This window comes from Crocodylus siamensis, chromosome 5 (assembly GCF_052110815.1).
Source record: "Crocodylus siamensis isolate JL-2025a chromosome 5, ASM5211081v1, whole genome shotgun sequence".
NCBI lineage: Eukaryota > Metazoa > Chordata > Crocodylia > Crocodylidae > Crocodylus > Crocodylus siamensis.
In genome coordinates, this window is record NC_143399.1 from 183732325 (window position 1) to 184876050 (window position 1143726).

Genomic DNA, 1143726 nt, shown 5'->3' on the forward strand with positions numbered 1-1143726 from the left:
GCTGGGTAAAATATGGCCCACGGGCCAAATCCGCCCTGCCAAGGGATTTTATCTAGCCTGTAGTGGAACCGTTGGCTCTGCCCAGGCCAGGCATGGGAGGCAGGCCAGGCCATAGCACATGCAGCTGGCCCCACTGCCCCTAGGTGCACAGTGGGGCTGGGGCAGTGATGGCCAGACTTGCTTCCCTGCAGTCCTGGGGGTAGAAGCTCCTTCTGGCTGCTGCGACCAGTGTTGCTGTTCCTGCCAGACCCAGCCCTGCTGCCTGGGCACCCTGGCCCATCTGCCCCACACATACCACCAGGGTCCCTACAGACAGAGTGGGCAGGCAGGGTCTTCATGGCAACCAGCCTGGGACCTGTGTGGGCAGGGCATGCTCAGCTTAGCAGATGGGATGGGGCTGCAGGCAGGTGGGGGCCAGTGTCCAGGAGCAGGAAGGGTGGGCAGGGGTTGGGAACATGGGGTGGTGACAGCGCGGGGCCCAGAGCCAGGCCCGGGACAGAGCCAGGATCTGCCCGCACATCCCTGCAATGGGTGCTGGTTTTGTGGGAAGGGATTTGCAAGCAGCAGATTATGGCTCTGACCCAGGCCCTGGCCCTGAGCTGTCATCACCCCAGGATCCTGGCCTTAGCCCCACTTGCCGTCTCATTCCCAGATGCTGCTTCTCTCCAACCTTATTCTGTCAGCCCAGCTGAGCATGTCTTGTCTACACAGGTCCTGGGGCAGTCTCCATGGAGCAAGTCCCCGGGGTAGAACCCTTAGGGAGTTTTCATGAGCTACTGTGGGCTGGTGGGGGTGTGCTGACCCAGCTGAAGACAACTCACCAAAACTCTCTTAAGTGGCCCTCCAGCCCAGATAATTGCCCTGATTTTGATGAATGTTTATTGGAGAGGCAAAGGTACTGGCCTGATTTGATAACTCTTTGGTTTATAGAAATGGAGTAGGCCAAGGTTGGCAGCCTGTGGCCAGCAGACCAGATCTTGCTTGTGGAGAGGTCTGATCTAGCCCTTGGAGGTCCAATCTGGCACAGTGGATCAGCAGCACAGAGCTGTGGTGTACTGCCTATTCCCTCCACTGTGGAGCCCTCTGCTCTGCAGCAGCTGGGCTTAGCTTTAGGGCAGAGCAGCCAGCAGTTGGCTGCTTGGGCCTGGGGAGGTGCAAAGATTTGTGGCCAGCAGAGATGACTGGCTTACAAGATTTGGCCCATTTCTGGCTGGGAAAAGGTTGCTGGCCTTTGGAGTAGGCACACTGCCTTCCCTTGTGCAGTTTTGTAGATGTAGCATTTGGAAGTGTTTTAATCTTTAGCTTATGTTAAACTACATAGAAAACAGAAAGGTGTAGTCAGGTAGCTCTGATGTATTACTGATGTTTTGGATGTCTACTGCAATGTCTTGGCACTTGGCTGTGTGAAAGTAGATTGAGGCAGCATATTGAAGCTTTTAACATCTGTGAGGAAAGTTAACACCACTCAGATCTTGCTTGCCCAGTGGGATGACAATACTTTACACAGGCTATGATCACTTTGCTTATAAATCAATGACACCTGGTTGCCTTTTCTTTGGAGGAGGCATTACAAGACCTCTTAGTATGTAACATGTTAGTAGATAGTAAACAATCTTCAAAAGATTGGCTGACTTAAAATGTCATAACTGATTATTGTTAGGTTGGAACTGGTGCCTTGGCTGTTGTGTAACCTCAAGAGGATTTGAATCAGTCTTTGAGGATTTTTTTCTCTGAAATCATATGAGAGGAGAGGGGTGAACAGGTCTGCAAGAAGACTAAATTCATAGGAAAGTTTAGTGGCACTAACCTGTAACCTCTTGGGTGTATATTATTAAGAAGTAGTTTCAGGGATGGAAAAGTTGCATGTAAATGAAGCAGGTATTCTATGTCATGGAAGTGTTTTCACTTAGAATCATAGAATTACAGAAAATTGGGGTTGGAAAGGACCTCAGGAGGTCGCATCTAGTCCAAACCCCTGCTCAAAGCAGGAGCATCCCCAACTAGATCACCCCAGCCAAGGCTTTGTCTAGCCAGGTCTTAAAAACCTCCAAAGATGGAGATTCCACAACCTCTGTGGGTAACCTGTTCCAGTGCTTTACTATCTTCATAAGAAAGTGTTTCCTAATATCTAACCTCAACTTACCATGCTGCAACTTGAGACCATTGCTCCTTGTTCTGCAGGTACCATCACTGAGAACAGTCTAGTTCAGGGGCAGGCAATTATTTCAGGCAGAGGGCCTCTTACTGAGTTTTGTCAAGCTGTTAAGGGCTGCATGGGTAGCCCTGCCCTTGACAGATACCTCGCCCCCTGGTTGCCATCTTGTGACCTGAAGTCCCATCCCCTAACCCCTGACTTTTGCCTCCCCTTCCCCCTGAAAGTACACCTTTCATTAAGGGGTTTTGCCATCTCAGAACCAGGAAAATACCAAATAATATTCTAAAAAGCGTGAACATCTACAGCATTCATTAATTTCAAAAAATTATTGTTGTCCTGATTTACATGTGTTTGTGTAGTATACATAGAGGTGACAGCACAACAGCTTAAAATGAAGTCTGACTCTGGTATATTGTGTGGGGTGGATATAGGTTTGTGGGCGGCTGTGGGTATGTGGGGTGAGGGAGCATGTGACTGGATGTGTGGGGTGTGTGAGGAGATGCGGATGTGGGGATCTGCATGTATGGCAGTGTGAAGGGGGTGTGGGTGCATGTATATGGTGGGGTGTGCATGTGGAACTCTCACCCTACACACATACACGTGCACACAGAGCAATATAGCCAGTAGCTACGTGGTACTGGAACAGTGTGGGGGTAGGAAGGCAGAGAAGTGGCTGGGGCAGGGCTGGGCTGGGCTGGGCTGCTTGGTCCTGCCAACTCCTACTACCCCCATCTCCTGTCATCTTTGACAGGCAGCCAGGGGCAAATAAATATTTTTTAGGGTCTCTGCAGGCCAGAGAGAATGGCCTGGAGGGCAGCCTGTGGGCCATATTTTGCCCACGCCTCGTCTAGCTTCATGCTTTTCAGTACAACCCTTCAGGTAGTTGAAGGCTGCTACTAAATCCTCCTTCTCCAGACTAAATAAGCCCAGTTCCCTCAGCCTCTCCTCATAAGTCATGTGCACCAGCCCCCTCACCATTGTAGTTGCCCTCTGCTGGACTCTCTCCAGTTTTTCCACATCCTTTCTGTAGTGGGGGGCCCAAATTTTAGCACAGTACTCCAGATGTAGCCTCACCAATGATGAATAGAAGGGAATAATCACTTCTCTTGAACTGCTGGCAACACACCTACCAATGCAGCCCAGTATGCCATTAGCCTTCTTTGCAATGAGGGCACACTCTTGGCTTATATTCAGTTTATTGTCTACTTTAACTCCCAGGTCCTTTTCTGCCGAGCTGCTGCCCAGCCAGTCAGCCCCCAGCCTCTGCTGGTACATGGGATTGTTCTGTCCTAAGGGCAGGACTTTGCACTTGTCCTTATTGAACCTCATGCGATTTCTTTTGGCCCAATCCTCCAATTTGTCTAAATTCTCTCTGAATCCTAGCCCTACCCTCCAGCATATCTACTACTCCTCCCCCCCACCCCCCCCAGCTTGGTGTCATCCGTAAACTTGCTGAGGGTGTCATCCACAAACTTCCTATGTCATCTTCCAGGTTGTTGATGAAGATATTGAACAAAGCCAGTCCCAGGACTAACCCCTGTGGCACTCCATTTGATACCAGCTGCCAACATCGAGCCATTAATTACTACCCTCTGAACCCGATACTCCAGCCAGTTTTCTATCCACCTTATAGTGCATTCATCCAGCCCATACTTCCTTAGCTTGCCTGTGAGAACATTGTGGGAGACCGTATCAAATGCCTTGCTAAAATCAAGGTATACCACATCTACTGGTCTCCCCACATCCACCGAGCCAGTCATCTATCATAAAAGGCAATCAGGTTGGTCAGGTATGACTTACCCTTGGTGAATCCATGCTGACTGTTCCTAATCACCTTCTTCTCCTTCAACTGCTTCGAGATGGATTCCTTGAGGAGCTACTCTGTGATTTTTCCATGGGCTGAGGTGAGGCTGACTGGTCTGTAGTTCCCTCCATCCTCCTTTTTCCCTTTCTTAAATATGGGCGCTATGTTTGCCCTTTTCCAATCGTCTGGGACCTCTCCTGATTGCCATGGTTTTTCAAAGATGATGACCAGTGGCTCTGCAGTCTCATCAGCCAACTCCCTCAGCACCCTCGGGTGCATCCCATCTGGCCCCATGGACTTGTGTATGTTCAGTTTTTCTAAATAGTCCCTAACCTGTTCTTTTGCCACTGCTGGCTGTTCACCTCCTCCCCAAACTGTGCTTACAGGCGCAGTAATCTGGGAGATGGCCTTGCCTGTGAAGACTGAGGTGACAGGGCACTGAATACTTCAGCCTTTTCCACACCACCTGTCATAAGGTTGCCTCCCCCATTCAGTAAGGGACCCACAATTCCCTGATCTTCCTCTTCCATTTGCCTCATCAAATGCAGATTGCAGGGAAAAAAAATCAAGCCTATTCCTAACTCTGCATGCACTGGTGATGCGTAGGGGGTGCACGCAGGTGCACCCCCAGAGATTGGCCACTGCCACCATTGCTGGTAGTGCCTGTGCCTGCCACCACTCACCACAGCATTAAATCTGTCCCCAATTTGCAAATCTTCCTAACACGTAGAAAGTGCAGTTGTATGACAAATGCTATTGTAATGCTTTGTATGATGCAATGTCAGTTCTGACAGGAGTGTGAGAACATTTTGTTTAAAATTTAAGCAAAATTAATGCAGTCAAACTGACTCCTAGATGAGAAAACTAGCATTGCAAAGTGAGGCCTAAAGATTTCAGTGTTGCCATTTTAACTTCTCTACAGTTATCAAGCAACACAATCTCAAGGCTAAACATCTAGTCCCTTTCATGAGAAACACGTGCAGGCTCTTTGCAGAGATTAATCGTATTCTAGTGAACCTTACTCCTGAATACAAGTAATAGATTTTATTCTCTACTGTGACCCGGGGAAAACCACTGGCCTCTACTTCCCTGTCCTTATTGAACATTTGGGGAAGTTTTTCTCAAAGGTGCTGCCATTCTTGCTTGTTCATGAAAAACACCCTGGGATCTTTTAGTTAGCCACACTTAAGTAATTTAACTTTTCCCCACATCAGTCACAAAGCAGAAGTCCGGGGCAGATCTCTGACAATTGGTAGTTGGATGACTTGTTTTCTGCCTGTTGTGCTTGAGCTCAGACAAACAGCTGATCACTGATACTAAAGCATTGAGCCCTGCTCAGCTGAAGTGGGAGTCACTGAGCAAGTAAGCCCAGAGCCACATGGAAATACATTAATGGAAAAGCAATGCTGGAGACCCCATCATGTCTCTAGCAGATGGCATTTTAAAATTGTTTAAATGTTTTTTCCAACTAAGTAAATCAGATATTTAAAATTGTTCTACTTTGTTTTTTTTTAATTAAATGTTTTGCCATTCGCTTCTTGCTGCTTCTGTCTTGTCTCAGGCCTCCACACTGAAGTATTCCATAAATCTGGGTATCTAGCTGCAGAATTTAGCCCTGTCGGCACTATGCAGTTGAAACCATATGGGAATGGTTGTTATTAATGTGTTAGCAACCACATGCAAGTAATTAACACTAGTGCAGTTTTCCTTATGCTTAATGGAAAGTTCTAAGTCTCACTTTAATTCAATAAAAAGAGTACCAGTCTGGAAACATTTTAGGGGTACTCGGCCTTGCAAGCATGTCTTGGGGGTGCACAATGGCTGAGGAAGGGAAAGAAAGAAATTATGTAGCATCCAGGTTATAATCTGGTTTATGGAAGGAAACTACATTTGCTTATTTTAGGGAACACCGTGGTAGTCCCTAATTACCTGCGAGCAGTCAGTGTCAACATTTTGAATGGGATTACTTCAGTGCCTTTTGAAACACAGTTGTTGCTCTCATGGTGCCCCTGTCTATTATGCTCAGGATTATTTTCTTTTTGAATACTGTAGTGTCCAAGCCTTGCTGTAGAGATTATCCCTGACCTCAGTCAGCTCTCACTACTGTGGTTCCTGGGGAAGAAGAAAATAATCCATATTCCCATTACTCAGATAAATCATAATGGTACAGCCATCCTTAAAGACAGATACTCTTAGAATAGATTCAAGTTTAATTTAGACATAGGCATATATGTGCATCTGTCCTTTAAAATAGCATGCTCCCTTCTCTCCTTGGCAACTTTGTATAGTTCTGTTACAGTGTAGTAATTTTTAGGTGAAAAGTCTCAAGCCTAGGATTTTGCCAGGCTGAATGAGTTCTTCAGAATGCCTTTCTGCTGAAACTGCTAGCAAAACAGACTAGCATAAAGGTCCCTGTTGAGGATTATGCTATTGCTCAAATGGATGTGTAGATTGCAGAAAGAATGGCTAGACACTCAAGTTGGGAATAGCTTTAAGTGATTGTGTTGTGCACATGCACGTTTTTTCTAATCCCACCTCCTACAGATTTTCTTGCTAGCCGCTTAGCTAGGGTTGCAAGAGTCTGCCACTGAACATAGACTTTTTTCCTGCACTTTTCTTTTATCTTTCAAATGAGCTATTGAAAAACTAGCCCTCTGCCCGCGCAGAACTGGGTTTTATGAAGTCCTGTCAAATCTCCTAATCCCATTTTGGTCCTTTGGAGCAATTTACTTTTATCCCAAAACCCTGCTTTGCAAATCTGCCAAAGAAAACACTGGGTCCTTTACAAGCCAATACCAAAATGGAGCAGTTCAGGGAAGTCTGTTAGGAAAGAAGAAGTTAAAAGGACAAAGTCAATGTGTTTTTCATATCTTTTTAAAAATCATTTTCATGCTCTGATTACAAAGACTAAGTGGACCCTTGAAACCACAGTCTCTTTCCTAACTGAAACTTTATACTACCCTGTTAATACAGGGTCATGCAACTGCTGGAATTTCTATTTGAAAAACAACACCCAAGCTGAATACTGTCATAAAACATTTGCACAAAGAAGAGGGAGAACTTCAGTAAAAAGAGATTTTTACAAATTGATACGAGGGGAAGCAGATAATAGTGCTGTCTTAAGTACCCAGTCTTGATCTGAAAACGTCAAGAGACAGAGAATCCACCACTTCCTTTGGTAGGTTGTTCCTCTCCTCCATTGTTAAAATGTGTACCTTATTTCTGATTTGATTTTATCAAGCTTCAGCTTCCAAACATTCATTCTTGTTATGCCTTGCTCTGCAAGAGTAAAGAGCATTTATAACCCATTACTTTATTTTTGGAAAGGTACTTGTACTCTGTAATCAGGTCACCTTTCAATCTAAGCAAAAAGGGTGGAATGTTGAAGTCTCTTGTTGTAAGACTCGGGGTCAGGCTGATTATCATATCTGGGGTCTGGAAGGAATTTTATCCCATGGTCAGATTGATATGGACTGAGGGGTTTTTATTTTTGCCTTCCGCTGTAGTGGGGGGCATGGCCCTCTGTCTGGGATCTCTTGAGCACATATTGATAATGTTTCACAGAAGCAGGAGATTGGCTGCTGTAGTTCCCCCACTTTACCTGTGGTAGGTTAGGATGTTAGGTCTGTGTTGTATCAGGGTTGACAGTAGGCTTATGTAGAGTTTAGATTATGGTTTGTATGGGATGGTTTGGATAGGGATGATCCTGGCTCAGGCAGAGGGTTGGACTAGATGACCTCTGAAAGTTCCTTCTAGCACTACTTTTCTATAGGCACTTACATATGTGTGGGGAGTGGGAAGGGGGATACTTTAATTAGAGCAGCTCCAAGAGTGCATGTGCACCCCCTGACAGCGCTAGTGCACCCCCTCACACCCAGTGTTCCCTGCTTAGGTGATGGGCAGGGGGGTCAGGCATGAGCACCAGTGCCCCCCTGCAAGCACCGGCTGGGAAGTGGGGATGCCAAGTAAAGCAACCCTATCCCCTCCCCCAGTTGACAAGATCAGTCACAGGGAAAAACCCCTCCCTCCCAGTTGCTGAGTGGCCGCTGGGGGGACATGTGCCCCACCTGACACAGGAGGCACCAGTTGCCCATAGTGGCAGGGGTGCTTTAACTAAAACTTGTTGAATAAGCTTTAGTTAAAGAGCCCTCACCACCATTTTTCAGTGCAGGGATGCTGATACACGTGACTCTGGAGTCTGCTGTGGCACAGTAACCTCTACACTCCAGCAGGCTCAATTAATCAAGTGTAATTACAGCACATTGAAGCAGCCTCCCTGCATGTGTATAGGCACAAGTCTATGATTCCATGAAAACATTGTATGTATAGGGTGACCATCATAGAGGACATTGCAGTTTTCTGGTACTCTGTCCTCCGTCCTCTCTTGATACGAAACTGGATGCCTTTATGCCCTCTATTTTTTTTCTTGAAGAGAGAGGACAAGTGGACTGTCCTCTATGATGAGTACCCTATGTATGTAACCCTTGAATCTTTGCTGCAGCTCTTTTGTAAACCTTCGATGTCTTAACAGCCTTTTGAAAGTGTCTATATCAGATCAGGGTGCAGTAGGCATCAGTCTGCTCCTTGCTGTACACAGAAAGAAAAATCCCTTCTCTGTTCCTATTTGTTGGACTCGTCTACATATTGCCCTATGGTGATGTTGTTATTGCACAATGCTTTAATATTTCCTTTTGGATGTACTAAAGCACAGCACAGTAACCACCTGTATTGCACCATACACATGGGATATGGTTATTTTTAGCAGCTACTTCGCCATAGTGGCGTGCTATAACACAGGAGTGTCACTATGGCAAAGTTGCTGCTGGTCTTGTGTAGACACCCATGGATGTTACATCATCATAGCGCATTGCTTTGGTGACATAGCATCATGTGTAGATGCTCCCACTGTTCCTTTAAAAAATCAAAGGCTGTATTAACCCTTTATACCACAACCTTACTCCAGGAGCTTATGTTGAGTTGCTTGCCATTGCTTTTACAAGACGCAGTTCTCTGCTGTAGCTAGGGCCCTTATTCCTCACTTCCAGAGGAATAATTGCTCTGGCTGTATTGAAATAGATTTTGTTTGATTAGGCCCTGCTCACAAATGATCCAGATAGTTCTTACTGTCCTCCTTGTAATTTACCTTCCCGATGAAGTTTGTATCCTCTGAGGATGGCAGCAGCAGTGATTCATATTTACTTCCAGATTACGAATGAAAATGTTGACAACGATTATAACTAGTCCCGATCAGTGCTAGAAGCACCAGCATCCAATGATGATGCCTGATTATTGTTTTTTGAAACTTGCCAATTTACTATATTCCTTCAAATTTTAAGTCTTGAATGTGAGATGTGTTTAATCTTCTGACACTCAATTCAAGGGAAAAAATAAAATACCAAATAACCAACTCAAAAAGTTACAAACTCTATGGTGCATCTATGACCTTTTTACCTTGAGACAGGCCATTTTTAGTATAAATATTTTATTTTTAAAAATTCCCTTATATTTGCTACATTTACTAAGTTATTTTTGTATAACTTGCAACTTTTGTCAAAGAATGAAATCAGGTATATTTAAAAAATTCTCTTTTCCATAAAACCATGTTGACTGGCATTAAAGTCCATAGCTGACCTTCCATTCTTTATCCGATGAATCCTGCATCAGCTTTTCCATTATTTTGCCCAGGATTAATGTCAGACTTAATGTTCCATAATCACAAACCAGCCCACTTACCCATTTTGACTACTGACATCATATTAACATTCTCTCTTCCAGAATTTCTGGAAAAATGCATATCAAGTAATCAGAAGTCTCCTTTGCCAGCTCTTTTAGGAGTCTTGTCAAATACTATAATCCTTCCAGCATTTAAAATAATATTTATCTCAAGTAAGAATGTGATTTAACATCCTTCTTCAATCCTGATGGACTGGAAAATAATTCCTCATCTTCTTATGATACTAGTGTACTGACCTGATATTTTCGAAAGACAGAACAGAAGTATTTGTTGATTGCTCCTGCCTTTCTGCATCATTGTTTACAGGGTTGTCATCTCCATGTAGAAATGGACCAAAACATTTGTTAGGGTATTTTCCCCCTCTAATATAGTTTTAAAAGCTCTGTATTATCCTTATCTTGGATGAACATGGATTTTTACTCCTATTGTCTCCAGCTTTTCTTTTTGCTTGGTATCCTGGGGCATTTGTAGACAACACTTTAAAGGGGTTTAAAGCGGGTTAAATGCCTTTTGCATGACTTTAATGGCATTGCTGTTTGCACATTCGGTGGCGTATTGTATGTTAATTCCAGCTGCTGTAGCACATTTGGCAGCGTAATGCACCTTAAATGACTTTGGGGTGCTGCAAAGTAAAACACTAGGGCTGTGTGAAGCTTCAGTCACCGATTCATTTCAGAAAAAATTCGGCCTGATTCAGCAGCCGAATCTCTGAATCCAAATTGAATTGGGAGACCAATAAAAAGGTCTGAATCAATTCAAAGCCTCTAATCAATTCAGAAAAACTTTGGAGGAGATTCAGCGATTTGGGCAGTCCCCACTTGCCACCGCAGGGAGCTGGACCCGGACTCCATACCAGTAAGTGGGGGGCAGGGGTTGGGGCTGGAGGAGGAGGGGCAAGGGAACATGGGGGGACCCCTGCCAGGCTCTATCCCCTGCCTGCTCCCCCAGCCCTGTCAATGGCTGCCCTGCCCTGCCCAGCCCCAGTGTCCCGGCACTTTAAAAAAAAAAAAAAAAAAGCCCCATGTGGCAGGGCACTGTTTGTGCCTGCCACTTTAAGGGCCTGAAGACAGCAGCTGCCAGGTGCCTGATTAGGGCAGCTATTTTGGATTCAGAGCTGCCCATATAAACAGGGCATTTTGCTGCTGGAAGGCCAGGCAACAACATTGCCCAGCTGCAGGTATCATCTGGAGGTAAGGGAGGAGCTGTAGGGGATGGCTTAGAGGCTCTGGTCCTGGGCATGACCTAAGACTGCACCCTGCCAGGAGTAGGTGTCCTGGCGGGAGCCTCCAGGAAATGCCAGGCCAGTTACCACCCTGGTGAAAGGTGGGTTGGGGCGCCCAGCTCCCACAACCGGGTGGGTAACTCCTTTGTAGGGTCTGGAAGGTGGATCCCAGCAAGAGAGCAGGGCCATAGACTCAAACCTGTCTTGACATCCCTTGACTGGTCCATCCTGGGGCCAGGACCAAAAGGGTCGAAGGGCTGGGGCCCAACGTGACGGATGCCCAGAGCGAGGGCCTGGTGTTCCAGGGCCAATAGAGCCAAAGGTCCCAGGGGGACCACACCCATAAGGGGGAGCAGCTCAGGGAGCTATGCAGCCGGGAATGAAGGCAAAATAGGCCACCTGAATGGAAGGATCCAGGTAGGGTTCAAAGAGCAGGATTCTGGGGCCCAGCGTGGGGCTGGTGATATTGACAACAGCTGGATGCCATCTGCGAGGCTTGGGCTGAGGTGTAGGGGAGGAACAGAGCTGCAGATAGCGCCCCCTGGCATCGGGGCGAGAAATGGGCAGCCTCCCACTTAATTAAAATCAATTAATTAACAACAAGGCATGGTGGGCAAGAAGGTGGGTGATTAGCTCAGAAACAGGTGGGTGGGCCACAGGAAAATTGGCCCCAAGGAGGCCCCCCTGTTACACCCTGTACTCACTGGCTACTGCAGTGGCTGTCAGGGCCTCGGGGGGAGCTCATGGCAGAGCTTCACCACGCAGCATGGGGAAATGGACAGTGGAGATCACACCCCAACATGGCAGGAGCCAGTGAGTGCAGGGCTTTTCTTTTTTTTAAAGTACCAGGATGCTGGGGATGGGCAGGGCAGCCATTGACGGGGCCAGGAGAGCGGGTGAGCGATGGGGCCTATTTGATTCAGCCAATTCAGCAGCAGCCAAATCTCTGAATCAGATTTGGCCAAATCATTTTGAGACAGTGATTTGAATCACTATTCTCCAAATTGGCTGAATCCAAAGCAAATATTAGCCGCTTTACACGGTACAAAACACCTCTGAGGGGTTTTAATTTCCTACCCTACAGCTGCGGAGAGAAGCACCAGGCTCCATGCAGCTCAGAGGCTGTGCAGGCAGATCGTGCAAGCAGCCCAGGAAGGCAGGCTCCACAGAAGATGAAAAAAAAAATAAGCAAGTCTGATCTTCACCCCCTCCCCCACCTCCCCCCGGGCCGGCCAGCCTGCCTGCTTGCTTGAGCTGCATGAGGGGCCGAGTGCTTCCCTCTGCAGCTGCAGTGCTCCCCAGGACTGCCTGAGCTGGGTGGGTGCTGCCTGGTGGGGGGCTGCTGCTGCCTGGCCCACCCAGCTCAGGGACCGCTTTGCCTGCCTGGAGCTCGCTTTCCCCTCCCTGCTGCTGGAGAGGCAGGTAAGGATTGGGCTCTGACATAACACGGGCATTTACTTTGCTGTAAATTGAAGTGGTGTTTTTAAAAACCACCGCTTCAATTTAGGGAGACTTAAAGCCCTGTGTCGCGTACAAATGCCCTTCTCTGCTTGGTCACAGTCTAGCCTTTAAGTGCCTCAAACCACATAATTGTCTCAAGAATCCCTTTAGAAACTAGTTACTTCCCATTGAGCACTGTTAGCTGGGAGCTAGATAATGTCCAGGGTGTAAGGTATGACCACTTAGTGCTGCTGGGAGCTACAGCTCATGTGTTCACCACAAACCAGTAGCAGGGGTTGGCCAGAATGTGGTAAAATGCAAAAAGAGGATTCAGTGAGCTAATGCTGCTCTTAGGTAGCCACAGTGAGTGAGGATGCCAGGATATACTGGCAGAAGCATCTGATGATCCTTGAAGCTTGGTGGAAGGTGTATTTTTTTTGAAGGCAAATCACTGTGGGAATGACAAATGAATATAGTATTTAAATTAAGAGGAATATTTTTGCATTTTTCAAATTCTAAATGGTGAAGAGTATTCTGCAAAGCAAACTTGCCAGGACCCTTAAATGTGTCTCATTTGTACCACTCTACAAGCAGGCTAATTGCAACTGCAGTACTGCATGGCTGTGGCTACACTATTTCCCATTTGGAAGCAGGCTCCTGGACCTGTAAGGTTTCCGGGTAGATATGCCTTCATGCTATCACGCTGCTTCATGGAAAACTCTGAAATATTCTATTTGAAAGATGTTCTGATTTGCCCTCAAAAGGAAAAAAAACACACCAATTTTCTCATGCTGGGTACGGAAAGCATCTTTGGTTTTACTGGTCAAAAAATCTGACCTTGGGTGTTTGAGAACCAGCTCTTACTAAAGTCAGTGGGAATCTTCCACCCACACAGATGACTGGGTTCAGTCTTCATCTTTTCTCTCCTGCTTGATCGCGTCTCTCTTGGAATCGCACATCTCTCATGTGGCGATATTTAGCAGTTCTATAAGGATTTAAGTTTTCAGATCATTAATTCCCTTAGTAGGTCTTGGAGGTCACTAAATATAACGCACATGCAGGAAATAAGGCTTTGCTTACATGTGAAAGTTGCACTAGTATTACTTAAATCCATTCACCTTAGGTTGAGTACCTTATTTTGATCTAATTTACACTAATTTCTAGTTCATTTAAGCTAAACCAAAATCAGGCTAGCTTAAATCAAACTATGAAAGAATGAGTTTAAAATCAAATCTCTCATGGAGAAGTTTGAGTCTGTGGCAAAATCAGAATTAGAAGTCAGACTCACTGGGCATGTCTACATGTGCAATTAATGCTCAGAAAGCTTACTGGGCAGTAAGTTAAATGAGAAATAAGTCATAGTAAGCCCCCAAAGTAACACATCCTTTTTTCAGATCGTGAAAATTATTCAAGGAAGAAAGTATGTAAGAAGAAACCAGCAAAGGTGGAAGAGTAGACTAGCTTTTAAACTGAATGTTTTTCAAAGTCTCTTCCATAAGATGGCAGTAGCTTCTTTAGTGAACAGGCCTGGTGGGCTGATGTGAATTAGTGTGTGAAGACCTGCTGGTAAGCTTAAAAAATCAGACATCTAGTTTTTCTGGGTTTCATTTCCCAGTGCCTGGTACAGGTCCCGTATGACTTCAGTGGTGTGGACTAGTCAGGTATCTTATTTTTATTTGATAAAATACTCTTGCTTTTTCCCCCCTTAGAACCTGCAGACACAGATGTCAAGAGGTGTACTTCCCGAGGGAGATGTTAGTGTCAAGTTACATTTCTGACATTCATAGCGGTTGACTGTGCAGAATGCAAAAGAGAAGAACAAACTTATTCAGACTTTTTTTGGATCTTTTGAAAAAGTTTCGTTTTGCCTTTAAAGTTACTTCTTTAAAGGGGGAGACTTGGTTTGTGGGATCAGAGGAGACAGGAAAACAATAGTGATTTCCCCCCCCTCCTCCCCACTCCCCCTCAAATAAGAAAGGGATTTATTCCATGTCATGGCCAAGCTAGATTCCCCCGTTTGTTGTCTGTCTATCTGTGTCTGTCTTTCTGTCTTTTTTACAAAACAGGCATGTTTTTAGGAGGTTTTGGGGTTTTGTCTGAGGGAAAACAGTAATAGGAAAATCTGTTTGAGAAGAGACCTATTTTCTGAAAGTATTTAATGTAAAGGATTTTAAATCTCAGGTATTTTAATTTTCTTCTCCTAATATTTTAAGTTTATGCCATATCATCTACAGTTGAATACACTTATGCATTTTTATGGGGTGTGATTATATGTATTATTCCTGAGCTGTATTTTCACAATTCAGATAAGCAATGGATATTTTTTTCTGGGTATGGTACAGTGTAGTTAATAGCCATAAAGTACTTTTAGACACTGAGGTCAAAGTTGCTATTTAAGTGTAAAATATTTGTAATTATTTATTTAGCTCTAATGGCTGGGTGACAGTGCAGGGGTTGGGAGGGACCAGAAATTACCTCTATAGAATTTCCCTGGGGCTTGCATTTACTGGCTAGTGTTAGTCATCTGTTTTAGTTTCCTCTGGACCATTAGAATCAAATCCATCAAATGCACAGGAATCATAGTTAAAAAGTTGGAGGGTTTAGTTTCAAAGTGGAGAAAATTGGGTGGAGGCAGGAATAAAATACTGTGAATATCTATTTTTCACTCAAATCTTCTCTCTCTCTCTCTCTTTCTCCCCCCTCAACAAAACTTCCCAACTTTTTTGATTTTGATTGCTATGTATTTGATTTTAATGATCTTGTTGCTCCAAATGAATTTTGTTAGAGGAAAATTCGTACAATGTTCTCCTGTCCTCTCTTAATATTAAAAATTGCAGTCTGATGTTAACCCCATTCCTGAGTCTTGATGTTGAAGTAAATGAGTCAGACCCAGAAAGCGTGAATGGTTTCCATATATGTTCTAGGAAAGAGCTGAACTCCAGTGTCTGGCTTCCAGTCATCATTGTAATCCCAACAGAGAACTTAAGTGCTGGAGGCCAAGCACAGTGTGCTGATATGGCAGCTGAGGTGGGTTGCTTTGTCTCTTATTTTTTCCCCCTTCAGTATGAATCTTTCCCCACTTCAGAATGAGGAAGGAGAATTTTCAGTTCTTGAGCTTTGATCTGTGTTGAAGTGTCGAGCCTTTGTGGAGATTTGTGTTTGGCAAACAACCTTGCATTTTGAGGGGCCATTTCAACATTACTAGTCCATAATATGCTTGTTGCGTAAATGACAATGAAAAGGCTTTCTACACTCTTTTTGAGTGGCTGCTTTCTTTCCATATTTTTAAATGAGATGAAAGCAAGTTATAGGATTCAAATTTTGAACATTTGATTTTTGTGCACTAGCGAGTTCTTAATTTTTAAAAAGACTTTTTAAAAAACACTTTCCTCTGTGCAGAGGGCAGTGCTTCATCCCAGACAGGAATTACTTACATTGTGGTGGCATTTAGAGGTCCTATTGTGAATGCTCTAGGGCCTCTGGGAAGCAATTTAAATGAAATGAAGTGAACTGTAACTTAGCATAGTCCGGGGTGGCCCTAAGCATGTGGAGATTGTAAAACCTGGCTCTTGAAGCCCTCTCCTCTCCTACACTGAGCAAAAGGAGTGAGAGACTGACAGATCAGGGTGTCACAAGGACACAGGGTCGGACCAGGGGGAAGCGTCAGGCAGAGGCAGACCCCTGATCAAAGAAAAGGGGGAAAAAAACATACCTGCTGCAGGGAACCGGAGGGGAGGGGGGTGAAGAGGCGTGCCATGGAAAACCACCCAAGCAGTCTATCAGCCACACCCATCTCCAGCTGGGGCCGGGTAACACAATGAGGAGGCGTCACTTGGTGAAGATAAAAATCAGCCGTGAAAGTGTGGGAAAGGGGGCGTTGAGGGCCGCAGGACTGGTGGGGACCACTGCAGGAGCTGTAGAGGATCCCTGAGCCTGGGAAGTACGGCGGGGATTGAAGACGCTGGCAGGAAAGCTGGCAGCAGTGGCAGTGGTGGAGGCAGCAGGAGCTGCAAAGGATCCCCGTGCCAGAGAAGACCGGTGGGGATCAAAGATGCTGGCAGGGAAGCTGGCAGCAGCAGCAGCAGTAGGAGGAGCTGCAGGGACTCTCCGTACCAGAGAAGACCGGTGGGAATCAAAAGAGCTGACAGGGAGAGCCGGTGTGGGAGTGCTAATAAGAAGCAACAGGGGCCATGGCCACAGGGCAGAGGCGGGTCCCAGAGGGGAAGAAGGAGACCCCAGCTGGGGTGGAGGCGTGGACCCCGACCCTGAGGGCATGCTTGCTTAGGGATGGTAGGGGACTGAGGGAGTACAGGATGCTTCCCATGATTCCCCCTTGTCTGTTTTACCTTTCCGTGTCTCATTGTTCTTGTAGTTGGGGTATCAGTTTTGTTTTTTATGTCTGGTTGTTTCTGAGGCCCAGGGATTTACGTTGGTGAAGGTATTTTGATTGTTTCCCTTTTTTGGGTTGTTCTATCTTAGTTCCCTGTCTAGTGCAGGTTAGCATAGCCCTCCTTCCCAGGCTGGGGTAGCAGTGACCTCGGCCAAAGGCGGGAAAGAGACCACGAGAGAGCGCAAAGAGGAACAGCGACATCTCCCATAGATAGCGCTGGGTGTCAGAAGGGACATCTCTGAAGGCAGCAAGTCACCAGACGCTCTGGGTCCAGTCAGAGCCCTAGGCACCCATCGGCAAGGAAGGACATGGAGACCAGGAAGATATCAACGGGGAATAGCCGCTAAAGATCTGGAGGCTTGTCTAGAAGGTTGGCATACGGCCGGCGTGTAGGGGAGGTTGGAGCCCCAGAGACATCTGCCGGGATGCATGTCCACTCTGGAGGCACCCTCAAAGGGGACCCCCTTCACAGAGACCATCCAAAGTCGTGGCAGGTGAGTTTGGGGGACACCCTCAATTACCTTCAGGTACGCTGGCGAACAAAGTCAGCTGCTCGGGCAAAGGCAGCTCGAGAGAGAGCCTTTGAGCGAAGACAGCCACACAGGGCTAGAGTGCAAAGGGTTGCAATCAAAGTGCCCAAAGCTTTCACCTCATAGATGGAACAGCACTGGGTAGAATGGTTCAACTGTATATGGTGTGTACAAGGCCTTGGCCAGGGCTTTTATACAATAACAGTGTTTTAGTTTCTTCCCTTCCTGTATGCCAGTGATCCTCAACCAGGGTGCCAGGGGTGTTGCCAGATTCTTTGAAGGGTGCCTTGAGGTATAAGAAGATAAGCACAGACTCCGGCTTCTCCCTGCCTGGATGAATCCCCGCCTCCACCCCACCTTCCTAGCCCATCTGCAAGGATGTAAGCATTATAATATAGAGATCAGTTTTGGAATTGGGTGCAACTCAATTTATAGACATTATAGAGGGGTGCCTCGAGTCCAAAAAGGTTGAGAACCACTGTTCTATGCAAGCTTCTGCTATGGAAAAAAACACCTAATGATAATATATTTGGTTGTAGGTAGGTCTTTAGAATAAATGGCCTTGAGTAAACTCACACATTGCTAACCATTATTGTGTATTTGTCTTTGGTGTTTAGCCACAAATAACTTGGGACAATGGTTTTTTGTATTATAACGCACCATGATTTACTTCCAGTGAATGGTTAATTCCTGAGAGACAGAGTTGTGTTCAGCCGAAAGTTCTTTGGTATATTTTATGTTTAATCCAATGAAATGGGTCCAGTAGAAAGACTTAATATTTTCTTGCCATTTTCCAGTTTATCTAATAAAAGGTATCATTTTGGAACCAAGAGTTCTAGCTTTTTGTATATCATACTGAAAGAATTTACTCAGACTACTGAAAAAAGAAAACAGGTCATGGAAATAATTTGTAACTGAATGTGTTCATAAATTCACAGCTTCAATATGTGCAGTAGCAGTGTGACACTTTTTTCTGTTGAAGTTTTGTACAGACCTAGAACCTTAATATCCTTTTACTTGATCCTATTGGGTGAATTCCTTTTAAGTAATAGAGTTCCTATTTAAAAACCAAACCAAATAAAAAAGATCCCATGACAGTAGGGGTTCAAGGAAACAGGGGCGGAGAGGAAAGACTGGTGCTATATGCTGGACTAAGCATGGTTTATTCTGTTTACTGGCATATTGGTTTGAAATGAATTTAGAAGTCAAAGTAGTACACTGCAATATTAATCACAGGTGACCTTTGGCAGTTTCTGATTCCTCTCTGTATGGGAAAGGAAGTGGGAAGGACTTGCTAACCCACAGAGTATACAGAGAAAAAATTAATTAGGACCATGGTGTATGTCCATCTTCAACTGGCCTTTGATCTAGCCTTAGAAAGTTGATAACATGAAACTTAGCACATGATCCAATCCTGCCTAGTCCATAGAAACTGATGTTTTTCAGCTCCTTTGCTGGATCAGATCCATAGTAAACCACACAGTATAGTCAAAGACTATATGATGCTTTGTTTCAGAAGAGCGGAGTGATGGCTTAAAAGGGGTAACTCATGACTTATGACAAAGACAGAATTAAATTAGGCCCTTCTATCTTTTAGCTTATCCAACAGATGTGGCACCATTTTTACAAACCAGTTTTTAACTTCATCCCATTATTGTAGAAACTAATTCCTTTTGTGTTCCTTGCTAATTCTAACCTATATTTTTCTTTTTTTTTTAGACACCCATTGAAAATTGGTTAAAATTTTAATGCCAGAAATATTCTACATACATATTTTATTCTTTTTATTCTATTTCTAGCCTGTTTTATTTATTCTTATTCTATTTAAACATGCGCTAGAATGCTTTCCTGAACTGGGGCCTAAATAAAGTCTTTTTATTATAAGAACAACTCAACTCCAACAGATTCTCAGAAAAATGTTTACATTAAATATCACGAAGTAGGTGTAATGGGCTATATGACTTTATATGCTACTCCTGTAATAATACCGATGGCAACTCTAAATCAGTTAAGTCCTTTTTACAGAATTAGTCCCCAGTGCTGTAATATGATCTGCTACCACAAAACCTTATGACCCCCAGAATCTTACTGAAGTCAATGGGACTTTGTGTGGGCTTAAGGGTCTGCAGTTGTGAATCCTGTTGCTAGATTGGGACTTTAAAGTTGAAACTAGCAGCAAAACAGAATTCAGAATAATACAACCTTCTTGCGGTACGTACTGTAAGGAGCATGACATCTTTATAGCTCTGGGGGTTTAAACATCTTACTATTTACTACCCTTCCAGTGTTTTATGGCAGTAAAAAGTAGATTAAAAAGTCAAAACACAAATAGAAGTTTCCTTCACCCAAAGCTCTAGTACGGACCAACAGTATTTATATTAAAGGTGCCAGTTCTTTAAGGAATCTGTACATACCAATAAAAATCCAATTTATGTACCAGAAATGGCTACATATGTTACATAATTAGAATACCTGCACTGACTTCTGAAATGTATCTCTGTGGGGCCTGCTTTTAATCTAGTGTCGTCTCTTCAGATTATGAAATGAAATGTAGTTTTAGGGCATGTTATGAGAACCATATGGAAAGCCTGGCTTGCTGGTTGACTTGAATTTAGCATAGTACCTTGGGCTGCTTGGAGCATAGAGTACCGTATACCTTTGAATGATGCCTTAATCCACAATAAAGATGGACAGCTTGCTTTTCTGAAATCAAAACCGTATTAATCAATGGCAACTTCTTTCCAAAACAAAGTAAAACCCAAGCATAGATTACTGCTCAAATATATGCACCTTGGAACAGTCAATATAAATGCAGCAGATGATAACGTGGATAAGATAAAAACATTCAACTACCTAATAAATGAATGTGAAAGATCCTCCAAGATGATACAAAATCAAATTCTCACTTGATTTATTGTCCCCATCTGAAATTTGCTTCACCCCTCAGTCATCTGACCTTGATTTATAGTGTGTATTTCTAAACATTTTTAAAAGGGAAAACATTTAAAACATAGCAAATTGACCTAGCTGTCTCTATCCAGCCTCATGCTGCTTAAATTAATAGAACTTGTTCAAAAATATTGTTGAATGGATGGGATTTTAAGTCAGTAAGGATCCAGTTTTGGTAACTAAATGTTATTCCTACACGGTAGAATACCAGAAGAAGTAAAGTCAATAAACGCCAAACGCAAATATATTAAAGAATTCTTATGCATCATGATTTTCCTCTTGCCATCGAGGGAAAAGATTGTATTTTATACAGGAACTGAGATGTTTCCCTTTCTGTAGTCTTGTGTGGATTTAACTAAAGCAGCAACTAAGAGAAACAAGAAGTTTAATAAAGAAAGCCTTGTTGATAATTACAGAGTGGTTGTAAGCCTATGTTCATAGCCTTTATTTTTCTTGTTCAGAACTTTATTATGAATCTTTAGGTTTCAAATGACTCTTGATACTTTGCATGTGTGAGACAGATTTTTTAGGTAAATAAACATGACTTATTATTTTGGGACAATACTTCAAGTATATATTTTAAAGGGTGAATTCTTTGCTTGACCACACATGATTTTTATAAATCTATATTCTAACTATTCTAAAATAAATTATCAGATTGTAAATAGCATAGGGTAAATAGAGAGAGAGGCATAATTACTGTTTCTAATTAACACTGAAGTAAATTGCTCTTAATATAAGATGATGTGATTTACTCCTACTTTCCAGCATTGTCCGAATCAGAAAATTAACCATAAAAATGTAGCAATGCTGCATTTGGCCATCAAATTATAAATTGTATGCTATGCTACTTTAAAATAAGAGTTCCAGGAGGTCTTCATTTCAGCTGATTCACACACAAGATGCAAAGAACAGCATCAGAGTGAAAATCAGGCATTAGTCAAGAAAAATTTGAAACTCAAGATAACATTTTAACTGCCTCTTTCCTTTGCAAAGACAAAAATGTCTTTGGATTCTCCTGTATCTAATTCTCTCTTCCTTCTTGCCTCTAAGTATTGCAGCATCATTTTATAATGCAGCACTATAGTTGTGAACAATTTAGAAAAAATATAGTTAACTTCAAACATTTGGGTGCTCATTGATCTGGAAGAAAAACTGATCTATGGAACAACCCCCTCCCCACCCCCCCACCCCTTTCAGGTAGCTGCTTTTCTGAGCAAATACAGCTGTATATACACCCAAACATTTGAAGTTACCCATATTTTTTCTAAATTGTTCACAACTGTAGTGCTGCATTATAAAATGATGCTGCAGTACTTAGAGGCAAGAAGGAAGAGAGAATTAGATACAGGAGAATGGATGGAGATATATATATTCATCAGACCCACACTCTCGCTGATGACTACTGCAGACCCATCTGTTGCATTATATATTACTGTATTTTTGATGCGTTTGTGCAGGGGGAATTATTTTCACCAACTGTTGATTCAAAAGGCTGTGGCCAGCATGGCCCAAACCTTTTAAAGAGTTAAAACAGGCTCTCAGCCCACAGTAAGGTCTTGATGTGAGGTTCTCGGATTCCAGGGTTGCTGTGCGAAGCATCAGCATGTTTCGTGTATGTCCTGGTACAGACTCCAAGGTGTTTTATTTGCTGCTCCAAGTCTTCTCTCCAGATTGGTCATTAGTTTATAGTCAAATGCAATAGTCTCTTTTGGGTTTAAGTGCCCCGTATATAGGATTAAAACTGTAGAGGTCCAAGCTTAAAACTCTTTTCCTGGGATTTAAACCAGTTATTTTCTCCATTCCTGTGTGATACCTTGAATCTGTCTTGTTTACCATTTTAGTTTGTCAAGGAGAAAAATCGGAAGTGTTATTTAAAAGTTCTAAGAAGCAGTTTTGGTGATCTGTTAAGCTGAACAGGCAGACAGCCTGTCTTCTAGCCAGTTTAGTAATTAATTCACAATTGGCAGTATTATGACTATACTTTCAGGTCTTTAGTTTGTTCTTTTGTAATGCTTTATTTGACACTGTCACTGTTATTCAGATACTGGGCCACTAATATGTAGTGTGCATGATTTTTTAAGTGGTTAGTCTTGTCTTTAAAATTATGTAATAATATTTTATGCCACCTAAAGTTTGCCCCCAGATGCAAAGAAGCAGGCATAGACTTGATCAGAAACCTCTAAAAATGTAAATGGTACCTGATACAGCAAGTGAAAGAGTGAAATCAGTACGATTCAGCTCAGTGGGTGCGTCTATATGGACGTTTACTGCAGACTTGCCTTATTAGCTTTGCAGTAAAGTTTCAGTGGCCACGTCTACAAGAGATGCTGACTATGTCATCGTTACTGCGCAGACATTCTGCGCAGTAGCATTGCCGAACAGCTTTTTCATGACGCTGATTGCATAGTAGCTCATTACTACTGTGCAGTAGCACTGCACATTAGAGATGTGTAGGGGGTGCACCTGGATACATTTACACCCTTGAGATTGGCAGTGTACCCCATGAAAGAAGCTCTGCTGATGTTGTGGTGGCACCTGCGAGCAGTTGCCACTCGCCACCTGCCCCGCCCCCTGTTGCTGGCACCACTGCAGCTGCCTGTGGGAGCTTCCCACTCACCACGCTGCCACTGCCTGCAGGCAGTCGCTGTCCCTCCCCAGCCTGTGGCATGCATCGTTCATGGCATTGCATCACACTTTCTGCCATGTGTCGCTACTCCACAGTAGTAATGAGCTACTGTGCAGTTAACTTCTCATGTAGATGTGGCCAGTCTCTATGTGTGTGGACCTATTAGGCTACAGTGAACAAATGCACCCTGCCATAGGTTAGTACTTGTCAACACAAGTATTACGCTACGGCGGCATTGTTTAGTGCACCACAATGTGCTCCTGTAGATGTTGACAGGGTTGGCTGGGGCACAAGGTGCTTTGGTGTGGGGGCTGCCTGCTGGAACACCTTCAGGCCCCAGTCAGCCCCTCCACAGAATGCTGAGCTGGGTTGGAGGAGCCCTGGGCTGGCAGGCTGAACCCCCAGGCCTCCTGCCAGCTGGGGTTGCACCACCTGGGCTCAGCATGCTGCAGTCCTGGATGCATGTGTAAACATAGATTCATAGAAGTAGGGTCGGAAGGGACCCTGTAGATGTTCACGTCTGACCCCCTGCCCTAGGCAGGAGAGAGAACTGGGCTCAAATGACCCCAGCCAGGTAGACGTCTAGCCTCCCCTTAAAGACCCCCAGGTAGGAGCCATCACCACTTCCCTTGGAAGTTGGTTCCAGATCTTAGCTGCCCTGACTGTGAAGTAGTGCCTTCGGATGTCTAGTCTAAACCTACTTTCTAGCAACTTGTGGCCGTTATTCCTTGTTACCCCGGGGGGGGGGGTGTTAGGGAGAACAAAGTCTCTCCCAAACCCTGCTGGTCCCCCCTAGTGAGTTTATAGACGGCCACCAAGTCCCCCTTCAGCCTTTTCCTGTGAAGGCTGAGAAGGTTAAGGTCCTGTAGCCTCTCTTTGTAGGGTCTGCCCTGCTGTCCCTGGATCATCCGGATGGCCCTCCTTTTGGACCCTCTCAATGCTGTCCACATTCCTCCTGCAGTGCGGCACCCAGAACTGAACACAGTACTCCAACTGCGGCCTGACCAGTGTTGCATAGAGGTGGAGGATCACCTCCTTGGCCCTGTTTGAGATGCATCTGTAGATGCACGACAAGGTATGGTTAGCCCTATGGCCATGACCTCACATTTTCCGCCCATGTTCATCTTGGAGTCAGTAATGACTCCAAGATCTCTTTCTGCCACCATGCTCTTGAGAAGGGAGTTTCCCAACTTGTAAGTGTGCTGCTGGTTCCTACTGCCCAAGTGCAGCACCCTGTGCTTGTCAGTATTGAAACCCATCCTATTTTCATTAGCCCACCCCTGTAACCTGTCCAGGTCCTGCTGTAATCTGTCCTTCCCTACTACTGTGCACACCTCACCCCAAATGTTGGTATCATCAGCAAATTTAAACAGGCTGCTTTTCACCCCGTCGTCCAAGTCACTAATAAAGAAATTGAACAGTGCAGGCCCAAGGACTGAGCCCTGGGGGACTCCACTGCCCACTTCCCTCCAGGTCAAAAAAGACTCGTCTACCACTACCCTCTGAGTACGACCCTTCAGCCAATTTGCAATCCATCTGACTGTGTAGGTATCAATGCCACCGTCACTTAGTTTTTTAATGTGAATGGGGTGGGAGACAGTGTCAAAGGCCTTCCTGAAGTCCAGAAAGACTACATCCACTGTGACACCTGCATCCAATGCTTTTGTGACCTGATCATAGAAGGCGATCAGGTTGGTCTGACAGGACCTGCCCCTAATGAAACCATGCTGGTTGCCCTTGAGCATCATCCCTGCTGCTGGCCCATCACAGATGTGCTTCTTGATAATCTTCTCAAAGAGTTTCCTCAGGATTGAAGTAAGTCTAATGGGTCTATAGTTGCCCGGGTCCTCCCTCTTCCCTTTTTTAAAGATAGGGACCACGTCGGCTTTCTTCCAGTCACCTGGCACCTGTCCAGAGCACCATGAGCACTCGTAAAGCCGTGCCAGGGGCCCCGCAATAACCCCTGCCAAGTCCCTCAACACCCCGGGGTGGAGAGCATTTGGACCTGCTGATATGAACATGTCCAGCCCCTCCAGAAGCTCTCTAACCTGGTCCTCCCTGACCTTAGGTCTGGCGGCATTTCTCCCAAGTCCATCTGGAATCTTGGTCAGGGAGTCCTGGTCTCTGCACAAGAAAATGGAGGCAAAGAATTTGTTAAAGAGGTCTGCTTTCTCCTCTAGTGCAACCACCAGATTGCGAAGCAGGGGCCCCACATTACCCAGTGCCTTCTTCATTCTCCCTATATATTTAAAAAAAGGACTATTTATTATTATCTTTGATCCTTGATGCTAGCCCTAGCTCTGTATCTGCCTTAGCTTTTCTAACAGCCCCCCTACAGACTTGAGTGGTGGAGTTCTACTCCTCTTTGATGATAGCCTCTCCCTTCCACTGGGTGTACTCCTCCTTTTTGGAAATCAGGCATTCATGAATGCCCTTGGTGAGCCAGGGGGGCTTTTGGGCACTCTTGCCCCCCTTGCTTCTTGTTGGGATTGTCACTCTTTGGGCTCTGAGTATTGTCTCCTTAACATGATGCCTAGGAGCAATAAGCTCTGGCATTAATTTTGCCAGTTTATTGCTTCCCATTAGTAGTGTGTGTAGATGTGCCCAGAAAAGCAGGACTTCAGGAAAGGTTGAAGTGAGAGAGTAAAGGCCATGCCCTTCACATGGGAGGCCCTTCTTGAGATGTTTTACAAGTCATATATGAATGATTATGGAAAATGTTGATGGGAGTCAGGGTTTATGCAGTAAGATCTGAGTCTTGAGAAAAGCAAAAGGTAGTTAATCATGTTAGTCTGAAATCAGGCTAAAGGCAGGGGACCTTAGAGCACCTTTGAGCTAACATTTAACCAGCTAGTCTCTGCCCTGCCTTCTGTCTGAGAAAAGGGAGAGAGTGATTTCTAAAAGTCCCCCAAATTAAAGCTGATTAAGTATAAAAGATGGACCCTTGAAGAAAATTAAAAGGGGAGATTAACAAGCTTTGCTTGATGCACCAGACCTTGGCAGATGTATTTTGCATGACTTGAGGGGACACTGCAGGTGCTGGGAAAGATAGGGAGCAGGAGGCTGTGTTCATTAAAAACAAGACACTGGGGGCCTGGGTGAGTTAACATCCTCTGCGTTCTACTTGTGCTTTTTGTACAATATATTCTGTGCAGGGAGCCTAGCTAGAGGGAAATCTTTCACTAGGGAGAAAGCTGAGCAGCTCACCATTTAATCAAGGTCCTTGAAGATGTGCCAATGCCTGCTGAGCAAGAGTGCAACCTTCATGTTATATTCCATGTCATTCCTCATCCCAAGCTCTCCCTCCTGTTTTGTCCATCCCTCCTTGTTATCTTATTTAAAGTTGGACTGTTAGCTCTTTGATGAAGGGTCCATATGTTTCCATTTGTTCTCTACAGCTCCAAACATGCACTGGGTGCCATACAGGCAATCACCTGTGAGCTATACAAAATGACATTTTTAGGAAAATAAGAGTGCTTCAGGGTATGTGCCAGGATTCTGGATGCTGACCAGAAGGCTATTATTTACAATAAACAGTAGAATCATTGCTCACCACTGCAGCTAACTACCATATTGGATGTAAATTAGTTTGTGCACTTGTATCCCATGCAGACATACACAAAGTCTAGATTTCTCCTGAAAAAGTTTGATGTTTTGGTAACTAACCAAATGAATAAACATAATCTTCCAGGAGCTGGCAGAGCAGCATCTAGTTCTCGTTACCCTCTCTGTCTCTCTCCACCCTTTGGCTCGCACCATAATTGAAGACAACTGCTCTGGCCACTCATCTCAGCATGTGCAAGATGAAGTTACACAATGCAAGAATGAATGTTTCCACCCATGACACCCAGTTGCCAGTGAATTCTCTCTCTGCCCCCTTCTGGCCTCTTGTTTGATCTTATTGCTGGGTACCTGCTTGTGAGGTAACAGGCGATATTGTTTCCGTGATGGTGGATGACAATGTTTTCTCACATTATGCAAAGCAAAAGAAACGGCGAATGTGAGAGGCATTTTTATGATACTAAAACAAAGGTCACAACAAAGTTGTACACATATCCAAAGCATTTGGTTTTTTCCCAGAACTTATTCCCTGGCATGTCTATGAAATAGCTGGGAGCTGGAAGAACATTCTCTGCCATCATGCCTTTGGTTCAAAATCCCGTGTTCGTCCATGATGACATCGGATGATTATATTTTTTTTTAAATAAAGGAGGATTATAATGGATGTTGACATTTATGTATGGAAGGATGATTTTCTCAAATGGCTTCATGCTGTTAAGAAGGAATTCAACTCCCCAGTACAACAGTCATTTAGCCAGGGGAAAGGGTTGTTTGGTTGTTTTTTAGTTCTCTCCCCTAATACTTATCATTGTGCTGGAACCAAGCTTTTATCTCAGACTATTCTCATAGTTAAAAGTGCACATATCCAAATGAGAGTTGCAGCATGAATGTACCTACGCAAAGCATGGATCCTGTGTTGCACCTTAACTGGGATTTATACAAATACAAAAGTGCCCCTTTAAAAGTTTGGCAAATCTTTTAAGGCAAACAGCCAAAATAAATTATTTTTAGCGCGGCAATATTAATTTAAATTTTTTATGTTTTTGCTAATTGTCAGATACTGAGCAGGGACAGCTGTTCAAAATGGAGCAGAAAGAATATAAGGCACTTGTGCTTTGTTTCCTAGCTTTCGCGTAAGCATAGAAAATATGCACTTCTTGAGCTGTGGTCTGTAAATGTACTAGTACTGTATGCGTAATGTCATATTACATACTGAACATCTGCAGATTGCTTGTATTGGGACTAAAATGTTTTATTTTTTCACCCGGTTTTTATCTTTCTTGAATTTTCGCTAATTAGTTTAATTGAAAAGTTTTGTTTTCATTGAAATCCATTCATTTCCTGCTGAAAAGCTTGTGTAGACATTGAAAGGCTAACCTCAGAATGCCTGAATGTTCCTGTCAATGCCAGACACATTATTGTTATGTTATCTAATGTTCAAAGTGAGTGTATTTGTGAAACAATTGTATTTGTGAATCCACACGTAAATAGCAAAATGTATTAATAAACATATACTTTTTACTGTACCTTAAGGTCTAAATTAAGACTGGAGCCCTATTGTTCTATATAAATGGATCAAGTGACAACCCTGTTTCCAGGACCCTTACAATCTAACAAACTCAAGAACAAAGGGTTATACCCTAGAGCTGATCAAATCCATCTTATATACCATATTTTTATGTTTTCTTTGTATCATGTAAGAGCCATGTTGCTATTTACTAATTCATGCATGTGCTCACGAGCACTTCCCAGCTAACTCTCTGATAATGTTAAATAATCATATTTTAAAGAAGTGGGTTTTAAAGATGCTTTTTTTTAGGCAAGAAAGAGAATCCTGGGGTGGCGTTTCCAATAACATCTTGAACTTGTAATTCTGCAATGTTGTCTTTTGAGCCATTAATGAAATCCATATTGCAGAAATGGCCTTGAAGTAGAGGGAGGAAGGAAAAAAGCAGCTGTATATGCTATCCTCTGGCTCTGCACTCTTCACTGTGTTTGCACTTATTTTTGTTCTTGAGGAAAACTTGTGGAGTAAGCAGCCTTCATGTGGCTCATCTATAGAAGATTAGCTAGCCTGGTTTAGGTTCTCTGAACTGTTATGCAAAAAGCAAAATCACCTCTGAAAGGACCATGATTTTCCTGTGAATAAAGCAGTGCGTGTGGATAAAAATCCTGCCACAAGTATTTGACTTAAAATACGTCAAGGAATGATTCTGAATATATTACAAAAAAGAAAAAGCCACTGCTTGACATATCCTAATGAAACCAAGCACCTTACATGACTCATGACCAATTAAATAAGACAGCTTGATTCTCTTCAGATTACACAATGGAATAATGTTACTCCAATAACAGAAGTCTACTGGGAGAGGTGTAGCTTGTTTTGGACACAAGTATAATTTTTATTGTCATCTCTCTTTTATGGCATGATATTGTCATCTTGTTAATCCTATGGTAGTTCCAAAGTGCTGAATATGAAATTTGCTTTGTATGCTTTCCGAAGATCATTGAAACAGTTTGACCTTGAAGTTACTTCAGACTGGAGGGGGGTGTTCAACCAATAGTGGGCCAAAAAGTTCAGATTTAACATATGTACAATCCGGGTTATTTGCCTTTTAGCTTCTTTCTGGAATCTAGGGCACTGTGCGTGTGTGGTTGGTGGAGGGGGGCGGGGGGACCTGGTGTTCTGCCACTACCATAGCAGGGAAGTTTGGTGCCCAGGGCAAGCCTGCAGCAGCAGCCTGCCCTTGCCCTGCGCACAGATCTAGGGGACACAGGTTCCCTCATGCTTGCCCAGGAGTGCACGCAGCGGCAGGAGCTGCCTTCCCCCCTGTCCCAGCTTCCTGCCAAACCAGCCAATCATGCATCAGTCCTGCGCCCTGCCCCAGCTGGGCAGCACCTCTTGGCACCCCTTTGCTTCAGCACCCGGGGTGATCATCCCGCTTGCTTCCTATGGTACTCTGTGCTGCTATATTCATAGCTCTTCTGTAACAAAGGATCAGCTCAGATAAACAAAGGTCAATGTTTTCTTTAGTTTGGGTTGCTAAATTCATGCCTTCCCTCCTATCAAGCTTCTACTCTTCTTTTGGTCACCTGATTACCTGAGCCTGGATCAGAAAATGTGCAGTGGGGTGGGATTCAAGTAGAACAGCAAATCCACCAGGGGCAGTTATATAATATGCAGGTATAGTCAGCTGCCTACACTTGTTGAGTGAGTTTTCGCTAGGAGCAATGGCTGCAGCAGTGTGAGGGAAGGTTGGCAGAGAATTATCTAAATAAGGTAGATGCATTTTTCTGAGATTTTTATTTTTTGACTGCTTTAATAACTAATATATACTGAACTGAAGGTGCAGGTTTTTAACTTAGACTCTTTTACCTCACATTAAAGGAAGAGTGCTTATTTAAGCAGCTTCATTTCCAATAAAAGCTAACCTTTACTCTGTATTACACAGGATGACATGGACATACTATGTTACAAGGTCATGCTACAGATCACACTTGCCCTGCCAGCCAGTTGCCCAGTAAGGAATTTAGAAGTAAGAGGGCAAGAGCAAAAGAGTCAGGAACAATACAAGTTAGAAAAATATTTATTTTATTTTAGTGAAAAAGAAAGAGCTTGAGTTATTGGAGACATTTTTCCTTACTGTATTATTCCTGGGTCTATGCTTTGGACATAATGAATGGGATGGGACTTCTCAGAGTTGACTCATCTCTGTCTACCAGAGCTTTACGCATCTTTCTTCAAAAAGTGGGATACAGGGCATGTTTAAGGAGCTACTAGCAGTCCCTGTTTTAAACTATTGCTTTGCCAGATTTCTATTTCCACCAATATATGCGTGATATAACACACACACTCTTCGGGCATATTCACACGAGTGCACATGTGCCTCTTGACTGCCTCAAACACCTTTGAGGTGGGGCAACAGGCACGTGCGGGGAAAAAAAATGCTCCCCGTGCTGCAAGTTTGCAGCATAGGGAGGAAATTAGACCCCTGGATATCTAGGGGTCTAAAAAATGCGAAGTATAAAAAAGCAGGGCAGGACTGTGCCCTGAGGCAACCAGAGGTTGAGTCCTCCATAGAGACACTCTGGCTGGCCACGTGTTTCAGCACCAGGGCTCCAGTGCTGGTGAGTAAGGGGTTGGGGGCCATTGCCTTGTAGGAGGGCAGCAAAATATGTATTCATAAATTCATGAAACCTGAATTTAGAGTTCACTTTATTATTGTGATAAGAGACTTGTTTTAACCCTGTAGATATATCAATAAAACATTGTCCAACTGATTGCTGTCTCTGTCTCACTTTCTCTCTCTTTATAGTGGTCTTTTGTTTTACTTGTGAAGGAACATGGATTTGGGGGTATTTTAGAGAGTGATTTTGGGATTTTTTTTTTATCAGGGATTTTTCAGTTTTCCAATAGGGAACACCTGAATTCCTGCTAGGGAGGCCAGTGGCAGGACCTTACCCGCTCAGAGTTGGCACCTTGGACCCATCCGACTGTGGCTGACCTCCTGGCCAAATGGTGCCAGGAGGACATGCTTTGACAGTTCAAAGCAGGCCACCACTCTGCTCCGGGAACATCTTCCAGGTGATACCTGCCCAGATGGCTGGGCAGGGGCACAAATGGCAGTAGTGCCTCACAAAGGCCAACCCTGCAGCCACAGCACACTGGCAGCTGGCCCAGAGGGGCAGATGCCTCTACTGGCTGTGCAGTCCCCATCTGAGTCTGGCAAGTGCACAGCAGGTCACAGCCAGGCAGCAGCCCCCACTGCCAGACTGCTGCAGTGGGTAGAGGATGCAGGGAACTCTCCGGGCTGCTTCAGCAGTCCAGCTGCCACAAGGGGTAGTGTCACCGGGTACCAGTTGGCTGGGCCCCAGAAACTCCTGAGAGCTAGTATCCCTGAGCTACTTGCCAGGGTGGCTTTTTATACTGCTGGGGCCAGAACAGGGCAGCTTTTTATACTGCCACAGGTGCTGGCCCGCCCCAGGCTCTAGCTCCTCCTGGCTGAAGATCCAGGAGGAGCCAGGCAGGGTTATTTTGCCCCTAGTGGCACAATTTGCTCCACACCAAAGTGCATGTCCGAGCACGTGCGCTGAGGCAAAAATCCCCAGCTCAAGTTTTCACTGCTTCTGCTTGAGGTACTGCAAGTGCACATGCTTGCATGTGTTGATGTACCCTTTGAGTTTCTGAAAAGAGAACCCTAACTTCAGCTGTATTTCACCATCTTCTTTCAGTTCATGGCTGTCTGCAATTTCCGCAGGTGCAGTGTTCTGGCTTGTCAGGCAATGTGTTATTTCTGGGCATGAGTTTGCATCTTCCCAGGGACTGGGGATCTTTAGGGCATTGACCAGTTTGGTGAGCATCCCTGTCAACAAGACCTACAGAGAGATCTGGTTGAATTCTTTGCATGGAATCTAGGTAGCCTGGATACTCTTCTTGCTCCAGAATACTAGCAAGTCCTGAATTGTATGTCAGAGCAGGAATACACACATGGCCATGGACGCTAGGGTGCTTGCTATGACTGACAGTATGTACTACTGTTGCTTGTGCAGAGTATCTGGATGACGTTTACACTTACAATACAAGGGTCCATATGTTCTGTTTTGATCTACAAGAGAAACCACTGTTAAGAATGGTACACTCATTTATAATTCAGAGGATTAAGTCATTCTTGCTGTGTTTAAAATATGTGGATTATATACAAAAAATAAAGCTGGGATTTAACCCATTGGCAAGGCTCCCACCTGACCAGCCATTGCAGTTCTGTTTGTTTATCAACATGTTATGTGTAGGTACAAAAATCATGTTCGGGTCCAGCTGTATCACAGTCTGTTTCCAAGCACAGTTCAAAGTTGTAGTGACGATGCTGGAGGCACTAATTTAGGCTGAAAACAACTTTTCGTTGGAATCTTGTGTGTTCTAGTACAAAATGTTAAGCAAAGCAGTAAACATCCCTACCCAGGAGAGAAGTGTGTGTGTGCCACTCAGAACAGCGTGATGTAACTGTGGCTTTTGCTGGAGGCCATTATAGTCCAGTATAGCGAAGGACTTTTCCCTGGATAGCTTCATGTTTGTGTCACGGTGGTTAATGCTGGTATTTGACAAACCCCTTTGTACTGGAATAGGTGCAAAGCCAGCAGCTATAACCAGATCAGAACAGAACATGTTTGTGGCATTTTTCTTGAACTAATGTCTTTTGGGTTTCATGCTGTTTTGGTGTGCTACCTTTAGATGTTTCACACTGAATGACAGAAGAAAAAAAGAGGAAATGTTTATTTAATCCATACTATGGAATATAATGACAAGAGATTGTTTCCATACATACTGTTTTTATTGACCTTTTAACATTTCAAAATGTCAGGAAATACCATTACTGTAGGCTTACCCAGTTTTAATGCTAGAATAACTTTGTAGCTGTTCACAAGGGAAATTATTATATATTATGAATTGCCTAGAACACTGAAGGTGTGTGCGTGCTTGCATGCATATGCACAGATTTCTCACTAGCTCTCTCTCCATGCTATGCATCTCTATTTAAGTTGCAGCCCATCTTCATTTATAAAATGATACTTTAGTAGCCCCATAATTTTGACTAAAAGAATTGGTTTGGCCTCCAAATTGCCAGGTATACTGAGAAAGCAAAGGAGATAGTTGTTGAAGAGTTTGAAGAAACTTCAAACAATTTTTTGAAGTACAAAATCACTAGAAAATTACTTTGGTTTGAACTCCTCCTGGCTTTTGTCTGAAGTTTCTAAAAGCATTATTATTAGCCTCTTTTTTCAATTGGGGCAATTAAGATTCAGAGAACTTCAGGAAGTTGAAGGGGGGGATGCTTTGCCCTGAATGTTAGAAAACATGTGTTTTAAAACAAAGCAATGTAGGTTTGGTCTTGACTCTGACTTGTAACTTGTGAAAGAATTTTTTGAGTTTTGCTGTGTGTATAATACAATGTGTAGCTAAGTAGCAAGTGCATAAATTGACATCAGGTGAGTGTTGAAGGAGCCAGGGCACCACAGGGACCACTGTTACCTTGGACAGCACCCCTCAATCTTTTGTCAGTATAACCTGGAGACATATTCCTTTCTTTTATTTAGATGTGTTAATGCTTTGTTGAAATCCTGGCCTAAATAAAGTAAAAAATCCCACTGACTTCACTGGGATCAGGATTTCTGTCTCTCACTAAGTAAAGCATGAAAGGTGGCAGGAAAAAAAAAATCAAACTGGAGGAATTCCAGGTAGAAAAAGCTTCATAAAAAATTAAGGGTCACCCTTAAAGACAAAGGAAACTTTAACTTTAGACTGCCCACATCATAAAAAAATAGGACCAGACCTTCAGCTGATGGAAACCAGCTTAGTTCTACTGGCTTCAATAGAGCTACAATGATTTACAATGACTGAAAATACTTTATCAAGCATGAAGTAATGTATATTTGGTTAAATGCAATAACCTTAACTTTGACCAAAATGAACTTTGCACATGTACCAATTATCTCTCTTAAAAACAACAACAAAAAATAAAACCCTGAAAAACCCTTTCAGAAAGAGACATAAACACACACACGTATATATATTCAAACAAATGACAGTGTATGTTATCACTTAGCAACCTCAATAAGATTTGAAACAAAATGCTTTTCATTTTGGAATAAAGCAGGCCAGTCTTAATTGTCATATGTAATTTATTACTTTGCAGAAATTTGGAAATGAAAGCTGTGAAAACTGGCTACACACGAGTATCAAAAATGTTCTACTGGCTGAGATGTAGCTTACAGCTGAATTTTCTATGGGTTATTCCAAAAAATATATAAAAAAGATTTAGATTATGACACATTTTATTTAGGTTTATATATATTGTCTACCTTTTAATATATGTGTGTGTGTATATTCATATTATTTATACATATGTATGACAATTTGACTGCCCTAATAAAGTTCTCAATTTGTATTAGTTTGTACAATACAATAGTGTTCCTAAATTTCAACTTCCAGATGTGCAAAACAATAGATTACCTTTGTAAAGTGAATGTAACTGTAATCTGCAGAATGGTTTAATGCCAATGACCCATGCATTTGAAAAATGTTAACACAACTGATTCTGGCTGATCATTTTCTTTTTCATTACATCTTTTAGGGGTTTTTTAAAAATATAAATTAATAAAAGAACGTGTCATCATCCATTTCTCAGAGATTCCATAGGTTAATTTACATGGAATTCAGCTCTAAGCATGAACACAACCAGTAGAAAAGATTTTTGATACTCCTGGGTAGCCATTTTTCACAGTCTTCATTTTCAAAATACGGCAAAGTAATAAATTACACCTGACAATTAGAACTGGCACACTCATGCTGTCTTCAGGTTTGTGGTTTGCATGTGCTTTATTACTTTGACTTCATTGCACAAAGATTTATGACTGTTCATTATAAACTCGGACACTGGCATATAAAGTGAATGCTAATAGACTCCGTTTATTTGAAAGTGTGATGTGCTTCTTCATTTTTACATGTGATTATCAGCATGTGCGGATTGTCTTTCAGTAATACCTTTACCACCAGTATATTTAAAGGAACTTTCCTCTTTTTTTTAAACTGCCATATTTTCATTGAATGTGACGGAGTGAAAGTGGTCCTGAACATTTCAAAGTAGAGTCGATTTGTCAGTTACCTACTTTGTCAGTTATCTAGTTCTTAGCCTAAAGTGCCTGACTGGATTAAACCTCTAAATGATAAAAGATCACTAGTCTATGTAGTAATTGTTAGTGTTTATAGCAGAAACATGGCTTCAATCATGTTAGCTAGCCAGAATCCCTGCAGTCCTAGAGCTGGAGTGATGCCTGGCCACAAGAAGGAGAGAGAGACAGCTACAGGATGATCTATGGGCCAGCTGTACACAATACTTGCATGGTGTATGTTTCTGGAATCTCTTGTATGAGAGGTTGAAGGCTGTGGATGCTGCTTGTTTGCAGAGTGGAGAACTACTTTGCCCTCGCTACTGATCAGCATTTGGTTGAATAAAGTGAAAGGCCAATAGGAAATCTAGAATCAGTCATCAGCCAAGGAGATGTCTTTCAGCTATGCTGTCCCTTCGTTCACCCGGAGAAGAAAACATTGTGGACAAAAGAGGATCACTGAGTCCACGGGCATGGCTGGCACTGCTCCTAGGTAGCCCTGCCTCAGATTATAACCAAAGTAGAGAGAAGCCTTCGTACTCATAGGCCTTTGGGCTCGCAGCTTCAGAGCTTGGGACTGTGTTTTGAAAAAAAAACCTTAAGAGAAAGATTCCAAAAAAGCATTTAACATTGGGGTTTAATGACTTCAATGGGAGCAAGGTTTAGGCCAATGCTGATTACATTTGAGAACACTTTTTTTCAGTTAATTGCTTATTTGCTGAAAATTGAAGTTTCAGAGTGGCCATTTGTGAATTTGGATCAAATTTAGCAACCCATTTTGTCTGGGGGGAAAAAGGTAGAAATGTCAAAAAGGTTCAGTTGGAAATTTCTGAAATGAAGCATCTTGATTACATGCCACAAGGGAGGTGGCAGCAACCTTACACCATCAATCCCCATAGTTAAGGCACCCGCTGGGGCTCCAGGGCACCTATATGTGGATTGTTCCTCTTCCAGTTTGGAATCGTGCCTTGGAACTTTGAGGTGTCTACTTCTAGGGGCCAGGGGAGTCCCCTAACCAGCAGACCCTGGCCCACTAAATATGTAATTATTTATACAAGGCATAGCAGCTTCAACAGGAGAGAACTGAGAGACCCTCTCAGAATATTGTTCAGTCTGTGGTAAAAGTGCTTCCCTGAGAGGTGGGAAACTCAAGTTCAAATCTGTGTTTGGGAAAAGGAATTTAAACCCTAGACTTTCTGTATCCCAAGTGAGTACCCTAACCCCTGGGCTATTAGCTATGATGGAGCATGTCCTTATTAATTTCATAGATTTCATAGACATCAGGGCTGGAAGGGACCTTGGGAGATCATCAAGTCCAGCCCCCTGCCCAAAGGGCAGGAAGTCAGCTGGGGTCATAGGATCCCAAAATATTGTGGATGGTGCCAAATTCCCCTTGTGAGCCCTTGTTTTCTCCCAAGTTTCCCTGTTATTAAAATGAGCAAAATCAAGAGAAAATGTTTAGTGGCTGGTTGAACAAAATTATTTCAATACCAAACATTTTTTTATATGTCAAAAACTACATGTTTTGTTTCAGGTTGAGCACATTTTTAAAAAATCAGATTAAATCTTTTTCAGAACAGGCAGTGGATAGGAAAATATCAGTTATTTACAGTGGACTAATACTTTAAAAATATTTAGTATTTGCCCAATATGAATCATTAAAAAACTGCATGCTGACCAGAATGTAAAAGGATGTAATATATTTGAAATGGGCTTTTGTAATGTGGTTTCTATTAAAAAAAGGATAAGCCATTAAAGCCAACAGTTTGCATTGTCTCAATTTTGAGGACCTGCTTTGCAATGCCTCAGTCCTGGTTTTCCAAAATGTGAGACTCATTTGACCTTAGCTAGATTTGTAGGCGCTCAACACTTTAAAGAAGGAGGTGGAAAAGTCTCAATGCTAACAGACTTGGAATATATAAATAACCCACTTTTCAAAATGTGGCACCTAGTAGGTTACTGACCTATAAGGTTCTAAATGGCCTGGGTCATTGCCTACGTAGGGGACTGCCTTCTCCTTTATGACCCTGTGCAATTGCTAAGGTTCAGCAGAGCGCAACCTCGGGTGGCAAAATAGGCACAGTTGTCCTTATTACTCTGAATTAATATGAGTTTGTAAAGTGGAGAGAAGTCCTCAGGTGGCATGCAACTCTTAGTACCCAGGCACAGAGACAGCTGTTGATAGACACTAACAAGGAAAGATGTATTAGTATATATATGGATTAGCGATGAGCAAGTTGTTGAAACCAACATAAATTTAATTCAGTTAGCACTTAAACCTGGGATTATTTTTTATCTTAACCAAATTACTTTGGTCTGGAACTCTGGTGATAATTGACATCTGTTCCTTCTGCTTTTAGTCCAAACTAGGTAGCACAGAGGAGCGACTTAACTGAATGCAAACAATTAAACATTCCCAAATCTGTCAAAAGAATGAGTTTAAAAACATGGCTTAAGTTTGATTCTTTCTTGATCTGGGCTAGTTTAGGTATTCTTCACCTTTTAATATGAGAACCAGAAGTTCCTGAACTGCGTTCTGTGTAGCCAGTCACATAGCTCACAGTGGCTCACTGGAGAATGATGTAAGAAAGCAAGATAGATGGGAGGTCATCAAAGACAACTGGAGGATCAAATGCAGAGAAGTTGGGTGGTTTCATATTGTGAATCTCTTGTGGTAAATAACTGGAAGGCTCAAAGTCCAGCTGTGGTGCAGTCCAGTTTTATTGCTTTCCACAATTACTCTGGCTTGTTCAGAAATGCAGTAAAATGATCTTGTCTCAGCCTATTCAACTGAAAAAATGAAAAGCAAAATCCTCTTAATCCTTCCTTGGAATGACCTAAGCCCTGGAGTAGCCAAACTGGTAGTCAAAGTCTTGCTATGGTGTTCAGGCTTTTAGGATACCTATACCTTCTTTCCTCTTGGACCACTGATGGTTTAAGTCACTCTCTATTAGCTCAGAAAAGCACAGAAAATAATAACAATAAAAAGGCTAAATGTGCTGTGGAATTTCATTCCACGTCTATAATGAGCTTAGCAAACCCCAAAAGCAGAGAAAGCATAATTTTAAACAGTTTTTTTGTCAGCTTTCTTGGAAGAGGAGCAAGGCAGGCTGACAACCTTTAAAGCTCCTGCTGTTGCTGCCTCTGCTGCTGCTGCCATCACTTCTAAAAGGATCTGGTCGAGCAAGATGCTGATCACCCCCAGGTCTTGCTGTGGTCAGTGGCAGTTGAGCATGCTGGACCTTTGAGAGTAAATCACAAATAAGTTATTAGCTGTCAGATCAGGTATAATAGTTCGGATACAGGTGGCAAGGCATGCAACTCTTAATAATCAGGCATGGAGGCAGCCAGCTGGCTTTGAAATAGAACCAACTCCTTTTTATTGGAGTACAATATTGCACTGCAGAGCAGTAACAGCTATTTCAATAATTTCTCTACCTTCTTAAGCTTCCTTTGACTCCTTAATGAAAGCTCCTTGATTCTCACCATGGCAGGTGGAGGACAACTTAAACCCTGTGCCTGAAGAATGCTGTGGTGCCTCTGCTATCTTACAGATCTCCAGAGTATCTCGCCATTCTTATTCCTTTTTTACTTTTGAGGGAGTAAGCAGAGTAAAAAGAAAAACATTAATGCACCCTATGAAGCCAGCACAAATTCCTAAATAAATGGTCATTCCAATTGGGCCATTATGGGTGGCGAAAAGGAAGCCTCCTTTGTTCTTAATCATTCCTTACTCCATTTATTTGATTTATCTTATTGCAGTGAACAATGTGAAGCAGAAATCAGGAAAGCTTTTTGTTTCAGTTCTGTCTTGAAATAAAAACAGACAGAATTAAAACGAGCTGCTGCTCATTGATTAAAAAGATTGGCTGCAAACAAAACAGATGAAACCATTAGTTTATTTCATGTGAAATCCTCTGCTCTGGGCAGAGCTATTCCATACCGTGCAGTACAGGGACGCCAGATTAATTGCCTTTTCCCTCTTTCACCTTTTCTAGTGATGCTGTGCAAATGGTATCATGCTGAAGGAAAAAATTATAAATATACTGTGGCTGAAATTTAGCAGCATTAATCACACAAATTTAGTAGCTTTAGATGGCAGTAGGTCATCTGTTAGCTGAGAAGCTGACAGTTGTAGCATGGAAGCCTGAGTTCAGGCCTCATCTTCCCCTTTCAGCTCATCTATTTCTTTCTTGGTAAAAACATCTGGCCATTTCAGAACTGCAGTTTTCATACGTTTTAGCTAACAGTGGAATGTTGAAAAGCTGGTCTGAAAAACATAGTTCTTTTTGGTGCCAAACCAGTTGGCTTAGCGTTAGCAAATGTTGTTATAAATCTTCCCCTTGCTTTTTCAACAGCTCTAAAAACTACAAAATAAAATGCTTCATAAGGACTAGCCAGTGGGTACAGGTTAGTTTAGTGAAGACAGCCACCACATATCAGCCACGATACTACTTTAAGGCTACCACAGGCAGTGTCAGGGTTGGCACGCTGCATTCCACAGCTGCTCTCCGTAATCGCTGACTCGGGATACTGGCATCTTAGTTTCACATAGGAGCGCATCTACCTCATGTTTGAGATCAGCGATAGAATGGAGATTCGGCTGGTGTACCAGTCGTCCTGCCACGTATCGCATTCCCTGACTAAGCTGAGCTGGTCTCAGAGGCAATTTTCAGGACACTCAGCTGACTTCAACATTCATGCCGTGGCTGGCTCTTTAGGGCTACAGTGGGACTTAGTCACTTTCACGACAACCATGGGGCTAATGGGGTAATAAGTGGGACAATGCATGAAGTGGGGCATACGTTGGACCTAATGTTTTCACCTTCCTGGATCCAGGGGCCCCATTTATTGTGGCTGGCTCTTAAGATACCTCTGTCATGTACCTTCTAAAGGTACAGATCCTTGTCCATGGATGCCCCTGTTAGGATGATGGACCCCCTGGAGACTTATGAAGCCAATAGGATTCCAGAGCTCTCTAGGGGATTCTTTCCTCAATGACCTTGACAGATGTGCTACCAATGTCCTGGACTTGTGGCCTTGGTCAGTTATCTTTGTCTGGAGACTGACAGGAGATATTGTGCTCTGCTGATTTTGCTAGATCTTTCAGTGGCATTTGAAATGCTGAGTTGGCCAGGAAATGCTGATAAACTGTTTACATGACCTGTGGGTATTCGTGGGACTGCCTCAGTTGGTTCTGCTCTTAGTGATGAGTGAAAACTCATTGTCTTCTTGGGACCTTCTTTATGGAAGAGACCCCCAGGTCTCCATCCTGTCACCCCTCCTGTTCAATGTGTATGTGAGGCTGCTGGGTGAAACTGTGCAGGGATTTGGAGTGAAGTTTGGATTGACACTGAATCCAAACAACAAAGAGGTGATACTTCCAGGCAATCTATAGACCTGGGGCAGGGGGAGGTTGGGACACCCATCATTCATGAGGTTCACTCTCCACTTGTCACTCAGATTCACAGCCTGAATGTACTTCTGGATCCTCTGCCACACTTACAGGTGATGGGAGTGGCTAGGAGTGTCATTCACCAGCTCCATCCAACAAGAAGGCTGTAATCTTTTTTCAGATTCTGATCTGGCCAACATCATCTATGCCTTTGTAACCTTGAAGCTAGACTACTGCTATGGACTCTACAGGGGGCTGCCCTTAATGACTGTCTGGAAGCTGCAGCTGGAGCAGAAGGAGGCAATCTGCCTTCTGGCAGGGATGGTCACCAGGACCACATAATTCCAGTGCTCCAGAGTCTACACTGGCTCCCAATAGCTTTCTGAACACAATTCAAGGTGCTGGTTTTGACCTATAAGGTCCTAAATAACCTGGGACCTACATGCCTAGGTAGGGGACCTTCTCCTTTATGCTCCAATTACAATGACTAAGGTCCAGCAGAAAGCAACCTCGTGCAAGTACCATTAATGCACCAAGCTTGCTTGGTGACAGTGTGTGGGAGGTCCTTTTCAGTAGTTGCTCCTCAGCTCTGGAACTCCCTTCCCTTGAGGTGCATCAGAGCCCAAGCCTTGCTATCTTCTGGAAATGCTATAAGACCTTCCTATTTGACCAGCTCTTTAGCAGGCAAGGCTAATCTGGGATGCTGTTTAGGGGTTCTAGATTACCTATAGGTGCAGCTGAGCTGATTCCTTAGACCAAGGAGTGGCCACTCAATAGCATACCTGACAGAATGCTCTAGCACTGGGAAAAAGGGCTTCTGCTTCCTAATCCTGGTTCTGGTCATGAATAGATGTTTGTTTCTAGCGGTGTACATTTCTGAGTAATTTTCCATTTGGTGGCATTTCACACTTACTTGGCATGTCTACATAAGATCCTGCATCACCATAGCAATGTGCTACGGCGACATAGCTTATCACCATGGCAATGTAGTATAGGTGGGCACAAACCACAATGCTGTGGCAGAAAGCCACCTCTGTTTCTCCCCAAAAACTCTGCTCTGTGACAACTTGGTTAGGATGGGACTAGCAGAGGATACACACCTTACCCTATCTCTTTAGGTAACCTGAGCTGGATACATTCCTGAGGGAGATGGGAAACCTGCTTTCTCTGCCTACGTGACTGGCATCACATACCTGGGTGAGGGGCTTGGGCTCCCTGGGGAGCTAGGAACTGCCAGTCTGCCCAGCAACTAGTGATGCATTTCAAATTGGTTGGCTGAGAGCCAACAGGTGCTGGCCTCCATTGGATCAGGCAAATGAGGTCACAAGGGCTATATAAGTTAAGGGCTGCCCAGGAGGTGGGGGCAGCAGCCATGAGGAAGGCTCAGAGAGAGAGAAGAGCTGAACCATCTGAAACTTGCTCTCTCTCTCAAAACTCATGATCAAGGAACTGCCTGCCTCCAGAGGGAATCTCCACCTGCCTCTGGATGTTACTTGTGAGTAAGCTACCTGAGATCTAACTAGATATATAGCTTGCAGTAACTCAGATGCATGATCAAAGGCTACCCAACTATGGGAGTTTGCTCTATGGGATTTCTCTGATATTGCTCTACCCTGTATCCTATTCCAACCCTACCCCTTGTAACCAATAAAGTTCTCCTTTGTACCTAGTGTGGAAGACTTATTGGGAGTGGGTCCAGATTATGCCTTGGGGTTCCCTTGGTTCAGCTGACTAAGGGAGACCACTACTTGTGCTTCTGATTGAGGTAAGCATCCCAAGTTCTTGAAGTGAATCAAGTACCCTCACAAGCTACTAGGCCTGTGTTTCCCAGGGTGCACAGAGCCAGAATCAAGCCCAGCCCCGGGTGGTGGCAGTGGAACAACCAGGCTAGTGGGTGTGCTCCAGGAAGGGGGTCGGCCAGACATGAGGTGCCCCCAGGGAGGCACTCAGAGCCTGGAAGGTAGTTGGGTGCAGTGAGGTGGGTGGCTCAATGCAGGAGTGCCCCCTACTGGCCTGTCACAGATGCCAACACTACATTGCTATAGCGATGAGTTACCTTATTATAGCGCGTTGCTATGGAAACATAACTGCTAAAAATAACCGTGCACTGCCAGGACAGTGCAGTAATGGTTGTTACTGTGCTGGCATCTAGATTAATAGATTCATAGATTTTAAAGGGATGAAAGGGACCTTGCAAGATCATCGGGTCCAGCCCCGCTGTACTAGGCAGAAAAGACAAGTGGGGTCAGATAACCCCAGCAAGGTGACTGTCCAGTCTTCTCTTGAAGATTTCCAGGGTAGGTGATTGCACCACCTCTGGAGGGAGTTTATTCCAGTCTGGATACCCTGACTGTGAAGTTTTTCCTAGTGTTAAGCCTGAAATGGTCTTCCACAAGTTTGGAGCCATTACTCCTGGTTTTCTCCAAGAGTGCCCTGGTGAACAGTTGTTCACTGAGCTCTTGATGGACTCCCCTGATGTAGTGGTAAGCTACTACCAAGTTCCCCCTCAGGCTTCTCTTTTTTAGGCTGACAAACCCCAAGTCCCTCAGCCTTTCATCATATGGCTTGCCTTGCAAGTCTCTGATCATATGGGTGGCTCTCCTCTGGACTCTTTCAAGCTTGTCCATATCCTTGTTAAAGTGCGGTGCCCACAACTGGATGTGGTACTCCATCTGTAGACCCACAAATGCTGAGTACAGTGGAAGAATCACTTCCTTGGTTTTGCTTGAGATGCATCGGTTGATGCATGCCAAACTATTGTTTGCCCTGCTGGCTACAGCATCGCACTGATGGCTCATATTCATAATATGGTCTATTATTACCCCAGGGTCCCTTTCAGTCCTGGTGCTAGTCAGTTTGGTGCCACTGAGCCTATATAAGTATGTTGGGGACTGTTTATTCTGAGATGGAGCACTTTACACTTTTCAATGATGAAGTTCATCTGGTTCCAATCTTCCCAACTTGCTAGCCTGTCTATGTCTGCCTGTATCTGAAGCCTATTTTCAAGCATGACCATGGTCCCCCAGAACTTGGTGTTGTCTGTGAACTTGACCAGTGAGTTCTTCACCCTCACATCCAAATCGTTAATAAAACTGTTGAAAAGCACTGGATCAAACATGAACCGCTGAGGGACACCACTGGCCACTTCTCAACAGGACGATACCAACCTGTTCATTAGAACTCTCTGGGTCCTATCCTGCAGCCAGTTTCCTACCTACCTGACTGTCAAACAGTTAAGACCACAATCCTCCAATTTTCCCATGAAAACATCATGGGATACGAGATTAAAGGCCTGTTGGAAGTCTAGGTATAAAATGTCAACCTCCCCTCTCTCACTCAGGTGGTGAGTTACCTGGTCATAAGAAGAGATGAGATAGGTAAGACAAGACCTGCCCATGACAAAGCCACACTGGCTGTCATTCAAAATCTTACCTTTTGCAAGCATATCACACATAGACTTCTTGATAATTTTTTCCAGGATTTTTCCTGGGATAGAAGTTAGGCTAATTGGCTTATAGTTGCCTGGATCCTCTCTCCTCCCCTCTTGAAGAAGGATACAACATTGGCTCTCTTTCAGTCTTCAGGGACCCTCCCCCAAGTGCCATGAGTTTTGGAAGAGTTTTGCCAGAGGTCCCACAGTGATTTCAGTCAGCTTCTTCAGCACTCTCGGCTGAAGTTCATAAATTCCTGCTGACTTATAAATGTCTAACTTTTCTAACTTATCATGCACCAGCTCATCATCAACAGTAGGAAGGCAGTCATTCCCACCATGCCCATTCTGAACCTTATCTAGTATGATTTTCCCCTTAGTCCGATGAAATGCCAAAGCAAAGAAGTCATTCAGGAGTTCAGTTTTCTCCTGAGTGCCAGTAATCAGCTGTCCTGAGTTGTTAACCAATGGCTCAATGCTTCCATTTGTTTTCCTTCTGTTCTCTGCACACCTAAAGAAGGACTTCTTATTGTCTTTGATTTCTGTTGCCCATTTAAATTCAGTTGCCACCTTAACCTTTCTTATCTGCTCCCTGCAAGTGTGGGCCATTGTTGTGTAGTCCTCCTTGGGGACTGTCCCAAGCTTCCATTGTTTGTATGCCTCTTTCTTTTTTTTCAAGAGAACCATGATTAAGCCAGGAGGGCTCACCAGCCCTTCTGCTACCTTTCCTCTGCATGGGTATGGACTTCTTTTGTGCTTCCAAAAGAAGTACTAAATGATGGTACACTAACACCTGTGCTGTGGGGGGCATGTGTTAGATGTGCCCACTTTGTGGTCACTGTGTAGGTATAAGTAACTTCACAAGCTCCAAAGCAGTGCAGAAACAGGCTTCACACATCTAAGTGACATGAGCTGAACAAAATGGAAAGGACCTAGCAGATTACTACTTGCTTTATCCATCTGTCTGTCGGGGTATATACACTGTGCTGCAGTCTCCCAGATCCTCTGGAAGCCTCATCCTTTCTAGTTTGTGACTACGTCCTTACCATAATAGTAACAGGCTTTCAATCCTCCAAGCAAATCTGGGTTTGCTTCTAATTTGTACTGCAGGTTCAGAGCAGTCCCTCTTTTACAGGCTGGTTGTCTTGTTCCTTCCCACCAGTCTTGTTTACTTAAAGTGTGTTTACATAATGGCTGATAATTATTTGGTAGGAAAATTTTTCCTTAGCTCTTCCATCTCATTTCTACCCTTGCCAGCTCTGCCCACTGAGTCGTCCCTTCCTCTTCCAAACATCAGTGATGCCCAGAAGTCTCCTCTTATAATTAAAGTTTCTGTGTGTTTTATAACCAAAGGCAACATATTGAATTTAAGAAGCCGAGCTTAGGAAATGTGTTTTCTTTTTTTGACGGCTGTAACCAATGGCCCAGTTATAGCTATGTCCCTGCACTGTGCTAGCCTCTTTTGACTGGGAGTCAGAGTTCCTGGCCTGTGTATAAGGGCTGACAATTGGAAAAGTTATAACTGTGAAATCCAAGAAGTAAAAATGCAAAAGGCTACTTACAAATAAAACTTTCAGTGCTGGTTGACCTGAGAAATGAACAATTACTTTTCTGACCTGCTTAAAAGGGTGGATACTTTATTTCAATATCAGAAAAGATATTCTGGCTCTCTCCCCAGTTACTGGCAGGGCAGTTTTCCATTAGTCAGGGGTGCACAGACGCTTGTGTCATCCTGGGGGCAAATCTTAGCTGTTTCACCTTTCTGCATATGTCCTCGTGTATTGTCATTTTCAATAACTTGCTGAGTGAAAAGCACCAGCTGATTATTGCAACCAAACTGATTGTGAAATACAGGCATTTCTGCTTACACCTGAATATTTGTCAAGAACTGAGACTATCCCAGAGAAGCACTTCTATATTTCGAAATCAAATATATTCTATTTTTCCCAGCTTTTTACTCAGATCTTGTTATTGTTTTCCCTTAAGCACTGACAATGGCTTTGGTTCCCTGCAAGAACCAGAAGGAAGAAAATCCTTGGCTAGAAGAGTGTGGAATCCAACAGGCAGAATCAGAGAAGAGGAGATAAACCTGGAAACCTGGGAGAAGGAATGAACATTTCCTTTTTGTATAAGTCACTCCAAGGGAACATTAAAGAAGAATTAGGCCTTGAGTAGGAAGCTCAGTGCTGCTGTGGGGTAGTGGGCAGAGAGCTGATCTTGGCCTAGGATGTTATGGCTGCTAGTCTAAGTTCAATTATGATGTTGTTGCATGACCTTGGACCATTCATTTCACTCACATGTATTTTGGTTGCCATTTCTTCTACCCTCTCTTGTCTATTTAGACTGTAAGCACTTTGGGGCAGAGACTGTGGTGTACTGCATTTCTGAAAAGCATCTGACCTAATGGAGCCATGAGCTTTGTTGAAATCTTTAGGTAATATAAATAATGATGGGGAAAAGGGGGCGTGGTGCTTACCTGGCAAACAAAATGAGGGGGTATTTTCCATGCAGAGGTAAGTTTGTAAGAAAGCCTGGAGATACAAGGCAGAGAGAGGCAAGCAGGGCATTGCTTTGGGAAAGCGTTAGTGCCTCTGAAACGAGTTAATTTTGCTTACGTAGCAGCTGTAAACAATGTTTGCACAGAATGCCCACATTTAAATGATGGCGTCATCAGCCATTGTTAAAGTTTGCTGCAGTAGAAGTATTTTATGTCTGTCAGAATTCATATTCTGCTCCAATACTCCTGAAAATATTTCAGAAATAAAATCAAAGCTAGCTTTTGCTTTTTCCTTTCTTTTTCCTGGAAATGTAATAAATATCTGACATGCTGTCCTGCAAATAGCTTCAGTTTCTGAAATGAGCTTTCATTGATGAAATAATATCCTTGAGCTGTCTCAGATCTGTGTGGTATGTAGTATCACCACACTTTGTGTAAGGATCTGAAGCTTATAAAAACATTATCTCAGAGTTAATTATTACTTGCATGCTGATGATAGCTCATGGAGGGCAACCATACTCACATTAAAAAAAATTACATTATCCTAGATAGCTAAATAAGAATACTCAGTATTTGCAATATTTCCCATCTAGCTGCTTTTCAATACAGAGGAAATAGTGAAGTAAAATTATCCAAGGCAAAAACTGGAAAAGTTTCAAGAACTGTCTGCACCGGGATAACTTCAACAACAGAAATCCTCCACTTCCTCCTCTGCAACTTTATCTAGTCTCACTGAACTTAATTAGCTGAAAAATGGAACTTCTTGATCTTGGTTTCTTCAAACTAATCAGCTGCTGAAGGACTGATTCAGCTAGGCTTTAGAAGTGGCAAAACATGAGCCTAGATTTAAAATTCATCCTTGTCATGTACAAACTGCTGAAGTCCCACTTAAGTCTTGTTTTGAAGCAATTTAGTGCTATTATAAGCACTTAACATAGTTTGCAGGCCTTCTGTTGGCCCTGTCAGTCAGTCATGATCCATGTGAGCCTAGAAGGCCCATCAGGCCAGCATGGTTAAGGCACATTAGCTCCCCTAGCCAACAGCTCACAAAGGAGAGATGTGTCTAGCATTCACACCGAGCCCCCAGCCAGAACAACTAGACACCCATTAACAGCTAGGGTCACCTGGGGGCTGGGGGGCAGTCTTTGGCAGAAATCCAGCGCAAGGCTCACATTTGTGCCTCTGGTGCCACTGCAAGAGGACTTACCTGCTGTGCTGCTGCACCCTCATTTTGCGCTTGCAAGCTTATTTAGGTGTGAACTATACACACTGCGAGCTGTTTGAGGCAGGGGGGATTTGGATCTCATCTCACATCAGTTTTACATAGGCATAATTCCAGTGATTTACTTGGAATTGCTCCTCATTTCTACCAGAACAAGGGTAAGAATTGGACCCATATTCTTCCCTTTTGTATGTAAAGTACAGACTTGTTAGCACCACATATATATAGGAACTAACAACACCTTACAGTTAAATATAACATTGCTTTTATATTCTGTCAGGCTTTGTCAGCTTTACTGGTAACAACGGCTGATTTCCAATCTTACCCTGGGCATCCAAAACGTATTAAACAGAGAACAGGACTTGGAGCAGTCCTTGAAAATCAACGTTTGTAATTAGCTTCAGCAGCCACTGGATGTCAGTAATTGCTGGAGTTTTAAGAGCATTTGTAGGTGAAATATGAAGGACTAAATTTTCAAATAGCAGTGCATGCCCCACATAATGGGAATTGGAGAGTGTAAATGCAAACAGCAGGTTAGACAGATAAGGCCAGGACCAGATGTGCCAATGTGTTTCGTGTTGGCTGCAAATTTACATACACATACACTTGCATGCAGGAATTTCCACCCCCAAAAAAGGTGGGGGGGGCAAGGTACATGTTGGCTGAAATGTACAAATCTAGTATAAAAATTGCTTAACTACATTTGGGTTCAATTTGTTCAACTTGTGGCTCAACAAGGCAGTGCAAAGCTCATGGCTCTTTAAATGATGGAAGTGGCTACATGCAAAGAACAGATCTGAGAAAGAAGAGTGGTATTTTCTTTCAGAGTGGAGCTGAATCTTAAATGAAAAGCAGAGAGAAAAACAGAGCAGGGCAGAAAGTAGAGCTAGTTTTTCCCACCCTTAACTTCTCCTGTGCTCCTAGGGTTTACACGAGCACCATGTTTACACTGCAGACTGCCAAGAAACAACACTTCTGGGACCTGTTCAAACCTTGTTAAAGCTAGAAGATGTATCTCTACCCTTCACAAGTCTACCAAGTCCTGTTCAGAACTGGACACAGTACTCCAATTGCAGCCTGACCAGTGCCACATAGGGGGGAAGTATCACCTCCCTGGACCTGTTCATCATGCACCTGTTAATGCATGATAAAGTGTGGTTGGCTTTACTGATTGCTTCACTACATTGATGACTCATATTCATCTTGGTGTCAACAATGACTCTGAGATCCCTTTCCGCTGCTGTGCTGCTGAGAAGGTCCTCCCCCAGCCTATAAGTGTGCTGGTGATTCCTTCTCCCTAGGTGCAGCACTTTGCACTTGTTTTTGTTGAACTGCATCCTATTTTGTTCTGCTCACTTTTCCAACCTGTCCAGAGCCACCTGGATTCATTCCCTATCCTCTAGTGTGTTAACTTTACCCCATAATTTGGTATCATCTGCAGATTTGGACAGAGTGCTTTCCGTACCCTCATCCAATTCACTGATGAAGACATTGAACAGCACAGGTCCAAGGACTGAACCTTGTGGGACTTCACTGCCCACATCCTTCCAGGTTGATACCGACCCATCTACCACCACTCTCTGGGTGCAACCCCAAGCCAATTTCACAGCTACTCTGTTTATTTATGAGAATAGGATGAGATACTGTATTGAAGGCCTGCTTAAAATCCAAGTAAATGACATCTACCTCGATTCCTGTGTCTAAGCATTTTGTGACCTGGCCATAAAAAGAAACAAGGTTACTCAGGCAGGATCTACCTGCTATGAATCCATGCTGGTTGCCCTTCAGCACTGTTTTTCCTGCTGCACTCCCACAAATGTGATCCATAATAATTTTTTCAAAGGTTTTCCCAAGAATAGAGGTGGGACTAACCAGTCTGTAGTTACCCAGATCCTCCTTCCTCCCCTTCTTGAAAATAGGGACCTCATTGGCTCTTTTCCAGTCCTCTGGGACCTGACCTGAACACCATGAGCACCCAAACAGCCATGCCAGTGGCTCTGCTATGACACTAGCCAATTCCTTCAGTACCCTTGGATGAAAACCATCCAGGCCTGCTGACTTAAACACATCCAGTCCTTCCAAGTGCCTCTTCACCAAGTTGGCGCTAACACTTGGTGGGCTGGTGTCCCTTTTGTGCCTGTTTGTGATGCAATTGGGATATTTTTCCTGATCTGTGTTCAAGAATACTTTGCCTTATGTAATGGCCTGAATTGCACAAACACAGCTAAATGCTGTATGTGACTACCATTCTGCCCTAGGTATAACTATCTATGTTTGTCCTTACTGAGCATTTTTGGAAGCAAGTCTGTGCTGCCTGGGAGGTGCCGAAGTCCAGTTATGCTCAGTCGTAGTTTTGTTTTGCCATGGGTGGGTCTAGGATCACAGCGATAGGGGTACAGCCCCAGCCCCGTTGGCTGGGTGGTGAATGCACCAACAAGAGGGCACACTGTGTTTGTGCCACAGCTGAAGGGGGGGTGTCTACAGTCCCTCACTGTGATCTTGGATGCCAATGAGTTGTTAGAGCTCACTGCTATTTCAGCACAGCTCCTGCCAGAGCTTCCCATATGCTATGAGCTCACCAGCATGGGGTTTGCCCAAAGTTTCTGCTTTCAGCTCCAAGCTTGCTGGTCTCCCTTTCCCACCTCTCCCTCTCCCTGAATTCAGCAGCAGGAGAAAGGAGGGGACCAGTGGTAGCATGCAGCCCCTGAGATCTGTAAAAGCAGGGGCTGAGTGTCACTGCTGCTACTTGTCCCCTCCTCTCCTATACTGCTGAATTCAGGGTTGAGGGGAGGCAGAAAGGGAAGAACAAACAGCAGCAGGCTCTGGAGCTGCTTGAAAACAGGGACTCTGGACAGACCAGCTGGTGAGCTCATAGAGCTCCATGCATATGTGGAGCTCCCAGCAGGAGCTGCTCTGATGTGTTGGTGACTACTGAGAGCTCACTGCACATGCAGTGCGCAGCCAAAAGGGGGTGCCATCATGCTGCCACATCCTGTTGGAGCCACCCTTTGTTCTTCTGTGGTTATACAAAAGTGCAGTCAACCCCCCCCCGGAATAGTAATTGACCAAAAACCACAGTAGGCAACAACGGGAGTGTTCATCCCAGTTCTAGTCCAGCCTCCAGGTGCTTAGAGCACCAAGCTAGGACAGGGGGAATTCACATACTAGGGCCTTGGATCCCCTGTGGGGATTTGTACCCTGATCTGCCACATTTACAGGACAACAACCTAAGGACCAGGCTGGACTGAAAGCACCTTTCTGTAGAAACTGAGCTACAGGCAGTCGGAGGAGAACAAGGAGGCGGGAGCCCATCTCTGTGACCCTGGTAGTATGGAGGAAGTGAGGGAGAGGGCAGGGAGGTTAAGCGTGTACTTGCAATGTTGGTGCATTTTGCATTATGCAATCAGTGGGAAAACTGCTTAAACAGCACTGAAGCAGAGATAAGACTGCCTCACGAAGTGCCCCAGCTACTGGAAACTCTTCACTGTGGACCTGGCATAGAAGCTCAGGCGACACTCTTTATTGGGAAAGCCTGTGATGACAGTCCTCCTTGCAATGCTTCTTTATGCGTGGGAGGCCTGTTGGATGACATGACCCAGAATTCCTGACAGGAAAGAGTGTGTGCCTGTGTTTGGAGACAGGAAAAGAAAGCCTGGTAGGCAGTGGTGGTAGCAGCAAATCTCAGTGGCTCTTTTCTTTCTGAAAGAGAAAGCTCACATGCATACAACACTCTCCAACCCTCTGTCCCTTGCCCACCTTGGCTTACAGGACACGGGCTGAAACTCCATTGTCAGATCTCTCCTGGAATTACACTAGTCCTACGATACCTCTCACAATGCATGTAACCTACACAGAAGGGTGAAACAGGGATCCTAAAGACCAGGGATGCTTTTGTTTTCAGATCATCTTGGGCTCTGCAGGTCAAAGTCCCCTTCCACGTGCAGAAGTACCTTCCTCTGGGCCAGATTTTGCTTATGTTACTAAATGAAATCTGGAAGAGTTCCATGACATACAGTGATGTGACTCCAGATACACCAGGGCTTGTGATGCTTGGGGCATTAAGTGTTGATGGATGAAATGCACAAATAGATTTGAGAAAAGGGGCTAACTCCTAGCATATCTATTCATCCAGCATAGGTTCCACTTCTCCTACCTTCCTGGGGCACAGGGTATGGTTCCCCCTTGCTTGTCCTCGTCCTGGCCTGATGAGTCTTTCCCTCTTAGTTTCTCAGTAGACTAGCTTCAAGAGCAGGCTGAAGTCATTAACAGCTATGTCTGTCCCGTAGCTTTGTAGTCAGAGCACTCTGCTGATGTATTAGAGATGTGAGTTCAAATCTGCTGAGGCAGGGGCAAGAAAGGTCCTGGGTAAGTGCTCCAACCACTCAACTGTTTGTGGAGGATGAGAATTGCTATGCCATTGTCCATGCATATGCATTATGCAGTCAGGGAGCAGCAGGATTTCCAGCAGACACTCTCCTGCGTAAGTGAGGATGTGAGAATACTATCTTCTACCTGATTCTGGTTACTTATTTTAGGAATCTGCCAGCATCTACCCATTTGTTATCTAGTGGGTGAAACAGGATTTAGCTTTTCATGGTTGCCTGGTTGTTTCGCTGTGGTACAAAAATACCACTGATCTCAAACTATCCCTATGACTACCTGGTGGGTTTATAGCCTATACTAAAGGGGAGTGTATGCAGTTGTAGGATTCTGCAGTTTAATTAAGTATGTTTAAGTGGGATGAAACATTATAATAAACTGAGTAGAAAATGTCTGACATGATCCTGTACTAGACACAATCTGAATCACTCAGCTACACCACAAGTGTTAACTGTAAATGGAAGAAGCTGAGCTCCATCCCTGCTGCCTCACTGAAGTTCAAAGTGACTGTGATATGTAGCACAACATCTGTGATGCCTTTAGCCAGTCAGTAATGTTATGTTTGAACCAGGACCTTCATAAATAAGTGACTCCAGCCAGAGGTATGTAAAAGAGTGCTGTCACACTGGCAGGCCAGAATATATTGTCAACTTAAAGTAAACTATACCTGCATTGGTATTGCTAGATTCAACAGAAAGTAATAACAAGTAACAGATTCAAACTTGTAGATTCAACACAATCACATATCTCACAAGTAGGTTTGCTTTTTATTACACTGCTCGCAGAATACCATCTCACTCTGGTGCATTGGAGCTCTCTGTGGAGTCACCGTCAACCAGTGCTTTGCTAACAAACTATGCAATCATGACATATAAGTAGCAGAAAAAGGGTATGTCAGTTTAGTCATGAAAGTTTATACACATAGAATTATGGAATCATAGAAAATTAGGGTTAGAAGGGACCTCAGGAGGTTATCTAGTCCAATCCCCTGCTTAAAGCAGGACCATCCCCAACTAGCTCTTCCCAGCCAAGACTTTGTCTACACGGGTCTTAAAAACCTTTGAGGACAGAGATTTCACAACCTCTCTGGGCAGCCTGTTTCAGTGCTTTACTATCCTCCTTGTGAGAAAGTTTTTCCTAATATCTACCATAACCTAAGATTTCTTTGGTGCAATTTGAGACCATTGCTCCTTGTTTGGCCATCTGTCACTACTGAAAATAGTCCAGCTCCATCCTCTTTGAAATCACCCTTCAGGTAGTTGAAGGCTGCTATTAAATCCTAGGGCTGTGTGAGTCTTTGGACCCCACTTTGGATCCGGACCTGCTTCGGATGCTTCGGCATCTGAAGCGGCACTTCCGGATTAAAGCAGGATCCTAGTAATGGTGTCCGGAGTGGGTTGGGGGCATCCAAAGTGCTTCAGATCTGCTTCAGATGCTTTGGACCTACTCCAGCCATTTTGAGGCAATTAGAAGAGGGAGAGGGAGTGGGGGAGGGATGAAGAGTGTGGTGGGGAGGGAAGGGGAGCATGGTGTGGGAGACTGATGTCTGTAGGTAGCCAGTGAGAAGGATTTCTCCCTGCTGCTTTTTCATGTTATAAAGGAGTGGTTAGGATTTAGCTTATCTCAGCTTAGTTTAGCTTAGCTATTCTATTCAATTATTAGTAGTATTACAATTCAATTTATTTATTCTGAATTATTTTTTGGGGAACTTGTTTTGGAAACTTTGCAAAAAGACAGTTGTGTTTTCCCAGCCAGTGTTATCTATCACTGTGCAGGGAGGCACAGACTGCTTGCATGCACACATGCATGCACACACGCATGCACATACACAGAGACCCAGACTATAGAAAAAAATCACAGCGGAAGAAGTGAGACAGATATTTATAGAAGAGCAAGACACAGATAATATATTGAGACACAGGAAGACACATACATAATTTCATTCACAGCACAAGATAGACAATACCCTGAGAGCCACAAAAAAATTATTGTACCTGTTATCAAGTGGAGGACCGGACGTGAGGCGGTAGGGGAGGAGGAGGCCTGAGCGGGGCACACTGCCGTGTTGTGCAGAGGCCACAGTGCCGGGAAGGGCGCACCTTAACACACACACAGTGTCATCCACCCATGTCACGAGTTTTGCCTGTCAGCAGCGTGGGCTGCAGGGCCCCAGATGACAGACTCCCCCAGCAAGACACAGCTGGAAGGCTTCGCGGCCTGGCAGGGCCCAGCACTCACTCAGGCCTGCTCTAGGATACACACACAGGTGGCAGGCTTTGTGGCCTTGGTAAGACCTACCACCCTGCAGTTTTGACCCCCTTGTGTTGTAACACATAGACATGACATGAGTTTTGCCTGTCAGCAGCTTGGGGTACAGTTCCCCCCAAACCCCTGCACTGATCTTCTTGAAACTTGGTGAATTTTGTGGCCTCAGTAAGAGCTACCACCCCTGCAGTTTTCAGCCCCCTGTTGTGTAAGACACAGCCTTGACATGCGTTTGGCTTTCAAGGATTTGGGGTACAGTTTCTCCCACACCCCTGCACCAATCTTTTTGAAAATTAGCAGGCTTTATGGTCTTGGAAGAGGCTACCACTCCTGCAAGTTTAATCTAAATCATACAAAAAACAACAAAGTTATAGATCTTTCATTGATTCCCCATGGCCAGATCTCTGAGGCAGCTCCGAAGCTTTGGCTGGATCAAGGCAGAAACACGGTTCGGATCTCCGGATCGGATTGTGGCCATCCGAAGCAGCTGGATCCAAAGCTGGACTGGATCGCTGCCGACTTTCACAGCCCTGTTAAATCCCTTCTCAGTCTTCTCTTCTCCAAACTAAATAAGCCCAGTTTCCTCAGCCTCTCAAAAGTCAGGTGCCCCAACCCCCAATCCATTTTCGTTGCCCTCTGTTGGATTCCCTCCGATTTGTACACATCCTTTTTGTATTGGGGGTAGGGGGCTAACACTGGACACAGTACTCCAGATATAGCCTCACCAGTGCCAAATAGAGGGGAATAATTACTTCCCTCAATCTTCTGGCAACACACCTACTAATATAGCCTAGTATGCTGTTAGCCTTCTTTGCACAAGGGCACACTGCTAGCTCATATTCAGCTTCTTCACTGGAATCCCCAGGTCACAGAATCATAGAAGTCGGGTCGGAAGGGACCTTGTAGATCTTCAAGTCCAACCCCCCGCCTGGACGGGAGAAAAAACTGGGCTCAAATGATCCCAGCTAGGTAGGTATCAAGCCTCTTCTTAAAGACCCCCAGGGCAGGAGCCAGCACCACTTCCCTTGGAAGTTGGTTCCAGCTCCTAGCTGCCCTGACTGTGAAGTAGTGCCTTCAGATGTCTAGTCTAAACCTACTTTCTAGCAACTTGTGGCCATTATTCCTTGTTACCCCAGGGGGTGTTAGGGAGAACAAAGTCTCTCCCAAACCCTGCTGGTCCCCCCTAGTGAGTTTATAGACGGCCACCAAGTCCCCCTTCAGCCTTCTCCTGGGAAGGCTGAGCAGGTTAAGGTCCCATAGCCTCTCTTCGTAGGGTCTGCCCTGCTGTCCCTGGATCATCCAGGTGGCCCTCCTTTTGGACCCTCTCAATGCTGTCCACATCCCTTCTGCAGTGTGGCACCCAGAACTGAACACAGTACTCCAACTGCAGCCTGACTAGTGTTGCATAGAGGTGGAGGATCACCTCCTTGGCCCTGTTTGAGATGCATCTGTAGATGCACGACAAGGTATGGTTAGCCCTATGGCCACGACCTCACACTGTCGGCCCATGTTCGTCTTGGAATGACTCCAAGACCCCTTTCTGCTTCTGTGCTCTCAAGAAGGATGTTCCCCATCTTATAAGTGTGCTGCAAGTTCCTACTGCCCAAGTGCAGCGCGCTGCACTTGTCAGTATTGAAGCGCATCCTGTTTTTGCTAGCCCACTCCTGTAACCTATCCAAATCTTGCTGCTGTCTTTCCCTCCCTACTAACGTGCTCACCTCACACCAAATTTTGGTAGCATCAGCGAATTTAAACAGGTTGGTTTTCACCCCGTCGTCCAAATCACTGATGAAGAGATTGAACAGCCCAGGCCCAAGGACTGAGCCGTGGGGGACTCTGCTGCCCACTTCTCCCCAGGTCGAATATGACGCATCCACCACCACCCTCTGAGTGCGACCCTTCAACCAATCTGCAATCCATCTGACTGTGTAGGCATCAATGCCACAGTCGCCCAATTTTTTAATGAGGATGGGGTAGGAGAAGGTGTCAAAGGCCTTGCTGAAGTCCAGACTACATCCATGGCAACACCTGCATCCAAGGCTTTTGTGACCTGATCATAAAAGGCAATCAGGTTGGTCTGACATGGCCTACCCCTAATGAAACCGTGCTGGTTGCCCTTGAGCATCATCTCTGAAGTTGGCCCATCACAGATGTGCTCCATGATGATCTTCTCAAAGAGTTTCTCTAGGATTGAGGTAAGACTGATGGGCCTACAGCTGCCCTGGTACTCCCTCCTCCCTTTTTTAAAGATGGGGACCACGTTGGCTATCTTCCAATCATCTGGCACCTGGCCCGAGCACCACGAGTGCTCATAAAGCTGTGCCAAGGGCTTTGCAATAACCTGTGCTAGCTCCCTCAACACCCTGGGATAGAGAGCATCTGGACCTGCTGATTTGAACATGTCCAGTCCCTCCAGAAGCTCTCTAACCCGGTCCTCCCCAACCTGAGGTCTGGAGGCATTCCCCTCAAGTCCATCTTGCATCACAGTGGGGAAGTCCCAGTCCCTGCCCAGGAAAACAGAGGTGAAGAATTGGTTAAAGAGGTCTGCTTTCTCCTCTGGTGCAACCACCAGATTGCCCAGAGTACTTGTAGGGGCCCCACATTTCCTGGTGCTTGGAACTTAGCACAGCTTGTAATAGTCACCTGGAAAGTTGAGTAAATACTCAGGCTATTGGCTCAGATACAAAGCTCTGTGCCACTATGGTTACACTGCTAGTAGCACCTGACCTGGATAGTAGAAAGGCAGCACACAGACACATATACATAAATTGCTTTGTAGCTATCCTCAAAATCAGATTGCAAGGAATACAGTGAGTTACTCTGCACATCTACTGTAAGGGTGCATCTATCTACACATTCTCCCACCTGCACAGTTGTTACTGCACAGTCATTTAGTACTTGTAAGTACTAAATGACTGTGCAGTAACCACCGTTACTGCACAGTCCAGGCGGAGCATAAGTCCAACCCTACTGCGCAGTAGCATCAATGTTACAGTTCATGCCTCCCGATGCTACCCGCTGCAGTGACATAGCATCTCATGTAGATGCATCCTAAGTGTAGGCAATTGATTCACTTGAGGGTGCATCTACATGTGTCCCTGACTGCATAGTTGTTACTGTGCAGTCATTAGTACTTGCTTTAGCACAACTAGTACTTGCTTTAGCACTACATACTTGCTTTAGTACTTACTTTAGCGCAAGTACTAGTGACTGCTCAAGTAACTGCTGTTACTGCACAGTCCTGGTGGTGCACAGGTAATTTCCAAACCTACTGTGCAGTAGTGTTGGCATCATGGTTCATGTCCACCAATGCTGTGTCGCCATAGCAACAAGCTATGTTGCTGTAGCTTGTCACTATGACTATGTTGCGTCCCATGTAGATGCGCTCTTGCAGTTTTAGAAGACTTTAAGTGCCTAATAAAAGGTATAGACAAGTACATTAAGAAAGGAACTGTTAAGGGATCTGTGGAGCACCATAATCACACTGATTAAAATAAGTAGTCATTGCAAGTGCTGCATGAACTATTGGGAGTATGAGTGGATAACAAAACCTGCCATTTAAAATGAAGGCATTATTCTTTTTATCGATAATGCATGCAGTTTAAGGCAGAAGACAACCTGTAGGGAAGCAACTCAGGTCACTGAACCCCACAAAGTTCACCATCATGTTTTATCTCCTCTCTGATAGTCTTTGACACAATTATTTGCATGCATGTTACAAGATTAAAGCTTTCTGTGAATCATTTGTGACAATCATGTGTCTATAATTGGCTGTTTTACTAGTAATAAAGGCCTCTTGTTTTTGCTGTCATCATCTCATTTGTGGATTAGATTCAATCTGACTGTCACGGGATAGTAACAACTATTCTGGCTTTGCTTCAATAGTGGCTACAAATAATTCCATAACTATGAAAAATATCTTTTTGCATGTATCATGGATATGAAAAGTATAGAGAATCAGTTAGAGTTTGTAGAAAACTATTAACTTCACTGTGAGTTGAAGGAACTCAGCTCTTCACAGCATTTTCTTTCTATTCCCTCATGAGATATTATAGGAAGAGTGCTAATTACCCTGGACTTGGGAATGTTTTTTGCTTTGATATTTACAAAAAAGATATATGTATTCTTTTATGTTTATGTATACATGTCTAGAGGCAAATTCTAATGAACCCCTACTATAAAAACACATATTATCTATTAAATTCAGGAATTTCACGTTGTAGGGTTTTTGGTTGTAGCCGTGTTGGTCTAAGAACATAGGCAGGTAAGGGTCTTTGGTTAAATGTGATATCTAATCTTTTATTAGTCCAACTATTTTTATTAGAGCAACTCTTCAAGATAGATAGATCATACTTTTGAAAGAACCACCTGGATACCATACAAAGATTTGCTGCAGTACAAAAAGAAAATCCACGCAAATCGCGCACCGTTAGTTATTACATACCATCCTTCCCTGGAACCTACATGGAAAAATCCTCAAACAATTGCAACACATACAAGAAGATGACCCAAATCTTAAAGAGATTTTTCCAGAACCACCCATTTTAGCCTTTAAACAAGCACCAAACCTCGCAAATCTCATCACCAGAAGCAAAATCCCTATGACCCATACCACACCTAATGGATCTAGAACATGTCAGGACAAGAAATACAAACCCTGCCAACACACCTTCACCACTCCCACAATAACCACACTTCACAACAGAACCATCACCATTCCCAGATCTTACACTTGCACCTCCAGAAAAGTCATATATCTTATCCAGTGCACCAAATGCCCTGATGGAAAATATGTAGGAGAAACAAAGCAACAACTATGTACCTGAATGAACGCACACCAAAAACTTAAAGACAAAAATATCCAATTCCCTGTGCGTGCTCACTTCTCACAAGACAATCAGTCCCTTTCTGACTTCTCAGGTCTAATCCTCAAAGGGAACATACAAAATACCTTTTGTAGATGAGCCTACAAACTGTACTTCATAAATCTACTGGAAAGAAAAAATCATGGACTCAGTATAAACATTGGATTTATGACACATTACAACCTGCTTGACACCTGCTTCACCAGGTAGCTGCCTGAATTTACCGTTTACATTTCCCTCCCCACATTTCTGCTCCTCCCCTTCCTTTTTACCTTTTGTTTTCGTAATTTCGAGCTATTTACTTTGAGTCTCCCTTGCTTACCTTTAGCATTCCTTCATGCATTCCCTCTCCACGTTTCCCCACTCCCCTTCTCTACCCATTTTTTCTGTTTTACTAATTTCCACCTATTTACATTCTCACTGACCTCCTGTCACACTCTTAGCTTCTTTCATTCCTTGGAGATCTCAGAACAAACGTCTCCCTATGCCTAAAGAAGGGTACTTCTGCCCGAAAGCTTGAAAAGAACTTTGTTCAAATTACTCATTTGGTCTAAAAAAAAGATATCGTATCTACCCAAAGAACCTTGCCTGCCTAAGAATTTCATGTCAGACCTCAGAGAAGCTTCCATGGGTTATAAGAACCATATTTTTCTGGGAGCATTTACTAGTTTTATGAATGTTCTAATGAAGTAAAGGAAAAGGTGAGGAAAACTGACAGGTGTAGGAATGAGACGAACAAGTTTTAGTGGGTCCTTTTCCACCAGCAAAAAAACCCCAAACCCAAACTATATAAATCCCATTCTTTAGTAAAAAATTCAACAAGATAAATTGTTCTCTCCCCTTATTTTAAGGGGCCTTTATGGTAATTATTGCCTCTGACCTTATCATCCAAGAACTTTGACAAAGGCCAGCAGATTTATTTTAGAGCAAACTACTCAGTTATATTCAGCAGCTCATAAAAAATAGTTTCCTTTGAAATTTCTCCTGCATGTCAGCTTCCAGGTGATTCTGAGAGGCAGTATATGTACTGGATGAAAAGTGCCAGTAGTGTTTCAGCAGTGATGGAAGCAGGTTTCAGGATAACTTGTTTAACTAACAATAAGAAATACATTTTGAAGTCATTATCATCAGCAATCCCTTGCAGTCAAGGATGATTGTCATCCATGATTGTCTTATCTGTGGGTCTGAAGATGGCTGATGAGTCCTATTCAGGATCAACAGAATATGCTGCAGCTCAAGCATGTGGGGTGGGTGGCTTTTGGTTCTTGGTTCAGGCCGCAACATACTGTTTCTGCCACTCCTGTGTTTCTGTTTCCTGTTGTCATCATAAGGTTTCACAGTGCTGAGATCCTTGCAGAATACATTTTCTTCACTTGGGGGTGGTCCTGGACAATAATCTTCCATGAGTTGATATTGATGTCGCATTTTTTTCAAATTGGTCTTCTGGACATCCTTGAAGCACTTTCTCTGCCTTCCTCTTGAGCATAAGCCTTGACTGAGCTTGGAGAACTCAGCTGAAGCTGAGCTGTCTACATTTTACTACCTATATTCTATCACTGGTTCAGCATTCCTCCTTCCCCCTTCCCCACCTACCTGTCTCACACCTATTGTCTCCCATTCCCTCTGAACCTCACTGACATGCTTTTGCATTTTCACAGACCTGCATTTTGCATATTGCTGGGTTTTTGTTTGCAGCCATGTTAGTCTAAGGACATAGGCAGACAAGGTTCTTTGGGCAGATGTGATACGTTTTATTAGACCAACTGAGTAGTTGGGGAAAAGTTTTTTGCAAGCTTTTGGGTACATTCACCCTTCTTCAGGCATAGGAAGTCTTCAGTTCTGAGACTCCAAGGAATGAAAGAAGTTAAAAGTGTGACAGGCTGTCAGTGAGAATGTAAAAGTGGAAATTAGGAAGATAAAAGGTAGAGAAGGGACGAGTGGGGGAAGCCAAGGGGAAAAAACAGCCAAAGGGAAACTCTATTGTAATAGTTTTCCAAGGTAGAAAGAGGCTGTCTGTGAAAAAGTAAATAGTTGGAAATTAGGAAGACAAAGGCTAGAAAAGGAGGAGAGGAGAGGAAGGGGGTGGGGGAAGAAAAGTGTAAAAGGTCAGGTGTGGCAGGTACCTGGTGAATCAGATGTCAGGCAGGTTGTAATGTGTCATAAATCCAATGTCTATACTGAGTCCATGATTTTTTGTACCCAGTAGATTTATGAAGTGGAGTTTGTAGGTTCATCTACAAAAGGTGTTTTGTAAATTCCCTTTGAGATTAGAACTGAGAGATTAGAGAGGGAGTGATTGTCTTGTGAGAAATGTGGCCCCAAAGGTAATTGGGTTTTCTTGTCTTTGAGATATATATATATAACATTTCTAGAGATTCAGGTGTAAGATCCAAGAGTGGTGATGGTTCTGTTGTGGGATGTAGTTATTGTGGGAGTGGTGGAGATGTTTTGGCAGGTTTTGCATTTCTTGTCTTGGCATGGTCTGGATCCATTAGGTGTGGTTTGAGTCACAGGGAGTTTGCTTCTAGTGTTGAGGTTAGTGAGGTTCAGTGCTTGTTTAAAGGCTAGGATGAGTGGTTCTGGAAAGATCTCTTTAAGAATTGGGTCTTCTTCTAGTATGGGTCACAACTGTTTGAGGATTTTCTGTGTAGGTTCCAGGGCAGGGTGGTACATCATAATTAATAAGGGTGTGTGATGCTGCAGTTGCCCATTTGATTTGGAGAAGATTCGGCCTGATTTGGAAGCTGAATCACCGAATCCAAATTGAATCGGGAGAAAAAGAAAAAATCTCCTAATTAATTTTAAAAAGATTTGGAAGGCAGGCTTTCAGGGGAACAGAAACTGAGAAAAGAGAAGGGGAGTAGGGTGGGGGGGAAGACTGACATCTGTAGCTGGCCAATAATTGTGATCTTTTCCTGAGTCCCCTTCCAATCACAGTACTCGAGGGGAGTGGGGGGGAATGACATAGAAACAGCATATAAGCCAAACAACAGCATCTGAAAGGTACTGCACTGGCTTGGCTTCCTAGTCAGTCTCCTGTTAGCTTCTGTTCTTGGAAAGGATTGGATACAGCTTACTAACTAGAATCCCTCTACTTATCCCTATCCAATTCATTTCTTTCAACTTCTTCTTCCCCCCAAAACCTCTCATTTGTTTTTGTGTTTTTCCCCCCGCCCCACACTTTTTAAAAAGAAAGCTGTGTTTTCCCTGGCAGTGTGATCCTTTGCTGTGAAGGAAAGCACATACATTACACACACTCACACACATACACAGAGAAGAAGAGATATTAATATTATTAAGTACACACACATACAGTAAACACAACAGAGAAGAAGTCAGACACATACATACAGTAATCAGAGAAGAAGAAGAAGAGATATTATTAGTTAGGTACACAGAGAGAAGAAGACAAGATATTACAGTGGCACACACACAGACATATTTTTCAGCACAGGAAAGATTAATATGAAGCATGCTGGAATGGCAGGTGCCAGGTCTTCTGGCAGGGGAGGGAGAGGGGCTAGAGGGGGTAAGGGGAGAGCTAGAGCTGCAAGGGTCCCTGCTCCACCCCCCACCCCCCCAGATAGACGTATCCTCTTTCCTGGCAGCCATAAGTCTTCTGCTGCCAGTGGGAGCAAGGAGGTGGGAGCAGAACCTGTCCCTGCACCTGCACCATTTCCCCTAACACCAGAAATAGCCATCAGCAGCAGAATGACAGTTTTCTCCACCCCAATTTCATCTCCCAGCATAAGCCTCTCAGTGCCGGAGGAGGAGCTGGATTTGGAACCAAGGGACCTGAGTGCCCTAGTAAAAGAAATTCTTATCTTTGATAGATCCTGGTGCGCAGTTTGTGGGAGTACTGGAGATATGTTGGCAAGTTTTGCATGTCTTGTCATGGCATGGTCTGTCATTGCATGGTCTGGATTCATTTGGTGTATTTTGGGTTGTAGGAAGTTGTGTTCTGGTGATGAGGTTAACAAGGTTCAGTGCTTGTTTTAATTTATAAACCACTTTTCACAGACAGGCCTATAAACTTCACTTCATCAACCTCCTAGATACAGAAACTCAGGGGCTCAATATAGACATTAGATTTATGACACACTACAGCCTGCCAGACATTTGACTCCCCAGGTAGCACTTTTATCTGCTACATCCCCCCTTCCCCTCCACCCGCATCCTGTCCCTCACCACCTGACACCTCCATTTCCATTTTCATTGACTGGCTTCCTTACCTGCATGTCATGCCAGCCTCTGGCTTCTTTACTATTCCTTCCATCCAGGAAGAGCACACACATACCAAGTAGATGCTTCCTCAGCCTGATGAAGGGCTTTTAAACCTGAAAGCTTGCACAGAAGAATTTCTCCAACTATTGCACTGGTTTAATAAAAGATATCAGATCGACCCTAAGAACCGTGTCTGGGCTGTGTCCTAAGACCAACATGGCTACAACCAACACCCCTTAACACACACAAGTGACACGAGTTTTGCTTTCAGCAGTTTGAGGTGCAGTTTCATAGAAACCCCTGCACCACTGTGCCTGAAACCTGGCAGGCCTCCATCATGCCCACACGAGGGGCAATGTATGTGGTGGACGGGGTGACCATTTAATGCCTCGCTCTCAGAGCTGGAGGTGGCAGTTTAGTTTCTCACGAGCCACCAGGGAAAGAACAAACATCTCCCTGCTGAGCTCCTATGCCAGGAAGAACTTGGAAGTATAAGGACTGGGGCTATATGGGGAGGAGGAGGACACGCATCACCCTGGGCATGACCTAAAACTGCACCCTGCCAGGGTTGGGAGTCCTGGGTGGGACTGCTGGTGGCGTGGTAGCCCTGGGAAATGCTGGGACCACAAATCTCCCTAGTGAAATGTGGGTAGGAGCAGGAGGCATCTGATAACCTCCAGCCACAGCACAGTCCTGGCTGAGGAAAGTCTAGACCTGTAACATCTTTGAGAGGGCTGAGGCTTACTGGTTGCTATGGAGTTGTGAGGGTGAGAACAGGGGCTACCATCCCTGCAGTTTTCATCCCACTACACCTTAGCACACACACAGTCACACATGTCATGAGTTCTGCTTGTCAGCAGCCTGAGGTGCAGTTTCCCAGAAACCCCTGCACCTATCTCCTTGAAACTTGGCAGGCCTCATATCCTCAGAAGAAGGGGCTACCATCCCTGCTGTTTTCATTCAAATCTGCCAAAAAATGATAGTTATAGGTATTTCAGTGATTTCCCATTATAGTCAATGGCTGAATCTCTCCAAATCATTGCTGAATTTTCTGAAGCTGATTCAGCCGAATTGATTCAGGACTGTGATCCAAATCTCCTAATCAAATCACTGTCCTCCAAATTGGCCGAATCCGAATCGAATACTTCCCTATTCACACAGGCCTAATAATTAATGATGGGTGATTCATGGGAATTTTCTTTTTGTACTGCAGTGAATCTTCATGTGGTATCTGGGTGGTTCTTTCAAAAGTGTGATCTCTGTCTCTGGAGGAGTGTCCCTGTTGGGTGAAGACCCTTTTGAGATTTGTGAGGTAGTGATCATGGGTATTCTCCTCAGTGCAAATTCAGTGGTATCAGAGAGCTAATGTTGGTGCATTGTCTACCCACTAGATTTGAAGGATTTTCCTCAGGCACAATTGATGGTACATAGTCCCAATACCATTGTAATCTAGTCTGGCTGTGCTCTTCATGTTTCAACCTTCACAGCTCAGTCCTGGCTCTCAGTACGAATTTGAGTCCAAAGTTGTATGACTATAAAGTGTATGCAGAATAGGTAGCAGCTCTTCCAGGCTAACCTGTTCTAACAGTGCCAGACCAAATGTGGAGTGCTCCTGCCTAGATTAGTCACACGCTTACTGATTTATTACCCTCTAGGTGCATGTGCATAGCTTCCATTACCACTAACACACAAAATGTGGGGAGGATGTACTCCTAAGCCACTGCTGCTGACATCCACTTACCTCCTGATCATTATCTCCCTGGTGACTCCATTGCTCTGCATCACCTACTCCTTAAGTGTTTTACTGTCATTATTGGCTTGCTTCTCACCTTGAGTAGTCATTTGCACCTGTGTAAAGTGAGTGCAAAGTGAACTTACACCTATGTTTCACAGGTGCAAATGATTACACAAGGCAGTGGAAGCCCAGACCCTGCACTGAAGCCACCCTGGCTAGAAGTTGTATGTTTGTTGAAGCACAGAGCTTCTGTAGCAGGCAGGTGATGGAATTCCCCAATGTGAAAGCCTAATGGATGTGCCATGGAGGTAAGCTGAGGGGAGAAAAGAGAATGAGGAAAGGAGAGACAGAATTCTTTTGCTTTAGCAAAGATTTGGGTTTAGGTTTGCTATGTACAATGGGAAGGAGTTAATGTTATATTTGGTATTTTGCTGCAATGAAGGGAAGTAAAGTTGCAAATGAAATATAGTCTAAAGGAGAATGCAAACTTGAAAAGGTGCATAAAAAGCATAGCTGCTCCTAACAGCTAAATACATAGTAGTTTGTTGCTGAAGGGAACAAATGGATCTCTCCTTCCTCATCAGTGTTATACTACTGAGGAAAAAATAAACTATTGAAAGTCCATCCAGTGGGAAAGAGGTGACAGGCACTTTTTTTATGCAGAGCAAGCTAATTTAGAATATATGGCTGCCGTTTTTTAATTTGACGAAATAAATACATGGATAAGAGGTTAGTCAAAGTCAAATAAGTCTCTTAATAGTAATGGGTACATAAAGAATAAGACTTGGTCATTCTTACATGGAAAATTTGCATATGTTCATAATAATTTTAAACAAAAAAATAAGGAAAATGAAAATAAAAGGGTTATGCCTCCACCTGAGTAGTAAAACTTTTGGCTCTGCTGTTTTTTTCAGTTAGAAGCAGAATAATCATTTATTTAAGGGAAATGCAGTGGGCTTTTTCCTCAAACACTGGGATAATCAAATAACAGGAGACCACTCCTTTGTTTATTGTTCCAATCAATTTTCAGCCACTGTTCTCCTTTAAGTTTTTTGAAGGCCCATTGCTTGTTCATGTCGTGCCCTTGGCTTTCTGTTCTGCCTCTTTCAGACAACAAATTTTAACAGAGAGCTATCAGTGAGATCTCTCCTTCTGCATGTGCCTCTTTTGGGCAGAGTTTGCTATTGTTTCAGCCATCTGGTTCTATAATAGACCTTTGCTGTTTCTTATATTTATCCCAAATAAAAGACAGATGCTACATCCACAAGTTTCAGTGAGGTTTCACCCAGCCCAAAACACCTCCATCTCAACTTCAGCCATTATTCTGAAAGAACCTAAATTGGTGCTGAAACAACTCATGCAAGATAAAAAGGAAAAATAAACAACAAAATGCTCAATCTTAAATAGTTACATATTTATATTTACATATTTGTATAGTGTCTCTTTATAAAGAGACATTCTTTATAATGTCTCTTTAAGATTTAAAGACAATCTTATGTGACCAACCCACACCATTCTATTCCCAACCAAATGCTGGTGAAAAAGTACTATAATATAAAGATACTGATCTTTAAACTAGTGTGCTTTAAACTAGCTTTTCTGGGGGATGGGGCCACAGGGGAACACGAGAACACTTCCCAGCCAAGACAGGTGATAAGCACAAGAAGTACCCAGGTAAGTGACAGGGGTCCAGACAGTCCTGGGATCGGGGGGAGGTGCATGCACCCATAGGAGGCCTTAAATGTCTCTACACTAATGCTCATAGTATGGGGAACAAGCAGGAGGAACTTGCCCTCCTGATAGCTAACACAAACTCAGACATAGTGGGGCTCACTGAAACCTGATGGGATTCAACCCATGATTGGGCAGTAAACATCAAGGGCTACAGACTGTTCAGGTGAGATAAAAAGGGGAGGAAAGGTGGCGGTGTGGCGCCCTACATCAAAAAGCAATACATGTCCTTACCAAACAGCACTGGGTCAGAAGAGGGGAAGACTGAAGTGCTCTGGGTTAGAATACAAGGGGGCCGGGGGGAAAGGGACTTAATGGTGGGTGTCTACTATCGACCACCCAACCAGGGGGAAGAGTTGACTGGGAATTCTCAGATCAGCTTCCGGAGGCAGTTAAGTCAAGGGATGTGGTCATCATGGGTGACCTAAACTACCTGGACATCTGCTGGGAGGAGCAGTCAGCCAGGTATGACCGCTCAAGTAGGTTCCTAGTTGAGATACAGGACCTCCACCTAACTCAGGAGGTGCACAATCCCATCAGGGGAAATGCCTTGCTGGACCTGGTCCTGGCCACAGGCAATGACCTGGTGAGGGGACTGTGAGTTCTCAACCACCTGGGCGATAATGATCATCGCCTACTGGAATTCACCATCCAGCGCAGGGTGTCAAAGGCCTGCAGCAAGGCAGCAGCCCTTGACTTCAGGAGGGCTGATGTCAATGAGTTAAGGAGATTAGTCAGGGAGGCACTGAGGTCCTGGAGGGTAGGGGAGTTGAGAATCTAAGATGAGTGGTCGTTCCTTAAGAAGACGATACTCCGAGCCCAAAGGGTGACAGTCCAAATGCAAATCAAGGGGGAAAGAGTGCTCAAAAGTTCCCATGGCTCACCAAAGGCATTCAGGAACATCTGAAAGCCAAAAATGAGTCATACATATGATGGAAGGTAGGGGCCATCACCAAGGAGGATTATACCTCTATTGCTTGGGACTGTAGGTGGGCTGTTAAGAAGGCTAAGGCAGAGACAGAACTAGGACTAGTGACCAGGATCAAAGATAGCAAGAAGTCCTTTTTTAAATACATAAGGATTAAAAAGAAGGCACTGGGTAATGTGGGGCTCCTGCAGGACATGCTTGGCAATCTGGTGGTTGCACCAGATGATAAAGCTTACCTCTTTAACAAATTCTTTGCCTCCATTTTTCTGAGCGGGGACTGGGACGTCCCTCCCCACCGGGATTCTGGATGGACTCAGGAGAGGCACTGCCAGGCCTAGGGTCAGAGAGGACCTTGTCAGGGAATGTCTGGTGGGGCTGGATGTGTTCAAATCAGCAGGTCCAGATGATCTCCACCCCAGGGTGCTGAAAGAATTGGCAGAGGTCATTGTGGGACCCTTGGCATGGCTTTACAAGCACTTGTGGTGCTCTGGTCAGGTGCTAGAGGACTGGAAAAGGGCCAATGTTGTTCCCATTTTCAGAAAAGGGAGGAAGGAGGACCCAGGAACCTATAGGCCTATTAGTCTTACCTTGGTCCTGGGGAAGCTTTTTGAGAAAATTATCAAGGAGCACATCTGCGAGGGACCAGCAGGGGAGATTATGCTTAGGGGCAAGCAACATGGGTTCATTAGGGGCAGGTCCTGTCAGACCAACCTGGTTGCCTTCGACAACCAGGTCACAAAATCCTTAGACACAGGTGTTGCAGTGGACGTAGTCTTTCTGGACTTCAGGAAGGCTTTCGACACAGTTTCACCCCATTCTCATTAAAAAATTAGGTGACTGTGGTGTCAATGCCTACACAGTCAGAAGGGTTGCAAATTGGCTGGAGGGCCGCACCCAGAGAGTGGTGATGGATGGGTCATTTTTGACTTGCAGGGATGTGGGCAGTGGGGTCCCCCAGGGCTCGGTTCTTGGACTCGCATTGTTCAACATCTTCATCAGCAGTTTGGACGAGGGGGTGAAAACCACCTTGTTCAAATTTGCAGATGACACTAAGATGTGGGAAGAGGCGGGCATGCTAGAAGGGAGGGACAGGTTATAACTAGATCTGGACAGGTTACAGGGGTGGATGGATGAGAATAGGATGGGTTTCAATACTGACAAGTGCATGGTGATGCACCTGGGGAGGAAGAACCAGCACCATACCTACAGGCTGGGGAACTCCCTTCTCATCAGCACAGAGGCAGAAAAGGATCTTGGAGTCATTATTGATGCCAAAATGAACATGGGCTGCCAATATGGGGCTAACTGCACCTTGTCATGCATCCACAGATGCATCTCAAGCAGGTCCCTTTATGCGACACTGGTCAGGCTGCAGTTGGAGTACTGCGTCCAGTTCTGGGCGCTGCACTTCAGGAGGGATGTGGACAGCATTGAGAGGATCAAGAGAAGGGCCACTTGCATAATCAGTGGGCAGCAGGGTAGGCCCTACGAGGAGAGACTATGGGACCTGAACCTGTTCAGTCTCCACAAGAGAAGGCTGAGAGGGGATCTGGTGGCCATCTGTAAACTTGCCAAGGCAGACCAGCAGGCAATGGAAGAGTCCCTGTTCCCCCGAGCACTACTGGGAGTAACAAGGAATAATGGCCATTAAGTTGACTGAGAATAGATTCAGGCTAGATATCAGGAGGCGCTACTTCACTGTCAGGGCGGCTAGGATCTGGAACCAGCTTCCAAGGGAAGTGGTGCTCACTTCCACCCTGGGGGTCTTCAAAAGGAGGCTAGATAATTACCTAGCTGGGGTCATTTGACCCCAGCATCCTTTCCTGCCCATGGCAGGGGGTCGTACTTGATTATCTGCTCAGGTCTCTTCCGATCCTACCAACTATGAAGCTATTACCACTGCTTCCTTCAGGATGGGGCACTAATTTCTCTCTGGGGAACTTAAATTTCTGCTATAATAAATATCACCTTATTAAGAACTTTGTGTTTTTTTGCCAGTATTGCTGTGCAACATAATGCTAGTGTCTTTGCCCAATGTGAAAGGACATACAATAGGCACAGGTAGGCTAAAACAGAAAATTCAAACAAGCATTTTTAACTGTGAAAAAAAGTATTTCACATTCTGCTTATTAGTGAAATGGTTTCCATTTCTCACTGACTTGTGCAGTAGTTTTGCAGTAATAAAAACTGCGTCCTACAAAACAACATAACTGGGACACAGGTGTGTGGATACCTTTATGAGTGTTACGTATAAGTTGTTACATTTGCCTGGGGATTGAGGAGGGAACAGTGGAACTGCTGGCAGGTACTGCTTTCTGAAGAAACAAGCGCTATTGTTCTATAAGCTTAACTCCTTAATCTTTTCAGAACAACACATGATACCAGAAGTAGGGTGTGAATCAAGACAAAAAATGGAACATCTAAGAATTCCACAGGATTAAAAGCTGTTCAGCAATGCAACACAAAACTGGAAAAAATTTAAACTGAGCCATATATATATATGACAGCCAGTGGAGCTACAGAGAAGAAAGATTCAGTCAAGGTAGCTATTTTTTTTAAATATAGCAGGCCCAGAACCTACGTCTCTTTATAATAGCCTACAACTGTCAGAAGCGGAACAGAAAAGCTATGGCACAGTAATAAAAAGTTTGAGGAACTGTATACCCAAACAAAACCAAACCTTTGAATGGTATAATTTCCACATGAGACAGCAGAAAGAGTGTGAGACAATAGAGGAGTTTGTCAAAGTCCTCAGATTGCTGAGCCAGACGTGCAACTTTGGTGACCTAAAAGAGTCCATGATCAGAGATCAAATAGTATTGGGTATAAGGGATACAAGCCTCAGGAAGAGACTGCTAGAGGATCCTGAGCTTAATTTAAAAAGGCAGTTAGAATGTGCCAAACAACCGAGATAACAAATGTCAGGCTGCAGAAACTGGAGGAAAAAACAGAACAAACTGAACTAGATAGCATTACAAAATAGGATTTAAAAATTATGTATTAGTGCTGGATTATTATTTTCACTATCCTGAAATTGCGTTGCTTAAAAGCAAACCATGTCATAACTCACATCAAATCAATTTTTGCTAGACATGGGATTTCACAAATTGTGAGAACAGACAACGGACCTCAATTCAACTGTCTTGAGTCTAAAGAGTTTTCAAACAGATATGAATTCCATCACACTTCAAGTCCTAAATACCCACAATCCAACAGTCTGGTGGAAAATGGAGTACAAATAGTGAAGAAATTGTTGAAAAATGCTATAGATTCACACACTGATGTTTGCCTGTCACTCTTAAATTATAGGGCAACACCTATGAGATGTGGATTGTCCCCAGCAGAAATGCTATTTAACAGGAGATGCAAAACCAGGCTGCCAAATCTTGTGGATAACGCTCATCAGAATGAAAAGCAAGATGTGAAAACATTAAAAAAATTTATGAACTCAAAAATGGTACTATAACAGAGGTTCCAGGGAGTTACCACAACTGCACAACAAAGATGTGCTTATTTCAGATGGATGAACATGGAAACAAAATGTTAGTTTCCTATCAAGTAGCTCCCAGATCCTATAAGGTAGTCACACCAAAAGAACAGGTGCTAAGATGGAACAGGTGACACTTTCAGCTCAAAAAAGGGAAGCAAAGAAGCAGCATCACAAGATTCACCAAAGGAAACAGAGCTAACATCAAAGCAACAAGAAATGACAGTGGAGATTGAAAATGACACAGAAAAAGAGAGACATCTGAACAAGGAAACCAAACAAGACCTGAACCAATAAGGATTGAGAATACAGAGAAGCTAAGAAGATCACTTAGAGTTAAAAAGATAACACGAAGACTAATACAGACCTGTTAAAATGTGCTTTAACTACAGGTTGAACTAAACTGCCAATGTTAGTATTATATGGGGATATGTTGCATGTAAAGGGGTTAGATGTGTGGGTACTTTTAAGCGTGTTATGTGTAAGTTGTTATATTTGCCTGGGGATTGAGGAGGGAACAGCAGAACTGCCGGCAGGTACTGCTGCTAAGTAAACAAGCTTTGTCCTTCTACAAGCTTATCTCCTTAATCTTTGCAGAACAACACAACAGGCAGTTTAGCCGAAAATCAGGTGTCATGCAGATTTGGCTTGCTGGGTACACTGTGGAGCAGGGGTTGGCAACCTATGGTCTGCAGACTGAATGTAGCCCACAGATCCATTTTATCTGGCACATGAAGCTGGGGGTTTTCTGAGGTGCTGGTTGTAGCCATCTTGGCCTAAGGATGTAGGCAGACGGGCAAGGCTTCACTTATGCAGCGGAGAGGGGGAATTAGTGACTGTGGTTTCAGTGGTGGTGACCAGGTTGGAAGTGCCCTATACTTGGAGCTAAGCTTCATTAAAGCCTCCCCCTGCTGCAAAACATTGCTAACCTACTCTAAATGGCCAAGATAGGACAGACTGTTGGGATTCCTGACATGTAAAGCTTCACATTTCTGTTGGTCAATGAAAAGTCCCTCCTCCCTGATTGTGTGTACCCAGTAAATTACCATTTTGAAACAACTCAGCCCAGGAGAAGCCATACTGGGTCATACTAGCCCAGGTCCATCTAGCCCAGTATCCTGTATCACATTGTGACAGAGAGTAAATACAAAGGAGGTGAGTACTTATGCAGGATCTAGCCAGGCTGATCTGTTCCCTCTCCCTCTTCCTTTATAGCTTCCAGCTTGTAGAGGCTTAGGAAGTCTTAATTTGGAGGTTGTGGCTCTGTTATGTGTAATATTCACTAATGGACCTAACCGGCATTAATTTGTCCAACTCATCGCCTCTGCAACATCTTGTAGCAATGAGTTTCACAAGTTAATTGCATGCTGTGAAAAAAAAAGTTCCTTTTATTTGTTTTAAGTTCAATTTTCTTCCATTGGTTCATGTTCCATAAGTGCATTGCAACCACACTAAGCGTGTCAGAGATTATTAGCACAGGTATCAGTTCCTGTTAAAAGCTTTTGGCTTACCTCCACCTATAACACATGGGAGAGAGAGGCATACCCTGCAATACCAGCTCCATTAGCTTTTCAAATGTGGCTGGTACATTGCAGAAGCTGAAGACCATAAGACTGTCCTGCTGTGACAGCAGTTTTTACCCTCAGTTCTTTGGATCCACTTCCACTTGCCAACACCCCCATTTTAGATCCTTTGTGGAAAACTAGACTAAACCTATCACAACATCCAAAGCATCATCTGTTTATATTAAAGGCTAAAAAGTCCCCTAAATGGACATTCTCTACAGCTCATATGGAGTCTGGTGATACCACAATTTTTTTCTGAACCACTACTTGGATTAAACCCAAGGGCTGACTGGAGTCTGTTATATCTTCCTGATGGATATCATTTTCTGGAAAGCTACCACAGAATTTAGCTATTAGTGGTATGGTTGCTGCCCTCAGAGGCCTGACAACTTGTGCACTCTAAAACAATTACCAGCGAATCATTTCTTTCACCTGGACTAAATCTTTAAAGAGACTTTCCAAAGGCTGAATGTGCAAGGCACAGGTTCCTGGCTATTACTCCACTGCTAGCCAAAACAAAATCCAAACTGATTATTAGCTCATCCATGGCCGCAGCTATCCAAATTTTTCTTGCTTAAATTCCGGGTGTCCAGTTTGCAAACCCAATTTCCCCACTTTCTGGATAGGTCCTCATTTCCCAGTTCTAGTCTCTATTTGAGACAATTAGGTGGTTCAGTTTTGGATCTCCTATCTGTTAACTTTTGTAGCATGTCTTGCCTAATAACAGTTATGTTTGACCAAATGTCCATTATTCATGTGCACTTCACGGATCCTGTTACACCTTCAAACCATTCTTCAGGTTTAATTGCATAGCCCATAACCAATACTATGGGGTCAATTTTTGCACCTCTGAGCTTTACTCTTTCAGCCTAGTATTCCCCCATTTTCCAAACTAGAAGAGGAGCTCTTGCTAAGTGCTTGTGATGCTCCATCCTAGCCAAGCTTGTATTTATAGTATGTTGTATTTTTACAGCCACCTTTTTCACAGTACCAGCACTTAACTGAAATCCTCATAGTTATTTCCTACTTCCCTTGTTCGACAGACCATGTTTATCATTTTTTGTAACTGTTCAAAAATGTCACAAGTAAAATCTCTTTTTCCCTGTTATACATTAGTCACGGTGTTGTATTGGTCCCAGGGCACTTGGCTTCCATCTTCCTCAACAGTAGTATAAAAGTGATGTTGTAGCCGTGACGGGGGCAGAAATTATGTGAGGGGCAAAGATTTCTTAGGGTGATATTTTATATTAGACTCAATAGTAGCTGCTGCCCTTTCTTTCTGGCCAACTGTAAAGAAGGACTTGAGTTTTGTGGTAAAGTTCTTAGTCCCTGGGGGTGTCTTTCACAGGGTTGCCAACTGTCTGCAAATTTACGGACACTCTGTAAATAACCAGGATGAAAATGCCCGTCCATAAATTCCATAAAAAATTAGCACCAGCCATAAATCATGAAACTAAAATGGGCTCTGTAAAACCAGTTTCATAAAAGCAGAGTGCAGAAGCTCCATGGTTAGACAACAAGCCGGTGGCATTTTTAAGGCACAGATGGAGCACAGAAATGCTACCTGGTGTCTGAGCAGGAGCATAGCACCCCGAAGGTCGCTCATCTCAGGTCATTGAGGTGTTGGTGCTGCTCCTGGTGCTGTCTCCTGTTTGGCTGGCAAATAGTCATTTTTCTTTGGGGTCTGTGCTGGGATTGGAAGAGTGGGGCTGTTAGGGGTAAAGCTGAGGGGTGGCTCCATGGTGCGGGTATCAGATGTGGGTGTGAAGGCAGCATGGCATGGGAGTGAACAGGGGAACCCTGGGGAGGCAGCATGGTGTAAAGCCACTCCTGCAGTCAAGTAGGATTACCAACCCAAGACATTTTTTTACCTATCATCTTCCAGTTTTTTTTAGTATAGTGTGAACTGTGCCCTTGTCCAGGGTAGGCAGAAGGGTTACAGTTAAAGTATGTAAAACATATGTCAATAACAAAGTTTGATTGTCAGTAAAAAACTTTGCAGATTGTCAGTAAAAATAAAATAACTTGAGTTGTCAACCCTGCTCTTTTGCCTCCTTTGGCTGAGCTGGATGTTCAAGTCCATATATAGGTCAACATCTATAAACTATTCCATTGCCAATGTACTTGATCCCAGATGTGCCAGGAACACAAGTCTCCACAAGCTATCTGCCAAGCTTACTGCATTTCTGTCTCATTCTAGCTTTTAGCTGGGCAATAGATAGTTCAGGTTGACTGATCATGGTCCAAGCATGTTTGTGGGGTCATGCAGGCCTGGATAACTTAGGTTTTTCTTTGGGAGTATGTTTGCAGTGCCACCAGAGCTAGGCTGCCAGAACCACCCTGCCCACAACTTCCTATCCATCTGGCCAGCTATCCGTCTGGGTGCTAATGCTGGACTTGGTCAAATAAGTATCCCAGAGAATTTTTCCTCTGGTTTTGCATTATTTGTGCTATTAGAATCCATCTTCTCTCCAGGTTTATGTGGGGTAGGATAGAGGACTATTATAAATAGCCAGTCCTAAGACCTCTGGCTGTCCCAATTCCATATTGAAATGGCTGGCTGTCTTTTCCTGTGGCTTGCTGCCCTTTGCTTTCTCAGCTCCTTAATTTCTTCTTCCAATTCATCTCCCTCAGTAAATTCCAAGAGCCTTCCTGATCTCCCCTGTTTTATAGAAAACCTTCTGGTCTATGGCAGCCTAATTGCTGGTTAGCTCATTGATTGGTTTTGCTTTGAAACTGGGAATGTTGTAAAGGGACTGTCTGGTCACTTTGTAACTGCTGCTCCAAAAGAGATTTCATCTTTGTCTGCAAGTCATCTCTCTCAGCCCTTTCTAAGTAACTTTCTGGGGCTTTATTTCCTTTTCCTTTTTGAGTTCCGCCAGCACTTCCATTATTGAGTCCAGCTTGGTTCAGCACAAATATCAGCTCATAATTTCTCTCCTTGGAAGCTGAATCCTGCTCCTGACAGCAGTGTTACCATTTTATGACCTGGGTGGTTTGCCAAAATTCAGAGTACTGCAGGTTGTTTGGGTTAGGAAGAAAAATTGATAATGGAACCCTGTGACGCTGATACACTCCTGTTTCTTTTCAGGAAAAGAACAACGATCCTGTTCCCTGACCAGAGGAGCAATCAAACAGGAGGAGAGAGTTTCAACCCTTTTCCAGCCAACTGCCAAGCAAGGTGGTGTCCTCTCACTTTCTCACTCTCTTGACTTCTCTCAGGACCACTCTCCTAGTTCCATACCCTTGGCATTATGCATCTCTCCCCTTCTCTTTGCTTCTTTGTTCTGTTCTGTCCCTCTTCCAGAGATATATGAAACAATTTTCCACAAACTCTTCCTTTTACATAATCCTTGCGTGAAACTTCATTGTGGGTAATGAGTCATGTTGGCATCTTGAGAAGCTGCTACAGTTTCAATTATCTGATTCCATAAAGAGTTAGATATTTATCCTAATGGCAGGGCAGCTACTATATTCCCTACTGTCTTGATTCAACTCATCGTCATAATGCCTGGATGTCTGTAGAAGACTTGCTGTTTTGTCTGATTTCTAATATTCCTTTAAGGAACAGGACTGCTTAATTTTTATGTTATGAACATCCATGGAGCCTTTTATATCAGCACAGACCAGTAAGAACTGACATTTCTTCCACTTCATGGGCCTTCATAATGAACTCAGTCTAGAGCAGGGGGTGGCCACCCTGTGGCACAGGTGCCACAAGTGGCATGGGTAGCCTCTGTATGACACATAGCAGACAGTGGGAGATAGGGCAGGAAACAGAAAGCAGAGCACCGGATCAGACAGGATGCTCAGAGCATGAAGAACTAGAAGAACTAGAGAAGGTCCAGAGAAGGGCAGCAAGGATGATTAGTGGTACTGAGGGGCTTCCACATGAGGAGAGAGTAAGAAACCTAGGCCTATTCAGTTTAGAAAAGGCATGCTTGAGGGGCGACATGATAAAGGTCTACAGAATATTAAATGGTGAAGAGAAAGTAAATAGGGATTTATTGTTTACTCTCTCACAATACAAGAACTAGGGGTCATAAAATGAAAAGAACAAAAGGAAGTTCTTTTTTCACACAGCGTGTAATTGAAGTGTGGAACTCATTGCTACCCAGTGTTGCGGAAGCTGATAGTTTAGATAGCTTCCCGACAAGGGATTGGACAAATTCTTGGAGGAAAGGGGCTTCAGTAGCGATAGAGCATGAGAGTTACAACTTCCTAGACCTTAAAAGCTGGAGGGCACAAATGAAAGGGTGGAAGAAACCCCTGGTCATCCTCAGTTTACTTTCCTTTCGGCATTCACTTCCTACCAGTGTGTGACACAAGATACTGGGCAAGATGGACCTATGGTCTGACACAGTAAATGGCAATACTTATGTTCTTATAAAGCAAATAGCAGAGCAGCAGATCAAGCAGGGGAAAGGGATCAGGGTGGCACTCTGGGAGGGTACAGGGCTAATCTGCAGTAGGCCTGCCAAAAATGATTGGTCCCCACTGGTCTAGAGCATGCAGTTAGAGGTACGTCCACAGAAACAAATTGCTGCCACCAATCAAGAACTGTTGATAACTTCAGTAGATGGTAAAAGTAATGAATGGGCCTGGAGCCTAGACCAGCTGCCCCATTCAGAGGGGAGGACACTAAAATAGATTTCGCAAAGCAGTGTATGGAAGGCTGTATTGCAGTTGCCTGTGCAGTACCTGTTCAGTGGACAATAAATAGAGTGCTTTGATGCTCTGATAATGAGGTTAGTCACTCAGGCATTCTCACCAGCACTAGAGGATAATATAAAGGACCAGAGGTGATACAGGGAGGGGTAGACCTGGAGAAGGTCTGGACCAAAGCTTTCTGCTTTGTAATTCCAATGGAATGAGCTCAAAACCTTTTCAGATTATCCATTTAAAACACTTCTGTTAACCTTTTTTCCATCAATTTGCTTATAGATTAATTTTATAAGCTTTCCATAGGGGAAAAATTGATAATGAGACCCAAATTATTTCTCTTGCAAAAATGACCAAGTTACAGTGGAAAAACCTGGTTCAGCCACATAAAGATGTGATAGCTATAAAAACAAATGTAGGGACTTCCACAGCTTCCCACCTGCAGCAGCTAATTGAAAAGGTTTCTTAAGCCAGACCCAGTCCTTTAAGCCCTTGGAGTGGGAGGCTTCATGTCCCTAGTAAGATGGGATTCAGGGTCCAGGTCTAGGATCATCTACTGTTGCCTCCAAGTGGCAACAGTGCTAGGGAGAGAAGAAGCTGAAAGCACCGTCCCCTTTTGCAGTTGTGTGAAAAGTAAAAGGTGTCCCATGTATAAAACCAGCAGCATTATAAAAAAAGATCTGGTGATATGGTCAAGTGAAATAAGAGTCACTGAGATCTCAGAAGTCTTTTAAAAAGTGTGGTTGTGGTGGGACATCTACCCTCAGGGCTATGGGAGATACAGCATTCCTAGCCTTCATCTGAAGTTTCAGTGCAGTCTCACATATCCCACCCACTAAACCCTCAGTATCTCTGAATTCAGACAGCTCTTCCCAGTTGCTCCTTTAGCTTTTACCACAGCTTGGTGGTGTATTTCGGGATCCACCCCCCTTAGAGCATGGAATCATATTCCTGGCCATGCAATGCTACAGCAGATGCCTACTATGCTCCAGGGAAGCTCTGCCGCTAAGCTTTGATTTAACACAAGAATTGTATGTTAGCCCCTCTCAATTACCGTAGCATCATAGGAAAGAAGGGCTGGAAGGGACCTTGCAAGGTCATCTAGTCCAGCTGCCTGCTCAAGGCAGTATCATTCCTGACTAAACCATCCTGGCCAAGTGCTTATTTAACCTGCTTTTGGAAATTGCCAAATATGGAGAGTCCACAAGTGATTCCACAAGGTAGCTTGGTCCAATGCCTGACCACCCTCATAGTCAGAAAGTTCCTCCTAATCTCCAACCTAAATTTCCTCTGAGAAAGTTTGAGTCTACTGCTCCTAGTCCTGTCCACTAACACCAAAGGGAAAAACCTTTCTTCACCCACTCTACAACCCTCTTCAGGTATTTGAAGACAGTTAACAAATCTGCCCACCTCAGTCTCCTCTTCTCCAGACTAAATAACTAACTGGTCAGAGGAAGAGGTGTGTCCTTGTATCCCATACCATGATAACCCGTGGCTGATGTGGGGAGCTGGACAGAAAATGGTCTTATTCCAAATCAATGCTATTCTCTATGTTGATACCAAACTAATCAGAAATGTTCAGGTGCCCTGAGATAGCAGGTAGTGTCAAAGACCAAAGTCCCACAAACTTTGATTCCTCAGTGGGACTGAGAGTCAGATGCTGACTCCATCTGTTTACAGGAAAACTCTCAGTAGAAACTTAAGTAGAATTTTCTGCTAAACTGCAGTGCTGTAGCTGCACCCCTTTACAATTCTTGCTCCACTCAAACTTCAAAACCAGCTGCCTGGGAGAAAAAGCAGCATTTCTATTTAAGCAGAATTCAGGAAGTTAGTTTACTTCATGGATCATTATAATTTACCAATTTCCTGCTAATCTCTGTTCACTCCACAGGTGTTAATGACCCTCTCTCCTTTTTAATAGTTTTGATGTTCCACTATAACCTTTCTTCTGTAATTTTGCTGTCTGTTAGCCATTCCTGGTAACATCTCTCATCTGTTTCATAGCTCTGCAGATGGTTGCTAGTTCTACCTAAACCTTAAACTCAGGTGAGCATTAACTTAGGTGTGGACATAACTGACAGTGAAGTATTGGATAGATGCTGAAGTCAAGATGCTTAAGGAGGCTAGATCTTGTTTTACTAAGCTGAATAAGAGAAGTATATTTAACTATGATGACAATAATACTATGATGCCAATAAAACCAATGAAGCAATATCATTTTACTATTTGTTGTGGGTTTTTTTAAGTTAAAATATGATCTATCTTCAAATTAGTGCACATTCCATAAAGTTACATTTGTTTTTGCTTTAATCTTAAACTGAATAATATAGTGCTAGGCCCCAACATATTAGTAAAGCTTCTAGTTTCTCTTTAATTGGAGAAAAATGTGTGTTGATGCACCACACCACCTTCACCCTCCCCCACTTTCAAAATCCTGGATCCACCTATGGGGGCTGCACCCAGAAACCTACCTCTGGATTAATGGAAATAGGCTGTAATAGTTTTAAAAGGCCCAGTGTAGCCTCCAATTTTGTGCCTGCCAACAATTGTACTTATTTATAAGTGTGGGTTTATTGCATAGGACTTAGATAGCAGTTGTTGTACAATTGTTTCTGGTAATTCTCCCAATGAATTTGATGCTGCAGGAACTCAGACAGAGGTATGATCTCAGCTCTGAAAATGCAGTTGACAGCAAGATGTCTAAATGCTCTAAAATCAGCTGCCATTATTCACACCCTTAACATTGTAAGAGCTAATTGCAAGGCAACATTTTCAAGCTCGAGCCCATTACATGCCTGCAAGTACCTAATTCAAACATCATAAATCTAAACTCTTATGTAGCGTGGTCAATAATGCATGTGTGTGCTATGTGTGCATAGCATCAGACAAACCTGTATTTAACTTGTCAGAATAGAATCAGCTTCCATTAATCATTTCAGTATGAAAGCTATGGTACCAATGGCTCTTCATTTAATAACTCAAAAAGCTTTTATTGGGGAGCTAAACAGCTCAATACCACTAATTAATTGTGTATCTTGGACAACTGAGATGGAAAGGTGGTTTTGGTACATTTCCCACTACCTTGATTTTCACATTTCTGGAACATGTTTCATCCTAATACTCATTAGTGCACAGAGAGAAGAGCTGGAAAGGTACAGTAGAAGCACCACATTCCTGAAATATGATTTGAGATTTGTATTGGATCTGTGCTGCTTGCCAGAAATTCAAACTCTGGCAAATAACTTAGCCTTTCTAGGCTTGTTGCCCAATAGGCTGAGTGAAAAAACCAGCAAATCTCAAAATCTGCCAGTATTTATGTACCAGTGTGTGAATCAATTGTTTTATTGCAGAGTGAAAGTGACATCAGAGTGAAGGAAAAGGATGGAAAATTCATGAATCCAGGGAATAAATATGAAGCATTTCAATGTTAACATTAAAAAACCTTGCAGTATTTTAATTAAAACATCCCCAAGTCTTACCAGCTTGAAGACATTGCGAATGAGAGGACCTATTACACTTTAGGGGATTTCAAAGCTCTAATTTCTACACATATTTCTTACATTCCATGCAGAGGAACAAAGAATGAGGTTTTCCCCACCTGAGCAGTGCTGTTTGGTGATTCATGAAGCTCTCTCCCTTTTCCAAAGTGGACATTTCTCAGTTACATACCCTAGGGCTGCACAGCTCCAAAGCGGAAAATAAGCTGGCTAAAAGGAGTATTTCTAGTTTGAAGGGTTTGTGGGGCCTTTAGAACAGCAGGGTATTGCTCACAATGTAAGGAACAAAATAGTCTTGTGAGTAAATGGATTGTTACATTCTATGACAGGGAAAAGTAAATAAAAAATTGGTCTTGGCTTGAATCTTTACTGCTGGTCATGGGTTTGGGGGTCTTGTTTCAAGGCTCCATTCCAGGTCCGCCTCTGTTTTTTCAAGCCCTCAGCCTCCCCCTCTCTCTTCCCTTATTAAGTTACGTATGTTGCATACACAAAGAGTAATTAAACCTGCGCTTAAAAAACACACAATCTGTTTCCCTGGTTCTGTCTCATTCCTCCTCTCCCGCACCATTCTCTCCATGGTAACCCCTTTCCGCTATTCTCAGCTGACATGTTTGTGATCCCAGCCCTCACGCTGGCACCACGCCACAGGCATGGAAAAGAGATACGTTGGCACAATGCCACAGGCATGGAAAAGAGATACGTGTCATACCGTGTAAATTGCTTGTGATCCAGTTTAACTCTCAAATGATTAAACAACACAAGAGCTGCAGGTCGGCAGCAAAACATATTCCTTCTTTGTTCTTTTCTGTCAGAAAGCTGTCCCATTGGGCTTCATTGCCATAAACAGATTTATACTAATTTACTCGAGCAGACATGCTGGCCCACAGTTTTTACATCAGGCTGTTAATATCAGCTATTCACGGTAGACAACACTACACAGAACAGCTTTCTGTACTATAGTCCTCTCACCACCTGGAATGCTGTAATATTGTGGTAATTATTAGGAAGAAATACAGGAAGACTGTCACGAATACTGACTGACCTAAGCCAGAGATTATTGTGCCATCAGATAGAGAGGAACTGGAATTTTAATTGCGGTGTGGTGAATCCACAGCACATGTTCTTTTGTTCTTTTGCCATATGATTCATCCTGAACGATTTCAGTAAGCCGAAGCAAATATATAAATACCCGATGACTATGAGTATTAGGGACTTCATTGTAATGGTGTGAGCTGATATGTTCATGAGGCAATAAAAAATTAGTTGAGACATTTATGGACAAATTTTGTTCTTCTCAAGAAACATCATACGATTGTTCCATTGGCTGAATAAATCGTGTTTTCCCTAAACGCTGGGAACAGGACAACAGGGTGCTGATTTCCATCCCTTAAACCGCAAAGAAGTTTTGAAGTCATGAGCTAGAATTCCTGTGTCACTTACCAGCTGCCCGGAGACTCGAGTGGCTGCACATTCCATGCATCTCTTAGCGGTCTGGTCACTAGATGTGGAGGCCATCACACATTTCTCTGACCACATTGAATAAGCATCAGTGGCAACCAAAACACATGTCTTTCAGCAACCTAGCAGGAGTCCACCCAGATGTCCTGCCATGAACTCTTCGACCATAATCATATAAGAAGAGATACCAGCTCCAGCATTGCTTTCATGGTCTAATGCACAAGGAAGGTTTTTGCACCCCACTTTAATGGCATGACCAAACCTGGGCATCAAAAATTATGGGAGCCATTTTCTTTTAGATGCAGCCCTTCACTATGCTCATTTAAAACCGCCCCAAAACATTTTCTGTTCTAAATGTCTGCACATACCTGTGCTAAATAGGTATAGGAGATTAATTATTTGCAGTAACTGGGTTTAACTTCAGCTCATCTTCCAGAGGTTTTCCATTATAAAAGCAGATCTAAACTTGGAGTACTGACTCCACTGGTAAATGTTTTTTTTCCTGTGACCATTTCTTTCATGTCCACACCACCATGGCAGCTGGATGCCAGCAGAACAGCAAATCAGAATAGTTTATAAAGACTAACCACACTTGTCAGAGTGGTGCTTTCTCAGCTTTCCTAAATTAGACTATGTGCTTTGAGTGCCTGATTGACCGAGGCAAGCTCAGGATTACTACATCTGCATTACTGCGCAGGGTGGCATCTTCCTGCTTGATGTAACAATAGGTAGGGCCATTTTTATTCTACTTGGCAGCAAGAGATGCAATAGTTTTTATGTAGCCCAAAGATCTACAAAAAGGCAGCAACAATCACTGAGGTACAGCTGTTTTTCACACAAATACTAATGGCTCTCTACACTCCAGATACAAGTTCCAAATAGTTCTATCCAATTCGTGCCTCCTTTGTGTCCTTCGAGTTCTCCCGTGTAGACTTATAATAGTTCTGGTTCCACTCTGTATGAGGACTATATTACCCAGCAGCTGTATTGGCAAATCAGGATCAAAGTGTGTAAAATCCTAAGCTAGAAACTTACTAATTAGCATTTATATTACAATATCACACAAAGACGCAAGTCAGAATAATGTTGAGATGAGCTCCTGAAGTGCAAACAGGGAGAGTCTATATCCCACACAGCTTACAATAAAAAGTATCAACTTACATGGAAAATAGGGTGACAAGCTCAGGATACATCTACAAACTGTCCTTTAATATAGAGGTTCATTCTGTAACCGCTGCAAAAAATAAATATATTAATAATTTTCAGGAGATGGAGCATCCACTATGGTCTTGACCTTTCCTGTTAGCTTCAAATACTAACCTAGTCTACGAATTCTGGAAAACATGGCCTTTGCAAACTGTAATCCTCTGTAACACTGTATGTTCATCCCTAGCATGTTAACTTTTATTTGTTTATCAGCCAGAGATATTCCTGGTGAACTTCTCTAAAGCCCTTTGCTACAAGGCTGGTGCCTGCAGATGAACAGTTTCTCTTCACTTGGGGCTGCCTCCTGAGTCTCCTCTGTAGCCTGGGCTTATGCCTCTCGCAGGGGGGTCCATCCCAGAGGCTTCCACAGCCAGGCTGCCTTCTGGCCCAAGGCATGGGCTAATACAAGGCTCTGGGTTACAGGACTCCTCTAATTCCCCTGCCTAGGTCCTCAGGCTTTGCCTGTACCTGGGTCCAGAAGCCATCTTGTTGCCAGTTCCCTGGCCTGGGTCCTCTGGCTCTGCTTTCACCTGGACCCAGTGGCCACCTTGTTGCAAGTTGCCTCTGCCAGTGGGTTAAGCTCTGTGTTCATCACCAGGGCACAGGCAGAGAAGCAGAGAGGTGGAGAACCAAGATGAAGTGGAAAGTGGTGAGGGACAAAGGAGGAGGAAGGTACCTCCACAAGGGGAAAGACACCAGCAAGCACACAGCAAGGTAGGCGAGTGCAAGAAGGGAAAGGGGGTCGAAGGAGGGGGGATGGGCTGGGGTGCCGGGCCCCCTCCCCCTTAGTAATGGAGTGGGGGCCCCATTATAGTATTGTTGTTGCTGGTCCCCTTGGGATTATTCCTCTGTTTGCATGCGTAAATTTTACAAGTCAAATTTGCTCAGCTTTTGACTTACTGCTAAAGAAATCAGGATCTTCTTTATGAAGAAGAGGATGTTTGTCAACACAAACTAATGGTGTTACAATCAGTTTGAGATAGCCACAAATTCTAATCTTGCTGTCCTTTTTAACTACTGGCATTAGGAGACTACCCGTTTTCTAGCAGTAATAGCCAACAACCAAGTCATGCCTTGGACAGCTATTAAAGATCTGTTGCAACTTTTGGTCTGATGATGTATGAGTCTATCCCAATCCTATTGATTGTCTGGCTTCATACTTGGTTCTGTAGAGAGATCTTTCATATTCCCCATTTCTCTTTTGAAATCAGAAGACTATTTCTGAGACACTGCAGCTGGATCTGTTTCATCATTCATCATTCTCATGTAAAATTCCAGCCAATTCTTTGGGACCTTGGGAGGGTAGATTAGCCTTCACTACAAAGAAAGGCAATCCAATTGTTTGTGTAATATCATATTGCTTTACAGTTTTAATTGACAGCAGAGGAAGGTGACTCTGTTTGTTATAATCATGGCATCTGATACAAGGGCAATAAAGATTTTGTTTGTGCTTCAATCAAAAGCCATCATTCTTTCATTAATGGAATTCTTCAGGTCCAAGAAAAATGTCCTGAAATACTGCATGCATTCAAGTTTTTTTTCTTTTGAGTTACTCTCTCTAGCCCCTTTCCTTGCTTTAATTAAACTATTTTTAATCTCCTACTCCTGCCTCTCCAAGCTCCAATATCCTACAGCCATTTACTGACATCTAGAGATACATTGCCAGTAAAGTAGGTCTTTATATCATACTAAGGCCTTGCTTTTGAATGATCCATCTGGTCATAGCTGTGACATCCCCAACTATCTGACACTTGCCTTGAACATGGGGCTCCCTTGCATACTTTTTAGGTAGAATCAGCTCCTGGGTTCCACTGCAACCCTTTCCTTGTCCTTCTATTATTTGGTGTGACACCAACTTCAGATAAAACTTATTTGTTTCTCTTGCTTACTAACACGGTGGACCGACCAGCTTGTTGCAATGGAAGTTAGTTTTTAAGACTACAACAAAATGTTAACTGATTCCTTTCTTCTTTTGGCTTTTCTCATGAAATTGGACTCTCTCAGAAATCACCAGTAGCTCTGGAGCATGCTTTATTTGATGAGCATATAGACTGTATGCATAAGTGTTTCTTCTTGTTCTGTCTGGTTCAGACTCCATAGCAGAGTAAATGTTATCTCCCCTGATGTTCAGTAGACTGAATACAGTCTGATCATCAGGATTGTAGTTGTAGCTACAAGATATGTTATACAGCTCAGTGCAGGAACTTCGTCTTACCATCAAACCATGCATTCCATTAGGGTGACTTGTGTCCAAACCCAAATCTTCTCCAGGCACATGTCCAGTGCCCCAGATCCCTCTGTTCTTTTAGACGCTGTTCAGTAGCACCTAAATGGAGATTTCCTTAGATCCTGTTTCTGGTAATTTTGCTTTTGTTTTCAGTATGCATCATTCTCTGTCTTGCTCCTCATTTTTCAAGATGTTTGTCTTCGTCAAGGAGCAACTCATCTCTTACTTGAAAGTCTGGAAGGCTGAGGAAATAGAGCAATAAAGAGTGGTTTGGTGTCCTTGCTTCTCATGTACCTGGATTTTCCCAGTAGGATGTGGTCTCACAAGTGGCTGTCCTGTTCTCCACTAGCAAGGCAGGAAAATAAACATACTTGCTCAGCAGGTTACCATTGCATTCCTGAGCACTTATGCAGTGGTGGACTTTAGAGGGTTTCTGCCTGTGCATGGTCTGAAAGTAGAGTATGCGTGCTCTAAACTAAATTAGGCCTGTTCCTTGTGCACAATGACACTTTAACTAGAAGTTGGACCTTGGGTATCTGGCTCAAGAGAACAGCTGTGTGTGTGTGTAATCTACTGATGAGTGCATGAAACGTGTCACCTTTTGTGCCTGATTTAGAGTTGATGTGAATATTATAGCCTTCCCCTCCCACCCCCCGGAGTCAGTGCTCTGGTGTTTATCTTCAGGCTTTAGATCTGGAGGGATCTAGTGCCATTTTTGGCCTCTTGGTCAAATAGGTTAGAGCACAGGGAAAGGGACATGGCTACGTCATAAAGCATTTTGTCCTATGCTAGTGGTGCTCAACATCTAGACCTCTGGAAGCCATGCCACCACTCCACTCTGAGGTTGCCAAATTTCTGGACACATAGGGAGCCCTGCAGGCTGGATGATATGGTCTTGTATGCTGAATTGTGCTGGCACAAAAGGTTGCGCCAGAGCTTGTGGGGGGTTGAACCCCATGATTGTCCCCACATACAGATTGCTCTCAAGGGATCTGGCCCCTGAACTGCCCCTGCAGCCCACTTCTGGCCCAGGGCCCAGAAGATTGAGCCCCACTGCTTTATGCTTATTCACTGCCAATTGTGTGGTATTCTGAAAGGCTAAGCTTCTTTGTCCCAAAGACCACCATGAAGTTTGTGCATTGCTTAAAGACTACTCATCCATTCTTAATGTACCATTTTTCTTGTCTCTAAACTGCAGCTACCTTGAGGTAGACCTCCTGCTTGAGCAACAGGAGAATCAAGGATTGTTAGTAAGATATAAAAAGATATATTGTTGGTGACTCTTTTTATTCATATGGAAGTGGAATCCAGCACAATGCTTGTTCCATTTAAGGCTTCACAGCAGAAATAGGTAACTAATAGTCTGCAGTCTACACAAGACTAGTTTTGTTTTCAGTTTTGTAAATCATGTTTTAAAAATTACACAGCATTTAGTTACTGTGCTCCAATTTTTCATGTTGGGGAAGTGCAGCAAAAATGTAGTTAAGTATTAGTTTACATAATAATGTTTCCACATGCTCATATTTAATTTCTAGTTATAAATCCGTGTTCCACCAAGGCCCACTCATGCTGGTATATGGCCTTGTGAATTAGATACAGAGTATATTTCATGTTAGAAATTGGGTATAGAATTCCCACAAAGAAACGGCAAAAAGATTGCAGCTTTTTTATATTTTTGTTTCTGAAGTGGGTTTGAAGCAAAGTGTCTTAGACTAGGTTAAATGTAGAGGTTTCTTTGTAGTTATTTGTACAGTAACCACTTTTATTATTATTTGTCTTGGTTAAGATAGTGTTTATGGAAATGAGTTCTTTTAAGATCTGGAGCATTGTATGTATTTATTTATGAATGTATGTATATATATATTTATTCAATTTATATGCCACCCTTCCCGACAAAAGCTCAGGGTGGATTACGATAAGGATTTGGAATAATTTAAAAACAAAAGAGCAACAAGGGAACAAAAAAGGGAACTAGAATATTGGGATAAAACACAGACTCTTTAGACACCTCCCCCTAGCTTTGCTTGGTAAGTGCCTGACCAAGTGGGAAGGTCTTACAGGCAGTTAAAAAGGTGGTAGAGCCCAACATGTACATGTATGTGACTGTGCAACACTTTACACCCTTCAGAATGAGATGCATTTAAAACTGTTTATCAGGACAGCAGAAATCTCAGAATTCATCATATGGACCAACCTATGGTATTGAACCAGTCTTGTGCAGTTTGTTCTGAATAATGTCCTCCTACTACACAAGCACAGGCATCCTCCTAAGCAGATGTCAGCTCTAAGAATATAGTCAGCAAGTTATGCAACTTGACATTTGCAAGTTTTCCTTTACAACATATTTTAAAAAGTTGTGGGTACTTTACCATGTTTTTTGAATTGAGAGTGCATGTGGATTCACTACCAATAAAATATTACAATTCTATGGCCACTTAGAGCGCTATGATTACCATCATGCTGCTCACAGTGACTGCTGATTTCAAGAGCAAGCAATACATAGTTTTCCAGACTGTGGCTTTGTCCTTTCTCCTGCTTCTTCTTTTGCTCAAAATGGCCCTGGACACGTTACATTTATTATGTGATTAACAGGTTAATTTTGTCTTGAATACTAACCCAGCCACATGTTCAAGTCATTTTAAGGCATGATAATACAGTGAATGAGCCACAAAGTTATTCCACGTAATGTGTAAAAACTTTATGACTCATTTGTATCATCCCTGAAATTGAACATGTGTCTTGTTGGGGCTGGGCTCTGACAGATCCTGATGCTCAGCTGTGGATCAGGATCCAACATGGGAAAGCCTCATGGTTTGGGGGAAAGCTGTTCCCTGCCCAATTGGGCTGGGGGCAGAACCAGTCCCTGGACCCCAGATCTATGCCTGGCCCCTGGAGGTAGGGGGTGTTGTGAGCACAGCAGTGGGGAGTGCCCCCCTGATGTTGGGCTCACTGCATTCCACACCTTAACAAAAGTTTGCAGCTGGGCTGCACATGTCGTTTTCTAACATCCCAGGGACCTCAGGATCCAGGAGCCTTTTCCTGATCCTGATATCCCTGTGCACTGGAGATGCCAGCAAAACACAAGTGCAGCCCAGCTGCACACACACAGTGTTTAAAGGTCCCTGGGATTGGGGAGATCCCAGAATAGCTGATACAGCAGTCAATTCTGGGGTCCCCATGTGCTGGCATGCGTAAAAACTGCATGTGCTACCCAGCTGAAGTTTTGACAGTCAGCTAATTGTCTCCTGGGGCCAGGGACAGGATTGGGGCTGGTCCAGACCCCAGTTCCATCCTTGACTCCAGTTGACAGTCAGTTGATTGTGGGCCCCAAGCTTTCAACTTGCTAGTGCAGGAGGAGCCTCTGATCATGATCCTTGGCTCCTCGTTGCACTGATAAGTAAGGTGCGACTGGGATCTAAACCCTGATCCCAAAGATTGCACATCATGCCATGCATGTGTGGCATGGCAGAAGGCATGATTGCTGAGATCACAGGTCAGATCCCATCACACTTTTAAGCGAATGTCTGTCAGGAGTTAATTAAGCAGCCACACATTAACTTGTGGCTGAGCAGTATTAGAAACAGTGGGGTTTACCATCTTTGCTTACAGACCAAACATGCCTTCTCTTCATCAGCTCAGTTGAGCAGGTAGAGGCTTGAGCATCCTCTGAAACTCTATCTTTGATGACAGCCTGACAATGTCAGAAAGTTGTTCTTTGCTTATAGCCATGTTGTGCTTGGTGACTCTACTAAATGCAAAGAGCAGCGTTATAAGTGCTTAGATGTAAGCATAGCTTGTCATCTAAACCAGTGGTTTCATTTTCAAAAATGCTGACCACTTGGGAGCTCCCACTTAGTCATGTGGAAAATAGTTTTTACTATACTGTAGACTGTTCTGAGATAGCAAAAGAATTTTGTGTCCAAAATTGAGGTAAAAAGTTCAAATATCAGTGTAAACATCACAATGAAACATTTTTAAACATTTTAAAACAAAAAATGGAGTAATTCTATTGAAATGCCCCATTTTTACTGGCATTCATATAAATGGAGGCAGGGGATAGTCTTCAGTTGAAGAATTCCTGGTCAACTCTAGTTTCGCAGACCAACGAGAGCTGCCTGTTATTTGCAAGTTTTGATTATCAAGCGATTAATTTTGGTGTGAAGATATGCACTTACAAGCTTAACTTCAAGCACTTATTTTTCAAGTATTGGCAAATAATCTACATTCATAGTCAGAGATTGTTCAGATGTTACCCTCAATGCACCCCATAGCTGCAGCCACATGAGAAAGGGCGTGCATTTGCCGCAACACAATTAGTAGTGGCACAAATTTGTGCTGCTACTTTGTGCCACAGTGCACACCTTTGCCCATGCACTTTGCAGTGAGATACATTGTCTTGCTACTCCATGTGCTGCACGGGGAGCTGGGTATGATTCTCCCCCTTCTCCTGCTCCCCCTTTTCCATATGCTGCCGAGTCCCTGTGCTGAGCCAACCTGCACCTCAGCCAGTTGCTCCCCCCAGGCTGGACCGCAGCTAGCTGGGGTGCAGTGTGCCTCAGTGCAGGGACCCCGCAGCACTCCCTGTGATGAGGCATGCAGAGACAGGGGAGCAGCCAACCTAGGGCTGCCTGGTCCCCTGTCTCGAGGCACCCTGCACCCCAGCCAGCAGCTGAATGGGACACAGTGTCTCTCAGGACAGGGGCTCCTCAGTGCATGGGGAAGCGTTTGTCCCAGTGCATGCCATTTTGGCGTGCTTTGCACTGCCTTTTTCTTCAGGTGATTTTTGCTACTGGGAAATCACTCGAATGGCTAGACAATGACAAAGTTCAGGACTGGCTAGACTCCATGGCTAAAACTGAAGAAACAAAGTGATCTGGTGGCTCTTAGGTTGCCTGCCTACCACTGGGACTTTCCAGAGGATTTCTGGGTACACTGTGGCACCTGCCTATCTACTGCCTCACACAGGCTAGAGACTTGACTTCCGTAATGCCAAGGGAAGGAGAGTTGACATGTCAGCAACCACAAAGCAGGGACCTACAAGAAAGACATCCTGCTTTCATCACTGCTAAACCTAAAGAATATCACATATGTACCTCTGAAGAGTCTTAGGGCAGACCACACTATAGATTTCATAGACATTAGGGCTGGAAGGGACCTCGGAAGATCATCGAGTCCAGCCCCCTGCCTGAGGGGCAGGAAGTCAGCTGGGGTCATAGGATCCCAGCAAGATAAGCATCCAATTTGCTCTTGAAGGTGTTCAGTGTAGGTGCTTGAACCACCTCCGATGGCAGGCTGTTCCCGACCTTGGGGGGGCTCGGACAGTAAAGAAATTCTTCCTTATGTCCAGCCTGAATTGGTCTTGCAGTAGTTTATGACCGTTCGACCTTGTCCTCCCTTGGAGCACTCTGGTGAAAAATCGTTCCCCCAGATACTGGTGGTCACCCCTGATAAACTTATAGGTGGCCATCAGATCACCCCTGAGCCTGTGCTTTTCCAGGCTAAAGAGTCCCATGGCTCTCAGCCTGTCATTGTAAGGTCTGTTTTCCTGACCTCTGATCATGCGCGTGGCTCTCCTCTGCACTCTCTCAAGCTTCTCCACATCCTTTTTGAATTGTGGGGACAAAAACTGGACGCAGTACTCCAGCTGCGGCCTCACCAAGGCCGAGTACAAGGGGAGAATGATGTCCCACGATTTGTTTGAGAAGCAGCTATGGATGCAAGCCAGTGTTTTGGTCACTTTACTAGCTGCAGTATCACATTGCAGGCTCATGTTCATCTTGTGGTCAATGATGACCCCCAAGTCTCTTTCTTCCGTAGTGCTAGCCAGCATAGTACTGCCGAGTCTATAAGGGTGCTGCAGGGTTTTTTTCCCAAGGTGGAGAACCTTGCATTTTTCAGTGTTAAACATCATCAGGTTTTTGTCTGCCCATTTGCTGAGCCTGTCCAGGTCAGCCTGGATGACCCTCGTGTCCTCAGGTGTGCATGCTTTGCCCTAGAGTTTGGTGTCATTGGTGAACTTGGCCAGTCTGCTTCTGACACCAATGTCCACATCATTGATGAAGATGTTGAATAATATGGGTCCAAGGACAGAGTCTTGGGGGACCCCACTGGTCACAGGACACCATGACGATTGACTTCCAGCAATAACCACCCTCTGGGTCCGACCACGGAGCCAATTCCCTGGCCAGCAGATCATGGTGGATTCAAGGCCACAATTGGCTGGTTTCGCCAAGAGGTGATCATGGGATACCAGATCAAAGGCTTTTTTAAAGTCAAGATATATGACATCAATCTCTTCTTCCTTTTCCAGGTGATAGGTCACCTGGTCATAAAAGGAAATGAGATGGGTTAAGCAAGACCTACCCGCAACAAACCCATTCTGGCTATCCCTCAGGATGTTCTACTTTTGTCTACAGAAGTAGAAAGCATGCAATCTATCAGCAAACTTTGTGTCTGCAAGAAATCATTAACTGTAGTTTACAGTGGCTGGGGCTACAATTCTCGAGTTTATATTATGATGCCCATGTATTAAGCAAATCACAGCTCATCCCGGTCAGCAAAAAAAGCAACTTCTAAGTATACCAACCTGCCTTCTGCAAAAAAACTCCTATGGGTGACAATCACTCTACTTGACACTTTATATCCTGGCTTGCCTGAATAGAAACTGTAGTCTTTGGGGATGTGGCACCTGAGCATAGTGAATTTTAAAAAGCAATTTTAGTCTTCTCAGGTGCACCAAGTTTGTTAAAGGGTAGCTTGGTTTTGCCCAAAGCATAGCACGGCGTGTACTACAGAATAGTAGCACATTACAATAAACACTTGAAAGTGTAAACAGGAGTTTGTAAATATGTTTCATGCTACATGTATCATGACCATGAGGTGGAAAACCGGATGACCCCGGCTGTATGAGCATTTGTGGTCATCTGGCCAGGTGCCGGGGGATTGGAAACCAGCTAATGTGGTCCCCGTTTTTAAGAAACGGAGGAAAGAGGACTTGAATAACTATAGGCCTGTAGGCCTCACCTTGGTGCTCGGGAAGATCTTGGAGAGAATCATCAAGGACCGCATCTATGGGGGGCCGTCAGGGGAGATCGTGCTCAGGGGCAATCATCATGGGTTCATCAAAGCCAGGGCCCATCTGACCAACCTGACTGCCTTTTATGACCAAGTACCTAAATCCTTGGATGATGATGTTGCCATAGACATAGTCTTTCTAAACTTTAAGGCCTTTGACACTGTCTCTCACCCCATTCTCATCAATAAATTAGGCAGCTGTGGCATTGATGCCTACACAGTTGGATGGGTAAACAAATTGGCTGATGGGGCGCACCCAGAGAGTAGTGGTGGACGGGTCGTACTCAACCTGGCGAGATGTGAGCAGTGGGGTCCCCCAGGGCTCGGTCCTCGGTCCCACACTCTTTAACATCTTCATCAGCGACTTGGATGGGGAGGTTGAAAGCACATTGCCCAAGTTTGCTGATGACACTAGAATGTGGGGTGAGGTGGGCACACTTGAAGGGAGAGAGAGGCTGCAACTAGATTTAGACAGGCTACAAAAGTGGGCAGATGAGAATAGGATGGGGTTCAATGTAGACAAATGCAGGGTGCTGCACCTTGGGAGAAGGAATCCGCAGCATACATACAGGCTGGGGAGATCCCCTCTTGAAAGCACAGAGGTGGAAAGGGATCGTGGAGTCATTACCGACTCCAAGATGAACACGAGCCGCCAATGCCAGACCGCAGCCAGCAAGGCCAGCCATACCTTGTCATGCATCCAAAGATGCATCTCAAGCTGGTCCAGAGAGGTGATACTTCCCCTCTGTGCAACATTGGTTAGGCCGCTATTAGAGTACTGCGTCCAGTACTGGGCGCTGCACTTTAAAAAGGAAAAATGGCACATATATCAGGTTGCTCTCTGATGAGAGCTCAGAGGAGGGCCACCCGCTTGGTGAGAGGGCAGCAGGACAGGCCCTATGAGGAGAGACTGAGGGACCTGAACCTATTCAGCCTTGGCAAGAGGAGGCTGAGGGGGGACCTGGTGGCTGCCTATAAACTCATTGGGGAGATCATCAGCAAATAGGAAGAGCCCTATTCTCCCCAGCACCACCTGGGGTAATGAGGAATAATGGTAATAACCTGGAGAATAGGTTTAGGTTAGAGATCAGAAGGCAGTATTTTACAGTTAGGGTGGCCAGAATCTGGAACCAACTTCCCAGGGAAGTGGTCCTCACCCCTACCTTGGGCAAATTCAAGAAGAGGTTGGATGATCACCTGTCTGGGGTCTTGTGAACCCAGCATTCATTCCTGCCTGTGGCAGGGGGGTCAGGCTAGATGATCTGTTCAGGTCCCTCCTGACCCTAGCTACTATGAAACTCTGGAACACCCTCACTTTAGGGAGCCCATCAGAGAATTAACGAACACTGCTGACAGAGAAAAAAATGAACAGGGGACACTAGGAGAGAATCTGCAACTTAGCACAACTCTTCTACATCTTAGTTTAATAATTACCAAGCAAGACTTGCTTGGAGTAGTGGTACAAGATACTGCTGTCAAGTGAGGCTCCATGCTGGGGATCTTGCACTTTTCTTTGAAATGTATCAATTTTGCAGGAGCATATGGAAGAGCTAAGCCTTAACCTGATATATGTGCCATTTTTCCAGCTGGCATTCTGGGCAGCCATATTACTGAAGTGAATTTTCCATACACACATGACCATTATATGCATTCCTGATGTCTTGTGTCTTCTGAGGTCTGCATGTGTTCTTCCCATTACCCAGTGCTCACCAGAGAGACCTTGCCTGGCTTCCAGCTGATTACTGGGGTTCCCGAATAGGCCAGGAATACTATTACATTTCAGAGCTGGTGGGTCAAGGATTAGAGACAACACTTTACTGCACAGCCCATTGTGAGTGGTCATTTACAAATCCTCAATGCTCAATTCAGAGCCACCAGGCAGTAGGAACAGCCAGAGTGAGGTCCACATTGTAAACACTTCTGGATCATCCATTGACAACTATATAATCGCCCTGTTTTTAAAAACATCCATAATAGAGCCCTCCAATCTTCTCCCTGTGGAATTCACACTGCGTATGACTCACTCAAATGAACACAGGAAGATTGTGGTAAAATTGGGAAGAGAAGTTAAGTCCTCACCAGAAAACCATCTTTTTTCTGCTCAAGATAAAGTCTCTTTACCATAAAGGAAAGAATTGTCCCTAATTTGTGGTTATTTACAGCACTGTAAATCAAGCACATGCCATGAAATACCAATAAAAATTGTTTAAAATCACCCTTAAATAGCTAAACTCTCAGCAGCAGCTCATAAAACGAGACTTGGCAGTTCTTAGGTAGTTATGGTTAAATTGACAGTCCTTTAGGGAGTTAAGATAGCCAAAAGCAGTAGTAGTTAAGAATGAAGTGATAGATGGTAGACTTTGTCGACTGAAGAAACTTTCTAGCAGGCTCTTGAGCCTTGTGCATGTTGATTAGTCCTGGGAAGGGAGAAGGCACACAGCAGCTCATGGCAGATTTTTCCACTGAATACTAACCTACTGTATCATATATTCATCATCCATATGGACCTTGACACCAAAAAGCTAAACAGGAGAATGATCTTGGGCATAAAGAATTATGTTGCCATCTGCATGTAATAGGAGACTTTTCAGGCAGGAAAAAAGATAGAAGGGGGAGCAAGTCCAAAAGAGACCAAAAGGGAAAATTCAGAAACATTAAGAAGGGACCAACAGCATAAATGAAAAAAAAGGAACATCCATTAAGAAGCTACATCTCAGCTCCTTTTTAAAAAGTCAGGTGTGTGAGTTATATTAGCCCTGAGCCAGGTTGAACTTCCGTTGCCAATAACCACATCCACTGCCAATAACCTAAGCTGACATAACAGAAGCATTAGGGAGGGCTGGGATTTTCCCCCCTGTAGCATTAGGCATTCACATCTCTTTTCCACTTATTTTTCAAAATGTATTGGGTATTGTAGCCAACCTCCTCTCTCATTGTTAAGCAAGATAAGTTACAAGATGGAGCTCAATCCAGAGCCCTAGGCTTTAAGGAGCTTCAGACTTCGTCTCCAGGCCTGGATCTGAATTTTGCAATAGTCTTCTATTCTGTTGCCAAACACTTCTAAACTCTGCCAAATCTGGGCCCACATTTTTACAGCATGATCTTGACTTTAGTTTCTGTGCAGTATATCACGGCAATGCAGCAGGGTAACTAACACCTTGCTTCCACTCTCTCATCTACGTATAGTGCCCTGGTGCTATATGGCCAGAGCACCTCAGTCTTTAGGGCATGTATCTTTGCAATGGGCCACTGAGGTAGGGAAGTAGTATTATTCCTCTTTTACCTCTGAAGATCTAGACCTATGTCACAAAGCATGCTTTCCAGCACAGTGGGAACAGAATCTGTATCTTCAATAACCCAGATTAGAGCTCTACCCACCAAACTATCCTTTCTCCGCTGCAAACTCTCTGGCTATGCTTCCAAAATGCAGAATGTCAGAAAGCACTGGGAGCAATCAGGGTCTTCCAGTTGACTGAATGATTACATTGATTTTTGTGATTTTAACTCCAGCCTGAGCATTAGGCTGTTCAGGAAAACCTCCAGTGTTTAACTCACAGGATTTTTTTTCATTTGTTGTACAAGGGGAATGGAGAGTACGGTGACAGCTGAACCCTAATTCATGTACATCATCTCTTTTACACAAGTATTTCATTGAACAACAGAAGTATGTAAGTCCTCGATCATTCCAGCTGCAGAGCATAACTTAGCACCTAGGAATATAACTCAGCCCATCCCTACCTAAATCCATTACAGGATAAAGACCTGAGTTCTCCAGTGCCAGCAGATAGGTGTATTATATGTGGCCTCTTTGAGTGATCTTCTAGACAAGAAGTCCTGTATGTAGAGGCAATGTCTTTCCAAGCACTTGGACCTGCTTCCTCAGCAGGAACCAGTCTTGTTCCCCATGTTGTTCAGTGCAGTGGCAGAGCCATAGCACAGCTCAATCAGTAACTCAAACCTAGCAAAGAGCCCATTTTCACTTGGGATTCCCCAAGCAACTCCATACAGCCATTGACTATACATGACACTAAGTGATAGGCACCTGTTTCCTAACTTTCTCTGCTAATCAGAGACTGTTTCCCATTCTACAAATGTGGCATGAAAATAGAGAGGTTATGACATTCATACGATGTCTAAAGGCAGAGAAATAAACATTTATTTCAAAACCAGCAAGATGTGTTTGCATTTATTTATTTTATTAAAATGGTTACATATGTCAAAACAAAGAAGAGCAATAGTAATAATGTTTGTTTTTCCTACATCATAAATAATTGTCTCCGTTAGCTGTTGGCTCAGCATTGATCATGATTCTTGTTATTTAAAAACACTCAGTATTAGCATTTGTGTTTTCAGAAAACATTAAAGCAGCAATGGAGAAAATAAATTAAAGAGAATTGTAACAAAATGATGCCAAGTATTTGTTAAATGTAAAACCAACTTGATGTGTTTTACAGGTTATTTTTTGTGCTTTGATCATTTAAAAAAGAGACATGAACAAGTATTTCTACAATGGTTTGCTTCTCCAGTTTTATCCCAGAGAAATCACTGATAATCTTTTTTTTTTTAACATGAAAAATATTGTTGTCATTTATTCAAATAAAAACACTGAGGACATATCTAACGGAAAAGTTTGACAAGACAATTTATTGTCACAAAATATTTAATACCAGAATAACTTATAATAGTATGAACAAGAGTGAAGTAGTTACTCTCCATTCTTAGGTACAAACTCACATTATTATGACAAAATCCAGTAAACTCAGTTATCAAAAATTGTTGTCATGGAATTCTAGACACATAATGATGCAAGTCAATAAAAAAGTATACTTCAACTGTTCATACAGTCATGACATACATTTCCAGCTTGGCACTTTATGTCAATGCAAATCAGCAATTTAGAAAACAAAGTAAAAATATATATGTACAAAATATTTTCATATCAAATAATTTTCATTGTACACTAAATAAAACCCAAAATATGTTATGTTACATCAAGGAGTATCCTAAGAAGTCACATCAAGGTTGATGTTTGCTATGTATCTTGACTAATGCAACTGGAATAGACTATACTTACAAATTATTTCTACCACTGGCCCAATTCTGCGACCACTGAAGCGTAAGGGAGTTTTATCACTGACTTCAAGTGAAGCAGGATCAAAGTCATATCTGGGTTCATTATTGGCTCACCAAAAGAGGCTAGCAGTAAAAAATGAATAGGTTACCCACAGGCAAAAAAAATTATCTGAACCTTCATAACAATTAGCTCTTTTCCAGTTTTCTGTAACTGATTCAGTATAAATTATATTTGGCTTTACCATTGTTTATTCAAGCACTGTAAACCTCATTAGAATATTGTTATATGATTCAAGAAAAACTTGTACACCAAAAAATAAATCTGGTTTTACATTAGTTATTTCACTCAGTATCAGTCAAGTTTAGAAACTCTGAATGTTATTTTTAACGCATGGTTTAGTATCCACTTAAAAACTCTCATAAGTGAAATGCCCAGATTTTTCAGAGTGTCGTGTTCCATATGGTTCTAATTTGAGTTTTAACTTTGAGTATATACAGTTTTCATTATGTCTTTTTTCTCATTGCAATGTGAATTGTCAATCAACTCTCTTCATTTGATACAATATGTACAAAATAAAAGGATTTTGGACATAGTCAAGCTATAACAATTTCTATCATAGAATCTTATTGAGCTCCAATACAAATAAAAATTGATAGATTTAGATTGGTACAAAGAGAAATCAGTATACAAAGAGAAATGAGTTTTCATTACTCCTATAATAAATTCAGTAAGTCAACACAAAAAATTTAGAAGTATGAAATCCAATTTAAATTTTCAGAGGGTCTTGCTACAGCCTTTCAACTATAGATTTTTTAAATGAATGCAATGGTGAGTTGTAGGTGTACTTTCAAATTGATGCAAATGATCAATATATTTCCCAAATCTATGTGGGTTCTAGAGTATTGCACTATTCAAATTCATGATTTTGGTATTCAAACATTGCATATTCAGGTAAGAAACATGCATAACAACCTTATTGTCACTTTGAAAAAACTTACTGTACAACTTTTATAATACTGTGATTTTTTTCAAAGATGTAACATTTTCATTAAGACTTACCAGTCACCAATTTGTATAAGTCAAATATGCAGCAATTCTCAAGGGCTTCCAGCAATAATGTGTTTAGCCCTAGACTGCCAAGCCCACTTGGAATAATATACAAAGATTAAGTACTATGGCAATGTCATTTTGAGGCATAATTGTGTTGTACTATGCCCACGTTATAGCTTATTTTTTAAAGCAAGGCACTTATTATTATAGCAATGCAGTGATGCACACTTGATTAACATAAAATAAGTTAATATTTTGATAAAAACTGATTTTTTATAATTTACATGCCTTTGATAGAAGCAGTTGAACATTTTATTTAATACAATGAAAAAGTCTGAGTCTGAGGGAGATTTTTTTTTTCTACTGACCATAAAAGGAATCTATTTTCAGTATTTGCTTTGCATCTGTGGGTCTGATTTTACTGAAAACCAATGCTGTTAGGAATGTCCATTTGGCCAAAAAAGGTACCCCCATTCTCTCAGAATTGTTGAACTAATGGCACTTTAACAGTCTTTACTTCTGATATATGTGATGACTTTTGAATGATGCAGCTGGTAGTTCCCTGTAGTTTATCCTTTCCTTGTGCGAGGTTTGTAAGAGCCATAGCCGCGTTGATTTCCTTCCAGTATGTTTCATCTTTGTTTGTTCCTTTTCTGTTAGCTGCGCTAGATTCAAACAACAACGAATATTTACATGGCTTACATATATACAATAGGGAAAACCATACTGAAGAATTCAAGTGGCAAATGTAGCCCCTTACTCACCTTTCACACTTGCTAGGTCCATTGTCCAAAGTTTCTGAAAACAGAAAAAAAACCATTACTGTTTTTGTTCATTTTGTTCATAATATTTCTTAAAATGTCCCCCAACCTAACATGAAATTGGTTTGTGGAGAGATAAGCTGGCTTCTGAAATCAAGATAAGGTTTTTATGAAAATAGCTGGACATATGACCATAAGAAACATGAAAGCTGAGTCACAGTCTTATAGACTAGGGACAGACATTCAAAAAGCCTGAACTAATTCAATCTTCGCAGGTTAGTCTAACCTGGCTAGGCTGAATCAGTTTGTAAACATTCATACATTCCCTCTGGACTGAAGAAGTGTAGTCACATGCCTCCAGTAGCTCAGGCTAGAAGCCGGGGGATGCTAGAGCAGCCCACCCTTCCCTTCCAGAGTGCTGAGCTGAGAGGGGACATGGCCAGGCCCTAGCAGGATGCTCTGATTAGAGAAGGATCTCCCGCCCTTCCCAATCTGTCCTCCTGACCAGTGATGGAGCCAGCAGGGAATTACACAGCAGGGAGTTACAGTGTTTATCAGCCCATCAAGGAAACAAAAGCCTCTCTCATTAGTTGAAGCTCTTCTTTTAGCTCCGAAAAGTCCCACAGACTTAAAAAGTCCCACAAAGCCTTACACAGACACCTCTCAGCATTAGCTAGCATACCACATGCTGGCTACAGTCTGTGTTGTGGCAGAGGAGATTGGGGGAGGAGGGGCAGGAGGAAGCCAAGAAGACACTGCTTTGCCTGCCATCTCTGCTGGAGCTCCAGCTAGGGAGTAGAGGGGCAAAGCTGGCCCTGCTGTGGAGCAGAGAGCCCTGCCCTGGGCTGCAAAGCATTTGGGATGCTGGGGGACTCTAGTTTACGTTAAACCAGGAAGAGGTCTGGGACAGACATTGCATAAACCACTTTGACCCAAATCAGTTAAGTCTGACACTATATTCAACCAGGTTTATCTCAAACCAGTTTCTGCCATTTTCAAACTGGTTTATGTGCACTGAACATGTGCTCTGTTACAGGTTTAAAACAGTTTCTGATCACTTAAACCAGTTTATTTGTAATGTCTGTCCCTAGCCATAGTGAATTTACTCTTGAATTCATTACAAACAAGATTTCTATTGAAAAGATATCCACCAATGCATGTGGCTTCCCTTTTTCAGTCTGCAACTTAAACAGTGATTTAGGAAAGGTGCTTAATTACTATATAACAAGCACACACAATCAATAATATTTTATGTTTCCATGCACAACAGGAATGTTCTTTTCTGCACCATCAAGAATTACTGCTGCCTAATCACATGTATTCTATGTAGTAACAGACCAGGCAGACATATTTCAGATTGTTTGCATGAGAGTGTTTAACCTTTATGCTTCTACAAATATGAATCCACTATGCTTCTACAAGTATAACATGGAAACTCATTAAAGAGGAACTACAAGAAGCTGCAATAATGACCGTATCAATTAATAATGACTGAAACAAAAGAAAGAGCAGAATGAAATACACCCTAATGAGCCAGCCTTAAAAAACAACGTAAGCTAGCAATGGCTTCTCTCTAGGCTTTCAGAACTACGTTTGACAGAGCTGAAAGCAGTCTGATAACTGATGATTTCATAAATTCCAAAGATGAAGTTTTCTTTAAGAGCTTCCATGCCAATGGATCCTAAAACGCTCTACAAAACTTACTAATTCACTGAACAAAGAGAGGTAGTTAGTTGTGTTAATCTGAAGTCAGGCAGGGCACTTTATATAGAGACTAACCCAGAGAGGATAAGCTTTCATAAGTAACAGCTTCCTTCATCATTTGACAAAACTTACTTCACAGTATGAAGGAAGCTGTTGCTCTCAAAAGCTTCTCTCTCTGAATTAGTCTATGAGGTGCCATCCTGACCTGCCTTCCAACTGAACAAGTTATATATAAAAATGAATTAACCTACCACTAGGGCTAGGGACAGACATTCATAGAATCACAGAATCATAGAAGTTGGGTTGGAAGGGACCTTGTAGATCTTCAAGTCTGACCCCCTGCCTGTTAGCCTTCTTTGCACAAGGGCACACTGCTAGCTCATATTCAGCTTCTTCACTGGAATCCCCAGGTCATAGAATCATAGAAGTCAGGTTGGAAGGGACCTTGTAGATCTTCAAGTCCGACCCCCAGCCTGGGCAGGAGAAAAAACTGGGCTCAAATGATCCCAGCTAGGTAGGCATTAAGCCTCCTCTTAAAGACCCCCAAGGTAGGAGCCAGCACCACTTCCCTTGGAAGTTGGTTCCAGCTCCTAGCCGCCCTGACTGTGAAGTAGTTCTTGCGGATGTCTAATCTAAACCTCCTCTCCAACAACTTGTGGCCGTTATTCCTTGTTATGCCAGGGGGCGCTAGGGGAAACAAGGTCTCTCCCAAACCCTTCTGGTCCCCTCTGGTGAGTTTATAGACGGTCACCAGGTCCCCCCTCAGCCTTCTCTTATGAAGGCTGAACAGGTTCAGGTCCCGTAGTCTCTCATTGTTGTCCACATCCCTCTTGAAGTGGGGCACACAAAACTGGACACAGTACTCCAGCTGTGGCCTGACCAGTGTTGCATAGAAGGGGAGGATCACCTCCTTGGCCCTGCTTGAGATGCACCTGTGGATGCACGACAAGGTCCGGTTAGCCCTGCCAACCGTGACCTCGCATTGTCGGCCCATGTTCATCTTGGAGTCAACAATGACTCCAAGATCCCTTTCTGCCTCCGTGCTCTCAAGAAGGGAGTTTCCCATAAGTGTGCTTCTGGTCACTACTGCCCAAGTGCAGCACCCTGCACTTGTCAGTACTGAGCGCATCCTGTTCATATTAGCCCACCCCTGTAACCTATCCAGGTCTTGCTGCAGTCTTTCCCTCCCTACTAGCATGCTCACCTCACACCAAATTTTGATATCATCAGCGAATTTAAACAAGTTGCTTTTCACCCCATCGTCCAAATCGCTAATAAAAAATTGAACCACGTGGGCCCAAGGACCAAGCTCTGGAGGACTCCGCTGCCCACTTCTCCCCACTAGATGACCTTCTAAGGTCCCTTCCAACCCTAATTTTCTATGATTCTATACTCAGTTGAAATTGCACCAGTGTTTCAATATGTGATACTTAAAAGTTTGTTATAAGTGTTATGACAACTGTCTGTCATTAGATCGAATATGACAGATCGAATATGACCCGTCCACCACCACCCTCTGAATGCGACCCTTCAGCCAATCTGCAATCCATCTGACTGTGTAGGCATCAATGCCACAGTCACCCAAGTTTTTAATGAGGATGGGGCGGGAGACGGTGTCAAAGGCCTTGCTAAAGTCCAGAAAGACTACATCCACGGCAACACCTGCATCCAATGCTTTTGTGACCTGATCATAAAAGACAATCAGGTTGGTCTAACATGACCTGCCCCCAATGAAACCGTGCTGGTTGCCCTTGAGCATCATCTCTGAAGTTGGCCCATCACAGACGTGCTCCATGATGATCTTCTCAAAGAGTTTCTCTAGGATTGAGGTAAGACTGATGGGCCTACAGCTGCCCGGGTCCTCCCTCCTCCCTTTTTTAAAGATGGGGACCACGTTGGCTATCTTCCAATCATCTGGCACCTGGTCCGAACACCATGAGTGCTCGTAAAGCTGTGCCAAGGGCTTTGCAATAACCTGTGCTAGCTCCCTCAACACCACTGATTTGAAGATGTTCAGCCCCTCCAGAAGCTCTCTAACCCAGTCCTCCCCAACCTGAGGTCTGGAGGCGTTCCCCTCAAATCCATCTTGCATCACAGTGGGGAAGTCCCAGTCCCTGTCCAAAAAAACGGAGGTGAAGAATTGGTTTCTCCTCTGGTGCAACCACCAGATTGCCCAGAGGATCTTGCAGGGGCCCCACATTTCCCAGTGCTTTCTTCATCCTCCCTATATATTTGAAAAAGGACTTTTTGTTATCTTTGATTTTGGACATTGGCCTAGCTCTATGTCTGTCTTAGCTTTCCTGACAGCCCCTCTACAGGCCCAAGCAGAGGAGGTATACTCCTCCTTGGAGATAGCACCACCCTTCCACCAGTTGTATACCGCCTTTTTGGCAATCAGGCATTCCTGTACACCCTTGGTGAGCCAGGGGGGCTTTCAGGCAATCCTGCCCCCCCTTGCTTTTTGTTGGGATGGTCACCCCTTTGGCCCTGAGTATCATCTCCTTAAGAAACGACCACTCATCTTGGGCACTGAGTTGCCCTGCTCTTGAGAACCCCAGCGCCTCTCCCACTAATGTCCTCAACTCACTGAAGTTGGCCCTCTTGAAGTGTAGGGCTACCACCTTATAGCAGGCCCTTGACACCCTATGCTGGATGGTGAATTCCAGCAAGCGATGATCGCTATCACCCAGGTGATCAAGGACCTCGAGGCCCATTACCAGGTTGTCACCTGTGGCCAGGACCATGTCAAACAGGGCATTTCCTCTGGTGGGACTGTGCACCTCCTCAATTAAGTGGAGGTCCTGTATCTCAGCCAGGAACCTCCTGGAATGCTCTGACCTGGCTGACTGTTCCTCCCAGGAGATGTCCAGGTAATTTAAATCACCCATGACAACTACATCCCTTGCCTTAAGTGCCTCTGCAGGCTGGCCCGAAAATTCCCAGTCCAGCTCCTCCCCTTGGTTGGGTGGTCTGTAGTGGACTCCCACTGTTAGATCCCTCTCCCCACGACCCCCTTGTATCTTGACCCAGAGCACTTCCGCTTGCCCCTCTGACTCCATTTTGCTGGCAGAGGATGTGTATTGCTCCTTGACATAGAGTGCCACACCCCCGCCTTTCCTTTCTTTTCTATCGGCCTGTAAAACCTATAGCCCCTAATGCTAACTGCTCAGTCGTGGGGTGAATCCCACCAGGTTTCAAAAATCCTAGGCCTGAATTGAGTCAATCTTTGCAGTTTAGTCTAATATGGCTAGGCTAAACCAGTTTGCAACCGTTCACACATCCCCTCTGGACTGAAAAAAATGCAGGCCCATGCCTGTAGTGGCTCAGGGTAGAAGCTGGGCAGGGTGCTAGAGCAGCCGTCCCTTCACTTCCAAAGTGCTGGCCTGGGGGTGTGTGACCAGGCCCTGGCAGGATGCTCTTATTAGGGAGGGGTTCCCCCACCCTTGACCAGCCCAGCAGGGAATTGGTAAGACCACGTTTATCACCTTTAACTCAGTGTTTATCACCCCATTAAAAAAACAACAGAAGGACATTACCTGTTGATTCTGTCTTTGTCCCATCTGCCACAGCATGGACCATAGTCAGCATGTGGTCTGCTAACTAATGCTGAGAGGTATCTATGTAAGGCTGAGGAGATGGCAGAATCCCTGCTTCGAGAGGAACGGTAGGGAGCAGAAGCCAGGCAGATGCCTGCCGTCTCTGCCAGAGCTGCAGCCAGGGAGCAGAGGGGAGGGCCCAGCCCAGCCCAGCCCAGAAAGCATGATGGGATGCTGGAGGAGTCTGATTTAACTTAAACAAGCAAGGGATCTGGGACAGACATTGCATAAACTGGTTTGAGCCATATCAGTTAAGTCTGATATTTAATCAGGTTGAAGTCTGAGGTTCAACCTGGTTGAAGTCTACATTCAACCAGTTTTATCCCAGATCAGTTTCAGCCATTTTCAAACTGGTTTATGTGCACTGAAGATCTGTTCTGTTACATGTTTAAACCAGTTTCTGATCTCTTAAACTCGTTTATGTATAATATCTGTCACTAGCCTAAAAGGCAGCCACTTCCATCATGACAATCAATACATTTAACAATTCATATTAGCAACACTGCACTTCACTTCAAGAAGGAAAATGAATAATGCAGTATCCAAGCAGACACTAAAAAATGGCGATGGGCAGAAAACTTGATATGATGAGATGTACTGAATGACCCATGTAATTCAGGTTGTCACCTTTAACTTTTACCTGCCTGTATATTTTTTCTTTTGTTTAATTCCACTCAAGGAAGGAAGCTGTTGCTCACAAAAGGTTCTGTCTCTGAATTTCACTCAATGGTCACAGATTTCACTCAACAGTCACAGATTTTAAAAGGGACAGAGAGCACTATCTGTGAAAAAAATAACTATGTTGGTAGGTGCTAGAGTGGAAATGGAGAAAAATAAAACAATGCCACTTCCAGAGATGCATACATAGTCACTAGAATATCTGTAAACTTTTTTTCTTTTGGAAAACATTCCTGTGAACAAAAAAAATGCTTGTATGCATGTTTGAGGAAGGCAGGCTTCAGCAGTAATTCATATTTGAATTCCAATGTTTATTTAAATGAGTATCTGCAAATATTTTTCAGCAGTATTTAGGCAGATCTAAATGTAAGTAATTTTCCCGAAGTCATATAGGCCAAGTACTTTTACCAGTATAATCGATCGGAAACTGGTTTATACTCATAACAGAAGTTTGGTACATAAAACTGATCTATGCCTATAACAGAACAGAAGTTTGGTGCGTACAGACTGGTTTAAAAAGGGTGGAACCTGGTCTAAGGGTCCTCACCACAGGGCAAACGTATGTTCTGTTTGCTACTGATCTAAACTATGCTGCTTACACAAAAGCACATTACTTAGACTGATTCCATATCAGGCTTTTTGAATGTCTGTACCTAGCCACAGAATAAATGGCAAAAAAGAATTCAAAAGACTTTGTTATTCTATACTTACCTTTACAAAATACCCATCTTTTTTTTTCTGTACCAGAAACAGCTCTTTAATTCAGTCAGCTTTTGTTTGTAAAAACAAAACAAATTAATTTTTTAAAATACTATCCTCTAAAAACTGAACTATAACAGAACTACCACTGATTATATTGCAAAGCTTTTGCTAGTAATTGCTAGAAGAGCATGTTTGTTTAATGAATTTTGAAAACCGTTAATATCAAGTTTAAAGGCTCTTTTTGGTGCCAAAATTCTTTATTGCTACCCTAAACTTAAACTGAACCTTTTTTTTGGTCTTCTAGGATTTTCAGTGTTTTACAACAGTAGGAACTGAGCCCCACAAGTCGGTGAGGAAGGCAAGTATTTTTATTCAGTGTACAGCAGGAGATAATCTGGCACAGATAGGTACAAGACCCTGTTCCATAGAGTGATGAGTGCTTCTTGAGCTAATGAGCTAATAATGACCATTGTTACCCCTTGGTTTCATGGGAGGTTAAGGTGCTCAATTCCTATAAGCACTGCTCAGCACCTTGCATGAGTAAGCCCTAAAATGATTTGATCAAATTAAAAAAGAAATGCTACTTTTTGCTTATTTTTCACCTCTCAAGCTTTGCCCTCCTCTTTCCTTCTGACCACTGAAAATAAAACCTTTCAATGCTCCACGGGAGTGTCTACACTTTCATTAAGGTGCTGTAATTACGGGTACTAAACTTAATACGCTGTAATTGGTGTTACTGCACATTAGCACAGATAAACACTTATTAAGTGGTGTTACTCCTCATTAGATTAAATCTACTGAGCATTAGCATGGTTTCTGCACATTGAGCACCTCATGTGTCCCAGTATCAGCCCCACAGCATATTTTAACTATGAATGCAACATATTGGTGAGAGCCACTTGTGAATGTAAATAAATCAAGGAATGCTGAATAAGGAGAGGAGCATCTCAAATGCAGAAAGCCAGAAGATGCAATGTAATAATCCAGACCAGACACTGGTGGCCTTTTTGGAAAGCCAGTGTCCTTCTTATTTAAGAGGAAGGAATAGCCACAGGGCAGTTCTCAGTATTATCATTGCAAATTGTATTTGCAAGAAACGATACAGTAAGGCAGAATACTGAACCCCAATGACTCTAGCCCAAGAAATCCAGAATAATGGCTCAGCTGGAGGAGGGGGAAGAGAGAAGCAGTAGCAATTAACTCCACCACCACTTCGCCATGGACAAACTTCCATGGCCTGTGGGCCAGATGACATTGCCCTGCACATAGGATCCTGCCAGTGCATGGGGAACTGAGGCCGAGATGGCAGGGCTCAATCTGGCCCAAGCAGGGCCTAGGGCTGGGCCTGGAGCCAGGGCAGTGAGTCATGTCCAGAGTAAGCCTCGGGCCATGGCCATGGCCATGATATCATGCAGGGCCAGTGCCCAATCCAGTGTGTGTGTCAGCTCAGCCCATGGACTTGGTCTAGCCTATGGACCCAGACCACACCACTCACCCGGCCCATGGGGACAAACAGTGGGACATCACTGCTCTAGCCTACATAATAGTTGATCATATGAACAGGTAGCAAACTCAGCATTTTCATTTGAGCACATAACTGCTATAAAACAGGGTGAAGTGCTGCACATAATTCAAGCTAGTAGGAATGCTGCAGTCTCACCCTTGTTAGTGGCCTGTAAGCTGTGTTTAATTTGCTTGAGGTGGATTTGGTTGCAGCCACCTTTATCTTTATTGAAAGGCTTCCATTCAGATGAATTACGGACTGGGAGTTCTAGTTACAATAAACCATACTACTTTATTAAAAATGAGTGTTGCCATAGGGCTCTCATGCCACTTGGAGAGTACAGTTTATGCAGATTAGTACTCCTGTACAATGTGACAACAGAAGCAGCTGCAGCCCATATATTAGTGAGTTATACACTACATCGGGGTGGCCAACTCGTGGCTCCGGAGTCCAAATTTCCGAGTCCAAACTGAGTAACACACTCGCTGCGACCAGTCATGTCATGTGACGTGACGTAACGGCTATGTAAGCTGGTCACTGTGTGCTTGTGCAAAGATTCAAGGAGACACACATTAACTTCTGAAGAGCCGCACGTGGTTCTGGAGCTATGGCTTGGCCATCCCTGCTAGACATAGTACTCGTAGATGGTAGAACTTGCATTGCATTTTCCATAGTTAAGGCAATATAAAACATCTATGGAAAGATGAAGATACAGCAATAAATATCTTATGACAGACACTTGTCATAACACTTATAACAAACTTTTAAATATCACATATTGAAACACTGGTGCAATTTCAACTGAGTATAGAATCATAGAAAATTAGGGTTGGAAGGGACCTTAGGAGGTCATCTAGTCCAACCCTCTGCTCAAAGCATGACTACCCCCAACTAGCGCATCCTAGCCAAGGCTTTATCTAGCTGGGTCTTAAAAACCTCCAAGAATGGAGATTTCACCACCAATCTGGGTAGCCTGTTCCAGTGTTTTACTACCATCCTAGTGAGAAAGTTTTTCCTAATATCTAACCTAAACTTCTCTTGTTGCAATTTGAGACCATTCTTCCCTTTTCTGTCATCTGCCATGACTAAGAACAGTCTAGCTCCACCCCTTCTGGAACCACCATTCAGGTAGCTAAAGGCTGTTATCAAACACCTGCTCCGTCTTCTCTTCTGCAGATTAAATACGCCCAGTTCCCTCAGGCCGTTCCTCAGAACTCATGTGCCTCAGTCTCCTAGTCATTTTTGTTACTCTCCAACTTGTCCACATCCTTTCTATAGTGGCAACTGAAAACTGGACACAGTACTCTAGATGTGGCCTCACCAGTGCAGAATAGAGTGGAATAATTACTTCCCTCAACCTGTTGGCAATGCTCCTACTAATGCAGTCCAATATGCTGCTAGCTTTATTAGCAACAAGGGCACACTGTTGACTCATATCCACTGTAAACCCAAAGTCCTTTCTGCAGAGCTGCTTAGCCAGTTGATCCCAAGCTTGTAGCCATGCATGGGATTGTTCTGTCCTAAGCGCAGGACTTTGCTCTTGTCCTTGATGAACCTCAACATATTTCTTTTGACCCAATTCTCCAATTTGTCTAGGTCACTCTGAAACCTAGCCCTACCCTCCAGCATATCTACTACTCCCTCCAGGTTGGTGTCATCCATGAACTTGCTTAGGGTATAATCCACCTCATCTAAATAAGCCCAATTCCCTCAGCTTTTCCTTATAAGCCATGTGCCCCAGCTCCCTAACCATGTTTGTTGCCCTCCACTGGACTCTCTCCAATTTGTCCACAGAGTCCATCGATTCAAGCCTTCAACTGTTCTGCACTGGTTCTATTAAAATAGTACTGAATTAAATTTCAGAGAGAGGGACTCTTCAGTAGCTGGGAAATGATTTCTTAGCACACTGAATAATACTTCAGGATTTTTGGAGACAAAAGACTGTAATACAGCAAAAGTCAGAAATAGTTGTATTACCCATAAAGTGCCTTGCAAGGTGGAAACCTGTTTACAACTTGGGATTCCAAACCCTACAAACTGCAAATAATAAACAATATATTTTTATTAGTGTTGCTACTGTAGTTTCCTTTCTGCTGCTGTTTTTTGCTCCCAAAAGAAAAGGTAGCCAAGAGAATCAGAATCTGATTACCGGAAACACCTCAGTCTGTTTCCACTGTCCACCCAAAGAGAACAAACAGGCATCAGATTTGTCCTTAGCTGTTTATAATAGGAAGTATATATCCATTTCTTACCAATGCAATCCAGTAAACCTTTTCGTTAATGGAAATTTTCAGGGTACAGTAAACATTAAAATTGTAGTGTTCAATGCTAAGACTGCAGTAACCACACAGTACCAGCTTTTTGATACAGTATGGAATTTTTCAGGAGTCACATCATTATTAATATCTGGCATATGTGGGTTTTTTCATTTTAAAAGTTCTATACAAACATTAACTTGCTAATCCTCACAACTGCCCATTTTAACTGATGACAGACATAAGAGACAGAGCAATGAAGATGGCACTGTCCATCTGAAGTATCATTAGTTTGCAAAGATATTTTAAAGCAGTTATATTTATTATACCTGCTGTCCTATGAACTTAATTTTCTTAAGTTTAGTATTTTTTCTCCCCTATTACATTATGAAACATCTGTACAAACTGAATAACTGATCGACTACACAAGAGAAACAGGAGACTGATTTCACACAAAGGATTGCCACCTGCACAAAATGTCTTTTTCCCTAGTATATTTCCAGTACATGTATCTGTTACTTGTAATAATAATAATAATAGCTAAACATTTTCAGAAAGACATGTGCTTTCTAAGCTGACAGTGTCCATTCAAAATGAGTTGTCCAAAGAAAACAGAAGAAATCAGTGTCAAAACGAGAATAAGAATACAGGAATAATCCATGCAGTTAGTATAGACTTCAATGAACCAAGGCCTGATGGTTTTGGCATGTTTGCAGCAGTTTCAGCTATTTTAGATATATTATGGGGCTTTTATGATTATTACAGTCAAGACCCACATCTTCTATATATTTACATTCTGGAAAAAGGCTAGATTTAGAAATACAAGAACAGTGGTTTAAATAATATAAATTACAGATACATTTTAGTCTTCATTTTGATCTAGACAAATTATACTTACAGGTACACATTTGTAAATTATGAACAGCATTCTCAAAGTTCCCGCCCCCCCAGTGAACAGCTAAGGAAAGAATGACCAATTTTGCTCCCCACAACACTGCCTAAAAAAACTCATCCACCCACACTCCACCTACTGCAACCTATATAATGGCCAAACAGAACTGGTGTTGAAGTCCTTGAAGTCCTGTTTTTGTATTATCATTTAGAATAGGCACAAGAAAGGTAGCCTGCAACAAAAAAGGGAAAAGATGTGTGTGTGAGGTGAGAGGATACAGATTATTTAGTGAAAGCAAATCAATATGGAAATTAAGACATAGCACATCAGCTTCATGTGACTGAAACATATTTAGAAGCCACTTAAAATGTACAGATTCCTTAGGAATTACACATTTACATTCTAGGAATAAAGGCATCTATAAAATATGTGTTGGTTCAGCAAAAGGTCTGTATAATTTATCATCATTTAAAAATTGGCAACAGTGTTCGGCTGTTCCTCTTTCTTCCTCATGAACTTTCTTGTATTGGTTTTGGAGACCCTGCTTTAACATGTGTTGACCAGCATTTTCAAAACAAGCAGGGAGAGGAAAGAGAAGGAGGACGAGGAAATAATCAGAGGTGGTTGAGTGACAAATGAAGTTTACATGTGTGAGTATATTAGTGGTGAGCTGATGTCATTCTCCAGGTTACACACACATCTTAGCTGTCTAATGTTTTCCAAACCACAATTTAAGAGGATGTATGACTTACACAGTGGTGTAAATCACCGCTTTCTTAAACAGTGAAGTTGGGTTAACTGGAATTAATATTAATATACTCTTGTACATTAATCTAACTCCTAACCTCCCAAAAGACTCCACAAGTAAACCATGAAACAGGCAACATCCCTAAAACCCAGTCACCTGTAGGGTTGGAAAGTAGCAAGTAATCAGGATATCAGCCTGCAGGAAGGGAAATTGTAACTACCCTCCTTCTCCTTACAAAAATACTATTTAATATCCATGTAAAAGACACAGAACTTTTGGGAGCACCACACACAGTAAACTGCAGTTGTGGTCTAACTAGGATGGAGGAAGCACGAGTTGGCCCTTCTGTGCTGAGTTGATCACCCTTAATCAGTAGACAAACTTTTTCTGAGGACTAATACTGTGGTGTCAGGGGACACTATCCACAGTTTTCTGGAACATTTATAATCTTTGATCCTAGCAACTGGAATGGATGCTCTTGTCAGCTTTTTTTGCACCATCTTCACAAGTATACATACAAGATCTGAGAGGTGATTTATGGAGGGCGGAGGACAGACAGGAAAGCTCATTCTGGATCTGATTCCAACATACAGAATTCTTTACAGCAAAGAAAGATTCTCTCTTTTTCCTCCCCCAGCAAACTTGTTTCTGAAAGTTTCCAGCAGAATTCTTCCAGGTGGTTGACAGCCTACAGCTGTGGATCTCAAACTTTTTTTTTTCGCGGACCACTTGAAAATTGCTGAAGGTCTCGACAGACCGCTGAATAAACATTTTTTTGTTCTACAAATCAAAGAACACAACTCATATTTTCATATCAGTAGTCTCAGCTTACAATATTCTCGATTGTTCCACAACCTTTCTGCAGACGACCTGAATGGAGCTTGTGGACCACTGGTGGTCTGCGGACCACAGTTTGAGAACCTCTGGCCCAGAGAATCCAGCCTCCCTACCCTTGGAATTACTTACATGCTTCTTCCTCTGTGAAAATGTCTACTTGTTGGAGAGGGCTGACTGGATTTTGCTGCTGCAAGAGCATATGTGTCAGCTAGGAGCAAAGGATCTGCTTGAATCTGAGCTAGTCTGGAGGTGCTGGAAGAACATCAGGGTGTGACCTATGGACCAGACCCTCATGCATCACAGCAGGTATAATCTCATGAGTGCACAAGATACTGGGTTCAGTTTGGCAGGCATTTCCCAAAACTTCATTTTGTGGAGTTGAAAGAGAAAAGATGCAAGAAATTCTCTAATGAATGACTTGGGCTCATGCTCCAGAAAACAGTTCTTTACATTGATGATCTCCTTTATTATTACCTTATTTCCAGCCTGGGGAAGGTTGTGGTGAAGTAGTTCCAGCTACTTTTTGCCCTCATTCTTTCCAACCTGATTTTCCATCTGTGTTTGGTTCAGAGACCACCCTTGGTATCATGAGCCACAAGATCTTGTTGACTTGACTTTGGCAGGGGGTAGAGAGCATGTTTAAGTGGTCCCAATTCCAGAGGTTATAGAGGACAATTTTACAATAGTTTTGATTTATAATTACTCTTTTACTGTGAGGGGTTGCTCATCTGATGGTACTCTTATATAGGTCATCACCATGTCTGATCTGTTTCTCTCTCTCCGGAGTCAAATGTGTAAAACCTCTATAGGAAGCTTGAGACACCATGGACTGAACTGCCATGAGTAGGCTGATGGCTGTTTTTCTTACTGTCTATTCTAAAACGGGATTTGGGTGAAACCTAGTAAACTAAAGTTCAATCCAGAGAAAATGGGGATGACCCTGGCCTGTTGAAGAGATGAGAGAGGTGATGGTGAGAGTTATAGGCAAAGTCCATCCTGTGCCAGAGCAATCTGCAGAACAGAAGTGGGGGAGTGAGTTTCAGAGAGCCGTTTCTAACCTTGGGGCAAGTTAGCACAGCTGTGGTGCACCATCATCTGAATGTCTTTAATGGACCTCCACCAGTGGGAGGACTCACTGAGCAGAGTTCCATGGTATACCCTCTTACCTAGGGGCGGGCAAGGACCAGCCTATGGGCTGGATTGGGCCTGCAGCAACTCCATTTCCCACAAGCCCCTGCCCGTGTTGCTGCAGCCGGTTTCCATGGAGACCCCAGTAGCAGGGGGGCCATGATAGTGCAGGGCCAGGGCTTCCATGGAGACCAGCCCCAGCAGTGCTGGCAGGGCATGCAGCATGGTAGGGAACTGCTTTGGAGCCAGGACCTTGTGGCAGTGACAGCATGGTCCAGAGCTGAGGCAGAGCTGCCATCTGCTGTCAGCATGCCCCAAATAGGGGCATACAGCCAGCAGATCATGGCTCTTCCCTGACTCCAGACCACACTGTCACCACTGCAAGATCCCAGCCCCAGAGCAACTCTTCACCCAGCTGTGTACCCTGCCAGTGCTGCTGGGGCTGGTCTCTGTGTTGCTGCTCCTTGGGTTTCCATGGAAACTAGCTGCAGTGACTCTGGCAGGGGCTGCTGGGAAATGGAGTCCAGCCTCAGGCCAGATCCAGATCCTGCTCTTTCTTACCTCTCGACTAGGGGGCATGGCATGCAGCACAGTAATAGCCCAAGCAGAGTTCTGCCTAGACCAAAGGCCAGAAACATTTTACAAGCCACAGGCCAGAACAACCTGGCTCTAGTCCAATACAAGCTGGGTGGCTTGGATGTGTGTCAGTGGTGGGGGCTTTTCCCATTGCCATTTGCTTCTCCCAACCCCCACCTCTCTGCTCCCTGGTTGCAGATCAGGCACAGCTTCCAGCCCATGGGAAGCTACACTGGGATCAGGTATCTGCAAAATGTACCTGTGCTACTATTGCTTCTCCCCGCTCTCCCTGCTACAACTGCAGTACGAGCACATCTGGAAGCTGTGCAGCAGTGGGGTGGGGAGAAGTGGCAGTAGCATGGACACAGTTTGCAGCTGCTTGGCCCCATTGCAGCTCCCCATGGGCTGGAATCTGCAACTGCACCACTGGTGAGGTGTAGAAGGTGGGAAAAGTGCCAGTGATGTGGGCACAGCTCCCAACTTCCTGGCCCTGGTATGGATACAGGGAAAGACCCTGCCACTGATGTGCCACTAAAACCACCTGACCCATGTCAGACTGGAGCTGAGAGGTCAAGGAGGAGCAGCAGTGGTGTGATTATACCTGGAAGCTGCTAAGGCCCAGCATAGCTCCTTGCTGTTTAGCCCCAGACCTGACATGAGTACAGGTATACTCCAGTTCCAGGGGCCAGATTCAGCAGCTCTGTAGGCTGGATCCTGCCTATAGGCCATATATTGGCTGGATCCTGCCTAGAGGCTAACATCTTCCCTAGAACATGGAGATGTTCTGCTAGTCTAGGGGCGGGCAATTATTTGGGGCAGAGTGCCGCTTGCACAGTTTTGGCAAGCTGTCAAGGGCCACATGGGTAGCCCCACTCCCTGAGAGGTGCTCCACCCCCTGGTCACCATCTTGGGACTGGAAGTCCCACCTCATAGCTCTTGACCTTTGCTGCCCGAAGTCCCTCCCCTTGCCCCCGGAGTACTCCTTTCAGAAAGGGGTTTTGATATCTCAGAACCAGAAAAATACCAAATTATATTCTAAAAATTGAATATCTACAACATTAATGAATTTGATTTCAAAAAATATTTTTATCCTGATTTACATGTGTTTGTGTATAGTGCACATGGAGGTGATTGCACAATAGCTTAAAATAAAGTCTTACTCTTGTGTATTGTGGGGAGGTGAGGGGAATGGGGGTGGGTACACTTTTGTGGGGAGCTGTGGGTGTGTGGATATGTGGGGTGTGGGGAGAGTGTGTGTGGGGGGTTTGTGGGGGATAGGTGTGTGGGGTATGGGAGCATGTGGGTGTGTGTAGATATGTGGGGTGGGTGTGAGTGGGTATGGGGTTTGTGGGGGGGCCGTGTGTAGCGGTGTGGGTGTGGAAGTCTGCATGTATGGCGGGGTGTGCTTGTGGGACTTGCCCACATGAACACATACACACATTCTCTCTCTCTCCCTCACTCCATGCACACACACACACACACACACACGCATGCGCACACACACACCCCTCCCCTCCTGCTCCCGGCCCTGTGCTCCCCTAGTACGTCGATGAAGCCTGTGGACACGTGGTGCTGGAGAGGCATACAGGGAAGCAGTGAAATCTGGGGCAGGCAGAGGCTCCTGGCTGGGAGGTGCAGGTGGGAGGGGGCTAAGGGTGAGGTGGGGCTTGGCCAGCCTTGTTGCCAGTTCCTGCTGGCTTTCCCTGGGTCCTACTGCCCCCGGCTCCTGTCATCTTGACAGGCAGCCATGAGCAGATAAATATTAATTTTCTAAATTTTTAGGGGCCCTGCAGGCCAGATAGAATGGCCTGGCAGGCCAAATCCAGCCCACAGGCTGTATTTTACCCACCCCTGTGCTAGCCATTTCTGGCCAGAGTACAGCCCCTTCATGCCCACTTTACTGATTTAAAGAGGCTCTGTTGAGTTTACAGCATTTGGCCTTGTATCTACTTCTGGATATCACCAGGTATGGCCCACCTTTCAACAAGGTTCTCAAGGGGCAGTGGTCCTGCGGGATCCACAGTCTCTCCAGAGTCTTAGCATTCAGCAACAGCTAAACAAGCCTTTATCATTTTAACTGGGTCATGAAGTTGACAGACACATAACTTGCCAGTTGTTCACACTTTCCTCACCTCCAGACAGAAAAACAGCCCTGTGGTCTGGATGGAAATGCCTTTGAAAATGACTAAAACTTCAGTTCATGCATAAGGGGGCTGTCAGTCATTTTTCATTTTGATTGTATTATACCTATTCTTCTCAGACTGTCCTGGCTACCAGGTTGTAACTGGATTCAATTCCAGGTGTTGGCATTGGCTTACTATATACAGCCCTATATACCGTGGGTCTTGCCTGTTTTAGAAACAGCCTCCCTGGGTGCCAAACTGAAAATTGAGAGCAGCTTATAGACTCATAATTCCTACTCCTAGATGGAAATACCTGCGAGAAGGCAGTCCCTGGAAGGCCTCCTCTTCTAGAATTCACCTTCTGCACAGCAGCATCAGACTCAAGTGTGTTTACCTTCAGGCTCACTATTCACTCAAAATTTTCCCTGACTACCTGAGAACCTGAGATTTTTTTCCCTTGTGATTTGAGAACTATTAAATTGGGACTAAGTTTTAGTTATATTTTAATACATGAAACTTACAAAATTTCTGTTCACACAAATGGAGTCTGACAGGTATGTTTTATTACCTGTAGAGTAGATGACGTGTGTGACTATTAACATTTGTATCAGTAAGTGAATAGATAAGCTAATCGTACATATAATGCAAATGGATTCAAATCTTGGTTCAGATGTGCTGATCTGGAATGCACTGCTTAGCACATCAGGCACAAATTGTGTGTAAATCATTGAATTGTTCTGGTTGTCAGGGCTGGTTTTAAAATTCCCATGGCTGATGATAGAGTGTTCCCTGTGAGTTTCAAGGTACAATGCAAGATAAATCTGTCTGATGAGGTTTTAACAGAGTTTATTGAAGACAATGAGGAATGACATGTTGCAAATGAATTACAAACAAATTGAGGATTACACTGTGTTCTTTTAGAACTCAATCCAAAGCTCACTGAGATCGATGGTAGTTTTTTCTCAATGATTTCACTAAGGTTTGACTGAGGCCAGTTGTTTATAATTAATAATGTAAGGGGTTCACATGTCATGCCAATGATCACCAGTCAAAAAAAATCAAAATAAACAGCACAACCTAAACTCACTGAGAGTATGGACAAGATGATCAAGTAGGGAGAGATGGAAAAGCCTTACAAGTTACTAAGCAAAGCAGGGGAGAGGGGAGTGGATGGATTAAAGAAAGGAAAGAAAAAAGAGAAGGGAAAAGATATAGGGGATACTAAATGAGGACAGAGGAAGTGAAAGTACAAGAGGAAAAGGAAAATCAGAAGAAAGAGAATAGAATTATTTATGTATTTAATTTATATTCAATATTAAAATATTTCCTTCCCATCAAAGAAACTTGGGGTTTAAAGACAGCCATGTTCTATTTTTTCACTTCTTCTGGGAAGTTTAAATGGGACTACTTTCAGCCTAAAATAAGGCTTTAAAATAAAAAGTTAAAGACAGGCAGGGTAAGCATGATCACTCCAGCCCCAATTGTTTTTCATTAAAAATAAGGGGTGAGGAAAAGGGTTTCAAAGTCATATCTCAACCCTATGCTGACACTACAACAGTAAAGCCTGATTTTGTTATGCTAGTTGGCTGTGGGTTTGGGAGCAGACCCTACATATGCGCTTTGATATTCTGATCTAAATGCATGCACACAGGATGTTTTTAGAGTCTTGCCACAGAACACAGCACAGACTTCCAAAGGCCCTGGTAAAAATATTCCCATGATCCATTCAGCTCTCCCTCACTCCTCAAACCACCTCTAAAACACTAAAACATGCATCAACATTCTGTGTAGTGTAAAGAGGTGATTTAAATTATAAGGTGCCATACTGTCAGGCAAGCAGTGGAACTTTTATCCTAATGCCAGAACTGATGCCAAAGAATATTCATCCCACCCAGCAGAGTGAAACATGGCATAAAAGGGAAGGAAGTGATTGTTTCTCTCTTACATATACCCAATTTAAGAAAAGGTGAGAAAAGCACTTGACAAACTGAACATGATATTTCTATGCTTAAATGCATAAAAGGTCTAATTAAAGTAACACTGGGGTGTCAGTAATAATATTTATGGTTCAGTGTTCAAAAAAAAGATTCCTAAGTTGTGCCCAAAGTTTCACGCTACTTAGGCAATCATGTTGGAAAGGCTCAAAGGATGAGGTGAAGATGCATTAGCTATGTACAAGACCTTATGAATAGCGTGAATTTAATGTGAATAAAGAGGACCTGCACAAACACATGACAAAACACCAGCCACAGATCTGGGAAACCAGGTAGGTTGTTAAAGAGTTTAATGGGGACCCAGAAAACTTGTAGCACTGCAAATGCTAAGATCCTCTCTGGAATTTGTTCCTATATATTATATAGGAACAATATTAGAATATATACAATTTATTACAAAATATATAATTTACTATTATATATAACTATACATATATATTACACACAAAAACTATGCTAAGACAATATTATTGAGATCAGAAAGCCAGTACTCAAAATGTCAGAACTATGGCTGTCAGTGCAATACCAATTAATCTCTCTTTGCATCTATGCATGTAGTATATGATCATACAATTAAAGACCATTACATTCCATAGCTAACCTGCATCAATCAGTGTATTCTATGTCCACTGGGGACAGGACAAAAACTAATGGGCTGAAAATGCAAAAAGGCAGATTTAGGTCGGACTTTTTAACTAGGAGGTGGTTAAACACTAGAACAGACTGCCTAGAGAGGCAAATCAGAAAAGTGCTCCAATGCTTCAGCTCCCTACCTACAAAATGTACCTTAAAGTCAGATGAGTGTTGTGAAAATAAGTTAATGAATGTTTGTGAAGGCCTCAGATACTAGGGTTATGAATGCCGTGGGAAAGCATATCAGAAATAACTCCATCTGTAGAGCAGAGGTTAAATAAGTAAATAAGGCATGTGACCATGCATTGAACAGTGAAGAGATAAAATGCTGGAGTTGCTCATTCCAGGAGCACCATTCATCCTGGGCACGCACTAATATAAGGGAACTAGGAGGACACAGCTCCATCTCCAAGTCCTAGTTTCCTGTCCAAGCTCCTTGCTCTGATCAGGTTCTCCCCACAGTTCCCCAAGGCATTGCTTCCATCTTCAGCATAAAAAATTTCACTCTTCATGCTGCCTCAGTCAAAGGAGGGTGAAACCACCACGAGCCCAGGAGCACAGTCCTTCTGTTCTCTGTTCAAGTGCCTAGATACAGATGTATTACAGCTCTCACAAGCCCAGAGCTGCATTTTGTAGGGAAAGTCTAGATTAGGTCCAAACTGTTGCATACCAAGTATAGCCAGAATCTTCAGGAAGCTTAACTGATAATATATATATATGACCTTCATTGAGTAAGCACAAACTGATTTTTCACAGGTGGCCAAGAATTTGTGCAAAATTTCACAGGGATGGCAAAATCCCTGACACTAGGGCCATCTTCCTCAAAATTTAAGTCCCTGCTCCAAAGCATCGTGGTACTGTTTAGTCTCAAAGGCAAAATTGTCACAAGTTTTTAACATGGGCAAAAGGATATATTTTTCCCTAGTCTCATTCTTGAAAACAGCTGGGCCATTTGGCTGAAAGTTTTCAGAATTACTCAATGTGATGCAAACACATAGCTTGGAAAATCTCAGCACAAATAATTACAGTTTGCCAAAGCTGTAAGCAATTGAAAGCAAGTTCTTATAATGGAAAGTGTTAGGCAACTGTAATAATAGGTGGGGGCGGGAGTCTACCTAAATCACGGGGAGACTTACCAACTTTCACAGGTTGATTGCGGACAAAAGTTCTAATTCCACAGTTGTTTTGCAGCGGCCCCACCCCTTGGCACTGACTGGTGGAGAGGCCCAGGGGATGAGGAGGGATTCATAGATGTAGGGTTGGGGGTGGGGCCTGAGCAGATCATCAAGTCCGACCCCCTGCCCTGGGCAGGAATGAATACTGGTCTTATATGACCCCGGTAAGTTTAAGCGGATATGACCCCAGCTAGGTAATTATCCAGCCTCCCTTTAAAAACACCTAAGGTCGGAGCCAGCACCACTTCCCTTGGAAGCTGGTTCCAGATCCTGGCCTCCCTGACTGTGAAGTAGCGCCTCCTGATGTCTAGCCTGAACCTACTCTCAGTCAACTAGTGGCCGTTATTCCTTGTTAATCTGGGAGGCGCTTGGGGGAACAGGGTCTCACCCATTCCCTGCTGGTCCCCCTGGTAACTTTATAGACAGCCACTAGATCCCCCCTCAGCCTTCTCTTGTGGAGGCTGAACAGGTTCAGGTGCCGTAGCCTCTCCTCGTAGGGCCTGCCCTGCTGCCCCCTGATCATGCGGGTGGCCCTCCTCTGGACCCTCTCCATGTTGTCCACATCCCTCCTGCAGTGTGGTGCCCAGAACTGGACGCAGTACTCCAACTGCGGCCTGACCAGTGCCACACAGAGGGGGAGGATCACCTCCTTGGACCTGCTTGAAATGCATCTGTGGATGCATGACAAGGTGCGGCCAGCCTTCCTGAGGAAGCAGCCACCATCTTGATTGCTGACTGCCCTTCGTGTGGCCCCATCCCTTTGGGCTGATTGGTGGAGAGGCCCTGGCAGGGGGGAGAGCGGGAGGGACAAGGTGGCAGTCACTATCTTGCCTGCTGACCTTTGTGCTGCCCGGCCAGTCAGCGGACTTCCCCTCCCAGAAGTGAGGACAGCTGGCTCCTACTGGGGAGCCAGCATTTTATTAAGTTTTTTGTTGTTGTTGACTTTGCAGACAATCCTGGATTTCATAGTTTCTGCAAAATCCATGAAACCATGAATTAAGTAGGTCCCTAATATGGGTAGTATCAGTCACCCTGGTTAGCTTTTGTTTCCCGCACTTTTGCACTTTCTGGGATGGGATACTATCTCAAAGATAATGAAAGATCATAGAAAAGGTTAGGGTTTTCCAGAGGATACAAGATATTGTCAGGCAGAATGATTTGCAGTGGTTAGGGCTACTTGCATTGCCCCTGTATATACTCTCTGGAAATTAGATTGTGGGGTAGAAAGGTATTTACAGTTGGATTTCAATAATAAATGGCGATCCTCTTTGACTAGACTCAGGACCAAACATGCCCACAGCTGTTCTGGCTGGATGTAGATTTTTCATTCCAAGGGCTAAAAGATGTTGTCCCGTCTGCCTAGGAGTTTTGGAAGATAATATCCACTATGTATTAAACTGTTCTTTATATAATGACATAAGGAGAACCTATTTATTACTGTACTTGCAGAAATTGATACATTTCTCAAGCAGAGAGAACTTAATCTGGCTTTTACAGCAAACAGATCCGAATGTAGTAAAGCATCTCGCAATTTTCACTTACAAGGCTGAGGTGATTGGAGTTAATTACTGATATGAGTGAAACATTTTAACATTAGACTTGATTTTATTGACTCAATTGTGGAACTATGTACAACAATATTATAGATTCATGTCTCGATTTACTACTGTATTAGTAATGTTTTTGTGTTGATGGGCTCTATTTTTAGTATAATATTTGTAATTCGGTTACCTTGTTCAAACTTATTTATATTATGGGTGTATGTGTGTTATGTCATCTTCGGGAGCCTGGCATTTAGCCAGAATCCTTAATAATAAATTATTTAAATTGGGTAATACTATTAACCCCACCCTTATCTATATGGCTGAAGCCTCCTTGAGCCTATTTCATTGATAAAGAAGTTATATTTTAAAGCAAATGAACCAGACCAGGGGTTAGATACCTATAGTCACAGGACCAGGTCCAACCCATAAAAAGACTGGATCTGGCCCATGGTAGTTCAGGAACTCAGCAGCATGTTTCAGTTGGGACAGACAGAGGCCTGGTTACAGCCCCATTCCATATTTCCTCTGCAACATCTGCTGAACTCTGTTGGGTGCAGATATTTTTGGTCTATGGCAGGAGCTGAGTTGCAAGCAGCAGCCTATGGCAGCAAAAGGTTGCCAACCACTGAACCAGACTTATTTTAAACATCCCTTAACATTTAATACTTAAAACCTGGTCACATTTTAGGTTAGGAGGAAGCCTAAGGTACACTGCAATCAGCTACCACAATTTAGAAGGTGTTATACCATGGACTCTATCTATTTTACAGACCTATGCTGACATGGCTATAAATCAAAAGGTATGAAGAAGAAAGATCCCTGATACCATACAGCTGTGCCAGCAGAAGCGCCTGTGATATAAGCACAAATGCATCATTAAAACTGAACTTTTACCAGGGTCACTTGCTTTGCTTATGGCCGCTTGTTTGACTACACTGACTGGTACATAGTTTTTACGGTAAAGTGTTCCCAAAGCGGTAGGCATAGACTGGGTTATAAGGCTTATTTAAAAATCATGTTACCTCACATGATCTAGAAAATAAGTTTTCCTAATCTAGACAGAGACATTACTGGCTATATCCACAGCAATTTTAATACTCTAGATGCAAATCTCTAATGTCCCCTTGCTGACATACTATACAGAGCAAATGGCAGGATGTAATTCTGTTAACTGAGACATGGAGGGAATACTTATCTGATCGACAATACACAATGGACACTTCAATTCACAATGAAAAATAACTTATTTTAGTCATATTTAGCTAAATTTTAATGGTTGGTTCCCTTCTCTTTGTCTCCTCTTGCAGGCCTTACTCTCCCGGTCACCACATTTCACATTATTATTTCTATTATGATATTTTTTCCGAAATCCAGACAGTATCCAAACAACAGGAAACAGATTCCAAAAACTGGAAGGCATATAATAAAGATACTACATTATCAGTGATAACTGTTCCCATTCAGTGAGTGACAAAATACCATGGCAAATCAGAAACAGGTGGCAAAGATTTGTAGCAAAAAGATTACAGGCCCTAATAAATAGTTCAGGTTTTGCACAAACCTGTCTAGTATAGTGGTTCTCAACCTTGTCAGAGTCAACTCACCCCTTGGAAAATGCCAGCTCTTAGCTTTCACTTGTTTTTTTTATTAGGGCAATTCTTCTGGATTTTAAATCTCTGGGCTTATCTTGTGACTCATGTAGGTGTTTGCACACTTAATGATGCTGCAATACCCTGGCTGAGAATCACTGGTCTAGAGTGCAGAAGCAGCCGCAATACATCCTCTCTTTAAAGTCTCCAGTGAATACCTGGTATGCACAGGAGGTCTGGGTCTCCTTCTATATTGATGAATTATCCCTCTTCTTTAGACACAAACAAGCTGTAGTCCCATCTGTGATGCTAGAGCAAGTGGTACAATTTCACTGGGTTGTCCAGAGAATGGTCTTCAGAAGGGCTCTCAAATGCAACCCCATGGATCATCTTAAATATTATGGTGGCAGATATAGTACAGTACATTATGTAGAGTGAGCTAGTGGTCTCAAAGCGTGGCAGGCTTTATACGCTGCAAATACTAAGTGAGAGTTGTATGTTTCTTTTGCATTAGGATCTTTTTATAGGACAGCTGAGGTCCTCTACTCCAAAACAGTTTCTGTAATGTGTGGGAGGTCTTGAAACAGTAGTAGATCAGTATTTAATGTTGTGAAGGCTTTGGATGTGAAGAGCTCTGAGGAGGAAGGTTGAATTGCTCTTTTGGCAAAACATGTGAAGCTGTCTGTGATAACGTAAATGAGAGTAAGGATGACTGAACAAATATTTGTACTGAATGCTTTGTCAGAACTGGGGAATTGCTACTGATATGATCTTTGCTTTTCATGTTACTGTTTCTGACAGGCTTACAGACTTTGCAGATGTGTGTTGGCTACTAAATCATTCCTTAAGAATGTTGGCGCTATTCCTGAATCTAAGGAGTTGAAATGTGAAGGACTTTGTTATTCAGCTTATACTGCTCCTTTTGGGGAAAGTCGTTTTAGAGAAATAAGCCTTTACATGCTGGGGAGTGTGGTTTAGTGTTAAAAATACTGGACTGGAAGTGAGGACTCCTGAGGTCAGATTCTAATTATGACACTGACTTACTGGGTAACCTGCCTCAAGCCATCTACCTGTAAAATGGGTATTGTAACTGACGACCGAGTTCCATGGAATTTCAGAGCATTATGCTGCCCACAGGCAAAAATCAGCTAATGTTATTTCAATATATTACCTACAACAAAAAAACCCAATAATTTGGAAAATTTCTAGACAAAAGACACTTTAAAATCCTTACCAGTTAAAATCAAACCAATTACCATAAATCACAGTGCATCTTTGAAAAAAGATCTGCGCTCATACAACAGAATTCCTTAAATTGTTACTGTCAGATTGCTTTGGTGTTTTCAATCCTGGAGTATCTGGAGAAATCTGAAGGAATCTTAAGTAATTTCACCACTGACAAAGTTATACTGTGGTCATGTCTGCATAATTGTGTCTATGTTGCAAATGACCAGGGATCCTGGTTTTCTGTTTGCCATGTAAAAACACGGTAAAACGTGGATTTTCTCATGTTAAAGAAAAAAAATGCAGCTATTCTTTTTTAAATGAGAAAAACACAGGAAACCAAGCAGCATGGAGAGCAGCTCTTACAGCTCCTGGCAGGTAAAGCTTGCAGGGGAGGGGGAAAGAGTTGAGGCCCCCACAGCAAGGGAGGGTGGGACAGAGTTGGGCAGGGCCAGCCAGGCTGGTGCGTGGGGCCTGGGTCTAGGGTGGGAATGTACAGTCACAGGGCCTGGGTTGGCAGCAGGACAGAGCCCTGAGTGGCTTGTCTGGGGTGGGGGGGGAACAGAGGGGGGGCTGCCTCTGCACCACTGCACACGCTCCTGGGGGATCATGTGCCCCCCAGATCTGTGTGCAGGTTGGGGGTGGATGTGGGCTACCCACTGTGGGCTTGGGGCTCTCTGCCCTGCTGCCCTCCTGCTGGGGCCTCCACGGCTCAACAGGCAGGACCTAGTGTGGAAGTGCAGAGGGGAGTGGCTTGGTGCCAGGAGCTCCACACTGCCATGGTGAGGCGCCTCCTGCCCACCTGGCAGCAAGGGGCAAAACTGTGCGCCACCACCCCCAATACTGCTGGGCAGGAAGGGGGAACATCATCATGATGGCACAGGGCTCCTGGGAGCAGCACTGTGCCTCCCCACCTCGCTCTGCCCCTCCACACTGGGTCCCATCTACTGGGCTGCAGAGGCCCTGGGGAGAGAGCAACAGGGTGGGGAGCCGCAAGTCTGGAGCAGGGAGCTCGCATCTGCCCCACTGCCACAGGTTCCACTCTTCCGCAGCAGCTGCTGTTTCCCACGGGCAGCAGCCGGGGCTTCGACAGTGCTCGGGGGGTGGGGCAAGGAGCTGCAGATCTGGGTCCCTGGCACCATAGCCCTGGCCACTGAGGCCAGCAGGGATGGGCGATGAGGAGTGAGGGGCACCAGCATGGCCAGGGGGGATGTGGGTTGGGAGTGAAGGGCAGCGGCATGGGCAGGGCACCAACATAATCGGGGCTGCTCAGCACTACGAAGTAGTGGGGGCTGGAATAGCCGCAGCTGGACCTGCATCCTGGTGAACGAAGGGGGAAAGGGGAACTCTGATTATCCACGATAAAAAATCCAAAATCAAATGCCAATATTTATAGGTATTTAGAACATATTTCATTATAGTGATTGAGGCACTGGTAGGCTTCCAAACTGCTTTAAAATGGTATATATACCAATAAAACATTGTGTTCAGATGATATATATATTAGCAGCGTTTCATTTTAATAATGGAAAAACGTGGATTTGGGGTTTTTTAAATCAGAGAGTGTGTGTTTGTTTTTTGCGGGGGTTTTTTGGGTAGATCAGAGAATTTGTGATTTTTAAACAGAGAAAACCAGGACCCCTGCAAAGTACTGTGATTGTTCCCCAGGTGCCTCTGTTTTCATCCTCCAGAAGCCAACACACCAAACAAACATACCTGGCATATTTTTGTTGCCCCATGACAGGCCTCCTCATCATGGGCACATCTCCATAAGCAGCTGGCAATGCTACAGACCCATCTGTGGTGCTACAGACTGCATGCACCGCACATGCAGGTGTATGCTGTGCTGCTAATTTGTAGCACAGGAGGTTTTTTGATGCCAGGAGTTCCTGGGAAACTGGAGCCTTGCAGGCTAGAGCCATGCTCCAGCTGCTGGTCAGGCTCCATACACCCAGATCACCCCTGCTGGAGCCCCAAAAGGCCCCCAGGTAAGGCCCCAGCCTCCTTTGCCCCAGGCAGGGTAATTTGCCATGAACCAGAGCATGCGTGCAGGGGCATTCCCCAGAGACAACTAGCAGCGGCACAAATATATACCACTGCAAGTCGTTCCCAGGGTACACATGCTCCTGGTTTGTGGGGATACACCTTATGAGTCCACCTGGACTTGTGCTCAGATCATGGATCTCCTTGCCCTCTAGGGAGAAGTGAAGATACAGGGTGTCCAGCCACAGAAGCATTGGCATTTTTGAGGTAACTGCCACAGCAACAGCTCAGCAGGGTCAGAGTTGGGATGCCAAGCAGTGCCACATTAAAACCACCAATATGAGGACTATTTGCAAGACGGCAAAGGACAAAAACTGGACTTCCAGTTGCACTCCAGCCTCTAATCCATTTTATGAAGAGCTGGATAGGATTTTGGCATGGGACAACAGCCTCAACCTCAACTTTGTCTCAGGCATTACTGAAAAAGAAAGAGGGTACCAAAATTTTTGCAGCTGCTCTAATTAAAATGCCCCCCACCAACTCGGAGCATGTGTACATTTTTATTCCTAGGGCTGGTACCCTATTTTGGGCAGATATGAACTGGCATCATTCCAAATCATTCTGCTCCCCTCCCCTTCAAAGGAAAACTTTCTTTCCTAGTTTCCTATCTCATCTGCCCGCCCAAGATACCCTCCTCATTGACCACATCTACATGAGATGCTAACGTGCAGTCATTACTGCACGTTTGTTTAGTACTTGCATAAACAAGTATTAAATAAATGTGCAGTAACCCAAGTTATTGCATAGTAGCGCCGGCTAACTCCTTTGTTGTGGCGCTACTGTGCAGTAGCCTAATATTACTGTACAGCAGGGCTGTGCGAAATTTTGCCGGCTGTTTCAATTCAGCACTGTTTTAACTCATTTTGAGCTTGAAACAGCAAAATTGAATTGAAACGAAGGGGTTTGAAACAGCCTTGAAACAAAACAAGACTAGCTGAAATGTTTCAATTTCAAAGCAGTCAGCAGCCAGGTGGTGGAAGACGGGGAAGAACAAAGGCTGTGCTCTCCCTGCCTCCAAGGGCCGGGCTGTGGGAAGCCTATCACAATGCAGGGGAGTGCTGTGATTGGGCTGGGGAAGGGAACTGAGCCCCATGCAGCGTGGGGCAGTGGGGATTGCACCCCCACCTGGTGAGTGGGGGCTTTTTTTTAAAGCACCAGGAGCTGGGGTGGGCATGGCAACTATGAGGGGGGGCAGGCAGGACATGGGGGGGGCAGGGGTCCTCCCATGGTCCCCTTTCCCCTCCTTCAGCCCCCTTCTCCCCTGCCCCTACTTATCAGCTCCTAGTCCGGCTGCAGCTCTCTGCTGCAGCCACCAGGGACTGTTTGAATCATCAGGTTCTCCAAATCTTTTCTGAAGATTCAGAGAGCTCCGAATTGATTCAGACCTTTTAATTGGTCCCCTGATTCGATTTGGATTCAGAGATTCGGCCACCAAATCAGGCCAAATCTCCTCCGAATTGAATCACCACCTGAATTCAGCCCTAGTGTCAGGTCTGTCAGGCCTACTCACTCACCCCACTCGTAAGGCTGCATGTTCAGCTACTGACTGCAATAGATTGAAAAAAACATAGTATCATCATAACAATGCATTCATTGAGAGTTGAGCATTCTCACATTCCATTATAAAGCACATAGTGCTCTTCAATTACATAAGAAATTAATTCAGTTCATCAACCCTTGCTTATTATCAGCACAAATCCAATTAAGATAGTTTCTTTCCTGGTTGGTCATATGGATTGTGGGCACCTCTGCCACCATTAGGACTGCCTGAAGAAGTGCAAGCACAATTATAAGTCTGGCTTCCTCCTCCTTTTCCCACCCCCACAATGCCTCATATAGGTGAATTGGAATTCTGGCCTCATGCTGTGCAATAATACACAGTGGTAAACCAGAATGCCCTGTTCAGCAGCCAGTCAATCAATCACTGCTAGCAATCTTGGGGAGCTAGGAAAGCTTTCTAACATCATAGTTGCAAAGCACAAAGGACAAAAGTTAAAAAACAAAATAAAAAACTTATCTGCAGAGCCTCCCAAGTCTGGGAAGAGTCTCCCAAGTCCTGGGAACACAGCACTCCAAAACTGTGGGGTAAAAATAAATACCTACGCTCTTACTGAAACTGATCAATGCATAATGATTGATTGCTACTTTTCTTGTCTTTCAGGGTGGCCCTTCCAACATCTGGACCTTCAAGGATACCATCATTAGCCACTACCCAAAGTCTGGCAAACTTGAGAGTGAAGGAAAGAAAAAAAAATGTTCAGTGACCTTGTGGAAGTCTCTGAGAAGCAAGGGAAGGTAGCTCAGAATGGAGGCATTTCTAAGGAATGAGAAGCAAAGAGACACAGAAGCCAAGAACAAGGACCTCCTGGTTACCAAGGAACTGGTGGAGAAGGGGTTTACCTGCGACCCAAGAGACACCAGAAATGGGAATCATGTTAACAGAGTGGAACCAGTATGTTAACTGAACAAATGCAGAAATGGACAGTGGGTGCATCTACACATGCACAGTTACTGCACAGTAACTTAGATTACTGTACAGTAACCAAAAATTACTACACAGTACAAGCGCATATCTACACATGAATGCCCATATTGTGCAGTAATTATGGTGATTTATGCTGCCTTGGGTGTAAATTTGCTACCTGCACCATGACCTGCACATGGCACCCCCTACATAGGCCTACAGCTTGGGTAGAGAAGCTGGGAACTGCATGTCAGCCCTGGGGAGCCCTGCACAATGAAGCCAGGTGGACCCTGCACCCCTTCTCCATGTTCCTGCCACCCTACCCAAGGCTCCCTCCAGCCCCAGCCCTGGGGCACCCACACTCCCGCTTAGCTGCTGCTTTGCTCCCACCTACCCACTTACTGTCACTTCCCCTGTCTGCCTGCTGCCACTCCTTCTACCCCCACCCATTGCCACCTTTCCCCCACTGCTTCCCTACCTGTGGGGCTGGGGTCAGGGCTGTCCTGCAGGCAAGGGTGGGAGCGGACTGCATGCTGTCCCCACAGGAGTAAGCAGGGCTCAGCCCCATGCAAGTCCAGCAAGGCCAGCCCAGGGCTGGGCTGGATACAGTGAATTGGTAGGCACTAGCCCACAGGCTGGATGAAAATCACCTGGCAGGCCAGATCTGGCCAATGAGCCTTATTTTGCCTGCCCCTGTCCTAGGCCTATGGGCCTACACATGCTAATTGGCCAGGCCCAGAAAGCAAATGTGCACACTGGCTGCTTGCAGACATGGGAGGAGGGGGGGGAAACAAAACAAAACTGGTGCTTTACTTTAAACTTGGTGCACTCCCATGCCAAGCCCTGCACATGCCCAGAAGAGGTATTGCGTTAGCTGGACCCGGCTTTCCCAACATCTATATAGATTGGGCACTTTAGTGGGGCTTTTTTTGGTGCTTTAATCTAATAGCTGATTGAATCAGCTGTTAGATAGAAGTGCCAAAAAACCCCACTGAAGTGCCTGATTTATACAGATGCTGCAGAACTGAAGCGAACTACTGCATAGCTGCTTCCGGTAAAGTGTGTTTTTTCCACATCTGTCAGTGCCCACTATTATAAACTGTCACGATCAGGGAAGGATCAGAAGGTGCACAGTGGCATGGACACACCCCACTTTCAGACTTCACCATTGGATCAGTAGCCAGGGACTTCCTTTAAGTTCTCAAAACAGGTAATAATCCTATCCTCCCCACCCCCTTCTTCCCTTCCATCCTCAGGAGCACATCCCCATGCCCCGCCCTGCTGTCCCTACTGTTGCTGGTGTGTGTGTGTGGGTGGGTGTGTGTCTGTGTCAGGGGTGGTGGGGAGAAGGAGTGCTCCAGACCTGCTTCTGCCCTGCTCCAGCTGGGAACAGCAGCAACAATGGGCAGGTTCCTCCTCTCTGCCCAGTCCCCCAGGTGTTTCCTGCCAGCCTGAGAAGAGGAGAACTGCCTTCCCCCACCACGCCTTCCTTCCCTACTGCTGCTGTCCCCTGCTAAGCCCCACAACCAGCCCAAATCATTTCACATGGAGGAGAGACTCCAGAGCTGTTGCAGCCAGGCTCAGTAGGTGGGTTTCCCTGCCCGTGCTTGCTTCTAGGGTGGAGGTGATAGGGCAGAGAGGAAAAACTCATTCTCTGACATCATTGTTCTCACCTAGTGGGGCAGGACAGGCTCCAGAACAGGGATGGCCCACAGGCCAGTTCTGGCCTGCCAACTGATTGGATCTAGCTCGCAGGGAGTGTCTGCCAATTGGTTAGATTCAGCCTGTGGCTGCCCCTGCAGCACACTGCATGGGGCCGTCTTGTCTGAAGCAGCCTGCACTGTGCTGCAGCCTGTGCCTGCTGGTCTAGCCCCAGGCAGCGTGCAAAGCTTCTGGGGGAGCTGCTCCCGATGCAGCTGCAGCCACCTGGGTGCTGCTTATCTCTCTTTGCCTCCAGTGGTGGCTCCTCCTTCTGCTCCAGCTGTGCTGCTATGGTCTGGGAGGAAGCTTAAGCCAGGTGGCTCTTGCCCCAGCTTTAGCATCAGCTCCCATCCACCTCGCACCTACTTAGCTGCCTGCACCAGGCAGGTGGTGTGGATGGAAGGCAGCTGGCAGCTGGGGCTGGAGTTGGAGCTGGAGCACAGAGGCAGGAAGAGGGGCTGTTGCTGGAGGCAACAGGAGCTGAGCAGCAGCCACACTGGGAACAGCCTCCCTGGTAAGCTTCTCATGCTGGCTGGGGCCAGGCTGGTGGGTAAGAGTTGGAACATGACATGGGCTGTCCTGGATGGGGCTGGACCCCATGTGGAGTGCCACAGGGGCAGCCACGGGCCACACAGTCTGGGTGGGCTCTCCTGCATGCACTCCCTGCCTCCTCCTCTCTCCCCTTGCCCCTGGCCCACTCCTGGGACCTAGTGCCTAGGCAGTGCCCCCCACACCCTCCCACAGGGCAGGGGTCACCCCGAGTCCCCATCCCGTGATACTAGCCTCACCTGCCCATCTTGCTCCCCCCACCCACCTGCAGCCCCATACCACATAGGGAATTTTGCTGAGCTATTGTGGGGGGGGAGTGGGAAGGGGGGCTGCTGACCTGACCCGCAACAACTCAAATGTGGCCCCTGGGTCCAAATAATTGCCCACCCCTGCTCCCCCTCTGTGCCCAGATTAACTCAGGACAGCAACAGTCCCTGAATGGGAGGGGAGGGGACATGCTGCTGAGGATGGGGAAGAAGGAAGACAAGGGAGTGGGAGAAATGGGATTCTTACCAGATTTGGGAACCTAAAAAAGTTCCTCACTTTTGCCTCATGGTGGTTGAGGGGAGAGCTGGGAGAAGGGGTTTGGCCACCTCTGTAGTGCCAGTCACTGCTCCTGCACCCTGCCTTCACAAAATCCTGGAGCCACACATAGTCACGACAGAGCACAAAGCATGCACAACACCCTGGAAAGCAATACTGCACAACACCCCAGCTGACTGACAGCCACCATCCTATTTAAAGTTAATGCATATAGGGACAGCAGGATGGGGGAGGGGATGTGCTCCTGAGGATAGAAGGGAAGGAAGGGGCTGAGAGAGGGTGGGCAGAGTCACAAGAAGCTGTCACATGTCCAGAACATGATGTCCTTTTCTCAAAGGTCACAAGACATTCCTGATAACATCTGCCTGGCAACTGTTATTTAGGTGCTGCTCTGGAAGGCTCAAGGCAGGTATTACTTGGATGCCTCAAGCTTTCTGGTTAGCAATCAATGTCTATCTTTCAGTCTCCTGAAGGTGCACAGTATTCAGCTTACAGCTGTTTAGACAACAGTTCTTTTTAATGATCCAAATGTCTAGAAAATGGCTTAATTTGAGTGTCAGCGGGGTCTCACAATAAAAGGAGGAACACTGATGTCATTAATGTCCAAAGCAGCTGCAGTAGAAAATCACCACTTGTTTTTCAGAGAAAGTGAGTAAGAGCTGAAAAGTCTAGCACCAAACTTCTCCAGACCAACCTGCACTAATGTCGGTTAACCTACAGCAATGGTTGACCAAGCCCTAGAGCACAATGGAGACCCTTTCCATGAACACTGAGCCCTTGCACGGGGGCAAACAACAGGAATATGGGTTCCATCCATCAGACCAGAGCAGCTGAGGAATGCCACATGTCCAAAGCCATTAGTAACTTCCTGACAGCTGGCAATCCTTACAACACATGGTGATAGTACCTTCTTAAAAATCAGTGTGCATCTCCATGACAACAGCCCCAATACCACACCAAATTAGTTAGCATCCGACTGGCAGCAACCAGTGTTTGCAAACTTCCAGATGGTGAAGACCACATGTTTTTGAACTCTACAGAACTCCAGGAACTTGCTTTCTTGCATCCTCAAGATTTCTAGCCAGTGCTGCAGCACTGCAGCACACTCCACTGTCACCAGCTGATGCTTGTTCCTCAAGCCCAGATATAGCACTCCACAGAGTGAATCTATTCCTCTTTCGAAGTTTTAGGTTTTTCAAGCTTTGAGAAGCTTCCTGAAAGATCAGGTGCTAAGTCTCCTTCTCTTTGTTCTCTGGATGCAGCTGCAGAGAGGGAGGGGGAATACATGCTGTTACTGCCAAAACTGCCTAACAGTGCAGCCTTCATCTTACAGAGCTCCAGCCATCAGATAGTGACACATCAAATACACCTGCTGCATCAGCCCAGCTACTGGCATTATAGTGCTGAGACTAGTTTAGTCTCCAGGGCTCTGTTAGATGTCTGAAAATGGTTCTTGCTGCCCAAAAAGGGGTTTATCATGGAATGGTGAAAGAAGAATCATAGGATATCTACAGAATGACCACATAAGGAAAACAGTGACTTTTGGCTAGCTTCTGCTATATATACCACCAGGCACTGCAGGTCAATCCCACAATGCGACGAGCCCAGCAGCAGCACAGAAGATTGGAGGATACCTGCTCACAGTGCTAGGTGCCTGCCTTAGAGGAAATCTTCAGAGGAGTCATAGAAACAATTACTTTTACCAAAGTAAAAGCCAGCTGTTTGTTTGGATGGGCCACCACATGCTGGTTTATACAAAGCAATTGCATCAAGCAGCTTCACTTTGGAATAATTTGCCTGGAAATGCCTCAGGTAATCAGATACTAGGTTTTAGCAATGGATTATGATAATTTACAGTGGTTATTGGAAGACCTGGGCTTTTTTAGGCTAAACTTTTAATACTTTACTTTTACTGAAGAACTTTTGAGATTATAAAAAATGAAATCTTTAAAACCAACATGAACCAGTAATTCTCTGAAAATGCTTGATAATATAAAACCAACAAATATGAGAGTATGCTAAAATACATCTGTGTCATTGTTTCATAGAGGGAAAAAAGAAAACCAAATTGTGCTTTCTTTCCATTCCTAGAACTAAAATAATTTATGAAAAACTTAGCAAAAAAGCAGTCATAGAAAAATAGACAAAATTTACAATAAATTTTCTTCAAGGCTGTTATTTTAAAAATGACGAATAAAATACCTATATTACATATAATAGAATTCATTTGTGTTTTACAGAAACAGTAGAAAGTTCTCTTTCATATACACTAACGCTCAAAATTAATGCATAGTTTTTCTTTAGCTACACTACTACTGTTCTTGTTTCAGCAGAGATGTACAAAATGCATTCCTCTGTGACACCATTTTATTTCATAAAACATGGAAAGGATGCCCTCCATTGGTTACATGAATATTGTTCATTTATGTTGGAAACAAAACAAAAAAAAAGAACAAATTTCCAATCAACACTTGTTAATTTGAAACAAAAAAATTCTCCCTCATTGAAACCAGATTGCAGTGAAGAAGGCATTAGTCTTCAAGGTCATGTGGTGTTGGCAAGACTCAAAAAAACTTGTAGTCCAACTTGCTTGTATTCAGCTGTGTTTACTTAGTCTTAACTTGACAAAGTCTGCCTCTGATTATACATAGCAGTCATCTGCCCACAGATAAATAGATATTACACAAACGTTTGGAGGAATGACATTTGGCTACCATACCTTTTGGAATAATTTACTCTGCATCCTGAACTTAAAGCACCAAAATGATTCATAATGTTTTTATGATCCAAACATAAATATTTCCACTTAAAAAATAGACTGACCTCAATGACCTTTATGGATTTTACACAATATGTTACTCACAACTCTTTGTTATGTATTCTGTATATTTGTAAAAAGTAGTTGTAGACTGAGTAAATGTCCAATCCTACCTGACTGAAGTCAATGGCAAAACTCTCTTTCTTTGATGGGACAGAGCCCAGAATTTGCAATGCAAACGGAACATAATGTCGCAAGAGAAATTACTTTAACTCTGTTTTAAAAGAAGTCTTTGTAACATAACATGCATGTAACTGTATATTACTCAGCTCTCTCCAGGGAAGAACTCTTTGATTACAGCTTATGTTAATGGAAAAAGACCAAACTTCATTGCAGTTCCGATGTGTACTCTAATTTAAACATACCTTATTTATTTGGCTGTCTACTATTTATACAATGAAAAATTAGCATATTTCTCATTCTTTTGGGTACTAAAATCCAAACTACATTTTCTCTTCACATCAAGCAAATGTTGGCCTGATAACATTTACACTTAATGCTTTTCTTTTAAAGCAGGCCTGGCACTTGAAATCAACATAATTTTTTCTCAATTAAAAACAATACTGGGTCCATGTATATGGTTTTAAAATTACTCTGGCATAAGATCAAATGTTATAAATAAATTATAATTCTTAGCACTCACTTCCCAACTGATACCTTCCTCCTAACACTTCTATTCCCACATCAATACCAACCACAAAAATCCTCCTACTTAAAACTGCTTAAAAAGGGGGCCGAACCAGAGACACTTGAAGTCCACCAGGGACCTCCTTATTGCAATTGATTTAATGTGGACGAATGCTCAGACACTGAAATGATGGTTAGCAGCATAAAACCTTAAAATAGTTTCCACAGATTGGTTATTGGATTTGGCAAAATTAACAAGCCTTCAAAAAATTATCTTTTTGATCAGAATGTTAAAATAAAGAGCCAGAAACTGATGCAATAGAAAGCATATGGTACTCACTTAACCAGTTTTCCTATCTTTGATAAAATATTCTTCTTAAAGAAAATGAAGACATTTGTTTACAAAGATCTAACTTACATGTTTATAGGACAAATATGAACGTTTCTAGATGGAACAACTATACCTCAGTTATTTCTTCTCATTACGCCTTGATTTGAGTAAGAAAATTATTATAAAAATGGAATGTGTTTTGGATGTGAGCAGCTGTAAGGAGAGAAAACAGATTTCTATCATGTGGAACAGCACAATGAATTCTTTCTTTTGGGGCTGTTTTCTTACAGAGACTACATATGAAGGCTTCATTAGGTCGTGATGCAAAACTGCATGCTTTTGAAAGTGTTCTGATTACACACAGCTAAAAGGAGTAAAAGGCAAATTGAATCCAGGAAAATGAAGCAGTACTGAAACCTCATCAGCAGCCCAACCACATGACAAAACCAGAGGCATCTCCAAAGCCACTGGTACAATTCCCTGCCAAAAAAAGAAAGGCTGCTGCAAGAAAAATAACTTTCACAGCTTGATATCTAGATTCTATCCAAACAAGGAGTAGAAATAGTACTATATAGTGGCTGGGGTAACCAGAACCACCCACTCACCACCATCAATTGTGTTTTTAAACCAGATAACTTTTGTTTCTTTAAAAAGCGATGGGGGACAGGGAAAGAAACAAAGCCTTTTGTTGAAGTTTTGCCGAGGCTGAAAATTATAAGTATAAGCTGCTGTGGCAGACATATCTATGCATATATTTAATCAAGTATATAGGAATGTAGGATTTGCTTTGCCAGATCAGACTACTAATCCATCTGTGTGATGGCCTTCTGTACAAGTAACCAATATCTATTTCAGAAGAAAGTAAAGACCATATAATGCTTAGTCCACTCTGCAATGGGGCAAATTTTTTCTTTGTAAGTCTTCTGGATGATGATAAGAAACGTTTTAAGACTACAGATCTGATTAGCAGAGGTGACAGAAAAAAGTATTTTAGGATCAAGTTTCAAATGTTTGGAATGGATTAGAGAGGGGCATCCAAACCATTTTACAGTAGCCTGAAAGTCAGGCTAGAAATTTCAAAATAGGCCATGGTGGGAGATGTTCAATCTCTTCAACATTTGGGCTTGGTTAGGTGTTTCTCATGATATTTCAGTATTTGTACTTCCAGCCAGATCAGGAAGTGCAAATGTACTGGGAAACTGGGAAATTAAGAAAAAAAGTTAACTGAGCATTTTTCCAAATTCTGCATAGGTTCAGGTTTTCCTTGAGTTCTGAGCAAAGTTTTGGACTGATTTGTATTGTATTTTAACTTGGTCACACCCATCTCCAGGGAAGGAATGTGCTTGCTTTGATCCTGAATTACATGTAAAAACTGCTGACCTGCAGTGAATAGACCCAGAGGTGGATTCCAGTAGCAGGATAGTGTAATATATTTCTGGAAGGGTAAGCACTTTGTAGAGGGAAAATGTTGCATCTTGCCCCATAGGAATTCTATGCTTGTCAAGTTTTCTACAGGGCTCTTACACCCCATTCAACACATCCATCCACTCTCTACCCCTTTCAGCATTTTCTCACCTTGTCTCCTCCTACTAACATTTCCCTTCTCTCTTCCTCTTTTTCCCCTTATCGCCACTGCTTATATCCTCTTCCCCTTGTCCTCTTCCCAGCCTTCTTCCTTGTTTATCTTGCCCACAGCTTTTCACTGTTGAGTATGTTACTTCCCTTAATTGCTGCCTGTTTGCCTTTTGTTTTTGCACCTTCTCTGTGCTTTTTTCTCTCTTTTTGCTTCATCCCTGCTTTCTTGCCAGAGTAGAGCTGAAGTGACACATCAATGACACCATACCTGAAGAGAGTGGGTAAATCCTTTAAGTCCATAGTCGATGCTAAAAGTAGGAAATTGTTTGAAAAAAGAACTAAATGACTATACCATTCACTGCCCCAGATCAACAAGTGCAGCTTTAACTGACAGCAAAGGGAATTCAGCACATGAATCGGCTCAATACATATGCTCAATCCCAGTCACTCACTGTAGGGAAGCTCCAAATGTGATTATAACAAAAATCTTTCCTCCTCTGATACTCCTGATGGTCATCGAAGCTAGATTCACTCTTGGACTGGACACTATATTAGAGATGGGGTGGGAGAGCGGGGGTGGCTCTCAGAACATATAACAACCTGTGCTGAGGTTTAAGAGTGAGGTAAAGGCCTATAACAATACTCAGCACTCCCCCAACTTGATTTCTGCTCTGTCATAAGGCAGAAATGCCAAAATACCATAACAGAAGATACTTGAACGGGGTATATAAAGAGGGTTTATAAATATCATAAATAGTGAAAATCTTGTGAAGCAGCTTTTTTGTCTTAGACTTTCAAACAAAGGAAATCAAAATCACTCCTAGCATCAACTTCACTGCAATCAGCAGAATGCCTCCAAGCATGAATTTGTTGCTCAGAAGGGTACATCAAGCACAGCTCTTCTGAGCCTTCTGAGCTTTGCCCATTTCTACAATAAATATTTAATTTCCACTGGAAGCAGACTGAACAGAAGTAGTGTGCTAGGAATCATGTTTATGCCCCATACCCAGGAGAAACTACTCTGGAACATTTTTTCATGGTGAAAATATTACCCCTGTAACACTGCCAAGACATAAGTTCTATTCCGCCTCCAGCCAGTGCTGGTTGGGCAAGTTAAATCAGCCTAAAGATTAGTCCAACTTGCACACCCAATTTTTCAAAATTTTCTCTTGTTTTCTTTGTCTCGCCCCTTTTATTTCACTCAGTGCTTTTTTGCTGCTGCTCTCTTTCCATCTTCCCTGCTAGGCAACTGCTTGCAAGGGCAGGCATACCAATTCCATGTAAGGAACACAGGAGAGAAGCATTCCATGATTTCTTTATCCACAGTAACTTGCATGACATTTGATCATATATAGAGATTAAGTCATTCATGAATAGGGCCCAAAGGGAGGAACAACTTCAGAAAAACAACCCTCCTTGCTGGTAGTACAGCATCCAGAAATTCAGTCATTACTGCCACACTTACAGTTTGTAGTCTGTCTGGCAAAGTGAGGAATCTAACTAAAGGCTCTGTGGTTTAAATAAAATGTATCTACAGCAGCTTGGATCAATGTTTAAAAATGTTCCATGTTATTTTAGTCCAAGGACAAGCTTTTAAAATTAAAAGAAAACTTTGGCTTTAATTACAGATTAAAAGTGAAAGTTGTTTAAAAAAGAATGCGTTTTCTGAGCGGAACAGTTACAGAAACTATTTAAAATTTAAAATTCATTCTTTTCTCCCACAGCATGTAACAACTCTCCCTATAAATATTTAAGGCAAATGTGTGAAAGTGATTAATTTATGAACAATTTTGAAGGTGCTTGTGCCATTGTTGTCATGGATCTTTGGCATAAATTTACTTTTTCCACAATTTAAGTCTTCATGCATTAATAAATGTAGGATTTTTGAGGTACCTTATTACAGACAAAAAAGGAAGCCACAGCAGGAAAGTTTACCTCATTTTCATAATTCAAAATATTTGCTGTTAGGTATGTGCAATGTAGCACATCACCACTGTTCACAAAAATGTCAAGAGCTTATTCCAGACATAGCTATTAGCAACTTGATCTCAAAATGGTTAGGTGCTACAATGGAGAAGCTGCTGCTCTTGGGATGATTTTCAACAACAATGGCCCATCTGAAAATCATTAGTGCATAGCAGTGGATTTTCCACATGTTCATATGCTGGACAAGCAGGTTGCCCTTGAAGTATTGTTCCCTGGGGGAAGAAGGAAAACCCAGAGAAAAGTATTCTATTGTCAGAAAGCTGTTTAGCTAGAGCCAGACAAAAATATGGTCAAGTATTCACTTGGCTGTGCTTCTGGCAAAACTAAAGGGTACCAGAATGGAAACAGCTAATGAAGACAACAAATAACCAGGTTCAGAATGAAGAAGGACATAGGGAAACAAGAGGTGATTTCTATTTTTTAAAATTTGGAAATGGGATTAAATATGTAAATCTCTTCTGCACAAATCCCAGCACTGACCTTCACAACTTTAAGGCCAAAAGTTTTGAAAAGGCTTTTGCTCTGTGGAATATTGCTATTACATTTTCAGTCAGTTATAGCTGAAGTACCAGCTAGAAATTATTGAAGTAACCTAAGGAAAAAGGGTAAGAAAATAAGCATGCAGTATTTGATATTTAATGCCCCATTAATCGATAATTTGGCATGAAGGGAAAAAAAGTTGGCAAAAAGGAATGGAATTCTTAGGTCCTTGTTTTACTTTAAAAAAATCCCAACAGGCTTCACTTAAACAATGAACTTTAGTTTTCCACTGGAAAGACAAAAAGAAAATCTTGGTCTAGCATGTCCTGCCACATGCCTAACTACACAGTAAAATAGTATGTACTTGGATTCCAGTCACATTTCAGAAGTGTAGTATTTATTAGCTACTCTGTTGCCAAGTTCCACTATTATCATTTTATTATAACTAAGATATATTTTTACTAAGTAAATTATATTTAGCCCCATAGTTTAAGCAGTCCCTGTTTTGAAGGTATTAGAGTGTCACGTACAGATGACATACAATATATCAGGAATTTGTCGTTTTCTTTTTGCTTGCACTCCGTAAACAGTTACTCTATATTTGCGATCTTGAGATATTTGATTTTCTTAAAATCCAAATACAGCTGGAAAGACATATAGGGGGTCTGGGAGCAAAGCTGACCCAACCTAAGATGAAGTGGTTGCCATTACAGAATAACCTGCTGCAGAGACACTCCTGCTGTGGCAGATGTGCAACCAGAGGGCTCTCGCAAACAAACTCTCTACAAAGGAAAGCACTGCTGTTTGTTTCAGAAACCTTATATTACCTCATCTTTATTTCTGCTTGCTTAAGCCATGCTGGTACTGCAGCCCTAACTTTATTGTAAGCCCTTTCTATTTTGTGTAGCCCCAGCAGGGGGCAGGGAAATGAGTCTCAAAGGTACAAAATGTTATTTGGTGGTAGGTGGAAGTACACTCTTCTCCCAGATCGCCACAGAATTGAAAGAGTAAAGGAGGTGACAGCAGTAACATTTCTTATAAACTCTATTCACATCTTGTTGGTGTCTAATGGTTTCATTTAGCTTCTACACAAGAGCCAGCAGCCCAATGCCCAACAGATCTGTTATCGTCTTCCAGAATAAATTTGCCAACTGGCCCAAGCAGGAAAACATACAAAATGTCTATCTGGAATTTCTTATAGGAGGAACTTTCCGTCTTCTCCCCACCCTGACCGCTGCTATATATAGAAGGGGCACATCCTCTGCCTCCTCTTCCCAAAAGATTCCTATTAAGCAGCATATGACAATAATTCTAAAGGCTGATGGGCCACCCTGGTATCCTCCTGCTTAGGATCCCTTGCTCCACATGAAGCTGTTTGCTGGGATATAAAATTGAGGAGTAACATGGTTTCTTTACAACTTTTCTGCAGGTGCTATCAATCAGTGGGTGGAACTACTTGTTGGGATATCAGGGAAGTACTGAGCAAGCTTATTGCTTCCCTGACATCATTGTCAATAACAAGTCACCGACAATGACCCAGGGGAATTGGAAGGCTTAGGTAACCACATGAGGAGTGTTGCTGATGCAGCTGCTTCTGAGAGGGAAGGAGCACTTTTAAACAGTGAGCAGCTTCTGCAGCTGCATAAGGAAGACAAAGCTTTTCAGAATAGGACTCAGCAGGTATAGAAACAATACAGGGCTGAATAAAAGTCTGTATTCACTGCTTTCTTTTAGTAAAAGAGAAACAGGCAGCTTCTAAATATGATTCATTACATTTACTGAGGGTCAGAGCCTCTGATCCATAAGCAAACTTCTCATCGAGAACAGCAGGAGTTCAGCAAATGAATCCAGAGAAGTACATACAGTTTGAAATGCATACAAATGCTGCACAGTATAATAATGTTGTGTTCCCAGAGGCCTAAAATGTCAAAAGAAACAAGCAATTTTAGGTGGCTTCAATATTTGGTTTGTCCAGCTTAAGACACCTAAAAGAGGTCTGGTATGCAAAAATGCAGAGAACCTTTCTCTGAAAATGTAAAAGATGTTCCTTTAAAGGTATCTCACATTGAGCACCTCAGTCATTTACTGTCTTTTGAAAACTGAGGACGGAGCCAGGGGTGGTGCTACAAAAGCTCAATAAAGGAAACAGAAGAAAGCTGACATATTACAGAATCTCTGACGTACAAAACAGATCATTATGAAAATATGTACATTCTATGCCGTTTCAGCCATAAGAAAATTATTAATAGAGGTAGCATTAGATATAAACTAGAAGTCAGCAACAAGAACCCTGATAGATAGCACCGGATGCAGGACAATGAGGATTTATTTTATTTTTTCCTTACTCTAAATTTAAAAAGCGAGCACTTCTTTACTACATTTTAGCTACATTTTTTGATTTCTGCAACCTTCCACCTTTGCACCATATAAAGCCAACCACAGAATCTCATTTCCATTTGAGTCTTTACTCTTGGCTCACCCCTATTTCCACTGACATGAAAAGTAGAACTCAGCCCGTGATAAAATCATTTCAAGGTAATGGGTGAGGCATAATAATTCATGGAGAGAAATAAAACACTGGGCAACATTTCTTTAACTACTGCAGTGGTTCTCAATATTGTTAGACTCAAGACACCCTTGGAAAATGCCAAATCTTAGCTTTCACTTCTTTGACCATAGAAAAATAATAAAGCAATTCTTCTGTTGCAAAGAACTCAGAAATACCACAACAGGTCAGGATGTTTTTGGCAGCATGGATTCCCATTTGAAATCTCTATATTTAACTTGTGAATTGCATGTAGGTGGCTGTACACCTCTGTGCTAAAATTGTGGCACCCTTAAAAAGATATCATGGCACCCTGGCTGAAAAATCACTTATCTACTGAACAGTCACTGCCAGGGATAGCAAATTACTCATACCTGAAACAGTTACTGTAACTGAAGGACAAAGCATCAGACTTCAATACATTATTATATTTGACTGCTAAAGAAAAAAACATAGTTGAGCATAATAACTATATGTAACAACTACCTTCTCTGCAAATATCTGCAATTCTGTAGCATTTATTATATACTTCCAATTTGAGAGGTATTACTATATATTCAACATGGTTGAGAGTCAATGTCTAACTGGTGGCCTGTGGGCTCCATGCAGCCTTTGAGAGATTAATGTGCAGCCCTAGGGCTGCCATCTGGCTGCCATTCCCTTATTCACTCTGTATGCTATTGCAGCCAGATTCTCTAGTGTCCCCCTTCCTACTCTGACTTTTGCTTCCTACTACCACCCTAGGATAGGGGTGCACTGATAGAGATTTTTGGGACTGATACCGATACCCGATTTTTAAAGACACATATCGGCTGATACCAATCCAATTTCTGATATGCAGCCCAGCAGCTTGAAGAGCACTGTCCAGCTGGTAAGTCTGTTGTTGTGGAAGGGGAGAGGGAAGGGAAGGGATGTGTGTGTGGGGGTGCAGATTGAGGATCCTGCGGTAAAGGAGTGGGGCTGGGGCAGGCACTCTTCAGTTGGGGCAGGGGACAGAGCCATGGCTCGTCTGAGGGGTGTAGGAAAGGGGGGTGGCTCCCACCACTGCACATGCCTCAGAAAGGCTTGGGGGGAGCATGTGCCCCCTGATCTGTGCAGGGCAGAGCAGGCTGCCACTGTGGGCTGGACCTGATACTATGCCTGGCTTCTCCTGGTGGGGGCTGCGCCAGGCTGTGCTCAGGGCAGGGGGCAGTGGCACTGGGAGGGGAGCTGCAGCCACCCCAAAATTTGCCATAGCCCCTCAACCCCCTGCTCCCAGCACCACCGCCCGTGGCTGTGACAGCCCAGCTCTATGACAGTTATACCAATCAATACCATTAAAGGGTGAGACTTCTAGGTTATATGACAAATCCATGCTGTACTGTGCTGTGTTATTCTCATAAAAAGAAACTGTGAGCTGAATTGTGCTCTAAGTTTCATTTCAAATGAAAACAGGGTTTTACTGCAGTCAGGAACACAGTTGCAATTTTACCTACAAAAATAAGAAGAGGACTCCTGTAGAATAGTCTTATCTGAAGACAACTCAAGGAAGTTAGTTTTTTATTAATAGCATACTGCAATCAATGGAAATACCTTCTAATTAGAAAGCAGTAAAAGCGCAGACAGAAGAGCAGCTCCCCACTGTGACTTACGGTGCTTCCCAGGAAGCGCCATGAGTTACAATGATCTCCCAGACCCACAAGTTTGCTGCCAGGTCCTGGATTTTAGGGAATTCAGCTGCTGACTGGGAGCCTCCAGCTGATCTCCCCTAGCAACATCCTGCCTCCCTCCCAGCCCCAGCACTGTTTTCAGAGTGGGAGGAAGGAAAAAGAGTGGAGGGAGCTTGTTTTGGGGGTTCGGAGGGTGGGGTGGATGGATTGGAGCTCCCCACCTTGTGGGGGAGCAAGGGAGGTTGAAGGACTCCAATCCACCGTCCAGCACTGGCTGAAAAATACACCAGACCAAACTCCCTCCACTCCCTTTCCCTCCATCCCATTCTGAAAACAGCACCAGAGCTGGGAGGCGCACAGACCCAAATTAGTGAAGGTGCTCCATTTTGGAGTATGTTCATCTGAACCCTCAAGCAATGAGGGTTCAGATTTTCATGGATTGGGCTCTTTTGAAGTGCTCTGCAGCTGTGCACTTCTGTTTGGTCATGGCTGCAGAGTATTTTCAGGGGTCAGACCAGGTGAAAATTATCATGTCTGTTCTGCTCCTTAAGAAAGCAGTGAATTTTAGTGCTTCAGTATAACATACATCACACTACCAACCTATATTCAGTGACACATAAAGCTTTTTAGAACCATACGTATCAATACCTTGGCTCAGTTGAACCAGCCAGGTATATGGAATGGGCTCAATATAACCAGACACATAAGTCTGTAACAGAAGTAGTATATTTGAGATGCTAACGTAATATGCAAAGCGAGTCTTTACAAGTAAAGTCACTGAGAGAGAGAGGAAATGTCACAATGACCATTTATGCTTGCTTTTTGCTATCCATGCACCTCACTGCAGCAACTCCTATTTGCAGAACAGGGATCTTGGCCTCTATTCTCACTTGGATTACAGCAGCTTTTTCATGCTCCACCACTGTGATACTGCAGTCGGTGTGAGGAGACCACAGAAGTTTCACCAGAGCAGAGCAGGGTTCTTGGTTGGGCAGAGCTGGCATAACAGCATCTACACTAGACCTTTTCCCCTTTAGCTGGTGAATGGGCATGGCTGGGGGAGAGGAAACAGGCCAATGGCTTCCTAAACCTAATCTTCAGATATTGTTGGCTCCTTGAGATGGCCAGCAGACAACCCATGTGAAAATATACCTCAAATGGTCTAATTTGCATTGGTGGCAGGGGAAGAGTTATCCTGGATGTGCTCTAAACTGGGCTAGGGAGAGAGCAAAGACAACTTAAAGGCTCCACTGCAATTATGATCTTTTCCTTCTCCCTCATTCTGAGTTTCACCAAGTATATCCTGAGACTTTGATCTTTATCCTATTTCTGCAGCATTCAGGTTCCTGTTATTGTTGCAAGGGCCTTAGATGGCTTCAATCACTTTAATAGCAAAACTCGCATTCTTCAGTGGGGCTAAGATTTCATTCCTTGTCTTTATATCAGTCTAAAAAGTGTCTAGCACATTGCTATCATCAGGAAAACAACAAGAAGAGTGTGTTGTAATACATTAAAAAAAAATCTGCCAACAAAAAGAATTTGAGGCAACTCACTTCTCCAGAGCCAGTTCGTGAAGAGCCCTCATTTTTCCAACTAGCTGGACTTAAGTTGACAAATAGTAACTGAGAGGGGAAAAAAAAGCAGACAAAATAAAGAGCAATGGAGAAACCAACAACATTTAACTTGAGCTGCAATGGTGTAAATCTGTCAATGCTCACATATGACCACAAGGCCACATTCCAGTTTTAAGCAAGTCTGAGATACTGTAGCTGAGACACTTGGCTAGTACTACCCACTGGAAAGAAAGTTTTTACATTTAGAAATGTAAAACATTGTAACATTCAAGGAATTTTGGCGTCAGTAAGACAGCCAGACTTACTCTCAGTTTCATCTGACAGATGATTTTGAATGTTGCTTTGCCTTCTGCGCATCTGTTGTCTAAATCAATGAGGGTAGGAGGGAGGGAATGAAAACTGGGCCTTGGAATAACGGGACGTTTTTGTATCATAGCTGAGAATTTTGGCAAAGCAGCCCATTCTAATTTGAAATATCAGTACCATACCACAAAATGTGGTCATCATAACATTAGCCTCTGGTCATCAGTGAAAGACTAAACAAAGTCTTAAATATTAAGGTCCAAGGCCACTATGAAGACGTAAAAAGGAAAACACATTTCATGGCTCATTTTGTTTTACCTATTTATGTATATTTGTATTTCTTTTCAGCTGTCACAACTCAATAGCCTTTTCTTTCTCTTACTTTTTGATTTAAATTATCCTTACTTCTTCAAAATTGTCAACAATGCAACTTACTTTTTAAACTTAGTTTTCTGCTTTAAACATTTGTCTGTCTCTTACAAACCTTTTTATTACATATGTTCTGCACATGAATTGAGTGTATATTCCCACCGCCAACATTATGCGAAACAGTAAGCAATTTTAACTGCTACATGTACCAGAAGTCATAAAAGGTATCAAATGATCTTTACCATTGGCTGTTTACTGATATCCAGAAACCTAATCTTTCTTTAATGGCCTAAGTATCTATGTTGGTAACTAGAGAGAAGCCAAAACAGAAACTCTAAATACAAACCCTTCTGAATTTGGAATGAGATGGGTGGATAAGCTTGACTCCAAAACTGCCTTCCTGTTTTGATTACAATTTTTGGTCCAAGCACATGGGGACAAAGAGTACTCCCCCATCAAAATAAGAGAAATACAATACATTGATTTCACAAGTTTTCCATTATGTTGAAGATGTAACTAATGAGAGTTCAGAGCGGAAAAATACAAACCCAATCCCCATCTAAACCTAGTTCGTATACAGATCCAAGCATTGCTTCTTCAATCTATCTCAGCTTGTAACTCCCATCAGTTTAAATTCTCTCCTGGAAGGGACTGTGTGTATATAATACCAGAAACATAATGATTGAAACAGTTTATCGAGACCAGACTTCTGCTGTTACACACGTGTGTGTGTATAGTGTGTACAGCACATGCACATGTGTGCACGCAAGTGTGTGTGTAACAGCAGAAGTCTGGTCTCGATAAACTGTTTCAATCATTATGTTTCTGGTATTCACATTATCAACAAATGGCCTAAAAAATTCAGTTAAACACATAAAAGAGTTTAAAATTATGGTATGGCTTTTAAAAACCACAGACCTACAAAGGGAAATAGGATTTGCTACATCAGATAAGATTACTGCTCCATCTAGTCTGGCAGTGTCTAACACCTGACATTTCAAAGTACAAAGGGAAAAAATAGAGTGAATAAAGCTAATTTGAATTGATTCCTTGGAAGTTTTTAAGATTATAAATTCATTTCTGCCTTGCTATTCTAACTTAAATTTTCAAAAATCCATTAAAAAACTTAACTCCCCAGAAAATAAATGGAAGGTATCCACTTTTATTTTCATATGTATTTGTAGGTCTGTGCAAAGAAGAAAATCCACTGTTTTAAGTGATCACAAGCTTTCACAATAAAGACTGCTTAAAATAATAACATACTGCCACAAATCTATTTGACATGAAAGTTAAAATATTTAATAGTGTAAAGGTGTAATAATCATAGAAAACTTCATGAAAAAATGTTTTGTTAAACTATTTAAAATAGTTTTTAAAAGTTTTACATGGGGTGCATTTTTCCAGGCATCTCTCCTCCTAACTTGATGCCCTGCTTCCATTACCATGTTGAGGGTGTAAAAAGCGAATACAGATGGATATTTTTGGGATATATCTGCTGAAATCAACTAGTCAGAGATGAGAGAAAAAAATGCCTTTTTTTGCCAAATTTCAGACCAGACTGGATTTTTACCAGATCAGTTTTATGCACTTGTTGGGTGAACAGGGTTTATGGAAAACACACCCTTTAATATAGTAGTGTGAACAGCACCACTATACTATTGCATAAAGACATAGGCCAGTCCAAAAGACCATGGTACAAAGAGACTTTACAAAAATGTTACCAGTGATTGTTTTTTTATATAAACATCAAGCAGTGGAAAGAGACTGAACACATAGGAACATGGTTCCAGGTATGAAGCTTTGATTGAGACATTTTCCAGATATAAATGAATTTTTATGGGCTCACCATTCGTTTAAATTTACTGCCAAGAAGTCTAAAAATACTATCCTCATTCATTCTCCTCTGGCTACTGTAGAATCCCTAACCTGGACCTGATCTTCATCCTTCAGTTTTACCACTTGTGTCTGTTCACTTTGATACACTTGTATGCCTGCACATGCATTTTGGTGTGTGCTGATGTGTGTGCACATGGTGACTGGCACCTGTGAAGATGTAAAAACTCACTGGGTATCAAGGGTTTTGCTCACAAAAAGTTCTGTTACCTCTGTATGCAGTCTTAGCATACCCAAGTGCATGCACAAATGTATGTGCACATAGGTCAAGCTGGACCATTTGAAAATCCAGGGAACCAAATGGGAACATTTTCATCAGGTACAGCAAGCGTCTCACCTGCTTAAGCACAGTAAAGCAGCAGTTATTTGAAGCCAGCTATAGGTTTGTCCTGGGTAGCAGAATCTCTCTCTTCAAAGATATAGATTAAGTTAAGTGTGTGATTTCAAAGCCAGTCTCGAAAGGGAGAAATCACACTTCTCCATGGTCCTACTTGAGGTTTCACACTAGCTGTGTTTTATTTTTTTCCCTCACATTTTTTATTTAATTTTTTAAAATCATTTCATATTTCTCAGGTTTTTGGACTCAAATCCTCCCTCTGATGCACACCTGATAGGCAGGTAAGCACTAGAATTTTCTCAGAAATGGGGAAACAGAATCCTGCCTCCCAAGCAGCAGAGTGCCAGTATCTAGGATGACCACTCCGCCCTCAAGCTCCCAGTGTTTGCGGAACTAGATATAAGGCCTTGTTTACAAGTGAAAATAGCAGTGATTTCACTTAAAATTTTGATCTAGTTAAATCAGTGTAGCCACCTGGGTGAACCTTCTGGTCCCAGTTTACTTATCTAGTTATGTGATTTTTTTATGTGATATATATGGCACCCTTCCTAAGAAAGGCTCAGGGCAGCTTCCATAAGACAGCAATACAACTTACAATATAAGCATAGCTTATATTGATTTAGTGTTTCAGGGAGATTTCCATAAAAATAAAGACGAGTTAAACACTCAGGCCTTTGTGCCTTTGAGATCCTATCCTAAACTGGTAGGTAAAACTTACCTATGTTTGATGCACTATGAGGCTTTCTTGATACTGTAAGAATATCCACAACAGGCACTGCACCTCGGTGCTCTGCTCCTATAAAGAGGGGAGGTGTGTAGCAGGGCACTGAGGCGCCTGCTACCTATGGAGCAGCAAGTAAGGAGTCCAGCTGCAGGTTGCCAGGGCAGCCTGTAGAAGTCAGCTGACAGGAAGGGGCAGAGCCTGACCCCTATATAATTCGCAGGCTAAGGCCAGGCAGGTGGTTCTCTGCCAGCAGCCCTAGAGGAAGGAGCTCTTCCAGACTGAACAAAGAGGAGAGGCTAGACTGCAGGTATAGCTTTGAGACCGGAGGAAGGATAGAGCACCCTGGATGCAGCGGGACTAAAGTTATAGCCAAGCAGCTCGAATTTATGTTGTAGCCAAGAGGCTTGAGTTTCTGTTTACTGTTTACCACCGGTAGTTTGGGTAAGGCTATTAGGGGTTGGAGGAGGCCTCATAGGGGCTCCGCAGTAGTGTGGGGACCCTGGTGCCAGAGAGGGCGCAGTATTTGGGGGGTGCACTGACCTCAGCCCTGAGAAGGGGAGCAGAGAATTGGAGGCCAGGTAAGGCTGAGGCTGCCTGAGCCCTGCAGGAGGTTCAAGACCCCGAGGAGGTGACTTGGGGCCAGGCATGGCTACAGCCACCTGAGCCCCAAGGCTGTGGAAGCCCCAGAGCAAAGGGGCAATGGGAGGCTCTAGAGCAAAGGCAGAGGAAAGCCAGAGCACTAGTGGGGCACATGGTTGTGAGACAACAAGCCAGAGCGCTGGTGGGGCGCATGGTTGCGAGACAGACCAAATAATGTCTGGCACATCAGTGAGGCTTGGGGCATGGTACAGGGGTGGCTGGAGCTACGCCTTGCCCATAAGGCCGGGGTGCACGGAAACCCCATTGTAAGAACAAGACGAGTGCCAGCAGGAGAAAACCGTGTCCAAGAGGACGAAAGGCAGCCTCCCTTTAATATTTAAGATCAAGACGTGGCAGGTGAGATTGAGGGTGCTTGAAGTAAACTTGGCACGGTAGGGGGCACTAGGGGAGATCACAGCTGCTCCTAGGACCCCGCTCCATGACATACCTAATTAACAACAGCAACAGCACAGTTTTCTCAGTTTTTCAGCTTCCTTTTTTAAATGTTAAGTTCTTACTTGTTTCTTTATTACATTCATTATTGGTCCTGTTATGGTAACTAAAGCTGCAAAGCAATAGCCATTAGACCCATCTGTTTTCACACATTTACATCTTCCTGAAATGTATACATTTTGTGCCGGTCTCCTTTCTTGCTTTTATGTAAAATTCCTATGGCCATTTTGGGTATTCAGAGAATAGAAAAAAAGCCTTTTACTGTTGTCCAAACATAATTATTTTTTCCACTACATTTGGATGAATAGTCTGAAACTTTGCAGGGGCATAGTCCTCACTGAGGACTGGAGAATTTGCTTAGTCTGAATGAAGGTATTAACGATAAAAATGTGTTAACAATTGCCAGACTGTTTTGAGGAGTGAGTCCTATTCTGCCCTCCCCTAACATTTTAGCAGAACCTACCTATTGTACATCTGCCCTAGGCTCACAATGCTATACATATTTCTCATCCAGTCTGAAAAAGGTTCTGGCCAAGTACAGGGACTGCTGCTTTTAGATGGCTGCTAAGAACATGTGGAATAGAGAAATGGTAATGGACTCAATGAAGCACACAGATCATCAAGGGCATGAAAACACTGCTGAACCCATGCTTTTTAGGTCCCTCTGAATATTATGTCATATGTTGCAATCTTTTCAATTTCAAAGCTTTTGTTTAAAAAACATAAAAATACTCTGCTGTAATTATAAAGCCATTGCAAATCAAAGCTAGTGTACCACTGCCCTGAAGCAAACTCTTTTGCAGAAAATTATCCACAACCAGAAAATTGCCTTGATTTTGCTTTTATTGAAGTGCCTGGGAATACTGTCGTGACATCAACAGAAGTAACAGCAGCAGCAGTGAGCTTCACACCCCTACCCTCTTCCATCCTTGGGGTCTGAACAACCCTAATGGGAACCCTGAAATTGGGCTACTTTGGGCCAACAATTCCTTTACCAGTCTCAAAAATGTCATATCAAGCTTGCAAATAAATGAAAGCTAAGGTAAATGGTTTAAATTCTAAAAATAAATAAATAAAGACAGTGGTTTTGTTAGACAAATAAACATTTTCCTGAAGTGTTTGCAGTCAGAGCTGGTGAGAAAACAAAAATTGTATTTCATGAAAATGAAAGAGAAAAAAAGACAAAGAAAAGAAAGGTGTGTGCTTGGGGAACAGGGGTAGGGGAGAGACTGAGAGACAGACCCATTACAGAATAGCCAACAAACTGGTGGTAGGTCACTCATCTGAAGTGAGGGAGACCTAGATTGAAATCCCTGTTCCAGACTCCTTAACTACCAGGCTACAAGGCCAGTCTCTCTTTCCTTTCTTCTGTTGCATAGCATTTACTTTATGCTAATGAATATTTGATTTGTTATACAAATCTAGAGGCAGAATCAACAGAAGTGGTCAAACATTCACTTGACATTTGGAGGATGCTTTCATTTAAGTTGCTCCTCCAAACCAGGAAAAGCAGGAACATGAACCTGTGCGTCCAAGAGCCCCCAAAGATACCCTGACCACCAGGCTATCGGGAATCCTGAATGGTGTTCTCACTCTTGTTTACTAGAAATTCTTGAACCAAAGAGAGTTGCACCAAAAATTGATGTGCTTCCAGGAAAAAAAAGTTTGGTAAATCAGCATTTCCCAACCAACAACAACAACAAAAAAAGCGTTGAAAAATTCCTGATCAACTCTATTTGCAACCCAAACACTGCAGAACTGAGAAAATAGATGGAAACTAAACATGAGAAAAAGTGAAAGTGACTCAATGATTTTCATTGTTCAAACCAAAGGAAACGAAACAAGTGAAACAGTCTAAGTAGTTAAAAGCAAAACTGGACTTAAAAATTACTACCTTTTACTTATAACAACACATGCGATAGATTTGGATTGATGCTGTCCCTTTTTAGTATAATTTCTTTCTTTTTAAAATAATGACGAGAAATTAAACACAAAACTCCCTAAATATAAGGGAGATAAAAGATTGCCTAATCAGGCAATATACAAGCAACCTGATTTTAATTGTGTAACTTTCAAATTGCAGTAGTGTTGTTTCATGCACGTACTCCTCTACTTGATGTTCAGCTTCTCAATTTCAGTGCTTGACTATACTGAGGTCTGCAGCAGGGACCTCTTTCTGCTGTCTTAAATGATCATTTATTTTAAAACATCCCCAAGGATTCCAGTATGGGTTTTTTTGGTCCACACTTACAGAAATCATTAATTCTGGAAGTTTTGGTGCTCTTTAGAGTGGTTTCTGAAGATGTTTCATTGTATTCAGGTTATGCTTTTAAATTGTATTGCTCATTTTTAATTACATGTTAATTTCTGAAAAAAGTTAAATGGAAAAGAGAAGTTGGTAAAGACCACACAAAACTACAGAGCTGTTCTGTATGGCGACTCTAAGCTTGTGTGTGCATATACATATATATGATGTGTACATACTCTTATGCACAAATACAGGTATAAAGAGGTATCTACAACCAAAGGTCTGGACCTACAATGTGCTGAATCTTCTCTTTTTCTGTGAGGTCGGGATGCTGAAAACCTTCAGGGTGAATTTGGCAAACTCAGCCTCTTGTGACAGAGGACACAGAATCAGGCCATATGAAATTGTAAATCCCCTGGAATTAGAATGACGAAAAGAGGAAAAAAATAAAAACAAACCAGCAGCAGAGATGAAGACATCAGAAACTAAACACACTCCTGCCCAGAAATGACTGAAAATAAAGATCAAACGTCTTCACACTCAACCAGTCTCTCAAGGTTTTTTTTTTAAGGTACCTCCCCTCCAGATTTGAGTCCTAGTTTCCTTGTTCTTTTTTTATTTGTTCTGGTTCTTCTACTAGACTAAGTCGCACATTAAGTTTGACTAATGAAAATCCATCTGTACAAAGTTTGCAAACTCTCCATTCTGACATTTCTTCCTTTCTCTCTCTCTCGATCATACTTTCAGAGAGAGTGGGGGTGTGCGTGTGCGTGTTTTGGGTTTTTTGTTTTTGTTTTTTTTAAGTTTTGCCTTAGTTTATCATCCTGGCTCACAAAACAGTGACATTCCAGGAAGCTGGTATTTTTAAATTCCTTGAGCTGTAACAAGGCAGAACATTCTGTTTCAAAAGGTGACCAAGAGTTGGAGTGTTTTTGGAGGATCACAAGATAATTTCAATGTTAAAATTTTCATGAACCCACCGGTCTAGAATTAACGTAAATTTTTGATTTACATCCAGTTCTCACTATAAATATTTTTAGATTGTTTTGTTACATATTTGTACATAGCTTAGCACAAAGGGTCCGTGACCTCTGCAGTACAGTTGCAATACAAATAATAATGGTAGATTAATTAAGTTTCCAGTTCTTCATATGTCCAGGGGAAACAGTAGAACACTATACAATGGGATTTATCCCAAGTGACTGCAATCCCAGGAACAAGCAAGAAATGGCTCCCTATTAAAAAGGTTTTTAACTAAAGCTTAAACTAAACCAAACTGGAAACTTTGAGACACATTAGAAAGGTCAATTTAAGGTAGAAAAATTTAATTGATTCTATATAAATGATAGCTGAATTAAAGACTCCTCTGGTTAGATAATCTGCTGTTTTAAATGACTACAGTATAAATAACAGAAAATATAAGTGCATCCACTTAACACAAACACTTACATATGTGATATGTATGAATGTATTTGCTCTCTCCATTTTTCACTGAGCTATTATTACATGATCTGGCAGTGTTGCATATAATTTTAGTTTGTTCTTATTTAGCAAATGTCGGCAATCTATGAGGAAGATATGGAATGATTAAAGAAAGATCCAATCCAAATACAAAAAGTATAAAAGCTTTCAGTTTTGCAACATATACTATATAACATCTGAAGACTGTGGTAGGCTTTATATTAAAATTCTGAATTCTGGTTCTTAAGGATCTCACAATGGCTTTCAGAAGCATAACACAAAACTATTTTCCTAACAACAGGTTATACACTTTATCTGTTATTTATACTTTATCTTTTATCTTTATGCATGTAAACCTAATTCCACGCATGGATTTGAGGGAGCACACACCCGTGTTTATAAGCAAGCTAATGACTGGAATGGGAAATGGTACAACTCATCTTCTTTTATCAACTTTAAAATGCATTTTTTTTCTGTCTCAGAATGCTAAACTTGTATCCTGTCAATTTGATCAGAACCATTCGGACATACATGGTCACATTCTAATCTTAGTTACACTGGACTCTACTAACACGAGTCACTGCAGATATACTGATGCAAGTGAAATAAAAATCTAACCAATAAAACGGACCAGCTGCTGAAAGAAAACTTTCTGATCACAATTAGCAAAAAAAGACATTAATTTTATGTGAGAGAACAATAAATATCTTGTTTCAAAATAACATTTTTCCTGGCTTGATTTCTTACGCTCAAACATATACATTTTTCTAAATATTTTCCAAAACTAAAATGTGAATCCATTTTCTCTCATGGGTAATTTAAATGCCAAACAAGCTGTTCTCATAAACTGGAATGCCGATCAGATCATTTGAAACTCTAATTCAACTCCTGTCTACTAAAACTTTCTTATTTCTTTTAACTAATAGGAACTACACAGAAGGAGTCAATAAACATAAAGTCATCCATAGTGTTATCCATTATCAGAAAGTTATAAATGACATCAGAAAACTATAGTCCACCAGTCTAGCATTAAAAGGATGCAACACAGATATTTTTGAAGACATGCATACATGTCTTTTATGTGACTATTCTGGGAAGAGTAGTCAAAATACTATCTAAACTGAGTAAGAAACTTATGAAAAGTTAAAACTCCTTTATTTTAACTGTCTAGCAGCTGTTTTAATAATTTCAAGTATTTCTAAAATAGTTCTCGTAAATGGATTTTAACTTGAAAATACACACATTAAATTTAATTATGGAGTCTGTTCTTGTAACTTAAAACATCACCAAAATCCATTTAATAAAATGAAATCTGTAGTTTAAAGTAGCAAACCAGTATCCATTATTTCACAAGTGGCTCTCCAAGGGGAAACATATATTATATGTTCACATGGCCTTTTTATTTCCACAGATAAGCAGAAGGTTGAGAAGAATAAAAATGTAGCCAAAAGTTGTTACTCTGCACTCACCAAAAGACTACTGCACGCACAAGTTAATAAAGAGATTTCGAAAGTAATTTAATAAGCACTCCCAAGGAGTTCCAAATATGCCACACTAACAAACTTTTAGAGGAAAAAATGCTATTTGTTCCTTCTAGTTTATCCCATTAGCTCTGCTGCAGTTACAATGGGCCAGTCTCAGGCTTCCCATTAAAAGGACCCTATTTTGACTTGGCAGACAAAACTTAATCCGGTAGCAAATTTATTACAATTCAGAAAAAAAAAGTTTATGTCCATTTTTAAGTTACAGCATGAAAGCACAGAAAAAAAAACAGGAGTTTACATGTCTGAGCTGCCGTATCTGGTCTTGAATAACTTTTGATTTAAAAATAAAACTTGGCAGACAATAAGCCCATAATGTGGACCAAATGCATTTGGTATGTTGAAAAATAATGCTAAATGAGCAAAAGACTTAATTTTGAAATGTATTCACTCTGCATTCTTTATTCCCACTCTACAGACATTTCATTTTACCACATAACCTAAATCCTGGGCTCAGTCAAACCCTAAGAAGTGGATATATAAGGTGCCTGCTTCCTCCACAGCCCTGCATTTTGTCCCTTAGATCAGTGGAGGACCCTCCACAAGGACAGAGATCCTGGGAAATGGGCCAGGGATGAGGTATAGAAGGTTGCAGACAAGGTCAAGAGCAGTGTGCACCATTACTTCCCAAGCAACTCAGCCAAGAAACTGCAGGGAAGTGAACACTATCTAGAGCCCCGCCATACTATAGTAAAATAGTCACTGCTAAAAGCTGCTCAAGAGTCTCTGGTAGAGCCACTCCAGCAAAGGAATCCCAGAACTAGTGCGGAGGCCTAGGCTGATGCTGTGCTAGCCTCTAACATTCTTAAGGAGACTCACAGGGCCCAGGTTCAAAGACTGTTTTCTAGCAATGGAAGGAGAACACTGGACCTTACCCCAAAGAGTTTGGAGTGAGCTCTGCAAAAAGGACCTTGCAGGGTGTTTCCCCTTCTGGCCTGTGAGAAGCCACTCTCTCCAGCAGCACCCCCTTGAGTCCTTTACTTGCTCTGACTGACACTTGTCCAAGCAGTGCAAGTCAGGCAGGGTTTTGTCCATGATGCCTTTTTCTGACAGAACTTGATGAGTGATATCAATCATACTTTCTTTTGCTTTTTATTGCTAAGATTAAAATAAACAAATAAAGAAAAACCTAACCATTAAATCAAGATGTTTAAAAGCTAGGGCTAGGATTTCATCCGCTCCCGCAGGGCTCTTTGCCTATAGAGTACAACAAATCTGGGCCCGGCCACGCATGGATTTACACAGCAGTAAGAGGTGCATAAGCTCCAACACATCATGTTGTGCAAGCTGCAAATGGTTACATACTGGGCATGTCTACACGTGCACTTACACCATCTTAAATTTACTTCAATAAGCTACTGTACAGTAAGCAGGAATAGGCTGGGGTCTACACATGCAGATGACCTGGGACTAAATTTAGTCCCAGGTCAAAGCAGCCTGCCATGTGCCCCTGTGGCCACCGCAGGGAGCTCCAGCCTCCAGCCACATAGCTGCCAGCACTTGGGACTAACTTCAGTCCCAAGTCGAAGCTAAGAGAAGTGGCCAGCCAGGAGCTCTGGGACTGGGCTCAGGCTGGCCCACTAGTGGCTGGGCAGACCCAGCAGGCAGGCCCCCTGGGTTACTGTGCAGTAACCCAACTACACACGTTACTGCACGGTAACTAATCAGGCATAAATTTGATACTTGCATAATTCAGGTATCAAATTTATGCTCAAGTCAGTGTAAGTCACTATATTTACTGTGCAGTACAGGTGTGCAAGGGTAGACGTGTATCCATACTGCATGGTAATTTTGGTTACTGAGTAGTAAATGTGCACATGTAGATGCTCCCACTGAAGCTGATTTATCTTGAATACTGAATCCCCTGCATCAGACAGAAGGCAAAGTAGAGGCAAACCTTACAGACTAACTGAATCAAAGATGAATAAGTTTTTGTGAGCCATAGCTCACTTCATCAGGTGTGAACTAAGACTCACGAAAGCTTATGTATTTTTTATTCAGTTAAACTAGAAGGTGAAACTTTACCTTGCCTTCCAACTGGCTTCAGACAACATGGCTAACTACCCCTCTACTGTGTGGCCTTGTTACACACATTAATTTTATGCAGCTCCTGGAGCTCTTAATTCCTGGATTGTCCACACATGAACACCTGAAACTAGTTTTAAGCACACTTTAAGCGGCTTAAATTTAAGCCACTCCAGGACAGGTTTTTGTTGATCCATGTTACTCAGCTCATGTTCCGTTAGTGTGTGGCCCCTCCCTACACATAAGTGATCCAAGTTACAGTTCTCCAGCATCCTACAATGCAGTGTCGCATCCCCCACTCTCTTGTTTTATGTAGACAAACTTTCTACCACCTGAAATCTACTGCCCAGGGCTTATGATTCTAACACCAAGCCAACTCCCCCTCCCACCTCTGAGGAGTGCAACCCTGTTCAAACAGCCTGCAGAGTGCAAGCCACCTAGTCAAGTTGCAGGACACAGTCAGGTCCAGGAATGGGGTCCATGAGGGGGAAAACAAGGCAGGGGGCTGGACTGGGTCCCCATGGAGGTGGGATTTTCTTCCTTCCTGGTGCAGTAGCTCCCCCGGAAGCACTTTCCCCTCACTGCTCCTATCTCCCAGTCACCCACTCCCCATGAAGCATAACTAGCACCCCCTACTCCAATCCCAATTTATTAAACAAGAAACCTTTAAATTATTTCCTTTCTTTTTAAATTGTTTATTTTTTTACTTATTTTTCCTTCAGTGATTGACTTCATTTCACCACCCTTCCCCCATCCCCATTTCCTTTCCACTTCCCAATTCATTGCCCACACCCATCCCATTACTCTGCTTCCCAGCTTCATGTCCCTTTCCCCCCCTGCAACCCACCTCTCATCCCCTCCCCCACAGACAGAACAGGTATAGAAGCCTATCTTGACTCACAAGCTCCATGGTCACAACCCACAGCTGTAGCTCCTAGTCAGGCCCCTGTTGGCTCGCCCTGTAGTGGCAAATCACAGCTGTGCAGATGGGGGTCAGAAAAGGTTTTTAGCTTTAAGGTCTGACTGCTCCAACCTCAAGCTAGCACTATCACTGATCAACATTTGAGCAGCTCGAAGGGCAACATGTAACAAGGCCCTATAGGAGGTAAGGAAGTGAGGTAAAGGAACCATATGGACTGGTTGGGGAATATGTAACACGCTAAGAACTCCAGGTGTTTTTCTATTGCCATTCTAGAGCCATGGGAGGTACTTTCACCACTGGTTACATGACTCCAGCTGGAGACAGAGAAAGGCTCTTGAACACTGTATGTTTTTCATACTACATAATTACTGAATTGGGCACCCATTACAAAAATCCTGGCTTCATACATGCCTTTTTGTGTCTTAGGTATATTGCAAGAGTTCTCTCTGAGGTTGAGATGCAATAGTTCCCACTCTCAGCTCTCTACAATAGCCTCTGATCCCACTATCCATTCGGCATACATTATTTCCAGCAGGAACGCTTAATTTAGTGGACTACTATAATAGCTTGTAACTATGCTATTGCAAATGTAACACTAATGGGAGTTATCCAGTCTCATTAAAGTCAGAATGGAGCGCATTGCTTACTTTCAGGAGACAGTAAGCTTTTATAAACAACCATGTTTTAAAATGTTACATGAAGAATTCCCTTACCTGTCCGGTAGACAAAATTGCCTTCAGTTTCTGATGATGATGGGGACACCAATTCCTCTTCAAATTCATTGGAACTAAATGAACCAGAATGATTCCTTTGCCTTGTTTTTTCCATCATAGCTGCATTAGTGGCCATGACGTGCCTCAATGAGTCATTTAGGTAACGATTCAATAAGCTGCTTTTGTATTTGGGGGGTGACACATAATCCTCACTGGCACTTGTCTCTGGTCTCACTCCTGTTTTTATTACAGAACTCTCAGTTTTAATCACAGTGTGATGAACTGGTTTGTTATATCCCCCTTCATTCATATGGTTTCTTGGAGGATTTTCTCCATCTGAAGAAGAAATGTATAATTATTATAAAGTATCTTTAGAGCATCTGAAACTATGTACTTTAAATATACATAATCATGACAGAAAGTGAACAAATAATTTACAATTTTTACCCAAACGTTTTTTGCTATTCTAAACCATTTGCTAGCTAAATTTCAGAAAATAATTGTCAGTCTGTAATTTTAACACGAGCACTACAGTGTGTATGTTCAATATTCAAAAGCTGATCTGCATGAATAGCCACAAAAATCACGTGTTCCTTTTAAATAGCCTCATGGGATCAACTTTATTTATTCTTTGCACCCTGCTTCCAAGACAAATACATGAAATGAGTCTGAAACAGCATTCTTATGAATACCCTAAAATATCTGCTCTTTTAACTTCCCTGTAACCAACATGTTATGGGAAGTAACACAAAAGAAACATGAGCACACCTGAAACAAATTAATTAAAAATGTAAACAAATATATTCAACAATATTTTGTAGCATTTAGTCATTCCAAATATGACTAAAAGAGATAAACCTGTGCACACATTATTGAAAAACTAATGAAGATGTTTCTGTGTTTGATCAATATAATCTCTCAGAAAACAAAAGCAGTGTGCTATTTACAATTTTTCTGAGACTTTAATTTTGCAAGAAAGGGACATATCATGTATCAAGAACATTTTCAAGGAATGTCTTTCCTGGTTCCAATATGCAAGAACACTACAAGCCAAATCCTTCTTATATTACAACATGAAGAGTTTCACTCACGTTAAACAGATCAGTCTTGCTCACAAAAGCTTATGCATCTCTGATTCAGTTAGTCTACAAGGTTAGTTCTGCCTTCTTTGTTAATAAAGTGACAGCCATTTGGCCTTATCAGAATTTAATATCACATGAGTCTAGGAATTTTAAGGCCCTTTGACATCAGTAAGATTCCTTATGTTTTTGAAGTTATGAGCATTTTTTAGCATTTTGTTGTATTTCAACTTAAATGATTAGGCCTGAAGTACCTGAAACATTAAAGCTTTTGTTATCTAATAACAGTATTGCACAGCAAAGACAAATATACCTCACATACAGCTAGATTCTCCCTTAGATTAAAGATGTATAACTCCTTTAACTATTTGTGGGATTACATGGTTATAGCTGGAAGCAGACACTTACAATGCATTCATGACAAAATAAAATCTGTGACTTATGCAGGATTTATGAAAAATCATCAGATATTTTGAACAGTCTAATTGTTTTTAGTTTCATTTGGAAATGTGGAACAAAACTAATATAAAAACATAAACCAACCTTCAGAACATGAATCATCACTGCTGACACTAAGTCTTTCAGCATTTCCTTGAACATATTTGTTGTACAATTTTATTCGTAAAGCCCAGCTGAGATCTGGCTGCCGGACAGTATTCTTAAGGCGACGTCTTGCATTAGCAAACCAGTTTGATACCTATATAAAAACAAATGCATTGATTTTATGGACAAAAAAAGCAAGTAAACAAAAACAACAACAACAACTACAGGTTGAGTAACAAAAATACTGTACACAAATTTCACGTAACTCTGATTGAAAGACATTCATATAAACCAGGGCTCAATCCTGCCCTGGTAAAACTCATTATTCAGTGTGGAGATTTTTCTGAGACAGGATGGCAGAATCAGGCCCTCCATCCTTAAGGGTTATCAAGAACTTGCCTTATTAACAATAGTCATATTAATTCATAATGATTCTCCATAATACTAATTTATATTCACATCTCTATTAAAAGATAGTATCCTAAAATTTTATTCAGAATTTTAAAGGATTTTATCAGCTCTTCAGTTAAAGTTAATGGGTACTGTTAGATCTATCAGCTGACAATGTGAGATCTACATAAGCATAAATACAAACCCCTTTTGAATGTTGTAATATTAAGATACAAATCCTGCTCTGTGCCACGTTGGTAAATTACAGCTAGGGACTACAGGGAGTATCATGTACAGAACATACGCCTGCTGTGATCCACTGCAGAAATCTACACGTGGCTCTAGACAGTTTTACCTCAAACATTATTTTCCAAGGACAAGGGCATGTAAATACTCCTGTGCTGTGCCTTCTGATGCACACTTTCACCAAAACTAGGTTCTGCGACAGAAATGTGGTGTACCAATATTTCATAGTACTTCATACTTTTACTGTTAAAGTATGTCACACATGCTGTAGGCTCTGACATTATGACACGGACGTTATGCAAACATTCCAAGCATGACCCCAGGGGCTTGCACCAACTTTGAACGGTAGCATTTGCAGTCCTTAAGCAAATCCTGGCTGGATTCCACTTATGCTCAAGTTGGGATAAAACTAGAAAAACTCTAGTGACATCAGTGGAACAAGGCAAAAGAGAACAAGCTACCCATACTGAGAGAGATGTACATTTTTAGAGAGCAAAAACATCAGAAAGGACTTTTAAGTGCTCCTTCCAGAGTAAACTGTATTTTGATGTGATCTCCCCAAAAAGGATAAAGCATAGCACTATGTGAAAACAAAAATGTGGAGCATCTCTGAATTCTTCACATGAAGCCCCCATTTTTGTGCTGTGACACAGCCGACATACAGAGCTACAGATAAGCCATTTGCACTGATTCCAGCAAGACAGTGTATCTTAATTGATATTATCTTACAAAGCCAGCTAACCCATGTTTTACCATCAGATATCACCCTACTACCACAAAGTCAAAAAACAGATCTCAGTCTACATTTGGCTCTGCTGCTTAATCCAATTATTGTGGAAAAGTGTGTAAACAACTCAGAAGAAGTTAGCTAATTACTTTGGATAGATTATCTCTTTAAGTATGATTAAAAAGAAAATAAACACTACCTGCTTAATGACAAGTAAAATTCCAATTCAGGTCTTTACCTCAAACTTCATAGAGAATCCTTAAGCTTGTCACTTTTATTTTACTTAAAACTTGTTTTACATAAAACAGAGCTCTACAGCTAGGCAAGTGAGCTCTGGATCAGCACTCTAATGCCAAACACATTACTTTATAAACCCTCTAGTTTACTGTGACAGGTTAGGAGACCAAATCTGCAGCTGGCAGAGAAGACCAAGTAATTTTCATTCTACTCCAGGGCTGCTTGTTTACATTCATCATATTGACACAGCAATCATTATAGTAAACCAGAAGGGCTGCATTGGAATCCATCCACTTTTTAATGCAGTTAACAAACTCATTCCAGACTGTTCAGCTAAAATATTGGTCATCTGACTTCTACATGATTCAGAATAAGTTTGAAGCCCTACGTGCAGTAATAGAGACTGTTCAATTTGGGGTTCAGCTGAATATTTTAACAGCTTTCCAAGCACCTCATGAGAAACATTCTGCTCTCCTGCTATCAGAATGCCATGTACAGAGACAGAAGGCAGGGGAGCAGAAAAGCAGTTAGACTTAAGTACTTAGAGTGGTTTATGAGTATACTATCAGTTAATTGTGGATTCAGCTTTTCCATGCCAACTTCAAATGTTTTTCACATCAATAAAAATGAACAATTCATAATTTCAGCCTCCTGGCTGGAGAGGATGAATATTAATATTCAATCACTAAGAAATAATCTTAACTCAGCACACAAGCGTCTTTTTTCCAAGTGAATGATAATGCAGGCCCTCTTCAGAAATAGACTCCAGCAACTGACTCCTCCTTAGATAACTTCATACACAGATTCTGAAGGTCTACTGCTGAGTGGAGGTCAGGGTTATCTGCCAAAGAGCTCCTAAGATACTATGGGTTAAATCCACATCCTACAGAAGTCAGTGGGGTTTTGTCATTATTTTAAGCTAGTCAAGCTTTCATTAAAAATATGCATGTCTGCAAGTATGCCTTTTCTCTTACCACTGTTACTTAGGATTTACTATAAACAAAAGCACCCTATGCAAAAGTCCATTAAGATGCACAGGAACTGTATTACCATGCTACACTGGGAAATCACAGAAAATATAAAACCAATGAGACGCATACAAGCTGCTGCGAGAAAATTCTAGTCTTGCAAACCCACCAGTGTTTAAGTGTCTTATGAAAACTACAAGATTAAAATTGTTGCAACCATGTCTCTGTTCATGCAAAATAAGAAAAGCATCAACAAGATGTTTCTCTTGTTTCTAGAATGGTCTTTGTTTAACATGGGGTAAGTTACCACAAGTATGCTTCTTGGTGTTGAGACTTTACAGCAACTTCAGTCATCTGCCCAAAACAGAAAGAACATATTTATTTGGGCATCAGGAAATATTGACCTTTTGGCTTTGATTCTGAAAAGATTCTTTTAATTTGTTATGTTTGACTACTTAAGAAGAGCCAAGGATTTGGAAGAGGGATAATAGCCAAATGATCCTCTTCCCCAGTAAACTGTTAAGAGATACTCCTGTGCAAACGTGAATATTACGAAATCCCCAGCAGCACACAACCAGTATATTAATCATGCTATGGCAAATAACTTCTTATTCAACAATAAAACCATTCATATTTCCTTTTGGAAAGAATATATGGCCATTTTTCTTTTTTTATTTCACAAGAATGTCTAAACCAAAATTTAAAATAAAATACATCGAAAGTTGTGGTAATAATGCAAAATCAAAAAACATATTCATGGCAAATTAGTAGGACAAATTGCTGGATTATGAACTGGAATTTAACTGATGACCTAAAATGTAGGAAGCCTTTTAGAAGTGCTTTCTGGTCTTCACCTTTTGCGACTGGGAGCATAATGTTTTGACCTGTCAGACATATTGCTACAGTAACATGCATTGCACGCACACTTCTAGAGTCCCACTCCAATACTCAGCCCAGAATTTGGCCCAAATTATGCTACCAGTTACTATGATTTCAGGTAAACCCTCTAAAAATCTGCCTTTTCTCCTAGGTTTCTAAGGATCAGGAGATAAAACAACTTCCTATCACTTTCAAAGCACCAAGAGATAGATCATTACATAAAGATTTATTAAAATGGTATAGTTAAACAACCTGAGACAGAGGAAGAAACGAAAGCGGGAGGAAATACTCTAACATGACCCCAAAACTGGTCAGAGTGAGATAGTGGCCTCAAAAACATTTTCCTCTGCTTCAGCTGATCCTGGAAAAGTCCTCATAAGCCCCTCTCAGTGCTGTACATTTGACGAAAATGGACGAGATGGAGAAGAGGCACAATCTGGGGCCACAGCCAACTTCTGAGGAAATACATACTGGACTGCATACTGATCCCCGGAAAGTTTACCAGTAAATTCTTGCCTGTTCCTCCTCCAGGCTGTTCAATTCCCTGTACTAGAAGTGGGCAGGCAAAGGAGGAAAGCACCAGCCACACAATTCCAGTGACAGCAATGTTTTTTGGAACCCAGGACATTGCATGGAGCAGCTAGACTTCAATGCTAATGCTCTTACATACATGGGAGTTACCTGTCATTCATAGACAATCTACAAAGTTAGTGCAAGTTCACCATTTCAATCAACATAACCAGTTACCCAAGCAGATGGTTCTCTAGAAACACAAGTTTCCAAAATAGCTTGGTATTCCATGGGAGTTTCAGTGGAAAGGTCTAATCAGACCCTGTAAGCAAGTGTAGGTGCAATATTTTCAGTAGACTCAAAGTTTAAAGAACTAGTGAAAACATGATGAGAGCTATGGAAACATGTTGCTACTCTGAGAATGAAGGAGGCTGGAAAGCACTGGCAAGCCAAATTGCATCCGGAGCTGGGAGAACGTCTGTTCACCAGAGCACCTCAAGAATAAGGAAAAACTTCTTAACTGTCCGAGTCCCCAGGGCCTGGAGTAGTGTGCAAGCACCTACTCTGGATACTTTCAAGACACACTTGGATGCCTATCTTGCTGGGATCATTTGACCCCATGTGACTTCCTGCCTCTTGGGCAGGGGCCTGGACCCAATGATCTTGCAAGGTTCCTTTCAGCCCTAATTGTCTATGAAATCTGTGATGAAGTGGGGAAAAAAAAGCTAAGATCAAGAATTGAAAGACTAGTTAGAAAATGTGGTGTGCAATCAGAAGGAAACATTATATCCCAGTTCTCCAACAATGCATTGTAGCACTTAGTATAACTAGATTAGAAGCCCAATCATGCAACACCCTGCCTGACACTTCTGGAATGTGCAACCCCTACATAAAAAAATAACATTTTTAAACAGATACAAAAATATGGCCCAGAAGCTGCTCCTTTTTACCAGCTGCAGTTCAAAGTAACACCACAGATTTTAGTAAAGTTATTTTAGATTTACCTAGCATAACTAAGATCATAAAAATTCTTTAACCTTGAGAATTAAACATAATACTGGTTTATCTGGATAATGTCTTGTTCTTCCTCCGCATTTGAAAACTGCATTTGGGGTATGTGTTGTTTTATTCTTCCAGGCTCAGGAATTACTACTGATGCCAAACATATCTATTTATCTGTCTTACAGATGCTACAATGTTTCTGGAGTAAAAGAATGGTGCACCCAAATGGTATCTGTACATTGAGATAGATCTACTTGCTCACACAATTCTTCAATGTTATTTTTCACCTGAAGGGCAACATTCGTCACTAGGGTTAACATCAGCAGAGTCAATGGCGTCAAATCAGGGATTCATTTAGCCCTATATTTTTTTTCGTGTGCACCTTTCTTAGATCATAAATTCTGTGGAGCAGGGGCCATGTCTAGCTCTATGTTTGCACAGCAATTAGCACAAGGCAGACCCTGATTGGGGCCTGAGTGCTACCATCATGTAAATGTTATAGAATAACAATCACGCTGTTTCCTTTACATATTTATTCTGTGGCACGTCTAAAGAATAAAGGAAAAATTCCCTAATATATCAGCTATGTGAAATTATATTTTCTCCACACATGTACTCTGAAAATACTTTAAAGTCGCATGTAAAAAAAACCCAACAAAACAGAAATCTTCTAAAAAAAGGTGTAGACCAACAATAACAGTCATATTAAACTGCTGTAAATTATGGATAGTGCTATGTAATCGTGTTGAAAAACTCTGAGTGATCCTTTCATGTCTATTTTTAAAAACTGAGACAAGTTATTTTAACTATATCTTCCAGTTATAACTGGCATTTTCTGAGACATTAATATTATTTTTGTCAAACCTCTGCATTTTTTGCTAGTGCCGGAGCTTCATGTTCTAATGTTCCAAAGTGTAAAAGTTCCACATTTTGCCAGCCCTGTAAGAATCAAAGTTTGTAGGATAATATTTTAAGGGCATCCACAAAGTAATAAGGCTGGATTCCCATTTCTTTCCTATTTCTCTAATACTCAGTGTTATTTTGCTGCACAGACATCATCTGCTAAGTGACATACAATGTATCCGACAGTCCTGAGGCCCCAATCCTGCAAGGGCTCACGTGCTTCACTTAATGTGCCGTGAGGCGTCCCAGAGAAGTCAATACGACTATTCACAGTGCATAAATCTTAACGGGATCCAGGCCTGACACAGCACCACCCAGCAGCTGAAACCGTGCAACCACATCATCTATCAGACAGTGTCAGGTGGAAAAGCAAGCAAAGATTCACAAACCCATGGGGTCCCATCTTATGCTACTTACCCCTAACACAAAACTTCCACTAACAAGAGAGACAGTTTTGTCGGCAGAAGCAAAGCAGGTGAAGGTAGGTCTCTGATTACAGAGATCCTTTGTGTGTGGATTTGCAAGAACTGGAAATACAGACCCCCTACATACAGACCCCGTTTGCATGTTACGGGTGCAACAGCCATGTTATGGGAAAGCTGCTTCTATCCCTCCTGCTTTTAGATGGAAAATCATCAGTTCCTCCTAACTTCTGGAAATCCCACTTGGTGCTAAAATTTCTGGTGCTTAGTTACGGCCCCCAGATTTTACTTTGAGGACAGAAATAAAAAAGAAGCTATTTTAGAGAATGAGAAGAGACAACGGCCCTTGTTCTTCTCACCCTGGTAGACACAAGATCTTCTGGTGAATTGTCCTAACACTTCTACAGCCACCGTGGGTGGAATAAGGACGCTGCGGGTGACAGAGGAGCCGTCCTGTGGCGGCAGGCCCTCAGGATCTGGGTTGGGAGCCTGAGCAGCTGCTGTACTTGTGCTCCCAGCTCGGAGGGTGAGCAGGGCCCTGATCCATTGCTGCTGGCCTGGGCTGCCTGGCTAGCCCGCGGGATCCCCCAGCCCAGAAGCCAGAGGCCGAGGGGAGGCGCGGGGGCTGTGGCATGGCAGCGGGGACGGTGCCTGTGTGCGGGGCCTCACCTGCACCAGGGTCATCTGGGAGCCGAGCGCCAGCAGGATCTTCTCGGTCTTGGTGGGGTAGGGATTGTCGCGGTGCTTGTAGAGCCACTGCTTGAGCGGCCGCGCCATGTCCTGCAGCGCCTGCCGCTTGTGCCGCACCTTGCCGCCGCTCTGCCGGGTCCTGCGCGGGGGAGAGGCCCGGCCGAGCCGGCCCGTTAGTGCGCGCCCGCCGCCGGCTCCGCGCTGCCGCCCGCCCCCGCCCGGGGCCGAGGGGGACGGGGACGGGGACGGCGCCGGGCTGCGCGTGTCCCAGCGGCACCGGGCGGGGACGCAAGGTGCCCGCCGAGGGTGCGGGCGCGCACGGGAACACGCGTGTGCGCACGTGTGGAGCCCGCCAGCGCCGGCTCAGGGCGCGCGGGACGCGGCTCCGCGCCGGGCGCCGCCGGGCAGCACAGTGCAGCCCGCGGCCGCGGCGCCAGGTGTCGCTGTGGGGCCGCTGAGGCGCAAGGCTCGGCTCCCGGCGCAGCCCGGCCAGCGCTGCCGCCCGCGCAGGGGAGCGAGGGGCCCCGGGTTCGCGCCCCGCTCCCTGCCGGCGCGAAGCGGCTCCCGGTCACCGCCACCCGGCCCCGCGGAGCAGGTGGGCGCGGCGCAGCAGGGGCCGCTCCCACCCGCGGTGCCCGCCGCGCGCCCTACCCCGTGCGCCGGTTCCGCAGGCTGAGGCTGTCCTTGACGGCCGGGCTGTCGGGCAGCAGCACCTCGGCGTGGCGCGGGCTGTCCAGGGCGGCCGCGTAGGGCCGGCTGCCGCGCTCCCGTTCCCGCTCGCGGGCGCCGCCGTCGAAGAGCACGGGGCCGCCCAGCTTGTTGAAGACGATGGCGTTCATGGCGGGGGGCGGCGGCTCGGCGCGGGCTGCGGGGAAGCGGCGGCGGTGACTGGGGCGCGCGGGCTGCCCCGCGGGGAGGACCGAGCGAGCCCCGCGGCGAAGCGGGCGGCGCCGTGTGTCTGCGCGTCCCTGCGGCTCCGCGCTGCGCCGGGCAGAGCCTGCCCGTGTGTCCGCGGGGTGCGGGCCGCGTCTGCCCCTCCCCGCGCCCCCCCGCCGCCCCCGCCCGTGTCGTAAGAGCGGCGGCTCCGGCCGCGCTTCTTCCCCTGGAGGAGCCGCCCCCTCCCGCCCCCACCCCCACCCCCGCTCCGGGCCGCCGGGCCGGGCTCGCACTTCAAAACGTGCGGGAGCCGGCGGGGAGCGACCTCCCGGGCAGGGCCGGGCCGCCCCGGGGCTCAGGTGGCGGCAGTCCCGTCGCGGGGAAGGGGCGACCTTTCCCGTCCGTCCCTTCCCGGGGCCCACGCGGCCGCTGTCAGTATTTGCGCGGGGACCGCCCGGCCCCGCGGGTGCCTCCAGCGCGGGCTACACGCCCCGGCGCCCCCGCAGGGGGGTTCCCCGCGCACCCCCGAAGCGGGGCTCGGCCCAAGCCGCCCTCCCGCTGCCCCGCGCAGCCACGAGCCCGCCCCCGCCGGGATCCGCAGGGCAGGTACCTGTGGCTGCGGCGCGCGGCGGGTCGCTCCCCACGCCCATGCCTGCCGCCGCCGCCCCGCTTTATGGCCCGCGCGGGCCCGGCCCGGCCCCGGAACGAGGATGCCGGAGCGGGTCGTGTCTCGCCGCGGCGCGGCGCAGCCCGCGACCCCCCCTCCGCGCTACCCACCTCCCGGGCGGCCCCGCGCCTCGACCCCTCCTGCCGGGGCTCGCTGCCCGGGCGCCGCCCCCGGGGCTGCGGGGAGCCGGGGCTGGGCAGGGGCAGGGCCTGAGCGGGAGGCTCCCTCCGCCGGTGGAAGCGGGCCCCGGGCCGCGGGGGGCGCCCACGGGCGCCGGGCGATGCTGCCGCAGCCTCCGCACTTCGGGGGACACGCGCTGCTCTCGGGAAAGAACGCGGCGAGTGTCCCGGCTCCCATTGGACGCCCGCCTGGTGACATCACACTGGGCTCCTGTGATGTCACAAGCAGCGTGCGCGGCCGGAGGCAGCCCTGGCCCCGAGGGCTGCGACCTCCCGCCGCGGGGGTGCCGCAGGGCAGCGCGGGCGCGGGCGGGCCGGCGGAGACCCGGGGGCGGCCTGAGGACACCGCCGGTCCGGAACCCGCTCTGCTCCTTCCCTCCGCGCGGGCCCGGCCCCGGGAGCCGGCTGCGGTTGGGAGGTGAAGCCCAGCGCGGGCCGGGAGATGAAGCGGGCGGCGGGCGCCCGGCCTGGGGACACCGCTGCGCCGGGGGCGAGGGCGGAGCGGGGAGAAGCCCCCGCCCGGGCTCAGGCGCGGGGCCCGAGTGCGGCTCCGGGCGCCCCAGGTGCGCGCTGCCCGCTCCTCCCTCCGGGCCCCCGAGGCAGCCGCGGGCCGAGGAGAAGGCGCTGTGCTCGGGGTGGACTCACCCGGCTACACTTCATAAGGTGAATGAGAGGATGCTCTGGGACAGCTCATGGATGGGGTTTGAGGTGACCTGAGAGTCCAAGCCACAGACCCTCACTCAAAAAGCTGCAGGGGAGAGTAGTCTACTGGCCTACCCCGGGGCTCCTCTCCTTTCCCTTCCTCCCTTCTCTCCTCTGCTTCCGGCGAGGTGCTTGGCCTCCCAGCCACCTGCCTCTGTGTTGAGGTCATGGCACCATTGGAGCCAGCAGGCAGCCAGCACCTCCCAGCTCATGGCACGGGCATCTTGGAAGTCCACCTTCGCTGACGGCCTGTGCAATTTAAGATAGACTGTATATTCATTTCCATTCGACTGCAGAGGTCTGCACAGGTGACAGACAGGTTTAAGATCCAAGGTTTTCACTGTCTTTTCCCTACATGCACGCTGTGTCCCACAGGGCTCATGGGGCTGGAAACAGACCGTTGATTTATCACAGGATAGGAACTTTTATCCTGGGATCCTGGAGCAGTACAACCTTACCATCCCACCCTGTGTCCCGGCACAGTACCTGAATTAACATTTTGTCCCAGGATAATGGAGACTAATTCAAGTTAGTTGCTATTCAAGCCCCATGTCTGCTGGTGTGAATGACAACTCAGGACAATCAGCCCCTTAGTACACTAGTCTGCTGTCTTTAGCCTGGGTAGTTAATAACTATCTACACATATTTAAAGGAACTACAGTATCCAGGTAGGTGGGGGAATGTTTAGATTTATGCAAAACAAAGCCATATCTACACTGCAAGACAGAATGATGTTTGACAACTGTTGTTATCAATAGGGTATTTTGGTAGTAACTTTTCCTGGACTGATTGAATTGTTGGGAGAGATGCTAGCCAAGCTTTCTAGCATAAAGTTAAATTTAAAGTTAAATTTTCTGCCAACACCAGGCAGGACCAGATAATATTAGTCAAATGCAGGGACAAGAAATGTTGAGATCAGAGAAACAAAAAAGATAAAAAGATTGTCAGAGATGTGGCATTGTGAAGGCTGGTGGAATTAAATGTAAAACACAATCCTGCCCTCTGTTCAGTTCCAGTGAGACTCAGTTCACAGAGAAAGAAAAATTATGCACTTCAGCCAGTCCCAGAGGAGCCTAACTCTCAGAATAACTCACATGTTTCCTGTTATTTGCTACCAGGAAAGACAAAAGGACCAAAGAAGATGGCCAAAAGTCTGAAAACAACTGAACATAGGATACTTTAAACTGAAATGTGGAAGAAATAGACCATGTCAGAAAACAAAGCTGAAAGCCAGAGCTGTACCAGGTTTCTTTCTTTTTTTTTAAAGTTTTTAATTGCAGGAGAACACTTTTTGTTGAAGGATTATAAACTGGAAACATTGTGTGAGTGGTTTCAGATGCTACATTTGAAGGAAAAGAAACCTGGAAGACCCTACTTCCTTGTGATTTAGCTATAGCTGTCAACCTAAGAAAAGACGTGTAAACTCTATGGAATACTTTAAAAACAATAATCTAAGATGGTTAACTTGGAATGTTGTCATCTCAGCAGTATGATGCCCCAAAGAATAGTCCTTTCTGTCACTCATAGCATTGGCTTCCAAAACGTTCAAGTATTGGCTTTCCCCTTGATTTATTCAGTCTTGTATTCCCTGGTCGCCATCACTTCGTCAGACAGAATAATGAACAGGAAACAAAGATTACAGTTGCCACATACATAGTTGTTATTGTCCACACATCTCAGAAGTTAGTAGGCATTATTTCCCCTGAGAGATGAGCAGACTAAGGCAAAAAGGAGGACTAGATCCAAAGTGCAGATTACATTTATTTATCACTCCTCTCTGCAATTTATCACCCCAATATTTCTCTCTCACACCCTCTTTTGTGTGTATCAGAAGTTTGAACAAAAGCCCTTCAGAATTTGAAGCAAACTGTTAAATTTATGATTGTTCAAAATGCTGAATTGGCATCTGTATTTATAATATTGATGAAGTAATGTCATTGAAACTGGTTACCCTTAAAAGGATCTGACTTTATGCCTTTCAGTAATGCTCAACTGAAAACCAGCACAAATATTAGTGAACTTAATAAAATGATGTGTGATGTTTATTTTTGTGCAGATGGCTGAAATGAAGCAAATGGGTTTCTATTATTACAAACTATTAATCGTTCACCCTTAAGTTTTCAAAGTAGGTAATTTTAGTGTTGTGACTCCTAGCCATTAAAATTTAACCCCAGTAAATCTTCATTCACTTTGCAAATTTATGGCAGAACCCCATTCACCAGTTGAGAGACTGAATTAGATAAAACTGAATTAGTCTGTAACACTAAAATGAGTAAATAATTGTATGATGGATTCCAGTATAAGAATATTAAATGGATAGTTCAGGTAAAATAAACTTTCTTGTGAGAACAATCAAAATTGTATCATGACATTACAAAAGTTCTGCGTGCTAACTCCATAAAAGGTTGTATAAAAATAAAGGCTTCAGATGTTTTACACAGGAATTTGGGTCACGACTGTAGCTATGTGATGAGAAAAGGACTACTGCAAGCACTTGCAGTCAGATTCTCAGGGTCCGCTGCAGTGCCTTTATAGGTCTTAGGGGATATAGGTATGGACAGGTAGGGGCTGAAAGGCATGAGGTGAAACAAGACGCAATTTAGGCTCCCAGTTGGGCAGAGAACTGGGAAAGTGAAACAGTTTTCTGCCTTTAGCTCACTCATACTATGTCTAGCATGAGGAGCTGGGCACAGCTCCTAATTGAGTCCTCATAGTATAAAATGGAGAATAGCATCCATTTCATTAAGGCATAATAAATACCTGGTAACTGAGGGCCCAGACATTGACTATTGAAGTCAGTGGGATTTTTGCCCAAGTCCTGACTGCATGGAATCATTTGACAGTGATATTTTTTCCATGATTAGACATTTATTATAGCACTGCCACTGTCTGATATTATTTCAAGCAAAAATACTAGCAAACATCCAATAAATGTCTGGATTCCATTTGCCTGTATGGCTGTCCTGAGAACAAAATACATCACAGCACAATGTGTGCACATTAACAAAGGACTGAACAGATGTTGGTTGAGAGTGGATCCTGTGACCAATGTGTCCTGAGTCCACTGTCCTGCTGCCAGTGACCACCACTGCCAATGGAGTAGGATCAAGTCCACAGAGGATTTGCTTTAGTTTAACAATTGGGAAATCTGAGGAATGCAAAGAAAGAAAGGAAGAAAGGAAGGAGGGTGGAAAGGGGAGCGAGAGATGTGACCCAGTATGTATTGTAAATTAATACAATTTAGTAATCCCCGCTCCAAGGATTGTTTATGCATTTTTCATGAACTGGACATTCGATACAACAGATAAACAAGACTTGGAACCCAGGGGGCTGCCCTGGCCTCGTGGTTTGAGACTCATGCTCCCTCTTAGGGCCTTGTTACATGTTGCACTTTCAGCTGCTCAAATGTTGATCAGTGTTAACGTTGCTCAAATTTGGAGCAGTCGCACCTCATGGCTTAAATCTTCCTCTGATAGCCCCCCATCTGAACAGCTGTGACTTGCCACTAGACTAGAGGCTAGGTAAGCAGGGACCTAACTAGGAGCTACAGCTCGGAGTTGCTACTGTAGGGCTGGTGAGCCAGGACAGGCTTCTATGCCTGCTCTAGGTGGGGGTGAGAGATGGGTTGGGAGGGGGTTGAAAACATGATGCTGGGAGGTGGAGAGTTAATGGGATGGGGGTGGGTAATGAAATGGGAGGTGGAAAGGAAATGGTGAAGGAAGGGTGATGAAATGAACCAGCCACTGAAGGATAAAATAAAAAGAAAGTAAGAAAAAACAGAGATAAAGAAGGTCTCATGTTTTAATAAATTGAGATTTGGGATTGGAGTGTGGTGGGGTGCTGGTTGTTGCTTCCCAGGGTGGCTCAGAGATGGGAGAGGTGAGGAAAAGTGCTTTTGAGGAAGCTACTGCCCCTGCCCTGGGAAGGAAGCCCTAGATCATGGGGAACTGATTTAGCCCCCTACCTTGTTCCCTGCCCCACCCCTCTCAGACCCTGCTCCTGGACCTGTCTGTGCCCTGTGACTTAGCTAGGTGGCATGTGCTCTGCAGGCTGCTTGCACAGGTTTGTACAGGAAAGTCACATCCCCAGGGGTGGGAGAGGGAGTTGGCTTGGTGCCAGAACTGCACCCTGGACAGCAGAGTTCAGGGGGTGGAAAGTTTGTCCACATTGAACAAGAGGGTGGGGGAGAGGACACCGCATCCTGGGATGCTGGAGGATTGCAGTTTGGGTGGCTCATCTGTGGGAAGTGGCCACACAATAATGGAACATGAGTTGGGTAATAATAGATCAAGAAAAACCACTTAAAGACTTTGTTACACGTTAATTTTACTCCTTTTCTCTTTTCCCAGGAATTTTCAACAGTAAGGGTAGAGAGCACCCGGATCTCAGGAGAGCTCATAGCTGTTGGAAAAAGAAAGCAAACATCACTTGCTGCTGTGTTGTAAAAGAGAAGAGTGACCTCTGCTTCATTTTTGATAAAGAGTGTGGACATATCTACCTTAAAATGAGGGTTTCAGGCTGTGGATCCTGAGTGGATGGAGGCACAGCCTTTTCCTCAGCATTTCCTTATTGGCTCACTCTGGGCAGCTCCTCAGCACAATAGTTTTTGCAGAGCTCTCTAGTCTCTTCTCTGTGGGGAGTCCTGGTTCCTCATGCATGGGTCTAGATTTCTCTCTGGGGCCAAGTTCTTAAAAGTTAGGTGACACACCTGCTCCTTTGCCTCTCCCCAGTAACCCATCTCCTTGGGGCTTGGCCTGCCATTCCACACTCTTGAGCATCTTCACATACTTGCCAGACTTAGGACAAACATAGAATCATAGAAGTCGGGTCCGAAGGGACCTTGTAGATCTTCAAGCCCGACCCCCCGCCTGGGCGGGAGAAAAAGACTAGACTCAAATGAGTCCAGCCAGGTAGTCATCAAGCCTCTTCTTAAAGATCCCCAGAGTAGGAACCAGCACCACTTCCCTAGGAAGTTGGTTCCAGCTCCTAGCCGCCCTAACAGAAGCTAGTCTGATGGTTTCAGAGGGGACTAACAGACTCATGGCTAAGGTGCTAGTGGGGAATCCTGGAGATTCTGGTTAAATTCCCTCCTCTACCACAGTGCTTTGTGTAACCTCAAGTAAATCACAAATCCCTGTTCCTCCCTCCTTTTTCAGCTTCTTACTTCACATCTGACAATGTCTGACACAACCAGGCCTGATTTTAACTGGAACATTCAGGGGCTGCTGTAATGTTAGTAATACTTAACACAAAAATGTTTCCTCCTCCTTTGTACTGATAATAGCCTGCTCCTGAAATCTGTCCACAATATCTCTGATGTATGCACTACTCAGCCAAGACTTTGGGCTCTTATTGGGATACAAAATAAACCAAAACAAGGGCTAGATCCAATAAAAGATGTAGGCCTCTACACTTTAGATACTGCAATGACTATCTTTTAGGTGCCTAAAGCTAAGAATAGAATTCAAAACTCAGGGTGTCATATTTACTGGATAGTTCACTTTATCAGGCAGCGAGAGTGAAGTGGACACAAATCCTAATATGTAGTAAATTGTTCAAATTCAGGGTGAAGTTGCCCCTTGAAAAATGTAACTTTACCAAATGGGAAAGTTACTATATAGACTATGTATATGTCCCCTACTCAATTTAATTCCTTGCTTAAAGCCAGGTAGAGTGGCTTAGTGCTTAAATAGCAGCTACTATGGGCAGCTGGCTTGTAGCTGCTCCATACTGTGGAAAAAAATTATGCAGATTAAAATCTGGTAAAATTACTCCATAGTAATCATGTCATGTGCCAGCATTCTTAAGGCCAGGTTCTAGTTCACCTATTAGGCACATCAGTGGATGCAGGTATCTAAGTGTCGTTCTATCCACCCTGCCTGAGTCTCTGAAAAACTGTTAATACAAATGGCTGGTGGATTCTCTTTCTCCTCACTGTTTTTGGTGACTCAGTCTTAAAAGTAAGATTGTGATTGTTACAAAAGTAGATGTATTAATGGATTTTCAGGGACTGGACCAGGACGGAATAAAAATCACACTTGGGCATCTCAGTCCATTTATGTGCCTAATAGGTGAGGTGGTGGGGATGTGTGGACTGGGAGAAGTTTCTTGCGTCTGCTGTGAGTGGTGGTTGTGAGGAGTGGTTGGAGAGTTTACTTGTGTGGGTGTTTGGGCAGGGAGCTGGTGGTTGGGACGAGGGTGTTCTTGGGTTTGGGGCTGTCGTCTGGGGAACACTGTGTGTGGGTTATTTGTTTATTATAAACTGCCCTGAGTCTTTTGGATAAGACAGAATATAAGGGCGCTTGTACTCATGACAGAGGTTTAGTCCTTAGGGTTGCGTTCTGTGCCCCCTAAATTGAAACAATGGGTTTTTAATTGAAACCCACCATTTCAATTTAGGGATTTTATTTTTCCGCAACTGTTATGGTGAGGGGCCTGATTCTTTTTTTTTTTTTTTTTTTTTTGACAAAGCCTGCCTGCAGCAGGCTGAGCAGCCCCAGAGATGTGGGGGGCTGCAGTCCTTCCCTCTACAGTGGCACTCCCCTTTGGGGCCACCCAGGTGGGCTGCTAGTGGGCCAAGTGCTACCTCAGCTCAGAGGCAGCACCCAGCCTGATCCAACTCTTCCCCAACCCTGAGCTGGGGCACCACTGGGCCTCCTAGCAGCCCTCCTGGGGAGCCCTGGGGAGTCCAGGGTCCCCCCCCCCACAGCTCAGGGGCTGCTGCCAGAGGGCTGAGCTTGCCCCCAAGCTGCCCAGAGAGGTAGGCAGGCTCCATCAGAAATAAAAAAGGATTAGGCCCCTTGCCACTTCTGCCTTCAGCAGGCACCTGCTGAGGGCAGAAGCAGTGAGAGGCCCGATCCTTTTTCTCTGTGGAGCCTTCCCACCTCTCCTGTGGCTGGGAGGCAAGCTGACTAAGAACTGCAATGCATTGCTGCAAATTAAACTACATCAGGATGTAGTTGCAATGATGCAAATTCATTTAAAAACTCCCAGACTCTTGCATGTGTACAATGTAATATCATTAAGGCACACAAAGTCACATTTTCGTCACATGTACATGGTAACGGTGTCACGTGTGCAAGCACCCTAAGTCTAAATAACACCACCACCACCACTAACAACAATACTACTACTACTACTGTCTGCTTGCTGTAAAATGCTAAACAGCAATGGGAGCAGGGTCTGCAACCCAGGACTCCACCCTCCTGAGTAAGCATCCTTATGGACATTAGGAGCCTGTTCTCCTTGGTTCCTTCTTGTAGCCAGGCAGTGTAGAGTTGATTGCACAGAATCCTGATAGCTTTATGAAATGAACAGTCTCTCTGACAATGAAAACCCTTCGGCTTTAGGAGTGAAAAGCCAAAGATTCCATATGGTCCGGAATCCAGTAAAACATCTCCTAGGTAGCTGCAGCTTCTGGGCTGTATATGAACATGATAATTTAAAATCTCTAATGAAGCAGATGGTTTCCTGGAGCTTGCGAGTAATTTTTAATAGAAATGTTTATTCAAATAAATGGAAAGCTGGGCCTAGCTAATTAATTTGTTAAATCAGTACTGATGGATGTACCATCTCATTTTTAATAGAACTGAGTTAAAACTCTATTAAGACAGTTAACAAGACACATAAAACATTTTCATATAAAAATAAATCCAGCAATACAATATGTAGTTTGTTTTTTGAAAGCTATTGCCAGTGTCAGAGGCATATGCTTTTTGGAATTATATCCAATAAGCTGTAATGATCACATACTGTAGTGCATATCCATTTGTTCACATGTAAGCGTATATTTAAGTATGATACCTAGATTGCAAAATGCTAGAAAGTGCAGCTGTAGAAAGTGCTATGCTGGTAAAAATGATAACTACATGCAAATATAGGACCATGAAATAGCTCATAAATTCTTTTCTGTGAGCTCACAGAAGTTCCTTAAGATATTTATAAAAATGATTACACAAACTGGAGTTCCACATCTAAGGAATTCTAGCCCCAGTCCATTTATCAATTTCCCTCAAACAGTTCAAGTATAATTCCAGCATGCATCCACTTTATGAAAGGACTTTGGGAATCCATCACATATTTTAGGTCACAAGGCCAGAAGAAGGAACCACCCATTTTTCCAAACTGAATTTTCACACACATTTCCATCTTCTATAACAAAAATACTGATGAGCCTAAAGAACAAACAGATTGCCAGGAAAACAATAGGAAATTAACCTATGGCTAGGAGACTCAAGCATCAAATTGTCAGGCACTTCACTATGGAGGCAAATAGATAGAAGGGAAACAAAGGGAAAGATCTGTTACTTGAAATCACCCAGATCTATTTGCCACATCTGCAGTTGAATATGCAGATCTCAGATTAGCCTCCTCTGTCCTCTGTGGACTGTAATCCTCAGACTGAGGGACTGCTGATGATAAGCGATCATTTCATTTGGCTTTTTCTACCAAGAAGTTCAAGCAGTTGCTCCAAAGGAAAACTAATTCCAATTACTATCTAATGAAACAAAAAAGAAAAGAAAAACATGCTTCATTATGCTTCTTTTTTTAAATGGAGATAGTTTTGATCTATACTATTATTTTTAAGTTGTGAATATGTGACTTACAGCTAAAGAGTTTCTTTTCTTTTTCTGATGTGATTTAGCCTTTATTTTATAGAAATATACAGACATTTAGATATTCATTCCGACTTCTTCAGTCTGAAAAATGGACTGAAAATCTTGAAAATCAGTCTCTCTCATGAGATGTCCTGATTTCACACATTACTGAGAGGCCAAAAATAATATGAACAGTTTTCTCACAATATTCCAGTAGTTCTTTTCTGTCCACGGCCAAAAACAGAAAGTGAAGACATGCATGAATATTAAAGTAAATTCTTTAAAGAATAGTTTTGAGCTATATCAAGAGTTTCGGTCAGTTTTCATTTTACTCAAACTGTTTTGCCCATATTTGTTCTACAGAGTCTCTTCTTTGTATTTTCCCAAGAAAATATTTTTTTGCTGGGGTGAAAGATGAGGTCTATGTTTCTTGCAGTTTTGCATGTGAAAAGAATATACTCAAAATAGAAAATGGTCCTTAAAGCCTACATCTTGCAAACACTTAATCACAGGCTCAGTTTAGGTACTTATATGATTGATCCTATTAATACTTGATTTCAGTGGGGTTTCACACTTGTACAAAATTCAACACATGCCTAACTGTAGGCTGGATTGGGCACTCTGATCTATGGGTGAAACTCCTATTGACTTCAACCAGAAAAACATTTGGGTACATAAGGACAGAATCCATCCTATCATTTGCATGCCAGCATTTTAGTTTCCCCAGCAGTTCTGAATGAAACAAGATTGTATCAAGCTACTACTCACCTCCCACCGTTTCAACAAAGTAACAAAATTGTATCAGGTTACTCACTGCAGCTGCCAGCCTAAGTGTATGGAATACAGCAAGCCTAGAGAGTGATACCTTCACCTGGCTTGACGGCAGTCATTCATAGGTTTGGTTGCCAGGTGTTTTACTTCTGATAGGTCTGCGCACCATGTACAAGACATGGGGATGTTCTGAGGGGCAGTACCCACTGAGGCTATATCTGCATTCAGACCCTGTGGTATATGTAGCCACAACTGCTCTTTTTTCCTTTGCCAACAAAAAGTACTATTAGGAAAGTCTCCATATTTAGAGGGAAGGATAATGACCGACAGCTGTAATATATGTCCTAGAGGAGGGTACTTGGAGTCTATTAGTGTAATGACTGCAGAATAGCTCTGGCTTGCCTGCCTTTGATTCTTTCCCATTCTTCTAAGTTAAGGGCCACTAAAAATGTGGTCTTTATAAACAGATGGTAGAGAGAGCAAATAGTCAGTGGTTCAAAGGAAGGACCTGTTCAATCTGTACCACTAGCAGTTCCAGTAGCCCTTGCACCAGACAGCTCCAAGTGGAGAGTCACCAGGTGCAGAGGAATGGAGTTAGAGTGCCCTGAGTGTTTTCAAGTGAGCAGGTAGCTGATGTTGGCAGCAATTGGGTCTCCCAAAGGATGTAGCTGACAGTCCACAACCTGAATAGAGATCCTCTTTCATATGGTCACGTAGGAATCTGTGGAGTCCTTCCTGCTCCAAGACAGGATGTTTTTAAGGCCAGTGAGCAAGATGTCTCAATGGATGTTAGCCAACTGGTAACCAGGCAGGGAGAGGGAGATGCAACATTTCTTTCTAACCCAGTGGTTCTTAACCTTTTTAGACTAATTCTTTTTTAAATTTAGAAGCATCCCATTTAAAAAACTAATATAATTATATTATGAATATTATAATATGGTCCTGACAAGTATATTATTAATGATTGCTAATTGATTATATTAGACCCACTGCCACTGCTGCCACAGCCAGGTAGAACTGTGCCACGAGCTTCTTGCAGAACCAGATGGGGAAATGGCCATGGCAGGAGTGTGTCCTCTTTTGCAGCCCTTTCCAGTCCAACCTTGCATGGGTCCCTTGGAAACAAAGGCAAGTGGGGCAGGTGAAAACTGTCCTACATGCTGTTGCTCTCAAGAGGCACATGCGGCTGCAGCAGAAAGTAGCATCTGTCTGTATCAAATCATGCAGATGGGTGTGCCATTTCTGCCTCAGTTCTTCCTTGTTTAGCTCCAACATGCTTCCTGAAAACAGGGGCACATGGGGTAGTTTCATCCCAGGGCAATGGCATCCTGGAGATAAATGCTTCTGCCACCAGGTAGAACTGACTCAGGTGCTTCTGTGTCCAGGAGATACACTAGAGCTAAACCAGGGAGACCTGCAGAAGAAACAGTGTGCCTTTCTGCTATAGCTGCTCCTCAGTTCATGCCACCTGAATTGTACAGGGCAATGTCATCATGAGTGCAGCAGCAGCAGCAGTGTCATTGTTGTGACACCCCAGGGGGTTCTTGTGGGATCCCCATAAAAGTGCTGCAGGACTCCAGTTGAGAACCGCTGGTCTTATAGTATGAAGAGAGGCCACCTTACCAGGTTCAGGAAGTCAAATTCCAAAACTTCATGAGTCATAAAGGACTTCCTTATAGCTAGAGAAAAATCATGTCTGGTCTTCCTGAGGGCTCGCAATATCAGGGGAATGGGAGAGTGGCCATATATGAGCTCTGGTATTACAGGGTAAGCTGTGCATGCCGGTCAAATAGTTCCTAGTTCTGGCACACTAACGTGAACCTTTGTCTCCTGACCAGACCAGAGGCCCTGGGGGCAAACACAGCCCATATGAGTTCCTTACCCTAACTTGGCTGCCTACATTACATATTTCATGTTGAAAGAGGGGAGGACACTTCACTGCAGACATGCTGAAGTTCCTTCCACCAGTGTAACAGGAAGAAAACTGTTGGAGAAATCATTTTGTCTGTGATGTCTGCCAAGGATAATAAGCTCAAATACTTTTGCATGGAGTGCAGGTACAGGCTGACAAATTAGAAGGCACAGTTACTGACAAGGAGACCTGCAGTGGTTGTTTGAAGCTGTAGATCAAAATACTGGTGGATGGAAACCCCTTATCTCCCTAGGAAGCTGCTGCCAACACTATCACCTGTTGCTTCATCAGGAATGCAGTGAGGCGAAGCTGAGCACTCTGAATATGAGATCCTTTCACAAGACATCACGCCAAGGGACAGAAATTACACATACATCTATATAAGTAATCAGAAATTGGTTCAAATCTATAACACAACAGAAGTTCAGTGCTCATAAAGTTCAGTGCTTTCACAGCAGATTTTCAGTGCTTTTAAAATGACTGAAACCAGTTTAAGATAAACCTGGATAAATATAGTATCAGACAACTGATTTTGGTTAAAGCAGTTTATTGAAATTCTGTCCTAGATCTCCTCTAGATTTAAGTTAATTCACAATCCCCCAGCATCCCAGGATGCTTTGCACCTCCCCCACAACTGCCCCTCCACTTCTTGCAGGGTGGGTGGGTTAGCCTTGGCCCAAGCTGTCTGTTCCAGTCAAGCAGGAAGGTCTACCCTCATGCCCCTGGCTTCTGGCTTGAGCCACTGCAGGCATATGGCTGCATTTCTGGAATCAAAAGAGAATGTCTGTTCACTTGCTTATCAGTTCAATCTACACATCTTAGACTAACTTGTAAAGATTGAATCAATTCAGCAAAAACTCAGGCTTTTTGACTGCCTATACTTAGCCAAGGTATTTCTTCCAGGGCAAGGGGATCACAATAAAAATTAAAATAACCTATACTACAAGTAAAGAAGCACCAATCAATCTGTAGGATCCAGAATAGGGTTTATGAATGCTAGTGTTACTGTCCTGAACTTGAACTGATGGATGAAACTGTTGAATTGTTGGCTGTCTATGAAGGCATCCTGTACTCCTTTCTTCTATGGGACCAGGAAACAATGAGTAGAAGCATAACTACTAACTAGATGCTTCACACCCTAGTTGGCAATTGTGGACAGGGCAGCATCAGTGGTCATGCTGTCTGTAGCATGATGGTGACCAGGTTGGATGCACAGCTACTGCTATTTTTGTGCTCCCCACCCCACAACTCCCCACCAGGGTCAGTGCCCAGGGTTGGTGCCCTGGTGCCCCCCTCTTTTGTTACACTACTGATACTGAGATAGAACATCCTGCCCTGGAATTCTACACACACTCCTTCCACAGCTCTAAAGTTGCAAGAGGAAGGCAGCTTCTATCCTAGGCAGTATTTTGTGAAAGTGTCCCTGAAGGTTGGGCAATGGCATGGAAGGACAGGAACTGAAGAGTGTAGCACTTTCCCAGCATCTCCAAGATCCATTAGTCCAAGGTGATCTATTCCTAAACATCCTAAAGTAAAAATAAATTGCTCCCAAAAGAGGTGGGAAAGATACTGCTCCTCAGGATATGAGGCTGTGGCCTTGTACGCAGGGCCTTGGTCTACCCGGCACAGCTACTCATCCCATGCTGTCTGCCACCTCCTCAACAGAACCCCGTGGCAGACACATGTGGCCAGAACCCAGCACCATACCTAGACTCCTAGTGGCTCCAGGCAAACTTTTAGTATCAGGCCCCCCTTCACCAGAGATGATGATAATAACAACAATTAAAATGACCATTTTTGGGCCCCCTTTCTGTCCAAGCCCCAGGGAGCTGCCTGTTTTGTCCAAGCCCGTGTCCGGCCCTGCCAGAAGCCTCTATCTAAGCCCAGCACTGGAGTGGCCCGCCTAGGTCAGCTGTCCCTTTACCCCATGATGAACTCCTGACTGGAAGGGGAAGTGTCCAGGCAACAAGTTTCAACCCTGTATCTAGGCTGCTGCACCCTTGGCCCATGTTGCTACCAATTTTCTGACAGATTCTCTGGATACCCAACCTGGTTTGATCATGGACCCCGAATCTGGCCTTACCCTTTGGAAGCCTGAGCCAATTCTGGTTTGATTTCAGACCTTCTGACCTCACATTCTGCCTGACCCTCTGGATCTCTGACTCAGGTCCCCAGATGGATCTTCTGGATTCTCTACACTTGGACTCAACATACTCCCTTCAGCCCTCTGCTGTTCCTCCTGACCTTGAGGTGACTCCTGGCCCAGATAGTTTCAGCTTTCCACAAAAACCAGGAAGACTGTTGTACCTGCCTGTGTATGACAGAGGTTTATATTGCCACTTCCTGGGAGTCAGTCTATACACCCAGGAAGGGGTGGGGAGATTGTCAGTGGTTGCTTGGACCATCTTCTGTTTTCCAGTGGATTCAATCAGGAGGCCTTATGCAGTATTATCATAGCCACAGTACTGTGAGATGTTGTGTCCAAGGCATCAAAGGGAGCTTGCAATGAGGGTGATAGGACCAGCTGTCCTTCCTGGACCAGGTGTTCTTCCCTGTGTTCATGTGGGAGCCTCTCCACAAATTGAGACATATGGTCCCAATTAAGGTAATTGTATTTGGCAGGCATGTTAGACAGCTTGCAATGAGCATTTTCAAATTGGCCAATTAATAAGGTTTCCTACCAAAAGGGTCCAGCTTTTTAGTGTCCTTATGTCTTGGTGTTGCTTTATGTGGCTCTTGCAGCTCCATCCTCTCTTGGACAGCAGCCACAGCTATAGAACCAGGTGTCAGATGATTATAAAAATACTCAGAGCCTTGGAGGGGATTTAATAACTCTTGTCTGCTTTCTTGGAGGGCAGGACCACAGACACAGGAGTTTGCCAAAGTCTTTGGCCTGATCCAACAAGCCTTCATTTATTCACACTGCCAGTCTGCCAGGGACTGAGGAGTGCAAGATGGCAAGCATGTTATGAGGCATTGCTTTCTACTGGAATCATCAGCGTGTCAACCAACCTCTTAAGTAGATTTTGGAAGACCCAGTAGTCATTAGTCATTTGAGCTGGAACCAAGAAGTCACAACTTTGTTTGTTGACAGTGACAAAATGACAGTATGGTCATGGAGGTGGGATGGACAGTCAGTTCCTGCAGTTCTCTTCCTTAGTTCCTGGCTCTGCTACAGGTGGTACTAGATGTCTACCAAGGGAAGGAAATTACGGTTTGGATGACTAAAAGGATGGTAGAATCCATTGGTCAAAATGGACTTGAGAGGACAGTGTAGATCACAATGGGTACTAGGCAGGCTTTAGCCCATGGATGCCTCCAAGTGACGATGGCTGTGACTTGTCTTGGAGTAGTTATAGTCACAGAGGTCCAGTGAATGCAGTAGGTACCTTGGCCACACTGTCCCTGGATCTTCTGAACCCATGGAGGAGCAGTAGTGCATTTTTCCCATCAGTGAAGCAAATCTCTTGGAGTCTGGGAGGTACTAAGATTAATGTTGGGGCTGACATTTTATTGGCAGAAATGAGTAGAGGAGAAGCAGCTGGGTTGGATGCCAGCCTGTCTCCTGGTACTGTGAATGAGGCAGGTTCCTCCAATGGAGCCGTGGGAGATGAAGTCACCAACAGACGTGTGACAGAGAACACTGAGCGTCTGTACAATGAACAGGGGCCTCCATGCCACAGATGCCACTCTCTACCCATGACCCTTCAGCACCAGTATTCTCAGCATCAGAACTGGAACCATTTGCTTAGGCACATCAGGAACTTCAGTGCTAAGGTATTTGGGGCTAGCTATTTGGTGCTGGTTGTGGCAATAGTATGTGGACTCAGTGGATGGTTGCTGGTACCAATGACATCTGTGGCATCTGAGGCTGAATGGGGCTCTTTTGTTGTCTTCTGAATGTTTGAATGGGTTCTGGGGCCTGTGGTGTGTCATCAGCTTATTAGAGCACTTCAAGATGTGGCCTGGGCTTGTCAAGTAGATCCTGGACCTGGAGCATTTTGAGCAAGTTTCCAGGGATTTTTTTTAGTCCTTTTTGGAACAAACCTCCTCAAATAACCAAAACCCAGCAGGCACAGTGCTTCCATAGCCTGTGTGCTTTTCCTAGACAGAAAAGACACTTGCAGTGTCCTGTGCTGACAGCAAGTGAGGTCTTGGGTTTGCCACATCCAGGTAAACACCCCTATACTGATCATGGGCCCAAAAGGGTATTTGTCTGTCAAGCTAATGCCACATTCTTCTTTCTTCAGAGGAGTTAAAATATAATAAAACAGTCCATAGGGCAAGGGTGTTAAACATACGGCCATGGGCTGGATCTGGCCTGTGGAGCTCTATGATCTAGCTTGTGGGTCTCAGAGTGAATCTGTGCACCATGTCCAGTATGTGGAGATAGTCTGGCATGCGGGGTGCACCCAGTGTCACAGGCAATGCACAGGGGATCAGTCTGGGGTGTGCATTTTATGGGGGGCGGGAGGCATGTGAGACTGGCCTTGTGTGCTGGCTTCTATAAACTGGTCTGAATTGGGCCACAGCAAAGCCAGTATGTAGGGCTTGGTGAGTAGGGTGCTAAGTGCAGCACATACTATGTATTGCCCCCTTGTGCTACTATGTATTGCCCCAAGTGCAGCACATGCCAGCCCTATTCAGGGGCTGGCTCTGCACATGGTGCATGAAGCCAGCATGGAGAGCATGCTGCATGGGGTGTCCTACTGGACAGGCCTTGCCTGCTGGCTCCAGCATGCATGGACAGCCTGGGACCTGAGCTGGACCAATCCTAGAGCCAGAGCACAGGGCCAGTTCAGCAGGGTGCCCCATGCAGTATGCGCTCTGTGCCAGCCCCATGCCCCACATGCATTCTGGAGCTAGGCTAGCTGTGCATGCTGCATGAGGCACAGGGGCCAGCACAGGGTGCATGCTGCAGGTGGCATCCCACTAGGCCAGTCCTGTGTGCTGGCTCTGGTGTGGCCTGATCTAGCCCACAGACTGGCTCAGAAACCCTCATTTAGCTGGGGGCTGGGGGAGTTTGACACCCCTGCCCTTGGAAATACTTGGCTATAAAGTCACACTGATATAGGTTCTGCAGATGTGCCAGAATCATAGGGGTACAGGATATCTGAAGGGTCATCGAACCCAGCTTTCTGTACAGATGCAGGCTTCCCTATTCCTACACCATCCCAGACAGATGCATGCCCAGCCTCTTCTCTAAAACCTCCAGTGAAAGAGATTCCACAACTCCCTGAGGCAGTTCATTCCATTCTCCTACTGTTTCTTACAGTTACAGTATTTTTCCTGGGATTTAATAAGCTGTTTTGTCACGGTTTAAACCCATTGCCTCATGTCCTGCGTTCAGTGTCAAGGGAGAATGCTTGTTCTCCCTCTTCTTTATGGCATCCTTTCAAATATTTGAAAATTGCTGTGATATACCCGCTTAATCTGCTCTCCTCCAGACTAAACATGCTACCTAACTTTCTCAACCTTTCTTCATATAGTTGGCATTGCAGCCCCTTTATCATCTTTGTTGCTTGCCTTGGAATCCTCTCCAGTTTGTCTACATTCTTCTTAAAATGTGGTGCCTAGACCTACAAATCCTCCAACAAAGTCTAATCAGCATTGAGTAAGGTGGTACTATCCCCTTCCAAGTCTTGTATACATTTACTTCTCTTCAGACATTCAAAAACTGCATTTTGTTTATGTTGCAGCAGCATTATGTTGCTGACTTATGCTGAGTTTGTGATCATCTGCAACGTCCAGATGCTTCTCTATGCTGCTATTTGCTAGCCTAAGGCTACCCAATGTCCCTGCAGTCAGGGGCCATGCACTGTGCCAGCCATACACTGCAAAGACAGGCCTCCAGGATCCTCTTTTATCACATGAGCCATGTGTGGCCTCCTGAGAGTCTCCCTTTTGCCATGTGGGCAGCACTGGCAGTGCATGGTACCTCTGGGGCACTTCTTTGCCATGTAACTGTAGGAGATGCAGCTGCAGGGACCTACAGACTACATGCTGGCCTCCTGTGGGCTGAATGTAGCCCACAGGACACCAGTTAGACAGCTCTGGCTTACCAAATTACCACTGGGCATGTCTATACCTACATTTTAACGTGCCTAAATTGAATGTGTATTAGCTTAATGCACATTAAGTGGGTTTCGGCAGGCATCTACATGTGCAGCCATTAAAGTGCATTAATGCTGTATATGGACTAACTTGGGACTAAGGTTAGTTAATGTGCTTTAATGCATCTACATGTTCGTTAATGCACTCTAAATATTCACACTTTTTGCAGGTATTAAATTTAGGTGCTAAGAGCATTTTTACACATCGTTGTGCCAGTGCTGGGTGCTTTTAAAAGGGCCCAGCACTGTGGCACGTACATTTGTATAAATGGTGAAATACAGAGAAAATGGCGCTGGTGTGCTTTTGAACTAAGCACATCAAAGGTGTTTTCATTCAGAAGTGCACTGCTTCCATTTTCTGTGTGCTGATGTGCATTTTGCCACTTATACAACTAGATGCGATGCAGCTCATTGAGCGTTAGCTCGCATGTGGAACAGACTTGATTAATCGAGTCTGCTCTGATGCACTGGATTTCTGGTGCAGGAGCAGACAAAGGTATGTGTATAAGTGCTCAAATAGCTTAAATTTGCCATTTTTAAAGCACATTAAGGGTTCACATATAGATGCACACACTAATGCACCTTAAATCTAGGCCAACATGCCTTAAAGCATCTTGTGTAGACAAGCCCTCTGATTCTTTATTTGTGGGAAATGGCTTTTCTTCCTGAGGTGCAGCACCTTCCATTTGTCTTTGTTGAATTTAATTTTTTCAGTGATAGTCCAATTCTTTCATTTATCAATATGTGTTTGAATTCTAATCCTATCCTCCAAAGTGTTTTTAGACCCTTCCCATTTGGTGTTACCTGCAGGCTTGATCAATGAGCTCTCTATTCTTGTAGCTGAGTAATTAATACAAATTCTTAAAGAGCAGTCCAGCCCTCTGTGGAACGCTGCTTGAAACCTCCTGCCATTCTGATATCAATCCATTTGCTTTGCTTGTGGTTATTCAACTAATCATGTGTCCACTTAACAGTAATTCTATCTAGCCTATATTTCTCCAAGTCACATGAGACTGACAAAATCCTTGTTAAAAATTAGATACATTATGCCTACTGCATTCTCATCATTTCCCAAACTAGCTAATTTAGTCATGGGTAGTAAGAAGGAATTGGATCATAGAATCATAGAAAATTAGGGTTGGAAGGGACCTCACAGGATCATCTAGTCTAGCTGCCTGCTCAATGCAGGATCATCCCTGACTAAACCATCCCAGACAAGTGTCTGTCTAATCTGTTCTTGAAAACTTCCAGAGATTTGCCATTCCACAACTTCTCTAAGCATCCTGTTCCAATGCTTGACCACCCTCATAGTCACAAAGCTCTTCCTAATCTCCAACCGAAATTTCCTTTGTTGCAGTTTGAGGCATTGCTCCTAGTCCTTTACAGCCACAGAGAAATGGGAGAGTGAGTGCAGTCATTGTCCTCTTTGTCTATGGCTATGGGGTGTTAGAAAGAAAGAAGGACCCAGATGTGGCCCCACAGGACACTTCTACTTAAAACTTTCCAATCTTGTGCAGGATGCACATATGCATCCAAAGCAGAAGCCAGGTGGACAGCAGTCAAAGAATAATAGCTTATTTTCTCTTATATTTTCCCAAACTGCAAAAAAAAATATTTTTCCTGGGAGGAATAGATAATAAGTATTGTTGCATCATAATCCAGTAGCAATCAGAGAGAACTACTAAGCAATTTATATCTGTGAATGTGCAATACAAAGATCAAATCCTCCACTGCAAAATGTTTTCCATTAGTTACAGATGAAGCAGCGGCAGCCTGTGGGTCCATTCATTTCTCACTCAATTTTGCAGTCAAATCGTTTGCATTTACACAGACAAACATCTTAGAGATATTTGTTCAAATTGCACTTGCTAATATGCAGCATAAAAATGATAATAGCTCCATCAACAGTTTGATGAGACTTTAACTTTTTAATGTTTTTACACAAAACAACTCTGATTAAAACCTTGGAATGGCATTTGCAAATGGCAGTTACATCGAGTAACCAGATACTGTGCACATTTTGTTACTTTGTAAAAATGCTACCAGTTGATTTGATTGATACAATTTTGGTACTTTGTGGGACTGTTATATTTTAAATATTTTAAACCTCATGGACTTCTGACAATTACCAACTTTCAGTTATTTTTTTCTCTGGCTTATGTTCCTTAGACAACTTTATTAATTCATGCTGTGGGGTTTTCTAGGGTTTTCTTTGGCTAGCTGAGCAACTTGGATTTGATGTAAAAATATATGCCTCAAATAAACTGAGTGTACTCACAACCAAATACACACCCTCTGCAGGCAGACTGCAATGTGGACACTTGAGTCAGGCATGACATGCAAGAGAAAACAATTTCTCTCATTTCCCTGATCCCAAATCATTTGTTGTTAGAACTGGCTAACTGCAAGTATCTTCCATTCAAAATCTGAGTGACTTTGATAGGAGACGTGTGTCCTTTGTATGCCATATGCTAATAGTGATTCTTTTCTATTCTGAATCTAAAGTATGAGTGTTTTCAGTAGCAGGGCTGATTGAAATGAAGAAGTGTCTTTTAAATTGAGAGATCCAGGCCAGCTTTGGATATAATGGAGAAGGCCAATAATTTGAACTGGAACAGGCAGTAAAACATATTGCATCCTGTCAGAACCACCTCTTTCCTTGAAACTAAAGAAACATCAAACTTCCTTCTTACATATTGCACTGGAACATCTACAGTTCTTGCAGCAAGGTAGTCAGGCTTTCTCCAAAAGGAAAAGGGGAAAGTTCATTTTATTAGGTTATGTAAGGAAGACATTTAAAGTCGGGTGATCCATGGAGAGTTGGAGAAAGAAAGGCAAACCTCACAGCTTTTAGCCTTTTCTCAGATCCCCCAGAACACTCTGGGCTTACAGTACAGTCTGCAGTGAAAGAGAAAGTGATTCACTCTTTAGAACAGCTTGGTGCTGGGGTATTGATGGCATCTTCCTGTCTCAGATAAAAGATCTCTCAAGCTTCCACAAGTGGTGACTTCTGATTATATCTGAACAGGTCCCAGAGGAGTGGTGGCACTTCCCCTGTCTTCCTTCTCCACAGCACTGTGGAAATGCTGAGATCCACAAAAAGACTTCAGCATCACAATGCAGAGCACTGTGGTTACTGATTTTAAGGTGCCTTGTCCCTAAATGGGATCTACAGCCCCAGAGATGGTTCCTATACAGTGCAGACAAAGTTAGGTGCCTCAGCATGAAAGCCACAAAAGCCAGTATGTTGAGCAGAGACCCCCTTCAGCAACAGTAAGAAGGATGTCTTCCACCTTACCCTTCTCAGGGTCAGAACTGCTTACTTTAAGCTGCAGTGGTCACAGTCCACCTCTGCCTGCCTTTTTCAAAGCACCTTGTGTTGAGGTGATGTCCTTTGCCATCAAAGACATCTGTGTGTTTAGGACACTCAGCAGGATGCAGGAGATCTGTTCCCAGGTCCTGAAAGGATTGCTCTACTTGGAGAAGCAGGTTTAAATGCATCCAACCTCCCAGGTGAATGCTCTAGTGGGGTTTGGATAGGCTGGGGTAGCAGCTTTCTTAACCCCGCCTGTTTATACTCTTCCATTTTGCATGAAATAATTAAGCATTTCCTGAGCCAGAGCCAGAGCTAGTGCACAAGCATCCTCTATATAGCCTTGTGGCCAGGGAACCGGCCTGGCAGATGGGAGACAGGATTCCAGTCCCTCCTCTAGTGACTGTTTAAGTATTACATGCTAAGTGTCTCCACCAAACACTGAATGGATTTAAGTGTGCGTTGTTCTCAGCATTTCCAAGGAAGCTATGAACATGCCATGGACCGAAACAAAAACAACATTTTAGAAATGTTAGTATCAAGGGGGGAGCCCAACTTTACTGTCTATTTTTGCACTGGCCTGGCCCCATACCATACTGGCAGCACCTCATCATCTCACTCCACTGTCCTCAATTCTGGAACAAGCTTGGCTCTTCTAGCAGAATTTCTATGCGGCTCGTGATCCCATTTGAAAGTGCTGCGATTCCTGGTTTGGGTGAGAGAGTTCTGACATAGTTAAGCCTGTAGCTGGATGTAAAGGATCATTTTTGCAAAGGAGTATGCACACAGGCCCAGCTATAAGGGTATTTTAGAGGAGGGGTCTAGCTGTTGTGCAGAGGAAGCAAGCACATGCTCACTTGAGTAGGTGAGTGTGTCTCTCTTTCTTTCTTTCTTCGAGGAACGCTGGGCCGTTGATGGGGCGCTGGGCCGAGTCGAGGCAGGGTGCCTGCGCCTTGCCCTGTGACACCACCAGCTCCTCAAGGTGTAGAGGCGCACCCAGTGAGCTGAGGCCTTGGGCTTTGTCCGGACGGGCCGGCCCCTGGTGTCCTGAGGCCCCTCTGGGTGTCCCCACTGGCAAGAACTATACATAGTTTCATAGTTTCATAGTTTCTAGGGTCGGAAGGGACCTGAGCAGATCATCTAGTCCGACCCCCTGCCATGGCAGGAAAGAGTACTGGGGTCAAATGACCCCAGCAAGGTGTACATCCAGCCTCCTCTTAAACACCCCCAGGGTAGGAGCCAGCACCACTTCTCTTGGAAGCTGGTTCCAGACCCTAGCCGCCCTGACTGTGAAGTAGCGCCTCCTGATATCTAACCTACACGTACCCTCTGCCAGCTTGTGACCGTTATTCCTGGTCACTTCTGGCAGTGCTTGGGGGAACAGTGACTCCCCCAATGCCTGCTGATCCCCCCTGACTAGTTTATAACAGGCCACAAGATCCCCCCTCAGCCTTCTCTTTTGGAGGCTGAACAGGTTCAGGTCCCGCAGCCTGTCCACATAGGGCCTGCCCTGTTGTCCCCTGACCATACGAGTGACCCTCCTCTGGACCCTCTCCATGCTGTTGACATCACTCTTGAAGTGCGGGGCCCAGAACTGGACGCAATACTCCAGCTGCGGCCTGACCAGTGCTGCATAGAGGGGGAGGATCACCCCTTTGGACCTGCTCGAGATGCATCTGTGGATGCATGACAAGGTGCGGTTGGCCTTCCTGACTGCCTCTCCACACTGCCGGCCCATGTTCATCCTGGAGTCAATGATGACCCCCAGATCCCTTTCCACTTCCATGCTGACAAGAGGGGAGTTCCCCAACCTGTAAGTATGGTGCCGGTTGTTCCTCCTGAGGTGCATCACCTTGCACTTGTCTGTGTTGAAGCCCATCCTATTCTCATCCGCCCACCGTTGTAACCTGTCTAGGTCTGATTGTAGCCTGTTGCATCCTTCCAATGTGCCCACATCCCCCCACATCTTAGTGTCATCAGCAAATTTGAACATGGTGCTTTTTACCCCTTCGTCCAAATCGCTGATGAAGATGTTGAACAGTGCAGGCCTGAGGCCCGAGCCCTGGGGGACCCCACTGCCCACGTCCTTCCAGGTTGAGAAGGACCCATCCACTACCACCCTCTGGGTGCGGCCCTCCAGCCAGTTGGCGACCCATTTGACTGTGTGGGTGTCTACACCACAGCCCCCCAGTTTCTTAATGAGAACAGGGTGAGAGACAGTGTCAAAAGCCTTCTGGAAGTCCAGGAAGATTATATCCACTGCTACCCCTGCATCTAATGATCTGGTGATCTGATCGTAAAAGGCCACCAGGTTGGTCTGACAGGACCTGCCACTGATGAACCCGTATTGGTTGCCCCTAAGCATGCAATCCCCTGCTGGCCCCTCCTGGATGTGTGCCAGCATAATTTTCTCAAACAGCTTGCCTAGGATCGAGGTAAGACTAACCGGCCTATAGTTTCCTAGGTCCTCCTTCCTGCCTTTTTTGAAGATGGGAACCACGTTGGCCCTCTTCCAGTCCCCCGGTACCTCACCAGAGTACCACGAGTGCTCGTACAGCCGTGCCAGGGGGCTTGCAAGGACCTCGGCCAGTTCCTTTAGTACTCTAGGGTGGAGATCGTCCGGACCGGCTGACTTGAATACATCCAACCCCTCCAGAAGCTCCCTAACTAAATCCTCGCTAACCCGTGGCCCAGGTGTGCCTCCCCGTATATATATGTAAATACTTCTTTTGTTCTTTGTATTTTTTTGTTTTTCTTTGTCTAAAGTGTGCGGGCAGGCCTTGCAGGCCATGAGCCCAGGCCTTGTCCTCGAGGCCCAGGTCCTCAGACCGAAACTGTACATAATTTCTACTGCCCACCATTTGTCACCCTTCCCAGAATAAACATCTCTTAAAAAGTCAAAGGCTTTCTTTCTTTCTTTCTTGCTGCGGACAGGAGTGTTTGCTCAGAGCTCTGAGGGCTTGCCCCTGTTCTGTGAAACTTTCTACTTCTCTTGCTTTGTTTCTCCCTCCTCCAAACAGTCTGACCCCTTTCTCACCATTGCTGTGGAGGCGCTCATAGGCTTCAAACATGTCCTCTGTGCTGCCCAGATGAATTCAAGCCCCATCATCTTCCTCATCTCCCCTACTTTAGTACATGAGATCATGGTAGCAGGTGTATCTGTGGGGGGGTGTTTTTTGCTTTGCAATTCCTCTAAACACACCAGCCATTCATGTGATAGCCTTAAACGTGCCTCCATTTCTCTCAGACAATGACCTTACTAACCACCTGTGCTCTCATGGCATGGTTACGGGGCTGGTCTGTAGAATGCTGCTTGGCAGCAAGGTCCCTGAGCTCTGGCATGTCCTATCCTTTAAACAGCAGCTGTTTAACAGGGAGGGTTAGGGTTTGCCCCAATCCATGTCCTTCCTGACTGACGGGCAGCATTACAAGGTCTACCTCACCACTGGGGACACCACATGCTTTTGTTGTGGCAGCAAGTCCCACCTGGCTACCCAGTGCCCAAAGAAGAGGCCAGCTGCAGTGGAGTCGCCTGGTGGCTTGTCCACTTCTGGTGCAGCAGCCCCATTGGGTGGTGGGGACAGGCCTTCCTCCCAGCCGCTCCCCACTTTGTCAGCCAGGTCTCTGGCAGTGGACCTGCCCCCCCTTTACTCCCCTCTCAGGGGAGGTTTTGCCCCCTCCTATTGAGAAGGGCAAATCCCAGAAACAAAAGGGGTCTTCCCAAAAGGCCTCATTATCCCCTCAGGACCTCCTCACCACTTCAAGTGGAGCTGGGGTTAGTGAGCAGGACTCTCCCCTGGCTTTCTACTCACCTCCTCGCCATCCCCCCCAGGCCCTCGGCATCCCCCCCAGACCCCGGTTAGGGGTAACCTAGGAGTAGGGGAGGTGGTGGGGGAGTCCAATAGCCCTCCCCCCCACCTCTCAGCTCCTTGAGGCTGATGAGGCTGATATGGAGGTTGGGCCCCCTGGGAGCTGCAAGTGGCTCTGGGAGCAAGAGTGCCCAGCCCAGGAGAACACCCCCCACTAGAGAACAGGGACTGATATCTTCCCCCCCTCCCCAGCCCCCGTAGAGGACACTGTTCTCACAGGGTCTGATGCTGAGAATCCTGGTGTGGGGGTGAATGCCCCCCCAGCCCCCTCCAAGGCTCAGCGGCTCTCAGTGCCTGACATGTACAGCTCTCCTCCTCAGGGTCAGATTTTGATTCTGCTTCTGAGGATGAGTTGACAGAAGTCCTGCCTCAGGAGGTGGTGCCCCATGTTTCAGCCGAGGTACCCCATCAATAGGGAGGGTCCCCACCCTTTTTCTGAGGAACTTCACTGTGCCAGTTACCCTGTTGAATGCCTTATTGCAGGAGTTGTCAACTGGGGGTATGTGCACCCCTGGAGGGACTTGGAAAGGGCCTAGGGGGTAAACACGGGCCAGTGGGGATGGTGTGCTGCCACCCACCACTCCATGCCACTGCCTCCCAGGAGCAGGACTGGGGTGGCGGGAGGGCAGTGGCTCCCCTCTGCGGGCTGCACAGGTGTGACCTGACCAGCTAGAAGCATGGGGTGGGAAGCTTGCACAGGGTGGCTGCTGCCACCATCCACCAGCCTGTGCTACAGTAGTGTCCCCTGCTCCACTTCTGGATGCCACCACCCTCTACCTGCTCCACATCCAGCTGCTGCCACCACCCCCTCCCCCCAACTCCACCAGAAGTGTACCCAAAAGGAGTACACTCCTTAAAAAAGGTTGAAAACACATGCCTTATTGAGTTTCTTGATCAGACCAAGCAGCAGCGGAAGGTAGCACAGCATATTCATAAGTGGTTCCTAGAACCTGAGACGTTCATGCTTTCCACCAACACTGCAGCAGTGGTGCTGCATTTGACTCTGGGGATGCAGCGTTATAGTTTTCACCTCAGCAAGCTTGCAGGTGATGTTGGGTGCTTGTTGGGTGGCCATCACTCTTTGATTTCCTGTGCCAGAAAAAGCTGGATGTCACCTTTCTGCAGGAAACACACTGACGCAGCTAATCAAGCTGATTGGCATGCTGCATGCCACCGGTTCTTGAGTCACGGCACCTCCCTTAGAAGTCACAATCCCTTTGTTGCTGCAGCTGATGCCTGACTTGGTGGTAGCTCAAGAAGTCATCTCTGTCCCCTGCTCACTATTCACATCCTGTTCATGCAACATTGCGTCCTCCTAATTAACATATACGCACCCACTGAGAATGGACTGCCTTCTTTGAGACCATGCCTGACTTCTTGCAAAGTGCAGCTGATGGTGATGACCTTCTCCTCCTGGGAGGGGACTTTAATTGCACAGTTGATGCATGGCTTGACTGGAACAGGCCAGAGTCCCATTCATCCTTGGCCTGGAAGTTGTGGACTGCTTCAGAGGCAGTGGACCTTGTTGATGTCTGGTACCATCTCCATGCTGATTTGAGGCAGTATACCTGGCTGAAGGTGACCACCAGTGGGCTCTCCATGGCACATCTTGACTGCCTGTACATCTCCAGGCAACACCTACCACTCCTGCACAGAAGCCACATTACCCTGGCAGGACTATCAGATCACAGCCTGGTCTCTTATGCATTGACCCTAACTGGCAGGACACTTTCCTAGGTGCCCTACTGGTGTCTCAACACTAGTCTCTTGCAGGATGCTTACTGTCATGACTGTTTGCTTGCTCACATTTGGCAGACATGGGAGATTGCAAGAGCTACCTTCCCCTCCTGGAAGCAATGGTGGGATGTGGGAAAGGTGCAGATCAGAGTTTTCTGTCAATACTACACACAGTTGGCAACCAGAGAGCTCTGCTGCCGTGTTCAGGAGTTGGAGGAGGATGTGGTGCAACTTGAGGTGGCCCTGCATGAGGCTGATGGTGATATGGGGTTGCTCGAGAGTCTTAAGCTCTGCAAGCAACATCTGTGGGAGCTGGCAGAGAGTACCAGGGCAGCCCAGGGCATGAGGGCCTGTGCCCACTGCCAAGAATTGGGAGAGATTGATGCTCCCAACTCACTTTTTCAGTCTTGAGAAACAAGAAGCCATGTGGAAGGTCATTGACCATCTTAAGACTTCAGATGACTAAACGCTCACAGATCCTATTGAGATTCAATGCCACACCATCACCTTCTATCAGGAACTGTTTGCCTAGAGTCTGCTAAACACTTACATGACAGCTTCCCTAGGCTTTGCTCATTGGAGGCTGACCATTTTGAATGAGAACTGTCTTTGGAGGAACTTACAGCTGCCGTTGGGGACCTCACCTCAGGCAAAGCTCTAGGCATTGATTAACCGTGACTACTCGTTTTGGACCCTAGAGGCCTTTGGCTTGGGACCCATCTTCATCTCTACCCTCTGAGTCTTGTATTGGGACATTTCAAACCTCCTGATGGTGAACAGCATGCTCTGTGCCCCATTCCTGACCTGCAGGGGGATCCACCAGGGTTGCCAACTGTTGGGAATGATGTAAGCCTTGTCCATTCAGCCCCTACTCCATGCACTGTGGCGATGCCTGACTAAATAAACTCTTCCATCTGCCTCCAGTTCAGCCGTCTGCCTGTCAGTCAGGCTGATGGCATATGTGGATGACATGAGTGTTCTCATTAGTACCCAGGGTGATGCTCAGTCCTTGGTCAAATGTCAACAAGCCTATTAGTGTACCTCTTCAGCTTGCATAAACTGGACCAAGAGAAACACCCTCCTTCTCAGTCCTTGGGTCAGCCCCCTCCCTCAGACTTGCCCAGGGGTCTTATCTGGTGTTGGGAGGGCCTCAAGGCCCTGGGGGTGTTCCTTGGGCCATCAGTCTTCTCGGCATGGAACTGGAAGAACCTTGGTGTCAAGGTGGAGGCATGCCTGCAACAATGGCACTGGCATCTGCCCAGCCTCTCCTACCATGGGCAGTAACCTGGCAGCTGTGTCTTCATTGTCAATAACCTGGCAGCTGTGATGCTGTGGCACTGGTGCACTGTGCTGGACCCCCTGCTGGACCTGCTTGAGAAGTTTCAGCAACTTTTTGTGGTGTTCTTCTGGGACAGGCATCATTGGTTCTTCTCGGCCAGAATGGCTGACCTTTTTGACAGGGCTTTAAACTGAGACCACTGGGGGACAGGGGGTTTACTAACCATTCTAGCCCAGGTCATGTCTGCCGCACTACCAATAACTTGGGCAGCATAAGGGATCCTGCTTTGGTGACTGCCCAAGGAAAGGTCCCTCTTAACCCCTCAGGGAAGCATTGGGTTTCACATGGCAGACTTAGCTGCCTGTACACAAACACCAGAGCTTGGGAAACAAGCATGAGGAACTGGCCCTTCTCCTATGTGATCATGACTATGACCTTGTAGGAATTACGGAGACCTGGTGGGACTCCACCTATGATTGGTCAGTGGCAATAGAGGGTTACACGTTGTATAGGAGAGACCATGTGGGGAAGTTACTGGAGTTCGAGTTACTGTTACTGGAGTTCGAGCATGCGGTCCTCCAGCAGATGGTGCCCACCTTCCAGGCACATTGGGCATTCAGGGAGTGCTCTGCAGCATTGAAGGTGGCTGTCTGGTCTTTGCACTGTGACATTGTCCCCCCCAAACCCCTCCTCCACACACACACTCTTCCTGGGGCACCAGCAAGGTCCCTAGAGGATTGCTGTGGTAATGGTTGTTTTTGTTTTTGTTGCAGACTGTGAGGGAAGACTTTGAGGCTAGTCCCAGCCTCTGTCTTCTGCACCTGAGCCCCTGTGTTGGCCATTCCTTTGTTGTCTTGTTATCCCCTTTCCCCCTAATAAATGTCTATCAAAAGTAAAATTCTTTCTTTCTTCCCTGCCTGAGAAGGCCTCAGTGAGAAGGTTGAGGTGCACCTGTAGCATTGGCATTGATGCTGCTCAGCCCTTCCTGTCATGGCTGGATTCTGGTCATCAACAATTTGGCATCTGCTAATTTGTGGCACGATTGTTCCATCCTGGACCCACCACTGATGCTGCCCAAGAGGCTCCAGAAGCTTCTCATTAACTTCTTCTGTAATGGGCATCAGTGGCTTCAGCAGTCTATCCTTTACCTGTTCCTCAATGGGGGAGGTCAGGGCCTGTATCACTTGGCTTGCAGGGTAGTTGCCTTCCATTTGCAAGCCCTTCAGCATCTGCTCTTTGCTGGTTAACACTTCCTCTGTCAATGGCTGGCAGTTGCTTTCTTGTGTGGGGTGGGGACCTCAACGTCAACTGAGAACATTTCCTTTTGGATCCTGATTACCTCAGCTGGAATGTCCTCCCATCAAGGCATATGTGATTTTCACAGCTGCTGCAGGAGCCCCCAGTCCATAACCTGCAGCAGGGAGCACTGAGCTGAGTTTGTCTGGCTCTCAGCAAAAGCTTTGGTCTAGGAGCTGGGCCTACACTCTGTTCGCTTTGCTTCACACCTCTCAGCTGAAGGGAAAGTTACCCTCCCCATGGATGTGCTTGCTGCTCTGAAGGACCAGCACTGCATACCATGAACTCTTCCCAGTGGAACCAAGCTAGGCAGGCCATCCCTATCTCTATTTCTCCAGCTGTGCACAGCAATGAGAGCAGCAGGCCCAGTACCCTGTTGTCCCTGACGATACCCTCCAACTCTTCTGTTTCCTGGTCCAAGCACACATCTTATTTGAGTTTGAACACTTCAGCTAGCAACAAAATGTGAATCAGTTTGTGTCACCACCAAGGGGACATTCTGCAAGGCGGAAGGTGGTGGGCTATTCCTAAATGTATAACCTCATGAAGGGCATTAGGGGTCTCAATCTCTGGTGATGTGCATATTTTGTTGCTGACAAGTGTTTCATGGTCACTCTTGGGGGGCACACATTTTTGCACTTTCACCTTTTGTTTTTAACATTTTTTGTAATAAATATTTAAAAAGTCACAGCCTTTCTTCCTGCCTGCTTCTCTGCCACCACCTTTATTTCTTCAAATCTTATTCTCCAAATTTGTGTCCCTCAGTCCCCATTAACTGGAAACTTTCATAATGAATGAAAAACCCTGGATACTCTTTGTACATATTCTGGAAAGTCTCCTTACAGTAAAGCTGCAGTGGAGCCTAAGAAAATATGCAGTCCTCATCACGTTAAAGGAAGCAGACCAGAATGCAGACCTATTGCCTCATTCCATGGCATCCAAACTAGCAGTGGTGTTTCATTTAAGCTCCAAACTGATCTTTGTGCCTTTCATCACAGGGACCAGGAGGCCCAAAAAGCCTGCTGATTGGAGAACACAAGCCAGTGACTTGACAGATAACTAGCTAACCTTACTAGTTTTAAATTACACATTTTACTAGTTCGTGGTAGGGGGAACAGCCATTTTGATTTCTCTTCAGGCTTTAAAGAAATGACCTATAGAACACATAGCCAAATACATAAAAATATTTGCTTATTCAAGACAAGGTATTTCAAAATTTAGTTAACACTGAATCAATTAACTTTTTCATCGCTAAGTCATTTCAGTTCCATAACATGTGTTTTTCATTTTGTCAGCATTTACAACTTCTAATTACTGTTTTTATTAAAGACTTCTTGTCCAAAGCAGTGTGCAAATCCCGCTCCATCTAATCTGGGTTTCAGAACTTGCAGTACATGACAGAATGATTAGCTTATTGGAGCAGAATCCTGTCAAGGCTGCTTTCTTGACATTCTCGGAGTTTCTTTGAGAAATTCTTTGCATGTCACAGTAACAACAGAAGCAAAATTCTAATATAATAAAAGCCTTTGTCTGTCTGAACACTTTATTCGCACTCTGGTTGTTGTGGCAGTGCACTTGCAGTGCCTGCCACTTTAAGGCCTGAATCAAGCAGCCAGCAGGTGCTTGATTGCAGCAGCCATTTTAAAACACTGGCTACCTATATAAACACAGCAGTTTGCTGCTGGCAGCTAGGCAGGAACATCATCTGGTTGAGCTGCATGAGAAATCTAGCAAGTAGGAGCAGGAGGCTTTTGGTCCTGGGCATGACCTAAAACTGCACCCAGCTGTGGAAGGGTGGCCTGGTGGGGCTCCCAGTGGTGTGGGAGCCACCAGGAAATGCCAAGCCAGTTACCTCCCCAGTTAAAGGTGAGGAGGGTTGCCTTAACCCCAGCCCCCATCTTTGGATGGGCTTTGGAGGCAGTGTGGTGGGCCAGGTATGGCAAGTGGAGTGCCATGTGAACTTTTGGGGATGGTTGACCCCGAGCCCCTGAGAGAGGGTGGTACAGTGAGGCCCTAAGGAAGAAGGTGGAGTTGTGAAGGCCCTGAGGGGGCAGGGGTGTCAGTGGCCCTGCACAGAGTTGGGCTAAATGGGAGTAGGCCTGCAGGACTGTGCATGAGTGGGGTTGAGTAGAGCTGAACTGGAAGTAAGCCTGAAGAGCAGCACAAGGGCCAGACCCATGAACAGTTGATCATGAACATGAGAAGACCCCAGAGTGGGGTATGGTGCAGAGGTCCTAAAGTGGGTGCAGTAGGAACCCCAGGAGTGGGGAGTAGGCCAAGATGTCTTCAGATGCCTGAGGCCATAGTTGGACCAGAGCCCAAGTAGGGGGCTCAGCCAGTGTGTAAGCACTGAGTCCTAACGCTAGTAAGTCCTCCACTGCTAGGAGGTCAAGGGTGGGTTGAAAGTAAGACCTGTAGTTTGAGCACAATGACCTGCTGCTTCAGGGGTGGAGTGAGAGTCCCTGTGAGACCCTGAAGCACCAGTCGTGGTGTGGGGTGTGAGCATCTTGTGGATGCCATCTATGAGGTGTAGGCTGCAGTGCAGGGGAGGATTGGAGCCTGAGAGAGCACCCCTGGCACTGGGTCATGCAATGGGCAGTCTCCTGCATTTTTCCACCAGCTTATGAGAACAGTAAAGCCAAGTCAGGTGAGACTGAGCAGACTGCCCCAGAGACAGGTGAGCAGGCCAGCATGAGACCTGGTCCTGAGTGTGCCCGCCGTCACAGTTGTCTTATCAGCCAAACACAATGCTGACTGAAACAACCAATCAGAGTGCTCCAAGAGCATTCTGGACAGGAGGTGGTGGTGGCAACGTGTTAGAGTGCTGCCATGATGGTGGGGATGGAGTGGGGGGGGGGGGGCGAGGTCAGCAGCGCTGCCTCCCTGGAGGCAGCAGCAGCATGGGGTGTTGGCCGAGGGAATGGAGGGGCAACGGAGTATTCTCCCCCCCGCCTCCACACTCCTGGGAGGTGGCAGCAATGCGGAGTGGTGGGTGGAGGTGCTTCATCTCTGCCCCTGTCTCCATCCATCCCTCATTCCTGCCAGGCAATTGGCTAGTCCAGTTTAAATGTCTTGGGACTTCAAACCTATATAGTTAGATCCTCATCTCTAGGGAAGGGGAAAAAGACTCGTTGTACAACTTAGAGCTACCTGAAGACTGTTCTGGAACCCACTTAAGAGACCCTTCACTACGCTGGAATTACCAAGCCTCTACTCTTCTGGCTACCTCTGATCTATGCTTAATGGGAAGTCAAAAGAAGGTCACATAAGTCTAGCTCCAAGAACTCCTCAGCCCTCAGGGATTCCCATGTAATACAGATCCATCCTAATTATGAAGAGGTTTGTGAGACTCGAGAAAAGCAAATCATCTTTGCTGGGTAACAGGATCAGGCATATACTATGTTATTTGATATCCAATGCAGAGCTTCCATATGTAGGTTTTATGAAGCCTTAGAGGGGAAGCAGATTTGTAACCATAATACAATTGACTCCAGTGATCATAAGAAAAGATCAAACCAATGAATCACACTGTACGCCATATAAATTTGATAAAACATGTAACTTGCCAATAAAAACAGCAGGAACAGAAGAGGAACTTGCCAGCCAAAAGGTGTCTGGCACAGACCTCAGAAACAAGATGAGAAAACTAACACAACTCAAGGCAATCTTGTCCATAAAAACCCTTACAATGGAACAGAGAACACCACTCAACTGGTGGCCAGGAGATAAGGTTTTAATATAATCAGTGTAATACAAAACAGCACATTGGGTCTCACCTAATAAAAAGGAACAGATTCATAAAAATGAAGTGGTACTTTGCTAGTTTCAGCATCCTGTAAGGGACAGCAAAGCACTGAACTGTGTGGTACATTGCCTTATCCTATTCAAACTGCAATGTAACTAGAAGCTGTGTCTTGTTCTTTGTTAGACACTGCATATAATATAATACAGCAGTCACTAAACATAATGGCTTCTTCTACTCTGTGGACGTCTGGGGCAAATCCTTTGCAAACTTAAGTCCGCCGACTTGCATAGATTTACACCAACAGCAAAGCTGGTCCTTTAGAGGTAAATGTTGGGTCACTGAAACTCATAAGAATAGTTAGTTTTAAGTGAGGCTGAATCTCAAAATAGTGGTTCTCCCAGTATTAAGGATTAAGAGGCTGTGAAGAAGCAAACCACAGTTACAGCTGGGGAACAGTTCACTTATGAACTGGGAAATAAAGTCTGCAAGCAGACAGCCTGCATGGAAAATTGAATACCATCTCATTTGGAAAACTCATACCATGTTTTCATGTATTATCCTGCTGTCATTCACAAGGCAAAGATAATTTTAGTAGTATGTATTGTGCAAGGAGCAGCAGCCTAATTTATTACGAGATGAAATTCTTAGAATAACATTTTATAGTTCAACCTACTGGGAAGACTCATTGCTTTGACACCCAATGTCAGCAGCTCCTCTGACTCATCTTAGGAGGCATGAAACAAAAGAGGCATTTCGCTTTCATAAGTGATCAGTTGGCCTATAGCAAGTTAACTATTTACATTTCAAGGTAGAGATTTGTAATCCTCAACCCCCAGCTTTCATTACATCAAATGACAGCAATTCTGGTGACAAATTAAAATACAAAAGCTTTTAATACAGTAGTTGAACCCATGTTCAGTTGAACCCAAATGAGCTGAACCCGTGGCAAACATTTGATATGTCTTTATGAACTTGGTAGACAAAACTGTGTCACAACACTTGAACATCATAGACACAAAGAAGAAATGAACATAAATCCTGCATCCAAATGTACAGATTGAATGTCCTGAGACAAATATATAATGAATAATGATTGTTCTTCACCAAACAATAAATCACAGAGTCATGAAGTGATCTGCACCAGTGGAGGAGCTGGCCACACATTCTTAATGCATTTGTGCTTAATGGATTTGCAATTGCCTCAGTACTCAGAGCATTCTGAATATAAATAAACTGAAGGCTGGGAAAAGAGCTCAGAAGTTGCTGTTTAAGGACAGGCTTTGAAGACAGTAAAAAGCAAATCTGGGATGCAGAGACAGTGATGCAGACAACAGAGTGTGATGGTCCTCTTAACTTATCGTCCTATTTTTGAAATTAAAATAACTCTCTTGTGCCTAATTGTTCCAGACTGAACCTCTGCTGGTCAATGTGCTAAACTTCAAAAGTCTGGATTCTTAAGTGGGTGAGTAGTTGAGAAGAAGAGTTCAGGGAGCTTCTTTGATAATTGAGGATCAGTTCTCTCTTTCTCTAGAGCCCATTCAAAAGCCAAAGATTCACAGAACAGGGCCAGGAGCAGATGCACATGGCAGGACATACAATGTTTGGGATGGGGCATAAAATTCCTCAGATCCCGATTGTACCACTCTTGGGTTTGGGCTGGAGGCAACTCAACAATCAGACTGGAGGTAACTCTGTCTCAGACCCCAGGGCTGCCCTGTGCCCAATATTCAGCTGAATGAATCACATCATAACTGTAATGTCTGTCAGGGGCTTCAGATACCATCAGGATCAGAGAAAATGAAAGAAATACAGAATCATCTCAGGGTACGAACACATGTCTCGTTTGACCCAGGACTAGTTGTTCTGGAGTTTGACTCAGATCAAAACAGGAATGGCAGAGTCATTAATACACACTGCCCTTCCAATCTCCATCAATGCTGACCTCGTGAAGGAACACCTTGAGAAGCTGGATACCTTCAAGTCAGCTGGCCCTGACAACCTGCACCCCAGGGTAGTCAAGGAGCTGGCGAGCGTCATAGCCCAGCCCCTGGCACGGATCTTTGAAAACTCCTGGCGCTCTGGTGTAGTGCCCAAAGACTGGAAGAAGGCCAATGTGGTGCCGATCTTCAAGAAAGGGAGGAGAGTGGATCCGGCTAACTACAGGCCCATTAGCCTGACTTCTATCCTGGGGAAGATCTTAGAAAAGTTTATTAAGGAGGCCATCCTTGAGGGACTGGCCCAGGCTAACATTCTAAGGGACAGCCAGCACGGGTTTGTTGCGGGTAGGTCTTGTTTGACCAATCTCATTTCCTTCTATGACCAGGTGACCTATCACCTGGACAAGGGAGAAGAGATTGATGTCATATATCTTGACTTCAAAAAAGCTTTTGATCTGGTATCCCATGATCACCTCTTGGCCAAACTGGCCAGTTGTGGCCTTGGCTCCACCATGATCCGCTGGCTGGGAAATTGGCTTCGTGGTCGGACCCAGAGGGTTGTGATTGATGGCAGTCACTCATCATGGTGCCCTGTAACCAGTGGGGTCCCTCAAGGCTCTGTCCTGGGACCCATACTGTTCAACATCTTCATTAATGATGTGGACATTGGAGTTAGGAGTGGACTGGCCAAGTTCGCCGATGACACCAAACTTTGGGGCAAAGCATCCATGCCAGAAGATAGGCGGGTGATCCAGGCTGACCTGGACAAGCTCAGCAAATGGGCAGACGAGAACCTGATGGTGTTTAACACCGAAAAATGCAAGGTTCTCCACCTTGGGAGGAAAAACCTGCAGCACCCTTATAGGCTCGGCAGTGCTACGTTGGTTAGCACTACAGAAGAAAAAGACTTGGGGGTCATCATTGACCACAAGATGAACATGAGCCTGCAATGCGATGCTGTGGCTAGTAAAGCGACCAAAATGCTGGCTTGCATCCATAGATGCTTCTCAAGCAAATCCCGGGACGTCATTCTCCCCTTGTACTCAGCCTTGGTGAGGCCACAGCTGGAGTACTGCGTCCAGTTTTGGGCTCCACAATTCAAAAAGGATGTGGAGAAACTTGAGAGAGTCCAGAGGAGAGCCACGTGCATGATCAGAGGTCAGGAAAACAGATCTTACGATGACAGGCTGAGAGCCATGGGACTCTTTAGCCTGGAAAAGCGCAGGCTCAGGGGTGATCTGATGGCCACCTATAAGTTTATCAGGGGTGACCACCAGGATCTGGGGGAACGTCTGTTCACCAGAGCGCCCCAAGGGATGACGAGGTCGAACGGTCACAAACTCCTGCAAGACCGTTTCAGGCTGGACATAAGGAAGAATTTCTTTACTGTCCGAGCCCCCAAGGTCTGGAACAGTCTGCCAGCGGAGGTGGTTCAAGCACCTACATTGAACACCTTCAAGAGTAAACTGGATGCTTATCTTGCTGGGATCCTATGACCCCAGCTGACTTCCTGCCCTTTGGGCAAGGGGCTGGACTCGATGATCTCCCGAGGTCCCTTCCAGCCCTAATGTCTATGAAAATCTATGAAATCTATGAAATCTGCATTGCTGTTCCTTCACCAATAGGTGGTCAGAGCACAAAAGTTAACTGGCTTATCCCTGAAATGAACTGCAATAACTCTATAGACATGCGATAGGATGTCCTGTGAAAATGTGTTAGTATATTTAATCCGGCACACATCAAACAGACTTGAAGTGGGATGGTGAATGTGCATGTCTGTATGATCCTGAAACAAAAGGCTTTTACCCAAGATGAATTCAACATCTGTTTACAACCTAAGTGAAAGTTCCTTTTCAACAAACTGTTCTGTCCTGGTGCCTCTTCAGCTTGGTGAAGGAAGTACAAACCTTTGGAGTATATTTTCCTGTCCCACAGAGTACATCAGAATAGCCAGAAGTTGGGTTCTATTTATAGTTAAACCTGTTTAAAATAATGATATAGAACCCAGAAGTTTTATACAAATGAAAGCTGTGTTTTTAGTGCAGTTATTTGACTGCATGGCAGATCTTCACCAGTTTCAAAAGACTTTTTCTCCTTGTACAGAACTGAACAGCTGCAGGAATAGTAAACGCAAAGGAAACACCTCAAATAATAAAGCTCTTCCTGAGATTAAACAACTGGGATTTATAACAATGACTTCATGTTTGTAAGAGTTCCTGGTTCAGTAATTATTGCAGGATTACATTTATTATCACAAAACTGTATGATGAAATTAAGTTCATTTTAGGTTTTAGTAAGACCTGTATTGATAAATCGTATCAAGGACAATTTCAGGCAGAGAGAGTTCCCCCCCCCTTATACAGAAAGCATCCTTTGAAGTTATATACATTTCATAAACCCAAAAGCGATTCACAGACAAAACTATTCACATGAACAATCTCTTCCTCACCAAAATCTTCATGAATAAAACATACTTGCATTTATCAAATATGTTTTCTTAGGAGCATGACATGAATGGTAAAGATTTCATTGTGATACCAGAACCAAGATATAGATACATTTAATTAAAAGTGCTCAGTGAGACCCTTGGTACAGAGATGGAAAATGTACTAGAATAGTATTCACATGGTCACTGGTCTCAATAACATTTGTGTTGCCGTACAAATGCTTGCCTTACTAACAGCCAAAGACTGTCCCCTACTCAGAAGGCAATTAAGGCCCTGAATGATGCTAGGAAGGCAGAACATGGATGTGATGTGCAATGGACTCCACATCCCATATATGCCATTGACTACTATGTTTCCTCTAGAGAACATGGTATATTCTTCATTATACAAATTCATAAATGAAAACCATCTACACAGAAGATGCATCTAGATCCCAATGGGTGCATTTATACAAGATGTTCACTCCACAGTTGACTAATTAACTGTGCAGTAAATGTCTCAGCATTGACGTGTGTACAGGCAGCCCTTGACTTACAACGTTTCGAGTTACAATGAACAGCACTTACGTTTATAAATCAACTTTTGACTGTTTCAATTTTCTGACATCAATTTCGACTTTACAGCACTTGATCTGATGCAATGCCACACCAGTGAACAAGTTTGCTGTGCCGCCCGTTTCCCTCCGCCCTTCAACAAGTCCAGGAAAGTCACCTCAAAGAAGTCCTTCCAAATCAATATGATTGCTATTTACAATATAAATACATTAATGTAGCTGTATTACTCATCTATAATTGATCGAGTACAAAATTCTGGGTTATTTTTGGTAAAAATAGGGTATTGGGCCTTGGTTCAGGAACCAAACCCTCATTTATAACGTTGTTCCTATGGGAAAATTGGTTCTGAGTTACAACATTTCAACTTAAGATGCAGTATTTAGGAACCAATTGTGTCATAAGTCCAAGGACTGCCTGTATTCCTATCAGAGCGCACAAAAGTCAAACTCTGCAACAGTGTAGTACCTGTACAAGTACTACCCCACTGCAGGAGTGCTTTTGTACTTGCTGACCTGGCTGGCTGGGGGATGAGGACGATTCAGGGCAGGGGCTTCCTGCCAGATACCTTGACACTGAAGCACCCTCATGACCCAGCTAGTCTCTTCGCAGCACACTGAGCCCAGTCAGAGCAGCCTCTGGCTGGCAGGCTGACCCCCAGGACCACCTGCCAGCTGAGGCTGCTCTGACCTGGCTCGTTGTCCTGCAGTCCAGGTACACATGTAAAACAGTGTAATTGGGAGCAATAAATTGCACAGCAATGAAGTCTACAGTTTACAGCAGCAAGAATAGAGCAGCTGCACAGACAGTTGACACTACATTGTCAGGTAAAAGGATGAAAATGTTTGCTTTCACAAGAATCCCCACTGGGTTCAATATACTATCAACATTTAGGGCCTTTCTAGTTCTTGATTGTGTGGACAACAAGTTTGGTATTGCTTGCATTAGATATTATTAAGTGGAACATTGTTAAAGGTCTCCCAGGATACAGCTCAGGAAAAGACTTAACCATATGCTTAAAGATGGGCACTTGCTTAAGCACTTCTTGGAAGAGACATGGGCTAAGGGTATGCCTAAGTACTTTCCTGAAACAGAGCTCTGTTTACTAAACTCAAAGAGGCTTTCAAATCCTATAAGAAGCTAAAAATGCAAAAAATTATTTAAAATACAGTTATTTCTTTTGAATAATAAATGGATCACAACAACATTTTCCTAGTTAAATAAAGGTAATGATCTTGTAGGTCTGTTTCTAATTTTATATATATATTTACATACAGCTCTCTTAGAAGCCAACTCTGTTAGTAGCTATAATTTTACCCTGCAATTCACAGGGGAAAATAATCAAATATTATAGAAACTGCTGCTTCTAAACAAGAAATTATGTACACTTTAAATAAAAAACAAAGTAATAACATATTTAAAATTTAAAAGTGAATGGTTGACAATAAACTGCCATTATTTAATCATTTATTTTCTCAGTTGGGACAGAATTAACTTAACTTGTGAAACTTGTATGCTATTATTTGCAAAGTAATGTCTTTGTCAATGTTTGATAAGCACTGTACATACTTCAATATAGAAAAAACCCAAGGGTTAATTTAATGTCTGAGGTAGATTTCTACAGTTCTGTCATCTATAGTAATAACATTTCACATTAAAAGAAGATGTTGATTTTTGAAAGTAAATTCAATAATTCTGAATTCAGTTTTCTATACTGAATTACTACATAACTTAAAATAACTATATAACACAATTACATCAACACAATGTTGTTCCGAGTTGTAAACATTAGAGAATCCCAACAAGATTATATTTATAATGTGTAAAAATAAAAATTAACTATGCACATCTGTATTGTTCTTAATCTACATCTGGCGAATTTTAATCAAAGTTTTTATGCATCTCTAGTAAAGTATATACTATCTTGTCTGATGTTGGTGATAGGGGAAATTTGAATAATTTTTGAATGATGTCTACAACTGCAGCTGTTTGCAGTACTTATATAATACCAGATGTGAAAGTGATGCATCTGCATTCAGCCCTCTCCTGTGGATTGAAAGTGATCAAAAGACAAAACCCATAATGACAGGATGATTAGGCAAAGGTTTAGCAGAAAGGGAATTGTTCAAGACATTCATGAATTACTGCACAGCCACACACAGTGAGGAAGAAATGTATTTATTATAATTCTATCAAAAGCAGAAAACATATTTGTCTTAAATGAAATTTGAGTTATATTATTAACCATGAATAATAATTTTCATACGTTTTAGATGGTAGTTTTAAAGTGATAAATGACTGAAGACTCTGAAAAACATACAGTGCAATGAATACAATATCAAGGTAAAAAACCACCCTATTTGAATAGGTATTTTAAATAAATGTAGATTTCTTTAAAAATATCCTAAATTAAATGTTTCCCAAACTTGAATGTTAGATACTTGTCCAGAGAGTCACATATTGAAATGTAGTGTAGTGTAAAGCATGGGAGTCAGAAAAAGCTGTTGAGACTAACCATATTTTGCTTTTTCAGTTGCCAAAGCCAATCTGCGGATGTTGGCTATGCAACCAGCTGCAGCTTCCTGTAGGATTTCATCTGTAGAGCCCACCATACCTAGTAGGAGCTAGAAAAGGGAAGTCCAAAGGTGAAAGAAAAAGAAAAAAAATCAGAACATTATTAAATAATTTAAAAACCATAAGCACACACACAAGCACTTGCATTAACACATTCTTATACACATAAAATAAGGCAGAAATCTTCAGAAGTTTATATGCCAATTTTAAGAAACAATACAAGTCGTGGTATCTTGCTTTACATATGAGGAGACTTGAACTTTTTTTGTTACACTGATTTTTTTTGTATTTCATTTTATGTTGTTTTTCATTTTATTTCAGCCTGTTGGATTCTCTCTTGGTTATTTTTTTTATCTGTAAAAACATCAATGCTGCTGATTAAAACGGCTACATTCTCCTTGCTAATATACAGCAAAATCCTTGAACATATTCATAATTTTTGATTAATATAGCTAGGTGCTCTTTTTTGGCACCAATTGTGAAACTGGATCCATGCAAACAAATTGGTGCCCAACACAAACTCCACTAACATCAGTGGGGTTTAATATTGTACTCACATAATGAGAATCAGGGATTTATAACTCTTGAAACACAATAAATATTTTAGGGGCAGATTCTGGCCTTTACCCAAGTAGAGGAGAACCTCACCCTGCGAAGAGGCCAGTTTTTCCAAGCGGTAATGGTCTTGGAGTAAGGCACTACCTAACATATAAGGGTGACAACATGGAACCGTTAAAGAGAAAGCATTGTCACACAGCAGACGATTGATTGTGTTGTTGATCATTGATGCAACTGCATGTGTCACAAACTGGAAAACAGGCGGCTCTTGCTTCACTCACAGCAGCTCTGTGCAGTCTTCAGATTTCTGAACATCTGCCAAGCTTAATGTGAGTTCAGGTATTTTGAAGCTCAGACAGCTCTAATTAAAACCCATATTTTCAGCCTGCAATACTTAGGATTCTGTATTCACCCAAACAATGTCGAGTGAAACCACAAAGAAATCTGTTATCACTCAACCCTAGTGCATATTTTTCATACAACTAAAATATTACATAAAATTATGAACTGCTAAATATAAAAGCATAAATTGAATGCAGACATGAAATTCATATGCTACCTTTCTCTAACCTTCCAACAGTTGTGAGGCATGGGTCACAGCTGCACACATATGGCATTTGCTTATAGACATCAAAGCATTTTATACTTGAGGAAGTATTTGTGTTAGCCTAATGTACAAAATAAGCATCTTGCCAGTCACCTTTCACTCCTTGACCCTATATGCAACTTGTAAAAAATAGCCCATAGCGTGTCTGAATTATGTCAAAAGAAGACTTATCTAAATGAAGCAGCACTGGCAACAGATTCTTCTAGTGATATTTTCATGCAACTGCTATCAACTGTAATGGGATCAGAGTTCCTAAAATGCGAACATTTCAGAAAGGAAGTTTATTTGTTTTGCAGTTATAAATAGAGAGGACAATAGTACGAAAAAGATTTACATCTGTGGCCCACATAGTTATTTTTATTTGAGTCCATATTTTGGGCCTGATGCTGCTGCAAATAAGATTAATTGCAGTTTTGACACAGATTTAACAGTAAGCAAGATCAGACTCTGTACTGGGATGTGGTGTTTAAACTGTATTCCACAGTACAACAACCAGAAAGCATACCACAGAAGACTATTTACTGCCATAGTTTCATGAAAATGGTGCTTGTAAACAACTTCCCTAATAATTTCAATTGGTCACCTGCTAAGTGTTTCTGTGGTAAGTCATAATTTGGATTAATTTTAATTGTCAAAAAAACCCCCACTGGATGTGTCACACATTTTTTGTGAACCTTAGAGAGAGAAAAGAGGGTATACGCATCTCATGTGCCTGATTAAAAACCAAAAATATGCATGTACATACCGTACACGGTGGTTTTGGTAAACCCGTAAGTTTCAAATTTTGGAACAAGGAAACCATATGCCTTATGCAATTACTATATGCATGTTTACAGACCTAATGCAAGGCCTTTTTCAATTAATGTATGATAGAGCCCAACTTTACATAATAATTCCAGCATGCAAAAGGGGTTTGGTTCATGTGACTATGCTGGAGCCTTATGCTAGAACCTGTTTTTTTGGAGCTATATTATTTAGAAACACAGCAAAAAAGTGCCTCTGCCTTGTCTACATACAGTTCTTTTTCCTGTAAATAACTTATTTGTTTTTGAGTATATGAGTCTTTCGAGAAGGTGTACCTTTTGTTGTACGTATATACCAACTTAAGAATAAACCATAACAATGTGAACAAGTTTTATAAATCTATTCAATACATCCAAAAATATCGGCCTTCTGTTGAAAACAATGGATTTTGTTTTATTTTACTTCAGTAAAGCAAAGATCATTTACTCCCCAGTTTCCAAATGATCAACTAATGGTGACATATTGGAGAACCTATACACAACCTCTATATAGGCTACACTCTTGGTAGCTTCATAGTGTGACTAGATAGAAATAATCCTACAAACACACGTCACTATAATAATGATCTCTGGATGCAGGACATGAACTAGTAGAACCTCAGGCCCTATGCATTGCTCACTAGGGCTGTGCAAAGCTTCGGGTGGGGATTTGATTCAGAGGACATTCAGCCCAATTCAGTGGCCGAATCTCTGAATCCAGATTGAATCAGGGGACCAATTTAAAGGTCTGAATCGATTCAAAGCTCTCCAATACTTTGGCAAAGATTCAGAGCGCTTTGATGATTCTGGCAGTCCCCAGTGGCTGCAGCAGGGAGCTACAGCCACTCCGAGCTGGTAAGTACTAGGAGTGGGGAAGGAAGGGTTGGGGGAGGGGACCATGGAGGGACCCCTGCTAGCCTCCCAACCCCCACCCGCTCCCCCAGCCCCTCCATGGCAGCCCCCACCTGCCCCAGCTCCATACTTTAAAAAGAAGCCTCGGTGCTCATCGGGTGCTGCCGGGTGCGGGGGTGATCCCTGCTGCCCCCCACTACCCCCTGCTGCATGGGGGACTCTGCAAGAGCCCCTTGACCCCCCACTCCCCCGGTCCCCCCATGGGTGCCCTGCCTGCTGGGGGTCTGGCCCTTTAAGAAGAAAAAAAAACTAGAAAAGCCCTGGAACTCTCTGCTCCTGGTGCAGCCTCCAAGCTTTGGGGGCTCCTGCAGAGCCCCCCACATGGCGGGGGCAGTGGGGATTGCCCCCTGCTGGCAGGAGCGGTGAGTCCCAGGTTTTCTTCAGGTTTTTTTTTTCTTAAAGGGCCAGAGCTGGCCTGTGTAGGGCACCCATGAAGGGGCCAGGGGAGCGGGGGTGGGGAGTTGGGGGGCTAGTACAGTGTGAGGCAGTGGGGATCACTCCCCACGTGGCAGCACCTGCTGAGCTGGGGATTTTTTTTCCTCAAGTGCTGGGAGCTGGAGCAGACGGGGCAGACATTTCTGGCCTGAGAGAGGGGCGGGGGATGGGCCTGGCCTGGCTGATTCGGAGATTCGGTTGAATTGAACCAGTGATTCAAATTACTGTCCCCTGAGTCGGCTGAATCTGAAGTGAATACTAGTCGCTTTGCACAGTCCTATTGTTCACCTGCCCTCCTTATTTGCATACAAGGAGCCAGCTGGTGACTGGAGTCCCAAGCAATCCAGAATGGTCCAATTTAGGTATTTACTTCCATATTTAGGCACCTATGTGCAGAGATTTCAGTCTAGTGTTGTTGCTATCTTTGGCCCATGTGAAAAACAAGTATTTTTACTGTATAACAACAAGGTTCTAGTTTTTTTATTTCCTGTCCAATATTCCTCAGTGAAAGAGTAAATTGTCTTGTGGGTTCAGTGCAATTTGCTTGTGATATGGATTGTCCCCATCAGCTATGGAACTACTTTCATACATAGTACATATTAACAATACTCACATTAACACACATTTGACAAATCCAAGAAGGAACTCTTTGGAGTTCCTAAGAACCAATGTAATATAACTTGTCTTTTTTTTCAGATGTAGCGCCCTTGAACTTCATGTGTCCTTTCCCTTTACTGTTCAGGTATTGTTTTCTGACATGTAAATGTTAACAGATGGGAGAAGTAGTAAAGAACCACGTGGTATAAATGCTTCTCTCTTGCAAATAGGAAGCACTTTCCATAAAAAAAAGAAGAGGGCATGCGGAGTATTACCCAGGCCTCATTTTTATTTGGCTGATGTCTATATTCTAAGGCAGTGGTTCTCAACATTCTTAGGCTCAAGGCAGACAAGGTTCTTTGAGTAGATGTGAAATTTTTTATTAGACCAAGTGAGTAGTTGGAAAAAAGTTCTTAGCAAGCTTTCAGTGCTATCACCTTTCTTCAGGCATAAGGAGTCTCTACTATTCTGAGACTCAAGGAACAAGAGAAACTAAAAACATAGGCAATGGGTAGGTGGGGCACAAGGGGGCACGTGGCCCCCCCCAAGACTGGCCACCACTAAAGCCGTCTCTGGCTTCTGTGCACGGTCACTGCCCACCCCCCTGCCAACACGGCCACTGGCAGCGAGTGGGCAGCCCCACTTGCCACCTTCAACAGCAAGGACGGCAGCTGTGGGTGGGCCCTTGCTCACCGCCTGCCACGTCCCCACTTGACCCGCCCTCACTGCTGACATCACCACGGCCGCCTGTGGCTGATCCCCACTTGTTGCCGCCACACTGCCGCTGCTGCCTGCAGACAGTCACCATGCCCGCCCCCCCTAGCCTCTGGGGGCATGTGTCATTCATGGCTAAAAGTATGGCAGGATATCAATGAGAATGTAAATAGGTAGAAATTAGAAAAAAAAAAGGTAACGCAGTGGAGGGAGGGGGGAAAAAGCAGGGGGAAGAGATGAGTAAGGGAGAGTAGTAGTAGTAATAAAAGGTAGAAAGAGGCTGTCTGTCTGTGAAAAAGGAAACACCTGGAAATTAGGAAGACAAAGGGCAAAAAGTATGGGAGGGACAGGGAGAAGAGATGGGGGAAAAGAAAAATGTAAGAGGTGAATCAGATGTCCAGCAGGTGGTAATGTGTCATAAATCCAATGTCTATATTGATTTTTTGTATCCAGTGGATTTATGAAGTGAAGTTTGTATGCTTGTCTATGAAAGGTGTTTTGTAAGTTCCCTTTGAGGATTAGAACTGAGAGACTGGAGGAGTGATTATCCTGTGAGAAGTGTGCCCCACAGGTAGTTGGGTATTCTTTTCTTTGACAGATTTTCAGCATGTGTTCATTCTGGTGCACAGTCGTTTGGTTCCCTCTACATGTTTTCCATCAGGGCATTTGGTGCACTGGATGAGATTAATGTATAACATTTCTGGAGGTTTGGGTGTAAAATCTAGGAATGCTGGTGGTTCTGTTGTGGGGTGTAGTTATTGTGGGGGTGGTGCAGATGTGTTGGCAGGTGTTGCAATTGTTTGAGGATGTTCTTTGTAGGTTCCAGGGAAGGATGGTATGTCATAACAAACGGTATGCGATTTGAGGAGATTTTCTTTTTGTACTGCAGCAAATCTTCATGTAGTATCTGGGTGGCTCTTTCAAAAGTGTGATCTCTCTCTCTGGAACAGTGTCCTTTTTGGCTGAAGGCCCTTTTAGAATTTGTGAGGTGGTGATCACGATTAGTCTCCTCAGTGCAAATTCAGTGGTATTGGAGAGCTTGACTGTAAACTACAGCTTTCTTGATGTGTTTAGGGTGATTGCTAGTTCTGTATAGATATATATATATGTTGGTCCATGGGTTTCTTATATATGGTGGTTTGAATTTTACCATTTTGGATATTGATCATGGTGTCTAAAAAGGAAATGTTGGTGTTAGAGTATTCAAGCAATAGTCTGATGGAGGGGTGATGATTGATGAATTTTTGGTGGAAATCAGTCAGAGACTGCAGGGGTTTCAGTCCAAATGATGATGATGTCATCTATGTATCTCAGGTATAGTAAGGGTTTGAGTGTGCAGTTCTTGAGGAATTCTCCCTCTAGGTGGGCCAAGGCTCCCTTAGATAGATACCCCTCATTATGCTTAAGACATCCCTCAAAACTGTCATGTCTTAGTTTTCAATCATTTTTTGAGTACAGAAAAGTAATAAAGCAATTTTCTATTGCAAAGAACTCAGACCAGAACAGGTCAGAATGTTATTAACAATATGGATACCTATATGAAATCTCTGGGTTTATCTTGTGGATCACATTTGCACACCTAATAAGGCTAATATTGCACAGCACCCTGCTATACCCTTGCAAAGATCTCAAGGTACCCCAGGGTGCTGTGGCACCCTGGTTGAAAATAACTGTTTTGAGGCAAGGATCCACACAAATTTTTAGTTAGCATATCATACCAGGAAAAAAGTATCAACATAAGCTGTTTGAAAGCCATATAAAGTACATAAATTATTTATGGACTCAAAAAGCCAGAATCAGCCATAGTCTAAATTATATACATGATTATAGCAACTACAAAAAGATTTTTCTATTACCAGCCAAGCTTTAAAACAACACAAGACTTCACAGGTGCATAATGTGGAAGTGCTACTCTAAAGATATTCTTAAAGGATTCTCATTGTTCTGTTGTATGTGCTGTAGCATAAGATAGGCATATTTCCCTAAGCTCTCGGAGCCTTGTTGCACGGGACACTTAGACCATATTAATGTTAGAATGTCTTCTGAAGAGTAAGGTAATGCTTACTATAATCTCTTAACTTGCATAGCTTGCATCTGGCACAAGCTGTGCATGTTTTGTTTAAATTACTTGATTCTGCCAGTGCCCTGCACTAGAGCCAGCTGGAGCCTTTGGTGCAGTCCTAGGCTGCAACTGAAAAAACTACTGATTGTTAGTCTCAGCCCAGAGACTGCACTGGAGCTGGTCAGACTTCACTGCCATCCTGGGTATTGGGAACAATAATCATCTGATTTTCAGTCTTAGGCAGGGGACTGCATAGGAGCCAGCTGGAGACTCTGGTGCAGTCCCAGGCTTGGGCCTACAATCAGCTGATTTTTTATCTCAGACCCAAGACCATATCAGATCTAGTACGAGACTCCTGTGAGGTCCTGGGTTTGGAACATAACAATCAGCAGATGGTGGGACCCACCCCCAGGATGACAATTCTTTTTGTTACCTCTGTGGAGCAGTCCAACGTTAGCTCAACACGTTACATAACACCATCTGGAAAAGGTACAATTTTTCTACAATATGATACGAGTATACTTAGCACATCTTACCCTGCTTGAATGCAAGGACACTTAAGTTTTATGTGCATTTAATACATCCTAAGTATACCTTGGGGCCTGTAGCAAGACACTAAGGTGCCTGCTACTGTCAGAGCGGAGGTAGGAACCCAGGTGTTGGTTGCCAGGACAACCGGTTAAGGAATGAATTGGCCGCACCTGCACCTGGTCAGCTGACCAGAAGGGGCAGGGCCTGGCTCCCATATAAATCCCAGGCTTGAGGCCAGGAGGGCAGTTCCCTGCTGGCAGCCAAGGGGGAGGGGAGCTCTGCCGGAGGAAGCAAAGAGGAGAGGCCTGACTGCACAAGCAGCTCCTCATGCTGTTATGGGATGGAGTATTCCTTGGTAGGGATTGAATGATGTTTTAGCTGGGTGGCTTGGATTTTTGTTATAGCCCAGGGGCTTGTGTTTTGTGTTTGCTATTTTGACCGGCAGTTTGGGTGAAGCTATTAGGGGATGGAGGAGGCCTCATAGGGGACCCGCAGCAGCATGGGAACCCCAGCCCCAGAGAGAGGGGTCAGTGAGAAGCACTAGAGAGAGGGGGCAGTGAGCGCCAGTGAAGGTGCAGTGCCAGACAGGGCTGTGGAGAGCCCGAGCGCCAAGGAAGGTGCAGAGCAAGACAGAGCGAGATAGGGCTGTGGAAAACCCAGGGAGGACAAGGGGAGGGCCAAATGACAACAAGGCCCAGATCAAACCACATCAGTATCATCTGCGAGGCTTGGGCTGCGGTGTAGGGGAGGAAAAGGAGCTGCAGATAGCACCCCCTGGCATCAGGGCGATATATGGGCAGTTTCCCACTAATTAGCATCTACAAAATAATTTAAGAACAAGGCAGGGCAGGTGAGAATGCGGACAGTTTGCCTAGGAACAGGTAGGCAGGCCGCAGGGAAAGTGGCCCCAAGCAGGCCCCCTGTCACAGGGCCATAACTGAAGGCTGCTATGTGCTCTCAGTAGGAATACTGGATTAGGGTGCGAGTCACAACATCTTAACTGATGGTTAAACATCACCCCAGACTCCTACTGTCTCCAAGTGACAGGCAAAGGCTTCTTAAAGAAAATCTTAGAAAATTATAGAAAAAACTGATTGAAAACTGATTTCTTCAAATAGAAGAATGCAAATTTGAACACAAACACCACATCAAAAGTTTAGTGTTCAAACTCTGAAGAGATATTTATTAGTGAGTGAGATTCCTACAGAAATGATTTCTTCTGAAAAGCAGAGTTGTGAGATACTTATTTCCCCTTTCTCTGGAAATAGCGTCTAGGCAAGATTCTCACCTCTGGAGAATGAGTAGCTTACACAATTTCAGGACAGAAAAAATACAGCCCTACAAAACTGATACACATATATCCTGCATGAAAACAATCCTGGTGCCCTACCTCACATTTCTTGAGCACAGCAGTACACACACACTGCTCTGGCCTAGGCATGCCAACTTCTGAACTCTGGCAGTTGTAGACATAGGAGGCAGCCTTTTCCAGAGATTATACACTATCATGTGGGCACCTTACAGAAAGGTGCAACTGTGTAAAGTGTATGCCACATGTTCTCCACCAGCTGGTGTATTATAAGGACACATGCATGATAGTATTACTAGGTAGGAATTTCATGGTCCTGGTAAAACAGGTATTTAGAGAACACCATTTCCAGAAGTCCTGAGAACAGGGAAGATACACAAATCGTTTAACAATGAGTGGAGAGTTTCCACAAAAAGAATACTAAACACCATTTCTTTCTCGCTTCTTCACTTTTTACAGGTTGTCTGAAATTACAGGGAGCTAGACTGGATTTCCCAGGTGATCCTTTCCATACCCAATGTTCCTATGCTCTCCCCTGTTTGAACAAACTTATTCAACTTGTTCTAATAAGAAGTAAATGCGAGAAACATTTTAAAAAAATAATCCCTACCTGGAGAGAAAAAGGCAGGGCAGCTGGGGGGAAATCATGGAGACCAAAAAGTACTTTCCAATATGACTGTTGCTTCTCTCTATCATGATGGTGCTTGTGGCAGGACAGTAGGGGGCACTACTATGTTGAGCCACCCACCTCCCTGTGCCTGATCATAACCCTGCTTTGAGTGTCTCCCCTGGGGCGTCTACGTCCGGCTGACCCCCTTCCTGGAACACACCTGCAAGCCTGGGACAACTGCCGCCACCACCCAGTCTCTGGTCTCTGTTAGGGCTCTGTGCTGCCTGGGGTACACAGACCCTGTAGACCTTGGGGCTGCTTCTTATAGCCTGAAGCATTAACAGTAGCCTCCCTTAGTCATCTGGGCAAGGGAGCTAAAAGCCTTTCCTAATCCCTCTCAAGCAGGTAGAGTAAGGCTTGCTATAACGGATAGCTTTATTGATTGGAAAGGGTAGTCATGGGGAGGGGTACAGGTCAGAGAAGTATCAAAAGAAAAACCTTGAGCAAACAGAAGTGGCTTAATAGCCGTGTGATACACTTCTAGATCACTTGATCCTAAGTTACTAGCTAAAATTCAAGTAAGTTACTCACATTTACATCCAGAGTCTGACCAAGCTCTTTCTCTGGAGGCTGTATGGCTTATTTGCTAAGTTCCAAAACATGTCTGCCCCCTTCCTCATGAAGGGACCCTTTATACACCTGTCGTGACCTGATCACTAAGTTCCAACCAGAAGCAGACCCACTGGCTGTTGACCGGTGCTTCCAAAAGACATCAGCCTGACCAGATGAGATGACTAGTCACATGACCTGCAGTGGCAGGAACCTGAGACAATGGAGGAGCAGGTTCCCTCTCCCATTGGACTTTTTACAGCTTAGCCAGTCAGGTAGGCAGGTAACAAAGGGAGGGAGTTGGGCTGTCTGCTTACAGCAGTGAGGCAGATTGGAGTGTGGGGGGGGTGATTTCTTCACAGTGCTGACATATTATTGGTTGACACAGCATTCCTAACTGATGGTAGGACTTAAAAATCTTTCTTTTTCTTTTGTTCAGATTTAGTGTTTCATTTCTTTTATGTGTTACAGTTCCTAAAAGATGCTAGGACTGTGATCTTCTAATTGTATAATGCTTGTTTTCCAAAAAAAGACATTTTAAATGCTTTTTATAAACCTAAACTAAGAGAAAAATACTTTAAATAAAAAGCATATGGTAGAAGCTTATCCAAGAAAGTATCACTGGATTCAGCCAACATTTTGTTAAATTTCAACACCATATTGCACACTGGAAAATTTTAAAGCACCTAGCTTTGAGTGTTATGTTACACATATAATTTATTCCTATGAAAATATTTCCCATACAATTAAATTATAAATAATAAAACATAATGTACAATCAAAACATAACAAGGGTTAAGCTAAGTCACTGTTTCAGTTTTGCTAGAATTGAAATTGATTTCTACCTTCAGTTGAGCAAAAGGATAAGATAATGTTTGCTATACACATCCTGCTAAAGTGTTATATGCCAAGATTCTTTAGTACTCAGCTCAGCAGCCAACCCCTGCCACAACTGCCCAGAGAGCCCAGCATGAGAGAGCAGAGCAGCCTAGGTAAAGGACACAGTTGTAGCAGTATGACCCAGCACCAGCCTCCAGAATCTATACTGGTCTAACTGTCCCTAGATAATAAGGGAGACTGTGGAGAAGCCTCCATCAATTCTGCCAAATCCCCCGAGAGAGTCTTTTCACTTTTTTCTGTGTTGTCTTTAACCCTGAGGTAGAAACAGTCATCCTGTGCCCTGCACTCAGCATACCCTTGTCACCTGTTAATTCTGCAGAGGGGCTCAAAGATGATTCACATCAAGGGAGGTGGGGACCAGGCTGAGCAGAACAAGGGGCACTGCACCAGGCAAGGATGCCATCAGGTACAGTCTGCTGAAGTGGGACCCAGGCATTTTCATTCTGTCCCTGCTTTGCAACTGGTGCAAAGAGTTCTACTGCATGCCCAGTTCCTGGAAAAAAAAGCTCTGTGTTCAACTACAAGCAAGGTGTGCCTGATGACCTAAGCAATTGGAGCCCCATTGCCCCTTCTACCACCATCTACAAGCTCTATGCCAGCTGTATCACAGCCTAGATCATGGACTGGGCAGTAATGGGGAGGCCCATCAGCCTAACCCAGAAGGGTTTCCTGTGCAATAAGGGCTGCTATAAACTCAAATTTGTACTGCAGATAGTCCAGCACAATATCTGGAAAATGAGAGCACCTTCAACACCATCCAAGAGGTTGGTATGCTAAACCAATTCATCCAACTAGTTCAAGAACTCCATGACAGCTAGACCACCACCATGTGGTCAGAGAATGAAACCCAGGACATTTTAATCCAGACTGGGGTGCAGCAAGGCTATCCACTCAACCCAGTCATCTTTTACCTCTTCTCAGAGCAGTCATGAAGGGCCCAGGAGGGTTTCAACTGCAATCGATTGATTTATCTTTGTGAAGGAGTCCAACATTAGTGCAACGCATGTTACTTAATACAGTTTGGACATACCCCTCACTGGGAAAGTGAGGAGCTTATGCCTACATACCTAAGCTGACCATTCTGGCCTACAAAGATCCAGTCCTCTTCACTAGTGAGCCCAGCAAACTCCAGAGGATGCTGGACATCAGCCCTGAGGCAGCTTTGTGGATGGGGCTCTGCTTATATGCCTCCTATATGCCTTCCTGTGTACTGACTACAGGAAAAGAAATGCAATCCTGGCCACCACCATCAAGATCCAGGGTGAGCCCATGACGCACCAGAAAGAAAGTGAGAGCTCCCTCCATACTTGGGCACACTTACTGGCTACTTGGTGAGATGGACACTGGAAGAGACCATCAATTCCTCCCTGCTGACCCCATGGCAGAAGATCAACACCCTAAGCACTTTCCTCATCCCTTGTATCTCATTTGTCCTGAGAGGCTTAGCAACCCCCAAGATTCCTCTCGAGGAGGTGGGTGGCGGAATCAAACAGCTCCTAAAGAAGTGGGTGCACTTGCTGCTCTGGGCCAGCAATGCCCCGTACAGGCAGGGAGTGCCAGTGTCCCTCCTGCGGGAGACCTCTGTGACATTTCAGTAATTACCCATGCCATCTGCGTCCTGGCATGCCCTGATGACTTGGTAAGTGGCATTGCTGCTATTATCCTGAAGGATTATCAGGCTTTTATCCAACAAATAGCTGGCCACTTTCCTGAGCATGTCTCTGGAGGGTGAGTTTGGGCAGGATGGCAAGGACTTTGTCTTGCTGTGGAGCTGAGCCTGCAGTGTCATGTCTTGCCTTGTGAAGCATGCTGACTGCTGTTGGACCTGGTGTGAGGAGTAGCAGGAGCTAGAGGTCTTATTACTCCCAGTTCTAACCATCAACTGCATTACTGTCACTCCCTGAATCAGGACTTGCCTAGAGAGATTCCTGAAGGATGTTGTGTTGCCCAAGTATATGCATGACCTGAAGGTAAAACCCAACCAGGGCAAAGTCTTCAAAGTCACTTTGAAGTGGGATGCCAGCAAACATTTCATACCTTGTGGGAACTTCACATGCTTCACAGACAGGAGTTTCAGCTGTCAGGCACAACTCAACTGTCTCTGGCTCAACAGTGCCATCTGTTATAATCACAGAGACAAGAGATGCCAGAGGTGTAGCTATGAGAGTTAAGACCCTGCCCTATGTCCTGTGCAGTTGAAAGCCCCAGCAAAAGTGCGGCAACTACTTCACAACACCATACAGGACTGGCTGGTGAAGGCCATCTCAGCATCAGTTCAGATGGTAGCTGTGAACCATACCAGCTGCAACAGCCAGCTGTGCCTGGACATTGTGATAACAGACAAGGACAACAACGAAATCCTGATGTGACCATTGCATTTGAGAACTGGTGGCAGGCCTTCACTGACGCCTGGGAGTAAAAGCTATCCAAGTACAGGCCACTGGCTGATACCCTGAGGTAGAAGGGGCACAATGTGATGGCACAGGCACAGATCATTGGAGTACTTGGAGCATGGGACTCAAACAGTGAGTGTCCTGCAAGTCTACAGAGTACCCCACCTCTACTCAAAATTGATGAGGCACCTTATGGTATCTGATACCATTAATAAGCATCTGCATCAAACACATCATGGAGCACTGCCAGTACAAAGACAGCATCTGAGACCACCTGCAAAAAGAGGGTCCCTTAGACTCACAAAGACCGTTAATGCTCTTGAATATTGCCCACCCCAACAACTGCACACTGCATGCTAAGGCCATTGTCTGAGCATGTCTTACAGCCTGACAACTCTGTACCAATATGGTTACCATGCCTGGGGTCTTATTTCTCTTCTCTCCATAGCATCATGTCGCAACTTCTTAACACGTGTACCCCAAGCTAACAGGCTGCTTAATGAACTGCATGTCTTAGATTACGCTAACATACACCAACTATGTATTCATGTAATTACCATGTATGGGGTCCTATATTGTGTTCCAGCTCTACAAAACCATGCAGAAAGCTATAATTTTTATTAAGACTAATAAAGTTTTAAATCTGCTAACTTTGCTCTACTCAGGCAGCACACCATGGACAGATTTCAGCTGTAAATAGCAACAGAGAATTCCTTTCAGGAAGGGAACTCCCTACTGCTGTAAAACTGGCAGATGCAATGAAGCTGTTCTTAAGCCAGCTATACTCCTATCATAGCCCAGTGGGCATGCCAGGAGAGGAAAGCTTGGCAGCATATGGGCACTATACTACTTCTCCAATAGCATAAAGTCCATTTTTCTTTGGATCTTTTGCTAGTGATTTAAGTGACAGCAGCTCCTGGGGTGTTCTAATCATGTGAAGGCTAGACCAGGCTGAATCAAGTAGCTGTAATACAAGATCCTAAATGACTAGCCAAAACCAAGAAGAAAAGGATGAGGAAAAGTCCAAGAAAGAAATGTCCGATGACAATGAAGTGTGAAAATGGAACAGAGGAAGGGAGTATGAGAGAAAGACTGCAGGACAGAGGGAATGAATAGAAGTAAGAGAGATAAGAATATTTCATGAGGGAGACAATACTGTCAGTAAATTAATTCATCCAAGCAAGCTGAGCATCTGCTTGTGTTCTTTCGGAAAGTATAATCTAGGAAATTAAAAACATATATACTTTTGCTGCATTTCGACTGATTCTCTGTTACAACAGACGATGTAGTTAGTAACTTTTTGTTCTGTGAAATTTGATTATTATTTTCCTAATTCCATTCTCTGCCTTGATTGTTTTTCATCTATGTACAGCAGCCTAGAAAATAAAAACTCTGCACATGGACTGTATTCTCTGTTACTTGTCTGTATTGAGCCTAATACAATGGGAGCCTGGCTCTAGACTGGAATTCCTCTGGACTAATCTGGAATCAAATAAACATATTCGGAATAATAAAGCTACCGCAACCAGAAAGCCTAACCAGGATCAAGGTTCCATTGTTCTCAATCAGTAGAAGCCAGGCATGCCATAGGTTAAGCCCTGCACCCACCTAGAGTCCTATTTCAATGCCTTTCCCCTGACTTCACTCTGCCTTCTTCCCCCTGCCCTGTTCTCCCTGCTCCTCTGCCTTCTGTACTCTGCCCTGTGCCCCCTGCCAGAGCCATTGCTCTCGTTTTCTGCCCTGACTGCCTCCTTCTTGCTCTGCTGTGTGCCATACACAGAAGCTGCCCGTACCACTTGTGGCACCCACTGCAGCTTGGTCTCTCCTATTCTAGATGCTGTACAAATGGATAAAAACACCTGGTCCTGAACTGGAAAGCTTCCAGTCCAAGAAGAAAGGTGATCTATAAAAATCAATCAAATTTATACATTGCTTTTGAGTGTTTATATATGGATACACTTCTTTGCATGCCTTTTTGTTAAAAAAAAGGAAACTTTAGAGTAAACTCTCCTCCATTCTTTGCCCAATTTGCCTGCACAGTTTGCCTGATTTCTTATGAACTTGTGGATCACTTCAGAAAGAGGACAGGTGAGAGAAAGCACTGAGCTTCTGGTCTCAAAAGGTGATAAATGGAAGATGAAGCTAAAGTGTCATTGACAAAATACAGGAAGGGGAACAAATATTATGATGAATTGTAAAATGCTAAAACAAATAGTAAACATCTAGATATTTTTTAAAGTTTTCCTCATTGCATGATGTATACTCTCAGAATTTATAAGGGACTTTCTGATAACCATAAGATAGGGATATAACAGGATATTCACATACAGCATATAAGTAGTATATGTAAATATTACTAGTACTAAAAACAGATTTCCATTTTTTACCGTATATAATTACATGTAAATGGTCTAAATACTTAGAAGTTAGATTGTTTGGTCTATATTCATCCGTAAGAAGTCTGGTGCAGTGTTTAGAAAGTATTCAGCAACCAAGAACATTCCAATGTACAAAGAGTCTTAGGGGATATGAAATTCATCCCATGGAAAGCAATAAGAAGATCTGATAATCCAGAAATGATGAGGCCAAAGGTCTTACAGAGTGTTTTTGTTTGAACCACTTTCTCAATTTTATTTTTATATCACTGAAGTTTTCAAGAGAAGATTAACATATAAAGAAGGCAGTTGGAGAGACAGAGGAAACAGAAGTCTTTCATAATATCAGAAGAACAACCTAAAAAAAGCTTTTTCCAATTCATTGGGAGCTCACCACATTAAGACTGAAAGAGGGAGCCCTGAAATGGCTGTTTAGAACATGAAATGGGTATTTAGGACGGATAGCTCTCTCCCAGGCTTGTTGCTTTTCTTTTTGTAATTTCATTTTGGTCCAGGAACATTCTGGGGACTACCTTTCCCTTTTATTGCCTCCACTCTTACCCATATTTCCATTCTTTCCTCTGTCCACAGTTACTTCCTGTTTTGTATCTTGCTTCTCCTTTCTATTCCCCCCCCAAATTCTATCTAATTCTTTTTATTTTTGTAAGCATGAATTTTACCTGCCTTCCCTTCACACTTTTTACTGTGTGGATAGTACAGGGCAGTGATTCTCAGCAAGGGTGCCCAGCCAAGATCTGAGGAGGTGAGCAGATAAACTGAGCAGATAAGTGCAAGCTCAGGCTTGTCACTGCCTGGCTGATTCTCCACTCTGCTGCTTAGCCCCTCTGCAAGGAGGTAAGCCATGTTAAATGTGGAAAAAAATGGTCTTGCATTCAAATAAATATGATCATTTTGAATTAATATGAATTTTTTATCTGGCATTAGATCTGTGTTGATCATCTAAAAATTTCAAAGTATAAAAAGTAGTCAACTGTGACTAAACAATAACTAGGGAGTTGAATGGGCCTGGTTCTCGTGGGATCAAATGAACAATAGAGGTCCTACCATAGACAGCTCATATATGGTAAGACCTCTGTCTGTCCTCATATAGAAGTTTTAAGCCTGACTTAAATAAGATCTTTATGTGGGGATATTTCTGGATCTCCAGGTGTTCCTGGATTCTTGCAATAAACACAGTACTATGCTCGAGGACTACTTTGATCTACAGCTAGCAGAAACTTATGCATGGATTAGAGTCAAATTCTGCCAGCCTTACATTTGGTAGGACCTCACTTTGCAACTAGTTCCATTGTTTTAAGTAGCAGATTCTGACTTTTACTTTGTAGAGCTAGCTTTAATCAGTAACATTTTCTCACCCACCACACCCCACCCCAAATAAGACACACACCTTGTTTTAGCAAAGCAGAATGAAGATTTTTCTACCATCTTAAATGACACAGCACAGATGCACCATTTTAGCAGCAGTTGTACCAGGGTTAAACCTGAAGCTGTGGAGCTCTTGTGACACTGATTAGTGGACTCCATCTCTCCTGCATGAACTGGCACCTGAACAGTCATTTCAGCATCCTCTTGGGTCCACTCCAGCAAGGAACGTGCACCCCAATTTGGATGGCTAATTTGCACAGGAAAGTTACGCATGGTACGCAAGTGAGTACAGCATATACTGTCTGTAGTAAGTGAACTGGTTCCAAATTATCTCTGGGTTTCATTCAAAACATTGATTTTGAGCTCTAAAACATCAATAGATTTGAATCCAGGCTTTCACAAGACACAAAACTAGTGCAATGTTTTTGCTAGTGGTCTAAAGATCTCAAGTCAGGGGACTTGAAGCAGATGTTCCAACTGGAAAACCTCAAACTAAAATCTACCTCTTATATTGGGCAAAAAATGTATGCATCTTTGTGGCACAAAATAAGACTTTAAAAAATCAACAGATGAGCTTCAGAATCTTCTGAAGCTGGAGGTTAGCAGGCTGAAGGGGATCAGAGAAGTGGAGGATGAAATTGATAGTTATTTCCTTTCCCTGCAAGGCCAGGCACCAAAGGGAGAAGCACCCCGGGAGGTGCCCTCCTCAATGACCTGGCAGAAGGTTCTCTCCAAAGCCAGGGCAGCTCGCTGTGGTGCCCTACCAGTTCCCCCAGTCCAGCTGGAGAACAGCTATGAGGCTCTGGCGTCATTGGAGGAGGAAGGAGAAGAGGATAACCATGGAGAGGAGGCTGCTCCACGCATGGAGCAGTCTGAAGGAGGCAAGTTGACCTGGAAGAAGAGACGCTGAATGCTCATCATCGGTGACTCCATTCTGAGAGGTACAGAGGTCCCATCTGTTGCCAGGATCCCTTGACACACAAGGTGTCCTGCCTACCCAGAGTGAGGATTCAGGATGTGACAGAGAGGATCCCGGCTATTATTCGGCCCATGGATTACTACCCCACGGTATTTACATTCACGAGTGATGTGGCCAGGAGAAGCCCGGATCACCTGATGAAGGACTACCAAGCTGAAGGAGACAGGGGCACAGGTGGTCTTCTCCTCTATCCTTCCAGTGAGAGGACGGGGACGATGCCATGAGGACTGCATCAGAGAGGTCAACTTGCAGCTTCGGAAATAGTGTCTCGAGGTGGGCTTTGGCTTCCTTGATCACAACCCATGCTTCCAGATGAGAGACATGCTCGGGTGGGATGGGCTTCATCTCTCCCCCAAAGGTAAGCGTGTGTTCTCTTTCAGGTTGGCTGATCTCCTCCAGCGGGCTTTAAACTAGGCTCGTCAGGGGAAGGGGAAGATGAGGTCGGAGGGAGCATCGGAACACTAAACCATGAGTCACCCACAGTTTATAGATGGCCACCAAATCCCCTCTCAGCCTCCTTTTTAGCCTTGAGATGTTCCTGGATGCTTTTTGTTAGCGAAGGGGGCTTTTGAGCACTTTTGCTCCCTTTAACCCTCATTGGGATTGCCACTCTTTGAGCTTGGAGGCTGAGAGGGGATTTGGTGGCCATCTATAAACTGGCCAAGGGAGACCAGCAGGCAATGGGAGAGTTCCTGTTGCCCCGAGCACTACCAGGAGGAACAAGGAACAAAGGCCATAAGCTGACAGAGAGCAGATTCAGGCTGGATATCAGGAGGTGCTGCTTCACAGTCATGGGGGGCTAGGATCTGGACCACAGGGTGGTCCTCGCTCCTACCCTGGGGGTCTTTAAGAGAAGCCTAGATGTACACCTTGCCGGGGTCACCTGACCCCAGCATTCTTTCCTGCCTGTGGCAGGGGGTCGGACTTGATGATCAGGTCCCTTCCAACTCTACTAACTATTAAACTATGAAACTAATGAAGAAGCAGATGCCAAAACAATAATCTATCCATGAAACAGTACCTCTCTAGAGAGGCTTCACATACAGGTCTCCCTATCAAGTAAGCCAGAGCCAACTTCTTAAACCAAATAAACAGTTAATAGAAAATCAGGCTGCACAGTTTCACATCTGTGAACACATGTGGGCTCACTATCCCCCTGGATATATTTAACACCACTGCTAATCTAGGAAACCACTAATATGATAAGCCCTAAATGTGATAAACTATTACTTTAAATAAACCTACTTGTTCTTTTTCCCGAATTAATAATCTCCTTCATTTCATATACTACCAGACACCTGGTAGACAGCAATTACATCAAAAAAGAAAAGGAAAGAAAAAATATATAGTACACTACCTTTCACACCTTCACAAAGGTAGTGATGAATAATAATATAAACACAAAATATAAAATAAAAAAGCCCAGGTACACACATTCTTATTCCATATGTCTGTACTTATCATATTGACACTGACTCCATACCTGTAAAGCTCCAATACATTTATCTGAGCTGCTGCTAATTTACACCAGTATAAAAAGAGCTGGTCAAAATGTTTTAGTCAAGATAGTTTTCCATCTAAAACAGCATTTCAATTAAACTATATTTTTGCTTTGCACAGACTACCACCAACACGTTTGTAATCAGTTAACATTTCTATGGCAACCACCACGGTTGCTTTCCAAGCAAAAGCAACTGCTAAAGCTTATAATATATTTTGAGTATCTTCTAATGCTGCTTTGAAGGTGGAACCCAGAATAAGTAGTCATCACCGTGCAACTAGACAGTTCTTCAAGAACCAACAACCAATAAACAAAGGATTGAAGTTATAGCTTTTTTGTTGTGTATGAGCAGTTGTGTAATAAATAATGGTCTCCTCTTCACAGGCAAATAATGAGATAAAAATAAATGAAAAGGAAAAGTCCTGAGAGCAAATTCGTCCCTAGTGAACTCTCCTGAAGTTATCAAAGGTAGACTAGAAAGGATTCTGGTCCTAGATATCTATTTTTATTCAGCATAATATTTTATTTGTTTTAAGTGGTTAAAAATAAACAATTTGGGGTACAGAAAGCTATTAAAAAACAGACAATTATTTATTACACCTGTTTTAAAAATAGAGTCCTACTTTATGTCCCAGAATTTATTCTTTACTTGCTGAATCAAGCAAAATCTGCTTATTCACAATGGCTGCATCTGCACAAGACGCTACTGCACAGTCATTATTGTGCATTCATTTAGTACGTGTATAAATAAGTACTAAATGAACGCGCAGTAAGTCAAATTACTGCATAGTAGTGATAAATGCTTTGGTTACTGCACAGTAGTGCCAATGAATGCCTTTTTTGCAACGCTACTGCGCAGTAGTTTAATACTACTGCACAGTAGCATGGTGTCACAATTATTGCCACATGATGCTACTGTGCAGTAGTATTGGGCTACTGTCCTGTCAGCATCTTGTGTAGACACAGCCAATGTGTACTTTACCTGAAGATTTTTTTAGTGGTATTATTTTGCTTTGATCTTTATGGATAGATAAAAACTACCACTTATGGTTCATATGAAAAATCTATGTTTTAGAGCAGTGATTTTCAACCTGTGGTCTTTTGGCCCCTGGGGGAGTCCTTCGACTATGTCTAAGGAATCTGTGAAAGATGACTACGATCAATCAAAAGTATGTGAATATACTACACTTACAATTCAAAGGAGTCTGTATCTCCATTTGAAGCTTTTTAGGGGTCCACAAATGAAAAAAAACGTTGAAAATCACTGGTTTAGAGCATATTCTAGTCTTATAATACAAAAAAATCAATGTTCCAATAACTATTTCACCCCCAAAGAAAGTTAAATATACAATTATCTTGACATTTTTGAAGGTCAGACTGAATGAAAGTGCATTTTTTCCTTCAAAGGATGCTCCAAAGGAAAAAATAATGGTCCTTTTTTCCTTCTTCTTCTTCATAATGTATAAAATAATAAATGAAATATTCTTTATAATGTATAAAATAATAAATGAAAGATGGGATTTGGTTTTCTTTACTTACCTTAATATAATTTTTCTGCTTGTTCTACGTATCAAAAATTCAGGTTCTGCCTACTCTGGAAAATGTCATGAATGGCTGAAGAACTAAATTTATGATAACCAAAAAAACACTGAATAAAAGAAAATCCTGGACTGAGAAGGGAATTCACTGATTTCATAGTCTGAAGCTTGGTTGGTTTTGCTGACCCTATTTATGTTAAATACTAGAAGTACAACTGAGTGCCAATTATCCCAGCTGACTAGGATCAAAATCTGTTTGTAAAATCAAATTGATTAAATGAGTATTGAATTAACATACTCCAAATCCTACTTCCTTCTTCCAAAGAAAGTTTGGTAAGGATTTAGATTTTAAAGTTGTTGTTTATTTCAGTGTTTTTTTTCTCAGTTGTAAAAACAGCTCTCTCTCTTAGTCACTGTTTCTCTCACCTGTATCATACACTGTGCAAGTTGCTGCCATTTTCTGTATTCAGTACTCTTTGGATGTGTAGTGTCTGGATAACTGAAAATTCTTTCCTTGTTGAAAGTTCAGTGCCCCTATCTTCTCAATGCAAACCTTTGAGTCATTCAAGCAGTATACACTAATACTGATTTAATGTGTATATAATAATACAGTATTCAGACTTTTGTGAGTTAGTGAATATAAAATATACTGTGGTATGCTGGAAATTTTTGCACTTTTATAAAGGTTATTTTATGAAAATCATGACAATACAGACTTTTTTATGAGAGAGAAATCTTTTCATTGTGACTAAACCACAAGGGATGGATTGAATAAAACTCTACTCAGCTCCCATACATGATGGCTAAGTACAGACAGTCAAAAAGCCTGAGGCTGAATTGATTCAGTTTTTGCAGGTTAGTTTAAGATGCAGAGATTAAACTGAAAAGCAAGTGAACAGACATTCACCTTTAATTCTAGAAATGCAGCCACATGCCTGCAGTGGCCCCAGCCAGAAGCTGCGGGTGGGGGGCGGGGTGCTAAAGCACATCTCCCAGCCTGCCACCAGTTGCCAAAGGGAAGGGACTGAAGCTCCAAGGCTTTTCCCCCTCCCTGCTTGAACAGAGGAGGTATGGCCAGGCCCCATCCTGGGGCTTGCACACTGGAGGTTTGTGGTTTAAATCTCCTCTGGCCCACACAGGACCCCAGCCTGGGCTTGCCCCCCACCCCCTTTCCGCTCTTCACTTGGTGAGGGTGGGGGTGAGGGGAGGGGGGAGAGTAGCCCCTGCCAGGCTGAGGAGGGGATAGGTGGGGGAAAAGGTAGTCGCATTAAATTGATAAAAGCTTGAACAAGAATGGTCCCTTCTCTGAAGTGAGCATATATTGAACACAGCAATTTGCAACCTCAAGCACAGAGCAAAGAGCACCTGAAAATCTTTGCCTAAGCTAAGATACAGCTCAGTAAAACACAGTGAGACCGTGCACAACTTAGTCTAACATAAAATGGAATGTAATAAACCAAAAAGACAAGAGAAAACCTTGCATAAGACATATTCCTGAGGGCAGTGTCTTCTACAGCTAGGTATTCAGAAAGTCTTTCTTGGGGAATCAACAGGTGATATTAGGTGTTGGAGTGGAGATCCCACAGGCCTCACCCATAGGCGACGCATAGATGGGGCACAGGGGGGGCATGTGCCCTCCCTGAGATTGGCCCTCTCCGGATGGGAAGTGGGGGGCAATGGCTGGTGCCCCCCAAGAATGTGGGGGCACCGAGAGAAGTGCCAACGGCACTTCCGGTTTGTTGTTGGAAGTGGACACCTCTTCCCTCCAGTCAGTGATCAGTGATGTCCCTCTAGGATCAGGAGGCACCAGTTGCCCATGGCCTCATCTCTGCCTGGGTTTTTACAGGTGCGATTCACCCCCTTCACCCCCTTGACAATAGTAGTTGTTGGTTGTGCAAACACTCTGAAGAAGGGTGTTTGTACCTGGAAGCTTGCAAAGAACAATTTTTCCACCTGTTTAATTGGTCTAATAAAAGATATCACATTTACCCAGAGAACTTTGACATTAGCAGTCTTGTCACCTATAGCACCTTTGGCGGAAGTCTCATGCATTCAGTGTCTTTTGTCTCTGCTTAAGTATTCCAGTCTCCCACGTTTTACAGGTTCTGCTTTATAATGCAAATATAGTTCTTTGCTTTGTTTGCTCACACCAGCCCAAGCAGTCTGAGTCCCTCTCCTGTTCCCTTAGCTCCATCTCCAGCATATACATGTGTTGATTGTGCCAGGTCTTTGCCAACACCTCCCACGTCAGGGTTTGTCCCTTTGCTCACAGGTGGTAGAGGACCAGTCCCTCCAGCCCCAGTTCCCCAGCCTTTTCCCCCTCCCCTATGACCTGGGAGAGTTGAGGGAAATTACAGCCCTCCCTTTCCCCTTATCAACTGCTTGCCTTAGTCTCTGTCAGAGATATGAGGGTGTGGAGTCTGCTGGTCTCCTGCCAGCATCCTACCAGACTGGGGTCCCATGCCAGTGGGAGAAGGGGCTTAAGCCCCACACCCTCCCCTTCACCTGTGCCTGCCTGCTCATGCCCCTGCCCCCTCCGCTCCAGCCAGGAAAAGTCTGGCAGGAGCTGTCTCCTGCTCCAGCAGACCTGGCTGTAGTCCTTGGCTGTGTTTCCCACCCCCACCATCTTGTTAGCCAGCCCTCAATGCTCTGGCTCGGGAACAGAGAGACAGGGTCAACCCTGCTGTCTGGAACAGACAGTACAGCCCAGCCCAGGGCTGCAAAGCATCCTGGGATGTTGGGAGATTGTATTTAACTTGAAGAAGGAAGGGGTCTGGGATAGAAGTTTCATAACTGATTTGGCCTAAATCAGTTAAGTCTGATACTACATTCCACCAGGTTTATCTTAAACCAGTTTCCACCATTTTGAAACTAGTTTATCTGCACTGAGCTTCTGTTCTGTTACAGGTTCAAACCAGTTTCTGATAATTTAAACCAATGTATGTGTAACTTCTGTCCCTAGCCATAAAGGGCTGGATTGAATAAAACTCTACTCAGCTCCCACACATGATAAGTACTTGAGATTTACATGCACTTCTCTAAAGTGGAGCTGGACAGACATTTTTTAAAAACCGTTCCCAAGGTTCCTATCCAGGACTTTGGAAGTTTTGTGAGACCAAAGATTTTTAAAGGCACCATGTGGCCTGAAATATCACCTTCCTTACTGTTCTGTGGCTGCAAAACAGGAAGTATCAAAAAGCCCAACCTGCTTCATCCTTTCCTTTCTACAGACATGTCTATCAAAGAATGAACAAATAACTTGCTGAGAAAGGAAAGGCCTGCAATTCTCCTTATAATAAAACAAGAGTCTCTCCTCCAAGCTTTCTAGCTAGTGGCCATGCAGGTTTTAATTCCCACATTCTACTTGTGGTTTTTTTTGTGGAAAGAGACTATCCTGTGGTAACTGAAAATGTCTTAACTGAATTTCTGTTTTATTATTTATACCGCCACCAAACTACGTATGTGAGAAGTAATGAATTGTAAAACAATAAGATGTGGAGCAACAGGAAGTATTAGATCTTGCTTATACATACACAACTTTTGCAAGCCTCTCTCTATAAAGGTTAGGAAACCATTGTAGTACAAATAGTATGAGCCCCGAGTGTACAGAAAATTATGCTTGGGGTTGAACCCAATGATCTGCAAGGTTTCTTCCAGCCCCTAACAATATATAAATCTATGACAGTGTTCCTGTTGGTATGAAGCTTGTTTCTATAAACATATGGAAATAAACTACTCTGATATAAACACTTTTTGCTGGTATAGCTGCGTCATATATGGAGTTTGTACAAAAATTAAAAAAAGCAGTAAAAAAATTACAAATGCAGTATTTTGGCAATATGGAGGTAAGTGAGTATTCCCAAACATATGTAACCTTATTTTTAAGTTATGGAGAGAACAAAGCATGTGGATTGCCAGCTAAAGGATGCATATGGAGAGGATAACATTTCAAGAGCAACTTTCTGGCCTCATTGTGACAGGGAGCAAGCTCGGGGCCAAGTGTCGAGTCGGCCGGCCCACCTGTCTATGGGACAGTCCACCCAGTCTCACCTGCCATGACTTTCCTGTTCTCATAACTGGTGGTAAATGCAGGAGACTACCCATTACATGCCCCGATGCCAGGGGGCACTATCCATCACTCTAAATCTTCCCTACACAGTGACCCACGCCTTGTAGATGGCATCCAAGTTCTTAATGTCCCCGGCCCCGGACTGGGCCCCATAACACTCTAGTTTGGACCCCAACTAGATCCCTTTTCATCACGTGACCTATTCCACCCGCATTCTGGGCTGTCAAGCTCCCTGCAACCTTCCGCCTCTCAGGCATGGCCCCCCTGGGACCTTTGGCCACACAGGCCCTGGTCTCACCTCCAAGGCCAGTCAGAATCCCAGGTCCCTGGCTCTGACCCTTTTGACCCTTCTGGTCCTGGCCCCAGCATTGACCATTCAAGGGTGCCTGAAGTCAGGCTTCTGAGCAGCTAGCTTTCTTACATGGGTCTGCCTTCTCAGTCCCTACTACAGGGTTACCCACCTGGTTATGGGGACTGGGATTATTAAGGTGCCCCGACCACCTTTCACTGGAGTGGTAAGTGACCTTGGGGACTGTTTATGCTTAGGGGCAACCAACATGGGTTCATTAGAGGCAGGTTCTGTCAGACCAACCTGATAGCCTTCTATGACCTGGTCACCAAATCCTTAGATGCAGAGGTAGCAGTGGACATGGTCTTCCTGGACTTTCGGAAGGCCTTCGACACCGTCTCTCACCCCATTCTCATTAAAAAAATGGGGGACTGTGGTGTCGACACCTACACAACCAAATGGGTCACCAACTGGCTGGAGGGCCGCACACAGAGAGTGGTGGTGGATAGGTCATTTTTGACCTGGAGGGATGTGGGCAGTGGGGTTCCACAGGTCTTGGTCCTCGGGTCCGCACTGTCCAACATCTTCATCAGGACTTGGACGAAGGAGTAAAAAGCACCCTGTTCAAATGTGCTGATGACACTAAGATGTGGGGGGATGTGGGCATGCTGGAAGGGAGGAATAGGCTATAATCAGACCTAGACAGGTTACAGGGGTGGGTGGATGAGAATAGGATGGGATTCAACACTGACAAGTGCAAGGTGCTGCACCTGGGGAGGAAGAACCAGCACCATACCTACAGGCTGGGGAACTCCCTTCTTGTCAGTGCAGAGGTAGAAAAGGATCTTGGAGTCATCATTGATGCCAAGATGAACATGGGCTGGCAGTGTGGGGATGCAGTCAAGAAGGCCAACCGTACCTTGTCATGCATCCACAGATGCATCTCAAGCAGGTCCAGGGAGGTGATACTCCCCCTCTATGCGGCACTGGTCAGGCCTCAGCTAGAGTACTGTGTCCAGTTCTGGGCGCCACAGTTCAAGAGGGATGTGGACAACATGGAGAGGGTCCAGAGGAGGGCCACTCACACAATCGGGGGCAGCAGGGCAGGCCCTACGAGGAGAGGCTATGGGACCTGAACCTGTACAGCCTTCACAAGTGAAGGCTGAGGGGGGATCTAGTGGCCTGTTACAAACTAGTCAGAGGTGACCAGCAGGCACTGGGGGAGTCCCTGTTCCCCCGAGCACTACCAGGACTGACTAGGAATAACGGTCACAAGCTGGCAGAAGGTAAATTCAGATTAGACATCAGGAGGCCCTACTTCACTGTCAGATCAGCTAAGATCTGGAACCAACTTCCAAGCAAAGTGGTGCTGGCTTCTACCCTGGGGGTCTTTAAGGCTAGACAATCACCTTGCTGGGGTCATTTGACCCCAATACTCTTTCCTGCCATGGCAGTGAGTCAGACTTGATGATCTGCTCAGGTCCCTTCTGACCCTACTAACTATGAAACTATGAAACTGTTCCACCATGAACAGCCCTACCAAGTCACCCATCCTCAGCAGGGTACAGTTTTAGGTCATACCCAGGACCAAGAGCCCCCTGCTCTTACCTACCAGATGTTTCATACAGCGGTTCAGCCAAGCAATGTCTCTGCCTGGCTGCCAGCAGCAAACTGCTATGTTTATATAGCTGGCCTTTGTTTTAAAATGGCCACCGCAATCAGGCACCTGCAAGTGCACTGTCACACTCAGCTTTTTCTACTTGGAATAACTCTGGTAGTACATACAGCTGGAAACATAGGCCACGTGTAAGGGGTGCACAGGGGTGCACATGCATCCCCCCTGAGAGCAAGCACTCTCAGCTTCGGCGATGGGCAGGGAAGGTAGGTGCAGCACTGGTGCCCCCTGAGAAGTGCCACTGGCACTTCCAGGTTCAGCATCCGGCTGTGGGAGAACCCCCCTGCTCGGGGTCAACACTGCCGTGGCCACCTGCAGACAGTCCCCACTTGGACCACCCTCATTGCCACCGCTTGCGTTGCTGCCTGCGGGCAGTCGCCGTTCCCTCCCAGCCTCAAGAGGCATGCGTTGCCTATGGCTTGAAAGCTTACTTAACTGGCTACTTAAAAATGTTTTTGCATAACAAGGATCCCCAGCTTGTCTACAGGCATTTGTGGGTGAAATGGTGTACGCTTAGAGCATCTCTGAAGTCTAGCTATCACAACAAGAGAAGCCAGGCATAAAATGGAGCAATGCTTCTATATGTAAATGTGCTCTCCTCTTCATCCGTCTGGCCTCAACTCAAGAAGGGATCTATTTTTCTGGAAAACATACATGTTTAAACTTCAGTGAAATGAGTAGGGTTTAAACTTTTGCTTAACTGCTTTTCTGAACTGAAGCCCTTGTATGGAGGACAATCAGAGTTAAGGAGTGATTTCTCTCGAGTAGGCTTCTATCTTACTCTCCTATGATGCTGAAGAACTGGATTGACTCCCAGATTCTTCCCCTACAAAAGTTAAACCCCTTTGGATGATAAAAGCCTACTGACACCTTGTGTATTCTAACTGTTAAAATGTGTGAGAACATAACGCAAAGGAAGATTAGATTTTTTTAGATAAGTAACAGGTGTGTTTAACTGAAGTTAACAGAAACAGACTAATTTGGTCATGGGCAAAGCTGATTACAAGTCAAGACTGTTCAAGACTTCCATGCCTATACTCATTCCAATATATCATGATTAGGCCATCATAGAGGACATTCCAGTTTTCTGCTACTCTGTCCTCTATTGTACTCAAGAGAAAAATAGAGGACATAAAGGTGTCCAGTTTTGTATCAATAGAGGACAGAGGACAACCAGACTGTCCTCTATGATGGCCACCCTAATCAGGATCCAGCAAGGTTCTCCAGTGGCGGGTAGGAACAAAAGGGAAGCGGGGGCTGGAGCGACCCAGCTCAGAGTGGAGGCAAGCAGGCATTAAGATACAATCACCACCACTGCTTTTCCCTGCTCATCAGCTGTGGTGCAGCACACTGAAAGCCCCCTGCACTGGAGCCCTTGTCTCCTGACTGTAGCAGTGCAGGGAGAGCTCACTTCTGCCAGAGCCCCAGGTATCTGACTGCAGCCCAGTACATGGAGAGTCCCTGAGGCTGAATGTCACTGAAGGCATATCCCAGTGAGCCAGATTCAAATGCTCTGTGGGCCATAGTTTGCTAACCACTGCAATAGTTTCTGTTGTCTCTTGGATCCAGGACCAATACTGTCTTTTACATTGGGGTTCATGAAGATGTAAGCCCAAACATGAGTGACTGGTGCCTCCTGAATCTGGGGGGCACCAACCCTGCAGACAGCATCGGTGTAAGTTGTAAAGGGGATCACCAGCCCCATCAGGGATGGCATGTGTACCCCTGTGCACCCCCTACCAGTTGCCCATGAGCCCAAACCAAGCGCTGTTGGATCTCATTCAGGCTACATGGTTGCACTGCACAGAGGATCCAGCTCATGGAGGTGTAATACTTGTGAGGCAGCATATGAGCTGTTTTCTCTAATTCAGTTATAACTACAGCAATGGTTCTCAGCCTTTTTAGATGCAAGGCATGCACTGGTAAACCCAAAACATGCAACAGAAAATGCCAGCTCCTAGTTTTAACTTGTTGACTACAGAAAAATAGTATGTCTTATTCTTCTGTTGCAAAGAACTCAGAAAGACCACAAGTCAAAATGTTTTTGGCACTATGGATTCCTATCTGAAATCTTGGGGTTTATTTTGTGAATCATGTAGGTATTTGCACACCTGAAAGTGCCAATATTAAGCAGCTCCCTTAAAAGAATCTCGAAGTACCCCAGGGTGCTCTGGCACCCTAGTTAAGAATCACTGCCCTACAGATTTTTTTGGCTTCATTTTTCCCATGCATACAATGGCTATCCTGTAATGTCAGCTTTCATGTGGCTATCTGGATTTTTATAGTTCAAAAGACAGTGACTATTTTTTACCATATTAAGCCCTGCATTTACAAATTATCTAGGAGAACACATCATTGACCAATATTCAATTCCTTTAGTTTAATTTTTTCCCCCCTTAAAACACCCTCACAAATTAGAAACTGACCTGAACCCTAGCAGGAATTATTATAGTGATTACCTGTTGGTGAACATAACCAAATGGTTATCCTTGGAGAGAACAGGAAAATTAAACTAAATTAAATGTGCCACAATTTCAAGAATCAAATCAACATGCATTTGAGGGTATTTATACTTTTCTGCTGTTATATAAAATATTTTAAACATTTATCATTACACGATCACCACTCCAACTATGATTCAGAGCCTGATCTAGTTCTTGCTGAAATCAAATGACAAAATTCACAAGAACTTCATTGGGAGTACTTCTGATTGGTACTTTTGTTTAACACCTGCACCTTAAATCTGCACTAGTAAAATGTATAAAACACCACTGTAGGGTGTCTCAGCTGGCCAAATTCATAGACTGTGGTAACTAATAGGCAATAAGTAGGGTTTCACTAAACATGGGTTGATCCTGAAGACAGAAAGGAGGAGTTTGTGAAGTTGATATTAATGAATGAATATTTTTGAATGCATATTTTTGTACATTAAAGATTACAAAGTGCTAATTCAAGTACCATGTCCATATATACATATATATATATATAGAGAGAGAGAGAGAGAGAGAGAGATGTTTAGGGGGAAAAATCATATTTTTACTGTATGTCAAAAAAGACTTATTCATCAGGTCTGAAATACCATTATTATTATTTCTTATGTTCAGCTTCTGTGACTAGCTTCTTATACAAGGAAACTATTTTTGGTCAGCTGAATACCAAAAATAATTATCTGGCATTGTGCCCTTCTGCATAAAACCCAAGTTCTGCCAATTAATAAAACTAATTTTATTCAGTTTAAAAATTAATGTTATATTACTGAATAAAAATAAATAGTGTTCTAAGAGGGTTTTTTCCCCTTTTTATTAGTGTTAAATTAAAAAAAAGCTTTTCACACAGTCACAAAGATCAGACTTTGTGCAAAGAGCTAAACAATTGCAAGAAGCTGCTCTGTGTATTTCTGTGGTTTAGATATAGTGCCAAGTCGGAAGGAAAAGACATTCCCTGAATTTTCTAAAGCAAGATAAATACAGAAAAGAAATACAGATGAAAGATGGAACTGCTATCTGTGGACTCTGCCAGATTCCTCCACTTTTTGGCACACCTATTGAAGCTGGCAGACTTAGCCAGTAGTAATCTTTTCCATTAAAAAAAACCAGCATATATTTTGGTTTAACATACTTTGTTTGTGCATTTTTAACCTTCAAAAATGTCTATTTAAATTTTTTTTAATGATTCCTTCTGCACAGTTGGCTGCAACTCCACTTATTTGAAACGGCTCATTTATCACTAAAAGAGCTGCAGGGCACAGCTACTGTTGAACAGCTCCAACAAACCTACAGCTTAGTGGGACAAGCTTCTTTTTATAAAACTAAAAGATGTTTCAAACGTGCCAAGAGGAGCTTTATGCCAGCCTCTAGGTTTGTTATCCAAACAGTACTAAATTAGAGGTCTCCTGAAGCGCACAGTTTGGACCAAGATAAGCTGATCTCCTTGGGCTTTCCCATCTGGGTTCAGGCAGACTATACAGAGCACTTGCAGGATATTATGCATACTAGTAATGTGATAATTTTGAAAAACTGACTCCAGTCAGAGATCTACTTTACACTGAGTCAAAACCTTCATGACCTTTGGCAGTGGTGCAATAGCAAGTCATTTGCACAAGTAAGTACCCCTACTTAAAAAATGGTGTAGCAGTGTTTGTTACATGAGGCAGAGGCTGCCATTTCCTGCTTAATGGAGCTTGTACTTAAGGAAAATGTTTGCACCTGGCAGCTGTTAAAGACAATACAGGTTGCACTGATTTAACTTGCAGTAGTCCTTCCTCAACAAAACAAAATATGCAGGTACGGGGCTTAGTTTATGGAATTTCTTGTCTGAAATTTTGGAGTGCAATATGATTGATATATTTGTTGGTTTGTAAACACCAAAGGAATTGTGGATGCGGCTGGCAGACATGCAGCAATTTTGCCATCTAATGCTCTTTTTCTTGATGTCCAAGTACCGTAACAACTAATTTATAGCGAGTAACAGGCATTAACATAGTGTATATGCCAACCATACGCTACATATCCAGCCTTAACTGTGGAACCGAGAGCCAATGATGACAATGAAAGGAGGGTCTTCCATGTGTTAGGTTGAAAATAAAAATCTTAAAAGTATAAACAATTGACAGGAATATGCTATGTACTTGTGTATTTCAATGGTAATATTTTGTGGCAATTTAAAATATATATCCTTTCTTGAGCTCTAGTTGATAGTATACTACAGTATATCCTAGCCACTCATGTTCTCATCAAAAAACTCCACATACAAAAATAAATAAGAGTAAAATGTTTTAGATTTTCAGCTTCAAAAGTCCAAATCCATACCAGTAACTGGCAATAGTTGTTTCTGGAATCCTTTCAGTAGAAATTACAAATAATTATCTTCCGTATTTTGTAATTTACATCAATTTACTTCACAAAGCTTGTCTTATGAAAGGAGTTCTTTAATATACAAACCTAGCCAAAACTGTCCAAAAGGATTTATGACTTCAACAAACAATTGCCAGTACTTTGGAAACAGTGTATAATAAAATATGCAGAAGGTATTTTTATAAGTAGTCCCAATAAGAAACTGTATCACAACATGTCCAACTTGTGTGTCAAAATAACTTCTATAAATTATAATTAAATCTGCTCTTTTATACCTTAGCTTATTATAAAAGAATGGCAGAAATCTAGGTTTAACCTTTCTACTAGGGCTGTGTGAAGATTCAGTCCCTGATTCGATTTGGTATAGATTCACCCTGATTCAGTGGCCAAATCTCCAAATCAAAATCAAATCAGGAGACCCTTTAATCTCTCAGAAACAAATCGGAACCCACCAAATCGATTCAGAGAGATTCAGAAAGTTTCAGAGATTTGGACATAGAGACAGCTTTAAAAGTTTTTTCTACATATCTCTAAGTAGCAGGGGGTCACAAATGCTGTGATGCTGGGGCACATGGAGTGTCCCACAGACGCATGGGGGGGGAAGAATTCCCCAGAATGCTTGGCAGCAGACCTGGAAGTGGACCAGAAGCACTTCCAGTCCATTTCCAGGTCTACCGGGGAGTGTGTGGGGCAGGGAAGCCCTGCGCCCACCCCTGGGTTGGTGACCCCTCCTGGGTCTGGGGGGGGACACCCGGGGTGCCCCTGAGGGTGATCGTTGAGCCAGGGAGGCACGGGGGGACGGGCAGCTTGTTCCCTGTTGGACCTGGAAGTGGACTGGAAGTGCTTCTGGTCCACTTCTGGGTTCACCACTGAGCAGATGGAAGGTCCCCTCCACACTCCTGTGCACCTCAGCATCACAGCAATCACGATTCGCACCTGCTACCTCAAGGTATGTAGAAAAAACATTTAAAAGCTGTGTCTATGTCTGAATTGCTGATTCTTCGAATCAGTATCAACTCTTCAGATTCTTTTTGGCTGAATCTAATCAGGGACAGTGATCCGAATCAACTAATCGAATCACTATTCCTGATTCGGGCCAAATCCGAATTGAATAGGGCCGCTTTGCACACCCCTACTTTCTACCTTCAGATCAAGATTTTTTTGGTGATATCGTTTATTGGAACAACTGTACAGTTGGGAGAGATGTTAGACATGTGTTCAGGCACAAAAATGCCTCAGGTCTAAGAAAAAGGCAGATCAGCCTAGGCTAAATAGCAGTTAGAACAACTACTTTGTTTAATCCTATTATGTAAATGAAAGTGGTCACTTAAAAAGGAAAGTGGGCAGTAAACTTGTGGAGAAAACAGAAGTTAGGAGAAGTAGTTACAGACCAAGTTAAATAGATAGAAGTAATTATGTAAAAGAATAAGAGCAATCTGAAAAGAAGAGGGCTGTTACCACCTGTGGAGTATAGAGGGGCTAGTAGAGACAGCAGGAAAGTTATAATGAGACATAAAAACATTGTCTGTGCTAAATCCCTGTTTTTTGGTGTCCAGTAAATTTGCAAATTTTGTTTCTACGCCTGTCTTCTGAAGGTATGGTGTAGGTTTCCCTTGAGGACAGGGACTGTGAGATCATAAATGGAGTGGTTGTCCATCTCCACTGGTGAATTAGCACATTTGTCTTTTTGCATGTGGCTAAGACCCACTGACAGAGAGAGAAAGCCTGACTGTGAAATGCAGTGGTTACAACACTCATCTGGGATGCAAAAAGAAAGCTAGAATATAGACTTTAACCATGGTCTTCCATACCCAAAGTGAGTCCCCTAAGCACTGAAATATACTGTCCCTCTTTCTGGCCCAAAGAATATTTAATTATCTATACAAAGTGGAAGAACTGCAGCAGGAGAATAATACAATAGTTCCTAGCAAAGTTTGCCCCGATCCTTGATTGATGCCTTTTAGAGCTATCCAAATACAATAAATACATGAATAAATGATACATTATTATGTAAATATTACCATTTGATACAGTAGTTAATCCAAGCACAAAGACAGTTCAAATTCAAATGCTGTTCCCTTAAAACATCAAGATGTAGTTCATACTCTACGGAAGATACTGAAAATAGCTATAAAATGATCTGACTAACGTGTTTTAGGATATTATTATGTGCCATCAGCTCTTTACAAGTATGAGAGAGATTTATGGGAAAAGAACATTCTCATGTTTGCAACTTTACAGTTTACTTAGCCAAACTTTGCCTTCTTATCAGAAAGGGAAATCCATGCACCATATAATTCACAGATGATTATAATTTTTTCAGCCAAAGATATTACTCAATTTTCTAACAGAACATACTGCAATCAAAACAGACATCCTTATTGTCATAATGAAATAATATTTCATCTTGAACAACAGTACAAGAAGTGAGAATATTTTGATCTTATAATAAATATTTTATTTTCTATAAAAAAAGAACATCTCTCATTCTGTTTATGCTCTTGGATCATGATAATGCTTACCTGAAAGCTATTTCATTTGAGGTTTACAGGGTATGTCCACAACCATCCAATGTAATCTCAAATTCTTTTGGTAAGATCTTTTTACTAAGGATGATTGACATCAATTATATTACCATCCTTTAATTTTTTATTAATTGAATTATGTATATACAGGCCCTGCTTACAGCTTGGAGAACTCTACCCTGGGAAAGAAGGACTGTGAAAAGTCTTGGGATCATGATGGGTAATCAGTTGAACATGAAAACCCACTATGACAAATGTGACTGAAAGCATTAATGAAGTCTCTGGATATTTCAACTACTAATATCAAGTAAGAGTAGAGTTTATATTACTTTTGTACTCTATACTCATGTGATCTCTAGTGAAATATTGTGTGCAGTTCTGGTGGCCACATTCAGCAAGGATATTGTAAAACTGTATAAAGTACAGAGAACATGCTTATATAGTTTCAAGAACTGCAGCCCCACAAGCATGCACATGCACCCATGCACAGTGCTGCTAATTTGGGTGATATCAGTGTAAAAAAAAAAAAAAAGGCCACTAAAAAAAGCAGTGCAGCGCATGTGGCCAGTGTGCATGACAGCAACATGGGCTGCCAGAAACCAGAGCCTGGGTGGCCAAAGCCAAGCTCTGGCTGATGGCCAGGCTCCAACCAGCTGGTTCAGCACCTCTGTTGCCCCGGTGCAGGCTCTAACCTCCCTTATCCCACCTGGGTCCCTTTGCTGCATGCTAGTGTGTGTGTGCAGGGGCGTGCCCTGGGACAAGAAGCAGTGGCACAAATATATACTGCTATCTGTGCCACAGGAAACACACACCCTTACATGTGGGCACTCGTGGGGACTTGCCCAAGGAACCCTATTTCTTTTTCTGACAGAGGATAAGCTTAAGGGGGTATCTGAGTCTATAAGTAGCTAGAGGGGGAACAGAAATTTGATAACATTTTGTTTCAATTATAGGTCAACTCAGCATGTAAGCCTGTAGCACATTTTTGGGTAAAATCTTAGGAAATTTTTTTTTACTCATATCTAATTGTATACTTACAGATAAAGTCCTTGAACTGCTACTACCTTATACAATAACCAAGGAAAGGACCCAGAAGGTTAAATTCAACTAAAAATACTAAAAAATGCTCTATACCAAAAATAATTTGCCCAAGGTTCACCATATTGTCTTCAGCCTAAAATTTCACATTAGTACAAATCAAGACATATTTTTAATTAAATGGAAACTGTTTTAAACAAAAATGTTCCCTTATTAAAAGTTTGGAAAGATTGGTAATGGAGTTCAAGATTCAAATTTTGTATGACATGCAAAGTCAAAACTCTGGATCCAGACAACCCTAGTTTCAGGGGTTGGAAGTGAAAATTGTCTTAATTTTTTGAAGCGCAAGGGGAAAGAGAAAGCATGTGATTGTTTTAAAGTTATGTGATTTTTTTTTGTATTGTTAGAAAATGCTCCTTTTGTGGCATCTAAAAGGACTGACTACTGGTTTTGACCCACTTAGTCTTCCAATGAATCACAGGAAGGATTCCAACAGAACTCTGCATGGTTCCTGCCAGCTCACCTTGTGGGTTGTTTTCTGGCTCAGGCTCCCCTGGTGACCAGTCACATGGATTACTTCAGAACTGAGGACGAAAGGATTTCCAGCTCCTTGCAGGGGAGCTAAAATTCTGGCAGTCCCAACTTTACACAGAATTACTGGGGCTTCTAAGTGTGTAGCCTGCCTGAGGGAAGATTAATGCTTGCTTCCCATTCCAATGGATTACACCAAAGAGCTCCCCAGGAACTTTGGAGTGGTGATTTCCATCACCCATTCATTGTAGTGCTCCTCCATCTGAGCTGAGCCCATCACCATGCTGAACCTGATGAACCTACATGACCAGTGTAGTCCTTGAGGGTGTCATGGCAGCTCATGACAGCCAGGGGGCGGGGCACCTGACAAGGGTCAGGGCTACCCTTGTGGCACTTGACAGCTTGCCAAAACTCAGTAAGCAGCCCTCCACCCAAAATAATTGCCTGCCCCTGGCATAGTTTCATAATAGAGAGGTAGGGCTGGAAGGGACCTCCAGAGGTCATCTAGTCCAATCCTCTGCCTAAGGGAAGATTATCCCTATCCAAATCACCTCATAAAACCATAATTTAAATTCTACATAAGAGTACCATCAACCTTGACACAAAATAGACCTAACACCTTAAACTGCCACAGGTAAAGCAGGGGAACAACGGCAGCCAATGTCCTGCTTCTATAAAATATTGTCAATATACACTCACAAGGTCCCGAGTAAAGGGCCATGCCCCCACTGCAGAGAAAGGCAAACACCCCCACAGTCCCTACCAATCTATAGGGTAAAATTTCTTCCTGAATCCAAATAAAGCAATTAGTCTGACCATTAGAAGAGGGGCAAAACCCCTTAACCAGGAACCTCTAGCTTTGTTCCCAGCAGGAGCATTGTTACACCCCAGTTGAAGTCCCCAGCCTTAGCTACAGCCAACACCCAATGCCTCAGGGATGGCTTAAAAACACACTGATACATAGCAGAAAAGGGCTGGGGGACAGGGGCAACCAGCAAAGCCCAGAAGCTTGAGAAATACACATGGCAGAATACAGACATAGCTATGGCTAGATCATCCCTGACCAGTGGCCGTCCAGCCTCTTCTTGAAGAGCTCCAGTGATGGAAAGTCCACAGCTTCCCTGGGCAGTCTATTCCAGTACCTCATTGTGGTATCTCTAGTGGGTGTGGTGAGTATCACACCGTCCCTCTTTACCGGAGCGCCCCCCTCAACTCTCCTGCCATGACTTGTTGTTACTGGGTGAAAGGAAGTGGTTTTACAGTGGTGTTTTTCTATTCTCAGGTGACCTGGTGACTGAGATATTCACGTTCGTGCCGCAATGTTCCTGAGGGCTCCGCCTCCCCTACACCCTGTCCACTTGCCTGTACACTACTAATTTCTAGGTTAGAAATTAGGGAAAACTCTCACTAGGAAGGTAGTAAAGACCTGTTCCAGGTTATGCGTGGAGTTGTAGCATCTCCATTCTTAGAGGTTTTTAAGACCTGGGGAGACAAAACCTTGACTGGCATGATATAGTTGGAGATGGTCCTGCTTTGAGCTGGGGACTGGACTAGATGACCTCTTGAAGTCCCTTCCCTAATTTTCTATGACTATATGATTTAAACATTGAAACAAGCTAAGTTTACTTTAGACATAAAAGATTTGCTGAATATTACCTCGTTTTGCAGTCTTGCATGTCAAATAACTACTTTCCATTTTTCTTCAATATATTATAGAGCCTTGAATATAACCAACTATGCTGTGCAGAACAGCAGTTCAGTATACCACAGTTTCTTTAAACACAGGTTTGGCTATTAGTTTGAAACCACAGGCCTTTTCATCGTGTAAATATGACAATTAATATTATTTTTCTCCAAACAGAAATTTACTGTCAAAATGTTTTTTTCTAACGGGAAGCCTGTACTATGCATTAGAGACCAAAGATCACCCTCTTCAAATATATAACACAGAATTATAGTTAGAGGTGGTTGTAGTGTATATTATTAAGACTATTTTGTTCTTATAAGACCTGGGAGTTGCAGGGGGATGACAAGAAGCCAGTGGCTGATGAAAGGAATTGAGATCAGGCAAAAAAATAGAAAGTAGTGGTAGAGAGACTAGAACTGCCCAGATAAGACTAGAGACCACTGAACCAAAGGTAAAAAGATTTTGATAGGGAAGAGACAGATCTGGTGAGAAGCCAGGTGCAGAGAAAGAACTGGGACTGGCTGGACAAAAAGACTGGAAAGGGGAGCCATAGTGTGAGAATGGGGAAAGGAGAAAGGATGGGGCTGAGGTTACAGTGGAATTGGACATGGAGCCTGGGACACAGAGTGAGTTGAGGTATGGAATGTGAATGAGGTATGACTGCACACCAGTCAGGGAGGACAGAGACAAACTGAAAGAAATAAGGCTGACACTAGCTTGGTAAGAAGCAAAATAAAAGAAAGAAAGGATTAGGGAAGCAGCAACACAGGGAAGTGGGGACTAGAACTGTGTGGGAAAACAGATTCAGATTGGGATGAGAAGCCTTAAAAATGAACACTGAGACTGGGTACATAAGGAGAGGGCAACTAGGAAGAGTAACTGCATAGGGAGAACAGATAGGACAAGATTAAAGATAGCCTGGAGGAGAAAGGGAAGAAGGGGAGGCACTTGGAGCCCAGGGGGTAGCTAGTATGGGGGTCCAGGAAAGGTGGTCCTTCCTCAAGGAGGCTATCCTTGGGGTGCAGCAGGACACAATTCCTGGGCGCAGGAAGGCGGGAAAAGGGTCCAAGAAACCTCCATGGCTGAGCGCAGATATCCAGGCTGGCCTGAGGGCAAAGAAAAAAGCATACTGGTGGTGGAAGCAGGGGGCAGGAACAAAGGAGGACTACACCTCCCTGACCCGAGCTTGTAGGGATTTGGTGAGGAAGGCTAAAGCAGCACTGGAGCTTAGATTAGCTTCTGGGATTAAGGATAACAAAAAGTCCTTTTTCAAGTATATAGGTAGCAAGAAGAAGTCTCGGGGTAACATTGGACCCCTACGAGGCAGGGCAGGGCAGTTGGTGACGGACACGCGAGAGAAGGCAGAACTCTTCAACAAGTTCTTTGCCTCTGTGTTCCTGTCTGCTGACAATGGGGTGCTCTCAGGTGACAGCGTAGAGAGGCCCAGGAAGGATGCGAGTGCCGCGACTGTTAGTTCAGACCTAGTTAAGGACTACCTGGAGGGCTTAGACGTGTCCAAGTCAGCAGGCCTGGATGACCTTCATCCGCAGGTGCTGAGGGAATTGGCTGGTGTCATTGCGGAGCCTTTGGCACAGCTGTTCGAGGACTACTGTAGTAGATGGTGGGGGTCTACTACAGACCCCCCAACCAAGGGGAGGAGCTGGACCAGGAATTTTTGGGCCAGCTTGCAGTGGCGGTTAAGGCAAAGGATGTAGTGTCATGGGTGATTTTAATTACCCGGACATCTGCTGGGAGGAACAGTCAGCCAGGACGGACCGTTCCAGGAGGTTCCTAGCTGAGATACAGGACATCCACTTAATCCAGGAGGTGCATGGTCCCACCAGAGGAAACGCCCTGTTGGACCTGGTCCTGGCCACAGGCGATGACCTGGTAAGGGGCCTCCAGGTTCCTGACCACCTGGGTGATAGCGATCATTGTTTGCTGGAATTCACGATCCAGCGCAGGATGTCAAGGGCCTGCAGCAAGAAGGTAGCCCTAGACTTTAGGAGGGCCAACTTCAACAAGTTGAGGAGACTAGTGGGTGAGGTGCTGGGGTCCTTGAGGGCAGGGGAACTCAGTGTTCAGGACAAGTGGTTGTTCCTTAAGGAAACGATACTCAGGGCCCAAGGGGAGTCCATCCCAACAAGAAGCAAGGGAGGCAAGAGTGCCCGAAAGCCCCCCTGGCTTACCAAGGTCATCCGGGAATGCCTGCTTACCAAAAAGGTGGCATACACCCAGTGGAAGGGGGGTGCTATCTCCAAAGAGGAGTATAACTCCTGTGCTCGGGCCTTTAGGGGGGCTGTCAGGAAAGCTAAGGCGGACATAGAGCTAGGACTACCGTCCAAGATCAAGGATAATAAAATGTCCTTTTTCAAATATATAGGGAGGATGAAGAATGCACCAGGAAATGTGGGCCCCTTCAAAGTACGCTAGGCAATCTGGTGGTTGCGCCAGAGGAGAAAGCGGAACTCTTTAACCAATTCTTCACCTCCGTTTTCTTGTGCAGGGACCAAGGACTTCCCTGCTGTGATGCAAGATGGACTCGAAGGGAACGCCTCCAGACCTCAGGCTGGGGAGGACCGGGTTAGAGAGCTTCTGGAGGGGCTGGACGTGTTCAAGTCAGCGGGTCCAGATGATCTCCACCCCAGGGTGTTGAGGGAGCTAACAGGGGTTATCGCAGGGCCCTTGGCATGGCTTTACGAGTGCTTGTGGTGCTCGGGCCAGGTGCCATATGATTGGAAGATAGCTAACGTTGTCCCCATCTTCAAAAAAGGGAGAAGGGAGGACCCGGGCAACTATAGGCCCATCAGTCTTACCTCTATCCTTGGGAAACTCTTTGAGAACATCCTCAAGGAGCACATCTGTGATGGGCCAGCTTCAAGGATGATGCTCAAGGGCAACCAGCACAGTTTCATTAGGGGCAGGTCATGTCAGACCAACCTGATTGCCTTTTATGATCAGGTCACAAAGGCAATGGATGCAGGTGTCGCCATGGACGTAGTCTTTCTAGACTTCAGTAAGTCCTTTGACACCGTCTCCCACCCCATCCTCATTAAAAAACTAGGCAACTGTGGCATTGATGACTACACAGTCAGATGGATTGCAGATTGGCTCAAGGGTCATACTCAGAGGGTGGTGGTGGACGGGTCATATTCAGCCTGGAGGGAAGCGGGCAGCGGAGTCCCCCAGGGCTCGGTCCTGGGGCCTGCGCTGTTCAATTTCTTCATCAGCAATTTGGATGATGGGGTGAATTGCAAGCTGTTTAAATTCACGGATGATACCAAAATTTGGGGTGAGGTGAGCACGCTAGTAGGGAAGGAAAGATTGCAGCAGGATCTGGATAGGTTACAGGAGTGGGCTGACATAAACAGGATGCATTTCAATACTGACAAGCACAGGGTGCTGCACTTAGGCAGTAGAAACCAGCAGCACACTTATAGAATGGGAAACTCCCTTCTTGAGAGCACGGAGGCAGAAAGGGATATTGGAGTCATTATTGACTCCGAGATGAACATGGGCCGATAATGTGAGGTCACGGTTGGCAGGGTTAACCGGACCTTGTTGTGCATCCACAGGTGCATCTCAAGTAGAGCCAGGGAGGTGATCCTCCTCCTCTATGCGAGGCTGGTCAGGCCAGAGCTGGAGTACCGTGTCCAGTTCTGTGCGCCCCATTTCAGGAGGGATGTGGACAACATTGAAAGGGTCCAGAGGAGGGCCACCCGCATAATCCGGGGACTACAGGGCAGACCTTACATTGAAAGACTGCAGGACCTAAACCTGTTCAGCCTTCACAAGAGAAGGCTGAGGGGGGACCAGAAGTGTTTAGGGGAGACACTGTTTCCCCTAGCCCCCCCTGGCATGACAAGGAACAATGGACACAAATTATTAGAGAGTAGGTTTAGATTAGACATCCGCAAGAACTACTTCACAGTTAGGGCAGCTAGGTGCTGGAACCAACTTCCTAGGGAAGTGGTGCTGGCTCCTACCCTGGGGATCTTTAAGAAGAGGCTTAATGACTACCTGGCTGGACTCATTTGAGTCCAGTCTTTTCTCCCGCCCAGGTGGGGGGTTGGACTTGAAGATCTACAAGGTCCCTTCCGACCCGACTTCTATGATTCTATGACTCCTGGTGCTTGGGCCAAGTCCTTGAGGACTGGAAAAGGGCCAATGTGGTCCCTGTTTTCAAGAAGGGGAAGAAGGAAGAGCCTGGCAACTACAGACCAGTCAGCCTCACTTCTATCCTGGGGAAGGTCTTTGATAAAATTATCAAGGGCCACATTTGTGAGAGCCCTGCAGGGGAAGTGATGTTGAGGGGTAACCAGCATGGGTTCATGCAAGGCTGATCCTGCCTGACTAACCTGGTCTCTTTCTATGATCAGGTAACAAAGAGCTTAGATGTGAAGGAGGAAGTCGATGTCATCTTGTTGGACTTCCAGAAGGCCTTCAACACAGTGTTCTACCCAATTCTGGTGGGCAAGCTGAGGGACTGTGGCATCGACGAATGCACAGTCACGTGGGTGGCAAACTGGCTCCAGGGGCGAACCCAGAGGGTGCTGGTGGACAGGTCGATGTTGTCCTGGGAGGGTGTGGGCAGCGGAGTCCCCCAGGGCTTGGTGCTTGGGCGGTGCTGTTCAAAATCTTCATTAGCAACCTGGACGAGGGTGTGGAAAGCACCCTGTTCAAGTTCACTGATGACATCAAACTCTGGGGTAAAGTGAATACACTGGCAGGCAGGGAACGCATCCAGGCAGACCTGGATAGGTTAGAGAAGTGGGCGGATCTGAACAGGATGCGGTTCAACAAGGACAAGTACAGGGTGCTGCACTTGAGGAGAGGGAACCAGCATTATGGTTATAGGTTAGGGGCTGACCCTCTCAACAGCACAGAGGCAGAGAGGGATCTTGGAGTCAGGATTGACTCCAGGATGAATATGAGTCGCCAATGCAGCAAAGCAATAGGCAGAGCCAGCTGCACCCTGTCATACATCAACAGGGGCATCACGAACAGGTCCAGAGAGGTTTTGCTCCCCCTCTATGCGGTGCTGGTCAGGCCGTAGCTGGAGTATTGTGTTCAGTTCTGGGTGTCGCACTTCAAGAAGGACGTGGAGAACCTGGAGAGGGTCCAGAAGAAGGCCTCTCATATGGTTGAGGGCCTCCGTGGCCAGCCCAATGAGGAGAGGCTGAGGGACCTGAATCGCTTCAGTCTCTGCAAGAGGAGACTGAGGGGGGATCTTGTGCCTGCCTACAACTTTAACAAGGGCCAGCAGCAGGGACTCAGGGAAAGTCTGTTCACCAGGGCCCCCCTTGGAGTCACCAGGAACAATGGCCACAAGCTGAGGGAGGATAGGTTTAGGTTAGATATTAGGAAGAACTACTTCACGGTAAGGGTGACCAGAGCCTGGAATAGGATCCCCAGAGAGGTGGTGCTCTCACCTTCCCTGGAGATCTTCAAGAGGAGAATGGATAGGCACCTGGCTGGGGTCTTATGACCCCTGCCACTCCCAGTGCTCCTTCCTGCCCATGGCAGGGGGTCTGACTAGATGATCTGTCTAGGTCCCTTCCGACTCACTGATTCTATGATTCTATGATTCTAAGGGGTAAAACTTTGTGAAAAATGGGCAGGAGGGCAGAACTGGTGCTTCTTAGACCACTTTCCTCTCCAGCACATTAAATAGAATCCAGGATTCCAGAGTCTTGTCATTCCTCTGCTATCAGCAAATAGTTGTGAAAGTCCCAAACTCTTTTATTTCTGGCCTGCCTAGATGACAGTCTTCTACTGCTACCAATTATTTCATTAGATCAAGGGGCAAAGGACTCTGTGGTGGGTCTGAAAACCCATCTGAATACACACACACACACACACACACACAGATGCAATCATTAAGTTACACAATCACAGAATATTTGTTTCGTAGGCCCCTCACCTCTAGTGCACAATATTGATGGTGCTAAGTTAATGAGCAGCTGTGGAATATTTTGCTTTATCCTCATTGTTTAATGTGCAGACTTAGGCCCTATTTACTGCACACTATTTAAATGCACCCTGAACAGAGTGTTCACTTCATTATAATAGCATCTGATTGCCTTACAAAAAAAAATATAACATTTTTTTCCATTGATGTGTTGGAGAGGAATGTGCTCTAAGAAGCACCAGATCGCCCCTCCTGCCCAACTGAGATGAGGGGATGTTATGGACATTTTTACAAATATGGATCTGAGGCACCAAAAATGGATCTGCTAATTTGGGGTGTGCACGTTCGCTGCATCACTCATCATACTGGAGAACATCTGTCCAAACTTCCTTGGATATTTTCTTTAAGAAAGCAGACAAGACTCCAGAAAAACCTGCAGTGAAGACTCCTGAGAAGACTCCAGCCAAGAACCCTATAAAAAGTCCAACCAAGAGCTGTTCAAAAAGTCCAGCAAAGTCACTTCAAAGAAGTCCTTCCAAATCAATATGATTGCTTTTTACAGTATAAATATATTAATGTAGTTATATTACTCATCTACAATTGATCAAGTACAAAATTCTGGCGTATTTTTGGTGAAAATAGGGTATTGGGCCTTGGTTCAGGAACCAATCCCCTATTTATAACATTGTTTTTTATGAGAAAATTGGTTCCGAGTTACAATGTTTTGACTTAAGATGCAGTTTTCAGGAACCAATTGTCTCGTAAATCTGAGGACTTCCTGTACAGAATTAGCGAGTTTCACACCCCTGAAAACTCTGGTGCAAGCGATTTTCCTGAGAACTTTTTTATGTAGAACTTTTTAGCAGACAGAAAGAGAGAATTCAATTCTTCAGGTCAGCATTCAACAGCTTTAACCATCAAACCACCCTTTCTCTTCCCAAAACTCCCTGCCTCAATCACTGCATGCATGCCAACTTCTGCAACAAACGTAGTAGCAGCACTACAAAACAGTGCACAGTTCTGATTTATTCCCTGATCTGGTCCATGCTGTGCAGCAAATGAAGCAGTGATCAGTGCACAAAACATTCTGCAATATGTAATTATAACACATATGCACAAACGGGCTCAATTAATTTTAAAATTTAACTGTTGGATGCTTGCCTTTGCAACCTGAATTATATTCTTGTAGTGTCAGTTGTGTGTATAATAAACAATATATATAATATATGTAATCATTTTTATTTTACTGAATGATGAATAGTAAAGTAAGGTCTATAAACCGTGAAAAACTTGTGTAAACCACCACCTTCTCTTTTAGGAAACACAGTAACAAAGCCTATCAGTTATTGATAAATAGGTGCTGTTTATTTAAAATGCATAATTAAAAATGAACATAGATCCAAGTGAAATATTTATAAATGAAACAATTTTATCTTCCTCCTCTTCCTCTGTCATATTGTATCTACAATGTATGCTAGCTTTACAACCCCTCCCCCATTTCCCCAATTTTCTTGCACTTCACATACTTCCAAATAAGACCAGCATCTTATTTTGGGGAAAGCAGAATGAAGGAAAAAATTATTTTTCCGGAGTTATGGCTGCATACAGCTGGGACAGAGTCTCATTTTCAGCTCACTTACACTCTTTTTCCTGCTTAGGCAAAAACTATAGTTTAACTTTTTCACAGCTGAACTGTCAGTAACCCTTGGCTGCTCTGCCAGAAGCTTAAACTGTGGCTGCTGCTGACTCAATGGACAGATCGAGGATTTTGAAAAGAGTTAAAAACAGCCTGCAGGACTGTGAAATAGGAGAAGAGAAACAAGGAGTGGTTAAATTACAAATGTTTCAGCAAACTTGATTAGTGGAAAATTAAGACCATTAAAAAGGAGAATGGGTTGTTAACACATGTTGAGTGAAGAGCAATTAGTAGGAATCAAGTAGCTTCCAACAAGCCATGTAGCTAATCAACTCCCTCAGTACTGCCTAAATAGAAATGCCACTGCTTGTACTCTGAGAAGAAAAGTAGCTTCCCCACTGAAGATACGCAACCCAATTTTGGAAAGCTAATTTTAGGGAGAAAAGGGTATGTAATATTCAAATAAATATTTCATAGATTTCGTAGACATTTGGGCTGGAAGGGATCCCGGAAGATCATTGAGTCCTGCCCTCCACCCCAGGGGCAGAAAGCCAGCAGGGATAATAGGGTTCCCAGCAAGATAAGCATCCAAATGTGTTTTGAAGGCGTACAAAGTGGGTGCTTGAACCGCCTCAGGTGGTAGTCTGTTCCAAACCTTGAGGGCTCGGACAGTGAAGAAGTTCTTTCTTATGTCCAGCCCGAATCGGTCACAGTGGAGTTTGTGACCATTCGATCTTGTCATCCCTTGGGGCAGTCTGGTGAACAAACGTTCCCCCAGATCCTGATGAGCACCCCTGATAAACTTATAGGTGCCCACCAGAGTACCCCTGAACCTGCACTTTTCCAGGTTGAACAGTTCCATTGCTTTCAGCCTCTCATCATAAGGTCTGTTTTCCTGACCTCTGATCATGTGCGTGGCTCACCTTTGCACCCTCTCAAGCTTCTCCACATTCTTTTTGAATTGTGGAGCCCAAACCTGGACACAGAACTCCAGCTGCGGCCTATATACTGTCTATAGACAGTTGTAAGATCAACTGTAATGACAGTATAAAATTTCTCTCACCAAATATTCAGCATGTATCCTTCCTGACCTGAATGAACTAGCTTCCAGAGGTGAAAGAACAGTTCATATTTGAGTCTGTTCAGGTCTTGGCTTGTCAGCTGAGATTTGTACTGGTTATAATGGCAAGTGTAGTAGTTACTGTAGTTATGTGGATGTGCTATGGAGATGAGCTAAGCTTTCTCAAAAGCAAGACCATTCTCTACAGAACTCTTTATACATGTGAAAAAATACATTAATACAAGTATAACTTTCACTTGCATAACTTTGATGTGACTTTAAGGTTCCCCCCTACCCATGTAGGTAAAGGCATAATTGGTTTTAATGCGCAATCCCTATAAATTGTGCCTCCTGCCATGCCACATGTGCATGAAGAAGGTAGAATTGTGAGAGTGATCATTAGATCTCATCTCACCTTATTGTTGGTGCAGGGGGAGCCCGATTGCAGGCTCACCTGCACTGGCAGGAAGCCTCAAAGACACCTCACACACCCCAGTGGCTGGGAGATGCAGCTGCTGCAATCTTCTAGTTCTAGGGGTACATGAAACCCCAAGGCTGGGATCTCCCAGTTTTGGGGGTGCATGAAAACCTCAGGTCTGGAAGATCACTGTAGACCCAGTGTCTGCATTTGCACAATACCTGCTGGGGCTGAGAGTCTCCTTAGCTGTGGGACTCCTAGGCCCAGCTTGGCATTCTGCACCTCTGCAGCTGGGAGCCCCATCAGCCGACTGAGTTTCCAGCCACAGGGAACACTCTACTACACGTGCAAATTAAAACTCAATAATAACCAGCTATAAAGATAGTACACATTTTTGAAGTCCAATTTTATAGGTGGCTGGAGATTTTTATGGCATGATAGGTACTTTGCACATGTAGCTGGTCTTAAGGTAACTGCACCATTAATTGCATGATACCTGTAACATGTAGAGGGGTCCTTAAACTCTCACTAATACTGCACTTTAAAAATCAAACCTTTTAATTCCAAAACACTTAATTTGTATGATAAAATAAGAGAAGGAATCTGCCAACCAAACAATAAACCTTTTTGGAAACCCTTGTCTGTTCAATCCCAAGAGAAGACCTACACTGGATTCAACTTCTGAGACAAAAAACTTCGCCAGAAAAATCTTCTGCTCGGAAGAAAAATTCATATCAGAGAAAAATTCTTAAGGAACGTGTTTCTTTTGAACTTCCAAAAGGAGCCTTCTAGTAAGTTAATGCAGAATGCACCGAAACAGGTCCATGTGCACTGAAACAGGTACTTGTTCCTTTGGTTTAACGAGATCATAGATGCACAAGTGGATCCATCTGCTCTCAATCCCTTTAACTACTCAGGGGCTCTCTGCCACAGCAGACAATCATCCACTAACATAATCCACTAGCTCACCTTGCAAACCAGTTTACAATGATAAGATAATGAAGACTGCAGCTCTGTCATTCTGGGTACAGAGTACAACCTAGACTGGGCTGCAGTGGGCTGGCTGCCAGTCTGCAGCATGGTTGGCTGCTGGACTGGAAGTGGCCGCAGATTGGCAAACCACAGTCCCCCAGAGCCCAGCACAGAGACCACAGTTCCTTCTGCAGGGTCTGTGGCAGTGCAGGGTTTGCCCCCCCTGGTTGGGGGGTGGGGGTATCCTTACCTGTCTTCTAGCTGGATATTATGACTGCAGTCAGCTGTGACTGCTGGGCCACAGTTTGCCAGGCCACAGCATAAAATCCTTGAGAACCCCCGACTTACAAGTTACAGCAGGAGTCAATAACCTAGAGGTGAATGCTCCATGTTATACTACCATTCTTGTCAGCCATTCACTTGACATGTTTCAAGTATCAATATTGTTCTCTAATTCACTGTTCTCTGTAATAAAAATAAGATCTGAAACAGGCAGGAATACAGAAATGATGGACCTCTTTTTCTAATCATATCAATGCATTTAACAGTGTAAGTCTTCAGTTACACATATTTTTCATCTTACCTTCACCACTCCATTTTCATGCATTGTGATGCAGTTATTGGGATCCTCTGAAAGTTGGTACAAGGCCTGAGCAGTAGCTCGATGAACTGCTGTGTCATCTGATTTCAAGTAATGTACTAAAGGGGCCACAGCTTTGGTCTCTCCAAAGGCAATTCTGTTGCTTCCCCACATACAACAGTGAGAAATAGCTTCTGCTAAATGACGTCTTAATTTGTCATTGTTCTGAGCAAAGAAAAAAAATGTTAAATTATTTTCTTAAAGATATAGATTCCATATTTTTGGGCATTTGAAGGGCAGTCATACTGTCATTGTAATGGAATCACAAAGCTGGAGGAAACTGAAAATACAATACTTAATTTGAAGATGCATTTCTGTAAATGTGATAATCAATATAACAACTTTTTTTCACTTTGCCCTCATATACACACTGTGACAGGACTGGGCCACAGGGGTGGCCGCAACAACCCCTGGTGGCCGTGTGGCTCCTGGCTGGCTCAGACTCTAATGTAGCCCTTCCTTGATTGCTCACTCTGCTCACCATGCGTAATTGTTAATTAAGACTCTGTAAGGGAAGCTACCTATGAGCTTTAGAGTGAGCCTGAATCTGTGTAAATCACCACCAGAACCACTCCCTGGATCTCCCCTACTCCCAGTTTAGCCCTCAAGCTTAATAGGCCCTCTCAGCCTGTAGCCTTAAGGGCTCATTGCATGGCTCCATTCTCCCCTACATCATGCCCCACACCTTGTGGGTGTTACTGTACTGTCATTAACTCTGTAGAGGTCTTGGCTTTATTGGCCTCTTCCTCCTATGCTCTCACTGGGCCCTTTAGCCCAGGCCCACAGTAAAGGATTTGGCCTCTAGTCTCCAGCCTCCCTCCCTGTGATTCCCTATCCGTCTCTGGCTGTGGCCCCTCCTGGGCCCCGACCTGCTCCCAGGCCAGTAGAATCTCCAGGCTGCCCAGCTCTGGCAGTCCCAGTCTACAGTCTCCCTTAGACCTTTAGCCCCTCCTGGGCTCTGGCCCCACTCTCAGACCAGTTGGGAACTCCAGACTCCCTGGCCAAGCTTGCCCTCCTTGGACTCAGTCTTTGCCAGTGACCTACTCCCCCACCAGACCTTTGGTCCCTCTTGGGCTCTGGCTCCACTCCTGGGCCAGTTGGGATCTCCAAGCTCCCTGGTCCTGGCACTCTCTATCTAAAGCCCCTTGTGACAGGGGGCACACTCAGGCCCCCATCTCATGCAGGCCCGCCCACCTGTCTCCATGAGGCAGTCTGCCCAGTCTCTCCTGCCACAACTTTGCTGTTCCATAAACTGTTGGTATATTGCAGGAGACTGCCCATTACTGCCCTGAATTAGGGGGTGCTATCTGCAGCTCCAAACCTCCCCTACACCATAACCCATATCTTGCAGATGGCATCCAGATTAGTATTGCTCCTCAGTCTGAGTCTGGAGCAAACCCAGTCCAAAGATGGGCTCTACTCACCCATATATTCATACCACCTCCCCTCTCACAGGAAGCCTCTTACACTCTGCCCCACTCTCAGCTGGGGCCTCTGGCATACCGCCCATTACTGGGCCACACTCCACTACACTTGCTTCTCCTTGAATGGCCCCTCTTGGGTCATCAGGCTTTGCTACTCACATACTGGCCTTGCCACACAGTCCTTTGGCTCCCACGAGTTCCCCTACTCTACATAGTCCAGCGTTGTGCCAAACCCTGGGCTAATTCTGCTCCAAGCTCCCCACTGGGCAACTCTACACTACGCCCCACCCTGGGGTCTCCGTCTCAAGCTTGCAACCAACTTCTCACGGGGCTGGCCCTTGCACTGGCCTTCAGGCTTACTCCCACTTGGCCCTATTCAGTGCGCTCCTGGGACCTGGGACTGCCCTTCAGACCTACTTGCACTTCAGCCCTACTCAGCCCCCTCATACACACAGCCCTTCAGACCTACTCCAAATTCAGCCCTACTCTGTGTGGGGCCTCTCAACGTTCTACACACTACCTCCTCTGGGGTCTCTGGGATCTGCATCCCTGCTGGGCATCTACATGTGGTCACACCTGGCCCCTCACTACTCCCCCAGCTCTCAGAATTATCAACAGATGGTGGGGGCTGGGGTTAAGGTGCCCCTACCTGCCTTTCACCTCGGAGGTAACTGGGATGGCATTTCCTGGGGGCTCCCATGCCACTAGGAGCCCCAGCAGGCCACCCTTCCCTGGCAGGGTGCAGTTTTAGGTCATGCTCAGGACCAAGAGCCTCCTGCTCTCACTGCTAGATATCCCATGCGGCTCAGCCAGGCAATATTTCTGCCTAGGCTGGCAGCAGCAAACCGCAGCCTTTATATACTTAGTGTTCCCAAAATGGCTGCCCTCATCAGGCACCTGGTAGCTGCCTGCCTCTGCCCTTAAAGTGGTAGGCACCTAAAGGTGCACTACCACACCCCTCCTGGGATACTGGCTGAGTAGGCTGTGAGCCTGCCCCAGCAGGGATAAAGGCTAAACTGAAGATTTGACTTCTAAACAAAACACCTCTGCCCTCTGGCAGACACCCAAACTCTCTCTGGGTTTAACATACCAGCACAAACAAGCCTTCCTCTCTGTCCCAGGCATCTATCTCCTGTTTCCAGGCCTGCAGAGTCACTTACCCAGTTTCACTGTCACTTCAGGAGCCCTGCTGCCTTGTTGCTCTGCTGCCAGGAGCCTTTTCATAGCTCTCAGAGCTAGGCTGCCTGGACAGCAGAGGCCTTGGGCTTATATAGCTCCAGCCCCGCCCTCTGCTGGTCTGGTGACTCTCCAGTCAACCCACTTGCAAGCTGCTTCTTAAGCTGCTTGCTCTTGTAAAGGGAAGGGGAACCAGCCGCCCTGTCACACATACCTTTACTCTTGTGTTAATGACAAGGAAAGAAAGTACTACAACCCAATTTACCAAAAGTCTTACAGGCATCCAGTGAAGTTGGTAGCTACTTAGTATTCTGTGCTTAAAAGATACTGTGTATTTTTAAAGATTCAGGTGTTCATCTATGCTGTCTGGAAATTTGGCGATATTAGTATTAAAATCATCAGGTGCTGGCATAATGTGTTGTGTGGTGTCACAAGTGAGATCCTGAAAAGAACTTCTATACGCCATTAAAATGTATGGATCGCTCTTTACCCGACATTCCTCCCACAGGGCAGCTACAACTCAAAAAAGCAGCATTATCTTCTCTTTTTAATACTTTGCAAGATTATACTAAAATGGAGCCCAGTCTCCAAAGCTACAGCACTCCCATCCATAGAACAGTTTAACACCAAATTCTATACTGCCTATTACTTGTCTAGAAGGCATTTACATAGCTTTCAGTCATTTTGTTGATGCACTGTCAGCAGTGGGTCCTGAGAAGCATGGGCTTGAGCATGTCTTGCCCACCCGAGTCCACTGAGGTACTCCTGAGCTATACACTCACTTGTGAGGATGTTCCAGACTCAACCCCTGTGCCTTCCCTAGAGACCACAGAGAACCTGGGGCTGGGTACTGGGGACAAATCAGGAGTCGCCAGAATGAACAATACAAAAAGATGTGACTTACCGTGTTTGCTAATCTGGACAACAGAGGGACGACACCATGATCTGTTATAACAGCTAAATTCTCTTCATCTTTGGCTATGTTGGTAATAGCAGCACACACGCTTGCTAAAACTTCTTTATGTTCTGATTTTAATAAATTGACTATCAGTTCCAAGCCACCAACAAAGGACCGAACCATTTCCCCAGCATCCTATGTACAAATCGAAAGAACTGATTTTTAAAATGAGTAAACTTCATTTGACTCACAAATAAAAATATAAACATGAATATTATGTCAGAAATTCTGTCTGAGGAGGATGATTTTAGTAAGAGACGTGGTGAGAGAAAGAGCTAATTTAAAACCCATATTGGTTGCCATATTGAGCATAAACTATTTACAGGTAGCCAAGAACTCCTTTTGCCTTTCACATTAGATTTGATAGCTCCTGACAAAGGGCCTTCTTATCTGCTCAGACCAGTATAAATGAGCATTGAGAAATATTAGTGACATCATCTTAAAGAAGGTTACACCAATCATATCACTGAGTATCACGCACAGTAATATTGCTCTTTGGAGCAACATATTGGATGCCCTACACAGGATCTGGGTGATGAGCAAACAAGCTGTAACATAAATAAAATAAGCTGAAGGATATACCAACAAGATTTTGTAAAAATATAATGGGAAAATACTATTTTGTTTATTGATCAATGCAACTTTCCAGACAAATGTTATATATTAATGTGTAAAACAGAGGGGGAAAAAGAAGTTTTGGCACAGATAAATGGAACTAACGGATATGAAATTCAGTCTGTTGCCTTAGGCAAAAAGGAACGGCTCATTATGCGATATAGTGCCTTGCAGCATGTAGTACTTTATGTCCTCTTAAAAGCAGATATAATGTAAATCTAACAACCTTGCTTGAAAGCAAGCTCTTAAATGGCAGAATTATATAATCATTGACCGATGTTATACACCAGAGCTGCATTGCACTTCTCAGTAAATATAAAATAAATATATCCATAATTTATCTGGTATGATGTTCCCCATATAATGTGTGTCCATTTCAAACAACCTATTTTTTAGCTTAGCTAATAATTTATGGTTAGAAACAATATCAGGAAAAGAGAGTATCTGCTTGCTTGTTATTCAAAGCTGTGAAAAGATTTGTAACTTGAGTTTATGAAACTGTTTCAGTGGGATAAAGGATAGGTAGACAGAGGATAAGAAGATAAGAATGCTCAGAACAGATGGGATCCTAAAATATAAAGCAACCTTTTTGGCATGAAAATTCTTCCTCTTCTTAAAATTACTGATCAAAGACAGCAGAAAGCTTACAGAGTAATATTTTTATCTGAAAAATCCCTGACTACAAATATTATGCTGCCCTTGGCAAAGCCGAGTGATCAGATGTAAGCTAGAGAAAGGAAGTAGGGGAAGGTTGAAACAGTTTTATAAAATGTTTCCTCTCAGTAGGTACCATGTAGGATGAGGTCTTCAAGATTTGGAAGGGGCTTCAGGCAGTCAGAGGGACAGAAAGGTGGAGAATGGCTCCCTGTACCTATTGAGAACATTGTTAAAAAAGATGACGCTGAACTTATTTGTATTACCTTTTACCTGGCTTTCCAACTGCCAACTCTGGTTCTATCCCTTTGAAGTGATGAATTCAACCTCCATGGAAATGTTTTTGGCTATATGGATAGCTCTTGTATCTCTAGGATTTTCCTTCATGGTTTTGAAAGCTGTTTCATGAAGAGGTGGAATAACTTGTCTCCAGCCCCACCAAATAATGAAATAATGTGTAGATTTCAGATTTCTACAGCTCATTTAGGCTTTTCCCCAGGTAACTATGCTCTACACATCAAATATATACTGTGGCAAGAGTATATATTCTGCCTTTTGCGAAGCAGTATTGTAAAACTAGACTGATGAATACTGTATAAACAATTTAGTAACAAATAAGTGATCTCAGACTCAGAAATCCATTGTGAAGTCAGCTAAATATAGGGACAGAACCTTCAACCGGTGATGAAAAGCAGAGGGGAAACTGCAAAACCACATGTAGGAAAGTTTCCCAAATGTGATTGTGGGTGTAGTCTGGTGGTCTGTGCAAGAAAACAAGGAAAGTAAAGAAGCAGGAAATCAGGAGAACAATGAGCAGAAAGATGGGAAGAATTGAGTGTTTGGAAGTCTGTTATGGCAAACTGTTCTTTACAAGACATTTTGAAAAGGTTCTTTTTCAAAGAGATTTAAACAAAAAACTTAATTTTTCTGTATCATATAAACAAAACCACTTACTTGCTTAGTATATTAAGGCTGAATTTGTTTATTGAATCCTATACTACTATATGCATATGCCATATTTACTTTTGGAAGTTTTCCTGTATTTGTATTAACAATGAGATAGAGGTTTTTACTACAGTATTAAGTATTTATTTTTACCAAAGTCTGAAACTATTTGTTTGTGATCTCTCTCCCCCTCAATTTTCAAGTAGCCTGGAGCAGTTATGTCTGCACATTACTCATATAGCACAACAAAATACAATTATATATAGTGCATCTTCAGAGACTTCCTTTGCACTCAGTTTTCTGCTTGGATTAGAAATAAAATATACAAACTTTTAAATTAATCAACAGGAGAGCTTTTTTAAAAGACAAACCCTTTGGGCTTGTCATCATCAAATGCTGGTGTATTAAGATTTAATATGTACTTCTATGCTAAAATCTTGCTGCAAAAAATGACATTTTCTAAACCTTGGTTCTGCAGTTAGTTTGCTAGTGGGGAATAATATGATTCTGACATTAAACATGGAGAGGAGAGTGTCAAATTTCAAGCCTAAGGCTAAACTACTAAACTTTATAAGATGTAATACACATTTATATACTATAAAATTCTAATGCATTAAGCAAACATAAATTCACTATGTTGACTTACTATTTTCTTTTTGATAACTTAATACAAATATAAACTTTTAGTATTCTGAAAAGCTTTGAAAGCATTTTAATATACAATTGTACTAAATACTTATTCCATCTTCTAGATACAAGAGAAAATGCATCAAGTGAGTTTACTACATTTAATTCAGAACTGACTCCACTACCTTTACTCATCTTGATAATATCTTATTGCGTGTATAGTTCTAAAGACACTATACTTTTAAACTAACTTGCTGCTCAATAGGTGTGTTTACATGAGATGTTTACTGCAGTAGACTAATTAGCTCCACAGTAAATGTCTCAATGTCCACATGTACAAGGCAATTTGACTGGAGTAAACTAATTAACTCCATGGTTTTTTACTCTGCAGCAGTTCATGGGTAGACTCTGATGGGGCTGGTTGGGACATGAGGGTGCTTCAGTGCGGGGACTGCCTACTGGCTAGCCCTGTACTGGACCACCCTTGTGTCCCAGCCAGTCCCTCTGTAGCATGTTGAGCTAGGGGGGAGCAGCTCCGGGCTAGCAGGTTGATCCCCAGAACCCCCTGCCACCTGGAGCTGCTCCAACATAACTCAACATGCAAAGATCCCATGTGCACAATCAAACTATCCACCTGGGAGCAATAAACTCTGGAGTTTACCACTTTGCATTAATTGCACATGTAGACATTCTCAGTGGGTGCATCTACATGTGCAATTAATGTGAAGTAATAAACCTCAGAGCAGTTTCAACTGGAGTAAACTAGTCCAGGGTGCAGCATCTATATGTGCACCCAGGACAGCAATTTGAGTTGGGGCAGGGGCAGAGCCAGGCTGGGCTGGCAGGGGGAATGCAGGGCGAAAGGAGGTCAGCCCTGGGCTCTGGGTGGCAGCACTGGGCAGTGGAGGGGATGACTGGGGCACAGGGTGCTGAAAGTGCGGAGCTGTATGGCTAGGTAGCAGACGAATGTCTGGCCCCCAGCTGGCTGGGTACAATTTATGCCCACAGTCAGCATCTACACATATTTAAATCACAGTAAATTGCCCCAGTATAAGGCAGTACTAACCCTGACTTGTGGGAGAGCAAAGCTGTCAGAATAGCAATACATTTATATTGTATTCTAAAACTGAACTGGAAGGGAGAGGCTTGCAATTATAAGCAAAAAATAAAAACAAATATCTGGACTCAAGAGCTGTCATATTTATAAAACACAGTACCTGTTGCCTTTTAACCAAACATTTGAGTTTTTCATCTTATTGACCCCCAGGAATGCCACATTATTCAAGTTTAAAAAATAATGCAAAATATGCTAACTAATTAACATATTTTCACACTTCCGGCTCACTGACAGAAACCAAAATGCAGAAATCCTTGGAAAAAGACTCAGACGGGGAAATTTTTTTTTAACTAAAACAGAAAATACCAAAAGTCTTGCATGCAAGATTATCTGGGTAGTTGCGATATCTTTTATTAGACCGAGTAGCTGGAAAAAGGTTATTTGCGAGCTTTTGGGCACAATCACCTTTCTTCAGGCATAGGGAGTCTCTGCTGTTCTGAGACTCCAAGGAATGAAGTCTCAGAACAGCAGAGATTTCCTATGCCTGAAGAAGGGCAATTGCACCCAAAAGCTTGCAAAGAACTTTCTTCCAACTACGCAGCTGGTCTAATAAAAAATATCACATCTACCCAAAGAACTTTCCTGCCTATGTCTTTAGACCAACACAGCTACAACCAAAAACTCAGCAAAAGTCTTGCAATATTTCTTAACTGATCTGCAGAAAAGATTTGAAAAATCATCTAACCTTGGGGTGCTTACCCCAAATGGACCTCTGGACCCTTTGAGTTTGGCCGTCACCATATTACATTCCTACTTTTTCGTGATTATTATCACTGAGGAAAAAAAGGTTCATCAGCCCTAAATTGAAACAAAGTACTTGCCCAGGCACTATTGCAAAAAGTTCTTCTGAAATCAAATTCCTCTTTTCTTCCTTCCAAAGACAAAACTGTTCTCCTTATTTGAAAGATTCAAAACTAAATGCAATACTGAAAAAACACATTGTGTTTATCTTTAGAATTTCTCCATTTTTCAGATAAAAGTTTCTCCACTAAAACTAAGTAGGATTTAATATTCAGAACATCTTAGAAAGCTTTAGATGTCAAAGCTAATTTATCAACTCTGATTGCTTTTGCCCAAAAATGTGATGGTATGGTTGTACAAATAAACGTTAATTATCAAGAGTCATCTTTAGACTACCTTTTCTTTAATGATGGAAACTATCCATTTTTACTCTCTACTGCCAATTTCATGATTTATCATTTTAAAACACAATCCAATGTATAAAATTCAAAATTCTGACTTTAATTTATACAAAAATACCACAGGTACAGTACTATACTTCAGCTGTTTAGTAAGACAGGCAGCACACTATTTATATAAGGAAATATCCATTCATTTTTCATATTAAATAACCCACCACTACTACTATTCACTCAAATAGTTCTGCAGCTAGGGGCAAATTCTGCCCCTGCCCCTAAAGTCCTCAAAGAAGCAGAACCAGTGAAGTACCACTCTGCAAGACAGTACAGAATTCCAGGTCATGTGCACCTCTGCCAATCTAAGGTGGGTATAGGGCTGAGTAGTGGCAGAGACCAACTTGGCATCAACTCACTGAGGTAGCGACAAAAGTAGTGCTCCCATATAGCAATGAAGTAGTTCTACTCTTGCTCTGTACCATGGAAAGGCAGGATTCTTCTCCTCTTGACTCTTCAGGGAGTTGATCACACAGCTAATAACTTGTGATGAGTGTTGCTGCCCATAATTTAGGCATCAAGACAAACACCTTAATGAACTGAACAGCTTAAGTAAGCACACTGTGCCCTACAGTGTCATATGAAGACTGGTGGGATTGAGGACAATAATTTCCTTCTCAGACAACTTCAAAGTTGCTAAATAAAGACCCCAGTTGCCTTTGTAGCTGTTGCTTTTCTTCTTCCCTTTGCCCTCCCTTTCCCGTCTCCTAAGACACCATCTGTACTCAAATGTATGGTCCTCCAGGAATCACACTCCTGGGTGAGCTCCTTAATGCTGCAGCAGAAACACTGAGGTCAGGTCCTTTGTGGATGTTCAGGAAGGGTCATGTTTTGCCTTAGGGCTTCTTGGAAAGCACCAAGATATTTGAAGTATAAGAAAAGAAAAACAATGAATATAAATGGAGTGATTGTACAATGACCCATGTGCCTTAGCAAGCTCCTGTTTCATCAATAAAATTATTAGCTAACATATTTTACTCATGTTTATCTTATGAGATAGCTATCACTAAAGTGTAGTTTAATACTCAGTGTCAATAGTTGGGGGAACTACATGAATGTAACACCAAAAAGATGTAGATGTCAACCTAAATAAAGTACCAGGTATAACTATATATTATAAAAAATATTTTTTTACTATTCATGTTCATCTCCTTGCCCTCTCAAATATAACTTCTAAAGTATGGATGGTTATCAGAATTCCTCTCAGTTACACCCTGATTCATGGAATGCTGTCAGAACTGTAGTCACATCACACTCAACTCACTATGGTGGCAGCCAAAAGAAAACATAAAAAATAGCATGAACTACAAAATATGCTCTATTCCAACCATAAATTCTGAGGTTAGATTCAGTAATGACTGGATGGAATGCTGTAGCCCACAAGGAGGCCAGATTAGACGATGTAAAATTTAATTCCCAACTTTGAAATCTATGGTAGCGCTACAGAGAAGATAAGGAAGAAAAGAAAAGAGGAAGAGGAAAAGAAGGGAGAGGGGATAGAATTAAAGAGGAAAAAAGGGAGAAAGTTGAGATCTAGTCTTGGTAGTCTGCCTAAAAAAAAGATGTAAAAAAATGTAATAAAAAAGGTATGGCAGTACCCTGAGAAGCTGCCAATTAGTGTGAGTAGCTACTATAAATTAGGTTTTGAGTAGAGTTAGTAAACCATAGAATCATGGAATCCATGAGTGGGAAGAGACCTAGACAGATCATCTAGTCCGACCCCCTGCCATGGGCAGGAAGGAGCACTGGGAGTGGCAGGAGTCATAAGACCCCAGCCAGGTGCCTATCTAGTCTCCTCTTGAAGATTTCCAGGGAAGGTGAGAGCACCACCTCTCTGGGGAGCCTATTCCAGGCTCTGGCCACCCTTACAGTGAAGTAGTTCTTCCTAATATCTAACCTAAACCTGTCCTCCCTCAGCCTGTGGCCACTGTTCCTGGTGACTCCAAGCGGGGCCTGGTGAACAGACTTTCCCCGAGTCCCTGCTGCTGGCCCCTGATAAGGTTGTAGGCAGGCACAAGATCCCCCCTCAGTCTCCTCTTGCAGAAACTGAAGAGATTCAGGTCCCTCAGCCTCTCCTCATAGGGCTCGCCACGAGGCCCTCAGCCATACAAGTGGCCTCCTCTGGACCCTCTCCAGGTTCTCCACGTCCTTCTTGAAGTGCGGCGCCCAGAATTGGACACAGTACTCCAGCTGCAGCCTGTCCCGCGCCGCATAGAGGGGGAGAAAGACCTCTCTGGACCTGTTAGTGATGCCCCTGTTGATGTATGACAGGGTGCGGTTGGCTCTGTCTATTGCTTTGTTGCATTGGCTACTCATATTCATCCTGGAGTCAATCCTGACTCCAAGATCCCTCTCTGTCTCTGTGCTGCTGAGAGGGTCAGCCCCTAATGACTTTGGATGGAAGAGTATTCCCTCAGAAAATGTTGCTTCATTGGAATCAAAACCTTCCACAAGAACATGATGATCCCTTCAAAAGTTTCTGTAGAAGCCAAGCAGGTACAAAGGTTGAATGGTCAGATACCTTCCTGCTGACTTGCCAGCCATCCAGATAACTGGTAAGTAGGCTACCAGGCTTCCTGAACTATCTGGTTCTAGTCCTCCCAAAATCACTGGCTTCCTACCTAATCAGCTGCTAGGCTGCTTAGAGCTCATGGCTGCGTCCATACAACCACAGGGATGCATTTGCAGCACCACAAATAGTAGTGGCACAAATTTGTGCAGCTACTTTGCTGCAGTGCACATGCCTGCCTATGTGCTTTGCAGCAGGACACATTATCCCACCGGTCCATGTGCCGCACAGGGGGCTGGCTGGGGCACAGGGTGCCTCAGTATGGGGCTAGCCTGCAGGGAGCCCCCATGTGGAGGTACCCTGTGCCCCAGCCAGCAAAGGAATGGCATGTGGAAATGGAGGAGCAGGCTGCCCTAGGCTGGCTGCTTCCCTGTCTTGAGGAACACTGTGCCCCAGTCAGCTGTTCCACGGCTGGCTGGGGTGCAGTGTGCCTCAGTATGGGGGGTTCCACATACCTCAGGAGAGGGGTTCTTCAGTGGAGACCCCACACTGAGGCACATGGAGACAGGGGAGCAGGCAACCCAGGACAGCCTGCTCCCTTGTCTTGAGGCTCACTGCGCCCCAGCCAGCCAGGGAGCAGTGAACTAGGAAACAGTGTGCCTCAGTGTGGAAGCTCAGCAACATGCATGGATGGGGGAGCAGGCAGCCCAGGGCCGCCTGCTCCTCCATTTCTGCATTTGTCCCTGCACATGCCACTTCGGTGTGCTTTGCATTGCTTTTTCAGGGTTTTTTTGCTAGTGGGAAATCCTGGTCGCAAATTTTGCCCCAGCCCTACAAATCTGCAGCGCTATGCACAGTTTAACATGGAATATATGTGGTTTGTGCCACTACAGAGATTTGTGGCACCACAAACTGCATGTCTGCATGTCCAGATCTGACCCATGGATCCAGGAACTCCCAAAACTCCAACCATTGGCAACACATAGGTGGTCCACACTGGCATTTCCACCAGCAGCAGTGATTGGCTGCTGCCCCCTCCCCCCCCCAAGTTGGCAATTGGCTGCTGGGGGACCCCTATTGGTGATTGGCCTCTAGTGCCCCTCCAGTATTAGGAGGCACCAGTTGCCCATGGCTCCAACAATTCCTAGGCTCCTCTAGGTTCCCAGGTGTGTAGAGAGGTTCATTAGGCTGGGAGGTATCATAAGTGGCGGGGCAAAATATTATTTGGGGGACTGAGCTTCGCTTGCCCCGCCCTCCTGCAGGGCTGTTCTGGGGCCAGTGCATGCTGGTGCTCTATGCGGCAGTGGAGGAGTGGCTGCATGCCAAGCAGTGCCAAGTGCTGCAGGATGGTGGCACTGTGGTGCTGCTGCTGTCATTGGTTGCCGCAGAAAGTTTTTTGGTGGCTAAGCCCCGTTATTCTTGACCTTCCTCTGCCTATGCTGGGTTCCCAGATTCCCAGAGCTGTCCATCCACTCCAGCTATGTACCTGGCGGGAACTGGGCTTCCCTTCTGAAGGTCTACTGGGGAATGGACCTTGTACCTGATGATGTCATGATGTAAATGTTATGAAAAATTCCCTTTGTGTGGCTTAATGGCATCATACATTACACATATATGAGTTTCAGGGGTTTAAAATCAGCTTGCTTAATTGCAAACTAAATGTAGCTTAGTTTGCAATGCTGGAACTTGGAACACTGCAATCATTAGTCAGCTCACACTCCAGCTGTGGGAAAGGTAGATAGGTTCCTCAAAAAAAAAAAAAAGGATTGGGCCCATTACCACTTCTGCCTTCAGTAGGCTCCTGTAGTCAGCAGAATGCCTGGGGCCAACCGAGAATGGGCTGGCTTGCCTGTGGGGCAGCGTGGGGAGGTGGCAGGAAGGCGGCTGGACGTGTTGGTGGCTACAGAAGGTGGAAGTACACAGAGTACAGGGATGCCTGGGCGGGCTGCTAGCTTCCCAGAGCCTTCCCTTTTCCAGCACTACATGCACCATCCCTGTTGCCTTCTCTGGCTGCCAGCACACCCACCTGCCCTTCTGCCACATCTCTGCACTGGCTCAGAGGCAAGCTAGTCCATTCCTGGGTGGTCTCAGGGATCCTGCCAACCACAGAATCCTGCTAAAGGCAGAAGGGGTGAGGAACCCAATCTTTTTTTACTGCAGAGCCTGTTTGCCTCTCCCACAGCCAGGAGGTGAGCTGATGGATTAATGGCACAGATGAATCTCCCTGGCTCTGGGAGAGATGGGCAGGCTCCATCAAAAAAAAAAAGGGATCGTGCGCCTTGCTGCTTCTACCTTCAGCATGTGCCTGTGACAGCCAGGACAATAACATGTATACAGTGATGGAAAAATAAAACCCCGTTTCAATTAAAAACTCACCATTTCAATTTATGGGGGATAGAATGCAACCCTAGGACTAAAATCCTGTCATGGATATAAGCACCCTCCTAGACTTCTTTGCTTCCCACACTTTCAGTTTCCTCAGGCAGCTCAGTTCCCCAGACTCCCCACTTTGGGGTCTCTGAGGCTTTTTCATATATTTCATGGACATTAGGGCTGGAAGGGATCTTTCATGATCACTGGATCCAGCCCCCTGCCCAAGGGGCAGGAAGTCAGCTGAGGTCAAATGATCCCAGCAAGACAGGTATCTGAGTGTTTGTTGAAAGTATCCAGAGTAGAGGGTGAGGGGGTGCTAGAGCAGCCCTTCCTTTCCTTGGACAGTGCTGAGCTGAGGGAGGGGTGTGGCCAGACCCTGGCAGGATGCTCTGATTAGGGAGGGATCCCCCCTTCTCACCAGCCCAGTGGGGAATTGATAACACAGTGTTTATCGCCCCATTAAGAAAACAACAGAGGGACATTACCAGCTACCTGTTGATTCTGCCTTTGTCCCATCTGCCCTAGCATGGACCATAGCCAGCATGTGGTCTGCTAGTTAGTGCTGAGAGGTGTCTATGTACGGCAGAGGAGATGGGGCAATTCCTGCTTAGCAGGGAGTGGGGAGGGGAGGGAGGGAGCAGGGGGAAGCCAGGCAGATGCCTACAGTCTCTGCCAAGCTCCAGCCAGGGAGCAGAGGGGAGGAGCATTTGTGATGCATAGAGATTGCCCAGGCACTCCCTGGAAGCGCCAGCAGTGAAACCAGAAGTGCCGGTGGAACTGCACTTCTGGTTTCACCACTGGTGGTTCTGCGCTTGGTCATTGCGGATCCCCCCAGTCAGTGATCAGCCAGACTTGGGAGGCACCAATCACCCATGGGGAGGTGCCAGGTCTGCGCTGCCTAGAGAGCATGCCAGGATGCTGGGGGAGTCTGGTTTAACTTAAACCAGCAAGGGGTCTGGGACAGACATTGTATGAACTGGTTTGAGCCAAATCAGTTAAGTTTGATACTACATTCAACCAGGTTTATCTCAAACCAGTTTCGTTCATTTTCAAATGGGTTTATATGCACTGAACATCTGTTCCGTTATAGGCTTAAACCAGTTTTTGTGTAATGTCTGTCCCTAGGCTGGCTGCACAGCCTCCCCTCATGACAAGCAGCCATGAAACCAAACAGCCAGCTCCATGAATTCCTAGGTCCCTCAGCTTTCTAAGCCGCAGACAACAAGCCAAAAATTCTTTCTTGGTTCTCCCCTGATGGATTCGAAGAATATAAGTGCCACAAAAAGTCTGAAACTTTTATTTTTTTGTCTTTGTTTGGGACAATTATTTAAATATTTTGAATTTTTTTCAGGAGTTAATTCTAACCAGCTCTAGCGATCAGTTTTGACTTAACAGCATGTACAATTGTCTATGAGGAAAGAAAGAAGCAGTCCTACCACAAGCAGGAGAGCTAACTAGAGAAGAAGGAATGTAGATGAAAGCTGCAGTTATTTCTTGTCTTTGACACTGTGCACTTGAAGAAAAGTTGTAATGTATTAAATAAACTGGGAATCTGACAGAAAAGTGTTGTTTCTATAACATAACTTTCAGACATTTTCAAGTGAAAGCCAGTATAGAATAGGAGCCTTGCCCTTTCGTGTCTTTGCAGAGAACCCATCATATTGTGGACACTCTTTGGAAGAGTAATAAATAAACAATAAACTAATAGCTCCTTTATGATATTGGTCTTTCACCAAGAAACTATTTTTTTGGTGAAATTTGTATATCCATTTGGTATTAGGCAAATCCAGTTTTTAGTGGCAATGGTATTAAATTAAACAAAATAAGATCAGTTTTCTTGAAGTTATTTAAAGTGTAAAGACGTAGGCTAGGGACAGACATTCAAAAAGCCAAAGCATGAGTTGAATCAACTTTGCAAGTTAGTTTAACCTGCCTAGGTTGAACTGGTTTGTAACAGTACAGACATGGGGGCACATGCCTGCAGTTGCTCAGGCCAGGGGCCGGGTGCTTTCCTTCCTTTGGCTGCAGGAAAGCTGTGCTGGGGGGGGCGGAAAGAGGGGAATGGGGAATGGCCATTCCGGGCTGAACCGGCTAGAGAGGAGTTCAATTCCCACCTACCAGTCCCACTAAGGGAGACCTGAGCCAGGTTTGCCAGGTGCTCCCTCCTCACTGCTGCAGCAGCAGGCCAGCAAGGCTGACAGGGCAGGGACAGGGGTTAGTCTTCCCTGTACCCCCACTGGCCCAGGGGACCCCAGCCAGGTCTGCCTGCCCTGATTGCTGCCATGGCTGACTGGCAGAATAAGCCCCCTCTTCAGTTCAGGGCTTACAGCTGGAGCTCCACATGTGGGGCAGAAGCCACTGGGCTGAAGACCTCCCCTTCCCCCCACTACCTCCTGGAGCAGCTCAGCAGTGGCAGGAATGGGAGGGGGGAGTAACCCCTTTGGCAAGAGGAAGCTGGCTTGACCCAGCAGGGCTTTTTCTCCCCTCACTTCCAGCTGCGGCTCCTGCAGGGGTGTTTCCTTCACCCCAGCCCCAACTCTGAGTGGCGCTGTACAGTGTAGCAGGAGCTGCAGCTGGAGGTGAGGGGAGAAAAAGCCCTGCTGGGCCAAACCAGCTTCCCTTTGCCTTTAGTGGTTACTCTCCCTCCCAATCCTGCTGCTCCTGAGCCACTCTGGGAGGCGGTGGGGTGTGGAGAGGAAGCTTCAGCTCAGTGGCTTCTGCCCCATGCATGGAGCTCTGGCTGCAGCCCCTGGACTGAAGGTTTCCATTCATGCGCCATCTGCCTTCCAAGGCATCCAGGAGCTAGAGCTCCACATGTGGGGCAGAAACTTCCCACTCAAGAGTGCCACAGCTGTGGCAGTGGCAGCTGTAGGTAAGGTGGGCAGAACAGTCCCCTGCCCCCTTGTGCAGCTGCAGTTCTGGGGACTGTACAGGGCAGGGGGCATAGCAATGATGGCTGCTGGGCTCGGGGCCTGCCAGCACCTCTGAGCTGGCCAGGGAAGACCATTCCCCAGCCAGCCCTCATCTGGCGTGGCCAGACGATGGCCAGCAGGACCCTTTGGGAGGGGCAGAGATGGGGGTTATCTCCCCTCTCTCTGGCATCCAGCAGAGGGGACAGGAGGGGAGTTATTCCCCCACTCAGTGGTGGTGGTCAGGATGGGCAGCCCTGGATGCAGTCCCCTGGGGCAGTGGGGGTAGAAGAGAGAATAATCCCCCTCCCTGCCCCCTGTGCCTTGCTGGTCCACCGTTGCAGCAGTGATGGAGGGATGCCCAGCAGACCCAGCTCAGGTCCCTGCTGATGAGACAGGGAGGGAGATATTAAAACCCTCTCTGGCCAGATCCCTGTCCCTGCCCATTCCTGCCTGTCCCTGCTCTGGCTAGGAAGCAGAGGGGAGGGGCCAGCCTTGCTGGGCTGGAGCAGAAAGCCCAGCCCAGAGAGCATGCCAGGATGCTGGGGGACTCTAGTTTAAGTTAAACAAGGAAGGGGTCTGGGATAGACATTGTTGCATAAACCGGTTTAAGCCAAATCTGTTAATTCTGATACGTTCAACCAGGTTTTGGCCATTTTGAAAATGGTTTATGTGCACTGAATGTCTGTTCTGTTACAGGTTTAAACCAGTTTCTGATCACGTAAACTGGTTTATGTGTAATGCCTGTCCCTAGCCGTAGGGTTCACAGGATATTGAAAAGGTACAAGAGGCAAGGATTTTTTGTGATATCTTTTACTTGAGCCAACTGTACAGTTGGGAAAACTGTTGGACCAGCTTTCAGCTCCTGGGGCTCCTAATATTTACTTCTCCTTCTCTCTCAGATCTGAGAAAGAACACTTGATACCTAAAATCTTATCCAAGAGCTTTCCCAACTATACAGCTGGTCCAATGAAAGATACCACAAGAAAATCTTACGTCTCAGACATTCTCTGGACCACAACATATAACATCTGCATTAGGAAGTTATAACGTTAGAGAAAATAAATAGAAAAATGGACAGAGAATAAAAAGATCATTTACTTAAAATTGCCACTATTTCTGTTTACAAATGAAAAGAAGCACTTGGAAAAAAAATCGTAGGAAACTTTAACTGTAGATGCTCAGAGAAGAAATTTCAACACCATGGGTTTAGGCAAAACATGATTCAGAAGCAAGAAATTATGAAGGGCTATCAACTTTATGTATATAGAAAAGTTTGGAAATTACTGCTGTTGATATTCTAACATTTTTATTACTGAAAAGTGGAAACTCATCATCTTCTGTCACTTAAAACAGTAACTAGCAATAATTTTATTGTTTTCTAGATTTCAGAAGGTCTATAAGCTCAACAAACTTTCTTTTACTTTTAATATACAAAGGTTCATTAAGGATTTACACATATGGTTCCAGTAAAATTATTCTGTGACAGGTGCAACCTATTTTTCCTGCATAAAACCTGGGACATCATATGCTGCAGAGAAGAATATAGCATATTCTCTACTCTTTCCTAGACTTGCGGCTGCAGCAGAAATTATATATATACCATGTTACTTGTGTACGTGCTGGACTACTCAATCTACATAAATACATAACTGATTGCCCCTCTCTCCCATCCCGTTTCATACTCTGGCCTTCTCTGCCAGTTTATGTGGGAACAAGAATCACTTTCACACAGACAGAAGATACCTTTACATATGTGCTGCCTTTGCAGCTCCCACATGAAACCTCACTGCAGAGCTTACCCAGATGCAATTCAAACTATGAAACTATGAAACTTGAAAAAAATCACACTTCTGTATGGTAGTTTTGAACTACCTTGTTATAAGTAGCCTTTACAAGATTAAAGATATCTTTCCCTGTTTTTTTTCAGCTTTCTTTATCTTGATTTGACAGAATTGTAAGTATTGTTGATTTTAGAGTTTTGTTGATGTTAAGTCCTTTAAGAAGGTGTTTACTAGCTTGAGCAGAGCTAGAAATAAAACTGAAAGTGAGTAACTGGCAAGTACCAAGTATATGTGCACAGAAAATGGAGACAGGTAAGGATGTGTGAGCTTGTCTTACTCACAAATCTGCCCCCAAAATCTCCTAAACATAAAGAAGGGAACAAAATCATCAGTGACTTGGACAAGGGGGTAAAAAGCACCCTGTTCAAATTTGCTGATGACACTAAGATGTGGGGGGACGTGGGCACACTGGAAGGATGCAACAGGCTGCAATCAGACGTAGACAGGTTACAAGGGTGGGCGGACGAGAATAGGATGGGTTTCAACACAGGCAAGTGCAAGGTGATGCACCTCGGGAGGAACAACCGGCACCATACCTACAGGTTAGGGAACTCCCCTCTTGTCAGCACAGAGGCGGAAAAGGATCTGGGGGTCATCACTGATGCCAAGATGAACATGGGCCAGCAGTGTGGGGATGCAGTCAGGAAGGCCAACCGCACCTTGGCATGCATCCACAGATGCATCTCAAGCAGGTCCAAAGAGGTGATCCTCCCCCTCTATGCGGCACTGGTCAGGCAGCAGCTGGAGTACTGCGTCCAGTTCTGGGCGCCACACTTCAAGAGCAATGTGGACAGCATGGAGAGGGTCCAGAGGAGGGCCACTCGTATGATCAGGGGACAGCAGGGCAGGCCCTATGAGGAGAGGCTACAGGACCTGAACCTGTTCAGCCTGCAAAAGAGAAGGCTGAGGGGGGATCTTGTGGCCTGTTACAAACTAGTCAGGGGGGATCAGCAGGCACTGGGGGAGTCACTGTTCCCCCGAGCACTGCCAGGAGTGACCAGGAATAACGGTCACAAGCTGGCAGAGGGTAGGTGTAGGTTAGATATCAGGAGGCGCTACTTCACAGTCAGGGCGGCTAGGATCTGGAACCAACTTCCAAGAGAAGTGGTGCAGGCTCCTACCCTGGCGGTGTTTAAGAGGAGGTTAGATGAACATCTTGCTGGGGTCGTTTGACCCCAGTATTCTTTCCTGCCATGGCAGGGGGTCGGACTAGTTGATCGGCTCAGGTCCCTTCCGACCCTAGAAACTATGAAACTATGAAAAAAAAACCCTATAACTTTTTCTTCTCATCTCAAGTCACACTAGTTAAAGTTTGCCAGGGTATCTCTTTAAATGTAATTGATTAAAAAAAATCAAATTGATGGTGTTCCTTTAATTATCACGAAGGACTCTGATCTCTTTCACCAGAGTGAATTTAATAATAGAATAAAATATTTTCAGCATTTCTCTGCATATTCCTGTTTGGATTGCTCTATACTGGGAGAAGAGCATCAATATTTTAGAAGTAACATCATTACCAAAATGTTGATGTTCCAATTTCAACAGAACAGAATGGACTTTTCTTAGCAATTTTTCATGATTATTTGTGTTTCTTGGACAGTAACCTTATACTTTCAAAGAATCATAGAAAATTAGGGTTGGAAGAGACCTCAGGAGGTCATCTAGTTCAACCTCCTGCTCAAAGCAGGACCATCCCTAACTAGTTTATTACAGCCAGCGCTTTGTCAAGCTGGGCCTTAAAAACTGCCAAGGATGGAGATTCCACCACCTCTCTAGGTAACTTGTTCCAGTGCTTCACCACCCTCCTAGTGAAAAAGTATTTTCTAATATCCAAGCTAAACGTCCAGTGCTGAAACTTGAGACCACTGCTCCTTGTTCTGTCATCCGTCGCCACTGAAAACAGTTCAGCTTCATCCTCTTTGGAATCCCCCTTCAGGTAGTTAAAGGCATCTATATTTTCAATCTTCTCTTCTCCAAACTAAATAAACACAGTTCACTCAGCCTCTCCTCGGATGTCATGTGCCCCAGCCCTCTAACCATTTTGGCTGCCCTCTGCTGAACTCTCTCCAACTTGTCCACATCCTTTCTATAGTGGGGGGACAGGGGGGAGGGGGACAAAACTGGATACAGTACTCCAGATGTGGCCTCACCTTGCAGAATAAAGTGGAATAATTAATTCCCTCAGTCTGCTGGCAACGCTTCAAATAATGCAGCCCACTATACTGTTAGCCTTCTTGGCTAGGGACAGACATTACATATAAACTGGTTTAAGTGATCAGAAACTGGTTTAAACCTGTAACAGAACAGATGTTCAGTGCACATAAACCAATTTGAAAATGGCTGAAAACATTTTGAGATGAATCTGGTTGAATGTAGTATCAGATTTAACTGACTTGGGTCACACCAGTTTATGCAATGTCTGTCCCAGACCCCTGTGACAGCTTGGCTCAGGGGTTTTGAAAAGTTCAAAAATGATTGGTGGGGGGTATTTCCTTTTCCCCACCCATCAGGCACTGGAAAAGGAGAAAGCTTGCCCCATCTCAACCACGGGCAAGGTAGAGAAACCAGACCTGAGAGTAGACTCACCGCTCATATTGCCTGATTTGTCCTGCCAGCCACCTGGGGAGGATAAAAGGGGCAACACACCTGGCCCCGGGACAGAATAGGACAATGAGAGATGAAAAAGGGGAGTCCCAAAGAGCTGGTGAAAGCTAGTCAGAGGGACGGAGCGGCATGCAGGCAGTGGGTCAGGCATCCGACCCCTGGCAGGGAGGCCAGGAGCTCAGCGTGCAGGGGTTCTATCACTTCAAACTTTTTGAACCTGCGCCTCCAATTTTGTGAAATCCTGCATCTGAAGCTTTGTTGTTGATTTACCTCTGCTAGATGTATATGTGTACATAACTTTACTGAATCCCCTCTTGCTCTCCTGCACCCATTGCCACCCCACATGTGTGTCATATCCTAACCCAGTTCTTTTCCTATTAAAACCATACGTGGTTAAATTGCAACTGGTCTCAGCTCTACTCTATAGGGGATAGGAGGGGAGTGGCTACCCCTCCCCACAGTGCACTGGCACTCGCTAAATCCCTTCAACTGGAGAGGGAGTACCTTATCTGAGTACCACCTGAGTTACACCCCTTCCTGGTTTAACTTAAACCAGGGTCCCCCAGGACCCTGGCGTGATCTCTCTGTTCCAGTCCAGCAGGGCTGGTCCCTCCCCTCTGTTCCCCAGCTGGAGCAGGGACAGGCACGAACAGGCAGGGGTGGGGGTCTGCCCAGGAGGGGCTTTAATTCCCCCCTCCCTGTCCCACTGGCAGGGACCCAAGCCAGGTCTAAGTTTAAGTTAAGATTCCCCCAGCATTCAGGCATGCTGTCTGGGCTGGGTGGGGCTCTGTTACACAGCAGGGCTGGCCCCTCCCCTCTGCTCCCTGGCTGGAGCTCCAGCAGTGACTTGCAGGCACAGCAGGGTCTGCTGGCTTCCCCACACCCCCATTCCCCACCCCTCACCACTCACGGCATAAGCAGGGATTCCTTCCTCCTCTCTCCCCCAGCATGGACCATAGCCACCATGTGTTATGCTAGCTAATGCTGAGAGGTGTCTATGTAAGGGAGATAGGACAGTATCCACTTAGGGCTTTTTGTAGCTAATCAACAGGTCAGCTGGTAATGTTCCTACATGCCCTCCTTTGGAAAAAGCTGTTTAAGAAGAGCTTGAACTAATGAGTGAGGCTTTGTTTTCTGATGGGGTGCTAAATGCTGATAACAGAGCTGATAAATGCACTGTTGTCAAGAGCATCCTGCTGAGACCTGGCCACGCCCTCCTCAGCTCAGCACTATGGCACAAATAGAGGGCCGCTCTAGCACTCCCCAGCTTCTAACCTGAGCCACTGCAGGCATGTGCCTGCATTCTTTCAGTCCAGAGGGGATGTCTGCACAGTTACAAACTGATTTAGCCTAGCCAGGTTAGACCAACCTGCAAAAATTGAATTAATTCAGGCTCAGGCTTTTTGAATGTCTGTCCCTAGCCCTTGGCAACAAAGGCACACTCCTGACTCATGCCCATCTGATTGTCCACTGTAACCGCCAGGTCCTTTTCTGCAGAGCTGCTGCTTACCCAGTCAGTCCCCAGGCTGTAGCAGTGCATGGGATTCTTCCATCCTAAGTGCAGGACTGTGCACTAGTCCTTGTGGAAACTTTGACATGTTGAACCTTCATCATTACCAATATGCTTACAAATAGTGGTTTTTACTTTTTGAAAACGAAACATATATATTTCGAATAGGTCTTTTGAATAAAGAAATATATATATATTAAGAAATATATTTTATAAAGAAATATATATATGTATTTCTCTACTTCTGATAAATATGTGTGCATGTGTGTATATATACATATAACTATATGTAAATCCACACGCGCTCGCACACATACACATTACACGTCAGCATTACAGATTAACTTAATGCTCACTTTTAAAATAGCAGGTGATCTGCAAATGTTCTCACACGGTTCTGCCAGCTGAATCAGGTCAATGACTCTTACAACAGCTTTGCTCTCTATCTGGTCCTTAAGTCTGTCTGGAATCATTCAGGACTAGTAGTTTAGTGATATGCAAGGACTAGTAGTTTAGTGATATGGAAATGTAGTGATTAACACCATGTGATTAAACTATTTTAGCTTTCAGATATGAGAGGCCTAATCAATGCTACCTATTTTCTCTATTTAAAATGTCTCAAGTTTTTCACAAAATAACATTCACTGAAAACATTATATTGGTATTAAGACTCAGGTTAAGTACAGACATTTGGGGGCATTAGGAGGACATTAAAACAGTTCAAAACAGCTGCCCAATATCAGTTAAATCAGGATGGGGGCGTTAATTGGGGAGGTGGGGAGACAAGCAGGCTGTGAGGTTTGGGGCTCTGTCAAGGGATGAGAGGACAGATGCAACCTGCAGGTGGGGTAAAAGGGCAGGTGTGACCTGTGGGTAGGTTGCGGGGGACAGGCACGACCCATGAGGGGTGAGGTGGGGGAAGGACCAATTCATGGGTGGAGTGAGGGGAAGATACAACCCATGGGAGAGATCAGGGGGCTGGAAGATAAGTGCCATCTGCAGAGTGTTACTGGCATCCAGGAGGCTCTGGTGCAATCAGGGGTGCTTGCAGGGTCTGTGGGAGAGGCTTGAGGGAACCAGGGATATGTTTAGCCAATTTGATACCTTGTCTATTCTCCTCTCCCTGCTTGACCAGTGCATCCCAGCTCCACAGAGCCCCTGGCAGCCCGCTACCTGTGTTCCTGCCACTCCACTCTGGGCTCTGCCGGTGCTCACCCCAGTGCACTGGCATGGGCCCTGTTCTCCCAATCAGCTGTTGCTGCACTCAGTGTGCCCATTCCTCCCACCTGCTGGAGCCATTTTGCTGCGCCCCTCCCCACCACCAGCTGTCTGGCCAGCCAAACCAGTACCATGTGGTTCCCAGCTGCAGTGTCAGGACCACAGGAGCCAGTCTGGCCGACTCTGAGGACTGGGGTGGTTGCCCATAGTCCTCTCCTGCCTCCCTCCCCACCTCCTTCTTATCTATATTTCCCTCGGCGCAGGGAGGCAGGAACTAGGCAGAGGCTTCTGGCTGGGGCTTGGGGTAGAGGGGGCGGGATGGTGAGGAGGGGCAGGCAGGGCCAGGCCAGACTTGCTGTTGTGGCTGCTTAGTTCTGCCACCAGCTTCCCCATGGTCCTACTGCCCCTGTCTCCTGTCAGCTTTGACAGGCAGCCAGGGCAGATAAATATTAATTTTCTAAATTTTTTAGGGGCCCCGTGGGCTGGATAGAATGGCCTGGCAGGCTGTATCCAGCCCATGGGCCATATTTTGCCTGCCCCTACTTTAGAGTAAACCCACCCCAGAGGATCTGCATGTGTAGACATGCCCAATAATTATTTCATGGCCCCTAAGAAAAACATCTAAGAAGGAATTCCAGGGATGCTCTGGCAGTCTAGCTCAAGGTACCAGATGGTCTAATAAGTCTTGGCTATCTAAAACAGAAAGATGTACAAGTGGCAACTGTTCAAGACAAAGACATATGCCTCAGTTTCTCAAAAGAAAATAAATATTTAAGGCCTATTATTAATTAATATAAAACTGCTGAGGAAAACGTGTTCATTAAAAAAGTGAGGGGTGCAACTCAAAATAATTTGGCTACTTTTTAAAAAAGGTATGTGTTCTACAGAAATCAGGGTGGAAAAATATTAGATCATGTAACAAGATTAAGGGAAAACTTTCACTCAGTTGTTTCATGCTGCATACATACAAAAATTAAAAACCAGAAAATTCACAGAAATTGTTGCTCTTCTAAAATGCTGATTTTCTTAAAGGAAATTTTGGCTTTGGTGAGAGATGAGGGAATTAGTACCTGTCAGAGAATTTTATCCCTTCATAAGGTAAGATTCTGAAACACTAGGCAAAGGATTTATATCAGCAATAACGTAGAAAGGAGAAACAAAGCTTGCATTAATAGAGGCAGTAATTAGAAATGGAAGAAATTATTAAAGCATTCTTACAAACATCAGCGACACAAGATTGCTGGATATTTTAGAGAACTTGTAATAAAAACATAAATTTTCACATTCACTTTATGGTAGGTTGTTCATTCTAATCTACCCTCGATCAGGAACAGAAAATATTTTCCATTTTATCTCTGCTTGGCAGCCAACATAAAATGAATTAATAATCTTGTACTTCATGCACAGCTGACTACCGCACAAGAACCACCATTCCCAACTGGCATTTTTGTTGGCAATCTGTGCAAAGTCTAAGGATTTCATTGGCATCAAATCTGAAATATGCTCTCAACTCAAACGGTGATCCCTTGAGAACATGTTGAGGTACATATGGTAGAGTGCCACTATCTGTTCTGTTCACAGTCTGCTAATAGAAGGCTTCTGTTTCCAGTATTGTCAGACTGGCACCATTCAGGGTGCTTTTGGGAAACAGTGTGCTGAGTTCTGGTTACATTATTAAAACACAACATTTAACAAATGGAGAAAGTGCAGTAGAGAGCAACCAGAACGCTAGAATAAACATGAAATGAATACTTATAGTTGTGCTTTAAAAATAAATAAATAAATAAAATTATTTGCAGGGATGAAAAGAATACTGCAAAGAAGAAAATTATTAACAAGTTATAAACTATTATTGAAAATCATACAAAATTTTTAAAAATGTGATTACTTATGATATATGATTTATTGCATTATATTAAATAAGTTCTCACCTTAGCATTTTCAATGCAAGGACAAATAGCCCAGGCTGCACTTGCTTGAACATCTGGATGAGGATTTTTCAACAAGGACCATAACAAACGGACTCCATCTAAACGGTCAATTATCCTATTACAAAAACAAACATAAAAATCAAAATTAATTACAAAATAGACCATGCAATTTTATATTGTATAACTGTTTGGAAGGCCATGTCAAGAAATACTGGTACAAACTCATTTAATATACAGTGTTGTTTTACTTAAGTGCTACTGACTTAGTGTTTTCAACATTTTAAGTAAATATCACTCACTATCACTAGATGGTTATACACAAATTGTTTAGAATGAAATCTGTTTCTAACTAAAGCTTATGAGTGCAGGTTACTGTCTTCTCAGCACTTCGACTTGAAATGTTTTACTTAAGAAACATAAAGCAAATGGCATTACATCCAGGATTCATGTAAACTTAAAAACAAGCCATGTGACTTTTTAATGAGCTTCATGCAAAGCGAAACCCAAATTCAAACATACTGGTTTCTTTCATATAGTAACAAATACTTTCAAAAACAAATATTTATGCCAAAAACTATGTACTTAACTTTTATTCAGTCTATGTTTAATGTATTTACCTTACTGTATGACATATTTTAAACTCCTATGTTTCCAATCTAGCATTAGGAATTAAAATGGTCACACCACAGTGCATCCTTTGTTGGGCATGAATAACGTGTAACTTGTTTTCCATGTGTTCCCCACCAACAAGACTAACATTGAATACTGTGTTATAATTACTTAAACATACTGTAATCAAAGTATCTTCATGACTAGCTGAAAAATGAATTATCATCAGAGTCATCTCTACACCATCTGTCTTATGTTTATATATCAATCAGCCTACGGGATCATAATTTCACATTAGGGTCCACTGAGTACTTTAAATGGAGAGGAAGGCCAAACAAAACTTAATATCCTTTACAAACATGGCTTTGTTCAGAAAGATATGTTAAACTCAAAGCAGATGAGATGAAGATAAAGAAAATCAGGCAACTTTGATTTCTAACCTCAAAAGTAAGAGTTTAATTATATGCAGTTAGTCCACATCTTTAATTGTGAATACAATATTACAGAAATAAAATAAAGTACAGGCTTACTCTTGTAAAATCAAATAACAACATATAATTTGTGTTTATTACATAAAATGTGCCAGGATATTTTTTTTAACTAAGTATGAAATCCGTTCTGTATATAATCATATGATTATCTGAAGCAGAAAAAATGACTTAGGACATAAACTCTGCCTAAAGAAATGAAGGGCCTTACAAGAAATTGATGCAACCTAGTCATATAATTTGTTTTCAAAATCCCAACTTTTCCATAGAACAGAGGACAACCAAACACATTAAATGAGTTGTTGTTTATGAGATCTACTGGGTATAAGGTAGTCTGAAGTGCACACTCATTGTCAAATATATCAGCTGCCAAAAGTTATCAGTCAACAGAGAAAAAAAGAAAGAAAGAAGTCAGAGTTCACATCAGGAGCAGCACAATAAGCCATAACAGAACAATAATACACCATGCAGCTATATATATGCATCTAAATTACTGGTCCAGATAGTAACAAAGACTGTAAAGGCAGTTTGTAAAATCTAAAAAAAAAATCTTTTTAATATTCCAATATTATTTTCCTGTAATTTCCAAAAAGACCATGAGAAAATACCCTGTTACTAGAATGAATAAAGGGCCTGTGAATCTTTCTGTCTCTCATCTTAATCACCCAGAACAGTTGTTATTGAGCAACGCCTCCCCCGAGCGGCTAAATATGAAGGATCTAATCCTTACTACCCATACAATCATGAGACAGGGTATGCACTGAGCTCATTTCCTGCACTGCAGAGAACAATCTTGAGGCTGATTCAGCTTTTTGGATGACACCCCCCTGGGAAGCACTGCCTCAACACAAACCCAAACAAGGGTTCCTAAACATTTATAAAGGAAGCAAAAAAAAAAAAAAAATCTTAATTTAATTGAGTACATTGGGGTACACAGCTATTAAGTGATTTGCCCAATCCACTGTGGTGGAGCACATGCATCTCAGCACAAGCGTTAAAAAGAGATACCAGCTGAGGAGGCCAAGGGCTAAGTCCAATTTCATCTTTATGCATCTAAGTGGCACTTACATAGCTGGGTAATAGCAATTACTTACATACAGTTCGTAATATATGTAGCTACAATTACCCTGAGCTTCTTTTTCGACTGTGCTCAGAAATCTGGGCAACCACCTAAGCAAACTAGATTTGCCTGGGCATGCGCATAACACTGGGTAAATTTCAAAACTTTTGTTAAAGAAAAACTACAGTTTTAAATGTTCAACACTGAAGAAGGGGGCCAGGGTGTCCTTCCTCCTTTTAGCTCATTTCCCTAGTGCAGTGGTTCTCAACATTATTAGTTTCAATCAAGGCACTCCAACCAGCACCCTGGTTGAAAATCACTATCCTAATGGCTCGAACACTTGCCCAAAGAGCAGGTGATACAGGTTCTAGGCTCCACTCACCCAGATGATACTTGAATGTGTGTTTCCTAGCAAAGTACTGTAATCACTGCTCTGGGCACACCCTCACCTACTCACTAGCTAAAATGCAGCAGTAACTACGACTACATACCATCACAGGTTTTACTTGTGGCAGGTATGCATACAGGGCACTTGCATGGAAATGGGTATGCATATACGACAGTCCTGTTCTGTTGCAAGTGGAAATACAATCCAAACTGTGCATACAAGTGCGGTTACATAATGCTACTTAAATGCAAGAATATGAAATAGAATTTAGCAGGAAGCAGCTTTGACTTGCTAGAGATGTGAGCCATGTCAAGCTTGGAGAATGACTTTACAAGAGGGGTGCCAGCACTTCAGCAGGGAGCATCCTTGAGAGGAGACAAACTTTTGGTTCTCAGCTCCCTGATGGACTCCCCATTTAAGGCAGAGCCTGCTCTTATGCCATAAACTTTTTGAGTTCCCTATGAAAAAAGCAGACCAGAGTACTAACTATTGCTTTAAGGCATAGTCTGGTGATTGTTTTCCTTTTCACACTTATTCACTCCTCTTACCTATTTTCTCAGAACCGTGGAAGGGGTAAAACTGCTGAGGAATTCTGCTGGAGGGCTGAGCTTCCACTATATCTGTTGAGCATTACTGTTCTGACATGGACAACGTAAATTGAAGTACCGGCACATCTAAAAGAGAGGCTATAGAGAGTCAAGGCTTGTAACAATCACTAACAAAGTTTTTAGAAAAGCCAAGACCAGGTCTTCTGAATGTCAGTCTGATGGTTTAACTACAAAATCATCCCTCCTTGAAGCACCTGCTACTTCTCAATGCCAGCATGGCTTTTCTGGAATCAGGATTTCATGCCTGTAAGTAAAGTTGAGGCCCTGTTTCCAGTGAGAAAGGGTTTTTTTTCCATCTTCTGCTGTCTCCATCTCTCTCATTTATACATTTCTCTTCTTTTATACTATATACCAATTTTATTTATGGTATCTCACTTCCTCACCTACTCTTCCTTGCCCACCAGACGTTGCACTGCAATCTCCAACTTGTATATTATTTTCCTTTCTTAGCCTCTCAGGCTCCAGTCACCTTGACTTGCTCTCTTCTATCAACAGTTTTTCTCCTTGTATTTAGTGCCTTTCAGCTATAGAGGCATTCCACAGATAGGTGGAATGCTGCAAGTATATCTGCATACTCTGAGAGAAGTTTGGCATACCACATACCATTTTAAAATAATGCATGACTTGTATAACATTAAAAAAATGGAACAAATTATATTTGTTGTATTTCCTGATCGAGGACATGTTTGCTATATTGTCTGTCTTTACTCTTCTGTGTACAAATGGCTTATTTTTGTGCGGCTGCTTTAACAAATATAAGGCCAACTCCTGTTCGCAAATAAAACTTCCACTGAAGTCACTGTTAAAATTGTGTAACTGAGGATAGAGTCCACCCCACAGTTACCAAAAGGATCTGCCATGGAATAACCAAAACAAGAACCAGATGGAACAAAGCCTGAGAACTGTTGAGTCATGGCAACAGAAATGCTTAGCACACATGGGCGAATTTAGGATTTTGAAATGGGGGGTGCAGATGGGGTGGTGCATCATCAACACATTTTTCCCCAGTTTAAAAGAACCTAGAAGCTTTACTAATTTGCTACAGGCTTAGGGCTATATTATACAGTTTAAGATCTAAGTAAAAGTAAATACAACTTTATGGAATGTACATTAATTTGCTAATTATATATTATATATATAAAAAATAAGGCAAAAAAGTAACCAAAGGATGTTCTGTCATTAGTCCTGCAGGCATTGGAATTAAATGTACAACTCGTTTTCAGAGCCATAAAATAAAATCTACCCTTTGTGAGTGTCTTGGCAATGCATCCAATGTTTTACTCAAAGTTTTTCCACACCTGAGGTAATGTTTCCACACCTGAGGTAATGTTTTTAGCTGAAGTCAAAAACAGTGTGCAGGGCTGTGAAACAGGAGCTACGCTACTGGGAGCATCTAACAGAAAGCAGAATTGCAGAAGAAAGAATAGCTTGGGTAGCGAAACATTAAGGCCATTACCAAGGAGGCAGGGTCATTAACACCTGTGGAATGGAGAGTTTAGAAATAACATGATTCTAATATAATAAATGGGTTAGTTTGTCTGCCTGTGTGTCTGTCTGTCTGTAACGCTTTTGGTCAACTGAGCATGTGCCACTGAGAGGGGCAGGTGGTGATTGGCTGCGGGGGCCCAAGTTTGAGCCACTGCTGGGGAAGTTTGTGGTGGTGGCGAACACACCCCCGGCCACCTGAGCATGGCAGCTTCACCATGCCTCCCTGCCTGAGGGTGAAGAGGAGAGAGTTACAGTGGTGGCGCCTCCCTCCCCACCCTTCCCTGCAGCCCTCCAGAACAGCTAGCAGTGAGGGGGACGCAGTGAGCAGGGAGGGAGGGGAGCAGGGCAGGGGGAGACAAAGGGGGGGTCATTGTGGCAGCTGTTGTTGGGGCTGGGCAGTGGGAAAGGAAGGAGAGAAGGAGGGGAGCGAGAAGGAGTCCCTGACAACAGCTGGCAGAGAGGGGGAGGCAGCAGGGAGGGAGGTTGTGTGGGTCCAGGTGGACACAGGCGGGTCATGGTGGCAGCTGTTGTCAGGGCCAGGCAACAGGGAAGGAAGGGAGGGAAGCGGGGGAGGGAGGTCATGGTGGTGGCGCTCTCCTGCCACCCTGCCCCAACAATAGCCAGCAGGGAGGAGGAGGCTGCAGGCAGCAGGCAGGGTGGGAGTGGAGAGGGTAGGAGAGGTGCGGCTATGGCTACCTGAGCCCACCTGTGGAGGGATGTCCCGAGACGCCGAGTAAAGGGGGCGTTACAAGCAGTGTGGAGCCCCCAGTGTGAGGGGGGGCAGTGCGTGGAGCCCTATGAAGGGAGAGGGGGCTCAGCCAGTGAGAGAGAGAGCTGAGTCCTGACCCCAGTAAGTCCTCCAATGCGGGAGGCAGAGTTTGGGTCAAATATAACACCAGTGGTAGTACCAAGAACTGCTGCCCGGGGGGGGAGTGAGAGTCCCCTGTGAGATCCTAAGGCCCCAGTCGTAGTGTAAGGTTAACTCCAGCTCCCCATGTCCGTGGAGGAGGACCCAGAGAGGGGGGCCCTGGGATAAGATTATGGGTCATACATCAGGGCCTGCCAGAGCTTCCCCTGACTGGCCCATGAGGGAGCCAGGACCAGGAGGGTCAGAAGGGCAAGTTGGCCCACCAAGAGTGACGCCCAAGAGCCGGGGGCCTGGGGTCCCAACTGGCCTGGTGGTAGGCTGGGGCTAGTGTGAGCCGAAGGTCCCAGTGAGGGGACCACACCTGAAGGGGAACCAGTGGCAGGGAGATATTTATGATGGTGGCAGAGTCCACCTGAAGGGAGGAACTCAGGTGGGGGTCCTACAGCAGGATTCTGGGGGACTGGCACATATGAGAACATCATGATGTCATCTATGAGGCTTGGGCTGCAGTGTAGGGGAGGAATGGAGCTTCAAATAGCGCCCCCTAGCAGCAGGGCAGAAAATGGGCAGCCTCCCACCTAATTACATCTATTAATTAATCAATTAAGACCAAGGCGTGGCAGGTAAGAAAGTGGGTGGTTGACCCAAGAACAGGTGGGTGGGCCACATAGTTGGATTGGCCCCAAGCAGGCCCCCTGTTACAGGTGGGTGGTTTGCCCAAAGGCAAGTGGGGAACCTAGCACTGTCTCCAGGCAGGGAGTCCCACTTCGCCACAGTAAACACTGCCAGAAATATGTCATTTTTGACAGGTAATTAGCTAGTAGATTATAAAGAGCCATGAAATCAAGCGACTCCTTCACTGCTGCCTGAATAGAAATGATGCTGCTACTGCCAGGCATTTGGTTTTAAACTTTTGCTGGACCAGAAATCAAACAAAGGGATGTGACTGGATTACTGCACACCTCCGGATCTGTCCCAGGGGACACGTTTAAGGCTCTGATCCACAGTAAGATTAAAATTCATGAAAACAAATTGAGATTGGAGAAGAGATGAATGGATGAAACAAAATATGCTTTCCCTATGCTCATCAGTCCTAAGTTCTCTCCCAAGCTTACACTGGATCTATCAAGGAAAAAAAAGTACTAATAGAGTCAACAATGCCCTCATATTTTCACAGTGGGAAATTTCTAGTTAGTCATAATACATATGATACATTATATATGGAGCAAAAGCCTTTAACATTTTCTCTTGTTGAGAGTTTATTCTGAGACATTCACCAATTATTAAACATACATGTATTAAACGTCATTCTCATCCTGTTTTCATTTTTCTGTGGTTTCATTGGATAATCAAACTAAGAGCATCTGAGAGCACTTCTATTCAAACTCATGTATCTTATTAACAGCAAAGGGCGTACTTAAAATTAACTGACTAGGACACTGATTTAACTGTATTTTCAATTTCTAGTTTTTTTCCAGTACAGAAATATACCTATTTTATTTTCTTTACAAAAAATAAAAAAACAAACAAAAGGCAGGCTAGATTTGTTAAGCACAAAAACTTCAACTCTAATTGGATCATTTTTAGATTATGTTATGACTGGCTGGTACAAGTGTTTTGTATATAAATTTCTTTTCATCCTTAACTATAACATCACTAGCAGGATGCTGTAATAAAGCTACTTACCGCAATCAATACAAGCATGCATACTTGAATATTTACTTTGGTTGGCAATCCAACTCTGTATTCACTCATAGCAAGAATATTAGTCACCCATGTGGTTACAGTCACTTAAATAATGCATTTTACAATAATTTGTTGACATTATGAAGACAAAATTAAACTATAGTGAAACCTCTACTAAGCAACCACTCAAGGGGCTTATAAATGACAAGGGTCCTTTAATAAAAATAGCCTAACATTTTACTTGGAAGCTGAAAGGAATCTCATAAAAGTTCAAATACAGTATTTAGCTGATACCAAAAGTCTTATTGTTTAAGATTTGTAAAATTAAAATATTTAAGTACTTCCTTGAAATACAAACATTTACAAGATTACAATACAGGATCTAATGTAAAAAAGGCCAGTCATAGACCTAAACAAAATTAAAATGTACATCTCATTGCATTTCACTGGTGTCTGGTGTTTCAGTCTAAAAACTTTAGAATATAAAAGTCTACAGAGTCCACAATCCATGGCCCAAATTCTGAGTTTGGACTGAACTGCCTTAAGTGGAGCTAAGACATGCAATGCTGTAAAAATGGCTGCATACTACCTTTTTGTTGCCCAGAGTTCTGGGTCTGGCCAGGAGTAGTAGTTTGTGGCCAGAGGACAAGTGGCTTTTAGGCCTCTGTGAAGCAGCTAATATTCACTTCAGATTAGGATTCGGCTGATTCAGGGGACAGTGACTCGATTCAGTAATTCGAATCACTGTCCCAAATCAATTCAGCTGACTCTAATTCAGAAATTCAGCTGCTGCCGAATCTCTAAATCATGCAGGCCCATCCCCCGCCCGCTCTCCCAGCCCTAGCAATGGCTGCCCTGCCTGCCCCAGTTCCCAGCTTTCTGAAAAAAAAAGCCCCGACTTACTGGGTGCTGCTGGGCAGGGGGTGATCCCTGCTTCCCCCCACTGCCCTATGCTGCATGGGGGGGCTCTGCCATGAGCCCCCCTGACCCCCACCCACTGTACCAGGCCCCCCCCCCATGGCTGCCCCTCCTGCCCCAGCTCTGGCCCTTTAAGGAAAAAAAACCCCAACAACCCCAGGGCACCCTGGTTCCTGCCCAGCGGAGGCCAATCCCCACTTCCCCCTGCTGCCCCGCGCCATGTGGGGGGGCTCTGCACACGTCCCCCGAAGCCCAAGGCCACTGTAGCAGTTGGTGAGGGTGGGGTTTTTGGGGTTCTTTTTTTTTCTTAAAGGGCTGGAGCTGAGGCAGGTGGGGGGGGGCCTGGGAGAGGGAGGGGGGGAGGGGTCGTGGCAGAGCCCCCCATGCAGCGTGGGGCAGTGAGGATTGCCCTCCCACCTGGCAGCACCTGGTGAGTGGGTTTTTTTTTTAAAGCCCTGGGAGCTGGGGCAGGTGGGTAGCCATGGGGGGGGGGCGTTCGGGGAGGGTCCAGGGATCAAGGGAGGCTGGGGGAGCAGGAAGGGAATGGGACCTGGCAGGGGTCCCCCCATGGTCCCCTCCCCTGTCCTCCAGTCCCCCGCCCCCTACTTACCAGCTCCGAGTCGAGGTCCAGCTCCGTGCTGCAGTGGGCAATGACTGAATTGTTGAAGCTCTCTGAATCTTTTCCGAAGATTTGGAGATCTTTGAATCGATTCGGACCTTTTTATTGGTCCCCTGATTCGATTCAGGTTTGGAGATTAGGCCACCGAAGCAGGCCAGATCTCCTCTGAATCGAATCAGCACCCAAAGCTTCGCACAGCCCTAGTGGTTATACCCCTACACCAATGGCCAGGAGTGGGGTGGCATAAAGATATTGTGCCAGTTTTACACTATCTATGGATTCTGCCTATTCTGCCTGTGAAATGGCAACTCCTAGGTGCCTGAGGAAACTAAGTTTCTGGAGGCCACACAAAACAGCTGACACGTTGCATGCACCTAGAATATATTCTTTATAGGCACTCAGAGGGTGCTGTTGTATCTAAGATCAATTCTGGTCAATCTCTGGTCACACTGGGGATGTGGCTTCTTTCTACTGTTATAACTGGTTGTTTAGAGCCACTGGTTGCTTTATAAAGTTATCATGATTTAGTCCACCTGATGGCCATGATAACAGTTCTAGGAATATGAACTCATTTTTTTGTTACTATAATAGAATGTAGTAAACCGGCTGTAATACAAGATGTAGTAATTTTACTACAGTGAGAAAATCTATAGCAAATCAATTTTGAATTCAACTTTAATTGCCACAAGATGTTATGGAAGTTGACAGTTTAGCTAGATTCAAAAAGGGGATTGAGCAAACATTCTTGGAGGAAAAGTTCATCAGTAGCTATTGAGCATTAGGGATACAAGCTGCTGCATCAGAACTTTCTAGACCCTTAATGCTGGAGGCTGCAAGTGGGAGAAGAACAGGGAAAAAACCCCAAGTCATATCCATATCACTCTCCCTTTCAGCATCCGCTCTCTGCCACAGTGTGCCACAGGATACCGGGCAAGATGGACCTACAGTCTGACCCAGTAAATGGCAGTTATGTTCTTAATATTGAATATTTCCAGAATAAACTTTAATATGGATTGCTGAAACACACACGCAATACACTCTGGACATCTGTTTGTTATATCTAGCATCCTCTTTGTTACACCATATTTGCCAGCACTTTTGAGAAGTCTGGCTTTATCGCCTGCCAACTCTGACCACATATAAAAATGTAAATAAACAGTGCTATACTGACTCCATACTGTGTTCACTGGTAAGATTACAGGGTTTTATTCTGGCAGAGTGTCATTTCGTCTTCTTTGAAACCACAGTTAACATGTTTTTAAAAACTTTCACTGTTTGTTGCAAACTGCTTTGATAAAGAGTATTATATGACTCAAACTCCATCTGGTTGGCTAAAATAATTTTACATTTTAGTTACAGGACTCTAAAACCTCAGTAAACAAAACTAGATACGAATTCTGTATGTTTGCAAACCAAAAGGGCAAAAGAAAATCTAATAAAAGTTAAGGAATAAACACAAGACATGTAGGCTGAGTAACAGAAGAATGACTGGAAAATCATAAGAAAGTATGTTACAGTTGTTTAGTTTGCATCTGTACCTAAAATTGTGCAGGAGATCAAGTTTAGAAAAGAACTTCAGACATTTTAGACCCTGCTGCTGAAGTTCTGTCAGGTAAATGTGCTTTGATGTAAGGAAAAACCTTTTTTTTTTGCTATACAAGTATGTAATATATATTACTGAAGAAGTATGCGTGCTCTGTAAACATGAAGTGTTTTTCTAGCATGTGCTAAATTTGTCTCAACACAGCGATGATCAAGTGGACTAACCTGGAGAAATATCTAATTCCTGAATCAAGTGAATCAGAGGTACATGATCCATCCCTTCCTGTCTCATGTCCACATGCTCGCTTATAACAATTTCACTTTGAGATGTGGCCTTAGAATATCACAAGGGCTTGGTGCAGTATGACAAAGGCACCTGCCTTCTGGCAGTCTATATGTATAGCAAATTAAGGCATCATTTCTTAATACTTCATGTTGCAATAAAGAATGAATTTAATACTAATATTATAACACCAATATCTAAAAGGAATCACAGTGAAAACAGAGAAAATTGAAGCACTACAGTAACAACAGCTGTGGAATGAGGGGAAAAGTTAGGTGTTTCTAAGAGTTAGTTAATTTGCTGCATCATAATGATGAAAAAATTACTTCTACTGTTGGGATTGTTAGAAGCTGGGGTTTGTTATAATTAGGTTATGCTACATATTCATATAAGATGGGACAAGACTTGCCTATGGTTAGCTGTTCCTATGGTCTTGACAATGTGGGTTTGCACTATACAGTACCATTTCAAATGCTCTAGGTAGCCCAGCATATAACCTGATCATGTGATGGGAATGTCAGCATTTCCCTTTGGAGATCACCACATTAAGAGATGTCACTTTTAGAAAATGTGTTATATTCCATTATTCTTTTCTGTTTTTTAAAATTTCAATCCATGATCTAGTTACAACCCTTCAAATCATTCTAAGTGATTCTTCTTCATCATTGTGATTTAGATTCTTTACTATAGGGACTTAATTATCCCTTTTTTTAAATTAAGGATGCAAAATATTAAGTGAGTTTCCTTCTGGCTTGTCTCTGAATGAAACTTTATTGAACAGATGTAGTTAGTACAACAACAAAATTAAAGACCCCCTTGAAAATGTTGGGGGGCAGAGGGCAAAGCAACTACTTGAGTCCCCAGATTTATTTTCCCTGCTGTAGCAGTAGTAAGTTGACAAATTCAAGACAAACCTCCAATAATTAGATTACATACCTGGAAAATTATAACAAATTTATAAACCTTCTATATATAGATTCTAGTTATTGGAGGGTTGTCTTATTTCATAGATTTCATAGACATTCGGGGTGGAAGGGACCTCGGAAGATCGAGTCCAGCCCCCCACCTAAAGGGCAGGAAGTCAGCTGGGGTCATAGGATCCCAGCAAGATAAGCATCCAATTTGCTCTTGAAGGTGTTCAATGTAGGTGCTTGAACCACCTCCGATGGCAGGCTGTTCCCAACCTTGGGGGCTCGGACAGTAAAGAAATTCTTCCTTATGTCCAGCCTGAAACGGTCTTGCAGGAGTTTGTGACCATTCATCCTCGTCATCCCTTGGGACGCTCTGGTGAACATACGTTCCCCCAGATCCTGGTAGTCACCCTTGATAAACTTATAGGTGGCCACCAGATCACCCCTGAGCCTGTGCTTTTCCAGGCTAAAGAGTCCCATGGCTCTCAGCCTGTCATTGTAAGGTCTGTTTTCCTGACCTCTGATCATGTGCGTGGCTCTTCTCTGGACTCTCTCAAGCTTCTCCACATCCTTTTTGAATTGTGGAGCCCAAAACTGGACGCAGTACTCCAGCTGCGGCCTCACCAAGGCCAAGTACAAGGGGAGAATGACGTCCCGGGATTTGCTTGAGAAGCATCTATGGATGCAAGCCAGTGTTTTGGTCGCTTTAGTAGCCGCAGCATCGCATTGCAGGCTCATGTTCATCTTGTGATCAATGATGACCCCCAAGTCTCTTTCTTCCATAGTGCTAGCTAGTGTACCACTGCCAAGCCTATAAGAATGCTGCAGGATTTTCTTCCCAAGGTGGAGAACCTTGCATTTTTCAGTGTTAAATACCATGAGGTTCTCGTCCGCCCATTTGCTGAGCCTGTCCAGGTCAGCCTGGATCACCCGCCTGTCTTCTGGCGTGGATGCTTTGCCTAAAAGTTTGGTGTCATTGGCGAACTTGGCCAGTCTGCTCCTGACTCCAATGTCCACATCATTAATGAAGATGTTGAACAATATGGGTCCAAGGACAGAGCCTTGGGGGACCCCACTGGTCATAGGACACCATGGTGAGTGACTTCCATCTATTACTACCCTCTGGGTCTGACCACAGAGCCAATTTTCCAGCCAGTGGATCGTGGTGGACCCAAGGCCACAACTGGCTAGTTTCGCCAAAGGGTGATCATGGGATACCAGATCGAAGGCTGTTTTGAAGTCAAGATATATGATATCAATCTCTTTTCCCTTGTCCAGGTGATAGGTCACCTGGTTATAGAAGGAAATGAGATTGGTCAAGCAAGACCTACCCACAAGAAACCCATGCTGGCTATCCCTTAGGATGTTGGCATCAGCCAGTCCACTAAGGATGGCCTCTTTAATAAACTTTTCTAAGATCTCCCCCGGGATAGAAGTCAGGCTGATGGGCCTATAGTTGGCCAGATCCACTTTCCTCCCTTTCTTGAAGATCGGCACCACATTGGCCTTCTTCCAGTCTTCGGGCACTACACCAGAGCGCCAGGAGTTTTCAAAGATCTGTGCCAGGGGCTGGGCTATGATGCTCACCAACTCCTTGAGTACCTTGGGGTGCAGATTGTCAGGGCCAGCTGACTTGAAGGTATCCAGCTTCTCAAGGTGCTCCTTCATGAGGTCAGCATTAATGGAGGGCAGGGGATCTCCCTCACCCAGACCTCCCTGTCCTGTAGTGGGCATGGGCATCCCATGGGACTGATGAAAGTCTGATGCAAATTACCTATTTAATAGGTTGGCTTTTTCCTGGGCGTCAGTTGCCCCATCTGGTTCAGCAGGGGTCCAATGTTGCCCTTGTTTTTCCTCCGGCTCCCCACATATCTGAAAAAGGACTTTTTATTGTCTTTGATGCTTGAAGCTAGTTGGAGTTCAGTTGCAGCCTTGGCTTTCCTGGTTTGCTCCCTGCAGGACTGGATCAATGCAGGATAATCCTCCTTGGAGGTGAATCCCATCCTTCATCCTTTGTAGGCCTTTCTTTTTAGCCTCAGGAGGTCTGCTAAGTCCCTAGAGAGCTGGGGGGCTGCTGTGTCCGTGTGCTGCCTTTCCTCCAAGATGGAACAGACTTAGCTTGTGCATTGAGGATCACCCCCTTGAGGAGCAACCACTCTTCTTGAACTCCCAATCAGGGTTGTCTTATATTTCAATAAATATGGTATTTTGTTCTGTGCTGCCAATGCACATTGGGATCTTGAATTCTTTAGAGCAGAAAGAGGTTTCCAATAATGGAATTGCAACATTGCTTCCTTAAAAAAAGTGGGGTAGTAGATGATTCAATGTTCCTTACCTTATTAAAAGAAAAAGTACAGAAGTTCAATGGCATTCATTAAAATAGTAGCCCAAGATTAAACATGGAGCAGAATGTAAAGCTGACAAAATACTCATAATAAGGACTACCTTCACACACACCATATGACAGAAAAGTGAGTGCCTTTAATCCTTGTCCAGCACTTAAATACCAAGGCTGAAATCTTGGCGGCACAAAAGTCACTCTATGATGACAAGATCTTTCTAAGTTTAGATAAACAGGGAGATAAACCGAGTTGTTGTTTAGCCAAGGGATACAAAGCTATTACACTCTTTCCACACAAATCTATCCCTCATGCCCTACTTTTGGTGCCCTACTCTGTCTATGAATCTCATTCTGGTATAGAGATGTCCAAACGTAAACATATTGGGCATTTATAGATGTGCTCTGGGAAGTGGGGAAGGGGAGCACTTTAATTAGCACAACTCCAAAAGTTGCGCTAATTAAAAAGTGCCCAGTGTGTCACATGCATCAGCATCCCCACATTGAAAAATGGCAGCAGGGTACTTTGAACTAAAGCTCATTGAATGAGCAATCATTCAATTCAATTCAATTTCAATTGATTGAAAAATGCAATCATTTTTCAGCATGGGGATGCTGATGCATGTGACACTGGAGTCTGCTGGAACACAGTCATTGGTGATGCATAGGGGGTACACGTGCACCCCCTGAAAGAAGCGCTGCTGACAATGCCAGTGGTGCCTGCAGGCGGTCACCACTCACCACCCCAGGCTCACCACTGACACTGTTGGTGGGGTCTGTGAGTGGACGGTCGCTGTCCGCTGGTCGGCACTCGCCACCCCCTCCCCACCACCTCTGACTCTGCTGTGGCTGCCTGCAGGAGCTCCCTGTTCACCACTGCTGATGTTGCCACCACCTGCAGGCAGTTGCCATGCCCTCCCCCCCAGCCTCTGGGGGCATGCATCGTTCATGAGATCGGTAATTACCACACACCAGCAGAATCAGTTAATCGAGCCTGCTCTGACACGCCATAATTGCAGCACATCGAAGCAGCCTCCCTGCATGTGTAGAGGAGCCCTGTATTACCAGTGGGGTCTCTTGCTGCATTTGTATTAATGCCAGAAATTTCAGTTTTAACAGTAGTATCAGTGAGTAATTGCTGAAGGGAACTCACTCATCAATTATGAGAAAATTTAAAGCTGCTAGTGTTACCCATAATCTTTGTGATGAATTTTACCATGAGACTGCCTAACTTAATTTTTAATATTTCAGTTTCATTACTGATAAAGTTGATTATCTTTCCTTATTACAGTACAGGACTACTGAAACTATAGAAGATGAAAAATGGTACCTATATAAATCTTTTGAATCGGTCATGATTTCAACAAATATACTGCTCTGAGGCAAAGCTTTCCACCCTTTTTTCAAGTTTGCTGTTAAAGAAAAAAGATTTTTTATGTGTTTCACAAAATTTGTTGTAGTCTTTTTTGAGACAGTAAAATATTTTAAAAGTCCAAATGTTCCACTTCTGCAAATTTGGACTGGAGAGGTATGGGAGTGCTGCAAACTTCCTTCCTGCAAAATTCCTGAGCCCCTGAAATCCCTCCTCCTGGTATACTGTGGGGTTCAGGCTCTGCTGAACTGACTAGGCAGGCCAGAGGCAGTGTTATGGGGTCAATGAACATCTCCACAGCACTGTTCTCTCCTCTGAACCCAGGCATTAACATAGCACAAGCTAACATGGACCAAACATATTTAATTGGCCTACATTCCCTCTTCTTGATATGTACACCCTGGAAAAGAGGATTTCCAGAGGAACAATCTGGCAGTGGAATTTCTGGAAGTAGAGCTCTACTAGCAACAGTATGGGGTCACTATGCTTCCAAGTGAAATGTCTTTGCTTTCATTGGCCTGCAGGAAGGAGATCCACAAGTTTGGTGCCCAATTCCTGCTGTTTCTATGGAGGAGAGCAAGTGAAAATGCCTGCTTCCCTACCAAGAAAAGTATTTCCCAGCTTCTATGCAGCAGGAACCTGCAAAAGGGAAAGATCAGGTCCTAATTTCAATGTAAGGTGGATTTTGCACCTTTTTCAAAACCAACTTTACTTGGAAACCTCACATCAGGCAGGACACTGAGTAAATATTTACTTCTGCCATTTTTATTTCCATCCTCAGTCATTTGTTGTGCTTTTGAATAATACTAATCTAAGGCAAGTCCTTTATTGAAAACTAGGGAACACATGCTTCCTGCTTGGTGACTTGAAGGGAAGAAATGCTCACAGAAGATTTAAAATTCCATCATGTGCATCAACCTAAACGGTACAGAATGTCTATACCCTGGAATATTTAAAAGTTAACTGAAAAATGGAAAAATGATTACATCTTTTAGTTATGCAATCAGCAATGGCATTTCTTGCTGTTTTATTCATTTCCAGTCCTCCAGGTATATCTAAGGTTTAAATTAAACCTTTGAGCTACCACTTTAATTGACTTCTAATATAGATCCATTGCCAACATTATGTATTTTCCTTCTTCGCTTCTGATAAGACTAAGCTAAGTCACTGACTACCATGGTACTTAGTTATCTTATGTAAAAGTGGGGTTTATTAAATATTGATGCTAAGTAGCTATATTATATATTACACCACTTATAATTAAGGTTACTTCATGCTTCCCAGTATAAAACCACTATATAAAAGTTTATTTGCTTAGCATTTTGAAGACCATAGGTGTTCTGGCTGAAATTTGCATGCTAGCTGCCTGCTTGAAGCTGATATTTTTGGAAATTGTCAGCCATATTAGTTCAGAGGCTTGGGGGAAAATATATTGTTTTATCAATAGTTTAAAAATTCTGGCAGCCACACCTTTTGGAAAATCAACATGCCCAGTGATTTAGATTATGCATCTGAAATTTGGCAGGGATTAGCCATTGCATCAGGATGTTCCTTCAATATCCTATGGAAAACTACTCAAATCTGGCCAAGTTGTAAGCCTTTGTAAAACTGCAATTTACATATGCTCAGTACAAACTTGCTCAGTACAAATTTGCTTCTAGAACTTGGAAGATTTTTGACTTCACCAATTATACTCAAACTTTTCACCATTCTTAATGCTGACCAGACTGCACAGGCATCATCACCACCACACCCCGCATGAAGCAAATAAGCCCCCTGCATCCACTCACAGCTGCACACACACATGTAGCTCTCAGTTACACCCCTCTCTTCCTCCTGCTATAGGAGATGCTGTATAATTCAGATGCAAAGGGGACAAGGCTGCCACAGGAGAGAGAGGGAGTAAGAGGGCAAAGAGGTGAGGCTGGGAGTAAATGAGCAAGAGGAAGGAAGATCTGACTAGAGGGGTAACAAGGCAGCAGAGTGGCTGTGGTGGCAGCTATTGTTTTTTCCAAACCCTGTCTAAGGTCAGTGACTGTGGAGCTGCTGTCCTGGTCACCCTGCCTTAGTTATACTACCCAATCTGACAAGGATCCAGGCCATAGAAGGAAAACTGAGAATATCTTGGCAAAGAAATTGAGACAAGCAGCAAGGAAAAGCAAGGATACTGTGTTCACCAGAGTATACCCACTCCAGAGAATGGAATCCAGGCTACCTAAGGCTCATCATTACTTGAATTTGGCACATACCTGTATACCCAGACAAGTGCCTCATTTCCCTGTAAGGCTAGTCCACACAGAAAAAAATAATATACAATGGCTGTCAGAACAGCTGCTTGAACTATTGGAGTGGATCTCTAATTTCTAACTCTGCTGATGATCCAAGTGTCAACATGATGCTACATGATTTTGTTTTCAATTTGCTTATTTAAAAGTCTAGGAAAAACACAAAATACCACCTGCTATAAAAGAACATTATCAAGATTAAAAGAGAAACATTCAAAAGTTAGAAAAAGAATTAAGATTGCCTGTTCAACCTGGCTTTTGACCCTCTTGCACCTTTTGACCCTCTTGCACAATTGAGTTACGATACTTGCCTTTAATGACTTGGTCATATATAGGATTGCACCTCATTTCCTGCCTGGAGTGAACATGCTCTGGAAATAAATCGAGGTGTTCTTTGTACTCTTCACTGTAGAAATGTGCTATGTTTGTTGCGGAAGTTGGAAGGTATATAGTGAACAGGGCTGCCAGCTGTCCATAGAAAAAGGCCAAAAATGGTTGTCCGTAAAGTCCTTAAATAAACTGAGTTATCCATTAAAAAAAAGTGCGAAACAGTGAGCTTGAGTGAACATCTGTTGTCAGAATGAGGCTGGATGCAATTGTTGATGGATAGAAAGAGCAGAGCAGTGCCATATTGCATCTGTGTAGGAGTACAGCTTGGTGCCCTGGAGGGAGCCATCTTTCAGAGCTCTGGGATTACAGAAGTCTCCATAACCCATTCCACACACCCCAGCCACATGCTTTCACTGCATCCCAATGGCCATTGCCTGACTAATGGTTTGCTCACCTTGAAGGTAGGCAGGGTTGCATGGCCCTGAGCAGTCTGAGAGACTCAGCAAGATGGAGGGAGGAAAATAAAATTTATTTCCCCAGGCTTCCGGGTGGGGGTTCAAACCAGATTTAGAAAGTTGGCATTGCTTTCTTCTCTTTGCCCTAACTTCCCTGCTCCCATTCTGATCTGCCATGTACTGCACACAGAGGCAGACTCACCCATGCCTCAGATTGGTCACCCTTGATGCAAAACATATGTTAGTAAAAACCTATGTCAGCAATAAAAAGTTTACAGATTGTTAGTAAAATGAATATTATTGGGTTGGCGACTCTAATAGTGAATGAAGCAGGGAACTGCAGGAAGAAAGGATGGCTGTCTTCTGGTTAAAACATTGAAGACTTCCATGGAGAAGTAGATTTTACACCTCCCTCTGTCACAGAATTCCTGTGACATGCTAAAAGAAGCAGTTAAATCAATTTTTCATGGATGGTGTTTCTCTTTTTTGAGGCACCTGACTTGAGAAGCTAAGGCATGATTTGCATAAATGCTAAGCATTCACTGCTGCAACAAACTCATTGGAAGCCATGTTCTAAATATATGCAGTACTATAAAATATACTTGTAAGTACTATGACAAATGTGTCACCCACAATTAATCTCTCCGTACTTGAGTATCCTATCTGTTAAATGGTGACTAAAACATTCATCTCACAGGAGTGTCATGAAAATGATTTCATTAATGTTTATGAGGCACTCAGATATTATAGAGATGCGAAAATCCAGTATGAAAATGACAAGGTTCTTTGGGTAAATCCAAAAATGAATAATTTTGTCTACTAAATGGGGTTGGAATAGGATGACATAATGTACAATGAAGATAAAAGAAAATATGAAAGAGCTGCTCATTAACTGGTTCACCCTATACACTGAGAATGATAGTGGTTTTGTAGAAACATTGTATGCTATTATGTAATTAAAGACTGCCACAGTGCATATACACTGTGGGGTCATATTAAGGCGCAAAAGCAACATGTATTTGACGTTTCTAACCTTTAAATGTCTCACTTTGCAACTTTAATAATATTCTTTTAACATGAAGAGGTTTTTTGTACATAACAGTAAAAAATGTCAAAATAAAAAGCAGGTTGTAGCCGGTCTTTCCCTGACGCGGCCAACTCACTTTCAAGTAGACACCTGGATTCTGTCTCACTTGGCCCCTCTGTCCTCTCAGGGTCCCAGTCTCTTGTCTCATCTGCCACGCCTTGTTGTTATAATTGGACCGGCCTAATTACTGCCTTTACAGGTCAGCAAGGTTTTGTTTCAGGTCTTAGATCTTTGCTTAGGCTGAGGTGCCCTGGCCTTTGCCTGTTTTACTCTGACTGAGCCCCTCTACCTGAGGTCCACTGTCCCAGGACACTAGGCTCTTGGACCCCAGCTTCAGCCTTACCTTGTGGGCGCCTGGCATCTCAGCCCCAGACTTACCCTTCTCAAGCTCTGTGCCTTTAGCCTTAGTCTTGTACCTCACCGGCTCTAGGCTCCTTGGCGCCCCATCTTGCCCTCATGGGCCCGAGTCTTGCCCTCATGGGCTCTGGGCCCTTCAGCCCTGGTCTTGCTCTCATGGGCTCTGGGCCCCTTGGCTCAGCTCTCACTCTCATGAGCACTGGGTTTCTCGATCCCAGTCTCACTCTTGAAGAGGACTTAAGGTTTCAGTCTTTTCTGCCACATGCTACAGTCCTTCAGCTGACAGCAGTGCTCCCCCCAGATTCTGTTTGTGGGCTCCAAACTCCCAAACAAAAGATTTCACCCCGAATTTGGGTCAATGTTACACCGTGGTAATGAGCTAAAACATAAGGCCGAAATACTTAGCTTTGCTGCTGGGTAGCGCAGGGACTTCCTTGTAGCCCCCGGTAGTCTATAGCCCTTCCTCCTTGGCTGGTCAGGCTCCCATCTTGGTTTTATAAGGTCTCTAACCTCTCTCTGGGTCTCTTAACCCACTGCTTCCACCTCAAGGCTGTCAATCACTGGCTGCACTGTGCTGGCTGAACCTGGGACAGGTGGCCATTTTATTAAAAGGCCCTATGCTGTTATTAGTTCCTTGAAGTGCCTGGAGCCTACCAGCTGCTCCCTGGCTCACTCTCTCCTTCAGTGATGGGGTAGGAGCCACATTACATAGGTGCACTGGTATATATTAGGGCTGTGCAAAACAGCACCATTTCATTTTGACTTCCATTTTGCCACTTTGGAGGGACAGCATTTCATTTCATTTCATTCTGAAGCACTGTTCTATTTCGTCAAAACTGTTTCACTGTTTTGATGTGTTTCAATGTTTCACCTGTAGGCTATAATGGGGAATCATGAAAATACCTATAACTTTGTCATTTATTGCCTGATTTGGATGACAATTGCAAGGGTGGTAGCCCCTTCTGAGTGCATGAGGCCTGCCAAGTTTGAAGGAGATAGGTGCAGGGGTTTCTGGAAAACTGCACCTCAAACTGTTCAAAGCAAAACTCATATCACTTCTTGGCAGCAGCAACCTGCTGCCATTCCATGTGCAGACCCGGGGGCCTGTACCACCCCCAGGAGGATCCTGGCACAGCCCTGCAGCCCTCCCAGGGAATGTGGGCCCCTGGATCTGCACGCAGGATGACAGCATGCTGCTGCTGTTGGCTGGAGCCAGCACCAGTCTTCCTGGCACTTGGCATGGGCTGTGCCCAGCGCCGGTTCCAGCCAGTAGTACCAGCCTGCCGTCGTCTTGCATCATCTGGGGGCTTGCAGCCAGAATCAATCAGAGAGCTGGAGGAAAGATTAGGGAGCTGGGAAATCCAACCAGGAACAGGGGGAATGTTCAGGGATCTGAATATTCTCCCAGCTCATGGTTCGATTCCCCCAGCTCTCTGATCATTTCCCCAGCTCTTCCTGGGGACTGTGGGCCCCTGGATCTGCACACTGGGTTTCGGCAGGTTGCTGCAGTTTCAGCAGCCTGCTAAAATCCTGTGTGCAGATTGGGTGCCTGTGTCCCCCCAGGAAGAGCTGGGGAAATGATCAGAGAGCTGGAGGAAGTGATCAGAGAGCTGGGGAATTGAACAGGGAGCTAGATATCAGTATCAGAGAGCAGTCCTTCCTCCTTTTTCCCCATCCCTCTCCTTAGTTTCTGTTTAGTTGCAGCAAGCTCAGCTTCAAAACTCAAAATGTTTCGAAACTTTCAAAACATTTTGAGTGCCCTCGTTTCATTTCAAAGCTGTTTTGAAGCCTTTTGTTTCATTTCGATTTTGCTGTTTCAAGCATGAAACACATCAAAACGGCTTCAAAAGGAAACACCCGTCAAAATTTTGCACAGCCCTAGTATATATCATGAAAGAAGAAACTGATGCAGTCCAGGATTAAGAGATATTTTACAAATTCCAAAGCATCTGAAACTATAAAAATTGCCAGTGATATTTACTAATTACAGCGTATCTAGCTTTATTAATTTATTAAGATCCTCAGTTCAGAACTGCAATTCTCTTCTAATCACCTACTTCTTGATCAATAATACACATTTACATCTGTTAGTTTCACGATGTTTTGGGTTTAGAAAGAGGCAGATGTTGCTTGTTTAGGCAGTGATACATGGCAGACATTTTGCCAGGACTAGACACATCAAGGTTGTTGTACAGGCAAAGTAAAGTGTACATAAAACTAGACACCCACGCAAATTAAGTGTTTCCCAACGTTTTTTGCTGAAAACTACAGAAAATAACTTGCAGTAAAAAATGAATTCCAAAATGTTTTGCTTCATGCAGAAATAATCTAAGAATAACAACAGACATTAAATTATTAACGTTAATCAAAATTAATTAATAATGAATATATGCATGAGCAGCAAATAATAAATAATCCCCTGTTTTGGCACTTGAGTGGTAAAGAAAAGACTGCCTGACCACATCTCTGTTAGTGACCAAACTGCCCCAAATGGGGCAGGGTGGAGCAGCAGGGGGCTAAGTTTCCAATTCTCACTGCATTGGACCTTGAAACAGGTTGCTAGACCAAGGTGAAAAATATCCAGAGACAGAGAGAACAGTTCCTGTGTATGCTGGGGAACTTTAGCATCTCAATCTGACCAGAGGCTGAACACTTATTCCAGCAATGCACTGAAGCATGTGAATTGTTTGACTGAAGTCGGTACTTAAGTTAAGCATGTGTTTCAGCTTCTTGTTTGTTCAGGATCAGAATTATCAGTACCTTACAGAATCAAGCCATAGAGAAAATAAGAACACAATCTCTCTTGAAGTCATCTTAACATGCTGCAGCCTTAGAGTACTATTTGTCTAGGACCCCATGTAACTAACAGTCTAGCTAATAATAAGCATTTAACTCTAATTACTTTTTGGTAATAATGAAAAGTGCATTACAGCCCCAAACTAAAACCTTATTTCCTTTTTATATATAATGTTAGGAACTTTCATTGGAGATTTTTTTTTTCATATGAACCTGAGATCCAATTCCTTCCTCCATACTTGGCAATCTTTTTAAAATTTCCTCCCAAACAACCTGTACTCTCTCCTTCTCAAAAACAAGATAGACTTTGTTTGACCACAATTTTAGCTATAACTGGTGTTATTTTTGGTGCTTGGGCTGACCACATTTCAGTCTGAAGCTATCCATACTGCATATTTGAAGTGATAGCTCTGAGTATGGGTATAGATCTGAGGTTTTATGAAAGCCAGTTTATATTTATTGGTTTCTGAATTTCTCAGTTGATTAATTCCGTTGAGTTAATATATTAGTATATAAAGCTGATGCTTACTAGTCTTAATTAGAAATAAGCTGCAGAGATAATTTCACTTTTACTTTCATACTTCGTGTCTAACACTGTTCATATAAGCCATGTTTACAGTTGTGTGCGTACTATCTAGCCTTTTGCCACTGGGTGACAGCCAAAGCATGAAAACAAAAGCCTTATTCAGAAAAAAGGAATCCTTGCACTGCTATATGAATATCAAGTGAATTATCCAAATCAGAACAGGAGCAGCTTAGCTAACTCTCTGTCTGACCTCACTCCTATCTAATGAGGGAATCATGCCCAAAACCCTGAGGTATATGTTTCTGTCCTAGACACAGCACACACAGTAAATGCTGACTTGCGTTTTGGAACATGTGAAGTTTGTTTGTTTGTTTTGTAAGCTATATGATTCTGACTTTACAAAACCAGTCAGAGAGCAGTAACTCTGAACAGAGCATCAGTCTTTCTCTTTAGCTGGGGAAAGAGAAGGGGAAAGAAGAGATAAGTACCTGCTTATAGACAGATTAATGAAACTGGAATTTTTGTTTTCAAGACAAAATACTAACAACATTCCTATTAAGGAGAGCTTCAAATATGTCTTTTAAACACTTAGAATCATAGAAAGTTAGGCCTGGAAGGGACCTCAGGAGGTCACCTAGTCCAACCCCCTGCTCAAAGCAGGACCATCTCCAACCAAATCATTACAACCAACTCTTTGTCTAGCTGGGACTTGAAAAACTTCAAGGATAGAGATTCCACTACCTCTCTAGATAACCTGGTCCAGCGTTTTACTACCCTCCTAGTAAGAAAATTCTTCCTAATATCTAACGCAAATTTCCCTTGCTGCAACTTGAGACTTTTGCTCCTTCTTCTGCCATCTGCCACCACTGAGAACAGTCCAGTTCCATCCTCTTTCAAACCCCCCTTCACATAGTTGAAAGTTGCTATTGAATCCCCTCTTAGTCTCCTCTTCTGTAGACTAAATAAACCCAGCTCCCTCAGTCTTTCCTCATAAGTCATGTGCTCCAGCTCCCTCATTCTTTTAGCTGTCCTCTGCTGGACCCTCTCCAATTTGTCCACATCATTTCTGAAGTGGGGGCCTCAAAACTGAACATGCTACTCCAGATGTGGCCACACCAGTGCTGAACAGAGGAGAATAATCACTTCCCTTGACCTGCTGGCAACGCTCCTACCAATGCATCCCAGTATGCCATTAGCCTCCTTGGCAACAAGGGCATAGTGTTGGCTCATATTCAACTTATTGTCCACTGTAACCCCCACGTCCTTTTCTAAAGAGCTGCTGCCCAGCCAGGCAGCCCCCAGCCCATACTGGTGCATGGGTTTGTTCCGTCCTAAGTGCAAGACTTTGCACTTGTCTTTGTTGAACCTCATGAAAATAAGGCCCAGTCCTCCAATTTGTCAAGGTCACTCTGTATCCTAGCCCTACCCTCCAGTGTAGCTACTACTTCCCGCAGCTTGATGTCATCTGCAAACTTCCCAAGGATGCAATCTGCACTTCTTCCAGGTCGCTGATGAAGACATTGAACAAAACCAGCCCCAGGAACAACCCATGGAGCACTCCACTTCTTATCTGCTACCAACTAGACATCGAGTCATTGATTACTACCCTCTGAGCCTGATCCGCCAGCCAGTTTTCTATCCACCTTACAGTCTATTCATCCAGCCTGCACTTCCTTAGCTTGCCTGCAAAAATGTTGTGGGAAACCATTTCAAAAGCCCTGCAAAAATCAAGGTATAACACATCCACTGGTCCCCCTGCCAGTCACCTCATCATAGAAAGTAATCAGGTTGGTCAGGCATGACTTGCTTTTGATGAATCCATGCTGACTGTTCCTAATCACCATCTTCTCCTCCAAGTGCTTAGAAATGGATTCCTTGAGGATCTGCTTCATGGGTTAGAGTCAGATAAAACCAATAACTTTAAAGATTTATCCAAGTCTTTCAAGAATACACACCTTTTTCTTCCTATTAATTTTCCTTTTGAAATATTTATGTTTAAATATAGAATAATCTACCATAAAACATACTGTTTTACTGTAAATATAATCTATGGGAAGTAAAAAACAAAACAAAACAAAAAAAACTACCACTGAATAAAGCTCACAATAACTTAAATTTGAAACCTAGAAATGTGCTTTCACTGTGAAACAACTGAGAAAGTAATAGCTACTAGGGCTGTGCGAGGCTTCAGACCATGCTTCGGATCTGGAGAAGCTTGTCCAGATCGAAACGCTGGCTTCGTTAGGCTTTCTGAAGTGGTTTGGAGCTTCTGAACCACTTTGGAAAAGCTTCGGAGCCGCCTCGGAGATCCGGCCATAGGGTATAATGGGGAATCAATGAAATATCTATAACTTCGTTGTTTTTTGTCTGATTTGGATGACACTTGCAGGGGTGGTAGCCCCTCCTGAAAGCATGAAGCCTGCCAAGTTGCAAGAAGATTGGGGTAGGGGTTCAGGGGAACTGCACCCCAAATTCTTGAAAGCAAAACTCATGTCACATGTATGTGTTACACCACAGGGCCTCAGCAGGGGCCACCACTCCTGAAGTTTTCACCCCCATGTGGTGCACTCTATGTGATACAGTTCCCCCTGAACCCCTGCACCGATCTTATTGAAACTTGGTGGGCTTCAAGCTCTTAGCAGGGGCTACGACCCCTACAAGTTTCATCCAAATCAGACAAAAAACAACAAAGTTATAAATGTTTCATTGATTCCCCATGATACCCTATGGCCGGATCTCTGAGGTGGCTCCGAAACCTCAGAGCTGCTTCAGTCGGATCAAAGCAGGAACCCTGTCCAGAGGTCCGGATCGGATCACTGACATCCAAAGCAGCTGGATCCGAAGCCGGATTGAATAGCTGCCTACTCACACAGACCTAATAGCTACCATGATGCAATGGATGTCATACTAGTGCATCAGGTAGTGACTCAATATTCTGCACTGTTTGATATGAAAACGTCATTACACACTACAAATCCCTTTACATATTCCCCATTTATGTCAAACAACTATTCTGTAACCTACATGAGCTATCTGATGAACACTATACTTTATGTGTGTTTTTATTTTGTATAAGAATCTTTACATTCATGTTAAACATCCAGGCTTAGCCCAAACATTTTATTTGCATTCTTGCCAGGATTTTTCATACAAACAAATACATTAAGTAATTAAAATACTATGAAGTTAAACAACTTACATCATATTTTCAGGTTCAGCTGCACAAGATCCCACTGCTTTGGTGACATTCACTAGAAGTGCCTGATTGGTTCCAGTAAGTAAATTAACCAGAGGTGGTATGCCAGAACATTTACGGATAATAGCTCGATTTATCGGCTCTTGGCAACATTCCCCTAGTGCTCCAACAACATTCACAAGTACTTCTTCAGGCTGATCAGTTAGCAGTGCTACCAAAGTTTCTATGACTTTGAATTCCTGAAATCTAAGTAAAAGAAAGAAAAAAAAACATTATTTCCATTATATTAATGTTACAAGATAATGCTTTCATTTTTATAATGTAGTTATAGTGTTAAAGCAATGCCTTCAGTATTAATTGATCAAACATAGTTAATGAAAATATAGAGTGCAGTTATTTATTTTGATTTTTAAGCTATTAATTAAGAGAAAAATAGAAAATAAAGAATATAAAATAATCATTTATTTCTGAATTAATCACTCACCATCAAAAAGACTCACCATGAGCACTGGTGTATTTTCCTAATTTTAAATCTCAGTGAATAGACGTAAAATTTAATTAAGAGTTAAAAACCTACTTTTGCAAAGCCTAGATACAGGCCGTAGGACATGGTATTTCATATAGCTGACTGGCTCAGAACATTAAAGTAATCTACTTAAATTAAGGCTGTAATTTTAAAATGTAATTAGTCTTATTTTAGGCAGAGATAAAAGCTATTACATCTGTTGGATTTTATGTCTATGGATTACATATGATGACTGGTTTGTGTGGTTGTCACAGTATGCTTTCAGGTTGAATTAGAACTAGATTGTATTTACACATTGCTTGTTTGCTTATTTCATACTTACGAATCTAATTTCTAGTTAAAATTAAATTTTCTGGGCCAAATCCTAACTAAATTACAATAAGCACAAGTTAGGTCACTTAAAATTCACCTTTATATACTCCTGATCTTGCTGTCTGCAGATGGGTGCCTTTAAGGCATCCTAGGCCCCTGGCAGATGTTACACTTAAGACAGGATGGACCAGTTAATAACATCTTGAGTGTGTTTACATGAGCCGTTTTACTGAGCAGTAAGTTTACTGTGCAGTAAGCATGCACATCTAATCATGCACATGCTTACTGCACAGCATACTTTGCTAATCCCAAGTAAATTTGCTACATGCAAATGCAAGGAGCAAATTTACTTGCAATTAGTTACTGCTCAGTAGTGCTTGTGTAGATGTCTGACTGGGAGCAAATCTGCTCCTGGTCAGCTGACTAGCAGGGGACAAGAGATTTCTCTCTGCCCCCGGTAGCCACCAGCTGCTGGGGTAGGGTCTATGTTTCCCTGCCCCAGCAGTAGGGAGCTCCAAGCCCCGCTGATCTGAGATTGTGATCGGGGAGTGGGGGCTGGGAGATCTTTATCTCCCAGACCCTGCTTCATTATCACGATTGGAGAGTGGGGGACTGGGAGATCCTTATCTTCCAGCCAGAGCCCCAATACTACAGAGCTCAGACTGGGAGCTAAGGATCTCCCAGTGCTGCCACTGTGGTTGTAGAGCTGGTGCTGGGAGTTCCCTGCTGGTGGGGGCTGAGGAGCCTGTTCCCTGCCCATCTTCATGATCACTGAGCTGAACAGGGAACAGGATCCCTAGCCTGTTCTCCACTCAGCTCAGCAACCATGTAGCTGAGTGGGGAACAGGCTCTCCAGCCCCTGCCCTAAGATTGCATAGTGGGGACTGGGACCTGTCTCTGTCACAGGCAAGTCCCAGACCCATGCCCCAATTGGATGATCAAGGTGTGGGGCTTGGAAAGAGCTGCATGGGAGGGGTAGATCCTAGTCCCCTGCCCTGATCTGCTGGTGGGAAAGCTAGCAACAAGCCCCCAGCTGAATGGGGAATCCCACCAGTGGAGCAGGGCAGAGAGCTGGGACCTGCTGTTCCCCTGCAGCTCTTTCCAAGTCCCCTGCCCCCAGTCGGGGAGCTGGGGCCAGGAGGTCCCTGCCACTGGGGCAGGCGAACATTATTTCTGCCCTGGCAGCAGGCAGTCGCTCGAGGGCAGGAAGCAATGTCCCAGATCTGGCCAGAAGACAATGGTCTCCTGGCCCAATGCTCCCTGCTAGCACCCAAGGAGAGTCCAGCGCCTCCCCCTGATTGGAGCGCAAGCCCACTGCAGGGCCTCAAGAAGTGGGAGTAGTTTGCAAATCTGTTCCCACTTCCCTGGATGTGTGGATGCCTGCCCAGGAGCATTTACTTGCAAGTTCTAATGCATGGGTAGACACACGCCTTAAGTAGTAACCTGGCTACATGTCCATAAAATTAATAATGTGATAAAACAGGAAATAAACCACAAAATGATTATACAAAATTTGTAATAATTTTATGGCTGGTGCCCATTGCACCTTAAGCTGTGCTCCCAAGGTTTGAAAGGCTCCAGTGTACTCCAAGCTTTGGGAGCGCTAGTTCATTGATCAGCACTTCCAGCCCTCAGAGCACACTGCAGGCTTGAAGGAATGTGCTTCCATGGCTTGTGCGCCAGTCTGCTGATCTTTGCTGCCATGGCTGAGAGTGACAGGCAGCTGATCAGTGCTCCCACCCTCAGAAGTGCACCGAAGCCCCAAAGGGCTCGATACTTCCTGGTGCAGGGGAACCTGAGATCATGATCCTGAGCTCCCCCTGCACCAGCAATAGGGTGCAATTTGGATCTGATCCCCAATTCCACAACTGCATTTTCTGTCATGCACATGTAGCATGACAGAAGGTATGACTGCTGGGACTGGAGATCAGACCTCATTACACTTTTGAACAAACATCTATCAACAGCCTTAAGTGCAGTTTTGGTGCAGTTCCAACTTAAATTGAGCTGCAACAGCCATAAAGGGCCAAAGATGCACCCAAACATTGGCAGATTATAAATTTGTTTCCTTTTTCCTGCGGAACCAACAGTAAGGAAAGCAGAGTCCTTATGTTTCAGCTCTACACAGATTTCATAGATTTCATAGACATTAGGGCTGGAAGGGACCTCGGGAGATCATCGAGTCCAACCCCCTGCCCAAAGGGCAGGAAGTCAGCTGGGCTCATAGGATCCTAGCAAGATAAGCATCCAATTTACTCTTGAAGGTGTTCAATGTAGGTGCTTGAACCACCTCCGATGGCAGGCTGTTCCAGACCTTGGGGGCTCGGACAATAAAGAAATTCTTCCTTATGTCCAGCCTAAAACGGTCTTGCAGGAGTTTGTGACCATTCATCCTCGTCATCCCTTGGGATGCTCTGGTGAACATACGTTCCCCCAGATCCTGGTGGTCACCCTTGATAAACTTATAGGTGGCCATCAGATCACCCCTGAGCCTACGCTTTTCCAGGCTAAAGAGTCCCATGGCTCTCAGCCTGTCATCGTAAGATCTGTTTTCCTGACCTCTGATCATGCGCGTGGCTCTCCTCTGGACTCTCTCAAGCTTCTCCACATCCTTTTTGAATTGTGGAGTCCAAAACTGGATGCAGTACTCCAGCTGCGGCCTCACCAAGGCCGAGTACAAGAGGAAATGACGTCCTGGGATTTGCTCGAGAAGCATCTATGGATGCAAGCCAGCGTTTTGGTCACTTTACTAGCTGCGGCATCGCATTGCAGGCTCATGTTCATCTTGTGGTCAATGATGACCTCCAAGTCTCTTTCTTCTGTAGTGCTAACCAACGTAGCACTGCCAAGCCTATAAGGGTGCTGCAGGTTTTTCCTCCCAAGGTGGAGAACCTTGCATTTTTCGGTGTTAAACACCATGAGGTTCTCATCTGCCCATTTGCTGAGCTTGTCCAGGTCAGCCTGGATCACCCGCCTCTCTTCTGGCGTGGATGCTTTGCCCCAAAGTTTGGTGTCATCGGCGAACTTGGCCAGTCCACTCCTGACTTCAATGTCCACATCGTTAATGACGATGTTGAACAGTATGGGTCCCAGGACAGAGCCTTGAGGGACCCCACTGGTCACAGGGCACCACGATGAGTGACTGCCATCAATCACAACCCTCTGGGTCTGACCACGGAGCCAATTTCCCAGCCAGCGGATCATGGTGGAGCCAAGGCCACAAGTGGGCAGTTTGGCCAAGAGGTGATCATGGGATACCAGATCAAAAGCTTTTTTGAAGTCAAGATATATGACATCAATCTCTTCTCCCTTGTCCAGATGATAGGTCACCTGGTCATAGAAGGAAATGAGATTGGTCAAACAAGACCTACCCGCAACAAACCTGTGCTGGCTGTCCCTTAGAATGTTAGCCTGGGCCAGTCCCTCAAGGATGGCCTCCTTAATAAACTTTTCTAAGATCTTCCCCAGGATAGAAGTCAGGCTAATGGGCCTGTAGTTAGCTGGATCCACTCTCCTCCCTTTCTTGAAGATCGGCACCACATTGGCCTTCTTCCAGTCTTCGGGCACTACACCAGAGCGCCAGGAGTTTTCAAAGATCCGTGCCAGGGGCTGGGCTATGATGCTCGCCAGCTCCTTGAGTACCCTGGGGTGCAGGTTGTCAGGGCCAGCTGACTTGAAGGTATCCAGCTTCTCAAGGTGTTCCTTCACGAGGTCAGCATTGATGGAGGGTAGGGGATCCCCCTCACCCTGATTTCCCTGTCCCATAGCAGGCATGGGCATCCTGTGTGACTGATGAAAGACTGACGCAAAGTACCTATTTAATAGGTTGGCTTTTTCCTGGGCGTCAGTTGTCAGTTGCCCCATCTGGTTTAGCAGGGGTCCAACATTGCCCTTGCTTTTCCTCCGGCTCCCCACATATCTGAAAAAGGACTTTTTGTTGTCCTTGATGCCTGAAGCTAGTTGGAGTTCAGTTGCAGCCTTGGCTTTCCTGGTTTGCTCCCTGCAGTACCAGACCTGATGAGCTGTTGCCCTTCAGCTTATGTAAATGTTGTTATTATTGTGCATTAGGGCTGCGCAAAGCTTCAGTTGCCGATTCGATTTGGAGATTTGGCCCGATTCAGTGGCCGTATCTCTGAATCTGAATCGAATCAGAAGATCCGTTAATCTCTTCGAATCCAATCAGAAGTCTCAATTCAGAGATTTGGCCATAGACCAGGGGTGGGCAAAATGCAGCCTACAGGCCAGATGCAGCCCACCAGAACATTCTATCCAGCCCGCAGGGCCCCTAAAAACTTTTAGAAAATTAATATTAATCTGCCCCTGGCTGCCTGTCATGTGGCCCTCAATGGCTTGCCAACTCAGTAAGCAACCCTCTGCCCAAAATAATTGCCTGCCCGTGCCATAGACTGTACAGGCAGGCACTAGGCAGTGCCAGCGGGAGCAGCTGGGGGAGCCATGGTTCATCCAGCTGCTCCCCCGGCTGTCCCCCTGCTGGGGCGAGGCAGGCAGTGCTGGCAGCCCTGGGAGAAGCTACGGGGGCTGAGGAGAATGATTGAGGAGCTGAGGGAATGACTGGGAGCTTGGGGAAATGATCAGGGGGCTGAGGGAATGATTGGGAAGCTGGGGGAATGACTGGGGGCTGGGAAATCAAACCAGGAACTGGGGGATCGAACTGGGAGCTGGAGGGAATGATCAGGGGCTGGGAGAAGGGCCAGGGGCATCCCCCCAGCTCCCAATCATTCCCTCCAGCTCCTCAACCATTCCACCAAGAACCTGCGACTTCTCCCATGGTTGCTAGCACTGCATGATCACCCCGGCAGGGGAGCAGCTGGAAGAGCCATGGCTTGAGCCAGCAGCCCCAAGAGAAGCCGTGGGGGCTGGGGGGAATGATTGGGGAGCTGAGGTAATGATTCAGAGCTGAGGCATTGAACCAGGACCTAGGGGGAAGCCCCTGTTCATTCCCCCAGCCCCTGATCATTCCCCCAAGCTTCCGGTTTGATTCCCCAGCTGCCAATTTGACCCCCCAGCTCCCTGATCATTCCCCCCAGCTCCCATGGCTTCTCCCAGGGCTGCCAGCACTGCCTGCCTCACCCAGCAGGGGGGCAGCCAGATGAGCAGCGGCTTCTCCTGGGGCTGCCAGCTCAAGCTAAGGCTGACTGCTCCCCCAGCTGCTCCTGCCGGCACTGCCTGCCCATATAGTCTATGGCTGAATAAGATTTGGTGGTGAATATCTTCGGATTTGGATCCAGCTGAATCGAATCACTGTCCCTCTGAATCACTGAATACAAATCTGAAGTGAATACTTTCCGCTTCACACAGGCCTATTGTGCTTCTGTCCTGGAACTGTTTGTATCTAGCTTATGTCTAATGAATAATATTTTGTTCCATAAAGGTTTGCCTATATTTACCTGTGTAAAGTTCTACAGTTGTAGTAAAGTTCCAGAGTAGCATATTCCTTCTTCTTCTGATTGACATGACGAAAAGCTGGCTCTGTGCCTCATGCACCTCCCTGACCCCCATAGTAACCTCATAGCAACGGTTACCTCAGAGAGGCACTTGCCTCAGTGAGTGTGTCTGTGCCAAATAAGGTAATGACATGAGGGCTGAACAGCCGAACATGATTGGCTATACCGCGTCACTCCCTGTATAAAGGCCTCCTCCCATCGAGGCTCAGGGAAAAGCTTGGAGAACTGACACGGACAACTGACTAACTGTTCAGTTATATGCACCGGCCTGATCAACCGTTGCTCTTTCCGCTCACCGCTGTTTCCCACCACCGCTCCCCCTTGGCGTAAAATCCCACCCCGCTATCAACCGTTTCAGCTTGCAAGCCATTGTAACCGTTACGCTGCATTGTCAAGTTCAAATACAACCTGCGTCTCAGTCAACCAAGGGACGTAAGTCAATAAATTCGTTCCCTGTTCAAACCGTTACACGTATGTGCCTCCTTCACCTCATAAGTCCAGATCCAAACGAACCTGAGGTAGCTCAGCTCCTCAAAGACTCAACACTGATTTTAAGGAACCAGTTGACAGAAAGCTTTCATAGTGCCAGTCTTATAGATAATATCAGATTTGTGTATTTTTTACTATACTTACTTGGCTGTTTTTTAATGTCATGTTCTATATGAGGTATGGTCTACCCATGGCAAGTGTGCCACAACTGACACGAGTAGCCATTATGTTTGGCGTGTAGCAGATCATGGAGAAGGCAAGGGAAGAAGTGAGGCACACTTGGATTTAACTTCTGGCATGCTAATGGAAAAGACTGGCCAGCACTGTTTTGTTTAAAAATTGAAAGGGCTTATTTGTCTTTTTTGTTGAAAGCCACTATCTGCAAATAGATTCAGGCAGATGGGTACCTGCACTCATGCAGACCTCCAGTCTAGCTAATGAAGTTCTATGTAGTCCCAACCCTCCATTTGTACGAATTACGTAGGAGGGTTGGGCCTTAGCTTGTAAACTCTTCAAGACAGGGAACTTGTCAGCTTCATATTCTTCAAATTAGTTAATAAATTTTCAGTGCCCAACAAGTAATCTCTAGTAATAATTTTTCTGTAATGCATTCTCAGGATAGGAATGCCAACTAGAACTAGATGCACTATACCCAAATGGTATTTTATCTGGTAATTATGCTGCAGCACACTTCTTGATTCAAACCGTAGTATATGTATCTGTTAACATATTTTTACTCCAGTCTCCTTCTTTGGAGATGTGTATTTGTTTTCTCCACTTCCCTCAGCCCCTGAACTTCCACTGAAGTCTACATGAGTTGAGTCCTCAGCAACTTGGGAAGTAATCCCAACACAGATCAAAGGGGGCAGGAGGGCGCAAAAGCCCCCATGGCTTTTGTGGGCAAAACCATCTGGGAATGTCTCCTAGCTAAAAGGGAGGCGCACACCCAATGGAACGGGGGGGCCATCACCAGGGAGGATTATACTGCGGTTGCTCGGGGATGCAGGGGGGCGGTCAGGAAGGCCAAGGCAGAGATGGAACTGGGACTAGCTTCCCAGATCAAGGACAACAAGAAGTCCTTTTTTAAATACATAGGGGGCAAAAAGAAGGTTCCGGGTAATGTGGGGCCCCTGCAAGACACGCTGGGAAATTTGGTCATCACACCAGATGACAAAGCTAACCTATTTAACGATTTCTTTGCCTCCATTTTCCTAAGCAGGGACCGGAACAGCCACCCCCCCTCTGGGCTCCCCTCAAACCCCAGGGGAGGCACACCTAGTTCAAGAGTTAGTGAGGAACTAGTTAGGGAGCTTCTGGAGGGACTGGATGTATTCAAATCAGCTGGTCTGGACAATCTCCACCCCAGAGTGCTGACGGAATTAGCAGAGGTCATTGCAGGACCCCTGGCACGGCTTTATGGGCACTCATGGTGCTCTGGTGTGGTGCCAGAGGACTGGAAGAGAGCCAATGTGGTTCCTATCTTCAAAAAGGGGAGGAAGGAGGACCCAGGAAACTATAGGCCAGTTAGTCTTACCTCGATCCTGGGTAAGCTTTTTGACAGAATTATTCTGGTGCATGTCCACAAGGGGTCAGCAGGGGAGATTATGCTTAGAGGCAACCAACATGGGTTCATTAGAGGCAGGTCCTGTCAGACCAACCTGGTGGCCTTCTATGACCAGACCACCAAATCCTTAGATGCAGGGGTAGCAGTGGACATAGTCTTCCTGGACATTCAGAAGGCCTTTGACACTGTCTTTCACCCCGTTCTCATTAAGAAACTGGGGGACTGTGGTGTCAACACCTACACAGTCAAATGGGTCGCCAACTGGCTGGAGGGCTGCACCCAGAGAGTGGTGGTGGATGGGTCATTTTCGACTTGGAGGGATGTGGGCAGTGGGGTCCCCCAGGGCTCGGTCCTCAGGCCTGCACTGTTCAACACCTTCATCAGTGACTTGGACGAAGGGGTAAAAAGCACCCTGTTCAAATTTGCTGATGACACTAAGATGGGGGGTGGTGTGGGCATGCTAGAAGGAAGGAATAGGCTACAATCAGACCTAGACAGGTTACAAGGGTGGGCAGATGAGAATAGGATGGGATTCAACACCGACAAATGCAAGGTGATGCACCAGGGGAGGAACAACCGGCACCATACCTTCAAGCTGGGGAACTCCCTTCTCGACAGTACAGAGGCAGAAAAGGGTCTTGGAGTCATCACTGATGCAAAGATGAACATGGGCCAGGAGTGTGGGGATGCAGTCAGGAAGACCAACCGCACCTTGTCATGCATCCACAGATGCATCTCAAGCAGATCCAAGGAGGTGATACTCCTCCTCTATGCGGCACTGGTCAGGCTGCAGCTGGAATACTGCGTCCAGTTCTGGGCACCGCACTTCAGGAGGGATGTGGACAACATGGAGAGGGTCCAGAGGAGGGCCACTCACATGATTGGGGGCAGCAGGGCAGGCCCTATGAGGAGAGGCTACGGGACCTGAACCTGTTCAGCCTCCACAAGAGAAGGCTGAGGGGGGATCTAGTGGCCTGTTACAAACTAGTCAGAGGGGACCAGCAGGCATTGGGGGAGTCCCTGTTCCCCCGAGCACTACCAGGAGTGACTAGCAATAATGGTCACAAGCTGGCAGAGGGTAGATTCAGACTAGATATCAGGAGGCGCTACTTCATGGTCAGGGCAGCTGGGATCTGGAACCAGCTTCCAAGAGAAGTGGTGCTGGCTCCTACCCTGGGGGTCTTTAGGAGGAGGCTAGATGTACACCTTGCTGGGGTCATTTGACCCCAGTACTCTTTCCTGCCATGGCAGGGTGTGAGACTAGATGATCTGCTCAGGTCCCTTCCAACCCTACTAACTATGAAACTTTCAGGGATGAGATCCAAAGAGGGTTCTAGTTTATTTAAGAAAATAATATCACTTTTGAAGTTCAGATAGCAGAATTAAGAATTATTCAGTGTAAGTTGATCCTTACATATTTGTGTGTATTAGGAAAATATGCTATCTATATGGTTGAGAAATGAGAGTACCAACACCTAAAAGACTCAAACAATTTAAAGCTCTCAATAAAGAAACAAAAAATAAATGAGGCCTAATAGCAAAGTTTGGGGAACTTGAGGAATCACCAAAAAACACTTGGACAAGCCAACTGCACAAACTCTTTATAAAGGTAGCTGCTGATGGGAGGTTTACAGGAAAGTATATAAGGAGTTCAGCTATGGGCCTATGCATTTCTTTGTAAACCTGGCAAATCTGACAACAGCAAACATTTATCCCTCAGCTGGGCAGATCATTTATGTTATAAAATTAAATCATTTGCCCAAATGGTTGTAAAGATCCTTTTGTAGCATTAACGTGCCTCACATTTTAAAACCAAATTATCCCGTAACATTGAGAAATACTAAAAAACAAAATATTTGATACAATTAAGTTGTTACCCATACTTTGTTACATTTTCTCTGCTGATAGCACATTTCCAGATTGCTCCTGTCACTGCTGCTAACAGTTCTTTGTTTTCAGAATTACTAAGCAGAGTAGCCAGTGGTTGTAGCCCTCCATGCTGCCTTACTAGGTCACGTGTTTCTTCATCTTCTGCACACTATACAACAAATTAAATATATAGAAGGTTTAAAATGTAACGGGTTTTCCAGGAAATCTGGTGTATTCCCAAAATAAGCAACATTAACAGAATAAGAACTTTACGTAAATATTTTGATTATTGATATATATACTTTAAACTTTGATTCACATTACAAATTAAAAGAGGGTAAATGATTATGTAGCAAGAGTGTATACTTTGCATACATTGTCAGAAAATATAGGCCTGTTCCCTTGTAAAATGAAAAACCTGTTCATTAAATGCATATGCATTTAAACACATGGGCACTTACTGTTCATTTATTGTGTACACAATATTCAGTTGTGTACACAGTAAACACAATATATACATACAACATTTAGTAGGCAATTCAAGTATAATATGATCCTGCCTTGAGCAGCGGGCTGGACTTAAATGACCTTATGAAGTCCCTTCCAGTCCTAGTTTCCTATGAACTATAATAATCATGTAAGTACAATAGACAAAAACTCACAGAAAATTTAAGCAATGAAATCACGAATGTTTTTTCAAGTACCACTGAAAGATCTGATTTTTTAAATTATGCAGATACCTTAAAGATAGCACTAGCACAGTGCATCTGAAGCTCCTGATTTTCACTACTCAGGTTCTTCACAAGGTTCTCAATCATCCTCCTCTCTGTCTTTATTGCAAGTCTATAGCTTGGCTGTGAAAACAAGTTAAAAATTCTGGTTTATATAGCAATTAATATTGTCCTCCTAAAAACTAGAGCACTATTAATTTTGGCTCTGACCTGGCAAAAACCTGAACATCAGCTTAACTTTAAGAACACAATTAGTTCCAGTGCCCTGAATGATACTAGCAATGAGCTCAAAGTCAATCATAGCATTACAGGCCATAGCTCCTCTTACATAGCAGCTCTCAGCCAGGAAGTGGGAGACCCAAGTTCAATTCCTTCTTCAGACTGACAGCATGTAAATGCATATTGCCATTCCCAAGGGATAACCCTACCAGGCTTTTTGGAGGTGGGGGCTTTCTCTAGCCCTTTTGTTATTGTAAAAAAAATTATTCAAGAATCACTGAGCTAAAGGGAAAGCATAAACAGGGGCCTGATTCTCTAGCCTAATGAATACAACACTAAGCTGCTAGCAAAAAAGCTTGGATTCTTGTCTCTGATCCTAGGGATATTTCTGTATTTTCCCCAATGTCTGTTCTAAGGGAAGATGTATCATGTATGTACGGAGCCTAATTTTATTAGTGTGCATTAGGAGCTTGGCTATGTGGCTGCCATACAGATCAGACTGGGAGCTAGTGTGGAAAGAGAAATGAATGACATATTGAACAAAGTCCCAGAAAGGGGGGCAGGAAATCACTGGACTTGAAGGATTGGATTGAATGTTCAGAGAGTAGAAACTGGTAAGTGAGTGAAGATAAGGACTTGACCAGAGAACTTGGCAGGAAAGACTAGGAGAAGGGAGAAAAGAGGAATGGGCCAGGACAGGAATAAGCTGGAACATGGCAGGTTGGCATGGATGAAACAAAAAGCTATTAATTATATTTAGCTATTCATTAAACTCTGATCAATAATTTGTGGATGACAGGCCAACAGGGTTAGGAGTTTAGCTCCAAGAAGCTTTAAGAACTCACTCCACAAACAAGCCACAATTAGTGACCCCTAGCACTTGGAAGACATGTTCCAGAAACAAACTGGCTATTTTTCAGCCAGAGGGAAGTGATCAAAACAGAATCAAAGGAGCCATTCTGGTCAATAGGTCAACTTGTGACTAATATTTCTGAGCGCCAATGACATTAGATCAATGATTAAATTTAGGGACAGGATGGACCACGGTTAATATGGATACACATCTGGCAGATGTCCCTCATAGTCACGGCTTTGTGGCTGTTCTTGGCTTCCTTGGATAAATTGTATCTGTTACTGTCAGTGAGACCTGGGACAAGGCCATACACAAGAGATTACTGTGAATCATTACAACAGACCAAAGCATTTGGATACTAGGATGATGGGCACCAAAAGAAAACAGCTTGAGGAAACAAATAATTCGGTATTCAGAGCATGGTTTAAAGAGTATGGAGTAGATGCAAGAGCAACACCCCTTTTGAAGGGAAGGGGAAAGCTTTTCCTCTAGACGCCGGAAAAAGCAGCCATATTTGGTCTCCTTCTCCTGAGAGGACCCCCAGAAGCAAGCCCTGTCATGGCTTCACAAAAAGCAAGCCCCTGGCTTTGAGACATCAGCTCCTCTCAATCCCTGGCTTCCCTGGTGATCCACAGCACCCACAACTGAGAATTCGTGCTTGCTGGTCAGCTCCCAGGAAGGAGAGGGCGTTTTCTTTAAATGGAATAGGTTAGCGTGCTGATATCCCAAACAGCAAACCCTGCTCCAAAACTAACAGTCTTTATTGTGCCACTCCAGTTCCCTCTCTCCTTCCTTGTACCCCACTCTGTCCACCCTGGAACTCATCCTTTCTCTCTGTCCTTCTTGGGACCTTCTCCACCTCCAGGTCTCTCAATGCTTCTCTCAGTCTCCTTAAGCCAGGTCTGCCCCACTTGCAGTTATTCTCCTCAGGCCACGTCCACCACAAAACAATTACAAAACTATAGTATTCACCTGTGCACAACACTCACCCAATACAATTAAACATTATGTCATGGGGAACCAAACAGAGAGCAGTCTCTGTGACTTGCTGTCAGGCTCAGACTACCTCTGCCCTGGGGTGAAAAGGGCACAAAGGTGTCCTGCTTGTAGAACTATTTCCAGCAATTATTTACATCAATGTATACTAACACTGACCCCCCCACCCACCCACGTGTTGCCCACAAGAACTACAGGCAAGAACTCAGTCATCCAATCTTTTTCATCACACCATGCAACTAAAGACTGTATTATAATATATTCAGACAGGCAAATCTCATACTGGCATTTTCAAAATTTTGAGTGCTTGGCTTTGCAATCTTAATAATACTTTTTCACTCAACTTGCTTATATATATTTAATAGTACTCTTCCAGGAATTCTGTGTTTATAATCATTAAAATTTTCTATGCAGAGCTATCTGTATGGAGCTAAACTTCTTTTTTCATTGACTGTAATACTTCACTTTAAAATGATGTTTATGGTTTTAAAACTGACAAAAGTTGGGAATTTCAAAGTTAGGAAGTATAGCTTGAGTTAACAGGATACCACCATCTTCACACAGAATTTCCTGTCTTTTCTCAATTTAAATCAGATATTTATTCTCCTTCAATGCTGAATCAAATTAAATTCTTAGTTTCAGTGCTGAAGTCCTGTGAAGTACACCAAGTGATGATGCACTAATGTATCAGATAATTTGTCCCAGAAATCAGTCTTTCTATTCATTTTTTCTCTGTTTTCCTAAATGTTAACAGGAAAGTTATTTCTAAAGTTGTGAAGTATATATTACTAAATATAGCAAACTTCAGACTATAGCTGGTTTTACTGATAATGTTTTATTTAGACATTTTTAAATCTACACCAAAACAGCTCAAAGTTTGGCAGTTTTTAAAACTTGGATATATACTCCGGTTGTAAAATTTGTAATGGAAATTTGGAGAGAAATCATACATATGTCTTTTCACTTGCTGATACTGATCAGACACTGCTTTTTACAAAGCACATTTATAAAGTAAACTGTCCTGACTTGTGTTATGTGGGGAATCAGCCTTCTGTCCATATTTTTAATTCTCACATTCTCCTCTCCAATATCTTTGTCTTCAAATCAACTTTTTCCCAGTACACTTTACCAACATAAGGCTCTGCAAATTCACAATTTTTTTGCAAATTTCTTGCAACAAAAGCAGTGATTTTTATGAAATGTAATAAAAGAATTGACAGAAAGTGAAATTACATTAGTTTTATACAGATTTCTTCTCACAAACCACTCAGGGTTCTCAGCTTAAAAAGTATATTAAGACGGAGTCTTATATGCTCATGAACCACAATCTTCATCAAAAAGCCTTCTATAAAGTACTACCCACAATATTCACTCTTCAGTGGCCAATGAAGCTCTTGGCAGGAACCAAATTTCCTGGTGGAAATACAAGTGTTCAGGTACATTCTTCCAAAAAACAGCTAGCTATGATGAGGGTTTTTAAAATTATAGTCAGAAATTATATTTAGGAATCAACAGTGTACATGGTTAGAGGTAGCTTGTTAACCTAACTGCTTACCTCTGATGCACACTCTTGTAACGTCCCCACCACTGGTGTTAACATGCTTACATGTGGAGACTTCAGCAACTGAGCTAATAATGGAATACCTCCAGCCTTACGGATTGCTTCTTTATTTTTGATGCTTTTGCTGCAGCTCCAAAGTGCCAAAGCCCCACAGCGGGCTATTTCAATATCTTTTGCCTGAGATGGTGTTGGATTGGCTAATCCCATTGACACACAGTCCAGCAGCCCAACCTGATGAAAAACAAAAATGTCTTAGTGGATTTAATAGAAATGACAAATAACATAATTATACTGTATGCTAATTATGAGAGCAAGCACCACACCAGAAAAAAAATTACTTATTTAGTAAAAAGAGTCTATGCATAAAAAGAATATTGATTACCAGTCTTGTGATTCCTCCATGCTGTCTTACTGTCCTTCGTGCTCGTTTAAATTTGGCAACGTTGGCAATTGTTTCAGCTGCCAAGCATTTCAGATCCTTATCTGGAGAGTCCAGAATATTCACCATAATTTGTAAGCCCCCAAGATCAGCAATCGTACGTCTGATCTGTGAGTTCTGACTAATTTCCTTCAGGATTTTCAATGAACCAATCTAAAGAGAGGAAAATATCAAATGTTGCATACTATCTGAGAATGTATAAATGGTAGTTCACAATCTTTTAACACACTGGGTTGTATAAATGTCCTTAGGGGCAGGGTGGCACAGCCTGCAGTGCTGGAGGAGCTCACACCACAGCGCAGCACGAAAGTCTGTGGCCCCTGAGCTACTGGGGAGAGGAGTCACCCATACACACATGTGCGGTACAGTGGTGGGGTGGGTTGGGGGGGACTATCCAAGTATGTGGTGGACTGGGGAGAGCATCTGCAAGGAGGTGGCCCAGGGGGTCTTTGGCATACACTACTGCTGCCTCCACAGGAAACCCTGCCTTAAACAATGCTTTTGTACTGCATACTCCTTTGCAAAAGAAAGCATTCAAATGCTAGAAAGCATGTGCCCAGCTCAATGTATTTCAACAGCTACTTACCTTACATTTAACGTCTTCTGTATCAAGTAAATTTATTAAGACTTCAAGACCTCCAACATCTCTGATGGCCAGTTGACAGGTTTCTTGAGCCAAGTTGAAATCTCTCATTGAACACAAGGCAATTACTGTAGCTGTCTGATTGCCTCCCTAAAATAATACAATGATTAATATATGTTAAATATGCATAATACGATCTCATTGCTACAGGAACTTACTAATAAAGATGGGCTCTGATAGACCCATACTTTTATCAATGATGTGTTAGAAAACAAAACCACTGTTGATTCAATTTAAAGTTTGACTCCAAAACTGGAGAAACAGTAAATAACAAAAAGGAAGGTCACTGTTATGGAATGAACTAGATCACTTGGCAAGCTGAGCACCATCAAAGATTTGTTTTAGTTTGACTAAAAGGCTGTTGTTGTTTATATGACCAAAATATGTAGGTCATTGTGACAAGAAGGCATAGTCTATCCTGGGAAACAGCAACTGTGCAAAGACTTCGATATGCAGATCCAGGATTTTTAAAAGGAGATTGTGGGAGCTGTAATCAGTGCTTCAGGGGTCTGGCTACATTCCCCACTTCTAACTTCTCCCCCCACCAGGGCAGGCAGTAACACTATGGGAGTAGCAGCCCCATGTGGGATTTTTTAAAGTCTCTTACTCAGGAAAGAAACCCCCCCCCAACTCTCAGCACCCCTCTTCCCTTCCCCTTCATGCTCAATGGCACCTCCTTGCTCCTCCCAGTCCCCGCTTGTCCTCTCTACTTACATTTCTATGCAGGGAGCCTCACCTGTTTCTGCTGGTCCAAGCTACTCCTGCTCCAGTCCTGCTAGGACTGCAGGGAGCAGCTGCATTGGGAGCCAGGATGAGCTGGGGACAGTGGTAATGGTGGGTGGGTTCCCCCTCCCCGAGTCTGCTCCTGGGCTGGCAGGGAACACCCAGGGGATTGGGTATGAAGGAAGAACCCACCTGCCACTGCCACTGTCCTGGCTAAATCTGGCCAACCACACAGCCTCTGGGGCAGCCAGGGACAGTGGAGACACCAGGAGTGGTAGGCAGGGGTGGGGGGGAATGGGAAGGGAAATGCCACTGAGCATGGGGGAAGGAAGGAGGTGCACAGAGAGGTTGTTTCTTACCTGCTTCAGGGACTTTAAAGTCTCCAGCAGCTGCTCCTGCAACATAGTCTGAAAAAAGGGTACGGCAATGCCACTGAACACCCCTGGATCTGCTCTTGAAAATGAGGGAGCCACGGTGCATGATTAACTAATGATTATTGTAAATCTACAGAGGATACAGCTTTCTGAGGTCTTGTAAAGGCTAACCGCTGTACTTTTAGAAAATATGTAACCTTTATAGAACAGCTCAAACTATTAAATATATTATAAACTTGCTTTGTTTTATAAAGGTGTTTACAGAGAAAACATGTAATTCAATTTTAATGCATCTCTCCCACTCCAAATTATGTCCTTTCCATTAAGGAACACTGTTTTTAAACTGTAAGCACACTTTGATCCATCGTGCAATAATTCAGTCTTTACATATCTATTACAAGTGTAATGATCAAGGATCCTGGTTTTCTGTTTCAAAACTGCAAACTCTCTGATTTTAATTTCTTTTTAAACTGTAACCCACCAAAACCCCTCAAATTATCTGATTAAAATCCCCCAAATCTGTGTTTTTCCTAGATTAAAATGAAATGCCACTCTATATATAGGTATCAGTTGAACACAAAGTTTTATTGATATATTTATAATTTTATACCAATTTGGAAGCCTTCCAGTGCCTCAATCACTATAATAAAATAAATTCTAAATACCTATATATTTTGGCATGTGATTTGGGTTTTTTTATCATGGAAAATCAGAGCTCTCCCTGCCCCCTTTACTCACCAGGATGCAGTTCCAACTGCTTTGTGGCTCTGAGCAGCCCTGATATGCCAGTGCCCTGCCCATGCCATTGCCCTTCACTCCCCACCCACAGCCCCCTGAGCCATGCCATTGCCCTTCACTCCCCACCCTCCAGCCCTGCTGTAGGGAGCCCCAGCTGCCAGGGCTATGGGCCAGGGACCCGGATCCACAGCCCCCTGTCTGCCACAGCAGTACCCGAGCCCTGGCTGCTGCTCACAGGAGGTGGTGGCTGCTGCAGCAGAGCAAAGCACAGAGCCTGGCTCCCCCTCCTCTATGGGCAGCACGGCCGGAGCAGAGCCTGTGGAGGTGTGGGCTCGGGCTGCCCACTCTGCTGCCCATCCCCATCTCCACTGCTGCTGGGCAGGCCAGGGGTGCCTTGTCATGCCAGCACGGGGCTTACAGTGGCAGCACTGAGCTTCCCCACCCAGCTCTGTTCTGTCCTGCAACACCAGATCCCGCCCGCTGAGCCACAGAGGCCCCAGGGGGAGGGCAGTTGGGTGGGGAGCTCGAAGCCCACAATGGGCAGCCCCTCCCCTCCATATACACACATCTGGGGAGTACATACCCACCATGCCCCGTCCAGAGTGCGGGCAACAGTGGAGAGCCAGCCCCTCCCACCCCACAGATGAGCAGCTCGTGGCCCTGTCCCACACCTTGCCCGGGCCCTACGGCTGTGCCCTGGACCCCTAGCCCCACACACTGCCCCAGCTGGGCAACAGCCCCAGCCCCAGCCCCAGCCCTGCCCAACTCCCTCCCTCCCTCACTATGGGGACCTCAATTTCCACCACCACCCCCCCAAACTTATCTGCGGGGCACTGTTCTCCAGGTTGCTTGGTGTTCATGTGCACATGTGCATGGTGCCCCCTGCTGATCGCCCTCCTCTCTTCTCCCTGCAGCCCCTTGCAGGCTGGAACTCTGCCAGTCTGCAAGGGGAAACCCACCATTTCCCACATTTTTCTCCTTTAAAGGAGAACATCTGGGTTTTTCTCCTTAAAATGAGAAAATCCGGGTTTTACCATGTTTTTCCATCCCAGATGGAAAACCTAGATCCCTGGTAATGATTCACATGTGATATTCAAAATGTTCTAAATATTTTTTTAAAAACAAATAACTTCTTATTCTCCTATATTAAATAAAAATAGAACAGTATATGAAAAATATAAATGCATTTTTTCCTCTCCTAAATTGCTTACAAAGCTTAATATATGTTTTAAAAGCAAAACCACAACAAAATATTTTTCATATGTTCTGAAATATCAGTTCTTTAGCACTGTCATACTACTGGTGGCCACAACAATTATTTCTCTTTCTTGTAGTTATCATCACATCAGGTCTTAAAGTATTTATTTTAACAAGCATGGAAACAGTTAGCTCTCCATTAAATTGATACTAAATCTGCATGATGTTTGAAATCTGATCAGTTGAATGTAAAATAAACTCTATTGGCACTTCAACAATCAATTTTAAGACTTTAAATTAAACACAGATTTAGTTAAAATGGGTACCTCTTCTTATACAAATGAGGCAGTACAAATATTCACAATGAAATGAAAATAAATTATGAGTATGAAAATGTAGTAATCCTAATTGGTAAAGAATTTTCTACACCATGTCAGTATAGTAATAAGAATTTTTAAGTTCTTAAGATGTGAGAACTACAAAACTTTAAAAATGGCTATATATATATAAAATGGAATATATATATATATAATATTTATTTTTTTATATATCTATATATATATATAATTATTTAAAATGATATCTCCTACACAGCTTGCCTTTTTTGTTTTTACTCTTGAAAGGGTTTAACAGATCTCTTTTTAAAAGTTCTATGATGTATAACATGCTCTTGTTAAAATTAAACTATATATGAAACCAGGTAATCTTTTCTTCCATAAGAAAAAATGGGAGGAAGATAATGGAAGGACATATCTTTGGGGTTTTCTTATAGAAGTACTCCTTAATTTTTATACTGAGTAAGATAGTGGGGCCTTTCCACAGACCACAGTGATTTCTCAGGACCAAAAGGTATCCACACAGAGGCTCCATTAATAACAATGCAGCTCTGCTGCTCCCCTACCAATCCTCCAATTTTTGGAACTGTGACTCAATTTCAAGTCACAGTTGGGCTTCTTCAATTACTAGTGCCCCTGGTACCTTGCATCTTCATCTTAAAAGGGAAGCCCAGATGCAGAGTGAGAGCTACAGACATTTAATACAGACCACAACTGAATTACATTTGTACTGTCAGCTTTAGATTCATGGAGTTTAAGGACAGAAGCAAACATTAGATTTTCCAGTCTGACCTTGTCATCCACACATGGAGAGTTCCCCAGTACCCTTTGTAATGAATGCCAATGCTTAATCACCCTCAACTGTTAAAATGTTGTGCCCAATTTCTATTTTTGTGTGGCTGATTTTGAATCCAGTTACTAGTTCTTTGCTAAATTAAAGAGCTATTTAGGATTTGGAGTCTTCTCCCCATGAGAGTACTTCTTTCTTGCAATTAAGTCACCACTCAATCTTCTTTTTGATAAATTAGACAGATTAATCTTTTAAATCAGTGGTCTTCAACCTTTTTAAGTTGGCATTTAAAAGCAACCCAAGATCTACCATGCACCGCCATCCCACACTCACTTGGCCCAGCAGGTAAGTCTGTGGGAGGGAAGGGGGGGACAGATTGAGGAAGAGGGAGAAAAAAATATTTGGGGGTGCGCATCCCCAGAAGGTAAGGCACACCTGGCCGGGGCCCTACTCAACTTACCCCTGCTCCCACTTCTGCGACCCTGTCCCTCATCATGGGGGCCTCGTTCTAGCCCTCATCCCTTCCCTCCCCCAAAGACTGACCTCAGCACTGGCACTCAGCACACCGTCCCCCCAGCTTGTGATTGACTGTAAGAGGCCCTGAGATCTACCGCAAGAGGCTCTAAGATCCACTGGTTGGTGACCACTGTCCTAAATGTTTTATTGCAGGGCATTTTTTCCAGCCCATACATCACTTTTTCTCTCTGCACATTGTCCATTTTGTCAACTTAATTTAAGACGGAAAGAGCAGAACTGGACTCAATATTCCATTATCAATCTCACCAGTACTATGCACAAAAGTAAAATTACCTATGTCTTCTCATTGGGCACATCTACACAAGATGCTGACTGCACAGTAGCCAAAACATACTGCACAACAGCACAGCACAGACCATGCTAATACACTACCATGCAGTATTACTAGGCTACTGCGCTGTAGCAGCACTTAAAAGATGTTAATTCCTGTTACTGTATATTTATTTAGTACTTGCTAATGTAACCCGGGTGGCAGCCCAATAGTTGCTACCCCTGCCCAATATCAGGGATGGTGTGGTGAGAGTGGGGCAGGGCTTCCGGCCAGCACCAATTTACTTTCCAGATAGCCCCTGCTCCCCACAGAGCAGCCTGTGGTCCCAAGAAGATATAACACTTAACTGATTTAACTATTTACACTTTATTTACAAAACAAGAATAACAGGAAAGGTTATTTACAAGTGAACTTAAATGGCATAACCAGAACCACAAAACAAACCAGAATGCATTAGTCAACCCTTGACTCAAGAACCACAGGTAGGGTAACTGGCAGCTTTCAGCCACTGTTGAGGAGCTACCACAAGGAAGCAAGGTGGTCACTCCCAGCAGCTCCAACAGATTTCCCAATAAGCGACAGACTGCAACAGGTTAAGCTCTTCTGGTCTGCAGCCATCAAAGTGTATCAAACCCCAACCCCACAAAGAGGCTGAAGGGTGACCCTCCCTGGCAACCAAAAAGACAACCAACAAGCAACTGAGTAGGCGCCTGCAGCAATCAGCATGACCCAAACACAAAGCTCAGGGACTCCATCCGATGACAATCAGCTGCAGAATAAGGGACAGGACTGAGTCCCCTCTGGAGCAATCAGTGGCAGAGGGTCAGCAGCACAGGCAGCTCCCAGGGGTCATTGCTCTAAACCCCTACTTCAGATGACTGGCTGGGCACCCCACACTCCTCGCAGCTCGCCAGTCCTGCTCTGAGCACCAGCCTGCGCCCCGAGCCCCCAAGGACCCTTGTCCTGGTGGTCTGCTGCTCCTCAGGATCTGAATGCCTTGCCTGTTGCTGTCCCACTTTCCCAGGGAAAGTAAGGGGTTTCCTCAACTCACCGGCCCAGTCCGCATAAGGATGCCACCTGTACTCTGGGCCACTGCCCCTTCTCCGCACTGGAGTGGGGGACCGACTGCCACCCCTAGCCTCCAGGACATCTGGGTCCAGCACACTGCGACGGGGCCTTGGGGCACCAGCTCTCTGCCCCAAGCCCTGGCCACTGCTCCCACTCTGCTGCATGGCTGAAGGCACAGCCGACTGCCGCTGCCTTCTCCTCCCAGGGCCTTTAGGGCTCTTCAGACGGGCTCTCTGCTCTCTCTGCTGGGTCAGCTCACCCCAGCTCTTCTTAGGCCTCCTGCATCGTTCCCCGGAGTCACTGTCAGCAGCCTCCACGCCAGGTCGGCTGCTGCTTTTATCCCCTCCAGCAGTCCCACCCTGGCTTGCAAACTGGCCAATCAGGGCTCAGGGTGGCTGGCCCCCAAGTCCGGCCATCCCCCTTCCATGCGAATAAGGGGATTGAAAACCCCTTCTTTCGATTGGCTTCTCCTTTTCCACAGGGCAGGGCTCCCCTGCTCCACCCTCGGGGTCGCTCAGAGTTCACCAGCACTGTTTCTAGCCCAGGGTAAGTATCTCAAGCTGATCTGGTGAGCCCACATTGGCAGTCTGTTACACTAATACAAGTACTAAATAAATGTATAGTAATGTAGACACATCTATTACTTCCTTGTTTATAAATCCAAGGTCACATTCATCCTTTTCCCCATTGAACTCTTGTTCAATTGTTTTTCCACCATAACTCTTAAATTCTTTTCAGAGTAACTATTTTTTAAGATACAGATTCCTGTTCTACAAGTATGGCCGCTTTCACTATTCCTACCTATAAAACTGCATTTGGCTGTAATTAAGTCCATTTTGCTTGACTATACACACCTTACCAAGCAATTCAGATTGTGCTGGCTACAGACAGACAAGCCAATTATGTTTCTTTTAAAGGGATTGATGGACTTACTGACAATAAGCATGCACAAGACTGATTCACTGTAACTGTTTTGTGTGTCTGGTTGGATTGAGCAGCAAGTGAAACTAAACCACAGCAATTTACATTGGAATGAAACAGCTGCTAAATTACTGTACTTTGGCTTCAACTACTGCAGGGTGGAACGAACACACAAAACAATTACACAAGATTAGCTTGATACATGGAAGGAAGTCCTCCTTTTCCCTGCCCTCCTTTTCAACTGATGTCATTGTTTCATCTGTCCATATGCGCCATATGACTGCCTGTTGTTATCATTACCATTCCACCAACCTTCGGTTCATCCACAAATTTGATCAGCAGTCATTTTATATTAATTTCCAGCTCACTGATGAAAATGTTGAACAGTGGCAGGCCTAGCAACAATCCTTCTGGGACACCACTAGAAATACCCTGTTGATGATTTTACCCCATTTATGACTCATTTTTAAGATCCATGAGTACCTACGTGAAACCCAGAATAAAGTAAATAGAAAAGTGAAGCTGAAAGCATTTTCTCAGTTTAATAAGCGTGGGGAAGATAAAATTTTCTTAAAGTCACGTCTGTAAAGAGTACAGAACATTAAAAGCTTCTGCAGATGCTCTGCTAGCAAACAGAACAGTTAGCTTTTTGACTTGCAGTTCTAGAGGACGTCTGCTAGCAGAAGCTGCTTCACAGAGCTATGGATTTCCCAGTCCTGACCAAGTCTCATTTTCAGCTAGAATGATCTACACCTCAGATGTCCAATGCATGCAGCCCCAAAGGGTTAACTTGTGGCTCTTGGTCCACTTGCTGCTCCCTCTACTGTTCCAGCTGCTTCTGCTGCCAGAGTCCCTCGGCTTCTCCTCCCTCCTCTGATTTCCACTGTCTGTCCCAGTCCCTGGGCAGCTCATAGGAGCTCAGGAAATCTGTGCAGTGTGGCATGGGGGTGCAATCAAGTTACAGCCAGGGAGATGTTGGGTGGAAGGGCAGCTGTCATCAGGTGCAGGGCGAGGAGCATGCACAGTGTGGCGTGTTGTGGGGCCAGTGCTTGCACACAGCCTTGGGGGCATGGGTCTCACATAGTGGGGTCAGCAGGCATGCATCTCCTGGCCACCCAGAAGTTGGACAGCCCTGACCTACTTTATGGTAGGTATTATTCTGTCCCTTACCTGCCTCCATTAATACTGTAAACAGAGTAGTTACTTTGAGATAATACATCATGTTTCCATAGTGGAGGATTCTCTAGCAGGGTTCTTCATCACAGTTTAACATTGTCACAAGCCACATGAGAAGAAGAATGGACTTAAGGGCAATGCACTTGAAAGGCACTCGGTAGATCTGCTTTCATTTTCCAGTCTTGCTGTAGAATTCCCATACAATCCTGGGCAAACTGCTTCCCTCTGAAACTCAGTTCTTCCTATCTAACAAAGGCATTATTCTTTTTGTTTTTCATACTCCTATTCTTTTGTCTATCTTGTTTATGTATTTTTGAAATTCTCTGTGGCAGGGACTATTTCTTAATATGTCTTATTACAATGTGACTTCAATTTCAGTTGAAGTCTCAGTAGTAAAATTAGTTTAATAACAATAATAAATGCCATAATAAGAATATAGTGAAACTGGCTCCAACTATCTTTGCCAATTTATACCTTCATTTACATACTTACACAGAAAAGTATAGAAATTAGACTGAATTAATAGGAGAGGCAAGGATTCATGGTGCATTTGGATTCACTGAGAGAAAATTAGATAGAATAAAACAAGAACTGTCCGATTTTTGGCTTGGATACATCTCTATAAATATGGTGCATATTACATTTTTTAATGGGAAGTTCGAAGGAGTAGGACTGTACACAACCACAAAATGAAATATTGTTTCATATTTCAGGGCAATGCCAAGGATTCCATATAGAGCTGCAGCTAAAGTTTAATTCCTTATAGTTAAAGTTCATTTGTATGCTCTTTTGAGATTTGAAAGTATATTTATGACTGAATACTGGGAACAAAAGAAGTTGATTCTTTTTCTTTTGTGTCACACTGCTCATTTACATTTTTACTGACTATATATCCATATAGTAACTGAAGCATAATTTTACTTTTTTTGAAGTAAACAGTACTGTTCAAATACATTGTTAAAAAACAATACAAGACCTAATCATGTTTGCTATTTGATAATTGGACAAATACATCTCCATTGTTATTCCAGAAATCATTTTATAAGATACATTTTTAATTCTTTTTATTACAAAATAATTTAACACAAAATATTGTTTACATATTTTCAGTTTCTAAAAAGCAATAAAAAATAAATAAGCAGCTAGAAGTGAGGAATGAAACAGAATCCCCCATTTAGTCCATTGTGACTTCTTGGGTTTGTATTGAACTTGACACTTTTAAATCACAGTGCTGATCTATATTACTGAATTTTAAATTTTGATATAATGAAAGACTAAGTCACACAATATGTAGAATATGCTTTAGCAGAGTAATTTTTCTACACTAGCTAGCCTCTAAACAGTAAGTTTTTGTTTTGATATAAATTCTAGTTCCAACTTTTTATTTTAGTTTATAAAACATAGGTCAAACTGAAACTTGTTAGAGATAAGTTATAGACAAGCATAGCTGAGTTATGGAATAATTCCCTGCCACATTTCCTGAAACTTCTGGAGTTCTTGAGCTACAGCCTGGCAATGCACAAACTGTACAGATTAATATAACTAAGGCCAGCAGAAAATCACGAGTGATAAAAATCACAGATATCATAATGTTTCCTTTGCTCTACAAATCTCTTTCATACAGAAATCACTATTGTTCAATTGCAAATTAATCAGTTAGCACTGACAGTCATTTTATGCCTCAAAGCCAGCACTGATCAGTGGAAATCCAGGGACCAGTGGATTAGCTGTCAGAATAAGGGTGCAGTTTACAAGGATTGTAACATAGTACTCTACACTAAAGACAGTGTCTATGTGGCATTTTCCGGCGACATGATTATTGATTATGACTTGTAGGCATTATTTATCCTTTGCTTAAAGAAACCAGAGTCAAATGTTTAGAGTCAAGGCACAATGGAAGAGCTATATTCTATACTTTATCTGAGAAACTGATTAAGTGAAAATGGTGGACTTAGTTTTGGTATGCAGATAATCATTACTATGACATAATAATAATACACTGTTATCCTGCATAGAATATTGACACTGTTAATATCCTTATGTATGCCATAAAAACTCAGCCTACAAAGTGGGCATCTAGCTAGTCCATATACACATATGTTGTTGTCACTGGTCTAGTCTAGTCTATATAAATTTTTTCCACCAGAGCTAGTAGACGGAGCTATACAGACAGAAAAGAATTGTTTAGCTAATGTCATTTGGGGAGGTAAACTACTTATGCCAACTGAAAAGACCCTTGTGCCAGCATATGCCAAGTCTCCACTAAGGCAATGACATTACTATGCTCACATAGTTATAATGACAGCAACTTTGTAAGGTAGATAAGCTGACTATAGGTGAATTAACAGGGGACTGATTAGTGGACTAGGGATAGAAGTTACACATGAACTGGTTTAAGTAATCAGAAACTATTTGAAACCTGTAACAGAACAGAAATTCAGCGCAAATAAACTAGTTTCAAAATGGCTGAAACTGGTTTAAGATAAACCTGGCTGAAAGTAGTATCAGACTTAACTGATTTGGATCAAACTGGTTTATGAAATTTCTGTCCCAGACCCTTTCCTGATTCAAGTTAAAGCATAGTCCCCCAGCATCCCAGAATACTTTCCAGCCCTGGGATGGGCTGTGCTGTCTGCTCCAACAGAGAAGGTTTTGAGGGGGTGGGGGAAGGGAAGGGATTGCCCTCCCTAGGCAAACCCCAGCTATGGGCTGGGGCTGGGGCTGGGGCTAGGTGGGGGGTAAACTCCCTTTCCCTTGAGTACAGAGCTTCCCTGCCTTGCTACACTTACTGCTGCCTGCCACAGTGGATTACAAATCCCAGAGGCCCTGGAAGCAAGAAGAGGAAGTGATAAGCAACCCTACAGAGTCCTGCCGTGATTCTGGACTGCAAATCTGGGGGCAGCAGGAAGAGGAAGTGAACACACAACCCAAGCTGGCTATGTGCCAGAGAGCTCTAGTGCCCCCTGACTTCTGGCCTGAGCCACTGCAGGTATGTAGCTGCATTTCCTGAATCAAAAGTAAATGTCTGTCCAGTTGATATGTGAGTTTAATATTTGCAGCTTAGACTAGCCTCCAAAGACTGAATTGATTCAGCCTCAGGCGTTTTGACTGCCTGTACTTAGCTGAGGAGAACTGTATGAGTACTAATATAAAGTAAGGTAAAATAATAAGTTTTAAAATATTTATTTAAGATACAAAAGAATCTTTTTTAATTGGGTTAAGACTCATAACTGTTCCTCTCCATGGAAATCTTTAGTAAAAGGCAAAAGATTTATGCAATTTGAAGAGAAAGAAGAAGCCTGCTGGGGATTTTATTACCCATTCATCTGCCTGCAGCCTTGTCCTTTCATTTGATGCCGAACCTGTATTTTAAATACAATTTATACACTTACAGGAGCTCCTTGGGAGCTCTGTGCTTGCTGCCACCAGGCTCCCACCACCAGGCTCCCACCGTCACCGCCAGAGCCCCTCCCCTCCGCAGATTGCGTTCATGAACGCAGTGCCTTATTTGTGGATTTTGCCATTCACGGGGATACGAGAACATATCTCCCATGAATTATGAGGGTCGCCTGTATACTTTAAATATTAATAAGCAAGTGAGAGAAATTGAGAAATGAGAAGTGGAGAAGAAAGATCAGAAGGGTTAGGATGAAACTGGCTTTAAAAACTCACAATCAGAACAAGGAAGTGCTGCTTTTCTATTCTGTACTGGATCTTGTAAATCTTGACTCCAGGCTTGAGGATTTCATAGATTTCATAGATTTCATAGACATCAGGGCTGGAAGGGACCTCGGGAGATCATCGAGTCCAGCCCCCTGCCCAAAGGGCAGGAAGTCAGCTGGGGTCATAGGATCCCAGCAAGAGAAGCATCCAGTTTACTCTTGAAGGTGTTCAATGTAGGTGCTTGAACCACCTCCGCTGGCAGACTGTTCCAGACCTTGGGGGCTCGGACAGTAAAGAAATTCTTCCTTATGTCCAGCCTGAAACGGTCTTGCAGGAGTTTGTGACCGTTCGACCTCGTCATCCCTTGGGGCGCTCTGGTGAACAAACATTCCCCCAGATCCTGGTGGTCACCCTTGATAAACTTATAGGTGGCCATCAGATCACCCCTGAGCCTACGCTTTTCCAGGCTAAAGAGTCCCATGTCTCTCAGCCTATATATGATATGTGCTGTCTAGAATACTGGATTTCTGGGATAAAATATCAGTTCAGCCAAGCATTTGTGATTTTGCCCATAACAGGGATAAAAGACTGAATATTATAGCTAGCTTCCTTGTGACAATTATGCTTATGGATCCAAGTGAGTTGGGGCACATGTAAATGTGAATCTATGAGGGAAATGTCACAGGGCTGACCTGGGCAGACTTGAGCCTCTATCAGCCACTGGGGAGCTGGCAGCTGATAAGCACTAGGCAGTGAAAAAAGACAATGACAATATGATTTAAAATAATACGATAAAGGATTTTCCAAAAACCCAAAACAAAACAAACTCCCTCCCTCCCCCCAAAATCTGCAACACTAATAGCGTATGAAAATATAAGAGAAATGCTCTCTGGGGAAATAAAACTGACTAGATTTACAATAGAACTCAGTAAGCACATGGGAAAAACGGAAACACAGATGAGGACATGGCTGAAGCATCTCCTCCAGGCATGCTTTTCAAACAATGGCATTTAGACTAAGATGTGACTTGTGATTAAGGTGCACCTGGATCTATATTCCATGTTACTTGACATCTTTAAGACTGGAAAACTAAAAATGAGCTTTAGAATGGGAAAGTGACATAAAAAGAGGGGAAACAATGAGGCAACTTATTTCTGATACAAAAACCAGAAAACTGTTACTGTTCACAAAAACATATTGCTATGTTGCAAATTACCTTTTACCTCCACAGTATAGTATTAAAATAGTAGCGGATCCTAAAGAACAAAATACAAAGTAACAATAAAAAACTCAACCTGTATTGCTTAATTGTTAAATGAAACTATATTCACTTACCATATATTATTACACCTACTGTATTAACATAAAAACACCAAACTGGAGCCAACTAGAGACCGTGCACTTCCTGACCTGCTGCTCACAAACAGGGAAGAATTGGTGGGCAATTTACTAACTTGAGCAGCAGTGACCATGAGATGATTAAGTTCAGGATCCTGAGGAAAGGACGGATGAAGAGCAGCACAATAAGGAACGTGGACTTCAGAAAAGCAGACTTCAACTCACTCAGGGAACTCCTGAGCAGGATCCCCTGGGAATCCAGTCTGAGGGAGAGAAGAGTCCAGGACTTTAAAGAAGACTTACTGAGAGTACAGGAACAAACCATCCTGAAGCCCAGGAAGACTAGCAATTATGGCAGAAGACCAGCTTGGCTTAGCAGGGAACTCTTCACTAGACTAATTCACAAAAATGAAACTTATAAAAAGTGGAAACTTGGAAAAATAACTAGGGGGGAGTATAACAGCACTGTTCAGGCATTCAGAGATGAAGTCAGGAAGACAAAAGCACAATTGGAGTTGTGGCTAGCAAGGGACACAAAGGGTAACAAGAAGGATTTCTACAAGTATGTTGGGAGCAAGAGGAGGATCAGAGAAAGTATGAGTCCCTTACTGAATGGGGAGGCACCCTTGTGACAGAGGATACAGAAAAGGCTGAAGTGCTCAATGCTTTCTTTGCCTCAGTCTTCACAGGCAAGGTTAGCTCCCAGACTACTACACTGGGCAGCACAGTTTGGGGAGGTGAGAAGCCAACAGTGGTGAAATAACTGGTTAGGGACTATTTAGAAAAGCTGGGCATACACAAGTCCATGGGGCTGGATGGGATGCACCTGAGTTTGCTGAGGGATTGCAGAGCCATTGGCCATTATGTTTGAACACTCATGGCAAATTGGCAAATCAGAAGAGGTCCCAGATGATTGGAAAAGGGCAAACATGGTGCCCATAATAAGAAAGGGAAAAAGGAGAATCCAGGGAACTACAAACCAGTCATCCTCACCTGGAAAAATCATGAAGCAGATCATCAAGGAATCAATCTTGAGGCACTTGGAAAAGAAAGTAAGAAGAACAGTCAGCATAGATTTACCAAGGGCAAGTCATGCCTGACTAACCTGACCACCTTCTGTGACGAGGTGACTGGCTCTGGGGATGTGGGGAGACTAGTAAATGTGATATACCTTTATTTCAGCAAGGCTTTTGATATGGTCTCCCACATCATTCTTGCAGGTAAGCTAAGGAAGTATGGGCTGGATGTATGAATTGTAAGGTAGATAGAAAACTGGCTGGAGCATCGGGCTCAGAGGCTAGTAATCAATGGCTGTCTAGTTGGCAGCCTGTATCAAGTGGAGTGCCCCAGGAGTTGTTCCTGGGGCTGGTTTCGTTCAATGTGTTCATCAACGACCTGAAAGATAGCATACAGTGCATGCTCAGCAAGTTTGTAGATGACACCAAGCTGGAGAGAGTAGTAGATGCACTGGGGGGTAGGGCTAGGATTCAGAGTTACCTCGACAAAGTGGAGGACTGGGCCAAAAGAAATCTCATGAGGTTCAACAAGGACAAGTGCAAAGTCCTGCACTTACGATGGAACAAACCCATGCACCAGTACAGGCTGGCGGCTGACTGGCTGGGAACCTGGGAAGCATCTCTTTAGAAAAGGACCTGGGGGTTACAGTGGAAAATAAGCTGAATATGAGCCAACACTGTGCCCTAATGGCATACTGGGATGCATTGGTAGGAGCGTTGCCAGCAGGTCAAAGGAAGTGATTATTTTCCTCTATTCAGCACTGGTGAGGCCACATCTGGAGTACTGTGTTCAGTTTTGGGCCCCACTATAGAAAGAATCATAGAATCATAGAAGTAGGGTTGGAAGGGACCTTGTAGATCTTCAAGTCTGACCCCTGCCTGGGCAGGAGAAAAACTGGGCTCAAATGACTCCAGCCAGGTAGGCATCAAGCCTCTTTTTAAAGACCCCCAGGGTAGCAGCCAGCACCACTTCCTTTGGAAGTTGGTTCCAGATCCTAGCCACTGTAACTGTGAAGTAGTTCTTACAGATGTCTAATCTAAACCTCCTCTCCAACAACTTGTGGCTGTTATTCCTTGTTATGCCAGGGGGCGCTAGGGGAAACAAGGTCTCTCCCAAACCCTTCTGGTCCCCCCTAGTGAGTTTATACATGGTCACCAAGTCCCCCCTCAGCCTTCTTTTGTGAAGGCTGAATAGGTTCAGGTCCCGCAGTCTCTCATTGTAGGGTCTGCCCTGTTGTCCCCGGATCATGCGAGTGGCCCTCCTCTGGACCCTCTCGATGTTGTCCACGTCCCTCCTTAAGTGGGGCACACAGAACTGGACACAGTACTCCAGCTGTGGCCTGACCAGTGTCACGTAGAGGGGGAGGATCACCTCCTTGGCCCTACTTGAAAAGCACCTGTGGATGCATGACAAGGTCCAGTTAGCCCTGCCAACCGTTGACCTCGCATCGTCAGCCCATGTTCATCTTGGAGTCAATTACGACTCCAAGATCCCTTTCTGCCTCTGTGCTCTCAAGAAGGGAGTTTCCCATCTTATAAGTGTGCTGCTGGTTACTACTGCCCAAGTGCAGCACCCTGCACTTGTCAGTATTGATGTGGACAAATTGGAGAAGGTCCATCAGAGGGCAACAAAAATAGTGAGGGAGCTGGGGAACATGACTTATGAGGAAAGACTGAGGAAACTGGTCTTATTTACAGTAGAGAAGAGGAGGCATACGGGATTTAATAGCAGCCTTCAACTACATGAAGCGGGGTTTGAAAGAGGATGGAGCTGGACTGTTCTCAGTGGTGGTAGATGACAGAACAAGGAGCAATGGTCTCAAGTTGCAGCAAGAGAAATTTGGGTTAGATATTAGGAAGAATTTTCTTACTAGGAGGGTAGTAAAACACTAGAATAGGTTATCTAGAGAGGTGGTAGAATCTCTATCCTTGGAGGTTTTTAAGTCCTGGCTAGACAAAGAGTTGGTTGTGATGATCTAGTTGGGGATGGTCTTTCTTTGAGCAGGAGGTTGAACTATATGACCTCCTGAAGTCCCTTCTAACCCTAATTTTCTATCATTCTATACTCCAGAACTAAGTTTTCAGTTGCTATCTGTGGAGCTAATCTGATCCAGTGAAATAGAATATGTTGTTCAAAAACCTTTTCAACAGAGAGCCATGGACATAAATTAAAAGTACCTTTATTTTCTCTGAAATGACATGGTAGGTTCCAAGGACAACAAAGTTTTGAATTGTTAAATAAAGTCAACAAGTCAGATATCTACTCATAATTATAAAGGTCAACATCCAACTGGGTCAGTGATGGCAACATCAAATAAACACTTAAACTGCCTAATTTACAAGCCATATCACAATAGTTGCCTTTTTTAATTACTAGCATGAGAGCAGTCTGACTATAATACAATATAACTGTTATCATCATTTCTTTTCATGTGTGGGAGACTATTTTCTTTATTCACTAAAAGGGAAAGGGCGAGAACACATTTTCTCTCCAATTCCAACTCTATTCCTCTGTCATTTCTGCTAATTTTTTTCTTTTCTACTTTTCTTCTTTATTTTTATGTTGTCCTTTTCTCCATCTTAATGCTGCAAAACAGCTGAAAATGGGTGACCCTCAAAAGAATCAGAAAAGACGCCCCCTCCTTCAAAACACAGAAATGGATCTGAATTGGATTTTAGTAGCCAAAAAATCAACAGACTGTTGTGAATCGGGGTAAATATTGTTTTGATAGCATTTTGAGGATAAGGTGCTATACTGCTTCCCTAATGGTTGTTCTTTCTAATAATAATTCTGATATAAAAGTCAACATTTGCTTAGAGTTCCCAGTAGTGATACTTACTGTAAATTGGCAAAACTTGTAGTTTTTCCTTTGTCACTTCTCACATCTACTGAACAAAAAACAAAACTCAAATCAAGTAAGTATTGGAGGGTGGGAGCCTCCAATAGAGAAGAATGTGGTACAAAAAGATTGGATATTTAGTGGCCAAAACTAAAAAGTTAGCCAAGTACCCTTGGCAAAGAATGTTTTATGTTAGTGCTACTTCCTGCCAAGATACTGTCCTCAACAAGAGTTGAAATGCAGCAATATTTACTCTTTATCTTGATCTCTCATTATATTACCTCCCTTCCCATTCCATTACCTACCAAAGAGTGAGAAGATTCATTGTCATGCACACCAGAGATAATGTGAGCTAAACTACCTGTTTAGCTGCTAAATCCTAAAAAAGGAACAGCACTCTGACACTGTACTCTGGAGGAGCTGAGTGAATAAGCTGAGAACAGGAGAGAAATGTTTTAAGCATATATTAACACTGTTATACATGGTTGGATCCACGATTTTGTAAAGGGGGTGCAGGAGCAATGGCCAGCACTGCAGGGGTGGCTGCACCCACATTCCCACCCTTTCCCCAGAACTCGGGTAAGTAGACTGAGTTGTGGGAACAGCAATCAGGGAATTTAAGTGCCTGAAGCAGGTAAGAATCCCTGCTCTTAGCACCCTCTCCCATGGGCAACTGGTGTGGCCAGTCAGCACCTGGGGGGGGCGGTCCCCCGCAGCCGATCATGCTGACCAAGAAGCATAAGTGGCACTCTGGGAAGTGCCAGTGGCACTTCACCTAGTGCCTGCACTCCCCGGCCGCTGCTCGCACAAGGGGCACTGGTGCTCTCGCCAACCCCCCCATCACCTAAGCAGGGAGCACAGTCTGTTAGGGGGGTGCACCAGCACTCTCAGAGGGTGCACACGCACCCTCTACTCATTGCCACTGCCCTCTCCTTTTCTGTCCACGTTCAGTGGCTCATCTTCTCCCTTCAGATTCCCCCCTCTCCCACCCACTTCTATGGCTATCCCAAGCTCCTCCTGCTTTACTCCAGTCAGGCTGTGTAGGCAGTTGGGCTTGGAAGTTTTGTACATATACAGCCAAATTTCTAAACAATGTTTTCATTTTTATAAGAACAAACAAGTTGCTTTCCTAATTCCACACCCACAATTATTTGTGCTGTAGCTGGTAGATTAGCTATCCAAGTCCAAGTCCAAAAATGGTTGGTATAGTAATGGGTGTTAAAGTTCCATCTGACATTATTAAGTTTTGGAAGTATGGAGGCCCAGTTAAGGTCTACAGAATTTACTCCTTCAAATTTATATTTTAAGATCTACAATCACTTTTTAGCCAGAAATATCCTGGGACACTGGAAGCTTTAAACTTTTTCACCACAATTACCACAAGACTGTTAAACAGCAGTAAAAATGAAAAAGATCTATATTTTAGAGGCTTGTTACTTCAGAAATCATATTTTCCCTTGCCCGTTAAAATAAAAAAATTACAGTTTTTAAAGAACCAGTCTGTTCCTTATGCTAGCATGTTCTGGTATCTCAAGGAGAGCTTTAAAATTTACTAGAATTACCTTTCAGCTAACCCCCAAATATGAACTATTTCTTAATCCATGCATGGTTTATGAAACCTACTTAAAAAGTTATATTGAATATTAATATGCTCTTAATACTTTGGAAAGTTTCCTGTTTTCACTTCTCGGCCTCTTGAAGGCTCAGATCAAGTGTACAAGTTAAGAATGCTATATTTTTTTCCATGCTGCAGTTAAAACATACTCATTCTGTCTTCTCTATTTGTTTCACACAAGGCTTCGAAAAAAAATCTGTAAGCCATATCAATGTCACTATCCTGCGCCACAAATTTAAATATGGTTTCTATAAAAGAGTTCCTGTATACACCACCGTAACACTGTAGGGGGCTGAGGCTGCTGCATACTGCCCTAGCTAACCTTTCATTCACAGCAGAATATAAACATTTATCTTGAGGGGATGATATTTCTAACAAGGATATTTTTAAAAGCAAGTTTCCTACATCAAACAATTTTAGTCCTCCATTATGATGGATCTCTGGGGTTTCTGAGGGCCAGATTTTGAGTGGCCTTAACCCTAACACAGAAGATAGTGCAAAAGGAGCCTTCCGCACCCCTTCGTACATATGATACAAAGAACCCCGTACACAGGGTGCATTAGAACTTCACACTCAGTGCTCCTCTACTGTATCACAGGGCACATCTACACGTGCATTAATGCACTCTAATTATGGCACATTCAGTTTAGTACCTGTAATAATAGGTACTAACCTAATCTGTTGTAATCAGCACTACTGCACAGTAGTGCTGGCACATGTCTTTTAGGTGACAATAACATGTTTTCGTTGTGATGTGCTAATGAGCAGTCTCATATAGATGCACCCACATTATCTCAGATGCTCTAATTTACAATTGTCTCACACCAATTGGTTAAACAGGCCCAACACAGAGGAGAAGCCCCAGAAATGGAGCAGGAGGCAGGATCCCCCTGTGTCAGGGAGCTCAAGAAGGAAGTCTCTCCCTGACAGAAGCAGCTAGATTTAAGTCTAGAACTCTCTTCAAGGCAGGACAGCTCTGTAATAACTGCCAAACAGAGATCCTAAAGCAAAAGGTTGTGTGGCCCACAGGCCTGAGTGGTAGGACTGGACTCTAGAAACCTGAATTCTATTCCAGGCTCAAGCACTGGCCTGGTGGGCGATTACAGGCACCTCACCATCTCTCTGTCCCCCAAGTTCCCCATTTTTAAAATTGATAATACAGGCAGCCCTTGACAGTGTTCCCCTGTGTTGTCCTAGCCCAGCTGGTGCCTGGCCACACCTGCTCCGCTTCAGCAGGGAGGGGTGAAAGCCTTGGAGGGTGTCTCTCTTCTCTTCCCTTTGGCAGGGGCTGGCAGGCATGCTCTAGTGCCCCCAGCTTCTGGCTTGAGCCACTGCAGGCCTATGCCTGCATTTCCTGGTTTAACAGAACATGTCTGTCCAGCTAGTAATCAGTTTAAGCTGCACAGCTTAGCCTAAACTGCAAAGAGTAAATCAATTCAGGCTCAGGCTTTTTGAATGTCTGTCCCTAGTCAAAATGTAATTTACACCCATTTTAGGGCATCTGATACTTCCAGAGTGGTGTGTGTGGTGTGTGTGTTGCGGGGGGGGGTGCTTAATTATAAATGGGAATCAAGCTCTTGTTTTCAATTCTACATTACAGTACTATCAGTCAGATTCAAATTATTATGGTACAGTATTGCCAGCACTCGTGATTTTATCAAGAGTCTCACGATAATTAATTGTATTTGAAAACTCCAGCTCCTCATTTAAAATTAGACTTAGACTTCTAAATGTATAAGATGACAGATGACACATTTACAAAGGATGACAAGGGATGACAAACCCTTACATCAGGGTAACTGCACCTAGTCTGATGTACAGTTATCCCTGAAATGATCAGGGGTAATAAAAATACACTGGTATAACCTACACTGATTATCTATGTTGTCTGTCTGTACCTCATACATAAGGTTACAATATTTCTAGGTCCAAAAAAGAGGACACCTGTCATAGGAATGATATGATTGGTGGGGGAGAGGGGAGTAGCATGCCGGTGTCCTGCCCCTGCCCATTCTGTTGCCCTTCACTGACAAGCCATCGCCCCACCCAGCTCTACTGCTGCCTCACACTCTGGACCCACTGACCCAGCCCTGCCAGTGCCCCTCACTCCCAACCCGTAGTCCCCTGCCCCCCACCCCCAGCCCTGCTGCCCAAACAGCTCCTGTATTGCGCGTGCATGTACTCTCTCTTAAACACACACACTCTCTCTTTCTCTCGCTCTCCCTTGCCAGAGCCCATGTGGGGAGCATGTGACCCCTGACAGCCAATCAACTTCCATGCTGCTCCTAGCCCCAAGCAGCTAGTCCGGGAAAGCAGAAAACCCAGAGAGTTGCTTTTATTTTAAAAAAACCACCCAGATGCAACACAGGGGTCCAAAAAAGAGGACGTGTCCAGGAAAACCTGTACATATGGTAAACTTACTCATATGGGAGTAGCCATTTGGTCTGAGAAACCCTGCTCCCAGCTACCTATGCCAGCACTTAGTACTAGGAGCATATTGTATGCAGGTACCTCAGGATGTGTGCATGTCTGTCTGCTCTGAATCCTGATGTGACTTATAGCAGTGTATAAAATCAATGTGTGGTCCACCTGTGTAATATAATCTATCCAGGCCTGAAGTTACTTATGAACATAATATTTAAGGTACTAAATCATTAAGGAGCTTCTGAAATTTTTGTCCTTAGTTTTCTTTGAATTTCAAACTGCTACAAGTAGTAATAGAATTGATGGGAAAGGCACATAAGATTTCTGTTCCAGTCAGTGACTGAATCTCTGTCCATCATAGATTTGGAGCAAAACTAAGGAGATTTTTGCATTGCTGATTGAAGCCCTCCTCTTGACAAAACTATACCAATTTTATTTTTAAAAGACCTTTAAAAATAAATGAAGAAAGGCAGCCATACAGACGAAAATATCCTTATAGGCTAGAGATTTTCTTCAGAATTCTCTTTATAATCTATAGGGAAAATCTACAGACTAGAGGGAAAACCAATAGAACTGACAAGTCTGCTATATATTTAGGCTTGATAGGATTCATTTTTAGCTATAAACATTGATAAATGTTGATTTCACCTGATATTCACAGACCAACAGAAAAATATTTCCATCAGTAAACATCAAAATGTATAGAAACTTTAAAAATGTAAAGACATTAAATTTAATGTCTTTAATTTTTAAGACTAAAAAAAAATTACAGGTAAGGAAATCTGGGGCAAGGGGTGCCCCCCCCACACACACACGGTGGCTGCTGCAGGCAGGATGGAAGTAGTCCTGGCTGTACTGCCTATGCACTGCTCCTTTGGCAGTGGTTTGGGCAGCAACTACAGGAGCTGGGGGCTGTGCTGGTAGAGGGGTTGGAGAAGTAGGGCTGCCAGGAGCCTGATGCCACCAGCCACTTGCTCTGCCCAAGTCCCACCTGAGGATCAGGCACCAAACGCTCATTGAGCCATCCTGTCCCAGGTCTGCGTGATCACGGAAGGGGCCATACTTCCAATGAGCCCAGCCCAGTCCCTGAATGATCACGTATTGATTTATGGATATTTATTTTTTTATATTTTAACAGGTGATTTTATAAAGCTTTTAACAGTATACTGTCATTACTAAATTGTCTGACCCCTAAACCCCTAATTTTGCACAGTCCTGAAAATTTGAATGAATAAAAATCTATAGAAATCAAAAATGCTGAGGGACTTGGCTGATGTGATTGCAGAGCTGCTGGCCATTACTTTTGAAAACTCATGACAAAGTGGGGAGGTTCTGGATGATAGGAAAAGGGCAAATATAGTGCCTATCTTTAAGAAAGGGAATAAGGAGGATCCATGGAATTAGAGACCAGTCAGTGTCACTTCAATCCCTGGAAAAAACAAGGAGCAGGTCTCCAAAGAATATACTTCTAAGCACTGGGAGGAGAAGAAAGTAATCAGGGACAGTCAGCATGGATTCACCAATGACAAGTCATGCCTAACCAACCTGATTGCCTTCTATGAGATAACTGACTCTGTGGATGTAGGGAAAGCAGTGAACGTAATATACCATGACTGACTTTATCAAGGCTTTTGATACCATCTCCCACAGCATTCTTGCAAGCAAGCTGAGGAAGAATGGGTTGGATGAGCGGATGGTAAGATGGATAGAAAGCTGGCTGGATTGTCAGGCTCAACAGATGATCAATAGTTCAATGTCTAGTTGGCAGCTGGTATCAAGTGAAGTGCCCCAAGGGTTGGTCCTGGGGCTGGTTTTGTTCAACTTCTTCATTAATGATCAGGAAGACGAGATGGATTGCATCCTCAGCAAGTTCATGCACGACACCACATTGGGGGGCATAGTAGGTACACTGGAGGATAGGGCTAGGGTTCAGAGTGACCTAGATAAATTGGAGGATTGAGCCAAAAGAAATTTCACGAGGTTCAACAAGGACAAGTGCAAAGCCCTGCACTTAGGATGGAAGAATCCCATGCACCACTACGGCCTGTGGACTGCTGGCTAAGCAGCAGCTCTGCAGAAAAGGACCTGGGGGTTACAGTGGACAATAAGATGGATATGGATATGAATCAGCAGTGTGTCCTTGTTGCCAAGAAGGCTAGCAGCATACTGGGCTGCATTAGTAGAAGTATTGCTAGCAGATCAAGAGAAGTAATTATACCAGTCTATTCTGCACTGGTGAGACCATATCTGGTATACTGTGTTCAGTTTTGGGCCTCCAACTATAGAAAGGATATGGGTAAGTTTGAGAGAGTCCAGCGGAGAGCAACAGAAATGGTTCAGGGGCTGGGGCACGTGACTTATGAGGAGAGGCCAAGGGAATTGGGTTTATTTAGTCTGTAGAAGAGAAGACAGAGAGGATTTGACAGCAGCCTTTAATTACCTGAAGGGTGGTTCCAAAGAGGATCAAGTTAGATTGTTCTTAGTGGTGACAGATGGCAGAACAAGGAGCAATGGTCTCAAGTTGCAGCAAGGGAGGTTTACCCTGGACATTAGGAGAAACTCTCTCACTAGAAGGGTGGTGAAGCACTAGAACGGGTTATCTAGAGAGTTGGTGGAATCTCCCTCCTTGGAGGTTTTTAAGGCCAGGCTTGACAAAGCCCTGGCTGGAATGATCTAGGTGGGGATGGTCCTGCTTTGAGCAGGGGGCTGGACGAGATGACCTCCTGAGGTCCCTTCCAACCCTAATTTTCTATGATTCTATGAATGCTTCAAAATAAACATTGATTTTAGCTATCAAAATTATCAAAAAATAAAAATCAAATTCTGCCAGTCAAAGTGCTTGTCGCCTTAATACAGGGTTTTGGTGAGTCAATCCAAGAGTCATATGAAGTAAATGTCCAAAGAAAAAAATGTTTAGATCAATTCAATTTATCATAGTTTCTAAAATTACATCTCAAACAGTTTTATAATTCAAAAGGTATTTTAGTTCACCTGTAAAGTGTGCAATATATAGCATTAACTTTCCAAGAATGCACACAAACACATAAACATGTACGTCCATGCCATGCACACATATATCCTGAAAATAAAGTCTATCTATGTAAATCTATGCAAATATTTGTCAATTATTTTAAATATGCTGAAATATTAAAAGTTTGTACATGAGCATTCTCTTACGCCAGATATGTCATGAACACTTGCCCACATGAACAACAAGAATGCCAAAAATTCTACTTAGTCTGACCAGAAGTGCAGTATTTGCACTTGAAATATAAATTAATTCCATGTGCAAGTTAGAGTAGCACTTCATTAATAAAGTGCTTCTGCTATTGTCTGTGGTATAACACTGTAACATCTCCTTTCAGCTTTATTAGACACTTTGGAGACTAGTTTTATGCATCTAAGAATCTCTAAGGACTTAGTTTAATTATATCTCATTTAAAAACTTGTATCAAGTTTTCATGTACTCATACATGAATTTTGATAACAGAACTATCTGTTTTCAAGTATTCATAATGTTATCAAAAATGTTCGCTGGGGAATGAAATTCCCTATATTTGCTTTAAGCCTCCAAGTAAATCTGTTTTTGTTGAAAAGTTGAACAAAATCTGTTCAGGCCATTTCTAAAACAAAAAGCAAAATATTTTTCCACTTTCAAACATTTTTGCACTATGTTCATTCATAATGGAGTCATACACAATGGCATATGTTTGAACATTTGACCAGGTCACATACAGTCATTTGAGGATTATGTAGAGAAAAGAAGAGTTGTGAGTTATATCAAGGTGGGAGAGAATATCAATTCTGTCAGTGTGGGGGTAGTAAATGCTGGGAGGTCAACATCAGGAACAAATTCCAAAGCTAAGAATTTAATATTGAAAACACCCACTCCATTACTGAAATCTCAGTTAAAATAGCAAAATTGACAGCAGCAGCCTGATTATCTCAACTACTGGGAAACCACATTGTGAAAAAGATTGTCTTTAAGGAATACAGGACCCAGACCATGAATGTGACTTATAAATCATATTTTGTAAATCTCATGAAAACTTGTAATGACAGTCTTCCTGAGGGAAAGGATAATTAGTTTAGAAGTTCTATTGAATAGTGTTGTTTTTATTATGTAAGACAAAGTTTTTGAAGTATCATTATTTATACGCTACAATATATTTTCAACAACAGACAATATAATAAACATTTAATTGTTCTAGAAGACCCCTATTTCTCATCCATTTTCTTGATGGCTAAAAATATCTGACCAGTTACAAGACAATATTACGATTGAGCCCGTCATAATTAATCATAGCTGATGAAAGATTTTAGGCAAATATTTCAATTGTAATGAGAGCTCTTGAAAGCAGTTATCCACCTAAAGAAATACTTTAGAATACTACAACTCAAAATCAAAACCAAAATCCAGGTAGCTAATAAAGGAATTGTATCATTTTATATTTTATCATATTAAACAGAGAGATTAATTTGGAGGTTGTCTACCAAAAAAGAAAATAAAGTTTAAAAGAAGAGCAAGTGATGGGATGCCCAGAGTTCCAGAATCATAATATATGAGTTAAAAGCCTTATTTTTAAAATACTTGGGGAATTTTTTAGTTTCTTTCTTACCTTCAAATATTTTACAAGTTTCTGAATTTGCCAATATTCAGATGGCAAATCAGTATTTCCTTCCTGGTGACGTTCCGGCTGTTCTTCATCTTCCTCACTCTCTGAAGAACTTTTACTAGCTTCTTCAGACTTTTCTGACACTTTACTACAATAAACAGAGAAAAATGCTTGCTTTAGTAGCTGTAGACTATTATAAACAGATACATCTATAACAGATTCAGCAAGATTTTTCATCATTAGAAAAAGCATTCAGGGTTAAATTTATCAGTTGCTGAGTAGGATTATTGTATGTGCTGAAAAAAAAATGAACTGAGTAAAGTGAGAAAAATAAATAAATAAGCATACCGTTTTGCAGCTGATTGTGCTTTAACAGATCCAGAGGAAATTATACTTGCTTTCTTCTTCAGTTCGTGACTAATAGGTCTAACTTCTTTTTCTTCTTTGATGTCTTTTTTTGCAGCACTGTCACAAAAAACATTTTTGGTTAAATATCTTATTCTGTGGTTTGTACATGTGGTGTCAGTCTACGAGAATGTGTGTACATTAGCGCAATGACTTTCATTAAGAAGTTATGCTTAATCAACTAACACTGCTACATTAGCATAGTTACGTTCTTAAAACATGATACAGTAGATGGTTATCTGCAGCAATACCTTTTAAGAACAATAGTCTTAAAGCAACATTTCCACTGGAAACACTGTCAACCGTGGAAACATTTTCTCTCTGTGCATTTTCTATACAGTAGCAGCAACATAGCTGCTATGTAAAAAAAAACATTAGTGATGGGCAGATGTAAAGTTGTGATGTACAGTACAGTCATGTTCCTCCCAATTCCTCGTGTCAGGTCACACAGCAGCTTGTTGGAGTTAATTTTTCTTTTGTTTCTCCCCAAGAAAGAAAATGTCCATGTCTAACACTTGAAGAAAAACTCAAGATGATCAGAGACTGTGAAGTTCTAAGAATTAATCAAAGCTAAGCTACTGTCAGCTGGGAGTTGCACAGGTCAGTTGCATGCAAAATCTGGAAGCAAAGATTGCAGCTGACCATAAGGCCCACACTACACATGCAGGTAAAGGCATGATAGGATCTAATGTGCGATTCATACAATCACACCTCCTGCCATGCCACATGTGCACAGCAGGAGGTGTGATTGTGGAATTGCATATTAGATCCCATTATGCCTTACTGCTGGTGCAGGGGGTGCCCAATCCTGGGGTCCTCCTGTCCCAGCAAAAAGCAAGAAGCAAGCTTCTGTGGCTGGGAGCCCCATGCACCCCAGTTGAGGGGCTCCCAATTGAGATTGCTGATGCAGCATTATTGCCGCCTCAGGGGGTGTGGGAAACCTTGGTGCTGGAGGATCACTGTAGGGTGATTCTCCCCCGAGGGGTGCATGAAACTCCTCGGGCAGGAGGATCACTGCTGTAGCAAACTCCCCACCCTGCCAGGGCTCCCAGCTGACAGGGCTCACAGCCACAGGGTGCAACATGCCCAGCATAAACCCCTGGGGCCTGGCGATCATGGCTGCCATGATCCCCAGGGCTTGGGAGTATGGGAAACCCCTGAGGCCTGAGGATCACAGCAGGAGCAATCCCCCCTGCCTTAGGGATGTGGGAAACCCGCAGAGCCAGAGAATCACCCACCCTGGGTGTTTCCCACACCCCCAGGGCAGGGGGATCACTCGTCTTGCAATCCTCCAGCTCTGGAGGTTTTCCTCATTCCCAAACCCTAGGGATCATGGCAACCATGACCCCCATGGCCCAGGGGTTTTACACTGGGGATGGTGCACCCTGCAGCTGGGAGCCCTGTCAGCTGCAAGGGAGACCCTGCTACACATGCAAATTAAAACTCGATAACAAACAGCTGTAAATTTAGCACACATTTTTGAGGTCTAACTTTATAGCTGGTTGGAGCTTTTTACTGTGTGATAGCTACTTTGCATGTGTAGCTGGTTTCCAGGTAATTTCACAATTAACCAGTTAGTTGCACAAAACCTGTAACATGTAGAGGGGGACCTAAATAACAGATTGGAGAAGAGCTGCTGTAAACGTGTACTTGAAGGAGAAAAAAACAGTCAATAAGCCTCCCTTTATAAGGTTCAAGAAGAAAAGGACACATAGAACAGTGCTTTTGGGACTCACAACCAAGGAAAAGACTCTTCAATTTGTTGAAACAGTTGGCAGATTACCCAAGAGCTGAGCAACAGCAGAGTTAAAGACTTCCTCATATTATTGAAAAGGTTTCCCTGACTGACATCTGTAGTGCTGATGAAGCAAAACTTTATCTGAAACAGATCTGTGACAGATAATATTTAGGGAAAAAAAAATGGAAGAGCCAGACCACGGGCAAGTTTCAAAGAAAGGGTAATTATAATTGTATGTACTAACAAGGAAGTGATGGAGAAACACTCAGTGTACATTGATCACAAAGTCAAAATGACTAATTTTTTTCTGAAAGGTATTTCTACATTTCGCTCTGAATTATGACAGGTCAGAAAATGAAAAAGCGAGATCATTAATGTCAGATCTAGAGCCATCAGATAAGCCTTTTATTTGGATAACTGTTCTACACACACTGAAGAAATGTTTCTCTCTAACATTCAGCTCAGATTCCCACCCACCAACAGTAAAATATTAAGGCAAAATGGAGCAGGAAGTCATTAAGAACATGAAGGGACATAACTGAACAGAGGTTGCAAAGTAGAATTTTATTGCTCTTTTTATGGACCCTAACACTGATATTCAGACTGATCTGAAATGTACAGATTTGTTAGATTGTGTTAATCTTGTTGAGGCATGGAAAGTCAGAGAGCCAATTACAATGTTCAACTGTGTCAAAAAAGTAAATTGTTGTGCAAAGAGAAAAAAGCAAAGCAGGATGTGCCACTTCCCCTCCGTGCTGCAGGTGCAGCAGGCAGCCTGCAGCAGCAGCCGCTTCACAGGTGGAGGGGACATGGGCCCCCAGGGCCCCTACCGGGCTGCCCCCAATGGCAGAAGCACCACCCCCAAGGGCCCCTGGGTGGCACAGAGTCCTAGACCCATCCAGGCCAGGGTCCGATGCCACGAGTCCCTGCTGCTGTGCCAAGCCATGTGTGGCCAGCTGGAGCTGGGCTCTAGACACAGCAGCAGCCACCTCTGCTGCCTCTGTCCCCGCAGAGATAGGGAGGGAGCCCCCTGTGCACCTGGAGGAGCCCCCTTGGGGTTCCAATCATCCCACCACCCAATGGGGCTGGGGCCCTGCTTACCTTCCCCTGCTCCTGGCTGAGCTGTAGTTCAACTCCTCACCATGGGGGCCTCGATATGGCTCCCACCCCTTCCTTCCCCCACAGATTGACCTGCTGAGGCTGGGGGTGTTGGGTGCATGCATGCGTGTGTTCCCAGTTGTCTTCCCAACCCAGGATCAACCTATAGAGGCTTGGGGATCAACCAGTTGATCATGACCCCTGGGTTGGTGACCACTGCTTTAAAACATTAAATCCCATCTCCAAAACAAAAATGTTATTGAGAAGAAGAGCAAATTAACAAAGTTTTTCACTCAAAATAAGAGCGTTCACCCTTTTTAAAATGATTTGCATGTTGATGCCAACAGTAGAAAAAAAGCACTTTATGATGAAAATGGAATTAATACTGTTCATTTGCTAATGGTATAAATAACACTCTCCTTCTCCTCCCCACAAAATACTTTTCAATTCATAGGAAACTTCTGGGGTTTTTTGAAAAAAAAAGCACAACAGAGGTCATGTGTACATCAGGGCCCAGGAGAGTATCTGTTCACCAAGGCACCCCAGGGGAAGACAAGAAACAGTGAGCAAAACATGATTGAAGATCACTTCAGATTGGACATAAGGAAAAACATCCTTACAATTTGAGTGCTGAGGGTTTAGAACAGACTCCCTGCTAGGGGTGGTACAGTCACCCACCCTAGCAATCTTCAAAAAGCCTCTTGATGCCCACCTTGCTGAAGTCACCTGACCCCAGCAGTCTTTCCTGCCCAAGTTCAGCGGGGCTGGACCTGCTGATCTTGTAAGGTCCCTTCCAGCCCCTAATATCTATGAATCTATGAAATGTAATAATACTGTACAGTGTAATAATGATGCTGTAACATCAATAATGATAAACATACACTTCATTATTAAAACTGCAATTATTTAGTCTGAATAGTAAGAAAAGTACATGAACTAAACTTGAAAAAAACAAGAATAGCTCATAAATTGTAGGGTTTTTCTGTTTAAAAAAAAACAGGGTGCTGTTGGGCAGAAGATACTCTCTATAGCCGCAAGAGCCACTTAGAGGCAACATAGCATCAGAACGCTGATACATTACTACCAACAAACATTTGTGTTATGCTACATTATTAGGGTACATTACATTATGCTTGGAATATGTGGGCACATCTACATGTGCTATTAATTCAAAGAAGGCTTACTGCGCAGTTCCCAGCTAGCTCCAGGATGCACAGGGAAGCAGGGAGCTCCCAAGTCCCAGTGATGCTTGGCTCCCAGCTCCTGTGGAAGCAGAAAGTTGCCCTGTCCTGGTACTGCTCAGCTCCCAGCTGCTGGAGGGAGCTGGAAGCCAAACACTGCCAGGATTAAGGGAGTTCCCTGTCGCCTGTGGCCCCTTAGTGTAGGGATTGACCAGGAGCAAATTTGTTCCCGGCCAACACCTACACATGTGCTACTGCACAGTATCTATTGCACAGTTACTTTACTACCTGTATTTACAGGTGCTAACTAACTGGTCAGTAGACTAATTTCCTGTGCAGTAAATGTCCACATGTGTAGATGGTGACGCTTTACTGCACATAGATTACTGTACTGCACAGTAACACATAAAATACACACATATATTTTCAATACATACTTTTACTAGGATTAAATAGAGAGGGAATAGTATAAAAACTAGCTGCAGAAGCTGTTGGTTTTAAAATGTGAAGATAAAAATAAAATGTTTTACTAGATTTTTTTCAGATTTGTACAATGTTAAGAATTGGCTAGACAATATACAATAGAACTTCATTAATTGTTTTAATTAGTTCTTGCTGTTTTCCAAAAATTGAGACGGCACAGTCTCTGCTCCAAAGAGTTTATAAAATAAAAAATAGAAAGGAGACAATCAGTAAGGAAGATGACCTGGGTCAAAATCCCAATAATCTAAATTTAGGCTTTAAAATCCAGATTAAGGTACCTATATAGAGTGATCTGATTTTCAGAAGTGTGAGTACACGTTATTTTCATAAATTCAAACAAAATTTGTGGGTGCTTGCATCTTCAGAAAATCTGGCCACTTTTGTTTAAGAAAACAAGTCAAGATTTTGGTGCCTAAATTTAGGCAACCGTATCTGAAGATTTTGGCCGCAAAACAGAACTGAAGTGGTTGATAATTTAAGTGTCCGTGTTAAGCAATAACAAATATGTTAAAGCACAATGATTTTGTCCAGATTTTGTTAAGATATAGAAACCAGCTAAGAAAACCAGCGTGTAAGCTTTATAATAAAAGTGGGTCTTTAGAAAGATCTGAATGAGAAACGGTTAGTCATCTTTTCAGTTTGCTAGTCTGCAGCACAAAAAACATACTACAGTAGAAAAATAAACACACACAGAAACAGCACATTCCTCTTCTCAGCCAAGCTGTAAATTACTCATCTACACATTATTTAAAACTACCTAGCTGCAAGTCCACAACAACTATGGGTAGTTTGGGTTTAATTTCTCCCTCAGTGTGTGTGTCCCCATGAGTGCACACATGTGGTTTGTGGTGCCACCAACCCATCTGTGCTCGTAATTAGCAGCATGCGCCACCCAAAACCAGAGCCTAGATGGCCAGCTGCTAGTAAAGCTCTGCGCACCCAGATCACTGCTGCTGCAGTCCTGGGAAGTCCCCAGTACCCCAGGTAAGGTTGCAGGGGCCAGTCCAGGTGCTGGCCTCAGCCTCCCCTTCCCCACCTGGGGCAATATGCCACACGCCACAGCACATGTGCATGGTCATTCCCAGGGACAACTAGCAGCATCACAAGTGTGTGCTGATGATAGTTGCTCCTGGGGAAATGCACTTTCCTGCTCATGGGATGTGCCCAGTGGGTGCATCCAGACAAGCACACATGAGCTTTGTGGTACCTCAAAGGCTTTTGAGGCACTGCAAAATACATGCAGTGCATGTGAATAGATTCTCTACACTGTATATTTGTAGCACAAAAAAAAATTAGATACTGGGAACTCCTGGTATCAAAAAAAGGGGGGCAGGGCACATGTGGCTGCAGCATACGCACCCTAAAACGAGCCTGGCCAGCTGGAGCCACACTCTAGCTGTCTATGGCTGCCAGCCAGCCTCTGTGTGCCCAGCTCATCGCTGCTGGAGCCCCAGGAGGTACTCAGGACCTCAGGTAAGGCTTCTCAGGCCAGCCCAGGTACTGGCCCCAGTCTCCCCTACCCCACTCAGGGCAATTTGCCACACATCAGAGCATGCATGCAGGGACATTTCCCATGGACAAGTAGCAATGGCATAACAATGTGCTGCTGCTATTTTTCCCCAGGGAAATGCATGCGCGTGCTTGTTCGGACATGCTCAGTCTGTCTTTCTTATGGGGTTTCAGCACACTTATAGCTCTGCCGAGGGCCAGATCTAATGGGATCTGGTTCTGGTCTCTGTCATCTAGAATCCTCTACTTCTGCTACCACAGGGCTACAGAAGGTCTCAGAGCTCGATTTGGGCATTATTTTTGGTTTTGCTCTGGTCATGATTATACAAGTCTTAGGAAGTAAAGTGTCCTGAAGAGCCTTGAGTGATCACACATTCAAACTGTTGTGGATGTATGATTTATACATGGAAAAGCAACTAGATCCTTTCCAACTAAAATGTCCTACACCTGGGTTCTGACCAGAATACAACCATGGGGGAGGTCCTTTACACAACTGTAGCCTAATACTGTCAGTTATGACTAGGGATCTGGGTTTTCTGTTTCCCATAGAAAAGCAGAGTAAAACACATATTTCCCATTTTAGCAGAGAAACCCATGGATTTTGCAGTTTTGTAATGAGCCCTTTGCAGGCTGGCAGAGTTCCAGCCTGCAAGGAGCTGGGAGGGAACAGGAAGAGGGTGGTCAGACATGGGGTACCATGTTCATGTGCATGTACGTGTAAATGGCTGCCAGGCAGCTTGGAGAGCAGCTCCTACAGGTAAGTGGTGGAGGAGTTGAGGCCCCCATAGGAAGGGAGGGAGGTAGTTGGGCAGGGCTGGGGCTGGGTCTGCTGCCCAGCAGGGCAGAGCATGGGGCTTGGGGCCTGGGGCTGCAATACACAGTTGCAGGGCCCTAGTGGGGACTGAGACGGGGCTTGTTTGGGGGGTAAGGGGTGGGGCCAGCTCCCTGCAACTGTGTGCACTCCTGGGAGGGCAGGGGGACCCGTGCCCACCAGATATGTGCATGGGGTGGGGGTGGGAACGGGTTTCCCACTGTGGACTCAGGCTCCTGGCCTGCTGTCCTCCCCCGGGGCCTCCGCAGCCTAGCAGGTGTGACCCAGCACTGCAGAGAACAGTGGAGCCATGCAGGAAAGCTGCTTGCCTCTGCAAGCTCTGCAGTGCCTTGGCAAGGTGTCTCCTGCATGCGGGGCTGCAGAAAGGGGCTAAATCCCCTGCTGCTGCCTTTACTGCTCCCGCGTGCACAGGGGACACCTCACCAGGGCAGCGCAGAGCTCACAGTAACAACGAGCTGTCCAGTGTGTTATTCCTTGCACCAGGTCCCCCCCACCCCCCCAATGTGCACAGGGATGGGGAGCCAATCCCACCCTGGTTTGAGCCTGCAGCAGGCAACGGGGGGGATGCAGACTGGGGGCAGGGGCTACAGACCTGGCTCTCTGGCCCCATAGCCCTGGCATCTAGAGGCCCCTCTGGCAGGGCAGGGGGAGCAGGGACTGTGGATAGGGGGCAAGGAACACCAGCAAGGGTAGGGGGGGGAGTGAGGGGCACCAGTAGTGTTGGGGGGGGCATTGAGGGGAGTGAAGGGCACAAGTAGAGCCAGAGAGCTGTGGGGGGCGGGGAGTGAGGGGCATCAGCAGGGCTGGGGAGGCTCTTGGGGGAGTGAGGGGCACTAGCAGGGCCAGGGGGGCTGTGGGGAACCTTTCATTTTAATAATGGTTTTTGGGGGGTTTATCAGAGAGTATCCCTGGTTATGACCATGCCCATAGGATTTATCCAAAAACTATCAAATGCAGCACATCAGAATCCCAGATCTGCAGAACATCACTTTCCTCTTTCCATAAGGCAGCCTCCTACTGCTCCCTTCAAATATTCACCCCCACTATCACTTAGACCTAACATCTATACCAGATTCTGATTTCAAGAAAAAAAGTCTATCAGTCTCCACTGCCAATAAACTCTCCCCTTACATTTCTAAAGACCAATATATCCACTGTTAGCCATGGTTGTTGCAGGATAAAGTAGGAGGTGTGCATTATATGACGGGTAAAATAACAACTGGTAATCTTATTGATTGTAATCTTTTTCTAACATGCGTACTTTCTGCTTCCACTCAAAAAACACTTCTTGGATTAGATTGCCTATTCTTTTATGCTCCAAAAGACACTTTAAATAAGGAAAACAGTCTGAACTGAAGATTAAGTAGTGCAGAGAACTGCAAGGAATTGCCACCTCCTTCCCCAGTACTGGAGACATAATGATAATAGCCAAGGCTGAATGGAATGGGAGAGGAGGACTATGAAAAACTGGTTTACAGATAAGAAATCTTCCTGTAAAGTATTATGTGGTGCAGGGCTGTGAATGCTATTTTTCATGTGCATTTTCAACTTTTTTTCTTCAGCTTCAAAAATGTTGTGGTCCTACAATGTTTTTCCCAGCCATTAGTATACATTAACAAGGTCTACAATAAAATGCAGCTATTCAGATAATTACATACTCCTGGGAACCAGAAAGACCAATGTCCTTCCACTTCAGAGATGGTTCTAATTTCTTGTCGATGGGCTTGCCTTTTACAGGAGGACTCTTCATTTTCTCAAACACATTCTTTTCTGAACAATCATAAAACTTCTGGGATTGGCCAGAGTCCTCAGTATCAACTATTTCCAGATGCTGCTGTTTTTCATGCACTGGTTCTTCAAAAAAAGTATATTCCTAGTAAAAGATCAGGAAAACGTTTGTCAATCAAATTGCCACATGAATACATTTTTAAAATAATGTTGTAAAAAGTCCACAGTATAGTACTCTAAAATGACATATAGTAGCATATACAAAACTTTCCATTCATTCTATTGTGTAAAATTAAATTGTATTAAAAGAATACAACATCCATATCAATGTGAAATTTTCAATGGTGAAAAGCAAATGTTACCAGGTAAAAAATTAAAAAACATATCAAACAAAGCAGTTATTAACAAAATTTGGAAATTCTTGAACTTACTATAATACTAGATATTGTCCTGTACCTAAGAAGTGACACAATTTCTGACAAGCAGCATTACAGAGTATAACTTCAGATCGGATATAAAGCCCAATTTTGCAAACTCTTTCAGTGAACTAACTGAACAAAAATTGTTTCCATGAATGAAAGTTTGCAAGATCAGGCCTTATTTTTTGTATTTAGAAATAAAATAATAAATACAATGTACTATATTAACATATTTGCTACTTGAATACTGAAAGATGACGCTGTAGCTCAAACTTCCAGCAAAGTTAAAAGATACATAGTCACATTTAGAATGGAATCCTGAATGCCTGTTACAAGTATAATATATAATGCCACTCCAAAACTTTAAAAAATATTCCAAATAATTCTTAATAAATGTACTGACCAGTTTCAAGTTTTTAAGCTATTTTTTATAAAATTCATGTAACTATTTATATATACTTTTCCTTAGGCCTCTAAAGAAGGCATGTTTGTATAACAGTCCTATGTAGGAAAAGAACTGAATGGCCTCTATAAACCTATAGCTGGCTCTGTCTAGTACCACAGCTGATCAGAAGCAGCCAGAAAAGAAAAGCCTCTTGTCAACTCTTATTTTCTATTGGACCACACTCACCTTCTACAGGAAAAACAGTTTATGGGCTTTATTTTTCATTATTATTGAAGCTGTCACCAACAGATAGCTAAAGTCATTCCTTTATGTACCTGGCCCAATACATTTTTAAAAGACTGTCACAGTGTGGCTTGCATTCTGTTATTTAGTTATGTGAATTGGCCATCCTGGGCTTTCTGACCCAAATACCGAATCTGCCCATATTCACTAAATTATTTTTAAAATATAGTCTATAGATGACACATTTTTAATACATGCTAAACTGGTCAAGTTAGATCCTTCAGCTTCACTTTTTTTTCCATGTTAAAGACACAGGGCCGGCCTGTCCTATCCTGAGAAAACTGCAGCCTCAGGGGGCACCACAGCAAAGGGGCACCCCTCAGTGCTGGCTTCTCGTCCAGCTGCTCACCACCTCCCATCACTCCCCCGGTCCTGCCGCTGCTGCCACTGACTTCTTCGGCCACTTGCCACACCCTGTCCCCTGCCACTGCTGGCTTCTTTGTGTCAGGGGGCCCCCAAAAATTGTGGGCTGGCCCTGTATAGACACTGAAATGCTTTTTACAGCTCCCATATATTGACCGCACTAACACACTACTAACAAGTACAACCTTCCCAGTTCCAGTGCTAATCTATACAAGACTAGTAATTAGGGCTGATGAACGATTAAAAAAATTAATCACAACGAACTGCAAGATTAATAAAAATAGTCACAACTCATTGCAATTTTAATTGCACAGCTAAACAGTAGTCAGCACACCCCCACTCAACAGCCTGGAGCTCATATGCTGTGACTCCTCACCGCCACCAGCAATAGCTCCAGCTCCAATCCCAGCCCACCCCGCACCCATTCCAGACTCTCTGCCGCTGAAGCAGACCAGTTGGAACCCATGGGAACAGCCCCGATCCCAGCCCACCCTGCACCTGCTCCAGACTCACCTGAGCAGTGGCAGCAGTGGGGCAAAAGCTGCTGCTCAACATGAAGGAAAAGCGGCCCCTCCGTATCACCACTGCTGGGTCCTTCTTGCTGCAGCTTCCCGCAGCCCATGCCTGGGCTACCCTATGGATCCTCTGCACTGCCACCACTGCCCCACTGGGCAGCCCGGAAACAGCAGTGATGGAAGTGCAAAGGAGCTGCAGGGCAGCCCTGGTGTCGGCTCTGGGTGGGTGTAGTAAGAAGGGCCTGGCAGCAATAAAGGGAAGTGGTTGCTTTTCCCCCGTGCCGAGTAGCAGCTTCTGCCTGTCCATTGCTGCTGCTGCTGCTGCTATACTCAGTGTGGGTGGGTGAGTCTGGAGCAGGCACAGGGTGGGCTGGGATCAGGGCTCTGCGCATGGGTTCTGGCTGGTCTGGAGCTGGTCCACTCCACTGGTCAAAACAATGTGTGCAGTTAACACGATTAAAAAAAATAACACGTTAATTTGTTTTTGCTTTAATTGTGTAAGTTAACTGCAATTTACTGACAGCCCTACTAGTAACTCAATATGCAAGCTGACTGTATCTACAGTAAGTGTGCATGCATGTATGAAAATGGCAATTAATTTCCTACCTTATTGTTCATCATAGAAATGCATGAAAACCATTTACAACTACAAGAATAAGAAATAAGAATAGGAAACGCAATGGCACATCTACACGAGAGGCTGACTGTGCAGTAGTCCAATACTACTACACAGTAGCATCGCATGGCAAAAAAAGTGATGTGACACTATGCCATAGTAGTAATAGACTACTGCACAGCAGTCACAGAAAAGGTGTTCACCAGCACTACTGTGCAGTAACTCAGATTACTGCACATTTATTTAGTACTTTATACAAAAATTAAATAAACGCGCAGTAACGACTATGCAGTAACGTCTCGTGTAGATACAGCCAATGGATATTTAAAAAGGCACCAAAACATTTATAGCTTTTTAACTGGAAATTGCTACCTATCATTTTGTGGAAAGAGAATACGATTTATTTCAGATAGGGAGTAGTGTTAAAATAATACCATACACCCTCATTTTATTACAAATTTAAATACCACGTTTTCAAAACTTTAGAGCTCTGTGGAATTCTGTCCTTTCTAACAAAAATGCTCACTGGATTCTCATATTTTTGTCATTTCTACCCCTTGAGAGTTCTAAACAGAGGCTACTAGTAGGCTGACTTGCCATTAAAACCAACAGCATTATACCTCTACAATACCAACTTTTATTAAATTCCATGTTTTGTATGTTGAATCCACAAATCGAGCTTTCCCACGGGGTAATACAATACACTACTACTAGGCTGCTAAAATGGTATAATTTATACTCTTAAATATAACCTACTCTACAACGGTAGGGAATAAAATTAGAAGTGATTTATCTGACAAAACTGAAGGAAATGGAAAATATACTTGTTGAATAAATATATTTGTTGCTACTGGGACGGGAAAAAAGATCAAACTAAGAAAGGTATGTATTTTACCTGATAATGGAGAACAATTTGTCATTTTATATTGGAGACAAAATTGATAAAATACTATCTTTTTTATCTTTAATAATCATCAAATGAGCTCAAACCTTTTGTGGTTATTTATTTAATTTTTTTTACAATATCATACGAGAGGAAATTTATATTTGGATACAATTTTAAAGAATTATTTTGTCTAAGTGGGGATATAGAATACATTTCAAACTTTACATACTCCATGTTTTTTATACACAGAACAAATTTCTAAAGGTTAATTCCACCACTTTTAATACTAGCCACTGCTTTTACTTGAAACATATTAGATGTGACTCTCAGAACTGCCAAGCACCTACAACACCAGGAAAGTAAGTACTAACATAACACCTCTGGAAATCAGGCCAAGATATTTCAGGTTGGTCATACAAAACCTTGGAAACTCAAAATTACTTGTTACACTTGAAAGTTTGACTCCTAATTATTTACTTTTGTAATTAAATAAACTGAAGCTCCATATAATGCATGGAGTCAATCAAAGACTAATTTTCATCCAGCTAACTACATTTTAAGATAAATAATTTGGCTATTTTAGGTAGGGGACATGTAAATTATGTTATAGCCAAGGCTTAGTCACTATTCTGGGTTTTGTGTGTTGCCTCAATTAGGGGAGACATTTCCGGCAGTCAGGTTATTTCTCTGGTGTAGTCTTAGGGTATGGACATATGAAAATTTAGCACAAATTTAGCGTATGAAAAAAAATGGGGCAGGACTTTACCACCTGTGAGCTGCTCTGTGGAAATAACTTGGGTGCTTGCTGTTCGTGAAGTAAGTGAAAGCTAAGCTGTGGTAGCTTAATCTTTAATGAAAGAGTGATAAGTTGCCACAGTATCACTGCCATGTGTTGGGTAAAAGTGCACATATGGGCAAATGTCACAGAGCAGCTGACATGGAGTAAATCCTCACCCCCTTTCAACCCAGGCAATTTATCTATAAAGAATTAGGTTCTAATGTGGTCACTTTCCTGAACAGAGTAGAACAGGGGTTTTCAACCTTTTAAAATAAGTGTATCCCTGGGGGGCGGGGGAGCCAGTGCCCGGACATGGAGCGTGGGGTGGGGGGCGACAAGCAGCCAGACGCAGAGCGGAGGGGTGGATGGGGGTGGTGAATGGCTAGATGCAGAGTGGGGAGGAGGGGGTGGTAAGCTGCCAGACACAGAGGGTGGCAAGTGGTGGCAGCGCAGAGTCTGTGCAGCCCTGTTCTTTCCCCACCCCAGCACTGCTCCTGTGAGGCAGCAGTGTGGGGTGGTGGTGCTCGGTCCCTGCCCACCCCATATACTCCTTGGAACCTTTCAAAGTATCCCTGGGGGTACACATACCCCGGTTGACAACCCCTGGAGTAGAACAAAGATGTAACTGGGCAGTTCTATGTCCACGGCTGCAGCAGTGCAAGGAACAGCAGCCATAGTCGGGCAACTGGCCATGGGACAGCAGCAGCCACAGCTGCTATTTTGCACCCTCCCCAAGTTGGCATCTGGGGCTAGTGCCCCACTCACTCTTGTTAGTTATGCTAATGGAACAGGAATTAAACAGAAGACAGCTTTTTTGTGCAATATTCCAAGTCTTTTTTTTTCCAAACAGCACTCTTTTCAGCTCTCTTTCCTAATTTTCTCTCAGGGTCATGTTACAAGTGCTTGTTTAACTATTCTTAGATGTCTGTTCTTTTTCTGTCCACTTTTGTGGTATTTCTGGCTGCTTCTGCTTCCACATACATAGGATTCCACCAAAAAAGAAAAAATACCTAGCTCTCTGCTTTTGCATTCAACCTCCATAAAACCTCTTCCATCCACATAACTTCATTGTTAACAGGCTCAGCATATGGTCTGTGTTTTGGGTTTGCATTGTTCTAAGGCTACTTTAATTCCTCTTAACTTTATCCTGAATGACGAGTAAAACTGTGCTTATCACCTTCAATAAGGTTTCATCTCTCCAGCGTCAAAATATTATTAAAGTGCCAATGACAAACAGTTTGGGAGTTCCTCTCATTGCTTGATAATGTTTTTTGCCCTCCAAGTGTCCAGTGTTGAACCCTTAGAAAGATGTCAGTTTTGATCCACAGCCTTGGGAAGGATATAGCAATCTCCATCTGAACTTTAGATGTCAAGATTTAGCTTTTTGACACTCATTCTCACTGTGAGAGGGTGGCTTTGTCTCCCCAAACTCACTCAGAACTCTCCTGCCACAACTTGAAATGGGAGAAATGATAAAAGTTATTCCCTAAGTGAGGTGTGACACCATTGACCACCAAGTTGACTGTTAACAATGTATTCTGTTTATAGAACGCTTGCTACAAAGTCTTAAAAAGCTGCGTTCACAGCTCATTAACTGGACCGCAGTTTCCCCACTGCCTCACCAAGTTACTGGTGACTCCCTCACCCGGTGCCCTCCTAATTCCCCTTTTCCAACTCTCCTCGCAGGTTCCCTGGACCTGTTTTTGGTAGCCCTTGCTGCCTGCGACCCCTCAAGTAAGTACCCTTGCTGCTCACTGGTCAGCCATCGATTCATGGTTTCCCAGGCTTATGTCTTCCTGTCCTGCCTTAGTGTCCATTCAGGACTCCTTCCTTTCTTCTAGTGCCCTGAGGGCAAGGTTTTCCTCCTAAGTGCCTGCCTTTAAGCATGGCAGCCACTTTCATCTTCTTTATTTCCCCCCGGTGTGTGGATCTTTGTCAGCTCAGTCCAGCTATCATCCTTGCCTTTTCTGTGACCTCTTTTCCTCCTTTCAGCAACCAGAGTCCCAGGGTCTTCCCTTTAGACCCCAAGTAATACCCTGTTACACTCACCATGGAGTATCAGCAATAGAAGAGGGTAAGGAACAGATCATAGGAAATTCTCTCTTATAGATTCATAATTTCATAGATGTTAGGGTTGGAAGGGACCTCAGTAGATCATCGAGTCCAACCCCCTGCATAGGCAGGAAAGAGTGCTGGGTTCAGATGACCCCAGCCAGATGCCTATCTAACCTCCTCCTGAAGACCCCCAGGGTAGGGGAGAGCACCACCTCCCTTGAGAGCCCATTCCAGATTTTGGCCACTCTAACTGTGAAGAAGTTCTGCCTAATGTCCAGTCTAAATCTGCTCTCTGCTAGCTTATGGCTATTATTTCTTGTAACTTCCAGGGACACCTTGGTGAGTAGAACCTCACCAACTCCCTTCTGTGACCCCATGAATTTATAGGCAGCCACAAGGTTGCCTCTCAACCTTCTCTTGCAGAGGCTGAAGAGGTCCAGGTAGGTACCCTAGTCTCTCCTCGTAGGGCTTGGCCTGCAAGCCCTTAACCATACGAGTGGCCCTTCTATGGACCCTCTCCAGGTTATCCACATCCCTCTTAAAGTGTGGCGCCCAAAACTGGACGCAGTATTCCAACTGCGGTCTGACCACTGCCCAATAGAGGGGAAGTATCACCTCCTTGGTTCTGTTTGTCATGCATCTGCTGATGCATGATAAAGTGGCGTTAGCTTTGCTGATGACCCCGTCATACTGACAACTCATGTTCATCTTGGAGTCCACTAGAAGAAAGGAAGGAGATCCCTTCCTCTTCCGTGCTGCTGAGCAGATCATTTCCTAGGCAGCAGGTGTGTTGGACATTTTTCCTCCCTAGGTGCAGCACTTTGCATTTCTCCTTGTTAAATCACATTCTAGTGTTTTCTGCCCATTTGTCCAACCTGTCCAGGTCTGCCTGTAGTTGTTCCCTGCCCTTCGGTGTGTCTGCGTCTCCCCACAGTTTTGTATCATCTGCAAACTTGGACAGAGTACACTTCACTCCCTCGTCCAAGTCACTGATGAAGACATTGAAGAGTATCGGTCCAAGGACTGAGCCCTGCAGGACCCCACTGCCCATGTCCTTCTAGGTTGATACTGACCCATCCACCACTCTCTGGATACAGCCCTCCAGGCAATTTGCCACCCACCAGACTGTGTAATCATTCAAGTCACAGCCTCTTAATTTGTTCACCAGTATGGGGTGGGATACCATATCGAAGGCCTTCCTGAAATCTAAGTAAACTATATCTACCATTACTCCTGCATCCAGGTGCTTTGTAACCTGGTCATAAAAAAGACTAAATTAGTCAGGCATGATCTACCTGCTACAAACCTGTGCTGGTTTCCCCTCAGCATAATTTTTCCTGCTGGGCTTTCACATATGTGAGCCTTAATAATCTTTTCAAAGACTTTACCAAGGATGGAGGTGAGACTGACTGGCCTGTAGTTGCCTGGATCCTCCTTCCTCCCCTTCCTGAAAATAGGGACCACACTGGCCCTTTTTCAGTCCTCCAGGACCTGGTCCATGCACCATGAGTGCTCAAATATTCTTGCCAGTGTCTGTGCAATGACATCAGCAATGACATCTTCTTCCTGTTTCTACTGAAGAACATTATCATTCTACTGAAGAACATTATCATGTACAGACTATTTGGAAGTCTCTCTCTCACAGAATGTCCTGAAGCAAACCTGTTTTAGACCTAACAAGCTGTGGATACTGTTTCTATTCTGATTAATGCCACCTAATTGTTTTAACATTCAAAAATTTACAGTTATAAAAAAGAACAGTTACTTAAATCATCAAAATCTTTTCCTTTCTCACAACTCTCCCCTATACCTTTTAAGGTGAATGTAGTACTTATGAAAGGTGCCAGATTAACTGCAGAAGAAACTGACCATTAGCCAAAACACTGACAGAGCAAAGGCAGCAAAAGTGCAAGATTCTCTATACCAGTGAGAGCCAACTTTTTAGCAGGCATGCCAATAATTATCTTCCTCACCCTCCCAAAGTGCCACTCTGATCTCTTTCTCCTGTCCTGATTGATCTGCTTTCTGCTTCCTTCCCTGTGTCCCTTGCCCCACCTGCTATTGTGCTATTTGTTCCCTCCCTGATTAACCATGTGCCACAAACAGAGGTTACCTGTGCCATTTGTGGTATGCCTGACACAGGTTAGCTACCCGTGATCAATACCACTTAAATATTAACCCTGACACAGATATATTACTAGCAGAAATGCTGATCATCTTTTTATCAGTTCAAAGTCTCTTGGTTGAAGAAAGCTGGAAGAGAATGACATTTTGGGCAGAGGGTTGTATGATACAGTTACATCTCTTAAGCTAAATATTGATGCTTTTTTCACTTGAACAACATAAACAAACAATGTACTCATGTATATATAAAGGAAGTGCTGTTCCTTTCCTCAAGAAGCAGTTAGACATTGGCTGCTATTTGAATAGCAAGTGAAAGTACTTTTGCACATCATATACCTGGACTTCAAAAAAGTCTTTGATCTGGTTTCCCACAACCTCCTCTTGGAAAAATTGGACAACTGCCAATTACATCACAGCCCGATGGCTGGAGAATTGGCTCCGAGGCTGGACTCAGAGAGTGGTGGTCGACGGAAGTGAATCATCATGGCGCTTCATGACCAGTGGCATTCCCTAAGGCTCTGTCCTTGGACCTGTTCTCTTTACCATCTTTATGAACGATGTGGATACAGGTGTCAGAAGTGGACTGGTTAAGTTTGCCGATGACACCAAACTTTGGGGTAGATTGTCCACACCAGAGGATAGGCTGGTGATCCAGGCTGGCTTGGATAGGCTGAAAAAGCAGGCAGATACAAACCTGATGACTTTCAATACTGACAAATGTAAGGTACTCCACCTTGGGAAAAAAACCCCACAGCATGCTTATAGGCTTGGCAGCGCTATGCTCGCTAGCACCAAGGCTGAAAGAGACTTTGGGGTCATGATTGACCACAAGATGAACATGAGCCACCAATGTGATGTCACAGCTGGTAAAGCAAACCAAACTCTGGCTTACATCCATAGATGCTTCTTTAGTAAATCCCAGAATGTCATCCTCCTGCTGTACTCGGCTTTGGTGAGGCCGCAGCTGGATTACTGCATCCAATTCTGGGCTCCACAATTCAGGAAGGATGTGGAGAAGCTTGAGAGATTCCAGAGGAGAGCCACGCACATACTCAGAGAGCAGGATAATAGGCCTTATGAAGAGAGGTTAAGAGCCATGGGACTCTTCAGCCTGGAAAAGCACAGGATCAGGTATGACCTAGTGGCAGCCTGTAAGTACATCAGGGTGTGCATCTGGATCCGGGGTGCTCACCAGAGCACCCCAAGGGATGACACGGACCAATGGTCATAAACTCCTCCAAAACCGTTTTAGACTGGACATAAGGAAAAACTTCTTTCCTGTCTGAGCCCCCAAGGACTGGAATAGGTTCCCTCCAGAGGTGGTGCAAGCACCTACTCTGGACTCCTTAAAGAAGCATTTGGACACTTATCTCGCTGGGATCCTTTGACCCTAGCTTACTTCCTGCCCTTGGGGCAGAGGGCTGGACTCAATGATCTCCCAAGGTCCCTTCCAGCCCTAATGTCTATGCTTTAGGAAATTATTCAGATGATTGTGATGGCCAGAACAAAAGGGGTTAATGAGCAAATTATAACAAATAATGTCTGCTTCTTGGAAGCATCTGACAATTGGTATGACAGTTAATATTAGCTAAGGCAAAACTTGCAAGATTGTAACCCACAAAATGTACCCTGTCTGTCACAAGTATAACCGCAATGTTAAAATTAACTGTCTGTACCGATCATAAAACTAGACTGGGCCCCAAGAGGTAGAACCAGAAAACAGAACTGCAAACTTTAGCTAACCTAACAGTTTTTGCTTAAAGGTCAGTAAAAATGACAAACCTGACCACAAGGTATAATTAACACACTCCAAAAATTTCCAAAGAGGAAGTAACCAAGTGGGTTGAGCTTAGGTGGAGAAAATGCTAATCTCAGACCCCAAAGTGATATGGTGAGATTTGCTTATTGGGTAAACCCAAGTTTAGGCAGTAACCTATTATGATAATTTCTAACGCATTTTAATCCCATAGGGTAACAGCTGTAGAGTAAGATTGTGAGTGGCTCTGAAGCCAACAGATTAGCATATTGCAAGATATAAAAGAACACGCACATCACGTGACCAGTAGGAAGGACGGAACAGAATGGTCATTGCTGTTGCAAGCCCGGACTCCAGTCTCCCAGTGTGAGCAAGGACCAGATCTTGACTAAGGGACCTTCCCCGGTGCTCCCTCCGACAGCATCAATCAGGGATGCCTAACTTCGCTGGATCAACTTAGCATATACCTGGCACTGAGGGACTATCAATAAGTTGCCAACCAAGTGGGAACACTTTGTCAATTTGTCTGTCTGTTATTATTATCACTGCCAACTTTTAACTCTTATTGTTGTATTATCTGCTTATTAGATTAACCTTTCTGTTAACTGTTATACGTGTAAACCATATTTTGCTGCTAAAACATATTTTTGCTGCTGTTTTGCTATAAGTAAAATTTATCTTTACTGTTATAAGTAAAACTTGTCTTTGCTTCACTCCCAACTCTGCCTCCTTGATCCCAAACCCAAGCAGCCCAGTGGCTGATACATTTGCAGCACCCAGTCGGCCTGCAACCAAATTGATACACTCACAGTGCTCAGCTGGCCTGTGACAGATGATTCAATAAATGTCATTCTTTGAGTCAGCATGATGTTAAGGGGTCATCGTTTTGTTAAGGGTCAGCATGATGTTAAGGGGTCATCTTCCAGACAAAAAGGAAGACAGGTCCTAACCACTTATGGATTTAAAGACTTATGGCACTTTTTGCACAGAAAAGCCTGTTAAGGTGGGTGTCTTGGCCAAATTCCAATTTAAATAGCAACATTCAGCCTACCCAATTCTTGTACAGATTCTTTTCTATTTCCTGCCCTAAATTTTTGGGAAAAATACTTTCAGATTTTTTTGGATGAAGGGTGCTACATAAAAGTCTTGGGCCTTCTGACAAGTTTCAGCCTCCCATGAATTTTACTGCCAAGCAATAAACCACTGAAACTCTAAAAAGAAGGTCTTGTAATGGGAACAATGAAACAAGTTTAACTATAGTGACACTACTGGATGCAATTGTAATAGATAAAATATGGTATTTCTTATTCTAGCTAATATCGAAATCCAAACAGAAGCCAAAGATTCTTAAATTATAGAACTTATGTTGCATGGTGGCTAGACATGCTGTGCAAACTGGTAAGATACCTCTCACCTCTGATACTTAAGTAAAAAAACATTTTTATATATCATATTTTCCTGCTTTAAAAACTCTAGTGCTCCATAGGAAAGAACACCAGATGATGAACAAATCTTTTTATGTAAAATTAGGAATTGACCTCACATACTGGGTGGATATCATATTATAACAAAATGACTTCTTCAAATACTGGGTTTTAACTTCAGACACAAAAACACGTAGAAAAATGAATTGTGGATGAAGCCAAAATATGAGCAATTATTAATTACACCAAAACTCTTATGTACTATAAAGACTGTATTTTTACATTAGATAATAAGAGTCTGAGACATGTACAATATGAATAATTCCAACTTTGCTTGTTTTATGATTTCTATTTCTCTAGAAAATCATTTTATAAATCTGAGCATTGTTAGTCCTTTTTCATGTTCATCTTTCTTTTTCTCCTAATTTTACTCACAAGTTGTTGGATTCAGTGGGCCAAGTCCTCGGCATAAAGCGTAGGCTACATCACCTTATCAGTGAGCCCTACTTTGTGGTGGTGAACACTACTTTGAAAAGAGTCTTGGAGACAGATACATCCACTTAGAATCCATTGGAGCCAGGCTACCACTAAGCAGGTCACACCTTGTTAGGATACTGAACTGAATATCTTCTACAGATCCTCTGGGGACCTTTAATTGATTTGTGGATCCAGGTCTTACACTTGGGAGTTCTAAAACCCACCTTCCATGATTGGACCCAGTTTTTAATCCCTTTAAACAGATCTTGGTGTTTTTCTCATTGAAAGAGAACCAGGTCAATATTTTCAAAGAAAGAAGCATCTCTTTAAAGCTCTATGACACTGAAATGAATGACATTAACAAAACCTGCAGTTGTATACATTATTATGAGATTTAAATGGTTATATGCTTAGTAAGACTTGGTCCTACACAAGTTACTTTAGGTGCTGACACATATACAGCTCCCTGCTGTAACTCATGGTGCTTCACAGAAAGTACCATGAGTTACAGTGACCCTCCTCACCCTGCCTTCCCAACAGAAATTCGTTATTTGGCTGGAGTGGGGGGGGCAGAAATCAAGCTCCAATCCATCCCTTCTATCCCCACAGCCCCCAACAGGCTGGGCAAACCCCAGCCTGCAGTTCCCTCCCTCTCCCTTCCCCTTCTCCCATCCTGCAGACAGCACTAGGGGCATGGGTTAGGCCACATCAGCCCAGCCCTGCTCCTGGGCAAGGATTGACAGAAGATAATGAAGCACTCTGCTTTGGAGAGCCTTCATCTGAAACCTCATGTAATGAGGGTTAATTTGTCATGTGATCAGGCATTTTTAAAATGCTCTGCAGCCATGTACTTCTGTCAGGGGACTGATCACATAAACAACACATATGCTTATACCTATGCATAAAACCACAACTATTCCTTAAGAAAGCAAATAGAAGCAAATGATGAAAATTGGTGTATGGATCCATAAAGGCATAACATTTTTTTGCTGAATAGTGAGTCTAAAGAGTGCTTTCTCTGAATAGATTACCATTATGTGATCTTTAAATGGTTAAAGAAAACAAACCAAACACATAAAAACCTGAAACATTTCAATGTTTTATAATATTTTCATATAGTTAAAAATATTAAACAGCTGTCATTGAAAAACAAAGTAGTATAAATATTGTAAGTAAAAAGGTATTTTTACACTTGATTACTCATAGACTAAAGAGGGTTAAAATAGTCTCCCACTGCTTTAATTTTATGATATAAGAAAGGAATATACTTAGCATAAGCAATGCTCTTAGAAATTCTGCATCTTATTATGGATATATATATATAAATACATTAGACGTCATTTAAAATTTTCAGTAGATTTCTACCAGCTATTTTTTAAATGAAATTGCAGGGTTCTAGCAGCTCTACAAATAGCTTATTTTGAACTTTTTATATTTTGAACAAAGTTAATTAAAAAGACCTGAGGAAAAGTACAGCAGTACAAAAGCTTGTTTATGTCTCTCCCAATTATATAGTTTGTCCAATGCAAGGTATGACCTCAAAAAATCCATGCCTCTAATATTAGTTAAATATGCCATTTTACCAATGCACAATTATTTACAATAGTGACACAGAGTACTGTGTGCAAAATAATACCAGTACATACATACCTGTTTAGCCATATTTTCCAGAAATTTAGGTGATCTTTCCCTTAAAAATGTGACAAGGTCTTTATATATGTCACTTTTCCTCTCATATTTGATATCATCTTTCTCCTTTTCCCTACCCTTAAAAAAAAAGAAAATTGGAATCATTACTAATATTCTCTCATATAAGCTTTTTCAACTATGGCATCAATAACGTATTTACCTTATAGACTAGAAGTAAGCACGCATTTTTATGGTAAAGACAATTCTCCATCACTTGAAGTCTTACACTATATACTGGAGATCTTGCTAAAAGGCTGTCATTCAACCAACATCTATGAACTCGATATAGGAATTATGAGGTGAAATTTTATTGCTCAAATTATGCATGTTAGACTAGACTATCATAATGGTCCCTCTCGCCCTAAAATCTGTGAATTTATTTATCAGTGGGATTGAATGGGACTACTCAGAATAGCAAGCACTTCATCCAATAGAAACCATTTAGAAGATCATGGACCTAGCTCTAAGCAAAGGCAAAGATGTACAGGACTTGTTTTCTTTAAAATGTATGAATTATTAAGTGCATTTTATTTTTCTTCTACTTGGCTTACACACTCACATTTTTATACAATGGATCATCATAAGAGAGAAAAACAGTCTTGGGACTGCAATTCAGGAAATCTGGATTCCACTCTCTGCTCTTTTCCAGACTTCCTTAGTGAATCAGGACAAGTTATTTAATTAGCAGCAGAGGTTCTTGCGTCATAAAATTGCTACTGACTTTCCACTATCAGGTTTTTTTTTGTCTGTCCCCTCTAAAATCAACAAAGGACTTTCATTCTCGAAGTGCTATGTTTGATTGTAGCTGATTAACCAAATGCAAAAAATATAAATAACACAAGTAAATTATTCCCTGGGTTATTACTGCTTAAGAGCACACTGTTCATTAGAATCCAAAGAGGTGATGAATATTTTTGCCACCTTATAAAAACACCCCCAGACTCACTTCAGTGGAACTACTCACATGGTTAAATATATATACAAATGAAGCGTTTGCTGAAGTGGGTAGAAAGACTAATTTAACAAAATGAGGTGGTCTAACTATCATTTAAAGTTATCACAATTTTTAAACAGTACCACTGAGATATACTATCTTAGCAGTCATCTCCTAGATAGTATACTGCTTGCAGAAATGAGTGCAATACTTCCCTATTACAAGTGCCTAGCCATCCAGTTGGTCTTATAAAAGATGACCAAAAATATCCTTGCCTCTTCATAAACAGTAGAAGCTGATTCTTAACATGGTTAGATTTCACAGTCCCCTGTGGAGATTAGTGTTTACAAACCAGCGAGGGGTATAGGCAGCCACCTGCAAACTTCTGTGTGAGACCAGTGAAGAGCTCCAGCTGTTTGTTGTGGGTTTTATTTCAAAGGTCCTGCTTCTCTGATCAGCTGAGCAGGACTGGTGACGAAATTCAGCTGAGTGGTGGAGAAGCTGTGCTTTTTAAAATAAAAGCCGCGTGGTTCATCCTTCATTCAGCAACCCATTGCAAATTAAGCGGGTTCTGAACCACATGAATATTTTAAAAATCTATATTCAATCATGCTACCACTTCATGCTTAATCAGGATGGATAAAAATCAACTATTAAAAAAAATTAATGGATTTTTTATTTAAATCAGATTTTTTTAATTGTTTTTGTTAAGATGCTTTTTAAAAAAACAACCCTATATAAAGATAGTTTTAATTTAAGATATGTTAAAGCTCAAATATAATCATGGAACAGGGATTATAACTTCTAATTATATACTACTTGAGACAATATATTCATGTAACCTTTTTAGAAAAGTTTTATATATACAGATCACAACGGGCCATGGACTATATTAGGGGCCCAGTTTTATGTGGTTCACAGAGGCTCCTCTATAGATTAGTAAAAATTAAAGAAAAAACCACTCTACCCAATGGGACTCAGTGCTCAGTCTAGAAGATCCCATGAAGCATTTCTGTCATTAGTTTCAGTTCTCAAACTCTGGATTTGTGTCTCCAGAGATAATATCCTTTGTACACAGAGTCAAGCCCTTACCTGTCTCTAAAAGTGCAAAGTTTCAAGAAGTTAAATGAATAAAGGATATTAAACTACAAGAATGTGCTTTTGTAGGAAACAATGATTGAATCAAGTCTTCCTGACCAGTGATATAAACTATGATATTTCTGCATTACTATGAGAGGGGAAGAGAAAGCTAACAGGGGTTTTCCTCATTTCCCCCTTCTCACACGGCAGACCGAGTGACGCTGGAGTGACGCAGCCTGAGCCTGTGGATTGGCAAAGGAAGGGGGTGGAGTCTGGGAGGGGAGCAACACGGCATGCATTGGGAGGAGGAGGAATGAGAAGCATCAAGAAAACGCCACAAGGAGTGGAGAGCCAGGGGAGAAAAGGCTCCGAGCGGCTCGCCAAAGGAGCGGAGCTGCTGAGATGCCTCGGCAAAGGGCAGCAAGCTGGTGCACAGGTGGGACAAATTTCTGCCAGCCATGGAAGGGTGGAGCTGGGAAGATGTGCACAGTTCGCCCAGAGAGCAGAGTCAGCTGTGTGCCCCAGTGAAGAGTAGCTGGGATGATAGAAGGGAGAAGCCCAGAGGAGAGCTGAAGAGGAGCCCAGAGCACCACCAGAGCAAACTGCACTGGGACCCAGAGGTACCTCTTGGAGAACAGCAGGGACAGGAGCCAGGAGGCAACATGAAGTTGGACAGGGAGGCCCTATATGGCCCTGCAGCTGATCAGAGCCAGGTGGTGAGCCAGTTAATAGGGAGCAGTCCCTCTGAATGGCCAAGGCCCTAGAGTCAAGGCTGGAATGAAACCCTAGACAGCATCGAGGCTAGGGTTCAGCGGCCAAAGGGACAGGGACCCAAGAGAGGGCCCTACTGAAATTGAGGGTCACAGTGGGAAGCTGACGAACCCCAGCATTCAGCTCATGGCAAGAAACCCATTAATCATGACTGCATCCCAGTGGAGGCTGGTCAGTTGAGCTTTAAGTTACTTTTCCTAAGTTACTGTTTAAAGAACTCTATTAATGCAAAGCTGTGACAAGCTTAGTCACGGGGACATTAGTCCGAGCCAAAGAATGGGTAAAGAAGAGCTGACAGTTGGGCACCATCTCTCTCTCTCTCTCTCTCTCTCTCCCTCTAATGGTGGGAGGCACAGGTGAGAAGATATCATCTGGGGAAAGAGAGGTCCAAGACAATGATGCCTGTTCCAGCCCTGGATGTGGTAAGGGTAGGGTAATTTCATAGATTTCATAGACATTAGGGCTGAAAGGGACCTCGGAAGATCACCGAGTCCAGCCCCCTGCCCAAAGGGCAGGAAGTCAGCTGGGGTCATAGGATCCCAGCAAGAGAAGCATCCAATTTACTCTTGAAGGTGTTCAATGTAGGTGCTTGAACCACCTCCAATGGTAGGCTGTTCCAGACCTCGGGGACTTGGACAGTAAAGAAATTCTTCCTTATGTCCAGCCTGAAATCGTCTTGCAGTAGTTTATAACTGTTTGAACTCGTCATCCCTTGGGGCGCTCTGATGAACAAGCGTTCCCCCAGATCCTGGAGGTCACCCCTGATAAACTTATAGGTGGCCATCAGATCACCTCTGAGCCTGCGCTTTTCCAGGCTAAAGAGCCCCATAGCTCTTAGCCTGTAGTCGTAAGGTCTGTTTTCCTGACCTCTGATCATGCGTGTGGCTCTTCTCTGGACTCTCTCAAGCTTCTCCACATCCTTTTGAATTGTGGAGCCCAAAACTAGATGCAGTACTCCAGCTGCAGCCTCACCAAGGCCAAGTAAAGGGGAGGCTGGAGCCCCACAAAGAAACCAAAGGCGTGAGATCTCACGAGACACCTGCAGGTACTGTCTCCCAGGAAGAACATCAAGACGTGGCAGATGAGTGGGAACAACTAACAGGACATGCAAGTAATGCTATCTTTAAGAACTCACTCTGATGTTGAAAGGAGATAGGATGCTAGGTAGGAGAGGACTCAAGCCCTATAATACTTACCAGCAACAATTACAACAGGGTTGTCAAAGATACAGTCTACAGGTTGGATATGGCAAGCAGAACCCCATCACCTGGCCTGCAGTGATGCCTCTGGGTGTTGGAGTTGACCCACATGCTGCATGTGGCGCATGCTGGATTGCCCCAACATGCTGCACACAGTGCAGAGGGCCAGGTCAGTCTATGAAATGTGCTGGATCTGGCATGCAGGGCCAGTCTGCGGGCCCAATCTGTGCCATGGACAATCCCTGAGCCATTCATCTGGTTAATACGGCCCGATGAGTTTGATTTACGTATGACAGGAGTATCAGTCTGGGAACCTTTAAGGGAAGCTACTGAAGCTGCATGGACTCAGACTGATTGTGCATTAATATCATCACATTAGTGATGTTGTAACAAAGTTGGATATATCCAGAGATTCACGTCAAGTCTTTAAACAGAAATAGCACCATTTCATTCTCTCAATTAGATAGCAAACAATTTAGGACACTGTCTTAAGTGTTTAGTTCTTAAGACAGTTAGAGCAAATAAAACTCTAAAATCCTTCAAATATCTAAGAAATTAAATGTCATCTCTTCCCAGGTAGAATGTGGTTTGGGGTGACAGGTAAAGGTGCTATTGAATCTGATCTATGATCCCAAAAATCACAGTTCCTGCTATGGCACACATGCATGGCAGGAGGTGTGATCGTGGGGATCAAGTATCAGACTCCATTGCACGATGTGCTCCCCCATCAGGAAACCCCAGTCAGCTGATCAGAGCTCCTAGCCGCAAGAGTACAGCATATGTTCCCCTGGCTCAAAACCCCAACAGCTGATTGGACCTCCCAGCTGCAGAAGCACAACATGCACTCTCCCAGCTGGGAGACACATCAGCTGACAAGCACTCAACCTCTGGAGCACAAGGCAGTCTTCAAGGGTTCCAGTGTGCTCTGGGTCTTCATTTCAATAATGAAGATGGTCCTTAGGGCTGCATCCAGATGAGCAGGAATGTGTGCTTCCCTGAGGCACCTAGCAGTCGCTCACCTATGGAGCTGCAAGGAAATGCCCATGCCATGTGCACTCTGGTACATGGCAGGTTACCCTGGGTGGGGTAGTGGGGGCTGGGGCCTGTGCTGGCCCCAGCAGCCTTACCAGGAGTCCTGGCAGCCTCCAGGAGCTGCAGCAGGGAGCCTGGACAGTAGCCAAAGCATGGCTCTGGCTGACCAAGCTCTGGTATTAGCTAGCATGTGCTGCCACCATGTGCATCACCCTGCTTTTTTTTGGTGTGAGTTTTTTTTTACCCTGGGATCTCCTGGGGTCAAGAAAATGCCCCACACTGCAAAGTAGCAGTCGGGGGAATGCCTGCATGTGTGGTGTGTGGTGCTGCAGATGGGTCTGTGGCACCACACACCACACTTCTGAGCTCCTTTTGACACAGCCTACAAGTTCTTTATGGAATCCTGCTATAAGTGCGTATGAAAATATAATGGAATCATGAACTGAGGAATTGGAAGCACACATGTTAACCAGACTCTCATAAAGTTTGAGAAAACACCTGCATAATCCAGAGCATCTGGTCGTGTTGACTACAGAGGAGAAATGCAGTGTTGACTGTACCAAGTGTGGAATCTTTTCTTCTAGTTTGATATGTACATCGTTCTTGTAGCTTTCTTCATGCTGCTAAATAAAATGGACTGAACTTGCAAGGAGCATGAGTTTTTCTAAATCTGACATCCATTCAAATACCATTCTACTGGATGAAGCAAAAGACAATTGGGATGATATACTGAATCTTTGTCTTGAGTCAGAAGCATCACCAGTTTAAGAAGCAGGTGGGAAAAGATGCATTGTGGGAAAGCTGATTAAGTTGTGGAAACCAGAAATCCCTTCGTTATCTGGAAATTATTATAATGATTATTACTGTCCTGATTTTTCTCAGAATTCTCTGGCACAGATGAAAATGTCTACATTAATTGACCTGACCATTGAACCAGGAAGGCATCACTGAGATTAATCATATCTGAAAGCAAACACTATGACATTTCTTGTTCCAGCAAGTTGCACGTAGATGTACAGATACATAACTGGCACTGGAATATCAACTGCAGTATAAACTGTAATAAGTCATGAAACCCACATGTGAGATCCTTGTATTAAAATGGGTCAAAAAACATGTCTGCTTAGACCATCAGTGAAAACATTTTGAAACCTGGCATGTGAACTGCTGTTACAATAATCAGATGGTGCATATGCCAATTTCATATTCTTATTGCTTTTGTACATAGTTGAGAAGACAGAGCTGTACCTACTTTGGTTCTGTCCTAAGCTGTTGCTTTACTAGCCAACATAATCCAAAACAATTGGTTCTGAGTAAGTGCAAGGAAATTACTATTTGCCCATGATGTGAATGTAACTATTCTCCTCCTCCAGGTGGAATAAACTATTATTTTATGTGCTTTTTTAAAGTAGAGTCTGCCACACAGTATTAAGCAAGTTTGAGAAGCTTTTTGTCTACAGGAAGGATGAGCTTGCTTGGCACAAAAGCATGGGAAATATTTATTTATTTGCGTGGTGTTTTGTGAATCTTCTGCAGAGGAAACTGCAGAGACTATAAATATTTTAATCAGCTCCAGCAATGGTCTGAAATCATCAGGAACTGAAGATGAGTCAGTGCCACATCTACTTCTAGTCAGAATGATGAAAGATGGCAAACAGAGAAACACCCTCCTGTTCTTGGAGCTCTTCTTCATCTGGCTGCTGCTTCTAAATTAGATGTATGACTGTTAGCATATTGAGTTTGGCAACCTCTAGTTAGAACCCATAGTTACCATGAATTGCAGTAAGGCCATTACCCAGTATAAGTGAATGAAGGCAGACCCCAAATGGAAGCATACCACAACATAAAGGACTGGTAAGCAGTCCCTAAAGGCATTCTGTATGCCTAGAATGGTATGACACTGTAGGTCTCATCTCTGGACTTAGCTGAGGAGAGCATGTTAGAAAAGGGAGATTAGTCTGCCACTAACTGGTGAGGCAAATAGTAAGTAAAACACCTGATTATAACAGAGGAGCCATAGATACAGGATTAGATAAAATTCTTCTCTGGTCATAGACAGTCCTGGAGATAAATATGGAGGTGCAAGTTTCATAGTTTCATAGTAGCTAGAGTCGGAAGGGACCTAGGTAGATCATCTAGTCCGACCCCCTGCCTTAGCAGGAAAGAGCACCGGGGTCAGATGACCCCGGCAAGGTGCTCATCTAACTTCCTTTTAAAAATCCCCAGGCTAGGAGCCTGCACCACTTCCCCTGGAAGCTGGTTCCAGGCCCTAGCCACCCTGACTGTGAAGTAGCGCCTCCTAATATCTAATCTAAACTTACCCTCCGCCAGTTTGTGACCGTTATTCCTGGTCACTCCTGGCAGCGCACGGGGGAACAGGGACTCCCCCAATACCTGCTGATCCCCCCTGACCAGTTTGTAGCCGGCCACAAGGTCCCCCCTTAGCCTTCTCTTGTGGAGGCTAAACAGGTTCAGGTCCCGTAGCCTATCCTCATAAGGCCTGCCCTGCTGACCCCTGATCATACGAGTGGCCCTCCTCTGAACTCTTTCCATATTGTCCACGTCCCTCTTGAAGTGTGGCGCCCAGAACTGGACGCAGTACTCCAGCTGCGGCCTGACCAGTGCCGCATAGAGGGGGAGGATCACCTCCCTGGACCTGCTCGAGATGCATCTGTGGATGCATGATAGGGTACGATTGGCCTTCTTGACTGCCTCCCCACACTGCCGGCCCATGTTCATCGTGGAGTCAATGACGACTCCAAGATCCTTTTCCGTCTCCGTGCTGGCAAGAGGAGAGTTCCCCAACCTGTAAGTGTGGTGCCGGTTCTTCCTCCCCATGTGCAACACCTTGCACTTATCAGTGTTAAACCCCATCCTATTCTCATCCGCCCACCGTTGCAACCTGTCAAGGTCAGCTTGTAGCCTATTGCACCCTTCTAGTGCACCCACATCCCCCCACATCTTAGTGTCATCAGGAAACTTGAACAGGGTGCTTTCTACCCCCTCATCCAAGTCACTGATGAAGATGTTGAACAGTGCAGGCCCGAGGACCGAGCCCTGCGGAACCCCACTGCCCACATCCTTCCAGGTCGAGAAGAACCCATCCACTACCACCCTCTGGGTGCGGCCCTCCAACCAGTTGGCGACCCATTTGACCGTGTGGGCATCGACACCACAGTCTCCCAGCTTTTTGATGAGGACAGGGTGAGAGACAGTGTCGAAAGCCTTCCGGAAGTCCAAAAAGACTACATCCACAGCAACCCCTGCGTCTAATGATTTGGTGACCTGATCGTAAAAGGCCACCAGGTTGGTCTGACAAGACCTGCCACTGATAAACCCATGTTGGTTGCCCCTGAGCATGCATTCCCCCGCAAGGCCCTCCTGGATGTGTGCCAGGATAATTTTTTCAAAGAGCTTACCCGGGATTGAGGTCAGACTAACTGGCCTGTAATTTCCCGGGTCCTCTTTTTTTCCCTTTTTGAAGATAGGGACCACATTGGCCCTCTTCCAGTCCTCCGGCACCTCGCCAGAGCACCACGAGTGCTCATAGAGCCGCGCCAGGGGTCCCGCAATGACCTCGGCCAGTTCCTGTAGAACCCTAGGGTGAAGATCGTCCGGACCAGCGGACTTGAACACGTCCAGCCTCTCCAGAAGTACCCTAACTAACTCCTCGCTAACCCTTGGCCCAGGCGTGTCTCTCTCAGGGCCCGAGGGGGGCCCAGCAGGGAGGTGGCTGAACTGGTCCCTACTTAGGAAGACAGAGGCAAAGAAATCGTTAAATATGTTAGCTTTGTCATCTGGCGTGATGACTAAGTTGCCCATCGTGTCCTGCAGGGGCCCCACATTACCCGGGACCCTCTTTTTACCCCCTATGTATTTGAAGAAGGACTTCTTATTGTCCTTAATCCGGGAAGCTAGTCCTATCTCCAACTCTGCCTTGGCCCTCCTGACTGCCCCCCTACATCCTCGGGCGACTATAACATAGTCCTTCTTGGCGATGACCCCATCTCTCCATTGGGTATATGCCTCCCTTTTAGCAAGGAGACATTCCCGGATGCTCTTAGTGAGCCATGGGGGTTTATGTGCCCTCCTGCTCCCTTTGACCCTTGTTGGGATTACCTCCCTTTGGGCATGGAGGATCGTCTCCTTAAGGAGCAACCACTCACCTTCGACATCTGATTCCCTTCCCCTCTGGGTCCTCAGCGCTTCCCCAACTATCCTCCTTAGCTTGTTGAAGTCAGCCCTCCTAAAGTCTAGGGCTGTTGCCTTGCTGCAGCCCTTTGCCACCTTACGCTGGATGGTGAATTCCAGCAAGCGATGATCACTGTCTCCCAGGTGGCCCATCACCCGCAGCCCCCTCACCAGGTCATCACCCGTGGCCAGCACTAGGTCCAGCAAGGCGTCTCCCCTGGTGGGACTGTGCACCTCCTGGGTTAGATGGAGGTCCTGCAGTCTGGCTAAGAACCGACGTGAGCGATCAGACTTGGCTGACTGCTCCTCCCAGCAGATGTCTGGGAAGTTCAGGTCCCCCATGATGACCACATCCTTAGCCCTCACTGCCTCTGTAAGCTGACCTAAGAATTCCAGGTCGAGCTCTTCTCCCTGGTTGGGAGGTCTATAGTAGACTCCCACCGTTAAGTCTCTCTCCCCTGGACTGCCTTTTACTCTAACCCAGAGCACCTCAGAGTGCCCCCCCTCTACCCCCATGCTAATTAACGAGGAAGTATATTCCTCCTTGATGTAGAGTGCTACTCCTCCACCTTTCCTTCCTATCCTGTCCTTCCTGTATAGCCTATAGCCCTTGACACTCACCGCCCAGTCATGCGATGAGTCCCACCACGTTTCTGTGATCCCTACTATGTCAGGGCTGGTGACAGCTAGGAGGAGGGCGAGTTCCTCCTGCTTCTTCCCCATACTTCGAGCATTCGTGTAGAGGCATTTGAGGCCTTCAGCGGTCTTTCATCTCAGTACCAGATGAATACCTCCAGAGAGGAAAGAGGATTCTGTTCAGTTGGCAACTGTTAAATCACCTGTTACTATGAACTGAACTGGTAAAACAGAGAGAAGTATAGAGGCAGTCCTCTTTGTACCCAGACCAATGACACCATATTAGTTCACACCAAAGGTCCTAAATCAGCGACCTGTTTCCCAGGTATCTGTACTGAGGCTTAGATCAGCACAGGGAAATAGACCATCTTTTTTTAAGAAGTTTGGCAAAGCAAATTACCCTTCTTTACCTTCCCAGACAAATAGGCATATCTCTTACTCTCTCACCTGTGAGAGCGGAGTTTCTTTGACAGTGGCTTGAGGGAACATTCACTGGCACCTAACAAAGCCAAAGATTCCTAGTTTCCTATTTGAATTTTCTTCAATTTTTTTTTAAACCCTTGTGTAAAGTAACTTGAGGATGTTGCACTTTAGGGGATTACAAGCCTCCCCAAAACTGGTGTCAAGGTCACCGTTTAAAAGAAAGGAGCACTAATAGATTTAAATGCTTTTATTTAGGTATAAAAAATCCCATTTTTAAAGAAGGAAGCAACAAAAAGAGAACAGAAAGGTGGGGAAATGTCCTTATTTCCCCCCACAAGCTATCACAGACCCTCTAAACCTATATTAAAAACTAAATATAACATGTAGAAAAAACTGTTTACAAGTTATAAAGAGAATATATCAAGTGAAGGCAGTTGTGGACAGTGGTACTAAGACAGTTATTGATACTTTATCTCAGTCAGGACCCAGAAGAGAATTGGAGTGGTTTCACATTGCATTTTATACTACTTTTTATACCACTAGAATACACTTGGAGGTTTAGGGCACACACACAGGAATCAAAGCAGACAACAGCTAACAAAAATCTCAAATCTTGGGTGTCTGGAACATATGCACATACCACAAAATAATACATGCATTCAAATAAAAAAGAGAGAATACAATGACTTGAATGCTTTGTCTTTCTCTGCACTGTCACTAGCATAACTCTGCAGGTCTTAAAGGGTAAATACTGCTACTTTAAATCTTCCATTTCATCACATGCACAATTGTCTATAATTCCAGGTAAAAGCTTTTATTATTGCTTACCCCATTTAGAAACACTCCTGCTGTGCTGCAAGTGATGAACAAAGGATTGGTGTCATGCGGTTTAACAATCAAATAACAAATTTCTCCGTGTACTTGTCTCCAAGGTGGGGCTCGGCACCCATTGGAAAATTCATAATCTGAAACCAATTACAGACAGTGTTTTCATCTGCTTTTAAAAAGATGCAGTGATTTCTAATAGTTAGGCTTGAACAGATTTTAAATGATAACTTTCATACACATGAAGGTCCCAAACCCACACCCTTCCTCATGTGAATAATTCATATTCATTTATGATTTGATTTTGTAAGATACTGAATGGTCTGGCCTGATCAAACAATGCACTTAAGCACAGGTTCAATGCCTTAAGGATCAGGTCTTTAATTACTTCCATTAATTTCAGTGGGACTATTTATAAATAAAGATTACATATTTAAGTAAAAGTTGAAGACTCACACTTTATATCGGTACGTATATCTTGTTCTCCTTATTTTTTAAATATACTTTAAATCAGAGCTACTAAACTTAGTTTAACATATTCATAGTAAAATCCATTTTTTCATGTTTAAAGGGTAAAACATCAATAGTAGAATCTGAACCTGATGTATATTCAAGAGATTCCAGTACTGTATCTTCTTGTTTCCCAGAGAAATGCTTGAGTAGTTCCACCTCATTTTTTACAGAAGTTGGAGTTAATCTCACCTCTCTGTAAGTAACAAAAAATGTTCTAAAAACTAACAAACAGAAAGAATATTTAAAATATTTAGAAGGTGATATAATGGGATTTTGTCTCTTTCCTTGTAAAATAAGTTTCTGAGTTGTAGGAATAAAAATCTAAAAATGGGCCTGCTTCCCATTTTAGTTTAGTGAACTTTTAGTTTTACAGTTAATATGTAATTCATACTACTAATTGGCAAATTAAATGCAATCTTATGGTTTTCCACTATTAAATAAACAACTCTATGAAAATGTTTTAATTACAATTATTTATACAAGGTATTTTGAGTTTCTTTCAAAATATAAAACATGTGAAGTACTTGCAAAGATATGCAAACACATATACATACATAGTGAAATCTCTAGAAAATATCTTTCATTTCTGTAACTTTTCCTGGTTTTAATAAAGATTATTTTCATACCTTTGTTTTTACTTCAGTGATTTCTTTATATCACACAGAAAGCATATGTTTTGGGTTAAAATGAATTTAATTTAAAAACAAAACAAAAATCTACTGGCTAAAAATGCGCAAAGCTCCATTTGAAATTCACTTACCGTGAAATATGTTTTAAAGAACTGTTAAGCAATTGCATATCCAGCTGTTGAAGAAGAAGAGAGATTTTCATTTTAATCTCTGTTTCAGGATCATCATCTTTCTTCACTTTTTCCAGCAAGCGCAGCATAGACATATCTTCTCCCTCAACAGTTCCATATCCAGGACCAAGAATTTTCACTATAGGATCTCTGTTGGCTATAAACAAGAAATGCGATACTTGGAAATTGATTGTAGAAGGTTTTAAATAATGTAATTACATAAGGATTTGAACACTGTTCTAATACTGTAAATTTATAGCATGAACAAATATATGGTATTGAAAAGATAGTATGCACCTCTGTACAGTGGGCAGACAAGGTTCTTTGGGTAAATCTGATATCTTTTATTAGACCAACTTAAATAGTTGGAAAAAATGTTCTTAGCAAGCTTTTGGGTTTAAAAACCCTTCACCAGGCTGAGGAAACATCTGCAGTTTCCTCAGCCTAACAAAGGGTTTTTACTCCAAAAGCTTGCTAAGAAATTTTTTTCCAACTATTTAAGTTGGTCTAATGAAAGATACCAGATTCACCCAAAGAATTTTGTCTGCCTATGTCCTTAGACCAACACAGATACAATCTACACCTCTGTACAGTAGGTATTTTCATACGTTTCTGTTTCATCCTGCTGGATTAAATGATTTCATATCCCTTGTCTGATGTGAAATGTACTTATACAGCAGTTTTTAAAAATATGAAAACAAAATTCAGGTAAACAACCCCTTAAATAACAAACAGGAATTGCCTTCTTCAATAAACACAAAGATTTAAAATAGGAAGAGTTACTGAACCAAGAGGTAAATAATAAAGTCTTTCTTTGATAAATATTTACCTTTAGGGATCATATATCTGGATGATCATTAAAATATGAAATCAGTAGGCTTAATCATTGGGAAGTGATTGTGATGGTACTGTTATCATTGGAACTATGGTTTATACAATATTTTAAAAGAAAGCTGGCAACTTTCCCAGTGGCCTCATAAAAGGCCCAGTTATCACTTCCTCAAGAGTCCCAGCTGTCCTTTTTGGTGACTAGTGATACAATGATATATCAGCTGCTTTTATGAACTCCTATTGTCCTTTCTACAAATCAGGCCCCATCTATCTGTGAATGCTTCTGCAAGTCTTTAATTTCTTCCAATATTATCACTAAACAGTATTCAAAATTGACATCCCCACAGGTGTCTAATTTCATTCATGATGATGCTGTTTAGTCACAGTTTGAAAACCAGGAACTAAATATAATACAACAGTGGTACTGCTACAGAAATTCTAAAAGCCTTTGTTGAAAAGATCTGGAAAATGTCTCATAAAATTAACAGACTGACTTCAATAAATTAATTAAACTTAAGTTAACATGAGAAGGAAGAAAAAAATTAAATGGCCTCTGAAGAGGCACTCTGTGCAGACTTGATCATGCTCTCTGCTGCTCTCTGTATCAATAGATCAAGATGTAAAAATTAGATCTCTGTACTACTGAATTCTCTGAAAATGTTTTCAAAATAGAAACTTACTGATGCAATGAATCAGAACTAACTAATTCTGATTCATTCCCTAACTAATTCCCCAGAACCACAGATCTCCTCATATAATTGAAATTAGTATATCTGTTCTTCCCTGCCTTTCATTTTTGGAAATTTACACTTAAAAAAGAATATAATAAAATTGTAAAACCTTCAAGGCATGCTTGAGCTTCCTTTAATTTTTTTTCTGTAGCTACAGATAGCAAACGAGACAGCTCGCCAAAACTGCGGACTCTAATGGTTGATGCAGTGAGGAGAAGCAGTGGTTGACCATCCTTGTCTTTGTCTTCAGACTGAACAGTTCTTTCACTAGAAGAATAAAATAATATCTTTGTTAAGGGAGGGCACTTATTAATGGCAAATTTTAAGAGAACAAGCTAGTCCCTTCCTCTTTGGAACCGCCCTTTAGATAGTTGAAGGCTGCTATCAGTCTTCTCTTCTGCAGATTATATAAACCCAGTTCCCTCAGCCTCTTCTCATAAATCATGTGCCCCAGCCATGACCCTAACCATTTTTATTGCCCTCTGCTGGACACTTTCCAACTTGTACACATCCTTTCTGTAATGGAGGGTCCAGAACTGGACACAGTACTCTAGATGCGGTCTCACCAGAGCAGAATAGAGGAGAAAAATTACTTCCCTCTATCTGCTGGCAACGCTCCCACTAATGCAACCCAGTCTGCTGTTAGCTTTCTTAGCAGAAAAGGCACACTGTTAATAAAAATCCAGCTGATTGTCCACTGTAACCCCCAGTCCTGTAGTTTGTTCCAGGTAGGAGAAAAAATTGTGCCAGAGTTTAAGGTTTCTTTGATGTGCTCTTTTTATTTACAAAGTATACTGTATATAAAATCCTGCCTTCCTGAACGCAAGAGAAAGCATACATGCCTGCTCTGTAATAATGTCTGTTCAACCCTATGGCAATTTTTCTAGATCCAGCTGCCAAGCTACTTTCCCAGTTTTGGCGTGGAAGGCAGCCATGCTTAAATCCTGTCACCCAATACAGCTTTAGTTCATCCTTACAGATAATACTGTGTTTACAACTGAGACCCAACTATATCCTCTGTTTCTTGCATTGCATCAGTACCATGCAAGGACCCTTCCCAAGACCTACCTAGTTTAGCACTCCAGTCTGCAGCCCATCTTCTGCCTATAATTAAGGAACTACACGATACTTTTAAATCATGACTTTATATCATATACCTTTGAGCTATCTTCAAGTTCTCTCTGACAAAGTTGTAAGCTTCCACTTGTCAATTATAAAGTTTCTATGCAAGCAAAATGGTTTAGATCCTTTTGTTCTTCTTCCCATGCCAATTTTTCCACAGCACTAGAATTTAATTTAGCTGTTTCACTCAGTTCTTGTATTATTGTCAATTCCTCTCATTCTACAAACTGAATGTATCTGTTATACTTGTTCAATTACATAATACATTAATTAGAACCCCCCCTTTTCCTTTATAAGCATGAGACACTGTGGTCTATGACTTTTTGAATTACCCTCAAAGTCCTTGTTAGAGTTTATCTTTGTTAGAAAGTTCCAAACTCATTTGCTCTCCACTATTTCAAGGAGAAACTCTCTATGGCATTCAGATTGTTGGCAATCTCCAGTCATTGCAGACTGAAACTCTTGTAGCTGACCTTCACAGTTGCTCCAGATATTTTGTATTTGTTTCTTCAACAGAGATTTCACCACTGCCTGCAAGCTATTTCTCAGCCCTTGCTTGGAAATCTCCAGATGCTGCTTTAATTCCTTTTGTGAAGACTCCAGCTCCTGTTTTAGTTCTTGTTTTAATCTTGTTATGAAGTCTTCAACTGTTCCTTTAGATCTTGTTAAAATTCCTTTTGCAAACCCTCCAGCTCCTGTTTTACATCTTGCTTCAATTCCTTTTGACCATCCTTAATTTTTGCAAGCAGTGCCATCATTTGTTCCATCTTAGCTTCACAGAAATACCAGCTCATGATTTCTGTTCTTGGAAACTGGATTCCACCCCTGACAGCAGCATTACCCCTTCTGACACAAGCAGCTAGCCAAAATCAGAATCCTGCAAGTTGTTTCAGTTAAGAGAAGAAATTGCTGATGAAATCATATATTTCATATAAATCACAGAAAATAGGGCTGGAAAGGACCTTGAGAGATCACCACAAGAAAGGATCGACTACATTGATCCAGATGGGTAGCTGTTTTGCCTATTCTTAAAAACCTTCAGCCATGGAGATTCCATAATTTCTCTTAAGTAATCTATTCTAGTGCTTACAGATATCCTTACAGACAGAAAATAATTTCCAAAGGCTAACTTAAAACTCCTTTGCAATTGAAGCACATTCTTTTAGTCTTATTCTCACGGACATGAAAAAGAATCTATGCCTTTCTTTGCAGTAACCTTTTACATATTAAAAGACTGTTATAAGATCTCCCCTAATTCTTTTGTTCACTGGACTAGACTAAGTCAGCTCTCCACTCTTTCCTGATAGGTCATGTTTGTTGCTCTCTTCTGGACTTGCTCTAGTTGGTAAACATCTTTCATGAAGTATGGTTTCCAAAACTGTACACAGTATTCCAGTTGAGGCCTCACTGAATAGAGTGCAAGGATGTTATCACATTTAACATATGACAATATTTATACACTTCAGCATGGTGTTTGCTTTTTTCACCAGAATATGGCATTGTTGGTTTGTGTTCAGTTTATAATCCAGTATACACTCCATATCCATTCCTACAGAACTGCTAGTGTTTAGGGTTCAATTTCTTGGCAAGTGATCTAGCCATAATTGTTTGAATGATAGACACTACCATCACTGTTGCATTTGCGAGTGATTACAGATGCCAACAGTACCAACGTTGTTGGTATTAATGAGATGTTAGCCATGACACATCTCATGCACACATAATATATAGGAGACTTAGGCACAGTTTAGGCTCTTCCAGGCTCTAACATAGATTGCAATGAAACTTGATGGAAATTAGGTTTCTAACTACTTGATCTGGATCACTTCTGAATGTAGCACTAATCTCAGTTTAGATCCCCGAGGAATTTTTTGGGTCCAAATGGAAGCACTTAATGATCCTAGGTGCCTGTGTATTTCTGCAGGTGTTGAAGTAGGGTTGACCCATTCCCAATCAAAAATCACAGAAAATGGTAAGGATGACATAAGAAATCATGCAAGTAACTCCCAAGTTTCACAGTCAGATATCTAAAGCAGATTATTGGCACAGGGAAAAAAGGATTCTCAAAGAAGAAAGCTAGTGTTAGGACTTCTACAGAGAGGACTGAAAAGGTCTGGCCTGAGAAAGCTCTAGGAGAAGAGTTCTCCAGTGAATAGAGAGCTAGAAAAAAAACCCTTTATACTTCTGTTGCAGTTCACAACCAAGTTGCTCAAAGATACTTTAAAAAGTTAGTTTGAAACTCTGAAACACAGAAGTTTTGCACAACATTACAAGCCAGATGGTGGAAGAAACAAAAATAAAATGTATTTCTCCTGACTTGACTCTCTTTTCTAAATACTAATAAACTATGCTGGCTTGTAGTGAATGTTATCCTAAAGGAAATGTTTAGTTGATGTCCCTTATCAAACAAATTTAGCAAATATATATATAAATATGTTAAAGCTGACAACTGAAATACACAATTATTAGGAAATTCAGAACTATAGTTCCCAGGGACACCAGCATTCAAGAACATGCACATGAATCACTGTGGCAGTGATTCTCAACCGGGGTGCCACAACAGGTATCAAGATCAGATTGACTGGTTGTAATTCCCTTTCTTAAAGATGGGCACTGTATTTGCCATTTTCCAGTCACCTGGGACCTCACCTAACCTCTACAAGTTCTCAAAGATAACAGCTAATGGCTCTGAAATTCCCTCAGCCAATTCCTTGAGTACTCTAGGGCACATCCCACTTGGTCCTTCAGACCTGAAAACATCTCATTCCTCTATCTGAGAACTGAAGTCACCCTTGTCATGGCAGAACATTTTTTAATGCAGGACATAGTGCAAGCATACAGGTGTCCTTGCTGCTTGTCATGGGACAAATCCCCCAAAATGTTTGTGCAACAAGACCTACTAACAGCTTGTCCTCTGTTATCATGGTAGATGTCTCCATGGTTATCCTGTGATATTCTCATAGGGTTTACAGACCAATCAGTCCTCTAGGCATACCATAATGCACTGCTTCAGCCCCAACCCTGCCCCCTCTTGACATGGGCAGATCTAGAATTTTGAAAAGAGGGATGCAGATGGTGAGGTGCATCATCACATATGAAACAACATGGTTTTCTTCAGTTAGAAATAAAGCGGTAACTTTACTAGTATGCTTGGGGTCTAGGGCTGTATTGAAGCAAAAACAAATATAACTTAATAGGAATGTGTTAAAAGCAATCTGCAGGGCTGTAAAATAGGAGCTTCATAAATGTGGAACAAAGGATAGCTTAATTGGTAGAATATCAGGACCCTTAAAAAAAAGAGAGAGTTATTAACACCTGTGGAATTAAGAGTTTAGAAGGGATTAGGAAGAATATAATAAGCCATAAAGTCAATTGACTCTCTCAGGACTGCCCAACTAGAAATCCTGCTACCACTGCCAAGGAGTTGCTTTTAAACTTTGGATGGACCATGAATCAAAGGGAGGGTTCATATGTACCAGTGCACCCCCGCAAGATCTGCCCTTGCCTTTTGAACTCTGGCCTTGACTGCAGAACTCTACTGCCCAGAGGTATCAGGCCCCAGTTGACCACCTCCTATCTATTAATTGTGTTGCAGTGCAACATGCTAGGCATTTTGTGCTTGCCACCCAAACAGGACAAGCATTGGACTCTGCATCCTCTGAACATCACCAACCACTGAGAACCTCCAGGACCCGTCAGACCTAGCCATAATTTCTGTTCCTTTACATACCTATCTAGGAACCTCCAAAATCCTTTTGACCCATCCACGACCTCTGTACCCCTACACACCCATCAATTCTTTCTCCACCACAGGCCCTCCATCCTCCGGAGCAGCGAGAGACGTAAAGGTGAAAGCACACCGCGCCCCTGCTCTCCTGAAGCCCCACAGACACCCCCCAACAGCCATGGAGCCCCCCCGCCAACCCCCCGCACAGCCAGAGGCAAGCGGGGCCCATGGTATGAGGGGGTTAACCCCTCACTGAGTGGGAGGAGGCGGCTGCATGGAGCCGGGCTGGGTCAAGCCCCGCCCAGGCCCCTACTTCACCCAGCCCCCCAGGGAGCCACGCAACCGAAGCCATGCGAACAGGCTGTACAAATAGGTGCTCTCGCCTGCCAGCGCGTGAGTTAGCATGGAGTTTGCGCAGGAGGGCGTGTGGGAGGGCCCGAGACCCTGCCTGCGAACCCCCCAGGGTAGACAGTCGCAGTCATAGCCAGCCTACCAGAGGCATGACATGGATGGGCACGTGTCGCACCCCAAGGGTCCCCTCAGGCTCTGCGCCCCCCCCCCCCCCTTGGGCACCTCAGAGACGGCCACCCAGACGGAGCCCATGGGTTCAGGGCTCCACACAGACGGAGCCCCTGGCTGGCGGCTGTGCGGGCTGCCTCTCCCTTTTTCAGGCTCTGGGGCCCAGAAGCATGGCCACCTCCCCATGTAGGGGTCTGCTCCCTTTTGGGGTCTCTGGCACACCAGCTGGAGGAGCTCCAGGCCACAGTCCAGAGACTGCGTGCCATCAGGACTGTGAGCAGGAGATCAACTCCTACTGCCAGGCCCTTCCCCCCCAGAAGCTGGAGGGTAGACCACCATCTCCCTCCAGGACAAAGGAGGACTCCGGGACCTCCCGGAGTCAAAGGAATGGACCAAAGTGGTCAAGGGCCCCAAGGCCCGCCGCACCAAGGGCCCTGCCCCGCCGGAGCTTAGCAACAGGTACACACCTCTTCCTGCTCCAGCAGAGCCTACTGAGTTGCCAGCTCCCACAGGCAACACAGGCTCAACTGCAGCTACCGCCCCCGCTCTCCCCAAGACAAAAAGTAAGGTGTTTGTTGTAGGAGACTCCATCCTGAGGGAGACTGAGGGGGCAATCTGCCGCCCTGACTTAGCCCAGGAAGTCTGCTGCTTCCCGGGGGCCCGCATCCAGGACATTGCGGAGAAGATCCCAAAGCTCCTCCAGCCCACAAACCACTATCCTATGCTCCTTATTCATGTGGGCACCAATGACATGGCTCGGAGCACTCCCAGCCAGGTCATGAGGTGCTATAGGGATTTGGGAGCAGGGCTAAAGGGCCTGGGGGCACAGGTGATGTTTTCTTCGATCTTCCCAGTCTTGGACTATGGGCTGAGGAAGATGAGGAGGATCCATGTAGTCAACCAAAGACTGCGGCTCTGGTGTCATCAGGAAGGCTTTGGCTTCCATGACCACAGCTCGCTCTTTGGTGAGAGAGGCAGTGAGCTGCTGGGAAGAGATGGCCTCCACCTCTCTCCCCTGGGGAGGAGGCTCTTCTCAGCCAGATGGGTTGACCTGCTCCACCGGGCTTTAAACTAAGCCCATTGGGGGATAGGGAGACTACTGCTACTGCTGGCCTGCTGAGCAACCCTTGCAAAGCCAGCGGGCCAAGGCACTTAAGGGAGCCCACCCCTGCCCCAGCCCTGGTACAATCTGTGGGCAAGGCAAGAGCCCCCAAGAGGACACTTGCCTGCCTGTACACAAATGCCAGGAGCTTGGGGAATAAGCAGGAGGAGTTCATTCTCCTGCTCAATGCAAATAATTATGATGTCATAGCGATAACGGACACCTGGTGGGACTCCACCCATGACTGGACCTCGGGTATAGATGGCTATACCCTGTACAGGGAAATCGTGTATATAAAAGGGGCGGGGGTGTAGCTCTCTATGTTAGGAAAGCTACACATCCCTGCAAGCTGATATTGGCGATCAGGGTGGATGACTGGAGACCCTCTGGGTTAAAATCCATGGGGAACATGGCACAGGGGACACAACGGTGGGAGTATACTACAGACCTCACACCCAAAGTCCTGAGCTTGACAACGAGTTCGCCCAGGAACTGGCTGAGGCCACATGCTCCAGGACCATGGTTGTCATGGGTGACTTCAATTACCCGGACATCTTGTGGGAGGATCACTCAGCAAAATCCAAGCGGTCGCAAAGCTTCCTCTTGTGTGTGGATGACCACTACCTGACTCAAGAAGTCTATGGGCGAACAAGAGGCAAAGCACTGCTTGACCTGGTACTGGCTACTGGTGATGACCTAATCGGTGACCTAGTGATCCATGGGAAGCTGGGTGACAGCGACCATGAGCTGATCATCTTCACCATCCGCCGTAAAGCTGGCAGGTCAGTCAGCAACACAGAAGTCCTAGACTTCAGAAAAGCCGACTTTGACAAGCCCAGGAGGCTTGTCAGTCAGGCCCTAAGGGACCATGACTACAGGGAGAGGGGAGTTCAAGAAGAGCGGCTGCTCCTCAAGGGAGCAATCCTCAATGTACAAGCTAAGCCTATTCCATCTCAGAGGAAAGGCAGCAAGAGGGCACAGCAGCCCCCCTGGCTCTCCAGGGACCTAGCGGACCTACTGTGGCTAAAAAGAAACACCTACAAAGGATGGAGGATGGGATTCACCTCCAAGGAGGATTATTCTGCACTGGTCTGGTCCTGCAGGGAGCAAACCAGGAAAGCCAAGGCTGCAACTGAACTCCAACTAGCTTCGAACATCAAGAACAATAAAAAGTTCTTTTTCTGATATGTGGAAAGCCGGAGGAAAGGCAAGGGCAACATTGGACCCCTGCTGAACCAGATGGGGCAACTGACAATTGATGCCCAGGAAAAAGACAACCTATTAAATGGGTACTTTGCGTTGGTCTTTCATCAGTCCCATGGGACGCCCATGCCCACTACAGGACAGGGAGGTGCAGGTGAGGGAGACCCCCTACCCTCCATTAATGCTGACCTCGTGAAGGAACATCTTGAGAAGCTGGATACCTTCAAGTCAGCCGGCCCTGACAATCTACACCCCAGGGTACTCAAGGAGCTGGCGAGTGTCATAGCCCAGCCTCTGGCATGGATCTTTGAAAACTCCTGGTGCTCTGATATAGCGCCCGAAGACTGGAAGAAGGCGAATGTGGCGCCTATCTTCAAGAAAGGGAGGAAGGTGGATCTGGCAAACTACAGGCCCATCAGCCTGACCTCTATCCTGGGGAAGATCTTAGAACAGTTTATTAAAGAGGCCTTAATGGATGGCCTCTTTAATAAACATCCTAAGGGATAGCCAGCATGGGTTTCTTGCAGGTAGGTCTTGCTTGACCAATCTCATTTCCTTCTACAACCAGGTGACCTATCACCTGGACAAGGGAGAAGAGATTGATGTCATATATCTTGACTTCAAAAAAGCCTTTGATCTGGTATCCCATTATCACCTCTTGGCGAAACTGGCTAGTTGTGGCCTTGGGTCCATCACGATCTGCTGGCTGGGAAATTGGCTCCGTGGTCAGACCAAGAGGGTAGTAACTGATGGAAGTCAATTGTCATGGTGTCCTGTGACCAGTGGGGTCCCCCAAGGCTCTGTCCTTGGACCCATATTGTTTATCATCTTCATTAATGATGTGGACATTGGAGTCAAAAGCGGACTGGCCAAGTTTGCCGATGACACCAAACTTTGGGGCAAAGCATCCACACCAGAAGACAGGTGGGTGATCCAGGCTGACCTGGACAGGCTCAACAAATGGGCGGACAAGGACCTGATGGTGTTTAACACCAAAAAATGCAAGGTTCTTCACCTTGGGGGAAAAAAACCCTGCAGCATCTTTATAGGCTTGGCAGTGCTACGCTGGCTAGCACTATGGAAGAAAGAGACTTGGGAGTCACGATTGACCACAAGATGAATATGAGCCTGCAATGTGATGCTGCAGCTAGTAAAGCGACCAAAACGCTGGCTTGCATCCATAGAATCTTCTCAAGCAAATCCCAGGATGTCCTTCTCCCCCTGTACATGGCCTTTGTGAGGCTGCAGCTGGAGTATTGCATCCAGTTTTGGGCTCCACAATTCAAAAAGGATGTGGAGAAGCTTGAGAGAGTCCAGAGAAAAGCAACACGCATGATCAGAGGTCAGGAAAACAGACCTTATGATGAGAGGCTGAGAGCCATGGGGCTCTTTAGCCTGGAAAAGCGCAGGCTCAGGGGTAATCTGATGGCCACCTATAAGTTTATCAGAGACGACCTCCAGGATCTGGGGGAACGTTTGTTCACCAGAGCGCCCCAAGGGATGATGAGCTCAAACTGTCTTAAACTACTGCAAGACCATTTCAGGCTGGACATAAGAAAGAATTTCATTACTGTCCGAGCCCCCGAGGTCTGGAACAGCCTGCCATCAGAGGTGGTTCAAGCACCTACACTGAACACCTTCAAGAGCAAATTGGATCCTTATCTTGCTGGGATCCTATGACCCCAGTTGACTTCCTGCCCTTTGGGCAGGGGGTTGGACTCGATGATCTTCCGAGGTCATGTCTATGAAATCTATGAAACAAGTCCAGTACCCTAAACAAGCACAGCAGCAACTGGACCAAGGAGGAGGTAGCTGATCTAATTGTCAACTGGGGCAAGATTGAGAATCAGAGAGCACTTCATTCAAGCCACAATAATAAGATGGCCTGTCAGCAAATCACCAAGAAAATGGCAACTTGGGTTTATGACCTTGACTAGACTCAATGCAAGTCCAAGTGCAAGGTACAAAGGCATAAGTTTGTGAAGGCATGAGACAGCAACCACATGTCAAGCATATGCAGGGTCCTGTGGACCCACTATGAGGAGCTCTCCCCCATCTTCACATTCATCAATATGGTCAGGACAGATCCCAGGGATGGTAAGTGTGAGGCCACTGTGGAGGCTTCTGACCTCCTCTACAGCTGTGCCCATGCCTCCAGGTTTTACTCAATACCCTTCTGTCTCTTTGGGCCATTCTGGCCCTTGTGTCTCTTGCTGTGGTCTCCTGACCCCAGAATTCATCTTTCTGGGCAGCTGGGTCCCTGGCCCCTGCCCTTCTGGGCTGATATCTCCCCTCCTTGGACTATGGCCCCCTGACCCTCCTGGGCTAGGAGTTTATCCATCTTGGGCTACAGGTTCCTGACCCTGGTTCTTGCACTCCCGGGCTATATGTTCACCCCTCTTGGGTGCTCACCTACAGTCAGCCTGTTCTATGGAGTAGTCCCTTGAATGTAGTAGTCCCTTGATTGCTTGCAGGTATTCCACTTTTCTCATTATGTAGATCCCTGCCTAGGCAGCAGTGATTCCTGGCTGCCTGCCCCTCACAGCTGGCTTCCATTTAGCTGTCCTGGGTCCTAACTACAGAGTTTTTTCCTCTTAGAGTGACAGGAACTTTCTGTCACAGAGGGGTGTCTTTAATGATCACTATGTGATCTTTAACTGTCATCGTGTTGTAAGTCCAGTTTCAGGTATGTGGTAATTGATGCCATTTAAGTTAATCACCTCTGCCAACTCCTGCCAAAAACACAATGCATTTAGTGCACAGAAATAGTGACAGTCCTCCCTTCAAGCCCTATGCTCAGACCTGGAGTTCAATATAAGGTACCAGTTTTGGCTTCATGTCCAGATGCTAAGTTCCCTACCTTGCATTCACAGTCATTCAGTTTTACTGGCTTAACTTAGCCTCCTGCCTGAGAAAGTAGCAGGAATGACCATCAGCCCCTTCGTAAACAACGCATTAGGGATAGATACTGTATAGGCGAAGCATTTTGAGTGAGTAAACAAATTAGAAATAAAGTAGCTTTTAGATCTCTGACTATAGGCGGCAGAGGACCAGGGCTAATGTGGGGCAGCAGGTAGCGCCACAAGGCAGCGCAGCCATGGGTTACGGGCAGCAGGGGTGGGGAGGGGTACGCATGCAGCCAGGACAACAGCCCGGCTTTTGGATGACTGCCTGCCCAACACGGCAGGCAAATAATCTATTTTGTGAAGGGGAAGGGGAAGGGGAAGGGGAAGGGACTGGGGCAGATTGTGGCCCCCACGGTGAGGGAAGGAATGGGGCACAGGCAGGAGCAGGGGCTGGGGTGAGTGGGGCCCCGGCTGGGCCGGGTGGTGGGACAATTGGAGCCTGGGCCCAACTCGTCCAGGGGAGTTGGGGGCTCCCGCTTCTGTGCACACCCTGGCAGAGTCCTGGGGGGCATGTGCCCCCCGATCTGTGCATAGGGCGGAGGTAGCTGCCGCTGCACACTGGGCTTTGCTCCCTGCTGCAGGTGCCCTAAGAGTCACGCAATGTCACGTGCCTGCCGCCGCAATTTGATCAATCAGTGGGCTGGCAGAGTTGGGAGATATACAGACACTTGACTACCACCAGATAAACTGGTATGTGTGCTCACTCAGGTCACCTGCTGATGACAGAGCAATGGTCCATTCAGCTATTCTTTAAACCTGCTTTGATAGCTGATGTGTGAACATACCAGTTCTACAACTTCTCCATTGTGGGAAAAGTTGCAGCACCACCAGACCCACACCAAATGCAATATCTGTTTATAGCCTACTTTGATACGTGCTCTGGAGGTGGGAGGGGCAGTGCTTTAATTAGAGTGGCTCTGAGATTCACTCTAATTAAAGTGCCACTGTGTCTCATGTATCAGCATCCTGCACTTAAAAATGGCAGCGGGGAAACCTGATCTAAAGCGATTCGATGAGCTTTAGGTAAAGTGACCACACTGCCATTTTTAAGCATGGGGACACTGATACATGAGACTCAGGAGGCTGCTGAAGCATGGCAATTGCCACGCTACAGCAGACTCAATTAATCCAGTATGCCAGAGAGGAATTCCAGCGCACTGGAGCAGTCTCTGTGCTCATGTGTAGGCACCCTTGAACTCTAACAATACTGGGTGCACCCACAAAATTATATACTGACATAATTTGAGACTCAGTTGGTACAACTATAGCAGGACTTGCAATGTTTGTTTAACATCAAGGTTAGATCATACAACTGGAAAACATTTGTGTTGGTTTATATTAGCACTTCCATTACTGCTGGCACTGGCAGGGCTGCACCAGTACTACACATGTGGCATGAGAATTCCTGTAGCAGGCAAGTATGCCTTCTCACTTTAGGAAAATATCAGAGATTATATATAGCTGTGATGTAATGTCCCATAGAAAATACTAATACAAATACAGGCAGTCCTCGGACTTACAATACAATTAGTTCCTGAAAACTGCATCTTAAGTCAAAACATCGTAACTCAGAACCAATTTTCTCATAAGAAACAACGTTATAAATGGGGGATTGGGTCCTGAACCAAGGCCCGATACCCTATTTTTGCCAAAAATACCCTGGAATTTTGTACTTGATCAATTATAGATGAGTAACATTAATATAAACATTAATGTGTTTATATTGTAAATAGCAATCATATTGATTTGGAAGGACTTCTTTGAGGTGACTTTGCTGGACTTTTTGAAAAGCTCTTGGTTGAACTTTTTGAAGGGTTCTTGGCTACAGTCTTCTCTGCTTTCTTAAAGAAAGCGTCCAAGGAAGTTTGGACAGATGTTCTCCAGGGAAATTAGTGATGCAGTGAACTTGTTTGCTGGCCGGCGTGGCGTTGCATCGGATGAAGCATTGTAAGTCGAAACTGACATCATAAAACAGGATGTCAATATATAAACATTGTAAGTGTGAAACATTGTAACTTGAAACGTAAGTCGAGGACTGCCTGTACTTCCAGAGTGCTCAAAGATAAGGGTTACTATCTAAACCTACAGTTTTCACTGTGAAAATGTGTTCAGAAAAAATAAAATACAAAAACAGGACATTCTTTATGGGAACTGAGCACTTTTTTCCTTTTACTTTGTAGCTCATGTTTAATATATGCTCCAAAAAGCACTGTCATTCAGACTTACCTGATTTCATAACCTGACTCAAATACTGAATAATCCAAGTGTGTTTTCCATTCAAGTGGCTCTCTGAAGACAAATGCTGCTTCTTGAGGATGTCTAGAGCAGAAGCCCTCCGTAAACTTAATAATTTCATTTAGGAGAGATTCATTCAAAGGGGTGATTTCCAATGTACCCGGTCCAGAACCAGCAGAGGTCCACTGCGCTGCTCTGGTCAGTGTCACTCCCATGGCACCAACTAATATCAAGGCTGTCTCCTTAAGCAAATAAACACATTTAAAGGATAAATTATGTGAGATCTGAAATTCAATCTATAGATTTAACAGTGGGAAATAAGCATATTTTAAATTATTTATTTCAAGGGAGTTACATCAGCCATGGTGGAGGTTGGGGCTGCAAATGTATGTAAAGGAATAAGGAAGACTAGGGATTCTTAATGAACAAAATGAGTTTTATGATGTTTGCAGTGGAATTAGCAGTTGCTTCTCAGTCTATTACAACTTATGTTAGGAAACTTGGCAAAAGAAGTGGAAAGCAGAGCGTACACATGCACACACACAAATGAAAAGCAGAGCATGCACACCCACATGTACACAGTGGGAAGCATGCCGTACACACGTGCATGTGCAAACACACACACAGTGGAAAGAAGAGCGTGCCCATGTGCACCCACACAGTAGGAAGTAGACCGCGCACACACGCACAATGAAAATAGAGCGTGCACACCCACGTGGACACAGTGGGAAGCAGAACATACACACACGTGCACATACACACGCAGATAGTGGAAAGCAGAGCATATATACACTCCACAAACAAAACAGAGTACACACGCGCGCGCACGTGTGCACACGGACACACATGCACGCGCACGGGGACAGCAGAGCGCGCGCCCCCCCCCAATCTAACAACACAAGGGTGGGGGAGAGGGACGGGGCCACGCGGGGCAAGGGCAAGGGAGAAGGAGCCGGGCCCCCGCCCGCCCGCCCGAGGTACCTGCCCGAGCGGCGCCCCACGCTCCCTGCGCCTCAGGGCGGCGCGTTGCCCCGGCAACGGCCGCGTTGCCAGGCGATCCGGCAAACACAGGCGGCCGGGGGGAGGGGTGGTGCGGCGCGCAGCAGGAGGCCGGAGCGGAGAGCGCCGCCGCGGGAAGGCCGGCCCCGCGCAGCATGGGGTCACCCACGTGTCACGGGGGAAGTGCCCAAGGAGGCCACGTCGTTTTGTCGTTTTGGCATCTCCTGATCCGGTCCGGGGGGGCCCGGGGCCACCCGCACTTGAAAGCCGCCTGGTGCGGGGCGGGGCGGGGCGGGGCGGTTCTCACAGGCAGCACCGGGCAGCCCGCTTCGCAGTGGGGTGGGCGCGACCTGGGGACAGCTCGAGTCCGACCCTCGCCACCTCCATCATCCCAGCCAGGGCTTCGTCCAGCCAGGCTTTCAAAGCCTCCAAGTCCACAACCTGCCTGGAAGTCCGCTCGGGTGCTTTACTGCCCTCCTTGTAAGAAAGGGTTTTCCTAATATCTGAACTAAACTCCCCTTGCTGCAGCTTGAGACCATTGCTCCTTGTTCTGTCATCTGCCAAAACTCAGAACAGTCCTGCTCCATCCTCTCTGTAACCCCCTTTCACCGGTTAAAGGCAGCTATGAAATCCCCCTCCATTTTCTCTTTCAGACTGAATGAGCCCAGTCCCCCCAGCCTCTCCTCAGGAGTCATGTGTCCAGCCCCCTAAACATTTTCGGTGCCCTCCATTGGACTCTCTCCTTGGTTCCCATTAATCTCTCTTCACTTCCTCGGCCTCTCTCCTTGTCAATGGACTTGATGTTCCACCAGTCAAGCCGTCCTCTCTCCTGCAGCGCTGCTGTCTTGTAGCCCTCCTGGTCAGGCCTCTTCTATTCCACTGCCCTGCAGACTGCTTTTAGCTCTGAGTGGAAACCTTAACTGAAGTGTGGTCATGTGAACTCAGATGAAGAAGTGACTGACGTATGGTCAAGATGCGCGGTAAGGCTAGATTTTGTTTTGGAAGCTGTATGAGACACACATTTAACTATAATGACTACAGGATTAACTATGAAATCTCTGTGGACTATTTTTCCATAGTTTGCTATAGTTTTTTTTTTTAACTTAAATATATTCTCAAGCAAATACCTGCACCTTCTAATAGTTACTTTTTTTTTAATTTGATTGTAAACTGAATAATATATTGTTGAATAAACTGGCATGTTAGTAGGGGTCTACTGAACTCGAGGCAGCAGCTGGGCGATTTTGTAGGCAGACACCAGGGCCAGCAGCCATGTTTAGGGAGTGCTTGTGGTAGACCCGCCACAGTGGCCTTCTACCCAAGGCCACAGTGGCCCTGCCTTTTAGTGCTGATTGGCTACAAGGGCTGTCATATGGCCCCCACCACCAATTTCATAGATTTAATAGACATTAGGGGCTTGAAGGGACCTCGAGATCATCAGGTCCAGCCCCCTGCCGTAGGCAGGAAGTCAGCTGGGATCAAGTGACCCCAGCAAGAAATAAATCCAGCTGTTTTTTGAAGGAATCCAGAGTAGGTGCTTGCACCACCCATGGGGGAGTTTGTTCCAGACCCTGGACCCACATACCGTAAATAACTTTTTTCTAATACCCGGTCTAAACTGGCCTTCCTGGAGTTTATGGCCATTAGATCTTGTTATCCCTTGGGGAGCTCTGGTGAACAAATGCTTTCCCAGGTCCTGATGTACCCTTCTTACAAAGTTGTAGGCTGCCACTAAGTCCCCCCGAGTCTTCTTTTCTCCAGACTGAAGAGTCCCATTTCCCTCAGCCTCTCCTCGTACAGCCTTTCCTTCAGGCCTTGGATCATACGAGTGGCTCTCCTCTGGACTCTCTCAAGCTTCTCCACATCTTTCCTGAAGTGGGGGGCCCAATACTAGATGCGGTACTCCGCTGCAGTCTCGCCAGGGCTGAGTAAAGCGGGAAGATGACTTCCTTGGTTTGCTTGAGATGCATTGGTGGATGCACGCCAGAGTTTAGTTAGGTTTGCCCACCACCACATCATATAGGTAGCTTATATTCATCTTGTGGTCAGTCAAGACCCCCAAGTCCCTTTCGGTCATGGTGCTAGCAAGTGTAGCACTGCTGAGCCTGAATGCTGAAGGTTCTTCCTACCGAGGTGCAGCACCTTGCACCTCTCTGTATTAAAGGCCATCCAGTTTTGGCCGGCCCACATTGAGTGTGCGTCCAAGCCGGCCTGTATCCCCAGCCTGTCTTGTGGTGTGAAGGCCCTCCCCCATAATTTGGTATCATCCACAAACTTGGCCAGTTCACATCTGACTCAGGAATCTAGATTGTTTATGAAAACATTAAAGAGTACCGAGCCCTGAGGGACTCCATTGGTAACACTGTGCTACGTTGATTTGCTCTCTTCATCTAGTACTCTTTGGGTCCGACCCCATAGCCAGTTGCCTAACCATCAGACCATTTGATGATCTAGGCAGCAGATCCCCAGCTTAACCATAAGGACATCATGGGGAAGTAGATCAAAGGCCTTCCTGAAATCCAGATAAATGGCATCCACATCATGTCCAGGGCATATGTTACCTGGTTATAGAAGGAGATGAGGTTGGTCAGGCAAGACCTGCCAGTCACAAAGCCATGTTGACTGGCATTCAGAAGCTTGCCTTCTGTTAGTCTGGTGTTAATGGATCCCGTGACAATTTTCTCCAGAATTTTTTCAGGGACAGACATTAGAGTGATAGGTCTACAGTTCCCTGGCTCATCCCTCCTCCCTTTCTTGCAGATAGGGACCATGTTGGCTCTTTTCCAGTCATCCAGGATCTCGTCTGATGGCCATGATTTTTCAATATCCCTGCCAAGAAGGATGCAATGCTGTCTGCTAGTTCTTTCAAGACCCTCAGGTGCATTACGTCTGGGCCCGCGGACTTGTGAATGTCCAGTTTTTCAGGGTGTTCCCTCACCTGATCCACATCAATTTCAGGCCTGTCACCCACTCCCAAACTGGTTTGTGCCATTCCTGGTAGTATGATCCTTGTGGGAGGGTGAAAAACCAATGTGAAAAAGTCACTATGAGATTGGCCCTTCCTTGCGCCCCGTTGGATATCTCAGGGGCCCAATACTGTCTTTGTTCTTTTTCCTACTTCCCACATATCTAAAGAAGGACTTTTTGTTGTCCTTGATCCCTGTAGCAAGCCTAAGTTTGGTTTGTGCTTTGGCTTTTCTCGCTGCTCTCTGGAGGTGTGGGCGAATGCAGAGTAATCCTCTTCGGTAATGCTTCCTGTGTTCCAGCTGGTGTAGGCTACTCTTTTGAGCTTAATGAGGTCTAACAGTTCCTTATTCAGCTATAGGGGCTTCCTTGCTCGTTGACTGCATTTCTTGCGAGAAGGGATGGCTTTGCCCTGTGCTTCAAGGATTATGCTTTTGAGCAATGACCATTCCTCATGTACTCCCTTTTCTGGTGGGGTATGGCTTCTGTTTGCATGACTGACCAGTTCTCTCAGTTTGCAAAAGTTGGCCTTCCCAAATTAAGGACTTCTGTTTTACTGAGGGGTTTGTCTGCTCTTAAGTGAACTAAGAAGATGACCAATTCATGATTGATGTCACCAAGCTTCCCCTCGATCTGCAGATCGCTCACCAGGTCCTCCCCTTTGGCCAGGACCAGATCCAGCAATCCCTCTCCCCTAGTTGGCCCATAGACCTCCTGGGTCCTGCATATGAGAAAACTATACGACCTGTCAGATTTGGCTGTGCAATCATCCCAAGAGATGTCAGGGAAGTTGAAGTCTCCCATGACAATCAAGCATTGGGAGCATGAGGCTTCGACCAATTCCCTAATCAATTCCCAATCGAGGTCTTCCTCTTGTGGGGGGGAGGGGAATGGTCTATAGTAGACTCCTACAAGTAAGTTACCTTCCCTATGCTCGCCTCGTATCTCGACCCAGAGGGTCTCAAGACGCCCTTCCTGGTTTGGAAACTCAATCTGCAGGGAGGTGAGCTGATCCTTGACATAGAGAGCAACACCCCCACCCTCTTCCCCACACAGTTTCTCCTGTACACAGTGTAACCCTCTACTGCCACTGCCCGATCATAGGTGGAGTCCCAACAGCTCGCCATAATTCCTACAAGTTCATAGTCATTATCACATAGGAGAAGGGCCAGTTCCTCATGCTTGTTTCCCAAGCTCTTGGCATTTGTATACAGGCAGTTAAGTCTACCATGTGAAGCCCAATGCTTCCCTGAGGGGTTCAGAGGGGCCCTTCCTTGGGCTGTTGCCAGAGTAGGATCCCTTAGGCACCCCAAGGTATTGGTAGTGCAGCTGACATGGCCTGGGCTAAAACTGTTAGTAGACTGCCTATCCCCCAGCGGTTTCAGTTTAAAGCCCTGTCAAGGTCAGCCATTTGGCTGAGAAGAGCTTCTTCCCTTCCCAGGTGAGGTGGAAGCCATCCCTTCCCAAGAGTCCACTCTCACTGAAGTGAGGACTGTGGTCGAGGAAGTCAAACTCCTCGCAATGGCACCATCACCAGAATCTTCTATTCACCTTGCCAATGCACATGTCCCTCCAGAGCCCCTGCCCTGCGACAGGGAGAACTAAAGAGAAAACTGTCTGAGCCCCCAGGCCCTTGAGCCCAGCTCCCAGAGCCCTGTAGTCATGCATGACCTGGGCCGGACTTCTCTGTGCTGTGTCATTGGTGCCCACATGGATGAGGAGCATGGGATAATAGAGGGCCAGATGAGTTTGGGGATCCTCTCTGTCACATCCCGGACATGAGCTCCAGGCAGGCAGCAGACCTCACAGGCTAGGGGGTCAGGGCAACAGATCACTCCCTCAGTCCCCCTAAGGAGGGAGTCACCCACCACGATAACTCTGCACCTTCTTCTAGGCACAGGTGCTGGTGGCCCTGTGTCCTCCTCACACACTGGAGCTGGTGGAATGGCTGGCTCCGTTGAGGCGAGAGGTGCAAAGCAGTTGTGCAGCTCCAGTGGAGTGGTACCTCTAGTGCTGCGCCCCTTTGGGCTGGAGACAACAGTCGTCCAGGCAATTCCAGGCTGGACTTCATGGCAGTTCTTAGGTTCCACCACCTGTCATGACCCATCGGGTGGAGACCCTGAAAGTAAGGGTCCAGCTCCTGCCTTGCACCACTAATGGAGCGCAGCCGCTAGACCATTGCCTGGAATTCCTTAATCTGGTACTCCATGGCCTCCACCATTGAGCATACCCCACAGGGGGTATCAGTGCCCTCAAATCCAGCTGCTTGCAGTCTTGCTAGGTAGTCTCCACAAGGAGCCAGGGGCTCCATCTGAGTGGAGGTAGAGGCCGAGGGTCCCTCCTGGGAGGGGCCAGGGACTGCAGGCTCCATCAGGGTACAGGCCAGAACCATGGGCTCTGCTTCAGTAGAGACCCCAGGAGTGTCAGAGCAGGGGAGTCCAGGTACAGGGGGAATTGGTGAAGAAGGGCAGGGCCATATGGTGGACAGCCCTTGCAGCCAATCAGCAATGATTCCCCCTGCCCCCACATGCTGCATAGCTGGGCCACAGTAGCCACAAGGACTACTGGTTCCCCAGAGGGAGCCAGCATTTTATTTTCGGTAATTTTTTTTTTTCAGAGAGCCTGCTGAAATAGAGGTTTCTGTGAAAATTGTGCAATTGTGATTTTCATGGGTCCCTACATATTAGTCAAGCTGCTAGTTTCTCTTTACCTGGAGAAAAATGTGTGTTGTGTGATGGGATGGTGTGCCACACCTTCTGCACCCACCCCCACTTTTCAAAATCCTAGATCCACCCATGTATCTACCCTGCCTTCTGGTTGAGTGATTGCCAGCAGGGCTTTGGGGTAAACCGAGTGTGAAGGTGATATGGTAGCAGTGGGGAAGGGAGTGAGGAATCACTGGTGGGTGACTTTCTGTGCTTTTGGACTTGAAAGGGAATGGGCCAGGCCCTCCCCACGTGTAAGGTTTGTAGGGTAGTATTAAATATAGTGGTTTAGTTATTTGAATTGTTACCCACTAGAGGCAAAAATGAAGATTACCAATTTTATTGCAATTTAGGCCTTAACACATTATAATTTAAGTCTTGCACTAGCTTCTAGTCATTAAAAATAATAATAGTAGTAGTATTTTTTCTTAATAAAGCTCACTTGGTATTTTTCAAGTTTTTTAAATGATTAGAAAGTGTTTAATTTTAAATACTTTTCCTTTAAATTTTTTTATCTATATTTAGTGCTCATAAAAGGGAATGAGAATAGACTATGCTGGTGATTAAAACCCTCCATTTAATACAGAGATGAGATGCATAAAAGCTCTAAACATATAAGTAAAACACCACAACCACACAGCTCTCTCAGCAATATGCCTTATCCCTTACCTGAAAGAATCATCTTGAGTATAGAAAATTACAGTAATGTAGTTTTGATATGTGTTTTCACATCACTGCTTATCTTAACAAAAAGTTACAGTTTGTGGCAACTGCAAAGGTATTTTTTGATGGAGACACCTGGTCTACTTGGAACTAGACTGAAACCATTCATACGGGTCCATGAAATAGCTGTCGAATAGCTAGATAGAGTCTGAAAACTACAGAATGTTTACTTACCCTACAGTAACTCTGATTCTTTGAGATGTTCTGTTTCCATATGCATATGTTCAAGTGGCATGGGGAACCTCTGTGTGTGGCACACAGGCAGACTGGGGAGAGAGCAGGGGACACAGTGACAGCAACTGATCAAACAGGGGAAGGGGATTGGAAAGGCACTTTGGGAGGCTGGGGACTTTCTCTGTGGCAGTTCTACCAAAAAGGTTGGCCCCCACTGTTTTTGAACACAAGTCTCTTTTTAGGCCCACACCTCTGCTCTGCACACCTGCCAGCCCCACATCTAAGGGTATTAAAGAGTAGGGTGGCCAAAACCACTCTCCAGGTCCTTTTCCAATACAGATGTCAGACTGGCCGGGACTCTGTAATGGTAGGTAAGGAGTGTCATTCACAGAATGCATGTGAAAAACTTCTTAAAAGATTCCAAGTCCTGCATGGTAAATGAATGTTCTTTCCACATGATTGTCTACATGTATTTCACTTGTGGTGATTGGTCCCTGGGCTTCTGACTGTAGGTGCTTGGGGACTACCAGAATAATAACCATAGAAATGTTTTGGATCAAAAAGCAATGCTGAATGAAGATGCAAATTAAACTCTGTGTAGCAACTTTACAAATCTCTGAAACTGACAAACATCACGGGCTGCCTACACTCTGGTCCAAATGGGCATGTTTCAGTACATTTCTGAGGCCTATTTTGACAGTCTTTGCATGGAGGTTTCCCCTTCATAGGAAAGAATTCCTTAGCAACTTTATCCTATCTAGATCAATGCTTTCCAACCTGGGGGTCCACAGACTACGTCTATGGGATCTACAAAAGATGACTATGATCAATCAGAAGTATGTGAATACCTACACTTACAATTCAGAGGGGTCTGCACCTCTATTTGAATTTTTTTAGGGGTCTGCAAATGAAAAAAGGTTGAAAACCACTGGTTTAGATAGCCTGAAAGGCATCTGACATTATCCAAGATATGAAGTTTGACTTCTCTCAAAGTACATTTAAGCTTGGGTAATACTTCAAATAGGGAGTCAGTACGCAGAATCCATGTTTGCCATGCAAAACTGGACAGAGTACCACTTCTGCACAATCTCTGGGACCCATTGATTTGTTGTCATTCATTCCCAGCTATTCTGAAATGAAAGCAAATGGTTCTCAGGTCTCAGAGAAGGGGAAGGAAACTGGATCCCATGGCTCTTCAAGTATTCAACTACACCATCAAATCTACTGACATGAGTTAGGTATAGGATATCTGTAAATGCCAGGAGGAAGGAGCAAACATTCTCTTACAAGAAATTTCTGCTCCTTTTCAGAGACTTGACTGATCTTTGGTGTCGATAGAACTGGCTCAAATGCTGGATTTGCTGAGGCCTGGGGATGGATATCTTTGCTTCTGGTCACTATAGTATCAACTCTCCTTGAATATAATATTGGAGAGGAACCTCAGTGATTGTAAAATTCAGTCCCCATGCCATCATAGGCAATGGCATCATTTAAATCCATTTATTCCCTGTTTTAAAGCTAGTTAGTTAGTTGCCCTGCTGTTCCTGTTGGAGGACTGTTCTAGTATATCTGATGAAAACCTTCTAGTTTTCAGCCCAAAATCATGGTCAGTTTGTACCCATTTATTTTTGGTCCAATTTTACCTTTAATTTAAATAGTTCTTTTCCTCTTTCTATTAATTTATAGGGGCAGTCATATCCGTAAGTGTTTGTTTTACTACACAGCTCTGAGAGGCACCACTCAGCTTTTTTAGTCCCAGCTTTTTTAGTCTCCTCTTGCAGCAGATGGTCTCAGTTGCCTTTTGATGACATTTAAACCTGCATCGCTCATCTTTCATAGATTCATAGATTGTAAGGGTCCAGAAGGGACCTCAGAAGATCATTGGGTCCAGACCCTGTGCATTAGGCAGGAAAGACAGCTGGGGTCAGGTGAGCTCCTTTCAGGAGGATGTCCTAACCACCAGGCTGTAAAGTACAGGCAGTCCTCGACTTACAACTTTTTGAGTTACAACGTTTTGCACTTACAACATGTATAAATTGTCACCCTGTTTCAAATTGATGACATCAGTTTTGACTTTATAGCACTTGATCTGATGCAACACCACGCCAGTGAACAAGCTTGCTGTGTTGCTCATCTCCCTGGAGAACATCTGTCCAAACTTCTTTGGACACTTTCTTTAAGAAAGCAGATAGGACTCCAGAAAAACCTGCAGCCAAGACTCCCAAGAAGACTCTAGCCAAGAACCCTTCAAAAAGTCCAGCCAAAAGCTTTTCAAAAAGTCTAGCAAAGTCACCTCAAAGAAGTCCTTCCAAATCAATATGATTGCTATTTACAATATAAATACATTAATGTAGCTTTATTACTCATCTATAAGTGATCGAATACAAAATTCTGGGGTATTTTTGGTGAAAACAGGGTATCGAGCCTTGGTTCATAAAACCAATCCCCCATTTATAACATTGTTTTTTATGAGAAAATTGGTTCTGAGTTACAGCGTTTCGACTTAAGACACTGTTTTCAGGAACCAATTGTGTTTTACAGGACTGCCTGTATTTTAGGATTTTCTCAATCCTGTCTTTTCAATTATTCCACAAAAGTGGAACTGCTTCAATATAAAATTGGGCCAGAGAAAAAAAATGAGAGATTGCCATAAGAGTCCAATCATTAGGGCATTCACCTTAGGTTCAGATGAGTCAAGTTTCAGTCCCTGCTCCAATGAATAGTGTCAGGTTGAACAGCTTCTAAAGAAGAGATTGATGGATCTCCTTGAAGTATTCTATAGTTGGGACCTGCCTCATTTGTGGCCAGACAAAGGAATTTTTGTGGCTGTCATGGCACAAAGAGACAATTTCATGGGCATTTCATGGCAGCCCCAACTCTTGCTGCTGATTGGCAGGGAGGCCCCAGGGGGACAAGGGACGAGGGGGTGGCCACCATCTTGGTTACTTGCTGCCCTTTGTGCAGCTCTGCCACTCACCACTGATTGGTGGAGGCCCCAAGGGGGAGAGGCGGGACATAGGGACAGCTGTCTTCCCCTCTTGGGAATGCTGCAAAGCAGTGAGAACTGCTGGCTCCTACTGGGGAGCCAGCATTTTATTTTTAAGCATTTTTTTTTAAGTTAATTTCATGGACAATTGTGGATTTCATGGTTTCTGCAAAATCCATGAAATCACAAATTAAGTAGATCTCTGTCTACTGTCCAGGGAATAGGGCACTCTCCTGGTGGAAAGATGTGTTTGAACTTGGTTCATCTGCACTGTAGGCAAGTCCTCTAGCCACAGAGCTATAGATTACAATAGGGGAGGACAGTAGCATTTTTTGGCAAGAAAACAGTGACCTTTTTTAGCTACCTAGCTACAGAAGAGTTCATGCCTGTGAAACTCCAGCTGTGAAAAGGTACTTCTCTGCACATTCATAAGGAAGGCAACATGATGCTGAGACACATTGTGTTAGCTCTGTGCGTGCTAGCTGCTGAACCAGAAGCAATATAAGTACATTGCAGCATGCAGGGCAGCGAGTGGTGCCTCTCAGAGCTGTGCTGTGGTTATATTGGATTTCAGTTCAAGACCCAGCATGTGCAGAACTTCTGTGATGTGCCTCAGTATTGCACACTACCCGGAGCCACATGCTAGCTCTCTTTGAAGGACTGGATTTAGCCATATGCCTTTGAGCATGTCTAACTGATTAGCTTGTGTAGAATCCTGCCCAGCATGCTGGATCTTGTGAAGCCCATACTTAGGCAGCGAACTCTCCTCATCCATTATAAAAGAAGCTTAACCACCTAATTTGTAAGAGCCTCCAGGCAGCAAGGCACTTAAAATTTAGGCACTGAAGTGCTGTGCCAAAGCCCCCTTACAAATATAACCACACACACATGCATGCACGCACTCCTGTGACACCTCCCAGGCTACGCAGCTGAAGCCTGGGTTTACTTTACCAAATTCTGCTGCCCTAGCTATGTTGGCAAGGAGTGGAAAGAGAAAATACCCCATGGCTACATCAGCAAAACCCTGAGTGGAAATAGCTCTGCTGTAGAAGAAAGCTTCTTCTGGCAGAGATTTTACTGTTCATGGTTGGGGGCTTCTGGCAGAACTGCATCCACACCAGACCTGGCTGCAGTACCGCTGCTCCTAGCAGTGACAGGAACCCTGTAATGTGGGCTAAACTTTAATTTCTCGTCAGGGCTCCCCCTGATAGCTCATGCTTGCAGTGGTTCCCACAATTGTTTAACCTATCCCCCCAAAAAAGAGAAAAAAAAAACATTTAAGTGCTCCCTCATTTTGTCAGAACAAAAAATGCTTAGTATTAGGCTCAGGTTTTACCTTGTTTGTGGTTGATGGCTGTCATGAGTACCTATCAATATAACTACAGAGTTTTGCCTGCTAGAAACATGTTAGGTTAACAGTTGGGAGGTTAACTAAACATTTTCTTGGTGAAACACTTTCTCTGTTTGTTAATTAGGAAAACTGTGTTTGGAACCGGAGCTTATGCATTTGTTTGGAGGCATCCAGGGAATGAAACTCAGCAAAGGTGTAATGTATTTTAAAAGCAACTTACACAGAGCCTGTTAAGAAGCTGCAGTTGTATTACATTTGGCTAGACCCTTATGATTAGTAATAGGCACAGTTATGTACTAGTGGCTAGACTTTTCAAAAACTAATTGCAATTTCTATCTGAAGTTAAAAGATGAAATCATTAATTGCTGGAACAAAGAATGGGAAGTATAAAGAATTAATTTGCATGGAGAGACAGAGAGTTGGCATATGTAGTGGAAGAAACATTTTGGAAAGTATTTTTTAAATATCAGGAAAAGTAGCAGACAAAATGTGTAAACAGTTCCTTTGTGTATTTTTCCTTTAAATCTCCCACAGTTATATTAGGTTAGAATATAGTATATTAGTTTTTACAGGAGAAGTATAGATACGTTAAGTTGTAAAAGAAGGTTAGAAAGACATGTATTAAATAAAAATACAGTGTATTAGCTATTGCATATATTAAGTATGAAATGATAGTTTAGACTAGCCTTTTCTGGCTGTGGGCTGGAGTGACCCACCATCAGTCAGAAGCAGGCAGGCATCAGGACCGGCAACTGCTTGTCCCCGCGCCTGCAAGGAGAATGTGGGCAGAGGAAGCCCCTCATTGCAGAATGCTGCTGAAGCCCCACAACCATGGGTTGGATTCAGCCTGCAGGCTGTAGGTTGTCAACTCATGGTCTAGACCACGAATTTAATGGTACGTTTCTCAGAAAGACTGAAAATCAAGAGAAAAAGACTATCCTCTAATGATGAAAATACCTGTACTTTATTTACTTGCATTGTTCATTAGCTTGCTATGGAAATCTTTCTGTTTTCTTTTTGGTGAAAAACAATGGCATATCAAAAGTTGTTTAATGATAAAATAAAGATATAGCTTCTCACTTTAATATGCACATAAAAATTAAAGACTTTGTTAATTGCTTAGGATGGCAAAGGATGACTACAAAAGGCCCAGAAAAGCAATTGTCCAGTAAGTAGTATAATTTCAGTAGATATATGAATTGTCCACAAATAGGCAAAATAAAAATCTGTATATATCTCATGCATTTGTGAACTTTTAAAAATTTTTCTAAGTGCCAGGTTCTCATTAATAACCTAAGGAGACTTTCATCTATCTCGTCACTACAAATCCATTGCAAATAAGTAATGATCAAAAAACAGCTACCATTTTTATAACCTATATGAAGTTAATAATTTTGTGCTTTCTATTGATATTTATCCACAAAAACTGCCACATTTGGCACTGACTGACATCCTTGCTGGCATTCTCAGACCAAAACATAAGTCTTACTGCATATGTGTAATGGGCTTTGGTGGAACAGTGAGGAAAACCTTGTAATCCTGCTACACTGCTTCCCTCTTATGTGCATAAATATAAGATACAATTGTTTAAAGCTGTTAGTGTTTTTCATCCATCCTAAACTCATGTAATCCTTTCTTTTTAAGCTGAGGAGATTGTTTTTTTATGGGGAAGGGGGAAATTGAAGGGTTTTGAGTTGAAATTTGGATCACCGTGGGTGATATTAGGAAGGAGAGGACATGCTTCAGCTCACTTTTTAAAGTGATCCTATTTTTGTATTTCTTGAGCTATTCCATGCTTTCCAGTTCTGAAGATATTTATTTAGAAAAACAATAAGGATTTTTTCCAAAACCAGAATCTTTAAAAAGCAAAGGACTAAGCATTCCTCACTAAGTGTGTCACTGACTTTTGTGCCATCTTTGAGATCTGAACTTACCTCTTGTTCACTAGATGATCACACGCTAGAAAAATAATTCCAGATGATCTGCAGAGGAAGCAAGGTTTATTAAAGATTGGGCAACGTGCAACATACCATCTTGGTTCTGGACAAAGAAGGAATCTGAACTTTTGGAACAAGATGCAGTGTGATGGAAGAAAAGGTATGTGATTTAGAGCTTGCTGTGTCTGGCCAAGGGATGATTACTTAAAAAATCTCAAGGAAAATAAAGGATTTAAAGCTAGGCTTGAAAATTTCAGATAATAAATTGACGATTAACAATATCCCTGGGTGGTTACCCTTCCTGTCAAGGACAAAAAAAGGAGATTTTGCAGTCCTTTATGGAAATGGCTTCCAGATGGGAAGCATGGTCTACTATCCAAGATTGGATGTGATTTAGTAAGGTTTTATCAATAAAGAAAGATACAAAAATATTTGAAAATAATCAGAGCTATGACATTGGATTACACTACTACAGCTATTTTTAGGTGGTTATTCATGCTTTTCTTATGCAGACTACTGCCCAAGTCTTCTGAAGAGTGAGAGTCTTTGGAGAAAAAAGTGATGTCATGCAGTAACCACATGACTGTGGTCAGGGCGTGTTAATATTTACAATACCAAATAGGATTAAACTGATTTTTAAAAGTCATATTCAATTCTTCCATTATGGCATCATCACAATACATTAAGGTTATCATTGTCATCAAATTTTCTTGTAAACAAACCACATAATTTTCCCCCCAAAATCAGCCCCCTCTAAATTGAAGTGTATATAGTAAGTGGGGATACTGGTTTTCTGCCTAGGATGAAGCATGCTGCTTTGATTCCTGCTCCACAGTGCAGCAGCTGTGTCATTACTATTCAGGCAGCTGAGGGAGTCAGGTAGCTTAATGGTTTATTGTTCTTCACTCCACAGGTATTAACAACCATCTCTCTTTTTAGTAATCTTGAAATTACACTAACCTTTCTTAGGACAATGTTGAGGTCTTCCAGCTGCTCCTGGCCTCTCCTCTTATATCACAGCCTTTGAGACTTTTTAGCTTTTTTCATATCATACATCCACCCATAGAGATCGATCTTCAGAAGGAGCTAGGGTTTAAACTTTAGTTAAGCAGGAAAAGGAGGGTGATTCAGCTGAAGTTTAGGCTCTGTCCCTACTCTATGCAGCCATAACTCTGGAAAAATCTTTTTTCTTCACTCTGCCTTTCAAAAATAAGGAATGTGTTATATTCAGGGTCATGTTGCATGTGAGAAAAATGGTATTATTAATATTATTACAATGTATGTCCTCTGCCATCCAGAAGGCTAGAGTGTCTTCAAAAATAAGTTTTTCTGGTGGTGTTACTCATCTTTCTTGCCTTAACATGTTGGGATTTCTTTTCATATTTCTGTAACTCCTACCTGGGTTTACAGTGCTTAATTTGGGAATAATCTTAACATTCCTTTACTATTTTTTTTGCCCTTAAGTTACCAAGATGTAGTTTTACTCTATGGATTTACCTCTATCTTAATGTAGAGGGAATTTGTTTTTTACAACAAAAAATCATATATACAAAAATTTAGCAAGAAATCTAGAGAGAATGATACAAAGAAGTAGTTATAAATGCATGTGGTGTCAATCCTAAAGTAATTTTGTAAAATGTTAGAATTTAAGATTCAAAGTACTACAAAGCAGCCAGAGCACACTAGACAGCCATCCAAGATTTACAACCTTCTTGAAAATGTAAAATATGACTGCTAATTTGTCTTGAAAGAATAAATTGCATTTTAGAGATAATTTTCTCTAAATGTGAGAACAGCTGTACCTATCAATATCAAAAGAATATTAAAATATCCTTCTGAAACTTTACCATAAAATGGACCATCTTTGCAAACTGAGACACATAGACCTTATTGCAGTTTCTTTTCTATAACTACCTGAGACAACAGTTAAATAATGCTTCAAAGACTCATATAGTTCCTCTAGGATTGTAAGAGTTTACTGGAATAAGAGCAACAGGAGCCATTTATTAGGGGTGTGCAAAGTGGGCCCTATTCAATTTGGATTCAGATTTGACCCAAATCGGGGACAGTCATTTGATTCATTGATTTGGATCACTGTCCTTCATTTGATTTGGCCAAATCCAAATCTGAAGATTCAGTGCTGATTTGGAGAATCAGCAATTCGAATGTAGACACAGCTTTAAATGTTTTTTCTACATACCTCGAGATACCATCACAGCTTGTGAATGTTGCAATGCTGGGGAGGATGGAGCGTCCCACAGGAGCATGGGGGTTGTGTGTGTGTGTGGGGGGGGGTTTCCACATGCTTGGCAGCAAACCCAGAAGTGGACCGGAAGTATTTCCGTAAGCCTCGTGCTTTTGTGGGACACTCTATCCTCCCCATCATTGCAGCATTGATGAGCCACCTGGTACCTTGAGGTATGTAGAAAAAACATTTAAATCTGTGTCTATGTCCGAATTGCTGAATCTTTCTGAATTTCTCCAAATTGATTCAGAGGGTTCTGATTTGATTCAGAGATTAAAGGGTTTCCTGATTTGATTTGGATTCAGAGATTCGGCCACTGAATCATGCCAAATCTCCACCGAATTGAATCAGGGACCAAAGCTTCACACAGCCGTACCATTTATTACCTTTAGAATTTAAAAAAAGCCTTGTTAGAAACATTCTCTTCAGTTGCACATGAAAAGAGGAACATGTTTTGGAAAAGAAAGTTTGTTAGGTAACATTTTATCAACTAACAACTTAGATAAGAATATACTGGTACTGTACAAAGCTAAAGTTGCATGCATAGTCACTCTGTTTTGGAAGACCCTAAGCGTATTGTTGGGGGTGCACTCAGAGCCACCCAGTCTCTTGACTAGCAACCTGCTCCTCCTAATCTGAATGCTTTGTGCTGAGCTCTGTGCAATAATAAAGGGACTCCATGTGGACTGCAGCAACTTGAATCTTTATTTAAGTGTGCCATAGTCATTGCTACTGCTTGAAGCCATGGGGTACACTGTGTGATCAGAGTTGTTGCACAATTTACCAAGCACATGGAGCTTCCTGGATCCTTACTAGTATTACCCTCCAAGTCATCCTTCCGACAACTTCTGTTCTAATCTGCAGGTTTCCCACAGCTTGTTACACTGAAGGCCTGGGCAGTGGGCACACATGGATTGGATGCAAGTGAACAGAGTTTGGCAGCATATCCAGGCTCATTTAGAGGGTAATTTAGACATATACTTACAGATCCCCCTAGCGTGCACTTTATTATTCTTTGTGATTTACAAAGGTTGTCTGAAAGGTTGGGGGATTTAAAAAGGCGTTTTTAGTCTTTCGTTTTAAGTTTAGGAAGAGCCAGATTTCAACTGAGTGCAAGGGAGTCTGTCCTGGGTCTGGCATTGTTCAACATCTTCATTAATGATTTGGAAAATGGGATCCAGTGCATGCTTAGCAAATTTGCGGAGGACACCAAGTTGGGTGGAATTGCAGACACTCTGTAAGGTAGGACTAGGATCCAGAATTACCTGAATAAATTGGAGACATTTCCACAGTCAATGAGATGAGATTCAACAAGGACAAATGCAAAGTCCTGCACTTGGGACAGAATAACTGCATGCACAAATATAGACTGAGGCATGTAGGTTCTGGGGGTTACAGTGGACCACAAGCTGAGCCAACAGTGTTCTCTCATTGCAAAAAAGCCAACAGTATCCTGGGTTGTATTAACAGGAATGTCACTTGCAAACCAAAAGCAGTGATTCTTCCTGTTTGGCACTGGTAATGCCTCAACCTGGAGGCCCGCATGCTGTTTTGTGCCCCACACTTCAAGAAGGGTATGGACAGTTTGGAAAGAGTTTACCACAGGGTAACAAAATTATTAGGGCCCTTGAAGGCAAGACTTAGGAGAAAAGCCTGAAAGCGTTAGGGTTATTTAGTCTGGAGAAGAGAAGGCTAAGGGGGATTTGATAACAGTCTTCAAATACCTGAAGGATGATTATAGAGAGAAGGGATATGGGCTTTCTCCATAGCTACGGGGACAGGACTAGGAACAATAGCCTCAAGCTGCAGCAGGGGAAATTTAAGCTGAAAATTAGGAGGAACTATTGGAGTGGTTAGACATAGGAACAGGCCAACAGAGAAGTCGTAGAATCTCCATGCTTGGAAGCTTTCAAGAGCAGGTTAGCTAGCTCCTTGGCTTGGATGGTTTAGTCAGGGATGATTCTGGCTTGAGTATGGGGGCTAAACTAGATGAAGTGGTGAGGTCCCTTCCAGCACTACTTTTCTGTGATTTTAAGTCTAACCATTCCTGGATTTTCTTAGAAGATGTTTGGGAACTCTCAGTGAAAAGTAATATGAGCTTCACCTTAACTATAATGAAATCTGGCTTATTAGTCACTGGAATAACAACTCATATTATGGTCTAAGTGCATGGAATCACTGCCAGCATCCCAGTTGTTATACACAAAATACATTTTCTAATTTATCACCTGTTGAAGCAAAGACATTTTCAAATGTACACACAAAGTAAATCACAATGAATTTTGCTCCTGGTAATTAGCTGGCTTAAAAAGATAATGTGCTATGTCCTCTATAGTACCTGTCAAACCAGCTAATATTCACAAATGATTGGATATTCTGCAGCTTTTCTTGACTCTCAACAAGATGATCAACCTTTCCATTTTACAGAATTATCTTCTATTGTGGATTAACAAATTAACCAGATTTACTGCATGAGCAGAATGAGTAAGAGTCTTGAATGTTTAATGAATACTTAGTTTTCTTAAACTGTTAAGTATTAAAAAGATGTTAAGAAAAACAAAAAACTAAACACCTTTAAACACCTTTAAAAATTAAGTTAAATTTTTCCTTTCTTTCAAAAACTCAGTTTTCTATCCTCTTGGGATATCCCAGTTTCACTGGTTAACCAGTCACCAGAATATCTTCCAGTTTAGACTGGCCCTGGATTTTTAGTGCAAAAAGAAAGGGGGAATTTTAAAAACTGTTCCAAGACTTCCTTTCCATATATATGATAAAAGGGGGGGAAAGAAAAGAAAGAAAAAAAAGAAAGAAAGACATAGGCCTGCTTTTTTTCCTTTCCTTCTAGGCAGCTTGTCCTTAAAGCAGAGACTTGCAAGTCTTGGAGCAAATGTGAATGTGGAAGAGACTGTTTGTATCCTTTATGGTGGTACTGTAACATAATACAGAAGAATGTGGAATTAATGTTAGGGTAGAAAACAATACACATAAAAAGCAACAGGATTCAAACTACAGCAATATGCTATAAAATTAGTATGAGGCAAAAGCTGGATATATCTAGGTTGAATGTTAATCCATCACCTAGTAGAAAAATAATTACAGTTATCTTAGGAATCTGCTCTATAGCAATCATATTATGTCAGCGGTTAAGAGGAACAAAACAAAAAGTAGTGTTTTTTCAAGGCCAAAGAATATATTTCATGCTACTGAAATCTTAACTCAACTTGGATGAGAAATATATACTGTCAGAGAAATATTGTTGAAAATGGGGATTATAGCCGATTCCATATTCATCTAAATTAGGAAATCAGTTAGGGAAAGAAAATGCCTTTTAATCAAAATTATTTTTGTTGTTTCAGAAAAGAAGAACTGTGTGTTACATATACGTGTCCTCCTGCATAGTGTACATTCTGATACAGTAAATTCAGCCAATTTTCTGGTATTATTCTCAAGGTCTGTGCCATGGATATTAGAGACTTCCATATGGGTACATTTATTCCTCTAATTTTTTCCATTTCCTTTTCTGGTAATAACTTTTTAAATTAAGCATTTTAGTTGAAATTTAGTACCCCTCTACTTGTGCTAAAGAATCTGAGGCTATCCGAGATTTGGTGTTTATTTATTTTTTGAAAGTGCTAAATCTAACAGTTCCCTTTTTCTTTATTTAGAGTTTTTAGCAGAACTGAAGATTGACACCCTAACATCTATTGCTGGATGTCCAGTAAGCCACTTATTTTATTCTAAGTTATGATGCCAAAAGACTGCTTGCTGTAGTTTGACATAAGTTATCCAGGGTGAGCGAGGATGCTGTTTCTACAGGCAATCACACATAAGCTATGCTGTCTCCAAGAAGGCCTTGTTCCTGCTCCCATTTTGTATCAGTAGAAGTGTGTTGTTGATTTCAGTGGTGGAAGACACTGATCCATTGAGATGAGGTGAGAGGCAGAAAATTGAGAGTGCCTTCATTTTACTAATCTGTTCCAACTATTCCAAAAAATTCCTGTGAAACAACAAACTACAGTTGTGCTTAATGCTCAAGACTCAGTAATAAAAGAGAATGGTTTATTTCTAGATTACTGTTTAACATTTCAGCTTTCTTGTGATCTTGGTGAACCCTGTTAGCTTAGCTGGAAAATATATATCGTTTCAGTGTTACACTGGACCTGAACCAGTTTATTATTGGTTGGAATTGCATTTGCCTAACTTAACTTTCATATTTCAGTATATGCCTGCCCTGCAGTCATTTCTAAACAGAAGTTTGTTGATATAATATAAAAATATGAGCTATTTTAAGCAGTTAATTTTTATGATGTCAGATGTTTTATTTTGATCCCACCGTCTTCTGCTTTATTAAGTGCTGTGTGGCTAGATTGTTTCTAATACCCTGGATACCTTGGGTACTTCTACATTGCGCTTTATTGTGTTGTGTAGAAATACCCTGGGTCGAACTGAAATATGTATAGAGGTTATTTGTATAAGTAAGGGCTGGTGAATTTTGCCTTTCTTTTTCCCCTCAAAAATTTTGAGAGAGGTGTATGTGCAAAATGAATGGAACTGGACATAGGCCTTCAAATGAGTATCAGACAACTGTAATTGTGTGTAACTTCAGAAATTTAATTGACAACCTGAGCAAAAATACAAAACTGAGGTACTACAACCAGCTATAATTAAACATTTTACTATAATCACATCTATGCATAGATCTGTGGTATAAATAAGATGCGTCATACTGACAGTTAAATTAGGTGTTCAACTTACATGTGACAAAGTCCACATAAATCAAATCTCTCCCTTTCCAGAAAAACCTCATAATTTACCACTACCCATAAAGTATCCTCTTTATAATCGATAGTGATTCCTGTATGGAATTACTTTGTGCAAAGAAACTTTCTTCCATCAGTGTCCTCAGCACAGTTACTGTATGGTTTGGCAGTGTGACAGAAAAATATCCAATCAGCTCAGTAGTCGTCTTTGTGAAAGGATTTAGCTGTCCAGATTCTAAACAAATGTTAATTCAATTCAAAGTAAAATAAATCATGAAATTTAACGAGTTAATGATGAAAAGGTTAAACAGCATCTTGAGGAAAAAGAATAATTTTATCATCTGACTGTTAAGCAACTGTTTGTAGTAGGGCTATGAAAAGCTTCGGCCCTCAATTCCATTCGGTGGAAATTCGGTTCGATTTGGTGGCCAAATCTCTGAATCTGAATCAAATCGGGAGACCCTTTAATCTCTCTGAATCGATTCAGAGAGAGTAAAAAAGATTTGGTGATTCAGACATACACACAGCTTTAAATGTTTGGTCTACATACCTCAAGGTACCAGGCGGCTTGTGAATTATGTGATGCTGGGGCAGATGGAGCATCCCACAGAAGTGCAGGGGGCTTCCCAGCACGCTCAGCAGCAGACCCGGAAGTAGACCAGAAGTACTTCTGGGCCACTTCCAGGTCCACTGGGGAGTGCGTGGGGGGGCCCCCCGTGCCTCTCTGGCTCAGCGACTGGTGCCTCCTAGGTCTGGGGGGGAGGGGCACCCGGAGTCTTCCCATGGCCGATTGCTGAGCCAGGGGTCCCCCAGCACGCTCCCCAGTGACCCAGAAGTACTTCTGGTCCACTTCCAGGTTTACTGCACTGCGGTCCTGTGGGATGCTCTATCCGCTCCACCATCACAGTGGTCATGAGCCATACCTGGTACCTCAAGGCATGTAGAAAAAACATTTAAAGCTGTGTTGTGGGGGATGGGGTGGACCACCTGGGGTTGGTCCCCCGTATCCCCTAGATGGCCCCTGGAGAAGAGGGGGAATCTGTCGTCCGTACCGCGCTTCCGCCGATCTCGCCTGCCACGACTTGATGGAAATTTGGGGGGGTTCACCCGTCTGGGGAAGCGGGCAGTCCGGACGCGATCCCTCAGCTCTAAAGTCCAGGGGTCCTGAGGGCTCCTCCTCCCCTACACCCTCACCCGGTCCTCCGGGTTAGCCGCCCTCTCGGTGGCTTCCTACAGGGGCTAGCCCCTGGTAGGTAACAGTGTCAAAAGGAACAAAGTAATGTAATGTCAGCCCAAACGTAGGCTTCTCTGGGGCGGAGGTTATCTCACTCTCACAATGGCCTTCGGCCCCAGTCGGGTGAGGACCTTTGGCCCCTTAGTCTGTCCACCAGTCCCGCAGTGGGGTTCCATCCTCCCCCTGCAGGACCCTATAAGAGTCGTTACGGTACCCGGCTTGGGCCGGGTGCTGCTGCCTCCTGCGGCCCTGGGGTCGGTGTACCCCTACCGCCTGACACTCGCGTCCCGTGGGCATGTTGAGGCTTACTTCCACCCCCGCGGGTCCTGTTGAGTGGCCAAACAGCTTGCAGCTGCCTGAGGAGAGTCTTTCCATCGGTGCTTCTCTTACCAGGACCCTCCGGATCCGCTGCCGCTGGCTTGGCTGCCGCCGGCTCTGCTGCCACTGGCTCTGCTGCCGCTGGCTCTGCTGCCGCCGGCTCTGCCGCCACCGGTGCCACTGCTGTCGGCGCCGGCCTCGCTGCCGTCAGCCCCGCTGCCGCCGGCCCTGCCGCCGCCGGCTCCGCCGCCGCCGGCGTTGGCTCCCGCCGGAGCCTCTCCCTTCTCCTGTTTGGGGTTGGGGGGCTCCTTTTATCCCTCCGGGCCGGTCCCGACCCGGATCTGTCTGGGTTCCGGGAAGGGGAAGGCTCCCGAACCCACTTCCGGGTTCGCACCCGGAAGTTAGGCTGGACTCTGCCGCTTTCCGCCTAGCCCCGGCCCCCCGGGTCCTTGACCCCTTCACATGTGTCCATGGCTGAATCGCTGATTCTCTGAATCAGCATTGAATCTTTAGATTCAGATTTGGCCAAATCAAATCGGGGACAGTGATCCAAATCAACAAATTGAATCACTGGCCCCAATTTGGGCCGAATCCAAATTGAATATGGCCCATTTCATACACCCCTAGTTTGTAGTTCAAACTATTTTGACTTTCTGTTCTTTCTTTAAGAAGCTTCACATAAACATATAAAGTAATAGTAATAAAAATAACACTTATTTTAAAAAGGGATAGTGTGATGGGGTGCTTCAAGTTGTAATGACATGGTACTTGGAACCAAGAATAGAAACATACTAAACAATACTAATCTTTTATTGTTTTCTAATTTTTATAGGCATGTTCATGGAACATGTGTGCTGTGCTTTGGCTCCTGAAGCTTTGGAAAAGGTGACACAGGAATTCATTGTAAGCATCTTGTGATTCATTCCAAAGTAATAAAAATGACATCTCAAATCAACAAATAAAATGATTGGGGTTTCACCCTATTTTGCTATGTAATTGCATTTAGTAAGGGCAAAAAATATCTAGAACATTTTGTAAACTTTTTCTAGACACCTATGTAGCTATATCCACTAGTGGAACTAAACAGCTCTCTTCCTTTCACATAACACAAACTCTTGCAAATATTTAATGTTTTATGAACTTATGATTAACTGCTGAAGAACTGAGTTTTCTAATAAAATATGGAAAACATACTAGGTAAATACTGTTTTCATCACAAATCATCCCTTTCTTTGGCATTTGATTACAGTATTTAAGATCATGGAATGCCAGATGTTACGTATTTAAGCTGATGAAGCTACCTATTTTCTAGAAAACTATAAACATTTTGTTACTTTCTTCATCCTACTAGCCTGTAATTCAGAAGGAAGAGCTTGATTTTATTTATTTTTCCTAACTTGGTATATACATGTATTGGGGTTCCTTATTTGGAAAATGTTTATATTACCCATGAATTATAGATGTTACATAACATTCTTTAAAATCACTTTGTCGCACCTGAGAATAAAGCAGTTCAAGTTTTCACTTGAAGAAGTATCTGCTAACAAAATATCTTGTGTATTTTTTCTTTACTTTTATGGACGGAATGGTGGGATATTTGGAAGTGTTTGTGTTTGCACAAAATTAAGAATATGAGGAAAGTGCACGGACACAGTTTGGTTCCTCTGTTTTACCATATCGAAGAGTAAAAGATCTCTCTCTCTCTCTCTCCCTCTCTTTCCCTGCAGACACAACCATATGCTCTGTTTTAGCATCTGGTGGGTTCAACAGTAGAATACAGAAAGACTGATAAGTGACTTTCCAAACTATTTGGAGGGATACTAAACAATCCACATACATTATGGAAACATAGGCATTACACTTACTAATTATCCGGATTTCTCAAATCTCATCTGGCCTTTTCCTCTGAAAACACAAGTTTGCCTTAGTGTGCCTTATTTTTTAATATTTTTCTCCAAAGACAAGTATTAAAAATCATGAGTGTAATGTCCCACCCCTAACACAATTGGCTTAAAAACATGAGATGAGAAAAATCATGCTACTTATTTTTTTCTACTTTTTGATTCTTTAAAGGTGCACTTAGATCATTATTTCAAACTTCTCCCTTCAAGTGCGAAGACTGGAGACTTAAAATCTACAAAACAACATCAACATGACATGCTCACATAAGCACATGCATTTGGATCTGAAGCTTTAGGAAAACCACCAAATAATACCAGAGGTAGGAATGTAGAAGTGGAAGGGACGCTTGGGTCATCATATCTCAGTCCCTGACATAAAAGTCAACAATATAATACTCTCATTCATTAACTGATAAATCTTCAGCTTAAAAACAGTTAGGTTTCTTCCCCAGTATGGCCTAGAGGAAGGCAGTTCCCAAGTTTCATTGCTTCCATGGTCAGGAATTTTCCTTTAACTTCCAGCCTGAATTTATTTATAACTAATTTATACCAATTTGTTATTGAACTGACATTATTTTTCCCTCCTTGGTGTTCACCTCCATGACGTGTTTATAGACAGAAATCATATTCCCTCTATGTGCTCATTCTGCTAGACTAAACAAGCCAAGCTTTTCCAGTCCATGCTCATACGCTCTCCATTTCACTGAGCATACTAGTAACCCTTTTCTGCACCTGTTCCAGAATGAATTAATCTTTCTTGAACATGGATGTTCAGAATTGTATGCAGTATTCCAGGTCAGGTCATACTAGTGTCTAGTACAATATTAACATGTTCATTATAACCACTGGGGCTACCTGACCTGATGCATCCTAGGATCTCATTTGATTTTTCTCATGGCTTATAGTCCTTTGTAATCAGCTAGTACACCAAGGTTCCTCTCTTCTGTTGTATCCAATGAATGAGATTCAATTTTACAGCAGAAATCTGTTTTAGCAGTTTCTAAATTCATGATCTTGAATTTTATCCCAGTTCTATTGCTCCAGTGTTCTAGGTTACACATTTCTTGAGTGAAACGTATTGATGAAACAATTAAGCAAGAGATTGATCCCAAAACAGGGCTTTGAGAAATGCTGCCATTCTCTTTTCAGCACAGCCCAAGAGCCACTTACCTACCTTATGATTGCACTTCCCATTTAGCAGTGCATCAAATACTTTACTGAAGTCCAGATAGACTAGATCTAACACATTATCTCTGTCTAGAAAATTAATCATTCCGTCCAAGCATATTGGATTAAACTGGCAGAATCTGATTTTAGGAAATGCACATTGCATTTTATCCCCTTTCAATTAATCTCTGGCTCTTTATTTTTTTTCCCTTCAAAATTTGTTTAAAGCCTAACTTTCTACTGAGGTTAGATTAATGTGCCCAGATGCCTTTTTCACCCCCTTCTTAAATACATGCACTAGAGTTGCCATTCTTCAATCCATTTGATATTTCTTCCTCCAGCTTGTTTAATTTATCAAAAATACTTGCTCAGGAGCTTTCAACTTTGTATTCCAACTGTTTCTGTTGCAACTTTATATTCCAACTCTTTCTGTTTTTGTGATTTTTCTGGTCCCCTCACCTTGAGTTCTGTATCCTCCTCAGTTGTAATTTCTGCTTCTGTGCCCTCATTAGCCATCTGATCTTTGCTCCTATGTTCATGAACACGGATTTCATTGAAAACAGGTAAAATAAAATAGTAATTTAGTTTAATTTAGGGGCTGGGTCAGGGCACATGCTGGCTCCAGCGTGTGGGTGGGACCAATCTGTGGGCCTGCTCTGGCTTGTGGACCAGCCCCATGACCCTCATCCATGTGCCTGGATGAATTTGATGCTCTAAAAATATGAACATTTTAATAAATGACCTGTGGTATAAAGTCAGCTGTTTCACAGGGATTGCCTATGTACACACACTAACTCTGCAGAAAGTGGAAATTCAGTCCTAATGATTTTACCCTTTCTCACAGAGGGCTAAGGTACTATGGTTTAGTTTCCACATAAGGCAGAGTATAATCATGCGCATAGGCAGTTACCACAGAGCAGCTGATGAATGGTCTTACCCCACTGTTCTTATCCTGCAGTAAGTTATTCCTATCCATTGTCACAGAGTGCTATCCAGGGGTTGCTTGGGATTACTGAGGCATTGTCAGGTCTCTGAGACAGTTCGCCAAAGCCAGTGCAGTCTTGGCTTCTAGAGTAGGGGGGACCCCAGGCTCCTTCCTATGTGGTTACCATAGCTTTTTGGGTTTCTCACCTTCCCTGGTTCTCTATGGCCTTGTTTCAAGGAGCTAGCACCTCGTTCTACTCCTACAAGAGGAAACTTTACCTTTTGTTGAGGAAATCCAGTGCAACCTGAAGTTTCAAGCAGCAAATTAGTATCTTCAGTAAAGGCATTCCTTTGGGTCAAAGTTTTCCTGCCCCCAACCTCCAAAAGGTTAAGCAGTTCCTTGGCCCCAAATCCAGCCCACACAGCCCAGAGCACCCCACCAAAGATTGCTGTGTTGGTCTCCAGGTCCTGAGTCCCAAAGGTTCTCTCCTGGTCTCTGACCAGACTCTCTCCAAACTCTCTTTGCCAGGAGCTGACACGCTGCTTGTTCTTACCCACCTCTCCATTGGCAGGGTTAGTTAGATACTAACTGAATCAATGGCCTCAAGCTGCAGCAGAGAAAATTGAGGTTGGAGATTATGAGGAACTTTTGACTAGGAAAGTGATCACGCATTGGAACAGGCTACCTAGAGAAGTTGTGGAATCTCCATCCCTGGAAATCCCAGCCAGGTTAGACCCTTAGCTGGGATGGTTTAGTCACAGATGACCCTACCTTGAGCAAGGGGTTGGACTAGATGACTTCACAGGGTCCCTTCCAGTCCTACTTTCCTATGATCCTGTGAACATTTAACCATGTGAACATAGTTAACGCAAGAGTATGATAATAAATGTAATGTAGGCTACTTTGCTGCTCAGTTCCTTTTTTTTTTCATTCTTTTGAGTTGACAACACTTTTCCAGCAGCTGGAAAGCCTTGCGTTGGCTCCTGTTTTCTCCACTCCACTGACATTGCTCTTGCTTAGATCTCCAGTGGTTGTCTTGTCAAAACTCTTGATCTGTATGGATTCCATCCTCAGACACTTGACTCATCCGCTGATTTTGAAATTGCAGATTACATGCCCTTCCTTGGAATTTTGTGTTCTCTGATACAAATGTTCCCTCTTGGAATTCCTCCCTCTTCCCTCATAATTCCTTCAGCATTTCATGTAATTTATCATCTTAATCTCTCTAACTAAAATGATTTTTAATTGTTATCTTTATGCTTAGGATATTCAAACTTGCCATTCTATACCTGACCATTCAGTCCTGCATCTTGACATCACTTGATGAACTGTAAAATATGTTAATTCATCCTCATTATTCAATGTTTGGCCTCAGACACTGTTTATCTTTCCACTATAGACTGTTTATCCTTCCTTCTATTCAAACTTTGCTCTGCATAAAAAGAGCTTGAGGTAGACACCAGGCATGGAAAATCTCACTGCAAACAGTTGCATCTGACAAAATCGTAAGTAACTGAAAACAGGGTGTTAGAATGGGAGGCATCAAACAACCTTAATGATGGAAACCATTGCTAGCTCTGCATACAATAGAAGATCTATATACTTGTATAATTCTTTCTCTATACTTTGTGTGTCATTTTATCATTTTAGATTATAAACTCTTAGTGGAAGGTAAATGCAACTTTGTTAGTACAAACTTTATCACATGGAACCCTAAAACTAATTGGGTCCTATGAATAGTATTGCAATAAAATATTTAACAGAAGGAAATCACAATACTAAATAATTACTAGATGGCCCAATCCTGCAGTTATTTTCCTGAGGATGTACGCTGTCTCCAGAAGGAATGGTGTTGACATCAATGGAGGACTATCTGCGAGGACTCCATCATAGAATCGTGGCCATGTTTTTATGGCGAGGGATTTGTTATCTTTCCTGAGACATGAATCTCGTTTCATTGCTTCCACACCATGAGGGACAACCAGGCTCCACAAAGTCATTATTTTCTCCACATATAAGAGAACAACATTAGTGGTGGTTTTATCTAAGTTTCTGTCTAATAATTGTTTATTTGTACATATCTTCTGTGTACTATGTAGAAAACAAAAAACCCCAAATTTCTATTTTTGTTCACACTAGTGTAACTCTGTTGGCTAAAGTAGATTTACTTCAGGTATACTGTAGTGAGAGAGAAGAATTTTGTTCACCCTTGTTCATCTTTTTTCATTGATTTCTCATGTTCATACTTTTTTTTTAAGTACAAATCATCCATATTGAGTATAATGCAGCTGATATTTGGACATTCATATACTATACTAATGGGAGCAATATACAAATCTAAATGGAAGATAAAAGCCAGTAACAACTAGCAAATACATTTTCAAAAATGCTTTAAAAGGAATAATAGACTTGAATTACTTAGAACTGACTACTTTCAGCATCAAAATTGATTATGCATAAAATGTGTTTGAAGCATTAAGTAAACTGTAAAAGATTTTTTAACTAATACCTTTCACTTATGAACATTATTGTAATTGCTTCTAACTGTAATGGAAACAAGGTTATCTTACAAACTAAAGTTTTCCAGTTAGTGTCCCTTGAAATTAAAAATGTGTTTCAAAGGAACATAATTATGACTGAGTAAAGAGTTATGAGGTATACTTACATTAATTATATTAAAAATTAAAAATATTAAAAATTTAATCTTCAACTCTAAAAACAAAAAAAAATCTCTCAAAAGGAAATTAAAGTTGAAACATCAAAAGACATGCAAGATAAATAACAAAACACTTCCCAACTTCTCTCATCTCTGGAGTATATAGTAAGACGAGCAAAGTCTATGGCTTAAGCTTCACACATTGAATCCAAGCACTTTTTTTTACCTTCATTTCAGTCAGTTTATTTGCAGTAAGGGCATATTACTGATCATTACAGTCATTATTACACTAGCAGTAGTACAACCAGATAAGTCCAGTTTTAGACCAAGAGCTCTTGCTACACCATAGCTAAAAAAAAATCCATGAATCAGTTATAGTAATGACTTTCCACAAATGCTGTCATATAGTCAAGTGGGCCTGAAGCACAAAAGCTGGGGAGGAAAGGGTACGTGGAAAGAGATATTGCTGTATTTGCAAACTGATGGCAATAAGAAAAACATTCCTGCCTTTTTTTTGGAAAACTGTCATGTAAATGAGCGTGGCATGAGCAAGGGAAAAGTCAGGAGGTGAAAGAGCTAGGTTTTCAGCTTGAAAATATAAATTGCAGCAAATCTGAAAAAAACTGAAAACAGATCAAAACACACATTTCAGTAGAAATAAACTTTAATAAAATAAATGGTACTGGTCATTTATTAATGTAATCTTAAAGAACTGTAACTTCTGGATTCTTTTCAAATTACGTTTGGCAGCACGTTGTGTATCATCCACAAAATATCTGTTAGAGCTCCCTGCACCCTGGCTGCAGACATGGCTTCAGAGAACCATCTAAATCTTACTAAATTCTGTTGATTCTGATGTCATTTTTCTAAGCTCAATATGTTCTTTCAAATTACATCAATCATGACTCAATCTGGCCTATAATACCACATATGACAAAGTCTCCTATTTTTAAAACTTCAGACAAATACAACCTCTGGTATAAGTTTTTGCCAAAATTATGTCAGTTCAAATCTCAGTATTCCAAGTGTATTATGTTCTTTTGGGATACTTGTCAGCTGGCCTACTTATATCAGATTTGTGAGAGAGATGTTTTTCTAGAAGGAAAATAATGGAGCTAGAGAGCAGAGCTTCCACCTTGCCTTATGCACAGAGTTCATGATAATCTGTGGTTATATTTTCAAGGAGCACACAGTCCTTTAATTGCACAGACAACCGATTGCTTTTGTGCTGCTTAACAGGGAAAAATGTTTGTGTTTGTGCTTATAGTTTCTTGTAAAAGTCAAATAGTTTCATGACATTATAAAGCCTGGGCTGAAGAGTGGTGGGGGAAGAGCACCATTTTGTGTTAATTTAAAAATGTACAGACCCAAGTAGCCTTCTGTAGACACACATTATTTTTCTTGAAAACATTTTTTGAAAACAGAATTAATTTAAAAGGCAGATTACCTAGATATTTATATTGAATACCAGAAGTAACTTATCCACTTGAGGAGCGCTATACATATTAATGTTCTTTATTGTCACTGCGTGCCAGTATTTCCTATCTAACAATATTTTGTAAAAGACTATACAAGCCACAATTACATCCATGCATCTCAATCACTTAGTTATGTTTTGTTCTTTTACTTCTAATGATACACTCTCAACCACATACTGGTGCTGAAGAACACCTGGAGGTGTTTTCATCTGTTGCTCTTTGAAGCTGTCACAAAACACACAAGTATTAGAGATTGATAGTACCCCACATTTGTATACTTAATGTACATCTGTTAGACTGGTTTTTCCAGTATAACAGAATGATGTACAGATGTAATCACAGTGACAAAAGTGTTAATATTTTCTAAAACAGATCACTACCATTTAGTACAACTGACATTTTACTCATTGTTCTTCTTAATACCCACATTCATTCCAAAAGAATTGTGAAATGAAATCATGAAAAAGCTACCAGCTGCACAAGTCTTTTGAAACTCTGTCATATGAATCTGTCTTATACATTATAAAAACATGCAAAAAGGCTTAGGGATAGTTTAGAAAAAAGAATAGAAAAGGAATATCCAGGTGGCTTTTTAACTGTGGAGTACAATAAAATAGAGAGTTTGGAAAGAACTATTTAAAAATATAACTAAAAAACAAGATCTTGGGTTTACAAGTTGAAATACTGTACAGTACATTTGCTCGGTTTGAAATAAGCAAAGCAGGGAGAATAGAAGATCATTTACAAGGATTAACTTAGTAAGTAACACCTTAGAAGTTATGAATGTGATATAGGCTGCACTCTTTTGGATGCACTATAAGGGCTTTAAAAGATGTTAATTATTCTGCAGCATAGTATAAAAGAACAGTTTGTTCAAGTACAGTTCAATTGCTGCCTCAGTTCCAAGAACATTTGGAAAATTACCTATAAGTGGACGAAAAGATCAGTTGACAACGGGCCTCAGATGTGTGAAAGATGAAACATTGGGTGCAATGCTAAACCAAAAAAAAATTACAATTATACAGTAGGCAAAGAGTTCATAGATGCATCTATGATATATCTAGTAACTACAAGTTGCAGTTACTAGAGCGTGTGATTTAATTTGCTTGTCAATACTTCAAGAAATAAATCATTGTACTTCAATTCATTCTACATTCATATTGCATGTCATATTAGTGCCAAGCTCTGAGCCCAGTGCAGTGAGTGCCCTACTATAGTCAAAGGGACTGAGCACTAATAGCTGGTCATAAATGTTAGCAAGGTGGGGGTCTTATCTTTCTCTGTGGAGCAAGGTAAGACAATGGGTAAAAACGCAGTCCCACTGAAGTTAATTGATTTCCCATTAATTTTAATACAGGTAGGGTTTTTACCTGTTGTTGGTTTTTACTCATCTGTGCTGGCACTTTTATGGCATTATTTAAACAATTTTTTTTCACTGACAACACTTGCTACAATTAAGAGTCATTTGATAACTAGTGTAGGACAAGTTCCTAGTATTGGATCATTTAAAGTTGAAATGATGTCAGAGGTCTGCTGATATTTCATACTCGTCTCATACACATATTATAGGAAGCAGCATAAGGCATTAGATATGAAGAGTTCAGCAATCCAAAACTAAGTGCTTTTCAATAGCATGAAATGTGGCAAGAGATCAGGAAGAAAAGGAGCTATTTTAGTAGGGAAACAACTACAGAGCTATTCACAAGACACAGAAGAATAGGAAGGCACTATCACTCCTAAAGACTGAAATAATTGGGATCCATATGAATTGTGCATTGCCGTAGGTATTTCAAGCCAGGTAACCTAATGCTAGGGCTGGTGTTTGAGCTGCATGAAATTTTCAAGGACTTGGGCTGCCTCCTTTTCCTGGGCTTATGGATCTAACCTCTAGAGAGAATCGGGCTCCTGTTGTATTTGTTTCACCAAGATTTCATGATAGGCAAGTTCCTGCAGTTGGAATGAGGGTACTTGGGGACAGATCCTGAAGATAATCTGATTTGGAGTCTCAGCTGAACTACTTAGGTTATTACAACGCTTATAGCATATGTTAAATACATAAATGCACTTCAATATTTGACAGTAACACAGACATTGATATTAGTTACCCCTATACCCCTGTCCATTTATGCAGATATGGAGGATTAAAAGTCTATCAATGTCATTGCTATACAGAAGCTTTACAACAGGACTAGTAAATCAAAACTAAAAGGTGCTGCTGGACTTCCAACAAGCCATGAGGAGAGCAGGGGTTTAAGTCATTTTTCAAAAATCTGCTTCTGAAGTAGACTGCAAAGCCAAGAACACTGTGCAGATCACAGAATGGCATTTGAGAAGGTCGAAACAGTAATATGGAGTACAGCACTATATAGGTGAATGCTGGACAGTGCCTAACTCAGCACGGATTCATAGATTGTGAGGCTGGAAGGACCCTTGCAAGATTATCTCAGGTCCATCCTCCTGCATCAAGCAGAAAAGTTAACTGGGGGTCAGGTGACCCCAGTGAGATGACGGTCTAGTCTCCTTTTGAAGACTTCCAGGGTAGGTGATTGCACCACCTCGGGGGAGCTTATTCCACAGTCTGGTCATCCTGACTGTGAAGAAGTTTTTCCTAATGTTGAGCTTGAATTGGTCTTACAGGAGTTTGTGACCATTACTTCTAGTTTTCCCCTTGGGTGCCCTGGTGAACAGTTGCTCACTGAGCCCTTGATGTACTCCCCTAGTTAGATTGTACTCTAACTTTGATGTACCCTAGATGTACTCCCCGATGTTTGAGATGACTATCAGCCCACACTCCCAGAAATGGGTAAAAGTCCAGGGAGGAGGAGAAGTATATGTACAGAAATGATAAAACTTAGCCCCCTTTCCCCCCAAACCTCTGAAACAACTATGAATTTACCTGGTGGAGGGCAGGGGGGGGGAGGGATTTCCCTGACTGGCACTGGCCAGCAGGGGGAGAAATTAAACAAGTCACTTTGATGCCTTCCTCGGTCTCCAGTTGAAGGCTGCCACAAGCTTTGAGAGCCAGCTTGTCTGCTGCTTAACTGCCCTACCTTCCATTTATGTGGCTGTGACATATTGAGCCCACCCACTCCAGGGCACTGTGGGTTTAACCAATGACTTTTCTGGGCAGTCGGGAAGGAAAGAGTTGCCTATCCATCTCTGCCCCTTGCCCCCACTGAGTAATCCAAAGAGGGCAGAAGACTTTTTGGTTTTAAAAAACAAACCAAGAACAGCAGCCAAGAGTCACAGTTACGTGAACCAGGCCTAGAATGGGAAGCATAACATCAGGATACAAAAAGCATTTACAGGTGAAATCCAGTGCAGACAGAAACTTACAGGCTGACCTTCCAGGTATAAATGAGATTCAGGATTGTGCTGGTAGATCTCACGCAGGTAGGAGGGGGGGCTCCAGTCCAGTTTGGGAACATCTCTTCCTATTGCAGAGGAGAGGATTCAGAAGGCAGCTGAAACAGAGAAATGCTAAAGCAAATTTCTTCAGCCAGTGCAAGTCTTGTGAGCCCTGCACCTGACATAGTTAAATGCCTGTTAAGTGAGTAGTGAGTTTATGGTGCCCCTTCCCAAATGGCAAGTTAGTAAGTTGTTACTTGTGGTTTAAATCCATCCCTGTGCATCTTTTATTTACCTCTGGGTCATGATTAAGCATCTACCAGCTGTTGGCTTTGAAGCTTGCAACCTGGGAGCCAAAACTGCAAGCAAAGGACATGGTTGCCTAGGACACTGCACTTTGCATGCTGCTGTGTGCAGCAGCCCCAGAAAGCACCTCCCTGCACCTTTGTCATTGTAACAAATACTGCAAATGCCAGGAACCTTTCTTAGCTTCACTTCCAAACCCTTTGTAGGAGCCCTACAGGGCATCAAAAAGCAGCTGATGCAGGTGATAGACATGGAATGAACAAAGGCATCAAACAAGCAATTGATCCAGTCAAGAAGAAAACAGCTCTGCTGAAAGACTTAAACAGAAATGTCAACACTGATAAACAAACACTTGAGCGTTGGACTGAACACTATGGAATACTATAAATCAAACATGAAGAGCTTGAAGGATTACCACGTTTTGAAGTTATGATGGATTTGGACAACAAACCTACATTAGAAGATTTGCAGAAAGCCATTAAATTGATTCCTGGGAGTAAGACATCTGGCAATGACCGTTTGCCTGCTGAAATCTACACATGTGCCAACGATGAATTACTTCAAAAGCTCTGTGAAGTTATATTGCTCTGTTGGAAAGAGGAAACAGTACCACAAGATTTCAAAGGTGCTCAGTTTGTACAATTATACAAAAACAAAGGGGACAGAAGGGACTGACTACTATAGAGGTATCTTCCTGTTGAACATTGTTGGAGACGTTGTCATTCACATTATGCTCCCTAGGCTGCAATCTGTAGGTGAAATAATCTATTCTGAAAGTCAACACATTTTTCATTCATGATGCTCCACCACTGATATGCTATTTTTGGTCTAGCAACTGCAAGAGAAGTGTAGAGAAAATGGGTACCACTTCATGGATCTGAAGAAGGCCAACAGTCAACAGACAGGGCCTTTTTATTTTTCTGAAGGAACTAGGTTGTCCTCCTAAACTGCTGAAAATTGTTCATTCACTGCATCAAGATATGAAGGCAACTGTAAGAAAACGTGTTTCATAAAAACAAAGAATCAAATGCCTTTAATGTCAACAGCAGGGCGAAACAGGTGCAGCTGAGCTCCAATGCTCTTCAACATCCACTTTTTATTCTTGCCTCTGCATGCATTCAAGTACGGCAATGAAGACACTGATCTTTGAACCAGACTAGAGGGAGGTTCAAAGTACAGGCATACCTCGGAGATATTGCGGGTTTGGTTCCAGACCACCGCAATAAAGCGAGTCGCATGAATTTTTTGGTTTCTCAGTGCATATAAAAGTTATGTTTACACTATACTGTAGTCTATTAAGTGTGCAATAGCATTATGTCTAAAAAAAATGTACATACCTTAATTAAAACATACTTTATTGCTAAAAAATGCTAACCAATGGAAAAATGGCGCCGATAGACTTGCTCGACGCAGGGTTGCCACAGACCTTCAATTTGTAAAAAACGCAATATCTGCGAAGCGCAATGAAGTGAAGCGCAATAAAACGAGGTATGCCTGTATATATGTTGAATAACTGGAGCTATTCAACAGCGCAATTTAAAATGAAAACCAAGGTAAAAAAGCTGATTCTAAGAGATTTCCTGTTTGTGGATGCAACGGCCCTGGTTGCTCACAGTGAATCTTCCTGCAAAATCTCTTGGGCAGATTTTAGGTTGACAATTAATCTTAAGAAGACTGTGATTATGTACCATCAAGAACTAGTGCCTGACATCACCTCTGGAGGGTGGCATCACAAACAGCTTTTACTACTTGACCTTCAGACTGAACTAACAGAATTAGAAAAGCAGCTAAGAATTTCAGGCCATTACAGAAATGTTCATGGAATAACAACATACCATCAACAACAAATAACAACAAACTACAGGTTTCCCTCAATTTATGTGGGTCCTCTATATGCAGATTAGCTCTTATGTGATGAGCATGTTTAGACCCATAATTCGTTACATGCAAGATAAATTCGCTCTTATGCGATCAGCTTAGATGCTCCTCCTGCCCAAGCAGGTAAGTCTGGGGTGGGGGGGTGGGAAAGGACCGTGGTCCCACTCACCCCAGCCCCTGCTGCAGCAGTCTCGAGAGCAGCTGGTGTTAGCTGCCTGCAGCCACTAGGCTGCACTGTGCTCTGCCTGTCCCCCCACCCCTGGGCTCACCCAAGCTCCTGGGTTGCACCGAGTCATGGTGCAGGCAGCTGGTGTCGACTTCTCCCGGGGCCACCCCAGCACAGGCTGGGGTGAGTGCGGACAAGCAGAGCCCTGGGCAGCTTGGGTGCAGTACTCACCCCAGCCCCAGCTGCAGCAGCCCTGGGAGCAGCCGACATCAGCTACCTGCACCAGGGCACGGCGCAGTCCAGAAGCAGAGGTGAGCGGGGACAGGCGGAGCATGGTGCAGCATAGTGGCTGCAGGCACCTGGCGCTGGCTGCTCCCAGGGCTGTTGCAGCCAGAGCTGGGGTAAGTGCTGCTTTGTTCCCTCTGATTTGCTGCCTTGTGCAGCCCCGGGAGCAGCACCCCTCCCCACACCCCTTCCCTAGTCCCAGCCTCACTCCTTCCCTCCCTCACCGCCATGGGAACCTATCCCTATTTGTTACATTGTAAAGTAGGTTCACTTTATGTGAATTCGATTTATGTGCCGTTCTCTGGGAATGCATGTATAGCATAAAGCGAGGGAAACCTGTATCAACTAAGATGAACATGCAAATCTATGAGACTTGCGTGCTGTTATCCCTGCTTCATGGCTCAGAAATGTGAACTACATATGCTAGGCACATCAGGAGACTGAACAGCTTCCACATATAATACCTGTGCAAAATCCTGAAAATTAAGTGGGAAGACAAAATGCCAAACACAGAGGTGCTAAAGTATGCAAGACTGACACACTTAGAAATCACTATGAAGCAAAGGAGGTTGTGATGACTTGGCTGTGTTAGGTGGATGGGAAGAGACGCAAGAATATTTTGTGCAAGATGCGCTTTTGTGCAATATTTTGTTCAGTGTTTCAAGATGGCATAGAAAGTGGGGTTGCCTTCTATGGTGGGTACCACAACATGTGCAAAAATTATATGAAGTCACTCAACACCAATGTAGAAAGCTGGGAGGAGTGCACACATTTGGACTCCAATTCAGACAATGCATAGATCTATGAAACTTGCACCAAGCTGTGTCACTCCTGAATTGGGCTCGTCAGCCACAAGCAAATTCATCAGGCAACTCTTGGCTAGGTACAGACAGTCAAAAAGTCTGAGGCTGAATCAATTCAGTCTTTGCAGGTTAGTTTAAGGTACACAGATTCAATTTAAACATAAGTGAACAGACATTTACCTTTGATACAGGAAATGCAGCCACATGCCTGCCGTGGCTCAGGTCAGAAGCCGGGGGTGGGGTGGGGTGCTAGAGCACAGCTGTGTTTACTTCCTCTTCCTGCTGCCCCCAAGTTCTCTGGGATTTACCGTCTAGAATTAAAGCAGCAGGACTGTATAGGGTTGCTCATCACTTCCTCCTCCTGTTTCCAGGTGCCTCTGGGATTTGTAGTCCAGTTGCAGCCAGCAGTAACTTTGAGTAGGGGAAGGAGTGACTAACCCCCCCTCCCTGGCCCTAGACCCCAATCAGGTTTTGTCTGGGGGGGAGGAGGCAGTCTCCCCCTCATATATTGGGTTGCATCCCCAGCTGAGCTCGCCCCCCCTTCCCCCATTTGCCAGCCAGCCCTCACTGCTCCAGCTAGGGAGCTGAGAGGCAGGGCCAGCCCTGCTCTCTGGAGCAGAAAGCATAGCCCAGCCCAGAGCTGGAAAGCATGCTGGGATGCTGGGGGACTATGATTTAACTTGAACCAGGACGGGGACTGAGACAGAAGTTTCATAAACTGGTTTGACCCAAATCAGTTGAGTCTGGCCATGTATAAATGAAACAAGAGTCATGTTTGCACAACACTTTAAAGCAGGCTTAATGCTTTTGCACTGCTTTAATGGTGTCGGTGTTTGCACACTTTGGCGGCATATTGCGCATTAATCCCAGCCACTGTAGGAAATTCAGTGGCATAATGTGCCTTAAATGACTTGGGGCACAGCAAACTAGAACTCCTTTGTGGAGTTTTAGTTTGCTGCCCCTACAGCTGCTGAGTGAAGCACTGAGTTCTGTGCAGCTCCACGACTGTGCACGAAGCCCTGTAGACAGCCTGACAGCAGCCCAGGAAAGCAGCTTTGCCTAAGAAAAGCAGTGAGCCTGATCTTTTATTTTTTCCCCCACCCAGAGCCTGCCTGCCTGGGGACCTGGTGCTTCCCTCTGTGGTTGTGGTGCCCCCCGGGACCACCTGAGCTGGGTGCCTGTGGGTGGGTGCTGCCGGGGGGGGGAGGAGCGCGCAGCTGGTGCAGAGGGAAGCACTGGCCTCCCCTGCAGCCCACACACTGCTCCGTCAGCCAAAAGCTCACCCTCCCCTCCCCACCGAAGAGGCAGGTAAGTCAGCGGGGGTGTATGCATGACACAGAGGTTTAATCAGCCCTAAATTGAAGCAGTGTTTTTTAAAACCCACTGCTTTAATTTAGGGTCCCTGTTTTGTCTACACACCCCCTTTGATACTACATTCAACCAGGCTTATCTTAAATCAGTTTAAGCCATTTTGAAATTGGTTTATGTGAACTGAACTTCTGTTCTGTTACAGGTTTAAACCAGTTTCTGATCACTTAAACCAGTTTATGCAACTTCTGTCCCTAGCCCTTAAATGTACATACACCATGGTCCAGAGGATGGATAGTTGCCTTAACAGGCTGCTAACTCCACAGTCCAAAAACCTCTGACCAGCACACACCCTTTTACTCCCCTATGTGCACTCATTAAATTGTTTGCCCATGACAAGCAATAGCTTTTCAAGAGCTTAGGGATGAAAGGAACTGAGATGAAACAGAATAAATCACTTGAAATTAGTCATTAAGGAAAATCCTTTTCTTTAATTATTAAGCCCTTTAGACCACAGGGGGTGAACCTTTTTGGCAGGCAAACCACACATTAAGTCCCACACCTTCCCCAGGTGCCACTCTGATCCCCCTTCCCCTGCCCAATCTACTGCTCTGTGTCCCTTGCTTAATCTGATGTTTTGCTTTCTACTGCCTGCCTGCTATAGTGCGTCTTCCCACTTAGTAATTTGCTATGTGCCACACAGAAGCTGCCATAAGAACTTTTAAACATTAAGCAAACAATATTTTCCAGTCTCATTTGCTCTTCCATCACCTGCATAGCAAGTAACACTGATCTCTAAGCAAGGCTGCACTGCTAAAAGAGACTTGGCCATGACAAAAGGTAGTGACTTTAGATCTGACAATCGTCCCCATACTATCTCCTCTGCACCACAGCATCCCCTCTGCCTGGGTGACAACAGTGAATAGCAGTTTCAGATACAAGGTACATTTTAGTTCAAATGAAATTCAGTCCCTATTTTGCAGGCAAAACAGAACTTATCGGTCCACATGGGATACTGGCATAATGAAACCATCAGACTGGTGTTTTACACTAAAGCATTATAAAAAAGGGCAAAACATTTTTGGTCCAGTGATTTCCTATGCAGAAAAATTCCTATGTCTCTTGACAGGTTCACATTTCTCTCTATCTGGCAATCATAAAATAATAGTCTATGTACAAAATAGCCTTTTTATTTAGAGAACAATTAAGTTAATGCTTGCAAAATTCCATGTTTAACTAGGCCTGCAGTGAACAACCTTGCAGTATGCTTTCAATCACTCTCTTGACTTCCATGACATAAGAAAAAATACTGTCATTTGAAAAGTAAATCCTAACCTTCCTGAGATGTGTGAAAGTCCTGCTTGTGTAGAATTACATTTATCTTTGCAAGCCTGTAACTTCACTGCTTTTCTAGGTACAAGAATGCAATTATCTTTCAATTAAAGAATAGGGAAACTTTTGTAAGCATGGTCTGTTTGAGGAAATAAATTAAGAAATTGTTGAAAACTGCAGCTTTTAATAAGTTTTTATTTTTGCATATGCAGTAAAATGAGGCTGGCTGTACTTCTGGTTGTAGTGCTGGAGTAATGTCAACATGAGATGGATTAATAATGACAGGGTACAAAATCTTGTTTTTCAAAATGACAGGTACTTATATTCTGAAGAGCAATGCATGATAAATTATGTCAATAAGGGCATTTTTGTAAAACCCAATAAATTAGGTTAATTTTGCAAAATATCCAGCTGGCTAGTACCATTATTACATATAAAGAAAAACCTTTAGTCATCTACAAAGCATGCCTTTCTGCATCCCAGCACCTCCAATGGTGTCTAGAACCTTCCACCTTATTACTGTGGTTGTTACAGTTCCCATGACTAGGGACCAGCCAAAATCATGGCAGAAGTGAGGTGTGCTGCAGAGCCTGTATTCTTACAGGTTTTTGTGTGCTCCCCCACTGCTGATTGGTGGAGGGGCCCTGCTTGCAGCTTGCTCCTGAATGGCAAGGCGGCGAAAACTGTGGCTTTAAATATGGCACTGCTTTTGCCTCTCACCACGGATCGGCTGAAAGGCTCCAGTGGCCCAAGTGCTTGCCGCTGACCAGTGGGGAGGCAAAAATGGTGCCATGTTTAAAACTGTGATTTTCATTTCCCTGCCACTCAGGAGGGAGCAGTTGGGTCTCTCCACCAATCAATGGGGGAGAAGGGAGGGGTGCACAGGGGAATGTGCAAGATTAAACGACCTGCTGCACACCCCACTTCTGCTGTGAATTCTGTAGATCCCTACTCCCTACCCATCACGTATTTCACAAGAGTAGGACCAGCAGCAGAGGATATGTAGGGTCCCTAGCTCAGTAGATTGTTTTCCACTATACATTTGTATTTTTATAGCAGAATAACAGCCTTGTACCACCTCAGATGTGAACACTATAGCAGACCACCATGATTCTTGGGTCCATAATACCTAGTCAGGTGTCTCTTCAGGTTCTCCCATTCAAGCCATAGCTAAATCCTCCTGATGTTTTGTGCATGGTATCTAAGAGCGTGGTCATTGAAACTGCTTTTCTTCGGCCCTGACAATGGTAACTTCACTCCCTAAAACTATCCAGAATGCTGCTGCAAAGGGCATTTTCCTAGTCTGTCATTTTGACCATGTCATCCCTCATGTTGCATTGCTCCAATGACTTCCCCTTCTCTTTCAAACCAAATTTAAGATACTTGTCTTCAAGGCACTCTATTTGCACCTAGCTATCTCTCATTTTCTACAGAAGGGTTGGCTCCCTCTTATGAATGGTGTATTATGTTATCACCTCTGTTGCCCACCTGTTAAACCTTTAAATAATTAACTTAACTAACAATGAACTTTCTTCGACCGTGCTTCTCATGCTTAGGTGGAGGCCTTAGAAGTATCCATAAAAGTAATCTTCTATCCTGCTTCAGAACCTTCCTTAAAACTTCTTTTTGATGATGCCTACAAATAGCTTGACAACGGTAAGGCTTCCTGCCATCCCAGTCAGTGCTGTGTTGTTACTCCCTTGTCCTCTCAATCCTGTCTGTTGTCTTTGTTTGGACAGGGACAATGTACAATGCCCAACAGTGGATACTTGTCCAGAAGCAAAACTTGTAAGCATAACAATAATGCAAATTCACAACAAGGCAGGGTGACTTATGTATGTGGGTAAAAGGATCTATATATATACACCATGAAGTATCATATAAAGTGATTCAGAGTCATTGTTTTTCATGTGCCCTACAAATAGGGTCTGGGCAGCATTGTCTTTCCCCAACTTTCTCTGGACGTGTCTGCATTGCAAACTTAGTGTGGCAGACAGTGGCACCTTTAAACATTATGCACTGGCTTCACATATGCTACCTCACATAGAGAATTCAATCATATTTGTGGAACAATGGATGGTCCAATTAGCACAGCCTCTCAGCAAGTACTGCTCCACTGCTTCTGCTTAGCAAGGGAGTGCACATGTGCACACACACAGCCAGCTTGAGCATGGCACTACCTGGCACAGTAAGCTTGTGGCACAGATCTGCCTTTGAAGCTGGGAGTAATTTCTAGGTGCTCATCATCACTTATGAGCAGGCTTTTGATATATGTGTTGGGGAAAATGACAATGATACCAACAACTGTGAGATATCCAAGCCATGCAAGGGCAACAGTGGGAGAGGTGTGCAAACAAAAACAACTAATCTTCTGAATTAGAAGACAAAAGAAAACAAGCCACACAGATTTAGCATGTGCCACTCCGAGGGACTACATAAATTAAATGTGTTTTTTTTCCCCATGAGAAAATGCAACCATATAAAATTACTCTTCCACCTGGCTCCCATTTCAGCTTTGCCTATTTGTTTCTTAAATAACTGTAGCACCCTCTGCCAGAAAAACTGTCTTTTCTGTTTCAGTTTCCCAAGATAACCATGGGTTTCTATAGACATTACACTTAAAAGTTTGGGACGTTAGATGTGGTAAAAAAAAAAAGGTTGCCTGATCTAATTCAGTGATTCCTTACTTGAGTCCTGCTCTTTGCAATTGAAGAACATTACAGACATTCTTTGGATTTGATCTATAAACATGTGGCTTACTTTAAGCCATGTGATTGTAGACTCCACGTTGGTTTTACAGATGTTTGGCTGGTGCTGGGAACTGATCTAAGGTAAGTCAGGATGGGGGGGAGACGCAAGTGATATTGGGGGTCTAGCAGGTCTGTGGGAGGAGTTGGTTGGCCCACAGGGAGAGTTGATTGGGGCAGGTCCCCCACCTCAACTGACTTAGATTGGGCTCCCAGGACTGGCAAACTTCTGTAAAACCGGCACCAGGAGTGATCTGGCAAATCACTTCTTGTGCTGGTTTTACAGACATTCACCTATGCCAGAAACCTGATCTAAGTAATTTGGGGTGAGGGGAGGAGCAGGCATGACTGAGGAGGCTAGTGAGTCCAGGGTGAAGGGGCTGCCAGGTCCATGGGGAGGTTATCCATCTGGGGTTGAGGTGGGGATCAGGAGGCATGCGGGGAGGACAGGGAAGGAAAAGCACAGCCCTGGGACAAGCAGTTGGGATTTTCCAGCCTTGGGGCTACACTCCAACATGTACAGATGTTCAGTAGATCGGTCTAACCCATGCCCATTCTAACTTAGCACATCTCCCTGGTGGACTAAGTTAGATTAGGCTGGCCATTTTTGCCCAATCTAACCTTCAGGGAATGTCTGTACAATGTGGCACTTTGACAATTAGGGCCTTGTTGCACCTTATGCTGTGAGCCACACAAATGTTGATCAGTGTTAGTGTGAGCTTGGAGTTTGAAGCAGTCACACCTCTAGCCTAGAAACCTTTTCTGACTGTCCCCCACCTACACAGTTGTGACTTGCCACTAGAGGCCTGGTGAGGAGGGGCAGGACTTAGCTGCAACTTGTCACTACAGGGCTGGTGAGCTAGGACAGGCTTCTATTCCTGCTCTAAGGGCAGATGTGTGAAAGACCCTGGGATACTGGAGGACTTCAATAGGGAGTGGCTACACCTTAATGGAACAGGAGCTGTAGTGTGGATCAGAGATAATCCTGGCCAGGACTGGCATAACTGAATCTCATAGCGAGGTCTTAAAACCACTTTATGGTGTTAATGTGCAGACAATCCAGGGATTAAGAGCTGTAGGAACTGCCCAGAATTACTGTGCAACAAGGCTCTAACTAAGGATGAACCTAACAAGGGATCCAAGTGTAAGGTCCACATATGGCTGAACTAATATCCAGTGGTGATTTGTTGCCTGTTCTAGCCGCCTGCATTTTTAAGTGTAACATCTGTACATAACCAGAAAGTACATTTTTATTTTTTGTCAAAGAACAAATCTTTTACTCCAGTAGCACCAGAGTGCTGAGCAGGAGGAGGGGAGAAGCTCAAACTAATTAAGCATATTTTGTTATGTCGAAAATTCAGATCGTGGCCCTCCCAAAAGACTTTAGCTACATTAGAAACAGCAGTCTTCAGGCAGAAATAGATGCCTTTGGGAGAGTCATTTGGGTGCTAGCTCTGTGAAAACAACTGCATAGCTGCAGCTTCATCCTCTCAGAAGTAAAGGCCTTTGGTAACAAAGCAGCTTAGAAAATGTTCAATGCTGCCCATTTATGTTTCTCAAGGAAGAAATCAGTGATGAAGGAATGACCATCCTATATCTCAAGTTTTTATTCAAAGAGAAATGCAAGCTAGATCCAAGTGTTCTTTAGATGTCCTTGAAACCAACTGCTGGGCAGCAGATTCACATGACATGCCCCTGAACTCAAAAAGGCAGAACAAATGTTTTCAGGGGCTCCCCAAAGGATGGTGGTCCTTAACATCTGCCATTCAATTATTCTATAAGTATTGCTATTGCTGGCCAGAACCTAAGCCTTAAATGCTTAAATGCAACCATGACCCACTTTTCTTCTTTGGTTTTCAATGATCGACATGAAAACAGAAGGGAAGAAAGATATATGCATAAAGGTAATAGCCCCTATTTCTCAATTAATTCATTTCTTATCAAAAAGTTTTCAAGTCCTAACTCAGCTTCAGGATTCTCAAGACTTTTTTTTGGTTGTTATGGCACGAAATTGTACATTTAGCAACCTCTGAGTCATCCTAACTTAATTTCTTAAAACAGTAAAGCTTTTCTTATTTTTAATTAAAGAACAGAAAAAAATATTATTACTAGGACCAGTGATTGATATTCAAATGCTATAGAAAAGCAAGCATGTCTTCTCAGAAGACTGTATGGAGTGACTGTGGTTGGTACTTTTCCAATCGTCAGCCAGTATGGCCGTTCTTTTAGAAAGATAATTTTAAAAGGAAGTCCTCAGCTGCTCTGACCTCTAAATTCTCATTAGTGTTGTGCCATTTTATACAGCAAGACAAAAAAATTCTCAAAATTTTAAGTTATTTCCAAATGTTATTTTCTTCACATTTTTGCATAAATTCTTAAACACAAGCCTCTGTAAACAGTTCATAAAAAAACAGCTTAATTCTTCATTCCATTTCCGTCCATTTTTCAGTCAGGTTTCCTACTGTGATGCCATTAATAATGAACTTAGAAGCCAAAGAAGAATTCTGTCAAACTGCAGATACAAAAGGTTTTCAGCATTTCAACAGACAAAAAATATCCTGCTGCACATAGGAAACCACTGTAGGAGCTGTGGCTGCCAAAACCTTATTTAAGATTGTATTTAAACTGAAGCAGCTTTCTGTTACTGAAAAAGCAGCCTTCCGAATGACCAATCACATAGGCTTTTTGATTCAACTATCTACACAGTATTAATTTGAATCAGCTGTATATAGAATTAGCTTGAATCAAAATGTGAGAGGTGTGGCAGAACAATACTAAAGCAGAACAAAAGCACTTGAAATGCATTAATGTGTATTACATTTGAATGCTTATAATGCTATTATCAGCTGAGTTTAAAAAACAGTAATTTCCAAACATTAATACCCTCCCTATGAGCTTGATCTTGCAAAGAGAGAGGGGCAAGAATTCACAATCTCGGATGGTTAACTTAGGGATCTAACTATATTTAGGTACTTAACTGACCTTATTTATAGAGGTTCTGAACACTCCTCATTTTTATTAATGGCCAAATGAGCTGGGAATAGATTTGGAGCAAAGAATGCTTCAAGGAAATATTAGAAATGCAATGAAGGCACTTTTACTTTTCCATGGCTGAAACCTGAGATAGTAAAGCCTTTTCCACAGCTGAATTTAGCTCATACCTTCCTGTTAGTTGCTTCTCCTGACGCAACCTTTTCTTTACACAAAGCTGTAACAGAGCTCTGACTCAGCCAGCCCTGGACTCTGTTACACTTAGCAGGGATGCGCAGCTTACCCACACCACCCATCTGCAGATCACCTCTCAATTATCTTTATTCTCTGCTTCCTTTGCAACTTCACTCTAAGGAGAAAAGAGTGTATTCAAGGGAGGAGGCAAGGAAAATGGAAAAGCAACCAAAGTAGTACATCGAAATGTTAAGTCTGTTGTCATGAATGCAGTGGTAGAGTTGCTAAGATCCTTTGCTATGGTATGGCTCCAGAGGCCTGAGTTTAAGCCATGCTTTGGACTTGTGACAAAGACTGCCCCTGATTCACTGAGCTGTAATTGAGAACTGGGTCACTGAGGCACCCTGGGGAATAGAAGGTGGTCAGATGTGATGCCAACTTCATCACTGCCTTGTGTGCCTTTGGCTAAGAAATCAGGGTGTCTTAACTACACTAGCTCAATGGGATGTTAGAGGCTTGAATGGACCACCCTTGACCATCCTTTCCTTTCTTTTTTCATGTCCTTGTGACAAGGTATTTAGCAGAATTTGCATATTTACTGGAATCTGACAGGCCGCACCACAAATGGTTCTGATATACCCTTGCCCATAGCATTCATTTACGAGTAACTGTTAACAGGTGCAATTAAGATGGAGACCTGTGAAACATATAGATTTTACCATTTGAAGTCATTCTGGTGAGCGACACCATAAAATACCTTGCACAGGTTGAACAAAAAGCAAAATGTCTTCGATTAATATATTATCTCAATAATTTATTGTTCTGCATAAGAAGGTAAAACCAGATTTCAGGTATGACATCAACCAATGAATTCAAGTATAGATCTGGATACAATAATATAAAATGTCAACATTTGTTTTACTATGCCAAAACAGCTAAAATACAATAAAAATATCTGTGCTTAAATGTAAAAACAATTATCTAAAAACCACACAGCACAACTTGAATATACACATTACGTAAGACACATATTGTCACCTCCTAAGGCTCCATAAAGCCTTGAAAGTCAGAAACACGCACACAATTTTTATCTTAGCAGGGCAATTTTAACAAGTGGGTTTTGTATTTCCCTACCTCATGCATGAGGCCTGTCCTAGTAACAAAACTGTTGGACTAGAACCTTTTCTGTCTTGACCCAGTACCGTATCTGACAGCCTCACAGAGACTGATGGATTCTGTTTTTATTGATGAGGACACACTGCAATAATGTTAGTTTTAAAAGGGTATTTACTTGAGTGGGCTGTACCTTTCTTTTTTCTAAAAACTCATTCAAAATTTTATTTCTAGCTGCTCAAAGACGGCTCACACCTTTTATCCCTTTTTGGTTTGTTCTGCATTTGCTTTTATGGTCTCCCCTTTCCTTCTCCTTCTTTCACAGGTGTTACAATTAGACAGGAGCAGGTGGCCAGCTGTCTAGGAAATTATTGCCAGTGTTTACACAGAGCATCAGAAAGTAAGTGTCTCTATAAAAAGAACAAAGCATCAGGCAGCTTATGGCCTCCCACCCTGGTCTGTTGTAGAAGGTCTTCATAGGCCCCACTGACCTGAAAAATTAGATTTAAAACAGGTTCAAAATTGTTTTCCCCTTGCAAAAAGCCTGCAGGGCAGCAAAGGACAGCCTGCTTCTAGGGTTTTCAAACATTAATAGCATCTGTTTCTTATATAGCAAAACAGGTCCTTTATTTGAAGGATATTTTACACTAGTGATCTTGGCACTACAGCTTAGAAGCAGTTTCAGCACACTCTTTTAATAAGGATTGCAGCTCCTCTGACATACCAGGGTCAGGTCAGAAAGAGGTGTGGAGCACCCTCACCTTTTCTTGTCTACAATGAAAATTGAGGGTACTCAATACACTGAGGACTGTATTTCTCAGGGGAAAGTTAGACTGAGTAATTTAAAAGAGAGAATGTTTCTTCAACCCACACTCGATTTATAACTTCATTTGAATTAAATGCAATCAATGAGCTGGTACTTGTGTTACAAATAAGCTTAGGTCCACCAAAAAATGGAGAAGTATTGCAGAAGTTAACATTACAGCTATTCAAGTACAGCATATCCTAGTGAGATACAGTAGGTCAGTATCTGCAATATAAACATTTCCAGACTCCTAGGGTTTTTCTTGTTGTTGCTGCTGCTTGCATTTCACTTGCTTTACATCATTTTAAATCAAAACGCAATGACCAAAACAGCAAATGTGCATTTAGAAGACAACTGCAAAGAATTTATGGCTTTATCAGGATACAAGCTAACCTAAAATATTTACATGGAATGTTGAACTCAATTTACAAAGACAGTGTCTCAAATTAGAACAGCATAGAAACTTATTTTATAAATGATCACACTGACAAGAAATTCAAAAATGTAATATACCTTTACAGCCCTTTCATAAATATATAGGTTTCACTAAATTCTTTTTTCTTTAAACAAGACAGATACATTCTCTCTACATGGTAACATAAAATAACTATGCTTCCTGTCTGAATGGCACAGATGTGATGATCTGAAGTAAGCAAATTAATCTATACACTGTACCTGTAAGACAAGTTCACTACTCAGTTAACACACGTGCTTTACTCCTTCTTCACACATATTCTCATTTCCTGCCTCAGTAGTAAAAATCAAGAAAAATGGAAGACACCAATATTAAAAATACACGATCAACTGTATATTTGGTTGCTCCATCACACAGGATTCAAATTGAGGTTTCAATTGTATCTAGCCAGTGTTAAAAGGAGAATAATTTTCTTTGTAGCATAGCTTCCAAGCTTCAACAAAAATAAAAGCATTTGAATTTAAAACAAAATATCCTCTGAATGCTGTTCAGATGTGTCTTGATAAATTTCATATTTTTAAAACAAGTATTTTATGTATAACTAATACAAACAATTCATGTATTGCAACTGCTTCCCAGATCCCAAAACAGTTCCCCCACTAATTGTCTGAAAGTCTCCAAAAGGCTAGAACTATTTTAAAAGGATGCCAGAAGTATTTGGAGTTGATTTAAAGGGGAAAAAAACAAACAAAACCAACAAAACAAAAGCAACTCACTACATTACTTTTTATGCCAATATATCACTGATCTTATAGAAGATCTAATAGAAGACTTGCCCACAAAGGAAGACTGTTAAAGTTACAAGTATTTAAAGTAATTCATACTTTCCCTTATTCAGATAAATATTCCCAACAGTTGTCTTTGTTGTGCCACAAAGCAAGCATGAAGAATTTCACTGCATGCATATGCACGGTAGAGCAGCAAAAGACTGTTACTCTTCCAGAGAATATTTTACAGTTAAGTCACTAAAGTTCTTTTCTCATTTGGTAAAAAAATTCAATAAAAGCGAACACTAACATCACTCTGTGCACATGAGACAAAGGAAAGAAGACCTCATCCTGATTCTTAATCCAATTAAAACTGATGTCCTGTCCATAGAAATGGTGGTCACTGTCACCTGCTTCAGTTGTCTCAAGTTCTATTAAAGTACAGGTAATAACTTCCAAGTGCTAATGTGCAACCTTTCATGGAAGCAATTATGGCTGAGACCACCAATGCACTGATATCTAGTGTTAATTAATATCTTCTGTTAACCCTTGTTTAAAAAAACCCCTTCAACTTGGACACTGATATATAAAATAACTTGCTGGCAGTTTTTGACATAGTATTAGCTCACTGTACTGACCTTGGTAAGGCTTGGATTACATGGGAAACTTCTTGTCCCAAAATTCAAACAGGATGGATTAGGATACAGAAAAACAAGATGAACAGTTCAATTGCACCAAGTCTGAAGCTGCATGTCACAGTTTGCCCAAGCTTGAAAAACCCTCCCACCAAGAAAATGGTGACAAAATTGGGTCCAACCATGCACCTTATTAGCAAATTCCCAGCTACTATCATATATTTTCCTTATTCCTAGCGTTATGAATGCAACCAGCTGACTGGAACCCAAAAGGTCTCTGTCTCCAGTGTGTCAAAAGTTGTTTTCAGCTCATTGTAAGCTGTGGTGAGGTCATCATTAACTATAACTTTATCAAAGAGATGGCCATACTGACTTTCCATCATCTGAGCAGACTTAATCATTTCTTGAAAATCTTCTTCCTAATAAAACAAGTAGAAGTTGTCAATCCAAAGTACAAGTATATCAAACACATCAGTGTTCAATGCACATCCACTGAATGGCTCTATAAATGTCTTATTCAGCTTATTTTCTGTTGCATCAGGAGTTTTTCCAAATTCATCATTTCAAATTACTTCTTTGAAACATTCTCCTGACTAGAATTTGCCTGACAAGGCAATTCTTTCCTCTTCTCTCTTAGAGCAGTAGAATTAGCCACCAACTGATAATTACAGAGACATTCCTGTGCTAGGAATACCAGTGGAAAACTGTTTTTAGCTGTTTACATTAATGATGCACTGACAACTGCATTACCTAAGTCTCAGCTTGCTATTAGCAAGGGATTTATCAGAACACAGGCTTTATTTTTTAAGAACTTGGTCCACATCCAAAGGATAGTTCCTGTCGGCTTCCTGTGTCTCGCTAGAATTGCTTTACTGAGTTTATGTTCATGTTTTTAGGGGGAAAAAATGTAAAAAACTAAGTATTTAATTTATTTCATAACTCAGATTGAAGCTTAAATGAGCAAAGTCCTAAAGACACATCATGTCCTTTCCCCTACTAAGAGCTCCCTTTTGCATTGCACATACTCTGCAGTAAATCAAAAACTGGTTCAAAAGGGTGTTGCAGTCAGCCTGTGGACAGATGTAGAATGCAACTACTTGAGAAGGGCTGGGGGAGGTATAACAAAGGCGCAGTCTGTTACAAAGCAACTGGTACATTTGCATGCGCCTATAACAATAAAAGTGAGCTAAATCGCTGTACTGCTAAACTGTAATGGAAGCTTGTTAAAGATAAAACGCACGTGTTACAATGAACATACAGAAGGAACAGTGATACTGAACTGCCATATAATGGTATCATTCAATACCAGTACTATTACTTATCTGTCTATACCCACGGGTGCTAAATTTTATTTCAGCTATGTGGCACAAAACCTAGAATTTAAATATATATTTATAGAATATTTGAATTGAGGGAAATAGGAAGCCTAAAATATGTGCAGATATCAAAGTCAGTCTGTGATTAACTTTAGGACGTTTATTAGTAAATACTGTAAATTGCATGCATTACTTAGAATGATTAACAAGAAGTTTTACTTTTCAGCTTTTTACCTAAAAATGATGCTACTTACTTATGACTTTTTTCCCCTTTTTCTTTATTTGCTTTAAAAATTTTATCTACCTTACAAAGGTATCTGAAATATTTGTTCTGTGACTGTAGTTGTGAATTTAAGAAATTTTTACTTTTCATTTTGAGTTTGGTTAGTTATGTCTAATTTAGTTCAGGGAAAATTCAATAACGTTGATAAGATAAGAGAATGTCACTGAACAATTGATGGTACCTCTGATTTTTCTAACCTAAAGTTATTCTGAAAACAACACATCATTTCCTATTTTAAAAAAAAAAACATTTTCCTGCTTGGGAGCTCCAATAGTGTGAAATAAAAGGAGCTTAGAAAATACACTTTCAATTATGCTGAAGTGCATCAAAAGAAATTAAAACACTTCTGAAAAAGTTATGGCACAGGAGAGAGAGTTTGAGACATATAAAAACAAAGAATATATTATGTATAAATACACATGCATCAAAGTTGTAGGGCAAAGATCCATTTCATTCCAACAGCTTTATTTTCCTTTTAAACCTTTATTAAAAAGATCTCTTGATTGCTTTTCACATCTGAGTCTAAAAAAACTTACCGTAAAGGGTTTTGCAGTCCCCTTCTCATCTTTGCTTGAAATAATCTTGGCATTTTTTCTGGTCTCCCTCAAACGCTCAAGTGATGGAGGCTTTATAAATATCACAAATGGTTTAAATTCGTATGTCCTCAAGTGCTTCACAGTCTGGGAAGAGAAAGTGATCATAATTAATTAATAACCGGCGTTGCAGTCTTCTGTGCCCTGGAGTCTGCAATAATAAAAGAAATCCTCCGCTACCCAGAATAAATGTATAATACATTTCTGGAAGTGCACCTTTCAGTCAGTATCACCCTCCATGCCCAAACAGCATTTTTCTGTGCACCGTGTTACTCGAATAGTAAAAAATCCCCACACAAGCTGTCGGTAAGGCCAAGACTGATCTGTCTGCCAGACAGAAACCTGGGGCACCTGCCTGGAGGGCTGGTACTTCCCTAGCTAGAAGAATTGAATGCTCACAAAGATTCGTTACACCCTGAGGAAGAAGCAGCTCATTTCAAGAGCTGGTTCTAGGAGCTGAGCTTTCTATGGCCAAACTTCAAAAGATGGAGGGTGGAGGGAGGCATCCTGCAGCCCACCTGCAAGAGTTCATAGAGATAAAGACAACCATTTGTTCTCAATCCTTCTCAAAAGACTCACCAAGTGACATCTCTCCTGCTGCTTAATTTCCTCAGTCAGATCAGGACTGCCTATTTGACTAAAGCAGGAGAGTCAAAGATTTGGCCCGCAGGACTGGACATTTGGTGGCAGGATGAGCAGTGCCAGTGCTAATTGCTGTAGCTTTGGGACCTGTACAGCTGTCTCATTCCACTGCCAATTTTCTGACTTGTGGGCTGGATCTGGAGTGTGGAGCTGTCACCCAGCCCATGGGTTGGAAATTTAGTGGGATGAGCAGCAGCTGCCATGGCTCCTGGAGCCATGACAATTAACCCTATTGCCACCTGCCCTGTCACAAAATTTCTGCCCCGTGAGCAGCTGCGGGCCACATGACAAAGCTCCATGCTCCAGATCTGGCCCACGGACTGGACTCGTGCTACTTCTCCAGCCTATGGGGCTGGATGAGTTTGACACCCCTGAACTAGAGAACTTATGCACTGCACAGCCGTGGGAAGCAGCAGCAGTCTAATTATGGCCCCATAAGGCTTCAGATGGGTTACATCACCCTGCTTCCAGCCCATACACAGATCCATGCTGCTATGCCAAGGCTGCTTTCAGAAGCTGAGGTAGCTTGCCTCAAGAGATATTCTCTTCCCAGTATCTCTGCAGTCTAAATGCACTTAAAGCTTTATCTCCCTTTGCAGCTCCTTACACAATTAAATGTTGCTACTGGGCCACTAGCAGCCACATTATGGAAACGTGAGAATGTCTGACTAGAAGAGACTATCTGAGTCATCAACTGTAGGCACCCAAGGAATCGAGATTATGTCCACAAGAACATTCACTCTCCCCCCAAACACACAAAGTACCCCTACCAGTCTATGAACAAACTTGGGATTTTTAGTACAAAAAGCCAAAGGCCTCAGAAATGACAATGTGCCACAGGAATAGAGGAGGAGAACCCACACGCATCAGCTACCTGAGTGGTGGTTGCCTCCATCTGCCATCATAACAGCCATTGTAGAAGCAGCAATCCAGGCACTACAGGGTTCCCTCGCTTCATGTGGCTTCTGTATGTGCGAATTCACTCTTATATGATGACCCTTGTATACCAAAAATTAATTATGTGCAAGGTAAATTCACTCTCACACGATTGGTGTGGAGGAAGCCCACAATCAGCTGCTTTGTCCAGTGCATTGTGAGACAAAATACCAAAATATAGTCTCCTGTGTGGATCTGTGTTCGTCTCTCGTTGTCTGCAACACGTGTTTCTGTAGTTGCCACCCCGAATATGATAGTGCCCTGTGCTTGAGTGTACTGTCTGCTGTTGGTGAGTACCAAAATTGGCTTGTAAAAGTGGTAGAAATGGGTCTTCGGGTCAGCAGATTCAAGGTTTTGGGGTGTATCCCTATTTGTTACCTTGTAAAGTGGGTTCTCCTTTATGTGAATTTGAGTTATGTGCCATTTTCCAGGAACACGTACAGCACAAAGCAAGGGGAACCTGTCACGAGTTCTAACCACCAGGCTGCCAATTACACAGGTCCCCAAGCTTAAACAGTTAATAGATTTGGTAGCATACTTCCATATGAGATCTTTGTATTCATAAGACAATGGCCTGCTCATATTTTAATAGCCAGAACATTAATGCTTTATAATTATTTGCTGTATGCTGTAGGATCAACATTTCTTGCAGTTTTTGATGGTTTGGGAGACTCTAATAAGGGAGCTTCTGTAATAAGAAGCACGACATAATATTTGGTTTAATGTGAATACACTTCAGCTATTGCATCCACAGAATATTTCCAGTATATGCTATTTAAACAGGGAGTAATCATGCCCAATTAGCTATAGAAACAGAGGCCAAGCTTACTTCTAGCTGTACGTAAGGTTCCAGTCAAAACTGGGAAAAGAAATTAGGGCACAGCACAGTGTGGCTGAGACACTGAAGTCAGCCAAAAGTAGGGACACAGAGTGAGACAGTTGAGGAGGACTGTCTGACATGCAATTCCTATTTAAGAGTGGGAAAAATCCACAACAGGTGTGCAACAGTCACAGAGCCATCGCCTGTAACAGAGGATGCATTGAGAGCAAGACTGGATATCTGGGAGATGCCCCAGTCAAGGGAACCGGAGTCAGTCCACCTGAAAACAGAACTGAAAAAGGAACCTGTCCCTAGGAAAGGACCAGCACTTTATCTCAAAGATGGGAAATGGCTTCCTTGCATACACACCACTCAGTGTTCAAAAACAGATTCCCTGAAAGGACCTGTCAAATTCCTGTCCCCACTGACACAAGGGAAATGAAGCCCAGAAGCAGCAGTTTACTTAAGACCAGCCTCACAGGTTATGGTCTGCCTGGGTACATCTTTATTTATAGCAAGGATGGATTGCAAGTGAACATCACTGTAGGTTGGATAATAGCTTAGGAGTGATGCCCGGAAGACAGAGGCTTGTATGGGAAATTGTATGGAGACTGCTTGGACCTAAATAATTTGTGTGTGTGCCCCCCAAAGCACAAGTCACTGGGAACCCACACATACAGGCTAGCAGCTACATTTGCAAGTATCTGCTTGCAGTAGCCACCATAACAATGCTCTATCACCAGGTGATGGGCAGAGTGTGTAATAAGCTGCTTGCCTATAGCAAATGGATCTACCAGGATGCATGTAGACAGATGACTTCAACTAATCTGCTATAGTGACTAGGCAGGGAGAAAAAACAATACCCAAGTGATTACACCACAACTGTAAGTCATCTTGGATCGTAACTGTCAGTGTTACATGGTGCAGGTCAGCATCTTTTCCTTGCTAATTCCCACCTTTGGAGTGCTGCCATGAGCCCTCTCCCTGGTCCTAGCAGATTGCTGGGACCCCGATGCCCTTCCATATGCCAAGCAAGGAGGCATCATCCATTCTTTGGATATAGGTGTAGGAAGGGACCAGTGTAAAAAATGGTACTTTTCCACTATACCAAACATTAGGAGCCCCAGTCTTCTCTTCCTAGCTTCTGTAGGGGCCTTCTTATGAACACACTTCCACTTCTGGTCCATTAGGGAGACAGACCCACTTGAGAACATGCATCTGCCACAGGAAGGAGCTGGTGCTTTGGCTGCTTCTCTTCACTCCCATTTTCCCCGCCTCTGATACCAACCAAATTTACCAGATAGGTAAGAGTTTCCTTCCTAATATCAGGCAAAAATTTATTTGTATCCCACTGGACAGGTATGTATCATCATCCCTGAGTAACCCTAGTACTCTCTGATATTTTGTGTTGGGTGACTACCAATCTGTCCCACGCTCCAGTACAAATTTAGCCACCCATTCACACCCTGCCTGGCTTTCTCAGCCTCAGAGAGGGACCTAGATTTGTCAGCATGTTTACAGACTCAAAATGCTTACACCTAGATGTATAATAATTGTCAAGTAGCAGCTAGTCAAAGAGTGTAAGAGGAAATCATCTGGTTTCAAAGAACTATGCCAACTCAGATCTGTCAAGGCTGTGGTTTGAGCTTTTAGGGATCTAGTGCCTGCAGATCCATACATCAACTCTTCTAACCCATGCACCTGCCTCACTTCTGAGGCCTACCAATGAACTTCTAGGGCTACTGGCCACCCACATATAGGACAAATGCATAATATTATGTTTGCAAGAATGTCTAATTCCAAAAGACTCCTTCACATGACCTGAAGGAAAAGGTATAAAAAAAATCTAAGTAAATCACTGAATTATCCTCCGCCAAAGGAGGTTTTTCTACCCTAGTATATATTTGCATGCCACCACTGATAAACAAACCCTTTGGTGTTTCTGTTGTAAGCTATGCTGACAATGTCCCTGTTCAGCCCTGAACAAATGGGATCCAATTCACCAGAAGAGCCTCAACAATATGAGCCCTTTGATATTACCATGAACCCAAATGTCCTTTTTGAGGTAACTCCCTACTCTGTGGAGAAGTCTGTATTGCTTTGAGGGTGGGTAAATCCAGTTTATATACTATCTTATGGTATTAAAACATACCTTGTTTTAGGACACTGAAAATCAGGGTATCTGACCATTCCTCTACCAAGACAGAGCTATATATGCCAAAGTCCCATTTAAGTCATACTTGCTAAACCCTTCAGTAATCCTGGGAGAGAGAGCCATGATACCCCCTTTCACCCTGAATATTCAAGATGCCACTTGCTTTGAACTAAGACAAAAATGGCCAAGAACCAAGCTTCCAGAAGTCCCCAGCATTTTCTCTGAGATACCAGTCACATCATACATTGAATAAGCTGCACTGTCAGTTATCAAAGGGGCAGTTGCTGAATCACCTCTTGCAGAAGAATTTCTCAAGGAGGGCATATATGATGGTGTAGCTAGGTACAACACAAGCAAGGTGACATTTTCATCATTTGAAGTAATCCTCTGGGTTTGCTTACTTGATTTCTACCATGGTTTCAGCAACATGTTGTATATCATCTAGGGTTGCACAGACAGAGATTTTGGGGGCCAACACTGATAGCCAATATTTAAGGAGGCATAACAGCCGATACCAATCTGATTTCCAGTACAGCTGCCTCCAGGTGGTAAGTCCAGTTTGGTGGAGGGCGTGGGGGGGTCCTGGATCCGTGCGGGGCAGGGCAGGATGCAGCTGGGGCTGCGCAGGGCTATTCTCAATGGGGGCTGGGTTTGGAGCGTGCACCAGCAGCACTGGGAGGGTGCTGCATCCACCTCAAATTCCACCGCCACTCCACTCCCGGTGCAGCCACTGCCACCCACCTGGAGCTGCTCCAGCTCTATGCCCTGCCTCCAGCCACACGCTGGGAAGAGCTGGGTCAGCACTGGGCGACTGGTGGTGGCAGCACTGGGAGTGGAGCTGTGGCAAAACTTGGGGTGGATGCAGCATCCTCCCAGCACCACTGGCAACTGCTCCAAGCCCAGCCCCTGCCAAGAAGAGCCCTGTGTAGACCTGGCTGCAGTCCGCCCCGCCCCTCTCTGCACAGATCTGGGCACCCCCCCCAACCCACCCTCTTGGGGTGCAAGCAGCAGGAGCCACCTCCCCTCATCCCACGCCTACCCCTGCCTCCTCTCTCATTGCAGGGGGCATTGAGCTGTCCCCCATGTCCGTTCCCTCCTCCCTCCGCTTCTACCACAATGAACTAACCAGCAGGAGGCAGCTCTCCATGCTGCCAGATCTGCTCCTCGCTGCCTGAGTGCTGCACTGTGGCTGCACACAGCATGAGCATTTATTGGCCAAATTATCTACCCCATCAGGCCGATACAGCAAATTTTATTTTGGTACTGATCCAATATTGGACCAATCTATCAGTGCACCTCTAATATCATCCAATGCCCCAAATACACTCACTGAAACTAAATGGATGAAATTAATAACTGCTGCATGCCAGAATGAACACCCTGAAAAGGATATAAAGGACAGACATCCCCAACCACCAACAGAATAACACCTTTCACAGAACAACCGTTCCATCTCTGAGCTCACTGCTCTTTCGGAAGACAGGCCTGGCAACAAAAGTTCGTAACTTTACTGGATACTAAAAACTATGAACCAAACACAATAGTTTTATGGCTCGTTACAATTTACCTGCTTCCTCTGCTAACGTCTTTGTACTCTATAGATAATAACAACTCTTCCTTTGAATGGTCTTTACATTAGTAGGTTTACCTATTTCAACTGCCCTTTACTTACAATAATAGAATCAATGAGTGGGAAGGGACCTAGACAGATCATCTAGCCCGACCCCCTGCCATGGGCAGGAAGGAGCACTGGGGGTGGCAGGGGTCATACTTGGTTTGTAGCTACTTTGGAAAACTTCTCTGTCCCATAGATTTACTGCCCACTACCTCTAAGTATTTATATTTACATAACAAAGTAAAAAATTATTGCTTTACCTGGTATTTAGCTTAGGTTAAATTGATTACTGACTTGCAAGCAGATACACAGTGGATAAGCCAGGGACATTGAAAGAGAACATCAAGGAATTGAAGAATCTGTTCTCAGGAAAACATTTCAGTTAAAGAAATTTTGTTTGGCTTTTTATGGGTGATCTCTTTCATTGGACCAACTGCATGGTTGGGATAGACTTAGACAAGTTTTTGGGTACCATAATACCCTTCTTCAATCCCAGCCATACAGTTGGTCCAAAAAAAAGGTCACCATCACAGCTGTAACATCACTTCAACACTACCAAAGCTTTGCTAAATATTCTTAATGTACAAGTTAAAGTTACTCCCAGCCAATCCTGCATACTGGGGTTTTCAACAGGACAAAAGCAACATACACACAATGGGTTAACAACATCCCTTCCCCTTTCAGAACACTACTCTGTATTTGTATTTCCTATCCTGCAACACTTTACATGAATGGTCTGGTAAAATCAAGGGACTGCTCAGGTGACAAAGGGATGTAGGCCTAGCCTGTATCTGAAGGATATTTTGGATTTCAACAATCAATTTTGAGACCTATTCTAACACAGGAATGATGAAGACAAATGTTGGGGAAAATATGAGAGTAATAAACTTGTAAATATTATAGTGCAAGCTGCCATTTCAGTTAGTTCTTGTATTAAAAGATCTTGCAATTTGTACTGAAATGCTTCTTCTCTCCCTCTCTTTCAGGAATGCTTTCTGCTGTAAGTACAACCAGTAAAGATGTGGAATATAAATTTAGTTTTGAATCAAATGGAATGCTCTATTAAACAGTTTTCTTCTGGAACTTTAACATGTAACTCAGTAAATGACATGATGCCAAGAGAGCTGCTTACTTACATGAGGCTGGACATCCAACAAACAAACTTTGTTTTTAGCTAGAACGGATCGAACGGAGTCTATGCTTGTGCCATAGTAGTTGTTTTTATATTCACCATATTCAATAAACCTGTGGTAGAAAGTGAAAACAGATCAGAATCATTCCTATTTCATCTGCAAAAACTTATCAGCTTGGTTTATAAGACCTAATTCAGGAGAAGAAATATTTTTATTCTACATGCAACTTTTACCATGTTTTATAAAAGGAAATGCTGCCAAGTACTTTGGCATCTAAATTTTAAAAAAATCTTCTATTTTACTATTTTCAAATCAGTAACACCTGCTTGTATTACAGTTAAAGAGAAAAAAGTAGTATAGTCCAACAGCACACTAATGTTTTCCATCACCTCTTTCTCTGAACTAATGCAATTCAATAAAAGAGTGGATAACCTAAACAATAGAAACTACTGAAATTTCACTGCACACTACAGAATATCCAAATTCTGTCTCAGAATAGAAGGCGGAGTTACAGTAGTTCTAATGGAGCCAAGGTGGCTGGCTATGTGCTATAAAAGCATAAATACAATTTGCCAAAAAAACAAAGAACATTTTGAAGTTTCAATAAAACTTATAGCTTTGTGTCTAACACTTTTGCCTTCTGAAATGCTTAGGGCAGCATTTCAACTTGTAATATTTTACAGGCTGCTAAAGAGCAGGATGCTACCATTGTCTTCCATTTATTTTAATTTTTGGACAGTTTGCAGTGAAGGGCTTTTCCGTAGGTCTCCAAATTCATAAGAACAGGAAGTACCTGTCCTGAAAGTGAATATAACTGCACAAACATTAATTTAAACAAATGCTTGCAATGACAAGCTTGCCAATGCTTCTGTCCTTTGTAGTACAAGGTTCATTTAATAAAACAAAGGATACCAAATTAAAAAGGACCTCCTTCCTTGTAACACCTTAAAAATCTCCATGAGTTTACCTCATCTGCAAGGCATTTAAAATTTCTGGTAGCTTTAAAATGTTAGTTTTGTACACTACTTTTGCAGTTTGATTATTCCAAAGAAGCTTCAAGGTTGAACTGCCTAGGCATTCAAATGATACTTTAACAATTTTAAATCAGTACCCACTTTAAATACTACTCAAAAGAACCAATTAATAACTCTTTTGCAATGAAACCACTGTTTTGTCCCTGGCTCAGGTTAAAATCTTTGCAACATACTTGTTATTCTGTACATCCGTCTCAAACAAGTGCTTGGAAATGAAAACATACTCCACACCATCACTTTCTTGGCCTCTTCTTGGTCTGGTCGTGTCTGTGGTTTTCATGAAAAAAGTTTAAAAAATAAATGTAAATCAGGTTTGGGACAAATGTAAAAGGCCCGATCATGTGTGGGGTTAAATGGCCTTATTCCCCAATAGGTTAGATAGGACTTGAGGATTCTTAGGGTCACTTGGCACATCACAGGATAGTGTTTTAAGCAAGTGCGAGAAAATCCCATGCAACATGAATTTCAGCTAACTGGGTTTTTTTTAAATAGTGGAAAAATGTAATAAAATGGGAACAGAGAAAAATAGTGAAAAATGAACATCAATTTAGAACAATCCCCTTTTACCTTCTACTACTTTTCATAGCATAATCATTTGGAAAACCCAGTGATTTCAAGACCATAAAAGATAAATTCAGCTGAGCAACTGGGTGTATAAGAGAGCCAAATATTTTTATGATCATTAAAAACATTTACAGCAACAGTATACAGGGCATAAAAATACAATTGATGAAAAACTGCATTTCATGTTTTATGGCCTTAGCCTTTGGTGGTCAGGCATGAATTCCTTTCACTTCCCATCTACAGTCTTGGACTACTGATTACTTAGATTATGTTTAATTTTATTTTTATTTTACTTCCTTTGAAGCATCAAGTAGTACCTTTTCTGTAAGACAGGTACACACCTGACAGAACATGATACTGTGCGGTGAGGTGTATGGTAAAGGATTTTATTACTGATGAAACACTGTGGCTTTGGCACTTGTGAGTAATATGACCAGTCCAAATTCATACCCATAAAACCCTCTGTACCTTGCCATCACATATATTCTTTATTCACCCACTTACGTAGCCACAGACACCCCCAGCTACCCCCAAAGAGTATATTTTTAATATTTTTGTCACCTCATCTTCTTTGGCTAATAAAAAGAAACGTTCCTAAAATGGCCACAACTCTAATTCTGCTCAACATTTCCGTCATTAAGTGACTCTCACAAACCTGTAAGTCTTGGGGAGAAGAAACAAAACACAAGTGAAAGTTTAAAGGCACTAAATCATCTGATGAAAAAAGGCAATTTATGTGAAAAGTCTTATGCTAAGAACTGCACATTCATCAGTCTGTTAAGTATTTAAGCAGAACGTAGGCAGGGTGGTACATGTACACTGAAGCTGCTCTGATGTGCTGTAATTACTCTATTAATTGAGACTGATGGAGCATGGTAATTATTGTACTCTAGCAGACTCCAGTGTCATGTGCATCAGTGTCCCCATGCTGAAAAATGGCTGTGGAGGTGCTTTAACTAAAGTGTAACAGGGCACCAGGGTGCCTGCTACTAGCAGGAGGAATAGGGCTGCTGAAGCACCCTGGAGCAACACAGATGGGGGTTGCTAGGGCAACCAGGCAGGTCATGTGGCCAGGTGGGGGCAGGGCCAGGCCCTTATAAACAGCTAGGCCAAAGCCTAGCTAGCAGTACCCTTCTGGATGCCGCAGGAGCTCTGTGGCTGAGCTGAGCGGCCAGAGTCGGGGGTTGCAGCCTTACCTTACTGATGGGCTGCGATGATGCTAGGGATGAGAACACCCTGATAAGAAGTAGGGCTGGGAGCCCGAGAGGGGCTGAGAGTTTGCATTATGAGCGGGTAGGCTCTTTGTTGGTTTTGTTACAGCTGTTTGGGCTTGACTTGAGTTATGGTTAACCGGAGGACCGGGTGAGGCTGTAGGGGAGTGAGGAGGCCTCAGCGGGGCTCCCCAGCAGCTTGGGGGCTCCGGGTGCCCAGTAGGGACACAGTGCCAGTGGGGCACAACTGTTGGTGCCGGAGTGGCGCAGTGTACGGGGTTTGGACCCCGGCCCGTAAGGGCGGCACTTTGCCCAGTGGGGCAAACGACCCAGGAAAGGGTCAAGGGGGCCGGGCACAGCTACGGCCACCTGAGCCCCAAGCGCAGGAAACGCGCAGCGCGAGGAGCGCGGTACAGGCCCCAGAGAGGGCGAGGCCGGGAGGGGGCATAGCGCAGAGAGCGCGGTACAGGCCCCAGAGAGGGCGAGGCCCGGAGTGGGCGCAGCGCAGAGAGCGCGGTACAGGCCCCAGAGAGGGCGAGGCCCGGAGAGGGCGCAGCGCAGAGAGCGCGGTACAGGCCCCAGAGAGGGCGAGGCCGGGAGGGGGCACAGCGCAGAGAGCGCGGTACAGGCCCCAGAGAGGGCGAGGCCCGGAGAGGGCGCAGCGCAGAGAGCGCGGTACAGGCCCCAGAGAGGGTGAGGCCCGGAGGGGGCGCAGCGCAGAGAGCACGGTACAGGCCCCAGAGAGGGCGAGGCCCGGAGAGGGCGCAGCGCAGAAACGACCCAGGAAAGGGTCAAGGGGGCCAGGCACGGCTACGGCCACCTGAGCCCCAAGCGCGGGAAACGAGGAGCGCGGTACAGGCCTAGAGAGGGCACAGCGCGAGGAGCACGGTACAGGCCCAGAGTGGGCGGGAGGCGCGGAGAGTACAGTCCGAGACCCTGAGAGGGGCCGCAAGCGCAGAGGGCGTGGCGGAGACCCCGGGAGGGGCGAGAGGAGTTAGGGAGACCCGAGGGCGTCAGTAATAGGCAGGTGGGTAAGGGCCCGGCCCAGGGGCGCCAGGCGGGTGACGAGCTCAGGGTGCCAGAGGGAGAGCACCCGAGGGGCCGGGGACCAGCCAACGTCCCCCAGGACAGCTGCGAGGCTTGGGGCGTGCTAAAGGGGAGGTTTGGAGGCACGCATTTGCCCATAAGGCTGGGATGAGAGCACCCCCACTTTGGAACGGAGGTGATACCAGCAAGGTGTCATTAGGTGTAGGTAGGCAGCCTCCCATTCTGAACCTCAACAGCAAAGACGTGGCGGGCGAGTAGAGGGTGCCAGATCACCCTAATTAGCACGGCAAGGAGGTGCTAGCGAGCTCACGGCCACTTGCAGGGCCATCCGTGACATAAAGCTCATTCAATGAGTTTTAATTAAAGCACCCCCACCACCATTTTTCAGCACAGGGAGACCGATTACACGTAACACTCCAGGCACTTTAATTAGAGCGGCTCTCTCTGGGAGGTAGGGGGGAGGGACACTTTATTTAGAGTGGCTTTGAAAGCCCAGCCTCCCAGAACACATGTATAAATGCCCTTAGAGACTAACTGGTTAGTACAGTGGCAATACAGCTAACCACGTCCCTACTTAAGAATTTACAGATATCTGGCACAGTTTTATGAGCTTATAGGCCAGGCATTTGCAATTCATGCATGTTGTTGAGAATAAATTTAGTAATTTTTCATCTACCAACAAACTTACCCACATCTTTTTTTTTTTAAGAACACCTGCAATACTGAAGAAAGTACTGGGTCACGGCTCTGGATACAGAGTGCTCAAACCTGGTTCTTAAGAAGCCTCTCTACGGGAGACAAAGCTACCAGACAAAGCCAGTACAGTGCTGGAGAAGCCTGTCCACAGACAAGGGCTAAGTACAGACAGTCAAAAAGCCTGAGGCTAAATTGATTCAATCTTCTCAGGTTAGTCTAAGCTGAATAGACTGAACCATCAAGTGAACAGACATTGAATTTTGATTCTGGAAATGCAATCACATCCCTGCAGTGGCCCAAGCCAGAAGCCTGGGGGCCTTAGTGCATGCCTACTTCCTTGGCTGGAGCAGACACCTTGGGCCAAGGATAGACTGCTCACCTTGAGAGGGGGGAGGGGGGTTTGTGGGGGAGCAGCAAAGCATTCTGGGATGCTGGGGGACTGTGAATTAACTTGAATCTGGAGGGGATCTGGGACAGAAGTTCAATGAACAGTTTTAACCTAAATCAGCTAAGTCGGATACTATGCAGGTTTATCTTAAATTGGCTTATGTGCACTAAACTGTTGTGTTCTACATCTGAATGAGTTTCTGACCACTTATACCAGTTTTTGTGTGTAATTTCTGTCCCTAACCAAGGGGTCAGTCTTTACATTTTTAAATCTGTATGCCAAAGACTGATTCTGATATGTGCTTTACAAATATGGCAACTGACATATTGATAGTTGTGTGATTCCCTTACCTGAACACAAGACAAGGCTTCACATGAATGGGACAGAAACTATGCTAGAGCAACAGGATTCAAACTTGTCTGTATCATGTTATGGAATTTGAAAAAGTGAAGGTTTTTGCCAACACCCAGTGAAAACCCTACCAGAGATAAGGTTCCACTGCCTGGGCCTGTTCTACAATTATGGCAGTATTAAACCTAATTTTCAGGATTAACTAATGCAAGGGTAAAAAATGTCTGAAACTTGAGAACCTGGCCTTCAGTGTCAGATGCTAAGAGGCAAACTGGTAGGCATTTTTCTTTCTTGAGCTTTTAACTAGTCTCAAATTGAAATTACGAATACTGCAAAGAAATGTACTATATCTTGCAGGTAAACACTCCCCACTCTTCAGGTTACATTGGCATGAGAGCAATTAAACAAATATATTCTTACTAATAAACATTTGAGTATTTTTCTCGTTTCACTCTAGATGACAGTTTAATGTTAAAAAGAGTACCTAAAATAATTCAAAGGGAAAAAATCTAACATTTAAAAACCATGACTGTAATGCATTCTAATAATTGTAAGCTTTTTACCCTTTGATGAATACTGCAGGCAGAATTATTGTAACTTGTTTGAAAGACTGGACATTTATACAAGTGACATGAAAGGAAATTCTTAGAGCAAAGTTAATATCTTCACTATGTTAATATCAAGCCTTGGGGAGAAAAGTCCTCCTTTTCTGGTAAATACAACCCAGACACATACGTGCTAAACTGTTCCATAAATAGTGTAAAGCAAAGTGCTGTTGGAAGATTTTGTTTATAAATTACATTATTTGAGAAAATTCTGAAAGAGTAAATGTTTCAGGTTCTATAGAAGTAATTTTCCAAATGCCAAAATATAAGGAATTTGAATGACACTCATTCACGAGGTCAAACCACTTCACAAGTTCTCTCTCTATCATAGGCAGAAAGATAGATCATCTGGGAGTCACAAAAGAGCAGATGGAATGCACTGTTCTGAAAGGAAACTCATCCTATGCTGGGAATTATTAGTTTATCACTACTTACCAACTTCTGAATATAAACAATGGTCTTGGTTGTGTGAATTCTCCTACTGTCCATATCCAGGTTTGCAACCTCAGACCAAAGTGTTAGTGGAATAAATTTCACCATTTAAATGCCAAATCCCAAGGAGTTTTTAAAGGGGAATTTCATTTAGTAAACTGTAATATTAATCGTGTCAAACTTGCACTGAAAATTTACTGCAATGAACCTGTGCCAAAGATTTTTTATCGGCTTAATCAATGTTTATTCAAAATGTAGCTGCAGCAGCACTTTTAAAAATTAGGACACTAATTTAAGTACCAAATATGGTTTTAGGCACCCAGGCTTGGAAATGCTGACCTTAGGTTAACATAATAAAAAGAAACTGAATATGGCATTAACAGCCCACAAAAATGCACTTTTACTTACGTGGCACTGTTACACCATAATGCTGGGTATCGCTGATCAGCAATTTCCGTTTCAATTCATTCAACCCTACACCCACAGGACCTGAAAGATAAATTACATTGTTTTTGAAAAAGTTCTCTCACATTAAGCTGTTATTAATACCAAGTATGTGACTACAAAAGCATACAACACGTTTGGGCTTTCAGAGCCTTTTGGAATTGCTCATGGATATAGACTGTACTAGAATGTATAGAACAAATTAATTTCAGAAGATTTAATTACTAGTTAGGACTTGTTCTAACATCTCTCTTCATGGAAAATGAACATGGTAATAGCAAAATCAACTCTGATACTGGGAATCTTTCATTTTATTGATTCCTTTCAGACTGGCTCTTAACATAAGAGATAATGAACCTGTTGATGAAGTCACCTACAAAATGATGCAGGAGAGGTGCTCCAAGTGGTTCTCTTGGGTCTGCCAGTAACTTTTACAGTGACTACTGCCCACGAAATCTGACTGACCTGCAGAGGGATCCTAACAAGGATGCTGACTTCAAGTGGTTCCATTCCATCTTCTCTAAGTGTCTTAAAGTGTGGTTTGGTTAATCACTTTTCTCCCCCAAGCAATCCATCATACAAGATCCCATTCTTTCATCTATTCTATCCCATTTGTATGCAAGGCCTCTGGACACCTGGGCTATGCTGTGATCAGTATGTGGATGGTGCATGGCCCTACTTTCATCAATTCAAGATGGTGGTGCAATGGCAATGCCTTCCCAGGACCTTAGGACTGGAGGAAGGTCAGTCATCTGATGTTTAAGGCAGATACTTCAAAGGCAATGCTTGTAGTTTGAGGGAAGCATCTTGCCATTACAGAAGTAGTGGCCCATGTGCTTTTAGTTTTTATTATAAGCAACATTTAAATAGTAAATACCAACTCAATAAATATTTTTATGAATTCTGAGTCTTCACCAAGATATTATCAGTAGCTTGCTATCAAGATTAAGTACCTGAGTAAAGACTGTAGCTTCGGCACCTTCAAGTATAATTCCCAAAGCTAACTATCCTCTCCACGTGTATGCAGAAAGGCAGAATGATGAAAAGCAAAGGCTTTCTACCATCTCAAAACTATGGCCTCTCTGTAAAACTTAGTGTTGCTGCATTTATAATTTTTATATGTTTACATAAGTTAAACACACAACTACTTTTCAAGTTCCATCTCTGACCTGCTTGTAAATTAATCTCAGTATGCATAAATGTTTACTTAATACGGTGTACAGCAGCCTCTACTGGTGCCTGCCTGCAGAGAAAAGTAATATGTCAAGCAGTTAATAACATTTTTTTCTGTTTAGAAAAAGTTTTGCCTGTATTTGCAGTGTACATATTTAAGTGTGTGTGCATGCATGGACACACTCACACAATTAAAATTCTCTATGCATATGTCTGGTAAATGTAGCAGTAAAAAAAGAGCTGAGGTAGGAAAATACCTGTTTTATATTTTTTAATGCAAGAAATCTCTGCAAAATCTATACAAATGTGATTTCCTTAGTCTATGTGCTGTCAAATCAAAAGGTATGCTTTTAGTTCTACTCATATATAGAAACTCAGACTTCACTTTGTATGACAGATGCACTGCAAAGAGAACAATGTTTCCAGACTAAAAAAACCACCACTTGTTTTCTTCCCTCCCCAACCATATTTTTTCAGTGTTACTGTTAAAACAAAGGTACAGATTAGGGTTGTACAAAGCTTTGGTTGCTGATTCAATTTGGAGGAGATTCCGCCTGATTTGGTGGCCAAATCTCCAAATCCGAATCGAATCAGGAGACCCTTTAATTTCTCTGAATCTAATCAGAAGATTCTGAAATTATTCAGAGGGATTTGATGATTCAGCCATAGACAGAGCTTTAGAGTTTTTTCTACTTACCTTGAGGTACCAGGCACAGCTCGTGAATGCTGAGATGGTGGGGCAGATGGAGCATCCCACGGGAGCACGGGAGGGTGGTGGACCCACAAGTGGACCAAAAGTACATCCAGTCCACTGCTGGGTCCTCCACTGGGTGCAAGGGGGAACCCCCACGCTCCTGTGGGATGCTCCACCTGCCCCACCATCTCATCGTTCACGAGGTGTGCCTGATACCTTGAGGTACGTAGAAAAAATATATAGCTGTGTCTGTGGCCAAATCACTGATTCTCCAAACCAGAATCAAATCTTGCGATTCAGACTTGGCCTCAAGTGGGACAGTGATCCAAATCAGCAAATCGAATCACTGTCCCCCGAATCGGGCTGAATCTGAATTTGAATCAAATACTGCCCGCTTCGCAGATCCAGAGTTAGATTTACTTTTAATTTATGGATTTAGCAACAGTAACTGTAGCAGAGTTACAGAGCACAAACATCCAATGAGCACTGGCAATAATGAGCCTGTTGTCTATTAGTATTTTATTCCATTTCCTGAGTGTAATGCTCATTTATGCCTCGAATACTTTTCCATTTTAATGCAAATCAAGAAAGATGCATTTTTCTAATAAATATGCACTTAGAAATGCATACATTTAAAACTCATCAGGAAGGAAGTAAAATAATAGGACTAAGGAAATCCAGGTTCTTGTAGTAGAATTCCAGTAACACTGAGCCCTTCACTCCACAAAGTTGTTGCTTTGGCATAAGCCATCAGATTATTATTTTTTTTTTAATTCTCACCCATTCGATTTATGGCAATGGCTTTAATTGCTGGCCCATTCTGAATCACACTATTTAAGAGGTCAAACTAACAAACACCCATTACCCTGTCTAGTGGCTATAATTATATCCCATGGGTAAAAGTACTTGCAGGATTGGGCCACAAATCATTAAACTAGTTTGTATGGTGTGAACCTTACTACACATCAGAAGAAAACTGGAAAATGTTTTTAACCAAAGACTGGGAAAAACTCTGCATTACCTGCTCAAATCTTGGCAAGATCATTCTTCAAAAGTCAGCATGCTGAGGTACATGCAGTATACTTTTGGAAGCTAAAAAGAGCTACATTTCAGTAAAGACTTACGAACTGAGGTACTGTCTGCTCTGCTCACAAAGATCCGTAACCTGTATAACTGGGGTTCTGCTTCAAAGGCTGAACTTTTCCTTTTGATGAATATGTGTCTGCTGCATTACACTGAATGGGTGTGCATATCAGCTGTAGCGCTTTGGAAGTCTGGGAGATGGAAGATGTTAATATAGGTCCATTCTTCATTTGTATTCCAACAGCTTACAAAAACTGGAAGCATATTTTATGTTTGCTATTCACTGAAGCATGAACCGGGTGCTCATACTGGTGTTACAGGAGCAAGGCCAGAGTTAGTGTACAAGCTGCACTGTACATAAAACAGACATTACCCCCATAGCAACCTGGCCTAGAACTGCCCTGAGACAGCAGCTCCTGGAACCTTGCACTTAGTTTAACTGAGATGGCTGGGAGAGCTAGGAAGTTAAGAGGCACTGCTATCTCCCCAGTCTGGGGTCTGGGGCCAGGAAGGGTTAAACGCCCCTTCCCCCATTCAAACTTACTGCTGGATGCAACTGCAGTCTACAAATCCCAGAGGCACCTGGAAGCAGGAAGAGGAAGTGATAAGTAACCCTGCACAGTCCTGCTGCTGTAATTCTGGCCTACGAGTCCCAGAGACCTCAGGGGCAGCAGGAGGAGGAAGTGAACACAGCCAGAGAGCCATGCTCTAGCACCCTCTGGTGCCTGGCCTGAGTCACTGCAGGCATGTGGCTCCATTTCCTTAATCAAAGGTAAATGTCTGTTCACTTCTGTTTCAATTTAATCTGTGCATTTTAGCTAACCTACAAAGACTGAATCAATTCAGCCCCAGGCTTTTCGACTGTCTGTACCTAGCCAAGAAGTTCAGGAAGTGGCAGCTATTTTTCTGATGACTGACTGAAAAGCAGAATAACAAAGCAAACTTTCTAAAGGTACCCATTTCCTTCACTTGAACTTAACTTTGGGTACATCCATAGCACAATGTAACCTCAGGGAGAGATACCCAAGCTAGCTCACATCTCAGAAGCAATGTAGATACATTAATATACTCTGCATAGACTAATAATTCCTACCTGGGCAGAGTGCTCCACTAATGCAACTATATGCCTTCAAGTACCTAAGCAGAGTTAGCTTGTACCTAGCACAAATATATCTTTTATCGAAGAAATAGTAGCATACCATCATGTGGAGACATGACAGCTTTGCTCCACCTGATCACAGTAATAGGAGGTGGTGGTACAAGGGAACAGCAACCACTGAAAATGACTCTTCTTAAGCACAGTTAATGTCAAGCTTGAGGTGGTTTTCAGGGGCCACTATACCTACATTTGTCTTGCTCACCTACTACTAAAACAGAAGCCTCTGTGAGTTGAGTCTGAGATGTTTTCCTATCAGTGTGAATAAAAATCTCCTGTATAAAAGTATAAAACATTACAGACTGAAATAATTTTCCTGATTTCAATTACAGGGGTGGCTGCAACTTATGCTACTACTAAGGTAGATATGGTGGTATAAATAGGCAAAGGAAGGTATCACTGAAGTATAAGTTAGACTGTTGACAGGCAGCTTGTGAGCAGACACCTGAAGATGACTGTCAATATATAGGGGATTGGCTCCTCCAACATGCAACTTGATATTGGCTAGTCTTGTTCCTAGCCAATAGATCATATTCATAACAGCCAGAAGTATAGTAACTGCCTTCCTATTACTAGTTTCACATAAATAATTGATGCAGGTGTCACAGTTCATTATCTGATCACCAAAAGATGGGAGAAAGTTAGCACATTTACACACCAGACAGAAAATAGTCCACATATCATCATCTTACTGAAATATGCCCTATGCTATGATGAAGTTTGATTCACTGAGCATGTTTATTGTAGAAAAGCACTTAAGCATGTGGTTAAGTGCTCCCTGATTAAGGACATTTTCCTGAATTGTGGTTCTGCTCTGAACTGTTAAAAAAGATTAAATAAGTCATTTCCTCATCCATCATCTTCAATCCTTCTGAAAATTTAAAGAAAGGAATCTGTGTTCTAACCTGAAAGATGTGTAGAACCTCACTCATGGGTGAACTTTCATTTGAAGTCCATGGAGAATATCTTGACAGACTGACCAATCAATCTGGCTGAACTCATCTTAAAACTCTTATTTCACTACACTGTTTTCGAAGAACACAAAATAGGCTAAAAGCTATCATGCATGCAACGCGTATTCCGTAAATTACACTAGAGCAATTTTAAATTGAGGCAATCGAAAACTTTACTTGTCAGGGTTTTCTTTTCTTTTCTTTTTTAAAAGAGTTTCCAACAGCGTATTATGCTTTCAGCTACAGTGTAACACACTGGACATTTTATGTCCAAACCAATTACTCCTGTAATTTAATTATTTGTCTGTACATTTCCTGGCACTAATATCAAAATTATATCTGACACGTTATACCGAATGCTGCTACTGGCATGCATAAAGCTTCTAAAATGTGTTCACTTCCACAGTACCTGTGTTGCTTAACTGCTAGTTTTTCCACATTTCACCCAAGACATTTTTATGGTATTGGCCAGACTTAAGCTGCTCTTAATAGCCAGAGAAAAAACATCAGAATTACTGAAGTCTGCAATAAATTGCTGAACAGCTTTTGTTCCCAAGAAAGCACACTTTCTTTATTTGATTTATTGCAACAAAAATCAAATGAAATCTCTAGGTATTCCTCAGATCAGACGTATGCAATTTGTAATAAAAAGTCTACTTATCACACTTTTGCACTGCACTCTGTTGATGCAAGTGTAAAATCAACTCAACCATGTTATTACTTGTTGTATATAGCCCACAATCTCACAATCTCGCAGTGATCACACTGGTAGGTGGCTGAATGTTACTGCTGGAGAGCGACAAAACTGTTTATTAAAAACTAAATTTAACGTTCCGCTGGGTATGAGCTATATAAAAACACAGCCACTCAGCAGTTCATAACAGTCCCTGATAGAGGGTTATATTTCTCCTGCTCTGCTGCTTCTATAATGGAGGAAACTCTGCTAATGAAGCATCAACCAATGTGCTACTGGAAAAGAAACAACATATAATGAGACAGACATCTTGGATACCTTTGAAAAGCTAAGATAACATACTTGCATTTTAAACTGGATGTATGCAATGCAATTTCTAAAAAGAAAATAAGTCAATGCACTTTGATTAAATATTCTTGAGAAACTTGGTGAGGGTGCTAGGCCTCCAAGATGATGCCAGATTATGCATATAAACCAGATATAGGGGCACATCTCAGTGCTTATTTGCAGCTCTTCACTAGTAAGATGCTTGCAGCTGGTCAAACCTGATGCTTCTATCAGGCACCAGAGCTGGTTGTCCCTGCCACCCATCAGCCCACAGAAGAAAGGAGTGAGGAGCCTTTCCCTGCTCTACATTTCATCCATCCTTCTCTGTTTTAGTAGGGGGAGAGCAAAACCAATGTAGCAAGTCCCTAAAAAACACTACCTCAAGCCTGGCATCAGCTATGTTTAAGACGAGGCATTTTCAAGTATTTGCTGTTCCTTTATACCACCTCCTAGTGCTGTGATAAGGTAAACCTAAGCTGTCATAGCTCCACACAATGTTATGCTACTATTTCTGTGACAAAGGGTATATCTATGTGGCTTAATACAGTGTTACACACAAGCTAATCCTGCTGTCTTGGTGATTGTTATACAGGAAGTAGCTTGCTGCTTTGAACTGATTCTCTCACAGTCTGACATTTGGTTTCCATAAGGTTTTGTGGTCTTTCCCATACAGTTTTATTTTTATTTATTTATTTATTTTTACACTGTATCTCTCTCTCTCTCTGCACTCTACAAACACAGGAGTGGTTCTAATCAGATTTTAATATTTAATATTTGTTGTTTTACAGCAAGTTTTGTTGCAGCTCCAGGGGACAGGCTGATTAACCTCTGGGAGAGTATTAAAATCACTGGAAATTAGTGTCTGAATTTCCATCTCTAAGTCCTAGATCCCCAATTCTAGGGAAAGAGCCTCAACCAAATTTCCCATACAATTAGGAATGGGGCCCACAGGAGATCCTATGGATTCTGTGTAACCCATTTCCACTTGTCCAGAAGCAGAAAACAAATAGCTCCAACAGAAGCAGAATCCAACTGCAGAAGGAGAAAGGGGATTGCATATCCAGGACCTGCAAAATCAAAGTCCTGAAGCCTCCTCAGCTCACCTCACTTTGCAGCAAGAACTCTGAACCACTTAATCCACCGCTATCTACAGCTGAATGGTCTTAGCTCGCCTTTCTTATCCAGTCATTTTGCCTTCACCATTAACTTCTGTCTTTACTACCCATCAATTGTGTTTGCTAAGGCCTTGCTACCAAGCCAATTTAATAGGGGTTTGCGAAACAGGCCATATTAGATTCAGATTTGACCCGATTCAGGGGACAGTGATTCAATTAGTTGATTCAGATCACTGTCCTGATCCGATCTGGCCAAATCCTAATCGAAAGATTTGATGCAGATTCAGAGAATTAGCAATTCAGCCATAGACACAGTTTTAAATGTTTTTTTCTACATACCTCGAGGTACCAGGCGTGGCTCCTGAACACTGAGATGGTGGGGCGAATGGAGCATCCCACAGGAGTCCAGAGGGTCTCCCATGTGCTTGGGGGCAGACCCCTTCCTCCAGCTCAGAAATAAGCCATGGGGGACCTCTGGGTGCCCCCTCAGACCAAGGAGGCACCAGTCAGAGCCGGGGGGCAGGGGAGGTCACCACGGGAGACCCGGAAGTGCTTCTGGTCCACTTCTGGGAGCACTGCCAAGTACGCTGGGGACCCCCCTGCGCTCCCATGGAATGCTCCATCCGCCCCACCATCTCAGCATTCATGAGCCGCCTGTTACCACGAGGTATGTAGAAAAAAGTTTAAAGCTGTGTCTATGTCAGTCGTTGAATTTCTCTGAATGGATTTGGAGGGTTCGCATTTCATTCAGAGAGATTAAAGGGTCTGATTTGATTTGGAGATTCAGCTGCCAAACCTGGCCGAATCTCCATCAAATCAAATCAACAACTGAAGCTTTGCACAGTCCTACAATATAACCATAGCTCCGGAACAGGCTCTCTACCTCCTGGGCCCTTCCAGACATTCCTTTTCCTTCATTGTCACTAGTTTTTTCCAGTTCTACCTTCTCATTATGATATACCCTCCTTCCCACCTCCTATACCTGAATTTCATTCATATGCATTATATATAATGTACATGCACACATTTAAAAAGTCACAGGTGGCTGGCTCCTTTAAATCAAGAAGGTCCAGCTCTCCTAAGACACAAGTGCTCCAAAACTTGCCGAAATTAAGAGGCTGAGGCAGTATCTAAGATGACAGCAGGAAAAAGCATCTGAATGGAGGGATGCGGGGTATAACTCTAGGAAGGCTCTACCAATGAAGAACAGTCGAGAGGCTTGATGTTGACTGTAAACATAGGGTAAAGCCAAGCTGAGAATATTGGGAGCAGTGAAGAGCTTCACCCTCTGCCTTCTCCAAGCCTGGGAGCCACAGCTGGAAGGCTGGAGAAGGTGGTGGGTCAGAGAAGTTTGCCTACCTGTTCAAGGCAGAAGAAAAAGAGCAGAGAGATCAATGAACCATCCACTGGTGAAAAAAGGACTCTTGGTAGAGAGACTGGGAAAGAGCTTGGGGTGGCTGTCTGACAGAGCCCTAGGAATTGCAGAACCTACTGGAATTGGGTTATCTGTTTTGTCAACGTGTTTTGCACTTTCAAAGACTATGTGCACTGTAGAGAATAACATACAAAAAGGAGGCATCTTGAGACTTCTAGATAAAGAAAGGTCATTTTAACTGTTATTGAACAATATGAGGAAGTGGCTGAAACACTGCAATTCTTTTTGGAGTAGGACTTCTCAAAAACCATAGCAAAAAATGATTGTATAATTCTGCTGAAACATCATATTATCATATTATTTTTCTGCCAAGATCCAAAAAACTCAGCCTGTTTTGTTTGCTATACTCACAGGATTATTCAAACCTAAGAGGCACTTTATTCAAAGAGCATAAAGCTATAATATAGTTTCTGTAACAGTGAACAGTCCCACTGATTTCCCCTGAAAGTTTATACAGCTTGACTGATTATATACGATATTAAAAAAGCCCCATGAGCTGACTTCAATACAACATAGTTCAGAATGATCAATGACTACAATTGATTTCAATTATGCACAAGACCTGTAAGCTTCATTGTACGGTTTGCACTAGTAATGATATCGCTATACATTCTTCTTCATGGGTGGCTCTGAAAAAGACTCTCAGCAAATGCTGATTCAGTCACGTGTGCTTGTATGCCCATCCTGGCTTTCACACTGGTTGCCACTCCTTTGACTCTTCTGTCATTGTGGTTAGAGCTTTCAGGAAGTCAGCCTTACTGACAAGGCAACAGCAAATCTGCCTTCCATCTCTTCTCAGGTCTCCTTGATGATTCTGAATTATCACATTTTGCTTTCAATAATACAGGTTACTCCAGCTAATGTTTGTACAGTACTTGGGAGATTCAAACATTCTGGAGTAGGAAGTGTTATGGGCAAGTCATCTACAGGAAATTACTCACTATCATGATGAGGTTTTTTTATTTGCTAGAAAACCAGGGTTGGGCCAAAGCCAACCTCTCTTGGCAGGACTCCAGGCACTAATGAGGATGTAGCACATCTTGCAGGTACTGAATTAAACAGATGCGTGCAATCTAATGTTTAATAGTTATATCTGTCCTTAAGGCATACAAAGCAGTTCTCCACCAGTTGCAATAAATGATTACATGTCAAAACCATTGCCCCATGCTGGGCACTTTAGGCTCACTTGGCAGATGCAATATCAGGTTTGGGAGCAGCTGAATAACCTCTTTTTCTGGTCTGGTATGAAAGAGAACTTCAAGAACAAATAGATACTATCCTGGTGTGACAATGGTGTATACTACCAATAGGCAGTCTAGCAAGTCCTTGAGAATCATGTAACCACTGTGAGTGTAAATTAGTCAATAGAGCCTGAAGAAAGCCCTATTTGTTAGTTGGAATGAATAGCTGGGAAATTTAACGGATGCTCTCCCTGGTAGGAGAGCTCTGGTAACAGGACACGCTGCAGTCAAGGCCTATCCTAAATCTAGGCAAAGGGTGAGTTGGGCCAAGAGATACATTCAGTTGCAGGCTATTACAGAGGGCCCCTTGTAAGCATAGATTGCAGGAATCCCTTGTTGGGGCCTTTTTTTTTTTTTTTTTTTTTTTTTTACACAAAGCAATAGCTATTTGGGAGATTCCTCTAATCAGACCACATGCTGTTCAGAGGAGCCCTTCTTGGGTGTTTGTCGAAAGCCACTGGGGACTTGTTGGGGCCACTGACTGATGGGGTAAACCAGGCTGTACTTTAAATGAACAGTGGGTCATTAGTAGAGATATGGGTTTTCCGTTCACTGTGGAAAAACATGGATTTTCTCCTTTAAAGGAGAGAAATACAGATGTTCTCCTTTAAAGGAGAAAACAGTGGGAAACTGCACATTTCCCCTTGCAGACTGGCAGAGTTCCAGCCTGCAAGGGGTTGCTTGGGGCTGGGTGGGGGAGTGGTGGTGGACACGCACGTATATGGTCAGCAATACAGCCAGGCAGTGATGGAAAGCAGCTCCTCCAGCTGCCTGCAGGTAAGCCTGTGGCGGGGAGAGGGCATAAGAGACGTGGGGGCATAGGTGATGTGGGGAGAAACAAATTGAGGCCTCCATGTTGAGGGAGGAAGTGGGGAAGAATTGGTGGCTGAGGCTGCAGGCACTGCCCAGCCAGGGTGGGATCTGGGGCCAGGGTTGGAATATGTGGCCATGTGGCCAGGCCAGGCAGTGGGACAAAGCCAAGGGGGCAGCTCGTCCAGGGGGTTACAGGGAAGCAGGCTCCCTGCTTTTGCATGCACTCCTGGGGGGGAAGCATGCAGGTGCACATGCCTGCCTCCAGATTTGTATGCCAGGCAGGGGAGGATGCAAGCTGCAGGCTCGGGGCTCCTTGCACTGCTGCACTCCATAGCCCAGCAGCAGGACCCAGTGCAGGAGGGCGGAGAGGCTCAATGCTGCCACCCCTGTGGGGAGCCCCACTCCAGCTGTGCCGCTATGACAAGATGTCTCTTGCCCACCGAGCAGTGGGGGGATGGAGGCGGGTGGTGGTGGTGGTGGGGTATAGCTGGTGCTACAGTGCTTTACTACCCTCATGAGATTTTTTTTTCCTAACATTTAACCTCAACTTGCTGCAACTTGAGACCATTGCTCCTTGTTCTGACATCTGCCACCACTAGCACTATCCTCTTTGAAACCCCCTTCAGGTACTTGAAGCACCCCTTCCCTCCTCCCAGTTCTCTCTTTTGCAGACTAAATAAGCCCAGCTCCCTCAGACTCTGCTCCCAAGTCATAAGCCCCAGCCTCCTAAACCGTTTTTGTGGCAAACTGCAAACCTGCTGGATAGGAATGATTCTATGAAGGTTTTACTTATTATTTTCAGACTTGACCATGGAGTTAAAGAAAGAATAAAAGGTAACGTAATAGCTTATTTATCATTATGCTTCAATTAATGGCAGACAGGAGGTTGCAGAAGTACAACATGCTACATATTTTGCAGTTTGAAATTAAAAAAAAGTCTTCTGTTATAATACTGCCCTAATGTTTCACTTTAGTCTTCCCATTCAGAACTAAAAAAATAACAACTTACCGACCAAAACTACAAGCCTGTATTTCTCATTAGGCTGACGTTTATATTTCGCAACTTCTTCATAAGTTGGGATATCTGCCGTATCATATTGATCACTCTTCTTGCATTCATACATGGATTTGTTTGTTTTTTTATCTTTTCTGCTAAGTCGAAAGCTTCTTCTGAAGCCAGCTGCAATAAGAACAGGATTGTTTTTAAGAAAGGAAATTGATATCTGAAAACACCCATTGACAGAGATTTTGGGTAGCGAAGTTGATAACTAGGCAAAATATAGCAAACTTGCCATTTCCATGAGCAACTGTATTAGTTGCCAATACCAAGGGTAGGCCTTTCCTGGCTGTGGCTTAGATTGGCCCCGCCTTGGGTCAGATGCAGGAGAGCAGGTGCTAGGATGCTGTTGCTGTTCATTGTTCATTCCTGTGGCAGTACAGGGAAGCACCTGCAGAAGGCACCCCCTCTGCCAAAACCCCAAGTCCACGTCCTGCATCTAAAATGTTCTGCAGGCCATATCTAGCCTATGGGCCAAGTTGCCAATTCCTGCCCTACACCAATTGCACATTTTTTTCTGTTGGTTTATTATGTGGATCAGAAGAGGAGAATTCCAGACAATAATTTAGTAATGTGTTACTTGAGTACTAAACTATTGGAGTCAATTTTATGTTGAAATATGAAGCTGCTTATACTGATTTTTCTATCATAATTTCATAAGGCAATTACTAATGCAGATGTGATGTCATTAAGATAAAATACCAGTTAATTACTTAAGTGTTGTATACAGTTAATGGATTTACAATGGAAACAAAGTCCATAGTAACTCATGTATTCTACCTAAAGACACAACCCCATGGAATCATCATGTAATGGTAACAGAGCACAGGTGGGATAGGGGTAGTACAAGCTACTACTGTGAACAGCTATGACTTGGTCCCATGCTGCTATACTGTAGAAATATGGGCAGATGCTCCCAAATATATTTTAATTTAAATTTCATAATAGAAAAATGTTCATAATACAATCAAATAGGAGTATTCTGGATGCATAAAGCCATTTTGTACACTGAAATTCAACCAAGTTGGAATGAAATTTCTTAGTAAATATACTTTCATTTATAACGCTATCATATTTTTGCAACCATAAGTGGCCTATAATTGTACAGATAGTGTTATACTCACAGTACTTACCTGCAGTTAATGGAAATTACACATGCATTTATACATTCTATTGGGTAGAAATGTATACACTTCAACTGTAGGATAATACACTAGTATCTCAGCTGCACTCCACTAAATTGTAGTAAGGAAATTAATTTGTTCTACCTTTAAATCACTGCTTTGCTTAAAATAATTAGTGGAAACTAAAAATGACAGATGATACCTCTGTTGTGGAATTGGATGACCACCGTACCATGTTAACATCCTTATCTCTGTGTAATAAACAAGTAAATGACCGACTCACAAAGAACTCAGAAAAAAATTACAAGATCGCAATACCTATATAAATACATGCATGAGCACATGTGCACCCCCATACCACACACCCACCAATAAAGACATTTCATACAAAACTAAATACGCAGCAGCCTGTCTAAACAAGAGTTTCAGCTATAAGATAGTACAAAAACTGGAGATATCTAAGAAATAGGGATCTGGGTATACTGGTCACTTGTAGGGCGATGAGGACTTGACAATGCAATGCAGCTGTGCAAAGGGACAACACAATCCTAGGGTACATTAGGCAGGGTATAAACAAGAAGGTACTATTGCCATTGTACAAGACACTGAAACATCCAAGTCAGAATACTGGGTGCAGTCTTATCACAAGTATTTTAAAAAAAGATCAACTTAAAACTGGAATGATTTTTAAAAAAAGTCAGTAACATGGTTAAGGAAATGGAGACCTTTTCTTATGAAACAAGATGAAAGAGTCTTGGGTTACACGGTTTAGCAAAACAGAGATTGAGATATGTTGGCTGTTTGCATTCTTGGGGTGAAGGAAAAGCTGAGCACTAGGACAAAATCAAACAGCTATGAACTAGCTAGGATAACTCGGACTGGATATTAGCAGATTTCTAGCTATCAGAAGTGTGATGTTTTAGACTGGTCTTCCATGCAAAGAACCCAATTGACTTAAGATTAAATTGGATAAGCTTGTAGAAAGAACATGATAGGACAGGGAGTTCCGACTCCACATTCAGGGAGTGAGGTGTTTGTGGTCCTGAGACTGGGGTAGAAAACTGGCTCTCTTGTAATTTAGAAGATGCTTGGTAATCTCTTGCCTCAGGGCTTCTACTGGTTGCCAGCTGGGGCCAGGAAGTATTTCTTCTTCTCTTAGGAATACTACTGTCTTCTTGGATTTTTTTCTCCCCCCATTCTGTCCTCTGAAGCACTGGGATGCTGGCCACAGCTAAGGCTGGGGGATGGGGGAGGTTCAATATGGTGTCCTGATACTACTGTCAAGATATAGGCAAAACAGTGGTTCCTCATTGGAGGGCCTGGCTCTTCTGCTTCAGGTCACAGAGATCACCAAATCTGAAATATTATCTCTAGGAGAGCTTGGCATGGACTGCATCCTGCTTTCCTCTCTAATGTAAAGTCTTCTTCCTACAATCTTCCAAGCACATATTAATCAACTGCTTATCTGTTTTTGTACTGGTAGGGCATTGGTAGTGCCTTTGTTTCCCCTGCTCTTGCATCTGGCGTGTTATAAGTGCTGCTGGCATTTCAGGCTTTGTGCCTAGTAGTTGTGTGTTAAGAGTCTGAAATGTTGGACAGACACTTGAAGTGTAGTCAGGGTGATCCTGTCTTGAGCAGGGGGCTGGCTTAGATGACCCTGTGAGATCCCTTGCAGCCCTACTTTCCTATGATCCTATATGATCCTCTTAAATGATCCTATACCACTCTCACCAAAGGTCAATAAGAAGAGTCGTACTAGACAGCTGAAATCATATCAATAGATGAAATCCTCTTGAAACAGCATTAAAAATACAAAGTGTAGATGTATCATTTAAAAAGAAAAAAAATCCTATTTATTAGAGGTGCACCAAGACATTGGGCGGATACCAGATTGGTACCAATATAAAGAAAATTGGCTACATCAGAAATTGGCCTGATGGGGCTAATAATTTGGCTTATAAATGCTAGTGTGTGAGAGCAGGTGCAGTGCAGCACTCAAGCAATGAGGAGCACAGCCCAGCAGCGGGGAGAGCTGCCTCCAGCTGGTGGCTGCAGCCCCCTCCATAGCCCCTGCTCTGAGCCTAGTGAGAAGAGCCCAGCTTCAGCCCGCAGCTGGGGCCTGCCAGCTTGTCCCACGCAGATCAGGGGGGCACCCCCCAACATTCCTGGGGTGCGCACAGCAGTAGGAGCTGCTCCCCATCCACCCACAACAAGCCGTGGGTCCGTCCTGCGCCCCACCCTGCCCTACCCCTGCTGGGCAGCACCTGCCCCTGTCCCCTCCCTCACTGCATATTGATACTAGTGAAAATATGTGTATTGATACTAACAAGAGATCATAAAACAAAATAATGCAAAACATCACGAAGTGCACCACAAACTGTATTAATATACACTGGAAAAATAAAGTTGAACATTCTCAATAAGTTTAAAACCTACCAAAAAACTAAAAAAACACACTTGTATGTACAAAGCATTTAATATTATAAAATTGAATGAAGATGAAAAGTGTGGTAAGTTACCACTGTTTTTGAGGTGCAGACATCAGGAGAAGTTTACCATTTGTATAGTTAGTTATTGAAATTAACTAAGAAAGAAAATCCTGTCACAAAAAAAAAATCTCCTATGAACATCAGGTGAAATATCTTTGAACCAATTTGCTGATTTCAAGTACATGACAAGAAGTCTGCTGGCCATGCTAAGTTATAATACAACCCCAAAACATAACAAGTTTAGTGAAATAAAGTACAGCTGCTACAAGGAAAATGGGCCACTGATGCCTCCAAGTCTTAACACTTCCCAACCTGGAAACAAAATCATAAACTTGGACTAATAATTATTAATAATTATGGCCCAGCAACCTTACAAGAGAACACATAACTTCCAGTGCTGAAATGAAGAAAAAGAGTAGAGCAATCCCAAGTTAACTCAAAGCAAAAGCTCATATATGTGAAACAGATATAAAAAAAAAAATTGACAGAGAAACTGTACCAAAATCAGTCAATGCATAAAAAAAATCTATTTAAAATACTTCTAAAGAAAGTTCTGCTTATAATTATAAGGGAATAAGAGAACAAAGGCTGGTAACTGAGTTGCATAATTAGTATGCTTGATTACACATGTGCCAGGTGAAAACAGGAAGTGCACTCTGCAGTGTTAGATAAAGTCCAAGTTTATCAAGAAAACCTTAAGACCCACATGCTGCAGTTCTCTGTTATTCACCAAAACACAGCACTTAAATACATGCTTACCTTATTGCACAAACCAAGTAATTTGCTGCTTTTGGTTCTAACACTATACATCTTATATGTGCAGCACACATATATAGTTTATTTGTGTGTATTACACATACATCATACAAGGTAGAGGGAAATGGTTTGGGTCCAGTGAAAGGTATTCACATTCAGTAAAATATAACTTTTGTACTAAATATTAGTTAGAATTTCTTTCCAAGATATCTGGATGCTTTTTCCTGCCCTCAGTGGATTGGAAAGCTTCCCACATACAGTATTTCTATTGTTATCCATTAATCTGCTTAAACACATAGCAGATTTCTAGCTCCACTTGTTTCTGGACAGATTCCCAGTTTGAACATTTAGACAGGGTTAATAAAAACTGAGATGACTGGATTTTTAAAACAAAATTGAGAACAGTAAACAGATAATATTCATCTATATCTACTGTATTTTCATAAAGTAGTTTGTAATGTAGATACAATTTTAGTGCATTTGGCAAAAACGTTTTTTTAAATTCCCAGGACATTATGTTAGAAATATACAACAATATAGCCTGACTCCAGGATTCTTTATCAAATTAAAATATTAAATTTTACCAGAATCATTTTGGAAGTGAGGCTAAAAGTTAATTGTAATAAAAAATACAGAATTACAACACAAACAGTATGACATTTTGTATTTAAAAGGCTCTGCAAGCAAGCAAAAAAAATCCTTAAAGAAAGCAACCAGGAATATTTTGCAGCCAAACTACCAATTTGCCTAACATGCTAAGTTTGGCATTTCCTTTGCCCTTATCAGGAGTTTCACATACCTCATAAATGGGAGAACTTTGCAAATGACACCTGAGCTGTAAAATAACAGCACAGACATTATGCTTTCCACATATGTACTATATCAATATATTCACAGCTACAAAAACTGATAAAGTGTTTGTAAGTGGATGGTCCTGTATCTCTACACTCTTTTACCATATTTTTATTTTCTAAATATGCACTCTTTCAACAAAGGCCTGGTCATCTGTCTAACTTCCTAATTCACAAACTAGGCTGTCAGCAAGTTAGGAGAGCTAAAGTTACAAGAAGCCACATACACCTAAAAATTTGAAGGGAAAGCTTGAATTGTAACCTTATTGCAGCTCATATTGAGGGACCTACTAAAATTGCGATGAAAAAAAAAATTACTGAAAAGAAAATGCTGGCTCAGTCCTCAGGGCACAGTGGGAGCCCACCAGGGTGGAGAAGGGGGAAGGCAGGTCTGCTTGCTTGAAGGGTTGCCAGCAAGATGGCTGCCACCCCTGCCCCTCAGGTGCCTTGGTCTCTCAGGAGGGGTGGGGTGACATCACTACACTCTACTCATGAAATGGCTGCTGGGCCCCACATTCTGCCCATGAAATTGGTGGGCAGCTGCCCTGAATTTGTTAGATCTCTAATCATAATTGTTAAGATCATAACTGACCAAAAGAATTTGCAATATCTAAGCATGGGACTGAGTGGTTGCTTAGCAAATTTGTAGATGACAACAAGTTGGGTTGAGTTGCAAACATTCTGTAGGGCAGGGCTAGGATCCAGAATGACCTGGATACACTGGAAAAATGGTCCACAACTCAACAAGGAAAAGTGCAAAGCCCTACACTTGTGATAAAATAATTGAGTGCATAAATACAGACTGAAGAATGACTGGATAAAATGAAGCACTGCAGAGAAAGACCTGGGAATTACAATAGCCTATAAGCTGAATCCTATTTGACCTGGAGGGATGTGGGCAGTGGGGTTTCGCAGGGCTCAGTCCTCGGGCCTGCACTGTTCAACATCTTCATCAGTGACTTGGACGAGAGGGTAAACAACACCCTGTTCAGATTCGCAGACGATACTAAGATGTGGGCATGCTAGAAGGGAGGAATAGGCTGCAATCAGACCTGGACAGGTTACAGGGGTGGGCGGATGAAAACAGGATGGGTTTCAACACTGACAAGTGCAAGGTGCTGCACCTGGGGGGAGAAGAACCAGCAGCATACCTACAGGCTGGGGAACTCCCTTCTTGTCAGTGCAGAGGCAGAAAAGGATCTTGGAGTCATTACTGATGCCAAAATGAACATGGGCCAACAGTGTGGGGAAGCTGTCAGGAAGGCCAACCATGCCTATGCATCTCAAGCAGGTCCAAGAAGGTGATCCTCCCCTGTGTGTGACTCTGGTCAGGCTGCAGCTGGAGTACTGCGTCCAGTTCTGGGCGCCACACTTCAGGAGGGATGTGGACAACATGGAGAGGGTCCAGAGGAGGGCTACTCGCATGATCAGGGGGCAGCAGGGCAGGCCCTACAAGGAGAGGCCAAGGGACCTGAACCTGTTCAGCCTCCACAAGAGAAGGCTGAGGGAGGATCTAGTGGCCTGTTACAAACTAGTCAGGGGGGACCAGCAGGCATTGGAGGAGTCCCTGTTCCCCTGAGCACCACCAGGAGCGACTAGAAATAATGGTAACAAGCTGGCAGAGGGTAGATTTAGGCTAGACATCAGGAGGCGCTACTTCATGGTCAGGGCAGCTAGGATCTGGAACCAACTTCCAAGAGAAGTGGTGCTGGCTCCTACCCTGGGGGTCTTTAAGAGGAGGCTAGATGAACACCTTGCCAGGGTCGTTTGACCTCAGTACTCTTTCCTGCCCATGGCAGGGGGTCGGACTTGATGATCTGCTCAGGTCCCTTCCGACCCTACCAATGATGAAACTATGAATGTGAGCCAACACCGTGCTCTTGTGGCAAAAAAGGCCAAAAGTACACTGGTGTCACTTTCAAAGGCAACAAGTATTAAGAGTGTCACTTTCAAATCAAGGGAAGTGATTCTTTGGCTGTATTCAGCAGTGCTGAGGCCTCACTTGGAGTATCCAATTTTGGGTCCCACAGCTGAAAGAAGATGTGGGCAGATTGAAAAAAGTTCAGTGCAGAGCAACAACATAACTAGAGGCCCAGGAAGCGTGACTTATAAAGAGTTCTTTCAGGCTTAAGTTATTTAGTCTGAAGAAGAGAAGACTGGGGGGGATTTGATAATAGTCTTCAAATAACTGAAGGGAGATTAGAGAGAGGATAAAGATGGGTTTTTCTCTGTGGCCATAGGGGACAGGGCTAGTAGTAATGGCCTGAAGCTGCAGCAGAAGAAATTTAGGTTGGAGAATTAGGAAGAATTTTCTAACTATGGGGGTACTTAAGCATTGGAACAGGCTACCTAGAGAAGTTATGGAATCTCTATAACTGGAAATTTTCATGTGCAGGTTGGACAGACACTTGACAGAGTCACTGGCAATGCACAGGGGGTGCATGCGGGTGCACATGCATCCCCTGAGATTGGCAGCACACCCCCTGCACCTGGCTGCTGCTAATGCTGCTGGTGGTGCCTGCAGGCGGTTGCTACTCGCCACCCTCCTCCTCACTGCCGACACTGCTGGCAGTGTCTAAGGGCGGCCACTGATCGTTACTGGCCGCCACTGCTGGCGGCATCTGCGGGTGAACACTGACTGCTGGTTGGCACTCACCCCTCCCCCACCACCGACACCACTGTGGCCACCTGTGGGAGCTCCCCACTCGCCCTTGCCACTGCCTAAGGGCAGTCACCATGCCTCCCAGCCTCCAGGGGCATGTTTCATTCATGGGGGTAGTTCAGCCAGGAATAATCCTGCCTAGAGCAGAGTCTGACTAGATCTTTAAAGCAGTGGTTCTCAACCTTTTTTTTTTACTGCAGCTCTATGGGAACAGGACGGGGTCGGCAGAATCAGCTGCCTCCCTCCCAGGATTCCCTGTCACCCAGCTTTAACCCTGGAGGTTCAGCTGTGACCCTGGAAGCCGCTTGCTCAGGCAGACAGATGGGAATCTGGCGGGGGGGGAGGGGGCTTGTGCCATGACCCAGCAGCCAACCCACCATGGCTCAGTACCAGATCATGGCACAGTGGTTGGGAACCTGTTTCAAAGTCTCTTCCAGCCCTACTTTCCTATGAATGAAAAAAAACCCCTCTTTTCATTTCAGGAACTTTTCAGTATGCCTACATCTTGGAAAGTCACTCTAAGTGAGAACTTTCTTAGGCCGCCTTCTCTCTGCCCTGTTTAATTTAGACCTTAAATTATGGTGTAGATTTTTGAAAAACTGTTTTAATTTGGGGGGAAATCTTCATGGAAATTCTTGGTTATTTCAGTCAGGAAATAAGAATTGCTTTTAAAGATAACATGTTTATAAACTATATGAGTCTATGCAATGGTGCTAAGGATTCATCCAAAACCTATACTGAAAAATACTGATGTGCACAGAGAATAAACAAACTTTTCAAAGTTAAAAGCTCCCAAACTTTTTAAAACTATGAAAGAAATACTAAACAGTTCCAATTTTTCCGATTTCACATCACACCTAATCATAATTTGGGGAGGGATAGGAGGGAAGGGCAGGAATCAAACTATTGGAAATCAGAGTTTAAATTAAGTGCCAAGAGACTTCTGAGTCCAATGACTTGTCTGCAGAATGTGAAAGAAGTGACAACAAATTAATTGAAAAGAGAACAACTTTTTAGTCACTGCAATAGGGTTTCCATACTGAATTGTATGCAAGCTCAAGAGAGTGGCAAGGCCCTTTCTATTAAAGTTTAAATACAGCATTTGTGACATTTTAAACATTTTAAGCATGTTCAAAAACTGTTCAAAGTGCTGCTCTTTGATGTGTCCTTTGGATCTTTTAGATTGGACATACAAGACTATGCATAAAGAGCTGCATTTTAGTTTGCATCTAAATTTGAAAGTAAAATCTTCCAAACTAAATTTTACTTCTGAAGTAAAATGTGTTTGCAAAACCTGCCAATACATCTCACCACCCCCACAATAATGACACCCCACAATGGGTCCATTACCATTCCTGGATCTTATATCTGCACCTCTAGAAATGTTATATATCTCATCCAGTACACCAAGTGCCCTGATGCAAAATATGTAGGAGTGATCAAACAACAACTGTGCACCAGAATGAATGCACACCAAAAATCTATCGAAAGCAAGATGGGAGCACATTTCTCACAAGACAATCACTCCCTCTCCAATCTCTCACTTCTAATCCTCAAAGGGAACTTACAAAACACCTTTCATAGACAAGCCTATGAACTTCACTTCATAAATCTACTGGATACAAAAAATCATAGACTCAATATAGACTTTGGATTTATGACACATTACATCTGACATCTGATTCAGCCTGACATCTGATTCACCAGGTACCTGCCAGACGTAACCTTTTATACTTTTCTTCTCCCCGCAACCCTTCCCTCCTTTTCTGCCTTTCGTCTTCCTAATTTCCAGTCATTTCCTAGATTTCACAGACAACCTTTCTTCTACCTTGAATTACCGCCACTGTAGAATCTCCCACCTTGGCATTTTCCCCCTGCTTCTCCCCGCCCCCCCCCCCGCCTGCCCCAACTCTCCCCTCCCTGCTTTACCTTTTGTTTTCCTAATTTTGACCTATTTATATTCTCACTGAGACTGTGTCACACTTTTAGCTTCTCTCATTCCTTGCAGTCTCAGAACAGCAGAGACTCTCTATGCCTAAAAAAGGGCAACTGTGCCTGAAAGCTTGCTAAGAACTTTTTTCTAACTACTTAGTTGTTTTAATAAAAGATATCACATCTACTCAGAGAAACTTGCCTACCTATGTCCTTAGACCAACATGGCTACAACCAAAAACAAAGTAAAATCTTAATATTTGCACAAGGCCAGAGGAAGAAGTGATCTCTGAAAACAGACAGGTGCACAAACATCCACCCATAGTCTGACCTGTAAATCCCACTTACAAATACACTAAGGCCAAGCAAAGTTGAAAATGAACAAAGTGGAGAGAGACTCTAATGGGAAAGAGAAATGGTTAGGGTGGATAGGAACAAGTAGGCAGGAAGCTGAGTAAAAGAACGGAGAGATAAGAAGAAAAGACAGTAAATAAGAATGGAAAAGATGGTATGAAGAAAGCAACAAAGAGAATGTGAATATAAACAACTGGACAGCTTTACAGCTCTTTTGCAGTCAAAAGAATAACTGCATTATCCACAAGGCAACCATCACACCCAGAAAGGCGTGTGTGTGTGTGGGGGGGCACTTTGTCTAAACTAGCAGGAAAAAGGGTCTCTTTAAGAGTCCCCCTTCCCTTTGTCCTGGGAGGAGTCTTCCTCTTTTCTACTTCTCTTGCTCTCTCTCTTTAGGTATGGAACAAGGGGAGGTGCTATCACTTGGGTTAGTTTACAGGACTTCAGTAAGGTATTGGGTATTGCACCCTTTACTTGACCTGTGGAACTGATTATCCTCCACCATGAGGGATTGCTACCATCGCTGGGTATTGCACCTGGGGGAAGTTACAAAAACCCAGTCCCTACAGCCTGAATCAGAGCTGGGATTCAGAGCTCCCAGCTGCTCATAAATGAGAATAACCTAGATTTAGTTTTTTGATATTATGCAGATGTGTACTATATGCGCTGTTTGCAACTGGGATGGAATTTTATCCTTCACTACCACATTGGTTGGGACACATTTAAGCAACAGCCACTGCATCTTAACTTTCTTTCTATGTCCAGGGCAATGGTATTTTCTTATTCAACAAATCTGCTCTCTGTGTAACTGACCCCATCTGATAACTTTACCAACAAAAACAGTATTTCACTGCAAGGTCAATAGCAATATAGAATAGGTGGATTTTATTCTAATTCACCTGCCCTAAAATAAGACAACTACCAGCTGAGATCTGAATGCAGGATTATCATGGTTGTCTTTTAAAAAATGACGTTAAAATTACAGCATAGGTAGCTGGACATTTAATCTTTCCACTTCAAAATCTTTTGAAAAGGAAGTCGTCAAGTGACAGTGCATTTGGAATCATGTGCAAAATATAATTTTCCAGTTGTACTTTAGTCCCTCATAAAACCAGACATAAAACCGGTACTCTGTACCGAGTAGTTACTTTTCCTCATATCTTCTACACAAGGATTTAAAAATGGTGTCTGAGTCGTGGAGGATGGCAAAATCCAGGGAGCAACCTGTTAGAAGCTTGTTTGGTTGTATTGTTTACATAACAGGCGTAAGATGGAGGTTTAGGAGCAAAGGATTGCTCAGTTCCATATTCTTCCTAGTTCCTTCCTCTTAGTATGGGGACATGAATGGTAAGAGAAGAATTGGCTGGCACAAGATCTGTCTTGGTCAGCTTACTCCCTGTGGGGGCGGAGAGGGAGGGGTAATTCCTTTCTGGATCGCTCAATTGGCACAAAGAGGCCTCAGAAGAATAAAAAGTTCTGCTCACTAGTTCTTCAAAACCTCATATTAAGGTTCAGGAGTTAAAAAGCATCTCTCAGAGCTTCTGTCTTCAATTTTACTATTGTTTGTAATTTGAAAGCTTGAAACTAGAACTAAAGGTTGTTAACTATTACTCTATTTAAGGATCAAATTTATCTGCTGGAGGTAGCTACACGTCATTTTACTTGAAAGTGAAAAGAAAGAGACCACTTGTATATTACTGTTGAAATCCCAACCTATCCTGATGAATTAGATTTTACAAACAGGAATAATGAAAAAAGTAAGAGAAGAGAGTAGCTCAATCAAACCTGCAAAGAGTCTCTTTAAATCTTCACTCACCTTTTTCATGATGCAGTAGATATAGTGATCTTTTTTTCTAATATTTCTTACTATAGTTTAAGTCAGTTTAGTCTCTCTCCAAATTTAAGTCATGTAATCTTACCATGTAACAGTATCTTGTAGTTAAATAATATTATCTTGACTATAAAAAAAAGACCCAGTGTTTTAATAGCTTCTGAATGTCAATGGTAATAAACAAATATTACAGTAAATATGTAAATCCTTTATGTCAAATCCAATGAGCCATTTTTATTTCAACTTCATGCTCTTAAACATGCACCACAAGGAGATCTGGATGTCAATTGCATTTTGATGCCCCCAAAACAATAAGACAGTATTTCCAGGAAGAAGCTGAAAGAAAGGAAGAAGTTGTCTTTCATAACTAATTGCTCACCTAAATAGGTTCCACTGTAGTGACCAGCATATTCAGCATCTTCTGGACGAAGTGTAAAAGCATACAGAACAAAAGCCAAGAAATAAAGCAGAATAGTTAGAAGCCCAGACACAAATGCAGAAGAAGAGTTACTGTAAATGACACCCGTACAAAGCACAGCATAAAAAAGCCATTGATATAAAAACATAAAACAATTTCAGTTGTTTTATATTTTTGCTGGAGGTATTCTGGACTTTTGCAGCATGCATACTATAATATTCTTACCTTTTCACACAGTGCCTTTTCATGACAGCAATGAAAAAAGTATTTTAGAAAGGTATCTAACTTTATAATACTTGCATTTTATCATTACTTTAAAAAGTAGAAAATATGATACCATTTAAGAAAAAGCAAAATTACTTAATGTAAATCAAGCTCTTTGGTAAACTATATTATCAGACTTCAGCTTTAAATTTTGGCTCACTGGATTAGACAGAAAGGTTTTTGATCAAAAATGTGCCCTTTCATTTTATATAAAATGGCTATAATGTATATTTTTACATGCCAGAGGCCCTTTGATCAAAAATATGAGCTACAATTTCTAATGCCTTTATAAACAAAAATCCTTTTAGGTAGGAAAAAAACCCTATAAGAGATTAGTTGCTATTGCTTTAACATATGCTGTGAGTAGCAACCTAGGCTTCACACAAAGGAAAAGAAGTACTTTACATAATATGGGGGGATTTTTTTTTACTGTGTTTCAAACAAATACTCTCCTCAGTATTAATTATATTGGATTTGAAAACAATTAATGAGCTACTGTATTTTGCCACAATGTATGAATAGTGCCCTGTAATCAAGTCAGAAGCCAATTCCATCCAATCCATCCCACTCAGCAAGTTTTACCAAGGCTACTTCATGTATGGTACTGCTCCTCTTTTTTGCACATACCTTTATTTCCCAGCACTTAAAGAAATGTAAAACCATTTTTAACTATAGGTCAAATTATTGACCACTATGTAAGACATCTAGGATTAGCTTGAGGGATATTTTTTAAACATTTTTTAATATGATTCAATATTATTGATGGTAATATGGAAGCTTTGTGTATATAACATCTCTTATAAACTTTGAACTACATTCAATGTAATTCTAAACACATGTTCTCTAAATAAAATTACTGTGCTATGCAGGGAAACTTTTGTACATGTACCTTCAATTTCCTCTGAGAAGCACAAAGGAAAAAAATAGGAAAGGAAATGATTAGATGGTTGAAAACATAGCTGAAAAACGAAAAGTTAAATCTGAGAAGAAATAAAAATGCACCTACCACACTCAATCGTTTCCTCATCTTAGAACAGCCAAAAAAACAGAGTATTATTGTTTAATACTTTATAAATAGGAAAAAATAGCTATATTGAGCTGCTCTAAAAGCTTTTAGATAAGTATTATATTGCAGAGATACTCAAATTTAGATGGCCTTTAAATGTAAGTTATGCTTGTATAAGAAGCGTTTAAGAAAAAGGAACTCCATCATCATGCATTCTTCATCTTCTGCTGTTGATTTAACAGTTGGGACCTATAACTTGTCCAGTTGTGAGGGACATCTATCTGGAATTAAATTTAGATGCATGCAATGCTGCTAAATCCTCACATGATGATGCGACTGATTTCATCATAAACCAGGATTTCTACCAATCTTCATGTAATTTTCCACACGTTGGAGCTGCTGCTGCAGCTCAGTTTTAGGAGCTATTTAAGTGTCTTTATTTATAACTACATGAAGTGCCTGGAAAAAGTAAATTATTTATCCTTTAATGTTTATTCTGACACTATCTTATCACAACAACTTACATGTCTAGGAGTCCAAACATACAACTGTAATGTAATATGTACTACAGACATAGTTTGCCAACAGTAAACCAGAACAAGTCCCTAGCAGAACTGGTAGCTCTAAGCTTTTCTTCTCTAATTAGGGGGCTGTTGCCCCCACACCATGGTTAACTGAAATTTCCCCGTATTTCTACCAAGCCTGCCAGATCTCTGCTGGCCAGGTGGCTTAATGGGGGATGTGGCTTCCCTCTGCAGCCCTGTGCATTCTTGTCCTTGGGTGGGAGGGGATGGCAGAGACTCTGTGGCTGTATGCTCATAGGGGAAGCTGGTGTACAGAGTAGCCAGAAAGGGGGAGGTTGTGGGGTTTGTATGGCAGAAGCACAGAGTTTGCTTCTTTCCTTTCTGGCAGCTCCATGCGCCAGCTTCCCCTAGGAGCACAGAGCTGCAGACACTGGAAGGGAGTTTTGTGCAATGAGAACACAGAGCATGCGTCCCTTTTCTTTCTGATGGCTCTATGCTCCTGCTGCGCAAAGCCCCCTCTCGGTGGCTGTGGCACTGCACTCCTAAAGGAAACTAGAACATGGAGCTGCCAGGGGCCTGGTTGGTTTAGGGCTGCTGTGCTGTGCAGGGGGCAGTCCCCTGGCAGTACCAGCCCCAGACTGTAGAGCTTGGGTAGATCATCCACAGAATAGGAGTGGGGAGCCTGGCAGTTGTACAGCCTGGGGTGCTGGAGGCCCCCAAATAGCTTGTGTTGCAGTAATGTTAGTTGGCTTCAAAGGAGAAAAAACAAGCAGAGTAGCATGAGCCAACGGTACTCCTCACCTGAAGTGGCATAACTTTGAGACACTTAGAGATCACTTGGCATGAGTTTTCCTGCTTTACTACACTGATGCTCACATTGTAAGGGCCTTTAGCATGGCCTAAGTATAACATGTAACAAGGCCCTAATAGTGTAATATGTTAAATAAATTTGTATAGAGAGAAGAATGCATATACCCAGCTCTGGGGAAAAAGGGAAGGGTGATCCCAGCAAGTCAATATGCTAAACTGGACATGCTGTTCACAAAGATAGGATATGCTAAATGTATTCCCAGGTCCACATGAGTGTCTATGGAGTCCATGGTGTAAAGCCCATGGTTTTTCCCTGGAAGGTGTAAGATTGATTCTTGAGATGGTATTTTTAACTCCTTTTTCATTAGTTTGCATCTCAGGACTCAGAGATAGGATGGTTCACAACTCTGTCTAACGACATACCAAAATGCACCTTTCACCTGTTACTGGTTGGATAGACACAAATGCTCTTTGGTAGGGAAGAGAGAATATTGCAGCATGATATCCAGGTATGGGCCTTTCTAGGGCACCTGGAAAGCCTATTTACAAGTTCTATTTATTTATACAGAAGGTGACTGTGTGCCATTAAGAGGTTGTGAAGAGGACACTAGCTGATTCACTCAATCTGGAGTCTTCTAAAAACCTGGAGGACTTTTTTGACTGAGGTAAAGCCTTGGGATGCTTCTGACTTTCTTGGGAGTCAGCCTAGTCCTGTGATTCTGAAAATGACAAGTCCTCTTGAGGCTAGACCTGCAATGATAATTCAGTTTCTTGGGAAGTACTATTCCCTTTTACCTTGCTAACAAGTTGAGGTGAAGGTTGCAAGACTGACCCTTGCATTATTTCACTTGATAGAAAGACTGTTATCCCCGTATCTCCTGTTGTACAAGTTCGTAAGTTTTTATTTTACCTCCTGTTGCAGGAGACAGAGCCACAGATGTCTGTAATCACACATTTTTGAAGAGAGACCAAAAGACACTCCTGTTCCATATCGTGTGAAGATGCTACAGATGCCCTGTCCAAAGACCCTTATTTCAGAATGAAATCTGGTATTTTGACAATTAACTCATTATATGCAAAATAATATGGGATGACAAACTCTCTCTCTCTCTCTCTATCTATATATATATAGTTTCTCTCTTCAAAAATGTGTGATTACAGACATCTGTGGCTCTGTCTCCTGCAACAGGAGGTAAAATAAAAACTTGCAAACTTGTACAACAGGAGATATGGGGATGGGGATAACAGTCTTTTTTTTATATATATATCTATATATAGATATCTATATATATATATATATATATATATATATATATAGGGGTACACACACACACACTTCCAAGTTCAGAAACTAGCAGGGTGGTACGGAAGCACTGTATGTCCATTGTCTATAAATCAGATGGGAAAAGATGAATGGACTTCATGTTTTTGTCCCAAGAACTTGGACTTCTGAAGTTAAGGAAATGGTTTGAATCATCCTTGTAATAATCTGAGGATATCTGACTTTTCTAAGGCATTATGTGGCGTCACTAAGTAGGAAGAGCAGAAACAATATGGCATCGTACAAACTGCCAAGTGTTGTGCTGAGGTACCTGAAGCAGCTTCCAATGCTGGTTCCCTTACTACCATTACTGCCTCTCTTCCCCTTTTGGCTACTGTGTTCCACCTTGGTTTTCTTAACTACTTAGTCTATAGTAAATAAAGGTATTCAGGAAACCACCAGGTCCTGACAGCTCTTGGTGCAGTGACACAGCACTCACCTAACATTGCTAAAACTGGTTATTAGCTAAATGCCAGTTAGTTAACATGATAATCACCAACCCCTACCAAAGCTGGAGGTCAGTTACCAGGTCACAAAGGGTGAAGTTACACATTACACTTAGACCATGCTAAATCTGTGGAATGTTAAGCAGTGTTCAAGTCAGAGTGTACTGTGATCAGTCGCACATTAAGGCTTAATACTAGGGCTGTGCAAAACAGCACCGTTGCATTTTGCCGTTTTGACAGAACAGCGTTTCATGTCAAATTTAATTTTGATTTGAAACTGCTGTTCTGTTTTGTTCTGTCGAAACAGTTTCATTGTTTTGACACTGTTTCAACATTTCATCTATAGGCTATAATGGAGAAGCTTGAAACAGCCTATAACTTTGTCATTTCTGCCCTGATTTGGATGAAACTTGCAGGAATGGTAGTCTCTTCTGAGGGCATGAAGCCTCTCAAGTTTCCAGGAGATAGGTGCAGGGGTTTCAGGGAAACTGCACCTCAAAGTCTTGAAAGCAAAAAACTCATGTCACGTGTATGTGTTAAGCCACAGCAGAGTCAAAACTGCAGGCTTGCTAGCCCCTGCTGAAGCAATGAAGCCTGCCATGTTTCAAGGAGATAGATGCAGGGGTTTGGGGGAAACTGTACCTCAAGCTGTGGACAAGCAACTCTTGTGATATGGGTAACTCTGCGTGTTATGGTGCAGGGGCGTGAAAGCTGCAGGCTTGCTAGCCCCTGCTGAGGCCATGAAGCCTGCCAGCTGTCAAGGAGACAGGTGCGGGGTTTCTGGGTTCTGGGGCCCTGCACCTCTGGCTGCTGACAGGCAAAACTTGTGCCATGGGTGCTTGTGGGCCTGTGTTTGTCTTGGGGCACAGGGGGGTGAAAACTGCAGACCTGCTAAGCCCTGCTATGGCCACGAAGCCTGCCAGCTGTCAAGGAGATAGGTGCAGCGGGGGTCTGGGTTCTGGGGCCCCGCATCTCTAGCTGTTGACAGGCAAAACTCATGACACGGGTGGGTGACACTGTATGCGTGTTAAGGTGCGTCCTCACTCAACTGACACGAAGGCAGAAAGCAGGGCAGTTCAAACAATGCTGCCTTTTATGCAGTTTTTCCATACCTCTCCCAAAGCACTGGGATTGGAAGGGACCTTAGGAAAGGATAACAGTCACTGGCAAGATGCACAGTCAATAATGACAGCACTCTTCCCCCCCCCCAACTTTAGTTTCTGTTTCCCTGCAGGCAAGCCCAGCTTGAGCTTCAAAACATTTCAACTTGCCTCGTTTCATTTCGAGACTGTCTGAAAGCTCTCCGTTTCATTTCAATTTTGCTGCTTTGAGCTCAAAACAAGTCAAAACAGTATTGAAATGAAACTGCTGGTAAAATTTCGCACAGCCCTACTTAATGCCATTTACTGCCTGCACAGCTCTGACTTGCCACTGGAGGGCTGGTGACCAGAAGCATAGCTAGAAGCCAAGCCACCTGGGCTCTATCCCTGCTTTATTACAGAGACAGAGGAGGGATTGGGAGCAGTGCACCCTGGGATGCTAGAAGACTGCAAACTGCTCATTTTATCTTCATGGAGCAGACTGAAGTTACCCTAACATGAGCATGAGCATGGCCCAGAGTTAACCTCTGTCTGAAGAGATGCAACTCTGAGGTACTCTATGAGCACTTAGCATGAGTTAATTAGCTTTAATGTGTGGACACTCACATTTGTGTGTCCTTAGTATGATATACACATATTGTGTAACTTCATCCTTCAAAGATTCATAGATTGTAAGGGGCTGGAAGTGACCTCGCAAGATCATCAGGTCCACCCTTACAGCATAAATCATTGCTACTACTAGCAGCTTTGTGTATATGAAATAAGTGCACAGAGACAGCAAATATTTACATGTGTATGGTACCAAAGGTAAAGACAGACCAGACTGGTATAGTTTGCCATACCAATAAGATATTATGGAATTAAAACAGGTAGCTCCCAGGAATGAACTAAGAGACTAATAACTCATTGGAAAGCAAGGAACAATTAAGAAAAAAGAATGAAAGAGATGATAGAAGAGGAAGCACTAGAGAGAGGGAGAAAAAAAAAGATGAGGAAAAATATACTCTTCAGAGAGATAATGGAAATGCAAGGGAGAATTAATGATTTTATACATTATTCAGTATAGAAATGCTGTATTTGGGATACAAAGATCTTTTAATTAAAAAGTATTTATAACTGTTTAGGGGTCTCATGGGAATGGCCTTCACTATTTACAAGGTTCAAAACCTTGGGCCACTTAAAAAAAAAAAAAAAAAAGACCTGAACTGCTGGCCTCCAGAGAGCCATAAAGAAGTAGGGCTCGAAGGGACTTCCAGAGGTCATCTACTCCAAAACCTTGCCTGAAGCAGGATCATCCCAATCCAAACCACCTCATAAAACCACAAACTAAACTCTACATAAAATTACAATCAACCCTGACACAACAAAGACCTAACACCCTAACCTGCCACAGGGAAATCAGGGGAAACCAAGGCAGCCAATATCCTGTTTCTATAAATGCTGTCAATATATACTCAAGAGGTCCCAAGCTAGAGGGCCATGCCCCCTGCAGGAAGACAAAGACCCCCACAGTCCATACAAATCTGACCATGGGGTAAAATTCCTTCCTGACCCCAAATATGGAAATCAGTCTAACACTGAGTGGAGGGGCAAGACCCCCTAGCTGGAATCTCTGGCTTTGCTCTCAACAGGAGTATTGGCACACCCCAGTTGAAGTCCCCAGCCTTGGCTGTAGCCAGTCCAGCCCTGTGTTAGATTTAACTCTTGTTCTTCCTTCACCATGTTTTTGTTAAATGAATTTTGTCAAAGGCTCGTAGGCCTATAATTAGACCCAACAGTTTTGTTCTAGCCCCTGAATATAAGTAAATGTTACTCTATTGCTCAAGCTTGGCTTGGTTCCAGTAAGCAAGTAAGGAACCACAATGAACAAGAATCTGGATTTACAGCAGTCATGTCCAAATGTGAACAGAATGTACTTGATTCAGTAGATGCAAACAGCCAAGAATTGCAATTAGGGTTTGAACTGTTTTATAATGTTCATTTTGAGGTGCTGATTGTGTGTACGTGTGATTGGGGAGACAGTGGAGAGAAAAGGGGTTGTGAAACAAAGGGATTTTTCATTAAAAGTAAATCTAAGGTGATCAAATTTGATTTCATTATAATATGTTCAATTTGAATATCTCTACCAGGATTATTTCAGAAGTGAAGGACTGCCTCATGGTTAATGCCTGGGATTCAGTGCAGAGATATTTAGAATCTAGTCTCACTTTTCCACTGTTGCTTTGTATGATGTTGAGAAATTTGAACTCTGTGTAAATTTAATTATCCATTTCATGATCTCGGAAACAAATATTTGTAAAACATTATGGGATCTTTGGATGGAAGACACTACAAATGCCAAGTGATCTGTGAACAAAAATGCTAAGTTAACACAACAGGTATGTCTATACTGATACACGGGGTCAATAAGGAATCAACCCTCAAACAGCTCACATGAGCTATTCTTCTCCATCTATATCTTAACTTTCAGCCCATCCAAAAGTCATCCACATTGTGCTGCCTACTTAGAAAACAGAGGCCTTCTAGAGATTAGCCTGTAGACTACCTCTCTTTTCTTGTATGTAGCAAAGACAGAAAGCAGAGTGTGAGAAACCCTTTACAAAAGTGAGGAACAGGTAATTGTGACATTGTTGCTAGCACACTTGGACTAAGGTCTGCACAACAGGGGATACTCCAAAACACACTACAGAAAAGGAAGAACTACAGCTCAAATGAGGAAGAGTCAACTTCAAACCTTGAAGTTCAACAGAAGTTCCAAGGTTGGCCTGGACCATTGCCAGAGGCCACACAAAGGGCTTTACACCATAGGTGGCTGGTCTTTATGGATTTTAGAGGGTATCTTAAGATTGACTCTAGTAACAGGTGCAGGCAAAACCTAAGAGTAATATTGCAATATATTGTTTTTTGATATAATTGTATGTACATGGGGTGTTAACGTATCAAACATAATGTACATAGATGCTATGAGTGGATAGGTGATCAAACTTGAACGGTCTTATTGTAAGAAGCTGTAAAGTCCTACTATACATTTCTTCTAAATGTTTGGCTCTCAAAATTGGTACGTACAATGAATTCATTCTTTTATTCTGTTTAAATTTTTTTGTTGGCAGAATGTGGCCTTCAATCCACAAGACACTCATCTCTGAATAAACTGGTTACATCTTGTTTGAATGAATACCATTTGGCTGCATTTAAATATTTCCTCTTGCTCATGTGGTGCCAATCACATATGGTTAAATCAAAATTTAAAAGTAAAATATGTTTTAAAGCCTTAAAAAGACTATATGATGATGACTTTGCCACAATAAGCATCTACGCTGAACACTGAAATACAAAATAAACAGCTTTTCAATGAAGATGTTTGAACATCTCTTTCCATCTTTGAGAATTTTTTCCTTTAGTCAATGCCAGTTACGGGTTACAGCAAGTATAAAGTATCCTTGAAAATGACAAACTGTTTCTTCATACCAGAAACCACACGTGTTGGAGCATACGAACAAACAATCCATGCTATTAAGGCAAAACTAAAGTTTACATCAAAGGAAAGTCATGCCCAGTTGGTATATTTACAATTCAGTGAATTGGGCATATTAACTATTTTGCTGATTATTGAAGTAATTTTATATTCCTTTCCAAGAGATTAGATAATTTCTTTATCAAAAAAGTGAACAGTACCAAACTACAGATATAAAAAGTTTGGCTTCTGTTGGCCACAACTGCACTACTTAGAGTATTTCACCCCCTCATGCTATTTTCTGAATAGTTTTCCATTCACACAGGATCTTATTACACCTCATCTTAGCCTAAATAGAAGCTTTTTACACTGCCTGTGGACTACCCCATTCAGCCATTAATGTGTGTGTGTACTGGGGAGTCATATTTATAATATTCCCCCAGTAAAAATTATCTTCCTAAATTTTTATTCACTTAACTCAAAGAGCTAAGTTTTTAAAACTTCACCCAAAGTGTACAAGTTTCTAATAAGGAATAGGAAAACTTTGCTGAAGTTTGAACTGGGTTTTGATTTAAAGCTAGCATATGAAAACACCATGCTGAACATGTACAATTCGGACATCTCTGCTTTAAAGTTTGTAATTCTTGTAAAAAAAAGAGTTCTGAAAGTGCATATTCCAAAAATAAACCAAATAGCTTAATTGCAACCTCTGAACATGGGCCTTCCAACTCCTAGACTAGGCGTGGGTCCCTCAGTTCCTCCCAGCCCAGATACAGGGGGCAGCCCAGGTCATGATGCATTCAGCTGATCCCGCTGGCCCCAGGTGTGAAGGAAAGATGGGGCAGCATGGCAGCTGGACCTGCTTCTAGCAGCCCTAACAGCAGTGTCTACTTCCAGCAGCGGCCACCCTCAGACCCGGCCCTGCTGCTCAGGCACCCTAGTAAGTTTGCCTCACACCCGCTGCCAGACGCAGGATCCATGTGGGCAGAGCACATGGCCAGGTGGATGGGATGGGACCACATGAGGGTGGGGAGCAATGTTTGGGAGGGGACTGGGCAAGCGAAGTTGGGGTCATAGGCCAGAATCTTGGGACAGTGATGGTACAGGACTGGGGCAGAGCTGCGATCTGCTCCCTGCTCCCCACACGCCCCTGCAATGGACATGGGTTACGTGGTCAGGGTGGATCATGGCTCTACCCTGCCCCCAACCCCATGCTGACACTGCCCCAAGATCCTGGCCCCGGCCCCAGATGTAACTCCCCACTCTCCCATGGCCCTATCCTCTCCACTTGCCCATGCGCCCTGCCTGTGTAGGTCCTGGCCAGTTTCCATGGAGACCCTGGGCTAGTGGGGTAGTGACAGCATGGGGCTGGAGCTGGGGCTTTGGGCAGAGCTATGATCCGCTCCCTGCATGCCGCTGCCTGGAGAACCAGCACCTGTTGCAGGGGTGTGTGGGCAGGAGATGATGCCTCTGCTCTTGGCCATGATGGGGCCCAGGCTCAGATCTCGGGGAGTGGCATCTGGGAGCAGGACAGGCGGGTGCATGGGACCAGGGCTGGGATTGCAGGGCCCTGTCACTGCCCTGTGATCTCAGCCCCAGCACCGCTTTCCCATCTTGCTCCCAGATGCCACTCCCCTGGATCTCAGTCCTGGCCCCATCTGGGCTGAGCGCAGAACACAGTCACGATCTGCTGCTCACATGCCCCTGGCAACAGGTGCTGGTTCTGTGGGCAAAGGCATGTGGGGAGCAGATTGCGGCTCTGTTTTAGGCCCCGGCCCCAGCCCCATGCTGTCACTGCCTCATGATCCCGGAGTCTCCATGAAGACCAGTTGGGACCCACATGGCCATGTGGATGTGATGAGGTCACTTGTCTTAGGGAGTTTTGGTGAGCTGCTGCGTAGGCAAGTGGGTGGTGGTGGTGGTGGGATGCTGACCCAGCCCACGATGCCTCATCAGAACTCCCCATGTAGCCCATAGACCCAAATAATTGCCCACCCCTGTGCTAGACAGGCAGCACTTTGGCTAATTATCCCTTCTTCCATCCTCACCAGTGAGGGCTTTGGCTTTACCTGTTTTATTGATACAGATGACATATTTTGTCTGAATTTCTATGCTCTGTGGCTTTGCATCATAAACAGATGGATTCCTAGAGGAACCAGTATAGTTCTTGTTAATACTGCAGCATGAAGCATGCATTTCCTGGAGGGCTCAGGCAATAACTGTGCATGTTCTCATAGAGAAATGAGTGTAGAACTCAAAAGGACAGGTGATCGCCTTCCTCTATCCTCCCACATCAAGTTAAAGCTTGTCTTTACATTCAAAGCCCTACAAATGGAGGGTGGATTTAAGAATAGGAACCATTAGGCAAGCACATTTGGGGGTGTAGAGGTTTAATGTGGCTCACACTGACTATGCTGCAGGATTAAGATGAGGAATAGAAGGACGCTGGAAATAAGGACAAGAAAATTCTGATGCTGAAAGGAAGGAGGAAACAGAGGTTAGGAGACAAAGCATGGATGCAAATGAGCTCTCAGCAGTCTATAAATTTAGCTTTAATAGGTTGCCAGCATCTTGTGTTGTGTGCAGAAATAACAACAACAAAAATATTTGGGAATGAAATATTTAGTATGTTGTCTCACATGGCTCTATTCCTTTTCTTTTCCTTCACATTTTTCTTTCCTTCTGCTGTATATCTTAACCTACATATTTCTATTGTCAGGGCTGTTTTATCAATCAAATATTTCTGCAGCATTAATTATGAAACAAAAAATGTCTAGTGGCAGTTAACACTGCAGTAGGGGAGACACTATCAACTTCTTCTCTACTCAGCCTGGGTGAGACCGCAACTGTCGTACTGTGTCCAGTTCTGGGCGCCGCACTTCAGGAAGGATGTGCGGAAGCTCAGGAGAGTCCAAAGAATGGCCACACACATGATTAGAGGCCTAGAGACCAGGTCATATGAGGAAAGACTGAAACACTTGGGATTGTTCTGCCTGGAGAAGAGAAGACTCAGAGGGGACTTGGTGGCAGCCTATAAGTATATCAAAGGCATACATCAGGACTGAGGGGAGCATCTGTTCACCAAGGCCCTCCAGGGGAGGAAAAGAAATAATGGGCACAAGCTGATTGAGGATCGCTTCAGGCTAGACATAAGGAAAAGCTTTACAATTCAAGTGCCAAAGGTTTGGAACACGCTCACCCCAGAGGTGATACAGTCATCCACCCTGGCGATCTTCAAAAAGCATCTTGATCCCAGCAGTCTTGCCTGTCCAAGTGCAGTGGGGCTGGACCTGGTGATCTGTAAGGTCCCCTCCAGCTCCTAACAACTATGAAACTTAAAATCTTAATAGCAAGAAAATAAGAGTAAAAGGAATAGATATATATGAGCTTTTCTTTCAACCTTCATGTTATGTACATGGCCGTCCCATAATGCACTTGTATGTTCCATAAGGCTTTCAACAGTTTTCCTTTCCAAGTCCAATAAATCTCTCAAAGGAATATGTTTCCCCAATTTATTATGAACTTGAATGCAAAACCTTAAACAAAGACATTATATGGTTTTTATATTAATTTATCAACATATTATCACATCTTTTACATATTCCACATAGTTAGAAAGTGATTATAGCTGAATATTAGGGAGGTCATTATTAAGGTGTTATATTAAAAGACTGAGTTTCACCAAGCCATCATTAAAAACTCAAAGAGAAAACTCAAATAGTATATTCTGTGTTTTGGTCACTGGCATTTCAATGAAACTTCTATACAAATAAAAAGTTCAATGGGCCAGTCAGAACTGAACTCTAACACTATAACACTACAAATATTGCTCCACTGTCATTCTACGCGCCCCTTACTTTTCTACCTTCCTCTCCCCAAGTCCATTCACTTGTGTTGTGTTATCCCACTGAATACAATTTGCTCCCATCTCTCCCATCATCCTATTCTAATCTTCCTCTCTCTCCACATCATCAGTGTCACATCCCTAATTTTCTTCTGCTTTCCCCATCCCTAATGTCTCCCTTTCCATTATTTCACCCATGTTATCTTTTATTTGTGCTGACAATTTTCCTGTCACCTTACTTGTAGAGTCACTCCACTACTACATAACGTCCCTATTTTCTAAGGGAAAAATATGATTTTCACTCATGTTTTAATGCAACATGCATAGTTTTGCCCCCATCCTCTAACACTATGTGATAGAGCTTCATACCCTGCTAATATGTGCAATTTGTTTTTTAATTAAGCACTTCTTTGTGCTTTATACTGCCACAGGATTTACTTATTTCTGGTAGATGCATTTGTTTATATAACAGTTGACTCTGCAGACAGGAGACTTAAAATTGCTACCTGCTTGTGCTTTAGTTAAATTCTCTTAGCATTTTACTATAAACTTATCTGTCTGATAAATGTATAGCCATGACTTTTTTAAATGAACAAACTGTCAAAGATCAAAGTCTTTGGTCTCAGATGCCGATGGCAAAAGGTCAAAGGCCATGCTAGCACAACAAACCCAGTAATTAAAGTCTCACACCATTACCCCTCACCAACTTAAATTTAAAGCGCATGCGTAATCGTGCACAGCTGGGCTAGCATGAAACCTGAGCAAACAAAGAAAGTCCGTTTGTAGTCATGATTGGCAACCTGTTAATTATTCATGCCTGGTGTACAGCGATAGGCCACCCTGCCAACTATAACTTTGAGAAAGTTTCCGCCCAGAGCGGAGAACTCCGTGCACACCTAGGAGACACAGTCAGCAAACTGGCCATTCACAGACATCTCCCTGCCACCGATTCTCTTCCTGGCGTACCCCACCTTTGCTAGCACGACTGTCGTCCTTGTAAAAAGCTCTTGGCGGTCCGTGGACCACAGTAGCTTACGTGAATTGCTCAGAACCTGTACCAAGCAAGCTCTCAACCTACGCTGCAGTCACTGAGTAGCGTAAGTACAAAATAAACTTCCTCAGTAACCAATACGCTTCAGCCGCCTGACTCCTACTCACTGCTGCTACCCTCCTGTCCGATCACTGATCCTACCCGCACCAAGCCGGTCGTGACGACCCAGGCTCGTGGGTCACAAGGTGCACCGGTCTTCTGGCGCGACACAAACCACCCCCACAAATGCTAAAAATAAAAATTGAAATTGCTACTGAAGAGCTTGTCTAATCCCAACTGTGCAGTTGGTCCAATAAAAGCTATCACTCAGAAAGCCTTGCCTCTTGCATATTTTTGAACCATCAGAGCTACAACAACACTTTAACATGACCAAAATCTAAGTAAGTTCTTTTCTGTTATGAGTCTATACTTGAATGCATAACATTGCTAATTTATATAATAATTTTGCTATGCATTTGAGATTATGGACAGAATACAAATACTACAATCCACCACGCATTTAGTTAGCTCCTCTTTCCAACAAAGTAAGAATTCTGATTTCTCTTTAGAAGTTATTTCTGTAAGGAAGGCTAGCAATCTTGCACTAGGTTATTATACATGCTGCTGGCTGTTTTAGGTCTCTGTTTGGGTGGCTCCACTGAATATTATATGTATAATACTAAGCCTAACACAGCATTTCTTCCACTACTTGAGCTTTACTAAGGCTTCTACACCTTCATACACTGAGAAAACAAAAGACATGCAGAATACAATGACAAACACCCACTGGGCTTTCACAGACAGTGAACTTGCAAATGGAACCTTGTAACTTGAATACCCTTTAAATGACCTTTCCCCCCACCAAACCTGCCACCAGTATCCAGAATCTGTCAAAGTAAGCTGTCACCTGCAAAAGCTTATGCCTCTCTGAACCAATTAATCTCTAAGGTGCCACCCTGCCCTGCTTTCTGACCAATATCCAGAACAGTAATAGACCTCACTAAGGCTAAATGAGAAGGAAAAACCACCTCCACTAAAGCACTGACAATTCTATGCTGCCATGGGAACATACAAACCAACCACTAGATTACTGCTGCAGATTTTACCTGCTGAAGCAATCTTCTCTTTTTGTACACAATACAAACATACAGACATTTATTTCACTATAACTCAATGAGAAGCCTTGTCCTTTGACTTAGTACTTTTGAAACTTGGGTTTCAACAGCTCCACATTTGAGGGATGCCACAAACACACTTTAGAGAAGACTGACAAAAGGAGAAAGGCAAGATGGAAACCGCTGTGGATGAAACTGGGTCTAACTTGAAAATACCTTATTGTGAAGGATCAGAGAAGCAGCTATAGGATGAAGCAGCTGAATCCTCCCACTTTCATGGTGTAAGTGATATTTATGAGCAAGGCCTGGTTAATAGCCAGAAAGAAAAATTAAATCTTTAGACTTGAAGGCAATGGAGAACAGAGTCTATACAAAAACTTAACTGAGGCTCCAGACAGTCTAAATGAAATGATTCTGGCTAACTTCACAAAGCCAGTAAGTACATAAAGAACCACCACCAGGAAAGCCTGTCAAGGGGACCCCTGAAGGCTCCATGCAGTATACAGTGGGGTACCATTTCCTTTTTTCCCCTAACTCTCCCAGGTAAATTCTGGGATGAGATGAAGCAGCAGAAATCTGCATCTTACTCATTATTTCTGAACCAGAAAGATAATTTTCCCCAAGTGATGGTAGGTTCTTCTTGTCTTAACTTTAGGTTGGTGGTCATTGGTCTGACATACTCTGACCATCTTGAAAGGAGAATTGAAAAATTTTAAACAGTGCTTCTTGCAAGCTGTGGAACACTGGATCCTGAGCCAAAGGAAGAAATTTGAGATTGATTCAATTAGTAATTTTAAACATTGTGAACAAGAGGGATATCCCTAGAGCAACCAAACATGTCACATCTGATCTGAGTTTCCTCAGTACCCATGGTATCAGTGATTTCTTCTTCTCCCCTACTTGTAACAGCTACAAAACTTGAGTCTCTTCACAACCACCAAAAATAGAACAAGATCTGGAACACTTCCCAGGGCAACCTGTATTGTTCTGGGGAAATGGATCTTCTTATAAGCTAATCTGTCTGGATATCAAGTTCTGACCAACTAGGTAGCTATAAAGGATGTCAGGTGACATGCTACCCAGTCCATTATAACTTCTTCAACCAATCTGCTTCTAATGTCACCTTCCCCAATGCTGTCTGATACAACAATTTTCTCTCTTGTTTAGATCAGTATAGCTTGTTTTCCCATCAGCTTCTGACCCACAGTATTCACATACAGGAAGGAGTTAGATTTCTCAATCTCATAACAAGGCTCTGGATGATGATAAAGTGCATGACCTTGGAAAGAGTAACCTCTATAGTGAACTTTTTTCAAGACTTCCTAGTTACCCTCAAAGAAGAAGCAAGTGGTGTGTTCTTCCTTGAGATTTGACCTAAGAAAATGTCATGGTCGTGTAAATTCTTCCTAGATGTACCTAGGACTTTACACACTTTTTATATGAAGACTTGCTCCATAATAAAAACCCTTGCCTGGTCCCAGGGCAAAGGATGGCTTTCATCTCAGAATAATGCCTTCTCATACCCAGTAGTCTTGAGAAAGTTGTAAGCAGCAGATAGTGAAAGATTGCCCCAGAGGGTATGAAGTAAGACAGACCTATAAATGCAACTTCCAGAGCTCTCCTCTTCCCCAGAAAGTCATCTCATTGTCAAAATCGAGAGTCTGATGAAATGAATAAGGCTTAGATGCCTGACTGCACATTCCCTGTTAGGCTGAAGCTTCAAGAGAGTTTATGTGGACGGGGCTTTCTCTTCATCTGATCTCCACACAGAATTAGAGGCATTAATCAGGGCTGTGAATAAAGGGTACACACCACAGCTTTCTCTGAGTCATAGCCTACTTCCCTCAGTACTTAGAAAGAAGACCTACATCTTCTAAGGTCTACCAACTGTCATACAAAGGCTCCAAAGCAGAAAAACCCTACCACAGAGGAAACTACAATGGGCATACTGTTGTTGTACCACCGGATGCACCTCTTGGAAGGTACTACTGACTAATGCTTGAGAACCATTTGTTTAAAAACTTCAAGATAGTGAAAAACCAGAAGAGAAGCTACACACTAGAAGCATAAAAGCTTATTGACAATGATGCACAGCAAACTGATCTGGAGCTTACAGGAACAGATAAGTCATAAGCAGAAAGTGCTCATCAGAAAAAAGGTTACTGAGTAACAAAATACTTAAAATGCTATGAAACTGGAATTAATCTTGTGTCAATATATTATGATTTAGCCCTTTGGGCTCCACAATACATTATTGGGGTACTTTCATTCAATATTGCTGTCTGAGTAACAAAGATTGCTAAAACCTGAGAGCTGTTTAAGCAGTACTTGACTAAAGGGAACAAAAGTTGTAAATTTGGGAGAAGTCCATCATTGGAAAATTTCAGATACATAACATAATATTTCATAATATAACAGTGCAAACTCTAACAACCATTTTGCTATTATAGCCAACACACTCAGTTTTGTAATAACTTCAGTGGTATAATTTTGGGGAAAGAAAAGCCACTGATGGAAACTTCAGGATTGGGTTTTGTAAATCTCTAGTTAAAAATTTAAATGTTTTCATTTCATATTTAGATCTGATCATAGACTGATTGAGCACAATGAGAAGTATTTTGTTATGAGCCTGCACAACTAAAAGAAATAACAGGTCATGTGAAATAGGCACTGATACTTAAACCACATGCTGATGTAAATTCAAATGGAGAGAAAGTATTTATTTCAATGTATTTCATAGATTTCATAGACATTAGGGCTGGAAGGGACCTCGGGAGATCATCGAGTCCAGCCCCCTGCCCAAAGGGCAGGAAGTCAGCTGGGGTCATAGGATCCCAGCAAGATAAGCATCCAATTTACTCCTGAAGGTGTCCAATGTAGGTGCTTGAACCACCTCCGCTGGCAGACTGTTCCAGACCTTGGGGGCTCGGACAGTAAAGAAATTCTTCCTTACGTCCAGCCTGAAACGGTCTTGCAGGAGTTTGTGACCGTTCGACCTCGTCATCCCTTGGGGCGCTCTGGTGAACAGATGTTCCCCCAGATCCTGGTGGTCACCCCTGATAAACTTATAGGTGGCCATCAGATCACCCCTGAGCCTGCGCTTTTCCAGGCTAAAGAGTCCCATGGCTCTCAGCCTGTCATCGTAAGATCTGTTTTCCTGACCTCTGATCATGTGTGTGGCTCTCCTCTGGACTCTCTCAAGCTTCTCCACATCCTTTTTGAATTGTGGAGCCCAAAACTGGGCGCAGCACTCCAGCTGCGGCCTCACCAAGGCCGAGTACAAGGGGAGAATGACGTCCCGGGATTTGCTCGAGAAGCATCTATGGATGCACGCCAGCATTTTGGTCACTTTACTAGCCGCAGCATCGCATTGCAGGCTCATGTTCATCTTGTGGTCAATGATGACCCCCAAGGCTTTTTTTTCTGTAGTGCTAACCAACGTAGCACTGCCAAGCCTATAAGGGTGCTGCAGGTTTTTCCTCCCAAGGTGGAGAACCTTGCATTTTTCGGTGTTAAACACTATGAGGTTCTCGTCTGCCCATTTGCTGAGCTTGTCCAGGTCAGCCTGGATCACCCACCTATCTTCTGGCGTGGATGCTTTGCCCCAAAGTTTGGTGTCATTGGCGAACTTGGCCAGTCCACTCCTAACTTCAATGTCCACATCATTAATGAAGATGTTGAACAGTATGGGTCCCAGGACAGAGCCTTGAGGGACCCCACTGGTCACAGGGCACCAGGATGAGTGACTGCCATCAATCACAACCCTCTGGGTCCGACCACGAAGCCAATTTCCCAGCCAGCAGATTGTGGTGGAGCCAAGGCCACAACTGGGCAGTTCGGCCAAGAGGTGATCATGGGATACCAGATCAAAAGCTTTTTTGAAGTCAAGATATATGACATCAATCTCAAGTATGTTCTTGCTTAAGAGCTTTTTCCTCTTGTATTGTGCAATAGCACTATTTAAAAATCAACACCATTAAAAAGAAATGTTTTATAAACATGGTAAGAAAAGATTATATCAAAGGCTGTCATGGAACTGCACATCCCAATTTAAAAAACAAAAACAATCAAAACCATGGATGCATCATTTGGGAGGAAAAAAATCAGTATGTAAAGTCATACAAGTATCTGAGATTTGATCTCTTTCAACATTAACTCCATCTAAAAATGATGACGTCCCAATTCAGTTTGTATTTATTACCTATAATAGTATTGTGGTATGTCAGCAGGAAAAATCTGTACTAACTTTAAAAGGAATTACCTACCCATAGATTAAAATTGGGCCCAAATTTTTAATAAGAATTTGGAAGCTTAACAAAAAAACCACACTTTCAGTTTGCATATGTAAATATTTATAAAAGAACCCACAAAACATTTGTATTGTGACAGAGATCCTTGAGCTAGTTTGCCTTCAAGTAGTAAGTAAATCTTCTTGACTGGGATGAAACAAACTGATGTTTTAAAGGTTAGCAATCAAGAGCATAATTTCTATTCCAGGTTAACATACTTACATGATTTTCTGTTGGAAATTTTCAGTGGTTGAATCTGTACTTCTGGTTTTCTCAGTGCAAATCTCCTAGAAAAAGGGAGGTGATAGGGACAGACTCAGTTTTCATAGCAAGGTTGGGATTAATAAACACTCATCATCATGACACTATTGCAAAAGAAACTGAAAGATTTTAAAAAAAAATTAACCCAAAACAATGCAATTATTCAAGTTCTACAAAAATTAAATCCTTAAGTCTCACATTTTTGTAAACTCTCCAAAAACAGCTGCAGCTTACTCCTGCATAGCACATCAATGTGCATACAGATACTGATGTGCTATTTTCCATATGGCCTTTCTTCTAAACTGGATCAGCACTATCCTATCAGTTTTTGTCATTATTCATTCTAGCCAGACAAGTGGGGAAATCCAAACTATTTAGGCAGTGAGCTTCCAAGTTTAGTTGTCTTACTGCAATACAAGGTTTTAAAGTTTATCATAACCTTGTAATCTGTGAGCACATGTATGACAACTATGCTGCAAAGCAGTACAAAGGCTTTTTTTTTTTTTTTTAAGAAGAAAAATTATAGTGTGCTGCTTAGTAGCTCACCTCTCCTGGAAATGCTTTGAAGGGATCAAGCCTGCTCTGGGATTGGCATCACCGTCATGCTTGGCCTGCCACCAGGTTGCATCATCTTGGCTCATGACATGAAGGATCTCTCCTTTTCTGAAAGCAAGCCCAGCCTCCTTACAAGGAATTGCTTTATCTTCATTAGGATCGTAGTCAAACAGAGCTCTAATAAACATCTGGAACAAACAACTTTATTTTAGATACAAACATATCTGCAAGTGTAAGTCACGGGTTTCTCTTTTTCTTTTCTTTTCAATGTACAAAAGACCTTAGGTCTTGTTAGAAATGCTTGTTGCTCTGAACTGTCTATGTGGAAATTTAACCTTAGGAAGTTATAAGACATTTAGCATGTGCAACCTGCTAACAGAGTCTAGGGCCAAGAAAGGCTAAAAGGGTCAATTTCCCAAAGAAAAACAGAGGCTCAGGATTTTGATGGTGGACCTTCTGTTAAGAAAGAGAAAAGGTCATCTGAAGGATTTTTTGACTGCAGTCCTACTTGGTAACTTAACCTCCTTACAGGTGGGTTTTTACAAGAGGTTTCAGAAGCCAGTTAAATTCTAGGGGTCTTGCTGCAAATGACATACCCTGGGGATTGGCAATTTTTTTAGCAACAGCAGGCTGAATTACTGCAGGCTGCTCCAAATGTAGGCCAGCACTTACCCCAAAATTGCCCCCAACATCTGGTGTAGTGGCTCAGATAAAGTCTCTTTGCAGGTCAAATGCAGCCAGCAGGCTGAAGGTGGCTAACCCCTCATCTACACACTCTTATTGGGCATGCGTTAGAAGCCCTGGAACCTGCAGTGTGTACCTAATTAAATGCCTAGGAAAGCAAGCAGGGGAGGAAGAAAGGAATAATGTTCCCCTTCATATGATTTAGTAAAATTAAATCCTGCTAATTAAATGCATCCATATGGGTGTCTTCCATTTGCCTATGTGTTGCACTGAACATTAACATTTGATTAGAAGAGTCATCATAAACAGCTTATGAAATAAATTAGCGCTTACCTTGCCATCTTTAGCTGGCATTTCCTCTTTCACACTAGGTATAATTTTAAATGTAATTGCTCCTTGTGACTGAGCCTATTGAAGATTTTTTTAAGAAAAAACACATTAAGAATTTAGCATTCTAAAAATTAATGCAAAAAGTCTTAAAAGAGCAAAAGAGAAGTCAAACTAATGTATGAATAACTAAAATCCAGCCCATGTACCAAACACAATCCCAGGAGTTCTGGCATAATGCAAAGTTGTGAACTAAAAAGATAAGTTTGTGGTCTGCAATGTTTTTATTTACTATGTGGACTACTATGAAGTAAAGACAAAACTTTATGTTAAGAACTATAACCTGCAACTTCAGAGGTTATTGCTCCATATTAAAAATGAAAAACTGCATTTGCCTTTAATTTTAATTTTTATATGTAATACAAGCAACCACTATGCTCCTGGCAAAGTTTGGACCTCTCTGGGATAATCCAACTAACATTTCATCATTCAGAAAATGGAGAGAAATATTCAAACAGGTTTCTGTCACAACTATAGTATAAACATATTTTTCCTAGGATTTTATTCTTGTGCTGAATTAAAAAGACTAGAAGAATCAAAACATTTTTTGAGTAGGCTGTGTGTACCGGGGGGGAAAAAACCTATAAATCTTCAAACAAGTTAACCATCATCAGCCATCTCATCATCCACTTCTCTTTTCCTATGACCCATTAAAAGTATGTGTATTTGGCTGCATTTTACTTATAAACCACAATATATTCCCACTGCCTCAGTGACATTTTGCTATTGAAGGAAGTGCTAATCAGCTGGAGACTCTGTTACTGTTGCAGGCAGCCAATGGGTTTCATAAAAACTAGCAGAGTGCAACACACAGCCAACAATTTAAGCAAAATGGAAACAGGCTCGTCCACTACCAAATGAGACATAAGTTTGCCTGCAATCCCGTGAGCCAAAAGCTCACTGTCTGACAAACAGCAGCCAAGTTTCTTATTTCACCAGCAGCAGGACTGGAATCAATAATTCCATTCTCACCGAAAGGGTTCTAACGAGCTTCTGATGTTTATACTGTACTTCACTGAGGTAAACAGGGAAAATTGTTCAAACTTTTCTGTTACTGTTGTTTCTCAAGATTTTTTTTAAATATTAATTTTGCTGAAAAGAGACTTCCATAGGGAACATAAAACCATGCATAGAATACTAGGAAGGTAGACAGGCAAAAGTCAATTATTTTGGCTACTTAATCAAAATTATATAAAAGTCTTTTTAACAGGAGGAACTCCCCCCCACCCCAATGATTACCTCAAGAACGGGAACAACTACCGACACTTCTCCCACCTACCCAAGCCTTTGATCCTTTGCAGTAAAAATGGTATGCATTTTTATATCCCTGGCATGATTAATCTGTTAAATCACATGCCACAAATTCAGTCACTTTATCACCTGATAAGCCACAAAAATGGTGAACCAGCCTCAAAGATGTTCCTTGTAACATGACTGTAGAATATCTTTGCAGCTTGTTTATATCTCTCATTTCAATTTGAATCTGTGGCATATGTTACAGGTCGGGCAGGTCCAGTATCTCCGGATGGACTGCTCCTCCCCCCACCCCTCCTCCCCACTCTTTCTGCGAGGGTACTCTGTGACTCAAGCTTAACTTTTCTTCCCCAAGGCACAGCAGCAAGAGATATCATGATTCACCACCCCTCCTCCCTGTCTCCAACCAGCTTTCACGTCTGCTTCGTTAAGAAGCCATTTAGCATCTCTCTATGAAAACCAGTATGTAAACAAACACTCAAGTGACATGCTTTACTTGTCTGACCTGGGGAGAGATGGGGATCTCCCCAGATCTGCATAAAGGTCAGAGGAACATCTCCTTCACTCCAAGTGGGAGAGGGGGAAGCCCAGCTAACTACTCACTCCCAGCACAGCACAAATGAAGGTGAGGATAAACAACCCCTGTCCTCAGCTCTCCAGTCTGCTTGCTGGTGAGTGCTGGCCAAGGAAGTTCCCAAGGCACCTTTTTCCCCTTTGGATAGCCTGCCCCGTGAACATGAAGCAGGTCACATGGTGTGATGTTTCCATGGACCAGTATTGTCTGTTGTTTGATGGAAATAACTGCCAGGGGCCTGAAAGACTAAGTTGTGAGATTTAGTCTATGGTATTTTTCCACAGCCATGAACTTATATTGGCTTTAGTAGTGGTAAGGTATAAGGGAGCACAGCCTGAGAAAGAACAAATTACTATTATTCATATATAACCAAGTAAAGTACTATATTAAGATTCCATTTATATACTGTTTATGAAGGGTTAATAATGATTTTTTAAGTGACTAAATTGTTAGACCCAAACATGGTTCTTATAATTGCAACTTAACTCGCCATGTTTGCAACAGGTTTATAACATCTACATGGCTTCATAGATGGTGTCATCTGCAGGGGTTTGGCTTATTTGGCCATGGGATAGTGTTCCAAGAAAACAGACTGCTGGGAAGGAATGAGGTCCACCTAATGAAGAGGCTTGCTAACCTAGCAAGGAGGGCTTTAAACTAAATTAACTGGGGGATGGAGACAAAAGCCCAGAAATAAGTAAAAAGCCAGGAGACTGAATAAAAAACTTATTAAGGGGAAACAATAATGGAAACCTTAGCAGGGAGAGGACAGGGCAGTCAGATAAATACCTGAAATGTTTATACAATAATGTGAGAATTATATGGAAGAAACAGGATGAAATGGAAGTCCTAGTACAATCATAGAATTATGATGTAATTGAGATTACAGAGATAGTTCATGTGACTGGAGTATAGTCATAGATATAGCTTGTTCAGGAAAGACAGGGAGGGGAAAAAAAGAAAAGGTTTTTTCCTGTATATATAGGTGACGTACACATGTTCTGAAGTGCAGTACAAAAGTGGAAGGTAGACCTGTTGAAAGCCTCTGGGTAAAGGTCAGAGGGGAGAGGAGCATGGGAGATGTTATAATGGATGTCTGCTAATGGCATCCAAAGCAAGAGGAGGCGGTGGACAAGGACTTCTTTAAAACAAGCGATGGAAGCTTCTAAATTGCAGGAATAGGCTCTCATGGGGGATGTAATTATTGGGACATCTGCTGAAGCAGAAGAATGGGAAATGCAATAGGAGACTAGCTAGACAGCAATCCCCAAGGAGTTGAAACTCAAAAAGGAAACCTATAAAAAGTGAACCTTTGGTCGTTGTACTAGGGAAGAGTATAAAAGTATTGCAGGCATGCAAGGAGAAAATTAGGACAGCCAAGGCACGTTTGAAATGCAGCTGGCAAAGCATATAAAAGGCAATCCCTCACAGTTGAGGATGATTGTCTTCATCCGTGTGTCCGAAGATGGCAAATGAGGCCTATCTGGAATTGACAGAGTCTAATGCAGCTCAGACGTTTGTTTCTGTGTGGGGTGAGTGGTGCTGGATTCTTGATTTGGTCCCTGACACACTGTTTCTGCCACTCCCGCTTTTCCATCTTCTGTTGTTGTCATGAGGTTTCAAAGTACTGAGATCCCGGCAGGAGACTCATCCTCCATTTGGGGTGGTCCTGGGCAACAGTCTCCCATGAGCTGACATTAATGTTGCTTTTTTTTCCAAGTTGGCCCTGAGGACATCCCTGAAGTACTTTCTCTGCTCTCCTCCTGAGCATACACCTTGGCTGAGCTGGGAGAATAAACCGTGCTTCAGGAGTCCGGCATTCATAGATTATAAGGCCGGAAGGCAACCTCAGAAGATCATTGGGTCCAGCCCCCTGCACTAGGCAGGAAAGATAACTGTGGGTCAGGTGACCCCAGCAAGGTGACTGTCTAGTCTCGTCTTGAAGATTTCTGGGGTAGGTGATTGCACCACCTCTGGAGGAAGCTTATTCCACAGTCTGGACACCCTGACTGTGAAGTTTTTTCCTAATGCTGAGCCCAGAGCAATCTTCCAGGAGTTTGTGGCCATTACTCCTGGTTTTCCCCTTGGGTGCCCTGGTGACCAGTTGCTTACTGAGCCCTTGATGTACTCTTCTAGTGTAGCAGTAAGCTGCTACCAGGTCCCCTCTCAGCCTTCTCTTCCTCAGGCTAAAGAGTCCCAGATCCCTCAGCCTTTCCTCACATGGCTTGCCTTTTAAGACTCTGATCATAAGGGTGGCTCTTCTTTGGACTCTCTCAAGCTTGTCCACGTCTTTCTTAAAGTGTGGTGCCCAGAACTGGACACAGTACTCCAGTTGTGGTCTCACCAGTGCTGAGTAGAGTGGAAGAATCACCTCCTTGGTTTTGCTGGAGATGCGTTGATTGATGCATGCCAGAGTATTATTTACCCTACCAGCTACAACATCAGACTGCTGGCTCATATTCATACTGTGGTCTACTATAACCCCCAGGTCCCTTTCACTTGTGCCACTAGTCAGTTTGGTGCTGCCGGTGTTAGGGATTGCTCGTCCCGAGGTGGAACACTTTACATTTCTTGACGCTGAACTTCATCACGTTCCAATCCGCCCAACTTGCTAGCCTGTCTAGGTCTGCCTGTATCTGTAGCTTATCTTCAAGCGTGACCATGCTCCCCTATAACTTGGTGTCATCTGTGAAATTGGCCAGTGAGCTTTTCACTCCCACATCCAAATCATTAATAAAAATGTTGAAAAGTACTGGACCAAGCACTGACCCCTGCAGGACACCACTGCCCACTTCTCATCAGGATGACACAGATCTGTTTACTATGATTCTCTGGGTCCTATCCTGCAGCCAGTTTCTTACCCACCTGACTATCTTGGAGTTAATCCCACAATCCTCCAATTTTCTCATAAGAATGTTGTGGGACACTAAATCAAAGGCCTTTTGGAAGTCAAGGTATACAACATCAACCTGCTCTCTCATGTCCAGCTGGCAAGTTACCTGGTTACAGGAGATGAGGTTGGTAAGGCAAGACCTACCCATGATGAAGCCATGCTGGGTGTCATTCAGAATCTTATCTTCTGCAAGCTTATCGCAGATAGACTTCTTGATGAACTTTTCTAGGATCTTCTCTAGGATGGAAGTTAGGCTGATTGGCCTGTAGTTACTAGGTGCCCTCCTGCCCTTCTTGTGAATGGACACAATATTGGCCCTCTTCCAGTCCTCAGGAACTTCTCCAGAGTTCCATGAGTCATGGAAGACTTTTGCTAGGGGTTCCACAATGACTTCAGCCAGCTCCTTAAGCACTCTTGGATGAAAAACATCTGGTCCCACTGACTTGTACACATCTAATTTTTTTAATTGGTCATACACAAATTTTATGGCAATAGGAGGAAGGCAATTATTCCTACTGTGATCATCCTCTACTCTACCTGGCATGGTTTTTCTCTTGCTCTGGTGAAAGACCAAGGCAAAGTAGTCATTCAGAAGTTCAGCTTTTTCCTGGGTACTGGTAACCAACTCTCCTGAGTTGTTGAGCAATGGTCCCACATTCCCATTTGTTTTCCTCCTGTTCCTTATGTACCTAAAGAAGGACTTCTTGTTGTCTTATTCCTTTTGCTAATCTAAGTTCGGTTGCTGCTTTAGCCCGTCTTATCTGTTCCCTGAAAATGTGGGCTGTCATGGAATAGTTCTCCTTGGGGCCAGCCCTGAGCTTCCATTGTTTATAAGCCTCTTTCTTCCTTCTTAAAAGGACCGTTTAGCCAAGAGATACTTTGGTACCTCTTGGATAAACCTCTTCTAAAAGGTACCTCTTCTGGTACCTTTTCGCAGCATGGGAATGGACTTCCTTTGTGCTTCAAGGATCGTGTCCTTAAGGAACAACCGCTCTTTGTGCACACCTAAACAGGGAAGAGGGAAACTACTCTTTGTGCATACCTTTCACCTTCAGTCCCTGGTCCCACAGGACGATTTTGTTGTTCCTTGTCTGCTCATATAGTATTGTAGTGATCTGCAGCAAGGAGCTGGGGCAGAGACACAATCCACTGCCTGCACACCCCTGCCTGGAGCACACAGGCTGCAGAGTGTGGCTCTGCCCTGGCCCCAGACCAAGCTGCCCCTGGCACAAGATCCCAGTGGCTCTGGAGCAGCCCCCTGCCCTGCCCCACACCTTGCCAGCATGGCTGGGGCCAGTCTCCATGGTAACCCCAGACTTGTGTTATCACAGCACAGCTGGGGTGTCCTTGAAGCCCCGCCCCAGCCATGCGGACAGGGTCTGCTGGGAAATGGAGTCTGACTTCCAGCCAGATCTGCCATTTTGCCCACCCCTGAGCTATATGCTTTCAAGTTTGCAGGGCCAGATGGGATGCACCTGAGGGTATTGAAACAGTTGGCTGAAGTAATTTCAGAGCCAAAGGTCAGGTGAGGTCCCAGATAAGTGGGAAAGGGTAAATATGGTGCTCATCTTTAAGAAAGGAATGGAAGAGGAACTACAGAGCAGTCAGCCTGATCTTTACACTTGGAATGGTCATGGAGCAGGTTCTCAAGAAATCCATTGTGAAACACCTAGAGGAGAACAAGGTGATCTGGAACAGTCAGCATGGATTCACCAAGAGTAAGTAATACCTGACCAATCTCATTTCCTTCTATAATAAAGTGACAGGCTCTGTAGATGAGGGGAGAACAGCAGATGTGGTATACCTCGACTTTAGCACAGCTTTGGACACTGTCTCCTACACTGTCCTCATCAACGAGCTAAGGAAATATCGATTAAAGTACTGTAAGGTGGATACATAACTGGTTGGATCACTGTTCTCAGAAAGGAGTCCTCAATGGCTCAATGTCTAGTTGAGAGGAGGTATCATGGGGTCTGTCCTGGGTCTGGTATTGTTTAACATCTTCACTAATGATTTGGATGATGGGATTGAGTGCATACTTAGCAAATTTGCAGGTGATACCAGCTTGGGTGGAATTGTAGACACTCCAGAAGGTAGGAGTAGGATCCAGAATGACCTGGATACGCTGGAGACATGGTCCACAATCAATAAGATGAGATTCAAGAAGAGCAAGTGCAAAGTCCTGCACTTGGGATGGAGTAGCCACATGTACAAACAAACTGGGGAATAACTGGCTAGGCTGCAGTACTGCAGAGAAGGACCATATGGGAAATGTGAGCCAACAGTGTGCTTTTGTTGCAAAAAACACCAACAGCATCCTGAGGTGTATTAACAGGAATGTTGCTTGAAAATCAAGGAAAGTTATTCTTCTGCTGTCTTCAGCACCAGTGAGGCCTTACCTGGAGTAGTGTGTGAAGTTTTGGGCCCTGCATTTAAAAAAGCATGCGGACAGTTTGGAAAGAGTCCAGTGTAGAGCAACAAAAATGATCCAAAGCCTGGGAGATGAGACTCATGAGGAAAAGCTGAAAGAGCTAAGGTTGCTGAGTCTGGAGAAGAAAAGACTGATGACTAATTTGATAATGGTCTTCAAATACTTGAAGGGTTCTTAGAGAGGATGGAGACAAGCTTTTTCCTTAGCTGTAGGTGAAAGGACTAGGAACAATGGCCTCAAGCTGCACTGCGGAAATTTAGGCTAGGAATTAGGAGGAACTTTCTGACTACGAGAGTGGTCAGGCATTGAAACAGGCTACCTAGAGAAGTTGTAAAATCTTCAGGCATGGAAACTTTCAAAAGCAGATTAGACAGACACTTGGTGGGAACACTTCAGTGAGGGATGCTCCTGCCTTGAGCAGAGAGCCGAATTAGACCTCACAAAGTTCCTTTCCAGCACTACTTTCCTATGATCTTTCATAATTTCTTACGCCTTCATGAGCCATTTATAAGCAGAACCATAACAAAGTGTTACGCATCATTTTTTAAGATAAGGGAGAAATATGGATGCAAAAAATGGTACCAAGAAAGAAAAAAAGAAAAAAAAAATCCATCTTGTATCATACTGTTTCAAAGAAAGATAGCACTAAAAGCAGAAAATCTGTTGACATAATTTAATTTTTGCTAAACTAGTTTAAAAATGTTTATCACTTACCAAAATTTGTATTATTTCCTCTGGTTTTTTATCATCCACAGGAATGCCATTGACTTCCCTGAGTTCATCACCAACATGAATAAGTCCTACACAATTAATACAATGCTTTATTTGTTGTTAAATGGCTTTAGTGTTTCATTAATACAACTTAGAGTAAGATTCAGGCCTTCTACATTTTTTCTGTTTGTTCCCTCCATGATGGAGTCACCGATTTCTACAATTTGCCTATAACTCAATGGTTCTTAATCTACTTAGATTCAAAGTGCCCCTCACTGGGCCTAAGGCAACCCCCCCCAAAAAACCAGCTCTTACCTTTTACTTGCTTTCTGGCTACAGAAAATTAATAGAGCAGATCTTCTGCTGCAAGGAACTTCTGTTGTAAGACCACAACAGATCAGACTATTTTTGACACTATGGATTCCTATTTGAAATATCTAGGTTTATCTTTTGAATCACGTCTAGGTGTTTGCACATCAAACAGTGCTAATATTCCACAACAACCTATGGCACCCTTAAAAGGCCCCCTGGTTGACAATCACTGCTCTGGATGCTATACATGGTAAACACTGCAGTAGCCAAGATCATCATGAAGAATTTCAGATAGATGATAGATTGTTTCTCTTCCATCCTTCCAAAAGCATTGTACCTTCAACTTTCCAAGTTTCTTTCTAGTATACAGATACTAGGACCAATTATCCCACTTCCTAGTGTTAGACAGCTCAAGTCTGATAAAAAACCACATACATATATACTGACTTCAAATCCCATATTGCAAGATGCTGAGCATGCTTCACTGACTAATGAGAGTTGAGAATACACAGTGCAAGACTGATCACAAGGCAGTTTTTTTTGCTTTAAAAATTACTAAGTTACACTCATGAAGGAAATACTAAGGCCCAGATCATATTCACCTTTTAGATGCCTAAGCTTATGTGGCCCTCCCTCCCAAAATCATGCATTTCACCTCAATAGAGGCATTATTCCTGGGGAGGTACACAGATCACACCATTCTCACAATGGGCAGCCTTATGCACCTCTAGAGCATGTGAGCACTGAGCAGGAAGTTGCCTAGAGAGTCGACAGGAAATGCTACGCATGGTGTGGGGTGAACTCTCAGGCATCTGACTCAAGACTCCATATCCAAATTGCCTAGAGGGAATATGCTTACCTGAAAAGTTGGCAGGGGAGAATAGAAGAAAGAAGGAGAGCCCATCTTTTGCCTTTCTTTCCATTCTGGGCAAGTGACTAACCTCTAGACTATGGGATTTGGGTTGTACTTCTCTTCACGTATTGTGGTGAAGGAGCTTATGATTAAGAGGAAGACACATTAATGGTTTTTCTGGGACTCAAGAGTAGAAATGGATTGCACATAAAGATCTAAACTGCTAAAAGCTCCTTAAGCCCCCTTTCGGCTACATCTACACTATGGGGGCTGCTGTCTCTATCTATAGCAGCAGCACCTTCCCAATGTGGATACATTTTTGCCAGCAGGAGTTTTCTATTGCTAAAACTACACAAAAGTCACCAAAATCAGAGGCCATCTTCTACCATCAGAGATGCATCCACATGGAGCTTTTCTGCAAGAGCTGTTAGTTACTGGTATGATCTTGTTACACCGCTTGCTGATGCAGCTCTGCAGGCAGAATTCGGACAAGTGCTTAGATTTCTAACATAGTACGTGGAATAGGATCTGGATATACTTTTAAAACAATTTAAAAGATGTTGTAGGAGCAATTACCAATGGAAAACACGGTAAAATTCACTTCCTTGACAGAAATACAAACAAAACAAGCATATATGCAGAAGTATAGCAAGCTCATTCAGTGTCCAGGGTAGTGGAAGGGAGGAGGATAAGCCAACTACTTTAGATGCTGCACCTGCTGTGACAAAAACTCCTGGGAGCCTTTCATTTGCCCCACTCACCCATTATAGTACTGAAATATGCCCTTTTTAAATTTCCTTTGAGACAGTAGAACGCTCTGGCTGGGAAAGTCCTGAGCACACCTCTCTATAGATCCTCAGAGGTCAATGACACTAACCGCTCCCAAGCATGCTAGAGATGAAGGTTTAAGAGTATGTGCAGAGGTATGCCTACACTAGCATCTTTTGGATTGGTAGTATGTAAGAGGCAGCAACTGGGTGGCATGTTCACAGGAACATCATGACCAAGACATGGTGCCGCCATAGTATGGACATGTCTAGTGGTGGTGAAATGGAAAAGAACCAAGAGCTGAAGGTTTTGGAAATTGGTTGTAATAACTGCCAGCTGAAGGGCAGGAAGTACAATAGAAACAACGTTATTTGGGAACAATGAAGCACTTGTTTACTTCTGTATCAGCACGACATGACTTAGTAGAAAACATCAGTGCATTTGATTAGATTTGGGAGTCAATTATGTCCACCGAAGTCTTCCGAGCTTTAAGAAGCGTGCTATAGTGTGCTATTTCCACAGAATACTATACTTTCTTCACTCAGTGCACTGCATTTCCTTCAAATATTTAACATATGTTTAAGTATTTATAATTTATCCAGGTCCTCAGTCATGATGACCTTATGAGGATGTTATGTGGCATTCTGAATGAAAAACAGTAACTAAACGACCAATTAAAACTATGCACCATCAAAAAACAAACACTTTTTAAAATAGTATTATTAATTGTATCAAGTGCTTGCACTACAGATAAGCAAATAGATTTGTATAAAATAAAACTAAATCCTACTTTTGTCAAAAGGGTTAGACCTTTCATGTTTGAAATATTTTATTGTAACTTACTTTTTAATTTTATCTAAAAGTTATATAGAGAAATACAAGGAAGGGCACCTTGTGTCCAAAAACGTATCTAAAACCTCTCCCAACTACCAATACCATAACTATAGGTAGGTAAGAGGGACATGAGCCCCAGAAGCCAATTAAGGGGGGGATGGGACAGGTGCATTAGAACTGAGGCTGGGAGGCACTGGTATCGATGGAGCTATGTGGTAGCTTGGGCTCTGTGAAGAGGGGATAGGAACTGGGCAGTGACGTGAGGGAAGCTCTCAGGTCCTGGCAGCTAAGTGCTTGGGGAAATGAATCAGGGGATGAAGATAAGGAAGTACTCTGTACCTCCAAATTATGGGTTCTGTTTTTTCACTCAGCGTGATATTTAGCAGTGCCTGCTGGGAAGAAGTGGGTAGACAAGAGGTTTTACTCCTTAACTGGGGGACAGCTTCCCCCACTGCTGCTGGGACACTCCACCCCTTATCTTCTTCCCTCTCTGCCAAGCTGAAGTCTACATCTGTCAGGACCAGAGAGCTTCCTTGCACTGAATCCTAGATACCAACCAGTCTCTCAATGTAACAGAGAGCCAGAGGGCTCCTGTTACTTTAAGAGCAGGCAGCGGGCTAAGCTGGCTGCATGAGGTGGCAACAGCAGGAGCACAGGTTGGCTGCTAATTAAAAAAGGGTAAACTCCTCTGCATAACTGAGGCCACATGACAAAAAAGGGCAGGGCTACGAGGCATATAATCCCAGGGCCTGAGCCAGACCCTCCATGCTGCAGGGAGAGAAGCTCCCCAGAGCAAAGTACAGACTATCAAAAAGCCCAAGACTGAATCGATTCAATCTTCGCAGGTTAGTCTAAGCTGCATAGATTGAATCAATAAGCAAGTAAATAGACATTCACTTTTGATTCTGAAAATGCAACCATATGCCTGCCGTGGCTCAGTGCAAAAGTCAGGAGACAGGAGGTGCTAGAACATAGATTTCATAGACATTAGGGCTGAAAGGGACCTCGGAAGATCATCAAGTCCAGCCCCCTGCCCTAGGAGCAGGATGTCAGCTGCGGTCACAGGATCCTAGTAAGATAAACATACAAATATCTCTTAAAAGGAGTCCAGAGTAGGTGTTTGCACCACCTCTGGTGCAGTCTGTTCCATTGTGGGGCTCAGACAGTATAGAAGTTCTTCCTTACATCCAGCCTGAAACGGTCTTGGAGGAGTTTGTGACCATTTGACCTGGTCATCCCTTGGGGTGCTCTGGTTAACAGGTGTTCCTCCAGATCCTGATGTACACCCCTTATATAGTTACAGGCAGCCACCAGGTCCCTCCTGAGCCTGAGCTTTTCCAGGATGAAGAGTCCCATGGCTCTCAGCCTCGTGTCATAAGGTCCGTTTTCCTGCCCCCTGATCACGCACGTGGCTCTTCTCTGGACTCTCTCGAGCTTCTCCACATCCTTTTTAAATTGTGGAGCCCAGAACTGGATACTGTACTCTAGCTGCAGCCTCACCAAAGCCTAGTCCAGTGGGAGGATGATGCCTCCCTGCTGGCTGGAGCAGCCAGTTTGGGCCAAGGCTAGCCCATCCACCGGGGGGGGGGGGGGAGGGCAGGAGAAGAGCAGGGTTCTGCTTATCTTTTTTGCAGTGCTACTACATTTCATGCAAACAAACAAAGCAAGAAAAATGTATCTTATCTTTTGGGTTATTTAAATTTGAATGGCCAGTACCAAGATACAAACACAACTTACCACTTCTGTCTGCAGCTCCTCCCCGCATTATCCTAGCCACCACAATTGCACCAGTATGTTCATCCCTTTTAATAGTTGCTCCCTTAAAAAAAAAAAAAAAGGATACCTAGTATGTCTTTGCATAATTTAAGTATATTAGACTAGAAAATACTTGATATACAATTGAAAATGGTAAATACAATACAGATGTGTACTGCAGTTTAGAAATAAGAATGCTCATTAAAATCTGTTAACTATTTGAAATACATTGTTTAATAATATTACACACAAGGTTTTTGTCATTTATACCATATGAAAAGAAATCTGTCCCTTCTGTTCTATCCTACATAATGTGACAGTTGCTCCTATTTGCTAATAAAGCTCATCCATTCAGCACAGACATACCAGTACAGACTAAGATGTATAACAACAACATAAAAGAATATAATTTGGGGGCTAAATACTCCAAGTACACATATTACACTATTTCTATTGGGTCAATCCACAGATTGGGGTTTAAGTAGTGCTGAAAATTGATAAATGAGAAATAGTATACACCCTGGACAGAAAGAGGCCATTTCTTACACCAGATTTGCCTTCAAAACATAAAACCATCTATTCTCACACACCAGTTGATACTTTGCTCTTTGGGAAAGGAGTCTTGAATAGTTATCCAAGAAACAAACATGGCAGGGTGAAGAAATCACCCTATACTAAAACACCTGAGGGAGAATTCAGAGAGTAGAAAAATGGGATATTCCTTGTGTTTGCCATAATGGTGTTTTTATAATTCTAAAATAGGCACAATGCAAGAAAGAAATCCAACATAAATGAAAGCATATTTGTTGAAAACAATTACGGAGATTTTTCTACAGCCATTCTAAATTAACTGGACAATGTCCCACAATCAGGAAGTCATATAAAAAGCATAGCTGTCTTGTCTTCAATGGTAGCTCACATACAGCACACTGTGCAGATAAGCGAAGTGAGTTAAAAAAAAAAGTCTCCCCTTACATTTTTGGCTATTTTAGAAGGCATTTCTTTTTAATCCTCAAACATCAATTAATTTGAGTTTAAATGCAAGAGCACTTTTGGTTTTGCTGAAATCCTGAAAAAGCAGATTTATTTGTGTTGCTGCCAGGCTTGCCTAAATGATGAGGGGTGTATAAATGGGCAAGAAAGTTTATTCCTATGAAATATTCAGCTCCAGGATTTTTTTCAGCTTCATGTGCAGTGCAGCTCCTCATTTTGTCCTTTAAAAGACAAGGAGGTTAAGGCTGGAACTTGGAAGCCTGAAAAATTGCTGGTGTTGCTAGCCAAAGTTGTAAGATACCCTAAAGCTGACACAAAAGATGTAATGGCACAGTTCAGTTTAAAATATTTTAAAAGGGAAAATAAGGAGTTTGAGAGCTATATCAGAGACTGAGAATGTGATTAAAGGTTCCATAGCAGCATGCAAGGGTCCTAAAAAACACTATTCATGGTTTCACAGATGTACAGCCTCCTAGTCCACCTGCTTATCTGCTGCTTCCCAAATATAAACAAAGTAAACACTTGTTTTTCAACCAATCAAATTAACAACAAATCAAAGCAAGGTACCATATTTACCCCAATCCAAGATTACTTTGAATTTAAGACAACCCCAATAATTAGATTTGTAATTAGATGATAAAATTGTTGTAATTTTTAAAGTATAGAATCTAATTATGGGGGGAGCATCTTAAATTCACCTCCATGATATCCTCAAAAAAATCCTCATTGGATTCAAGTAACTACAATAGTCAGGTATATAAGAAGGAGTTATGGCACAGAGGAAGGGTAGCCAACATCCAGCACCAGAAGTAGCGTAAACACCCTGTGTGTGGCATGCAGCAGACTGGGAAGAGACAGGCAACACAGTGGCAGATACATCAGGAAGCAGAAAACACAGCACCAGACTAAGCACAGAATGCAGGGCAGGAAGCAGAAAGCAAGAAGCAGCTTGGTCAGGGAGCACAGGGCAGGAAGCAGAAAGCTGAGCAGCAGATTGGGTAGGGGAAGGAATCAACTGCTACTCAGGGAGGATGAAGAGCTAATTTGTGGTATACCTGCTAAAAGTTTGGCCCTTGCTGATATCAAAGGACAGACATCAATGTTTACATTTGCAAGCTCTTTGCCTATTAAATGAAAAGTCACATAACTAGGCACCAAATACCAATGAATACTCCAGAAGGCATAATTTTAATGTAGACTATACTATCAGCCTACTTTTCAATGCAAAAAACAGTTAATTACAGTAATTGTAGATATTTGACATCAATTGCTCACACGTCTTTCATTTTGTGCAAATAAAGCCCATACACATGAGAACAGATTATTTCAAAAAGTAGTTTCATGGTTTTAGTTTGGGTCACCTGTGCCTCCCTTGAGACTACCAGAGCTGAAGGCATCTAAGGCACAGCAACCTCAACTGCCACTTGGCTCATTCACTAGTAAATCCCAGCTAGCAGGACTCTGGGTTAGCAGAGGGAGAGGGTATGTGGAATCCATGTGGACAACACATCCAGATGTACCATAGTTACTGGAGAGTAAGAAGCACTCTGCCTTTAAGTAACTGCCCACACAAACAACCAATACTTCAAATGAAAGGAAAGGAAAAAAATCCCACTTAAAGAGTGACTACAGAACAGCACTAACAAAGTTGGCAACAAATCTTAGGTGCCAGGCTCAGAAAGTAGTAGAAAGTCAGTGGACAGTACTAGTGACAACTTTCTCAGAAATAGAGACCTTAGTCTAAAGAAGCTACAGAAAACCCAGCTCGCTTCAGGGAAAGCACATAGTGCAAGATGGGAAGTACAGTAGATAAGAGCTGCTGCTGTTGTCTGGAGAACCTCTTGTATTTCGTTTCCTGTAAGCCTGCTAGAAGGCTACTTGCCATGTAGGAGAATACTGTGCATTTCTGGGGAGCAGTCTGCTCTAGAGGACTCATCCAATCAGCATCTAGGCAGCCGGGTAGAACACAGCTGTTCTAGATACAGCACCTGGCCCTGGTTCTGGGAGAATAGGTTACAAAGCAGCAGTATTGTGATTGGTGGGTTGAATGACACACCAGCTGGGAAGACTAAAACTGTCCGCATGGGCTTTCTGCAAACTCTGGGGACTATGGGGATTTGCCAGCCCTGCCCCCCCCACCCCATAGAATAGCCCCATGTCCTACATAAGAAGGCAGGCATCCATCAGTGAGCCTAGCCTTCTGTGTCATCCACTGTCCCCATGGCTTTCCGGGGCTGCAGGCTTTCAGTTTGATCCTGGAAGATATTTTCTCCTGACATGCGTGGCTTTTGAGGCTCAGTACACCAGGGGTTCCCTGACTGATGTCATAGCTGGGTGAGGATTGCAAATTGCTCATATTACCACCGTGGAACAGTGCAAATGAACACATTAATTTGGAGATGCTCCTTGCAGAAGAAGTCATAACTTTGCTATGATACAAGCACTCTTAGCAAGTTTTGCTGCTCGAATGCAGAGTTACTTCCATTTAAAGTAAATTTAACACATGCTAAGTATAACGTGACATGGGGAGTCTACAGACATGCTCTGGGATGGAGAGGGGATGCTTTAATTAGAGAAGCTCTGAGAGTTGCTTTAATTAAAGCACCTGCAGCATCACATGTATTCAGCATCCTGTGCTTCAAAATAGTGGCACTTGATGAGCTTTAGTTAAAGTGCCCTCACCACCATTTTGAAACATGGGGATGCTGAATACATGAGATGTGGAGGCTGCTGGAGCACGCTAATTAGCAGACTTGCAGCCAACTTGATTAATTGAGTTGGCTCTGACGTGTGATAATTAGCATGCGTTGGAGCAGAGTTCCATCATTTTTATAGGTGCCCAGAGTTCTAAGGCTTGTGACATAAAAACAACGTCTTAACCCTCCTAATACAGTAGCCATGAAAAAAGGTTGAGAGAGACTCCTAGAATTTCTACACCTGGTTTAAATGGGTATAAGGAGGAAAATACAGTAAATAAGAACATGGCAATGGATAAAGAAACACCTGAGGACACAAAGATGGATAATAAAGAAAAGTACTAGAATTGAGGACACTGTTGAGTGAGGTGTTTCCTTTGTGGTTTCTGAAGGCATAGAGGCTGTGTAAGAGCCTGGCATATGGGAGGAGACAGCACATAATAACACATGAACTAGAGGCAGACTTTTATTTGGGAAGTACTAACATAGGCTGTGATCAAGCTCTTCTGTGTTTCTCTGGAGTAGGAAGTAAAGGCTGCAGAGATTTCTCCAAGAAGAAAAATTTTCCATTCTAGGACTGCCTTTTGGAGAATGGGTAACATGCAAAGTAGTACCTATTATATGTCCCTCTCCCAGGCAGAGAAGATCATGAGAATGGCCCAGGTTCATGGGCATGGTAGAGTCCACCCAACAAGAAGTTTTTGAAGGCTGGTGATTTGGTGCTTGCTATGATGAGGGTTTACCTCCTTGACTCTGAGGTGGTGGTCTCAGATGTACAGATTTCACTTAGAAATATTTATTTTGGCCCAATTAGAAATAACTAGTTGTAACATTAAAATCTATAGCTGAACTTAGTTCTACTGAATGAAGACATGGTCCCTGCCCAGGTTCTGCCCTGCAACCATGAATTATAGGAAGAGAAAATATGGGCTGAGGCTGTCTTGCCCCTTTCTTGTACACATTAGTTCCATAGGTGAATAGGCAAAGGCTACTGCTATTCAAAAGAATTTAGGATTGTGTGTTTTGGGTGCATACACAGGACTGAAATCCATGTAGATAAATATACACAGAATCACAACTGTGTTTTGGTCTATAGCATATTCATGTATATTCATTCCTTTTAAATGGACTTTATATTTCCATGTAAAAGCCTGAAAAAGTTAGTTTCTCTCAAAAATTGGCTACCTATTTGTTTGTTTCTTCCTAACAGTTCTACTTAACAGAAGTCAATCACATTTGCAGAACTGTGGATTGATTTACCTAAATCCAAAATGAAGAGTCCTAAATTCTCAGATAGGAAAAAACACTAATACAGTACTTCACAGAATCAGTCATGCTAAGTCACTCTATTTACTTGTCTGAAAAGCACGTTTGCATTAAAAAAGTTAATGTCTCTTTTCCTGAAAAAAATCCACAATAATGCATCCACAATAATCCACACTATCCACGCCCTACACCATTTTTCAGCATGGGGACTCTAATACACAAGACACTGGAGTTGACTGGAGAATGGTAATTACCATATGCACCAGCAGACTCGATTAATCAAGTAATTACAGCATGTTGGAGCAGCCTTGCTGCAACATAGATTCAAGAAAGACAAAGATGAGGGCATTTTCATTTGCATGAAAACAAAGTTATTTACTTTGAACTCATTTTAAAAGGCATGTTGACTTTTGTTTCATGCTTCAGAGCTAAGTAGGTACAATTTTCCCTTGCTCATTCCTAACATTAACACTTAAAGTAACTTTGTTCTCTTCCTTAACACTTTGCTTGATTAAAAAAAAAAGAATCTTGATAAACAGGCCCGTGATTTAAATCTTAGTGGAAAAACTGTTTAAAATGTTAAAACCAAGTAAAATCCTTCCATATGGTCAAACTTCTAATTGTACCCATGGGTCTCCAGAGTTGGTCAATGCTAAAACTCATTTCTTGTTGCCAAAAATCTGTCAAGAATGAGGGCATTACTGAGATATCCACTCCAAGACAAGCTACCACTGTATGCCTAACATAAGCATCACTCTCCTCACATCACCCCTGTACAAAAAACCTGCTTTCTAAAAGCAACTATAAAGATATTTCTTTAGGATTCTTCTCCATTAATACAAATACTCAACATAACCTAAAACAAGGCACTTGTTGGTTTGGAGAGAAGAGTTACATAGTTAATTTTTTTTAATGTCACACTCTCTCTGAGGCAAATAGAAATAGCCAAATTAGTGCAGCCACCTTTTAATACTCTTGTAATACACATTTGGCTTAGCCCGTTCATTTTTTCCAGATATCCTCACAAAGACAGTAGCTTTCTGGTGTTCATAACACATATCTTAAGTTAGGCTAGATTTCAAGTCAAGGCATTTAAATATGTGCTTTGCCGTCTATATTTAGTGCTACAAAACATTACATTCTTAACTTTAAAGCTAGCAAGCACAGTTCGAGACAACGGTCATGATTTCACTGGGTATTTCACCTATCCTTCTCTCCCTTTAACAAATTAAAGTTTAAAAATTATATTTCAGTTATTTTACTAGTCAAACAAACTTGCATACATGGTTAACCCATCATGTAGCCTACCCATTTGACTCATTTTAGTAGCAATGATATGAACACAGAATTTACATATGCATTGTTCATCCTTATGGGTAAATTTGCACAATACAATCTAATCGCATTTTCCATGAATATTAGCCTTTTGACCCATGTTCATAATAGTAAAAAAAGCAGTGAAAGAAATCATAACCTACCAATGGTTCCCTGTTTTTGACAAGTCTGATTATTTTAACAGAGTCCTCCTCCTCATCAATATCATCAGGCATGGGAGGTAACACTGGATCGTAGTTCTTTTGAGCGACAGTATCATGTACAGACAGCAAAGCCTGAAAATGGCAATGGGCAACATTAATGTTAGTCATCTGAAACTCTCATAAAATACAAAAGGAACAAACAGTTCATAATCTGATGATTACAGTGTCATAATGTTTGTAGGCAGCATTCAATTTATTTTAATAGCTTGTTAAACAATAACAGAACATTTTGGTATTTTTCAGATACACCAGATATACAAATTGTAGATGCAGAAGGGTTGTTTTTACACATAAAAGTTAAAATGTTGCGCACATGGTACTTTCATCCCCAAATTACAAAATATATGGGCTAGAGAAAAAAGATGTCTTGAAAGCAAATTGTTGTTTCTCCTGATACAAGTTCAAGAATCTCATTCTATTATTGTAACATAAAAGTTCTTGCAACACATTACAAAAAGCCAGGAAACAGAAAAGCATGATCATTAACTTCTGCCCTTCCTGTTCATGCATCAAATGTTGTGGAGCTAAACTGCTGCAGAAATGTCCCTCTGATAGGCAGCCAGATGTTGACAGCTTCTTTGCTCCTTGTTCTTAGGCTTCCTTTCAACGTAATTCAAAAAGCACACAGTTTAGGAATTTTTATTGTAATCGCTCTCTCACATAATTTGGTACTGAAATTGGAGAAATGTCCTTGAATATCAATACAAGTTGGGAGCCGAACTCCTTTTCTTAAGATTCTCTGGAAGTAATAGGCCCTAACTTACAAACTCGCTACTTTTCAGATGCAGCATTTTTAAAGTTCACTTAAGTGTTAACTTTTTCAGGATTTTTAACAGCTTTCTAAAACAGGGCAATCGAGGTGGCACAGGGCCAATCCATGAGCTAGACCCCCTCCCCCCCAGCCTTCCTCTATTTTACCAGATTCAGCATCTGCTCCAGCCATTTGGGAACTTGTGCTGCATGCAACATGGATCTCAAAGCAGCCAGAGTGGGTGAAGTGTACAATGCAGTCCAGGAAGGCACGTGTAGCGCAGATTCTAGACCAGCCAGAGCAGGTGCTGTGCTATGTATAGTGCCTGTCCAGGTCAGCCTGCAACACACATGGTGCCTACTCCAGATAGTCACTGCATACAGCATGGGTCCTGGACTGGTTGGAGTGGGTACCACATGTAGCACAGCACCCACTCCAGCCAGTCTGGGATCCTCACTACATGCCCCTGGCTGGACCCATTCTGGGTGCTCCAGGATCCATACCACATGCACTTGCCCATGTGGCACAGTCCTAGAGCAGCTGGGCTTGGTGCCACATGTGGCACATGTTCTGACCCCTATGCACAGGGCTGGGCCAGTGCATGCTGTACCCCATGTGGGTCTGTTCAGACCCAGAGCAGCATGAGGGGTCAGATAGCAGGGCTCTTTGGGCCAGACCCAGCCTGCAGGCCATATGTTTGACACCTCTGATCTAAATAATAAGCTAGCTAGATAATAAGGTAGCAAATAACCTAGTTAAGTAAGACTCTGATTTTTCCTGTTGCACCTCATGGAATAGTAGCAACGATGAAACCTAAAATGGTATAACTGTTTCTGCTAAAAACCATTAGGAATAGTAAGGTGAAGTTTTGCCATGGGCAATCCTTATGGAAGGTACCAACTTTTTTGGGTGCAACACATTCAGCTAATTTTTTAAAACCAATATATGATGAAATCAAGGGAGCATGGGAACTTCATGTTGCTGTGATAAGAATGCTTCTGATATCCAAGGTAACACTATACCACTCCCTGCAGCACAGACATACTCATAAGATGAGGTATGTAATTACCTCCTTCCTGTATTACTTTTTTCAGTAATAATAGACAGTAATAAGAAATTTCATTTTTTAAAGTAAGTTATACGTTTGTACTCAGTTTTTTTCTACTGGTGGATTAGGTAGTTTCATTTTTTGTACTACTTTCTCAGGAATGCTGAGAACTGCCCAGTTTAAAACAGGACTGCATGAAGGTCAACAAAACCATGACACCCTTTGCCCTCTCCAATTATGGATTAATTTTCAAGTTATGTCTTCATATAGTATAGAGACACAAGGTTCTTTGGGTAAATCTGATATTGTTTATTAAACCAACTCAAGTAGTTGGAAAAATTCTTAGCTAGTTTTTGGGTTTAAATACCCTGTGTCAGGCTGAAGAAGCATCTGCAGTTGGTCTGGGCTCTTCCTGGATGGAATGAATAGTAAAGAAGCCAGAGGCTAGGCTGGTATTTATTAGGGGTGTGCAAAGTGGGCCATATTCGATTCAGATTCAACCCACTTCGGGGGACAGTGATTCGATTAGTTGATTTGGATCAGTGTCTCAATTCAATTTGGCCAAATCTGAAGATTCGATGTTGATTCAGGGAATCAGTGAATCAGAGAATTCAGACCACACAGTAGCAACATGCAGGGGGTGCATGTGCACCCCCCAACAGGCCACGCTCCCTGCTTAGGTGATGGGTGGGAGGCAGGCAGTAATCCCTGGTGTCCCTCCTGAGTGCTGGCCGGAGAGTGGGGACATTGGATGAAGTGCTGCTGACACTTATGGGAGCAGCCTGGGAACACTGCTCATGCTTCCTGGCTGGTACAATCGGCCGCAGGGGGACCACCCCCTGGTTGGCAAGATTGGCCGTGGGGGGACTCCTGCCCCAGTCACTGGAGGGCATGTGTCCCCCCTGACTCGGGTGGTGCCAGTCACCCATGTGGCCATAGACACGGCTTTAAGTGTTTTCCATACATACCTTGAGGTACCAGGCATGGCTCGTGAACACTGAGATGATGGGGCAGATGGAGCATCCCACAGGAGTGTGTGTATGGGGGTACTTCTGGTCCACTTCTGGATCTGCCACCGAGTGTGCAGGGGACCTCCCCCCATCCCTCCAGCTCTGCAATCAGCCACAGGGGAACCCCGGTTGCCCCCCGGCAACCCAGGAGGCACCAGTCACCGAGCCAGGGGGTGGGGGCCTCCATGTGCTCCACAGAAGACCCGGAAGTGGACCAGATGTGCTTCTGGTCTACTTCTTAGTCCAACACTGAGCGTGCCAGGGACCACCCACACTCCTCTGAGATGCTCCATCCGTCCCACCATCTCAGTGTTCACAGGCCGCCTGTACCTTGAAGTATGTAGAAAAAACATTTAAAGCTATGTCTATGCCCGAATCATCAAGTCTCTCCAAATCTCTCTGAATTGATTTGAAGGGTTTCAATTCAATTCAGAGAGATTAAAGGGTTTCCTGGTTCAATTTTGATTCAGAGATTTGGCTATCAAATTGGGCTGAATCTCCACCGAATCAAATCAGCGACCGAAGCTTTGCACAGCCACAGTATTTATGCAAGATAGGCAGTCAGTGAAGATGTAAATTGAGGAGTCAGCGGGTGAGAGAGAGGCTGGGTGGGGGAGGGAAATGAATGTAGCTGGTAAATAGTGGAGAAGTACCTGGGGAGTCAGCTGTCAGGCAGGTTATAATGCGTCATAAATCCAATGTCTACATTTAGAACATGATTTTTTGTGTTCAGGAGGTTGATGAAGTGAAGTTCATAGGCTCATCTATGAAAAGTGTTTTGTAAGTTCCCTTTGAGGATTAGAACTGAGATTGGAGACAGGGTTTTTCTTGTGAGAAATGTGTCCCCATATGTTATTGAGTGTTCTTGTCCTTAATCCATAATTGGGGGGGGAATCCATGGTTTTGTTGATCTTCCATGCAGTCCTGTTTTAAACTGGGCAGTTCTCAGCATTCCTGGGAAAGCAGTACAAAAAATGAAACTACCTAATCCACCAAAAGAAAAAACTCATCAGAGGACAACTGCAGATGCTTCCTCAGCCTGATAGACAGTATTTAAATCAGAAAGCTTGCTAAGAAGATTTTTTCCAACTATGTGAGTTGGTCTAATAGAAAGATATTAGATTTACCCAAAGAACCTTGTCTGCCTATGTCCTTAGACCAATACGGCTACAACCTATACCCCTTCATACAGTATAAACAGAAAGGAAGACCATCTCTGCTTTAAGAGTCTGTAATTGTTTGATGCTTTTTACTTCAAAATAAAATGCACTTTGCTGAAGACTTAGAATCATAGAAAATTAGGGTTGGGAGGGACTTTAGGAGGTCATCTATTCCAACCCCATGCTCAAAGCTGGACCATTTCTAACTAGATCATCCCAGCCAAGGCTTTGTCTAGCTGGGTCTTAAAAACCTCCAAAGATGGAGAGTCCACAATCTCTCTGGATAACTTGTTCCAGTGCTTTACTATCTTCCATGTGTGTGAGCATTCTTCCCAACATGGGACCTAAACTTCCTTTGCTGCAACTTGAGATCAATGCTTCTTGCTCTGTCATCTACCACCACTGAGAACAGTCCAGCTCCATCCTCTTTCATACCCCCCTTCAGGAGGTTGAAAGCTGCTAATTAAGTCTCCTCTGCTCTAGAGTAAATAAGCCCAGTTCCTCAGGAGTCATGTCCCTCATCCTCCTCACCATTTTTGTTGCCCTACACTGGACTCTCTCCAATTTGTCCACATCCTTTCTGCAGTGGGGTGCCCAAAACTGAATACAGTACTCCAGATGTGGCTCTACTGTTGCTGAATCTAGAGGAAGAATCACTTCCCTTGCCCTGCTGACAACACACCTACCAATGCAGCCCAATATACCCATAACCTTCTCAGCCACAAGGGCACACTATTGGCTCATATTCAACTTATTGTCCTCAGTAAGTCCTGAGGTCCTTTTTTGTAGAGTTGCTGCCCAGCAAGTCAGGGCCCAACCTGTACCAGTGCATGGAATTCTTCTGCCCTAAGTGCAAGACTTGGCACTTGTCATTGTTGAACCTCATGAGATTCCTTTCAGCCCAATCCTCCAATTTGTCTAGGTTACTCTAAATCCTGTCTCTATCATCCAGCATTATCTACTACTCCCCCAGCTCGATGTCAGCTGCAAACTTGCTGAGGGTGCACTCTAGGCCATCTTCCAGGTCACTGATGAACATACTGAAAAAAAATGGCCCCAAGACTTAATTCATTATATTCCCCCCTCCAAAACACTCTAACATTGTTTATCACCAAAAGTTAACAATCCTAGAGTGCCTGTACACTTCATGAGTTTTAATCCTCTTTAAATTAAATAGATTTATAATATTTAGCTTGTTCATTTTGGTGCATCACATCAGCGTTTGTACACACTAGGTTTTTGACCATATTAAGCTTTGGAGCATCACAGCTGCGTTTGTACACACTAGGTTTTCGAACTAATTAAGACTAGTCCCCAGCTGGCACCACAGAAGAGTGGGACAGTCCAGCACTGCCCCCTGGGCCAGGGCTCCCCACGCACCCTGTGCCCATGCCTTGCCATGCAGCAGTGGAAGCAAGGAGTCAACAAACCACAGAAGAAAAAAGAAAAGTGGAAGCAATTCGAAAGTGAAAACAATTCAAAGGGATTTAAGTTTTAGTTTAATGCTCCAGAAAGATTTTTAAAGCATCCGGAAAACCTGCTCATGCAAACAGTCATGCAGTTGCAGCACATGAAAGAGTAAAAAACATGGTGTGTACAAAGACCCCTAAAGAATCAAATGCATTTCGGGTACAAGCTAATGCCCTGGATCTAGCAACTGCCGTTCTTTCTTGAAATGTGCGCCAGATAGCGTTGTACATACAATATCCAATGCAATTTCATGAAACTCTAAACATGCATGTGAAATAATGAAAAAAAACAAAACAAAATTAAGGGGTTGCTTTCCTTTAAGTATACCGCACAAGTCAAAGATTAGTCATTTCATTTTTTCATATGAAGAAATGGTACATGCACGCACTGACCCAATGTAATGAGATTCTATATTTCAGCTGAAAAACACTGAGGAAGATTAAGTGAATGGATTTTGAAAACAGCTGATGAAAATAATCTGACGTATTAATTCCATCATAGAAAGTAACAACTTAAACCACGTTCAAATAAAATCCTTGGTTAGCAGAACTGACAAAACACATTCCTTTTACCTCTAGATATAATTATGCCAAGCGTCAATCAGGTACTGAAACACCACCAGATCAGGCAGCTGGATGCGCATTAGGACTGACACTAAGACAGAACCAATGCTACTGGGAAGGATCCAGGGAAGTCTGAATAGTGTACTCGCATCTCTCTTTATCTATACAGCACATGAGCACTGAGCCAAGCTCACTGTGCATGTGGAGCTCCAGCAGGAACCATGCTGATCAGCTGGTGAGCTCAGAGGGATGACTGCATGCAGTGCAGGCAGAAGCCACACTGATCAGCCCATGAGCTCAGAGAGCTCACTGTGCATACTTGGCACAGCCAAAGGAAGTGTGGCCACTCCCCACACCTAGGATTTGCCCATGATTGTTATATACAACAAGATGCTTTTCACTCAATTACTGTAACAAATATTGTAAAAAGAAAAAACAGGACATCACAGTTCGGGGCATTTAAAACACCACTTCATCAATAGCATTTAAAAGGTTGGGTTTTTTGTTGCTGTTGTTTTTTTTGCAGGGGGGGGAGGTTAGTTATATACTTGGGATTACTTAACTAATGCTTGAGATGGACCTATCAAACAAGATGGAAAAAACAACTACAATATATGAGCCTTCAAGCTAGTTGACAAAGAAGTTTCTAACCCCACATAGTAACCAATTTCTTTATGGCATATATCATATGGTCACTGCAGGGCACTCTTTTCTGACTTTTTTTTTGTTTTTACTGTTGTTTTCTTTAACATGCTCCTCTACATCCCTGATATGAACACTGAGAACTACCATACAGAAGCACAATTAAAGTTAATATATTTTTATGCAAAATTTTTATGCAAAATTTATATCTAAATTTCAAAGAAGAAAAGAAAAAGTATAGAAAGAACACTGCCAGAAGTTTTTTGTCTTGTCCTTCTAAGAATGTGTTGACTATTCCTTCAAGGGAACTTTCTTGCACTTTTTTTAATATACCTAAATAAAAAGTGATCTATAAGCATTCCTTTGATAGCTTTGCCAAATGTACTTCTGTTTAATTTAAAATATGCTTAGCACAAGACTGTGTGTGATGTGTGTAACTACAGTATGAATAAAAAAGTTTAAAACTTCTTTAAAAACACACTATTATGAGTGCCAAGAGGTCAGATAAAGAGATGTCATCTGTTATCCAGGGAAAAGGGGAAGTTATCACAAACAAATTTTCCAAGGAAAGAGATGCCTCATGTATTAGTCTTATGAAGCTTTCCTTTGCACAACCTGTGAAAAGAAACTGTCTAAAAGATTTGTTCCAGTATTACACTCCTTAATGATGATGAGGTTCTTTCAAAGCTAAAAGAGCTCCTAGAAATTCAGAGAACTTTTTATATAGCAATGCAGATTCACAGAGTCCAGGATTAGGGTCAGGTACACCTAAGCACCTTTGGAAAAGAAGAGATCGTGTTTTAGCTAAGTTTTATGCTTATGATTCACTAATGTAAACATGGTTTGTATTTAGAACTTGAAAGAAGGTATGATTCAAATTCCTACACTACCTAAATATAAATATTGATGTTCAGCTAAATTCTTAGACATGATCTAGCTGGAAATGAATACTTTGAACAATTCACTGAATGTCTAGAAACCAGTAGACTTTTTGTATTAAAGCTATGAAATATTTTATGCCTTGATTTTTGTAGAATTGACCTACAAAAAACCTACAGGTGATATTACTAAAAGTTGAAACATTTTAAAGTTACTTCTTGCACTATTTCTTAAGCTAGAAACATTTGTGTTAACTGGGAACATCGGTAATCATGACAGTTTACATGCTGAATAAAAATGCTACTTTCCATATGACATTTTTCCTGACAGCTCTATACAGTATGACTGCTCTTAATCCTTTTTTTATTGTCTTAAGCCACAGTTGTTTTTATCTTTATTTCTGCATTTCAATTTTTATTTTATTAACTGAAGGTAGAAGAAAACCTAAAGGTGTCTAATTTTAGAATTCACTTAAGAAAAGTTTATTCTTCTTCCCTCCTTAAAAATATACTTTAAACTTCCATATGAAACTTCATTGCAGAAATATTTTGCAATTGCTATTACATAAAACAGGGGAGGGCAACATACAGCCAATGGGCTGGATCCAGCCTGGAAGGGATTTTAGCTGGCCTCCAGAGGGTCCCCCAGCCTAGGTACAGGGGGCAGCCCTGGCCATGTCATGTGTGAATGGTCCTGCAACCCTTGGACATGCAGCGGGGCTGGGGCAGCATGGTGGCAGGACCACTGTTGGACTTGGCCCTGCCACCCACACACCCCGGCCTATCTGCCCCTCACCTACCGCAAGGGGCACTGGACAGAGCAGGCAGATGGGGTCTCCATGGAGATTGGTTCAGGACCCACATTGGCAGGGCACAACTCAGCTGCATGATTGGGGCCGCGGGAAGGAGACGAGTAGCATCTGGGAGCAGGAAGGGTGGGTGGGGCTCGGGTCCAAGCTAGGATCATGTGGCAGTGATAGCATAGGGCCAGGGCCTGGGGCAGAACTATGATCCAATGCCTATACATCCCTGCAATAGGTGCCAGTTCTACGGGCAGGGGCATGTGGAAGGCAGATCGCACCTCTGCTCCGGGCCCTGGCCCCACACTGTCACCACACCGTGATCCTAGCTCTGCCTGTCCCACTCCCAGACATCACTCCCTGCCCACCCGCGACTCCATTCCATCTGCTCGGCTGAGCACACCCTGCCTGTGTCAATTCCAGAAGCCATAGTGTTCCCTGGCCTATTAGGTTATTTTCTTATGCAGTTACCTTAAGTTATGCTGTTTATGTGAATCTGAACATACTCCACAGGGATGGAACGTTCTGGACCCATTAAACCTATCACCTATAATGACATCACAACCCATTTGGAGAGGTGGAGCATGCCTAGTGAGTTCCCCGCACTTGGCAGGAAAATGCGAGGGGAAAAGTGAGTGTGTTGTTTGAGTGACAGTTGAGTGCCATGTGCATGAGAGTGACTCGTGGAAGAGGACCAGTGTCATGCAGGGGTATAGTTGCACACCTTCACTATGATTCCTGCTCCACCCAAACTTTAACATCAACTGCCTGGAAGGGACAGTGGGATTTCTATTCAGCAAGTGTTCATTAACTTCATGGCTCATTAACAGCAATTAGAGAGATGATAATCTCCCTCCACTCTATAGGTGTTAACAACCCTCCATATTTTTAATATAGTGTTAGCTCCCTACCATATTAGTAAAGCTTCTAGCTTTTCTTTGGAAAGCTTCTGGTTTCATCTTTAGATGCACCCTCCTTTTCAAAATCCTAGATCTGCCCATGGCTGTCTGTACAGCATTCAGGCCATGGTCAGCTTCACTTACTTCCATCTTGGATGGAAGATCGGTGGATTAGAGCACAAGTATCTATGCTGCATGCTATCAGACAGAATGAAGATTTCTTGGCTAGAAGTCATAACAAGTTGGCACAGGAGAGGCCAAAGAGAAAAGAAAAATGACGCAGTGTGACTTCTAGAAGGAGGACCCCCAGAATTCAAAAGGAACAGACTGAAGTTAGTAACTACTTTCAAGCTCTGCAGTAGAACAGCTGAGGAAAAAGGTATAAGTGAAGAGACTAGCATGAATGGACCAGATAACCTAGCAGTCTTGAAAGTAGGGAGTACATACATAGCTGCAGGGATGGGGGCTCCAAAACCACTGCACCAAGAAATAAGAGGGAGTTCAAGTAGAGTGGTTCCTTCTCAAGGAAGTGATCCTCAATGCACAAGCTAAATCTATCCCAACACGGAGGAAAGGCAGCAAGAAGGCACAGCAGCCCCCCCCGGCTCTCCAGGGACCTAGCGGACCTCCTGTGGCTTAAAAGGAAAGCCTACAAAGGATGGAGGACAGGATTCACCTCCAAGGAGGATTACTCCACGCTGGTCCAGTCCTGCAGGGAGCAAACCAGGAAAGCCAAGGCTGCAACTGAACTCCAACTAGCTTCAGGCATCAAGGACAACAAAAAGTCCTTTTTCAGATATGTGGGGAGCCGGAGGAAAAGCAAGGGCAATGTTGGACCCCTGCTAAACCAGATGGGGCAACTGACAACTGACACCCAGGAAAAAGCCAACCTATTAAATAGGTACTTTGCGTCAGTCTTTCATCAGTCACATGGGATGCCCATGCCTGCTATGGGACAGGGAAATCTGGGTGAGGGGGATCCCCTACCCTCCATAAATGCTGACCTCGTGAAGGAACACCTTGAGAAGCTGGATACCTTCAAGTCAGCCGGCCCTGATAATCTGCACCCCAGGGTACTCAAGGAGCTGGCGAGCGTCATAGCCCAGCCCCTGGCACGGATCTTTGAAAACTCCTGGCGCTCTGGTGTAGTGCCCAAAGACTGGAAGAAGGCCAATGTGGTGCCGATCTTCAAGAAAGGGAGGAGAGTGGATCCGGCTAACTACAGGCCCATCAGCATGACTTCTATCCTGGGGAAGATCTTAGAAAAGTTTATTAAGGAGGCCATCCTTGAGGGACTGGCCCAGGCTAACATTCTAAGGGATAGCCAGCATGGGTTTGTTGTGGGTAGGTCTTGTTTGACCAATCTCATTTCCTTCTATGACGAGGTGACCTATCACCTAGACAAGGGAGAAGAGGTTGATGTCATATATCTTGACTTCAAAAAAGCTTTTGATCTCGTATCCCATGATCACCTCTCGGCCAAACTGGCCAGTTGTGGCCTTGGCTCCACCATGATCCGCTGGCTGGAAAATTGGCTCCGTGGTCGGACCCAGAGGGTTGTGATTGATGGCAGTCACTCATCGTGGTGCCCTGTGACCAGTGGGGTCCCTCAAGGCTCTGTCCTGGGACCCATCCTGTTCAACATCTTCATTAACGATGTGGACATTGGAGTCAGGAGTGGACTGGCCAAGTTCGCCGATGACACCAAACTTTGGGGCAAAGCATCTATGCCAGAAGATAGGCGGGTGATCCAGGCTGACCTGGACAAGCTCAGCAAATGGGCAGACGAGAACCTCATGGTGTTTAACACCGAAAAATGCAAGGTTCTCCACCTTGGGAGGAAAAACCTGCAGCACCCTTATAGGCTCGGCAGTGCTACGTTGGTTAGGACTACAGAAGAAAAAGACTTGGGGGTCATCATTGACCACAAGATGAACATGAGCCTGCAATGCGATGCTGCGGCTAGTAAAGCGACCAAAATGCTGGCTTGCATCCATAGATGCTTCTCGAGCAAATCCCGGGACGTCATTCTCCCCTTGTACTCGGCCTTGGTGAGGCCGCAGCTGGAGTGCTGCATCCAGTTTTGGGCTCCACAATTCAAAAAGGATGTGGAGAAGCTTGAGAGACTCCAGAGGAGAGCCACGCGCATGATCAGAGGTCAGGAAAACAGATCTTACGATGATAGGCTGAGAGCCATGGGACTCCTTAGCCTGGAAAAGCGCAGGCTCAGGGGTGATCTGATGGCCACCTATAAATTTATCAAGGGTGACCACCACGATCTGGGGGAACATCTGTTCACCAGAGCGCCCCAAGGGATGACGAGGTCGAACGGTCACAAACTCCAGCAAGACCGTTTCAGGCTGGACATAAGGAAGAATTTCTTTACTGTCCGAGCCCCCAAGGTCTGGAACAGTCTGCCAGCGGAGGTGGTTCAAGCACCTACATTGAACACCTTCAAGAGTAAATTGGATGCTTCTCTTGCTGGGATCCTATGACCCCAGCTGACTTCCTGCCCTTTGGGCAGGGGGCTGGACTTGATGATCTCCCGAGGTCCCTTCCAGCCCTAATGTCTATGAAATCTAAGAGGAGAATGGTGGTGGTGGTGGTTGGTGACTCTTCCCTGGGGAACAGAAGCACTAATTTACAGTCTGGATCTGAGGTCCTGAGAGCTGTGCTGTTTGCCTGGAACTTGTTTTTATGATGCCACTGAAAGATTGCCAGAGCTCATTTGTCCCTTGCACCATTATCCTTTCCTGCTTATCCAGACATCAATTATGTGGTCAGAAGTGTCACTGAGCAGATGAGGGGAAAGGTTCTTGGCAGGAGGCTTAAGAAGTTTGGCGCACAAGTGGTGTTCTCATCAGTCCTCCCAGTGAATGATATGGGCTCAAGCAGAGACAATCAAGTCATGGGTGTAAACACATGGCTGAGATAGTGCTGATGTGAAGGCTTTGGATTCTTTGACAATGGGAAAATGTTCTGGGGAGAAGGACTGCTATTTAGAGACAGGATTTATTTGACCAGAACTGAAAAGAACAGCTAACCAACCTAGTAAGGAGGGCTTTAAACTAGGTTCCATTGGGAATGATGAACAAAACCCACAAGAAACAGAGCAAAAAATCCCGAGGGGAGATGACCAAGAGAAGCAGCTCAACTCAGGGAAAGGGCCAGGGCACCACAGGACAGCAATAAGGAATTGAAAAGGGAAATGAGCTGGTCAAAATGCAAAACATGCCTGATGTACAAGTGAGAGAAATACAAGAAACAAGCAAGATGAGTACACGTGGGTCATTCACCCATCTTCCTTAGCTAGGTAAGTCAGCTCTCAATTCAGGCTTTTAAAACAGGTTTTATTAGTCTGAGAGGATTTACAGTCTCAGTAAACAAATCAACCCAAACAAAAGGTATAAAGACCCAGAACCTGGTGTCTTCCTTCAGATAAATAGCAGGGCCTTTCTGGCTCTGTACCTCTCTCCAGAAGTACTGTTCTTCCTCTCCTCCCTGCACTCCCCCATGGAATTTTTTAACCCTCTTCTTAGCTGCTTCCTCATTAGCCAGTATCAGCTCCAGTTCACCCCAAGTGTCCCAAGGCAGGCGGCCTTACCTGCTGAGTACCCCTCCCTGGGCTACAGCCCTCTGAAGGCTGAGTTCTTCCTTACAATCAGCTGAAAGTCACAGTGCTGTAAAAAGCCCTATGATCTGATTAGTATCACAGAGACTTGATGAGGCAAGTCTTATCATTAGAATATCAGCATTGACAGTAGTCTGTTTTGAAAGAACAGGGTTAGGAGAAAAGGTAGTAGCATCGTGTTATATGAAAAAATACATACACTTTTTCCATGGTTCAGGAGGAAGGAAGCAAATCAAAGTGTATTTGGGTGAATAAAAAAGGCAAAAAGTTCAGTAGTAATATAATAGTGAAAATTGGATATAGACTGCCAAGTCCGGAAGAAGAGGTAAGTGAAACACTCTTCAAGGGGACAAACATCATCCCAAAGTTATGAGATGATCCTGATGACAGGCTTCAATTTTTCAGATGTATGTTGGAAGAATAATACTGCTAAACATAATACAGAAACTTACTCAACACTGTGTGGAGGACATGATTAGGGGGAATCGCTCATTTTTCTTTTCCTGACACACAGGAAAGAATTGGTAGAGGATGAGGTGAAGGGAAACTTGAGAGGCAGTAAATCCTAAGATGATAGAATTAATACATTTTGAGACGGTGAAAGCATGAGTTGAGCACAAATAAGAAACTATATCAAAAAGGTGGATTTTAAGCGACTCAAGGAGGCATGGTGCCATGGAAGGACAGACTGAAGGATAAAAGCCAACGAAAGCTGGAAGCTTCTAAAGAGCACAATATCAGAAGCCCAGCCAGAAGCTATTCTGACGTGATAGAAGCACACGAAGTACAGCAAACGACCAATATGGCTGCACAAGGATCTCCTAGAATGCCGCAAAAGCAAAAGGAAAGCACATGGGCAATGGAAAAATGAGCAGGTCACTAAGGAAGTATACCAGGAAACAGCAACAGCTTGCCAGGACAGCAATCAGATGGGGAGGAATAAAAATGAGCTTCACCTGGCCAGGGAAGTTAAAAGACAAGAAGAGGTTTTTTTAAATATGTTGGCCAGGAAAGAGAGACCAAACAAGCTGCGAGTCTAAACAGATGCTGTGAATTCTTAACAGACCATACACAAAGAAGGCAAAGCTGCTAAACAGTTTGCCTCAGTCTTTACAAAAAATTAAAACAGATAAGATTATTTGGAAACAAAGGGACAAACTGAGGGTTGAGATAACATGAGAGACAGTCAGAGCTTTTGATGGGTCTGCATGAATTTAAGTCACCAGGGCCCGATGAACTTCATCCCAGGGTACTGAAAGAACTGGGGGAAGAGAGTGTGGAGCCCGAGGTAATAATATTTATAAAGTTGTGGGAGGCAAGGTACCAGAGGACTTGAAAACAGAGTGCCCCTTGTCTAAAAAAAGGCAAGATGGAGGACCTGGAGAATTAAAGACTAGTTAGCCTGACCTAAATGCCCAGGAGTGTATAAGGAAGTGCAAGCAGCTGCAGTAGGAAAGGCTGATCACAAGCTGCCAGCATGGATTACTATGAACAAATCATACCAAACATATCTGATCTTCTTTTTTACAGAGTAACTAGCTGGGTGGATGAAAGGAATACAGTAGATATATTATATCTGGACTTCGGTAAGGCTTTTGACAGAGTCCCCAGATGACTTTTTCATAAACTGGAGAAATGTGGGCTGGATAAAACCACTAGAAGGTGGATAGATAATGGGCTCAAACAGCTGCAAACAATGGGCAGTTTTAAGTGGATCAATGTCAGAATGGAAGGAGGTTCTGAGTGGAGTCTCACAGGGCTCTAGCCTAGGCCCAGGGCTGTTTAATGTGCTATTAATGATTTGGATGCTGGAACAGATAGTTTCCTGAGCAAATCTGCAGACAGCACAAAACTGGGTAGGACTGCAAACACACTGAAGGGCAGAAATGAAATTCAGAAGGACCTTGATAGTTAGGAAACCTGGGCTACAGCCAACAGAATAAAGTTGGTAAATGTAAGGTACTACACCTTGGGAACAATAACAACAAACACAAATACAATGGGTGACAACTGGCTGGATAGCAGCACTAGAGAGAAGGATCTGGGAGTCTTAGCGGATTACAGACTCGAGATGAGTCTGCAGTGTGATGCACCAGTACAAAAGGCAAATGATGTTTTGGGCTGCGTTAATAAGAACATTAGGTACAAGATAAGGAGGTGACAGTGCCTCTCTACTTGGCCTCATCTAAAGTGTTGTGTGCAGTTTTGGGCTCTATATTTTAAAAAGGATAGAAAGAAGTTAGAGAGGGTCCAAAGGCAGGCAACAAAAATAATAAAGTGCTGGGAAGGCAAGCCTCATGAGGAGAGGATGAAAGAAATGGTCACTTCAGCTTGTGAAAAAGACAATCAAGATAGAACCCTTTAACTATCTGAAGGGTTGCCATTAAGAAGAGGGAGAACATGTTTTCATCCATTGTTGCAGGGAAGGATACAGCAATGATTTGAAGTTGCAAATTAGGTTTATATTGATATCAAGAAAAACTTTTTCACTGTTAGAACAGTGAGGAAGGGAAGCTGTGGAATCTCCAAACTTAGAGATTTTCAAGAAGAGGATGGATACACATTAGTCAGGGATGATCTAGGAGTAGTATGCTCATGCTCTGAGAGCCACTCTAATTAAAGCAACCTGAGCTTTTTGTGCATCAGCATCCCCACACTTCAAAACAGTAGTGGGGATGCTTTATTTAAAGCTCGTTGAACAAGCAAGTAAGAGAGAGACAGTAGCAAAGAAGACTGACAAGAGAAATATTAGAAGAGATGAGAAGGAGTAATAGAAGAACGTGTTTAAGTGAAAACAGTAACAAGGAGTGGCAGGAACAGATGCAGCAACTAACAGACAAGAACAATCTGTCACATTAGCTGAAGCAATCAATTAGGCCAAAAAAATCCAGACACAGCAGGAGCAAGTAATAAAATTATAAGCAAGAGAAACCTTTAAGTAGCTGAAGAAATGGCTAAAGAATGGAACTTAATGAACTGAAGGCAGCAAAGCCAGTAAACGAGTCAGAAAATGACTAAAGAAGCTATTTGCGAAGCAGAGAGGTAGTAAGATTCCATCGAAGGGTGGGATAGTGTCAATTTGTTAACAAAACACTCGTGAGATAAAATAAAAGTATTTGCACTTAATTCTTTCAACACTGAATACAAACATCAAGTTACAGAATTTAGCTACCATTAAAAGGAATTAATGTATTAGCTATATCATACTGTAAATATCTAACAGAAAACTCTTGAGACTAAAGGGAATAAAACTGAAGCCAGAGCTATAAACAAAACATGTTCCTTAGATCATACCATGAAATCCACGGACCTAAAATTTCATGAGAAATTAGGTATCACTTGATGTGGTACCCTTTTTAACAAGAGCATAACAAGATATTCTGTATATTTTGGCTATGACCACCTCAAAGTTGCAGTGCAGGATTTCAGTGATTAAGTCTGTACAAAAATAAAATAATTCTCTATGCCTAAAATGGTCAGAATAATATCCTTGACTTGCATTCAGGTTCAGTCTTGCATACAGAGCAATTGAAATTTCCCCCCAATTTGTTTTTGAATCATTTGTATGACTCGACTATCAAAATATTGAAAATCCACATTGCGTATGTGCATTTTTGTGCTTTCTGTGTTTAACTGTAATATATTAATATACTTGGCATAGCTGCATCTTATTTGAATCATTATTAAGTATATATTACTTTTTCCCCTTAACCATGTTGGATTTTTAGTCCTGAACATATGAACTTCCTTTCACAAAAGGGTAATTTCCTTGCCTGAAAATGTAGTTTCTTCATATCAGATCCACCAATCTGAACTGATGGGTTTACCTGCAGCTGTTAGTCAGACTGTAACAGCCAATAGAAAGCTAGACCTTTCGCATCTTCAGACTTTTACTTCCTTTTGCTCATTGCCTGGAACCCCTGGAGACACTTCCAAAGTCTAACTATTCTCAGTGTCCACAGAAACACGCAGCCAGTCCATGTCATCTGGTAAAGGTGTTAATATTCTTCCAGATGGCAGCCCTATGTTTTTCCTCTTATTGTGGCCTCTTCCTCTTCTGCTCACACATGGCTATTATCATAGAAGACTAAGTTCTGATTTTAAACCAAAAATGAAGAATTCCTGAATAATATGCTGTCATGGAGTACCCTTGGGTGGGGGTTCGAAGGGGTTGCTTGCTCAGAGCCCCAGTAGCCTTGTCTGGTATCCAAGTACCCCTTAAAGAAAGGCAAGACCTGGCTTCCAAAACAAGGGGGGAGCCTAAGCTCCTTCCTACTCTGAGAAAGGCTCCTTCCCACACCTTTCAGTTCCTCACCCTCCCTGGTTCTCCAAGGCAAGGCTGAAGGCGCTAACACCCAGTTCTGGTTCTGAGACAGGGACTCCCTCGCCTCGAGGGATGCAGAGCAACCCACAGTTCCAAGAAACAGATCGGACCATTGCTTCAGTAAAGGCATTGACTGGGCCAAAAAGGTCACCCACCCAGAGGTTCTCTCTCTGCTCTGTTAAATTTACTAACCAAAATATATGTGTGTGTGTACATATAGATAAATACATGAATTGAAATATAAATAAAACATACACATACTTTGGTTAGTCGATAAGGTGCAAATCTACCCTGACTTCTACTTAACTTCAGACTGACATATCTAAGTCTCTCACCCCCAAAGATACTCAATTGTCCCCTTTCCAATCACTCCAGTTTCCCAAAGCTTCTCTTCTCTCAGTTCCTAGACTCTTCTGGCAGGAGCTGCCAAGCTGTAGTTTTCCAGCCTTCTCTGCCACTGTCATGCTCATCTCCTCTGGACACCTTCTGGGAGCTGGCCATCTCACCTTCGTTGATATGTCAACAAAGCCATTCAAGGCTCTGCTAATGTGAGAGGTCCAGCCAGCCCTGGCATTTAATCCCTCCTTCTCTGTGCACATCTTAAGGAGATAAACTGAGTCATACAACATAAGAATAATGTGAATACAGTGAACATTGAAATATCACAATATAACCCATAGTCCCTCACATATGCCTCTTAACTTTGCAACCAGATTCATTTAGTTTTGGTGTTCTTGAGGTGAGGGCCCCTTTAAAGTATCCTCCCCAAACATAAATAGATGTTCTGTATGCTCAAAATCATTTGGATAAGAAACAAACCAACTTTTAATAACCTGGTAATGTGTGAACAGGTCCTATTTTGAAAAAAAAAAAAAGGTCTTTGCTGTGACAGCGTACATCTTCTTCTTTGAACCAAATCTCCTAAGGAAAAGCAATAACCACTAAGGAAAAATAAGAGCAAAGATCATAGTTCTTCATACAAAAACTTGCCTCTCAGAAAGGATGATGTCAATTATCTATACAACCTCTTTGCTGAGCCCAGTACTGGTGCAAAGAAACAAGCTCTGCAATACTTGCTCCATCTCCATGAATGCTCAAACTAAGCAATGAGATGATGGGAATGGCTTTGAAGGATCCTAGGCTTGCACCCTGGATTTCCAGATTAATCAGGCCAAGTCATGAGGCTTGAAGACCAAACCCCGCAAGTCTCTTCCCTCCCCGCCAAAAAAAAAATTGTACAAGGAGTTGAACAGAGAGTGGACTCAATTCCTCCTCAAAGGGAAACACTAAACCCTGAAGAAATCTCTCTGTGACATGTATATAAATTTAGCTGGAGAAGTTACACAGGTAGAGTGTTAAATGAACATCTCAACTTCTAAAATAATATAGTTCTTAACAAAATTATTTTTGTCTGCTTTGATTTTTGTTTGATCAGTCAGTAAAACTTTCAGTGTGGAGAAACACAATCTCACTAAAATCAGCTACTCTTCTGGCAAACAGAAAGATAGCAAATATTGCATCTATCTTTAAAAAAATGGCAAAATAGGCATCAAATGCAATGGATTACAACCCATTAAACTAAGTACTAGGTAAAATAATTAAAAATTGATGGCTATAAAGACATCAGCTCTGGTAAACACATGATTGTCAATTATGTATTAAAACCTTTCAGCAGGGTCAAAAAAAAACAGGCTATAGCAGAAGTCAATCATTGACATGGCCTTTCAAACTGCTTTTGACAAAGCTCTTGACAGTGATGAATAAAAATACTCCCTAGGTAATCAGGGGAGAAAGAAGTACAGTGCTGGCATTAGTAAGAAAAAGGTAAAGACACAGATAAAGACCAGGAATACACATACAAATATCTACATGGAAATTGCTGTTAAATATATTCAACAATGATCTAGATACAGGAAAAATGGTAAGGAATACTGGAAAAACCAAAGTGTATAGCTTTCTATGAAAGAAGAGGCAGTTGAAAGAAAGAAAAGCTACAGGAAGAATCAAGAGGAGACAACCAAGTTTCACTGACAAAAAAGGGAAAATAGATTTAATCTCCCTTTAAACAGATAGTCTCATCTCTGTATAATTACTATTTTTTTCCATTTTTACTAGCTGAGCAGAATTACGCCTTGATAACAATGTGATTTTACCCTGCTAAATATTTTCTCACTGTTGCCAACCATTTACAAAGTATATGAATGCCATCATTATATTCATGCAATACAGTATTCAGTACACGGGTTAGTACTGGGTAATTCATGTGGTAGAACTAGTTTTGTGCAACTGAAGAGTTTCTTTGAGCTGCTTTTCAAATCCCCTGTTCTCCAATGACAATCTGCCTGGCTTCACTTTTGGTTTTAATATAGTTGGCTTCTAGGGACCATTTACATTTCCATACCTCAAGACTTGCAACAGCTCAGGCTGCCCAACTTTGAGCAATTAAGTTATTTCATGAAAAAGGGCTGATAGTCTTCCTAACTAATGAGCTGGTCTTCATTAAAAATACATTTATCCTGTATTCTTGCTTTTCCTTCATGTGTCCCTGGAGGTTGGGGGGGCATGGTGAGCTCCCGCAGGTGGCAGTGGCACTGTCGGTGGCAAGCGGGGAGCTCCTGCAGGCGGCTGCAGGGGTGGCGAGCACTGACCAGCAGTCAGCGACCACCCACAGGCTGGCAGCAGCCAGCAACAATCATGGACTCCCTGCAGACACCACCGGTAGTGTTGGCAGAGCAGGGGGGTGGTGCCCACAGGCACTGTTGGCAGTGTCGACTATGCCTTTTCACAGGGAGTGCACCGTCATGCTCAGGAGGTACACATGCACCCGCATGCACCCCCTATGCCTTACCAATGCTCTCCTTTATACTGTTAATAGTTTATTTTACCAGCTCCTAACACATGAGCAATGCACCGTGATTGCCTGTTGATGTCTTCTGACTGCTACATACGCAAATTAAGATATTTATTTATGTTTTATTAAAGCAAATTTATGCTTTCCTTTCTCAATACTACTTATATACTCATAGTTATATTTTCCCAAAACAAAACACAGCTAAGCAGCTTGATTCAAATGCCTCCAAACCAAAAGTAACAAAAAACAAAACTGTAAGGAGTCTTTTTAAAATGACACTGGACATGAACACAACAGAATGAAAAGTAAAGATCTAAAACTGATAAATTTAAGAACTAGCTTCTTCAAGGTTGCCAGAATGGAGGGGAAAGGATCAACACAGAACCACACACAGATAATTCTGAGTTAAAGTTCTAATGTCTCTACTTTTCATAAGTTCACACAGTTTGAAGAGTAAGAGGAACTATTATGAACTTTCTCTCCGATTTCCTACATAACACTGGCTGTAGAACTTCACTTACTAATTTCTGTAACAGGTCCTAAAACAATTATTTCTTTCCAAGTAGCAGAGAGATGGATTCAGATAGCACAGACTATGAATAGCACATAGAAAGAATCTAGATTTGATTACTAAATATATCAGTGGATCAAAAATTCCTTCTATATCCAGGTGACCTCTACTACAGAACTAGTAAAGAGCCATTTAAAAATAAATGCATGAAATATATGAACACAAATTTAATCCTTTGCTTTAAAATCACCATAATTCTTCTCCAGATAAGAAGAGATAGCTAGAAGGGAAGAGCCTCCCTATCTCTTAACATTCAAAACTGCCTCAGCCTCAGAGTTGACTGGCTGTAGGAATACTGTCTGTTCACTTAAAAGTGACAATCAAAACACGCTGTAGAGCTCCATGTCAATTATATAAAAATGAATGTACAACACATTTTCAGAAATATATGGATTTTTTCTGTAAGTGCTAATGTTGCAATAAATCATCTGAAAATTAAGATGGGTACTTTGTAGGCAGTGCAATCACCCCTTGTGATGCAATTTTTCAAGTGAAGACTAATTAACATTTTTGTATAAATAAAGGTATAAAAGGTATAAATAAACTAAAACAAACCAACCAATTGCAAATAATGAAATAGTAAGTACACATCTCATATATACCTTTGTGCTGCATACCAGTGGCATGCCTTTCAGACTTCGTTTTAAAGCAATTTGGGGGGAAAAAATCCAAAAAACATACAACTAACGAAGTTTAATAAAACTATAAATTCTCTGAACAGCTTTTTTCTATAAAGGTTGTCTATGAGCAAGTCAATTTTAAAGTATTCCCAGAGCTGTCTGTACAAGAGTGGTTTTCCCTTCACTCCGCAAGTTATCTTAAAATTACTTCCAAAATTCTATTCATTCTAGAGTAGCAGAAGTAGCCAAGAAAAATACTTTAAGAATGTCCAATGCTTGTTCTCAGTTTAGCTACAGGTACAATTTCTGAAATGTTCCAAATAGTTTAGATATTCTTTTACCTTGCTACATTCAGATTGCCTCATGCAATTGTGCCTCGTGCCCTTGCTTATGTTTCTGCTTTGCCCTTCATGGGAGAAGCAGGCAATCCTTTCAATGCCCACAAACAGTATGCAAAGAATTCTCCTGGAGGTAGTCAGAACTATCATGGGAATTCTTAAGGACTTAGAAAAAAGTCCAAAATCCTCCAAAGCAGAAGAGATGGAAACATCCTTCAAAATAATTTTCAGGACAGTGGCTTATACATTTCAAATAATTAGCAGCACTGCTGGGCAACCACAACAGAAACAAATAAACAAACAACTGAACTCACCCTGACAGAAACTTATTTAGAAAGTAAATTCTTAATTGTCATATATACCTAATTAGATATGCAATTTCTGTTATTACACTCCGGAGTTAAATACGAGTGGAATGTAAATGTTCTCCAGGGAAAGAAAAGGGATTAAAATTGGTGTCCATTCTTTGTGACAGAACAACCTTTATGGCCTGAAGGCAGAGTAACAAAGTTTAACAGCCTGAAACGTTAAGTCCAATAGTATTGTTTTAGTTTATAAATTTCAAATTATTTTGAAAATAAAAAGATAAATTACACTTTCATGCCATGGCTCTAAATCAAAAAGAGAATAGCTCTACCAGCTTGTTAGAGAAGGAATGGAGTTATTAATCATGGGGTTTATTTATTTATTTATTTAAAATGAAATATAAATTGAAAACTTAAAAAAAATATTTGGAATATCCATATGAATATTCAGCTTTATATTATACTGACTTCTGCAAAATGTTTAATTTTGTATTTGAAAAGTATCCCCATACTTTCAAGGAATTAAAGCTTTAGGTAAATAGCATACCAGTTCTCAAAAGCAGAAAGATGCCCACCATACATGATACATTATCTCTTCTGGAAAGTATCCCAAGTATAAGTCTGGTTCAAGAAATAAAAGTTTCTTTTATGTATTATTTTACTGGTATAGGTCTAGTGAATGAAGAAAACCTATGCAGGTTAAACACTTGCTAGTTAAAAAAAACAACACCCTGCTCCCAAAAGACATGCCTTATACTTATAGTTGTAGCATGTGTCAGGTTCCAATTTAATAGCGCTCCTGTTATCCTTTTAATCTTTCTCTCATTTCACTGCCTCTCTAGGATCCTGCTTCTCTTCCCCTCCTTTCTATCAGCCATGACATTGCTGTCACAGTACGTACTTGATACTGACCATGTGATTATAAACTAACTAACATATATTACTAAATGGTTGGGCCAGGTCCATTGCTTTCCCTACTGAAACACAGCCAAATAATTTTGGAGCCATCTGAACACCAATCACACTAGACTCAGTACTTTCCACAGAATTGTCAGTCCACTACAGTCTCCTTTCAACAGAGATTGTCTCCCATAAAAAACCCCCACCAAACCTTCTACCATTATGACAGAGCACAGTACATGAAGCTTTATTTTATCTACACTAGCATTGTGTGTGTGTGTGTGTGTGTGTGTGTGTGTGTGTGTATATGCACGCACACAAAACTCAAGGGACATGTGAGCGTGCATGTATTTTTATTTAAAAACACACACATGGATGGATATCTTTATAGACAAACCAAAGTTTTGTTTTGGTTTTTTTTAATTAATAGTTTGGGTTTTAGTTTGATACCTGTATAACCTGTTAATGATCACCATCAACTAGAATTGCTCACCAAGATATTTGAGTTAGTTTCTAGAAAAAAGGATGTTGGTTATCGTCAAATTACAATGGAAATTGAAGGGTTTGCTTCATATATAAAAATATATATAAATCATGGGCACCAGTTGTGTGTTGCACATCGCTATATTTTATAAACGCAACAAGGAAAGCACCTGCTTAGTGTTTCTAGTCAGCACCCCTCTTTCATAAATGTGGTGAATATATAGTGTACACGTAGACCAAATTATGGAAAATTTTAGTTGCATTTCACTCTCATACATACAAAACCATATCAACTCAATTTAAATCTAAATCCCTCAGCAAAACTAGAATGTCAAATGAATTTTTTAACCGTCTTCTTGCGAGGTCATCCTGTAACAGACATTAAATATATCTAATTCATGGCATCACATCAGGACAGGAGATTCTGAGAAAGTCATTAAAGAACTGCAAAAGAAAAGCTAGTAATTGGATAGAGTATTCTTTTTCCAGACAAGCTGGGAATTAACACCTTCAAATACAGCTCATTATCCTTAATTATACAGAATGAAACATCACTACAAGAACCCCTTTCATTCTTGTTTAACTGAAGTAATGGCACGTGACATACTACTAACCAACTGAAAATGGTGGTGGCTAGCTGCCAGTGATATTAACTAATTCAACACAAGACTATGCTAACAAATAGGAAAGGCCAGCTTCATTTTTATTAAATAGCTAAAAGATAAAATCTAAAAGGTAGTGGGAAGAAAATCCCTTAAACTAACCAGTTATAGGAGACCTTGTGTGTTCATGAAGATTTCCTGTTACAGCAGCAACTGCTACCTATCTTTGCTTTGTGATAGCTAAACAAGGCCCTGGAATAGCTATGAAAGCTGCAAAGATAACAGGCCTTTAGTCTAACTCTGATGCTTAATCTCTTGCTGGCATGGGTCAAATGAGCAGCTTGGGGCTGGTTTGCAGGCCGAATCTGGCCCTGCACCACCTTCCATGGCCTTGAGCTGAAGGATCAGAGCCCATACTGCCTCCAGTCAATTCTGTATCCCTGGATTGGGACCCAGGCCACCAGAGTGCTATGCAGCCTGTGCGGCTCCCCATAAATCCAGAAATTTGGCAGCAGAGAAGCAGAAATTTCTGCTATCGCTCCCCAGCCACCAAATTTTCATCTGCAGATTTTACATTCTCTTTTGCAACATAACAGGCAGAAACTGTCTATACTGTATTACTCTCATATTAACGCTCATAGCAATTTCCAGCAGGAACTTTTGGGGAAAAGTGCGCGCTGAATGTTAAAAATATAATAATACAATGCATGTTAAATAAGTCTTTCAAAACCCATTAAATTAGTGCTTCTTTCTAGTTGTTTTGAAAGAAGATAGAAGGTAGTGGAATCTCACATAAATCAGAGAAAGGCAAAGATTTCTTAGGGTGATATCTTTTATTGGACCAACTATGTAGTCTGAGAGACCCAAGGAAGAACGTCTTCCATTCAAAAACGTGTCTGTGAGTTTCTCCCAGCCACATAGTTGGTCCAATAAAAGATATCACCCTAAGAAATCCTCACCTTACATCATTTCTGGACCATCATGTCTACATCATCACTCTTACATTAACATTACCATACATCTGCCATGCCAGATGTGCATGATAGGACAACATTTTTGGAATCCCTCATAAAATTCATCAGGTCCTTATTGCACATCTGCTAGTACAGGAGGTCCAGGATCAGGAAGTGGGAACCTGGACATCCATGCCCCAAGACCTTAAAGGGTGCTGGATGTCCAATACCATGCTTCCCATGATGCCTTTTCATCCTGGAGTACAAAAATCCCAGGACTGGCTAATATAATAACAAAGCAAAAGCTGCAAGACTTCAGCAAACTTAGTACACCCTATAATGCAATATAGACATGAATGAAAATAAATCTCAGAGTGCTTCCATTACATTTAAGGTAATCATCATATCTCACTACTGCAGCTCATCACATATTGTAGGCCATTTGCATGTGGTTTTTATAGTAGTACAGCAAAAAAGGTTACATTTTCCATACAAGTAAACAAAGGAAAAGCAAACCCTTCAATTCCCATTCTAATTTGATCATAACCAACATCCTTTTCCAAGAGACTGTAACTCAAAGTGGTAAGCAATTCTATGTGATGGTGATCATTAACCCGACATTCAGGTATCAAATTAAAAACAAAACTATTGATATTAAAAAACCACCTTTAAAACAATAATTCTGCAGAGTGAGTTAAAGTGGTTTGTCTACAAAGATATCCATCTAGTTTATCATTTTAAAAATTCTATACGAGTCCACTTCTAATTTTCTCTAATGACTGGCAAATCCATTGAAATGTCTGATTTTTGCTAGCTAACATGTGGAAATAAATCCAAAATATCATATCCCTAATGTAAGTTCTCTCTGTTTGGCAAAGGCAGTTAAATTTTAATTTAGAAGGCTTCATTATTTTTATAACATAGTTACAGAAATTAGACAGGTTTCCTGTATAGTTTTCATAACATCATCACACCTTAATATATACTTCAACATTAGATGTTTGCTGAGGTTGAATGAGAAAGTATCTGTCTCCACTGAAATGATGCAGTAAACAAGCTAAGAAATTAAAAATAAGTTCTAAAGTATAACAGTATATTTTTATAAGTTAAAGACATTTATAAAATTACACATTTAGACCATAAATCACTAGTTACTTTCATTTGTGATATTCAATGTGTGTGAGCCATGTTCACATGGTTGATTCTGCAGCTGAGCTTTAAATCTGCATCACCAAGCAAGCACGTGGTCTTCCTTCAAACTATTATGCTTGGCTCTAATCCATTCCATAATATCCTACACAAAGAGGAACAAACCCACTTGATTTCTTCCTGGAGCTAAATATGCTGGTGTGCTCCAGGGTTCTGTTTTGATCAGGAGAGATAAGCTGCATGTAGATGAAACGAGGGGGGGGTGTGTACAACACTTTAAAGTGGTCTAAATGCTTTTGCACCGCTTTAATGGTTTTGGTATTTGCATGCCTTGGCAATGTATTGCACATTAATTCCAACCTCTGTAAATTCAGCAGCATAATGTGCCTTAAATGACTTGGGGCGCAGCAAACTAAAACCTTTCTTTGTGGTTGGAGAAAAAACACAGCACTGAACACCATGAATTTGTCAAAATTTAAAAACCAACAGAAACAAATATAGTGATCTTTATGATCTGTGGGAGTTAGAAGTAAATAGAGACTCATGTTTTAAAATAAAATTTAAGTTTGTAATATACCATGTTCATCTGAATAATTCAGTTACTGAACACCTCTACGTTTATATCTTGCTAACTAATCCTGACTAGCCTTCCAAAACCACTTTCCCAGGTCTGCTCTCCTCCTTAGCCAGGCCTGCAGAAACACAATTTTAGAAGTACATCTTGCATGCAACCTGACAGTGCAGGGATTACATTCTGGCTTGAGAAAGGCAGGAAATACTCCTGGTGGCTCCACCTAAAAGTTACAGTTATAAACTTGGTAAGCAGAGAAATCTCTCAGCAGAACAATAATGTCCATTTATGACATCAGACAACTCTCGCATAAATTTTAATAGTAAAAATGGTGCTGCAACAGTGGGAGGAAAAAAACCCCCAGTTACTTAAATGGCTTTTAGCTCCATGCGAATGCTGTTTTATAGAACAGTTTACCCCAAATGTCCAGAGGCAGGGAAAGAAAATGCCTGCCCACCCCTCAGCTTCAGGGGTCTGTATTACTTAATCTCATGTACTAATATGGAAAGGTAAGACTGAGTCTTTATTCTTTCCCTCTTTGCCCTGGAATGAAGTAATCAGCACAAGTCATTACTATTGCCCTTTACCCAGCCATTCCTCTCTTCCACAGCAAGAAAAGATCTTTGACTAGCTTAAGACAGTTGTTAAGTTTCCATTTAAAAAAGGAAAAAAAATAACTGTTGAAGCAAGACCACTGAAGAATATTTTACTAAAGCAGTTCCTAAATGCCCAAGTCAAGGACTCTATTAGGGTTGGAATACTGTTGTAACCATGATGATCCAAGAAATATGAGAGAAGCTAGTGTTTTAGTATTTTATTGGACCAACCATATAATTGGGAAAGATATTAGACAAGCTTTCAGGGACTAAGTGTCCTTCTTCAGGTCTGATAAAATGCACTATACTATTATAACTCTTTATGAAAGACAATATAAATGCCTTAGAAACAATATCAGTGGGCAGCTGTTAGCCTCAATTCATTAAAACTTCAGCACTTGAAAACATGTATGATCTACCATAGTAAAACTTCGGATCTGTGGACTATAACATGCCAGCATTTTCAGCATGGGAAGTTGAACATAACATGCCATTAGTTCAAAAGCTTGCCTAACATCTTTCCCACTGTGCAGTTGGTCCCATTAAAAAACAGCACCAAAAAAACTTGTTTCCAGCCAAGGACTGGTGCCAGGAAAATGATAAAGTCATGCAAAGAATAAACAGCCATAATACACTACATTAAACCAGAATGATTTTGTCTCCCGTTATTGGCTAATCATGTATGTAGGTTATCAATTTGATACTGCCTCCAAACTAAAGCTTAGAAAAAGCAGAAAACTAATGAACATCTATGCATGATCTAGTCATAAAAGCAGCACTGATGTATTACATCATTATAACGCTTTTTGAAAGATGACGTTGCCTCTTAAAACATATATATTCAAGACTAGTGAACAGTTATTAGACTCGTTTCATCAGTGTTTCAATGCTGTAGATTGCATATGATCTACTATATGTATGTAAATACATAGTAAAGCTTAAGAGTCTTTGGTCTTAGATGTGCCAGTTCTTTTTGAATAGTCAAACTGAGCAAAATTTACCATTAAAGCCTACTTATTGCTTATCACTTCTGAGCAAAGCAGGTTGTCACCGTGTAATGATGAGGTGTAGAAGAAGAAATATATGAACACTGAGCCCATAATGCTCTGTCTTCAGTCTTGGAACAGTTTAAAGGTACTAGGGCATCTCAGTTGTTGAGCTATGGCCAATGAACAGAACTAAGCATACGGATTTTAGAGAGAACTTGGCTAAAAACAGCAACTTCTGCTCCTCCACACCAAAGTTAGTATTAACTAATAGCTGTTAATTCATATGTGGGAACATGCATGTATGATGCACTCTTTCATCATATGGTGGAGGAGAGAACAAATACATACTTAGTTTCACCATAGCACATTGTCACTTAAACACAGGTGAATCCACACAAGACTTTCTAAGGAATCTTATGGGTTTTTGTAAGATAAAATGCTGATTTTGAGGCATTTGAAAAATTATACTAAGTTCATTTCCCAATACATAAAACCCTATTGATGCATGTTCACTATTTTTAAATGATGTTCTCTATAATCACCACAAATCAAAAAACAACTTACAGTTTAGTCACAGCTATAATTTTAATGTTTTTACAACTTTACTGAGAACATTTAAAGAAAAAGATATTTGGGGTTTAATTGTCATACTACAGCTTTTTTTTGGAATAGCCAATTGTAAGTAACCAAATCCTCTCTCCTGAAGCATCTTTGCAAATTTCATTAACATTATAATACATTTGTAAATGTTTTGTGAATTTCATAAACATTATTAATTGCCTCTCTCTGTAGCATATTTTTACTATTAACATTGTGTTCTTCCATAGAAATATTCATATATGTAAGTAACTTGAAGCAGACAAATTCCTTAGAAAGGGGGAGAAGGAGGGAAGAGAGAAAAAGTGTGCATGTTTGTGTGTACTTTGCAGGTGTAACACTTCCCCACCTTGAGATTGGGTTTTGACAGCAGTTTCAACAGCTCTCTGATCTCACTGCTCAATGGTTTGCTCTGTAGCTCCTCAGCCAGCTGTGAGAGAGATTGAATTGACACAAAGAACATTAGCAAGCACATTGTTTTACCCAATGCATCAGTGACAACTGAGAATCTATCTTGTTCAAGGTTATTACTTTCCAGTGTATTCAAACAGAAGCCAGCATGAAAAAAAACAGACTATCAATCATTGAGCTTCTTTTCTGGCCCTCAGCTGACCAGATTTAAGACAGGCCTTTCGGCTCAGTTTAACTCAAGTAATCATATCTGGCAACAGTGCAGCCAGATCACGTTCTGATTTATAGCAATAAGGGCAAATCCCAGCACTTCATTTAAGTGAATGGTCCTTTGCGTGCAGACAAAGAACTGCTTGTAAAAACGACTGGATCAAACTTTGACACTGTCTATAAAAAACAACTTCTGAATGAGGTGGTGAAATCCACACTGCTTCCAAAAACCCACAGTAGCTGTGCTGTTTAGGAAGCTGAGAGCCCTACAGTGCAAGCAATCTAAACCTTTTATTATGTTTACTCATAAATGGCAAGCAGCTTGTTAAATGTAAAGCAGGTTAATCATGATATGGTCTGTAACAGGTCACCCACCAGCTATTCAAGTCACCAAAATGCACAGAGTATGCTCTACCAACAAGATCAGTAATTTATGGTTGGTTGTGCTACAAAATTGTGAGTTTCATAGTTTCTAGGGTCAGAAGGGACCTGAGCAGATCACCAAGTCCGACCCCTGCCATGGCAGGAAAGAGTACTGGAGTCAAACAACCCCAACAAGGTGTACATCTAGCCTACCCTTAAAGAATCCCAGGGTAGGAGCCAGCACCACTTCTCTTGGAAGCTGGTTCCAGATCCTAGCCGCCCTGACCGTAATGTAGCGCCTCCTGATACCTAGCCTAAATCTACCCTCTGCCAGCTTGTGACCGTTATTCCTGGTCACTCCTAGCAGTGCTCAGGGGAACAGGGACTTCCCCAATGCCTGCCGGTCCCCTCTGACTAGTTTTAGTTTGTAACAGGCCACTAGATCCCCCCTCAGCCTTCTCTTGTGGAGGCTGAACAGGTTCAGGTCCCATAGCCTTTCCTCGTAGGGCATGCCCTGCTGCCTCCTGATCATGCGAGTGGCCCTCCTCTGGACCCTCTCCATGTTGTCCACATCCCTCTTGAAGTGCGGCGCCCAGAACTGGATGCAGTACTCCAGCTACGGCCTGACCAGTGCCACAGAGGGGGAGGATCACCTTCTTGGACCTGCTCAAGATGCATCTGTGGATGCATGACAAGGTATGGTTGGCCTTCCTGGCTGCATCCCCACACTGCCGGCCCATGTTCATCTTGGAGTCAATGATGACTCCAATATCCTTTTCTGCCTCTGTACTGACAAGAAGGGAGTTCTCCAACCTGTAGGTATGGTGCCAGTTGCTCCTCCCCAGGTGCATCACTTTGCACTTGTCGGTGTTGAATCCCATCCTATTCTCATCCACCCACCCCTGTAACCTGTCTAGGTCTGATTGCAGCCTATTCCTCCCTTCTAGCATGCCCACATCCCCCCACATCTTAGTGTCATCAGCACATTTGAACAGAGTGCTTTTTACCCCCTCGTCCAAGTCACTGATGAAGATGTTGAACAGTGCAGGCCTGAGGACTGAGCCCTGGGGGACCCCACTGCCCACATCCGTCCAAGTCGAAAATGATCCATCCACCACCACTCTCTGGGTGCGGCCCTCCAGCCAGTTGGCGACCCAATTGACTGCGTGGTTGTCAACACCACAGTCCCCCAGTTTCTTAATGAGAACGGGGTGAGAGACAGTGTTGAAGGCCTTCCGAAAGTCCAGGAAGACTATGTCCACTGCTACCCCTGCATCTAAGGATTAGTCAGCAATAGAGCACCAGTCTAACATTTAATCCCAGAGCTGCATGTCTCATGCATGAGCTTCTCTTATCACTAATCTTTGAACTAGTCTGAACTCAGGAGACAAATTTTCTGCTATACGGATTCAAACTTCAACTCTTGCTGGGGGGGGCAGCGGGGGATGGACAACCAGCGTTCCCTCTAAGCTGTGTGGTATGCACAGCCACATAGGCGCATTCATACTGCACTATCAGGCACACCTGTACACACCTCACAGCTTAGAGGGAACACTGAAGCTAACAAAAAAAGAACCATGAACTTGCATGGTACATAATCTAAAATATGATTTAATACAATCATTTTTTAGTATTACATTAATATTATAAATAAGTCTCCAAGAAGGTTGATTTGCTAGAAGTAATTTTATTCACCTAACTTCATTTTAAGTTACTTTTAGTTAATATAAGCAATTTAACTAAATGATTTTCAAAAGCAGTTCTACAATAGAACTAACAAGACATTTCATAGATACAATTATAAAAACATAAACGTTAAAAATAAAAATTCCAGTGAAGGGAACACTAGACTATATGACTTATAACTCAGCAACATATTCACAAAGACTAAACTACATATTCATTACAATAAACATTTAATACTAACAAACAGACAAATAACAGACAAAACGTGTTCATCAGAGGCAGGAAAAATACACATCACCAATATTCATATATACTATAGATTACAAAAATAAGTCAAGAAAGAGAGGCAGAGCTAAGTGCTTTAAAGTAAGTTTGCGGTTTTCAACCAAATGATATGGACAAATGATTATTAACTATAGCAGAGCACCTGTTTTGGTGGATATATGCTCAGCTGGAAATACACATGCTTTAGAACACTTGCTTTCAATAGTGAGGAGCAAGCAGACAAATCATAAGGGGGGAAAAAAAAAACAAAAAACTTTTAGGCTAGGGACATACATTAAAAAAAGCCTTAGCCTGAATCGATTCAAACTTTGCAGGTTACTTTAACCTGACTAGGTTGAACCGGTTTGTAACTGGACAGACATTCTCTCTGGACTGAGGAAATTCAGGCACATACCTGCAGTGGCTCAGGCTAGAAGCTGGAGGGTACTACAGCAGCCCTCCCTTCACTTGCACAGTTCTGAGCTGGGGGGGCATGGCCATGTCCTGGTAGGATGCTCTGATTAGGGAGGGGTGTAAACCTCCACCCTGCCTGCACCATCCCAGGCTTTTCCCCACTGGCTGCCCAAAGGGCAGGAGTGTTGCCAGCCCCCAGGCCCCAGCTAGCACTCTGAGGCAAGGGAAGGTGTTCAGTGCATGCATCTGTTGATGATATGGAGCTTTTCAATCTCCCTCTCCCTGCTTCTTTATACTGTCTGCAGCAAACTGACAGGGGAGCAAGCCAGCAGGGGGCTGAAAACAGTGTTTATCACCTCATCAGCAAAACAATAGCCTCTCTCCATTAATTCAAACTCTTCTTAAACAGCTTAACAGATGATCTGTTGATTAGCTCCAAAAACCCCTAAGCAGTCAACATTCTGCCTGCCTGTACCAGTGAAATTGGAGACACTCACACACAGACACCTCTCAGCATTAGCTAGCATACTACATACCTAGGGTCTGTGGGAGATGGGAGGGAGGGGGGATCCCAGCTTGTCCAGCAAGCAGCAAGGTGTGGAAGGGAGGTGACAGGGTAGGAGGAAGCCAGGCAGACCCTGCTGTGCCTGTAGACTCTGCTGGAGTTCCAGCCAGGGAGCAGAGAGAAGGGGCCTCCTATGTCACCTATCTGGAAACAGGGACTGAGGAGTCTATGTGCCAATTTATATATGGCAGGCACTAGAGCTGCTTGTAACATTTCTGTCAGTTTCAGGTTATTTTGTTTTTTGTTTCTAAATGTAAAGTATTTCTATATAGCCCTGGGGTTATTTCAGGTGTGATCTACACTGAAAATGTTGGGTATGTGTTTTTGTCATGACTTACTACTTTAACATGCTAAGGACTGCAGGAGCATGAGTGTTTAAAAATTGCTTTTGAAATTCTTCCCTTAAGGACACTAATGTTTCTTACCTAGACATGTATAAAAAGTGCAGCCACTACAAAGGGGTGGGGAGGAGGAGAAAGAAGCGAAATTAGAGCTAGGGACATTGAAAGAGAAGAGACGACACTTGAACAGAAGGCTGGATAGAGAAGCGACACAAGGATCTAGGGGGGTTGGGGTTTTCTGGAGAAAGTACTGAAGGCCCTTTACCACAGCACAGCACTGATTCAAAAGCCTTCATCAAGACTATGCTTGTGAATTTGATTTATGGCCTTTTGATCTGATACAGTGTAATCTCAAACACCTCTGCTCTGCAGTAAAGAGTGAATTCATCTCTTGTACACAACTTCAGTTTGCAAAGTACTGGAATGAATGTGAACAAAATCAGAATATCAGCCTAGTTGAAATTACTGCCTTTATAACTATTCCCTAAAACAGTAATACCAACCATAATAGTAAAATCATGCCCCCTAAAACAGTTAGTAATTCTGATTACTCTGTATTTTGGTTTTAAATCACATAAAAATATGGCATTTCTAATAAGAATGCTTCCATGCTTACACAACTATAAAAACACCATTAATTCAAAACCTACTGAAACAAAGTAACTGTTACATTATTAATATGCTCTGCATCCTTGAAGGGCGATTAGTTGTCAAAAGGAGTGCCAAATATTTAAAGTAGTTCTAATATCCAGTTCCATGTTTTATAACACATTTATATTGTATACAAATTAGTTCACTGCTAATGCATTCACACACAAACTTGCAAAGTATTTAGCTTGAATTCAAATAATATCAAATTATTCTCCACACTCCAAAGCATTATGCCCATTTAAAATTATACTAATAAAAGATATTTGTTAGGATTCTTAAGGAATAACCACATTAGTGATTAAGAACAAACCCTTAATTGTGGGCATGCAAAAATGCACAAAGATTCACTTCCTTTAATGATACACTTTTTAGACATAGGCCATTAATTTCTCTTTTGCCACATTGATTTTTTTTCATTACATATTTAATGTTCTAAATTTTTAGAATTCAAAAATCACTTTCTGGGAGGGCAATCAGAGATATTTTTAAGGAGCCTGTTATTCAGAGGATTCAATACTTTTGGCACATTTCTGCTTCTTACATTTTGAATCCAAAAGCACTGATTTTTTTAAATTTTAGCCTAAAAAGGTCTCAATGATCTTATAAATGGATATATATATGACCAAATAGCATTTTGGCTAGGGACAGAAATTACACATAAACCAGTGTAAATGGCCAGAAACTGCTTCAAATCAGTAACACAACAGGGCTAGGTTCAGACATTACACATAAACCAGTCTAAGTGATCAGAAACTGGTTTAAACTTGTAACAGAACGGATGTTCAACGCACATAAACCAGTTTAAAAATGGCTGAAACTGCTTTGAGATAAACCTGGTTTGATGTAGTAATCAGACTTACAGATTTGGCTCAAACTGGTTTATGCAATGTCTGTCCCAGACCCCTTGCTGGTTTAAGATAAACCAGACTCCCCCAGTATGCTCTCTGGGCTTGGCTGGGCTAGACAGAGCTCTCTGTTCCACAGCAGAGCTGGCCCCTCCCCTCTGCACCCTGGTTGCAGCTCCAGCAGTGATTTGCAGGCACAGCAATGTCTGCTTGGCTTCTCCCTGCTAAGCAGGGATTATTCCCCCTGCCCCTCTGCCTTGCGCAGAAACCTCAGCATTAGCTAGCAGGCCATATGCTGGCTATGGGTCCATGCTGTGGGAGATGACAAAGGCAGACAGACTTTTTGGAGCTAATCAACAGGTAGCTTAATGTCCTTCCTTGGAAAAGCTGTTTAAGAGGAGCTGTTTAAGAAGAACTCCATTAGTTAAATGGAGAGGGGCTTTGTTTTCTTAATGGGTTGATAGAAAACACTGAATTAGGGGTGATAAACACCCCCTGCTGGGAGCGGGGTGGGGAAATAATAAGAGCGTCCTGACTGGGCCTGGCCACTTCCCCCCTCTGCTCAGCCCTATGGAAGGGAAGGGAGGGCTGCTCTACTGCCCCTGGGCTTCTAGTCTGAGCCACTGCAGGCATGTGCCTGCCTTTCTGGAATGAAAAGGGAATGTCTATCCATCTCCAAATCAGTTCAAGCTTTGCAGATTAGACTAACCTGCAAAGATCGAATCAATTCAGACTCAGGGTTTTTGAATGTCTGTCCCTAGCCCGGAAGTTCAGTCCACAAAAACCACTTTCAAAGTGGCCAAAACTGGTTTAGGATGAACCTAGATGGAGGTAGTATCAGACATAACTGATTTAGGTTACATCAGTTTATTGACCTTCTGTCCCAGATGCCCTCCAAATTCAAGCTAACTCACAGTCCCCTGGCATTCCAGGATGCTTTGGCCCTCCCCTATAAACTGCCCCATGCAGGCTGGCAAGCTAGCCTTGGCCCAACCTGTCTGCTCCAGCCAAGTAGGGAAGCGTGATCTGGTTCTGGCCTGGGCCAGTGCAGGCATGTGGCTGCGTTTCTGCAATCAAAAGTGAATGTCTGTTCACTTGCTTACGGTTCAATTTACACCGCTTAGACTGACCTGCAAAGACTGAATCGATTCAGTCTCAGGCTTTCTGACTGTCTGTACTTAGCCTTTAGGACTATCATTTGAGCGTTCTAGTTTTCCAAAATAGTTTGTTTAAATACTATTACAGGAAACGTATACATCTGATGTCACAGGCTATTATTAACATTTGATATATTATAGGATGTAGATTTCTTCCGACTGAAGATGATAAAATTCTCTTATGCTTTTTCATGCAGGTTTCAGTATGCTGAAATTCTTAATTTTGTAAGATATCCTGCTATCCAAATTTATCATACGTTTCATGGCAGATAAACAAATGGCTTATTTAAAATTAGAGGGCATTAATTAAATAAAGTTATACATCTAGGAATATTTATTAAATGCATCAAGGTTCAATGCTGCCATATTTGAAATGAATCCTAAAACATATTGCCTTTTCCATAAAAAGAAAAAAACTGAGATCACCAACTGCACCAAAGACTTCTGGATTTCACCTAAACCACAGTTTATTAGACATTTCTCTATCCACCCTACCTCAGGTTCAGTCATAGTTTATACAGGTGTGCACACAATTTAACTGAATCTTAGAAATAACCAAAATAGCAAGGAATGGCAGCTTGTTTTTTTTTTCTTTAAAGTAAAAATTATAGTAACAGGAAATTAACTACTCCATCAATGCCGACCACTTCTACAATTTATTTTTTGGTTATGAAGGTAATTTGGAAAGCTCTAATATCCATAAATCACTACTGTTCTTTTTCTTGCACAGGTATTTTTTTTGACAACCCCTCATTTTCAGTTATTTCATATGCCTCATTTCTGTAGTGTTATCTGTCATTTTTCTTGTCCTGTCAGCAATATAGCCATCTCATTTGTCTTTATTTTTCCAAAGCATTCCTCTTGTCTGTGACGTTCTTAAAACATAATAGTTGACAGTTTTTCCCTTCCTGTAGATTTCCAAACTGTAATTTTTATTACGTAGTTACCAAAGCAGAACAAGCAGCTATCTAGATGCAATGTTTTTATAACAGGAAAGTGAATAAAAATCAAAGTTATATCAGCAAAGAGACCAGTGATGACAGCACCTTTGGAAACATTTGCAGCTTCTTATGATTTCAACTTAGAGGATTACAGCTGTATGTTTGCACTACGAGGAGTTCTGCTTGCAGACAGTTTTTTGGGAGACTTGGTACCAGTGATCTCAGCAGGGGACACTTACATCATCTGCCAAGGCTGCTGCACTATGGAGTATGGGCACAGGGTTCTGTTTTTCATAGTAATGCAGTTTCTCATGAATCTGTAAGACAATTGTAGAAGATAAGTTTACTCAGCAGCAAAGGAAATATGACAATACAATCCCATTGAGTTAACTGATCTGTTGAGTACCTGCAACTAAAGAAACATCCACATAAAAACCTATATATATGCAGCAATCATGTAGATGTAATCTATCATCAGCCTCTGCTGAAGTGCTAAGAATATGAAATCAGATGGAAAAAATGTTCAGTATGTAGACCAACCCACAGAACACCTAAACATTTGTGATTCCTCCCCACTTTTCTCTACCCATATTTCTAACATACTGCTTTAAGTATCAATTACATTTTATATTGCTGCTGAAAACACAAAGTATAAAGTGTTTATCCCCAAAATGGATGTAAACCCCCACTCATAAATTATGATTTATGAAGTGAAATAATAGGCTGCCACCCACATCTTGACAGACAGTTTGCTGAAGTGATTGCCATCATTAAAATAATTAAAAAAGAAAGTAAAGTAGTGTTGATATGAATTCGGACATGCCAGGAAAAAAGGAGTTTTTCAGCAAATTAAAATCATTTAATTTTAAGTTTCTATTGGTCAGATCTATCAATATTAATCTTTTTTTCCCAGTTTTAGAATGCAGTGACATTTGATTCTTTTAAAAGGAGAAAGGCATTCCCCCAGAAGTCAGGCAGTTAAAAAAAAAATATACAGATTTTCCCATGTTAAAGTATAAAATAGCCAAAATACTTTTTAAAAGCCTATAACAATGTTTCTTACAAAATATTTTGTAACTGCATATAATTGTACTCTCAATCATTAGGTTATTCACCTATCACCATTCTCAAGACACGTGCAGTAAAAAAAACCCAATCTAAATTAGCATAATGTAAAAGCCATCCAACCTCCTACTTTGCCCCTTCCCTCAAGCCCTGGCACACATTCTTTGGCCACTAGGACTCAGGTGATGCCCTCCCTGTCAAGGGCCTGAATGGGAAAAACTGCCGGGAGAAACTAGCCACGGACTCCAGCCAGTATGAGCAGCAGCAGAAGCAGCCAGAGCTGAGACTTCAGACCCTCTCCGAACTTTCTATGCTTCTGACTCGGCTTTCCTGCTTTGTGCTGATTGGCCATTTGCTCCAATTCCTGCTCCTCCCTCCCCCTAGTCTCTTCACTTCAGCTTCATAAACACTACTTGATTGTCCTCATTCCACTTCCCTGAATTATTATTAACCTTCTCCCCTCCTAGCTGCAAAGTCCCAAAATCAAACCATGGAGCTCCACCATCTGCTGCTTTTGACAATTTAGATCAGGGGTTGCCAGCCTACAGCTCATGAGCTGGATCTGGCTCAAAGAGCTGCGGCGGGAGGATTTGATGGTGTTCAGTGGCAGCAAGCAGGACCTAGCACCAGCCCACCACAGACTTGAGCTGGGTCATTCTGGCCTGCTCCTAGAAAGCACTGCTGACCACCGCTGTAGATTATAAACTCACTAAGGCAGGGACTGACTACTACTTTGCATTTTACTATATTTGACACAGTAAGGCTTCACTTTGTTTGGCTCTTAGGAACCACCATAAATCAAGTCATTATTAATAACCTCGACATATAGGTAGAATTACACTCTTATAGATGATGAACGATGCTGTTTCAGTTGGGAAAGGGAAGTGGGAATGAATTTCAAAACTGACAGTTTTTCATTTAGAACAGGGCTGTCGAGCTTAACCAGGCCCTGCAGGCCCTACAAAAGAATGGGACTGGGACAGGCATTGCGGTAGATTGGGCATGCAGACCAGCCCTGCACGCCATCAGCAGCACATACCACAGCAACACGCAGGTCCAGTCCTAGACCCATAGACAGCACCAAGGGGCTGGATGCTGGTGCTCTGCAGACCATATCTTTAACAACCCTGATTTAGAATACATCTCCTGAGCAATAACACCACAATTTAGTGACACCTGTGTCACAGGAGCACCAAGGTGTCCTGTGCCTTGGAAGCAAAAGGAACTGAGCTGCCAATCAACTGGGCAGCTCAGGTGCCGGTTGCCAGGGCAACCAGGCGGGTCAGGTGGCCAGAAGGGGGCAGGGCCGGGCCTTTATAAACAGCCCAGGCCGGAGCCTTACGAGCAGTTCCCTTCTGGCAGCCGCAGGAGTAGGAGCTCTGTGGCAGGAGCTGAGCAGCCTGGGTGGGTGGTTGCAGCCTTACCACGCTGACCGGCTGCGATGATGCTGGGAACAAGAACACCCTGCAGGGAGGTAGGATTGAGAGCCCTGGTGGGGGCTTGGTGTTTACGTGTTATGAGCAGGAGGCTCTGTTGTTTATGTTGTGGCCAGGTGGCTTAAGTTTGGTTACAGTTTACTCCGGAGGACCGGGTGAGGCTGTAGGGGAGTGAGGAGGCCTCACGGGAGCTCCCCAGCAGCTTGCGGGTTCCTGGTGCCCATTAGGGGCACAGTGCCACAGCAGGCACAGGATAAGGAGTGCCAGTAGGGCGCTCGCTGAGTGGGGGTTGTAGCCCCAGCTGCGAGGGGCGCGGCCCAGGCCCCAGAGTGGGGCAGGCTCTGATTGATAAAGACCCAGTAGGGCCAGGGAGGCCAGGTAAGGCTCCGGCCGCCTAAGCCCAACCCGGTATTCTTGGTAAAGACCCGGTAGGGTCGGGGAGGCCAGGTAAGGCTCCGGCCGCCTGAGCCCAACCCGGTATTCTTGGTAAAGACCCGGTAGGGTCGGGGAGGCCAGGTAAGGCTCCGGCCGCCTGAGCCCCAAGAGTGGGAAACGCATAGCGCGAGAGGTGCGATATAGGCCCCAGCGGGGGCAAAGCGCGAGAGGCGCGGTATAGACCCCAGAGGGGGCGGCAGGCACGGCGACGACGAGCCAGGCCCAAGGGGCGCCAGTAATGGGGCGGCGACGATGAGCCAGGCCCAGGGGCGCCAGTAATGGGGCGGCGATGATGAGCCAGGCCCAAGGGGCGCCAGTAAGGGGGCAGCGATGACGAGCCAGGCCCAGGGATAAAGACCCGGTAGGGTCAAGGGGCCAGGCACGGCTACGGCCACCTGAGCCCGAAGAGCTGGAAACGCGAAGCCCGAGAGGCGCGGTATAGGCCCCAGAGGGGGCGAAGCCCGAGAGGCGCGGTATAGGCCCCAGGGGCGCCAGCAACGGGGCGGCAACGACGAGCCAGGCCCCAGGGGCGCCAGCAACGGGGCGGCAACGACGAGCCAGGCCCCAGGGGCGCCAGCAACGGGGCGGCAACGACGAGCCAGGCCCCAGGGGCGCCAGCAACGGGGCGGCAACGACGAGCCAGGCCCCAGGGGCGCCAGCAACGGGGCGGCAACGACGAGCCAGGCCCCAGGGGCGCCAGCAACGGGGCGGCAACGACGAGCCGGCCCCAGGGGCGCCAGCAACGGGGCGGCAACGACGAGCCGGCCCCAGGGGCGCCAGCAACGGGGCGGCAACGACGAGCCGGCCCCAGGGGCGCCAGCAACGGGGCGGCAACGACGAGCCGGCCCCAGGGGCGCCAGCAACGGGGCGGCAACGACGAGCCGGCCCCAGGGGCGCCAGCAACGGGGCGGCAACGACGAGCCGGCCCCAGGGGCGCCAGCAACGGGGCGGCAACGACGAGCCGGCCCCAGGGGCGCCAGTAGGAGCTGGACGGCGGAGAGACAGGCCCGGGGCGCCGGTAACAGGCCGGTAGGTAGGAGCCTGGCCCAGGGGGCGCCAGGCGGGCGACGAGCCCAGGGTGCCAGGGAGAGAGCACCTGAGGGGCAGGGGACTGTACAATGTCCCACGGAACAGCTGCGAGGCTTGGGGCGTGCTAAAGGGGAGGTTTGGAGGCACGCATACCCCTTAAGGGAGGGGCGCACAGAGGCGCCCCATTTGGAGTAGGGGCAAGAACACGCATACCGTTCACGAGGGGAATGAAGGCAGCCTCCCATTTAACCTATTAAACAGCAAAGTCGTGGCAGGAGAGATTCTGAGGGTGCTGAGTCCACCCTAATATGACAGTAGGGGGCGCTAGGGAGTTCACGGCCGCTCCTAGGCCCCACTCCCTCACAACCTGTCCCAAGCACTCCAAACAATCTCAACTTCAAACTAAAGCATGAAGACAGAATTAATCCCTAAATGAACCACACCACAAAGTGATTTGTTTTGACCTGTAAGTAGTGTATAGTATTGTACAAGAATAATTGGAAAGCACTATATTCTCTAGTTAATAATATTTTGCCTATAGACCCCCTTTACTAAGAAAACAACTGCACTCTGCATTAAGACTTTCTAGCTACTTTGAGGCATAGCCCATGGAGAGAAATGTTAGAGTAATCCAACCTAGGAGTGACCAAAAACATAAGTTAGAGAGGTTTACATCATAACCACTTTCCAAAGCAAAAAATTAGCCTTCTCCCAGTTTCCCACCCCCCCTTCCCACACACCTCATCCACCCTGTTACAGCTATTTGAACCTTCTTAAGCCACCAGGAACCCATCTAGGCAAGTAAAAAACCTTGAAAATCAAAGGCAAAGCTTCACCGTTGGATCTGTTTTCCCCATCTTAATTTTACTCAGAAAAATTTCAATCAAGTCTGAGCTTACAAGCAGTTACCTTATGATCTACTAAAAGACAATGACAATCCAGTTAGATTTTGTTTCCAACGGTCAGGGGTTGCAAATTTGTACTTCCATTTTAGAATCCATACAGTGTTAGTGACATTTTAAGAAAGCTCTAGTGACCTAAAATTCAACTTTTTTTTTTTTTTTGCATTGACAAGATTCACAACTGTTGATACAGCAAATTTGTGCCTCCCCACTCCCCAGCCCTCCCCACAGCTCCTTCCCAGGGCAGCACCACCCTGCCAGAAGAGCTTGGCACAGCCCCGGCCCCAGCCCATGTTGCGCAGATCCAGGGGCACACGCCTCCCCCTGCCCTCCCAGATGAGTGGCAGAAGCAGCAGTGGGAGCCACTGGGTGAGCAGGCGAGCATCAGACCAGGGGCTGCAGGCCAAGTGAAGCACTGTGGTGCTTCCCTGTGCCCACCGGAGAAGCCGTAGCTCTGTGCTGTGCCCACCCTGCCCCAGCTGTCCCTGCCGCCACCACCTGCGGGTGCTTGTGAGCTCCGTCCCCAGCACCCCGTGTCTGCTCGCGAGCTCCGTCCCCAGTGTTGACACCACTGCCAACGTATGCAGGTGCTTGCAAGCTTCGTTCCCACCACCGACAACACCACCTGTGTCTGCAGGTGCTCACAAGCTCTGTCCCCGATGCTGATGTCTGCAAGTGCCCCCCGAGACTCAGGAGGCACCAGTCGCCCATAATTCCTGCTACAGATACTATTTGACTAGTGGATAAGATACAGTAACAGTCTAAAACATGAACACTCATGCATAGAAAGGCAACTTAGTCATGTCAGCTGTAAATTTTAATATTATCAGAACATGCTAGAAAAGGGTTAGATAACTCCCAAAACAGGTGACAGTGCATGGCATGTGAAAGCATTTTGCTTGGCCTGCACGCCTTGGGGTAGGCAGTGGGGAAAGGGCCGGGGTTGCCCTGAAACGACAAGGATCAGGTTCCTTGCAGCTCACCTGCCATCAGCCCTTGGCACACCAACATCTTACAAGTCAAGGTTGTGGGCATTTTTGGCACTTCCCAAAAATGTTGCTGACCCTGCACTAGACAGTACCCACAACCAGAACAGAAACTTTACTCATTTACAGATTATGATAAACTAGATCTAGTATAAGTAGTAAACTTGTTCCAGGGGAGAAGGAGGGACTTTAGGGCCAGAGAGGATTCCCCCTCTTAAAATTACTGCAACTGGTTTGTTATTTTTTCAGAAAAAAACATCTATGCTCCAGTTCTATTGATACCATTTTGTCCCACTTGTTTACTGTATTTTCTAGACTGACAAATTATCCTTGGTTAGATCTGTATCCTGTATCTATTAACTGAAATATTTGCTCCATTTCATCTCACTGGTTTCTATTTTAAGTTCTCTTAAATTAGAAGTTGAAAATGTAGTTTCAGATTATTCTATATGTAGACCATTCTAGTAAATCCACCACATAAGTTGCTAGATGAGTCGCAATAGATGCTGCTTCTGACTAGCACTATTATCCTGCTGAACTGTCACTGCTGCATTCATCCTCTGCACAGAGGTCTCATTTATAATAAATTCCTGAATGCAGTAAGGAAGCATCCTGTGCAAATCAATTGAGAAAAATGCAAATTTCAACCAGATAATAATGCACGTGTGTTTTTAGGCAATTGGCCAAATGTAAACAAATTTAGGCACAACATTTAGGAGTGCTTTATTCAAATTATAAACAACGTTTTTAAAGTAGCTTTAAAAAGTGAGCAATTTTAATTATTAAAAATACATAATGACTAATTACAATGAAAAGTTAAAATATGTAACATTTTAACTTGATATGTAAATAAAACATACCTAATGTACAACTTTTGCGGTTGCAAAAGCCATAAATTGAGACTAGAACTACCTTAATATAATGCCTTGTTTTTATTCAGGTGATGGAAATGTATGCTTTATTTTCACACAAAATGAACTTTTTGGAAAGTGTTAGGAATTTCAGTTGACAGGGTATGCTCTTTCTTTTATTAACTTAGGGGAAAGTTTATGCATTCTTTACATTTTCAGGAGACAAAGAAAATCATCCTTGTATTTAAACTTTAACTCCTTTCAAAAAGTAATTTAGGACTTAAAGTTCAAAAAATTCACTCTTGTACACTGATACAAATGAGTATCTTTATAGATTGGAAGCGGGACTATTTTAAACTACCTCTGGTCACTTACTTATTGGACATCAATGCTAATACAGAAACAATGAGATATTTAAAACAGAATATGTATATAAAACAGAGCCCATAACTTTAAACAAACTATTAATCAGCAAGAACTCTACCAAACTTTGCAGCAGAGATATTCTAATGAAGAATATAACTGGGCATTAAGTGGCCCTGGATTCAAAACTGAGGCTGTGCAGGAATACAATACTCCTTCTGTGTCTTAAGTGATACAAGTTAGGGTATGGGTGGGGTAAGGAGAAGGGTGCAGGCAGGCTACAAAAAGTCAATATAGTCAGAAGCCAAAAAGTTTCCAGAGGCAATACCTTTCTTAACACCACCAATCTCTGATCTCACCAGACAAATTTGCCCTAACTCCACTCATGCAATGGCAGCAAGAGCTGGTTTGAAGCAATACAGATTTGTGTTGATCACCTAACCCAGGGGTGGGCAAAATGGTGGAGCCAGTAGCACAATTCCACTTCCCAGCAGTTCCTGCCTACAAAGCTGTGGCCAGTTTCCACAGAGATCCACCAGTGACAGGGCCATGACAGTGAAGGGCCAGGGTTTCCATGGAGACCTGCCCCACCAGCACTGGCAGGGCACGCAGCTGGGTGGAGACCGTCAGGACTGGGCTGGAGTTGGGGCTGCGATCTTGCAGCAGTGACAGCATGGTCTGGAGCCAGGGCAGAACTGAGATCTACTGCCTGCATGCCCCTGCCTGGGGTGCATGGGCAGTGAATCACAGTTCTGCCCCAGCTCTGGAGCACTGTCACTGCAGCAAGATCCCAGCCCTGGAGCAGCTCCCTGCCCAGCGCTGTCACAGCCCCACTGCTGCTGGGGTCTCCATGGAGATCAGCTGCAGATGTGGGCAAGGGATGCTGGGAAATGGAGTTTGATGCGGGCCCAACTGGGCCCACAGGACAGACTTTTCCAGCCCCTGACCTAAGGGTCTGTCTACATTGCAATGCAGTGTAGATACCCTTTAAATATATTCGGTCATGGAAGTATCATTTACCTTAGCTGCTCTTCATATAAGGGGTACCAGTAGGTAAATCTGTATTTAAAAATTGGCATGAATGATTTGAAGTAACCGTTCCAAAGCAATATTAAACTGCAGTAGCTAAAGACAGAAAGCTGACCCAAAGTGATCCCTTTGCTTAGAATGAAATCAGTCTTTTTCCATTAATTATGATAGATAGCATATGAGTTGTATGTAGTCTTTGTCCATCTTCTACAACTAGGATTCTGATATGTATTATTACTACTAAAAAAAAGTCTCAAGTAACTCGACTTTGTCTCAACAGCTTTTCAAGATTTTATGAAAGCCTGGAGAATAACTCCAAAACGGATGAGGTAGAGAATATGTTCAAAGGAGAGAAAAAGAAAATCACTCTTGAAAAGCTTTGCCTGCTAACTGAGAATCAGATTCACAATTATTATTTGCAAGAGGTGGCTGTGTGCGGGGGTGGGAGGTGATACATGAACATATACTTGAATAACAATGTGTGCCAGCATTTTTATATCAGTACTGAGAAGAGAGTGAACTGAAGAGTTCTCTTGCTTTAAAATTCTACCTTTATGGTCAGTAGGCCATTATGCTTATATATATATATTCCATATTAAAAAATGTTATTTTTACACTATAAACAGACCTTCACTAAACAGTGTTGTTTTATGCAACAGGAACATAGGACTTAAATTCAGTCAAGAACCCATAAGAGCCAACATCATCTTCTGGGTGACCTGGATGAACATCCGGACTGTTAACTTGACTCTGAGCAAATCTCTCTTCAGTAGTTAAAACCTGAGATCTTTTTTCAGTCCTCATACAAAACACCCACTCATACTAGATTACAGCTACAACCATCACTAGCCTTACTCATACTTATCTCCCTCTACCAACAGAAGTCCTGGAGGCAGATGGTGGCTACCATCAACCAAGTGCCATACCTATCCATGCACCCTGGCAGCTCTGTATTGGGTCACCTCAGAGCAGAGGGCATGGAAGTGCCTGCGGGCATCATCTGCCAGTTGCCAGATGGTATGGAAGTGCCTACAGGCACTTTCTGCTAGCTGCCAGCAGGAGCCTTACATAACTTGGCAGAGATGGCACAAAATTGCTGGCACAGAGGAACTTAGAATGTGAATGTACAGGACAGGCCTAAGTTCTTTCTGTTTGGAGCCCGTCTGACTCAAAGACAGTGAGAGAGAGTTTACTGATGATTCTTGTCTATAGCTACAATTGTACAGTTGGAAAAGTAATTAATTCCATTTGCAGGACAATGAGCACCAAGCGACACAAGTCAGCCGCCCGAAAACAGAATACTGTACTCTACATGAATGTTTTCATATTCATAATCCCTCAGCTTTAAATCACACACCTGTCTGAACTGAACTGAGTGCTTTTAGATTTTTCTTCTGCACATTCACACCTTTGATCTCCTTATGTCCCAACAAAACACTAATAGTTTTATTACTCTCTCTTACTTCATGTTATCCTGAAAATATGTTTGATCTTACAGCTGATCGGATAGCCTTGTAAACACATTCTTCCAGGGATAAACATCAGCCTTAATGGTGTCCTTGAACAGCCCTTGTGTTTTAATTTGAGTGAAGTGCTCTTGAACTAATATGAAAGAATACTGATACCACAATCATAAATACATATGGTGAAGTTAGCAGGAATAAATAAGTTAACATTTGACCTCTTAAGACCATAACTGCTACAGATTTCAACATATGTAATTCACTTTTCAGACAGAAAGTAATTAAAATCATAATGAAAATAAAGTTTGAATTTACACATGGACACTTTGTTTCTGCTTACTGGTGTTTCAGTTCATAACTTATAGTGGCTTCTCTTCTCTCCAACAGATACCAGTGACCAACCATTTTTGATATTTTCTTCAGGTTCCTCCCTTTAGTGACATCCTTTTGCCAACTAATTGTATTTCCAGGTCTGAAACTTAATTCATTATTATGGACTCATCCAGTAAATTATTTCTAAAATAGAATATTTTAACTAATTTTAAATTTTGAAAGGTGATGTAGACTGATAGAGTTCATGCTCAGGGTATAAATAATAAGAAAGTATGTGCAAAAATACAGAGAGCTGTAAAGTGAATAGCAATCATCATCTTAATCATCAAGATGAACATAAGCCTTCAATGTGATGCTGCAGCTAGTAAAGTGAGCAAAACGCTGGCTTGCATCCATAGATGCTTCTCAAGCAAATCCTGGGACTTCATTCTCCCCTTGTACTCGGCCTTGGTGAGGCCGCAGCTGGAGTGCTGTGTCCAGTTTTGGGCTCCACAATTCAAAAAGAGTGTGGAGAAGCTTGAGAGAGTCCAGAGAAGAGCCACGTGCATGATCAGAGGTCAGGAAATAGGACCTTACGATGACAGGCTGAGAACTACAGGACTCTTTAGCCTGGAAAAGCACAGGCTCAGGGGTGATCTGATGTCCACCTACAAGTTTATAAGGGGTGTTCACCAGGATCTGGGGGAACGATTGTTCACCAGAGCACCCCAAGGGATGACACGGTCAAATGGCTATAAACTCCTCCAGGCCCGTTTCAGGCTGGACATAAGGAAGAACTTCTTTACTGTCCGAGCCCCCAAGGTCTGGAACAGCCTGCCATCGGAGATGGTTCATGAACCTACACTGAATGCCTTCAAGAGAAATTTGGATGTTTATCTTGCTGGGATCCTATGACCCCAGCTGACTTCCTGCCCCGTGTAGGGGGCTGGACTCAATGATCTTCAAAGGTCCCTTCCAGCCCTAATGTCTATGAAATCTGGCTCTACTTCATGTCTCTGCAAGCCTCACTAATGAAATTAAATTGTATTCGAGGTTAAAAATCATCTGGAGCCTTTCCAGGTTGAAACTTGTAACACAACACATTGATATATAAAATAGTTCTGTCCCCCTTGTGCATATGTAGGAACTAAGACTCATTTTGTCAAACAAAATACATTTGCTATTACATTTTGTGAATTTACAAAGTAAATTTCACCTTCCTTGATGGCAAGGTGAAAAGATTTACCTAGAGCTGAAGAAAACATGTAAGAAGGGATACAGAGCTGAAAAGTTTATGGAATCACTTGTTTTAAAATATTAAAATACTATAAGAGACAGTTTTTACCTTTTTAAGACTACTAATAATCCTTTATTTTTCAACTTTTTGTTACAAATTTTTATCAAAATAATTTAATTTAAAAAGGAGGGCTTTTAGTTGACGTTTGTGTCTCTATACTGGAGGTCCAGGGCTTTCAGTTTAATAGTCTGAGATGGTCTGCCATCTCTTTATAGTAGTAACCCTATGGGGAGTCTAGGACTGCATCATTCATAAAACACCTAGAAAGTACAGCACATCTGTTTTGCTTTAAGTTCTTTTGGCATGTTCAAGCCTAAAGCTGGAACCCTGAAAATCTCTTCACATATGAGACCTGGTCTATTAAAGCATGAGTTGTGTGTATATAATTGATATAGCCATTCCATTGTCTAGATGACTACGTTTTTAAAAAAATACTCATCTACTTTTTTACTGTAGGGGTCTTAGGGTAGACTTATTAGGCCCACAGAAAGCTGATCAAAATGCTTTTAGGGACAATCCCAAGGGGGAAAAAATAATCGTTTGTAAATTTATACAATTTTGGCACATAGTAGGCAAGGGAAATTGTGTCTGGATTTTCCCAGAGAAACTGAATTAAGTATTCTACAACAAAGCATACTTAGAAATACATTTACTTCAGTGTCCCTTGCCTGGACTATTTAAAAACCCTTAGGGAGTTTTTTCAGAGTCAGACAAACTAGTATTTTAAGCTAAGAATCTCACCAAATAAACCTGCTTTCTCCTTCCAGCTTTCTAGGGTTCTTTTTCTGAGTCCAGGTACAGTTCCAGTTTTAGTTGGCTGATAACTGCACAGGGGACAAGAAAGGTATGTGCACAAAAAAGCTTTAGTTTCCTTTACCCCAGTCTCATGCATCAAAGTTTCTTGCTTCATATCAGAACATTTTTGTTGGTGTCTGATGGGTCCTGACTCAGGTACATTGGGTACAGACTTTTCTAAAGAGCTCTATGGAGCAATACAGGTTCAAACAGGACACAAGTTATCTGATTCCAGTAAAGAAAGTATTCTCTTTACAAAAGGGGCCAAAAGCTTGTCAGTAGTCTGACCAGAAATTCTTGACTTATAACATTTTTTATTTTTTCTTTATATTCCTCAAATGGGTTCAAATGCTAGGCCTTTGCAAGGAAGGAAATAAGACCAGTAACCTAAAATGCAGATGTTCTGTTGTTTTTTTTTTTTTTGCTACCGCATTTGATTTTTATCCTTCTATGATATATATACCAGGAGCTTTTCCTCTTTCTGGCTGGTGATTCTCTCTTGCAGGTCAAAATATGTTTTCACCTTTTCCTTGTTCCAACTCAACAAAAATAGCTAAGAATGCTGAACATATTTAAACAAACTTTTAGGTTCCAGATAGGTGTTCCACAGCTTTGTTTTTCATACTAACATTCCACACAGAATTCATACCAGCTTGTGTATGATTTTGTGTAAAATATCATTTTAGCAAGTAATATAGCTAAGCTTCAGATTTCTAAGGCAGGTCAAAAGCTAATGAGTCAATTAACATATAAAGTCTTTATCTCTTTATCTATCATACTTCATCAAATTATGTATTTGAGAATTCATGGAGAACACAAAGAAGGTCCCTGAGGATGGGAGAAGGCCAACCTTTAAAAAAAAGAAAGAGGACCTAAGGAATTAAGAGCATCCAGCCTACCTAAGATTCCTAGAAATATTCTATAATATGATTAAACAAATTATTTACAAGTACCTAGACAGGAATAAAGTGATAAAATAATCAACATACATTTTTCAAGAATAGATCTTGTTAAAACCATCTAATTTCTTCCTCTGACAGACAGGTAAGGGGAAAAGAGCTGATGTGCCTTTAATAAGACTTTGGACACTATTCCACAGGACAATCTGGCGTAAGCTAAGGAAGCAAGGTCTAGATCAGGTGTGCTCAACCTTAGGCCCACAAGCCGAATCCACAGGGCCATCCCATCTGGCCAACAGGGCTCCCCATGGGCCAGGAAATTTGGCAGCAGGGGACCAGTTGCCATTAATAGGGCCACCTTCCCCTATGCCAAATTCCCAAACCATCAATTCCCGCACAACCGGGTCAGGGCCAGGCTGGGATGCTATCCTTTACCCCAGGAGGGGAGGGGAAGGGAGGGGCAGGCAACACCTTCTGCCCAAGCAGCTGTATTGAGGCCAGGACATGCCCTCTTCCTCCCATAGGGCCAGGCTGGGGCCAAGCCACATCCTCCTCCATTGACATGGTGGAGCCATGGCCCCTTCATCCCCCATGAGACCAGGTCATCCCCCATGAGATCCCCCTACAGAACTGGGCTGTACTCCATCCTCCTCCATGTGGCTGGATGGTGGCCCTTGCACCTGCCCCAGATGCCAGATTGGCACCACCAGCTGGATCCAGCCTGCAGACCAACCAGACACTGCCCATTTGGCCCTCTGGGGAAAAATGTTGAACACCAGTGATCTAGATCTATTTTTTATTATGTGAACATACATGCAATTAAAAAGACTCTTAGAGGAGTTTATCAATGGTTCCTTTCTAGACCAAGCAGAGGTCTTGTTTCAGCTCTCTTCCTCCCCGATCAGAGGGCCCATTTTTATTCAGTATTTTCATTCATGTCATAGATGATGCAGTAGAAAGTACACTAATTAAATTGATAGATAACATTAAACTGGATGGGTTACATACTCTCAGGAAGGAAAAAAACAGAGCTCAAAGATTTTGACAGATTGAAGAGATGGCCTGAAATCAACAACAATTCAATAAAGAGAAGTGTAGAGTCTTGAATATTGGGAAAAAAATTCTAGGGCAATAATATATTGAAACAGGCTATCCAGGGAAGTTGTACAATTTCTTGCACTGGAGATTTTAGAATAAGTTAAACAAACATTTGCCTGAATGATATAAGTATACTTCATCTCCTCTCAGTGCAGGGATTGGGCTAGAATGATCTCAAGGTCCAACACCATCTTTTGAAGTTTCTATAAATTAAAAGGGGGTGGGGAAAGAAGGCTAGGCAGTATTTCCTAAATAGTTCCTAAATCACAGGAAAATCAGGTAGCACTGCAAGGGTGTCAGGAAAGATTACTACAAGGACCTTGAATTTCAGCACATGACAACCACCAGAGAAGAGCTGCTGCCCACTAAAAAAGACTTTACATGTTTCAAAAATATTATTTTTCAGCAGTTTGTTCACTTGTCAGGTAGAACTACAGCGTGATCTGCCAAGCTTCTTGGAAGTTTGAACGCCATTTTACTATAGATTATGGGTAAATAACTGCAAACAAGCTGTTCACTTTACTATATGCGTATATTACTAACATCACTCAAACATTCGCCTTTTACATTTGCCGGTACTTATTCTAAGACAGGAAATGGATCATATGTATACATAGACATATGCAAAATATGAAACATTTACTGTGACCATGCCTACAAATCACCACTGAATCCAATCTCTTTTTTTGTATTAACACTATGCAGCAGTCACATCTAACACACAATTTTTTAAGAAACGAGGCAAAGTACAAGCTTTGTTTTGTATTTAGTGTAGTAGAACAAAAGAAATCCTAGAAGTGGTACAGCTGGAAATGCTAAGTGATCCATAAGTATTTCTGCTTAGTATTTGGAAAGTAGCAGCCTACCGTACTCTTAGCCTATGAGGATAACTGAAGTACTTTCCAGCACACTAGCAACTGAAGAGGATGTTCAACAACATTAGCTAGGGATAAATACCTTTAAAGTTAGCAGTCCTAGCTAAAATGGAGTCAGAAGTCCTAAAAGAACTTGCTGATGAGATCCATGGCCAGCTGATACTCATTTGTAATAAATTTTGGAATACTGGAAAAATCTAGAAGACGAAAAGAGTAAGAATTTTAAGGTTAGGGACAGACATTCAAAAAGCCTGAGCCTGAATTGATTCAATCTTTGCAGGTTAGTCAAATCTGGCTAGGCTAAACCAGTCTGTAACCAGAGAGACATCCCCTCTGGACTGAAAAAATGCAGGCACATGCCTGCACTGGCTCAGGTTAGAAGCTGGGGAGGAGAGGTGTAGGGTGGCGGTACTACAGCAGCTTTCCCTTCCTTTCCATAATGCTGAGCTGAGAGGTGTGGCCAGGCCCCGGCAGGATGCTCTAATTAGGGAGAGGTCCTGCTGTCGCCCCCTCGGTCAGCGAGGGAGTCAGCAGGGATTTACACAGCATTTATCAGCCCATCAACAAAACAAAAGCCTCTCTCATTAGTTCAAACTCTTCTTAAACAATTTTTTCCATGGAAGGAATGGAGTGACATTACCAGCTGACCTGTTGATTAGCTCCAAAATGCCCTAAGCGGACACTATCCTGTCTGCTTTATGCAGACACCTCTCAGCATTAGCTAGCATACCACATGCTGGCTATGGTCCATGCTGTGGGAGGGAGGAGGGAGGGATCCCTGCTTGAGCAGCCATGGGGAAGGGTGGGGGATGGGACAAAGGGAAGCCAGGTAGATGCTGCTGTGCCTGCCATCTCTGCTGGAGCTCCAGCTAGGGAGCAAAGGGGAAGGGCCAGCTCTGCTGTGGAGCAGAGAGCCCCACCCAGGGCTGCAAAGCATCTGGGATGCTGGGGGAGTCTGGTTTAAGTTAAACCAGGAAGGGGTCTGGGACAGACATTGAATAAACTAGTTTAACCCAAATCAGTTAAGTCTCACTGTACATTCAACCAGGTTCATCTCAAACTGGTTTCAGTCATTTTCAAACTGGTTTATGTGCACTGAACGTGTGTTCTGTTACAGGTTTAAACCAGTTTCTGATTCCTTAAACCGGTTTATGTGTAATGTCTGTCCCTAGCATAAGAGGGCAAGTAGGATAATTATGGTAACTACTTGCTAATTAGCCCATCAGGTAAATGGGCAAAAAAAGAGGAAAAGTTGATATGGGAATCAGGTGATAAACAACTAAAGGAGAGGAATATAAATCAATGTCGGTCAATGTGCTTTTACAAAAAAATTAGTCTTGTCAAACAGAGCTGTATCAGTTTGATAATATTACAAGTGTGATGGATAAACTTGCTTCTACTTAACAAGAGACAATATGCCTATACTTGAAGAATAAATTCACCAATGTTCTTGAGGAACATCAGTGCTACACTAAGCATAGAGACAGATGTAATCATTTCTGCTATTCTAGAGTGAGGCAGTTTTCAGAGTTGGATATGCAAGCTGTCACGAAGTTCCTTTTTGGGGCGATAAACAGATTCTATGGGGTTCAGTTTCCAAAGCTGCCAATCCAACTTCTTTTAGGATCACACACACAAGTTTTTTTAAATGCCTCTTAAAAAGTGAGGGAAAGAGCAGTGTTCTATAGTGAAGTCTGTTGACAGTTCCATTAAATTGAACTAATTGGTAACTATGAAGCTTTTATGGCTGGAAGAGAGAAAACCAATATTTCAGAAGTTTTTCCACATGAGGACCTTTCTGTTAGTGAAGTATGTAAAATTTTCAGACTTTCCAAGTCACAAGGAAACTTCTTCCCAAATCTACCCCAGGTCTGAGGTACAAGAGCGTAAAAATTATCTATTTAGAAATCCCTGAGTAGCTAGAAAGAAAGATACTCCTTTCATTTTTCATCATTCTGCTACAGAATCCCTGAGCATCTAAACAACTCCATACTGCCTGGAGAAAATCACCAGTTGTTAGTTAAAGGTACAGAAGAAATCAATGTAATTCTTACTCTTTGACCATTTTGTACCCCTGATGAACAGAATGCATAATAATGACAACCGTGATCATCTTAGAATCACAGAAATTTAGGGTTGGAAGGGACCTCCGGAGGTCATCAAGCCCAAGTCCATGCTCAAAGCAAGACCACCCCCAACTAGGTCATCCCAGCCAAACTTTGTCTAGCCAGGTTTTAAAAATATCCAAGAATGGAACTTCTACCACCTCTCTGAGTAACCTGTTCCAGTCATCTTTGGTGACTGCAGTACAAATCCCAAGGACAAGCGTCTAATATCAAACACCTAGGTACTGGAGAGCCATCAGATGGTGGTATCTTTCCACCACCATCAACCTGGGGCATTGAGTAACATGACAACAAAGGAAGACATTAAAGAATACTCACTAATATATCAATACCAGATCCTCCTTACTTAAGTTTCTGAATGTTCTTTTTATGTCCAAATAAAAAATTTAAGTTTGTTTTTAAGGCTTCACAAGTTAACAAACCTGAAACTGCATCTTTCTGAGCAAGTTATTATGACCCTGCAAAGAAAGCATATTTGACAAACATGATACAAACAAATGTATTAGCATGCTGTCCCAATGAAAACTTTTACAGATGACAAATGGATCTCTTTAAAAAAAAATGTGGCACATAGTGGGAGTGATAGAAAGTGGGAAGCAACAAGATATATATATGAAGTGTATCCATTTCCAAAAAAACAGTTTACTAATATCAAGGGAATGTTAAAGGTTTAGCATGCCAAAAGTAACAGGACAAAATAGAATTAAACAGGATTTTTTTTGGTAGAATGAATAGAATACATTAAGAAAAAGTAAATGTAAGCAAAAGAAATACATCCTGATGACTACTGTAGCAGCATCAAAACAAAAGAAAAAAAATCCCTTACAGATGTCTCTGTGGGCATTGCATATCATTTAATTCAGGGGACACAGGAACATAGAGAGTATAAAGAAAATAAATCTTTCTGGGGCAGCACAAAGTCAGTGAGCACAAGACAGAAACAAGATAGAAAGATCTGCTTAAAAAAAGAGGTACACATGTAACTAAAGATAATAAGATATAATTACATACAAAATAGCTATATTAAAAGAATATTATACACATACATTATAGCACAACTTTGTCTGGTCATTCAACATGTGACCCAGGTATTTACACAATATGCAAGCCTCATACGGAATATAAAACTAGTAATATAAAAATTCCTCGTACGGAATATAAAAATCAGTGTATTTCTATATGGGCTTCTCCATGGCAGTCATCACAACAGTAGGTTTTGCCGACGTTAACCAATTTATCTTCACACCACTGATACAGGGGGGTGATACAGTATTATGGAGAAATGGGATGATGAACCTGAAATGCCCTCTTTTTTGGGTGCCCAGCTTCAGACATCTGCTAAGCATGTGTAACATGTCACCATGGGCAACTGGTGCCTCCCAAGTCTGGGGGGTACCGGATTGCCAACCAGGGGGTCCCCTCAGTGGCTGATCACCAAGCCAGTAGCAAATGTGGAAGTGCACTTCCGGTTTCGCGGCTGGCACTTTCAGGAGGTGCATGGCTGATCTTAGGGGGTGCGCATGCACCTGCGTACACCCCCTACGCATCGCCAATGCACGCCACTAATAGATTTGAACTGCAATTGTGAGCACAGATCACTGTTGTAAATCTGGCACCAGGTGTCTTAAGGCACACATATTAATTGCATGTGCTTTTTAGTTAAAGGCTACTGGCATTTGATGCAAGTGATTTGTCAGCATTGCATAAGTAGTCTATGGCAGAGTCAGATTCCCCCCAGCCAGCATTTAACTGCCTTAAACTATGAGAGCGGCCTCTCTCTCTTCCTCCTCCTGGAACAAACAAGGCAATACTGCAGACAACTATCTCCTTCAATGCACAGCTCTAATTCATTCTCAGAGCCTGACCTGGCCTCTGCAGACTAGGGACTGGACCTCCTCTACGCAGATGGGATCAGACTTATGTTCTATGCAATAAAAATTTTAAAAAGGTGATCACCAGGTGGTTTTCTGTTTAAAAATCACAAATTACCTGATAAAAATGCAAATTCTCCGCCCCAGCAGGCAAGACCTGGTGTGGCAGGGCACAGCAGGGCTGGGAAGCTCAATGCTGCCACCATGAGCCAAGTGCTGCCACGGAAGATGTGCCCCCTGCCCACCCAGCAGCAGCATGGGTGGTGGTGCAGAGTTGTGCCTCCTGTTGCTGCTGGGTGAGCAGGGGGTGCCCCACTATGGCAGTGTGGAGCTTGTGGCAGTGGCATCGAGCTTCTCTGCCCTGCCACACCGGGTCTCAACCGCCAGGCCACAGAAGCCCTGGGGTGAAGACAGCAATGCAGGGAGCCCTGAGCCCACAGCAGCCAGCCCACACCCACCCTGTGTACAAATCTGGGTGCCTCACATGAAAGTCCCTCCACAGGGAATGCACACAGCAGTGGGGAGCCAGTCCCAACTCCACCCGTGCCAGGATGAGCCACTCGTGGCTCCATTCCTCTCCCCACCTGGGCCCTGCAGCTGTGCATTCCAGCCCTGGGACCCAAGCCCCATCCACCACCCAGGCTAGGCAGCAGCCCCAGCCCTGCCCAACTCGTCCCCTCCCTCCCTCACTCTGGGGGCCTCAATACTCTCATTCTCAATCCAATTCTGCCAGCCTGCCAGGGAAACCCACTGTTTCCCACGTTTTTCTCTTTTTGAGGAGAAAATCCAGATATTTCTCCTTAAAATGGGAAAATCCGAGTTTTATCAGGTTTTTCTGTGGCTACAGGAACACCCGGATCCCTAGTGTCCCTAGCACAATTGGAAGGGGGCTAATTTTCAGTCCATGGGATCCTGATTGAGTGCTACTGCCTCTGGACTCCTTGCCTCCCTCCAACATCTTTTGCTTCCTACCCCTGAAAACCCCATGCAGCAAAGAAGGTGTCAATATGGCATGACATGGGGAGGTTGAAGTGTCAGTAGCACTTCCATGGGATGTGCAGCCCACAGGTACTCCAAACTTGGATAGTGCTAACAGAACATAACAGTGTTGATTTAAGGTTACATAAGCAATCTTAATTCTACCATTTTGCAGCTTTCATATTTCAAGCCTATATGTGACTGATTTAAATTTCCTAAGATACTATTTTAAGCAAACTGAAATTAAAAAAACCCAAAAACAGTGCCCCTGCTCTTATTCTGGACCACCAGCAGGGCTAGGATTTTTAAGACCTCCACAGCTTGAGAGGCTGTAGCAGGTGTGGGCAGAATACAGCCTGTGGGCTGGATTTGGCCCACAAGGCAACTTTATCCAGCCTGCGAGCACCCGTCAATTAATTACACCCTGCCCAGTGTGCCCACATGCTTCTCTGAAACTCTCCTGCACAAGAGGGCCTCTGCCTTGGCCAGCACACATGAAAAGATAGTATGACTGGATACAATCTCTAAATTATTATTAAAATGCACTTTTTCTTGATCCAACTCTTTTTCCTATATTTTTGTTCATACAGTTTGTTCTTTTACTCCAGCATGTAAACTAATTATTTTATAACAAGGGTGTACCCTACACATACTAGTTTACTTCCATTAAAATCTGAGATAGAGGTATAGTGAAATTTGCACAGCCCACAGAGATATACCTTATACCAGGTTGAAAATGGAGTACATTGCAATGCTGAAATCATTTTTCAATAATGTAAATGATTAATATTTAATGTTGGAAGATTTGTATTAGTAACTAAAATCCCACTGCAGGCAAGTTCAAAATCTAAAACTAAAGTACCAAAGCAGCACCTGGGAAAATAGCTAAGCAATGGAAACATACAAAATAAAGTGTGTTAATATGCACTTTCAAAGCTAGGTTACAAATATATCAAGCACTTTAGTGAGAGATACTTGAGACAGCTATCCCTAAACTGGTTCCAAGGATTAGACAGATCCTCACATCATTTTACAATAATGAGTAGTTACAATGAGAGTTTATTGCCACGTTCACAAAAGAAATTTTGTGAATATGTATAGAAACAGCATTATATCCACACACAAATAAAGACAAAAAACAATTAAGAAACCTAAAAGATTTTCCATTCATCTCAGTGAGGAATGTTAACACCACTTTTACTTGTCCCTTAATTGGTTACTCATCATACACACTAAACTGTAATGCAATCCATTTAGGCAGTCAGTCACTTAACATTCTTTTAAAAATATATACGACATTCAGGGTGCAGACAGAACTGCAGTTCCCTGCTGTAACTGAGACCACTTTGCAGGAACTGTTTTGAGTTACAATGATCCCTTGGAACAAACAGAAATTCAGTGTTGGTTTCAGAGATGACAGGAATCTAGCTGCTGTTTGCAGCTAGGACCCCCTAACATTTTAAAGTTATGCCACTTCAGATGAGAGTTATCTTTGATCTGTTTTACCTGGGTTATTAGTCTGTTCCAGGAGGAAAAAAACCCACCATTTTCATTCTTCCAGCATTCCAGGATGCATCATTCCCAACACTTCCCACTCAATGCTCCATGGACAAACTTTCAACCCTCCTGAACAGTACTGCCCAGGGGGATAGTGCTCCCACCCTAAGAGGATGCAACCTCAGCACATCCTGATCACTCTGGGCACCAAGGTGCAACTCACCAGTTTGCTGCTTGCAAACTAGTGTAATTTAAGATGTCACCCAATCTGGGGGAAAATTATTCCTGAAATAATAGGGTAAAGTTTTATTGATTTAGGCAATGGCATGGTTCATCATGGTTTGTCCATCTCCCTTTTTTTCTTTTTACATACACCAATTACAGTCATGTAATCATTTTAGACTGTCAATACCCTATATCCAATGGGCCTTCTGCTGCTTTGGATGCGAGCAGGAAAGAGGTTGAATTACATATTTTAAAGAATTTCTATTTAAATTATTTTCTAATTATTTCTAGCTCACAAACAAGGTATTTTAAAATTAATGCAGCTAGGATTTTTCCTCCCACCTTCTTTATTACTGTCTTCTATCCTTTACCCATTTTGATCAGCTACACATTAATTAATGATTTCAAAATTTTCTAGATTGCCTATAATAGATTTTATAGTCTCAACATTTTACCCTTATTTTCATTTAAGCCATAACATGGAAAAGGTTAAATCGATTCACAAAAAAGGAGGAAAGGAAAAGAAAAGAAAAACCCCTGCACACTACCAAACTCGAAATGAATATGAAGGAGTATTGTAACAAGCCTGAGACTAACATATTATTCTATTTTTGCAAGCTTAAGCAGAACAAACCAAGTACTGGCTGCAATCCTCCTTATTCCTTGCAGAGTTTCTTAAAATGTTTATCTTTCTATAAGAAATAGTTTTCACTTTGAATTCATTGTTTGTTATACAACAAAATAAAGCTGCTATTATATGAGATTTCACAGACTCCATTCAAGTGCACTTTTTTTGTCAGTAGTAAGAAAAGTTTTGATGACTTTGCTTATAGGAAGAGGGTCCCCTAGGTGGGTAGAGGAAGTTCAGACCAAAGCCAAACAAGTCACACTTGCTCCAAAATAAATTTTCCTGCCCCTTTAGAGCCAAACACCCTCTACCACTACTGTAAAAAGTATTTCCAAAATTGTTTTCTTGTACTTTTAACCCAAGATTTCTTAGACCTTTTTTTTTCCCTTTTCAGATTTCCAAATTTCAGTTAATCAACTCTCTTATGTGAGTGGGGGACATGAAGTTCTTGAAACTAAAATCTATTTTTACATCAGGTTTTGTAAGAACACTGCCAAACCTCTTCTCCTTTAAAACAAGCAGTCTTTAAAAATGGAGTCTGCGGATGCCAAAAGGTCCCTAGCAGCAAAGCAAGGATGTTCAGGTTTTATTTTTTAAAGCATTGAGAAAGTATTCTGATATGGTAACAGAGTCCATCTCATTAAGAGTCTTGAATGCATCACCATTTATGAATGAACTGCTCAAATGGGGAAAAAACAAAAACTGGAGATGTATATTGCTATCTAGTTCCAGTCTGAAACTGCTCTGAGTCTAAATATTTAATTTCAGCTAAAATAAAAGTATCCCAGCTACCCAGCTCTCTACCAAAGTGCACTAGTGGTAAAAGAGGGGGGAAAAAAGGCTGATACATTTGAAGTTATGTTTGGTTAAAAAAAATGCAAAAAGTTTAATTCATTTTGGGTTCCAAGTCCTCTGTCATCTACTGTCATTTCTCACCCACCTGGCTCTGTTTATTTCATCAATAATAAAGAGCCCTTTCCCCTTTCCCCAGAAGGAATGTTTAGACAGGCTTAGATTTTTTTCCCCCTCCTCTAATGATAATCCCACTAATTTTTTTTAATGGAGCAGGATGCAAAAATAAAATACTATTCCTTCAAAAGCCAAGAATCTACTCGTAAGTATCTTGGCTGATAAAAAAAAATATATATTTTTCTCCACTAAAACTACAAGCAGGATATTTATATTCAAAAACAATTTTTACATGTGTCAGTATTAGTGGTTTTCTGCATCAGCATCAATGATGCTGGGTTCTGCTGTGACAAAGTCAGGTAAAAAATAAACCCACATTTGTCAAAATTGTATGACACAATTACAATTAAAAAATTGTAACAATACTTAGCACTTTTAATCTAAAGTCTTCATGACACTTTACAGGTAGATTAAATATTAATTTCTCCACTGTAAAAGGAAAATAATGCAGGCATAGAAATGGATCTATTAGCATATGTAAGTGGAAATAATGTAAAAGACCCCTAATCTGGTCTCTAGCCCACTGCCATATCTACTGAACTAGCTCCTTCTCTTACAGTTCTTTAGGAGAGTAGGAGCTGATATTTTTGGCAGGTGCCGAAAATTAGTCCTACACTCTCCATGAGTGCCACTCTGATCCCTTTCCCTTACCTGATCTACTACTTAGCTCTCTGCTCCCTGCTTGATCTGTAGCTGTTTTCTGCTCCCTGCCCAAACTGTTTTCAGCTTTCTGCTCCCTGCCCTGTGCCTCCTGCCTACTTTGCTGCTCTGCTTCCTGCCCTGTGCTCCTTGCTTGGCCCACTGTTCTGCTCCCTGTCCAATCTACTGCTCTGCTTTCTGCTTCTTGCCCTGTGCTCTCTGCCTGCGGTCCTGCTCTGTTCTCTGTTTGATCTACTGTTCTGCTCCCCATCCTGTGCTCTCTACCTGATCTGCTGCTCAGCTTTCTGCTCCCTGCCCTGTGACCATGATCACTGCCTACTTAAACAGCTCAACTTTCTGGTCCCTGCCCAGTAGGCTACTCTGCTTTGTTTCCTACCCTGTGCTCCCTACCTGCTCTGTTGTTCTGTTCTCTGCTCACTGTCCAATCTGCTGCTCTGACCTTTGCTCCCCTCCCCAATCTACTGTGTGCCATATACAGAGGCTGCCTGTGCCATTTGTGGCATCAGTGCTGGAAGCTGGCTTCAGGAGGTGGCAAAAAGTAATAAACCTCAAAAGAACCATTATAATGTAAAGCTTTAGTCATTAGTGAGGGATCTAGCTTTTTCCTTGCTTGATGATGACAACTTCTGTAGCTGACCATCAGATCCACCATTTTATTACCCAAGAGCTACTGAAATTTCTGGTGTGGAGATTGCTTACCCCTGGAAACTCTGGAACCTAGAATTTCATCTTGCCACTCAGTGTGTTCCCTCCTCTATTAGATGGCAGCCACTGGAACAGTGGCTCTCAAGCTTTCTATATCCAAGGCACTCCTCACTCTACTCAAGCCACCTGTCCATAACTTTTCTGAATTCAGTGGTACCCAATTTAAAAAGATACATTATATGCTTGCCTCTTTGCAGAGGAGCTCAGTAGTGAGAGTGGGGAGTTTGCCAGGAAGGAACAGGACTGAGCCTGTCCCTGGTTGAGAATCACTGCATTAAAGGATCTCCAGTTTGGGAATGTACAGGTTTCAGCTTTTCAGCTTCATCACAAGTTGACTGATATTGTTTGCAAGTCAGCAAGTGAACACAAATGACAAAACTAGCACAGAAGACATTTGTACATCCAGGACTTCGACTAGGCAGGGCTGACAGTGAGTGGAATACTGTGCACAGAAATATTTTGACTACTTTAAGTATAACCTCGTTCCTCTTGTACACAAACTTATACGTTAAGCAAGAAAGCCAAAAAGCTTCTGGATAACTTTGTTTCAGAAGAGCTGCTGATTAGCTGAATCACAGACCAGAAAGCTACCTTGAGAAGAAGGCACAAAGAAAGGGTCCTGTTATGCAGAATATCTAGTACATTTTGGCATCACCAGAATAATAAGAATCAAACAAAAATAGAGATGGTTTATCAAATGTTCTTAGGCCAGTATGCCCTTGCTCAAGAACCTTAACAGTAACTAGTAACATCATAAATAAAAGTAACACTCCAGAAGAAATATCTTCCTATCCTTCCATTTGAAGCTTTTTTTTCAATTTAGAGAAACTTCCTTTACACACACATCCTTTTATTTCTTTTAGCATTGCTTATTGGCTCCCTACTCTCACTTTAATGGTTAAGCAAAAGTAATGACAGCTTGGTAACTTAAAGCCTAAGTCTTTGAGAGAGACATAAGCTTTTGTAGGCAACAACCTACATCAACAAATGCTATGAATGGACTTGCAGAAAAAAGGTGCTCTAAACAACAGGGCACTGTGGAGAGAACCATAGGTGGGTTGAATACATTCAAAGAGATAAGCAAGGCAATTAATGCAATAAGGGGCATAGGAAATATAAAAGCTAGTCCAGATGATGGATTAAGAATCCAGAGTCTTTCTTGGGACCATGCTTAACACAATCCAGTCAGTGGACGATTTCTTGTTCCACAATGTTGTGTTCATGTCTGTTTTTAAAGGTTTGTTGTTTATAGCTACTCTGAAGTCAGTACTGTAATGTTGTAGGAGGTTAAAGTGTTCTGCCATGAGCTTTTGTGTCTTTCTAAACTGGTGTTAATTGACATTTATGCTTTCTTTCACATAGGGAAAGGGGGTACTGTAAAAAAGGCACTATAAGCAAGTAATGGCTTATATGATGTTGGTAGGGGGAGCAAGTGAATGAATCCCAGATGTTGTAATCCAAGTTGTTTGGTCCAGTTATGATGCAGTCAGTGCTGATAAGGGGCACAGTTGGCATCTGGGTCTGTAGCAAAGCCTGGTGGTTTGCTGAAAGTGGGAGTTAGGTAGTCTGTTGCTGGAGAGATGTGGTTTGAGGTTTGGGGGCTGGAAGATCATGAATATTTCCCATTTTTAATGATCTTCCTTGCCTTGTCTTCCCCCCAGGATGGCAGCATTATACAGAAATATATGGGAGTCTTGGTAGATAAAACTCATAAATAAGTCCGCAGTGTGATGCAGCCTGTAATGGGGTCCCTGCCTAAAGGTGACTGTAAGCCCCTGAGAGCCCCCCTTTTCCCTTGTCACCTCTGCTTTCTTTGAGACCATCTCCCCTTTAACTCACCTGCTACAATGTGCTGTAATTATATTTTTTGAAAAGGGAGCCTGCCCAAGCCAGAGCTCATGTTTGAGTACAGGTGTCCCCACTCATCATTCTAAGGACTAATTATGTGGCCACCTCATCTCTTCTTTTAGCCACGCCCAAGTCTTGCAGATGTTACCAATCACTCACTACCTCAGGCCTGCAATCTCTGCCCCTCCTGGGCTCAGGCCTCTGTCTCTTTGCACCCATACCCGAGTACTTTTCTCATCTTGGCTACTCCCAGGTGCAGCCCATGGTCCCTATTTCCACCTCTTGGAAGCACTGGGCTCCTGACCCTGTCTCCACATGCTTCTAAGCTATGGGTCCCTCCTGCATCAGTGTCCAGCTGTGGTCCTCCTTGGCTTTTGACCCCGTTGCCTAGACTCAGGCCCTGCCCCTGCCCCTGCCCCTGCCCCTAAGCCAGTTGAGATATCCAGGTTCCCTGGCCTTGGCAATCTCCAGCTTCTGGCCTCTCCTCAACCTCTGGCCACTACTCCTGAGCCCTGGCACCACTCCTTGGCCAGTTGAGACCTCCCAGGCTACGGGCTCCCTGACCCTACTTATTCTCACCCCTCCTGGACTACAGGTCCCTGACCCTGGTGCTCACCCCTCCTGGGCTAAGGATTCCTGACCCTATGGCTGTAGCCCCACCCTCTGGCCTTAGCCCTTACCCCACAGCCAAGGAGGGGGCCTTAGCTCCATGGCCCCTACAGTCTCAATCCCTAAACCACCAGTCTTGCTTATCCTAGCTCTGTATCAGCCAGAAGCCTTGCTGCAGCCCCGCTGCACAGGGTCTCTTCACTCCACAGCTCCCATAGCTAGACTGACTGCTCAGCTCAAATCCTGGGCTTATATTCCACTAGCCCAATCCCTTTAGGTCATGTGGCTCCTAAGAGCCCCTACCACACATGCAGACTGTTTCTCATGTGGTCTGCCTTCTCAAAGTTTCAGCACTAAGCCTCCTGATACACAGCCATGCAAAAGGTAAAGGCAGTTTTGTAAAACTATGATTGCACCAACAGAAGCATTAGGTACAAGACAAGGGAGGTGATAATACTTCTACTTTGCTCTAGATGGAGTTTAATTAGTGTTGTCTGTGCAGTTTTGGGTTCCACATTAAAAAGGACATGGAGAAGTTAGAAAGGGCCCAGAGGCAAGTGACAAAAATCATAAAAAACTTGGAAGGCAAATCATATGAAGCGAGACTAAAGGAGCTCACAGTGTGTTCAGCTTGGAGAAAAGTCACTGAGACGGGAACATGGCAAGTATCTTCAAATACCTGAAAGGCTGCCATAAAGATGAGGGAAAACACCTTTTCTCTCTTGATGCAGGGAGTATGATATGGACCAATGGCTTGAAGCTGTTATGTGTCAGGGGGTTTTTTAAGCCTTCCTCAGAGGCACTTGGTGTCAGCTGCAGCCCAAGCTGGGGATTTTGACCAGGATGTGCCAGTGCTCCTGCTGGGACTTAAACCTGGAGGTTCCTGACTAGAAGGTCTTGCCCCTCTGCTCAAGGTCAAACCAATCACCATATCTGAGGTCAGGAAATGATTTTATCTCATGGTCAGACTCTGAGGGGACATGCCTCTCTTCCTGGGATCTCAAGCATACATGAACAATCTTTACAGCAACAGGCTGCTTTATGCGGCAAGTTAAGGTATTATGTCTTGAGTTTTGGCATGGCTGACTGTGTAGAAAAGATTAGACAATAGGTTTGTATAGAATGGTCTGGATAGGGATGATCCTGCTTCAGACATGGGATTGGACTAGATGACCTATTGAGGTCTCTACCACCCTACTTCTACGTGATTCTTTGTCTTCACCCATACAAAGTTAGCATCTTATATCCACTTTTCATTTTTTTAATTTTAACACAAGACAAAGTAGCATACTTTTAACCTAACATTTCAGTGGTTGACAGTCACTAGGTACAAAAAAATAAGATTATCATCTTTCCCCTCCCCATCTCTCTCCCTTGCACACAGAGTTTCAAGTAACATTTAACTGAAGATAAACACAGTAATATACTTGGCACAAAAATGCCTTCACAGGCTTCTGAACACTATGCAGAAAGTTACCACAATCATTTCATAGAAGCTGCCACTGCATTATAAGCTTCTCACAGTCATTCCTAAGTATGAGGTCACATCCAAGTTCTAAGAACAAACAGCTACTAAAGCTGATCAAATTACAATCAGTCCTTTTTATGTTAAGTATCTTAACTTAAACCCTGCAAACCCGTATGGAAGAAAGCAGAGGTAGAAAGTAATGTGACTTAACAGTGACTTGCCCCACACACTAGTAACATGTTATCATGTGTCCCACAACAGTACGGCATGCAGGATAAAGAGATAATTGGATTGCCAGACCTTTAAAGTATATCCAGTTTATCCCAGCTGTGTTAACGTATCAACTGGTCCTAGCACTGGTTTTAGCACCATTCTTAGTCTTATTATGGAAAAAAAAAATGTTTGCCAAATATATAAAAATCAGTGGTTGATTTTTATCATGTTCTATAGAAAAACTCCTCCAGAGAGGAAGGAGAGTGAAAACCTTTAATTATTTTGAAGCATCTCTGTTGCTCCGATATCCTAATACAAAGGCAATTATGCCTTAGCACCTGTCATTTAATTTGAGATGCAGAAAGTACTCTTTTCATCAAAATAATCTGACAACAAACAGCTACTTTCACTCATGCATTTGTGTACTAAGAAACTGTATTCAGTAAATCTGTGGAGAAAATAATCTAATACAGATGGAAATAATCCCTACTGATGCAGCCAAATGTCTGATGTTTTTACAATGATAATTTTACACAAAGTATCTTGGAAAAAAAATTGCTATTTCATTTTGAGATGGTGACGAACTTTTGGTGATCAGGAAAAAAAAAATGTTCCACTGTATTTCAATATCACTTTCTTACAGTAAATATTTTCTATTTTTAGGGAAAAGTATTCAATTTCTTCCCCCCAAATACCATTCTAATACTTCATTGTATTTTATATTTTAATAACCCAGTAGACAGAGAAGTTACTTGCAAATGGTGTGCATCAGTATGTACTAGCACTAATTCAAAGTGTTAGGAAACCAAACTTGCCACAACAGATTTAAAATGAACTAGAAAAATACTGCATGTTAAAAAAATAAATAAAGTGGGGCGGGGGAAGTGGGGGGACAGGACAGTACACTGAAGCTAATACTTTGCAGGTTTACCTTATATTTACTACAAGAGGTTTGATTTTTAAAAAGTACAAAAGGAAAATACAGAGTCTCTTCATTAGCACACAAGTGCCTTGGGCAATCAAAATCAAACAGTTTTGCCCTTGAACTATCCACAGAATGCATGTGCACCCTACCTCTCCTCATGCTCTGGGCTAAGGGCATGAAGGGGCACACACTTCCTGGGCTTCAAGTTTCCCTCAGCTGCAGAACTGCAAAGAGTCAAGGACTCTGAGGAAGAGTGGAAGGAGGGTGGGATGTGGATATGCATACGGACAACACAACTTAAAAAACTTCAGTAAATGTCTTTCCCTTCTGACTTCTTCTCTGTATGTAAATTTCCATTGTGTGCGACTCCTAAGCAGTGCCCAAACCAGGGTGGTCATCACAGAGGACTGTCCAGCTGCCCTCTATTACAGGGGTGGGCAAAATGCAGCTCCGGGGCTGGATGCAGCCCACCAGGCCATTCTATCTGGCCCACGGGGCCCCTAAAAAAATTTAGAAAATTAATATTAATCTTCCCTGAGCTGTCTGTCATGCGGCCCTCAATGGCTTGCTGAAAGTCAGTAAGTGGCCCTCTGCCCAACATAACTGCCCGCCCCTGCTCTATTGATACGAAATCCGATGCCTTTATGTCCTCTGTTTTTTTTCTTCAAGAGAAGAATAGAGGACATAAAGGCATCAGGTTTCATATCAATAGAAGACAGAAGACCAAGCAGCAAAAAACCAGGATGTCCTCTACAATTGCCACCCTAGCCCAAACTGAATGGGGACACAGACACACACACAGTGCTCCTTTAAAACTTTTCTACAAAAGCAAAAAACTGTCACGGAGATTTTCTGTAGGCCTGCGTCAATAGAGAAGTACTTGATTTGGATTGGGCCAATTCAGGAGGACAGTGATTCAATTCGGTAATTTGAATCACTGTCCCCATTCGATTCAGCCGAATCAAAATTGGAGATTCGGCGCAGGTTTGGAGATTTAGGTCAGTCAGGGAGAGGCAGGCACAGCCGGGTGGTTGCAGGCTCTTCCTCAGCTCCTCCAACTGTGCCTGCCTCTCCCTGGGCAGGGGGAGCCGTGGGAGAAGCCCCTCATGGCTGCCTTGCCCAGCCCCAGACTCCTGGCACTTAAACCAAAAAAAAAAAAAAAAAAGCCCTGCGCTCACCGGCTGCATCAGCAAGGACCAGAGCCTCCACGGGGTTGTGGCACAGCACAGCATGGAGCAGCGGGGATTGCCCCCACCCCTCCTTGCTTGCCACCTGTATAGCAGCTGCTCCATGACGTGGGTGCCACATGCTGCCTGAGAGCTGGGGCTGAGCACTGCTGAGCTCCAGGTGACTGCTGAAGCTGCCCCCAGCTCCAACACAGCACACAGTGCCCTGCCAAGCCACGCTGCACCTGTGCCATAGGGCAGCTGTCATGTGGGTGCCAAGCATGGGCGGGGGGGGGTGGTATACACATTGCTTCCCACTGCCCCGTGCTGTGTGGGGGTGCTCTGCCACAAGCTCCTGGAGGCCCCAATTGCCACCGCTGCAACCAGTGAATGTGAGGCGTTTTAAAGTGCCAGGAGGCTGGGGCCAATCAGGGAAAACATGGAGGTTTCTCTTGTGGCTCCTCCAGCTGTGCCTGCCTCTGCCCCGGTGGGGGGAGCCACGAGAGAAGCAGAAAATGCACTACTGAGAAGCATAGCTGATGGTGGATAAAATAACCAGTTTAATAAGATGATTACCTCTACACAGGATGAAAAATGTCAAGCTTCCTTGATGTAAAACTTGATGTAAAACTGGGCTGTCCAACTTCTGAGTAGTCAGGGGCTACATGTCACACAGGCATCGGCCCCCAGGCCATATGACAGCCTCCATGAGCCCCCCTGCTGCAGGTTGTACAGCTCCCTTACCACACAGGCTGCACAGACTTTCTGGGCTCTCCCACGGTGCAGGCTGCACCACCAGTACACCCCAAGGACTAGGGGAAGGATGTGGAGGTCAGAGGAGGGAAAGGGAGCCTGAAGACTCCAGGAGTTGGGGGGGGAACAGCAACCAGGCAGAAACCCATGGACCCCAGTTAAACCCATGGGCCCAAAAGCCACAGTTGGATAGCCCCAAAGTAGAATGTAAGGCATATTGTTCGTTCACTGGATGAGGTGCGTAGCCATGCTCTGTGTATTGCCCTGAGCTGCAGGATGTTAACTTAAGCTTAATGCCTCCACGGAAGGCAAAGGACTTTGCACCTGAAGGTCACTGATGTACTCCCCACTATAGCAGGAAAAGCTACATGCACTGAGGCCTGAGGAGGAAGACACATAATGCCTTTGCATGTGCTAGATCAACAATGCTTAAGGTTCTGACCCTGTGGGTCAGATAAATGGTCTTACATTCCAGGATCAGGCTCCAGAGAGCACCCACTTGTGGACCCAATTCAGCATAAAGCACCACAGCTAGCAGGGCTCCCCATGGAGCCATGGGAAGCCCTATAGGCTGGATTATACCATGCTAGGGGCTAGATGTGTCCCACAGGCCAAGTTTTAAGCACCCCTATGCCAGATTTTTTTTTGTTGCTATGGGGAATTTGACCAGAGGAAGAATGGTCACTTCTATGCTCTATAATGTCTTCTTGGGAAATACACAATTCACAGCATTTGCAGCATAGTCTGATATTGGCCATGTGACCAAGAATAGAGGGTAAGTCTATGATGATTATGTTGAGTTGACCTTGATCTACAAGATGATGTCCAATAAAAAAGAAATAAAAAAACTGATTCCAGTGGAGACAGATTCTAGCAATCACAATGGAGGTGGGGAATCCAGGGTAGCCCCTTTGAACTGCAACCTCTGAACTGGGACCAAATTCAACTTCTGCATATTCACCAGTAGGGTGGCCATCATAGAGGACAGTCCAGTTGCCCTCATTTCTCTATTGATACAAAACCAGATGCCTTTATGTCCTCTATTTTCCTCTTGAAGAGAAAAATAGAGGACACAAAGGCACTATGTTTCATATGAATAGAGGACAACGAATAGAGGACAGAGTAGCAGAAAACCGGAATGTCCTCTATGATGGCCACCTATTCACTGGTAAACTGAAGGTTTGAAACAGACACAATAATAGGAAGATTTTCTGACACCTGTTCAAAAGAGTTTCTCTTTACTAGATAGTCATCTAGGGTACCCTACCTTCTCTTGAGGCAGGCTGCCACCACTACAAGGACCTCAGTAAAGATTCTCAGGACTGCCGAGACCAAATGGAAAAATGTTGCATTAGTAATAGTCCTTGTCTGCTGTGAAACACAGATGCATCCAGTGGATGGCTTAGTAGCAATGTGAAGTATGATGAAGGAGAAGAGATACAATCCACTCCCCCTGCAATGCAGTGACAGTATACGAGCAACAATAAGGGGATAACTGAAAGGGGCAAGTAACCCCCAAGGGCTCTACTTGAAAAGCAAATAAATCAATGGAAGAAGAAAAATCAAACCAAAAACAAAACCCCTGTACTGTACTTTGCATAAGAATGGTTATCTTTTAAATAACTAATGAAATGACTTCTTTCTACATACAGTTTAGTCTATTGGTTAGAAATAAAATCAAATATAAAGTTTAATACATTTCTTGATGAAGAAGCGACTCTTTACAGATCAAATTGATTCATATGCCTTGAACTAACAATATTTGAACTGACTTCACCCAAATGGAAGCATTTCCCTAATCCTCATCAATGGGCAAACAGGTTTCTACGAACGGTAGAACTGTTCTTCCTATAATACTGACTGAATTGTTCTTTCTATAATGAAAAAAAGTTTTGCTAATCTATTTAACGTTTTGCAGAAATGCTGATCAAAAAGTTAATCAAGAAAGAAGTACAAAACCAGGACCCCTTGCATACATACTGTGCAACCTTGGCATAATCTTGGGCTGCTTCATTTTCTCCATTCAAGTAGACGCTGCTAAAATTAAAGACGGGAGAATTTGATTTAATTTTGCCTGGTACAGTAGACAACTTTCTTACAGTCCTTCTATTAAATAGAATTTGCCCTAGTTCCAGTTCAATTCAGCATCCAAATCCATCCAATATTCCAAGAATAGAACTTTTCAGTCGTAGACAGGGATATATTGCCTTTGGCTGAGTACAGAAAAATGTTTTAATCAATTAGCACCATCTAGTGGGGTCAGTAAATTTTATGCAAGATTAAGAACCAGCAGTTCACTATTTAGAACCCTCTTCTTAATTTAGCACAGTATATTACAGTTCATCACTCATCAGACAATCAATTAAATTAATTTAAACCCACCATATTCTCCAAATAATTTAAATAATCAATTCAAATATTTATGTAAGTGAAGACTACGTAAGGACAGCACAATTATAAACTATTCCTTTCCCCAACAAACTTGCACTGAAAGCTATATTTATCTCTATATATGTAGGTTAAGTCACATACCAGTTTACATGGAAAATAGGACATTTATCATTTAAAGAGACGCATGCACAGGCTGCCAACTAGGGGAATTTGTTTAAAAACAAAACAAAATTTTAAAAAATTGAGTGTCTGTTCATACACGTAACATGCTGAAATCTAATTCTTGTTCTTCAAACAAAAAACATTGAAAAAAATTAACAGAAAGATTAGAATATCAGGCAATGAAAAAAATATTGGCCTGAATCAATGAATAAGCAGTAGCAGCCTCTTCCCAGAGCCCCCCCCCCACTCCCCTCTACCTCAAAAACTAAAAGCCATATCTTTTATCTTTAAGTCCTTAAAAGTCTCCACCAGCAGAGCACGAGCACATAGCTTGTTAATTAGTCTGACAATTAATTATGCATTTTACAAACGCAGGAGGTACATGGTCCCACTAGGGGGAATGCCTTACTGGACTTGGTGTTGACTACAGGGGAGGACCTGGTAGGGGAGCTGCAGATTCATGGTCACCATGGGGACATTGACCACCAATCAATCAAATTCACCATACATCATAGGGTGGTAAAAAAACTAGTAGGGTGGAAGTGCTTGACTTTAGGAAGGCTAACTTCAGTGTGCTTAGGAGACTAGTCAATGACACTGCAGGATAAGCGCATTGTCCAGGAAAGGTTGTTGTTTCTAAAGGAAACAATCATTCAGGTGCAGAGGGAGACTATCCCAGTACAAGTGGAAAGGGGGAAAGGAGCCAAAAAACTTCCTTGGTTAAACAGGGAAATCCAGGGTAGCCTAAGGGCAAAAAAAAAGGCATATAGGCAGTGGAAGCAGGGGGAAGCTACCAAGGAGGAGTATACCTACTTGGCCCGCACTTGCAGGGAGACAGTTAGAAAAGCCAAAGCAACTACAGAGCTGAGGCTGGCAACACAAATTAAAGACAACCAAAAGTTTCTTTTTAGGTATGTAGGGAGTAAAAGGAAAGCGCAGGGCAGCATAGGACCCCTACTGAACAAGAAGGAGCAATTAGTGACAGACAGGGGAGACAAGGCTGAGCTCTTCAATGAGTTTTTTGCCTCGGTGTTTCTGAACAGAGCTCAAGATAAATCTCTTAATGGGTTCTTAAACGGGCATCAGAAGGACACCAGCCCACCTACTGTCAACACTGACTTGGTGCAGAGTCACCTGCATGGATGGGACATGTTCAAGTCAGCAGGCCTGGATAAGCTGCATCTGAGAGTACTGAAGAAATTGGCTGGTGTCACAACAGAACCACTGGCGTGGCTGTTTGAGCACTTGTGGCACTTGGGTCAGTTCCTGGAGGACTAGAAAAGGGCCAGTGTGGTCCCTATTTTCAAGAAGGGGAGGAAGGAGGATCCGAGTAATTATAGGCCAGTCAGTCTGACCTCCATCCTTGGAAAGGTCTTTGAAAAGATTATGAAGGATCATATTTGTGGGAATCCAGTGGGAAAAATAATGCAGCAGGGAAATCAGCATGGGTTTGTAGCAGGTAGATCATGCCTGACCAATCTGGTTTCGTTTTATGACCGGGTCACAAAGTGCTTAGATGCAGGAGTAGAGGTGGGTGTTGTTTTCTTGGATTTTAGCAAGGTCTACAGTATCTCACCCATTCTCATAAATAAATTAAAAGGCTGTGACATGGATGTTTACACAGTCCAGTGGGTGGCAAATTGGCTTAGTGGTCACACCCAGAGGGTGGTAGTAGACAGGTCACTATTGATCTGGAAGGATGTGGGTAGTGGGGTCCCGCAGGGTTTGGTCCTTGCACCTGTGCTGCTCAATGTCTTCATCAGTGACTTGGATGTGGGTGTAAAGTGTACTCTGTCCGAGTCTGCAGATGATACTACATTGTGAGGTGAAGTGCACACTCCAGAGGGTAGGGAACGATTGCAGGCATACCTGAACAGGTTAGAAAAGTGGGCAATACACAACAGGATGCACTACAACAAGGACAAGTGCATACTGCTGCACCTAGGGTGCAAAAATATCCAGCACATCTACTAGCTGCGAAGTAACCCTCTCAGCAGCACAGCAGCAGGAAGGGATTTTGGAGTCATAGTGGACTCCAAGATGAACATGAGTTGTCAGTGTGATGAAATCATCAGCAAAGCTAACAGCACCTTATCACACATCAGCAGATGCATGACAAATAGATCCAAGGAGGTGATACTTCCCCTCTGTGTGGCATTGGTCAGATTGCAGTTGGAGTACTGCATCCAGTTTTGGGCGCTGTACTTCAATAGGGATGTTGATAGACTTGAGAGGGCCACTTGTATAGTTAGGGGCTTACAGGACAAGCCCTATGAGGAAAGACCGAGAGGCCTGGAGCTCTTCAGCCTCTGCAAGAGAAGACAGAGGTGATTTTTGCGGCTGCCTACAAATTCATTGGGGGACGCAGCAACGGATTGTACATGCTCTGTTCACCAGGGCGCCTCTTGGGGTAACAAGGAACAATGGTCACAAACTGACAGAGAGAGCAGATTTAACCTAGATATAAGGAAAAACTTCTTCACAGTAAGGGTGGCCAAAATTTGGAATGGGCTTCCAAGGGAGGTGGTGCTCTCCCCTGCCTCGGGGGTCTTTCAGAGAAGGCCGGATAGGCATCTGGCTGTGGTCAACCGGCCCCTAGCACTCTTTCCTGCCTAAGGAGGGGGTTGGACTCAATTATCTGTTGAGGTCCCTTCCAACCCTAGCATCTATGAAAACCTCCATTTTTGTTCAAAACAGACCAAAACGCCAAAAATATCTCTTTCATAGCCTAATATAACAGCAAAATTACAGATATAATAAAAAGTACATTGAAAATGTAATTTAATTGAGTATGAAAGGGACTGTCATGGACCCACAATATTTTGAGGTGTTTGTGGGATGTCGTGTAGGTTTTCTTAAATTTGTTTAACTGATATGGCATGCACAGTCTCTAGAGACTGACAGCATCCAGCTATATTTAGCCTTACCACCCTTGTGTTTGTATGCATTATATTATTTGATATAAATCTATTTCTTCTAGTTACAGTAAGGCCAAGATTGCTTAACATGACAATCTATCAATCTACACATCAGAAATCTATTAAAGACAGGAATACAACTACTTGTGGGGGCACATTTCTCACAAAAACAAACATTCTCTTTCTCCAATCTCTCAGTTCTAATCCTCAAAGGAAGCTTACAAAACACTTCTCAGAGATGAGCCTACGAGCTCCACTTCAACCACCTCCTGGATACTAAAAATCATGGACTAAATATAGACATTGGATTTATGTCGCATTATAACTTGCCAGACATCTGACTGCTCAGGTACCTCTCCACTATTTAACTGCTACATTCATCCCCCTTCTCCCCCCACCCAGCCTGTCTCTCACCTACTGACTCCTCAGTTTACATCTTCACTGACTGCCTGTCTTGTATGCATACCAGACCAGCCTCTGGCTTCTTTACTATTCATTTCATCCAGGAAGAGCACACACACCAACTGCAGAAACTTCCCAATGAAGGGTGTTTAAACCCAAAAGCCTGCTTAATTTTTTTCCGTATCTATTTCAGTTGGTCTAATAAAAGATATCAGATTCACCCAAAGAACCTTGTCTGCCTATGTCCTCAGACCAACATGGCTACAACCTACACCCCCATAACATGACAAAGATTTTAGGTGTTACTCTTTAAACAAGGGGTATAGGTTGTAACCCTGTTGGTCTAAGGACATAGACAGACAAGTTTCTTTGGGTGAATCTGATATTTATTAGACCAACTTAAATAGTGCAAAAAATCTTCTTTCCAAGCTTTCAGGTATAAACACCCTTCATCAGGCTGAGGAAGCATCTGCAGTTAAACAGTAAGTTTGACACCTTGTTTCTCCTTAAACAATTAGTTTCACACCTGGGAAAGGATCAAAACCTGAACGACAGAGAAATAATCACTGAAAATTAGCATCTGATGGGTATGTTTAACAACCTGTCAAACTGGCCCTTGCAGAGGTGGCTGGAAGCACATGGGCCAGGCCTTTCTAGATAATGATGAAAACATAAGTTTTATAAGGAGAGAACTGCAGCAAGAATAAGACCCAGGAACAGGCTAATTCCAGGAAGGGCATTTCTCACAGTGGGGAAATTAAGTGAGAAATGATATCTTTTGGATATGTCTGAAAGGATATCATTATTCTCCTGGTCATAATGAGGTCAAAAAAGACTTCTGGTTTGGTACACAGCATCTGACGAAGTAAGCCCACTGCTTACAAAAAGTAATGCTCTGACTTGGTCTCTAATAAGGGCATCACACCTGCACATGGAGCAGATCTGACCCACAGTACTGTTCTTTCCAGTTCACTGATAGTCCGGTGGGCTCCCAGAAGTGTAGCGGAGCAGAATTTGGGGTCCCTGGACCCTAATGAACATGACCATTGCTGGCAGCTCCCTGGCCAGAGCTTTGCACCACTGGGCAGTGGCACAGAGCCAAGGGTGTGTAGCTACACAGAGCTACCTCCAGGTGGCACTGTGGAACTTTGGCTGGCTGGCAATGCCAGGGATGTGTGGCAGTGTGGAGCCACGGATGTGTAGCAGCACATAGCTACATTTGGGCAGCCTGGAGTCGGGGTCATGCGGCAGCACAAAATCATGTTTGGGTGGTGGCATGGAGCTGGAAGACTGTTTCCATAGTTGTATTAATGTCTGTGCCACTGTATGCCCATGGTTCCAGGCTTCACACCTCTGGCCCAATGCGCTCTGTGCTGCCATTGTGCCAGAGCTGTGCACTGGCTCCTTGCTGCCTGAACATATATCTGAGCAGCCATCCAATCCCTGCCCCATGCTGCCGCCCTAATGCAGCCCCACAGATCCATCCTGGGAGGAGCCCCTGTGGCCTGCATCTAGCTGGGGGAAAGTTTGACAACCCTAGTCTATAAGGTGCAAATCTGCCCTGCCTTGGTACACAGATACACCTCTGAGGCGGAAGAAGTTGTGTGCATAGTATGGACTCCCCAGGAATCCAACGAATAATGCATGTAAAATAGGCAGATAAGAAGCCACATAAGAAATCCAACTTAAGCTTTGCTATGACAGCAAGTGGTTGTCTTTATTCTTCCCAGCCCTACTAAATGAGTTAGGTATTCTGGCATATAAGAAAAGTTGCAGAAATCGCTGACAGGTAGGTCAGAGATAGCAGGTGCTTCCTAACCTGCTGAGATGTGGAGGCTGCATTCTGAGAAGTCAGGGCTAAGATACAGGTACAGTACAAGGTAAAAAATCATCATTCTGATATTGTCTTCTGTTTGTTTATTCTTATATCTTTGTATTTCAACAGTTGGTTATCGATTTCTTATGTCTGCTCTTGTTTTTGTTAAAATCTTTATGCTATCTTCTATAACTTACTATTGTCGGTGGTAAGCAGAATTTCAAAGAAACTGACTATACAGGCAACGGTCTTCTACAAAAAGGAGGCAGAGATCTAACATTTCTGAGTACATGACCAGACAAGGGTATGAAACTCATAGCTGACAAAATTCTCTCTGCTAAAAGCCATCAAGATCTGGGTGAGGTGGGAAAAGCTGAGGTGTCAGTGGTCAGGGAAGATGATCTCAATTTGTACTCAGTGGTCAAGCAAAAGATGGTGAAGCAGGATTTGGGGCTGAAGGGTAACCCTGAAGGTACAAGAGCACCCAGGAGTGCATCTCAAAAGGTGCATCTGATAGAATCTGGGGTCATAGCCTGTCACCAATGATCTATATTAAATACAGATGAAGTTAACAAAGCCTGTTAATCCAGTGTTGTAACATTGAGTCTGAACACTATGATCTTGTGACAAGTTGCATGTCAAAACCCTATTAAAAAAAACCAATTAAAATTTAATGTTGGTAACTAAATAATAAGGAATATGTTAAAAATAAAAGCTTCACTCATCAGTGCCTAACAAGAAAGTTAGTCTAGCAAATAACTAGAAGCAGCAAGGGTATTTTAATTGCAAAACTGTAAGGACAGGCTGATCTTCACTCTGTCTCTGAGTGTCTCTAAGAAGACTTTTCTTTTTTTTAAAGAATACACTTTACTATTTATTTTCCACTACTGAGTACAGTGCAAGTTGAAAGACAGTACTTCAAACAAAGCTCTAAGCACTTGCTTATATTTCTTATTTCAACAGAACTAGCCATACATTGGAAGTTAAGTATGTGACTCAGTCATCTTATTTCCTATAACCCAAAACACAGAGGAAAGTACTTGAAGATGTCAAAATAAAAAATCATGGAAAAATGTTTTGCTTTGAGCAGGTGGGGAAAAGGGAAATGCACAAAAATGCACAAAAAGATTAGACATACTTGGTTAAGTGGTAAGGTACAACTATGTATTTAAATATAAATAGTATTTTTAAAAATGGAAATCCAACTCAGATAATCAGGATGACTTATTCCTCATTAAAACCATTTATATGCCCCCATAACCTGCTGATATAAGCATTCGATCTCAATAATAACATAATTGCTCATTTGCTATAATACACATAACATTACAACTCAAATTATTTAAAGCAGGGATACCAGTGTTAAATATAAATCAGTAGTGCAGCAACCAGTTATGCATTTGTTAAAGCTGTTTTTCAAATACATGGTGAAATTTTAAAAAAAAGCTGAAGCTACGTTCAGCCAACTAGTAACATCACTGTTGTCATACAAGCATTACAGGTTGCAATCTCTGTCAAAAATCAAAAAGCACAATTAGAAAGATGGATTTGGCAGACTTCATAAACCTATTTTTTCAGATTTTTTCCCTAGTACCTCCTTCATAAAGGGCCATCCAATACCTAAAACACCAGGGAAGAAGGAATACTTGTTAACTCCAAAATATAAATGTCTTCCCCTAAGAACAAGGCTGAATTTGTTTTAGAATCAAGTAAAAGAGGGTTTAAACCACCCAAAAAAAAACAAAACAAAAAAAACAACTCCCCCCACCAGAAGTACCAACCTTAAACCTGAAGCAGATGCCAGAAAGAGTTAGTTTCTCTGGAAGATACTGAGTTTTAATGTAAAAACTCCTTCTTTCTACTTATCAGAAGTACCAACTGAGATTGCCGAGTTATAGCTAACAAATTAAGAAAATCAAATTAAAATGACTGAAAGCTGGCATCTTATACCCTAAACAAATTGCTGTTTGCACAGATGACACTGCAAGTACTTTGAATATAAGCTATGATTTGAGCCAGGAATACAAATGGGAGTTAGCAGACTGTTTCTGTTCTTGATACTGCCACTGACTTGCTTTAACCTCTGCTCTTTGGCTTCTCTGCAGGCAAACTGGACAAAACTATCCAATTATCTCTAGCAAAGGTAGTACCTGCATTATCATAATATGATCATCATTGTGTTTCCTTCAATATGGCTCCTGCAGCCACCATTTCCTTTTAAAGCAGGGGTTTCACATATACAGCCCCAAGTCTCCCACTCATTTCCCAAACAAGGTAGTGCCCGATTTGGAGGAGACCCAGGGAGCTCTGGCAGCTCCTTCAGTCCCCTCCTAGACTGGTTCAGGAAGCACAGATCAGCAGGGAAAATTATACCCTGCCTCCTCCATTCATTCCCCAGACTGGGTATTCCCCAGCCTGGGAAAAGGTGAAGACTATTATTCCACTGAATGTACAGGTATTCATTCTTGTGAGAGAAAAGTCTTCTGAGTGTCCACCTGGAACATCTCCCTGAGGAAACATGTCTCATCTGAAAGAAAAATTGAATAAGTGTTTGTACACTGCATGCTTCTATGGGGAGAGCAGCAGTTCTTCTGGTAGAAATGTAAACCCCATAAGCAGTCTCAATTACTGGAGAAATACCAACCTTGATCCACAAACTACCATTAATTTTGCTTTGAAATATGCTTATCGCAACAGCCTTTTGTGTACTGTTCTACTCAGCTTATGTTTTACCTAGAGTATTTCCCTGACATTTCTCTATAGAAATCAAGAAAGTAGTAAGAGGTCTAAATTCCCATTCAATCGAGTCTAGGATCTTTACCTTGAGAAGATCTGCAGATTTTCACCCTAGCATCTTTCTCAGTCAATGCTGTTCTCATGTGGGCTTGAAGCCTCCATGCCCCTGGCCTGCAGTGGAAGGTTCCAAAGAGAAACGTTTCATCTTCGCTGAGATAATGGCCCCGTTCTAAGGGCCAGGCATGCCCAATGAGGTTGTCATTGCATAACTGGCTTTGGCAGGAACCCTAGGCAGTAAAGTGTTACATTTACCTGAGCAATACAGCTGTGTCATGTGCATGGAAGCATCCTGTGTGAAAGAGGCATAAGTGTCGTCTGCATGGACATGTGATCAGCCGTGTGAATGACTAGCAGGTGGTAGTCAAGTGAGGTTACAAAAAGGGTTTGCACCTGTGCCTGGGCCGACCGTGTGGGACATGAGATTGCCACCACGTGTGTGTTGGTTTGTTTGATGGTCACTGTTGTTGAGCTGGGCAACAAGGCTGACAGGGATCCTGAGAGGAGGGGGGATTCCCTGACAATACACCCCGACTGCTGGGGGGAGCAAAGCCTGGGACAGGCTGAAGGGTTGTTCGCCTTCCCCACAGTGACCCAAGCCTGAGGAGTTGAGACATGTGCGGCATCTCCACTGCACTTTAGAAGCAAGCTTTCCTTTCATGTTGGAGACCATGCTGCTTATGACATCATAAAAGAGCGTCCGGGGCATCGGTAAGCCCCAGGATGCAGTGCAGGAGCAAGGGCAGCACAGGCTGAAAGGCGTGTCCTTGCAAACCTGGAAGAAGCTGGAGAGGATGCTGAGAGAACACGCCCAAGCTGGCATGGGGGAGAGCTGGGAGCACCTCGACCCTGAAGACTGGCAGTGGAGCCACAGAGCATGACTGGTGAGACCCACTGCAAGAGTGAGCCCACAAGACAGAGCCTTGGACATGCAAGTCCCATTCCCTGGGTGGTACCACGCCAGACACCAGGGTATTTTTGAAGTTTTTGGTTTTCTTTTACTCTGTAGTTTTATTGCCCATGGAAGGGGGCTCAGCCCAGAAGGGAGTACCCCGGTGTGACCCAAGGAGGCCTGGTGGAGAGAGACGGTGGCCACAGACTTACCCTCCTTTCAAAGGGGACAGTCAAAGCAGGGCAGCTTCAGCCAGTTACCCCAGACTTTGAACTAAGCAGGAGAGAGAGTTAATCCAAGCCCAGGAGGGGTGCAACAGATTAAGTCAAGCCTGTGTGGTGACCGAGTACCTAATCAATGTGGCGACTATTTTGGTTGGTGAGTAGACGGGGTGTAGGGGAAGCAGAGCCCCAAGCCACTCACCCTTCCACCAAGCCAGCCTGAGGGTGGAGGCATTCCATCTCCAGAGGAACCTCCCAGCTTTCTTACACCATCAAAACATGGCAGACAAGCAAGAGGAAGATCCACTCCAGGTAGAGAGGCTCTAAGTGTCCAGTTCACCCTCGCCGGGCACAGTCATCAAAGATTTGAATGAGGAACACCTGCATGTATGACTGAGGAGGGTCTCCACTGTCAGGACTGCCTATTCGGATCAAGTGGCTGGAGGAGCAGCCAGGGGTGAGACTGAGTACAGAGCAAGTGAGGGCTCAGAGTAGCCAATATCTCCTCTGTGTTTTAGCAGCATGTTTGGCAAGTGCCTGGGTGATGGCTGCTGTGGTGTTGGAGTGGCTGGAGGAGCAGCCAGTGTGTTGTGAGAGGTGTGGCTGCAGCAAGTGAGATATATGTAGGATTCATGCTTCAACACTAACACAACAGCAATACCAAAGTTTATGCTTACTAGCTATATGGTGGAATGCATATACAATATGCAATATACAAATGACCAAGATACAATATTATGTAATTACTTTCATATATGAAAGATGAGGAAAAAACTACTCTAATTTCAGTTACTCAAATTCTTGACCCTGTATTTGAATGTATTATATTGGGTTGCCATTAACTTACTAGTCTAATTGTGGAGATCATCTCTTTAGAAGATTTTTTATACAAGTCCATATACAAGACACTATTTTCTGCAGTATGTGAAAAATATAAAATTAAAGTCTCTCACAAAACTTGAGTAAGTAATCAGATGAGAAAATAATCAGCTCAGTGAAACAGAGAATGACAAACTCCAAACATTCAATGTCCTCAACTGGTTTTGGTCTAGACTGTCAGCAACAAACTCTGCCATGTGCTTTAAGACCCAAAATTCAAATAAACTAATTCCTCCTCCTCCTCCTTTCCCCCCACCCAAGAATGAATAGTTGCATCAGTTTTTGCTGGTTGTGCTGCAGCAGGAATGTACTGTAGAGAGCAGTCCAGTATTTGCAAGGGGATGGATGATCTAATACAACTTTTCCATTTCTGACTTCTTAGAACAGCTTATGCTGGTCCAAGTTTACAAAGAAGAGATTTTTATCCAATAGTAATGAATGGAGGGAGCTCCAAGACAAGTATTTTTAAAAAGAGAGCCAGTATAGTAAATCATAGTTACAATCATACATCCTTACAGAAAATATTACAATTATCTTTATATGTACATAACAGATAAACACAGTAGAACACAATTTTTAAAGTTAGTTTGTTATTTATTGAAGCTTTTTAAGCCATATACCCTTAAGCAAAAAATAATGTCATCAACTTCTCAATGGAGAAGTTACTACAAATTGCTGCCTGCCTGTTTACCACTAATGGCAAGAGCAAGCCATTCAGCAAAAACTGATGCAACTGTGAATTCTAGAAAACAGAACTGTATCCCTTAATAAGTACAGGTACAGGATTATGAAGATCTTTATCATTAACAGCCCTCTCTTCCAAACTCTTTCTGTGTAGAAAGATTTAAGAGAAAAATCACACCAGTACCAAAACATTACCTGGCCCAGGCATCTCTGCTTTAAAATGTAAGTCTCTCCCTGTCTCTTGAATTGCATACATTTGTCCGTACAAAATAGAGTGGACATTAAAGGCTACTACTGTAAACCTGGCCCCTCAAATTATGTTCCAGATCTTAATGCAAAGCACTCCTGAAACTCAAGAACAGCAAAACAGTAATGGCTGAAGAGGATATCTGCTTCTATAACAAGCAGTCCATAACATGCTACGTTTCCCAAAATGTTATATAACACTGGATGATGCCCTTTTTAAAGATATTACAAAGCCAAAAAATTGAAGATGATGAAATTCTGGGCTTGATACAGATCTTATTATGTAAGGTTTATCTGCCTTGCAATAGAGGAAGTCAGACAACACAATCAAGGTGATCCCCCTTTTTCACTTACAATCTACAAAATCTCTAGATTTCTATACAAAAATAATATACCATAAGTAACAGAAGTAAGTGGGGTGGGGGAGAACAGCAATAAATCAGCTTTTGGCAACAAAACGTACCTAACATTTCCTGGGATACACAATCTCTATAGTTTAAATACAGCTGCTGACAGTTTTCAAGTCACACAAATTCCTGATTCTGGAAGGCTCAAGATTCAAAGCAGCACCTCTACCCCCAAAAGCTAGGTAGAAATTTTTCAGTACAACATGCAATATATTTCTGTAATAAAATGTTGATTCACTGAAGCCAAAACATTTCCTGAAAACATTACATCTTCTGACAAAGTTTCTGACAACCTGATTTTTCAAGTACAGCATAGTCAAAATTAGAGAGTTCCACTCCAGAATAGCCACTTACGGGGAGCCGGAAGGAGCCTGCCTGATTCACAGCACATTCTAGATGAGCAATTTAGTCACCAAGGACTGGCAATTTGGGGTTGAGTAGACACCCACCTGGTTTTTTGGCAAAATATTCTGAAATGTCTAGTTGTAAATTTATTCACAGCAGAGTTTGAAACCTCATTATTTCACTTAACACTGTTCTTCCTCTTTGATCAGCCCTACTATTTATCCCCAGTTCTCTCTCTGAATTAGTTTAGTTATGGATACCTTATTTTAGTATTAAATAAACACATTACTGCCAAACCAGTTTGCAGCTCAACCTTTTAACTGGTCCCAATCGCCACTTGACCAGGTACAGTGAAGCAGTAGCAAGTCTTAGATCTGCTTAACTCCTGAATTCAACAATTGGAAAATTCTGTGGGCACTGACAGTGGAGCTGTTAAGGGCAAGTAAGAGTGATGACATTTAAATACTGTTCCTTACAGTTTTGTGCTGTTATTTCCATTACCAGATGAAATTAAGATAAGAGCTCTCTGCTAAAATTGAAAATAATCTTGACCAAATATTGATACAAAAACTGTTTCCATCCTTATGCCGTTAACAGATTTTCCTTCCTTTAGGGTCATCAGAGAAGTTTTCTGCCTGAAAAACTTAGTTAAAAAAAGCTTCCTTTGTATTTTCCTTAACAACTGAAAATACTAAAATGTTACAGAAAAATCCAAAGTTTTGCAGTGCCTCTGTTATTATAACCAACACTGCCAGCTCTTGACACACTTTTATATTGTTTTTCCCTAAAGTCCCAGCTCTTGGAGTCCAGCAATTAAGCGAGAGACTTAGCTTTTATTTTAAATTCATTGTAGACAGAAACTTATAAACATGACTCATATGTGCCCTAAGAGATCAAAAATAATAAGCTAAAAAAAGAACTCAAAGTTGATCTTAAAAACAACAAAACTGACTTTTAAAGCCAAGCTCACTAGTTGTGGATGCTCAGAGCAGTCATTCCTGCTTACCCACTTTACTCCTTTGTATACTGGGGTGATGAAAATTACTTTTACTGCTTATGTGCAAACAAACACCATCCAGTAGCCATTATTCAGGGTAGTAATGTGGCCAATTTGTACTATTTTTGGAGGCAATTCTACTTTTATCAAGTTTCATTAGCCCCCTCCGCCCCTCTGAGCTACTCTAGCTAAGCCAACAGCTGTGCCACTTCCATAAATTCATGACAGGCAAATCTGCGTCTGTGGTAACGCTTTCAACATCATTAAGCCTAATACAGAACACCTTAGGTCACACCTTTGGGAATTGTTCTAAAGTATTTATTCATTACTACTATGAAGTATTTAAGTACAATGGTACCTATCAGGATTTCCTCAATTTTGTCTCATCACAGAGGGACAGTAAGTTAATACACTTCGACTGTTACTTCAGTCTTAAGCCTTCCCTAGACTAATGATTGACAAATGTAACAAATTTTGTAAAATTATGTGCAAGTCTGGATTTATTTGTGGTATGAATTACTACCACCTACTGACTCAGCTGAGATCTTGGAATTTTCTTACAGCTCAAGTTAGCCTTGTTTTACAGGCTCAAAGCACACACAGTGTTGTAGGAGCAAAACATTTCTAACCAGCTGACTGGTCCCATTTTACTGCTATGGAGCAATTTGAACATTATTAGGGTTGCTTTCCATAATCCCATGGCATTGCTTTGATTCTGGTTGCTGATCCTTTTCATAGCAAGACACGTTACTGAAACATTCTTCCAAACTTATTTTAGTCATACTTTACTTCAATATATTTATATGCAAAACACAATTTTCAGTGGAGGCAAGCCAATAAAAGAAACAGATTACTAGAATTTCAGTTGACTTTGTTAAAGGAAATTATTTTAAATTAATGTGGCTACTGAACTGTTGCCATACTTGACCTCAGAAAATATATTCCTTCTAATTTTTGCTGTGAACATTTATTTGTTTAAGCTAAACTCCAGGTCTTGAATGTTGACCATAAAGAAGTCTCAGATTTCCTGCTACTATTTTGTACTCTCTCTTTCTAAACAAGGGCAAACAACATATGTTTGCTGCATTAGTATTACAGTGCCAGAACATCACTATTAAATGAAGTCATCTATGTATTTTTGGTAGAATCTTATTTAACAACTTCCACCCCTGAAAGAAGCAGAGTTAGTTAAAACAAGACTGTTTTGTTTTCAGTGAGCAACGGTTTGATCACTGGTTTACTAGATGGCGCTCAAAACATTTTTCCATATGCTCTTCTCAGAGAGATTCTAACTTAAATGTGGTTTACCTTTACCAGTGAATGAAGGCTTTTTTCACCAAACATATCCCAGAGGAAGGTCAGGTCTTCCTGGCTGTCCACATGTGGCTGCAGCTGGGCTGGCAATGCAGCTAGCAGCTCATACAGACCTATAAAATGAAAATAAAACACAAAGTGTAATCTAAGGGTGATCTCATTAATTTCACTTAACAGTTCTGTGTAATTGGCTGCCTGGAGCATGTCATTTTAACTGGAGAAGGAGTCTGGTCTATCTAACAAAACATGCCTGAAGAACCAAAGGGAACATTTTTAAAAAATTACTAAGCAGCAGGTATTAACTGTGTACTTTTTACCTTGTCAGAGTTGTCAAGCTTCTACAGCCATATATATTTACACAAGACTATACAGAAAATTCATAAAGATTTTGAAAAAGGACAAAACCAGAAAAAAACCATACATTCCTTTGCTTAATCGTTATTCCATTTCCCTTGATGTTAGCCAAAGAGTGAAATGAGTCATGAATAGGAAAAACTTCCTTAAAAGAACAGAAACTGGATAGGGTGGTCCATTAAAAAGGGTTCGTGGTTTCTCTAAATGTTTCTCACTAATATACCACTTAATGTATTTTTTATCCTATGTCCAGCACAAATCTACAGCAAGACAAAAGAAACTACATTGTTATAGAGTAGCCAACCTTTAAAACAAAACCAAGATTTAGCCTAGCTAAACAAGATTTAACCTAGATTCTCTAGAAGGGTTAAAGTAACTGTTGCTCCCAGTTATTTGTGGCACACCTCACTTGCAGTCTCCGGGGGCAGACAGTAGCACAGTGTTCCACAGTAGCGTACAGCATAAACTATCCATCAGGCACACAGGCTATCAAACTGCTGTCCAAGAAATGTAGCAACAGTGCTTGCAGCAGCCCTCTTTAGGGAGGTAACCTGGCGTGAGCCGCTATCAATTCATAGCACATGTTTAATTTTCCAGTGGGATTACTTGGGGTAAAAAGGACAAAATGCCGTTTTCTCCTGTCTGCTGTCTACAAAAACACCAATAACCTCCTGGGATCCAGTATACATGGTCCTGCTATTATTTTTAGTCTGAGTAAGTGCTGCTGTTCATCACAAGGACAGTTTTACAAGATATTCATCTAGTAAAGCCCATTATGGTAAATTATAGGTTGCCTATCATTAGTATGCTTATTATCACCCTAAAACATATGATTTAAACATTTCATTAGTAAACATCATTTCACAACCTTTTAAGGCATCATTTGCCCCTTCTAAACTTAAATATAGCACCTTTGGGATCTGATTATTTTTAAAAATTCTCTCTTTTTGTTGGCTTTCAGTAAAGTTTTCTGGAAAAATGTTCCTTCCAGTCACATTCTTTTCTGTGGTCCAAATGTTTTTGGTGGTTGACATTCATTTCTCTCAAGATCTTGCTTTTATTTAAATCTGTTCTTGTTTATGCTTCAAGAAAACTGTAAAAAGAGGATATAACTCAAACCACTACAATTTTGCATGGATATAAAAAAGCACAGCCATAGCCAAGTACTACCTAGTATCAGCAGTTGCACTAACACCCAAAGATCATAAGTTCAGAATAGGACTCTTGGCTCTTATTCTCTGGATTAATGTAAGTTAGGCACCTGGTGTAAATGGATATGTGCATCATGTGGTTTATGCAGACAGCAGGCAGTTATTTAAGCACATTCAAACAAGTCTGATAGCGAGTCACAATGGCTACCAGCTGCAAAAAGTTACATTCATCAGTCTAGCTGAGGAAACAAATGCATGGTAAGCAAAAATAAAGTTGGAAAAAAGTTAACACACATGTAATTAGGTACTAGCTAAATAGTTCTTACTGAAGACAAAGGTTTCCTGTATAGCCTGATTTATACAGGAAAAGTTTTTAATTTTTGTACTGAATAGTTCAGCCGTCAGGCTGGTATGAATGCATATTTCCCCTCACAAACCAAGACATGTTTTGGGGTTTTTTAAAACAAGAGTGGAATACTAAAGATCTGTCCTTATACTGAATCGCAATGACCACTAAGAAACAATTCCTGTCTACCTACCATTCAGAAGTAAGAAAATATTAACTTGATCCACTTCCATTAAGCAAAGTTTCTGATTGGAGAAACCATTCTCTATTGATTCATAGATTTATTTATGTATTTCATAACACCTACTACATTGTATTTGGTCTTTGTATGATGCCATTATTCTGTGACTTAGTCAATTAAATCCTCAATGAAAACAAATTGAAAATATTCACAAAATATCTATGTTTAAACATTGAGGAGAGGGGAAAGAATACAAGCAAACAGAAGGGGATTAGCACAATCTTTTAAAATCATTTTTAAGTCACAATTAAGAGACCACTGGACGTTTTGTTCTATAAATATCTACATGAAAATGGTGATGTAGTTTCAGCCTTAACTCGGGATTTCCCAATAATTATTAGCGTGTTATGTCATTCTTTAAGATCACTTTTTGGCATGAAAATGAACTATTTTTATTGAATGGAGATTAAGATATACACACACAACGGCTGGCAAACCGTATTAAGGGCAAGTAATCTCTAAAATATCAAGGTTCCTATACATGAATTTTAAGATTTGACAGATTATGAGGGAGTCAGTTTTATGAGACCATCTTATTGCTATAGAAGGCTATGAATCATGTATCTGGGCATTTCATAGATTCATAGACATTGGGGCTGGAAGGGACCCCAGAGGATCATCGAGTCCAGCCCCCTGCCCCAGGGGCAGAAAGTCAGCAGAGATCATAGGATCCCAGCAAGATAAAACATCCAAATGTGTCTTGAAGGAGTTCAAAGTGGCTGCCTGAACCACCTCCAGCAGCACTCTATACAAAAACTTGGGGGCTCAGACAATAAAGAAGTTCTTCCTTATGTCCAGCCTGAATCGGTTGTGGTAGAGTTGGTGACCGTTCGATCTTGTCATCCCTGGGGGCGCCCTTGTGAACAGACATTCCCCCAGATCCTGGTGAACACCCCTGATAAACTTATAGGTGGCCATCAGATCACCCCTGAGCCTGCGCTTTTCCAGGCTGAAGTCCCATGGCTCTCAGCCTGTCATCATAAGGTCTGTTTTCCTGACCTCTGATCATGCACGTGGCTCTCCTCTGCACCCTCTCAAGCTTCTCCACATCCTTTTTGAATTGTAGGGCCCAAAAATGGATGCAGTACTCCAGCTGTGGCCTCACCAAGGCTGAGTAAATGGGAGAATGACGTCCCGGGATCTGCTTGAGAAGCATCTGTGGATGCAAGCCAGTATTTTGCTCGCTCTACTAGCCGCAACATCACATTGAAGGCTCGTGTTCATTTTGTGGTCAGTCATGACCCCCAAGTCCCTTTCATCAGTAGTGCTAACCAGCGTAGCACTGCCGAGCCTATAAGGGTGCTGCAGGTTTTTCCTCCCAAGATGGAGGACCTTGCATTTTTCGGTGTTAAACGCCATCAAGTTCTCGTCTGCCCATTTCCTGAGCCTGTCAAGGTCAGCCAAGATCACCCTCCTGTCCTCAGGTGTGGATGCTTTACCCTGGAGTTTGGTGTTGTCAGTGAACGTGGCAAGCCCGCTTCTGAAACTGATGTTTACATTATCGATGAAGATGTTAAGAAGTATAGGCCCTAAGACAGCACCTTGAGGGATCCCACTAGTCACCGTGCACCACAACGATTGGCTACCTCAACCACCACCCTCTGGGTCCTACCACCGAGCCAATTCCCCAGCCAGCGGATTGTGGTGAGGTTGAGGCTGCAGTTAGCCAGTTTTGCCAGGAGGTGATCATGGGATACCAGATTGAAGGCTTTTTTAAAGTCAAGATATATGACGTCAATTTCTTCCCGCCTGTCCAGGTGATAGGTCACCTGGTCATAGAAGGAAATGAGATTGGTCAAGCAAGACCTACCTGCAACAAACCCATGCTGGCTATCCCTCAGGATATTGCTGTCAGCTAGTCTGTTAAGGATGGCCTCTTTGATAATCTTTTCCAAGACCTTCCCCAGGATAGTGGTCAGGCTGATGGGCCTGTAGTTTGCCGGACCTACTTGCCTCCCTTTCTTGAAGATAGGCACCACATTGGCCATCTTCCAGTCTTCAGGGACTTCACCAGAGCGCCAGGAGTTCTCAAAGATCTGTGCCAGGGGCTGAGTTATGATCCTTGCCAGCTCCTTGAGTACCCCTAGATGTAAACCATCAGGGCCGGCTGACTTGAAGGTATCCAGCCTGTCCAGGTGTTCCTTCATGAGGTCACCTTCAATGGAGGGTAAGGAATCTCCCTCACCCAGGCCTCCCTGGCCCAAGTGGGCAGGGGCATACCATGGGACTGATGAAAAACTGACGCAAAGTACCCATTTAGCAAGTTTGCTTTTTCACGGGCATCAGTTGTCAGTTGTCCCATCTGGTTCAGCAGGGGTCCAATGTTGCCCTTGCTTTTTCTCCGGCTCTCCACATATCTAAAAAAGGACTTTTTATTGTCCTTGATACTTGTAGCTAACTGGAATTCCATCGCAGCCTTGGTTTTCCTGGTTTGCTCTCTGCAGGTCCAGACCAATGCAGAGTATTCCTCCTTGGTGGTGGTTCCAGTCCTCCAACCTTTGTAGATCTTTCTTTTAAGACGGAGAAGGTCTGCTAGTTCATTGGAGAGCCAAGGGGGCTGCTGTGCCCTTTTGCTGCCTTTCCTCTGAGATGGGATAGACTTTGCTTGTGCATCCAGGATTGCTTCCTTGAGGAGCAACCACTCATCCTGAACTTCCCTCCCCTTTGGGTTGTGGCCCTTCACGGCCTCACTGACAAGCCTCCTTAGCTTGTCGAAGTCGGCTTTCCTGAAGTCGAGGACTTCTGTATTACTGACTGACTTGCCAGCTTTACGGTGGATGGTGAAGGTGATCAGCTCATGGTCGCTGTCGCCCAGCTTCCCTTTGATCATTAGGTCACTGATTAGGTCATCCCCAGTTGCCAGTACCAGGTCAAGCAGCACTTTACCTCTCGTTGGCCAGTAGACTTCCTGCGTCAGATAGAGGTCATCCATGCACAAGAGAAAGCTTTGCAACTGCTCAGATTTGGCCGAGTGCTCCTCCCACAAGATGTCTGGGTAGTTGAAGTCTCCCATAACAACCATACACTGGGAACATGCAGTCTCAGCCAATTCCCTGGCAAACTCCAGGTCAAGGTCTTGACCCTGGGTAAGCGGTCTGTAGTAGACTCCCACCATAGTATCTCCTGTGCCGTGTTCCCCACAGATTTTAACACAGAGAGTCTCAAGTTGTCCACCATGGGTGCCAATGTCAGCTTGCAGGGACACATAGCTTTCCTTGACATAGTGTAGATAAAAGGGGCAGCGGTGTAGCTGTCTATCTCCCTGTACAGGGTATAGCCATCTATACCCGAGGTCCAGTCATGAGTGGAGTCCCACCAGGTCTCTGTTATCCCTATGACATCATAGTTATTTGCATTTAGCAGGAGGACAAGTTCCTCCTGTTTATTCCCCAAGCTCCTGGCATTTGTGTACAGGCAGGCAAGTGTCCCCTTGGGGGCTCTTGCCTTGCCTATAGATTGTTCCAGGACTGGGGCAGAGGTGGGCTCCCTTAAATGCCTTGGTCTGCTGGCTTTGCAAGGGTTGCTCAGCAGGCCAGCAGTGGCAGTGGTCGTCCCCCCCGGTGGGCTCAGTTTAAAGCCTGGTGGAGCAGGTCAGCCAGTCTGGCTGAGAAGACCCTCCTCCCCAGAGAAGAGAGGTGGAGGCCGTCCCTTCCCAGCAGCTTGCTTCCTCTCTTACCAAAGAGCGGACCATGGTCATGAAAGCCAAAGCCTTCCCAATGACACCAGTGCTGCAGTCTTTGGTTAACTACCTGGATCCTCCTCTCCCTCCTCAACCCATAGCCCAAGACTGGGAGAATCGAAGAAAACATCACCTGCGCCCCCAGACCCTTTAGCCCTGCTCCCAAATCCCCGTAGCGCACCTCATGACCTGGCTGGAGTGCTCCGAGCCTTGTCACTGGTGCCCACATGGATAACTGGAGGAGCTTAGGGATCTTCTCTGCAATGTCTCTGATTCTGGCTCCTGGGAAGCAGCAAACTTCCTGGGCTAAGGGGTCGGGGCGGCAGATTACCCCCTCATTCAACACATATTAACCAAAGCAGTGACAACACTGGTCAAGCACACTCTGTTGGACAGTCAGCAGGCCCCTGGACTTTGGGCCCAGTGTGCTGAACCACTGCACTTCTTCTGATGCAGTTCTAGCTCCAGCAAGATTTCTGTACCAGTAAGCCTCTTCATAGTTCACTCACCTACCCCAAACATGAGCTGCGACTCACTCGCTTAAGTTTAAAGCAAGAATACAGTAGCGATAAATCATAAGTCATGGGGGCCACTGAGTTTATGGTAGCAAAATGAAATTTATAAGTAGGGACCTACCAAAAATTGAGGCAGTATATGGGTGATTTCGTGGGCTGACTGCAGCACCTACCACCATTTTTATGGGTTTTTCACAGACAGCCCCTGTCTCTGATTAGCTATGGGTTCCTGGTGACCCCGCCTCTCAAGGGTTGCCTTGTGTGGCTCCACACCTCACCACTGATTGGTGGAGGTCAGGGACACACAAAAAGTAGCCTTCTCGGCCAACCAGTGGTGGAAGAAGAAGGGGGTTATCTGCCATTTTGGCTAGCACAACAACAGCTTTACAGACTAAATCTGTGGAAAGGTACAACTTTAAACTGCTTTAAAAATGGGGAAAAAGAGTACTCACCATAGAGAAAAATGCATGTGGTTGTCCAATTTAACTGTTATGCGATTATGCAAAAGTACAGGGAAGCAGACAGGTGCCAAATGCAAAGCACAAGTGGTGACTTCAGTGGCAATTCCAAACACACAGCTGCCAGCAGCAGCCACTTTTTTTGGCCTCCCCGTCCCCGCAAGACAGGACCCAGAGCAGTTGCCCCTATCGCCCCTCCACCCCTAGTTACACCACTGATGTTAGTTCATTTATATTAGTACAGATGTAGACAGATTGGGATAGCTTTTACCAGTTTAGTTAAATACCAGTATAACTGATCTGTCTGCAGCCAAAGTCTATTCTATTCAGGATCCTATATAGCATCCAGCACCAGAAAAGTTTGCTGTTTGAAGAAATAATTAGCATCTGATTTACATGATGATTTTAGCCCATCTTTCCAAATGAAATTTATAATTCTTTTTGTTATTGCACAGAACATGCAGTTTGTATTTACTCTATAGTAAGGATAAAAGGAGTGTGGCCTATATTTATTAGTACTAAAGACAATCAAGATACTTTGCTTATTTAAGAACAGCATAAATCATCAGCTGAACAAATTTCCTCACATTGCCTAGACAATGCCCCTATACCAAGCTGAAGAGGAAACAGCCATGTTAATGGAAATTAAGTTTACCATATGTATTCAAATTATTGTGTCTCAGCTAAGATGCTCACAGAGGCCCTTTTAACTTTAAAATGTCAGTAATTTTGTGGTATAGATACCTAGCACCAATCATTTGACCTAAATCACAAAATTTGCATTTGATGAAACTGGTTTCCACTCACTACTAATCTAGGATGTTAACTGCATCCCAGATGTGCAAAACTTTCAGGGGCTGATCCAAGAGCCACTGAAGGTAATGGAAAGAAATTTTAATTCTCTCAGCAGTAAGGATCTTAACTATTTAAATGGTATTATTGTTCCTTCAATATCACAGCACTATTTTAAAAGTAAAGTAAAAGCTTATAGAAAATCTCAGGAACACCCCCTCTTCTTTGATTCAATTAGCCTATAACAGGAGTGAGCAATAGGGCTGTGCAAAGCTTTGGTAGCCGATTCAATTTGGAGGAGATCAATGACCCCACAGCAAGGGAGGGATTGGGATTGGGATTGGGATTGGGATTGGGACCGGGGCTGGGACAAGTTGCCGAGCCTGGGGGGAGGGGGGTTGCAAGACTCAGGGAGGGGGGCTCCTGCCACTGCACGCTGTTGGTCCAGGAGGGCATGGGAGCAGGCGTGTGCCCCCAGATCTGCATGGGGCAAACTGAGCTGGGCCGGGCTGTGCTCCAGGAGCGAGTTCCACCTGCATCACCCACCCCCCGCCCCAGCTGAGCAAGTGGCAGCAGGGCATAGCCCAGCTCCCAGCATTGCTGCACCCACAGCACCCCCCCCCCCCGGCTGGACAAGAGGCGGGAGGGCATAACCCCCACTCCCAGTGTCTTCCACTGCCTGCCTGGAGCACAGCTCCTTCCAGCCTGCCCCATGCACATCTGGGGGTACATGCCCTCTCCCGTGCCCTCCTGGACCAGAGCTGCGTGGTGGTGTGCGGTGGTTGGAACCCCCCTCCCCGAGTCCCACACCCTGGCTGGGCAGCTTGTCCAGCATGGTCGAGGACTACTGCCTGTTTAGTCTACAGCCGAATCTCCGAATCAGGGCTAAATCTTCAAATCTGATTCAGCCTAATAAAGTCAGGACAGTGACTCGAATCACTGTCCCTCTGAATCAGCCAAATCAGAATCAAATACTTACCACTTCACACAGGCCTAGTGGGCAAACTATGGCCTAAGGGCCAGATCCAGTCCAACAGGCACTTTCATCCAGCCCACAGGTGCTCACCAACAAACTGTACCTCATCCAGCCCTTCCACTCACAAGGGTGCAAGTAAGGCACCCAAGTATACACACCCCCAACATACCCTATTGTGCCTCACTCCCACCCTTGTGGACAGAAGGGCCCAGCCCTGACAGCAGCAGCTTCCAGGCAGAGCTGCTGCTGCCATTGCTGCAGCCACCAGAGGACCTGCTTGGCTTCCCCAGAGTCCCGCTTGCTCCAGGCAGCAGGTAGGGAAGCAGCAGGGATGAGCTGCAGCTGGGTAAGGGCAGGGAGTGTGGGGCTGGGGCAGTGAGAACACGGAGCTTGGCTGGGCAGGCTGTGGGTGTGAGGGAAGGTGGGGGGGAACCCCCCCCACATGCTCCTCCACATGGTACACAGCCCCCACTGCCAGCAGCAACAGCAGGTGGCAGTGCTCATGCCCTGCACAGGCAGTGACGCTCACCAGCGTACAGCTCTGGCCAATGATGTGCATGGGGGCGAGGAGCGCAGCCTGCTTGGCCCACCTTTATCCTGGGGACTCTGAGTAGTTCACCTGCACCTCCCATACATGTGCCACTGAGGGAAGACTGGCACCGAATCCAACTTCCTTTCCTGTCCCTTGCCACACAGGTCCTGGGACTCCACCAGAAGTAGAGGGGAGCCCTGGCCCCTGCTTCCCCATGGAGTCCTGGGACTTGCACAGCAGGGGGTGGGAAAGGTAGCTGCAGGCATGCAGGAACTGCAGGCATGCCACATGGAGCCCCTGCCATAAAAGGCGGGCCAGGCAGGCTGCACTCCTCACCCGAACACGCAACACTGACCAGAACTGTGCATGGCTGGGTGCCAACACCAGGCATGAGTGCCCCTGCCTGCTACTGCTGCTGGCAGTATGGACTGGGCACTGTGTGGGGGGGTCCCCACACCCCTCCACCCTCCATCACACCCACACCTTGCCCCCACATATACACACACTCCAACACATCCTATGCCCCCACACCCACAGCCACACCCCCTCACACATGCACCCTCTACACCCACACATCCCCCTCACCACGTACAAGAGCAAGACTATTTCTGAGTTATTATGCACTCACCTGTATATAAAGCATGCAAACACAAATCATCACAAATATTTTTGTAATAAAATTAAAATATATTAAAGTTGGTGTTTGCCTTTATTGTATGATTCGGTCTTTTTCTGCTTCCAAGGCAGTAACCCTCCCCTCCCAAAAGGTGTATTTTCCGGGGGGGGAGGGGGGGGGGGAGAGGGGGCAGGACTTTCAGTGGCAAAAAGCCAGGTGTTAGGGGCAGGACTTCTGGTCCCAATCTGGCAACCAGAGGACAGGGCAACTGTCAAGGGGTGGGGATACCTATGCAGCCCTCAACAGCTCACCAAAACTCGTTTAAGTGCCCCTCCAGCCAAAATAATTGCCCATCCCTGGTCCATACGGTGCAGCGCTTCCTTACCTTCTTACTGACTTCAGATTCACACAGCTAACTATCTCTCTCTACTTCTAAGAGGGCAACTTTCCACACATACAAAAAAAAAAAAAAAATCCTCTGTTTTTGTAGCTAAGACTTTCCAGCCCTGTGAGCCCCACCGCACACTGCCGCTGCCATGAATGACGGGGGAGAGGAGTTTGCACCCGGTGGCAAGCAACACCCCCCCACCTCCCCTTCTCTGCCAGCTGTTGTTGGGGCCAGGCAGCGGTGGTGGCAGCAGAGGGAGTGCAGCAGCAGTGGCATGGGGGCATTGCCACCGGAAACCACCCCTTCCCCTTCCCACTCCCTTCCCTCCCATCTCCCTCTTCCCCACCACCTCCCACTCCATGCCAGCTGTCGTTGGGGGAGGGAGGGGCAGCACAGCAGCTTCCTCCATCCATAATGCTCCAGGCCCTCACAGTCAATTGGAACATACCCTCTCGGGGGCACCTATGCAGTTAGCCTAGAGCTTTATGGACAGACAGACAGACAGACAGAGGCTTTTATTATATCTATATACCAGTTGAACACAATGTTTTATTGATATGTTTAGAATTTTAAAGCAATTTGGAAGGCTACCAGTGCCTCAATCATTATAGTAAAATTAATTACCTGCATTTTTTTTGGTATATGCAAAAATTAGAGCTCCCCTTGCCTTCTTCATTCATCAGGAAGCAGGTCCAGCTGCAGCTGTCCTCCCAACTGCTTTGTAGCAGTGAGCAGCCCTGATGCACAGGTGCCTTGCCCTTGCCATTGCACCTCCCTCCTAAGCCACAACCCTCACAGCCCTGCCAGTGCCCCTCACTCCCAATCCACAGCCTTCCACACTCCCAGTCCTGATGGTACCCCTCACTCTTGACCCACAGCCCTGCTGGAAGGGGCCTCCAGCTGCCAGGGCTACAGGACCATCCTGTCTGCACCCTGGCCTGTGGGCACCAGCCACAGCCAACCAGAAGGTGCCCCAGCTGCCACAAGCATGGCAGATCCCACCCCCCTCCGCCCACCACACCCTACTGCAGTGGCACGGCTAGAGTAGCACCCATGGGAGACAGGGAGAGGATGAGGACTGCCTGCTGTGAGGCTCACGGTGACCTGCCCTGCTGCTCTCCCCTAGGGGTCTCCATGGCCCAACAGGTGGAACCAACATGGGAGGGCCAAGCAGGGACAAGGAGGCTTGGTGCTACCACCATGAGACCCCATGCCACCTAAGCCACCATGTCAAGGTGCCTCCTATTAGTCCAGCAGCAGTGTGGGGGTGGAGGGGCAAGCACAATTCCACACTGCTGCACCTGCTGCTGCCAAGCAGGCAGGGAGTGCCTCACCATGTGGCATGGCTGGTGCCAAGCTCATGGCAACAGCACCAAGCCTCCCTGCCCTGCTCTGCCATCCTGTGCTGGGTCCCACTTGCTGGACCAGAGACACCCAGGCTGCAGCCCCGCACTCTACTGTGGTCACACAAATGTGGGGGGCTTGTGCCCCACTCTTCCCGCCCATGTGACCTATTCCCCCCCAAATTACCTCTACTGCTGCCTGGTGCTGTATTCCTGGCCAGGGCCACATACCTGTGGCACCCCCAGCCCCTTGCAAGCTGGAACTCTGCCAGCCTGCAAGGGGACCTTTCCCACGGCAAATGGAAAACCTGAATTCTTGCATATAACACTGCCACTGAGGAGGATCAAGTCACTGAAGCCCCGGGAGCGGTAGTGGCCCAACCCTGTAGAACAACAGCCCCAGCAATGCTTGCAGATGTTAAATAAGCAGATCATCTGTGCCAGGACACTTCCTGACACATTTGATTCTTCTACAAATTCAACATCAATTTATACCCTTAGAGATATACCACAGAAATTCAAATTCTAAGCATTGTTAGTCCAAATGAGGCATTTCTCACAATTTTACCTCCAGCTCTAATAAAATTTTATGTTTCTCTTAAAGCCTTAGCCTGTCAACCCAGGCCCTGTGCTCTTGCCACCCTGCCCTAGGCCCCTGCCAGCACTGGCCCTGGTGCACTAGTCAGGCCCCACGCTCCTGCCCAGCTGTTGCTGTGGTCCTGTGTGCCCCGTCACTGCCACTCGTCCCTTGCCTGGTGCCCCATTACTCCGCTTTCCTGCCCACCACTGCCACTCCTCCCCACCCTCCACCTGCCCATTGGCCACTACAGTACCACACAGCTGCTGGCTGCATCGCCAGACCACATGACTCAGCAGAAGCTGACCCAACCTCCGCCAAGTCTCAGCTGCCTCCATGTGGCTCCTGCTGCATCTTGTGGTCTAGGCCATGCAGCAGGAATGTGGTGCTGGAGTGGCAAGTGGGGGTGGGGTGGGGATGGGGAAGTGGCAGGAGAAGGGCAGCAGTGGCAGACAGGAGGAGGAAGTGGTGGCATGCGAAACATTTGGATCCCAATTCGTGATATTTAAATGTCTCGGGTCAGCAATGCTGTAGACAGCTTTGCACAAAACAACTGGGTTTCTCTCTTTAATATTCTTTAAGTGTTCTGATTAAATTTTCTTAACTTTATGGAAACCTAATTAGCTTGGAAACTACCCTGATTCAAAACAAACAAAGCGTCTGTCAGGATTTCCCAAAATTAAGTTATTTTAATTTCAGGATTTTGTATCATAAGTATATTTTGCATAAAAAGTCTTCATGTATTTATTCAGATTTCTATTAAATAAACACTTATTCAAAGGCCCAACTTAATTTCAAAAAGAAATATCTTAGACAAGATAAACAAAAAGCAGCAACTTCCAAAATCTGAGGGAGGAAAGACCTCTACACACCCCAACTCCCCAACTCTAATAGTTGAACTCAAAGACATTTAGCTAACTCCTCTCCCTTCCAGAAAGTTTTGGGAAAGAACCCGCCTTCTACGATGACACACAGGTAAACTAACTGCCGTTTAAATACTGAGATAACTTAGTGGTAACAGAACCACATCTGGTCCAAGCAGACTTCTAGATACTAGTATGTTTATATCAATCATTATTCTAATTCCTGAACAAGGGAAAAAGCATTATTGCTGTTCTTTTACAAATCTAAGAATCGTACTATTTATGCTATGATTGTCTTTGGATTTTTTTTTTCCTTTGTATGGCTATCAGACTGTCAGGCTTAAGGTACATGGATGAATTCTGTATCAGCTTTTTAGATTCTACAGAGATCTCACCAGAAAGCTACACTCACTTTAAAAAACAAAACGACCAAAAAGTTTCAGGAGATGAAAGGCCAGGAGTTGCATAAATCTTCCCACTGAAATAAAACATACATTTTCTAAAACTAAGATTTAATTCAACTTAACACCTACTGAAAAATCTGTTCCTGAATTTTTTAGATTAGTTGTGAAAACAATCAAAAGGGAAATGACTGAGGTCCAAGGCTATCTGTCAAGTGGAACTCATGAAATAAATTCAAAGGAAAGTCTAAGATGAGCATAGAATCTCAAATACAATCCTGACAAAAAAGTCAAGAGAAGCAGCTTTACTGACTTTTTTTACGGTCTTACTTGCTCCTTTTGTTGTTTCTCCTAAAACTAATTAGTATAATCTAGCACTATTTAATCATGGAAATACAATGCATCAAAATGGCATTTTCATGTAAAAAAGTCAAGCTAACTTTGCATAGCACTAAAATTTAAACCTCAGAAGTAGTGGAAAGAACTTGAATCAGAACCAATAGGGCACATTTATTTTCCAATTCTAGAAAACTGTTTCTTTTATGGTAATATATTCTATAGAAGACTGCTAGTTCCTAGGAGAAGAATAATGGCTAAGAAGTTGATGAAAGTGTTCCCGTAGTGAACCACTCACATTGCAGATTCCAGATGCTCAACATTCTTGACATCAGAATGGAAAAATTTACTGTTAGTCTACAGAAATTTAATATCACCATTCTTGTCATATCCTTCATAGCTTCATTATTAGGACAAGTCTGTGGAAGCTATAAACCAGTGCTAAATGATAAAAAATATGGTCTCTGCGTTCCATCACTCTTACATACTACAAGAAAATAGTAACTTTGTTAGGAATAATAAAAAATAAACAAATGGAGATGCTTTTGCTTTCATATGTTAATTAATTTCTGAATTAGTATTTTGTATGGTAACGCAAGAGCTAAAACTAAAGCTTTTACTGTATCTAAGGGGTAATAAACACTAAAGAACATATATCTAAGCCCAGAACAACATTGTAAAATTTTATTGTATTAATAAAATGGGACACACCAACCTTTAAATTTTCCACTTTGTCAAAGGTAAAATAATCAGCACTGTTCGCTGCCATTTATAACAAGCTTACATTTTTCACATTTAAAAGGATACTTTACAGTTCTATAAAGAATCAGACACTTTAGTTGCACAGAACAGCAGCATTTGCAAGCAACAAAAATGCACTCATTTTGACATAATTTCTACTGTAAAATTAAATCCAAATCACTAACATTGACTATCTGAAAATAATTTTATTTATGAAGTTTAAAATGAGAGATTAGTGCCTGCATATAAAAGTTGAACTACAAACACAATGGGCACAGCACAGGAACACATTACAGCAGATGTGCTACTTTAGGCCCTGAATGCAGACCAGCAGATGTTTAATTTGATGCACTAATCGGTAGTCCCACTGAAGTATGTAGGACTATTAGCAGCGTTTAGACAGGTGTACAGCTCTTGCAGGATGAGGATTACAGTATTTAACGCCTTCCTACCTTTAGTTACGTCTTTAAAAACCATACATATTTTAGAGGTTATCAGAATATTTGCCTGATTTTCACAGTAATGAATAGCCATACATAGTAAGGAAATCAATGACAGCTGCAGGTGATAAGGATTAGAGCTATGCGAAGTTTCGGTTCTTGATTCAATTTGGAGGAGATATAGCAGCCAAATCTCCGAATCTGAATCAAATTGGGAGACCAATAAAAAGGTCCAAATAGATTCGAAGCCTCTGAATCAATATGGAAAAGATTCAGAGAGTCGGGCAGTTTCCACTCGCCACCACAGGGAGCTGGACCCAGACTCCATGCTGGCATGTAGCCGGGCCAGAAGAGGGGGGAGGGGACTATGGGGGGACCCCCATCAGGCCCCAACCCCTGCCTGCTCCCCCAGCCCCATCAATGGCTGTCCTGCCCAGCACCAGCATCTTGGCACTTAAAAAAGCCCCGCAACTCACCAGGTGTCAGGGCCTTTGGGGGCTCATGGCAGAGCCTCCCCCACAAGCAGCGTGGGTACTGAGGGGCAGCGGGGATCACCCCTCCACCTGGCATGAGCCCATGAGTGCAGGGCCTTTTTTTTTTTTTTTTTTTTTTAAGTGCTGGGAGAGTGGGCAGGGGATGGGGCCCATTTGATTGGGAGTTTTGGCCAAATCAGATTCAGGACAATGATTTGAATGACCAAATTGAATCTCTGTCCCCTGAATAGACCAAATCTAAATCTGAAGTGAATACTAACTGCTTGCACAGGCCTAATAGGCATCTCTGGGGACAAGTAAAAACAAAGCAAACAAACAAATGAAAATCCGACACCAAACTATTCAGTCTTAATTTCTTTTTAGAGATCATAATTCAAGTGTCAATATACATGGGTAGTATATTTTAAGCACAGTGTTAATTTTTTTTTCGCCCCAGAGATATTATAAATGACTGTCATACTAACTTCTAAGGATAAGACTGCAAACCTATTCAGGTTACTAACCAAGAGATGGCATTTTAACTTTAAACTTGTATCTATATTTCATTCTTCTGAATTACATCATTTGGAGAACCCATCTTAAAACAATGTTATGACAAAAAATTGAAAGGGAGTAATATAGGTCATTTAACTGCCTGATTTTTTAGTATTCTTTCTGGAAAATGGAAAAAGTCTTTAATTTTGGAACTTGGCTATAGGAACTAAAGAATCTGCAGTTGTTTGAAACTGTTACTGGTCTTTTAGGATTTGCCTCAACATGTGTATTTCAGATTTAGCACACTACAGATTGTTACATTCTGAGTCGAGTTTGATAGTTACAAACGATTAGCATTCACATAGTGAAGGACAAAATGCTATACTGTTCATATGCTTACATTCAGCTGATCACTGGTGCCTTTTTTAAAAGTCCGAAGTCATCGCATATACTTACTGCATACAATGTTAATGGGCATAATATTCTGCAGATCAAATATGCTTTTAACAGTAATTTAAAACGTTTCCATCAAATCACTCACACTGTGGAGATCTACAATAACAACAAGATAAGAATACTGATATGAAGTGACCTATGACAAACAATCAGTGGACAAAGGAAAGCCCATGCCCTGATCTGTTTATATTTTCCACAAATCCCAGTGGCTTTACTCTTTGCAAAGAAAGTTTGCATAGTTATGACAACCTTGAATGCCCTAGAAGAACTGACTGGCCACTTGTACAGACATCAGCTATGGTGAGTCATTTGCCAAGAATCTGTACCTACATCTTCAACACCAGAGAAGATAAAGGTATCTGGCATACAGTCAGAAAAGAACTTACCCCAGCATTAGGATGCCCAGGATACAATCACTGAGCATTCTCACTATGTTAACCCTAAAGTCACAGATTGCAAGGGTGAGAGTAAGGGACTCAGTACTGGAGAGGAGTGGTATGGAATACCAAATGTGACTTTACAGCTGCAAAGGAGGGGAAACAATTTCCCATTAAGAGATTGAATGAAGCCTTCCAACAGTAGGAGCCAAGACTATTTATTATTGAATTGAGCCCAAAGCTGCTGGAAAACTTCATTTGATTACCATGAATTTCAAGCTTCATACTATGTTCTGGAGTAGATCATGCAGACAACTACTGATTTACTTTACAGTTAAGGAGCAAAACATTTTTACTGTGAAGCTGGGTATACCCCTAGTGTACTAAAGGTAAACGCTCCCACTGAACAAGTGTAGCATTCTGAATTAGAATTTAAGCCAGCAAAAATCAACAGGAGGAAGACGCCCAGTATTAAAAAGACATCAAGATGATGCACTGTCTCAAGGGTATGTTTAGGTAAAATAAAACGCTCATTGAAAGAGTGGCAACTATTTCACAGATTCATAGCATCAGAATATATATAAATTTTCCATACTGAACAACTAGAAATTAGCAGGGACATTTTGACTGCCTTAAATCAGTACTAAATGTCATTTAGATTAACAGTTTTAGGACTAACAGTAAAATAGTCAGTCTTTGACCTGAACCACAGCACCCTTCCTCTGACAGTAAATGTACACAATATGCTCTGTCGGCTAATCTAGATTCTGGCACTGTTACACGTGTGTGCTACTACATAATACTCTGCTCTAGTCAAAGGACATCTGGCACAAGTTGGAACTGTCTACTGTTCATGCAATATTGGCTTTCATTCCAACAAGAATGACTATTTATTAAGGCTTTTGCTTAGAAAACAACCTATATTGTGTTGTAGTCTCAAATTTACAGAATTTTAAAATACCTTGATGCTTATTTGAGAAAAATTAAAACCAACCCAGCTGCCAAATATGAGAAGTCAGGGATACATTTGTGTCCAAGTAATAACAGTAATAATTTTAAGGAATTTACCATTGGTAAAGATAACAACACACATGTTTTAATTCCAGGGTTTTGTTTTGTTTTTTAAGGACAGGATTAAATCTTTTTAAAGAAGGAAATCTTGTGCCATGAAATTATTCTACTAACCGCCATGAAAAGGTTACTAGCGATGTAACTAAAGTTACATTAATTGAATGTTGATTTTAAAAAATAAATCTAATTACAGTTAATAGGATTAATTTGAATCTTAGTTTCATACATTTTCAATGCTAATGCAAGCCTGCAAGACATTTAATGCCTCTAGATCCCATCCCCATTTGGGTCGCTACGACTTTTGCTTCAACTGGCTGATATGACCATACATATACATTTTAGCCTGGTACGAAAATTAAGCAGTGTTGCTGCAGTCCTAACCATAGTGCAACTAAAGGCAACAGTACTATATTACCCTTGCTTTGGAACATCTTTACAACCTTCGCATCTGAAAATAACAGACAGTGCCCCTGTTGTGTATGCCATCATAAATATAAAACACAAGTAACTGTGTCAAATTAGAATATATGGAATTCATTCCCCTGAAAAAATGAAATTTTAGTGGCACATGTGAACAATCCACTTGGACCAGGACTCCACTACAACACTTGGGGCTGAGAGTCCACTAGGAAACAACGACATCTACTACAGCCCTTTTCTTCACCAGAATGGAATGGTTGGAGATATCTGACATCCCTAAACCAATAATGGTAGATGTCAGGGAGAATAACAGATAGGGGATAGACCACCCTAGATCTATCCAGTTCAACAATCTCTCTCTAGTATCTACTCCTGCTAGTATCAGTCATGGGATACTGGAATAGATGACCATTGGTCTGGCCAATAGCACATCTTACGTTATGTTCTAAGTCTCCCTCCACCTTCTATAGCAGTGCATCCACGGCTCCCAGCAACAACTTTTGTATCCATACCAAAAGATGGGGAGTTGCCTTACGTTTAGTTACTTCCTACTTGTACTGCATTAGCAGGACAAAACCTGCTGTTACCTCCTGGGACCAGGCATCTGCTTACTTGGGAAGTGCACATATCTCTCTCAGTATGGTGCCCTTTCACAGCTTTGCCACCCATTCAACTTCCTTTTCAATCCAGATGTTATTTAAAATTTGGCAATGAAAAGGTTATGTTAAAATGGGTACCAAATAAATTAAAATGAATGAAGTAGTGGAAGTGAAATCTATTTGCAAAAAAATTAAGGTGGATTAACAGCTTCTAATGACCAGTGAACATAAAGTCAGCTCCAAATTTTGTCAGCACTTGTAATTTTCTATTTGGGAACAGAGGCCGCGTACAGCCAACAAAGCTGGCAAAGCACTGCAGTGAAATATTCAGGCAGTAAGCAGTGCAAGTATATCAACAGTGTTGCAGCCCCCATTCCTAAGCATAGGACAAAATTCTGACTTCAGTTATTCTATTATAACTATACCACCCCGTTATCAGACATGTCACACTAATTGTCTGAGGTCAAAATCTGTCCTATAAAGTTTGGATTTATTGTGGAGAATACATCAAAAGAACCAGCTTGATTTTCAGATCCCAGAATGAATTTCTAAAGACAAGTTAGAAAAAAATATTTTTCTCCTGTAAATTTAGCACATCTGATATGAAGTTATAGTTATAAAAGGAATCTTTCAGTATAATTTGTATAGCATTTTTATAATAAAACCACATTCTGACGCTTTAAAATGGAGTCATCTTGGTCTATTCCTGTAAATGACAAAATTAACATCAACTTCCACGGGGACAGGATTTCTGGCTCAAGTCTTTAAGGTACCAAATGAGTGAGATTCACAGAAACTAGTTTTAAACATAGTCCATTGGATTAGGAGAGCAGGTTTATTTTCCATAACTTTAGCCTTTGTTTTCTAGCACATAAGCACATTCTGAAGCTTTTGCAACAAAAAAAACAACTTTCTTTTAAAGAGACTCTGGAAATAGCTAGGGGCCCTAGCTCAGGAAAGAATTTAAGATAGCTGCCTTGAGTTCGCATGGAATTCCAGGTTGTGAGGGAACAGTGGCACCACACTTTCAGAGTAACAGCACTAAGCAGGAAGCAACATGTAAAAATCAGCGTATAAGCCTTTATTAATTTAAGAAGTCTTTTAATGAAAAGTATCTTTAGATTCTTAAAAGACTAAAGGTATGCAAATAAAGTTATGCAAAGATATTTGAATAAGAGTTTAACTGCAGATTTAAGAGAAAAATTTGCACAATCCAGCAATCAGAATTATAAAAGAAAAACTGATCAAGAAGAATACATAGGACATTAACTTTAAAAAGAATGCTTGTACAACAGTTCTCTTTAGTCTCTCCATCTTACTTAAAAGTGGTTTAACTTAAGAACAGTACCTTAACACCATTGTGAAAGCTGCAAGTAAGACTGAAAATAAGGAAAGACTGACATTACACTTAAGATGCAATTAACAGGTTAATCACGCCCTAAATAGTACCCTGGCCACATTTCAGTCAATTTAAGGCATGATTAATACAGTCAATGAGCCAAAGTTATTCCACATGTAATGCAGAACAATTTTGCAATTCGTGCGTCACCTTAAACTGAATGTGTGGCTAGTTAGGGCTGGCCCATAACAGATCCTGCCACTCAACTGAATGTCAAGATGCAGCATGGAGCAACCCCAGGGCCCAGGACATAGCTGTCCCCTACCCAGTTGGGCTGGGGGGCAGAACCAGTCCCTAGACTGTGGTTTTATAGGTCATGATGTGTAGGGACTTTGGGATTGGGCTGTGGCAGCCAGCATCCCCTCGTATGGGGAGGAGTAATAAATGTATATGCCCCACTTCTGAAGTTCTGACAATCAGCTGATGGTTGGGCCAGGGCTAATTCTGACCTCTGGTTTGGTCCCCAAATAACAATTAGCTGATTGTCAGCATCTAGGTTTCAACTTGCCAATGCAAGGGGAAGGCAGTACACTGGCAGATAAGGTATAAATTGGGATCTAATCAAAAAATCATGCATCCTGCCACACACATGGGGCATAAAAGGAGGTACTATTGTTGGGATTGAACATTAGATCCCATTGCACCTTAAACTGAGCATCTGTCAGCAGCCTGGGTAATGCCGGGAATTAATACAGAGGGCACCTTTCATCTCTAGGCCATCCTTACAAACCTAGATCAGATGGGTAGTGACTAAAATTAATCACCACCTGGTTGATTTCTCCTGGAAACAAAGACACCTTTAAAAAAAGGAATTCAGCAAGCATAACCTTCCTTCTTATTTTAGCATGGTAGACAAATGTTTGCTAGGTGCCTCCCAAAATACATTCAAGAGACATAACTGGCCAGCATTTCTGAAAAATAATAGCGGACAAACCATAAAAAAAAAGGTTTTGTTAGGAAAGCAACTGAAGAAAGTATAGGTGGCATCACTAAGAAAAAAAGAATCAACTGAACAAGAGCTGATGCAGTGCCTGGGCAGAGAGTAATCGCAGCTCACTGATTTCTTGTACAAAAGACTCTTCCTTGCCACCACAGTAAATCTCAGCCTAGTGGCCTTTGCACTGGTTCACTAAAACAGCATGTTAACTCTGGGACATTCCACATGAAATGTTATCACGAGCTGGAGCAGCTTCGGTTAAACTGCATTATACTTCACAACATGTCAGATTCATGCATCTTACACAGAAAAGGACAGGAGAGGCATAAAATGGTGTTCCCACCACATACTGGCACAAGTAATAGACACTCGTTCTTCTTTAAACTAAAGATTGGGAGTATTTGGAGAAAAACAGTACTGCTATTTGGATCAGAAAGTAGACCAGAAAATAAGCCCTTGTATTAAAACCAGGATGGAAACCCTAGTTGTGATATAAGCATTCTGCACAGGTAAAAACTGTTTTTTACTCTGCAAATATTACTTGCCATCCCCTCCATGAGATAGGAAGAAAAGGATCATATCTTCCTCCAGAACTTCAGCCTTTGCTGGAGTAAAGGGTACCATTTACACCTTGCAGTACCTAACACAGGATTTCTGGCCTATGGTCAAAATGTTATTTAAGCAATAAAAAGGCAGATGGTCCTGTCATGGGTTATTAATATGTTTTGCAGGTTTGTGGGGATGGTTAAGCTTTGTTGTTAATCACAATTATAGAAGATGTTTGGAACACCACATTATTTAACAGTATAATGCATGTGCTTAAAAAAGCAAGTTGTTTTAAAATTAAGATTTTAAATTTTTCACGCTTTTTCAAATATTGATTTTGTTTATTCAGAAATTCATTGTCACTGAGCTTTATTACCTGTGTGCCCATTTTCTTGATTAAATAATATCATAACCCATACTGTGTGCATTAGGTACCATTACCCTACTGCCCATCTCCACTCATTATTGTACGTGCCAAATTTCAGGAAATGCCAACAGATGCTCTTTAAGTGGTTCTCTGAAGGAAAGGCTGACTGACATAAAAAAATTATCTCAGCACAGACCCTCTGTGATAAGTCCTCCAGAATTCAAGGATAAAGATCAACAAGCATACTAGCTGGACTCAACTGTCATGAAAGTGGAATGCAGTACCTCTGGGGGAGAGACTAGAGGAAATAAATTCCTGAAAATACAGCACAAGGGCTAAGAGTCAGAGAACGGAAGAAGAAGAAATATAAAAAGGTGACTAATTTTAGGCAGAGAATTTTTTTTTTGATACCAAAGCTAGATTAATCTTTTACTCCTCTACACAAACCAGGCAGATTAATGAAGCAGAATTACATGTGTATTTTAAAACCTCCCTTAAAAACCTTCCTATCCTTTTCTAGACTCTCCAGTTCCTTTTTGCATACAAAACTATGTGATCAAGCAAAATGAGCACACACTCAATAACCAAGAATCCAAGTTCTAACCCACCTGTGGGAACTTTTTTACCGTATGTCCTGAAGTAAAAGAGGATTGTCTAACCTTGCTTATCTTACTGCTTTAGTATTCTCTGCTCTAAAATGGGGCTAAACACGTTTTGCACAGGGATGCCATGCTTGTAACACCAGGATAGAAATTAAGCCATTGCATACATCAGTGGTTCTCAACCTTTTTAGACACAAGGCACCCCACAGAAAAGGCCATGTCTTGCCATTTACTCATTTCTTGACTACAGAAACATAATTTAATTGATCAAAGAATTAAACCCCCCCCCCCCCAAAAAAAGAGTATACCAAAATATTTTTGACACTATGGATTCTTTGTTGAAATCTCTGGGTTTATCTTGTGAATCATCTGTGGATACTTGTACACCTAATATTGCACATCACTCTTAAGAGGATCTTGTGGCACCCCAAGATGTTGCAGGACCCCGGCTGAGAATCACTGGCATACATCGTGTGCCCTAAAAATTACCAAAAAGAAGAGTAATGCTTTTAAAAGCTATGGAAAACATTTATCTCTGTATTGCCACTATCTATATTCAAAGGTGGGAATGAGGCCCTCCATGGAAGACAGTGTAGAAGAGAACTTCAGAAAAGTCTTTAAAAAAAAAAAAAAAGGAGAAAAAAATACCCCAAAACAGTTTGAGTTCAGAAATAACATCACTCATATCTGTAATTCACAGAGGGGATAGTCTAGACTGTTGCAAACATTGGGGCATGTAAAATGATTTCATTCATGCACTTTTTTTTTTTTTTTTAAGTTAACGTTGTAGAAGCCAAAGACTGAACACAAATTCTTGCAAACGTTATATAATCTGTTTGGAAGGGGTGGGGGAGGTTAATCACTTATGTTTAGTATTTTTATATTAACTACAGGGAGAAGAGGTTAAGTTTAAAAGTGCTAGTTTAGCCAACTGTTATGGCTGCAATTAATAATCTTTTTGATAAATTCTGTAGATAAAGGTTGTAGACTTAACAAATAAGACCTGGAGGAAACATGCAGTCCTCCAAGGTTTGCGTACCTGTGTCACTTCCAGATCCAGTTGATAAAGCTGGCATGATTTAGTCTACAGAATATCACACAGGAACGTTAGAATAGCACTCCGCAGCCAGAAGGCAGCAGTTAATTTCAGCTGGACTGCTTGCAGCCAAGTTGTCTACAAAGATTTATGCAATCTCCAAACTTCCCCTAGAAAGAACAGAAACAATTTTACAATAAAGAACTGTTAAACTGTAAATTACTGCAGCTTAACTATGTCAAAAAACTTCTTTAAAACTTGATCTAGTTAGTAGCTTGCAGTCCTTCCGAAACACTCTCAATACTGCCTAAGTCCAATCATTATTGCTAAACAAGCTTTTGATTTAATTTTAGGTTTTCAATTAAAAACAAGAGAGCACTATGTTTATATTAGACTGCTAAGACTTTTTCCCAGGTGAAGCAAGTTTGTTTTCTTCAGTCCAGTCTTCAATCCCATGCTGCTGTAAAAATCGTTTAACATTTCCCTTCTATAAATTACATGTTTTAACCCTAGAATGTCAAGTATTTTGGAAATAAAGAGCTATTTTCCCCAAACAGTGAATACTTTAAAATTGCTCACTGTTCACCAGAACCACTGTTGTTAACTCTAATACCAATTTAAATAAGGCCTCCATTTAACTTCCAATTACATTATATTTTTTTCAATTCATTTAGCAACTGATGTGCAATTTATGTTTACAGTTTGAAATACAGATTAAAACTTCAAGATAAATTGTTAAAATACAGACTTTGAGAACATGTCTTCAGCTGGCATAAATGAACACAGCCTTATCGACTTTGGTGGAAGCACAATTTCCACTAGCTGAGCATGTCTCCCTGTACCTTTCGTACTAGTAAGTTATACTGGTAATTTTTAAAATTACTACAGAAGCAAGTTGCTACAAAGGGTTTGGTTTTGTTCAGCTCCTTTGGAGAGAGAGGACACTGTCGTGAGTGGTCACAGAAATAAAAACCTAGATTTAAACACAAACTATCAAGTTGTAAAACAAACCAGCGAAAAGGAATTTCATTAAGACTACCAATGTTAACTTATACAGGGGTATGAAAACAGACAGACAGACAGACAGACAGACATCTGAAATAATATTTTTTCCCCCGATTCTGGAAAATAAAGCATGTCATCTAAGTAAGAAATCAGAATGATTTCAATTTGTCACAAGAATGGGTACTGACTGGGTGTTACTAATTGAAATACTACTTTCTTGAAGTCCTCCTCACTTTAAAAATGAATATTTTGGACATATTTGTACTTTGCAACATTCCTATGTTATAAACACAGATTCCATACACAATATATACTGTTGCATCTGTTGTTCTCTGCAAAAAAAACAGGCTAAAAATTACTACAATAAAATTCAGGACTATTAGAACTTAATAAGCTATAAATAGAAGTCACAGAGCTGCTAGCCAGACCTCAAATATAAACTTATTTTATATTCCTCAGCATTTAAAAAATGATACCTTAAGGAAAATTATATATGCTAGATTTCAGATGTTACCTGATTTTTTTTAAAAATTACATACAGCAGAAATCTATAGTCCCTAAAGAATTCATTTTGTTTTGTAAAAGATGACAGGTTTCACTCCACCAGCAAGAAACAACTCTCTCTGTAAATGGTACTTTTTTTGAGAATGAAGCAATAAGGATTGTGTGTTTTACATAAGTTAGATAGCAAAGTGAAGAAAATATAGTTTCAAGAGGTTCAAGAAAACAGGAAAACAAGTTCCAAAGGAATGTCTTGTATTAATGTTCAAAAGATCAAGGACAACTTCATTTTTCCTAAAACACAGAAGTTGAATCAGAGAAGAAAAGGTTAGCAGTCAAGGGTGACAAAGGTTTCCTTATAATGTTGCAGTTACCAAACATCTTCATGCAAGTCAAGCCAGACTTCAGTTAGAAAAAAAAATCTGGAAGTGTAAGCCAAGGACACACTGTACATTTTTTTTTTTTGAAAGAGACACACATTTGATTTCTAATTTCTTTTTACATATATAACTTTCCTAAAGGAACATATATGATCAAGAGCTACTTATAATCCCACAATCAGCAAAAGTATCCTTATCTGAAGGACTGCAGAGTTTTCCATTTTCACGTGTGTATTAAGCTTGATAAAATGCAATAATTCTTGAATAGTCACATACCTCTTATTCAAATGTGACTTAAAGCTTCTGTCCCATGTCAAAACTGAATGTTGACTATTACAAAGCATTTTCACTAACGAATACACTGCATTTTTACTAATTATAGAACTGCTGGTTCTTCAAGAAAATCCAAGTAAACTTTAAAATCCTGTTGATCTTCATATATGCCATATATTGAAAAGCCTGGATATTTTCTTCTATTTTTTCATGGTAAATCATTCAATATTAAAAAAAAATCTAGACACCTTATTATTTAAGAAACTTATATATGGCATAAAGTTATTCCCTCTAGATCCTACATATATATTAATGAAAAATAAATGACTTGATGAAATCTTTACCAGTCAAATGCTTAATATTTTGTTGGAATGAAACAGGGATTTTTTTCCCCCTAAAGTTGCAAATTAAGCTACATTTTTGCACTGATGATGTTATTTTCTTTGGCTCAAATTATTTAAAATGCTTTGGAAGTTTTTGTCAGAGTCCAGCTCTAGGTATTGCTGACTGCTGTATGGAATCGATTTGCTGCAACACAAAAATACCAGCTGTTACAGTACGTCCTGAGAGGGATTACCGAATATTCTTAAATTGAAGTTCAATCCATCTTTCCATAAAAATTAGAACCAAAAGCCAGGAACGTAACAGCAGTATCAAGTGCACCTGAGGCATTTACAATACCCAACAGGACTGTTACAACCAGCCTTTAAAAAGAGCTTATTTTTGAAATTTCATTATTCCAGTTGTACCTTGCTTCTATATATCACACTGTATCAGATTTTTCTGGCATCTACCATGTGGAAACAGTGAAATATGTGAAGTCCTGTGATATGTGGTTGAATTTCCACCAGGCCCTTAGTAACCTCACAGGCTCCTGTAGCACTTGTGACATCTAGTGGCTACACGGAGGGATACACGGATTTGCTTCAAGTATTTTATGACCAAAGAAAGCAACTATACTGTATTGGGTGTAAACAACGTTTTCCTTCTCTTTATAAAAAGTGGTTGTTTAATGTTACATTAGAAAGGTCTTAGGATGCAGTTAAAAAAGTACTTTTTAAATACCATATTGCAGCAATATCATTATATATATGTACAAACATTTAATGGAATCAAGTTAGCTATGCATTTCATTACAATCTCTAAATTTCCACAGGTTTCCAATTAAACCACACGACGTTTGATAAAAACAAGTTAGTCAACCTAGAGAAAATTAAAAGATAGGACCCCCCTCCACACGCAAACTTTTAAACGGAACTACTGTAACAAGCATATTCACCAATCTAGAGGCATCAACCAGCACTACCCCAAGTGCTCAAAAATGCAGGCCAATTAACTAACCTTTGTACCAAATTTTTAAATTATAAATAGCCAGGAATATTATATGGTTAATTATAAATAACCCAGCCTCCAGGGAACAGCTTTCAAGGCTAAAGAATCAAGAATTTATGGTTCTCAGGAAGAAAAAGTACACTCTCACGTATATACTTAAAGATATTTAAGATTATGGAGGAAAGGGGGTAGATCCTGTTTGCAATCACCCCTATGTGCCATATAACATGCATCTAAGCCAGTAAGTCTAAGCCAGAGATAGTAAAAAGGAAGAGTGAACAAGATTGGAAAATGCTTTGAGGGAAAGGCAGGTTTTTACAAGATCTAAGAAAGGGAGGCTTACTCAGAGGAGACCAATACTTTGTATGGTTTTTTAAATGAAGAACCTGCCAATCCAAATCTCTCATTCTGAAGTGGTCAGCCTTTCCACAACTACATTAGACTGGCAAGTCCCAGTCATTAATAGATAGTGATGAGCCAATTTTTCCCCTTTTGATTACCCCCATAAGCTGCTGAACATTTGATTTATGAAAGTTGTTTAAAGGGTTGAATAAGAAGAACAGACTTTCATCACATTTTTAGAGAGATGAAACACTTCTGGTCTGGTCTGAAATGAGAAATAGCTTCAAGCAAAGTCCGGGTGTGTTATAAAACAGGGGAAACTAAAAAACAGGTTGAGATACACAGGACTCCCACTTCACTTGTTTGCCTAAAAGATGCTACTACTCTGAGGAATATGACCTTGATTTCCAGAAAGTAGAAAGGCAGGCCTGGAAATGGTATTTGAAACACCAGATAAAGATTTCATGTGGAGACAGGAAATTTGACAGGCATTCAGTTTTGTGCTTGCTGTGGAACTTCATTTAACTGAAGCGTGCTGAATGACTAAGGACAGGTCTCCAAATCTATTCAGTACAGGAAATTGCCAAAAGAGATTTCCTAGACAGAGTCAGACTTTGGTGGTCAAAAACTGGATTAAAAGCAACACTTCCCTTAGTCTGTAGGTCTCTTCTTTTGGAAACTGTAAACTTAATGAGATCCATTTCCTTTACAACTTTTACTGACTATGTTTCTAGCTCGATTCATAAAAGTTCCAGTCTGAACATCTGCATTCAACCGTTTGTTTTTCAATATATTCCCCTTGATATCAATGTACTTGGCCCAGAGCAACTGCTTCCTGCCCATTCCCATCTCACGTCCTTATGCCAAAACAACTCGGCTGCTGCAGTCATCGCATCAACAGTGAAATTCTTCCCATTAATTTCTCCTTTCAACTTGGGAAACAGGTTATTTGAGGGAATTAATCTTGTGTGGTGAATAAGGTGGATGGGAAAGAAGCTAGAATCACATTTGGTTTCTGTTGTCCCTGGAACCTGAGATGTGTGGAGTGATCCACGGTCCTGGCATAATGGCACTCCTCAGCTCAGTGTTTAAAAGCCCATAGTTTTGACTCCTCCCAAGCACAGTACTTCACTAGTATAGTACTCCACCTTGATGAACCTGCCTGTCATCATGCCTACCTTTTTACTATCCCATGCCCTCCCAAAAAACCTTACCAATAGATGCTATCCTCTGGAGATGGAACCTGTGTACTTGCAGTACTGTTTGGTCTCAAGTTCAAAATGATGAACTCATGTCTCATCCCCAGTGAGAATCCTACTCAAGAATTTGTCAATCCGTCTGAAACCACCACAGAGTTCCCTTGAAATGGCAGTCTTGCTTTCTTTTGTCTAGTGATCAGCCTTCAGACAACTCTCTCATGCAGACGTTTTCACTAAGGATAGCACTCACTGAGACCCTGCTGATGTCCATCTCACTGCATAAGCTGTTTGCCTAATTATTGATCGTCTGTCATTGTTGCCATCTTGAACAAAGCTGAAACAACTTGTTTGGAGTAGTGGCCGCTCTAGGGCATCATGACCTTAGCTCATGCTCGCGGTTGATTCTCCATTCCTTAAATTCAACTCATTTTTGTAACACTGTGGTATATGATGGGGTATCATCCTCAAGGTGTTACCACCATATCCTCATGGATTTCTTTTGGGGCGAAGCCTCTCTTATGGAGACATCTGATAACCATTCTGATTCCATTCTTCTCCACTTTTCAACTTTTCTGAGATGGACTCACTTCAACATATTCTCCTACAAGTTCTGCACAGATGAAAAATGTCTCTCTCACAAAAGTGACAAAAGATCAATACTTTCATCTGTGAAACCTACTGGGCCTTAGCATATTTTTAAATAGAACAGGAAACTTCCTGAATGCCCTCAACGAGTACTAGGACACCAACAGACTGTATCTGATGCTGCTTACAGATCTGTAATTGTTTCCGAAGAAAGACCAGTAGCTCCAAGAACCAGTAGACCTCCATTAGTCCTGTGATTTATTTACTTTAAGTTACATCAATCCTCAGCTACTGCCAGCAGAGTTACATGTCACCACATTTAGCTAAACTCTGAGAACAGTAGCTGAGAATTCAGTCTAGCTTAAGAGTCCATTTAATATTTTCAGTTACTTTTGCAACCTGGGGCATGCCTCAAAGATGAAGTTTTCCTTCTTGTGAAACAATCAGCCCTGTATTTTCCTTCTTGAAGCCCCTAAAGGCATTAGAAAAGAAACAAGCCCTTGATATTTTTACAAAATTCTAGTAGCAGGGGCAAAAACAGGAGATTATAAAGGCCAGAGGTATTTCTAAAGGACAAATAAGACATGGGAGAAGAAGGTAGAAAATATTACAGATGGATGCTCATTAATATGCAATAAAACAAGAAGTTCTAAGGGCCTTGTTACTGATTACACTATGAGCCAAAAATGCTGATGGGTGTTAGAGCTAGCTCAAGTTTGGAGCAGTTATAATTCAGGTTAGCAAGGGCCTAGAGGACTGAAAGGTAAGAATCTCCTCCCTTCCCATTCCAGGTCTTCCCCCCCACTCCCAGGACTCCACCTCCTACCCCTTGGGGTTCCCACTCTGTCCTCTCACCCCTGGGATTTCCCCCCAACCCCACCCACCTACTTGCGGCTGTCAGCACTGCCTGTCCAGAAGAAGCAGTCAAAGAAGCGTTAACCTGCCTGCCAGGCTTCCACTGCTGCCACCAGGCTGGACGTGCGGGGGGCAGGGGCAAAGGTAATGAGCAGGGATCTGGGGTGCTAGGGAGCGGGGACAGTGGGCCTAATTCTGGGCCAGTGAAAGAGGGGGCAAGGATAGGGTGTTTACACTAATGCGTAGCCCAGAGTTCTCCCACTCAGTGCAACACAGTTGGGTAACACGGATCAGGAGATAACCCTGTCCTGGATTGCCATAATTTGGAGCTGCCTAACCAGTGCTTAAAACTAGTTTCAGGTGTTAATGTGCAGCTAATTCAGGTGTTAACAGCTCCAGAAGCTGTCCAAAATTACCATGCAACAAGGCCCTAAGAAAACTTATTTAGCTACATTACCATTAAAAACTCCTTCTCATGAGAAGTCTCTTTGCTGTACACAAGTAGAGCTTTACTTAGAGCAATGACAGAAGTTAAAGGACTGTCACTCAACCAAGCATCAAACTAATGTAATTTTCAACTTCCACAATCTTCATTTAGACACAGGAAAAGAGTTAGGTCAGGACTATCACGTACATAACATAGCCAGGGCCTTTAATGACATATGCTTTTTTATCCTATTTTTCCCTTATTCCACTCTGGCTTTCCTGTCTTCTTCCATGATATTGATTTGCAAGGAGCATAGCCATTATTCACCAAGCCATCAGCTTTTCATTAAATTCCTTTCCAAATATTTGTTTCTGTAGTACTTGCTATAAATCTAGTAAACAATAAAGAGGCAGATAGGGCACAGACAGAAATGACATTTGTTGCTGACCAGCCCCTTGAAATCTCTCTAAGGTCATGTCCAAATAGAATAGCACAACTACAGACCCTTCCAATCATGCAACAAATTAACTCTCGTTACATGAGGGTTCAAACGAGGGCCACTCCCCAGCAGATAGAAATGAATTCAGTCAATCTGCTCAGGCTGCAGCCTAGAGCTGCAGCTAGACCAGAGCTGTGGTCTGGATGGGAGGGGAAGAAGGTCCATTCTGGGGTTCTCACCCCCACTGGAGTTGGGGGCAGGGAAGAAGAGAGTGGCCGATTGTAGCCCCTCACCTGGGAGGGAAGACTCCAATCTACCTGCCTCTTATCTACACCTCCCCACTCCAGTGAAACTAAGAAAACCCCAGAAGACCTCCCTCCCCTGTCTTCTCCCCACTCCCATCCAGAGACAGCAACAGAGCTTGGGGGTGGGGGACTTTGAACCAGGGGAAGATGCAGCCTCTCTCCCTGGATTGACTCCAAATCGGAGCTGAACCCCCACCCTCCTGATCCAACAGCTAACATCTGTTGGATCAGAGATCAGTCTAATTCATGGCAATTTCTATGGATTAGCATGAATTAGACTTGGGAGCTGCACTTCTTTCTGAGCCCATAAAGCATAATGAAAGAAGTGCGTCTTATTCTTAACTGAGCAACATTATGGCAGTCATAGTCAGACTTTTATTTTTGCTGGGGGAGAGGCAAAGATGCTGGACATGTGGAAAGTTTTACACGTCTCAGGTGACAGTTCTCTTCCTGAGGGGGGCCAGGGCCCTCAGGGACCCCACACACTCAGCATCCATGATGGCAATCTCAGTCCTAGACCTCCTCTTCCCCACATCTGTGTTCAGCCTGTAAACGGTCTGAGACAGGAACCAGGCCTTCAGTATCTATTCTTAGTGGTACCTGTAAAAAACCTAACATACCTCTGGGAACTCCATACGATGCAAAGGTGAAAGAATATCTCCCTAAGCAACCAACTACACATGCCACGTGATGTTACAACCTAAACCAGTGACTTTCAATCAGGATACGGGGCACCCTGCCAGGGCAATACCCCATTCCTACTGTCAGGCCCCTCTGCAAGGGGGTAAGGTACCATAATTTATAAATTAGTTTTTTTGAAATTGGGTGTCACTCGATTCACAAAAGTAATAGAAAGTGCCTCGAGTCCAGTGAAGAGAGCCTCAGGTCCAAAAAGGTTGAGACTCACTGACCTAGACAATGAAAGATTTATTTTTGCCAAACCAAGTTATTAGTCATTTCCCCTGTATCCTTTCTTCAAAGCAAAGATGGTGCCTGTTAAAAGGTGTTGGACCTATCATCCTAAAAACTCTAGACTGTTTGTCAGATACACTGAGCACCCAAAGCTCCCTCTTACTTCAACAGTGAGTTCTTGAGGTCAAATACCTCAGGGGGGTTATTTAATTAAGGAAGAGGCATGTCACAAGCAGGAGCATTTAAAACTTTCTCTAATGCTGCTCAATCTGTATGAATAAACTCTAAACCACAGGAGGTATTCCGGAAATAATGTAATACTGTATTTTTGCCTAGAGCAGTGATTCGCAACTAGGGAGCTGCAGTACCCAGCCCCTGTGCAGAAGAAAGTGTGACACTCACTACTTTTCCTGCCTGACCCAGAGTCTTATGACCTGTGGCTGTCCCCTTCTACCTTCCAGGACTCCCTGTGCCAGCTGCTCTAAGCAGCATGCCTTGGAGCAAGTAGGCCAACAAGTGGAGGCCACACTTTTAAGCTGAGCTCTCCCTCTGGTTTGCATGCTGTTTTAAATAATACAGACATCTATTCAACCAGGAACTAGACTGAAACACACCTTCATATAGGCCAGGGACAGGCAACTTTTTTTGGCCGGAGAGCCCAAAAAACCACAATGTCTACCTTGGAAAGTGCCAGAGTGCCAACATGCCAGAGCCCAGAGCAGCTGTTTGCAGCCTCCCAGATGCAACCGGCCCACAGAGCCCAGTCTGCTTGCAGCAGGGCTTGCAACCTCCCAGCCACCTGCTGGGAGCAGCCTGGGCTCGGTGGCTGGCAGCAACTGCTTAGAGCCTGGACTGGCAGTGGTATGCTAAGCAAAATGGCCTTCCATGCTATGCTCAGCACACGTGCCTGGGGGTTGCTGACCCCTGATATAGGCCATAGGTGGTCAACCTTTTGGCCCCATGGGCTGGATGAATGGTACAGATCTAGTCCACTGCCCCAATCAGTGTGTCCAATTAGAGTGTAGGGCCATGCTATCCAGCCTGTAGGGCTCCCCATGGGTCTGGAAATATGGCAGGACAGAGCAGCAATTAATACTGCCACCACTTCCCCACTGCCAAATTCTTGGACCCATGGGGAACTGTGCATGCCAAGTGACATGGCTCTGCGGGCCATATACGGCTTATGGGCTTATGGGGGGGAGGGGGGAGTTGAGCACCCCTGACAAAAGCTACTCAACATTTATCAAACAGTAAAGAATTCTTTTAAGTTAATTCAAAGCTGTGATCTAATGTCAAAAACTTGTCCCTGATCCCTCCAGTCCCTACAATCATTTGCATCATGTGAATTTCACTTTTTGGGGGATGCACACACAGCTAAGGCTAAATGGTTAGTTGATCCTTGTGTGTTCTAACAAATTCAGGAAGAAGATGAAAACTCAGCAGGGGCAATACAAATTAAACCTCAAGAGGCTGATGAAAGCTTAGCCACCAACTTCAGTGGACTTCACACACTACTTGGGGTGAACATTATATGGCAAATAGAGATATTGCTGATTCCATACAAGTTTAACAATCGTGTAGATCTGGGGTGGGCAATTGTTTTGGCTTTTGGTAAGCTGCTGAGGGCTGCAAGGGTAGCCCTGCCTCTTGATAGGTGCCCCACCCCCTGATCACCATCTTGGGACCAGAAGCCCCACCCCCTAACCTCTGCCATCAGAAGTCATTCCCCCACACTTTCCCCCAAAAGAACTCCTTGGGGGGGGGAGGGGAAGGGTTGCCAACTTGGAAGCAGAAAAAAACCAACAAATTATACAATAAAAAAATCAAACGTCTATTATAACATTTTAATTTTATTTCAAAAAATATTTTTCTCCTGATTTACATGCTTTTACATAGTGTATATAGAGATGACTGCATAATAGCTCAAAATAAAGTCTTAATCTTGTATATTGTGCGTGGGATTTGTGGTGAGGGTATATGTGCGTGTGGTGGGGGGTGGGGATTGTGAAGAGCTACAGGGGTGTGAGCATGTGCAGAGTTGTGAAAGGTTTGTGAAAGGTAGAGGGTTTGTGGAGTGGTCTGTGGTAGAGGTGGGGCCCTCCACCACACGTCCCCCCATCCCCTCCATGGTACAGAGCCCTTGCTGCCAGTGGCAGCAGCAGTAGCAGGCGGTAGGCCCTCAGGGCACTCCTGGACTGTGCCAGGCAGAGAACCCCAGCAGCACACAGCTCTAGCTGAATCCCAGGAGCTGCATGTGATATCACAGAGCCGACCCAGCCCAGTCTGACCCACTGGCACATGCATTCAATCCAGACCAGGCTGGCTCCATTTCAGCATGTGGGGCTCCCAGCACTCCAGGCAGGAGCCAGGAGCCACGCACCATTGAGCCAGGCCTTCAGCACTCCAGCAGGGAGCTACATGTGGCAGCACAGAGCCCACCTGGCCCAACGGTGTGCAGACTGGGAGTCATGTGCCATCAGGCAGGCTCCAAGCCTCTACACGTGGCTCCCCACTGGAGCAATAAAAGCCCCATGTGGAGGCACAGAGCTGGCCTGGCCCAGCCCAACCCGATGGCATGTAATTCCTGCCTGTAGTGCTAGGAGTCCCACATGCTGGCATGGAGCCAGCCCGTTCCAGCTCAAAGGCACATCCCAGTGGGCCAGGCCAGACTGGCTCCATTCCACCACATGCAGCTCCCAGGATTCAGCTGGAGCTGTGCACTGCTAGGGGGCTCTGCCTGCAGTGGGCTAGGAGGGCCCCAAGGGCCTGTAGCCTGGTGTTGCCACTGCTGCTAGCAGGGGCTGTGTGCCATGGCCAGAGAGCCCATAACCCCTCCCGCCCTGTAATAATTGTTTTTTGGAGGGGCTCCGCTGGCCAGATAGAATGGCCTGGTGGGCCAGATCCAGCCTGCGGGCCACATTTTGCCCACCCATGTTGTAGATGGTGACTTAAGTTACAAGGTTATGAGGGGGACAGTTTTGTTGTATTATACATTAAAAACAAATGCATTTTCCTCCCAAGCATACAATATTCTTTAAGACCTAAACAATATACTTAAGTTACAAACTAAATACAGTAAAAGCTCTGTGATCTGGCATCCCCCGGGAATGGGGGATGCTGGATAACAAAATATGCTGGTTAATTGAGCAGCCCAGGCCACCACTTCTCCCGCCACATCTGCTGCACCTCCCACTGCATCGCTGCCCCTCCCCGCACAGCTGTTATGCCCCCCAGGCCATGGGGGCTCGGCAGCGCAGGCTGCTTTGCCCCAGGCTGTGGTGGCTTGGAGAAACTGGAAGTGCCACCATAGGCACTTCCGGTTTCACTTTTCCTTACAAGCCGGCATGCTGATTAACAGAGCACTCCAGCCTGTAAAGTGCCGGTTACCAGAGAATTTATTGCAGTACGGTTAAGCAGCACCAAATATCAGGACAAATTCCAGAGAGCAACAAAACTGGTTAGGAGGCTGGGGCACATGATTTATGAGGAGAGGCTGAGAGAACTGGGCTTATTTAGTCTGGAGAAGAGAAGACTGAGAGGGGGTCTAACAGCAGCCTTCAACTACGTGAAGGGCGGTTCCAAAGAGGATAGAGCTGCACTGTTCTCCGTGGTGGGAGATGACAGAACAAGGAGCAATGGTCTCCAATTGCAACAAGGGAAGTTTAAGTTAGATATTAGAAAGAACTCTCACAAGGAGGGTAGTAAAACATTGGAACAGGTTACCAAGGAAGATTGTGGAATCTCCATCCTTTGAGGTTTCTATGACCCAGCTAGAAGCCCTGGCTGGGATGATATAGTTGGGGAGGGTCCTACTTTGAGCAGGACGTGGACTAGATGAGATCCCTTCCAACCCTGCTTTTCTATGATTCTATGACCAGGATGGGAGTAGTCTGATTCCCTCAACTTCTCCCTGCCCCCCACAAAAAACAAAACCTACATCTATTTTATTCCAAGTTGAAATTTGTGCATCAATTTGAAATTAAAAGGTACTTTAAAACATTCTTTAAATATGTACACTAAGGTTATAAGTTTAATTTAAAACATCATAAATGTAGTATGTGTCATATATTCTTAAACAGATCCAATTTACTGCAAATAAAATGTACCAACTGACAGATTAATATTTGCTAGTTTAATAAACCTATTCATTAAAAAGAGTGACCTAAATTATGTTTCAGATCAAAGACTGCTCTTCAGGTTTGAGTTATTAGCTTATGTACATTTTAACACTTTTCCCTTCAGCTACAAGATATTCCTTTTCTGGAAAATACCTGTCAGCAGGCTCCATAGCCTCTCCATTAATTACCCACACAAACAGTTTTGTTTTGGCAAGGTTATTGGCCTTTATAAGCCTATATAACAAACTGAAGTAACAGCTAGATGAAATAAATGAACTGTAACCTGCCTGAAAATATCCTGACAAACTGACCACTTAACTAATTGTTTTAAAATAAGAGAGTGCATCAACTTTTTGTATCCTAACTTCCTTAATAAACCTACTGTTGTAAGTTATCTAATCACATCTACACCCGCAGTTACGCTTCCTTTGCAGTGACAGGATATTTACATTTTAGCAGTTTAGTTGTAAATTAAACAAAAACCCACGTGACTTGCTCCTGAATCCACTGAAGATTGGTGAAAGTGTGATTGAGGCTTTATAAAATACTACTTCACTAATCTGCTTATATCATGCATATTTATGAAACTCCAACATAATCTTTTTACCTCTTAAGGGTGGTCTTGTTTAGACATCTAAATGCTAGGTAGCCAGATTCACTGTGTCCAAAAAAAAAAAAAAGTTCTCATTAATCAAATCTCAATATTAAAAAAAAAAAAAGAGTTAAAAACATCCCCAAAATAATAATCAGATTTCAAAATTCTACACATTTCTAGAGCCAAACAGGGATCACCTGTACTTCAGAATTCTTTCACACATACAATCTATAAAACAATTTCCACCATGGCTCCCCTCTTTTCCAATTGTATACTTAATTTTCCAAGTAATTTATCATTCATGCAGCTGAACTTTCCATACTTCATTTCTGGCTAAATGTGAATTTCTGCTTTTTGAGGAAATGCAAGTGGAAAAGTGAGCAAAATCCTTTTTGCCCTTTAAGGGCCCCATACTATTGCTCCCCTTTATTTTCCATCCCCATGGCAAGGGCTATCCATTCACTCGTTCCCTATGCCAGGGTCTAAATGGGTTTCCCCTCCCTCCCTGACACCTTTTCATTCTCCTGCTCAGGGAGCTTGCTTCTTCCTTGCTAGAGTCTCTTCTTTCCTCTCCCTATCCCCACTCCCTCATTCTATGTCTTTAAGGACAAAATGCATATTTTTATGTAAAATACAGGGGAAATGCTTTCCCTACTGAAAACATTCTACCCACAATATTTTTTAAAAAGTCAGTTACAGCAAGTTTCTAAAGTTTAAATTTGGCATTGACAATCTTAAATGAAAACTAGAGACTTTTGCTTGGTTTGGGGAAAAAAGGGGAGTTTGATTTAATGCAGATTATGATTTATTAGTTCTGTCTTAAGTGTACAGTAAAACAGACGTGCTGTGCATGAACATACAGATACAGACACTAAACATATACATTTTCAGTCCAGAAGCTTACATGTTTTGCAAGCCAACTGCTTAACAACACTGTTTAATTTTTGTTTGTTTTCTTTTTAAAAAAATCATGCATTAAATAACTATGCAGCTGCACAATGTGTAGTTGCCACAGGATGACAGCATTAAGCATAGATGCTTTTTGCTTTTCTCTATTATCCTATCACTGTCTGTTTTAGGAACAGACTGCAACTTTGGGGGGGAATGAAAGGTAAATGCAGCAACCGGTGCTGCCCGTAGTGCAGTTAGCCCATTATGTCCCCAACTTCCACATGCATTCCCTACATGCCCCATACTATTGCTCCCCTTTATTCTCCATCCCCATGGCAAGGGCTCTCCATTCACTCGTCCCCTACGCCAGGGTCTAAATGGGTTTCCCCTCCCTCCCTGACACCTTTTCATTCTCCTGCTCAGGCAGCTTGCTTCTTCCTTGCCAGAGTCTCTTCTTTCCTCTCCCTATCCCCACTCCCTCATTCTATGTCTTTGCGCTTCCCAACTCAGTTTACCTCTTTGCTCGTTATATCTGTCATCACAATTCTTTTCTCCCCCATTTCCATGCTGGTTTGGCTCATTTTTGCTTCTCACCATTGCAAAAAAAACCAAAAAACACACTCCCCCCAGCAGCTCCCACACCACAAGTTACTTCTAGTTTTCTCTGGGTCCTTACTTACTCTCACCAGTGTTTCTACTTTCCTCCCAGCACTACCCTATCCCTGCAGTCTCAGCTGTTTCCCTCTCACCCCAGATCTTACATACTTGCTTGCCATGGTCTCCCACTTAATTCCTCACCCCCCACACTCTGCTCTCTACCTCTTTCTTCCAACTCCCTTGAAACTCACTCCCCTAACAGATAGGGACAGAAGTTGCACATAAATTGGTTTAAGTGATCAAAAACTGGTTTAAACCTGTAACAGGCTGTAAGTTCAGTGCACATAAACCAGTTTCAAAATGGCTGAAACCGGTTTAAAGATCAACCTGGTTGAATGTAGTATCAGACTTAACTGATTTGGGTCAAACCTGTTTATGGAACTTCTATCCCAGACCCCTTCCTGGCTGAAGTTAAATCAGAGTCCCCCACATCTCAGCATGCTTTTCATCCCTGGGCTGGGCTGGGCTGGGCTGGGCTATCTGCTCCAGAGAGCAGGGCTGACCCCCACCCTTCTCCCTAGCTGGAGCTCTGGCTGGTTGAAAAGGATGTCGGGGACTGCAGGCGCAGCAATGTCTGCCTGGCTTCCCCCTGCCCCACTTCCCACCTGCTGCTCACTGCTCAAGCAGGGATCCCTCATCTCCCTCCCTTCCCTCTCCCAATGCAGGTGGTGTCTGTCCGTCCAGTTTCACTGGGACAAAGGCACAGAAAAGTGTCTGCTAAGGGCTTTTTGGAGCTAAATCAGCAGGTCAGCTGATGTCCTTCATTCCTTCCTTGGAAAAGTCCATTTAAGAAGAACTTGAACTAATGAGACAGGCTTTGTTTACTTGATGGGCTGATAAGCTTTGTGTTATCAGCTCCCTGCTGGCTGGCTTGCTTCAAAGGCCACAATTTGTCAGTGTTCAAGAAGGAACAGAGAAAGGTGGAAAAAATGACCTGGTTTGCAATGAATGTGGTGCCTGTCAGTTTGCTGCAGACAGTATGAAGAAGCAGAGAAAGACTGGTTGAAAAGCTCAGGTGCATGCTCTCTACACAGCAGTCCTCCCTCCCACTTTGCCTCAGAGTGCTAGTCAGGATCCAAGGTCTGGCAATGCTCCCACCCCTTGAACAGCAAGCCAGGAAGAGCCTGGCAAAGGCTGCTTTACCCTCTACCTCCAGGCAAACCCCAGCTGGGGACTGTGCAGGTCAGGGTGAGGGTTTAAACCCCCCCCTAATCATAGCACATTGCCAGGGCCTGACCACGCTCCCCCCTCAGCTCAGCACCATGGAAGGGAAGATACAGCTCACTCTAGCACCCCCCAGCTTCTAGCCTGAGCCACTGCAGGCATGTGCCTACATTTCCTGAATCAAAAGTGAATGTCTATCCACTTGCAAGTTGTTTCAAGCTCTGCAGGTTACACTAACCTGAAAAGATTGAATCAATTCAGGCTCAGGCTGGCTTTTTGAATGTCTGTCCCTAGCCAAGGTGCTCTCATTTCAGACAGGAAGGCAGTCTCCCCAGGAAGAAATTTAAGGTTTTGCCCATGAATCTAGGCAATAGTAATAAGATTTGTTATAGCACCAGGCAATCTCAGACCCTGATTCTCCCTGAACTAGGCTTTTCTGATATTCTAATTACCATCAAATTCTATAGGGTTTTGCCCAATGATGCCTAAATGACTCCCTGTCATTGAAGCATTTCATGTTAGGCTTGTTTTCATTGCAACAGTTAGATTATGTTACTCGACAAAGCTAACTTCAAGTGACAACATGGATGCTGAAAAACACTTGAGTTACAGAATGATCTGATTAGCAGACTGATTTGCTTTGCAGCTGATGAACTCTTCCTAGTCGAGCTGGAGCCTAGAGCTGCATTCCCACTGCATTACAAATTAGTAACACCAGCACCTGAATTTCAAGTTGCACGTGCTTGGAGGCTCAAGTTTAGAGCACCTCTAAAGTTGAACTAGAGATTTTTGTACATTAATGGGAGTTGGATTAGAAGAAATACTTAACCTATACATCAAGATAATATTGCTGTGAAGACAAGCCCTTAGACCTCACTTAAGTCAAAAAGCCTCTTAAAGAGGCACAGTTAAAAATGATAAAAGGGCAACAAATGCAATACTAGAATTCCAAAAGTAGTTAACTTCTCTGTGTTGCACACATGTGAGATTTTCTGTTTCTATTTTTCTTGTTCTACTCATGGCTTAATAGGTTACTTTATGTCTTAATGTATACCATGAAAACACAGGATATGTTGAAAGTCCAAGTTAATGTTGCTGTTGGAGACTTAATGTTTGCATTTCCTGGATTTTGCAATTTTAACTAGGTGAACAATGCTGCATTGATTCTGTTTTGGCATCTACTACAAAATGCCAAAGTATTTTTCCTTAGTTTGTCTGAAACTGTATAAATCAAAACTAAGCAGTTCGATAGTGAACCTCTGATATTTCTAATTATTATTTTGTTCGTTCTAACCATGCATCTCCCATGCACAACTTAGTAGATAATATAGCAGTACTCTTATGGTCGAGTAGTAATTCTAACTGGCCAATGAGAACTTAAATTTTTTTTTACTGTTAATAAATCTGAAGTTTTGAAAAATTAAAATATCCTGAACACAAAAACCTCTAAAGATGAAACAATGTTTACTTAACCTACAGCACCTAATACTCTGTAGGAATATATAAAAACATACTCAACTAAAAGCCTGAGAATTTGGGGTCATTTTTTCTGTGGCGGAGGGGGGGAAGAAGGGGATAGGGAGGGGACAAGGAGCTAATAGCAATATCCAATGAAGTTGTGGACGAACCGTATGCTTCTTCATGCTCTTACAGATGCCACATATAGTGCAGCAGTCTAACTTTCCCTTGATACCCCATACACTTAAACCCAACGTACTTAAGGATTGAAAAGAAGGGGTAGATGAATGAGAGTGATGGGACTAAAATCCTGACTACAGTATCTGTACAGGTATTGTACATTTGGTATGCAATAGTATGGATCCCACTGCAGGCAACTCCAAGCAATACTGTCAGGGGTTATGGGGGAAGGACCTGAACAGTTATTTTAGTATCAGTCTCCAGTATATGCTCCATGAGTTAAATCCAACACATTTGACCCAGGTCAGTAGGTTATATTATATCTCCACTTGTAAATCTCAGAAATTGACACTTTTTTTTTTTTTAAGATATTTCAAAGATTTCATAGACATTAGGGGCTGGAAGGGACCTCAAGAGATCATCAGGTCCAGCCCCTCCCCTCCCCCCCCACTGTCATAGGCAGGAAGTCAGCTGGGATCAAGTGACCCCAGCAAGAAATAAATCCAGCTGTTTTCTGAAGGAATCCAGAGTAGATGCTTGCACCGCAGGAGTTTGTTCCAGACCCTGGACACACGCACCATAAAGAACTTTTTTCTAATATCTGGTCTAAATTGGCCTTTTTGGAGTTTATGGCCATTAGACCTTGTTATCCCTTGGGGAGCCCTGGTGAACAGATGTTCTCCTAGGTCCTGATGTACCCCTCTTATGAAGCTGTAGGCTGCCACCAACTCCCCCCTGAGCCTTCTCTTTTCCAAACCGAAGAGTCCCAAGTCCCTCAGTCTCTCCTCACAGGGCCTTCCCTCCGGGCCTTGGATCATATGAGTGGCTCTCCTCTGGACTCTCAAGATTCTCCACATCCTTCCTGAAGGGGGTGCCCAATACTGGATGCAGTACTCCAGCTGCAGTCTCACCAGGGCCGAATAAAGTGGGAGGATGACTTCCCTGGTTTTGCTTGAAATGCATCAGTGAATGCAATTTGGTTAGCTTTGTCTGCCACCGCATCATACCTGGTGGCTCATATAGACAATGTCGTTTGAGTTCCAGCAGAGCAAGCTCTGGTGATATTAATGGGAGAAATACCAGCTGCTGACAATGAAAGAAATTGTTCTATATCAGTATTTTCAGTGAGATGGTGAGAACTGTAAATAAGGCTAAAGCTGGATTTTGTGTACTGGGACAAGACTGATTTGGTCATTGTGTCATAAAGCAAAAGCCCTGGTTTACATACAAATGCTCTTCTCCTCACACCAAGTGTGGCCTTGGAAAGAATACAGGCAGGTTGACTAATTTAAATTAATTTCTGGCACAATTTTTGGAACTAACTTTGGGTGATAATTTAGCATCATCTTCTTCCCTTGGAATGTCATCAGGGTGGACTGGCCATAAGCACCTGTAAACACACTCAGTGAGCTAAAGTACTGCCTACTTGGAAGACTGTCCTCAGAGCAAGGTCATTTGGGGAGTGGTCAAAGAGGCAGGCTCCATGACTTTCAGACTACAGGCTGCAACAAGTTCCATTTGCAGGTGTAAAAAACCCTTTAAGAAATGTCATACTGTTGGGGAGAGAAGACTTAATACAACTATAAAGGTAGATGGCAAACAGATTTTTACAAGGTGGATCTTCACAGGAGAGGCCAATCTGTGTAAAGTACAAGGAGTTAAGGATTTTCAGAGCCTGAAGCAGGTTCAGATCTTGTTTGACTATCTATAACAAGAACCATTTCCATGTTGATGGACATATTATTCTGTTAGTCATTTTCCTGCTCCAGATCACAAAAATGCTGATATATGTGGAGATTTCTCTCTCCATGGTACCCAACCAATTGATAACCATATGATCACGTGCAATGACATTGAGCCTAAATGCACATTTACAGGACAAGTCAGCCAGAACAGTCTTTCCCAGTAGGGAGCTACACAAATAAATCACAGCTCTCTTGGTTTTGGAAATCAAGCTGGTGATCAAGAAAATCTGCAGAAAGGCATAGTAGAAAGATCAGGATCATTGCAGAAGGTAGACAACCCAAGACTTAAACCCCTTCCCTTCACCCTGGAAGAAAAGTCCTAGGGACTGACTTGGGTGAACAGATCTCTCAATGGAGCTCTGCTATGGACCTCTACAGAACGCTGATGAGTTATAAACTGACTAGTCCAGAAACAAGCCACACTTCGGCTGAATGCCTGGAATTATCCCTTGTTTGCAGAGCAGCATGTGGAGTTAGCCACTGGGGTCATCTGAGCTGATGGAGCTTAATATCTCCCAAGTCTTAAAAGAGAGAGACAGGGAGACAAGCATGTACCTTCCATGCAGCATTTTGAGGCAGCAGACAACACCACATCTATACACTGATAGAATCTGCACTGTACCAGTGTAAAAAAAGAAAAAAAAAAAGTAGCTGATGTAAGATACAAACCCCTAACTAGAGCAGCTGTACACAAATCCAGTAGAAATTCATCCTTGAAAGAATCAGGGTTAACATTCAACTAGTATTACAGGAGCTGAGATATCATTTGTCAACTTCTACCTCAAGACAGCCATGTGCAAAATGCAGAGGCAATTTTCTGCTCCCTATACTTGCACCTACTGGAAAAGCAATGTAATAGGACTTGCTGTCCTAGGACAGCTACACAGCCATCTGTTCCTAATCCTGGGAAAATTTTCATTGGTATACAAACCTGGTGTCAACTATATCTGAGGATATGAAGCAGAGTACAGGACCAACCAGTATCCTAGTTTCTTCTCTACTACAGATGCCCAACATGTATCATCAGGAATCTTAACCAGAGGGAAAAAGGGGGTGGATGGCAGAATACAGTTATCATAGAGGTACCTTTCCTCTCTGAATGTTTGGCCCAGCATGCATTCTATTGTGGGCTACTCCTAAGCAGCATACTAATAAAGGAGGTGGATGCTGACAGCCTTGCTGCAGAACTGACTGTACTGACATGAAAAGATGGTTCCCAAAAGAGAGATGTCTATACCAGTACAGGTAATCCTTGACTTACAACATGTTGCGTTACATCATTTACAATGTTGATCTGATGCCACACCACACCAGCAAACAAGTTCGCTGTGTCACCCATCTCCCTAGAGAACATCTGTTCAAACTTCCTTGGACGCTTTCTTTAAGAAAGCAGACACGACTCCAGAAAAACCTGTAGCCAAGACTCCCAAGAAGACTCCAGCCAAGAGCCCTTCAAAAAGTCCAGCAAAGTCACCTCAAAGAAGTCCTTACAAATCAATATGATTTCTATTTATAATATAAATACATTAATGTAGCTATATTACTGATCTATAATTGACCGAGTACAAAATTCTGGGTTATTTTTGGTGAAAACAGGGTATCAGACTTTGGTTCAGAAACCAATCCCCCATTTATAACTTTGTTTCCAATGGGAAAAAAGTTGGTTCCAAGTTGCAACACTTCAACTCACCAAGCAGTTTTCAGGAACCAATTGTGTCATAAGTCTGAGGACTGCCTGTACATAATGCTTAGCTAATGTAGGAATAGAACCACATATTCTTGCCCTGAACATAATAATAGGAGCTTTTTAAAATCAACAATAGAGATCAAATGTGGCATGGGCCCTAGATGAGTGGATTTTAATATTGCTAGGTGTGCTTAGTAGTCAAGGCATAAAGCTGGTTACAACCAGAAACCAACTCTGTGAGCAAATAAGAAAAGTGACATATCTTGTCATCAAGGGCAAGAAGCTAGTGGTTTATCTGATGGGTTTTGTGCTGCACAGATAAATCAAGGCTCTTCTCACATGTAAGGGATAAAACATCATTTATCTCAAACTGATGCTTTGATTTGTAAGGAAAGTCTTTCATGGACACAAAAAAAATTAACATAAAGTTAATTACTCAAAACAGGGAGTTTATTAGAATTACAGAAAAGTAGGTCTGCAAGAGACCTCAGAAGGTTATTAAGTCCAAGCCTAACTCAGGCAGTCATCCCTATCTAAACAATCCCAGTCAAGTTTCTGTCCAACCCCTCTAAACACATCCCAAGACAGAGATTCCACAACCTCTCTGGGTAGTTTGTTCCAATAATTAACCCCCCTCACAGTGATAAAGTTCTCCCTAACAGCCAACCTGAATTTCCCTTGCTGCAATTTAAGATTATTACTCCTTACCCTGTCTCCTGCAGCCACAGAGAAAAACTCATCTCCACCCTATTGGTAATCACCCTTCAGGTACTGGAAGATCAAAGCACTCACCCCCAGTCAGTCTACTTCTCCCAATTCTTTCAGCCTTTCCTTATAAATCATGTTTCCTACACCTCTGTTGGTGCTTTTCCCCAGAATTTTTAGTTTGTTCACAACTTTCTTGAAGTGTCATCTCAAAACTAGATGCTACACTCCAGATCGTTTCTCAATCTGTGGGTTGTGACCCAAAAGTGGGTTGCAAGAATATATGAAAGGGTCGCAAACAAACTTTAAAAACAGAGTCTCCTTTAAAAGGAGAAAACCATGGGAAATCATGGCTTTTCCCTTGCAATCTGACAGCGCTTCATCCTGCAAGGGGCTGCTTGGGACCTCCGCATGCCCTCCCCCCTTGTGACAGCTGAAAATGATGTCTGTGCGATAAAAATGCTTGCTGAAGGCTCTGTGAAAATTAGACCAAGTGTTTTTCTGCCATTTGTTCAGATCTTAAGCTACATGTCGTTGTTAAAAACCTAATTAAAGTCAAAGATGTAGTAAGGCTTTGTATGAAGTAAGGTCTAGTAAATTTAACAGAGCCTTGAAGTAGTAGGCCCTATGGCATAGTAAAAATTAACCTTATTAAAAGAATGCAAGGCTTGTACTTTTATTGGCTAGTCTAAGAACAGTTTGAACTAGAGAGAATCTGAATGGCTGTAAGTTATCAGCATAGCTCAAAAAGTTATAAATTGGCTGGCACATCCGGAAATCATTTAGAAGGAAGATATAGCTCTGTGAAAGGAACTACTAATTAGCTGCTGACCTGGATCAGTGGGCCCATGGATCTCAAGGAGCACAAGGACTGAATACCAGGGTCCTTCCCAGTACCCCTTGGACAGTGCTGATCAGGGATGCCTGACTTCGCTGAGCTTGGCAGAAGAGAAACTTGTCATACCTCAGGCATCAGAGGGGACTGCCGATAAGTTGCCAATGCGGATTATTATGGTCTGCCCTTGCTTTGTTATTTACACGTAGATGTGTGTTTGTTAAGTCAATAAACCCTTCTTACCTTTCTACCCCCCAGCCACTCTCAATCCCGAACCCTCCGCAGGCGGCTGGGACACCCCTTCCCCCCCATCCCACACACACACCCGCCTTGTCCCACACACTAGGGGGCTAGGGCAAGTGGGTCACAAATGAGGGTCACTAGGTCCAGACTGGCCAATGTTTACAACAAACGGGTCCTGGTACAAAAAAAAGTTGAGAATCACTGCTCTAAATGAGACCTCATCAATGCCTAATACAGAAAAAGAATCACTTCATGATTTGCAAGTAATGCTCAGATTAACACAGCCCAAAAGGAAGGGGGTTGTCTTGGTTTTGTTTTGTTTAAACCGAAGGGGGAAAAAAAGAACACACAAAACTGTGCTACTGGCTCATATTCATCTTATGGTCCACTTTAATCCCAGGATCTTTTCTGCAGTACTGCAACCTAGCCCATGATTCCCCAGTCTGCATTTTCACATGCAATTATTCTGTCTCATGTGCAGGACTTTGCACTCGTTCCTATTACATCTCATTAACATGATTTTGGACCATTTCTCCAGTTTATCAGAGTCATTCTGAATCCTAACCCTATTTTCCAGTGTCAGCAATGCCACCCAACTAGGTGTCATGTGAAAATTCACTAAACATGCACTTAATCCCACCTTCTAAATTATTCATGATGATTTTAAATGGTACCAAACCCCAGGATACAATCAGAGGACTGAGATTCTATAAAAGGTCCCAATTTCAATAACAGTAGGAAAACTAACAAATGCTTTTAAAAACCTGACAAATCAAAACATCACAGAATTGTCAACTGACCGTGGAAAACAGTGATAGACACTAAGTGCACTTTCCTATTTCAAAGAGATCCCCCTAAGTTTTTTAATGCCAAGTAATACTTTGAGACACGCCAGACTGACTGAAGAGAACACCGTGAAAGTCAGCCACTGAAATAACTCATTCTGATCTTTAGGATGTGCACTGAATCCTTATAGGAGTCCTATTGATTTGTACATACAACATTGACTAATTAGTGATTTGTTAAGGCAAAATAAATTATTTCCAAATGTACAAACATGCTAATGTCCTGGCAATTGGCTACTTTATAAAGGTACTGATTTATGCCCTCTACAATATCTGAAAAACCCCACCATTATAAATATCAAAAAACATTCTTTACTGTGTTTTGTTACTTTCTTTTTTCACATCCCTGTGACAAGGTACTTAGCAGAATTCACAGATTTTCTTGGAATTTAAACAGGCTGCACCATGACCATTTCCATTATAGCTTCAAACTTGCAATTTCTTGGGCTGTCAATCATGGCGCCTTGGCACCTGCACCAGCCCATCCCCCTGCTTTGACTCTGTAGTGATAGAACTTATAAATGAAAGATGCTCCCTACTGGGAGACTGAGCAAGTTGGAAACAGAGTTAGAAAGCAGCTAGCTAGTCAGTCAGAGCCAGACAAAGGGTCTGCAGAAGCTGTTTACACCTCCATAATAAGATTTACTGTTTTAATTCTACTCATTCATTGTACACCTGTATTTATTGAACCCTGTGATTATAATAGATATGGCAGGCAAAACACAACTTATGAAAAGTTGAAAATGGCTAATTCAGTATTCTCAACTTTCTTAAATCCAAGGCACGCCTCTGTTACGTCTATGAATTTAGCAGCACCCTGATTGAGAGCCACTGTTGTACTGCCTCAGATTACATCAGTGGTTCTCAAGCAGGTTGGCTGCTGCTGCCACCAAGTGGAACTGCCTTGCCCACCACATGAACAGTCCGACTGGGAAGCAGCTGTGGCAGAAGCAGGTGTTCATGCTGTAGCCCTTCCCAATCAATCCAACGTGCTCCTCCTGGAAACAGGCACACAGGAGTTTCAGCTCATGGTGGCAGCTTGAAGACGTATTTGTATGTTTCTACAAGCTGTTGCTGCTGCCAGGTAGAACTGACCTTGTGTTCTGTTTCCCCAGAGTATCAGATAAACTTAATGCAAGCAGGAACCCCCAATCAGCTGATGGGATCTCCCAGCCAAAAAGTGTGTGTGTGGCATGGCAGGAAGTGCAAGCATGAGCATCACACATCAGATCCCATCATCTTTTTAATGCATCAGTGGGCCTTTTAAAAAAAGACATGCACTCCAATTTTCCATCACTAACTTGGGGAAGGAGTGTGCGTACTGTGTGAATCAATATGGCAGCTTCCTTAGAGATGTTAAAAACAGATCTTATTCAACGTGAGTCAGACACTTACTCAATTCTACCTCACTGCCCATTCACCTGCAGATTTTTATGTGGAACATCATAAAAATCACAGGAACAGATCCTGCAAGACTTTTCACGATGGGACCTTTAAAGAAGAGTGAATAATGGTGTTTTTAACTATACTATTCGCCATTTTAGAATTTTAAACGTTTTTTAAAAAAGTAAAACACATACACCACATCTGCACATACATGCATGCAAAATAGCTGACACAAGACATCTAGTTTCTGTGGGCAGATAAGCTGCCACAATGGAGAAATTCTTTCAGTGGGATTTGTCACTGGAGATAGTTTTGGGACTTGCCTGAAGGGAAGTGTCAAAGAGCTCTCAGGTGCCCTGCGACTGAGAGCAGAAACAGCTCGGGGGAGACCCCTAGTGGCGGGAAGGGGGAAGCGCAGCTGCCAGTCACCGGGACTGCCCAGGTGCTGGTTGCCCTAGCAACCAGGGAAACCTAGAGCCAGGAAGGGGCGGAGCTTAGCCCTTCTTAAGCCCAGGCAGGTGGCCAGGAGGGCAGTTCCCCTCTGGTGGCCAAGGGAGGAGGAACTCAGCCAGAACAAAGGGGAGAACTCTGACGGTCGGAACAACCCCGGGTTCCTGCTGGGGGTCGATGCACACTCTCTCTCTCTCTCTCTCTGGTAGGGGGAGATTCGTATTTTGACCAGAATGGTCTAGCTTTTATGTTGTAGCCCGAGGACTTTGCGTTTTCTGTTTCACCGGAGGACCGGGTGAGGCTATAAGGGGTTGGAGGCGGCCTCATAGGAGCTCCACGATAGCATGGGGTCTCCTGGCACCGGAGAGGGCGCAGCTTTGTCTGGGGGCACATTGGCCCAGCCCCGAGAGAGAGGGGGGGCAGCGAGGAGCCCCAAGAGAGGGGGGGGAAGCAAGGAGCCCCAAGGGGGGGGGCAACGAGGAGAGCAAACGAAGGGCCGAGACATTATAACAAGGCCCAAGTTAGGTCGTACCAGCACCATCTGCGAGGCTTGGGCTGCGGTGTAGGGGAGGAAAAGGAGCTGCAGACAGCACCCCCTGTCATTGGGGTGCATAAAAATGGGCAGCCTCCCGCTGATTCCAATCATCTATTAATCAAAAGTAAGATCAAGGCATGGCAGGCGAGTAAGCAGGCGGTTGGTGCATTGCAGGAAGGCGGAGCCACACATCCAGAGGGGCTCCGAGAGTAGGACTCCTGCTACAGGAAGTTATAGTATTATTTTTTCCAGTGATACCTTCCTACACCCGTGCACACCAAAGACCACTTCAGCTCTTTCCTGCAGCTATGTAGACAGCTACATAGGTAAAGACAAGGGCTGCAGTACCTGAGGAACAGACAAGTTGCTGGGTTGCTAGGAATGTGATTGTTAGGGTAGGAAGAGCCGGAAACAAAGTAAGTGGTGGAAGAACCTGAGACGATCACTAGGCTTCTCCTCTTCTGTCTGATTCTTGGCTGAGATCAGAAACAACAATAGAGAGAAGAAGCATAAAAGGCTTCCTTCTCTGCAGCTGACCCAGCAGCTAGCAGTAATCTCCACTGTACGTTGTGGGCATTCATACATGTGCTCCAGGAGTGTGTGTGTGGGGCGGGGGGGAGTTAATCAAATTCCTCACTGTAAACACTGTATGCATTGTAAAAGCTTTAACTCTGAGATTTACCTTTAAAAATGCCCATTCTTGAACTGTGAAGCTTTCAGTATTGGGGTTACCATCCCTCTGGGTTTTCTTTTTGGATCCTCCAATCTCCATCCAGGCATTTTTGTTTTTTAAATATGATCAAATGTCTGCGATTTGGTCAGCTCAGCTTTAAAGTTTTTCCTGGCATTTCTCAGCTTGCCCTAGCAGGCAGCCACTTGGGGCTGGGGGTAGGGTGATGCATCCAGGTAGGGTGGTGGAAGCAGCCCCAGCAGCTGGATGTAGGCAAGGGCCAGAGCTTGCAGACTGTCCAGGGGGCTGTAAGGGGGCATGTGTGTGTTGCCTGGACAGCTGCCTCAGTACTGGCAAGCACTGCCCCTGGTACCAGGTCCACAGCAGGGCAGGGAAGGCTGGGGGGAGAGGGGGGAGGCAGAAGGTGCCTGTCCCTCCAGTGGCCGAAGAGGGCAGGGGGGCCCTTCAGGGGCAGCACAGAGCTGCATGGCCCAGCCAGCGGCACTGGTGCCCTAGCTTGCAGAGGCAGAGGGAAAATGCTGCAGGGCTGGAGGGAGCAGGGAGCTGCGGGTCAGGAGTAAGGGGCACCAGCAGAGCAGGGGAGCTGTGACTTGGGGTGAGGAGCACTGGCAGTGCCAGGGGGCTGTGGGTTGGGATTGAGGGGCACACCAGCATGGCCCAGTGGGCAGGGTACTGCAGGCTGGGAGTGAGAGGCACCAGCGGGGGGGCGGGGGGCAGGCTGTGGCTTGAAAGTGAGGGGCAACAGAATGGACAGGGGCAGGGCACCAGCACATCACTGCCCCTCACAATCATATACTCCCCACAACAGGCATCCTCTTTTTTCAAAATGGAAATATGGTGATGTTATTCAGTACTGGTATGTTCCCAGTCTTAAAGCTGGTATATAGGGAGCTCTAGTTTATAATGGTTTTAATAAGGAGTCACAAGAAACTAGAGATTACCAAAAAAAACCAACCCTAAATCAAGCAGATTACAGTCTAAATCATGTAAGGCAGACTTTAGAATATCAGTAACAGGGAAGGACACAGATCCTGAGTTGCTGGCTAACAAGCGTCTAGCTAAATTGTAGTCTGCACCTACCACCAAGGGAAGGCCTCAAAAACTTCAAAAATGGAGTCCCCTTCCTGCAGAGCTCTGTGAATCTCAAGTCGGGTTTCACATGTTCAGAGCTCCGGTGGAATAAAAGAATGCAGATGTGGCTATACCAAATGTGTAAACACCCATAAAACTGCAACTCTTCTCAAGATCTGTAAGACTCAAGGGGCTGGCAGATTGCTAACGGGATTTTTAAAAATTTTTTTAAATCATCAATTAAATACTAAAATTTCTCTCTCGTTTAAAAAATAAGTTACAATTAAATCTCATCACAAACATGCTAAACCTACACTTAGTATCATAAAAATGAATTAATGGCTCTGAAACACTCATTGAGTTACCTACCAATCAGACATGGGCATTCATTTCAGTTTTTCATTTCATGAAGATGGCTCTAGTCTGTCTATCCAGCCTAACTACCAGCTCTTGCTTCTTGAAAGTTCTGGGCTTTCAGTTTCTGTTTCTCAGCAGACTCAAGGCACATGTGCAAAGACACAGGCTGGATAGGATTGTTGTTGTTTTGTGCTTATGTGGTAGTGGAGCTGGGCCAAGAAGCCAGAGGAGTTCGTTAAGACACGGTCTTAAAGTCAGAGAGACAATATAGGAAAGGACAGAGGCAGAGTGGAAAGGAAAGAAAAAAGGAAGACATTATTCAGTAGTACACACACAGCTGCCTATATTCCCCCACGCTTTTACCACAGGAAAACTGTCATGGCTTCTGGGCGTAGGAGAGACCCTATCTGGGAATATTTTAAAGAAATTCCTTCCCTGGGTAAAAAAGGAAAATGTGTCAAGTGTAAGCAGTGCAAAAAGGAGATGCAGGGCCAAGTTGCAAGAATGAAACATCATAAAAAAAAGTGCTTATTGGGAGAAAATGATGTGGATGGAGGTGTGGATATATCTGAAGAACAATGTGGATCAACAGGTTAGTAAATTAAATAATTCACTTTGCAATGCATCATTCTTCAAGACTCTCTCTATGCCTTTTAGTGTAAGTGTGATTTAACAAGTAAATTCCCAAACTGTTTGCTACGTTGGATGTTGCTAGAAAAAAAAGTTTAGCTTAGCTAATCTTTATGGCTTGTTTAATTAGTTAACTAGGTTTAGGATTTATCACCCAAGTCTACTGTACAGAAAGCTGCAGTAAGAGAAATCTAGGAGTTGCCAGTTGCCACTAGGTGTCATTTTCTTATTTTATATTACATAATACACGCCCCTTATTTTGGGGCATCATGGCCCCAGACCATAATGGTGATTGTGGCAGGCCATTAGGGGGTGCTCCTGTGTTGAGCAACCCACCTCACTGCACCCAACCACCTTCCAGGCTCCGAGTGCCTCCCTGGGGGCGCCTCACATCTGGCTGATCCCCTTCCTGGAGGACACCCGCTAGCCTGGGGTAAAAACTGCCACCACCCAGGGCTGGGCTTAATTCTGGCTCTGCGTCCCCTGGGTAACACAGGCCTAGTAGCCTTCAAGGGTACTTGACTCACTTCAAGCACTTGGGGATGCTTCCCTCAGTTGGAAGCTCAAGCCCTTAGTCAGCCGAGCCAAGGGGACCCCAAGGCATAATCTAGACCCACTCCCAATAAGTCTCCCATGCTACGTACAAAGGAGAATTTTATTGGTTACAAGGGATAGGGTTGGAATAGGGTACAGGGTAAAGCAATATTAGAGAAATCCCATGGAGTAAACTGGCATGGCTGGGTAGTCTTTGATCATGTATCTGAGTTACTGCAAGCTATATCTACTTAGATCTCATGCAACTTACTAACAATTATCATCCAGAGGCAGGTGGAGATTCTCTCTGGAGGCAGGCAGTTCCTTGATCAGGAGTTTTGAGAGAGAGAGAGAGAGAGAGAGAGAGGGAGAGCGAGCAAGTTTCAAATGGTCCAATTCTTCCTCATGGCTGCTGGCCCCTCCTCCTGCGCAGTCCTTAACTTAAATAGCCCTTATGAACTCATTTATCTGGCCCAATGGAGGCCAGCACCTGTTGGCTGTGAGCCAACCAATTTGAAATGCATCACTAGCTGCTGGGCAGACTGGCAGTTCCTAGCTCCCCAGGGAGCCCAAGCCCCTCACACAGGTATGTGATGCCAGTCACGTAGGCAGAGAGAGCAGGTTTCCCCCCTCCCTCAGGAATGTATCCAGCTCAGGTTACCTAAACAGATAGGGTAAGGTGTGTATCCTCTGCAGGGCCCATCCTAACCAAACGGTCACAGAACAGAGTTTTTGGGGAGAAACAGAGGTGGCCTTCTGCCACAGTGATGCCATAAGTCTATTCCCTTTTTTACTTCAGCATAACTCAGCTTTCCCAAGGGAACCCCAGCCTATGCTTGTTTTCTCAACAAACAGAAGTACCAGTGAGTTCAATGGGGCTTACTCCAAAATTAAGTACACTAAGTGCAGTCAGTCTTAGCTTTTTTGGTAATCTGGAAATTGGATCTGCATCCTTGCTGGAAAAAACGTAAATGATTAACTGAATAAAAGAACTGAGAAGAACGACTATTGAAAAATCCTTTTTGTTTCAGGATCCCATTTAAGCATAAGAGACTTTGACTGTCTATCTGCAGGAACTTCAGAGTCATCCATGGGTACTTTTAGCAGCAGTGCTGCAACAAAACCTATTTCAGACAATAAAATATCAGTAACAAGCAAAAGATTTCAATCATCCAGTCATCCAATCATTCAACCACCATGGATGGGTTTGTAGTAAGGACCAGCAAATACCAACAAGACACTATAGATGACAAGATTGCTTGGTTCATTTATGCCACAAATTCCCCTTTTTTGTTAACAATAAACACTTCATTGACATGGTTGAGTCCTTATGACCAGGCTACACTCCACCTGGTAGAGCAGACAATGGTGGAGAGTTGCTAAATACAGTGTATGAGAAGGAACTTGAACAATGTGTGAGAAATGCTGAGGGGAATTTTGCCAGTTTAAGTTGTGATGGGTGGAGCAATATACACAATGTTCCAGTAATATGTGCCTGTGTGACAACAGAAGATGGGGGGGGGTTGCATATCTTTCAGAAATAACAGATACGTTGGGAAATGCCCACACAGCAAAATATTTAAAAGAAGTGGCAGTGAAAGGTGTATTAACTGTGAACAAAAATTCACCACGAGCCGTTTTGTCACAGAAAATGCTGCAAATGTGGCAAAGATGAGAAGATACTTAGAAGAAGTAACAGAAGGATGCTCCTTAATAACATATGGCTGCAATGCCCATTTAATGCGTCTTTTAGCCAAATACATAAGTACTTCTCCAGGAATTAAAAAAGGTTGAAGTTGCAAAATACTTCCGTAACCACCATTTTGCATCAGCTTCACTGAAGAGAGCAGGAGGATCCAAACTAATTCTCCCTCAAGGTGTGTGATGGAATTCTGTGGTTGATTGTTTTCAACAGTTTATTAAGAACTGGCCTATTCTCATGAAAACTGTGAAGAAAACCATAATAAAATAGATGCAAGTATCTCATCCAAAGCATCTAACACTGGATTAAAATGGAATATAGAGGATATGCTCAGTATACTGAAGCCTGTATCAATAGTCTTAAACAAACTTCAGAGAGATTGTTGCTGCATTGCTGATGCTGTCAAAATTTGGAAGGCACTTCAAGAAACATTAGGTATTTCTTTCGTCAACCAGAAAGCTAAACTGCAGGCAAAAAAGAAGCGAATGCATCAAACACTAACTCCACCTCATTTTCTTGTGAACATTCTCATCCCCAGATATAAAGGTAATCTAACTTCTGAAGATGATGCTGCCATGACATGGGCATCTCAAAATCACTCCTCAGTTATGCCAATTATAATAAATTTCAGGGCTGGAGGGAAACCATTTAAACAGTACATGTTTACTGATGATGTTTTGAACAAAGTCACTCCCCTGAATTGGTGGAAATCATTATCCAGGCACCTTGAAACAGAGTTCCTTCAGTTGCTAAGCCAACTTTTCACAGCAGTAGCTTCCTATGCAGGCACAGAGAGAATATTTTCATTGTTTGGTATTATTCGTTCAAAGCTAAGAAATCAACTGGGAGTTGAAGAAGCAGGAAAACTCGTATTTCTGTTTCAGTCTATGAATAAAAATGACAGTGGGAGTGGAGAAGATGATATCTAGTTGTAGAAGTTTTACAGACAGTGTACGTTTAGTGTTGTAATGACTTGTCTGTTAGAGTTAATAAAATTTGAAAATTAAAAAAAAAAAAGTTTAAGGACAGATGTAAAATGCTGTATTGAGTTGTAAATTAACATGGTTTTAGTGATCAGATTTGCACTACTGGTTATGAAATGTGTGAAGAAGTATCAGGGGGAAATGTGATTTAAGTCAGAGTTTTCCCTTGGTGATTTAATCAATTCTTTAAATTACCTTGATTTAAATCAATCCACCCCGCTATACAACCAGAAAGGCTTTGCACTCTTTAGCAATATATGCCAACTTTAAACACAGCTTTGCTGTAACCAGGCAGCACCACTGATTACACTGATCACCTTCATAGATGCTTGTTATAGGAAATTTCTATTAAACAACTTAACTGTAGAATAAAATATTTAACAAGCTCTTATATTAAACTTTGAACAAGGAATGCTTTCTAAATTTCTTTTGAACTTCAGACCACTATCTAGACAGCATTAAAATTGCAGGATATCTAAAACCAGAACCACTTAGTCAACAATTACCATGAAAATTGTTATCTCAGTGTTGTTTTAGACACCCTGTAGTTCTTATACCCAAGGCATTATGGACACCTCTAAACATGATCCCAATTCATTCATCACATGCCAAATCCCAAGGTTACCACAGTTTTTATCAAAACTTGCAGAAAAACATTTCTACATTTAAGTACTGCAATCATTACCTGTTGTAAAGACATGAAACACTTAGGATAGTTTAAAAAATGAACTGATAAGAGGGAAAGCTGCAGAGCTTTCCAATTTTAATATAGCTCTAACCCAGAAGAGGGAGCTCTTGCTTCATAATAAATCTGGATAACAACATTAACAATCTTGGTATATTTCAATGAAGTAGAAGGGATGGGATAAGAACAGAAGTAAATACATGACACTCACTCCTCCAAGTAGGGGCATAGTATACTAAACATACAATTTCACATTAGAAAGTTAATTATATATTGAGAAACAAGTGCCACTTCACCTGGAAAAGAAAACAGGTGGAAAAGGAAAGAAAAATTCTTCAATTGAAATATTTATTCTTGTACTTTCAAAAATTACTGCAGATTTGCAGCCATATTTGCTTTGCAAAAGAAAACTAACACTGAAAGCCAATGATATCGGTTATTAAGAGATGCTCCTCCCCCCTGAAAAAAAAAATCAGCATTAGTCAACTGTTGCCTCCACCTCCTTTTTTCTTTTGTTTTGAACGGAATAAGCCGTCAACGCACTCGGGAGTGAGGACACAGAAAGGTAAGTGAATGTACAGAAGAATACAGTCAGAGTTCTGTAAGCACTAGTCATTTACAAGTGATTGTCTACAGGAAAAGGAATTTATGATGGAGCATTTTGAGAAGCTATAGGTAAGTATTCAAATAAGTATGTTTTTCTGGGCAAGTACATCATAAATCAAAAAGAAGGTAAACATTTCTTAAAATATATCCAGTCGCCCTGGCCTCTGACAGTTCCTCTTGAAAACTACAAAACACCCTGTAACAGAGAGGATCCCTATGGCTTGCTGTACTTTCCAGGGGAAAAAAATTAAGCTTTAATTTAATTGTTTAAAAAGAGATGACTCAAGAGCGTTTTTACAACTTGTTATTCTCAGGACAGTCTGTTCCTTCACCTGATTGCAAGTGAAAGGCTGCCAGCAGCCAGAAGTGCTGATAGTTTGTCACAGTACTCAGGAGAAGTGGGGAAAAGAGAAAGGGAGCTGCCACATGGCCATTGGCTCCCAGTAACATTCCAGCTGTGGACTATCCTTTTCTGCTTCTGATGCAGATAAACTAGAAGTCTTTTATAGCAACTTCTGTAATTAATGTCTTTGTTACTTAATTAGAACCAATTTTTCTTGTGAATAAGACAGGGGTTGTCAACTGGGAGTACGCGTACCCCTGGGGGTACATGGCAGTGGTGTGGAGAAGTGGGGGTACTCGGAAAGTGGTAGCACGGGGGCGGGGCCACTGCCCCCAGCGCTGCTGCCATCCGCCTGGAACACAGCACATCCCGTCCCCCCCCCCCCCCCCCCCCCGGAAACAACCCTAGGTGCAGGGGAAGGGACGGGAGCAGCAGGCCCCAGCTCAATCCTGGGCCCGGCTTGGCTCAGCTCCTTCCCTATCCTTGCCAGGTCCCAGGCCCAGCCATCTACCCCTGCAGACTTTCCCCACAGCCAACCATCAGCACCACCCCCTCCAGCTGCCTGGCCAGAAGAGGGTACAGTCCAGAAGGGGTACGCTCCTTTAAAAAAGGTCAAAAACCCCAACCCCTGGAATAAGAGACCAAGTGGACAGCAAAGGCAGCACACAGAATTCCAATGTTTGTCAGTTCATTGCTTTGCTCTTTTAGGTTAAGATGTAGTATGTCATGGTTGTTCAACTGGTAGCCCACAAGTTCCCAGTCTGGGTGCTGCTCCTTTGGGCGCCAACAGCAGCTACAGAGGTAGAGTCTCCAGGCACCCCTCCCTCCTCTGATTTTCACCTCCTTCCCATGTTCCTTGGAATAGGGAAGCCCACCACAGCCTGAAGGGTTTATGGAGCTAGTGACAAGGCAGGTCAGGAGAGCCTAGGTACTCCATGCAGTGGTGAGTTGCATGCTACAATGAGGTGGGGGCCTACATGGCACAGCACAGGCGTAATTAAGTGGAAAAGCATGTGGCACAGTATGCAGGGCATGGGGGCACTAGCACAGTGGAACAGGGGGGCATCCACTCTGCTGCACAATGCAACATGGTCCCCAGCTACTTACAAGTCAGACATCCATATAAGTCACATTTTCTAATACGAGTAGAAAAACAGGATGTACAGTTAAATCTCCAACCTTTCAATTTGAACTGTACTAGTACAGATAGCACTATACCTCTCCCTCCCTTCTCCTACTCCCCCAAATGCCTGAAACCTTAAAAATTCTCAGAGCAGAGATGACCCTTAGGCTAAGTAGAGCCCAGTTCTCAAATCTTCCATTTGCAGAGTGCAAGTTGGGTGGTTCTGTGCTTTATATGGCTACAGAAAGGAAGCCAATAAAGTCGGGAATTTAGCAACCTCTCATTTCCTCACACTGCTGCCACCATAAGCTGTCCTTTTCCAGCAAAAGAGTAACTTTTTTCAAGGCCAGCGCTGCTACAGTGACAGATGCAGGTGCTTTACAGGCCAATGAATTAAATCTACTTTGTACTAGGGAACTGCAAGGCAACAGAGGTCATAGCACTGTAATACAAGTAACAGTACTGCTAAATTCTACTAGAGTGTTAAAAATATTAAATTGAAAAGGGAGAAGGGCAGGAACAATGCCACTGATCTTTAAAGAAATAAAAGAAGGTTGTGACGTCTTTGGAAAAAGCAGGTTCACCCTATGGCAAGGGCTAAATGCTATAAAATATGCATTTAGCAATGAATGTTAAATGTTATAAAATATTTATCAATGTCAAAAAAGAAAAAGGTTACCTGGGCATAGCAGCCCAGTGGCCTTGTCTGGTTAGCTGCAATAAATGGCATGTTTTAACAAGACACAGGAAAGCAACTTGACTAGCATTCCACCCGACTACCCTTGGATGCCCCATCCTAAATAAGCTAGGTCAACTGTGGGCAGCTTTCAGCAAGAAGCCAGACAGCTCAAATTTACACAGCAGAGCTGCTTCTCAACTACTCTGCTACCACACCATCTCACATTGTAGGCTCTTTCTTTTTTTTTTTTAAGCTTCCCCAGCACCTTACTGTTCCTAAAAATGGAGTCCTGCCTTCCTTGCTGAATTCTAGTTCAGAAAATCCACCTATAGATTCAATACTAGAGTTAAATTTACTACAATCCATGATCAGGAGGTACAGGCATGGACATGCAAGTAAGATGCATGTGACAAGCTATAGGTAACAACTTTCATTTTTCTTGTTAAATGTTTAAAACGGCTGCCACCTACCTCAAACAAAATTTGCAAGGAACTAAAGGTTTGCATAGCAGAATGAGACAATTTAGGATTTGTAACGTAGAAAATATATATTTGCTTCAAGTCAACCGTAGACTGACAATTTATCTAATAAAACCTAAATTTGTCACCAGTGACGTGAGAAAAATATTACATAATGTAAAGTGCCAATGGCACTTTATCGTGCATCAGCATAGGTCCAAGGAGGTGATACTTCCCCTCTATCGGGCGCTGGTCAGACCGCAGCTGGAGTACTGCATGCAATTCTGGGCGCCGCACTTCAAGAAGGATGCGGATAACCTGGAGAGGGTCCAGAGAAGGGCCACTCGTATGGTTAAGGGCGTGCAGGCCAAGCCCTACGAGGAGAGATTAGAGAAACTGGACCTTTTCAGCCTCCGCAAGAGAAGGTTGAGAGGCGACCTGGTGGCTGCCTATAAGTTCGTCAGGGGGGCACAGAAGGGAATTGGTGAGTATTTATTCACCAAGGCGCCCCCGGGGGTTACAAGAAATAATGGCCACAAGCTAGAGGAGAGCAGATTTAGATTGGATATTAGGAGGAACTTCTTCACAGTTCGAGTGGCCAAGGTCTGGAACGGGCTCCCAAGGGAGGTGGTGCTCTCCCCTACCCTGGGGGTATTCAAGAGAAGGTTGGATGTGTATCTAGCTGGGGTAATGTAGGCCCAGCACTCTTTCCTGCTTATGCAGGGGGTCGGACTCGATGATCTATTGAGGTCGCTTCCGACCCTAGCATCTATGAATCTATGAATCTATGAATCTATATCAACCCACTTTGGAGGCAGAATACTACAAAGCAGCTTTGGAACTAATTATACATGACAATTTTTGTTAAAAGTATATTTTCCTAAAGGGATTTTCATGATCTTTAGTGTCATCAAAAATACTGATACAAGTCAATTCTACCAAAATAGAAGTAGCAATTAAATTATAAGTAAATTTATTTTACTTATAAAATGGAGATGACATGGTTGGAATAACCGAGATTTGGTGGGACAGACAGCTCACATGATGGGAGTCCTGTCAGAGATGGGTACGAATGGCTCGGGAAGGACAGGCAGGGGAGAGATGTAAAAGAGCCATATGATTGCTCAGAGCTCCAGTATGAAACTGGAGATGGGCTGTTGAGAGTCTCTGGGTTAAGGTCAGAGGGGAGAGCAACAAGGGTGATGTTATGGTGGGAGTCTGGTACAGACCACCAGAGCAGGAGAGTGAGGTAGATCAGGCTTTCTTCAGACAACTAGCAGACATTTCCAGATCACAGGCCCTGGCTCTCATGGGGGACTTCAAAATCACCCTGACATCTGCTGGGAGAGCAACACAGCAGCGCACAGGAAATCTAGGACATTTTTGGAGAGCAGTGGAGACAGCTTCCTGGTACAGGTGTTGGAGAGACCAACTAGGGGCCATGCTCTTCTTTACCTGCTGCTCACAAATAGGGAAGGATTGGAGGGCAATGTGGAAGGCAACTTGGGCAGCACCAACCACGTGATGATCAAGTTCAGGATCCTGACAAAAGGAAGGAAGGAGAGCAGCAGAGTATGGACCCTGGCCTTCAGAAAAGCAGACCGACTCCCCCAGGGAATGGATGGGGCAGCACCCCCGGGGACAGCCAGTCTGAGGGGGGAAAGGAGTCAAGGAGATTCAGCTATATTTTAAGGAAATCTTACTGAAGATGCAGAACAAACCATCCCACTGTGCAGGAAGACTAGCAGACATGGCAGGCAACCAGCTTGGGTTAGCAGAGAACTCTTTGGTGAACTTAAAAACACAAAAGGAAGCTTACAAGAAGTGGAAGTGTGGACAGATGACTAGAAAGGAGTATGAAAATACTGCTCAAGCATGCAGGGATGAAATCAGGAGGCCAAAGTGCAACTGGAGTTGCAGCTAGCAAGAGATCTGAAAGGTAACAAAAAGGGTTTCTGTAAGTATGTTAGCATCAAAAGAAGATCAGGGAAAGGGTGGGTCCTTTACTGAATGGGGGAGGCAACCTTGTGACAGATGAGGAGGAAAAGGCTGAATGAAGTACTCAATGCCTTTTTAACCTCAGTCTTCACAGGCAAGATAAGCTCTAAGATGACTGCACCCGGCAGCACAGTTTCAGAAGGTGAGCAGCCTTCAGTGGTGAAAGAACAGGTTAGGGACTATTTAGAAATGCTGGACATATACAAGTCCATGGGGCCAAATAGGATGCACCTGAAGGTGCTGAGGGAGTTAGCTGATGCGACTGCAGAGGCACTGACCATTATCTTTGAAAAATCATGACGATCAAGGGAGGTCCCAGACAACTGGGAAAGGGCAAATATAGTACCCATATTTAAAAAAGGGGAAGGAGGAGGATCCAGGGAACTATAGGCCAGTCAGCCTCACCTCAGTTCCCTGAAAAATCATAGGAGTTCCTTCCACCTCTACTCTCCTATGAATCTACGATTCTATGAGTATTTGGTTCCTTTAGAGTTCTTATATGAACAAGTCTTAGGGTGCCTTACAAGTAAAATCAAAACATACCCCTTTTATGGATCAGGAAACTTCAAAACAGTGTGAAGCAAGCAGACTGAAAAAGAGAGCCCCACAACATGTGGCAAATTGTTTTTTAAATTGATTTTAAAAACCTGAAAAGAAAAATTGTGTATTCACACAAGGCCTATACCCCTTTAAGACTTACGGATGCAAATGTGTGGACCATGCAGTTAATGGGTTCTTCTATTCACAGTTAAACGTACAGCATAAAAATAGTACAAGTGCAAGCCAGCCAACATGCATCAATTTGAGGGCGTATGTCTAGAACTAGGAGGGAAATTAGTCTCCAGGTTCTCTTCCAATGAATGGTACAAGGTTGACAAAGTCATTTATGCTAATGCCTGTTATATGCTAGTGTTTGTGATGTGTACTCTTCCTCACAAGGCAAAATTAAAATCAAGTCAAATTCTCATAGCTGCTTAGTGGCCTATGTGGTCATCTATCACTGGAGAGTGACTAGCTGGTTGTGAGTTTGAGTGAAGTGACTTTTTACTGGAAAGTGCAGAACCATCAAAACAAGCTTTCACAAGGAAAGTACACACCAGTTTCAAAAGGAAAAAGGTTTTCTAGATGCAGAATGGAATTTCTGATCAAAACCAAAGACAGGTATTCCCAAATAGTCAGCAACTGAGTGACTGGACTGGTCACCAAACAGGGCCTAGGCAAGTCTCCTTTGTGCCTCAGTGTGGAGATATGAACTTCAATTTCAACAAGACGGGCAAGGGTTCTAGGCAAGAAGCTACTGGCTACAGTATGACGGGTGTCAGACTTTTCCATCTAAAGATCTATAACGATTTTTTTCCCCTTGATATAGAACAAGAAAATGTTCAATCTCACAAAAGATCACTCCATTGACACTGCACCTCTGCTCTCCTCGTCAAGTACACGAAACCCCCCAAGGCATACCCCCCTAACTCCCCTCTCTTGAGCACACCAGAAAGATCTTTAAAAAAAAGGGTAGGAAGGGGCACTTCAACTGTGGCTTCATCGCTTTATTTACACATCTTGGGCATGGAAGTAGGCAGGTTGTACTCAATAACAACAAATCTCAAGAAGCAATTGGGATATGAAACGGACCTAAAAGTAAGAATTCCCAAAAAGGAAAAACAGCTTCCTACCCAAATTTAACTCTAGCCAGCCAACCAGAAGTTAATGTCTTCATATCTTACTGCCAGTTGAGCCAGGCAGCCTTTTTTAAAAAACAAAATTGCCCACAAGGGGAACTGAGATGCAGTACAAATGCTCTTGTCAATGGCAAAGTCAGTCTAACTGTAACAGTCTGTTCTACAAATTCTGGAAATTTGGCATCTTAATAGAAAAAAAATGAAGCTCACAATTTTCCCATTGCAACTGCTATGACCTTTAGAGAGGGAGGTGGAAGAAGAGGAAGAAAAGCAATAAGGATAAGTGCAGACCAAACAAGCAATAATATATTTTCTGCCAAATTTCACATCATTGTCCGCCTTTTTCAATACAGTAATACAATTATGTAGTCTAAACTTATATACCATTTCATAACTACTCTACTGTCACTCATCTGTAAGCTTCAAATCTCTGGAAAATATTACTGAATGCAACTCTTATTTTTCATGGCATACTGTGTGCCAAAATGTCACTGCATCTAACTTCTGGAACAGTAGTATGATAAAAGCTTGCTAACAGGGTTTTGATAGCAGACCTTATTTTTCACAGATAATTTAAGTGTTACTCATAGGTTACAAACTAGTTTAAATATAAATATTCTCTACAGTAGAACTACAGTAAAAATTAATCCCCTAAAATTATGAAGTGGATTAAGTGCAGCCAATGTGTAGTGTTTCCTTATTATGCAGCTCACTTCGATATAATCAACAAACACCTTTTCACTGTTCCAAAGAAACCAGGTTGGTCCCCCCCCAAACTCCTGAACATCATTTGCTCGCTACATCAAGGTATAAAAGGCAACTGTAGCGTATGAAAACAAAGAATCAAATAAATGCATCTGACATCAACAACAGGTTAAAAAAGGGGTGTGTTAGATCCTGTGCTCTTTAACATCTACTTTTCATCCCTGCTGCTCTTGAATACTTGCAGAAACAATGATGGCATTCATCTTCAAATAAGACTAGAGGGAGGCCTGTTCAACACTGCAAGGTATAGAGCAAAAACCAAGGTGAAAGAGCTGGTTCTGAGAGTTTTCCTGTTTATTTGGCCTTGGTTACCACAGTGAATCTTCCCTGTAAAATCTCTTGGGCAGATTTTCTGAGTCACGCAAGAGCTTTGGGATGACAAACAGTTTCAGGAAGACTGTGATCATGTACTAAGGGGTGAAAGAACCGATACCTGACATCACTATGGAGAATAAGTCTTTAGGTTTCGTTGACAGTTTTGTAACTTGGGTTCACCAAATCAGCAGGAATCTTGACCTTCAGACTGAACTATCAGAAACAGAAAAGCAGCTAAGAATTTTGGGCTATTACAGAAACGTGCATAGAATAACAGCAAACTATTACCTAAAATGAAGATGCAAATCTACAAGACTCATGTGCTTGTCATCCCTGCTTTATGACTCAGAAATGTGGACTGCATATGCTAGGCGCATCGAGAGACTGAACAGCTTCCACATAACAATGCCTGTGTAAGATCCTGAAAATAAAGTGGGAAAACAGAATACTAAGCAGAGGTACTACAGCATGCAGGACTGACACTCCTAGAAACTACTATGAAGAGGAGGGGATTGCGATGGATAGGTCATGTCAGGAGCATGGTAGGAGACTAGCCTCAAGAACATTTTGCATAGCAAGATTCAAGATAGCTCTAGAAGGTAGAGTTGCACTCTATGGTGGTACCACAATGTGTGCAAAAATGATATGAAGTCATTCAACATCAACAAAGAAAGCTGGAAGGAGGAGTGCATGGAATCCCATCCAGTCTAGAGGGAACATCTGGTATACTGGGTGCCGCTCAATATGTAGAGGATACAAGAAAAGAAAAAAAAGAAGAAAGCAACATGCTTTAAACTTGAACTGCAACTCAGACAACATATGGAACTGTGAAACTTGTAAACAAGCTGCTTTGTTGCTCCTGAATTGGGCTTGTCAGCCACAAACCAATTAATTAGGCATCTGACTAGACCTGTAGGCTAAATATAGACAGTCAAAAATCCCGAGGCTGAATCAATTTAATCTTCACAGGTTAGTCTACTTGTTTATTGATTCAATTGCGCTGTTTAAACAGATATTCTCTTTTGATTCCAGAAATGCAGCCACATACCTGCAGTAGCCTAGGCCAGAAGCCTGGGGGGTACTAGAGCACATCTCCCTGCTTGGCTAGAGCAGACAGCCTGGGCCAAGGCTAGCTCACCCACCCTATGTGGGGAAAGTGGGATTGTGGAGGAGGTGCAAGGCATCCTGGGATGCTGGGGGACAGAGTTAACTGGAATCTGGAAGGGTTCTGGGAGAGAAGTTCAATAAACCAATTTAAACTAAATCAATTCAATCAGATACTACATCCATCTAGGTTCATCTTAAACCAGTTTTGGACATTTTGAAAGCAGTTTAGGTGTACTGAACTTCTGTTGTGTTACAGATTTGAACCAGTTTCTGATTACTTATACTGGTTTATGTGCAACTTCTGTCCCTAGTGCTTACATGTACACCATGTATATAGGCAACTGTCAGCTCTCTGGAACAAGTTAAACGAATCTTTTAATTTAATATAAAAGATTCTCATTCCTGGAAAGAGTCAAGTTGGGAGGAAGGGAGAGAGAAGAGGAGAAACGAATAAATTTGTCAATTTAATGGTACCACCAAGCACTATGCAAATTTTATAAAGCGTGAATACAGTTGATGTAGCAAGAGCAGCCGCTAACGCTGCTGAAGATGGGAAGAGTTTAAGGCATCTTAAAACATCACTATTAAAACATTATGAACTAACTACTGAACACGTATGTTGATCCATAAGATGTGAAGACTCTAGCCTTACGGCTCTATGATCTTTTACAGAAACCCTGCTTTTTTCCAGGCTGACATAGCATAGGACTTATCTTTTCTTTTGACACTACATAAAGTACAGTCTCTATGTGGTTATTACATGCATCTTTGCCTTATTGGAACCTTGGCAATTTTTATGTTCAGAAACATTCTTCTTTCACCTGATTTCACTTTCTGACTCAGCAAGAAATATCTGAGATTTTGTTTTGTGCAGGATTTGTTTTGGGTAGAACAGACTAAGTACTGGGTGCAGCTGAGACCAGATTCTAAGGCCCGAAAATCAAAATGCGAAGACTTCAAAATTTGGCTGCCTACTGTGGCAACTGAAAAGTACGTCTGTGTGATAAAAGTGCTTGCTGAAGGCTCTATAAAGATTAGACCAAGTGTTTTTTCTATATTTTAGATATTAAGCTACAAGCCTAGAAGTAGTAAGGCCCTGTGGCAAGTTAAAATTACCTTATCAAGGGGATGCAAGGCTTGTACTCTTATTGGTCAGTCTAAGGACAGTTGAAGAAAAAGAAATCTAAGTGGTCTTACATTATCAGTGTCCTTCAGAAGCTATAGATTAGTCGAAATATTTGGAAACCATTCAGAAGGAAGATGCAGCTCTGTGAAAAGGATTAGTTAGCTGTTGCCTGGATCAGTGGCCCCATGGACCTTGAGGAGCCCAAGAACTGCATTCCAGGGTCCTTCCCGCACCCCTCAGACAGTGTTGTTCGGGGATGCCTGACCTCACTAAACTTTGTGAAAAGAGAAGGTTGCTATGCATCAGGCATCAGGGGGACTGCCAATAAGTTGCTGAAGCGAATTACTTTTGTCTGTCATCGTTTGTCTTGTTATTATGCATAGTTGTGGTTTTTTTAAGTCAATAAATCTTTCTTACCTTTCTACCCCAACAACACTTTCGATCCTAAACCCTCCACAGGCGGCTGGGACACCTACAACCTACAAAAACCAAGGACCTGACTTGAGAGTTCTTTACCACCAACAGCTCTTCCCTCTGCACATGCCTAGACCTGCATGGTTGAGCAATGAGGTTCCTAGCTTCCACTTGGGCCTGAAAGACTAGATTAAGCTATTTCTAAAGCCCCCAAAAAGCACAATCCAGGTATACTCAGAACACGCTGGACAAACACCAAGAAGTCTGAGTTCAGCACAACTAAACAGCTATATCCACTGTTGTTCAAAAATGAATGAGATGATCCTCCATCACCCCTTTTCTATGTGCTGCTCCACAGCAAATAAATGCAAGAATGTCATAAAAAACAGCACACAAAAGGTCAAGCATGAAAGAGGAAAGCCAGTCTCCATGCATTATTTTCCAGTGTTCTCTTGGCAGAGACAAAAAGATAAAATAGAATGCAACACTCTCTAGACACAGATACCAATTACAGAGGGAAGAGTAAGAAAGAAGTTTATTTCCAATAATCTGCTTCCAGTTTACCATAAGTTGTTTAAAGGCTATGTTCAAGGGAGTTTCAGGTAGGCTTTGACTCCCGTGTGTATAATCCAAATATGGATACAGCATAAAGCAAGTTTGTTCCTCACAGAAATGGAAGAGACTTGCTTCATTAGGTTCAAATTTGGATCATAATCAGGGTCAGAGTCCATTGAAATCCTTTGAACATGGCTTTTAAAATAATTAATGGTAAAGGCTTAGAATCAAACCTATCTAAATAGGCACCCCAGACATATTTGTAGGGATCTACCTGATTCACAGAGGCTACCCCCTGATTTCAGGGGCATAATGCAGAACCAGGCAGCTATTTCTCAGGCTGAGTGCAGTGCCACCCTTCTCCCACCCCCCACACCTCTGATTGGCTGAAGGACCCTCATGGCCCCACTCTTCACCACTGACTGGTTGCAACGACTGTCTGTCATGCAGCCCTGCCCCTCTCCAGAAAGGAGTGGGGCCACATGACAGGCAGTCCTTGCAGACAATCAGCGGCAAGGTAGGGAAAATGGTAGCAGCCATCATGCCAGCAGTCCTTCAAGCAGGCAGCCCCCTCCCTATTCCCTACCCTGGCAGACTGCCACAGCACACCGAGGACTCCTGGCTGCCTCTGGGGAGCCACCATTGTATTTTTGGTAAGTCCACCCCCCCCGCCCCCTTGGATTTTGCTGATTTCACAGCCATTACCTGGATTTCACAAGCCAGTGCCAGATTTCACAGAATCTGTGGAATCACAAATTTGTTAGGTTCCTACATATTGGAAGAACCTAAAAGTTTCTAGATCTGTTTGACAAGGACCACAAACCAATTAAAGATAACAAAAAAATTGTTTTTCAGACTTACAGGGAGTAAAAGGAAGGCCCAGGGCAGTATAGGACCACTGCTGAATGGGCAAAAGCAACTGGTGACAGACAGGGGGGACAAGGCTGAACTCCTCAGTGAGTTCTCTGCCTCAGTGTTCCTAAACGAAGGACAAAACAACTCTCACAATGGGATAGTAGAGAGAAAACAGCAAGGCACCAGATTACCAAGCACTGAAACTTGGTAGTCAATGCTTGATGGTAGGCCCAGACGAGCTCCATCCAAGGGTACTGAAGGCACTGGCTGATGTCATTACACAGCCATTGGCAAAAATATTTGAGCACTCGTGGCACATGGGCCAGGTCCTGGAGGACCGGAAAAGGGCCAATGTGGCCCCCATTTTCAAGAAGGGGAGAAAGGAGGATCCAGGCAACTACAGGCCAGTCAGTCTCACCTCCATCCTTGGTAAAGTCTTTGAAAAGATTATTACGGCTCATATATGTGAGAGCTCAGCAGGAAAAATTATGCTGAGGGGAAACCAGCATGGGTTCGTAGCAGGTAGATCATGCCTGACTAATCTAGTCTCTTTTTATGGCCAGGTTACAAAACACCTGGATGCAGGAGTAGGGGTAGATATCATTTACTCAGACTGAAGGAAGGCCTTCAATACAGTATCCCACCCCATACTGGTGAACAAATTAAGAGGCTGTGACTTGGATTATTACACAGTCCAGTGGGTGGCAAATTGGCTAGAGGGTCATACTCGGAGTAGTGGTGGATGGGTTGGCATCGACCTGGAAGGACGTGGGCAGTATGGTCCCGCAGGGCTCAGTCCTTGGACTGATACTCTTCAATGTCTTCATCAGTGACTTGGACAAGAGAGTGAAGTGTACTCTGCCCAAGTCTGCGGATGATGCAAAACTGTGGGGAGAAGTGGATACACAGGAGGGCAGGGAACAACTACAGGCAGATCTAGACAGGTTGGACAAATGGGCAGAACACACTAGAATGTGATTTAACAAGGAGAAATGCAAGGTGTTACACCTAGGGAGGAAAAATGTCCAGCACACCTGCTGCCTAGGAAATTACCTGCTCGGCAGCACGGAAGCGGAAAGGGATCTCGGAGTCCTAGAGGACTCCAAGATGAACATGAGTCATCAGTGTGACAAGGTCATCAGCAAAGTTAACGGCACTTTATCTCACAATGGGATGGTAGAGAGGTGGACTTCCAGGAGGGGGTGGACTTACCAAAAATACAATGGTGGCTCCCCAGAGGCAGCCAGGAGTCCTCAGTGTGCTGCGGCAGTCTGCCAGGGTAGGGAATAGGGAGGGGGCTGCCTGCTTGAAGGACTGCTGGCATGATGGCTGCTACCATTTTCCCTACCTTGCCGCTGATTGTCTGCAAGGACTGCCTGTCATGTGGCTCCACTCCTTTCTGGAGAGGGGCAGGGCTGCATGACAGACAGTCGTTGCAACCAGTCAGTGGTGAAGAGTGGGGCCATGAGGGTCCTTCAGCCGATCAGAGGTGTGAGGTGGTTTTGACAAAGAAGAACCAAGGATACTTCCCCTGCATTGGTCACTGGTCAGACTGCAGTTGGAATACTGCATCCAGTTTTGGGCACCACACTTTAAGAGGGATGTGGATAACCTGGAGAGGGTCCAGAGAAGGGCCACTCGTATGGTTAAGGGCTTGCAGGCCAAGCCCTACGAGGAGAGACTAGGGTACCTACCTGGACCTCTTCAGCTTCTGCAAGAGAAGGTTGAGAGGTCACCTTGTGGCTGCCTATAAATTCATCATGGGGGTACAGAAGGGAATAAATGAGGCTCTACTCACCAAGGCACCCCTGGGGATTACAAGAAATAATGGCCATAAGCTAGCAGAGAGCAGATTTACACTGGACATAAGGAAGAACTTCTTCACAGTTAGAGTGGCCAAAATCTGGAATGGGCTCCCAAGGGAGGTGGTGCTCTCCCCTACCCTGCGGGGGGGACAGGGTCTTCAAGAGGAGGTTAGATAGGCATCTGGCTGAGGTCATCTGAACCCAGCACTCTTTCCTACCTATGCAGGGGGTCGGACTCGATCTATTGAGGTCCCTTCCAACCCTGACATCGATGAATCTATTAAATCTATGAATTCCCCAAATCCACATTTGGCTCCTAAGCCAAAACACCTTAAAACTGTATTTAGATAAGCAGATAAACAGACCGAGCCACTGAAGAAACAAAAAACTGAATGTATAATACAATATAAAATAAAGCAAGCAATGTTTGCCAAAGATCAGTAGAGGGTGCCATTGTGTTTACTGAAATATACATTATGTACAAGGTAGAAGAGAACCTGATTAGTAAGAGTTGCTAAACAGATAAATGTGTTGCAAAGAACTCTTTTGTTCTTCTGATGCATTAGGAAATTAGGGGTATACCAGAGGTGAACACTTCTCCTGTGGAAACAGTTATGACCAAGACAACATATGCAATGTGTATATATACTAAAGCAGTCTGAATGCTAAGCAACATAACTTCATAACATTTTCAGCAATGTGATTAACATCCATTACTGTTTAGACTTAATTTTCAATTCACACACAAAACTACACTAAAAGATGATGATGATAAAAATCAAGCTCAAGAAATGCCAGAATTAAGGTTTCCTGACCGTTTTAATTTGCCCCCGTGTTCACAAACATCATGACAGTTTAAATCTAGCATTGCATCCTAGTTTTCCCCCAGCAAGACTGCTGCCTCATTCAGTGTGTAGAACACACAGCATACATAGAACAAGCAATTCAGTAGCTTGTATTTTGCTCATTGCTGCATGTGCGGTTGCATGCCTTATTTATTACACACAATTCAAATGTGGCTTTTAAAATGCAATGATAAATTTACCCCTGAGTTCTTCTGTGGTGCTTATTATGGTACTACAAGATCATTAAAGGTTTTTTTTTAAATCTACCCCCACCCACATCAGCGTCTTTTTTTTTTTTTTTTTTTAATTAAAAAAGCCTTCCTAAAAAATAAATATTCAAAATCAATACTGAAGTTATGACAATATACACCAAAGCCTAAATTTACAATAATTATAAAACTTAAAATAAGAGATACATAATAGTTTGCTCCTACTGAAAGATTAAAGAAAGTCAAAGCATGGAGCAGGGTGGAAATCACTAGCTGTGCACCTGGAAGCGTAAGTGCTTGATGTGCAAAACCAACCTTTTTATGGTAGCAAGAGCTTTGTTTGCAAATGCAGAGAGTATTTTTCTTCATTTAAGCTTATTTACCCACTTCAGTTCAATGATTAGATCATTTAAAGCTGAAAAAGACTAGAAACATAAAAAGCAGAAAAGCTTGTTTTTCCCCTTCCAATATAAAAGTAAAGATTCAGCATGAAAGAATAAGGCTTACTGGTTCAAGATTTTAGAACTAGAAGCACTAACTTATTGATAATGTTTCATTTAACAAACAAACACATCACTTTGAAATGCGCTAGACACATTTTTGTACATCAAAATTGTTTTTATTAATATTTGTCTTTATTTTTTTAATTCAATTTCCATCCAAATAGAACTTGACAAATGAACAAGAAATCGATAATCTAGAAAATGATGCAGTCATATGCTCCACCATAATAAAAAGTTAAACTTTAAAAATGTGAATAGCTATGTAGAGATAGTGTATTCCTCAGATTAGCCAGAAATAGTACCAGTCAAGGAGAATACAACTCTAAAGAAATTAAAACTGCAAATACAAAGCAAGGTTAAGAATATTTAAAACAACATTTTCCTGTTTGATGATAAATCCCCGATTTTAAATTGTGACCTGTCAGTTACTTTAATTTCAATATTCCCTCCCTGACCCACAAAAGTCTGTTTTATGAACAACAATTATTTCCAAAACACCCTTGTTAGGTACAGTCCACTACAGATGGAGAGCTGAGGTACAGAAATCAAGGAGAATTTTGGGTGGCCAATATGAGATACCTATGAGCTAATTTTTCAGAACATTTGGCAATATGGACTTCCATATCCATTCCAAACACAGCTCCCAGTGACTTCACCTGCAGCCGTCAGCACTTTGACACTTTTGCAAGTCAGTTTCAAAGTCAGGCACCCAGAACACAAGGCACAACAACTAGTTCCCTGTGAAACACCTGGATTAAGCAATCATACAGGTACTTCACAGCACAGGCAAGGATAGAATCCAAATCTCCAGGACTGTGCTCAACTGCCAGTCATAAATCATCCTCTCCTTCCCTGTAACCCCTACTATGTTGAAAGCTGTGTGCATTTAACTTGCGCAACAAAGAAGGGAGGCACTTCTGAGCACCTGACTTTGCAACATTCAATATTTTAATTAGGTTTTTAAAAAGAAAATTGAAGATGATCTGTCGTGAGGCATGGCTGATACCTATATAGTTCAACAGGGTTGGAACACAGATTGACTACACAGATCCAAGATCAATGGTAGCCACAATATAGTTTGGACTCCCCTATGTGAACCAGCACTGAAGGCAGCAAGACACTTTGCCAGCAGGTTTCACAAACGTGAGCTGAGATCTGAGGACAGGATTTTATTCTGTTTGGAATAAAACAGAAAGGATTGTTCTGTAGAGCTCAACCTTCTGCCATTTTTTACCTTCCTAAGCCCGATTCCTTCTGTCCTCATTGCCTTTGTACTTTCTCTTGCCACATTCCTCAGTCCTTGTCTCCCACACACAAACCTTGGTTTTTCATTTTAGTCCAAGTGTCCCCCCCATAAAGAATTGGTTTTCCACCTACTCCATTTTCCTTGCCTAGCAGTCCCACTATCCTTATCTCCTCTGATTCCCCCTTTCTCCAAGCTCCTTATTCCAAAACCCCACTAGCTCTTCTCTGGATCCTTCCCAGTCAATCCCAGTTTCCTTCCACCAATGCATTTCAATTAACCCATGGGCCACATAGAGAGTTTTGGTGACCTGACATGAGCCAGGTTAGCTCACCAAAGCTCAGGAAGTGGTTCTGCTCCGTGCTCAGCCAGGCAGTTGGGAGCAGCATTCAGGAGTAGGGCAGGCAGGCAGGACCAGGGCTGGGATCACGGGTTTTGACAGCATGGGGCCAGGGGCCAGGGCAAAGCTGTGATCTGCTGCCCACACATCCCTGAGGTGGGCACCAGTTCTGCAGGCAGGCGCATGTGAGTAAACAGATCACAGCTCTGCTACAGCCCCACAGTGTCATTGCCCTGTGATCCCAGGGTCTCAGCCAGAACCCATGTAGGCATGTGCACATCCAGACAGACAGGATGAGGCCATGGCGGGAGGAGAGCTGTGTCCAGGGGCCAGGTTCGGGATCTCGGGGTGGTGAGAGCACAAGGCTGTAATCCACCCAAACACATGCCGCAGCCCATGGAACCTGTGCCCATCACTGGGATGTGCGGGAAGTAGATCTCAGCTCTGCTCCAGCTCCGCAGTCACTGCCCCGCAATCAGAGCTTCACCTGCCCATTCTGCTCCTGAACACCAGTCCCAGCCCATCACAGCCCCATCTCATCCTCCAGTCGCATGCCCTGCCCTGCCTGCACAGGTGTGGCCCCAGCGGTTGGTGCCGGGCAGATAAGCCAGGGTGACTGGGTTGTGGGGCTGGGTCCAGTGGCAAAGGCAGCTGGGAGGAGCCACCACTGCCACCACCAGGGCTGCCAGGAAGTGAATCCAGGGCTGTGCCATCCCAGGTTCGCTGCTTGCCTGGGGGCAGCATGACCGGCCAGATGCGCCACGGCCTGGACTGCCCGTCACATCTGGGCCAGACGGGACCAAAGGATCTGCCATGGACTGGACAAAACCCCTCGGTGGGCCAGATCTGGCTCACAGACCATATTTTGCCCATGCCTCGTTTAGAGCTTGACCAAAATTTAATCACAGAAACAGAAATGCATGTTCCAAACATACAATGATACTAGTAGCAAATTTAATGTCCCTGCTCACCAGGAGCTCACCAGAATTTCAAAGTTAGCATCTTGTTAGATAGTAATTTTGGGTGGCTTCTGGAGTTCTTAACCCCTGATTGTCCGCACTTTAACACCTAAAACTGGTTTTAAGCCAGGGTGGGCAAAATATGGCCCACAGGATGAATCTGGCCCACCAGGCCATTCTATCCAGCCCGAGGGGCCCCTAAAAAAATTTTGAAAATTAATATTCCTCTGTCCCAACTGTCTGTCAAAGATGACAGCCACCAGGGGAAGCCTCAGCAGCCTCCTGCAATAGCAGGGGCTTCTGGCCTGGAACCGTGGGACTGTTTGCATATCCCTGCCCCCAGCAGGCAGGTAAGAAGCAGGGGGTGCAGGCAGGAAGGTGGGGAAAGTGGCAGCAGGGGCAAGGGAAGTGGAAGCAAGTGGGTGCGCAGGAGCATGGGGCCCATGCCAGTGTCCCAGGGCCAGCCCTGGCAGGGCTCAGAGCAGGGTGGCAGGAGAGCAGGGTGCAGGCTGGCAGGGGTCTATGGAACCGGGCTGCACTGCGCCAGCAGGGAGAGAGGGGAGCTGGCCCCGATCCATAGAGCCCCAGACAGCTGGGACCCTGCACTCCTGCTGCCCGCTCTGGGACCTGCCAGTTCAGGTCCAAGGGCAATGGTGTGGATCCAGCACTCCTGCTGGCTGCTGCATCCCCATTCACTCCCAGCCCTGCCTGTCCCAGACCCATGACACAGGCAGAGATGACCATGAGCAGCCCAGACCCCATGTGCTGCACACTTGCCCATCTGGGCTGAGCAGCAGCAGTGGTGGGGAGCAAGCTGCTGCTCAGCATGGGGGGGAAATGGAGGGAAGCAACTCCTCCTCCTGCCTCTGGCACTCCCTGTGGCACCTGCCCAGAGCCCATGCAGGGCTGTCCTGCCTCTCCGCCACATCCCCGCCACCCATGGGGGAGCAGTGGCAATGGAGAGCGGACACAGGCAGCCCTGCATGGGCTCCAAGTGGCTGCCGCAGGGAGCACTGGCAGTGGGAGGAGGAGCGGCCGCTTTTCTCCTGCCCCAGCAGCACTTTGTGCCTCACTGCCGCTCAGCCCTTCGGGCAAGCCTGGAGCCACGGCAAGGCCCAGGCTGGCAGTGACGGTGACGAACAAACTGCAGCTGAGTGTGGGGGAAAAGTGCCCCCACTTCCCACCACCACTGGGCAGTCTGCCAAAGCCTGCTCTGCACTAGGCTCCGCTGCAGCTCCCTTGCCAGTGGCTCTGTGCAGCCCAGAGCAGAAGCAGTGGCCGTGTGGAGCAGCCACACTGGGCAGCACAGAGCCGGTGGCAAAGAAGCCGCAGTGGAGCCTAGTGCAGTGTGGGCTCCCCCAGCAAACACTGTCCAGTGGCAGCAAGGGGGAGCACTGTCATTCACCCCAGCAGCAGTTCGTGCCCTGCTGCCACTCAGGCTGACAGGCAAGCCTGGAGCCTGGAGCAGGCTGCAAGTGTTGGTGAGGAACAAACTGCAGCTGAGCACAAGGGAAAAGTGGCCCCTCCCCCTCCTGCCACCAGTGCTCCAGGCAGCATCTCCTTGGAGCCCACACGGGGCTGCCTGTGCCAGCTCTCCATTACCACTGGGGATATGGCAGAGAAGCACGACAGGCCTGAGTGGGCTCTGAGCAGCTGCCACAGGGAGTGCTGGCAGTGGGAGGGGGAGCAGCTGCTTTTCCCCCATGCTGAGCAGCACCTTGTTCGCTGCCACCGTCACCGCTCAGTGTGGGGCATGTAGGGTTGGGCTGCCTGTGCTGCGGGGCTGGGAGCAAGCGGGCATGTGGCAGCTGGATGGGAGCCAGGGCTTCTGCCACTGGTAGTTACGTGTCAACGGCAGGGCAGCCTTGAGAGGGAGGCAGCTGGCGCTGTGTGCCCCATCCCACTCCTGCCGTCATGGCTGAGCTTGGTAAGGTGCTGCCATGCACCAGGGCCTGCACCAGGCCAAGCACAACCCTCCGCCCCCAATCGTGGCTGGGAGCAGGGGGATTTGGGCAGGGAAATGCCTAGGGCAGAGGACGGGGAGGCAGCTCTGCCGCTTGCTCCTAGGAAAGGCAGCAGAGCCCCTTCTTCCCAGGCAGCCCTAACTGGGTCCCCTTGGGCCACCGCCTGTGCAGCTCCCTCCCCTGCAGGGTCCCCCAGCGCCCCAAATCCATCCAATCCTCACAACCCCCTCCACCCCCCAAATAAAAGTTCAACTTAAAGATTTAAATTAAATCTTTAAATTAAACAGTTTGCAGGTCTGCAGTATAAAAAGGTTGAGAACCCCTGCCAGCATATTCCTACCACCCTACTCTGGGCCTCACAAGCACCACATTCCTGCATGCCTGCTTACTTTCACTACACCCCCTCCCCTGCCACCACTTTCCCCACTTCCCTGCCCACCTGCCAGCTGCTCTGCACCCCATGGCTCCCATACCACACCCCCCCCCACAAACCCACCCACTCACATCTCCCCACAAACCCCACACCCATTCACACCCCACACAATATACAAGTAAGACTGCATTTTGCACTTTTATGCAATCTCTTCTACATATACAGCACAAACACGCCCTTCCCCAAAGGAGTACTCCCAGGGGCAAGGGTAGGGTAGCAAAGGTCAGAGGTTAAGGGGGAGGGACTTCTAGCCACAAGATGGTGACCAGGGGGTGAGGCACCTGGCAAGGGGTGGAGCTACCCATGCAGCCCTCAACAGCATGTCAAAACCTGGTAAGCAACCCTTCACCCGAAATAATTGCCTGCCCCTTTTTTAAGCACTCGCTATGAAGCTCTAAGTTACGCCACTCCAGGGCAGAATTCTCTCTGATCCGTGTTATCCACCTTGCATTGCACTAAGATGCGGCCACTCTAGGCCACACCTTAGTGAAAAACCTCCCATCCAACCCCCTCCTGCACTGGCCCAAATCAGGCCCCCTGCCCCTTTTGCCACCCTACCCAGCACTCCAGATCCCCACTCACTGTCCCTCCCTGAAACCCTGCTTACTTGTGGCTACCCATGCTGTTTATCCTAGGGAGCAGGCAGGGAAGGGTTAAACTGCCTGCCTGGCCACTGCTGCTCTCTGGACCAGAACAACAGCAGCCTAGCAATAAAAGCAGCAGTCAGACAGGTAGCTTAACCCTTCCCTGCCTGCTCCCTTGGGACAGATAGCACAGGCAGCTGCAAAGTAATTAACACCCCAGGGTGGGGAAGCCCAGAATGGGAGGGGGAAAGGAATTCTTACCTTTCAGTCCTCCTGGCCCCTGCTGTCCTGAAGTTCGACTACTCCAAACGTGAGCTAGCACTACCACAAATCAACATTTGTGCACCTCACAGTATAAAGTACAGGTACTTAAACTTTTCAACTGAAGCAAAATGTATTTTTTCCGTAAGTTCTGTTCTTGGAAGTTTCTGAACCAATTTACCTTAAGGTTTCAAAAATCTGAAGCTTAAACTCATACCTGACATGGAAAATTTCAAAATGGTCACAGTTTGGCAAAGTTTTAACTTAATCCAGGATCACATAAGGAGAAGTGTTATGTGACTGTCACCACTACCAGCCCCAACACAGCCTACTAGTTAATACATACCTAGTACCAGAAAGACACCTACACATACGTTACTATAGCCACAAGTTATAGCTAAAAGAAATCTGACAGTTAAATCACAAGGAAGGGATATTCCATCTGCTCCCTTCAATCACAGCAGTGTTTGCAAGGCAACTGCATGCCTCTTTTGTTACCCAGGTGGTAGTCACTTGTTATTTTCTGTATGCTCCATTCTCCTCAACTCAAAGGAAAGTGACTGTAGTAGTTTTCCATTCTGGCACAATTTTACTAATTTGTCTATTGTACTATAGCTACAGGAAGAAAGACAATTAGAGTGCTCTTTTCTGCTAGTAGCAAATATAAAGTAAAATGAAGAAAGACCAGCTGAAAGAGGGTAAAGGGTAAAAAGGGACTAATCTGCTAATAACGATGGTAAAAAAATTGGAAATTAAATCAACTTGGCAGCCGCTACAGTTGGAAGACGTGAGGGGAGAGTGCCTGTCCACTAGCCCAAAATGAAACCCTCACATTTCCATTCAGAACAGGCCTGCTAGTAGAATGCCTGTGTTTGGAAGTGCACACTATGAGCACCTCTGCACCCTTTTTTTGCCTTGCTTCTAAAAGCACCCTCACAGGAAAGTGTGGGTAAACCACTATTAGTGACTGTGCTGCAGTTCCTTAGATCATCAGTTCTGAACCTTCTTCAGTCAACATACCCCTTGGTCTCAGAGTGAGACTTCACATATCTCCTTTCACTGGGAAATTATTTTGTTAGGCCCTTTGACCTGCATTAGACAATGTATGAAATATATCTCACGTATCCCCTGGGGGTACATGTACCCCTGGTTCAGAACCGCTGCCTTCGATGCTCAGTGAAAACTGGTACTTTCATGAAAAACTGATCTAGAGTAGAGAGAAATGGAAAACAAATGTAATTTGCTACATACATGTCAAAACTTTCTTGACTTAATGCTATGCATAAGGCTTCAACAGATGTGGCATTTGTCCCATAATATCAGCTGTTTTAGTGTACCAAAAAGCCACCAACTACATGGTCATTTTTTTTCCCTTAAAAAACCACATTTAAAAATCCCAACAAACAACTGATCTGCCCACAAACATTCAGATCCATTAACAAAGTTGAAGCTTCAGTTTTAACATATGGAGAGATCCAAGACACTCCACTATCCTAAATTTTCCCTTCCCCCTCCTCGAATGGGGAGAGAGAAAGGGAGAACAAGGAGCTGTCAAGGAGCCCTGCAGGCATCAGCTTCCAGGGAGCCATGTCCCAGCTGCCACCTAGCTGAGTCCATAGCTCTCTTTTTGTAGGCCTACAAACTGTAGCCCTACAAAAACAGTACATCAGGTGTTATACAGACATGTAAAACTTGTTAGAATATCTTGTTAAAACCTCAATACTTCTTTGTACTACAAGGGAAACCTTTCAAGAGAGGAATTTACAAAGACTAGTTCCTTGAAAAGGCACTATTGCTGCACCTCTGTGGCAGATGTTTCATCTTACTTGCTACACAGAACTTTCAGACAGCCCAGTTATAGTTGAGCCTCTTCAGCTTTAAAGCAAAATGGAAGAATACCATTAAATACAATGAATTCTAACCCTAGGAGCGGAAGAGGTATTTCAGCTTGTATAAGGAATTATCCAGCTTGCCTCCTGTGCTGAGCTAGTTAGCGTAACATTTAAATTAAGGGGAAAAAGGGGGGGGGGGGGGGGGGGAAAAACCCTAAAAATTCTCCTTTAAAAGGCAATGTTAAAGAGAAGCTATTTTCAACAGCTGGCAGAAATAATTACATAAAAAAGGTCTGACAGGAAAAAAACAGCAAGGTGCAACTTGCTGCCTTGCTCATTTGTACGAGCGTGCTGGGCAGGAGCCAAGCTAGTCAGCCCAAGTACACAAACAAGTTAATGATGGCCTGAGGGAGCAGCACTGGATTTATACGTCAAAGAAAGTGCTACTTAAGACAATGTTAAGAACTTGCTTGTACTCCAGAGCTGTGCTATTATTGTAAAGGTTATTTAATGCACCTAAATTGAATCTGGCTTGTAACAATGTCCTTGCCAGCCTGCTCTGAACAGCTCAAACACCAGCCATTGTGTTGCGTGGGGATTGTGCAATACAGGCTAGCAGCAGAACCTTTAAAGGAATAAACCCCACCCTCCTTACCTCAGTGAGTGTATCTGGGAAACCGTGTTGCAAACATCATCCTTCATGAGATGAACAGAAATGGATTCTTGACAGGAAGTGCTTGCATACTCAACAACCAGCTGCATCTGGACAAAGGTAAAAACAAGTGTCATATGAAACAAACAAAAAAAATAAACCCAAAAGCCATTTTTCAGATACTATTCAGTATCTATTGCGAAGCAAAGGAACAATGTATTTACCATGCACATCAGTACAAATATGCACGATGCTTTCAGAACAAAGAGTGAAGAAGAAAAAAAAAACTTTTCTTGCCAGCAGCATGTGTAGGGTGACCATGTGGCCCAGTTTAGTTTACTATAAAGGAACTTAGTATCTTCAGAAAACCAGTTAAGTACACACATTGAACTCTAAAACAACCCATCTAGAAGACATCCAAAACCAAGTTTCTCTCCATCCCCTCTCCCTGTGGGACACTAAGACTGTCTTGGGTTAGTTGGTTTTTAACAAGAAAGCTACCTTAATATTTAACACTATTGGCTAGCAAGGTTTCCATCCAGGAAGAGCACACACCAACTGCAGATGCTTCCTCAGCCTGATGAAGGGTATTTATACCCAAAAGCTTGTTAAGAACTTTTTCCAACCATGTGAGTTGGTCTAATAAAAGATACATATTTACCCAAAGAACACAGCTACAACACATACCCCTGCAATACTACTAGCTATGTATTTACAAACTGTTGTGTGGATCCTCTCCCTTCCCAGCATACTTCTGTTCTCCTCTTTTCCATAATTTTCCTGCACACAGTATAGCAACTTTTCATACAAAAAAATTAATGTTATTTTAATGCAAGTCAATAACTTTAAATATAATGCTGGCATTAACTGCAACCAGCCAGTTTTCACAAACTACCACCATATCTGAAACAATAATCTATGTAGCAATCCTTAGAATCTCAATTAGAACAAATCTTTAGAAGTCACAGATGGAAACAGTATTAGCTTAGCCTAGCCCATTCCCTGCGAATGCAAGGCCTTTCTATATAGAACTTTGTTTTAAGTTAGAAAATTTCTATATTAAACATGGGAACAGAAGGTTATTGGTATATCAAGACCACTTAATTAGTCCATTTATTTGTGTTATTCATCTGAGCTTCAGAGGCCATTTGTTTTAAGAAAAAACTATCATCAGAGACAGAAGACAAGAATGATGTCCCATACTAAATCATTTTCTTTAAACAGTTTAAATGCTTCACCCTAATTTTTCATACTTTACCTTTCAAGTGACCACTTTCTAGGAAAGGAGATGGTAAATGAAAAAAGTGTCTGAAAGTTTGTGCAATTTCTAGTCTATTATATTTATTAAATGAAACATCAGTTTCCACATTGAGATGTTGTAAAACAGATGATCAAAAGTAAGTTCTACCAGTCTACACAATGACACGATATGCATGACTATTCTCCCCATCCATCTTCTCTATTCTTGCAGTATTTTACCACTTTTCAATACAAAGAAAACAAACCCTTGTAAAGAGATGCATAATCTTGTGCTTCTAGTTCATTAAAGCATCAACTCTCCAAAACAACAGCTGCAAACATGGAAGTCACTTACTGAGCCAAGGCACAAACTAGAGAGTCCATTGTTATCAACAATTTCTGCCCGTCCCTCTGTGCTGCTCGCTGGCTGTAAGGCAGAGGGTTCTATTTAAAGTACATTGTCTGTAGAGACACTGTGTTACATCTGCAGAGTTTATATCATGATCCTGGAGTCCCATGCATGGTTTCCTTTCTGGTCCTTACAAGTCAGCATCATGAATTTAATAATGAATAACTAATTAACCAATATATCTGAATAGCCAGGTTCAAAGTATTTTATTCACAATGCTATTGAAAAACATGTTTTAAAGTTTGTGTATTTGAGGTAACTGAGTATGTTGCTCTGCAAGGTCATATATACACACACATATATATCTGAAATTATTCTGCACCTCTCCTGTGAAAAAACCCCAAAGCAAAGCACATCATATATTGCAAGGGGCAAAATGAAATCACAGCACAATTATCAGTAATACTGAACATCATGTGCAAATGATTTTTAACACCAACTCTTTTTTTTGTTAGCTATTCATACCACAAACTTCAAGTTAATGAAGTCACAGTTCAGTCAAGACAGACATGTAATGTAATGTAATGTAATGTAATGTAAAATTCTTATTTTTATAAGACTATTTCTCCTTACAGCAGAGTAAGGCATGATCAAAGTCAAAGTCAGCACCATGATAAGGCCTCATATGCAGGATTTCTTTCAGATGGTTACACCTGGTCAGTACTACATTTAATTGGTGCTAGTGCCTGATCCTGGATGTTTCCACTATATCTTTCTTGAGATTTTCCCAGATAAGTAGATGTTGGTAATGCATAGATTTTGACTTGCACAGAGTTCTAACAGTCTCTGGGCATTTTCATTCATATTACCAATTCTATGCTTGCCCAGAATACCTGGCAATTCTGAAAATTACATCCAATTCTTGTATTGAAGTCACCAAGTATTATAATGATCTAATTTCTACAAGTTCTTAATCTCTTCACATCATTTATAGAAACTGTTCTCGTCTTCATCACTAGCTTGAAAGGTAGGCACGTAGACACTAAACAACATGATGAAGTTATTCTGTGTATGCACTCTGAGTATCCCGAGTCAAATAGATACAAAGGCAGAATCAATGCCAAAAAGATCTACCATAGCAAAACTACCAGTCGTCCTCAGAGAGACATAAGACAAACTAAAGACACAAAAATACACAGACTATTCAATGAAGAAGCTGTGAAAGCAAGTTTACCTTACAACTCAGCCATCAGGGCTCGGGAAAGCTTAAAAACTGACATGTGATGCTGCTATCACAGTGTTTGGCCAAAAAAAAAAAAAAAAATGCAGAATGGTTTGAAGATCACTCTGAAACTCTTCTACCAGTGGTTGAGAACAAAAAGACAGTGCTAACCAACTATAAGAAATCTCTAGGGGTCCATTGATAGAGATTTTTTGGGCCAATACCAATGGCTGATTTTTAAGTTGAGCCATAATCGGCTGATACCGATCTGATTGCCAATGTGTGGCTCGGGAGCTTGGAGAGCAGCATCTGGCTGGTGAGTCTGTTGTGGAGGAAGGAGAGAGGGAAATCAAGGGAAATACAGGCTGGGCAAATTAGGAAATAGAGGGAAATATGGGCAGGGCTTTTTTGACTGATGTGGCCGATAACATTGCCGATAAATGCCCCGTGCATGCGCACAGCTGCAGCGCAGCATGCAGGCGGCCAGGAGCACAGCCTGGCAGCTTGGAGAGCAGCATTCAGCTGGTAAATCTGCTGTGGGGGAATGGGTAAGGGGAGGGAGGGGGCGTTGGGGGGCAGATCAGGGCCCCCTGTGGTGAGGGAGGGAGTGTGGTTGGGGCAGGGCCAGACCATGCACATGCACGGCAGGACACATGACAGAGCAGCAAGCGGCTTGGCTGGAGGGCGTGGGAAGTAGGGGTGGCTCTTGCTGCTATATGCACCCTGGGAGGGCCCGGGGGGCATGTGACCCCTGATCTGTGTGCAGGGTGAGGGCAGGCTGCCACTGTGGGCTGGGTATGAGCCAAGCTCTTCTTGGTGGAGGCAGAGGAAGTGAGGCTGGTGCTGGGGCTAGGGCAGGTGCTACACAGCTGGAGCAGGGCACAGGACAGAGCCAAGGCTCGTCAGGTGTAGGAATGGGGGGGGGCAGCTCCTATTGCTACACACCCCGGGTGAGCATGGCAGGTGTGCTGCCCCCAGATCTGTGCACAGGGCAAGGCAGGCTGCCACTGTGGGCTGGAGCTGGGGCTGCACTGGGTTCTTCCCAGCCCTGGGGTTGGGCTGAGCTATGCTCAAGGCAGGTGGCAGTGGTGCTGGGAACAGGGGCTACGGAGAATTTTGGGGTGGCTGTAGCCCCCCCAGTACCCCTCTCCCAGTGCTGCTGCCTGCCCCGAGTGCAGCCTGGCCCAACCCACCCCCACCAAAAACAGCAAGATGGGCAAAGAGGTAGGCCTGGAAGCAATCTGTGTGCAGGTTTCTTAAGAGATAAATGAGAATTGGTTATGTCTGTTATAGCCAGAAACGACAGTGCAATAATTGAGACAAAAGTGAAACCCTGATTTACAGTAATCTGACTGACTAGGAAAGGCTGGATCTTAGAGCTGTTAGATGACCAGGAGCAGGGACCAGCGGGTTAGAAATGGAAATCAACAAGGTTTACAAAAAAGCCTCAGTTTAAATTCTCCTGTCTGGACAGAGTCAAAGATGTAATCCAGTTTATAGATCATATGCAGGATAGTGATGTTGTCCAGTGTTGGCAGCATGAAAGAAAAAGAGGGAGAGGCTATATCAAGTTATGACACAGACTATAACTAAAGAAGTATAGCACTAAATTACATGCAGTTTATTTAATCTGCAGTTATAGTGAAAAAGTTGGCCTGAAACTAGTAAATCATTTGCTTCATCTGTTTCAATCATTTTGAAGTCAGGATTCTAGATCTTGTCCTCTTCCTCCCATTTTCCCAAATGAAGTTTCTATGTTATGAATCATGAAACAGGTGAGAGAGTTGGACACTTAGAACTATTCTTGGTATCTCCTATTTTGAAGGATAAAATAATCTGAGCAAGATTTGCAAACAACAAATACTTAAAAATAACTTGCCTACAAATTATATAACTATACAGAACAGTAATTTTGATATTACTGTAAAACAGATGCATGGTATACCGGAGACTTATAAAAAACCAAAACCAAAAATCTACACCACTGACATTTTTATGCTTGTTTTTGTAACTCTGATTTTATGGTTAATTATAAGAATTTGAGGTTCCCTTTCAGTAAGTTAGACCAGAACAAACAATTGTTGGTCAGAAGCTACAAATAAGGAATAATGTTTGGATTACAAGGAAAGAAGGAACACAAAGATGATCAGATTGTTAATCTCTTCCAAAGAGATATGCTACTAAGAGGCTTTTTCAAATAGGATTTTTATACCTAAACTTTAATCCAATAAAGCTGTTAGTGCTCTTCCCATGCTTTTCCCTAAATTCTTCAGTAAGATAGATTAGATGGCTATATCATGATAGCATTTACTGCCCAACCTTTCCTATGGGGTAAATTCGAATACATTTTGTAGTAGTTTTCCTGGGTTTCAAATAAGCAGTAGTTTTCCTGGTTTAAAGTCACATTCTCATCAAGTTCCTTTGCTAAGAATGCCCCAAAGTAGAATCTGCTACCAGAGAACCAGGAACTTAAAGACAGTGGTCGAGCTTGATCTCCAAGAGTACTTTAGAAGCAACTTTTGCTCTCATGAAGACCATCATCATTTTATACAACTGAAGTCTTTGACCAAATGTAGAAATGGAGAGGTGATCTGTTTACCAAGAACAGACACCCTTACATTCCCAAGAGATGGCCAGAAATTCCAAAAGCCAAACCACTAGAAAACCAAACTACCAACACAACAGAAATAAGAAAACTTAGAAATGAATAGCTGCCTCTCCCATTAGTAGCCTGCTTTCTTATCCAGAAAAATCAAGAACTGTCCAATTCTCTTTGAACATATCTGTTGAATTAAAACCCCCAGAAAAACTCAATTTGGTTACTTCTACTATGGTTGCCTCAAGATAAGAGTTTTGCCATAGTAGCTGTAAGCTTGGAGCTTAGGTAAAAGAGTGGGAAGGGTCAACTCTGAGGCCTGCTTCTGTATTAATGAGTCCATTCATTAAGAAATGAATGGATATTTATATTTGGCATTTATTGTGAAACAGTAAGTTTCCACAAGGCCAAGATCCAAATAGCAGACTCAAGTAATTTCGTCGTATTTCTACATGCAAAAGGTCAAGAGGAGTCATTCGCTGATGGATAAAATTATCCTCATCATTGAGGGGATGTGAAGTAGAAGAAAGTAACAGGACAGAATAAGAGGTTATCTAGCTAATATTCTGATACAGTCAGCTAACAGTCAGACTTCTCATTAAGATTTTGGTGACTGTAAACAATTGTTTCCAGAAGTAGAATCCTGACACTACTACGTTGGTTCTGCTGCCGTGCAAGTCACCGATGAACAAGAATAACATTCGTTATCCTGTATACAATGTTTTCTGAATACAGAAGATGTAGCAACAATCACTTCCTATCCCAAGTGGCATTACAATCCCCTAAATATTGACTATTCTTAAAAGGAAATTAGCCTGGAGCTCCAAAGTCAAGTCTGGGACTGGGCACCATCCCAAAAATGAAAGTTGGGAAAAGGGAGAGAAGGAAAAATTTCATCCTCTCCACCAACTCACACCATGTAAATCCACCTTCAATCTAGACTCTACTAGAGAGATGAGTTTAAGCTTTTGTTGAGGGAAGAGTATATGTACTAGAAATGACAGAAATGGGAGGAGCCTGGAGGATGGTTTCCTCTGTTCCTTTGTTTTCAAGGCAGCCAAAACAAATTTGCTAGAACTCCAAGAGACAAAGGCCTGGGTATAATCCAGTTTATTTTCTAGATGCTACGGGACAGCAAAAGTGGTTAAGTTGAACTACTTCCTTCTTTGTCTTGGTGCATCTACCTTCTGAGTAACTTGTATGAAGGAGCAATAACCTGCTTCTGTGTAGCAGACCACTGCAAAGCTCAGTTATGGAAAGACTAGCAAATCCAGAAAAAACAAGAGAGGACCTAATTTTTGGTGCCAAGACCTGTTGAGCCATTTAGTGAAATCTTCTACCAGGCCCTCATAGCTTACATACATTAGTTCAAGACTGGTGTCTATTATTGCAGGAAATCAAGCCGTTTTCCTTCAACTACACAGTCAATATATTAACTTCTTCCTAATACAGTACAGCTACAGAAAAGAAGCAAAACAATCGATTCAGGCAGAATTAGGGATCAATAAGAAAGACTTAAAAACCATGCTGCCTTACAGAAACTTAAGAACTGGCAATTAGATATGAGCTTGAAGCACTTTTAAATGCTTCCAGAAAAGGATTTTAATTCATATATACATACTTTCTTCTAGATTTTCCCTCAGATTCAGCCTTTCCCTTCTATTTTATTCATAGCCCCTGTCCTTCAGGCTCTTTTATTTCTTTACTACCGTATATCTTCTCATCTCATTCCAACTAATTTTGGACCCTAATAGTGGTGGGAGTCCCCAACAGAAGGCATTTAAACTAAGCATGACGTATGTAAAGGATACGTAAGCATACCCCCTTAGGCTCTTTATCCAGAAATGACTTAACATAATTTTTGCTGGTTGCATGCTAAAGTATTACATACTATCAACAGGGTTTCTTCCCAGAAAAAGTGAACAGCAAAGCCAAGGAACCATCATGAAGATGGCCATACATATGGGAGACAGATAAGAACTCTAATCTTATCTGGGTAGTTCCAAAGGTGTCTGAATACAATTTATCAGGAGACTGATATTTTGTGCTCACTCATTTATAACACTCAGAAAAGAAACTCTCCTTCCCAACTCATTAACAAAAACGCAGGACAGGAGGGGGGCTCCTAGGCCATGGTTGGCAACTTTACAGAACTGCAGACAAGAACAATCAGCTCCTCACTGCCCATCTCCAACATGGGAAAAATACCCCACCTACCAGAACACCGCCAAGGCCACCTGACTCTGACAGCCAGATCCAGTGGCCTTGCGGGGCCATGTGTTGTCAACCCTCATCCAAGAGCACTAAATCCAGTTCACCATATTCACAGTCAACTAGTTCTGCAGAAAGGGGGTTCAGTTCCTTTACTCTAATCTTTCACACACTACGGTCACAAAACAGAGGGAAAAAATTGTACAGTATATAACAAGGTAGACAAGGGTGGCACCAATGTCTTGCCATGCAGTGACAGGGAATCTGTTAGGTTTATACAGATAACCCTCGGAGAAGGGCCTCACCCTGATTACAGAAAACAGCAATAACTAGGTTAATCCAACATAAAGGCTAATTCCTTCCCAATACCGAACCTGACAATCAGCTGGAGCTCCAAGGCCAAGTCTGGAACTAGGGAGAATTCATTATCTCAAAGATGGAGATTGGGAGAAGGGAGAGAAGGAAAACACCAACAACACAAGTTTAGAACACAAATCTTGTTCATCTAAGTCTTTCAAAAAATAAATGAAGACACGCCTTTATTCTTCTAAATTTACACTCATCCCTTGGGGCTGCTTCTGTATTCCTGGTCTGATCTACCAGCTGCTTCTCCTTTTCTACTGAGACCTCAAAACCCTTCATTCCCCGAGTACGCCAAGCTGCACAGCTCCCACTTTTCTCCCTTCCTTACAATAAATGTGCAGTAGCTTTTACATCACCATGCTACTAGGGCCTCCAAATCTATGCAGCACACTTGCTCAGAACAGAAATTTTCCCAAAGCCGGTGTATTTTCTAGTGACAAGGAAATGCTCTCAAGAACAGAATTTCAGAGCAACAAGACGAACAAAAGATACTGAAGGAAGAAATAATTACACAATTTAACTGGTTATAGGACTTAAAGTGGCCCTTGCAATGCACAGTGGCAGCCAATACCTTTAGAAAGTATTATTCTGTCTACAAACAACACTGCATTCAATAAATTCATTAAGAAACTGGGGGGCTGTGGTGTAGACACCCACACAGTCAAATGGGTCGCCAACTGGCTGGAGGGCCGCACCCAGAGGGTGGTGGTGGATGGGTCCTTCTCAACCTGGAAGGACGTGGGCAGTGGAGTTCTGCAGGGCTCGGTCCTCGGGCCTGCACTGTTCAACATCTTCATCAGCAATTTGGATGAGGGAGTAAAAAGCACCCTGTTCAAATTTGCGGATGACGCTAAGATGTGGGGGGACGTGGGCACACTGGAAGAATGCAACAGGCTACAATCAGACCTAGACAGGTTACAAGGGTGGGCAGACGAGAATAGGATGGGTTTCAACACAGAAAAGTGCAAGGTGATGCACCTGGGGAGGAACAACCAGCACCATACCTACAGGCTGGGGAACTCCCCTCTTGTCAGCACGGAGGCGGAAAGGGATCTGGGGGTCATCACTGACTCCAAGATGAACATGGGCCGGCAGTGTGGAGAGGCAGTTAGGAAGGCCAACCGCACCCTGGCATGCATCCACAGATGCATCTCGAGCAGGTCCAAGGAGGTGATCCTCCCCCTCTATGCAGCACTGGTCAGGCCGCAGCTGGAGTACTGCATCCAGTTCTGGGCGCCGCACTTCAAGAGGGATGTCGACAGCATGGAGAGGGTCCAGAGGAGGGTCACTCGTATGATCAGGGGACAGCAGGGCAGGCCCTATGTGGACAGGCTGCGGGACCTGAACCTGTTCAGCCTCCAAAAGAGAAGGCTGAGGGGGGATCTTGCGGCCTGTTACAAACTAGTCAGGAGGGAATCAGCAGGCACTGGGGGAGTCACTGTTCCCCCGAGCACTACCAGGAGTGACCAGGAATAACAGTCACAAGCTGGCAGAGGGTAGGTTTAGGTTAGCTATCAGGAGGCGCTACTTCACAGTCAGGGCGGCTAGGGTCTGGAACCAGCTTCCAAGAGAAGTGGTGCAGGCTCCTACCCTAGGGGTGTTTAAGAGGAGGTTAGATGAACATTTTGCTGGGGTCGTTTGACCCCAGTACTCTTTCCTGCCATGGCAGGGGGTCAGACTAGATGATCTGCTCAGGTCCCTTCCGACCCTAGAAACTATGAAATTCAATAACATTCACTGACTGAAGTCTAGGTTAGTGAAGAAACACACCTGCAGTCCTTGCCTATCTTTTCGGTATAAAAGTTGTGGTCATGCTGGTCTAAGGACATAGGCAGACAACAAAGGCAACTGGTAGGGCGTGGGCGTGCACGTGCCCCCCCCCCCCCGATGGCTGACACTGATACTGTCAGCAAGGCTGGTGCTCCCCCTGACAGGGACACCACCATTGGTGGTTTCTGCAGGTGCCCCCCCAGATTCGGGAGGCACCAGTCACTCATGGCAAACAAGGTTCTTTGGGTGATATCTTTTATTAGACCAACTCAAATAGTCGGAAAAATTCTTCTCAGCAAGCTTTCAGGTAGAGACCTTTCAGTAGGCTGAGGAAGCCTGACACAGGGTATCTGTACCCAAAAGCTTACAAAGAAGTATTTTTCCAACTATTTGAGTTGGTCTAATAAAAGATATTGGATTTACCCAAAGAACCTTGTCTGCTTAATGAAATATTTTTGTCTTTAATATTTCCCTAACATGTTCCCCAACTTCCCCTTCTGTGCATCTTCATCTATCCTTAAAATTAAGCAACTGCTTTTTAGAATGCAATGCTAAATGGATGATAGGACATGTGCATAATATTACATTTGGAAACTTGAGTGAAAACTGGCAGGAGTTAGTGCTGAGCTATCTGGGATACCACACATGAACTTGCAGTTAACAGTGCCAAACATGAACACTAAACCACTCTAGCACTAAGCTAAAAATTCTTGCAGATCAAATTTGCTTACTCTATACAAGTTGCATAATATTACAAGAAAAAAAAACTGCAGATCTGCTCAACTTCAGAAATCAAGCCCAGAAGGGATAACATTATGCTGGTGCATAAGGTTTGGGGGGGTTTGTTTTTTTTTCCTTAACATGATTCTATTTCCTTTGTTAAGTGACTTTAAAAAGGGAAATCCTGTTCCATACTAAAAACTTTTATAGGCCTTAAGAATCAGGTTCACTGAACATGTGTTAGTCTCTGCTCTCTGCTGTCCAAATTGACTCACATCCCTGGCACGCATCAAACCTGTGCTCTGTCCATCTGCAGTTATGTCCTTGTGCTATCATCTGACACTCATGACCTATTTTAACTTAGGGTGCAAGACGTTTTTGTAAATCTTAGGACAGGTTGCAATGATATTTTTCCATCAGGAAGACTAATTCAGTCACAGCATGTGTTTCACATCACAGGAAGCTAAGACTTTTTTCAGTTTTTAGCAACTAAGCCATGTAATACAAAACTGTTTCCATTACATTTGGAATTTTAAATTTAAAACAACTCACAGATAGCACACGCCACCCAAAAGAAGCCTCTTAGGCTACATCCAGGAGTGCAGATGTGCAGTATGTGGTGCCACACAACACACATGCAGGCGTTAACCACACTGCTACCTTGCAGCATGGGGGGGGAGGGGTAGATCCTGTGGTCAAAAAACACATGCCAAAAACCAGCGGGGCAGCAGCATGCACCGCCCAAAACTTAGCTGCTAGCCAGGCTCCCAGCTTCAGAAGCACCATGGCTGCAGCTCCCCAAGGCCGCAGGGCCCCAGCCTTCCCTATCCCACCCGAGGTAACCTGCCATGAGTCACACTGCTCATGGCATGGGCGCTCCCTGGTGTGCTGCTGCTGCTTGTCCCTGGGGAAACAGACAGCCACGCTCATCTGGATATGGTCTTAGAGGCTTAAAATCCAAACACTCAGCAGTTGAACCAATGATTCGGGTGATTTGTATGGGGAAATAGTTTTCTGCTGAACAGAAAGCTACAGATCTAGAAGGCACAGTTGACACTATAATAAGCTGCAACATAGATTAGACACCTGTACTTTCAGAAATATGAATATGGAAAATTCCTGCAAATACTTCCAAATTAGCCTTCAAAAACTAAGGTAAGCATATTCCCTAAACAACCTGATGGTTTTTTCCCCCCTCACCTTTCATCACATCTTTGCAGAGCTTCATTTAAGGAGAGTCTTGCAGTTCATTTCAAAGAAGCAGCAGGGAGCTCTGTACCTTTTGCACAATGAAGTAACTGTATTTACCTGAATCTAAGGCAACCTTAATTTAGGACAACCCCTAATAATTAGATTCTATGCATGGAAAATTTATAAATGTTATAATTTTCCATGCATTGAATCTAATTATCAGAGGATTGTCTTACATGTGTCCCCACCACTGCTGCAGCAGGGAAAGCAGCAGCAGGTAGGCAGGTGGTAGGAGAGGCAGTAAGGGGGAAACAGCAGGTGACAGGCAGTAAAGGGGCCAATGGTAGGAGACTGGTGGTATGGGGGGACCGATAGCTTGCTTCTTGCCACCAGACCCCACCCCCACTTACCCCTCCTTAGTTGTGTCCACACTTCAAAAAAGAGATTCTCGTTCTCTAGAGAGTTATTTTAATAGTTTGTAATGGGAGGAAAAACTTTGAAGCCATCTTCAAATTTGAAGGAATGCTTCCAGGTATACTCATCAAATGTGTTCCTTTTTCTGCCCATCAAGGAAAGTTACAGCTGTACAAAAAATGAGAGGTCTGGAAAGACCTACCTGGGAAACTTTGAGACTGTTGGATTTTTCAAACCTTTGCTTTCCAAAAATACCATATTTACTTGATTCCAAGACAGTCTCAAAGTTTCCCAGGTAGGTCTTTCCAGACCTCTCACTTTTTGTACAGCTGTAACCCCTTCTTTGATGGGCAGAAAAAAAAGAACACATTTAAGAAATATACCTTGAAACATTCCTTTAAAATTTGAAGATTGTTTCAAATGTTTTGAATAAACCCCCTCCCTGCCCACTTCGCCTCAGGGGGTCATGCCAGCTGGTGTCTGGCCACACCCCCACCCCTGCAGCAGCGAGGGCGGGGGCCCCTGACACAGGCTGCTGCACCCCAGCCAGGCAGACCCCGGCTGGGGTCCGTGTTTCCAAGACAGGGGACAGAGGGGGGAATTAAAACACCATCTCCGTTTGCTTCATGCTGCCATGGGTGCTGGTCATGCCCCCACCACAGAAGCCACGATGGTGATAGTGGGAAATACCTGGCAGGAGATGCTTCCCCCTTGCCTCTCCAGGCACACCCCATCTGGGCTACCTGAAAGCAAAAGGTGGGCCTGGCTACGTCCCCCCAAGCACAGCTTCCCTGCAGCTAAGGGCTCATTCTAGCAACCCCCCACTCACTCTGAGCCACTGCAGACAGGTGCCTGCACTTCAAGTCAAAAGTGAAGATCTGTTCACTTGCAAATTGGTTCCATCTACGCAAGTTAAACTAATCTGCAATGACTGAATCAATTCAGGCTGCAGCTTTTTGAATGTCTGTCCCTAGCCAATAAGTGACATATACTGTTCCTGCTGCATTTCCCCATATATAATGCACACTCCAATTTCCAGAAACATTTTTTTAAAGGATGAATTAATGTCCTTTGGAAGACAATATGGTAATCTGCTGTCATTAGTCTCAAGTAATTAAACATTTGTAGTATATATTAAAGTGTATTAACAGCCATTTCCAATGTCTAAGAACTTAAATAAAAATGAAAACCATTTTGGATGTTAAATATTCCAACTGTTGGGAGTAACTAATGATACTTCTCACCCTACTTGTAGCAAGTAGGCTACAAGTAGAGCAATCATCTCTTTATTTGCTTTTATATAGGTAGCATTTTTTTTTTTCCAGATTGTAAGTTCAGCCTTCTATTTTAGAGCTGTTGTCCACTTGCCTTTATTTGGCATTCATGTAAGTTCCGCAAAAATATAACTTCAATTTCATAGCTCTAATAATATAAATAATGGGAGAAGAGAGCTTTTTAATTATAACAATGTAGGGAGAATATTTTGCTTAAAAGAAGTCTCCCCTCCCTACTGCCAAAAAGGTTATTGTAGACTAATTTTGTGCCTTTTTTAGCATTCCTATTTAATAGTCCAAACAGATCCACTCCAATGTATAGCTCTGATATCTTTTCAGAAACAGATTTAGTTAAATGTCACTCACATCTATGCAACCAAAGCTTATTTGCATGATTTAGCACTGCTATGACAATTCTTACAGAGTACTTAATGTAAAGATTATACACAGAATTCTTACTGCATTATGGAGCAGGTGAAAAAAAAAAAGAAATCAGAAAGTCTAAAAGGTCTAAAATATAAACTAATTAAATGTTTTATACATAGGTTTATGTTGATGTACTACAGGTGGAAGGCTCCTTCCTTTTATCAGTATTGGTAAAAAGTAAAACACACCCTTATCAGGGACTAGAAAAAGCAACTACTTGCAAAGTGCTAAAGCATCTATACTTTCATGTCACTCAGCCTTCCAGCTAATAGTACCAGGACAAGGCATGGCTGCCAAACAATGTGACATCACAACTACAACTTTTAAAGATAACCCACCATCTCTTTCAATAGTGAAAAGAAATATGCACAGCCTCTCGTTCTCTTCCAGAAGAAAAGGAAAACAGAGCAAAATTTTTGTCAGTCAGATACCAGTATCCTCAGAGTATAGGCTAGATAAAGATCACACAAAGGGAGTGTCCCCCAAAACCTGTACCTTAAAAAAAGCATGCTTTTCATATCAAGTATAAAACTTCAAATCTTTATTAACAGTTCACTTTTACCCAGTCACCTGTGAAGCTGAGCAGTCCTTTCATCCCACATCTGCCAAGGAAGCTGTCCACTAGTCTGGACAAGGTTAGCAATCAATCATTTCTTTGCAGTTTAATTACCCCACCATCTCTGCATCCAAGAAATATGGCCAACAACTACTTTGCAATCATTTAAATCAGAAGTGTCCAACATTTGAAGAGAGGCTGCAGGGAATATGAGACAACTTTTAAGATTCCAGACTAAGATGCTCTAGCTACCACAATGTATTAAGTCTTATGCCATACCCATTCAGTTAACAGTCAATATTTTAAACATCTTCTGCCACCCAAAATAGAAACAAATAGTGATAATAGACACAACATTTTAATTAAAATGTCACTTGGTTTTAAAAACATTTCTTGAACATATTCTCAGCCAACTTTCTGCAGACTGACACGTAATGTGTTGCTCCCATTTGCATGTAGATGACCACTACAAATGCTTTGTGTATGGTCAACCTCCAACTGGTATGGTCTCAAGGCAGGCTTTGGTTTCCTCGACAACAACCCACGCATCATGACAAGAGACATGCTCGGATGGGATGGGCTCAACCTTTCTCCTAAAGGTAAGTGTGTGTTTTCTTTTAAGTTGGCGGATCTCCTCCAGCGGGCTTTAAAACTAGGCTCGCTGGGGGAAGGGGAAGACGAGGGCAGAGGAAGCCTTGGACTGCCAAACCAAGCAACACCCCCAAGTACAGCCCAGCCTAGACCAACGAGCAGAACATATATGCAGGTAAGCAACGGGGGCCAGGGCAATGCTGAGATTAGGGGGCCAGAGCACGCATCCACAGGAGGCCTCAAATGCCTCTACACAAATGCTCGGAGTATGGGAAACAAGCAAAAGAAACTTACCCTCCTGCTAGTTGATGCCAACGCAGACATAGTGGGGCTTAGTGAAATGTGGTGGGACCCAATGCATGACTGGGCGGTGAATATCAAGGGCTATAGGCTGTAGAGGAAGGATAGGACAGGGAGGAAAGGTGGAGGCGTGGCACTCTACATTAAGGAGGAACACACTTCCTCGTCAATTAGCAAAGAATCAGAGGAGGGGCACTCTGAAGTGCTCTGCGTTAGAATACAAGGCAGTCGAGGGGAAAGATTTAACAGTGGGGGTCTACTACAGACCACCCAACCAAGGGGAAGAGCTAGACCAGGAATTCTTAAGTCAGCTCACGGAGGTAATTTGGTCAAAGGACATGGTCATCATGGGTGACCTGAACTTTCCAGACATCTGCTGGGCAGAGGAGTCAGCCAGATCAGACGGCTCACGTAGGTTCCTAGCCAGAATGCAGGACCTCCATCTAACCCAGGAGGTGCACAGCCCCACCAGCGGAGACGCCTTGTTGGACCCGGTGCTGGCCACTGGCAACGATCTGGTGAGGGGACTGCAGGTAAATCGACCACCTGGGCGACAAGGATCATCACCTGCTGGAATTCACCATCCAGTGCAAGGTGGCAAAGGCCTGCAGCTAGGCAGCAGCCCTAGATTTCAGGAGGGTGGACTTCAATGAGCTAAGGAGAATAGTCGGGGAAGCACTGAGGTCCCAGAGGGGAGGGGAGCCAGGTGTCCAAGAAGAGTGGTTGCTCCTTAAGGAGACGATCCTCCAAGCCCAAAGGGAGGTAATCCCAACACGGATCAAAGGGAGCAGGAGGGCACATAAGCCCCCATGGCTCACCAAAAGCATCCAGGAATGTCTCCGAGCTAAAAGGGAGGCATACACCCAATGGAAGGGAGGAGCCATCACCAGGAAGAATTATACTGCAGTTGCTCAGGGATGCAGGGGGGCAGTTAAGAAGGCCAAAGCAGAGATATGACTGGGACTAGCTTCCCAGAACAAGGACAACAGGAAGTCCTTTTTTAAATACATGGGGGTCAAAAAGAAGGTACTGGGAAACGTGGGGCCCCTGCAGGACACGCTAGGAAATTTGGTCGTCACACCAGATGACAAAGCTAAGCTATTTAACAACTTCTTTGCCTCCATTTTCCTGAGCAGGGACCAGATCATCCCCCCCACTGGGCCCCCCTCAGGCCCCAGGGGAGGCACACCTAGGCCAAGGGTCAGCGAGGATCTAGTCAGGGAACTACTGGAGGGACTGGAAGTAGTTAAATCAGCTCATCCAGACGATCTACACCCCAGAGTGCTGAGGGAATTAGCTGAGGTCATTGTGGGACCCCTGGCACAGCTTTACGAGCACTCATGGTGCTCTGGTGCGGTGCCAGAGAACTGGAAAAGGGCCAGTGTGGTTCCCATCTTCAAAAAGGGGAGGAAGGAGGACCAGGAAACTATAGGCCTCGATCTTGGGCAAGCTTTTTGAGAGAACTATTCTGGCACATGTCCACGAGGGGCCAGCAGGGGAGATTATGCTGAGGGGCAACCAGGTTCATTAGAGGCAGGTCCTGTCAGACCAACCTGGTGGCCTTCTACGACCAGATCACCAGACTCTTAGATGCAGGGGTAGTAGTGGACATAGTCTTTCTTCCTGGACTTTCGGAAGGCCTTCAACACTGTCTCTCACCCCATTCTCATTAAGAAACTGGGGGACTATGGTATTGATACCTACACAGTCAAATGGTCACCAACTGGCTGGAGGGCCGCACCCAGAGAGTGGTGGTGGATGGGTCATTTTCAACCTGGAGGGATGTGGGCAGTGGGGTTCCGCAGGGCTCGGTCCTCGGACCCGCGCTGTTCAACATCTTCATCAGTGACTTGGACGAGGGGGTAAATAGTACCTTGTTCAAATTTGCTGATGTCACTAAGATGTGGGGAGATGTGGACATGCTAGAAGGGAGGAATAGGCTGCAATCAGACCTAGACAGGTTACAGGGGTGGGCGGACGACAATAGGATGGGATTCAACACTGACAAGTGCAAGGTGATGCACCTGGGGAGGAAGAACCAGCACCATACCTACAGGCTGGGGAACTCCCTTCTCATCAGCACAGAGGCAGAAAAGGATCTTGGAGTCATCATTGATGCCAAGATGAACATGGGCCAGCAGTATGGGGATGCAGTCAGGAAAGCCAACTGCACCTTGTCATGCATCCACAGATGCATCATGAGCAGGTCCAAGGAGGTGATCCTCCCCCTCTATGCAGCACTCGTCAGGCCGCAGCTGGAGTACTGCATCCAGTTCTGGGCGCCACACTTCATGAGGGATGTGGACAACATGGACAGGGTCAAGAGCAGGGGCCACTTGAATAATCAGGCCTACAAGGAGAGGCTACAGGACCTGAACCTGTTCAGCCTCCAAAAAAGAGGAGGCTGAGGGGGGATCTAGTGGCCTGTTACAAACTAGTCAGGGGGGACCAGCAGGCATTGGGGGAGTCCCTGTTCCCCCGAGCACTACCAGGAGTGACTAGCAATAATGGTCACAAGCTGGCAAAGGGTAGATTTAGGCTAGATATCAGGAGGCGCTACTTCACAGTCAGGGCGGCTAGGATCTCTCTTGGAACCAACTTCCAAGAGAGGTGGTACTGGCTCCTACCCTGGGGGTCTTGAAGAGGAGGCTAGATGTACACCTCACTGGGGTCATTTGACCCAAGTACTCTTTCCTGCCATGGCAGGAGGTCAGACTCAATGATCTGCTCAGGTCCGTTCCAACCCAAACTATGAAACTGCTTGGCAAAGCTAAGTATAAAGTACACAATTCTGGTGCTATGTGATAAGGGAGCCTTTGAGAGCAATCAAGTGAAACATTATTGCCTCCAATAAATAAGGCTTTCTAGGTGAATAGTTCCCAGTGCCAAAGCAATAAACCCCTGTTCCTCTTTGCAACTACAATGTCTTGTGGCATATGTTCCAAGAACAAAACAGTTCACCAGAAAGGCTCAGGAAGAAAGAATTTCCATAGCAGCTAGACCCATACTAGTCTTCCTGTAAAGGTGAAACTGTTAACATTTCTTATAGAAACAACTCCAAGAGTTACTTCAATTTAATTTTCCTTAATTTTCTTCTCACACACAAAAATCTTATTTATAAAAGTATATAATCCACAAGTGCAGTGCCACATGGCCATGTTAACAACATCACAGAGACAGAGCACTGTTAACATTTATAAGTTGTACCTGGCACCCCCTCATGCTTTCTGGAAGCCCTACTGCTCCCATGGCTCCCCAGGGAAAATACTCACCAAGATAAATAGTCATGGGGCAATTATCAACATCATCTCTACAGAAGATTGAAATGGGTTCCTTATTCCCATCCAATTCTTCTTAGCTCACAGCTCTTTGTGCAAATGCTTTTCTTCCAAAAACTGAATTTGAATGAAATTTAGAAATTTCACCAGAGAGTAAGTGCAATTCTATATTAGGAACTAATTATGTTATTCAAATAAGGAACAAAGTTTTGGCTGTAAATGGACAAAAATACTCCCTGACCTGTCCCCTGTACTGATACTACTATGAGAGCTGCACTGTTCTGAAGTAGCAGGAATATGCCACTCCCCAACCAAAAGCTTGTACATGCTTGAATGAGGCAGTGGATTTTGACTACCTATGTGAAACAAACATACTTCACATATCAGCCTACAACCATCAGGAAGAGATGAAGAGGTGCCACTGAGTGAAAGTTCCATTTAACTCATGCAAAATACTGTATTTTCTACTGTTTGGTATTAGATAAATGGTATGCATATGAAAGTTAACAGTGCCCGATTTGCCGAAAATCTTTTCACAAAACTTTACATGTAACGTTACCAATTATAAAGTCCGTAAGAATCCTGTTTTGTATTTAAGTACAAAAAAAGGCTAATTTAGCAGTATAATTGTTTCTTGGTTTATTATGCAAAAATAAAACTACCCAGGCACAACTGACTCCAAAATAACCATGCTTATTAGCTACATACAAACATAAAATGACACTTGTGTGATGCATTCTGCTGTTCTGACTGGTTTCTGATGGCTTCTAAGATGCCCTTTTCCCCACATACTAGTTACTACCTTTAATTTTTTTATGCTGTAAGAATCATACAAACATTTTCCTTTCTGAGGAATTTCGAGAACTCTTCACCTACAAATCGAATATCTCCACTTCCTTTCCTTGCTAATTTCATCCTACCAATGCCAGCTCTGTTTAACCCAGACTGTACAGACGTATGAAATGGCTATCAGTGTTCTTTCATCCAAAAGAACTCTCTTTAATGACAACAGCTTTGTTTTTATGCACTCTAATTTCCACAAATAACTTTGAAGTCTCTCCTGATCTAATAAATATTTTAAAAAATTAATACTACATCAAATTACACTGAAAATGAGTTAGAGGGGGGAGATTAAGGGATTTTCTGAGAGAGGCATTTCATTTCCTGAACAGTCAATTAATGGTATTTGCTAACAGCCAGCTGAGATCTTGTATATAAACAAATAAAATGAGTCTTGCCTTTTTTCTTTGTGACAGCATGTCACCTGAAAGATCTGATGGAAATAGCCAGAGGTCAGTTTTTTTATATGTGATCAGTTACAAGTGCAATGCATAAGATACAGGCTCACTGTTACCAAACTGAAATTTCTTCTCTAAAATGATGTAACCCATTGAACTTTGTTATAATTTTGGAGTTTAAGTGCTAACTAAAGACATTTCAGAGATTTTCACCTCTGGTTGTTTTACTCCAATGGTTACAAATCACCCCATTATTACAAGTCATTTGTTTGAAAATGTGCATTTTCAGCTTCCAGTCATTGGTACTTGTTATCTCTTTACTTTTTTAGCGCAGCTAAAGGATGTCAGGCTAGACAGCCTGTCATTACTCAAGTCATCATATCTGCTCTTTATGGACAGTAGCACACTGCCATGACTCCCCAGGATTCTGAAATTTCTTCGGTATTCCAAGATATATTACCATGTTCCACAGACACTTTAAAGACTTCAATTCATCTTTTGTGGTTTTTAAAATGTATTAAAAATTACCAATTATCCCTAGTAGATGTAGTCCAACATCCTTGTGAGTTAATTGGCTAAGAAGTACTCCACCACCTTCATGTGATGCAGGTGCAGTCTTTCCCCCCTCCCCCCCCACTCTCAAACACAGAACACTAAGCATTTCTGATAATAATGATGCAGAAATGCAGAAGTTATTTTCACCATCCATCTCAAATCAGGCCTATACCTTCGCAGGATTTATTCTGTACTTAGAATCCTTGAGCCTCTTATCAGCCTAAGCCTTGGCAGCCAAGGAACTGTCTTTGACATTTTAGTTTCTTGTACAAATGATTGCAACTTGATTGTTCTTCCCCCTCTTCATTTGCTAGCTAGCTATTACTTTTTTTTTTTTGTACTGCACCAGGCTAGACTTTTAACTACGAAATAAGTGTGGGTGTGAATTTTCCTCAGTAGCAGCTGATATACTGCAACTTCCCATGTGCACATTTTTATCCATAGTAAATGTGAGGTAGTTTGATCCTCAGTAAAAATGACCCACCTCACATAACATGCACACAAGGAGTACCTGACTCTGTAAATTCAAGCCCAAACTTACTTTAGTAAGTGATTCACATTACCAAGACCACACTGACCTATACACATTTATGCTTACGAGGGTCTGAGCAGCCAATAAGCAGATAATGGTGCCAATAAGCAAAACAGACACAGAGTACCAGCCCTCACCCTTTTGTCTATAATACTTCCTGAATAAATTAAATCTTTCCTTAACATTCTAAATACATATACATATTTTATATACATATACACACACAGCATCTAGCATAAGTTTTTCTTCCCATACCTTAAACCACATTTAAAACCAGCACACCTGTTACATTAAAACACACCAGTGCACCCGCCATTAATCCTTTTCCCGACTCAATCAGTCTCTTAGTCTTGGCCCCCCTCCTAATCCCTCTTGTTTGCCAGTGAGAATCCCAGCACTGATACATAAGCAGTTCACATATCTTTTCATATTCTTTCACATCTTGAGAGAAAGAAGGTTACTTTAAGGTGGCATTTGCCTTACCTTTAAGGTAGGTAGCACTTTCCTTTTTCCTTGAACTGGTAATTTAAATGTCCTCCTAATAATTCCTGCTAGTCTCTCAGAGAAGATTTGTAAGTTCATAGACACTAGGGCTCGAAGGGACCTTGGAAGATCGAGTCCAGCCCCCTGCCCCAGGGGCAGGAAGTCAGCAGGGATCACAGGATCCCAGCTAGATAAACACCCAAATGTGTCTTGAAGGTGTTCAGTGTAGGTGCTTGAACCACCTCTGGTGGCAGTCTATACCAAACCTCAGGGGCTTGGACAGTAAAGAAGTTCTTCCTTATGTCCAGCCTGAAACGGTCATGGAGGAGTTTGTGACCGTTCGACCTTGTCATCCCTTGAGGCACTTTGGTGAATAAACATTCCCCCAGATCTTGGTGAGTACCCGTGATAAACTTATAGGTGGCCATCAGATCACTCTTGAGCCTGCGCTTTTCCAGGCTGAAGAGTCACATAGCTCTCAGCCTCTCATCATAAGGTCTGTTTTCCTGACCTCTAATCATGCACATGGCTCTTCTCTGCACTCTCTCAAGTTTCTCCACGTCCTTTTTGAATTGTGGAGCCCAAGACTGGACGCAGTACTCCAGCTGCGGCCTCACCAAGGCCAAGTACAATGGGAGAATGATGCCCTGGGATTTGCTTGAGAAGCATCTATGTATGCGAGCCAGTGTTTTACCTGCTTTACTAGCCACAGTATCACATTGAAGGCTCATGTTCATCTTGTGGTCAACGATGATCCCCAAGTCCTTTTCGTCCGTAATGCTAACCAGTGTAGCACTGCCGAGCCTTTAAGCATGCTGCAGGTTTTTCCTCCTAAGGTAGAGAACCTTGCATTTTTCGGTGTTAAACACCATCAGGTTCTCATCCACCCGTTTCCTGAGCCTGTCAAGGTCTACCTGGATCAAGCTTCCCTCCTGTCCTCAGGTGCGGATGCTTTACCTCTGCTCTGTGCAAGATGATGACGATCCTATTCCTACAGCCCCCATCTCCTACTGAACTGCATCCCAAAGTCCCATGATAGCAAAATGAACTGTTCGGCTTCAGCATTTAGCTTTGTCATTCACACATTTGCAAGGATCTTCAAGACTCACTCAGACTTCTTTCTTCTTTGTCCTATGGAATTGTACACAACGTTGATGGTATAGGCATGTTCAAAGGAGTCGGGAAGAATATGTGGGAAAAGAAGTTACCAGAATGGCACTATCAGGGAGAAGGGGAAGAGGAAGACATATGATGAGATGGAGAGATATAATGGAGACAGACATGAGAGAAAAGAAGTTGGAAGAAGATATGTAGGACAAACTGGTGGAAAGCCACGATCCACAGCAACAACCCACATGAATAAGGAGCATGGGGTAGTGGTCTGTGGGCCGGAGGCGCTGCGGGATCCTCTCTGCAATGTTCCGGGCTCCACGCAGACAGAGCCCCTGGCTCTTGGTTGTGGGGGCTGCCTGCCCCTTTTTCAGGCTCTGGGGCCCGGGAGCATGGCCACCGCCCCTTGCGGGGTCTGCTCCCTCCTGGGGTCACTGGCGCGGCAGCTGGAGCAGCTCCAGGCCACAGTCCAGAGACTGCGTGCCATCAGGGACTGCGAGCAGGAGATAGACTCCTACTGCCAGGCCCTTCTCCCCCGGGAGCTGCAGGGGAGAGCTCCGTCTCCCTCCACGACTAAGGAGGGCTCTGGGACCTCCCGCTCTGCCCAGTCAGGGGCATGGACCAAGGTCGTCAAGGGCCCTAAGGCCCGCCGCACCAAGGCCCCTGCCCCGCCAGAGCTTAGCAACAGGTTCGCACCTCTTGCAGCCCCAGCAGAGCCCACGCAGTTGCCAGCTCCCGCAGGCAACCCAGGCTCGACCGCAGCTACTGGCCCCGTTCTCCCCAAGACAAAGCGTAAGGCGTTTGTTGTGGGAGACTCCATCCTGCGGGGCACTGAGGGGGCAATCTGCCGCCCCGACCCCTTAGCCCGGGAAGTCTGCTGCTTCCCGGGGGCCCGCATCCGAGACACTGTGGAGAGGATCCCGCAGCTCCTCCGGCCCACAGACCATTACCCCATGCTCCTTATTCATGTGGGCACCAATGACACGGCTCGGAGCACCCCCAGCCAGGTCATGAGGCGCTACAGGGAGTTGGGAGTGGGGCTTAGGGGTCTGGGAGCTCAGGTGGTTTTTCCGTCAATCCTCCCAGTCTCGGGCTATGGGCTGAGGAGGGAGAGGAGGAGCCACGCGGTGAACCAAAGACTGCGGCGCTGGTGTCATCGGGAAGGCTTTGGCTTCCATGACCACAGCCCACTCTTTGGCGAGAGAGGCAGCGAGCTGCTGGGAAGAGATGGCCTCCACCTCTCTCCCCTGGGGAGGAGGCTCTTCTCAGCCAGGCTGGCTGACCTGCTCCACCGGCCTTTATACTAAGCCCGCTGGGGCGTGGGAGGACTACTGCCCCTGCTGGCCCGCTGAACGGCCCTTGCAAAGCCAGCGGATCAAGGCACTTAAGGGGGGACTTAAGGGAGCCCACCCCTGCCTCAGCCCTGGAACAATCTGTGGGCAAGGCAAGAGCCCCCAAGGGCACACTTGCCTGCCTGTACACTAATGCCAGGAGCCTGGGCAACAACCAGGACGAGCTCGTCCTCCTGCTCAGTGCAAAGAAATATGATGTCATTGGGATAACAGAGACCTGGTGGGACTCCACCCATGACTGGACCATGGGGATAGAGGGCTATACCCTGTACAGGAGGGATCGTGTTGACAAAAGGGGCGGGGGTGTAGCTCTCTATGTCAAGGAAAGCTACATGTCCCTGCAAGCTGATGTTGGCGACCGGCATGGACAGCTAGAGACCCTCCGGGTAAAAATTCGTGGGGAATTCGGCACAGGGGACGCAACGGTGGGAGTCTACTACAGACCTCCCACTCAAAGTCCCGAGCTTGACCAGGAGTTCACCCGGGAACTGACTGAGGCCGCTTGCTCCAGGACCTTGGTTGTCATGGGTGACTTCAATTACCCGGACATCTCCTGGGAAGATCACTCAGCTAAATCTGAGCGGGCGCAAAGCTTTCTCTCGTGCGTGGATGACCTCTACCTGACTCAAGAAGTCTATGGGCCAACGAGAGGCAAAGCACTGCTTCACCTGGTACTGGCTACGGGGGACAACCTAATCGGCGACCTAGTGATTGATGGGAAGTTGGGTGACAGCGACCACGAGCTGATCACCTTCACCATCCGCCGTAAAGCTGGCAAGTCAGTCAGCAACACAGAAGTTCTTGACTTCAGAAAAGCCGACTTTGACAAGCTCAAGAGGCTAGTCGGTCAGGCCCTCAAGGACCATGACCTCAGGGAGATGGGAGTTCAAGAAGAGTGGTTGCTTCTCAAGGAAGCGATCCTCCGTGCACAAGCTAAATCTATTCCAACATGGAGGAAAGGCAACAAGAAGGTACAGCAGCCCCCCGGCTCTCCAGAGACCTAGCGGACATACTGTGGCTAAAAAGGAAAGCCTACGAAGGATGGAGGACGGGATTCACCTCCAAGGAGGATTACTCCGCGCTGGTCCGGTCCTGCAGGGACCAAGCCAGGAAAGCCAAGGCTGCAACTGAACTCCAACTAGCTTCAGGCATCAAGGACAACAAAAAGTCCTTTTTCAGATATGTGGGGAGCCGAAGGAAAAGTAAGGGCAATGTTGGACCCCTGCTAAACCAGATGGGGCAACTGACAACTGACGCCCAGGAAAAAGCCAACCTATTAAATAGGTACTTTGCGTCAGTCTTTCATCAGTCACATGGGATGCCCATGCCTGCTACGGGACAGGGAGATCTGGGTGATGGGGATCCCCTACCCTCCATAAATGCTGACCTCGTGAAGGAACATCTTGAGAAGCTGGATACCTTCAAGTCAGCTGGCCCTGACAATCTGCACCCCAGGGTACTCAAGGAGCTGGCGCGCATCATAGCCCAGCCCCTGGCACGGGTCTTTGAAAACTCCTGGCGCTCTGGGGTAGTGCCCGAAGACTGGAAGAAAGCCAATGTGGTGCCGATCTTCAAGAAAGGGAGGAGAGTGGATCCGGCTAACTACAGGCCCATTAGCCTGACTTCTATCCTGGGGAAGATCTTAGAAAAGTTTATTAAGGAGGCCATCATTGAGGGACTGGCCCAGGCTAACTTTCTAAGGGATAGCCAGCATGGGCTTGTTGCGGGTAGGTCTTGTTTGACCAATCTTATTTCCTTCTATGACCAGGTGACCTATCACCTGGACAAGGGAGAAGAGATTGATGTCATATATCTTAACTTCAAAAAAGCTTTTGATCTGGTATCCCATGATCATCTCTTGGCCAAACTGCCCAGTTGTGGCCTTGGCTCCACCACGATCCGCTGGCTGGGAAATTGGCTTTGTGGTCGGACCCAGAGGGTTGTGATTGATGGCAGTCACTCATCGTGGTGCCCTGTGACCAGTGGGGTCCCTCAAGGCTCTGTCCTGGGACCCATACTGTTCAACATCTTCATTAATGATGTGGACATTGGAGTCAGGAGTGGACTGGCCAAGTTCACCGATGACACCAAACTTTGGGGCAAAGCATCCACGCCAGAAGATAGGCGGGTGATCCAGGCTGACCTGGACAAGCTCAGCAAATGGGCACATGAGAACCTGATGGTGTTTAACACTGAAAAATGCAAGGTTCTCCACCTTGGGAGGAAAAACCTGCAGCACCCGTATAGGCTCGGCAGCGCTCCGTCGGTTAGCACTACAGAAGAAAAAGCCTTGGGGGTCATCATTGACCACAAGATGAACATGAGCCTGCAATGCGATGCTGCGGCTAGTAAAGCGACCAAAATGCTGGCGTGCATCCATAGATGCTTCTCGAGCAAATCCCGGGACGTCGTTCTCCCCTTGTACTCGGCCTTGGTGAGGCCACAGCTGGAGTACTGCGTCCAGTTTTGGGCTCCACAATTCAAAAAGGATGTGGAGAAGCTTGAGAGACTCCAGAGGAGAGCCATGCGCATGATCAGAGGTCAGGAAAACAGATCTTACGATGACAGGCTGAGAGCCATGGGACTCTTTAGCCTGGAAAAGCGCAGGCTCAGGGGTGATCTGATGGCCACCTATAAGTTTATCAGGGGTGACCACCAGGATCTGGGGGAACGTCTGTTCACCAGAGCGCCCTGAGGGATGATGAGGTCGAACGGTCACAAACTCCTGCAAGACCGTTTCAGGCTGGACATAAGGAAGAATTTCTTTACTGTCTGAAGCCCCCAAGGTCTGGTACAGTCTGCCAGCGGAGGTGGTTCAAGCACTTACATTGAACACCTTCAAGAGTAAATTGGATGCTTATCTTGCTGGGATCCTATGACCCCAGCTGACTTCCTGCCCTTTGGGCAGGGGGCTGGACTCGATGATCTCCCGAGGTCCCTTCCAGCCCTGATGTCTATGAAATCTATGAAAACCTTATTTAGATGGGAAAAGTGAGGGAAGAAGAGGAAAAAAAAACATGCAACATTGATGCTGACCAAACAACTTCACAGATCTTTCTGTCTTGCAGCTGCATTTTATCATTAGATGTCACTGCTCCCCTGCTGCCAAATTTTTGGACCATGGGGAGCTAGATAGCATAGCTCTGTGGGCCACAATGCTGCTGGTCTGGTCTCTCATATGGGTCAGCAGCAGCAGTTCCATGGCAACGCCCCGCTCCTCCCACCCCCATCAGGTTAGGATGCAACGGGGCACACCCTCTTCTGCTGCAGCCACTTTCCAGTCTGGCCCCAGACAGCATCTTCCAGAAACAGGCACAGCAAGGTGGTTCCACTTGGCAGTGACAGCAGAGCAATACCCTTAACTCCCACATAACCCTCACTAGCATATGTCACATCCAACTTGTGCATGGGCTCCCAGCCCAGCTGCGTGACTTTCAGATACAACATACAAGCCAAACACTATGCCAACTCTATCTCAGTGGAGAATCGACAGCTCCACCCCCTGCGATTCCGATATTCCACTCCTGCTGGGACTGACAAAATTAGCCAGCACTTCTCAAATAAAACATTTCGGATGAGGGAGCAACAGGTTCCAGCTACTTCAGAAAACTCTAAGGTTTTTTGGGATGTGTCACTTGGGATGACCCAAGTAAAATTCTCTCACATACTACTAGTCAAAAAACCTTTTCTTACTTGAATAAATAATTAATGTGACTATTACATTGATTTAATTTGTTTATTGAGATTTTTAAATTTAACTTTGTACTAGTGAGTTATAAACAACTGACCTTTCAATAAGGAATTATGAATAAGAAGCTACAGATTATATGTTCCGTTACCCATAAGAGAGTGCCGCCTTTAAAATTTAAGAAGCATTGAGGACCCTTTCAGTATCCCTAGGAATTACGAGCAGAAGAAAAAATACTGACTGAAGCAATGACAGCAAGTTCTGCAGAGAACTGCTAACAAAGAGCTGCTGTTCCTTGTACTGAGAGTGGAAGTAGCTGTCTTCGAGTGGTAGGGGTGAAGGGAAACAGAGGGAGGAGTTTCAAGTTTTAAGATATGATGAGCTCTAGAGCACAGATCTCAGTTTTGCTTTGGATATCAGCCTTCATTAATTCCACACCCACGCTAAAGTCTGAGTACCTCATTTTCAGAGGAAGTTTGTTTCAAACTTACAACTTTTCTGTGGGACTCTTCTCTCAAATGATGCCACTTGAGCTTTTTAGCATTCCACTTAAACTGTAACTGAACTACAGAAGTTCACTGTGCATGCAATACCCTAAGGGACTCAGTATGTAGGACTAGTTCTTTAACTGCACACAAGCAACTTTTAACAAAACCACTAATTTGTTCTCCTCAACAAAGCCCTGTAACAAATGATCTCAGAAAGACTCTTGTGGTATTGAGCCAATCCTATTTCGCCACTATGTGGTAATAACCTGAAGACGGACAGAAATACAGAAGTTATGAGAGGGGAAAATGTGTTTAATACTAGTTGTTAATTACTGACTCTAATTAAGCTGGTTACAATCTGAAGAATATTTAATATTGCTGTACCTAGTTTATAACTAACAAAAAAGGTTTTATCACTTTTGATATTAACCATGGTATATAATTATATCTTATACATAATATGTTTTACAAAACAAAGCACTACTGTTTGCATTCCACCTGGAACTAAAACACTCCTTTTGGAATGATTCCAGCTATAAAAGCCAAGATCATTACAGAAAACAGTGCATTATAAAAGCAATAAAGCTTTTGTATTCTCTTTAAAAGAGTACATTTACACACTTGTAAATTTAGAACCATTTACTATGGGTCAAATAGTTCTATGACAGGGGCTGTAAGTGAATTTTAAATATTTGTACTACTCTTTATTTTTATATTACAGTCACCAATTATTAATATATAATATTGTTAGTCTGAATATAGCTGATATTTCCACTAGAAGCAGATGAAAGAGGACTTTAACACTCTGGAAATGGACTATTTCTCACTGAATTGTGTGCTCCTCTCAATCAGTTTGGTCTATAAGCTTGAGGGAAGGACTTCACTCATTAGACAAACTATTTCTGGCACTATTATTTCTCTAAGCTATAGGTTTCTATTTTCACAAGTTCAGCTCTTTATAGGTTTGACACAAACACCTAGTGTCACTTACAAATCAAGGGAAATGATTTCTGCTCTATTCAACACCGGTGAAACATCATCTGGAGTACTGTGTCCAGTTTTGGGGCCCACACTCAAAGACGACTGTGGACAGATTGAAAAGAGTCCAGTGCACAACAATAGAAATGATTGGGGGACTCCTGCCTTCGACTGGCTGTGGGGGTACACTGACCCGAAAAGGTTGAAAACCCCTGACTTAGGAGAAAAGGCTGAAAGACCTAGGGTTATTTAGTTAGGAGAAGAGAAGACTGAGGTGGGATTTGATAATAGTCTTCAAATACCTGAAGTGTGATTACTGACAGGAGAGAAATGGGCTTTTTTCCATGGGCATGGGGACAGGACTAGAAGCAATGGCCCCAAGCTTCAGCAGAGGAAGTTTAGGTTGGAGGAACTTTGAGTATGAGGGTGGTCAAGCATTTGCAACAGGCTACCTAAAAAGTTGTGGAATCTCCACTCTTGGAGACAGACACTTGGCAGAGATGGTTTATTCAGGAATGATCCTGCCTCAAGGAGGGGACTGGACTAGATAGCCTTGTGAAGTCCCTTCTAGCCCTTTCCTACAATCTTCTGAAGGTACCCACAAGCTCCTTTTGTAGAAAATCAAGAGGTAATTGGACATCACTAATAGGTTTAGGTTTACACATAGGTTTAGGAATTTTTTTCAATATCAGGCCTGGATCATATGGACAAATCACACTTACTAAAATGTATCCTTCCTTCAAACTAGAAATGGCAGCTACATAACACAGAGCAAAACCTACCGGATAGGTAGTGCAACCTTGATGACACAACCAAGGCAAAGTCATTGAATCTTTTGGGCATATAAGTCTGTAACAGTCAAAAGACCTGACCACTAAAAGCAAATGCTTTCAGTATTTGAATTTCACCATGACTTCTGCACACTTCTCACCCCTTCAAACTCCTCAGGCAAGAGCCTCCCTTGTTATTTAAAAAAAAAAAAATCCAAACACTGCAAAAAGCAGATTTATCATCTTTAGCAGATGTTCCCTCAACTTCTGATTTATGAATCTGAGTGCTCTGTGCCTAGAAGAAGAATTATATAAAGCCCAAAACCTGGTTCCTTTCAGAGTAGTAGATGAAAATAACAGTGTTCTTTTATATTTTATATAAACAGCTTTCCAGGCATCACCCAACTCTCTTACTTTATCCTGGTCTAGGTCTAACAGTGTGCCACAAAGTAAGGAGGAGTTTTGACAGTCCAAACAGGACAGGAGACAAAAGTCAGCCATAAATAAGGTTGGAAGATGCAATCTGAAGACATTAAAAAAAAAACCTTTAAAAAAAATCTTCCTTTACCAGCTCTTGACAGTTGGACTATCTGAGACGAATTCATTTTGGGTGCCACCACATATACATCATAGCCATGTGCACCCAACATTGCTACATCTAAAAATACTAGCCAATTGCCCATCAAGAATGACTGGGAGGAGGGGGATGGAATGGAGTACTACCACCTAATGACCCATGCTGCCGCTCTTCTGCCTGTTGCAGGGGGCAAGGTAGGGGAACCGAGGCCAGCACTGCTGGCCCCGGCTCCCCCCCACCCCACCATCTGGTCCTCAATGTGGCTTGCAAGGAGCGGGGTGCCACCACCTAGCGCCCCATGCTGCCACTCTTCTGCTTCTTGCTTCAGAATCACAGCAGCACTCCCCCATGCTTGGAGCACTCTGATTGGCTGACAGACGCAGCCAATCAGAGTGCAAATAAAGCACAACAGACCGACAGACTGACTTAGGTTTTTATAATATTAAGATACAGAAACCTGTAAGAGGCAAGGATTTGTAGGATACCTTTTAATGAAACAAATACGACTATGACCTTTGACTGCTCTGGCATTAGAGCAACTGAAAAGGTCCATGTATTCTTTTATAGACTTCTGAGATGATGTTAAGTAGTCTATTTTTTTAAGAGGAAGGTTTGTGACCTCAGTGGCCACCTCTGGCCTTTGGAACCAGTCTCAGCTCAAATTCACAGTAAATTCTACGGAATTCTAAGTTCTCAGGTGTGAAAAAATCTTTGTTATGGATACCAAGACTGATAAATGATTTAGCAATGCTGAGTCTATATATTAATCTTTACACTAATCGGACCCCTTTGTATGTCTCCAATGGTAGAAAAGTTCCACAGGAAAGTGAAACAGACTGAACAAACTGCCACAGGCTATTGCCTCCGCTTCTCCCTCCTTTATGGATGCAGTGACACTCTGGCCTCAAGGCTCTATTGTACTATAAATTAATAACTGTGCCGTTTCAACTTGCACAAAAGGCATGCACCTGCACCAATTACCCTGCTGTTGGAGCACAAAGCTCCTGTATATCCATAAGTAGAATTCTCTCTCTAGGATCCTGCGAAGGAATGATCTAGGTCTCTTTCCCTACTAGAAAAACAACAAAATAACACAGCATGGACCCTGCTGGACACAATTCTCCTGCAAGCCCAAGAACTAGGACCACAAGAAAGCAACTGGATATATTAGAAGCTAATGAGTTCAGGAAACTAAACAACTTTTTTACACATTGCAGCTTGCAAGCATTTTCTGCAATTATTTAAATACAAGGGACCTTGGCAATTGCTCTAGAAGTCCTAATAAAGCAACTATGATAAGGGAATACTGTCTTGAAGCCTTGCCACATAGATTTCATAGACATCAGGGCTGGAAGGGACCTCGGGAGATCATTGAGTCCAGCCCCCTACCCAAAGGGCAGGAAGTCAGCTGGGGTCATAGGATCCCAGCAAGATAAGCATCCAATTTACTCTTGAAGGTGTTCAATGTAGGTGCTTGAACCACCTCCGCTGGCAGACTGTTCCAGACCTTGGGGGCTCGGACAGTAAAGAAATTCTTCCTTATGTCCAGCCTGAAACAGTCTAAGTGTAATGTGTAATTTCACCCTAGCAGACCTGTGAAGGATTAGGTGCTGTCCCACAGCACAAGGGCAGGGATCAATGTAGCACCCTCCCTGCCTTAATCATAATCATGAGAATATTCAATTCTTGGGGAAGATGTGTTCCTTTGAAACCTGGTTAGGCATTTGGACTGACATCTGTGAAATAAGGGATGGATTTTGTGATTAAACTATTCAAACAGAAGGTAAGACTGCACCAGTATTTGGCTCTGAAAAAAACAACAGCCAAGGCAGCCTGGCTGATAATCCAAATGTAAACTGGAGCACTGTTTTGCATGTAAGTCAGGTATTTGGACAAGCATACTTAGCACAGTAAATTTCTCTGGTATGTTTTGCAGGTAAATCCCTACAGATAATATTTTTATTTTAAGTTTACAGTTAAATTCAGCTTTATTTAAATATTATTCCTGCACCCTCCATGGCTGTTCTGGAGATAGGGCAACTGACAGCACTGTGGAGAAAGAACTGAATGAAGCTGAAACCAGCAAAATACCAAACCATGCAACAGTGCTTTAAGTTTACAAAGTCCTTCAGACAGTAATCCTTGTGAAGTAGGTAATTGTAAAATGTGACCTCAGCTGCTCTCAGACCTGCAAGCAGCCAGACTGACAGGTGACAGAACTAATAGACTGAACAGACAATGAAGAGGTGGCAAGAGCACTGCTCTGGGGAGACTAATTATATTGTTACTGCTGTTATACCAGCCCTTGCAGTGTACACTGGCATTGCTACAATAGAGTAAGAATCAGGCATCAGTGGCTAACCCTACTCAGAATAAAATGTCCTACCAGCATCAAAGAGAGGAAATGTGTATAACCAGTATTCACATGTGAAATATTGCCATTCTAACACTAGGATTGTCTACTATACATAGGACCAAATTAGACTAATTCAGCAAACAAGCCAAACTGGGTAGAAACCGAGCAACTGGAAGACAAGAAGATTAAAAAGTCAGACCTCAATGAATAAAAGTTTATAAAAGGGTCAAAGTGGCAGCTAGTAAAGTGAGGAAAGAGTTTCAAGCAGACTAGGGCAAACAGGGAAGTAATGCTAAGAAATTAATGATCATAGGAGACACTGCCAGCCCAAAATGGTTGATCAAAAATCAAAACTTCTACTAGCAAAGCTCAGAAAATCTGCAGAACAGGCACCCACCAGATCTCAAGTGCCTTAGAAATGCAGAACAGAGACTGACTTATTTCTACCTCTCAGCTGATGCAGCTCCTTCAGCAAGTCTTCCACACCTGGAGAGAAACTACTTCTATTGAAAGCCTGAATTCAAAAAAGGTTGTTTTGATCATTTCCTCCGAGAATCTTCCCCAGCAAAAAGCAGCCATCTCCTGACCATCCTGCAGCATACCTGCTGATGCCAATGACCAAAAACAAAATCTCACTGAATTCAAGGAAATGATTTTAAATGAGGTCTCAAGAATTTAGTTGGACTATGTAGCAAAAGGTGAATGGTTTCAGACAGTCTAAGATTAGAAACAGAGGAAGATAAGAAAGTAAAGAGTTTGATGCTGAGAAAAAAAAAAATCGAAAAAAAAAAAATCAAGCACTAAATTAGAAATCAATAGATGGAACTGCCAACAGTCTTAATGATCAGCTTGATTAGAAAGCTGTCACCCTCCAAAGTTATTCAAAAGCTAGAGGGTCCCGATTCTCAAAAACACCGTTCAGAAAATACAATTTCCATAACTGCAACTGGCTAGTCAACAGGTCTCAAATACAGGAGGGGTCCTATAAAAGCCGAAAAATCTACTAGAAAGTCAAAAAATTAGAACTAGATATATACCTTTTGCCCTTGTTTTCTAAAATCAGTCTTGATCACCATATTGTCTTTCTATGAAATTCCAATTTACTTTTACTGTGACAATAACCATCTCGTTAAAAAATAAGCTTCCAAAATCAACTTTATTCTCTTAGTAAAACCAACTGATCCATTTCAGTACCACATCCTCAAGCTCTGGGCCAACACCATCTTATTTCATGTTATGACCACACCCAGAAAACATTAGATCCAGAACAGGTTTCAACAGAAACCTGCATTGATTAGAACTTAAAAACAGGAGCCTGAACTGTGATGTCTGACAGACAGCTTTTGGAGACTACAAACATAAAAGGCATCTCCATGCTGGTGACCACAAATAATATGTTCATCCTTTCTGAACTTCAGAGTTTTGTACAATCCTACTGGCAACATTTAGTCCAAAGCTAAAGTAAATTCCAAAACAGAACAAAATGGGAAATAAGAGTTTTGATCCTCTGTGCTAATTTGAGACAAGTGTTTCATTTCTGACTCCAGAATTTACTCATAAAATAAAATCTCTATGTATTAGACAGGAGACAAAAAAAAAATACATAACACTGAAGATGCCTCACGTACCAAAAATACTAACTACTTAGTTTCACATCTCTACAAATATCTATTCACTTTGCTGGTATAGTAGTAAGTTAGATTTTCCAAACTGAAAGCCCTGATGTAAATGAAATAATAAAAAGGCCTAGATTTCAGTGACACCTGGGCAAGTGCCTGAAGTTTAGGAACTGCTGTTGTACTTGAGATGCACAGCAAGATTTGCAAGATAATTAAGAGTTTATGGAAGGTTTTCAAAGGTTTTAAGTATGAAGTGGGTTAATAAAAGTGTGTCACACACTTATCTTAAAATGTATATTCGCCATATCCTATAAAATACAAAATGCAAATAAAGAATCTGTGCGCTGAGGACAGGATATTTTTCATAGGATCGGAGAGAAGTAGGGCTGGAAGGGCCCTCCAGAGGTCACCTAGCCCAAACCTGTTTGGATCATCCCTGTCCAAACCATCCCATCCAATTGATCATCTAAACTCCACATAAGACAACAGCCAACCCTGACACAAGACATAACACCCTGAACTGCCACAGGTACAGCAAGGGAACCACGGCAGCAAACATCATTTGTAATGCGTTTCTGATTCAGTGAAAGCCAAAATATTTTAGACAGAAGTCGGGCTGGAGGGGCCCGCAGAGGACCTGCTGAGGCCAGATCATCCCTAACCAAATCACCCATCCTAAGCCTGACCCGACACAGACCCACCACCTCCCCGAGGGGAGGACGGCAGCCAGCGCCCTGCCCCTGCCCCTGCCAACACCCGTTGCGGCGGCGCTCTGAGCGAGCCCCGGGGGCCGGTGCCCACAGTCAGGCGGGGCATTAGCCCCGTCAGTGGAGACGCCGCCGCTCAGCATCGCCCGGAATCACTGCTGAGCGCGCGGTGCGAGAAGCCGCCGAGCCAGGCCCGCCGCCAGGCGGTCCGGAGCGGCTCCGAGCGGGCTGCGGGCCGGGGGCGCTGCCGGCACCAGGCGGCGGGACCCGGGCTGCGCGGCGGCGGGTCCCGCGGGTTCCCTCCCAGCCCGGGGCGCAGTCAGGGGCGCTCGGCAGGCGCCGCGCTCCGGGCTCCCCGCGCGTCCACCTGCGGCGCCGCCCGACTCGCACCTGCCGCCCGTGACAGATGCCATCTTGGCCGCCGCGCCGAGGGCAGCTGCCACCCGCCCGCCTGCCCCGGGCCGCTCGCGGTCCCGCTCCCACCTGCTCTGAACGGCGCGAGGCCTCGCGAGTGGCTGCTGCAGCCCGGCACGTCCGCGCAGAGCCTGTTGCTGTTGGTGCAGCCGCCGGCTGCGCTGGGCTGGGCCGGGCCGGGCCGGGCCCCCAGGGGCAGGGCACGGCGGAGAGTGCGGGAGAGCCCGGAGCGGCCGCCCTCGCTGAGAGCTGCTTCCCGATTGGCTGGAACAGGGAGCGGGCTGGCAGCTCCACCACCCCCTGCGTGGGGGGGCTTGTAGACCGGTCTCTCATTGGCTGGAAGGGAACGGGACCAAGCGGCGCTGTGATTGGCTGCTCGGGAGCGTCGCACCCCGCCCTAGCCGGGCCGTGTGACGCCAGGTGGGGCCGGGCCGGGCCGGGCCGGGGGGGTCTCGTGCTGCTCCAGTGGCGGCCGCAGGCGAGAGCGGGCCTTCCCGAGCGTCCCCCGCCCAGTCCAGAGGTGCTCCCCCGCCCTGCTCTCAGGCACGTGCCCGGCCTGTCCCATGCGCGAGGGCGCAGATACCCGAGAGCTGGGCCGGAGGACGAGTAGGGGAAGTTGTCTCTGGTGCCCGGGGCTTCGGCAGCCCGGGCAGGAGGGACGACCAGAGGCCCACGAGAGGGAGGCGTAGGGACGTGTCGTCCAACCTTTTCCAGCCCAAGGCAGGCTTACGTTAATAAACCGTTTCCGCGGCCCACCTGTTAAGGCATTCCCCGCCCTCCTCGCTATTGTAGCTCGTTGCTGTGGCACAGTTCTGCAGCGCGCCTCTTGGTTTCTGACAGCACGCTTTTGTTGGGAAACACTGGCGCAGCGGCAGTAAAGCCCCAGGGAGACCTGTGACCGGTATGGGATGGTTTTTGGGGCTTTGCTTGCCCTTCCCTGCAGCCGGGTAGGCCGGGGAGCTGCTTCTGGCACCCCTTGGTAAAGGACCTTCTTGCTCAAAAGGTGGAAGTGGCATGGGGAGCCCCACCACAAGGCAGCACTCACAGAGCTTAGCCAGGTGCCAGTGGCTCCTTCCTTGAAGTTGGTGACACAGGGCGAGTGCCCACGGGGCTCAGCACCCACAGCAGCAGGCTGAGGAGGGAGGTCCGAGCCCATTGCCCGCGTTTCTTCTTGAATCCAGCGACAGTCCTGTTGTGTGTGGTCATTGCTGTGCAAGCATGTGCAGGTGGGCTGCCGTCTTGCGGCAGGACCACCCCCAGTCCATATGGACTTGCACTAGCAAGGTACTTTGTTAATCTCAAAATAGATCTGTGCCCAGGCTCTGTGACAGCTTGTTTCTGATTCCCAAAAGTTTGTCTCCTGGTACAGCTCTTCTGCTCTGTTTTCAAGCAGCATTTTAATAGAGCCTTTAATTGTGACAAATTGGAGACAAATCTGTTGAGCTAGATTAACATAACAATGAATCTTTGTAAAGTCTCCTTGTTTGATATAGTTTCCACTCCTTTCTTGGGTCAGGTCAAACTCTTTTATCCAAGAATATATGTACTGCACAACTATTTTCTTTCAATCCAATCTGACATTTGTTCCTGATAAATTTTAAGATTCTTTTCTTTGGCAGATGACCCAGTATTACAGTCTCATTTCATTGACAGTTAGTCTTGCTCCAGATCAGCAAATAATTCATAATTGCTGCCTCCTCATCCATATCTTCAAAGAGCTGTGATGTTTGCCCCAGAAAGGGACACTTCTGAAAGAAAGTGGCTTGGACATTAGGGTTTATTCTGGACTATTCTCAAACATATTTAAATTTATGATTTCCCAGTCTCCAGAGGTGCTAGCTATCTTAAATAATAGTCTGGCTTTTGGATAAATAAGTATTTGCTGTATATTTTCATTACCACCTTTTAATAGATCCATAGTATATTAATTTAAATGTAAAATACCCACAAGATTAAGTAGATGTCAGCCTAATAATTTTTTCATTCATTGTTTTCTTTTTTCTTTTTTGTTCTTTTCTTAACTAAAACCACTGGAATTTTACTCCAATGTGACAGAAAAATGTGACTGAAGGAAACAGCCTGTCAGTACAGTGGCCCCTAATGCCATGTACACCTATGACCACTGTGGCAGACCTGGACATCTAACATTGGTCTTTACAGCCACAAGAGAAAATGCACCACCAGTCAGTAGAATAGCTGCAATATCCATCATCACTTGCTGATGAATGGATGTCATCCACTAGCTCAAAAAAATGATAACTCATTCGGTGAAATTAATAAAAAGCTTCTGAGACCTTGTATGCAAGCTTTCAGCTATTGTAGAAGAATTTAGAATTCCTGAAAATGGGCCTGCTAACAGACACTAAGCAACACAACTCCAGAAGATCGTGGTCAGACAGGAAAATGGATTAGGGCCACACAGTTCTAAATGTTATGCGCTTTCTCCAACTACTTTTTGGGGGAAGGATATAACTAGATATAATCATTTAAGACAGAACCAGAGATATCTAGTCTCCTTCCTACAGGCATGCATAGATCCCCTCAGAGAAGAGTCCACAAACACTTTGCTCATTGTGGCAGCCTGTAGTTGCATGATGATGAGGGCATATACTCTGCAAATTTAAATGATGGGTGCTCTGATGAGGCTTATTCCTCCATTGTCACTTAGGTAGCAGTGGCTAGATTATCAGTGGTACGTAATGGCTGAAACATGCAGATAGCTGGGAGTTTCAAAAGTGCCTAAATAAATGGATACGTAGCTTCCACTGATTTCAGTAGGGTGTAGGCCTGATGTCTTTTTAGATGCTTTAGACCAGTGTTTCTCAATCTCTTGGACCAGGACCCATCTGTAAACATGGATGGCCAGTCTCAAGCCAGTGCTCCTCACTCCTGATCCACTGTCCCCTAGCCCCCCAATGTGTGGGGCAGGGAGAGTGTGTGTGGGGGCCCCAAGCAGCCCCTCACAAGCTGGAACTCTACCAGCCTGCAAGGGAAAAGCTGCAGTTTCCCATGTTTTTCTCCTTTAAAGGAAAATCCTTTTTTTTTAAGTTTGTTAATCCATGTTTACAGGTTGTTCACAACCCTTATGACCCACTTTCGGGCCAGGACCCATGGGTTGAGAAACACTGCTTTAGATCATCCCAAGAGGCACCTATCTGCTCCTTTATGTACTTGTATACCTTTGGAAATCCGGTCTTTGGTCTGTTTCTTAGGTAAAGAGATTGGAACATTATTGTTGTCTGTGATTCTGCTGAAGACTTTCCCATAATAACTGTTGCTTTCCTAACAGAACAAGATGTAAACTAGCATGCTGTTGTGAGACGCTAGTTCCCACTCTAAGCCCTAAACTGATTTTCAAATGACATGGGGCTGGACTGGTAAGTTTTTCTTCTTTCTCCTGAAAAGGTTAGAATCTTCTATACTGCAACAGTGTAGCTGGCTACATAGACAGTAGTTTTTGATTTTAAAAATGTGTTCTGCACCTCACTGGTGCCCCACAGAGCATTTGCTAGTAGTGTGAGAAGAACTAGCTGATCAGATGATTACAGCTCCTGTATTTCCAGTTGTTTAAGTTGCATTAAAAGGCAGCTAAAATGCATGAAATACTTTCTTAATAGTATTTTTCCATGGAGGCAACAACCAGATAATTGTATTTGGCACAAAGATGCTATGTGATCATAAACGGGAAGGGAGTGGGTCTGAAACTGTTTCTGTATTAAAATGTGGAAGAGTTTGGTAATTCCTGCTCTGGAGTGTTTATTTGTAGCTGGACAGATACAGTTCTGGCCTCTTCACCTCCTGACACTGATGCATTTGCAGCACATAACTGAGATTCTTGCATAATTAAAGAGAGAGTCATCTCAGGTATCTCCCACTCTGTTCAGCATATTCCAGCTGTATTTTTTTCCAGATTTTGGCATGCAGCTTGGATCATGTTACATTTACAGAAGAGTTTATAGGCATTGCTGAAATAAAGGATTTCCTAGGAAACAAAGGAAATTGAGTGAAGCAAAGATATGAAGGGGGCCAAAAGCTAACTATATATATTAGAACTGTCTCCTGTCCTGAGTAGTTTACGCCTCAGTTTGGGTCCAATAATATTATAGTCAATATTATTTATTATTATGTTTCTCAGCTTCCAGAATTGTCAATGTGGAACAAATGAATAAAATGTGAGAAAATGTCAGCCAGCCCTTGTATATTTTTGTTTTAAACCCAGAATGTCGAGACAAATAGGCAGTTTTGTTGCTAGAGTGCAAAACAAGGTGATTTTTTTTTTGAATACACAACTGACTTATGTTTCAGCCTTTATTATTTTTGCATATTAGAAAATACGTTAACAGAGTAACTTATTTAAACTGAATTGTCTGTCTTTTTTTTCTCCCCTACTCCAGGGCAGCAGTAAAATCCACTGATTAACTGTCCAGAAGAAAAGCAGTATGTTTAAACATAGTTAATAGGTTGTACATGTGATTTTGTCACATGAATGCACATGCTTATGTGCATATGTTATTAGCCTAATCTTTATTACAAATACAAATTGCTAACAATTAAACGCTAGCTTCAAGGCAAAAGCAAGAGGGAGATCCAGGGATTCAAAGGATCTCACAGATCTGGTACAGGCCTGTCATGTTTGTGTAGGACCCATGGAGCTTGCAAAAGTAAGTATGAAAAGAATATCAGAATAAATGTTTCATGTCACTTGCAGTTGCTTTTTCCTTGCTATGGTTATTAGTGGTGTGCAGAGGTTCATAATATGTAAATCATCTACTGTATTTTCTGGTATATAACGCACACCTCTCTTACCAAAACCAGATGGTAAAAATTGGGGTTCTCATTATATGTGAGAAAACTAGATGCCTACATGTCTAGAAATTTGGCAGCAGGGGAGCAGTGGCAACTGCAGCTCTAGAACTGGGGTGGCAAGCAAAGTCAGTCTGCAACTGGGGCCAGAGCATTGGGTTGGACCTTGCATATGGCCCTTGACCTGGCTCAGTGTGCCAGATCAGTCCACAGGCTCCATCTGGCGTGCCAGGCTAGAAACAACCTTGCAAGCAGGCTCATATGTCTACCTGCTGCTGCTCAGTTTCTGCCAGGACAATTTTTTTCTTCATTCTGCCTCATAAGAAATAAGGAGTTTATTATTATACGTGGGTCATGTTAATGTGAAAAAAATAGGGCATTTATGGAGAAGATCTAAGTTGTACTAAAGCCATTTTCTGCTGTGCGCTGGTGCAAAATGGCCTGAAAACTGACATAGCTGCCCATGGAAGGATCACTTCTGTATAGGGGTGTTTCTCATGGTACAATTGCCATAATTGTTCCTATTCCAGCTGTTCTTCTCTGCTGCTGGCATAGGTAGTGTAGAAGGGGAAAGGTATAACCTTTCAAACAGCTAATCAATCCTCCACTGCTGTATTGCTCCATGGCATATGTTGACAGTGAATATAATTTAAAGCAGTCTTGAGATTTCTGTACATTATGTTGGAGAACTACACTGATACACAAGATCAGGTAAAGCACAAGGGCTACATACCCCTACCACCCTCCACCAAAGTTTTAGTATTTTGAAGTAAAAGAACTGAAAACAAAAATGAATGTTGAGATTATCTCAAAGGAAAAGTCCATTTATGTGCTGTGTACCGATGTTTACAGTCAGTGTTACTGATATATACACAAAGAAAATTTGCAAATTTAGAATAGGAAATATGAAAGAACTAGATGTGTGGTTAAATGTAAAGTTTGTGATCTGCTTTGTTTTCTGAACTTGGTAACAGGGTGAACTGTGTGTTTCACAAGGATAGTTAAAATGTCATTGCTGCCTATGCTTCCTGACAAATTACTACAAACTACTATTATTAATGAATTAGTACGTGGCTGCAAGCCAGGATCATTCTTTTCCATAGGCATGATCCTGCATGTGGCTTTTATTCTTCCACTCCCAAGATAAGAGGAATTTTGATTAGGAAAATTCATATTTGAAAACAAAAGAATCAGTGGTAGATTGGAAGGGGAGGAAAAGGGGATCAGGTGACTGAGTGTATATTTGATGTGTAGGTTGGTAGAAAGTTGGATGCATGAGTAACTGGGCTCTCTGCTTCAATTCTGATGGTTGGAACCTGAAGAGGAAGTATTTATTGTAGATCATGTCAACCTTTATCTTTGTATATTCCTTTCCTTTTAAATCCTCTCCTACTCCTCTCTTACCACTTGGAGTCAGGGTACAAAACACCTGTGCAACTACACACTGCCACAGTGAGCGCAGTGCTGTGATCCCTTCCCTCTCTGAGGGTATTTATGCATGCCTGTAGAAAGGAGACTAGACCTCTGTTTGGTTCAATCTTAAATGAGCATATCCCTTTGGCACTATTGCATGCAACCTTAGGCATTGTATTATGAAAGAGGCAGCTTTTCATATTAGGACACATCACACCAAAACATTTCTTATTGCAACACAACACTGAAGAGAGAAGAGAAACCACATTGTGCTGATTCAGATAAGAAGGTTAACAAATGGTGAAAGAATGATGGGATCAATGAGATGGAAAAGCTCCTCAAAAACCTAATGATATACTACTAGGGACGCTGATGGTAAGTGCTCCTAGCAAAAAACCGGTTCAGTCAAATGAGGTCAGCTGTGGAAGAAGCTGAGCACCCTGCCATGCCCAGTTCACAGAAAGTGCTGTGAATGTTTTGAGTTCCCTTTTGTGGGGAGGAAAACTAGAACTGTCACAGCAAAAATGATTGTTCAGAACAGGTGAAAGGGCATCTGTCCTATGCGTGACAGTCACAGCAGTGATAACACTTCACTCAAGCCTGGTATTTGTGCAGGTGGTAAAGAATGACAGGTAGGATTCCATCTGATCATCCATACTGATAAATTTGCACCTTATTAATAAGGGGTGTAATTATTGGATTTCTGGAATGACACGTTCAATGTGGAGCTACTTAGCAAAAGTATTCAGCATCTAAACTGCAAGAACTGTGATGTCAGGAAAGGTGGCAGAAATGAATCATTGTCCTCCCAGGCAGCCCTCCCAGATTTTGTAAGAGCTCTGAGAGTTTCTTCACCTATATACATACTCAATCATCAACTATCATTCACAAAGCACTTACATCTTCTTAAGTGTACCTTAATGGACCCAACTCCTTCCAGAAGTGGGGCAGACCCCTCATCACCAATGAGTGAAAAACACAGGGTCAAAATCTACTCTAGTCAAGATCTGCAGAAAGAGGAACTATTCTCATTATTAGGCTATGCTTAAAGCTGAGCAAAGACTGTCAAAATCCCAAGGTTGAGTCAATTCAGTCTTCACAAGTGAGTCACATAGATTGAACAGATAAACAAGTAAACAGACATTCACTTTTGATTTCAGAAATGCAACCACATGTATGCAGTGGTCCAGATCAGAAGCCAGGGGGCACTAGAGCATGTCTCCCTTGTCACAGGCCAGCTGGGCTCTGTGAGTAAATCAATTTTATCACAGGCCAACTGGGCTGTTAGGTTCAGTTTCAGATCGAGGAGGCAAAGTTGGAAGTGAAATAAAGGCAAATTTTTTATAGCTTACACACACATAACAGTTAACAGAAAGATAAATGCAATAAGCAGATAATGCAGTTTTAAAGAGCTAATAGTAAATAACAACCGATAATAACAACAAATACATCAATTCTGTCACAGGCCAACTGGGCACTGTGAGGGTATTAGCCACGGGGCTGTTCAAAACAGCAGATAGACAGACATGGGTTGGCAACTTATTGCTAGTCCCTCAATGCCAGGTATGCATCAAGCGATTCCAGCGAAGTCAGGCATCCCCTGATCAATGCTGTCAGAGGGTTACCGGGGAAAGTCCCTTGATCGGGATCCAATCCTCACTCACACCAGGAGTCTGGGGTCCGGGCGTGAAACAGAAATAATCATTCTGTTCCCTCCTTCCTGCTGGTTACCTGATGCACGTGCTTTTTATACCTAGTCTTATGTTAATCTGATGGCCTCAGAGCCACTCATAATGTTGCCCTATAGCTGTTACCCTATAGGATTGAAAGGTGTTAAAATTATAAAAGGTTACTACCCAGAGTAGGATTATCCAATAAGCAAATTATGATTCAGCACCTTTAAGTTTGAAATTGACATTGCTCTGCCTAAGTCCCAACCCCTTTTAGGCTTCATTTGAATATGCTTTCTTGGGATATGTTTTCTTGGAATGTGTTGGATGTGCCAGGCAGTTAGATCCAGTTTTATCATCAAGGCTGAACCCTGAGCAAAATACCGTTAGGTCTCCTAATCTTACAGCTACAGCTTTGCCTATGGGGCCCAGTGAGTTTCATGAACAGTTAATTTTATCACTTTGGTTAAACTTATGACAGACAAGTTACATTTGCAGTTTACAAACTTACAAGCTTTATATTAACTAATATTACCTGTTTAGGCAAAATACCAAATGCCTCCAAGAACCACATTTTATTGCTTATTAATCATTCTGGTTCTAGCTGTTACACTCCCTGCTTGGCTGGAGCGGACAGCTTGAGCCAAAACTTGCCCATCCACCCTGCAAGGGTGAACCTGGAAGGGATATGGGACAAGTTCAATAAACTGATTTAACTTAAATCAGTTAAGTGTGATGCTACGTCCATGTAGGTTTATCTTCAGCTGGTTTCAGCCATTTTGAAAGTGGTTTGTATGCACTGAACTTCTGTTGTGTTATAGTTTTGAACCAGTTTCTGATCACACCGGTTTATAAATTATGTATAATTTATAGCCCAAGAAGTCAACATTCTGGCCATGTTCCCTTCCTACCCAGATAGACCCCTTGTACTAGCTCTCTAGGATGATGAAATAGAAACTGGCTTCTATAACCCCTGAGGACTCCTTTATGTCTGTGACATTTGTAATGTATGGGCAGCATGAAAGGAGTGCAGTTAGGTTGTGAAGCAGCTGTCTAATTTTCGTTGTGAACTCTGGTCCCTCCAAAATACCAATTTGGCTCTTCTGAACTACACAGCCAGTCCTTGCTGCTTGTTAGTTTTAATTACAAAAGTTTTCAGCTCCCCTAAGTGGAGTTATAGATGGAGTTCAACATTTTCCACTATAAGGACCTGTTTACAGTTGTTTATACTGTAACTTAACCTATTCAGGCTGAAATATTCCATGCTGAGTGTCTGTTTCATTGTGTGTATGTGTTTAATTTCAGCCAAAAGAGTTCAGCCATTTTGGAAGGCTAAAGAAAACTCATTTTAAGTCATTTCTGGCAGCCTTTTCTTTGGAAAGTCCTTGTGACCCTACATTTTGGAGAAGGGGGTAGAAACTTGATAGGAGAGGAGCCTTTGTACCAGGAATATGCCTTTTGCTATCACCCTGAAAATCCACTCAAATTTGGTGAAAATATAAACTTTTGAGCCTACATGAGATGTGTGTCTCAATAGAGATTTGCTAAAATTTCCAAAGGTTTTATCCTCTCTGAGGATGTGTAAGCCTCTCTCAGCTTCTAGTGTTGAACAGATTGCATTTCAACAGAGCAACTGATCATGTTGTAGCCCAAGGATGGCAGCCTGCAGCCAGATCAAGTGGCATGGCAGATCAGGGAGGGACAGGCAGCATAGCTGCAGATAGAGCAGTTTAGCAGGCAGGAAGCACAGGGCAGGAGGAAAGCAGAGCAGGAGACTGACAGGGAGTACAGAGTAGGGAGCAGAAAGCAAAGCAGCAGATTGGATAAATTAAGGGAACTGGAGTTGCACTCAGGGCACATCTAGATGAGCACGCACGTGCCTCTTGCCCCATCTCAAACCCCTTTGAGGCAGAGCGAGAGGCATGTGTGGGAACAAAAAAAGATTCCCCGCACTGCAGGTTTGCAGTGCGGGGAGAAAATTAGACCCCTAGATATCCAGGAGTCTAAAAAAACTGCTCCACAGAAGAGTGGAGCAAGGCACAGTCCCAGACTGTGCCAGGGAGTGAGTCCTCCAAAAGAGATGCTCTGGTGTCAGCCAGAGTGTCTCTTTTGTTTTCCTGCTGCCTCTGGCCCCCAGCGCTGTCCAAGGTAAGTGAGTTGGGGTTCATGAGTGTGGGTGGGTAAGGGGTGGCGGGGGGGATGTCCCCAGGGCTGCAGGGGTATGGACCTGGCCTAGCCCCACGCAGCTCGCTAGTCTGGCTTCGCACTGGAGCAGGTCACAGGGCTCCAGGAGGCACACACAGGACCCATGGCTCCTGGAGCCGTGACCCAGTCCAGTGCAAAGCTGGACTAGCAAGCCACATGGGGCTGGCCCAGGTCTCACTATGTACCACCCCCCATGTAGGCTCATGTAGGCACAGCAGGGGAGAGGCAGGACCCCCTGTGCGGCAGGCCCGGCACAGTGCATGGGGACCATGCACCATGCCCAGAAGGGTCCTGGTGCCAAGGGCCTGGCCCGGCCGGGCGCCATAGGGGCCCCAAGGGTGGCAGTACCTGCCTGGGTGCAGCACACGGTCACCGTGTGCCGCGCCAGGTCCTGCCACCATGACTCAGCTCAGCCAGGGGGCAGGGAGGCCCCAGGGTCAACAGGACCCGGCTGGGCTCAGCAGGCAGTTCCTGGGGGGAGCTGGGACCCTGGGTGAAGGGGCTGTGGCCCTCCAAGGTGCCTGGGACCCTGGGAAGGTAGGTCTGTGGCCCTCCAGGGTACCTGGCACCCTGGGCAGGTGGGCTGTGGCCCTCCAGAGGGAGCTGGGACCTATGGGGGGGGCATTCCATGTGCTGGGGGGGCTGTACCCTGTGGGGACCAGGAGACCCACCCCTCCTGAGCAGCCCCCCCAAAAGGTCCCCCACACCCACAGTCCACACCAACCCACATCCCTCCACACACACACGCATGCACGCTACCCCCCACACCCCTTCCCACTCCCTTCCTGCAAACACCACATCCTCCCATCACACCCATGATGTGCAAAGAAAACCAAAAGTACACATCAATACATATAGGTATTTAGAATGTATTTTATTATGATGATAGAGACACTAGTAGGTTTCCACATCGCTTTAACATTGTAAATATACCAATAAAGCATTGCCCAACTGATTGCTTTCTCTCTAGATGTGTGTGTGTGTGTGTGTGTGTGTGTGTATAGAGTGGTCTTTTGTTTTAATAGTAGAAAAACATGGATTTGGGGGCATTTTTAAAAATGGATTTGGAATGCTGGTGCAGAAGTCCACCTCGCACAAGGGATAGTGTCCTCAGTTACCAAGTGCTGGGTCCCAGAAGCTCCTGAGAACAAGTAACCCTGAGCTGCTTGCCAGGGCAGCTTTTTGTACAGATGGGGCCAGGACAGGGCAGCTTTTCATACTGCTGGTGACAGCACAGGTACTGGCCCTGGACTCTAGCTCCCCCTGGCTGCAGATCTGGGAGGAGCCAGGCAGGGTTATCTTGCCCCAAGTGGCACAATTTGCTCCACAGCAAAGTGCATGTCCAACCATGTGCGCTGAGGCAAAAAGCCCTGGCTCAAATTTGCACTGCTTCTATTTGAGCTGCTACAAGTGCACGTGTTTGCATGTGTGGATGCACCCAGGGAGGGTGCAGAGCTAGTTTCATAGATTTCATAGACATCAGGGCTGGAAGGGACCTCGGGAGATCATCGAGTCCAGCCCCCTGCCCAAAGGGTAGGAAGTCAGCTGGGGTCATAGGATCCCAGCAAGATAAGCATCCAATTTACTCTTGAAGGTGTTCAATGTAGGTGCTTGAACCACCTCCGCTGGCAGACTGTTCAAGACCTTGGGGGCTCGGACAGTAAAGAAATTCTTCCTTATGTCCAGCCTGAAACGGTCTTGCAGGAGTTTGTGACCGTTCAACCTCGTCATCCCTTGGGGCGCTCTGGTGAACAAACGTTCCCCCAGATCCTGGTGGTCACCCCTGATAAACTTACAGGTGGCCATCAGATCACCCCTGAGCCTACACTTTTCCAGGCTAAAGAGTCCCATGTCTCTCAGCCTATCATCGTAAGATCTGTTTTCCTGACCTCTGATCATGCACATAGCTCTCCTCTGGAGTCTCTCAAGCTTCTCCACATCCTTTTTGAATTGTGGAGCCCAAAACTGGATGCAGTACTCCAGCTGCGGCCTCACCAAGGCCGAGTACAAGGGGAGAATGACGTCCCGGGATTTGCTCGAGAAGCATCTATGTATGCAAGCCACCGTTTTGGTCGCTTTACTAGCCGCAGCATCGCATTGCAGACTCATGTTCATCTTGTGGTCAATGATGACCCCCAAGTCTCTTTCTTCTGTAGTGCTATCCAACGTAGCACTGCCAAGCCTATAAGGATGCTGCAGGTTTTTCCTCCCAAGGTGGAGAACCTTGCATTTTTCGGTGTTAAACACCATGAGGTTCTCGTCTGCCCATTTGCTGAGCTTGTCCAGGTCAGCCTGGATCACCCGCCTATCTTCTGGCGTGGATGCCTTGCCCCAAAGTTTGGTGTCATCGGTGAACTTGGCCAGTCCACTCTTGACTCCAGTGTCCACATCATTAATGAAGATGTTGAACAGGATGGGTCCAAGGAAAGAGCCTTGAGGGACCCCACTGGTCACAGGGCACCACGATGACTGACTGCCATCAATTACAACCCTCTGGGTCCGACCACGAAGCCAATTTCCCAGCCAGCAGATTGTGGTGGAGCCAAGGCCGCAACTGGCCAGTTTGGCCAAGAGGTGATCATGGGATACCAGATCAAAAGCTTTTTTGAAGTCAAAATATATGACATCAATCTCTTCTCCCTCGTCCAGGTGATAGGTCACCTGGTCATAGAAGGAAATGAGATTGGTCAAACAAGACCTACCCGCAACAAACCCATGCTGGCTTTCCCTTAGTATGTTAGCCTGGGCCAGTCCATCAAGGATGGCCTCCTTAATAAACTTTTCTAAGATCTTCCCCAGGATAGAAGTCAGGCTAATGGGCCTGTAGTTAGCTGGATCCACTCTCCTCCCTTTCTTGAAGATCGGCACCACATTGGCCTTCTTCCAGTCTTTGGGCACTACACCAGAGCGCCAGGAGTTTTCAAAGATCCGTGCCAGGGGCTGGGCTATGACGCTCGCCAGCTCCTTGAGTACCCTGGGGTGCAGATTGTCAGGGCCGGCTGACTTGAAGGTATCCAGCTTCTCAAGATGTTCCTTCACGAGGTCAGCATTTATGGAGGGTAGGGGATCCCCATCACCCGGATCTCCCTGTCCCATAGCAGGCATGGGCGTCCCATGGGACTGATGAAAGACTGACGCAAAGTACCTATTTAATAGGTTGGCTTTTTCCTGGGCGTCAGTTGTCAGTTGCCCCATGTGGTTTAGCAGGGGTCCAACATTGCCCTTGCTTTTCCTCCGGCTCCCTACATATCTGAAAAAGGACTTTTTGTTGTCCTTGGTGCTTGAAGCTAGTTGGAGTTCAGTTGCAGCCTTGGCTTTCCTGGTTTGCTCCCTGCAGGACCGGACCAGCGCAGAATAATTCTCCTTGGAGGTGAATCCCGTCCTCCATCCTTTGTAGGCTTTCCTTTTTAGCTGCAGGAGGTCTGCTAGGTCCCTGGAGAGCCAGGAGGGCTGCTGTGCCTTCTTGCTGCCTTTCCTCCGTGTTGGAATAGATTTAGCTTGTGCATTGAGGATCGCTTCCTTGAGAAGCAACCACTCTTCTTGAACTCCCATCTCCCTGGGGTCATGGTCCCTCAGGGCCTGACCGACAAGCCTCTTGAGCTTGTCAAAGTCGGCTTTTCTGAAGTCAAGGACTTCTGTGTTGCTGACTGACTTGTCAGCTTTACGGCGGATGGTGAAGGTGATCAGCTCATGGCCGCTGTCACCCAACTTCCCATTGATCACTAGCTCACCAATTAGGTCATCCCCTGTAGCCAGTATCAGGTCAAGCAGCGCTTTGCCTCTCGTTGGCCCATAGACTTCTTGAGTCAGGTAGAGGTCATCCATGCACGAGAGAAAGCTTTGCGACCGCTCGGATTTTGCTGAGTGATCTTCCCAGGAGATGTCCGGGTAATTGAAGTCACCCATGACAACCAAGGTCCTGGAGCAAGCGGCCTCAGTCAGTTCCCAGGCAAACTCCTGGTCAAGCTCAGGACTTTGAGTGGGAGGTCTGTAGTAGACTCCCACCGTTGTGTCCCCTGTGCCGTATTCCCCACGATTTTTTATCCAGAGGGTCTCTAGCTGTCCATGCTGGTCACCAACATCAGCTTGCAGGGACATGTAGTTTTCCTTCACATAGAGAGCTACACCTCCGCCCCTTTTGTCAACACGATCCCTCCTGTACAGGGTATAGCCCTCTATACCCGTGGTCCAGTCCTGGGTGGAGTCCCACCAGGTCTCCGTTATCCCAGTGATGTCATTATTCTTTGCACTGAGCAGGAGGATGAGCTTGTCCTGCTTGTTGACCAGGCTCCTGGCATTAGTGTACAGGCAGGCAAGTGTGCCCGTGGGGGCTCTTGCCTTGCCCACAGATTGTGCCAGGGCTGGGGCAGGGGTGGGCTCCCTTAAGTGCCTTGGTTTGCTGGCTTTGCAAGGGTTGCTCAGCGGGCCAGCAGTGGCAGTCGTCCGCCTATCCCCCAGCGGGCTTAGTTTAAAGCCCGGTGGAGCAGGTCAGCCAGCCTGGCTGAGAAGAGCCTCTTCCCCAGTTGGTGGCACACCTGTCAGAAAGGCTGCCCTCCATTACCCTAACCTGAGGCTACAAGGATGGAAGCACAGTTTCCTTCTACTCACTCTTTCCAGCTGCTACAGGCTGGAATAGAATAGAATAGAATAGAACCATGCACCCAAGCCGAGAAAAGGAAATTTATTTCCTGTATTTTCAATGGCCTTTCTATTGATATCTGATTCAAATGCAGAAGGTACAAGAGCCAGAAGTGGGGCATTATTGTGGAGGGGAGATGGTGAAGGGACCGAGAGCAAATGAAGAGCTAAGGCAAGAAGCCTGGAAGTAGCTGGTGAGAGAAAAGGACAAGCAGGGAGCAGAGACAGATCAGCCAAGGAGTTGCAGGCAAGTGGAGAGAGAGAGGGAATAGGTGCCCTGAACAAGAGTAGGCAAATGAAGCCCAACAGGACTAGTACCCAGAGCTGGTGGGGATGGGGAACATGGGTGAAGGCAAGGGTACCTGGGGGCTGGGAAAGCAGCAGAATTTGGTCTGGTTGAACAGGAAACTGGGAACAAGATGCTTAAGGTTTAGGTGAGAACTGGGAATAGCTGTGGGAGAAGATTGGGAGGGATTATTACAGTGGCTATGTGTGGGCCAAACAAGCAAGGCAATATTTAAGCCCCAGTAGTCTTGAGCTAGTCAGTAGCCACTGATTGTTGAGAACTGATAGCCACTGATGTTGAGAAGACCCCTAGGGAGTCCAGCATATAAACATCAATATATTTTGGGGGAAAAGATCTTTTATTGGAGCAGCTACATTGTTGGGAGAGATTTTAGACAAGCTTTCAAGCACAGTGCTCTTCAGGTCTCAGAAAGAAACAGATGCATATGTAAATACAAACAGTCTGCTTAAAGGAAAGGAGGAAGGCTGTAAAAGGAGGAAAGAGACATTGTCAGGATTACCTAGAGGACCTGATAAGGGGAAGAGCAAGACCATTCCAGAGGAAAGAGGGTCCTGAGTGCAGAGAAATGAGCAAGTAGATTATAATGGGCCATAAAGTCAATGTCTGTGTCAAGTCCCAGATTTTTAGTATCCAGTAGTTATTAATTTTTGTTCCCAGACCTGTCTTTTGAAGATGTTTTATAAATGTCTCTTGAGAATGAGGCTTGTGAGGTCAGAAAGCGCACAGTTGTTCCAATAAAAGAGATCACCCATTGGCATATTTTCTGGACCATCATGGCTACAATATTACTCCAACACTACCCATAAAAGATCATCCAAAGTCCCATGGGTGCACAGTGGGCTATCTCAGAGGTATGATCAGTCTTGGCACGGTGTACTGTGCTACACCTGAACCTGTTAAGCGAGCTGGAGTTGTATAGGAGCCCAAAGTCATTTTTTCCAGCTGGTGATGATGTGGTAGTTCCTGGAAGCTGTCTCCTGCAATGGTTTAGCTGTTTGGAGAGTGTGCAGCACTGTCCAGCCGGCATTACTGTTACATACAGTGGCAGGTTCTTGAACAGTGTCTTGTGGTTCAGTGTATTGGCTGTATTGGGATGCCACATTTCACATAAAGAGTTGTTTGTGTGGTAGTGGATTTGTTTGGGCTTCTGGCCTGCTTGACTAGGAAAACAGACAGAGACCAGAAGTGCTGATACTGCTTATTTTAGTTGCATGTTCTGAGATAAGGAATCCTGCGTGCCTTGTTTTGTCTTGATATATTACCCTGTGCACAGATGTTTTCTTTAAGTAAACTGCTTGTATGTCTGTGTGTCATTTACTATTGTTTTGTTTCTCCAAGGTCATATTTTTTCTCTTTCTCTGTCTTAAGTATAAATATGCTTGTAAACTTATAGAGTTCGAGAAATCCTTTGAAACAGACAAGTGGGTGATTCCCCTTGCTGTATGGAATTCTCCTTGTGATCACAGTATAGACCTAAGTAAAGGAAACCTGGCTCTGTCAGTTCTGATTCAACCACAACGCAAAGTTTGATTTCTTCCACATTTGCAAGGACCAGTAATGTTAACACATTTGTTGGTTTTAGTGTGCCTATAATAATTCTTGTGATGTGATTAAACTGGGTATCTACTACTAAGCTGTGGGCTGAGTTTAACTCAAATGGGGCAAAGAATTCACCAACCAAAGAGCAGAAATCAAGACCTGAATTAATTAGCATTTGTATACTGCCTCCCCAGATAAACCATACTTATTTGCTAAGGAGATTGTTTCGACTCTTTATCAGCTTACCTACTTGCATGATACACATCATCAATGTATGTTTCCAGTTGTGACCAATTGTATGACAGAATAAGTTCTTCTCAAAACTTAATAAGAGTTTCCAGTAAGTGTGACACCCCGAGAGGCAATCTGAGTGAGGCAGCAGGAACTCCTTGATGTGGCAGGAGAGCCCCATACCCTTGCAAGGACAGTAGCAAAACTGTTACTTCTTTACTGTAAAAAGTTCTTTATAGAAGTTCTTAGAAATAATAAAGTTGTTTCCATACCCCAAGCCTCATCAAGATACTACAGACTGCATCCAGCAGTTCATTTGCCTTGCACCAGCTCAGTCTCTGCTTCCAGCACAAGATTCAGTGCTCAGTAAACAGCTGCTGCAGATTTCTTAGCAGCTGTGAAGGAGTTAACACAAGACTCTACCTCTTCTGCTCACTGGGCCACACAGGTGGCAACCATTTTGACAGCCATTAGAGCAGTCTGCATGCTTCTATTCCAGTTAAGAAAGTCATTTTCCCTGCTTTAGACATGCACCCCAAATTTGGAAGGCTAATTTTGAAGTGGGGGGGGAGATGTGTGTGGTATGCAAGTAAATGTGTCACTTCAGTTTGGTGAGAAACCTGCCCAAACATCAGAGTTGTCCTAGCATGTGCTTAATACCCTATAGAACATGGGTGGGCAATTTCAGCTGCAGGACCACTTAATGAATTTTGGTGAGCTGTTGAGGACCACACACATACAATCTTTTAGAAGATATAATTTTAACAAATTATAGATAAAAATCATATAATAAAAGTCAAACATCTACTATAACATATTTTAATTCTATTTCAAAAAATAATATTTGTTCTGATTTGTTTAAGTGGCATATATAGAGGTGATTGCAAAATAGCTCAAAATAGAATCTTACTTTTGTATATTGTGGGTGTGGGGGATGTGAAGGGATGGTGCAGGAGCTGTAGGTACATCTGTTGGGGGTGGTGCTAGACCCCAGGAGCCGGCTGGTGTTGTGGGGTGGGGCAGGGAGTGCATGCAGCATGGCTTATCTGGGTGGTGCAGGTGCAGTCCATGGCTGCCACCATGGTGCTCTGCATGGGGTTGAGCCCTGCCTGCTCCTCCCTGGGCAGCCCATGCCATGCTCCTGCTTGCATCTGGCCCTGGCCAGTGTGCACAGCTTCCTGGTGGGGCTGCTGCCAGTACACCTGAAGCTGCCCAAGTACTGCTTAGCTCCCCCCACCTTCAGTGGCTCCTCTTCCTTCTCCTCCTGCCTAATCAGTTGGTTGGTCGTATTTTGCCCACCCTGTTGTAGGATCATCTGCTCCAGGAGTTTGCAACTACAGTTACAGAAGTGATGTTAGGAGATAACTGCCTGTTAAAAAATGATCCTTGCCTCGATTTAACTTTTCTACATAACAGTATCTGGGGTATCAGGCTCCCTCATGTAGGATGTGAAGATGGACAGCTAGTGTTGGCTCACTTATCAAGATGTTATAGGTATTCTGGTGATGCATTGTCAAAACTGTAATGACTGGGACAAGTAGTCATTGTTGAGGAATATGAATTAAGACAAGGACGGGCTGGAAGGAGAAGACAGGTGCTTGGGGTAATGCATAGACACGGCTATGCCCACTAGACACATTCTCATACGGAGCTTGGAATGGAATCGCATGCCCCCGAATATCATATCTGCTTCAAAATAAAATCTCAGTTTGCGTTTTTAAAACGTTTGGATATTACTCACCCAAAGCTATGGGAAAAGAGCAGTATAGTTACAAAGACAAGCAGTTAAAGCCAGACACAGCCTGAATGAAAGCTGGCTGCGCAACCAGGCTGCCCCCTTGTGTAGATCCATTATGATAGTCTTTAATTACATAATCACCCCCAGTTTTGCCATTTTTGTGCCTCATTCAGTGCCCAGCACTGATGCTGCTCACTTCATAAGCAACTATTTTGTCTTCTTGTTTTGTTTTTACAAGCAGTGTAAGCAGGTTAGTGAGGATGCTGCTTTTTCGCAGCCTGGCTCTGCCCAGAGGGGGCTCTTCAGCTGGTCTTTAAACTGCAAGCACAGCCCTTACTCACAAAAAAAAAATGATCACCAAACCAAACTGATAACCCTTCTCCAGGCTGTAGGAGAGGCCCCTTAGCTCTGGCCCCTTTCTAGTATTGATTTTTTTCTGGATTTCAGTCCACCTACTCATGAACTGCTGTTTCTCCTCCGGCTCAACCTCCTTGTTCTCTGGGTTTTTCAGTTACCTGCTGGTCCTCTTAGGCTGTCTGCTCCCTTTCAAAATGGCCTGTCTTCCCTGTTACAAGTAGCTATTCAGTATTTGTTTTCTCCTCCTTCCTTAGTGTTTTGCTTCCTCTCCTTTTTACTGCATACTATTCAAACCCCAGTTGGAAAATATCTTCATGGCTTTTCTGTAGTACTCATCACAACGGTATCTGTGTTCTGTGCAAACATTAAAGAACTTATATTCAGAACATCCCTATGAAATGAGTGGATATTTTCCCTATTTTAGAGATGTAGGACTAAAGCACAAAGGGGTTGTAAGAAGTACTTACTGATTTTGGGTGTTGAGTTTGAGGTATTTAGGACTTGATTTTCTTAGAGTATTTAGCATAAAATAGCACTAGGGACAGAAGTTACATATAAGCCAGTTTAAGTGATCAGAAACCAGTTCAGATCTCTAACACAACAGAAGTTCAGTGCACAAAGACCGCTTTCAAAATGGCTGAAACTGGTTTAAAATAAACCTGGATAGATCTAGTGTCAGACTTAACTGATTTAGTTTAAATCAATTTATTAAACTTCTGTCCCAGATCCCCTCCATATTCAAGATAACTCATAGTCCCCCAGCATCCCAGGATGCTTTGCACTTCCCTCCCGCAGGGTGGGCAAGCAAGTTTTGGCTCAAGCTGTCTGCTCCAGCTGAGCAGTGAGGCCTACTCTAGTGTCTCCTTGCCTCTGACTTGAGCTACTGCAGGCATGTGGCTGCATTTGCGGAATCAAAAATGAATGTCTGTTCACTTGTTTATCTGGTCAATCTGTGCAGCTTAGACTAATGTGCAAAGATTGAATTGATTCAGCCTTGGGCCTTTTGACTGTCTTCTTAGCCTGTATGCTCAAAGCAAAGTACTCACTGACTTCAGTTGCAGCTGTGAGAGTTAAGCAGTTCTGCAAATCAGATTCCAGCATATTGGATCAGGCACCCAGAATATAATTAGAATGATGAAGATCCAGCCAAGCCTGTTGGCCCATTTAGTGTAGTTAAGGCACCCTAGTTTCTTAGCCAACAACATACAAGGGAGAGATCACATATGACTGCCTTTGACTCTTCAGTCTGAATGACCAGGTACCCATTATAATTGGGTCAACTGGAGGCAGTCTTTGGCATGAGTCCAGAACAGGGCTTGAACTTGTGTCTCGGGCAATAGCAAAAATATTTTTTATCACACTGCCATCACACTTCTGACACTCAGAAAATCTGGAACATACAACTAAAGTGTGCCTGCAGACAGTATAGCTCAAGCAGTATGTTCTGCATCTCATAGGAACTCTTTGGCAGACAGAGAGAATTCAGTTCTCCAGCATGGCACTCCAGTACTTTAATTATGAGACTGCCTTTCTCTTCCTGCAATCATTGCTTCATTCACTACATACCTTTCCAACTTCTGGAACATAACAGGCTGGAGTCCAACATACAGCAACCTCCTTCAGTACACAGCTCTGAATCATCTCCACAGCAAGGTACAAAAAAATTAAGGATTGCACGATAATGTGTGTTTGCAAGAGTTTCAAATGAAGGCTGCCCAAAGCAAGCCTTAGTTCCAGAATTTCCTCATTTCTGTAAGCTTGACTTTGCAACCTGGAAAATGTTCTCCTAATGCGTTTTTGCAGGTAGTATCTATATATGCTGTAGCTCAGTATTTGTTGACTTATGCCTTTTCCTCTCAATGGCTGCTGAGTAGTCCTGTGACAGACCGATGCAGGACTGCTGTGTACTAATTTGTGCTGGTAGCCAGTACGTGTTGTACTCAGTGCTTCCATTTCATAGGAGGGAAGGGCACATGGGAGAGGATGAAGTGAGGGTTCAAATAGGAGAGTCAAAAAATGAAAGAAGAAGAAAAAGATCTTGAAAAGGCATACAGGAAATTTAGGTGATAGTTTAGGTCTTTTTTCAGAAAGGGTCATACAAAGCCTGTGTACCACTGTAGCCTTGTTTTGTTTTGTATAAAGAGTTTTAAAAGAATGCCTTCAACTGGAAAATCATTTGTAATTCTGAAAATGTTGTAGCATGCAACTCCTATTACATCAAGACTACTGCACCTGGCAGCACTGTGTGGGGATGAGGTGGGCAGCTAACAGTGATGAAAGAGCAGTTTAGGGACTGTTTAGAAATGCTGGGTGGGAACCAGTCCATGGAGCTTGAAGGTGCTGAGGGATTTGGCTGATATGACTGCAGAGCAACTGACCATTACCTTTGAAAACTTAAGAGAGGTCCAGACAACAATCAAGAGAGTCCAGAGGAGAGCCACGCGCATGATCAGAGGTCAGGAAAACAGATCTTACGATGACAGGCTGAGAGCCATGGGACTCTTTAGCCTGGAAAAGCGCAGGCTCAGGGGTGATCTGATACCACCTATAAGTTTATCAGGGGTGACCACCAGGATCTGGGGGAACGTCTTTTCACCAGAGCGCCCCAAGGGATGACGAGGTCAAACGGTCACAAACTCCTGCAAGACCGTTTAAGGCTGGACATAAGGAAGAATTTCTTTACTGTCCGAGCCCCCAAGGTCTGGAACAGTCTGCCAGCGGAGGTGGTTCAAGCACCTACATTGAACACCTTCAAGAGTAAATTGGATGCTTATCTTGCTGGGATCCTATGACCCCAGCTGACTTCCTGCCCTTTGGGCAGGGGGCTGGACTCGATGATCTCCCGAGGTCCCTTCCAGCCCTAATGTCTATGAAATCTATGAAATCTATGAAACTGGAAAAGAGCAAAAACAGTGCCTATCTTTAAGGAAAGGAAGAAGGAGGATCCAGAGAACTACAGATTGGTCAATCTCACCTCAGTCCATGGAAAAATCATGGAGCAGGTCCTTAAGGAATCCATTTCTAAGCACTTGGAAGAAAAGAAAGTGATCAGAAACAGTCAGCATAGATTCATCAAGAGCAAGTCATGCTTTACTAACCCGACCGCCTTCTAGAAAAGATGACTGGTTCTGTGGATGCAGGGGGAGCAATGATACGTGATATATCGGGGGAAGCAGTGATATATCTTGACTTTAGCAAGGTTTTTGATACAAAGCCTTAGCTGGGATGATATAATTGGGGGATGGCCCTGCTTTAGCGCAAGGGGTTGGACTTCCTGAGGTCCCTTCCTATCACAATTTTTATAATTCTAAGAGGTCAGAAATAAAAGGCATTTTTTACTATTTTATACTAGCAAATTGCCTGTCATGAATGACAGAGGGGGGTGGGGCAGACCACCACCACCCAGTGCGCTGTGGTGCCACTGCTCTGCCTCTGGCCCTGTGCATCCCTACCACCGCCTCTGGCCCCACACACTCCCCCCACCCCGATGCTCTACCACTAGCCTTCAGGAACAGGGGGAGGGGAGCTTGTACCCAGTGACAAGCAACATCCCCCTCTCCTTGCCTCCCTGCTGCCTCCCCCTCTCTTCCAGCTGGTGTTGGAACTGGGTGACGGCAGCAGATGGGCGCGGTGGTGGTGGGGGTGGGGGTGCTGCCACTGGAAACTAGGGGTGTGCAAAGTGGGCAATATTTGATTCAAATTTGGATTTAGCTCAATTTGGGAGACAGTGATTCAATTTTCTGATTCAGATCACTGTCCCGATTTGAGTTAGCCGAATCTAAAGATTCGATTCTGATACTGAGAGTCAGTTATTCAGCCATAGACACAGCTCTATAAGTCTTTTCTACATACTTCGAGGTACCAGGCATGACTCATGAACACTGAGATGGTGGGGTGGATGAAGCATCCCACAGGAGTGCAGGGGAGCCTGCTGCAGAGCATGCGGGTGACTCCCCCCTGCACTCACTGGCTGGGAGATCAGCTGCAAGGGGACCACTGGTGCCCCCACAGACCCAAGAGGCACCAGTTGCCAAGCTAGGGGGCAGGGGGATCTCCCGTGTGCTGTGTGGTGGACCCAGAAGTAGACTGGAAGTACTTTTGGTCCACTTCTGGGTCCACTGCTGAGCACATGGAGTAACACCCCTGCACTCCCATGGGACGCTCCATCCACCCCACCATCTCAGCGTTCACAAGCAGCGCCTGGTACGTTGAGGTATGTAGAAAAAACATAAAGCTGTGTCTATGGCCGAATTGTTGAATCTCTCTGAATTGATCTAGAGGCCTCCGATTCAATTTGGAGGCTTCCTATTTGATTTGGAGAGAGAAATGGGTCTCCTGATTTGATTGAGAGTTGGCCGCCAGATCGGTCCAAATCTCCTCCAAATCGAATCAGCGACCGAAGCTTTGCACAGCCCAACTGAAAACCCTCTCTCCCCTCTTCCCCACCACCTCCCCATCCCTACCAGCTGTTGGGGTGGGGGGGAACGGCTCCCTCGCTCCCTTGTACCCTCTGTCCATAATGCTCCTGGTTCTCGCAGCCAATCAGTGCGCATCCTGGAAATTGAAGAAAGGGATGAGATAGAGCACGAGCAAGGATGGATCCAAATCCATTACTCTTGGGCTTGCCTATTCCCGTTCTAGACCTCAGCAGTGTTGCTGAATAACTCATTTAGAGTTTTTTAAAACTTCTGCATATGCTTTGTGAAGATTTTCATGTCAGAATTAGGTTGGCAGTGTGTCTTTAATGTGCAACTGTATGAACTGAAAAGACATTTAATTATAAGCCTTCTTAGCCTTTAGCACTTCATCAAGTATTCCACGACTGCTAGCTTGCAAATGCTGGAGTAAAGGTGCCGAGTGTTAGGCTTTGTTTATGCTGTTATTCCCTTAAGCTTTTTTTTCACCCATATGTGGCTATAAATATAAATAACTTGCCCCAGATTTCTATATGATTATTTTTATATCCGAATTAGGTCCTATATGATTTTTAATTAGTAAGTCATAGAGCATAACACATCATTACCCATTTATGTTTTAAGAATAGTGCTAGTGCTTCCTTCTTCAGACACACATCAGAATGATCAGAAATACGTATATTTTCTTATCCAGTATTCTGGGTTACCCCAGACCAACTTCTACTAAATAAGGAAACATTTGTGCCTGAATCAAAGAATTATGCCCACTGAAGTCTGTAGCTCCTCTGTTGCAGGTATAAGATCTGTACATCTCTCATACAATGTTTATAACTACCTCGAAATACAAATCAAAAGTGTTATTTATCCTAAGAGCCAAAGTTTAGTCTATTACAATTCATTTCTGAATCTCTGAATTAAAGAAAACTGTTTTAAACTTGAGTAACATTTTTTAGTCACAGTCAACAGTTCTGGGTAGGTTAAAGGGAATTAGCAGCCATTCCCTGTTACTTCCCACTTACTCTTCATTAAAAAATACTTATTTTCATTATAACAAACTATACTAGATCCAACTATGGCATGGGGTGTCTTATAGACAGACATTGTTGACCAGGGATCTGGGTTTTCTGTTCGCCATGGAAAAAATGCGGTAAACCCCAGATTTTCTCATTTAAGACAAAAAACCTGGATTTTCTCCTCTAAAGGAGAAAAACACGGGAAACAGTGGGTTTCCTCTTGCAGGTTGGCAGAGTTCCAGCCTGCAAGGAGCTAGGGGAGTGGGGGGAGGGTGGTCAGGCAGGCAACACCATATATATGTGCACATGTACATATACGCATGGCTGCCAGGCAGCCTGGAGAGTAGTTCCCACAGGTAAGTCTTGGGGGGAGGGAGGGAGTTGGGCAGGGCTGGGGCAGGGGATGGGGCTGGAGGTGCTGCTCAGCCCAGGCGGTATGTGGGGTTTGGGGTCTAGGGCTGGAACGCATGGCCACAGGGCCCAGGCAGGGAGTGGGATGAGGCTGCAGGTAGCTTGTCCAGGGGATGGCAGGGGGGGCGTTAGCTCCTTGCCACTGCACGCTCTCCAAAGGGCATGGGAGGCAAGTGCCCCCAGATTTGTGCATGGGGTGGGGGCAGGCTGCAGGCTCAGGGTCCCTGCCCTGCTTCCCTCCCCACCCCCGGGCCTCCACAGCCCAGTGGGTGAGACCTGGTGCTGCAGGGCAGGGAAGCTCAGTGCTGCCACCATGAGCCCTGTGCCACCATGACGAGGCACCTGCCTAGGGTTACCATATTTCCAGGTCCAAAAAAGGACACCTGTCAGAGGGTGGTGGGGAAGGAAGGGGCAGAAGGAATATGATCTGCAGCCCCCTACGCCCCTGCTGGTGCTCCTCACTCCCAACCCGCAGACCTCTGCCCCCCTCAGCCCTGCAGCTTACACACTCTCTCTTTCTCTCTGGCTGGCTTGCCTAAGCCCATGTGGGGAGCACGTGACCCCCGACAACCAATCACCCTGCCTTCTGCTCCCAGCCTAGCACAGCCAGTCTGGGACAACAGAAAACCAGACATTTGCTCTTTTTTTAAAAAAAAAAACCTGCCCAGACACCACACAAAAGTCCAAAAAAGAGGACAGGTCCAGGAAATCTCTGACGTATGTTAACTCTACTCCTGCCTGCGCAGCAGCAGTGGGAGCAGCAGCGTGGAGTTGCTCCCTCACTGCTGCCGGGCAGGCAGGGGGTGCCGAGCTATGGCAGCACAGGGCTCAAAGCAGTGGCACTGAGCTTCCCCACCCAGCCCTGCTCGGCTCTGCTACCCTGGGTCTCACCCACTAGGCTATCGAGGACCCAAGGAGAGAGTAGCAGGGCAGAGAGCCCCGAGCCCACAACAGGCAGCTTCATCTGTCCCACCCCAACAGCCACCTTTGGGGGAGGGGAAACCTGGCTCTGCACTTTGCTCCAGTACAGCAGCTACCACCTCCTATGGGTGGCAACTAGAGCTCAGGGGCTGCAGACCCAGTCCCTGGCCCCTAGCCCTGGCAGCCAAGGACCCCTCCAGCAGGGCTGGTGGGGGGAGCAGCAGACTGTGGATAGAGAGTGAGGGGCCCCAGCAGGGTCCAGGGGGCTGTGAGTGAGGGAGTGAGGGGCTCCAGCAAGGATGTGGGAACTGGGCGAGGACCGAGGGGCACTAGCAGTGCCCAGGGGGCAATGGCATGGGCAGGGCACCAGCATATCGTGGCTGCTCAGCACCACAAAGCAATGGTGGGAAGACTGCCACAGTTGGACCCATCTCCTGGTGAGCAAAGGGAGAAGGGCAAGCTCTGATTTTTCCATGATAAAAAAGCCAAAATCAAATGCCAAAATTTATAGGTATTTAGAATTTTATTATAGTGATTGAGGCATGGGTCGGTTTCCAAATTGCTTAAAAACTGTAAATAGATCAGTAAAACATTGTGTTCCACTGGTGCCTGTATATATAGTGGTGTTCCATTTCGGGGCTTTTAATTAGAGAATTTGCCATTTTTATCAGAGAAATAATGATTTTTAAAGAAGGAAGACCAGGATCCCTTTTGATGACTAGGTTTTGGATCCCCTCTGCATAAGCCAAGAAATTAACCTTACTGAAATAATCAACACAGCTGCTTGGATGAACTAGATGTTTAACCATATCAGCACCAGTTATTGCAATCTATTGGCTGCGGTAGCAGTCACAACATTCTTGCAAGTAAAGATCCCAGACAATGGATCTGTCTAGTCATGGATTCTCTGGTCACACTTCACATTATTTCTAGCTCATGTCCAGGACACCATTTCTATGGCAACAGTTTTCTCACACACACAAGGATTACAATCCTCTTTGTATCTGTCTTTGCTATAATCAGGAATTGCAGAGTTTCCATTACTTCTAGGTCTTCCATGAGCTTAAGCATACAGAGAAGGTTTTGTAATGATTGTTATAAGAATCTTTAAGACTATCAAACTTTTGGTGCGTATGAGCTCATTAAATTCAATTTATAGACTCAACCAGAGCACCAAGTCTGCGCTTCCAAGTGCAGACTCACAGTTTTTTGAGCCCTGGATTAAACTTTTGAGATTTTTTGATCACAGATGTATATTAAGTAACACTCTCCATGTTGAGTATGCCCCTGGTGCAAAGACTCTGTCCAGTCCAGGTGAATAGATTAATTTGAGGCCTTTGGATGAGATGACCAGAATATTCCAAAGGTTCATTCCAGCCTTTCAAAAACTCTGACTCTGCACTTGGAAGACATGACAGTGTTTTGAATGAGTCAGAAGACTGAGATGACAGGCTTTGTGTTGGTCCAGTAAAATAGCAGATGGTTCATTGGGTCACATACTTGAAACCGCACTCTCTAGTCTATCATTTTTCATTCCAAGGATCCCCAAGCCATACCCTACAAAATTTTTAAAGTATTTGTTAAAAGGTTCTGTGGCCCTTTTCAGACATTGTGCATTTGTTATTTTGAACCATCACTGATGGGGGGGGCGGGTGTCCCCCAGTGGCTGATTGCCAACCGGGTGGGGGGGTGGGGTCCCCCAGCAGCCGATCATTGGGCCAGCAGCAAAACTGACACTCCTAAGAGGAGGGACTCAGTGAATGCCATACACATTGCACTGTTTTAAACTGTTTAGTGGTCAGAAAAGAGTTCAGTTATTCATTGCAGATAATATTCGCTGCAATTTTTATCCTTTTTTCCTCTTTGTAAATTATACATGAGCAGCTTTTAGTTCCTGCAAATGTGTTCATGATTTATATAGATTGGAATATCAGCATATGGGTCATTTGGTACCACTGACTTGGCATGAGATGCTTCTTCTTGTGGAACAGAATTGGTCACTTTCTTAGTCTGACTTTTTGAAGACAAGCATTAAGATATATAAAAGACATTTAAATCAATTGCCTGATTTTTTCTAAGTGCTTGAGTGGTAGTAGCTCCCAGCTGGAATATACAGGGAGTAAATTGTTACAGAATTCAGCCCAAGATTGCTTTACTTCCACAACCCCCAACCCTGTATTTTATACTCAGTCACATTTTGTTTTCATGCAGGGCAATCTCTAGATGGGTGCCTAGTAGAGTATGGGCATGCAAATGCTTACATGAGGCAAGTTAAGGTGTAATTGTACAGTGCACCAGTGGCAATTGTCCATGCATGCATGTTACCCATGGCAGTGAGGTGACTTACCCTCAATGAAAGCGGAAAGAGTAGGTGCATAGGCATTTATGAGACACGTGCCTGGCTGGGCATTTGCTGCCTGACACATCCCCATGGCTTCTCTGCCTTACTGCTGCCCATAGCAGCTGTGGCAGAAGGAGAAGGAGCTGCTGGAGGCAGGGGGAGTTGAGCAGTACTGGAGCGGTTGCAGAAGCAGCCCAGCCGGAAAGCTGTGCGTGCTGGCCTGGGCTGGGACAGTGCTGTCTGGTGGGTGCATGACACGGGCTGCCCTGGGTAGGAGCAGGCAGGGCTCGGCCCCATGTAGAGTGCTGCAGGGGCAGCTGCAGGCCAAATACAATCAATTGGGCACCCACCCACAGGCTGGATCCAATCAGTTGGCAGGCAAGATCCAGCCTGTGGGCCGTGTTTTGCCACCACTGCACTATATCCATAGCATTCCCTTCATCCACCCAAGCAGTTACTTTATCAAAAGAGATCAAGTTTGGCTCCTGTGGCTCCCCTACTTTACCTCTGGCAGGTTAGGGTGTTACGTTTTGTGTTGGGACTCACCATGTAGTTTTACTAAGAAGTTAGATTATGGATTTTGGATCCTCATTCCCCAATTCCCAGTCTCAGCCTCTTCCCTCTCAGCTCCCAGTGTCTCTATCCCTGTTAGCATCCGGTATCCAGTCTTCTGCTCCCATCACAGTCCTTTTTCCCAGTCTACTTCCCACCCTGGTATAGTCCTTATTACCTGTCCATTTGATTCAGTACCTCACTCCTCTCCAGTGTCTTGGTCAGGAAGGTGACCAAGAACACAAAGAGAAAGTCTCCTCATATTCACTTCCAGGGCCCAGACCCAGACCTGGTATGGCCTGCAGCAGCCGGGAACTGCTGTTAGTTACTAGGAAAACCCTGCTCAGCCCCCAGGCAAATGCATGTTCTCTGTGGACAAAATATTTGAGGAATTAATAATCTCTGAAGCTACTAGCAAGATAGTACTCAGCATGTGTAAACTAAAATGAGCTTTTGTACAATAATTAGGCCAGACTTGGGTAGATTTTCACAGGAAGCATCTTTGACATAAGATGCTTTGTCCACCCTGTCAAATTTGAATCCCCTGCTTCAGACCTTGCCAAAGAACAAGCTGCTAGACTTTTTTTTTTAAATATGTACAAAACAACATATTTTTTAACCTTATTCTCACTGAGCCCTTTTGCCTAAACCTTTCCAAAAAAACAAAATGAAACAAAACACCTCAGCCTGAGGCATGCACCTGACAGAAAAATATTCCAAGAGATTCAAGTTTGGCAAAGTTATACGCATCAGAAAGCAGGTGTTTATCATAAGAAGATGCTGGCCACCGCAGTAATAGGTCATTGCACATGCCTTAGCTGCAATATTCCTTATAACGAGGGACATTTTTTTCCAAAAATATTTGCTCTTTGCAGCAACGTTCCCTTTTAAAATCCTTTGCCAAACATTCATATAATCTTTCTCCTCTTGATTTGCCAGAGAGAAAGGAAGTCAGAATCCCACCCATCCTTTTCTCTGCTGGTGTATTTATTTTCCATGTGAGATTAACGAGCTCTCTGCAACAAGGCTGGATCCATCTGGAAGTTGCTCAAATAAGTTAATATTTATTTCCTTTGCAGAGGGTGAGCAGACAGTGTCACGTTCCACGGGATTTCAAAGCAGTTATCAGTGTTCCCAGACTCAAATGACGTCAGAATCCAGGCATTCTTCATGATAACCTTTTACGACACTGCTTGCTGCTCTTGAGCAAACTGTTAAGTCAGAGTCTACCTTAGAGCTGAACAACTGCTGACACAAATGCTCCATTTCATTTTAGAGAGATGATTTATTTCAGCAGTAAAATGGTTTCTAAAATATATAAATGTCCCCCTATGGGCTTCACATAGATTTGTACTTTGTCTCATGAGACTGGCTCAGTCTCAAAGTCCTTGTCCAAACTGTTCACAAGGCATTTTTATGATCCAAAAAAGAAACTATGCTTAGAGCGCTACAAATATTTTGCTTGGAAAGTTTTGCATGTGAGTTGATTCAATGGCTCTCAGAGATGGCAGGAGCCAGGGCAGGGTGGTGCTTTATTACAGACTAAGTCATTCAGAATCGCATAAACTTTGGTGAGCGACCGCTTACTTCATTAGATGCTCTGAATGGACACTTACATTGTTCGTTAGGCAGTGGCAACTCCTTTCCTCAGTGTTACCTTGAGCCATGTCTCTGAGCCTCCTCTGTCTGCCTACAATCAAAGTCTTTCTCAGCTACCTCTAGGAGAAAGCAGAACTGTTGTCCATTAAATAACTGTTTAAAAATTTTTCTTTTTGCTGTTCACTTTTAAGACTGTTTGAGAATAATTTTACGTGTTTTTAAATCCCAGGGTCCTTGATCCTCTGTTCTCATAAGTGTGAATCAGAAGTAGCTGTACAGAAACCAGAAGAGTTCCACCAGCAGCAATAAGAGGAGAATCACTCTTCTCCAACCACCTCCTCCCACCCCGATGCAGATTCAATTAGAAATATAATCACGCTGTAAAATCAAATCTTTGAAAATTGTCTCACTGTTCACTTTCTTGCCAAGACCCAAGAACATGGTTCTGCATTTTTCCTGAAATAAATAACAAAGCCATAATAGAGCTTAAAATGCTCTGATTAGGCATTTGATGTCATCTGGTGCTAGACAGTCATTGAATCCTGCACTGTAGCTGGCAAAAAATGGGAATCAGAAGTCCAATTTCTGACGTCTCGGTTCAAATGCAAACGTATTTATGGATTTTTGTTTTGTTTTTTGTGTTCTTTTTAATACTACAAGTTATTTTATAAGAGTTTGCAAACAGTAGAGTAACATCTGGCAGTTATTTATGAGCCTGCCATAAATGTGTCTCACATTGCATATGCTCCCAGTCAGAAAAAGAATGAACACCACAGGGACTTACAGCTGTCAAATGCTACATTCACTATCCAACCACCAGAATTTGTCTACAGTAGGGATGTCTAACTCACTTAGCCCCGGGGACAACGTCAGAATAACAGGGCTTGTGGGCTAGGTCCCGACCTCCCTCTCTCAGCAGGGTGTACTACAGCACCACTGTGCATTCAGCAGTAGTGGTAGGGCAAACAGGCCGTGTTGACTTAGGAGCCACAGTAATGAATGCAGCTGTCACTCAGCCAGCTACCATCAAAACATGTCCCCAATGAAGCTCTGTACCTGGAATTTGGCAGTGGGCCCTGCTCCTGCCCACCCTGCCCCTGAATTCCCAGCTCTTTCGGAGCTCCATGGGTGAAATGACATGGCTCACAGGCTGCATTTTTGACATGCCTGGTTTAGAGAGAGGATTCTTTATCAGCTGTTTGCTACTTGAGTTGCAAACCTTAGATCAAATTAGTAGACCGCAAGGTATTGTCTGTAAACTACTTGAGTTACCCATAGCCTTGAGTTTTAAAGGCAGACCCACTGTTTTGAATAATATGGCCTCTGCATGTTATGTAATGTAGCATGCATCTTTAAGCCCCACATACAGTATTGTTAATGACTACCTTCAGCTACTTTTTCAAAGAGTTGCCTGGCTTCAACTCCCATCGAAACCAGTAGAGATTGTGCAGCCATCACTTTGCACCTTTCTGTGAAAAAACATCCCTCCCTGTCTCCCAGAAAGGAGAAAAGCAAGAGGAAGTTACAAAAGAGAGCAGCTAATTCCCTACCTGCTATTTCAAAAGAAAATAAAACATAGATGAACCCAGAAGTTCAAAGGGAGGATTGTAAAGTCTTTCAGAAGTGCCCTGAGGCTCCCAAGAGAGGTAAGATTTGACAGAGTCGATAGCTTTATGAAGTCAGGCAGGGAATAAAAAGATGAAAGCACACAGTGCCCTCTTTCCCCTTTACCATATGCCTTCAATACCACACACTTGAAAGTTAATGAAGGAACTCAAGGACACTGTTCTAGCACAGATATGTGTTGTTACAGACTTTTTAATAGAGACAACCAGGTTTTCATCTGGGGGTAAGTGGTTCAAATTACAGAGCACCAACTGTGACACAGAGGTAAAGTGATATATTCTTCCAGAATACGTTTTATTTTGATTCCGCCTTGCACCATTAACTCTTGGGGGGGTTCCCCTTTAAAATGATTTTTTAATAAAGTTAAAGAAAAGATGTTTTATTGTTAATATTCAGATGCCTTATTACAAAATCAGCTTGGAATAGAAATTGCATATTTTTTCTGTGCACTCCTTCTCAGCTGGGATAGATGCCTTTGAGTGATTCTGAAGTTTTTCTATTATTTATTTGTGAAACTGGGAATTTATTATGAGATGTGAAGATTTTATAAAATGTGGTCAGGCCAAGAGACAAAGAAGTCCACAGGAAAAAGCCTGTGAAATCTGTAACCTTTATGCACTCCTTTCTGAAAAATTTATAACCTCCTTATGCAACCCAGACTCCACTACCTTTCTTTGACCAGAGAGTAGGAGACATGAGCTGCTGTAGAGAATAAGACATATAAATAATTTAGGTTGTTTAGGGTTGTTCTTCATTCACAGACAGTGATTCTCATGGTCCCCTTTGTTCTCACAAATGGAGGGCAGCAAAAGCTAGTAGTTCTAGCATGGGATGGTATGTAACAAGGGAGGCTGGCTCTAACACACTCCCCATGCCTCCCCAGTATTTTCCTATTTAGGTGCTTCACAGAAGGTGGCTTCTTTAATTTAGAAAGTGGTGGAGTGTGGCTAGAACCAGTAGGACAGCACCTCTCTACCATCTTTACAGTCACCAAACCTGTGGGCCAGTCTAGTGAACAAGTCAGCATTGATTTGCTGACTTGGTTATACCCTGCTCCTATGGGATTCTGGAGGGATTGGGGTGAGCCGATGGAGAACTCTTAGGGACCTGACTAGAGGGTCTTGCTCTTCTGCAAACTGATCACCGGATTTGGAGCAAGAAACAAATTTATCTCCCAGGTCATATGGGCAAGTATGGGGTGAGACATGTTGCCTTCCTCTGTAACCAGGGACACAATCTTCTCCTTAGAATTATCTGAGCATATTAATCAGCAACTTCTCTGCCATTGCTGTGGCAGGACAATGGCAGGATTTTTGTTTTCCCTGCTTTTTGCCTGTTGTATGTTGTAAGGTTTTTTGGATTTTAAGGGGCTTTGCAGCTGCGGGTATGTGAAGGCTTGGGGTAGACAATGTTGCAGACTCTTTAGGTAAATGGCTGCATGTGAATGCAGACAGGTACAGGACTCAGTGACCTGAGAAGTACTGGCCAGGAAGGGGCTTTGTTAGAGGATGGCAGCATCAGAGCCATGTTATCAAGAAGACCTGAGTAAGTGAAAAAATTAAATGCATACACAAGTATCTCTTTGCCTCCAATAGCTCCTATGAGCTGTTTGTGTTTGAGAGGTTAGATTCCTGCCACTTCTTGCCCTTAGTCTCCCAAATGAATAATGAAAAGAAATTTCCAAGTGGACATTTATGAAGCTTCTTTCTTCCACATACCTGTCGTAGGGCATTACTGGGCTCACTGTAAAGTAACACATTGGAAGAATTTATTTAAATATCTGTAAATAAAATTATTATTACAATAAATTAATATAATAAATTATTAAAATTGGGTTGTTATTATTCTGTAATTACAAAGCTTTTGAAAGTGAGAAAACTTGGGACTAAAGGAAATTTTTCAACTTGAAATGTAGGAGTACAGTTTCCAGTAATACCTGTGTCCCTACCAATTCCTGTGGATTTAAAATGGCATTTTCCCCATGGGAGCAACAGGAGAAAGTGATTAATATTCTGTATGGAACAAGCAGTGACTATAGATGAAGTAAGCAAGCTGAAGAAAGAGAAAAATGGCATTTCCTCTAAGTTTCAATTATAGTCACTACAGGGTTGCTGTTTATAATGAGATTAGATGGAACATTTTCGGGGAGTTATGGGATTTTTCAATTGCAATATCCCTTCAAAATTCTTTTTCATATGAAAGTTAAGAAACAAGCTTATAAATGTTCAGGAGACCTAAACACCAGTTTGGAAGAGTGTGGAAAAGATTGTAACATAGATCTACAGAAAGTTGTAATTAATTGTCCCAAGTAACCAGGAAGTATGGATAGGAATTGACAAGCAAAAAGTTGGAGCATTCCAGAGCCTGCCCTTTCCTGGAATAGGCTCGGTGTGTCACATCGCCACCTGCTGTTATTTTCTGTGAGATTGCTGAAGAAAAACATACCAGTAACTTTTATCAACCATTCTGCCTGATTTTCCCAATGAGATAATGGTTGTCTTAATTAGCAAGATATACTCTCTCAGGAAGCAGTCTTTTTTTCAGAACTCTCCCCTCTTTCCCACCACCTGGCCTTACGGAAGGAGAATATATTGGACAAAACCAGTCAGTGGAGGAATTGAAACAGCGACAAATTAGTGAAACTTAAGCTTTATTGGAGAGCTTATCTGAGGTCTGTGCAACACTTAGGCCCTCATCATAGGATTAAATGTGACTTAATAAACACGTACATCTGGTGCAGGTTCTCTGCAGTCAGGAGTTCCTCCCTCTATGCATAACAGTTACAGGTCCAAACTAGAATCACTGGGTAACAGAGGCAGCCTTGGCTGGTGATGGGGTCAGCCTGCCTGTGCCAGGTATGAATTTGGCCTTTAGTACTTATAGAAAACTGGGTGGGGAAGGGGACACGCACCCTTTTCCATTCCAGGCTTCTGGTTTAGGGGGAAGATAAGGTACGAGCCCCAGCCCCACTCCACCACGAGTGATTAGGTGGAAGGTTAGGTACAAGCATTCTGAGAAGAGCCAATGCTGACTTCCTTCTTGTGCTTATCACTCTTGTTGCCATTTAATTTGGTGCTGCTGTTCTTGCCACAGGACTGTTCCTAACACTGTGTGCAAGTGTGCTACCTCAGCAAAAATCTTTGAAAAAATGAACAGGTTGACATTAGAGGAATTGCTTTTCCTCACCTCTCACAAGATTTCTATTTCAACAGCAGCATAAGGACATAACATTGCTTGGTAGTCAACTTGAAAGAAAAGAGGGATGATACATTTCACAGCTGAGAGCATGGTAGAGGAGAATTTCTATGAAGGGTAAATATTACAAATACAGAAGTTAATTGTCCACCACGGTGTTATCCTGATGCCACCTAAATGAAAAGTGCTACCAGAACAGAACTATAGTGTCTACAACCCAGTTTGCACAGGTGTCCATGATTACCCAAGGGCCAAGGTGTTGGAAGTCAAGCACAATGAGGACTCAGGACAGTGGTTCCTAGAAACGTATTCCTATCTTCGAGTTGCATTCCCAGTGGGCTTAGACACAGCATCTGTAGAAAAGCAATTGTCAGAAGAAAAGATCAACTCGAAGGACATCAACACACACTGCAACAACTTAAAAGAGATACATCCAGATATCTTCCTAAACATTATACAGCGTATACAAGAGACACCCAAAGATTTTTTTTACAACATCCATCCAACATAAAAAGAAGAAATGGAACCAATTTCTACAAGAACAACTTTCCTAGCTACAAACAACCATCAGAGAAACAACACCAATATTCCAGCACAACATTCCAACCTCATAACTGATGAAACTGAAGTACTACAAAAACTAGAGGAAGATCCAACTTCCCTTTTCACCTTAAAACTCAAAACCACCATCAAATCATTTCCATCTGAACTACAAGAAAAACTACAGAACTTGATCCCCCACTACCCAACCAGGGACTTTTTACATGCTCCCTAAAATCCACAAACAAGGGAACCCAGGCAGACCTATAATATCCAACCATGGAACCCTAACTGAGGAAATATCAGGTTTCATTGAAATCCATCCTAAAACCTCTTGTCACCCAAAGAGTGAGTTTTGTCCAAGACACAACAGACTTTCTACAAAAACTTAAAAACATAGACCACCTTCCCAGCAATACACTCCTAGCCACCATGGATATTACCAGCTTATATACCAACATCCCACACCAGGATGGCATCCAAGCCTGCTTTACATATCTACAAGAGCAAGATTACAACTCAGAGTACAGACCTAAAGATATTACTGAATTTATACTTCATCCCCACACAACAACTTCACTTTCAATAACCAACACTTCCTCCAGACCATGGGCACAGCTATGGGCACCAAAATGGCCCCACAATATGCCAACCTTTTTATGGGCCACCTGGAAGAAGAATTCCTCAAGAACTGCACCATCAAACCCATGCTATACCTAAGATATATAGATGACATCTTCATCATTTGGACCAAAACCTGCAATCTCTGATTGATTTCCATCACAAATTCAATAATCATCACCCCTCCATCAGACTCTCTCTTGAATACTCCAGCACCAACATTTCCTTTTTAGACACTATGATCAATATCCAGAATGGTAAAATACAAACCACCATATACAAGAAACCCATGGACCAACATACATATCTGCACAGAACCAGCAATCACCCTAAACACACCAAGAAAGCTGTAATATACAGCCAAGCCCTCTGATACCACCAAATTTGCACTGAGGAGAATACCCACGATCATCACCTCACAAATCTCAAAAGGGCTTTCACCCAACAAGGACACTCCTCCAGAGAGATAGATCATACTTTTGAAAGAGCCACTCAGATACCACATGAAGAATTGCTGCAGTACAAAAAGAAAATCCCCATGAATTGCACACCATTAGTTATGACATACCATCCCTCCCTGGAACCTATATGGAAAATCCTCAAACAATTGCAACCCATACTAGAAGAAGACCCAATTCTTAAAGAGATCTTCCCAGAACCACCCATCCTAGCCTTTAAACAAGCACTGAACCTCACCAACCTCATCACCAGAAGCAAACTTCCTATGGCCCAAAACACACCAAATGGATCCAGACCATATGCAGGACAAGAAATGTAAAACCTGCCAACACATCTCCACCACTCCCACAATAACTACACCCCACAACAGAACCATCACCATTCCTGGATCTTACACCTGCACCTCCAGAAATGTAATATATCTCATCCAGTGCACTAAATGCCCTGATGGAAAATATGTAGGAGAAACCAAACAACAACTGCATACCAGAATGAATGCACACCTAAAATCTATCAAAGACAAAAATACCCAATTACCTGTGGGTGCACACTTCTCACAAGACAACCACTCTCTCTCCAATCTCTCAGTTCTAATCCTCAAAGGGAATTTACAAAACACCTTTCATAGACAAGCCTACAAACTTCACTTCATAAATCTACTGGATACAAAAAATCATGGACTAAATATAGACATTGGATTTATGGCACATTATAACCTGCCTGCCATCCGATAACCCCAGGTAACCTCTCTGCATTTTACCAGCTACATTCTATCACCAGGTCAACATTCCCCTTCCCCTTCCCCTTACCTGTCTCACATCTATTGTCTCCCATTCCTCTGATCCTCACTGCCACGCATTTGCATTTTCACAGACCTGCATTTTGCATATTGGCTTCTATTCCATCCAGGAGAACACACAAACACCAACAGACTCTCCCTATGCCTGAAGAAGGGTGTTTGTGCCTGAAAGCTTGCAAAGAACAATTTTTCCAACTATTTAGTTGGTCTAATAAAAGATATCACATTTACCCAAAGAACCTTGTCTGTGGTTACGTTACTACATCCATCGCATGTTCATTATAATTAACTACTTAAGTATGCAGGGCGGAGAAGTAAATATGCATCAGCTAATTGCGCATGCTCAGAAAGTTCTTTAGGTCACCAAGAATTTAAATCCCCCCCCTTTCAAGGACACAGTCAGTTGAATTCCAGCTTCTTTAATCTGCATGAGAAAAGCTAGGGGGAGGCTGGGGGAGTGTGTGATTTAGTATAAGAAGAACTGTGGCAAGGCTGGCCAAGGAAAAAAGTCCTTGGCAGTGTTTTTTTTTCTTATCAGGTACGAGATGCAAGCTGTGCATTTCTAACAACACTCCATTTCTAACAATATTATAACAATACTTCATTTCTAACACAAAGATGCAAGCTTCCTTGGAGACTAACGGGCTCTGTAGTGGATGGGCCAAGCCATTATTTTCCAGGTAAGTTGTGCCCAAGATTTGGTGAGCAGTGGAGACTCCAATTCAGCCTCCCTTTAAGATGTGCCAGACTGAAGAAACACCTAATACCTGACACAGGGAGTACCAGTCAAACTCCTAACTGAATGTCCTTTACTAAAGACATTAAGAGGCAGCAACATCAGGCATCAGCAACATACTACCAAAAATGCACCGGAACAGGACCATCTGGTTTCTGGGCAGCTGGGCACATTGTCCCAGCAGGGGTCAGACAACATGCAGGCTGCAGACCAAGAGCTGCTTGCCACAAGGGTACTCCCGCCCCCTGGACTCCCCCACCATACAGGCAACCTAGCATATTCCCCAAGCCCTGCTGCATGCAGAGCACAGGCAGCCAGGTTCCCCTTCCTCTCTTGGCTCTGTGGCTTTTAAGGTCCCTCCCAGCCCCACCCCATCTGCTCCCAGCCACATGTGCTATGTGGACAGGGCCCCCCTTGCTCCTAGCCCCTGCCTGGTGCAAAGGCAGCCCAGCTCCCTCATGTAGCACCTGTCTAATTTCCACTCCCAGCCATATGCCTGCCTGCAGGCTGGCTCCTTAATGTCTGGACTGGCTCCTGCCTCTCTCACGAAAAGCCCAGGCCTCTCCTTTACCATGCAGCAAGTGTACCATGGCCCACTCCCACTGTGCCACCCCTCCCACAGGAGCAGGAGCAGGAGCAGGAGCAGGACCTAGAGGAAGGCAGCGGAGCCTGAAAAGCCTGGCTACCACAGCAGGAGCAACAAGAGAGGGGAGAGGGGAAGACATGCCAGGAGCCTGCAAGACTGAGTGCAGCCTGAGCTGCCAGTTGAACAGCCTGCACTAGACAAACTTTATGGTGTCATGGGGAAAGGCTGAGACCTTTTCCTATGTCCTGGGATATGGGCAGGAAATAAATACCATGGGCTGCCTTTCTCCTGACTTGCTTGTTATGTGTGGTGATTTGCTTTATGCATCTTTCTTCACACGCTGCTTTGCCTAGTCATGGAAGTTTTCCTCTTATTGTTGGTATCATAATCACCCCCCAAACAATCTGTTCCTACTGCGTTGTGTTCTGCAGCAACTTATGTTACCGGATGAACTTTCCTGCCAACAAAAGCAGGAGCTAGAGAGACAGGGGAATTTCACGCTTGATTTGTTGGATCAGGTTTACGGGGAAATGACTCCTATTCCTAACCATCAAAGTTATTATAATGCTGCTTGGAAGGTCTCTTTGTGATGCCCTAATGCCCTCTGAGGGTGTCATAGGGCTTATCACTTGGGGTACTGTAGGAGTGTGTTTGTTCATTCTGTTGATTTGTGTAACAGACGAGCAAACAAAAGCCTTTACAGGGAAAGCAAGAAAAAAAAAGAATATGGCTACAGAAATGTAGCTCGAGCAGAAAAAATGTTGAAGACAGGGGATGAGCAACACATGAACAAGAGCATTACACTTAGGCAAACCCCAGAATGAAAAATACCTAGGGGTCCTACTTCCAGATGGAATGAGACACAGGCATTGAGTGCAAAACATAATTGACATAGTAACAAAGGAATACAGGTGTCAAAGATGCAGGTAGCTACCAGTGGGATTTTCAAAGCCTCCCTTAGGTGAGCTATCTGGTTGCATTTGAAAATACCTAGGCACTCAAAGAACATTGTCTGCCTAGGCACCTAAATTCATTTCTAGTCTGTCACCAAGGCAGGGCCTTTCTCCAAATACCATGCAGCATCACAAAAATTCAGATCTGTGAAAGGTCTGACAAATGTTGAAAATATGCTCAGGAATAGCAAACACAGCATTAGAGAACAAACTGTGGAGTAGAGAGGGAGCTAAAGAATTAGTGGGCTTTCAGAGTGGGCCATGCATTTTTTGATTCTCATCTTGTGTTTTGTCAATGCTAATCAGTTTATCTAGGCTCAAATTCTGCCTCCACATTTACATGCAAAGGTGTCATTTACTTCAACAGCATTGATAAATATGATGTATGTGTACAAGAATTATAGTCAGTCTGTCATTTGAAACCTTTCTGAAAAAACAACTCTTCTTTTAATTCTGAATTCCTTTGGCTATACAAGTTTCCCTCTGACCCTTACCATTCTTCTTGTAATTAATCAACAACTTGTAAAAGGCTTTTTCACAGGGAGAATTTTTTTGTGTGTCTTAAAATCATCATTCTTGCCATACATCACTTTTCTTTGTGTTTTACATCAGATTATAATACAATAATAGATCAGAGGGTTTTACTGTAAGTCTTCAGATGAAACCAGTGATATATTACAACCTCAGATACACAAAGGATTACAGCCGATATGAGGTTGCTAAACTAGTAGCAAATTAAACTGACAGATTATTGATCACATCCTGAACATCAGAATTTTTAACAGCATAATCTAACCTAAGTATAGGGACACTTACATGGTAGACATCTGGATTGGCAAAACGTGGTTTGGCCGTACCATTAACAAAATAAATCAGAGCTTATTGAGGTGATGTCATCTAGTAAGGGCTGAATAAAAAGGTTCAACTGCTCATAGATCTTTATTAGACACTCTGAAGTAGGGGCCTGTTACAAGAAAGGAGCACCAGAGGAGGATTCCACAAGTTTCTGTGAGATACAAGATGTCACCCATGTATAATGCACCAACCAGGATCAGCCACTTCACAGCAGCTTCTTTTATCCTTTGCTAGAATATTTAGTTATTTCTATTTTCTTTCCTTTTTACATATGTTTTAATTCTTAATCTCACCATTAGCTCTCCTCCCCTATCAAGACAAGTTTTCCACAGGATCCTACCCTATATGGTTTTACTCTGTTGCAGTAAATAACCATTTTCAGTTTTCCTCATGCATGCACTATCCTACCTGTCCATGATCGGGGGCAGCAGGGCAGGCCCTACGAGGAGAGGCTACGGGACCTGAACCTGTTCAGCCTCCACAAGGGAAGGCTGAGGGGAGATCAAGTGGCCTGTTACAAATTAGTCAGGGAGAATCAGCAGGCATTGGGGAAGTCCCTGTTCCCCCAAAAAGTGACCAGGAATAACGGTCACAAGCTGGCAAAGGGTAGATTCAGACTAGATATCAGGAAGCGCTACTTCATGGTCAGGGTGGCTAGGATCTGGAACCAACTTCCAAGAGAAGTGGTGCTGGCTCCTACCCTGGGGGGGTCTTTAAAAGGAGGCTGAATGAACACCTTGCTGGGGTCATTTGACCCCAGTACTCTTTTCTGCCATGGCAGGGGGTCGAACTTGATGATCTGCTCAGGTCCCTTCTAACCCTGGTGAGGTGTTCTTGTGATTTAACAAGGAGAAATGCAAAGTGCTGCACCTAGGGAGGAAAAATGTCCAGCATACCTGCTGCCTAGGAAATGACCTGCTTGGCAGCACAGAAGCAGAAAGGGATTTCAGAGTCCTAGTGGACTCCAAGATGAACATGAGTGGTCAGTATGTCAAGGTCATCAGCAAAGCTAATGCTACTTTATTGTGCATCAGCAGATGCATGACAAACAGAAGCAAGGAGGTGATACCTCCCCTCTATCGGGCACTGGTCAGACTGCAGTTGGAATACTGAGTCCAGTTTTGGGCACCACACTGCAAGAGGGATGTGGATAACCTGGAGAGGGTCCAGAGAAGGGCCACACGTATGGTTAAGGGCTTGCAGGCCAAGTCCTATGTGGTGAGACTAGGGCACCTGGACCTCTTCAGCCTCCGTAGGAGAAGGTTGAGAGGTGACCTTGTGGCTGCCTATAAATTCATCATGGGGGCGCAGAAGGGAATTGGTGAGGCTCTGCTCACCAAGGTGCCCTGGAGGTTACAAGAAATAATAGCCATAAGCTAGCAAAGAGCAGATTTAGATTGGACATTAGGAAGAACTTCTTTACAGTTAGAGTGGCCAAAATCTGGAATGGGCTCCCAAGGGAGGTGGTGCTCTCCCCTACCCTGGGCATCTTCAAAAGAAGACTGGATGAGCATCTGGTTGGGGTCATCTGAACCCAGCACTCTTTCCTGCCTAGGCAGGGGGTCGGACTCGATGATCTATTGAGGTCCCTTCCGACCCTAGCATCTATGAATCTATGAATCTAGAACCCTACCAACTATGAAACTATGAAACCTATGCTAAGAGGTCACAAAGTAAACAGCTCTTACATAGCTGCCGGCTCCTAAAGCATCTGTGGTTCCAGTTGCTTTTTAGGCCTGAATATACCTATGCTTCCCATCTTGAAGATACAGTATTCTTTCTGTGGCTTCACCAAACCCTGTACTTCACATACCTCCTTGTTTGATAATTGCTTACAACCTAACCTTACAATTAAGGTAATGAATACCACTCCTAATGCTGCCTGGAGAGTTACAAAGCCTACTGATATCATACATACCCATGGATGTTCTCCAGTACTGGATACCAGTTCCTACCTGAGGCATTGCTGAGCATTTCTGTATTTCTCTAAATACATCAACTCTTGTCTTAAGGCTACCAAATGTTGTGAGTGCTTGCTTATTAAAGCCTCTACATTTAAAAGGAATGGCAGCATTACTCAGCACAGCTGAACCTATGTGGGTAGGACAGCCCTGGTGTGAAGGGTAGCAGCAGATCTGTGGGCCTTCTGTGGAGGGACTGGATCCATCACCTTGTCCCTTATCTGGATGACCACTAGGGACTAAGCAAAACCTTTGTCAATGATAGTAGCAGATTCTAGTCCCACACAGAAAGTGTCCAAACCATGAAATTTTTATAAAAACCCAGGTACTTGAGAGACAAAACTACCGCCTGCCTATGTACAGGACTTTGCCAGCTTAGACACAGAATTCACAGAGAGTTACGGTTCTCTTACTGATTACCATGTATACCAAGTCAAGATACAATCACATTTCCCAATGATCCTTTTGTTCCTCTTAGCAGGTGAAGCATTACTACCACCTAAGTTAGAAAATGAGGCATGATACATCTCTATAACCCAGCTTCTTATTTGTTTATAGATCCAAAGCATAAGAAGCAGCACCTGTCTCTGTGTCTATCTAGCTACCTGCAACAGCACGATACAAATTTGCACCTATACCAGCAAAGGAAGACACAGGAGGGAAGAGGATGCCAGCATGCAGGCTGGCAGCAGATTGTCTTGATTTGTAAATGTCTTCCTGAAGATTCCACCTGCTCACACCCAATATTTATATTTGGCTTATAAATAAATATTCTGATTGGTGCTGTTCAGATTTGTTTAACTGAAACTTTGGGAACTGGACTGAACCAGTTTCCCTGCAGACTTCACAAGATAGAAATCATAGAAATTAAGGGCTGGAAGGGACCTCAAAAGATTAAGTCCAACCCCCCTGCTCTGGGCAGGAATACTTCTGGGGTCAAATGATCCCAGCAAAGTGTCTGTCCAGTCTCCTTTTGAAGACTTCCAAGGTTGGTGACTGCACCACCTCCTTGGAAAGTCTATTCCAGATTCTCGTCACCATTACCGTAAAGAAGTTCTTCTTACATCTAACCTGAAACCATTCACCAACAGTTTATGGCCATTGCTCTTTATCTTCTGCTGGGGCACCCTAGTGAACAGCTTTTCTCCCAGCTCCTCATATTCAACCGTTACATACTTACAGATGACCACCAAATCCCACCTCAGTCTTATCTTCCCCTGAACAGTCCCAGATCCCTTAGTCTTTCCTCATAAGGTTTGTCCTCCAGGCCTTTAATCATTCTTGTTGCCCTTCTCTGGACCCTTTCAAGATTTTCCATGTCTTTTTTGAAGTGCAGCAGCCAGAACTGTACACAGTATTTCAGCTGGGGTCTCACCGCACCGAGTGGAGAGGAAGTATCACTTCCTTAGCCCTGCTCGCAATGCATCAGCTAATGCATGGCAGTATGCTATTAGCTGTGTTGACTACAGCATCTCACTGGAGGCTCATGTTCATCCTGTGATCAACCATAACTTTAAGGTCCCATTCAACCATCGTACTTGCCAGGACATCTCCTTCTAACCTATATTTATGTTGCAGGTTACTTCTCCCCAGATGAAGTACTCTGCATTTATCCTTATTGAACTGCATCCGGTTCCACTCTGCCCAGCTTGTACGCATCTGCTTGGATCTACATCCTATCCTCTAGCATGACCACTTTTCCCCATAACTTAGTATCTTCTGCAAACTTGGCCAGGATATTTGCCACATCCTTATCTAAGTCATTGATAAAGATGTTGAACAGCATGGGGCAAAAAATTGAACTCTCCAGGACACCATTGGCTACCTCCCACCAAGATGATACAGACCAGTCCACAAATACTCCCTGAGTTCAACCCCCTTAACCAGTTCCCAACCCACATGACTGCGGACTCTGTCAGTCCCAAATCCCCCAGTTTTTTTATCGTCATGGGTGACCATATAGAAGGCCTTTTTAAAATATGACATCAACTGTGTCTCCCACATCTAAGTAGTTCATTACTGGATCATAGAAGGAGACAAGGCTGGTCAGACATGAGCTGCCTGCAACAAAACCATGTTGGCTATCCTTCAGCATCATGCCTTCTGCCAGTCTCTCACAAATGGACTTCTTGATACTTTTATCCAAAATGTTACCCAGCATCAAGGTCAAACTGACTGGTCTGTAGTTTCCCGGATCCTCCCTCCTCCCCTTCTTAAAGACTTGCACCACATTGGCCCTTTTCCAGTCTTCTGGGACCTCTCCTGAGCACCACAAGTCTTCAGATACCTTTGCCAATGATCCTACAATGATTCCAGCCAATTCCCGCAGCACACTTGGATGTAGTCCATCTGGTCCTGCCAACTTGAAGACATTCAGCTTCCACACCATTTTGACACTGACCATTCATAGTTGTTGGCTATAGGTGCTATAAGGCTTATGCCATTTCCAGAATGATGTCTTCTCCCCTGCTTTACTTGGGCAAAGGGTTTTATATTGTCCCAGTTGTTAGAATCTTGCCTGCCATTACTTTGATGTTTTTATTGAAAGATTTTTTGTGGGAGAATGGACTAAAAAAACCTCAAAAAGCAGATAAATTCCACGCTGACCTATTGGTACTAAAAATGGAGCTCCACCATTCCCTACACCCCAGCTTTATCCCATCTCAGCCCTGATATTCTTTTCAGGGAATTCAAAAAGAAAAAAAAAAGAAAAGAAGTTAAACTAAACAGTTCCTCACTGCTCCAGTGGCTATAATTTGGCTCTGATTTCTGATAGTTCACTGGGGCCAGTTGGCTTCTTGCCGCTACTCCCCAGCCCTGTTTGTTTGCTATCAGTCCTCACTTACTTGGCACCAGTGAGTCACCTGTTTGCAGTGGGTGCTCACCCTCTCATTACAATTGCTGCCTCTGCTGCCTCAGGGTTCCTCTGTTCTCCATTCACCCTCTCTGCTAAACCGGTTTTCTGCCTCACTCTTGGCGGATGATTTTGAGCTGGGAGTTCCCATCTGTGCTGTGTTTCTCAGTGCTAGGCTCTTCCCTGGGCTGCCCCTCTTCAGGACTAGAAATAGACAGCATGGTGTGTCGTGGACCAATCCGGAGATGGCATTCACTTCAGAAGTATGTTTTCCAGATGTTTGTGTCTCCTGTGGTCCTTGGATCTTTCAAGGTAAATGCTGAGAAGGGTTTTTTTCCTGCAGGAGATCCCTTTCTGTAGCTTCTCTTCTCCTTACAGTTGGCAATCACCCCCCTCCCCTCCCCACACATCCGTCCAGTATCCGACTAGGTGGGCAACCACCATTTGCATGCAGGAACACCAATGCAAAGTATTTATTAAAGAGTTCAGCTTTCTCCTGGCTGTCTGTTTTCAGCTGTCCTGTCAGCTTCTGCAAGGGCCCCACATTTCCCTTGGTCTTCCTCCTGCTTCCTACATACTTAAAGACTTATTGTCCTTGATATTGGTTGCCAACCTGATCTCGGTTGCCGCCCTTGCCTTCCTTATCCTCTCCCTACAAATACAGGCTGTACTTGTTGTGACAAAAGGAGCCAACTCACAGCCCAGTTGGGAGACTGCTCCTTTTGTCCTTGGGCCAACTGCCCATCTCTTTCACCTGCCATGCCTTGATGTCCTATTGTTTTCATGTTAATAGGCTGGAGGCTGACTTTTGATCAACCGTTGATGGTAAGGGCCTAATGAGCACACTCCAACCAGCCCTATGTGTATCCCATACCTTGCAGATGTTTCCTCCAGCTAGGTAGAACTGGGACTCCAGCTCTGGAGTCTCACGTGGGAATCTCACTCCACACCAGAGCTCAAAGTCTTAGCATCCTTGCAAATGTTTCCAGGCCTAGCATCTGGCCTCCCTACAGGTGCACACACCAGGCCGTCCACATCTGGCCTAGCACCTGGCCTCCAGTTGAGTGGCTCACATTGGGCCTTGTCAACTGCCTCCTCTAGCCTGGGGCCTCACCACTGCACCCCAAAACACTCTACCCGACTAACTGCTTCATCTCCAGAGCCTCGAAACTAGGCCCCACATCTCAAATGCCTCTCACAACACCGCCCCAATTCCGGGCCTCACTACTCTGCCCCCTCTCAGGGCCACACTACTTCACCCTACCATTCGAGTTCAGGGTTGACCACCACCATAGGCTCTGTGACACTCTGCTTGCCATGCCTGGCCCACCACTCCACACTCTCACACAGGGTTGAAGTAAAGCACTTCTGCAGGCTCAGGTAGCATCTCCTGCTGTGCCTGGCCCACCTCCAGGGTCTACCACCCTACACGGCTCAGGTGCAGCTACTTTGTATGCCTGGCCCTGAGCTGCTCCCAAAGTCCACCTGAAGGTTGGGGCAGGGGTTTAGGCACCCTGACCCTCCTTACACTGGGATGTTCCTTGAACCTGGCATTTAAGTGGTCCTGCCCCACCACAGGCAGGACCTCCAGGCCTTCCTATCCCAGCAGTTTCAGGTCTTGTCCAGGACCAATGAGGCCTCCTCCTTCCTCATACACTCACAATTAGCTCCAAGGTGTTGCGAGAGCAGCTCAGCCCGATGCTGCCTCCTCAGGCCCTCCACACAGACTGCCCTGCTCTTATACCAGAGCTCTTCCAAAATGGTCACCCTCAACAGAAACCTGGAGGCTGTCTGCTCCAGCCCTTTAAGTGAAGGAGCCCTGAAGCTGCTCTGTCACACTTGTTTATTACTCCTTGGTGACTACTCCTTGTTTCCACTGTCTGTAAGCTGCCTTTTTCTTTTTAAAGCACCCCTTTTAAAGGCTGCTGCACCCCTGCTCCCCTGAAGCCCCCCAGACACCCCCTCAGCAGCCGCCGAGCCCCCTGCCAACCCCCAGCACAGCCGGAGGTAAGCGGGCTCGTGGTGGGAAGGGTTTAACTCCTCGCTTGCTGGGAGGAAGCCGCTGCCTGGTGCTGGGCCGGGTCAAGCCCCCGCCCAGGCCCCTACTTGGCCCAGCCCCCCACGGAGCTGCGCGAACAGGCTGCGCAAACAGGCGCCCGAGTTAGCGCGGAGTTCGCGCAGGAGAGGGCGCGGGAGGGCACGAGACCCTGCCTGCGACCCCCCCGCAGCCATAGCCAGCCCCAGCCGTAGCCAGCCTACCAGAGGCATGACACGGATGGGCACGCGCTGCACCCCTCGGGTCCCCTCGGGCTCTGTGGCCCCTTTATTGGCCACCTCAGAGACGGCCACCCAGATGGAGCCCATGGCTCTCGGCTGCGGGGGCTGCCTGTCCCTTTTTCAGGCTCTGGGGCCTGGGAGCATGGCCACCTCCCCTTGCAGGGTCTGCTCCCTATTGGGGTCTCTGGCGCGCCAGCTGGAGGAGCTCCAGGCCACAGTCCAGAGACTGCGTGCCATCAGGGACTGCGAGCAGGAGATAGACTCCTACTGCCAGGCCCTTCTCCCCCGGGAGCCGCAGGGGAGAGCTCCGTCTCCCTCCATGACTAAGGAGGACTCTGGGACCTCCTGCTCTGCCCAGTCAGGGGCATGGACCAAAGTGGTCAAGGGCCCCAAGGCCCACCGCACCAAGGCCCCTACCTCGCCGGAGCTTAGCAACAGGTTCGCACCTCTTGCAGCCCCGGCAGAGCCTGGTCAGTTGCCGGCTCCCGCAGGCAACCCAGGCTCGACCGCAGCTACTGGCCCCGCTCTCCCCAAGTCAAAGCGAAAGGTGTTTGTTGTGGGAGACTCCATCCTGTGGGGCACCGAGGGGGCAATCTGCCGCCCCAACCCCTTAGCCCGGGAAGTCTGCTGCTTCCCGGGGGCCTGCATCCGAGACATTGCGGAGAGGATCCCGCAGCTCCTCCAGCCCACAGACCACTACCCCATGCTCCTTATTCATGTGGGCACCAATGACACGGCTCGGAGCACCCCCAGCCAGGTCATGAGGCGCTACAGGGAGTTGGGAGCAGGGCTTAGGGGTCTGGGAGCTCAGGTGGTGTTTTCATCCATCCTCCCAGTCTCGGGCTATGGGCTGAGGAGGGAGAGGAGGATCCACACAGTGAACCAAAGACTGTGGAGCTGGTGTCATCGGGAAGGCTTTGGCTTCCATGACCACAGCCCGCTCTTTGGAGAGAGAGGCAGTGAGCTGCTGGGAAGAGATGGCCTCCACCTCCCTCCCCTGGGGAGGAGGCTCTTCTCAGCCAGGCTGGCTGACCTGTTCCACCGGGCTTTAAACTAAGCCCGCTGGGGGATGCAGGGACTACTGCCACTGCTGGCCCGCTGAGCGACCCTTGCAAAGCCAGCGGACCAAGGCACTGAAGGGAGCCCACCCCTGCCTCAGCCCTGGCACAATCTGTGGGCAAGGCAAGAGCCCCCAAGGGCACACTTGCCTGCCTGTACACTAATGCCAGGAGCCTGGGCAACAACCAGGACGAGCTCGTCCTCCTGCTCAGTGCAAAGAAATACGATGTCATTGGGATAACAGAGACCTGGTGGGACTCCACCCCTGACTGGACCACGGGTATAGAGGGCTACATCCTGTACAGGAGGGATCGTGTTGACAAAAGGGGCGGGGGTGTGGCTCTCTATGTCAAGGAAAGCTACATGTCCCTGCAAGCTGATGTTGGCGACCGGCATGGACAGCTAGAGACCCTCCGGGTAAAAATTCGTGGGGAATACGGCACAGGGGACACAACGGTGGGAGTCTACTACAGATCTCCAACTCAAAGTCCTGAGCTTGACCAGGAGTTCGCCCGGGAACTGACTGAGGCCGCTTGCTCCAGGACCTTGGTTGTCATGGATGACTTCAATTACCTGGACATCTCCTGGGAAGATCACTCAGCAAAATCCGAGCGGTCGCAAAGCTTTCTCTCGTGCGTAGATGACCTCTACCTGACTCAAGAAGTCTATGGGCCAACGAGAGGCAAAGCGCTGCTTGACCTGGTACTGGCTACGGAGGAAGACCTAATCGGCGACCAAGTGATCGATGGGAAGCTGGGTGGCAGCGACCACAAGCTGATCACCTTCACCATCCGCCGTAAAGCTGGCAAGTCAGTCAGCAACACAGAAGTCCTTGACTTCAGAAAAGCCAAGCTCAAGAGGCTAATCGGTCAGGCCCTCAGGGATCATGACCCCAGGGTGATGGGAGTTCAGGAAGAGTGGTTGCTCCTCAAGGAAGCGATCCTCAATGCACAAGCTAAATCTATTTCAACACGGAGGAAAGGCAGCAAGAAGGCACAGCAGCCCTCCTGGCTCTCCAGGGACCTAGCGGACCTCCTGCGGCTAAAAAGGAAAGCCTACAAAGGATGGAGGATGGGATTCACCTCCAAGGAGGATTATTCTGCGCTGGTCTGGTCCTGCAGGGAGCAAACCAGGAAAGCCAAGGCTGCAACTGAACTCCAACTAGCTTCAGGCATCAAGGACAACAAAAAGTCCTCTTTCAGATATGTGGGGAGCCGGAGGAAAAGCAAGGGCAATGTTGGACCCCTGCTAAACCAGATGGGGCAACTGGCAACTGACGCCCAGGAAAAAGCCAACCTATTAAATAGGTACTTTGCGTCAGTCTTTCATCAGTCACATGGGATGCCCATGCCTGCTATGGGACAGGGAAATCTGGGTGAGGGGGATCCCCTACCCTCCATCAATGCTGACCTCGTGAAGGAACACCTTGAGAAGCTGGATACCTTCAAGTCAGCTGGCCCTGACAATCTGCACCCCAGGGTACTCAAGGAACTGGCGAGCGTCATAGCCCAGCCCCTGGCACGGATCTTTGAAAACTCCTGGCGCCCTGGTGTAGTGCCCGAAGACTGGAAGAAGGCCAATGTGGTGCCGATCTTCAAGAAAGGGAGGAGAGTGGATCCAGCTAACTACAGGCCCATTAGCCTGACTTCTATCCTGGGGAAGATCCTAGAAAAGTTTATTAAGGAGGCCATCCTTGAGGGACTGGCCCAGGCTAACATCCTAAGGGACAGCCAACACGGGTTTCTTGTGGGTAGGTCTTGTTTGACCGATCTCATTTCCTTCTATGACAAGGTGACCTATCACTTGGACAAGGGAGAAGAGATTGATGTCATATATCTTGACTTCAAAAAAGCTTTTGATCTGGTATCCCATGATCACCTCTTGGCCAAACTGCCCAGTTGTGGCCTTGGCTCCACCACGATCCACTGGTTGGGAAATTGGCTCCGTGGTCAGACCCAGAGGGTTGTGATTGATGGCAGTCACTCATCGTGGTGCCCTGTGACCAGTGGGGTCCCTCAAGGCTCTGTCCTGGGACCCATCCTGTTCAACATCTTCATTAATGATGTGGACATTGGAGTCAGGAGTGGACTGGCCAAGTTCGCCGATGACACCAAACTTTGGGGCAAAGCATCCACGCCAGAGGACAGGCGGGTGATCCAGGCTGACTTGGACAAGCTCAGCAAATGGGCACATGAGAACCTGATGGTGTTTAACACCAAAAAATGCAAGGTTCTCCACCTTGGGAGGAAAAACCTGCAGCACCCTTATAGGCTTGGCAGTGCTACATTGGTTAGCACTACAGAAGAAAGAGACTTGGGGGTCATCATTGACCACAAGATGAACGTGAGCTTGCAATGCGATGCTGCGGCTACTAAAGCAACCAAAACGCTGGCTTGTGTCCATAGATGCTTCTCGAGCAAATCCCGGGACGTCATTCTCCCCTTGTACTCGGCCTTGGTGAGGCCGCAGCTGGAGTACTGCATCCAGTTTTGGGCTCCACAATTCAAAAAGGATGTGGAGAAGCTTGAGAGAGTCCAGAGGAGAGCCACACGCATGATCAGAGGTCAGGAACACAGATCTTACGATGACAGGCTGAGAGCCATGGGACTCTTTAGCCTGGAAAAGCACAGGCTCAGGGGTGATCTGATGGCCACCTATAAGTTTATCAAGGGTGACCACCAGGATCTGGGGGAACGATTGTTCACCAGAGCGCCCCAAGGGATGATGAGGTCGAACGGTCACAAACTCCTGCAAGACCGTTTCAGGCTGGACATAAGGAAGAATTTCTTCCCTGTCCGAGCCCCCAAAGTCTGGAACAGTCTGCCAGCGGAGGTGGTTCAAGCACCTACATTGAACACCCTCAAGAGTAAATTGGATGCTTCTCTTGCTGGGATCCTATGACCCCAGCTGACTTCCTGCCCTTTGGGCAGGGGGCTGGACTCGATGATCTCCCGAGGTCCCTTCCAGCCCTGATGTCTATGAAATCTATGATTCCTCCTGAATGTGCAGCCTGCATCAGTTCTCTGGAAAATTCCAGATCCAGCTCTCCTGGTGTGGCGGTCTGTAGTAGACATCTACCATCATGTCCCCTTCTCCTTGTTCCCCCAGTTAGCCAATTAGTTGGGGTCTGTGTCCTTGAGAAAAGTCCAGTTTTGGGAGGGAGAACATCTTCTATTTTTCCCTCACCATCTGGGAATGCTACTTGCCATGTTTTGTTTCTTTTACTTTGCTGAATAAACCAATTGTAACATACAAAACAAAATATGAATTGCTACTTTTAGCTGCTGTTACATACCTTTCCAAGAAGCAGTTATTCATTCTTGGCCTAGTCTAATATTAAAGGCTTGATAAATGGATTCTTATTCTACTGCCTCAAGCTATTTCATAGCTTAGTTTCTAGGGCCAGAAGGGACCTGAGTAGATCATCTAGTCTGACCCCCTGCCATGGCAAAAAATAATACGGGGAGCAAACGACCCCCGCAAGATGTTCATCCAACCTCCTCTTACAAACACCTAGGGTAGGAGCCAGCACCACTTCTCTTGGAAGTTGGTTCCAGATCCTAGCTGCCCTGACCGTCAAGTAGCGCTTCCTGATATCTAGCCTAAACCTGCCCTCTGCCAGCTTGTGACCGTTATTCCTGGTCACACCTGGCAGTACATGAGGGAACAGGGGCTCCCCCAATGCCTGCTGGTCCCCCCTGACTAGTTTATAACAGGCCACTAGATCCCCCCTCAGCCTTCTCTTTTGGAGGCTGAACAGGTTCAGATCCTGTAGCCTGTCCTCATAGGGTCTGCCCTGCTGCCCCCTGATCATGCGAGTGGCCCTCCTCTAGACCCTCTCCATGCTGTCCACGTCCCTCTTGAAGTGCGGCACCCAGAACTGGACGCAGTACTCCAGCTGCAGCCTGACCAGTGCCGCATAGAGGGGGAGGATCACCTCTTTGGACCTGCTCGAGATGCATCTGTGGATGCATGACAAGGTGTGGTTGGCCTTCCTGACTGCATCCCCACACTGCCGGCCCATGTTCATCTTGGAGTCAATGATGACCCCCGGATCCTTTTCCGCCTCCGTGTTGACAAGTGCGGAGTTCCCCAACCTGTAGGTATGGTGCCGGTTGTACCTCCCCAGGTGCATCACCTTGCACTTGTCTGTGTTGAATCCCATCCTATTCTCGTCCGCCTGCCCTTGTAACCTGTCTAGGTCTGATTGTAGCCTGATGCTTCCTTCTAGTGTGCCCACGTCCCCCCACATCTTAGTGTCATCAGCAAATTTGAACAGGGTGCTTTTTACCCCCTCATCCAAATTGCTGATAAAGATATTGAACAGCGCGGGCCCGAGGACCGAGCCCTGGGGGACCCCACTGCCCACGTCCTTCCAGGTTGAGAAGGACCCATCCACCACCACCCTCTGGGTGCGGCCCTCCAGCCAGTTGGTGACCCATTTGACTGTGTGGGCATTGACACCACAGCCCCCCAGTTTCTTAATGAGAACAGGGTGAGAGACAGTCTCGAATGCCTTCCGGAAGTCCAGGAAGACTATGTCCACTGCTACCCCTGCATTTAATGATCTGGTAATCTGATCATAGAAGGCCACCAGGTTGGTCTGACAGGACCTGCCACTGATGAACCCATGTTGGTTGCCCCTAAGCATGCAGTCCCCTGCTGGCCCCTCATGGATGTGTGCCAGTATAATTTTCTCAAACAGCTTGCCTAGGATCGAGGTAAGACTAACTGGCCTATAGTTTCCTGGGTCCTCCTTCCTCCCCTTTTTGAAGATGGGAACCACGTTGGCCCTCTCCCAGTCCTTTGGGACCACACCAGAGCACCACGAGTGCTCATAAAGCCGTGCCGAGGCTCCTGCAATGACCTCGGCCAATTCCTTTAGAACTCCAGGGTGGAGATCGTCCGGGTCGGCTGACTTGAATATGTCCAGCCCCTCCAGAAGCTCCCTAACTAGTTCCTCGCTAACCTTTGGCCCATGTGTGCCTCCCCTGGGGCCCGAGGGGGGGCCCAGCAGGGAGGTGGCTGTTCTGGTCCCTACTTAGGAAGACAGAGGCAAAGAAATTGTGAAATATGTTGGCTTTGTCATCTGGCGTGACAACCAAATTTCCCAACGTGTCCTGCAAGGGCCCGACATTACCTGGGACCTTCTTTTTGCGCCCTATGTATTTAAAAAAGGACTTCTTATTGTCCTTAATCTGAGAAGCTAGTCCTAATTCCATATCTGCCTTGGCCTTCCTAACTACCCCCCTACATCCCCGAGCGACTGCAGAATAGTCATTCCTGGTGATGACCCCTTCTTTGCATTGGGTATATGACTTTTTAGCAAGGAGACATTCCCAGATGCTTTTGGTGAGCCACGGAGGCTTCGGTGCTCTCCTGCTCCCTTTGATCCTCATTGGGATTACCTTCCTTTGGGCTTGGAGGATCGCCTCCTTAAGGAGCGACCACTCTCCTTGGACATCTGGCTCCCCTACCCTCTGGGACCTCAGCGCATCCCTAACTATCCTCCTTAGCTCGTTGAAGTTTGCCCTCCTGAAGTCTAGGGCTGCTGCCTTACTGCATGCCTTTGCCATTTTGCGCTGGATGGTAAATTCCAGCAGGCGATGATCGCTGTCGCCCAGGTGGTTGAGCACCTGCAGCCCCCTCAATAGGTCATCACCCGTGGCCAGCACTAGGTCCAACAAGGCGTCTCCCCCGGTGGGGCTGTGCACCTCCTGGGTTAGATGGAGGTCCTGCACTCTAAGAATTTACATGAGCGGTCAGACCTGGCTGACTGCTCTTCCCAGCAGATGTCCAGGAAGTTCAGGTCCCCCATGACTACCACATCTTTAGCCTTCACTACCTCTGTGAGCTGACCTAAGAATTTCTGGTCAAGCTCTTCTCCCTGGTTGGGAGGTCTGTAGTAGACCCCCACCGTTAAGTCTCTCTCCCCTCGACTGCCTTGTACTCTAACCCAAAGCACCTCAGAGTGTCCCTTCTCTGACTCCTTGATAATTGATAAGGATGTGTATTCCTCCTTGATATAGAGTGCCACGCCCCCACCTCTCCTTCCTATCCTGTCCCTCCTGTACAGCCTATAGCCCTTGACATTCACCGCCCAGTCATGCGTAGAGTCCCACCATGTTTCCATGATCCCCGCTATGTCCGGGCTGGTGTCAGCCATCAGGAGGGTGAGTTCCTCCTGCTTGTTCCCCATGTTACGAGCATTTGTGTAGAGGCACTTGAGGCCTCCTGTGGATGTGCGCACTGGCCCCCTAGTCCCAGCATTGCCCTGGCCCCTATTGCTTACCTGTTTGCTCATTTCGCTCGTTCATCTGGGCTGTAGTTGTGGGTGTTGTTTGGTCTGGCAGTCTGATGTTTCCTCCGCCCTCATCTTCCCCTTCCCCCGATGAGCCTAGCTTAAAGCCCACTGGAGGAGGTCTGCCAACCTAGAAGAGAATACACGCTTACCTTTAGGGGAAAGGTGGAGCCCATCCCATCCAAGTATTTCTTGTGATTTAAGCAAGCTCATTGATTGTTGATTGTATACCAGCTTAAGCCCATATAATTCATAACTCCGCCTTTTGCTAGGTCCCTAGTCTTCACTAGTCTGTGTGGTCTGTCAGTCACTGACCACAGCTACTGCCTACAACCTGCCACATACTGCCACCCAGTCAGTGCTTGCCTCCACTGCAGTGACTCCAAGCGCTGATCATCAGGCAGCAGAGGTCTCTCAGTCAGCCCTTGCCACCCCAAGCGGCTTGTAGGCAGTGCCATCAGCTGTTCCCTCGAAAGTAATGGCTGACGGAGTTACAAGGGCTGGACAGGAAGCAGATACCAGCTGATCATTCCTTTCTGTTATGGGTGGCTTGCAGGCAACAACAGCTGATGGAACTGCAGCAAGGGCTGATTGGGCAGCAAAGACTGCTGGATCAACCCTTGCTGGGGAGCCCGTCAGTGAGCCTGTTCCACCCATTGGCGGGTTCCCCTAGGCAAAGGGGGAGATAAGAAGCCTACCCATATAGCCCCATGGCTGGAGATGGTGCCTTTGTAGTGACTTCCTGGCTCTTCGAGGAACTTTGCATGTGTACAAGCCCAGGATGTCCTGTTTGTGGAGTGCTACAAACTTTAGGGGTGTCAAAGGTCTAAGTGCCCACTGTAGAAAGGCAAGAAAAGGGAGAGTAGAGCAACATTCTACAGGACTGTCTTGCATTTCACCTGCATTATAGTTAATCTTTATAGCTCTTCGAAGCTTCTTAAAAGATTGATTTGTGGATTATTATATTTAACAGGCAGGATTAAAATGAAAGGAGTGGTTTGCATGTCCCCAGGACTGGAATCTGATATTTCCACGGCCAGGCTCGTCTTGAGCTTCTTCAACATGACTGCATAAGTGCATGCATGACTACAGAGAGCTAGAAGACTTTTAGGGCCCATTAAGGTCTATGCAATTGGGTATCACATCCCATCAAAAATGCCTGCTGTTTCCCATTGTTCTATGCTAAATTTAAAAACTTGCTTTACAGAGTACATAATCCCTGTCAATTCTACTGTAAAGGTACTTTTTAAACTAAATGTTGGAAACAGCAGAAACATTGCAAGTGATAAAATAAAGTGTTTAGTCTTCTTGCCTGATTGCAGATGAACTATAAAGCTGATTGTATCTTTTCTTGGTGAATTAGGAAAATAAAGAGATTCTCTGAACTCACAGAAAATACAGCTCTTTGGCAACGCAAAAACAATCCCATCTGTGTTTCCAAGACTCAGATCTTAATTAAATACAGACATCCCTGTGTTTACTGTAAATGGACATATTTTGCTGCAGCAAAACAGTATGTTAATGCAATGAAAAATAATTTAAATGCTCCCATCAAATTAACTCCAAGACATTTGCTACCTGCTGAAGCTCTTTAAAAGATGCGGTTTCTTTACTGTTACACGTAGCACCTATTTTTAATTAGCTCTATTATGCATATTAACAGCTTTGTGCACCGTAATTTGAGAGGGGTTCTGATGCAGTTTGACTTGTATACAGTATATTTATCAAAATGCCAGAGCCCAAGTTGCAAATCTTACAGCATAGCTCCAATATGAATAAAAGGTTTCTTTAATATGGGTGATTGCTTTACTCTATAGAGGCTTACTTTTGTTGTAGCTAAGATTTGTAAACAAATTTTGAGTAATACAATACATTAAGACTCATGTTGCAAATAAGCCAGAACAACAGAAAATAACCATTTAAATCCATATGTTTAACTGGAATTAAGGAACATTTTTTGGAATGATAATCTGAAATAATGAAAATCAAACATCGATTTAACATAAACTATTGATGAGGAGCCAGGAAAACAAAATACTTTAGCTCAACAGGGCATAGTTTACAGATGTTAAACAGCCCCAATTACAGTTATAGCTGGAACTGAGCCAGAAAGTTCAGATGATAATTTGAATCCAAATTTTCGCAAAGTTTGGGGTGGAGTTTGAATTTGTATTGTAGTTTGGGTCCATTACAAAGAAAAAATTGGATCTACGTTCTGAAGCTATGCTTTCCCAAAGTGCAGATCATGTCAAAGCAGGGTTTCAGCTTCAGCCCTAAACTTATGTTAGAGAGAGAACAGTTTATAACATAAAAGAAAGAAGACAGAACATACCAGATTGATACACTATAATACCATTGTTTTATAGTTGATTGCATGGATGCAGTATACCTGGTTTCTCTTTAAATATTTGCTTTTTGAATGTAGTGACTAAGAGCTTGTATGGACATTGCATACTGTCATAGTTGCAAAAATATCCGCAAGATTTGCCATCTCCTTTTGCTTCCAAATCTGGATGGCACTCAGGCCATGAGACTGTAGAAAATGTGTGGTCATTTAGCCAAAGGTCGATGCAGAACTAAAGAACCAAGCCATGGAAGGCAGAGCTGCCCCTGGCTTGTGGAACGCCGAGTGAATGACAAAGCACAGCACTGTCACCACTGAAAGTTCAGTACAGAAAAATGCTTCTGGAATGCACATGTGATTAATCATTCTGTATTCATTGTTCAGTAGCTTAGATCAATAATGCTGCAGCAAAGATTCTTAATGAACTGAAACAAAACAGAACACACATTCACAGGAGCGCTGCAATTTGAGAGCACGTATTTCCCAGTTGAAAATGAAGGTCAGTCATAAATTACAGCTCTGTGTCCCCTGCCAGGGCTTGTGTTCACTCTCACTCCCTCTCTTTCTCTTTTGGCAGTTCAGGGATCCTTTGATATTTGAGCCCAGCACATCTTAGCACATCTGATCCTGATCAAGTTTTATGGCAAGGGTAACTGTTCACCTCCCTGAGGCAGCAATTTTGAGAAGAGAGAGAAGAAGAAACTAAGTAGGGTGGGACACAACACATTCTTGTTTCTCCTCAACATTTTCCAACTTTGCACAGAGCAGTCACATTTTATACCAAGCTTTTTTTTGCTGCTACCAAAGCCAGGTGTCCTTCAGGGCTGAATCACTGCTTCTACAGACAGTTGCCAGGAGTGCTGCAGCATAATGCAGGCATCATTAACCTTCTATTGGAGTCTGACAGTAAGTCTTGCAGGCTTTACTGGCCTGACAGTGATCCCAAATTTGATTCCCTTAATTTAGCAGCCTGTTGCAATACCTCCCAGGTTATGTACGTCTTTGCAGAGAAAATCAATGTGTAACAGGAAAAAATCCCTCAAGTATTCTCTCCTCGGTCAGATCTGACCTCTTAAGGAGACTTAATTCCCTGCAAGGTGGGTGTACCAGATATTCTTGATGGAGCTGATGCATTGTTATTTAGCTAAGTACAGGACTGAGGCACACACTTATTATTAGAAACTACATTTCCTTGGCCATTTTTTAAATCCAACTGCACATAACTGCAATATATGATGCGGTGGGATGGATAGGTTCCTCTGTGCTTCATGCCTTGTGTACTCATTTACACTTATGCAGAATGGATGTAAAATGCTGCCTGTGCTATACTTGAGAACAAGAATCTCATTCAGCTGCACTTTCCATCCCTTTGCCCAGATGTCTATGGTTACACCCAGGGTGAGGCAGAAGAGAAGAAGGCTCAACCTGAATGGGTGTACCAAGGATTGAGAGATTGTTAATAGCATTTCTACCTGTGCAAGATAAAATGAAGTCATTACTGAGGTAATTAAATCTCATGCTTCCTACAAGGCCAGGAGGAATTGACCTTAGAGCAAAGTACAGACTGTCAAAAAGACCAAGGCTGAATAAATTAACTCTTTGCAGGTTAGTCTAAGCTGCAGAGATTAAACTGAGAAACAACTGGACACACATTCATTTCTGATTCAGGACATGCAGCCACATGCCTGCCGTAACTCAGGCCAGAAGCTGGGGGCGGCTACTACAACATGGCTCTCTGGCACGTAGCCAGCATGGGATGTGTTTTCGCTTCCTCTTCCTGCAGCCCCTGAGGTCTCTGGGATTTGCACTCTAGAATCACAGTTGCTTGACTCTACAGAGTTGCTCATTACTTTCTCTTCCTGTTTCCAGGTGCCTCTGGGATTTGTAGTCCACACTTGCAGCCAGCAATAAGTTTTTAGCAGGGCAGACCAACTCCACACTCAGGAGAAGGGAAGTTTAACTCCTCTCCCTGGCCCTAGACCCCAGCCAGGGTTTGCCTGGCAGGGAATGGAGTCCCTGCCTTCCCTCTTGCTTCCCAGACAGCCCAGCCCAGCACAGCCCAGGTCTGGAAAGCACGCTGGGAAGCTGGGGGACTGTGATTTAACTTGAACAAAAGTTCAAGTTTCATAAACTTGTTTGACCCAAATCAAAAGTTGGGCAAAAGTTTCATAACCTTGTTTGACCCAAATCAGTTAAGTCTGATATTATACTCAACCACGGTTATCTTAAAGCATTTTCAGCCATTGTGAAACTGGTTTATGTTCACTGAACTTCTGTTCTGTTACAGTTTTAAACCAGTTTCTAATGATTTAAACTTGCTTATGTGTAACTTCTGTCCCTAGCCCTAGGGTGTTCAATCTGGGACTACAAGAAGCTGTCAGAATAGCAACCAGAGCCGTCCTTTAGGGGGAAGTAAATTGGAGTGACCGCCCCGGGCCCTGTACTTTGGGGGGGCCCTCAGACAATGCTATACAGGCCCCACGGACAGTGCCGTTGGCCCGTGCTAAGAGTGCCACCACTTCATGCAGCCACAGTGCACCGCTGGCTTTGCACTCCAGCTGCTCGCCACCCTCCTCCCCCACTCCTGCCCAGGCCCCACACAGGCTGATATGCCTCAGGCCCAGCACACCCCTAGGGGCAGCTCTGGTAGCAACCATCTTGTCTTTCCCATATGGAAAGGATTTCCTTGCTGAGACTCCTGGCATATTGTAAAATGGTAAGGCAGAAAAGGAGCTAGCTCCGAGACAGTCAGATGTACCAGAGATACAAGGAAATCTGAGCTTACCATTAAGGCTTTTTGTGAGGATATGAGCTGGATGAAGCCAAGGTATGTAGGAAAGGAGGTAAAACAGTAGCAGCTATTAAACTTTTACAAATGGGGGCTTTTAGACTTGTAAACAATGCTGGTTTGATGCAGGTCAGCTAAATGGCACAGCCATTCAAGTAACTTGGCAAACCTGCTAATGGACCATTTTATAGAGCCAAATGTTTAACTCCTATCAGAACTTCCACTGCAGTCCCACATAGAAGTTGAGTGAGGACCACAGGCATAACAACTAGAGCTGTGCAAAGCTTCAGTCCCTGACTTGATTCGGTGGAGATTCAGCCCAATTCGGTGGCTGAATCTCCAAATCCAGATTGAATCAGAGGACCCTTTAATCTCTCCATATCGAACTGGAACCGTCCAAATTGGTTTGGAGAGATTTGGAAAGATTCGGCAATTCGGACATAAACACAGCTTTAAATGTTTTTGCTACATACCTCTAGGTAGCAGGCAGCTCGTGATCGCTGCGATGCTGGGGCACACAGAGTGTCCCACAGAAGCACAAGGGTCTCCCCAGCGCCCTCAGCAGCAGACGGGGAAGTGGACCAGAAGCACTTCTGATCCATTTCTAGTTTCGCTGCCAAGCACATGGAGGGCCCCCCCGCACTCCTCTGGGGTGCTCTATGCACCCCAGCATCACAACGATCATGAGCTGTGCTGCTACCTCAAGGTATGCAGAAAAAACTTTTAAAGCTGCATCTATGTCCAAATCACTGATTCTCTGTGTCAGAGATCTAAGTCTTTGATTTCAGATGCCGATGGCAAAAGGTCAGATGACAAAAGGTCAGAGGCTAACACAACAAACTCTGTGGTTGTAATTTATCCCTCTGTATTAACAGTGTTGCATATACACACCCCTATCTGTGCCTCATTTCAAATTACTTGAGTTCTCATACTAGAGAAACAAACTGACCTTGACGGACCAGCACAAAAGATAAAGTATCTATAGTAACAAGATTAGCTGACTTTAGTAAAGCTGTAGAATATGCTACGCGCGCCATCCTGTGACCAAACAGAACCAGTACCACCCAAGTAAAAATAACCCCCCTTTTTTTTATGAAACCTGAGCAAATAAAGAAAGCACAAATGCCAACTCATTAATTATTTATAATTGACTTATAGTAATTGGTCACCTGTGAAAAGTATAACTTTGAAAGAACTTCCGCCCAAAGCAGAGAACTGCGTATACACTCAAGAAGAACAGATTGTGCACGAATATTTCTTTCCGCCTACGTTATCTTTCTGGCGTATCCCTGTTTATCTCTCTATCTCTGGTGTTATCTTTCTTATCAAGAGCTCTCGGTAATCTGCAGACTGCAACGGCTTATATGAATCGCTCGGAAGCAACTGTCTTACCCACCCTGTAAATGCTGGGTAACATGCTATCTGCATGCTGTAACTGAATCGATCAACTCCACTGCCTACACTCTAGCCATCAGAAGCGTAAGTAAAATAAATCTTTTGTGAAAACATCACGCTGTGTTTAAATCATCCTGACTCCTGTTCACTGTTATCACCCACCTGTCCGGTCATAAATCCCCCTCCTCACGCCAAGCTGGTCATGCCGACCCAGGCTCGCAGGTCAAGGGTGCACAGGCGTTATGGGGTGCGACACTCTGAATCAGCCTTGAATCTTCAGCTTTGGATTTGGCGGAATCGAATCAGGGACAGTGATCTGAATCACTTACCCATCAAAGTTACCCCTGCTTATTTCACAGCTAACCTTCCCTGAAAGTCGTTTCTCTATCCACCACCTGTGGACATGCTGGGTAGCAGTTCAGCTCTGCTGCCAGTCAGCCATCTTCAGACCCAAAGATAAGATAATCATGGAAAACAATCATCCTTGGCTGTGAGGGGTTGCCGAAGATTCAAAGGCTACTGTACTGGTAATGACCCAGGATTTTGTCTCATAAAACTTCATGGTACAGACCTTAAATACTACTGGCTTGGAAAATAAAACTACCTGTAAGAAATGCTATCTGAGATCTGATGGAGTCAGTCTGCTTCCAAAAAACTGATAAACTGGATTCACTCATTTCAGAAGCCAGCCATCTAGATTTTGCTCCCTTTGAGCCAATAGAGGGAGCACAAGACAATGAAGGAGCTCTGTGCTGATACACTCATCGAGGCCAGTACAGGGGCTTAAATGGCAAATATTTCAGAAGCAGAACTCTCTTTTGCTTTAATCTTCTTCTTACGTACCAAACCAATTATTTTATTTGTTTAATTTAATTGTTTTCTTCTCAACACTGCCTCCGTTCAGGCCTGCTACTGCGCAGACAGGGAAGTGAATAAAACAGAACAATGCAGCTTTTGCTCTGTAAGAGACCAGTGAGAAACCAGAGTGACTGGATTGAAATCTGAACATTTACTTCAGATTTACACTGAGAGAACTGAGATCAGAATGTGGTTTAGTTGGCGCTTGCAGCATCAGAAAGGAGGAATTCTAGGTGAAGATGGTTCATTTTCAAGATTCTTATGGGACATGATGAGCAAGAAGAAAAAGAGGAAACGCTAACTAAAGCAGTGATTTCCATGCAGCCCAGGGACCTAAGTTGAGACAGCTGGCTGTATTGCTCAGTTTAAGTTTTGTTTTATGGAGGCAATAGATAATTTTGCTGAGTCAAACCTTCACACAAACACAACTATTCCTTACCAGAGCTATCAAATACACATATAAAATGACAGGGACACACACACCTGTGCACATACAAACGGAGAAAGCTTGAAAAAGATATGGGATTAATTTTCTTAGTGTTTGTGCTTTTTTAGTCTCAGTGGTCTTTGCTTCTGATGCCATTAACACAGAGGGAGAATAACTCACCTTTGTTGGTGGGAAGCAATAAAAAAAATAAAAATAAAAGTGAGTTTAAAATCAGTGACACTCCTCAGGCAAGATACAGGTATTCCCTGGACATCTGAAAGATACAGTCCTGCGTCAAGGATACTATGCAATCTAAGGAACACTTGAGTAACACAGTGAGTTTAATATCAACCTGACAGCCCTGAACATTCAAATCCTCTGTTCAGAGGCAATGCTACCTCACAAGAGTCACACTTTAGGGAGTCTAACAGCAGTAGACCCCTCAGGACCTTTATTTGATTCCTGATGAAAATCTCTAAGTGTAGGAAAGAATGCAGCTCTGACAATGCTGGATTTCAGACAGTTTGGGCCCAGCCCCAGGAAATGCTGAGCACTTTAGCAGAATGCTCAACTTCAAACATTCAAAAACACCTGGAGACAAGGTAAAATTAATAAATGTGAGGTTCTTTCTATCTGCCTCCTGGGTTTTTGAGCCTCTGGAGTTCATATTAAGTGTTCCTCTATAACCACAATTGTCCAACTTCTAAGCCCCCAGGGGCCAAACCAACCTGGGGGCAGGCATGTGCTCCAGGGGCCACACTGAGTGTGCCACGCAGACATTTCCCACTACTGCACTGAGCACCCCTCTCCCCTGCTGTGTTGCATGAGCGTGGGCACATTCCCCTCCTCCTGGCATGGCAGGAGACTCACCCTTGTAGTCAGGGACCCAAGCATGCAGTCCAGCCTGGGTTAATTGCCTAGGGCCTAAGCAGCCACACCTGCTGTGGGTCTCTGGCTGACAAGCTCGGCCCCAGCTAGTAATACGCTGGCTTCCTGATGGGCTACCGGGAGCTCAGTTTCTCTATGTATTCCCACCAGTGGCAACAGCCTCCAGGCTAGCCAACAGTACTGGGTCAGGTCTGCTTTGGTATGTCTCCTGGTTCTGGTACTCTCTGGTTTATCTCTGTTTTTAGACTTCACCCTGTGGACTGTCCCTTGGATTTAGTAACTTGGCATTTGACTCCCAGACTCGGACCTCGACCCAGGCCTGTATTGTGGAATCTGTCCTTGGATTTGGTAATGTGGTTCCTGAACACTGACTCAGCCCCTGGGCCCTACCTTCCCTCTGTGGCCTATTAAGCCAGATTGTCTATGCCCCGGTCCCTTACAGCTTGACTGGCCACCACCCTCAGACACTGTGGGAGGCTGCCTACAGGCCCCTTTTTAGCTAAGGGGCAAAGCACTGCAAGGTCAGTTCTGGAGACCCTTTGGCAGGAGAGGGTGACCCTGAGAGCCTAGGCTGCTGCTCATAATACTGCAGCACCAGCCTTTCAGATCACTTACAAGCCAGAAGTGCCTCTGCCTGAACACTTTGGGGACAGCCCTGAAAACTTGGCAGGGTTTCTCCACCAGTACCTATTTATGATATACCCCCAGGGTTTCTCCACCACCTATGTATGACATACCTCTAGAGCTACTCTTTGATAAGGTGAAGGTGAGCCTGATCTGCCTTCTTTCTGGTGATTTCCTGGATGGTGCTTAGGCTTTGATGGCTAGGCTAAGTCACCTCCTGGACAGCTTGGATGGGTTTATCCAGGACATGGCAGTGGTGTTTGACCCCCTCTGGACCTAGCCATCTGGGATAGCCTAGAACAGTTGTTCCCAACCTTTTCTTGCCACAACCCACTGCTGGGAGCAGAGTGTTGAGGCAGGGAGCTCCCAGGATGTGACGCGACTTGTCCTTGACATACGGCGTCACCAGCATTGTCCCTGCAACTTTCATTTAGGTCATGACCTGAGGTTGGGAACCGCTGGCCTAGAAGGAACTGTTCCCAGAGCCCTGCTGTAAGGGACTGGGAGGTAGGTAGCCTGGCCTAGTATTTACACCACTGAGGAAGGGCAGGGCCAAACTACAGACCCTGTCTGGGGGCAGAAATCGAGGACCAAGTAACCAGATCCAACTAGCAATCCAGAGGCCAAGTCAGAATTCAGGAGGCTGCAACCAAATTACCAGAACCAGGGGGGAAACCACAAGCCAGAGTCCAGGAACTGAGCAAGTAGGGCTCGGAAACCAGAAAATGGATCCAAGGGGAGATCCAAAGCTAGAATCCAAGAACAGAGCCAAACTGGGGTTAGGAGCTAGGAAGCTCACCAGTGCAGACCTGACCCGGTACTGTCGGCTGGCCTGGACACTTGCCACAGATGGGCGTAAGTGGGGAGACTGAGCTCCCAGCAGCCAATCAGGAAGCCAGACAGTTACTAGCTGGGGCAGAGCTTGTCAGCCAGAGACCCATGGCAGGTGCAGGTTTGGTTGCCTAGGCAATTAGTGCAGGTTGGGCTGCATGCTAGGGTCCCTGATACTCACCTTCCCGTGCTGCTGCACTGCCCCATCCCCTGGGGCTAGAGGCAGGAAGCAACAATCAGAGGAGGGAAGATTGGGGATTGGGGGAGAAGTAGCCAGGTGACAGCCCAGGGGCTGGGGGGATGAGAGGGGGGTGGGACTGTACATTAACCCCTTTGTGGGCGGCCAGCTGGACAGCCCTGCTTACCACCATGACAGCCAGGAACTTTTAAATTAAAAATTAGATTCTCATATAACCCACAATCCCCTGAACTAGGTTTAGAAGGAAAAAAATCTAATATCACAATTCTTGAAATATGTAATGTAACTTAGCAACACTATTTGATTTTTTTTGGGTCTACTTTCAATATTTTGTATACTTTTTCCTGCCCTGTCTCTGCAAGGACTGAAATGACTCGCAAGTGTAGAGTTCATACTGTAATACCCACCAACAGTGTGCTCTTTGCCATTGCCTGTGCATAACTGAATACTTTTCTCCACTGTAACTAAGGAGTGGGTCAAATTGTGTGTGTATGTTCTGTTGATTGATGTTTTATATCCAGTAATTTATTTTTTATTGTTCATGGTAACTTACTCCTTATGTTATGCATCATAAAAATGTTTTTCAATTAAAAAAAGAGAAAATTGGCAGGTTTTCCCATGGCATTCTCATGCCAGAGAAATTCTTAATCTTTCTAGATAGTCGTAAATGACAATAGTTTCTCTTCTGTAAACAGTCTTACTCAAATATTTCAACTCTGCCCCTTACATATCATATCTGTTTTTGGTCTTTAATTCTAGACTGATAAAACATTTAATTTCTAAATACGTTTTCTAATCTACAAATCACCATTGTGTTATAGTCACATTTTGGCATTTCAGAGTCTCAAGAAAGCTCTGAAAACACTAGAAAACACTCTGTCAGCCAGTAGTGTAACCACTGGGGTGGGGAGGGAAGTGGGCAACTGGAGTACTAGCCTGGGGCACTAACTTGGGGTGGGGAAGGGGCACAAAAAGAGCAACCTCTGCTGTGCTGGTCAGGCTGTTCCCCCTGCCCACAGCCTGGCTGCAACTGCTGCCCCCATGCACTCAGGGCTCAGACCCACCATGACACTCTCAGCTACCTGTCCTGCTAATATCACTCTTGGTCTTTCATATTTCCTCACCAGTGGACCCATTATTTTGCTTTCAAGTTTCTAAAATGTCTCTGTTTCCTCACTTTTTATATGCTCTCTCCCTTCCCCCCACTTCTTAGAAGTGTCCTGTCACTGTGACAGTTCTTGCCAGAGGAAGGCATTCCCTTGAGAGCTCATGAATGCCGCACCCCCTAGCAAGGAGCAATCTAGACTAGACTTGCATCTGCGCTCCCTTTTCCTGCCTCAGAGTACTTCAAATGTTTGTCAGTTTGCAATCCCAGTTTTAAGTGCTTTGTGTTGTCATGTTAAAATGCCACAGCCACTGAGGGCAATATAGCAGGGAGATTGTCTGCTCCTGTCTGATGTCAGCAGTTCCTGGACAACTTTTGTGACCCAATGTTTTACTAATTGAGAACTTCTGCAGAGAAAGAGGTGGGTATGCAACAGAAAAGAAGAAAGGGGTCCAGATGGTTTGTATTCAGTGTTTGAGCTCTGACATTTCTAGCTGCAAAATTCAAGGGCTGCCATCCTCATCCTCCTACATTCTTGGCAGATTTCCAGAGAAGCTAGTATTGCCAGTCTTATACATTCAAAACTTTCAGGTCAGTCTCCACAGAAACAATACAAGATTGGCTTAAAATCATTCTATTTTTTAGACTCCATTTTGTACCCCATCTGTCTACTGGTTTCAGAGCCTTTCAGTTCTGCTCACCTCACATTTTCAGTCCTTCCTCCGCAACCACGAGGAGCAGAAACTTAATTCCATTTTAAATAAGAAAGTTAAGAACAGTGGCAGCTGGCCAATAAGGAACACTCAGGCGCTGCCCTACCAGTTTCAAAATGACACAAAAATTGCGTCAGCTAAATAAATAAATAAATAATAGTATTGTTAACTGGAAGTATCCAAAACAGCATCAGATGAATTAACCATGTAAACAAAACTAATAATTTTTTTCTCTCATATGTCTGCTAGTAACGTAAGCAATGATTATGCTCCTCCACTATGCGTACACAACAAGAAGCTGAGTATATGCAGTAAGCACCTTGGGGTGATCTCCTAACCGCCCAACTGGCACATGAGCAGTAGAAACACCCGAACAGTTTGAATGAATGGCAATAACCACTTGTTTAAGTGGGCAGCCGGGCGCCTGTACTGATGCCCCAGCCCAGGTAAAGAGCTGTGACCTAGGAAACCTGGGAATCCCCAACCCTGCCCGGAGGGGCAGGGGACTCATAGATGTTTGGGTCAGAAGGGACCTCAGTAGATCATCAAGTCCGACCCCCTGTCCCAGACAGGAAAGTGTGCTGGGGTTAGAGGACCCCAGCCAGGTGTATGTCTAGCCTCCTCTTACAACCCCCCAAGGTAGGGGAGAGCACCACCTTCCTCGGAAGCCCATTCTAGATTCTGGCCATCCTTACCATAAAGAAGTCCTTCCTGATGTCTAACCTAAATCTGCTCTCTGTCAGTTTCTGGTCATTGTTCCTAGTTACTCCAAGGAAAACAGAGCATCTCCTGTTCCTTGTGGCCACCTACAAATTCATCAGGGGTCAGCAAGATCACCTCTTAGCTTTCTCTTGCAGAGGCTGAAGAGATCCAGGTGCCTCAATCTCTCCTTGTAGGGCTTTGCCTGCAAGCCCCTAACCATACTAAGTGACTCTCCTCTGAACCCTCTCAAGATTGTCCACATCCCTCTTGAAGTGCAGCGCCCAAAACTGGATGCAGTACTCCAACTGTGGCCTAATTAATGCCGCATAGAGGGAAAGTATCACCTCCCTGGACCTGTTCGTCATGCATCTGCTGATGCATGATAAAGTGCAGTTAGCTTTACTGACCGCTTTGTCACATGGACGACTCATGTTCATCTTGGTGTCAACAAAGACTCTGAGATCCTTTAGTGCTGTTGTGCTGCCGAGGAGGTCCCTTTCCCAGCCTGTAAGTGTGCTGGTGATTCCTTCTCCCTAGGTGCAGCACTTTGCATTTGTCTTTGCTGAACTGCATCCTATTCTGTTCTGTTCACTTTTCCAACCTGCAGGGTTTTGTGGTCAGGGAGCTGGGGGATTTAGTTTTGGTAAACATAAAAAATTACACATTATGTTTTACAGCATTGTTTTCATAAACAAACAAAACTTGAATAAATAAAGTAAAATAAAAAAAGGTTTGAAACTGGATGATACAGTGTGACGCTCTATCTGCCCCATCTGTCTCAGAGTTCCCCAGCTGTGCCTGGCTAAGATTCTCCTCCAATTTCTTGTTTCCAGGAGATGGGTCTTTTAGAGACCTGTGGTAGGATCCTGAGAGCCTGCAAAAGGAACGTAAGTTTAATGCCTTTCAACAAGACTTCTCAAGTCACTCTTGTGCTTTTGAAAAACCCAGTGGTCAGGCACAGCCCTATATTAACTGCCTTGCTCTTTGAGTAGTCCTGGGAAGAATACATGTTCACTTGTCATCCTTCCATCCTGCAGAATGGGGTAAAGAGTTTACTGCAGGATGTAAGAGTGCAAATGTAGCTCCTTCAGCATGCTCTGTCAGCAGCCCCTTGGCTCCCACACTCCACTTCTGCCATCCTCTGAGTGCAGGTAGAAGAGTCCTCCATGCTCTACACAGAATCTAGATCCAAGGCTTGGGTAACACTACTAACACAGCCACAGAATAGGTGCTTAGGGACAGGCTTATTCTTCTAGGCTGTTGCAATAGGGCTAATCATAATTTAGCCCAGAGAAGCCCCTTAACTTGTGTGCCGTTTCTGCTTCTTTTGCTAACTAAAGCAAATGGTCTAACTGAGCTTCAAATACCTAACAGAACTACTAACATGAGGATTCTGTCATAAAGACTGACATAAGGTTAGACAGGCATCTGGCTGGGGTCATCTGGACCCAGCACTCTTTCCTGCCTATACGGGGGTCAGAGTCGATGATCTATCGAGGTCCCTTCCGACCTTAACATCTGTGAATCTATAAATCTGAGAAGGAGGAACTAAAACAAAATGCTAGCCCATCTTGCTACAAAGTGGAGCAAGATGGGCTGGTGATAAAACAACTGTTGATCATCTGAGGTTCTCCACTCCCACTAGGATATTCAAAAGCAGCTAGTTGCATGTGTAATTAATCTTACTGTACCTTGTTTAACTTGATCATTTAACTCTGTCTCCCAGATTTCTAATGATATTTTTTTCCAAAGGAGCAGCAGGATGGATGAGGATACTATGTTTGCTCTATATCCAGAAGATGTCACAGCATTAGCAAGTTTAAGCCATAGTTAGAAAAATTCCTTTTGTTTTATTGTAATCAACTGAATTGTTGCACTATTTAAAGGTGGGTAATTCACTGTGGGTAATTCGCTATTACTTGTATGTATTAAACAACACTAGAAGCAAAAGCCATTTAAACTGAAATCCAGCACTTTCATTACTGCTTTGGCTTGATTGATGCAATTTAAAAAAAAGAAAAACCCAAACTTTTAAAGTTGTAAGTAAAACATACTGTAGCTCTCAAGTGCCTCCTTTCTCCTGCTTCATGGAAGTGGCTCTTTTATCAGCCAAGTAAACTATAATGTTCAGTTTTAATTGCTCTCTAGAATCAAATAGCCTAGATAATGAATTGATGTCATTTCCTTTTATTTATATCTCCACAGATCATAACATGACAGACTTCCAGTTTATTTATACTGCCAACAGCATCACCCACTTTTTCTGTTGTGTTCATTGCCTTAATTTACTTAGTCATCATCTGTTCTTTGCTAACATCCACGAGATGGCAGTCCTTCCTATGCTTCAAGCAAAATGTAGTGGCTCGTTGATGAGCTGCAGAGAATAAAAGATTTGACAATGAGGCTGAAGTACCCACTGGTTATTAGCTCAGAATCTGATCGTACATCATTCTTAGGCTCTCTCCTGGTTGGTGAAAGCAGAATGTAGTTAAAATTTCCTGTAAAATGGGACAGGTTTTTTTTTTACATAAAAATGTGGGGGTCTATTCATATTCTGAGAACCCTCTGGCTATATCAAGCCTCCTTTTTGGGAGGTAACTTTATTGAGGAGGCAGTGAGAGGGCAGGTACTGGCTTGCTTAGACTCATTTCACTTTTTTTTATATCTTTTTATCCAGACTCTAGGCCATGCAAATAGACCTAACAATGTCGGGAAAAAGTAGTTTTACCAAGGAAATATTCCATTTATTGCTAACCAAGGAGGAAGAATTTTAGGGTGCCTATTAAAAACACATCCCTACTTTCCTGCTAAACAGCCGGATGCAAAGATTATTCAAAACAAAAATTTACATTCAAGGTAATAACAAAGGATCTCATTTAAATTCACAGAAGCACTTAATGCCTTATTACACCTTGTTGTGCCTGGATATTGCTGACTTCACAAACGCCAGAAGCCGTAAATCATGTGTGCTGCAATAAATAGGGTAAAAAGGTCACCTTAATGTCAGAGCACTAAGTGTCATTCCATATTTACAGAGGTAGTGAGTACTGTCTGCTACTAATCCGGTGAAAACTAGCTTCTGCTAACAGACGTATGGAGCTGATGTGGCTGGATGAGCATCATTTTTCAAGCTCATTTAAAATATTATTTTAAATTAAACATTCCTAAGACTAAACTTGAGGTTTCAGACTTACAATGATTTACTTGTTGCCTAGAAAAAACTGCACACAAGAGTACTCATATGCAATGTTAGAAAAATAAGGAGGTGAAAATTGGCAGCAAACATGGCATGCTTGTTATTCTTACCTTCCCCTTTAGTGGCTATTTTATTTCAGAATTTGTGTGATGGAGTTGCTGTGGCAAAGACAAAAAGCAGAACTTCCATGGAGAAGCTTTCCCTGTTCCCTGCCTAGAGCAGATGTTTCCCAGGAAAAGTTCTCTCATTCATTTTAATACACACTTTCCCCTACCCTGTTCAGTGATACAAAGGTAAATAGAGAGGGTTTAATAGTCCTCCCAGGTGCTTTTACAAGCAGCCCCCCTTGACTTTTGTCAAGGCAGGCCCTTTCGGGTCTTTTTACTTCTGTTTAGCACAGCTTTCTTAACACCTTCCCACCCCCCCCTTGAGTCTGACATTGTGCTATCAGAAAACTGCCTCCACTTTGTGAGAAGTCCAACTTGTATATGCCTGGGAAAGTGGGTAGAATTTGGGTCATTCTAGGAGATCCAGTTTGTCACCAGGATCTTGATCTCCATTCAGGAAAAAGCAGCCTGTAGGAAAAGTAACAGCCTTTTAGATGCTAGGAATAACTTAAGATACAGCCCTCTTTAAAAAACATAGACTGCTTATATTCAGCAGCCCCAGCCAGCAGGAAAACCAATTGTTCTTTAAAATGTTAAAAAATTCTATGCAGAAACTGTTGGTACCCAGAGATTTCACAGCATGCAAACTTTTAATTGCCTCTCCCTTTCTGCAGATGGAAACCTTGTCTCTTGTGCACTTCATTGGGAATGTCTGACTTTGTGGAACAGAGTTGGATCGCAAAGAAAACTGCTGAACATATATAATGCTCTAATGTAAGTTTTAGAAGTGGCTTTATTAGAACCATGTTCCGAGTGCCTCTTTGTATGCTTACAGAATATTTTTCTGCGTAGCTGAGGCTCTGAAGGACAGCGTAGCTGACACACAATTATTCTTTGGTGACTTCAAACTATCTGTGTGGTCCACTGTCATGCTTGGGTGTTTTATTCAAGTTGTATTGTTTTCTTGCCCAAGATGACTATTAAGTTTTGGAATAAACTTTAATGTTTTCTGAATATAGCAATGGTATTTAAAAAAGGAATTACAACCACACATACAAGCTCCCGTTGTGTTAGTCAGTACATCAGTGAAGAAGTGGTCCTTACTTAAAAGAACTCCTTTACATTTACAACTTTGAAAAACACATAATGTACTGTTCCCATTAGAACAACACTGGGAAAAAGTGGAGAGAAGAGAAAGAGACTCTTTCCAACAATTTTTACTTTATAGCTGAATGACCTTCATCTGCTCTCATTATTTGTGAGTCTATTTTACTTCAATATATATTTCATTGTCTTACACCAACTTTGAAATGATTCCCCATGGCATGTGTTTTTCATAAGATGCAACTCCTGTGAGATCTGACATCTGTTCTGTTTCTATCATTCTGTAACATTCTTCCACTAAGGATTTTTATCACTGCTGATCTAAGTGAAACCTGTTTACTTTTGCAAATGGAAAACCTTGGTTTTTTATTTATCTGGCATCCAAATATGTTAGATGCTACTCAGACATAATAAGACAGGCCTTTGCCTGGAACAGTTTAAGCTGAGAACATTTATTTATTGTGGTGTAGAATACATGAAAATAACATCTCCCAAACTCTAGTTTTCTTTGTTAAAAACCAGCAGCTTCCTTTTATTCCAAAGCCACATTCATTCTACTCCAGCTTCCCTGATTCACCATGCTTTTTCATTGCCATTAGGTCATATGGACAACTGAGGCAACTAGCAAATTGTTCTAAAGTTTCTGGCCACAGAATAATTGGTGCCCAAGACCTGGATCATCAGTAATGCAGGGGACCTAGGACAGGTGCAGGGAACTACTAGGATAATCAAGGGAAATAGGGAGCCTGTCATGTTAGAGGACACTAGAAGAATACTGTTCAGCCTACAAAAATGAAGGTAAAGTGGGGAGGGAAAGGAGAGACATCATTGCTTCCTCCAAATACAAGGGGGAGTAAACACTAGGGAGGGGAAAAGGGTGTTAAAAAGGCACAAAAACTGGGAATAAATCAGCCATGAATAATATTTGGTGGAATTTCTAACTGGCAGAGAAGTCACATTCAGGCAGAGGAGTCTAACAGAAGCAGTGAGGGCATGAAACCTATCCAACTTAAGTGGGAGCTTGATCAGTCTATGAAAAGGATTATGATGGTCTTCAACAGCACGGAATGGGCTCAAATGGCCTCTGCTCTTGGGACTGCAGACCTATATTGGTAACAATTATTAGATGACAAAGGAGAGGTTTTTCAAGATCTGAACTGTGCTTAAGGAAGAAATTAAACACTTCTGTCCATTGCCTTTTATTCAGCGTGAATGAGATTGTGGCTTTCTACAAGCCACGAGAGAAACAGAAGTACAGCTATACAGCTCCAGGAGCAGACCAGAAACCTTTTGGGTTGCAATAATCAGCCTCCCACTTCCTTGCTTTCAGTGTTCTGCATTTTCAGTTTTTATTTAAAAAATAAAATAAAATCCAGGAATTTTTCAGCTTATTTTCCAAACATAAAAACCAGGTTGAAATTGGGATAAAAGGAAAAAAGAAAAAAAACCAAAAACAGTTTAATAATAATATATTCCTGTGGCAGTGAGAAAGGGAGGGAGGGAGGAAGGTTGGGATTAGGGAAGGGATGGGGGAAGAGGTGTGGCGCAGCCCATCGGTTGCTCCCGGGGCTGCAGCAGGGAGCAAAGCAGAGGGAACTGCTAGTGGGTGTGGGGCAGGGGGGCAAAGCTCTTGCTGCTATGTGTACCGTGGGAGGGCTGCAGGCTGGGGGGCTGTGCTGGGCTACTCCCAGGGTGCCAGAGAAGGCTGTTGCTGCAGGCTGGGGCTAGGGGTAGCACCGGCCTCAGAGCCGGGAGCCCTGTGCCCCTGGGAATTGGCTCCAGCCCTGTGGGCCCGTGCAGAGTGGCTGGGTGCAGTGCCCGCCCCAGGGAGCAGGGCCAGGCTCTCCCACCTGCCCCACCCCGGTGGGGCTCACAGCTCCCAGTGCCTGAGGCAGGGCCGCAGCCAGAGCTGCCAGGGTGCAGCTAGGATCTGCCTGCCCTGGGAATGATTCCCACAGCCCCTCCTGCCCTGCTTGGGGTCAGAGCCAGGAGCCCCATGCCCCCAGGTAGCAGCTCTAGCCACCCTCCCCTGGCCCCCACACAGCTACTACCTCCCCCTCCGCTTGTGGCTGCTGCCACCCCCCAACCCCCATCTGGCCAGAAACCTGTCTCTCAGGTAACCAGCACTTTTAGCTTACCAGCAGCCCCCAGCTATTCCCCACTCATGCCGGTTATCAGGGATTTTACTGTACCTGGTAAAATTGAGTGAACTAACAAATGGATGTAAATCAGTAAAAACAGGTGTAAATTAGTAAAAAGCAAACAACTTCAATGAAAAAAAAAAAAAAAATCAAGGAATTTATTGGTGAAAATTGGTAAAAACTGACAATGCAGAACACTACTCACCGTACTCGTGGGGGAGAAAGCTGAATACGGCTCGGCCTTTTATCTACTGCAGATTAGTTCCTCTAAAGCACTCACTAGTGTACTGTGAAGGGCAGAGGGGCATGTGCGGGGGTGAAGGCAGGCGAACTGGCATGCTGGAAGAAAAAGGGGCCAAGGCTCCAGATCCCGCCTGCCCATTCTCTGTCCACTCCACTCTCGTGAGAGGGGCAGTAGTGGCTTTGCAAAGGTTACTTCCCTCACACTGAGCCCATTTACTCCACTGAGTGAGACCATGAAGTGGGCCAATCTGGTCACGTTTTTCAGCTCCTTTTTAATATCATTCCAATGGTTTAATCAGTACAGGTGAAGGCATCACATGAGGAAAAAATTATGTCAGTTCTGTAGGAAGAGCTGCATTTACATCAGTCTGAGAATTATAAGGAAAAAACCACAATGTATTCAGTTTGATTCATAGACCAGAACCCTGCACCTTTCCCCTCTCTCTGCCTGTTTTGATTCTGTAGCTTGTGCATTGCTGAAATAATACTTATTTCCACAGACTCAAAAGAGATGATTTGTAGCGCAAGGTTGTGGAGAAACATTTTGCACTTTATTGCATTTATTCAGTAGAGAGAAGGGAAAAGAGTAGAGATTTCATAGACATAGACATTAGGGCTGGAAGGGACCTCGGGAGATCATCGAGTCCAGCCCCCTGCCCAAAGGGCAGGAAGTCAGCTGGGGTCATAGGATCCCAGCAAGAGAAGCATCCAATTTACTCTTGAAAGTGTTCAATGTAGGTGCTTGAACCACCTCCGCTGGCAGACTGTTCCAGACCTCGGGGGCTCGGACAGTAAAGAAATTCTTCCTTATGTCCAGCCTGAAATGGTCTTGCAGGAGTTTGTGACTGTTCGACCTCGTCATCCCTTGGGGCGCTCTGGTGAACAAACGTTCCCCCAGATCCTGGTGGTCACCCCTGATAAACTTACAGGTGGCCATCAGATCACCCCTGAGCCTGCGCTTTTCCAGGCTAAAGAGTCCCATGGCTCTCAGCCTGTCATCGTAAGATCTGTTTTCCTGACCTCTGATCACCCGCATGGCTCTCCTCTGGACTCTCACAAGCTTCTCCACATCTTTTTTGAATTGTGGAGCCCAAAACTGGACGCAGTACTCCAGCTGCGGCCTCACCAAGGCCGAGTACAAGGGGAGAACGACGTCCCGGGATTTGCTCGAGAAGCATCTATGGATGCAAGCCAGCGTTTTGGTCGCTTTACTAGCCTCAGCATTGCATTGCAGACTCATGTTCATCTTGTGGTCAATGATGACCCCCAAGTCTCTTTCTTCTGTAGTGCTATCCAACGTAGCACTGCCAAGCCTATAAGGATGCTGCAGGTTTTTCCTCCCAAGGTGGAGAACCTTACATTTTTCAGTGTTAAACACCATCAGGTTCTCGTCTGCCCATTTGCTGAGCTTATCCAGGTCAGCCTGGATCACCCGCCTATCTTCTGGCGTGGATGCTTTGCCCCAAAGTTTGGTGTCATCGGCGAACTTGGCCAGTCCACTCCTGACTCCAATGTCCGCATCGTTAATGAAGATGTTGAACAGTATGGGTCCCAGGACAGAGCCTTGAGGGACCCCGCTGGTCACAGGGCACCACGATGAGTGACTGCCATCAATCACAACCCTCTGGGTCTGACCACGGAGCCAATTTCCCAGCCAGTGGATCGTGGTGGAGCCAAGGCCACAACTGGGCAGTTTGGCCAAGAGGTGATCATGGGATACCAGATCAAAAGCTTTTTTGAAGTCAAGATATATGACATCAATCTCTTCTCCCTTGTCCAGATGATAGGTCACCTGGTCATAGAAGGAAATGAGATTGGTCAAACAAGACCTACCCGCAACAAACCCGTGCTGGCTGTCCCTTAGGATGTTAGCCTGGGCCAGTCCCTCAAGGATGGCCTCCTTAATAAACTTTTCTAAGATCTTCCCCAGGATAGAAGTCAGGCTAATGGGCCTGTAGTTAGCCGGATCCACTCTCCTCCCTTTCTTGAAGATCGGCACCACATTGGCCTTCTTCCAGTCTTCGGGCACTACCCCAGAGCGCCAGGAGTTTTCAAAGATCCGTGCCAGGGGCTGGGCTATGACGCTCGCCAGCTCCTTGAGTACCTTGGGGTGCAGATTGTCAGGGCCGGCTGACTTGAAGGTATCCAGCTTCTCAAGGTGTTCCTTCACGAGGTCAGCATTGATGGAGGGTAGGGGATCCCCCTCACCCAGATTTCCCTGTCCCATAGCAGGCATGGGCATCCCATGGGACTGGTGAAAGACTGACGCAAAGTACCTATTTAATAGGTTGGCTTTTTCCTGGGCATCAGTTGCCAGTTGCCCCATCTGGTTTAGCAGGGTCCAACGCTGCCCTTGCTTTTCCTCCGGCTCCCCACATATCTGAAAAAGGACTTTTTGGTGTCCTTGATGCCTGAAGCTAGTTAGAGTTCAGTTGCAGCCTTGGCTTTCCTGGTTTGCTCCCTGCAGGACCGGACCAGCGCGGAGTAATCCTCCTTGGAGGTGAATCCCATCCTCCATCCTTTGTAGGCTTTCCTTTTTAGCCACAGTAGGTCCGCTAGGTCCCTGGAGAGCCAGGGGGGCTGCTGTGCCTTCTTGTTGCCTTTCCTCCGTGTTGGGATAGATTTAGCTTGTGCATTGAGGATCGCTTCCTTGAGGAGCAACCACTCTTCTTGAACTCCCATCACCCTGGGGTCATGATCCCTGAGGGCCTGACCGACTAGCCTCTTGAGCTTGTCAAAGTCAGCTTTTCTGAAGTCAAGGACTTCTGTGTTGCTGACTGACTTGTCAGCTTTACGGCGGATGGTGAAGGTGATCAGCTCGTGGTCGCTGTCACCCAGCTTCCCATCGATCACTAGGTCGCCGATTAGGTCATCCCCTGTAGCCAGTACCAGGTCGAGCAGCGCTTTGCCTCTCGTTGGCCCATAGACTTCTTGAGTCAGGTAGAGGTCATCCACGCATGAGAGAAAGCTTTGCGACTGCTCGGATTTTGCTGAGTGATCTTCCCAGGAGATGTCCGGGTAATTGAAGTCACCCATGACAACCAAGGTCCTGGAGCAAGCGGCCTCAGTCAGTTCCCGGGCGAACTCCTGGTCAAGCTCAGGACTTTGAGTGGGAGGTCTGTAGTAGACTCCCACCGTTGCGTCCCCTGTGCCGAATTCCCCACGAATTTTTACCCAGAGGGTCTCTAGCTGTCCATGCCCGTCGCCAACATCAGCTTGCAGGGACATGTAGCTTTCCTTGACATAGAGAGCTACACCCCCGCCCCTTTTGTCAACACGATCCCTCCTGTACAGGGTATAGCCCTCTATACCCGTGGTCCAGTCAGGGGTGGAGTCCCACCAGGTCTCTGTTATCCCAATGACATCGTATTTCTTTGCACTGAGCAGGAGGACGAACTCGTCCTGCTTGTTGCCCAGGCTCCTGGCATTAGTGTACAGGCAGGCAAGTGTGCCCTTGGGGGCTCTTGCCTTGCCCACAGATTGTGCCAGGGCTGAGGCAGGGGTGGGCTCCCTTAAGTGCCTTTGTCTGCTGGCTTTGCAAGGGTCGCTCAGTGGGCCAGCAGTGGCAGTAGTCCCCCCATCCCCCAGCGGGCTTAGTTTAAAGCCCGGTGGAGCAGGTCAGCCAGCCTGGCTGAGAAGAGCCTCCTTCCCAGGGGAGAGAGGTGGAGGCCATCTCTTCCCAGCAGCTTGCTGCCTCTCTCGCCGAAGAGCGGGCTGTGGTCATGGAAGCCAAAGCCTTCCCGATGACACCAGCGCCGCAGCCTTTGGTTCACTGCGTGGATCCTCCTCTCCCTCCTCAGCCTATAGCCTGAGACTGGGAGGATCGACAAAAACACCACCTGAGCTCCCAGACCCCTAAGCCCCGCTCCCAACTCCGTGTAGTGCTTCATGACCTGGCTGGGGGTGCTCCGAGCCGTGTCATTGGTGCCCACGTGAATAAGGAGCATGGGGTAGTGGTCTGTGGGCTGGAGGAGCTCCGGGTTCCTCTCCGCAATGTCTCGGATGCAGGCCCCCGGGAAGCAGCAGACTTCCCGGGCTAAGGGGTCAGGGCGGCAGATTGCCCCCTCAGTGCCCCGCAGGATGGAGTCTCCCACAACAAACACCTTTCGCTTTGTCTTGGGGAGAGCGGGGCCAGTAGCTGCGGTCGAGCCTGGGTTGCCTGCGGGAGCCGGCAACTGAGCAGGCTCTGCTGGGGCTGCAAGAGGTGCGAACCTGTTGCTAAGCTCCGGCGAGGGAGGGGCCTTGGTGCGGTGGGCCTTGGGGCCCTTGACCACCTTGGTCCATGCCCCTGACTGGGCAGAGCGGGAGGTCCCAAAGTCCTCCTTAGTCGTGGAGGGAGTCGGTGCTCTCCCCTGCGGCTCCTGGGGGAGAAGGGCCTGGCAGTAGGAGTCTATCTCCTGCTCGCAGTCCCTGATGGCACGCAGTCTCTGGACTGTGGCCTGGAGCTCCTCCAGCTGGCGTGCCAGAGAGCCCAGTAGGGAGCAGACCCCGCATGGGGAGGTGGCCATGCTCCCAGGCCCCAGAGCCTGAAAAAGGGACAGGCAGCCTCCGCAGCCGAGAGCCAGGGGCTCCGTCTGCGTGGAGCCCGGGACCATGGGCTCCGTCTGGGCGGCCGTCTCTGAGGTGCCTGATGGAGGGGCCACAGAGCCCGAGGGGACCCTCGGGGTGCGGCACGTGCCCATCCATGTCATGCCTCTGGTAGGCTGGCTACGGCTGGGGCTGGCTATGGCTGGCGGGGGTCGCAGGGCAGGGTCTCGTGCCCTCCTGCGCCCTCCCCCGTGCGAACTCCACGCTAACTCGAGCGCCTGTTTGCGCAGCCTGGTCGCGAGGCTCCCTGGGGGGCTGGGCCAAGTAGGGGCCTGGGCGGGGGCTTGACCTGGCCCGGCACCAGGTAGCGGCCTCCTCCCAGCGAGGAGTTAACCCCTTCCCACCACGAGCCCGCTCACCTCTGGCTGTGCTGGGGGTCGGCAGGGGGCTCGGCGGCTGCTGAGGGGGTGTCTGGAGGGCTTCGGGGGAGCGGGGGCGCAGCGGGCTTCACCCACACGTCTCTCTACCGCTCCAGAGCCTACCTGAAGATTGGAACCTTTGCTGTGGAAAATCCTGGTAAGAAGCAATTGTTCTTTGAGTAAAGCTGTGGGATATCAGTAACTTTTAATCCTTAGAGATTTGGCTAGGAATAAGAATGTGCTTCTAAAAACATTTACTTGATAGACTTTGAATCCTTTCAACATCCAAAAACTCCTTGCCTGTTTAAAAGCACAGATTATCTCAAAGTGCACTATAGCATTCTGCTAGACCAGAAAGACTGCTATAGTATTTATGCTACTGGATGAAACATCCGCTCCCAGTTATGGCACAGATACCATTCAAGTGACATACACAGATGTAGGATCAATACTTATTAAAAAGAGAACCCCTTCATTTCTCACATACACCAAACAATTCTGCAGTGTTGTGCAAGAAGCAATTCACATGTTTTTAACAGGATTCCTATTACTGAAGCAAATGACTGCTTAAGCAAGCAAACATTCTCCTTAGGTTTTCTGCATATAATATTTTACAAGCACAGAATACTAACTGTAAAAAATGGCACCACGGGATTCCAAGCTTATGTCAGTGTCTAGTTCAGATGCTCCCAGTGCACAAGTGAAGAGCAGGGCAGCAGTATAAGCTTCAGGCTGGCAGAAAGTGATACATTTTACAAGCCAAATTGCTCCCATGTAATTAGCCACCTTCAAATTGCATAAAATTTGCCCCTGGTATTGAAACCATTGCATAAGCCAGAACAGAACCGAGTTCACTCTCTTGTATTGGGTAGTGGCATTAATGCAGGTAAAAACCAAAACCAGTTACAAATATTGTTGTATCTATAGTAAGCAGAGCAGAATGAATACAAAGGATAGCAGGTTTGTGATTTAAAAATTCTTATTTGTGTTTTAGAACAGAACAGAGTAAGAAGTTGCTTTCTTCACACATGGCCCAGTACTGTGAAGTGCTGAGCAACTGACTGAAACTGCACGGTTTCTAACCAGTCTCATTCTAACCCATTATCTCAACGTGACAGTCGCAAAACACTGATAGTATTTTCACAACTTTAAATAGGATTGCACAAAAGATGCTACTTCATGACAGCTAATTACCGAGCAAAGAACATTTCAGCCAAGTACACGCACTGATAACTTCATTGATATACTGAACTGGAATCCTGACCCAAATGAAGTCAGTGACAGAACCCTTATTGATTTGACTGGGCCCCAGATTTCACCATTTATGTCCACTGTCATCCGTACATACTTCCTTCAACTGTTATGAGGTTCATAGATTCATAGATGCTAGGGTCGGAAGGGACCTCAATAGATCATCGAGTCCGACCCCCTGCATAAGCAAGAAAGAGTGCTGGGCCTACATTACCCCAGCTAGATACACATCCAACCTTCTCTTGAATACCCCCAGGGTAGGGGAGAGCACCACCTCCCTTGGGAGCCCGTTCCAGACCTTGGCCACTCGAACTGTTCTTAAACCTGATGATTACAACTGCATCCCTAATGCGCCATCACTGAAAAACAGTTTGGAAAAAAAAAACCCTGAAGCATAACTGCTCTTGGAAACCCTCCTAACTCATAGAAATCTTTTATTGCGCTTGTGTTGTTTTAATTTAATTTTTTCCATGTTGTTGATTGGGGTCTAGTCGCACACTGTGGTATGCTGGTAAGTATTTACCATGGAGAGCTTTGTTTTGGTATGTTATTCAATTGCTTCAGATACTTGAATGCCAGTAACAATTAGACATAATTAATCTGAATTCTTTGGTTTTGCCAACCCTTGTCTTTCCTCCTTTAAATTGTATATCAGGGCTACTGTCAATTAAGGTCCACAAGTGGAACTGCTAACAGAGAAGACACTGAGTGGTCACTGCTGTTCAGAGTATGTTGTACAACTCTGCTTGCAATATATGCAGACAAACTCTGCCACCTTATCTGCTCTAGTGTTCCTGCTAACGGAACTGGACTAGTGGCAGTAGCAGGGAATACTCTGCATTGCAAAAAAAATGGTATTTAGTTATTTGTTGTAAGATTAACTCTCTGCTTTTTGCTCAGCTTCATATATGAAATCTCTGATGTACAAAGAAATTAGTTACAGAAAAACTGGACTAGAATTTTCCAGTCTGCTGCAGGTTTGAACAGGTGCTTACAAAAACCTGCTCCTAATTCAACCGAACAGATTGGAAATAAATGTACCAATAAACTTAATCATGATTGAAACTTCCACACAAGAGATGTAGAGAAGCTACTGCTGTTCCAGCAGAAGTACATTTTTGTTATCAAGGATAACTACAAGTGTGTTATCTGCTATTACAAGCAACTTCACAACTTTAAATTAGACTGCACAAAATATGCTACTTCATGATGGATTATGACAACACTCTTAACAAGATGAGAAGAGTACAACACATCAGGGGAACCTAAGCAGGGCAACCTCAGACAAGTAGCCTAAAACTATGACAGGCCCAGTCCTTTTTACATCAATATAATGCAAAATGAGATAGTTTTATCTTTTTCTCCCCAGTTTGGTCTCTAGTAGCTGCATACTATTTCCATTGTCTCATCCACTTTTGCATAGATGTGGGACAGTAACTTCAACAATCTGTTTCTCTTTTCTACAACTGTGGCGATCCTTATCTGTTCCGAGCTATGGATAAGAAGTGTCATGTAAACACATTGTCCCATTGATGAGGTGGGTGCTACTGTTCAGGGGAGGCACATTTGAAAGTAAAATTTACCCTCCTCAAGTTGCATCCTAACTTCAAGCAACAGTGTTATAACCTTGCACAATCCAAAATGTGTAGATTTAACACAAGTACCATTATTTTGGGTGCATTACTCAGCAACACCCTCAGCCACTCCTGCAGTAAGGAGTTTTCAGTCTAATTTGTTTTGTCCAGATGACCGTGTTAACATCAGAATTGCAGCCTAAAACTCTCATGTAAAGGAGCAACAGAGTTTGTTGCCCTAAAAAGCTTTTGATTTTGACACCATTAAAACAGTGAAAGGCTCTTTTATCTGTTCTTCCCTCTTCTCCCATTTGTAGTATAAATAAAAAACAAACAAACCCTTACAGCTGCTTTTAGGCAGATACCGCAACTAAACTGCATACCTGTAGCTAGGACTGAGTTACCTGGAGTCCCTGATTCTGCAAGCTCAAACTTCCCTAACATGTTAATAACCAGCCCTTTAGTGCATGTGTTCCCTGCAACCAATTCCCTTTCACATAGAAGCAGTTCTCGCATTTGACATAAATCTCCATTCAGTTGGGTTAAGGGATAGCATTTCAACTGAAGATCAGGTCTGGGGGGGTATACTTTTCTGTGCTACACCCACACAGCAGTGAGAGGTAAACAATGAACAAATACCTCATTCTCAGTGTGAAAAGTGGTTTGTCAGATGCCAGTGGCAGGACGTACAAGGAGCCACAGAACTCAACCTCCAACTACAGTGCCATACAGACACATTCACAGCCTCAAAGGAAACATTAATTAATCCAAAGGAAATATCTACCCTTAAGAGCACATATGAAGAGACCACATTCTGACCCAGGAGTCATAGTGATACATTGCATCTAGTATGCACCCTTTTAGAAACAATATTAAAAGAATATCCATTACCTTTGTCATACTTGATTAACGTAGCATATGAATTTAAAGTGCAGCAGCTATTCTTAAATAACTCCATGTGTGGACATTTCCATTCTGGTATAAAAGTGCCCACATTTAATTTGGAATGACTATTCTAGAATCTCTCATATACTATACAGGCAAAAAAACACTCTCCACCAGCATAGATTAAAGGCCATATTCTGTCTTCCATTTGTTCTTTTGACATCTCACTGTCATCTGTAGTTTCTCAGTTAACAGAAGTGAGCAATCACTTCTTATATAAAAGAAACCCTAAAATTTCATTGTTTGGATACTAGAAAACCAGTGTCATTTGCTTGTTTTTGTAAGCTAAAATCACAATCTTTTTTAAAAAAAAGCAGTCAGCTCAAGTACATTATTTTTGTCACTGCAGTGGCCAGTTAGACATAATAAACTCAAAATGTAGACCAGTTTTAATTGCTTAAATACAACAGAGACATTAATTAAAGAGCCACTTGTTATTAAGACAACTATACTATAACTGGTGTCTCCAAGCAAGATAGAGAATGCAAGAGATATAAAAACCACCATTTCACTTCTCTGTAACCAAAGCATTCATGATAAAAGGAATCTGTATTTAGATCATTTGAACTCTCATTCCAGAAAACTGATTTATTACCAGTATGAAGTGGTGTGCGTACACATGTAGCTTCCAGACTGAAATGCAAGTTGCACTGATCTAAAAAAAAAAAATAAATTTAGATGAGAAATGTCATTAACAATCATGACACAGTGATTAGGTATTGATCAATGCCAGATGCGGTCAAAATATTTTGCAGAAATTTGTAATGATAGTTCCTTAGAGCGGGGTGTCAAATATGCAGTTTGCGAGCTGGGTCTGGGATTGGGAATCTGGCCTGCCTGGCTCCTAGAGGCTTGACATTTATGGTCACGCTCATTGCTGAAATGTGTGGCATGGAGCCCCACTGGAGATGTGTGTTCACAGGGGTGGAGTGGGGTGTGGGTGTAGCCCCATGGCTCCCTGATACTGCTCATCCTATTACATTTAGATTCAGCCTGGGGAGCCAGATGAGCTTGACATCCCTGTATTAAAGTAAAAATAAGCAAACAGGGAAGCAGGGATTTTACCCTGATTAATACTGGGGTACTAGAATAGCAGCAGCATTCCTGATAATCTAATTTTAATCACTCCTGTATTACTCAAGTGAGACTGGTGGAAATGGAATATGTATGTAATGACAATCAGTTGAGTCACTGTAATCTCACCCACATTTTAAGCGTAGCATAGCACACACCAGAATAGAACTTTTACTTCATAAAACTGCAAAGACAAAATAGCCAGACACAGTTTGCACTGACATACATACCATTTACTTCTGTACCCAAGAGATTCATGGTTTCTGTTATGTGAGGATGCTACCGTTGCATTTCCTTAAATTTATGGAATCAGTATAAAACAAAGGCTTTACTGCTGCACAAAATCTTGGAACAAAGCAAAAGCTACAGTATGTGAACATATGGAGTACTATAAAGAAGTTTTAATACACACTAGAAATAGAAAATAGGATTAAAATTGAGATTCTGGCCATCGTCTCTAACCTGCTTCCCTATTTCAAAGCTAGGTTTAACCACATCCAAAAGAAAGTTTCAGAGCTCAAGAACCATCTCTAATCTAATTTTCCACTTCTGAAGTGTATTTAATACTTTGTTTCCACATTCTTCAGGTGTTCTTCACAACCCTACTGTGAATATATAACACACCAGAAGCACTACATAAAAAGGTATCCAAAAGAAAGTCTCCAGGCATTTCAATCTTTTGCCCTCAGCTGAAATGACCCCAGTAAGCCAAAACTTTGACAGTTTACGTAAAAAAATTTCATGGAAGTGTGTTACATAAAGAACAATACAATGATACAGAATTACAATAAGGGCAGAAACGCCTATGAATTTGTGCAAGGTGCAGCTATGATTTCTAAAGATTTAGAAATCTATTGCCAGCCAGATTACTAAACATACCTCCCTCTCCCTTTTCATACATTTACAGTGGCCAGGCACATTACAGGAACTTGATCAGCTAGAATTTTTAGGAAGTAAAAGATAGTCGCTGTTAAATTTAATCTATTTCAGTACGATTGTTCCTGGTCTCAGTTTATTTTTGGAAGAGCTTTTGGATGGGCCTGAGAGCCTGTAAACACAATAACAGAGGTTGTGTTATGTGCGCACTTTAGATAAACACGCGCCTTAAAAAAAGGAAGAAAAAAAATCTATTTAGATAAAAAAGCCGAAGAGATAGCTATTTAGACAATAAACAAAAACCAAACATTGTGCTATTAAGGAGTTATGAGAATTATTCTGCGCTTCACTTCTTTTTCTCCTTCCCCACCCATTTGTTTTACAACACCTCTTTTTCCAGGGCAATTAAGGAAAACTAGAGGGGATTCCCTGAAGAAGCCAGAATTCCTGGCTACAGGAGTGAAGAGAGACAAAAATGCCCTCTCCTCTCAGATTTGGAAGCACTACTTATGAAATCCTGTGTGCTTTCCATGGACTTTCTATGGTAAACTAAAAAGAAAGCCTTTTTTTCAAAATTATTATTATGTTCTCTGAAAACAAACATGGAAAGACATTTGTACCAAAATTTGACCTTCTTTTCCCACAGATCTATTTGCAAAACCTGTGTATACATCTTCATGTGTGTTGGTTATTAAATAGTTAGGAATATTTAGTAGCAAAATAGTGATTTTATTTTATGTGCGTTACACACTGCTTTAGGACATTAAATTAAAGGTCAAACAGACAAAAGACCTCAGCCAAGCCCTTCCCCACCTCTGCTACCCCGAGGGTCTGTGGCTAATCTCATTCCTCACCCAAGAGGGAATTTAGCTCAGCTGGAGGCTGCACATTGGCCCGTTTTAGGTGACATTGCTTTCCAGCACTGCCGTTTTACTCAAGCCCCCTGCCTCCTGCTTCAGGACACTCAGCAGTGCTCGAAAGCTGTCCAAGATCTTCACATAAGCAGCGTCGGTTTCAGCAAGGATTTTGTCCAGGTCGTCGCGGGCCTCGGCCTTGCGGGCGAGGCTGTCAGACAGGCGCTCCAGCCGCTCGCCCAGCGCCCGCACGTCCCGCCGCAGCCGCTCCCGCTCCTCCTCGTCCCGCCGAATCTGGCCGGCCAGCTCGTCCCGCCGCAGGCGCAGGTCCTCCAAGCACCGCACCACCTCGTTGTTGCAGCCCTGCAGGGCAGCTGCCTGCTGCGCCATGCTCCCGGCCCGCTCCAGAGGAGAGAGGAGAGACAAGAGGAAAGAGAGGCAGCGGCTGGCCTCCCCAGGGACATTTTAGCCGCCCGCCGCCACCGCCTCCAACTCCCTGCCGCGGGAGGCAGCGACACAAAATGGCTCCCGCCCCAGCCCCGCCATGCCCCCGGGACAGCGGCCCGCACTCACTGGCTCGGCCAGCAGCGGAGCTGGACGCGTCGTCAGGTCCGGGCCCCCGCCCGGCAATAACCTCAACAGCACCGCGCACTCCGGGGTGGGGGGCACGGAAATAGCCGAGGCTTCCCGAAGGCAGCTCCGGAAACAGCCGAAGTGTCCCGAAAGCTGGAGCCGCCTCTAGGACCGGGGCAGGGACGGAAAGAGCCGATGCAGCCCGAGCCGGGGCCGATGTTTGCCGAAGGCAGAGTGGGCCGAGAGCAAAGGGGAGCGCGGGGCCGGGGGGCGGAGCGCGGCGGAAAGAGCCGGAAAGAACCGAGGCGGGCCGAGCACGGCGGCGCCCGAGTTGCCCGGATGTAGTTGGAGGAGCGGCGGCGGCGGGCGCAGCGGGGGGAGGCGGCAGCGGCGCGTCCGTGCTCGCCAGTGTCTCCGTGCGCGCGGCGCCCGGCTCGTCCCCCGTCCCGCGCAGCGGCGATGGGCCCGTGAGCGCCGCTCGCAGCCGAGCCCGAGCCCCCGCCCCCGCCCCGGCCCCGGCCCGGCCCGGCCCCGGCCGCTGGCGAGGCGGAGCGCTGCCTCCCCCTCCCCCCTCGGCGCCCGTGGCTCGGCCGCGGCCGCCCCCCCCGGCCGCCCTCACCCGCACGCACACGGGCCGGGCATTGATGGTAATGTATGCGAGGAAACAGCAGAGACTCAGTGATGGGTAAATGGCTCCGTCCCCAGCCCGCGCCCCCCGCCCCTCCGCCATGTTTGCGCCCCTCCCCCGGCCGGTAACGGCCCCGCTAACGCCTCTCTCTCTCTCTCCCCCTCTCTCCGCAGCTGTCACGACCGCAGGGGGGACTCGCAGCCCTACCAGGTACCGCAGCGCCGGCCGCCGGGCTCCGCAGGCCGCGGGCGCAGGGGGGGGGCGCTACTCTAGCGCAGGCTTCGGCCGTCGCCGCAGGCCGCGCTGCACGGGCCGCCTCGGCCCTGCCCGCCCGGCCGCCCCGGGCCCGCCGCGCCCCGGGGGAGGGGGGCTGCGGTGGAGAAGGGGAGGCCCGGCGGGGCCTGGTGAGGGGCAGGGGAGGGTGCGGCCTAGCAGGGCCCGGGCGGCCTTGGGCCTCGGAGCCGGGCGGGGCGGGGCCGGGCCGGGCGGGAGAGCCGCTGGGGTCTCTTGGAGCCCAAACAAATGGGAGAGTGGCTTCCCTGCCAGCAACGGAGCAGCTTGAAAGCTGGGGCACTTTGCTTCATACCAGGGAAGGAGCACCCTCCTCTTCTCCCATTCCCCTGGGTAGGGAGACAGCCCCATGGTGCCTGTACTGTGGGGCTCCTCCAAGGGTGCTGGGTGCTTACAGCTCTGGGCATTTGATTAGCTGGGAAATGAAATCTGACAGTTGAAGGCAGCTGGAAGGGGCAGTTCCCATGCACACAAACACTCCCTAGGCAGCTAAATGCCTTGCCAAAGCAGGGTGGAAGAGGGACTGGACAGGGGCACTTCCAGCAGGTCAATATTTCCAAGTGGGTGCCTTCCAGCAAAAGCACTGTCTGTCCCTCCACTGCGCTTCCCCCTGTTAAGTTTGTTTTACAGCTTCAGGAGATTCTTACCCTTAAAAGTTCATTGGGGAAGCGCAAGGTGCTGGATTAGGGTAAAAGCTTTCAAATGAAGCTTGCAGTGCATGTGTGCACTGGTTTGTGCAGAAGTTACATATGGTAAATAATATATATTGCATTACTTGATACTGAAGTAGGCAAAGAAAGCAGCTGGGTGTTTGCTAAATGTATCTGGGTCACAAAATGAAGAAGTTTGAGGAATGGCTACTTTGCTTTTAGAGGATATTAAAAACAATGTTCACATATGATATCAAAATGGGCAGAGGTGTCAGAGGACCTAAATCCGGCTCTCATAACTTTATTACTTTGTAAGTTACAACTAGAAAGCCAAAGGCTAAGTGTCCTGCTGAAATTGGTTTTCAGCAGGAGCTCTAATCACATTTATAATCTTGAGTCATACTAGATTGAAATTAAACATGTTCTGTATTTAAAATGCATGTTTTCGTGGGAAGTGGTAGCAACTACTATAAAAATGAAACCCAGTTTTAAAGCGCATTCTCATCTCTTGCAGACTCTTAAATATTCATCAAAGAGTCACCCCAGTGGTGGTGATCACCGTCATGACAAGATGCGAGACACCACAGATCCTTCACCACCAAACAAAATGTTGCGGCGATCTGATAGCCCTGAAAACAAATATGGTGACAACACAGGGCACAGTAAAGCAAAAAGTGTGCATGCTCACAGAGTTAGAGAGAGGGATGGTGGTGAGTTGCTTTTAATTGACTTATTTAAGCAGCATAAATCTGATGTATACTAGGTAACAACAGCTACTACTGGGCAAACAGAACTTCACCTTGAATGACATGTCTAGACATGGTGGTCAACTGATTGATCCCCCAGCGATTAGTTTCACTGAACATAATTGTGAAGTATTTTGTGCCTCCAACAAGTAGTACATTTTGAGAAGGCCACAGGAGAAGAAATATATGCAATTTTAGGTTGGGGATTCAAATTAATTTCTGTGATTCAAATTAATTTCTAAAGTAACTTATAATATTAGCATGTGATAACATTCCATTTTAGGTTTCTTCATCATAGAGATTTGTACTTGTTGCTTCAAAGGTTGAAAACTATGATTCTTCTGTGGCTTGTTAAATAACACTAGTCTGCCTGCTTATTATGATGATTAATTGTTCAGTTAAGCGCTTAACAGGCTGAACAAAATAGATAATTTAAAATGCAGAGAAGCTTCAGAACTTTTAGCTGCTGTAAGGAAGACTAGTGAGTAGGGGATAGTATACAAAGGTATTCCTGATTTGATTCCTGCTTTGGGGGGAACTCATAAAATTTTCCTACTTTAATTCTCTAAATATTTTAATAGACTTCTATTTAATCTCCTGCCTTCCATTTTTGCTACCTCCAGTATCTTGCTTTACTTTTCTAATGAGCAAAATTGTAAACATTTTACTGTTTACTTTTGTGGGGGCAAGGGAGGGAGTTTACCTCAGACACCAGTTAAACTTAAGCCAGTTAGGTTTTCAGTGCTGCTTTTCATTCTTTATTGAGTTACCCTGAAAAGTCTTCAGGAAGAGGAGCCAAAGAGATCTCTAAAACAACATGTCATCCCTGCTGTAGGTAAAGTTGACAAGTGATGTAAGGATACTTATTTTATTACTTTTGGTTGTGAATGCTTGTTACAATAGCTAGTTAACATTAAGGTGAAATGCCAGGTATCTTTTAAGATATCTTGAAGGGAACTCCTGGTCTCCACTGCAAGCATACTTGTAGTATATGAGTACATATATGTTCCATATTTATTTTCTTTGCTTGAATCTACAAATGGAACTGTTTATGGTATTGATATGCATGCATAAGAAACTGCTAGTTTGTAAGAAAATTTTTGCAGGATAACTTAAAAATATTGATTCTTTATTGTTTTTCTAAATGTGAGATTACATTTAGATAATTCCAAATTCAGGCGTGTGCCATTCTGTAGGGTGCTATTCAGGAAACTGGGTTTAATTCCTGGTTTTACTTATTTGCTCCCTTAGGTCCTGACCCTGCAAGCTCTTATACTTTGTTTAACTTCTCTACCACATAGTTTCTATTCCAGTGGGACTACCAACGGTTAAGTACCTGTGAAAATGCATGAGAGATGAAGGCCCATGGGGAAGCAACAGTGTTTCTGACTGTTGACACGCTCATACTGTAGAAGGGAAAGTGAAGTTCTTGCTTAGTCCACCTGTACTGAATGGTTAGTGATACAGGCCCCAAGCATACAAATGTGAAGCAGCTGAAAGAGGAGATAAAATGGAAATGCTGGAATCTGAATGGGATAGAAGACTGCTACTCATTTTGTTCCTTATCCCCTAAGCCATTTATGGAGTGGAGGATTTAGTGCAGTATATTTTCAATATATAGCATGGTGTGGCAAGTTATTCTAAGTGGTTAGATCAGCAAACATGAGCATTCCAAAATATGGCAATTTTGTAAAATGACACAACAAAAATAAGCAAGGTGATTTATGTTTTTAGTTTTAGAGTTTTGATTCGGTTCAGAAAATTTTTCAGTCAATGAGCATGACTAAAATTGTGTAAACTTGTTATATCATAAGTGTAGTAAACCATAGTGGCGCCGCTCTATGCAGTATAACATCAAAATAAACTTGTGCTTCGTGATCATGTGCGGATTTTAGCTGCATACATTCTTACTTTTTGCCACCATTATAGATTATTGCATCCTCTTAGTCAGTAAATATGTCAATTAATACATATTGGTGTTAATGTCAAGTCACATGAAATGCTGGTATCGGTATGGTTATGCTTGTGATACTTGGTAAATGCAGCAGATTTGAGTCTAACACGAGTCTGGTTGCCTTAATTTTTTATTTATATGAATATAAATATATATTCAGTGGGACTACTTACAGTAGTAAAGTTAACTACATGTGAAAATATATTAGGAGATAAGTGCCTTGTGGGTGGGAAAGAACACATGTATAGTTCTATGTCATTAATTCTGCTAGTACAAATGTAAAGTTACTTTTGTACTTTCCATATACTTCCTATTCCTGGGTTAAATTTTACCCAGAACACATTTGCTTAAATGCATAGATCCTCTCAAATTAAAAAACATCTTTTGAAGAAGATTATTAAATAAGTGCTTTAAAAAACCCTGAAGGCTATTATATGAGATAATGGGAAAAAGAAATTTATAGTACTAGTTGTTATGTGTTTATGTATTCTTCTTAGTTTGGGCATTGATTGGAACTACTTTGGGGGATAATTACATGCAAATGCATTCTTTGAATTTAAAAAAAATCATGGAAAATATCTCCATTGGTCTTTCTGTGGAAACGTGCAGTCTTTAAATTAATTTAAAGTATATACTGACCTGATCATAAGCGATGTAGGTCCTGATGTTTGGGATTTACTCATTCATTTGGTCTAGTATTTTATGGTAAAGAAATATTCACCAAACTTTATTTAGAACTTGTTCACTCACAGTCTGTTTGTGTTGCTGCAATACTTTTGGTTTACAATCTCGCTATAGTTAAAAAGCATGTAATCTTCAACTGTGGATGTAGGTATACCAGTACAAAGGTGACTTTAATACCAATAAAGTAATAGCCTGTCCTAATTCAATATTTGTCCTGCCATAGCTGCATTCACAGTAGAAGGTTGCAGCACTTTTTTAACTATAGTAGTTAATTGAAGTAAGTATAATGATACAAATGGACAGTGTGGATAAGCTATATGTATAAAGCAAGTATATGTTTATATTAGGTTGAACATTCAATTTCTTTGACCACCATGGAATAAACTTTTGACACTTTCTCTTCTAATCTCTGAAATGTCTACACAAAATAGCGGGCTTTAGTCATACAGCATAAAAAGATTTAGGTCATTCCTGTTGGTAGTGGAAGTCATATGGGTGGATGTACAAACAAAAGTTTGAATGTTTGGGGTGTTGCAAAATAAAAACAAGGATTCAGAGTTAAAAGAGAGAAATTACCAGATTTTATTCATAGCTCCATACACAGAAATAATATCCCTCTCTGAGCCTTGAAGCACTGTTTGTTACCTAAGTCTTTCAAAACCTACCATGCTGTCTTTAAATGTAACTATTATTTGTTAACTAGTATTATGCAGTGAGATGTAGAATATTTATAAAGAGAAGTTAGAGGGATTACAGATCACTGCAAGAAAACTTTGTGAAATAGGGGGTGAACAGTGAGTAGCTGAAGCTAGCGTTGCTAGTGAAGAGAAAAACATGAGAGGCCTGGTAGGTGAGGAAAAGAAACAATTTTGACTTTGAGGAAATCGCTGGAGGATTTCAGAGTAAGGATGTCTGGGAGTGGTTGAGCTGAGGGGCAAAGATGAAGATCCTGGTACTGGTTTTTCTTTTCCACCAGGACTGGAGAAGGTGGTATAGGTTTTAAGAAGCCAAACAGGAGGAAGTAATGAAGCTAAATGAGAATTTTAGCTGTGGAGATGGAATGAAAATATTTGTTTTTAAATAATGGGGAAGGGTGTTGCAAGATTTTAATGCAACCTGTAGGTGAAGGAAGAAATTGTAAGAAATCGCTTCCTTGTTAGTCTGAGTGGCAGAGGTTGGTGGTATTTTCAACAGTAATAAGAAATACAGAAGCAGAATTCTGGAGGGTGGAGAGGAGTTGAGTTTAGGCCATATACTCAAAGCCTAGTTTAAAACACATTAATTGATACAGAATAATTTCCAGCATTTTTGTATGCCAAGTTTTAGGACGATCTTTAAAAAATCAGTTTTCTGTCATGACCTAAAAAGGTGCATAAAGGGAATAAAAAGAACTATTAGTGTATATAGTGTGACCTTTTCACTAAACCATGTGCTCTGTATACAGTTCATCCTCAACCAATTTAACTGAACTGGAATGAAAATAGTGTAGTGACTTTTGAAGCTAATAATTTGAAGGCAAAGGACACTGCTAATCAAAAGTGAAAAAAAATCAAATCTATCCCAACTAAAACCCTATTAAATAGAGTCCATTGTACGTATGGAAGAATTCTAAGGCCGAACATCTCATGACTCATCAGTGATGGACCGGAATATTTTTTGCCAGGAGTTTCTAGTGAGTATTATGGAGCTGTAGTAAACCGTTGTTATCACACAGTGCTGGTTTTCCTTGTTTCTGTCCATTCCAACAGGAGTCCAGCATCTTCATTGGAAAAGAGGCCCTGGTTGTCTGTTGAAACAGCATGAAATAAAAAGGTATTATACTTGTCTCTTCATGGGACAAGAAGAGGAAATGGACCTTTGGTGAAGTTGGAGTGGTTATCTACTAGCACTGAAAAAGGGACAGAGGAGTGGAGTAAGTGGTAGACAGTAATAGGTGGCTTTGTGAAGTGCAGGGGAGATGAAGCCAAGGTGCAGGTGGAAGAATAGAAACCTGACAGGAAGAAATCAAGTAGATAGAGGGCTGAGAACACAGGCTGTATACATGCATCCTGGTAATTTGGGAAAACTCTCCCTAGCTTGTTCTCCTGGTGGAAAAACTTACCCAGAGACCAAATGTACAGACATTTGCTGTCTTGGGAATGTTTGGAACCTGTTTTATTCCTAGATTTATTTTTCTCCTGGAGTGGTCATTTTACTCTGGGAGAGAAACCCCAAATATCTGTACATTTGTGGTTTCTTCTGGGAGATCAACTACTCTGAGGAGAAATTGAATGCATTTAGAAAGCCACAGAAAACAGTAGACAGTGATCATATGTTTAAAATATTAAGGGCAATTAATACTGAAATCCACCCCCGCCCCTTTACCACAACCACCACCACCAGAAGCCGTTTCCTCATGATATTCAGAAATCAGGGATGGAGAACAAAGAGTATAATCACAAATCAGAGTATTGGTGGTCTGTTTAGTCTTTGAAAGTTGTTGTTTTTCTCAGCATCCAAATGGTAAAAAGCAGTAATTTCTGACTCCAGCAGCTCTAAAGATACCTGTTTCCCCAAATATTTTGGAAGATAGTTTCACAGAGTTTTTTCAGTGAATACAGTTGTATACAGGGTGTGAATTTACACAGTCATTTATTCTGGACCAGTAGGTGGAGAAATTTTGTTTCTTTGCTTTTCAGGTCTTGAAGGGAAACATTCATTTCCTCATCAGATTTATTTTCCAGTACTAAGGGACACCCTTAGCTTGGCAGACAGGAGGAAGGAGACGTAACAGATTAACGTTACAGTTAATACTGATGATTTTGCATAGAGGAAATTTCTTTTACCTTATTTTGTACTTTTGATGGTGCCTCCTGTTGTCAGTTATACTGGAGATCTCCATTATTATTCATTTTTCCCTTCTCTGGGAGTCTTTAATAGGAGAAAAAACAGAAAAGTATTATAAAATAAAGGATAAAATTCATAACATTGTTATGCCTTTTTTATGCTTATTAATTTTCAGGTTAGCTTTTGTCTTTTGAACAGCAGTTACAAAGTTTTGATTTAAAAAAAGCAAGGGCTTGAGTAGGCTGCAGTTCTTTTAGGGCTGTACTTTTTCAATTTTTTTTTTATAATGTCATAACTAAATACAATCATTTTATGTGCTGAAATTTCTTATAGATTTTTCTTTAAGTTCAGTAAGCTTAGATGTTCTTTAGAATGTCAGTTTAATGTATTATTTAGGTAATACTAGTGATTAGACATAGTGAGTGTGTGTGAGTGTTTTTACACTTTGAAAAAGAGAAGTAATTGACAGGTTCTTTTTTTAATTCTGTAGAAATTTGTACTTTCTTAGGATAAGTTCCATTCTTGTGTTTGCGAAGTGGAGAAGCTTAGATCTGTGAGCTGTTGCCTGAAATTTTAGCCTTGAACCTTGAACTTGTTTTTGTAGGTGCTGTGAGAATCAAAGACAGGTAGTTGGTTTCCAAGTAGCTCTTTACCGCTAGACCTGTAACTTCAGGAATAAATTACAGATTATGCTTTTTTGTCTACTAATCTTCTGTTCTGCCTGTAAGCCCCTGAGCTAAAGTGACTTTGTGTCTCCAGATGGAAAACTGTTTCAGAGCATTCTCAGCTGTTTTCAAGAAATAAAAATGTCATAGTTCCAATTTCTACCTGGGCGCTTGCCTTTTTTTGTTTCTTGTATATGCTCTATAGGTTACATATATCCTGTATATGATATGTATTCTTATACATGCTCTCTTGTGTTCTGTCCACTTTAATCATTTACATTTTTGAACTTTAATGATGAATAATTTTTTTAGTTACCCCTGTCAAAACTGTGGGAAGCCAGGAAAAAGGATCTTATCTGTCTGTCTTAGCTTTATTCTTGGCTTAGGGTACTGTCATCAGACTTCATTACAGCGTGATGTTGACCTTTAAGGGCTATGCTTTGGTTCCTTCCGTATGCTGTAGTTTCACTATTGCATAGAGTAAGCTAACATGCCCAGTACACTTCCTTGTTCTTTCTATTTCTTTAACTCAAACCTTTTTAGATGAATATTACAAGACACTGCTGGAGGAAAAATTCCAGTGTAGTATATTGCTGTAGACATGTTCCTGGTTTTTCCCTACACTTCTATTAAAATAAGAGCATTTCTGAAGGGAAAAGTTTTTGATTCTGCGTGTCATTGCTCAATAGGCTGACGCTTTGAAACTTATACTGAGCTAGTAATAGAAATCTGTTGTTTACAGACTTGCTCTATCTACACCTTATACTTAAATAAACAGATGCGTGTTAAAGAGCCAACTGTGTTTTATTTTTCAGCACGCAGGATTTTCTTTTATAGTGTCCTTCCGAGAGAGAATTGCAATATTTGAGCATTGGTGCTCAAGCTGTAGCAGGGTAATTCTGGTTCTTGATAAAGGATCTTCCTCTAGGAAAAAACAGAAATATGTTCTTGTTGTAGTGAGATTATTTCAAGCTGTTTTTCTTTAAACAAAACCCAAAACAAGTGTGTATAGAGGTTAATGAGAGAGAGTCTTCCAAGACAGAAACTTTCCTACTTAAAAAAAAAAAAACCTAACTTCAGTATTCAAATCACGATTGTGATTTGTAAGGTAGATTTTGCTGCTTTTTAACTTTTTTATTTCTGGTGAAAGCAAGTTAGGTGATCTTTTTTTGGAGGATTTAAACTTCATAATTTTTGTTTCCCATTTAATTGAAGAAATTTGTAAAATTAATACCAACTTTGAAAGATGTACTATGAATTATGCAAGAGTTGGACATTTCTTAAAAATGTTTGGGTTTTACCAAGACGTCCACTTATGGGAGAAGTGATCTGTGAAATGTTTGAGAAGTATAAAAAAAAAAGGTGTAGTTTTAACCTGAAGTGTATACATGTTTGTTCTGGTTACAAATCCCAGTACAGCTTTTTCCTGTCCGAAGAGGTCTATTTCTGAGTGAGGACACAAAATTGTGTCCAAGAACCTCGGTATGCACCAACTTTAGCCTGCTGTTCTGCCTGTTCACTTCTGCAGAACCTTAGAATACCTTTTCTGCTTAATAGCAAAGTATATGAAGCAGCGTTAGTGAGCATCTGCATTATCAGTCCCTTCATGGTAGTATCGGTGTGGTCGTGGTGATTGGCAGAACAGCAACTATAAATAAACTCTTGCTGTCTTAAGAAAATTTAACTAAAGGAATTTAACAAGGACTTTATTTATTTGCTGCGTACTGAGGGAGCAAGATTCAAGATTTTTAAAGTCCATTTTTGCTGCATGTTTATTGTAATATGCATGGGATGTGCTATAGCAGGGGTTTTCAACCTTTTTTAATAAGTGTACCCCTGGCAGCTGGATGTCGGGTGGTGGATGGCAGCAGCGACTGCCATGTGCAGGCTCCTCCCTTTTCCCTGATGTGTCTGACCAGCTGGATCATGCCTGTGTGGCTGGCAGAGGGACGCCCCTGCCCTGGCCCTGCTTTTGGGAGGAGGCAGTGTGGGGTGGTGGGTTGCAGCAGTCTGTCCGTGCCTGCTCACATGTACCCCATAGAGCTTTCCTAAGTACCCTCAGAGGTATGCGTACCCCCAGTTGACAAACCCTGTGCAATAGCATCTCCATGCCACAATAGCCATAGTAATATTAAATAATTGTATTGCAGGACAGTTAGTTGCCATTCATGTTGAAGCTTTGAATTATATTTTATTCATATAAGGTGTAGTTGAAACTTCAGAATATTGGCAGGTTCTAAATGAGGCTGCAGAAGTGAGAATGCTGCATTGATTTTTGCTCTCTTCCTGTGAGTAACTGAAACAAGAACTTTTTTTGCTTGCTTTTGTGTGTCTTGAAATGGGAACCACAATCAATAGGACAAATGAAATGATAAGTTGCAAAATTTTACTGTAGCTAAGTACTTCCGATGCTATAACTTGATGCATCTTTGCTTAGTTAATCTTTATAGGCTTAGCTTTTTTCAGTAGAATTGCAGTAGAAAAGTATGTAGTTTTGCAGGTTGTCCTAAAGCACTAAAGAATGCTATTAGCTTAGAACTAGTAATTTACAAACTGCGTTTGGTGTTCATGGTTTATTTGTTAAAATAGTACTTTTCTGCTGTAAAAAAATAAAATAAAGCACTGGCTAAATGACATACAGAAGCCCTTCTATTTTACCATGATCCTGTATTCATAATGCAGTGCATTTTTAGCGCACTCTTATAAGAAACCAGAGAAACTGATTAGTTGTGTTTTAGCTAAATACTTTAAAGTTCCTCTGAAACTGAAGTTCACCTGTTCAGAGTTGTATTTACAGGTACAGGAAGCAATGCTAGAATAATTTTATTTAACTATCTTATTAGCTGACGAGATTTGTACCAGGTTTGAAATGCTGATCCATGAAATAACCTGTCTTGAAATTCATTTACCAGTAACAACTGAAAAGCTTCCTTTAATGAGTATATTGGAGGGTGTTAGCCCATCACTGTCAGTAGAAATTGCTTTATCTTCCTGAATTTGAAATCAGTTCCAGTTACTGTGTTGCTACATATAGCTTTTCTGTTAGTATCAGCAGAGTGAAATTCATTATGGGACCGTTTCAGTTTGATTCTTCAGAAAAGTTTGCACAACAATGAAATTGTAAAGAATCGTACATTAAAGGTATGAGAACCATGAGCTTTTTCATTGGAGTTAATAATGGGGGGGAACTACCCAAAAACTAGAGGCTGGTAGATGGACAGTCACAAAAATCCCAACTTTTTGCACTAGTGCATCAGATAGGAGTGAATTAGAGAACTTTGCTGCTGTGTACATCCTTGGTATCCAGGAGCTCTTGAGAGGGAAAGTACAAAGTGGGGGGTTTTTTGTTTTGTTTATGTTTTTTGTTCATCCCCTTTCCAATCATTTTAAGAAGTTAAAACTTCAAACTTCTCTTAAATTCTAATTGGAGACTGATATTGCCATAGAATTCCATGTTCTGTACCCAGGTAGCAACTCTGTAGCCCGCCTAGGTAGGGAGATGGGGCTGGGCTCCTCATCAAATTGTTGTTATCAGACTTGACTGCCCTTCCATCATTGTTTTTTTTTATCTGCCTCTGGCTAGTAGGGGTCTGGTAAACTTTACAAGCCTTCCTCTTGTGACTTAGGGCATGAAGGAACTTTAATTGTCTTCTAAATGTACTTCTGTGTACTTAAGAGCCACATCCACAAAATCCCGATTAAAATTGATACCTTCATGAGGTACTAAGTTCCTTTTAGGCAATCTGCATGACTTCAGGCTTGTTTCTTTTTAAAACATAAATTGTTTCAAAGCAGAAGCAAAGATGCTTGAATTATTAAGTCTCCAGCTGCCAGATTTTTGTAAATTGTGCACCAACCATTGTATTCACAAGGAATATCAGGTTTTTTTAGTGAAGCCAGAATGGTTTGGAGGAATAAATTCCTAGTAGAAAAAGAAAAGCAATGGTCTCCAGTAGAGGTGTGCCAATACATTGGTCTGATTTTGGATCTGCACCAATATCAAGAAAATTGGCTGCATTGGAAATTGGCCTGATATGGCTGATAAATGGCCCGTGCATGTGCACAGCTGCAGTGCAGCATGTAGGCAGTGAGGAGCACAGCCTGGCAGCATGGATGGAGAGCTCCATGCAGCTGGTAGGTCTGGTGGGGGGTGCAGATCAAGACCCCCATGGTGAGGGAGGGAATGGGGATAGGACAGGTGCTGCTCAGCTGGGGCAGGGCAGGTTGGGGGACAGAGCTGCAGCTCCTCCAGGGGGCCCTGGAAGTGCATTGAGGAGGAGGCATGTGCCCCCAGAGCTGTGCAGGATGAGCTGTACTTGGCACGGGCAGTGGTGGCTCTGGGAGGGGACTATGGGGCTGGGGGCTGCATCCACTCCAAAATTCACTGTAGCCCCTCCAACCTCCCCTCCCAGCACTGCCGCCTGTGCCAGCCTGCAGCTGCAACCAGCCCCAACCCATGCAGATCTGAGGGCACATGTCTTCCCAGGGTGTGCATAATATCAGGAGCTGCTCCCCCCCCCATGCCTCCTGGATGAACTGCGGCTCCATCCTGCACCCCGCCCCAGCTGGGCAACACCTGCCTTTGCCCCAGCCCCACTCCTTCCCTCACTGCGGGTGGCCTTGATCTGCCCTCTCATACTCCTTCCCCCCACACACACACACACCAGACTTAGCAGCTGCATACACCTCTTCATGCTTCTGGGCTATGTATTGGAAATTGGATTGGTATCATCTGATATGCCTCCTTAAAAATCAGCTATTGGTATCGGCCTCCAAAATCTCTATTGGTGTACCCCTAGTCTCCAGAAGATCTTACTTTTCCCCTCAGTCTTGACATTTAACTTTATGAATCATGTTAACTACTAACCTTTTTGTGGCCTAGCTCCCTCATTCAGTATTGGTGATTATAAAGCTTGCCTAGTGAGTCGAGCACTCAGTTTTTTGGTTAAAACATATTGTAAGTTATATCAAACACATTAATTAAATAGTGAAAAATGGATAAGTATCAAAGCATAATTATTAGAAAGAAATAATCATGAAGCAGGTATGTTTTTATGGTAAGTTCTACAGGGATTGGTTTCTGGCCTTGTGCAGTAACAGTTTGTAAGTGCTGAAAAATAAGAAATGACTGCAGTTACAGATGACTAAGACACGTGTAAATAATGAAAAAGATAGGTCACTGATACAAAGCAATCTCCCATTTGGTTAAGCTGACCACAAGCAAAGAATAGGTCTTTCAGTACAGATAAATGACAAGTCACATGTGGACGTGGAGATTTTTCCAGAGTCCTTCCAAGGACAGACTTACAAATCATGGTGGATAATCAGCTCCCTAATGCAGTGCTGTAGCTAGAAGGGCTAGCATGACCTCTGGACATGTAGACAAGAGTATATCAAGTAGTTGTTTAATACTGCTGTGTTTGGTCTTAGTATAACTTCTGGAATACTATAGACCAGCAGTCTGCAACCTTTTTGTGGCAGTGGGCTGGAATGACCTGGCTTGTGTCTGAGGTGGGCTGGTGCTAGGATCTTGCAGTGGTGCAAATCAAGTCCGCTGCCCAGAGCCTTTGGTTTCATGGGATGGAACTAATAGTGCTGTGGGCTATAGATTGCCAACCTCTACTGTAAGCTACTGACCACAGTTCCAGAAATATGCTAAGTTGGAGAGAGTTCCGAGAAGAGCCTACAGTATCATTTGAGGTTTGAAAATCATGGAACGGGGAGAGACTCAAGGAGATTTATCCTATTAATAGAAGGTTAAGGAGTGATTTGATTAGTCCACAAGTAGAAATCACATTAATGGAGGGTTCTTGAAGCTGCAGAGTGGTCGACAGAATTCCAATGACTGGAAATCAAAACTAGACAAATTTAGACTACAGATAAGATGCAACTGTGGAGATAACTAATGGGACAATTTACTAAGGGTTTTGGTGGATTCTTCATCAATGGTAAATTTTTAATGAAGATTGGATGATTTTTCCTAAATGGGGAAGTCCTTAGACCCAACTTATACAAAAGTTCAAAATAGAGGATGATTACAGTGGTCCTTTATAAAATTCATATGTAAACATTAACCTGTCTGTTTGAATTAAAATGGCCTTCTAAAACCTGAAGGGGATTAAAAGCTACAAGTTTAGCTGATTTATTTTTGCGATGTGCTCCTCCTATTTCTATATACAAATAAAGGAAATTGAAGATTTTGCATTCTATTCCAACCCTCTTTTGTAAAAGCCCAAGGCTAGTTAGCATTTGTCTAAAGTAGGGCTTTTCAGCTTGGTTGGGGCCAGGGTCTTCTGGACCCTGTGCTGTGCAGGATGTACACAGCAGCAGTAGGAGCAATGTGAGGAGCAGGAACTGGGCAGGAGCTTGCAGGCTGCCAGCAGAACAGCCCTCATCTAAAGTATATGTAGATGATCACAGTGGAATGATACTTCAGTATTATGTTAATTTTTGTTTTTCGTTTCTCAGTATCTCTCAGTGTCGTACATTAAAGGTATGAGAACCATGAGCTTTTTCATTGGAGTTAATAATGGGGGGAACTATGGCTTTATTTTTTTGTGGTAATGCTACTGCGAATCTAATAACAGCAAAATCCAGTGATTTCAATTTCTGGTAATTGTGCTAGCTGTATTGGGCAGTTTGGAATTGCTCAGATGTTTTCTGAAAGTGTATTCCCTCTGTAGGGACAGTTGTCCTAAAACCCTGTCCCCTTTGATATAGTTTAGAATTGAGGCAATTGGCCTCTAACACTTTTTTGAATGAGGTGTCTCATAAGAAAACCACAGATTTGATAGCTCTCTAGAACTAGTTTGTTTTGCCAACAAGCTTTATATATGACTTTTTATTCAGGGTGGGTTTTTTTTTAAGAGTGAATCTATTTCAGTAAAGGCTGTAAAGCAGTATGATCTATATAAATGCAGGGTTGTCTGCCGTGGGTCAGACTGTGTGATCAGATCTTAAAACTTTTGTGTGGAAAGCATGAGGTTAATTGGAAAAGGACTTTAGGTTTATCAAATTCTCCTAAAAGCTTTTCCAGTTTCCAAATACGTTCTCCTATCCTGTTCATTAACAACATAAAACCAACTTGATGATGTAAAATGTTAACTTGTATGTGCACTAATTTTCAATTAGTTACTGTACTGAACTATTCTCAAGGAATTAGACTACAGAAGTTTTTAGTCATTAGAGATAATTGCTGTGTATTGCATAACTGCTTTGAGCAGCCTGGTCTGATAAACATTTCAAGGTCTCTTACTAAACAAAGTTTTCCTTTCAGTGTTTAGCATTCTGTTTTTGTTTTTTTTACTGGAGCCCTTAAAATGTATAAATTTATCCTATAGTTTCTCATTAATTTTGGTGAAACTTTTTTCTGGCTCTTTGTGCTCAAATCAGCCCTACCATCTACCTGGAGTTTTTCTGTTTTCTCTCATCCTTCTCCATCCCTATGCAAACAAAACAGCTTTTCTAACTGAGAACAAAAAAGTCTTTTTAATGATCCCTAGTTATTTTGCATAATTATTAGGGGTCTTTTTATTTTGCTTGTCAAAACACTCTAGACACTTAAAATGGCAACTGAGCTTTATACTACAGCATCCATCTTGAGATTAAAACATGATAGTAAAATCATATGATTAAAAACATATGCTAAACATATGATAGCTAAATCATCCCAGATTTTATTGAATAAACATTGGTCAGGAGATACGGTTTCATCCAGTGAGAGACATGTCGTCTTCTATTAATACAGACTTTCTAAGATACCAAGTTAATATTAAATGAGAGAAAATACTACTTAACGTGCAATATAATATACTGTGGATATTGCAGTGCTTGGAAATTGTATCAGTTCTTACTCTTGCTAAGCCCACAACTTCTTACCTCTGACTGACTTTGAGAAATTGCACACTGGGAATGTTGCACTTTCAGAAGCAGAATATGTGACTTATATTGAAGTTTAAAAATGTGTGCTATTGTTATTACTACTGTTTCTTTGAATTTCTTTAAATTTGGATTTCGTTGAATACAAAGACCTAAACTTTTTAATTAAAAATATAGTAAGCCATGAGGATTAACTGCTATTATTTAAAACCAAACATGTCTATACAACTTCTCATTTTAAAATCAGACCCTTACAGCTCTATTTACCTTTCAGGTTAGTATGTAACTAGTATTTCTCTGTTGGCCAAACTTGGGACTTTATTGAATATTAGCTAATAAAACTTATAAATTCACTTGCAAAGCATTTTTTCATCATTGTAATCCTTATTATCTTATAATACGTCACCAAGATTTTTTTTTTTTAAAGAATATTTGCTATTGAACAAGGCTTGATTTTTCCCTTTAGCTGTGATCTTGTCAGATCTCATTTTCTAAATAGGCTTGGTAAGATTAGGTTCTTTTCAGTTCCTGGGTAAGAATTGGAAGAAGATGAATAAATACAAATGTTTTACTCTTACTAGTTCAGAATGTCATTTGCTGATTCAGTAGTGAACTAAAACCCCTCTGGCCTTCATGGGAGCACTCAGCTATGCAAGGTGTATATTTCTGATAAAATGTAAAATTGAAATCCTGACCATTTTTGACTAAAGATCTTACGGCATATTTTGTAGCAGTCGTGGGATGTAATATTCTATCAGTGTCCTGATTTGAGTTTCTGAACATTGCCTAAGCTTTTTTGTTGCAGGCACTTCCCACTCTATGTATGCTTCCTTGTTTTCATTTGGAGTTCTCATGGTAGTAATGCTAAACATATATGCAAGTATTTGCAGGGTAGGAGACATTTTAAAATATCCTGCATAACACTATGCACAAACATTTAAAGAAAATCCTAAATTTTTCCTAACTGGAGTTTTTAGATTTGTAGGTCTGGCACACTGAATGAATCTTGAGTGGTGTTTCTGGATACCAGTTTATGTATAGAAAACTTTAACATGAGGTTAACATTGCAGGCGTCACTGCACTATGTTTCTCCTCTGTTCTCAGACACGAGAGTTTAATTTCCTAGAAAACTAGGAAATTGTCTTTTAAATTCCCTCACATGCCCCTTAAGAGAACATAAATATCCTTCTAAAAATCTCAAAGTAGAAAACCAGCAATGAAATGATGTTTCCTGTTCAGTGCAGCATTGTAATATTAGCTGTTGTCCCTTTCTAGTACCTGTCCTCGGGAGTTCACTCCATTCTGTCCAGTGTGACTTCTGCCAGCCAACAGTAGTACTCATTAATGATACTGTGGAAAATAAAGCAAGGATCTGTTGGCATATGTGGATAATAGTGCTTTTGCAAAGATACGGTTGGCAAAAAGAAAATGGAAAGTTTTTTTTTTTTTTAACTCCCTCTCCCCCCCCCCCCCTTAGGTAAGAATTAAGGTAGTGTTAATATAATAGCAGCATTCTGACCCTCTCTGTATAGCTTCACAGAGTCCAAATGTGGCCAGTGTCTTGGAAACAATGAATTGATATACATATTTGTACCACAGACTCTTACCTGTATCCTTACCGGGTACCGGGTAAAGTCAGCTTTACAGTTGACTTGACTTTTACAATGGTGCAGGGCACTATATGCTAATAATAGAAGAAGTATTCTTCCAATATGTCTGCATTATCATTTAGGGAGCTTCTTGAAAGGTAAAATACTGGTCTGGGTTTTCAAAATGACTGGTGGTTTTTGAGTTCTCCATTGAAGGTCTTGCCCTTCCATTCAGGGTCAGACTGATTACCACATTTGGTATCAGGAAGGAATTTTTCTCATGGTCAGATTGGTCTGCACTGTGGGGTGACATGGTGCTCTACCTGGGGTCTTTTAAGCATATGTTAACCTTTTACAGAAGCAGAAAGATGGCCGCCATGGTTTCCCTGCTTTACCTGTGGAACATAAAGGTGTTAACATCTTCTGTTGTATCAGGTTTGGTGACAGTTTTGTGAAGAGTTCAGTTCATAGATTTGTATAGGATGATTTGGATAGGGATGATCTTGCCTCAGGCATGGGGTTGGACTAGATCAGGGGTCTCAACCTTCTTCTTGAGACGAAACCCCCCCCCCCCCTCCCCAGCATGCTACAAAAACACAATGGGCCACCTGTGCCACAACTGCCTGGTTTCACAGCGCTCACCCCTGCCCCCACCTCGGGACTTGCTTAACTTCTAGGGGGCGAAGGCAGCTCCTCCCTGTGCTGGGCTGGGTGGACCCCCTGGGGTGTCCATTAGCCCCCGGGTGAGAACTACTGGACTGGATGACTTCTGGAGGTTCCTTCCAGCCCTATTTCTTTATGATTTCTAAGACAGTTAAGGTACATGATATGGAGCCAGCCATGTTCTGCAAATCACATGCCTTGAAGATGAGTCCTGTTGTATACTCAAAACTGTTGGTCACTTTGAAAATGTTGCTATCAGTATACTTATTGTTCAGGATAGCTGTTCTCATCTACTTTTCTCTCATGTTTACAAAAAAGATGGATTCCTCAAAAAATTTAAATTAAAGGATCCAGCGCAGTTGCTTATACTAGTTGTGAGAACAGAATATTGTTGGAGATTTAATAGAAATGAAATTTTTCTAGTGTACCTAGTACCAAATACTTTTATAGACTAAATCCCAACTACAGTTTTAATTTACTTTATACTTAATGTTCATGTTTTCTATGTTCCTGTACCATAGTCTTGCTTTTGAGAAGTCAGCTGTAAATGTTTTTCTATTTAGAGTAGATAATCTCTTGATACAGATGTAGGCAAGGTTCTTTGAGTAGATGTGATACCTTTTATTAGACCAACTGAGTAGCAGGGGGAAAAAAGTTCTAGGCAAGCTTTCAGGTGCAGTCACCCTTCTGGCATAGGGATTTTCTGCTGGTCTTAGTCTCCAAGACCGGCAGAGACTCCCAGATCCTGCCCACCCCCCCCACCTCAGCTGGGCAGCTTGTCCCTGCCCCGATTCCTCCCTTGCTACCTGTTCCTTCCCCACTTTGCCCACCACAGCAGACTTAGTAGCTAGAGGCAGCTGGATCCAGCGTGGTGAGGACGGCTGTCTGTTTACTGTATGGCCGAATCTCTGAAGTGGCACCGAATCTTTGGATCTGATTTGCCCGAATTGGATTGGGACAGTGATTTGAATCTCCGAGTCGAATCACTGTCCCTCCAAATCAGCCAGATCCAAAGCAAATACTTTCTGCTTTGCGCAGGCCTCCTTGGTAGGGTTTTTTACCTCATAAATATTGATAAATGGCAATTTCACCTCGTGCTCACGGACCGATGGAAGAATAGTATTGGTAATGATCATAAATTATTCCAAATAATAGTATTGGAATAATGTTGGCTAATAATCAAAATTCATAGAAAGGGAACTGTAGCAGGTAAGCCTTACCCCTGTTAATGGACAGTGGAGAAAGAAAGATGGAGGGACACAGGTTAAAGAGGAAAATAGTGGGCAGCCTAACGATTCCTGAATTAAGCAATTAGCTGCTCATCCTGGTCTAATGACTCGCCAGTTAAGCAATAGCTGTTTGTTCACCGGTGTGGGAAGTGGTATATTTGAGGCTCCAGGCCAGTGGCAGCAGGTTCCTGCAAGGGCTGGGCCACTAACTGGGGAGTGGGGGAAAGGACAGCTGCCGCTTCTCCCCATGTTCCCAGAGCTCTGGTAGTGCTGCTGCCCTCCTCTTCTAGTCTCTGCCTGCCCAGCTTGTTCCTGACAAATTAACAGAATGGTTTAAAGCAGGTTTGATTGATTGATTTATAGATATTTACTTTTTATATTTTGACATGTGATTTTTATAAAGCTTTTAACAGTATACTGTCATTACCAAATTGTCTGCCCCCCCACATCCTAATTTTACACAATCCGAAAAGTTTAAATTGATAAAACCTGAAATAAATACTTAAAGAGATTTTTTTTTTTAGCTGTCAAAATTATTAAAAAATAAAAATCGAGCTCTGCCAAGTCTAGTGATTCTGAATCCCTGTTGTTATTTAGGTGAGACCAGCAATTTAGGACCATTGATCTCTCTCTATTGCTTAGGAGCTGGAAGGCTTCTGCCACTGTAATGAGGTGATGACTCTCTACCTTTAAATCTAGACCAAAAACCATGTCCAGAATGTGATAGTCTGTGTGTAGATTGGAAGAAAGTGATGTGAGAATCCTAGGGAGGCATTTGAACTGTAATAAGTTTTGTCCTGGTACAGGCGGAATGAAGGAATAGCTGTTGGGCTGGCTTAAATGCTTTGTGAAAGTCAAGTCTGTTGGACTTCCCTTTGGAGCTGGGGAGTTAGAAGAGTATTCTTGGAGTAATGGTAGATGTACTGTAGGTATGGTCTGAGAAGAGCAACAGAAATAGTAACAGTGACAGTAATACGTTGTGCTGCAAGGAGAGTCAGTGGTATTGCCATCCATTTTCTTAACAACAGAAATAGCACATTGACACTCCAGTTGTTCTTTCCTGTTTTGAAAGGGAGGTGAAGAGAGAAATGGCACCCACGATAAGTCACACCTGGGTTAAAGTGGGGCTGCAGAACCAGTTGATAGATTAGGCAGAGGACACTAACTTTAATTTTTTACTTCTTTGGAAAAAAAAATCTTGCCTTTGTTTCTGACTTTTCAAAGAATGACTACAAGTATTTTGTTTGCAGTGGCACTAGTTGTATGTGAAGCCAGCTGAAACTGGTCCCTGTTGAGACTGCTGTTGCATTCCCACTTGTGGGAAGGAAGAGAAGAAATCTTGTATGTCAGAGCATCCTGCAAGAAAGGTTCTGTTGCATTGCTATTTGTAACAGCAAAAGAACTCATCTTTACCGCAGAGTTAACCTGTGCTTTTACTAAATCAGACATTCATGTAAAGGTGCAATGGGGTCTTATCCCCAATTCTAACACTCACGTTTGTTGTCATGCCACACACATAGCTAGGTGTATGGTATTGGGATCTGTGATCGGGTTATGGCCTCCCCCTCACTACCAAGTTGAAAGCCAGGTGGCTGACAATCAGCTGATTGTCAGCTGCCTCTGGGAACCTACCAGGGCCAGTTCGAGTCCTGGTGCCATTCTTGGAGCTATTTGGTGGCAATCAGCTTATCACTTGAACTGGGACACCAAGGCTTTGACTTGCTCCGGGATTTTGCTGGGGCTCAAACTGGCCTTGCTGGAGTCTCTGCTAGCTCCTGGTCATTTGGTGGCAGGGATCATGGGGCGGGGGGAGGGCAGTTGATTAGCTCACGGGGACTGCACGAGGGCCAATTGGAGGCCCTGGGGTGGTCCATCCTGCTACATTCAATTTAAGGCAGGATGGAAACGGGCCACAAATCTATTGTACACATTGTGAATTATTTCCTGTTTTATTGTGCAATTAATTGCTTGAATGCTGTGGCTGAGTTGCTATTTCAGATGCAATTAATTAGTTAATTGTTATCTTGGGTGACCTCTATCTGCCAGGGGCTTAAGGCACATTCTCTAATCCATCTCCTGTCCACATTCACCATCCTATCAGTTAAGTTTACTGTTTTCTTTCTGGATTAACTGGCCCAAGTTAAATCCCAACACCAGTTTGGAAAGGAGTTGGAAAGAGAGATGGCATGTACCATTAAGTTGCATCTGAGTTTGTGGGGCCCATTTTCTTTGAAGGGAGGATATGGAATAACTACTTCCATAATAGGTACTGGGAGGCTGGGGCTGGGCAAGGCAGCCATGGGGGCTTCTCCTGCAGCTCTTCCAGCTGTGCCTGCCTCTGCCCTGGTGCGGGGGAGCCATGGGGGCTATGTCCTGCTGCTGCTTGCCCAGCTAGCATGGAGGGAGGATGTGATGCAGGTGTGGCTCGCTCTTGGCGGCAGCAGGGCATAGTCCCTGCTCCCAGCGATACCACACCTGCATCAGCACTGGGAGTGAGGGTGTGGGATGCGGGAATGGCAGCACTGGGAGAGAGGACTATACCCTCTTGCTGCTCACCCCCTTCCTCCTGGAGTGCTGAGGCATTCTTGTATCCTGCCTCCCCCTGCCCTGCTTGGACAAGCAGCAGCAGGGCAGCGTCGCTGCTTCCAGCACTGCTGCATCTGAATCTCGTGCCCCTTTGCCATGGCTGGGCGGCTTGTCCCAACCCCATTCCCTGCCTCCCCCATACCCCTTCCCTTCCCTCCCCTCTACCTCAACCCCAACAGAATTACCAGCTGGACGCAGCTGTATGAGCTGCCTGTTTAGTCTATGGCCAAATTTCTGAATCAGCTGAATCTTTTTTGAGGCTTTTCTGAATCGATTCGGATCTTTTAATCCATCTCCCGATTCTATTCAGATTTGGTCTCCAAATCTTTTCCAACTTAATTTGGCTACCAAATCAATTCAGCTACCAAAGCTTTGCACAGTCCTGTTATATAGCTGATTTTCACATATAAATTAAATTTCAGTTGCCAAAAACTATTGCAAGGTAGCTGTTTTCTTTAGTTAATATAAAGAAGAGCAGTGTCTTAAAGTGAAGTGACCTAAGGAAGTGACAAGTACTTTTCTTTCGTTGCTTTCTTAAATTTTGGATTCTTAAAGCTGCATGCAAAAATCTTCACAAACCTTAGCATCTAAATTCGCTGCCTGTCTTGATATACCGTTGATCTGAAGGGTATTTTTTACTTCCACAAAGTAATCAGTAGTGGGACTTTTGTAGTAGTGCAGTGGTTGCACTGTGGTTTCCATGGAACCAATGGGTTCTGCAATGGGTCATCAGGGGTCTGCAAAGAGATTGGGTGTAATGGCGGAGTGGGCCAGGAGGCGGTATGCCACTGTTACTGGGCCATGTTGCCTGGAGTCATGTTAGCTGACATGGCCCAGAGCTAATGGTAAGGGTTCAACAGCAGAAGTGATATGAAAGGGTTCTGTGACTTTAGGAAGCTTGAAATCTACTGCGGTATTGGATCCAGGGTGGCAGAAAGTGGGAGTGGGGTTAGTGATGGAGAGCTCATTGTATGGCACCTGAGAACGAAGTTCTTAGCAGTGAACTGGTGGCAAAAGAGGGTGTGGCTGCATCCTCCTGGATCTGCCCTGGGCCTGTGAGTAAATACATTTTGGTCTTACCGTTGACATTGCATTTACTGACAGCAAGATCTGCAGTTAACAGAAGGCTTGCTTCCCTCCCATCAGATTGCCTCTGATGATCTAAGGCAGGGCTGGTTCAACCCCTGGCTCAGGTCCAGCTCATGGAGCCATGTCATTCAGTCCATGTTCAAAAATTTGGTGGAAGGGGAGCAGTAGCAGCTAATTGCTGCTCCCAGGTGCCTAATTTGTGGACCCCTGGAAAGCTTCATGGGCTGGAAAGTATGACCCCGCATTTTAGATTGGGCATATGGGACCCTGCGTATTAGATTGGCTCATATGAAGCCTGATCTGGCCTACAGACTGGCCCTGCTCCATTCACCCAGCCTGAAGGGACAACAGTTTAAACATTACTGGTCAACTTCAAGAGCAGGTTGTAGCGATAATTGTTTTGTTACAAACACGCTTGGGCTGTTCAGTAGAGCAGGAATCTCAGCTGCACAATAAAGCATCATATTTAATCTCAGTTTGTGTAGAATCTGAATTTTTGTCATTGGGTGATTTAAATAGATCTATAAATACGGTGATAATCATTTGTGAAACATTGAAAAGTGGAGACAGCATAAATGTTGGCCTTTATCAAAATAAGATAAAGGAATGCTTTGCTTATTCTGCTGTTCACTTTAATATTAAATTTGGTAACATCTTTTTAAAAGATTTGAATTGTCCTCAATTTCCTGACTGCCACTGGAATCAGTGTTACATTACAGAATGGACAGAAATGGCTTTTATTCAGAAATTAGAAATTAGATTTTTAACTTCAGTACATTTTTCTTTAAAAAAAAATCTATATGGAGGCATAAACCTGTTTAAACCTATTAAAATATATTTTTAAATTTAAATTATATTTACGATTATCAAGCATATAGGTTTGCTGAAGTCACTGGCTAAGAATTGCTCAAGTGGGATAAGAACTTGCTGATAATGCGAAGCCAGCTTTTTGACAGTAGTAGTTTCTTCTTCAGGTGTAGAAGGAATATATTATTTTTCTACTAGCTAGCTAGTTCAGTTCAATGACTGTTGCATTCTACAGTGAAGAATAGATTTGAACCTTAGAAAGTAGAAAAGCTGTTTTTTCTCCTAACTGGAATAAAAACATGCAGGAAAATGACTTCCGCAAGTTCTATAATTATAATAAGAGCTTGTAAAGAAAAGTTAGATAGGTACTATTTACTTAGGAGACTTGTATTAAATGTATAACATGTTAATCTTTTTTCTTTGTGCCTATAGAACATTTAAGTAACTTTAACTATGAGAGAACATTTTAAAATGCCTTATTTTTGGTTTTAAATTCCATTTTCAATTGACATTCAGCCTGACACAAGTCATGAGGTTTTTTCCCATCATCTACAAAAACTGCATTCACTATTTTGTAACCTACTGAAAGTAAAAACTAAAAAGAAAAATGTATACTTAGTTGTTCAAATACCAGGTTTTTTTCTTGGTTGGTAGAAAAGAACCAAATTTAACATTAAGTCTGTGTTAAGTTGTTAAGCAGTAAGTAAATAAAAATACACATACATTTCAAGATTAAAATCTTTGTATTCAGAAAATATGCCACATAGAATTGAAAAGGAATGAAACAAAGCAGTGAAATCTTGAATAAGAACTTCGCTGTTGTATAGAATGAGAGTTCAGAAATAAGTGTTACTACTGAGAAATATAATAATTTGAAATGGTATTCATTTTGCTGAGCTGGGTGTTTTTATTGAGGCAGCAGTGCATTATACCCTCATTAGGATGAAGAAGGAGAGAACATTTAAGATATTTTTCTGTTCTGACCTATTTGTTTCTCATCTTTTTTTAAGAGCAGTACAGGAATTTTTTGTAGCATGCTGCTTTGGATAATGCGGATTTAGAATCATGTGGGCTTTATTCACCAGTCTTCTCTGCTAGTAAGGGTGTGGATAGTGATAGGATATCCTGGATCTTTTCTCACTGCTATTAATTCTGCTAGGGTTTCCTTTAGAACATGGTAGTCCTTTGCAGCCCAGAAATTGGACAGTCATTTGGCCATTATTTTGGCTGCAGTGGGTTCTCCCTCTGTTTCCCACCCCCAGCCACTGCTCTCTTTTTCAGCTTCTGATTTCCCACCCCTGTCCCAGGAGGCAGGAAAGGGCAATGTGGCATAATTTGCAGAGCCAAAACTCCAGCATGGTATGGTGCTGCTGGGAAGCCCGTGGCCAGGGAGAATCCAGGGCACCTACGTGACATGGTGCGATGTGGGGACAGGGCACGTGGCATTTGGCCCTTCCTAGTGCAGCTTGGTCAGTCCCCAGCTGCTTAGAAGTTTGACAGCCCTGTTTAAAAACATTTTAGTGTTACAGAGATCAGTTTTTGTCTCCTGATGACATCAAAGGCTGGTAGTGTGTTGTCATAGTAGAGGAGGCCCATTCATTCTCCCTCTATAGCTCAAGAATGTAGAAGGCTAAAAGTGAAGACACTTACCCATAAGCTGAATATAAGCCAACAGTGTACTCATTTAGCTAAAAAAGATCAGTTAAAACAACCCAGTATGCTGTTGAAGTGTCACTTGCAAATCAAGAGGAGTGATTCGGCTGCTTTGTTAAGCACTGGTGAGGCCTGAAACAGAGTGCTGTGTCCAGTTGTGAGCCCCACACTGCAAGAAGGATGTGGACAGTTTGGAATGAGTAGAGTGCAGGGCAACAAAAATGATCAGTGGCCTGGAAGATGAGACTTAAGAGGAAAGGCTGAAACAACTAGGGTCATTTAGTCTGGAGAAGAGAAGACTGAGGGGGATTTGATAACAATCTTCAAATACCTGAAAGGTGATTACAGGAATGATAAAGATGGGCTTTTCTCAGTGGTCATAGGGGATAGAACTAGGATGGGGTGGGCAGTTATTTGGGCCCATGGGTCACATAGGCAGTTCTGGGTAGCTGCTGTGGGTTGGTCAGAGTTCCCCCCTTCCCTCCACAATGGTATGGAACCCACGCTCCCAGCAGCTCCTTTCCGCCAACAGCGCGCAGCCCCAGCTTCAACCCCAACCTGCCCTGTACCCGTTCTGGACTCGCCTTGGCCTGTGGGCTGTATTTTGCCCCACCCCTGGACTAGGAGCCAATGGCCTCACTCTTTAGCAGGGGAGATGTAAGTTGGAGGTTAGAAAGAACTTTTTGATTATGAGGGTGTTCAAATGTTGGAACAGGCTAGCCAGAGAAGTTGTGAGATCTCCATCCTTAGAAACTTTCAAGAGCAGGTTAGGCAGACGCTTGGCTGGGATGATCCTGCCTTGAGCAGGGGGCTGGACTAGATGACTTTGTAAGGTTTCTTCCAGCCTGACTTCCTAATGATCCTACAATCTATTTCCATTTTCATTTTCTAATCTTTTCACTATAAGTATATGCAGCTAGGTGGATGTCTATTAAGATAGTGCAATTTCAAAACTCTGGCAGTGGAGCTGTTGGCTACATTTCTTCTTTGTGTGTTCTAACAATTGATTCAGTTGATTTGATTTTTTTTCCCACTGTAGTTACTGAAAGCAAGAGGTAACAAATAAATTAGGACATGTAGCGTCTTAAACTGTCAGTCGTAAGTGGTTTTATATTGTCTTTTTTCCCTACAGAGTATTGTTAGGGCTAGAAGCTGGAGTGTTAATAATACCCCTCTCCTGCATTTGAAGTCTTTTACTTGTGATGCTCTCATCAGTAAAACTGATTATAATGGCATGTTTGTAGTTAATTTTTCTTATAGTGGGCAACTCAGAGGTGTTCATGTTGGAGTGAGTTACTAGCACTGGATGTCATCTGTTATCCTGAATATGAAAGGAAGACTCGGTGAACAAAAATACCTGATGAAAATTTAGAAAGTAGTAGTGAGAATTTCTCTCTCTTCGTCCTCTCAAATTTCACACTAGATAAAGTAGTATTATTTAATTCGGGAATTTTAAAACTATTTTTGTTTTAAAATTACAATAAAGCACAATTTTATGAATTCTGTAAACTTGTTGGGACTTGCAAGTAAGTCCCACCCAAAAGAAAGTTCATAATTCAAGTAGCAGTGTGTACTATGTCTCCTACTTAGATATATTTATTTTCTTTCTAAAATGTCTCAACTACAATTGTTACACTTTTTTCCTTATTTCTGAAATTAAGAATTTCACATGTAAATATTGGATGCCTTTACAGATGGCATTAAAAGTAGTAGTATGACTTACTGGGCTATTTTTTGTTTCATAGTTTCTAGGGTCGGAAGGGACCTGAGAGGAGAAGAGAGATCAAGCATTTCTAAAATAGCGGAGTTCTTTAAGCAAAGAATGGGGAGAAAAGGGTTTTTTGCCTTGTATTAGTAAAAATAAATGTTTAATAGTAATATAATGTTGTATCCTACCTAAAGTAACAGCTAATACCTTTTTCAGTTTTGAATCCTTAGACAAATATTATAGTACATAAGGAGTTAGATGAAATACGAAATGCATTTTGTAGCTCTTAATAAGCATTTGTGACTCATGCAATATTAATTAGTAGTTGATTAGAGCTTGCACTTAACACTGTCAATCAAGACTGTTGTGTTGATTTCAGAAGACCCCCCAAGGGGTAGAAATTTGATACCAGTGACATAGTTTGAATTCCAAGAGATACAGCACAACTTGTGCTGATTTTGAAGGAGAAACATCTTTATTTTATTTTCTTTAGCAGGAAAGTTTTTTAACGTGAAAAAGCTGTAGATTTTAGAATTAATCTAGCTTTTATGTCTGCTCCTGCATGTGAGTGGAATCAGATGATTACATATGAGAAACGGAAACAATTTTTTCCTCTAGAAATGTTTAATGGAATTCACCTAGTAATTAATCTTTCTTTCTTTTTTTAATTTAAAATATTACTTAGGTAATCGAAAAGCGAGTTTATTTCAGTTCTACCTCTGAAGTCTCACTGTGGCTTTCTTGGAAGTTGAATTTCATTTTGTTTAGAAGAAAGCTTTTAGAATTGAAGTAGCCTAGTATTTTAAAGTGCTGTTTTACACACTTGAATGTTTATAAGCATTCTTTTCTGTTTTATTGAGAACCATGTTGTTTCTGGATGCAAGACTAGTTTTAATACCTACTTTAGTCTTAAACCTGGCATTGTTTAAAGCTTCTAATTAGTTTAGTTCAAGCTGTGGCACAAAAGAGATCTGCAGAGCTTTCATAAGACTGCTATAGTGATTGTCATTCTCTGATTGTGTCCCACATTATAGCTATTTACCCAAATACTAGACGACATTGAACTCAAGGGGTGAGACTTTATACATGGAAATTATAAAGAGATATAAGTTGTAAAGAGAGATTTTTTTTTTTTTTCATTTTCCAGGTATAGAACACTGGAGGGTCATCTTAAATTCATCTTGCCATACTGCTGAGGTGGGAAAGCAGTGGTGGGAGGTATAGGTGGCCTGACCCTACACTTGCCCTTTCCACACTCCTTGCCTCCCTTCTCCTGCTGCCTGCTCCTCCTCCTCCCACTTACTTTGTGTGGTGACTGGCTCTGGCTCCTCTGCACAGTCCCCTGGTGCTCCCTCACATTCTCCCCCATCTTGTGCCCCCTCTCCTGCCATGGGAGTTGCCTCAGCCCAAGGCAGTTGTAGCTCTGGCTTTAACTAGCCTCAGGCTAGTTCTTGAATCCAAGAGAAGCCCCCTCCCCTTGTTGAATATTAGGGGCCGACAGGACAGGACAGCTCATCTTGTGTTTGAGTAAATATGGTATTCAAGTGGTGATCAAACTAAATTAGCTCTTTCACACCTAATTGTGGAAGCAAAACTCTTGTAAAATCATGAGTCTTGTTGTGTATCCTTGTATCATTAGGCTCCCTCTACCTTCTGAGCCTCAGTAAACTGAAGATTAATACTTGGATTAGAAGTAATTTTTTTTTACTTGTTATACTTAATATCTCCAAACAAATGTTTCACACTTATAATTTTCATGAACAGAATTTAATTATTGGGGGTGGTCATCTGACATTTGTCCCCTCTAGCTACTGTGGCAAGGAAAGCAGTGGCAGGGTGCCAGACCCTCGCCCCTCCCTTCTGTGCCTTCACCGCCTCTCTGGCATTCCTCTGCTGCCGGGCCCCTTGCCACCTGTGCCTGGGCCTGCACCCCCTGCAGCCTGTCCCCCATGCTTGTGCATGCTTTCTCACTCCCGCCCCCTCCCCCTTGACCCTTGTGCCTGACCCCTGCTGCTTGCCTTCTGCTGCAGTTCTGTTCCAGGTCCAGGGCACTCAGCAGTAGGGCCTGATCAGGGCTGGAGGGATTTGAAGCAGAGCAGAGATTAGGAAGGAGGGGTGGGCAGGCTGCATAATCTCCCCCATGCTTCCCTGGCCACAAACTCCCCTTCCCCACCAAGCCAGCCATCCCAGCCCAAGGCAGCGACTCAGCTCTGACTGGAGCCCTGAGCCTTGGCTGAAATTGGAGCTGAGCCACCCTCCTGCCCCAGGCTAGTACTTGAATGCAGCCACAGATGTATTTTAGTCCTCAGTCTTTTATTGGGGAAAGGGCAAAACTTTCAGGGGCTCATTTAGAAGGGATCCAACAGTCCAAGTGGATTCAGTGCAATATGTGTATTGAGACTCATTGTTCCCTATCTAATGATCTCTTCACTACAGTGGATCAAGCAGAACAGAATAGAAAGAGGGACAGAGAGCTTTTTTATGGTGGTGCCTACACCTGTTCTGCTAGTGGTGTCAGCTGATGGCACTCCTAATATAGAAGGAAAATAACATGGAATTATTCTCTTAAATATAAATTAAAAGATATCCAGTGTAGTGTTTCAGAAAATGAGACCCAGCGCTGAAACACAAAGTTCATGTAAAAGGTGGTAGGAATGACTACATTTATTTTTTTAGGAACAAAAATCTTCTCTTGTTGGTGTTCACAATAAGTTGGGGGGTAGAAGAGGGGAGAAAAATAACAGACATTTCTTGCACCCAAGAGCAAGACTGAAGAAGTAACAGGACTTTAACTTACTCCTAATGATTCTATATTTGACTGTTCATCTGTTACTTCCTCATCTTGCTTGATCTCACAGATGAGATGGAATGTGGAGCAGATCTATTGTACCATGTGGTTTTATGTTTCCTATATGGTTTTGATCTATTCTTCTTTGCCTTTTGAATTTGTTTCTTTAGAAAGTTGGATGTAGCAACTACATAGATACATTTTTTTTTTCGAAGTTTTGAGGCAGTATAAGTGCGACTATTCATATGCAAGTAAATATACCATTTTATGTGGGGTTTTTTGTTTTGTTTTTTCCCCCCTATGGTTACTGCGAGATTCTTTCCAGTGAGGGTGAAATAATATCTTCTGGTGATTTATAGTCAGTGCTTAAAATAAACTTTTAAACATTGCATGAATCAGCACTATTAAAATTACTAATTTATTACCTTGCTTTACACAGTTAGTAAACATTTTACCCTCGTTGGTTATTTCTAAAGCGAACATAATTTTCGTTTTAAAATACAGGCAAGTCTGTGTATGATTATATATTGTCACTGGTGTTATTTTAACAAACTCACTTTTTGCTGATGGATTTTGTGGCATAGGCACAGGAGAGACTTGCTTTCTGCTAAAACAGTTAATAACTTTTTGGAGTGTGCGTGTCTGTGACTCTTAAGGATTTAATATTCCATTGAAAATAGAGCTGTTCACAATTCAGAAATTTTTTGTTTGACTGTAGAGCAAAGGGTAATGTTACAGTGCAGACTTTCAATATTAGGTAAGATTATCAGGTATTCTATTGTAATTAAACTACAAAGATGCTTTGTGCTTTTATAATTTAATTTTAAGAATTGAAGAGAAGTCCTACAGGCTCAGGCTCCAGGTACAGTATACTGGAATAGATGGATCTCAGAGGTTTTCAGCCTTTTTTAAAAAAAGTGTGCCCCTTCTGTCTCAGTTTCAGCTCATGTACCCCTTTATATTTCTCCTTGTTTTTAAAAGGGGGGGGCAGATAGAGGCTCCCCAAGGTGAGGGAGGGAGTGGGGCTGGGGCAAGGACAGGCGCTGCACAGCGAGGCTCCATCCTGCAATCCAGCCTGAAGTGGTTTGTGCAGGGGATCTCCCACTGCTGCATGCACCCTGGGAGGGCATGGGGCCTCGATCTGCTTCTACCCCTGCCCCTTCCCTCCCAACAGACTTACAAGCTGGACCCCGCTGCTCTCCACACTGCTGGGCTGTGCTCCTGGCCACGCTGCAGCTGCTCTTCTGGGGGAACTATTTTACTAGAACTTTAAATTTTTTTTGGCATGGGGGTGAAGGAACTAGTGAGGAAAGATAATGAGGTTGACATTCCTACCTGCAGAAAAATGAATAGACATGGCATATGCATTAGGCTATATGTACTTGAGGTTTTGCCTTGGTTGGTTATGTTTTGTTGTTCAGTTTTTTGTTCAAACTCGGAGTAATTAATAGATTTGAATTTGATTTGAATAAATTCAAATTTGATTTGAGTTTATGGGTCATCCTTGAATCTGTATAAAACAAAGACATTAAATGTAGTAAATCATGTTTTAATTTAAATTAAATTAACATTTTAGTAACTTTGAATAATTTAATCATGTGTGGTACGTGTTAAATTCCTCTTTTTGATATTGCAAAGATGTGTTTTTTAAACCATTGTTTTATGTGCTTTGAGTTTTTAATGCAAGGAAAGGTCTTAGAAATTTAAGTATAACTTGGTAGCAGTGTTCAGTTTTAATTTTGTAGTTTGAAATGCTGTTAGTTAACAAAAACAGTCTGTTTGTTATTTGTGAGCCTGTCTTGTATCCTTTCAGGATGTAGACATTAACCAAAAGGCAGGAATCTTATACAATAAAACAAAATGCAAGGAGTAGAAATAGTGTTACATAAACCACCTGTATTTTGGGATTTCTGGCTTGGGCCACATACATACATTCACATGATCTGGGAGAATTCTCCTAGGCTTATTCTCCTAGTGGAAAACCTCCCTTGGGCCTTGAGCAGACCTTTTAATTTTGAGCCTTTTGAGAGCAGTGAGCTTGCAGTGCTGACTCTACATAGCCAGGGGGCCCTTGTGGATGCATCTTGTCATGTTCCATAGGCTCCTTCAGTCTGTCTTCCTGCAACACGATGTGTTGATTTGATTTGGGTGGAGAAACAATCTCCGGAGGAAAAGGGAGCAAAGCACCCTGGGATGCTGGTGCATTGTGCTTCTCTCAGAAGAGAATGTGTACAGATGTTTGTTCTCCCAGGAGAAAGGCATCTGCTGCAGTGTCTCAGCCGCAGGTGTGTGTGAAGCCCCCGGAGCTAGGAGACCACTGCTGCTGCAGTTTCCCAGATTTTGAGGTGTGTGAAGCTCCCAAGGCTGGGAGATTGAGGCTGCTGGGACCCAGCATCTGCAGCTGCCAGGGCTGAGGCCCCTCAGTGTCTGTCTGCTGTTCCCCCCTGTCCTGTTCCCCCCTCCGCTCCACCGTGGCTGGGAGCCTGATCAGCTGATGGGGCTCCCAGCAGCAGGGGTGACCCTGCTACCTGGGTTGATTTAAAGCTGGGGTACCAACCAGCTATAAAGTCAGTACACATTTTTGAGATCTACCTTGATAGCAGGTTGGACCTTTTTATGTGACAGGTGCTTTGCATGTATAGCTTGTTCAGTTGATTGTGGAATTAACCTGCTAATTGCACAATATTTGTGTGCAGAGGGGGCCCAAATTCTGAAAAGTCACCCTGGGGGAAATATACCGTGGGAATCCTTAAACCAGATTGATAGAGCTATACCACAAGCTCTTATTTGGCCTGGGAATTTTGGTCGATCTGAGTATGCATGTAGATTTTAGAGCACTTTAAGATTTTTATTTTATTTTTTTTACAATAGTTCTGTTCAGCCTTAGCTATTAGACATCAGGCGCTTCCTTTTCCTTAATAGAAAGTGCTCAGAAAATTAAGCTTATTAAATACCTACTGTAAATATTATTTGCAAAGCGTTGCATAGCTTTCTGGTGTTGATAAGAATGTAGCACAGGCAGTTAATACAGTTGGACTTTGGGATTTAGTGTTCATGAGTGTTTAAAGACTGCCTTTCTCAGTATGTGGAAAAAATATGAAAAAGGTCTAGTCAATGTTAGTGTGATTTTGCTGAGATGAGGAACTTTGCCTCTGTTAAATCAAGAGGAGTGGGAACAAAGCATGTTTTATGTGAACGTATCTAACATAAAATGGGAAGAAAAAATAACATCAAGTAGAATCTTACAAATAAAATATTTCAGTTTACAGGAAATGAAAAGCCATAAGACATTTAAAGTGTTTATTGAAGGCAAAAATAATTTTAGTACATATGAGAACTTTTATGCAATTGTTTGCGAAGAATGCTGTACAAAAGATTTTGTATAATTAGCACACCTCTTACGTTGATTGTTAGAACAGGAAAACAAATACCATTAGGCAACAAGATATTCTGGGCAATAGAACACTAAATTGCATTACCTTAAATTGGCAATACTAGTATGTGATTTAAGTTCCAGTCTATGGAAAGTGCTTCCATTCCATGTTATGTTGTGCGTGTGTTCAGCATGTTAGTAAACTTCAAAGTTACAGCTTTTCTATTAGATTTGTCAAATTCTGGTTTCACCCTGATTTGCAGTTAAACTTGGGTGTGGTTGAGTTGGTCACTAAGGGTAATGTCCTTGGCCTGTAAGTAGAGAGTAGTGTTGAGGCAGGCAGGGTTCTTTGGGTAGATGTGATATCTTTTATTAGACCAACAAAATAGTTGGAAAAAAAATTCTTTGCAAGCTTTTGGGCACAAACACCCTTCTTCAGGCACCGGGAGATTCTGCTGCTGTTCTCCAAGGTAGAAAAGAAGCTGAAGTTTGTGTGTGTGTGTGTTTGTGGATGTATATAAGCCTGTGAAAATGCCAGTGAGTGGAAGTTTGGAAGATGATGGGTAGAGTTAAGAGTGGGAGGGAGGAGGGAGGGAAGGAATTGTATGAAGGAATGCAAGTGGTTAACTTGAGGCAGGTTACCTGGTGTGTCAGATGTCAGGCAGGTTGTAATGTGTCATAAATACAGTATCTATGCCAAATCTGTGATTTTTTTGTATTCAGTAGATTTATGAAGTGAAGTTTGTAAGCTCATCTGCAAAAGGTGTTTTTGTAAGTTTCATTTGAGGATACCACTGTGACATTAGGGAGGTTTTGTCTTGTGAGAAGTGGGCACCCACAAGTAATTGGATATTTTTGTCTTTGATGGGTTTTTGGTGTGTTCATTCTGGTACATAGTTGTTGCTTCATTTCTCCTACATATTTTCCTTAATGGCATTTGGTACACTGGCTGAGATGTATAACATTTCTGGAGGTGCAGGTGTAAGATCCAGGAATGGTGATGGATCAGTTTCGGGGTGTAGTTATTGTGGGAGTGGTGGAGAAGTGTTGGCAGGTTTTACATGTTTTGTCTTGACATGGGCTGCATCCATTTGGTGTGGTTTGGGTCATAGGAAGTTTGCTTCTGGTAATGAGATTGGTGAGGTTTGGTGCTTGTTTAAAAGGTAGGGTGGGTGGTTCTGGAAAGATCTCTTTAAAAAGGGTCTTCTTCAAGTATGGGTTGCAAGAAGGCAGCTTCTCCAAGTTCAGTATGGTAGACTGTGCAGGCCTTCCTTTTACACTGAATTCCTGATCCTTCATTACCCTTTTGGGACCTGTAAAAAAACAAAAACAAAAAAACAAAAAAAAGAACAAAAAACCCTTAGAAATAGTCGTAAGATTTTTTTTTCTTTTGCTTCACTACTACTTTTGCATGTAGTGCCTGGATGACCATTGCAGTTTTTTTCCTCCATTTGCAGTTGTATGCAACTGCCTGGATTCCCTTTCCCTGTGTTGTCCTCCATGTTTTGCTCGGTTCCCTTTTTTCCCTGCTTAATGTAAACATTTGCCCCCCAAAAAGTTCCTTTCCAGATAGCTGATAGTTCATTCTTGCTAGTGATGCCCATGCTTGAGGATAACTCCTGTTTCCACTTCCCCCAAAGTACTGTTCATAACGAGAGAGTAGAAGAGACATTAGACTTCTGCTGCTTCCAAACTCTTCTTCCAGTTCCTCCTTTCCAGCACTCTTCATTTCAACAGCATATCATCTGGCTTCTCTCTTACTCCATGTCATTACTGCATAGCCAGATCTTTCTTGCCTGCTTTTCAATCTCTGCTTCTGTTGTTATTATTTAGACTTATTTCAGCCCTGTTCAAAGGCTCATGATATTGTCACACCCCTATACTTCATTCTTCAGCTTCCATATTAATATTCATCCTATCCCTTGGCTCTCGGTCTGCTCACCTTCACTCTGGTTTGCCCTTGGTTCAGCTTTCTAAATGACGCCCTTAATACAACCTTCACCAAGCAATCCACAGTTTTAATACTCCATTATTGAAATACTTATCTGTCAGCTACCTGGTCTCTTCCCACATTACCTATTTGCCCTTTCCTATGCACCTTAGTCTCTAGTCTTTCCATATCTTCCTGTTTTATTGCTGTTGATGAAATCGCTTGGTTTTTTGTTTGTTTTTTACCCCACCCCCAAGCCCTGCCCCCTTCTTTTTGTTCATCATTTGCGGGGGAAATAGGGTTAAATAACAGAGAGGCTCAGTCGTCTGCAGTACCTTTACTGTTGTAATCTTTTAGTCATGATGTACAGTTAGAAAAGAACTATTCTTTATTTTCAAATTTTGGACTCAAATTGTAGAGATGGCAAGTAGGAAAACTAAAATTTGTGAACTGAGCAGCAAGATGTTTCCTTCACTTTTAAGTATATTTTTGTATTGTATTCCTCCACCATATACTGATCTTGGTTTTTCCCTCTCCTTATACTTGGCAAAGTGACCTCAAATAGCCTTGCTCGATCAAAATAGATGGAAAAATGTAAATTAATTCTAGACTTAAATCAGTTGATATCTCTTGATTTTGTGGTCTACTTAAATTATTGCTGCAATCTGGTTAAAGTCCCTAAATTTAGGCCTTGTTTAGGAACACTGCTACAGGAACATTCATATAGTTTCTAGGGTCGGAAGGGACCTGAGTAGATCATCTCGTCCGACCCCCTGCCATGGCAGGAAAGAGTACTGGGGTCAGATGACCCCAGCAAGGTGTTCATCCAGCCTCCTCTTAAAGACCCCCAGGGTAGGAGCCAACACCACTTCTCTTGGAAGTTGGTTCCAGATCCTAGGTGCCCTAACCATGAAGTAGAGCCTCCTGATATCTAGCCTAAATCTACCCTCTGCCAGCTTGTGACCTCCTGGCATGGATGTAGCCATCAGCCAAGTAACACTGCTCCTATATAGTAAAATCATTCCCTTCCCCAAGCAAAAGTGCTATATTGGGGAAAATTTCTCTTTCTCTAGTGACAACTATGTCATGTAAGGATTCTCTCTCCTTGACGTAGCTATCCTGGCAAATCTGTAGCGTACACCTAAGTTTATGTTGCAGAAAACTCAAATATTTGAATTGCATGTTATGTGCAGATCCTCTACTAATAACCATAAATGTATGTAACCATAAGTTAAGAATATGGGAGATACTTTTGCCTTATTTGTAAATGAAAATTGCACTCGCTTAATCTGCAACAAAGTGTTCCTACTATACCAGCATTAAGGAAGACTGAGATTAAGTATTAGTTTGTTTTTTTTTTAATTAAACACTGATACTTTTGATACAGGTATGCTTAATTTGCATGAGGTATTTACAGTGAATTTTTCTGTTTTTAGGGACCAGTTACTCTCCACAAGAAAATTCACATAACCACAGTGCTCTTCATAGCTCAAATTCACATTCTTCTAATCCTAGCAATAATCCAAGCAAAACTTCAGATGCAGTAAGTATTTTTGATAAGTATTCAAACTTGCCTTATGTAGTTTTATACAAGCAGTATTTTCAGTACTTCAGATGAAATCATCAGAGGTGCATTTTTGCAAATTTTATTGAATTAGTAGGGCCTGCAAAGTGATCATAATCATAGATGGAAGAGAATTACAAATTATTTACATATGTTGTAAGATATGTTTTGGTGTAGCTGATTGTATTTAGAATTTTCAGATTCACCTGCCTTGCAATGTAGACATTTGATAAGTTTGATTAAAAAAAAAAAGAAAGAAAGAAATACGGCTATTGAGAGAGTTTTTAAATATAGTTTGGGCAGGGATTTTACTCTGCCTCGCTTCCCTAACATGAAACTGATAATTTCTCAAACCTCTGTTTTTCGGGGGGGTTTTTTTTTCTCATGGCTAACAGTAGTAGAGCTTCAATCTGATCTTCTTACTGGTTAACTTGAGGAACTTCCTGAATTGCCATGATCATTGTACATGGCAACTCAGGTCTGCACTAAAACATGTTCTGGTATATAGGAGAAATAAATAAATCTTTCAAATATTAATATTTTCTAAATCTATTGGGGAGCTCTAAAATTTTAACAAGCTTAAAGGTTTGAATTTCAAATTTTGGTGAGGTTATGAGCATACAGAAGTTTAAGAGCCAGAATTGCTGATATTCTGAAAATGTTCTGGCAGACAGTAACATTGTTGTGATCTGATGAATACTGTGCCGGATTTACTTATGCTGTTATTTTACTAGCGATGGTGATATAAAAGAAGCGGTATATATTTTTTCAAGCTGCAGTAGTGTAGTATTTCTCTGCTGCAGTATTATATGGGAGGCAAAAGTATTGCACTGCAAAATGGGAAGTGTTAAATTTGAGCCCTTTTGTAGGGAGGTTGGTTGTGTTTTGAAGTGCACCTGAATGAAAAGGTCCTGTACCTTGTAACTTCAAATGTATTGTAAGCTGTATAATTTATTTGAATTCACACAACTAGACTCTTTGCCAATGCCGTTTGTTTTCAAGGCCTTCGATTCTGCAGATGACTGGTCTGAACACATCAGTTCTTCAGGCAAAAAATACTACTACAACTGCCGAACAGAAGTTTCACAATGGGAAAAACCGAAAGAGTGGCTTGAAAGGTGTGTGTGTGAATATATGCTTTAATTTGTAATAAAGTACTTGATTTAGAAACTGTCTTACTTCATTTTCCTTTGTGTTTCTTTTCTACAGAGAGCAGAGACAAAAAGAAGCAAGCAAAATGTCAGTTAACAGTTTCCCAAAAGATAGGGATTACAGAAGAGAGGTGATGCAGGCAACAGCTGCTAGTGGGTTTGCCGGTGGAAGTATGTGGTTTTTCTACAGTAAAATATTCTTGCTTTGTGAACACTATTTACTTCCTTCGTATTTTTCTTTGCCAAATTGAGAGCGATCCTTTTGCCCTATCTGCACATTTTATAGCAGAGGGGCAAAGTGGCTCAGATCCATCTTGCTGAAAACTCAGCTACAGACATCTCCCAAAAATCTTGCTGCCTCATCATAGTACTGTATAAGTTGGTGCACTTGCTTATTCTTTTATATCATATTACTGTTCCATTTTGGCAATCATCTTTAATTGCCTGCCAATAAGTGTGCAGTATTTTCCCCATAGCTTGAATAAAATGTTTTCTGTAACAGTTAAAAAAATCTTTCTTATCCAGCTTCTTGTATCCGTCAAGATAACCACTGAGAGAACTGTCTATATGTGATGGTCTCAGATTAAAGACGGGGGACTCGGAGATTCCTTTAAACCTTGATTTCACCCTTGGAGTTATAAATAACTTGCAGCCTTCACAGGGTCCTGTACTATACTTTTAAAATATATATTTTTTTTAATTCACGTTATCTTCAGACATGGTTGACATACTTCTGGGATTGATACGTTTTTGTTTGAATTTTTGTAGAGTGTAATGTTAGATGAATTGGCTTTATGATCTAGTGCTAATCTTTCTTTACCTAGTGGTATTGCAAGTTTGCTTGTGCATATACATTTAATTGGCATGAACACTTTTACAGTACTTGGAAGAATTAAAAATACCCTAGCAGTTTGCTTCATTCACTTATTATTTCTCACTGTTTGAAAAATCAGCAGTTTAGAAAAGGCCTTTACTGTTCTCACTGACTTATTTTTATAGAGACGACCAGCATACTGAATTAAGGATATGCGTGTTTCAGGAAGAATCTTTGTAGAAATAGAATATTTCGGTCAATGTTTCTTTTTATGAATTTCCAGCCAGTTTGCTACATTGCTAATGGTAGGGGCTGCATGGAAGATGAGAAACCAGAAATTAGGAAAAAAGCATTCTATGTATGCCAGTCATGCTCTACAGTACCACAAAGTCATAACTGTGTAATGGCATGCATTGCATCACATGTTAAATAATCTATTACATTTTGTATGCCATTAGCCACGTGTCTTGAGATTGGCCTTTCATCCCCTCTTGGTTTTGTGGAAACAAAATCAAAATTTGTTTGTATTAAAAGCCAAACACGAGGCAAACATAGTGCATAGAAGACAACTGTATAATATAAACATTTTTTATTGGAACTGTTGACTTCAGTCCCTCAGACTGAATATAGCATATGCAAATACTACATTTTGGTCTGGATATTATTAGGAACCTTTTGAAAAACATCTTAAACTAGAACAGGGGTTGACAGCATTTTACCACCACAGGCCACTAATCTTCACCTTTTGTAGTGCTCAAGCTGCCTGTGTTTCATTGCTAGAAATACCTGGCTCCTCTGTAGCCACAGTAAACGCAGGCCAGAGCACACCTAAGGGAGCTGTGGAGAAGAGATTGGAGAGAACAGGTGGCTCAGCTCAGCTGCATGTCACCTGTTCAGCTGTGCCTTCCCGGACTGGTCTGTCTTGGGGGTTGTAGGTTGTCAACCCATAAGCCAGAGCATTCGCTATAGTGTGGTCTGTCCCTAAACACAAACTTAATTGGAACTTGAGAGCAACCCAAGTTCCTCCGATGTTGGAGGGTTCATTTTGTCACTGAGAAATTATATTTTGTCTTCTAATGTGTTCTTAGTCATAGTGCTAGTAGTTGATTTATAAAACTTGCATAAGGTTCAGTCAACTGTAATTATTGGTATGTTGCTGAATTATCATAGTCACTTTATTGGACAAGTTTCTAACTTAAATCTTTTTTTCTTATTGCAATATTACTTTGTGAATCCTGAACAAAAGTGGAAGACAAGCATTCCAGTGACACAAGTAGTATGCTCCCACAGAATATTTTGTCTCAAACGAGCAGACACAATGACAGAGACTACAGACTGCCACGAGCAGAGACTCACAGTAGTTCTACTCCAGTACAACATCCTATCAAACCAGTGGTTCATCCAACTGCTACCCCAAGCACTGTTCCTCCTAGTCCATTTTCTCTACAACCTGATCAACAGCCAAAGAAATCCTTTGATGCCAATGGAGCATCTACTTTATCAAAACTGCCTACACCCACATCTTCCATCCCTTCACAGAAAACAGAGAGAAAAGGTATGTCATTTAAAACTTTTTACCCTACTCAGTGATGTGTTGAACTTGCATTCCTCCCTTGATTGGAGTTTGTGATTCAAATAGTGTGTGATTTTTAGAACTTATGGGAGTCCGTCCTGTTGATTTTGTGTTTTGAAACAGTTATTTCAGTCATGTTATGGGGGGTGGGGGGTACAGTAGTTGCTTTTATTCAACCTGTGTTCCTTGCAATCTGTTGGTCTGATAACTCTGGCTGGCATTTAGACAATTCATATGCTTAGTGTACAAACTCTTTACTTCAAATTACCTCTGGTAAAGTGCCTAAAATCCCTTTTTTGTTACTTTTCAGTTATGGTGGTTTTTAACATAGCCATAGCCTTTTATGTTTCAAAGCCAACTAGGACCCATGTGTTTCTATCAGCTACTATGACTCTGTGGGATTCTGGTGACAAACAAACTATTGCAGCTGCCTATAATTCTACGTAGGGACTTGATTGTGATATTTAAGGAAAGCAACTGAGCTGTTGCTTTTGTTTGATCATACAGACATTCTTAAATTTTGTCCAGTGCATAATTATACACTGCTTCTTCAATATTAAAACAGTTACAAGTTAAGTATGTATTATTTGCATTCCAGAAACAGCTTAGATGCGCCAAGCAAGGAATGGGACTCCATTCTCTTGACTAGGCCTGGTTTTAAGATTTTTGAAAAAACAAATTGGCTTTATAATTGGATTTACTTACAGGGAGGAGGAACTACTGGAAAATGCGAGAATAGGGATACTTGGTACTAATGACCATACAGTATTTCAGCTCAGCATAGGAGGAAATGGTTCACAGAATGTGGCTCTGTGCAAGATGAAATGATTTCAGGGAAGTGCTTTGGGGAAATTAGTCTGTTGACCTGTACTTATTGAAAGTAATCTAAAGTTTCTTGTAGGAAGCATGCTTTAAGTACTATGAAAGATTCTTAAATCTTTCTAGAAATGGTTTTGCTGGGGAAGTTTGTAACTGCTTTAGTTGATGAGGAGAGTGCAGACCTGTAAGTAATACCAAACAGGTTCAGGACTAGTATTTCTCTACTCTTTGAAGATACCTTCCTGCTTTCCAGTAAACTAAATTGTCTCAGTTACTAGTGTATAAGCAGTACAGCTAATCATCAAATAAAAATGATATAGTATAAAACAGTTTTCAGTAATATGCAGAATAAATGGTGACTTGCATAAAATAAACCTATTGTAGAAAAACGGGATGGAGCCAAAATGTTAACAAAAGTTTTTGAGGAGAAAAGATGCTATAAAAAGAAAGTGGCCACAGGACCCATTTATGTTCCTAACATAATTAAGTTCACCAGGCAAATGATTTCCCACTCTTTTAACTTAGTCAGAATTCTAAAAGGTAAAAACACTTTATGATCTTCCATCTTGTATTCTTTTGAGACTTGTTACTTAAATATATTGTACATTATTAGTGAAGAGACTTGCGTGTTGTTGATACCTGTATTTAGATCTTATTTAAAATCCACATAAGCTAAGGTAACTTGCTGTAATAGTTGATAAATAATTCTGTAAAAGTAATCACTCAAGCCTGTCATGTCAATCTGTACTCCCATATAATTTCTTCTTTAATCCATGAGGATGAAATTTAGTAAATATTATTACTCTTATTAGCATCTAACTGTTAATTAACTTACTTGATAAAATCTTTTTTTATATGATACAATTGTGTGAGCAAAAAATGACCACCCCTGAACTTCAATAGAATGTGGGTCAGAATGTCTCTGAAGAAAACATTTTAAAATTTTAGAAATAGCTATTTTCAGGAGAATAGGAAAACAGGATTAGTTTACTGATTTAACTCTCAGCCTTGAAATACTACAGTGGATAATGGCTAAATAGTTGAGTGTTTAAACTTTTGAGGTAATAGAGTACATACAGTTTATTTTGTTCCAACGTTCTTTTGAAAGATCTGTATAATGTTCTTGTCTTTTCTTCTGTAATTGTTTGATTTCTCTCCCTTCCCCCTCATGAAACATTTTGGGCTAAGGATCCATACATTTGTAGTTCCCTAATGTAATACGTGCTGATTGTTTGCCTGTTACTGTCCCTTGCAGACAGATAGTAGGGACGCGTGAAGCGGCCAGTATTTGATTCAGATTCGGCCTGATTTGGGAGGCAGTGATTCGATTTCCTGATTCAGATCACTGTCCTGATTTGGATCACTGTTCTGATTCAATTTGGCCAAATCTGAATCTGAAGATTCGATGCTGATTTAGAGAATCAGTGATTCGACCACGGACAGCTTTATGTGTTTTGTTTTTTTTCTGTGTACTTCGAGGTACCAGGCATGGCTTATGAATGCTGAGGCGGTGGGGCGGATGGATCATTCCATGGGAGCATGGTGGGGGTCCCCTGTGCTCTTGGTGATGGGCCTGGAAGTACTTCTGGTCCGCTTCTAGGTCCACTACTGAGCGCGTAGCCCGCTACCACCCCCTCCCCCCCGATGCTCCATTCGCCCCACCATCTCAGTGTTCACGAGCCGCGCCTGCTACCTCGGGGTACATAGAAAAAACATATAAAGCTGTGTCTATGGCCAAATCATTGAATCTCTCTGAACCAAATCAGAGGGTTCCAGTTCAATTGAGAGAGATTAATGGGTTTCCTGATTCTATTCGGATTTGGAGATTTGGCTGCCGAATCGGGCCAGATCTCCTCTGAATCAAATCAGTGACTGAAGCTTTACACAACCCTAACAGATAGATACCTAGTACTATATGTTTGCAGTTTGTAAAGTACTTTGGATTAAAGGCAGCATATAAATCTAAATGCCTAGTTTTGTCTTAAATTCAATTTAAGCTGTTTTAAATGCTCTTTGAAAATATGAAAATAGCTTGATAGCATGTTTTACTCTAGTAAAGCAGAGCAGTGTTTTGGTTCCTGATCTATATACTCTTCTTGCTGCACCTGCCACCTTTTTCAAAAAAGTAAAGCTATTTTGCCAGTACTTCTTGCCAAAATAGCTATATTTAATGACAATAATATGTGATGGGTCTGGTCTAAATTAACTTTTACATCCAGTCAGTGTGCTGGTGGTGGTGGGTGTATGCCAGCATGTAAGTTTGTATTACTGTTTTAGTAGCAAAGGTATATTCATAGTGTGTGTTATGGCATAATAGGTTAAAAAAAACAAAACAAAACACTTTTTCAGCTCAGTCTCTTTTGCTGCAGGGGTATGTTATAGTCCCACAAGGAGATTGAATAAAATCCTTGGCTAACCTATAGCTCAGCTGTTAGCAGTAGCCTTCTGCCCTCTCAATGGCTTGCAGTAGTGGCGAGTTCCCGGGGATCTCTTTGACCTCTGCCCTTTGATTTGAGTGGTCCAGTCAGAATCTGCTGCTTCTGTTTGTGCTCACTGTGAGTGCTTGATGCAGGTAAAGTGTGGGGTTGCTTTTCCTACTTTTTGGCTGCTTTATCTGTAGGACATCACTTATTTTCCCATTACTAATTTAGCTATTAAATGAATGTTATTATAACAGCGTGTCAATCTGTAAAATGCTACCCCAGATAGTACTGCTACTTCTGACACATTGATTTGTTTTAAAATGTTGTTAAAATGTGATAAGCTGCTAAAAGAATGTCGTCATGTGGGTTGTGAAGTTGACACTGACAGTTTAGCAGTTGGTCAGTGGCAGTTGGACTGTCCAGTGCTTCCTTATTTGAAATACTTTCTGCCTGCCGGAGCACTCAGCTATTACATTCCTGGTTACAGGCACTAATGCACGTTCTTCTTTGGCTGGTATTTGCAGTTTCTCTCTCTGTAAATTACCTTCCTCCCACAGCAGTTTGAAAAAGCTATGCTTGAGAGGGCATTGCAGGCTTTTCAAAATGTTCAGATTTGATGTTCTTGGAACTGATGTTTAATCTTCACGTTTTATTTTTGTATTGTCAGTATCAGTGCTTGGAATGAGTTATTCCGTAACCTTATCTGACAACAAAGCAAAAGAAATTGTGCTGAGTGTTTAAGAGAATCTGAGCATGGATGATAATCCCTGTTGTCACAGTGTTAAAGCAGTGCTTGACCAGTTTATTTACAACCAGTTTCTTATACTGAGTGTTTCTCAGTTTCTGTTTTGAAAGATTTTGTTTTGGTATCATTCACAGACTGTACTGGGTTAAAACCTCATTGTGCTGGTCTGTCCCAGGGAGAACATGGGATGGCAAATGATAACTGGCTGTTATAACTGTGCAGTTCTTAATTGGTGGTAGTAATCACAAATAGCCACCTGCCTAACCATTTTTGGTGGCAGTTTTCTGTAAGTATCACAGAAGAAGTGAGTTTGAGAGGGAAGTCGCTTTGTTTTGTGGATTTTGTTCCTGAACTGGGGAATTTTTTCTTCACCCAGGGTGATTGGGAGAAATGAGGCAGCAAAAATCTTGCATTGTTAGGGCAAAGACAAGTCAATCTTCTAGAAGGTTAAGAGAATTGGTAAGGGTTGACTTGTGGAGTGGTTTGAGGGTTAGGACAAGTTTTTGTTTGTGGTGGAAGCCCCTGGATGACTAGTGACTCATAGGATAAGCCAGGAAAATTGTTATCGGGAGCATTTTGAAAGGACAGTTTCCATGCTGTTTATTTTGATCAGTGAAATCCTCTGTCCTCAGACGGTGCAAGTCTGAGGAGAAGTAATAAAATACTAAGTTCTTTAGAGATCTCTGGTGTTTAAACCCTGACTTGGAAAGGCATCCCGAGAGTGATATGGATGGTTCCCTTCACTGCAGTTCCTAGACCCATTCATAAGTTTTACCAGGTTTCTGTTGTGATTAGTGCACTCTGATACATGCCCTCATTGCTCGAACACTAGTGTGTAATACAGATCACGTAAATTTCATAGGCATAGTCAGTAGTCAGATTCCTACTAGCATTTTTAAAGGCAGTAAGGCTCTGTTCCACTACTGGTTTTCATATTCCTCAGAAGTTCTCTTTATGCTAGTAGCATAAAGTAACTCTCCATTTTTATTTTTTTAATATAATATAATTTTGTCAGTCCAGTTCTTCTTGTCTCATTTGATATTCAAATGTTTTTTATTCACACCTAGTTTTTCATGTCATGCAGTACTTTTTATTCATTAAATATGTTAACTTGGAGCAAACTTTTTTTTTTCTAGTTGTTTAATAAGGTATGGCCCATAAGGTACACTAGCTTTTTGTTTCTCCACATTTTTCTAAGGAAAACCATTTCAAACTGTCCCTGAAAGAAGAGTGGTTGATCCTTACATTTTCTTTTTAAAAACATCTGAAAAATAAGCTCTGAAAATGGATATTTGTTCATGCACATAGTTTGACTGTCATAGTCAAAAATCCAGTGCAAAGGTAGTATCTCAGTGGAAGTGTGATTGGAGAGGAAATCTAATAAGTAAATAATGCACATCTGAAAGGTCGAGAAGGCTACAGATGTTTAAACACATTTACATATAACTCAGTAGTTGCTGTAATGGGCAATGCAATTCAGCTTTTGGTTCCAGTTGTTCACTCAGTAAGTGATAGAAAGCTCTTTTGGGAGAGAGCACTCAAGGGATAGCAACAGAATCTTGTTTAAGGAAGTTGAAAAACCTTGCATTTAATTGTGCTTGAACTACAGTTGGCAATCAAGAGCTTAGCAGGGCTCCTCTGTAAGTTGGTATGCCTCAGTAAATTCACCATGTTAACCAAGTCTCATCTGAGTCTTTATGACAGTCCTCATAGCTTGTTGTTTAATTTGTCAATATGTTTTAAGAATAATTGTGTTCTTTAACATGAGGATCACACTGCAGTTTTTGTTTATTGCTCAAGTCTATAGTTCAGATTTGAATGCATTGTTAATTAAATAGTTGTATGTATTTTAAAAGAGTTTATATCTGACCTGTTGGGGTTTTTCTCCCCCACCCCTCAGAAGGTCATGCTTTTGCAGCACTTTGGTGTGCTTTTTTTATGATGAAACTAAGTTACCTCAGTGTGGAGACACTGTGTGATCATTTTTTCAGCAAATCGGATCATTTTTATATTAGGAACACTATTAAGTACTTGCCCCTCAAATTTGGTTTATTCTACGAGTGTTGACATGCCTCTCCAATATATTTAGAGGACTTTATGTAGTAATTACAATTTTAAATCCCAGTAGAGGTCTAGAAGACTGGTAACTAACCTTTAAATATACTCTCCCTACTGTCAAGACCATAATAAAGTTATCCATTTACTTCACAGTACAGCAGCAGGTCAAAGAAGAGATGAAAAAGCAAGCAGTTTTTTAAAAATTATATTAAAAATCAGGGCAGAAAAATGATCTAAGAAGTGTCTGCGTGGAGTAAAGGTTTTATCATGAGTTTAAGATAGTTGTTACTTACAAATGGGATAATTTGCATACCATCCTAAATGAATTCAGGGTAAATATTTTTTACAATATCATAATTATTATGTCTTGTAAATATTTTAGAGGACGTCAAAACTGAATTAGAAATAGTTACAGGATTTGTTTTATTGGGAATATTTTTTTGGATCTCCACATTTGGAAAGTGCTTTAGTTGTAAGTCCATCTTTGACTTGTAGAGGAAGAACGTTAAATAATGTAAAAATCTGCAAAACGGGATGGAGTGATTTTTAAAGAAAAGCAGTAAAAAAATATTTAGTTTGAGCAAAGCCACGTAAAATTAACTTGAAGATTTGTTGCATGATCTTGTCAAAGACTCGGATTCAACTGTCAGATACACTGTAGTAAAGGAAATATTAGTTGTTCTCACTACTTGCTTTAAAAGTCTATTTGTAGTTTATATTTGCGTAGGGAATATTCTGTTTAACTTTGATTTGGGAGTAATCCTGCTACTTCTCACTATACATGTAGCATATCAGCCTTTTGCAATGCATAGTCCAGCATGAATGCGAGGGCAGAGTGCTGACCATTGACAGTAGGTATTGCATATTACTGAATGTGAGCATGTAATCAGATTGTAATAATCATAAGCATAGGGGTACATGGGCATTCTCAAAACCTACAAATGTGAATCGCCAGAAATGTATCTAAAATTTGTTTAAACTATTTTTTCTTTGGCTGATTTTTAAAATGCATGTTTCTAGCTTTTACAGCAAGATGGAGTACTACATTTTCATATGTAGCTGTGTTTAACTTTGTGTTTGTATTGCCAGTCAGGTAATGGGTGATTTGACATCCATTTCATATTAAATATCTAAGTCGGCTTTTATTTGGTGTAATTGCATAGATATGTTTATTCCAAGTGAGCGCAAAGGAGCTAGAATATCTGTTTAGGTTTTGTGGAATTCAGTAATTTGTATGCTTGCACTGCAAAACTTTGAAGTGTTTTAGGAACATACAGAATTAAATATAAGGTTTGTCTTCACTGCATTGCTAGCTTGAGATGTAAACCAAAAGTTTTGTTCCTAACCAGGTTCCTGTTTGCATACAAAAACCTAACTTTATTTAGCTGGATGTTTTAAGCTAGTTAGCCTGTTAGGGTCTGAGTTGAGTTAGTGTTGCTGATTTGAGCTGATAGTGCAGCAGGGATTCAGCAGCTGTAGTTAGAGCAACTAATCGGCTACTAATCTGCTTATCAAATCACTCTATTAAATGTTTTGCTGTGATAGTAACTCAAGTTAACTGTTGAGTGAAGACAACCAAGTCCTTTAAAATATAAGCATTGCTTGAAACCCAGTCCTGGCAATTGAGTCACTGTGTTTTTCTTGAATCTGGCATTCTTTTATATGAGAATCTCCAAGTGTTGGGGGAATTGTATGCGTATGTTCATTCCGGTTATATGCTAGACAAAAGCAAGGAATATTAGACTACTTTCTTTGTACAGTATTTAAAGTTTTAATTAAATGTAACATTTTTGGTGTGTTTACTAAAGTGGGATTTTTATTTTGCACATGTACCTCCTAGATGTATTTACTTTTGAATGCTGTGATTGTAAAAAATGTGTACATAGAATTGGAAGAAGAAATAATTCTATTGCATATAGACTATATAGTCTATATGCAATAGTTTATATTGTATATAAACTATACATAAAATCTGTGATAATGACTTATTACTTAGCTGGTAATTTATTAATTTCTTTCATTTAAGACATGACATCATTGAGCAGCTGTGTAATATTCCTGTGACTATTCTGTTGTCTTCTGTCTGTCCAGTTTTTGTTCTTCCTCCCTTGTAGTACCTGTGAAATTTGTTGAAGTCTTTTCTGGTAATGTCTTTCTTGGAAAAGTACTTCTGTAGATATCTTGCATGTAGGAATTAAAGGTCTTTAACAGATAAAATTGGGAAATGGATATGAAAGTCTTTTCTGGTGTTCAGATGTTGTTATAACCAGGGTTTCTAGGTGAGCTGTTTTGCTGAAATGCCTGAAAAGCGGTGACAAGGACACTTGTGCTAGGTCCTATACAAAGATGACAATAATTCTTGCCCCAAAATGTTTACCGTTAGCTCAAACTTCCTTTTTTAAGTCTGTCGGTATTCTTCTGTTAACTCAGTAAAATCATTCTTTCCATGGGTCTTAGTATGCTGCTGTTAGAATACTTCTGAATGCCATGATTAGGAATATACAGGCTTAGTAATCAAAACTGAATTATTCATTGTTGAATGGTGCTATTATACCTGTCAGAGATGTCTGGGAGGGGTCTTGCATGACATGTTAGTGTGAATTGTTTTTATTCTGCTTGGCTGCATAAAGGCAGATCTGTTCTACTAGACTTTCTTAATTTAAGTTGCAGTTAAAAACAAGACAAAAAAGCCCCCAAATTGTCCAAAGATAGGCCTATAAAATTGATCACATTATAGTAGTTTAGAATATCACTGTTTATAAAATAAATAAATCAATATAATTCTATTAATGAACTTAAGGGTTTGAGTGATTAAGTTGATTAATAGTTAGATTTTAAGAAACAATTTAAATTTAGTTGGTTCCTCAAATACAGTCAAACTTGACCTCAAGAAACTATGACTTTGGGGATTGTTAGAAAATAAGAACGATGTTTTTATGAAAATCATTGGTGTTTAGTTGCTCTGTATTGGAATTAAAACCAAACTGTTCAGGTTCTTTGCCAAAAAAACACCCCAAGGTGGAGGTACTCGTACCTTTACTGAAGAGGCAGTAGTTTGGGCAAGTATCCAAGTAAAGTATGGGAAACCCAGGTTCAGATTCTTTCCCTGGCCTGATCTGGAGCGGTGATTAGAGTCTAGAACTTTTGCCTACAAAGTAAATTCTTGGGCACTGTGGAGCAGTGATTCTTAACCAGGGTAACATAATAAAAACCTACACATGACTTACAAGATAAACCTAGGTATTTCACATAGGAATCCACAGCATCAAAAACATTCTGATCTGTTGTGGCCTGTGTTCTTTGCAACAAAAGAATTAGTCTGTTGTTTTTCCATAGTCAAAAAGAAGGAAAGTGCAAGAGCCTTTTTCAAGTGGTGTCTTGAATCTTAATTAGTTGAGTCACTGTTCTGGAAGGTATACATTTGTCTCTTCACTCCTCTCCCAATATACTGGACTCAAAAGACATTTCAACTGAAAGTTTTGTTGAAGCAAGTATGTTCTGAAGATTTTGGAATTTTGTTACAAAGTGTAGTTTAAAAAACCCCCCCAAAAAACAAACCCAAAATGGACAAACCAGACCAAGGGCTGGGACTGCGCTAGGGGCAGGGCAGGTGGCTGCGGCACTGGGAGGTAGGTCTATGAGGGGGTTATAGCCACCCCACCCAGTGGCAGGGAGCTGCCCGTGGCTCCACTTCACACAATGCCTGTCCCAGTTCCACTTCCTCCCACTCTTTTCTCCCTCCATCTGTCTCTCCCTTCCCCCCACAGACTTACCGGCCGGATGCTGCTCTCCAAGATGCCTGGCTGCATGCGGGTAGATGCTGTGGCTACATTCATGCATGCAGGATTTATTGGTGACGTTATCCAGCTACACTAGCCAAAACATGATGATTGCTGATAATGTCAATTTTCCTTTTATTGGTGCTGATCCAATATGTACTGATATATTGGTGCACTTCTAATGGAAATGTGCCAATGACCTATTCTCATAATACAAGAATTAAAGTATATTTTTATAAAGTAGAAGTCAAATTTAAGACTTAAAGCACTTTTTTATGGAATGCACATTCTGTGGAATTATTTGCCATAAGATGCAATTAAATGTAGGACTTGAATTGGTTTCCAGAAAGAAGCAGATGTAGATGGATAATTAGCATCAACACTTTATTAAAGTGGTCTTAGAAAAATAAAAGATATAATCCCTTTATGCTTCAGGGTATAAACTAAGCTCTTTCAGATATCAGAAGAAACCTCTTCTATGAATATGAATTCTTAACTGCACACTGCCAGTGACAGGTTGCCACACTATTTGAACTTGATTGGATCCCATTTTGGCAGACTTTCTTTCTGTTTTGTAACTGCTTACTATTCTTTTTTATACCTCAACTTTGACAGTTCCTCCTGTTTGTAAAATCCATGGAATTCTTAAGAACACTTTAATTATTTATACTTAAAAAGCAGTCATTGGCAAATGTATGGTGCACTTGGAGTATGTACTTAATGAAAGAAAAATTCAAAGGAAAATTTTAGTTTATTTTTATGGCAACAAGAAAAAAAAACAAACTTCCATGAGAGAAACTCTGTTTCAGGTGCATCTTTGTCAACTTTCAGTATGGATCTCTGTGTAAAATACTCTGGTTATGTGAAACCTGATGTGTATATAATTAGCATAACTACATAACACAATGCCAGTCCCAATTTTGTTATCAGTTACTTGCGTAGTAACAAACATTGATTAACATGTTGGTTAAGTTCATAGTATCCTGCACTGCTTGCTTTATAACATAATATATGCTGGTTAACTGCAGAGAAACAGTAATGGGGAAGCAACTGTAAAAATGCTGCTGTTAGAAGCTGTGAAAATAATAGGAGCTAGTTAAAGGGCTGCTAATATCAGTGGCAGCACTGCGTGCTTACTGTGTACATTAAGTTCAGATAAATGCATGTTCCAAGTAAGTGCATAGCCTTTTTCAGGCTCAAGCCGATGCATTTAAATGGAGTACAGTATTAATAAAGAAGTCTGAACATCAGTGTAAAGTGCAATCATGCTAAGGTGTGTTAAGCTTGAAAAAATTGCAAGTTTCCAAAATAAGATGTGTACCTTTTTCATAATAAGCTGCAATAAACTACTTTGTGTAAGCCCATTATCTTTTATATAAACTAACCTTCTTTTGAGAAAATAGGCAAGAAATTAATGTTACCTATTTCATGTGAATATTGTGCTAGTGAGAATGTGACCAAAAGTTGTGTTGCAAAAGAAAAATGTAAATTACTGTCTGTCTTCTGTTCAGAGTCTACATCAGTGGACAAATCTGTATCCCATTCTTGCACAACTCCTTCTACATCTGCTTCTGGACTGAATCCAACATCTGCACCTACTTCATCTACTTCTACAGTCCCTGTCTCACCTGTCCCACAATCACCAATTCCTCCGTTACTTCAGGACCCAAATCTCCTTCGACAGCTGCTACCTGCTCTGCAAGCTACTCTGCAGCTTAATAATTCTAGCGTAGATATATCTAAAATAAATGAAGGTAAGGATGCTAAAAATAATTAATAAAATTTACTTTTTATTTTGCAAATTCTGTTTATAACAAGGCATAAAAATGTTGTTGAAAACCTTTAGAAATGAGGTGACAAAACAAAATAGTACAAAATAAGAAAAAAAAATACCTGGGTAAACTTAGCCTTACTGTTTTAGTTTTCAGGGTTTTTTTAACTCGGCTTATATAATGATCATTTTATCTAATTAGCAGATCATCAAGCTAAATAAATATTTGTGTACATAAACAGTCTCATGGGATCTGAGACTTCTTCAGTCTGTTGGTGTTTGTTCCTGCACACAAGTATTTAGTTTTTATCAGCTGCCAGAAGGGAGAGTTGGGGTTACCTGAGTGGTACTGGATCTTGCCCTGTTTCTGTTACCAGTGCCAACTGGTTCTGTTGATACGTAATCCTCTGTAGTTTGTGCTTATGTTGTAATAACTCATTACGTAGGGTGTTCACTAAGGCTGTTTTTTTCATTGACCCTTAAAGCTCATTGACTAGCAGTTTTGTTTAGTGTAACAGGAAATGAGTGCAGGTTGGTTGTGTTTTCCAGTGGGGACCAGAATGACCTAACATGGGTCTGAGATGGTGGGCATTGAGTCCTAGTTGTCCCTGCTGGCCCTGTGGCGTGGTGTAGGGAAAGCCCCCCTCCACCAGGGCTGTAAGCTGCAAATGCCTGCTCTAGAGTATTTGTTGGCCCTTGGGAGATGGCTTTTATTCTGATGAAGATTGGGAATAAATAGCATTCAGATGGTAAAAATATTTGGAAAAGTAACTTGCAAACCATTGATCAGGTTTTTCAGTGTTGCCTAGACTAAATTATAATACCTTTTTTTTTTTAAAGTTAATATGCAACTTAACTTTATGAATTCTTTATTAGCAGTTAACGCTTTGTGTATGGAATCCATGATTAAGTCCATCAGTGATCCTGTACTTGGTTGGAGAAGTGTTTAGGATTTTCTGTAGGTTTATATCAAACTTGATTGTTTTAGATGCTGCTTGAAATTTCTCATTCTGAGTTTCAGATAACGTATACAGTTGAGAGTTTGCTAGCCTCTGGTGGCAGAGAGGAATGTGTTTGGGTTTTTTTGCCCTTGCTCTGAATTGATCCCAGGTGTAAGTAGGAGAATGGAGTTTGCACTTATGAGAGAGGCAAGGGTTTCTTAGGCAGGTATTGCTTATTGAAGCAACTGTGTTGCTGGGATGAAGTGAGACAAGTTTTTGAATGAAAGATGTTCTTCCTCAAGTCTTCCCTCTTCCCCCAAATGCCTGTCATACAATTTCTAGACCTTCATAGCTACAGTATTGCGCTTATGCTACCGTTTCTACTTATGCCATATAGAGTTAAGGGGTTTAACAGATTTGAAATAGCTTTGAGGAAAGTGTTAAAAATGCAAATTTTAAAGTTGTTCCTAGAAATTTTGTCTACGTTAATCTAAATCATAATTTATGTAACAGCTTTTACTTAAGAAAATGCTTTCTAATGAATAATTAGTATCTGCATCAGGGGTGGGCAAAATGCGGTCTACCAGGCCATTCATTCTATCTGGCCCACAGGGCCCCTAAAAAATTTAGAAAATGAATATTTATCCCCTGGCTACCTGTCATATGGCCCTCGATGGCTTGCCAAAACTCAGTAAGCAGCCCTCCACCCGACATAATTGCCTGCCCCTGGTCTACATCATGATGTCATAATAAAAGCCAGGCAGAAAATTGTTTTACTATCTTGTAAGAACTTTTCTGAGATTTTTCCAAAACTACTTACTACCCCATTTTGGTAAGAAAAGTAGCAACTCCAAATTTGTGCAAACAGAATCAGTTCAGTGAGACAAAAAGTGGTCTCAGATTTTCTTTTTTAAATGAAAAAGTTCCAAAATAGGGAATCCCAACAACTTTTTAAACTTTTCTCAATTTTTTCTAAAGGAGAAATGAGTCTAATTGTTTCCTTTCTCCACGTATTTTTTTTGTTTTTAATGTCTGGCCATCTTCCGAATGGAAAAAAATTTATTAAATTCTCTGCCAATTATCATTATAATAGGAATAAGATGTATTGTGCATCTGGAAGGTTCTGAAGTTAAAAAAGCAATAGGCTTTATTCTGATTGCATTATTGTAACTGTAAAATATGACTAAATCCTTTTGTTTTGTATTTACAAGAATTGCATGTTATGGACTAAGCTGCAGAGAGAGATCCTATATAGGTAGGATTTTGAAAAATAAAGTGTTGAGCACCCACATTGCCAGCAATGAGAAACAGTTCTCTTGTTTAGGTGCATAAATATTAGGCTCATAAATCCACTCTTGAAAATCTTTCTACGTCTTGCTTTACATAGAGCAATACTTGTTTTTCAGTTCTTACAGCAGCTGTGACACAAGCCTCTCTGCAGTCTATACTCCATAAAATTCTCACTGCTGGACCATCTGCTTTCAATATTACTTCCCTGATTTCTCAAGCTGCACAGCTGTCTACGCAAGGTATTTAAAAGTCTTACATGTCCTTATGCAAAATTGCATTCTAAAAGTTTAATTTAAAAAAGTCATTGGTGAATGACAGCACTAGAACTTAAACTTTCAGTTCAAATGGGAGGGTAACACCATTTTAATGTAGGATGCCTGATGCGCTAGAAGTGCGGAGTTTTCCAAGCAAAGGATGTGGTAAAGAGTCTTTATGTAAGGAACTCAAGGCTGATGTATTGGAGTAGATTAAGTCTTAACGGTTCCTTGTTTTCACTTTTGTGACTTAATAACTGATTGTATAATGCCACCTTTTTGGAGACACCAGGCTTTTAGGCATTGCATGTTTCTAATCAACAATTTAGATTGATACAGTGTAATGGTGCTTGTGGTTTTGGCCCTGTGGGCCAGATGAATAGCATGGGTCCAGATCAAACCTTGTGCTACTCTCCTGTGTGTTGGGACTGGGCTCCGGTCCGGCCCAGCCCAGCCCCCACATGCTGGGATTGGGCCCTGAGCTGCCCTGCACACCAGATCTAGCCTGCAGAGCTCCCTATAGATGGTGGGAAGTCCTGTAGGCCAGATGATCTGGCACCAGGGTCCAAAGGTTGAACATCCTTGATTTAGTGTACAAGGCAGAGTGTCAGCCCGTTTCTGCTATTTAAGGCTTGCCTGGAGTGTATTTTTCTTTACTATCAGCTGCCTTTAGGATTAGTAATGACACCTAATTTAGAGTTGCTTTTAACATTTAAACCTCATATTAAGTAAGTATTTGACCGTGCGTTTTCTAAGAGATCTTTTGTTCCAGAATTTATTTCCTTCCCTCAGACTTTCTGAGTTATATAGTTAATCTAGGTAAATATTCCAGGTACAAGACAAATTCTGTTTTTCCAGGCAATTTGGGAAGCAATGGCTTATACAGTAGAGCTTGAGATGTGACGTGAGGTTAGGTATGGGTGCTGTATCAGTGATTCTTGACCAAGCTTTTAAGGCTGCAGTGGGGTGCCACACAGTATTAGCACTGGTAAGTGTGCAAACACCTACAAATGATTTTCAAGATAAATTCAGGGATTTCAAGTAGAAATCAATGCTGTCAAAAACATTTTGACCTGCTATGATCTTTGAGTTCTTTACAACAGAAGAATGGCTGTATAGTTTTTTTTTTTTTTTTTGTAGTCAGAAGGAAGTCTTGAGTCTAAAAATGTTGAGAACCACTGTGCTATCTGTAGCACATGTAGAAATAAGCAATGTTCTAAAGTCTTAAAGTTGTTTTTAATGCTTCTAATTAGATTCAGCACTTTTAAATAAAGATTTTGAATGAGGCACATTCATTTGTTCACATTTACAAAAAATCAGAAGTGGTCAGCACCCACATTTTCAATCCATGCTTTCAGAACAAGGCCTTGATCAGAATGAATATATTACAAAAATACTCAGTGTTCAGCAGCTCTTGTTCTCATGTTCTGAGCATTGATGAAAATCTGGCATTTAAAGCTGTATTCTCCTTTAAATGATAGTTATGCACACTCTCACTGTGGATCGGTCCTCATGTATCTCAAGCGCCTTTTGTCTTAGCAGTACCTATAATGTAAGAATTATTCTTATAAGCAGTGTTCTTTTTGGGCTAGTCTCCCTTTAATTTTTGCTGTTACTACACTGTGCTGGTCACTGGGGTATCCTTTCCTCTCTTTGGCTGTCTTCTGTATATTATATCCTTTTTAGATGGAAAGATTAGTAGTTTCCTTCTTTCCTTTTCATTATTTTTGAAGGGTTTATGGATATTCTCTGGAATGTAAATTGTGAGTATCTTGTGACCAGTGACAAACCTGCATCAGATGAGCACACAAGAGAGCTTTTTTTTTTTTTTTAAGGGAACACAGAGTGGAGATTTGGATAGGTATGTATCCTCCAACACTAGCTCTTCATGGAGACCCTACATTTCAGGCTTCAGAGAAACTGGCAAGAGATCTACTGTGTAGGACTTCTTGAGTTCCTCTAAGTTTGAGACTCAGAGCCCATTAAGTACACTTTTGAAGATTGTAGATGCTCTGGACATTATCTTCTAGTTACCATCAACAATCAAGAATCTCCTTCTAGTTCATCAACGATCTTCTGATCCTTTTGACCATTAAGAAAGCCAGAGATAAAAGGTTTAGACCAGAGGTATCAAACTCATTTGGCTCATGGGCTAAATCTGGGCTACAGGGCTTCCCATGGGCTGTGGCTGCAAGAGCAGAAATTTGAGTGCGAGTTTCGGGGAGCTTATACTGCTGCTTCTGCTTGTCCTCCTTTTCCCCTGGCTACTGATCTTAGTTGCCAAGGGTGAATAACCTGACTTTGGCAGTGGGTAAGGGTAGGGTGTGGGAGAGTGGGGAGCAAGAAGTGTTAACTCCTTGGGTTCTGGAGCTGTGCTGAAAATGAGCATCTCTGGCAGTTGTGGGAATTAACATCACTTCTCTCAGATTGTTGAGCCCATGGGAAGCCCCAGAGTCTGGGTTCAGCCTGTAGTGCCAAACAAATTCAACAGGAAGTGCTAGTCCTTTTTCTTCACAGGAGTTGTTTGTATAGACTTTCCATTTTGATGCCCTCATTTATCATGCGAACCCTCTTGTGTGCCATTTCATGGGTACTCTGTAAAGGGAGACTGGATGGTCTTGGAAACCTCCAAGACTGTTTTAGTACCAGGACATTTTGATGTCCATAAGGGACTCCAAGGCTTTGTATTTGGTCCCCAGACCTTCTTATGCAGGACAGAGAGAAAGCGTGTTTCATTCAGAGCAATTCAAATAGATGGGAAAAATTCTTTGCAAAGAACAATTTTTCCAACTATTTGAGTTGGTCTAATAAAAGATAAGATTTGCCCAAAAAAACGCGTCTGCCTATGTCCTTAGGCCAATACAGCTACAACCTATACTGCTTTCATTCATACCTTCATTCCTGTCATTTGACAGCTTGGAGAGCTAGGACAGGACCTTTTGGCCCTGCAGGCTATATAAGTGGTCTGTGGTGAGTCTTTGGGCCGGATCTAGTCTGTGGGTCTAGTCAGGTGTGCATTTGGGCCAACTCCTGATCTGGCGTGTTCATTGAGCCCTAGTCCCACATGCCATATTGTGGCTGTGGCCCCAGCCCTGGACCGGATTGAGCCTGCCAGCCTGCCCCCAGCAAATTTCTGCACTTTTTTGCATAGCCCCACAGACCAGCTCAGAATGTTCCATAGGCCAGACTTGGCCTGTAGGATAGGGGTTTGAGCCCCTCCGCTCCAGGAGATCAAACAGAGCTGTTCTGACAAGTAAGGGATATTATCCACAACAGAAAAGACTCTTCTGTGCACTCACGTGGCTAAGTGACCCACACTTTCTATCTTGTGTGTAACAAGGAGCTTGAGCTTGACCATTCTTCTATGCTAACTATTAGAATATCTGCTGTAGCATAAGCATATAGACCTGTCCATGGAAGTGTTTCTGGTGGCTGCCTTTGCACACTTATCAATAGAATTCTATGAGATGTGTTGTCTATATGCATATCTGTACCCTGCCTGCCTGCTCTTCTTTTGGGGGTTATGGAGTATAGAATTCTGGGGCTAAATGGCAATTAAGGAGTTGGAAAGGCACACTAGCTTTTATATGCTTAGCAAAGGTATGAATAAGAGTGGGATAATGGTGTGCCCTTTGGATACTGCTAAGGTAAGAAGTCTCCAGATACAGTATCCACATGTATCAGGTTTTCTGCCTCAACTCCAGCTGCTGGTAAAACAAACAAACAAACCAAGAACAAACAAACAAACAAAACCAACCTCCCCCCCAACCCCCCCTCCCTTTTTAGTGTTTTCTGCTTGCCGTTTACTTGCTCCCAACCATTTCATATGTGTTCATTCCTTCAAGTTAGGTTGGTTTGTTCTCTTTGTATTTTGAGTGTGGTATTTTATTGTTTTTAGTATATTGCATTTTATTTCTTGTATAGTACCTTTTATGCTTAGATGGGAGAAGATGCTATAAAATCACTTTTTTTTTTCCACAGCTCAGCCATCTAATCAGTCTCCAATGTCTTTAACATCGGATGCCTCATCACCAAGGTCATATGTATCTCCACGAATTAGCACGCCTCAAACCAACACCGTTCCTCTGAAACCTTTGATGAGTACACCCCCTGTATCATCGCAGCAAAAGGTAGGAAGCTTAGTAACTTCAGCGCGACTGGTAAAAGTTAAGGGACCGAATAGTGCAAACATAGGAGTTGAAGGAGGAAAGAAAACATTAATTGGAAGTGGTTTGTATTTTTGATGTGTAATTGCATATAGAATCCTAAGTATAAAAAGACAAAGTGCAGAATTTACCATTCTCAGTGTAAAAGGATGATTGGCGGTTGAGCTGTTTTTATTACCTGTCATTCTCCATAGTAGGGCTGCATTTTATTAGAAAATCACGTGTAACTTGTATTATGCAAGTTAAATCAGATTTGTTTGTTTTATAAGTAAAAAGGTGTTCTTGTATTATGGTATGAACAACACGAATAGTTGGTTCTTGTAAGCATCATTTAGGATTTTCCTCTGTAGCTGCCTCCTCCTTTCTAGTTTGTGTCCTCTGTCAGAGCAACAAGGTAACATCTGCAGTTTTAGATGGATAAGGTTGGGGGTCAAGCTTTGAAGGGTCTTCCCACAGGTATGCTACTTTCACTGTTTATGTACAACTGCTGAATCAAAAAAAATCTTGACTTATTCTTTTAAGTTTAATGGCCCCATCAAAGGATTTTTTGCTCAATGTAGAATCATATTAAACTCCCAGATACAATTTATCATAGAAGTAGGGTTGGAAGGGACCTTATAGATCTTCAAGACCGACCCCCTGCCAGGGCAGGAGAAAAAAAACTGGGCTCAAATGATCTCAGCTAGGTAGGCATCAAGCCTCCTCTTAAAGACCCCCAGGGTAGGAGCCAGCACCACTTCCCACGGAAGTTGGTTCCAGATCCTAGCCGCCCTAACTGTGAAGTAGTTCTTACAGATGTCTAATCTAAACCTTCTCTCCAACAACTTGTGGCCGTTATTCCTTGTTATGCCAGGGGGCGCTAGGGGAAACAAGGTCTCTCCCAAACCCTTCTGGTCCCCCTTAGTGAGTTTATAGACTGTCACCAGGTCCCCCCTCAGCCTTCTCTTGTAAAGGCTGAACAGGTTCAGGTCCTGCAGTCTTTCATTGTAGGTTCTGCCCTGTAGTCCATGGATCATTTGGGTGGCCCTCCTCTGGACCCTCTCAATATTGTCCACATCCCTCCTGAAGTGGGGCGCCCAGAACTGGACACAGTACTCCAGCTATGGCCTGACCAGTGTCGCGTAGAGGGGGAGGATCACCTCCTTGGCCATGCTAGAGATGCACCTGTGGATGCACGACAAGATCCAGTTAACCCTGCCAACCATGACCTCACATTGTCAGCCCATGTTGTAATGACTCCAAGGTCCCTTTCTGCTTCTGTGCTCTCAAGAAGGGAGTTTCTCATCTTATAAGTGTGCTGCTGGTTACTACGGTCCAAGTGCAGCACCCTGCACTTGTCAGTGTTGAAGTGCATCCTGTTTTTGCTAGCCCACCCCTGTAACCTATCCAAGTCTTGCTGCAGTCTTTCCCTCCCTACTAGTGTACTCACCTCACCCCAAATTTTGGTATCATCAGTGAATTTAAACAGGTTGCTTTTCATCCCGTTGTCCAAATTGCTGATAAAGAGATTGAACAACTCGGGCCCAAGGACTGAGCCGTGGGGGACTCCACTGCCCACTTCCCCCCAGGTCGAATAGGACCCATCTGCCACCACCTTCTGAGTGCGACCCTTCAGCCAGTCTGCAATCCATATGACTGTGTAGGCATCAATGCCAAAGTCACCCATTTTTTTTTAATGAGGATGGGGTGGGAGACGGTGTCCAAGGCCTTGCTGAAGTCCAGAAAGACTACATCCACAGCAACACCTGCATTCAAGGCTTTTGTGACCTGATCGTAAAAGGCAATCAGGTTGTTCTGACATGACCTGCCCCTAATGAAACCGTGCTGGTTGCCCTTGAGCATCATCCCTGAGGCCAGCCCATAACAGATGTGCTCCATGATGATCTTCTCAAAGAGTTTCCCTAGGATTGAGGTAAGACTGACAGGCCTTTAGTTGCCTGGATCCTCCCTCCTCCCTTTTTTAAAGATGGGGACCACGTTGGCTACCTTCCGATCATCTGGCACCTGGCCCGAGCACCATGAGCGCTCATAAAGCCCTGCCAAGAGCCCTGCAATAATCCCTGCTAGCTCCCTCAACACCCTGGGGTGGATAGCATCTGGACCCGCTGATTTGAACACGTCCAGCCACTCCAGAAGCTCTCTAACCTGGTCCTCCCCAACCTGAGGTCTGGAGGTGTTCCCCTCGAGTCCATCTTGCATCACGGTGGGGAAGTCCTGGTCCCTGCCCAAGAAAACAGGTCAAGAATTGGTTAAAAAGGTCTGCTTTCTCCTCTTGCGCAACCACCAGATTGCCCAGAGGATCTTTCAGGGGCCACATACTTCCCAGTGCTTTCTTCATCCTCCCTATATATTTGAAAAAGGATGTTTTGTTATCTTTGATTTTGGATGCAAGTCCTAGCTCTGTGTCCACCTTAGCTTTTCTGACAGCCCCCCTACAGATATACTCCTCTTTGGAGATAGCACCCCCGCTTCCACCAGGTGTACACCGCCTTTTTGGCGATCAGGGATTCCCGGACGCCCTTGGTGAGCCAGGGGGACTTTCGGGCACTCCTGCCCCCCTTGCTTTTTGTTGGGATGGTCACCCCTTGGGCCCTGAGTATCGTCTCCTTAAGGAGTGACCACTCACCTTGGGTACTTGAGTTCCCCTGCCCTTTAGGAGGAGGCCTTGAGCATTCAGTATTTTGAGGGAGAAATTTTACAAAACCCACCCATTATGTCCCTATTCCAGCATATTCTGAGCTATCTTTGCTTCTCCTTATCCCCATTGAGGGGTTTTCTGATGCTATCTGCACACATACAGGGGGAATATAGATGCTACTAGAAAAGTCTGGGGGTTAAATTGCTCTCCTTTTCTAGAGTACGTTCTGTGGTTATACTTTACTCAAAGAGAAGTGTCCTTGTGGAGATATGTTTGCTTAAAAGAATCCCGCCAAATAGGAAAAGGAAATCTATCACTAGGGGAAACTGAAGGCTGTGTTATTTTTGTCTTCTGACTGATAAACTACTTGTATCTAAATTACTTATCTATACACAGAACTTCAGGAAGATGGCATTTTTCTTCTTTTTTTCAGAAATATTTAAGTAGTAAAACTATCAGAATCCTTTTCTCCGTGAATAAAATAAATACTGACCCATGTATTAATCTATTTGTGAAATCCTTCATGGAGATGTTTGATTTTTTTATAGCACCGAAGGTTATCTGGTCTCAACTCTGTAGGAATGTCTCTTCCCTTCAGAGGGGAAAAAGTCTTGAGTTCAGCTGTAGCATTCTTGTTGAGCAGCAAATTTACCTCTGTCAGCATCCTACAAAAGGAAGATTTAACTGTTCTTCCTCTATACACCAAGGCAGTCCAGCTGGTGGCTCCCTGGCCTCATGTGGCCCACGAGGGATTAAGTTGCAGCTCTTGGGCTCCTGCCCAGCCACTCTTCTCTCCTCCCTGTTCCTCACCCCATCACTCTGGTTGCAACAGTAGCTGGAGTCTCTAGGCTCCCCCTCCTTCCTCTGGTTTCTGCTTTCTGCACCCACTCAAAAAGCAGGGTGAGGCAGCATGGTGCAGGAAGCAGAGGGTGAGCCCAAGTTTGTGCAGTGTGGCTGCCTGTGACCTGTGGGGCATAGCCCTGTAACAGTTGAGCAGTCCTGCTTTACATTATTTAAAAAAAAAAAAAAAAAAAAGCAATCTCTTGACTGCAGACCAAAACAGATCTGTTTCTCCCAACCAGGACAGTGCCCATCCTTCAAGTTCATCTTGCTGCTACATCAGGAGGGAATAGCTTGAATTTAGATGAGTTCTAAGATATACTCAGAAAACTTCATGGGAATGGATCCCACTTCCAGTTCCTTTGCAGTATTCAAGAAAAGGCCTCAAAGACTGCAGATACATTATACCCACAAGTTATAAATTCCTTGTCCTGTGAACAGGTCTGTAGCACAGAAAAAGAAACATGGATAAATACTTTTTTGAAGCAGCTATTCACTAGCCATTTTTTAGTAAACACAACTTTTTACTACAGAGGTTTTATGAAAGCTACTCTGAGAATCTCTTGTGTGGAGGGAGATAGGTCAGAAGTCTCAGTTCCCCTTTCTTCACTCTGCCTTTTCCAGTTCAGTCTCATCTCCTTTCATAGGATGCATTTCTCATAGTAATCAGCAGTGGGGCTGCGGAGACGCCTGCTTTTGTATGTTAACCAACTGACAGAAAGCATGTAATTACCTAATTTGCTTTTTGTAACTTGGTTATGATAATGCCAAAGTCTAAGTATCCTGGGTCTAGACTACTCCATCCTATAGTCACTCCCTTTAAGGCTCATCTGTATCAAGAAAATGTTCGCTTAGGCTAACTGTCTCAAAGTAGTCACAGCAGAGCAAACCTTTAATGTTGACACTGTGTCCCCCGTGTGACTTACCACAATTTTTGCATTGTTTTATTGAAAAGAATTAATGCAGTTTTATCAGTGCAAATTTATCTGAAGTAAATGCACACTCAGAGTGGTAGAAGTGGTTAAGCTTGAAATAAATGAAATTGGAGAAGTCAAATGAGCCCTTGATCCAGGAATTTCTTTGCATCTTCATTACTACTTACCATCAGAAAGAACTAGTACGTTACATAGCTATAAGTATTGGAATAGTCTTTGCATACAGTAGAATAGAATCTGGCTTGTTTGGTTTTAATTGATTATGCAGTGCCAAGGGGGCCAGAGTACTTTGCTTACCAAAAACAAAAAGCAAATGATTCTCAATAAATATACAGAGTAGCTCATAGTAATGTGTTGTTACTTCTTAAATGATCACTATTCAGCTGGGAACTCATTGTTTTTATTCCAGATGTTATTATAGACTATAAAGGCAAGAATTGCTATAGTATAACTGCAAAATATTAATAGACTAAACTTTCTGTAATCAAAGGAAAGTGGATTTAAATCAGCAAGCAGGAAACTGATTAAAAACATTTGTTTTGAAAAAGAAAAAGCAGGAAAGCTTGTTTTTTCTGAGGTGATTTTCCAACTTTGAATTTGTAATTGAACTGAACAAGTCTAAGTAATTGAAATGGGGGGAGGGAGAGAAACCCTCTAGTTACTGCTGTTGAAAACTATATGTAAGAATTCATGTAACTCAGAACCTGGGTGCCAAGGCAGTAGTTTGCCTTTTTTTGAAACAACAGCAAACATACTGCCGGGGAAACTATCACTTAAATGATTTTACTGGATTAAAGGAAAATTAGCCCATAACAAAGTTGTCATAATTTTAAATTGGTTGGTTTAAACAAATTGGACTTTAGATATTTTTTATTTTTTTTATCCATCCTGCTTGAAAAGAGTTAAAACAAGAGAGGAGGGAGGGTGTTAAATTGACTAGAGCTAATAGTAATTGTAGAATTGAGGAATTGATTCAAAACTCCTGGTTGTGTCCTTGATTTGATTAATTTGAGGCCCTGGACAGGACTAGCTGGAAGAGGTGATATTAGATTAGCAGTGAAATACTTCAGTTTTTCATATCCTTGCTACTGCAACCTCCTCTCTTCTGGCTTTGATACATATTGTCTTATCCATCTCAAATTTTTTCAAGTGTTGTCAAAGTGCTCTGCTTTTTACTCTTAAAATGTTACCCATTTGCCCTTTATCTTTTCAATGGATGCCCCATTACATACCGTCAAACTTTATCACCTGTAAGATTCAGCCTTGTACATTTTATTTCTTGAATGCTGTTGAGCTAATGACTCCAGCCTCTACTCTATTAGTGATGACTGACTTTATTGCTCATTAGTTCATTTTTCCTTTGCACAGCTTCATGTTTTCTGAGGCCACCTTTTATGTATGGAAGGAGCTCCAATAGAAAATCTTCAGATCCCTGCTACAGTTTTGTCCTATGATACTTAAAGATGCTTGGCAGTGGTTAAGCGGGGGGTATAGGATGACTTCTGTTTTTTTGCCTAATCATAATTTTTGCTATACTTCTCTTTCCCATTGCTGTCTATTATTGGATTTTGCAGTGTTTAGATTGAGCCCTGATACCTTTAGGATCTAGGTACTGCCAAGCTTGAAGGGAAAAAACCTGCTAACTCCTAAACTGCTGTTGAAGAATCAAATAGTTGAATTCAGTAGTAAAATATAAGCAAAAATACATTCCTTGAATCCTTGATTCGTTTTAAAATAATATAAGGTCCTCAAATATAATTAATCAATAGTTCTTTAGTGGCAAAGCTGATATAATCAGGTTTTTAGCAAACTGGACTGAGAGAGGCTCTTTTTCCTCAGTTTTTTGGGGGGGTGGTTTTTTGCTTCAGGTAGACTCTGTTAATTTTGATTCCAGAGTCCTATTGCATATCATCAGTGAGTATCAAAGCAACTGATAGTGTGGTCTTCTGAAGTGTTGTATCAGTATCACTAACTGCCTCCCTTGCTCCCAGTGTGGAGCATTTCATAGGTGCCAAAAGGGGAGCTGCTCCATTTGTCCAAGTTTGTTTTAATTGCTGACGGTGCAATGAATTCATGGTTTATGTTGTTCCCTTGTTTTCTTTCATTCTGTTGTTAGGGGATATAACAGACCTGGTCAGTCCCTCTACTGGCAGGTCACAGACCATCGTGTGGATCCATCCGATGTTGGATCCCTTTTGTGTCTTAAGCCAGTTTAGGCTCTGCCCTTGGCTTAGGGTCTTAACACACACTTAGGTTTCAGACTCTGTTTAGCACCTTGCCCTATGAGCTATAAGCTGTTTGAGCTTGCCTTTCCTCTTGGATTTAATGTTGATGCTTCAGACTCCTTATGGTTTAAAGGTGCCCTCTTCCAGAACTCACCACCGAAGATATGAGCCTTCTAGTTTTCAGTTGACTCTTCAGAAGTATGTGCAAGAGTGATTCTGGGCAAACGGTACAGGTGTTCTTCCTTGCAAAATAATTTCTCACTTGCTCAGAAGATCTTCCAGGTTGACTGACACCTGGAAGATCTTCTGAGCAAGAGAGAAATATTTTGCAAGGAAGAACACCTGGAGCCATATTGAACTAGAGGCAAAAGGAATCAAAACTTGTAGAAGAGATGATATCTTTTATTACACCAACTAGATATTTGCAGACAAATTATTTTATTTATTTGCAAGCTTTTGGGCACGCTTGCCCTTCATCAGGCATAGGAGACAATATACTGGTTTTCAGGTATAGTGAGAGGGCAGAGATTGTAAAAGTTCTTCTAGGTAGAAATGAAAATTCATATTTCACAGGAGAGCTGAAGGTAGGGTAAAGTCTCCTGTTTGGAATAGTTCGGCACAGAGAAAGGTTGAAAGTCTTTACCTCAGTGGCAAGTAGGATGTAAAAGTATATTGGTCTAATAAAAGTTATCGCCTCTTCCACAAGTTTTGATTCCTTTTGCCTCTAGACCAATACAGCTACAACCTGGATACCTGATGCATGGAAGATATACACTTTTAGCCACTATTGAAAATTGAAAGTTCATAATTTTACAAGAAAAAGAAACATTTTACCACCTGAAATGCTGAGTTTTACACAAAGGAAGCATTTTACCACCTGATATGCTAACACCAGGCTCTTGCCATTGTTGGAGTGAATTTGCATCTCACAGCAGACACACAGTATACCTTGCCACAAAAGGAGTTTCTGCCCAGAAGAGCTTTCCATCTTTCCACTCTTCTGTGAAATATGAAACATCATAACCTAAAGGAAATATACTTCTGCATCCTGCTCATCACCAGACAACTTCTCAAAAAGGTGTCCAAACAAGATCTGAGTGGTGATAGTTTAAACCTGAGCATGTGTACATTCTGGAATTTGACAGGTTGCATTTCTCATTGAGGGTACCTTTTCTGCAATTTGTTCCCCTGAGCATCAGCTTGTAGAACTAAGATCCATGTCTTGGTTCTGTGAAGTACTGTGAAGTAATGAATTTCTCTTTCTTTGAGATGAATTTCTATGCATTTGCAGTCTCTTCCCACCTTTTCTCATTTTTGTAGCATTCTAGGTTAGGCATTCCTAAATAAATTAAAGGAATTGAAGGAATCACTGGAATGGGTGGGGGCAGGAGCAGGAGAGTATGTGAGAGGAAGAAAAGTGTCCCCAGTTGACAGTGATCTATAGAAGATTCCAGTAGTTCACAATGCAGATGCTCTCATTTCATGAGGATAAAAATGCAGAGGCTCATCTTAAAGATCATTGGAAAATAGCTTTCATTTACATCAACCACTGTGTTCAAATTGATATATACAAGACGCAAGGGTTTTTTTTTGGGGGGGGGGGGCAATATCTTTTATTGGACTAACTGCATGGTTGGGATAGATTAAAAGTAGCCCAGTGCCAGGGAAAGTGTAGGAAAAGTATAGCCTCAGGGCTGGGGCTGACAACTGGGCTTTCTCAGCCCTGGGGTTGTGCTAGGGACTGTACTGAAATTCAGGACAGTTGGATACGGTTAGCCATTTTTAGACTGATCTAAGTTGAGTGTACCTTGGAGGTAGGGTTAACTTTAGTCAGCCATTTTTAGACTGATCTAACTGTCCTGAACTTCTGTACAGTTCACACTTAAATTCACCTAACTAGTGTATGGTCCATACCTGGGTAGATGAGGTGGCCCCTTTTAAACCAGTGTAACCGCCTGGGATGTATGTGCACAGCCCAGTTCTGAGGACAAAGCAGGCACAGCTAGAGCTAAAAACAGTCTGTAGTTTGTTAACGTGCAGTGAACTTCAGAGTGAAGAATATAGCACAGTAATGCAGGACCTAAAATTAAACACGATTAATTTTTAATTGAGAAAATGGACAGTTTGAATTTTTTTTTTTTTAACTTGGTAACAACTGAAAGATGATGTGTAAAATACCTGACGTTTTTGGGGTTGAACAAAATGACAGATGATTTTTATTCATATAAAAATGTGAGTATGATTGGCATGAAATGATTGTTAGTATAAAGCTTCCAGAAAGAGATGGGATTTATTTTGATTCCCTATGCAACTCAAAGTACAGGCCAGATAAGACAGTGGAGTCAAGAGTGCTCACCTGATTGTACCACATTTTCATTTTTATATATTTGGGATTTAGTATGGAGATCTGACCCAAGTTTTGAACTTTGCAGGTTACTACTCCAGGTGTTAAGCAAGGACCAGCTTCACAGTCAGCACCTCAGCAGCCAGTGATAGCTGATAAGCAGGCAGGTCATGAGCCTGCCTCCCCTCGAAGTCTTCAGCGCTCAAGGCAAGTTGAAATATTTCTGTTTGGTTTATTGTTACAATGGGTATTGCATTGTATGCTGTTCAGTTAATCTGTTTTTTGGTATACTTAAGATTAAATTATTGCTGGAAAATGCATTTAATGTTTTAAAACATTTTTCCTCCTTTTCATTTGGTTCCGTGGGTTCCTTAATAGATTTCGTAGACTTTAAGGCTGGAAGGGACCTTGGAAGATCGAGTCCAGCCCCCTGTCCAAGGGTCAGGAAGTCAGCTGGCATCATAGGATCCCAGCAAAATAAACATCCAAATTTCTCTTGAAGGTGTTCAGTGTAGGTTCATGAACCACCTCCAGTGGCAGACTGTTCCAGACCTTGGGGGCTCGGACAGTAAAGAAATTCTTTCTGTACATTCAGCCTGAGCTGGTCTTGCTGGAGTTTATAACCGTTTGACCTTGTCATCCCTTGGGGCGCTCTGGTGAACAATCGTTCCCCCGATCCTGGTGGTCACCCCGATAAACTTATAGTTGGCCATCAGATCACCCCTGAGCCTGCGCTTTTCCAGGCTAAAAAGTCCCGTAGCTCTCAGCCTGTCATCATAAGGTCTGTTTTCCTGACCTCTGATCATGCGCATGGCTCTTCTCTGCACCCTCTCAAGCTTCTCCACATCCTTTTTGAATTGTGGAGCCCAAAACTGGATGCAGTACTCCAGCTGCGGCCTCACCAAGGCCGAGTACAATGGAAGAATGACGTCCCGGGATTTGCTTGAGAAGCATCTGTGGATGCAAGCCAGCGTTTTGCTTGCTTTACTGGCTGCAGCATCACATTGAAGGCTCGTATTCAACTTGTGGTCAATCATGACCCCCAAGTCGCTTTCAACTGTAGTGCTAACCAGCGTAGCACTGTCTAACCTATAAGGATGCTGCAGGTTATTCCTCCCTTGTTTTAGGAGTTGCATTCTCTTTCACCAAACAGTTCACAGAAGCAAAAATGATGCATGCACATTCATGCTTCTGGTCTATTATTCTGGAATTCAGAGTATTAAGGATCTAAATATGCTTGGTTTCCTTTTTATCGGTCTGCAGTTACAAAACTGAAAGCTATACCCTACGTATAACTAGCTGTTAATTTTAGAATTGTATGGTTCTTGTCTTGGTGTTAGCAGCATTGTGCAGTGGTAGTATTGTAGCCTGTGAGGTTGAACTGAGGCAGGACCATTGCTAGTTGAAAACCTTTCATTTGTAAGCTGGGTTTAGTAAGTTGAGGGCCTCTTTCTCATGCAGCTTTGGTACCTTAATGATAATAAGAAAAAAAGAGATTGTCTTTACTGCTGAAAAAGATTTTAACTTTCATACCTTGTCTAAGGGTTTACCTGGGAACTTTCAGCCTGTACAGCTGTAGGGCATATTTGTCATTTTGCATCTATGGACAAGTTTTTCCTTTTGGAGACACTCTTCCATCAGAGGAGTCAAGCTGAAGATTTTTTCTGAGTGGTGTTCTGCATTGTGAATTTTGTATCTGACATATTCAGGATCAAGACCTTCCTTGTCTTAATCTATCTGAAGTAGAGGCAAGGTCTTCAAATCCTTGAGACTCCCAAAGGTATCAGATCATCTCCAGGAAAGAAGGCAGTGGAGTTTTTTCAAGGCTAAGAGCCATCATTGCCAGCTTTTACAGCTCAGACTAGACTCAGCACCACCACTGATAGCAGTATGTGCATAATTTAAGGGGCGAGTAAGGTGTGTGTGTGTGTGTGTATTTGACAGTTGATTCAGATCATGCTCTTGTGAGAAGCATCCTTAAATCTTTGTGGTGCCTAAGGGAATGGGGCCATTCCAGATTTTTGAAAGAGAGAGGTCTCTATTTGTGGGACTTCTTAGAACTGATGCCACAGCGAAGACCATCTTCTGACACTGTGTGTTTGTTATTGAGCTCTGATTCTTCAGCTCTTCTGCTTGGGGATCTTCAGGTCCTTGCCTTTTTTCTAGGCAGTCTTAACCTCAAGCTGTCATGAAGGAAAAGCTTAAAAACTTTAAAATACCTCAAGCTATATTTTTTGAGAGGAAACAAAAGCAAGTCAGAAGTTTCTAGCCCTTCAGTACCAAACAATTTATTGCAACTTCTAGATGTGTTCCTTTTTTTTTTTTTTTTTTCCAGCTGATGCTGAAGGTCAGCACTGAAGTCTTGTTCTAAACATTGGAAGTAGGTTTCCATTGTAGATAATTTTCTATGTGTTTAATTGATCTCTGTGGGCTTCAGCTTATCTTTCTCTTGAAAGCTTATCAGTTGAAAGTATAGATTACATAGACATTAGAACTGGAAGGGACCTCGCAAGATCATCAGGTCCAGCCCCCTGCCTAAGGGGCAGGAAGTCAGCTGGGCTGGGTGTTCACTCCCACTCCATGGTGTCAGAGCCACAGCAGGGACATTGGGGAACGGTTCTATTTTTGTGTGCAACCTTACTTACAAAAGTAAGCTTGTAAAATCAAGTAAACCTGTGTTTCGGGAGTCTCTAATAAAAGCTGTTTCCTTCTAACCATTGGAAGTGCTTCTGTCCAGTAGTAGTCAACACAGATGTCCATACTGTTCAGTTATGGGCAGCACTGTACTGAGACATGCTGTGCTTCACTTGTTTTGCATTTGCTACCTCCTGAAATCAGAGTAGTCTACTTCGATGTGGTAGCATGCATAGAGCAATAGGCTCTGGCTCTAAGAATTTACCAGCACCCACACATCATACTGGTACCTTAGTGCAGAGGTTTCTGACCTGGGTTCTGTGGAATCCTGGGGTCCTGTGAAAAGTTATCAGGAGTTCTGCGAAGAGATTGGGGATAATGGCACAGTGGTCTGGGAAGCAGTGCGTGACTCTTGTGGAGCTGGGTTGCCTGTCTCCACGTGGGTCTTTAGGATAGGGATAGGGGCTCTGTAGCAGAAGTTGTTCTGTAACTTGAGGAAATTTGATAACCACTGCTTTGATGCAATGCTGCCTTGTTCCTCAAGTAAATTATACAGTTTTATTCTGAAAAAAATTCAGATAACTTCTTGAATCCAGGCAATAGACTGTGAAAGAATTTTTTTCTCTCTTTTAATCAGGAAAAATAAGCAGGGGGGACTGTTTTCAGAATGGACTCATTTTGCCTTAAATCATGTATCAGTAAAGAAACTTGAATTCTAAGACAGCAGGCCAACAGAAATAGTCCTGTCAAGTTGGGTGATGCATTTTTTCTTAATTAAGCTATCTAGGTATCAATTTGTTTTTGCAACAAATTGGTATCAAAGATTTGATAGTTTTGAAGATCAGACGTGCTGGATGATAGGGCTGGGATTCACAGAGACCTAGAGAAATTGGAGGATTGGACCAAAAGAAATCTCATGAGGTTCAATAAGGATAAGTGCAAAGTCTTGCACTTAGAATGAAACAATCCTATATGCCAGCGTGGGCTGAGGACCAGTTGGCTAAGCAGCAGCTCTGCAAAAAAAGACCTGGGGCTTATGTGGACAAGAAGCTGAATATGGGCCAACAGTGTGCCCTTCCTGTGAAGAAAGCTAATGCCATATTGGCCTTCATTAGTAGGAGCGTTGCCAGCATGTCGAGGGGAAATGATTATTCCCCTCTGTTCAACACTGTGAGGCTACATCTGGAGCAGTGTTCAGTTGTGGGCCCCCACTACAGAAAGGATGTGGATGAATTGGAGAGAGTCCAGTAGAGGATAGAAAAAATGGTGAGGGGGCATGGCAGTCTGACTTCTGAGTAGAGGTTGAGGGAACTGGTCTTATTTAGTCTGGAGAAAAGAAGACTATGAGGGGATTTAGTAGCAGCCTTCAACCATCGGAAAGGAGGTTCAAAAGAAGATGGAGATAGATTGTTCTCTGTGGTAGCAAATGACAGAACAAGGAGCAATGGTCTCAAGTTGCAGCAAGGGACATTAAGGTTCGATATTAGGAAAAACTTTCTCACAAAGGGGGTGGTAAAGCAATGGAGAGGTTGTAGACCCTCCAGTCTTGGAGGTTTTTAAGACCTGGCTAGACAGTCTTGGATGGGACGATATATTCCTGCTTTGAGCAGGGGGTTGGACTAGATGACCTCCTGAGGTCCCTTCCAACCTTAATTTTCTGTGATTTCACTCTTAGGTGCCCTCTACATATTATACTTGAGGCATGATTAACTGGTTAGTCATGCCTGAAGTTGTGACCCAGCTACACATTCACCCAGTTAATAGCTTATTTCTTGTTTTATTCCACAAAAAGGTGTAGTAACTTCGTAGCTTGTTCTAATCATGCCATTAATTGAATGTGTAGGTAGGGCTCTCAGTGGTGGCATTGTTCTCAGTGCTCCCCCTGCTGTGAGCCTCATTAGCTGCAGAGCTGGCAGTGGGGGCAGTGTTGTGCTCCTGCAAGCCTTCACCACACAAAGCTCAAGATGGTGGTAGTGTCCTCCTTGTTGCAAGTCCCACATCTCATGAGGTGTGGATTCTTTGCTTCCATTTTTCTGAGCAGGGACAGGGACATTTCCCCCCCCCCCCAACTGGGATCCTGGATGGACCCAGGGGAGGTGCAGCCAGGCCCAGGGTCAGTAAGGACCTAGTGAGGGAACTTGTGGAAGGACTAGATGTGTTCAAATCAGGAGGTCCTCACGAGCTCCACCCCAGAGTGCTTGGGGAATTGGCAGAAGTCATTGCAGGACCCCTAGCACAACTTTACGAGCACTCGTGGTGCTCTGGCGAGATGCCTGATGACTGGAAAAGGGCCAGCGTGGTCCCCATTTTCAAAAAAGGGACCACAGGAAAGAGGACGCAGGAAACTATAGGCCCGTTAGTCTTACCTCGGACCTGGGGAAGCTTTTTGAGAAAATTATCCAAGAGCACATCTGCGAGGGACCAGCAAGGGAGTTTATGCTTAGAGGCAATCAGCACTGGTTCGTCAGAGGCAGGTCCTGTCAGGCCAACCTGGTGGCCTGTGACCAGGTCACAAAAGCCTTGGATGCAGGTGTCGTGGACATAGTCTTTCTGGACTTTAGGAAGGCCTTCGACATTCTCTCACCCCGTCCTCATTAAAAATAAAAAATAAAAAAATAGGGGTCTGTGGTGTCGACGCCTACACAGTCAGATGGGTCGCAAATTGGCTGGAGGGCCGTACCCAGAGAGTGGTGGTGGACAGGTCATTTTCAACCTGGAGAGAGATGGGCAGTGGGCCTGCACTGTTCAATATCTTCATTGGCAACTTGGATGAGGGGGTGAAAAGCATTGTGTTCAAGTTTGCAGATGACACTAAGATTTGGGGAGAAGTGGGCATGCTAGAAGAGGACAGGCTACAACTAGATCTGGACAGGTTACAGAGGTGGGTGAATGAGAATGGGATGGGCTTCAATACGAACAAGTGCAAGATGCTGCACCTGGGGAGGAAGAACCAGCACCATACCTACAGGCTGGAGAACTCCCTTCTTGTCAGTGCAGAGGCAGGAAAGGATCTTGGAGTCGTTATTGATTCCAAGATGAACATGGGCTGCCAGTGTGAGGACACAGTCAGGAAGGCTAACCACACTTTGTCATTCATCCATAGATGCATCAGGAGCAGGTCCAAGGAGGTGATCCTCCCCTTCTGTGCGACATTGGTCAGGCCACAGTTGGAGTACTGTGTTCAGTTCTGGGTGCCACACTTCAAGAGGGATGTGGACAGCATTGAGAGGGTCCAGAGGAGGGCCACTCGCATGATTAGGGGGCAGTAGGGCAGGCCTTACGAGGAAAGGCTATGGGACCTGAACCTGTTCAGCGGCCACAAAAGACTGAGAAGGGATCTGGTGGCCACCTATAAACTTGCCAAGGGGGACCAGCAGGCAGTGAGAGAGTCCCTGTTCCCTTGAGCACTACCGGGGCTCACGAGGAACAACAGCCATAAATTGGCTGAGAGTAGATTCAGGCTAGATATCAGGAGGCACTACTTCACTGTCAGAGCAGCTAGGATCTGGAACCAACTTCCAAGGAAGTGGTGCTCCCCTCTACCCTGGGGTCTTCAGAAGGAAGCTAGAGAGCCCCCTAGCTGGCGTCGTTTGACCCCAGCATCCTTTCCTGCCCATGGCAGGGGGTTGAATTAGATGATCTGCTTGGGTCCCTTCTGACCCTACCAACTATGAAACTGGGGCCTGCAGCCATGGGAGCCAGTACAGGGGGAGCTCAGGATCATAATCCTGGTTTCCCATACACCAGTGATGAGGCGTGATGGGATCTAAAATGCAGTCCTACAATTGTGCTTCCTGCCATGCATGCATTACATGGCAGGAGGTGCAGTTGGACCATGCATTAGATTCTGTTGCGTCTTTACCGGCACATGTAGTAGAGGGGCCCAAAAAGACAGGCCCTCATTTCTGTTAGATCTGTTTTTTATAGTTGAATGGTTTTTCCCACTGTTACTTCTGTTGTTGAAGGCTCTGCACCAAGTTAATGCTAAAGTAATGTTTTATTTGACTTGGTCTTTGGCTTGGTTTTAATTAACTAAGGAAGAACCAAACTTGAAGTATGACTAATAGTGCATGTTACCTGCTTAAGAAAGCACTTCAGAGTGGGGGGGGAGGGTGTATGCGCCTAGTAGGTATGCTTTTTTGAATGATTATGTGCATATATTAAGTGTAGTGAGAAACTTTCTAAGTGAACTTTTTGAAGCGGCTCATGAATTGTGACTTCTGTTAATTATACAGGCTTGATAGTTACATCAGGACTTTCACTATAATCCTCGTAACCTTTTAGTTCAGTCTTGCAGTGTATTTGAATTTTCTGTTGTTTTTAGATTGGATAGCTTTATAGTCAAAACATCCCCCTTTCCAGATTTTCAGGCTGGTATTTTTGCTTTTTTTTGAACCATTTTGATTAGACAAGTGTACAAAATATTTGTAAAAGTTAGCATTTAGGAAGGTGTAAGTGGGAGTGTAATAATTGGAAAGTTACTTTATTGTATTAGCAGCTCCCCCTGCTGCTGGCATGGCATATTAGAGATCTCATACCATTGTTTTTTATTCACGTTTAAGGTGTCCCATTGTATCTGTATAAAACTAAACAGGAGTCATGACAGACAGGACAGAAGTTGAGAGGAGAAAATTGGCATGTTTGAAATACCACGATCCTAGCAGTGAGACCTAATTACAGCTCTGTCAAGACAGTAAATGCAGCCTTTGCCTATATCACCATAAATATACACTGATTCTCTGCAAATACAAGAGACTTTCTTGTTTAGAAGTGCTTTAATGTGATTTTTAGAGAAACCTCAAAATCTAAATGCCACTAAGTTGCTTGGGTTAAACAGTTTAGTAATTCATTTTGCAACCTAGGTTGTTAGTCTTATAATTTTAATAAACATGGACGGGGATTGATTGATTATTTTTATTTCTCTCTCTACTTACATGTATATCTGTCTATTAGGGGTATGCAAAGCTTTGGTAGCTGGTTCAGTTTGGAGGAGATTCAGCCCGATTCGTCAGCTGAACCTCCGAATCGAATCAGGAGACCCATTAAAAGATCTGAATCGAATCAGAAGCCTCCAAATAGATTTGGGGAGATTCGGAAGGCTTTGCAGCAAATGAGCTGAGAAGAGGGAGGGGGCTGGGGTGATTTTCCATATATGGAAAAGGTTGGGGGGGTGGGGGGGGGAGATCGCTCTGATATTGACATCTGTAGCTGGCCAGTGACTGATTTTTTTTTTTTTCTGAGTTCCCTTCCAGTCACAGTGCTTTGTGGGAGGGACATAGAAACAACATATAAAGCTGTGTCTGAAGTGATCTGTGCCTTTTTTATGAGCTGTCTCCTTTGAGCAGCAGCATCTGAAAGGCTTAGTCTCTTGCTAGCTAGTCTCTCTTGTAAGCTGTATCCAAACCTTTCCTACTTACCCTTGCCTACAATCCCTTTTGTTATCCCTACCCATTTCTTTCAACTTATTCTTCCTCCAAAATCCTTATTCTTGTTGGTCTGTCTCGACTCTTTTCCCCCCTCAGCACAACATATATTTTACACATGCACTCGCGCACACCCTCCTTCCCCCCCCCCACTTGCAGCACACCAAACATGAAGTGTGCTGCAAGGGCAGGTGCAGGTTTTCTGACAGGAGAGGGGGCAGAGGGAGAGCTGCAAGTTCCCCCCTCCCCAAACATAGATGCACCCTCTTTCCTGGCAGCGATGAGTCTTCTGCTGCTAGTGGGTGCAAGGAGGTGTGGTAGCAGTGCTGCACCTGTACCACCACCACTCTCACAAGCAGCAGCATGACTATCTCCACTCCAATTCTAGATCCCAGCATGAGCCTCACAGTACCAGAGGAGGAGCTGGATCTGGAAGCAGAGGAGCTGAGGGCCATCATGAAGGCAATTCTGGGGAAGGACGGGGAATCTGAGTTTGTGCTCTACACCCCTCAAAGTTCCCATAGAGGCAGGTCTCCTTTTCTTGAAGGCACATTGGAGGAGGTTGTGGGGGTAGGTGGCTCAGCTCCTCCTATTGTTGTGCCTCTGCCTGGTGAGTAGGGGAATAAGGCAGAATCCCCACTCTCAATCCAGAAGCAGGTGGGTAGTGTGGCAGATGATACCAGGTATGCTAGCCAGCACTGTTGAAGGTGAATCAGCCAGGGCAAGGAGGTGAAACACTTCACCATCACAGCGATGCTGCTGCATCTCGGGAGGCAGCACCCCCTTGCCTTTGTTCCTCCTCAGCCTGGCACCAGTGGGAGCATGCCCCAAAAGAAGTCCCCCAAAGCCCTTGTCCCCAAGAAGCAGAGGCAGGCCACCCTGGACCAGTGAGAGAAAGTCAGAGACAAAGCGGGGCACATTCCAAAGTTGCATTAGGAAGATGCTTGCTCTGGATGGCCAGCCTTTCTCCTTAGTTGAGTGGCCAGGGTTCAGGTAGTTCATGGCGCTCATGGCCTCATCTTGCCAAGGTGCCTGCACATGCCACCTTTTATAAGGATGGTGGTGCCCTCCCTGTATGAGGCATGCAGGGAGTACTTGAGGGAGGAGCTGCAGAAGGCAGGTCCGCAGGTAGCCTTGCGCTTCACCTTGGACATCTGGAGCAGCCGGGGTAGAGATCATGCCTACCTCTCTCTCATGGGGCACTGGTGCAATCAGTCAGGGCATTGGTGGGCTCTCCTTCAAGTGGAGTTGACGGCTCAGTCCCACATGGCAACAGAGATCATGGTGGCCATGAACAGCATGGTGCAGGGGTGGCTTGTTGGGCAGGGCGAGCTCACCTGTGGGTTCATGGTCACTGACAACGGGGTCAATATGGTCAAGGTAGTGGGGAGATGGCCTTGGTCAGGGAGACTGGGGTCAGTGGCCCCCTTAACAAAGCAGAGTGGGATACCATCTTCCAGATCTTGGTAGTCCTCGAGCCATTCCATGAGGCCACCAAGAGCCTCAGCACTGGCAGTGCCCTCCTTAGCCAGGTGAATCCCCATAGTGAAGGAGCTTGAGAATGAAATGGAGAAATTCCAGGGGCTCAGTGTTCCTGGCTGGATATGGGGCAACCTGTCACCAGAAGTGCAGGCACCGGTGAAGCAACTGAAGGAGGGCATAAAAAACGACTGGATCCATTGTGATCCAGTATGGTCCAGGTGCTGCTGGGCATGTACCCAAGGGTGAAGGGGAGCATCTGCAGCAGCAAAACCCACAATCACTGGACAAAGGTGTTGGTGAATGGAGGCAGAAGGGCAAAGGCGACAGGATGTGGAAGAGAGGGATCCACTTTCCTGTGGCAGCACTCCAACTGTGAGCCAATCTCCTCCACCACAGCCGCTGCCAGTGTGGGTCAAGGGCACGGCTTTAGAATTGGGGTCCAGAGGCACCAGACCCCACCATCAGGCAGGTAGTGCAGAGGCCTCAGTGGCTATGCATCTCACTGAGGACATGGAGCCACTGTACTGTGACCCTTTGGCCTGTTGGGTAACCTGCAGCCAAGTGTGGCAGGATCTGGCCCCGGTCGCCTGGGAACACCTGTCCTGTCCACCGACCAGTGTTCCAAGCGAGAGGGGGTTCAGCATTGCTGGAGATGTAGTGACACCCTGCCACACCTCCTTGGATCCTGGTTTGGTGGAACAGCTGGTGTTCCTGAAGGTGTACCTCCCATGCTGGAGTTCCCCAAGCGCCACGTGCAGGTGGAGTGAGTGCCACCCTCCTCACTCCTTACCTATTTGCTTTTTTTATTTGCTATCAGAACCTTGATATGCACTTTCAGAAAACCCTGCACCCCTCTGCCTGAAACCTGGCAGGCCTTGTGCCTGCCCAAGGGGCTGTCATCCATGCGGCTTTCATCCTGCTCAGGCTTAACGCATGCAAGTGATGCGAGTTTTTTGCTTTCAACAGTTTGAGGTGCACTTTCACAGAAGCCCCTGCACCTGTCTCCTTGAAACTTGGCAAGCTTCGTGCCTTCAAGAAGGGCTACCATCCCTGCTGTGTTCATTCAAATCTGTAAAAAAAAAAAAAAAATTACAGTTCTAGGTATTTTAATAATTCCCCATTATAGTCTGTAGCTGCATCTCCGAATCGAATTGGGACAGTGATTCAAATAACTGGTGGTGAGAGATTTAAGTCATGGAAGAAGACTGTGACATTACAGGGAAATGCAAACAAAACTTTCTGCCTTTTTTTCTTTGTTTTTTGACTGCTTGATACATTTCTTAAGTTAGTTTTAAAAGTAGGGACTGTTAGGCATGAGACTGAAAAAATGACAGGAGTAGAATAACAGAAGTGGCATTTGGGGAAGACAGGAATAGTGAACAGAATACATTAACAAAAATATCTGGAAGCTAAAAAGTTATTGAGTGTGAGGATTTGAAATAGACACAATGAGGTTATTAACAATGGTTATCAGGTTTAGAAAACTGAAGGCTGGAGATTAGTGTCATTTTTCAGGGTAGACCTGAATGTAAGAATGGAAGGTTATTGATTTAAGGTATGTCTCTACATCAGGCTGCTGTAGCAAAGAACGTGATGGCATGAAGCTTTTATACCACAAGGCAGCCATTGTGAGAGTTGTTGTGCCCTTAGAACACATGGGAATTAGATATTTGCCATGTTATCCTCACGATGGAGATTTTGGGCCACATGAACAGTGTTTTAGCTTCATATGGTCTTTTGTAGTTTACCAGAAAGCTATTTTAATATTAGAACTGTCTTTATGGACCAGGATCTCATGGTGCAATACACAGCAAAAGTGGTTTCTGCCCCTGCAGGGCATGCAATCTAAAGAAAGGCAGATGATGAGGAACAAGTGTTGGTTCATCATGATAACATTGGTTTAAGTTAAGGGCGTGTAGCTTATGATCTGCAGGCTAGGGCCTGCTTGTGTAGCCATTGGATCTGTCCTGTGGAGCTGGGGCTTTGGCAGCTTTGTTGATGTCATGTTATTACCAATCAGCAGCAGCAGCGACTGTGTCCTAGTACCTTGGACCTGAGATGAACCATTCTGGCTGGCCCTGCAAAAAAAAAATTTTTTTAAATTGCCAGCTACTGGTGTGAGTATACCAGTAATGCCAACTGTTGCAAAAACATTGCAAGACTTGTGATTTTCAGGTTGAAATAATTGACTCGTGATTTTGATAATCAGACCCTCAAATCTCCAGATTTTCCCAGCTGGTAAGTCTGTGGAGGAGAAGGGTGGGGGGTGAGATCAAGGCCCTTGGGGTGAGGGAGGAGCGGGGGCTGGGGTGAATGGGGCTGAGGTGGGTTGGTCAGAGGTAGAGGGGGATGCAGCTGTGTGCACCCCCAGGGCATGGGGGGCATGTGCCCCCGCAAGGCTATCTGCTCTGCTGCCTTCGCTCCAGGAGCTCAGCTGTGTGACAACAGTGTGCTTTCTGCCACTGGGTGGGCAGGGGAATACATTGTGCGACCAGTGCGCCCCATATCCCCTGCCTGCCTGACAGGTAGCAATGTCATTGCACAACTGAGCTCCCAGGGCAAAGACAGCAGGGCACAGAGCCCCAAGCCTGCAGTGGACAGCCCACCTCTGCCCTGCAGGGGGCACATGCCCCCCACCCCTGTCTCCCCAGGTGTACATGCAGCTGCAGGGAGTCATGTTCCCTTTCCTCCTCTGTGTACCTCTGGACAACCTTCCCTCACCTTGGGGTCCCATTCACCCCAGCCCCTGGTCTTGCCCCACTCCCTCCCTCACCATGAGGGCATCAATCTTGCCCCCCTCCACTTCCCCTTCACCCCCCCACACACAGTCTACATGCAGCTCCAACCCCCCACAGCCACAGCCCCCCACACATACACTCCAAAAATAGCATCTCAGGATTTACATGCCACATCAAGAGTTTGTCGCATCATTTTTGGTACGGTGGAGTTGGCAATACTGATATACTAGCAGCCTAACTGTGGATGAGGGTATGCATGTTTTTATAATCGCCATGGCAAAAGTGAGTTTTAAGAAGGAATTTGAAAGAGGATGATGAGGTGGTTGTATAGAAATCTATGGGAATTGCCTTCCAGGCAGGAGGACCAGCCAGGGAGATAGCAAAATAAAGTTTGAAATTTTAACAAGTTAGCACTGAAAGCAGGCAGCAAGAGCTGATGAGACAGAAGTAGCCTTTTGATACTTAATGAAAGGTGATAGGGAGGAGAGATGCCAGAAAGGGATGGGGACTTATTTTTGATTCCATAGAGATAAAGAAGTCAAGGGAAGAATTAAGGGAAAGGAGTAACACGGTAAAAGCAACACCAGAAAAAAATCTTTGCGGCAGCATTCCTTATTGGATATGGGCAGGGCAAGGTTATATTTGTCAAAACAGAGGAAAAAATACTGTGCATGAGAGCTTACCTAGAAACTTAGCTATGTGGAAAGTATCACAAACCCATCCATGGAGTATCCCCAGAGCCTTCAGTTTCTCCCTGGTGTATCCCTGCTTATCCCAAGGAACAGACCAAAGTTTACCCTGAGAACTCCTTATTCCCATAAGCTTCAGCTCCAGGCATCTTATACCAGACCTTACTAGCGCAACAAGGCATTCTCTGCCAACTCTAAGTGACCTCCCCTTTGGGTTGTGAAAGAAATTTTAGATCTCCCTTTCCCTAGATAGGGCTAACCCAAAATATTACTTACTTGGGGATCACACTTTTTTCCACAGGCAGCTAGTAAGGAAACAAAACAATTGCACAAGGGAAAATGACCACAGGTTTGAAGACAGAAATAAAAAGACAAGTAAAGTGTCTTCCCCTATCATCTGGCTACATCCTAGCCCTCCTGAGAAACCTGCCATTGTTTTGAGAGATCAGCCTTCCTGCTGATTTCAGCAGCTTGGGAACATAAAAGGCAAAGCATATCATGCTGCCTCTTAAGTATATCCCAACCAGCCTCCCCTTCAGCATTGTACTAATTGCTGATGAGTCAAAGAATCCTCCAGAAACTTCTCCTAGAGGCATCTGAAGTACCTCTGGCTAATGGGCCACTTCTCTTAGATGCTTTTGCTATAGAGGGGCTGATTTTCCCTAGTACAGGCCAGCAATGCCTTGAGTGTCCTACCTAATACTGTCTCTTCTTTTGTCTGTGGCTGGGAGTTGCAGTTGTCTTTAAGTATGTGTACTTCAGTCCCTTGGCTAAATCATGTCCAAAATGATAAAGATGTCCATAGACAGCACAGCATAATGTATACAGTGATAAAAGTGACATAAATAGATACAGTATAATATGCTTTCCAACTAGACCATATATGCTATATCAGTACAACAGAAGGCAAGAAAACATTTATGACATTAATGATTTGGATGAGGGGATTGAGTGTATGCTTGGCAAACTTGCAGATGATGCCAAGTTGGGTAAAGTTGTAGATACTCCAGAGGACAGGGCTAGGATCCAGAATAACCTAGATAAACTGGAAAAGTGGTCTGCAACCAATTAGATGAGTCAGCAGGACAACTGTGAGGTTCTGTATTTCAGATGGAATAATTGCACTCACAAATGCAGATGGGGCGATCAGTGGCCAGGCTGCAGTAGTTCAGAGAAGGACCTGGGTATTACTATCAACCATTATTTAGTGTGGAAAAGATGGGAATGGGGCTGGATTTGATAAGTCTTCAGATACCTGAAGGGTAATTACAGAGGTAAAGGATAGCCTTCCTCTGTGGCTGCAAGGGACAGGATTAGGAGCAGTGGCCTCAAGGTGCAGGAGAAGAAACGTAGGTTGGACTCTACTATGAGGGTGGTCAATCACTGGAACAGGCTACCTAGAGTAGTGTTGGAATCTGTCCCTGGAAATTTCCAAGAGCAGGTTAGACACTTGACTGGGATGGCTTAGTCAGGGATGATCCTGACTGAGCAGACGGCTGAACTTTGGCCTCCTGAGGAGTTTTCCAGGCAAAACTTCAGTCTAGGCATGGCCGTGCCTCTGAGCTAGAGGCAGAAATGTTTCATAGAATCATAGAAGTCAGGTCGGAAGGGACCTTTGTAGATCTTCAAGTCCAACCCCCAACCTGGGCAGGAGAAAAAAACTGGACTCATTTGAGTCCAGCCAGGTAGGCATCAAGCCTCTTCTTAAAGACCCTCAGGGTAGGAGCCAGCACCACTTCCCTTGGAAGTTGGTTCCAGCTCCTAGCTGCCCTAACTGTGAAGTAGTTCTTGCGGATGTCTAATCTAAACCTACTCTCCAATAATTTGTCCATTGTTCCTTGTCATGCCAGGGGGCACTAGGGGAAACAGTGTCTCCCCCAAACCCTTCTGGTCCCCCCTAGTGAGTTTATAGACAGTCACCAGGTCCCCCCTCAGCCTTCTCTTGTAAAGGCTGAACAGGTTCAGGTCCCGCAGTCTTTCATTGTAAGTTCTGCCCTGTTGTCCCCGGATCATATGGGTGGCCCTCCTTTGGACCCTTTCAATGTTGTCCACATCCCTCCTGAAATGGGGCACACAGAACTGGACACAGTACTCCAGTCGTGGCCTGACCAGTGTCACATAGAGGGGGAGGATCACCTCCCTGGCTCTACTAGAGATGCACCTGTGGATGCACGACAAGGTTCAGTTAGCCCTGCCAACCGTGACCTCACATTGTCGGCCCATGTTCATCTTGGAGTCAATAATGACTCCAATATCCCTTTCTGCCTCTGTGCTCTCAAGAAGGGAGTTTCCCATTCTATAAGTGTGCTGCTGGTTTCTACTGCCTAAGTGCAGCACCCTGCATTTGTCAGTATTGAAACACATCCTGTTTATGTCAGCCCACTCCTGTAACCTGTCCAGGTCTTGTTGCAGTCTTTCCCTCCCTACTAGCGTTCTCACCTCACCCCAAATTTTGGTATCATCAGCGAATTTAAACAGGTTGCTTTTACCCTGTCCAAATCGCTGATGAAGAAATTGAACAGCGCAGGCCCCAGAACCAAACCCTGGGGGCTCCGCTGCCCATTTCCCCCCAGGTTGAATATGACCCGTCCACCACCACCCTCTGAGTACAACCCTTGAGCCAATCTGCAATCCATCTGACTGTGTAGGCATCACTGCCACAGTCGCCTAGTTTTTGGATGGGATGGGAAACGGTGTCAAAGGCCTTGCTGAAGTCTAGAAAGACTACGTCCACAGCGACACCTGCATCCATTGCCTTTGTGACCTGATCAGTAAAGGCAATCAGGTTGTTCTGACATGACCTGCCCCTAATGAAACCATGCTGGTTGCCCTTGGGCATCATCCCTGAAGCCGGCCCATCACAGATGTGCTCCTTAAGGATCTTCTCAAAGAGTTTCCCAAGGATAGAGGTAAGACTGACGGGCCTATAGTTGCCTGGGTCCTCTCTCTTCCCTTTTTTGAAGATGGGGACTATGTTAGCTATCTTCCAGTCATCTGGCACCTGGCCTGAGCACCATGAACGCTCATAAAGCCGTGCCAAGAGCCCTGCAATAACCCCAGCTAGCTCCCTCAACACCCCGGGGTGGAGAGCATCTGGACCCGCTGACTTGAACATGTCCAGCCCCTCCAGAAGCTCTCTAACCTGGTCCTCCCCAACCTGAGGTCTGGAGGCATTCCCCTCAAGTCCGTCTGTCATCACAGCGGGGAAGTCCTTGTCCCAGCACAAGAAAATGGAGGTGAAGAATTGGTTAAAGAGTTCCGCTTTCTCCTCTGGCACAACCACCAGATTGACCAGCGTACTTTGCAGGGGCCGCAAATTACCTGGTGCCTTCTTCATCCTCCCTGTATATTTGAAAAAGGACTTTTTATTATCCTTGATCTTGGACGCTAGTACTAGCTCTAGGTCCACCTTAGCTTTCCTGACAGCCCCCCTACAGGCCTGAGCAGAGGAGATGTACTCCTCTTTGGAGATGGCACCCCCCTTCCACTGGGTGTACGCTGCCTTTTTGGTAAGCAGGCATTCCCAGACGCCCTTGGTGAGCCCAGGGGGCTTTTGGGCACTCTTGCCCCGCTTTCTTCTTGTTGGGATGGACTCCCCTTGGGCCCTGAGTATCGTTTCCTTAAGGAACGACCACTCATCCTGGACACTGAGTTCCCCTGCTGTCAAGGACCCCAGCGCCTTTCCCGCTAGTCTCAGCTTGTTGAAGTTGGCCTTCCTAAAGTCTAGGGCTACTGTCTTGCTGCAGGCCCTTGACACCCTGCGCTGGATGATGAATTCCAGCAAGCAATGATCGCTATCGCCCAGGTGGTTAAGGACCTGGAGCCCCTTACCTGGTCATCGCCTGTGGCTGGGACCAGGTCCAACAAAGCATTTCCTCTGGTGGGACCATGCACCTCCTGGGTTAAGTGGAGGTCCTGTATCTCAGCCAGGAATCTCCTGGAACAGTCCGTCCTGGCTGACTGTTCCTCCCAGCAGATGTCCGGGTAATTAAAATCACCCATGACAACTACATCCCTTGCCTTAAGTGCCTCTGCAAGCTGGCCTGAAAATTCCTGGTCCAGCTCCTCCCCTTGATTGGGGGGTCTGTAGTAGACCCCCACTGTCAAATTGCTCTCCCCACTGCCCCTTTGAATCTTGACCCAGAGCACTTCAGCCTGCCCTTCCTCTGACCCCAAATTCTTTAACCAAGAATTTGGTCAGGGAGGCCTGGGTGAGGGAGATTCCTTGCCCTCCATGGAAACTGACCTTGTGAAGGAACACCTTGACAGGCTGGATACCGTCAAGTTAGCCGGCCCTGATGGGTTACACCCAAGGGTACTCAGGGAGCTGGTGAGCATCATAGCTCAGCCCCTGGCACGGATCTTTGAGAGCTCTTGACGCTCTGGTGAAGTGCCTGATGATTGGAAGAGGGCCAGTGTTGTGCCTGTCTTCAAGAAAGGGAGGAAAGTAGATCTGGCAAACTACAGGCCCATCAGCCTAACCTCTATCCTGGGGAAGGTCTTGGAAAACATTATCAAGGAAGCCATCCTTAACAGACTAGCTGAAGGCAATATCCTGAGGGACACCCAGCATGGGTTTGTTGCAGGTAGGTCTTGCTTGACCAACCTCATTTCCTTTTATGACCAGGTGACATATCACCTGGACAAGGGGGAAGAGATCAATGTTGTATACCTCGACTTTAAAAAAGCTTTCAATCTGGTATCCCATGATCACCTCTTGGCTAAACTGGCTAACTGCAGCTTTGACCTCACCATGATCCGCTGGCTGGGGAACTGGCTCCGCGGTAGGACCCAGAGGGTGGCGGTCAATGGGAGCTAATTGTCTTGGTGCGCTGTGACCAGTGGGGTCCCACAAGGCTCTGTCCTAGGGCCTGTACTGTTTAACATCTTCCACAGTGATGTGGACACTGGTGTCAGAAGCGAACTGGCCAAGTTGGCCAACGACACCAAACTCTGGGGTAAAGCATCCACACCTGAGGATAGGAGGGTGATCCAGGTGGATCTGGACAGACTCATGAAATGTGCAGACGAGAACCTGATGGTGTTCAACACCAAAAAATGCAAGGTTCTCCACCTTGGGAAGAAAAACCTGCACCGTGCTCATAGGCTTGGTAGTGCTACACTGGTTAGCACTACAGATGAAAGGGACTTGGGGGTTATGGTTGACCACAAGATGAACATGAGCCTTCAGTGTGATGCTGTGGCTAGTAAAGTGACCAAAACGCTGGCTTGCATCCATAGATGCTTCTCAGGCAGATCCTGGGATGTCATTCTCCTGCTGTACTTGGCCTTGGTGAGGCCGCAGCTGGACTACTGTGTCCAGTTTTGGGCTCCACAATTCAAAAAGGATGTGGAGAAACTTGAGAAGGTGCAGAGGAGAGCCATGCGCATGATCAGACGTCAGGAAATCTTATGATGAGAGGCTGAGAGCAATGGGGCTCTTTAGCCTGGAAAAGCAATCTGGTGGCCACCTATCAGCTTATCGGGGTACTCATCAGCATCTGGGGGAACGACTGTTCACCAGAGCCCCCCAAGGTATGACAAGATCGAACTCCACTGTGACCGATTCAGGCTGGACATAAGAAAGAACTTCTTCACTGTCCGAGTCCCCAAGGTTTGGAATAGAACCGCCGGAGGCTGTTCAAGCACTGACTTTGAATGCCTTCAAGACACGCTTGGATGCTTATCTTGCTGGGATCCTATAATCCCTGCTGACTTCCTGCCCCTGGGGCAGGGGGCTGGACTCTGATCCTTTGGGGTCCCTTCCAGCCCAAATGTCTCTGAAATCTATAAAATGTATATATTGGTAGAAAACATGCCTATAACAGAGTCCAATGAGCAGTGAAATATAGGTACCTTTGAGGTGGCACATAACTAAATCAGCTTGCACTATAACACTCCCTTAGTTTAGGTCCTGATGAATAGACTAACAAATCTAATAGCCTCTATAGCTGGAATTATTATGGGGTGTAATGTAATTATCAGAACTTGGCAAAGATGAAAAGTGTTACAGGATGAATTGGTCAGAAATGTGATAGCCTGAATGTAGATGTTCTGGTAATGTAGCTTGTGGCAGAATATTATGAAGTTGCTTAGAGAGTTTACTGATTCCTTTTGAGGTTTACATACCCTTTAAGAACCCATGTCTTTCTAATCTTTTTTTTTCTCCTTCTAGTAGTCAGAGAAGTCCATCACCAGGTCCAAATCATACCTCCGGCACCAGTGCATCAAATTCAACAACTGCACCACAGAATGCATCTGTACGCCCCACATGTTCATTAACACCTACGCTAGCGGCACACTTCAATGAAAATCTTATAAAACATGTTCAAGGCTGGCCTGCAGATCATGCAGAAAAGCAGGTAGGTATACATGCTGATTATGTTGAAAATTTAAGACTACCCTGTCTGTGTGCTAAGTCTAGTTCAAGACCATAAGTATTCATTGCTTTGTGTCTGAGCCAAAATGTTTTAAATATTGAATGTAAAATTAGTATCGTTTGGTGAATTAACTGTTCAAACAAAATGTCTAAGAAACAGGTGCAGATCTTGCTTATGAATACTGTGATTTTCAAGTGCTAGATAATGATGAGCCTCACATGTATGGATCTTGTATTTCAGTTTTGAAAAATGTCAGAACTGTCTGCACATGGCCACGTTATTATTGCAGTTATAATAAGGAAAACCAGACTGTATGAGAAACCTCGGTAGTCTTGAGCTTTAGAGTAAAGGATGATGTATGGAATACTCCTTCAATTACATTTTACCTAATCACCATCTGAATGTCATCTTTCTCTAATGCTCCCTTTTTAACTATTTTAATATTACCATGAATGTTCAGCTATAGCCGTAAGGCAGCAGAGCCTCTGCAGTTAAGCCCCATTATCAGTATTTTTTTTATTTTATTACCACGTGTATAAAAATGCCTATCCAGACTCATGTGCACAAATTACAAAGGCACTGGTGTGCAGTAAGCTCTTGTTTAAAGAAGTGTTGTCTTTTTTTCTTTTCTAATCCTACAGATATGGCCCTGCAGCCTTTTTCATACATAATTCCATAGTACATTCATACATGTGGTCAAGTCTGTGTCCTGCATTTTCTTCCATGATCTTGATTCCACTTTTTTTTACAATAGTGCTTTGAAATCAGGACATACAAATTACAACCAGCAAATGGATTGTCATGTTCAGACAAATCAGTTCATATAATGAGTGACCTGAATAATGTACCTTTTGAGATTTATTTAAAAAATTTGGTGGAAATGTCATTCCCCACCCCCCTCTTTTTACAATTCTTGGTTCTAAATGGAAGTAAAAGCATCATAACTTTTAGAGTGGCATCTTAGTGAATACACAGGGAAGTATTACAGGATAGGAACTGCAGGCTATTTCCTGGTGCAGAGGAACCTGAAAGCATCAATATTGTAAAAAGCTTCGTATTATAGCGTCATTTTGTCTTCATCGTGCACTGAATGAAGTATTGCTGCCAGGAAATTTTGAGGGCAAGACTGTATTAGTTGAGCTTGACTGCCATAAATAAATACTGGGCTACACGCTCATTTCCCTCCAACTTCTTCTTTCATGTGGTACCATTCTCCATTATATAACCTCAGAAATACTCAATTGTAAATTAAAAACTGGAATCTCCACTTTATCTTGGCTACTTTGCCCTGCTGTGATGTGAGTGCAGATCTTCCTTAATTGGCCTTAGTGGTCGCAGCTTTCTTGCTGCTTGGGTGTAGTGGTAAATCTACACTGGAAATGTACTAAATGGTTATGGTTGGTATTGCACAAAATAAAGTCAGTAGAATTGTTACAAGAGTACTCTTTTTTTATTTCTTAAGTAATATTAATTTAAGACTCTTTTAACTTTAAAAAGCTAGGGATGTTTTAAGACTAAAGACTAATCACTCAGTTTTATGGTCAAACTGTATGTTAGTAACTTGAAGGTTAGATATTACAGATGATGACATAATCTTTATATACTTGTAAACCTAGAAATTTAAGAGATTTAAGCCTAAAACTGAACATATTAAGAATTGTAAATACCCAAGGCATCAAGTAGCGTTTTAATTCATCGGTATACTGACAGTGTTAAAGGGAAGTATGAGGGAGGAGTTTTAAGAAGTTTGGAATCGTGGACATTACAATTCTTTAAGTATAATTGTATTTGCATAGTGTCATTAAAGGATATTTGGTGTAGCAGCCAATGGGTTCCAGTACCATTTCTAAACAGATCTGCCTTTCTATATCCTAGCATTTCTTGAAGGGGATTATCATGTCTTGTTTGACCATGCTATATATACCCAGCTGGTTTAACCTTTTGCCAGTGTCTGTCTGTCTAGCTCTTTCTATTTCCCACTCCCCCACACTTAGTTCCACCATTAATTCCTGGTGGCAGAAATAGTAATATTTCTCAAATTGTAAAATTTCCTTGATACTTGGTTGTGGCCTTCCTTTATGTGTTGTCCAAGATGCCTTTTTTCTGCCCCCTTTATAAATTACAAATTCATGTATGATGTTTGCCATCTATGATCAATCACCCCTAGAGGCTCATTCAGTATTTCTCCGTTTTAAGTATTTGATTTTCATTTCAGACATTTGTTTTGGATTATTTCTTCAGGTTTGCCACCCTGTTTTTCTGACCATATTTTTTTATAGTTTTTGCTTTCCTTTTCATAACACCTCCCAATTATAATTAAAAAAAATAAGAATGATAAGAGAAGTCTTAGAGGGGTGAAGAAGGACTAGCAGAGGGTAAAGGGTAAAGTAAAAAGACCTGAGGAATTTTCTTCATCAACTTGACTTCAGTACATCTTCCCCCAAAATCAGCCCTCTATAACTGGGGGGCTTGACTTAAGCAGAACAGCTGTTTTTCTGTCTGGAATAGAAGCTTGGAGGCACAGTAAAATGAAAACGTTCCTGCTTCTTTACCTTCTCATGCCCCAAGATCTGCAGGGAGGAGGGGCAGCACTGTGGACCCATTTAGGCATGCTCTGCAGGCTTCCTTAGTGTGCTTGGCAACAGATTGCAATAGTGCATAGGGCAGCCCTGACTGGCTGACCCAAACTGCCCGTGGTCAGCCTGTGTTTCCCTGTAGTACAATGTGGGGATTGTGAAAGGGAAGTGTTCTTTAGCAAGAGTCCAACAAGCAACAGTGTCTCCCTGGGGGAAGAGGGAAAAGCTGGAGGACTATGTTCTCTTCTGAGAGAAGAGAACATGGCATATGCAGACATTCAGTGTCCTAGGAGCAACACTTTTGGGGAGTGATTTTCCAGGTTATTTTTCCCCTGGTGTGTGGCCATTTTTACCCAGGGAGAAAAAGCCTGAATATATCTACACTTACAATTTCTCCTGGGAGAGCAGCTGAGGAGAAACTGAATTTTTGTATGAGGCCACTATCAGTGGTTTGTGAGGGCTCTGCATTTCTTCTGCCAGCATTCAGCAGGGCCTGGCCCCATTTTTTAATCTTCTCTCAACTGTTGCTAAAATGGCAGCAGTGTTTTGCTAAGCAGCTAAAAGCTGCTGTCAGTTTAGCAGCAGCAATGAGTGAGTTAAAATTAGTTATCTGACTGATGGCTGATGAGGCACTCCATGCAAGCAGGTTTCAGCCTTGACATGAGGCAAGCAGAGGTGGTGAGCAGGGGGATTTTTTTTATTTTTCTACCATCTCAAAACAAGGCACATGTTTTATTTTGGGGCATGTGGTATGTGAGGAAATACTATACTTTGGCAGCAGTACTGCAGAAAAGGTTATTATAAATTGGATGAGTTTAATGTGGTGCTGTTGCAGAAAAGATAAATGCTATTCCAGGATGAATTAATAGCATGTTATATGTAAGACAGAGTAATTATTTTGCTCTGCTTGGTAAGGCCAGGCCTCAGTTGTGGTTATCCTTCTTGTGGAAACCAGGTATATTTGGAGGAAGTGGAAAAAAGCAACAAAAATAAAATTTGAAAAACTGACCTGTGAAGAAAGATTGGAAGAATTTTTGGGGTTGGTTAGTCTAGAGCAGAGAGCACGTATATGCAAGTCTTCCAATGTTTAAAAGATTTTTAAAAAGAGAACAGTGATAAGCTTATTTGTTTTCACCAGAGGTGGGAAAAGTATTAATTGGCAGCAAGCAAGATTTAGTTGTTTTAGGAAAAAGCTAAATAATGAAGAACCTGTTTCATTGCTTAACTGTTCTTAAGGAGCTTGTTGAATCCCTGTCATTCAAGTGTTTAGGAACAAGTTAGACAAATATCTATCAAGAGATGGTTTTAAGTACACAGGAACTGAACTAGTTTATCTCTTGAACATTCTTCCAGTTCTGTATTTCTTTGATTGTAAATACATTTTTTAGAGAATTTAAGATGCTTTATAAAACTAAATTCTAAATTCATACACTTGTCTATTTTTTTGTAATTGAATTGAAAACGAGTGACCCTTTGCCAAGGTGCAAAATGGTTGCATTTTTTAGGAGGAGTATAGTGCAGAATATAAAATTTTCCTGAATTATCCTTCAGTTGGACTGAAATAGGTCTTACATTTCCTCAGACTGTTCAGTTTCTTTTAGGAAGTGACCAAAAACACAGGACTAACTTTCAAATTAATTTTGTATTCAACTCTTCCAGGCATCAAGATTACGTGAGGAAGCCCATAATATGGGAAGTGTTCATATGTCAGAAATTTGTACTGAATTAAAAAATTTAAGATCTTTAGTTCGAGTATGTGAAATTCAAGCAACTTTGCGTGAGCAAAGGTAAGAGTTTGGATATTTATCTTCACCATATCCTTAATTTTATCCCTTGCATCTTGTTTTAAATAAGCTTGGTTTGATGGCAGTTAAAGTTTTAGCATGTTTACCTGTGTCAGATACAGAAGCTATCTTCTATGTGTATATCTTGCGTACTACCCATACAGTTCCATATAGAAAATTTCTTATGAACAGGACCAGATATGCAAGGTTTTTTTAAGAGACTAGACAAGATGTTGGGTTGAAACCATATGAGCTGGCTAGGACTTTAGAAAAACTTAATTAGATCTGTATCTAATGATACTAACGTAAGTTGTAATGTAAATGTTAACATTTGTCAGAACAAAATCACAGTAAATTTAACTCCTTTAGGGGTGAAGCTCGCTTCAGGACAGGACAGTAGTTTTCAACCTATTTAGACTCGGGGTACCCTTCAGAAAATGCCAGTTCTTAGTTTTCACTTGTTTTTTGAATGCAGAAAAATAATAGAGCAAATCTTGTGTTGCAAAGAACTCAGAAAGACCACAATAGGTCAGAATGTTTCTAACACTGCAGACTCCTATTTGAAATCCCTGGGTTTATCATGTGAATCATGTTTGCAAACCTAACAGTGCTAACATTTTGTGGAATCCCACAGTCCTCTAGAGGTCTCAAGGCCCCCCAAGGTACTGTGACACCCTGGTTGGCAATTACTACTATAGAAGGTAACAGAATTAACTGTTCTTCCAGTTCCCATTTGATTCTTACTCTGACAATATTAAGTCTAAAACTGCAGGAAATTACATAGGAAATATAACAAAAAAGTTCTTAAGCCAGTGCTGTCCAACTGGCAGTGACCCAAAGGAGTACGGATGCCACCTGTGGCCCCCAGCCCACTAACGTTGGACAGCCCTGTCCTAAGCTAAGGAGGCTGATTCTTGTCAATATTTAGGTGGAAGGCCTGCAAGAAACTCTTGCTTCTCCAGTAGATACTGGAAAATTAGTAGATTATTTTTCTTCTGAGTTAGTATTGGATGATTGTTTTTGCATAGTACGGAAAGCACTGTGATATTAAAAGTCTTCTTAGGATAAGGTATCTTCTAAACTTCCACTTGGAATGATTTCATTTTGACTAAAAAAAACTTTGCAGAGGGTGCTGCATTTTTCATTAACTGTCTGTACAGCTGAGCTGGTTATAGTTGTTGTGTTCTACCATAGAAATGGCTGTTGGTTGGGCAGAAGTGACGACTGTAAGCAGAAATGGGGACCTGGCAAAATACTTCTGGATTTTTCTTGAGGAAAGAGATCAGTGTGTCCATGTTTTTCTAAATGCTACTTTTCTTCAATATAACTATAGGGATAATTTCCACCCTAACTTTGGAAATATATTTAAACCTTCATCACATAAGAATTAGTATTTAATGTAGAATTATAGCAGTCTACATCTGCTTCCTCATAAGTTGTGTGTCCTTAAGTTACTGAGGGAATTTAGATCTGTATCTACAAGGATTAGTCCAAAAATTAATTCCCCCTTGGCCAGATATCATCGGAAAAATATGAAACTTTCACAGAAAATTTTGCACATCATTGCTGAACACAGATATTTTTCAGAGTAATCTGCTTCTGTCAATGGCATGTGTATTAGTTCAGAAGTGCTTGAATAAGTTGCACATATTTGTGGATTAATTATAATACTAGATTGGGATATTTTATATATAAGTGTTAGAGGTGCATCGATGCATTGGTTCGATATTGGATTGATACTGATATAAAGAAAATTGTCTATATCGGATATCAGCCCGATGGGGCCAGTAATTTGGCCCATAAATGCCTGTGCTGCATGCAGCCACAGCACACCATGTGTGCAAAGCCAGCAGCATGGAGAGCTGCCTCCAGCTAGTAAGTGAGAAGGAGAGGGGGGTGGGAAGGGGCGTGGGGGGTTGCAAATCAAGGCTCCCCGCAGTGAGGGAGGGAGGAAGGGCAGGGGCTGTCCAGGGGAGGGGGCAGGATGGAGGTGCAGCTTGGGAGTGGGGGCAGCTCCCACCACTGTTTGCACCCTGGGAGGGCAGGAACAGGAGGACATGTGACCCCAGGTCTGCATGGCATGGAGCAGGCTGCAGCTGTGGGGTGGAGCTGGAGCCAGAGCTGGCACTGCATGGGGTTTTTCTTGCCAGAGGCTAGGCTCAGAGTGGGCTCTGGCAGTGCTGGAAAGAGGCTGCAGCCACCCTGAATTTCACCACAGCTCCGCTCCCAGCCCTGTACTGCCACACGGCACAGCCCTGGCTGAACACCCCACCTCCACCAAAGCACTGGGAAAAGCTGGAGCTGTGCCGGCTGGCAGCGGAGGGCTGGGAGCAGAGTTGCAGCGAAATTTGGGGCAGCTGCAGCCTCTTCCTAGCACTGCTGGAGCCTGCTCCGAGCCCAGGCCCCGGCAAGAAAAGCCCTGTGCAGCACCAGCTCTTGCTCCGGCTCCACCCCGCAGCTGTAGCCTACCCCACCCACACTGTGCAGATCTGGGGCACACATGTACATACATGCAGTAATCTGTCTATATCTATATCCCAATTTAGCATTATATATATTTAATATATAGGGATAGTGTATAGCTCACTTTTACAGTTGTGCTAAAGAACTCTAGCTCTTCTTCCAGTATATCAGTTTGAACTTCTGTCCAAGGGAAAATACAAGTTTGTTGACCCGTAACATGGGAGAAACAACAAAGAAAGGTTGAGCAATCTGGCTGGTGCTTCTAACAGTATTCTTGTGCCCAAGAGAAGACAGATTCAGGTGTATATGTTGCCATGGCGTTCTTCTGTCTGAGGGAGAAGAAAGTATCTGAACACAATTTATTAAAAGCAGATAAGACTTACACCTCAACCCCCAGGAGAGGTGTGCGCCATATGCAGATATGATAAAATTCTTTGCAGGATTCATGTACTGAAGCTGTTCTTTTTGAGTTCCCTTAGGTCTTGAGCCTTAATTTAGTTCATGCATATCCTTAAGCTTAATGTGAAGATATCAATCATTAGAACCAGCAATTTGATCCTTTTTCTTAAAAACAAAAATTTTATCTAAATGTATGCAACTATATTCTTTGGTTGTTTTCTTGTGGTGAGATTTAATTGTCTGCCAGACTTCAGATAATGTCAAATGAACATCAAGCTAAACTGTGGTGGAGTTCGAGCATGCCTTTATTAAAATATTAACGATTTAGATTAATATTGTTTTTGAATGTAATGATTCTCTTTACACTAATTTTAATTTTTTTGGTCTTGCAGGATACTATTTTTGAGACAACAAATTAAAGAACTTGAAAAGCTAAAGAATCAGAATTCCTTCATGGTGTGAAAAGTTGTGAATAATTGCACATGGTTTTGAGTACAGGAACTATAAAACTGGTTGCCCAGTCTTAACATTTTTGAGCTGCATTTGAGTAGACTTTGGACCGTTGAGCTGGGCAGAAAAAAATGACATGGGGAAGGGGACAGGAGGGAGTCAATTCAGGGGAAAGATACAAGGATGATTTGTAAAACCCTTGAAATGTAGATTTCTTGTAGATGTATTCTTCACGTTGTAAATATGTTTTGTAGAGTGAAGCCATGGGAAGCCATGTGTATCAGAGCTTAGACATCCAAAACTAATCAATGCTGAGGTGGCTAAATACCTAGCCTTTTACATGTAAACCTGTCTGCAAAATTAGCTTTCTTTTTTAGTTAATTTATCATTCATTCAGAAATCTTGCATTTCCTAAAATTCAATGCGAGCGCCAGGCGATTTGTGTCTAAGGCTGCAACAATTTGGGTAATGTACAAATATCATGAAACAACTGTTTCCACACTTGCACCAAATCAAGAGCAGTGCTTCTCCATTTCTGTTTTACAGAGAAATGTTTTTCATTTTCTGTGTTCCATTTTCCCCCTAAAATCCTAAATCTGATTTTATCAGTTTTTTAATGCTTCTAATTTTCTCCTTTCTTAAGGCACTGTTGCTATGGCACTTTTTTCTATAATCTTTTCATTCCTGTGTACAGTAGCTTAAAATTGCAGTGATTGAGCATAACCCACTTGTTTGTATAAATTATTGAAACGTATTTCCATTTGCACCCTGTAAGAATGGACTTGTAGTACTGCTGGGCATGTGTGCTGAAAGTACATTACTTGCTCAAATATAAGGAAATAGCCCAATGAACATGTTAACATGGTTGTGGGAGGGGAAAGAGGAAAAAAAAAGCTAGTCAGATGTGAATTGTATCTGTTGTAATAAAAATGTTAAAACAAAACACTGGTTTTCATTTCCTTTGGTCAATACATTAAAATTTGGTCTGTTTGGGGATTCTTTATCAGAACTATTCTTGTTGAATACTTTTGTACTGAATTGAAATAATTCCTTAAGGGAGGTTTTGTTTAAAACTTGTAAAGAGGAAATTGTGTATAAAATATTTAATGAAATATAAAATTCAACAAGGATGATTAAGACACCTCCCCAACAGTTGTCATATGTTAATTCCTGGTTTACCTGTCTTGCTATTATGACATTTCATTTCGAAGGATGTTTGTGTTGTAGCTAACTGTTCAAGTCTGGTGCTGACTGCTGTTCTTTAACCATCACAAAACGCTGAATTTGTGTAATTGGAGCAACCCACTGTTTGAAAATGGTGGAAAAGCTCAGCTTTGTATATTGTTTCCTAAAGTATATTAAAAATAAAAAAGAAACTATTGCTACTACAAAATAAACTTGACTTTTTCTTTGCATAAATCTATAGTCATGGCTTGGTGCTAATGTGGGGCTGCCAGAAATGTGTAAATTCACAAAGCTTTTGTATTTTGCAGAAGTTACAAAAAGAATACTAAATCCTTTTCTTCTTCAAAATACTAATGCATTTTAATGCATACATCATTAAACAGCACCCACAAGTAGTAAAATCCTATCTTTCAACACCAGAGAGATTGCTTAATTTTGTTTAACCTGTTCTCAAATCTTACAAATATTTTCAGCAGATTTCGCCAACAGTAATTTTCTAGCCAGTGGAACTGTAATATTTTTGCGTCCCACTGGTATTTGAAAAAATGTTTAGATTCTGAACACTTCAAACTAAAATACTAAGAACAGATAGCTGCAATTTATTGTAAGAGCAATGCTTACACTTCATTTGGATGCAAGGAGACTGGCATTTTTTTCTCTTGATAATTTTTGCATATTAAAAGTTAAATTCAGTATTCTCCAGACTATCTAGAATGGGGTGTGGTATATGTACATCTTTATTTACAATCATTTTGCCATAGTCTTAACTCTACATGACTCTTCCAAGACTGTTGTCTTAGACTGATGGCTGTAATCCAGTATTCTTCTTAAACAACAAGAAGCATAGTTAGCTACAATCTGTCAACAGTTAACCTTTTCCTAACACTCCAACTGTGCATAACTACCCATGTGAAATGGTGCATTCTTTTGGTCTCTTGTTTCCATGAGGACTAATACTTTTAAATATACATTTGATTAGAATTGTAGAATGTCTTGAACTTAAGCTTTGAAAAATGCTGCCTTCACTGTATTAATACCAAACATCTCTCTTTATTTTGGGGAAAACTTAGCTACTATCTGTTTAGGTAAATGTAACTAGCATCTTTTAGTTGAATCCCATGACTAATATGAAATGTTAAATATTAAAATTTGTATGTTTAGTTTGCATGTAGCCTCCTAATACTAAACCTAGCTATGTGTTAAACTATAGTATAAAGCTTAAGAAATGTGCACTTTTAAGAATAGCTGTTTTTTCTTACAGCTTCTAAAAATTAGATGGCTTTATGGGGGACTGAAGAGTTCATCTGATGTGCTCTCCCCAGTACCCTTACACACAAGATCAGAATAGCAATCTAGAGTACACCATGTATATCCTCATGCCTTTCTGTTCAAGGGGATAAAGGATAAAAAAGTCAAAATGTCCCCAAGTACTTTCCCATGGCAAAACCAGAATGAGCATTACTCAGTCCATATATCCTTTAATTGGATTGTCTTACAGTATTTACTGGAAGACTGTCATAGAGGCACTGCCAAGGAGTATAGTAGTTGGGGTTAATTCTTTTTGGTTAATTTTTTAACTGGTTTATATATTGGTCCTATTCCAAGAACTAACTTTTTGCTGGGTGGCTCTGTTTGTACAACAGCAGACCCAGGTCCTTGAGCTGTCTGTCCTCTGGCAGTTTGATTGCTGTTGTTGTCTGTCCTGCATCAAGGCAGCCATGTGCTAGATTTGTTCATACATATCAGTCATTCTCAATGAGTACAAGGCAGTCAAGGGCATGCTTAATCTTTACCATTGGAACAATTTGTGAATGGAGTGTCAAACCCTGAAGAGCATAGACTTCTGTGACTCATCCAGCTCCTAATTGATTTGTTTGAGCTAGTGCTTCTGTCAGCCAATGTGCAATTTCTCAAGATCAGCACCAATTAGATTTTCTTCACTGGCAAGCAAGGATGTGGCTCCAAATGCCAGAGCTGCCTCCTCACCAAGGGAAGAAAGGTCTAAATATTGAAAGTGCCCTGGATCTCTGTACTCCCTCTTCCCTGCCTTAAAAGACAGAAGTTTTCAGAAACACTAAGCCTGTTGACATAATGGAAAAATGATGCAAGCTTAGTCTTGGGTGTGGCTTTGGACAAGTGCAAGTCCCTTTTTGTGCCCACAGCTAGAAAAGTCTCGTAGCCAACTAACAATGATGTCAGCATCTTCAGTGTTGGTCCGGCCAATGGAATCCCTTATTGTCTACACCAAGATCTCTCCTATTGGCAACATGCCCTGTTTTTGACCTTTCTAGTCACTTTTCTCTACCAACTCCTTGGAAGATTTCTCCATTGATGGGTTTTCTTTCCTCCCTGCAAGTTCTGACTAGGGATATTCCTTTTAGAATAGGCACATCCACTACAAAAGGTAATGACTGGGTTAACACCACCTGAAACAGTTTTAGCAATGTAAAGTACTATTTTGCTTCCTTTGAACAATCTTCTGAGTGTTTTTTTCTTCACAGCATTCATGTGCTTAAAGCTATTTTGTGATTTTCTTTTCTTTTTTTAGCACCTTCCCCCTGTATGACCAAATGTCTGGAGAAAAGAAACATCAAGAGAAACAGGTACTAGTATTTGGCACTCAAGCCTTAAGAACATCTGTTACCTATCAGGAATTCATTCTCCCAGAATGAAACCATCTCTTCAGCTGCAATAAGAGATGGATGACTAAAGCATTTGAGGAGTTCCTTGTCTGCCTTGCTTGAAACATAGAGAAAGCATTTTTGATACTTTACATCTGTCTGTTCCTGCTAGGATAGCTCTCACCCACCAATCCATGAGAGCATCTTGGATCTAGGCGAGCACTTACGGCTAACTTCTACAATGATATCTTCTCTTTTTAGCAAAAACAGCTGGTACCTCAAAAAGGTGGTTGAAGCATTTTGCATGTACTTGTCCATGTCAAGACAGGCTGACCAAAAGCATCCCTTAAAGAAAAGATCCAACTACTCATTAGTGTCTCTGCTTCTGCATTGCAGTTTTCAGGCCCTTTTAAAGAAAATGTAACCATCTTACATGGCAGTGGGCAGCTTCTTTTGCAACCTTTAGAAGCTTTCATAAGGCTTCAGAGTGAAGTTAAAAGATTGCATCGTGAAGATCCGTCTCCACTATATACAGCCATGAATGCAACCAATATGGTTAGCTAGACTTAATGACCACATATGCAAAACTTTGATGGCTGCAAGCCTCTGGCATTGGCACGATTTGTGAGGAAGTACAAAACACGATAGAGGTTTACTATTTAAAGATGCAACTTTGCTTGGTTCACATACAGGTCTGTATTCCATCCCTTAGGCCTTTACACTTCAGCCTCAAAGTCGAGAACAGTTGTGTCAAAAGACGAATGGATTTTCTGGTACCTGCTCTTGAAAAAACAAAATCTTTCTTAAAAACAATCATGTCCTGTGGGTTTTGGCCACTCCACCTGTTGGCTTGATATGAGGCTCAAAAGCTAAACTTAACAATGATTGGGAACCATCTTTAAATCCTACTTTTGTTATGACAAATGTAGCTAACATTTCAAAATGTCTGTACAGCTGCCACTGCTACTTCTATATTGTCTAGGCAAATTGTAGATAAAGGTCAGATATTTATCTAGACCTCACTTAACTGTGTCAGTCTGGATATTATTGTTTGATTGCTACAGACAAACTGTACAAGGCAGCTTTCTACTTGGCAGTTAATTAATGAAGAAAATGTATTCCTCTAAAATAATTTTTTTCTGTTAGAGTAGTCCAACCCAACCCTGACCCATTAAAGGCCCTGTGCCAAAAAACCTTCACTATATTTGCGTTAAGACTGGACTCTCATTCAGTTCCATTAGAATTGCTACCTTGATATGCCATCTTTCTGTAAAGTTATGTTGGGGGGGGCGGGGTGTATCACCCTGCAGGGTGTTCTGATTTCTGAAGTGGTTACTGCAAGAGAATCCACTCCAATGTCAGGATCTCAGCGCTACCCTTGCAAACCTTGTGGGGCCTCTGAGCATCTTTCTGAATCAGTCCCTTATCACTTCCTGTCACCATACAATTAGATGCAATCACTGGTATATGAGAAGGTCAGAACTGATATGGCCTTCCTTACTCAGCAGTTCATAGAGGGAAGGCAGCGATAAGATTTTGATGGCAAATTTATTCTCAAAGTAGTTAGACATTCATTTGAATAACACCCAGTCTTTTCCCCATGACTCCATTCCTGTAGGAGAACCCTTCCCTCCCCTCACTCCTTCCCCTCCTCCCAACAAGTTTGGACACTTCAAGGGCCCTGGTGCTTTGGCATTCTGAAAGATGGCTTGTTCCTTCCAATGGACTTTGCTGAGTGTAGTGACTCAGAAGCCTGATACTCTTTTCAAAGGTGGCTGTATAGGTATTCAGCCCACACATAGTCTGCTCCATTCGGAAACATCCCAGTATTTGAAATTTGTAACACATCTTGAAGCAATCTTATTTTCAGTCACAATATGCCTTTGACTTGGCTGCATAATCAGATTTGGTAAAGTGGTGTCAAAACTGTTATGAAGCACCTTCCAGATGAGATTTCACAGCTGCCATCTAGAATGTTATCCACATGGCTACACATTTGGAAAACATAATGGTTACTTATCTATGATTTCTGCAAGATACTATTCATGTGGGTCTTACAGGCTATTCCTGCACTTTCAGAATTATCTAACTTTCTGAATTATGAGGACCTGAGAAATAGTTGGCGCCATGGGTTAAAGAGCGATAAGGACATGATCAGCACAGGTGCAACCCAACAGATGCTGCTTGTCAGAAGATTCTGGTTTCATAAGGATGGAGCTTGTGCTCCAAAGTGGGGTCCACATAGGTGACTACATCTGGCAAGATCTCCTATTAATACAAGGTAATCGTTCTTTTCCTGCTCTATCCTTATTAAGCCTAACCCTAGGTTGAAAAAACTAGTTATGGTATTGAAATAGTTGCTGTGGTCATTATGTAGCATACCAAGTAAAAGTAATTGTGATTTGGACATGGTTTTCCTGTTAACTACACACACTGGTGCATTCTTTAATTTGTAATGTATAAAAGTTTTATATTGAATATGTAATTACACTGTGCAGTTAATTAAGAGGATGTCAACTTTAGTTTTGGGGAGCTAAGATGTGAAAGAGAGAGGAGGTGAAAGCATTGTTAATCAGCAGGGATCCTAGGTTTCTCTGTCTAAAAATCCTAAATTCTTTGATTACCCCCTTCCCCTCCAAATCCATGTTTTCCTGTGATTAAAATGAAACATCATGACATACATATAGGTATCAGTTGAATGCAATGTTTTATTGATACATTTACAATTTTAAAGCAGTTTGGAAGACTACCAGTGCCTCAATCATTATAATAAAATACATTCTAAATACCTATATATTTTGGTGTTTGATTTATTTATTTATTTTTAAATAATGGAAAATCAGAGCTCCTGCTCACCAGGACATGGGTCCAGCTGTGGTTCCCCCCCCAGCTCCGCTTTGTGGTACCTGATATACTGGTGCCCTGACCCTTCCATGCCATTGGCCCTCACTCTCAAGCCACAGCCCCCCCAGCACTGCCGGTGCCCTTCACTCCCAGCCCACAGCCTCCTGGGCCTGCCAGTGTCCCTCACTCTCAACCCCCAGCCCCTCCCAGCCCTGCTAGTGTCCCCTCCCTACCTGCTGCTCCCAGGTCCCAGCCCCCTAGTATCTGAGGAAAAGAATGGGTGTGTGGGGAAAGGAGAGGGTTGTGGGCACAGGCCAAATAGTGTAGGGGTACATGTGCCCCCTCCAGATTTTTGCACCCCCAGAGGGATGTGGGGCTGCAGCCAGGTTGGACCAACTCTGGGCAGGAGCTACCTCCATGGCCCAGGAGGCAGGACCCAGTGTGGGAGGGAGCACCACACTGCCATAGCCACCAAGGTGAGGCACAGCAGCAGTGGCATGGAGTTGTGTGCACCTACTGCTGCCAGGTGGGCAGGGGGCATCTTACCTTGGCGGCCATGGCAGTGCAGCACTCCCTCCTGTGCCGGGTCCTGCCCATTGGGCTGTGGAGGAGGTGGTTAGGCCTGGCTGCAGCCCCACACCCCACTCCGGGTGCATGTGCCCCTCTCCTGCCTCCCCGATGCATTGCCTGTACCCCTGTGCCCTGTCACGGGTCACTTCCCACCCCCATAGACTTCTTATCTGCAGGAAGCTGTGGGAGTTGCCGTCCACCCCAATGCCTGACTGCTACATGCGTGTGTGTGCGTGCACATGCACGTGGTGCCCCTGCATCCTGCTTCCCCCAGCCCCAAGCAGCCCCTTGTAGGTAGCAACTCTGCCAGCCTGCATGGGGAAACCTGCAGTTTCCTGCATTTTTCTCCTATAAAGGAAAAAAATCCGCATGTTTCTGAGGCAAACAGAAAACCTAGATCCCTGTTAATCAGTCAAGTAGATTACTGGCAGCATGTAACAGGAAACATACAAAAAAAGCCTAGGAACTAACATTCATTAGCTTAACTGACACTAAGAATCAGGAATTCAACACAGCCATTGACTATGGCTCATTATAATCCACCTGATCCCCACCAATCTCTCAGCACTCCACAGGCATGGTTTTGCTCTTCCCCTTAGGTTATCCTGTGTTGCATTTCTCTCGTCTGTCAGCTACCTGCTAATTCTCTTTTATCCTGTTTTTATTTGCAAGTGGAGTTTTACACAGGCGTGTGTTGTATCTGATATTTGGCATAACCTGGACTGCTTTTTTCTTAGACCTGAAGAAAGGTACTTGACACCCAAAAGCTTGTCATTATCCTTCCCAACCATACTGTTGGTCCTATTAAAAAAAAAAAAAGAAAAATCACCCACAAAAATGCTTGCCTCCTACATGTTTCCTGGACCATCACAACTACAACACCACATCAACACTACCATTACAGGCAAATAGGGATTTGCTAACGAAATGTCAAGATTGTTTTACTCAAAAGTCATTATTTACCATAAACAAAACTCGATAATAGAAAAGTTGATACATATCTGCACATGCATTCTGAAAAATGAGTTTCAAAATCTTGGTGATTTAGGCTTCCTTAAATGTAATTATTTTCTCTCAAAATCTCATTATTAATTGGAGATGAGATGCTTTATAGAATCACTGGTTAATAGAATCAGCCACTTATTTGAATCCATATGGAAAAACCAAAACCATTTGTATATTATTACATGTAAAACTTGCTCATATTTGAATCACATTCTTTGTTTTTTGGAATCATTTTGCCGGCGAAGCCCAGGGATGTTGCACTTTTGGAAGGAGCCCTGTGCAGGCTGGCAGAGTTCCACCTTGCAGGGGGCTGGGAGGGAGCGGGAGGAGGGTGGTCAGGCAGGGGGCACTGTGTGCACATACACGCGCATGGCGCCGGGCAGCCTGGAGAGCGGTTCCAGGAGGTCAGTTGGGGGATTGGGGCGGGGGGAGGGGGGTTGAGATTTGAGCCCCTGTAGAGAGGAGGGGAGTTGGGCAGGGCTGGGCCCCCAGTGGGGAGTGGGGCAGGGTCATGGGTGGCTCATCGAGGGGGTGGAGGCCGGGCTCCCTGGTGATGTGCCCCCTATGTACACAATAGCTTTGAGGGGCGCAACGCCACACTGCTGCTTTCACTGCCTTTGCCCACCCCCACCCTGCACGCAGATCAGGGTGCGCGGGCCCCCCCCCCCCCCCCCGCCCTCTGGGAGCGCACGATGCAGTGGGGAGCTGGTCCCAGCCCCAAGCCTCAGCCCGCAGTGGGCAGCAGCAGGTGGGGAGCCAGGCTGCACTCCGCTGCAGCAGCCACCACCTCCTACCAGGCGAAGGGGGCTGCGGACCCGGGTCTCAGCTGAGGGCCCACTCCAGCAGGGCCGTGGGGCCAAGGGACTGTGGGTAAGAGGTGAGGGGCACTAGCAGGGCTGGGGGACTGTGGGGTGGGAGTGAGAGGCATGAGCAGGGGCAGGGGACTGTGGGGCAGGAGTGAGTATCTGTGTGCTTAAAAAAATGGGTCTCCTTTTAATGGACTCAGCTGGTTAACAATCAAATCACCATTTCCCAAAGTGATTCTAATAAGAGGAATCCACTGTACTTGGCAAATTTGGGATATAAAATGCTTCACCAGCAGTCTTGTAAACAAACTTGACTGATTCCACACACCAGATTCCTGCTGTGTCCCAGAGGATAGATTTAGATATGTCAAATACTAGAACTGTTTCAGCAGATCCTATAAGCTGTGCACACATGAAATAGGACCATAAATTTTAGCATGTCTTAGCTTTCTATTCCCCTTATCTGATTAAAATGTATGTCTGCCTTTTCAGTAACTTGCTTCCTGCTTCAAAAATGAATTATCTTCGTAGTGTGTGAGTATAAGAACTGTTCTCATGGTATATCAAGTTTAGATAAGCTGGGAAGGGGCAGCGAAAAAGTTAAATATTTAAAAATTTGGATTAAAGGCAGGAGGAGATGGGACAGAACAGTTTATATTATTGTGTTTTGGTTCTGTAAGGAGTATGAGAGAGAAATCCTGTCTTGCACATCTTGGTGATACTTTGTGTTGTAATTGCTGTGAGGTTAATTTAGATTTCTCTTCTAACACCCATTGCTTCAACTTTGGAAGCCTTTAAAATAGGTCATACAGTGTCATTTTGGAGAACCCATATGTCTAATATTTCCTGCCAGTAGCTTTTCATTGTTTCTTGTTATCAAATTAAGCATATGCTTCTCTCAAGCATACCAGTACCTGGGACTGACTCTTAACTTCGGAAAAACAAAGGTGCTTCACCAGCCTGCTCCAGGCCAGTTAACTCCCCTGACAAAGATCCTCATTGATGGACAGAAATTGGAGAAGTTGAGGAGTTGAACATTTTTCATACTTTGGCAGCCAACATTGGCAAGGAGATCCAGTATAGGATCCAATGTGCCAGCTCTGCCTTCAGAAGACTATCATCATGTGTTCAATGATTACAACATCAGCTCCTATTATATAAGGCTGTGGTAATCCCAACTTTTCTTTGGCTGTGAAACTTGGGTGACCTCCGGGGACCACCTGAAAAGCCTGGAATGTCTTCACCAGCATAACATCTGGAAGATCCTTGGCATAAAATGGGAAGATTATTGCACAAATGCCAGGATCCTCATGGATGCTAACACCACCACTATGGAAGCATTGATTATTCAGCATCAGCTGCGGTGGACAGGACATGGTGTGCACATACCTGATATATGTTCACCAAAACAACTGCTATATTCTCAGCTCAGCCAAAGACAAAGGACCCGTGGGGGCCAGAGGAAACACTTCAAGGACACCCTCAAGGCAAACATTCAGAAGTGTGACATTGCTATCACAAACTGGGAAAAACTAGCCTGGGACAGGGCTAGTTTATCTGTCCTTTGGCCAAGATGCTCATTTTCATGTATTTCTTTGTCAAGCTTGCACAAAGAAATTCTTTGGTTCTTTTATCTCTGCACCTGTCCAGATTCATTTTTTATTTACTCCTAGCACTCCCTTTTTGAATCAGCTTCTCTTCTTATTATTGTGTTTTTTATTTTTTACATCTCTTATCAGGTCATTCAGCAGTCCCTGAGGCCTGCTCATTAGGTCATGCTCTGCTCATTAGGTCATGCAGCAGTCAGAATTGTTCTCTCTTATTTTAACCACTGCTTAGCCTAACTAGAAAATCACCACACTCAAGTTGGAAACTTTTGGTGGTGGTTTCCATAAGAGAAGCTTGTGTGCCCTACCTATTCTTTACCTCTGATCAAGGGCACAAGGGATCAGCACAGTTGCAAAGGTCCTCAAGTCTTTATGCTACTGTGGCAGCTTCCTCTGTTGCCTTAGGCTCATGGGCTTTTTTCAAGTGCTTAACACTTCGTTTTGTTAATGCTAATTGTTCAGCAACCTTTTATCCCAGTGGGGCTAATATTGCTCCCCACTACTAGATGATTTCCCAAACTCTACATGAAACTTGGTAGGGAAACTTCTAGTTTACATAGTTTGCAGTATTCCTTCACTTCCTTCTCTCCCTAGAAGGGATAAAAATTCACAGGCCATCCTAAAAAAAAGCTTTATTCCTACTCAGTCCTTCAATGATAAAGTGATGGGCTCTGTGAATGAGGGGAGAGCAGTGGATATAGCATACCTTGCCTTTAGTACAGCTGTTTATACGTGCAGCAAATTTGCTGATGACATTAAGTTGGGTAGAATTGCATACACTCCAGGGTGCAGGGCTATGATCCAGGATGACCTGGATAGACTGGAGAAATGGTCCTCCATCAATGAGATGAGATTCAACAAGGGCAAGTGTAAAGTCCTGCACCTGGGATGCAATAGTTCCAAGCACAACTACAGATTGGCTGGGCTGCAGTACCACAGAGAAGGACCTGGGGGTTATGGTGGACCATCAGCTGAATAGGAGCCGACAATATGCTCTTGTGGCAAAAAAAGCCCAAAGCATCTTGGGTTGTATTAATTAGAGTACCACTTGCAAATCAAGGGAAGTGATTCTTTCCCTCTATTCAGCACTAGTGTACTGAATAGTGCTGAACATTACTGATGTACTGTACTGAACATTACTGAATACTGTGTTCAATTTTGGGCCCCACATTCAAAAAGGATGTGAACAGTTTGGAAAGAGTCCAGCGCAGAGCAACAAAAATGATTAGGGGCCTGGGAGATGATGTAAGAAGAAAAGCTGAAAGAGCAAAGGTTATTTAGCCTGGAGAAGACTTGGTGGGGACTGGATAAGAGTCTTCAAATACCTGAAGGGTGATTGTAGAGAGGAAAGAGATAGGCTTTTCCTGTAGCTGTAGGGGACAGAACTAGGAGCAATGGCTTCAAGCTGCAGCAGTGGAAATTTAGGCTGGAGCTTAAGAGGAATGATCTGCCTGTGAGAATGGTCAAGCGTTGGAACAGGCTACCAGAAGAAGCTGTGGAACCTCCAACCTTGGAAACTTTCAGAAGGAAGTTAGACAGATACTTGGCTGAGATGGTTTAGTTGGGGGTGATCCTGCCTTGAGCAGGAAGCTGGATTAGATGACCTCATGTCACCCATTTTGTGTTTGTGTTTTTGATAGTTTTTCCTTAGGTGTAGCACCTTGCATTTGTCAGCACTGAACTTCATCCTGTTGACTCTTGCCCCTTTTCCAGTCTATCAGGATTTCCTTCTGAATTTTGCTCCTGTCCTTCAGTGTGTTTGTGTTTCTCCCCAGTTTCTTCCCAGTTGAGATGGTTGTGCTACCTGCACAGTACACTCATCCTGTTGATCCCCACCTGTCAGCCTCTGTGAAATGGTCTTGTTTAAGTGTGGATTTCAGGTGCCTCTCCCAAAATCATGCTCCTTGTAATAGTTACCTCAATCTTGGTCACAATGCTAATGCAGTCCTTTGACAAGCTAGCTCTAAACCTGATGGTTAGGCCACTTCTAGGGAAATTTGAAGAGGGCTAAAGGAGGCCATGTGGATATGATGAGTTAAATGCCAGTTAGGTGAATACAAACTGACAAATAGCTTCTGGTGCATATGCCTTGAGTTAGTAGGTTAACATGCAGGAACATAAGTGGCCAGAGTACTGTGGAATGGCCTTGGAGAACTATTAGGACTCGGAGAATAGGTAGAAGCACGGGTCAAAAAACAATATGTACTTTCCCCCATGCTACCAACCAAGAATTCAGGCACAGGCCCAACATACACATAAGCATATAACTATACACCACACATAGCTATGCTTAGTAGGCCTACTGTATGCTATAGGCCTCTAGCATGCATTCATTTAAAGGTACCATGGGATCTGACCCGATCCCAACATTCATACTGCTACGTCACACTTCCATCACCAAAGGCACAATTATGGAATCAGGGATAATCCAAATTATATCTTTCCTATCTGCCAGTGTAGGAGGGGCCTGGGATCATGATCCTGGGCTCCCCAGGCACCACCAAGTTGAAAGCCAAGTGTCTGAAGCTGAGTGTGATCTAGGACTGTCCCACACCCAGGAAGTTTAAATCCCACACCTGGCAGCTCCAGTGGGACTTCCAGGCATGGTGGGGGGGGGGGATCAGAGGTTTCCAGCATGGGGAGCTGAAGTTCCCACCAAAGACTCAAACCTTGGGTATGGGCTTTAAGGTCACTGGCAGAGGAAGCCCTTTGGTTTTCCCCTCTGGGAGCCTCATCCCCGTGTGGGAGCATTTAGGCCTGGGGGTTGAACTCCTTAGCGGGGAACCTGCAAGGCAGCCCCTTGGAGAACTGGGGCTGCCTTAGTGACTGATGGTGGGACAATCAGCTGGGAGAGCTTCTGACATGCCACACATTCAATTTATGTCACCATATAAAACATCCATAAAAATGTTCTGTGTTGTATGCAGAAGATTTTTATAGCTCGTTTGCCATTTTATGGCACCTCATATTAGGTGCACGTGTAGCACACTTGCCATTTATATCACCATACATGTAATATGTAGGTGGGCCTTATGAGTATGACACATGCTATGCCTCCTGTTGCCATTTGATGTTACCAGTAGCTCCTGTCTTTAAAAAGTATTGTTTATTTTTAAGAAGTACAATAGCAGGGAGGGAGCATACATAGCAAATTGAAGGTAGACAGGAACAGGTAGATTTTTAAAGGTAAAATTCTTGTGTTCAACTTTCTAGCTCATCACTGTGGACAGAAGTATGGCAGCAGCTAGTGTCCTGAACTCCAGGAGACAGAATGATATAAGAAGGTCATATGCAGATCAGAATGTAAAATAAATCTATTTGAGAGCAGAGTACACAGACAGAACAAACACTTCAGCAAACACTTTACAGATCTTCACTTGGGGTGCTGAACATGCAGCACACAGAATTATTTTTCCTTTGTTACTTGCCTACACTGGCTTTTCTTTTAGGAGCAGGCTTGTTATTGAGTTTCTATTTGTATAAACATGAGTTTAATTTATGGAAAAGATGCATTCTGGTTTTTAAACCTGGAAAATTGGACAAACTTACAGTATACTGCTTTTAACACTTTGCAGCACTGATATTAAATAATTTTCCACTTTGAGCTATTCAGTTCAGTAGTTTCTGCTGCCTTCCTGTTGATAATTTTTTTTCCTGTAAACTAGTGACCTAGATTTGAAAGAAAAAAAAATCTCAGCAAGATAGTGCTCAAAGCACTTTAATTAATTTAGAAAGTGTTTGTTTTCAAAGTTTTACTCCACTGGATACCCAATCAAATAATTGTAGGCTTCCAAATTTTTATAGGGACACTATAGAATACTGAAAATGTTACCCAGCCTAATGAACAACAGTTTGATCATTTCAGTGAAAGTAATAAAAGTATTTTCTTTCAGTATTGTGCATGAGCAAGTGCATCAGAAAGTGAAATGGACCCATTTATTTCAGCTTGTCGCTATTTACTTTTCTTGCTGATTTTTCCCAGAAATTTAAAAGTGCAGAAAAATGCAGAACATTGAATAAGCACAGAAATAAAAACAGAGAGACTACGAATGAATTATTCAGATCTTTCTAATTAAAATCCTTTTCCATTCTGCTATATATTTTGTATATGTTAGAAAAATTGTAATAGAAAAGCTTTAGGGCAGGAGCAGTCAATTATTTTGGCTGGAGTGCCGATTAACGAGTTTTGATGAGCTGTCCAGGGCTGCAAGAGTACCCTTTAATGGGTACCCCACCCCCCTGGTTGCCATCTTGCGACCAGAAGTCCTGGCCCCTGACTTTGCCACTGGACATGAATGGCGCGTGCCTCCGGTGGTTGTGGGGACACAGCTGTGCCGGTGACAGTGGCCTGGAGCTCCCTCAGATGCCACCAGTGGTGTCAGTGGCGGGGTGGCGAGTGGTGACTGCCTGCAGGTGCTGCTGACACTGTCAGTGGTGCCTTTTCACAGGAGGTGCACCTGCACTCTCTATGCATTGTCCCTGCCACTGGAAGTCCCTCCCTTTGCCCCAGAATTAGTCCTTTCCATATTGAGAGCACAAAAATATAATATATACTAAAAAAAATCAAACATCTACTATAACTTATTTTAATTTTATTTAAAAATATGTTTTTGTTCTGATTTATGTGTGTTTGCATAGTATATCTAGAGGTGATTGCATAACAGCTCAAAATACAGTTGTACTTTTGCATGTTGTGTTGGGGGGTAAGGGGGTATATGTGGGGGGTGGTTGGGGAGTGAGGTGTGTGTGGCATGGATATGATGGGTGGGTGTGGTGAGTGTAGAAGGGTGTGGGTATGTGGTTGGAGTGGGAGCTGTGGGAGGGTGTGGGTGTGTGTGGGGTTATGATGGGGTGTGGGAGGGTGTGCTTGGGGGTATGGTTGGGTGGGACTGTGTGTGGGGGCTGCGGGAGGTTGGATGTATTGGGGGAGAGTGTGCAGGGGGGTCGTCTTCGGAGTCCCTGGAGTGTGCCAGTCCCCGGAGCTGCATGTGGTGGTAGCAAGTGGGACCAGCCCCACCTGGCCCCATAGCGTGCATCTCCCTGCGCTCCCACCCCAGTCCCTGCCTCTAGGTGGTGGCAGGGTGGAGGACCAGCCTTCCCCTCCCCCCCGGCCCCATAGCACATGGCTCTCCATGGTCCCACCCCTTTCCCCTTTGGGAGTCCCTGGTCCTGGCTCGGTGGCGCCCGTACCTGAATTCCCAGGCAGGCAGGGAGGGTGGGAGCAGTCAAGGGGTGGCCAGCAAAAGCCTTGGCCAGGTAAAGGCTTCTTTTCTCTAGTGCCCCCTGACTCGGGTGGGTCAGGCCAGGCGAGGAGGATGGTTGCTTAGCAAGCAGACCCCCACCTCCTGCAGGGACACACTGGCTTGCAGAGGGGCAGTAAGGACCAGGGCTTACAGAGGCAGGGTGGTGTGGGCTGGATAGAATTGCCTGGCACGCTGCATTTGGGCTGTATTTTGCCCACCCCTGCTTTAGAGTCCCCTCACTGGGTCCCTGCCTCTGTGCTGCCACAGAGGGGATATGTGGGGCCAGGAGGCAGAGAGCAAGCAGCAGGTGTGGCTGAGTGGGAAGGATGCTGCTGTGACTGGAATGGTGCCTGGGCTCTGGCACCATTCCAGATAAACTCTTTTCCAGGATTTAGAAAGAAGTAACACATGAAACTGAAGATCAAATAGCAAATAATTTTTAACAAACTGTGAAGTTGGGTAAGGTTCCCTGTGTTTATATTTAAGTGGGGGAGAAAATGATGTAGGGAACTCCATCTTATGTGAAGAGACTAAAAGAGCTCGGCTTATTTAGTTTAGTAGAGTGACAGTGAAGAAGAGATGTAATTCCTTCTCTAAATACGCTGAGGGGTTAACGCTAGAGAGAAAAAAACTGTTTAAGTTAAAGGACAAAGCTGCCATGGATGTAAGTTGGCCATGAATACATGTAGGGTGAAAATTAGAAGAAGGTTTCCAGCCATGTCAATGGTGAGGTTTTGCAACGGTTTTTCAATAGTAGTGGTTGCATCCATCGTGCATCCAAACCTGCAGATGCTTTTAAGGTGGAGCTCAATCATATTATGAAAGAGATTGCACGACATGGTTAACTGTGATACAAGAGACTGGACTCAGTGATCCAGGAGGTCCTTTCTATTCTGTATTGCTATTAGTATCAAGAACCCAACTCTACAGGCTTTGGAAGAAGGAGGGAAATATGTATTTTCATTGACCAAAATGATACTTTAAATTCCAGTGTCTTTAGACCTCCCTCAGCTAGAGATTAGTGTTGTATATCCCAGTAGAAAGTTTATAAATCTTTTTCCATTGGCATAAAACTCCTGTTTTTAGCTCTCTATGGTCATAAGGTATCAGGCTGTAGTTAATTCACTGGTGTGATAATTGAATATTGCTCATGTCGGCCTTAAGGTCAATGTAGTTTGTCTGGAGGTGGAGTTTCAACACTTATATTCATGTAGGTGTGTTTCTTTGGCAGGGAAACGCTTTATAAACAGGAACAGATATTTCAAATTATTGTGTATGGATTATTGGTATAGATCCTAATGGCTTGAAGGTGGAAAGTGCATGATAAATTTTGTCACATGGTTCTGCAATTTAACATTGCCACTATATATATATAATGTTTGGAAGTCCATGAGGACATTCAGATTTCAAAGAAACAAGTTCAAAATGTATTAGAAGATAAAAATAGAAGGACAACAGACAAATTCATTAGATAGTTCTCACTCCTTGCTCAGTAAAGGATTTTTTCATTTACATTGCTCATTGCTTACTTATTAATCAACATATTCTTGTTTTCACTGCTAAACAAAATGGATTTGCTGCTGACAATAAGTTAACTTAAAATATTGAAGGAAAGTGGGTGGAGAGCTTACAGGAATAATTTGTCCTCAGATCCAGGGTATCCAGATCATAGCAGTGAAAACCTGAGCATCTAGTGGAAAACATCAATACAAGGTTCATCAGAGATTTCAGTATGTCCTTCTGTGGTAGAGACATGTCTTGGAGTTTCACACATGCAAACAGCCTCAGACAGTTTGGCACCAACAGCCAGCACCTTCCTACAAAGCCCTTCTTAAATAGGTGGGTTCTTTTAAATATTCCCATTTTGTTTGCTGACAGTTTGCTCTCTCATATTGCCTTCATTTAACTACAGAAAAAAATACTTGTGTTGGATAGGCCCCTCCAAACGATGTAAAGGGAAGGGAAATTTTAGCTGTCCAGAATGTCCAAGAGTTACTCACTTGCTCTTGGACAGTAAGAACCCAAATTAATATTGCTCTCAGATCCTGGGACTTTGGAGCTTACAAAAGAAGTTCCCATGGATCTGGGAGAGCTTCGTTCACTCCAGCATTCTGTTATTCAAAAGAGGGAATTTCTACCTGAGGATTAACCACCTGTACTTGCTTAATGTTGTATGTTTGCAGTGCCTTAAAATCACTGGACATTTTTTTAGATCTAGTACACGAAGTAGAGCAGAGAGAGATGACAGAGGAAGTATGTCTTTTTAATTGATCAAAATTATCCTTAAATGTTTCCTAACTTTAAAAAGCTAGAAGTGACGTGACATTGACTGATATTTATTCTGTTATATCTTAAACTCCGTACAGATCTGGGATCTTCAGACAGACCTTTCTCCTGTGAAGTTTCATTTCGTGAACCTTTTTCTCCAAAACAGACTTGGGCTTCCTTTGGGTGAGTGAAAGGCTCAATAAGTCCTTACAAACATAATGGAAAATTAAATTTTATCTGAATATGCCCGTAAGTGTTAGAGCCTAAAACTAGGAGATTACAAAATGCACACGGTTCTTTTAAACCGCTGAAAAGTTGTTGTTGGGTTGTTTTGTTTTGTTTTTTGGGGCGGGGTTGGGTTTTTTTGGCGCCATTGGGCAACCAAATCTGCCAACATTTTACTTTAACATTGTACGACCAGGCCATTTACAACCTGCCAATTCCTTCTCGGCATCTGTAAGATTTGTTCTTTTCCTTTTCATTCCCACATCTGAGTCTCCTCAGATCTTCATTACCAGGGACCTACCAAAATCAAGGAGGCAGGTGGCTGATTTCATAGCCAGCCACCATTTTCATGGACTTACCGTGATGCCCACCCCCACTTCTGATTGGCAGATGAGCCCCAATGGCCCCACCCCTTGACACTGGTTAGTCAAGAGGGATATCCATCATGTGGCCCACCTTCACCACTGATTGCCCAAGAGGGCTGTCTGTCATGCAGCCCCACTCCTTGCTACTGATTGGCAGAGTGGGGCAGGGCCTCATGACAGACAGCACTCTCAGCCAATCAGTGGTGATGGGTGTGGGTGGGAGTGGCCACCATCTTGGCTGCTGCCCTTCAGACTGTGTGGCCAGGCGACAGCAGCCACGGGGACCGTTGCTCCGACTGGGAAGTCAACACTTTATTTTTTTATGGATTTCATGGAGAATCCCTACTCAATATATCCGCCTTAGTGACTCTCTTTTTAAATGCAGAACTGTATGATCTTTGGAGACAGCGTTCACTTTTTAGACCAGTCCCTTCCCCTTTCTCAAGTTACTAACAGCTCACTTTACACTCATGTTACACAGCTAGTGATCCCGGCAGCTGTTCAAGGACACACATATTAGCGAGAAGCAAAATGAGCAGCCTTCAGACTTTCAGCTGTCACTGAGCTGTGCCAGTGACCTAGCAGTAAAACATGTTGTGGTCCATTGAGTCCCCTAAGCTGTCCAGTTCCCTGGCTTTAGAAATTTTCACTGGCTGGTTCTTCTACTTCTGCAAATACTGGAGCCCAGCTGGTGCTGTTAGATGGACTCAGCACCTAGGCAGGAGGAACTGTACCAAACCGCTGAGTAAGTGAAATTAACCAACAGGAGCTGGCGGAGAGAGAAGAGCAGATCGAAGGAAGCTTTTAAAAACAAAATAGGCTATTTGGAAAAAATGAGGGAACGTAATGGCCTGCTGAATGAGGAGGTTATTCCTGAGGTTACAGACATGCAGATCACGTGGCTAGATATCGTTTCAATTTGCTGGGCTAATTTGATACCGATAAAATGAGAGACTAATAGTACTGGAGAGAGTCCAGCACAGCAGAAGCTTTCACCAGGGAAGCTTAGTTAGTTCTGCTGGTGGTAGGAAAGTAATTGTTCCTCTGCTCCAAATCCATGCTGTTCTTTGGACACATGGAAAGATGATAAACTTGCAAATGGTTCTGTGAATTTGGAGAACTCCAGACTCAGCTGGTGAAATTCTGGCCAGGTTCCTTTTGTAAAAAGCGTAAGGGAACAGAACCACACCACACAAAGGTAACTGGCTTTGGAGAACAAGCAGGCCAAACCTTGCCTGCTCATTTGAGTGTCAGCATTCCTAAATGTTACAGCACAATGACAGAATGTGCTGTATGCATTACTGAATGACAGGTGAAATTCTCCTTTTAGTTTTATTGCTGCAACGTTATGCAGATCAATGATGTGGGGCAACAGTGGTATACTACGAGAATTTGAAACTCCTACATATAACTGAACTGCCATTGTTACCATTGTACAAGACACTAGAAAGAGTTTCTTCCCGAAGAGTCTGAGGATGTATACACGTGTTTTCCAGTTTTGCTGTTACTTGTCAAATAACCTAAATGTATTCTTTCTAAGGCAGATGAATAATATCCTAACACCCACTAGGTGTCACTAGTTTGCTAAAGATTTAGTAAAACAACACAAAGGAAATGCAGAGATGTGAAATTCTGGGGAAAAGTAGACAGTCTGTCTCCCTTGGTTGCTCCTGATCTTTATCGTTGTCTCTTGGCTGTCTGTCTTCTGCCTCTGTCTTCCTATCCCTACCTATTTTCCTCCTTTCTCACCTGCCTCTCCTGCTTGTGGCTGAATTCACCTCTATTTACCTTTTATGTTAGTCACTTGACACTTCTTCTTTCAAAGAAGAGAGTCAATCATTCAGTTTGTCACATGGCATTTGAATGGTGATGTGCTTTGTGTCAGTCCTGATAACTGACAAGTAAATAAGTGTAATGAAGTAGTACTAGTTGAGGCAGTAGTTAGCATTTATTCTATCCATACAGTTGCAAAACCAATACTGTTCCCCATTTTTTTCAAGTTTTATGTTACAGTTGTCTCCTTTTACTGTTCTGTTAACTTTTCTCTGTGCAGGTTCTCAGATACTGGAGTGAATAAATAGTATCCGCCTACTTCCAAAGGCTATAGGGTTGGGTTCTTCCCAGTATCCTGCTGTCCAGTGACACAAAGTGGGAGACCTAGAGAAAAATGTCACCAGAGAGAAGCAGTTTCTCTTACAAATGGAAGTCCACTCATAAGCAATCTAGCCCAAGAAATCTGTCATTTAAAACTAAATAAAAGCTCTCTTTCTGATGCTATATCTATGATGAATCAGATTCAAGCTGTTTTCTGTCAAGGAAGGGGGGGTAAGAAGGCATAACTACCTTGCACAGGGAGTAATACTGCCAGTTCAAGGGCCACTGTACTTTCTAGATAGCTCCTACCCCAAAGCATTTACAGTCTAGGTTATGACAAGATTAGGGTTGTCAACTCAAGAAAAAACTTTACTGATAATCTGTGGACTTTTTAAAAAACTTTTTTACTGATACCATTTACTTAATGTAAATCTAACCCTTCTGCTAGGCCATGGATGCCATTAACAAGGTCTGGATTTATATGTAGTGGTTTAACACCAACTTTTAACACAGTCTTAATTGACTGCAGCAATGGTTTTACACCATGCTTCCCCCACCTTGGGGGTTCCCTACTTACCCCCAAACCCTGACACTTCTGAGGGGATCTCACACTGTGCTTCCCTCTTCATTTCACCCTTCAGCCTTAGCGCCACTAGCTTAACTTCCTCCAATGCCTCTTCCCCTCCTCCCAGCCCCACAGCCCTGTCCTGGCTGAACCACTCACTCTCTGTCTTCATAGATTTCATAGATTTCATAGACATCAGGGCTGGAAGGGACCTCGAGAGATCATTGAGTCCAGTCCCCTGCCCAAAGGGCAGGAAGTCAGCTGGGGTCATAGGATCCCAGCAAGATAAGTATCCAATTTACTCTTGAAGGTGTTCAATGTAGGTGCTTGAACCACCTCCGATGGCAGACTGTTCCAGACCTTGGGGGCTTGGACAGTAAAGAAATTCTTCCTTAAGTCCAGCCTGAAATGGTCTTGCTGGAGTTTGTGACCGTTCGACCTAGTCATCCCTTGGGGCAGTCCGGTGAACAAACGTTCCCCCAGATCCTGGTGGTCACCCCTGATAAACTTATAGGTGGCCATCAGATCACCCCTGAGCCTGCGCTTTTCCAGGCTAAAGAGTCCCATGGCTCTCAGCCTGTCATCATAAGATCTGTTTTCCTGACCTCTGATCATGCGCGTGGCTCTCCTCTGGACTCTCTCAAGTTTCTCCACATCCTTTTTGAATTGTGGAACCCAAAACTGGACGCAGTACTCCAGCTGCGGCCTCACCAAGGCCGAGTACAAGGGGAGAATGACGTCCTGGGATTTGCTCGAGAAGCATCTATGGATGCAAGCCAGTGTTCTGGTCGCTTTACTAGCCGCAGCATCGCATTGCAGGCTCATGTTCATCTTGTGGTCAATGATGACCCCCAAGTCTTTTTCTTCTGTAGTGCTAGCCAACGTAGCACTGCCGAGCCTATAAGGGTACTGCAGGTTTTTCCTCCCAAGGTGGAGAACCTTGCATTTTTCGGTGTTAAACGCCATGAGGTTCTCGTCTGCCCATTTGCTGAGCTTGTCCAGGTCAGCCTGGATCACCCACCTATCTTCTGGCGTGGATGCTTTGCCCCGAAGTTTGGTGTCATCGGCGAACTTGGCCAGTCCACGCCTGACTTCAATGTCTACATCGTTAATGAAGATGCTGAACAGTATGGGTCCAAGGACAGAGCCTTGAGGGACCCCACTGGTCACAGGGCACCAGGATGAGTGACTGCCATCAATCACAACCCTCTGGGTCCGACCACAAAGCCAATTTCCCAGCCAGCGGATCGTGGTGGAGCCAAGGCCACAACTGGCCAGTTTGCCCAAGAGGTGATCATGGGATACCAGATCAAAAGCTTTTTTGAAGTCAATATATATGACATCAATCTCATCTCCCTCGTCCAGGTGATAGGTCACCTGGTCATAGAAGGAAATGAGATCGGTCAAACAAGACCTACCCGCAACAAACCCGTGCTGGCTGTCCCTTAGAATGTTAGCCTGGGGCAGTCCCTCAAGGATGGCCTCCTTAATAAACTTTTCTAGGATCTTCCCCAGGATAGAAGTCAGGCTAATGGGCCTGTAGTTAGCCGGATCCACTCTCCTCCCTTTCTTGAAGATCGGCACCACATTGGCCTTCTTCCAGTCTTCGGGCACTACACCGGAGCGCCAGGAGTTTTCAAAGATCCGTGCCAGGGGCTGGGCTATGATGCTGACTGACTTGCCAGCTTTACGGCGGATGGTGAAGGTGATCAGCTCGTGGTCGCTGTCACCCAGCTTCCCATCGATCACTAGGTCGCCGATTAGGTCGTCCCCCGTAGCCAGTACCAGGTCGAGCAGCGCTTTGCCTCTCGTTGGCTCATAGACTTCTTGAGTCAGGTAGAGGTCATCCACGCATGAGAGAAAGCTTTGCGACTGCTCGGATTTTGCTGAGCGATCCTCCTACGAGATGTCCGAGTAATTGAAGTCACCCATGACAACCAAGGTCCTGGAGCAAGCGGCCTCAGTCAGTTCCCGGGTGAACTCCTGGTCAAGCTCAGGACTTTGAATGGGAGGTCTGTAGTAGACTCCCACCGTTGTGTCCCCTGTGCCATATTCCCCAAGAATTTTTACCCAGAGGGTCTCTAGCTGTCCATGCCAGTCGCCAACATCAGCTTGCAGGGACATGTAGCTTTCCTTCACATAGAGAGCTACACCCCCGCCCCTTTTGTCAACACGATCCCTCCTGTACAGGGTATAGCCCTCTATACCCGTGGTCCAGTCAGGGGTGGAGTCCCACCAGGTCTCCGTTATCCCAGTGACGTCATAATTCTTTGCACTGAGCAGGAGGACGAACTCGTCCTGCTTGTTGCCCAGGCTCCTGGCATTAGTGTACAGGCAGGCAAGTGTGCCCTTGGGGGCTCTTGCCTTGCCCACAGATTGTGCCAGGGCTAAGGCAGGGGTGGGCTCCCTTAAGTGCCTTGGTCTGCTGGCTTTGCAAGGGTTGCTCAGTGGGCCAGCAGTGGCAGTCGTCCCCCCATCCCCCAACGGGCTTAGTTTAAAGGCTGGTGGAGCAGGTCAGCCAGCCTGGCTGAGAAGATCCTCCTCCCCAGGGGGAGAGGTGGAGGCCATCTCTTCCCAGCAGCTCGCTGCCTCTCTCGCCAAAGAGCAGGCTGTGATCATGGAAGCCAAAGCCTTCCCGATGACACCAGCTCCGCAGTCTTTGGTTCACCGCATGGATCCTCCTCTCCCTCCTCAGCCCATAGCCCGAGACTGGGAGGATCGACGAAAACACCACCTGAGCTCCCAGACCCCTAAGCCCCGCTCCCAACTCCCTGTAGCACCTCATGACCTGGCTGTGGGTGCTCTGAGCCGTGTCATTGGTGCCCACATGAATAAGGAGCATGGGATAGTGGTCTGTGGGCCGGAGGAGCTGCGGGATCCTCCCCGCAATGTCTCAGATGTGGGCCCCCGGGAAGCAGCAGACTTCCCGGGCTAACGGGTCGGGGCGGCAGATTGCCCCCTCAGTCCCCCGCAGGATGGAGTCTCCCACAACAAACACCTTTCGTTTTGTCTTGGGGAGAGCGGGGCCAGTAGCTGTGGTCGAGCCTGGGTTGCCTGCGGGAGCCGGCAACTGAGCAGGCTCTGCCGGGGCTGCAAGAGGTGCGAACCTGTTGCTAAGCTCCGGCGAGGGAGGGGCCTTGGTGCGGTGGGCCTTGGGGCCCTTGACCACCTTGGTCCATGCCCCTGACTGGGCAGAGCGGGAGGTCCCAGAGTCCTCCTTAGTCGTGGAGGGAGTCGGTGCTCTCCCCTGCGGCTCCTGGGGGAGAAGGGCCTGGCAGTAGGAGTCTATCTCCTGCTCGCAGTCCCTGATGGCACGCAGTCTCTGGACTGTGGCCTGGAGCTCCTCCAGCTGGCGCGCCAGAGACCTCAGTAGGGAGCAGACCCCGCAAGGGGAGGTGGCCATGCTCCCGGGCCCCAGAGCCTGAAAAAGGGACAGGCAGCCCCCGCAGCCAAGAGCCGGGGGCTCCGTCTGCATGGAGCCCGGGACCATGGGCTCCGTCTGGGTGGCCATCTCTGAGGTGCCCGATGGGGGGGGCCACAGAGCCCAAGGGGACCCTCGGGGTGCGGCGTGTGCCCATCCGTGTCATGCCTCTGGTAGGCTGGCTATGGCTGGGGCTGACTGCTCTGCAGGGGTCGCAGGCAGGGTCTCGTGCCCTCCCACACCCTCCCCTGCGCGAACTCCATGCTAACTCCAGTGCCTGTTTACGCAGCCTGTTTGCACGGCTCCGGTCGCATGGCTGCCTGGGGGGCTGGGCCAAGTAGGGGCCTGGGCTGGGGCTTGACCCGGCCCGGCTCCAGGCAGCCGCCTCATCCCAGGGAGCGAGGAGTCTTACCCAGTGCCTGAGACTACCAGGCCCTTTCTTCCTTTGAGAGGAGCATCTATTACAGCAAGGGTTTTCAACTGGGGGTATGCGTACCCATGGCGGTACTTGGGATGGCTTCAGGCAGTACTCAGCAGCAGGCACCGCCACCGGCATAGTTTCATAGTTTCTAGGGTTGGAAGGGACCTGAGCAGATCATCTAGTCCGACCCCCTGCCATGGCAGGAAAGAGTACTGGGGTCAAACGACCCCAGCAAGATGTTCATCCAGCCTCCTCTTAAACACCCCCAGGGTAGGAGCCTGCACCACTTCTCTTGGAAGCTGGTTCCAGACCCTAGCTGCCCTGACCGTGAAGTAGCGCCTCCTGATATCTAACCTACACCTACCCTCTGCCAGCTTGTGACCGTTATTCCTGGTCAATCCTGGCGGTGCTCAGGGGAACAGTGACTCCCCCAATGCCTGCTGATCCCCCCTGACTAGTTTATAACAGGCCACAAGATCCCCTCTCGGCCTTCTCTTGTGGAGGCTGAACAGGTTCAGGTCCCGCAGCCTGTCCTCATAGGGCCTGCCCTGTTGTCCCCTGATCATATGAGTGGCCCTCATCTGGACCCTCTCCATGCTGTCGACATCCCTCTTGAAGTGTGGCGCCCAGAACTGGATGCAGTACTCCAGCTGCGGCCTGACGAGTGCTGCATAGAGGGGGAGGATCACCTCCTTGGACCTGCTCATGATGCATCTGTGGATGCATGACAAGGTGCGGTTGGCCTTCCTAACTGCCTCCCCACACTGCCGGCCCATGTTCATCTTGGAGTCAGTGATGACCCCCAGATCTCTTTCCACCTCCATGCTGACAAGAGGGGAGTTCCCTAACCTGTAGGTATGGTGCCGGTTGTTCCTCCCGAGGTGCATCACCTTGCTCTTGTCTGTGTTGAAACCCATCCTATTCTCGTCCGCCCACCCTTGTAACCTGTCTAGGTCTGATTGCAGCCTGTTGCATCCTTCCAGTGTGCCCACGTCCCCCCACATCTTAGTGTCATCAGCAAATTTGAACAGGGTGCTTTTTACCCCCTCATTCAAATCACTGATGAAGATGTTGAACAGTGCGGGCCCGAGGACCGAGCCCTGCGGAACCCCACTGCCCACGACCTTCCAGGTTGAGAAGGACCCATCCACTACCACCCTCTGGGTGCGGCCCTCCAGCCAGTTGGTGACCCATTTGACTGTGTGGGTGTCTACAACACAGCCCCCCACTTTCTTAATGAGAACAGGGTGACAGACAATGTCAAAAGCCTTCCGGAAGTCCAGGAAGATTACATCCACCGCTACCCCTGCATCCAATGATCTGGTGATCTGATCGTAAAAGGCCACCAGGTTGGTCTGACAGGACCTGCCACTGATGAACCCATGTTGGCTGCCCCTAAGCATGCAGTCCCCTGCTGGCCCCTTCTGGATGTGTGCCAGCATAATTTTCTCAAACAGCTTGCCTAGGATCAAGGTGAGACTAATCGGCCTATAGTTTCCCGGGTCCTCCTTCCTGCCTTTTTTGAAGATGGGGACCACGTTGTCCCTCTTCCAGTCCTCCGGTACCTCACCAGAGCACCACGAGTGCTCATAAAGTTGTGCCAGGGGACTTGCAATGACCTCGGCCAGTTCCTTTAGAACTCTAGGGTGGAGATCATCCGGGCCGGCTGACTTGAATACGTCCAACCCCTCCAGAAGCTCCCTAACTAAATCCTCGCTAACCCGTGGCCCAGGTGTGCCTCCCCCGGGGCCCAAGGGGGGCCCAGCAGGGAGGGGCTGTTCTGGTCCCTACTTAGGAAGATGGAAGCAAAGAAATCATTAAACATGTTAGCTTTGCCGTCTGGTGTGACGATCAAGTTTCCCGTGGCGTCCTGTAAGGGCCCCACATTACCCGGGACATTCTTTTTACCCCCTACATATTTAAAAAAGGACTTCTTATTGTCCTTAATCTGGGAAGCTAGCCCCAGTTCCATCTCTGCCTTGGCCTTCCTAACTACCCCCCTACATCCCTGAGCAACTACAGAATAGTCCTCCCTGGTGATGACCCCTTCTTTCCATTGGGTACAAGCCTCCTTTTTAGCAAGAAGACATTCCCGGATGCTTTTGGTGAGCCACGGAGGCTTCGGTGCTCTCCTGCTCCCTTTGATCCTCGTTGGGATTACCTTTCTTTGGGCTTGGAGGATCGTCTCCTTAAGGAGCGACCACTCTCCTTGGACACCTGGCTCCCCTCCCCTCCGGGACCTCAGCGCTTTTCCAATTATCCTCCTCAGCTCGTTGAAGTCTGCCCTCCTAAAATCTAGGGCTGCTGCCTTACTGCATGCCTTTGCCCCCTTGTGCTGGATGGTGAATTCCAGCAGGCGATGATCGCTGTCGCCCAGGTGGTCGAGCACCCGCGGCCCCCTCACCAGGTCATCACCCGTGGCCAGCACTAGGTCCAATAAGGCATCCCCCCTGGTGGGGCTGTGCACCTCCTGGGTTAGATAGAGGTCCTGCACTCTGGCCAAGAACATATGTGAGCGTTCAGACCTGGCTGACTGCTCTTCCGAGCAGACGTCCGGAAAATTCAGGTCCCCCATGACTACCACATCCTTAGCCTTCACTACCTCTGTGAGCTGACCTAAGAATTCCTGGTCAAGCTCTTCTCCCTGGTTGGGAGGTCTGTAGTAGACTCCCACCGTTAAGTCCCTTTCCCCTCGACTGCCTTGTACTCTAACCCAAAGCACTTCAGAGTGCCCCTCCCCTGACTCTTTGCTAATTAACAAGGATGTGTATTCTTCCTTAATATAGAGCGCCACGCCCCCACCTCTCTTTCCTATCCTCCAGCTGGCTCCCGTACAGCCTATAGCCCTTGACACTGACTGCCCAATCATGCGTTTCGTCCCACCACGTTTCTGTAATCCCCACTATGTCCGGGCTGGTGTCAGCCAGCAGGAGGGTGAGTTCCTCCTGCTTGTTGCCCATACTATGAGCATTTGTGTAGAGGCATTTGAGGCCTCCTGTGGGTGTGTGTACTGACCCCCTAGTCCCAGCGTTACCCTGGCCCCTCTCTCTTACCTGTTTGATTGCTTCGCTTGTCGGTCTGGGCTGTAGTTGTGGGTGCTGTTTGGTCTGGCAGTCTGATGTCTCCTCCGCCCTCATCTTCCCCTTCCCCCGATGAGCATGATCACTGATCAGCTGTGGGGAGACACCCCCCCCCCACTTCTCTGGCCACCAGGGGACTCCTGCCTTCTTGACTGGCCACCGGGGGTACATTAACCCAAAAAGGTTGAAAACCCTTGCATTACAGTATCACAGACAGAGACAGTAGCATCACGTCTGGGCGGGGGGGGGGGGAGGGGGAAAGGAGATGGGGAAGCAGGAGGCTATGGAAGCGTCTGTGAGCTAAAAAGCCCTAAGAGAATGTTCCTTGCAGGGTGCTGCATTGCCAATCAGACACCAGGAAGTGCTGCTCTGCTTTGTCTGCCTATCAATGATTGCCTCCAGTCTCATTCAAATAATGGAGCTTCAATCTAGCTCAGGGTTTCTTGGTCTTTGATGGACAGCTCAATTTTTTTTTTTTTTTTTTTTTTTACAAATTTTATGGACAGGTGTTTTTAGCCCTTTTTATGGTCTGTCTGTAAATGTATGGACAGCTGGCAGCTCTGAACAAGATACAACACCTGGGTGGCATTGGAAACAAAGCACTACCCTGGCTGCCTAGATGTATTTTACATCCTTCATATAATTTATAAGAACTGTTGTGGTTCTCCATTAGATTAAGATACCATTAACTACCTTTGAAAATCCTTTTACATTGATATCTTAACAACTGTCTAACTACAGTCCTGTAGCTCAATGAACTCAGAGTTTTGTTGATGTAAAGATCTACTAAGAACTGCAGGACTGGGTACTAACAATTATTTTCTCTCTAAAAGGTTGAACAACATAAAATTCAGTGCAGCATACAAAAACAGATAATTGTTATCTAATTTCCTTTTTTTTATGAGGGCTGTTTTGAGATTCAGACTTTAAAATGTTACGTAAGAACAGTGTGTATGTGATAGGGTGCAGTCATGCTGGTTGCTTGCTCTGGGCTTCTTTCTACATAAATGTATTTAAAATACTCCGGAAAGAAGAGTATTCTGACTTCCTTTGCTCTCCTTCTGCATGTCATTCTGAAACTAAAATTTCCTACTCAGTGCACTGAGAAGATCCACCCCTGGATAGTAATAGCTTCAATTACTGTAAAATAAGACTGAGAAGGAAAGTAATCTTTTAGGAAGACACATGGTTTGAAGACTGCTGGATTGTACTGGAACAGATTCTTGATTTTAAATCACTGGGGAAAATTGCAGCAGGTCTGTGTCCTTTTTTCATTCCCTTTTTCCTTCTGAAAGAAATAGCCTTTTGCAGCTTCTGAGTTGTAAAATATAGTAAAAACTAATAATGTAATAATTTACTATCAGTGCAAGAAGACTCTTTTTTATAGGTTTTTTGGTTGCTGCTGTTAATAAACACAAGCCCAGTTCTAGCCCCAGTTGTACCTTAGTATATGCAGAATGCATCACGGTTTTTTCGGTTAGATTGGTGATACTGCTTGATCCTGTGTTCAGACACCTTCTCTTTGGAGCACCTGACACATCTGAGAATAATTTATGTGCTGTGAGAAATGGCTGAGGACATGCATGTTTATGCTACAAAGTCTGTTGTTATAAGCACTGACCACTCTTCTCCTCCATAGTTTTGTGCTTAACTAGATAAATATACTCACAGAATTTGCTGCTTTTTGCCAAATGGTGAAATAGAGATGACTCAGGGCCTTGTTACAAATTAATTTTAGGTGGCTCCTGGAACTCTTAACCCCTGAATTGTCCATACATTAACACTTGAAACTGGTTTTAAGCACATTTTAGGAGGCTTTAAGTTACACCACTCTGGGGCAGGTTTATCTCTGATCCATGTTACTCAGCTCGTGTTCCATTAATGTGTGGTCACTCCCTACAAATGAGCTGCCCAGGTTGTAGTCCTTCAGCATCTTGGGATTCAGTGTCCTCTCCCTCAACCTCCTATGTGAACAAACTTTCTGCACCCTGAACTCTATTGCTCAGGGAGCAGTTATGGCACCAAGCCAACTCCCCCTCCTGCCCCCTGGGATGTGACCTTCCCACTCCCCAGTGTGTAACCCCAAGAAAACAGCAGGGCACATACCAGCTACCCAGGTTGCAGGGCATGGATGGGTCCAGGAATAGAGTCTGGAGGTGGGGCAGAGAACAAGGTAGGGGACAAAATTGTGTCCCCATGAGCTGGGTCTTCCTGGGGCAGGGACAGTAGCTCCCCCAAAAGTGCCTTCCCTCACCACTCCCATCTCCCAACCACCCCAGGAAGCACAACCAGCACCCACACACCCTAATCCCAATTTATTAAAACATGAGACCTTCTTTAATTTACTTCCTCTCTCTTTTTAAAATTAATTTCTTTTTTCAATTCTTATTTTCTCCTTCAGCAGCTGACTTGCTTCATTTCACCATCCTTCCCCCACCCTCATTTCCTTTCCACCTCCCATTTCACTACCTACCCCCATTAACTCTCTACCTTCCAGCTTCAAATCCCCCCCCGCACAACTGATCTCTCACATATCCTCAACTAGAGCAGGGATAGAAGCAGTGACCACTCATGAGCCCTGGAGTGGCTCCTAGTCCTGCCCCTGCTCACCAGCCCTTTAGTGGTAAGTCACAACTGTATAGATGGGAGCCAGCGAGAGAAAAATTTTAGCCTTACAGTATGACTCCACCAAACCCAAACTAGCACTAACACTGATCAACATTTGAGCAGCTTAAAATGCAACATGTAACAAGGCCATCAGGGTCAAATCCCATGTTACTAACTATTATCATGTCACCTTTTGTAATATGTCTTTATCTCAGCCTTTAGTCTAAGTGAAAAGAAGCAGAGAGTGTTAAAGTGATGCTGTAGCTGTGATGTCCAGGAATTATGCAAGAGCCAAGGATTTCTCAGGGTGATATCTTTTCTTGGATCAACTGCATAGTAGGGATAGAGATAGACAAGTCTCTAATGCTGCGTTGGCTGTCACTGCTCAGACCTGAAGAAAAATGTCTTGCATTCAGTAACTTTATCCCACCTAGTCAGTTGGTCCAATAAAAGATATCACCCTAAGAAATCCTTGCTTTTTGCAAAAAGTCAATAGTCTGTCCTCGATTTGCATTAACACTTTTTATTTAGGACTCAAGCAGGGTGAAATAAGATCACACATAAACACTTAAGTATGACGAGGGCCCCTCTAGATGTTCAGGTAAAGGTGCAATAGGATCTGATGGTGGATCCACACAATCATGCCTCCTGCCATGCCACACTTGCATGGCAGATGGCATGATTGTGGAATCCAGCATCAAATCCTATCATGTCTTATTACCAGTGCAAGGGGATCCCAGGATTGCCATCTTGGGCTCCCCCTGTATTGACATCTAGTAGCAAGCTCCCATGGTTGTGAGTCTTGCAGCTGTGGGACTCCCAACTGCAGCAGTGCATGGTGTGCCCCTGTGTCTGGAATAGGGTGTGTGAAGATTCAGTCCCTGATTCAATTCAGTGGAGATCTGGCTCGAATTGGTGGCTGAATCTCCAAATCTGAATCGAATCAAAGGACCCTTTAATCTCTCCGAATTGAATCAGAACCCTACGAATAGATTCAGAGAGATTCGGCAATGTGGACATAGTTTCATAGTTTGTAGGGTCAGAAGGGACCTGAGTAGATCATCAAGTCTGACCCCCTGCCATGGCAGGAAAGAGTACTGGGGTCAAACGACCCCAGCAAGGTGTACATCTAGCTTACTCTTAAAGACCCCCAGGGTAGGAGCCAGCACCACTTCACTTGGAAGTTGGTTCCAGATCCTAGCTGCCCTGACAGTGAAGTAGCACCTCCTGATATATAGTCTGAATCTACCCTCTGCCAGCTTGTGACTGTTATTTCTAGTCACTCCTGGTAGTGCTCGGGGGAACAGGGACTCCCCCAATGCCTGCTGGTCCCCTCTGACTAGTTTGTAAGAGGCCATTAGATCCCACCTCAGCCTTCTCTTGTGGAGGCTGAACAGGTTCAGGTCCCGTAGCCTCTCCTCATAGGGCCTGCCCTGCTACCCCTGATCATGAGTGGCCCTCCTCTGGACCCTCTCCATGTTGTCCACATCCCTCCTGAAGTGCGGCGCCCAGAACTGGATGCAGTACTCCAGCTGCGGCCTGACGAGTGCTGCATAGAGGGGGAGGATCACCTCCTTGGACCTGCTCATGATGCATCTGTGGATGCATGACAAGGTGCGGTTGGCCTTCCTGACTGCATCCCCATACTGCCAGCCCATGTTCATCTTGGCATCAATGATGACTCCAAGATCCTTTTCGGCCTCTGTACTGATGAGAAGGGAGTTCCCCAGCCTGTAGATATGGTGCTGGTTCTTCCTGCCCAGGTGCATCGCCTCGCACTTCTCAGTGTTGAATCCCATCCTATTCTCATCCGCCCACCCCTGTAACCTGTCTAGATCCGATTGCAGCCTATTCCTCCCTCCTAGCATGCCCACATCTCCCCACATCTTAGTGTCATCAGCAAATTTGAACAGAGTGCTTTTTACTCCCTTGTCCAAGTCACTGATGAAGATGTTGAACAGTGCGGGCCCAAGGACCAAGCCTTGGGGGACCTCACTGCCCACATCCCTCCAAGTCGAAAATGACCCATCCACCACCACTGTCTGGGTGCGGCCCTCCAGCCAGTTGGCGACCCATTTGACTGTGTTGGTGTTGACACCACAGTCCCCCAGTTTCTGAATGTTAACGGGGTGAGAGACAGTGTCAGAGGCCTTCCTAAAGTCCAGAAAGACTATGTCCACTGATACCCCTCCATCTAAGGATTTGGTGACCTGGTCACAGAAGACCACCAGGTTGGTCTGACAAGATCTGCCCTTAATTAACCCGTGGTGGTTGCCCCGAAGCATAATCTGCCCTGCTGACCCCTCGTAGACATGTGCCAGGATAATTCTCTCAAAAAACTTACCCAGGACCAAGGTAAGACTAACTGGCCTATAGTTTCCTGGGTCCTTCTTCCTCCCTTTTTTGAAGATGGGAACCACATTGGCCCTCTTCCAGCCCTCTGGCACCACACTAGAGCACCACGAGTGCTCGTAAAGCCGTGCCAGGGATCCCGCAATGACCTCAGTTAATTCCCTCAGTACTCGAGGGTGGAGATCGTCAGGACAAGCTGATTCAAATACATCCAGTCCCTCCAGAAGTTCCCTGACTAGATTCTCACTGACCCTTGGCGTAGGTGCACCTCCCCTTGGGCCTGAGGGGGGCCCAGTGGAGGGGCTGATCTGGTCCCTGCTCAGGAAAATGAAGGCAAAGGAGTCATTAAATAGGTTAGCTTTGTCATCTGGTGTGACGACCAGATTTCCTAGCATGTCTTGCAGGGGCCCCACATTACCTGGAACCTTCTTTTTGCCCCCTATGTATTTAAAAAAGGACTTCTATGTTTTTAAAAAAGGACTTCTTGTAGACATAGCTCTAAATGTTTTTTCTACATTATCTCTAGGTAGCAGGCAGCTTGTGAATGCTGCGATGCTGGGGTGGATGGAATGTCCCACAGGAGCACAGGGGGCTACCCAGCACGCTTAGCAGGAAGTAGACCAGAAGTACTTCTGGTCCACTTCTGGATCTGCCAGAGAGTGCACAGGGGGCACCCCAACCCCCCCCCCAGTTGGCAACTGGTGCCTCCTGGGTCTGAGGGTCACCCGGGATACCCCTGTGGCCAACTGCTGGGCCAGAGGGGTGCCGGGGGGAGGGGCGGCTCTGCATGCTCCTCGGCAGACCTGGAAGTGGACCAGAAGTAGTCCCAGTCTACTTTCGGGTTCACCACTGAGCACACGGGGAGCTCCCCGTGCTACTGTAAGACACTCCATCCACCCCAGCATCGCATTGTTCACAAGCCATGCCTGGTACCTCGAGCTTTGTAGAAAAAACATTTAAAGCTGTGTCTATGTCCAAATTGCTGATTCGCCGAATCAGCATCGAATCTTCAGATTCAGATTTGGCTGAATTGAATTGGGGACAGTGATCCGAAACAAGTAATCGAATCACTGTCCCTGATTTGGGCCAAATCCAAATCAAATAGGGCCCGTTTCGCATGCCTCTATTCTGGGAGCCCTAGCAGCTGACTATGCCTGAGACCTGTCAGCTGACTAAAAAGTTATTACACATTTTCCAGCTCTAACTTTATAGCAGTCTGGATCTTCTTTTGCATGTGTAGCCAGTCTAAATTAATTGTGCAAGTACCAGATAATTGCATAATATATATAACATGTAGAGGGGATGTTAGGCACCTTTGAGGTAATGTGGCATGTGGGCCCCAATCTTGATTTCCCTTTATGTCTCCTTTTTGCCCTTTACTCGCTCACTTCCTCTGTGCCTGTGCTTATCCCGTATGCATTTTCCCATATGAATCTCAGCACAGTGTTACCTCAATTTGTGGTGACAAAATCTGATAGGCTGTGCCAGGATACCTGTAAGGCCTGTGGAAAAAGCCAGATACAACCTGGCCATTTGTAATGACATTGCTCTAAAGAAGTCCTTTTAAGTTAGTTTATATGTAATATAGTTCCTTCCTGGTTTTATCCTAAAGTATTTTTTGTTTGAATTTGCATAGCTCTTTTCATTCATGGTTTTCAAAACACTTTAGAAATGTAATTATGTGTTCTTACCCTTATTTTACAAATAGAAAAACTGAGGCACAGTTAACTTGCCTAGACAGTCATTGCTAGTTGATATGCCAATACTTATCCTTCAAGTAGTAACGTGAAGCCATCAGCTCATTGCATATAGACTGTCTAATAGGATTTACTTTTGATCTTTGCTGATCTAGGCCAAATTTGAACTGGTAATTTAGAAGTGTCAAAACCTCTGGCTACCAAGCCCCTTAGACATGGAACAACAATTCTCTTCCCTTGTCTACTCACAAGTGCCACTCCTGTTCTCACTATTTTAAAAATGGAAACAGGAAGAAGGAATCTTAAGTCAGACATTCTGCCTCCAAAAACACTGGTGAATCAGAAAAGGAGGAGCCAACCTGGATCAGGCCTTTTCACTTCCACTGGAGCTTGACTTCCAGCTGACCTCAAAGCTTTTACAAGCTTAAAGAAAAAGAGCTTCAGAATTGTTAACAGCTATTTTATTACAGCTACAGACTGTGAGACTTGCATTTTATTGGAATGCCGCATTTGGCAGTTTTTTGCATTTGGCTGCAGTGTGCAGTTTAAGGCTTGTGGTTATTCTGACATGTTATTGTTAACCCCACTAGTCCAGGATTTTGTACTTGGACAAATGAATGCAATGGTATTAGTAATCTATGGGGCAGTGACTTTGTGGCACAGTGGCTCGGTACAGTTCCTTTTCATTACTGAAGCCCTGAGCTCAAAGTTCAGTATACATATTGCAAAACTGCTCTGTGATGTTAAACCGATAGTCTGGCCAGGGGAGACCCTCACCTGTGCTGTCCAGGTGATGTTAGGAAAGATAATTGCATACAGAAAGTGGGTACCTTATATCCATTCCAGTAAAGCTTTTTAAGCCCAATTCTGAACCTCAGGGAGAGATGAAGCTGATCAGCCCCTTGTAGGCTCATGTGCATGAATATTCATATCCATTAGCCCCTTCTCTCTGTTTGCCTAGTAAACAAAAGTTACTTTTTTCAAAACAGCTCTCACCAGAGCTCTATTCAAAGCAAACACCCAGCAGAAACAGACCTATCCTTGCATTGACTTCATTTGCAAGCCAGAACTTTTTTCTTACTCACATTTGAATTTGTAGCTCACTTTGCAGGGCCTTGAAATAACTGTAAAACACCTTTGCCAAAGCCATGCTGTAAAGTAACTCTTTAACCTTTCCTGGGCAGCACGTTTAGATGTCTGTGATTAAAGTTGGGCTGATTGATGCCAAAGGAACTACAAATGTATTTTGGTTGTTTTCTTATTACAGATTTAGCTTGACTGTCAGGAGTGGAACCAGAGGTCAAATGACTCCCAGCAATGCTGCTTCAAGCTGGCAGAGCAGAGCTGCCCTGTGGGGACCCCGGGAGCTTTGAGAAAGGTGAAGGTGCGCTTTTCAAGCTTCTTTCTTCATGTTTACATTGGGGGGACACTCAGGGGCCTGCACCCCAGCTGTCAGTCTTCTTTGTCCACTTATTACCGTTTCTCATTTTCTGACAAAGTGTGCCTTTGTTCTTCTGTCCAAATGATTTTATCCTAGAATCCCAATGTTGCCAAAGGCAGCTGCATGATTCTGGTCTTTTCCATGTGCTAATAGAAACCATAGAAGCATAGAAAATTAGGGTTAGAAGGGACCTCAGAAGGCCATCCAATCCAACCGCCTGCTCAAAGCAGGACCATCCCCAGCTAGATCATCACAACGAAGGCTTTGTCTACCCGCATCTTAAAAACCTCTAAGGACAGAGATTCCAACCTCTCTAGGTAGCCTGTTCCACTGCTTTACTATCTTCCCCATGACCAAGTTTTTCCTAATATCTAACCTAAACTTCCCTTGCTGCAGCTTGAGACCATTGCTGCTTGTTTTGTTATCTTCCACCACTGAAAACTGTCCTAGGGATGTGCAGAGTTTGGGTAAGTGAGGGCAGTCTCTCTCTGCAGGAGCTGGGCACAGATGTTGTGAGAACTGCCTCTTGTGCTGATGTGCCTGCATTTGTTCCTCACAGTACAGTGGTCATTTAACTACTGTATATTTTAAAGGTGGAGATACCATTTCTATAGGATACCAGCAATTGTTCCCAGAACAGGTGAAACATTAGCCAAGCTTGTTAATTCCACTGTATAACTAAGTGGAAACTAAATATACTGACTAGCCATGCTTGGCAGCACAACTAGTATTGTTTGCTGTGAGACAGTTGTTAAAGGCAAAGATTGATTATTATTCCAGTGCTAGAGCCAAGCCTCGGCTCCTGTTTGTTTGACTTTCCAAATCCCCTTGGATTGCCATCCATGGCTATAAACTGTTCTGTTTTTCAACTCATCTTCTCTGTAAATTGGATTCATTTGCAAAATCTCAAAAGCCATTTCCCATGGATCACTGTGTGGGATCTCACCATCCCAATTCATAGTCCAAGGAGGTTGCCATGCCATAGCAGCTTTACAATGGATAACTAGTCTTCCTTGTCTTAAATTTGCACAGATAATCAGACCCATGTTGTTCCTCTGACTTTGGACAGATGCAATGGAAATTCTCCTGATAACTTTTCATTGAGAATGATAAGAAATTACTTCTAAGCACCAAAAGGAGTGTTAGGCCTTCCCCAGATGGAGGCTCAGCCCTGGTTAGAAGAGCGTAGCCTGTTGTAAGATCCGACACAATAAGATCAACAGACAAGATGGAGCAGAGAAAGGGAGAAGGCTACAGTCACAAAGCCATGAAAGGCCTTAGGGGCAATGCAAGATGGGCAAATGCACCAGGGAGGTGCACTGTGGTTCAATTCTAGCGTGCTAAGTGGTGGGGAGGGTCCAGAACTCAGCCTTTGCCTGGGGCCACCAGAAAATAAAAGCCACTGCTGCTGAGTTTGCACATAAAGAATCAACCATAAAGATTCACAGGAGGAGGAAGGCCTTATTAATATAGCCATTCTTGCATTGCCTTCAGCACGGCAAGACCCACTGTGGACACAACTTTTTAAAATGTACTGCAGACATACAGCATATATCTAGTAAAACTACGGATGAGGTTGAAATGAGGCATTTTTGGACTGAGCCCTCCAAGCATTTGCCATACAGCTACAGAATCTTCTCTGTAGTGGTTTGCTGAGAAGCTCTCCTAGAGTCTGTCACTTGTAGCCAGTGGATAGCTTTCCAGATTTAACAAGAGTATCACACCTATTTGGCTTTCTCCTGAGGATTCATGTCAAGGCTTTTTTAAAATTCTGTTAGTGGTGATGGATGTGGGGGAGACTATACAATGCCCTGCTGCTTCCTTTTTGTCATCTCCACCAAAAATGATGTACATTTCCAATGTTTGCAGCACTGGTTGGCTTTAACTTTTGATATGGACCTGTCCACAGACCTCAGAGATTGTTTCATGTTCTTAAGGTGAAGCCAGGAGCAGGGGAATACTACATAGTAATGAAGGCCCTCTGGAGCTTATGTGTGATATCTGGCTTACTTCTGCTTCTTATTCATTTTGGACAGGGGAGGGAAAACCAGCATTATCAAATTGCACAAAGAATGCAGTTCTTTGTGCCAATGTTTCATGTCAAGTTTACTGCTTAGCAGAGGGCAGGATTGGAAAGGAGTTTCTAATTAACTCAGATCTGCTCAGCTCCTAGAGTTTCCATACCTGAACACTTTGGGCACAATGTGCTAATATCAAAAGAAACAGTATGTTGAGATAACTATGGTTTTAGAGTGGAATTTTTTGAGAGCCTCAAGTCTTTTAAATGCAAATGACTTGGAAATTTTGTTGAATTGCAAACTCAGAGCAAGGACTTTCTATTGCCCTGGTTGGTACAGAGCCTAGCTCAACTGGATGCTGGGTCATAACTAGAGTTTCTTGGCACTATAGTAGTTCAAGTAATAATTGAATGTCAATGGAATGTGAATGCTTAACTCTTTTGGGCTTCTTTGAAAACCCCAGCCTTAATTATGAGAATTTGAAGAGCTGAGAAATTGTGGAGGAGTTTCTGTGATTGCCAAATCAACTTTATAATTCTTCTTGGGTGAGATCCAACAACATTTAATACAGTGATGAGAACAGTGGGGTATCCTGGTAGCATTAGGTATATTTTATGTTTTATAGAAAATCAGTGAATATGTTTACCGTTGTCTTCACTTGACTCCATGCTAGCATGTGCATTCCTGAATAGGGAAGTCACCCACACTGAACTGAGAGGGAACTGCCCCTTTAATAACATATATCCAGCATTAATGACCATTTTGGCTGACATTTGTACTGGGCTTAAGGGATCCTTTGGAAGAAATGTGCTACAGAAATGAAAACTATCTGTGAAGAGATTATCTGCCAATCACTGCTGCTTGTTGATGGGAAATCATTACATACCATGTCTGTTTAAAGATATCTGTGCTAAGAAACTCAAAAGCAGCTGTGTAGCTTTAAGGATTAAGGTGGGACCCTGACGGAGTTTGTTTCCAGATTCCCAACAGCCCCTTTCTTTCAACACAAATGAAATAAATCCCTGACACAGGCACAGTGTCCAGGCCCAGTCCAGCTGGCCATGCCAGCGGGAGGAAAGGGAGCATGCTTTATGAAAATGCCAAATCGCATGTGCTTTTTAAATTATGTCATTTTAATCAGGAGGGAAAATACGACCATTGCAAGAAGCCACAGTAACACTTTCTCCATCCAAATGTTCCCGTGGCACTGTAAATGATGGAGTAGAGCACAGTGAGACTTGTTTCCTGTGCATGGTGAAAAATCCCAGAGTTGGAATGAGGGAAAAAAAGGCCCATTTCCTTAGCAGAAAATGATCTGTTCTAATGGTGCCTGTTGTGGGCCGTCATACAGCTGCTAGGAAGGGCCAAGTTTGTCAGACTTTAGAAATGTGACAACTTACCCTAGAGCTGCCACATGTTAATGCAGAGCAGGGAGGTGGTGAAGAGCCCGGTCCTGCAAGGAGAGGTATGTAAGGCAGGCTGCCTCAGGATTTCAAATGGCACTGGGCTGTGTCCCTGCATACCTCATTGCAGAACCAAGGCCTTCCATGCTACTTGTTTGAACCAATATTCTCCTCAATAACTCGAGCAAGCCTGCAGCCTTCAGAGCCCCTGTAGGTTCAGTGGTGCTGGAGAAAGCCAACAGACAGGTCTCTCTAGCAGTAGTGTCCCATAAGGCAAACCAAACCCCTGGTATTCTCTCTCGCTCACCAGAGATAATTTAATCCAAATAGTTTTCCCCTCTCAGAAGCCATTTTAGTGTCGTCTTTGCCTAAACCCTCCCCTGTATACAACTGGTGTGTCCCCCCCCTTTGCAAATCTTCACTATTCATATACTCTGCACTGGAAGGATGTCAGAAACACAGGAGTTATACTCTACACTGGGATGTCACAAACCCCAAAGTTTGTGAGAAGCTGGTCAGCATGAGGGGTGAACACAGTGTAGCCCCCATTTAGCATCAAACATGGGTTGCCTTTCATAATACTGAATTTTCCATTTGGGCCCCAACTACAACCTGATATATCTGCACTACCTTCACTGGAGCAATGCCAGTTTTCACCAGCTAAGGGTATAGCCTATGGTCTTCAGTCTTACGTATCAGGCGTTATGTCAGTTAAAGTGCCTTCATAAAGGTGTGAGGAGAGGAGGCGGAAACAGAAGTCAACAGTCCTGATCCCGACTGTGCTAGAGAATGTTGTGGAGAAACACTTATTTGCTTTTGTGATCCTTTGAGCTCTTCTGCTTCCCTCCTCCTACACTTTTTTTACATTTGTCTGGGCACCAGAAGCCAAGGCTGCAGGTAGAGTGAGCAGAAGACTTTTCTCATGTGAATGTTTGGATATGCCAAGTCTTTCAGCATGTTCTTTGCCTTTATTATCGCATCCTTTTTTCCTGGCACATAGTGCCTTGTTCTCTTTAACTGGATATTTGGGCCGGCTTCCTTACTATGAAGTCATCATTCAGGTTCATTTGCTGTTTTTCAATCTGATGGTTCATTTTCATGCTCTCTCTGGGTAATTGGTCAGGCTCCTCTGCACCGTGGCCTGTTTTCACTCTGTTCCTCCTGCTTGTGTGGCTCTATACCCATTTTCTTTCCGCTGGACCTAGCAGATGCATCTTTCCATCTGGATACCCCTGTGGGAAAAATGACATGAGCGAAAGGAGATGTGTTAAATTCAAGGATGAATTCATGGACTTGGGGATAAGGCTGAAGAATAAATAGGTCAATAGAAGTAATCTTTTCTGACATCCTTCTAGTGCAGAGTATATGAATAGTGAAGATTTGCAAGGGGGGACAGCAGTTGGTACAGGGGAGGGTTTGGGCAAAGAAGACAATAAAATGGTTAACCCCCCCTGAACCCCTGCCCTCGCAGACCCAGCTAGCCCTCCCCAATCCTGCCAAACCCTCCTAGCCCCCACCAACCTCCCTGCAGACCCTGCTAGCCCTCCCACCCTGCTCCTCTGATGTACCTTGGATCAGGGTCCATTTTTATAGATTTCATGGACTTCATAGACATTTGGGCTGGAAGGGACCCCGGAGAATTATCGAGTCCAGTCCCCTGCCTCAGGGGCAGGAAGTCAGCAGGGATCATAGGATCCCAGCAAGATAAGCATCCAAATGTGTTTTGAAGACATTCAGAGTGGGCGCCTGAACTGCCTCAGGTTGCAGTCTGTTCCGGACCTTGGGGGCTCAGACAGTGAAGAAGTTCTTCCTTATGTCCAGCCTGAACTGGTCATAGTGGAGTTTGTGACCATTTGGTCTTGTCATCCCTTGGGGGGCTCTGGTGAACAGTCATTCCCCAGCTCCTGATGAGCACCCCTGATAAACTGATAGGTGGCCACCAGATCACCCCTGAGCCTGTGCTTTCCCAGGCTGAATAGCTCCATGGCTCTGAGCCTGTCATCGTAAGGTCTGTTTTCCTGACCTCTGATCAAGCTCCTCTGCACCCTCTCAAGCTTCTCCACATCCTTTTTGAATTGTGGAGCCCAAAACTGGATGCAGTACTCCAGCTGCGGCCTCACCAAGCCCGAGTACAACGGGAGAATGACGTCCCAGGATTTGCTTGAGAAGCATCTATGGATGCAAGCCAGTGTTTTGGTCACTTTACTAGCCGCAGCATCACACTGAAGATTCATGTTCATCTTGTGGTCACTCATGACCCCCAAGTTCCTTTCATCTGTAGTGCTCACCAGCGTAGCACTACCAAACCTATAAATGTGGTGCAGGTTTTTCCTCCCAAGGACTTCTGTACAACTGACTGACTTGCCGGCTTTACGGCAGATGGTGAAGGTGATCAGTTCATGATCACTGTCACCCAGCTTCCCTTCAATTGTTAGGTTGCCAATTTTAACCTCATCTAACCCCTCAAACTTCTAGTTAAAATGTCTATATAAACCAAGGTCTGCTTATCTTTGGGAAATATTGCAAAACCTTCCTTTTGAGACAGCCTTTCCCCCAGAAGTGCTACTCCCAGTACAAACATCCATATTCCCTTTATTTCCCAGCCCTTCACCAGTCCCAACCACCCCCTCCCCAGAAAAAGACCACTCAACGGAAGACCTAGCACAGGCACAATTTTGACACTGAGAACAGAGAAAGGCTGTAGGTTTTGTGAAGCTTACAATAAAGTTTGCTCTTGGTGGAAATTTAGATGGGAGGCCCTCAAACACTTCCGTAATAAGCAGTAGCCTGAAACACGAACCTAGAATATTCACATAACACAATCATCTGATACATCCAAACAACATACAAAATGAAAGAAAGGTGAAGTTGTTGTGCAATAGAAGATGAATAACTAAGTATTACAATATTAGAGTGTACTTTGGCTAGGGTGTATTCACAGCATGTGAAGTGAACAGGAATATAATTACTGCTGCTTTGCACTGTATGTGTAAGTCTTTTCATCCAGATATTGCAAAGCACTTTCCTAAAGGGGCTATGCATTATGGACCTCCCTCTCCTCCCTTTGCAGCTGAGAAAAATGGAAGCAGAGAGAGATGGATATACCCAAGATGTGATCATCTGCAGATCTCCTAACTGTTTTCTGCTGTCCACTAACACGTAACACTTCATAAAGAAGAAGGTCCAGTACTGTTGTTACACACTGGAGATTGCAACCTTGTGGCATGAGATGAGTTAATAGAATATTAATATAATTGATACAATTTATATCACAGTCCTAGAAAAGAAAGAAAAGGTGCCATGGTAGCAATATAACATGTTTCCAAAACTCTTAGTGCAAATGGAAAAAAAAGGGTGACAGTTAAATGTTTGCCGGTAACTCTGTATCTTACTTTGTGTAATGTAAGAAATTAAAACTAAAGAGCTGAACCCAGTAGGTGTCTGTTAGTGCCTCACTCCCCTGACATAGATCCTCCCCATAATCCATCTTCCCTCCCTTTCTGTCTTATCTTCCATATTCTTTTCCCTTTGTGCACAATTTTCCTTTTATTCTATTATACTGCATATGGGACAAGAAGAAAGAACAGAATTAAAAAAGGACCAGTTTCCTCAACCTAACTGCTGAATGACAAAGGAAACTAGCCCAACTGCTCACCCTTTAGGCTGAGTGGCCTTGCACAAGGGGACTTTGGGTTGAATCAAATGACTTCTTCTCATGCTACTGGAAAAAATGTGGGTGTGTGTATGGGGGGACTCAATTGGCTTTCACTTCATTAATGAGCTCATGTTGTTTTAACCTAAGGCTTTCAGGAAGGGCACATATGTTCAATCCAATAAAAGTGCTATGGCTGGTTGTGTCATAAGAGCCAAAGTTGATGCTGAAACTTTGGATTTAACTCCTGGTGCTCTTAAAAAGTTGGCCTAGCAGTTTGAATTAAGAACTAGAGTGTGGGCTTGAACCATCAAGGATTTGATGTTCTTGGCACATGTCCCGAGTTTAGTATAATTTATAGAGACAGAGTCAAGCTAAAAAAAAAAAAAAGCAAAACTGAAAAAACCAAACCAAAATGCATCTCTGACTATTCTGACAAGGATGTTCCTTCATGTCAGTAGTCTTGGTGGGCTTTGTTACATTATGCTTATCCACTAAGGGCAAGCACGTCTTGCTTAATCCTATTTCTGGGAGCAATTCTTACCTTCACTGCCAGTGTCAGAACATGAGTTCCAAGATCTGTACTTGACAAGAGAAGTGCATGCTGCTGTGTTTCATCAGTCTCACTACCAGGCCTCACAAAACAGACCTAGAGAAGTCCTGATGTTGTACCATACCCCACAACCCCAGAAACTGGCACAGGAAGCCAAAAAGGGAAGTACCCAGTTTTATATAGAAAATGCTAAGGATTAGGGTCATAAGCCAGTGAACTAAATAGAAAGGAACAGGTAAATAAACATTAATATGAAGGTGCACATACTTAGGAATGAGGCAAAAAGTAATAAGCAGTAACACTCTCTAATGAAAACAGGATGGGTTTCAATACTGACAAGTGCAGGGTGCTGCACTTGGGCAGTAGGAACCAGCAGCACATTTATAAGCTGGGAAACTCCCTTCTCCAGAGCATGGTGGCAGAAAGAGATCTTGGAGTCATTACTGACTCCAAGATGAACATGGGGCAACAATGTGAGATCACAGTCTGTAGGGCTAACAGTACCTTGTCCTACATCCACAGATGCATCTCAAGCAGGGCCAAGGAGGTGATTCTCCCCCTCTATGTGGCACTGGTCAGGCCGCAGCTGGAGTACTGCGTCCAGTTCTGGGCACCACACTTCAAGAGGGATGTGGACAACATGGAGAGGGTCCAGAGGAGGCCTGCCCGCATGATCTGGGGGTTGCACAAATGCGGTTCGTTTCCTTGGAGGCGCGCAGAAATCACAGACACACAGACATCAGCCCACACAAAAGGATGTATTTGTTTGCAAACAAGGTCAGAGTGGGGCATTGATGCCCAAATCAGCTTCTGACAAACTAATTGTGTTTGCAAGCGGAATTTATCTTCTCTCTCCTGAGCACGTGTGCAGACACCGGAACTCTTACAGTTACGTCCGTTTCATACAAGCATACATGTAGTTACATCATTACATACATCGCATGTATAGTATAATTAGCTACTTAAGTATGCGGGACGGAGAGGTAAATATGCAACAGTTTATTAAGCATGCTCAAAACCACAACAGTTCATTAACAGTTCATACCCCAAGGCCACAGGCAGTTGAATTCCAGCTTCTGTAATCAGCATGAGAAAGGCTAAGGTGGGACCGGGGGAGAAAGGAGCCTTGGGCAGTATTTCTTTCTTATCAGGTGCAAGATGCAAGCTGCGCATTTCTAACAATATTCCATTTCTAACAATATTCCCCCCTCAAGATGCTTTCTGCTCCCCATTCTTAACTAGTACTCTTAACATCTGCCTTACTACTCACTAGCCACTTTGGGGCCAAAGGAAAAGCTCTCCAAAGCCACTGGCCTCCAGCCCCTTGGAGTCCCCCTCAGGCCCAGCAGTTGGTGAGATTGAAGGTACCTGCAATTCTTTCCATCATGTCAACATACAAATTTGCTTCTGGGGGAGCAATTGGGGGAAACGAGGATATAGGGTGGCGGCTAGGGCTGCTCAATCTTGCTTCTCTTACTACATAGATAACAACAAGGCATATTAAGACTCCCACCATATCCTCCCTCTCTTGAGATCAAATACAGCCTAAACTTTTTCTTTGTTACTTCCTTATTTGATTTTCTGAACTTTGATTAAGCCGTCTCAGGCGCACTTGGAGATCACCAGTAGGTTCACAGCTCCACCTGCTGGCTTCTTGTTCCGAGGACGGCTCAGCTTCCGGAGTGAGCTCGTCCTGGGAGCTGATGTCCTCTGATGCTCGTGGATGTCGTTTCACACGGGTATGGTGTATCCAACGGTCATGGCCAGCAATCTTTACAGCGGTGTGGGTTGCTAGAAGTACCTGGAAAGGGCCACTCCACCTCTCAGTCAAAGGTTCCTTTTTCCACCGCTGCACCAAGACCCAGTCTCCCGGGCAGAAGTCATGTACCGGGACGTCTAAAGGCAGACGTTGAAAGGAGGCTGCATATCTGTGAAGAGAAGACAAGACAGACTGCAAAGCAATAACGTACATGTGAAGCTCGCTATTACCTAATTCAAAAGTTACATTTTCTCGCATCCCAGGGGGTAAGACTCGAGGAGGCTTGCCAAACATAATTTCATATGGGGTTAATTTAATGCCCCATCGGGGAGTGTTTCGAATGCAAGTAAGAGCTAGCGACAATGCCTGACGCCACTTAAGGTGTGCTTCAATACAGATCTTGGTGAGTAGAGTTTTTAAGGTCCTATTCATCCGTTCCACTTGTCCTGAACTCTGTGGTCTCCATGGTGTGTGTAGTTTCCAAGTGATCTTGAGGGCTTGTGCGACTTCTTGAACTACCTTTCCCACATAGTGTTGCCCTTGATCCAACTCGATGGATTCGGGCAGAGAATACCGGGGAATGATCTCCTGCAACAGATACTTCACTACTGTAGCCGCAGTGGCAGTCCTGATGGGCCAGGCCTCGACCCAACCAGAGAGCTGGTCTACCATGACAAGTAAAAACCTATGATGTCCGGACCGTGGGAGCTCGGTAAAATCAATCTGCCATGCTTGTCCAGGGTACGCTGCCCAGGGTCTACCTCCCATTGGCACAGGAGGTTTCGTTCGAGGGTTTACTTTCTGACATGTGATGCACCTGGTAGCAATACGCTGAGCTTCTACATACAGTCCTGGGGCTACTGCTTGGCGGATCACTAGATCACCCATAGCCAAGCCTCCCATGTGGGTACTTGCATGGAGCTGGTGCAGCACCTCCCAAAGCAATGGCCTGAGTATCATGACTTTCCCTCCTGGTACTATCCACCACCCATGGGAGTTCTTATCTGCGTGAGCCTCCTGTGCAAATTTATCTTCTTCAAGGGAATACTGCAGGACTAGATCCCGGACGTATGGCCGTACGGCATGGGACAAGGCCTGCCTGGATACTTCCTCTGCCTCTCCACCAATAAATGCAGCTTCCTTTGCTGCCGCATCAGCTCTTGCGTTTCCAGGCTTATGCTTTTCCTCAGCAGCCTTCCTATGGGCTCGCACATGAATTACTGCTACCTCTTTAGGCTGGTGGAGTGCATCTATTAGCTTGATAATCTGGGGGCCGTTAGCAATTTTATTCCCAGAAGCCGTAATGAAACCCCTTTCTTTCCACAATAGTCCGTGCGCATGAACCGTAGAAAATGCATAGCGAGAGTCAGTATATACATTAACCTGCTGGCCTGTCCCCAGCTGTAATGCTCGGGTGAGTGCAGTGAGTTCCGCGGCCTGTGCTGACCATGAGCTCAGCAATGATTCCCTCCATACTACCTTATCCAAGGTTACCACTGCACATCCTGTTCGTCTTTTTCCATCGATAACAGAGCTGGAGCCGTCTACGAAGTATTCAGCATCTGGGTTTTCAATTGGGTCCTCAGCAAGATCAGGTCGCACCTGTGTGGTTTGATTCAGGACCTCAAGGCAGTTATGCGTTGGTCTCCCTGGCTCCAGCAGCAAGGTTGCAGGGTTCAAGGCTGTAGTATGTTTGAAAGTAAGTCCTGGATTAGAGAGCAAAAATATCTCATACCGTGATTGTCTGGAAGGGTTGAGAAACTTTCCTCCCTCAGTCCCTAGAATCTGGGGAACTCCATGTGGGGTGTGTATTTCCATGTCCGCACCCATGACTATCTTCTGGGCTTCTTCGACAACCACTGCTGTGGCTGCCACAGCCCGAAGACAGGCTGGCCACCCGAGCGCAACCGGATCTAGAACCTTTGAGTAATATCCCACGGGTCTTCAAGTTGGGCCTGATGGCTGCGTCAGCACCCCTGATGCAACCCCTCGATTCTCATGAACATACAGTCGATATGGCTTTTTATTATTTGGGATGGCCAGGGCAGGGGGCTGGGTTAATGCTGCCTTAAGCAGATCAAAGGCATGCTGCATTTCTTTATTCCATTTCCATTCAGTGAAACTGTCCTTAGTCAGGGAGTCATACAGTGGTCTAGCCTTCCCACCATAATCTGGTATCCATAGTCGACAGAACCCAGTTAGCCCTAGGAATGCCCGCAGCTCCTTGGGTGACTTAGGTGAGGCTAGACCTTGGATTGCTTGTATGCGATCCGCACTCAGGGCTCTGACTCCTTTTGAGAGCTTATATCCCAAAAATGTAACTTGAGGCTGACATATTTGGGGTTTCTCTCTAGAGACCTTATATCCTTTTTCCCCTAGAGTGTTTAGCAGTGACCTGGTGGCTTCCTCGCAGAGTTGCAAATTTGGGCTTGCAACTAGCAGGTCATCCACATACTGGAGGAGAGTCACTGCGGGGTGTGATCCCTTCCACTCCTCCAAGTCCTTCTGAAGGGGAAGTCCGAAAATATGGGGGGCTGCTATGAATCCTTGTGGAAGAACTGTCCACATGAGCTGGGCTTTATGGAAAGTATCTGGGTCCTCCCATTCAAAAGCAAATAATTTTTGACTCTCTCGGTGAAGGGGAATGGAGAAGAAAGCATCTTTCAAATCTAGCACTGAGAATAATTCAGCTTCCCCCGGTACTTGTGTCAAAATCGTGTGTGGGTTCGGGACTACAGGGTGGTCTGAAAGACCCTTCTTATTTACTGCTCGCAGGTCTTGGACCAGTCTATATGAGACCCCATCTGCCTTCGGCACTCCAAGAATGGGGGTATTATATGGTGAGGACCCTTCCACTAGCCATCCGCACCTCTTGTATTTCTCTATTAATGGCTTGAGTCCAGCTCTGGCCGCTCGGCTGAGTGGATACTGCTTTACCCGAACGGGCCCCTCCCCATCCTTGAGTCTGATCCTTACCGGGGAGACCGACTTAGCTCGCGCAGGGGTTCCATCAGCCCATACCGAAGGGTCTACTCCAGTCATGTGATCTTCAGAACTTACTACAGGGCATCGGTCCTCCAGGAGAGCCATCTGATAGTTAGAGCTCTGCTTGACAGGTAACTGGACCACCATCTGGTTGTCTCTGAAAAATATCTCAGCTTGCAGTTTTGTGAGTAGGTCTTGCCCAAGTAGTGCAACCGGGCAACTTGGAGAATATACAAAGGTGTGCTCAAGCAAATGGTCCCCCACTTTGGTGAGGAGTGGTTTACAAACGGGGAGTCGGGATTGCGTTCCCTCAATCCCTTCCACAAGAACATGCTGTTCACTAGTTCCTGCACAGGGGGTTTTTTTTGGAATCATTGAAAATGTAGCCCCAGTATCCACCAAGGCTTCAAAGTCTCTGCCACCAACCCTAATGGTTACCATGGGATCTTCTCGGGCTCCAACCCGAAGGGTAGTGGTCTTAGATCCCTGTCCCCTTCATTCTGTGTCCTCACCCTTTTCCTCTGTCCGCATGAGGTGACCCCTTGGTTCACCCTCTCTCTTCTCCTTTAACTTTGGGCATTCCCTTTTCCAGTGTCCTTTCTCCCTGCAGTAAGCACAAACGTCTGCTCCCATTCTTTCTCCTTTCCCTTTCTGTATCCCAGCCTTTCCAGGGTTACCTCCAGTTATAGCAGCTGCCAGCGCTGCCATCTGTCGCTGAGCCTTTTTATCCTCCTTGCGCTCCTGTGCCTGCTCACGATTCCCATATACCTTATATGCAATTTCCACCAGCTCTGAAATCGGTTTCCCGGGACCTCCCTCAGTTTTCTGTAGCTTCTTACGAATATCAGCAGCGGATTGACCAATAAACATAAGATTTACCATGCGTTGATTATCTGGGGCTTCTGGATCTAGGTCCGAAAACCTGCGGAATGCCTCGTACAGCCTCCCGAGGAAAGCTGAGGGATCCTCTTCTTTTCCCTGTCTCACTTCATACAATTTAGACAGATTAGTAACCCAAGGCACTGCCTTCCCCATTGCTTCCACTATAATCCCCAGATACCATGCACTCAGCTCTCTTCCTGCTGCGGTATGATTATCCCATCCCGGTTCCTCAACAGGGCAGGTATCACGCAAGGTACTACCGGTAGCTCCCTCCGCTTCTACCCTGGCTGCTGCTATGCGCTCTGCCGTCCCCAATACTAATCTCCTCTCCTCAGGGGTCAGGAGGGTTTGGAGCATCATCTGGACATCAGCCCAAGTGGGTTGATGGGTTTGCCCAATGGATCGAAACAAGTCCCTCATCTTTTCAGGGTCTTCACGAAAAGAGGGGCTCTGATTCTTCCAATTGAATAAATCTGAAGTACTAAATGGGGTGTAGACAAAAGTTGCATCGCCCCCCTCTCCGATAACCTCTCGCATCGGGCAATTCAGCACCGGCCATGATTCTACAGTCTTGCGCAAATTATAGCCCTTATTCCCTGATTCAGATGGGGCACTTGGTTGAGGTACTCGCTCTGAATCATTAGGTATAATTTGATACACCGGTGGTGGTTTCCCTGAGGGAGGGAGCGGTGGTGCAGAGGGACTGGATCCTGAGGAGGTGCCTGATTCATCCCCGCCACTCGTTAGGGTGACAGCAGAATGAGCCTGGCACTCAGCTAATTCAGGATCCCTCCCCCCCTCATCAGACTCAGGGAGTACAGGCGGTCCTCCTCGAGTCTTTCCTTTAACAACCATCACATGAGACTTTACTAAGCATTTCTTAATCCAAGGTGGCTGATCTTGGACCACTCCTAACCAACAATCTATATAAGGAAATTGATCCCAGTGTCCATCCTGCATAATTATTTCATGGATAGCTATCACTTCTTTTACTACAAAGGATCCTTTCGGGGTCCAGTGGACCCCGAATGTTGGTCACTCGAGTTGACAAAACTTAATTAAATCATTCTTTTTCATCTTCACCCCATAATCTGCCTGCTTTGTAAATTTGCTAAAGTTCCGTAAAACACAACCCAAAGGAGTACCTGAGCTTTCTACATGGGAGCTACCCGCACCCATTTTAATGCCCACAAGAGCGCGCCCAACGCACACCAAATACCAAAAGATCCTAGCCACAGACCGTTCGCAAAAGTACGTCTTATGCACACCAAATACCGGGCCAAAAAAATCCCCCAGTACAAAACCAAATCGAACAAGTCTTTGCCCCCAGATCCAGAAACCAAATTGGGCAAGGGAATTCGTATACTCACTCAGGTATCCTAGAGATCTCGATCAAAATGCCGGAATGTGTGTCTGGCGTCCTCAGAAACCAAAAATTTTGCACAGGTAGCCTTTAACCTCCCGGGTACCCCGACTCACGTCTCAAGCCCCCTGGGCGAGCCCAAAAAGGCGGCTTGGTGCGCACTCCCCGTGGCAGCAGGGACGATCTTGTCACTGGGTCCCGGGGTGGTCCAAGGAGCTCCTGACTAGCTCGCCAATTGTTGTACAAATGCGGTTCGTTTCCTTGGAGGCGCGCAGAAATCACAGACACACAGACATCAGCCCACACAAAAGGATGTATTTGTTTGCAAACAAGGTCAGAGTGGGGCATTGATGCCCAAATCAGCTTCTGACAAACTAATTGTGTTTGCAAGCGGAATTTATCTTCTCTCTCCTGAGCACGTGTGCAGACACCGGAACTCTTACAGCTACTTCCATTTCATACAAGCATACATGTAGTTACATCATTACATACATCGCACGTATAGTATAATTAGCTACTTAAGTATGCGGGGCGGAGAGGTAAATATGCAACAGTTCATTAAGCATGCTCAAAACCACAACAGTTCATTAACAGTTCATACCCCAAGGCCACAGGCAGTTGAATTCCAGCTTCTGTAATCAGCATGAGAAAGGCTAAGGCGGGACCGGGGGAGAAAGGAGCCTTGGGCAGTATTTCTTTCTTATCAGGTGCAAGATGCAAGCTGCGCATTTCTAACAATATTCCATTTCTAACATGGGGACAGCAGGGCAGACCCTATGAAGAGAGGCTACAGGACCTTAACTTGTTCGGCTTTCACAAGAGAAGGCTGAGGTGGGACATGATCGCCATCTATAAACTCACTAGGGAGGACCAGCAGGGTTTGGGAGAGATTGTATTGTATTGTTATTTGTGAAGGTTTAAAGAAATATTATGGTTAAGTTACTATCCCTATGTTAATTGTGTTGTATAGGTTGTAAGTTATTTGGTTCATATTTGGTATTATATGTGAATTGTGGAATATTATATATCGTATTATATGTTAAGCCTTGTAAATATTCCATGTTTTATATCAAGCATCTGTATTTATTCTTGCAATAAGTTGTACATAGTTAAGTATTTGGTTTTGGCCTAGCTCTGTAGAGCGGGGAGGAAGCTGCTGTAGCAGCTGACCCCTTCCTCAGCACCCTGCCTGACCACCACCACTGTCATCGGAGGACAGGGCACACACCCCAGGTGGACCCTGGCTACAAATGTAACCAAATTTTGAACAGAAATGAAGAGGGATGCTGCCAGTAAAGGACCCATCCAGGTGCAAGGTCCATCCCAGTCCCTCACAGCTTTTTAGACTGATGTGGTAATGGGACAGCATACCATGCCTCTAAAAAAACAGTCCACAAAGCAGTGAGCATTTATCATTGCATCTGGCTAGCCTGATGACCAAATGCCCACACACAGCGGGGATGACTTGGTCACAGCCTTTGGCAAGAGTCTGGAGTGAGCCCTGAACTCACACCTTTGGGTCAGCAGCAAAATGCCTTAACCGCTCTGTCACTATGTCCTAAAAGATTGAGACTTAGTTTAAATTTCTCTCAGTGTTCCCAGAGTGAAGGTGAGAGGCAGGATGAGTTTATTTTATGGCTGTAAAAATCATTTAAAAATATGCGACTCTAAGCACAGGTGTTTATATGCATCTGAGTTTTAATTTGGCAAGAATAGATAACAGCAGCAGTCAAATGCAACAAAATGGGATTCAGCATGGCTTAAGAACCAGAGTATGTCCTTAGGGCCCCTACTGGATTTATAGATCCATCCTGACATATCAGTGCTGCTGTTAAGCTTGCATGGCTACGCCTACCAGGCTACCATTACACCTTCATTTAGCTGTGCAAACACACCTCAGTGGGAGCAGCAAATGATTCAGACACTTCTGCTGCAGAAGTGAAGTGCTTTCATGTGCTGGGCCCAGATACAGACCCTTTTCTGAATCAGGTCCTTTATTCAGGGTAAGGCATTTTGTGCAATATCTGAGCTCCACAAAGAGTGTATTGCTGAGTTATATCACAGCTAATTCTCCAGAGGGACTCATAACAAATATGCTAAACAGAAGAAAGGCACAAATCCAACTAATTTTGTTTGTTTTCTTTTTTGTGCTCCAACACCACCCTCCACCCAGACCCCAGGTAAGCCTGCAGTACTTTCTCAAGCCACTAAGTTATTGCCCCAATATGAAGAAAGATGATTTGTCCAAACTTATGTGGAAAATTCATGCCAAATGTAGGAATGTGAGCAGATCTTTAATGTCCAGTCACCTCTATCAAACCAAGCTCCTTTCCTTGCTCAACTGCTATTTCTCTGTGTTAAGTTCTTGTGTCCAGATAACTGCTTCCTCCCTCACAACCCAGCTGAGTCTTGAGTTGGCAACTGAGCCCCAGTTCAGAGACTTCTCAAATCAAAGGAGGTCGACTATGTGGGGGCCTGAGGGCCCTGGCCCCGCTTGGGAAGTGGGCTGTCACCTGAAATGAGTAAAACTTTCCACATGTCCATCATCTTAGCCCTCCCTTGCCCCCCTGCCCGGCAAAAATAAAAGTTTGTGTTTGTCTCAAATTCAGCATCATGATTTCACCCGAACTAGAAACCAAGGGAAAGGATAAGATGAGAGAAGCAGCCTTAACATGTGTCTTAGATGAATAACAAAAAAACAAAAGCCAAGGAAAACTAACTGCTAACTAACTGCATGATATTGAGATAAACCAATTAAAAAGCAGAGCAGCATAACATAGGCGTGCGATCTAGTAGAGAGAAAAGCAGGCAAGAGTTAAAATTCCAAAACAAAGCTGAGTCAGTTGATCTGGGTCCAAAGGTGGTATAAATTCAAGAGTAAAACAGGCAGTGCAGTGTGAGGAGTGAGTGCAATAGGAAGCAGTTCTGTTGTAAGAATAGAAACTAAGAGGTGGCTCCAAGATGAAGTCGAGGTGTCCAACCACTGCCACCCATTTTCTGACCAACTTAGATTCAGCTGCTGCCACATCACAACTTAGTCAGTTCATTGTAGCTGAACTTTGTCCCAGAGGCTGCCAGGTTAAGTTTGGCCTTGAGCATGCATAACTTGGCACAAAATCATACTTTGCACTGACAAAGTGCACACAATCCCGGGTGCTTTAGAAACAATCTTGCAACACCCAAGGTAAGAAAGAGGTTCACAACTGTGCAGGTGGAGAAGCAATAATAATCTTGTCCCTTATGCATTTTTCATCTATGTATCTCCAAGTGCTAGGAAAGTAACATGTTGATTTTACCACAGATTGTCACCTTTAAAGGGATCAAGGTCTGTGAGCAGTTGAATAAATTACCACTAGATGGCATCCTCTATAGGCTATTGTTTTGTAGCCCTACTTAAGCTGATATTTTTAGTCCCCAGACGAGTGCAAGTGACTGTAGAACTGTGCTGCAAACTTCAGAGATGGCTTGTTTCTGAAACACATGTGAAGCGTTCATACTGTGATGCAATCCAACCAATTCAGCTTCTGTGCTGACTTTTATGTTCTATTATTGTAGTCACACTATAATGCACTTTTAAAGTTACGAATTGATCTATGAAAGTGCTGAGAATAACCATTACTCCTGTCTGTCAGCTTGCTTCTTCGGCACACTGCCCTCTGTGGCCCCGATGTCTCATTTTAACATTCTCTGTAGCGGTTACTGGCAATAGTAGTTGTATCCACGTACCTGCATTTTATTGCATCACATTTCAGTTGCACACAAACTTTGTTACCTCTTTAATACTGTGAACTTCTTTCTATCTATCTCTTTATCAGCCTCCTAGTATGTTTTTGCAAGTATGAATTTGCTTTTTTAAAATTTCATTTTACATCACTTCTGCCAATCCCATCCCTGGCTCCACTACTCCCAGTGTCCTCTTAGCTGTCATCCTTTTGTTGAATATAAGAGCTTTGGGCCTCCACTTCCAGTGACAGTCACAGACATCTATGCTGCAGTAGATACTTGCTCAAAATATGGTTTATGATTTCTCACCATTAAAGTCTAATGCTGGCTATCTAGTGAGGGTCTCCTGATATCTGTTCTGTTACTGTCTCTCTTGTCCCTGATATGTGAAGCATGCTTTCTTTGATGCAGTTTATAAATCCTGATACATGCCACTTTCGTGGTTATCAGGCTGATGTGTAATACTTAGACCAGGATTTCTTACTGCACTTCTCTGCTGGGGGAAGAGCTAATCTGAGGCTTAGGGCACATATATGTTTTGCGCTGCTCTAGCTATTTGATAAGTGTGCTTTTTGTTGAAATAGTTAAATTACAATCCCTAATTTAGAAGCAATTATATTACTATAAAGGTTCCTTATAGTGGGATAATGCATTCTTTCTACCACACAAAAACACTGGGATAAAGCATCCTTGTATCAGAGCGTGTGTGTGTTTGCACTAGAGAAGGCTCAGTGTTTTTTACTGTACTGGCAGTTTATCTTTTCTCTGTAGACAAGCCTTAAGAATAACTCTATCCCCCATAAGGTTGCTGGATACCTGGGGGTGCCCTAAAAAGGCATGGTTTCCATTCAGATGGCATCCTGCAGACCTCTGCCAACCCATTACCTGCTTGCTACCACACGTCTTACCACTAGGGGGCAAGAAACACACGTGGTGTGAAAGTGACAGATCTGGCTGGCTGAACCACCAGCTGCACAGCTGAGATAATAAACACTTACAGCTACTTTGCAATGTTTGTATACTTTATTCTTTAGGAAACCCCTCTCAAGCAAACCAAATGACAACAGCTGCAATATGCTGGGCCCCAGAATAAATATCGTAAGTGGTCCTGGCTTCTCCAAACAAATGACTTTTCTATAATGAAGGAATTGGTTACAGTGCAACCTGCCCTCCGGACCACTGCCACCTGGCAGCTACTTGTCTTAAGTGTCCACTTAGGTGCGCTGTTGTGCTCCATCTTTTGTTCACTGTTTGGTAGAGCCAATTTCTGATTTTGCAGGTCCCCCCGTAGCCTTTAAAACAGGCTTCACTGTACGAAGCAGACAATAGTTAGAAAAAACAGTTTTATAAAAATCTTTCCAAGAAAAATGCAGCAATTGAAAATGCCTTCTGTAAAAGGCTGGCTGTTAGATGATGATCAAATAATATATTCAGACCAACTAGGGAGAGTGCTGTGTACACCATGTGTGCAAGGAGACCTCCATGTGATTCGAGGTCCCAAGTTCTGTCTCGGAAGGTGGTGGAGGATCATACAAGGGTCAAAGGAAAGTAGGGCTGGAAGGGACCTCAAGGGGCCATCCAGTTCAGCCCACTGCTCAAGGCAAGATCCTCCCTGACTAAACCATCCCAGCCAAGTGTCTGTCCATCCTCCTTTTGAAAAATTCCAAGGATGGAGAGTTCACAACTTCTCCATATAGCCTGTTCCATGCTTGACCATTCTCATAGTCAGAAAGTTCCTCTTAATCTCCTACCTAAATTTCCCATGCTGAAGCTTGAGGCCTGTGCTCCTAGTCCTGTCCCCTGTGGAAACAAAAAAGGCCATATCCATCCTTTCTGTAATCTGCAGAGCCCATTCTTACCCCAAGGAAGAAAGGGCATTGGAAGGCTTTTCAATGCCCTTGGTGACCCCTGAATTCTTTGGCAGAGCTAGTGTTCGATGTTCTCCTGGACTCTGGAGAGGAGGGCCTGGCACAGAGCCACAGCCAACAGTCAGCAATTGTCTAGATTAAGACACTGATGTTCCCAGGCAAAACTCAGCCAAAAGGAGGCACCAAAGAGACGAACAAACAATGGACATGCCTGGTACATGTTCCAGTGCACTACATCAGTTTGCACCTGTACAAGAAACAGCTGTGAATTCTTGCCTTGTCTATTATCATGTGGCACAGACCTGACCTGTCTCCATCTCCTCCTGTTAAGACTGACTAGCTTTTTATTCATATTTTAATTTTGCCCAAACTTTTGTTTAAACCTCATTTTAACCTTCACCGAGGTTTACAAACCGTACATCTGACCATTGGAATCTCTCCATCTGGAGCAGGGAAAATCCCATACTATGTTTGGACAGAATCAGGCAAAATGAGACGCTAAACAACTTATTGAGGGGCAAAGCGTGCCTGCACTTCACTGCCAGTCAGCTATTCTGTGGTAACTGCCTATGTGCATGGTTTTATCACATGGTAAGTCAAAACCCAAGGCACAGTTGCTTTGCCTTCTTTTGTTGAGGGGTAAGTTACTCAGGTTTAGCTTACAGGCATATGAACTGACCACTGGAATCTCACTGAGATTGGTCAGCTACTGAGAAGTAGCTGATGCAAAAGAATACTTGCCTCTTTTGCTTCGTAATAACTTGTGCATATCCCTGTGCCCTGAGACCAAACAATAATAATCACTCAATACATTTTCTACTATCTCTTTCCTTTACCAATTATTAAGGGTTTGACTTTAGTCTGCAAAAAGCTAGAAGATTCATTTTGGAGACTTTTCTATGGGCCCTGCACTGAGAAGATAGGCCTGACATTGTGTCTAACAATATCCCTACGTTGAGGTAATGTGGCAAAAATATTTATATTTTGAATCAAAACTAGGGATGAATTAAAAGAGCATAAAATTGTACATGAACCTGCAGACCACCTGCTCTTTTTTTGTGCTTTTCTGTTTTAAAACATTGGCCCAAACCCTAGCTCCACCTGTACTCCTGAGTTTGGAATCCATGACTCCGTTTCATATTTCAGAGCCCTCTCCTATCCACAGCTGTAGTATTTAGGTCAATTTAGTAAGCAACAAAGCTAAAACCTGCTGAACTGAGGACTTGTGTGGCAAAGTTTGGCCAGTTCTTTTGGTCAGACTATACATTAGGAACTTCTCATGGTTATTTTAACTTATTTTAAAAGATCAAATATGTAGGAGTGTATGCTTGTGCCTATTATTGTTCCTAGAGCTATCAAAGAAATCTACATATTTTTTATGAGGTATGTCAGTAGCGTGGGTGGCATCTTAACTTCCCTGATCTTGCTGAAGGAGTGGACAGTATCACCACAACAAGCTCATAATGGAAAGGTAGCTTTCTCCTTTGAAGTGGAGATGACCTTTCAAACAGTGCTTTTCTTCCCATTGTCAATGGAATTTAACAAAAAAATGTGGACTGACTAGTCCTTGTCCTCTCAACGGGAGGTTAAAAAGGATCCTAGTATCTTCTGTCTCTGTTCCTTCAGGAGTCCTGCAAAAAAGGGAAGTCAAGACCTAGAACAGGGGTCAGTAATGTTTTTGGGCAGGGTGTCAAAAACACCCACAACTACATCATCTCGTAAGATGTTGGTGTGCTGGGGTGGATGGCAGAGGGGCTGTGAAAGGGCCCAATCCTTGTGGCAGCGCAGCCCTGGCTCCTTTCCCACCATCCACCCTGAGGCATGTGTGCCAAATGCCTTCACGTGCCATATTCTGGCACCCCCGACCTAGAACCTCGTTCTCAACCTGATACTCCTCTTCCCCACACAGCTGTCAATGAGGAGTAACTGCACTGAAGCCAGTGGAGGTAACATTGGGGTAAGGGCAATGAAATGCAAGCAAAAAAAATCTCTTAGTTGGAACTAATCTTTGAGGGCATCTTTGCATCGCATAAGCTACAAACAGACATTGCATTTGTCCTGGGAGAAAGTATTTTGTCTTGGAATCTTACGGATGCACATGTCCATTATCCTGCTTCAAGTCCTTCTGATGTATGCTGGATAAAATGCACTACTTTTTCCTGGGATTTCCTGTTGTCCGGCTGAATTGTTATTGCAATTCATTTCAGGGCCTGCCAGGCTGTGCGCTCTCACTGACCACCTGGCAAAAGAGCAGCAATGCAACTTGGAAGGGCTTCCTGTGTACAGGACTGTGCCACACCAGTTTTATTCAGGTCAAATCCTAGGACAATCATTGTCAGTTCAAATAAGAGGTCTGCTTACAGCCAAAAAGAATCCTGACTGAAAACACACAAACCTCTTCAGAGATTTTTGCAAGGCCTGATGAGATGTCAGTTTTCTTACCTGATTTGCATGTTCACTCAAAAAAGTATTAATGGAGATATTGACACATTGCTCATCACGAGATAGTGACACAAAGTAACCCACAGGTCAGCAATATCCATTTTACTAGCCCAGTGATTCTCAACCTTGCTAGACTCCAGGCAACCCACAGGAAACACCAGCTCTTAGCTTTCACGCTTTTGACAACAGAAAATGTATAGAAGCCTTTTTCTGTTGCAAAGAACTCAGAAAGACCACACCAGGGCAGAATGATTTTAACACTAAGGATTCCTATTTTAAATCTCTGGGCGTATCCTGGGAATGATGCTTGCATACCTAACAGTGCTAACACTGTGTGGCACCCTTGAATGGATCTCAAGGCACCATGGGGTGCCACAGCACCCTGGCTGAGAATTGCTATCTTAGATAACTGTTTGACCTCCAGAAATAGGTTGCTTCTGCCTTATATCGAAATGAATCCTTCCCCAAAGCCCAGACAAATAGCAAAGACAGAGGCCTGGGGAGAACAAAAAGGCATGTCCTTCAACCCAGGGATGTTGCTGATGTAGAAAATAAGGATGATTCGTGGATTAGGAACTTGGCAGACTGGGGTTCAATTAATTTCTCTGCCATAAACTTCCTGTACACTGAGGATGAACTCGTGGGGGAATGTGAAGCACTCTGACACTACTGTGATGGGGGCCAGAGAAGTACCTGTGACAGAAAGAACATAGCCCCAAGAATAACAGGGCTCCCAACCCCCTTCCCTTTGGGTCCTTAGGTAACCACAACCTTCAGCAAAAGTAGTGCCAATGAATTATTAACACAAGGAAGAGATCCTGCCCTGTGAGTGGCTGTGCTGCAGCTGGGCAAGAAAGCTGCAGCCAAGAAGTCTGCCATCAGGGGTGAGAGCCTCAGCTGCAGCTGCAGCTGTGGGGCAGCCTGGATCTGGGCTGCAGGCAGGGAACTGGACAGACAGGACTGGGCTGGGCTTGGCTGGTGTCTGCCTCTGTATTGAGTGATGATAAGCAGATCTGGAGCTGGCGCCTCAGCCTCATTACCTCCAATTACAATAATTGTTGCCTCTCTCCAGTGTTTTGCACTTTCCCCTGGGGGAAAGCTCTCTGCCGCTTCTTTTCCAGCCTCACTCTGGCTTCCCTCTATCGATCTCCCTGGCCAAGATCCCAGCAGCGATTCCTCCAGGAGGACAAATGCAAATCTCCCTATTGATTGGAAGGAGGCACGAGTGCTGCTGGTTGGGTTTTTAGTTTTAAATGGAAAAGGTACATCGATGAGTACTTTAGACAAATGATTCATTTTCTGGAACCCTCAAAGCATCTCTTCTTTCCAGTTTCTACCTGGGATAATTCATGACTTTATAGCCTAAGAAGTATGGAGATGAGGAGAAATGACTGATGCCATCTGGATAATAATTAGTGGGCAGTAAGGACCTGATCCTCTGAGGTGTGGAATACCCTTTATTCCTCCTGACCTTGCCTACATAGAGGTGTTCAGCATTGGTGGCAACTAGCCCCTTAGCACCTTGCAGGATCAGATCATGATTCTGAGTTTCGCATAGGGCCGCACTAACAAGCAAGAGAGGGGTCAGTTATCAAGTTCCTTGTAAGGCCTGCCTGCCTTTCCCTGCACTGCATCCTGATGCCACCATTTTTGCAGTCTTCTGGAATAAGGGATGCGACTAGAGAAGGGGTTATACCTCTGGCTAATCTCTGCTCCTGAAATGGCTAGTTGATCACATTAATCCTCGGCCAGCTCCAAAACTAGAAAGCCTAGAGAGGGGGGCAAGTCACCTTTTCTTTCCTTTGCTAAGCATAGCTATGCCAGACCTGATATGGGATCCTTAATTGAATCCTTAACATTCTGTGTATAAAACAAAGGTGGTGTCTAATGAGGGCAACTCATAAGTCTATCAACTGCATATGTCTATCATATCTCAAGTGGTATTTAAAAAAATCCTATCAGCAAATGTTAAGTATTAGCTCTCCTAGGAAATACCCACACGTATTGCTCTTTATACTCTTATTCTTTCTGAATTACCAGGGAGAAGATGAGTTCATTACTGTGAGCCAATTTTTGCTGAAAGTCAGCAAGCAGGAGAATTCATTGAAAACAGCTTCCTAGAAATGCCTAACAGTCTTCAAGGTGATGGGATCATAGCGAGTGTCTTTATTTAACTTTCATACCTTATAGAACAGTAAGACACTTGCAGTACTGGTCTGAATAAATGGGAACGTGAGAATACCGAACTCAATGCAGCTTTTATTTAAAACACATTGTTTATTAGGTGTGCAGCACCAGAGAGGTGCAAAGGAAGAGAGACAGTTCTAAAGAGCTTAAAATATGAGCCATGGTCCTTCTGATTAGCTTTATGGGCATCACCTAAGCAGGATCTTACTGAATCTAGACAACACTTACGAAACAAGAAGAGGGAAGAAATTATATCATTTACGGTGTTGACTTTGCTCAGGCTTTGTCTTAGTTCTAGGGTGTTGAGGTATTTTTAGTTAAATAACATGTTAATGGATTATGATATTGATCTATGGTAATCTTACTTATACGTGGGGGGGAAATGAGATTTTTAGCAGAGGCCTGGAGTGCTGTACCTTGGGGTACCAGAAAGAGTTCCCAGCTGACTGATGGTGTGAAGTAGAGCATGGACTTCCATTAGGGGTAGACAAGGAGTCTGGTGATATGGATGGAGTTTGCAAAGCGCATGATGCAAGCAGTAGCAAGGTGCACTGGACTTTAGATATAGAAATGGGCAGCACTCTGCAGAGACTTGAAAGCCATGAGTGTGTGAGGGAAACATGGGGTAGATGGGGAAGCATGCAGAAGGAGAATGGTAGTAAAGTGATCAGATGGCAGACAAAGGAAATGACTGTAGTTTCAAAGTGTGTGGTGTGAGAGATATGGAGACGAGAAAGGAGGAAGTTAGGGTAGTTAAGATGAGAGGTGGTAAGGGCATATACCAGAAATCTCAATGGGAAGGAAGGATAGATTTGGGAGAATAAGTTATTACCTTTGTTTTCTCAATAGTGCTATTAATTCCCTCTTCCTCCTGTATAATGTCACAACCAGAAAAAAATGCCCAGAGAAGCTATCTGGGGTGGTAGGCCAATAAATATTGTAGCAGTGATTCTTTCAAGGCTTATCCTCACTCTTTGAATATGGTTGGTACCATAAATGAAAGGTTTCCAGGGAAAAAAACAATTTCAGGGCAGAGAAAGGAATGGATATGGTTTATTTACAGATTGCTTTTGACACCAAATGTAAGCTGTCCAGTACGTTAATGATCCTTCTATGCATTTTGTTGCAATGCAGGAAAAGGTTACAATTGCTTGGGCAGACACATATGGAAACACTGTATTTGCATACATAGGAATACAAGTTACTTCAAAGCAGGCTTAAAATAATTGTGACTAATGATGAATGTTACAGAAGGTCTGTAAGGGGCAACTGTTATTAATTTCATGTGCTACTTTGAATTTGTTTTTTCTTCTTTATAAACAAATAGAAAATCTGGTGTAGACACAAATGTGATGTAATAAAGTTAAACTGAAGGTTTAGTTCAGAACTTTAGGCAAGAATGGAAGCTTTCCAATACCCAGAAAGTTTAAATGATGAAGAGTTTATAATAATGTTGAAAGCTGCTGGAAGAGAGAGTGACTTCTTGCTGAGAAGCACTCTTCAAGGAGCAATAGTTTAAACCAAAAATAAATCAGTGGCACATGCCAGCTCAGATGTCAACGTAGCTGTATTCAGCCTAACTTGGAGGCTGTTTAGGGGTCCAGGGGGGCTTTGGTGGTACATGCTTGGTCAGGAGCAGGAGGGACAGGTAATGGTAGTAGATATAAGCTGAAATAAAGGAGGGAGTGTGGAAAAGGTGATGTAAAAGAAAAGAGCTGAACTTTCTGGAGGCCTCAAAGTTACACATGTGGACAAGGAAGGAGGGGCAATTTTGCTCAGTAGGGAGCTGTACAATGAGCATTCTCTGCCTTGCTACTGTGTTTTCTTCCGTCACTGTCACCAAACTAAAGCAGGTCTCTCAGGAAGCTGTGTGTCTAAAATGGGGAAGAGAGAGTATACACATCCTGAGATTTCACAAATGGAGAGTACTTTATGGGTCTATACAACCAGACTGAAAATTTGGAGGCTGGTTACAATCTACAGGGCCAACAACCAGTTGCTTGCCCAGCACAAGAATATAGGATGTGACTATTCAACAGCCTTCTGAAGATGAAAGTGAGGTCACACCAAGGACTGGGCTGCCCAGATGTTCCTGATGGGAAATGCTTGGTACCCTTATGAATATGGTAGAAAAGGGTAAGGGAAATCAATCCCTGCACTCAGCTTTTGGTGGTAAAAGTAGACTCTTTGGGCCTGAGAAGGGGCTTCAAAGTTCTGAATAATTCCGAATGTCTAGGTGTTCCTTTGAACCGGGTTTTCTAACACTTCTAAGCACATCAGTGCTTTAGATGGTGGCTATTGCCTGAAATTTGGTATAGAAGTTATCAGCCAGAAAAATGATGTAGAAGAAAGGAAACCACATTTATGGGGTTTACAATACTTATTCTGAACAAGGCTGTTCTGATTGGGATTCATTCATGTACAACTGCTAGATAATGTCTGTGCATGCAGCCTTGCAACGGTGGAGACAGAATATATTTCTGCAATAGGCATAGACATTTATTGGGATAAGTTTCCATTATGTTTTAACTTGAGGTGCATGGGAGATTGATTTTTGTTAACTGCTTTATTTATTTATTAGTATTCATTTAAAAGGGCTTCACTGTATATGTGTGTTGAGGGTGAGGGGGGGAGAAGAGCCTTTTGATATGCAGGACCACATAATCATTTCAAGTTAAGGCTCCAGGCTGCTCTCTCATGGTTGTTACAGACGCATCATGCTGCCACAGGCCTTGGACGCTTTGCTTGCTGGCTCCTTGTAGTGATTATCCTACATTCTTTCTTGTTGCAGAACATGTCATTATTTTTGCTTTGTGCTGACCCTGTCTTCCCATCCCTTTTATGGGCCAATCTGGCCTATTTGTTTTTGCTTCTAAAACAGAAGCATATTAGCACTGCAAAAGCTGCATTATTCTATTTGTGTTATGTTCTGTTATGGGACCTCATACAATCCCTGCATTGCTTCTGATTCAAGATATTTGGGCCAGTAGACCGAGTAGGCAAAGATGTGTGGGGGTCCTGACCCCTCCAAAGCTTGCGGAGCCAAAGGGGAATTAATTTCACTGGTTGTGAGGAAGCCAGAATGGGGGAGCAGGGGCTGTACCCTGCAGTTCCTCTCCCAGCTCTGGCATTTCTAGTTTGTGTATAGCCTGAAAACAGGATCTGACACTTACTATAAAAAGTTTGATCGCAACTCAAACATGACATCTGTCAAGGAAATTTGCTGCTCAAAATTCATTTCAAACACATTACCCTTGAGTCAATATGTTAGCATCTGTGCATGTTCAGTTTGACAGAACATTTGTAAAATTCAGAAAGAATCTTTCATATTACTTTAACAGAACCATGTACGTTAGTGACCCATACCAACTCTTTTGGTACCTCACACAACAAGGAAGCCTACTAAATCCATGTGTCACAAACACCAAAAACAGAGAGAAAATGCTACACTGGACAATTATATATGACTGCAGCAAAGATGTGGCATCATTGGTCTGAATATTTTCTAATTTCTAAGCAGAAGTACACATTAAAAAAATTACTTAATGGTATGCTGTAAATACATAGCACATAGCTGTAAAGGCTTTGGTACAGCACATGTCCATATATAGTATACATGTGTAAATGATAAGACTTGAGATAAACCCCTTGTAATATATGATGGCATCAGCACTAATTAGGTCTAGATCCAGTCTGTCCTTTCCTGCCAAAATAAACTTGGGTTATCTCAGGCTCATATTTCATATTTCCTCCTTTCTCTTTCAGGGGAGGAATGACTCTGTCACAAAATATTATCCTAAATTTAATACCTCTTTCAGGACACTTACAGACATTTCAAATTAATGTTTTTAAGTCATTTTGCCATTAGTTTGTTATCTTTTTATCATGCAAGAGATTTATGAGTTGCAAAATCATATGGGCAAAATACTTTAAATATAAATTGGAAACAAAACAATTGATATGTAAATACTGGGGAAGTCTGGGGCTATAACATGTAATTAAAATAGGAAATATAGTTATTTCAACTGTAAAGCAGGCTTCAGGAATGGTACATGAAGGGAAGCCATCCAAACTAAATATACATGATCAAATTTCTTTACAACTGATCAGCAGCCTCATGGCTGAACATTATTTTTTACACTGACTTTCACTTCCATATAGAAGTAAAAGGCAAAGGGAAAAGGAAGTTAATCACAGATATATTTGCAATCACAGATATATTTGCATTATTGCTGTGATTTCAGTGGGAAAAGTCATGGGCCACTGGTTGGTTGTGCTTTCAGTGAAAACACAGAAACCCAGCAACAGTCTTGCTGCATCCATCTAGTGATCCAGTCCAGTCTAATATTCTGACTGGAAGTGGCCAATACTAGCTGCTTCACTATGAGGTTTCATGTACCTTTTTCTGGACTCCACAGGGAAGGTTTCCTCCTAATGCTTACCACTGACAAAACTCTGATTTCAGTGGAAATAAGGTTAGGTTCTGAGCTCTGAAGAGTGTTAAGTAGAAACATAGCTTTCTTACTTGCCGTTTTAAAAGCTGATGTAATGAAAAATCTGGTATCTATGATCTCACAAAATGTATGCATTGTGATAGACTTTGAACCAGCAAGTGGGGGTGGGGGAAAGAATTTGTTTCAGTGCTGCATGCTCCTCTACAGCCTGGTTAGCATAGGGATTTAAATCATCTTTTAAAATTTCAATTTAGCATCTTGCCATTAAAAGAAAATTTTGTTATATTTATTCATTGAATCAGTCTCCACCAAAATCTCAGTGAGGGCCATTATATTTGCTTATTAAATTAAGGGAGTAGCTTGTGTTAGTGCCTGAATAATGGGATTATTCTGAGTAATCTCCAAGGAATTTACTCTTGGGTCTTTAGGAAGCACTGAAATTAAATCAGTAAACTGCAGGAATGCTGTAGTAATCCATATATCTCAAGATCACGTTAGAGGTCTGAGCAGATCCCCTTTAAAACTTTTGTCAAAAGACATATGCTTCTTGTTCATCATCAGTGTAACCAAGATATGTTCTTATTTTAACAAACTGGTAATGCTAAAAACAAATGAAGCTTTGAGTTTTAATGCAGGGCTGCCCTGTTAGTACACTGATGGGAGTTGCTTGTGATACAGCAGTGAAGTTACACAGCTGCTTTTCTACCCCACACTCAGTAACTTGAGCATCTCCAGATACTAACTGCTCTTAGTTTTTGGGGAAAAAAAGTGTGTGTGGGGGAATGAAACATCAAGAGTTCATACAGAAATCAAGGGGCACAACAATGCGAGTCTGAATTAGATGGAACTAAAAGCGTTTCTTACATCTAGCCTTGTTCAAGAGTGATTCCCTTTACAAACATGTAATAGCCAACGAAATACAAGCAGGCAGACTGAGTGCCAACTGCATAGCCCCTTTGTATCAGCTGGACCCTTTCCGTTGACTTTAACACACTCTGGAGCAAGCCCTTGCTGAGTTCAGCTCGCTGTTTACATCAACTATGCAACTATCCCTTCCCTTATCTGTACAGAGTTTCTCTTGAAAACTCCCTTTGTGCTCCTTTAATCCCTGTTCTTGGTGAGGCTGGAATGCAACACGAAGATAAACATGCCGGAGAGATGCAGCTGACTGGGTGGGGGGGGGGGGGAGTCAGAGTAATGTCCTGGCTGTAAACATCTGCTCTACCTCCAGAGTGATCCTGGGAGGTCTCCTCTCTCAGGAAGCAGGGGATGAGTAGCAGGGGGTGCCCATGAGCCACCTCCCTGGGAATTCTGTCCCTTTCTTCCTTTTTGGGAGTCCCTGGCTGCAGGATCCTCTTGGCCCTTTACTCCTACCAATCCTTAGCTGGTTACACTGACCACCTCGGTGACATCTTCTGAGTTGACCCTTGTTTGTTCGTGATCTGGCAAGACATAGGTGAGATGGTGTGACTTGGATGAGAGCAGATATTGGGTTTATCCCTGGAGTTGACTGTCCCAGGCTTTGATTTGCATCAAAACAGGCAGAGGGCAGTCATGTGCCAGGGTGTTTTTAAGCTGTCCTTAGAGGCATTATATGTTGGCTGCAGCTGAGGCTGAGGACTTTGAGGTATGCCAGCGCTCCTGAATTTTACCTTGTGGTCAGATGGGTAGGGACTGGGGGGCGTTGTTTTCCTCTGCAGTGACAGCGCGACCCTCTACCTGGGATCTCTTGAGCATACATAACCTTTCCCAGAAGCAGGGCATTGGCTGCTGTGGTTTCCCTGCTTTGCCTGTGGCGGGCTAGGGCATGATGCCTTGCGCTGTCTCAGGGTTCGGCAGTCTAACGAAGAGTTTAGACGATGGCTTGTACGGGGTGGCTGGGACAGGGACGATCCTGCCTCAAGTGTGGGGTCAGCCCAGCCGGCCTCCGTCCCGCCCGACTCCTGTACGATTTCTGCGAGAGCGCAGCGCTGAGATGCGGAGCCGACCAGCTCGCTGCGTCTGCTGCTTCTTCAGGACAACTCCCCGTCCTCCAGCTGATGGGTATCGCATGTTCACACACACGCGTCTTTAAAAAAAAGTTAAATCCAGCGCAGCTGCCTGTACCCAGTCCCTGTGGGAACCCGGCGGGGCCAGACGCTCGGGAGGGCGAGAGCAGCTGAAACGTTTGCGGCGCCCCGCGGCGCACGTGCTGTTACGAGCTCCTGCGCAGCCGTTGGACGGGGTGGTGGAGCGCGCGGCTCCTCGGCGCCTGCTCCCCCCGCACCTGCCAGGCCCCGCCCCGCCCCGCCCCACGCCGAGTGACGTGGCGGAGCAGCCAATGGGAGCGGGGGGCGGGGCCGGCCGCTCGGGCCCGGCTCTATATGGGGCGCCGGCGGCGGCCGCGCCGGGGCAGAGCGGAGTCGGTGGCGGGAGGCGAGGGGCGGGGCCAGGTCCGGAGTCGGGCCGGGGGTGGGCGAGGCAGCCCATGCAGCGCTGTCCCGGGCGCCGCAACGCGGCGGGCGGTGTCAATGGACCGGCGGCCCAGCTGCACCTTCGTGTGGCTGCAGCTGGAGCTGTGCGCCATGGCCGTGCTGCTGACCCGAGGTGAGCTCCGGCCCGGCCCTCCCCTCCCAGGGCTCGTGCGGAGCCATCTTGCGTTTCTGCCCTGGGGGCGGTTGTCGGGGCGCGGGGAGGCTGTGTAGAGCCGGAGGGCAACCGGCGCCCGGCCCAGGCCCCTCCGGGTCCGGCTGCTGCAGGGGGAGGGGCGCCCTGTGGCTCGAGGTCTGGGGGTCACTTCAGGGCTCAGCCAGTGGAGGGCTGATGCGGCCGCTGCCGTGGGAGCGGGTCGGGGCCCACCGGGTGGGTTGGAGCCGCTCCGGCGCCGAGTGCTGCCTGTAGCGCTGTAGAAGGAAGGGCACGTCCCCCGGCGGCGCAGGCCGGCTCTGGGTCGTACCAGCGTGGCTTGGAGAGCACAGCGTTGAAGAGGCTTTCTTATTTTATTTTTTATGAAGCGGGCTTTTTTTATATTGCTTCCTCCACAAATTTTTGAGGTTTCCTGAGAGTTTTTCGTACAACCAGGAGAGGATTTTCAGTCTCGATGTCCCTTTGTGACTGCACGTTGGATTTCAGGCAAAAAGGGGGAGGAATAATCTCGGCTGGGCAGTTTCACCCCCCCTTTCTTTTTAATGACTTTCCTTTTGAGTTGAAAGAAATTGATTTCAGCAAACAAATAATTAATTGTAAAGTGTACAGTTCCTGTTTGATAATATTGCCTGAAATAGCCCTTTGCACAGAAAGTGCTTTATAGGAAGGGGGGGAAATCCCCTTTCTGGAGAGGTTGCAAATAGCTGCCCAATTTCGCGCTGCAAAAATCTTCCTGCCTCAGAGTTTCTAGGTTGTAATAGTTCTAGCTAATAGCTTTAGAAGGTGTTAGGTAAAGCTCTTAAACCTTGGCAGGGCCTCCAGAGCTAGTAAACAATTCAGCAGCTCTGATTAAATATTTATATGCACCAACATTTTAAAAAGAAGAAAAATATAGCATTTTTGTTGCATGGTCATGTTCAATTACTGGAATGCAAAGTTGCCTTAATACAAATACCACCAGTAGTCCAGAGTATTCAGGTACAGAGGTTTTGATAGTGCAGAAGTTTAAAGCCAGGACTTACATTTTTTTTCCTTTTAAACAGGATGAAGGTGGGGAGGGTGGAGACTGTCCTGCACACAGTTTAATGGGAATAGTATCTTAAAGAAAATGCCAGATCATCTACATATGGAGTTTTGCATTTTAGCAAATAGTAGTCTCCAGATCTCCATCTTAAAAGTATTGCTGCTTTAGATAGGCATATTATAGGTGGTTTAAATGTTCCAAATCTTGTGTAGGTTTGGTACCAAGAGGGAAAGGAGCTAGTCCCTGTCTGGGTGGGGTATAATTCAGGGTCACCAAAAATTAGTGCTGTTAAGTGTGATTGTTCTGCAGTAGTTCATTAGTAATTTGTGTGGTAATTTATTCTGTGTAACAACTTGGACTCCAATATTTGACTCCTTGTATATATATATATTTTTTAGGTGAAATTAGATGCTACTGTGATGCTGCGCACTGTGTTGCAACTGGCTATATGTGCAAATCTGAGCTCAATGCCTGCTTCTCCAGACTGCTTGACCCTCAGAACACCAATTCACCACTTACTCATGGCTGCTTGGACTCTCTTGCAAGTACAGCAGACATTTGCCAAACTAAACAGGCACAAAACCACTCTGGCACCACCATGCCTACGTTGGAATGCTGTCATGAAGATATGTGCAATTATAGAGGACTACATGATGTCCTGACTCCTCCCAAGGGTGAGACTTCAGGTAGGGAAAGCAGTTTCAACTCACTCAATCTCTTCCCTGATCTATAGGCTTGTGACAGCCAAGACCTTGTATGTCTGCTATTGATTTTGTTGTTAAGGTAATTAGAGACACCAGAGGGAGAAGCATGTGGCTGGGTTCAGAGATGCATCTTGGCTGAGTAGCTTTTATGTCTGCATTATCATTTAGATGTCTGTCTTGCCTGCTTTTTAACATCTCTAAGAGGCACCAGTGGTAATGTTCCATGTTATATCAACTATCATCATAATAAATTCTATAAGAATACATTTGTTTTCTTTACATGGATCAACTCAATATATGGAGGTACTATTTGCAGAAAATGCGTAGTGTATAGCTAGGTTCTGAAATGATTGTGCACAGTTTCTTTCGTTTGTTTTTGTAATATGCATGGTTTAAGGAATTGTTAAGTATGAAACAACTCAGAGATGGAAATAAGGCCTTAAAGCTTTTTTGTAACTCTTTTACAGGACAAGGAAGCCGATATCAACATGACAACAGCAGAAATCTTATCACCAAGGTTCAGGAGTTAACCTCTTCAAAAGAATTATGGTTCAGGGCAGCCGTAATTGCCGTTCCTATAGCTGGCGGGCTAATCTTGGTGCTGCTTATTATGCTGGCTTTGCGGATGCTCAGGAGTGAAAACAAGAGACTGCAAGATCAGCGGCAGCAAATGCTCTCCCGTTTGCACTACAGTTTCCATGGACATCATTCAAAAAAAGGGCAGGTGGCAAAGCTAGACTTGGAATGCATGGTGCCCGTAACTGGTCATGAGAACTGCTGCATGACCTGTGATAAAATGAGACAGACAGACCTCAACAATGATAAAATTCTTTCACTGGTCCACTGGGGAATGTACAGCGGACATGGAAAGCTGGAATTTGTATGACCAATTCTTTTTTTTCTAATCTGAGCTAACCTTACTATTGGCCTTTACTCTGGAAGGCCTTTGGGTTCTGCTGGACAGGAGCACTTTATCTTAAAAATGAAAACACTTATTAATCATCTTTGAGAAACAAAGGACCTCTGGAAACAGAATCTTGGATATTTCTTCTGAAGGATTCCAAAAGTTGTCTTATTTGCACAGAGTAAAATACACTCAAATGTATTGTTTGCTTTAAAGTTATGAAAGCAAAAATTAGAAGTTGTAAACACTGTCACCAGGGTTATCTGAGCTGTAGGGAGCTGAGAACTGAGTTATAATAAACTGTATGCAAGCTCCTATGTTTCCTGACTTATTGTAAAGAATTTTTAAATATATATATTTTGTCTGAAAACTTACTTGTGACTTTTTCTTATAGAAAGCAAGGTTTCTTTCTAGAAAAAATAGAGGGGTGGTAGAGATGTTCAAAATAGTGACCTCAGTAAGGCTCAGGAAATGGAGTTTCTTTTGCAGGGTTCATCCTGCTGAACAGTGGGGGGGAAACATGTCTATATTATCAATGGAAAAGGATGGTTACTCCACTACTGACTTCCTAGTAATGGTGAGTCCACATCCTCCCTTCCAATGTTCCATTGCAAAACATGTCATTCCCCTTCCCACACTATAACTTAAACTTTTTTTGGGCTGGTTGGTCTGTCCCATTTACTGTGTTTTTTTCAGTCCTTTGCAGTACGGTGAAAGTTTAATAGGCCCTCATCCTCCATCAGTGTTTTACAAAGTATTTTTATTCATAATCCTACACATCAGGAAATCTTTCTCGGTCTGTAGGGCCAGTTATCTCCATCTTTCCTCGCTATTGTCAGTTCCTGTAACTATACTGAGGTTTGTTTTTGTTTTGTTTTGTGTTTTCCCTTCAGATCTGTCGGTGTCTTTTTAAAATTTTATGCTATATACCATGCTTCATTTAAATCCCCCCGCCCCACAACTAAAGCAGAGTAGCTCAACACTGTGCTTTGCCCAAGCAGGATACTCTTATTAATACAACTTGCAATAGCACATGACTTGTGTTGATTCATAATTTTGAACAGTTGCATTCACCTGAAAACCCAGTTCTACCTTTGTGGTATTTATTCCAGCTTTGTCTTTGTGCCCATTGTTATTTCTTTCTCCCTCAACTAACGGTTTATTTAAAGCAGTGGTGCTCAGCTTTATGGCTCTGGCTGGATGAGTGGTATAGGGGCAGTCTGCATGTCTGGATTGGGACCCAAGCCACCCCAGTCCTATGAGCTCCTTGTGTGTCCAGAAATTTGGCAGCAGAGAAGCAATAGCTAATGCTGCCATGGTTTCTTTTGATGTTGAATTTTTGGACTTGAGGGGGGAGTCCTGTGGGGCCAGTTAACATGGCTCTGTGGGCTGGGAACTGAACAATCATGACTTAAATAATTCTAGTGGATTTAGTGGGTACTTGCTACAGCCATTGGGGCAAACAAAGCTATTTTTCTTTTGCTTCCCCACTGTAATTTTTAAAGTGGACTTGTTTTGAAAGGCAGGCACCATGTTTGGGGTGTAGGGGCACAGGGAATGACAAAACCCAAAACTGTACTTTTTATATGTGACTGTTATGCATAACTGACAGCTTGAACTGCAGAAAATTGTCTGAGGCCTTTGGCAGATGTTGCACTTAAGATCACATCTTGTAGTAACCCAGCTACACATTCAGGGAATTAAAGGTGCCATGAAAAAGCAAGTCAGTCACAAAAATGTTACACAAAAAATGTGTAATATTTTTGTGGCTGGCTTTCATTGTGCCTTAAATTGAATGTGTGGCAGCGTTAGGACTGTACGAAGGTCTCAAGCCAGCCCTAGTGTAGTCCCCACTGGCTGCTCCTTGCTGGCTGACAGTCAGTTGATTGTTGGGCACCCAGCTCTCACTTTGCCAGTGAAGAGTGAGTCTGGGTACACAAGTGAGTGTGATTTAGATTTGATCCCAGAAATCACATGTCCTGCTATGCACGTGCCTGCAGCACACTGGTTATTACAGACTAAGCCTCATAGCTTTCTTTCTTTTTGAACTAGGTAAGTGTTACTGTCCCCAGTAACCACAGCCTATGGCCTGGGGGTGCTGAAGGAGAGACAAGGTTATTTGCCTAAGTGAGCTGAACAAAGCAGAATGGAATTGTCCAACTCGGCCTCCAGATCATGCTAAGCAATAAACTCAGTGATATATTAAAAATTTCAATTTTTTTAAAACCTTGTTAATCATGTTACGTTTTAATTAGACTATTTTTATGGGAGACTTCTTAGTTGTATGGAGTCTAATGGAGACTAGAAGAGGTTTAAATTAGGAAAGCCCATAGACTATGAGTTCCAGAACATGCTTTCTTTCCTGCCAAAATATAAGATGTTATCTGAAAATATAGACCTCAGTGCCTGCCTCTCCAGGGGAATTTGGTATTGCAAGGTTACCCATGCAAGTCGGTTCTGGCAGACCCCCACTAAAGCCCAGGTTGCTCAGTAAAACTACAGAACCCCCTTATTCATAGGCTATAGATTTAGAGCCTAGTTTAGAAGAAAGTCTGATTATTCCTAATAGTTATGTCAGATGTCTTGCACTGTGTAATGCCCTCTGTTAGGCCATGGTTTGTCATGTGATTGGAAGGGGGGTTACTGAAATAAGTAGACTTCCAAGTTTGACCTTGGCTCTTTAGCCTGTTATCTGCCATATAGTCTAACGACATTTGATGAGCAGTGATGAATCCTAGACAAAATCTCTGTGTCTGGGTACCATACATACTGAAATACATGGATCCAGAGTGGTGTGTAAATAGCCAGCCTGGATTAAGAGAAGTTAGTCAACTTTCTATCAGAGATTTTTATCTCTCTCCAGTACGCTGCAGTCTTAAATCTGCGTCCCTAATAGCTCCTTTGCTGCTTCCACTCTGAATACATAAGAATCTATACCTAGTAGTAGTGGTAGTCAAATGAGGCTGGCTTATTCCCACTGACCTCCTTGCAGTCCTCCTTGGGGCTGCTTTTGCTGTTGCCAATGAAGGGAGGGGACTTTGCCTTGCTGTGCAGTCTTGAGCCTCTGCAGTTTTCATCCCTGACTCCCTCATTCCTATGAAGTAAACCTCTCAGCTCGGTGTTCAGTCCTTGTCTTTAGAAGCCGCTGTGTCTTGAAACAGTTTGGAAACCCAGTCTCATGCATGTAATTTAGGTTTGGTCTCTGACACTGACCAGAAGCTTCAAGTCTACAGCTAAGTTCATTATTAGAGTGAAACGGGGACTGCTGTTTGCTTTTCAGCCAAAAGCTGCAGACTTCAGCTGTGTTCAGGAAAATCCATACAGCTCTGGTGAAATTAGCAGAGCTGTATATTGGGGTGGATGTAGTCCAAACTTTCCATGAAGTCTTTTAATTGAAAACAGTAGATTCAATGGTCGGGAAGGCTGGAACAGATACTAGGTATTGTCACGCAAGACAGCGTGGGTCTTTAACCCTTGTTTCTTCCCTTAGTCTAAACTGCCTGGACTAAGCAAGGTGGATGGCTTGCATATGTTAACATACTGAATAAGAAAGAATGAAAAGTTCTGAGTAAGATTGTGAACTCTCCATTATGGTACACAGCAGTGCCTCACACACCCAAAGGCTGGCTTTCTGCATAGTAACCTCTTGATAGCTGGCTATGGTTGAGGTGCTAGGACAGAAAGAACTCAGGGCCTCTCAGTGTTTTAATCAAACCACCATTCAGCTGTGGGTTGGCTAGTCTATCTGTGCACTTCTCTCGTTCTCTCTCGAGCTGTCAGGGTTGTGCAGTGGTTGGGAAGCCTAAAGAAAAATGCCACTCCAGTGAGTTGGTGACTTAAGGTTGACTGAAAAATGGGGCCTTCAAAGAACTGACTAACCAGGTCTTTTTGCACCTGTGCAAGGCTTTACTTCGAGGCAGGCCATATTTGTTACTGTCAGTCTGTCTGGTAGTGCCTGTTATGCCTGCATAACTTAAAATGTGAATGCCCCAAGTCTTCCAACCCATTAAATTATATTGCTGTAACACCCAGAGCCTTAGCGACGGACTCGGACCCCACTGTATTAGGCACCGTACAAAGTAGGAACAAAAAGATAGTGCCTACCCCAAAAAGCTTCCAAAGTAATGAGGAAGGAAAATGCATCAAGGTTTAATACAGCTGGCCAAACAGTGGAGCCCTTTGGGCAGGGACAGTTGCTTATGAGTAGATATTTAAAATATATTTGAATAAGCAGTTTGGGTTTTAACATTTTGCTATGCAGTTTTGAATTTCCATTGCAGACAAATGCCACCTTTCCTGGAGCCTGCTTTACACCCTGGAGTGCATTTCTAGTTGGAAAGTCCTTCAAGTAGGAATAAATGAAATCAAATGTCCAAGATGTAATTTAGCTTCCCCTGGGCCTCCCTCTCTCCCCCTCCCATTTTCTTCCTCCAAACAATAATGGTTGTGGCTTTTCTCATGTCTCTGCTGGTCCCAGCCTCCTGAGTGATCAGGTTTGCATGTCTCCTCTTAACTCCTGCTGAACTGATTCTATTAAAACCCCTTTGCTCCACAGGAGGTTTGACCTTTTTCTGAAATACCAAATGTGTCTGCTTTAGAAATCACAAACCTCTTCTCCTCTAAAGAGCCTGTAAATCTGGTTTCAATATTGGGTGATTACAGGCTAAGCAGAGAGCTTGAAAGTAACCAGCCACTTCTGGTAGCAGAGTGCTGGGGCCCTGCTGCCTGCTCCAGGCTGTGATTCTGGGGCCAGATTCTCATTCTTTCTCCATGTACATCTAGAATAAAGCCACTGCAGTTAATAGATTTACCTCAGAATAATAGTGATATAACTGAAATCAGATGGATCCCCAGTCCCATGACAGCTTCTCTTTCTTCCCCCTCCCCTTCAGAAAAATGACCCAGGGCTTTAGAAGTCACTTTTTTTTTTTTGCATGGTGACATATTCTTCTACAAAATCCCTCTATAAGTAGATGGTGTATCAGTCTGCAGACCCAGAGCATGGGGAAAAGACATGTCACTTGTTCATTGCTCCTATTCTGCTGTCTAGCTGCAGGGCCTCTATCTGCCTTTGGTGTCAGGAGAGTTAGTCAATGAGCGAGTAATTCTGATCAATCAGCTCATTATACTTCCATAAAAAACAAAGATGACAAAAGGAGCTACCAGATGAAGGTTCTGCCGGCTGGGCAGAAACTCATGTCTCCAGCAATATGAATCCAGGCTCCCTCAAAATAAACAACATCCTTTTCTTCATTTCACCTCTAACCTTTGTCTGCAGCCTTCTTCATCCCAGTGGGTGAATCCTAAAGTTAAACAAACTGCAAGCAAACAGAGCTGGAGAGGGAGCCACGCTGCCTGCAGATTAATGAAGCAGTGCAATGGTTGCATTGTCCAGCCAACCTTGAAAAGAAAATCTAATTCTGAACTGATGGTCAAGGTGGAAAAAACCCTCCACCCTCTTCTAAATGATCAAAAGCAATGAATGTTTTGCTGCCAAACTTGAGACAAACTGGAGCTGCTGGATAGTCAGAAAATATTGAGCCACCTACCTTCACATAGTCAAGCTCTTTTAAATTGTTTCAGAAGGTATGCCTAAAACCAAATCTTCTTGAAAAATGGAGGCTCTTATCAACAGGGCTTCCAAGTCAACTCATTTTTTAAAGGGATTTAAAAAAATAACAAACTACTTTTCTTTTTTCTCAGTGCAATCCTTAGGACATAGCTTATGCTGTCCAGCTCAGTTTACACCTGGCAATATCATGTCATCAATTTTTAAGCAGAACCTCTCTCTGAGGTCAGTGGACATTTCTGCTTAGAAACAGCTCACTCTTTCCTGACTGAAGAGCAGTAAACACAATTGTGACAGCAACTCTTATTGCAATAAGAGCAGGTGTGAATTTAGAGTTGGGTTTTTTAAGAACCACAAAAGCAGTTACCTTACAATATTTTTGTTTTTGGCAAGGTTACTGTTTTCAAGTTCCCAGCAGCCCTGGCAACCTGATATAAGAAAGGGAGATGTAATTTGTTCCCCTTCATTTGGCTGTCAAGGACACTTAAAAAAATGAGCCCAAACAATATATTTTTTAGATGCAACTAGTCTGTAGTCACAGTTTGTCTTCTCCAGATTAGATAAAACAGTCTGCCATGATACTTTTCAAATAACCAGCATGGAAACCCCTGTCTACCCTGTGTAAAGCTTCACTTCCATTTTTAAAAAGAGGGCAATCAAGGAAGTTAAAAGCTGGATCATTAAGAACATTCAGCTTGCATCCTTGATGAAGGCAGTGGATCCCTGAAGGACCATTAGCAATGTAATCACAGTTAGGATAACTAATGTGTTCAGAGCCTTTATTAGTCTGTTTTCCAAGAGTGAGATGTCCAGATTGTTTCACTATAACAGACATCAGATTGCAGAGGTGAATCCCCATCCTGTCACTAGGAAGGGAAATAGTTGTGCAGTAAATCTCTCCATGGAACCTGGTTGTGATAGGAGCAAGAGATAAACCATGAAGCTAAGTAGACTCCCTCCATCTCCCCTACCAATAGGTAGTGGGGGCTCTTTGTATTTGTATGCAAATCAAGGTTTGTATTGAAAAGGCTGCTTTGAAATGCTCAATTTGTTTAGTGCTGACTGTGAAGTACGCCCCTTTCATCAGGGCCAGGAGATTTATTAACCTATTTTTCATGGCTATCAACAAAGAATTAGCTTCAGCAGGGTCCCTAGGATTTTTATTAACTGAAATGCTATTTCACAAACAGAGGTGCTAGGCACTGTTCCTGTGGTCTAACCCATGCCTACAAGCTATACACCACATCTTAGGAGCGCTTAAGCAAGTGCTCCATTTACTTAAGAGTCCCAGGTATAATGAGATGTAATTGAAGTCAAGGGAGCTATTCCTGTGTTTAAAGTTAAGCACCTGCTTTATTCTTTGCTGGATTAGGCCCTACCTGCTTTGTTTGTATTGGAGCTAGGTGACTATTCATGTGAGTAAAATTACAAATATACTAGTGTTTGTGGTACTGGGGCTGTGTGTTGCCAAAGTCATTGGATGATGTTTGCTGGCTTCTATAATTTCTTGCAACCAAAGGAGGAAGGAAAACTGCAAGTGAAAAAAAGATGGCGGGGACTATTCAGATGGCAGGTTTTAAAAATGCTCATGGTCAAATCTATCTAGCATCCAAAACCTAAAGTAACGCACCCTGGAAGAAGACCCAGACCCTCTCTCTGTGCCCTCTGTTATCTGAGTCCTAGTCCAGGCTATCATTTTAAAAGTGATTGATTTACAGTCCCTGGTATAATATGTCACCCTGCGCTATTCCCCCTAACAAAATTAGCATGCTTTCTGCTGAGGGGATCACAGAGGAAAATTCAGTCAAGACTAAAAGGGCTGAAACTCCTACGCCAGTCTGTGCTGGGCAGGATTCCTTAGCTCTGCTCCTCTTGGCTCCACTGTAGCCTTTTTATTATTTTATTTATTATTATTATATTGTTACAAAGAATGGTACAATTATGAAGGTTGCAAAGTTAAACCCTCAGTAATTAAGAAATGTGGGAATTGGGGTTGCTTATGCAATCTACAGTAAACCCCTTTGTGTTCCTGTTTTTTAGTGCATAGTCATGCACTATTTTTTCCATTGAATCTTCTCATCCACTTTGTCTCGCTACCTCCCTCACTGGTTCTCAGCACCTGCCCAAACCTTCAAAAATGTCTTTCCCAACCACCTTGTCCTGCTATTTCCTCCTCTTCTTCAGTTATTGTTGTAACCCAGGTGGTACTCAGATACGTATCCCCTCTTCAAATGAAGGGATGTTAGTGGGTGCAGGTGCGCTGTGCGAGGCATAGCTGCCTGGCTGTGCTCAGTTCTCCTCCGTTCTCCTCCTCTCCCTACAGAGCAGAGCCAGGACACTTGGTGAGCCTTAACTATGTACAGTTTAATATGATACAAGAGTTTACAGAATTAACTTATATACACACATGCAATAAAAATATTTACAGTGTATATACAGTGTATATATTCAAACACACACTACTAGCCCCTGACCCCACGCTTAGGCTGACCCCCCAAGGCCCTCTTGGATTGGACCGCAGGCCACACCTTCCCATTCACTGCCCTCCAGGCCTGAGGTGAGGGGCCCTCAAGTATAACACAGGGGTTGGTTTAGAGCAGGGGTGGGCAAAATATGACCCAGGAGTCGGAGCCGGCCTGTGGAGCACCTAAAATATTAGAAAATTAATATTTATTTACTCCTGCCTGCCAGTCAAAGATCCAGGGGAAGCCGGCAGCAAGGCCCGCCCATCCCCACCCCCCCAAACCAGAAGCCCCTGCCTAGCAGAGGCTTCTGGCCTGGGACCATGGGACTGTTCCTGCTTCCCTGAGCCGGAGAGGGAAATGCGGCCCTTGACAGCTTGTCAAAACTCGGTAAGTGGCCCTCCACTTGAAATATTTGCCCACTCCTGGTTTAGGGACTGATAATAATAGGGCTGGCAGTGGCAAGACAGTGATTAAATATTCATAACAGGGCTTTTATCAAACACAATGCATTCAAATACAATAAGGCACAGGGTTTACAACATGTAATCATAGAGGAAGGAAAGGAACAGCATATAGCAGTGACACAACCACTGTGCCCCAGGAAGAAATGACCCCCGGGGTCAAAGAATGCCCAGAAAAAGAATACCCCAAAGGGCACCCTTTACCCCTGCTTAAGTTACACAGGTGGTCAGGCCTCAACCTGGGAACTCCCTTTCCATCAGGGGCTTCCCCTGCACCACCCACCACAGAGGGGAGGGTCTTCTTCCCTCTGGGAATCCCCTTCCCGGGCAACTCCCAACTCCCTAGGACTCACTGAGGTTGCACTTGTCTCCACGGGCGAGGCATTTCCTCCCTTTGCAGGAGCCCTCAGCTGTCTCAGGGAGCTCTCTTGGCCTGTCATCCTGCTCTTAGCCCTGTGCACTGTCTTGTGCAGAACTGGGGACCCATGCTGCTCATCCCTTGTTGAAGCCACCCATGTGCGGGGCACACTGACTTTTTATCCCCTCTGGAGGCTCTGCCCCCCAGATTGAGAATGGACCAATCAGAAAGAGGCCAGGTTAGTTCTCCCTCTGACCCGCCTTTTCACTTTGCTCCTGGGTAGGGGCAAGGCAAGCCTCTCTCCTTCCCTTACCTGATTGTTGGGGAGGGGAAAATGCCCCACCAATCACTCTGAGCTGCTCCAGGGCCGGCGAGCTAGGCTGCTGCTGGCAAGCCTGCGAAATTGTTGTCCATTTTATTATTCTTTTCTGTCTATTTTTCCTTTTGATCCATCTTTAGTGTCTCTCTCATTTCATGGTGGTATTTTAGTACAATACAAACAGGTATGTTTTAAGATTTTTTTTAAGTTCTCTTCCTGTAACTGACCCGCTTCATTTCTAGGTAGCTGTGTTTTGGTTGCCAGAGTTAAGTTTGCTTTTGTAACGTCTTTTTGTTATAGGAGATGTGATTTGTAGGGTTTGATCTCCAGGACATTAATTTGTCAGCCCTGTACTTGTGAATATTTATGCTATATTAATTATTACAGTCTGGAAATGTTGCAGGGGCACTTGTGTTTGAAGACAGGCCTCTATCTTTTAGTTACACAAAAATATAGTCTGTCCCTTTCCATTAAATTGCAATACATTTATGCCAGGCAGAGCTCATTTCCTTCTGCTGGAACAAAGGGTACTTCTGAGCTGCTTGAAGTGATGGCCTGGGAAAATCATTGTTGGGCCTGACTGTGGCAGTTGAAACCCAAGTTCTTCTGGTGTCATTTGGTAGTTTCCAGGAACTCTTGTAGCTGGGAGGTATTTTATGGCAAGCACTTTATCTTACATTATAATTGACCATGCAAAAGTACTCCCAGCAACCAATGTAATTCAGACTTTGCTAGTATAATTTAGATCTCTATTTTCTATTTACAGAGGGAGGCTTGGGTGGAGTGCTGTGTACATAGCATCAGAAAAACATTCTACTCAGGCTTCAGACTGAGTCCTTACATGTACAGTATTTGTATAGACCTACTGTTTAGTACCCATAAACATGCCTGGAAATTCTCCACATCCAAGGTCTGCATTAGAAATCAATGACTACTCCAGCTGGTGTCTTTGTGGACAGACTATAATAACCCAGTGGGCTTTAGTGCATGCCTTAAATATTCACTGACATTTTCTATTTTTAAATGACAATCAATGAACATGACATAACTGAAATTAGCCCATGATTGAGTGAACGCTCACTGAACAATTGTAATCTGTTTTCAGGATAATGGATCAGTTCAGATACTGAAAGCTCCTTATCTACCTATTAATATTTGATAATGCATGACTAATTTGAGAATTTTTAGTAGAACTAGGTGGGTAATGAAATACTGTGGGAACTCATTGTAAGCAACAGGGATACCTGAGACACCTGATACAGAGGGAAGCATGGACGTAAGGTTCAAATTTCCTAACTTGGTATCTCCAGAATTACATCCTTGGGTAATAGTAAGCATAGATGCATGATTGTGCTGTCCATTGATGCAATGAAAGTGAACCATACATATTGTATTCAGCCACATTTCCTAATCCTTACCTCCCAGACAAATTGATTTTCCTTTTTATGGAAAAGCTGATTTTAATGGGAGTGCTGCCTGGAGTAAAAGCTTCATGCAATGGTGTAAGAAAGAGTGGGTGAGTGGACCATGAGCCTCAGGTGTTGCATTAGTGGTAGGGGATGCTGGAATGGAGTTGGGGGAATGCCTCACCCTCCCATCTCTTATCCCTCCCTCTCCTCCACTGCACCCTGCCTCTTCCTTGCAGTGCCTTCCACTCTATTTCTGGCCCTGGCAGGTGGGAGAGCAGAGCAGTAGCAGTGGCTCATTGTGTAGGAACAGTTGCCAGAGGTTTGCTACTGTTGGGAGGTGATATTGCTTCCTTTTCTGCTGTTGAAGATTGGAGTATAAACAGCTGACATGTGGCAGCAGCAAATAAAAGGAGGTGACATCCACCCACTCCACTGTAGCAAACCACTGGTTGCTGCTTCTGCACCATGAGTTGCCACTGTCCAAGGCACGGTACAGGCCTAATCTGGCTGCATGATTAGGCCCAGAGACACCACCAAATTTTCAGAAATAACAGAATTAAGCTTTCCTTTCTCAGCTGCATAGAAGCTGGCACAACTTACTAGCAACAATGGGGAGTGCTAGTCCTCAGTATGGGACAGCGACTGCCTGCTACAGGAAGTCAATGGGAGCTTTGCCTGAGTAAGAACAGAAGGGTCAGGCCCCAAGGAAGATTAAAACTTGCCAAATCTGATGCTCTCAAAAAGTAAAATAAATATGAGCAAAAGTAACTAATAATGGAATTCATATGATTATAAACTTATTATGGATTCATAGGATTATCATAGGTTCCCAAATGACAGGGTGATATACAAAGCAAAACACACAATATCAGATTGGAAATGATATGCCTCTGACTTGGCTTCTGCACCTGAATATTCAGGGATCAAGCTATGGTTTTGAAGTCAGGTGGATGATAGTTGTTATGGGAAAGAGGTTAGAGGACAGCTGGTAGTCTGATGTTAGGAAAAGTCTGTAGTCTGACAGCACAACTGTTATCATCAGTTTACTTCTACTTTCATCATGGTTGTGCCTAGCAGCTACAGTGAAGGTCCAGGCCCTGTAGCATTATGTGTTGCTCAACACAGCCCCCACTCCAAAAAGCCTGCAGTCTGAATAGACAACAGGTGAAAGCAGAGGTACAAGAGAGGTGAAGTGACTTTAGTAGCTTAACTAGGGGAGGGTGAGGAGGGCACCAGTCCCAGGCACTGATTATGATGACATATTCTAATACCTTCTCTCCCCAGGAGTCCTTGCTGTGGCAGGGACATCCTTCCACAGCCCCATGCTCTTCCTGGGGAGTGGGGTGAACAAGGCATAGCCCTCATGGAGCCCACACCTCTACCTGTGCCTCAGTGGCAGCAGTGTATGCTCATGCTTCTTATGGTTGTTCAAGTGAAGAGACTGGAGAGCCCCACCAGGTAAGAATCCTCTCCCTCTCCCCTCCTTCCCTGTCCCCTTTCACACTGGTCAGCATATCCCCCCCCACACCCTTGGGTGCTGAAAAAGCTTGTTATGACTTGCCTCAAGTCATGCAATAGTCCAAAGGCCAGCCGTTTAGCCTGGTAACCCAGCAAGGTTAGTTGTGATCACAGAGTTAGTGAGTTCTACATGTGAAATCTGAGTTCTAGGATCCACGTGGTGAACGCTTTCTAACAACAGCACCTGCTTACAGTGCAGGGATTTGCTGACTGTACCCTAAGTGAAAACCACTCTACAATTGAGCTACTTGTACAGAATTCCTCTGCTCTGACTGTCCAAGACCACTCTTGGTCAGCACAGGCATGTTGCTCATACAGGAACCACATGCAATCCACAGATGCTTAGCTGAAGAGCTGGTACTGAGACTTCCACTGTGGTGTAGGCAAGTTACCTAGATTTGTCAGGGGAACATTGTCCCCAGTGTTACAGCATTTAACTTCTAGGTATCTCACTGCCTTGGAGAATTTACTCTCTTCAGTTTATGTCCCTGGGTTCCTTAAACACATGGGGAGAGTGAGGTGCCTAAGAACAGGAGCCAGAGAATCCTGTACACTGAGGAGGGAGCTGCTTCACCTGGGCACTAAGAAATATAGAGGAGAGGGCAGGGGCTTAAGCTCTACCTCTGCAAAGGAGTAGGAAACCTGGGTTTAAGTTCCCTTTGTTTGATTTGGAACAGCAACTTAAGTCACCTGCCTTTTAGGAGAGGGTAACAGTGGTCTGTAGCATATTCCAAGGTGAGTGTTTCCTGCTGAAGCTGTTCCTCTTTGCAGACATAATTACATACTCGGTGGAGCAGGGACAGAAACCTGACCCTTCCACTCACGTGCTGCAGCCATTAGGATTGGGCCACTGAGAGTGAGAGCCAGTCTTTCACTCTCAGTGGCCCAATGAATATTTAATAATGTATGTAGAGTGAATCAGCTTCAACAGGAGAGATGGAGACAAACACAAACCAGGTATGTTCTCGAAAGTGGGAGATCTTGGTTTAAGATCCTGCTTTAAATCAAGCAGAGAGGAGACTTGAGCCTGAATCTCCCATGTCTAGGAGGAGACCCCTAAACACTGGCCTACTGGGAAAAGGTCCCCACCTTCTTAATTTTGGACAAGTTAAGCATGCTCTGAAGGTCTGGATTGGTGACCCCCCCCCGGTGAGATAGGTGGAGGGAACATCTCTCAATTTGGCTGGGGCTTAAGCATGAAACAGGCTTCAAATGGCATAAGCTTCCCGATATTAGGATAGTCCTATCCATGTAAAATGAAAGATAGCTGATATCATATAGAAACAAGGTTAAGAGGAGCCAGTCATGATTCTCTCTATAGTGGCTTTCAGAATGCTTTGCTAGTAGGTCAGATTCCCAGGGGTACCAACCCTACAGCTGTTATTTTGCAGACTGAAATTGCCTTATTTTTTGAGGGGGCAGACTGAATTATTTTAATCTAGGATTTGCTACTGCAGGATGGGCATCACCATCTTTGGAAGCAGACAGTTTCCCTCATCAGAGTTGCCCAGTTCTGTAGAAAGGCAATTTTGACCAGTCCACAGTGGTGCTGAAAGGGTTCCTCCATCCTTTCTTTCCAACCAAAACCAAGAAAAGTAAAGACTATTTCAAATGGAAAATAAGAAAAAAAAATGAAAAGAAAATGAAAACACTGCTCTGAAACAATGTGGAAAAATAACCAATGGGTTTAAGGAGGAAATAAGAGAGACATATCAACAATCATGGCTAAGTCTATTTATATTCTCTCCCCCCCCAAACACAAAGGCTTAAACTTTGTGAATAAATACAATTAGTCATCAGCTACTGGAGGCAGGAAATGTAATTGAATGACTCAGCACCATACCCAGTTCTGTCCCTGGAAAGGTCAAGTGGCTGGAGTTCCACATGTTCTTAACCATAACTGCGGGCATGAGGTTGCAACACCTCCTGCAGCTACAGTATCTCCACCACATGGAGTATGTGATTCCACTTTACTCCAGAATATATTGCATTATGAAGCTATGGGAATCCTCACTGAGTGAGGCCTTTGTAGTTGTCCATGGGAAACTCTCCAGATTCCTCTCTGATTCTACTACATCTTGGACTGCTAGTAACCAAGGAGGAAGAAGCAAAGTTCACTTCTCAGTGCTAATAATCAACTGATTACATTGGAGATTGGATGCAACTAAAAACTGAAGGGTACACAGTTAGTACTGGTTATTCTAACCACAGGTTTCTAATGAAAGTAAGTTACCTTTTTATAGCACCTTTATTCCCAAAGCATTTTGTACTTCATGTTTATATACAGTGCATTGCTGTATATTTAACGATTACTCACTCATTACTAAAATGTAGCCAGCTTTAGGGTGAAGTATGGCATCTATTCTGCTTCAGATGACTGTGTAGTGTTTTGTAGGAGAAAGAATTAAGAATTTTTCCAGACAAAACTACAGGGGGAATGCAGGTAGGCAGAATGCAATACTTGGCATTATAGTTTGGCTAAGGAAATAGGTAAAATGCTTGATCCTTTGTGAAAAGGTGTTTTAATAGTTAGATATGTCCAGGACTCCATGTCTGTCTAGAAGAGAGCACATTTCCAGTCTGAAGTACACATCCTGTTACTGATTTTTCCTGTTAGCAAAGCTCATGTTTTATTTTTTAGTTTGTTTAAAAACACTAAAAAGAAAGAAAGAAAACCTACAATAGCTTGATTTCTGGAGCTTTATGTTACAGATTTTTGCTGTTCTAAAAGGTAGTTCCTGATAGAATCTGAACATCACAGCTAGTGACAGATGTTCAAAAAGTCTGAACCTGAATTGATTCAGTCTTTGCAGATTAGTCTAACCTGGCTAGGCTGAACTGGTCTGCACAGACATTCTCTCTGGACTGAGGAAATTCAGGCACATTCCTGCAGTGGTTCATACTAAAAGCTGGGGAACGCTACAGCATCCCTCCCTTCCCTTGCACCACACTGGGCTGTGGTGGGGTGGGGCATAGCCAGGTCCTGGCAGGACCTCTCATTAGGGAGGTCTGCCTGCACAGTCCCAGGCTTTTCCCCGCTGGCTGCTCAAGGGGCAGGAGTGTTGCCAGCCTAAGGCCCCTGGTAGCACTCTGAGGCAAGAGGAAGTGTGCAGTGCATGCGTCTGTTGATGAAACAGCTTTTCATTCTCCTTCTTTATACTGTCTGCAGCAAACTGACAGGGGAGTAACCCAACAGGGGGATGGTAACAGTGATTATCAACTTATCAGCAAAACAATAGGCTCTCTCTAGTACTTCAAACTCTTCTTAAAGAGCTTACAGGCTGACCTGTTGATTACCTCCAAATAGCCCTAAGCGGTCACTGTTCTGTCTGCCTGTCTGAGTGAAATTGGAGAGAGACACATACAGTGACACCTCTCAGCATTAGCTAGCATACCACATGCCTAGGGACTGTGGGGCTGGGGTCTGTCCTGTGGGACATGGGAGGGAGGGTGGGGATTCCTGATTAATCAGCGAGCAATGAGGGGGAGAAGGGGAGGGGGAAGCCATGCAGACCCTGCTGTGTCTGCAAGTCTCTGCCAGAGCTCCAGCCAGGGAGCAAAGGGGAGGGGCCAGCCCTGCTGTGGAGCAGAGAGCCCCTACCAGCCCAGAGAGCATGCTGGGTTGCTTGGGGTGTCTGGTTTATCTTAAATCAGCAAGGGGTCTGGGACAGACATTTCATAAACTGGTTTGAGCCAAATTAGTTAAGTTGATACTACATTCAACCAGGTTTATCTCAAACTGGTTTCAGCCATTTTCAGACTGGTTTATGTGCACTGAATGTCTGTTCTATTACAGGTTTAAACCATTTTCTGATCAGTTAAACCGGTTTATGTATAATTTCTGTCTGTAGCCCATGAGTATGGTGTAAGCAATGCTGGATCCAGTGCATAAGGTGGGTATTTTACCTGACTTGTCTTCAGGGTCTTCCTTGATCCTTTGTACCCAGTTTGAAGATTCAATTTATTTGACTGTTCTAGGAGAAATGCATGTGCTTTGCTTGGGGGTTTTTTTTCATTAGATACCATTTTGCACCTGCAAATAGCAAAAATGAAAAACTAAGGCACAATTGCCATCTCTAAGGGTGTTTAGTTGTTGACTTCTTTAAATATTAGGAAAGTCATGCTGAGAACCTGTGTTTCCACCATATAATTTCTAGTCACCCTTCTCCACTACCTGAAAGTGCCATGGCAACAGGTTGTTCACATCAGACAACAGTCTTCAAATCCCCATTGGAGAAAGTAAGCTGCCATCAGACAGGAGGAAAGCTGTAAATGTGATGCTATTTGTTCATTATTAATTTCTATTGACATTCTTCTTAGAACAGTGGCTTTATTTTCTGTTTCTGAAGCACCTGATGCTTTTGGAGCATGCATGGATCTAGAAGGGATGTTCAACTTCCCACTTAACATTCTCCTCTAGATGATTTGGTATTCACTCCTCTCTGTTCCTAGGAGCAGAAGGAACCATTTGGTCCATAGGAAATGACCATATTAGTTCTTAATATGATTGAACTGTTTTTGGCATTTTATGATATCCTGATGTTGCAGTTTACATTTCAATTGCAGTGAAAGAGTATGGCATTTCCTCCCACTTTTCATAAGGGGTTTTCATTTACAGATGGCATGTGTCCTAAAGATGCAATTAGTAAGCACACAATCTAGAAAAATGTCTCTGAAGGAGTCTTTCCAGTCTGCAGCATGTAAAACGAACATTTAAAAAGCTATTCTAAGTTGCTGACTGGAATGACTTCCAAGCAGATTTTGTCTTATGTGAGCCTTTACTGCCTAATGAATGTACAGAATTATCATGTGAGTATCTCTTGAAACCTTTCTCTGCTTTCCCCCCCCCCGCAAGGCAAACAGATGGAAGTTTAATCCTTTCCCTTTGGTGTCTCTGGATTGCAAAGCTTTTGTTGAAATGGAGCCTGGAATCTTAAATCCTAATACTCTTTCCTTGACTTCTAGATAATTGTTATGAGCCTGTACACTGAAAAGCAAAGGAGTGAGGTTAGGCAAATTGGAAATAGCAGAAAGTGAGAATTGGCTAATGAAAAAGTAATATAAAGCAATTCTCTTCATAACATGCTGACTAGTCACTAGGCCAAAAGCTAATGAAACTGAGTTTATGAATTCTTCCCTTCATCTATGACTTGGTACCAGATGAAATGAACTTCTACCAGACCGCTGAAGAGTCCAGTCATCTTCTGGTTTTCTGAGTGTGGGAAACTTCAAGCAGAATGGGTGAGAAGACTGTATAAACTCCAGATGGCTAAGAAGACAACAGTCTTGCAGGCGTTTCCCCTCTCTGCCAACTAATGCAGTCACAGACGGTCAGTGCTACAGATCTCTGTTATCTAATTGCAGTTGGTACTTGTTTTATTGAAGGACAAGCCAAACAGAATATAAAGGCAATCCATACCCAGAAGGAAACAAAGCATAGTCATTTTGGGCCATCTTCATCCAATCTCTGATGTCACTGATCTTGGTGAACTTAGGTTAGAGTGAAATAGGCCCTGAGAGACTAACTGTAAGCCAAAGCCTCTTTACAGCTGGTGATTATGAAGATGCATTTATTGATTTATTAAATGACAGACTGGTAGCACTTCATAGTGAATTTGACATGGAATCTGGTAGCAGAGTTGTTAAACTGTCTTGCAATGGATCTGGAAGCATGAGTTTGAGCCTTGTTCCAGTTTTATGCTGAAAGTCATCTTTTATTGACCCAGCTGGGTCAGTGGGTACCTGATTGTTTGGGCTGGGGAGTTAAAGGTGGCTGGACATGCTGTTACCCACATTGCTCCTGTACATTTGGTTGGGTGCAGGAATTGTTAGTATGATGAGCTACTTAAGCTTGAGACAGATCTTCAACTGAGTGTATTTAGAGATACAGATAATTTTTGAGTAGCCCTAGCTCTCGGGAGAGGGATATAAAATAGTTCTTTCTTCAGAAGAGGAATATCAAACCTCTTGGAGAAGAAGGCCAGATCCTCAATTGGTATTTCAGTGTCACTCTATTAGCTTCATTCGAACAACCAGAATGAATGCCAGTGAGAATGTGGGAAGTTGAGACTACTCTATATTCTTTACTTTCCATAGACAGGGACATACACAGCCCTCAGTGTTTATAGTCAGTCAAGTTAAAGGACATGTAGATACTTGTGACATTTTAAAATTGGCAGCAGAATGTTTGCTTACTCAACTACTTCTTGCAAAAGCCCTCTTTGAGCTCAGTTCCTCTAGGGAGGGGGAAACAGAGAAACACCTCTCTTGTGTCCCACAATGGGAGATTAATACTGTTGGGCCCTCAGTTTCATAATAAGACTTTGCCTGAGTAAGGAGTTAAGGATCTGCCTCTTGGTCAAATTTAAAAATAAAACAAAAACACTGTGAGCATTGGGAATTGCTGACTCAAGCATCTGGTGATCAGAAGGGACCTAAGGTGACTGTTAGGTTGAGTTTTATTTTACTTGGCTGAAAAATATGTAACAGTTCAGTTTAAAGGGTTTGAGCCTTGTAAATCCTTCTTGTGTGAACTACTCTTTCTGTACAAGAATAGTCTGTGGCAGTCTATGGTTTAAACCCAGCTCTCAGGTAGAACAGGACAAACAGAGCAGGGCCAGCAATGAAGTGCAAACTTTACTGTAATTGGGCACAATGCAAATTACAATTCCAATGAAAGGTAATGCAAAAGATTATAAACCAAACCACACAGCCTATCAATGACTTTAATTACAGCTCCCAACAGAAGCATAACAGTACTGGAAGAGAAGAATGTTATTAAACTTAGAAAACACCCCTTTTATATAAAAGTAAAAAGTAAGCACATTTATTCAGTCATTTCCCTAGAGGCTCGAGTTTCGAGAAAAATTATGTGTATTACTATTCCACCTGGAGGCTGGCATAATTTGTTAGATCTGTGGCCTGATGTTCCTCTGTGGTGAAAACCAGATGTGTCTCTATTGAAGTCAAAGCATTCTGCCCCTATAAAACAGGACTGAGTGAACTGTTGGGGCCTTGATCTACATTCAAGCCTATATCAGGACACTAGAACATTATTTCATGGAATGTGTAGTGGTGAACAGTTCCCCTCTGCCCCTTCCACAATCTCTGTCTGTTTCTAGCCTAAGAAAACATCACAAATTGTCAAATGAAGTGGATCAGTTATGCTGGCATATGCCCTGGCACAGCTGATCTGCTTCATTGTGCAAAACACACGTTGCCCATTGTCCTGGCTACTGGTGCTGTGGGACAATGGGCAGTGTGTTCTCCTGAGGCCTGAGGGGCTCGTACCATAAAGGAAACAGGAGTCCACTGCTAAACAGTGACATGAATTGATTCCACCTTTGTCACAGCCACAAATTTTGGGCATTTGTGGCATGACAGGGGGCACAAGTATCTGTCTACCTAGACTTTGTGGTGGCACAGAGGTGACATCTGTTTCCATCCTTGGTTTCAAGAGGTGAGAGGCATCCAGTACAGATGGCTCTTCTCAGTGTTACAAGCTCCTGAGGATCCCCAGAGCCCCAGTGACTTTTAGTTTAAGTCACTTATCTAAGCTCTGTGAGTTGCATCTAAGAAAGACATTCCCTACTTAGTTTTCAGAGGTAATGGGTTTCTTCACTCCCAATAATTTTAGTGAGAACTTCCAGGTGCTCAGCTCCTCTGAACCTTAGACAGTGTTGGTTCTTTCTATGGACAATTGCTTAACAGTATCCAAACAATTCCTGTTTGTAGTGTTGTTAAAGCAGGGGTTCTCAAACTGGGTTATGACCCCCCCCCCTTCCCAGGGGTTGCAAGCAAGTTAAAGGGGGGCACAAACTTCCCAGGGGGTACCACAGCGGTGCAGGAAAGCGATGTGCAGTGGCAGCACGGAGTGGTGGATGGCAGTGGCCACTGCTGCATGCAAGCTCCTTGTCCCCCACCACCACCATCCAGCACTCAGGGTTGCGGTAGTGCGAAGTTTGATAACCCCTGTGTTAAAAGATTCAGCCCAGCCTCGTAAGTTTTCTATTAAAAGGATAATTAACTGATACAGTGTTAAGTCAAAGAATTCAGAACCGGTTTGTAGTAAGCATGAACATATGTTTGGTGCTGGGACATAAACTACTGTATCCAGAGTGGGCAAGCATTGTAAATTTTTAACACAAAACAGATGCAAGTTAATTAAAGGCATGAAAGTGTTGCCATTAAATTGAACTGTAGCAAAGAAACAAAATGTTAGTTCAGGCAGAAATTGGTTTAGCTGTTTTATACTGAACCTGCTTTCAACAGAGTTAAAAGGCAGGATGGAGTTGATGTGATATTATCACCTGAGGCTATGGGCAGATGGACTATATGCCAAGGAGTACATGGAGGCAGGTATTTAGAGAGGCAGCTGCTCCATGGCAGTTGTCCCTGTGAGCACAGTAGCTCACCTTCTTTCACCTAGGGCTGAACTATCATGGGTTATTTCTCTTACAGTGGGGTAGGAGCATGCACACAGGTGTGCATCACAGAGCAGTTGGCACACTAAAAACCCTGTTTCCTTTTACTTTGTGGTATGTTGTTCATGTGTCCAGACAAGGGATAGGCAAAATATGATCTGTGGGCCAGATCCAGCCCCACAGTGGATTCTGTTTAGTCCACAGCGGGTCCCTCAGCCCTGCCCAGCTCAGGCGGAGGGAGCAGCCTGGGCCATGGCTTGTGTGGCAGGCGCTGCTGCTCTTGGATGTGCGGTGGGATGGTGCAGTGTAGCAGCTGGACTTGGTCTCCTGGCAGCCCCCATAGTAGTGGCTCACTCTGCCTGGCTGCCACTGCTAGTCCTCCCTGCACCCACCGCTGGGGTGCCAGACAGAGCAGGTGGGCAGGGTCTCCATGGAGTCTGGCCCAGGACCCCCACAGGCAGGGCATGTTTGGTAGGGCAGATGGGGGGGGCCATGGGTGGATGGGGAGCAGTGACTGGGAGTGGAATAGGAGGATGGGCAGGGCCAGATAGGATCAATGTCCCCTTGCCATGCTCGGCTGGGTCAGCACCCTGTCACACCAGTATGGATCAGCACTGCCCCCTACCCCTCTGACACCCAACATCTCCCCAAAATTGTTTAAGTGATGTTGTGGCAGTGCGGCCTCTAGGGGTGCCGTGAACTCCCCTAGCACCCCCTGGCTACCATGTTAAGCCGGTGTCAATGCACCCTCACCGATCTCGCCCGCCACGTCTTGATGTCTTAAATGTTTAGGGGAGGCTGCCTTTATCTGCCTTGACACGGTGCCTTGATCTAATCCCACCAATGATCTGTCCAGTTGCCCTGGTGCACTCTGGCCTTAGGGGTCACCCGTAAGTCCTACTGTTGCCCACCCTGGGCCTGTCCCCATGCTCATGCCTCCCCACCCACACTGGGGTCTTGCTCATGCCTCCCCACCTGCACAGGGGCCTTCTATGCCTGACTCGGGCTTCCCAAAATTGGGGCTCAGGCAGGCTCAGCTTTACCTGGCCCCCAGAGCCCTCCTTCCTAGGCCTATGCCCCACCAGGCCTGTCCTGCTAGTTGCCCACACTGGGGTCGGGGTCAGGACACCCCACAACAGCACCCTTGTGGCACTAGGGACCCCCCTTCTACTGGGGAGCTCCCTTGAGGCCTCCTCCACCCTTACAGCCTCGCCCAGTCCTCCGGTCTAACAATAACCAAATATCACAACAACCAACTGCAACAGAAAACTCCCCCTCCTGGGTTCCAACATAACTTCCCAGCCAAGCCATCTCCTGCTTACTTGTCCTTATCAGGGTTTTCTCCACCCAGTGTTATCTAGCAGACAGTCTCCAGCCATCAGTCTTCTCTCTTACGTTCTGCTCTGCTTGCTCCAACAGCACTCCCACTCCCACTCCCACTCCCACTCCCACTCCCACTCCCTCCCACTCCCACTCCCACTCCCACTCCCACTCCCACTCCCACTCCCACTCCCACTCCCTCCCACTCCCACTCCCACTTAGGCTGCCAGCAGGAGAACTGCCTCTGGCCTTGGCCTTGCTGTTTATAAAGGCCAGGCCCTGCCCCCTTCCGGTCAGCTGGCCTAATCAGTTGCCTTAGCAACCGCCACCTGTGCTGCCCTGGTGAGTGGCAGCTGAGTCCACATCATCATTATCCAGTAGCAGGCACCCTAGTGCCCTGCTACAGAAGCTTTTGCTCAAATAAATACCCATCCCTGGTCCAGACCTAAGTATTCAGAAACTGCCGTCATTGTATCAGTGCCAGAAACATAAATCACTGTTATCACTCAATAGCTTAAAAGAGGCACAATTTGATAGGTTTGGGAAAGTTAAAATTAACTTGCTCTAGCATTTGTCAACACTGCAATTGTAGATGTGACTTCAAGTCTTGTAGATATACCTGGGCTAGCTTTAATCTACCTAGCTCAGCTACCAGCAATAGCATAGCCAGGGCAGTACAGTCTTCACTGTGGCCTGTACAAACCTGGGAGTCTGGTACATCCTTGGGTGTTTAGCCTGGGCTGAAGTTCAGGCTGCTCCATGACCCAGACTAGCTGGATATACAGCTACACTGCTGTGTAGTCGTATCCTTTCTTGTCCCAAATGAAAGATACATCTCCAGTTCTATATGATAGGTGTGTGTTTCCCCTCTAACTGATTGTTTCTACCACCACTTCAGCAACATCTCTCCCTGGTGATGAGAGGGTCATCATGACCTCTGTAAAGACATGAATTATACCATTTCCTAATGTCCTCATTCTTGGCTTACTCAGGCAGATATCTTGTGACATGCTGAGCCCTTGCACCCACAGTTCACAGGGGCCTCTTGCAGGAGCTAGAGATGTACTCTGTGTAGGAGAAAGGGCCAGTTAGCACCTCATCTGCACTGAAGGAAATAGCCACTGACATCAATGATGAGTCAAATACTAAGAACTGAGGAGAACCTACCATTTCCACTGAAGTCAACTGTGCTCTCCTTTACTCTCTTACCTCAGGCCTTAACTAGTAAATAACAGTGCAGTGGGGGATCAAAACTTCCCTTGGATGGCACTCAAATGTAGCCTGGAATGTATTATTAACAAGGGATGTCTATTTAATCCCTCTGTGTTAGAACTTTACAGCAGACTGTTTGGGAGTTTTTGGAATAACCCTTGTGTGGTCCCTTTAAAACAGGTTCGGAGAGCTTTGGTCAGACTGTCTGGTCTTTGGAAGTGCATTAAGGACATGCTTTTTCTTTTCTACAACACATTATCATGTAGGCCAGGGCAAAGTAGATGCTGCTCTGGCCTCCTTGGGCTTGTCTACACTGTGGCAGTGGAGGGTCCTGGTGAGGATGGGGCACAGCATGCTTTGCTGCCTGAGTCTGCAGGCAGGCCCCAGACCTGGGCATTTCTCAGTCAGGCCACTCCAGGCTTTCCCCCAGCACCCACTCTCAGGCCTGCTGGCGATTTAAAGGCACCAAGGGCAAGCACACAGGGATTAGCCCAGAGCAACCTCAATGCCATGCTCCTGGTTTGGAGCGTGCCGATGGACTTAGGTGTCGGGGTGTGAGCAGGGCATGATCGGCCCCTTCCTTACTGGGATCCACCACCACTGGGGTATAGCCGAGTCCTAGAAAGCTCCCCCCCTGCTCTCACCACACCAGCAATGGTGGCCAGCTTGGCATTGGTCAAGTCACTCCTACCCAGTACAAATTTCAGGGGCTCTTATTCTTTATGTACTTACCTGAGAAGCAGTGACTGGGGAGTAATGCATGCATTTGGCTTCATCCTGCCTGCTCTCAAAAGAAGACTGAGGCAACAACCATAGTGTGAGGCCAAGAGCTTCAGCTTTTCATTGAGCAAAACTCCCTGTGACCTCAAATAGAGTTTCTCCTGCATGAGGACTTCAGGATTGGGCCTGAGACCACCACAGCTGGGAAAGTGCCAGTCACTGTTATTGATGTCTTGGGAATAAAATGATACCATTGCTTAGTTATAGTTTCACCCGCTCACACCGTGATGCTATGATGTTTCTTTCTTGCATGTAAACAGTGATCACCAAAGGCTTCCCAGCTGTACATGTGTGGCCAGAGGAGCCACACAAGTAATTGCATCATGCTGCTACCATGCAGATTGCAGACAGCTACACTGGAATCAGGGCTAAATTGCAGGCACTTCTACTAATTCAGTTACAAAATTACAAGTGACTGAGAACGTAATTATACAAAAGCATTATTTTTTTTGTTTTCCAGTAAAATTCTTTGATTGGAAATGTTCAGACCATGGCTAAGTGGGAGGGAAACCCAGAAAACCCCCATCCTTGCCATCTGGGGTATTTGGGAAACTAAAATTAAAAAAACAAACAACAGTCCAAAGAAGGTTGTAATTACTGTACAATCAGCTATTCATTTAATGAAATTACACACCAGCTTAGTGTTAATAGGAGGGTCTGGCATGATTGAGGGGCACAGATTAGAATGATAAAGCTCAGTCCTTGTTGATATTTTTATTCTGGGAATACTTTTCCCCCTTTAATTATTTTAGCCAAGATGATTAAAAAACAAGTCAGATTAGTGGAAATGGCTGTGTCTGGAGTCAAGGAAGGTCTCTTTTAGTTTGGGCTCTACTCTGTGTGATGAATTCTTTTCAAGGGCCTCATCCTTTGAAATGCTGAGTGTGTGGACTTGCCAGTGGTAGCAAGGGCATAGGCTGCCTTGTGTGGCAAGGTTTCTGAATACCATAGACTTTCATCTGTGAAGGCCCCAACTTACAGGAAAGGGCTACAAAAGTAGGAAGAATCCTACAGGAGGCTGTTCTCTGAAGTAATAGTTTGGCTTCACTCTTTGTCCAAGTGGGAGTATGTTTCAGAAAACGTTTTGAGCTGTTGGTGATGTGGCAACCTCAGGTTAGGAGGAGACAGTGTGGAAATAGCAATGTCTCCTTGGCACAAACTAGCTCCTCCCTTTCAAAAGAAAGCACCACAGATCTGTGGGCTCAGCCCTTGCAGCTTCTTCACAAAACTTCTTTTTATTCACAGCAGTCAGTGAAAACATTTGTTATTTCTACAACTTTGCTGTAGAATTTGGAGCAGCTTCCCCTAGTGAAATGAGTTAAAATGCAGTGTCGCCACATCAGAAATAAACCAGTTAATGGCTGGGTAAGGACTAGGTGAGATACAGTGGGAAGAGATGGAAGCACTGCATTCCTGCTGCAATAAATAGATGAACACATAAACTTCATCTTTAAGGTTTAGAAACACATGCCTGCCTTGTTTTAGATCTTTCAGGTCAGCACATCTCAACTGATGTAGTACAGCGCAGTGTCTTTCCCCATTATTTAGTCTCCGTTGCAGTGGCACAGCAAAATTGGGAGCTGGTCTGGCGTATGTGGGTAACTGTTAAATTGGTGGGTCTGTTCATGTAGGAAAGGATTACTTGCCTGCTTGGGAGTTGCAGGATAGGCTCTTGCTTATTCCGTCTCAGTAGTGCAAGGTCAGTCTTCATTTCCTCCGTATTTTCTCTCCCCAGGAGGCAGAAGGCAACTGGAGCAAAGAGCAGCTCCCTAAAGAATTTCCTTATTGAAGATTGCCGGGCTCCTTGCTGCTCTAGGATGTCTCTTAGAAACTGCTCAAGTAACACAGAAGGTGTTTTGCTTTTGTATGTTTTTCTTAATTTAAAAATATATTTTTTCCCAGTCCAGGGTAGATGACCTTTAGGGTTCTTAGCATGAAAGGGACCTTTATGGCATGTTGTAATAACCTCTCTCAGCTGCGCCTGGAGAGATCACAGACCCTAGATAACTAGCTAGGCTGATTTGTCTACTGTTTTATCTTTTTAATATGACAGAGAACATATTTTAAAGTATCATAAATAATACCTGCTGCTGGACTGTGGAAAGCCAGAGAAACTCAAATCAGCTTGCAGACCACCTACTCTAGCTTCATCAAACTGTGGCCTACTATATTATTAGTTTTATTTAATCTGACAAATGTATCCCAATATATTATGGCATTTTTCTTTTCTTTTAATTTCCCAGCGGAATCATGTAATTCCCACTTTGTGGTCACCAAACCAGCCAATCTTTCAAATGGGTCGGGGTGGACTGCTCTGCCCCTGAGGAGTCTATCCATAAGGAAGGTGCATTGTTCTGTGTGTGTGATGCCATTTGCAAAATAGAGACTTCTGAGCAATTGTTTCGTGAATGAATCTGCATAGCTGATAGTTCTCATCTGGATAAATCTCAGCAGGACTGGGGCTTGGTGACTTGAGCACTGAACTCAGCATCAAGCTAGATACTGAGATTTGGCTACATTTCCTCTTGGTATTCAGAATCTATCACTCAGGAGGTTTTTTTAAGAAGCTCCTGGAACTGACTGTCCACGCGTCCGTTGGCGAGTACGCTCACTAGGGCGCCTACAGATGATTGTCCACCAATCCCCGGTTGTGGCCCCTGCTCTGGGGATGCTCACGCCAGGTCCACCTGCCACGACTTCGATGTTTCCTTGGTTCAGTGTGTTTATGATGGCGCGTGCATGTCCGGAAGTGGGACCTCCCGTCGATCCGGGTCCGAGATCCTTGAGGGCTCCTTCCTCCCCTACACCCTCGCCCGGGCCTCCGTGACCAAGTCCGGGTTGCCCACCTAGCCTCCCATCTGGTGGGGGAGGGGGGTTGGGACAACACCTCAAAATGTCCAACGCCAAGTGCGTAACCCGTAAGCCAAACAGTCAGTTCCCGTATGGGTGTCTGCCTCCGGGTCCCTGCAAGTCCCGCTCGCCTCTCTTGGGAGGCTTTCATTTCTCTATTGGGGTCCGCCGTCTGTCACCGGAGTGTTCCTGCCCCGCCTGGGTGGCTCTGTCTCCGGCCCCAATGCACTGTGGCCGAGGCCCGTAGCCTGCTTCTTCCGGCTACCAGCCAAACAGCCCTGAGCTGGGGTGGGGTGCCCCCCGCCAGCCTTCGCAACCATCACCACTGACTTCGGGGCTTGTCGCCCCTAGTGCCTTGCCCCTGTGGGGCCTTACCCTTTCCCCAAAACATGCGTGCCGGGCGTGGGTCAGCACGCCTCCACTGCTCCAGGCTTCTGCCGGGGATCCGCTCCTCCCCCGGCCCTTCTGGTCCGCCGCCTTCTCCGCGCCAGTGCTGCTTTTGTGCCTGCCAGCACCGCCGCACACCTGGGGGAGGTAATTAAGCCTCGTGCCTTGGGGCCCCGTGGGAAGCTCGCCTCCGGAGTCAGGCCCGCTCGGTGGCCTGCGGGCGATCTCGCCCCCACCACAGCTGCACCGCCTATATCATGCCCCGCAGCCGCCGACAATTTACTGGAGCGGCGGGACCTGCCTCACTTCCCCCGAGGCTGCTCGGGGGTGAGGCTCTTTCACACACCCCACCCCTCAAGACGCCATTAGGCGTTCTTCCTACTTGTCACGGAGTCACAGAGGTGCCCCGTGATTGTGAGGGTGATTGGCAGAGTTGCCAATCACTCAGGCAGCTCAGGGCCTGGTTGCCAGGCCAACCAAGTGAGTCACATGGCCAGGAAGGGGGCAGGGCCAGGCCTTTATATATAGCTTAGGCCGGAGCCTGCCGCACAGTTCCCTTCTGGCTGCCGCAGGAGCAGGAGCAGGAGCAGGAGCAGGAGCAGGAGCAGGAGCAGGAGCAGGAGCAGGAGCAGGAGCAGGAGCAGGAGCAGGAGCAGGAGCAGGAGCAGGAGCTCGAGCTCGAGCTCGAGCTCTGCGGCTGAGCTGAGCTGAGTGGCCTGAGTTGGTGGTCGCAGCCTTAACCCCACTAACAGGCTGCGATGATGCAGGGAACACGATCACCCTGACTGGAGGTAGGACTGAGAGCCCTGGCAGGGCTTGGAGTTATTGTTAGGCGTGTGGAGCCTCTGTTTATGTTGTAGCCAGAGGGCTTGAGTTATGTTACAGTTACACCGGAGGACCGGGTGAGGCTGTAGGGGAGCGAGGAGGCCTCAAGGGGAGCTCCCCAACAGCTTGGGGGTTCCCAGTGCCCAGTAGGGGCACAGTGCCAGGGGCACGATTGTCGGTGCTGCAGGGCACCATATTGCGCCAGGGAGGCGCGCGGTGTCAGCCCTAGAGAGGGCAAGGCCCCAGAGCGGGGCAGAGCCAGAGCGTGAGGCGCGCGGTGTCAGCCCTAGAGAGGGCAAGGCCCCGGAGCAGGGCAGCGACAGGGCGCGAGGCGCGCGGTGTCAGCCCTAGAGAGGGCAAGGCCCCGGAGCGGGGCAGCGACAGGGCGCGAGGCGCGCGGTGTAACGCGAGGCGCTGGACCCCAGCCCTAGAGAGGGCAAGGCCCCGGAGCGGGGCAGAGACAGGGCGCGAGGCGCGCGGTGTCAGCCCTAGAGAGGGCAAGGCCCCGGAGCGGGGCAGAGACAGGGCGCGAGGCGCGCGGTGTCAGCCCTAGAGAGGGCAAGGCCCCGGAGCGGGGCAGAGACAGGGCGCGAGGCGCGTGGTGTCAGCCTTAGAGAGGGCAAGGCCCCAGGGCGGGGCAGAGCCAGGGCGCGAGGCGCGCGGTGTCAGCCCCAAAAGGGGGCAAGGCCCCAGCGCGGGGCAGAGCCAGGGCACAAGGCGCGCGGTGTCAGCCCCAGAGAGGGCAAGGCCCCAGCGCGGGGCAGAGACGAAGCCCAAGGGGCAAAGCGCAGAGAGCGCGGTAGAGGCCCCAGAGGGGCGAGGCCCCAGAGAGGGGCCGAATAGCCAGGCATAGCTAGCCACCCAAGGGCGCCGAGACTAGGGCGGCGGGAGCGAGCCGGCCCAAGGGCGCCGAGACTAGGGCGGCGGGAGCGAGCCGGCCCAAGGGCGCCGAGACTAGGGCGGCGGGAGCGAGCCGGCCCAAGGGCGCCGAGACTAGGGCGGCGGGAGCGAGCCGGCCCAAGGGCGCCGAGACTAGGGCGGCGGGAGCGAGCCGGCCCAAGGGCGCCGAGACTAGGGCGGCGGGAGCGTGCCGGCCCAAGGGCGCCGAGACTAGGGCGGCGAGCGTGCCGGCCCTAGGGCGGTGGGAGCGTGCCGGCCCAAGGGCGCCGAGACTAGGGCGGCGGGAGCGCTCCAGACCCAAGGCGGAGCCGGTGATTAGCCAGGCACCGGCTAGAACCCGGCCCAGGGGCGCCGGTATCAAGCGGCGCTAGCGAGTCGGACCCAGGAGGCGCCAGCGAGTAGCTGGTGCCAGCGTGACAGGCCCAGGGCGCGGGGAACGGGCTAGAGATTGGGGCCCGACCCAAGGAGGCGCCAGGTGGGCGAGGAGCCCCGGGGCCCGAGAGAGAGAACAAGGGCACCCGAGGGGCGAGGGACCATACAAACGTCCCCCAGAACAGCTGCGAGGCTTGGGGCGTGCTGAGGGGGACGTTTGGAGGCACGCATAGCCCTTAAGGCGGGACGCTCATAGATACCCCAGTCGGGAATAGGAACAGGACACCAATACCGTCCATTAGGGAACAGGCAGCCTCCACATTATATATATTAACCATCAAAGTCGTGGCGGGCGAGATCCTGAGGGTGCTACGTCACCCTAACGTGACGGTAGGTGGCGCTAGGGGGATCACGGCCGCCCCTAGCCGCCGCCGCGCCCTCACACTACTTTTCCTTTCTCGCATGTCTGCTCCTGGCCTCCTCTCTCCCCTTCTCTTCGCATCGGAATAAAAAGTCTGCCACTGTATTCGCCCTACCTGGTCTGTAGGTCACTGAGAAGCAGTATGGTTGGAGGGCTAAAGCCCAACACATGATGCGTGCATTGTCAGTTTTAGTGGTATGCAGCCACCTCAGGGGCGCGTGATCCGTAATCAATTTGAACTCGCGGCCTAGAAGGTAATATCGAAAATACTCCACCCCCCACTTTATCGCCAGACATTCCCGCTCTATAGTGGAGTACCTGGTCTCTGGGTCATTTAGTTTTCGGCTGGCATAGGCAACGGGGTGCTCCACCCCATCCGTTTCTTGTGAAAGGACCGCCCCCAAAGCGGTTGCTGACGCGTCAGTCTGTAAAGTGAACAGGATAGCAAAGTTGGGGGTATGCAGGACCACCTCCTGACACTGGGCTTTTCTTACCTCTTCAAAGGCTTTTTGCCGTTCCTGGGTCCATTCAATTACTCTGGACCGATGGCCTTTAGTGGTTTCCACCAGAGGCGCCGCAATCTCCACAAACCGAGGAATAAAGCGCCAGTAGTAGCTAGCCAACCCCAAGAACGCTCTCATCTGTTTTTTCGTGGTCGGCGCTTTGTAGTTTCTGATGGTCGCCACCTTGTCTGTCAGCGGCCGGACACAGCCCTGCCCTACTAGAAACCCTAGGTACTTGGTTTCGTGCTTTCCTAGTGCGCACTTTTTTGGGTTGGCAGTCAGCCCGACCTGCCTCAGTTCTAGTAGAACAGCTCGCAGGGCCCGCATATGTTGCTCCCAGGTGTCTGTGTATATGATAATATTGTCAATATAGGCCGCCGCATACCTTTGGTGGGGTGCCAAGACCCAATCCATTAATCTCTGGAAGGTAGCGGCAGTTCCGTTGAGCCCAAAGGGCATACGCTTAAATTCAAAAAGGCCCCACGGCGTGCCAAACGCTGTTTTGCACTGGTCCTCTTCCCGGAGCAGGATTTGCCAATATCCCTTCGACAAATCGAGGGTTGAGATGTATTTGGCTTGACCGATGCACTCCACTAGCTCGTTTATATGTGGCATCGAGAATGCGTCGAACTGCGTCAATTCGTTTAATCTTCGGAAGTCTATGCACAACCTCAGGCTCCTGTCTGGTTTTTCTACCGGTACTATTGGACTGCGCCATGGGCTCCGGGAGGGAGTTATGATCCCCTGATCTAGCATCATCTTGATTTCCTTTTCTACTAGCGCGCGCTTATGGTATGGGATGTGTTGCCACCATTCCCTCACTATTCTCCCTTCCTTAGTGATAATCCGATGCTTCACGTCGCGCACCTTTCCGGGACGCTCCGTGAAGACGTCAGGGAATTCATAGACCAGCCTTGTTAACTGCCATCCCTGGGACGGGCTGAGGTGCACCCCTATGGGTACCTCCCCTGGACCTAGCCCTGGTGAGATCAGGAGCCCCTCAGGTTCGTGCCACTCTTTAAGCAGGTTAACATGAAATATCTGGCGTTCCCGTTTGGCCCCCGGGCACAGGATCTCATAATCAACTGGCCCCACCTTCCTTACAACCGAGAAGGGGCCTTGCCATTGCGTTGAGAACTCGCTAGTGGCATCTGGTAACATCAGCAGCACTTTCTGCCCTATCTTAAGCTCCCGGGGCTGCGCCCTGCTATTGTAGCTCCCTTTCTGGCGCACCTGGGCCTGTTCTAAGTTAGCCAATGCGATATCACGGGCTGCTTGCAGCCGGTCTCGCATTTCTTGTATGTATTCCCTCATCCTTCCCCCGTGCTCAGGCCCAGCCTCCCATTCTTCCCGTTTAATATCCAACAGACTACGGGGCCGATGCCCAAACGTTAACTCAAAGGGAGAGAAGCCTAGAGAGGCTTGAGGGGCGTCCCTCACCGCAAATAGCAAGGGTGGGATCATTAGGCTCCACTTGTGGGGCTCCTCTTGGGTGCACCGCCTCAGCATCCCCTTTAGGGTCCCATTAAACCGCTCCACCAGCCCATTGGTCTGCGGGTGATATACCATAGTCCGAAGGTGCTTAATCTGGAGTACTTTGCAAAAAGCTTTTAGGACTGCGGACATAAAGTTGGACCCCTGGTCCGTAACTATTTCCCGTGGAATCCCAAACATAGTGACCCAATGCATTAATGAATCCACCACCTTAGTGGCCGTCACCACCCTCAGAGGGATAGCCTCGGGGAATCTGGTGGTGTAATCTATTAACACCAAAATGTACTGGTGCCCGGCTACACTTTTAGGGAGTGGGCCCACTACATCTAGCGCTACACGAGAGAAAGCCTCCCGTACCACTGGCATGGGCTGCAGGGGGACCTTCTGCGGCCTGTACAAGCTAACTTTTTGGCAGGCGTGACACGAGTGACAATACTTATCTACATCTTCGTAAAGATGGAGCCAGAAACACCAGCGAATCAGCCGCGCCTCCGTTTTATCCCTTCCCAGGTGCCCTCCAAGGGGGTGTTTGTGGGCCAGCCATAATAGCTGGTCCTGGAAAGTACGTGGGATTATTAACTGCGCTCCCTCTTCACCCTTGCGCCTTCCCTGCTTCACCCTATAAAGCAGTCCATTCCTTATTTCTATGCACGGGGTGCACTTGGTGCGACCCGAGGGGCTTACCTGGGGGGTATCTTCCCGGGCGTCTATCTCCCAGAAGGCGCGCAGTTCGGGGTCTGTCTCTTGTTCCTGCTGGAACGGCTCCGACTGGGTCAGCTCACCAATCTGTAAGGCGTCGACCTCCCGACCTTCTTCCCCCGCCAGGCCTCCACCTTCGCTCTGGCACTTTCTCCCCAACGCGAGGATATCGAAGATCTCGGGCCAATCACGGCCCAGGATCATGGGGTACAATATTCCTTCTCTTAGCCCGACCGGGATCCTGCGCTGGGTTTCCCCTACCCGGACGGTCAGCACCCGCCATTCGATGTAGCTTCTCTCTTTATGGAGGCACACCAGGTTGATGCCCTCACACTGGGGGGCATGTTTCCACCTAATGAGTGAGGGCCTACCCAGGGACTGGGTACATCCGGTGTCCACCACTGCCTGAATGGGGACTCCTTCCACCCACGCTTGCACCTTAGGCAAAGGTTGGATGTGGGCCTGGTGATGGCTACCCACCCCACAGTCCATTGCCTCCACCTCTGGCACCCCTTCGGGGGCCTGGTGGTCATCCTGATGATACCTTTCTCTAAGGGAACTCACTCGCATCCCCTGCGGGCAGCTCCTCGCGAAATGCCTCTTCCTCCCGCACATAAAACAGGCGGGACCTTGTCCTCCCCCTTTCTTGATCCCTTTACTGTCAGCAGTTCACCTAGCCGTAGAATCTGCCCCTTTTGGGCCGCTCGTCCGGCGCTGTTCTCCCTGGGCGGCATCAAACTGCTCAGCCCACTGCAGTGCCTCTCGAGAGGAGGTGGGGCAGTGGCACCTTACCCAGTTCTGGGTCCCCTCCTTGAGGTCATTAATGAACTGCTCCATCAGGACCAGATCTATTATCTGTTCTTTGGAGGCAATTTCTGGCCTGAGCCATTTGCTCAGTAGGTCCGCTAGAGTCTGCCGTAAGATACGGGCAGTTCTTATCTCCGCCGCCTTCCTCTTCCTAAAGGCCTGTCTGTGCCTCTCCGGTGTAATGTCTAGTCGGCGGAGGATCTCCCCCTTTACCTTCTCGTAGTCCATGGCGTCGCTCCTCGACATGGCCCTGTATGCCACCTGTGCCTGCCTGATAAGCAGGATGCCCAGCTGGCCGGCCCATTTCGCCTTGTTGACTCCTGCAGCTATGGCTGCTCTCTCAAAAATTTTGAGAAAGGCCTCTGGGTCGTCCACCAGCGTCATCTTGGGCATGCGCCACTCTGCACCGCCCCTGGGTATCCACGTTTGCTGCTGCATCCAGTGCTCCTGCAAGGTCGTCTGCCTTACAGACTGTTGTTGTTGTTGAAGCAGCTGTATTACCACGCTTAGTAGCTAGTGCATAGGGTCCACGATCTGTCCAGCTGCCTGGTCCTCCATTGTGGTGGTAACATGTGCTCAGAAGGCCGTCGTCGCTTCCCGGCCAATGCACCAAAAATGTCCATGCGTCCGTTGGCGAGTACGCTCGCTAGGGCGCCTACGGATGATTGTCCACCAATCCCCGGTTGTGGCCCCTGCTCCGGGGATGCTCATGCCAGGTCCGCCTGCCACGGCTTCGATGTTTCCTTGGTTCAGTGTGTTTCTGATGGCGCGTGCACGTCCGGAAGTGGGACCTCCCGTCGATCCGGGTCCGAGATCCTTGAGGGCTCCTTCCTCCCCTACACCCTCGCCCGGGCCTCCGTGACCAAGTCCCGGTTGCCCACCTAGCCTCCCATCTGGTGGGGGGGGGGGTTGGGACAACACCTCAAAATGTCCAACGCCAAGTGCGTAACCCGTAAGCCAAACAGTCAGTTCCCGTACGGGTGTCTGCCTCCGGGTCCCTGCAAGTCCCGCTCGCCTCTCTCGGGAGGCTTTTGTTTCTCTATTGGGGTCCGCTGTCTGTCACCGGAGCGTCCCTGCCCCTCCTGGGCGGCTCTGTCTCCGGCCCCAATGCACTGTGGCCGAGGCCCATAGCCTGCTTCTTCCGGCTACCAGCCAAACAGCCCTCAGCTGGGGCGGGGTGCCCCCCGCCAGCCTTCGCAACCATCACCACTGACTTCGGGGCTTGTCGCCCCTAGTGCCTGGCCCCTGCGGGGCCTTACCCTTTCCCTAAAACACGCATGCTGGGCGTGGGTCAGCACGCCTCTGCTGCTCCAGGCTTCCGCCGGGGATCCGCTCCTCCCCCGACCCTTCTGGTCCACCGCTTCTCCACGCCAGTGCTGCTTTTGTGCCTGCCAGCACCGCCGCACACCTGGGGGAGGTAATTAAGCCTTGTGCCTTGGGGCCCTGTGGGAAGCTCGTCTCCGGAGTCAGGCCCGCTCGGTGGCCTGCGGGCGATCTCGCCCCCACCACAGCTGCACCGCCTATATTGCGCCCCGCAGCCGCCGACAATTTACTGGAGTGGCGGGACCCACCTCACTTCTCCCGAGGCTGCTCGGGGGTGAGGCTCTTTCACAGTGACCTATACAACAACTGCAGTCTTTATTTAAACAAAATTCCTATTTAACCAGTTTGAGGATAACAGAAAATGTCTGGTGCAGGGATTGCCTTATCTAGGATCAGTGGTTGAATTTCATAGTCTCATAGTTTCTAGGGTCAGAAGGGACCTAAGCAGATCATTGAGTCCGACCTCCTGCCATGGCAGGAAAGAGTACTAGGGTCAAACAACCCATGCAATGTGTTCATCCAGCCTCCTCTTAAAGACCCCCAGGGTAGGAGCCAGCATCACTTCTCTTGGAAGTTGGTTGCAGACCCTAGCTGCTCTGACCCTGAAGTAGCACCTCCTGATATCTAGCCTAAACCTACCCTCTGCCAGCTTGTGACCATTATTCCTGGTCACTCCTGGCGGTGCTCGGGGGAACAGTGACTCCCCCAATGCCTGCTGATCCCCCCTGACTAGTTTGTAACAGGCTACTAGATCCCCCCTCAGCCTTCTCTTGTGGAGGCTGAACAGGTTCAGGTCCCGTAGCCTGTCCTCGTAGGGTCTGCCCTGCTGCCCCCTGATCATGTGAGTGGCCCTCCTCTGGACCCTCTCCATGTTGTCCACATCCCTCCTGAAGTGCGGCGCCCAGAACTGGATGCAGTACTCCAGCTGCGGCCTGACGAGTGTCACATAGAGGGGGAGGATCACCTCCTTGGACCTGCTTGAGATGCATTTGTGGATTCATGACCAGGTGCGGTTTAAACTGGGTTTAGAAAACATTCATAGCTTAAATTTGGTGCAGAAACTGAACCTTTTTAAGGGTCCAGACAGTGACAGTTTTTGAGCAATCTGGCCCCTGAAAATGCTGTACAGCCACGACTTAACACATGTGCACAGCTGCAGAGTGCTTTAAAAATGGCTGATTGCATGAAAAATTGACCCTGTTTAAATCAGGTATTACATTAAGGGCTGGTGCCAGGGGAAGGAGAGGGAACTGCTGGCTGCTCAATGGCCAGAGCTCGGGGGAGGAATGGAGCTTCCTCACCTTGCAGCCCTCCCAGTTACCCCAGCTGGAGTACTGGAGGCTGGGGGGAGAGCTGAGTCAGGCCCTCCAGCCCTCTCCCTCTCAGCTCTGGCCATTCAGAAGTTGGGAGCAGTGGAGCTGCCAGCTGCTGAATGGCTAGGCCTGAGGGAGAGGAGGGGGAATGGTTATCCCAGCTGGGGTAGCTAGTTTGGGACTGTGAGGCAAGGGGACCCCATTCCCCGCCTGCTCCCCCTCAGCTCTGGCAGCTCCATACTGGCTGCTCCTGGCTGCTGAATGCCAGAGCTGGGGAGGTGGGGTGATGAGATGAAGGCCTAACCCACCTTGGGGGTCTGACCCAGCTCCCCCAGTATGCCAGCTAGGGTAGCTGGGGTGGGTTCATGAGGCAAGGGGGCCCCATTCTTCCTCCCTGCCCAGCGCTGGCCATTCAGCAGCTGGGAGATCCCTCACAAACCTGGGGGGAAGGGGGCAGCCTATGCAAGCTGCCTTCCCCCTCCCCTCAACCCAACAGGCAAATGTCTGTTGGGTTGTGGGGGAGGGGGTGCTGTAATTCATGGCACTTTATGTAAGGCGCCATGAGTTAGTGGGGCCCTAATGTCTTAGGGCATTGACAGACATGGACCCCCCCAAATGCACGTTACCAGAAACAACAGTACTACTTCAGCCCAGCTCTGCAATATTTGTAGAGATCACATGCTTCATCAGGGCTTTTTGGTGCTTTTAGCTAAAGATGATTTATTCAGCTATTAGATAAAAGCACCAAAAAAGCCCCCACTAAAGAGCCTGATCTCTACAGACATTGGGCAAGCCAGGTCCAACTAATGTGCTGCCTCTTCACATGTGCTGGGCTTGGTGTGGGAGTGTGCTGAGCTTAAAGTAAAGCACTTCCCCTCCCCCCACATCTGCAAGCAGCCTTAATGTCTAACATCTTTTTTAGCTCTTGCACAACTAAAGCTTAACCAATGGAAATTAAGATAAGGGGTTGCTCACAATATCAGACTGTGAATGGGCTAGGATGATAACCTCAACTAGTTTTAAAACACAGTAACAGAAAGATTGTCCATTTGAATATAGTGGGCTTCTGCTTCTAGTGCAGTTGTTCAGTGAAAGTTATTTTACCCCATAGGTGGAGGGAGAATTTTTTTTGGTTGGGGGGAGGGGAAGGCTGAGCACATGTGCGCCCCCCCCCCCCGGCGGGAAAGTCTGCAGGGGAAGGGGGGGGAGGGGGAGGGGAAAGAGCCGGAGTGGGGGCGGGATTGGGTCTGGGTAGGAATTGGGAGGGAGCAGAGTTGAGCTGGGCCTAGGATTAGGATCGGGGCCTGCTGCGCCTGTGTGGCCGCCCCTTCCCCCATACTTGGGGTCATTTCCTGGCACTGCCATTCCTTGTGCTAGTGAATCTGCTGCCTTCTAGCCCCACACTGGGCCCAACCCCATACCATCTGGGGGGCCCAGAGCTGGGGGTCAGAGTGGGGCCAGCCTTGGCTGTGCCACTGGGCTGGAGGGGATGGCTGGGCTGGAGGGGATGGAGCCCCTAGGACCCCCATACCTGTCCTGCCAGGCCCTGCACAGCCGGGGCGGGGCGGGGTGGGTGCAGGATGAAGCCATGCCTCATCCAGGGGGGCGCAGGGAGGGGTGGCGGCTTCTGCCACTCTGCGCATCCCGGGATGTATAGTGAACACGTGCCCCCAGATCTGCACAGGGCAGGGCAGGTTGCTGTTGAGGGCTAGGGCCAGGGCAGCACTGGGGGGTTCTTGAGGGGTTCCCTCCCCATTCCTGGCAGAGGTGGCCATGCTGCATTCTGGGTGGGTGGCAGTGGGTGGTACTGAGACTGGCCTGCCTCGCTGCCTGGCCCGACCAGCAGTGGGATGCACATGGCGCTGTGCTGCACAACTTTTAAAGCAGTGGCAGCAAGGTGCAGAGGCAGGGAGCAGAGCCTAGCTTGCAGCTGCAGCCCACACTTGCCCTGTGTACAGATTGGGGGACCACGTGCCCCCCCTTGGCTCCTTTACGCCATGCCTCTGGATGAGCTACTGGGCTCTGATTGTCCCATCACCCAGCCTGGCTGGGGCCCCATTTACAGTGAATGGGGCCTTGGCCGGGTCAGCTCGTGGGATAATCCCCACAGTTGAAAAGGGAGTGGGGCAGCATCAGGGGTGAATAATTCATCCCTGCCCCACTCCCTCCTGTACTGCAAGGGGTCTCAATCTGCACCCTCCACCCCAAGCCCAGGTAGTCATAAAGAAAGTAGATGGAAAGGAACTAACTTGCCTGCTGGGCTGGCTGCGATCCTGGCTGCGCAGGATATCGGAGTGTGTGCCCCTCTCCCTCACTGCAGCAGCCCGCAGCCAGCCTGGTATTTTTTGCGGGGGCTGAGCCCTGATAGCCCCCCCTTCCACTGCCTATATTTTACCCTATGATGTTTTCAGAGGAATATGATTTAATGGATTGGTTTAAAGACTGTGTGTTCTCACTGAATGGTGCAGACATATTTAAAATTACAGTCTATGTAGAAAGAGCAGGGAACAGCGTTAGTCGTATACTAGATTTATGGGAGGCTGGTGTTGGTGCAGGTGCTGGCAGAAGACCTGGGATGATAGAAATTCTGTCTGAAGCAGGACTGGAGAAGTACGAGGGACCAACAACCCCTCTTTTCCAAAGGCTTGTGAGTGGCTGGAAGAGCCCCGGAAGATGCTAATTCAGGCCAGGGATATGGGATAATCAGGACAGGTGGAGGATTTGGTAGTACAGCACATTCCTGCTTCAGTCTTTGCTGCCTAGGATATTCTGGAGCCCTGAAGGAGACTAAACCTGTCCTTGCTCAAGGGTGAATCTCTGCTTAACTAGCTGGCAAAGGGAGGCAGTTTCCATTCCCCTGCTCTAGTGAGATTGACTCTTAGCCCCTAACTGGACTATAAATTCACTCTTTTGTGCATAAATATTGTAGTCTATTGCTCTTTAAAACCAGAAAACAGTTATAGATCCCCTGTATAAAAGTCCTTGTGAGTTATGGGTGGAATATTTGACTTAATCATCTTTCTGGCTTTTGTAGGTTTAAGACAAAGGCTTCATCTAATTTTAATTCTTTTTTTCTGCATGATTTAATTTCCTTTTTTTAATGGTGACATAAAAGATAAAAAAACAGGGCCTACAGATTTTGCACAATATTTTTAATTATAGCCCTCGAGTTGTTAGTGCATATGCTTTAAGTGCCAGATAACGGCAGTGAGCTTTGAGCATTATAGGTCCATAATAAAAACCCTCATGAAAAGAAGCTGCTGTGGATATGCTCAGACCAGTGTTTCATGTTTCAAGAATCATTAATCTAATCTGTGCTGTTGCTTTGACAGGGATCTGCAGAATGTGACTGAAAGGTCTAATTTGATTATAGGAGGAGGTAGGAAATAGAAATAGCATACTTACAGGTGGGTGAATGGGGCATGAGCACTGGGTGCTGCTTTAGGGGTTGGGGTACCAGAATGGAAGCAGGGTTGTGCCCCCCCCACACACACACACTTTGCACCTTCCCTGCAGTGGCTCTGATGACAAAGGCAGTGGAGCAGCTGTGGGGTTGGTGCCAGCTAGATCCTCCTTTCCGGGGGAATCCACTGCTGTGGAGGGAGGTGCCAGACTGGCTAGGAGGCAAAGGGTTAACACCCGTGTCTCCTTATTTCATGCGTAATTTTTGGCTTTTAAATTGCTGCTCCATATACATTCCTGTGGCCTTAACCCTGGCAGGAGTGGCTTGCCCTGGGCACAGACTCTACGGCCGCATCCAGACAAGTGCAGATGTTTGGTTCCCTGGGGACAAGTAGCAGCAGCACACCTTGTGCCGCTGCTACTTGTCCCTGGGGAACGCCTGTGCCATGCATGCTCTGGCATGCAACAGGTTAGCCTGGGTGGGGTACGGGAGGCTGAGGCCAGCAACCATGCTGCCCCAGCAGCCTTACCTGAGGTCCTGGCGGCTGGGGAAACTGCAGCCATACCGCTTCTGCAGCTGGGAGGCTGGTCAGCATCCAGAGTGTGGCTTTGGCTGACCAGGCTTCAGTTATGGGTGACACATGTTGCCACTGCATGTACCACCCCATTTTATTTCTGTGCAGGATTATTTGATGTTGGGATCTCCCTGGTTCTCTGGCAGGTAGCAGTGCAGGGAACACCTGACTGTGTGGTACTGCAGATGAATCTGTGGTGCTACATACCACTGTTGCAGGACACCTGAGCCTTTCAGGGTAGAAGCAGACTAGCAAAGGAGGCCGCAGGCTACACAAAGCTCCACAGCTCCAGGTTGCCTGAGTAACAAGCTAACAAGGTAATTAGCAGGCACTTGCAGGTGGTCAGCTGATTGGAAGGAGTCAGAGCCCAGGGGACATATACCTTCAGGGCTGGGGCTGGCTGGGCTGACTCTCTCTTTGGTAACTAGCAGGAGAAAGAGCTTCTGCCCAGAGAGATGCTGGCTTTGCTACCTCCAGGCACAGTAAGATTCTAGGGGCTCACAAGATGCCCAGAGCTACGGAGTCTGGTGTTCAAGGGTGGGAGTTTGCCTTCTTGCAGGGGCAGAGCGCTGCCTTTATTGTTACTGTCAAGTTACAGCCTGGGGGCTTAGGTTTGTGTTATTGTTTGAACCAGTGGGCTGGGGTGAGGTTGATAGGGGAGGAGGAGACACTGTTGGGGCACACTATTGTGTAGTGCTCCGGTGCCTGAGGGGCACAAGCTGTAAGGGGCTGGAGAGCCCAGTGCTAGAGGGGCTCAGTAGACAAGGACCAGGAACCTACCTGGGGATAAGAGGAGACTGTGGGCTAGTGCCTCAAAGCTGGGCCCAACACAGTCGGTCTAGGCTAGAAGGCCTAGCTGTGTCAAAGGGGTGGAGGCCAAGTAAGCCACACCCCAGCAGAGAGCATAACAACAGTGTAACACCCGTGAGGTATGGGGCCTGGTAAAGAGGAGGTTGAAGCTACACAGTTGGCCCATAAGGCCTGAGGTGCCTTGGGCAATACTGTACTGAAGAGAGGTCTGGAAAAGGGCACAAAGACCAGTGAGCTTGCGTGAGGCTCAGTGGACTGGGACCAAGCAAAAGCCCCTGGGCAGCCTCCCAATTCATTTTATCACCAAAGATGTGGCAGGAAAGATGGGACACCCACGGTAGTGGAGCCGCCAGGGCATTATGGCCACCCCTGGGGATCTCGCTCTGTGACAGCTGCATGGCCATGCTCATCTGGACATGGCCTATCAGTTTATGCTTCTGTGAGAGCAGATTTTTGTACAATCTGCTATGGGGGAAAATAAAGGCACCATGTAGATGCCCAGGGAAGAAGCTGGGGAGATTTGCCCAGTTAGAGGCTGCTGTAGGATTGAGCCTAAGATGCTGATATAAAATGACTGTCACTTCCCCCGGTAAACTAGCTCTTAAAATGGATTAATTATTATACTTTTAAATATACAGACTTATCACTTGGAGTATGAAAAAATAATAAAAATGATTCAAGTCTCTCTTTTTTTCCTCTCTCTCTCTCTTTTTCTCTCTCCCATGCTTGTGCTCTTTTTCACTAGCACTCTTTTTCTCTTTTAATACTTTAAACGTGCAAATGGCCAAAATTTGCCAGAAACCGAACTTGGTTTAACAGTAGCTTGCCTACGGGGAGGAAGGTGCTGCTTCCCTTTTGTTGAATTCTTAAAAGCATATTGTGCTGGCAAGATTGTTTACTTGAGGTTATTGCACTGTGTCCATCGTTGGCACTTTAGGCCCAGTTCTAGGTGTCCAGGGAGTTTTGGAGATAATAGAAAGGCAATATAGCAATTAAGTAGAAACTCCCAGGACCCAAATCTGTCTGGACTTGAATGCCGAAATTCTGTCTACCCTATTTTAGGTGCCTAAAGTAGTGTTTTTTGGGTTTTTTTGCAGGGAGAGGGGAGGGTTTAGCCATTGGTGCCCATCTCCATCTTTAGGAGCCTAAAGAGGTTTAAAACTCCAGGCACTAAACTACTTGTACCCTTAAAAATCCAGGCCACAGTGCCAGTTCCTAGACTGACAGCTCTTCAGACAACACCCCTCCATTCATTTCCCACAGAACTGAAACAGCATAGGCAGGGGTAATGCAGTGGTCCTTTGCTGACATGCCAGTGGGACTCATTGCAGACCTGGACTCATTGCCTCCAGGAGTTGGAAGAGAGTTCATTTTTCCTGCCATCTTTTTCCCTTAGTTGAGATTACTGGCATCCTTGGCTGCAATGAGGATGTCTTTTTGTTGTGTGGTCACTTGTCATTGGGGGACTAGCCTGAGGTCACCTACTCATTTCACTCAGGCCGCTGAACTCTTGTCATCAGACTGGTATTAGCTTTCAGTTGCTGCTGAACTGGGCAGGACCCCAGCACGTTGCCTTGAAAGGTTCCAGGACTCATTGCTACACTCAGGGTTAAAACTACTTAAAACTTCACCAACTTAAAGGGAATGTTTAGAATCGGATGCTAAGCCATTGCAAATAATGAAGAAAAATACTGCCAAAGTCATCATTGCAACATGTAGTTGTATACTATCTGCAGTTTCTTTCTCATATATAGCAATGGCACACTGCATTGAAAATGCAATCAAAAACCTCTCCCTGAGATTCCTCTATTATTCTTTGGCCTAAAATCGGTCAGATTTTCCCTCGTGCCCAAGCCATGTTGTTAAAAGTTTGCATAATTTCTAATTCCACAGGAGAAAATGTTATCAATTGCTTCAATGAAATAGCTTTGAGAGACCTGTAGCTTCCAAGAACAGCTGAGTTTTGAGAGGAATATGGAGCTTTTACAATGAAAGCAAGAGTTATCCTAAGGGTTCATTCTTTGAGAACAGCTTAAGAATAATTTAATAGGGTTAACTCCTGAAAGAAACACTCTAAAGGCCTGTAGGGGTTGTATCCTTGCAAAATTGCTAAGGGGTGTGTATTGGGATTCCTTGTGCTCTGTAGGGGTAATTACTGCTGGCTTGGAAAAGATTCTGCATTAAAACAGCAGTCCATGAGCTACTGAATATGTCATTAAATCCACATGGAGATTCCCCAATCTTGGGTTGACTAGAGCCAAGTAAGTCTTTGCCTGGAATTCATGCCCCTCTTTCAAAGGCTCACCTTAAAATAAAGAAGTTATATGACATATAGCATGGTGTGTAATGTCAAGCCCAGGGTGAACTGGGTCCCTTTACTTTATCTGCAAAATGACCAAACAGCTTGCTTTTTAATTGGGATGCCTAGAATGTCCACCTGAGTAAAAGCCAGGGGTGAGGAATCCATGATGCGCAGGACCCCTGCTGGTACCAAAACGAGAATCTCCTTAGGCCAGGACTCTGTTTAAAACAGCACTACCTTAAATTTGATACCCTGAGAAGCACAGTAGCAGACCGCTAGAGGCCTGATGGTCATGCTGACTATAACTTCCACATATAGCCAGTGAATTTTAAATAAAATTCACACAACCATAATACTTGTCAGTATGTATGTTTGGCTGGATAGCTGAGGAGAGACATGCTTTTATTTGAGCTCATCATTAGTATATGCCTCCTCCTCACCTTGTAGTTATAGCAAGATGGGGCTGTTGGCCATGTTTAATATTCAGCTGACTGTGTTGTGTCTGGGCTGCCACTTGTTTTGGAACTGATTTGTAGCACATCATTTGAAACATGGGTTCTTGGTCTGCCAGGATCTAATGCTTCTCTCGTGGCTTTGCTGTGCTCACGGCTCTCCTGTATGCTTGCTACCAGCAGGACAAGCAGGTGATACATTGTCATGCTGTAGCTTCTAGGTTACTTTACCTCTTCTCTTTTAATGGATGAGAAGAAAGGAAGCTCTGACTAAAGCATGGGCAGGAGTGAACTCCAAGGGCCTGGTCACGCTGGGGCTTGTAACAGCGTTTTAAACCTAATGATTTGAATTCATAAATACCACTGTTACAAGCTATGCTGTATAAATGCACAATGGTAATGAGTTCATTTTCTCTAAACAACAGTCGCATGCACCAACTCTTGGGGAGCCAGAAGTAGAGCATCCCCTTGGGCCTGAGTCTTTAAGAACACTGTGTTCTGCCATGTAAGCTAACGTCTTTTTCCTAAGACAGAGGCAGAAGTGTGACCCTTCTGTTTGTGCACCAATTCCCTTTGGCGCTCCAGTGAGAAAGTTAGCAGAATTGGCAGTGGAGTTGAAAACCTATCAAGAGAAATTCAGTAACAGAGTTCCTATTAAAACCAGCACCCATAAGTGATCTTAGTGGTGATTTGGGATTGGAACTCAAAAACATTATTTATTGATGGGCAAAATCTGAAAACATGGAAGAGCCATGAGCATTACTTGACATGCCATTATTGCCTCGATGTCGTTGTTGGTGGTCCCTCGAAGTTGATGATTACGTCAGTCAGGCTTGATGGGTCTTCAGGCGACTGAGAAGCCTGATTCTGGATGCACACATTTTTCGGCAATGGGGGCATGTTGTTGTGCAGGGGAGTGGGATTCGCAGCCCTGGGTTGGTCTCCCTCTCTTTCCTCCACTGCTGCTGTTCTGCCTTGGTATCAAGTCATTGGGCATGTTAGTCTAACCTGGCTGGGCTAAACCAGTTTGTAACCATACAGATACCCCTCTGGACTGAAAAAATGCAGGCTGCTCTGATTAGGGAGGGGTCACTCTCCTACCCCCTCCCCTTCTGACTAGCCCAGTAGGGAATTAATAACGTGGTGTTATCACCTCAAACTCAGTGTTTATCACCCCATTAAGAAAACAACAGAGGGACTTTACCAGCTACCTGTTCTGACTTTGTCCTGTCTCCCACAGCATGGACCATAGCTTGCATATGATCTGCTAGCTAATTCTGTGTGTCTTTGTAAGGTAGAGGGGATGACAGAATACCTGCTGGGGGGTGGGGGCAGAAATCATGCAGATGCCTACAGTCTCTGCCAGACCTGCAGCTAGGGAGCAGAGGGGAGGGGCCAGCTCTGTTGTGGAGCAGAGAGCCCTGCCCAGCCCAGAGAGCATGCTGGGATGCTGGGGGAGTCTGGTTTATTTTCAACCAGCAAGGAGTCTGGGACAGATTGCATAAACAGGTTTGACCCAAAGTCTAATATTACATTCAACCAGGTTTATCTCAGACCAATTCTGGCCATTTTCAAATTGGTTTATGTGCACTGAACATCTGTTCTGTTACAAGTTTAAATCATGTTCTGATCACTTAGATTGGTTTATGTGTAATGTCTGTCCCTAGCCAGATTGTCTGTCTTTTTTACAAACTCTAATGCAACTACTGCTGCAGATAAACTCAATTAATAAAAGCCACCGTAGAGCAGGAATTCATACAGGAATTTGGCTTTTCTCTGCACAAAATGCCTTAACCAAATGCATTTATTAGCTTGAGCATGCTACTTTCTGCAAATGACAGAAGGGTGTTTTCCCATAATAACCTGATTTTTTTTCAGCCAACTCCTAGGGAAAAAAAATGATAGAGTTTTAAAGAGGTTATTTCTTTATTTATTGAACTGAGAAGAACAAATATCTGGAAAGTGATAAGTAGTAAGGAGGGATTAAATTGCCACTAGTTAATTTAGAGGCATTAAAAGCAATTAGGCTGGATTCTAAGGTATTGCTATAGGAAACCCTGATGTGTTCATTTTCACTCCTTGGGATCCATTTGCATTGGTTAGTCCCAAGAAACCCAGATCTGTTTACATGTATATCAGCCTATTAAGTTGGAGTTAAAGTATCATGTGTGGTTCAGTATCATGTAAAGTATGTGGTTGGGAAAGGAATCCTTTCGAAGTGTGGCCATCTTAGAGGCTAAGGTTGTCTTCACAGCCCTTAGAAGGCAGGTCAGAGCGGCACCTTATAGATTAATTCAGAGAGGCATAAGCTTTCTTAAACAACAACTTTGTCAAAAGTAACTGTTGCTTACAAAAGCCTCCAGAAGTGTAGCAAACTCTTTCAGTGCTGGGGCAGGCCTCTGTGTCGGGAGAAGCATGCTGACTACTGGAGCAGACTTGATTAATTTGAATGCTTTCTAATCGTAGCACGTCAGAGCACGTGTATAGGTACCTTTAATGTTTTCTTTTAGCATTATAACCATGTAAATAGAGTAACTCTGGCTGTTACTTCACTAAGCTGTAATTAATTACAGGTGGTCAGATGCTTTAAACCCCACCCCCCCAGCTTTTAATAAGAAAATATAGATTCCAGCTGAACGAATCAATTTGCAGGAATATGCCAGTTTTAACAAATTTTCATCTGAAAATTTGTTAAGGTCTGGGATGATTTTGTTCTAAATAAGAGCAATAATCTAGAATAGCCTGTCTAGAATAGTCCTAGGTAGGACATTCACTTTGGCTAAGTGCAGACATTCAGGGAGGTTAGGAGGAGGTTATATTGGGTTAAAAGTTGCCACTTGATTTAACTTAGTTCACCTGGGTGTGGACCTTAAATTCAGACTTAATCTCAGTGATCAGAAACCAATCTAAACCTGTAACTGTACAGAAGTTCCACACACAGACTGATTTAAAAATGGCAGAAAAAACCTGGATCGATGTACATGCAAACTTAATTTTGACACCATCTCCCACCCCATCCTCATTTAAAAATTGGGTGACTGTGGCATTGATGCCTACACAGTCAGATGGATTGCAGATTGGCTGAAGGGTCATACTCAGAGGGCGGTGGTGGACAGGTCATATTCGACCTGGGGAGAAGTGGGCAACGGAGTTCCCCAGGACTTGGTCCTTGGGCCCGCACTGTTCAATTTCTTTATCAGCGATTTGGATGACGGGGTGAAAAGCAACCTGTTTAAATTTGCTGATGATACCAACATTTGGGGTGAGGTGAGCATGCTAGTAGGGAGGGAAAGACTGCAGCAAGACCTGGATAGGTTACAGGGGTGGGTTAACAAAAACAGGATGTGCTTCAATACTGACAAGTGCAGGGTGCTGCACTTGGGAGTAGTAACCAGCAGCACACTTATAAGATGGGGAACTCCCTTCTTGAGAGCACGGAGGCAGAAAGGGATCTTGGAGTCATTATTGACTCCAAGATGAACATGGGTCGACAATGCGAGGTCACGGTTGGCAGGGCTAACCGGACCTTGTCGTGCATCCACAGGTGCATCTCAAATAAGGTCAAGGAGGTGATCCTCCCCCTCTACGTGACAGTGGTCAGGCCATAGCTGGAGTACTGCGTCCAGTTCTGGGCGCCCCACTTCAGGAGGGATGTGGACAATATTGAGAGGATCCAGAGGAGGGTCACACGCATGATCCAAGGACAATAGGGCAGACCCTACAATGAGAGACTGCAGGACCTGAACCTGTTCAGGCTTTACAAGAGAAGGCTGAGGGGGGACCTGGTGACCGTCTATAAACTCACTAGGGGGGACCAGAAGGGTTTGGGAGAGACCTTGTTTCCCCTAGCGCCCCCTGGCATAACAAGGAATAATGGCCACAAGTTGTTGGAGAGGAGGTTTAGATTAGACATCCATAAGGACTACTTCACAGTTAGGGCAGCTAGGATCTGGAACCAACTTCCGTGAGATGTGGTGCTGGCTCCTACCTTGGGGATCTTTAAGGAGAGGCTTGATGCCTACCTGGCTGGAGTCATTTGAGCACAGTTTTCTCCTGCCCTGGCAGGGGGTTGGACTTGAAGATCTACAAGGTCCCTTCCAACCCGACTTCTATGATTCTATCAATTCTTAATTGATCTAGGTTAGATCGGTACATCGAACTTCAGTACAGTTACCTGTGCAGTCCTAGGGCTGGGAAAGCCCAGTCACCAGTCCCAACCCCAAGGCTGCACTCTTCCTACCTGCTGCTCTCATGGTACCAGGCTATTTTTAGCCCCTGCAGACCAGCCAGCCCCCCTGAACCTTCCCCCCCCCCCACATCACACAAGCCATGCTGGGTGTCAGTTTTATCAGTGGTCACTCCTGCTGGGAGCTGAGGAAGCAAGCGTTGGTGGGGGAGGGGCAGGAGGGATGGGGTGCTGGGTTCACTGGAGAGGTTTCAGGGGACCAAAACTAGCTGCTGGTTCCCATCAAGCCTCACCCCCCTGCAGTCATAAGCCCCCCCCCCCCCCCCCCCCCGCCCCCGATCCTGCCAAACTCACCTGAACTCCACCAATCCCCTGTGGACCCTGCCTGCCCCCCAGTTCCCCCAGTCCCTCCTATGGATGCTACCTGCCCCCACAATTGCTTCTGCAGATCCTGCCTGCCCCTTCATCCCCACCCCACAATTCCTCCTGCACATGTTGCCTGCCTCCCATTGCTCTGAAAAGTCATCTGCGCCCCCCATTGCTCCCACAGATCCTGCCTCTCCCCCATCCTCCTGATCCCTCCCACACATGCTGCCTGCACCCCTAATCCCCCCATGGACCCCCAACTCCCCCAATCTGCTTCCTTCCCACCGTCTCCTCCACTAGCCTCCCTATCCCAACTTACCTTAGTTTGGGTGTTCATTTTTAATTCCATCAACCCTCTGCTAACTCTCCCTTCCCCGAATGTCTGCACTTGGCCCCAGTGTGTCAGAGATCCAGGTTCATGTTCTTGTTTTGAATTGCAACGTGTCGTAACCACTCGGCTACTGGCTATTCTCTTGTATTGAAAGCTATAGGTGACCACTAGGCTAATAGTTTATATGGGCTATAATTCTGCTTTTCATGGCAAACTTCAAAAGGTCTCCATTTTGTCCTTAGGCACAATGGGAAAATGTATGAACGCTAAACATTTTTGTGGACAGGAAAACCATTTCTTACCTAGTTATAATGGAATATGGTGCCTCTAGCACTGTGGAAGCATTGCTTGTGCTTTCTGGAAAGGCTTAAATTGTGTCAGGACTAAAGGTTTCCTGTTAAGATTTTTTGTTTTGTTTTTGTTTATCTTTAGCCTTGTCACGCTTCTCTGGAGACGGAAAGTATGATATTTCCTATCGTTTTGTTTTAAAGAGGCTCTTCATTGAATGATATACAAGCATAAACAAAAAGTTCAGGCTGTTGGCACAGTTTTTCTATGCAGACATCTGGATTAGAGATGTGAGAAAATTGTAAAGAATTTGGGAAGGTTCAAAGGCTCATGTTTATTAAAGTTTTAATAATCTCTTTTTCTGCCCAACCCCCTTTTAGTCTTAAACTCTTGGAGGAAAATGCAGCCTGTACAAGATTACAGTTAATTAGGGTAGGTTCTTCCTTGTGAGAACCTGTAGGAAGCTGTCCTGCCTTTTTTTTTTTTTACAGTAGAATGGGCGTGTGTTGATGTACCAGGGAGATGTGTGGAAAGATCCAATTTAGTGAAGTGTTTTAATTTAAAGACTCCAGGGGTTTCTGTTAAATTCCTATATTCCTTTGCTGTAATCACTTTGTTATGTAATCTTTCTAGAAATAATTCACCTGAGGTTAAATTCGCATCTTATAGAAAGGGCAGGCAACACAGCAAAGGGGACACAAGACGATAGCATGGAGATGCAGGATGCACCTATACCCAGCTGTCTGTAAGTGGCGGGGCTAGGATGTGTACCAGTTGCCTTTGGGTCACTGTGGGGAAGGAAGGACAAGGTTTGGGAAACCCAGAGAGGTTCAATGGCATTGCCTGCATATCTAGGAATACCCAGCTCCAATGGCCATGAACCTTAAAGACCCCAGGGGAGGAGCCAGCACCACTTCCCTGTACATGTGGGGTATGGTGTGTTTGTGTACATGAGACTTTCACCTTTGACCACAGCACTTTACCAGACCTGGTTGGCTAAGGACAAATACTTTAATATTTGATTTATTTTACTAATTTTTGGATTTCTATGGTGGTCGTCCATGTGGGGTCTTAGCATCTCACATACGTCAATAAGCTCTCTCTTAGGGGGAAAGGTTAATATAATTCTTCTTTTTGCCAGGTGAAAAAATGCATCGCAAAGAAATAAAGGCCAACATTTCTCCAAACATGTCCTAGGCCAAGGTGTCAAAAAGGCAAAACACTTGTAGGTCTCACCAAATGTATGTGTTAAGTTGTAGCTACTATAGTTACTGTCATGGGAGCTCTGGGCTCCATGACAGGCTGCATCCAGGTGTCAACATTTAAGTTGAACACCCAAAACTTAATGCACACAAAGGCATGGCTCATGTTGGAAAATGTGACTGTAAGTGAATTGACTAAATTCATACGAGCAATTTCTTTCAAAGCTGGGTACTGAGTTCTTCTCAGGGCCTCAATCCTAGGATATAATACCTCCAGCAGCGCCATGCTCCAGAGTCCAGAACATTGTCTTGGAGGAGTGGTGCAGCATGGACTCAAAGCGAAAAGTGTCATATGTTGAATCAACAATTCCTATGTCTTCTATTCAGAGGCTGACCTGGCTCATGTCCTGTACTTAGCTCTGATAAATTTTTAAAAGCTAAGGCAGGGCAACCACTTGGGGTCAGGGGTGCCAAAAACCAGCAGCTGCCAGCCACAGGCACGCAACTGCGACCCCAATGTGATGGAATTTACCACTGTCTCCATGCATTGCAGCTGCCCTAGACAGCTGGCTTGTTACCCTTCTGATGGGAACTGTAGCCTAAAGTTGTATGGGTATGGCTGACTAATGTTTTTTAAACCTTAAAAGACTAAAAACTTTTTCTGTTTCTCAATAAAGTTTCAGATTGCTTTTTATTGTATAGCCAGCTGATCCATCCACAGTATTATTGCAGTTCTATCTGACATACCACTTGCCTTCTTACTATCCTCACTGCATGAGCAAAGGAATCTGATGTGACCATATATTACCACTGATATATTTTCATGGCTACTACATAGGCAGAAAGTTAATTACACCTGTGGCCAGCTAGATTGGGGCATCAAATATAACAACAACTTGGTAGCTGCTTCATCCAGCCCACCAGGTTGAAAAAGGGGGGCATGGCTAGAGGGGGTATAGCCTGTCACAGAACTTTGGCCCCCTGTGCTGTGATGGACATGGTCTTTGGTGGTAGGAGGGCTGAGTGAGGGCTGTGCCAAAACAGCCCTGCCCCCCTGGCAGCAGCATGACCTGCTACCACTTTCCCTACCAGTGCCAGTTCTGCCACAGTTACTACTGTCCCTGCCACTGTCCCTACCACAGCCACTGCTGTCCCTGCCACTGTCCCCACTGCAGCTGCTGCCTGTACCACCACTACTGCAAAGGTGCCCTGCCATCTGGATCCAGCTTGAGGCATGGGGTAAGTTTGACATCCCTGAGTGAGATTCATCCTCTGAGATGACACAACAGATGTCATCTGAGGAATTAGGACCTTTTTGTGCTAGATGCTGTACAGAGATAGAATTAAAAGATGGTCTTTCTCCTTATAGTTTATAAATGCAATTTGTTGCACATGCACTGATTGCTGCACCCTCCACAGGCTCTGTAATCATCAGGGAGGTTGCATATAGATGCAATGATCAGCTCTCATACAAAAAGATCAGCTTTGTAGCATAATCATAACAATGAAAGCAGTTTGTCCTTATCTCCTCCTTGGATAAATCAAAGTACCCACAAAAACAATGATGTATACAGAAATAATACAGTTGAAGTTATTTGTATGGTATATGCATCTGTAGATAAAATTTTATTTTCAACACAAAGGTAGGCTCCCAGTCCTCCAAACTGTTCTACTTGGTCCCCCGTGATTGGCTTGCATGGGGCTAGTTGCTGAGACAAAGCATGCATCTTCCTGTGCTTTACCTTTAAGAAAAAAACCCAGCACACATTTTTACCTTGTCTGTTATGAAATAATAAAATCAAAATCTGCTCCACTTCTGCTCTAGTTTGTTTTCAGTACTTGCAAGAAGTCCTGAGGGGGCTGTCTTTTAGACAAATAAAGCTTTAAAATCCATAATTTCCCCAACTTAACAGTTCTACATTAAAAATGGAATTTGGTTTTCAGAAGTTAGTTCAGTTTATAGTATTAAAATAGAAAAGGTAGTAAAAAGAATAATTAAAAAAAAAAAACGCATTGCCAAAGAACTAAGTCAATGCTATTCAGCTAAGCCAGTGCTTTTCAACATTTTCATCAATGATTTGGATATGGGTGTGGAAAGTGTATTGGCAAAGTTTGTGGATGACACCAAGTTATGGGGGAGTGCTGTCATACTGGAAGACAGGGTGAGGATCCAGGCTAACCTGGACAGGCTTGTAAAGTGGGCAGATCTAAACCTGATGATGTTCAACACTGGGAAATGTAAAGTGCTCCATCTGGGGAGAAATAATCCACAATGTACTTACAGTCAGGGTAGTGCAGCAACTGAAGGAGACCTGGGGGTCATGATTGACAACAAAATGAACATGAGCCACTAATGGGATGCTATAGCTGGCAAAGCAAACAACACTCTGGCATGCATCAACTGATGCATCATCAGCAAGACTAAGGGTGCCATCTTCCTGCTCTACTCGGCATTGGTTTCATAGTTTCATAGTTTCATAGTAGCTAGAGTCGGAAGGGACCTAGGTAGATCATCTAGTCCGACCCCCTGCCTTAGCAGGAAAGAGCACCGGGGTCAGATGACCCCGGCAAGGTGCTCATCTAACTTCCTTTTAAAAATCCCCAGGCTAGGAGCCTGCACCACTTCCCCTGGAAGCTGGTTCCAGGCCCTAGCCGCCCTGACTGTGAAGTAGCGCCTCCTAATATCTAATCTAAACTTACCCTCCGCCAGTTTGTGACCATTATTCCTGGTCACTCCTGGCAGCGCACGGGGGAACAGGGACTCCCCCAGTACCTGCTGATCCCCCCTGACCAGTTTGTAGCAGGCCACAAGGTCCCCCCTTAACCTTCTCTTGTGGAGGCTAAACAGGTTCAGGTCCCGTAGCCTCTCCTTATAAGGCCTGCCCTGCTGACCCCTGATCATACGAGTGGCCCTCCTCTGAACTCTTTCCATATTGTCCACGTCCCTCTTGAAGTGTGGCGCCCAGAACTGGACGCAGTACTCCAGCTGCGGCCTGACCAGTGCCGCATAGAGGGGGAGGATCACCTCCCTGGACCTGCTCGAGATGCATCTGTGGATGCATGACAGGGTGCGGTTGGCCTTCTTGACTGCCTCCCCACACTGCCGGCCCATGTTCATCGTGGAGTCAATGACGACTCCAAGATCCTTTTCCGTCTCCGTGCTGGCAAGAGGGGAGTTCCCCAACCTGTAAGTGTGGTGCCGGTTCTTCCTCCCCATGTGCAACACCTTGCACTTATCAGTGTTAAACCCCATCCTATTCTCATCCGCCCACCGTTGCAACCTGTCAAGGTCAGCTTGTAGCCTATTGCACCCTTCTAGTGCACCCACATCCCCCCACATCTTAGTGTCATCAGCAAACTTGAACAGGGTGCTTTCTACCCCGTCATCCAAGTCACTGATGAAGATGTTGAACAGTGCGGGCCCGAGGACCGAGCCCTGCGGAACCCCACTGCCCACATCCTTCCAGGTCGAGAAGAACCCATCCACTACCACCCTCTGGGTGCGGCCCTCCAACCAGTTGGCGACCCATTTGACCGTGTGGGCATCGACACCACAGTCTCCCAGCTTTTTGATGAGGACAGGGTGAGAGACAGTGTCGAAAGCCTTCCGGAAGTCCAAAAAGACTACATCCACAGCAACCCCTGCGTCTAATGATTTGGTGACCTGATCGTAAAAGGCCACCAGGTTGGTCTGACAAGACCTGCCACTGATGAACCCATGTTGGTTGCCCTTGAGCATGCATTCCCCCGCAAGGCCCTCCTGGATGTGTGCCAGGATAATTTTTTCAAAGAGCTTACCCGGGATTGAGGTAAGACTAACTGGCCTGTAATTTCCCGGGTCCTCTTTTTTTCCCTTTTTGAAGATAGGGACCACATTGGCCCTCTTCCAGTCCTCTGGCACCTCACCAGAGCACCACGAGTGCTCATAGAGCCGCGCCAGGGGTCCCGCAATGACCTCGGCCAGTTCCTGTAGAACCCTAGGGTGGAGATCGTCCGGACCAGTGGACTTGAACACGTCCAGCCTCTCCAGAAGTACCCTAACTAACTCCTCACTAACCCCTGGCCCAGGCGTGTCTCTCTCGGGGCCCGAGGGGGGCCCAGCAGGGAGGTGGCTGAACTGGTCCCTACTTAGGAAGACAGAGGCAAAGAAATCGTTAAATATGTTAGCTTTGTCATCTGGCGTGATGACTAAGTTGCCCATCGTGTCCTGCAGGGGCCCCACATTACCCGGGACCCTCTTTTTACCCCCTATGTATTTGAAGAAGGACTTCTTATTGTCCTTAATCCGGGAAGCTAGTCCTATCTCCAACTCTGCCTTGGCCCTCCTGACTGCCCCCCTACATCCTCGGGCGACTGTAACATAGTCCTTCTTGGTGATGACCCCATCTCTCCATTGGGTATATGCCTCCCTTTTAGCAAGGAGGCATTCCCGGATGCTCTTAGTGAGCCATGGGGGTTTATGTGCCCTCCTGCTCCCTTTGACCCTTGTTGGGATTACCTCCCTTTGGGCATGGAGGATCGTCTCCTTAAGGAGCAACCACTCACCTTCGACATCTGATTCCCTTCCCCTCTGGGTCCTCAGCGCTTCCCCAATGATCCTCCTTAGCTTGTTGAAGTCAGCCCCCCTAAAGTCTAGGGCTGTTGCCTTGCTGCAGCCCTTTGCCACCTTACGCTGGATGGTGAATTCCAGCAAGCGATGATCACTGTCTCCCAGGTGGCCCATCACCCGCAGCCCCCTCACCAGGTCATCACCCGTGGCCAGCACCAGGTCCAACAAGGCGTCTCCCCTGGTGGGACTGTGCACCTCCTGGGTTAGATGGAGGTCCTGCACTCTGGCTAAGAACCGAGGTGAGCGATCAGACTTGGCTGACTGCTCCTCCCAGCAGATGTCTGGGAAGTTCAGGTCCCCCATGATGACCACATCCTTAGCTCTCACTGCCTCTGTAAGCTGACCTAAGAATTCGTGGTCGAGCTCTTCTCCCTGGTTGGGAGGTCTATAGTAGACTCCCACCGTTAAGTCTCTCTCCCCTGGACTGCCTTTTACTCTAACCCAGAGCACCTCAGAGTGCCCCCCCTCTACCCCCTTGCTAATTAACGAGGAAGTATATTCCTCCTTGATGTAGAGTGCTACTCCTCCATCTTTCCTTCCTATCCTGTCCTTCCTGTATAGCCTGTAGCCCTTGACACTCACCGCCCAGTCATGCGATGAGTCCCACCACGTTTCTGTGATCCCTACTATGTCAGGGCTGGTGACAGCTAGGAGGAGGGCGAGTTCCTCCTGCTTCTTCCCCATACTTCGAGCATTCGTGTAGAGGCATTTGAGGCCTCCAACGGTTGTGCCCACTGACCCCCTAGTCTCAGCAATGCCCCGTCCCCCATCGCTTACCTGTTTCTCCCTTTTGACCATTGGTCTGGGCTCGCTGGCTGTTGCTGGGCCTGGTAGTTCATCGTCTCCTCCGCCCTCATCTTCCCCCTCCCCGACGAGCCTGGTGAGACCACAGCTGGAGTACTGTGTCCAGTTCTGGGCACTGCACTTCAAGAGGGATGTAGAGAAGCTGGAAAGAGTCCAAAGGAGGGCCTTGCGCATGATTAAAGGTCTGGAGAACAGACCATACAAGAAGGTGAAGGACATGGGCCTGTTTGGCCTGGAAAAGAGAAGACTTGGAGGGGATTTGGTGGCAGCCTTTAAATATAGAAGGGGCTAACATCAAGGGCTAGGAGAATATCTGTTTACCAGGGCACCCCAGGAGAAGACTAGGAATAATGCCCATAAACTGATAGAAGATCACTTCAGATTAGACATAAGGAAAAACTTCTTTATGGTTTGTGTGTCCAGAGTCTGGAACAGATTCCTCACAGAGGTGGTACAGTCACCTTCCCTGGAGATCTTCAGAAGATGATGGGACGCATACCTCTCTGCGGCCATCTGACCTCAGTCGTCTTTCCTGCCTTAGAGCAGGGGGACTGGACCTGGTGATCTCTGAGGTCCCTTCCAGCCCCTAACATGAATCTATGAATTAGTTTAGTTAGAAAGTCAGGGTTTTGTGATGTGGCCTTGAGTTTGTATTTGCTTTTACTAGTAAAATACTTCCAAAAGTTCCAAAGAGCAGCTACATATTTCTTTTTCAGAGAATGTTAGTGTTTTGCCAGTCTTAAAAACTGGGTCTAAGAGATGAATTAGATACTTTAATCATCTGATGTTCTTGGTACGATAAAATACAGTGTTGTTTTTTTTTTAATTATGCTGAAATGGCGTTAGGTCCTTTACTAATGGCTATGAAGGCGACAATTCTTGCCCTCAAGAGATTGAAAGCTAAGAGAAGTGTTTAAAAATGGATGTTTTAGGTTAGTTTCTGAATTCCTTTCAATATGGTAAAGATTGCTTTGGAAGTCCTGGCTCCTTGTGAGCTCCCATTCAGAGTATCACTCAAATGTATAAATTGCTGTTGAGAAGAAATCAGCACCAAATAACTGGTGACAAAGTGAACGTGACCTTCTATTAGCAGCACTTAGACAGTAATACACAAACTCTTATTTCTAATACTAGCTTGATTCCAATCTCATTGTGACTTGTTTATTCTAATTCATGTCTCTAGAGCTGAAGGGTTAGTGGTGCTTATATATCATTATTATTTAGCATTTAAGCCATCAATCAGGTCAATACGCCACTGTGCTAGGCCCTGTACAACATTAGTAGAAGAGATGGGTGGTATTTTTGACTTCCTCTCCTGTATTGTCATGGACAGGTGCTGTGCATTGTTAAGCAATGCCTTATTCCAGTACAGAGGTGGCTGGGTAAAGTGATTTCTCCCAATCCCTTACTTACCTCACAAGGATGTTATGAGACATGATTAATGTTTATGAAACAACTTAAGATCCTCAAATGAAAGGTGCTATAAAAGTGCAAACTATTATTACCGAGCCCAACTCTTGTTTTTTAGTAACTTTTTACCTCATTGACGTTCAGGTGAAATCTTACTGAGAGACAGCAAAAGTATTATTTGAGGAAAAGCTGAGGGAATATGAACAAACACCTCAGGATTTGTCCTAGTAACCTATTGTACCAGACACACCCCAGTTTTTCTAAATCCATACCTTTCATAAAATAGGCAAACTGTGCACCCTAACATAATGTACACTCTCACTAACTAGATTCCCATTTGAAACTTCTACTTTGTAATATTAAACCACTCAAAGTTCTCAAATGTTGTTGTCTTAAACCAGCAGAAATATGAATAAACTGATGGAACTGAACCTAGCAGGAGAGAGACCTGTTCGCATTGCTCACCTCTGCTAGGAACTTTTGCTGGTCACACTACAATACTGTGACTAGGAGTGAAAGGAGTTTTTCTTAAGGGGCTTGGTCCTTCTCTGTCCTGCTGCCCGACTGTGTTTGACGCAAGATGGCAAGTAGTGTTCTGCCAGTTCTCTGAATCCTCCAGGGCTAGCTTTGTTGATTTGTTTCTGAAGAGATGGAAGAATTTGCAGCCATTAGCTATACTGCCCCATTAACCCCTAAGACAGTGGTTGTGAAAATTTAGATTAAGTACAGACATCTGGGGAAGTTAAATAGGGTTTAAAATGGTCACCTATTCTAAACTTAGCTTGCCCAGTGCTGAACGTACACTTACAGACCTGATCTCAGTGACTGGTGGTCAGTCTAAACCTGCAATTTTACAGAAGTTACATGCACACAACCTGGTCTAAAAATTGCAGAACCCAGTTTAAAATAAACCCAGATTTATGTAGCATCAAAGTTTCCAATTTATGTTAAACTGGTGCATGGAATTTCTGTCCACTTCCCCTGTGCAGCCCTGGGGCTAGGAAAACCCAGCCACTGGCCCCAGCTCTGAGGCTGCTCTCTTCACGCCTCCCTCCCCCTGCACTGGTCTATTTTTTGACCCCCACCCCACCTTTGGGGCATGCCTGTCCCCTCTACCCAATTGTGAGTCACGACTCCCCTCTACCTACAGGATGTGCCTGCCCCCCCATGGCTTGTGCCTCCTTCCCGTCCCCTGACAGACTCCCCCTATCCCTTCCAGCCTATTGGAACCCCAACCCCCTTCTAGTCCCTCCATCCTGGCTTACTTGATATCAGGCAGTCATTTTGAATCAATTAACACCCTCAAATGTCTGTACTTAGCCTTAGAGACTCAAAGAACCACTTGAAAATGCCAGCTGTTAGCTTTCACTCATTTTCTGACCATGGAAAAATAATATGGTCAGGATCCTCTAGGAGGCCAATCTGAGAGGGAAAGGAATCCAGGAGAGCTGGTTGTACTTTAAATAAATGTTATTGAAGGTGCACGAACAAACCATCCCAATGCACAGGAAGACTAGCAACTATGGCAGAAGAACAACTTGGCTTAGCAGGGAACTTTTTAATGAGCTTAGACACAAAAAGGAAGCTTACAAGAAGTAGAAATTTGCACAAACTACTAGGGAAGGGTATAAGAATATTGTGGGGATGAAATCAGGAAGGCTAAAGTGCAATTGGAGTTGCAGCTAGCCAAAGATGTGAAGGGTAACAAGGGAACAAGAAGGGTTTCTACAAGTATGTTAGCAACAAGAGGAAGATTGGGGAAGTGTTGGTCCCTTACTGAATGGGGCTGAGAGATAATGGAGAAAAGGCTGAGTCTTCACCTCAGTCTTCACAGGCAAGATCAGTTTCAAGATGACTGCACCTGGCATCACAGTTTGGGGAAGAGGTGAACAGCTGACAGTGGTGAAAGAACAGGTTAAGGACTGTTTATAAAAGCTGGATTTGATGCATCTGAAGAGACTAAGGGAGTTGGCTGATGTGATTTCAGAGCCGCTGGTCATTATCTTTGAAAATTTGTGGAGACTGGGAGAGGTCCTGGATAACTGGAAAAGGGCAAATACAGTGCCCATCTTTAAGAAAGAGAAGAAGGATTCAGGGACCTACAGACTATTCAACCTCATCTCAGTCCCTGGAAAAATCATGGAGCACATCCTCAAGGAATCGATTTCTAAGCATGTGTAGGAGAAGGTGATTAGGAACAGGTCAGCATGGATTCACTAAGGGCAAGTCATACCTGATCAATTTGGTGACTTCTGTGATGAAATGACTAGCTCCATAGATGCAAGAAGAACAGTGGATGTGATATATCTTGACTTACCAAGGCTTTTGTTACGGTCTCCCACAACATTCTTGCAAGCAAACTAAGGAAATATGAGTTAGATGACTGGACTATAAGGCAGAGAGGCTGGCTGGATCACTGGTTTCAAAGATGGGATGGAGTGCACCCTCAGAAAGTTTGCAGATGACACCAAGCTGGGTGGTATAGTAGATATGCCGGAGGGTAGGGTGAGGATTCAGAGAGACCTAGACAAACTGGAGGATTGGACCAAAAGAAATCTTATGAAGTTCAATAAGGACAAGTGCAAAGTTCTGCATTTAGGACACAACAATCCCATACACTGATACAGACTGAAGTCTGACTGCCTAAGCAGAGCTCTGTAGAAGAGAACCTGGGGGTTATAGTGGACAATATGCTGAATATAAGCCAACAGTGTTCCCTTGTTGCCAAAAAGGCTAACAGCATACGGGACTGCATTAGTAGGAGGGTTGCCAGCAGATCAAAGGAAGCGATTATTCCCCTCTGTTTGGCACTGGTGAGGCCACATGCGGAGTGTCCAGTTTTGGGCCCCCCACTACAGAAGGGATGTGGACAAATTGGAGAGAGTCCAGTGGAAGGCAGTGAAAATGGTTAGAGGGCTGGGGCAAATGACTTATGAGGAAAGAGTGAGGGAATTAGGTTTATTTAGTCTGGAGAAGAGACAACTAAGGTGGGGAGGGGCGGGGGGCAGGGATTTTATAACAGTCTTCAACTACCTCAAGAGTGGTTACAAAGAGGATGGAGCTAGACTGTTCCCAGTGGTAAAAGATGACAGAACAAGGAGCAATGGTCTCGAGTTGCAGCAAAGAAATTTAGGTTGGATATTAGGGAAAACTTTCACATTAGGAGGGTAATAAAGCACTAGAACAGGTTACCCAGAGAGATTGTAGAATCCCCAATCCTTGCAGGTTTTTAAGACCTAGACAAAGCGTTGGATGGCTTATACTAGTTGGGGATGGTCCTGTTTTGAACAGGGGGTTGGACTAGCTGATCTTCTGATGTTCTTCTGGTGATGAATTTTCTATGATTTTATGAATAGAACAGTTCTTCTCTTCATAAGAACATTTGTGTGCCCACTGGGCTGTATCCATTCCTGAGGGCACCACCCTTTTGATGTCACCCCGCCCCAGGACCCTTGAGGGCAGTGTGGCACCGCGTCGCGGCCCCTGTTCTCTCCTGCCACGTCTTGGTATACCGTCAATGGGGGGGGCCGTCTGGCGAGTCCCTTGTTGCCCGGGTCCAACCCGGTGGATGTACATGGGGCTCCAACCACCCCTGCACCCCGGCCTCATGCCACCTTCAGGAGCGGACCCTGAGGAGGAGGTACGTGGCTCCTCCTGCCCGTCTGCAGCCTTTCCCTACCCCTATCTCTTATACCTAAAGGGTCAAGCCTTTATGGTTACAGGTTTGGCTCCGGACCCTCAGTACCTAGGACCTTCGTCTCCAATAGACCCGGGCACCCGTGGTTCTGGTGGCAACCCCGCCCCGATCGAGCTCCTCCCTTGGGATCCTTGCCACCCTACTGCGCCCAGCGTGCACCTGGTTCCCGTGTGTCCTCCGTGGCGCCTCCTTCTCCCTGCTGTCTTGTCTGGACGCCGTCTGTCTGCCGCCGGCTCCTGGGAGCTGTTGCCGGTTCCCTCTCTCTGGCTCCTCCTGCTCCGGCTCCGGCTCCTCGTCCTTCCCTGGATGCCGCAGGGCTTCCCCCACCTCTTCCATTGTCGACGGATCCCCCTCTTTGGGGCCATCTGTCCCTTCAACTGCAGCTGCTGCCGCTTTTATCTTCACCGGCCAGCGTTGCGTTGTATAAAGAGCCGGCTCACGAGCCGCGCAGGTTTCGCCAGTGCGTCGTCTCCTGCCGCAGGTGAGTTTCTTGTGTCACCCCGGTCTCCAGGACAGTTTGGAAAGACCACAACAGGCCACAATGTTTTTGATGCTATGGATTTCTATTTGAAATCTCTAGGTTTATCTTGTGAATTGTGTAGGTGTGCCTTACCCTCGTGGAGACGGTTGAGGTCCAAGCACTGGGATCTTCTGGACTTGGTACTGACAAGATGTACATGTTGAAAGATAACATGCTGTCCCAGGAGGACAGTCACTGGGAAATGGGGGACCCCCCCTGTAGTGGTACAGGGGACGGAACAGCCTACTAGAGCCCTGAAACTAGGGCAAACTTACCTCTTTCAGGACAGGAAGTGGCAGACGTCCCATGCTGGCATCAAACAATCACACAGTTTGTAAGCTGCGTCTACTTCCAGCTTGGGCAGGTGATGTTATCCATGCATGCTGCCTGGCCAGGATAAAAGCCAGCACTGAGGGAGACACCAGGGAGGCATTGCAGCAGGCACCTGCTGCAGATGCTTCCCATGCCGGGCTTCCCTAACATCAGTGTATGTCACTGAAGGCAGGACCAGCGCACCAGAAAGGGATCCCTAGTGGAGAGGAGGACCCCAGACATCATCGGGGGATGATGAGACCCAAAGGAATCCAGAGGCTGTGAGTAGGACAGGGGCAGACCACAGTCCTACCTGGAATTTGGGTGAAGGGTTTTTTCTTTTCTTCTTTTTTCTTTCTTTGTCCTTGATCTTTACTGATTGAGCATACTCCTTTTGATGGGGAGCAGCCCCAAGAAGACCTGAGGTAAGGATAGGAGCAGAAGTGGCACTCTGAAGACAGGAGCAGCCAGAGGGTTGTGGTCAATAACTAGGCCTACCCGAAGCCCCACAGGGATCCCTGGGGCAGGACAAGACATCCCAGAGATGTAGGGGCTGAGGTAGTGCATACCATTTGGTGAGAGGGATGAATAGAGGCAACATCGAAGGGCAAGCCACATAAGCATTGAGGGCTGCCCTATAGGCTGGCATATGGATGGGGTGGTGTAGGGGAGGTGAAGACCCAGGGATACCCACCAAGGATTACAGCCAATCTAAGTGAGCCCACCAAAGGGGAGCCCATCACTGGGGATATAATCAAAGTTGTGGCAGAAGAATTTCTGGGCTCTCCCTGCGGTAACCGTAGGCTAATCCAGATGCTGCTGGAATCTGCACAGTGGCTGATATATGGCACATGTGCTAAAATGGCTCACGAGCAGATGCTGGAGACCAGGCAGGCACACGTGCATACACAATCCTTTCAAAGTGCAGACTGTGACACAAACCACTCTCTGGTCTGCTGCAAAGTGAAATTTCAAGCTAAGAAGATCCACTGCAATAAACTTGCTGGACAACCTTGTATTGACTTGTGCCAAATCAATGATCCTGTCAAAAAACAGCTTTTCAGTGAAGAAATAGCAAAGTTAGTCAGAATGAATGAGACTACATCAGATGCATGGGAACTCCTGAAGACAAGTATGTATAATTCAGCAATCAAGAGTTTTGGAAAGAATACTAAGAAAAACATTGACTGGTTTGACCATTTGGAGGTACTGCTGGCACTCATTGAGAGAAAAAGAACTGCCCTAAACACCTACAAGTCTAGTCCTACTACTGATTCACTCAACAGCCTAAGCTAAGCTCTTAAGGCTGTTCAAACAGCTTCCAAGAGGTGTACTCAAGAATTTTGGCTGGATTTCTATAACAGCATTCAACAAGCAGCTGATGTAGGTGACAGTAGACAGCTGAATGAGGGTATTAGAAAGGTCGACAAAGTACAAGGCAGCTCTTTTGAAAAACCTGGATGGTAATATCATAACTGATAAGGGGAAGCAACTGAAGAGATGGATTGGGCACTGTGGAATGATATACTCTAGGGAGTCTGTAGTACACCAACATGTACTAGAGTAATTGCCTGGGTTTGAAGTTATGACTTCACTGGATGCCAAGCCTACACTAAAGGAACTTATTTTCCAATAATAAAGCTTCAGGATCTGACTGTTTACCTGCTGAAATTTACAAAGGTGCAAACAAAGACTTGCTGCAAAGATTGCACAGGGAAGAAACTGTTTCACAAGATTTCAAGGATGCTCATTTCATCCAACTCTATAAAAACAAAGGAGACAGAAGTGACTGTAATAACCACAGAGGTATATCTCTTCTCAATATCGCGGGAAAAATCTTAAGCTGTATTCTTTTACCTAGGCTTCGAACATAGCTGATAGAATCTATCCTGAGAGCCAGTGTGGCTTCTGCTTGGAAAGGTCCACCATAGATATGGTCTTTTTTGTAGGACAATTGTAGGAAAAGTGCAGAGAGAAGCATATCCCACGGTGTACATGGCTTTTATAGATTTAACAAAAGCCTTTGACATGGTTAGTCAATCAGGGCTTTACACTGTTCTGAAGAAGCCTGGTTGTCCACCTATACTACTAAACCTTGTGAAATTCTTACATGGTGGCATGAAAGCAAACATAATGTATGAAAACCAAGAGTCTGACTCGCTCAACATCAACAACAGAGTGAAGCAGGGCTGTGTACTGGCTCCTTCGTTGTTTAACATTTAGTTCTCATCCCTGCTTCAACATGCGTTCCATTTTGTTTGAGAGGTGGTCTATCCCAGCACTAGCCATGATGGAGGACTGTTTAACATCACAAGGTTCAGAGCTAAGACAAAGGTGAAGGAGATCAGCAGAAGGGACCTGTTGTTTGCAGATGATGCAGCCCTTGTGGCTCATAGTGATGCCGTATAACATCTCATTACTTGTGATGCATTGCAAAGATGACTTAGCATCCCTTGGAATCTCTGGGATGACTGGGAAAGGAGTGCTGAGTGCTGCTGTGGTTGGCGGAGTCAGCTTGTAGATGGATCACGGCCCTGCAAGGCAGAATGGATCAAGTTTTGTGCTGACTGGTATCAAAGGAGGAAAGAATCTGCTGCATTGCTTGTGTGTGGGTGAGCCCTACCTGTGGGTAGGACTCCCTCTCATGCATCAGACTCAGCAGCCATCAAAGAATTAATTGGCACATACACCATGTTCTCTAAAGAACAATGATGCCAATTGATTGTGTAGTTGTTTGCACACCTAACGGTGCTAATTTTGTGTGGCACCTTGCAGCACCCTTAAAAGGGTCTCGAGGCACCACAGGATGAAATGGCAGCCTGTTTAACATTCAATTCTATAAGGGGAAAGCCCCATTTCAAACCATAATTATTTTAATAGGCATCTTTTCTTAAAACAGCTGGCAGTGTACCAGGTTAGCATCAGTGAGTAGAATGACTAGGTATCTCAGTGTGTACTCAGCATAGTTTTAATTTATTTTCCCTCAGTAGTCTCCTTCAAATCAATGCTTTAACACTGTCCAAAATAAACTTCTGCATATAGAACAAGGGCAGGACAGACAGATCTTTAAGGGAAAGTCAGCTCTGGGCCACAGCCACTTTAAGCAACTTATGGTGCAGTGAGCATCTCTTACAGGTGCCCCCCTTCTCAGAATGTGCATAGGGTTGTCAGATGGGAGGAGATACGGCCAAGGGCATTTGTATGTTTGATCTATTCCTTGAGTGTGAAAGGCCCATAAGGATGCATAAGAAATTAGATGCAATTTAGGACAGCACTGGGATCTGTTTTGCAACAACTCTTGAATCAGAGTTTTTTTTGCTACCTTAAGTTGCCTCTGAGGTTGGCTCTAGCACCAGTGTAGGACTGAAGCCTAGCTTGTTTAACTGTATCTACACTGTTAATTAGGGTTAGCCTTAAGGCAACTCCCAAGCTTGAATTCTAGTGTCAGTTCAGCTCAGCCCTGGAAACTCTGCTGAATTTGGGGGTGTGAGATTATGCCTCCTCCTAGCCTAGCCCTCCCTGCAGTGTACATGGAACTTACATGGACACATCAAGATGCAAACACAGGAAATTTATCAGGAGCAATCCCACAATTCATGTTCCTGACTTCCAGCTCCTCTGTGCCCTACTTCCTGTCTTTAGTCCCTGTAAGGAGTGCCAGCCACAACAGAAGAGGCAAGGGAATTTACAGAGAGTTTTCCAGGGCTTTATGCAAACCCTAGGAAACCAAGGTGGATGGCCTCTGGCCTGGAAAGGTAAATTCTTGATGGGGAGGAGGTGTTATATATGGTCCAGGCTGGTTGAGGTCAGCCCTAAATTTTAGTACTCATTTAATGAATGAATACTCCCCTACTGTAGTGATGGGCAAAGTACAAAATTCCCTTCATATTTGTACTTTGGTACAGAGGACATATAGTGGAGCATATTCAGTTTTGTGGTGATCCTCTACGAGGTTACTTGTTGCTTAGTAAATGTCTATAGGTAGCATGGCTAGGGAAAAGAGTTGCACATAAACTGATGTAAGTGATCAGAAACTGGTTTAAACCTGTAACAGAACTTCTGTTCAGTGCACATAAACCAGCTTCAAAGTGGCTGAAACTGGTTTAAGATAAACTTGGTTGAATGTATTATCAGACTTAACTGATTTGGGTCAAACCAGTTTATGAAACTTCTGTCCCAGACCCGTTCCTGATTCAAAAAAATCAGAGTCCCCTAGCATCCCAGGATGCTTTCTAGCCATGGGCTGGGTTGTGCTGTCTGCTCCAGCAGAGAAGGGTTGGAGGGTAGGGAGGAAGACAGGGACTGCCCCCACCCTCCCTGGCAAACCCTGGCTGAGGTCTGGAAGGATGTTTAAACTTCCCTCCCCACAAGTACAGAGTCACCCTGCCCTGTTAAGAACTAACTGCTGGCTGCAACTGTGGACTACAAATCCCAGAGGCACATGGAAGCAGGAAGAGGAAGTGATGAGCAACCCTTCAGAGTCCTGCTACTATGATTCTGGACTGCAAATCTCAGAGACCTGGGGGGTGGGGGACAGCAGGAAGAGGAAGTGAACATATAGCCCATGCTGGCTATGTGCCAGAGAGCTGTGCTCTAGTGCTTCTTGGCATCTGGTCTGAGCCACTGCAGGCATGTGGTTGCAGTTCATGAATCAAAAGTGAATGCCTGTCCAGTTGTTTCTCAGTTTAATTTTGCATCTTAGACTAACTTGCAAAAACTGAATCAATTCATCCTTGGGCGTTTTGACTGTCTATACTTAGCCGCATTGTGGTGTCAGTAAATATCTACTGAGCATGATGACTACTCCAGAAAGCAGCTGTTGTAATTTACTTTGGGGGAAGAACACCTGGAACTCAGCCCAGTGTTTCCCAAGATCTCTGATGCATATGATGTAAATACTGGCAGCAATGAGTTATGCCAACATAAATAAGAGCATGAAGTATTCCCCATATGTCTGATATCCCTGCATTCTAACTCATGTGACTGAACATTTATGCCTATGCAAACTATAAAATCAGTGTCAAAGGTGCTCGGTAGTTAGTAGTAGAATCATAATCAGGAAGGATAGTTGCTGTTTTGTTCTCATTTAGTTACATTAACAATGTATGGAAACCTGACTGAAATGCAATCCTGTTATGGAATGCATGGGCATGTTTTTCTCAATCCCATAATCTCACATTCAATTAAGGAGTAAAATGTCTACAGAATAAAGGCTTATGTTAGCACTTGATAAACATAAAATTAATACAATGGGCAAACTAGGAGTAAAGCATATTCACATCATCCTTCAATATCTCTTAAAACCAGAGCCCCCACTCACCTCAAGGCCCTAAAGAAGTTATCCAAGTGTCTCTTCACCATTAACAGCTTTGAAAGTATTCAATTACATTTCAGTTTCTTCAAATGTACTTTCTTCTTCTCTCTTTGTATTGTTAACTGTTTTGAACAATGGGGTAGCAACTGTAATTTTTATTGGATACGATGACCCTGGCATCCCAGTTTACATGATAATCTTTTACTCAGGCCTGGCCTATGTACATTATTGGTAGAAGTACATTAGCTATACAAGAACAATTTCTATTCTGAATGAAGCTATACTGCATTATACCACTACAATTTCTTTGTCTTCCTTTATGGGAATAAACTCCACTGGTGTTTTTATGCTGATAAAACTGTAGACTTTGAGCAGTAATGCTTTTGCTATGCTACATTACATTATTGTCTGGTTACAACTTATTAGTATAGACAGGGTTTTAGACATAATTTTGAGAAATTGATAATTTATCGCAGTAATATTGTTAAATAAGGAGATATATTAGGGAGTATGTTGGCCTCAGTTACATCTCCTGTACAGAATCAGTGAAGTTAAATGTGTTATACAACAGTGGCAAAACTTAAGGAAGAATATGGCTCTTTCCGAATCAGAGCTGAAACTGTAATGGGTAAAACATTCAACATTTTTTCTCATAAAATATTTAAAAATCCAGCATCTTTTTTGAGAAACATTACTTTTAAACTTCATATTTTCTGTGCAAATAATGAAATAAATATTAAATGAATAACTTATTTTAAATAGTTCTTCATAATTATTCTACCTGCTTCAGTTAAAAGATCATATTACCACATTCTCAATCCTTCTATCTGCTAACTGCAAAGGAGAAAATTAAAGAAAAATTAGGAAATTGACCCAAATCGATTAAATGAAGTCCAGGTCAGAATGGTAGAATATTCAATCAAACATTAGATTAAAAAAAATAGAGAACCAGCAATCAAAGCTTAAGTGGATGGTTTCAGTATTTGGATATCAGGGGGTTCCCAGCCTCACTTGGGATTTGGAATGAAAATGGAAATGCTGACCAGGTCAACTTTAGCATGAAGGGCAGAACAGGGTAAAGAAGGGAAATCATTAACCATGAAAGGCAGTGAAGTGGTTTAATAACTCTTGTTCCAAGAAAAGAAGATCTGCACAAAGAAGGGGTAGCTTGATAAAATATTTGTTGCCTCATGTATAATCGGGCTGGGGCTTTACACTCTAACCAATTGATCTGCTAGGCAATACAAGTAATGCTAGCTGGGGACAATAGGACATCTTTTCCTGCAAAAGGAAGCAGCTACACTGAGCTGATATTTCTTTTCTTGCTCATGCTTGATAACTGAATGGTACTGACCATTTTAGCAAGATTCCTCCCTCTCTGCCCCCGTTCCCCCTATGACACACAAAGTCCTTTCTTGGTTCCTGAGTCCCCAGACTGCCATGTAGGCAGAGCCATGGGGAAACCCACTGGCTTAAATGTGTGCCCAGGTGCCTGCTAGTATCTGCCTCAGTGGTGCTTTCTGTGCAAGGGGTGTTGGCTAATAGGCCTGCTGTGGAGTATTCCTAACTGTTGTGTTGCAGTTATCACAGTGTATTCACTATAAATTAGAAATACGGGAATAGTAAGTGATAGTTCTTTACAGAGAATTATAATTAATGTAGTGGGTGCTTCTTACATGAGGGAGGAATAAAAGGGAGAATTGTTGAGTCATCCATATTTCACCTTCCTGTTTATTGTATACATAAAAAGGAAAAGATGGAACAGGGGAGAAATGTAAAATAAAAAAAGTTCAGAGAAGCCAATTTTTTCTTTTTCCTTTTTACTCTTTCTCATTATGCTAAGTAAGGGGCACTCAATGAAACTGATAGGCAGCAAACACAGGCCTGATAAAAGGAAATGCTTTGTTACAAAACTCATATGTCACCTGTAGAACTCACTGTCAGAAATTTTTATTGGGGTCCAGAGTTAGTAGGACTTGGAAAAGGATTAGATTTTTCTATGGATAATGAGAAATTCCAGTTCCCTTAATCAGGATAAAACTACACAAGGGATATAAGGGGTTTGTATCACCCATGCTTCAGAGAAAAACATGAACCTCTAATTGCCTGATATTTAGAAAAAACTTTCCCTTACAGGTAGCTTGCCCCATAATTATCTTAAATGGGGTTTCTTGGATTCTTCTTTGATATACGTGGTACCTAGTGGGGGGAAAAACCCGTGCTAATGTGCAGTAGAATTAGTCTACTGCACAGTAGCATCACTGAAAATGTGTGCACCAGGTACTAAACTAAATGTACATTAATGCACAGGTGGACACATGGTAATGTCACAGACAGGATTCAAGGGTAGCTGAATCATGGGTTTATCGCCAGCAATTTGTCTGGTTCTCTGTGTAATGAATATTCAATATAAATTTGAAAAAGTCACACCAATAAATGTCAGCTGCTTTATTTAAAACCTTTTACAAACTATCTTCCACTTCAGACCTGTGAATGCTTTTTTTAAATCGGCTTGCATTGTCACTAGTAATGGGTGGACTTCAAAGTGGTTGGATATAGCTCTGAAGTTTTGGCTTTTAAGAAGTGTTGGCTGCTTAATGTTTTTTAGTTTGTGGTTGCTCACATTCTGGGAGGGGTCAGTCAGCATTGAGTTAACTTCTGAACTTGGCTAAAAGTGCCATATTTTACTTAGTTCTGAATAAAATGCAGGACTAGTGGGAGGAAGAGCAGGGATTTATTTAAAAGAATGCAACCTTAGATGAGCCTTCCAACAAATTTTAAAAATATATATCTAAGCCTCTTTAGTCAGGAATTTGGTTAGGAAAGATGCAGTTTCTTTAAGAGATTCCCAGAAATCACTTGTCTAGGCTTCAAGCAACCTTTTCAGAGAGCTCTTACTACTTCTGAGTCTGGCTGACTATAACAAGGCAGTGTGAAAATGAAAAAGGAACAAAATCTTAACCTCTGAAAAGATTCTAGTTCTGTTGAATTTTTAAATAATTTTATTTAATCTGAAATAAATCACTTTTGAGTGCACTGGGCTTTGGAATAGGCCTTAATACTGTACAACAGCTGTAACCAAATGTTTACCCTCTATAAAAGAATTGGTAATCTTTGTGAGTTATATATAGAGCCTTTCATAGTTTGGGCCCAGCATACTTAAGCAATCATCTGTTACCCTTTGCCCCACCTCAGGCAATTCCAGTCAGTCAAGGCACGCCTGTTCTCAGTGACTAAGATTCATCCAGGCGGGCTGAGGGCTGGAATTTGCTGGGAGACATTCTTGGTTAAGGAGCTTTGTCATCAGTGTCCCTTGTGGGCTGTCTATAGAAAGCTATCCAAGTCCCTTTATTTGGGTGGCCTTTCATCCTTTCCCCTTTTTTGGCTTCTTTCTCATTTTCTTGCTGTGTTGCTTGCTGCTCCCTTATTCTTCCTTATTAGCAAGGAACTGGTCTCTTGATTTTTTTTTTTTTCATGTCTTGTTTTCATTTTATATTGCTCAGATATCCTTTGTCTAAACCTGGGGTTTACCCTGAGCTGTGAAAATAAGCATGCGCTGTTAACCTTAGTGGAGCTGCACCAGAGAAACTACCTCTTTAATTCTACCAAATACAATGAAATATAGTGCAATGTTAAAAACTTCTGCTAGCAAAGGGCATCTCTTTTAACTCATGTTGGAAAATGCAGTTATTGTGGAACTGGTCTCATAGTAATAACAACAATAAGACTGTGATGAGGGTTTTGAACTCATAACAGGCACTGGAAGTACAAGGAACACGTCCTGGGCTAAAAGAAATGCTCTGTCTCTTAGATGTCATAAGCATTTTACTCATCTCATGTGCTTCAGTTCATATAGTAAATATTATTTTGTAGGGAAAGGAAAGTACAAGATGGTGTTGGCATGTGCCAGAGCCAGGAGATGTAGCACAGGAAGCAGACTGGGCAATTGGATGTAGTACATTCATCCAACAGCATAACTTGGGGCAACTTCTAGACTGTGAGCACCAGTAATTATTATTTTCTCTAGTTTTATTGAGCACCCAAAGTGTCCTCAGTACTGTATGTAGCCTAGAGTAAGACTTGAGTTCAATCTCAAATAGTTTCCTATTAGCAGCAAGCCTCATTCCTCTCTTTTCTTATTCCACTGCAAGCACAATTGTCACAGAGTCACGGAAGTGCCCCGTGATGGTGAGGGTGATTGGCAGAGCTGCCAATCACCCAGGCAGCTCAGGTGCCGGTTACCAGGGCGACCAGGCGGGTCACATGGCCAGAAGGGGGCAGGGCCAGGCCTTTATAAACAGCTTAGGATGGAGCCTGACACACAGTTCCCTTCTGGTTGCCGCAGGAGCAGGAGCAGGAGCAGGAGCAGGAGCAGGAGCAGGAGCAGGAGCAGGAGCAGGAGCAGGAGCAGGAGCAGGAGCAGGAGCAGGAGCAGGAGCAGGAGCAGGAGCAGGAGCAGGAGCAGGAGCTCTGCGGCTGAGCTGAGTGGCCTGAGTTAGTGGTCGCAGCCTTACCACACTAACCAGCTGCGATGATGCGGGGAACCAGATTGCCCTGACGGGAGGTAGGACTGAGAGCCCTGGCGGGGCTTGGAGTTGTGGTTAGGCGTACGGAGCCTCTGTGTTTATGTTGCAGCCAGATGGCTTGAGTTTAAGTTACAGTTTGCACCGGAGGACCGGGTGAGGCTGTAGGGGAGCAAGGAGGCCTCACGGGGGCTCCCCAACAGCTTGGGGGTTCCCAGTGCCCAGTAAGGGCACAGTGCCAGGGGCACTATTGTCGGTGCCAGGGAGGCACCGTATTGCGCCAGGGAGGCACAGTGTACAAGGTTGCAGACCCCAGCCCATAAGGGTGGGGTGTTGCCCAGTGGGGCAACTGGACCCAGAGAAGGGTCAAGGAGATAGGCACAGCGGCGAGCGCCTGTGCCCCGACCGTGAGGCGCGCGGCATATCAGCCCTAGAGAGGGCAAGGCGCCAGAGTGGGGCAGAAGCGAGGCGCGTGGCGTGTCAGCCCCAGAGGGGGCGGTGCAGGCCCCAGAGGGGGGCAGATCGAGCAGTGATAGCGAGCCACCCAATGGCGCCGAGACTAGGGTGGCAGTGGCGCCGGTAGAGGGGGCGGCGAAAGCGGAGCCGGCCCCAGGGCGCCGGTAGAGGGGGCGGCGAAAGCGGAGCCGGCCCCAGGGCGCCGGCAGTAACGCTCTAGGCCCAAGCGGGAGCCGGTGATTAGCTGGACGCCGGTGAGAACCCGGCCCAGGGGGGCACCGGTATTAGGCGGCGCTAGCAAGCCGGACCCAGGGGGCGCCAGCGATTAGCTGGAGGCCAGTGAGACAAGCCCAGGGTGCAGGGAGCGGGCTGGAGATAGGAGCCCGACCCAAGGGGGCGCCAGGTGGGCGAGGGGCCCAGGGGCCTGAGAGAGAGAACGAGGGCACCCGAGGGGCGAGGGACCATACAAATGTCCCCCAGAACAGCTGCGAGGCTTGGGGCGTGCTGAAGGGGAGGTTTGGAGGCACGCATAGCCCTTAAGGCGGGACGCATATAGATACCCCATTCTGGAATAGGGACAAGAACACCAGTACCGTCCACTAGGGAAACAGGCAGCCTCCCATACTATTTATTATTCATCAAAGTCGTGGCGGGCGAGATTCTGAGGGTGCTACGTTCACCCTAACGTGACGGTAGGGGGCACTAGGGAGTTCACGGCCGCCCCTAGGCCCCGCTCCCTCACAACAATACTAGCACAAGTACGGTCTGCTGGGAGGTGTGCTGGGAGGCCACCCCCTATGCTCCCCGGTTCGGTGATCAGCCACGGGGGACCCCGGGTGCCCCCCCGATTCAGGAGGCGCCAGTTGCTGAGCCAAGAGGGAGTGGGGGGTGGGCCCCCAGCATGTTCCCCAGTGGACCCAGAAGTGGACAGGAAGTGCTTCTGATCCACTTCCAGGTTTGCTGCCAAGTGCTCTGGGAAGCCCCCCACGCTCCTGTGGGATGCTCCATCCGCCCCACCATTGCAGTGTTGATGAGCCATCTGGTACCTTGAGGTATGTAGAAAAAACATTTAAAGCTGTGTCTGTGTCTGAATCACCATATCTTTCCAAATCTCTTCAAATCAATTTGGATGGTTCTGATTTGATTCGGAGAGATTAAAGGATCTCCTGATTCGATTCAGATTTGGAAATTTGGCCACCAAATCAGGCTGAATCTCCACCGAATCGAATTAGGGACCTACTAGATAGCCCTTTCTAGGTAGACCTTTCTACTGCTATGAGTAGAGATCCAATACATTCTGTTTGTGAGTCATGAACAACGGGGAACAGCAGGCCAACAGCAATTGCTCTGAAGTAATAGGGATTTTCATGAAGCATCTCTGCTCTCCTTTGACCTGGGAGCAAGTTGGTGTGTTTTCATGCAGCTATAGAGAGTCAGGGTTGGGAACCAGCCATCCTTTGCTGCATCATTTTCAGCCCACCTTGATGATTCCTAATCAAAAACTTAGTGGGAACTATGCTGCTTTGAGTGGGTTTCCAAGAGAGGTTTTTTTATTGCAGCATGACCTCAAATGCGTTCGTGCATCTTACCTGCTCTAATTAACCTTGGCTCTCATCTTACACCCATGACTGTTATATTGGGACATCTGTCAGGTTTATTGAAGTGAGCGCACATACATCTTCTTGTACATTTCTTTCCTTCCATGCTGCATATGGCTTATATTTTTGGTGTGGGTTTGGTGGGGCTAGGTTGAAGCAGTGTAGCCTCACACATTTTGCTTAAAATGCTTGGAGTCCATTGCTGACCATATGGCCATCCTTGGATGGGAGGTTCCAGCACTTTACGATTGTCAAGTTCCATCTGTGCACTATGAAATTTGCCCTGTAGTGTCCTTCTCTTTCCAGCAGCCCTTGTGCAGGTTAGGGGGAGGAATAAACTACACGAACAGTAAGTGAAAGCCAGTCTGATAAATGAAGAAGAAACTGCTGGAGGTAGAATTCAGTCATTTTAGTGGGAGAAATCCGCTATGTGAGCCAGGGCAGAAGAGGCACCAGGACAGCCCTCCATGAATGTCCAGAAGAGAGGGAAGAAAGGAGAAGCAGGAAAAGAGAGACTTTAGTGCTAATTTGCTTTTCTTATTCTCCTTCTACCTAAGGAGCAAGGGATATGGGCACATACTGAAAGGAACAGGTGTGTGGGAGGGTTTAATGATAGTTATCGTCATTAACTGCACATATTATGGTAGTTCCCATAAGCCTAAGGGCTCTATGGGGATATAGGATACACTGCCTGTCTCAAAAGTTCTAAGTCTATGGACTGGTCTACACAGTTTTTGTACTGCTAAAGCTATACCTGTTTGGAGACAGGCATAGTTAAATCATGGCAAATAGCCTTCCATAGGTGGAATTACATAAGGATGAAAGTACTTATATCTAGACCTCAGAAAAACTGAGGAACTATCTTTTTCACCTATTACTCCAAAAGAGATCATCTTAAACAGGTCATACTTATTTACTCTATTAAACTTATTTATTCTATTAAGAGATGTGAACCCTGAGACATCACTATGCAGCAGAACCAAACCTTCTACCAGGAGACCTGAGGAAGGGCAGTTTGTGGTTAAAAGGGTCTAACTTTTCTCCCAACTATGCAGTTGGTTCAATGAAAAAATCACAAAAAAACTATGCCTCTTGAGTTTATTTTTGTAAGTTTTCCTACTTCTGTGGAAAACTGAGGAAAAAAATAACTAATATAGCATGGTACTTCCATCCTAAGGCAAGTAAAGTCAATGGAAAACCTTCTAGAATCTCAGGGCTTTTGGTGAGCCTCATACTACGGCGATGAGGTCATGTATAGTCCCTAGATAGCTTGAGTAGATGCTGATGACTCCAGCATTTGCTTACTTTTAAATGGATATTTTTATGGCTTGAGAATACAAGAATGTATACCAAGGGGAAAGAATCTCATAGAGAATGGTGGGCCGGTTCTGGAGAGGATGAAGTGTAATTCATTGGAGTTCAGATACTGGCTGTTGTGGAGAATATGGTCAGCTCAGGTCAGGGTAATATCATCAAAAGGCAGCATGGGGATGCTGTATGTTCCATGTCTGGCATGTGGATGAATGGCGTCACTAGTTTAATCTTCATAATAAATACACATTTGTTCTCAAAAAAGATCAGTGGCTGGCTGGTGGCATGGCAACAGCCCATCACACTGCCATACAGGAGACTTGGGTTTGGGGGGGAAAGGAGAATGTTGCCTCTAGGAAATTAAAAATTATAACTGCAGTAAATGTCTGACTACACCCTTGTTGCTGTACCACTGAAACACAGAGGAAGATTTCTTCTATAAATGTCAAACAGCAATTATTTTTCCTGATAGAGTGTATAGGATAATGAAGAATGGCTTGCAGACAGACTGATTGCGACTTTTTTTCATTGAAAATGTTTGTTGAATTACAATTGCGGGGGGGGGGTGCTTGTGTCAGTTCTGATGAAACTTTCACTGGTAAGGAGGTTTCTCAGCTCTAGGATGGGATTTCTGGAGGTGCAGCCACCCTGGAATAATAAATACCTTAGGGGTTAAGGAACTCATTCGGGAGCACAGCAGAGCAGGGACTTGTACCTGGGTCTACTGCAGCCCAGGTGAGTGCCCTACCATCAGGTGTTGACTATTATGAAAGAGGGAGGGGCATAGCAGGGCAGGGGGGCAGGAGTCTTTCTTTCTTCTGCCTAATAATTGCAGATCTGTCCCATGTGAAAGAAGAACAGTTTGAAATCTTGAAAATGTCATGGAATGTGGAAACTTTAGTCCACATGACAGAGTACCTCTTTCTCCCCAAATAAAGGTGGTAGCATAAATATCATTTTTCAAGGAGAATAGGGACCTTTGATTTCAAAGGACAATTGCTTATTGCTGAGTACAGGATAGCAAGTGCTTCTGATATTCAGGAGCCATCAGAGGAAACTGAGTGTTCAATTCCAGATCTTTGAATTACTTGGAATTATTCATTATGCAAAAAGTGACTATGTAGGTTGCCACAAAACAGTAAGATATTTGAAAAGGGACTGGACTTTTGTGTGTGTTTAGGAGGTGGTGGAGATTTGCACAAAGGTAGAATGATCTCTTGTGAGTCAGTGCCCATGATGTGTGGTAATAGACTGTTCAGAGAGGAAGATCCCTCTGTTGCCTCAGTCTATGTGCACTGGTTCTTCAGGAATGAACACATATATAATTTTGGTTACATAGTGGAATAAAGGAGGGAGAGGGATCCTTCACATATTAGGAAGCTGGATTTACAAGTAGCTTGTATAGTCCTTTGGAAACTGGGCAAATTTGATGGAAGAGCAGGAAGTAGTCTACACATTTCAACCTATAACATAACTGCAGTTACTTTAGAAGAAGATCTGAGAATACCTAATTAATATGACCTCTAAAAACTGTAAAAAGATGCTCAGTGCCTGCTGATTAGGAATATATACACTTATAGCTACATAGGATAATAATTATGGCACTCAGAATTAATAAGTGAGCTACTTGGTACCTCCCTTCTTTATCTTTCTTTAAAAATTACCAGTAAAAGATCTAGGAAAAATGTGCATGTTGCTGCCTGAAGAGGATAATCTTTCCTAAGCCCCTTTTCAATGTAATTGATCTGCAGTAAAACTGAATTTACTAGAGAAATTCCCTTTGTGAATATTCTTTGTAAGGAAAAATTTAAAACAGTATCTTTGTTTTAATTATTTTGGGTATAAAAGTTGGTTATTAACTGTTTGGGAGCATACTGTCATTTTGGATGCAGGAGCTGTAGTAGGAGTAATATTACAGACTAATGGGGTCATTATAACCCCTATTGCAGTGGTTCTAAACCTTTTTGACTCAAGGAATCCTACAGAAAATGCCAGCCCTTAGCTTTTTTCTCATTTCTTGACAGTGAAAAAATAACAGAACAATACTTCTTTTACAAAGAACTTGGACCACACTAGGGCAGAATGCTTTTGACACTATAGATTCCTATTTGAAATCTCTGGGTTTTTCTTGGGAATCGGGTGTTAGTGTTTTCATACCTAAGAATGCTAATATTGCACTCAGCAATAAGCACCCCATGTCACCCTTAAAAGGATCTCACAGCACCCCACAGTACTGTGGCACCCTTCTTGAGAATCTCTGCCCTTATATGTCCACATCCTTTAGGTTCCTATAGGGGTTCAGTAGAGCATTCATATCACAGAACACATCCATGCTGTCCTATATCCTGAGACAGTATATATTAACTCTATAAGGATACAGACTGCAGTGTCAGCATGTGAGCCATTACATCCATCACAACCCAGCACAAGGTAGTCCCTTCTCCTTGCTTACATTGCTGTCAAGAATCCCAGTGATAAAAGACTGCACTTTTCATACCTTGGCAACATGTGAAGCTTAAGACTGTGCCTTCCTGTCCAAGACAGTTGCGTATAGCCTGGGTACGCCCAGGGGTGTGCCCTGTCCGCAGTTGGAAGGGATGGGGTGGTCAGGCAAGTGTGCTGTGGGAGGGGTTTGCCATTACAGAGAAATTCCCTCTTTTCTCTATAGAGCCAGGCCAGGACAAAACACTTAGTAACTATATACAAACTTATTATTGTTTGCCCAAATTCTAAATAAAAGAATAACTATTAACATAATGATTCAATATGAATATTTACAAATCTATAGAGGTCATAAATGAATAAATATATACAATAGCCACAGATAAATATACTTAGACAATCAAGCACAGATATCTACAAATAGATTTACAGATCAACTGGATAACATAACCCAAATCACATTAACATAATAACAAAATTGAGATATCTTGATAGATATATATACACACACCTATTTCTATAAAATAACTGTTTACCACATGGGAGACATGAGTATTTCTTCCCTTTTCCCACACACCCTATTGGTAGAGCCCCTTCAGTGTTCCTTTAGGGTGAAGAACCTGGCACCTCCCCTCTTTCTGCAGCAGCATGGGAAAGGGACTCGCTTCCCAGGTACTCATAAGTCCAAGGATCTGGCTGGGAGGGGTCTTGTGCCACCCTGGACCCTGCCTTTTGTCCTCTGTTGGGGCTTGGATCACCTCGTGTGGGTCCCGGTGCCTGGCTTTTGCCTTCTGCCTTTCACTGGGGCTCAGGCCACCTCATGCAGGTCCCGAAACCCGGACCTTGCCTTCTGCCTTCTGTTTGGGCTTGGGCCGCCTCGTGCAAGTCCCAAAACCCAGACCCCTAGACTCCCGTTGCACCCCGCTAGTGCCTTCCAGGTGTCTCGCCTCACACCAGGGAAGAGGTTACAAACCTGAGTGGCCTGGCGACTCTCCCAGGGTTTGGGTCGCCGTGAATTGCTGCGTGCACCAGGGTTCTTGGCCACATGCTGAGATTGACTGACCCAAGCCACCATGGGCGGCTCCAGGGGGTCTGATGGTCCCATGCACTGCTATATGCACTGAGTAGAGCCCAAGCAGCTCCTCCTGCTCCCAGGATCATGCACCACCATGTGCATTGAGTGGAGCCCGAGCAAGTTCTCCCTGCTCCCAGGGCCGAGGCTCCTCCAGTGGCGCCTTCAGGAGCCTAGGGCTATTGCCTGCTGGGGCAGCTCTTCCCAGCTTTTCTCAGCTCCGCTCTTCTTGAGTCCCTTGTTGCGTCTGCCCAGCATGCTGAGCATGTCAGAGGCTTTGCCCCTGAAGTCCGGCGGACCTGCTGTGCTGTAGTTCACAACCAGGTTGGAGAGCTCCTCTCCTCCTCCCCTCGGGAAAAGGATAGTGCCTGTTGCACTAGGTTGAAAATACCCGGTTGTGGCTAGGTCGGTGGGCTGGACACCAATGAGGACGCAGTTTATGATTAATATGCAATATTTATTTGGCTTTAACCTATAAAATATTGACAACTTAAGCAAATGATTTCCTATATAATACTAATCTATGACAACATACAATAATCAAACAATCAAAGCTGAGGAGTGATGTCCGTTGGGTCACAGGGTTTGGGTCAAGGCCCCTTGCTTTCAAAACCACAAGTGATTTTGGTGCGGCTGGCCAGGACTCTAGTCTCAGAACTGGTCAACGGCTCATGTCTTTTACAGGAAAGACAGACAAATACAAACATAAATAGCTACAGTCTTACATGCATGCTTACCACTACAGCAAACAAAAGGAGCGGCTTCGTGGCTGGGAACGTTAGTCTCTTCGCGGAGGCCTCAAGAACGACCTGAGGCAGTGCTGGGGGTGGGGGCGACCCTGCGGGTGATCAGTCCACGGGCCCTTTGACGCTTGAAGTTACGGTTCGAAGTTCCCCTGTCAGGGCCTTGTGGCTTTACCCTTTTATACCCTTACTCTTTTTCACTTATTTTTACTGGCCAGTTGTGTTACCTTCCTGCCAGCATTCTGTTTATACGTCAGCAGCCCCTTCCTCACGCAGTCCCCTCATTGTCTTCTGCTTAGCCAGTTATGTTGCAATTTCCTTCCTGCTTTGATGGCAGTTCGATGCAATTGACTTCCCTGCCTCATGAGCGTGACAGGGGTCACCCGTCCAGAGGCCCGTGTTATGGCCCAGCCTTCTGCCATTTCACTGCGGCCTGGCCATTCATCTGGGGAGATGCCCATGACAGTGCCCACTTTCCCCAGCTTGTTTCTGATTGGTGGATTGGCTCCACCAATCAGAAGTGAGAATTCTTGAGCCCCAGGATGCTTTGGAGCTCAGTCGGGTAAGTCTGTCACATGTGCTAGATATAGTATAGTACTTGTGAGTCACAGGAACACAGGATATCGGACTGGAAGGGCTTTCTAGGCATTGATGCTTCCCTTATCTCTACTGGAAATACCTCATCTGATGCATCAAACAAGGCCTTTCTTCCCCTCTGCCATTTCCAGTTGATGAGCTCCTGGATTACAGCAGAAACTCCTGTCATTAATTCCTAAGTGAATGGCCTTGCTCTTCATGCTATTAAATTTAATCTAATTTCTATTGAACCGGTCATAAATGTCCTCTAGATCTCCTTGTGTGATATTCTGACACTTTGCTGTATTGACAGTGTCTCCCAACTTTTGTCATCAGCAAATACCATTAGCACACTCCTACCTGTCTGCCAAGGTTGTTAATGAAATTATGTATCAGATTAGTTCTAAAATCTAAATTAGGAGCTAAAATCTTGCAAAACACAATTGGTAACCTCCTCCTTGCTCAATAATTCCCTTTTCAACACAATCCACTGTTGTTCCCCTTTTAGCCAGTTCCTTACTTGGTGCACCTACCCTACCTTTTACCTTATAATGTTGTATTAATCCCCATCTTCTCTAGTTTAACACATGTTTTGCCATGTGGCAGTTATCTATATGTTATTGAAGTCCTGGCAGATTAGAACTACCACATTTCCTTTGCTTAGAAAATCAGTTGTTTTACTAAAGATACTAGGTTAATCTGTCATGTGCTACCTTTAGTAAACACATGCTATATTTTATCTCATTTCCATTTATCTACAACATTTTAATGATTTTTCCTTCAAAATGCTTCTTAATGCTTTACCTACTACTGAGATCAGACTAAGGGTATATCTACACCAGGTTTCTTGTGTTCCTGAGGATGCATGCCCCTGTTTATATCTGAATGCTTGAGAGTGGCTGTAAGAGACTCCAAGAACAGCTTCACTGCTGCATTTCTAGGTTTGGTGCATGTGAATGGGAGTTTGGGGGCAGGGAGGATCCCTCCCTGGGAATACTAGAGACATGGTGTAGGCAGACATAAAGCACCCCCTTTCCCCCCTCTTCTTAAAAGCAGTTGTTTTATTTGCTTTTCCCTGATTGTAGAGCATCTCCCTTGACTTGATAGGTTAGTTAGAAATGCTTTCTACCGGATCTGCAATTTTATGTGTCAGTTCTTTAAGATGTCTGGAATGGAGATTATCCAGTTCTCATTTGAGCACATTGAGTTCTTTGTGCTTGCATCCACCTTGGATGTGATCATTTCCATAGCCTCCTTTCCTTCAGCTGTTTGCCTTTGCCCCCATGTCCAGCATCACTGTCTTCAGTGTACAATGAGGCAATGTACTCAGGTTACTGGTGGGTTTCTAAGGGACTGTTGCTTTTGGAGGTATACTTTGAACAACAACAATAAACATATGCACACTGAGGTCTTGGATCGGTCACTTTTGTATCGCCACACACTTTCTAATTTAGTATAGTGAATACTGTAATTCCTCCCAGCCTATCCTTGAGAAACAGTCAGTTTTCAAACTGATTCAGAAACCAACTCATACTTACTCATTCCATTGCATAGAAAGGTGCCTACCTGCTGCTGTAGGTTCATACAACTTTTAAATAAATTAAATAACAAAAAAGAAAATTGCAACAAAGAACCTACCCAAACTAAAAGTTGTCCTTCTTATGTAGTCCCATAAGAGGAATCCTGGGCAAGCCTAAAAACATGCCTTGAGGGTTACAACACACTTGTGGTCTGTCAGATCAAGGATAGAGGGGGAGTAAATTCCATAGCTGAGGACCTCTTACTGAACCCCGCCCTCTACCCCCGCTCATTGCTATTAAAACCAGGGAGATGCTATCTCAAGTGCTACAGATGAACACATGTGCTGTGGTATTGCAAGAAGAGACATGCAGTCTCTAAGGTAACGAGGGCCTAAATCTTACAGGGTTTATAGGCTACTATCAGTCCCTTATCCCCAAACTGGCAATGAAAGCAGACTATAAGTACTGGGGTAATATGCTTTATATATGTGCTTTCAGCAAAATAGTGTCTGATTATAGGATTTGCAGACATAACCGTGAGAGCTTGTAAGCTAGGTAGCACAGTGGACGAGACAGGGAAGCACAGATTTCAGCCTGGGGTGACGCCTCAAATGCATACCTTGGATCTCCAGTGGGCTTACACCATCCATGTTGTGTCTTCAACCTGTGCTAGTTAAATTAAAGTTAGCAGTGATATGTCTATAGAGAACTGCACGATTAGGGGCAACCAACACGGGTTCATCAGTGGCAGGTCCTGTCAGACCAACCTGGTGGCCTTTTACGATCAGATCACCAGATCATTAGATGCAGGGGTAGCAGTGGATATAGTCTTCCTGGACTTCCGGAAGGCTTTTGACACTGTCTCTCACCCTGTTCTCATTAAGAAACTGGGGGGCTGTGGTGTAGACACCCACACAGTCAAATGGGTCGCCAGCTGGCTGGAGGGCCGCACCCAGAGAGTGGTGGTGGATGGGTCCTTCTCAACCTGGAAGGACGTGGGCAGTGGGGTTCTGCAGGGCTCGGTCCTCGGGCCCGCGCTGTTCAACATCTTCATCAGTGACTTGGATGAGGGGGTAGAAAGCACCCTGTTCAAATTTGCTGATGACACTAAGATGTGGGGGGACGTGGGCACACTGGAAGGATGTAACAGGCTACAATCAGACCTAGACAGGTGACAAGGGTGGGCGGATGAGAATAGGATGGGTTTCAACACAGACGAGCAAGGTGATGCACCTCGGGAGGAACAACCGGCACCATACCTACAGGTTAGGGAACTCCCCTCTTGTCAGCACGGAGGTGGAAAGGGATCTGGGGGTCATCATTGACTCCAAGATGAACATGGGCCGGCAGTGTGGGGAGGCAGTCAGGAAGGCCAACCGCACCTTGGCATGCATCCACAGATGCATCTCGAGCAGGTCCAAAGAGGTGATCCTCCCCCTCTATGCGGCACTGGTCAGGCCACAGCTGGAGTACTGCGTCCAGTTCTGGGCGCCGCACTTCAAGAGGGATGTTGACAGCATGGAGAGGATCCAGAGGAGGGCCACTCGTATGATCAGGGGACAACAGGGCAGGCCCTATGGGGAGAGGCTACGGGACCTGAACCTGTTCAGCCTCCAAAAGAGAAGGCTGAGGGGGGATCTTGTGGCCTGTATAAACCAGTCAGGGGGGATCAGCAGGCATTGGGGGAGTCGCTGTTCCCCTGAGCACCACCAGGAGTGACCAGGAATAACGGTCACAAGCTGGCAGAGGGTAGGTTTAGGTTAGATATCAGGGTCAGGGCGGCTAGGGTCTGGAACCAGCTTCCAAGAGAAGTGGTGCTGGCTCCTACCCTAGGGGTCTTTAAGAGGAGGCTAGATGAACATCTTGCTGTGGTCGTTTGACCCCAGTACTTTTTCCTGCCTTGGCAGGGGGTCGGACTAGATGATCTGCTCAGGTCCCTTCCGATCCTAGAAATTATGAAACTATGAAAACGTACCTTGTGAGGTACCCACTAAACCAGCAGTTTGCTCTGGGGTACAAATTGTAAAAAACACTATTGTTTTTAGTGCAAATCATTAAATAAAAATAACCTGAAACACAAGGCATTTCAGCTGAAAGAAGTGTACTAGTCCTTGACTATTACACATGTGAAATGTCTCTCCTAAATGGTTGAAAATTATAATTCTCAGCAAGATTTAGGCACAGTAATTAAGATCATGTCACTGCATGGTAATCTCTTGTTTTTAGCATCTGAGCAGTGATGACAGCCGGTATAAGCAATTGTCCTAATGATTTCTGTCACCTTGCTGCTGTGACTTATAAATGGCTTGGTGTATGAGAGGCACAGTGTGCAGTCTGAGACAATGGTGTGTATTCAACCCAAACTACTCATTTGAGAAACAAAGAGAACTACTCTTTCTGTTCCTTTGTGTTGATATATTTCCTATTTTCACCTTTAATTACAACAGGGCTTTCTAGAATGAGTCTTTGTTCATACTGCCCCTGACTCCTTTGACTTTGCCATCTGCTTATTTATGTATACAGTCTCTCTTTATCTTTTCATGTGCAGCTCATCATGTCCTTATGCCCGTGTTTCTGTTTTAAGTGACTCCTTGACCTCTTCAACCTTTTTCTTTCAGAATATCAGTGCCTTTTCCCAGCAATTTCCTTTTTGTGTAAGATCCAAGATTCTCTTTCAATGTATTACTGTGCTACTTTCTTATGTTATGGATCAGTTTAAAGAAGAAAAGCATATCTGTAACTTGTATGGTTTTAATACTGCAATTGTATTTGAGAGTATGTAGTGAAATTTTGTTTTAACCACTTCCTCCCCATTATGCTTATAAGTGGTTGATTATACACAGCTTTTGATTTTTGGATCTTGTTTCTTCACGGCTTGATTTTTACCTTTGGTCACAATTAATTTACTTACTTGTCAGAGCCTGGCCATTTATAGGGTAAAGGTCACACACTCTCTTTTTTTGTTGCACTGATGTAATTCCAGGTTAATTTAACTGATTTTATTAGAATTACTCTGAATTGACACTGTCTTGTAATAATATGGGCCACTGATGATGGAACTTCTTTCACCTCTGGGTTCTTCTTTATATGTACAGCAAGTATTTGCACCAAGCTGTTGTAAATACACCAGACATTGTAAACCTTTTGCAATGTTATTCCTATCCCTACACTATCAGCTCCCATCTTGTCTGTGTATTTTGCATTTCATCTGTCACTTTTTTGAATGCTGTGACTGTGTGTGTTGGTTTCATTTATGGCTTGTAAAAAGCACCCGTCTGATATAACTTAGAAAATGACATTGTTTTTGTATCTACAGAACAGGTCAGTGCACAGGTTTCTGTACTTCTAAGGCTTTCTGCTTCCAGGGCCTATAAGGATATCACTTACGTAGCCTGTTTTTAATCTGTTTATGAGGACCTGGATTCAGAGCACTGACTTGCAAACACAAGATTAGTCATCACAGTTATGTCGTTGTATGAAACTACCCACTGATAGCAACTGCTTATGGTAAAGTATTAGATTTCATCTTCAGTGCCATTTATCAGGGCATAAAACATTGGATGACAGTTATCTGACTGTGGTATTTGACAAACCTTAGGGCGATTATGCTCTTTTTTGATGGGCACCTGTGTATCATCACTTTTATTGTTTCTTTCATGTTAGATTTGCATGCCAAATGATTAACAGATTAATTTAAAGTAGCATTACAGCCAGCATGCTGAAAAACACTGGTGAAGATGGATTTTGGAAAGTCAGATTTATGTTGTTCCATGACTGATATATGTGGATAGAGGAGTAAGAGAGATGAATGCTAAATAACTTGTAACATGAATGTTAAAAAGAGGTGCAGAAAAGAGATTTCTTCCATCTTCATTTATGGGTATCATTCACTTACAGGGAAGCAGCAAGCAGTCAAGAGGGTTGTAACTAGGATTGTGTCCATAACTGATTTTTCAGCTGAACTGAAAGCAATAATAAAAGAATGGTTCAATTCAAACTAAAGTTATTTTTTTTCAGCCCTCTTCAAGTCATTCTGAAAGAATCATTTTCATTTTGAATATTTCTCCCATAAGCAAAGCAATTCCAGGCCAAACTCGGACAGCATTCCTAATATGGGGAGGAAGGTATTATGCCACTCCTTTTACCCAGAAGTTCAGTGGTTGAGACACTCACCCAGGAGACGGATGTTATTTCATTTTAACTATTTACATTTTCAGCCCCATATCCCTTTTACTTGGGCCTAAAGAGAGGATTAAGGAACTTGCCTAACAGGTATTGCCAGGAATAATCTGTAACAAACTGAAAGAGGGCACAACTCTCTCCTCTCAGGGTGAATTTCCTCCTATACGCAGGGCCCAGGCATCACTGAATACTCACTACAGCAGAACACAGACCTTGTACAGGAGAAGGTCCAAAAAGAGTATGATGGCAGGATTTTACCTCCCACTAAGAACATGCCATGGAAACAGTATCCAGGAATTTTTTCTAAGGTCCCAAAACAGGTAAGAATCTTCCTTCTCACCTGTGCTCAGCAGCATGTCCCCTTCTCTCAATCCCTCCTCCTCCTCCCACAATTCCTGCTGTCACCACTGCTTCTGGCAGACCCAGGGCAGGGGGAGCTCCAGAGCCATTTCTGTCCCACTCCCTCTATCTGGGTTGTGGGGAGCTGGGCTCAGCTGGGGACAGCATCAGTAGCAGCAGTGGGTGGATTCTCCTTCTCTGCTGGTGCCCCCCGGGGGTTTCCTACCAACCCGGGAGCAGGCTCAGGGAGAAGGAACCTGGCCACCATCACTGTTGTTCCTGATTGAACTTTATTTACTGTACAGCCTGGCTGGCAGGGGGCAGGAACAGCTCTGGGACTACATGCCCCTGGGTCAGCTGCAGGCAGCAGTGGCAGGCAGGGAAGGGAAGTATGGGAGGGGAAGTGTAGATGAACATGGAGGAGAGGACAGGAACTAGTGAGTATGATGGTGGGGGACAGGATTCTTACCTGTTTCAGGGACTTAAAAAGAGTCCCCAGCTGCTACTTCTGTGGCATAGGTTGCCTGTCCTAGTAGGGGGAACCCTCAAGCAGATGTACTTATACCCCTACAGCTCTAGTTGCTGCTCCCGCATCCCCCTTTACAAAATCCAGGATCTGCCCATGACTGTATGCTTACCATCTATGCAGAGAAGTCTCTCCTCTGTCAATGGTTGCAGAGGAGAATTTGGTGAAATCTTCTGTCAAGTAAGAAATATTTATTTAGAGAAAACAAATAGAATTACACAGGGAAAAGCCAGACCTGCCCTGGCTTGTGCAGCAACACTGCATAGAGACAACTCAGTATGCCACAGAGAGAGAGTCCATGGGCCAGGGCAGGATTTCCCAGGACAGGCTGAAGTTTTACCGCATCTCTAGATTGCAGGAAGATATGGGCCTACTGACAGCCAGTAGTTACTGCACAGGGCATCATTCATTCTGGTTGTATTAGAGCGTTAGAGCTGAACAGGACTGGCCATCAAAGAGCCACACACTCCCCTTTGTGCCTGTGGTGCATGGACAGATATATTAGCTTATACCAACTCATAGGAGACTGAGATCATGCTCTGCAGACCTGCCCAGATGGTCACGTGTGGAGAAGAACATATTTATCCCTTCCCTTTCTCTACAGCACAGCTCAGGCTCAAATCTTGTCTGTGTGAAGATTCAATAAAAACCTCAGTTATCATCTAGGCCCTGATCCTGTGCATATAACCACACAGGCAGACAGCTTGTTCCCTGGGGCTCTATGTAGGCTCAGGCTCTCCCTGTGTGGCTCTCAGGGCAGGGTTGGGTATATGGTCCTGAGTGAAGTCCAGACAGCGTATTGGAAGTGCATCATCATACATTCACTGTGACGACAGAGCCTGACTCCACCCCTTTCCCACCACTAGGGACTGCCTGGGTAGGGCAGGGGTATAGTAACCCCTGCAATGAGACTCTATATAGACTGAGAAATGTTCTCCAACCTACTCCCTCCACTGTTGCTGACCATTGTATGGGTTTGTGTGCATCTATCTTCTTTCTCTCTGTGTCGTGACCCCCCCCTCCCTCCCCTTCCCCCACCTGCTCCCCCACCCCCAGGCTTAGTTGGTTAACATTGTATTTTCTGTAACCTAGCTGTGTTACCCTCCTCACCCCCATCCCTTTTATGTTAGTCCCTCGCTGAGGCGCTCTGTATTTTCCCTACTGGCATGGTCATCTTTTTGGTTTATGACTCTTAACTTTTACTAAAAAAATTCAATTTGTACATAGAAATATACCTTTCTTCCCATCCCTATCAGTGGGGCTGTTATGAATCACCACCTCTGCTACATCACAGCACATCTTCATTCAAACTGTTTCAAAAATGTTTTAATGCTATAAATACACTTTTAAAAAAATCATTCTACTCTGGTGTAATGGTGGACAGCTCTTTGACTTCATCATTTCATACTTTCTTGCACTGTATGACAAATTCATTTTCAAGAGGTATGCAGCTTGCAATGCCAAATACAGTACAGTGGAATGAATATTTTATTACTTAATTTGTCTTTTGACATTTTAGGACCGGCATATGAATTTATTTTTTGATCAGCTAATTAATTTTATCTGTGTTTTTTTTAAAGTAGTGATTAAAGCTTAAAAACAACTTCCTTCTCATTAGTTTTTTTTTGCTGAAACCAAGAATTATATTTATTTAAACTCTGTAGAAAATATTTAACCTATCCAAAAAGGTTAAGTAATCAACTGATAAGATTTGTAGTAAAGTATGCTTAAATGTACTCATTAAACACGGTATATGTTAGGTAATTTTTCAAAAGATATACGTCTATATTTAAACCATTAGGAAGTGGAAAGGAAAAAGTCAAAAGGAACCAAAGCATTCCTTGTTAACAAATACAGTTGTGTATTGTATAGACTGCTGCTAATTTATATATCAGAGAGTGCAGTAAGAGTCAAAAAGTCAAAATAACAAGAGCCAGTAGAAAGCTATAATTGATACAATTTATTCTTCTGCATGAGTTAAATGAACAACTCCAGCATTTTGTTCTAAAGAATGGCTAAATATTTTAGCTCACCTTATAATTTATGTCCATAATAATTGGAGCAGGAAGATTGAGTGTAAGCTATAAAAGGCTCGAGGCCTGTGGAAACAAACATTATTTTTGGTGGACTGAACACTGCTTTCTAGCCTGACAGAGAATATTGTTATAGCCTGAATATTTTCATTGGTGTATGTCAAGGATCACACAGCAAATAAATTGATAGAAGTTATTACCAGTATTTACTGTGGCTGGTTGGAAAAATGAAAAACTGAAACAATGCCATGCATTGTTTTGTAGAAAACCTTTTAAATAATTGAATATTTTATAATATTGTTGATTACTTAGAAGGCCCAACACTTTTAGACAAAATTGTCAAGTTTTTCATGAACAATTTATTTTAGAAAAAGTCATTATTCTCTAAAAGTTTCTTGTTCAAAAAATGTTGACCATCTCTGGTCTTTATAGTGACGTGAATTACATTGTTGGGCTGGGAAATGGGAAGAAAATTGGTGTAAGAGCCAATCTCTGCTGTACAAACAGCAGCTTTGTTTAAATACTGTAGAAGACAAACAAATGCAAAGAAATGCCTTAATAGAGAGGAGGCTATATATTCAAGACTGGATTCTGCCATTTACTCACAAAATACCTTCATGTATAAATAGTCTGACTGATTCCACTGGTATCCTCACTGATGCTGAGTAGTAATTTCCTCAGTTGGTCTATTTGAGGGATAAATTACTATTTAGCACAAATCCAGCTGCGTAGCCAGATTATGGGTTATTATTGTAGCCATTCTGAAGTGGTCAGTAATACAGAAAAGAACCATAAATAACACCTCAACAGTGAAGTATTAAATATATATTTTCTGTTCTAGTTCAACGTTTATCACTAAGTTCCTTATTTCTTAAAGTATCAGGTAGATGTGGAGGTTGGGGTTAATATGTCAATTATAGCTAGAAGATGTCTTAGTTACTTTGTGTTAGCTACTTTATTTCTGTACTTGTTTATGAAATGCATTCAGTGCCTCATGTGAGATAATCTTAATGGTTGTTATGGACAGAGCACTCTTTGCTTTGATCTGTCCTGTACAGAGGGCATGGTCCTACATATCCGCTGTTGAGCTGGAACTTTATTTGTGGCTGCTTTTAGTAGCACACATCACTCTGATGACTTTAGTGCCAGCACTTTTTTTAAAGGCAACAGTGTTTCTTCAGCTCACTTTTTCAATATCTTTGAAAAATATTTATTTGACAGCCTTGTATGTCCTCTCCCTACCTCTTTTGCCTCCCTACCATTTTTTTTTTTGCCTCATAAGTGGTCATTTTACTTGAAAAACCACGGTCAAGAAATCTGGAAGGTGACAAACGCAGCTTTTGTGTGCGCGCGGACATGTACCTGCTTTAAATGCTCATCTTACTACAAAAACAATTTGTGTATGCTGGAAAGTGCAGTATTACAATATTTTAGATCACAACAATCAGTCTTCATAAAAGCTGTGAACTGGCTATCTGGAAGTTGTTTCCTCACACAACGTGAATTCAGACCCACTGAATGCCCAGGTACCATAAAACATAGACATTATATGTACCTATACACGTACTGTACGTCTGCTCCAACGTATCCTAATTAACACATGTTGGAGCAGACTCAATTAATTGTTAATTAGCACTGTCCAGCAGCCTCTGTATCACGTGTATTCAGTGCTCCCATGCTTCAAAATGATGGTGGGGTGCTTTAACTAAAACTTGTCAAACAAACTTTAGTTAAAGTGCCCCTGCCACCAAATGTGGCATGCTGAATACATGTGATACTGCAGGCACTTTAATTACAGTGACTCTCAGAGCCACTCTAATTAAAGTATCTCTCCTTCCACCCTGGAGCACGTGGAAAGACACCCTATGGGGATAAGTACAGAATAGTGTAGTTATGAAGCTTCAAGGAAAAATATTCTCTGTACTTAAAATTCTCAGGAAAAATTGAAGTTATGAGAGCATTGTAAAGTTGTTTTATGTGACTACATTTTGATAACTCAACCTGTCACATGTTCTGGAAGTGCACACTGCTCAGCAGCATAGCTGCTTAGATAATGGGGTTCTATTTTGCAAAAAATTTGGAGGATTTTTTTTCAAAGTTGTTAGTTAAAAGCTATGTTTTTAGTTTGCAATAATAAAAATTGGGGTTTTGGGGTTTCTGCTTTTATTTGGAAACTCAAATTTCTCTGTGGAAAGTGGGAGCATTTTGCAAACTCCACCAGCTAGTTAAGATTTATGGACCAATCCAGCAAGACACTGAAACACATGCACAACTTTTGGGTAGCGCCCTTCAGTTCAGGTGGGGATCATTCATTGGCTTAAGTGTGTACTTAACTACTTTGCTGGTGTGTATCAGAGTGCCCAGTACCTTGGAAGATAGGCAGAGGTGTAACCAGGGGCTCAAGATAGAAGTGACAATTTTCATCCTATCTGGCCACAGAAAGTGGTGTATAGTTGTGACCAAACACAACTGTAGACTGCTTCAAAAATGGCTGTTTGGGTGAAACTTGGAATCCATTATGAGGGTTCAGATGTAGACATTTTGAAATAGAGTGTCTTCTGTAACTTGTGTCTGCGCTGCCTCCCAGCCTGTTGCTGTTTTCAGAGTGGTAGGGGTGGAAAGGATGGAGAGGGAACTTGGTCTGGGTTCTTTTCAGCTCTTGCTGGATGGTGGAGGCCCCCCCCCCCATCCTCCAGCACTGGTTGGGGACCCCTAAAACAAACTCCTTCTGCTCCTTTTCCTCCCCCTCCTATTTTGAAAACAGAACAGGCTGGGAGGAAATAGGGGCCATTGCTAGAGGAAACTGGTTGCAGGCTCACAGCCAGCAGCTAGTCCAACAGTGAACTTCTGTTTGGTTCAGGGGATTGTTTTAACTCAGAATGCTTCCTGAAAAGTGTTCTGAGTTGCAGTGGGGGGGATGCACTTCTGTCTACACCTCAGTTTCTTCCCCCTGGGCAGCATCAGCAGGTGACCTGGAGGCATTAGTATCTGCTGTTCTTGTATTCCCCCAAAGTGGGTGGCCAGGGCTGGTGCTGATTGCCTGCCCCTAGTTACATTACTAAGGAGAGAGTCCATAGTGAGTGGTGAATGAAGAATCTATGGAGAGTGCTGAATAATCAATATCTATTTTTTTTTTTAAAAAAAAATTTTGGATTCAATATATAATTGGGTCTGAAATAAACCTACTAAGATTTCCATGCATTTTTCTGAGATAGTATCACTGCGGTAATTGGTTGATTTAACAAAGGTAACCCCAGAACAACATTCAAAATACATAGGAATATATAAGATAAAGTTAAGTTCTAAAACAAAAATTCCATTGTAGATTTCTCCCGCCCCACACTTTATCCTTTGTTTCTTTTGACATCCGAGAAGAGACCAGAACTGCATACCATTTATAGATTTGACTGATTAAAAACAGTTTTCCCTATATGTCACATCATGTAGAAGACACAAGGTTTTTGTCAAGAGCTCCGCTACTGGCAGAAACTGTTTTGCTGCTATTGCTAGTAAGAAATTAGTAACTAGATCCATGGCCTGTTTTTGCCAGCTTTATAATTATACTATTTCAGTGGTAAGCCAGACATTTGGGCCAAGGGTAATTTAGAAATTCTAGATCTGTATTCTGTTTTGCTTTTAATATTCATCCTTACTGCCTCTCAGTCTCCATACAACATATAATCTTCCTGCATTTTCCTCCCTTACCATGGTTCCTGTGACCCTCTGATATAACATAATACATGTATCTTATTTGGCACAGTTCTACAAAACCATAGGAAACAATTACTTGCTTTAAAAAGCACTATTTTCTTCTGTATTATGGGGCAGCTTCTGTCATCATATAATTTTGCACAGCTCCCACTGAGTTGTGTGATTATCTAGGCTGAATTTGGTCCTTGAATCCAGAAATGCTTTTACTTCACTGTCATGATGTCACTAAATCCAACGCATTCGAATTCACTTTGTATTTGAAAGTTCTTCTGGGACTTTATTTTTCATATGGTAACTGCTCTTTAGTCTTAATTTAGACCAGGGGTGCAGTGTGTCCAAGGCTTCCAGGATTTGTTTAGCCTTAAAACTACCTTAATGTTTGTAAAAGAATGATGCTAGTGGCAGCTTGGAAACTTTGATTTTGTAGTGTGTATGCCTATGTGGTATTGTTTGTACAAAAAAATACAGAGCCCCAAATAAAAACTAATTTCCTTCTTCTTAGACATTTTCCAGTCCACTCTTTATATATTCTTCTGGTTTCTTGGTCTGTCATTTAGGATTTTTCTCTCTTTTATATTTTGGGATTTTAATACATTAACTATACTTTCAAATGCTTACATTTCAGCTCAGAACCATCCAAACCTTATGAATTTCAGCCAAACTGATTCTCCAGCTGGCCATAATAATATATTGAAGAGCCATTCATTGCTAACCAGATATCTTTGTAGTCTAGCTGGAACCCTACTGATTGCTAAGACTCTAAAAGTCATTGTTGCCAAATGCCAACAACCTTTTTCAGTGCTACAAACAAAGACTTGGTTCACACTGCTTTTGCAGTGCTAATATGAAGCCTCTCACATCTTTGGCCATTCCTCCTCCCTCTTCCATCCACTTCAGGCTGTTACTTAATGTTTTATGGAAATAACAGGACAAGTATATGAAAAATACATGATTAGGTTTGCTCTTCTAGGACAATGCTGTACATTCATGCTGCACATTATGAAAATAGGATAGTGCATGTTGCTGTCATACTTAATTATGGACATGAAGGTCAAAGTGCATTCTGGATCAACTTGATGAGGGCATAGAAATCAGCACCAAAGGGACAGATTTGGTGTAAGACAAGAGATCAGTGGTCATCTCTACACCAACCACCCCTCACCTGCATCTTTAGATGACTAGCTCCTTTAGTGCTCATGACTGTCAATCCTTTTTGGAGAATTTGAGCTGAGGTCTTTGCTTCAGCAAACTACCTCTCAATGGAAGGCCAGCCAATGCTTCCTCCAGAGGCAGATGTTTTCTATTTCTGGAGTCTCAACATTGTGGCTTTGTTGATTGTCTTTTCACCTCCAGATTTAGTTTTAGTTCCAGCTAAAACATAACTAACCATTTTCATAAGTTATTTAGTGCCACTGTTGGAATGCATCCAACTGCATGTCCTTGCAATCCTCTGTGCATATGTATTGGTGTGAAAGTTTATATCAGGAGTGTGCTCTGCACACTGAAATAGAATAAATCTTAAAGTAATTTTCACTATAAAAAGTTGGTGAATTAATGATTTTCTTTTGTCTATAACTAAGTACATATTCAAGCCTACTTAAAAAAGCCTTGTGATTCCATGAGAGAGAGTTGTTTCAGCAAAAGCTGAACAACAGTTATCTATGCTCTGTTTGCTTTTTCTACCCTCATGCCCACAGCATGCATTTTAGTTTTTGACTGCTGTACATGACAGTGGCTGATAAAACTCAAACCTTGTGTGTTCTGGGAGAGGAAATTTCTACCGTGTATGCCATAGAACATGCATTTCCTGCTTGTTAAGTATCTCTGCAGGCAGGATACAGTGCTTCAGCAGAACCAGTTCAGAGCTGAGAACTAGTATTTGGAATCCTGCATGTCCAAATCACAGTGGTATTTGTGAAATGATACCAATAGTTTGGTTTGAGAAAGCTGCTCCTTCAGACTTCCAACTAGGTTTGAAATTTCCAAATGAAACTTCCACAGGAATACACAGTGCTCCAAATGTACTGTTTCCATTTTTTGCAAGGCAGGTGGTTACTATGTGCTTATTTCTTCTGCTACCAAATGAATTTTCAGAAGCTGTGGGTAGTCACATTCCCCCATGGTCAGTATTAACTGAGGCTTTTAGACAGTTATGCTGTGTGCAGTCCTTCAGTAAAGTGGAGGGCCTTGAAATTACTATTCTCTGAGTTCTATGAGACCCAGCACATGTCTGTACAAAAAAGTCATGTGGGAGCCCCTCCTTGTTGTATTTTCAGCTCAGCCAAAAGCAGGAAGGTCTGCAAAACTCATAAATGTCCGCTCTTGAAAGATTAGTGGGCCAGGGCAAGGGAAGCTTGTTCTGATAACCCCTGTTAGAATATCCAAACTGAGTCAGTTTGGCGCTTCCAGTTATGAATTTTTCTTTCAGGTTCATAGATTCATAGATTGTTAGGGGCTGGAAGGGACCTGAGAGATCATCGGGTCCTGTCCCCCTGCACTAGGCAGGAAAAGACAACTGAGGATTAAGTGACCCCAGCAAGGTGACTGTCTAGTCTCCTTTTGAAGATTTCCAGGGTAGGTGACTGCACCACCTCTGGAGGGGGTTTATTTCACAGTCCGGACACCTTGACTGTGAAGGAGTTTTTCCTGGAATTAAGCCTCAAGCGGCCTTCTAGGAGTTTGTATTCCTGTAGGCCAGTATGCCGTTGTGTACAGTAGTCCATCTATTTCCTAAAAATCTAAAACTGCAGTATTACCTGCTTATTTTGAGAACTGGATTCTAGCATCCTTTCCTTTTTTAGGGGAAATAACCCAACAACCCCGCTTTTCAGCTGTCAGTTTAAAATGTTCCTGTGGCTTGTTCCCAACCACCCTCAATAATTTATTCAGGCATGGTGGAAATTTTCAGCATTTTGTTTACATTCCTGAAGAGCTCAGATGTTTCAGACAATAGTGAGGTCTTATACACACATGGTTCTGCTCACTGTTGGGCTAATTCAATGGAGCTTGTAGCACAATCATACAACTTTGACCTAATACTTATTTAATGGTGGTGTAAAGCCATAAGGAGTCCATTAACACCAGTGGACTTTCACCATAGCTAAGTGAGGACTTGGGGCTGATAGTTAGGCCCTTTGTTTTCCTGGCTTTCTAGGCTGATTTAAGGTTTGATATGTTTGAGTTCCATCTAGAAAATCCTTTAAACGCATGTTGGTTAAGTCTATGGAACTGCATGCATAAGCAAGATTTTGCAACACCATGCACCTGATTCCTCCATTAGGGTCTCTAGTTCACATCTAGTGGAGGCATTTCAGGAGTAGACATATGCTAAAAATATCTCAACATTTGTTTATTTCTAGTGCCACCCACCACTCTCATATCTGGTTATCATTTGGATTAGCTGTGGCCTCTTCATAGCCAGAACTCTGGCATATCGTCAGCTATGATAATAGATTTTTAAATACAAAACCCTAGATGTGTGCTGATTGACTGGAAAGTTGGGATTATGGTAAATTCTACTGAAATATTAAACATTTAAATTTCTTGCGACTTTCAAACTCTCCCTGTGCCTGAAGAAGGGTGTTTGTACCCAAAAGCTTGCAAAGAACAATTTTCCTAACTATTTACTTGCTCTAATAAAAGACATCACATTTTACCCAAAGAACCTTGTCTGCCTGGTGCCACTTTTGCAGAATTTTAGCAGGCTCCCCTTGTTGAATTTGCTCAAGAAATAATGTTAAATGTGTATATGGTTAAGAAGTTTGCTTTTGTATAACAAAGGGCATTTTTACATGTGCTCTGGGAGGTGTGGAGGGGGGGGACTCTTTAATTAACAAGCCATGCTAATTAAAAGTGCCCAGGCATCATGTGTATCAGCATCTCCCACGCTGAAAAATGGCAGTGGTGCACTTTGAACTAAAGCTCATTGAACGAGCTTTAGTTCAAAGTGCCCAGTTACCATTTATTTTCATGCTCCAGCAAGCTCAATTAATCAAGTCTGCTCCAGCGTGTGGATTTCCAGTGTGTCGGAGCTGGTTCCCTGCACGTCTATAGGAGCCCAAGGATTCTGCTGCTCTGTGTATATACCTCTTGTAAGACGCTGTCATTCCTGCTAGTATTTATAATTTTGCTGAAATGTTTCTGCCAATGGCAATTAGTGTTACACATTTTATTTGACCCAAATAAATGGAGCAGCTCTGCTCTTTTGTTTTAAACTCATGACTGATCAAACCAAATCTATGATCTCTGGCACAGCACCTCAAAGCTCAGCCAGGCTTTGACTTGGTGCATGAGCTGTTGCTGTTCCTCCCTACTTCAGTTACTTTATTCCCTTTTTATATGGAAGTGTACCCTGAGATCAAAGATACCTTACAGCATTTTTATAAGAAGTCAACTCAAAGGCATGCAAGCATATGGGGAACACAGATAAATTTCCACATGCTTTATGAGAAATTGATCAACTCCCTTTACAAAAATGCATCCACTGAGCTGGATGAATCCTTCTCTTCCCTCTTTACCACTTCCAGTTCTCTGTTTAAGCTGGGTCTGCATTTCAGCAGAACACTGCTACATTTTCAATGTAGCACATTACAGCTTGTTTACTAGTTATATATGGGAACTGTTGGTAAATAACTTCCTCATAGTAAAATTATGCTTTTCTGTGACAAGAAATTATTATTCACCTGTTGGAGAAGGAAATTCTAATTTCAGGCACATTGGTAAAAAAAAGCCTGGGTCTCTTTCATTTCAGTTATATTGTGGGTTTTACTTTTGACTATTTGATGTATTTAATGGCCCAAAATATTTGATCAATAAGAAAATGATGTGCAAAGAACAGTACAACAGCAATGCTGTGATACTTGGAAAAGGCCCTTAGCTCGAAACAAATCAAAGCGGGGTACAACTGTTATGCTTTGGAGGAGGAGGAGGGGCAGTGATGTGATCTTTCTTTTTTTCACTAAATGGCCAACCTCTCGGTATGCTAGAATGCCTCCTGGTCATCCCTGTGAGGTGCAGAAACATCGTTAGCTCCATATAAAGAGGCATGAAGGAACTGACCAACTTGTCCAAGACCACAAAGGAAATTTGTGGTGGATCTGGAAACTGAACCCTTATCTTCTGAGTCCCAGATCAATATCTAAACTACATGGGTTTCCTTCCATTTCTGTTTGTCTTGTTTAATCTGGACTCTTAAATGGCTAATCCTTATTTCTGTAGCACAGTGACATGATCCTAATTTAAAACTAGAAACATCCAAAAGACAGACTGACTTTCAAAATAAGGAAGTGACCTCCCTAGGGATCTTTGACTGGCATGGTAACCCTCAGAGATAGTGGTCTTGCTCATAATGCCCACGTGTAAAAAATATATTGTATTATTATTTCAGTACCCAAACCAGTGTCTTTACTCAAAACAGAACAGCAGCTAAAGCAAAATCATTTTTCTGTTTCAGCCACATGGTTTGAAACAGCTCACCTGGAAAGGGATCTCATTGCATGTGTTTAAATGACTCAACTTTAGTATCTGCTTCAGGCTAACTGTAACAGTTACAAATGGAGCTATAAATTGGGACCACTCTGAGACTAGCTACCACACACGCTATTCCACACATAGTTCTCCCAGGTGCCTTTCAGACCCCGGGAAACTCTATGAAAGATTTTATTAGTATTACTTCCAGCTATTTCACTCTACAGAAAAACCTTATCTAAGTGTAAGGTGAACCTGGGCTTCACTTAACTGGATTTTTTGTACTTGTGGAAGACTTCTAAACAGGTAATTTTCCCTTTGTAAAAGTGGCAGGAAAAATAGCTGTGAAAACTGCCTGAAGTGTTCACTCAAGGGACCAGCAAAAATTGATTGCTTCATGGAGGTCGTTATTCTAGCAGAGGCCAAGTAGAATTCACCAAGTAAAACATGAGGACACTGTGTGGGGGCAGTCCTTTAAGAGAGGAAGATGCCCAATATAGGCAAACTCTCATACAAGTCTCACTGTAATCCAGTCTTACTAAAGGATAAACCTGTGATTGGAAATGCAGAACCAACAAAAATGGTGAGAAATTTTAAATCTGATATATACCATTCATCAGACCCATGAACACAAGCAAAATATTTATAGGGGCTGATTTGTGGCACTCATGTTCTTGGACATCTCTACAGCCAGTCTTGTTCTTAGCCTCTAGATCTAGAACAATATTTGTTCAAACCACAGAGATGTTTGAAGTCTGTTAGGTTAAGGGTGAATCTAAACTGCAGTATATAAGGTACAGCTGGACAGTAGCCAAAAAAAGCAGTGCTCCTGCTCAGACAGAAGCTATGGGCCTGATGCACAAGTATTGGGTGAGGTTGTTCTGTTTAGTGTAGGAGGAAGCAAGATTTTTGGTAATATTTTCTAGTGGCCCAACTGCATAGTTAGGGGAAATGATGGGCAAATTTTTGAGTGTAGCATGGGCTTCCTCAGTAACCAAAGATCAGACAGATGAACGTAAGAGCTTCTTCCAGTGGTGTAACTAGCAATTTTTACTTTCTGAGCAGAAATACCAAAGAGTGAGGGTTGCTTAGCAAGGTGTGGTTGCTGCTGCTGTTGCGGCATGGGCTGATGCTCCTGTGATGTGAGCTTCTTGTGGGGTGATCATTCTGGTAGGTACCCCTTCTAAATTGGCACCTAGGGCTGGTAGTCTGCTTGTCTACCCCTAGCTACACTACTGGTCTCTTCTGGCCTTAAAAACACTGCAGCTATGAAATTCCATCCGTTTCTCACCAGATGCGAACCTTTTCCCTCTGTCCCTTTACTCTCCCAGTGACCTTTTGTTTAAGTCAGCTCTCTGCTGCCATTTTGGAAAGAACATTGTGGACCCAGAGCTTTTCTACTGATAAGAGCAGGACAGGCTGGGATGAGGTCATTTCCTCCTTTATTTACTTTTATTTAGCAGTTGAATTGTTAATGCCCGTTGCTCTGGACATTTGAGATTGTTGACAAACTTTTGGACTTCTTCCTCTTAACCCTTCCTTCCCACCCCAAACTTAAATTTGCTTAAATGCTGCCTAACTCACATGGGGTATTTCAAAGCACTCTACACAACTCTTCTCACTCTTTCTGAACAACCAGCATTAAAGGTAGCCTGATTCTCTGTGGAGTATATATCCCATTTCCCAGCAGTGGACTAAATAAATTAAATCACATTTTTTGCCCTGATCCTAGTGAGTTATTTATAGAAGACTGAGAACACAAGGAGCCCTTAGATAAGACTAAGGCCAGGAAACAGCTTGTAGTTGTCTCTCCAAATTCTGCTAGCCTTTACCATGTTGTTTCATTCTTTCCTCCCTTGTTATCTTCAAATATTCCCTCAAAGCACAGGCTGACAGGAACAGGAAGGCTGGCAAGGGGCTGGCAGCCGTTTGGTTTGGTTTGTGCTTTTTAAATGGCCTTTCTTCACATATACACAACCTCACCAAGGATATCAAGTCAAACTGACAGTGCCCCTGGGTCTCAGTCTGACAGCATATGAAGAAAGTTATACTCCTTTCCCTGTTTGACTGAGGGGGCTCTAAGAGCTTTCTAATCAGCTCACTGTCAGCCTGTTTCCTCTGATCATTTTAAATGAACCCACTCTCGGTTTACAACTGCCAAAACTTTTCCTTGGATTGAAAGCCTGGGAGCTTTTGAGAGGCAGCTCTTAACTCCCATTAGAGATTATCAAGGAGACAGCAATCTGGAGGCGATGGGCCTTTTCCTTTTGATTAAAATATTCTTAGGAAGTTCTGAGTGGACCGGGAGTCATCAGTCTTGCTAACAAATTTAATCTTTCTCTTTGAGATGTAAGCTTTTGCACACATCTTTTCCTTCTGGGGAGTTTTAATGTCTGTAGATGATCTGGCCAAAAAGTTTGCATTGTAGGTGACTGTGGGAAGTCATCAGGGTTAGGCTTTTGACTTTATATTATTTTGGGGAAATATCTCCCGTTATCTCCTGTAGGTACTGATAGAATGTCACTGTGTACATTATACTGTGAATATTCAAAGGGTTAATCTGATGTTTCTGCTGCTTTATCACAAACTCCACAGATGATGGATAGATCAAGATTTTCCGAAGTGGCAGCTAATTTTGCATGCCGTGATTTTTGTTTAAATGTTAAAAAAGGACTTGATTTTCAGAGGGGCTGAAAACCTGCCCTCTGAAGCTAGGTTCCTCTAATGATGAGTCTGCACCTCAGTGACAGTGTTCCCTGACCAGGATGCTCCCAAAGTCACCCTCCTCATCTGCTCCTCTTCTGCATTCCAAACCTGGAAATCTCCACCAGCCACACTGAAGCACACAGGTGACCAAGGACAGCTGCTGAAACGTGTGTGAAGTGGAAAGTGGGGGGCAGGGCAGGGGGAACCCCAAATCACTAACTACTTGTGAACCATTAATATCAAGTGTGAGTCCATTTAATTCTGCTAATTGTGTAATAGTCTCAAGGACAGACAGTATCTTAGTTTTCCTGTCATAAAATGGTTTTGAAGATTAAACCAAAGATGGGGTTGAAATTTCTTCAAAGCTTATATTGCACGTGGTATAGAAAGCCTCTCTCTGTCAAATACATATGGTAGCCTGTTGATTTTTTTTTTTCTTCCAGAGCCATTTTCACAAGGGGGTTCAACTAATAATAACCTGGGTGTTGAATGTTTTTAGACCTCAGTCATGTGCTAAGCTCCTTGCAGGTAGACCCACTCACCTGTACAAAGCCCCATTGACCTCCATATGGATGGAGGGGTCAGCCCAGGCAGCACTCATCCTTAATATATTCATTTTGGACTATTCAGGGAGTACTGTCAAGTTCTGGTCTGGCTCTAGGAAAAAATGAAAATGAGTCTCATTCCTTCTCACTTTCATTTCCCTTGGACTTTCCTGAGGTTCCCAACCTCTTCCTTAGGAGATTTAGTTGGGAACCAATTTCACAGTTGGAAGATTGTATTGTTAATATATTCATCATGCATACCTGTAAACTGGCAAGATTAGTTACACTTGGGTGAACTGCTACCTGTTGTTGGAAAAGTGCTGAAATATTAAAGTTGAACCTAAATGCGAACATGTACAGCATGCAGACTGATGTACGACCATGGTAAGGAAACTCCCACATCACCTCATGCTTACTTTCAACATGTATTAAAAAAAGAGGTCTGCTCAAGTAAAAGCTTTGGTATTATTCTTGATAATGACATTGCTCCTGACTCATTCCTTTCATGCCATTGTCATGTGGCAAAAAATATTCCTTCCCCCTGGAATTCCACTGGAATGCAGATGGAGCCCCAACTAATGCGTATATGTATTCTTTAATATTCTGAGTTGCTTTAGTTGCTATTTGCTCCCTTAAAAATGTGAGCCAGGTTTTCAAATGTGCAAGATACATAAACCCCAATGCATACCTACAAGGTAGGGTTTGTACATGACTGAGCACATATCAATTTGAAGAGACGAACAGTTATCCCTGTGGTATAACCCTTGCAATGCTTATGGTACTTTCCTTGCACTTTGCTTTGATTATCTAAAAAAAAGGAAAAAAGAAAAAAGTGAAACACTGTATTTTCCTGGATTTCAAAGCACTAATTCTAAATTCTTGCAAAGAATGACTATCCCTTCTTGTGATCTTGTAGGTTTCTTTAAAAGACTTTCTTCATACTTCAAAATTTAATTTAAGAAAATATGTTTTGTTACTTGACAAGCCCTATTACTTATGGCTGCAAAATTCCTATGTAAGCAGCACAAATAGTTCATGCTAATATAAGAATACCTGTTATGTCAGTCTCTTGGTTTAATTTATTATGGTGTTAGAAATATATATTTTTGCACCATGAATATAATTCTCTCAAATAAAATTACTCATCAAAGCAAATGTTCACTAATCTTTTCCCAGGGTCCTCAAGGAGCTGAAGAGCATCATAGCCCAGCCCCTGGCACGGATCTTTGAAAACTCCTGGCGCTCTGGTGTAGTGCCCGAAGACTGGAGGAAGGCCAACGTGGTGCCTATCTCCAAGAAAGGGAGGAAAGTGGATCTGGCTAACTACAGGCCCATCAGCCTGACTTCTATCCTGGGGAAGATCTTAGAAAAGTTTATTAAAAAGGCCATCCTTAATGGACTGGCCGATGCCAACATCCTAAGGGATAGCCAGCACAGGTTTCTTGCAGGTAGGTCTTGCTTGACCAATCTCATTTCCTTCTACGATCAGGTGACCTATCACCTGGGCAAGGGAGAAGAGATTGATGTCATACATCTTGACTTCAAAAAAAGCCTTCGATCTGGTATATTATGATCACCTCTTGGTGAAAGTGGACAATTGTGGCCTTGGGTCCACCACAATCCGCTGGCTCAGAAATTGGCTCCGCGGTCGGACCCAGAGGGTAGTAATTGATGGAAGTCAATCATCATGGTGCCCTTTGACCAATGGGATCCCCCAAGGCTCTGTCCTTGGACCCATATTGTTCAACATCTTCGTTAATGATGTGGACATTGGAGTCAGGAGCAGACTGGCCACATTTGTCAATGATACCAAACTCTGGGGCAAAACATCCACACCAGAAGACAGGCAGGTGATCCAGGCTGACCTGGACAGGCTCAGAAAATGGGCAGATGAGAACCTGATGGTGTTTAACACCGAAAAATGCAAGGTTCTCCACCTTGGGAAGAAAAACCTGCAGCATCCTTATAGGCTCGACAGTGCAACGCTGGCTAGCACTATGGAAGAAAGAGACTTGGAGGTCATGATTGACCACAAGATGAACATGAGCCTGCGATGCGATGCTGTGGCTACTAAAGTGACCAAAATGCTGGCTTGCATCCATAGATGCTTCTCAAGCAGATCCTGAGATGTCATTCTCCTGCTGTACTCGGTCTTGGTGAGGCCGCAGCTGGAGTACTGCGTCCAGTTTTGGGCTCCACAATTCAAAAAGGATGTGGAGAAGCTTGAGAGAGTCCAGAGGAGAGCCACGTGCATGATCAGAGGTCAGGAAAACAGACCTTACGATGACAGGCTGAGAGCCATGGGGCTCTTTAGCCTGCAAAAGCACAGGCTCAGGGGTGATCTGATGGCCACCTATAAGTTTATTGGGGTGACCACCAGGATCTGGGGGAACGTTTGTTCACCAGAGTGCCCCAAGGGATGACGAGGTCAAACGGTCATAAACTACTACAAGACCATTTCAGGCTGGACATAAGGAAGAATTTCTTTACTGTCCGAGCCCCCAAGGTCTGGAACAGCCTGCCATTGGAGGTGGTTCAAGTACGTACACTGAACACCTTCAAGAACAAATTGGATGCTTATCTTGCTGGGATCATTTGACACCAGCTGACTTCCTGCCCTTTGGGCGGGGGGCTGGACTCGATGATCTTCCGAGGTCCTTTCCAGCCCTAATGTCTATGAAATCTATGAAATCTTTTAAAGATAATTTTATATTATCTATTTTACATATTTTATTTGTAGTTCTATAGTTTCATGTTTATATATAGGTTTTGATCCAGGGGCAAATAGATGAAATGGCCTGTGCTATGTAGGAGGTCAGACTAAATGATCACATGGTCCCTTCTGGTCTTAAATTCTATTAATTTATACAGGAATGGATAAAGGATATTTTCCACAGCAGTTTCTTAATTGAACTTAGGTTTTCTCAGTCACACAAATTGCTAAAGTATATTCAGGTTCATCTTTCAATAGTGACTATGACATATGCTTAGTCCATAGTTCTTTACAGCAGATATATTAAGCTTTCCTATATATTCACTTTATTACATTCATATAACAGGAATTTTTTTCAATTTTGTGTTACTTCTGCCAAATTTGCTTGAAACTGTTGTGTGTTCTATGTGCCTAATTGATGGATTTGTAAGTAGAAATATCTCTGTCCATAGAATTAGGGTTCATACATACATTGCATACACTCAGTTTTTTAAATGTATCCCATCGTATTTCTCATATACTGATTTATATAAGAGCCACTAGCACAGAGGTGAATATTAAAAAATACATTACCAAGATCTCATGACATTAGTCTGTAGTTTTCTTGTATTTGTATGCAATAAACACTTTCTCATTTAAACAAGCTGCAAAGAAAGGAAAAAATGAGCTTGGACCTTTCTTGTTGTTGGAAAGATATATTGTGTTTTTCTTTTTAATTAAAAATTAGAATTCAGACCTAGTGTAGGTTGGAGGGCTTTGATGACTGGAGGAAATGATTTCATAGTTCTATAAAACGGAAAGATAAGGACATGAGAGGGAATTAGTCAGACTGCTGAAAACATTTTTGCTTTGCTTGTTTGTTAATAACATTATACTTTTTAAACTCAGTGACCATTCAGTGTTTGAATAAAGGAAATCTTTGTTAAAGGTTCAAAACCCTCACACCTTGAATTGAGGCATGCAGGCTTATGATATACTTCTCTGAGATGTCTAAAAAAACCAACCAAACCAAAACATCATGCTTCATGCTTCTAGTATTTCTAAGGTAAAAAGCAAACAAAACCAACAAAGTTGATAAAAACCTTTCTGGCCATCTTTATGCACCATAAAGAAGGAGAAATAGTACCAAACAATATTTTTATACCATTAAATAGGTTGCTACCAGATTCAGTTGTTAATGCCAAAACCTAGTTTTTGTGACATTATCTGCCAATATCATGGAAATAACTGTTGCTTCAAATTGGAATAGGACCTAATCAATGAAAGTTGTAGAAGAAGCAGGCTGATTAGAAGTGAGAAACAACTGGTGACCAGTAAACAGAGACTAACAAGAAAGGGAATGAAAGAAGCAGGACAGTCTCTTAGGCTAGGGACAGACATTCATAAGCCTGAGCCTGAATTGATTCAATTTTTGCAGGTTAGTCTAACTTGGATAGGCTGAACTGGTTTGTAACTGCACAGATATCCCAGATATGCAGGCACATGCCTGTAGTGGCGCAAGCTAGAATCTGGGGGGGTGGTAGAGCAGTCCCCTTCCCCCCCCCTCCCCCTGCATTCGTTCCACAGTACTGAGCTGGGGGGGGCGGTGTATAGCCAGACCCTGGCAGGATGCTCTGATTAGCTCAGCAGGGAATTGATAACAGGGTTTATCAGTCCTAACTCAGTGTTTATCACCCCATTAAGAAAACAACAGAGGGACATTACCAGCTTCCTGTTGATTCTACCTGTTGATTTAGCACAGACTGTAGCCAGCATATGGTCTCCTAGCTAATACACAGAAACCTCTCTGCAAGGCAGAAGGGAGGGGGATATTCCTGCTTAGCAGGGAGTGATGAAGGGGAAGGAGGGAGCAGCCTGAAAGTCTCTGGAGCCAGGGAGCAGAAAGGAGGGGCCAGTGCTGCTGTGGAGCTGTGGAGCAGAGAGCCCCACCCAGCTCAGGGTGTCTGGTTTATCTTAAATTAGCAAGGGGTCTGGGACAGACATTGCATAAACTGGTCTGAGCCAGATCAGTTACACGTGATGATTCTAAGCCAAAATAAACATTATAGGCCAAAGTTCTCCCCTGTGCCTTAGGTCCTGATCCCGAAAATCATTACATGCATGAAGAGTGAAGCATGCCTACATATGCATGCATAATAGGGCTGTGTGAAGCATCATCGTTTTGTTTTGACATTCGTTTCACTGTTTCATTGGGACAGTGTTTCATTTTGTCATTTCATTTCATTTCAAAGCACTGTCCTGTTTCATTCCTTCAAAACTGTTTCACTGTTTTGATGAGTTTCGATGTTTCACCCATAGGCTATAATGGAGAATCATGAAAATGCCTAAAACTTTGTCATTTCATGCCTGATTCAGATGAACATTGCAGGGATGGTGGCCCCTTCTGAGAGCACGAAGCCTGCCAAGTCTCAAGGAGATAGGTGCACAGGTTTCTCAGAAACTTCACCTCAAACTGCAAAAAGCAAAAGTCATGACACTGGCCTCGTGTCATCCAGTGTGCAGATCTGGGGGGTGGGACCTCCAGGAGGGCTGCAGGGCTGTGCTGGACTCCTCCCAGGGGTACGGACCCCTGGATCTGCGCCGGATGACAGGAGGTTGCTGATGCTGCCTGGGACTGGCACTGAGCACAGTCCGTGTCCAGCACCAGGGAAGACTGATGTTGCCATTGGCCCCAGGCAGAAGTGGCAGCCTCCTGACATCTGGCCCGGTGGCAGGAGTCAGGGGAGAATCAGGGCTGCACTCTGAACAGCCACACAGCCCCATGGAGCTCAGCCCAGTGGCAGGAGGTGGAGGGCAGCCTTGGCTCTCCCCACCTCCCACTGCCCAGGGGAGAGCAAGGGCTGCTCTCTGAGCAGCTCTGCAGCCCCATGGAGCAGCCTGGTGGTGGGAGGTGGACAGAGCCAGGGCTGTGCTTCGCCTCCCCCGTGCTGGGCTGAGCTCCATGGGGCTGTGGAGCCACTTGGAGCGCAGCCCTGGCTCTCCCCTGCCTCCTGCCACTGGGCTACTTTAAAACTTGAAATGTTTTGAAACTTTTGCAACATTTTAAGTGCCCTTATTTCATTTTGAAGCTTTTTGTTTCATTTCGATTTTGCTGTTTTGAGCTCAAAAAGTGTCGAAAGAGCTTCAAAACGAAAAACTTGGCCAAATTTCACACAGCCCTAATGCATAAGCATTCACTGGATTGGGGTCTTCTTTGCACCCTTTGCACTCCCCTTGACAGGATGTAAGGGAACCTGAAATGTGGCCCATGTTCTTTGAAAGCAGATTTAAAAAACTAATTGACATGTATAACAAACCTGAACCGGATATTTGTCATTGCACATTTATACAGCAAACACATGTATATATAACCAGCTGAGTTTATTTTCCACAAGGCAAGCTGGGCTTGATAGGGGTGTTATTTATTTTTATGTGAAGGAAGGGAAATCTCCCCCTGCCTTCCCTCCCCACATGTTTTCCCTGTTTTGGGAATCTTCAGAAAGTTCAGAAAATGCATGAGAAACAAGTGAAGTCTTTAATGAATAAATATTTATAACAACTACCTTGGATACCTTCAGCTGAGACTTGTTCCCCTAAAAATGCATCCAATTCATGAAGTGGGTGGCGGGAGAGGTGTGATCCTGCTCTTACTGACTTGCATGAATGATACAGCAGCTCAAAGCTGAACCAGCTCTTCCTGGACTTGCTGCTTGCTCATCATACATGTTTGACATTCTAAGCAGAACTAAGGAGCACTTTGATGCAGTTGGGTAGGACAATTTATTTTGGATAATTCAAACCATTCTCCATGTGGTTCTTTCCCAAGTCAAAACCAATTTGTTACTTTTTTTGGGTGTTAAAATACTTTGGATACAGCTTCTTGTTTGCCCGGCCCCTCTGGGAGCGGCCAGGCTCTGCCTGAGACCAGAAAATTCAGCAGCAAAATGTGATCTTGTCAGTACAAGAAAGAATCTAAATCTTTCTCCAGTGTTGATCTCTGAGTAGCTCATCAAACTCCACAGAAACAGCAAAGCTCCTCTACAAGGCTCTCTTCATGGTGGTTGAAACTCTCTGAAATGGCGGGAGCAGGGGTCATCTGAGTGTATGTTCCCCTGAAGATCCATAAGGCCTTAGGGTCTACGTAAGGCCAGAAATACCTATACAGAGGTTCTGTGTTCTCATACTAGCCATGAGGCCTTGACACGTCCTCATACGAGCCATAAAGCCATATGCACCTTCTTTTCCTGGTATTTGGATCCTAATGCAGCTGTTTTGGTATTTTTTTCTCCACTTAGTAGCTTCTCTCCAGACTCTCTTTTAAAGGGAGATCCCTGCCTTTCCAAGGGAGTCTGCTGTAGCAGTGGAAGGAAAAGTCTTGTCTATTCCTTCCTTATGCAAACTCTCAAAGAGCTGGGAACAGCCCAGGGCTTTCTTGGAAGGGGGTGAGAACAATGCTGCAGTATTAGCTAATCTCTCCCTCCCGCACTTAACACAGCCTTTATGCGGGAGGAAGAGATCTGCGCAGAGTTCCCTTGGCATGCAGACCAAAGGGGAACAGTTGCATAGAAGTTATGACTATTCCAAGTCTTGCCCATATCTGATTTCCCTTGTTAGGACAGATTTCAAGATGCTGCATAGGCTTTGTGTTGGGGGACAAGAAAAAAGCCCTGAATTCTGATTTAGCTAAAAAAAAAAAAACTTTAAAAAAATAGTTTGCTCTTAGACTGCTTGTGATGAAGAGAAAAGATCAGCTTTGGAGGTCCAAAATGTTATATTTAATATGGGCCCAAAAAGATACATATATAAGCCTGCTCTTCTCTGAGGAAATCTCCACTTTTATTATAGCCTCAGCACTCTGCTATGTTAATGTTATGCATCGTAGTGTTGTGCCCTGGCCACTGGACTGGGGTTTGTAAGATGAGATTCTTTTCATGTTGCAGTGCTCATACCTGGTAGTTGAACATAACTATAAAACACCAAAGAAAAACAGTTGAGCCTTCTCCCTCTCTCAGACTCATGAATTCAGGAGAGTTTCTAGCCTCCAAAAATATGTTTGAATTTTGGACCTGAGGTGAAAGTTAGAAAGTTTTTGCAAAGTGCTACCTACATATAAACAAAAGTAGTGAATAAGCAAGTACCTGTGTATACATATAATTTTTTTTTTTTTTGGGATTTTCCCTTGTTATTAGTTAGTCCCTTGAAAGTTTTTAAGAACAGTTTTAGAGAGAAAGCAGACTCCTCCACTGTCCTAAAAGGAGCAGAAATCCTCCATGTTATTTACACCTTTATTTTCCAGTCATTTTTCCTCACTGAGACGCTCATATGCTTTGGCTGTAATTTCTGAAGCTCTGCTCCACTGCCAGAGGAAAAGACCAGGAGCCAGAAAGGTTCTAATCTTGTTGGGAGATCAGAACTCACTGCGCAGCCTTGGACAAACCACCTGGCCTTGCTTAGATTTCACTCAACACATCACTAAACCTGGCTGAAAAGCAGAATAGCACTGAAAACGGCAGCTGTTGCAATCACTGTGTGCTAGCACAGTTACCCTGAAAAATCTTTCCCCAGACAGTTCTTAGAAATATTGTGAATATGGATTCCCCAGGGTTGATCCAGCTCCCACCTGTTTTTTGATTCCATGTTAGCTTATTCCCTTGGGGATTTCTACGTGGCACCATGAGTGACTTGCTGTGTCTTTGGCTCTCTCCTTTTATATCCTCTTTTCCAAATAGCAACATCTCCTTCATATAAATAGTAATAAATGATGCTAAAATATGAGTCTGTTGTAAAGGTCTTTCCTGGCTTTTCTCTTCTGAAGTTGGTTTAATACCTCTGTCCAATGTCCCTCACTTCCTAATTGCATTTTCTAACAGCTGTGTGGTTGAATATAAATAACAAACTAATTTAATATGTTGCCCAGTTCTTTCAGTTAGTTTTACCTTTAGCAGTGGGTGGAATATGAATTTCTGCTTGTCTCACACATGGAAGTCCAGGACATGGTCACATAGACACGGACAAAGTTCTCTGTCTGGGGCTTTTGTTTGCTATTTATTTCATTAATAGTTTTTTTTAATTAAGCATCTAGATTTCAGAGATGGGTCAGTTGGTTGTTATACAGCCTGGACCTATTCTATACCTTTGTTTTTAAAATGTAGCTCACTATTGAGGCTGTTTTCTGTTTGAGCTTTTGGTAGATAACTTGTTTCTCCAGTAGTTAAAGGGATATGGCAAAGCATTTTGTTAGTGAAAAATCAAGCCAACCTAAAAAGGGTTATAATTCAGTGCAGATGTGCTCTTTGGATTCAAATACCACTTCCCTCCCACTGTTCTACACACTTTTTACCACACTTGTCACTGAAAAACGAAAATGTAAAGAAAAGGAAAAAGGAAAAGAGAAAAATGTTTTGGGTACTCTTAAAAACTGGCATTAAATTTCTCCTCTAGCCGAGAAATGGCAGCTAACTAACAAAAACAGTTCAAGAACCACAATAAAGTGCTTTAAAAACCTCTTTTCACTCAGCAGGTTGTTACTATGTGGTGATATAACTGTGTGATACTAATCCCAAAAAAGAAAAAATCCACAAAACAGTAATACCATCCAGTTTGTTCAATGTATTAATTTGTCCATTCATGGTGACATCTTCTTGGTGGCTTTTTCACAGTGAAACATCATATACTGGATCATTTATATTGTCCAGTGTTTATCCAAAATGGGGTTATGTCCCTTAACCCTAGTTTCTCCAAAAGTTAAATGGATTATTTGAAACTTCAGGGCTAGGGACAGACATTACATATAAACTGATTTAAGTGATCAGAAACTGTTTTAAAACTGTAACAGAACAGATGTTCAGTGCACGTAAACTGATTTGAAAATGGCTGAAACTGGTTCGATATAAACCTGGTTGAATGTAGTATCAGACTTAACTGATTTGGGTCAAACTGGTTTATGTAATGTCTGTCCCAGACTCTTTGCTGGTTTAAGATAAACCAGACACCCCTAGCACCCTGGCATGCTCTCTGGGCTGGGCTGAGCAGGGCTCTCTGTTGCACAGCAGGACTGACCCCTTCCCTCTGCTCCCTGGCTGGAGCTTGGCAGAGACTTGCAGTCACAGCAGGGCTGGCTTCCCTGTGCCCCCTTTCCCCCACATCACCACTCACTGCTAAAGCAGAGATTCCTTCCTCCTCTTTCCCACAGCACGGACTGTAGCCAGCATGTGGTATGCTAGCTGATGCTGTGTAAGGCAGATAGGGCAGTGTCCGCTTAGGGTTCTTTGGAGGTAATCAACAGGACAGCTGGTAATGCCCCTGCATTCCTTCCTTTGGAAAAAGCTGTTTAAGAAGAGCTTGTAATGAGTGAGACTTTGTTTTCTGATGGGGTGTTAAATGCTGGTAACAATGCTGATAAATGCTCTATTATCAAGGGGGTGGGGGACACCACTCCCTAATCAAAGTGTCCTGCCAGGGCCTGGCCACACCTCCCTCATCTTAGCCCTGTGGAAGGGAAGGGAGGGCTGCTCTGGCACCCCCCAACTTCTAGCCTAAGCCACTGCAGGCATGTGCCTGCATTTCTGGGATGTCTGTCTGGGTACAAAACTGATTTAGCCCAGCCAGGTTAGACTAACCTGCAAAGATTGAATCAACCCATGCTCAGGCTTTTTGGATGTCTGTCCCTACCCCAACGGATTTTTGTAGTGTTCTCTGTGGTACCTGGTGACTGCAGTTGTTCTGCATGCATATCGTATGTTTTGTCCTGGAGGTCTGAGGATATATACCATGTAAGTGCTGTGCACTCATGGAGCTGTAGGAAAAATGAAAGAAAGACTGCTGTATTTGTGGCAGCCTCTCTAGCCACAGATGTTCATAGGTGACTATTTACAGTAGTAAAGGTGTGTGATCAAGTGGTCTGAATTCAGGGATAAGAATTGGGAGCTCCTGAATTCTTTCACCAACTTTTGTAGTTTTGGAAGTTAACTTAGGGTTCAGTTCAATCCACAGATGGAGGATTAACATTTTTGCCTCTGTTTCCGTGGAAACAGGTGTAAAAGAATATTGAGTGGAGAATTAGAGAATCTTGCAAAGTCCTTTGAATATGTAATGCTTACTGTTCTTTGGTGTAACCCTGCTGGCTTATATCATCCTGGCCTGGACAAACATTTTGCTGGCATAGCTATGTGAATGAGGACTGAAGAGAAATTGCATACTTCAGATGCAATTCAGATAAACTGCCAAATATTTGGGTTCATTGAAACATTGTTGGCCTAGATCTCATTTCCAGGCTCAGGCTTTTTTGTGAGAATTCTAGTTTTGATGGAAATGTCATGAAGACAGTGATTTTTGTTGTACTGTGGTGCTTTTTGGTTCCAGATGAAAGCCAGGAAGTGTGGAAAAAACATAAAATTATAATGAAGAAGGTTGAAAATTAACAGACCATTTCACACTTCAGTGTAGTTTCGGGTTCAGTTAGCCCACCCTTGGTAGTAGGGTCATCTTGGTCATTGCCATGGATAATAATCACATTACATCATAAACTTACTCTAGACTTCACAACTGCATGGCCAGTCCTGACTCTTGCTCAGTTCTCTTTAAAAAAGGAGTTCAAGCAGCCATTTAATTGAGCAAGATCTTTAGGACTTGAGCTCAGAGAGTCCCAGTCCTAAATACCAGGCAGTTGTTTGAAAGTTGAGAAGAGAGCAAATCTACCTGTTTGCTCCTCCAGGCTCAATGTAGAAGTGAGTGTTGTAGGTGTGACAACTCTCCCATCACCCAGGGATTGACATAGCGGTGAATTCATTGACTGGTTCCCCATATCCTGCTCTTCTGTCTTACAGGCCCAAACAAGTATTGTCCTGGCAATGGGACCTGCATGGCAGGCCCCTTCTAGGAAGGAAAGGTTTGTGTGCCCATTCAAATATTATTTCCATCATTGAAATGCTTCTAGGAAGGAAAATATTTCTAGTGCTTTTGGTAGCATTTAGAACATTTAGTGGCTAACTATGTTTGATTTAGCCAAAAAATATGCTTAGATGCTATTCCCATAATGAGAAAGTATATTTTATTCTGGATCAGATCATGTATAATTAAAACCATTTCAACAAACTACTGTATAGCAGGAGCCTGTCTTTAAAAACCTTGGGTTCTGAGGCCCTTTGGAAAGGGAGAGGAGGGGAAACCATGCAAATGGTGAGGGAGGGACTGCCTTTCTTACCACACAAACTGACAAGCTTTCTGGATTCCACTTTGAATGGCTCTTTCCTCTTTCAAGCTGACATGTTAGAATGAAGCATACAATTAACCTGCTTCTCTTCAGTTGAAGTTCAGGCCCCTCCTTGTCTGACTAACATCCATGTCCAGCGTAGTGAGTAAACCAGCTGCACTGCCAGCCTGAAAGGTAGTAGCCCAGGTTTTGCCTGTGGGCAGATATTTACTGCTCCATCTGGCTCTGCTTTGCTGTATTGTTAACCTCCCTTTCCCTTCTACATTTGTTTTCTTTTTATTAAATTTCCCGTCTGGATCCTTGAGTCTGTATTCCTAATGTCAACAGTTGCTTTTATCACAGATAATAACTTCCTTTTACAAAAAGCCTGTATCATCCTACATGCATTTCAAATTACATTTTATGAACAAACTCTGAAGGACAGTATTTGGCAGTGTATACAATTGCATATATTTATAGTAATCTAATTCTAAGGTATGAGAGCCAAGAACCTAGTTGGTTGCCATTTTCTTAATAATGCATTGACTTGACAATGTAGTTAGTTCTCACCAGAGCTTAATTAAATTTGTATTGTGATGTTTATGAAGTAAATTATGTGGTATGCTTAAACATGCTGTAAAAACAATTATAAAAATATGAGTCATTCCTTTAGCTCTCCAGAGCTACTAAATCTGAAATCATTAAAGAGTAGAAAGTCTGTTGTTTGTTAATATACAGCTCAGAGAAAGGGGCTGAGGAATGCTCTTTATAGAGGGAAAAAAAGATTTGTATTTAATAAGTAGAACTGGGGAGTCAGAGCTGGACCCTGTTACCAACTCTGCCACAGACCTTGGATAAATTGTTTGCCCTCTCTGTGCTTACATTTCCCCAGCTGCAAAAAAGTGCCTACATCATACATAGGGTGACCATAGTCCCAGATTGGTCAGGACCATCCCAGATTTCACAGGCTGTCTCAGTGTCCTGGTCACGGGAGAAAACTGCAGCAAGTCCTGGATTGACACAAACCGGCCTCCATGGGCCCAACTCCTGACTCACGAGCCAGGCATGTGTGGGCAGGTTCACGCAAATCTGGGACTTTTGCTTCAGTTTTTTTCAGGGAGCGCAGATAATGGGCTGCTCCGTGGTCTGGATTCCACTGGGCTACAAGTGGAGTTGCTTGCACAGTATAGCTGGGGGAGGAGGAGGTGAAGGGGAGAAGCCATTGGGTTGCATGCACGCGTGCGTGTGTGCACACACGTGCGCGCATGCACCATGCTGTCCTGCCCAGCCTTACTCCTGAGAGCCACAGGGTCAGGAAGGAGATTGCATGCACATGCTGTCACCCCCTGGAGCCCCCCCATCCCATATTACCCTCAAGTTATTATGCTCACCCTAATCATAGAGGGATTGTAAGATTTAGTTATGGCTTATTAGGGCTGTGCAAAATTTCACCTGATGTTGCATTTCAAGCTCAAAACAGCAAAATCGAAGTGAAGTAAAGCCTTTGAAACAACTTTGAAATGAAGCAATGGAACTTGAAACATTTTGAAACTTTCAAAATGTTTTGAGTTTCAAAGCCAGGCTTACTGGCTTCAGCACTGGTCCCAGGTGGCAGCACCTGCCTCCTGTCATCTGGCAGGCAGATCAGGGGCTCCCTGCACCCCCTAGGAGGGCTGAGGGGCTGTGCCAGAGTCCTTCTGGGGTGAGGGCTTCCAGTCTGCCTGCCAGATGACAGACCGGTGCTGGGCGCAGCCCACACCCAATGCTGGGAAGCTTGGTGCTGCTGCTGGCCCCAGGAGGCACCACCAGGCTCCTGTCAGCCAGCAGGCAAATTGGGGGGCACACCCCCCCCAAAAGGACTCTGGCACAGGCCCCACAGCCCAACCTGGGGGTGTCAGCGGCCCCCCAATCTGTCTGCTGGCTGACAGGAGTCAGTGCTGCCGCCTGGGGCCAACGGGGCATGGCAGATCAGCTCATGTGGGGACCTGCTGACCTGATCCTGGGGTGGGGGTGGGTCCCTGCACCAGCTGATCTGCCCCAGGTCCCCACCTGAAGCCGGCTCCAGTACAAGGCTGGGGCAGATCAGCTCATTTGGGGACCCGCTGCCCCGATCCCCGGGGTGGAGAAGGGTCCTCACATGAGCTGATCTGTCCCAGGTCCCCACCTGGAGCCGTCTCTGGTACCGGGCCGGGGCAGTTCAGCTCATGTGGGGACCGTGCTGGGATCAGGGTGGCAGGTCCCCCCACGAGCTGATCTGCCCCAGCCCTCTGGCCCTGGCGACAGCACCCAGCTCCTGTCAGCCGGCAGGCAGATTGGGGGCCTACTGGCACCCCTGGGAAGGCTGTGGAGGCTGTGCTGGAGTCCTTTCAGGGTTGCGTGCACCCTAACCTGCCTGCCGGCTGACAGGAGCTAGGTGGTGCTGCCTGGGGCCAGTGGCAGCATCAAGCTTCCCAGCATTGGATGCGGGCTGCGCCCAGTGCCGTTCTGTCATCTGGCAGGCAGAGTGGGAGCCCGCACACCAGAAGGACTCTGGCACAGCCCCTCAGCCCTCCTGGGGGTGTGGGGAGCCTCTGCTCTGCCCGCTGGCTGACAGGATTTGGGTGCTGCTGCCTGGAGCCAGCAGCAGCACCAACCTTCCCAGCATTGGGTGGGGGCTGTGCCCAGCACTGGTCTGTCATTTCAGGCAGATCAGGGGCTCGCACCCCTGTGAGAACTCTGGCACAGCCTCCGCAGCCCTCCTGGGGGGTGCAGGCAAGCCCTCGATTTGCCTGTAGGATGAGAGGAGATGGGTACTGCTGCCTGGGACCACAGGCAGTAGCGATCTTCCCAGAGCTGCTCCCAGGCAGCAGCACCTGGCTTCTGTTATCTGACAGGCTGGTTGAGGGCTCACACCCCTGGAAGGACTCCGGTACGACCCTGGCAACCCTCCTGGGGGTGTGGGCAAGCCCCTGATCTGCCTGTCTGCTGCTGCATTTTGTGTTTCCCCATAATAACCTATGGGTGAAACATTGAAACGGTGTCGAAACAGCAAAACAATTTCGATGAAATGAAATGGAATAGTGCTTTCAAAATGGAATAGTGCTTTCAAGATGAAACAAAACTCGAAATGAAACACTGTTCTGTCAAATTGTCAAAACAGAAGTCAAATCAGAACAATGCTGTTTTGCACAGCCCTGTTGCATATAGCCTCTGCAATCCTCTTTTGGAAAGTACTGTACGAGGGCTTGTCTGTGAAGAGAAGTTTATTCGGATTAAGGCAGACTATCAACTTAAATAGGAACAGTTGTTCCTAACTAAGCACCCTGTAGATTCTGCTTTCTTCCAAATGATTGTAATCCATTTCCATTAAAACTTGTGGCAAGTCAGATATGCTTCACCTGGTGAAAATGTATTGGATATGTATGATCATCTGTTCAGCTGTAGTACCTTCTAGGACTGCTCTCTCCGGGAAATGAGGAGAACTGTCTAGGACAAGCACTTAGGTTTCTTTTGTAGCCAACACAAACAATTCTCTGCCTATTTTGCTCCAGGAGACCAGTTTTCCTGTGCCAACAGCATAGGCTTTTTCTCTTGACTTGGCCTCTTTTTCTGGCATATCTGACAAGCCTTAACAAATTATTCAATGCCGTTTTCCGTAAAACATCTCTGACCCTTCTCTCTAGATTTTCCACTCCTATGGGTATGTATACAATGTGTTCAGTGTGGGGAGAGGGCAGAGAGGATGCTCCTGAGCATGTCCCACACACTTGTTCCTGCTTGCACGTGCTGAAACCAGGAGCACAAGATGAAACAGCGTGAGGGCAGTCCCTGTGGCTAGTTTTGAGACCTCTGTCTCTGGTGTGCTTGAGGCTCACATGATGTAGGGAGGTGGCAGGGTGCTTCCTCCAGAGTAGCTTCACTAGCACATCTCCAGGTTCAGCATGTATAAGTGGGAGGAGTGGGCAGGGCAAGGATTGCTTAGGAGACGCATGTGGAGATACAATATAGACATGCACGAAATTACCTTCTCTTTTTCCTGTAACACCTTAGCCATTGGGGCTGTGTAAAGCTTCGGTCTCTGATTCGATTTGGCGGAGATTCAGGCCAAATTTTTTGTCAAATGCCTTGAAGTATATGTCTGAATCCACCAAATCTCCCAGAACTACATTCTATTTGCAAATCATACATTTGTAGCTGAAATAATACTGAAGTCAGTAATGGGCACTGATACTATTACAAATGGTATATTTTCCAATTTTGCTCATATAATTAGTTCACATGCTTTTCTAATGGGCATAAGCCCACTGTGAGTTTTGAGTTTTACCTGCATACCTTCTGCTGCTTGTGGGTTTTTTCTCAATTTAAATTTTGCAATTCTTTTAATATACTGACTTGCTGAACTTAAAGTTAGTAGATATCTCAGTTGCTCTCAGATTGACAGTCCAGCCCACATCAGCTCTCCAATGTGCACTGTTATTTGCTTGACTTCAACTTGAGCTGTGCATTCCTTTCAGCCTCAAGTCTCTTTCTTGTAGTATTTTGGATTCTCTAATGTTAAACCACTTGCCAGAGCTTCAGTCTGTACTGAGTGGTTTCTTTTGCTTAGCAAATTCCAATGGCTTTGTAAAAGGTTAATGCTGGGTCTCCCAGTAGTTTCTCTGAGTGGTCCATCCCAGGCCCCAGTCACAATTTGGTCTCCTATCAGGAACTTAGCCCCTCAAAATTGCGAGATTTGGCTCTTCAGTCTCAGAACAATCAAAAACTTATGTATGCTTTCCCCTTCTATTTTAAAAACAATTTGCTCAGATCATGTGCTTCATTTTCTCAAGTACAATACACCTCTTTCTGCAGTGAACGAGCTAGCCTCGTCACCTGAGTTAACTGAAAACTATTAAAAACACTGAGTGCTTCCGAACTGGCTATCGTGGAAAATATGACCACTCAACTGCCTGGCTGCCTGCCTTCTTATGATACATATTTCTTTCAGATACAGAATGAAGTGACATTTAAACCTTTTCCCATTGTCCTCAGTACTTCTAGTGCAAGGGTTCCCAAACTTTTTCTTATTGCATATCCCTTTCCAGATATACCAGCTGCCCGCATACCCCTACCAGCATACATTTTATATTTAAATGCCTTAAATGACATTTATTATTATAATGAAAATGAAATCCACTATTACACAAATTTTCCTGTGTACCCATGAGAGATGTCTTGCATTCCCATAGGGGTATGTGTAATACAGTTTGGGAACCCCTGTTCTAGAGTATGTCCTCAACTCTGATAGATGTTTCAGCTGCTTCATTTTTCTACTCAGTGTTGTTTCTTAGCTCTTTTTGCTCGTGGTAGCATGGGTTGTTCACTCAAAGCCAAGAAGCTTGACCAGGTTCTATTTCATCAATCAAGTATGTTCTAACAGAGCTGTGTTGCATCATGTGAGCCCTAGCACAATATAACAGCTAGTCTCAATTGGCTTGTCTTAGCATCTTTTACAGATGTAGTTCCCACAATACCCAGCTTTAATTTTATGTTTACCACTGTTATTCTCACTCTAATTTTAAAGACTCAACTTCTGATCTTTTAAAGTCCCTAGTATGCTGTGTAAGTACAGGGGAACCATACAAAGTTACTGGGGCCTTGCTTGTGCACTTTGCCCCCTGCTGTGTCAGTCAGTTGGGTCTCTATCAGCTCATTGGAGTAAGAGTAGATTCCCTCACCCACTGGCACAGCCTGCAGCCATGGACAGACATTCCTTTTAATAGTATCAATTTCTCTGAAATTCTTACTGCTAGAAAAATAGCCCAAAAGTTGAAGCATACATGTGTTCAGGCTTCCCTACTTGGGCAAGCTCTCCAGTTAGGAGGCATTACAGAGCTGTTCCCTGAGCTATTCCTGCCCTTACCAAAGCCCATTAATCAATACCTTGTCCTTTCCTCTGCCCGGGAAGGGGGCAGGCTGTCAATAGGCAGCCTCTAAGCTTTTAGATTGCCAGGTGTGCAGCCCAGTTGCACAGGGGGTGATTTAACAGGAACTGGGGAATGGAGAGCCTCTGTGGCCCAGGTTCCTAGCCCCACTGGCTTTTAAACCGTCACTTGTACCACCAACTGGGTGGCATGGGTGGGAATGGGAAGCCGGGGGCATGGTGAACCAGGCTCAGGGAGGTTCTCTCTGAACTTTCTTCCCGTCCCGTCTGGCTTTGAAATCACTGCTTGTGCTACCCAGACCAGCCCAGGTGAGCAGAGCAGCATACAGGCAGGTGTTCATTGGAAAAGAAACTCTTAATCAAGGGAGATCTTTCAGGTATCAGCTTGGAAGATCTTTCTCTCGGAGCGGCATGTTTCTTCTGGGAGAAACTGAATAGAGCTTGTAAGCTCCTAATTTCTACCTAGGAGAGGGGATTCTCCTGGTAGAAACAAAACACTTTTACATGGTTTGAACCAAACTCAGCGTTATTGCTGGAAGAAGCTACTGTGGCTTTCAAACTGTCAGGCAGAGGTATCAGTGGAGAGAAAAGTACAGTAGCAACTAAATAAGAGTATAGAGTTTTAGAAAATGTTTAATGTTTTCCTTTCTGTCCACGTAGGCTTGGCCTGTGGCCTCATCCTTAGAAAAATGAGAGTATTGTGAGGTGTGTTGGCTGCATGTAGAGTGTAAGCTGAGCTTTGTCTTTTCCCACTCAGACAAGAGAACTCTGTGAGTGGGCCTAGCTGCGAGGGATGTGGTCAGACCCTGTTCTTTCCCATTTGATTGCCTCTGGCAAGGAAGCTTGGCAGCACCGACTCCCTGCTGCATCAAGGAGTGTCTCAGCTCATACCAAATAGTTTCATAGTTTCATAGTAGCTAGAGTTGGAAGGGACCTAGGTAGATCATCTAGTCCGACCCCCTGCCTTAGCAGGAAAGAGCACCGGGGTCAGATGACCCCGGCAAGGTGCTCATCTAACTTCCTTTTAAAAATCCCCAGGCTAGGAGCCTGCACCACTTCCCCTGGAAGCTGGTTCCAGGCCCTAGCCGCCCTGACTGTGAAGTAGCGCCTCCTAATATCTAATCTAAACTTACCCTCCGCCAGTTTGTGACCTTATTCCTGGTCACTCCTGGCAGCGCACGGGGGAACAGGGTCTCCCCCAATACCTGCTGATCCCCCCTGACCAGTTTGTAGCAGGCCACAAGGTCCCCCCTTAGCCTTCTCTTGTGGAGGCTAAACAGGTTCAGGTCCCGTAGCCTATCCTCATAAGGCCTGCCCTGCTGACCCCTGATCATACGAGTGGCCCTCCTCTGAACTCTTTCCATATTGTCCACGTCCCTCTTGAAGTGTGGCGCCCAGAACTGGACGCAGTACTCCAGCTGCGGCCTGACCAGTGCCGCATAGAGGGGGAGGATCACCTCCCTGGACCTGCTCGAGATGCATCTGTGGATGCATGATAGGGTACGATTGGCCTTCTTGACTGCCTCCCCACACTGCCGGCCCATGTTCATCGTGGAGTCAATGACGACTCCAAGATCCTTTTCCGTCTCCGTGCTGGCAAGAGGAGAGTTCCCCAACCTGTAAGTGTGGTGCCGGTTCTTCCTCCCCATGTGCAACACCTTGCACTTATCAGTGTTAAACCCCATCCTATTCTCATCCGCCCACCGTTGCAACCTGTCAAGGTCAGCTTGTAGCCTATTGCACCCTTCTAGTGCACCCACATCCCCCCACATCTTAGTGTCATCAGCAAACTTGAACAGGGTGCTTTCTACCCCCTCATCCAAGTCACTGATGAAGATGTTGAACAGTGCGGGCCCGAGGACCGAGCCCTGCGGAACCCCACTGCCACATCCTTCCAGGTCGAGAAGAACCCATCCACTACCACCCTCTGGGTGCGGCCCTCCAACCAGTTGGCGACCCATTTGACCGTGTGGGCATCGACACCACAGTCTCCCAGCTCTGGATCTCTTGTGCTAGGATTACTTGAGGGATTGAGGTTAAAATTTGGTTTCCACAAGCATAGGGAGGAGGGCAACTCAGGAGAGGACACAAAAGAGCCAGGAGCATGGCTGAAACTATCATTTTTTAAAATTCCAGTGAAAAATTGCAATGTTTGCTCACTAAGATTGCCAACAAGTTGACATCATGTGTCTCTGAGGCTTAGTTTAACCTGCAATTCCAAATCATGCATTTATTTTGCAAGCTGAATTCATTTCAGGAAGTGGGATTTATTATTGGAGCAAAATTAATAATCCTGAAAACAAATGCAGGTGGATCCTTTTTTTTGTTTTGGAGAAAAGCTTAAGGAAACATACTCTTGCAGATGCTTTTAGATAATTTTCAAATATACACAAGCCTAGGGGCTGGCAACCTCTGACACATGCCAGAGTATGGCGAGTGAGTCCATTGTGCTTGGCATGCCACAACTGGCCTAGTCTCTAGGGAACTGCCACCAGCCACAGAGTCCCAGCTGCCTGGGCTCCATGGCTGGGAGCAGCTGCTCAGAGCCAGGGCTCCTCAGCCCTGGGCAGGCTCCATGACAGTGGCTGCTCATGTGCCTCTGGGCAGATAGTGGGGGAAGGGCCTGGGGCAGTGCAACCCTGGCCTCTCCGCTGCCATCCACCTGGAAGCACAGGTGCATCTGCCACTGCCACAAAGCCTGTGCTTTGGAGCCTGGTGCAGCTGTTTGAAACCTCCTGGCTGTCTGCCATAGCTGGCCTGGGCTCTGTAAACAGTTGGCTTGGGTGGCTGCAAACAGCTGCACCGGACTCTAAAGTCCTGCCACTGGCACCAGTTCTGTGTTGGCGGCAACTGCACATGCACTTTGGGCCATATGGAAAAGAGACAGGGCAGCACAACCCTGGCCTCTCCTCTGCCATCTGCCCAGTGGCATGTGTGCAGCTGCTGCCAGCAATGAGAATTGGGCCCCTTGCAGCACCCCTGCTGCCTCTGGCATGCCAAGTCAAAGCATGGTTTGGGGTCGGGTATCTTTAGCACTCTGTCCAGAAATGTTGCCAATCGCTCCACTGCCCTATAGAAAAGCAAAGATAAGCCACATTGATCCTTTGGCGTTGGAGCTCCAAAGAGAATAGAAGTCCCTGAGAATAAAAGCTAGAAATTACATTCCTTTCCCCCCTTTTCTGCAATGTTTTCATGTTCAGAGGTAGATGGATGCCTTTTAGAGCAGTAGTTTTTCAACCTGTGGTCCGTAGTCCCCTGGGAGTCCGTAGATTAGATTATGTCTAATGGAAAAGATGATTATGATCAATCAAATGTATGTGAATGCCCACATGAATGACGTGTGCCCCTGTCAGCTGGGGGGGCATGGCAGCAGCAGGAGTGTGGTGGCAGTAAGCAGGGTAGCTCCCGCAGATGCCACCGGTGCTGTTGCGGGGGGGTGGCAAGCACTGGCCAGGGGTCGGCGACCACCCACAGATGGCAGCGGTGGCCAGCAGGGATTGCAGACCGCTGGCAGATGCTGTTGGTGGTGTCAGTGGCAGGGTGGCAAGTGGCGACCACCTTTTTGTTGGCAGCCCCTTTTTGTAGGGTGTGCACTGCCATGCACCCCCTACACGTCGCAGACCTGCGTGTACCCCCTACACGTCGCCCCTGAATACCTACATATACAATTCACAGGGGTCTACCTCTCCATTTGAAGTTTCCAAACAGGTCATACCTCCATTCAGAATTTGAAAACTACTAGTTTAGAGTGTTTTGCTACAGCTACAGGAGCAGCTGTAGGTCTAGGAAGGGTTTATTTCCCTGGATCATGATAGATTTACTCTCCAGGTTTTCCTCAAAGGGGCTGCTATAGAAGAGAAAGTCTAAGGTGGGGTTCAGGCTGCATGTGAAATATGCTTAAGCTATCTTCAGCTTATGCCAGCTCCTGGAGTAGGGGAGGTTTTTGAGTAACCTGTTCTGCTCCAAATCCCCCTTCATCTGCAAATGGACTTTTCCCCTGGGTGACCTAGAGCCAGAGTTTTATCAGGTCAGTAGTTCAGTACATCCATTCTTTGTAGCCTTTTTCTATCAGTCTATTTGGTTTTTGAGTGATCTGTATGTTTTGTAAATCAAATGCATTCTGTGCTACTGATGATGTTCGATTGTGTCAATGATTATTATTAACAGACTTTTCATAGCTGCCTTCTAGTGGAGATGTTAGATGGATAGATAGTTTCTAGATCAGAAAATTCCTTTGCTAACTTTATGGCAGTGGCAGCACTGAAGTATAAGAAGGGAGTATATTCCATAGTGACCAAAAACACATAATTTAAAGGGAAAATTTACTGTAGCTGTTACATTTCCATATACTCACAACTTGGTCAGAGTCAGGTAAGAAATCAAGCGTTCCCTCTATTAAAAAGTATTACCTATTACCTATTAGTGGCCTGTGAGTGGTTGTTCTTTGCCTTGCTCTGATGTTGTTGATGCTGAAGTCACAGCTCAGCATCTTCTTGCACCCTCTTGCACCTTCTTGCTCAACATCTTGCACCTTCTCAGTTCCTCTTCCATTCCCACATTTGCATTTTTGGAGATGGGTTTTTTGTTGCCATTTTTCAACTTCATTATGGGGTATTGGACAGTCTTGCTGTCTTTGTGGTGTGCTAAACATCACCAATCCCTTGCAGTTTGGTGTATGTGAAGTTTGAACAGTAGTAAATCTTAACCTCAGCTATTTCCTTTTGTAAACAAGCAGGGAGGGTGGCAGAGGCAGAATGACATTTCTATGATTTCTATGATTTTACTGTTGCTGTTACTGTGGGCCATTTCCCCTTTCCAGCTTTGATATCCTCACCTTGGTCAAATGGTAGGGCAGACACATTTCCAGTGGCCTGACGCAAGAAGGAATTTAGGTTAGCACTAGGAACACACATTACACATAAACCAGTTTAAGTGATGAGAAACTGTTTTAAACCTGTAACAGAACAGATGTTCAGTGCACGTAAACCAGTTTGAAAATGGATGAAACCAGTTTGAGATAAACCTGATTGAATATAGTATCAGACTTAACTAATTTGGCTCAAACTGGTTTATGCAATGTCTGTCCTGGACCCCTTCCTGGTTTAACTTAAACCAGAATCCCCCAGCATCCCAGATGCTTTGCAGCCCTGGGCAGGGCTCTCTGCTCCACAGCAGGGCTGGCACTGCCCCTCTGCTCCCTGACTGGAGCTTCATCAGAGATTGCAGGCACAGTGGCATCTGTCTGGCTTCTTCCTGTGCCCTTCTACCCCCAACTCCCTGCTTAAGCAGGGATTCCCCCCCACCCCTCTGTCATAGCACGGACTGTATCCAGTGTATTTGTGTAAGGCAGACAGGACAAAGGCAGACAGGACAGTATCTGCTTAGGGCTTTCTGAAGCTAATCAACAAATAGTTGGTAATGTCCCTCTGTTCCTTCATTGGAAAAAGCTGTTTAAGAAGAGCTTGAACTAATGAGAGAGGCTTTTGTTTTGTTTGGATGGGGTGCTAAATGCTCTGTTATCAACTCCCTGTGTAACTCCCTGCTGTGTAACTAAATGCTAGGGCTGTGCAAAGCTTTGGTAGCCAATTCAATTCAGGAGATTCGGCCCAATACAGGGGCTGAATCTCCAAATCTGAATCAAATTGGGAGACCCATTAAAAGGTCTGATTTTAATTGGAAGCCTCCGAATTGACTTGGAAGCCTCCAAATCAGTTAGGAGATTTGGGCGGTTCCTGCTTGCTGCTTCAGGGAGCTGGACCCGGGCTCCGTGCCAGTAAGTAGCGGGTGGGGGACTGAAGGGGGGAGGGGACCATGGTGGAGTCCCCACCCGGTCCCATCCCCTGCTGGTTCCTCCAGCCCCCCTGAGCACTGTCCACCCAGCTCCACCCCCTGCCTATTCCCCCAGACCCCTCCATGGCTGCCCGTCCTGTCCCCAGCGTCCTGGCACTTAAAAAAAAGAAAAAGCCCTGCATTCATTGGCGATAACAGTGATGATTGGGGCCCCTGGGGGCTCATGGCAGACCCCCCTCATGCAGCTCAGGGCAGTGGGGGACAGTGGGGATTATCCCCCCGCACCTGGTACCTGGGTGGCAGTTGTTGCATCACATGGGTGCAGCATGGCTCAGAAAGGGACCACATGGCTCTGCATGCTGTCCAGGAGCTTGGGCCACTCAGGCTGAGTGCTGCCAGGTTCTGGGTGACTTCTGGAGCCACCCCAGCTTGAGGACATCATGCAGTGCCCTGCCAAGGCGTGCTGCACCCACGTGATTTGACAGCTGCCACGTGAGTGCCAGGCGAGGGGGGGGGGGTGAATCCCAGTGCCCCGCCCTGCATGCAGGGGCTCTGCCATGAGCCCCCAGAGGCCCTGATTGCTGCCGCTGCAGCTGGTGAGTGTGGGGCTTTTTGGGTTTTTTTTAAAGTTCCACACTTACCGGCTGCAGCAGTGGTGATCAGGGCCTCTGGGGGCTCATGGAAGAGCCCCTTCTGTGCAGCAGGGGGCAGCAGGGATTGGCCTCACCACCTGGTACCTGCACGGCAGCTGTCGTATTGTGCAGGTGCAGTGCGGCTTGGCAGGGTGGGTAGGGTGGCTACAGCAGTTGTAGGGTGGCTGCAGCAGTCGTTCGGAGCCTGGCAGCACTCAGCCTGAATGGCCCCAGCTCCTGGACAGTGCACGGAGCCCTGCGGCATCCTGCTGAGCTGTGCTGCACCCTTACGATGCGACAGCTGCCACATAGGTGCCAGGCACGGGGGGATCCCTGCTGCCTCACACTGTGTGGGGGAGGTGGGACTCTGCCATGAGCCCCCAGAGGTCCTAATTGTTGCTGCTGCAGCCAGTGAGTTTGGGCCTTGGGGGGGTGGGAGGAGGGGTTTAAGTGCTGGGACGCTGTGGCCGGGTGGGGCAGCCATGGAGGGGACTGAGGGAGTGGGTGTGGGGTGGGGCCCTGCTCGCTACCACCATGCCCTGCCACACATTGCCTCCCTTCAGGCCCCTTCTGTATGCTGAATCCCTTCCTAACTTTACAAACCTGACTTTGCACTCATTTGTGTTTTAAATGCACATGGGGAGAGGGCAGCTCACCTACTCCATCCAGTCATTTGTTCTTGCCTGGACAAAAGAACAAACTCCTTTTCCCCTTTCAATAAATTTGGTCTTGCATCTTGTTGAATAAAGGAAACAGAATATAAAACAGGCTGACCCTAGTGTTAACATAATTGCATAACACAACACAAGCTTGCAGCAGACCAGCCTCACCATGTATTTTCATGAGTCCTCCAAAGTATGGGGCATTGATTTTGAAGTGCCCAAGCCATTGTGGCCTTCATAGTTCTCTCTCCACAAAGACTCTCACACAGACCATTGTTCTCTTTCTAGCTAAGTGTTTATACTGTATACAGTCCTATGGTACCTGTAAGCAGAGCATCTCTTTTTCAGCTGATAAATTAACAACAATCACAGGAAGGTTACAATGTGAGAACTTTAGGATCTTCAGCTAGGAGGTGTTACAGGAGTGTAAAATGTTATTAATCTTGAAACTACACATATTCATGTTATTCTTGCATTAACTAAACTCTGACTTGGAGACCATCTTCAAGGGCCATTTGTGCACTTAATAAGATCTAATTCTACAAAGTTCTGAGGGTGGGAGATCAAGTTTGCCTAGTTATTCCCAGGATTTACTGCTTTTGCCAGCCTGTACTGAAGTGATACCAAGAGAAGTTTCTCTCTTTCTTCACAGTAGGGGTGAATAATTAAAAAGTTCTTTTTGCTAGTGTGTCCAGGAAACGGAAAGTGCTGAAGTTGGGATTTGTGTAATACTTCCTGAGTGTACTGAAGGATAAGGATGCATGTTAAACTTGCCCTCCTGCTTTAATGAAAAATGCATTAAGGAAGCCAAAACACAAAGAGCTATGTAAATAAAAGGCAAACAGATAACATGGAGTTTCCTATGATCTTTCTAGAGCCATGTTGTCTCATCTTCATCATTTAATTACAGATGCAAAGCACAGAGAGCTGCCAAAGTAAACTCTTCTGAGACAGAAAAAAATATTCTGGGCATATAAGCAGCTTTTTGATAAGGGTTTACATATATCTGCTAGGAGAAATGTGAACATCCTTACTACTAGCACTTGTAAATCACCTACATTTTGGGCCTGTTTCCTGGATTATGTCACTATAGCCCCTTCGCAGTATTTCTTGAGGGGAGTTTTCTATAACCATGATACAGTTGCTATATGTTATATTACTTAAGAAGTTGACTAAACTATTTGGAATATCTTTGTCACAGTTTGCAAAACTTACTGTAAACAGTTGACTTAACTCCTGCCCAATCAAAATCACATTCATCATCTTTCCTGAAAGTATTTTTTAAAAACTTGACTCAAGAGAATTACTATGAATTAGGGTTAGGGGGAGAGAGTTGAGATTTTTTTTCATTAGTTCATTAACCATTTTTATAGATTCCTTGGGAGATTATTGTTCCCCATATAGTGATTAGTTAAGCAATAGTTTCTATTTCTTCCAAATATTTATAAACCAAGAAGTTCCTCTGACATATTTATTGGTACCTTGGAGCAACTTATTGCAAGTATATTGCAGAGGAATGAACTAAAGTTACATCCACTGTAAAATGAGGGTATTTTTATTTTGTAGTTTAAATACTTTTGTGCAACTTCAGAGACCACTGTATGAAAGACCTGGTTGTGTTCACCTCGTTGTTTATCTTTACTTTGTTGGTAGTGAATTCTATCTCATATCCTGCTTTGTGAGTCGTTGAAAAAAGTCATTAGCATTAGAGTCAAACATTAACCCTGTGACCTCCTTGTTTATATACCTACTGTAATTCTGTTCTGCTTGTATTTCTGAGGTTAGTAAAAGCAAACTTGTATGCACAGTTCCTGGATGTCAGTGGGTAAACTGAAATGTTTGTCAGGATTACTGATCCTACATCCTTTCAAACCCAAAGCTTCAAAGGAAAATCAGATGTTGAGATTAATTGAGAAGGTATCCTTTAAAATGCATGCACCTGCATATATACTTATAACTAGTAAATTTCTTAATATGGTATCTTTATTTATTTGTTTGATTAATATACTGCCCTTCACAAAAAAAAGATCAGGGTGGCTTACAGTGAAAGACTAAAAATTATAGGAACCGAATAAAATATTAGAATAAGAATATGCAACAAAACAGCCCTCCAAATTCAATAAATAATAAATATTCAAAAGCCATCCATCCACCTCCACTCACTCATATTCCTTGCCTCTGACAAAGGAGAAAGTCTCCCTCTGCCCATCCCAACCTTGCTTCCCAGCACACATTCACTACCTCTGTAAAGGCAAGTATCAAAAATTTTCTCCCTCCCCTGTTCCTCCTATTCCCTCCCATCCTTAGCCACTTCTAGTCCTTGGCGACAGTATGCAATACAGTAAACAGGAGATATAAATTTTAAGTTAACACAGCTCAGTAAAGCAAACAACATGTTTTATAATTCAAAACATCTGTCCAAATGTAGGGGTCCAAAGCTGAACCCCTAAGACAATACACAAAAGGAAAACAACAAGGGCAAGGAAATCTGAAAGTCCCTCTGGATTCAGGAGCTCTGTTGTCCTTTCCATTGCGTGGAGGTCTCAGAACTGGATCTGGCTAGGGCAGAATGTGGCAAGACTGTGAAATTCCTAACTGGCTTTGAGTGGTAGATAAATGCAAATAATGTGGGAGTTGTCCATACAATAAATATGCTCTCTTGACTTCCTCTGATAAAGGAATATAGTTATGAGACATATTTGGCGATTTTGAATAATAATGCATTAAAGGAGGCATTTAGAGCTGTCTCGGCATGTCTTCATGTCTGGCTTCCATAAGTGCAAATGGGTTAGGCTGAGGTAAAAAAGATCTGTATCCACATGATGCAATTTCTTACCTTGTGTGTCTGGTGAATTGCTATACGAATTAGGAGCAATTTCACTTTGGAGTAAATGACTCTGTAGTAATGCTTGAGGGGTCAGGTCTGGGCTCCAGACTATTCTGGCAGTCCTCCAGCTGCCTTCCCACACTTCTTGCATTCTGCCCCAACAAGCCAGTCTGCTTTCCTGCATGTCCTTTACTGCTCTGGGGTCACGATGATCAGATGTCCCTTGTCTGTTTAAGTGCTGGCACACAGCCAGGTTTTGCCTCTTTGGATTCACATGGTCCAGGAGCAAGCATACCTAGCAAGCACATGTAGCTGTTTGTCTAGCCCTGTGACATGCCATCTTACTGTACTTCCAGGAGAACCCGCACTTGAAGCCCTGGATCTGCTCATGCTTTGGAGATGAGAAAGTACAGGAAGCCCCACATCCAGATACAGAAATATTAACATCTTTGAGGGAATCACACTGCCAAACAGGGTAACAACCCAGACACTGTGCAGTATCACATTAAAACTGAGGATGTGAACATAGCTTACAAAAAGGTGAAGGCTGAAACCTAGAACCAGAATGAAGAAGAACCTTCTTAGAATGGATTAAATGTGAGTTTTGCTACAGCATGCCAACACAGACATGACAAATGGGCAAGTGGCACCAGGGAGTCTGTGACTGTGTCACAAACCCTTGCATGAAGATATGCCTGATAACTTTGAGCTCTTCAATATATGGAGGCTTAGCTGAGACCTGATAAAGGCAGAGGTGACTGTGTAGGCCCCCATTGCTGCAGCCAGCCAGCTGTCTTCTGAGAACTCTTGGGTTGCAAGAAGCACTGAAGAGAAGACTGGTAAGCAACATCATGTTTCCCTTTATTACAAGTTATTAGACTTGCATACTGTGACATGCAGTATATATTTAGTTAAGTCCTGGTGCTTGATGCCACTATCTTGGATGGATATAAGCTGGTACCTTTTCCAAATCTCACTCTCCCTCCAAGTTACAGTTTTCTTCTGTGTGTCAAAATGGTGACTGCAGTCAGTGGCAATGCAGTCAGTAACCAAACTACTTTGCAATGGCCAGCTTGCTGGCCAACATTCCCCAATCTGCCCTTTCTTCGCGGTGCCTATCTCCCATACTCCTGAGTCCTGGCCTCTGCCACATGCTTGAAAAGTTGACCCTTCTTTGGCAGCTTCCCCTTCTGTTCCAATGCCAGGTCCATTGCCCCGGTCACCCCCCACACTGTGTAACATTCATGTGCCAGCTGCCCCAGATTCCAACAGAATATGTTATAGAAATGTGTTTAGCACGAGTGTAGTAGGGTTGTGGTATTTTATCTGTTGTTGTCCTGGGAATATGTGAGAAGCAAAGTACGTTTGGTAATATCTTCTGTTGGAACAATTATAAAGTTGGGTGGGATGTTAGATAAGTTTTCAGACATACAATGCCCTTCCTCAGGTCTGGGAAGGAAGCAGCATTGAAAGTGAGCATTCAGTTCAGCCAGCATGTTTGTTGTCAATCCAAATAACACCAAGACTTTGGCCAGTAAAATCCTTGGTGAAGTGTTTTTCTTCTTAATGAGTGTATCTATACAAGATGGTAAAAGCGCAGTAGTCTTAATTCTACTGCATATTAGCACATCATGGCAAAAGATGTGCTAATGTGCAGTAGAATTGGTGTACTGCGCATTAGTGTCACCTAAAAGATGTGTGCTGGCGCTACTGCGTAGTAGTGCTGATTACGGCACGTGAAGTTAGCACCTATTATTACAGGTACTAAACGTAATGTCTCTCTGTTGATTGAATAAAAGGCGTGAGGCAGGTCAGTGAAGGCCATGTAAAGGTCTCAGTGTTGTTCATAGCACTTCTGCAGCTGTCTAGCAACATAGGGGATACCTGTTGTACCTATGAGTGGTCTGAAACCACATGCAGACTTGGGCAACATCTCCTTAGTGATAAAGGTGAGTCTATTGAAGAGAATGTGGGTGAAAATCTTCCCAGCTGTGGACAGGAGTGCAATACCATGATAATCACTGTGACTAATCTATCCATCACCATTCTTGAATGTGGTAACTATTCTGGCATCTCTCAAGTCACTGGGAACCCGTTCATGTTTTTAGATTTTCATAGTATTGACATGCAGTTTGTAAGAGCTTCTTTCCACTTTGCTTATAAATTTCAGCTGGTATTCCATCAGGTCCACATGCTTTGCTGTTCTTCATCTGCTTAATGGCTTTCAAGGCTTCTTTGTAAGTTGGTGGATCTGCAAGGTAGCCCTTAATGGGGTGTTGAGGAATGGCTTCAATAGCATTGTCTTCAATGTTATAATTTTGGTTCAGGAACTCTTGAAAACATCTCATCCATCAAGCATTGATGGTGGAGTTGTCTTTAAAAAAGTATTATGCCCTCCTTGGATCTCAGAAAGGGGGCTTTTTGTGTGTTTGGCATATAGGAAGCTTTAGCTCATAGATAGTTCTTTGTGCTGAAGCAGCTATGCACATCATGCCTGAAGGCAAACTTTTAAATCTTCTTTTTGTTTGTCTTCCCACCACTTACTCCTTCATTCTTGAATCTTCCTCTGGGTCTTGGCTTTAATGTGGTGATAAACGTCTGTCTTCTGTTTGGAGTTGACATCCTTCTGCCAAGCTTTGAAGGCTCTCCTTTTTCTATCTATGAGAGCCTGAATTTCCTTACCATTCTCATCAAACCAGTCTTGAAGTTTCTTTGTGGAGAAGTCTATGGATGCTTCACATGACTCATCTCTGGATGCCTTTCTTGATGATCTTCCAGTGATCAGTAGTGTCAAGATCATCGAGGAGGTCAGAGAGTAAAAAACTGGGGCACTGCAGGGTAGTAGGGCCCTAACATCCAGCCCAGCCTGGGATAATTGCCTGGTGGGCCACACCTACCTGGGGCTTTGACTGGCAATCCTTACCCAGCTGATGACTCCAGCTGGCCATTGTCTGGGCCTCCTGATTGGCTACTGGGAGAGCAGCTGCTGCATTTAGCTCCAGCTCTTAGTTTCATAGTAGCTAGGGTCAGGAGGGACCTGAACAGATCATCTAGCCTGACCCCCTGCCACAGGCAGGAATGAATGCTGGGTTCACAAGACCCCAGACAGGTGATCATCCAACCTCTTCTTGAATTTGCCCAAGGTAGGGGCGAGGACCACTCCCTTGGGAAGCTGGTTCCAGATTTTAGCCACCCTAACTGTAAAATATTGCCTTTTGATCTCTAACCTAAACCTATTCTCCATCAGCTTATTACCATTGTTCCTTGTCACCCCAGGTGGTACTGGGGAGAAAAGGGCTCTACCTATTTGCTGTTGATCTCCCCTGATGAGTTTATAGGCAGCCACCAGGTCCCCCCCCCAGCTTCCTCTTGCGGAGGCTGTACAGGTTCAGGTCCCTCAGTCTTTCCTCATAGGGCCTGTCCTGCTGCCCTCTCACCAAGCGGGTGGGTGGCCCTCCTCTGAGCTCTCTCCAGGTTGGCCACATCCTTTTTAAAGTGCGGCACCTGGTACTGGATGCAGTACTCCAATTGCGGCCTGACCAATGTCTCATAGAGGGGGAGTATGACCTCTCTGGACCGGCTTGAGATGCATCTTTGGATGCATGACAAGGTATGGCTGGCCTTGCTGGCTGTGGTCTGGCATTGGCGGCTCGTGTTCATCTTGGAGTCAATAATGACTCCACGATCCCTTTCCACCTCTGTGCTTTCAAGAGGGGATCTCCCCAGCCTGTATGTATACTGTGAATTCCTTCTCCCAAGGTGCAGCACCCTACATTTGTCTATGTTGAACCCCATCCTAGTCTTCTCTGCCTACTTTTGTAGTCTGTCTAAATCTATTTGCTGCCTGTGTCTCCCTTCAAGTGTGCCCACCTCGCCTCACATCTTAGTGTCATCAGCGAGCTTGGACAGCATGCTTTCCACCTCCTCGTCCAAGTCGCTGATGAAGATATTAAACACTGAGAGACTGAGGACTGAGCCCTGAGGGACCCCACTGCTCACATCTCGCCAGGTTGAGTCGCTGCTCAACCTGGTACTGGCTACGGGGTACGACCTAATCGGCGACCTAGTGATCGATGGGAAGCTGGGTGACAGCGACCACGAGCTGATCACCTTCACCATCTGCCGTAAAGCTGGCAAGTCAGTCAGCAACACAGAAGTCCTTGACTTCAGAAAAGCCGACTTTGACAAGCTTAAGAGGCTAGTCGGTCAGGCCCTCAGGGACCATGACCCCAAGGTGATGGGAGTTCAAGAAGAGTGGTTGCTCCTCAAGGAAGCGATCCTCAATACACAAGCTAAATCTATTCCAACACGGAGGAAAGGCAGCAAGAAGGCACAGCAGCCCCCCCTGGCTCTCCAGGGACCTAGCGGACGTCCTGTGGCTTAAAAGGAAAGCCTACAAAGGATGGAGGACGGGATTCACCTCCAAGGAGGATTACTTCACGCTGGTCTGGTCCTGCAGGGAGCAAACCAGGAAAGTCAAGGCTGCAACTGAACTCTAACTAGCTTCAGGCATCAAGGACAACAAAAAGTCCTTTTTCAGATATGTGGGGAGCCGGAGGAAAAGCAAGGGCAACGTTGGACCCCTGCTAAACCAGATGGGGCACCTGGCAACTGACGCCCAGGAAAAAGCCAACCTATTAAATAGGTACTTTGTGTCAGTCTTTCATCAGTCACATGGGATGCCCATGCCTGCTACGGGACAGGGAGATCTGGGTGAGGGGGATCCCCTACCCTCCATAAATGCTGACCTCGTGAAGGAACACCTTGAGAAGCTGGATACCTTCAAGTCAGCTGGCCCTGACAATCTGCACCCCAGGGTACTCAAGGAGCTGGCGAGCGTCATAGCCCAGCCCCTGGCACGGATCTTTGAAAACTCCTGGCGCCCTGGTGTAGTGCCCGAAGACTGGAAGAAGGCCAATGTGGTGCCGATCTTCAAGAAAGGGAGGAGAGTGGATCCAGCTAACTACAGGCCCATTAGCCTGACTTCTATCCTGGGGAAGATCCTAGAAAAGTTTATTAAGGAGGCCATCCTTGAGGGACTGGCCCAGGCTAACATCCTAAGGGACAGCCAGCACGGGTTTCTTGTGGGTAGGTCTTGTTTGACCGATCTCATTTCCTTCTATGACCAGGTGACCTATCACCTGGACAAGGGAGAAGAGGTTGATGTCATATATCTTGACTTCAAAAAAGCTTTTGATCTGGTATCCCATGATCACCTCTTGGGCAAACTGCCCAGTTGTGGCCTTGGCTCCACCACGATCCGCTGGCTGGGAAATTGGCTTCGTGGTCGGACCCAGAGGGTTGTGATTGATGGCAGTCACTCATCGTGGTGCCCTGTGACCAGCGGGGTCCCTCAAGGCTCTGTCCTGGGACCGATACTGTTCAACATCTTCATTAATGATGTGGACATTGAAGTCAGGAGTGGACTGGCCAAGTTCGCCGATGACACCAAACTTTGGGGCAAAGCATCCACACCAGAAGATAGGCGGGTGATCCAGGCTGACCTGGACAAGCTCAGCAAATGGGCAGATGAGAACCTCATGGTGTTTAACACCGAAAAATGCAAGGTTCTCCACCTTGGGAGGAAAAACCTGCAGCACCCTTATAGGCTCGGCAGTGCTACATTGGTTAGCACTACAGAAGAAAGAGACTTGGGGGTCATGATTGACCACAAGATGAACATGAGCCTGCAATGCGATGCTGCGGCTAATAAAGCGACCAAAACGCTGGCTTGCATCCATAGATGCTTCTCGAGCAAATCCCGGGACGTCATTCTCCCCTTGTACTCGGCCTTGGTGAGGCCACAGCTGGAGTACTGCGTCCAGTTTTGGGCTCCACAATTCAAAAAGGATGTGGAGAAGCTTGAGAGAGTCCAGAGGAGAGCCACGCGCATGATCAGAGGTCAGGAAAACGGATCTTACGATGACAGGCTTAGAGACATGGGACTCTTTAGCCTGGAAAAGCTCAGGCTCAGGGGTGATCTGATGGCCACCTATAAGTTTATCAGGGGTGACCACCAGGATCTGGGGGAACGTCTGTTCACCAGAGCGCCCCAAGGGATGACGAGGTCGAACGGTCACAAACTCCTGCAGGACCATTTCAGGCTAGACATAAGGAAGAATTTCTTTACTGTCCAAGCCCCCAAGGTCTGGAACAGTCTGCCAGCGGAGGTGGTTCAAGCACCTACATTAAACACCTTCAAGAGTAAATTGGATGCTTATCTTGCTGGGATCCTATGACCCCAGCTGACTTCCTGCCCTTTGGGCAGGGGGCTGGACTCGATGATCTCCCGAGGTCCCTTCCAGCCCTAATGTCTATGAAATCTATGAAAAAACCCCATCCACCACTACTCTCTGGGTGTGCCCCATCAGCCAATTTTTTACCCATCCAAATGTGTAGGCATCTGTGGCAGGGAACTGTTTGTGCCTGCCACTTTAAGGGCCTGGAGCTGGCAGCTGCCAGGTCCCTGATGAGGGCAGCCATTTTGGATCTGGGGCTGCCCATATAAATAGGGCAGTTCTGCTCCCAGGGGCCAGGCAACAACATTGCCTGGTCGGGGGGCTGCTGATACCATCTGGAGGTAATGGAGGAGCTGTAGGGGATGGTAAGGAGGCTCCTGGTCCTGGGTATGACCTAAAACTGCACCCTGCCAGGAGTGGATGGCCTGGTGCAGCTCCCAGTGGTGCGGGAGCCCCCAGGAAATGCTAGGCCAGTTACCACCCTGGTGAAAGGCAGGTTGGGGGTCCTTCTCACCTTCCCTTACTTGTTGGTAACTAGTGTATTTGGAGGGAGGCTATTCTTGGGACCAACGTAGTATTTCTGGGTCACCTTATGTTATGCATCACTGGTGATTCTTCAGGCAAAGTGACCTGGTACTGCCCATCTCCTCTCCAGGTACGGATGACTACTGGCTCACAGGGAGCTCATCCACCCTTTGACAAGTCCTGTTTTTAGTTCTGCTGGGTGTCAACACACCCTCTCCACCCAAGCTAGCCCAGGTGGTGTGAAGTTGGTTTAGTCACTGGCAACCTGACCAGTGGAAGAGGCTGTACTGGTTTACATGGTACCAGATAGCAGACCAAGAGAGGCCTGGCCTGACAGGTTTGTGTGAGGTGCTTTTGCGTTATTATCATGGCCTCCTTGCCACCTCCTTAGCTATGCCTATGCCTCACTACTGGTTCCCCATCTGCCCCCTTTTGGGACTCCCCTTCTCACACTTCCTCCTTCTGTACTGGACCAATGTTGGGTCTCTTAGACCCCAAGTGTCATTTGGGCTTCAGCCTTTTTGACCTCAGCCCCCTTGTTCCTTTAGTTGAGACCTCTCAGCCCAGGAGCATAATGATTGTTGTCCTCACAAGGAGCTGCCTTAATTCCCCCCAGCCCCAGCGTACCTCCTCTTCACCCTCAGTCAACTCTGTCCTCTATTCCTTTCCCCACTGCCTGCGGACCTGAACTTTCATTCCCAGCTCAGAGACTATGCATACATGTGGCCAAGCCCTGTCCCTTCTCTGGTCACCTGACCACTGAAGGTGGGCCCAGGTGTTCCTGCTCGGCCTAACAAACTCCTTGTTTTTTCTTGCCCATCCCCAGCCTTCCCCAGTCCCTGGCATCCAGCCTTGAATTTCTTGCAGGTTGCTGGCTGCTTCCTGGCAGCTTGTGAGTCCCCACAGCCTGACTCCCAGAAAGGGTCTGTTCCCCTTTCCCGTCTTCTCTCTCTGTTGGGCACAGGTAACAGGGTTTGGGTTCCCTGTTACACAAGGCTCAAATTATACTTTGACTCTTGGAGTGGTCTGCAAAAAAAATTAAGCCAGTTCACTGATTAACAAGTCCACCTAAGTGAAGGAGCAATCTGATCGGAGTCCCCCCAGTTATGATCTTCAAACCTTACACAGGGGCTCTTGCCTCTTATGGGGGGACTCAGCCCCCCACCAAGCTCCCTCTTAATTCACACCATGCTGTTAGTTACCAAGGAACAGGTGGAGGAGGGGCTCATAATAGCAAAACATAGTTGTGATGTGAGTGAGCGGACTACAGAAATGGACGCGGGAGGCAGAGGCCACCCATGAAGATAATGAAAAGGCAAACATCAACAAGTGTGCTCCATCAAAGCTGCTGTTCCTGCTCTGTCTCCTTCTCATTTAGTCTGGGGAAATTCTCTTGGGAGCAGCAGTTCACCAGTGAAAACCTGTCCCAGTTCCTTCTAGCCTATCGGGGAAATAGTTGCATGTAGTAGCCAAACTCCCTTGATCCCTCTAATGCAATACAAACATGGGGGTCCTGCCACAAGATTCCCAAGTGGCTGCCAAGGGGAAAAGTGAGCCAGACCATAGTGGGTTAAAGACTCCAAGCTCTGTGATCTGAAATGTCCTTTGCTCTTTAATAGAACCTATACTGTTAACACTTTAGGAAATGAATGACTTTTTTGTTAAATTTTGAACATCTTTTATTTTTGCCCAAGGTCAGAGCATGCCTATATGGTGACAGCCCATTTTCTACTATTTGTAAAATTTATGGAGGATTACAAAGGATTGATAGTGCATGTATAACCACCTCTTTTTAGAGATAATGGGCTCCTGTAGGCTGGCAGGCCACAGCAGATAGACTGGCCAGGCAAAGAAAGCAAAAGTTACACACTTATAGCAAAGCATGCATAAAAAAGGCCAGAGAGAATAATATTCAAGCTCCCAGTTGAAATCCTATTTAAAATGAATAAAGGTGGGCAGAGCATGCAAAGCTAATGTCTTGAAGCAAAATGTTCTCCACACAGTCTAGCAGGCATGACTCTGTCCTACCACTGACATGCACTTCAAACCCCAAGAAGACATCAGAGTCTTAGGCAAGACTCATATCCAAAATATGACATCCTTTCCTACAAGCAGGTGCATGATGCATCCCTGATACTATGCCCCTAGTGACTGTAATCTAGGTAAAGGCATCTTGAAGGCTGCTCAGAGCACCTGAATGCCTCTGAGCCCTTGCCTCCCAGTCTGATTCAGGGCTGGAAGAGGAAAGATATAGCTACCTTCTCAGGAGTGAAAGAATACCTGAGAGTTCCTGGTTTTGAAGTAAAATTGCAGACAATGTCCCTGATATCCATCCTGGATTCTGCCAGAGCTTATTTATTCCTGCAGCTTGCCAAATTCTTCCAAGAGGCTCATCTTGTTTTGTCTTTGTGATAAAGTGGATTGCAGGAAATGTAGCCTATTTTCTGCAAATAGGTAAGGGATGATCCTATTCACTGATCACTCACATTGAACACCATGAATAAAGTGTAATGTTATCAATATGTTATTGTTCAGAGGAATAGAGGATAAACAGTTCCAGCCAAGTGCAGTTTAATCTAAGTTTGCTTTTCCACTGATGCTGCCTGCTTTTTTGGCTATGTTTATAAAGAAGCATTTTTGTTTACATGGGAAAACAATGGAATAAATTCCCTAGTCCCTCATTCTTCCCTTTCTGCAAGAACATGCACCCCCTTGGTGAAAGTGCCTTGTTGAAATATTGGCTGCAGCTCGTTGACGATATCATGTGTCTTGGAAGACCAATCACACACCATGAATACTAAATAGTTGAAGTGAACCATTAGCAAATAAGTCATAGGACTGCAGTGCTTCATGTGGAGCCTGATCCATTGCCCAATGAAGTCCATATGACACCTTCCATTGATTTCTGTGAGCACTGGATCAGGTTTGTATATTATTCAATTGATTGTGAATAGTGAATGAATTTACTGAAAATCAAATTGTTTTTTGAAACCAGAAAAGAGTGAAACTTGTCAGATAGTTATTAGGGAATAAGCTTTCACTATTAAACACAAATGTGATCTTTTCCAGTGAAGTATCTAAGCCAGTTCAGATATTCCATGGCGGGGTTATATCTTAGTCCTTTAAAGACATGAGCCATGACATGAACCATTAGTTAGAAAATCAATACAGAGGATCACAAATAATAATAGATGCTTCTTTGTCTGGATCATCCAGCCAGGAGAGCTTGCAGAGAAAGCATGATGGAACTAGTGGGATCAACACAGAGATATACACTACTAATTCTAAAACATTAATAGGGTTACCATATTTCCAGGTCCAAAGAAGAGGACACCAGTCACCAGGGGGGGAAGAGGGGAAATATGATGGGGCGGGGAGAAGTGAAATGCCAGTGCCCTGCCCCTGCTCATTCTGTTGCCCCTCACTGACAAGTTACCCCCTCCCCCCAGCCCTACTGCTGCCCTTCACTCTGGACCCTCTGACCCCAACCCTAGCAGTGCCCCTCACTCCCAAACAGTAGTACCCTGCCCCCACCCCTTGCTGGTGCCCCTCACTCCTGACCCACAGCCCCCTGGCGCTGCCAGTGCCCTGCACACCCAACCCACAGTCACCCATACTGTCCCCACTGCCCCTCACTCCTGATCCGCGGCTCCTGCCCCCTCCCAGCCCTACCGGTGCCCCTCACTCTTGACCCACAGCCCCTGCCCCCTGCCAGCCTTGCTGGTGGCCCTCAATCTCGACCCTCAGACCCCGGCCCTCCCCAGCCCTGCTGCCCAAACAGCTCCTGCATTGTGTGCACACGCGCACTCTCTCTTTCTCTCTCTCTCCTGGCCTGCCGGAGCCTGCACAAGGAGCATGTGACCCCTGACAGTCAATCACCTTGCCCGCTGCTCCCACACCCAGGCAACCAGCCTGGGAGAGCAAAAAACTCAGAGATTAGGTCTTATCTTAAAAACCCACCGGGATGCAGCACAGGGGTCCAAAAAAGAGGACCTGTCCATGAAAACCTGGACATATGGTAACCCTAAAAATATATATTAAGTCTTAGGTGTTGGTCATTTTATGTGGAAGCAGGGTACCATGTTCAGAATGTTATCCTGGGCTCTGAGCAACCTGAGTGGGGAATTCTTTTAGTCTCCTGTACTGAATATTTTCTAGTCTACATACAATATTTAAATATTTATTGGAGCATAGACTGGAATCCATGTTTCCCTTCCCACACATCAGTGCATTAACCACCAGGCTTCAGAGTTATGTGGGAGTGCTCTTTCTCTCTATTCCAGTATTTATTTACTAAGACCATGAAAAGTGGAAGAGCTTCAACAGCAATGATGCAAAGAGCCCCCAACTTAGAAGATGCCATAAAGCCAAAGCATTAGGATATTCACCTGGGAAACAGAGGTGTAGGTTCAAGCAAGCCCCCTTCCCAGAAAAGAGAGCCAGGTTCAAATCCTGATTCTATGTCCTAGCTGAGGTCCTTAACTGCTGGTCCTTCTGCACCTTTGATTGGTGGTGAGCCCAATCTGGTAGGTGTGCTATGAGAACACCTATCAAAAGCAAGCTGAACAGGGAAACCCTTGGGGCCAGATTCTATTTCCACTACTCCTGAGCTCCTGAAAACCATTTATGCAAGAGGTGGATAGCTCCTTAGCAATTTCTGTGTCTCCTAAGGATATGACCATGCATTACAAAGGCAGACAGATTAATATTTTTTCACAGACCCAAATAGAGTGCGATAGGGTCAAACTTTGTAGTCTAAGGCACCTAATAAGTGGATTAAGATCTGGCCTTCGTTTGTGAATCCTAAAATGACGTAGGCTTCATGCCTATCTGCTCAGTCCTGTGCCCGGGGAATATCAGGAGTGAAAACTTAAGTGCCCAAGGATTTAGGTGTTTCCAGAGTTTGGTAGTGAGAGAACAAGGGTTTTGAGGATCTGAATTTTTGGCTAATGGGCATCTGGGTTTTTTTTTAAATCTACCCCGATACTCCCTTTGCCTATATATATATATATATATATATATATAGGATCTACCACTGATCTTCCCTTTGCCATCTGTATTTGGTACAGAGAGGTATGGTTAGGATAAATACATTAAGTAGTGCTTGAAGACTATGGTGATGGGGGCCCTATAAGTACCTTTGGCTGATCTCAGGATACTCTCCTGGATCTGAGCTGGTGCAAAGGGTTAGGTCTGCCCTTTTCTGAGAGACCAGTGAATAGACATGGCTTTGAGAATTTTTCTTAGCTTGGTTTTATTTACAATATTCATATCATTCCTGTTAGTGCTTTAGAAAAGGTTACTCCAGACAACCAAAGCAGCGGTAAAACATCCCCAGGCAACAGCACTGTTAGGCTCCATCAGCAAGTTCCAGCCAAACTGATCTCTCACAAAAAAAATGGTCCCCAAGGGCTGTGCAAAGCTTGTGTCTTGACTCCAAGCTAAACGCATTAAAATCCACTGCAAGAATTGCATGACTGTGGCTCCAGAGGTATGTGCCACTCTGTGCTTGGAGACACTTTGTCTGGATCTCTGATTTAAACAAAGGGTAACCATTTTGAACCTATGGCATTTGAAAAGGTTTGAGGCAAGTATTGCTTTGAGGCAGTACTTGAGGCTAGCCTGGTAATGGTAATTGCTTAATGCTCTCCTCAGGATTCTTAAGTGCTGAGTTAAGCTGATATCTGGAGGCATAAGAGCACCTTTAAATATGACCTATTTCAATGCATCTTTTATATTTGTATCTTTATAGCTCAAGTTTCAATGCCTTGTTTAGAGATGTAGCTTGCTGTAGGAAGCCTTATTGTGACACAAGGTCATAGACTGACATTGTTCCATCTTCAGTGTATCGCTTTGTGAAAGAGTCCAGGGACCCTGCTTTTTTAACCTTGTATAATGTGACAATACGAGGAAACTGTCCATGCATAACTTCTGAAATCTGGCTGATGTTATGAAATGTTTGTTATGAAACTGCTGGGCTTTTGATTGCCTTCCTTTATGGGGGTGTGGAATCCATCATTTGTTGAAAAGTCTTGTAGCAATTACCTGCCAGACTAGGGATGACAGAGATTTTTAAGCTTAAAAAATGTACTCTGAGTGAACCAGGGGTGTGTTCAGGAGGTTGGCTGCCCCCTTGTCTGCAGGAAGAGGAAAATGGAGAGTGGAAAATTGTCAAACAGGGCAAAGGAACAGAGATGACAAAAGAATACTGGACACCGACACCATAGAGGACACTACCCTCAGTTCAGTACTCCGGAGCAGTGATGAAACTGAGGCAGGGAAGTATGTGTAATATTTACTATTTTTGTCTGCATATTTCTCTTGTTGCCAAAATAAAGAATAAGCTGTTTTAGGATCTGTTGCAGAATGTGTGTGTGATGTGCTACATCTAGCTCTTCAGCTGTAGACCCAGAGTACTCAGCTGCCAGGATTTCATAGATTTCATAGACATCAGGGCTGGAAGGGACCTCGGGAGATCATCGAGTCCAGCCCCCTGCCCAAAGGGCAGGAAGTCAGCTGGGGTCATAGGATCCCAGCAAGATAAGCATCCAATTTACTCTGGAAGGTGTTCAACGTAAGTGCTTGAACCCCCTCCGCTGGCAGACTGTTCCAGACCTCGGGGGCTCGGACAGTAAAGAAATTCTTCCTTATGTCCAGCCTGAAATGGTCTTGCAGGAGTTTGTGACCATTCGACCTCGTCATCCCTTGGGGCGCTCTGGTGAACAAACGTTCCCCCAGATCCTGGTGGTCGCCCTTGATAAATTTATAGGTGGCCATCAGATCACCCCTGAGTCTACGCTTTTCCAGGCTAAAGAGTCCCATGGCTCTCAGCCTGTCATCATAAGATCTGTGTTCCTGACCTCTGATCATGCGCGTGGCTCTCCTCTGGACTCTCTCAAGCTTCTCCACATCCTTTTTGAATTGTGGAGCCCAAAACTGGACGCAGTACTCCAGCTGCGGCCTCACCAAGGCCAAGTACAAGGGGAGAATGACGTCCCGGGATTTGCTCGAGAAGCATCTATGGATGCAAGCCAGCGTTTTGGTCGCTTTACTAGCCTCAGCATCGCATTGGAGGCTCATGTTCATCTTGTGGTGAATCATGACCCCCAAGTCTCTTTCTTCTGTAGTGCTAACCAATGTAGCACTGCCGAGCCTATAAGGGTGCTGCAGGTTTTTCCTCCCAAGGTGGAGAACCTTGCATTTTTCGGTGTTAAACACCATCAGGTTCTCATCCGCCCATTTGCTGAGCTTGTCCAGGTCAGCCTGGATCACCCGCCTATCTTCTGGCGTGGGTGCTTTGCCCCAAAGTTTGGTGTCATCGGCGAACTTGGCCAGTCCACTCCTGACTCCAATGTCCACATCGTTAATGAAGATGTTGAACAGGATGGGTCCCAGGACAGAGCCTTGAGGAACCCCACTGGTCACAGGGCACCAGGATGAGTGACTGCCATCAATCACAACCCTCTGGGTCCGACCACGAAGCCAATTTCCCAGCCAGCGGATCATGGTGGAGCCAAGGCCACAACTGGGCAGTTTGGCCAAGAGGTGATCATGGGATACCAGATCAAAAGCTTTTTTGAAGTCATCAACCTCTTCTCCCTTGTCCAGGTGATAGGTCACCTGGTCATAGAAGGAAATGAGATCGGTCAAACAAGACCTACCCGCAACAAACCCGTGCTGGCTATCCCTTAGAATGTTAGCCTGGGCCAGTCCCTCAAGGATGGCCTCCTTAATAAACTTTTCTAGGATCTTCCCCAGGATAGAAGTCAGGCTAATGGGCCTGTAGTTAGCCGGATCCACTCTCCTCCCTTTCTTGAAGATCGGCACCACATTGGCCTTCTTTCAGTCTTCGGGCACTACACCAGAGTGCCAGGAGTTTTCAAAGATCCGTGCCAGGGGCTGGGCTATGACGCTCGCCAGCTCCTTGAGTACCCTGGGGTGCAGATTGTCAGGGCCAGCTGACTTGAAGGTATCCAGCTTCTAAGGTGTTCCTTCATGAGGTCAGCATCTATGGAGGGTAGGGGATCCCCCTTACCCAGATTTCCCTGTCCCATAGCAGGCATGGGCATCCCATGTGACTGATGAAAGACTGACGCAAAGTACCTATTTAATAGGTTGGCTTTTTCCTGGGCGTCAGTTGTCAGTTGCCCCATGTGGTTTAGCAGGGGTCCAACATTGCCCTTGCTTTTCCTCCGGCTCCCCACATATCTGAAAAAGGACTTTTTGTTGTCCTTGATGCCTGAAGCTAGTTAGAGTTCAGTTGCAGCCTTGACTTTCCTGGTTTGCTCCCTGCAGGACTGGACCAGTGCGGAGTAATCCTCCTTGGAGGTGAATCCCATCCTCCATCCTTTGTAGGCTTTCCTTTTAAGCCACAGGAGGTCTGCTAGGTCCCTGGAGAGCCAGGGGGGCTGCTGTGCCTTCTTGCTGCCTTTCCTCCGTGTTGGGATAGATTTAGCTTGTGCATTGAGGATCGCTTCCTTGAGAAGCAACCACTCTTCTTGAACTCCCATCTCCCTGGGGTCATGGTCCCTGAGGGCCTGACTGACTAACCTCTTGAGCTTGTCAAAGTCGGCTTTTCTGAAGTCAAGGACTTCTGTGTTGCTGACTGACTTGCCAGCTTTACGGCGGATGGTGAAGGTGATCAGCTCGTGGTCGCTGTCACCCAGCTTCCCATTGATCACTAGCTCGCCGATTAGGTCGTCCCCCGTAGCCAGTACCAGGTCGAGCAGCGTTTTGCCTCTCGTTGGCCCACAGACTTCTTGAGTCAGGTAGAGGTCATCCACGCATGAGAGAAGGCTTTGCAACCGCTCGGATTTTGCTGAGTGATCTTCCCAGGAGTTGTCCGGGTAATTGAAGTCACCCATAACAACCAAGGTCCTGGAGCAAGCGGCCTCAGTCAGTTCCCGGGCGAACTCCTGGTCAAGCTCAGGACTTTGAGTGGGAGGTCTGTAGTAGACTCCCGCCGTTGCGTCCCCTGTGCTTAATTCCCCACGAATTTTTACCCAGAGGGTCTCTAGCTTTCCATGCCGGTCGCCAACATCAGCTTGCAGGGACATGTAGCTTTCCTTCACATAGAGAGCTACACCCCCGCCCCTTTTGTCAACACGATCCCTCCTGTATAGGGTATAGCCCTCTATACCCGTGGTCCAGTCATGGGTGGAGTCCCACCAGGTCTCCGTTATCCCAATGACATCATATTTCTTTGCACTGAGCAGGAGGACGAGCTCGTCCTGCTTGTTGCCCAGGCTCCTGGCATTAGTGTACAGGCAGGCAAGTGTGCCCTTGGGGGCTCTTGCCTTGCCCACAGATTGTGCCAGGGCTGGGGCAGGGGTGGTCTCCCTTAAGTGTCTTGGTCCGCTGGCTTTGCAAGGGTCGCTCAGCAGGCCAGCAGTGGCAGTAGTCTCACCATCCCCCAGTGGGCTTAGTTTAAAGCCCGGTGGAGCAGGTCAGCCAGCCTGGCTGAGAAGAGTCTCCTCCCCAGGGGAGGGAGGTGGAGGCCATCTCTTCCCAGCAGCTCGCTGCCTCTCTCGCCAAAGAGCGGGCTGTGGTCATGGAAGCCAAAGCCTTCCCGATGACACCAGCGCCGCAGTCTTTGGTTCACCGCGTGGATCCTCCTCTCCCTCCTCAGCCCATAGCCCGAGACTGGGAGGATCGACGAAAACACCACCTGAGCTCCCAGACCCCTAAGCCCCGCTCCCAACTCCCTGTAGCACCTCATGACCTGGCTGTGGGCGCTCTGAGCCGTGTCCTTGGTGCCCACGTGAATAAGGAGCATGGGGTAGTGGTCTGTGGGCCGGAGGAGCTGTGGGATCCTCTTTGCAATGTCTCAGATGCGGGCCCCCGGGAAGCAGCAGACTTCCCGGGCTAAGGGGTCGGGGCGGCAGATTGCCCCCTCAGTGCCCCGCAGGATGGAGTCTCCCACAACAAACACCTTTCGCTTTGTCTTGGGGAGAGCGGGGCCAGTAGCTGTGGTCGAGCCTGGGTTGCCTGCAGGAGCCGGCAACTGAGCAGGCTCTGCCGGGGCTGCAAGAGGAGCGAACCTGTTGCTAAGCTCCGGCAAGGGAGGGCCCTTGGTGCGGCGAGCCTTCGGGCCCTTGACCACCTTGGTCCATGCCCCTGACTGGGCAGAGCGGGAGGTCCCAGAGCCCTCCTTAGTCGTGGAGGGAGTCGGTGCTCTCCCCTGCGGCTCCCGGGGGAGAAGGGCCTGGCAGTAGGAGTCTATCTCCTGCTCGCAGTCCCTGATGGCACGCAGTCTCTGGACTGTGGCCTGGAGCTCCTCCAGCTGGCATGCCAGGGACTGCAGTAGGGAGCAGACCCCGCAAGGGGAGGTGGCCATGCTCCCGGGCCCCAGAGCCTGAAAAAGGGACAGGCAGCCCCTGCAGCCGAGAGCCAGGGGCTCCGTCTGCGTGGAGCCCGGGACCATGGGCTCCGTCTGGGCGGCCATCTCTGAGGTGCCCGATGGAGGGGCCACAGAGCCTGAGGGGACCCTCGGGGTGCGGCGTGTGCCCATTCGTGTCATGCCTCTGGTAGGCTGGCTACGGCTGGGGCTGGCTATGGCTGGGGGGGGTTGCAGGCAGGGTCTCGTGCCCTCCTGCGCCCTCCCCCGTGCGAACTCCACGCTAACTCGAGCGCCTGTTTGCGCAGCCTGGTCGCGAGGCTCCCTGGGGGGCTGGGCCAAGTAGGGGCCTGGGCGGGGGCTTGACCCGGCCCGGCACCAGGCAGGGGCCTCCTCCCAGCAAGCGAGGAGTTAACCCCTTCCCACCATGAGTTCTGGAAGAGGGTGTATTTAAGTTACAAGGCAGGCAGTTAAGACAGCTGGGACCTATGATCTGTGGATTTGTGCCTGCAGATATACCTCTATGCTACAGACTCTCAATGAGCTATCTCAGGTCTCAGAACCACAGAACAATCAGTTAGCTTATGGGGAGCTGCATGTTGTTCATGGCTAAACTGCTTCTTTCATTGTCTCATGCAGCTTGTTTTGGGCTTGAGTATTGTCTCTACACTGCACCCCAGGCTGGGCAAAATTCCTGGAACCCATTCTGAAGCTGGGCCTGATGAGATGGCCCCTAATACAACAGGCTGGTGAGTTTATAGCCAAAGGGAGAACTCTGTAGGTACTGCAGATGTGACATATACAGTGAATAAGGCAGAATAATGAAGCAGGACTGAAAGCCTAATTAGGCTCTTACAGGGAATACTGGATGCACCTGCACGTTCATTAATGCGAAGTAGTTACCGTGCATTTAGTTTAGTACTTGCTTAATGTAGTACTAACTAAATTCTTATTAACTACAGATATTGCCCAGTAGTTCCAGTGCACAGGTTTTTTTTGTGATGCTTACTGTGCAGTAGCCTAATAACACTGCGTAGTAGCATATTGGCACAATTTTTGACTGGCATGCTACTGCACTGTATTATTAGGTTACTTACTGCACAGTAAAGGTTTCATGTAGATGCACCCACAGGAATCTAAATAGAAATAGCTCTGTGGCAATCAGAATGGGCTTGCTTCCTATCCTGTGACTCCTTTGGCAGCAGTATAGTAGCACAGCCCTTTACCATCCCTGGAATATTCATGCCATAAGAAGCCTTCTGCATGTCTTCCACCTGAACCAGGTGTCAGGCATGGGGAGTATGAGAGTGTATGGCCAACACAGCCAGCATCCTGGATGCCTCAAGACCTATGAGCAACCACATGAAAGTCTGGGCTGCCCTCAGGACTGTCCTTACCTTGCATTGAAGGCTTTTTAAGGAGACAGAGCTCCAATGAGGTTTTTGTTTATACACTAAATACACATAGTTATTATATACCAAGCTGAAATGTGGACTTGTTCTGTTTTCTCAATGTATAAAACCTCTTTTCATTCTCAGGGGTTGAGTCTTAAGAAGGAGCAAGAGGGTTTGTAGAAGGTTTAGGTTTTTTTTGTTTCCAAGCTACTGCATTCACTCCGTGAAGGCCACTGTTTGGAACCAGTGTAAAATTATAGTCCAAGTGCATCTGCCTGTCTAGTTGGTTTTAACATATCCTGGAACTTTGCTTCTCTGTGGGACAGATTTTACTTTGGTATAGCTATTTCTTGTTATACTGCTACTCAATGACATAAGTAGCTAATGTCCAAGGGGACTTATACATGTGATGACATCAAAGTATACACATAATGAAAATGTCACTTTGTGTGGCTTAATGTCGTCACAGTATACATGTGCAAGACTTTGTGGGGTTTAAATGACTTGATGTTGTTGCAAACTAAACTACATGCAGATATAGTTTAGTTTGCAAAGTTGCAAATTGCAATGATGCAGCTGTTAGCTTACCCCCTGGCCACAGGAGAGGCAGGCAGGCTCTGCAGAAAAAAAGGATTGGGCCCCTCACCGCTTCTGCCTTCAGCAGGTATCTGCTGAAGGCAGAAGTGGCATGGGGCCCGATCCTTTATTTATTTTTTTTTGGTGGAGCCTGCCCGCCTCTCCCGTGGCTGGAGGGTGGAGAAGGCAGGCTGCTGACAGGCTGAGTCGTCCCTGAGTGGCCCTGATCCTTCCCTTCATGGTGGTGGAACCCTCTGGGGCCACCTGAGTAGGCTGCTAGTGGGCCAGGTACTGCCCCAGCTTGGGGTCAAGAAAGAGTTGGATTGGACCAGGAGCTGCCTCTGAGTTGAGGCAGCCCCTGGCCTGCTAGTAACCTGTCTGGGTGGCTCCGGGGGGTGCTGCTGCTGTGTGAGGAAGGACCAACATCCCGCACAGCTCAGGGGCTGCTTGTCCCGCTGGCATCTCGTCCCCCAGCTGCAGGTAGACTCCAGCTCCAACAAAAGAAAAAAAACAAACAAAACGATTGGGTCTCTTGCTGCAAAGTGATGGAAAAATTGAAATGGTAGATTTCTATTAAAAACCCACAATTTCAATTTAGGGGGCATAGAATAAAACCTTGGGGATTAAACCCCCATCACATGTACAAGTGCCCTTAAATGTGTGTAGCCCTCAGTCACTTATTTTTTACAAGCAAAACCATGGAAGTGTGGTTATATAATAAAACAACCCTAATTTAGTCCTAGAAACTTATTTTGTACTGAAATAGAAACTCATGTGAGCTAAAGGTAAGTAACAAGGAGCTTAGAAATTTTGCTAAGTCTGGCAAAAAACTTGATGGTAAACTGTTTTGAATCAAAGGGTTTTTTTGGTCTAGTTGCAAATTACAGCAGAAGAGGAGTTAAGGTGGGTTACTCTTACTTGAACATTTAAAATGTGTTATTAAATGCATTGTCTAGCTACTTCAAATGAATAAAATGCATCCTTTCCACAGGGTCACCAAGAAATGTTTCACAAGAACATTTTTAAGTGCCAGACTGCCCTGTTAGTAAAAGAAATCTTATTTTCTTTTAAAGCTAATTTACATTTTATGCTTTTGGTTCCCATAATACATACTGGAGGCAAAAGTGGCTGCGTGCCTTCAGCTTTTCCAGACCATGTGGAAATTCAGAAACAAGGGAGCAAAATAAAAAGTGGATTAAAAAGAACATGGGGGAAAATAATAATAAAGAAAGCCATGAATGGGTGATTAAAAAGGCAGTGGAAAGCAAGGAGAAACATACAAAGGACAGGGGAAGGTGAAAGCTAGGAGGTAAGCGATCAATCCTCCAAATGCATGATTGGGGTATGTAAGTGCAGTAGGTTAGAAACAATCATCACCAGAAGAAGCAGATGAGCGGTGCAGTGGTGTTCTGGCACAGCTGATCCACTTCAGTGGGTGAAACACACTTCGGTGACTGTTCCACCCAGAGATGCTGCGGGACAATGGGTGGCATGTCAGGGGACTTGAGGGACCTGGTGTGGTGCACCACAGGAATTCCTGGGCAGGGTTGGGCCCCTAAAGCCCTGTTAGCACCTTCTTGGCTCTTCCCCCTTACTGAGACATGCCCCAGGATCTTCAGGGTGCATTTCTGTAAGCGGAGAAAGTCAGGGTTTCCCTGCTTACTGAGACACCCCTCAGGATCACACCATGAAGTAAACAGGCATCCACCACTAAGTAGCAGCACAAATTGACACCACCTTCATTGCAGCTGTATTTGTGGCACAATAAAGAGCATGGAGGTCTGTTTGCTTCACCTTTCTGCTGCCACAAAGATTTTTCTGGTGGCACACAGATGATGTGAAAGGCAACATCTGTTTCTACCTATAGGACTTGTATGGTAGGAAGCAGCGGGATATGGCAGCCACAGGGGCTGCTGAAGACCTGTTAAAAGATGAATGAGGGATTTGGCATTGTCCCTTATGGTTTTAAAAATCATCAAAATCCCTTTTTTTGTGTTGGATTCTTTCCTTCTCTAACAAGAAATGATACAGGTTTGAGAGACTCACAACATCAGCTCCAAACTGCTTAGTTTAATTATTACTCCTGATGTTGTTTCTCCTGTTTAAATGGGGTAGCCTATACTGTCTGCTTCCCTTTTCTGTGTTCACTAAAGGGCAAAAACACCTGGCAAAGATATGTCCTACTGTGGTTCTAGTTCAACGTCACAGCTCCAGCCCCATCACAGAGATTGAGCTCTTTCATAGACTTCCATAGACATTAGGGCCGGAAGGGACCTCAGAAGATCATCGAGTCCAGCCCCCTGCCTGAAGGGCGGGAAGTCAGCTGGGGTCATAGGATCCCAGCAAGATAAGCATCCAATCTACTGCTTGAAGGTGTTCAACGTAAGTGCTTGAACCACCTCCGATGGCAGGCTGTTCCAGACCTTGGGGGCTCAGACAGTAAAGAAATTCCTCCTTATGTCCAGCCTGGAACATGGTCCTGCAGTAGTTTATAACCGTTTGACCTCGTCATCCCGGGGTCTGGTGAGCAAATGTTTCCCCAGATCCTGCTGATCACCCCTGATAAACTTATAAGTGGCCATCAGGTCACCCCTGAGTCTGTGCTTTTCCAGGCTAAAGAGCCTCGTGGCTCTCAGCCTGTCATTGTAAGGTCCGTTTTCCTGACCTCTGATCATGCGCGTGGCTCTTCTCTGCATTCTCTCAAGCTTCTCCACATCCTTTTTGAATTGTGGGGCCCAAAACTGGATGCAGTACTCCAGCTGCAGCCTCACCAAGGCTGAGTACAAGGGGAGAATAACATCCTGAGATTTGCTTGAGAAGCATCTGTGGATGCAAGCCAGCATTTTGGTCGCTTTACTAGCCGCAGCATCGCATTGCAGGCTAATGTTCATCTTGTGGTCAATCATGACCCCCAAGTCTCTTTCTTCCATAGTGCTAGCCAGCGTAGCACTACTGAGCCTATACGGATGCTACAGGTTTTTCCTCCCAAGGTGGAGAACCTTGCATTTTTCGGTGTTAAACACCATGAGGTTCTCGTCCGCCCATTTGCTGAGCCTGTTCAGGTCAGCCTGGATCACCTGCCTATCTTCTGGCGTGGATGCTTTGCTCCAAAGTTTGGTGTCATCGGTGAACTTGGCCAGTCTGCTCCTGACTCCAGTGTCCACATCATTAATGAAGATGTTGAACAATATGGGTCCAAGGACAGAGCCTTGGGGGACCCCATTGGTCACAAGGCACCATGATGATTGACTTCCATCAATTACTACCCTCTGGGTCTGACCGCGGAGCCAATTTCTGAGTCAGCGGATCGTGGTGGACCCAAGGCCACAGTTGGCCACTTTCACCAAGAGGTGATCATAGTATACCAGATCAAAGGCTTTTTTGAAGTCAAGATATATGACATCAATCTCTTCTCACTCGTCCAGGTGATAGGTCACCTGGTCGTAAAAGGAAATGAGATTGGTCAAGCAAAACCTACCCACAATGAACCTGTGCTGGCTATCCCTTAGGATGTTGGCGTCGGCCAGTCCATTAATAAACTTTTCTAAGAACTTCCCCAGGATAGAGGTCAGGCTGATGGGCCTGTAGTTTGCCGGATCCACTTTCCTCCCTTTCTTGAAGATAGGCACCACATTTGCCTTCCAGTCTCCGGGCACTACATCAGAGCACCAGGAGTTTTCATAGATCCGTGCCAGGGGCTGGGCTATGATGCTCGCCAGCTCCTTGAGTACCCTGGGGTGCAGATTGTCAGGGCCGGCTGACTTGAAGGTATCCAGCCTCTCAAGGTGTTCCTTCACGAGGTCAGCATTTATGGAGGGCAGGGGATCTCCCTCACCTGGACCTCCCTGTCCTGTGGTGGGCATGGGCATCCCATGGGACTGATGGAAAGGCTGATGCAAAGTACCCATTTAATAGGTTGGCTTTTTCCTGGGTGTCAGTTGTCAGATGCCCCATCTGGTTTAGCAGGGGTCCAATGTTGCCCTTGCTTTTCCTCCGGTTCCCCACATATCTGAAAAAGGAGTTTTTATTGTTCTTGATACTTGAAGCTAGTTGGAGTTCAGCTGCAGCCTTGGCTTTCCTGGTTTGTTCCCTGTAGGACTGGACCAGTGCAGAATATTTCTCCTTGAGGGTGAATCCCACCCTTCATCCTCTGTAGGCCTTTCTTTTTAGCCTCAGGAGGTCTCCTAGATCCCTGGAGAGCCAGGGGGGCTGCTGTGCCCTTTTGCTGCCTTTTCTCCAAGATGGAATAGACTTAGTTTGTGCATTGAGGATCACTCCCTTGAGGAGCAGCCACTTTTACTGAACTCCCCTCCCCCTGGGGTCGTGGTCCCTTAGGACCTCTCTGACAAGCCTCCTGAGCATGTCATAGCCAGCTTTCCTGAAGTCAAGGACTTCTGTGTTGCTGACTGACTTGCCTGGTTTACAGCAGATGGTGAAGGTGATCAGCTCGTGGTCACTGTCACCCAGCTTTCCACTGATCACTAGGTCGCCGATGACGTCGTCCCCAGTTGCCAGCACCAGGCCGAGCAGTGCTTTACCTCTCATTGGCCCATAGGGGTAGAGGTCATCCATGCACGATAGGAAGCTTTGCAATCACTCAGATTTTGCTGAGTAATCCTCCCACGAGATGTGCAGGTAGTTGAAGTCACCCATGACAACCATGGTCCTGGAGCATGCGGCCTCAGCCAGTTCCTGGGCGAACTCCTGGTCAAGCTCTTGACTTCTCTAGGATGACTACCTTTTCAAAATGGAAAGGCAGGACACACACCTATCTCCCCACTCTTCCCTCTCCACAGGTGGCACAACTGGAGCAGAGCAGAGCCTGTGGTGGATGGGGGAGGATGTGTGCTGCACAATATAGACTTAGGACTCCCAGTCCTGCTGCCCTCCCCCTAGCAGCCCCATGCCAACTGCACCCCCATGGTGAGGTGCTCCCTGCCTGCCCAGCAGCAGTGGGGAGCACACCTCTGTGCTGTTGCCACCACCCCTCTGCTGCTGGGTGGGGAGGGGGTTACGTTACCATGGTGAAATGGCTGATGCAGGGCTCCTTCAGGGAGGGCAGCAGGGCAAGGAAGCCCACACCAGCTCTATGCACAAATCTGGGGAGGGCACGTGTTCCCTCCACCATACCCCCTCACCTCAGGATTGCACACAGCAATGTGGAGCGCCCCCTCCCCACCACTCCCTAGATGAGTCATCTGTGGCTCTGTCCCGTCCCTGCTCTGCCATGGAATTCTGCCCTCCTGCAAGGCCATTCCAACCCTTTCCTGTGTTTTTTTTTCTAAGGTGAACAGAAAACCAGGATCCCTGCATGAGACTGGGAATCCCGGACAAATGCTGTCCTGGAGTCATTTATCCCAGTACTGGGACTTGATGTTCACATTTCAGGACTGTCCTGCCTAATTACAGGTGGGTGGTCACCCTATTCTTCTTTCCAAAGCCCACAAGGCATGCTCTTAGGCTTTGCAAGGCGTTTGGGAAGGACATATACTTAATGAACTTTTTTCTGTTGGGAAAGCTACTACAGTGGGATTTTCTGTCATTAATATATCTGGGAAGCTGCTCTGGTGTAAACTAGGGCTGTGTGAAGCTTCAGTCCCTGATTTGATTCGGCAGAGATTCGGCTTGATTCAGTGGCTGAATCTCTGAATCTAAATCAAATCAGAAGCCCTTTAATTTCTCCAAATCGAATTGGAACCCTCTGAATTGATTCAGAGAGATTTGGTAATTCAGACATAGACATAGCTTTACATGTTTTTTTCTACATATCTCTAGGTAGCAGGCAGCTTGTGAATGCTGCAATGCTGGGTCCCATGGAGCGTCCCATAGAAGCGTGGAGGGCTCCTCAGCACGCTTGGCAGCAGACCTGGAAGTGGACCAGAAGCACTTCCAGGTCCACCAGAGAGCACATGGAGGGGGGCCCCACACCCTGCTGGCTCAGTGACTGGTGCCTTCTGGGTCTGGGGGGGCACCTGGGGTCCCCCTGCAGCTGATTGCTGAGCCAGAGGGGCATGGGGGGGTCCCCCTGAGTGCTTCCAGGTTCACCACTGCGCACACAGGGGGCCCCCTGTGCATCCACCCCACCGTCACAGCATTCCCAAGCCACGCCTGGTACCTCGAGGTATGTAGAAAAAACATTTAAAGCTGTGCCTATGTTCGAATCGCTGATTCTCTGACTCAGCATCGAATCTTCAGATTTGGCTGAATCAAATCGGGCACAGTGATACAAACCGACTAATCGAATCACTGTCCTCAATTTGGGCTGGATCCGAATCCAAATCAAATAGGGCCTATTTCGCACACCCCTAATATAAACCCCTGGTATACCAGTGTGAATTGCAACTTGCCATGGCCTTTGCCTGAAGTTCAACAGCTTTGTAAATCTGAGCCCTGTGCTCACTGTTTAGTGGCTGTTTAGATGGTACCAGCTTTGTTTATAATTGGTTTTAGAGAGGTAGTTAGGCATGTTAGGGACCTGTTATATGTTGCACTTTCAACTCAAATGTTGATCAGTGTTAGTGCTAGTTTGGAGCAGTCGCACCTTATGGCTAAAATCTTCTCTGCCTGTCCCCCACTTGCACAGCTGTGACTTGCCAATAGAGGCCTGGGTATGGGAGTTGGCTTGGTGCCAGAACCAACCCCTGGGCAGTAGAGCTCAGGGGGTGGAAAATTTGTCTGCACAGAACAGGAGGGTGCAGAAAGGGGACATTACATCCTGGGATGCTGGAGGACTGCAACTTGAGTGGCACATCTGTGGGGAGTAGTCATATGTTAATGAAACGTGAACTAAGTAACATGGATCAGAGATAAACCTGCCCTGGAGTGGCATAACTTCAAGCCTCCTTCAGTGTGCTTAAAACAAGTTTCAGGTGTTAATGTGCAGACAATCCAAAGGTTAAGAGCTCCAGTTGTTGCCTAAAATTAATGTGTAACGAGGCTCTTATTCTATAAAGTGCAAATCTACTCTGCTTTCTGACTACAATTGGTTTTGCACTAGAAGGTATTTTGTTAAAGCTTCAGCTCCTGTAGTTACGTGTGTGTTAAGATCCCATGGCTCAGTTTTAAGAAAAGGTTTTGGCTCTCACAATTGCAGAGGAAAAACTTGCCAGCAGGAATCCTAATGTTCAAAAACCCAGAAGGCAAGTATAGGAAACCCATATTTATTTTGAAACATCAGGAGTTTTAGGGTAATTATGATATCTTGGACTCCGGGAGCTAGAGAGTCTGGGATTTAGTATGGCTACAGAACCCATGATGCTTTTTGGGGGTCAGATTGGCACAAATCCGAATGTTTGAAGCGACGAATGTTTTGAAGCTTAAAGGGAGCAGTGCCATACAAGCAGGTAGAACAGGCCTGGTCTTTGTACTAGACTTTGTCTCTTGTTCTGAGTGTAATGCTTTAATGATATAAGGTGTGTACATAATCTGTGGTATTCTCTTTTTAAATAATAGACACTGGTAGACCATTCCAGTGTTTTTTACGTTACCTGGACTTAATTTCTTTGGCTGGCATGACTGCAGTTTAGCTACACTGTCATTGGTTGCCTTATTTCATTGCTTCAGTGTGATGAGATGCTTCTCCTGGAGGGTTGAATCACTAATATAGAAGCAAGAGTTTTGGTGATATCTTTTATTTGGTTCAGCTGGATAGTTGGGAGAGATGTTAGACAAGCTTTTGGGCACTGTCTTGCACCTCTGAAGTTGCTACTTTAACATCCCTACTTCTTTTCGCTTCTTTATCCTTTTCCCTTGTTCCACTCATTGCTTCTGGCTTCATCAAATATCAGTGGAATAGTTTCAATGAGCAGCACCAGATTAGTTCCAGTATTTTGTGGTCTGAACTTTTAAAGCTCTTTGGAAAGATGACGGCTTTGGTCTAATGCTGGCATTCCTGCGTTTCACAGCTATAAACACTTGTTAATGGCCAAAGAACATCTGCTTAGGAGGGACAAACACACACACAGAACAGTATGCTACATCTCTGAATTGGTGGCATACCTTGTTAAAGTCAGAACTCTCTTGGTCAACTGTTTATAGTCTCTTTAGCTACAGGAGTTAAGCAGTAGGACATAGTTAACTGCTAGCAGGGACATGGCAACACATGGAAGCATTTATGCCCATTCTTTAAAAAAAAATCAATTCACAAAGTAGTACCAGATTTTCCTATGACAGTGCTTTTTATTCATGACATTTTACAGTTAAAATACTGCTGGAAGTTGAACAGGAAAATTAAATTGAAGATAAGACAAACTTAATTACAGATGCAAAAAATCCCCTTTTAAAAAATGTAAACATTTTATTCTACTTCCTTTTCACTGAGTAAGACCAGTGTTCAGTGATCTATATAAACTTATATTGCTCATTATTGTAAGCACTAGTTATTGTCCTTAAGTCCACTGAAACTTGGGGAGTTTATTTTCCTGAGATTGTCTTAACTTCTTATTAACACTATAGTCTGTAATGCTGCAGGTGATTTCTGGCCTTTTTTTGTTGTTGTTGCTGCTCTTTGGAACTATACATTAACTTACTCCCTGTAAATTATATAAAAATTATTCTCTGTCCTGACGTGGGCTATGAAAATCCTATCCTCCTATAAGCTAAACATTGTCTTTAGTTGTTATTACTTTGCTAGAAAACGTATACTTGATAACTTATTGTGCATATATCAGCTCATTTACATGTTGAAAATACGAATATTTTTACGATATGCTATACATGCTTGTACATGTAATATCACTTATAGGAATCACGCAGCGCTTACTTTAGTCCCCCTTAGGTATGACAGTGGAGCAGATATAAAACAGTACTCCTATGGAACATAGAAAACATGTGGTTCAAGATTAGGTGTATTGTACAGAAGAGATTCCTTTTCTAATGGACTTTTCCCTATTTTTTTGTTCCATGTTCTTTTAACAAACACAAGCACTTTGGAAGTTCACTGGCCTGAAAGTTGGTGAATTCTGGGTAAATTACATTGTTCTGTCAAATCCTGTTTTGTGAGCTGGCTTCGCCATTATTAAGATGTTCCCAACCCAATCTTTTGTATCTCATGTTTAGCTCCTTCCATTAAGCAGCCACAGCCTTGCTTTAGTTTTATATTAAAAAGAAAAATCCTTACAAGCTTAAATTATAGTCTGTGCTTAAATACCTTTAATAGTCATTTAATCCGCATTAAAGTATAATCTAGTAGTTAAGGTCCTAATTTAGGACTTGGGATACCTTAATTCAAGGCTTGACTCTGCAGCAAATTTCCTGTGTGATCTTAGGCAAGTCTCATAACCTCTCTGCATCTCAATGCTTCCACCTGTAATATAGGAATAATGCTACTTCCCTTCATTGATACAGTGTTGTGATGATAACTGCATGCATGCTTGTGAGGCTCTAGGTTATAGTAGTCATCGTGGTAAAATAGATGGAGAACTCTTGCAGCACCAAAAGCATATCTTTTATTTTTGTCTTCTTGTAAAATCCAAATTGTTATATCAAAAATATTGCTCAGCCCTGGAAATTAAAACCTGTCTTTTGTATTTTTGAAAGGTACCTAGGATATAAATAAGCAATGGGGATAAAAAGAAAAAAAGAGGAAAGAATATTGGACTTCGCTTAACGCTTTGTCCTGAAAGATCCTGAGTCCTGAGGTAAAGTACTGTGATACATGAAAGCTTGCCTATGTCTATATTATGCAGTTGGTCCAATAAAAGATATCACCCACAAGAATTCTTGCCCCTCTCATCTCCTGAACCATCACAGCAATAATGTCATTTTAACGCTACTGAAATACCCTATTATGCATCTTTTTTTCCAGAAGTAATTACAACTGAAATGGAACTATAGCAAATAATTTTGATATATAATATCAAAACTATTAAACATGCTGTTTGTGAGAAATATTCTGAATACAGCTTTAATCAGGCATGAAACATATGCACCTCTTTTTGTTACTTATACTGATCACAATACAGTCTTCTGTGGAACTTAACATACGTTAGAACATGGGGCTTATAGAAACCTCCCTGGCCTTTATGTCCAGCCCCTTGCATTTTCAGGCAAATGTTTGTCCAAAGGAGCCACAAGATCCATAAAAAATGATAATTTTTCTAGATAGCCTTAAACAATAGTTGTCCTCATCTCACTAGGTGGGGGGTATATCAGAGCAGCAGTAGCCAAGACCTCTGGAAACAAAATGGTAAGTGCACATCTGGGAAACCTGTGATTCCACTACAGTGCTGGTTTCGTCCAAGCACTCTGTGCTCCTAAAAAGGGTATCCGGAAGCCTCTCTTTATTTCCCCTGTATCCATACTTCATTGACTGAAAACGTTACCAAGGGTTTTAGGTTTCTTGTATCCTTTTGCAGCCTCAGCTTCCTGTCCTGTGCCTAAGAAGGAGTATAGGAACTGTGTATTTAGGATGCTGCACTTGCAATTGTTTCTTTGGGGATCAGGAAAAATTTGCCCTGTTGAGACAAACTGACAAAGGGCTAGTGTTTTTTTTTTTTTTCCACTTTCCTTTCAATACCAGGGAGGCTTGGTTTGCCTGAAAGGAAGACTGAACAGTAGGAATATGTAGGAATGTTCAGTTTCTTGCACCTTGCTGCTGGTGTCCAGTGAGAGTAAAAGCCAGAATCTATGAGACCTGAAATGTCACTTATGAAGTTCTTCAGATTGAAGTTCCCCTTTAGTACCTTCCCTCCCCACTGGAGGCTTATCTAAATTACAACCACCTCTCTGGGCAACTGTAGAGGCAGTAACAGTGCCCCACTTCACTCCCATAATGACATCCTACTTGTAAAGGGGTCCTCAGAAGGACTGTGTTAAGTACGAGGTCTAGAACAGGGCTGAGGGTGTTATTCTAAACATACAGTCTCACTGAAGTCAGTAGAACTATACACATATGATCACACTTACTTATGTGCTGAAATACCTTGCTGAATCAGGGGCCCTTATTTTTTTAATAAACAATTCATAGTTTCATAGTTAGTAGGGTCAGAAGGGACCTGAGCAGATCATCAAGTCCGACCCCCTGCCATGGCAGGACAGAATGGGGTCAGACGACCCTGGCTAAGTGATTGTCTAGCCTCCTTTTGAACACCCCCAGGGTAGGAATGAGCACCACTTACTTCCGTTGGAAGTTGGTTCCAGATCCTAGCCAACCTGACTGTGAAGTAGTGCCTCCTGATATCTAGCCTGAATCTACTCTCAGCCACCTTATGGCTGTTATTCCTTGTTACTCCCAGTAAGGCTCAGGGGAACAGGGACTCTCCTATTGCCTGCTGGTCCCCTCGGACTAGTTTGTAACAGGCCACTAGATCCCCCTCAGCCTTCTCTTGTGGAGGCTGAACAGGTTCAGGTCCCATAGCCTCCGCTTGTAAGGCCTGCCCGGCTGCCCCCTGATCATGCGAGTGGCCCTCCTCTGGACCCTCTCCATGTTGTCCACATCCCTCCTGAAGTGCAGCGCTCAGAACTGGACGCAGTACTCCAGCTGCGGCCTGACCAGTGCTGCATAGAGGGGGAGGATCACCTCTTTGGACGTGCTCATGATGCATCTGTGGATGCATGACAAGGTATGGTTGGCCTTCCTGACCGTGCCCCCACATTAGTGGCCCATGTTCATTTTGGAATCAATAATGACTCCAAGATCCTTTTCTGCCTCTGCACTGACAAGAAGGGAGTTCCCCAGCCTGTAGGTATGCTGCTGGCTCTTCCACCCCAGGTGCACCTTGCACTTGTCCGTATTGATACCTATTCTCATCTGCCCACCTCTGTAACCTGTCCAGATCTAGTTGCAGCCTGTTCCTCTCCTCCAGCATGCTGACTTCTCCCCACATCTTAGTGACATCTGCAAATTTGAACAAGGTGCTTTTCACGCCCCCATCCAAGTCATTTTGAATATCTTAGGTATGCAAGAGTGGTCTCTATTCTCTTTTTGCTTACGCTTCAGGTTCACAATAATTTGGCTTAGTGCAAACTAACTAGCTTGAGTACTGCTAGCAGTTCAGCCACACCAGCATGGAAATCAACGTGACAAATTTATCTTGGTCCTTGGATGGTTTTGCAACCCTCAGTGAGTTCCTGCTCCAGTGCCTAGCCTACTATCAGTATCTGAGCCAGTTAGTTTAAAGTTAGTTTGGGGTGCCTGCATTCTCTCTAATTTATGAGAATGAATGCCTTCCAGTTTCAACCAAAGGAAATTGTTGGAAGTCATATTCCTGCTGAGGAAGGGGAGTGGTTTTGCACAACTAGATTAACTAACATTTGGGCTAGGGACAGAAATTGCACATAAGCTGGTATAATGATTGGAAACCAGTTCAAATCTGTAACACAACAGAAGTTCAGTGCTCATGAACTGCTTTCAAAATGGCAAAAAATTGGTTTAAGATGAACTTGGATGAATGCAGAATCAGACCTAGCTGATTTGGGTTAAATCAGTTTGTTTGACTTCTGTCCCAGATTCCCTCCAGATTCAAGTTAACTCTCAGTCCCCCAGCATCCCAGGATGCTTTGCAGCCTCCTCCCCCCACCTTGCAAGATGGGTGGGTTAGTTTTGGCTCAAGCTGTCTGTTCCAACTAAGCAGAGAGGTGTGCTTTAGTGCCCTCCAGCTTCTGGCCTGAGCCACTGCAGGCATGTAGCTGCATTTCTAGAATCAAAAGTGAATGTCTGTTCACTTGCTTATTGGTTCAGTCTATCCAGCTTAGACCAGGGGTTCTTAATCCCTGGGCTGTGGCCCAGTGCCAGACCCTGGCGGGTTGGCTACCAGACCAGAAGTGGCCACAGACCAGCAAATTGTGGCTCACCAGAGCTGGGTGAAGAGGCTGTGGCTCCTTGTGCAGGGCCCACGGCAGCGCAGGGCTTGCTTCACCCCCTCCACCCGTGGGGTAGGGGTATCCTTACTGGTCTGCTGGTGGAAAATTCCAGCTGTGATCAGCTGTGACTGCTGGGCCATGGTTTGCTGGGCTGCAGTTTGCCAGGCCGTGGCATAAAAGCTTTGAGAACTCCTGGCTTAGACTGACCTGCAAGGTTTGAATTGATTCAGCCTTGGGCTCTTTGATTGTCTGTGCTTAGCCTTGGTGCTCAATATGGGACACTTGTATACATCCCACTCTATATTAAAATGGCATCTAAAATCCTTATTCCACTGTCAGGCCTGTCCCAAGCATTTGAACTGCTTGATGAAAAAAAACCTCCTATTGCTCAGCCTTGCCTACCTACTACCTGGAACTGAAAAATGTAGATGTGCTT

At 44.0% G+C, this 1143726-nt stretch overlaps 5 protein-coding genes, 5 long non-coding RNA genes, 2 other non-coding genes and 1 pseudogene across 29 annotated transcripts; 7 read left to right on the plus strand and 6 right to left on the minus strand.

Annotated features, from left to right (window-relative positions):
* Positions 1-97544: 97544 nt before the first annotated feature.
* On the minus strand, positions 97545-169680 carry MKX (mohawk homeobox). Of its 7 annotated transcripts, XR_016442339.1 has the most exons (8): positions 169476-169679; positions 168474-168687; positions 167802-167961; positions 160849-161002; positions 159227-159562; positions 145578-145646; positions 99815-99848; positions 99618-99715 (listed from the first exon to the last, which is right to left on the minus strand). XR_016442339.1 is itself a non-coding variant. In XM_090047414.1 (7 exons), the coding sequence occupies exons 2-7, from the start codon at positions 168659-168661 to the stop codon at positions 99529-99531; spliced, it is 1059 nt and encodes a 352-aa protein (XP_089903540.1). In that variant the 5' UTR covers positions 168662-168687; positions 169476-169675; the 3' UTR covers positions 97545-99528. The 7 variants fall into 7 exon arrangements, 6 of the variants coding, with proteins under 6 accessions (XP_089903540.1, XP_089903545.1, XP_089903546.1 ...); XM_090047414.1 differs by lacking the exon at positions 145578-145646 and having other exon boundaries at positions 97545-99715; positions 169476-169675; XM_090047419.1 differs by lacking the exons at positions 145578-145646; positions 169476-169679 and adding an exon at positions 169309-169464 and having other exon boundaries at positions 97545-99715.
* A 389-nt stretch (positions 169681-170069) lies between these two features.
* LOC149865019 (uncharacterized) lies at positions 170070-175770 on the plus strand. Its single transcript, XR_016442340.1, has 3 exons — positions 170070-170207; positions 171365-171491; positions 174596-175770. It is a non-coding gene; the product is annotated as an uncharacterized LOC149865019 (long non-coding RNA).
* A 34259-nt stretch (positions 175771-210029) lies between these two features.
* Positions 210030-402425, minus strand: ODAD2 (outer dynein arm docking complex subunit 2). 2 transcript variants are annotated; one of them, XM_090047421.1, is made up of 20 exons: positions 402140-402425; positions 401150-401400; positions 388454-388611; positions 386744-386939; positions 386070-386176; positions 385474-385610; positions 374341-374457; positions 360520-360734; positions 351964-352080; positions 351619-351763; positions 325917-326063; positions 325274-325483; positions 324886-325122; positions 321272-321385; positions 320546-320700; positions 310310-310552; positions 284097-284211; positions 261994-262182; positions 258433-258654; positions 210030-210437 (listed from the first exon to the last, which is right to left on the minus strand). In XM_090047421.1, exons 2-20 carry the CDS (start codon positions 401371-401373, stop codon positions 210324-210326), a joined length of 3162 nt encoding a protein of 1053 aa, XP_089903547.1. In that variant the 5' UTR covers positions 401374-401400; positions 402140-402425; the 3' UTR covers positions 210030-210323. The 2 variants fall into 2 exon arrangements, with proteins under 2 accessions (XP_089903547.1, XP_089903548.1); XM_090047422.1 differs by lacking the exons at positions 374341-374457; positions 385474-385610; positions 386070-386176; ... (2 more) ...; positions 401150-401400; positions 402140-402425 and adding an exon at positions 369370-369494.
* On the minus strand, positions 337292-337403 carry LOC149865021 (U5 spliceosomal RNA). Its single transcript, XR_016442840.1, has one exon. It is a non-coding gene; the product is annotated as a U5 spliceosomal RNA (small nuclear RNA).
* Positions 402426-402532: 107 nt separating the features above from the next.
* Positions 402533-420274, plus strand: LOC149865022 (uncharacterized). Of its 2 annotated transcripts, none has more exons than XR_016442342.1 (4): positions 402533-403137; positions 415009-415157; positions 418107-418206; positions 420088-420274. It is a non-coding gene; the product is annotated as an uncharacterized LOC149865022 (long non-coding RNA). The 2 variants fall into 2 exon arrangements; XR_016442341.1 differs by lacking the exon at positions 402533-403137 and adding an exon at positions 408981-409090.
* A 10156-nt stretch (positions 420275-430430) lies between these two features.
* LOC149865023 (uncharacterized) lies at positions 430431-438873 on the minus strand. Of its 2 annotated transcripts, none has more exons than XR_016442343.1 (5): positions 438648-438873; positions 435791-435922; positions 435018-435115; positions 432606-432676; positions 430431-431906 (listed from the first exon to the last, which is right to left on the minus strand). It is a non-coding gene; the product is annotated as an uncharacterized LOC149865023 (long non-coding RNA). The 2 variants fall into 2 exon arrangements; XR_016442344.1 differs by having other exon boundaries at positions 435018-435145.
* A 10615-nt stretch (positions 438874-449488) lies between these two features.
* MPP7 (MAGUK p55 scaffold protein 7) lies at positions 449489-731173 on the minus strand. 6 transcript variants are annotated; one of them, XM_090047426.1, is made up of 20 exons: positions 730956-731171; positions 695523-695629; positions 652445-652495; positions 639168-639334; positions 615632-615750; positions 567934-568011; positions 560196-560276; positions 531086-531217; positions 524635-524716; positions 520134-520219; positions 512214-512288; positions 511188-511384; positions 510603-510667; positions 491139-491177; positions 478713-478883; positions 466984-467064; positions 461455-461548; positions 460251-460359; positions 452890-453033; positions 449489-451173 (listed from the first exon to the last, which is right to left on the minus strand). In XM_090047426.1, exons 4-20 carry the CDS (start codon positions 639202-639204, stop codon positions 450994-450996), a joined length of 1770 nt encoding a protein of 589 aa, XP_089903552.1. In that variant the 5' UTR covers positions 639205-639334; positions 652445-652495; positions 695523-695629; positions 730956-731171; the 3' UTR covers positions 449489-450993. The 6 variants fall into 6 exon arrangements, with proteins under 6 accessions (XP_089903552.1, XP_089903553.1, XP_089903555.1 ...); XM_090047427.1 differs by lacking the exon at positions 652445-652495 and adding an exon at positions 694157-694242; XM_090047429.1 differs by lacking the exon at positions 652445-652495 and having other exon boundaries at positions 615638-615750; positions 730956-731173.
* Positions 731174-734173: 3000 nt separating this feature from the next.
* Positions 734174-761411, plus strand: LOC149865025 (uncharacterized). The gene is made up of 3 exons (XR_016442203.1): positions 734174-734263; positions 735281-735547; positions 761269-761411. It is a non-coding gene; the product is annotated as an uncharacterized LOC149865025 (long non-coding RNA).
* Positions 761412-815527: 54116 nt separating this feature from the next.
* Positions 815528-817766, minus strand: LOC149865026 (microtubule nucleation factor SSNA1 pseudogene; annotated as a pseudogene).
* A 351-nt stretch (positions 817767-818117) lies between these two features.
* Positions 818118-914101, plus strand: WAC (WW domain containing adaptor with coiled-coil). 3 transcript variants are annotated; one of them, XM_090047433.1, is made up of 14 exons: positions 818118-818304; positions 818421-818457; positions 819703-819898; positions 854793-854899; positions 855923-856038; positions 856130-856242; positions 858132-858440; positions 869794-870036; positions 872401-872523; positions 876520-876668; positions 885775-885897; positions 904835-905014; positions 909268-909395; positions 912647-914101. In XM_090047433.1, exons 1-14 carry the CDS (start codon positions 818264-818266, stop codon positions 912714-912716), a joined length of 1935 nt encoding a protein of 644 aa, XP_089903559.1. In that variant the 5' UTR covers positions 818118-818263; the 3' UTR covers positions 912717-914101. The 3 variants fall into 3 exon arrangements, with proteins under 3 accessions (XP_089903559.1, XP_089903558.1, XP_089903560.1); XM_090047432.1 differs by having other exon boundaries at positions 885775-885893; positions 904828-905014; XM_090047434.1 differs by lacking the exon at positions 872401-872523 and having other exon boundaries at positions 885775-885893; positions 904828-905014.
* Positions 887028-887171, plus strand: LOC149865028 (U4 spliceosomal RNA). Its single transcript, XR_016442796.1, has one exon. It is a non-coding gene; the product is annotated as a U4 spliceosomal RNA (small nuclear RNA).
* A 34370-nt stretch (positions 914102-948471) lies between the features above and the next one.
* On the plus strand, positions 948472-955914 carry LOC149865029 (uncharacterized). 2 transcript variants are annotated; one of them, XR_016442348.1, is made up of 3 exons: positions 948472-948833; positions 948948-949064; positions 955613-955914. It is a non-coding gene; the product is annotated as an uncharacterized LOC149865029 (long non-coding RNA). The 2 variants fall into 2 exon arrangements; XR_016442347.1 differs by having other exon boundaries at positions 948717-948838.
* Positions 955915-980813: 24899 nt separating this feature from the next.
* Positions 980814-984037, plus strand: BAMBI (BMP and activin membrane bound inhibitor). The gene is made up of 3 exons (XM_090047435.1): positions 980814-980996; positions 982458-982745; positions 983231-984037. Exons 1-3 carry the CDS (start codon positions 980921-980923, stop codon positions 983647-983649), a joined length of 783 nt encoding a protein of 260 aa, XP_089903561.1. The 5' UTR covers positions 980814-980920; the 3' UTR covers positions 983650-984037.
* The last annotated feature ends 159689 nt before the right edge of the window (positions 984038-1143726 follow it).

Bases quoted from the DNA above. Each gene is read 5' to 3' on its own strand.
- MKX (XM_090047419.1), bottom strand. From the start codon at position 169,348: ATGGGCGTGGGGAGCGACCCGCCGCGCGCCGCAGCCACAG. The intron at 167,962-168,473 runs GTAGGGCGCGCG...TCCCCCGCGCAG, and splicing joins CTGCGGAACCGGCGCACGGG to GACCCGGCAGAGCGGCGGCA. The intron at 99,716-99,814 runs GTGAGTAAGGGG...GTTTGAATCTAG, and splicing joins GGACCTAGCAAGTGTGAAAG to CGCAGCTAACAGAAAAGGAA.
- ODAD2 (XM_090047421.1), bottom strand. From the start codon at position 401,373: ATGGGAGTGACACTGACCAGAGCAGCGCAGTGGACCTCTGCTGGTTCT. The intron at 326,064-351,618 runs GTAAGAAAGAAA...GTATTATTTTAG, and splicing joins AACTTGTAAAATATTTGAAG to GGAGGCAATCAGACAGCTAC. The intron at 284,212-310,309 runs GTAAGTTGTTTA...TTTTTGTAATAG, and splicing joins GCTGAACCTGAAAATATGAT to GATAATTGACCGTTTAGATG.
- MPP7 (XM_090047425.1), bottom strand. From the start codon at position 639,204: ATGCCAGCTTTATCAACTGGATCTGGAAGTGACACAG. The intron at 520,220-524,634 runs GTAAGTTGTGTT...TTAATTGTGTAG, and splicing joins AGGAGCTGCAGACAGAAGTG to GACTTATTCATGTTGGTGAT. The intron at 461,549-466,983 runs GTAAGTAAAAGT...TGAAAACCACAG, and splicing joins TTATGGTGTAACAGTGCCAC to ACACGACCAGACCAAGAAGA.
- WAC (XM_090047432.1), top strand. From the start codon at position 818,264: ATGGTAATGTATGCGAGGAAACAGCAGAGACTCAGTGATGG. The intron at 818,458-819,702 runs GTACCGCAGCGC...CATCTCTTGCAG, and splicing joins GGGACTCGCAGCCCTACCAG to ACTCTTAAATATTCATCAAA. The intron at 905,015-909,267 runs GTAGGTATACAT...CAACTCTTCCAG, and splicing joins CAGATCATGCAGAAAAGCAG to GCATCAAGATTACGTGAGGA.
- BAMBI (XM_090047435.1), top strand. From the start codon at position 980,921: ATGGACCGGCGGCCCAGCTGCACCTTCGTGTGGCTGCAGCTGGAGCTG. The intron at 980,997-982,457 runs GTGAGCTCCGGC...TATATTTTTTAG, and splicing joins GGCCGTGCTGCTGACCCGAG to GTGAAATTAGATGCTACTGT. The intron at 982,746-983,230 runs GTAGGGAAAGCA...ACTCTTTTACAG, and splicing joins TCCCAAGGGTGAGACTTCAG to GACAAGGAAGCCGATATCAA.